Source organism: Macaca nemestrina, chromosome 4 (assembly GCF_043159975.1).
Source record: "Macaca nemestrina isolate mMacNem1 chromosome 4, mMacNem.hap1, whole genome shotgun sequence".
In the NCBI taxonomy this organism is placed as follows: domain Eukaryota; kingdom Metazoa; phylum Chordata; class Mammalia; order Primates; family Cercopithecidae; genus Macaca; species Macaca nemestrina.
The window spans coordinates 114,456,786-115,593,548 of NC_092128.1; the positions used below are offsets into that span (position 1 = coordinate 114,456,786).

General features: G+C 48.7%; 24 protein-coding genes, 8 long non-coding RNA genes, 5 other non-coding genes and 1 pseudogene across 130 annotated transcripts in view; 12 read left to right on the plus strand and 26 right to left on the minus strand.

The window, feature by feature from the left end:
- The first annotated feature begins 4,650 nt into the window (after window positions 1-4,650).
- On the plus strand, window positions 4,651-22,237 carry LOC105494205 (drebrin like). 6 transcript variants are annotated; one of them, XM_011762437.2, is made up of 13 exons: window positions 4,651-4,807; window positions 10,502-10,557; window positions 12,349-12,461; window positions 13,400-13,474; window positions 17,148-17,294; window positions 18,180-18,257; window positions 18,526-18,677; window positions 18,826-18,880; window positions 19,300-19,381; window positions 19,789-19,884; window positions 19,978-20,093; window positions 20,474-20,579; window positions 21,202-22,237. In XM_011762437.2, the coding sequence occupies exons 1-13, from the start codon at window positions 4,725-4,727 to the stop codon at window positions 21,339-21,341; spliced, it is 1,299 nt and encodes a 432-aa protein (XP_011760739.1). In that variant the 5' UTR covers window positions 4,651-4,724; the 3' UTR covers window positions 21,342-22,237. The 6 variants fall into 6 exon arrangements, with proteins under 6 accessions (XP_011760739.1, XP_024652445.1, XP_011760740.1 ...); XM_024796677.2 differs by having other exon boundaries at window positions 18,829-18,880; window positions 19,276-19,381; XM_011762438.2 differs by having other exon boundaries at window positions 18,829-18,880.
- Window positions 22,238-23,145: 908 nt separating this feature from the next.
- Window positions 23,146-26,047, minus strand: LOC105494206 (phosphoglycerate mutase 2). The gene is made up of 3 exons (XM_011762442.3): window positions 25,531-26,047; window positions 25,247-25,427; window positions 23,146-23,350 (listed from the first exon to the last, which is right to left on the minus strand). The coding sequence occupies exons 1-3, from the start codon at window positions 25,942-25,944 to the stop codon at window positions 23,184-23,186; spliced, it is 762 nt and encodes a 253-aa protein (XP_011760744.1). The 5' UTR covers window positions 25,945-26,047; the 3' UTR covers window positions 23,146-23,183.
- Window positions 26,048-31,665: 5,618 nt separating this feature from the next.
- Window positions 31,666-46,399, minus strand: LOC105494207 (DNA polymerase mu). 4 transcript variants are annotated; one of them, XM_011762443.3, is made up of 11 exons: window positions 45,648-46,395; window positions 44,416-44,599; window positions 43,535-43,633; window positions 43,245-43,415; window positions 42,434-42,505; window positions 40,199-40,319; window positions 38,052-38,184; window positions 37,781-37,883; window positions 37,435-37,677; window positions 37,277-37,360; window positions 31,666-37,028 (listed from the first exon to the last, which is right to left on the minus strand). In XM_011762443.3, the coding sequence occupies exons 1-11, from the start codon at window positions 45,833-45,835 to the stop codon at window positions 36,942-36,944; spliced, it is 1,485 nt and encodes a 494-aa protein (XP_011760745.2). In that variant the 5' UTR covers window positions 45,836-46,395; the 3' UTR covers window positions 31,666-36,941. The 4 variants fall into 4 exon arrangements, with proteins under 4 accessions (XP_011760745.2, XP_011760746.2, XP_011760747.2 ...); XM_011762444.3 differs by lacking the exon at window positions 45,648-46,395 and adding an exon at window positions 45,277-45,641; XM_011762445.3 differs by lacking the exon at window positions 37,781-37,883 and having other exon boundaries at window positions 38,052-38,176; window positions 45,648-46,399.
- A 22,331-nt stretch (window positions 46,400-68,730) lies between these two features.
- On the plus strand, window positions 68,731-79,059 carry LOC105494208 (AE binding protein 1). Of its 2 annotated transcripts, XM_011762446.2 has the most exons (22): window positions 68,731-69,305; window positions 69,678-69,734; window positions 71,030-71,371; window positions 71,920-71,991; window positions 72,110-72,181; window positions 72,290-72,418; window positions 72,495-72,572; window positions 73,381-73,458; window positions 73,589-73,666; window positions 73,770-73,823; window positions 74,485-74,594; window positions 74,677-74,816; window positions 75,197-75,281; window positions 75,385-75,529; window positions 75,626-75,711; window positions 75,977-76,100; window positions 76,324-76,520; window positions 76,611-76,790; window positions 77,027-77,378; window positions 77,460-77,599; window positions 77,721-77,820; window positions 78,061-79,059. In XM_011762446.2, exons 1-22 carry the CDS (start codon window positions 69,053-69,055, stop codon window positions 78,756-78,758), a joined length of 3,570 nt encoding a protein of 1,189 aa, XP_011760748.1. In that variant the 5' UTR covers window positions 68,731-69,052; the 3' UTR covers window positions 78,759-79,059. The 2 variants fall into 2 exon arrangements, with proteins under 2 accessions (XP_011760748.1, XP_011760749.1); XM_011762447.2 differs by lacking the exon at window positions 69,678-69,734 and having other exon boundaries at window positions 68,732-69,305.
- A 127-nt stretch (window positions 79,060-79,186) lies between these two features.
- Window positions 79,187-88,125, minus strand: LOC105494209 (DNA polymerase delta 2, accessory subunit). 5 transcript variants are annotated; one of them, XM_011762449.2, is made up of 11 exons: window positions 87,975-88,125; window positions 86,301-86,576; window positions 82,447-82,568; window positions 82,123-82,246; window positions 81,634-81,748; window positions 81,318-81,516; window positions 80,931-81,011; window positions 80,620-80,777; window positions 80,271-80,398; window positions 79,806-79,907; window positions 79,187-79,445 (listed from the first exon to the last, which is right to left on the minus strand). In XM_011762449.2, the coding sequence occupies exons 1-11, from the start codon at window positions 88,117-88,119 to the stop codon at window positions 79,285-79,287; spliced, it is 1,611 nt and encodes a 536-aa protein (XP_011760751.2). In that variant the 5' UTR covers window positions 88,120-88,125; the 3' UTR covers window positions 79,187-79,284. The 5 variants fall into 5 exon arrangements, with proteins under 5 accessions (XP_011760751.2, XP_070951216.1, XP_011760752.1 ...); XM_071095115.1 differs by lacking the exon at window positions 87,975-88,125 and adding an exon at window positions 87,762-87,943; XM_011762450.3 differs by lacking the exon at window positions 87,975-88,125 and adding an exon at window positions 87,642-87,750.
- Window positions 88,126-103,344: 15,219 nt separating this feature from the next.
- Window positions 103,345-105,841, minus strand: LOC105494212 (myosin light chain 7). Its single transcript, XM_011762461.3, has 7 exons — window positions 105,769-105,841; window positions 105,427-105,540; window positions 105,177-105,252; window positions 104,777-104,881; window positions 104,264-104,342; window positions 104,001-104,049; window positions 103,345-103,503 (listed from the first exon to the last, which is right to left on the minus strand). The coding sequence occupies exons 1-7, from the start codon at window positions 105,769-105,771 to the stop codon at window positions 103,402-103,404; spliced, it is 528 nt and encodes a 175-aa protein (XP_011760763.1). The 5' UTR covers window positions 105,772-105,841; the 3' UTR covers window positions 103,345-103,401.
- On the minus strand, window positions 105,768-165,233 carry LOC105494211 (glucokinase). Of its 9 annotated transcripts, XR_011622344.1 has the most exons (12): window positions 155,263-156,971; window positions 135,744-135,894; window positions 117,936-118,098; window positions 116,624-116,778; window positions 115,314-115,433; window positions 114,332-114,427; window positions 114,123-114,222; window positions 112,051-112,234; window positions 110,867-111,022; window positions 109,988-110,221; window positions 108,799-109,771; window positions 105,851-106,700 (listed from the first exon to the last, which is right to left on the minus strand). XR_011622344.1 is itself a non-coding variant. In XM_071095131.1 (11 exons), exons 2-11 carry the CDS (start codon window positions 135,810-135,812, stop codon window positions 105,838-105,840), a joined length of 1,281 nt encoding a protein of 426 aa, XP_070951232.1. In that variant the 5' UTR covers window positions 135,813-135,894; window positions 155,263-156,977; the 3' UTR covers window positions 105,768-105,837. The 9 variants fall into 9 exon arrangements, 8 of the variants coding, with proteins under 8 accessions (XP_070951232.1, XP_070951228.1, XP_070951231.1 ...); XM_071095131.1 differs by lacking the exons at window positions 105,851-106,700; window positions 108,799-109,771 and adding an exon at window positions 105,768-105,841 and having other exon boundaries at window positions 155,263-156,977; XM_071095127.1 differs by lacking the exons at window positions 105,851-106,700; window positions 155,263-156,971 and adding an exon at window positions 164,677-165,233 and having other exon boundaries at window positions 108,881-109,771.
- LOC139362859 (uncharacterized) lies at window positions 128,538-144,203 on the plus strand. Its single transcript, XR_011622347.1, has 3 exons — window positions 128,538-128,674; window positions 140,757-140,877; window positions 144,103-144,203. It is a non-coding gene; the product is annotated as an uncharacterized lncRNA (long non-coding RNA).
- A 133-nt stretch (window positions 165,234-165,366) lies between the features above and the next one.
- LOC105494210 (YKT6 v-SNARE homolog) lies at window positions 165,367-178,702 on the plus strand. The gene is made up of 7 exons (XM_011762453.2): window positions 165,367-165,629; window positions 168,898-168,980; window positions 170,705-170,805; window positions 171,703-171,807; window positions 172,535-172,600; window positions 175,436-175,537; window positions 176,658-178,702. Exons 1-7 carry the CDS (start codon window positions 165,526-165,528, stop codon window positions 176,691-176,693), a joined length of 597 nt encoding a protein of 198 aa, XP_011760755.1. The 5' UTR covers window positions 165,367-165,525; the 3' UTR covers window positions 176,694-178,702.
- Window positions 178,703-181,866: 3,164 nt separating this feature from the next.
- Window positions 181,867-291,249, minus strand: LOC105494213 (calcium/calmodulin dependent protein kinase II beta). 23 transcript variants are annotated; one of them, XM_011762462.3, is made up of 24 exons: window positions 291,011-291,249; window positions 249,848-249,942; window positions 228,594-228,653; window positions 224,513-224,567; window positions 219,537-219,602; window positions 211,855-211,927; window positions 208,131-208,233; window positions 207,957-208,040; window positions 207,272-207,366; window positions 206,930-207,052; window positions 206,409-206,492; window positions 205,437-205,479; window positions 204,297-204,371; window positions 199,347-199,384; window positions 199,097-199,168; window positions 197,538-197,582; window positions 195,733-195,781; window positions 194,127-194,240; window positions 193,534-193,662; window positions 191,255-191,383; window positions 185,538-185,613; window positions 185,327-185,421; window positions 184,777-185,011; window positions 181,867-184,229 (listed from the first exon to the last, which is right to left on the minus strand). In XM_011762462.3, the coding sequence occupies exons 1-23, from the start codon at window positions 291,073-291,075 to the stop codon at window positions 184,779-184,781; spliced, it is 2,001 nt and encodes a 666-aa protein (XP_011760764.1). In that variant the 5' UTR covers window positions 291,076-291,249; the 3' UTR covers window positions 181,867-184,229; window positions 184,777-184,778. The 23 variants fall into 23 exon arrangements, with proteins under 23 accessions (XP_011760764.1, XP_070951224.1, XP_011760765.1 ...); XM_071095123.1 differs by having other exon boundaries at window positions 181,867-184,309; window positions 291,011-291,168; XM_011762463.3 differs by lacking the exon at window positions 291,011-291,249 and adding an exon at window positions 255,883-256,028.
- On the plus strand, window positions 193,559-661,075 carry LOC105494244 (oxoglutarate dehydrogenase). 6 transcript variants are annotated; one of them, XM_071095119.1, is made up of 24 exons: window positions 193,559-193,570; window positions 580,961-581,209; window positions 602,350-602,541; window positions 604,710-604,812; window positions 613,400-613,444; window positions 624,349-624,464; window positions 631,032-631,186; window positions 631,640-631,786; window positions 632,397-632,487; window positions 633,495-633,674; window positions 639,404-639,532; window positions 646,134-646,313; window positions 646,731-646,883; window positions 648,369-648,471; window positions 648,772-648,900; window positions 649,237-649,387; window positions 649,682-649,809; window positions 649,916-650,094; window positions 650,509-650,580; window positions 652,748-652,876; window positions 654,160-654,232; window positions 659,218-659,381; window positions 659,575-659,729; window positions 659,871-661,075. In XM_071095119.1, exons 2-24 carry the CDS (start codon window positions 580,988-580,990, stop codon window positions 659,989-659,991), a joined length of 3,117 nt encoding a protein of 1,038 aa, XP_070951220.1. In that variant the 5' UTR covers window positions 193,559-193,570; window positions 580,961-580,987; the 3' UTR covers window positions 659,992-661,075. The 6 variants fall into 6 exon arrangements, with proteins under 6 accessions (XP_070951220.1, XP_070951221.1, XP_070951218.1 ...); XM_071095120.1 differs by lacking the exons at window positions 193,559-193,570; window positions 604,710-604,812 and adding exons at window positions 564,999-565,102; window positions 604,492-604,582; XM_071095117.1 differs by lacking the exon at window positions 193,559-193,570 and adding an exon at window positions 564,999-565,102.
- Window positions 350,534-457,084, minus strand: LOC105494215 (NudC domain containing 3). Of its 2 annotated transcripts, none has more exons than XM_011762488.3 (6): window positions 456,753-457,084; window positions 451,324-451,649; window positions 393,902-394,034; window positions 371,245-371,388; window positions 359,121-359,309; window positions 350,534-350,701 (listed from the first exon to the last, which is right to left on the minus strand). In XM_011762488.3, the coding sequence occupies exons 1-6, from the start codon at window positions 456,942-456,944 to the stop codon at window positions 350,657-350,659; spliced, it is 1,029 nt and encodes a 342-aa protein (XP_011760790.1). In that variant the 5' UTR covers window positions 456,945-457,084; the 3' UTR covers window positions 350,534-350,656. The 2 variants fall into 2 exon arrangements, with proteins under 2 accessions (XP_011760790.1, XP_011760789.1); XM_011762487.3 differs by having other exon boundaries at window positions 350,534-353,059.
- On the plus strand, window positions 457,251-481,551 carry LOC139362856 (uncharacterized). 2 transcript variants are annotated; one of them, XR_011622341.1, is made up of 3 exons: window positions 457,251-457,380; window positions 464,647-464,739; window positions 480,943-481,551. It is a non-coding gene; the product is annotated as an uncharacterized lncRNA (long non-coding RNA). The 2 variants fall into 2 exon arrangements; XR_011622342.1 differs by lacking the exons at window positions 457,251-457,380; window positions 464,647-464,739 and adding an exon at window positions 477,343-477,480.
- On the minus strand, window positions 467,091-467,197 carry LOC112425946 (U6 spliceosomal RNA). The gene has a single exon (XR_003021024.2). It is a non-coding gene; the product is annotated as a U6 spliceosomal RNA (small nuclear RNA).
- Window positions 474,854-475,188, minus strand: LOC112428947 (large ribosomal subunit protein eL42-like; annotated as a pseudogene).
- Window positions 476,714-504,444, minus strand: LOC105494216 (NPC1 like intracellular cholesterol transporter 1). 5 transcript variants are annotated; one of them, XM_071095116.1, is made up of 20 exons: window positions 504,321-504,385; window positions 501,928-503,453; window positions 499,993-500,093; window positions 499,408-499,580; window positions 499,022-499,150; window positions 497,621-497,803; window positions 496,917-497,031; window positions 496,607-496,734; window positions 495,243-495,380; window positions 494,932-495,021; window positions 485,316-485,506; window positions 484,984-485,108; window positions 484,266-484,392; window positions 484,042-484,097; window positions 482,226-482,300; window positions 481,399-481,549; window positions 480,895-481,126; window positions 480,244-480,357; window positions 479,983-480,145; window positions 476,714-477,810 (listed from the first exon to the last, which is right to left on the minus strand). In XM_071095116.1, the coding sequence occupies exons 1-20, from the start codon at window positions 504,372-504,374 to the stop codon at window positions 477,608-477,610; spliced, it is 4,074 nt and encodes a 1,357-aa protein (XP_070951217.1). In that variant the 5' UTR covers window positions 504,375-504,385; the 3' UTR covers window positions 476,714-477,607. The 5 variants fall into 5 exon arrangements, 4 of the variants coding, with proteins under 4 accessions (XP_070951217.1, XP_011760791.2, XP_011760793.1 ...); XM_011762489.3 differs by lacking the exon at window positions 482,226-482,300 and having other exon boundaries at window positions 504,321-504,444; XM_011762491.3 differs by lacking the exons at window positions 482,226-482,300; window positions 494,932-495,021; window positions 495,243-495,380; window positions 496,607-496,734; window positions 496,917-497,031.
- On the minus strand, window positions 505,580-517,622 carry LOC139362857 (uncharacterized). Its single transcript, XR_011622343.1, has 3 exons — window positions 517,309-517,622; window positions 517,081-517,212; window positions 505,580-507,394 (listed from the first exon to the last, which is right to left on the minus strand). It is a non-coding gene; the product is annotated as an uncharacterized lncRNA (long non-coding RNA).
- Window positions 523,108-532,048, minus strand: LOC105494217 (DEAD-box helicase 56). Of its 2 annotated transcripts, none has more exons than XM_071095126.1 (14): window positions 531,127-532,048; window positions 530,872-531,033; window positions 530,169-530,329; window positions 529,855-530,025; window positions 529,628-529,718; window positions 528,773-529,017; window positions 528,029-528,148; window positions 527,289-527,402; window positions 527,074-527,168; window positions 526,396-526,469; window positions 526,170-526,259; window positions 525,405-525,510; window positions 523,672-523,816; window positions 523,108-523,383 (listed from the first exon to the last, which is right to left on the minus strand). In XM_071095126.1, exons 1-14 carry the CDS (start codon window positions 531,184-531,186, stop codon window positions 523,377-523,379), a joined length of 1,641 nt encoding a protein of 546 aa, XP_070951227.1. In that variant the 5' UTR covers window positions 531,187-532,048; the 3' UTR covers window positions 523,108-523,376. The 2 variants fall into 2 exon arrangements, with proteins under 2 accessions (XP_070951227.1, XP_011760795.1); XM_011762493.2 differs by having other exon boundaries at window positions 523,743-523,816; window positions 531,127-532,024.
- On the minus strand, window positions 535,554-539,868 carry LOC105494218 (transmembrane p24 trafficking protein 4). 2 transcript variants are annotated; one of them, XM_011762496.3, is made up of 5 exons: window positions 539,637-539,868; window positions 538,918-539,018; window positions 538,644-538,769; window positions 538,288-538,434; window positions 535,554-536,851 (listed from the first exon to the last, which is right to left on the minus strand). In XM_011762496.3, the coding sequence occupies exons 2-5, from the start codon at window positions 538,999-539,001 to the stop codon at window positions 536,702-536,704; spliced, it is 507 nt and encodes a 168-aa protein (XP_011760798.1). In that variant the 5' UTR covers window positions 539,002-539,018; window positions 539,637-539,868; the 3' UTR covers window positions 535,554-536,701. The 2 variants fall into 2 exon arrangements, with proteins under 2 accessions (XP_011760798.1, XP_011760796.1); XM_011762494.2 differs by lacking the exon at window positions 539,637-539,868 and adding an exon at window positions 539,219-539,408.
- On the minus strand, window positions 540,117-564,985 carry LOC139362858 (uncharacterized). Of its 2 annotated transcripts, none has more exons than XR_011622345.1 (5): window positions 564,819-564,985; window positions 563,552-563,704; window positions 560,514-560,606; window positions 544,132-544,339; window positions 540,117-541,614 (listed from the first exon to the last, which is right to left on the minus strand). It is a non-coding gene; the product is annotated as an uncharacterized lncRNA (long non-coding RNA). The 2 variants fall into 2 exon arrangements; XR_011622346.1 differs by lacking the exon at window positions 540,117-541,614 and adding an exon at window positions 543,155-543,613.
- A 44,963-nt stretch (window positions 661,076-706,038) lies between the features above and the next one.
- Window positions 706,039-726,538, plus strand: LOC105494219 (zinc finger MIZ-type containing 2). 13 transcript variants are annotated; one of them, XM_011762498.3, is made up of 19 exons: window positions 706,039-706,123; window positions 714,073-714,184; window positions 714,260-714,389; window positions 714,795-714,997; window positions 715,235-715,418; window positions 715,704-715,964; window positions 716,852-717,031; window positions 717,715-717,792; window positions 717,989-718,157; window positions 719,020-719,164; window positions 719,266-719,476; window positions 720,404-720,509; window positions 720,783-720,940; window positions 722,315-722,382; window positions 722,837-722,905; window positions 723,233-723,477; window positions 724,064-724,233; window positions 724,321-724,563; window positions 725,385-726,538. In XM_011762498.3, exons 2-19 carry the CDS (start codon window positions 714,135-714,137, stop codon window positions 725,490-725,492), a joined length of 2,778 nt encoding a protein of 925 aa, XP_011760800.1. In that variant the 5' UTR covers window positions 706,039-706,123; window positions 714,073-714,134; the 3' UTR covers window positions 725,493-726,538. The 13 variants fall into 13 exon arrangements, 12 of the variants coding, with proteins under 12 accessions (XP_011760800.1, XP_070951234.1, XP_070951236.1 ...); XM_071095133.1 differs by having other exon boundaries at window positions 714,275-714,389; XM_011762500.3 differs by lacking the exon at window positions 706,039-706,123 and adding an exon at window positions 706,339-706,483 and having other exon boundaries at window positions 714,275-714,389.
- Window positions 726,539-750,068: 23,530 nt separating this feature from the next.
- LOC139362861 (uncharacterized) lies at window positions 750,069-753,334 on the minus strand. The gene is made up of 2 exons (XR_011622349.1): window positions 753,197-753,334; window positions 750,069-752,997 (listed from the first exon to the last, which is right to left on the minus strand). It is a non-coding gene; the product is annotated as an uncharacterized lncRNA (long non-coding RNA).
- LOC105494221 (peptidylprolyl isomerase A) lies at window positions 753,039-758,029 on the plus strand. 4 transcript variants are annotated; one of them, XM_071095139.1, is made up of 6 exons: window positions 753,358-753,495; window positions 755,444-755,510; window positions 755,940-755,970; window positions 756,103-756,191; window positions 756,403-756,575; window positions 757,670-758,029. In XM_071095139.1, the coding sequence occupies exons 4-6, from the start codon at window positions 756,183-756,185 to the stop codon at window positions 757,803-757,805; spliced, it is 318 nt and encodes a 105-aa protein (XP_070951240.1). In that variant the 5' UTR covers window positions 753,358-753,495; window positions 755,444-755,510; window positions 755,940-755,970; window positions 756,103-756,182; the 3' UTR covers window positions 757,806-758,029. The 4 variants fall into 4 exon arrangements, with proteins under 4 accessions (XP_070951241.1, XP_070951240.1, XP_070951239.1 ...); XM_071095138.1 differs by lacking the exon at window positions 753,358-753,495 and adding an exon at window positions 753,927-754,100; XM_071095140.1 differs by lacking the exon at window positions 755,444-755,510 and having other exon boundaries at window positions 753,039-753,495.
- Window positions 758,030-794,153: 36,124 nt separating this feature from the next.
- LOC105494223 (H2A.Z variant histone 2) lies at window positions 794,154-808,708 on the minus strand. 2 transcript variants are annotated; one of them, XM_011762512.3, is made up of 5 exons: window positions 808,563-808,701; window positions 804,054-804,131; window positions 801,666-801,779; window positions 795,440-795,569; window positions 794,154-794,488 (listed from the first exon to the last, which is right to left on the minus strand). In XM_011762512.3, the coding sequence occupies exons 1-5, from the start codon at window positions 808,563-808,565 to the stop codon at window positions 794,427-794,429; spliced, it is 387 nt and encodes a 128-aa protein (XP_011760814.1). In that variant the 5' UTR covers window positions 808,566-808,701; the 3' UTR covers window positions 794,154-794,426. The 2 variants fall into 2 exon arrangements, with proteins under 2 accessions (XP_011760814.1, XP_011760815.1); XM_011762513.3 differs by lacking the exon at window positions 801,666-801,779 and having other exon boundaries at window positions 808,563-808,708.
- Window positions 808,709-808,880: 172 nt separating this feature from the next.
- Window positions 808,881-813,512, plus strand: LOC105494222 (uncharacterized). 2 transcript variants are annotated; one of them, XR_011622350.1, is made up of 3 exons: window positions 808,881-809,187; window positions 809,443-809,484; window positions 810,041-813,512. It is a non-coding gene; the product is annotated as an uncharacterized lncRNA (long non-coding RNA). The 2 variants fall into 2 exon arrangements; XR_011622351.1 differs by lacking the exon at window positions 810,041-813,512 and adding an exon at window positions 809,587-810,034.
- Window positions 813,513-835,302: 21,790 nt separating this feature from the next.
- LOC105494224 (purine rich element binding protein B) lies at window positions 835,303-844,541 on the minus strand. The gene has a single exon (XM_011762514.3). The coding sequence runs from the start codon at window positions 844,350-844,352 to the stop codon at window positions 843,414-843,416; it is 939 nt and encodes a 312-aa protein (XP_011760816.1). The 5' UTR covers window positions 844,353-844,541; the 3' UTR covers window positions 835,303-843,413.
- A 66,699-nt stretch (window positions 844,542-911,240) lies between these two features.
- On the plus strand, window positions 911,241-914,059 carry LOC139362862 (uncharacterized). The gene is made up of 3 exons (XR_011622352.1): window positions 911,241-911,365; window positions 911,508-911,728; window positions 913,826-914,059. It is a non-coding gene; the product is annotated as an uncharacterized lncRNA (long non-coding RNA).
- LOC105494225 (myosin IG) lies at window positions 911,808-928,224 on the minus strand. Its single transcript, XM_011762515.3, has 22 exons — window positions 927,987-928,224; window positions 925,946-926,154; window positions 925,647-925,740; window positions 924,568-924,733; window positions 924,270-924,323; window positions 921,214-921,324; window positions 920,774-920,890; window positions 919,946-920,170; window positions 919,704-919,849; window positions 919,150-919,264; window positions 918,829-918,999; window positions 918,537-918,607; window positions 916,971-917,045; window positions 916,692-916,824; window positions 915,781-915,947; window positions 915,182-915,389; window positions 914,746-914,969; window positions 914,054-914,198; window positions 913,531-913,635; window positions 913,192-913,305; window positions 912,114-912,268; window positions 911,808-912,039 (listed from the first exon to the last, which is right to left on the minus strand). The coding sequence occupies exons 1-22, from the start codon at window positions 928,079-928,081 to the stop codon at window positions 911,883-911,885; spliced, it is 3,057 nt and encodes a 1,018-aa protein (XP_011760817.1). The 5' UTR covers window positions 928,082-928,224; the 3' UTR covers window positions 911,808-911,882.
- Window positions 928,225-932,365: 4,141 nt separating this feature from the next.
- On the minus strand, window positions 932,366-936,910 carry LOC105494226 (uncharacterized). Its single transcript, XR_011622353.1, has 5 exons — window positions 936,502-936,910; window positions 936,011-936,087; window positions 933,712-933,781; window positions 933,171-933,395; window positions 932,366-932,655 (listed from the first exon to the last, which is right to left on the minus strand). It is a non-coding gene; the product is annotated as an uncharacterized lncRNA (long non-coding RNA).
- Window positions 935,053-935,185, minus strand: LOC112428951 (small nucleolar RNA SNORA9). Its single transcript, XR_003021027.1, has one exon. It is a non-coding gene; the product is annotated as a small nucleolar RNA SNORA9 (small nucleolar RNA).
- Window positions 936,911-959,477: 22,567 nt separating the features above from the next.
- Window positions 959,478-1,035,192, plus strand: LOC105494229 (CCM2 scaffold protein). Of its 8 annotated transcripts, none has more exons than XM_071095148.1 (11): window positions 959,478-959,641; window positions 999,078-999,251; window positions 1,022,555-1,022,638; window positions 1,023,100-1,023,283; window positions 1,027,115-1,027,251; window positions 1,028,531-1,028,666; window positions 1,030,487-1,030,609; window positions 1,031,466-1,031,523; window positions 1,032,215-1,032,326; window positions 1,032,995-1,033,133; window positions 1,034,505-1,035,192. In XM_071095148.1, the coding sequence occupies exons 1-11, from the start codon at window positions 959,612-959,614 to the stop codon at window positions 1,034,783-1,034,785; spliced, it is 1,458 nt and encodes a 485-aa protein (XP_070951249.1). In that variant the 5' UTR covers window positions 959,478-959,611; the 3' UTR covers window positions 1,034,786-1,035,192. The 8 variants fall into 8 exon arrangements, with proteins under 8 accessions (XP_070951249.1, XP_070951250.1, XP_070951251.1 ...); XM_011762516.2 differs by lacking the exon at window positions 959,478-959,641 and adding an exon at window positions 988,040-988,182; XM_071095149.1 differs by lacking the exon at window positions 1,030,487-1,030,609.
- A 323-nt stretch (window positions 1,035,193-1,035,515) lies between these two features.
- LOC139362863 (DNA-directed RNA polymerase II subunit RPB1-like) lies at window positions 1,035,516-1,038,672 on the minus strand. Its single transcript, XM_071095147.1, has one exon. It carries the CDS (start codon window positions 1,038,420-1,038,422, stop codon window positions 1,036,854-1,036,856), a length of 1,569 nt encoding a protein of 522 aa, XP_070951248.1. The 5' UTR covers window positions 1,038,423-1,038,672; the 3' UTR covers window positions 1,035,516-1,036,853.
- Window positions 1,038,673-1,038,802: 130 nt separating this feature from the next.
- On the minus strand, window positions 1,038,803-1,047,899 carry LOC105494246 (NAC alpha domain containing). The gene is made up of 8 exons (XM_071095141.1): window positions 1,047,720-1,047,899; window positions 1,040,472-1,045,019; window positions 1,040,119-1,040,231; window positions 1,039,965-1,040,036; window positions 1,039,482-1,039,628; window positions 1,039,240-1,039,386; window positions 1,039,005-1,039,127; window positions 1,038,803-1,038,892 (listed from the first exon to the last, which is right to left on the minus strand). Exons 1-8 carry the CDS (start codon window positions 1,047,784-1,047,786, stop codon window positions 1,038,878-1,038,880), a joined length of 5,232 nt encoding a protein of 1,743 aa, XP_070951242.1. The 5' UTR covers window positions 1,047,787-1,047,899; the 3' UTR covers window positions 1,038,803-1,038,877.
- Window positions 1,047,900-1,061,096: 13,197 nt separating this feature from the next.
- On the minus strand, window positions 1,061,097-1,072,894 carry LOC105494230 (transforming growth factor beta regulator 4). 13 transcript variants are annotated; one of them, XM_071095144.1, is made up of 13 exons: window positions 1,072,783-1,072,810; window positions 1,072,495-1,072,573; window positions 1,069,679-1,070,139; window positions 1,066,462-1,066,785; window positions 1,066,133-1,066,180; window positions 1,065,566-1,065,737; window positions 1,065,129-1,065,286; window positions 1,064,344-1,064,454; window positions 1,063,360-1,063,504; window positions 1,062,838-1,063,083; window positions 1,062,519-1,062,630; window positions 1,062,256-1,062,370; window positions 1,061,097-1,061,424 (listed from the first exon to the last, which is right to left on the minus strand). In XM_071095144.1, the coding sequence occupies exons 3-13, from the start codon at window positions 1,070,087-1,070,089 to the stop codon at window positions 1,061,323-1,061,325; spliced, it is 1,944 nt and encodes a 647-aa protein (XP_070951245.1). In that variant the 5' UTR covers window positions 1,070,090-1,070,139; window positions 1,072,495-1,072,573; window positions 1,072,783-1,072,810; the 3' UTR covers window positions 1,061,097-1,061,322. The 13 variants fall into 13 exon arrangements, 12 of the variants coding, with proteins under 12 accessions (XP_070951245.1, XP_011760826.2, XP_070951246.1 ...); XM_011762524.2 differs by having other exon boundaries at window positions 1,072,499-1,072,573; window positions 1,072,783-1,072,801; XM_071095145.1 differs by lacking the exon at window positions 1,072,783-1,072,810 and adding an exon at window positions 1,072,762-1,072,782.
- Window positions 1,065,377-1,065,510, minus strand: LOC112428955 (small nucleolar RNA SNORA5). The gene has a single exon (XR_003021029.1). It is a non-coding gene; the product is annotated as a small nucleolar RNA SNORA5 (small nucleolar RNA).
- On the minus strand, window positions 1,065,928-1,066,063 carry LOC112428950 (small nucleolar RNA SNORA5). The gene has a single exon (XR_003021026.2). It is a non-coding gene; the product is annotated as a small nucleolar RNA SNORA5 (small nucleolar RNA).
- LOC112428949 (small nucleolar RNA SNORA5) lies at window positions 1,066,989-1,067,122 on the minus strand. The gene has a single exon (XR_003021025.1). It is a non-coding gene; the product is annotated as a small nucleolar RNA SNORA5 (small nucleolar RNA).
- Window positions 1,072,895-1,125,365: 52,471 nt separating the features above from the next.
- The window catches only part of LOC105494231 (receptor activity modifying protein 3), a 21,651-nt gene continuing 10,253 nt past the window's right edge, over window positions 1,125,366-1,136,763 (plus strand). The window contains 1 exon segment of the mRNA XM_011762533.2: window positions 1,125,366-1,125,481. Within this exon segment, the coding sequence (XP_011760835.2) occupies window positions 1,125,424-1,125,481 (58 nt within the window). The 5' untranslated portion in view covers window positions 1,125,366-1,125,423.

Consider the following 1,136,763-nt stretch of genomic DNA (forward strand, 5'->3'; position numbering starts at 1 on the left):
CTCCAAAAAAAAAAAAAGAAAAAGAAAAAGAAATTAGTGCCGGGCATGGTGGCTAATGCCTGTAATCCCAGCACTTTGGGAGGCCGAGCCTGGCAGATCACAAGTTCAGGAGTTCGAGACCAGCTGACCAACATGGAGAAACCCTGTCTCTACTAAAAATACAAAATTAGCCAGGTGTGGTGGCACATGCCTGTAATCCCAGCTACTCAGGAGGCTGAGGCAGGAGAATCACTTGAACCCAGAAGGCGGAGGTTGCAGTGAGCCAAGATTGTGCCATACACTCCAGCCTGGGCAACCAGAGCAAAACTCCATCTCAAATAAACAAAAAACACACAAACCTAAACTGCCTCTGTAACACTAATGAAAGGCTACCAGGTTAGAAGGATGAGAGGAGCCTGAATTTGTAGTTAAATGATTACTGCCATTATTCCAAAGGTCACAACATTTGCAACTTCCCCAATAACTCCTGTAAATAACATCACTATTGTGGAACCTAAGATTGGCCGTTTGAGATGTCTCTTCAGGTTTTTCCATCTCTGATAACTGGATGGCCCCAGTTAGACTCCTGTGGCCCCACCCAGAAGTAGACAGCACATGAAGACCATTTTCCACAGCCCTATGACTGCACCCCAAACCAATCAGCAGCACCCATTCCCTAGCCCCCTGCCTGCCAAACTATTCTTTAAAAATCTTAGCCTCCAAATTTTGGAGGAGGCTGATATGAGTAATAATAAAACTCCAGTCTTCCATTTCACTGGCTCTATGTGTATTATACTCTTTCTCTGATCTTGATAGATCAGCTATATCTGAGCAACAGGAAAGAAGAACCCATTGAGTGGTTACAGGACAGTGAACAGGAAACTTATACAAGAAAAATGGGAGCGTGAGAGAGGTGAGGTGGTCTACATATGGCAGGCCGCATCATCTCCTCTTTAAAACCCATCAGAGTTTCCATTACACGTAGAATAAAACCCTTGGCCTCTCCTTCTCCCTGTGTCCCATTTCTCAGACCAATTAGGCTGGCTCCTACCTCAGAACCCAGTCTCTGCTCCAGGGTTAGTTACCTCCTCTGAGGCTTTCCCTGGCCTATCAAGCTGAAACAGGTTTCTATACACTACAACAGGAAGCAGTATCATGCTCCCTCAAACTTCTCACCATCAGAGACTCTTCCTCAGTCTTCTCTACATGGAGCCTGGTCACCTCACTGAGCTGATCTAATTCTAGAACACAGAGACCTGCTTCTTTGGCCTGCACAACCTGGTTTCAGGTAAGGGTAGCTTCTCCTCAGGTAGACTAAAATTTGAAAAGTGCTCCCAGACCTCCTAGGGCTTCCGCCTGGGACTGGTGGCCAAGTGGGTGAAGGAAACTGACAACTGGAAGGTGATTAAATAGGAATATTCCCAGACAAAGAAGAGAAAAAAAAAGATATGTTCACCAAAGAGAAGGCGGTAGAAGTACCATAAGACCGATGGCCAAACTCCTCTAGAATATGGAGACTGGGGGCAGAGGGATGAGGGAGCAGAAAGTCACCTGAGGGTCTGGTCTGAAGGAAAAACAAGCAGAGATGTTACTGAAGTAAGAGGGGGGAAAGACTGAAAATTAGGAGACCTGGAGAGCGCCTATTGATGTAACTTCACTTTTTCTGACAATAGTGAAGTCAAAGTACAGAAGTAGGGAGACCTGCACTGTGGAAAAGAGAAAAGATCGAAAAGAAGATCTAGGATGAATTCAAAGGAGGGGTGAAGGCTGCAGACTGGACTGCTGAGGAGAAGGGATATTTTGCCAGAGCTTGAGACTTCTCCAGGTCAGGATGAAGTAACTGTTTTCCTCTCAGAAATGTCAGAGCTTCTGCCTGTAAGACAAGTGCTGTGGTTCGAATGTATCCAACAAAGTTCATGTCTTAGAGGCCTGATCTCCAATGTGATGGCGTTGAGTGGTGGGAGGTGGGAGGTGCTTAGGCCCTCATGAATGGATTAATGCCATTATCTTGGAAGTGGGTTTGTTACCTGTGGAGGGTGTCCAGGTTCTTGGTGTCGTGAACAAAGAATTGGACAAAATGCACAAACAAAGCAAGGAAAGAATGAAGCAACAAAAGCAGAGATTTATTGAAAATGAAGGTACACTCCACAGGGTGGGAGTGGCTTGAGCAAGTGGCTCAAGAGCCTGGTTACAGAATTTTCTAGGGGTTAAATATCCTCTAGAGGTTTCCCATTGGCTACTTGGTGTTCACCCTACATAAATGAATTAGTGGCCCGCAGTCAGTCTGATTGGTTGAGGAAGGGGACCTATCAGAAGCTTAAGCGAAGTTTCAAAGTTACACCCTATGCATACCTCTGATTGAAAGGGTGAAGTGAAGTTACAAAGTTATACTCCTATGCAAATGAAGACTTGGTCCATGAGCAGCCTGATTGGTTGTGGAAAGGGACCAATCAGAGGTACTTTCAATTTTTCATCTACCATGCAGAAAAAGGTGGGGGGCGGTTGCAAAGGGAGTAGCCTCTGGTCCTTTTGTTACTTGGTCATAAGTTAGGGTTTTCCTTTTGATTTGGTTCTAGGAGGTTAGTGTGAATTGGTGTTAGGTTCCTTGCTTCCAGCCCCTATTCTCCTGCCTCAGGTTCATTATAAAAGACTGAGTTTGGGGCCGGGTGCAGTGTCTCACACCTGTAGTCCCAGCACTTTGGGAGGCCAAGGTAGGCAGATCACAAGGTCAAGAGATCGAGACTATCCTGGCCAACATGGTGAAATCCCATCTCTATGAAAAATACAAAACTTAGCTGGGCATGGTGGCATGTGCCTGTAGTCCCAGCTACTCAGGAGGCTGAGGCAGGAGAATTGCTTGGACTTGGGAGGCGGAGGTTGCAGTGAGCCGAGTTTGTGGTCACTGCACTCCAGCCTGGCTACAAAGTGAGACTCCATCTCAAAAAAAAAAAAAAAAAAGAATGAGTTTGACCCCCTTTTGTCTGTCTCTCATCCTCTTTGCCCTTTCACCATGTTATGAGGCAGCAAGAAGCCCCTCACCAGATACTAGTGCCATGACATTGGACTTCGCAGCCTCCAGAACTGTGAGAAAATAAATTTCTGTTATATGTAAATTACATAGTCTGTGGTACTTTGTTATAGCAGCACAAAACAAACAAGACCACAAGCAACAATGATGTGAACAGAAAGAAAAATGGACATAACAAATGAACTGTGTTTTTTTCTAAATTAGGTCCACAAGCCCTTATCTGCACCATCCAGACCCAAACACCTTAAGATTTTGGTAGTTCATTTGGTAGCAAAAACTGACCTTAATGGCCATGAGGATATTTAGAGTCTTCTTATATTCCACTTAGCTGATTATTCACACACATCACAGCAAAAGTATGAACACGTCTGATTACCAGTTCCTCTCCAGATCCTGTGATAAGGGCTTACAGAGTATACAGGACATATATGGTATAACTTTTCTGAAATCTTAGATTGAATTCCAAAGCACATCTGGACTTAGGGGACTGTAGATTTATATATATATAATACATATATATTTTATACATATACATATATATATATACTTTTCCTTTTTTTGAGATGGAGTCTTTCTCTGTTGCCCAGGCTAGAGTGCAGTGGCGCTATCTGGGTTCATTGCAAGCTCCGCCTCCCGGGGTTCACGCCATTCTCAGCCTCCCGAGTTGCTGGGACTACAGGCGCACGCCGTCACACCCGGCTAATTTTTTGTATTTTTAGTAGAGACGGGGTTTCACCGTGTTAGCCAGGATGGTCTCGATCTCCTGACCTCGCGATCCGCCCACCTTGGCCTCCCAAAGTGCTGGGATTACAGGCGTGAGCCACTGCGCCCGGCCGGATTTATATTTTAAGGAGGAAGGGGAGTTATTCTCCATGGGAGGGAAAGAAGCTGTGAGCTGCCTTGGGCTTTGGCATGTTTCCCTATCATGCAGATAAGAAGCTAGTTCAGTCAGTGTAGGCAGATTTGTGGATGGAAAAACTGGTGTTCACTGGAGGAGGGGAGCAGATTGAGGAATTACTGACACCTTCTAGGGGCGACCATCCAGATGTGCAGGTGAAGCACAAGGCAGGTTCTCTTCACGCCTCCACTATCCTGGCCTCCACCAAATTGCAGAGTGAAAAACTCAGGTGAGAGTGAGAAAGCACAAAGGCACTTTCAGTTAGGTTTGTAGCGGTGTGATCGTCACTTAGCATTCATTTATCCGGGTATTCGTACATTTATGCATGTTTCATTCATAGATCAAACTGTTGAGGGTCCACAAACAGGCTGAAGACCTCGTCTGGAGGGAGACTGCAGTGAACCCAAGATCTCTCAAATAAGCGCATCGACATAACAAGATTTAGAAAAGAATGAGCACGGTGCTGTGAGAGCAGCTAGCGGGGGCTGGACTGGGTCCTCTCGGCCAGGCTTCCAAGTCAAGCTGCCGTTTGCGTGGGACCAGAAAACAGCTAGTCCGCGCCCCAGGATCCCTCCCTGAGGACAAACAGAAAGCCGAGTCCTCGCTTCTCCCGCTTGTCTTTCGGCGTTCGCGGGACCCGGATGCTAGACCAGGGGGCCTGACGACTCGCTAGGACCCGCGGGTGCAGCTGGCCCCTGCCATTTCCGCTTCCTGCCGTGGGGCGGGGTTTCCGGTTGTCGGAGGCTAGGCTTGTCGGCTGTCAAAGGGGCGGTCCGGCCCGGAAGCGGCAGCAGCGGCGCGGAGACTGCGGGGCGGGCCATGGCGGCGAACCTGAGCCGGAACGGGCCAGCGCTGCAGGAGGCCTACGTGCGGGTGGTCACCGAGAAGTCCCCGACCGACTGGTGGGCGGCGAGACGGGCCAGGGTCGGGCCAGGGGCTGCCTCAGGGGTGGGTCTGTCTGGGGCGAGCCGGGGACCCGGGAGGAGCGGGAGCGCGAGCAGGGAGCGGCACCCCGGCAGGTGGCCCGGGGCTTACCTGTCTGCCCCCTCCACACCGCAGCAGGAGTGCTGTCTCCCCCCGTGACCCCTTGCCCCGCCGATTGTGGAAAAGTTAAACCCGGCTTGCAGGGACCCAGTGAGTCCCCGCCCCTCCCCCTGCCGCTCGCCACCCACTATGGGCTCCGCGGGCTTCCATGTTGGATCCTCGGCCTGGTCGTGCTTGCTAGCTTCGCCAGGTTCTTCTTTCCAGCCCTGGGACTTCCCTGGAGAAGGGGGCCCTGCATAGCCCTCTCTGAGAAGGCGGAAGCCACGCCCTTTTTTTTGCAAACGCTGTGTTCAGAGATGGGCATTTGAGAACGGCCTGGCAGCCAGGCTGTGAATGTGAGCCCTGCCCTGGGGGTTTCAGACGAGGAGCTCGGGGATCTGGGTTCTTGGCTCTCTGTGAACATGGACTTCAGAACATTTCTTTCTCCAAAAAGTGTACTCTTTCCTGTGCCTGAGACATGAGAAGATGTACGAAAGTAGGATGCTTGCTATCTATTTGGGAAAAGGTCCCATTTTCCCTCCACCACCCAAGATATCCTCACTTTCCCATTTGCTTAAATTGTTTTCGCTGACCGATTTTGAGAAATTCCAATTCTGAGAAATATGCTGAGTATGGTGGGCTAAGGTGACCAACTTTGGGGAATAGAAACTGGGCCTTGGAGGCTGAGTCGTGGTGGGGCCACCCTGTGGTCAGCACTGAGGCCCTCCCGACTGTCTTCCCCTTGTATGGGGGCCATCTCCACTTGTACAAGTGCTTTCTCATCTCCTCCGCACTTCCTAGTGCCCAGCACAGAGCGGCTTTTATGCAGTGTACTGTTGTGACCCTGAGGATGTTATGGCTTTGCCTTTTCCTCCGCCCCGGGCCATTAGGGGAAGAGCTTTAGAATAGCAGTTGCTTAGGTCTGTGGGGTGTCTGTAGACTCTCCTGTCAGGTCTGGGTGCCCTGGATGGCACTTATGCCAAACAGCACATCTTCTGTTTGGGAGGCATCTAAAGAAGGATGTCTCGTCACTTCCTTGGTAGGGTTTTCTGCCTGCTTTATAATCCCTCAGATTTACCCACATGTCAGTCAGTGTTAGTTTTCTCAGGAGAGTTTCTAGATGTCAGCCCCCTGTTTTGCCTCTCTCCTATTCCTGTTCGTGTTTCTCTTAGGCCTCTCCTGTTACTTCAAACCCAGTCAAAAGCATCTCTGCAATGAGTGCCCCATTTTCATGTCCTCATGATACCACTTGGCTTTAGAACCCAGAAGAATCTTTGCCCCTCTCCAGCCCTGCCCAGTTAAAGATTTTGCTTCTTAACATGCTCTTGATCACTTTGTTTACCCTGGCAGACTTACCTAGGAGCTTCCTGGCACTCCTGATCTATCTCTCTTCCAGGTCTCTCTTCATCATCAGTCTTCTGAGGAACCATCACTGGTTTGGGATGATGCCTCCTAGCCCACCTGGCAGTTTGGGCTTCCCTCTTCAGACCTCCTATGTTCCTAGCCTTTCCTTGGGCTTCTTACCAGAGCTGTCTGCTACCACTCCTGGCCTGGTGCTTACCCACCCCATCTACTCTCTGTCCCTCATGAGGGTTGTGGAACCTCCTCTTTCCCTTCATGAAGTCAGAACCCACCTATCTCACTGGACTCATCTGCCCAGACAGCCATGCCATGCTCCCTCCCTACCTCCAGGCTCTTGTAGCACTACAGGTTGTGTTACTCAGCAGCATGACCCACTGGCCTCCACCCTCATAGTCACAACCATTAAGGTTACAGCAGATACTGTGTGGTAGATTCCTGCACACTGCGGAAAAATATCTGGACCATGTCACTTCCGTGTCTATAACTCTACAGTGGCTTCCTGTTGCATGTTGAATAAAGCCTAGACTCCTCGCTCTGCTGATGTCCTGCGTGACCCAGAACCTACCACCCCTTTCACTTACCACACTGTGGCCACACCTGTTTGTCACCACTCTGGCCGTCTTTCTCTTCCTCAGACTTACAAGTTGGTTCCTCTTCAGAGTCCTTGCTCTGCTGCTTCTGCGTGGAGCACACTTCTTCCACGTTGTCCCCAGCCTTCACTTCTTTGCCCCAAGGTTGCCTTCTCAGAGAGGCCTTCCTTGATTCCTAGCTCCCTGTCTGTAGGCACTTTTTCCCATCTTTCTGTTTGACTTCCTTCAGACACATGCCAGACACAACATGTGCTGAAAATCCTTATGGGTTTTCTTGTCACCTTTATCTCTTACTGGAAGGGGTGGGGTCTCTCTGTCCTTGGTGCCTGAGGCACAGTTGTTATGTGTAGCAGATGCTTGGATGAAGGATGGACAGAGATTCATACAGAAAAAGTGGTAGAGATATCAGAGGAAGAAGAGGTGGTCTCTAGTTTGGTGGGTCATAAGAGGTTTCACACACACAGTGCTGGCATTGGGGAAGGCAGGCAGAGTGGGGAGCAGCCATGACATCAGCTCTCTGTCTTGAATCTGTCTCCTGCCCCTGCTTACTCCATATCTTGGCATTGATCTTACCTGGTTCATGTGTCACCTCTAGCACCTGCTTCACTCGCTAATAGTACATTAGTGTTAGGTGTGTATTTTTTCTCCCATTAGAAAGTAAGTTCCATGGGTAGGACCTTTTAGGGATTGTTCATAGCTGCATTCCTGTAACTAGTAAGCAGTAGGCTCTCAGTACTAATTTTCAAAGGCATGATTGAATTATAAGATGCTTGACACTCCATATTTCTTGCTGTTCAGAGGCCAGTGCACCATGTTTTTTCATGTTGATTTGAAACTTCCTTCGCCCTTCTTTCCAAGGGCCTCTAAACTGGGAAGGTGCCTTTGCACTGGGAACATTCTTAAAGGTGGCCTGGGGTAGAGGGGGATCAAGTCAGAGAGATAGGTGGCAGGCATTGAGCTTGGCTCTTATTATATTAGCTGCTGAGTCCCTTTTTTTTTTTTTTTTTTGAGACAGAGTCTTGCTTTGTCACCCAGGCTGGAGTGAAGTGGCATGGAACCTCTGCCTCCCGGGTTCAAGTGATTTTCCTGCCTCAGAGTCCCAAGTAGCTGGGATTACAGGCATCCACCACCACACCTGGCTAATTTTGTATTTTTAGTAGAGGCAAGGTTTCCCATGTTGGCAAGGCTGGTCTCAAACTCCTGACCTCAGGTGATCCGCCTGCCTTGGCCTCCCAAAGTGCTGGGATTATAGGCGTGAGCCATTGTAGCTGGCTGAGTCCCTTCTTGCAAGAGCTGGGTTAAGCTGCCATCTTCCGTTCCCTGCTGCTTGTGCCAGCTTGCTATCTTCTGGCAGCCAGGGCTTTGTGGTCATCAAGAGGAATGGGCTTCTTTCCTCCAGGGCGTTCCCCCAGCTCACGCTGACAGTGTGCCACCTCCCAAATCTTTCTCGTTTCTCTGTGGTCTCTTCTCTAGTTCCTTTTCTCTGAGTGTTTCTCATTTGGTGTTTCTCTCCTTCTGTATTCTGTCTCCTCTCCTGGTAAGCAGTGCCTTTTCCTGGAGGCCTGTCTCCTCCCTACCAACCAGATCCCACTGGGCCTGGGTCTAATTTCTCCATCTTTCTCAGGCATAAGCATCTCTGTCCAGTGGCATTGGCAAAGCCCTGGGGAAGCCAAGTTGAAGCTGATTTGGTTCCTGTCCACCTGTTTATCCCTGGAGCTTCCGTCTGGCTGAGACTGGGGAGATGACACACACAGGACTGGGTTTTGCCTTTGACTTACAGTCCAATGGGTCAGTGCCCGCAACCCATGTCCAGCAGTCCTGCCGGGGGTGTTGAGTTGCTGCAAGGTTCATGCTAATAGCAAGTCAGAATGAATCTTTACCAGAGTTTTGTGTTTTTTTTTGTTTTTTTTTTTTTGTTGTTTTGTTTTGTTTTTTTTTTTTTTTGAGACGGAGTCTTGCTCTGCCGCCCAGGCTGGGGTGCAGTGGCCGGATCTCAGCTCACTGCAAGCTCCGCCTCCCAGGTTTACGCCATTCTCCTGCCTCAGCCTCCCGAGTAGCTGGGACTACAGGCGCCCGCCACCTCACCCGGCTAGTTTTTTGTATTTTTTAGTAGAGACGGGGTTTCACCGTGTTAGCCAGGATGGTCTCGATCTCCTGACCTCGTGATCCGCCCATCTCGGCCTCCCAAAGTGCTGGGATTACAGGCTTGAGCCACCGCGCCCGGCCGTTTTTTTTTTGTTTGTTTGTTTTTTAAGAGTTAGGGTTTCACTCTGTTGCCTGGGCTAGAGTACAATGGCATCATCATGGCTCACTGTAGCCTCAAGCTCCCGGGCTTAAGCAGTCCTCCCACCTCAGCCTCCCGAGTAGTTGGGACTGCAGGCATGTGCCACCACTCCTGGCTGATTTTTGTATTTTTGGTAGAGATAGGGTCCCACCATGTTGCCCAGGCTCGTCTCAAACTCCTGGACTCAAGCGACCCTCCTGCCTCAGCCTCCCAATGTACTGGGATTACAGGTATGAACCACCATGCCTGGCCCAGAGTTCTTTTTTTTTTTTTTTTTTTTTTTTTTTTGAGATGGAATCTTGCTGTGTTGCTCAGGCTGAAGTACAGTGGCATGATCTTGGCTCACTGCAAGCCCCACCTCCCGGGTTCACCCCATTCTCCTGCCTCAGCCTCCTGAATAGCTGGGACTACAGGTGCCTGCCACCACATCCAGCTAATTTTTTGTATTTTTAGTAGAGATTGGATTTTTCCATGTTAGCCAGAATAGTCTCGATCTCATGACCTCGTGATCCCCATCTGCCCGACTTGGCTTCCCAGAGTGCTGGGATTACAGGCATGAGCCAGCGCGCCTGGCCCAGAGTTCTTATGAATAATTAATCTTACAGGAAAAGAAAGCCATGGCCCCATGTCACCCATGGAGAGATAGGCTCTGCTAGATAGGAAACTTGCTCATGGGTACCTGTCCGTGAGGGGCTTGGCAGGTTCATGGTTTTAACTGTGTGATTTCATGTTGTGTCATTCCCTTGTGGTTTCTAATAAACACAACCTGTAGTTATCTGTGTTTACCAAAGAGTCTCAAGCCTAGAAGGACCTGCTGCCCTACCTGCCAGGCTTCACTGGAGCCAGGGCAGACATGCACAGGAGTGGTGGGCAGCCTTCCAAGGGGCCCAGCGTGTGTATTTCTCTGACTTGCTTCTCCTTTTGGGTCCTCTGGGTTCAGGAATATGTAGATATGTTTTGTCTCTTCAAATCCATATACCTGGTGTGGCCAGGTGAGTATTTGACACACGAATGTATAGCAGTCGTTGGAAACTCCACAGCTCATGTTTTCCTCATAGTAGATGTGTGCTCCCATCTCCGTGGCTTTGTCCCTCACAACCCCCACCCCATGGTAAGTCAGGCCAGTGTCCTCCCAGCTGCCGAGCTGAGAAGGCTGCACAGTTGCCTACTGAGAACCTGGTTAGCGGGCTAGAGCAAAGTGAGAAGGGGCCCGTGTCCACTCACAGTGTTACTGTCGGCCCAAGCTTTTTGGGGTGTAGTGGAAAGTCATGGTAGGTGTGGTGAGGAGAGATGTAACCAAGGTACTGGCTACAGAGCTCACTTGTGTTTCGTTTCAGGGCTCTCTTTACCTATGAAGGCAACAGCAACGACATCCGTGTGGCTGGCACAGGGGGTGAGTATGACTCCAAATGGACTCGGGGACACCAGGAGGTAGGAGGGTGATGTGTGCAAGGGAGAGAGGATTGTGACCATCAGCAGTCCATCTCAGCTGGCATTTCAGCTACTGCACAGGAAGAAGGGGACTCTGTCACACAGGTGGCCTCTGCCAGTGGCTCAACACCTTCCTCCACTGAGGGTGGAAAGTGGACTGGAGCCTGCCTTCTGCAGACCCACCCCACATTAACTCCATTGGGGGTTCCCTGGCCCCTTGATCATTACATGAGCCAACAACAGGCAGGACCGGAGGTCAGCGCACTCAGCCGTCTTGGTCCACTGAGCCACATGGGGCTTCCAGTGCTCACTGGCCACTTCTGGCAGGCCTTTGGTTTCAGATATGTGTAAGTGAAAACATTCCTTCTTGGCTCTCCTCCCCTCTGGGTGCAGGGGAGTGCTTTCTCTGTGTCTACTTGGGGAGAGTTGAGAGGGAAACAGGCCTCTCCAGCTTATGGGCAGCCTGCATCCAGGGAGCTGTGGTGGGAAGCTCACTAGTCCCAGAACTGGTGCTGGCGGAAAGAAGGTCCACAGACATGGCCTAGTCTCCCTTTGTCCTGCCCTGGTCTTGTGCCGAGTGCTTGCAGGGGCCCCATCCTCACTGGGAGAGGCAGTATCACTGCAGATAGTCACGGGGGAGGCTCTGGGGGTCTCTGCAGGAAGGACAGGCTCTTGGCCAGCACAGAGCAGAGATTGTCAGGGTAGGCTGGGTCAGAGTGTGACCTGTGGGCCCCCCAGCTGACACCCTTGACTACTCCTCCTCCAGAACTTCCCTGACCCCTCCCTCTGTCCTGAGCCGGACATGGCTTCATTGTTCAGTGAGCGCTCGGAGTGTGTTCTCCACGGTTTGGTGGCTGTTGTTGGTAGAAAGCCCCTTCCTTTCACAACCTTTTTGGGAGGTGTCCCCTTTCTAGAAGGATCACCATTGAACAGTAGACATGTGGTGTGGCAGGTGACTGGGAGTTGCAGGGATCAACAACTTGAGTTTCCTGTCATCATCCCCAGTGGCAAGGGACAGGGCTCTGCCACAAACGCAACAAGTTCCTGTCCCCAGAGTGGGGACTCATGACTGCCTCCACTTATATGGAGCCCTGTAGCTGAAATACCTGATCAGCTCTTCCTCCTTATAACCTGGAAAAGCTTGTGGGGGCTAAGCCTCAGTGTCAGGGGAGAATCGTTTAGAGCTGCCCACTCCTATGCTCCCCCTGCCCCCATCACCCTCTCTTCTGGAGTCTGTGAGGGCTGAGCCAGTTATGCTGCTGCAGGATGTTCAATCTGGTCTGGCCCCCTGGGCGGCCCTGGAGCTTGAGCAGACACAGGTGCAGGCAGTGGTGACTCTACAGGCCCTGCTATTCCGGGCCCCTTTGCAAGGTTGAGGCAACAATAAAATTTTGATGTAGACATCCTCCATTTGGAAGTCTGGTGGCTGGTTTGCCAGGGAAGTGACCCTGTTTTTATTTCCAGAATTACCTCTGGGTTTAGAGAAGTGGTTTTTAAACAAGTGTGGGTAAAAGAAATTACCTGAGGTACTTGTCAGAATCACAGACTCCTAGGTCCCACCCAGCTCTCATCAGTCAGTTTAGTGGGGCTGGTGCCCAGGACTCTGATTGTAAACATGCCCCTAGAAAGATTCTGATACAGGTAGATGTGAGAAGCCCTGGTTTAGAGGGAGCTTGGCTTCCCTTCCTGGTGGGACGAGGGCCAGCAGGGAATGTCAGGGCCACCCCTGACCTTCCTTGTGACTCTGCTGCAGAGGGTGGCCTGGAGGAGATGGTGGAGGAGCTCAACAGCGGGAAGGTGATGTATGCCTTCTGCAGAGTGAAGGACCCCAACTCCGGACTGCCCAAATTTGTCCTCATCAACTGGGTATGTGGAGCCCGTTTCATCTAGGTGTGACCCAGGAAACCCCATTGTCTTCTTTCCTGTTTTGGCTTGACTTCAGGAACAGAGTGTTTTACGGGCATGACTTAGTGGATCAATAGAACAGCTCTGAGCTCGTGAATGAGCAGACTAGTTGACAGATTCATTGTGTCCCAAAGAATAACTGTGACTTTGCTATGCAGAATTCACCCTCCAAGCCTAGAGTTCTTCCTGCAAAATGGAGTAAAAGCAGTCGCAGGGAGTCCTTGCTCCGTGCTCTTGAGGGTGGTTGTTCTGATGGAGTAGAGAGCCTGAGGGAGTGTTTAGGAGCCTGGCAGTGCAGGGACAGGACCTCCTTGATCCCTTGGTAGGGATCAAGAAAACTCTTGAAGGCCGGGTGCGGTGGCTCACGCCTGTCATCCTAGAACTTTGGGAGGCCGAGGTGGTTGGATTGCCTGAGCTCAGGAGTTTGAGACCAGCCTGGGCAACACGGTGAAACCCCGTCTCTACTAAAATACAAAAATTAGCTGGGCGTGGCAGCATGCACATGTAGTCCCAGCTACTCGGAAGGCTGAGGCAGGAGAATTGCTTGAACCTGGGAGGCAGAGGTTGCAGTGAGCTGAGATTGTGCCACTGTACTCCAGCCTGGGCGACTAAGCAAGACTCCATCTCCAAAAAAAAAAAAAAAAAAGAAAGAAAACTCATAAAAACTCATGAAATGCCCCCACAGGGAAAGCCAGTAACCATCCTGCCAAAGGAGCGACCATGAGCCCCTTGGAGGCATGGAAACTTACCTCACCAGTGTGATGCAGTCAGAAGAATTGGTTCTGCTTTGGGGGTTGCAGTTTTCTCTTTTCTGGGACACAGGGTAGATGTTGGGTCCCCAGGGGAGGGAAGTGGCTTTGGGGGAGGCCTGGGTCATTCTGGGCATACTTGTGTTACAGACAGGCGAGGGTGTGAACGATGTGCGGAAGGGAGCCTGCGCCAGCCACGTCAGCACCATGGCCAACTTCCTGAAGGTGAGGCCTGGCGAGGCCTGCTCCAGTGGGAACAGGCCTCACAGGCTTGAGGTGTCCCAGGTTCCTGGGTGCAAGCAAGTGGGAATCAGAACTGGATTCGGGAGTGTGCTCTTGGCTAATGCTCTCTGCCTGCCCTTCAGGGCATGACCAGAGGCTGCTTCACTCTTCATCAGCGAATGCATGGGAGGTCAGGATGTTGCCAGGGCCACCTACAGGCCGGCCTCAGTGGGGCAGAATAAAGGACCATGCTGGAACTGGTGCTGTGAGAAGGCTGGGCCCTGGTTCTGTTTTGTTTTATGATGCCTCTAAACAGCTTAGTAATACCGTCAGGATTTGGAGGAAGGGGAGAGTGCTCACCATCTTAGCACGCACATGCCCTTTTGATGCATTCCTTTCCAGCCCCCATTTCTACATGGATTTATGTCAGTCTTATAATAGAACCTTTTTAAATTTTAAAAACTATTTGTAACAAAAGCATTTGTTGGTCACTTGTCAGGTAACTTTTTGCATTTCGCTGGTTGCATTTCTCTGGCAAAGGAGACTCAGAATTTTGATTTCTGGTTCTGCCAACATTTCTTCAGCTATACCTCAGTTTCCATCTAGGAGCCGATAAGAGAATTCCCAGCTTATCAGGTATACAGGTTTGATTATCCTTTATCTGAGATGCTTAGGACCAGAAATGTTTTGGATTTTTTCGGATTTGAGAATATTTGCATTAAATACTTACCAGTTCAGCGTCCAAAATCCAAAATTCTCCAGAATCTGAATTTTTTTTTATTTTATTTTTTTTTGAGAGAATCTCACTCTGTCACCCAGGCTGGAGTGCAGTGGCGCGATCTCACCTCACTGCAAGCTCCGCCTCCCGGGTTCACGCCATCCTCCTGCCTCAGCCTCCCATTAGCTGGGGCTACAGGCACCTGCCACCACGCCCAGCTAATTTTTTGTATTTTTTTTAGTAGAGACGGGGTTTCACCGTGTTAGTCAGGATGGTGTCGATCTCATGACCTCGTGATCTGCCTGCCTCGGCCTCCCAAAGTGCTGGGATTACAGGTGTGAGCCACTGCGCCCAACCTAGAATCTGAAATTTTTTGAGTGCTGACATAATGCTTAAAGGAAATGTTGATTGGAGTAGTTCGGATTTCGGACTTTTAGGTTAGGGATGCTCAACCTGGATAGTAACAGTGAATGAGGTCATGGGTCTGGCTTCTCATGAAGATGTCAGTAGCTTACTTTTTGTAGAAAACGTGTATGGCATTCTTTTATCAGAGTTGTTTGTTTGTTTTGAGACGAGACTCATTCTGTCACCCAGACTGGAATGCAGTGGCATGATCTCGGCTCACTGCAGCCTCTACCTCCCAGGTTCAAGTGATTTTCCTTTCTCAGCCTCCTGAGTAGTTGATATTACAGGTGCCTGCCACCATGCCCAGCTAAGTTTTGGATTTTTAGTAGAGATGGCGTTTCCCCATGTTGGCCAGGCTGGTCTGGAATCCCTGACCTCAAGTGATCTGCCCTCCTCAGCTTCCCAAAGTGCTGGGATTATAGGCGAGAGCCACCGCGCCCGGCCCAGGGTTTTTATAAATTTATATGTAATAGTTGCACATATTTTTTGCATACATGTCATATTTTGATACCTGTATACAGTGTATACAATGAATCAGTGTAATTAGCATGTCCATCACCTCAAACATTTATCTTTTCTTTGTGTTGGGAACATTATAATTTTTCTCTTCTAGGTAATTTGAAATATACAAAATTATTGTTAACTACAATTTCCCTTCTGTACTACTGAATACTAGAATTTATTCCTTCTATTTAACTGTATTTTTGTACCTGTTAAGTAACGTCTCTTCATTTTCTCTCCCCCATGCCCTTCCCAGCCCCTGGTAACCACCATTGTACTTTCTCCCTCCATGATACCCACTTTTTTAGCTCCCACATATGAGTGAGAACATGCAATACTTGTCTTCTGTGCCTGGCTTATTTCCCTTGACATTATGACCTCCAGTTCCATCCATGTTGCTGCAAATGACAGGATGTTATTCTGTTTTATGGCTGAATAATATTCCCTCGTGTTTATATACTACATTTTCTTTACCCTTTCATCCATTGATGGATGTCTTGGTTGATTCCATGTCTTGGCTGTTGTTAATAGTGCTGAACATCAGAGTTGGATATATCCCCAGCAGTGGGATTGCTAGATCATAAGGTAGTTCTGTTTTTAGTAGGACTAAAATAGCCAGGTGTGGTGGTGGGCACCTGTAATCCCAGCTACTCAGGAGGCTGAGGCAGGAGAATCTCTTTAACCCGGGAGGTGGAGGTTGCAGTGAGCCGAGATTGTGCCACTTCTCTCCAGCCTGGGCGACAGAATAAGACTGTCTCAAAAAAGAAAACCAAAAAACCATACTATTTTTTATAATGGCTGTACTACTTTACATTCCTACCAACAGTGTGTAAGAGTTTCCCTTTCTCCACATCCTTGCTAGCATTTATTTTTTGAGTTTTTTATAATAGCCATTCTAACTGTGGTGAGATGATAGCTCATTATGGTTTTGGTTTGCATTTCCCTGATGATGGTTAGTGATGTTGAGCGTTTTTTCATATGTAGTTAACCATGTGTATATCATCTTTCGAGAAATATCTGTTAAGGTCTTTTGCCCATTTTAAAATCAGATTATTATTTTTTTGCTACTGAGTTGTTTGAGTTCCTTTTATATTCTGGTCGCTAATTCCTTGTCAGATGGATAGTTTGAAGATATTTTCTCCCATTCTGTAGGTTATCTGTTTACTTTGTTGATTGTTTCATATCCTGTGCAGAAGCCTTTTAGCTTGATGTAGTCGATTACTTTTGCTTTTGTTGCCTGGGCTTTTGAGGTCTTAACCCAAAAAAATCTTTGCCCAGACCAATGTCCAGGGGCGTCTTTCTAATGTTTTCTTTGAGTAGTTTCATAGTTTCAGGTCTTACATTTAAGTCTTTTTAATCCGTTTTGAGTTTATTTTTTTATATGGTGAAAGATGAAGATTTGATTTCATTCTTCTGCATATAAATATCCAATTTTCCTTGCCCTGTTTATTAAATAGACCGTCCTTTCCACAGTGTGTGTTCCTATCACCTTTGTTAAAAATGAGTTGGCTGTAAGTGTGTGGGGTGCTCTGTTAGTTTCCATTGTTCTGTATGTGTGTGTTTATGCCAGTACCATGCTGTTTTGATTACTATAGTTTTGTAGTTTAATTTGAAATCAGGTAGCACGAAGCCTCCAGCTTTGCTCTTTTTGCTTCGGATTGCTTTAGCTATTCAGGGTCTTTTGTGGTTTCCAGATGGCATTTAAAATTAATTTTCATTGATTGGAAGGAAGGCCTTTGATGCAAATCATGCCTGGGCTGTCTACTGATATGCAGCAGGGAACATCTACAGAAGGAACTACTGGATAACACAGTGGAGGGCAAGGGTTTCACGTGAACTGGGACAAGTATGAGGGGTTTGCTCCAAGTTGGTTTGTTTGAGCCCTTGAGGGGAACTCATGCCTCAGTTTTCAGCAGCGAGACAGGTGCCTTCTGGTTTCCTGATTCCAGTCTTGTGTGGTATAGTAGTGGCCTGTGCTGTGTGGACTGACAGGAGTTTGGCCCATAACCTGGGCTTGCAAAGCCTTTCTTTCAAGTGCTACTCCTGCTGCAGGGGGCCCACGTGACCATCAATGCACGGGCCGAGGAGGATGTGGAGCCTGAGTGCATCATGGAGAAGGTGGCCAAGGCTTCAGGTGCCAACTACAGCTTTCACAAGGAGAGTGGCCGCTTCCAGGACGCGGGGCCCCAGGCCCCAGTGGTGAGTGCTGCCTGCCCATCGCCAGTCCTTTTGTTGCTCAGGGCCTGAGGGCGGGGGGCCAGGAATGTGCACTTCCCAGCACCCAGGCTGGCTGGGCCCATGCCTGCCTAGTTTCTGCAGGTGGTAACCCCTGAGCTGTGGGGAGTGCCCACTGACCAGATGAGCAGGAGTAGCCCTCTGACTTTGCCTAGGGCTTGGACTAGCTGTTCTTTAGCCTTCATCTGGAGCCCAGCCTGTGTGATCAGAGTGGAGGCTCTGCAGGATGCATGGCTATGATAGTCTGGCTGCCCTCGAGGTCATGGCACTGGCACATCCTGGGCTGCCCCTGGAGGTAGCTGCTGTGGAGGAACTAAAGGGGACATCAAGGCAGAGCCTGAAACCAGAGCAGGCCCCTTGGAGTCACAGGAGATACCTGTGGGCCTGCGGCCCCAGTGCTGTGTGGAGCTGATGGCTGGGAGCTGCGTCCACAGATGTGCGGTTGGGCTCAGTGGTGGTTCCTTGGATGCTCTTGTGCTAGTCAGCTGTCTGAGTGCCCCTGGCCAGAGGCCTGCTTCAGAACTGCCCAATGTCTAGGAGTTTGCAGGTGGAGTATGGGGGCCTTTCTTGCCCTGGCCCCCATCTATGAGGGCCAAAGACCACCAGAGACCCCTCTAGTGTTGTCTGGGATTGAGCATCCCCCTTGGGGCAGTGTCCTGGGCTTCTTTCAGGTCATCTTGATATGTGTCTCCTTGAGGGTCACTGGGCAGTGCTCTGCCGCCTCTGCTGGCTCCAGTCCTAGCAGCACTCACCTGTGTTGTCACAAGTTTAGTGTATTCTCTCCTCTGGTGCCTGTGGGACTGGCCTTCCACCTGGGTCCAGGTCTCTAATGAGTGCTGTCCCCTACAGGGCTCTGTGTACCAGAAGACCAATGCTGTGTCTGAGATTAAAAGGGTTGGTAAAGACAGCTTCTGGGCCAAAGCAGAGGTGAGTGCTGCCCCGGGGCGTGCTGGGCACATGGGAGTGTTCTGCTTGCTGTGGCTCAGCTTTCTTCGCAGCGAGCTCGTGCAGCATCCACTCTCCTTGGTGCCCATTACAGATGGTCACACTGAGGCTCGGGTAGGTTAAGCCACAAGGCTAATGAGCAACTGGCTCTGGTGCCTGTCTTTGGCCATATGCCTAAAACCCAGTCCTGGGCAGGGGATTAGGCTGAAGTGTCAGCACAGGGCTGAGCGGGCAGCGGCTCTCCCTGCAGAAGGAGGAGGAGAACCGTCGGCTGGAGGAAAAGCGGCGGGCTGAGGAGGCGCAGCGGCAGCTGGAGCAGGAGCGCCGGGAGCGTGAGCTGCGTGAGGCTGCGCGCCGGGAGCAGCGCTATCAGGAGCAGCGTGGCGAGGCCAGCCCCCAGAGGTGAGCCAGAGGTGGAGGCTGGCCTGGGGGACCCACCCTGGGGCATTGCTGGGCACCCGCTCCATCCCACGGAGGCAAGGAGGACTGAGGGGTGCGGCGTGAGAAGCTGTGGCTGTGCCTCAGCTGTACCCCACCCGGCCCTTCCCAGCAGGACGTGGGAGGAGCAGCAGCAAGAAGTGGTTTCAAGGAACCGAGATGAGCAGGTAAGATGAGGGTGCTCTCCTTGTTTGGACCTGTACTGGCCACACACAGAAGTCCCTGATCGTGGATTGAGGGCCCAGCCCAGACCTGGGCAGAAGCTGCCCTGCAGTCAGCTGGGGCAGGTTGGAACCTGGGCACCTCAAGAGCTGACAGTAGAGGAAAGTCAAAGGCGGAAGCTTCGGGCTTGGACCACACCTGGTCCTGGGGGAGGCCCTGTGAGCCCCTTGGCTTCTGTGTTTTACTTCCCTTTTTAAAGGGACTTTTTATTTTTAAATGACTTCTCACCTGAGAACACGTTTTGCCTCCTGGCCCCATACTCACCTTTGAGGGGCTACCAGACTGACAGCTGGAGGGGCTGTGATCTGGGGAGAGGTGGTGAAAGTTTTGCCCACTGCAGGGGTCAACATGTGCTTCCCTCCAGGAGTCTGCCATGCACCCGAGGGAGATTTTCAAGCAGAAGGAGAGGGCCATGTCCACCACCTCCGTCTCCAGTCCTCAGCCGGGTGAGACCTCCCTCTGGGCCTGGCCACGAGACAGCAGCAGGGTGAGGGGGATCCTGGGGTCCTATGTGGACTCTCTGAGGCTAGTGACATGTATCGGTGACAGGGATGAGTGAGTGAGAAGGGACACCTGGGGCCCTTGACCTCATCAGTGACCACACTGGTCACCAGTTTGGCCTCCAAAAGATATTGGGCTGCACTGTCTACCAGGTCACCACATAGCACATGGCCCTGGGGTCTCTGTTCCTGCACTAGCCAGGGCAAGCCCCATGAGACTGCCTCGAGCACACCAGGGTGGAGGGTGCTGTGGCGGGGGGGGCGGGGGGTGTGTGTGTATGTGCGTGCGCATGCGCGTGTGCAACAGGTGGTGTTTCTGAAGTGATGATGTATTTATTTACCCGGATTTGCAGGCAAACTGAGGAGCCCCTTCCTGCAGAAGCAGCTCACCCAACCAGAGACCCACTTTGGCAGAGAGCCAGCTGCCACTGTCTCAAGGCCTAGGACAGGCAAGGCGCTTGTCATCCCATGGGGACCCTGGGGGACAGCAGTGGAGAAGGGGGATGTGTGGGAGTGAGAACCCGTTGTGTTCCCTGGTGCAGATCTCCCTGGTGAGGAGCCGGCGCCCAGCACTCCTCCATGTCTGCTGCAGGCAGAAGAGGAGGCTGTGTATGAGGGACCCCCGGAGCAGGAGACCTTCTACGAGGAGCCCCCACTGGTGGGTTCCTACAGTGGGGCTGGGGCCAGGAAGGGGCTGCATACTCAGGAACACTTATCACGGGCCAAGTTTTCTGGGGGCATGCAACAGGTTTTAAAGCACATGCATTTTTGGAGCAGCCCTGTGCTATAAATTGTCAGGGCAAGCACCACTCTGTAGGAGGTGCTGGGTGGGAAGGGGACCTTGCAGCCCATGGCTGAGGGATTTGCACACTGTCCTGTGGCTTCTGTGCTCTGGTAGGGCGGGGACAGCAGCAGCCCCCGAGCCTGTAGACTGCTTTCCCTCTGTGTACTCCCAGCTTGACCCGGGCCATGTGGTGCAGAGCAGCGACTGGGTGTAAGGGCTGAGTCTGGGGTAACACCTTTGTCATCCCTGGGCAGGTGCAGCAGCAAGGTGCCGGCTCTGAGCACATTGATCACCACATTCAGGGCCAGGGGCTCAGTGGGCAAGGGCTCTGTGCCCGTGCCCTGTACGACTACCAGGCAGGTAAGGTGCCCTGGCCTGGCTGGCACGGACCACAGGGTCCTGAGGTTAGGAGACAAGAGGGTCTGGGGTTTTATGGGAAGATGGCACCACGGGGTGTCAGGAAGAGAAGACAGGAGGGTGGGTGGTGCGTTTAGGGGCAGAAGCACCTCTGGAGTGGGGGCGACTGTGGCACTGGAGTGTCCTGCACAGCGCAGGCCTCCCCTTGTGTTCCTCATAGCTATTTGCTGGCTGCTGATGTAGAATCCCAGTTGCCATCCTTGTCACAAAACATGGGGTCTGAGCAGGGAGGTGGGCCAAGCCTGGATGCTGGTTCCCGAGGCGTCCCTGGTGGAGGCCTTGGAGAATGGGGTGGAGGCTCCCCATGGAGCAGACTGGTGTCTACACTAGCCTTTTTTGGGAATGCTCTGTAGGAGGGTGTGCCCTGAGGCTGTGGTCACCAGAGCAGCATTGGGACAGGGTGCAGTGTTGGCCAAGGCTTAGCAGTGTGGCAGGGATATTTCTGAGGAGGAACCAGAGCCACAGCGAGCTGTACTGCAGCAGGGTGGGGCTGCCGTGTGCTGCCCGAGCAGGTGGGATGTGGGAGGGAGCCCCTGATACACATCTGGGCTCATCCTCTTTGCAGCCGACGACACAGAGATCTCCTTTGACCCCGAGAACCTCATCACAGGCATCGAGGTGATCGACGAAGGCTGGTGGCGTGGCTATGGGCCGGATGGCCATTTTGGCATGTTCCCTGCCAACTACGTGGAGCTCATTGAGTGAGGCTGAGGGCACATCTTGCCCTTCCCTGCTCAGACGTGGCTTTCTTCTTGCTGGAAGAGGAGGCCTGGGAGTTGAACATTCGGCACTCTTCCAGGAATGGGACCCCCAGTGAGGATGAGGCCTTAGGGCTCCCTCTGACTTGGCAGACTCAGCCTGTCACCCCAAATGCAGCAATGGCCTGGTGATTCCCAAACATCCTTCCTGCATCCCCCTGACCCTCCCACACAGCTTGGCTCTTGCCCCTGACAGGATACTGAGCCAAGCCCTGCCTGTGGCCAAGCCCTGAGTGGCCACTGCCAAGCTGTGGGGAAGGGTCCTGAGCAGGGGCATCTGGGAGGCTCCGGCTGCCTTCTGCATTTATTTGCCTTGTTTCTTTTTCTCTTGCTTCTAAGGGGTGGTGGCCACCACTGTTTAGAATGACCCTTGGGAACAGTGAACGTAGAGAATTGTTTTTAGCGGAGTTTGTGACCAAAGTCAGAGTGGATCATGGTGGTTTGGCAGCAGGGAAGTTGTCTTGTCGGAGCCTGCTCTGTGCTCCCCACTCCATTTCTCTGTCCCTCTGCCTGGGCTATGGGAAGTGGGGATGCGGATGGTCAAGCTTCCACCCTGGGTATTCGAAAACAGCAGACACAACATGTTCCTCCACATGGCTCACTCAATGCCTGCCGGCCCCAGTGTGTGCCTCAACTGATTCTGACTTCAGGAAACGTAACACAGAGTGGCCTTGGCCTGTTGTCTTCCCCTATTTTCTGTCCCAGCTCATCCATGTCCCTGAAGAACAAATATGCTTTTGGACCACGAATTCCCAGTTTGGTCTACACAGGCTCGCAGCTCTGACCTGCCCTGCTATAGCCTGAATGCTCCCATGTGGGAATAGCACTCTGCCGCCTGCCCGGTATCTGCCTCTGCTGTGTGTCTGGTGTGAGCACCCTCACCCTGAGACTGCGGCTGATGATGATCAGCCACCAGGAAGAGGCTAAATGTTAAGATGAGACTGAAGTTGGAGCCTTCCTGTGTTCCAGTTCCTCTGGGAGAGGCCAAGGGCTGCCCTGCTCCCAGCTTCAGGGAGCCTCTGCCTACATGGGATGGCCCACTGTGTGGCGTGAGGTATCTGGCGCCCACCGAGCATCCAGGGAATTAGGTCCCTCCTGTGCCCCAGAGCTGCTAGGCAGATGTGCGTGACTCGAGGCGTCACCTGCTGGTGCCTGGGGTGCAGGCTGCATGGAATCCAACCCTGCTCCCGGCTTTCCTGTGCTCAGGCCTCTCCCCTTTTTGCCAGGGCTTTCTGGTGCCTCTCCCATGAAGAGGGAACTTCCCCTCCACTCCCATGGAAGACCCAAGTTTGGGCTGTTGCCAGCTTTGAGACCCCCTCTGGGCTTACCTGTCCCCACCCAAGAGTCAGGGCTCAAAGTGCCACCTGGGGGTTGCAAGGACAGCAGAGGACCACCTGCCCTCTGTAGGAAGCTGTCTGGGAAGCCATGTCCTGGCTGTGGTCCTTGCTCCCCATGGGAGAGCCGGGTCACTTGGCCTCTTCTAATTGGCCCCAAGCATGCCAATTCTAGAGCATGGTTACTAAGTGGCTCTGAAGCTTCAGGGTCACCACAGGCTTGTCCTGACTGCAAACTCATGGAGTGGTTGCAGCCCTGGCTCAGTGTCCTGATGACTAGGGGTGGGTACTAGGCTCCTGCCCCTGGTGACACAGGCATGGAGTGGGGGAAGGTACATGGCTGCACCCCTGGTTCTGGAGTCCCCATAGCTGATGGTGGGGTGAGCCTGGCATGCCCGGCTGCGCTGGAGTCCAGGCTGTGGGAGGAGGTGCCTTTATTGCCCAAGCCCAACCCCTCACTTGGCCTTGCCCTGGGCTGCCACAGCCTCCATGGCCTTCCGCACCGTTTCCTCATCACCCAGGAACTGCATAGGCTTGGTGGGCTTCAGCTCCTTGTTCAGCTCATACACAATGGGGATCCCCGTGGGCAGGTTCAGCTCCATGATTGCCTGGTCTGACATCCCTGTGCCGGAAGGAATAGGTGTCCTTAGCCCCTCTGTCCCCAGCCTATTCACACAGCAGACACTATATGACCTTTATTGGCCACAGAGCCAGTTCCCCTGGCACCAACCTTTCCAGCCCTGAGAGCGAGGCCACAGAAATGTTGCCGAAGGTCAAGGCGTAACTGAGTTAGACCAAGCAGCCTGCAGAAATAGCCCAGTGGTGAAACAAAAGGGGACTTCAACCCCACCCAAGTGGCTGTGACCTGTGGTGGTGCTGTCCATAGTCCCCTCAGCCCAGTGTGACTCCAGGCAGACTGAAGTTGAGGGTCAGGAAGGACACTAGCCCTTTGGTTTCTTTCTTTCTTTTTGAGATGGAGTTTTGCTCCTTTTGCCCAGGCTGGAGTGCAATGGCGCGATCTCGGCTCACTGCAACCTCCACCTCCTGGATTGAAGCAATTCTGCTTCAGCCTCCCAAGTAGCTGGGATTACAGGTGAGCGCCACCACACAGGGCTAATTTTGTATTTTTAGTAGAGACAGGTTTCACCATGTTGGTCAGGCTGGTTTCAAACTCCTGACCTCAGGTGATCCACCTGCCTCAGCCTCCCAAGGTGCTGGGATTACAGGAGTGAGCCACTGCGTACAGCGCCCTTTGGTTTCCAAAGTGCTCTAAATTCTAGACATCCTGAACAGGAGCAAGTGCGGAATGGAGCTGGAGGAGGGACAGGGAGGCCAAGCCTGGTTGAAACCTGACCCTGCCTGCCTCCTGCAGCCCCCGAGCTGGGAATAGCAGCTCGACCTTTGATATTCGCGCCACTCCACCCCCGCTCCGTGCAGAAAGGTTTAAGAGAATGTTCCCTGGGGATTCAGGGACTCCCACTGAAATCCCCTCATATTCACCACCAAAAGTGCATCCCCTTTCCCCAAACCAGGCTGTGGGAGGGTCATGGGGCTGGCATGAAGCCTCCAGAAGGGAGAGGAGGCAGGTGGTCCTTCCGTTTGCCTGGCCCTGGTGCCAGGTGCCAGGTATCCGTGTTTGGAGTTGGCAGGCTTGGGGCGGGCTGGGTCTCCGGGGCCTGCCAGTCTGGGTGCTCTGGCCAGCTGCCCATCGGCCCCAGGAGCAGAAGGTTTGGGGCACACCCTTCTAGCCTTTCCAGGACTCTACAAGCTTTAAGGTCATTCAGATGCTAATTTAGACTGCCCTGGTGTCAGAATATTAAGGTGGGAGGCGGAGTGGAGGTGCCAGTCACTCTGGGCGAGGCCTCACTGCACCCATGTATCTCGGGCCCGTTTGTCAGCCCTTGCTTTTCAGTGGGAGCCCCGCTACAAGCCCGGGGTCCGGCCACTCCATAGTCTTGCACCCCTCTTTTGATTGGTCTTTCCTTTGCCCAGAGAGGGGCTCCAGAGGGAGATAGGTGGTGGAGCTCATGCAGGAATCTGAGGACCTGATGGGGGAGGGTCCTGCGAGGGGTCCAAGCCTACACATCAAGAGGCAGTCAGTACCAGGGGAGCCCTGGGAGCTCCCCACCACCCCGGAAAAGGGAGAGGCCCAGAGATGGAGGTGGTTTGTCCAGGGCCCCTGGTAAGCCGGGATTTGGAGCTAGATGCTCTAAGCCCAGCCCCTCCGTTTCCTAGCTGGGTGTCCCTGGGCAGATGCCCCTTTGGAGCCTGCCCCGCCTCGGGACACAGCGAGCTTCAAGTGCGGTCAGCCCCTGTGGAGTGTGTCCTGGTTACACAGAAATGAGGGAAGTTTCACAAAACTAAAAAGTGGCTGCTCAGCCCTCCTTTTTCAGTGAACGATGTGGAGCCCCACGCCTAGAAAGCGGCCTGGTCCATGGGCTAGAGGCTTTGCTGAGATGAGAAGCCAGCTGGGGCTGCTGCCCACCCACCCTGCCCAGGCTTCTGAGGGCAGTCTCACCTTCCAGGTGCTTGACAATGCCCCGCAGGCTGTTCCCGTGAGCTGCAATGAGCACTCGCTTGCCGGCCTTGATCTGGGGAACAATCTCCTCGTTCCAGAAGGGCAGGGCCCGGGCAATGGTGTCCTTGAGACTCTCGCAGGTGGGCAGTTCCCCGGGCTTCAGGCCTGCGTACCGACGCTCCTGGGGGACACAGGCACGCTGCTTTCCCTCCCAAGCTAGCAGGCCCCCACCCGACTACCCACCCCGCAGCTTCCCAGAGGCCTTCCCAGTGGAGGCAGCCCACCTTGCTAATGGAGTTGTAGTAGGGGTGCTTCTCGTTCATGGGGGGCGGCGGGATGTCAAAGGAGCGCCTCCAGATCTTCACCTGCTCCTCCCCGTGCTTGGCGGCCGTTTCCGCCTTGTTGAGGCCTGTGAGGCCCCCGTAATGCCGCTCGTTGAGGCGCCAAGTGCGCACCACAGGCAGCCACATCTGGTCCGTGCCATCCAGGATGGCCCAGAGGGTGCGGATGGCCCGCTTCAGCACCGACGTGTAGCAGATGTCAAACTCCATCTTGGCGTCCTTGATGGCCTTGGCTCCCCGCCTGGCCTCCTCGGCCCCCTTTTCACTCAGCTCTGCATCGAACCAGCCACAGAAACGGTTCTCCTGGTTCCATGTGCTCTCGCCGTGCCGGACCATCACAAGGCGGTGGGTGGCCATGGTGGCAGCAGGGACCACAGAGGACTCTGGATGGGGACGGCTGCTTCCCTACACTCCCAGCTTTATAACAGTGTCTTCCCAGCCCCCACCCCAGCCAACTGCCAATCAGCATTCTAGGCGGTGGCAGGTGACCAGTAGCTGAGCTGCTGGGGGCTGGGGGCCAGGGGAGCAGGCCAAGAAGCTGTGCTTAAAATAGCCCTACGCATCCACCAGCTCCTGGCCTGGGCTGAGGTGGCATGTCCATAACCAGCTGGCACCCAGAGCCCAGGCTGAGTGGGGCTGCTGGTCAGGGATGGGCGTGAAGGGCAGAAGTCTGGGCTAGGGGAGACGGGGGCAGCAGGGATAGAGGGGCTCTCCAGGTCAAGGCTCGGTGGCCGCATCAGCCATTCTCTGCTCAGGGAGAGGGACAAACAAAATCCCAACCCCTTTCTCCTGTGATTGACAGCCGGGCTGGGAGGGGGCCCTCAGCAGGCAGAGAAGGAGAGACAGAGGAGCTGGTGCAGGCCACAGCTTTGCGGAGAGGAGTCTGGCCTTGTGGAAGGTACCAGGCAGCAACAGCAGCATGGGCAAGGGCTGGGGCTGAGCTGGGTTTCCAGGACAAAGGGAGAAAGGGTCCCTGTCTTTCGTCTGGGGTCACTTTGTTAAGGTCTCATCCATACCTGCCACATGCTCCCACCCTATCTGTTCTCACCCAAGCCACGCTTACCCTCCTAGCTGAAACCACCTTGAAAAAGAAATCCAAGGGGGTTTGGGGGTAGGACTGAGGACTGTCAGAAGTCTTGATTGTTAGGTAAATGCTCAGCTTAGGAACCCACAGCATAGGCTGAAGAGTGGCATGGATTTGAGTCCAGGACCAAGACTTCTGCATTCAGGTTTGGGGGATGAGGGCCACCAGGGCAGGGAAGAGACTATGAGTAATAAAGTCACAGTTGGGGCCCTAATGAAGGGGCCTTGGCTAGACCCTTGGGCATGGGCCCCATCCAGGGCCTCCCACATCCTCCCACCCCAGTGACCACACTGTCCCCTGCCACACTTCTGATAACAGGAGAGTGTGGGTGGGAGGCCAGCAGAGACCACCACTCTGAGACTTGGATCTGAGTGTGCAAGAAACCCTCGACAGACCTTCATCCATCCCTGCTGGCTCACCTGAGGAGGGGCTCCTGGCTTGGGGCCTGTGAGGCTAAGGCTCTGTACCCAAAGGTTGGCACACAAGTCCCAGTGGGCAGAGTCCTGTCGGCTGCCAGGAGCCCCAAGGCTGGCAGGTAGAACCTATCCCTCCTAGCAGTGCCATGCGCAGGTCTCACTGTTCCACACTGGTCCTGATTGAAGCCACATCTCCTCATCTTCTTTTGTCCCTTTGACCAAAAGAGTCGACTCACTAGCCCAACTAAACATGACTGAGGACCAGGCTCTGGCAGTCCCACAGGGGCCAGACATGAAGCCCATATTTCAGTGGAGGAGGGATCGTACCAGCAGCTAAACATGCCTACCATAGATACCACCAGACGCTAGGAAGGAAAGACCATAATGTACTGGGGGAGATGGGAAAGGAGAGGCCACGGACACCCCTGAGGTGACATGTGAGTGGAAGGAGCAGAGTGCAAAGGCCTCAGCTATGATGAGTCTTACAGGGAGAGCAATCCAGGTAGAGGGGTTGGCAAAGACCCAAGCCCTACAGAAAGCAAACAAGCTGGGGCAGCGACCATCAGGGGCACATGGCAGAGAGGTGAGCTTTGTGTCCCAACACAGTGGGAATCACTGGAGACGTTGAAGCATGGTCATATATTTTCAAGCCACTTGCAGCTGTGTAGGAGCAGGAGTAGAAGCTGAGCACTCTGCAGATCCCGACAGCTCTGATAGAACAAGGCCGCTTAGCCAGGGCTGGGTGCAGAAGCAGGGGCAAGGATCCCCCAGACGTGGGAGACCTCACTGCCAACCAAGCAGGAGGTGTCAAAAAGGAAAGGGGAGCCCAGAGAAGAGCTGGGCTCCGGGGAAGCAAGCCCCTGCTTCTGACCCTTGGCCCTGGCTTGACACTCCTTTGATTCATTCGACAAGTAGTTGCTGGCCTCTGCAGTGTGCCAGAGCTTTCTTGGAGGGGTACAGGGGTAGGAAAACCAAAAGCTGCCCTCAGGGCCTCCATCCAGGAAGGCATGGCATGCTGTGCGGCGAGGAAGGCTGCTGAGTCAACAAGGTGGTCCCAGGAAGGTGGAGGGAGCATTTTCCCATATCTCTCCCACTGACAGCCACCGATCCTGGACAGATGCAGGAGCAGCTCTGAGGGAGTAGTAGGCAGATGAGAAAAGGAGACCAAAGTTCCGCAGATAAGTGGTGAGGTAACCAGTATTGCCTAGCCTGGACACACAGGCGGCTTGAAACCTGAAGTGCACCAACAGAAAGAGCTCCAGGAAGCATCAGAGGAGTGGGATGTGAAGCCCCTCAAGGTCAGCGAGTTGGGGGAATCCCTCCAATTTTTCCTTTCTTCTCTACCCCAGCTCCTGGGCAGTAACATGGAGGTGGCAGTGGTGGCACAGTGACGGTAGTGTGAGCTGGGTAGGCACCTGAAACCTGAGAAGGTAATGCTACCCTCTGGCTAGAGGAGCCATGGCCCCAAGAGCATGGGGCAACCGCCTTCTGCGGCTCCTTTCTGTCCCCCTGCGCTGGGCCCTGGATGCAGTTTCAGGGAGTATGCAGAAGGGTAGGGAAAGAGCCCCAGATTTCTGGCTGGAGGTCTTGGAAGGGATGTCGCAGGGAGCTGTTGTGTTTCAGGGAGAGTACAGAGAAGGGAGAGATGAAGTGAGCGATCCAGTAAAGTGATACGTGAATTCATCGGCTTGCTGCCAGGCTGTGCACAGGGCTGACCCTAGATGCGCATCGCAGGTCCCAGACTGACAGGTGTAGACACAGGACTAATATGACTAGTAGTGCAAACACTTTAAACAATCAACATTCTGCTTAGGATTTAAACAAGGTCCAGAGTCTCAATATTAAAAATATCTAGGATATAACCCAAAATAACCCAGAGCATGAAAGCCAGGAAAATCTCAACATGGGAGAAAAGAAGACAATCAATACATGCCCATCCTGAGATGATTCAGCTATTGGAATGATCAGAAGCAGACTTTACAGCAGCTATTTATAACCAGCCTTCAGAAAGTATTGGTGAATATTCCTAAACAGAATGGAAATGACAAAGGATGGAGCCCATAAATTTGATGATAGTTTGGAAAAAGATATAAACTTACAAACCAAGAAGCTCAGTGAACCACACAACTGGATAAATTAACAACAAAAGTCCAAGCTTAGACACATAATAAAGAAGCTTCTGAAAACTAAAGACCAAGAAAAATAAGACCAGCCAGAGAAAAATGATACATTTCATACAGGTGAACAATTCTTTGAAAGACTATAGATCTTCACCAGAAACAATAGAGGCCAGAAAGAAGTGGAATATTTTTAGTTTTGAAATAACTGTCACCCAAGAATTCTATATCCAGTAAAAATACTATTTTACTGGAATAAAGAATGAAGTAAAATAAAGACATTCTCAAATGAAGGCAAGCTGAGGAAATTCATAACCAAAGAATCTGCTTTAAAAAAATGTTAAACGAAGTTCTTCAGACAGAAGAGAAACGATATTGGGGGAAATTCAAAACTTTGGGAATGCAAGAAGAACATCATAAATGGCAAAAATCCACATAAATATGAAACTATTCTTCACTTTTTTAAGAGTTATGTGATGGCTGAATTAAAAGTCACAACACTGTCTGGAGGCTTCAGTGTATATAGATGTAAGACAACTAAAACGTGACGGGAGAAGGGTGGAGGGACCTAGATGGTAGTAAGGTTTCTACATGCTACTTGAAATGGCAAAACATTAATTCTAAATTGACTGTAAAACTATGTATATTTGGCTGGGCAGGGTGGCTCACACCTGTAATCCCAGCACTTCAGGAGGCTAAGGTAGGTGGATCACCTGAAGTCAGGAGTTCGAGACCAGCCTGACCAACATGGCAAAACCCTGTCTCTATTCAAAATACAAAACTAGCCAGGTGTGGTGGTGCATACCTGTAATCCCAGCTACTCGGGAGGCTGAGGCAGGAGAATCGCTTGAAATGAGGAGGCAGAGGTTGCAGTGAGCCGAGATCGTGCCGTTGCACTCCAACCTGGGCAACAAGAGTGAAACTCCATCTCCAGAAAAAAAAAAAAAAGAACAAAAAGTATGTGTATTAAAACCCCTAGAACAACTACTGTGTGGGGTGTGTGTGTGTGTAGGGAGAAGGAGAGATAGGAGGGAAGGAAAAAAGGAAAGAAGAAACAGCAATGGAAAACAGGGAACAAACAGAAAACGACATAATGGTAGATCTAAAGTCAAACATTTCAATAGTTGCATTAAACATAAATGGCCTCATCACACCAATTAGACATATTATCAGTTTGGATTATAAAAACCTAATTATATGCTGTCTTTAAGTAATTAAGTAACTCACATTAAATTTAATAGGATACAAGTAGGTCAAAGGTAACAACTCATTCTGTGAGGGCAGTATTACCCTGATACCAAACCCAGACACACAACCTAAGAAAACTACAGACCAGCCTCTTATGAGTACATATGCAAAAACTGATAGTCCAGGAAAAAATCCTTCACACTATAGTTAACTGATTTTTGACAAAGGTGCCAAAATAATTCAATGAGTAAAGAATAGTATCTTTAACAAATGGTGCTTGGACAACTGGATTTCCACGTGCAAAACAATGAACCCCCACTTTACACTTATGTAAAAATTAACTCAAAATGATCAATAACCTAAACATAAGATAAAAAAACTATAAAACTCTTAGAAGAAAACTTAGGAGTAAGCCTTCATGATCATGGTAATGGTTTCTTAAATGACACCAAAAACAAAGCAACCAAAGGGGAAAAAACCTGGATTTCATCAAAATTTAAAAAAAAACTTTCAAGTTTAAAAATACACCATTAAGAAAGTAAAGAGACAAAACATAGAATAGGGAAAAAAATACCTGCAAAGCATTTATCTGGTAAAAGTCTAGTATGCAGAATGCATAAATAACTTTTATAACTCAACAATAAAAATACAAACCAATTGAAAAGTAGGCAAAGGATGTGAATAGACAATTCTCCTAAGAAGTTGGCCAATAAGCACATGAAAAGATGTTCAATATTACTACTAGTCAATAGGAAAATAAAAATCAAAACCATAATGATACACTACTTTACATCTACTAGGATGGCTATAATTAAAAAGACAGACAATAACAAGTATTGGTGAGGCCGAGAAATAGGAACCTTCACACACTGCTGGTGGGAAGTATAAAATGGTGAAGCTACTTTGCAAAAGTCTGGCAGTACCTCAAAAAGCTAAAACATAGAGTTACCATAAGACCTAACAATTCCGGCTGGGCGCGGTGGCTCAAGCCTGTAATCCCAGCACTTTGGGAGGCCGAGACGGGCGGATCACGAGGTCAGGAGATCGAGACCATCCTGGCGAACACGGTGAAACCCCGTCTCTACTAAAAAATACAAAAAACTAGCCAGGCGAGGTGGCGGGCGCCTGTAGTCCCAGCTACTCGGGAGGCTGAGGCAGGAGAATGGCGTAAACCCGGGAGGCGGAGCTTGCAGTGAGCTGAGATCCGGCCACTGCACTCCAGCCCGGGCTACAGAGCGAGACTCCGTCTCAAAAAAAAAAAAAAAAAAAAAAAAAAAAAAAAAAAAAAAAAAGAAAATGATCAGGAAAAAAGACATCATATAACAATGATACTAGGACACTGCAATCCTACAACAGAACTTCAAAATATATGCAGCGTAGCCTGATATAACAGAAAGGAGAGATGGTTAATCCCCAATTACAGTTTGAGACTTCAAGACTTCTCTCTAGTAACCAACAGAACAAGTAGACAGAAAATAAATAAGGATAAAGAAGAAATGAACAATGTCAACTAATTCACACTTACAACTCTCCACCCAACAACAGAATATCCAGTGTTCTCAAGGACACATTGAACATTCACCAAGACAGACACTACTGTGGATCTAAATCAGACCTTGAAAAATGTAAAAGAATTAAAATCATACAAAATGAACCCTGGAGGTGGAGCTTGCAGTGAGCTGAGATCTGGCCACTGCACTCTAGCCTGGGCTACAGAGCGAGACTCCGTCTCAAAAAAAAAAAAAAAAAAAAAAAATATGTTCTCTCACAGTAAGGAAATTAAACTAGAAATTAGTATGAGATGGGCCGGGCATGGTGGCTCCCGCCTGTAATCTCAACACTTTGGGAGGCTGAGGCTGGTGGATCACTTGAGGTCAGGAGTTTGAGACCAGCATGGCCAACATGGTGAAACCCTGTCTCTAGTAAAAATACAAAAATTAGCCAGGTGTGGTGATGTGTGCCTATAATCCCAGCTACCCAGGAGGCTGAGGTGGGAGGATTGCTTGAACCCAGGAGGCAGAGGTTGCAGTGAGCTGAGATCATGCCACTGCACTCCAGCCTGGGTGTCAGTGTGAGGCTCCCATTAAACAAACAAACAAACAAAAAAAGTGGTTCACTATTCCAAAACCAACCAATGTTAACAGGCTAAAGAAGAAAATTCACACAATCAGAAAAGCACCTAGCCAAATCCAACACCTATTTATTGTATTTATTTATTTACTGAGACAGGGTCTCGCTCTGTTGCCCAGATTGGAGTGCAGTGGTGCAATCACACAGCTCACTGTAGCCTCAACCTCCCGGGCTCAAGTGATCCTCCCACCTCATACCCCCAAGTAACAGGAACTACAGGCATTTGCCACCACCCCTGGCTAATTTTCTTATTTTTTATAGAGACAAGGTCTCACTATATCATCCAAGCTGGTCTCTAACTCCTGGGCTCAAGTAATCCACCTGCCTTGGCCTCCCAGAGCGCTGGTATCGGAGGTGTGAGCCACTGCACCATTCATTATAAAAACTTTCATAAAACTGGGAATAAAAGGGAACTTCTTTGACCTCATAAAGGGCATCTATACAAATCCTACATCTGCCAGGTGTGGTGGCTCACGCCTGTAATCCCAGCACTTTGGGAGCCCGAGGCGGGCGGATCACGAGGTCAAGAGATCAAGACCAGCCTGGCTAACACAGTTAAACCCCATCTCTACTGAAAATACAAAAAAATTAGCCGGGCTTGGTGGTGGGCACCTGTAGTCCCAGCTACCCGGGAGGCTGAGGCAGGAGAATGGCATGAACCTGGGAGGCAGAGCTTGCAGTGAGCTGAGATTGTGCTGCTGCACTCCAGCCTGGGCAACAAAGCAAGACTCTGTCTCAAAAAAAAAAAATCCTACATCGAACATAATCCTTAATAGTGAAACACTGAATCCTTTCTACCTAAGATCAGGAACAAAGCAAAGATGTCCACTCTCACTACTCCTTCCAGTGTTGTCCTGGAAGTCCTAGCCAGTGCAATAATGTAAGAAGAAGAAATAAAAGGCATTAAGTCTGGCAAAGAAGAAATAATATTGTCTGTAAACAATTCCACAGACTCCACCAAAAATCTCTTAAAAGTTAGCGTTGCAAAGTTTTGGGATACATGATCAACATATGAAAATGAATTATATTTCTATGTGCTAGCAATGAAAAATTGGAAATTGAAACATTTTATAATAACTCCAAGGAAATAAAATACTTAGGTATAAATCTAACAAAACATGTCCCAGGTATGTATGTTGAAAAATCGTAAAACACTGATGAAAGAAATAAAAGAAAACCAAAATAAATGGAGAGAGATACTGTGATACGAATTTAAAGATTCTATATAGTTAAGATGTTAGTTTCCCCAACCTATAAACTCAGTGCAATTCCAATCAAACGGCTAAAAGATTGTTTTGTGTCTACAGACAAGGTGATTCTAAAATTTATATAGAAAGTCAAAGGATTATATAGCCAAAATAATTTGGAAAAGAACAAAGCTGGAGGATTCATATTACCTGATATTAAGCATTAGTCTAAAATTCAAGTTAACTGAGTTAATATGGTATTTGTAAAGGGACAGATCCAAAAACAAATGGAACAGAGTCCACAAATAGAACCATATAAATATAGCCAATTGACTTTCACAAAAGTTCATAGGAAATTCAGTAAAGGAAGGACAGTATTTTCAAGAAATGGTACTAGAACAATTGGACCTCCATATACAAAAACCTAAGCCTCACACCCCTTAAACAAAAATTAACTAAAGATAAATCATGGATCTAAATGCAAACCAGGCGAGGTGTGGTGGCTTCCACCTGTAATACCAATACTTTGGGAGGCTGAGGCGGGAGCACTGCTTGAAGCCACGAGTTTGAGACCAGCCTGGGAAACAATGCGAGACCCTTGTCTCTACAGAAAATTTAAAAAGTTAGCTGGGCTTGGTGGCTTGTGCCTGTAGTCCTAGCTACTTGGGAGGCTGAGGCAGGAGGATTGCTTGAGCACAGGAATTTGAGACTGCAGTGAGCTATAATCATACTACTGCACTCCAGCCTCGGTGACAGAGCAAGACCCTGTTTCTGGGGAAAACAAACAAACTATAAAAGAAAGCAAAGAAAATCTTTGTGATTTTGGGTCAGAGATAGGACTCCAAAAACATAAGAAAAAAACTGGTAAACTGAATAAATTGATAAACTGGACTTCATAAAAATTAAATACATTTACTCTGAAAAACACAGTGCTAAAAGAAGGAAGATAGTCTTCACACTGGGAAAAAATATTTACCAATCACCAGAGTGGCACATAAAGAACTCTCAAGATTCAGCAGTAACAGAGGGGCATGGTGGGCAACTTTGGGTTTTGTCATGTTGGCCAGGCTGGTCTCGAACTCTTGACCTCAGGTGATCCACCCACCTTGGCCTCCCAAAGTGCTGGGATTACAGGTGTGAGCGACCGTGCCCAGCCAACAATTCTGTTTTTGAAAATGAGACTTGAACAGCCACTTCACCAGTGAGGACATAGAAGCCAGTGAACAGATGCTCAACATTATCAGGCATTAGGTAAATGCAAAATAAAACCACAGTGAGCTACTGATATATACCTACTACTAGAAAAGCTAAAGTTAACAAATACTGAAACTATCAAGTGCTGGCAGGGATACAGAGCAACTGCCTACTTGGTGTTTAACTTACAGGGGTGCTCACAATGCTGGTGGACTGCAAAATGACAGACACACTCAGGACAACTTTGCTGTTATGAAATAAACGTATACTTACCAAATGACACAATAATCCTATGCCTGTCTACTTACCCAAGAGAAATGAAGACCTCTGTGTTACACAAAAACTTGTAAATGCATGTCTGTAGCAGTACGATTCATTATCTCCAAACTCTGGAAACAACCCAGACGTTTTCTTCTTTTTAGGCAGAGTCTCGCTCTGTTGCCCAGGCTGGAGTGCAGTGGCACAATCTCAGCTCACTGCAACCTTGGCATCCCAGGTTCAAGCAATTCTTATGCCTCAGCCTCCCGAGTAGCTGGGAATACAGGTGTGAGCCAACATGCCCAGCAAACTTTTGTATATTTTGTAGAGATGGGGTTTCGCCATGGTGGCCAGGCTGGTCTCAAACTCCTGGCCTCAAGTGATCTACCCACCTCAGCCTCCCAAAGTGCTAGGACTACAGGCATAAGCCATGGCGTCTGGCCACAATCCAGACATTCAGCAGTTGAATGGATAAACCGTAGAACACCCACGGCACGGAATAAAGTACAAACTATCAACACACCCAGCAACCTGTAGGAACGTCAAAGGCATTAGGCTGCGGGGAGAGGCTAGTCCAAAGGTTAAATATAGTTTGGTTCCGTTTACATGACATTCTAGAGAAAGCAAAACTATAGGGATGGAGCACCGCTAAGTGGGTGGGGTGGAGAAGCACGTGACCACAATAGGACAGTGTGGGAAAGTGTTCTGGGGATGGACCTGGTGTGCCCCACATGTGCAAATGCTGCACCCCAAAAGCGTCTACTGCATGTTCATTTTCAAAATATTTTTTAATGATGAGTGGTCTGGGAAGTCCTCGCCTAACAAAATGACTTGATTCAAGGCCTGAAGGGGAGGGCACACTCCAGGTGGATCAAAGCCTGAGGCCAGAGTATGCCTGGATATGAGGGATGTGGAGGGCACCCGTGTCCAGCCCACTGCAGTGCTTCTGACTCAGTGAGAAGGGGAGGGAATTGGCCACAAGGGGGCCTGGGTGCATCAAATAGGAAGCCGGTGAGTCAAACAGCTTGGGGCCAGTGGGGCTGGAGAGATGCCAGAACCAGGGACCATGTGTGGACTTAGGGTTTGGAACCATTAAAGGGCTCTGCGACTGGAATGGCAGGATATGACCTATTTTTGAGACACTGTGCTGAGAACAGGCCTTAAAGGCAGAAGCACAGAGCCTGGCTGGGGGCGCTGCAGTACTGAAGCCCCATAGTTGAAAATTACCTTCCTCCTAACTCCTACCTAGGCCCTCTCCCTCTCCAGATGCCTACAGCACACCAGACAGTAGGCTCCTTGCTGGCAAGAACCACAGCCTCCAGCTCATGGCTCTCAAACGCAGCGCAGGTACGTGTGGTTCTCTTCTAGGCATTCTGGGCAGGCTCCCTGCAGGAGCCACAGTAACTGCAGTGCAACTGATGGGACACTGCACATCAGGGACCGCATGCCATTCATGACTGCAAGCCCCGCCACGGCTCCATGAAGTGCGCCCCGCTCACATCCCGTCCATGGCAGGAACGTGAGCCATGGCGAGGCTAAGAGCAGACCCAGGGTCACACAGTGATGAGGCTGGCACCGAAGGCTCCCACCTCACCACACCCCGCAGCACGCCAGCAGCAGCTCAACTGATCCTTCAGGCACAACTGACCTCCAGCAGAGTTAGGCCCTGGCGGGGAGGGGTGAAGGTGGGGGTTTGGGGGCAGCATATCTGCCTGGAGACATTCAGTGGCCAAGCTGGGGGCAACGGATTTCTGAGTGGATGTGGGGGCCACAGGCAGGCTCAGGCGTTTCTCTGCTCTGGAGGAAGGTACTCGAGGCCCAGGTGTCTGAAGATGTCTTCCTCTGAAGTCACATGGAAAAACGTCTTCTGCAACAGAAGCAGGACTTCCATGACCTAGGAGTCATGCCACTGCTGCTTCCCTGGAGGACGACTGAGGGTGGAGGCAGAGCCCAGCACCGACGTGGGGTGTGCTCTTGAGGGCCAGGAACTGGGTGTGGAGACCCAGATTAGGGTCCTATGGGTTTCAGGCTGGAGGGGTCCAGGGCCATTTCATATTGTGGGTCAGAGAGCGGACTATGGGTGCTGTTTGCTGTCCCTAGTCCCCAACAACGTACCTGCTCTGGGTCAAACAGCCCATGGCTGTTCAGCCACAGGCCCTTCTCCTTCCGGCTGAAGCGGCGCAGCTCCCGCTGGAAAAGCTTCGGGGAAGGGACTGTCCTTAGCAGGGCTGGCCCAGCCCCACCCCCAGGTGGCCCAGCGACACACTGCCTACCTTGGAGCCAGTCCAGCCGAGCAGGGCGAAAGGGAACTGGCTGATGGGTGCGACAACCAAGTCCACCCTCACAGCCTTCCAGGATGCGCAGGGCCTTGTGGATCCCCCCACAGCAGCCCCTGGAGGTTGTGGTAGGCGGAAAATGCAGAAACTCCTCTCAAAAGCGTCCATGTGGCTCTGCTGGGCCAGGCGGGTAGGGGACTCCCAGCGGCTGTGCTGGTGCTGGTGGTACAGGATGAGGCCCTGTGGGGAGAGGTGGGCGTGGCTGAGACCCCCGTGGTGCAGAGAGAGCAGGAGGCAGTGGCATCGGCCAGTGGTGGCTCCTGGGGAGCAGGGAGACCCTCACCTGGTCCTGCAGGTGGCGCATCACTCTGGGCAGCAGCCCCGCCTCCTGGCCCTCCTTGGGGTGGGTGATGAGGAAGTCCACGTCATGACCCTGCAACTTCCCCCTGAGGGGGCCAGTCTGACTCTGACTCAGGGACATGGCCTGCTCACTCCAGCCCCAGGCCACATCCCTTCCAATGAGTGGGAAGGCCTACTTCAGGGTCCCCGACTTGGGTCCCTTCACCAGGGAGGGGTCTGAAGCCAAGCCAGAGGGACATGTCGGGCCTCCTTACCTGCGGAAGCCGCCGGTCAGCGTGACGGTGGCCCCAGGCAGGGCCTGCCCCACAGCTTCCTCCACTGCCTGCTGCAGGGCATCTACATCGGACCGCAGGACTGGGGTGCTCAGATCCCGGTGGTGCTGGAGCCCTAGGGGCAGCACCGGCCCTCCTGACTCACCCAGCCTGCCCCCAGGCTGAGCCCCCATCCCTCACCAGCATGAGGTGGTCACCCTGGGGCCCCATCGTTGCAGGACCAGGAGAGGCCACCGAGGAAGGTGAAGCTAAGACAGGGAGCAGAATGAGATCCCAATCTAAGCATAACACATATGCTTAGATATGCTGGATATGCTTAGATCCCAATCTAAGCATATCCCTCCCTCTTTAAATATTAAACTTTGATTTGAGATAGTTGTAGATTCACTCACAGTTAAAAGAAATAGCACAGGGAGATCCCATGTGCCTTTTACCCAGCTCCCCCAAAAGGTTAACACCTTGCAAAACTATAATTTTGCAACCAAATATAAGGATACTGATGTTGATACAGTCATGCCACAGGCTATCTCTTTTGATGCCTATTTTTTCTTATGCATAAAGTGAGTCCAAGAGGTGGTAAAACAATGGACGATGGCTTTGCAACAACGAACACCTTACTCTGGCCTACTTCTGTTTCGTCACCTATCGACCTCCCACACGCAGTTAAGGAGAGGTTTATTTATTTGAGACGGAATCTTGCTCTTGTTGCCCAGGCTGGCGGGCAGCGGCACAATCACAGCTCACTGCAACCTCCATCTCCCAGGTTCAAGTGATTCTCCTGCCTCAGCCTACCGAGTAGCTGGGATTATGGGTGTCTGCCACCACACCCAGTTAATTTTTGTATTTTTAGTAGAGACAGGGTTTCGCCATGTTGGCCAGGCTGGTCTTGAACTCCTGACCTCAGGTGATCCACCCGCCTTGGCCTCCCAAAGTGCTGGGGTTACATAAAGATGGGAGGCATCACGCCCAGCCAAGGAGAGGTTTAAATGTGAGGAAGAGCAGCACCTGGCACAGTGAGCTCTCAGTAAATGCTGCTAGCCATTCCTGACTACTCTTGTCGTGGAGAGCGGCAATCAAGAGGAACCAGCCCTGTGGGTCTCACTTCCTGTCAGCTGAACTGGGCAGTGGTCCGGGAGAAGATGTGCAAAGAGGCAGTGGAGCTGGCAGTGCCCGCTGGGCTGTGGGGATTGCTTTGGCAGAGCCCTCAACCCAAGGGTGGTCCCAGATGGTGTGGCCAGAGTAGCCAGGCAGGCCATGCGGAGAGAATGGAGTATCTGCTCAACACCTGCCACTTGCTGGCTCTCAGAGGAGCTTATGAATTCATTCCTTCCCACTTTTTTATTCATTGTTACTATTTTTTTAGACAGGGTCTTGCTCTGTCACTCAGACTGGAGTGCAGTGGCTCAATCTCAGCTCTTTGCAACCTCCACCGTGGCCTCAAGGCTTGACCTCCCAGGCTCAAGTGATCCTTGAACCTCGGCCTCATGAGTAGCTGGTACTACAGGCATCCACCATCACGCCTGGCTAACTCTTGTATTTCTTGTAGAGACGGGGTTTCACCCTGTTGCCCAGACTGGTCTTGAACTCCTGAGCTCAAGCGATCTACCCACCTTGACTTCCCAAAGTGCTGGGATTACAGGTGTGAGTCACCATGCCCAGCCTTCCTTCTCCATTTCACAGAAAATTTAACAGAGAGGTTACGTCTTGGGCAATGGTCACCTACCTGGCAAATGGTAGATAGGACTCAAACCAGGGCCTAACAAACTCGAAAGCTGACGTTCTTTCCCTTCCCCTGCTCGGTGCCACCTCTGCAGGCCTCCGTGTACCAGGCACCACACTGGGCAGTATGCCCAAGGCCCAGGCTGTCCCCGGTCCCTGGTCAAAGTCTAACCAGTAGGCAGTGACACAAGCCCCTGGCATGTCACGGAAGTTGTGGTCAGCATCGTCCACTGAGAAAGGGCTGTGATAGATCCTGACTGCACTGGATGGAGACCCCAGGAAGCCCACCACACAAGGCTGCCGCCAAACCCTCTGCACCAGCCTGCTCCCTTCCCTCTAGGGAGTTGGTGCTGAGGGATCCAGGATACAGTTTTGGGAAGTCCAGGGCCCAGCCTCTCTGGAGGGCTCACCCGCTTTCTGCTGTTGGGTCAGTTTCTGGGGCTGCTCTTGGAGGTCATCCAAGGTTCGCAGTCCTTCCCGGTACCACCGGTCAGCAGTCCTCACACCGACCCCGAAGATCTGAGTGAAGAGCTGTGGGGAAGGAGCACAGCCCGGTTGGGCAGAGCTCTCATGGCTGGACTCAGATGATCACTGGCTCCGGGACGGTGTGGCCCGTGGAGCACCATGCACCAGGCAGGCGCCATCACCACTCGCAACCTGCCCTAGACCACAGGGCAAGGATTCAAACTTGGAGCCTGGCTACCCAGCCCGCCATCTTGGGGAGCAAACCCACGCACACCCCTCTCCTCTCCTCTATGAAAGGTCTCTCCCAGGACTTACACAGCTCCAGCCTGTGATTCCAACATAACTAAAACAGTCACCCTAACACATTAGCACGAGGGGCTCCTAAGTCACTGGAAAAACCATGCCTCTCCCACCTAACAGCAGGTGGAACGAATTCCTGTGGTTCTCCTCCTTAGCAAACAGCAAAAAACAATGAGGAGTTAACAATCAAAAGGGTGGATTTAGGAGCAGAGCTGGCAGGGCTGGCTGGGGCACTCACATATCTCCCCATACAGGGTGGGCCCCAGTCCAAGCATGTCACCTGCTTCAGGTCAGCCACTAGAGTCCCTCCCTAGGAATTCTGGATCTGAGATTGAGGGCAGACCCACGCAGTGGCAGAAGCTGTAGCCTGTGGGTGTGGAGCACCTTCTGTAGCCATATTTCCAACCAGAGGAGGAAGGTGGTGCGTGGCAAGAGAGGGTGAAGCAACCATGCAGAGAGGCAGAGGGGAGGAGGAGTGGCCTGGTGATACCCAGGTCACTGAGCCCAGTTCTCCTGCAGACCGGCCACAGCCCTCCCCATCCTGGGCTCTGCTGGCCCTCCTTTCCTTGATTTTGTGAACCAAGGGTGTGGGGTGGGTCACTGTCACTCGTAACCCAAAGTATCCTGACTAAAAATGATGAGATTAACCCAATTATATTAATAAACTTCTCATTACTAACATAATTTTCTGCCAGCCTAGGTGCCATCAGGGCTGGGGCTGAGTTAATGAGTGAAAGCACTTATTAACCTCCATCCACTTTAAGGGGATTTCATCATCTCCAGGCCCCTCACTCCCACACTCACCACAGTGGCCCCACTCATCTGGTCCCGTCCCTGCCAGTGCCCCTTGCCCCTTCCCCTGCATATTTGAGCCCATTTGTCCTGCACACATTGCTCAAGTCTCCCCTCTTCGAAGCCCTCCCTCCCCTCTTCGAAGCCCTCAATCCTGACAACATTCTGTGTGGCCTCCCAAGGTCCCATACTTCACTGACAAGTTATCCATGTGGCCACTGCTGTGACACCTCCAGCCACAAAGGTGGCAGAAAGGTGTTAAAGCAGGCACACCCGAGGCATCCAAAAGAGCTCAGATGGCATTTCCCTATCAGATCAGGAGTGAGCAGAAACAGAGGGAAGGTGGCCATGGAGACAGGCAGGCTGACCACACTGAGAAAATAACATATAAGGTCCTGCAGAGGGTGGGCAAGGGCAAGCCCAGCGCACTCAGTGGCAGCACCCAAGAAAAGGGTACATTTGGTTCAGTGTGTTCTGTTTAAAATGCCACAGCATGTAATCTACTTGAGAATATTCCATCAAAAATAATCAAGGCAGAGCGAAGTGGCTCACACTTGTAATCCCAGCACTTTGGGGGCCAATGCAGGAGAATCATTTGAGCATAGAGGTTTGAGACCAGCTTGGGCAACATTACCAAGACCCCATCTTTACGATAAATTTAAAAATTAGCCTGGTGTGGTGATGCATGCCTGTAGTCACAGCTACTCCAGAGACTGAGGTGGCAGGATGGTTTGAGCCCAGGAAGTCAAGGCTGCAGTGAGCTGTGATTGCACCACTGTACCCCAGCCTGGGCGACAGAGCGAGACCCTGTCTCAAAAACAAAATAAAACAAAAACCCCCAAAAGCCAGATGGTGTTGAGTGATCTGGAAAATTCTGTCCTCAAAACAAGCTTCTTCCTTGCCTGTCTCCACTTGGCTGCCTTGTGCATATCAGGTGTCAGCTTAGCTGCCACTTCCTCAGCGAGACCTTCTCTGACCCCTGGGCTGGGTCAGCTGCCTCTGCTCGCCTCCCCGTACATGGTGTGGACTGTGCTGTCATTCCCAGGGTAGGACATTCCTGGGGCAGGTCTGAACCCTGCCCTGCGCACCTTCATGGTCTGGTACCTCTCTGAGCACCGAACTCTCTCCACCTCCTTACACACTCCAAGCTCCAGCAGCTCCTGGAGGAGGGAACAAAGCAGAACTCTAAGCCTGAGGGTGTGGGGTGAAAAGAGAAGGGCAGGGAGTTAGGGTCAAGGCTGTGGGCCCAAGGACTGAGGCAGTCCCCTCCAACACCCTGCAGAGACAACTTTGTGGGGTCAGGGTCCAGTGGGACTTGGAAATGGAAACTGTGCCCAGGGAGGTGACCGAAGTTGCTGCCACACAGCTAGAAGGCCAGGGCTCCAGACTCAAAGATCCTTTGGGCTTGGAGTTACAACAGCTGAGATTCCAGGTAACGTGGATCATCTCTAAGTCAAATAAGTCCCAAGATACATAAACAATTGCTTTTCAGAACATGTGAACTCAATGCTACTTCATTTAAAAGCATCTTCTGTTACTGCGTATTCTCATGATGAAAGTGCACTAAAGGACAACTCAACACATTGGGGCACTGAAAAGAGATGCTCACACTCGGGGTGCTCTTTTCCATTCCACTGTGGAGGGCAGTTTGGGACTAATGACAATGACAACAGCGTCACCCCTAGCCCTGCCAGCCCCTTGCAGCACTATTCACTGGGTCCTCTAAGCCACCCAGGGGTAAATGGCTGGAGTGCACAGGAGGAATCTGAGCGCAGAGGGTGGCTTGTTGAGGCCTTGGAGCAGTGTCAGCACCCACGACTGTCTATCCCCACCTGCCCCCACAGCACCCTCTGCCTCCCCACCCACCCACTCGCCCTGCTCAGAATGGTAAGCACCTACCTGGACAACCCTAGAGGAGTGTTCTCCAAGGTGGGGCAGCCCCTGCAGCTGGCTCAGGGTTGTGACAGGGCTGGGAAGGGCCTTGAGCACCGAGGCTGCTCTGCAGAAGGTGAGGAGGCGGCCCTCACTGCCTTCAAAGCCTGCTGCCTCAGCCAGTGTCTCCAGAGCCTCCTGCAGGGAGGGGCCCTAGGTAAGGGGCAGGGTGGGCAGCTCCAACCCACCAGCTACCACCCATCTGTACCCTTGTCCCCAACCCCCAAGGCTGGCCAAGGCTCATGGAAGCGGCTTACCGAGAGGCTAGTGTTGTGGTGTGTGAGGGGCGTGGGGCGCTGGCAGGCATAGGTAGGCATCCATGCTGGGCTCAGAGGCCCCTTCCTGGGCCCAGTCACCTGGGGATGGGCAATGAACAGGTCACCGTGAGGTTGTAGGGCTGGCAAGAGAGCCAGGCCATACCCAGGCTTTGTTTCTCCTGGAGTGTCCAACTGAGGCCCTCTGGAGCTCATGGGACAGAGGTGAGCAACAAAACACCAGAGGCATGGGACTGAGGGAGACATCACCCTGCAGAACAGGCTGCAGACGGGGCTCCTCATGCCAGGGTAGCAGCAATCCCATCTGCCAGCCCTGTGGGCACTTCTGCTGCTGCTGCTGCTGCTGCACATGACGCATGTGCTCCATCACCCCAATCCTCACAACCAAGCGGGCTGGGGATGCTGAGGCCTCGGGGGCTAGGGGCTCGCCCCATGACCATGGCTCACAGGCTGGGCCAAGATTTGAATGCAGGCAACCTGGCCCCAAGCCTACACCTGTCAGAAGCCAGGAGCCTTATAGCATCCTGAGGACAGGCTCCTGCTGATCCATGGGTCATCCCGCTCGGAGTTGCTGTGTCATATACTTGGTGAGGAAGAAAGGCCTGAAGAAGGTAAAAATAAGCGGACCCCAGAATTTGCACCAGTGGTGAGAACAGAAGCTGAGATGGCCTGGCCCCCTCAGGCCCTGCTGTGGTTCCTCTACTGGCTTCTAGGGGGCCCCTGGTGATCTGGGTAGAGTCCTCACTGCCCACCTCCTCTGAAGGACATTGAGGCACTGCTGCCATGTCACCTCTCCCAGCTGAGCAATGGCCTACACTGGGGCTTTCACTGTAGCCCCAACTCTAGTTTTCCACCCAGCTCACCTCCAGGCGGTGCCGGCACTCCACAGGTACAGGCTGCCCAGCTGCCAGGCTCTCTGTTAACCAGCTTATGTCCAGCAGAGCTGGGGGGGTGCAACCCGGGGGAGCAGCTGTCATCCTGCGCTCCTGCCAGCTGACGGCCTCCTCTGCTGAGGTCTGTTCCATCACAACATGTGTCGCTTCAGAGCTGGCAGAGGGATTTGGGAGAGAAGGAGGAGGGTGAGGCCCAGAACCCTCCCTGGTTGGCTCCAAGCCTTCATTCTTGCCGTCTCTTCTGCATGGTGAGTGACCATTCATCCTGCAAACATCACCTCCTCCAGAAAGCCTTCCCAGCCCCTCCTCCTGGTAGATGAACACCACCACCACTCAGCCCTCAGAACTGCAGTTCTCTGCCCTGGCTATGTTCACAAGCACAGTCCAGTCTGGTGCTCTCTCCCTCCCTCTCCACCTCAGAGAAAGGAATTCCTTAGGGGTCAGGACAAGGTGGTCTTCATCTAAGAACAGGGGTTTTAGCTGAGATGCAGGAGCCTGTTTGGGTCTGAACCCCAGCTCTGCCTGCCACATACTTGTTTAGCTCTTGGGCAAGCCAAGTGTCTATACTTTGATTTCCTCTTCCCTAAAGCAAAGATAACATATCTACCCTGTGGGGTGGTTGTACAAAGATAGTGCCTGGTACACTCTAAGCTGCTATCATTATCCTCTCCTGAGTGGGTCTGGCACACTACTGATCCCTGATAATGTTAAAAACAAAACAAAACAAAACAAACAAACAAAACCACACACACACAACTGTAGGGGTATACTAGACCCAGGTTCGTTTGCTCTCTCAACCTCCAAACTAGGGGGCACCCCCAGCTCCCTTACTCTGGGTGTTGTCTCTGTAGCCGCCATTTTTCCTCCTCTTGGTTTCCTTCCTATAGGAGCGTCTCAGTCGTGTTATTTACTCAGATCTGAGGACAGAGGAGCATGCGGGCTCCGGGCCTCCTGAGCAGTCAGTCTCGCTCACAGGTGGGACACAGCCCAGGCGGAAGGGCTGTTAGCAAATACGACTGCCTATTAATTACCCCTGACCTCTGGTTTTGATTCTCGCAGTGATCCTTTAAAACACGCCTGGCCCTAATTAATAGCACCCTTTACAGAAGAGGAGATGGAGGCTCAGGGAAAGGTCACGAAGTGCCACAGCAAACTTAGAATCCAAAACTACAGGTGCCACGGAAGACCGCGCCGCCCCGCACCTGCAGGCGTCGAGGACACGGAAGCCTTTGGAGCGCGCCAGGCGTGTGAGGAAGGCCCGGCGGCTGCGACCCATGCGAGGCTCGACCAGGTAGATGGCGACGCCGGGGAAGCGCGTCGAGGGCGGCGTGGAGGAAGCTGCATTGCCGCTAGGGGACCTGACCCGCGCTCGCCGCCGTTTGGGGAGCATTGGGACCACAGCCTCCAGCAACGCGGAGCGAGACGGAAGGAAGCCGCAGTGAGGCTGACGGAAGCGGCGGGCGGGCAGCCGCCGGCTAGAAGAGGACGTGGCCCCGCCCTATCCAAATAAGGCCTCTCCGTGAGACTCGCGACCTGGGCCAGTCGGAGCGCTGGGGAAGGTCCGGGCTCCTACAGGACTGGGTGTCTCGGCCGCTCCGGAAGACCCGCCTCCATGCAAATAACAGCAGAGGACACGCCTTTTATTTAAATTAATGTCTCCGAAAGCGCAGTTTGGTCCCACTGGCCTCCTGGAGTAGAGGGTGGGCTGGAGCGGGCCGGGGAGGGTGTTGGAGGAGGTGGAGGAGGCGGGGTCAAAGGGGCGTCCTAGGCCCGTACGGGTGGACTGGGACCTAGGCCCGGGCGGAGCGGGGTGGGCTGCGTCCTCAACCGAGGGTTGAGCCGGCGGCTCCGGGTGGACGCGTGCGGGCCTTGCCCGATCCTTCTGCGCTCGGGACTGTCACACGGAAGCCGGCGGGCGCGGGACAGACAACGCGCGTTTCCAATGCGCTGGTGTGGCGGTCGCTTCAAACACGCGAGATTTTTCAGTCGAATGGCTTTAGGACAACTGGCGGGCCATTTGGAAAAATAGAAGTTGGTGCCCTTCCTCATTCCTTAACAACAAAATAAATTCCAGATGGGTCAAACATTTCCATCTAAAAAGGAAACCAAAAACATACCGGAAAAAAGTCGGTGAATGTTTTTATGATCTAAGTATCACAGTAAACTTTGGAAACATTAAAGGAAAAGAATGATAAATTGGACAACAGACAGATTTAAATCTGATCAAAAATTAAAGTCAAAAGATAAACTGGGATAAAATGTGAGATATTTTGGAATTAAGATTATCTCATCATAATAAACATTAAATTGTCCATAGATAAAAAGGCAGTAATTTAATAGAAAAATTAGCAAAGAAACTCACGTAGATGATTCTCAGAAGAAATCCTGGTCAATAAATTTATGACCTGAGTGCCCAACCTGTCCAGTTGTTACAGAATACCTAAATGAGAATATCTTCAGTTGTGGGTTTATCAAACATTCAAAAAAATTGACCACACATGTTGAAGGTGCAAGGGAATTGACAATCTGTAGGAGAGACTCTGGAAGCCAATGTGGCAACCATATCCAACAAAATGAAAACAAAATAATACACATTGATCCAGCAATTCCTTTCCCAAGATTGGGATTGCATTGAATCTATAGATCAAGCTGGGGAAAACTGATGTCTTGATAATATAAAGTCTTCTGTCTATATCATTTAGATATACTCGATTTGTAATCTCTGTTACAGTGGTGTGGCACTGCTCAACCTAACTGATGGGACACGCCAGATCGGATGCAACCCGCTTTCTCATGCCTCTCCTCATCACTACCCCATCGTCTTGTCTTGAGCCCCAGACTCCCTGAGCACCTATCCTTTTTCTCTGGCCCCTCTCTGACATCTTTAGTGGGCTGGCTCTTCCCCATCTCTGCACTCAGAGCACAGGGCTGAGGGCAGCGGGGGAGGTGGCTCAGCCCAGGCATCCTCTTGACCTCCTACACCAACTCCCAGCCTCCTAATTCATCTACCTCTTCAGGGCTGTAGAGCTTCCTGGGCCTCAGGACCCACACACAGAAGCCAGGCCTGCATGTGGTCCCTCTCTCCCCATCCTCCCCTTGTGCCAGCAGGGATGGGCAGGCTCTAAGGGTCTTCATCTGTGGATCTGGCTCCTGCCCTCCTCAAGGAAGAGGCTCTGCCCAAATGTCCCCTGAGCAGATCCCTCCAGCTGTCTAAAACCATTTCCATTCTTTTTAATGTCCTCTGTCTGGCCAGGGCACCTGGGCTCCCCTTGGGGCCCTTGTTCTCTCCTGAGAAGGCAGAGGCAGTTTTTAAGTCTGTCAGACCTGAGTACTTAAAACACTGCGCAACTGTGCAAAAATGTTTGTTCAAGGAATCTCATCCAACTGACAGTGTAAGAAACTGCCTAGCTTAGAAATCAGCCAGGCCCTCTGAGTGGTTGCTGCAGTGTCTGCTAGGACAACATGGGGCTGAAGGAGTCATGAACATTGGCCAGTGGGGGCAAGAGGGGGTGAGGAGGTGGGGAGAGAGAGGGACTTGCCTGCTCTGCAGGACGAAGATGTGCCCTATACCCAGGGAGAGGTGGCCTGCCGTGGAGGTGAAACCACCTTTGCAGAATTCTAAGTCATGAGAGAAATCTAACATGACTGACTCCCTCTTGCTTCTAACCTCACAGGCTAAATTGGTTTTCTTATTTCTTTTTTTTTTTTTCTCTTCTTCTTCTTCTTGTGCAGAGGCCAACATAACTATGAGAGGAATTTAGTTTATAGTTAAAGGCAAGAAAAGCTGACCCCCTTCTTGTTTGGAGATTGAAACCACTTTCATAAGACAAGGTTAGAATTGTGGTGGAGCCTGAACTTTGCTAAAGAATGGGCACAGGCCGGGCGCGGTGGCTCAAGCCTGTAATCCCAGCACTTTGGGAGACCGAGACGGACGGATCACGAGGTCAGGAGATCGAGACCATCCTGGCTAACACGGTGAAACCCCGTCTCTACTAAAAAATACAAAAAACTAGCCAGGCGAGGTGGAAGGCGCCTGTAGTCCCAGCTACTCGGGAGGCTGAGGCAGGAGAATGGCGTAAACCTGGGAGGCGGAGCTTGCAGTGAGCTGAGATCCGGCCACTGCACTTCACTCCAGCTTGGGCGACAGAGCGAGACTCCGTCTCAAAAAAAAAAAAAAAAAAAAAAAAAAAAAAAAGAATGGGCATAAACAGCGACCTGCCGTTGCTCACTTAGCTTGCTTTTCTATAATACTTACTGCCCTGGAGTCACATAGCCAGAAATCTCAAGATTTCTAACTTCTCCAACTGCTCATATACAGGCCGGGTACAGTGGCTCACACCTGTAATCCCAGCTCTTTGGGAGGCCAAGGTGGGTGGATCACTGGAGGTCAGGAGTTCAAGACCAGCCTGGCCAACATGGTGAAACTCTATCTCCCTAAAAGTACAAAAAAATTAGCCGGGAATGATGACACATGCCTGTAATCGTAGCTACTCAGGAGGCTGAGGCAGGAGAATCTGTTGAACCCGGGAGGTGGAGTTTGCAGTGAGCTGAGATCGCGCCGCAGCACTCTAGCCTGGGAAACAGAGCAAGACTCCATCTCAAAAAAAGAAAGAAAGAAAAAAAAAGTCACCATTATGAAACCTAAAGAACTTTGAGATATTTTCTAGATTTAGAATTTTAGCAGCCCAAGAGACCCCACCTGGACCTGTGACCCACACCAAGAAACTGACTCAGCTGCTTGAAGATAGTTTTGACACCTCTGTGATTTCATCCACTGCCAATCAATTGTCTCAGTTCCCTAGTCCCCTGCCTGCTGAAGCATCCTTAAAAACCCTAGCCTCTGAATTCTGGGGGAGGTGGTTTTGAGAATTATCTTTCATCCTCCTTGCTTAGTCTGGCCCTGCAATTATGAAACTTTCTCTACTGCAACAGTGTCCCCACTGGAGAACCTGGAGAGGGGGTGTCCCTGCTGGAAGATGGATGGGGAGGGGGTCCCTGCTTGAGGCTGTGGGAGGTATACCTGCTGGAGGAGGGGTGAGGGAGGGTGTCCCACTGGAAGATGGGGGTGGGGCACAGTGGGGAGCCATACTAAGGCCAAGAATATCCCCAAGACTGGAGGTAGCTTTTGCAGCTTAAGCAAGAGGCATGGTCGCTAGGGCAGGTTAGGACTTGGGTGTGTCCAAGAGGCACCTGGAAGGAGTTACCCTTCCCAGAGGGTGGCCCTTGAGCTATGGAAAAGATCCCACTGAAAGGAGATGGTTAGATTATCTCCTGCACACTGGTAATTGTCTTTGAGTTTCCATCTTCAGTGGGCCTGGTTTCCCTGTACTGGTCTGTGGTGGTCACTGTGGGAAGGCAGTGAGGAGTGGGACTAGGGAGGGAGAGGGACTGCCACAGGGGCAGCAGTGGCCACCCCCCACCAGGCCCAGACCATCCCCTTTCCAGAGTACAGTGGAGCAGGGTGCACCTAAAGAGCTCCAAATAATACTGATGCCCAGGCCCCTCCCCAAAACAATCCAGTTTAATTGGTCTGGATATGGCTTGGGCATTGGCATTTTATTTATTTATTTATTTATTTATTTTTATTTATTTATTTTTTTGAGACGGAGTCTTGCTCTGTCGCCGAGACTGGAGTGCAGTGGCCGGATCTCGGCTCACTGCAAGCTCCGCCTCCCGGGTTTACGCCATTCTCCTGCCTCAGCCTCCCGAGTAGCTGGGACTACAGGCACCCGCCACCTCGCCCGGCTATTTTTTTGTATTTTTTACTAGAGACGGGGTTTCACCGGGTTAGCCAGGATGGTGTCGATCTCCTGACCTCGTGATCCGCCCGTCTCGGCCTCCCAAAGTGCTGGGATTACAGGCTTGAGCCACCGCGCCCGGCCTATTTATTTATTATTATTAATTTTTTAGAGACAAGGTCTCACTCTGTCACCTAGGCTGGAGTGCAGTGGCACAATCACTCTTGGCTCTCGTGCTCAAGTGGTACTTCTACCTCAGATTCCTGAGTGGCTGGGACTACAGGCATGTGCCCCCAAACCTGGCTAATTTTTTTAAGTTATTTTTTGTAGAGATGGGGGTCTTACTGTGTCAAACTCGTGGTGTCAAACTCCTGGCCTCAAGCAGTCCTCCCACCTGAGTCTCTCAAAGCACTGGGATTACAGGCATGGGCCAGTAACCCGGCCGACACTAGCATTTTTAAAGCTCCCCAGTGACTGATGTGTGGCCAAGGTTGAGACTCACTGCTCTAGAGGGAGGGGACCCTTCAGGGAGATGGAGACCCTGACAAGGAGCTTATGTGTGTAAAAGTAAGAGCTGAGAACCACCTGAACATCCAGTGACCAAGAGCTGGTGGAATAAATGTTGCTGTGTTCATACTGTGGAATATAATGCAGCCATTAAAAATGATTCTGTGAGGTTTTACTCTTTATCACCCAAAACTGTAAACACTCCAGATGTTCTTGACCCAGGGAATGGCTTCACACACTGGTGTGTCCAGCCCGTGGAATGCTGAGGAACATTGAGATGAAGGGAACCAGTGATGCAGCTGCTTGGGTGAGTCTTCAGTGCCTCATGGTAAGTGGCAGGAGACACCTATGCTCTGATCCCATTTATAGGACAACTCGGAAAAGGCAAAACTATAGGATAGAAAACAGACCAGTGATGGGCAAGGCTGGGGGCAGGAGTTGACTACAAAGAGCTTTGAAGGCATTTGGGGGTGATGGAATGTCCTCTATCTTGACTGTGGTGGGAGTTACAGGTTACAAGACTGTTTGTCAAATTCATAGAATTATGAACTGAAAAGGGTGAACTTTACAATATGGCAACTATACCGCAATCAGCCTGACTTTTAAAAATTGGTGCTGGCCGGGCGCGATGGCTCACTCCTGTAATACCAGCACTTTGGGCGGCTGGGATGGCAGATCACCTGAGGTCAGGATTTCGAGACCAGCCTGGCCAACTTGGAGAAACCCCATCTCTACTAAAAATACAAAAATTAGCCAGTCATGGTGGTGGGTGCCTGTAATCCCAGCTACTCGAGAGGCTGAGGCGGGAGATTGCTTGAACCCGGGAGGCGGAGGTTGCAGTGAGCCGAGATCGCACCACTGCACTCCAAGCTGGGTTACAGAGCAAGACTCCATCTCAAAAAACAAACAAACAACAACAACAACAACAAAAACTGGTGCTGTATGGCACAAGAAGATGTGACATGGTTACCAGATGAAAGCAGACAGCTTTATGTACAATGTGAGGCTGTTTTTGTAAAAACACACATATATATGTCATACGTGGAAAATATAGGCGCAACAAAGCTAAGCAAATGTTTGCAGTGGTTAGTGGAATTGTGGGTGATCTGAACATTTTTCATTTTGTTTGTACTTTCTAAAATTTCTACAGAGGGCATGGATTGCTTGGAAGCAGGCAGGCAGGGAGGGAGGGAACATAAGTTTTCGTTCTCATTTTGTGGACGAGGAGCCTCTGTCTGAGCGGCAGAGCCAAGACACACACCCGGCCTCCCCTCCTGGCTCTGAGTCCAGAGTTCTCTCTGGAGATGTCCACAGTGCCTGCTCAGCCTGCTCTGTGGCCTCCCCTAGGAGCACAGGCCCAGGGAATGCTGTGAGAGAAGGGAGGGTGAAGGCAGGCCTGGGCAGCGGTGGGCAGGGCCCTGGCCTGGATGGGTGGGTGGGTACCACAGGCCACTATCAGGAAGTAGAGACCTCAGCCCTCTATTCTGGGTGAGCTGTTCCAATGAACTTGGCTTAGGGATTCCCAGAAGTCCAAGTCCCCAGCCTCCCGCTCCCTCCTCTGAGACTGCCTCCCAGAAAGTCAGGAGGCTGCGCAGCCACCCTCGTGGCGGGACACCTTCCGGCCAGGCTGGGCCCTTTCCGCTGCCCTGAGGCTGCAGCCTCCCTCCCTGCTCCTGCCGAGCCATGGCTATTCCTGCCCATCCCTTACTTATGTTTTCGATTATTTTTGCCCAGAGTTTGCATTTTTCCAAGATGAATCTCATCTAGCTGTTTCCTGTTCCCACTTTCAGCTCTAGAGGTCCTCGCGGAGATACCTCAGTGCCCAACCTTCACAGCCCCCTCCCTGCCTCACCCCCACTGTGGCGCACCTCTCTGCAAGCTCGCTTTGGTGCTGTTTCCAGCTTGTGCGGTCTGTCCAGAGGTCTGCGGGGGTCAGGATTCGGCCCTGCTTGGGGGCCTGCCCCTGCTGCCCTGGTTCCCTCCCTCCTGTGGCCTGCTTGCCAGCAGCATTTGGGAGAGTGTGTGGCCAAACTGCTGATGCTGCTGGCCCCGAGCTCCTGAGGGCTGTTGGCCCCAGCAGTGCTGGCCCTGGGCCTCCTCTGATCTATTCCTGCACATTGCTGTGGCTGAGAGTAACCTGGTGTATTCGTATCCCGTGACTGCTATAACAAATTATCACAAACTAGGTGGGTAAAAACAACAGAAATTTATTCTCTCCCAGTTCTGGAAGCTACAGTTAAAACTCCAGCTGTCAGCAGGGCCTCCCTCCCTTGAAGGCTCTAGTGGGGGGATCCCTCCTCACCTTTTCAAGCTGCTGGTGCTCTTGGTGCTCCTTGGCTTGTGGCAGCATCACTCCACCTTCTGCCCCTGCCTGCAATGGCCTCCTTCCCTCTGGGTCTGCTCTATGTCTATCTTCTCTTTCTCTCTCTCTCTCTTTTTTTTTTTTTTTTTGAGATGGAGTCTCACTCTGTCACCCAGGCTGGATTACAGTGGTGCCATCTCCGCTCACTGCAGCCTCTGCTTCCCAGGCTCAAGCGATTCTTCTGCCTCAGCCCCAACCAGTAGCCGGGATTACAGTTGCTTCTCACCATGCCTGGCTAATTTTTGTATTTTTAGTAGAGGGGTTTTCACCATGTTGGCCAGGCTGTTCTTGAACTGCTGGATTCAAGTGATCCACCAGCCTCGGCCTTCCAAAGTGCTGGGATTACAGACGTGAGTCACCATGCCCGGCTGTCTTCTCCTTTTCTTATACACTAAGACACTAGTCATAAGATGTAGGCTTTTTTTTTTTTTTTTTGCCATCCAGGCTGGAGTGCAGTGGCACAATCATAGCTCAATGCAACCTCATACTCCTGTGCTCAAGTGATCTCCAGCCTCAGCCTCCTGAGTAGCCAGGACTACAAGTGTGTGCCACCATGCCTGGCTAATTTTTGTATTTTTTGTGGAGGTGATGTCTCACTATGTTGCCCAGGCTGGTCTCAAACTCCTGGCTTCAAGTGATTCTCCCATTTTGGCCTCCCAAAGGGCTGGGATTATAGGCGTGAGACACCTGAAAGACCATCCCAACTCAGGATGATCTCATCTCAAGATTCTTATGTTTTTTGTTTTTTGAGATGGAGTCTCACTCTCACTCAGGCTGGAGTGCAGTGGCATGATCTTGGCTCACTGCAACCTCCACCTCCTGAGTTCAAGCAATTCTCCTGCCTCAGCCTTCTGAGTAGCTAGGACTACAGGCACGTGCCACCACGCCTGGCTAATTTTTGTATTTTTGATAGAGACAGGGTTTCATCCTATTGGTTAGGCTGGTCTTGGACTCCTGACCTCATGATCCACCCACCTCAGCCTCCCAAAATGCTGGGATTACAGGCGTGAGCCACCGTGCCTGGCCAATATTCTTATCTTAATTACACCTGCAAAGACCCTTACAGCAAATAAGGTCACATTCTGACATTCTGGGTGGACATGAATTTGGGGGGCCACCATTTAACCCACTGACCTGAGCCCCACTTTGCCAGGGATCAACTCTGGACTCTGTGACCTGGAACAAGTGGCCAGCCTTTCTTTATTTGTATAGACCCATCAGAGCTGTGGGATTCGTATTTTTGACAGTAGATGTGCTAGTGGCTTGCCTGGGACCTGGCTGGTTATATAACAAAAAGAGACGCTTTATTTTTGAGAAACCATTACTGCCTTTTAAGGAGTGTGTGCATTGCCACTTGCTGGATGGGTTCCATATAAGAACCAGTGGTGGCGGGGGTTGTGGGGGAGAGGGGAATTAGAAGCCTGGGACAGAACTCAGAGTGGGAAGACTGGGCCAGAGGTCCAGAGAAGAATTCCCAGCTCCCTGCCAGGGGATTTGGCCGCAGAATTCCCTATGGAGAAGTGAAGTGTCCTTAAAATGAAGGCTTTTTGGGCTCATCTATTTAACCAGCCTAGGCTCAACCAGCAGTTCAGGTGTGGCTGGCAATGGTGAAGGGTCTAGGGGGCTAAGAAGGCTAACAAGAAGAGGGATGTTTGCTGACCTCAACTCTACCACAAGGTGACAAAATTGTCCATATTGTCCACTGTTTCAATCATGAATTATTTCATTTATGTTAAGGGAAGACTATAATGTCATTACATTCCTGAATAAACAGACCCAATGTCATTTATTTAGTATTTTCCCATTTGCCACTGTCATCCTTGAAATAAAACAGATCCAAACACAGGGAGTTCCAGTTTATTAGCACCAAGGAGAAGCCCTGGGCTAGAAAGTTGCTGGAAGCACCAAGGCTGTCATGGATGCTGGTTCTTGGGATGGAGAGTCCTGAGAGGCTGGATGTCCTGCCCGGTACAAGGAGGAAGGAGGGGTGGAAGCCAGGAGTATGGCCATGGAAGGAGTCTTCAAAGTCCTAGTCAGGGGTGGAGCCCAGACCGGAAGTTGGGGTAGACAGACAGGGATGGGAAGTGACAGCTGCTAACATTTATGGAGGGCGAGAAATAGGCCAAGGATTGTGTTGATTATTTGTTATGCTGTATTTTTGTTCTTTTTCCAATTATATGGAATTGGCACTACTGTCATTTTTTTCCATCTTACAGATAGGGAAACTGAGGTTTTGAGCTAAAATAATGTTGCCAAAGTAGCAGAAATGTGATTTCAGCAGTGGATGTTTGACCACAGAGCCATCCTCCTCACCATTCACCCAACAAAAGTGTGTTGAGGTCAGGCACAGTGGCTCACCCCTGTAATCCCAGCACTTTGGGAGGTGGATGGGGGTTGATCACGTGAGGCCAGGAGTTTGAGACCAGGTTGGCCAACATGGCAAAACCCCATCTCTACTAAAAATACAAAAATTAGCCGGGTGTTGTGGTATATATCTGTAATCCCAGCTACTCGGGAGGCTGAGGCACAAGAATTGATTGAGCCCAGGAGTCAGAGGTTGCAGTGAGCCGAGTTCACGCCACTGCACTCCAGCCTGGGTGACAGAGTGGGACTTTGTCTCAAGAATAAACAAATAAACAAACAAACAAAAAGGTGTGTTGTGTGCCTGGCTTTCTTCTAAGTGCAGGAGGTGTAGCAGATGAGACATACAGAAACCCCTGCCTCATGACATTCCTGTGGGGCAGGACAGGCAACAATTCCCTAGGGAGGACATGGTCTATGCTGGGTGTGGTTGGTTATAGCAAACATGGCTGCTGGAATCCCTCCCATCTGCGGCCCTTCCGAAGAGTGACTTTGATGCTTCCCCCAGCAAGAGATGGGGTTAGGCCTTCCCTTGATTCTGGGCTGGCTCTGGGACTTGCTTTGACCAATAGAATAGAGCAGAAATGACATCTTGGCACTTGTGGGCTTAACCTTACAAGGGCTTGCAGCTTCCACTTCTGCCGCTTGGAAGCTGCTGCCATGTGAAAAAACTGGTCTGGTCTGTGGGTGCTGAGAGGCCACGTGGACAGAGGGCCGAGGTGTCCAGGTGACAGCCAGCACTGAGTCCAGCTCCCTGCTGACCATCATTGCATGGGAGACCCCAGCTGACACCGTGTGGAGCAGCCAATTCACAGAATCGTGAGGAATGCTCTCTCACTGCTGTTTGAAGCCATTCCGTTTTGGGGCGGTTTGTTACACAGCCAAGGATCACTGAAACAATGGTGAGAAGGGCCAAGTGCGTGGGTAGACCCAAAGTCAGGCAAGGGGAGGGAGTGCCCAGGACTCACCGAGAAGATGACATTTGAGCAGTTACCTCACAGAGGGAGGAAAGAATATCCTCAGTGACTGAGGCTGGGCCTGGCAGGTTTAAGGAAGAATAAGGAGCCTGAGCCGCTGAAAAGTGGGGCCAGATCTCGGGGTGCCCCACAAGCCACTGAAAGGACTGTGATGGGGAGGCTCTGACCAGAGGCAGGTGTTATTCTACTCAGTTTTTGTTTTTGTTTTTTGAGACAGGGTCTGGCTTTTTCACCCAGGTTGGAGTGCAGTGGTGCAATCTTGGCTAACTGCAGCCTTGAACTCCTGGGCTCAAGTGATCTTCCCACCCCAGCCTCCCATGTAGCTAGGACCACAGGCATGTGCCACCAGACCCAGCTAATTTTTGTATTTTTTGTAGAGACGGGGTTTCACCATGGTGCCCAGGCTCAAGCAATCTGCCTGTCTTGGCCTCCCAAAGTGCTGGGATTACAGGCATGAGCCACTTTGCCCAGCCCCCACTCAGCTTTAACACTAGGGTCCAGGGCCAGGGCAGGGAAGCCCCTCTAAGAGACTGTTGCACTGACTCAGGTGAGTGTGGACGATGATGAGACCAGGTAAGGAATGCTGGCTTCTGACTGTGAGGGAGAAAGAGGCGAGGATTGACTCTGGCAGGGGGAAGGCTGGCATTACCACATCCTGAGATGGGGCCACCTGTGTGGAGGCTTAGGAATGTGGCTCTAAACAGGTGACCCTGAGACCTCTCTAGAAATCAAGGGAAGATGTTGAGGATCTGACCTGGTTTGCATGTTTGTCCCCTCCAGGTCTCTTGTTGAAATGTGATCCCTACTGTTGGAAGTAGGGCCTGGTGAGAGGTATGTGGGTCATGGGGGTGGATCCTCATGAAGTGCCCTCCCCATCGGGGTAATGAGCTCTCACTCTAAACAGATCTGTTTGTTTAAGAGCCTGGAACTTCCTCCTCTCTCTCTTGCTTCCTGTCTAGCCAGATAATGTGCCTGCTCCCCCTTCGCCTTCTGCCATGAGTGGAAGCTTCCTGAAGCCTTGTCAGAAGCAGATACTGGCTCCTTGCTTCCTGTACAGCCTGTGGAACCATGAGTCAAATAAACCTCTTTTCTTTATAAATTACCCAGCCTCAGATATTCCCTTATTGGAATGCAAAACAGACTAACACAGGATCCAATTTGACAGAAGAGGCCAGCACCGCGGGAGTGGTGTGGACTGCAGCTATAAATAAGGAGACCGTCAGGGGCAAGGAGGTCACCAAAGGAGTGGGGCCCTGCAGAGGATGTGCAAGAACTGAGCCCAGAGCCTCCCAGAAATTTAGAGGATGGAGACTGAGAGGGGCGGGGGGAAACCTGGGTCAGGATGGTGTCTTAGAGACCAAGTGGAAAGGCTTCTAAAGAGGAAGGTGTAAGCAACTGTATCAGATGTTTGATGGGTCACCTAAGAGAAGGACTGAGAAGTGACTGGTCCCTGGAGGCTTGACCCGACAGTTCTGTTAGCTGGGGCTGGAAGGAGCCTCCTGCCCTCAAGGTGTCCTTAGGAGCATGGCACTCCTTCTAACCTCTTTTTTTTTTTCTTGAGATGGAGTTTCGCTCCTGTTGACCACCCAGGCTGGAGTGCAATGGCGTGATCTTGGCTCATTGCAGCCTCTGCCTCCTGGGTTCAAGCAATTCTCCTGCCTCAGCCTCCCAAGTAGCTGGGATGAAAGGCATGCGCTGCCATGCCCGGCTAATTTTATATTTTTAGTAGAGATGGGGTTTCTCCATGTTGGTCAGGCTGGTCTCGAACTCCTGACCTCAGGTGATCCACCCACCTTGGCCTCCCAAAGTGCTGGGATTACAGGCGTGAGCCACCATGCCCGACCAATCTTCTAGCTTCTTGAATGTGCTGCTTGGCTTCTGTCATCAGTTATTCAAGTCACCTTACCAACCCAAACCCCCATTTCCTTATTTGTAAAATAAAAATAATGAGGCTCCTGCAAAGAGTGGGTGTGCAAACTCCGAGTGAACTGACAGATGCCAAATTGGACCCTCTGTACTACCTGGGCGTCTTTTGGTTACTAATGGTGGCTCTGCAGTCAGATTTGGATGACTAGCCAGGTGCCTGAGTATGCAGGTGACCTCCAGGACCAGATGCTCCAGCCCCAACCCCAACCTCTCTTCCTGGTGCTCTGGAAGACCTGGGAAAAGAGAAGAAGGAACCCCACATGATTGCGTGGAACGGGGTGCTCAAAATGGAAATGAAACCACTCAAGGAAAAAGTAAGTTGCATTTCTGGCATTCTGAGTTTTTGGACTGAATTCACAGACACACACACACACACACACACAAATAATCATTTCATTTAAGTTTAAAATATTTAGCACAGAATGCTATCAGCAAAATCCAGACCACGGGAAACTCCAAAGGACAAATAGTCTAGTTTCAACAAATAAGTTGCCAGAACGAGAGAGAGAGAAAGATTGAGATTGAGACAGAGCCCGTGGGCTAAAACAGATTTAAGAGATGGATCAATCACAGCACACGGGCCTTTCTTGGATCGTAATTCAAATAAACAAACTATAAAAAATAAAATGTGTGAAGCAATAGAGGAAATGTGCACTCTGGATATTGGATATTAAGGAATTATGGTTGAGATTTGCACAAGTGATAGTAGGTTAAGAGAGAAGAGAGAGGGAGAGAGGGAGGGAGAGAGGGAAGGGGAGGCGGATGGGGAGAGAGTCCTCTTTTGAGAAATGCACAATAAAGTATTTCCTGGTAAAATCACATGATGTCTGGGATTTGCTTCAAACTTATCTTGGAGAGGAGCAAGGGTGGAACACAGATAATACAAGACAGTCTGAAAGTTGAACTGCAGGAGCGGGTGACAGGGCAGGCTGCTCAGGATGTCATCTTTCTGCTTTTGCATATTTGAAATTTTCCATAATAAAGTGTTTTTTAAGCAAATGCATGAGGCCAAGCCTTGCTCCATGCTCTCTGCCAGACTGTTCTAAGCACTTGACACATGTCACCTCTTTGATGCCCAGGACATCCCCTGATGTCAAGGGATGACACTCCTCCCCATCTTGCTGGGGAGGAGATAGGGGCACAGAAAGGGCAAGCAACTTGCCCAAGCTTGCACAGCTGGTGAACAGCATTGTTGGGTTGTGAACCCAGGCTGCTTCCATCAGGCTTCTCCAGGTCTATGTGCTTCCAAAAAAATGTCTGGAAGATTATGTAACAAACTGTGATTATTTTTTCTGGGAGGTGGGACAGTGGAGTTTAATGAAACTTATCATAATAGTTTTGTTATTTTGCCTATCTGTGTTTTCTTATTTTTCTACAAAGAATTTTTAAATAGGAAGAGGAGTCAACAGACCCACAGTCAGTGACCATGAGCAGCATGGCCGTGGAGGGGCTTCTGCTAGGTGGGAATTCTGAGCTCAAGGTCCCACCAGCTTGGAAGGGTGCAGTTGAGTGTGGCCATCAGTGGAGGCAGGCAGAAGTGAGGCTTGGATCCCACAGTGGGGAAAATGCTTTGCTCCTGGCAGAGCCTACTCTGGCGGGTCACAGCCAGAAGGATTCAGACCCTTCAGGGAAGTCAGCAGCATCGCCTGGCGTCCAGCCTAGTGCTGGGCACCCGGAGCCACTCAGGCATACAGGGTGTAAGTGCCTGTGACCCTGCAGGTCCCAATAACACAAACTCATTTGGGGATGGAGGTGATGAGGGTAGGGCACAGTGGCCCCTCAAGGGGTGGGGGTAGGGCAAAGTGGGGGGCACCGCCTCACCTCTGATTCTTCCATCAAACTTGGATGGGCTGGGGTCACAACCCCACCCCCATCAGAGTTTTGGGGAATGTGTGCCAAGTGTTGCAGGCAGGCCCCAAACAGGTCCACCTCGCCGCACTCCTGTGACTGCTCTTCTCTGGGCCTCTCTTGGATCCGCACCCACCCGTTCCCAACCGGACACCTCACTGGCTCCTTCCTCAGCTCCGGGGCCCAGGGCTTGTGGGCCCTGCCCCAGCATTGGCCCCAGTTGGTCCCACCCTCTTCTCAGCGCAGGCCACCCCACTCCTCCCTCTGCCCACAGGTTGGAACCCAAGCTCAAAGTGGCCTCTAAGGCCCTGCTCATCTTCTCAGGCCTCGCACGTGCCCAGCCCCAGCCGCCACAGTGTGCCCCCTCCTGGTGCAGTCTGTCCCTGCCCTCTGGGGATGCGCCTGCTTCATCCCACTTACCCTTCCCTCCAGGAGGTCTGTGCTGGGCCCCAAGCCTGGACTGGGCCCCTTGTGAGCCCCCAGACCACTGAGCTATAGCTGTCTCTTCTGCTGGAGAGAAGGCTCCCAGGGGCAAGGCCCTCTCTGTGTGGGCTGGGGTGGTCGCCCTGCACACATCTCTGAATGTTTGCCGCCTAAGCAAGTCATCCTCATGGTCAGTGCATGCACTGGATGCTTGCTGCCCTCAGGAAGGGCTTCCACCAGGAGATGGTCCTCTTCCCTGTCCCCAGGCCACAGCCATATCCTCCCAGGAGGGCTGAGGGTCTATCTTGGATGCACAGGGAATGGTGATCTCCCAGAATGTGAGTTCTTTTTAGGTCCTAGATAGTGAGCTCCAACTTTATGGACACAGTAACTGAGTCTGACTTCTTCACCCTTTGGGAAGGTGTTTTCCTGTAGGACTATGAGTGGGTGATTTTAAAGAGGGGGCAGGGGGGGCAGGCCTGCTGTGGGCGAGGGTCAGCCATGTTATGGAGTGAGAAGGAACTAGCATTGCTAAGGCCCAGAAGTGAGGTGCCAGACCCTTCGGGTTCCAGGCTCACCCCAGGGCTGGAGGGAGGAGGGGAAGGTGGAGAGAGTGCAGGGTCTTAGGGGCCATGCAGAGGGTGGGATTTTCTCCTTGAGGAACACAGGGAGCCCTCCAGGCCCTCAGGGGTGGCCTGTGGATGGTGGACTAGAGGTGTGAAGAGAAACGAAACCCTCAGGTGTGTAGAAGGCCAGCAGGCCCAGCCCCTGCGGATGCTCGTGGCGACAGGGCAGCTAGACACGGTCCAGGCTAGAGGCAGAGACGTCGGAATCATTGGCAGGTGGGGATCTCTGCAGCAGGGGTTCATCCAGCTACCAGGGAGAGGAGGCAGAGCGAGAAGAGAGAGGTGCCACCCCTGGGACCCCCACCAGGGAAGCGGGGGAGGAGGAAGAGAAGCCAACATGGAAGTGTGAGCAACCCTAACCCTAACCCTAACCCTAACCCTAACCCTAACCCTAACCTTGGCAAGGGGAGGTGGTCACAAAGGGAGCTGCGGTGGCTGGCAAGGCCCGTTGGTCTTGGGTGATCCCTGGGGCCCTAGTCAGAGTGCCATGTGCAGAAACAGCTGCCTAGGGCTGAGGAAGTGGAAACTTTGAATGTGAACAACTCCTTTGAGAAGCTTGGCAGTTAAAAATGAGGTCAGAGATAGACACTGGGCAGGTACACATTCTTTTAGCACAAAAACTCTGGGTTCACAGTGGCCTTGGGAGCATTCTGGCACTCCTCTGTAATGGCAGGAGCTGGGGCGCTGGAGGTGGGTGCCTGCCAGGACCCCCTTCCTCTCACGCAGCTGGCTGCCCTCCTCTCCTTTTCCTTGGCTGGGCTTCTGATGGGGCCCACAGACAAACATGCAATAACGTGAATACCTCACACAGAAACTGGCCACAAAACTGCTGATACCATGATCCATGATTGCTTACTTATTCTTGTATTTTCCTGCTTTCCAGCTTTTACATCTCTCTTTACCAGACACTGATTTTTTTTTTATACCTTCCTAATACTTTAGTACTATTACTAGACATAAAAGCAAGTGATTCTCCCACCTTACTCAGCCTCCCCAGTAGCTGGGATTATGGGCATCTGCCACCAGTCCTGGCTAATTTTTGTATTTTTAGTGGAGACAGGGTTTCACCATGTTGGCCAGGCTGATCTCAAAATCCTGACCTGAAGTGATCTGCCTGCCTTGGCCTCCCAAAGTGCTGGGATGACAGGCATGAGCAACCACGCCCAGCCCTACAAAGTGTTTTTAAAGGAATAAATTGTGTTCTACTATTCCCTTTCCTCCTTTCTGCTGGCTGGGATGATGCATTGATGGCTGGATCTCAAGCAGCTATTTTGTGCCACAAGATAGAAGCCATACATTGAGGCTAGGGGAGCAATAAAATGGAAAGCCAGATGCTTACCTTCGGATTTTGTTTATATGAGCAAGAAATACATTTCCTTTAAAAATATTATTATTTTTAGAGACAGGGTCTTGCTCTGTTGTCTACAATAGAGACAGGATCTTGCTCTGTTGTCTAGGATGGAGTGAAGTGTAGCAGTCATAGCTCACTGCAGCCTTCAACTCTTGGGATCAGGTGAGCCTCCTGCCTTCTGAGTAGCTAGGACTGAGTAGCTAGTGCCACCATGCCCAGCTAATTTTTAATTTTTTTGTAGCAACAGGGTCTCACTATGTTGCCCAGGCTGGTCTCAAACTCCTGGGCTCAAGCAATTTTCCCATCTTGGCCTTCCAAAGTGCTGGGATTGCAGGCATGAGCCACTACAGCTGGCAAGAAATAAATTTCTATCTTATTTTAGTCATTGTTCCATTGGTTTTTCTGTGAGTGCATGGCAGGATGCCTTATTGGGGCTCAGCTGCTTTGATGGGCTTCTCTTCTTTGCAGCCATGTGACCTTGAATGAGATGCCTGAATGGTGTGGAGCTCCTTGCCACTAGTTGCTTTCAGAGGGTGATCTCCCAGTAACACCTACACTGGAAGTTTTTTAATTTTTGAGAAATTGACATAGAAAAAGTTGTACTCAATATATTTTATTTACATTTCTATAACTTTTAATGAGGCCAGACATTTTTGTATCTATTGGCCACTTATGTATCTTCTTTTGTGAATTGCCTATTTATTTACTTAGTTCACTTTTAAAAGTGGAAACAAAGTTAAATTATTAATAATTTAATTAATTAATTAATTAATTAATTTTTGTGAGGCGGAGTCTTGCTCTGTCGCCCAGGCTGGAGTGCAATGGTGCAATCTCCGCTCACTACAACCTCTGCCTCCTAGGTTCCAGTGATTCTCCTGCCTCAGCCTCCGGAATAGCTGGGATTACAGGTACGTGCCACCACACCCGGCTAATTTGGGTATTTTTCATAGAGGCGGGGTTTCACCATGTTGGCCAGGCTGGTCTTGAACTCCTGACCCCAGGTGATCCACCCGCCTCAACCTCCCAAAGTGCTGGGATTAGGTGTGAGCCACCGTGGCTGGCCTATTAATAGCTTTTAAAATGTAAAAAACTAGCCAGGCATGGTGGCGCACACCTGTAGTCTCAGCTACTGAGGATGCTGAGGTAGGAGGATTGCTTGAACCCAGGAAGCAGAGGTTGCAGTGAGCCAAGACTGCATCACTGCACTCCAGCCTAGGCGCCAGAGTGAGACTCCATCTCAAAAAAAAAAAAAAAAAGGAAAAAGCTTAATTAATAGCAGCTTTCCTTTATCAAAGACTTACTATTTTTCAGGCATGACTCTCCAGATTTATCTTAGTGAACCCTTGTGGCATTTTTGCAAGGCACGGTAGTGTCATTATTATCCTATCGTTATAGAGGAGAGAAACTGAGGTTCACAGAGAGAAAGTACAGTGAGTATGGAGTGGAGGTTCACAGCAGCGAACTCTGCTGAACTCTGTGTGTCTGAGGCCACAGCTGCTTCCTAAAACTACAGGAGGCCAGGAATGTTCACTCTAAGCGCTGCATTCTTTCCCAGTATTTTGTTTGCTCTTTATTTTCATTTTCAGTGTATTTTGATGTACAGAAGGTAAAAACTTTTATGCAACCAAAGTTCTCTGTCTTTCCTTGAGAGACTTCCCCATCAAGAATGTAAATGCCACCACAGGCTGGGCGTGGTGGCTTCCGCCTGTAATCCCAGCACTTTGGGAAGCCGAGGCAGGTGGATCATGAGGTCAGGAGATCAAGACCATCCTGACTAACACGGTGAAACCCCGTCTCTACTAAAAATACAAAAACATTAGCTGGGCGTGGTGGCGGATGCCTGTAGCCCCAGCTTCTCCGGAGGCTGAGGCAGGAGAATGGCATGAACCCGGGAGGTGGAGCTTGCAGTGAGCCGAGATTGTGCCACTGCACTCCAGCCTGGGTGACAGAGCAAGACTCTGTCTCAAAAAAAAAAAAAAAAAAAAAGAATGTAAATACAGGCCAGGCACACAGGCCGGACCTGGTGGTGCATGCCTGTAACCCTAGCACTTTGGGAGGCCGAGGCGGGCAGATCACTTGAGGTCAGGAGTTTGAGATCAGCCTGGCCAACATGGTGAAACCCCATCTCTACTAAAAATACAACAACAACAACAAAAATAGCTGGGCATGGTGGCATGTGCCTGTAATCCCCGCTACTTGGGAGGCTGAGGCAGGAGAATCACTTGAACTTGGGAGGCAGAGGTTGCAGTGAGCTGGGATCACACCACTGCACTCCAGCCTGGGTGACAGAGTGAGACTCCATATCAAAAACAAAAAAATAAATAAAACCTAAAAGAAACCTCATGATGTAAATAAAGACTTGATATTTTCTTGCAGTCCTTCCTGGTTCCTCTTCTAACATCTACCTCATTAATCTGGAGTTAATTTTGAGGGAGGTATGAGGTGGGGCCAAACATTATTTTTGCCACCAGACTCCATTTTGAACGACCGCTCCTTCCTTCTGACCTAACACTGGGCGGATTGCTGCACCAAGTTGTCACATGCCCTCTTCCCAGATCTTCGGGCTGCAGAATTACTCATCAATGCTGGAAGCCTGCCCCTCCGCGCCTCGCTGTGGTGACCCCCACCCCAGCTGAGTCTCCCCACAGCTGGGCTTGCTGTCTGCCCTGTGGTGAGTGGAAGGAATTCGGCATGAACTCTGCTCACTCAGCAGCCAGGCCTGGGGAGCACCGGACTGTGGAAAATCACATATGTTTTTCAAGTTGTTGAAAACCAAGGAAATTGTTCTGCCAGTTGTGAAGGTGGCTAGACACTGTCTGGGAGGCCTCAGGTCCCATGGCTCTGGGAGCCATCCCATCTTGTGGGCCCAAACAAGCTAACCCCACTGGTAATATCCAGGCACTTGGGCAGCAGAGAAGGGGGAGTTTCTAGGAGCCTTCCCCAAGAGGGAAGAACAAAAAGGAAGGAGCCTAGCCTGGTCCTTTCTCCTTTGGTCCCTGGAGGCAGATCCAGGACTCCAGGGGAGACATGGAGGGGCTGGCACCTGTGATCCCAGTAGCCTGCTGGCCAGAGCCCAGGCCTCCCAGACCTTCTATTGAGCCCCCTGCCCCAGATACACATGCTGGTGCTGGACAGCTGGGCTGTGGCAGAAGTTTACACAGAAAGGATTTGCTGGGCCATCTCCGTACACGCAGCTTCACTTCTTTCTGAAGCCCAACCCATATCTGAGCTGCAGCCATGGGGGTTCTAGGAGCCATGGAGGCCATGGGGCAGGTTAGGAGGGTCTGCTCCCAGCCTCCCAGACCCTACCACTCCTGCCTGTCCCCAGGCCCTGCTGACCTCGCATCCTTCTGTGTCCTGCAGATCCCCGCAGTCAGAACTCAGGCGCACTGGGCCCTGCTGGCAGGTGAGTTTCCACCTCTGACCAGGCTGAGGCACCAGGCAGCTCTGGAGGGTCAGGAGCTACAGCTTAGGTCCCAGTGGGAGGAGGCTGGCCTGTCCCCCTCCTCAGCTGCACTACCAGGCCCCTGACCCAACCTCAACTTCTCTCTTGGGGTCTCAGCCTTCGTGGCAGGGTTGATGGCCTCAGAGCTACATAGGGCCTACCCACTGGGCCATGCTCCCTCTCTCCCTGTTCCCTGCAGGTCAGCTTCACCAGCTTCCACCCTCGGACAGTTCTGGCTCTCTCAACAACTCTCCTTCCCATTCCAGCAGCAGCAAGGGAGAGGAGACACCCTCCCCAGCGCAGGCCCCACCCTCCCCAGTCCAGTCCTGCTGCAGTGGCTGTCCCTTAGGGGAGGGAAATGCCAAAGCAGTCCCTGCAACATCCATGTGGGAAGCTGAAAGTGGATCACCAGAGTGTCTACCAGCCCCCCACTGTAGCCCAGGAGAACACTTGGATGCAGGTGCAGACCCTGCTGAGTGGCAGGGGTAAGGGACCCTGAAAGTCGCTAGGTGCTCTCAGCTACAAGCCTCCCATCCCCCTGACTGGCTTCACTCTGGCAGCAGAGGGAGAAGTCCTTTCACCAGCCCTGTAGCAGAGCCTGGGCACAGGACTAAAGCACTTCCTGGTACAGGTCTTCAAGTGGAGTGGGAGTCCCAGACCCACCACCCAAGGGGAGGCACATCAGCCTGGCATGGAGGGCAGCTGCCTCCCATCCACCTGCCCAGACCCTTGGTGGCAGAGGGCCCCCAACCTCATGGCCCTCCTTGCAGCCCAGCTCTCCATGAGGGCTTTTGCACATGTTTTTATTGGTGACTCACTGTGACTGAAGAAAAGCCTCCTTCTATTCCTTTTTTGTTTTCTTATGGCTTCTATTTTCCCTGGCAGAGGATGTTGGGCCCAAATCCAATCCATGTGTGAGTTGTTCCCAGGGAAGTGACGTGCCATGCCACTTCACCCAGCCTTGGGCCGCTGGGCTTGACATGCTCAACTGGGGGCAATGGAGCAAATTCCCAGAACAAGTTTTGAGAAAGATGATTCAGAGGTTTGCAGAGGATGAGGAAAGGTGAGAGCTTGCAGATCCTTGCTGCCACCAGGACTGGCCTGGGGGCACGTGGCAGGTAGAGGCTGGCTCAGGTACACAGGGAGGCCTGGGTGTTGGGGCTCAGGGGCTGCTCTGAGATCCCCAATGGGTAGAGATCAGGTTGATCTCTGAGGGCAAATGATGAGAGCTGAGAGGCAGCAGTGTGAGTGCTGAGAATGTGTGCTAGGCACAGCACATGCATGATCCTGTGTGAGCCACAAGGAGAACAGGGACACAGGTGGTTGGCGCTGAGGCTACCTGCCGAGATGTGACTGGGAGATAGAGCTGGAACCTGACACAGTCCCACTGCCTTTTCAAGGAGATGCAGTGAGAAAGCAAAGGCAGAATCTTGGCAGGACCAGGTGTGAGAGGAGGCTAGGCCTCCCTGTGGTCCTGCTCCCAGGGGGCAGCACCTATCCTGGGCCCAGCAGCCTCCACCGTGGCCTCCCTGGCTGCTGCCTGCTTCAACTCATGTGGGGCTGCTCTGGGGACCCAGGTGCTTCCTGACCTGCTTTTCCTCTTTCCTTTGGACCCCAGGTCCAAACTCTGCCCTGTCAATCATCCCAAGGGCTCCTAGGCTTCCCTACCTGACTACTTCACTGGGGCCAAATCCCCACAGACAACCGTGGCTTAGGGCTGTCTGCCTCTGCACTTGGCCCATGGGCTGCCTGTGAGTCTTCTCTTGCTTCCTCATTCCTTTGAGGGGGAATGTTCTCGGAGCTCTGTCCTTAGCTGTGATGACCACTGCGGGGCAGCCAACGTTTGCCCTGGAGAAGCCTTACAACAAACACCACGCACCAAGGTGCACATCCCTGATGGATCCTGGGATCGGCTGACGCTCAATCCACCTGCCCTCTGGGTCCTCTGGGTCCATGCGGCAGCTGGAGGTATTGTAGACACTTTTTAAAAAATGGGTTCTGGTAAGAAGAAGGTGAGAAATGGCTATTTGTCCACATTGGGACTCAAAGGGGTGGGATGGCATGCCCTTACATGGGACTTCTACCCCCAGCGGGGCAGCTGGCCACTCTGAGGGCAGTTTTGCACCTGCCTCCCGGCTGGAAAGTGAGTTCCCACTGTGCTGTCCTCCCCTGGGGCCCAGCACAGGGCCTGGCCCCACACAGACCTGAAGAGGTTGGTAGGATGACTGAATGAATTGACGCTGGGGTGCAGCAGGGCCCATGGGCAGAGGCTCCAGAGCCTGGGAAGGATGGGGTGGACTTTCTGTGGCCCTCCAAATTGAGAGAGGTCTCAGACGCCTGCCAGGTTTCCTAGTCACCCGCGGAGGGTTCAGCGCCCCGGTGGTCTTGGGGTCCCTCCTTAAGGGCGGTGCCTAGGGCAGAGGGAGGAGGGATGCCGGCCCCTTCACAACCGCACCCCAGGCCCTCCCCACCACCTTTCCTTCCTTCAGGCCCTCTGCCTTCCCAGTCGCCCCGCCCCCTGCCCCTATGTCCTAGGCGCAAGTCTCCGGGCCTGGGACGCTAGCCGCCAGCGCCCGCCCGCCTGCCCCGCCCCTCGCCCCCCGCCCCCCGCCCCCCCGCAGCCCCTCCGTCCACTCTCGGCTCCTCCTTCTCTTCCTCCTTCTCCTCCCCGGGGGTGGGGAGCCGGCTCCGGAAGCCCCGGCGCCCCCGCCCCGGCCCCCGCCAGCGCTTTGGAGACGGCTATTCGCGCGCCAGTGCGCCACGCGGGGCCGGAGCGCCTCTCGCCGCCAGGGCCTCGGAGCGCCTCCACCACCCCTGAGCCCCTCCGGCCTCAGAGCCCCCTAGCACCCCTCTTCCCGGGTCCCCTCGCCCACCCTAATCCACTCTCCCGCCCTTTCCCGGATTCCCTTGCTCACCCCATCGTCTCTCCCGCCCCTTCCTGGATTCCCTCACCAGTCTCGATCCCCTCTCCGCCCTTTCCCAGAGCCCCCAGAGCCCTTGACCCCCCGCGCCCTCCCCGGAGCCCCCCGCGCGTGCCGCGACCATGGCGGCCGTGCGCGGGGCGCCCCTGCTTGGCTGCCTCTTGGCGTTGCTGGCCCTGTGCCCCGGAGGGCGCCCGCAGACGGTGCTGACCGACGACGAGATCGAGGAGTTCCTCGAGGGCTTCCTGTCAGAGCTAGGACCTGAGCCCCGGGAGGACGACATGGAGGCCCCGCCGCCTCCCGAGCCCACCCCGCGGGTCCGAAAAGCCCAGGCGGGGGGCAAGCCCGGGGCGCGGCCGGGGGCGGCCGCAGAAGGTAAGAACCCGGGGCAGGGCGGGGGCGTGGGGGGTTGGCATCTCAGGTGGGAACCGGGGGATTCGGCAGGGTCTGGCCACTCCCCAGTCGGCCCGGGGAGGAATGGCTGTCTTACTAATGCGCACGCGAGCCCAGATGCCTGGAGGGACCCTGTGCCAGGCCAAGGTCAGCGCTGGCCTGTAGGCACATCCAGCACCCGGGCGGCAGAGCCACTTTTGGGGGCCGGTGGCTCTAGGGTTGGTGCTGTGGTTGAACAGGTCGCTCATCCCCATTCCTCCAGTATGCGACAGGGACTAGGCTTGAGCCACAGGGGACTGTGCTGTGTCACCCCCTGCCATACTAATGGATCCACTCTGCCTGTTGGTGGCACAGCTTCAGGTCATCCCTCCCTCCTGCCTTTGCCTTCCTACTCCAGGAGGACTCACGTAGGTGAGAAGGTTGTTGAAGACCCCTTTTCCCACAGGGCTTCAGGTGGCGGTGAGCAGTGGGTGGTCCTGCATTAGTACGGGAATTAGATGAGGTGATGCATCACTGAAGCATTTAACCCATGGCCTCTTGCATAATCGGTTGTCAGTAAATCTTAGCTGTTTTCATCGTGGCCCTCTGGAAGGTGGCAGAGGGTCTTGTGATCCTTCTCTCCCAGGAGATTCCAAGGCACCATCCAACATTCCTGATGTCAGCAGCCCCTCCTCTGCCACCCCAGCTCTAGATCTTTCCTGGCTGCTTCCCACACCCTGGGCTCCCTGTGCCCCTCCTGCCTCTGGTTCTCCTTCCAGGCTTGCTCTCCCGGCTCTGGGGAACCACTCTAGCAGCCCTGTGTCCCCTGGCTGTCTGCATTGGATAGCTTTCCTGTGTTTCTGCCAAACTTCCCTCATGCTCCCCACCTCTCATCAGGTTCTCAACAGCACTTGCAGCTCCTGCTTAGGGTCCTGATTCCCCATGGGAATCCTCACAACCAGTCCCGGCTCCCTCTCCCAGACTCTGAAATGAGTGAGCAGCCACAAGCTCCCTACCTGTCCTTTCTGTCCTGTGTGTGATCCCTGAACTGCCCAGGACTCCCTATCCTTCTAACCAATTCCAAATCCCTTACTTCTCGAAAGGGGACCACTTCCTCTTCTTTGGGCTTCAATACTCAGCCAAGTCCAGGTCCCTGCCCAGATGTCCCTGGGCTCTGAGCCCATGGAGTTCCCCCCTGCCTTCTCCTGCTGGGGGCAGCTTTGTGGTAGGGCCTCCAGCAGCACAGTAGGTGCTTTTCTCTGAAGCTTTTCTTGCCCTGTAGGAGACCCGGGGAAGGTCCTGGGTCCATGTCCCTTCCTTTGTATGGCAGTTGGCAGGGATGACCAGATGCTCCTCCAGGCCTGAATGGCTCAGTCACCTCTCTGCCCCTTCTGTGCCCAGCACAGAATAGTGGAGTGGATAGTAAGGAGCCCCTGTTGAGGTTTTGGCAGGTGGGGGGATGAGGGCCTCCCCCTGGGAACTGGGCACCCTATGCTCAGTCTTTAGAGAGATTGAGATTGGTGGTCACAGACCCAGACTTGCAGACAGAAAACCCGGGTCCGGATCCCAGTTTGCCACTTGGGCAAGTGACTTAACCTCTCAGTTTGTTGATCCGCACCGGGAACTGACAAGAGTCCCTGTGCCCAGGTTCTGGGCATCTAGAGAGGGGCCTCATGGGGGCACAGAGCTGGCTCTGTTCATTTGACACGAGTCTGCGTCTTGGACAGTGCCTCCGGAAAAGACCAAAGACAAAGGGAAGAAAGGCAAGAAAGACAAAGGCCCCAAGGTGCCCAAGGAGTCCCTGGAGGGGTCCCCCAAGCCGCCCAAGAAGGGGAAGGAGAAGCCACCCAAGGCCACCAAGAAGCCCAAGGAGAAGCCACCTAAGGCCACCAAGAAGCCCAAGGAGAAGCCACCCAAGGCCACCAAGAAGCCCAAGGAGAAGCCACCCAAGGCCACCAAGAAGCCCCCGTCAGGGAAGAGGCCCCCCACTCTGGCTCCCTCAGAAACCCTGGAGTGGCCACTGCCCCCACCCCCCAGCCCTGGCCCCGAGGAGCTACCCCAGGAGGGAGGTTTGTGCCCGGCTCCTCTGGGGTGATGGGACTCTGACTGCCTGCTCTGGTGGAGGCAGGGAGTGGGAGGCAGGTTTATGGAGCCCTGTTTCCTATAGACCTTCAGCTCCCCACTGATGGGACCTCACTTTTGCTGTAAATTTCACAATTTGATTGGTGGGCTCCCTCAGTGCTGTAGCCTCTTTTGGGTAGGGAGAGGGCTTGGCAGCCTTGTGGGTGGGACCTCTGTCCTCAGGTCCCTGCCCAGATGTCCTTGGGCTCTGAGCCCATGGAGTTCCCCCCTGCCTTCTCCTGCTGGGTGCGGCTTTGTGGTAGGGCCTCCAGCAGCACAGTAGGTTCCCCAAAAGGTGGGCCCAGCTTTCTGGCCCCATGAGATGCCAGCAGGATGCTGAAGGCCAGAGGACCTCAGTCCTCTTTGGAGTGAGCTCGGCCTCAGTAGGGTGTCCACAGGCTGTGTGTGGGCTCTGTGGGTGGCTGGTGGCCTGAGGCTCCCAAAGTGGTCAGAGCAGGCCTCCCGTCCACCTGCTTCTGGAACTCCTGTGTTGCAGGGGGGCCCCTCCCAAATAACTGGCAGAATCCAGGAGAGGAGACCCGTGTGGAGGCACGGGAGCACCAGCCTGGTGAGTGGCCGTTGTCTGCCTGGCCTCAGGGCCAGCTGCCCTGGCTGGTCGGACTGAGGGCTTCCCCAGAGTGGGCCTGGGTGGGGTTGTCAGGCAGCTACCAGCGCTTTCCCCTCAGAGCCGGAGGAGGAGACTGAGCTACCCACACTGGACTACAATGACCAGATCGAGAGGGAGGACTATGAGGACTGTGAGTAGGGCCCTGCCAGCCCCGCCTGGGTCGGACCCCTGGCCTGGGGGATGCGCGGATGGGCCCATCCCAGCCTTGGGCCCCACTCAGAGCCGGCCTCCCCCTCAGTTGAGTACATTCGGCGCCAGAAGCAGCCCAGGCCACCCCCAAGCAGAAGGAGGAGGCCCGAGCGGGTCTGGCCAGAGCCCCCTGAGGAGAAAGCCCCAGCCCCAGCGCCGGCCCCGGAGGAGAGGATTGGTAGGATGGGGGGCAGGAGAGGGGGTGCTCTGGCCACGGGTGCTCTGGCCCTCTCCTAACCTACCTGCCTCTCCAGAGCCGCCTGTGAAGCCTCTTCTGCCCCTGCTGCCCCCTGACTATGGTGATGGCTACGTGATCCCCAATTATGATGACAGTGAGTACCCAGCACCCCAGAGTCTGAGGGACATAGGCAGGTGGGGGTCGGGGGTGTGGTCAGGAGCCAGCTGGGGCGACTCACCCACCTTGCAACCCTACCTGTGCCTGTGGTTACCTCGCTGCCCCTGCTGTCCCTGGGTGCCCACCCCAGCCGCTGCCCAGTCTCCTCTGCCCTCAGGCTGGTCTTTCCTTGGCCACTTCCCTGGTTCCTGCTTGGCTGTGGCCCCCACTGGAGTGTCCCTAGGCACACACTCTGCCCTCTCACCCATGTGGGCTCCAGCCCTCCCAGTCCGGTGCTCTGGCTTCCTGCTGGCTCGTGGCCACCACCCCACTCTCTTCAGGGAGCTCAAGGGCTTTTACCTCCCCCTTGCTCATGCCCCTGCATCTCTGGAGCCCTCAGGTTCCCTTTTCTCCTGGGCGGCAGCCTGCGCATTGCCACTTCCCTGCCTCCAGTTCCCCATCAGTGCCTCCAATGTCCCCCCATCTCATCCCCCAGCCTGCAACCCCAGGCACAGGTGCCAGTTGTCCCTCCAGGCCTTTCCCATGCCCTGGGCCTCGAGTCCTTTCACCAGGCCAGATGCTCCTGGGAGACCTGGCTGGTGACTTCAGCAGGGTCTTGCTTAGCTGCCCCCTGAGCTCGGGCTGCTCCTGACTCCTGCAGGACCCTCTCTCCCCACTCAGCTGTCCCCCATCTCCCGTCTTCCTCCCCTCTGGCGTGGTCCTGCCCTGCTGAGCTCCTGTGGACCCAGGAGCTGCGGCCCCGCAGCAGGGTCAGGGCGGCCTCAGCTGGCTCTCCCTCCCCGCAGTGGACTATTACTTTGGGCCTCCTCCACCCCAGAAGCCCGATGCTGAGCGCCAGACGGACGAAGAGAAGGAGGAGCTGAGTGAGTGGGACCAAGCACTTCCTGCACCAGGCCTGCCCTGAAGGCCACCTGGGGCCTGCCTGACCCATCCCACGTGGCCCCCAAATTCCAGAGCCAGGCTGACTGGGCCCTCCTACCTTGTACCTTCCAGAGAAACCCAAAAAGGAGGATGGCAGGCCCAAGGAGGAGACCGACAAGTGGGCAGTGGAGAAGGGCAAGGACCATAAAGGTGTGTGACTGGGGCTCGGGGCCTGGGTCCCTGTGGGGCAACATCTGGACTCCTGATTGCCTCCCAGGCCTTCGGTGCCATGTCCTCCCTTCATTGTCCCTAGAGCCCCGAAAGGGCGAGGAGGTGGAGGAGGAGTGGACGCCTACAGAGAAAGTCAGTAAGTGGGGGGCCCAGGGGGGTAAGGGTGGGGGCCACAGGATGGGGGTGCTGGGACAAGTGACTGGCCCAAGGCCACAAACAGGACCCAGGCCCCTGAAACCCTTTCCTACTCTTAGATTCTTGGGACCCAGAACGGAGGGGCCCCGGGAGCCCAGGACAGCCTCACTTGGCTGCCCCAGCCCTGGACCCCAGGCTGGCCTACTTCAGGAGGGTGGCAGCTCCCCAGGGCCCCTAGCGGCTGGGCATGGTAGGGGGAGGACCTGAGGCCTTGGTGGGGAGTGAGGACCTCAGCTACCTTCACAGGTGTCCCTACAGGGCCATTGTGCAGACGGTCCCCATCTGTAGCTGCGCCCTGGGGGAGTTCTGTGATTTCACGTGTGTCCCCTGAGAGCTGGGCATGGTCAGCCCATTCTCCAGATGGGGCAGCTGAGGCCCAGGGAGGGGAAGCACAGGCTGGGATTGGAAGCAGCTCCTGGCCTAGCTTTGAGTCAATTCCAAGTGGGCTGGTGCAGGGCACCAGGGAGCCACCAGCCAACCAGAGCTGCCCTCTGACTGGTGTCCCCGATGTGCCGGGAGTGGGCTTTGGGCTCCTTGGTTCTGGGTTTGGTGGTGGGAAGGATGGAGCTAGTGAGCCACCAGTCTGGGGTACGCGTCCTCAGAGTGTCCCCCCATTGGGATGGAGTCACACCGTATCGAGGACAACCAGATCCGAGCCTCCTCCATGCTGCGCCACGGCCTGGGGGCACAGCGCGGCCGGCTCAACATGCAGGTGGGCATTGGGATGGGCCCATCTCCCAACTGGGATGATGGACTCCTCTGCCGATGCTCAGCCTCCCCTGCCCCCTGGACAGGCCGGTGCCACCGAGGACGACTACTATGATGGCGCATGGTGTGCCGAGGACGATGCCAGGACCCAGTGGATAGAGGTGGACACCAGGAGGACTACCCGGTTCACAGGCGTCATCACCCAGGGCCGAGACTCCAGCATCCAGTGCGTGGCCAGGCTCATGGGTAGTTGGCAGGGGGGAGTGGCTCCATAGGCATGGCTTTGTGTCCCATTAAGGAGATTCCAGTGGGCCCTTCTTTGGCCCAGCCAAAGAAGGCCAAAAAGATCAGTGAGGGGCTGACCCTGCCCATCCCCACTCCTCAGCCATGGTCAGTCAGCTCCTGTGTCCTGATGAGCACATGAGTTTAGGGACAGACCACCTGCCCATGGCTATGTGACAGGCACAGGACCCAGGCTCAACACCTGGGCTGTGCACCACCGCCCTGCTAGCTCTTCAATTCCTGGGACTCAGAAGAGGGAGGCTCAGGCCACCTGAGGGCCTGGGAAGGGGAAGATCCTTGCTGTGACCACTGTCCACTCCACAGTGACGATTTTGTGACCACCTTCTTCGTGGGCTTCAGCAACGACAGCCAGACGTGGGTGATGTACACCAACGGCTATGAGGAAATGGTGGGCACCATGCCCAGGCTCCTGGCTCTGCTCCCATTGTCTGGGCGGGGGGCGGGCTCTCAGAGGGGTTGGCAGTACTGCTCTGAGGCCTGCCTCTCCCCAGACCTTTCATGGGAACGTGGACAAGGACACACCCGTGCTGAGTGAGCTCCCAGAGCCGGTGGTGGCTCGTTTCATCCGCATCTACCCACTCACCTGGAATGGCAGCCTGTGCATGCGCCTGGAGGTGCTGGGGTGCCCTGTGGCCCGTGAGTGTGGAGGGCTGGCAGGGGCTCGGAGGGGAGGTGGGGTGCTAGGGTGGGCCACCCGGCACCCGGCTAAAGACAACCCCGCCTCCCTTGCAGCTGTCTACAGCTACTATGCACAGAACGAGGTGGTGGCCACCGATGACCTGGATTTCCGGCACCACAGCTACAAGGACATGCGCCAGGTTGGGAACATCTACCCTGGGGCTGGGGGTGGGACCTGTCTGTCTGACAGGGGAGTGTGTGCCTGGTGTCACAGGGCCCAGTCCCTACTGGTTCCAGGGACGCTGGCTGTCCCTCACCTTAGTAAGGAGGCCAGTACCTGGGGGCTGCCTGAAGGGGTCATGCCTGTCCCTTGCCATAGAGCAAGCCCTGGAAGTGGATGGAAGGGGCATGGTCAGCAGGGGGCGGATTGCGTGATTGATTCCATGTCCTCCCCCTCTGCCCCAGCTCATGAAGGTGGTGAATGAGGAGTGCCCCACCATCACCCGCACTTACAGCCTGGGCAAAAGCTCGCGAGGCCTCAAGATCTATGCCATGGAGATCTCAGACAACCCTGGGGAGCATGAACTGGGTGAGAGTCTGTGGGGGCCAGCAGCTGGCCTGCGCTGCTGGTGAGCAGAGTTCACCGCTTCCCGCCTGTTCTGGAGCCCCTCTGGGGATTCAGGCTTGTCTTACAGGGCCCTAGGAGCCCCAGCTGTCCCCCAGACCCTCAGGTGTGAGGTGGGTCTGGGTCCTTCCTCAGCTGCCCTGGGCCTTGGGAGACTGAGTGCTCACTGAGGCTCCTGCCCTTGCAGGGGAGCCCGAGTTCCGCTACACTGCTGGGATCCATGGCAACGAGGTGCTGGGCCGAGAGCTGCTGCTGCTGCTCATGCAGTACCTGTGCCGCGAGTACCGCGATGGGAACCCGCGTGTGCGCAGCCTGGTGCAGGACACACGCATCCACCTGGTGCCCTCACTGAACCCTGATGGCTACGAGGTGGCAGCGCAGATGGTGGGTTGAGGGGTGAGGCTGGCCGGAGCCAGGCAGCCAGGGCTTGCGGGGGTGTGGGTGGCCCATGCCTACCCTGCTGGCTCTCGACAGGGCTCAGAGTTTGGGAACTGGGCGCTGGGATTGTGGACCGAGGAGGGCTTTGACATCTTTGAAGATTTCCCGGATCTCAACTCTGTGCTCTGGGGAGCTGAGGAGAGGAAATGGGTCCCCTACCGGGTCCCCAACAACAATTTGCCCATCCCTGAACGCTACCTTTCGCCAGATGCCACGGTGAGGCTGCAGCCTGGCTGAGAGGGCAGGAGGGAGCAGCTGGACCCTGGGGTCCTGGTGTTCTGGGCTTGGGGGTGGGGCTGACGGTGCCTGAGCTCCAGACGCTGAGGCTCTGGGGGTTGGGGGACAGGGGAGTGTGCGAGCACTGGTGTGAAGCTTCATGGAGGGTGATGGACTAGGTTGGGGATGGTGGCTAGAGGCTGCAGCCCTGGCTTCACATGTGCTGGCCACTCCAGGTATCCACAGAGGTCCGGGCCATCATTGCCTGGATGGAAAAGAACCCCTTCGTGCTGGGAGCAAATCTGAACGGCGGTGAGCGGCTAGTATCCTACCCCTACGACATGACCCGCACGCCTACCCAGGAGCAGCTGCTGGCCGCAGCCATGGCAGCCGCCCGCGGAGAGGATGAGGATGAGGTCTCTGAGGCCCAGGAGACCCCAGACCACGCCATCTTCCGCTGGCTCGCCATCTCCTTCGCCTCCGCCCACCTCACCTTGACCGAGCCCTATCGCGGAGGCTGCCAAGCCCAGGACTACACCGGCGGCATGGGCATCGTCAACGGGGCCAAGTGGAACCCCCGGTCCGGGAGTGAGTCAGCCTGGAAGGGGCTGTGGGCGGGGCCTAATCCGGAGAGGGGCTGACTTTGGGTCTGTGTCTGTCCCCGGCCAGCTATCAATGACTTCAGTTATCTGCATACCAACTGCCTGGAGCTCTCCTTCTACCTGGGCTGTGACAAGTTCCCTCATGAGAGTGAGCTGCCCCGCGAGTGGGAGAACAACAAGGAGGCGCTGCTCACCTTCATGGAGCAGGTGGGGTGGCCAGGGCAATGCCTGGGGAGAGGAGGCTGCAGAGATTCCTGGACGGGCGGGAGGGAGCAGCGGACCACATTGGACCTTCCTCAGGACCGACAGCCCTCACCTGCTTCCCCAGGTGCACCGCGGCATTAAGGGGGTGGTGACGGACGAGCAAGGCATCCCCATTGCCAACGCCACCATCTCTGTGAGTGGCATTAATCACGGCGTGAAGACAGGTACCTAGTGTGCACCTCTTTACCCCACCTTCCTGAGGGAGGACCCTGCCAGAGAGGATGGGGGCTTGGGGAACTCAGCGAGCAGGCAGAGTCTGGGGAGCCTGGGGGCGGAACCAGGGAGGCGGAGCCTAGGGGCAGGACTGGGGAGGGCGGGGCCTAGGGGCAGGATTGAGTGGGAGGGTGGGGGCCTGGGAGGGGCGCTCTGGGGCAGCCGGATCGTCCTCCCTCCTCCCTCCGCAGCCAGTGGTGGTGATTACTGGCGAATCTTGAACCCGGGTGAGTACCGCGTGACAGCCCACGCGGAGGGCTACACCCCGAGTGCCAAGACCTGTAATGTTGACTATGACATCGGGGCCACTCAGTGCAACTTCATCCTGGCTCGCTCCAACTGGAAGCGCATCCGGGAGATCATGGCCATGAACGGGAATCGGCCTATCCCACACATAGACCCATCGCGCCCTATGACCCCCCAGCAGCGACGCCTGCAGCAGCGGCGCCTACAGCACCGTCTGCGGCTTCGGGCACAGATGCGGCTGCGGCGCCTCAACGCCACCACCACCCTAGGCCCCCACACTGTGCCTTCCACGCTGCCCCCTGCCCCTGCCACCACCCTGAGCACTACCATAGAGCCCTGGGGCCTTGTACCCCCAACCACCGCTGGCTGGGAGGAGTCGGAGACTGAGACCTACACAGAGGTGGTGACAGAGTTTGGGACCGAGGTGGAGCCCGAGTTTGGGACCAAGGTGGAGCCCGAGTTTGAGACCCAGTTGGAGACTGAGTTTGAGACCCAGCTGGAGCCTGAGTTTGAGACCCAGCTGGAGCCTGAGTTTGAGGAAGAGGAAGAGGAGGAGGAGGAGGAGGAAGAGGAGATAGCCACTGGCCAGGCATTCCCCTTCACAACAGTTGAGACCTACACAGTGAACTTTGGGGACTTCTGAGATCAGGGTCCTACCAAGGCCCCAGCCCAGCTCAAGCTACAGCAGTAGTACTTCCCAAGCCTGCTGACCACAGTCACATCACCCATCAGCACACGGAAGGCCCCTGGTGTGGACACTGAAAGGAAGGGCTGGTCCTGCCCCTTTGAGGGGGTGCAAACATGACCGGGACCTAAGAGCCAGAGGCTGTGTGGAGGCTCCTGCTCCACCTGCCAGTCTTGTAAGAGATGGGGTTGCTGCAGTGTTGTAGTAGTGGCAGAGGGAGGGAGCCGAGGTCACTCCAATAAAACAAGCTCATGGCACAGACTGCTCACATTCTGAGGGGTCAGGGATGGGGAGGAGGAGGGAGACCGGCTGGTGGGTGCAGGGGCTATGGTCACTGTGGGTACCCCTGCAGGAGTCCTGTACCCAGACTGCCCAGGGCTCAAGGCTCGCATCAGCAAGTGCTCAGGCTTTATTTACAATGCCAACACTGCAGGGAATGAACAGCCTCCATCTGGGCCTCTCTGGTCAAAACCACCTTTTTGAGTCAGGGGCCCAGCCCCAGGCCTCCCAGGTCATCGTCCTCTGCCCCGAAGCCCGAGAAGCTGATGGGCTGGCAGGCCAGGCTGCGCAGGTTCACAAGGCAGGCGGTCTGCGTGGCACTGAAGTCAGGGACAGTCACCAACAACACTGTCTGGTCCTCAGGACCTGCAAAGAAGTCACATAGGACTCACTGTAGGTTCCAAGTAAGTCCTGCCTCAAAGAGAAGCTGCCAGAAATAAACAGGAGTCCCCGTTGGCACACAGTGGGGCAGTGACAATAGGAGACCAGAGATTAGCCTTGAGAAGCACACAGGCTGGGAGCTGTTCTAGCCCCTGCCCAGCTGGCCAGGCAGCTTGGCTCCCACAGTGAAATAATGGCTGCACAGCAGACCTCAGCCGTCCATCCCACAAGAGCTGGGGGGACTCCACAATGCAGGTTTTCTTCTCTGTCCCCAGGTGAGAACCTTGTTCCCAGGTGAGAGTGAATTAGCAAATCAGGCCTGGGCCCCCAGAAGACAAAAATTACCTTGGATGATTTTGGAGCCAAAGCTGGGGGTGTTGCCACAAAAGTAGACATGCGGGCACTCTAGGAAGATGAATGGGTCGGTTTTGTAGAAGGGGTAACAACCTGGAGGAGAACAGGCAGCTCTGAGGAGGGTTCCAGCTTCAGCACTAGCACTCTGCACAGGAGGTGGGGCTGCAGCCCCTCCTCCCACTGCAGGCCAGTAGGACACCCCCAGTGTGACAACAGGAACACCTCCAGATACTGTCACAAGACCTTGGCCCTGCTGTTGCTGCGTGTCGGGGTGGGGAGCCATTGGCCTTAGAATTAAGATTCCAGAGTAGCTTCCAGAGCAGGTGCCAAGCCTCTGAACTCCTCAGCTCTCAGCAATGCTGGCAAGTGCAAACCCACAGGGGGACCCTGTGCACTTCAGGGTCCTGCCAGGCCTCCTGGCCCTCTGCTCCCACCCCGTATGGCTGAGCCTGTTACCTAGAGTGTCAGGTGCTGTGGGGCTGATGTGACGGACCCGCAGGGTCCACTCCAGAATCTCCAAGTGATCCTCCATGCTGCTGTATCGGAAAATGTCACTCACGTTCTGTCCTGATGTCCCCAAGAATCTGCAAGGCAAAGCTCAGCTGACCCTTGGCTACGGGTGCCACCCATAGTGGTCAGCCCAGAGCTCATCTGGCGCTCTTGTGGGGATGCCCCAGAGAGAAGGAACAGACACCAGGTGGGCCTCCGCAGCCCTGCCACCTTCCTGGACCCTCCCTCCCCTCCCCTCTTTGTGCCTCCTGAGGCAAAAGGCTGGGTCAGACTGAAGTGTGGCTGTGCCAGCTACCTGACTCCATCAATGGTGGCCTGGTAGGGGTTGGTGACCAGCTGGAGCGTGGAGTAGGCAGTGGCCAGCGGGAACATGCAGGGGTGGAGGGGCTGCTGGGGGAGCGTGTAGTTGGTGGGATCAAACTCGCCTGGCATCACATCCACGGGCACTGAGGCCTGGAAGGCACAGGGCAGGGAGAGCTCAACCCCAAAGGAGCCCCCTACCCCAACTCCAGCCACTCCCCCTGCCCTCCTGCCTGCCTTCTCTTGCCCAGTGGCAGCTTTGAAGATTGCAATCCTTATCACCCCTCCAGCGTCCAGCTCACTCACACTCAGCTGCAGGAGGATCTCATCCAGCATCTTCACAGCCTCCACGCTGGCTGCCTGGGTTTTCTTGGTGAGGTACTTGGCCTGGAATAGAAGCCCAGGAAGCCATCAGGCCCAGGCGAGTCCCAGGCTCAGAGGAGAGCAGAGCCCCGCCAGCTGGAAGATGCAGATGTTGTCCCATAGACCCTCACTCCCTTCTAGCCTCCCACCACCCTCAGCAAGGGCCTGGGCACAAGAAGCCCCAGTGCAGGAGGCCCCAGTGTCACTGCAGGGCGCTTCCCACCGACCTGCAAGACCCCACAGGGTACCCAACTTGCCATGGGGAAGGAGAGTCTTACAGGTTTGCAGCCTCCTGGGCTGGGGCTGAATGCAGCCAGGCGGGCTCCATACCTTATTGATAGAATCTCTGCTCTGGGTGCTGTGGCTGAGGAGGTTACCGGCGAGGATAACCCGGGAGACTTGAGCGGCACTGCACTGCTCCCCTTCGTCCCCAAGCTGCCCTGTCACCACATCCACCAGCAGCTGGGTGCCCAGCAGGCTCTCACCTCCACCTCCACCCAGGCCCAGGCCGGACACGAGCAGCACGAACCTATGGGAGAAAGTGGGGTCCTCCAGGGTGCCAAGAAGGGAGGCAGCCCCTCCTAGGTGCGACTCAAAGATTCCACTGACCATGAGCTGGTTCCGGCCCCCGAGAACTGCTGCTCACCTATCTGTGTCAAGTGGGGGTGCAGGCTTCTGGGGAGCAAGGTCAGCAAAGCAATGGTCCTCCACCAGAAACTTCCCATCGTCTCTCACGGAGCCAAACACAGCCAGGACAGTCCCTGGGGAGCAGCGGCATCGGGCCTGATCAGGGAGCCCCAGGTGCTACCACTCCTCCAGTCACCCCAACAGGCAAAACCAGCCAGTCCTCCACAACCACATTGGTAAATTCTCACCTAAGACTCCCGGAGGCATGCCTGCTTCCTGGGGTCACTGCCTTTGGATGGAGGTGGGGAGACCCATCTCCCAGCCAGGTCTCACCCAATCTGATGGCCTCTGACCACCTGCAGCCTCACCTACCTCCTCAAGAACACACGTGTGCCCAGGCCACACCCCCCTGCACATCCCCCCAGGCTCCCCACTCACACCCATCCCTAACACACCACTGCTGGGCTCTTCACCTGCATCACCCTCACCCCCTCATTGGGCTCCCTACCTGTAACCAGCTTTGACACATCAATGGTGCCTTTTAGTTTGATACGCTGCAGTTCATCTTCTAAGACCAGTTCATCATCTGGGTGTATGTATTTGCTCCGAGGAGGCTGGGGGAGCAGGTTGTGCTGGAATGCAGAGACAGGAGGTATAATCTTGAGGCCAGAGCCCATCAAGGCTCTAGTGTTAGTGAGCTGGCACCCCAGCCCCCACCCCTCTGGAGCCCATCATCTCTGAACCTGCTTCCCCACACCCCCGCCCCCAGGGAGGTGTTCTAGGGGGAGGCCAGGTCTGCTTGGCGGCCCCGCCGTGTAGTGCCCTGCCTCACCTCCTCGCTGATCTCTCGCAGGATGGAGGGCTGCAGCGGCATGGCCTTGAACAGAGTGCCCACCACACAGCACTTCTCCTCAGGCTGCAGCTCACACAGCTTCTTCACCCCCACTCCACTGCCTAGGACACGAGGGGTACAGACTCAGAGATGAAGTAGCCCCCACCCTGAGAGAGGCCATGGAGGCTCTGCCCAGCACTCCACGAGAGGCCAATCCCAGGGCCCTGGCCCTCGCCAGGAGAGAACATCGAGTGCAAGGACCCCTTGGACTTCAAGGTGACAGTAAAAGGTGAGTCAGCCACAGAAGACCAGGGACTCTGGGTGTGGTTGGGCCCTGGATGCCAAGTGTCCTCATGAGGAACAGAGAAACAGACACACAGACAAGAGGGAGTGTGAAGACGGGCAGAGTGGAGTGACGCGGCCACAAGCCCAGGAACGCCAGGGAAGAGGCCAGGAAGGACCCTCCCCTCGGCCTTCAGAAGGAGCCAATTCTGCTGACATCTGGATTTCAACTTCTGGCCTTCAGAACTACCAGAGAGTAAATGTCTGTGTTTTTTGTTTTGAGACAGAGTCTTGCTCTGTCACCCAGGCCGGAGTGCAGTGGCACAATCTCAGCTCACTGCAAGCTCTGCCTCCGGGGTGAATTCCATTCTCCTGCCTCAGCCTCCCGAGTAGCTGGGACTACAGGCGTGTGCCACCACACCTGGCTAATTTTTTTTTTTTTTTTGGTATTTTTAGTAGAGACAGGGTTTCACTGTGTTAGCCAGTATGGTCTCAATCTCCTAACCTTGTGATCCGCCCGCCTCAGCCTCCCAAAGTGCTGGGATTACAGTGGTGAGCCACCACGCCCCGCCATGTCTGTTGTTTTAAGTCAACCAGTTTGTGGTGCTTTGTTACAGTGCCTACAGGAAACTAATACAAAGTACTGCTTCACTTATACCTAAATTACAACACTGATTCTTAAAAAGAAGCATGCCAAGTCTCAACACAGCCCTGCCCTACAAATAACTGCCATTTTCTTCAAGACTTTAGATTCTTCCATCCCACTCTCCACCCCTACCATATGCTTCACCCTCTGAGAGAAGAGATACTCAAAATGCAGACCTCAGATCCCCTCCACCCATTCCATTCCCGTGGAGTCAGGTGGCCTTGTTTACCCAGGGCACCTGGGCACCGTCTTCCCCAGCCTCTTCTCAGGATCCTGAAGAGGCTGTGAACAAGAACACATGGGAGGGGCTCGGCACTCTCAAGAAGAAAGGTATGGAGAGTCAGTGTGGGCAGGAGGGAGGAATACAGGTCTCCACACAGCACAGATCCAGGCCTGAAGAAAACACTGAGGAGGTGATAGGGTAACGCAGATGCCAGACCAGCCCCTTAGCCTAGCTGACTCCAGCACAGCCCGAGCCCCTGCTGCCTGGGAAGAAACGGGAACATTCCTCAAATCTACACCTTAGTGAGCAGACAGAGGTGAGCAACTCAAAACAAGACAAGAAGGATGCCAGCTGCAGACAGCAACGCAACAGACTCCACATCCTCACCTATCCCACTCTTACTCTCTCCAGGTGGCCTAAGCACTGTACATGTAACTCAGCCAACCCTGAAAACATGCCAGGAGTAGATATCATCACCCTACTGAGGCACAGAGCAACGTGTCCAAGGGCACACAACTGGGATCCAAGTGTGTGCCCCTGAGCACTGGGCAGAATGTCATCCCTGTAACTGATAGCAGGATAGCAGGATACTCAGGCAATATGCTGGCACCAAGATCGAAACTGGACAGAAAGGCCAACACTTGCCCCCACTGAGCCCACTGGGTCTAGGCCGGAGAGCGACAACAGGCCATAAACAAGTAACTCGCCACAGTGACAAGTGCTGTGAACAAATGGTGAGCTGAGGTAGAAAACAGAGGCCCTCATTGGCCAAGGTGGCCCCTCAAAGAATATAATACTTCAGCTGACAGTGGGGCTTAGATGGGGTCATGGGAAGACGAGGGAAAGAGTGTGCCAAATGAAGGGAAAAGCCTACGGCAGGAAGGGCTGGGCAGGTTTGGGGAACAGGTGAGTGGAGAGACCAATTTGGAGAGACAGGCTGAGCTTCAGTGAGGACATGCAGAAGCCACATGTAGGTATTCAGGGTGAGGGCCAGCATCAACCACCAGGCCTGTGAGTGCGTGCTACTGCTGCCCCGCCGCTAGCAACACATTCATCGTGGCAGCTGTTTGGTTTCCTGACCAGTCTGTGGGCACAGTGAAATCGCTGTCGTCCATCACTGGGGAGCTTTTTTGGCAGCTCCAATAACTGGGAGAGAAATGTGCAACCAGAGGAGGTGCTGCCGGAAAGAATCTAGAAGGTGGCATTGACATTGGGCCCAAGTAGTAACTGAGCTCTAAAAAGAGCCAAGGAAGGTGTCCCGAGGGCTGAAAGGAAAGTGAGGAAAAGCTACCAGAAAGGAAAGTGAGGAAAAGCTACCAGAGCCGCAGGAGGGAGCCCCCGATTATGTGGGAGAGGAGAGGTGAACAGCACTTTTGTCTCAGGTAAACAAAACAGAAAACATCCTGATACGGTTTGGCTCTGTGTCCCCACCCACATCTTATCTGGAATTATAATCCACACGGTGTTGACGGAGGGACCTGGTGGGAGGTGACTGGATCGTGGGGGTTCATTTCCCCCATGCTGTTCTTGTGATGGTGAGTGAGATCAAACCATCATGTGATCTGATGGTTTAAAAAGGGTTGGCAGTTCCCCTCGCTCGCTCTCTCCTGCCATCATGTAAAGGTGCCTTGCTTTCCCTTCACCTTCTGCCATGATTGTTGAGTTTCCTGAGGCCTCCCCAGCCATGTGGAACTGTGAGTCAATTAAACCTCTTTTCTTTATAAATTACCCTATCTCAGGTAGTTCTTTATAGCAATGTGAAAACAGACTAATACATATCCCTAACGAATTTGATGTTCTAGCTAGATTTCTGGGCCCAGTGTTCTCCTGGCTGCCTATAATAAGAGTTGATTTTGGCTTGGTGTGGGATGAGATGGGCTTCTCAAAGCTCCTCAGGGGATTCCAATGTGCAACTAGGGCTAAGATCCATTTCACCTGGTGCCAAGGACAATAAAAACAAGTAAGACCTGGTCTCACCTACAAAATCCTCAGTTTAAAAAGATAATAGGAGATGGATTTGAAAACTACCTGGAAAGCCACTCTTATGTAAGTGGTAGGAATGGGGGAATGCGGCAGCACCCAAAACTCAAAGGGGAAGATGGGGGTCCCTACATCACCACCAAGAATAATCCAACTGCAGGAGAGATCACCGAGGAAGAAATGGGGGCAAAGAACAAGGGTTGTGTTGGCCAGGCCACTTTATTAGGAAAGACAGAGAGCCCAAGGGACAGGAAAATTCATGGCCAGCAAATATAGGGGCCAGGAGGAGAGGCAAACAGACATGAGTGAACAGATGGGGTCCCCTCGAGACCAGAGAGTGCATCCTCACCAGTCTTGGCTCCTCGTGCCTGGCGCCAGGCTTGCCACACTGAGGGGCTCTCTGGCTATAGCACAGGCAAATACTTGAGTAATCTGCACTGAAGATAGGAAAACCATTTTCCTCTGCCAGTGAAATAATCACCATCACCGCCAGAACTAAGTCCTTATCTCCAACCAGCCTCTGAACTAAAACTAACTTCAAACCCACAAATTACTTAATTTAATCCTTGTTACTATCTTAAGAAGAAACTGAGGGAAAAGGAGGTTAATTTTCCCAAGGTAACAGGAGGTGGGATCAATTAGAGAAATGTTCCCGTTCTCTTGCAGAACATTTCTAAGTTCTGGGCTGGTGTGGGGGAAGCACCTTCCCAAACTCCCACTTACCCCAGTGCTGCTGGGCCCGGTTCTCCAGGAAGGGTCTCATTTGGATGAGGCGGGTGGCATAAATGTGGGCATACTGCCGGCTAAAGCTGCGCTCTCCTAGCCGGAAGGGTTGCGAGGAGTTGGTGTAGGTCGCCACTGGCACCCGGGCAAAGGTGGCATTGTTGGCTGATGGTGGGGACAGCAGAGTGTGGGTCCTCTGGGCAGCCTGCTCAGAAAACATGGCCACACTCCTGGCTTGCTTGGTCCACACAGCTTCGCCCAGGCCAAGGAGGGTCACTGTGAAAACACAAAGGCATTCCTGCTGCCCCTGCCCATCCCCAAAGCAGCAGCTCTCCTGCAGTCTCACTGCACCCAAAGGATACTGGGAAAAGAAGGGAACAGCTGTAGTTGACACCAGACATTGTGTCCACTTGGAAATTTATCGTGTCTGGATACCGATGTCTCACCCTGTAGCAGTCATCCAAAAAGAGAAAAGGAAAGCTAGGAGTGTTTGTCTCATCTGGAGTTCTCCCCGAATCCCAGACTCAAGTGTCCTGTTCCATCTGGACAACTATCAGGGTCTCAATCAAGTTCAGCGTGCCCCAAATGGAATGCCTGATCTGCCTCCGTCCAGCTCTCCAGCACCTGCCTCATCTCCAGACATGAGGCCTGCCTTATTAAATAAGCCTCCTGTGAAATAATAAGTCTATTACTAAATAATTAAATGAACTAAACCAAAACCAGAACATAAATCAGTCACTGCTCTGCTCGAAACTCTCCAAAGTGTCCTCATTTCATTGAATAAGGCCCCAAGTCCTTACAACTGCCTATGAGATCTGCTCCACTGGTCCTCTCCCCTCCTGGTTCCCAATCCTCCACCTTGGGTCCCTCCCCAGAGCAGGAGGCCTCTGAACTCTTGCTTGCCCCTCTCCCATATACCTATAGGGCTCACTTGCCCATTTCCTTCAAGTTCTTACATCTTTACTCAAATGTTACCTTGTGCCCTGCCCATCTGATTTACAACTGCAACCCTTCCCAGTACTTCAATTGTTATTGTTGTTTACAGCACTTACCTTCTAACAAACTATATTTTAAACGTATTGTCTGCCTGCTGCAATTAAACCATAAGCTCCAGGAGGGCTGAGATTTTTGTGTCTTATGCCACTACCCACCTGGGGCTACGAAGTACAGATGTGGTGAGTCCTACTGTGATGTTTGGGTTGGACACACAACAGATTTCCAAGAATAGTACAAAGAATATCCCAATACTTTCTTCAAATACAACTGAAATAACAGTTTGGATATATTTATGGATTTATTCCAACTGATTTCTGTTTCGTTTTACTTTTTTCGTACACCTACTAGAAAGTTAAAAAATTCCGTAGCGGCTTGCAATCTGTCTCCACGGGACAGCACTGGCCTGGGACACAGGCTCCGCACACGTGTCTAACGAGTGACTAGTTAAGAGTTTTCGGCTGGAACCTGTTTGATGGCGGCAGCAGCCAGGCCGCGCTGCTAGGGATGGGGCCGAGGGCGCCCTGGGCGCTGCTCCAGTCACGGCGGGTGTCCCCGGCTCGGATCCACGCGGCAGCTGCGGAACGTCTGCCAAGACACTAGCCCACCGCCCCAGGAGCCCGGTCTCGCGGCCTGGAACCGCCACCCACAGCTGACCCCGTTTCCCTGGACCCTACTCACCGCGCGGCGCGCCGCATCCCGCCAATCTCCGCGCGCCTGCCCCGCCCATCGCCGCAACTCGCCAATCCCCGGGCGACTTCCCCGCCCATCGCCTCAAGTCACCAATCGCTGCCCTCCTCGCCCCGTCCGTCACCAGGCGCCGCATCCCGCCGACCACCTTTCACCCAGTCCCTGGACCTACAGAGAACTCGGAGCCCCACCCTCGGTTTCCTGGGCAACGCGGTGCTGGGGCTCGCGGGGGTGCGCCGCTGGTCTTGGGTTGGCGGCCGCGCGTGCAAGGGTTGGGCTGGCGGGAGGTGTAGTCCTCCAGTGGGCTGACCGCATCACCCCGCCAGGCCCTACCCAAACCTCTCAGTGGCCGTCACCCCGCCAGGCCTCCCTGTGGTCGCCCGCCGGTCTCCTTGGTGAAGCCCCCGGCGTCCCGGTTTTCCCCGCAGAGCTGCCCACTTGTAGCAATGGCGTCACGCGAGGAGGATCCCAACAGAAAGAAGGCCGAAGGCCCACAAACGGGGCCGGGGAGAAGTAACCCTTCCTGAAGGGATGGCGCGGGGTGTCGGGGTTCCTCCGGTCCTGCCAGCGTCTGCGCCCGGGAAGTGCATTGGCGGTTTCGGGGTCCTCCCCAGCCTGCCCACAGCTGCACACCAGCTTCCAGCCCAACACTCTCCAATCTCCAGTGTTCTCGTTGTCCCCGTTATTCGTACTCGTTTTTACCACCACATCTTTCTGAGTGCTGTCTGCCACTTTGGGAATACTTTTTTTTTTTTTTTCCATCTCCACTAATTTATAGAATTCCTCGCCCCATCAAGAGACGCTTCCCCACTAAGCTTCCCAGGCTCCCCTCGCCGCGCGCTGATTCTCCCAGGCGTCCTCTAGAGCTACTGTTCTGCTCCTTTCCTGGGCCTGTTATCCTAAGTCCAGGTCTTGTCTGCACAACAAGTGGATATTAACACTTGTTAATTATCACTTAATATTTTAATTTTTTGTTTTTGTTTGTTTGAGGCAGCGTCTTGCTCTGTGGCCCAGGCTGGAGTGCAGTGGTGTGATCTCGGCTCACTGCAGCCTCGAACTCGCAGGCTCCAGTGATTCTCCAGCCTCAGCCTCCGAGTAGCTGGGACCACAGGCGCGCACCACCACTCCTGGCTACTTTAAGTTTTTTTGTGTGTGTGCTTGTGTGTGTAGAGACAGGGTCTCTCAACGGTGCCCAGGCTAGTGTGGAACTCCTGGGCTCAAGTAATCCTCCCACCTCAGCCTCCCAAAGTGCTGGGATTACAGGCATGAGCCACCACGCCTGGCCTTATATTTTAATTTAAAATGTGATATTTTAATTATTAAAGTAATGACACATTAATTCACCTGCTCCTCAAATAATCCTTTGGGTCGGACACAGTGGCTCACGCCTGTGTCCCAGCACTTTGGGAGGCTGAGGTGGGAGGGTCGCTTAAGCCCAGGAAGTTGAGGTTGCAGTGACCTAAGATTGCACCACTGCACTCCAGCCTGAGCGACAGAGCCAGATGCTGTCTCAAAGCAAACAAGCAAACAAAAACCTTTGAAGCATGAACTATTATTTTTCTCCCACTTTACACTTGAAGAAATTGAGGCAGAGTGGGCAAGAGAGATCAGTAGCTAGTGAGTAATAGCTGGGATTCACACAAAGACAGCAGACTATTGCTGGTAAGGTTGGGCTGTTCTGACCCTTGACCTGAAACATTGTACATGTATTGGGCAAACAAATAATTTTACTTCTTCCTTTCCAATTCAGATGCTTTTTATTTCTTTTTCTTACCTGATTACTCTGGCTAGAACTTCCAATACTATGTTGAATAGAAGCGGTGAAAGTGGGCATTTTGTCTTATTCCTGGTCTTAAAGGAGAAGCTTTCAGGCTTTCAGCATTGAATATGTTGTTAGCTGTGAGTTTTGGGATTTGGCGTATGGATTTTATTATTGGAGGTAGTTTCCTTCTATTCTTAGTCTGTTGAGCTTTTTCTTCTTTAAAAAGAGTGTTGAATTTTGTCAAATACTTTTTTGACATCAATTGTGATGACCATGTGGGTTTTTTTTCTGTTAATGTGGTCTGTTACATTTATTGATTATTATGTTGAACCATTCTGGTATTTCAGGAACAAATTCCACTTGGTGGAATTACAAACCAAAGTTACAATAATACTAGCTTTTACTGTATTCTCTTTTATATAACTAATTTTATTTTAGTTGACCCTGAATTTTGCTTTACCATAGATCATTATTTCTCCCCTCCAAGTACTAACCAGGCCCAACTCTGCTTAGCTTCTGAGATTGGACACATTCAGGGTGGTATGGCCATAGATGAGATCTTTATTCCTTTATTCAGCTTTTTTTTTTTTTTTTTTTTTTTTTTTTTTTTGAGACAGGGTCTCAGTCTGTCATCCAGGCTGGAGTGCAGTGGCACAATCTCGGCTCACTGCAACCTCCGCCTCCTGGGTTCAAGTGATTCTCTTGCCTCAGCCTCCCAAGTAGCTGGGATTACAGGCATGTGCCACCACATCTGGCTAATTTTTGTATTTTTCGTAGAGACGGGGTGTCACCATGTCAGCCAGGCTGGTCTCCAACTCCTCAGGTGGTCCGCCCACCTCAGCCTCTCAAAGTGCTGAGATTACAGGTGTGAGCCACCACGCCTGGCCTCTTTATTCAGCTTTGAGTCACTGTCTAGTATCCTTTCATTTCATCCTGAAAGGCTTTCTTTGGCTTTCTTTGCAGGGCAGATCTAGTGATAATGAACTCCCTAAGCTTGTGTTTATCTGGGAATGTGTTCATTTTCCACTTTCTTTAAAAGAACAGTTACGTCAGATATAGGATTCTCAGCTGACAGATTTATTTTTTTCTTTTAGCACTTTGAATATATCAATCTACTGCCTTTTGGCCTCTGAGGTTTCTGATGAGATATCTGATGATCCTTTTCTTTTCTTTTCTTTTTTGAGACAAGGTCACACTGTGTCCCGACTGGAGTGCAGTAGTGGCACAATCTTGGCTCAGTGCAACCTCCACCTCTCAGGTTCAAGCAATTCTCTTGCTTCAGCCTCCTAAGTAGGTGGGATTATAGGCATGTACCACCATGCCTGGCTAATCTTTGTATTTTTAGTGGAGATGGGTTTTTGCCCTGTTGGCCAGGCTGGTCTCAAACTCCTGACCTCAAGTGATCCAACTGCCTCGACCTGCCAAAGTGCTAAGATTACAGGTGTGAGCCACCGTGCCCAGCCAAGATAACTGATACTCTTTTTGAAGATCCCTTGTATGTAATGAGTCACTTCTCTCTTGCAGCTTTCAATATTGTCTCCTTGTCTTTGGCTTTTAGCAGTTTGATTATAATGAATCTCAGTATGAGTATCTTTGAGTTTTTCCTACTTGGAGTTTGTCGAGCTTTTTGAATGTTCATATTCATGTCATTCATCAAATTTGAGAAGTTTTCAGCCATTATTTCTCCTAATAATCTCTCTGGTCCTTCACTCTCTTCTTTTTCTGGAATTTCCACAATTGGTATTAGTCTGCTTGATGGTGTCCCACAGGTCTCTTAGGCTCTGTTTATTTGTCTTCCATCTTTTTCCTTTCTTTTCTGTTCCTCAAATTTGATAATTTCAATGTCCAGTCTTCAAGTTTGCTGATTCTTTTTTTATAAATTTTATAATTTTTAAATTATGTATATATTTTTATATTTGAGATATAAATATAAATACATATTTGTATTTATGTATTTATATTTATATCTATATATTTATATATAATTATAAAATTATATATATATTTATAAATATGTATAAATATACATATTTATATTTGAGATGGAGTCTCGCTCTGTCATCCAGGCTGGAGTGCAGTGGCATGATCTCAGCTCGCTGCAACCTCCGCCTCTCAGGTTCAAGCAATTCTTCTGCCTCAGCCTCCTGAGTAACTGACACTACAGGCACGTGCCACCATACCTGGCTAATTTTTCGTATTTTTAGTAGAGATGGGGTTTCACTGTGTTAGCCAGGATGGTTTCAATCTCTTGACCCCATGATCTGCCTGCCTGGGACTCCCAAAGTGCTGGGATTACAGGCGTGAGCCACCGCGCCTGGCCAATTTTTTTAAAAGATAGGGTTTTTTATGTTGCCCAGGCTGGTTTCGAACTCCTGGGCTCAAGCAATCCTCCTGCCTCAGTCTTCCAAAGTGCTGGATTACAGGCATGAGCCACTGTGCCTGGCCAAGTTTGCTTACATCTGCCTTTGAAGCTGTCTAGGGAATTTATTGTATCCTTCAGCTTCATAATTTTTTGCTACCAAGAAAAAAAACCCCAGAAAGTTTTCTGTCACTTTATTGGAATTTACATTTGTTCATACATCATTTTCTTGACTTTGTTCACATCTTCCTTTAGCTCTTTAAGACAAGCATCTTTAAGACAGTTGTTTTAAAGTATTTGTCTAGTAAGTCAGCCATCTGGTTTTCCTCTGGTATGGCTTCTGCTTATTTATTCTTTTCCTTTGAGTGGGTCTTAGTCTCCTATTTCTTTGTATGCCTTGTGATTTTTTTGTTGTTGTTGAAAACCAGACATTTGCATCTCATGATGTGGAAACTCTGGAAATCAGGTGCTTTCTCTTTCCCCAACTTTACTGGGTTTTTCTTTCTTTCTTTTTTTTTTTTTTTTTTTTTTAGAGCTAGTGTCTTGCTCTGTTGCCCAGGCTGGAGTGATATGTTGAGTTTGTTTTTGATTATGAGAAACGTAGCTCAGGACACACGTGGGTATAAGACCAAGGTGGTGGCCATCCTCACATTGCAGGATGATGTACATTATTCAAGACAAGCTTGAAATGACACGTGGGCCCTGAAGTTGCGCTAACCCAGCTGCAGTTCAGTAGTGGCTGAAGGGCAGGTGTATCATTTGGTTGTGACAAATGTAAATGAAAGGCAGTTGATCTATTAGATATCGGGGATGCACAGAAATGGTGGGAGTTTGGAGGATCAGGTTGTGGGGCAGATGGGAAGTATGGTTTCTCTGGAGGGCCAAGAAGCTGGAAGCACAGCAGTCACCTCCTATCTGGGATTCTCTGCATACCAGTCCTGGGATGGACCATCCCCAGTGTTCCCACTGCTCTTGGATGATGCTCTCATGAAACAGAATCTGGGAGAGGTGGCCTAGCTGGCCAAACTTAGCTTGGGAGCCTGCTGCCTGTTGTGTTGCTGAGGGTCTGGGTTCCTACACCCTGTAGGGTTGATTACAGGAACTACCCTCCCACCAAACCCATACATAGTCTGAGAAAAGCAGTTCCCCATGGGAATCAGTGCTATTGGGAAGGGGACAGATACTGGGCTGGTAACTGATCCCTATTCACTTTCAGGCACCATCCACATAGGATGGAAGCAGACAGCTGCAGGTCCCAGAAGCCAGGCCAGGGCAGAAGCTAGAGTCTGCCTGGAGGTGGCACAGATGAGGGCAAGGTGGGCTGACTCAGAGGTTGGGACCCTGGCAGGTGCCAGGTGGACCCAGGCCAGGAAAAACAAGGGTCTACTCTCTAGAGCCTGGGTTGAGGTGGGTGTGGGTCTGGATTGCAAGCCACAGAAGCTAACTGGATCCAACTCAAGCGTAAAGTGGGTTTCATTACAAGGATACATCCCTGTGGGACCCAAGGACAGGAAGGTGGCCCCTTTCCTGTCTTTCCTTCAGCCTCAGGGAGGAAGCAGAGAGTTCAAGGGGGGTCCTGGGAGAAGAATGGTAGAGGTGTTGCTGACAGCAAAGGGAGCAGCAGGTTAGATAATATTCTATTTTGGAGCTCTGTGGCTCTTTGTGTCAGTGGCACATCCTGGGGGACATTCCACAGCTGGGAGGGGCAGGGCTGAAGTACCTTGGGAGATGGACGGTTAGAGGCTGCTCCAGACACCTGGGACAGTGGAGACAGATCAACGAGTCCCAAGGAAAAAGACAGTGAAGGGTGGACAGTGTGTTGGCAGCAGGAGGGAGGGGGGCAGATAGAGAGGCCAGAAAGAGGAGGTCTTCTCTTGCCATGCACACGTATACATATGCACATACACATACACACATGCATGCACACCCCCACCACATGCACACACACACACCCGCTACATACACACCCCAACTTCCCACCTGCCATACCACCCTGTACACCACACACTTGTGTCCATGTTCCCACAGGCATGGCAGCAGACAGCAGGCCAAGGACAGGCTCCTTCTCACTGCATCTGGCCTCTGCTGTGCACTGCCTCGGGTCAGCAGGACGGGCCCTGTGCTGATGGCCTTTGGTGGGAGACACACCTTGCTACCCAGAGATAAACCTCTGGGCATGACCTGCTGCAGTTGGCAAACTCCTCGGCCCTACAGCATCTATAAAGGCTCTCAGTGTTTAGCCTCTACAGGTCTGGAGGTTCGTCATGTGCCTTCACTCACTCATGAGACATTTCCAGAGCTTCTGCTCTGTGCCAGGGACAGAGGTTTTCCTATCTTTGTGTTTGCTCACAGAAAGCCATGGTGTGAGAGTGAGCAGGTGGGCCAGGCAAGGAAGATTGTCGCCCAGACTTGCACTGGGGGATGGCTTCCTGGAGGAGGTGACTCTGTACTGAGGCCTGAAGCCCATGGAGGTCAGGGAGGGGCTGGGGGCAAGGGGGCCAGAATGCTGGGACAGCAATTCCCCTCACACAGCCACAGCAGCAAAGCCTGGAGGGGCCAGAGTTACTCCAGGGTAGAAGGTTCTTGGGGAGGCCACAGCCCTGACATCCTGGCCAGAGCTGCACTCCTTTCAGCCTGGACTGAGCTCGACTTGACGTCAGTACCCAGCACCCTCCACTCAGAAGGGCTGGCCTCAAGGTAACTCCCACTGAGACTCACAGGCACTCAGGGACCAGTGAGCAGTGAGTCTGGTGGGGTGGGGTTGGCCTCTGTTTCTTGTAACGAAGGGTCAAAATGAAGAAAGGAACCCCAGTTTTTGGTTAACTTTTCTTAAAACTTTGTCAATGCTACTGTTTGTCTTCATCAGAACATGGGCTAAGATGAGGTACTACTCATCTATTGCTGCAGAACAAACCTGTCGAATCTTACCGCCTCAAAAAATGCAGCGGTTTCTTATTTCTCAGATGCTATGAGCTGAGCCGGTGGCTCTTTGTCCCTTCTTGCCTGAGCTTGGAAGTGGTCATTTGACTAGGTCTGAGGGTCCATCAGAGTCTCCTTCCCAGGGGTCCAGCCTCAGGCAGGGTGGCGGCAGGCCAAGCCTGTCTCTCCAAGTGATCTTTTATCCTGGGCTTTGTCTTATGGATGTCGCATGGTGGCATTCGGGTTCCAGGAAAGTGAGAACTACAAGGCTGAGGTCAACAAACCACAGGCCAGCCCAGATCTGGGCAGTAGAGAAACAGCCTCAGCCTTGTGATGGAAGCAGCTCCACATTAAATGATACACTGAACTCTTTTTTACTCTTTTTTTTTGAGACAGAGTCTTACTCTGTTCCCCAAGCTGGAGTGCAGTGTTGCAATCTCAGCTCACTGTAACCCCTGCCTCCCAGGCTCAAGCGATTTTCCAGTCTCAGCCTCCTGAGTAGCTGGGATTATAGGCACCCACCCCCACGCCCAGATAATTTTTGTATTTTTAGTAGTGATGGACTTTCCCCCTGTTGACCAGGGTGGTGTCTAACTCCTGACCTCAGGTGATCCGCCCGCTTCAGCCTCCCAAAGTGCTGGAATTACAGTTGTGAGTCACCCTGCCTTGAACTGAACTCTTGAAGTATCCTATGATGACTCCCCAGTGGTGTACACACAGGGCTGTGGCCTCCAGGGGCTCTGCCACCCTGGGAGAATGAGGCCATCTGTGGTACCAGCCCGCCCCCAAGTCCATCTGCACATCTAATTGAGGGCTGCGGGGTCACTGCCCTGTGGGTATGCCCAGTGGTTCTGAGTTAAATCAGCTTTGCAAGGGGCTTGCTCTGGGCTGACCTCAGATGAGGAGGCTGGGAGGGTTGGGTTGGTGCTATCAAAAAGTTGTGTAATTCAGACATCTTCATTTTAAGCTCCTGGATATGTGTGGGACACAGAAACTTCCAGGTGCAAGGACTCAGGTTGCCCCTGGGCTCTCCGGGCTGTGTGCAGCCAGTTGATTCTCCTGGAGAGGGAGCCCCAGACCTACAGCCTCGCTGCCTTGTGCTCTGCTCTGAGGTCTGTCTGCACAAAGGTCAATAACAGGCTCAAACCCAGCTTCACCGCCTCCCAGCTGTGTGTGACCTTGGACAGCTTGCTTAAGCACGTGGGGCCAATACACTGTATTGGTTGAGGTTAGGTTCTGTTGTGAGAATGAAAGACTTCAAACAACAGCAGCTTCCATCAGGTGGAGTTTGTTCTCTTCATGTAGCATCCGATGGGAGGTAGAGGTGGTGTGTGACACCCAATATGTCAGAGATGCAGCCAGACTTGGCTCACGGCTCCCCCATCCTGTGGCTGTGGCCCTCATCATCATAGCCCCAGGAGGCTGTGTGCCAGCTAGGTGCTAGCCAGCAGGTTGGAGGGAGGCACAAACATTTGTCTCTTAAGGAGAAAACTGCCACCACACATAGTCATACCTGCCAGTGAGGGAGGCTGAAAGTGCAGTCTTTATTCTGGGGTCAGGAGTATAACTACAAGCATAGTCACCATGGAGCGTGAGAGGGCACCGGACTGCCACGTGTGCACTGTGCCCAGCAGCTGAGTGCCTGGGACAGAGGAGCTCAATGACCGTCAGGTGCTGTCAATATCCAGCCCAGCCCTGCTTCCCAGACAGGAAACCGAGTCCCAGGAAGGCACACACAGAGGGAAACTGGGCCTACTCCTTGACTTTGCCCAAGGCCTCCCTGAGCTGTCCTATCCCTGCACCTCCACACCCCCAGCTTTTCCATCTAGAAGATTCAAGACAGTTCACTGCAAAGGAAGAGGTGAGTGTGTGCAGACCTACCTATTCCTGATGTTTCTCCAGCTTAACCAGGCCTCTGCAGTCTTGTGCAGGAAAATCAGAACATGGGGGAGTCCAGGTTCAGGCTGGGGCCTCTATCAGCCTGTTGGGGAGGGTCAGGACTGAAGTGGGCTGTGGGCCAGCTGGCACCCATCAGTCCCTGACAGTTACAGTGGACAGTTAAGCTGGAGAAGCATGTGGGTCACATATTTCTCATGCCAGGGCAGAAATTTAAGAGCCTGTCTTTAACCTTATCAGTGGTGTTAACTCAGCTAAAGAAAGAATGTGCAGAGAGAGAGGGCTGGCAGGCTGGGGCAGCGCAGGGACTGGGGCCCAGGTTGGGGGCTCAAGGGGTTGCAGGATAAGATCAGAAAATACAACACAAGGCTGGGCACAGTAATTCCAGCACTTTGGGAGGCTGAGATGAGAGGATCCCTTGAGGCCAGTTCAAGACCAGTCTGGACAACATAGCAGGACCCCCTTGAACTCTACAAAAAAGAGAGAAAACAACACAACAGGGGCCTTACCCATGCTGACCGGGAGGGAGTCTTTGGGGAGCAGCCCTTGCTGCGCACCTGGGTCAACTTGGCCAGCACTGTCCGTGGGAGAGGCCACTCACCCCCATGCCCTCCCTGGGCAAGGCTGAGGCTCTTGAGGGGTGGAACATCAGGCATCTTGGGGACATAATCAAAAACAAAAATCTCCTGCCAACACAGAAAACTTTTCCACAAAAGAAGAGAAAGAAAAGTTTAATTATTGAATAGACATTAAACAGATTGCGATGCTCATCACAGACAATCTGCTAAGAAATTGCAAAGGCAGAAAGAAGTCTCACGCTTGTATATAACCAGGTGCAACCCATCCCGTTCATGTTCTCAAGGGAAATGTCACGGGTTCTCAGGTAAGAGGGCTTGACAGCACCTGTGGTCACACACAGTTCTCTGTAAATCCCCAGGTAACCGGGGAGGCCACGTGGGTTTGCTAATTGCTTTTATCTAAAGGAAAAAAAAAATAAACTCATTCCTTTAAGACTGGAAGTGTGTTTGCAACTTGAGCCAGGCACCGGGCTAAAGTTAGGCTCCCCGTTGCCCACGGAAACTGGGAGATAAAGATGTATCTCCCTTGGTGATTACACTTCAAATGGTGCCTCCTAGGTCCTTAAGGAGACATTCCTGGGATGTGAAACTTGAAAAAGGCTTATTTAGCTTTTTAACAGATCTACATAAAAAAAGTCCAGGAAGGAACTTGCAATTATAGATTTTCTAGAGAAAAAGGAGATGGGAAAGTCTGGTTTTTTGTTTTTTTTTTTTTCCACCAAGGAGAATAAACTTATTCTCGTTTTAAATTTGCATTTGCCCTTCTGGTGCCTCAAAGCTGGGGTGAGGGCACTTGGGCAGCACAGCGGACCCCTGGCCTGACTAGAGGCTGTCCTAGGGAATAAAATGCAGATTCTGACTTGAGCCCCAGGTGAGGCCTGCACTGTAGGGAAGAGGCTCCCTCAGGCCTTTGTTTGCATCCAGGGTCTTCAAGGGTATTGGGGCAGGGATAGAGGAGGGGAAGTTCAGACTAATGGGATAATGCTTTTTTTGCCTTTTATTTTTATACTTTTTTTTAATGTTAAAAAGAAAAGCATAATTACCACAAATTGCAAAGGACTAAAGAAGTCTAGAATAATGAACGAATCACTTCAGCCTGGAAAGCAGATACTGTCAATCCTATTAATGTTATAATACAAGCACCTTCAAGTATTTTATATTTCTTTTTTTTTGTCCTTTTATTTTATTTTTTTGTTTGTTTGTTTTTTTTGTTTTGTTTTGAGACAGAGTCTCGCTTTGTGGCCCAGGCTGGTGTGCAGCGGCATGATCTCAGTTCACTGCATCCTCTGCCTCCTGGGTTCAAGCGATTCTCCTGCTTCAGCCTCCCAAGTAGCTGGGATTACAGGCACATGCCACAACACCCAGCTAATTTTTGTATTTTTAGTAGAGACGGGGTTTTGCCATGTTGGTCAGGCTGGTCTCGAACTCCTGGCCTCAGGTGATCCACCTGCCTTGGCCTCCCAAAGTGCTGGGAGTATAAGCATGAGCCACTGCCTGGCCTTTTTTGTCCTTTTAAATGTGATATCCTAGCACATAATAAAGATAATGTACTATGAGCATAAGGTAGAACCTTCTCTGCAGTGACAGATGACAAGTTTGCCTCTCCAGAGAAATGGGCTGGAAGTTCTTACCTTCTCTGCCATCAGCATGGCTGAAGGGAGAGAGAGTGGGGAAAATCCAGGTACCGGTCCACAAAGGAGGCACTCTGGGTTCCTTTCAGGAGGGTGCCAGATGATGCTTCTGCTATCAGACTTAACATGAGTTCTTAGCAGAAGAGGAGAAGGGGCAGAAACTGACGGAAGTCCCTCCAGAGAGATAGGAAGGCTCTGGACAGTCCCAGTGAGGGCAAGAGTCCTCCTCATGCACAGTTAGGGGACTTGAGCCAGAGTAGGGCTCCATGGGGAGACGTGGGGCAGGGACACCCAGGACCAGGAGCTCTGGGATACCTGGAGCGAGCGCCTTGGCTCAGATGGAGGTGTCCTTAAAGCGGCAAGGCTTCTGAGGCTTCTAAAAAGACAGGAAAGATGAGGGGTGGTGGGTTTATGAGCAGTCTTCTGGTAAGGCTCCCCTTGGGGGCCCCCAGGAACCAGTGGGGTGCAGGGTTGTAGTAGTGGGAGTGTAGAGGAGGCCGGTCCTGAGCCACACAGAATTCGGGCACAGTGGGGGCATTTAGGCCCTTTGGGTCCTGTATTCTTCCTCCCTCCCTCCCTCCCTCCCTCCCTCCCTCCTTCCTCCTCCCTCCCTCCCTCCCTCCCTCCCTCCCTCCCTTCCTTCCTTCCTTCTTTCCTTCCTTCCTTCCTTCCTTCCTTCCTTCCTTCCTTCCTTCCTTCCTTCCTTCCTTCCTTTCTTCCTTCCTTCCTTCCTTCCTTCCTTCCTTTCTTCCTTCCCTTCTTTCTTTTCTTTCTCACAAGGTCTCGCTCCGTCACCCATGCTGGAGTGCAGTGGCACGACCATGGCTCACTGCAGCCTGGATCTGGCTCAAGCTCCCTGAATATCTGGGGCTATAGGTGTGCACCACCACAACAGGCTAATTTTTATATTTTTTGAAGAGATGGGTTTTTGCCTGTTGCTCAGGCTGGTCTTGAACTCCTGGTCTTAAACAATCCTTTCTCCTCTGCCTCCCAAAGTGTTGGGATTACAGGTATGAACCACCACGCCTGGCCCTGTTGCATTTCTTTCTTTCTCTCTCTCTGTTTTTTTTTTTTTTGAAATAGGGTCTCGCTTTGTCACCCAGGCTGGAGTGCAATGGCGGAATCCTGGCTCACTGCTGCCTCAACCTCCCAGGCTCAAGCAATCTTCTGCCTTGGCCTCCCAAGTAGCTGAGATTTCAGGCGTGAGCCATCATGCTTGGTTACCTGTTGTATTTCTTTTCTTTTCCTTTCTTTTCTTTTCTTTTCTTTCCTTCTTTCCTTCTTTCCTTCTTTCCTTCTTTCCTTCCTTCCTTCCTTCCTTCCTCCTTCCTTCCTTCCTTCCTTCCTTCCTTCCTTCCTTCCTTCCTTCCTTCCTTCCTTCCTTCCTTCCTCTCTTTCTCTCTTTCTTTCTTTCTTTTTTTTTTTTTGAGAGGGAACCTTGCTCTGTTTTCCAACTGGGAGCTATTGCCTGGCAATGGCTGGTGGGACCCAGGCCAGGACCACACAGAGCTCATAGTGAGCAGGGCCCTGCAGGCCTGGCCAGGGGGCATCCACCTCCCCCAGAGGGAGCTTTCCTTTCAGTGGGTGGACAACATGGAGCTGGTCTTCCCCCTCCCGGAGCTCTCCCCAGCTATGCCCACCTCACACCACGTTCTGTTCAACATCCTCAGGTGTAGACTGTTAGACACTCCACTTACGGGATGCCTGAGATTCACCTGAGGAAAAAGTTTGATCTCACAAGTAATTCATATGATCTCTGCTTTCTGGAAACAGCCTTCTCTCCCTTCTGTCTGTACTGCTAGAATACTCAGAGGCAACCCCACCCAAATGAAATTGGCTCCTTTTGAGGACATCAAAACTGCTGCTCCCTGCTGCAAGTACTCTCTGCAGAGACGGCTAATGCCTGCCTCAGAGTCTCCCAGAAACTGTAGTCTTTATTTATTTATTTATTTTTATTCTACTTTTTTTTTTTTTTTTTTTTGGAGATGGAGTCTTGCTCTGTCGTCCAGGCTGGAGTGCAGTGGCTTGATCTCTGCTCACTGCAACCTCCCCTTCCAGGTTCAAGGATTCTCCTGCTTCAGCCTCCCTAATTGCTGGGACTACAGGCATGCCCTGCCACACCTGGCTAATTTCTGTATTTTTAGTAGAGACAGGGTTTCACCATATTAGCCGGGCTGATCTTGAACTCCTGACCTCAGGTAATCTGCCCGCCTCGGCCTCCCAAAGTGCTGGGATTATAGGCCCGAGCCACCATGTTCGTTTAACCGCAGTCTTAAATAGACATACTACACAGTCTAACTCAGTGCTTTCCAACAGGAGTGAAAGCCAGAAATGCAAGTCACTTATGAAATTCTAAATATTCTAGTAGCCACATTTAAAAAGTGAAAAGAAATGGGTGAAATTAATTTTAGTAATAATCCAATATCCAAAACATCATTTCAACATATGATATTATAATATTAATGATATTAATAACAAAATTTATTAATGAGATATTTGCATTCTTTTTTGTATGAAATCTTCAAAATATTGTGTGCAGTTTACACTTGTAGCATATCCCAACTCACACCACATTTCAAGTGGCCAGTGGCTATCATATTGGTCAGTGTAGGCTAAACTGATATCCTGGGTCTGTGCCCATCTGTTTCTCTCTATCCTTCTGTCTCTCTCTTTTGTCTCTCTCTCTCTCTATCTCACACACACACACACACACACACACACACACACGCACACACACACCACATACACATACCATATACATTCTACCCTCAGTTTATTCAAAACAACACTAATACAGGCAGTTTTGGTGTGGAAAGGACTAACCTTATCAGACAATTACACCAGCAGTGGGAAAGGATAATATTTTTAAAGCAAAATCTTGAATTGCATACTAAGTGAACAACTGCCAAATATTATTTACTTGTGAATTCACGTAGGAATCAATAAGATGTGACAGCCCAAGGAGCTGGGCAGTGCTCATCTTGTGGCTCATTCCTGGGCCTGGTTCAGAGAAGAATTCAAAGAGCCAGTGCATGTGTAGACTGTTAGGAATGCCCAGATGAATTTGCTTAATATAGGCAAAATTGGCTTCTTCCACAGAGAAGGGAAAAATCAATTGTGCTTCCACTGGACAACACTTACTTGCATGTTTATAGAGAAGAACCATTGCCTTGCTATTAGTTATAATTTACAGAGTTGTGGCAGGGTGCGGTGGCTCACGCCTGTAATCCCGGCACTTTGGGAGGCATAGGCGGGTGGATCAACAGAGGTCAGGAGTTCGAGACCAGCCTGGCTAACATGGTGAAACCGTGTCTCTATTAAAAATACAAAAATTAGCCTGGCATGGTGTGCACATCTGTAATACTAGCTACTCAGGAGGCTGAGGCATGAGAATCACTTGAACCTGGGAGGTGAAGTTTGCAGTGAGCTGAGATCATGCCACTGCAGCCTGGGTGACAGAGACAGACTCTATCCAAAAAAAGAAAAAAAAGAAATAATAATAATTTACAGAGTTTTGAAACAGCTCAAAGACAACGAAAGGTTCAGATACCCCATCAAATCAGATAACCAGACACCTATGATCTTTTTGGTTTGTTTCAGTCTTTCACAACTTACACCTGTAGAGCTTGGATTATAACATGATCCCTTACTTTATGAAATCAGCTTGTTGAACAAGCAAACTCATGTGGTAGAATCCTAATGGTACTTGATTTTGTTCACCCAGTGTCCCAGCATGCTCAGTGGAGTGGGCTGGTGGCCTGCTATTGGGGTGGAAACTCAGGCAGTTCGTGACTTTTGTAATCTCTCTAAGCAACAGAAAATACTGCCTACCTGCTGGGCTGTTGGGCAGAGTTTGCTGAGTGTCCAGCAAGCAGCCTCTTCTCTACATAGCCCCAAGTAGCTGGGCAGTGCCCACTTTGTGGCTCATTCCTGGGCTTGGTGGAGGTGGTGTAAATCCCACCCTCTCCTCTTCTAGATGGCTGGCCTTGGCGAGATGCTCACACTCTCTGGGCCTCAGTGTCCTCATCTGTGAACTAGGCATGATCATAGTTCACACTTCACTTGGCAGCATGGGAGTGAATCAAGGTGAGCTGGCAAGGGGCCAGCTCCCAGGAGGTAGATGGTGGCCATGATCATGGTGATGTGTGCACTGGGACCTTGGGATCCCCCTTGGCTGGTCCCCAGCCCATCTGTCACAGAAAAGACACCACAGCAATTCCAATTTGGCAACAGAGTTTATTGAGGTACCCTCTTGTGGGCCTGGCCCTGCCCCTCATTCCTCTTTCTCGTCTCCATGGGTGATGATGTAGCACAGTGACTTGTAGTCGATGTTCCCCGCCAGGTCCATGGGTGTCAGGGCGAACATCTGCTCCACCTGCAGGGGGCACTGGTGAGAGGTAGCCCTCTAGCTCCTGGCCCAGCTGGGCAGAGACCTCACCTGAGTCCTGTGGCCCTTCTGCCTGCCCCCTGCATCTGTGCTTTGTGCCTTAGCTTTTCAACCCTAGACCCCAGACTCTGGGTTAATGTTTTTCTGTTGGCTGACTCTGGGCAGAGTGAGGAGTCGGTGCAAATGGGGGCCAAGGGGCAAAGGGCGCCCCTCCAGCCACAGGCACAGGCCCACCCCAAGTATACGAAACCTCTCCCTATCTGCTTTTCCCCGGGTCTGTGTACAGTCTCCCTGCCTGGTGCAACATGCTGTCTTTTCTGACTCCACATCTTTACCCTCTAGGTCTCAAAAGAGATGGCACCTCCTCCAGAAAGGCCCCTGGCTCTCCCTTCCAGCAACTGCCTCACTGGTACTGGGCTCTGGGTCATGGGTGAGGCCCAGAGAAGGTGCTGGGGATGGGTATTGAAGGGGCTGGGCAGCCTCACCTCAGCTGGAGAGAACTTGTCTGCCTGGGTCAGGAGAAGCTGCTTAAACCTGCGGGGAGTGAGGAGGGTCTGAGCAGGAGACTGTGGGGGAGTGGCTGCGCAGGGAAGATGGGTACAGAGGCTCTCATGGCGTAGGGAAGGGTTGGCCGCACCCCAAAGAGTAGTATAAGGCCCCGAAGTACAGGCAGCCCCCCTCACAAGGGGCCTCACCCCCCTCTCTGCTTCCACCACTGTGCCCCTCATCTGGCTGGGCCCACACTTACTCTTCCTTGTTCACCACCCCTTTGCCACTGGGGTCAAACATGCGGAAGGCACTCAGGATGGCTTCCTCGGGGTCTGTCCCTGGGAGGCCAAGGCAGCCAGGTGAGCATCCATGTCTCCAGCATCCCAGGTCCCGCCTAGCAGGAACTGGGCTGCATGAGGAGCCCCCCGCATCCCAGAAGAGGTGGGGGTATTCCCTAATATAAAGTGTTTCTTGAGGATCAGTGGGGCTGGGAATGGTCATCCTCCTGAGGCGGGCAGCCTGGCTGGGAGATTGGAATTTGGGGTGGGGGCTGAAGGCACGTTTCCTGGCCCCAAGTCAGCACTGGGGTGACCAGTGCACATGGGATTCTGGGGCACAGGAGGTGCTTAGAATGGGCCATGGCTAGGAAGAGTCCAGGTGGGTCCAGATACAGTTAGGGTTCCGGTGGGGTTCAGGCAGGGTTCAGGTGGGGTTCAGGCAGGGTGCAGGCTCCCTGCCTGGCCAAGGGTGCCCAGCTCTGTCCCAGGCTCACCATTGAGCTTCTCCCCAAAGAGCGTGAGGAAGACGGTGAAGTTGATGGGACCCTTGCCCTCCTGCAGCATGGCGTCCAGCTCCTCCTCTGGGACACTCACCTTCCCTGGTGGGGGTGGGGCATGAGGTACACACCAGGACCCTGGGTGTCCCCCAGAAGGGCCTAGGCCACCCTCCCTCTATCCTGGCCGCAGGGGCTGGAGGGGCAGAGGCAGCTGTGGGTCGGGGAGGTGAAGTGGAAGGAAGGCGTGACAAGGGGGGAAGGGCAGTGTGAGGAGATGGGGAGAAGGGGAAGCAGGGGAGCGGGGTGCTGTCCCCCCAGCTACTCCCACCCACCCAGCAGCTCAGAGCAGGGGCCCCAGTCTGCAGGGTGGGGCTGGGTGGGAGGTGGGTGCACGCACCCAGCTGGGAGTAGGTCTCCCTCAGGTCTGCCTTGCAGATGATGCCATCACGATTCTGGTCGATACAGCTGAAGGCCTGTGGGATGGGGGCCTTCAGTTGGGAGCAGCTCCCAGCTCTAGGGAAGGCGGGAGGAAGGGGAGAGGCCTGGGTAGTGTAAGGGGCAAGGTCAGGATAGAAGGGGGGTGTGTATGTGGGGTGGGGTTGGGCAGGCCGGGATGGGGTCTGAGGCTGCTGGGAGTGGGCACTCACTTCCTTGAACTCCTGGATCTGGGCTTGTTCAAACATGGAAAAGACGTTGGAAGAACCACGTTGGGCCTGCTTGGTGGCCGCCACTTTGCCTCGGGTCCCCGCCTTCCTGCTGGCCTGCAATACCGTGAGTAGGGAGGGGTCCTCTCCCCACCTCCTCAAAGTCTCCCCATCCCACCCACCATGCACCGTCCCAGAGCATTCCCAGGAGAGCCAGGGCCAGGATCCTCTTCCTCTCCCTGGGGACCACCCTCGACCAAACACAAGCACAGAAAACTCTGCTCCCCCAGCCCAAAGGCCAGCACCAGGGAGACTGCTAGCCTTTCCTCCCCAGCAGGCACTCACCATTCTCTCTGCAGAGGTGTGGCTGCTGTCGTGGTGGCAGGGCCCAGCCTCCTTTATGTCTCAGGCTTATCACCTGAAGGTCCAAATAAGGAGAGGAACAGAGGACAGGACCAAACTTGGCAGCCCCCGCCTGGGCTGGGGGAGGATGAAGGCCCTAACAGATTCCAGCCACATTCCTGATGACCTTCATGTCCTCAACGTGTAACATCCTGCTGTCTATCCATCCTGGCAGGGCCAGGCACAATGTCTGCCCAGAGCACAGCAGGCTCAAAGCTCTCACCACCCTAGGTCCTGATGAAGGGATCCAGTTACTCCCATATCTGACTACCCCTCCTTGCCAGTCCAGCCAGAACCCTGAGCAGTGCAAGAGGACAGCTGGGGAGGGTCAGTCCAGGGACCCCCCCAGGCTTGGGAAGGCAGTGGGTAGTTCTGAGAATGGTCTGTGGCCTGAGACCCCCCTGGGCTGCCCAGAGGTTTTGGTGACCCTAGGCTCTGACCTTTTGCCCCTCTGACGAAGGGGCAGAAGGCATCCCCGAGCTAGCTGTGACCCCAGGCAGAACACTTTGCTTGGCTTTGGGGTAATTCTGGAGGGTGAGGGAGCTCCATCAGCTGCCCTCCCATGCAGTCTGCCTTGTCCCTAGTCTGCCCTGCTGTTTGGAACCTTGCCTTCCTCAAGCCCCATCTCAACCACACTACTTCAAAAAGCTCTCCCTAACATCCTCAGCGGGGAGCTTCTGGGGCACGTTTCCCATTTGCCTGGTGGCTGATGTGTTTGTATTCCTGGCTTCTGTGCCTCTCCTGAACACCCAGCCTGGTTGACATCTGGATTCCCTGAAGGCCTGGTGCACAGTGAGCCGATGGGCAGGCTTGCGTGATGCTGTTCCAGAGAAGCAGACTTGCCAGCTTCTGGGGCCGAGGGCACAGCAGAGGGGCTGGGGAAACAGGGGACATCCTGGAGACAGCAGGAGTGGGTCACCCCAGGCTGGGCTCACTGGCTGCTGCCCCTCCACTGGAGCCAGGCCCATGTCTGTCAGTAGCTGACTGGTAGAGTGCAGGAGCTCTCATGTGTCACACCCAATACTCTTTTTATATAACAAGAGTTTTCTTTTAAATTCCTTAAATTCCTTTTTTTTTTTGAGACGGAGTCTCACTCTCATACAGGCTGGAGTGCAGTGGCGCATTCTCAGCTCACTGCAACCTCCACCTCCCAGGTTCAAGCGATTCTCGTTCCTCAACCTCCCAAGCAGCTGGGATTACAGGCATGCACCACCACACCCAGCTAATTTATATATATATATATAAAAAATTATTTTTTTTAGTAGAGACAGGGTTTTATCATGTTGGCCAGGCCAGTCTCGAACTCCTGATCTTAGGCGATCTGCCTGCTTCAGCTTCCTAAAGTGCTGGGATTACAGGTGTGAGCCACTGAGCTCTGTCACCCAGGCTGAAGTGCAGAGGCATGAGTAGAGCTCACTTCAGACAACCCCTGGGCTCAAGTGCTTCTTCCTGCCTCAACCTCTGGAATAGTTGGGACTACAGGTGCACACCACCCTGCCCAGTGTTTTTTTTTTCTTTCTTTTTAAAATTCATCATTCATTCATTCATTTTTGAGACAGAGTCTTGTTCTGTTGCCCAGGCTGGAGTGCAGTGGTGCGATCTCTGCTCACTGCAACCTCCGCCTCCCAGGTTCAAGCAATTCTCTTGCCTCAGCCTCCCGAGTAGCTGGGATTACAGGCGCCTGCCATCATGCCCGGCTACTTTTTGTATTTTTAGTAGAGACGGGGTTTCACCATGTTGGCCAGGCTGATCTCAAACTCCTGAACTTGTGATCTACCTGCTTTGGCCTCCCAAAGTGCTGGGATTACAGGCGTGAGCCACCGTGCCCAGCAGCCCCCCACTTTTTTTTTAAGAGATGGGGTCTTGCTATGTTGCCCCAGGCTGGTCTCAAATTCCTGGCCTCAAGCAATCCTCCACCTCAGCCTCTCAAAGTACTGAGATTATAGGCGTGAGCCATCACACTGTCCCATAACAAGTGTTTTATGACACTCCCTTTGTTATCTAGAAAAGAAATTCATTTTATCTATTTCAATTCAGCCATTTCAATTCAGACATATAACCTACCTACATATAGAATTTTAAGAATTAATACAATGCCCTGAACTGTAATATAAAGGAGAAATAGGAAGCAATTGATATTAAAATGTTTTCCACTTTGTGAATGCTTGAACATAACAGTAATGATAACAAAGTAATCAGATGCTTGCACTAACTTATAAGGACTAATTTAGACTCAAGAGAACTAAGAAGATCCAAAGCAATTCCACATGAGAAGTAGCAGATAGCAAGAAATCTGAAGGGGGACATGACTTTTCAAAATCACAACTTTGGGTTAAGATCTGAAGGAAACAAAACAGTTGTTCCTGATTAGCTGGGTGGTGTCTCTCATCGAAAAATGAACATGCATGAAAATCGCACAAATATGTATTTATGTCACTGTGTTTATGCTACAGAAAGATGGCATTAGGCCTATGTTTGGCTAACTCTAAACAGGCATTCCACCAATAGGAGCATCTGGTGGGATCTTAGAAATCCAACGTGTATCTGGGCCTCCACTCACTGGCAAACCTAAGTGGCTCTGACTGGACAGGACGGTGCTGAGACTGACATGCAGCAGGACCAGCTTCATTCCCCCACTTCCCCAGAGCAGCACCTGGCCTGGCACTCTCTCTGCACACATTCCATGGGCAGGCAAGCAGGGGCACCGGCCAGGCAGTGTATTGTCCACTACTCTGCCATCCCCCATGATACCCCATTCCTGTTCCTACAGCCTGGCCTGTCACTCCTCACACTCCCCGGGGCACGGCTGGCTGGAAGGAGCTGTCTGGAGGGCATGGCCGAGATACTGAAGTATCTTCATGCATGTGACGCTGACTCTTTATAGATTGTCCCCACAGTCCTTATGCACAGAAGTCAAAGAACAGTGGACAGGCCATGTTTAAAACTTTTAACATTTTTAATTAAAAAACTCACACAGTCTCAGGTTGGGCATGGAGAGGGTGGCATGTCGTATGATGGGGTGGTCCCTTGGGGTGTGCTGAATGCTGCTTGGGGTTTCTTCCTGAGCCAGTGCTGTGGGAGTTGAAAATGCAGGGCTGGCCCTTCTCCCCTTTGTGGGCCCCTTGGGGCAGGGGCTTGGGGGCTCTGTCTCTTGCACCTGCTGTGAGGGTCCATCCCAGAATCACAAGTCACTCAGGGATGGGGGTACAGGAGAGAAAAGGTCTCTGGGGGTATTTGCAGCTTGGGACACCTCCTCCATGGAGCCCTCTCCCATTGCTCCCTGGGCCTCTTGAGCCTCAAGCAAGAAAATGGCCAGGACTGGGTGATGAGCAGGCCCTGGCTGCCCTTTTGGCCCAGGTGTAGGTCTGGTCAAGCTGTTGGAGCTGCCTCCCCACACAAGATGAGTTCCCAGGGAAGAGAGGCCACAGCAGGATCCAGAGGGCGCCCCCTTCCCAGAGCCTGGGCCCAGGCGAGGCCAACAGCTCTGACAGTGTGGAAATGCAACAAAGTCCTGAGTGAGCAACTCCCTTCTAGGAAGTTGATTCCAGTGAGAAAGGTGTGGGCTTCCAGAGTCTCTGTCCCTGCTCCTGCCGCACCCCAGTTAGGGCCCTAGGGCTGTCCCACCGAATGACTGAGGGAAGAGGCCCGCTGGGTTCCCCAGCGGGATGGCAGGCAGCCCAGGTCCTGACAAGGCCAGGTCTCCTGCCCCGCCAGGCTGCGAGCACGTGTGGGGAGCACTTCCCCGTGGAGCCTAGGTGCTGTGGGGCTGTGGCATCCTCCCTGTGCTGGCGGTCACTGCTCTCACTGGCCCAGCATGCAGGCCTTCTTACAGGCCACCGCCGAGACCAGGGCCGCGCCCCGGCCACTGCCCTCCTCCGACTCGATGAAGGTGATCTCGCAGCTGGGCGTCAGCCTGCGCACGCTAGCGTGGAACCGCTCCTTGAAGCTGGGCAGAAGAGAAGCAGGGCTGCCGTCCCTCCTCCCAGCCCATCCTCCACATTCATTACCGGGCATCCTGCACGAAGTCGACCCTTCCCCCAAATCTAGGCCAAGGGGGACGAGAAGAGGATTACAAAATCTTGGAGCTTGGGAGCCACAAGGAACCATGGAGCACTCGCTTTTTGGGCCCCACTTTACCAGGGAGAGGGCGCGGCGGGCTCACCTGGGGTGCAGCTTGTACACGGAGCCATCCACGCCCACAGTGATGCGCATTACGTCCTCGCTGCGGCTCTCGCGCATGCGGTTGATGACGCCCGCCAGCCCCGCCGAGCACATGTGTGCAGCGCGCGTAGATACGCTCTCGCAGGCGCGGCGCACGATGTCGCAGTCAGTGGCCGAGGGTCGTAGCCCCAGCGTGCTCAGGATGTTGTAGATCTGCTTGCGGTCGCCCGTGTCGCTGCGGGGCGGGAGGAGGTAGGGCGGTCGCTGAGGGTGGCTCCGACAATCCATCCCCCTCCAGCGGCGGCCTTTCCTTCTCCAGGGAGGGGCCCCTGCCAGCCGTCCACCCAGCGGCGGCCTCTTTCCTGGCTGAGCCGGGGCCCCTCTCTGGAGAAATGGGGCGATCCTGCTCACCTCAACCAGTCAAAGCGTTTCCGCTAGGGACCAGCAGTAACCTGGTTAGTACTGCTCCCTCTAACTAAGCCCAGGGTCTCCGCCAGGGAAGTGAGGCCACAGCAGGATCCAGAGAGCACCGCCACGGCGGGCAGGGAGCACCGAGGGGACTCACGGATGGCGACACTGCCCGGACGCGGGGTCGCCCCATCCCTGCTCCTGGCATCCCCGTCCGGACCCCACCTCCTACCCCGGACCCGTCCCTGTCCCGCCCTCGCCTCCAGCGCCCCGCCTCGGGCCCCGCCCACTCCCGCCCCGCCCCCTGTGCCCCGCCCCAGGCCCCGCCCACGCCCGGAATCCGGCCCCAGGCCCTAGTTTCCTGTCCCTGCGCCACGGGCCTGGGACTCAGTCTCTCCCTGAGACCAAGTCTGCAGTGCCCGGACTGGACGTCCCCAGCCCCTGCCCTTTGCACCTGCCCTTCTCCGCACACCTCTCCACCTGCGACACGAAGCGTGTCTCGAAGGCTCCGCGTGTGCGCAGCTGCTCGGAGGCCTCCCCGTGGAAGAGCAGGTTTTCGTCCACGAGCCTGAGCAGCACGAGCCGCACCAGCTCGCCCATGTACTTGCCACCTATGAGCTTCTCATACCTGGACACAGGGCAGCTCCATTACATCAGCAGGCACGAGGGAGGGCCCCTCGTGCAGGTGGAAGCCGGGAACCGGCGCCACTTTTCCCCATTGAGGTCACGAGGCGGCCACGTGGGGCACTGTGATCCCCACTCCCCCATCCGGTTCCCGTCTTTCCCTCGTTAATGAACCAGAGTTTAGAAACGTCAGGGATTAGGAACGTGCACATCCAACTCAATCACGGGAGCAAGTTTGGCCTGCCCCTGGGCCCACTTCAGTGAAGGGACAGACAGATAGTTCAAAGACCCCATCCAGTCCCTCCGAAACCTTCCTTGCAGGAGGCCCTGCGCCGAGCACGGGACCTAGAGCTTCAGTCCTTTAGCTGCATCCGGAGCTGCTGTTCATCGGCCATTTATGGTTGGGGAAACTAAGGTTTGGAGGGTTAGTGCCCAGTCGGAGGCACGCACCATGTTGCTGGCACTTTCTTGCTTAATCTATGACCTTCCGTATTTAATTTAAATAAATGGAATACTACTGACCTATAATAATAGAGGCCTGCGAGCGGCAGAGAGGACGCTAATAAAATAATTAGCATAGGCCTGGCGCAGTAGGTGGTTAACAAGTGATAGCCATGGTTAATGATGAACTCTCTCTGGGTTGGTTTCCAAGCTGTGACTGCCAACCCGCAGCATTCCACAAAAGACTAATATTCTTTCTGTGAATGTGGCCAAATACATACTTTGGGGAATGTTGGGTTAAACCCAGAAACCTTACTGGGGGTGTCTCAGAGCCTCCTCTACATGCACAATCACCTGTCAGAAGGAGAGAGGACTGGGCTTATCAAATCACAACTGGGACTAACCCTTCATCTCTCACAGGTGCAGGTCATGACTGAGCAGAAGGGATGGAGCTTACGAAAGGATTGTCAGTTTGCTTTTCCCCAGAGTTGTTTAAAAACAAGCCCATTATCGGCAGTGGCCCGGCTCCCATCTGCCGCTGCACCAGAGCGGCCCAGGGCCTGGGCTGTGGGGGAGGGGGAGCATCCTTACAGCTGCTGACCGGGGTTTGCAGAGCTCTCGTCCACCAGGCGGTCATACTCCAGCAGGAACTCGTCCAGCTCGCCCGAGTCCCCGAAGGCGCCCCATTCGGTGTTGACGCACATGCGGCCCTCGTCCCCCTCCACCAGCTCCACATTCTGCATCTCCTCCATGTAGCAGGCGTTGCAGCCCGTGCCTGGGGTGGAGGTCGGGGGGACTGTTAGCAAGAGCTGCACTGCCCTGGAGTATGGCCTGGTTCCTGCCCACAGGAGCCCCACCTCTCCCGCTCCCCCATGCCTGTCTCTGCTTTGCCTGGAAGAATGGAAAGGCGGGTCTCCCTGGGGCTGGAAGACCTGGGTTGCTTCAGTGGCTAGGGACAGCTTTCTGGACTGTCCTCTTTCCTAACAGGCAACAATAACACCTTCCCTGCCTGTTACCTAGGTGGTTGGGAGGATTGAGATTAACAGTGTGTATCAAAGAAATGGTTGTGGTACATTATCATTTTATTTTGTCTATGCACCACCCTTGTTTTCTGGCACTGCCCATGCACATGTTTGAGCTTCTCTGTCATGAGCCATGTTTGCATGGCAGCCCAAAGTAAGGCATGGTGTGGGCCCTTGGGAGCAGTTCAGAGGCTCCTGTAGACAAGACCGGATGTGGAATTTTGTAATTTGCTGGCTCCTGTGCAGAGTGACAACATGGAGTCTTTTGTTCACAAGTTATTAATAGTTTCACACTGGTGACAGCAGAGCCTCAAGCTAGCATGACTGTGGGCTGCACACCCCTAAAGCTGTCAGGGACAGCAACTCAAATGTTGGTCAGTCGAGCTGCCACATAGGAATCAGGGCTCATTGATGCCTAGCCTTCCAGTTTTTATTTATTTATTTATTTATTTATTTATTTATTTATTTATTTATTTGGAGCCGGAGTCTCACTCACTCCATCGCCCAGGCTGGAGTGCAGTGGCGTGATCTTGGCTCACTGCAACCTCTGCCTCCAGGGTTCAAGCAATTCTCCTGCCTCAGTCTCCTGAGTACCTGGGATCACAGGCATGTGCCATCACACCCAGCTAATTTTGGTCTTCAACTCCTGACCTCAAGTGACCCGCCTACTTCAGCCTCCCAAAGTGTTGGGATTACCGGCGTGAGCCACCTTGCCTGGCCGCCTTCTAGTTTTTTATGAACAAACAGAAATCCAGACTTTGATGTGAATTCTCCTAATTTTCAGATCTTGGTAATTGTTATAAGCATGTTTTTAAACACTGAGCAGAGTCAAGAGTGTACATGGGGCAGATGTGAGCCGTGGGTCACTCCTTGCCACCTCTGCCCCAGGAGGGGTTATGCCTGGGCCGAGTAGCTGCAGCTTGGCTTGGTGGGAATTCATATGGAAGTGTCTTGGGGAGCCCCAGGCAGCTCCGGAGCAGAGGGTGGAAAGGGCTAGGGGGATCACAGCAGGGATGGCTGGGGCTCACATTTAGATGCTGGATTTAAAGACAATGTTCCTTCTGAAAGGTGAGAATGGAAGAGAATTATAGAACCACACGCCCATGTGCACAGCAGATACCTGATCTGATTGGATTGCTCCTCAGTGAAAGCTCGTTATAATGACCTCTGGAACTTCTGAGAAAGGTCTGAGTTGGTGTGGAAGACCCCTCTGCTGGGAGGGGCCGGCTGCTGCTCCCTTTCCTGGTACCTGCCTTCACTTTGGGTGGGGGCAGGGGCAGGGGCAGGCCGGTGGAAAGACCATTCGGGTAGGAATGGCACCACTTTTGCTTATCCTCTTCCACTTGGACAAATCTGTCCAGTTGGTCAATTTACCAAATAAAGTGTTTTAATTATAATCCTGATGGGCGAGGTGGATGTGCAGCTGGCATACATGTGGCATCACGGCGTTGAAATGCTTCCTACTGTACACAGTGCTTCCATTTTGATACCCCAAGACCACCCAGGCTCCAGCGCCAGGCTCGGCTCTGACGTCACCGGTTGTTAAGTACTTTGGTCCTCACCCCACAGGGCCCTGTAAAGCCTGTTGTATCCAGGGCGACTCCGCAGTCTGGAAGGGGCAGGGGTGCAAGGAGTCCTTACCCACAATCATGCCGACCTCGCACTGATGGTCTTCGTAGTAGCAGGAGATCATCGTGGCCACCGTGTCATTCACCATTGCCACCACATCCATTTCGAAGTCCTGCCAAGAAGCACAGAGGCTGCAATGCTGGGAGCCAAGGAGAAAGGCAGGCAGTGCTGGGGTGGGTGGCCCAGGGCAGCCCCCCTGGCAGTCACAGGTGCCCCCTCACCCCTCTCCGTTTGATGGCATCTCGCAGAAGCCCCACGACATTGTTCCCTTCTGCTCCTGAGGCCTTGAAGCCCTTGGTCCAGTTGAGAAGGATGCCCTGTGGGGAGAGGGAGGCCTCATGGCTGCTTGACATATGTTAGAGGCAGGGTGCTAGGGCCTGTCACTACCTCCTGCCTAGGGCCACAAGCGTATGCACCCTACTTTACAGCTGAGGAAACAGGCTCAGAGCAGCCCCATAGCTTTGAGAGGTGTTGGGAATGATTCTCCTTGAATATCTCATATTTCTGAGTCCCAGCCAATTTAAGAATGTTGTACTGCACAGCTCTGAGACGTCATCCCAGAGTCAAGGCAGGGCCTGCAGGAAGCAGCTCGGTGTAAAATCAGGATTTCCTTCCTGCAAGGCACCCCACTGCATGCACAGGTGCCACCTGTCCCTCTCTGTGTCTCTGTAGGGACTGGGGCTTGGAAAACCACATGAGATGTTGCTCTGGCTGCTGCTTCTGCTGTGAGTGAGGAACTGGCTTTCTCCCTGACCCAAAGGTCTCATGTTTTATGTGCGTGCATAGATGACTCTGTGTGTGTGTGCATGCACAGATGTAACTGGCAGGCCACCTTGCTAGCTTGCAGGGAGGGTAGAATCTCAGTTCCTTCACATTTCTGACTCAGCTAGAGGCATTGTGACATGACCGTGGCCTGCAGGTGACCCGGAGCCTGGCTGCCTGAGTTGGAGCCCCACTCCACTACCAGCTGCTCTTTCCACTGTAGTGGGGTGATCACAGCTGGTGCCTCACAGGGTGCAGAGCCAGAATTAGCTAATGTGATGCTTCTTTTCCACAGCATTAGAGGTGGCAGGTGACATGGCCACAATTTCAATCCAGATCTCCCTTCTGAGCACAGGGTATGGGGGCTGCATTTGAAGGCAGAGTTCCTCTGGGGCGCCTATGCCTCCCCTCATCTGCCTTCTGTCCCTCCACCTGGCCCACCTTATCGATGTCTTCATGCCTCACAGGAAAGGAGAAGGTGAAGCCCAGGGGCAGCTTCTTGTGCTTCATCTGATGCTTGTCCAGGAAGTCGGAGATGCACTCGGAGATGTAGTCGAAGAGCTGGAAGATGCACGCCACGGTGACCATCTGGCATGGGGGGGTGCGCCGGCCTGCAGCCCTCCCCAGGGCCTCATGCCAAGCTATTCCTCAGGGAACACTGCACCTCCTGGCCACTGAATGCCAGGCCTGTCCGCAGTTTCCCTCTCCTCTTCCACTGCTGCTCGTTGGGCTCAGGCCCTAAGCCTCCCCCATGCCAAAGACCTGCTGACAGTGGCCCCTGGGACAGGGCAACACAGGGCAGGCTGGTCCCCAGCCCAGCTGTGCTCTGTCAGCCTAGCCCTCCCAGCTGAACCTTGTAAAGTCCAGTCTCAGGCCTGGCCGGCTGTTCCTGAGGCTCCAGATGGAGGCGCATCCTTGATTTCTGTCTGCAGCACCTGGAGTCTCCTTTCCTACTTCCAGGTGTCCTGACCACCCATCCTTGCTGAAGGCCAGCCCTGACTCCCCTCACACGGGCCTCTCCACGGAATTGGGTACTGCTGAATGCTCTGCTGACTGACCAGGCTCCTCACTGGCTGCTGGGGCCAGGGAAGTCCCCACATCATCCCCACTGCCTTGATTCACGCCCAGCCCATAGACAGGCTAGCAAGCCGCAGGGGTGTGAGGACGGGCAACCACGGGCAGCCTCCTGCCTCGGAGCCCTGCCTCTCCAGGAGCTGGCCTTGGCCACGTGCTTGGCTGCAGCTGGGGCTCTGGCCTTGCCCAGCTCCCCCTAGGCCTCATTCTGCTTCTGGGTCCCCTGCACCCCAGTCCTCCCCATGGTCAGGGGTCCTTGCTGCCTGGGTAGACATTGTGATTGCTGTCACCCCACTTTCTGTGCATGCTGGTGGAGGGCGAGGGGTGGCCCTTGGAGAGGTGGGGAGTGCACTGGCTGCCGGGTCACATTTCTGTTCTTACACATTGGCTTTTCCTCTGGTAAACTGGACAAAGTGTGACTGGCTGGGGCTCCTCTTGCCACTAACCCCTCCTCAGCCCGTTCCCCTCTCAATGCTGGTCAGATGGTGACTGTGGGACTTGGGGACATGTTGGCCAGTCCTGTTCACCCAGGCCTCCAGCTGCCTCTGAGGCTGGGTGGTCCTCCAGCCCCCGCTCTCCCCACCCCTGGTGGATGGGTGGGACCTCCTGTCAGGACTAGCTGGGCCCTGAGATCCTGCGTGGCCTTGGCCCCCTGCCCTGGCCCCTGTGCTGCTCACCATCTCAGCAGTGCCGGTCATGGCGTCCTCGGGGATGGAGTACATCTGGTGTTTGGTCTTCACGCTCCACTGCCCCTCCTCACCTTCTCCCACCTTCACCAGCATCACCCTGAAGTTGGTGCCACCCAGGTCCAGGGAGAGGAAGTCCCCGACTTCTACAGGCACAGAGAGAAGTATGTCAGCCTCAGGGGCACCCACGGGCTGGCCTTGGGCTGGGTGGGCCCCGGGTGACTAGCCCGGATATTACAGAGAGGAGGAGGGAAGGCACAAAGGGACCAAGGGAGCTGGACAAGGGGCCACCAGACACCTGGGGACACCAGCGTCAACTGTGGAGGGGTCAAAGGTCAGCTGGGGAAAAGTCAATGGGAGACTCCTGCCTTAGACAGAGTCACCAAGAGCCCAGGGACCAACTGAGGACCTAGTGCAATGGCCAGTGCAGAGCTGGGCTGGGCGTTCCCTAAGTGCCCATGGGGAGCAGTGAGGTTTTTTTTTTTTTTTTTGAGACGGAGTCTCGCTCTGTCGCCCAGGCTGGAGGGCAGTGGCGTGATCTTGGCTCACTGCAAGCTCCGCCTCCCAGGTTCACGTCATTCTCCTGCCTCAGCCTCCCGAGTAGCTGGGACTACAGGTGCCTGCCACCATACCTGGCTAATTTTTTTCCGTATTTTTAGTAGAGATGGGATTTCACCGTGTTAGCCAGGATGGTCTCGATCTCCTGACCTTGTGATCTGCCCCCCTCGGCCTCCCAAAGTGCTGGGATTACAGGCATGAGCCACTGTGCCCAGCTTTTTTTTTTTGAGATGGAGTCTCAGTCACCCAGGCTGGAGTGCAGTGGCATGATTTTGGCTCACTGCAACCTTGGCCTCCCGGGTTCAAGCAATTCTCATGCTTCAGCCTCCTGAGTAGCTGGGACTACAGGCATGCACCACCATGCCTGTATAATTTTTGTATGTTTAGTAGAGACAGGATTTCACCATGTTGGGCAGGCTGGTCTCAAACTCCTGACCTTGTGATCCGCCTGCCTCAGCCTCCAAAGTATTGAAATTACAGGGGTGAGCCACTGCACTTGGCCAGGAGTGAGATTTAAAAAGTCAGTTTTCCTGAGATTTGCCAGCTCCAGGGTGAGTCCGAGTGCCCCAGGGCCGGACCAGAGGAGCCAAGGGTGAGAACTGGCCTCACAATTTGGGGACTTCATTGCTCCCCAGGAGATTCTGTCTCGGACTGGCTGTGAGTCTGGGAGTGCCTGGGGTTCTTTTCCCAGCTAGTGCTGAGCCCACAGCTGCTTCTGGATGAGGAGCCGGTTCCCATGTGGTACCTGAGCCTTCTGGGGTGGAGCGCACGTAGGTGGGCAGCATCTTCACACTGGCCTCTTCATGGGTCTCCAACCTCAGGCCACGGTCCATCTCCTTCTGCATCCGTCTCATCACCTTCTTCAGGTCCTCCTCCTGCAGCTGGAACTCCGCCAGGATCTGCTCTACCTGCACAAGGAGGGGGATGGGAGCAGCAGGGCTGGGGACTCAGGGTGGGGCTGTCACCAGGCACCCACACGCCGAGGGCCTCACGGGCCATCTCCCCCACATGCTGCTGGCCTCCTTCTGTCCTCTGACCCCGGGTTCAGGATGACCCATCATCTCAAACTTTACTACAGGTAAAACCAGCTGGCAAGTCAGAAGAGCAGAGTCTGGGACCAGCCACTCAACAAATGCAGCCCGGGGCGTGTTGGAGGGGTGAGCAGCAGAGGGCAGAGTGGCTTCTGTCCATGACGATATCCCTGTGGCACAGCGTCCTGTAGCACCCTGCTTCGTCCCTCAGGTCAGAGCCAGGGAAAGGAGGGACTAACAGGGAGAGCTGGCGAGGTGGGGTTTGAGCCGCCTGTCTGGAGGGCGCCAGGCAGCTGGCATTGCTATCAGAGAGACCCAGTCCTCCTACTTCTGGGATTTACACCAGAAAATAAATGGGCCAGTCTGCACAGATGTGCTAAGGGCCAGCCAGGAGTGAGCGTGAGTGTCTAGAAGGAGGTGTCTGCTGACTGAAGCCATCTGTGGCATGGGCACACTGGGCCACAGAAGGAAGAGAGTCCCTATGCACTGACGTGAGAGACGCCTGGGCACACGAAGCTCAGATCCGATACTACCACTCCCGTGAGCATGGACGGCCCATGGTGTGGCTGCTCGCTCTCCACACGGCAGTGTGAGGACAGGCTCTGAATGCAGATGTGACTCTGCCTCTGCATACCCAGCAAGCTGGTGTGTGGACAGCTATGTGTCTGTCCCCTGGGCACCCTAGTGCTATTCATGGAGAAAAGGCCATGTTAATGTGCTGGTTATCTCTGGGCAGTGGTGAGAAAAATAATCATAAGGATATTTTCATCTTGAATCAAAAAGAAAAAGGAAGGATGCTCTGATAAAACTGTGGACCCATTCCACAAAAACTCACACACTTTTGCCCACAGTCTTACGCATAAGCTCAGGGGGTTGGAGATGATCTGAATCCCAGACAGGAGGCAACATGGCGATTTTCCTCTTCTTCCTCAGTTTTTAGAACTCAGATTTTGTTGGTGTGGGGAGCACATTGCGCCATGATTAGTCTAAGGTAGGCACAGCAATACTATACTCCTCTTACTGATGATTGGTCTAGAGTTGGGCATGTCACCCAGTTCTGGCCAATGACAAGTGAATAAAAGCCTGATTTTAGCAGGGGGAGGAGCTTCAGTGTCCCCCTAAATTTGTAGACACAGCTGTGTAAGGATGTGATAACCAGCGCTGTGATAGCTACCCTGCAACGATGAAGAAACAAGGCCAGAGGTTAAAGCTGTTAGCATACTGCGAACGTAGGGAGGAGAGAGTAATGCCAGATTCACCCTCCATGTGCGGCTTATGGGAGCAGACAGAAACCACCTATGCTACCGTGAGTCAGGTGTTTGGCTTCCTGCAGCCCAAAGCATTCCCAATAGATACAGATCTTTAGTTCAGAACCATGTCTCCTAATGAGACCCCACATGTGAATTTTAAACTCAGGCAAGGTCAGAAAGGGATGGGGCTGGTAAAGTCTGTGACAAAAGACACAGAATCAAACACCCATGTTGGCTGAGCAGGCACTGTTCCGAGGCTCTGAGCATGGGTGGGAGTGCACGCCCTCCCCGACCTCCAACCCTCCAATCCAACTGCCCCTGCGGAGCACACCCCTGGAGATGTCCTCAGGGCTCTGTGGAGCAATCCAGGCTGTCCTCAATGTCCCACAGCTACAACCTTTGCCTCCTCTGTCTTTCTTTCCTACACCCACCAATGTAGAGAATGCCAGGAACTAACTGTGAAGGCATCTGCCATTTGCTGAATTCCTCCATATGCCAGGCCTTGCATTAGGTGCCTCACATAGCAGCCTCACACACTATGCCGGGTCACCACAGCACTGGGGAGGAGGTGCCAGCAGCACCCATCTTGCAGATGAAGAAAGGCTTACAGAAGTCATTTATGCAGGAACAGACAGCCAGTACACTGTGGTGAGGCCAGCACCCAAATCCACGCACACAGTGGCTACTGGCAGGAAGTCCTGGGGAGCCTGCCTGGCATCTCCCGCCAGACAAGATTGGTCAGAGGGACCCAATTATAAGATACCTGCAGGCTCTCAACAAAAATGATGCTGCTCTTGCAAAGGTCCAGCCCTCACACCTGCCTGGTACCACCCTTGTGCCTCTCTCCAAGTGGCCCATCCTGGTGGCCACAGACCTGGACTCTGGTCCTTTGGCCCCAGGTTCTTCATGGGAGGAGCCAACATTTCAGTCTGAGGTCTTGGCAGAGGACAATGACATGGAGCCTGTGCCCAGGCGGCTGATCAGAGTGTGGCTGTATTGTCAGACAGTTAGGGCCCTTGAGTGATCCTCCCTTGCAGGGCTGTGGGGAGAACTGGCCCAGCCCTTGGAGAACTGGGAGAGCGAGGTACAAGGTGGCTGCTGTTTCTCTTATCACATGTTGGGAGGCTGGGCCCCGTAGGGTGTCGAGGAGGCCCAAGTCTTCCCCCTCTGTATCAAGGCCTGTGTGTGGCCCTGCCACTGACTGGGTGAAGTCCTGGCTCTACTGCCTTCTAGGCCAGAAAGTTCTCCCCCAGGAATCCCGGCATTGTGTGATGTCAAACTGATACCATCTGTTCAGAGGGCAATTTAGAGTTTCTCTAAGTTGAACTCTGATCTGACAGTTTCTCTCCTAAGAATCTGTTCTGCAGCAAAAGGGCTGCAGGCATTTCTAAGATACACAGGGGTGTGCCCCCTTGCGGCAACAGTGAGGACCCCCATATTCACCGTCAGGGACTTTAAATCAACTCCAGGATGCTTACTGCAGGGCCTCCTGTGGCCTTTCCCGTGAAGGAGACACATAGGCATAAGTGAAGACGTGAGATGGGACCTGAGGTAGGACCTGATTCCATTTCTGTAAATAAAGTGGCATCTGGCCTGCGAATCTGATTTGTCCTGTATAATATTCTCAAAAGCTTAAATTTGCTGCCACCACTTAAAATCTATTTAAAATAGAGACACTTTTACACAAAAATCTGGATTTCTGTAAAAGTAGGTCTGCATTCTCTGTGGGGCTGCAGGGAAGCGGGGGACATGTGGTGGGGGAGCTTGTCTCCCCACAGTGGCAGAACCGGCCAGGGTCTCCTGGCCCAGGGCTCTCATCTGGGCCCTGCCCTAGCCAGATGCTGCAGGGTCCCTGCATTGTCCACACCACAGGGCCTATAAGGACCCCTCACACACTTCCCAGTGGGCATGGGTTGGAGGATAGATGCTGTCAGGTTCTGAGGCTGTAGTCACCAGTAGACCTGGGGGTTCACCTCTTATGTGGGGAGCATCCTCCAAAGGTGAGCCTTGTTCTTGGTGGGAGCAAGCCCCTTCCTTAGGGTGCACCTGGGCCTGCAGAAGTCCCCCTCCTGGCACTTGGTAAGCATGCAATCCCAGAGGAGGAAGCCCTGACCCAGCTTGGTCTCACAAGCCTGGGGGTCACGTTGTAGGGCAGAGGTCTGCCTCACAGACACCCAGGACAAGCCCAGTGGCAGGGACTGAGGCTGATGCACACTTCCTGTGTGCCAGGCCTGCTCTGGGCACGCTTCCCTATTATTGGTACAGCCACTCTGGGACATGGGTACTTTTATTATCTCCATTTTTTATAAGTGAGGAAACTGGACACAGAGGTACAAACCCTTCCCCAGGCCCACAGAACCACGGGCCATGGAGGGGTTTGAACCCAGGCACTGGCTCCAAACTTTCCTCTCACCCAGCCAGGCTGCATCCTGCCTGACCTCAGGCCCAGCACCGAGCTGTTACTTGTGCCCAGACCCCAGCTACAAGTGTCTCTCTGGCTAGCCTCTTGCTGGGTGTCTATGCAAGCTTACAGGGCTTTCCCAAGCAGCCTAGGAAATGTGCTGATACCTGGGGAGCCCTGAGAAGCTGCTTGGCCCCCCAGGTGTAGCCTGGGGCACAGATAGAGCCTGTCTGTGAGGCCAGAAGAGCACAGACAGAGCCTGTCCTTCCCCCTGGCAGCCTCTGGGAGGTAGCCCCAGCCAGCTTGCAGAGGTTTCTCTTACTGACCTCACCCGAGACGTCACAGGACACATAATCGGGGCTCACAGTCAAAAGTACAACTTTTCTCGCCTGAGGACGCCCCACACTCCCTGCAGGGCATCTGACCCTCATCTCTTCAGCAAATGCCCACTGAATGCCAGGTGCGGCGCGGGGCACAGAAGCAGAGTTGACAGCAGGACCAACTCCTCTGAAGGGTGGGGATTTGCAGGAAAGAATCTCAGTCAAACTGGGGACAGGTTGGGGGGTGAAGGAATGGGGACAGATGAAGCAGGGACAGGTCAGGCAGCTCCTGTCAGAAGATGGGGGCAGGGGACCTGCACTGAGGCTGGAGCAGAGATGGGGAGGGAGGGAGTGAGGCTGAGCTGTGAGCAGCAGGAGGTGAGAAGCCTGGAGGCACCGGGCTGCAGAACGGGGGCATCTTGGAGCAGGGTGGAAGCAGGGCGTCGGGCTGTCCTAACAACCCCTGCGCAGGGATGGTGGGTGCAGGCTTAGTGAGAGGGGTAAAAGTCTAGACTTACTCTGAAGGGAGGTGGGAGGGGCTGAGGAGAGGAACAGAAGGGCCTGAGAAGAAGAGGTTCCACCTGACCTGGGAGTTGGGTTGTGGGATCAGGATCCTGGTCTGGGCATGTTAACACATCTGCCAGCCAAGGGGCAATTTGTTCCAAGTAGCAGTTGGCCATGTGAGGCCAGAGTTCAGAGGAGAGTCTGGCTGGAGAGGTAGATGTGGAGCCTGGACACGGTCACCAGGGTGTACAGGTTGGATAGCAGTGGGAGAGGCAGAGCTGGTCAGGCAGGGCTGCCAGGGGCAGGATGCTGTCCCTTTTATGCAGCGAGCAGTGCATTGTGGCCCCACATCCAGAACGCAGTACAAAAGGCAGGATGCCTTCTAGGGCCGCCTTTGGCAGATGTGGACTGAGGAACTGTCTATTCCAGCACTAGGAGGGGCCAACTGGAGGAGCTGTGTGTCCCTGAGGACATGGCCAAGGGCCAGGGAAGTCCCTGGGCAAGCGCTGCAGGCCTGGGGGCTCCAGAGCCCATCCCAGTGCCACATGCCCAGCTGTAGCCTGGTCCCCTCCATTCCCGGGCCCTCAGGTGGCTAAGTCCACAGAAGTGAGCGACCTCGGGCTGGTGTCCACATTCTCCTGAGGGACCGAATCCCTGATCCACCAACCCCTGGAAATGCCATGCAGAGCCCCCAGACAGCCAGACAGCCCTGGGCAGCCAGCCACCTCCCCCCATAAAAGCCTCAGGCCAAGCCCCAGACACCAGTGTCCTGGGTCACTGTTAGCTCCAGGAGCAAGTGCCCTAGAACCCTTCGAGAGGCTGGACAGTGGGCAGCCACAGTGAGGAGGGGTGGTGGGCGGGGGGCGGGGGGCAGTGGCGGGCACAGCTGCCTTAGCCAGGACCCCTGAGGCTCGTGTGCCTCCTTCCAAGGTGCCCAGAGCCTGCTTGCTTTCCCTGCCCCCAGCCTTGGTTTTGGTAATCTGCAAAACCAAGGGCCCTGCCCTGGGCGCTGTTCTCCCAATGCAAAGTCGCTAACTTTGGTGTGACCCTTACCAGAGTCAAGGCTGTCTGGGCCTGGCTCCTTGTGGCATCCATCGCCATCTCTCCGAGGGACTAAGAGGTAGATGCTTTGGGAAGCAGAGATGCTCCTGCCTGCCGAGGCCTAGCACATGCTGTAGCCTTGGAGCATAAGGCCCCCGCTGTGGCAGCAATGGCTGCCTGGATGGAGAGCTGCCTGAGGCTGGCAGCCCAGGGCTTCTGCACTGAAAGGGCTCAGCCCGGCAGCTGCTGAAATACTCTGCCCCCTGCCATGGGGTCAGAGGCAGGGCCAGAAAGGGAGGGGAGGCCCATGTGGGCTAAGAGTTGACAGGGCCATGGGGAGAGAGCCATGGGGCAGCTGGCCACACTCTGTGAACATGGGGTTGGGATTGCTGCCCAGCAGGAGGAGGTGTGCAGAGCCAGCCTACCCACCTGCTATTCCTCAGCCTTGTGCGGGCAGAAAGTCACCAGGCTGCCTTGGGGACAGAACACTTATTGAAATGCCCTCGGACAGGGAGGGGGTCCTAAGGGGGCCTGGCCCTCGCCGGTTCAGGTCTGGACTTGCTCTTGGAGGCAAGGGGATCCCCAGTGGATTTTCATCTGCAGAGAGGTTCGATGTGCATTTCATACAATCCAGGGGTCTGTATGGCACTTGGGGAAGGGGTGGTGGAGGAAGGCGGCCAATTGACCAAAAACAAACAAAAAACCGGGGCTATCATTCTTAATTTTGTGACTGCAAAGTCCAGGCCTCAGGCTTGCTTTGGGTGCCTCCGTGGGCATAGACCATGACTCCCGGGCTCTGGCCCAGACCCCTCCTTGGGCTCACCTGGGAGTGACATCCACATGCCATGTACTTGCTGGCACCTGCCAAAGCCTGCTAAAATTAGCTGGAGCTGGCAAGTGGGCCAGAGTGATCACTCCCAAGAAAGCCCTTGATACAATTGATCCCTTTCCCAAAATAGAGCAGAGGTGGCCTCATCAGACCTCATGTGACAGGCCACTGACCCCCACAGCCCCCAGCTCTGAGCTACTGTTTGCTCATGGGGGCAGGGCTCACATCCAGGTTTGGAGTGGCACTGGGGCCTTCTGGTTCAGCCAGGCCAAGAAGCAGCTACCCAGCGAGACTTGCCCTTCTCCTGGGCCAAGCACACAGCACAGGGGAGGAGAATCTAAATTCAGTTCTCAAGAAAGGCTGAGGATGTGTACAAAGGCTGAATCTGAGGCAAGGGGGCCCCCTTTCTGGGTTGGCTGAACTGCAAGTGCCGTCTCTAGCCTGTGTTTAGAGCCACAGGCATCACCTAGAGTTCCTTTCTGGGGGCCACCTGCTGATGATACTCATTGGCATCTGTGAGGCCAGAAAGGCACTCAACACCCCTACTTCCCCACACTGTCTAATTCTCCAGGACCAGATTCTCATGACTCATGCCAACCCTCCTGGGCACCCACCCTTGTCCTGTCTCAATGCCCCCTCTTCAGGATAAGGGGTGACACCAACAGATCTGCACTGCATTAAAGTTGAGGGTCAGTGTAGCAGGAACAGTACCTGCTGCTTTCCAGGAATTTTGGAAGGGCAAGCCTGTCCAGAACCTGTCCAGAGAAGAGGGGCCAAGAAGGGGAGGGCCTCAGAGATGATGATTCATGGAGGATGTCCAGAACGTGCTTAGAGTCTTCAGTAGCTCAAGGGCTATCCTAAGGAGGATGGATGAACATTGTTTCTGCTTAGAACTTTCTGAAAAGACAGAACTGTGCAGCTGTGCAGTAGATAGTGAACTCCCCATTTAATGGGGAGAGAAAGAGAAGAGCAGAGTCAGAAGGGACCCTGCTCTATGTCCCTGTGGTATCCCCATTTCTTAGTTGCTCAGGCTTCAGATTGACAGGCATGACTTGATTTTCTTTTTCATTCATCACAAGAAAATAATATGACAAGTTTGGTGATGGATATTCAAAATGATTAATTCTAGTATCAAAAAATGAGACACAACCCACATATCCAACTACAGAAGGTTGGTTAAATAAATTATGCTACACTTATATGTGGTCATTAAAAATGTTAAGATTCATCTGCTCCTATTGGCCTGGAAAGATGTTCATGACATACTGTTGAAAGGGAATGTGTAACCACCCTTGAAGCTGGCCTTCAATTAGCCCTGCTTCTGGTGTTCACCCCATGGTATAGTCCCTTCCCATGCAGAATAGGTCTAGCCTGCATTATATTAATATGATAACGCAGAAATGGTGGAGTATGACTTCAGAGCCTAAGCCAGAAAAGACACTGTGGCTTCGGCCTTGTCCTCTCCTGGACTGTTCCTTCTGGGGGAAGCCAACTGCTATGCTATGAGGATGCCTACAAGAACTCTGGGAAGATCCACTGAGAAGAAGTGGGGCCTCTTGCCAATAGGCAGCTCCAACTTGCCAGCCATGTGAGTGAACCACTTTGGAAGCAGCGCCTCCAGTCCCAGTCAAGCCTTCAGATGATGCAGCCCCAGCTAACACCTTGACTGCAGCCTCAGGAGAGACACCAAGCCAGACCACCCAGCTAGGCTGCTTCTGAATTCCTGACCTACAGAAACTGTGTGAGATAACAAAGGTTTGTTGTTTCAAGCTACTATGGTTTTTTTTTTTAAACATTTTATGAAATAAAATTTTGTTATTACAGGACAAATAAGTTTAGAAACCATTTTCTGTCTTTTAGCATATGGTCCAGATATAGGACAGTGTCATATCACATTCTTGTCATCATAATACATGGAAAGGTGAAGCCACTAAGTTTTGAGGCAGTTTGTTATACTGCAATAGATGACTAACACAGGGGAAACATAGGAAACATAGTATGATCCATTTTTGTCATAATATGATACAGATGATATATGTATTGGGAGGAAATATACCAAAATGGTAACAGTAATTATCTTGCTGATGGTGGTATGAGTGATTTTAATTTATTCTCCTTTTTGCTTATCTGTATTTCCTACATTTTCTGCAGTAAATATGTATTAATGGAGTAATATTTAACAATGAAGTTAAAAAAAGAAAGGTTGAGCCTTATCTGCCATTTTGCACAGAAGCAAGCCCGAAGACCCAGATTCTAAAGGATAGAGGTTCATAGTTAAATGAGCCAATTTAACTTGTTCTTAGTTAAAAGAGCTAACTTGGCTCACAGTTAGAGCCAAGGTCTGCTAGACCCCATATGCCATTGGGAAAGATATTGGGAGCCAGGAAGCCAGGGAACACAAAGTGTCCGCCCTTCCACCACTGGCCTGTTCCCTGATACCCTCAGTACCAGCTGGGAACCAAGTGTGGGCACACTGATGCAACAGGGCCTGGAGGTCAGCATGATGTTGCAAGTGTTTGCTTACAGCAGGGTAGACTTGAGACTGGCTGTGCTCTTGTGCTAAGGGGCAGGCTAAGGGCTTGGTGAGTGGGAGGGTGTTAGGCAGTGGGTGATGGCCAGGATGTCAGGGCAAGGGGAGAGGAGCCGAGAGACAGTAGAGCATGCCAGGATCAAATGACCACATGTGGGTTCCACATGCCAGGGGATGTGCTAGACCCTTTAGATGGATTGCAACTGGCCTGTGAGCTGAAGGCTGTCATTTTATATACAGGGAAACTGAAGCCCATGGGAGTTAAGGGACTTACTAGGATGCAACAGCTATGAGCAACCTGGGTAAGATTCACCCATGGGTCACTCTGATTCCGGGATTGTTAAAAGTTTGGTCTTCTCGACTAGATGGGGCGGGGGGGCTTCAGGGTCAAGCATATGCTGGGGGACAGGAAATGTCCTTTGGGGCTTCCTCCATGCTGGAGATGTTCAGAGGCTTCAGCTGAAGCTGGTGGAGGTGGACACAGTGGTAGCCACAGAGGTCGGTTTTGCCCCAGTGTTTGCCTCTGTCAACAGATGGAACGGAGCCTGGGCTGTGTGTCGGGGATAAAGCCTAAGGCTAGCACTGTTGGGGAAGAAGGGCAGAGCATGAGTAAGGGTGCAGGGAGTAGTCCTGTGCATTGCCTAGGGAGGGGGTAGGAGAATCATCCAAGACTCCGTGCTGAGAGGCAGGATAACACTGGGGTAACACAGAACTGTAGGATCTCCAGCCTGAGTCTGAAGACTGGCTTTGCCACTCACTAGCTCTAGGGCCTTGGGCAAATTCCTTAATGTTTCTAAGCCTCAGTAAGGGGCAGGCAACAATTCTACTACCTCAAAGGGCTGTTGAGAGGATTCAATGGGATAATGCAGATAAGGCTCTTGGCACATACAAGTTGTTCAATAGTTTGTAGCTGTTGTTGCTACCAAAGAATATTTTAGCCCTTGGGTCAGAGTTTAAGACATGGGCTGTCCCCCGCTCTTGATTGATGGCAGATCTAATGCCAAACTCCTACCCGAATGTGTACTGATTATTTCGGTGTTTTAAGGAGACAGACTAGGTGGCATAGTCTCTTTGATGCTAGTCCTACAGTAAGTCAATGAAACTTTTTGTCTGAAAAGAGAGTTACTAGGGAATGATGTCATGAAACTGGCAAAATAGGAAACTTCAGGAATTGGTTCCTCGATCTAGACAATCATTAAGTTAGGAGAGAAAAAAATCCCGTAAGAGTCAACTATTTCAGAATTCTGGAACCTGATTGGACACTTACAGCAACCATGGGAGTGCTTGATGAAGGGAGAGGCATGCTGATGGCTCATAAGTGAGTGGTGTGGCAAACCAGCTACCATCCTGCATTCTTCAACATTCCTGTAGCCATGGGGACAGTAATTGTGTTCCTAGAGCAGCTGGTTGGAGCCAGAGTGGGCAGAAAGGACCTTGTCTTCCAGAAATTTGGAGAATCAAATTTCTTTTGTTTATCTGGTGGTTCCTTGAGGGCTCAGAGTAGAGCTTGCCTTTGTTTCTGCCCCTTCAGGCAGCAGCAGCCTTCCAGGTGGCATCTATCAGAAGATTTTTAAAAAGGTACATGCTAGGTTTTTTGTTTCTTGGGTTTAAAAAAATCTAGGCATTTAAGGAATACTTCCAGGTCATAGGCTGACTGCAGAGACACCAGAACAGAAACATCAATGATCAGACACAACGGAGAATACATACTTTGCAAAAATAGTTTGGAAAAGTCACTCTACAAATGGACAACTGAAGCCCTCAACAAACGACAAAACCAATCTCAAAGGAGGGGGAGAATCTGGCTTCCAGAATTACCACATTATACTACTCAAAATGTTAAGTTTTCAACAAAGTATTACAAAGCAAATAAAGAGGAAGATATGGCTCTATAACAGGACAAAAATAATTTAAAAGAAGCTGTCCATAAGGAATTTTAGACATTGGAATTACTAGTCAAAGACATTAAGTCAACTGTCTTAAATATGCCTAATGAACTAAAGAAAACCATGGACTAAGAACTGCAGGAAATTGGGAGAGCAATGTATTAACAGATGGGGAATGACAATAAAGATAATTTATTAAAGAGGAATCAAATAGAAATGCTGGATCTGAAAAGTACAATACTGAAATGAAAAAGTCCCTGGAGGGGTTAAATGGCCAATTTGAGCAGGCAGAAGAAAGAATCAGTGAACTTGAAGAAAAGGCAATTGAAGTTATCCAGTCTGCATAGCAGAAAAAAAGAAAGAAGAAAAATGAACAGAACCCAAGAGACCAGTAGGATGCCATCAGACATACCAATGTAAGTATATGGGAGCTCCAGAAGAAGAGAGATGGAAAGAGGAAGAAAAATATATTTGAGAAAAGGTGAAATAATTTCCCAGATTTGTTGAAAGACAAACATACGGCCGGGCGCGGTGGCTCACGCCTGTAATCCCAGCACTTTGGGAGGCCGAGGCGGTTGGATCACAAGGTCAGGAGATCGAGACCATCCTGGCTAACACTGTGAAACCCCGTCTCTACTAAAAATGCAAAAAATTAGCCGGGCGAGGCGGCGGGCGCCTGTAGTCCCAGCTACTCGGGAGGCTGAGGCAGGAGAATGGCGTGAACCCGGGAGGCGGAGCTTGCAGTGAGCCGAGATCGTGCCACTGCACTCCAGCCTGGGCGACTAAGCGAGACTCTGTCTCAAAAAAAAAAAAAAAAAAAAAAAAAAAGAAAGACAAACATACACATCCAAGAAGCTCAATGAAATCCAAGTGGGATAAACTCTAAGAAATCCACAGTGAAACACATTATAGTCAAATTGTCAAAAGACAAAGACAGAGAGAGAATCTTGGAAGCAGCAAGAGAGAAATGACACATAGCATACATACCAAGGATTTGCAATAAGTTTAACAGATGATTTCTCATTAGAAACCAAGGAGGCCAAATGGCAGCTGTAATAATAATTACATTTTAGGCCAGGCACGCTAGCTCATGTCTGTAATCCCAGCACTTTGGGAGGCCAAGGTGGGTGTATCACTTGAGGTCAGGTTCGAGACCAGCCTGACCAACATGGTGAAACCCCATCTCTACTAAAAATACAAAAATTAGCCGGGCATGGTGGCGGGCACCTGTAATCCCAGCTAACTCGGGAGGCTGAGGCAGGAGAATTACTTGAACCTGGGAGGCGGAAGTTGCAGTGAGCAGAGATTGTGCCACTGCAATCCAGCCTGAGTGACAGAAGGAGACTCTGTCTCAAAATAATAATAATAATAACAACACTTTAATAATAATTGAAGTGCTGAAAGAAAAGAAAAACTATTAACTAAGAATCTTATAACCAGCAAAACTATTCTTCAAGAATAAAAAAGAAATTAGACATTTCAGATAAAGAAAACCAAAGGGATTTAATTACCTGCAGGCCTGCCCTGTAAGAAATGCTAAAGGAAAACATTGAGGCTAAAATGAAAAGACACTAAGTAGTAATTCAAAGACATCTGAAGACATAAAAGTACACTGTTAAATGTCACTATATAGGTAAATATAACAGTGAATATTAATGTAGTTTTTTTTTGGTGATTCTCGGTTTCCTATACGATTTAAAAGGCAAATGTGGAAAATAATTATAAGTTTATGTTAGTGAGGATATAATGTATAAAAACACAATTTGTGGGAATAACAATATAAAGGAAGTAGGATGGAGATGTATAGGAGTATAGTGTTCATATACTATTGGAACTATTATTCAAACTAGCTTCTTATAAATGTAAGTTGTTAATTACCATCCCCAAGGCAATCATTAGGAAAATAACTGAAAAATATAAGAAAAGGAAAGTGACACAGGACTTTTCCTTGGTCACTTTGCAAGCTGGGGACCTCGGTGATGCCCTGCCCAGGCCTCACTTGGCCATGCTACCTGCTGCAGGAGATTGTCCACCCACCCGTGCTGCCCAGACCAAGTCTGGTTTGTGCACTGATTCCCAAGTTCTTGTCCCACACCCAAGAAGAATGAGGATACGCTGACAATCAAAGAGACAGCAAGGTGAGAATTTCACTGAGTGTTGAAAACAGCTTTCAGCAGAGAGGGGATACAGAGGTGGTCCCCCTACCTGAAGTTGGCAAAGTGCCCCCAGTGTGGCTGATTCCAGGGTTTTTATGGGCTCAGAATGGGGGAGGGGCAGGCCATAGGTAGTATTAGAAAAGGCAACATTCGATTGGTTAAAAGGGATTATTCAGAGGGCAGGCAAAGAGGAATGGAAGTTCTCACTCTGGATTGTGGGTTTCATCTGGGACCAGCAGTCTGGTCTTTTAGCCTTCAGGCTATTTTTTGGCTTGAAGGTGGAGTTTCATGGGGGACAAGCTCCTATCTGCCAGGCATTTGGTTGCCTCCTGTCACTATCAAAAGGAGAAAATAATCAAAATGTAACAACACACACACAAAATCAAGAATTAAAAAAAGAATTCAGTAATGGAGGAATTGAGAAACTTAAAAATGTGTAAGACACACAGAAAAAAATAGCTCAGTGGTAGAAGTCCTTCCTAATCAGTAATTATTTTATATATAAATAGATTAAACTCCAATTAAAAGGCAGAGATTGGCAGAGTGAATAAAGAGAACATTATCCACCTGTATGCTATCTACAAGAGGCTCACTTTAGATATAAAGACAGAAGAATTTGAAAGTAGGATGGAAGAAGATATTCTGTGAAAATAACAACCAAAATGAGGGTTGTGGTGGCTGTATTATCAGCCCAAATAGATTTTAAGTAAAAAAAAAAAAAAAAAGTCTCAAGAGACAAAGAACATTATATGTTGATAAAAATTTTGATCTATTAAGAAGATATAAAAATTACAAACAACAGAACACCAAAATACATGAAACAAAATTTTGCAAAATTGAAGGGAGAAATAGAGAGTTCTACAATAGTAGTTGGAGACTTTAGTATACTACTTTGTTTTTTTTTTTTTTTATTTGTTTGTTTCTGTTTTTTCTCGAGACAGCATCTTGCTCTGTTGCCCAGGCTGGAGTGCAATGGTGTGATCTCAGCTCACTGCAACCTCTGCCTCCTGGGTTCAAGTGATTCTCCTGTCTCGACCTCCTGAGTAGCTGGGATTACAGGCATGCACCACCGTGTCTGGCTAATTTTTTTGTATTTTTGGTAGAGATGGAGTTTCACCATGTTAGCCAGGCTGGTCTTGAACTCCTGACATTGTGATCCACCCTCCTCGGCCTCCAAAAGTGCTGGGATTACAGGTGTGAGCCACCATGACTGGCCACTACTTTGAATAATGGATTAAACAACTAGACAGAAGATCAATAAGGAAAGAAAGAACTAGAACACTACTCTAAACCAATTAGACCTAACAGACATATACAGAACACTCTATCCAACAACAGCAGAATGTGCATTTTTCTCAAATGTGCATGGGAATTCTCAAGGATATTTTAGGGATAAAACAAGTCTTAGTAAATTTTAAAAATTTGAAATCATATAAAGTATCTTTTTGGATCACATGAAATAAAACTAGCAGTGAATAACAAAGGGAAAACTGGAAAACTCACAGATACATAAAATTTAAACAAGACACTTTTAAATGACTCTCAATTGCAGGGAGGGGGAGAGAGAGAACTCAGATTATTAAAATCAGGCATGAAAAAATGAAAGAGTGAATGTTATTACTGACTTTATAGAAAAAAAGGATTATGAGAGAATACTATGAACAATTTAGTATTGTTTGTTGACTTAGACAAGTTAGATAAAATGGAACTTTAACTTAGGTAAACTTGGATAACTTAGATGAAATGCAAAAATTCCGCACAGGAGCTACTACTACTAACTCAGGAAGAAACAGAAAATCTCATTAGACTACTAACAAGTAAGGAAATGGAATTAGTACTAAAAAACCCACCAACAAAGAAAATCCCAGGACCAGATGTCTACACTGGTAATTCTACCAACCATTTAAAGAAGAATTAACACCAATTCTCTCAAATGCTTTCAAAAAAAGAAAAGAGGAAGTAACACTTCCTGATTCATTTCATGAGGCCAGCATTGCCTTGATACTGAAGCCAGACAAAGATGCTACCTACAGGAAAAGAAACTACAGAGTAATATTTCTTGTGAATGTAGATGCAAAATCCTCAACAAAATACCAGCAAATAAAATTCTTCAGTATTAAAAAATTTGTTTTTAGGCCGGGCGTGATGGCTCACGCCTGTAATCCCAGCACTTTGGGAGGCCGAGGCGGGTGGATCACGAGGTCAGGAGATTGAGACCATCCTGGCTAACACGGTGAAACCCCGTCTCTACTAAAAATACAAAAAATTAGCCGGGCGTGATGGCGGGCGCCTGTAGTCCCAGCTACTCGGGAGGCTGAGGCAGGAGAATGGCGTGAACCCGGGAGGCGGAAGTTGCGGTGAGCAGAGATCGCGCCACTGCACTCCAGCCCGGGCAACAGAGCGAGATTCCATCTCAAAAAAAAAAAAAAAAGATTGTTTTTAGAGATGAGGTCTTACTCTGTTGCTCAGGCTGGAGTGCAGTGGTGCAATCATGGCTCACTGCAGCCTCAACCTTCTGGGCTCAAACAATCCTCCTGCCTCGGCCTCCTGAATAGCTAGGACTAAAGGTGCACGACCACCACATCGAGCTAACTTCCTTCATTCCTTCGTCCGTCTCTCCCTCCCTCCCTCCCTCCCTCCCTGCCTGCCTGCCTGCCTGCCTGCCTGCCTTCCTGCCTTCCTTCCTTCCTTCCTTCCTTCCTTCCTTCCTTCCTTCCTTCCTTCCTTCCTTCCTTTTTGACGGAGTCTCGCTCTGTCGCCCAGGCTGAAGTGCAGTGGCGCCATCTCCGCTCACTGCAAGCTCTGCCGCCTCCTGGGTTTACGCCATTCTCCTGCCTCAGCCTCCCGAGTAGCTGGGGACTACAGGCACCCACCACCACGCCTGGCTAATTTTTTTTTTGTATTTTTAGTAGAGACGGGGTTTCACCATGTTTGCCAGGATGGTCTCAATCTTCTGACCTCGTGATCCACTGGCCTCCGCCTCCCAAAGTGCTGGGATTACAGGCGTGAGCCACTGTGCCCGGCTGATTCTTTTCTTTCCTTTTCTCTTTTCTTTTCTTTTCTTTTCTTTTCTTTTCTTTTCTTTTCTTTTCTCTTCTCTTCTCTTCTCTTCTCTTCTCTTCTCTTCTCTTCTCTTCTCTTCTCTTCTCTTCTCCTTCCTTCCTTCCTTCCTTCCTTCCTTCCTTCCTTCCTTCCTTCCTTCCTTCCTTCCTTCCTCCCTCCCTCCCTTCCTTCCTCTCTCTCTCTCTCTCTCTCTCTTTCTTTCTTTCAGATGGAGCTTTGCTCTTGTTGCCCAGGCTGGAGTGCAATGGCATGGTCTTGGCTCACTGCAACCTCCATCTCCCAGGTTCAAGCGACTTTCCTGCCTCAGCCTCCTGAGTAGCTGGGATTACAGGCATGTACCACCACGCCTAGCTAATTTTGTATTTTCAGTAGAGGCAGGGGCTCTCTATGTTGGTCAGGCTGGTCTCGAACTCCTGACCTCAGGTGATCTGTTTGCCTCAGCCTCTCAAAGTGCTGGGATTACAGGTGTGAGCTACCACATCCAGCTCTAATTTTCAATTTTTTTGTAGGGGTGGGATCTTGCTTACTTGCCCAGGCTTTTCTCAAACTCCTGGTTTCAGGTGATCCTCCCACACCAGCCTCCCAAAGTGTTGGAATTACAGGCATGAGCCATTGTACCCGGCCTCTTCAGCATATCTTCAGGTTATGGTTATGGATTATATATAAAAGTGAAATTTATCCCAGGAATACAAGAATAGTTCAACATACAAAAATTAATGTAATATACTACAATAATGGAATAAAACAAAGAAACTACATGGTCATATTGATTGATGCAGAAAAAGCATCTGACAAAACTCAACGCCCTATCTTCATTGAAACAAGAAGAAAATTTCCTCAACATGATAAAAGTCATATATGAAAACCCCATAGCTAATGTCATATTCAATGGCAAAAGACTTAAACTTTCTTCCTAAGATAGAAACAAGACAAGAATACCCACTTTTGCCACTTCTTTCAACATAGTAGTGGAGCAGTTAGGGAAGAAATTTCTAACCAAAGCAATTAGAGAAGAAAAATAAATAAAAGGTATCCATATTGGAAAGTGCTATGGAAAATTCTTTGTGTCCCCCTCAAAATTCATATGTTAAATCTGCTGTGTGGTGATATTAAGAGGTGGGACCTTAGGAAGTGACTAGGTCATGAGGGTAGAGCCCACATGAAAAGAAAAAGAGTCCTTATAAAAAGAATCCCAGAGGCTGGGCATGGTGGCTCATGCCTGTAATCCCAGCACTTTGGGAGGACAAGGTGGGCAGATCACGAGGTCAGGAGATCGAGACCATCCTGGCCAACATGGTGAAACTCTGTCTCTACTAAAAATACAAAAATCAGCTGGGCGTGGTAACAGGTGCCTGTAATCCCAGCTACTCGAGAGGCTGAGGCAGAAGAATCGTTTGAACCAGGGAGTCGGAGGTTGCAATGAGCCGAGATTGTGCCACTGCACTCCAGCCTGGTGACAGAGTGAGACTCTGTCTCAAACAAACAAACAAACAAAAACCAAACCAAACAAACAAACAAAAAAACGGAATCCCAGAGAGCTACCTTGCCTTTTCCACCATGTGAGGACACAGCTAGAAGGTGCCATGTATGAACCAGAAAGCAGGCCTTCATCAGACAGTGAATTAGCTGGTGCCTTGATCTTGGACTTCTCAGCCTCCAATTTATGGCATTTTGTTACAGCAGCCCAAGTGGACTAAGACAGAAAGAAGGAAATAAAACTATCTTTATTTCAGATGACATGATCTTATGTAGATAACCATAAATAATCCACAAAAATATGTGAGCTAATATTTGAGATCAAATTGAGCTAATAAGCTAATTTGGCAAAGTTCCAGCACACAAATATCAACACACAAAAATCAGGATTTTTTTATACACTAGCAACAAATAACCCAAACAGGAAATTAAGAAACACTTAATTATGTGAAATTAGGGAACACTTCACACAGTCATTTAGGAATCCAGGGTTCTTCTACTTTATGGCTCCACCCACCCCCTAATGGTTAGCATCATTATCTGCAGCTAACCAACAGAAAGGTGAGAAAGATCATGAAGAAGCCGTCCTCTTCTTAGGAGCCTACACCTGGAAATGGAAATGGTATATGTTGCTCCACTGAAATTGCATGGAGACATCTCACTGCAAGGGAGGCTGAGAACTACAGAACAGCTGGCCAGCTGTTGCTAGCATTGTCATCACTGTGGAGAAAGAGGACATGGGTTTGGGTCTAGAACTAGGAAGCTCTGCCATGTTCACTGGATTCCTAAATGACTGTGTGGAGGAGAACCTCCCAGCTGATGAAGAACTGCATTTGACTATTATATGGGCAACAAATACAATTCTACTATGTAACTCTATTTCATGTTTTGCTGTATTGGTTACTGCAGTGAATTGTTCCCTAATAACTACTCAGAATGATGGTATCAATGACCAAAAATATGTTGGGAAGGGGATACTGGATCACTCATTACTCATTGTTTCTTGAGAACCTAATTTGTGCTTAGTCTGAAGTTAGAAAAGTGATTAGTTTTTAGTTTCCAAGGAGCTTACCATCTAGCAGAAGAGACAAATGAACAGCTTAATACAACCAGATACCAGCAAAGCTACAGCGTCTTTGGGAGCATAAAGAGACTGATAGGTTTCGTTTTGTTTTGTTTTCTGAAGGCAACAGGGCAGGATTTCTTTGATGCACTAGGGGGAACTGGCTAGGAAGGGAAGGACATTCCAGATAGAGAGACCAGCAGGACAGTGTCACGGGTGTTTGGAGAAACACAAATATTTGAGTGGTTCAGACTTAAGGCACCCCAAGGGAACACCTAGCAAATGAGGCTGAGGCAGATGAGAAACAAACAACAGAGTGGAAACCAAAATATTCTGTCTGCTCAGAAAGAGAAAAGTGCTGCTGTAAATAGCATTTGGGCCAAAGGGGAAATCTGCATTGCATTACAGACCATTTATAAATGAATAACCATGAATGTACAAAATATTAAAAGTATGGTTAATAGCCAAAGCTGTCTCAGAGGAACATTTACACCCATAAAGGCACTTACTATAAAGTAAATGGGGCTGGGCATGGTGGCTTACGCCTGTAATCCCAGTACTTTGGAAAGCTGAGGCGGGAGGATCACTTGAACCAAGGAGTTCGAAACCAGCCTGGGCAACAAAGTGAGACCCCATCTCTACAAAAAAAATAATAAATAAAATATTAGCCAGCTGTGGTGGTGTGTGCCTGAGGTCCCAGCTACTCAGGAGGCTGAGGTGGGAGAATTGCTTGAGCCCAGGAGGTCAAGGCTGCAGTGAGCCATGATTGCACCACTGCACTTCAGCCTGGGCTATCAAGCGAGACCCTCTCTCCAAAAAATAAATAAAATAAAATAAATGGGAAATCAGTGAGCAAAGCATTTCTCTCAAGATGCTCAAAACCTCAATACACAGATAAAGTAAACAAAAGGAAAATCAGATTAAAGGAATTGATAGGCCGGGCATGGTGGCTTACGCTTGTAATCCCAGCACTTTGGGAGGCCGAGGTGGGCGGATCACGAGGTCAGGAGATCGAGACCATCCTGGCTAACATGGTGAAACCCCGTCTCTACTAAAAATACAAAAAAAAAAAAAAAAAAATTAGCCGGGTGTGGTGGCGGGCGTCTGTAGTCCCAGTTACTCGGGAGGCTGAGGCAGGAGAATGGCATGAACCCGGGAGGCGGAGCTTGCAGTGAGCCGAGATTATGCCATTGCACTCCAGCCTGGGCAACAGAGCGAGACTTCATCTCAAAAAAAAAAAAAAAAGGAATTGATAGTGATAAAAGCAGAGACTAATTATACAGAAAGCAAACAAAAGCCACAGTAAACTCGATTAACAAATCCCAAACCCAGTTTTTTAAAAAGGCTAATAAAATAGATGAATTTTTTTTTTTTTTTTTTTTTTTTTTGAGACAGAGTCTCACTCTGTTGCCCAGGCTGGAGTGCAGTGGTGAGATCTTGGCTCACTGCAAACTCCACTTCCCGGGTTCACGCCATTCTCCTGCCTCAGCCTCCCAAGTAGCTGGGACTACAGGTGCCCGCCACTATGCCTGGCTAATTTTTTTGTATTTTTAGTAGAGATGGGATTTCACCGTGTTAGCCAGGATGGTCTCGATCTCCTGACCTCGTGATCCACCCACCTTGGCCTCCCAAAGTGCTGGGATTACAGGTGTGAGCCACCGCGCCTGGCCCTAGATGAACATTTTTGATTAGATTTGGTAATCTGATCAAATATAACAGAGAAGACACTAATAAACAACTAGAGGAAATGTCTGATTTTCAAAATATAATATATAAATTATCAAAATTGACTCAGGAGGACAGAAAAACCTGAACAGATGGATAACAATAGAAGAAAAGTTAACAGATATGGAAAACTATTTCTCTAACAAGAGTATCAAGTCCAGCTAGTTTTTTTTTGAGATGGAGTCTTGCTGTGTTGCCCAGGCTGGAGTGCGGTGGTGCTATATCAGCTCACTGCAACCTCTGACTCTCAGGATCCAGCAATTCTCCTGCTTCAGCCTCCCAAGTAGCTGGGATTACAAGTGCGTGCCACCACGCCCGGCTAATTTTTGTATTTTTAGTAGAGATGAGGTTTCACCATGTTGGTCAGGCTGGTCTTGAACTCCTGACGTCGTGATTCACCTGTCTCAGCCTCCTAAGTGCTGGGATTACAGATGTGAGCCACTGTGCCCGGCCAACAGCTAGTTTTTAAAAAACAAATATGGATACAGAAATGTTCAATGCAAGGCCCCAGCCAAGGACGAGGCAGAGTCCTGGCTTATTGAATGAGGTGGTGACAGACAAGACCTGTGGGCTGTCAGGGAATGTATGTGAGGGACACACAGCTAGGACACTGAGTCCTGCATTCATGTTTATGACAACATGGAAACGATGGGCTGGAAGAATAACATAATAGCTCATGTATACTTTGTGCCAGGTGCTGTCCTAAGCTCTTCTATGGATTAATTTATTGGATCCTCACAGCAGCGCTATGGAGAGATAAAGTAAATTTCCCTTGTGACCCTTGCTAATACAAGGTCCAAACCCTGGCACTCTGTCTTCAGGGCCCACCCTGCATCACTGAGCCATCCTGCCTCTGGCTAGCTGGAGGGAGGGACAGACAGGCTGAAATGTCATAGAAGGAGCTACGGTGATGGGTGAGGAGTACTGCTGGGTGGTAGGTAGTGGGAGGAAAGGGCTGCGGATCCAGCTCACAGACACAAACAGGGATGCAGGCCCAGGGTGCTTGTTAGGACCAGGGTAGAACCAGTCTCACCTCTTAGCAGACACATACCTGAATAAACATCCAGAATCTTCCAACTCAATAAGAAGGTAACAACAACCCAATTTTTAAAAACTCACAAAAAAATGCCCACTAGGCATACAGAAATATGTGCAATATTATTATTAGTCAGTTGTAGAAATGCAAATTACAACCCCACTAATATATCAGTACACAGTCACCAGAGTGGCTAATATTTACAAGATGGATGAAACCGAGTGCAGGGAGAAGGATGTGGAGCAACTGGAATCCTCAAACACTGCTGATGGAAATGCAACACGGTACAGGCCACATTGGAAAACAGTTTGGCAGGTTTTCTAAGTTTAAATGTACACTTAACCACACGATACCACTCCTAGGTATTTATCCCGCCAAATGAAAACTGTCTACACAAAGACTTGTACTTGAATGTTCACAGCGGCTTCAGTCATTATAGCCAAAGCCTGGAAACAATCCAACTGCCCATCAGCTGGTGAATGAATAAATGAATGAACACACTGTAGTACAGCCATACAGTGGAATACTCACTGCTCAGCAATGGCAAGGGAGGGAGGATTGACACACTGCTGAGCTAGGCATTACGTTAAGTGAAAGAAGCCAGACACAGAAGACTATATTCTCAGTGATCTCATGTATAGAACATTCTAGAAAAGGCAAAACCAAGGAAACAGAAAACAGATGAGTGATTTCCAGTGGCTAGGGTGGGAGAAGTGATTGACAACAAGGGGTGGGGCTGAGGGAATTATTTGAGTGATGGGAAGATTCTGCCTTAATGGTGATGGTGGTTATATAACCATATATATTTGATAAAACTCATCAAACTGTATGCTTAAAAAGTAAATGTTATTGTATGTATATTATATGTTATTATTTTTTTTTTTGATGGAATCTCGCTTTGTCATCCAGGCTGGTGTGATCTCGGCTCACTGCAACCTCTGCCTCCTGGGTTCAAGAGATTCTCATGCCTCAGCCTCCCAAGTAGCTGGGATTACAGGCACCTGCCACCACTCCCGGCAGGTGACAGTGAAGCCATTGTTCCAGCTCACTCAGTGGGACTTGGGGCAGGAAACAGGAGATCTGGGGAGCTGGTGGGACTCTTACTAGCTACCTGACCTTGGATGAGTGATTCATTCCTCCAGAGCTTCTGTTTCTTCATCTATGAAATGGGAGAAGATGCCACCTAATTCCAAGGAGCTGCATGGGGATTAAAGGAAAAATCTTGACACTCAAACCCAATTTTCTGTTGTTACAGGGCCAAGGAGCTCTGGGCCTGAGAGGGGAAGAGTCTGTCTTCAGGTCAGCATTGCCCAGTATTATAGCTGGATGTTTGTCCACACGAACCTCGTGTTGAAATTTGATCCTCAGTGTTGGAGGTGGGAGCCTAATGGGAGATGTTTGGGTCATGGGGGCAGATCCTTCATAAATAGATTAATGCCCTTCCTTAGGGGAAGGGGGTGAGTTATTTCTCACTCTATTAGTTCCCAAAACAGCTTACTATTAGGAAGAGCCTGGCACCTCCCTGCCCCCTCGTGCTTCCTCTCTCACTATGTGATATCTGCACATGCAGGCTCTGCTTCACCTTCCGCCATGAGTGGAAGCAGCCTGAGGTCCTCATCAGAAGCAGTTGTTGGTGCCATGCTTCTTGTACAGCCTGCAGAACTGTGAGCCAAATAAACCTCCTTTCTCTGTAAATTATCCAGCCTCAGGTATGCCTTTATAGCAGCATGAATGGACTAAGACATCAGGGCTCCCTGAAAATCAGCAAGGTCATTGGCAAAAGCAAAGCTATCCAGCACGAGCCTCTGCTTCTCCTTCTTCTTTCTTCTTCCTTCTTCTGTCTTCCTCTCCCTCTCCCTCTCCTTCCTTCCCTTCCCTCCCTCCCTCCCTCCCTCCCTCCCTCCCTTCTTTCTTTCTTTCTTTCTTTCTTTCTTTCTTTCTTTCTTTCTTTCTTTCTTTCTTTCTTTCTTTCTTTCTTTCTTTCTTTCTTTCTTTCTTTCTTTCTTTCTTTCTTTCTTTTCTTTCTTTCTTTCTTTTCCTCTTCCATCCTTCCTCTCTCTTTCTTTCTTTTTCTTGTGCTTCCTAATCCTCCTCTTCCTCCTCCTTCTTTTTCTCCTCCTCTTCCTCCTCTTCCTCTTTTTCTTCTTCCTCTCCTTCTCCTTCTTTTCTTCTTCTTCTTTCTTCTTTTTTGAGACAGGGTCTTGCTCTGTCACCCAAGCTGGAGTGTAGTGGTGTGAACATGACTCACTGCAGTCTCAACCTCCTGGGCTCAAGAGATGCTCCTGCCTCAGCCTTCCAAGTAGCTGGGACTACAGGTGTGCACCACCACACCTGGTCAATTAAAAAAATTTTTTTGTAGAGCCAGGGTCTTGCTACGTTTTCCAAGCTGGTCTTCAACTCCTGGGCTCAAGCAGTCCTCCCACTTCAGCCTCCCAAAGTGCTGGGATTACAGGCATGACTATCACACTTGGCTGCTTCCCCATCTTCTTCAGGTCTCAGCCCAAAGGTCACTTGGAGAGCATCACTGTATTAGGCTGTTCTTGTGCTGTTGTTAAGAAATACCCGAGGCTGGATAAATTATAAAAAAAAGAGGTTTAAATGACTTACAGTTTTGCAGACAGAACAAGAAGCATGGCATTGGCATTTGCTTCTCGTGAGGCCTCTGGAATCTTAAAATCATGGCAGGAGAAGGAGGAGCAGGTGTCTCAAGCAAGAGTGGGAGCAGGAGAATGAGAGGGGGTCTGACTCTTTCAAACAACCAGCTATCAAGTGAACTCACCCATCACCAAGGGGATGGCACTAAACCAAGGATCTGCCCCCATGACACAGACACCTCCTGCCAGGCCCCGCCTCCAACATAAGGGACTACATTTCAACATGCGATTTGGAGAGAACAAATATCCAAAGGATATCAGTCACTATTGGAAACCACCTCATGTTCTATTTGTTTACTGTTAATTGTCTTTGCCCTCTAAGAGGCAACGCCCAGGAGAGCAGGAGCCCAGTCTATCTCGTTCAGGTCTCCAAGACCCAGGGCCTGGTCCATCGTGGGCTCTCACTGCTCAGCAGCTGCTCTATGACCTGCAGGCCAGTGCAGCCTTGAACTGTTCCCTGAGTCCAGGCTCTGGTCTCACTTTCCCAGCGTCCTGTTACCCAGCACTGGCAGGTCTCTGGGCCAGCTCCTGGGCAGCAATGGGGGCAAAAATGGGGCAATTGTCCATGCGTGCTCCTAGGGGTGGGGTGGATACATTCTTGCCCTCCAACATCCAGTTCCCATTCCTTCTTGCTCATGGAGCCTCCGTTTTATTCAGGGGTCAAGTAGTAATGGACTCAGCACTGGGGGCTGAATGCCCCGGACAAATTCACCCTGCTCTCTTCTGCTAGAGCTGGCTTCAGGACAGTGAGATGTGAGAAGGGAGGCCTCTGGGGAGATATGGTGGGGGATCCCCTTCCCCTCTTGTTTCCAGAACATTGTTGGGTTTGTTTGTACCTCCTGTGCTTGTGGCGACATCTGGCAGATGTGGGGAAGGCTATGATAATCTGGAAAGCTGACCAGAGCCTGACACCAGGCTGAGAGCTGCCTGCCTCTAGGCTCTTTCTTATGTGCTTTGACAACGCCTCTTGGTGAATCCAGTTTAGAGTATCTGGTACAGCCTAGACAACCCTAACAGACACAGTGGGCTTAACAGTTCGTTCTGTTCAGCTCCGTGTGAGAGGTGCTCCAAAGAGATGGAAATGAGGCGTGGTAGGTACAAAACGTAGTTACTGTTTACAGGGTGGGGTTCGGAAAAGCAGGTGAGGCAGCAGCTGGGGAGGTGGAGCTCCCAGCCAGGTGACCAAAATCCAGTGCTGTGCTGGAGAAGGGTTAGCAACCGGCTGTCCAGGGAAGCAGACCTGACTGGCAGCGTTTGCTGCCTTCTGTGTTGTTGGCACTTCACCTGATGTCACTCTAGGGGGAGTGGAGCAGAGGCCGCACCAGTGCCCCTCCTGAACCGCAGCTTGGAGCCCTGGGTCTGTCATAGAATCACCCGATGCTTCCCTGCTCTGCCTGCCTCCAATCCAAAGATTTCCTCACATCTGATCCTCCTGACCTACCCAGGCCAACTTGCCACCTCTAAGAGGCTGCAGTTCTCATGGGGATTGGTTACAGATGCATCCACTGGCTTGACGTGGTGGGCTGGGCTGTGTCTGAAAGGACTGAGGGAAGCAAACCATTCCACCCATTGTCTTTGTCCAGCATTACCTGCCCAACCAGCCAAATTCAGGCCAATGCTGCCCTCCTGGATTTCCTGGGAGGGTGAACCACATGCATGTCCTTAGCAGCCACATTGAAAAGGTATTGGAGAGCTAATTTACTGATAGCAGGATCACTCTCTAGGATTACAATACTCTAGGGTTTTAAATGAAAAAAAGTATGATGCCCATCTGAAAACTCCATCTAGTCCCCCCAATATCACAAAACTCTCCAAATATAGCAATCCACAAAGGACTTTTGCATAATACAATGCATTTAAAATACCAACTACCTAATTATATAATCCCTGAAGAACTCAGCAGTGGATACATTTGTATGCAGTACATGATGACTCTGTTCATTTCAGATGCTGTAGGAGATGCTATGGGTGCCTGCTGGGCCCCTACGCCCACCCCCAGTTGCCCAGGGTTGAAGAGAAGAGCTGGACTTCTTTCCTGGGACTTACTCCTGATCTACAAAGTTACTTCACCTAGAAATAACTGGGAAGTTATGCCCTTCCTAGGGCTGGCAGAGAAAACACATTGTGTTATGCACAATTTGGGACATATACTAAAAATTGATTTGTTGTTTATCTGAAATTCAAATTTAACTGAGTGCCCTAATTGTTTATTTGCTAAAGGTGGCAGCCCGAGCCTTTCCCCAGGGGCCTCCAGCCAGTGACTGACTCATGTAGGAGCACAAAGGCTGGCCCCTGCCTCAGAGGGACAACCCTGTGATGTCATTCACATTTGAGAGCTCCCTGCTGGGTCAGACCAAGGCTCACCTGCTGCTGAATCTGTACCTTTGCCTATTTCTACCCCGTCTCATCCTGAGAGTACCCTCCCACTCAATCACAGGTGCCAGAATCCTTATCTCAGGCTCTGCTTCAAGAACCTAACACAGTCTACCGGGGTGGTCCTAGAAATCAGCCTATGAGGGCGGGGCTCTGGAGTTGGATCACTTCCAGCTGGATGCCACCTCACTGGTGGTAGGAGTACCGGCAGTCCCTGACACATTGCAGCAGTGGATCACCAAGGCCCTGCCCGTGGGGAGTGGGGATGGAGGTGGACAGGGAGGTGCTTGCTTACTCAGTGTCTCTGGCACCGAGGGTGTGGGGGAGATACTAACCCGAAGGACTATGCCACCGAGACCTGTTGATCAGTGGAGCGATGCATGGAAAAGAGAAAATGGCAGGCTCAGGTCTATCAATTTAAAGCCAAGTCTGAGAGCCAGACGGTCTTCTCAGCAGTGTTTAAAGAGACGCTTGTCTCCTATAGTGAGGCAGACAGAGCTGGAGACTAGGCACAGGACTCAATTGTAAAAGCAGCAGCAGAACTTCAGCAAGGTCTGAGTCCTCCAGCAAGGCAAGCCAGGGCCGTGATGGGAAGGAGTATACACTGTGGTATGCTGGGAAATGGCTAACAATCTGCTGTCTAGAGATGCAGGATGCCCTGGTTTGTAGCATTTTCTGATTTTCATGGTTTAAATACACCCATCATGGCCCATTTCCAGCTACCGACATGGTGTCACTGAATGAAGATTTGGAAAGAGATGTGCACAATTGATTTTCTAATGTGCTAGTGGGTGCGCTTGAGAATTTTGAATTCCCAGATTCCCACAAGCCACCTGCACCTACAGAAGTAGTCTTGCTGTGAGAAGGAGGCCTTTTCTCTCTTGAAAAGTATGTAGATGTCTGAAAGAGACAAGTGCCCCAGGAGACAATGCATGCCTTCCTCATGATTGGCCCCCACCTTCCCTCCTGGCCACAAAGAGGGTCAAATCTCAGCATGGCCCAACTTGGACCTGTCAAGGAAGAAAAAAAATTGTATGCCACAGGAACTTCAGTCTTTGGCTAACAAGTACTAGCAGGAAGTGGGAGACTAGATCCCAAAGGTGCTGGAGCTTATGCTTGAGATGGTCCCAAAGGTGCTGGATCCTGTGCTTGAGACCAGATCCTGAAGGTGCTGACTGAGGCAGGTGGGATATCAAGAGGATAAGGGGACTTTACTGATGTGGGGACATTCTCCTATGATGCAGGATTTAACACCCTGGCACGGGTCCCAAGAGAGGGCTCTGATACATTGCTGGGGTGGCTCTTGGTAGCTTAGAAAAAGCAACAACTCGATTAAATGAAGTAGAGATGCTTGAGTTTACGTGGTGGACCAACAGGAAGTGATCAAAAGGATAAAAGAAATGGGGCAAAATATAATTGACCTACTCTATAAGATCAAAAAGCCTGTAAGCTGGCTATGTTCCCTGGAAAGGCGTGGAAGACACTCTGCTTCCCAGGTTGTAAAGAATCTGCTGCTGTAGGGCACATGGCTGAGGCTCAGTAGGCCTGTCCTCTGTAGACCAGAATTGATGGGAGACATTTTGCAGAGCTTCTCCCCCTAATGGCAGTGGGGATGATAGACCGCTTAAGGGCAGAGACCAGGGGCAGCACTTAGAAGCACATCAGAAGCAAAGTGGGAATAATTATCATATTGGGCACCAAGGTCAGCCTAACAACCAGAAGGGATTAGCCTATAGGGGTCTAAGGAGAAGGCTAATAGAATGTTGGGTTCTTAGGGGCCAGAAAGGATGAACGAAGGCCAAGGTCAGTCACCCCAGTGGAAAGTTAGGATGGAAAGGCACAGTTTCTAAACCTCAGCCAGTTCTCAGAATCAGAACCCATTGATTGAAAGAGGGACTGGGTTCCCATGGGAAAGACTCTGTAGCACCACAGCAAGTGTGTGTAATAGGAACCTATGGTTATTTATATTTGACCATACTGAGTAAGGGTAATACTCAGATATTTTGATAGTGATTTCATAGCAATTCACACTTTTTTTTGAGATAGAGTCTCACTCTGTTACCCAGGCTGGAGTGCAGTGGTGTGATTTTGGCTCACTGCAACCTCTGCCTCCTGGGTTCAAGCAGTTCTTCCTGCCTTAGCCTCCTGAGTAGCTGGGATTACAGGCACCCACCACCACGCCCAGCTAATTTTTGTATTTTTTAGTAGAGATGGGGTTTTACCATGTTGGCCAAGCTGGTCTTGAACTCCTGACCTCAGGCAATCCGCCTGCTTCAGCCTCCCAAAGTGCTGGGATTACAGGTGTGAGACACTGCACCCAGCCAGCAATTCACACTTGTATCTAGCGTCCCAAGGTGCTATCATGGCTGTCCTAGTCAAGTGCAGGCTTATTGGGGTAAGACGACAAATATAGTTCTGGCCCAGGTATGTCTCATGCTGGATCCACTAGTTCTGTGTATTCACCCAGAAATAATTTCCTTAGATCCTGAATAAATCATTGGAATGAATATACTTAACCATCAGAAGAGTCCTTACAATGGTTCCTTGATTTATAGAATAAGCAACATTTGTAATAGCAAAAGCGAAGTGAAAATGCTGCACTCCCACCCAGCCAAAATAGAAAAACACAAATCTGGTGGGATGGCAGAAATTATTGCCATTCTCAAAGACTTAAAGGATGTATGTAGAGTGGTGGGTCACATCATATCAACCTTTCATTCTCCAGTCTGATCCCTGCAATAACTGGTTGGATCAGTCCTGACCCTTAGGCTATGTGATTGGCAAATCTAAGCATACTCTGCATGGAATGTGAGATTAAGCCCCAATAGGAGTCACTGTCCAAACCCCTAGGGCTCTGGACCAAGGTCACGCCATCAGCAGCAGAGAACCAAACACCACTTGTAAAGCATTTCCTGGCATGCCACCCAGCAGAGTATCTGACCATAGGACATTAAGTGACCATGTGGCCATAACTGCCCATTATGAGTTTGGTGCTGTCAGACCCACTAGGTCATAAGCCATCCAACATAAGATGGAACTGCCATAACTGGAATCAGGCTTGAGCAGGTCTAGATGACATAGATAAGCCGCAGGGACAGGTGGCCCAGACCCACCTGCCATCTACCACTGTTGCATGAATATTGGCCCCTGTGCCTCTCTTTCACTCGCATGCATACATGGCCTCCTGGTGGGGGGTGTCTTTTGTCTAGCTGCTGGAGGAGGGAAAAATCCACCTACGCATCGATCATGGATAGGTTAGTTTGGCATGTCGACGCAAGCTGGAAATGGACTTCTGCTGTAGTTCAGCCCCACTCAAGGTGGCCCTGAAAGACACTGGGGAGAAGAAATCCTCTTAACAGAGTTTTGGAGGGTGCACCTGCTTATTCACTTTGTGTGGAGAGAGATGTGGCCTAAGGTAAAGATAGACTCATGGACATTAGTGAATAGCTTAGCTCATTCTTCAGCAGCTTGGAAGGAGCAACATTAGAAGACTGGGGAAAAGCAGTGGCATGGGGGAAAGTTATAGAGATAAACCTGTGTGAGTGGGCACAGAGTATGAGACATTAATGACAGCCAGAAACCACTTCTTATGGAAGAGGCAATAATAACCAAGTGGATAGGATGGCCAGGCAGCTGAATGTTGGCCACCATGAACTCAGAAACAGATAATCATGGGGTCAGAGAAGGAAGCTATGCCTGTGCCCAGAAGCATACATTCCCTCTCATCAAGACTGACCTAGTTTTGCTGCTGTTGGATGTAGGAACTGCCAACAATAGCAACTGGTGCTGAATCCCTGGTATGACACTGCTCCTGGAGGAGACCAACCAGCCACTACTGGGTGACAAGTTGACTAAATCGGGGCCCTTCCAACCTGGAAATGGCAGCATTTTCTCTTGACTTGGATTGACATATATTCCAGCCAGCAATGAACTTGCCTTTCCTACCCTCCGTGCATCCTCTTGGAGGCACAGTGGAGCTGTCATCTTGAAGATGACACCCATGAGGAGGGCCCACTGTCCTCCAGAATGCAATAACACTCTAATGGCTATGGGATGAGGCCATGTTCCTGAAAGGTAAAATATGTGAATTTGGGAACCAAGAGCTCTTCATCACTCTCCATGATCCACTTGAGAAATCTGTGCTTCCACCATTCACAACTTTAGGTTTTGTGGGTCTAGAAGTCCTGGTTCTCAGAGGGGGTCCTTCCACCAGGTGATACATTAACACGTTCACTAAATGTACAGCTACAGTTGCCTCCTGGTCATGCTGTGCTCCTTGTGCCCGTAGCCAAGCAGGTAGAAAAAAGTATTACCATCCTGGCACAAGCAGTACAATGTGGCAATTTACCCTTGTCATTAGGAGGGAGGACTACAGCTACATAATGGAGCAGGAAGAATATGGCTTGCACTCAGGTGATTTGCCAGGGTGTTTCTTGGCAGTCTCATGCCCAGTTGCAATTGGGAATGGACAACTTACAACAATGATAGACTGATAAAGGAATCCAGGATTCAGATGCCTCAGGGATAAAGGTTTGGCTCCTGCTCTGGGTAAGCCACTTAGACTAGCAGTGTTAGCGAAAGGGAAGGGGACACTAGAATGGACGGTGGGGGTGGGGCATGATGGTGAGTATCAGTGACAGTCTTACAATCACCTGCAGAAGTGGGCATTGTAGTTCATCCCTCTGTTTTTCCAGTTGTAAGTTTTCCCAGAAGCTGTGCCTGGATGCAGAGAGCTTAAAGTGGAAAGCAGTAGGTCTGAGCAGTCAAGGGGTGGACTGTAGTACCTGCTATCAGCGCCTCACTGGCCAAGTGGCCTGCACACCCAGCCTCTAGCTGCAGTGAGCAGCAGCTGCAGACTGCTCACAGCTGTACCCTTCTCCTGAGAGTTTCCTGGAAATGCCTGGAAGATCTTCCCTCCCTGCTGGCCCTCAGCTGATGGTTTTGATACAGGTACAACAGGCAGGCCCTCTCCCAGGATGGACAACCGTGTGATATTCTTCATGCATCAGAGCCCAGGTGGAACCAGACTGAGGTGGACTTAAGCTGGACCTGCCTCTTTGACTGGCTTCTTACCTCTCATTTTCTGTCCCCCCAACTTCCTTACAGCTTCTGCTGATAGTGCTCCTGCAAACACCATTTTCCAAGAATTCCAATCTCAGGCTCTACTTCTTGGGAACCTGACCTAAAACAGATACAAATCATGTTTTCCCTTCCTACTGCGCAGGCTAGCAGCAGACAAACAATGCAGGCAGGCAGTGAGACTGAGATTGGGTCCTCCTGGCGGGACAGCTGGGATATGATGTCCATACCCTCTCCCAGGACCCAGGTGGAACTGGAATACTGATTCATGATACTCACTTTTCATTTGGAGAGTGAATTTTGGGTAAATGACTTTGCAATCCAAGAAAGTGAATACTGAGAACGTTTTCAGGTAGCAGAGGATCCCTGTACTTCCGAGACAGAGTGTTCCTTGAGATCAGCCTCACAGCCGTGCCCTCTGGGTCACAGTGCAGGAGCACAGAAAATCCCACTTCTTGGTCTCTCCAGCACTCCCCTCTCCTACTTGTTTATTGGCAGGGCTGATAGGTGCTGGTTGTCTACAACAAAGATCCCACTAGGAGGGGCTCATGCTCAGGTATTGCCAGGTAAGGAATGCTGTGAATATCACTCCAGGTCACAAGTGCATGTGTTAGGGGACTCCTGGGACTAAGAAGGGTTCGGTAAGAGTAATCTGTGTTGAATCTAGCCTCGTTTTCTTTTTCTTTCCTTTCTTTTATAGTGTTTAATTTTTTGGTAATAGAGAACTTCAAAGTCAGTAAATGGGACAGTATAATAAATCCTGATGTACTCACTGCCTGATATCAATAACTGCAACCTTAATTCATTCTAGCATATTTTTACAAGCGTTTCAGACTGAAATAAAGGGAGATTGTTCAGCCTCAGGTGTAGAAGCAGTGAGACCATTTCCCACCACGGAGGAGGATGAACAGCAGGAGAAGCTGGCAGCTCCCAGGAGCAGGTCCTCTGCCCCCACTGCAAGGCCCCTGTGTGTTCAATAAACTGACCCTTGTACAGAGACTAAGGCTCACTTATTGGAAACCATTACTGTTACAGTATCTAAGTAATTAACAAGTGATGCATAGGACTGGTCAGTTATGTGACTATACGTGCGCGTGTGTGCACGCACGAGTGCATGTTTGGGCCATTACAGAAACACCACCATTTCTTTGTAATCAGCTGAAATCACCACTCATTAGTGGGCCTCTCGTGGACTATAATTGATTTTACAGCCACCTGTCATTTCTTTTTTCTTTACAACTTTGTGCGTTTGTGTTTTTCATGGCATGCTCAGGGTACACTATGTTCTGCACGCAAGCAGGGGGCTGCACGGGCTCCATCTACCCCTCTCAGGCACGTCCCTCTTGATGTAATGTGTAGGATGGAACTTCTTCCCATGTACTCTGTGAAGGGGCCCCTTCACAGAGGGGGACAGCTGCTCTAGAGCCTTTGGCAGGGCTGGGCACCTGTGGAGCCTGAGGCCAGACCCAGGAAGCCACACTGTGGGAACCACAGGGCACCTGGAACATGGGTTTAATCTGAGCCTGTCTGTGGGTAATAGTGTCACAGTGGGAGGGCAGGAGTCAGGGTGAGTCAGTGACCCCTAAAAAGGGATCTGTTATGACTCACATGGCATTCCTTCTCTCATCCTTCTATCCTTCTACTTGCAGGACTTTCCTACAATTCTGTCTGTACTGGGGCATGGTTATGTAGCATAAGAATGGGGATCCTTCTTTGCTCAGACCAGCAAAAGAGAGAGAGAGAGAGAGAGAGAGAGAGAGAGAGAGAGACTGAGAGAGAAAAACAGGCACACAGAGAAAGAAACAGAGAAATACAGAAAGATAGACACACACACACACACAGAGACACACACACACACAGAGACAGAGACAGAGAGAGACAGAGACAGAATGACAGAGACAGAGACACAGAGAAGTTCACACAGCTGAGAGGGGGCTAAAGGAGGAAGTGTCCACTCCTGAGAAGGGAAGGGAAGAGAAAGGCAGAAGGAGAGGCCGGGCCAGGTGTCCCAACACAGGGAAAGGAGCACACAGGGGACATGCCTGGGCTGCCTCCAAAGGCCTGGCTCAGCTGAGGAATGACAGACCCCACAAGGGGCTTCCCACATCAGATGGGCCAGAATGTTCCCCTGGAGGTCACTAAACAGGAGCTCAAATCTCTCTTCCCTTCGGGTGGCTTCAAGACAGATGCCAAGGGCACTTTGTACCTCTCTCCATCTGTCCCCTCTCCTCCTGGGGGTCCTGCTGTGGGCAGGTACAGGCGTAGGCCTAGCGGCATCAGTCAGAGGGGCTCACGCTGGGGCTCCTGTGGCCCACTGATCCCCTGGATGTCACTAATGATGTCCCCCTTGGCTTGCTACTGCCCTGGGCTTCCCAGACATAGCTACTCCTTTTGAAGGGTCCTCATCCCCAGAGGCCTGGGCCACAGGCAGCAGAGGGCTTCTCCTGGGGACAACCCCCACTCTTGTCACCTCCCATCCTGGCCCGGCCTCCTGTCCTGGCTACAGCAGGGGCACTGGGGTTGTGACATGGCATCTGATGGATGACCCAGCCCTGGTCCCACAGATGCAGCCCCAGCCCTCACCCCCAAACCAGCGGCCTGCCCACAGCATGCCCATTCCCTGAAGTCAGGGACCTGTCACTGCTCCCCTAGGCCTTGGCACTGCCTGCTCCTCCCACACTGGCCCCTCCTCCCAGCACACCCGCTTGTGGGCCACCTGGAGCTTTGCACTCTGTACACCTGTCTCAGAGCAGGTGCCATGGCAGTATAGGGGCCATCTCTCCTACTGGGGCCCAGGACAATTCCTGTCAGGGATGTGGGTAAGCATGATGGAGTACACCTTATTCCAGCCTCATTCCACTTCTAAGCCTGCTCCTTCAATGGGGCAAAGGTGCCCAGGGCAGCTGGAGACCCCGGAGGGAAGAAGGTCAGTTCCTCCTGGCATGCCCTCCTGGTGTTATGGATTGAATTGTGTACCCCCAAATTCATATGTTAAAGCCCTAACTCCAGTGTGATGGTATTTGGAGATGGGAACTTTGGGAAATAATTAGATTTAGATGAGGTAAGGAGGGGGAGCCCCCATCATAGGATTAGCATTCTTATAAGAAGAGACACCAGAGAGCTTGTTTTCACTCTCTCTCCACCATGTGAGGGCACAGCAAGAAGTGGCTGTCTGCAAGTCAGGAAGAGAGCCCTCCCTGCAACCTGACCATGCTGGCACCTGATCTTGGACCTCCAGCCTCTAGAATAGTGAGAAATAAATTTCTGTTGTGTCTAAGCCATCAGTGGATGGTATTCTCTTATGGCAGCCTAAGCTGACCAATATACCTGAATCTCATCTTTCCAGGCCCCTTCCTGAAAAAGGGTCACCAAATCTATCAGGCAAAGTTAACCAGACTTACTCATCTGTCCATAGTGAGGTGAGAGTGAAAATATAGACCAAAAGGTCCCCAAGAGGGGTGCCCAGGGCCCAATTTCAGGCCACCCAGAAGTGGTGACCCAGTAAGGGATGGACCTTGATGCCAAAGGAATAAGTCAGCAATGGTGGGGTACCAGGCAACCACAGCTGGTGAGAAGGGGCTTATGAGGGGTGGGGGTGGTGCAATCGGGCTCACCCCTAAGGAGCTGACATCCACATGGAGAAGTCACTGGGCGTGGGACTGAGGCCACAGGCTCCTGCAGATTATAAAGGAATGACCACAGGTAAGATCTGGAAGGTTGGTACCAGCAAGATGGTTGCTCTCAATCAGAGAAGTAGTAAGAGGGAAACCAGCAACACTTTAGTTTCCTCCAAAGCAATCAAAAGGAGAAAGAAGACAGTTCCTCTTGGGAGTCTGCACAGAGACAACCACAGCTGACGTCCTGGGACAACTGAAAGTGCAAGGAGGGCACTGCTCATTGCTCTAAGGTCAAACACTGGCTTGGGGTAGGGGCAGTACTTCCCAGAGACACAGGACTGGACCTGGGTGGGCCTGGGAAGCCAGCCCACTTGGAAAACATCAGATCCTTAGGATGACCCTAAAACCAAGCTAGGTTCCCCCAAGACAAGGACCAAGTCTTCTGTGCAGCCAGAGCAAGCAGACAGGAGTGGCCATTGCAGCTCCACGCTTCCCTCATCTGGGCCTTGGCGCCCTGCGATCTGGGCACTAGAAGAGGGGTAGATGGGGTGGAGACAAGTGCAGAAATCAGTGATTCTCATCCTGTCTTTGTTCAGAATTTGGTATTTTGTCCAACATAATTTTTTTTGCATTCATTTTGATTATTTAAAATAGCATATATCTTGGTGATTGATGTTTCTGGTGACCCCTTAAAGGTTGTGCCCAAAGCATTGTCTTGTTCCACTCTTGGCCCTGACAAGAATGTCAGTGACCTCCCAGGATTCTGGGGTTCACAGCTGGCCCTGGTCAGGACCAGCACCCCCTCACACGTGGAGCAGTTACAGGATGGGGCATGGGCAGCTCCAGAGTCTGAGACTGGAGGCCCAGCCCAAGAAGGTGGTTCACTCACATGCCACTGTGAATGCAAGGGGCTCAGGGACAGCTCTGCTGTGGCCTTTATTAAAGTGATTCCCTGTGCACACATATGTGCACATGCATGTACACATGCAGGTATGCACAGGTGCAAACATGCACACATAGCACATTCACACACGTGCACGCACACACATGGGCAAACTATGCTTTCTCTCCCTGTTTGGGGAAAGTGCTGGATCTCCACAGCCCACATGTCCACCTCTCCCTAGCTCCGAGCCATCTTTCTGGTTGTGCCAAAGACAGCTGTTTCCTTCTCCCCGGGTGGCCTGAAGGGTTCCCTTTGGGCAGGATTTCTCATCCAAATTGCTGCCATAGCACCAGTGAGAGGCAGATCTGGGACTTGGTTGAGGCCTCGGCTGGTCCAGCTGTCTGGCTGCGCACCCTCTCACTTGGGTTGGTTGTTTTCCTTCTAACATCATTAGCTCTGCCAGAAGCAGAGCCAGCCCAAGGTTTATGCTGACTTGGTCATTTCACACAGAGGCGAGAGGGAAGCATGCCCAAAGTAACTGGCTCTGCTCACTTACCCCTTCTCCCCCACTCTGCCTGGGCCCCCAGCTGGGGTGATGCAGGCACGTTCCCCCCAGTGTTTCACAGCAAAGTCCCCTGTCTCCAGCTCTCTCCTTGCTCACTGCTGGGCTCAGGGCTGGCTCAGAGCATGCCTGGATTTCTCTTTGTTTTTGGAAAAAGTAACTGCCCTGCACTCCTCAGCAGGCCACAGCAGCCCTCAGGCTCCCTGCAAAGTGATTCCTGCGAGAAGGCAAGGCATCTTTGACTTGTCACCATGTCTAGTGAGTGTTGTCTTAAAATCAGGTAGTGGGCTTTGCCCACAAGACCTCACATCCCTAACCCCCGCATCTAGGGCTCTAAATTCTCCAGAGCCCCTCCCCAGTGGAGGCCACTGCCTGGACTTCTTGGCAGCCTGACTTCCAGGTCGCAGGGCCAGAGTCCAAAGCTGGACGGGTCTTCCAGGCAGTAGGGGCCTTCCTGCCCCAGAAGGCACCCCTGGCAAGACCCTTCTCAAAGAGCCTGTGCATAAAATCAGATTCTGAGGCTCAAACAAACCACGGAATGTTGGGGACAGGCAAGCAAACACTCCCAGAATGCCCAATGGAGGGCGAGCTACCTTCTCCTTCTTGGTGGCCTCCATCCTGGCTCTGTCATCCAGCATCTGCACAGCAGCCAGCGCAGGGAGCTGGGACCCCTCAGCCTTCCCCAACAGGCTTCTGAAGCAGAAATGTCCAAGGCTTCTCCCCTGCAGGGGTCACGGCCCGCCCTGGGTCCCCGGGAGAATGTGGTCCTCCTCAGGCTAGTTTGGGGTTTGAGGTTCAGTCACAGTTTCCTCCTTTTCATTGTTCTCCAGCGAGTCGGCAAGCATTCCCTTCTGGACCCTTCCTCACTGAGCCTGGATGTTCTCCAGGCAGGGCCATCGCTTGGCGCTCAGGTGGCGTCCTTAGCGCTTTCTCTCCAGGTTCTGTTGAGCTGTGGGACTTAGTGTCCTTCAGACAGACTCAGTAGGAAAGGTCCTCTCACTCCTGTGGCCTGGGGACAGCTTTTGAGTAATTAAGCTGCAGGTGACTGTGTCTCTCACGCCCTAGCCTGCTTCCCCGGGGCTCAGGCGCCGCTCGGCATTTCCTGCTCCAACCAGGTGTGGAGTGGGGGATTCTCCTGCCAGGGCTTACTGTGCTCCTGAGAGGGCCTGTGGTTGTCATGGTGACCAGAAGTGGACTCAGCAGGGCTGACCGTGCTGTCATTAGAGCTGCCATGCATAAAACTGGGACTGGTGGCAAAGAGCCTCCATCCCCATCACCATGGTGACCACTCAATCACCTTGTCACTGAAGTGACTGCTAGCCTGTTAAGCCTTTGCCACCTGTTCAGGTCCTGGGGCAGTGTCTCAGGGTCTCCCACACTCCTGTTCCGAGGAGCAGAGGACCCCGTGAGTCTGGAAGCAGAGGAAAGGGAGCAGGCAGCTCGGTGTGGCTCAGGCGCAGGCCCATGGGACCATCGGAGGGCTTTGGTGTGGCCTGTCCTGATTATTGTCTTGAAATCTGAACCAGAACAGTAAACCTGGCCCACACAAGCCTGGCTGAGTTTGAAACTGCCAGAACAGAGGCCCACAGGGACTGGCTCCTCCTCTGGACCTGCTCAAGAAGCTTCTGCCTGGGATGCCACCCACTCTCTCCCTTGCAGCCCAAGCGCCCCTAGAGAGGTTGCCCTGTGCAGTAGGGAGGCCCAGTGAGTGGATGGAGCAGGGGGCCAGGGTGCTGGAGCCAACTTAGCGGCAGGCTCAGACAATAGTCTGGAACAAAATGTACTTCTGCCTAAGATACGGAGGTCTGGTGTGTATTTCCCACTCACGGCCCTTTTCAGTTAGGATCGGCCACTTTTCAAGTGTTCACTGTGACTGGTGGCTACCATACTGGGTAGTGTTGGGATAGACCAAAGAGGGCTCAGGACCCAGCTCCAGGCCACCTATACTCAGAGATCCAGCAGAGGGGGTGAGGAGGAGTGGCCAGTGCGATCTCTCCAGACAGATGTGCTGTAACACTTTAAAATCAACTTCCAAGCCGGGCGCGGTGGCTCACGCCTGTAATCCCAGCACTTTGGGAGGCCGAGGCGGGCGGATCACAAGGTCAGGAGATCGAGACCACGGTGAAACCCCGTCTCTACTAAAAATACAAAAAATGAGCCGGGCGCAGTGGCGGGCGCCTGTAGTCCCAGCTACTCAGGAGGCTGGGGCAGGAGAATGGCGTGAACCCAGGAGGCGGAGCTTGCAGTGAGCCAGGATCGCGCCACTGCACTCCAGCTTGGGCGACAGAGCAAGACTCCGTCTCAAAAAAAAAAAAAAAAAAAAAAAAAAAAAAAAAAAAAAAAAAATCAACTTCCTATTGATGGTCATTGAGGCAGTTTCAGATTTTCACTATTACGAAGGAGGCTGTGGCAGAAGTCCTTGAATTTCACCAGAGTAAGTGTGTGTCAATGTTTCTTCTGGTTGGCTCCTGGAGGCTGAATGGCTAGTTCAAATGCTACACACATTTCACATCTTGGTAGGCAGGACCACGTGGCCTCCTCACATGGCTTCACCAGTTTCTTCCACCAACACGAGAAGTTTGGCTTTATCCTGGCCAGTCCTTCAGATGATAAATCTTTATGAGTTTTTTGCTGATCTGTCACCTCATTGTTTGAATTGCAAAATGCTAGACACCTTTTCATGTGTTTCTTGGTGATTGCATATCTTCTTCTAAGGATGATTTGTTTATATTATTTAACTATGTTGCTATTGGATTATCTTCCGCCTATGGATTTGGAGAAACCATTTTATATTTCATCTGTAATATCTATCAATCCTTTGTCTGTTAAATATGCTATGATATCTCCCCTAGTTTATTGCTAAACCTAACAACTTGATTAATCGTGTCTTTCATCATACAGAAGTATCCAGTTTTTATGAATTTCAATCTTTTTTTCTTGTTTTGGGGTTTTTATATCTTGTTAAGAAAACCATTTCCAATCCCCAAATTGTAAAAATGTTCTCCCACATTTCCTTCTAATATTTTTCCAAGTTTTCTATTTGTTCAGTACTTTAGTCTTTCTGCAATTGCTTGTGCTGTTGCGCCATCATTCTAAGGGCACATCTCACATCCTCGCCTTTCTTCTCATTCCTCCTTTCTGCTCTCCTGAGTCCTGGGAGATGGTGGTTTGGGTATGGTGCTAGGGAAGAGTCTAATATGGCTATTTGGTGGGGAAGCAATCCCTTCCCCACTGCTCTGGAATGTTGGCTGCACCCACAGTTTGTATTCCATTATTTCTCATTGTAAGGGAACAGCTCTGCTCTGGTCACCTTCCAGGTGTACCCAAAGGCCATACAGGCAAAGCTGGGAACCACAGAGAGCTGAGTCTTGTCAGAACACTGTGTGATCCTGCTGGAGGCCATATCTCACTGCCTTTCTCACCTCCCTGGGAGGGTCAGGAGAGTTCCTTATCGTCTCCAGGTTCTCGTGGGACAGATGTGAGGCTCGCAGCTGCAGTCTAGGGTTGGCTCCGCAGCAAGGAAAGACACCGCAAGCATCTTGCACCTTTGGCTTTAGTGTCACCCTTTTTAGAGCACAGGAGAACCCAGGGTCCTGCACCTTGGGTTACCCTTTCTTTTGCTGTCTGTGTTGGTAATAACTTATCTGAATATAGAAGTCACTCCTTATACTTCACCTGCCGAGTCAGGCAGGCCCTGGCCTTGGCCTTGGCTTTGCCTTGCACACTGCATATCTCATTCCTCTGCTGATACTACGCTCTTTTGGTTTGTATAATGTTAGTTTTTTAAAATATCTGATGGGGGCAGGAAATTGTTTTCTTAATAAGATTTTTTTTTCCACAAAATTTTCTTTGCCATGCGCCTTTTATCTTTCTTATAAATCTTAGCACTACTCATCCCACTTCAGAAAATGATGCTGTTGACAATTTCATTGGAAATGCATTGACTTTGTGGGTTTAGGGATTCATTTTAGAGAACTAACCTCTTGATAATATTGAGTTTTCTCATCTAGAAATACGTGTTGTTTCATTTATTTTGGTTTTATTTTATGTCCTTCAGGTGAATTTCATTATTTTTCTCATATAGAACTTACATATTTCTCGTTAGATTTATTCCTAAAGAAAGGCAATACATTTATTAGGAGAAGGAGCAATTGTCGTCATAACTAATATTGATGAAAATATTTATGATTCGCAAAGTACTTTTGCATTCATTCTGTCATTTAATCAGACAATCTCAGTGCAGCAGGCAGTGGTATTATTATTATTACTATTTTTATTTTATTTTATTTTATTTTATTTTTTTGAGACAGAGTCTTGCTCTGTCACCCAGACTGGAGTGCAGTGGCTCGATCTCCATTCAATGGAACCTCCACCTCCCAGGCTCAAGCAATTTTCAGGCCTCAGACCTGAGAGTAGCTGGGACCACACGCATGCGCCACTGCACCCGGCTAATTTTTTGTATTTTCTTTTTAGTAGAGATGGGGTTTCACCATGTTGGCCAGGCTGGTCTCAACTCCAGACCTCAGGTTCCGCCCACCTCTTCCTCCCAAAGTGCTGGGATTACAGCAGAGTGCGGAGAGAGCGGCTGAAGCAGAAGTGTGGAATGTTTGGCCACCACACCTTGCCAGTGGTAGTATCATTACCACCACTTTCCAACTAAGGTCACTGAGGCTGGGGAGGTTAAAGGGTTGGCAGGTATGGTCTCCCCACCTTAACGTCTCCCTAAAGGTTCCTTACTATAGCTTCCTGCTAAGGACAGGGGCCAAGACAGTCCCTCACACGGAGGTCCCAGGTTCTGCCACGTGGCCCTGCCCTCCCTGGCCACAGTTGATTGAAACGTCACCTGATCCAAGGGCAGCCACACCGCACACTGGCCAGAGCCTAGTGTAGCTGAGCATCTCAGCTTTAAAATGCATTTTAAGGCGTTTTTCTTTAGTCTTAAAATGTAGCCTTGAAATGTACTTTGAAACTCTGCTTCTCTCCCTTTCCCACTAGACACTCCTTTGCACCATGCCCACTTATCTAACTATATGCTTACTCGGGAATTCCAGGGGCTAATCTTAAAACAAAAACCAGACATGGAACCCCTACGGAATCCTCCAAGTTAGGGGGAGTTGGAACAATTTGTCCACCACCATCTGGCCGAAGTCAAGATAACACCAGCCAGACCTCAGGATAGGTGATTACTCAAGACAGCCATTGGATCAAGACACAGAGACCCTGTAGCCTGCACCGCTCCCATCTATCTCCCATACCAAGTTTTCCTTGAAGAATCCTATGATAAATTTTAAAATTTGAGATAATAGAATTCACCAAACTAAGAACAACAATTCACCATCTTCTTAGTTTGCTGGTTCTAGTTAAAACTACTTTTCCTCCCACCAAACCTCACCGCTTATATATGGCCTTCAAGCGGCGGAATCTGAGTCCAGTTACAATGGGGGATGTTTACCCAACAGGGACTACGTGAAACAATGAGTAGTTTAGTTGGGGACCGCAGAGTGGCAGAATCTCTGAACCATTCAATGCTCTCGAAGGAAAGTTCTCCATCCTCCTCCCTGGGGTGGGGTGGATGGTGCATTCCTGGCTGATGAATTGGGGAGCAGGTGGGGAGGGAGCTGCCTTCCCCAGGTATAGCTTCTTCAGGATGCCCCTTGCCTTTCTGGCCCCATCCCTCCAGACACTCGACACTTCTGCTTCAGCCCCTCCCTCCCCCTCTGCTGGTCCCTGCCCCTCAGCCGGTTGCCTCCTAACTTCACACCTGTCCCCCTCTTTCCCCCACCACCCTTGGTAGCATCTCTTATTTGCGCCACCTTCCAATTGTTCTCCCCCTGCCCTTTGTCTTGTGTCATTATAGTGGAGCATATTTGAGAGGGAGTTCACATAAACATATATATTTAATCATCCATGTTACCCGAAAGTTTGTATGTATCCTGCTTGGGGTTTCCTGACCCTCTCCAATCTGTGCCAGTTTCTTTGCTTCTCTCTTCTTAAGTGTCGAAGAAAGTCCTGGGCTTTACTGTGATTGGATGACCTACTGATGGCCAGTTGATTGGCCTGTTGATTGACTGAAGCTTGGATCAGGTGCCTATCCATAGACTAATCGCTGTGGCAATAAGGACCACTAGTTCATAGGCTGGGGCCTGGGCACCACGTGGCAGGATGCAGGATCAGCCTCTAGGTCATGATGTGGTTTCCTTGTGAGGACTTTCCCTGTGTGCTCACTACTGTTGTCTGTTAGGTTGTGTTTGGTGTGCCCAGCCTTCCCAAGGGCACACTTTGTGTTCTTGCCCTTCCTCTGCATCCTTCTTTCTGCTCTCACGTGGGGCCTACAGCCCCAAGGATGTGGGAGATGCACACCTGGTTGTGGAGCAGGGGACTGCCCTGCAGGCCTTCCCACCTGCCCCTCCCTGACAGCTCTGCAGAATTCCTCTCGCTTTTTCTATGGGGCAGCCCCACGACTATCAGGGTACCATCGATAGGATGAGCCGCTGGCCTAAAGGACCATTTGTCCTCATTCTAAGTTCCTGGCATTCATCCAGCATGGCTACTGATAACTGATATGGTTTGGATATATGTACTCACCAAATCTCATCTGAACTGCAATCCCCAATACTGGAGGTGGGGCCTGGTGGGAGGTGTTTGAATCATGGGGGCAGATCCCTCATGAATGGCTTGGGCCATCCGCTTGGTGATGAGTCAGCTCTTGCTCTGAGTTCACAAGAGATCTGGTTGTTTAAAAGTGTGGCACCTCCTAGTGCCTCTCTCTCTCTCTCTCTCTCTCACTCTTGCTTCCACTGTGTGATGTGCCTGCTTCCCCTTTGCCTTCTGCCATGACTGTAAGTTTCCTGAGGCCTCCTCAGAGTTTGAGCAGATGCCAGCACCATGCCTCCTGTAAAGCCAGCAGAACTGTGAGCCAATGAAACCTCTTTTCTTTATAAATTACCCAGTCTCCAGTATTTCTTTATACCAAGGCAAGAATGGCCTAACACAGATACATATCCATCTCTAGCCCCTCAGCTGCAGAGGGGTGTCTTAGGACAAATACAGCTTCTGGGAAGCCCCTGCTGGGGCACAGTCTCAAAATCAGGGCACCTGTTTCCTCTCTTCCTTGGCTGTAATCCTTTCCTGCCCACGTATACTCCTGTCCTGTCCCTCCCTTGCTCTGACATCACCTATTGCTTCATAGCCAGTGGCAGAGCTCAAACCTTTGATGGCAGACTATGTCTGTCTTCCCTGTGGCCTGGAGAACCCAGAGCGAGCCCAGGATGCCTTGGTGTGGGGTTGTAGTGAGGAGCAGTGTTCCTGGGGGCTGGGTCTGCTGACAGATCCTGATTGATGACATCAAGTCTGTGCATCTGACGCTTGGTGACCCACTCAGGCCATGGAGGCCTGACCACATTGGTGGCCCCTTTCCACACTCTTTTCCTGTAGGAACTATGGAGGCAGCTCAGCTGCCATGGCCTTGGCTGACTGAATGAGGTATGGTGGCAAGGGCCATTGTGTGACTGGGCTCCCCACCTGGACTGGGCTTCCTGGGGGTATGATCCTTGATAGGCTTTTGCCCAGCTCCCCAAAGGTTCTGTTGTACAGCAAGGGCTGGCACCTTATGTGAGCTGGGCAAGGCTGCAAAAGTGGGTGGGTACTTGTTTTGCTCAGTGGGGCAAACTTACAGGGCCTGGGCCATTTATCTTGGACAGTGTTAACTCCAACTCTGTCTGCAGAGAGGCTTTTCTTCTAGGTCCCAGCACCCAAGAGGGGAGCCTGGACTAGAGAACTCTGCTACCCACACTCCTATGCAGGCTTCATTCATAGCCTTAGTGCCCAGTCCCTGCATTTTCCATTCCCACAATGCTGTACTTGCAGAACAGTTGCAAGAACAATACAAGAAATTCCCAGATACCCTTCATCCTGATTCCTGTATTTGCTTTCTCTCTCTCTCTCTCTCTCTCTCTCTCTCTCTCTCTCTCTCTCTCACACACCCCCTGTAAGAGTAAGTTGCAGACACAATGTCCCTTTACTTCTAAATTCTTGTGTATATTTCCTATAAACAAAGACTTCTCTTATATAACCATGGCACAGTGATTGAAAGCAGGAAATTAAAATAGATACAATACTATTATCTAATCTAGAGGCCTTACTTGGGTTTTAGCCTATCTTCAAATCTCTACTTCCCATAGATGCCTTCAACCCACTATGATTAATAATTTATTTTTCATTAATGAGAAGACAAATAATTATCACTGTTACCTGTTAAACATCAGCAATGACTAGAACTTGTAACATAATGTTTTATTATTCTCAACAACATTCCTATGGAAAGTATATTTTTCTAGTTTTATAGATAAAAGGAGACTCAGGGAGGTAATGGTTTGCTCACTTTTGTGATTTTGTGATGTGTCAGTGCTGGGATTGAATCCAAGTTGGGTGACAGCCGGGGTGATGGAGCAGAAGGCAGGTCTTGCTTTTTGGTAACACAGTGAACTTGGGAAGTCTGCAAACACATGACTATGAATGAGACTTTCTGGAACAGTAGAGGCTGAGTGAGGTCAGAGAGGAGCAGGAAGAGTTGCTGGGAGTGGAGCCGGGCTGCATGACAGTTTGTTAAGCATTTCACTGTTGACATCTGAACCCCAACTTTGTCCCTTACTAACAATCTCCTTACACGGAATCTCAGTTTCTATGTCTGTAGGGAGGCAATAATATCTTCCCCTGGTTTTTGTGAGGATTAAATGATGTAGCACATGGAAAGTACTTGGTGCAATGTAAACTTCGGGACAGACACTATAATGTGTCAAGTGAATACACTGAAATTTATTCCATCCAAGCACTGTCTTCCTGATCTTTTTGCACAACTTTCAGTGGAAGGAAGAGAGTCTCCAGAGATTTTCCTCAGAAATGGCTCTCACCTGCCTCCTATAGGGAAATGGTGTCAGTGCAGGCAGATGAGCCTGGACTGATAACCCCCAGCAACCCAGCTTGTCAGACTACTGTGTCCATATCTGTGGGTGGCTGAGCCTAACCACCGCCAATGGCTGCTCCTAATGTTTACCACCAAAACAGGGGAAATGTGGAAAAGCCCTTTCCACCCTCTGTACTTGGAAATACCCAGGGAAGAGGGTTGGTGAGAGAGGTACTAAGTGAGTGGGCAGGTGGTGGGAACTTCCTTTCACCACAGATTATTTAAAGCAATGTTTCTCAGCTGGGCGCGGTGGCTCACGCTTGTAATCCCAGCACTTTGGGAGGCCGAGGTGGGTGGATCACATGAGGCCAGGAGTTCAAGACCAGCCTGGCCAACATAGTGAAATCCCATCTCTATTAAAAATACAAAAATTAGCCGAGTGTAGGGGTGCATTCCTGTAATCCCAGCTACTCAGGAGGCTGAGGCATGAGAATCGCTTGAACCTGGGAGGCAGAGGTTGCAGTGAGCGGGATCACACCATTGCACTTCTGCCTGGGCAACAGAGCAAGACTCTGTCTCAAAACAAAACAAACATATATATATATATATGCAAAGGAATGTTTCTCAAAACTACTGCTCCCAAGGGACATGTTGACATTTTTGATTGTGCAGTGGGGAGGGGGTAGGTTGGTACTGACATTTAGTGAGTACACAATGCACAAGGCAGTCTCCCAACAACAAAGAACTATCCAACCCAAAATGTCAATAGTGCCAAGGTTGAGAAACCTTGATTTAGAGTAATGTTTAAAGTGATGCTGTTGTTTTTCCAATACATCATCTCTTTCCTATAATCTCAGATGCGGCTGCTTCTAGCATCACAATTTTGTGACCTTACTGACAACTTCCAAAGACCAAGTTCCTTTCTGATTACATGTGAAACTGTGCCCAACAAGGTTAAAGAAACTAGTAACTAACAGAAATCTTGAGCTTGTCTAGAGGACAGCCGATAAGGAAACAGTTTGCTATAATCCCCTCTGCTTATACAACTTCCTGAAACAGGTTGGAACCAATATGGCTGACTGGAGCCTGTGCAAAATAGACTTACTAGCCCGAGGAGCGGCCCTTTGATGTCACAGCCCGGATTTCCAGAGCTTGTTTTAAACCAACTCCTGAATCTGCATGTGATCCTTGAAGCAGCATGAAGAAGCAACAGCTCATGGCCAAGAGATTTTCTAAACGTTTCTTCGTTTCAGCCAATCACTGTCCAGCCCAAAACTCCAATTCCAAAATCTCTCCCTTAAATCTACTGCTGTGAAGCAAGTATTGGGAGCCAGACTTCAGCCCATCTTCTGTCTCCTTGCAAGGCTGCTTGGCAATACATCTTTCTTGCTACAAAAATCCAGTGCTTGGGTGTTTGGTTTTACGTTGTGCGCAGGCAAATGCAGCCGGTTTAGTTTGGTAACACGTGATGTCACTTAATACACAAGAAACGGGTAAGTTATGGCATCCTCAGGGAACTGTGCCTCACTCATTCCTATCCGTAGACTTGCCTTCCTTCAACAACGCAAGCAAAAAGAAGGGTTCAGGCCGCTCTGGGAGGCCCAGCACCACCCAGCACAGGACAGTGCGGTGTCCCGCTGAGCGCCCGACTTTACCTGGCGAGCAGGGAGGGACCAGGCTCACGCGAGGCGTGGAGCCCCGCCCCTCGTGGCATTGAACTTCCGTCCGCACATTTCTGCATCCGGGGTATGAGAACCCATAACCCATACCCAACCAGGCTGACCGGATCCGGAAGTGGGTTGAGAGCCGGGAGGAGGAAGCCGGCGGTGGCCCCGTCAGCAGCGGGCTGCTGAGAGACCGGTAGGCGGCGGCGGTCTCGAGGGGCGGCGGCCGCGCTGCTCCCTGAGAGCGGGTCCCGCGGCTGGGCAGGCGGGCGGCCTGAGGGCGCGGAGCCATGAAACTGTACAGCCTCAGCGTCCTCTACAAAGGCGAGGCCAAGGTGGTGCTGCTCAAAGCCGCGTACGATGTGTCTTCCTTCAGCTTTTTCCAGAGATCCAGGTGAGCGGCACAGGCTGATCGGCCGTGGCGGTCGCGCGGAGAGGACTGGGTGGGGGTTCGAGTCGGAGTGGGCCTGGGGTCGGGGGAGGAATCAGGGGAGGGTCAAGGAGGCCGGAGGGTAGGGGCAGGGCAGGGCAGGGTGGCCGAGTGCCCGGGGTCTGAGAAGGCTGGGGTCAGGGGCGGGGCGGGGCGGGGCGGGGAGGGCCTGGGGTCTGCGGTCCGGGCTTGGTCTCCTATAGTGGAATCTGGCCGTGGACTGTGCCTTTGAGGAACCATCCAACATTCTCTTTTAAGGGGACTGTGAAATAGTGCAGGTTTCCAAGCTTCATACCAAGATGTTCTGAATTAGTAGACTGAGGCCTCGAAATTTATATTTTAGACCAACACCTCCCACCCAGTGATTCTGACTCTGGGAGCCTGGGTGCCGCATCTTGAGGGCCATATTTTGATTTTCTAGCGGGGCTTCCCAACAATTCAGTATGAGAGATACTGATATGCTTTTTGTTTGTTTGTTTTTAATGGGTGAAGTCACTGAGGTACCAAGAGGTTATATCACAACCAGCTAGAACTAAAAGCCAGGTTTAACACTTTTTAGTCGGACACTAGTGGTACAAAAGGATTCCACACTGAAGATTGAAAGGAAACATGGGATCTGTAGGGCTTACAGGTTTTTACTTGTTTCTGGGGGCGCTTTAATTGCTGGAACGTGTTAGAAGTAACACAGACATTTCCAGACCATTCGTGGGAGGGAGTGGGGTGACTCAGGCACGAAAGAAGAAGGACCCTATGTGATCGGTATCTATGGTCATCTTGTCTCAAAGTCTGATGGAATCTGCCGTTTGGATTCTGTTTTCCCTGCTTCAGTGCAGCTGGTTCTTGATGAGAGTTCTTTGTCAAGGACTTGCTGGATATAAAAAAAAAAAAATTTGTTATTTTGTTGAAACTTTCTGCTCCTTTGAGTTCTTTTTTAAAAAATTTTTAATTGTGGTAAAATGGCACACAAAATTTATCTTCACTGTCTTTAAGGGTGTGGTGAGTGCAGTGATACGAAATAGATGGATAGTGTTGTGCAGCCATCACTGTCACTCGTCTCCAGAACTCCTGTTTATCAAACTTTTATCAAACACCAACTCCCCATTCCCTTCTACCCCAGCACATGGCAACCACCATTCTAATTTGTCTCTGTGATTTTTACTTTTCTGGCGACCTTAGATAAATAGAATCCTATAGTTTTTGTGTGTCTGGCTTATTTCATGTAGTGTAATGTCCTCAAGGCTCATGCATCTTGTTGCATGTATCAGAATTTCTTCCCTTTCTAAGGCTGAATAATCCATTGTATGTATTTAGCACATTTTGCTTATCTGTTCATCTGTCAGTGGACACCTGGGTTGCTTCCACATTTCAGCCATTGTGAATGACACTGCTATGAACATGGATGTACAAATATCTCTTTAAGACCCTGCTTGTATTTTTTTGGTATTTACCCAGAAGCGGAATTGCTGCATCATCTTTTAGCTCCTTCTTGGAGTTCTTGGTCTTTGCAGTCTTTACCATGGCCTACATTCACTGCTCTGTGTTGTTGCTTTTCTCAGATGGAACTTTTGGTGCCAACTTGGCTCTGATTCTTTTTCCTTGTTCCTTCCCATTAGCACTTAAGATCCTCAGAGTTTTCACTTGTAGGACTTATACCTTACCTGCTTGGGACACACACACTGGTTTGCAATGACTAACAGCTACAGCACTAAAGGGACATCTCTACTAATATGTCTTAAAACAACACATGTTCCAGCTGATTTTTTTTTTTTTTTTTTTTTTGATGGAGTCTCGCTCTGTCACCCAGGCTGGAGTGCAGTGGCACAATCTCAGCTCACTGCAACCTCTGCCTCCTGGGTTCAAGCAATTCTCCTGCTTCAGCCTCCCAAGTAGCTGGGATTACAGGTGCGCAATACCACGCCCAGCTAATTTTTGTATTTTTAGTAGAGATGGGGTTTCAGCATGTTAGCCAGGCTGGTCTCGAACTCCTGACCTCCGTTGATCCACCTGCCTCTGCCTCCCAAAGTGCTGGGATTACAGGCTTGAGCCACCGCGTCCGGCCTGAGCTCATTTTCTTATAAGATCTCCTTACTTACATCCTTCGTGCCCCATAATTACCAGATCCCAAACTTGAAAAAGTAGTTTCCCAGCTTTTTTGGCCTTCGTATACATGCTGTCACAATGCAGTTCTTCCTTTGTCTCTTTATAGCCGTACCTCAAGTGCTATCTCTTTAGGTTTACTGCAAAGCCTTCCTTGTTTGAGGTCTTCTTTTCTGAGGGGTTATTTTGATCACTTCAGTCCTTCAAGATATTAACAGGTAATATACTATGTGTGCAGGCATTGTTGCAAGTGCTTTACACGTATTACCTCGTTTAACTGTTGCACAAATCTTGATTTTTTTATTGTGGAGGCGCAGCACACAGGCCCAGAGTCAGGCCTTCAGTTACCTATATGGCTCTGCTGGAGCCTGCTGCAGACTTGCATTTGAGCACCTTGCTCTGATGGCCCTGGCTGCCCTTTATATCACATCCCCAATTGGAGGCTCCTTGTCAGCACCTGTTCCTCTGGCTGTACCATCTCCTATGACTGTTCTGTTCTGGACAGATCTCTGTTAAGCCCATGATGGACCTTCTCCCTTTCACCCTTTGTCTGAGCCATTTCCCACTTTTTTGTCTTGGATAAGCAGTTTGCTTTTATTCCATCCAGAGTGCCTTGCGCTCGGTCTGTGGACGAGCCCCAGCAGACCTGAGCTAGCATTCACTATGGGCGTATGTGGCATTGCAAGGGTCTGTCATGTGGACACAGCCGTAAATGGTTGTGCATTTCTGCCTGACAGTTTTTGCACTACTATTTTTCTAGTGCAGTTCTTATTTGTCCTGCTTCTTGGAAGTTATTGGGACCTTGAGAGCAGGACCTACCTCTTGTTTTTCCATTGCATCTCCAATTATACTCTGATGAAAAGGTACAATTGACTGTATCCTGTGGAAAAACCCCCAGAAAATTCACCTGTTTTGGTGAGCTAGGTAGCAAACAGATGTAGCTTTCATGGTGATGATGATTCATAATTATCAGTAATTGTGCTCATTTATAGAGTGTTTGTTACTAAGGGTGGGAGGGAAAGGAATGAAACCAAGAAGCAATGTCTACTTAATGTGTAAGCCCAGAGGTCACTTTCCACTGTTTTGAGGACAAGGTGATAAGAAGTAGGCAATAAATACATTTTGTGTTTCTTAGCGTTCAGGAATTCATGACCTTCACGAGTCAACTGATTGTGGAGCGTTCATCGAAAGGCACTAGAGCTTCTGTCAAAGAACAAGGTAAGAATACCCTCCAACTTCTGTGCGTGTGCTGGCCTGGCTGCCATGCCTCACCTCACACAGCACCCAGCTCTCTCCTTTCTACTGGGACCCCCCACTCCTCCTCTAGCTTGTTCTCTCTTTTCCCCCTCTTCCTTTTCCTATTTATGCAGAATTCTGTGCCCACTGTTGAAGTTTGAGCTTCCCAGATAAAATTGCCCTTAGACTCATTTAAGATTAGGGTCTGACTCTTTTGGAGCAGTAAGCAGCCTTCACATCGTATTCTTCCCTATCCTCTCCAGAGTTGCAGACCCCTCAAAAAAGAATTTCCAGCTAGCACTGTTGAGGTACTATATGCATTCTGTGCATCATAGATTTTTTGACCAGGAATCTGAAAAAACTATTTTTTCTTTCTAATAATTCAGGTTTAGGCATTTATTTAGATGTGTATGTTATACGGACAGATCAGGAAAGAGTTACATGAGTTTCATTAGGTAGAGACAAAGATCATCTCACACATATGCTAACCTCAAGTCACGTGACATAGAGTTACTGAATTGATTATATAAATGTCAGTTATGATACAGGCAGGATTGAATATATACACTTTATGTGGGATCTCTGTGCTGTTAACATCACAGAAGTGAAATATTCAGTGTTCTTGCTCTGTTCTCCTTCAAACTGTGTCTGCCCTTCCCACATTTATTACTTAAAGACGATTCCCCCACTGACCAGGTTCTCAGTTTCTTTGGAGGGTATGCACTTTGACCCCATGTTTGAATCTTAATTGGGGATGGTATACAAAATCTGGAGAGCATTGGTGACAATCTCCTGTCCTCTTCCTCCTCCTCATTCTTGTTCTTATTTATCTCTGCTCTTTTCTGATTTCAGGGGCTCACTATCATTCCCTCCTCTTTTATTTGTTTTTCTGTTGTTTAGCATTGGAATCTTCTGGGTCAGATCTTTAAGGACAAGAAGGTTCTTATTCGTAAGCTGTAATCCTTACGTTTCTCTTTCCTTGGGGATATGGTTAGCTGTATCAACTCTGAATCCTTTCAAAGTGACGAAAATGAACAATCCTGTGGATTGTGAATATTTTGCAGAAGATCTATACAACTGTACCTTTCAATCATATAAGGATTTTAGCACAGTGCACTGGAGGCCTTAGCTGGCAGTGGCTAATCTTTTTCTAGACTAACCCCCTTACTCCCAGTCACCCAGCAGAGTGGAGCAAACCCAGCAGGCTGCTATAATATGGAAAACTGAGGCCCTGGGTGGTAATTTCCTGTCTTTCAGCTGCTCTGAAAGGATTTTTTTTAAGAAAGCAGAGGCCTCTTGGCTTGTCCAGGGTTCCCTAAGTTTGGGAGCAGCACAGAGCCCCAAGGGCTCCGAATCCCCGAGATATAGCTTGGCCTGACCTGAGCTCAAGGAAAACACTTGGAAATGCTCCTGGGGACATGTTGTCTAGGCTGTGTTTTCTGCAATGCTGGCTGTTCCTTTTAAGCCCTGGCTTTGCATACTGGGCCTCTGGGTATTTACTGGTCCTAAAGCAGGTGTTGGGCCAAGCTCCTCTGTGTGGCCCATTTGACTGTGCTGCTAAGCCTCTCCACAAGACTTGCCCAGAGCTATTGAGCTTCAGAGTGACTTCATTTGGCCTAACGTTGTGATGCTTTGATTTGGGGGGATTAAAAGAAGTCTGAAGCCCTCATGTCAGCATCCATGTGTCTGATCTCTTGTCTCCTTAGACTATCTGTGCCATGTCTATGTCCGGAATGATAGTCTTGCAGGTGTGGTCATTGCCGACAATGAATACCCATCCCGGGTGGCCTTTACCTTGCTGGAGAAGGTGAGTTTTTGATTTGCCTCTACTGGACTTGGATGATGAATGGCCATATTTATGGACTGGGACAGGGGGTGATGGCAGCGTCTGAGGCATAAGGGATGAAATGATGTGTCCAAAGTCAACACATTTTTCAGCCCCCTTTCCTGTGATCCAAGAGACAATTTGGCCTCCCTGCATGGGTTTCCTCCCCGGTGCTGTCCCTCATGTGACCGGGGTCTAGGCCACTGAGTCACAGCATCTCTGGGATGGGACCTTTGGAGACAGCTGTGCCTCGTGTTCTCGCCCCCTGTGCTTCTGCTCAAGGAGTCTCCCTCTTGAATGCCCTCACTCTCCACATTGCCTCCTGCAGTTGCTGCATCCCTCCACCTTGATGTCAGTCAGTTGTACCACAGAGCTTAGCATCTAAGCATTCTTTAATTTTTTGTGTGTACAGTGCTAATTACTAATATAAACTCTTTGAAGTCAGAGGCTTCATCCTATACCCCAGAGCACCAAAATACCTCCAAACACATGGAATCTGGTGGTTTCTTAAATCCAGGGGACCTAATTCTCTTTTAAAAAAAATTGCTTTGGAAAATTAGAGGGCCAGTGCCCTTTTTTTCTGGAAATCTGTGGTTTAAAATTCAAATACCTTTATTACTCCCCAGGTGAGGTTCATCTCAGGCTGGGCATACTTTTGATTCTCAGAATATTTAGGATACGTTTTAATGATAAAAATTTGGAAATAACTTTAGCCTACATTTTCTCTGTTGCCATTATATCTCCCCCTCATTCTTCCTTCCTGGGCTCTGGGGGCCAAGGAGCCTCATTCAGGGTGAGGTGCTCAGGGGTGAAGCCCTGTCGTTGAGACTACTGGTGAGTGCAAAGTGGGAGGCTTGTTGAGGCTCCTTTGTCTTGCAGGTACTAGATGAATTCTCCAAGCAAGTTGACAGGATAGACTGGCCAGTAGGATCCCCTGCTACAATCCATTACCCAGCCCTGGATGGTCACCTCAGTAGATACCAGGTAGGGTTAAAGGAAGCTTCATGCAGACACCATGTGGCCCAGAATCCATGTGAAACTGAAAAAGCCAACTGCCCTGATAGTTCTGGTCTGGTTGCTTCTGACAGCTTCTGATGCTGGTGGTCTCTCTCAAGCCTTCTGTTTGAAAAACAGAGAATCCACCTTCAGACCTGGGAACCCAAGCTGTAGGCAGGCTTTGGGTTTCTGTTACATGTTAGACAGGCTGTGGGTTTTTTTTTTTTTTTTTGAGATGGAATCTCGCTCTGTTTCCCAGGTTGGAGTGCAATGGCGCAATCTCGGCTCACTGCAACCTCCGCCTCCTAGGTTCAAACTATTCTCCTGCCTCACCCTCCCAAGTAGCTGGGATTACAGGCATGCGCCACCACGCCCGGCTAATTTTTGTATTTTTAGTAGAGACAGGGTTTCACCATGTTGGTCAGGCTGGTCTCGAACTCTTGACTTCAGGTGATCCACCTGCCTCGGCCTCCCAAAGTGCTAGGATTACAGGCGTGAGCCACTGTGCCCAGCCCAGGCTGTGGTTTTTGACCTGTGGAAGCTTGTCCAGCTTCCTCGGTTTTGGGCTTTGTTTCCAGGTAGCCACTTCAGTCCTGACTTTATTATTTTTCACTCTTTCCTAGAACCCACGAGAAGCTGATCCCATGACTAAAGTGCAGGCTGTTTCCAGGTAGCCACTTCAGTCCTGACTTTATTATTTTTCACTCTTTCCTAGAACCCACGAGAAGCTGATCCCATGACTAAAGTGCAGGCCGAACTAGATGAGACCAAAATCATTCTGGTAAGCAGGAAGATGGAGAGCAAGCCCAAGAACTGAGGTGGGGGTGCGATTTGCCACTGGCCAGGCATGCACAGATCCATCCTCATTTTAATAGAATAGTAACTACAGCACTCTCCAGGAAGTGGGATTGCCCACCCCCTCCCTCACCGCAGGCATCAGACTCTCTCCTATACCCTTGTCTTGGTTAATGGCACCCATTGTTTCTAGGGAACCAAGCTGGTAACCATTGGAACCCTCAAGTCTCCCTTCCCCGTGGCTACTGCCTGTCTGGGCATTTACTGGGTTCCTAGGGTTTGGCCTCTGAAGACCTGGATTCCCACCCTGGTGGCTTTGTTAGGGTGTCAGGTGCCTCCACACCCCACAGGTGCCTCCCCTTGCAGGGTTTGCATTGAAAGTGAACAGATTGAACCACAGTACACTGACCACAGGGCAGTTTCTGGAATACGGGCCCAGGGTTGTCACATAGGCCCATTTGAAAAGAGCCAGAACCCTGCATTTTGAGCTGAAATCTCCTGATTTGTAACTGCTGCCTCAACTCCCTTTTTTTTTTTTTTTTTTTTTTTAGTTTTTGCATACAAGTGGAATGTAAGCAGCCATCTGCTTTTCTCAGGTTTGGCTTTTACGGCCTTTGCCTGTAAGTGGTCCCCTTGCTTCCTGCTCACCTCCAGTCTGTCCACCAGACAGTAGTCATTGATCTGCACAACTTAGAACCCTTCAGCAGCTCTCAGATCCACCCCAGGATAAAGTGCAAACTCTCTAACTCACAGTCTCCTGACTGCACCCTGTTCTCTCTTATACCCTTTCTTGCCCAGCTCACACACAGACGACTGAAGGTTGGGCCTTTCTGATCAGATGTCAGTTTTGTTACTGCTTGTTTACATGTCTCCCTGACCTGCGTATAAGCACTGGGACATTTTTCCATCCTGCTCATGACACAGTGCCTAGTTTATACCGTGCTCAGCAGTTGATAGATACCTAGAGTAGATTGAAGCCCAAATACAAAGCTTTACCATTACACAGGCATGGCTTTAGTGTGTACATCAGCGTCTCCTGGGGTTGGGGTTGTTGGCCTGGGGTGGAGCCTGGGAATCTGCATTGTATAAAAAGCATCCCAGGGGCTTCAAACACATGTCTGCTGACCGCACTCCAAATAACGTGGCTTTGGAATGAATAATAGACGTGAAAGTCTCATGGTATCTGTATCTTTTGAAACCTTGTGAGCTTTTTTACCACCTGGGTGGCATTTCTCCGTTTTCTCCTCAAGCCGTCTCTTCTGTTGGTCGAGTCCTAGTCTGAGTACCATGACACCTGGGACACCCGCTGTTTCTCCTCTCCCCACGGTGGCGTGTGGATGAGTCCTATTCGCACAGCCTTATCTAGCTGCAGTTGTAAATCTAGGTGATTGGTGTGCATATCTGAATCAGTTAACTTTTTGTGTTAAAAATTTGAGTTGCTCAGCTGTGTGTAGGGATGAAGGACATTCTTGCTGGCTCCTCGTTCTGTGGCGCTTCATGTGTGCATCCAGCTGCTGCAGCAGTGGCCATCTGGGGAGAGAAGTGAGCTGCTGCTTCCTGAGGGCCCTGGTGGCAGAGCTGCTGGCTCTTGTGACGCCTCCATCTCTAGACCCCTTCCCATGGGGTCAGTGTTTTCATTTCCTAAGTCAGAGTTTGTAGTGATGACATTTAGGACATAGCCCGTTTAGAAGGCAGGACATGTTCTGTCATAATGTTGTCCGGTATATATTTGAGGCATGTATGTAACTTAGAATTTTCTAGGAGCCATATTTTGAAATGATAAAAGGAAAATAAGTAGAATTTAATTAAATTGCATATTTTACTTAACCCAGTATATCCAAATACAATTTTTCCAACATGTAATCAGTATAAAATTTACTATTTTTTTCAGTATAAAACTTATTAATGAGGCATGTGTGAGTTTGCATCTGAAGTCTGGTGTGTCTGCGCTCAGAGCGCTGCTCAGTTTGGACTCACCTCACATCAAGTGCTCAGTAGCCATTTCCCACCACCTTTGTTTCCTGTGGCTGCTGTCAACAGATACCCTCAGCTATTTGCTGTTAACAAGTAGCCCTGTGGGCCTGGCTGGTGTCTTTTGGGGCTCTGAGGGAGAGTCTGTCACAGGCCTCTCTCCAGCCTCTGTGGCTGCTGGCCGTCCTTGGCGTTCCTTGGATTAGAGGTGTATCACTCCAGACTCTGCCTCTGCCGTCACGTGACCTTCTCTGTGTGTGTTTCCGTTTCTTACCAGGACATCAGTCATGGAATTAGATGCAACCCTAATCCAGTATTACCTCTTCCTAACTAGTTACATCTGCCAAGACCCTATTTCTAAATAAGGTCACATTCAGAGATTCTGGGGATGTTAATTTCTGGGGCACAGTTGGGACGGGGAGGTGGTGCGGGTCACTCTCCAACCCAGTGCAATCATATAGTGCCAGCTACTCTTTTTCCAAAGCCCCATGCACACACACATGTGCGCGCGCACACACACACACAAATGTATATATAAATGTGTGTGTAGTTTTCCTGAGTGGGAGTTTTCCTGGAGTGCTGGTTATCTAAGCCTGTGCTGGGGACAGCTTTTTGGGAAGTCTCCTACATCCCAGTTAGATCTTCTAGATTTCACGGGAATGTCACCAGGTTCTGTTCCATCCACTTGGACAGTAACTATTCTTGGACCAAGTCTTGACACCTAGAGGTGAAGTTTGTGTGTGTTGAAGTGGAACCCAGATTAGGCGCTTTCCCCCATGACTGAAGTACGAGGGCCTCATGTTAGGGCATGTACTGAACAGAGCTGGGTTCTCTTCTCTCTTTTGTCCAGCACAACACCATGGAGTCTCTGTTAGAGCGAGGTGAGAAGCTAGATGACTTGGTGTCCAAATCCGAGGTGCTGGGAACGCAGTCTAAAGCCTTCTATAAAACTGTGAGTACCCAGCACCTGCTGCCTCCTGGGTGTTCTCTCCAGAGAGCAGTTGCAGCTTGCTGCTTCTGGCACTCTCCACTATAAACAGGTCTTTCTTAGACTATTGAATCATGGTGGATGGGGATTTCACTCCTTGTGCAACCAGAGCCTAAGGCGAGCGCCTCAGACCCAGGTGGTTGGAGGCAGTTCACTTGGGCACCAATGGAGTTAATGCAGGCCGAGGCCTTGTTCCAACCCTGCCTCTGATCTGCCCTCTGCTGCTCTGGCTTATTTCTGAACTCCTACCCCCGGTCCAGGAAGGCTGGTTCAAGTTCTGATCACCAGAGATTTACTATTGAATCTTACTCCTCTTTCTGCTGAGTAGTTAGACATAAGTCTTCAGGATTCAAGCAGTTCAGCCTTCCTGAAGAGGTTCTTAAGCTTTTAGTTAATTTCCCTTTGACAGAAATATTTCATTGACAAGTATGGGTGCTGGTGACTGCCGCTTTCTCTCAGGTCAGTGCTCATGTCTTCCTGTGTGGAGATGGCCCATGGTTGGACAGTCATAGGGACAAATATACTTGGTCTGTCCACACACATTTGTTTTCATGTGCACATTGGAGGGAGATGGCTAGGTGGGATTAGGAAGATAGTCTGTGACCAGAAAGCAAGAGAGAAGGTGGCAACAATGGTCCCCACAAACCACATCCCTAGTGGGAACCACATCTGTTGTTCTCAGGACCATCTTCTAGGAAGAAACACCACCGTGGTGGTCAGATAGCATTGTTTGAAGACAAGAGTAGGGCAAAATTAAGATATTCTGCCAATCCCATTTGTATTATTGGTCCTTTGCTTGCACCTGGCCTGTGGGAATTTTACTCACTTTTTGATAGCATTAATGGGGTGTGAGAAAAGAAGGGAAAAAAGGATCCCAGACTAGTTTTGGAAACTGGGGCCCGCCTAGTGCTTGGTGATGGGAATTGCTTGTGGACAGCTTCCCTCGAGGCCTCCCCCACCCCATTCCAGTGCTAGTTTATCTGGCTGGCTGTGTCCTGTGGAGCTCCCTCTACCACTGCCAGGACTGGGGCTTTCCTGACTTCCTCAGTACTCCTTCTCAGCTTCTCTTTGTTTTTTTTCCAAGGCCCGGAAACAAAACTCATGCTGTGCCATCATGTGATGCAGCCTGCCAGAGGCCCAGCGCTGGAATGGCACCATCATTCACATCAGAACTGCAGCCCCTGGAAAAGAAGAGACAGCCATAGACGAGGAGCCAGAGTGGCGGCAGACTGGCCATTTTTATTTTGAAGTTCCTGGGAGAAAAGGATGGTGGAAGGGTGGCGAATGTTCAAATTCATATGTGTGGTAGTGATTCTTGGAAAGAATTTGAGGTCCCCAAAGGTGTATTTTTGGGCAAATGAAACCATAAACTCCAACTGGCTTCTGTAGATGCCAAAGGGCTCTTTTTCAGCTAACCCTGGGAAGGCTCTGTGGGAGGGAGGTCAGAGCCAGCTGTTTCTCGATCTTTGGTATATCTTTGGATTTTATTTGTACATTAATGATATTAACACTCCAGTGGGGGGGTGGGGAGTCCCTGATGCTAGGGCTGGGGTGGGTGGCGTTTAAAGACTCTTGGGAAAGCCTCTCCTGGGGCCACTGTTGGGGGTGGGAGTGAACCCACCACAGTGGCCACAGGCAGGCCCCCACTTCAGGCCCAAGGCCTGGGGCTGGGGGAACAGTCACTGGGTCTCAGATTCTGAGACTGTTGTTTAGCTTACCTTTCTGCTAGGATTGGCTTCCCACAGAGGGCAGGGCCCATCCTAAGCAGCTTCCAAGTCCCACAAAGGTGGCTTGTGGGAGGGTTTAGAAGGAGCTGCATTGTGAGCAGGGAGTGTGTGGGTTGAGGTCGTACCAGCAAGTAGACTAGGAACTGAGCCCAGGAAAGGGGGATGTTCTCCTGGTGTTTGGATGGTCAGCTGGGAGTGTCCGTCATCAGGGGAAGATCAAACACAGGTGCACTCAGCTGCCCAGGGCCTCTGGGACACTTGCCTTGACTTGCAACTTGCCTTGAACATCACGATCAAAGCAGCAGGTGCTGTGGTCTCTCAAAACTGGTTTTTATTTGCCTCTCTGGCTGCAAGACTGCCTTGAACCGCCTGAGGCCTATGCATCTGAACAAGTGGGTCTCTCCCATGGGCACCAGGAGTGGGTGCCAGCCAACCTGAGGACTCCCAGCACCCCACCTGTGGTCTGGCCAGCATAGACTTGCTAGTTCCTTCTTGGTCAGAGGCAGCTGCATGGGGGATGGAGGCCAAGGGGTTGGTCTAAGCTGTGCCCTGCCACCTGGCAGGAGGCCCACTCACAGCCCAAGTTATGGAAACAGACTGGAGCAGCCCAGGAGATGGGCCCAAGATGTTCCAAATCCCTTGGGTCCTAGTGTTATGTTCCAGGCTGCCAACCTGTGCTCAGGATGCATCCCTGGGATCCAGCCCCCATGAAAGCTCCTGTTGGGATGGTGTCATCTACGTTTTGAACCAGTGTGGTATGGTCCTTGGGAGCCCTGCTCTGAGCTTGCCACACTGCTGAGAGCACCCACTGTCCTGACCAGAGTCTCAGTGGTCCTGACCCCCAGTGTGGGCAGGGGCTGGGCAGGAGGGTGGTGTCTGCCATGGGTTCAGAGGACCCCACCTCCTGGATGGTTTACCTGCTGCTGCCCATTTTCTCTGGGTACTGCTGGCCAGAAGACTTTGGCCTACTGCTGAAGAGCCTGTCCATGCCATTTTCCTACTGCCATAGACACCCTAAGCCGAGGGCCCCTTGAGGCCCAGACCCAGCCTGCCCACTGGTGCCAGAGACGGAGTGGAGTGGGCCTGGATCTGAGGGATGCTACCTCTCCCTCCCCACTTGAGGACCCTGGGGAGAGATGGGGGCGGGGAAAATGGAGGTGTGAATTTGGGGTAAGAGGAAGTGAGATCTCCGCTTGCAGGTCAGCCCCTGCCAAGCAGGGCGGGCTGGCTTGACTCAGGCCATGTGAGATAGAGGGCCCAGCCCGGCCCCGCCCACAGATCCCCTGCTCCTTTTGTGTTCTGTTGTAAATCACTTGGCAAGACTGTATTTTAGGAACTGCTGCCTAACTTCCCTGTGTTCTGTTTGAGAGGCGCCTGTCTGGATAAAGTTGTCTTGAAATTCCACAGTGGTCCTGTGCTTTCTTTGTGCTTCAGGGGAACCCTTCCCTCACCAAGCCCCGGGGAGAGAGCGGCCTCGTACTGTATGCCTGCATGCCTGCTGCACGCAAGGGTCCAAGTTATCCTGGCTGGCCCCTGTCCAGGAGTGATAGCTGCAGGCCTGACTCCACCTCCTTTCTCTAGACGTTGCTAGCAGGAACTGTATTTTCTGTTTTGCTGTTAACCAGGTGAGGGAGCCCTGGAGTAGAAGCAGCCCTGTCATTGCTGAATCCTGTTGCCTGGTCTTAGCTGCAACCAGGAGACCCGCCCTGGAAAAGCTGCCTCATGGCTGCAGAGCCATGGGACAGGAGGCCCCATCCTGATCCTGCTGTAGGCTTCCTGTCCCTCGCCGCTGAGCTGACCCCAGGGTCAGTCTGAGACCACCTGGCATCCCACCAAGCACAGGTGGCAACTTTTCAGGAGCAGAGGGGGCTCCACAGGGTGCCTGGAAGCTTCCTGCTTCCTAGAAGAGCCAAAGCTGACCCCTGCAGGTTGTTAGGTGAACCAGGGGTAAGTCAAATTCAAGTCTTGCATCAGGTTTTGAGTTCAGGGAGCCCTCTGAAGCCTCTGCAGCCTCCCAGGGAGATGGGCCCAAGGCTGCTTTCAGCCTGTACTTGTGAGCCTGGAGGCAGAGACCTCTGTCTGGCCCAGCAAGCAGCCTTTAGCAGTGCTCGGCTTTTCCTGTTCTGAGGACCTGCCAGACCTGGGTGGGCAGGCGTAAACCTTGGGGTCACATGGCCCAGGGAGCTTTGTTCAGAGGGTGCTATTTAAAAGTGATGAGGCCGGGCGCGGTGGCTCAAGCCTGTAATCCCAGCACTTTGGGAGGCCGAGACGGGCGGATCACTAGGTCAGGAGATCGAGACCATCCTGGCGAACACGGTGAAACCCCGTCTCTACTAAAAAATACAAAAAACTAGCCGGGCAAGGCGGCGGGCGCCTGTAGTCTCAGCTACTCGGGAGGCTGAGGCAGGAGAATGGCGTAAACCCGGGGGGCGGAGCTTGCAGTGAGCTGAGATCCGGCTACTGCACTCCAGCCCGGGCGACAGAGCCAGGCTCCGTCTCAAAAAAAAAAAAAAAAAAAAATGATGAATGGGCAGAGCACAGTGGCTCACGCCTGTAATCCCAGCACTTTGGGAGGTCGAGGTGGGCGGATCATTTGAAGTCAGGAGTTTGAGAACAGCCTGACCAACATGGTGAAACCCCATGTCTACTAAAATACAAAAATTAGCCAGGCATGGTGGCAGGCACCTGTAATCTCAGCTACTCAGGAGGCTGAGGCAGGAGAATCACTTGAACCCAGGAGGGAGAGGTTGCAGTGAGCCAAGATCGTACCATTGCATTCCAGCCTGGGTGACAGAGTGAGGCTCCCTCTCAAAAAAATGTAAAAATAAAAATGATGAATGAAATGCTCATCAGTGGTGTCCCTTTTGCCTGTAGCGCTTGGCCCAGTACAGGATGGCTTAGTCCTGTGTGCTGTGCCCTAAAACCTCATCAGAGTTGCTGCCCTGATGGCATCTGCAGAAGGGCCTCAGGAATAATGCATGTGAGGGTGCACGATCCGCAGTGCCTGCAGCCTTCCTGGGGGAGGCCTGGCCTGGAAATCCTCCTCCGATTACAGCTGATAGGTGAGTGGAGCCCTAGATACCATGTTAGGGACAGACACCGCAGCACTCATGGGCACTGGCCTAGATTCTTTGCAACTGGCTTTTGGGACCTGCCACCTGGCCACCCACACACCTGAGAGCACCTGTCCAGGTGCAGACCATGAGGAGCAAGAAGCTGACATCCAGGGCCGCTCTGCCACATGAAGGTGTTTAACCAGATGCTCAGGGTGGAGGAGGAGACTGAGGGCTTTAGCCAGTTCTGGGGGATCCTTCAGGCTCCCTGCCCATAGTGGACAGGACCGAGCGTGTGTAGGGGCACTCGTCTTGTCAGAAGTTACTTGGACCCAAAATGCAGGCGTGTTTAGTGTCTGGGACTGTTTTGAAGCCCATCCTTCTGTTTCAGGAAAGTACCATGGCACTGCCTGGGACACAGGTGTGGAGGGAAGCCAAGGGCAAGGCCACACTCTCAGCAGGTTGCCATGGAGATATGAGGGTGCATCAGGGGGCCCAGCGGGGGCCACGAGGGTGCATCGGGGAGGGAGGAGGGCATTGAGGCTGAGAAGGGCCAGCATAGCACAGGCAGTTGCAGTTGCTTTCCAGGGCTGGGCCTGAGCGTGTACCCTATGGGGCCAGGCAGCATGGGTGGTGGGTGGAGCCTGAGGACAGGAGAAACTTGGCAGGGGGTTACTCCTTACTCCAACCTAAGGGTTTGCTTTTAGCTTGGGCTGGAGATGCAGAGGGAAGGACTGAGGGGTGCCTATCTCCTTCACACCCAGGATGAAGTCCCCAAGCCTGGCCTGGCCCACAGGCCTATAGCACCTGGTCAATCTGGCCTGGCATCTGGCTTCCCTGTCTCCCTGTCTCCATTCCAGCTCTCTGTCCTGGATTCTGGGCTGGTTGTATGGCATCTGCTGGAGCCTCCCGGCCCCCATGATGGCTGTCTACTATATCACCTTGCGCCTTGCCTACGTCTGGTGTTGGAGGCTGATACCCACACAGGCCTGTGTGCCGTCTGTCTGCATAATCCACTGGGGTGGAGCCTGGCTTTGTGGTCACTGTGTCCCCTCAGCGTCCAGAACAGCCAATACATGTAGCAGGGGCGAAAGGAGACAGCAGCCAGCCAGAGGTCTTGGTCCTGGGGCTCCTTCCTGCCCAGAGGCTGCCCCTGGCCACATCTTTAGCAGCCACTGAGGGGGAATGGAGAGTTCAGGGGCGTTGGGGGCTGGGATCCAGTTTCAGTTCCAGCATCCAGGGTGGACAGCCCTGGGCCCAGAAGACTTGAGAGGACCAGAGGAAGAGGTGGGGACAGCTGGTGGAGCTACGATCTATGACTAGTGCCCTACCTGGGGTGAGCTGTTCACCCTGGAGAAGCTCAGGAATGTCAGGGCCAGCTCAGGGCTCCATAGCACTACCTTCTGTTGGAGGAGGGGCCCAAGTAGGGTCTTGGCCAGGGACCGGGCTTGAGTCTGTATTTTGGCGCAGGAGGTTGGCAGGATTCCAGCTAAAGCACCCAGCTGCACTTGAAGCAGTTTGTCCTGTTTTTCTTTTATTTGCAGTTTCCCGAGACAGAACAAAATAAGAATAATTTTTGTACACTTACAAGGCTCAGAAAGAAAAGACAATGAAACTCAGCAAAAAGAGAGAGGAGGGGAGGCCAGCCAGCACCGTGGGCAGCCGACCCCTTGCAGCGCTGGCCAGCGGCCGCCGCCACCACACCGTAGACACCTAGCTAGCAGAGCGGTGTGGCTTGCTCTTTAGGGGTCATGCAAAAGAATTATCCCCCAGAAAAAAAATCCCCAAATTATCCCAGACAGGCAGCTCCGTGGAGGTGACAAGGTGAGAGGGAGAGGAGGGAAGGAGGCCCCAGGACGCCAGGGTGGCCGGCCGCTGGGCCACGTGCTGTCCGTGGTGAGCCCTGCCGCTGTCCCATGGCCCAGGGAGCCACTGGTGCGGAGCCCGGCAGATGTTTACCCTGTGTTCATGGATGGGGACAGCTGTCCTGGGCACAGCGTGGACGGAAGATGGTGTCCACTCTGAGTGTTCATCGGTGGACAGTCCCCTTGGAGTTTAGGATCCTGTGTCCTGTTCCCCATTCTGTGCCCCTCCCTTGGCTTGATTTGTAGGGGAAGATAAAGAAAATCCTTGTTGAAAACGATGTGAATTGAAGGTGGGCAGGCACTGGGGCAGGAGCCCCCGACCCTCTGCAGTCAGGGCTTCTGACCACTCCCACCCAACCTGGCTTCTGACCCACCCTGCAGCCCCACCGTGCTTGGGCTTGCCCTGTCCCCGAGTTCCCCCATGGTACACACCATCACAAGGGGCTGGGGACCCACCGCCTCAAACCCAGGCAGCCGACACTCAGGAGCACAGGGCTGGACCCTGCCCTCCATCCGCTGGTGTCTTGGGCCCTATGCCCACCTGTTTGTGTCCCCAGCCCGCCTTATCTCCATAGCTGCATCCCTGGCCCACCTAGAAGGTGCCCTCACATGCACTGCAGCCCACCAAGGTGCTCTCACACCTGACACTGCACGGGCAGCACTGCCCTCACGCCTCCCACGTGCCCTAGGCTGGCTCCCACTGTAGCTTTTGCTCCCTTCTGCTCCCAGCCCAGATTCCAAAGGCACTCCCACTTCAGCAAACCGCTGCACAGACCCTCATCTCAGCCCAGAAGCTGGGCAGCCACCACCTCTGACCCCGCTCTGCCACTTGCTGTACCACCCGACCAAACCCCAAGCCCCAGGCTTTCCCAAACTCCATCAGCAGACAAATATGCCCAGACACAAAGCCTGGCCTCCCCTCCTAGCTTCAGTTGGGGGCTCAGGGACTTGAGTAAGGCCCGCAGTCCTTTGTCAAAAGTCTGTTCCCCATTTTGGGGCGCGGAGAAGCCGAACAGGCTGGGGGAGGGCCAAGGGGTGGAAACAGGGTCGGGAGCTGCCAGTGCATCTGCTGCTGGCTGGCAGAGAAGAGACAGACACCTCACACAGGAGGGAGGCCAGCCCAGGCAGAGTCCTCTTGTCACAGCTGGCTGTGTTGGAGCTGTAGCCAGCAGTGCTATCTCTTGCTCGGCGAGAGGCCCGAAGCTAAGCTGTGCCCCTCTTTGTACTTTATTCCCCTAGAAGGACCAGAGCTGGAGTCCTGGGTGTGTGGGGGCATCTCTGATGGCCTTGGGGACGGGACTCCGGTCTCAATACTCCAGGGGGTGAGGGGCCGGCCTGGGCTCTGCCGAAGGGTTGTCCGTGCTGGGTGTGTGGGGATACCGGGCACGGAAAACCCACACCTAGCCCTTCAGGGGATGAAAGGAAGGGAAGGGAAAGCAGGAACAACAGCAACTCTCAGGCACAACTAGCGGGAAAGGAGGCAGCCCAGCGGGCCCCACAGCCCCTCCCAAGAGACAGCTGACAGTCACGACAGCCAGCGAGCACACCATGTGGAGCCCATGCGTTGGCGGGAGGATGCAGACACCTTAGGTGTGGGGTGTGTGCGTTACCTACAAACTAACACCGTTCAGCACGCGACAGGGGCCTGGCAGACAAGTTCATGTCCCAGCTGGTCCCCCAGAGGCCAGGAGCACAGACGGACACACGTGGAGCTTGGGTGGGGAGCGGCCCCACGAATGCCAGTGATTTTTACAGCTTTTTCCTTCCTTTAGTTTTTTTTTTTTTTTTTTTTTCATTTCATCTGATGTCAATTTTTTTGTGGTTGTCGTCGTCATCTTGTTTTTTTGTTTTGTTTTGTTTTTAAACAAATCACATCTGGTCTTGTTTTTCTGCAGACACAGGCACCAGGGGAGGGAACGAGGCAGACACAAACATGCGACAGGCAGGCCGTGTGCCCGAGGGCAGTCGGGCTCCAAACACCAACTCTGTCCGGCGAAACCAGGGCGCAGCTCTGAAATGGGGCGGGTGGGTCAGCTCCTCAGCAGCCCCCTCTCCCGTCCACCCCCAGGCTCTGCTGTCTGCCACATGGCACTGCAGAGAGGGTTAAAGTCCGGAAAAGGGCCCACTCGGGAAAGGGGTTCAAGGTGCCCAACCCAATTACTAGTATCCCTGTAAAACTGGGCTCTGGGCTCTGGGCCCGCTGCACCCGCCACCTGGAGACCCCCCCATCTGGGGTTCTAACAGTCCTCACAAACAGGGCATGGTGCCCAGGATTGTGCTGCCTGGGGCCCATCCACCTGCAACCCACCCAGCTCTGGCCAGTGTGGACTGCTCAGGCCCTCATCAGCTCCCCAGTCGTCTGAGGAGGCCCGCCACACCCAGCCTGCTGTGATCCCTAATTCAACATCATTCCTGTGGCCTCACCAGGAAAGCTGATGGACTTCCCAGGCATGGGCTCTGCCACAGGCCCCACTGCTCCCTATTGCCTCCCTGGGCTGCAGCCACTCACACCACCGCCACCCCTCTGCCCCGGCTGTCACTTAGCACAGAGCACTCACCTTCACTGCAGCGGGGCCACAGGCGCGCCCGAGCAGTGGAAGTGCACGTTCTGCCACTTGCCGTCGCGGCGGTGCCACACACGGGTCTCCTCAGACTGGCTGGTGCGGGGCCGGCCCTGCCCGTCAATGTACTGCGTGAGCCGGATGTAAGCAATGCAGGCGGCGTCCTCTCCGATGACGTGCACGTGCGGGTTCAGGATGGTCGTGTGGATCGGCTTGCTGTTCTTGGCCAGCACTGTGGACAGCAGGTGGAGGGAGGTCTCGGGTTACTGTGGCTGCCCTGGTGCCCGCCTTCCACCCCACCACCCTAACCCTTTCCCTCTCTCAGCTCCCCTTACTGGGGAGGTTCGGCTCTCCTGGGAGCAGCATGGGCCCCTCCAAGAGTGGGATTCTGGGGGCTGGGTGTCTGGTGGGGGAGGGGTGGCTGGCCAACCCTGGGCAGAGAGGGGACAGGGCTTCCATAGGCAGCCACCATGCTGTCCCTGGGAGGGGCCGAGAGGCTCTCCTGGGGGCACTGCACCCTCATGCCCACCCGGGCTCCCTCACTCACGGTTCTCGAAGTAGAATCTGTGGAAGTCCATCCCTTCAACCAGGTTGCCCAGTGCTTCAGGCTCAAATGAGGTCAGCCCTGGGTCACAGATTTTCCTGGGGGCCAAATCCAAGTGAGGAGGGGCCCCATGGACCCCTGACTCTGAGCAGGGCCCCCCCAAGGGTCCCACATCCTTGTCCTGCACAGCCCCCCCCCAGCCCCGGGGACTCACGCGTAGGCCTCAAAGTCACCGTTGTTGACAGCCTCAATGAGCTGCTCCGTGGTCTTAATGATCTCCTGCTTCCGGGCTGTGGGGAGACACGGCCAGGTGACCACTGGGCGCTGGCCCATTCCCCCCAGACCCCTCCACACAGCCCAGGGGAGGGCCTGGGGGAGCACGAGCTGCATCCACACCGTGTTTCTGCCGCTATTCGCAGAAGCGATCCTCTCGCCCGCCCCCCTCTATCACCAGTGGCTTCCTCATTTCCAAGTGCAACAGCTTCCATCTTATTTTTCTTAACTAAAATATTTTTGAAGGACAGAAATATTCTATCCACATTACAAAATGTCTGGAAAATGCAGAAAGAGGAAAAAAAACCCCTCCTACAATCCACTTGGAGGTCACCTCCTGGCCCCACGAGCTGTCCGCCACAGTCTCCCTCCTGCCCTCCAGTGAGCCAGGCCTGGGGCCCACCAGGCCTGACCCTGCGCTTCCCTGCAGCTTCCCGGCCCCACCCTCCTCCTGAGCCTTGGGTTCTTAGTGCCTCCTTTACCCAGCAGCTCTGGTGAGGGGGCTACCGAGTGCAGGCACCAGGCGAGAAGGCAGAGACCTGCCTGGAAGAAGGAGCCGTCAGCAAGGCCACGTGGAGGCCGGGTAGGAGGAAGCAGCAGGGGGCGGCCAGGCGTGGCTACAGGGTTCCCCGGGGCGATGACCCGGGTTGTCCCAGCAGCAGGAAGAGCAGGCATGGTCTCTTGTTCCCCGCTTTTCTCATAGAAGCCGCATCCTGCTGGCTTCACCTGCTTGCAGTCCGAGGCCCACATGCTACCCCTGCAGACACCCCCGTTGCCCCACACCCCCATGCCCAGGCTTCTCTCTGGTGCCTGCCTGCGGTTCCTGCCCACTCCCCTTGGATTCCAACAGGCCCTCCAGCCATGCTGGTCCTTACTGGCCTCTGGGGCACTCACTGGCAGCCCGCGTTGCTGCTTTAACTACAGCTTATTTTCATTGTAAAAGATTTTAAACGTATGGAAGACGTGGAGAGAGTAATAGAACCCACACTCCACGGATTCACATCTTAACATTTTCCTATTTGCTTTAGACACATTTTAAAGAAATAAAGCACCGCGCATGTAGTTTGAAGATGCCTGTGTTCTCCTCAATCTTGTCTCACTCACTCTCCTCAGACAGAACTACTGTCCTCAGTGAGGTCCCTAGCCATATCTGCGAGGATATATACACAGGCACGCACATACATGCACACTCACACACAGAACACACATGCACACGCACGCTCACCTATACACACAAGTAACACTGGTTTCTCAAAGTAATTTGTCCATGGAAAACCTCAAACCCCCAGAAGTGCACCGGAAGCAGGTTCCTGGGAACTCTCCCTGTGGGGGAAGTCTCTGCACTCCCAGCACTGCGCTCTGTGACCCTCAGGCTGCTGCAAGCCATACCTGGGACACCTGCCCTCAAACTGCTGCCTGCCCTGCAGGACACCATTTTCACCAAGAAGGCAGGCCCTGTGGTGACGTTTCCACCCTTCAGCTGTGAGTGCTGCCTCCAACGGCCACATACATGCCACCTGTCTGTGGTCTAAACTCCCAGAGGGAATTCCTTTTTTTTTTTTTTTTTTTTTTTTTGAGATGGAGTTTCACTCTGTCACCCAGGCTGGAGTGCAGTGGTGTGATCTTGGCTCACTGCAGTCTCTGCCTCCCAGGTTCAAGCGATTCTCCTGCCTCAGCCTCCCGAGTAGCTGGGACTACAGGTGTACACCACCACGCCCAGCTAATTTTGTGTGTGTGTGTATTTTTAGCAGAGATGAGGTTTCGCCATGTTGGCCAGGCTGGTCTCAAACTCCTAACCTTAAGTGATCCACCCATCTCGGCCTCCCAAAGTGCTGGGATTGCAGGTATGAGCCACCGTGCCCAGCCAGAAGAGGCAATTCTAGGCATGCCCTGTGATGGGGTTGCCTTTATCTCTCCCACCAGGCCTCTGGGAGCTCGCCCCACCAGGGAGCCCACCTGGCAGGTGGACTGAGTCCACGAAGAAGGCGCGGCATGCCCAGGTGTGCTCACGCATGTGTGTGTGGCGCTGCCTGGGAACGCCTGTGCTGTACCTGTCTACTCTAGGGCCTCATGTCCCCGGCTGCACAGTGACAGCAGAAGGAGCCCGATGGCACCTGAGGAGTGGGGTGCACACATGTTCATGCATGTGATCACATGCATGTGTGTACACATGTGATTGTGCATTCATGTGCATGTATGGAAACATGCACACGAGCAGGACGGTGTGTGTGTGAATGTGTGTAGATGAAGCTCATACATATGCACGAGCACCTGTGTGTGCATGTGTGTACAGTGCCTGTGAGTGTGCACGTGTCATGTGTGCCTGTGTTGTGTGGCATGGGCACATGTGCACTCGTGGGTTGCCCCTATCTGGAAAGTCCCTTGCTCCTGACCCATCTGCACTTCTGCTGCCAGCCTGTCTCTCTTTCTTGCCTAACTTTCATCTACACCATGTCATGGATGGTCCTCAGGGCAGTCTTGCTATAGAAGCCTAGTTCCCACCCACTTGGCGGACCCTGGAAAGCTGGCCTCTAGGAAGGTGGGCTGCAGGATCCAGAAGCCCCTTCCCCTCCAGTTCCTGCTGCAGCCACCACGAGTCCCATTCCTGGCCCCATTCCACCTGCCCAACTCTAGGAGGGCACAGGGCTCTGTCCTAACACATGCTGTGGCTGTTCCTGTCCTTGCCCCTGGGCCCCAGGACAGTAGCATATGACACTTGAGGGCCCGTCCCCACCCCAGCTGCTATGTTCCTGCCTCCTCTCCACCCTCTACCTCGCACCTGCCTCTCCCCTGCCTCATGCCCCCACTTTCACCTGTCCTTTCCTGGAGGTGGCCCCAAGCTTCAGGTCTGACCTCTCTTCCACCTGTAGCCAGTCCTTCCAGCAGCCCCCAAGTCAGACCCCACTAGGGTGCCTGGCTCTGCCCTCCTTGCATCAAGAGAGAAATCTGGCGTCCACATGTCCCAAACACCTCCTGTCACTTAGTTAACCCCCCTTTCTAATGGACAGAGAGAGCTGCCCCTCCCACTCCACAGGGGTTCTCAGGGACAGCAGCACGCAGCTGGAATGGAGAAGAGAGTGACATTATCTCATTTGGTTTCCAGTCTGCTTTGGTTCTATAGTCACCTTACACTAGTGGTAAGTGAAACTAATCTTCCATTTAATGAAGTAATACGCAGTGCTTTTAAACAAACTGTAATTAAAGTGGGAGTTGGTGGGAAGAGAAAGCATAAAGTAAACAGAAGAGGACATGCATGGTCAGAGTTCCATTCAAGAGTGGTAACCATGCTGAAGTATGGGAAGCAGGTCTGTTGTGAGACCCACCCATCCATTCCACAGACGGGAAGAATAAGTTGACCCTGCCCTGCGGAACAGTGCTGCCCAGACCTCAGCTTGACCCAGCCCCCACTCCGCCTCCCCACAGAGCACATGGGTGCTTTTGTGTCCTTGATACCCGGGCCCCTGAAAAAGGGCATGATCCCTGATGGAGGGGAGGGAGGGGTGCCCAACATAAAGGGGTGCCTGGGTGGGGAAGCCTGCTGGCTGAGGACAATCTGCCCTGGCAGTTCCAGGGACAAAAGGGAGGCAGTGGGCAGGGTCTGGGCTTGGAGGGGTCTGCCTGAGCCAAGAGCCTCTGCAAGGCAGGCCTTCCAGGTGCCCTGACGCAAACACGAGCCTTGCATTGCCTGTGGCTCTCTTGGGGTGATGCGACAGGTCCAGGCAGGCCCAATGCATCCAGGTGGGGTCAGAGCAGGTTCTCATCCTGGCCTGGACTCCTGGGACCCCAGGCTGGCCCCAAGTCCCATCTCTCAGAGCCAGAGGTGGCTGCGGGAGGGAGGGCAGCTGCCCAGGGATCAGGCTGGATTGTGTATAATCCGCGATTAGAGAGCGTGGGTCGGGAGAAGACAGGGTCTGAGGCAGGCCGTGGGCAGCTGCCCTATTTACACAGCTGGTGGGTGCCTTCCGGAGAAGGGAGGGGGCTCACGATTGGCCTGTAGGATGGCCCAAAGCTGGCCACCTGCTGCCTGGGCCCAGGTGCCCTCAGGGTGGTACCCAGGCTCTTCCTCTCCCCGAGTTCCCGGAACGTCTCACCCACCCCTCTCCCAGCCCTGCCCAGCCCCTCCCAGGAGGGCCACACGAATCTCCATCCTACCCTGCTCACAACTCCTTCCTGCAGCCCCCACCTCCTCAGCCAAGCTCAGGGCAGACTCTGGACGGGGAGGTCTGTGCTGTGGCCTCTGAAGGTGAGCCTGGGCACCGAGCCCCGAGTTGGCCACTTCATACCCACCCTGGGCCCTGTCCTCAGAGGACTCACTCTGGCTACTGCACAGACCTTGAGGGCAGGCTGCAGCCCTGGGCTGGGGTCATGCTAACCTGATGGGGTGACCTTCCAGGCAGGCTCCTTTGGGCACACCCCTCCACTTCTGCAAGGGCAGCAAGCCCCTTAAATCAGATGAGCTGCTCTAGAAGTGGCGGGTGTGGGGGGTTCTGACCACCCCCAGAGGCTCTGCTGTGCACCCGCCCCAGCTGCATGGCGGCCCCTCCCCATGCCTCCCTCCTTGAGTTCGGTCGGTCGCCCAGGCACCCCGACCCTATCACCATCAAGAACCTGGTCTTTCCCCTCAGCTGCTCGCCTCTGATCCCCTCAGTCAACCCCCACTGGGAGTCCTCAGCTGACCACAGAACACTCAGGGGGTGAGTGCCCCTCCAGGGGCTGCCCCCTGCCCTCTCGGGCACCCAGGGTGGATCCAGTGTCCCTTTGAACCTGCAGGCTGCATCCCCCTCCTCGGGCCGCTGCTCTTGTAGGTTCACTCTCCCCACACCCCTCTCCCCTGGCCACCTGCAGCAGCCCCCACGCCTGGCCTGCAGAGGGGATGGGGGCACTCAGACCCCACCTGTCCCTCAAGTACTTACCTAGCCACTGCCCTGCCATGCCGAGCCCTTGGCCCAGCAGCCTCTTCTCTAAGAGCATCTCCACACCACCCCCAGCCTGGTGTCTCCCCACAGGTGGGGGTGGCGGCAGCCCTGGGATGTCATCCATCCCTGTAAGCGATACTGTGGGCAGTCGGCAGACAGACCGGGAGGTGGCCCAGCCTGGCTCCTCCCTGGCCGGAGAGGCTGCCCAGCCTGGGCTTCCCGTCCCGCCCGCTCTGTTTCAGCCTGGCCCCAGCTGCCCCCCAGATCCGCGCCTCCCGATCCCCACCTGCTCCCTGCTGTCTGGACTTGGACAGCTCTAATGCTAGAGCATCTCGGTGACACTTTTCTGTCCCTGCCCAGCAGGTCCACCTCGACCCAAGCCAGCGGCTCCTGGCGTGCCAGCCCTTGCCACACGCGCAGACCCTCTGCTGCCCATTCCCCTCCCATCAGGAGAAGGCTGTGGACCTCAGGGTCACAAGTTTTGGGGTCGGCGACAAACCTGCTCTTTCAGATGCTCTTCCTACACACTTGTGTCATACACACTTCATAACCATAACCTCCATTTTGTGAGACCCAACGGCACCTGCATGTGCTTCAAAGCAATTCCCTGGGGCCCAGCAGAGGGATCCTGTGCCCCCGCCCTCCCCCGCAAGCTGGCCCTTCCCAGAGCACCACTGCCAGGCTCGCACTCCCCGAGCCCCTCCGGGCAGCTGCTGCCAGGGCCACTCAAGGTGCTACTTACACGGGGTGGGCAGGGGGCCAGGGATAGTCGGAGATGGGCAGGGCAGGGGCCCCACTGGTGAGGGGCCCTCGGCTTCTGGGGTCCCTGAGCCCCTCCTCACAGAGTTCAGGATGTCAGAGATCCTCGGGGCTGGGGCGGAACAGACAAGACGTGAACACAAGGCAGGCACGGGGGGCACGCAGGAGAGAAACCACGGGCAATCAGCCAAGCCAGAGATTGAGGGGCACAGAGGGAGATGTAGGGGTGGGGCACGAGGGGAGAGAGGGAAGGGAGGGAGGATGGGGGGGTGTGGGGGGAAAAGGGTGGACCTGGGCCAACAGAGCGGATACAGGGGACAGAAGGGGATGTGGGGGACAGAGGGGAGCTTGGGGGACAGAGAGGGAAATGGAGGAGACTTGGGGGACAGAGCGGGGTGCTGGGGACGGGGGGGCATGAAGGGACCAAGGTGAGTGTGGGGGACAGAGGAAGGTGTGGGGGACAGAGGAGGGTGTGGGAGGGAGAGTGTGGAGGACAGAGGGGGATGTGGGGGACAGAGGAGGGTGCAGGGGACAGAGGAGAGTGTAGGGGACAGAGGGGGATGTGGAGGACAGAGGGGGTGTGGGGGACAGAGGAGGATGTGGGGGACAGAAGGGGATGTGGGGGACAGAGGAGTGTGGGGGACAGAGGGAGAGTGTGGAGGACAGAGGGGGATGTGGGGGACAGAGAGGGAGTGTGGAGGACAGAGGCAGATGTGGGGGACAGAGGGGGATGTGGGGGACAGAGGGGGAGTATGGGGGACAGAGGGGGATGTGGGGGACAGAGGGAGAGTGTGGGGGACAGAGGGGTATATGGGGGACAGAGGAGGGTATGGGGGACAGAGGGGATATGGGGGACAGAGGAGGGTGTGGGGGGCAGAGGGGGGCGTGGGGGACAGAGAGGATGTGGGGGACAGAGGGGGGTGTGGGGGACAGAGGGAGAGTGTGGGGGACAGAGGGGGATGTGGGGGACAGAGGGAGAGTGTGGGGGACAGAGGGAGATATGGGGGACAGAGGGGGATGTGGGGGACAGAGAGAGATGTGGGGGACAGAGGGGGATGTGGGGGACAGACGAAGGTGTGGGGGACAGAAGGGGTGGGGGGACAGAGGGGTATGTGGGGGACACAGAAGGGTATGGGGGACAGAAGGGGGTGTGGGGGACAGAGGGGTGTGTGGGTGACAGAGGAGGGTGTGTGGGGACAGTGGGGGATGTGGGCGACAGAGCGGGTGTGGGAGACAGAAAGGGGTGTGGGGGACAGAAGGGGGTGTGGGGGACAGAGAGAGAATGTGAGGGACAGAGCGGAATTTGGGGAGGAAAACAGAAACATGAGGGAAAGAGGGGAATTTGGGGGACAGAGGGGGATGCAGGGATAGAGGGTGAACTTAGGGGGACGGAAGTGGGTAGAGAGGTTGTAGGGTGACCAAGGGGGATATGGGGAGACAGAGGGAGACAGGAGGACAGAGGGTGCTGCTGGGGACAGCGTGGTGCGTGAAGAGGAGGCTGCAGGAGTGAAGGGTGGATGCTCTGGCTGTCGGGTGGCATGGGCTGAAGCTGCTGTGGGCAGAGGGCACACTCCAGGGAGAGGCTGCTGGCCAGCAAGAAGCTGTCAGGTAAGTGGCCCTTGAGGAACGCTGGACAGGGTTACAGGGAGAGGCGGGAGTCACGGGCGGTACAGAGGAGGCCTGGCCTGGCCTGGCCCCATGAGGACAGCCCAGGTCAGCGGAGCCCAGGCTTATGATTCTCCATACTATCCCCTTGTTCGTGAGCCCCAGGGACCCTGGCCGGGGTTTCAGTTCTGGCACCTTCCTCAGCCCCCTAGACTGAGGAAGGGCACTCAGGGGTTGGGGTCACATCAGGAACCAGGGTGGCCCTGAGTGCAGGCTCCTGGGCACCATGGGCAGGGCCCCTGGGTGGGTGTGAAGTCTGGGGCTGGGACAGTCATGAGCAGAGAGGGTCTAGGGACATGGGGGGCCTCAGAGGGGCCAGACAGACCCTTTTGGGAGGGGCCTGGGGCTGGACAGCGAGCGGAGAGTAGCAGCGGGAGCAGGAACTGTGTAAGGGGCTGGGCCCCTAAGGGAGAAGCCAGGAGCTGCTCTGCTGGTTAGGGTGAGAGCCCACAGGAAGCCCCACCAGGGCAGGACGCCAGGCTGCGGCGCCGGGGCAGGGTAGCTGGGCCGTGCACGCAGGTGGGAAGCTGCTGAGCGCCGGCCATTCGCAGGGAGCTGTCCGGCAGCAGAGGCGGCAGGCCTGGGGCCACTACTTACATGGGGAGGGTAGGGGGCCTAGGAGAGCCGGAGACAGGCAGGGCAGGGGCCCCGCTGAGAGGGGGCCCTCGGCTTCTGGGGTTCCTGAGCCCCTTCTCACAGAGTTCAGGATGTCAGAGATCCTGGGGGCTGGGGTGGAACAGATGAGACGTGAACATGAGGCAGACAGACATACGAGGAGGCAGCAAGGCGGAGGAGGTCAGTGGTAGGGGTCCCGTGTTCCAGACCCCTTGGGGCCTGGGGTCAGGCCCCGAATCAGAGCCTGCCTCAACAGCAAGGAGCTCCCCCCTCCCACAAGCTGAGGTGGAGTGAGGCCTGTGCCAACCCTGAAGACTGGAATTGAGGCCCGAGCCTCCAGGGCCTCCTATCCTGCCCAGTGGCTTTGAGCAGGAAAGTGGTCCAGGGCCTACCTCACAAAGAGGTGAGGCTCGATGGGCTGGGGCTGCCCTGGGAAGCCCCAGTGAGGGGTTGTGGGGTGATGAGGCTGGAGCCAGGGTCCATGCTCAGCCTGCCCTTGGCTCTGGAGCGGCCCCTCTAGGGGGTTAGCAGCCCTCCAATATGACCCCCACAGCAGCAGGGCCCAGGCTACTTACATGGGGCTGGCAGGGGGCTAAAGGGAGCTGGAGATGGGCAGGGCAGGGGCCCCTCGGCTTCTGGGGCTCCCGAGCCCCTCCTCACTGAGCTCAGGATGTCAGGGACCCTGGGGGCTGAGGCGGAACAGGTGAGGTAGGCAGGTGTGTGGGGCGCCCGCAGGAAAAGAATGCAACTGGAGAAGGACGGGGGAGGCCAGGAGGGAGGAAGGGGATGACAGCTGGATACCTGGGGCTCCTGGGGTGGAGGTGGGGTGGCCACCCTATGGGGGTCCTGGGCCTGTGGTGGCCGCAGCAGATACGTGAAGGCTGAAGGAGCCAACACGGGGCCAGTGCCAGAGCCAGCAGAGGCCAGGGCAGCACAGGCCAGTGCAGGCTGGCATGGAGTCAGAGGCCACCCTGCCACCCTAGTGCTGTGACCACTCCTGGCCAGAGCCAGCAAAGGCCAGGCCCACGGAGGAGGAGTGACAGTCATCGTAGGGGCATGATGGCCACTGGGCCTGCCTGGACTCCATACCAGCCTCAGGGCAGCCTGGCAAGGTTTCTTTCTGCACCTGGTGGGGTGGGGGTGTCTGCCTCCACCTCAAGAGGCTGCTCGGGCTCAAATCTGAGCCACAACTGCTGCTTCGGGGTGTCTTCTCTTCTCCCCTGCAGGATCCAGGCTGGGCCCCCCTCCCAGGTCCCCTCCCTCAGTGCTCAGCGCCCCACCGGGCTGAGGGTGATGGCAGAACCTCTGGACAGCCTCCATGCTGTCGCCTTTGGGGCCTGTTCCAGACTGCAGGGGAATCGCACACCCACTCTGTGGCATGCAGGGCCCGAGGTCCTGTGCTCATCTCTGCTCAGGGACAGTGTCATAGCTGGATAGCGTGGGCAGGAGCAAGGCTAAGCTTTGGACAGGTGAGAAGTTTTCTCCCCTAAACTGGCAGAGTGGCTGACCCTTGTCAGGCACCGGGGCAGCCCTGAGAACAGCGTAGGGCTTACTAGGTGACCGTGTGAGTGATGAGGGTCAGGAGGCCCCATGTGGGTGGTCTGGAGGCAGCGGACTCCATGGAACTTGCCCCAGTGCCGGGTGCCCTGGGGGCCTCTTGAGGAACACACAAGACATTGGCCTGGGTGAGCAAGGGAGGGGGCCCTGGAATCTGTGGTGCAGAAACCCACCGCAGGAGGCCACTCCTGGTTCAGCAAAGGTAAACACGGAAGCACCCACCCAGCTGCCCGGCCACTCGGCAAGTGCACGCTGGACAGAAATGCAAGCTTAAGGAGCTTTAAGACAAGGACAGCATCCGGAAAAAGTTCTACCCATGAACCTGTTTCCCCGTGAGGGTCCTGGTGTGGAGAACCTGCCTCTGCGCAAAGCCGTGGCTTCCTCACTTGGATGCGGTGACGGAGACTGCCCGGCTGCCAGTCATCTCTGCCACACTTCCCACTCTCTGGGCAGGCCTGACACCCAGGCTTGGGGTGGGATTGCAGCTACAGGGCCCCCGAGCCCCCCAACACATGCACACACCAGGCATCGCAGGAGAGCTGACCCTGCACAAGTCCCACCCGCCTCAAAGAGCAGCCCAGCAGTGCCAAGGCCGCTGCGGGACAAGGATGCAAGTGCAGGTACCTTTAGCGTCTTCATCCTCTATGGTGGTGTTGGCACTGTCAGAAGACTCCTGAGGAAACATGGGAGGCAGTGGGTCAGGATGCGGCCAAGCACAGGTGGGACGTGGCTGAGGGCAGGTGGACAGGGCTGGGCCTGCATCAGGACCAGCCCAGGCTCTGAGGCTGACCTCTGCCCCAGCTGCTTTGACCGGGCTTAAAGGCCAGGGGCTCAGGGGACATGCCCTCTGGTGGTTGCAGTGCCCCAGCTCTGTGGACCTAATGCGGCAGTGACTGGAGAAGACACCCAGTTCTGTGCTGGTCCCTGGGAGGGTGCCCCTCACCAGGGCGCATTCTCATGGCAGCCGGCACAGGCTGGCACAGAGTCCGAGGCTGGCCCTGCCACCCTAGTGCTGTGGCCACCCTGCATCCCCAACACATGAGGGCTCCAATTCTCCCAGCAAGATGAGCCTGGCACAGAGACTGGTATGCTCAGCTGACTCTTTAACAAGAGAGGAAAACGGGCTTTTTGAAATTCCAAGACGTAAAACACAATGGGACTGGCTGGTTCCGATGAAGCAGCAGCTGCTGTCATCCAAAATACAGGGTGAGGTGTTTCCAGTAGCTCTGCAGATCCGCACAGGGCTCCAGGAACCTTGGCCTGGCCCCAGGCAGAGCACTCCTGCCACCCACATTCCCTCAGGGCACCTGCCCCTCCGGGACTGGACGTCCAGCCAGGCCCCGGCCTCACCTCTCAGGTGGCCTTAGAGGGCAGAGGTGGCCCAGTCTCTCCCACCCTGCTCCAGGGATGCTGCCCTTCAAAAGACCATCCCCCAGCTCCCCAGGAGGCCTGCTCTGCTCCTCAGAGGAAACATCTCACGAGGTCCCTGGGGGACCGCCACCTGGTCTGGACACTGCCTGGACACTGCTCGGGGGCCCTAGACCAGAACTACAGGTCTTTAGGTGCAGGGTCAGAGTTCACCACAGCCCAGAAGGTTGTTTAGGAGTCTTGCAGAGAACATGACCCACCCCAGACACACATGGGTCCCAGGGGCACCCATCCCCAGCTGCCAGGTGGGGAGAACACCCAGGTCCTGGCCTAGCACCATGGGTGCCCCTTGGTCCCTGCCATGGAGAAAGATGTCTTCTGATGATGGGCTGGGTGGTGGCACTGGCCAGAAGGAAGTGGGGGTCCCCACAGAGGCACTCTGGGGGCTCTGTAAGGAGCCCAGGCCTAGGTGGGAGCTGGGCTGGAGGGCTGTGTTGGGTGTAGCGGCGCTGTTTTGGAAGTCCTGGAAATGGCTTGGCTGCTGGCCCCATCCCTCCCACCACCCCAGAGAGCCAGCCCCTTCCCTGGCCCCAGAGTGATGATGTCAATGTGATGGGAGCTGATGGCCAGAGCAGAGAGGGGAGCAGAGGAGGGAGGGTCTGCTCAGCAGGAAGCACTGGGGGCCGCGTGAGGGAGGTGGGGTGGAGGATAGCCAGGAGAGTCAAGGACACAGCTCCTGAGATGCAGGCCCCACTCCAGACCTCAGGAAGCCCTACCGCCTGCGGTAGGTGGGACACGCGGAGCCCTGGTCTGAGAGTGTTGGCTACATGGGGACTGGGCGCAACTGTGCCAAGCACCTCCAGGGGCACGCCTGGGGCCTGAACCAGTCTGTCGTGTTGTTGCCCACAAAGATGGACTGGGGCCCTGCTGTGCTGTGGGGAGGGGCGGCCAGGGCCATGGGACACCTGCCCTCCACTCTGGCACAAATGCTGCCCCAGACCTCTTTCCTGGCCTGGAGCCTCCTGCCTGGGGAAAGCGGGAGGAGGAAAGGGGGGCAGTACCTTAATCCCGTCCACTGGGTTATGGATGACGGTGGTTTGAGGCTCCTACAGAAGAAGGAAGACACAGAGGAAGGAAAGAGAGGGAAAGTGAGAAGAGGAGGAAGCAGAGACCACCAGGAGGGGAACAGGGAGACAGAGGAGGCGTGGGTGGCCAGAGCCTGCGAGAAAGAAGTGCAGAGCAGAGTGGGGGACAGGGATGGAGGCGGCGTGGAGCAGCTGCGGGAGGAGCCTGGGTCAGACGGCAGGGATGGAATGGACAGGAGCTCTGTCCAGGCTGGCGGAGGTGCTGCTGTCCAGGGCAGGAGATGGACTGCGTGGGGCCCCGACAAGCTGCACAATGTGTGTGGGAGCCAGAGAAGCCAGGCTCGGCCTTGGGGAGTTCTCCCCACCCTTTGCTGCTTGAACCTGTGCCCCAGCGTGGTAGGGGGCACAGGTCTGAAGATGTCATGGGGGTGGGGGTGGCACATGGGATGGACAGGGTCCGAGATGGGGCTGGCTGTGAGGCTGGCACGTGGGCCACCCTGGCCACTGGAAGGCCTTAGGTAGGCTGGCACCAGGCCACCCTCCAGCCATGGCCTGGCTGCTCTGAGCAGCTTGCCCCTCCCAGGACCGCTCTCCTCTCCTGGGTCTCAGGGTGGCCATTTGGCAAACCCGGTATTCCCGTGGGCGGTCTGGGGCTGGCTCCCGAAGCCTGGCCTGGGGTTCTCAGGGGACACCAAACCTGCTTCCAGCAAATGTGGGGACCTATGGGCCAGCAAGCCCCAAAGCTCTTAGGACAGCTGAGGGGACCCGGCACCCACCAGCCACAACTTTACATCCTTGGGAGTACTGCTGTAGGGTTCACCTGTAGGAGCCCCCAGGGCAAGGGGCACTGAGGAGCGCAGTCAGAGCGGAGCATGGTGGGGATCCCTCCCCTCCCCGGCAGGGAGCCCCTAAGTCCTGCCTCTCAGGCAGCCACAGAGCAGCACGGGTGTGCTAGCTCCTGAGGGAACACAGATGTGACGGCAAGCCCCCTCCTTGGATGGCCCTGACCTAGACACCTCTCTACTGCACCACTGTGGCCCCGTCTCCCCACGGGCCATGGAATGTGCCACTACGGGCTGTTCCCCCTGCAGAGCCTGGCCCAGCCCCACCAAGCCAGACCCTGGGAGTGGTCTGTGGGTCGGCCTGTTGAGGATGGTGGGGGAGCTAAGGGTGGGGTCCTGGCGGGGAGAGGGTGTCCTCTGCCTCACTGACTTCCTGAACACTCCTGGAGAGACATCCACAAGTCAACATGGGTAGGAGGCTGGGCCTCTCCCCAGTACCCCAACATCTGTGGGTCTCAGTCAGGGGTTCCCCAGAGCAGCCCTAAACCTGTCTGAAGTGGAGCCTCCTGCAACAGTGGCCTCTTCTCTCCACTTCACCACTGGTGAGGGATGAGGGGCGGGGGCCATGCGAGTGCTGTCAGACAGGCCAGGCGGGGCCGGACCCCACCTTCACCAGGCCCCCTCTGACCAGCAGCAATCACACAGCCAGGGGCGTAGGAGGGGCTGAGAGGCAGAGTTTGAGGAGCTCAGTACCAGGGCGGCAGGAGGAAGCGTCCCTTTGGGGCTGGTGGCGGCTGCACTGTTTTTGGTGCTATTCGTCTGGGGCTGTGGAGAGAGGGAAGAGGAACCCTTAGGCGGGAGAAGCCCCTCACTCGCCAATTCCCCATCCCATGTCTGCCAGGATATGGGGGGAGGGGGACTCCAGAGCAGGAGCCCCAGGGAGTGGGGGTGAAGCTGCAGGCTCTGGGCCCCCCGGCACCCCAGGGCCCGGCCGGAGCCTCACCTTGACTCCATCTGCTTTCTTGTTGAGTAAACTCTTGGCTGCTGCATGGGGAGGAAAAAGGCATGGTGAGTGCTGGGCCTGGGTCTCGCTGCAGCGCACCCCCACCTCTTTGCCTGACCCCACTCTTTCCCCAGGAGCAAGTCCAGGGTCCTGAGGCAAGTGTGGCTCCAGCACCCAAGCTGGCTCTGAGCAGGTGGGGGGCCGTCCCGTCACGCCAGGACAGCCCTGTCTCCAGCCTCCTCCGTGACCCTGGGGCTCCTATAGGCATCCGGATTTCTCCTCTGACCAGACCCAGAGATGCGCGTGGGTGCTGGGGAGTCCCATTGGCTTCTGGGCCACATGCAAGCTCTTCCTGGAGGAAGGCAGGATGCCGCCTCCTCCATGATGGGAACTCAGGACTAGCGGTGCCAGGTTGGGGTGGGGGCAGCTGAGCCAGCACCCCAGAGGTCATGCCCTCCCGGGCCACGCCATCCTGGGGTAGGGGTGGGTGGGCTGCAGCTGGCCGCCCACTCAGAGGGCCTTGTCCCAGCCCAGGCGCTCACCTTGCTCTCAGACCCCCGTACCTTGGCACCCAGGCCTCAGAGCTCTGCCCAGTGGGCCTCTCAGCTCAGGCACCGAGGGCAGCCCTGCTCACCCTCATTCCGAGCTGCCCGGCAGCCCTGGCTTTGCGGCCGCTTCTGTGCACTGACTGGGGTCAGCACAGGCCTTTCTGCCCACAAGCCCCTGAGGACACTTGGTCCCAGCAGCGGGGTCTCCGCCTCACCCAACACTCCCCCGCAGAGGTCAGGGGGGCCTGGCCCCAGCCCCTGGTGCCCACACTCTCCACGGCTGTTAGGATTTTAATTACAGAACTAATAAATAAAAAAATAAAAAATAAACCAAAAGAGGAAGTCAGCTTACCTTACAGAAAAGGAAAGGTGAGAAGGGGAGGGAGTGAGGAAGGAAGAGAGAGAGAGAGAAAACAAGATTTGTGTTGGTTCGGGAAGGGGCGCAAGCCTGCGGGCCCAGGACTCACAGGTGACCTGTCCTGGACCACGCTCACCAAAAAGAGCCGGGGCCATGCGGCCAGCCGGTGCAACAGGGTTAGAGAGGCAGCCAGGCTGGAGCCCAGGGGATGACGACGTGGGAAGTGTGGGGATGCTTGCCCCCGGGCCAAGCCAGGAAGGAAGGTGGCACAGCAACCCCCCCACCCCTCCCCCACCTCCTGGCTCCAGGACCCTGGCTGGCCAGGCCGTGAAATTGGGTTCTCCTGCCTGGGGACCCCGGGCTGCCCATACAGGCCTTGGTGGGGACAGACAGGCACCTTTCAACCTAGGACTGCAGCGCTTCTCAAATGGGATCCTTCCCCCACCCCAGCAGCAGCAGCAGCAGAATTGCCCTGTACAGTCAGAAATGCAAATTCCCAGGCCCACCCCACCCTCCTGAGCCAGAACCTCTCCAGGGTGGGACATCTGTTCCATAAGCCCTCCCGGTGGTTCTGACGCTGGGTGCTCCAGGTTGCCGTGGAGATCAGGAGGCTGCACCCCGCAGGACACAGACAGGCCTGGGCCTGCTGCCTGCTGACCACCCCCTCCCTGTCCACATGCCCAGTGCTCCTCCTCCATGGCCCTGGCCCCTCCTGGGCTCTGTAGGGACTGGGGTCGTGCCTGACCAGTGGCTGCACGTGGCCCCGGGGACCCCATGTGCAGTGGGCACAGTTCCTATTCCCAGCCTCCCTTTCTTCACAGATCTCTTAACGCTCAACAATTTTGTATCAAGCCCAGGAGTCCCTCCCAGGATCCATGGAGAAGTAGAGGGGCCTCAGGCATCACTCTCCCGTCCCCAGGCCTAAAGCCCCACCTGGTGAAGCTGCGCACAGGACCACCTCCCTGATGCCCCAAGGCAGCCCTGCCCAGTGAGTTCCCAGGACCAGAAATGCCGACTGCCCACTTCCTTACAGCGCAAACTGAAAACTCTCCCCTTCGCTGTGGCTCAAATCCGCTTCCCTGTGGCTCAAATCTGCTTCCCTGTAACTTGGCTGTGGAGGGAGAGTCTTGAAGACTCAGAACTCAGGGTTTCAAGGCCCCCATAGCCCCCTCACCTGTCTGTGTATCCCGCCCTCTCTGCTCCCCTCCCATCTCCAGCACACACGACTCATCTCAGAAACATCTGCCCAGCGCCAGCCAGCCAGAGGCTGCAGCTAGGGGATACTGTCCTTGCTGGTGACCAGCTGCCCGACACGGCTGGGGGACAGGCTCCTCTTAGGAGCCCGAGGAAGGAGGCATCCAGCCTCGCCTTGAGGACATTTGTCGTGGGGAGCTGAACAGGCAAGGAAGGGACCCAGTCCTTTCCAGAAACACACATTTTAAAAAGCTGTGGCCAACTGAAGCAGGCGGTATGCAGAAGGCAGGTTCTACCCACCCCCGAGGGGACAGCCAGGCACGCAGCCTCTGCCAACCCAGCGGCACGTCCAGCCAGGCTCTGCATTGGAACTGGGGCCAGCACGGCGCCCCAGTCAGCAGCGGAACTGAGCTCTTTCCCCGGGCATGTCCTCAGAAAATCCTCACAGGAAAGGAGGCAACACAGTTAGGCCCATCGGCGGGGTTGACAGAGACCCCGGACAGTCCTCGGTACTGAGGGTTCCATTTAGATCCTTGAGCTTATCAAAACCCGCATTTCCAAACTGTGCTGCTGGAGATGTACCACAGCAGCAGTGGGAAATAAAAAGACAGAAGTTCACAGTCCAGTGGGCGGCAAATGCCACGTACAAACCAGCCCTCATTGAAGGACTCAGGCCAACGCTGCCATCAGCGCTCTGGGAAGCCCTGCAGCAGACGCCCCTGTGGTCTCAGTCAGTTCCCAAACATCCTTCCTTGTGAGCCCGCTTTTACAACAATCGCTTGTGCACGCCTTGGGTGAGTGTGGGGTGCACAGGCCCGGCCCTCCCAAGCGCATGGCTCCTGGCCACCCATTTTTTGGGGGGCTGCTCATTTCATATCTCCGCCTGGAACTAACTACAGATTCACCGTGGCCAGAGTCCTGTTGACACCCATCTACACTAGCGTTCAAGGGCACGGGAACTGCCTTTCTGTGTCTCAAGTTCAAAGCATGTGTTAGGTGCCGCAGGAGCCTAGAGTAGGCGGAGCAGTCACAGGCATCCCAGATACCGGGGCTGGGGGTTCCGCAGGCCTCTGTGGGACAAGGAGAGACCCTCTGCCCTCCATCCTGGGAAGGCACTGCCCATTCCCAGGTCTCCAGGCCGGGGCAACTGCTGCCACCCTGCAGCTGGCCGGACACTGGGTATCCTATGCCGTTACACCCAATCAGTGCAGGAGAGACCACAGAGGCCAAACTGAAGCACACTTGACAGACGGGGTCTCTCTGAGGGTCGAGGGGGCTATGCCACATGGGCTGGTACCAGACTCTGACTGGATGGTACCAGACTCAGCTGCCATGGGCAGAGAACTGAGCTCCCTGCTCACTGCCGTGTGGTATGGCTGAGCTGGGCTGACCTAGCAGGATGGGCGGTCCCCTCAGCCCCGCCTCTGCCTTGTCCCCCTAGCTGGTCACCCAGGACAGCCATGCTGGGCTCTGTCCACATGCACTGACCACCCTCCAGGACAGAGCCGCTCTCGGCGCCCAGGGTGGAGCCACACATGCAGGGCCTCATGCACCGTCGCCCCACGTTCACTTGCAGGCAGGCGGGCATTGCAGCGGGAGCCCCGGGCACAGGGCAGCGTAGAGGCAGCTGTCTCTCAGCACTGTCACCTGGGCAGCAGCACCTCCCCAGAAGCCACTAGCCTCACCCTTTTCTAATCACAGCCCCCTTCCGCCTGTGCTCTGGAAAGGCCTGTCAAATGGAGCAGACGCAGGAGGGCCCTCCCGGGGTGCTGCCTGCTAGACACATCCACTGGGCTCATGGGAGGAGAACAGATTGCCCTCCCTGAGGACGGCCTGGGTCTCCCCAGGAGGAGGTCTCTGGCTGGGAAGGCCAGGCTGCTTACCCTGTGGGGTCATGAGGAGGCCTGGGGAAGGCAGTCCCCAGCACCCTAGAACCTCTGCTCGGTCCCCAGCCCATGTTGGAGGCACTGACAGGGAATTCGGTAGCTCAGCCCAGGGAGGACTTGGGGTTAGCCCTTTAGCCCTCTGTGTTCTGTGGCCAGGCGTTGCCAGCTTGGCCTAACCTAAGCTCTCACCAGCCCTCAGCTCAGGCTGGAGCTGCAAGGAGGTCTTGGGGTCACTTAGCCCTCATGGGGTCTGTCCATGGTCACAAGCCAGCAGGTGGGCAGAAGCCAACCTGGGCCTCTGGGCTCTGGCCCTGCACAGCCCAGAGGAGCAGGTGGGCAGTGCCGGCCTTCTTCCTCACAGGGTTTGGTGCCAGGGGAGGAGGACTTTGCAGAAACAACCCAAGAGGAAACCCTGAAAGTCTCCTCTGGGTGCCTAAAAGCCCCACCCCGCTCCAGAGCGGCCTGTCCTGGGGGGAGGCTCGGGGCAGACATGCACGTGTGGGACTCAGCAGCACAGACCACCGTCTCCGTGCAGCCCCCAAGGGGCAGGGTGAGGGTCTGCCCCAAGGGCCTCTGCCTCTCTGGCCCTGCTCCCCAAGGCTCTCCTTTCAGGACTCAGACCCCCCAGCAGCAGGCCCAGTGGCTCCCTGTGGGGCCCAGGCCATTCTTAATGGGGGTCTCCAGACCCCCAGACCTCAGGGGCCAGGACCAGAAGGGCTTGGTGTGGCCCATGGGTCACCTAGCCCAGCCCCTCCTCTTACAGGCGAGGAGCCTTGGGGGCTGCCTCCCTGCCCTTGCGGTGGGCTCTGCTGGGATGTGACCACACGGGAGCAGGGGCTCCCGGGGGCCTGGCGGCCTCTGGGGCGGCTCTGGAGCCCAGCCAGCGGCTGTGTGCAGCAGGGGGCTGCATGCTGGCAGGAGGGATGGGCGGGAGCGGGCGGGACGCTGGTCGAGACACATCTACCTTGTTCCACCAGCCCCATGGTGGTGCCGGAGGCCGCGGTGGACATTGTGGCCGGAGCGGTGGTCTGTCTGCCCACTGTTAGCACCGGGTTAGAGACGAGGGGAAGGGAGGGGTGGGCGGACACAGACGAGGGGTGGGCGAGGTAAGGGAAGAAAAGAGACAAAGGAAGCAGAAGAAGATTAGAGTTAAAGTTTAGGTGACAGATGGTTCCAGAATCCTTTGCTCAAGAGAGTGAAAACAAGATTGGACTGATTGACACGGAAAAGCATTTGCCTCCTTTCTCCTTAGGAAACCCCAGTGGGGGCTTCTCGTGCCCGAAGGGTGTGGTGAGCACACAGCAGACAGGACAGTCCTATTAGTGTTGGTGTGACCGTGTGCACGCGTTCCCGGCAGTACAGCATCACAGCAAAAGTAACAGGATGGCGGGTGGGGGGCGCCAGATGCAAACGGACAACGAGAGAGACGGATCACAGACGCTCGCACACGGAGTGTCGGACGACGGAGAAGCCACGGGCACAGCTTGTCCAGACCTGGGCTGCTGGCTCCACTCTGGGGCTAACGTCATGCCCCAGATGGGTCTGCCAGCGCCCTGGGCCTCAGGGGTCTATAACAGACCCCATCCCTCCACCACACCCCACACCCCACCAAGAGAACTTGCTTCCCAACCACCCACTCTGAGCGGCCGGGGCAGGAGGCTGCAGCTCATCCAGAACTCGGAAGGAGGCCCCTGAGCCTCCCGCATCACCCCGCATCCCTTCTGCCCTCCTCCCGCACAAAACACATTGCTCAGAGCACTCAAAATGACAAGGAGGCCACACAGATGCCCGACAAACGCCTGGACAGACACACACGATGCTGTGAGCCCCAGTGGGGCAGCACAGACGCTCGTGTTCACGGGGTGGAGGGACACAGACCCAGCACGAAGGTGATGGCCTCAGGGGGCTGGACCCTGTGGTATCACCCAAGGTGGGAGCCCAGAGGGGCCAGGTGGGCAGTGGGTCTCAGAGCTGAGTGAGGCAGACGCCGAGGGAGGGCCTGCCGCAGAGGAGGGGTGGAGAGGCTGGTGAGGAAGGAGGCGCTCTCCTGCATGGGCCAGCAGGGATGGGGCAGCCCCTGTCTCTCTGGAGAAGAAAGGCTCACCTGAGAAATTCCGTGTGGCCAGCATGGTGGTGAGGATGGCTCCCTGGGGAGAGACACAGATAAAACCAGGGCTGTCCCATCAGTGTTCCCTGCTGGCTTCTGGCCAGGGTAAGACCCCTGTCCTCCTGCCCAGATGCTCAGACTCATGGTCATGAGGCTGACATGACCTCAGCCTTCCAGAGAGGCAAGAGCTCCAGGAATCCAGCAGTCGCACTGAGGCAGATCACCTATTTCCAGAATTACACACACCCTGGGCCTAAACCTGTTGACCAACTACAGTTTCTAACTGCTTCAAGACCCCTCACGCCTCAGTGGTCACCAGAACAGCTGGTCACCTTGGCAGCTCCTCTGGGGTCCAGCTCCCTGACAGCCCCTTCCTTTCCTGACAGGCTCAGACAGGGCACCAGTCCTGGGGCTTCCGGGGAGAACCGCTCAGAGACCAGTAGAGGGCAGTCAGGCAACAAGTCCCCAGCCTGGAACTCACGAGTAGAGTGCGGTCACCGGAGCCAGCCCTGGCCAAAGCAGGCAGGTCGGATACCCTACTGGTGCCCACCTCCCTCCCCCGGCCCACCCAAGACCAGTGTGTGTGGCTCCGCTCTCCTTACCAAACCTGTCTGAGCCGGAAGCTTCAGACTTGCTTATACTAAAGAATGTGACTGCCAGATGGTGCGTACTGCCTGCAGAGCCCAGGTGAGGAGCCTGCAGCCAGCACTTCAGGACGGCCCCTCCAAGGGCTGCTCGGAGGTGGCACAGACAACTAGGAGGGGCCACACCTGGCCCACGGCCCCTCTGGACTCGTTCCCAAGCTGGCCTGAGTTCACCTGATGCATCCAGTCTGGGACTTGCTAACACTCAGTCCTGGGGGCAGCAGCAACCCCTAGGTCTGCCCAGACCCTCCAAGGCCCCTCTGCTCCAGCCCAGAGGGACGCAGGGAAGCATGGCCATGCCTGGGACTAGGGGCCAGGGCCTCACCTTGAGCTTTCTCCTGGCATTGAACTTTTTCAGACACTCCACAGTCTCCTGTCTGTGCATCATGGAGGCTACCGTGGAACGTTGCTGTGGGGAAAGGGGTGGTCATATGGCAGCCAGGAGCCCAAGGCACAGGGGAGAGGCCAGGGTGGCAAGACTTGCGGCACCCCGGGGTCCCCACATGCCAAGAGCCATCAGCCACCACTGCAGCAAGGGCCATCCGTCCCCCCAACCTGCCTGGGATTTAAGACTTGCCTTTCCCTTGCCTCACCACTCTGTCCCTCACAGACAGGACTGCAGTTGGGAGGAAGGGATTGCTTCTACCCTCCAATGCCCTCCAAGCCCCAGGCCTCACATACGTGCTGGTGTGTCCCAAGCCAGAGGCCACAAGGAGCACCCAGGGGACCCAGGGGAGCTCTTGGGTGTCAGGAACAGGACCCTCTTGGGGCCCTCGCCAGGGGAGTGGTCTGAGGCCACCTCCACCAGGAGCCCCCTCCCCGCCACGGGCACCGAGGGCGACTCACGCAGACCCACGGATGCTTCAGGGCCTCATGGGCTGTGATGCGCTTGGCAGGGTTGATGGTCAGCATCTGGTTGATTAGGTTTTTGGCTTCAGGAGTGACAGTGTCCCATTCGGGGGACGGGAACTGCAGAAGGAAATAGTGCCCCAGCCAGGCCTGAAGCCCCCTCTCGGGCAGGGGCCAGAATTCTCCAAGGGGCTTCATCTCTGGCCACCAATCTGGGACAGCACGACCCAGGACCTGGCCACAGGTGGCTTCACCCTACTCCTGGCCTCTTCCCATGCTGCCCTTACCCGGCCACACCTGGAGGAAGGGAGCACGTCAGAGCGGGGCCAGTGCACTCACGTCGTAGGCGCCGGCCTTGATCTGCTGGTACAGCTTGTGCTGGTCCTCGTCCCAGAAGGGTGGGTAGCCCACGAGCAGGATGTACAGGATCACCCCTGCGGATGGGGCCTGTGAGCACCACAGCCACTCGTAGGGTGCCACCATCCATGGAGCCCATGCCCTGCACCCTCACTGCCCAGCTCCTGTGGCCCTGGGAGGGCACTGGGGTCCCCAGCATTCCTTTGCCCCCACTTGTGCTGCAGACACTGGGGCAGAAGGGCACAGCCAACCCCTCCACACTCTGCCCCACACCCAAACTATCACGGGGATGCAGATGCGGGTGGCGCTAAGCCCCTCTGCTGCTACCCACCTCTGTGGGAGGATACCCCTACCCAAGAAGGGGCCCTGCCCATGGCCCAACAGTCTCTGACCTCTCCTCTCCACTCCCGTCCACCCACCACACCTCTGGACCAGACCTCTGCTGAGCGCAGGCAAGCACTGGGGTGCGCCAGGGTCATGTGAGTGATTCTAATCTGGGTGGAAAGGGAGCTCCTGGCTGCGTGGGAAGACCCCTGCCAGGGCAGCTCTGACACAGATAAATCCAGATGAGAGCAACACGTGCTGGTCACTGCACACTCCAGGATGTAGGTGGGAAGTCCTAAAACACCCGAGGCCCTGCCCTGCACCAACTCAGGCCAGGCCTCACCACATGCCCAGATGTCCACGGGCTTGCCATATGCCTCTTTGCGAAGGACCTCAGGGGACAGGTAGCCTGGTGTGCCAGCGAACCCTAGAGAGAGGGGAAGAGGCCACGAGGGGCTGTCACACCACCTTCTGCCCTGCTGACTGCCAGCCAACACACCCTGCCCCTGGCACTCACCAAACCACGCCTGCTGGTCCCCCTGCACCTCAATAGCCAGGCCGAAGTCTGCCAGCTTCACTGCAGCCCCTTTGCACTTGCTGGCCAGGAGCAGGTTCTCCGGCTGCAGGGAGGTGACCGGCACAAGGGTGCACGTTGTTTAAACCCAGAGGTGTTATGCAGGGAGGGGTGGGAGGTTACAAAACAAAGAAAACAGTGGTTTGCAAGAGACAGGTGCACAGGTCTGAGCCCTGCCCCATGGTGTCTGCAGGGCACAGCTGAGCCTTCACCCCAGAGTCCCAGATGCTGAGCCTGCAACCCCACAGCCCCTCTGCCCCTGGGGACAGAGACGCAGCAGCTCTGGCCTTTTAGAGGAAAGCTGGCTCTCAGCCTGAGCTTGGATCCCCATACCCTGAAAGGGCGACCTGGGGGCCAGTTGGACCAAAACCTCAAGCTCATCCTTACAAGCAAACTGAATGTTCCCCACAGCTCTGGGGCAGACCGTGCAGTGGCTGAGGGCTCCCGTGGCCCTCAGACTCCCACTGGCTGAGGGACTGCAATGGCCCTCCCTCTCCTCCCTGTTTCCCACTCCCCAGAGACATGTGGTGTCGGAGGCTCTTGAGGGGAGGTTCAGGTATTTCCTACTGAGATGGTGACCTCCCAAGGGCAAGGAGAAGCACATAGGGGCCTCAGCACTAGGGGCAGCCCAGGACATCCACCCACCAAGTGCCCCTGGCTCTGGTCATCTCCACTACATGGGGCAGGAAGGAGGCCCCTGCAATGAGCCCCTGCCCGCTGGGTATCCACAGGTCGGGGGTTACTCAGGCCCTGACACAGGGAGCAGTGCCCTTGCTCAAGCCAGAAGGACACCTGCTCCCTGTCCTGCAGCAGCGCCAAGGAGGCTGCTGTCCCCAGACTGGGGACACTTGGCACTGAGGGCCTGAGGGGGTCCCAGGGCCACTGCATCCCGTGGGTCCTTCCTGTCCCAGCTTTCAAACCCACCAGGCTCTGGTCTACCCATCAGCCTCACCACATCCCAGCGGTGGGGTCTCTCAGCTGCAGGCCTTCCTTGTCCGTGACCAGCAGGGGGCATCCCTGGAGCCCTCAGGTCCCCTTGGCCAGCCTCCCAAGCCACCCCTTCGCCCTGGTGAGTGCCCCGTTGTCCTGGCACAGCTTCCATCTGGCGCAGTACCCTCGGGATCACACTGCTGCTTGATGAGCCGCCAAAAAAGACAAAACAGAGCCACTCCACCCGCTTTTAACACTGGTTGTAAACCTCAGAGATCTTGAAATGTGAAAAAGTGGCCCCCAGAGTGAATGACATATGCTATCCCCATGTGGAAAGACTGCCATAGCCCCGAGCTGTGAGTGCCCCTCAGCAGAAACCCAGAGCTTCCTTGAAAGCTCCAGCCACGCTCTACTGAGCCGGCGGGATGAGGCCGTTTGCCCCCTTGACAGGGCAGCACTGGGGGCTTCTGTCCCCCACTTCCACCTCCTCGTCACCGTGGGGGTCCCAGTCTCCTGGGGCACATGCATCCCTGTCTACCGAGCACCAACCCACAGGCCTCTGGACACGGTGATTTTGCCAACATGAGTGGGTGGAGGCCCTAAGCTCCCTGTGCAGCCACATGGAGAAGTCGGACAGAGGGGGGGCAGGGGCTGCATTTCTCCATCCAGCCCAGAGCAGACTTGCCGCAGGTGCCCCTTTCCCGGAGGAAACAGACCAGCAGTTCTTCTGAAGAGAAGGAGCATTAAGTGAACATGGGCTGTGGGAAGCACTGGGCGAGAAGGCCTGGAGGCTCCAGGGTAGCTCTGAGGCTGTGCCCACCCCTGCTAGGCCACCTAGTGCTGCTCCCACCTACAGCTCCATCCTGGCTCTTTTGCAGCTCCCTGGGATGACATCAACTGCCCTCTGCTCTCCGCCACCCTCCCCCGTGGGGTAAGAGCAACCCCATCACTCTGCTGCTTCCTGGGCTGTCACGATCAAGATGGTGGATTTCTGTTCAGGAGAAAAGGACATCCTGTCCCCCTCAACAGGAGGTTGAGACACCAAGAATTCTGTTTGTCCCTCAGATTGGGGAGGAGGTACCATTGACCTCCACTTCTATGCCTTGGCCCCAAAGTTAACCAGATAAATCATGGGGTCTGGTAACAAAATGCCTGTGACCCCTCACAGGAGAACCACTGAATCCTAGCACCAACCCATGTGGCCCCAAGAGGAGCACCTGGGGGCCGTCTCCTCCCAGAGGCGCCTGAGTGAGGCTGACTCACGTGAGACACAGCAGGACATGCTTGGAATGCAGAGATGAGAGGGAGCAGGGGGCACAGTGGCGTGTAAAGGGCATAGGAGAGGGTCCCAGATCTGCTCTTGGTGTGGCGCTCTCCCCAGAGCAGTGCAAAGATCATCGATGGCCTAAGGAAGGGTGTGACCCCCATCCAGCATGAAAACCAGTGGGCAGGTTGGTCTTAAATGCCTTCAGGGTGATGGCCCCAGGGTCTGCACTGCTTGCCTGTCTACAGAGAAGCAGCAGGCTGAACCAAGCCTTGGGGAAGGTGGGGTTGAAGAAGGAGGAAAGGAGATTGGAAGGAAGGAAAGAGGGAGGAAGGGAGAGAGGGAGGAGCAGAGAGACAGCTAAGCTTCTGAGAGGCCACCCTGTGCCCTGGGGGGTGACCAACCTTCTTCCGAAGAGAGCCTAGAACTGTTTTGCCCAGACCTAAGCTGGGGGCAGCAGAGACTTGGAGAAAGGGCTGGGAGGACTTGGCAGACCCTGGCGAGTCCTGATGTCACCACCCTGCTCCCAACAGTGTCAGCCCTCTGTTACCTGTGTCCCACCTGCCAGAGTGGAGTCTTGGCAGGGGCTCACAGTGAGACCCTGAGTGGACATTTGTTACTAGCTTTCTCTATCGCCCAGGCTGGAGTGCAGTGCAACAGGCTGATTTCTGAAGACTAACCTCTCCCAGCCCTGAAGGTCCGGAGGGGAAGGGAGGGCCATGTGCAGACACCCCCCCAACACACAAGTGCACACACATGCACATGTACACACATGCCCACAAGACATGCACACACATGCATACACGCACACATGTACCCACATATCACATTCACATATGCATTCACACAAACATGCCCACACACGTTTGCACACACATACACACTTGTACACACATGCACACACATGCATGCATGCAGTCCCCACACACATGTGCATGCACAGATGCCATATGTATACACACATGCACACAGGCACACATACAGACATGCGACCACTCATGCAGACATACGCACTCACACCTCTATGTGTGCACATACATGCACATCCCCGCACAGGTGCAAGATGCACACACGAGCATGTATACACACGTGCATACACACACAATGCCTCCACCCAGGCATGCACATATGTATACACGAACCTCCATGTACACACATGTATGCACACGCACACACATACTTCTATGCGCATGACACATGCACACTTACATACAGGTGCACACACATAAGCATGCACACATGCCTCCACACATGCACACACATATGCACACCCTCCACACAGGAGGTGCACACACATACACATGCACATGCATGCACACACTCCATGCATGCACACAAGGACACACACACACATACACCTCTCTCCCTCCAAGCTCTACAGTGCCCCACACCGTCCAGCCCCTCACACTTCCTTGTACACAGCATGCAGGTACAGACAACAGACACCTGGCACAGAGTGGGGTGGGGACTCACCTTGAGGTCTCTGTGGACGACCCCCATTTGGTGACAATGGAGAACGGCCTCCAGGATCTGCTGGATGCAGTGACTGTGGCAAACAGCAGGTGGGTTAGTGTGAGTGGCCCCGGGGAGCAGCAAGAGGAGGCACTGGGGGCAGGGGCAATGGTGCTGTGTGGCCTGGGGTACCAGGGGGACAAAGCGAGTCAAGTGGGGAGGAGATGCTGGTCAGGAGGGGCCTCTGGAGCTCCTTCCTCACCTCCAAGGCCAGCAACCCTGGCCCTGGCCCTGCCTTCCCCTCTGGGTCCGTATCTGCTCAGAGGGCACAGCCAGGCACACAGAAGTGACTTTCAAAGGAAACACCCCTGTCCCCAGGCTCCTGCTGGCCAAGCCTGACCCTAAGCTGGGCACCCTCAGGAGGGAGGCCAGGCTGAGCCTGTACCCTGCAAGGCAGGCTGAGGTGAGTGGGCCGGGTGAGAGGGCTGGAAAACCAAGACAGGGAAGGGCCAAGGCGGCTGGGGGTGGGGGCAGACGGCTGCCTGGTGTGTGAGAAAGCCCCAAGCACCAGGACGCTGCTCTGTGCTGGAGCAGAAATAATGTGCTCAGGCACATGTTATTTCATTTTAATAAAAAGTGAAACCCGCCTAGGCGTGGTGGTTCACACCTGTAATCCCAGCACTTTGGGAGGCCGAGGTGGGCGGATCACCTGAGGTCAGGAGTTCAAGACCAGCCTGGCCAACATGGCGAAACCCCGTCTCTACTAAAAACATAAAAATTAGCTGGGTGTGGTGGCGCATGCCTGTAATCCCAGCTACTCGGGAGGCTGAGGCAGGGAGAATTGCTTGAACCCAGGAGGTGGAGGTTGCAGTGAGCCAAGATGGCTCCACTGCTCTCCAGCCTAGGCGACAGAGTGAGACTCCTTCTCAAAAAAAAAAAAAAAAAAAAAAAAAAGTGAAACCTAAGCTTCCACATTGGCTGGTGGCTACCGTGTTGGGCAGCTCAGTTCCAGCAGCACTAGGGGCATCTAACTCAGCTCCCAGGGATCTGAGGGGCTGGGCAGGGGGCTGTGTGTGCGCAGCACTGAGCACACAGAGCTTCCCCTTCAACCCTTCCTCTCATAGTCAGGGAGGGCTGTTGGCAGAAGTCCAGGGCTCTTCCAGGCCATGACTGGCTGGGAGGAGAGGTCCAAGCTGCTCTCAGGCCACCTCCCTGACACCTGTCCTAGAGCACATCAGACCCAGGGCCACGGAGCCCCTGCACACACCGAGAGCCTGTGGCTTGAATCTGCTTCTGCCCAGGTGCCCCTGGAGCCCAACACAAGCCCCTCCCTGGAGACAGCTCCACAATGCAGGGTGATAGCAGCCACCACCTCCGAGGCTGCCCTGCTGGGCCTGGAGGCATTTGCCACAGGCTGCCAATGCTCACCTGCCTGGGGTCTCAGTCACCGCCCCACTGGGCAGGGTCAAGGGAGGGATGGGAAGACCCCCTTCAAGACCCTTCTATCGCAGCCAGATCCTTGGGGACAGGAGGGTGACCAGGGTCAGCAAGATGAGTGGGCTTTGTTTTCCTAACAGCAAATTCAGAGAGGACACGGGAGGCCAGCCCTCTTCCTCAAATAGCTCCCACCCCTCCTGGTCCCATCTGCACAGCGTCAGCCATTACATTTAAAAGTGAATCTGAGTTTCCTTCTGAAGAAACCCAGCCCTCAGAGTCCTAACGGGTAAAGGACTCCTGAGGTGTGTGGGGTCAGGAGAAACCAGGCCCCAACTCATGGGAGACAGCCCCTTGGTGGTGTCACTTCAATGTCACCAGAGTGGGAGCCACAATCCTATCTCCATGCTCCATGTGCCCTGGGGTGTCCTGCCTTCCCTCCTCCCCATGTGCCCTGGGGTGTCCTGCCCCTTTGTTGAAACACCCTCCCTTCTCCCTGGCCTACACCTAGAGACTTCTTCCTGGCCTCTTCTGCTCCTGCAACTCCCGTAGGGGGCTGTGTCCCTGAAGTCAGCCCATGACAAGCCTCTATGAGGGCCATCTACTTCCCATGATGCTCTCATCTGCCTGGACCAGCCCCTCCTCCTTGTTCCTGAGGGGGCCTGGCATCTGTTCCTTTGAATGGCCAACTGTGTCCCGGCAAGGCCTGTGAGCCTAAGCATGGCGAGCTGGCTGCGGGGGCTTCCCTCTGGTGGGCAGACTCAGCCTCCCTATGGGACGGGAAGCCTGGGCAGCGGGGGGTGAGGCTATGGGGTCAGATATCCACAGCCATCCAGATGGGTCCAGATGCAAAGTGAGCTCAGTGTGGCCCTCCCAGGGGCCAGCCGGCCCCTTCATGCACTGCTGTGTGGTGTGGACGGTAGCAGCGCTGGCCAGATCCTGTGGTCAGTCTTGGCCCTGGTTTGTCCTGGGAAAAGCATAGATCTTGGGCTCCTCCTGTCCAACTGTGTGCACTTTTCCCCAGCCCATCCCCGTGGTCCATCACTTCCCTGAGGGCTGGACTTTCCTCTGCCCTTAGGCACTATCCTGGTGGAGTGATGTGTGCAGAGGTTGTGGTCACCAGGAAGTGCTACCTCCTTGGACACCAACATGCACCCCACAGACTACTGCTGAGGGCGAGAGTTGAACCTTCCTCGTCGACCTTCTTTCAGCCTCAGACTCACTAAGTCCTGGCCGCAGCTCTGGCCATGCCCTGTATCCTCCTTCCTCCCCAGATGTCATCGCCCCGTGACTCCACACTTGGCTCACCCAGTCCTCCTCGGCCTCCCCTGCTAGTGGTGCAGGGCCCCAAACCCATGCCAGAGACAGGGGGACTATGGGGCCAGCATTGGGTCTGCACCTCTCCATGGTGTCCTTGAGGGTATGATGGGGACTTGGCATGTGTTGCTGAGATCAAGTCCATCCCGTCCATTGTCACACAGGCTCCAGGCCCTGCAAACGCATGCTCAGGATCGAGTTGGCTGAGCAAGCCAGGGGTTCCCAAGACAAGGCTGCACCCAGCAGGGTAGGTGGGATGGGACAACCACCTGGCCTCGGACAGTTCATTCAGGGCGGTCCCCTGCACTTTAGGGACCTGTCCTTATATTGCCCTTATCCTGGTATAATCTGAGACTATGGCCCTTGGAGGATGTGAGACCTCATCGTCACGCCATCTATCTGCCCTCACCTTCTGTTAACATCGCTGTCTTCTCTAGGAAGGGCAGACCCCCGCTAGGTTTGTTTTTGTTTTTTTCATGTTTTGAACAGTTTATAAGATGTCACTCTTGTGATTAGAACTGTTCCCAAGCAGCATTTGGGACGTTATTCTCAGCCTGGGCTCTGATGTCCTCCCCCTCCGGGGACAGTCAGCATTGCACACAGTCCCTTCACTCATCTTTCAGAAGTAACATTGCTTTTTTTTTTTTTTTTTTGAGACGACGGAGTCTCTCTCTGTCACCCAGGCTGGAGCTCAGTAGCGCGATCTCGACTTACTGCAACCTCCACATCCTGGGTTCAAGCGATTCTCCTGCCTCAACTTCCAGAGTAGCTGGGATTACAGGCATGCGCCACCATGCCAGGCTAATTTTTGTATTTTTAATAGAGATGGGGTTTCACCATGTTGGCCAGGATGTCCTCGATCTCCTGACCTTGCGATCCACCCGCCTCGGCCTCCCAGAGTGCTGGGATTACAGGCGTGAGCCACCGTGCCTGACCGCCACTTTGCTTTTTATGGTTTTTTTAAAAAATGGGTTCTAAATGTTTTGAACTTTGCTTTCCCTGTTTGAAGAAGACATGGGCACCCTTTAGTTCCCCCATAAACTCCAAAGTAAGACCCTGCTTCCTCCTAAGATGAATTTCCAGCTTTGTTGGTTAGAAATGAGTTCAGAAAAGCAATGACTGTTCTGTTTCTTCTTGTTCCTTAGATGGGGCGCATCCAGAAATCTGTCAGCTGCTCCACGGCAGCAGCTCCTGGCCCTTGGCAGGTACCAGGCAGGGCATTAGTACACTTGCCCTGGCTGCGTCTGGGTGGTTCAGAAAGCACCTCCCTGCCCAGGTCTGGCCAGGAGGTCTCGGCCCATCCTGTCCCATGCCTGTCCTTCTTTTTTTTTTTTTTTTTTTTTTTTTGAGACGGAGTCTTGCTCTGTAGCCCGGGCTGGAGTGCAGTGGCCGGATCTCAGCTCACTGCAAGCTCCGCCTCCCGGGTTTACGCCATTCTCCTGCCTCAGCCTCCGGAGTAGCTGGGACTACAGGTGCCCGCCACCTCGCCCGGCTAGTTTTTTGTATTTTTAGTAGAGACGGGGTTTCACGGTGTTAGCCAGGATGGTCTCGATCTCCTGACCTCGTGATCCGCCCGTCTCGGCCTCCCAAAGTGCTGGGATTACAGGCTTGAGCCACCGCGCCCGGCCGCCTGTCCTTCTTTACCTCTGTCTCAGCACAACCCCGACTGTTCAGACGTGGGGCTCCGCCCGGGGATAAATTAAGCCCCCTCCTTTGCTCCAGTCCTGCCCCGAGTCTGTGGCGATGCCTGTGGAGTAGGGACCCATGAGAGCCTCTGTCAGACTCTCCACCAAGATCCACTGCTTGAAGGCTGAAGCTCATGCACAGAGAACAAAGCCGCTGCGGCCCCAGGCAGGGCACGAGGCTCACCCAGAAAGAAAGGAGCCCAAGGCTGCTGAAGCCTGAGGAGGGGCCCCGTGCTGAGGCTGTTGCACTAGCGGGGCCAACCCAGGAGGAGTTCTCCAGGAGGCTCCTTCCCTCTCCATGTCCCCTCTCCCGCTCAGCCTCCAAAATCACTGCCCAGATCCTGGCACCCTCTACAGGACGCAGGCCGTGCACCCCCTCGCTCCCCACAGTCTGGCTACGGAATGCCCTCCATTTGAGCTCCAAACCCTCAACGGAGGCAGTGGAGTTTCTAAGAGAACATCTCTTCTGGCTGGTTCCAAGGGACCCCATACACCAGGGGTGCCCTCTGCATCGGGAGTCCTGTGAGGGGAGGTGGGGAGACCCGGGTCAGAGCAGGGAACACTACAGTTTGCTCTGGCAAAGGTTCCTGGGACCTGAACAGCCCAAGCATTTCCTGAAAACCCTAGAAATCCCTTTCTTCTCCCTTCCCAAACCTACCCTGAGGCTGCTCCAGACCTCGCCAGGCCAGTTCTGCGGTCCCCCGGCCCACAGCAAAAAATCTGGGGTTCAAGCAGGTGGGACTCCTGCTGCCAGGCCAGGCACCCCAGGGCCCGCCATGGGGAGGGGCTGTGGGTGTGTGTGGGGGTGCTGTGTGGCCATCAGAGACTCAGACCGAGGAGGGAGATGCCGAGCAAGCCGGTGCCTGTGGATTGGGCAGAGGGGCTGGCGCTCCGGAGGGAACTGGCCTGGTGTGATGAGGAAGTCACAGGTGACCCCTTCGCCCCCATGGCTGGGGCTGCCCCATTCCAGCCTCCACCTGGGGCGGCAAGGGGTGCAGCATTCTGGGCAGCCTGACTCTCGAGCTGCCCCCAGAGCGGGAGACAACAGGCTGCGCTTCCTTCCCCAAACCTGATGAACACAATGACGCCTGAACCACACAGTGGGGCCAAAAGGGATCCATGGGAGCAGAGGGGCTCTGGGCGGTGCAGGACATCGCTAAGGAGGCAGAGGGAGCATAGGAGACAGTGGGGTGCAGGGGGGCAGGGGAGAGGGCTGGAGGTGGCAGGTGAGGAGGAGGGTGGGAGTGAGGGGCCTGTGATGGGGCATGGGCAGGGGGTGAGGGTGGGTGAGGGTGGGGCTGTGGTCTAAGGTACTCCTGAGCCCTAGCTGTGGGGTCTGATCTGCTGATGGGAGGCTCTAGGAGGCCACATGCCCCCACCCTTGCCCAGCATCTGCCCACCCCTCAGGGCACTCCACCCACCCTAGGATCCCACCTGCCCCGGCAGGTGTCTGGATGGGCCACCAGGGACCCTCGAGTCTACCTGGCCAGCAGGCAGGCAGCAGCACGCTCTGTGACATATCTCACCCCAGAAGCTCAGAGCAGGGGGACAGGGCTCCGTTCCACTTTCTACTTTTCTTCTAAGTAGAATATAAAGGAAAACCTCGTCTTCCTCCGCTCCAAGGGCACAGGCCTCTCCAGGCTGTTCTGCAAACTACAAAGTTCCTCCTCAAGGATCCTTAGAAAAGAAGCCAGTGCCCCGAACCCCACAGAAGTCTGGGGCCAAGAGACTCGCCAGTTCTGTCCCTCTCCCTGCCTGGCTCTAGGGGAGGCCCAGTGGCAGCAGAACTGCTCGCACTGCCCATCAGGGACGCGGGCCATGTCGCCAAGGGCAGTTTCCTATTGGTGCAGAGGCAAGTCACATCAAACTACTCCTGCTACTTTAAAAAAAATTCATTTTTCTGGATCAGAAAAGTAATACATACTCATTTTAAAAAGAGGTTTTTTTGAGACAGAGTTTTGCTCTCGTTGTCCACCCAGGCTGCAGTGCAATGGCGCAATCTCAGCTCACCACAAACTCCGTCTCCTGGGTTCAAGCGATTCTCCTGCCTCAGCCTCCCGAGTAGCTGGGATTACAGGCATGCGCCAGCATGCCCGGCTAATTTTGTATTTTTAAGGGTTTCTCCATGTTGGTCAGGTTGGTCTCGAACTCCCGACCTCAGGTGATCCACCCACCTTGGCCTCCCAAAGTGCTGGAATTACAGGCGTGAGCCACCGGCCTGGACTAAAAAGAGTTTTTAAATAGACAAAGAAGATACAAATTTAAAATCATCCACAATTTCACTACCTAGTGAGGTCCTCCGTTAGCCTTATTTACGTATTTATTTTTTGAAGACAGGGTCTTGCTCTGTCACCCAGGCTGGAATGCAGTGGCACGATCTCGGCTCACTGCAACTTTGAACTCCTGGGTTCAAACCATCCTCTTACCTCAGCTTCCCAAGTAGCTGATGTGCATGTGTGCCACCATGCCTGGCTAATTTTTTTAAGTTTTTGGTAGAGAGGGGGTCTCATTATACTGCCCAGGCTAGTCTCAAACTCCTGGTCTCCAGCAATCCTCCTGTCTTGGCCTCCCAAAATGTTAGGATTACAGGTGTGAGCTACCATGCCTGGTCTCAGGTTTTTTGTTCGTTCGTTTGTTTGTTTGTTTTTAATACACATCTCTGTGGCAGAGCAGGGTGGACAGAGCCCAGCGGGCAGGGAGTAATGCTGTCAGCTGTCCTTGAGGTGAGATGTACTATTACAAGAGACATCCTTGTCAGGTGTCAGGGTGGCATCTGGCCTGGGCCACAGCAGGCTACCAGTGGCCTATGCTTCCAGGGACTGGGCCCTGTCACCTCCCCAGCTGACATCTGCCATCCCTCAATCTGGTCTCCAGCAGCCAGGCCACCAACAGCCATCTCTGAGACCATCTGTCCCTCTTCATTCCCCCTGGGGAGGGCTGGCCTTGTGGGAAGGGCTGCCTGAGGGTCCACAGGAAGCCCCACCTGGATGGAGCCCAAGTTCCTCCATTCCATCCCCACACTGGGAGGCCCACAGACCCAGGGCCAAGCCCTCTGAACAGGGCCTTGGGCGTGGAGGGGAGGTGGCCTTTTGGCTCTGCACTGAGGTTACAAGTTTCCTTTGGCTTCATGCCCATTGCCCTGGGGTGTGGGTAAGCAAGGATGCTCAGGACCAGACGTGAGTCAGAAAGAGCAGCAGGAGTGGGTGAAGGAGGGGTGGTGAGGGTATAAGGGAAGAGGGACAGGCAGCGTGAGGGCTCTGCACCCACCTGGCATCAGCCTCGCTGTAGTATTCTCTCGCCACAATGTCTTCAAAGAGCTCCCCACCAGTGACCCTATGGGAGAAGCATGAAGGGGTCACAGATTCTGGAGACCCCTGTCACACTGTCACCTCCATTACTACCACCACCACCACCACTATCATCGCCATCACTCCCATCATCACTAATGTCACCATCACCAGCATCATCACAATCATCACCACCACCACCAACTACCATCATCACCAACCACCATCACCATCACTACCACCATCACCACCAACCATCACCATCACCACCAACCATCACCATCACCACCAACCAACATCACCACCAACCATCACCATCACCACCAACCAACATCACCATCACTACCACTATCACCAGCATCACCACCACCATCACCAACCACTATCACCACCACTATCACCACCATCACCACCACCATCACCATCACCACCACCACCATCACCATCACCACCACCACCATCACTACCATCACCATCACTACCACCACCCTTACCATCACCACCACCATCACCATCACCAACACCATCACCAACACCATCACCATCATCGCCATCACCATCACTACCACCACCCTTACCATCACCACCACTATCACCATCACCACCACCACATCACCATCACCACCATCACCACCACCATCACCACCACCATCAACACCATCACCACCATCACCACCATCACCACCACCATGACCACCATCACCATCACCAACACCACTATCACCATCACCAACACCAATACCATCACCACCATCACCATCATCACTACTATCACTACCATCATCACCATCACCTACACCACCACCACCACCATCATCACCATCACTACCACCACCACCATCATCACTATCACTATCACCACCATCACACCATTACCATTATCATCACCACCACCATCACCATCATCACTTGGGACTGACAGCTTACTAGTGCTTACTTATCTATAATGACATTTAACATTTCAGTCCTCACAACCGCTCTATGACTTTGGTCTATACTCCATTTTTATGGATGAGCAAACAAGTTTCAAAGATTTGGTGACTTGCAGAGTGGGCAGCACAGGAACTTTGTCTCGGGGTCTGCATTGTTACACCCAGGCCTTGTGACTCAAATTCCAAGTCTGAGAAGATCTGGTCTCCCCTCCTCAACACTCTCCCACCCCCACTTAGGGCCAGAGTGGTGGCCCTTGCACAGGATCAGAGGCCCAAAGACACGGTGCCTAAATCTGGCCTCTTTGGTGGCCCGGGGTCTTGAGGTGTTCAAGGTCCCATCTCTAGGAGGAGAACAGAGATGACAGGCAGAAGGGAGGTCTCTGCCCACTCTCCTGCCCTGTGTCTCCACCCAGTGAGTAGTCATTGGGCTCTACGGTCAGGATAGACCCTGTGAACAGAAGCCACAATCTGAAGGGCCTCTGGGAGCTGGGTAATGTGGGCATGGAACAAAAAGGTGGAGGGGCTGGACGCACGGCAGGGGAGTAGGACAGCCCTCCATAGGTCTGCCCAAGCCCCTCACACACTCAGCCTGCTTGAGTCGGCTGGAAGACTCCCCTAGAAGTTCCCACCCCTGAGAAGGTTAGGGTCTCTGCTCCCACACCACCTCCTGTGACCCTATGTGTGGGGCAGGCCTGTGGGGCCCGAACCCCTCCTCTGCCTCTGCACCCTCTTCCCCATCCCCCCACCTGCTCCACTGCACTGCCCAGGCGCTGTGGCTTCTCTATCTGCCTGGCAGTTTTCCCCATTGGTTCTGGAAAGTAGGGCTTAGGTCTTCCTCATTTTTGGGCCCAGCACTTGGGGCTGGGCTGGTCCACGGCAGGGAAGACCCAGGGAGTGGGTCTGTTTAACATGTGACCTTGGCACATGTGGATGCTCTCTCAGCACTAGAGAAAAAGAAAAGTGAGCATGTGTTGAATGTTGGCTCCCCCCTGCTCCAGCTAAACACATGCCCTGATGATCCCATTGAATCCCCTCAAAATCCTTCGAGCAATGTGAGGGTGAAATGCACTGGGAAGACACCCAAGTCCCTGGCACCTAGCAAGGCATTAAAAGACTGGGTGTTCCCTTTCCTTTCCCCGTTTTTCTGTCTGGGCTGGGGGCTGGGGGCTGGGGGCAGGGGCTCTGCCTCTGTTGCCTGACTGGCTCTGCTGTTCTGTGTCCCCAACCTGCACCTGACATAAGACCTGGAGCTCTGCTCACCCTTGCTCACTCCTCTGCGTGCCTCTCTCACTCCTCATGGGCCAGCACATTTATACAGCCAATCAACCACCAGATCAACCACAAGGAAACAAAACAGTGTTGACGGGGGCCCTTCCCAGGGTCATCTGGTCTGGCTCCTGAGCTTGGCCTGTCCGTGAGGGGGTGTGTGTGCATGTGTTCACATGTGTGGGTGCCTGTGTGTGCCCTTGTGTACATGTATACTGGCTTGTGCATGTGAGCACATGTGCATGTGTGTCTGCATGTCCGTCTGTACCTATGTGTGCCCATGCGTGCACTCATGTTCATGTATATTGTTTTGCATGTGTGCATGCGTGCCTGTGTGCATGTGTGTACAACTGTGTGCCTGTGTGTGCCCTTGTGTACTTGTAGAGCAGTTTGTGCATGTGCACACGTGTGCATGTGTGTCAGTGTGCATGTTTGTACATGTGTGTGCTTGTGTGTATACATGTGCATTGGGTAGGAAGATCAAATCCCACATCTAGCCCAGCAAGGGTCTGGCATGCCCCAGTGTTGTGCTATAACTGTCCAGGTCTTGGCACACATTAACACAGATTAGGCTCTGTAGATGCTGAGTCTAGGCACAGAACAGTGGCTAAAAGGCCTTAAGGTCTTGAGCCAGGGCTGCACCCCAGAGTCCCTCCAAGGGGTGCCTCACTAGGGCTGATGCCAGGCCCTCTGGGGTGCTCTGTGTGCTCAGGAAGCTGCACCTGAGACTCCCTGGCCAGGGCCATCTAGTGGTTCAGTTTCAGGGAAGGGAGTTTGCTTCTCCACCCACGTTGGTTGCTGTGGGGAGTTTGGGAGACTCAATACTGGCCCAGGAGGAACATAGTCTGGGAAGGCACACATATGGTTTCATGGTCCCCTTTCCTCAGGCTGTGGGGGACACATGGCTGATTCTAGGCTTCAGCCATGGCACCTATGGGAGCTTCTGTCCTCTGGGTGTGCAGGTGTGTGTGAGACCCTCTATTCCCAAGCCTGGTTCTCAAGCCCTGTGACATTCCCAAGCAAGGGGAGTGGGGATATCTGTCAATCCCCCAGAATCCACAGAGTCCCCAAACTACCGTGGGGCCTCAGGGCCTCCTGAGGGCGATGCCAGCCAACTCCAGAAACCACTGTCCCCGCCCTCTGCTGGCCTGAGGCTGGCTGAGGCACAGGGGCCATGGAGGTTTGTGGGGAAGACATGCAGGGTCCTTCCTGACTTGCCAGACAATGTCTTCTTCCCAGCCTGCCTCAGGGCCTCCACTGACACCTGCCTGGCATGTGCTTGGCAAGGCGGGAGACATGAGAGTCTCTCAAATGGGCACACACATGCACGAACACACCACCCTTTCTTCTCCTCAGCTCCTGTGACACATGCAGCCATCTGTTGACCACCAGGGCCCCTGGACAGGACCAATCCCACAGTCTCTCCATTTCCTGGGAAAAGAGGCTGATGGAGGTGTGGTGGGGCCCACAGGTGTGCAGCAAGCCTGCCAGCTCCCCAGGGCCACAGGACAGACGTTTCAGGACACAGCCTCAGCCAGGCCGTGGCGACTGTGTCCAGGTCAGCCCCAGTCACCTGGCTGGTGATTGCAGTTGGTGTCTTGTGGGACATGCAGGGGAACCTGAGAGGTGGCCAAGCCCCTGCAGGGACAGTCTCAGCTTCTCTAGGCCAGAGAACCTCATGTGGACAGAGGCCTCCTCAGGCCTACATGTGCCATGGCCTGTCGTCTGTCACTTGAGGAAGGAGGAGCTGAGAGGGCAGTCCCCATGCAGGCGCGTCCTATCTCTGCTTGGCCTGCACGCTCACAGCAGCCATGGGGAGGGCCTGGGGTAACCATGGCAATAGCACCAAGGTTGGGCTTCCCTGGCTGTGCGGCCGCCTGGGGGCCACAGGGCCAGGCTAAGGCCTATGGGCCCTTGCCCAGGTCAGGGTCCTGGAGCAGCACTGACTCACAGACAGCTAAATATAGCGCTGCTTAGCAGGAACTGTCAAAAGTGAGGGAGATGAGATCACTGCTTCTAAATCCGGCAGGAAGTGAGAGGCGGCAGCGGCCCCAGACACCTTCTCACTGAGCTACCGCACACACACTCATAAAACACTCACACATGCACATTCATGCACACACACACGCACACATGCATGCACACACATGCAAACACACATGCATACACTTGTGCCAGCGTACCCACATGCACATACCTCCACACGCTCACTCACACATTCACACAATACACATGCACATGTATGCACATCCCCACCCATATGTACCCTGATTTCATGTGCTCACACGCCCCCATGTGCAAACGCCCACACACACGCATACATGTGCACATGCTCACATCTCACAGCCACATTCATAAACACACACATGTGCGCTCACGCCAGCCAGCGGTGTCCCAGTCCTTCGGACGAGGGCTCCAAGGAAAGAAGGGTGAATGCAGCTTCTGACTGACTATTCCTCTGGGGTCCACCCACCCACTGCCTCCAGTGTACCCTGTTCTGTGTGGAAGAGAGGGGGAGCCCAGGATGTCAGCCCTGCCTCCGTGGGCCTCAGTAACCCTAGTGCAAAGCAAATGAGGAGAAGCGAGGGAGGCTGGGCCAGGCACAACTTGGAGCAAGGGGACCAGCAGCAGAAGCACACTCAAGGGAGTGGCCAGCCCACGGGTTGGGACTATTCCCTGGGGCTGGGGAGGGTGCAGATCCCACCCTGAGCCAAGGCTGGGAGTGAGTGTGGCGAGAGTCCCCAGCTCTGGAACTTACAGATCGAAGACCAGGTAGTGGAAGCCCTCCTCGGAGATGCTGTCGTGGAGACGCACTGTGGGGACAGAGAAGCCATGAGGGGCTGGCAGTAGCCCAGGACACACCCCCTGCCTGCCTCCATACCTGGCCAGGCACACCACGAGCTGTGTAAGCCCTAGGGCTGCCCACAGGATCGGGCTGGGTAGGGCCTAGGTGGGCAGGGCTGAGCAGAGTGCTTTGGGCCCTGTGGGCCAGCTGACCACCCAGCGAGCACCCACAGGGCCTCTGGGCCCCTGCCCTTTCCTTGCCCTCAGCTGCCAGTCTGGTCACCTGTCTTCTTCTGCCAGAGAGAGACCAGGCCCTTTTGGTCCCAGCCTGGGCCTCAGTTGCTCCCAAACACCATGGAGATGAGCAGGAGGAGCTCACACCGCCAAACCCCAGAAAGGAGCCGCCATGAAGCTCCACATGAGGAGAAGCTGGGACAAAAACCACTCGTTATTTGTCTTGGGTCTTCCCAGGGCTGCCCTCAGCCTTCAGGCTCTGTGTCTTTGCTGTGTGCTGCCGGCACAGGCTGGCGGGCAGGGTCCCCGCCCAATGCAACATCATCCAAAGGTTGGGCCCTGAGCTCCAATTCCAGAGCTGGTATGGTCAGCAGGATGGACCACCATCATTCCCTCCTTCCTCCCTGCACAGCTTCCCATGACAATCTATGTGCAGCGTGCCTGGCCCTGGAACTCTGCCTGGCGCAGGGCAGGAGCTGGTCAGGATGTGATGAATGAACGAGTGGATAGATGAAGAGGCGAGGGAACAGTGAGTGATTTCAGCACAAAGCAAGCAACCTCAAGGCCTGCTTTTCCTTGAGCTGGAGATGTGCCCTGTACTAAGCAGCAAATATTTTCTAGGAATGACTCATTTTGGACACTCTCCCACGTGCCGATTCTGATGATTGCTAGAACAACGAGGACGATGACAGCCAACACACTAGGGCTGTTCTAAGCACTCTGTGTGTGTTATTTCATTTAACCTTCCCGACCACCCTGAGAAGTTACAGATGAGGAAGCTGAAGCACAGAGAGCTTAGGTAAGCAGCTGACAGTCACACAGCTCACAAAGGCAGAATAGGGCTGTGGACTCAGGGGACAGTCTGCTTTGAGGGCCTGCACCAGCCTCATTCCCTCCAGTCTTCAAATCCTGGGAAGACGAACCCCTGAGGTGTGGCTCTCCTCCACCACTTGAGACTGGGCCACAGACACTGAACAGGTAAGGCGCAGCTGTCTTCTCCTAGGTTCGCAGGCCCCTGGGCCTCAGGCAGCCCCTTCCTCGGATGCTCCAGCGCTGTTCCAGTTTCTAACTGGCTGCCAGTGCCCTCCCTCCTCTGGCTCTGGTTCTCCCAGGGGCCTGGCCTGATAATGTCCTTACATCCGGGAACTCCATGTGGCCTCTGGGGCCTAGGACTCACCCTACAGATTCCTGGACTCCAGCAGCCCCACACCGATGGCCCTCCTTAGCCCCTAAACCTCAGACAAAATGCCCTCCACCAAGGGCAGGCCAGGCCCCAGAAGCCTCCACAGAGTCAGAAAATATAGGGCAAGCCCTGCCTTTGCCACTTGCTCTGGCTGTGTGACCTGGGGCAGGTTGCTCAGACCATCTAAGCCTCAATCTGCCCCTCTGTGAAATAGTATAAATAGCACCTCTTCACGGGGTGGCCATGAAGATCAATTATGTAACCTTTGTGGTGCTCTGAAACAGTGAGCACTAGGTGAGCCACAGCTCTGGGACCATCACTGTCACCATCATCACCTGAATGTGAAGAATCCCAGGTGACCAACGCTCCGCACCAGGGCCTGGGGCCCACTTAAGAGTCCTGGGGTTTTTGCAAGCCCAGTGCAAAAAGACCTGCTCCACTTCTCTGCCTCAGGCCAGTAGCCCAGCCTTCTCCTCTCTGCCCCCACCAAGCCCCATTCTCAAAGAGCAAGGTCTTCCCCAGACCATGTCCTGGGTCAGCTCCCTGGGCGGAGGGCAAATCTTGCCCACCAGGGCTGTCTGGGAGCTGATGCTGACCTCTGTCAAGCAGGGACTCCACCAGCTAAGGCACTTGTCTGAAACCAATGTCCCCTTTCCCTCTCACCCATCTCTGGCTGACTTCTGTCCCAAGAGCAAGGATGCCCTCTCACTAGGTCCCCTGGACCCTCTCTTCACCCCTACGCAGGCTGGCCTGTGTGTCCCTAAGACATGGCGGATCCTGGAGGCCCACCAACATCCCGCTTCTGGCACTTGCCTGTGAAACCTCTGGAGTTAAAAAACTCACCCCTCCCCACTCCTTTCTAGTGGGGGCTGCCCAATAAGCCCAGCTGGGGGCCCAGCAGGCTGGCCCCTCTGAACTGCCCCACCTGGGACATGCTTCATGAAAATCACACACTCAGAGCAGAGGTGATCCCAGGGGCCAGGGAGGGGATGCCCCCCACAGAACCCCACAGGCAGCTCCAAGGGAGGCCCTGTCATCCATGAAGGTACCTCACCGCTCCCTGGGGGTGCTGCAGGGCCATCCTCATGGTGGGGGCTGCCCCTGCCCTCAGGCACCCACCTCCCCATGCAGGCCTGGTGGGGTGGGGCAGAGGCAGATGGGCTCTGGGGTGGCAGTGGGAGGGGAGATCCCACCTCCTCAGCAGGAAGCAGGCTGCTTAGGCCAGATGGAGCACTGGGGGTCTGTGTGGGGAGTCTGGGCCATGCGCATGTGGACACTTTTTAAAAAAACATTTTTAACATTTTAAAAATAGTTATATACTTATTTTAGTGGTTTAAAAGAAAACGTAACTGGCACATCAGACGGCGAATTCACACACAGGGCTAAGTAAAAAAGTGAATTGTCAGAAAATCTATTTAAATAAAAACAGTAAGCAAATAACACTGTGGGCAGCATACAGAGGTGGTAAATAAATAAAGTCCTGGATTACTAAGAGGAACCAGGGTGAAGAGTCCAGTCTGGATGCAGTGGGACGGTGGGCAGCGGCGAATCTCTCCAGGGGCTAAGCTGCAGCAGTGGGACCCTGAGAGCCCACCGGGGGCTGCAGCCTGGCGCGCGCCCTGGAGTTGGGGCTGCCGCTTTCCATGCTGGGGTCCTGCTGGGTCCACTGGGGCACCTGCCCCTCTGCCCAGCTCATTGGTGAAGCATTGGATGAGGTAAGGTGGTTCCAGTCCCCTAAACCAGGCGATGAGGGTTCGGCGACCTTCGGAGCCAGGCCCAGGTGAGTGTGTGGATGCCCCAGGCTCCTAAACAGGCTCCCAGTCCCCAGCTGTTCCTTTGGAACAAGCACACCTGGGGTCCTCCTGGCATAAGTGAATCAGAGCTTTGGAGGAAAGGGCCCAAAATCCACCTGACAGCTCCCCGCGTGTGTCTGAGGCCAAGAGCGGCTGCCATCCCCAGGGCATTTCCTGGCTGCTCCCCAATATGGGCAAGGCCTGGGTTCCAGGCTCCAGATGCCCCCGTGGAGCAGCTGACTCTGGGCCAGGGTCACTTGACCTCAGACCGTAGTTCCAGAAGCCCTGGGCCAGCAAAAGAAAACAGTAGGGGCTCTCAGCCCGAGGACGGCATGCGCTGGGGTCTTTGGTCAGTCTTTGTTTTCCTTGTAATTGGGCCATCTTGTGGCTTTTTTGAGGCCACAGAATGTTGAGGCCCCTGTGTGTTCTCAGCAGAATGGTGGCTCAGTGTTATGGTGGCTCAGAGTTATGGGGGTTACGTGCTGGGCACTGGCTCAGCGGAAGGCTCTGTGAGGAATGTGTCCTTTACCTTCCTCTACAGCCACTGTCACCAATGCCACAGACAAGACCCAAAGGACAGAGTGGGGTGGGGAGGGGACCTGTCCAGTTGGGTGGAGCTGGGCACCCAGAGCCCCGCCTTGGGGCTGCCCTGGCTCTGAGCACTCCCTGGAATCATGTCACACAGGACAAAGTCCTCAAGGTCAGGGGAGGAAAGGGGGCGTCCTCAGCGGCTTCTGGTGGGATATTTCAACAGAGAAGAAAAGGAAGTCTTTCTGTATCTCTTTGAAAGTCTGATAGAGAAACCGGAACAGGATCCATCCCCCCGCCCACCCCGGGTCGCTCACCGATATTGGAATGCTTCAGAAGGCGGCAGATCCGAGCCTCTCTCTCCAACTTCTGGTGATCTGGGGGACAGAAAAGAACAAGGCGTCACCTCCTGCCCCAGCAACTGGTGGCCCACGGATTGTCCATGTCAGGAGAGGCCCACCAGGGTGTGCCAGGGCCTCTGATGAAGAGAGGAGTGGTTGTGACCCCACAGTGAGTAGTCGTGCCCCCGCCAAGGGAGCACCCTTTGTGGGCACCCCCTGGGCCACTGGTGGCAAGGCTGGGGCAGGGACCAGCTGGCTTGTGTTTGGGGTGGAGAGGCCCATTCAGGTGGTGAGTGCTACTAACTCGGGGCTAAAAGTTTCCCTGGATGATTCAAAGTCAGCAGTGCACTGATTTAATCCTCCACTTATTTGTCCTAATTCCATACTCTTTGGAGCTTTTGGCTGAAGCCAAATTTGTTCTTCCGAGGCAGGGGAGGGGCTGTCAGAATGGGGCCGGGAGGGGGTGAGGGTGTGCCCCGGAGCCGGCTGGCAGGAGGAGGAGGGGAAAGCCTCAGAGAGGCCTTGCTTGGGGTATAGAAGTAAACTGGTGGTGAAGCAGGAGGTGGCCCCTCCTTCCCTCACCACTCTCCTCCCACCCCACAAGGTGCAGGGCCCAGATCCCTGGACACTGGAGGTGTGGAGGTGACTGGTGCCCCTTGGGTGACCCCTCCACTGGCCCCCAAAGGATGGAGCAACTTATCTGCCAGAAATTTTACATTTCAATTACAGGCAGGAGGCTTTTTAAAACTGATGGAGATTGTAATAGCAAAACCCAAAACCCCACACTTCCCCTGACAGGACTCCATGCGCTGCAGTCCCACAGGGTCCCATACAGCAATGCAACAAAGTCCTCCACCAACCCCCACGTGCAGGTAGCACCCACATCCTAATAGTATGTAGGGAACGAGCAGCAAAGGAGGACTCACAGTGTGCTCTTATTTACACAAAGGTCGAAACTAGACAGTCGGTGGGCACAGCCGCGCATGGGGAGCTGCGAGGAAAGGACAGTGCATTTCAGAGTTCAGGACGTGACTGGGGAGGGCGCATCGGTGTCTGGAGCCCCCTCCACCTGCCCAGTGCTGAGTCCCACCACAGGAAAGGTGAGCAGGGCCGGGGGCACATAATTAATACACAAGATAAGACCTCGGGGATGCCTCCTTCGCCAGGAATGCCCAGTAGCGCCCAGGAGCAGGGAAAGAATGAGGCTGCAACTTCACAATCTTCCTCCGGAGGCACTGAAACCTCTGATCCCTGGGCTTGGCAGAAACTTGTCTGCCTGCAGGAAGGGAGGCCTGGCCGAGTCGTGTTTGGGGTCAGTTCCCCTGGAGCAGGTGTGGCGATGGTGGCCTGGGGTACAGGACATGCCTGCAAACACGTATAGGCCTTGAGTGAGAAAGCCACGCCTGCAGATGGGAAGGTCTCTGGGAGCGGCATCCCCCGACTTCCCCCTCCCAGGACAGGCATTCGTCTCCCTGCCCTGGCCACCTGGCTGCCATCTGCTTCAAGCCCAGCCGCCTGGCATCCCACGAGAGGGATTCAGAGGGATCTGACAGAGCCTCCAGGTGGCACAGAGGGAGTCAGACCCCACCCCGCTGTTTTGCTGGAAGCCCAGGGCATACCTGCTCCCTCCCCCACCTGCACACCCACCTCAGCAAGCACTGCACAGTCTTCTAGAATACCCCAGTCCCTGCTCCCTCTCCCTCTCCTCTCCCCTCCCACTGAAGTGGGAGCTGAGGTGCCAGGAGCCTCAGGGATTTGTGATGGCAGAACTGGAACCAGCCCAAGTGTCTGTCAGCATCGGAATGGAAAAATCAAACATAGTCCTAATAGAATACACACGGTGTGGGCTCCGTTTTCCTATCTGCATGGAGCTCAAAACCCAGCAACACTGGACACACCTGCGGAGAGGAGGGGTCCATGCACGAGGCCTGGCTCCAGTGGAAAGCAGGGGATGGATTCTTGTAACACCCCCAACCCCCATCCCTCTGGGGTGGGAGGAGGGAGGGCTCTCAGTGTGCAGGGCGGTGAGTTCATGGGGTTATTGTTTTATTTCCTAGTGTCTTTCTTACACTGATTCTGAACATTTTTCAGACATAGAGAAACACTGCAACAATAGTACAGAGCAATCGTGTACAGCACTTCTGTACAATCTCCCTGCCCCGCCCCGCTTCCATATGACACACTCGCTTTTTCTGACGCGTGTGTAACACCAGGCAGCACTCAGGTGTGTCTCATAAGGACAGGGTGTCCCTTCCATAATCTCAATGCAGGTCCCAGATTCAGTAAATTGAATGCAGATATGACACTCATGTCTCTAAGCTACAATCCACGTTCCACCTTTCCAACCTGTCCCAATAAAGTTGATGGCTAATCTTTCCCCAGGACAGGATCCAAGCCCGGGACCACACATCGCCACGGGACGTGTGGGCCAGCGCCAGGCTGAGGGAAAGGAGGACCTGGGAGAGAGGCGGTGGAACCATGGCACATAGTTTCCTTTTGAAAAATTGCCTGATTAGAGTTAAATCAATAAAATCATAAATCCAAATCAGGAGAAAGATGCAATTATGAACGCACTCTCCTGGGACACAGATAATTTACATGCCTGTGTTTTATTACTGAAACATCGCCAAGAGCTGAGCCCCAGCCCAAAGATGATACCTATTCCTGAGCACGTGTTTAGGGAGATAATTATTTGTGTGGGGCGAAGAAAGGGCACCTGGCTGCCCAGTCCTGGCACCAGGTGTCCACTCACGGTGGCCATACAGATTGCTGACTGGTCCTCTTTCTGTAACACCCACAACAGCACCTCGACCACCTCCTCCCAGCAGCTGCAGTAGGTTAGCGCTCAGAGAGCCGCTTGGAAACCATCAACCATGACACAAGATCTAAGCTGGTAACATCCAGACACACACGTCGTATAGCGTGCTTCACTCTCGGTGCCAGGTTTATGGCTAATGTTGTTTTATTTGTTAACTTCCCCTCCCCCAGTTTTGACAGTGATCATGTGTTACTTCCATAATTTAGCAAAGCATTGTTTTTAAAAAAGATTTTGATCCTGTCTCCAGTGAGCAAGCTACTGATTCAATATGACAAGGATGTTTCATAAAATCTGCTATGGTAACATTTGCCCTTAAATTTTAAAAAATCAGGCAAAAAATAAATCTAAGCGGATGTAAGGTGACTCTGGATGGGACTGAGAAGCCACAAGAAGGAGGGGGCAGGAGGAGGCGGCATTCTCTCTGGACCTGGCTCAGACAGCCCCATCTCAGGGCAGGCCAGAATCCAGCTTCCTAACTCTGTGCATATACTATGATTTCCTTTCTACAAAACCAGGGACATTATTCTCAGCTTCCACATTCACATCGTAAACCCCTTGTCATGAACAAGGTTAAGTAAGTTAAACTGAACCCAATCCAGTGCATAAGAAATGTGCCCTGGCCCTAAACAGTACAGCAGAACCTGGCCCTCGACAGTACAGAGGAATCTGGGGGAAGCCCCAGCTCAGTCCTGTTCCCTGCCCCAGACAGTGGAGCAACCACATCTTGCTCATCCCTGCCTGCCAGCCTCATTCTGGGGGGCTCTGGTCCCCAGGGAATCTGCTGGACTCAGGAGACCAGAGCAGTGGCCACTGAGCAGGTCCCGAGGCCAGCAGGCCTGTGGCGAGAACACAGCCAGAAGTCTGCCAGCAGCGGCTCCCTACCTGTCCAGGGCCCTGTCAGTGCCCCCGGGACCCCAGCAGGGCACCCCTTCCTGAAGGAGGTCCCAAGAGGCCTCCTGAGTGGCCAGCCCTGGCTATGCCCACTACAGTGACGTCCTGGTCAGGGCCAGGCAGTGGGTCACGTAGCTCATCCAGGTGACCCAGTAAGAGGGGCTCACCAGGTGTGGGGGCTGTGGGGGCTGAGTGGCCAGGCCTCAGGGCTGTGCTAGGTTCTCTGAGGGGCCTGGAGTTGGGACGCTCAGGATCACCCAAGACCCCTGATGCTCTTCATCCTCATTGCCACATCTCACAGCTGGGCAGGGATGTCCGTGTGGTTAACATTTTATTAGGTAGTATTGATGCAAGTCACAGAAGAGGTGCCACACCTCTGTAGGTTGTGAATCCAACGACAAGGAAACCCCAAGAGCCCACTCCACCCGACAGCTGGTGCCTGGTCAATTCCTCAGAAGGTGCTGGATCCCCTCTCCCCATCGGCCAATGTCAGGCTCAGGCTCATGGCACTTCTGCGCGCGCACTGGCTCCCAGAACTGCAGTTCCCTGTGATGCTGAGTTTTCCTAAAGGAGTCTAAGAACAGCCTCTGACACAGACCATGGGACAGAAAGCAGCGGCTGGGGAGTGAGGACACAGGCTGAGCCCCTCCCAACCTCCAGGGGACCTCACCCCATCAAGAGGAAACCCCTCTGCCCTCCTGCCCTCCCTCTTCTTCTCCCATCCCAAGACCCCTGGCCAAGGTCTTGGGGGTCCAGGGCAGACAGTCCCTGGGGCACAAAAAGCCAATGACAGCAGTGCCTGTGCCTCTTGTTATAGCAGAGTGATGAGCAGAGTGTTCTCAGACCCTGATTCTGCCTGTGGAGACTCAAGAGGTGATGCTTCAGTGGGGTTTTAGAGGATGAGTAGGAGTTTGCCTACTCATGCTGGAAAAAGACTTGGTTCTCACACCCCCTCTGATGTGAAGCTTGGAGAGGGAACTCGAGTTCAACCAGCTCCTAAACGCTTGGGCATCTTGCAAATCTGCACCCTAAACGGAGGCAAGGGCGTATGTGTGTGGGCCTGTATTTAAGCCAGAAGGTGACTGACCCATCAGTGCGGATGCAATTCTACACATGCGCACACGTGTGTACACATTTACACACCGGCTCCCCAAGGGGGTGGCTCAGAGAGACGCTGGCAAAAGCATTGCTATTTATTTCTCCTACCAGAGAAACATCCCACAGATCAAATACAGCATTCATTTATACCCCCATAAAAGCATTTATCAAAAAACCCCCCAAACAACAACAATAAACCCCATAAACAATTGTCCTCAAAAAGATCAGGCTAAACCAGAGCCTGTAATTATCCGCCTGCCTGCTTGAATTCTAATGATAGTGATAGTGCGACATCCTCCGATTCCAGCCCTCGGGGAATGCCGAGCGCCGGGAGCTTTTCTAGGTGATTTAGCTACAATCTCGGCAGAGAGCCCTGGCCTGCCGGCCACTCATCTCGCCAAACCTGCACCCTGGGTGTCCCCCGAGGTCTGCACGACAGGTGGGGCCAAGTGCTGGGGCACAGGCAGGCTGGGGCCACGGAAAGACAGGGAAGAGAAGCACCCCCAGCCGAGCCCTGTACAGCCTGCTGGGCTCATCTCACGGCAGGCTTCTCACCCGCTCCCGCACACATCCCAGGACGCCGAAGACACCCGGACCGCAAGGGGCAGGCTTCTGGGCTGGAACTCAAAGCCAAGGCTCTCGCTGAAGTGCAGGGGCTCTCTGTGATATGCCACTTGGTCCGCATTTCCTGCTGCTCTCTAGACTGGTGGGTGGTGCCTGCCTGGTGGCTGCAGTCTCTGCTCAATGCAGAATCTGATATTTACAGCCTGCAGATGCTGGCTGTGGGGGCAGCAAGGCCGACATCACAGAGGAAGGGGAGACAACCCCACACCGGCACCAGGAGGGCGCTCAAGGGCCCAGGAGACAAGGCTCCCCTCCTCCCTCACCCCACAGCCTTCTCCAAAACACTGAGAGCCCAGCCAATCTGGGTTACCTGCCTGCAGAGGCCTGACCAAAGCAAACCACTCATGCTGGTGGGGAAAGACAAGGTCGGGTTACACTTGCCTAGATGTCCAGCCTCTCAGGAGCAGGGACCATAGACCCTCCACCAGCAGCCATTCCCAGATCCACAGGACCCCCGAAGCCTCAGCGTGGAGCTCTGAGGGGCGGGGTAGGGGAGTGGGGGCTCCTCCAAGCTGTTACTACGCTGGCGGGTTGGCAGCTGGCACCCACCACCATGAAGGTGACAGGGGCAGGGGCCACCTCAAGGTGCCCACGGCCAAGTGCAGGAAGAGACAGGACCAGGACATGGGCACAGCCACGTGACCCATCCCGGAGCACCTGCCACATGCCAGGCACCGTCTGTTCTGTGCACATTACAGGCATTAACCTATTTCATTCCAAAAATGCCCTGAAAGACCAGGAGTGGCGGGGGAGAGACTGCAAACCTCTCATGGTGTGGCGGGAGCTCCTCCCCTCCTGCCACACCACCCTCATCAGTGCAGGAGTCGTAGGGTCCCCTGAGCTAAGAACAAAGAGAAGCCAGCTGAGGGCGATGGGAGAGGTGGAGATGACGGGGAAGGACATTCACACCAACCCTGCTGCATCTGCAGGGTGAGGCACAGGGCAAAGATGAGGAAACTGAGGCACAGAGAGGAGCTCAAAGTTGCCAGGGCTGAAAGGCCAAGGCTGGGTGACTGGTGGGGTGGGCAGCGTAGCCTTCAAAATCCCAAAGGCACACTTGTGCATGGCTCTGGGGACCCCTCGTGTCCCAAGTGGATGGCACCCAGAAGCCATGGTGTGACCAGTGCCCCCCAAGGGGGAGGGAGGGTCTTACAGGACAAGGTTACATGGTTTGGTAAATCATTTAATGTTTGTTCCCATAATTTCCTCTTTCTTTCTCCAGCGCCAAGAAGGGGTCCGGGATGGATCTGGCAGAGGCTTCCCTGCCCACCCAGTCCCCCTATGCCATCCTCCACCCTCCCCGCCCCTCCTCCTCCCCGGCAGTGGGTGAGTCACAGCAGGGGTGGGGGGTGGTGAGTGAGAGGAACCAGGGAGAAGGGGAACAGGAGGGCGTGGGTGGGCACCAGGCCCCCTGCCAGCCACCAGGAGAAATAGCAGAGCTGGCACCTCCAGGAGGACACCGCAGGGCACTGGGCGGGGGCGGCAGAGGGGCAGGAGGGGGAGGCACGAGGCCCACCTGTGTCAGGAATGGCTGCTTCCCTCTCACCCCAGAGCCTCTGGAGTTGTCAGGCCCAGAGACCTGGAGGAGGCCTGCCGGGTAAGCTCTGTGCTGGCTGGGGGATGCAGTTAGGGCCACCTGGGACCACTGCCACCAGGGTCTAAGGGCTGGGGGGTGGGGCTCCCTAGGTGCCATGAGTACTACCCACTGTGTGGCTTGGGACAAGAGATGGCACCTCCCTGGGCCTCATCTGGAAGATGGCTGTAATAATGGTATCTGGCCCCAGGACTGTGCTGGACTGAAAATGGAATCATGTGTGAAAATCCACATGGGCCTGGCACAGGGTGGGTGCTCAAGAACGTATCCCCCCATTCCGGGCAGCCTTGCCTCACCCCGAGGGAGGTTGCCAGACCCCACCATGGGTCCATCACTGGGCGCCCCCCAACAGCATCGGCGCTCTCCACTCATTTCCTCATGCCTGGGAGGAGATCCTCAAGGACAACCCCTTCTGCTTATCCGCCACACAGCCCTGCTGGGGCGGGCACGGGGATGGTGGGCATGGCAGAAGGGCTCTGCTCCAGCTGCCCTGTCCTGGAAGTAGTGGCTGGGGAGGGATGGGCCAGAAGCTGCATCCTGTGCCAGCTCCCACCGTCCCGCCAGCTTCTGGTTCCGCAGGGCTGGGGCTACCTGGGGCTCTGCTCCTCCACGCTAAACCAGCAGCTGCGAGCACAGACCAACGTCAAGACAGGTGGTCCACCTGTGTGCTGGACTAGGGTGGCAAGGACACCAGACTCAGGGCTCTGACCCAAGCCTGAGGCTGTCTGGCTAAAGGTACTGTGATGCCAGTGCCACGCTCCAGAACTCAGGCCCTGCACAGGGGCCTGCTGTGGGATGTGGTACGCCACCAAGGCCTGGGCCAGGAAACTGGCTGCATCCAAATCCCACTTGGCGGCCTCAGTTTCCTCCCACAAAATGGATTCAGGAGATGCCCTGTCAAGTAGTGCTGTTCCTGTCCAGAGGAGACTTCGAGGGCCACAGCAGAGAGGGGCCCCCAAATCCGCCCCCCATCCCCACGGAGCTGGGCACACATCTGTCCAATACTCCGGACCTTGCTGGGGCTCAGCAGCCCCTTCCTGCACTGTCAGCACGTTGGCAAGACCCATCGGCCTCAGGTGACCTGCACACCTGTCTCAACGACCTGCACCACCATAGCGTGAGACAGCTTTCTAGACATTTTTTCTTTTCCTTTTTTTTTTTTTTTTTTTTTTGATGGTGTGTTTCTCTGTCACCCAGGCTAGAGTGCAGTGGCGTGATCTTGGTTCATTGCAACCTCCGCCTCCTGGGTTCAAGTAATTCTCCCATGTCAGCCTCCCCAGTAGCTGGGATTACAGGTACGTGCCATCACACCTGGCTAATTTTTGTATTTTTAGTAGAGACAGGGTTTTGGCATGTTGGCCAGGCTGGTCTCGAACCCTTGACCTCAGTTGATCCACCCGCCTCAGCCTCCTAAAGTGCTGGGATTACAGGCAGGAGCCACCACGCCTGGCCCTCTAGACTCTTAAACGGCTTGCCAGCATCCACATCAAACACCAGCCAGGCATATTCTGCACCCTGCCTGGTACCAACACACTTAAGCGTCCCAATTCACTTCAAGGCTAAACTTGACTGTACTCACACACTAGTGACAGAGTGCTCAGGAGCCAAACGCAGCCCTGTGTGGTACTGAGTGGCTGGGTCAGCAAAACCTGATAGGATATCCTGGGCCTTGACTCTAGGCCAGTGGGGTCTGACCTTTAATTATGTTTGGCCATGTCCTGGCCGGCTCCTACAGACTCTGGTAACAGAAAAGCGGGGATTGGCTGTGGGGTGGGGCAGAAATGGAGCAGGCAGAGGCCAGCTCACATCTCGGGGCCAGCACTTGCCAACCTGGGCTGCCAGCACTTGCCAACCTTGGTAGCACTGACCTTGAATTTCTTTGAGAACAGAGAGGGTAGCTGGGTGGGGACGAGGGAGTGGCTTCCAGCAGCCCCTCTCCTCTGACTCTCCTCCCTGGCCAGTAAATGTGAAGTAAAACCAGTCCTGACCCGAGTCAGCTTGGACCATGCTGCAGGGACTGCCCATCCAGTCTCGGGGTGCAGGCTGGTTTAGGGGCTGAAAGGAGGCCATGGGCAGATCCTGGCCATTCCTCCTAAAAGGAAAACTGCTCCTTGAGAATGAGCAGAGGTCCATGTGAGTCCTTCAGGGGAGTGACTTTTGTGTGCTGAGGACTGGCTCTGGGCAGGTCTGTGAGCTGCTCATGGCACCCATGAAGCAGGGTTGTTGCTGCATCACCCCAGCTTTCAGATGGGGGCACGGGGGCAAGGAGACCAGGTAGAAGTGGAGCTGGACCCCATCACAGGAGGCCCCACTTGGGGCCTCGGAAGCAGCCCCCTCCTTATTTTCTTTCCGGTGGGACTTCTCAGAGCCCTTCAGATGGTGCCATAGTGGGCTGGACAAGCCTGGTCTCCCTCTGGAGATCTGGGGCGGGGGGTTGCGGGGGTCAGGCAGCGAGGACTTGGGGAGCTCAGTGGTAGGTCTGAGGCAAGAATAACCCCGGCTCAAGGTCTGGGTGCCGGGTCAGGATCCTCCGAGGGCAGCACAAGTCTACCAGAAAAGGTGAGGTGGTGTCGAAGGGGGTAGGCTGTGGAGGCAGACACCCCTCTCCTCCTGGGCACCCAGCACCTCTTGGGGTCCCAAGTCATCCAGTCAGGCCTGTGCAGCCCCAGGAGGCTGAGCCCTGTGATAAAGATGCAAGAGGGCAGCTCTCGCTGTGGCTTTCTGTGCATGTTTTGTTTTTAAAAGGCAACAGGACAACCGGCAATTAACCCGCCAGCAGCTCCACCATCCTCGATAAGCACCTGTGGGCCCGTCCTGCAGCTGCCTGCCGCCTCAAGGTCAGGGCTCCCAGGGACCCTGGCAACCACGTCAGCAGCACCCTGCCCCTCTGCATGAACGTGCATGACAGAGCTGGAGCCGAGGGCCTCGTAGCTATTTGCCAGCCATATGGGGATGAACGCAGCCATTCTGGGAGCCCAGGCCAGGCCAGTGGCTGCAGTAGGGCCACTCCCGGGCTACACACTGGGGGTCCACGGCATCTCCCCTCCATGGGGTCCACTTGGCCTTTCAGCTGGGGCCCCATTCCCAGGGCCCTCTTCAGGATCAGAACCGTCCTCGAGCTTGTGGGGTGCAGCTCAGCTTTGAAACAGAGGTGTGGCTTGGAATTCCTTCCCTGTCACTGCCAAGCTGTGGCATTTTGTGCAGGGCGATGGTGTAAGGTCTAAAGTTAAAGCCAACATTACGTGCTACCTTGACACCCAGTGAAACCAGGAAGGCCCTGAACGACCTAGCTTCATGTCCCCCTCCGGACTCTGCTTCTGTGGCTAAGTCCCCACCCAGGTAAGCCTCCTCCCCACAAGAACTGGGCACAGTTCCTGCTCATGCCTGAGTAGCAAGATGCAGCTCTCTGCCAACCCATGGAATTATTCAAACCAGCCGAGACTGCCTCTGGTGGGAACCAGGGGCCACCTCACCCCGTTGTTACTCCAAAGCCTGGCTCCCCAGCCCCTGCCTGTTCACTGTGTCCTGAGCGCAGTGTCCTCCTCTCTGGGCTCTGAGTATATGTGACAATAAAATGCCATCCACTCATCTATCCAGTGCTGGGTGTCATGTGTTCAGTCACCCCCGTAACCCCAGGACAGGACTCCCATGCTCACAAATGGAGTGAGTAGGAGGAGATTTAAACCAAGGTGCCTAGACTGTCCAGTCTAGGAAAGCAACGGTGGCCCCACTCAGGGCAGGCATGGTGACAGGAGGGGCTTGCTAGGCCACTCCTCCCAGCCCTGGTGTGATGGGTCCTCCACCTGGGGTCCCCCCGCCCCCAACACACACACCTCCCACCAAAGCCCATCTCTCCATAGACACCACCTTGGCTTCCTCCAGAGACAGCGGGGACACTGGCTCAGGCCAGCCCCTGGGGGTGCGGGGCCCACCCTGTCAGGGTCCTACTGTCAAAAATAAGGCCCAGACTCCAGAGCTGCAGTCTTGACCACTGTGGCCTTATGTCCAGCCTCATCCTCTGCCCCTAACTCTGTCCATGTCCCTCTTGTCCTTTTCAGAGAGCAGACAGCTGCCCAGAGGTTCCCACTCATGCCCGAGCAGATGCCTGGGGGCCCAACCCAGCCCAAGGCCCAAGGCCAGGGAGTACAGCCCGAGGCCAGGGAGCACAGCTCAGGGCAAGCACTGTCACATTTTTTAAGGGATTGAGGCAAAAGAACAACAGAGAAGACCATGCAACGGAAGTGAGTGGCCGGCAGCCCCTTGGTAGCGCCTTTCCAGAATGCCCCCCGCTGCCTCGGGATGAGAGCATCTGCACACATCCGCCCTCCCCAGCAGGGGAGGCTGAGGCCCTCACATTCACCCGCGGGGCTCTTCTAACCCCCACTAACCTCAATAAACCCTCCATGACCTTCTGTAGGCTAATCACTCCGCATCCAGCGGGAGTCGGGGCTCCCCCAGGTGACACGCAGACAATGGAAACATCATGACCTCAGAGCCTCTGCGCAGACCTGTCACAGGACTGCAGCTCCTGGCCCTGGGGACAGAGGACAGTGGCTGCCCACAGGGGAGACACACACCCAGGGCCCCCAGCACCTTCCAGGGCTCCCTGCAGCTGTTCTCCCTTGAGCTTTGCCCTGGATCCCCAGCTCTCCAGACTTTCCCATCAGCAGCCAGACCAGCACAACAGAGACCAAAGCTCTACCATTCCCAAGCTCTGTTCCCACCCAGGCCTCAAACCCACACCTTGCGGGCTTCCCCACTCCTGCCCAAGTGGTCCCGGGGACCTGGGCACTCCAAATCCCCCTCTCCTTCCATCAGCGGTCACTACCACTCCCCACCTAGCTCAGTCCTTAAGTGGAATCTTCAAAACACTCTTCTCCTCCCACCGGTTCAACTCTGTTTAGTAAGCAGGTACTATGTGCAAAGTAGGAGGCCTGCCCTTGCTGGGCCTACAGTCCACTGGCGGGTAGCCTGGAGGGAGCAAGGGGTGGTGAGCAGGAAGGACCGGGGGAGGGAGCTGTGCCCACACTGGCAGAAGCAGGTCTTCAAACCTTGGGCCCACAGGCTGTGGGTTCAGCCATCTCCCTGGTCCTCACTCACCTCCTGGAACCGGCAGGGCCTGGGAGTAAGGATCCCTCCAGATGTGGGAACCATCAGTTCTAGAAGAGCCAGGCGGCGTGGAGGCCAACCCTCCTCCCATTTTACAGAAAAGAGGAGTGAGGCAGGGAGGGAATGGTCATTAGGGCCCAGAACCCAGCTCCCAAATCTCCCCTCTGCCGGGAGCCTTTTCTGCCGCTGACAAGCCCCTGACTCTGCAAGATGAGTGGCTAGAAATGCGGAAGCACGCAGAGGGGTCCTCCATGTCAACTCCTCCCCTCCCCTCCCTCCCCTCCCTGACTCAGGGATTCCTCCTTCATCCCCTCCAAATGCCAACAGGGTGGGCCCTGCTCCCGCATCCAGTTCAGGATGCATTTGCCTGCCCCAGGGGTCATGGAGGCTCAGGAACCTGGCATTGGACCCTGACCAGCAGGTCTTGGGACTTGCTGTCTACACAGGGCCACACCAGAACCAGAGAGCAGGAGGCCATAATGCTGCCCATCCTCTCTCCACCTAACAGAGGGGGCCAGCAAGGGCCGGGACCCTCCGCACAGCCTGGCTCCCTGTTCTTCTCTTGGTTCTCTTCGGGGCCGCTTTCCAGAAGCCTTCGACTAAACCAATTCGGTTTCCAAACTAATGACAAAGTCCTGTCTCTCAACAGTCTAGCTTAGCATTGCCAGATAAAACACAGGGTGCCCCGTTAAATTTGAATTTCAGACAAAGGACAAAATTTGTTTTTGGTATAAGTCTGTCTCAATTTCAGATACGCAACAAATAATTTTTAGTTTAATTAAGTGTGTTCCACACAATTTGGGACACACAGTGCTTATTTTACATCTTATGATTGTAAATCGTACTTAATTGCTAAATCCAGCAGCCTAGCCTTGTTCCTTCATTGCTCCTAGGTGGCCCTCCCCCTGAGAGGGTCAGGCATGTGGTGCCCCCACCAAGCCCCCAGAAGGCCTGCCTCCCAGCTCCCCTAACTCCTCCTGCACCTGGATGCAGGGTCCCTTCCCCACAATCCCAGTTCAGGGACAATCCCCATCCTGTTGAAGGCTGACCCTGGGGCAGGGGAGGGGGCGTTTCCCAGGGATTCCCCCAACTCCTGGCCACCCTCCAAGTTCCTAGAGAGCAAACCTGAAGGCAGAGTGGGCCAAGAGTTGGGTGGGGATCCAAGCTCTAAAGTTGTTCCCTCAGCCACCCAGGGAGGGTGGGGTAGGGAAGCAGAGGAGGTCTCCCAGCAGGGAGGAGGTGGGAAGAGAAGCTGGAGGGGAAAGAGGGGGAGGGAGAGGGGAGAGGAGAAGAGAGAAGAGGAGAGGAGGAGAGAGGAGAGGAGGGGAGAGGAGAGGAGTGGAGGGCCGCTGAGCCGGGGAGGAGGGAAAGGGGCGGGTCCCCAGGCTGGGAGGGGAGGGTCCCTGGGCTGGGAGGGGTGCTGCTGCCACAGGCGCATGCTCAGCTGCTCAGCTGTCCCTGCAATGCGGCGCCTCGTCCTCTATTAACCCAGTTCCACGGATTCTGCCGACCAGGCACTCATTATCCCCCTGAGCAGGGGTCTTTTTCTGTCTGTGGATTGTGCGGGAGCCACAAGAAAGCTGCAGTACCGGCTGTAGCAGGAAAGCCCGGGAGGCAGCCCCCGACCCACTGCACAAAGGGGTCCCAGGCAGGCAGGGTTCGGCTGGGGAAGCGGGGGCGTGCAGGCTTCCCTGCGGTGCAGGCTCACCCCCAGCCCCAGTGACCACAGAGACCTCAAGATGGTCCCTGTCCATCACACCTTTGGGCAAGGAGTGTCCTCCCAAGACAGAAGGGTCCCTGGGGAGACCAGGTGCCCCAGAAAGGGAGCTGGGGTGAGCTGCACGGGCCTGCAGGCAGGAAGAGGACAGTGGTGACACTCATCTCCTCTCTGCGGGGTGAGCTTGGGGCCTGGGAGGTGAGCCCCACTTGTGAGGTCAGCCCCACCTGGGAGCCCCACGCTGGCCCAACCCTCGGTCTGCCCCAGCTGGGTGAAATCTAGAGTCCTCCACACCCAGGCTCTGCTAACCACCAGCCAGGGGACCCTGTCCACCTTTCAGCTTCTGTGGGACTCAGCTCTCCCCTCTGTGTGAGAGGGGAGCCCACGCTGAGCTCAGAGGGTAGGAGGACGCGAGATAACGTTGATGATGCCAGGCACGCAGGAGCTCCACCCTGAGCTGAAGGGCCATTCCAGGACAGGGACCCTGCACCAGGCTCTCTGCAGCATGGGCCACTAACGAGGGTCACCCCACTGCACTGCTTCCTGAGCGCGCTCCCCTCCACACAGGGCATCCAACAAGGCACAACAAAACTGCCCCCAGAAGAACAGCCGTTCAGTGTCGACAATGAGCAGCAGGGGCTGGGCAAGTGGGCAGGGGATGGGGGCACAGGGGGCAGATAACAAGAAGACATGTTTTAAGACTTGTGTGCCTGATGATCTCTTTACCCCCGGTCAATTAATTTTCCTCTAACGGCTTTTGTTAACAGTAGTTTAATAATCTCTCGTTATTCAGTACATTCACCAACTTTGAAAGTCTCACAATCCTCTATTTAATTAAGTATTAAATATTAAAACATCGAACTGTTACAGCTTTAGCACCAGCTGGTGCAGTTCTGCAGTGTCCGCGTGGCCAAGTATTTCGGTAACTGGGGGCCTGAGTGTTTCTGGAGTGGCGTCCTCCTTCCTGGAGCTGCGTGCTACCAGCCGCTTCTCATCACCAGGAGCCTTGAAGGACCAAGGCTGCTCCGCTCGGGCCTGGACATGAGCGGGTGTGGGGACACAGCCCTCCTAGTGACTCTCAAGGAGTGAGTGAGGCCCCTCCACTGGCGCTAGACCCAAATCAGGGGTAAAATGCAGCCAAGGAGGCTGTTGTAGCCTCCCCCACAAGGCCCAAGGGCCCAACATCCTTCTCCCCACCCAACCCTTACTCTCTGGGTCCCCTCTCCATCCCCCACCTCCCTGAATAGCAGTGGGGAAGGCCATTTCGGGGAAGCCCCTGCCCCACCTCGATGGGAAGGAGAAAGCCAGACACCCAGGCAGAGCCTGGGCCTAGTCCTGGGTGAGGAGGGGTGTTATGCTCTCCCATGTTTTCACAGGCTCTGGGCTGACAGCCAGGAGGCCATCAGATGAACCAGCTGCATCTGCCCTCAAGGAGCACGTGGTCAGTTGAGAACTAGCCAGGGGCGCCTGCCATGGGGCCTGGGGAGTTCCAGGCCGGCTGCCGGCGGGAGGATCCAGGACAGCTTCCTGGAGGAGGGGGCCCTGGGGCCTGCAGGTTGGGTGGGCCAGACGACACCAGAAAGCTACTGGGTATTCACGAGGGGTCCTCCGCAGCAGGACGCACAGGGTCTGGCCAGGAAGGGAGGCAGCAATGTGGAGAGGGATGGTCTCGGAGCCTTGCAACGTCCCTGTGAGGTAGACACTTTACAGCTGGGGAAACTGAGGTCTAGGATGACTGAGTAACCTGGCCACGGTCAGACAGCTGGGCAGTCAGGGTTGAAGAGGGGCATTCACCTGGAGGTGCGTGTCCCACAGTGAAGCTCTGGGGCTCCATCTAAGACCTCATCCCTCACCTCCCCGATTCCTCCTCAGCTAGGAAAGCCCAAAAGGCCTGGGAGGGTTGGGGAACCTCAGGTCCCTGCATGGGGAAGGCGGCCCAGGGCAGCAGAGGTCACAGGACAGAGTCCTCAGACTGAGGTGGGTGGTGAGCGCGGGATTCTGCCTGCGAAGGGGGCCAGAAGGAAGTGCCAAGTGTCCTTCCCCTACAGTCTCAGCAGACCATCCAGTGCCATCACCGCCCACCCCAAGAGGCAGCCTGGGGGCAGGAGAGGGGACACCAAGGCAACACCCACAGCATCTGGGCAAGGCCAGCTCTGTCTGGGTCATTTTCTGGAGCCCCAGATTTCAACTCCAAGGGGATGAGTTTCCCTCAAAGCTGGGGCGGTGGGGCCAACTCCCTTATCAAGAGTTCTGAGGCTCCGCGGTGATCTAGGCTATGTGGCTACAGCGGGGCCCCTGGGGTGTGACCTGCACACCTCAGGGATGCTACCCGGGAGCGGGACTCAAGCACCAAGGGCAGACAACCCAATTGTGCAGGGACTGTGTGACCCAAAGGTTCAATTCTGAGGCAACCTCTGAACCAGTAGAAACACAAACACAGGCTGCATGAGAGACAGTATCAAGGAATTACTGCCCGTTTTTCAGAATGATAAAGCTCCTGTGGCTGTTTTTGGAACCTTTTTTCTGCTAGGGATGCATACTGAGATATTTATGCACTGAATGGTAAACGTCCCAGGATCTAGGGCCCAGATGGAACAAGACTGGCTAAGAATTGATAACTGTTGAAGCTGGGTTCGTTCTATCATTTTCTCTGTGTTTGGGAATGTTTGAAATTTTCCACCATAAAAAGTTAAACAGGAAAAAAATGCCCAAGAATATGGCAGGGTGAGGCTGTGCAGTCCTGGGTGGAGCCTGCCCTCTGGAGCCGCACATGGCTGGGCATCCCTGCCCCTGCCCAGAGAGGCATCCTGCGGGAAGGTCACAGCAGGGAGCTGGCTGCTGAGAATGCCAGGCAGTCCCCCCGGCTGGCTACCCCTTCCTCCCACCACCCCACCCAGCTTGCATCGAATGAGGAAACAGGCCAGGCATGCAGCATGAGAGGCGCAAGCACCTGGGAGCGAGGCCTGTGATGAGGCGCAGGGCGTTCATGGCAACACAAAGCAGCTCAGCTCTGCGGTCTGTGTGGTCAGCAGGGTCTCCAGGGCGCAGCCATCCTCTCACTCAGATTCCTGCTACCCTAAATCCTTCTGACTCATAGAGCACTTTGAGAATATAAATAGGGGGTGTGAGGTTAATTAGAGGAGCTATGTAATTCCACAGAATCATACTCGGGTGGTTTTCTGCTTGACCCTAACAAACTCCTACTCATCCTTCAACGCCCACGCAACACAACTTTTGGAGTGACTTGCTCCGACCCCTCAGGACTGCCTCTCCAGGGCCCCACCCAGCACACAGTGTCGTCGCCGCTGGTTTCAGGCTGTATCTGCTCATCTTCGTGTCCTCAGTGTAAACCTGTTAGATGAGTGAGAGTCTACGCCTAGGGCGTGTCTAAAGGGGTTCCTCTCTCCTCCTAAGGTCTCACACAATTGAGGAATGAAGCAGAATGTGCAGAGTGGCCAGGAAGCCCTGGGTCTGACATGCCCCATGGTCCCTGGCCGAGGAGAAGCAGGCAGGGACAAAGTGATCCCAAAGGAGACGCTGGCAGCACAGTGCTGCCCTGCAAGGGCCCACGGGTGTGGGCCCGGCATCCAGGAGGGAGGGAAGGCCCCACGGGACTCAATCTGTGGAGAGAGGGCCCACACTGCACACATGTGTCACCAGGCCACAGGGCACGAGGTGGTGCTGCCTCACATGTATGGCCCTGGGAAGTGCATATCAGGGCTGCAGGTCTAGGTGGACAAGGCTTTGGAGGTCCCTGATAAGGAAGGGCCCAAGGTGGGCGGGGGTGGCTGCTGACCTTCAGGGACAGATGGAAAAGCAGGAGGGAGACAGCCAGCTATGGGTTCTGGTTTCCCAGGCTAATACATTTGCACAGGCTTTTAAAACACCAAGTTGACCGGCAAGCAACATTTTTGCCAAACTGAATTCACTGACACGTGTCATGGAGCTCCTCCCGAGTGTGGGGTCTCAGTGGGTCTGCCAGCGTCATCAGCAATTAACTAGAGCCAGAAAAGTAGCAGCCTTTGTTCAACAGAACATCGCACGGCAGTGGGAAGGGATCCATCCCACGGACACACCCCAGAACATCACCCGAGCACAAGGCAGGTCGCAGTGGCAGCACAACTCCACTTTCAGGCTCAGACACAAGCGGGTGAAACGCCCATGTGGCAAAACAACAGAGAAACGAGGCAGGGATGAGCATAAAATCAGGAGAGGGATGAGGGAGAGGGGGTGCCTGGGAGGCTCCAACATGAGGTGTTTGAGGTTCCTGCTCTTCCTGGCTTAGGGATCCACCTTTGTGCTGGGTGATACTCCCCCCACCCCTCCAGAACACTTCACACTAGTGCCTCCGCCAGTGCCAGCCACAGAACGTCAGGGAACACAGAAGCCTCCTGGGCTCCGTGCAGGGCACACAGCAAGCACGCGGGAGGCGCCGGCTTTAACATGATTGCTGTCATCGCAGGGTGGCCGTGGGACCTGTGCCATGCCTGGCATCTCAGTTTCAAGCCTGCTAGAGAAAGGCTGCACTGGGCAGTGCCAGGACTGAGGGTCCAGCGGGGCCACCAGACACGTGTGGGTCTTCATCCATGATGGGGCAGTCACACGACATATGAGCTGCTCCCTGAGGCCAGGAGAACAGCAGGTGGTGGCCCACACTCGATCATCCCCATGCCTGGGCTCAAGCCAGCAGCAGTCCCTGGGTGGTCATGGGGAAAATGTGGCCACCGCAGATGACCACACTGACCCACGACTCCCAGCAGCACAGGTTTGGAGGACAGCAGAGGCAGCTCAGATCCTGTGGTCGTGGTATGGCCGCCCATTCAGGGTCTGTGCACTCAGCAGACACCCCAGGACCCTGGCCAGGCCTCTCGGCATCAGCAGCTTCCTGCCCTCTGCTCCCGGCGACATCTGCCCCCCAGAACCCCAATCACCCTTGGTCTCACCCATAATGACACACTCAGGCTGGTGTCCCCTCTTGCCTCAACCACATGGCTCAGTACCTGGAGGCTTCCTGGACATTCCTCCTGAGTCTGGACTGAAATCCTGGCTACAGAGGTCACTCCCTCCTCCTCCCACCTGCTTGTCCAAACACCGCGGAGCCCATCGAAGCTGACTCTTGGAGCAAGTGGCCTTCACCTCCACCCACTGCTCTCCCAGCCAGGGGCCACTTCCAGGACCCCCACCTCCCTCACTCCAGGCCCCTGGGTTCCCTGACGCATCTTCCCAAGCAGGACCTGGGAGGACCTCTCATTCCCCCAGCTCAGCTTGGGCTGGTCCCAGCCTAACTGCCGGAGGGCCAGACAGTCCCATTCCAGAGGCTCCATCATGTTCCACACATGCACCTACACATGCATGTGTGCATAGACACATGTGTGAACATGCGTAGGTATGCTCACGCACACACAGACCTCCTCTCCGTGGCGCCCTGTGACAGGCAGGGAGTGTCCAGGCCTCAGGGATGTCTCTCAGAGACCCACAGGAACTGGCCACAGGCACAACTGAGCACCGCCCACTTACGACCAGTTCTGTGTCTTGATCAAGAAAAAACAAGCTGACTGCCCTAGGTCCTGGAACACAGCCTGGCCCACCCACCCCACCACAGGCTGGGCCCCAGGGGGCCAAGAGAGCTGACCAGCAGGTGGAGGCACAGGGCAGAAGGGAAACCCAGGCCCCCACAATGTGTGGGGAATGGTTGGGAGCGCATGCCTCTGGACCTGCCCCAGCCCACTCCTCAGTGTCCCTGCTGAACCTTCTGCAGTGTCACCCTCCCATGGCCCCTCGTGGGCTGGGACACCCACAGGGGGACTGACCCAGCCCTGGGCACCTCCAAGCCCCGGGCACCCCCAAGCCCCTTCATGGCTCAGTGACAAGGAGGCAGACAAGGGCTGGGACAGGAGCAGGTCCTACTGCAGCCTAAAGGACCTCCCCACAACCTGGTGTCAGAGAATGCTCCCAAGAAGGGGAAACACTGATGGCCTAGTACACAGCAGTCACTCAAACAACGCCGACACATCGCTCCACAAATCGCACATGCCCGCCCCCACAGGTGGCTGGATCACTGTAAACTGCAGGCCACAGACAGTAGGCAGCTCTCCCACCAACCCAGAGGAGGCCGGTCTCTGCCCACATTAGGCCCTCAGCATCTGGCAGCCTGGCCAGATGGGTCAGGGCCTCTCCAGCTCCCAATTAGCTCAGATTTGTGCCTGGATGCTAATCAAGGCTGCTGGCAGTGCCCTGGGAGGGGAGGGGCTGAGAGCAGCAGACAGGGGCTTCACTTGGCTCCCTCTACCAGGGCATCATCCGGCCAGTCCCTCCTCCATGGACCTGCACCATACAGGGCAGTGACATGGGGCTGCCACCTCAGTGAGGCAGCCCACCCACCCCGCACCCACCTCCACAGCCTCACCTGGCGCTCTGGCACACCCCACCTTGGGGCTCCAGCAGGACCCCTGAGCTAGTCCCTCCCCATCGCCTCCTCAGATCTGTGCTCCAACCACAACAGCTGCCCCAGGATGCCTCTGCCCATCACCATCAGATTTGCTGTGTGCTGACTTTGGGTGTTGTTTGTCCTTGACCTGCCCCACGGGACAAGGACAGCACAAGGGCAGGGAGACCCCGTGAGGGCAAGAGCCTGTCTGCTCCATCACCATCTGCAGCGCCCAGAGCTGACCATGGCCAGCAGGGCTCGGGAGGCACATCCACACGCCGAGGGCCACCTGGGGCCAGCACCACTCGAGGCCCTTCCTCGCACACACCCCGCGTGTCTGAGAAGCCCTCCCAGGGCAGGCGGGAGTGCCCTGCCACTGTGTATAAGACTTGGGCTCTGTTAGTTAAGAAACTGCCGGGTCACCTCCCAGTTGGCCATGACGCCAGGACTCTGCTGTCAGAAAGCAGATGGCCAACCGCAGCACTGCCTGGTCACCCGAAACTTTGTCACTGAGCTCTCATTCGGCCCACGGCTCTCAGGGCAGATGACATCACCCAACCACCATGGCAGCCTGGCCACCTTGAACCTCTCCCCCTCCAGCTCTGGGGACAGAGACCCCAATACACTTGGGAAGGGGAGGTGAAGGGGGGCCCTGAGAACACCCTAACCAGAGCACAAAGGTGAATCCAGGGGTCTGAGGGTCCCTCAGCACCCCCACCAGCCCAGGCCCCACCAGGCCAGAGGTGCCCTCAAGTCCCCAACACTCCTGTGCCTCCCTGTGCCACAGCCTCCACTCCAGGAACCCACCGCATCTGTGCGTGGAGTCACAGGCCAGGTGGGCCAAGTGCTGGCCAAGCCCGGGAGGGACCTGCTGCCCAGTCCACAGGGCATGGCCTCCAAAGCCCCTGCCCCAGCCTGACAGCAGCTGCGCAGGACACTCCCCATGCCCTACCTCTGGCTGACAGCTTCTTGGTGTTGATGATCTTGGCTGCATACTCATGGCCGGTGCAGAGCTTGACACAGCGTCGGACCACAGAGAAAGCCCCCCTGGGGAGGAAAATGGGGGAGCGAGAGACAGAGACAGAGACAGACAAGGAGAAAGAGAGAGAGTGGATTAATCTCCCCATAAACACTCCCCATTAAGCATTCAGCCATCAGCCCGGCCTCGGGTAGATGGCTGTGAGTCAGAAACTGTGAGGAAGTGGGTGCTCCTCACAAGCCACTCTCAGCTGGCCCCACTCAACACCAGCAGAACAGAGGCCAGCTTCCCGATGGCTGGCAGAGCCCTGGCAGATGGCACGCCCTGGGGGGCTGTGCAGAGAAGGAAGATCGGTCAGGCCCTTGGGAGGGCGGCAGATGGGCCCCGTTCAGCTTCTGTGTGACCCACAAGCCTGTATCCTTGTGGGTTGGCTGGACCAAGAGTCTACGTCCACAGGTCTCTCAGCAGGCATCCTCAGGGGCTCTGTACCACATCCATGAGGCCCTGCTGAGTCCTCCCTAGAGGGAAATGAAGCTGGCCTTGTCTGGAAGGCCCAGCTCCAGAGGGCAGTTATATTGGGATTTGGTGCAGTCGGACACGGAGACTCAAGGAAAGTTTTGTAGGGAGGGAGAAACATCACATCGTTAAACTGCAAAGCTGGAGGAGAGGGTCCTGAGATCCTCCACTGTCCAGGTGTCATCGCAGAGGCCATTGAGGCCCAGGGTAGGGGCAAAGGGATATTCACGAACTGGCAGCCTGGGGGTAGGGAGAGGGGAGGAGGGATGGGGCACAGAGGGAGCTGACCAGCACCAACCATGGTCCAGAGCCCAAGAGACACATGGAAGGAATGCGGTTAAGGCTGCTGAGGCCATCGAGAAGAGGCCCTGAACGTACCCCACAAAGCCTGGCCTGCGGAGGAGCTCCTGCCCCAGCTTCAGGGCACCCTGAGGGAGTCAGTGCCACCCAATGGGAGCCACAGAGCCTATGAGGCAGGAGGGGAGGGGGCCAGTGCCCACCAGGAGGCACCGAAGAATCTGACTAGTCACCACCGTTGATTTAATTTGATTTCAGATTATTTTCTAAGAACAGCACATGTAAGGCAAGGGTCCTGGACAAGAAATGTCACATGAAGGGTCTGAGTCCAGACAGAAGGGCCAGCGGATGCTTTCAGGCTGGCGCTGGGAGAAAGGGGGGCTTGGAGGAAGCCCACCACCAGGCAGGCACCCACCAGTGCAAACCTGAGCATGTACGGCCCTCCCGTGTCTGCGCCTGCAAAGTGCCCAGCCTCCCCTCCCAGACAGCTTCCTCGGCCTGGACAGCCTGATAAACCCACACGGGAGTGCAGGCCAAGGACTCTGCGTGGTGGAAGAGGAGCATCTTACATATGAACACTGTTTTATCTACAGTCCTTCGTGGAGATAAATCTTTGTAAAAGAGTACTGTTCAATTCCTCAGAAAGATAAATAATTACACTAAATCTAATTGAACATTTTCTTAATGACTCAGGTCTTATGAGCAGTGATTGTGCTTGGGCGGCCGCTGAGCTGCATCTTAGCTTTTTAAAGTCAACCCGTGAACAGGGACAGGGGCTGCCTCAGGAGATGTGGGGGGGAGACGCGGCAGGGGCAGGCGTGGCGGGGGGAGATGACGCAGCGGGGGGAGACTCCGCGGGGGCGCTCACTGTTCACTCCGCATTCTCTTGCTCTGCTTGATTTTTTCACCATGTGCATCAGTTATGTTCTCAAAATGTTTTTAAAGAAAAATATAAAGAAAGGATTATTGTTTTTAACATATAACATTAACTTGGGAGATTGAGGTGAGGGCAAAGACCATGGCTTTTTGCCTGGTCTGGCTTCAATCCCGGTTAGACAGGGTGACATAGCTCTCTGAGCCTCAGTTTCCCCATCCATATGACCAAGCAGAAGGGCTTTCTGGGGCCACTACTGTGTGGCTGTTTGCCAGACTTCTTGATCAGGAGAGGTGAGAGCTTCCAGAAACAAGTCCTTAGCTACCATCTGTCACGCTCTGACCCCTAGAAGGCTCAGTGGCCTCAGTGGCCACAGGGCTGACCTGGCAGGCCTCCACTGCGTGCTCTGGACCAGGCCCTGAAGGGAGCCGGGAGTCTGGGCCTCCCTGCACTGGGACCCGATCACACACTGCAGGGCTGACCCTCAGTGGGAAGTTCAACACACTGCACATCTATGCCAAGCTGATGATGCCCGTAAGGCACCGCTGTGGTGAGCCCATCCTGGGAGCCGGGAGGACACCCAAGTGCAGCTTCCCACCAGCACAGCAGCCTCCCAGCTGCTGGCCGGACTCAGGTACAGGAGCAAAGGGCAGCAAGCCACAGCTGTTCCCAGCACATGACATCCACGCACCATACCACCAAGAGTCTGGCAGCAGGTGGGTGGGTCTAGGGATTCCTCCAGTTGGTCCCTCTCCCCTCCCTGGGTCAGGCAGCCCCTTTCTCCTCTGCAGAAGGCTCCAGAGCCACCCCTGCACCATCGGCCTGGGTCAGAGCAGTCAGCAATCAGCGAAGGCGGGGCAGGGAACACAGGTAAGACTGCCAGAGCCAGGGGGCCAAGGCCAGGCAGCCCACAGAGGAAGGAGGAAGGCATGGCTGGGGGCCTTGGGATGAGTGTAGGATGGGAGCACCAGGCCGCACAGCTGCAGTGACATATGAGGTGGCAGGCACAGTGCCAGGCACCCGGCAGACACTCGCAGGAAGGGCCCGGGGTGCAGGGCCCGGGGGTGAGGAAGGCCCTGCTCTTGGACACAGGCCTGCAGGTGGGGTGGAGGGCACCCTCAAGAAGAGAGGACAGGGTCCCCTTTCCCAGGGACTCGGATGCCCCCAGAGGGAGAAGGTGGCCGGCTGGGGGAAGAGCAGGAGGGCCGGCTCCCAAAGACACCACTGCCCCCTCCGATCTGCTCCTGGGCTCTGCCTCTCCCATGCCTTCTGTCCCCCACCGCAGCCCCAGACCTTCTCTGAGCCCCAATGTCATCGCCGTACCCAATCTCTCCCTCTCCTCTCTCCTCTGGGGGACTTAAGGAATGCATGCTTAAGTCTCCCACCCCAGTCATTTGCCTGCTTCACCCACCACTTCCCCTAAAGAGCACCCTGAAAGGGGCTCCTCCCCATAATGGCTGTCCACCCGCACCCATCCTGCCATCTCCCCAGGGGACTTGGGCTGGCAGCTGCAGATCCACCTCTGCCTCCTCCCCTTCCTGGTGGTTCTGCCACTTGCCAGACAGCAATCTGTCACAGGAAGCCCCTTTGGAAGTGTCAGCCCTCTTGAGAAGCGGCCACAAACACATTTAGCATGAGCCATGCAGGCCACGGCTGGGGCCCCGTCTCTGGCTTCCCCCAGAGCAAAGAAGCCAGCACCATCAACATCCTCCCTTGCAACCCAGTGCTTGCCCACCAGAGTTTATAAACATTGAGAGACAACACTGACAAAGAGCCTAGATCTGCATCGTAAGCCTGTCCCTGCTGCCAAGGGCAAACTCCTATGTGTCCTTCAAGATCCAATGCAAACAGCTGCCCCCTTTCCCAGCTCTCACAGAAAGTCAGCTTGGTCTTTAGATATTGCACCTCTCATGTTCCTTAGGTTAGTTTACTTAATTATTTACCTGTTCACTTTTGCCACTCCCCCTTCCAGTGGCTCTCTATGGGCAGAGTGCCCTATACTCTGGACCTAGGTATCAGGCACAGTGCCTAGGCAGTGATATAGGAGCAAGAACTGACCTGCAAGCAATACAGTGGGCTGTGGAGCGTGGAGCTGCTGGGCCTCAGGGCTAGTCCAGCCCAGCAGTACAGGAAGAGCGGCCCCTAGAGTGTCCCAGCAGAAGGGGAGACCCACCAAGGTTTCCGGGAACTGTGGGTAGATGGGTCTGTGCTACAATGAGGCCATAAGGCTCTGGTCAGAGCCAGGGGGTACCCCAAGTAAATAAGGCCTGGAGCTTAGGCTCCCCACCTCCCCACCAGCGCACACACAGGCTCGAAACCCTTTCTTGTTTGGAAGCACGGGTGGGCCTAGCAGGTGGCAGCATGGTCCTCAGGCTCAGCAAAGAATGCCTTGGATGGCACTGCAGGTGCACAGACTGACCGCACGCCTGCCCCTGGGGTGTGGCCCGCCCCAGGCAGCTGCAAGGGCACAGTGGGTTGGGGCAAAGGCAGGAAGTAGCTGGAAGAGGTGCTCCTATGGGATCCCAGGTCGATGTTCCTGTGGGCTGCGAACTGCATCTGAACATCAAGGTTGCCTGCATGATGGCCTGCGTGGGACGAATGCTACTGAGCCAGGCTGAAAGCAATTTTGAATAACCTGTTCAGATCATGAGGCCCCCGGGCACCTAGCATATTACGGTGCTTTTAAAATCAAATAAAGCTAATCAAAACAAGAAAACACTCTTTGAGTCCTTGCTTTGTGGAAGGCTCTGAACGCTGTCTCATTTACAGTGGGATCAAGAGTACCAGGGTAACCTGTCCTGAAAGAGAAGGGGAAGAATGGTGAGAATGGAGCCCCAGAACTACGTGGCCTGTTTCTATGACTGCACCTGCTCGGGCACCTCCTTTATTGCAGGGGGCTCAGCCTCCTCGCGTGATAATGGGGTGAAGGCCACCTGCGAGGAGAGGTGCTGAGTGTAGCTGCCCTGACTGCAGCCACCCAGGGCAGTTGGTGTTTCACGGGCATCCTGTGGGCTCCCGGGGCTTCACGGGCAGAGGCGGCAGGAAGCGTCATTGTCTGCAGGATGCCCCATCCGCCTCTGTCTCCTCCTCACATCCAGTCTATGGCTTCTCTGGCTCCACAACAGACTGCTGGTCCAGGCCCTGGCTTTCCCAACTCTGAGCTGTCCCCCCACCCCCATGCCTGCCTCTTCCCTCCAGTCCCCACTTGAAACCAGCCACCTGTTGCTGACTATCCATGGCTCCCACCAACCCCCACGGAGCTCCCCACTGCAGGAGGCTCTGTGACCTGCCCTGCTTTCCACTAGGAGCTGGTTGCACTGCGGCCCTCCCCAGCTTCCCACACCTCTCCCCGGCGAGCTGGGAGGAGGTGTGTCCCTGAGCAGCATGGCTGGAGTTCATGTGAGGGCCCAGAGAGCAGGAATATGCTGGGTCTCACTCGCCTTGCCCCCAGCAGGACCACACAACAGCCCCTCTAGGGCCCTCTCATGCCTCACCTTCACTGGTGAAGAGTGGGGGTTACCATGATTACCGGCTCTTGGGGTGCCAGTTAAGACACTTGGTAATGACACCAGGGAGGGAAGGTTGGACCCTGGGTCCCCACCGCCCATCCCGTGTGGTCACGCAGACCTTGCTCAGGCGCCCTCCCCAGCCACCTCACAAGGGCTGGTGACTTCCATCAGTAATATAGCAGTGATTGTCCCCCTACACAGAATGAGGTGACACATGTACCAGCCACAACACAGTATCCGGCATCCAGAAAGAGCTGGCAGTGTGATTCTGCTGTCAGGATGGCATGGGCGGGGACCCGGGCTCTCGGGGCTGCCTCGTGCATGTGATCCCCACGACAGGCTGCTGAGCTCCTGCAGGGCAGCGCTGGGCCACACAGGATCAAAGCGGCCTCTGCATTAGCCCACTCAACACTTGGATTCTGTTCCCTTAGAGGAAATTTCGGAGGCAGTAGCTTCTCTCCCTGTTCCTCTCTCTGCCTCCCGCAGCCCATGTCCACAGCGTCCAGTTTCCTCCCCGAGCACTGGGGCCTGTGCCACCCGAGCCAGGGCTGCCTGCCTCAACCCTGAGCCTCGCAGGTTGGCTGCAGTTCACAGGCGTGTGCACACACACGCGTGCACTCTCCTCATTCAGACGTTGCAGAATGGGCTGGAAATGCCTCTCGGATTCCCAACAACAGTGACAGCCAAGGGCCATGGGACCCCTTTGATGTACAGCACGGCCACACGCAATCCCAGGAAGTTCTTAAATTTTAGAATTTTAGAAAGAAGCTACGGAGCCTTGAGTAAAAGCAAAAGATCCAAGTCTGGCTGACCTGTTTTGTAAATCGAAATTTCCCATCCAGGTTTTGCGTGTGATGCTCCCCACGCGGGCCAGGCACTGTCTCCGTAGTAACAAGCACAGCTCCCTCCCCCCGCAGGTCCTCCAGAGCAGGTCCTTCTGGAAGAGTCTGGGCCAGCCACAGAAGCACTCTCAGGCCGACAGCTTTATTTCCTGCTGTAAATTAATAAATGGTTGTTCTGAAACCAGCCTCAGGCCACCTATGTCCTTTCTTGCCTGGCTGGCCCCAGGTGGGCTCCACGAGGAGGCCTGGGCTAGGGGTAGGGGACATCCAGAAGGCACAAGTCCACTGACCTCATGCAGACCTTCGTGTTTTTCCTGTATGGGTGAAACTAAATCAAATTGGTATTTATTTGTGTGTTGGCTTAAAAACACAGTTCCTACCTTTGATTAAAATGAGCTCTTGGGAGTGCCAGAGGGGGAGGTCCTTTTATATGCTAATCTTGACCTAAGCAATTTGGTGGAAACAGTAACTTTTATATGGAACAGAGTGCTGAGGTTGTTGTGGGTTTTTTCTTTTGTGTATTTTTCTGCTTATGATAATGCAAAAACATAACTCACGTTCACAGTAGATGGAATGTATGTTTGTATTATTGTTACGTTTATGATGTTTGCTATGGAGTAAACAAGAGGGTCTACAGAAAGCGTTGACGTCGCCTCCATAACCCACAGCATGGTCAGTAGGGCCCCACCGATGTTTGTATGTGTGCAAGTGTGCAGCTCTGCACCATGGGGAGGTGTCTTCTTACACGATCAGGGGGCTCTTGCTGCCACTTTCCACTTTGTCCCCTCACTATGTCCCCCGCACTGTTAATGAAGCCTCAACAGCATGATCTGACAGCTGCATACTTCTTTGCACGGTATTTACCCATCCCCAGCCTCTCTGACCCTGGGGTTTGGGCAAGGGAGGACAGTATTTGGGCTTCTGAGGAGTTTTGGACAAGCATGTGCCCCGCCAGGCAGGAGCTGGAGTCCCCAGGCCCAGAGCAACATCCCACAGGGAGGCGGGTGGGCATTCCTCCCTGCAACTGGCAGGACGTTCCGCAGGCAGGTGCATTCCGAGCCCCCAGGGCTGTGTTGTCCACTCTGCTCAGGGCCCAGGCATCCTGGGTTCTAAAAAGTAGGTCTGAGGTGACCCTACTGGAGACAAGCAGCTGGACACACTCATTTCTGCTTGTGAGACCCAAACTCGCTGTGGCCTGGGCCGGCACCCAAGCACGTGCCTTATCAGCACGGGAGTTCCTATTTTGTATTTGACTTTTGTATTTAACATGACTTCACACACGAGTCCCACATTTTGACCGAGATCACATACTCACTTATAGGAAACAACATTCCCTCAAGTTGACACACCACTGATAGCTGGGTGCTTCCTCTATTAGCAAGCGTTTAGGAGGTCTCTAACTTCTCTTCTCAAAAATGGCCTGCCATGACTGTTTCAGTTATTTCAGTAGCGTTCACTTCCAAAAGCACAATTCACGTCAATTCTTCCAAACTTGGAATCTGGGTAGCTCATACAGCCCCAGAGAGAGTTCCCAAAGCTCTTTCCTGCTTTGGCCCAAGGGCTCCCCACCGCCAGCTTCGGAGCCCAATGAGAGCTAAAGTCCTAACTTATCCATGCTTTATGAGTCTGCTCGGGCTGCTGCAACAAAGTACCACCAACCAAGCAGTTTAAACAACAGATATATGTTTTCTTACAGTTCTGGTGGCCAGAAGGCAGAGATTAGGGCTGGTTCCTTCCTAGGGCTGGGGGGAGAATCTGTTCCTTACCTCTCTCCTTGGATTCCAGGGCTGCCTGCAATTCTTGGTGCTAGTTGGCTTCTAGATGCATCACCCCAATCTCTGCCTTCACAGTTACATGGTATTCTCTCTGCGTGTGTCTCTGTGTCCAAGAACACCCGTTTATAAGAACGCCAGTCACATCTCCAATATGACCTCATCCTAACTTGACTAATTACATCTGCTACTATCCTATTTCCAAATACAGTCACATTTTGAGGACTGGGCTTCCACATACATGAATTCTGGGGGATGCAGTTCAGCCCAGGATGCAAGCTGAGCCCAGGTCTGCCTTGTGGAATCTGCCACTGTGTGCAGCTACAGCAGGCAAATACTTCCCAAATCACACTCCTCAAACATAAGCTTCATAGGACATTAACAGATGCTAGGTGTAAAAGGGGTTCTGTGAGAAAAGGAGTTTGGGAACCAATAGGTTAGACAATGCTTCCTTCCTTCCTTTCTTTAACTGCAGGACTTCTCAGGGCCTTTAATGGGATCATCTGTACTGTGAATCTCCAAGAAGGGAGTATGAGGTTCATCCTTTTCTTAACCTATTTGACCACAGAAATCTTTATTCAAAAAGGCTCTGGAGGGCCAGGAGTGGAAGGAGAAGGAACTTCTATTCTTAGGACTCAACACTGGCCCCTTTCTGAAACCTGTGTGATCCACTGAAGCCACAACAGATACTTCTGATGAAATGAACACATTAACAAAGAAACACATGGCAAGAGCCGGGCAGAAACCTCTCCTGTCCATCAACCTGATGTCCACAGGCTCATCCAAGGAACACCCAAATTTGACGGCTCCACGCCACAGCAGCAGCCACTGCCCTGGGGTCTTTGTGGGTGCATCTCAGAACGAGAAAACCCCAGCAGAACACTTTCTGCTCTCTGCCCCTCTCAGCAGAGTGGTGTGGCTGCCCCTCTCGGCCTCCTGGGGACCAGGCGCCCCTCCCATCAGAGCCCCTCTCTCAGGGGCAGGGCCCTTCCCACCCACCTGTGCAGGAAGCCACTCGCTTCGGTGCTTCAAAGTCTCAAACCTGCCAGGTCCCTGGTCACTGTTCTGCTAAATTTCCTCCCAGATACTGAATGGCTCATCATCCGGTCAAGCCAGGAAAGTATATTCAGAAACACCATTTTCTTCACATTTTTGACAATGCTATGAGCAGAGCACAGGCCATTTCTTAACCAAATACGCTCATGACAAAATCCCCCATATGCCCTGGTGAGGTTCACAGGGGAATGGTGATGCACGGGAGCGCTTCCACATTTTCACATGGGTCAACGTGGTCGTGGTCACTTCCAGACAGCCAGATCGAGTCTGTACAGGTTTTCCTCCCATATGTTGACAATCCCGTATAGCAGTGGTCCCCAGCCTTTCTGGCACCAGGGACTGGTTTTATGGAAGGCAATTTTCCCACAGACTGGGGCGGGGGCTAGGGAAAAATAGTTTGAATAGAATGAAACCGTTCCACCTCACATCATCAGGCGTTAGTTAGATTCTTTTAAGGAGCGCGCTACCTAGATCCCTCGCTTGCGCAGTTCACAATAGGGTTCGTGCTCCTATGAGAATCTAACACCGCCGCCGATCTGACAGGAGGCAGAGCTCAGGCCGTGATGCTGGCTTGCCCACGGCACATCTCCTGCTGTGCAGCCCAGTTCCTGGTCCGTGTATGGTCCCAGTACTGGTCCGTGGCCTGACGGTACCCGGCTGTATAGGATAGCAGAACAGTGTGATTTTTGACTTGTTTCTGTAACACTGTCTTCAATTTCGGCCTCAGGGGCCTCAGGTTTCATACTGCCCAGACCCACTGCCAGGATCTGCTACAGCCAGGACCCTCTGGGTCATCCTGGAGAGCTCAAGGCAAGAAAGCCAATGACAGCAAGGCAGTGGGCAGCAATCTGCAGTCGGGTGAGGTCCGACTGGCTCTCAAGGCTCCACACATCCCCAGAAAGCTAATTCTCCCTCTTCCCACCCAGCATCCCACACACCTGGCTGACCCCTCTCCAAGGAAGGAAACCCCCAGTCTCTGCCTCTCTTCTCGGGTCCTCCTGCTCTCACCAAAGTCCCCAACCCCAAGGGACCACATCAGACGCCCCGTCTGTGTATCACAGGGCCGACGGAAGGGGTGCAACAAGAGGCAGGACAAGGGCACAAGCATCCTGGGATGCATGCTGCTGATGTGATGGGTGGCCTGATACGTGGCGCGCACAGGTAGCAAAAGGGCTATGGAACAGACAGTTGGTCCCCAGGCACTGATTGCTCCCTCTCTGTCCCGGCGACCAGCCCAGAACAGGCATGCAGAAGGCACTGGGCAGTGCTTGCCCAGGGATGGTGGGAACGCTGGGGCTTGGCTGCACGTGCCCTGGGATTGATTGGCAATGTCTGCACTGAGCACCAGAAGGGGACCACGGATGCACATCATGAGATCTCTATGTGTGATTTAGAAAGATCTATGAGTCAACAGGCTACCTCCTGGCCCTGGATCAGTCCCTCCTGATTTGTATAAGTGTCATCTCCTGGCCCTCTGCTCCTCATCTCCCCAAAGGGCACCCAGGCCAGCACCCTCACCACCTTGGTACCCTGCCCATAGCTTGGCCATATATAGGCTGGTGTATGTTTGTATGACAATTCTGTGGGGGTGCTGGCCTCTCTAAGACCAAACAGGACCCTCCCAGGACACTACGGCAGTGCACCCACCCCGCCCAACAAAAGGTCAGCTAGGTCCCAGGGAACAGCAGAGTCAGATACAGATGGAGATTGGCAGATGCTGATGGTGTATCCTTCCCAGCAGGCGCTGCACTTTCTGTCCCACCTGGGATGCGGAAAGTCAAGGGAAGACAATCAAGGCCCACAATTCTGGACTCAGAAAAGCCAAGGGGAGATTAGAAAGATGGGAGGTTTGAATCAGGAAGACCTGGGGTGAATTCTGGACTTATAACTTAGTGCTGGTCTGCAAAATGGGTTTGATGATACCTATTACACAGGTTTGATGTGTTAGAATAACAGGTGTCTACCTCAAATGACACTGAAAAATAACTTCTGGGTAGATTTTTAAAAAATACCTAAATGTAAACAAACAAACAAACAAACAAACCCTAAAAAATGTAAAAAGTAAAGCTTAAAACATTGGTCTAGCATGTGAGAAGCTTGGAAGTCGTCACTCCTGTTCTTACAGACAAAAAGCTAAACAAACTGAAAATCAACAACTCTTCTTAGATCCATCAGAGAACTGAGGTTGCAGGAAAACTGCTGCCTCCAAAATTGGCAGATAGAGAGAATTACAACTTACCATCACTTCTCAGCCTTTCTTTAAAATCAAGTGTGGAGAATCACAACTTACCAGGGCAGAAACCTCCATGGAACCAGTACTGGGGCAGGAAAACCTAAACTGTAATTGCCGAATTGCTAAATGCTCAGCGTGGACAAGTCTGAGAATTCCAGGGTGCACAGCCTTAGCAGGGCGCACCCACACTTTTGTAAGTTCTACCCCCAGGAGCCCTACCAGGTTCTCACAGCAAAGACTGCAGGAAAACTCCCCAGGGCTTCTAGCAGGGGGAGGAGAAAAGTATTCATTTTGAAATGTGCCAGAGCGTTCTGTTCTTCTTAACAAAGCCTGCCCTCAGGAGAAATTATCTTACTACAGCCCAACCTGCTGGGGCTTTATCAGAGCCAAACCTGCCTTGGGGAAGGGAAATACCCAACTCCAGCCCCCTCCAGCCACCCTGTAGTACATAAGCCAGTAGAAGGGAGAGACTGAGAAGCACTTGTGAAGGTCACAGCACAGGGGCAGGCACACGCTGACTAAAATACTGAGGCCTAATTATAGGAGTACAGAATGCTTCCTTTCCCCCAACATCCTGCTGTCACATTACTGAAGGCCTGTTCACCACATCCCTTTTACCCAGTACATCATGTCCAGCTTTCAATAAAAAACTACAAGGCTTATAAAAAGGCAGAAAAAATAGTCTGAAGATACAGAGCATGCACCAGAACCAAAGCTTTTGGGAACTATCAAACCGGAAACTTAAAACAACTGTAATTCCCATGCTAAAGGCTCTAATGGGAGAAGTGGACAACATACAAGAACAGGTGGGTGATATAAGTAAAGAGATGGAAGTTAAAATGCTAGAAATCAAAAATGCTGTAACAGAAATAAATAATTCTTTGATGCAGACTAGACACAGCTAAAGAACCAATCAGTGAGTTTGAAAACGTATCAATAGGAACTTCTAAAACTAAAATGCAAAGACAAAAACAGAATGAAAAAGACAAAACAAAATAATCCAAGAACTATGGAAAAATTACAAAAGATATAAACGCATACAATGGAAATATCAGAAGGAGAAGAAAGGGGAAAAGCAGAATAAATATTTGAAGTAATGTTGACTGAGGCTTTCCAAAATTGAAGCCAGGCACCAAACCACAAATCCGGGATGCTCAGAGAATTCCTAGCAGAAGAAATACCCCAAAGTGTACATCTGGTCATATCACATCAAACTGCAGAAAATCGAAGAGAAAATCTTGAAATAACCCAGAAGCAAAAAATGCCTTACCTTGTCAAGGGGCAAAGAAGCATTACATCAGACTTCTCAAGCTCATAAGAAGAGAGTGGAGTAAAATATCTAAAGTGTTGAAAGAAATGAACCACCAACCTAGAATTCTGTATCCAGAGAAATTATCCATCAAAAATAAAGGAGAAACAAAGATGTTCTCAAACAAAAATTGAGGCAATTGGTCACCAGTATACCTGCCTTGTAAGAAATGTTAAAAGAAATTATTCAGAAAGAAGGAAAATGACATAGCTCAGAAACTTGGATCTACATAAAGAAAGGAAGAGACTGAGAGAAGAAATAAGTGAAGGTAATATGAAATATTTTTTCTAATTATTCATTGATCTAATAGATAACAATTTGTTCAAAATAATGATACCAACAGTGTATTTGGTAATTATCATTTATGGATAAGTGAAAGAAAGCAACATTATCAGGGATAGGAGAGAGGAATTAGAAATACTCTGCTATAACCTATAAGGTATTTGCATTACTTCATTACCTGTGAAATGGTATAGTGTTATTTGAGAGTGGACTTGGGTTAGTTGTAGAGGTATATAGGTATATTGCAAACTCTAGGACAACCACAGAAGAGAAAGAGGAAGAGAGGGAAAAGAAGAAGAAGGAGAGTAGGAGGAGGAGGAGGAGAAGGAGAAGGAGGAAAAGAAGGAGAAGGAGGAGGAGGAGGAGCAGGAAGAGGAGGAAGAGGAGGAATGCTAAGAGAAGCAAGAGAGGAGAGAAAATGGAATCATACAAAATGCTCAATTAAACCACAGAAAGCAGAAAAAGAGTAGAAGACAAAAAAAGAAACAAAGAAAAGAAGGAAAAATAATAAACAGAAACAAATGTGGTAGCTATCAATCCAACTATATCAATAATCACTTTAAATGTCAATGGGTCTATATACGCAAATTAAAAGACAGAGATTGTCTTATTGGATCAAAAAACAAGACCAAACTATATGTCATCTACAAGAAACCTATTTAAATATGAAGACACAAATAAGTGAAGAGTAAAGGCATGGATACTACTCAAAGTTATATCTACAGATTCAAGTGAAATTCCTATCAAAATTCCTATGACTTTTTTGCAGGGGGAAAAAAAAAAATCTTAAAATTGATATGGAGTCTCCAGGGACAAAAAATGGTCAAAATAATCTTGAAAAAGAAAAACAAAGTTGGGGGACTCACATTTCCTGATTTCAAAACTTAATATAAAACTGGCCAGATGCAGTGCCTCATGCCTGTAATCCCAGCACTTTGGGAGGCCGAGGAGGGTGGGTCACTTGAGGTCAGGAGTTCAAGACCAGCCTGGCCAACATGGCCAAACCCTGTTCTCTAATAAAAATACAAAAATTAGCCGGGCATGGTGGTGCACACCTTTAATCCCAGCTACTCGGGAGGCTGAGGCAGGAGAATCACCTGAACCCGGAAGGTGGAGATTGAAGTGAGCTGAGATCATGCCACTGCACTCCAGCCTGGGTGACAGAGTAAGACTCCATCTCAAAAACAAAACAAAATGAAAAACCCAACCTGAATACAAAACTATAATAATCAAAATGGTCTGAAACTGGCATAAGGACAGACACAGAGACCAATGGAATAAAATAGAGTGCCCAGAAATAAATTCTCCAATATACTGATTTTCAACAAACCAATATATTGGTTATTCAATGGAGAAAGGACAGTCTTTTCAACAAGTGGTGATGAGGAAATTGGGATACTCACATGCAAAACAATGAAGTTGGATCCTTATCTTATACAATATACAAACAGTAACTGCAAATGAATCAAAGACCTAAATTTAAGGCTAAAATTATAAAACACTTAGAAGAAAACATAGGTGGAAATCTTCATAACATTGGATTTGGCAATGATTTCTCAGATATGACATCAGAAGTGCAGGCAACAAAAGAAAAATTAATTGGACTTCACCAAAATACAAAATTTTTGTGCATCAAAGGACACTATCAAGAGAGTGAAAAGACAACCCACAGAATTGGATAAAATATTTGCGACTCATCTATCTGATGTCGGATAAATATAGGAGAACTCCTAAACGTCAATAACAAAGAAACAAACAAGCCAATTCAAAAAATGAGCAAAGAACTTGAATAGACATTTCTCCAAAGTAGATATGCAAATGGCAAATAAGAGATGTTGAAAATATGTTCAACATCACTAGCCATGAGAGAAATCAAATCAAAACCGTAATGAGATACCACTTCACATCCATTAAGATGACTATTATAAATTTTTTTTTAATTAAAAAAAGCCTGAAAATAACAAGTGTTGGTGAGGGTGTAGAGGACTTGGAACCCTTGTGCATTGCTGGTGGGAATGTAAAATGTTGCAGCCACTGTGAAAAACAGTTTGGCAGCTCTTCAGAAAGTTAAACATAGAATTACCATATGATCCAGCAATTCCACTCCAAGGTGGATCCAAAAAAAATGTAAAGCAGGGACTCAAACAGATACTTGTATACAATATTCATAGCAGCATTATTCACAATAGTCAAAAGTAGAAGCAACTCAAATGTCCATTGACAGAAGAATGGATAAATAAAGTGTGGTCTATATATACAATGAATATTATTCAGCCTTGAAAAGGAAGGAAATCATGTCTACAACATAGACGTATCTTGAGGACATTACGCTAAGTGAAATAAACCAGTCACAAAAGACACAAATACCACATGATTCCCTTTATATGGGATACCTAGAATAGGCAAATTCATAGAGAGAAAGTAGAACAGTGGTTGCTGGAGTGAGGAGAGAAGGGGAAGTCAGTTTTTAGTGGGTACAGAATTTCAGTTGGGGAAGATGAAAAAATCCCGGACAATGATTGTGGTGATGGCAGCACAACAATGTGAATATACTTAATGTCACTGAATTGTATCCTTAGAAATGGTTAAGATAGTAAAATTTTTATGTATATATGACACAATTTAAAAATTAAAAACAAATAAAAAGAATAATTTTGATTAGCCAAATCAAAATACATATAACTGAACTGTCTACATGAATTAGAGAAAATAATCGTTTTAGGATCAATAATTTGCGATTGACCATTCTTTGTCCATTTCTGGACTCTACCATTTATTGTGTGATCCTGAGAAAACTCCTCATCTGTAAATGGAGATGATAATATTATCTCTTAGAGCTTTTGGAAAAGTCAAAAACAATGTATAGTCTGGTGCCTAGTAAAATGCTCAATAAATGTTAACCATGATTATTTCTTTCATGGATAAAGAATGGATTCTTTAATGGTAAATTATACATAATGTATAATTTTGTTTTACCATAATTTAAAAAAGCAAATGGATGGAGAAAGGTGTAGCATGCTAACAATAATTAAAATAAAGCTGGAGTAACTTTATGTATATGTGTGTGTGTGTGTGTGTATGTGTAGTTGTTCAGACAGGGTCTCACACCGTCACAATCATGGCTCACTGTAGCCTCTACCTTCCAGGCTCAAGAAATCCTCCTCCCTCAGTCTCCCAAGTTGATGGGACTACAGGCATGTGCCACCATGGCTGGCTAATTTTTTTTATTTTTTGTAGAGATGGGGTCTTGCTATGCTCCCTAGACTGGTCTCAAACTCCTAGATTCAAGCATTCCTCTCACTTAGGTGCTGGGATTACAGGTGTAAGCCACCACGCCCAGCTATATATAGTAGAGACAGGGTGTTGCTATGGTGCCCAAGCTGGTCTTGAACTCCTAGGCTCAAGTGATTCTCCCACCTGGACCTCCTAAAGTGCTGTGATTACACGTGGGAGCCACTGCACCCACCCAGGAGTAACTATATTGATATCAGAAAAAAAAAAAAAAAACAGATTTTACAACAAGGGAAATTATTGGGAATAAAGAAGAGCACTACATAATAATAAAGGGTTCAATTTTCTAAGATGATATGCAGTCCTAAACATGTGCGTACCTAACACAGAGCATCAAAATATGTGAGGCAAAAACTGATGGAACTGTAAGGATAAAAAGAGGATTCCACTATCATTGTTGGTGACTTCAACACAACTCTATCAGAAATGGACAGATCCAGCAGGCAAAAAATCAGTAAGGACATGATTGAACTCAACAGCTTCATCAATCAACTAGCTCTAATGGACATCTATAGACTACTTCATCCAACAACAGCAGAATACATTTTCTTCTCAAGCTCACATGGAACAGTCACCAAGATAGACCGCATTTGGGGCCATAAACACATCCTGATACATTTAAAATAATAGTAATCATACAAAGTATGCTCTCAGACTGCAATGGAATTACACTAGAAATCAGTAGCAGAAAGATAGCTGGAAAAGCCCAAAATACATGGAAACACCACACTTCTAAATGACACACAGACAAAAGAAAAAATGTCAAGGGAAATTTTAAAATATTTTGAACTAAATGAAAATACAACTTATCAAAATTTATAGAATGCAGCAAAGGTAGTCTTTATTATTTATTTATTTTTTAGGGACAAGGTCTCACTCTGTCATGTAGGCTGGAGTGCAGTGACACAATCATAGCCCACTGCAGTCTTGAACTCCTAGGCTCAAATAATCCTCCCGCCTCAGCCTCCTGAGTAGATAGGACTACAGGCACACACCACCATGCCCTGCGATTTGTTTGTTTGCTTGTTTGTTTGTTTGTTTAGAAACAGGATTTTGCAGGGCCGGGCGCGGTGGCTCAAGCCTGTAATCCCAGCACTTTGGGAGGCCGAGACGGGCGGATCACGAGGTCAGGAGTTCGAGACCATCCTGGCTAACACGGTGAAACCCCGTCTCTACTAAAAAATACAAAAAAAAAACTAGCCGGGCGAGGTGGCGGGCGCCTGTAGTCCCGGCTACTCGGGAGGCTGAGGCAGGAGAATGGCGTAAAAACCCGGGAGGCAGAGCTTGCAGTGAGCTGAGATCCGGCCACTGCACTCCAGCCTGGGCGACACAGCGAGACTCCGTCTCAAAAAAAAAAAAAAAAAAAGAAACAGGATTTTGCTATGTTTCCCAGGCCAGTCTTGAACCAGGTGATACTCCCACCTTGTCCTCCCAAAGTACTGGGATTACGGGTGTAAGCCATTGCACCTGGTCAAAAGTAATCTTTAGAGGAAAATTTATAGCATCAAGTGCATACATTTTGAAAAGAAGAGGCCAGGCACAGTGGCTCACGCCTGTAATCCCAGCACTTTGGGAGGCCGAGTTGGGTGGATCACCTGAGGTCAGGAGTTCGAGACCAGCCTGGCCAACATGGTGAAACCCTGTCTCTACTAAAAATACAAAATCTAGCTGGGCGTGGTGGCGCATGCCTGTAATCCCAGCTACTTAGGAGACTGAGGCACGAGAATCACTTGAACCAGGAAGTTGGAAGTTGCAATGAACCGAGATTGCGTCACTGCATTCCAGCCTGGTAACAGAGTGAGACTCGGTCTCAAAAAAAAAAAAAAAAAAAAGAAAAGAAGAAAAGAAAAATCTAAAATCAGTAATTTAAGCTTCCACCTTAAGAAACTAGAAAAAGAAAAGCAAATTAAATCCAAAGTAAGCAGAAAAAAAGAATAAAAACTAGAGCACAAATCAATGAATTGTGCAAACAAGAAATTGATACAGAAAATCAACAAAGTCAAAAGCTAGTTATTTGAGAAGATCAATAAAATTGGAAACCTGCTAATCAGGTTAACTAAGAAAAAAAGAGAAAAGAGGCATATTACTAATACCAGAAATAAAAGTGGGGCCACCACCACAGATCCCATGGATATTAAAAGACTAATAAAGAAATACTATGAAAAACTCTATGGCCATAAATTTGATAGCCTAGATAATATGAACCAACTCCTTGAAAGATACAATCCTCTAAAACTCACACAATGAGATATAGATAATATAATGTAAATAGAACTGAATCTCTAAAAGAAATTGAATGAGTGATTAATAATTTTCTAAAACAGAAAGCACCAGGCCCAGATTGGTTCATTGGTGAATTCTACCAAACATGTAAAGAAGAAATCATATCAATTTTCTAAAATCTCTTTTAGAAAATAGAAGCAGCAAGAATACTTGCTAATTCATTCCATGAGTATTAGCATTACCCTAATACTAAAACCAGACAAAGACATTATTTAAAGAAAAGAAATATACAGACCAAAATTTCACATGAACACAGATGCAAAAATTCTCAACAAAATATTACCAAATTGAGTCCAACAATGTATAAAAAGAATTATGTATCATGATCATGTGGGATTTATCCCAGGTATGCAAGTCTCGTTCAATATTCAAAAATTAATTACTATAATCCAATGCGTCAACAGGGTAAAGAGGAAAAATCACACGACTCTATCAATACATGCAAAAAAAGCATCTGACAAAAATCCAACACAGTTTCACGATTAAAAACTCTCAGCAAACTAGGAATACAGTGGAGCTTCCTAAACTTGATTTTTAAAAAATCTACAAAAGACCTACAGTTTACACCATACTTCATGGTGAGAAACTGGATACTTTCCACTAAGATTAGGAACAAACCAAGTATGTTCCCTTTCACCACTGCTATTCAACATCTTACTGGAAGTCCTAGCTAACATAATAAGGCAAGAAAGGGAAATAAAAGATACACTTATTGGAAAGGAAGAAATAAAACTGCCTTTGTTCATAAATGATATGTCTATACAGAAAACCCCAAAGAATCAACAAAAAATTCCTGAAACTAATAAATGATTATAGCAAGGTTGCAGGATGCCAGGTTAATATATAAAAGCCATCTGCTTTCTCATATATCAGCAATGAAAGATTGGAACTGGAATTTTAAAACACAATACCATTTACATTTCATCCTCCAAAGTGAAATACTTAGGTATAAATCTAACAAAATATGTACAAGATCTATATGAGGACATTTACAAAACTCTGATGAAAAGTATCAAAGAAGAACTAAATAAATGCAGAAACAGCCCATGTTCATCAATGGGAAGATGAAATATTGTCAAATGTCAGTTTTTTCCCAAATTAATTTACCCATTCAATGCACTCACAATCAAATACCAGCAAGTTATTTTGCATATGTCAACAAACTGATTCTAAAGTTTATATGGGGAGGCAAAAGATACATAATACAATAACCAACATGATATTGAAGGAGAAGAGCAAAGTCTGAGGTTTGTGAATACCAGATAGAGACAGGATAGCCTTACCAACAATGGTGCCAGAACAACTGGATATTCAGATGAAAAGAAATGAATCTAGACACAGATCTTACACCTTTCATAATAATTAACTTAAAATGGGTCATAGACCTAAATGTAAAATGCAAAACTTTAACACTTCTAAAAAATCACATAGAAAATCTGGATGACTTTGGGTTTGGTGATGATTTCTTAGACACAATGCCAAAAGCACAATTCATGAAAGAAAAAATGATAAATTTGACTTAAAAGTAAAAAGTTCTGTTCTGTGGAAGACACTTACGAGAATTAAAAGGGAAACAACCACAGACTTGGAGAAAATATCTACAAAACACCTATCTGATAAGACTGGTTTTCAAAATATACAAGGAACCCTTAAAATTCAACAATACAGAAACAACCAGTTTAAAAATGGGCAAAAGATCTGAACAGATACCTCACCAAAGAAGATATATAGATGGAAAACAAGCATATGAAAATATGCTCGATATTATAAGTCATTAGGGAATTGCAAATAAAACAACAAAGAGCTATCACTATACACCTATTAGAATGGCCAAAATCTAGAACTCTGACACCACCAGATGATGGTAAGAATGTGGAGCAACAGGAATTCTCATTCATTGTTGGTAGGAATGCAAAATGATACACCCACTTTGGAAGGGAGTTTGGTAGTTTCTTACAAAACTAAACATATTCTTTACCTTAGACTCCAGCAATCACAATTCTTCGTACTTATGTCCACACAAAAACCTGCAAACGGATGTTTATTGCATCTTTATTCATGATTGTGAAAACTTGGAAGGAACCAAGATGTCCTTCAGTAAGCAAAGGAACAAACTGTGGTACATCCAGACAATGGAATATTATTCAGCTAAAAAGAAATGAACTATCAAGCTACACAAAGACAGCTTCCTCCTCCCCCTTAAGGAGGAAACTTAAGTGGCCATTGCTGAATAAAAGCAGCCAGTCTGAGAAGGCGACATACTGTATGAGTCCAACTGTATGCCATGCTGGAAAAGGCAGAACAATGAAGACAGTCAAAAGACCAGTGGTTGGCAGGGGGTGGGTGGAGGGAGAGACAAATAGGTGGAGTACAGAGAAATTCTGGGGGCAGGTGAAACTACTCTGTGTGATACTGTAATGACAGATACATGTCATTCTACATTTGTTCAAGCCCATATAACGTACAATAGCAAGAGCAAACCCTAATGTAAGCTATGGGCTTTAGTTAATAATATATTAATATTGGTCCATCATTGTAATAAGTGTGCCAAACTAATGCCAGATGTTAACAACAGGGGTGGGGAATGGTGAAGGGGAACATGGGAACTCTATACTTTCAATCCAGTTTTTCCATACAGATAAAACTGCTCTAAAAATGAAGCCCATTAATTTCTTTTTCATTGTAAAGAGAAAAAAATATATCTTTAAAACACCAGGATAGAGAAGGACTTTTTTAAACCACAGGCAGAAAAGCATATATCACAAGGAAAATGCCTATATATTTGCCATAGAGTGAAATTTCAAAACTTCACTGTGACCAGAGACCCTGAACAACATTAGGAAAAGGTGTTTCAGGGACTCTAAAGTCTTCCCCTGGAGCTGTCACCACCCCGGGAGACATCCTGACTGTAACACCCACTTACGTATGGCCCTCTCAGTGTACAAGGGTTCCCTCCAGGGCTCTCAGGCCACAGTGAAAGACGGGGCTATGCTCCCCATGTCACAGGCAGGGACAGGCACCAAATGCTTTGCCGAGACCACGACAGCATGGATGTGGAGGTGGGATCAAACCAGACCCCTCTCCCCTAGCCAGGCACAGCGGCTCACGCCTATAATCCCAGCACTTTGGGAGGCCAAGGTGGGAGGATCGCTTGAGCCCAGGAGTTGAAGGTTACAGTGAGTTATGATGCATCCCTGCACTCCAGACTGGGTGGCAGAGCAAGATCCAGTCTCAAAAACAAAACAAAATGAAACAAAAAATCCCCAACCCCCTCACCAACCTCTTGCCACCCTGCACAGGTCCCCTGAGGTGCCCTGCACTGGCTCAAAAAGAGTCTCCTGGGCAGATGGACGGGGCACTCCTGTAAGGTGGAGGAGGTGGGAGCAAGAGGAGAATGAATCATGGGACTTGAGCCAAGCAGAGCCCTGGGAATGGGAAGAAGCGGGGCTGGGATTTGGCAGCAGGACCAAGACAGGGGCGAGAGGCCTTGGGTGCAGTGTTGGCTCACTCCATCACTCGGTCATGCTGGCTGCGCCAAGGCAGAGGCAGTGGGCGTCGGAGGCAGCTCTTCCAGCTGGAGAACAGACTTTCACATTTTCTGGATTCTTGCGAGCCAGCTGATGTCATGTTGTTAGCTTGACACTGGCCACGATGGGCATCTTCACACCACAGAAATGGGCAAACACCACCCACCAGGGACCCCACCCCCCGTTAAACATTGACCAGGGCACCACTTGAGAGGGGAGATGATGTGGCCGCCCTCTACATACCCCAAATACCCAGAGGGAGAGGGGCCGAGGGGCAGGGTGGGAGGAGAACCTGACAGGCCAGAGACCACCTAGGGGCTGAAATTATACGCTCTCCATGGGAGCGAGAGAGGAGAGGGGGTGAGCACCCTTCCCGAGGAGTGGGCCCACAAGGGAGCCAGTCTGACTGGGGGTTCTGAAAGCCACGGTGGGCTGGGCTGGGATCCCCGCAAATCCAGCCTGTCCTGTGTAGCCTCAGTGGGAAGTTCCCCCTTCCGGGGAGGGTCTGGGACTTCTGCTCATTCTGTATAAGCATCCATCTCTCTCTTTTGCTTCTCTGTTCTCTGAGGTGAACCATATTCTCCAGAAATCTTCAGCAACAGATGCCTTCCTTTAGCAACCCCACAGGAGCTGTGCCCCAGAGCAATGGCCAGGACCCCAGTGCGGGGGGGTCTTCATTAAGCAAAGAGCAAAATAAATACAGAGATGAAGACAGGAGGGTGGACCACCCAGGAACACCTGTAGCCCACTGTGCCCATGCTCTTCCAGCAGACTAGGGGAGGCCCGCAGGTCAGGCCTGGTCTCTAGGGTGGAGAGGTCCAGCCTGTCTCTTAGCCCTGGAGCTGGCCTTGAAGCATGTGGTGGATTCTGCAGATAACGCACAAGGGTTGCTGGAGAACTATCACTCAATCTGGCCATGCTGGGTCCAGTAAGCAGGAAGAGGGTGTGGGCAGGAGGAAGAGGTGTGAGCAGAGGGAGGAGGGTGCGGGCAGGAGGAGGAGGGTGTGAGCAGGGGGAGGAGGGTACGGGCAGGGGAGGAGGGCGTGAGTAGGGGGAGGAGGGTATGGATGGGGGAGGAGGGTATGGGCAGAAGGAGGAGAGTGTGAGGAGGAGGAGAGGGTGTGAGCAGGGGGAGGAGTGTGTGGGCAGCGGGAGGAGGGTGTGAGTAGGATGAGGAGGGTGTGAGTAGGGGAGGAAGGTGTGAGCAGGGGAGGAGGGTGTGAGCAGGGGGAGGAGGGTGTGAGTAGGAGGAGGGTTTGAGAATGGGGAGGAAGGTGTGAGGAGGGTCTGAGCAGGGAGAGGAGGGTGTGAGCAGGAGGAGGTGAGCAGGGGGAGGAGGGTGTGAGCAGAGAGAGGAGGGTGTGAACAGGAGGGTGTGAGCAAGGGGAGGAAGGTGTGAACAGGGGGATGAAGGTGCGAGAAGGAGGAGAAAGGTGTGAGTGGGGGAGGAGGGTGTGAGCAGAGAGAGGAGGGGGTGTGCAGGGGGAGGAGGTAGTGAGGAGGGGAGGAAGGTGCGAGCAGGGGGAGGAGGGTGTGAGCAGGGAGAGGAGAGGGTGAGCAGGGGGAGGAGGGTGTGAGCAGGAGGAGGAGGGTGTGAACAGGGGAGGGTGTGTGAAGAGGAGGGTTTGAGGAGGCTCAGCATGGGGCCTCCTGTGTCATCGGCACCATCTGGCCCCTGGCACTGGGAATGGTCTGCCTGGGCTCACTGCATCTTTGGAATTCCTCCTCCGCCCACATGGAGAGGCCATCATGCACATCAAGGGCCAACCCACTCCTTGGGATGAGGCCACAGTTCCTGTGTCCTAGGGCCTTGGTCCTGTCCTCATGAGAGGAGTGGAGCCACAGTCTGGAGGAGGTGGCCCATTAGCCTAGGGCCGCCTGGAAGGAGCCTGTGGGAACTTTAAGGGGAACTCTGAGAGCTGACCCTTGTTGAATTTGTTTTCCTGTTTTTACCCACTGAAGCTTTCATTTCTTTTTCTGTGAGCTGTTGATGCTTATATCTGTCATTCATACTTCAATTGGAGTTTTGGCCATTTTCTTTTTTAAAACTGGGGGGCCTCATTCTGTCACCCAGGCTGGAGTACAGTGGTGTGAATGCAGCTCACTGCAGCCTCAGTCTCCTAGCCTAAGTGATCCTCCCACCTGGGCCTCCCAAAGCACTGGGATTCCAGGCCTTATTGACCTATAGGAGCTCTTTCCATATCAGGAAAACCACCCATTCACCTCACGTAGCCCAAATGCTGGAAGGGCCTGCTGTGGCCTCACCCACACAGGATGTGCCCAGGAGGCATGGGGCAGGCATGTTCTTGTTCTGTCCCCTAACACGAACGTGAACACCTTAAGCACAGGGCATGTCTCTTCTCTTTGCCTCTAGAATCCAGATGTGCGGAGGGCTAATTGCCAGGGCTGCCATCCCAACTCTCACCTGAGAAATTCCAGGGACAAGCTGAGCTGCAGGATGAAAGAAGTGCCCACGGTAGGTGGAGCCAGGATGCCAGATAGGAAGGCCCAGGTGGCTGGGGGAGGAGAGACAAGGCCTGCCCCATGCCTGTGTGTGGTGGCGCCCAGCATAGTGCCCTGCTCCTGGGTCCCCAATCCCAGCCCCCAGCTCGCATCGCATGTCCCCCTCCTCTCCTCACAGCTTGCCTTCCCTGCTCAGGGGCTGCTGGCCCTCCTCCTGTGCATCCCCCCACTTCCTTGGACATCCCCTTCAGAACCACACTGCTTGCTGCCCTCTCTGAGCTGGATTCACAGGGACACCCAGAGGACTGGGCAAGGTTCCCCCAACGTGTCTACTTTGGGAGGATGAAGGCAGAAGTGACACTACAGAGAGGGGGAGGTGTGGGGCCTCCAGCTCCCACTCTGTCTGGAGGGCAAGGCCCCGTCCTGCTCAGGGAATGCAGGTGACCACTAGCCCCAAGAACAGCCATGAGGCACAGAGAAGGCGCTTTGCCCAGCAGCAGGTCTCACACATCAGGCGGTGTGTGAGCCCCTCGTCTCTCCTCATGAGACCAGAGGCTGAGCAGACCATCCCTCTCCGGGGCTTCTGTCCATGGCCAGCCTGCCCTTTACTGCCTGCCAGCCGGAAGGCCCAGAAGGGTCCAGCAAAGGCACTGAGGGAACAGAGTTGCGGTGACCAGCCTGGCTTGGCTTAGCCCTGTCTGGGGAGTTGTGTCCTCAGGTCTGGGTGGGTTGACACCTACCCCAGAGCCCTGCCCAGCACAGACCGCCTGGCCCAGTAGGCTCCCACCACCAACGCAGATTCCACAAACCACAGCAGCTGTGCTGTGCACTGTCCGGGAGGAATGGGTAGGCACCAGGTCACGCCCCAGAGAGGAGAGAGGGGTCTCACCACAGCCAGGCTGGTGCTCCTCCCTGCAGGCGGCTGGGACAAGGGGCAGTTCACAGCCGCCCAGCTGAAGCCGGGCTCTGGGGCCAGGGTCAGCCCACCCACCTGGGGTCCAGGCCATCTGCGCTCCTGGCCTGACGGGAGAAGGGACACAGACAGCCGCTTTAAGGCCATTGAGCTCTCAGGACTGCCCGAGCACCCGAGCTCCGAGCCAGCAGGAGGAGGGCTGGGCTGCGCCTCCAGCCCCTAGGCCCACCATTGCTGCGCCCCCATCTCCCTCCTGCACGTCCAGGGGCTGCCCTGGACCACATCGGGGTCTCCAGCTCCGTCGCGCCCCTAAGCACAGGGCATGGGGAGGGCCCTCGGGAAGGACGGGCAAAAGAGGTCCCCATCTGAGGAGTCCTCTGACCCCAGAGCGCGGGCGTGGGCTGGGGTGCGGTGGGGTCGGGACTCTGCGCCCGCGGTGTCCCAGCTATATAATGGACACAGCCACCTTGCCCAGGCAGGCGCGCCCGCGGGGGAGCAGTCAGTCCCTCACCCCAGTAGTGGGACCTGGGTGGATACAAAAGCCAGCGACACCAGCCCATTCGGAAGAAACTGGGGACGAGAGAGATTCCGACGCCAGCACCCTAGGGGCCTCACTCGGCGTCCGCGCAGCCTCTGACCCTTCAAAGGCGGCGCTTCAGAGCAGGTCACGCCCCTCCTGGAGCGGCGGCCCGCTGGAAGTCACCGCGCCAGAGCAAGAGTAGAAGCCCAGGCTCCGGAACGACTCCCGCCAGAGCCAGGCCGAGGCCGCGCGGCGCGCGAAGGACGCGCGGGAAGAGCCCTTCCGCCGGCTGAGCGGTGGGCGCCACTGTCAGGGACCCCGGGCTCGCCACGCCACGCACGGAACCGCACGGGGTCCACGCATGATAGCCGACACCGGACGGGGGCGGGGGCGCTTTGGGACTTACTATAGCCTTGTGTCCGCTTGCTTCTTTTTTCCTGCAAGCTGCGCATCAATTAAAGTACTCAGGGTTTTGTTTGGTTTCAGATCAATCAGATTTCATCCTTCGAAAGTTTTATTCTCAAGGAATGCAAGAGGATTTTGGAAGCTTAGAAATGTCCACGTAATCAGACTGTGCGGCACCTGCACATGGGAGAGGTGAGCTGTGGGGCAAGTCTCAGAAGAAAGAAATGGGGCTTTCACAGAACCAGTTTCTGGGGCCAGAAGGGACCCGAGAGAGTCAAATGACCCAACCCTTCTGGTTCATAAGTGGGGACGCTGAAACCCAGAGAGTTATATGGCAGCCCAAGGCCACACAACCCAGTGGCTATGTCATGTGCAGTGGGAGGGGGCCATGTATTATGTCCTTTAAAAATGTCCTTTGTACACCCGCATTCATAGCAGCATTATTTCACAACAGCCAAGAGGCAGGAGCAACCTGTGTCTGTCGACAGATGAGCAAAATGCACACAATGGAATATTATTCAGCCTTAAAAAGTAAGGAAATGCTGACACAGGCTACAACATGGGTAAAACTTGAGGACATTATGCTTATTGAAACAAGGACAAACACTGTCTGATTCCACTTATATGAGGTCCCTAAAGTTGTCAAATTCATAGAGGCAGACAGCAGAATGGTGGGTGCCAGGGTGAGGGAGGGGAATGGGGAGTCGGTGTTTAATGGGGACATTTTCACTTGGGGAAGAGGAAAACGTTCTGGAGATGGATGGTGGTAATAGTTGCACAACAATGTAAACACACTTACTGCCACTGAACTGTTCACTTAAAAATGGTGAAGACAGTAAATTTTTCTGTTATGTATATTTTACCTTAATAAAATAATGTCCTGGTATGGTATGTAGTCATTATCTCTGAGGAATCATTAAGAAATAATGACAGAAACTGGTACTTACAATGCTGTCTTTAAAATCTGGTTTTTATTTTTATTATTTTTTTACTTTTTTGAGACAGTCTCATTCTGTTGCCCAGGCTGGAGTGCAATGACGTGACCTCGGCTCACTGCAACCTCCACAACCCCCTGGTTCAAGCGATTTTCCTGCCTCAGCCTCCTGAGTAGCAGGGATTACAGGCACGTGCCACCACGCTCGGCTCATTTTTGTATTTTTAGTAGACATGGGGTTTCACCATGTTGGCCAGGCTAGTCTCGAACTCCTGACCTCAAATGATCTGCCCACCTCAGCCTCCTGAAGTGCTGGGATTATAGGAGTGAGACACCGCACTCAGCCAAAATCTGGTTTTAAGAAGAACTCCTTTATTACCATGTGGCAAATCAAACTCTTAACCTCTAGTAACAAAAAAGAAAAACTCAGAGAAAAGAATCCCTAAGAATTCCAGACAGTAAACCATAAACTAAAAGCAATGCGTGGCTGTGAGGGGTGGCAGGCAGGACTGTTGTGCCCCAGCATGTGCCCCTGAGGCTGGCCCCGGGCGCTTGCAACCCTCATTTATATCTCTCCCAGCCCCAGCCCCAGGTACCCAGAGGGGCTGTTCTGCCCCTACGAGCACCACACCCTGGCTCTGCAGTTCTGAGCTGTGTCATCCTTCACACAGGCCCCCCACCACCCCAGCTCCAGGCCTCAGGGACAACAGTGGGAAACCAGAGGCCTTCGGGCCTGTGTCTCTGCTCCCACCTGCAGATGGGACAAGGGGAAGGGGTGTGTGACTGGCTCTGCCCTACCCCTACTCTGGACAGGGAAGGGCAGCTGCATGGCTGGCTCCCTGCACCATGGACTGACCCTCACAACACTCCAAGAGGTGACCCTTCTCCTGCCCAGGGTCATACAATGAGGCCCAAATGAGGCACAGGCCCATCCTCACCAGGGAGTCACACCTGCTGGAGACTTTCCCTTGCCACATCACTGTCCCCATAGCCCAGAGGGGGAAACTGAGCCCCAGTGTATGCTTCCTGCTGGTGATGCCCCCATGGGTGACCAAGGCTGGGAAGAGCCCCACATTTACCCCAGGGCAGTGAGGCCACAGAAACAGCTCAGGAGTCACAGGGAGGCTGTGCTCTGGTCCATCCACACTTCAGAGCCTCCATCCTCGGTGCCAGAAAGTGGAGGTGAGTGGAATTTAAAATGACAACTCTATTCCAGCATCCTCAGCCCACGGTGTGGGAAATAGCTCAGCCAGGTGTCAGTGGTGGTGGGGGGAGGTGGTGGCAAAGACCCAGAAGCCCAGAAGTGCCTGTGACACTCTCAGGGGCTGCAGAGCCCCAGAACAGCCTTCAGAGCTAGGGACGAGCTACTGAGGACCTGGGAGGGCAGGAGAAGGAGGGCCCCCCAAAAGACAGGATCCTTTAAGTGAAAGAAAGGAGAGGGAGGAAGAGGGACAGAAGGAGGGGAGGATGATGAGGCTGGAGAAAGAAACAGCCCCAGGTCCTGCCCGGGAGGGGTGCCCCATAAAGTGAGGGGAGTGCCCAGTGACCATCGTCACCACACCAGGAAGAGCCTGGAAAAGACCAGGAAGCAAAAGAGGGAGGAAAAGCGGAAACATGAAGTGAGAAAAGAGGGAGAGAAACAGAGAGAAAGAAAGAGTAACACCTCCCGCAAGACAGGCCGTCCTGGGTTGGAGGTCATGTGGACAATTGGTCAAGATAAGAATTTGTGAATGTCAATCAGGGAATAAAAATGTAAGAATAAAATGAATCTGGCCTCAGGCATGCAGAGGAATTGTGAAAAGCACTAAAATCACAGCTTTTCTCAGGGTTTTTGACTGGGAGGGGTGTTCTCCGTCAGCCCCTGGGGCTGTTATGATGAAAGGATAGGGATGGGGTGGCGGCGGGCAGTGGGACCAGGACAGCTGGGTCCCCAACTCTGTTGAAGGAGGAGCACAGGCTCGGCCACATTAATTTCCAGGGAGACAGCAGGACCCTTGGGGCTGGTGCGCTTCCTCAGCAGCGGCCTTGTGACCACACATGGTGCCTCAGAAGTCCCACACTGCAATGGAAGTCATCCTGCTGCTATGAGTCCCCCACAAGGACTTGAGGGGCCTAGGCTTTCTCTGAGGAAGGAAAGAGGGCACAGGCGGAGGGGACCCCTGAGGCCCACCTCACACTGCAGTAATGGGAGCTACAGCCCCAGCCTTGCTACAAAGGCCTGGTCTGGAGTTTCTGATGGGACATTCCCAAAGGCCACTCAGGAAACAAGCAAAATAGAGTCCCAGAATGTGAGGTGAGGCCCAGATGTGGGGTGAGGCTGTGGGGGCAAAGTTCGGAAGCCAGGGCACCTACTGGGTTCCTAGTCGCAGTAGAACCCTCAGTCACACAGCCCTGAAAGTAAGGTGGTGCAGATGGCATCTTCCCCTGTGCTGGTCTCTGGAAAGGGTCACCCAATGTGTCATGTGTCTCTGAACTCCAGGTCAGAACCCGCCCCAGGCCGGGCTCATGTGAGGGCTCACAGGTTCCTGGATCTTCCCGGGCCAGCAGGAGCCTGGCCCTCCCCCAGTGCCTGTGGCCTGAGCTCACATCAGGCACAGGCCCAGAGGGCTGGCTAAGTTTAGAGATGCTGTCATCCAGCACCAGTCAGATGCCCGAGTGACAAGGCTTCTTCTCACTGTTTTTTGTTTGCGAAGACACTTCGCAGCAGAGGCTGGTTCAACAGAGGTGGCCTGGCCAAAGCCGCATTTCTGCTGGGGTCCTGAAATTTAGGGGAGGCCGCCAACCATGAGCTGGGCATTGGCAGTCACTTTAATTTCGAAGCTTACTTCTCAGCAATGTGAAAGCTGAGATCCAGATGTGACAGCTTTTATTTTCTAAGTAGGTTTTATCTCTTTGACATCTTTATTGAGATTTAATTCATATACCAAACAATTCACCAATTTAGAGTATATAATTCAGTGGTTTTAAATATATTGAGAGTTGCACATCCATTACCACAATCTAAGTTTACAACATTTTCATCACATCAGAACTAAACTTCTGTCCATTAGCAGTCACTGCCCATCCTCTTTCCATCCATCCTCCTTCCAGTTTCTGTCCTACAGGTTTGCCTTTTCTGGACATTTCATAAAAAGGGAATTAAACAACATGTGGCCTTTTGTGACTGGCTTCTTGCACTGAGCATGATGTTTTTAAGGTTCATCCACATTTTAGCATGTGTCAGTGCTTATTAGTATTTCACTGCTTTTTATGCCTGAATAATATTCCACTGTATGGATATAACACATTTTCCTCATCCATTCATTAGCTGGTGGACATCTGAGCTGTTTCTACTTTTTAGCTATTATGGACAATGCTGCTATGAACCAGTTTTTGTGTGGACATACGTTTTCGTATCTCTTGGGTATATACCTAGGAATAGAACATTTTGAGGACCCACAATTTCCCTAGTAGCTGTGCCATTTTACATCCTCACCAGCAATGAATGGGCATTCCAACTTCACGTCCTCACCAACACTTGCTATTATCTGTCTTTTTGATAATAGTCATCCTAGTAAGAGTGAAATGGCATCTCATGATGGTTTTGAATTGCATTTCCATAATGATGCCAAAATCTTTTCACGTGCTGTGGGCTATTTGTTACCTATTTTAGAGAAAGGTCTAAGTCCTTTGCCCATTTTTTAATTAGGTTGTTTCTTCTACTGTCAGGTAGTAAAAGTTCTTAAAGTATTCTGAATACAAATTCCTTACCAGACACACGATTTGCAAATATTTTCTCCCATTCTATGGGCTACTCTATTCCATTTTCTCAATGGTGTCCTTTGAATACAAAAGTTTTCACTGTTAATGAAGCCCAACAGTAAAACTATTTTTCTTTTGTGTTTATGCTTTTGGTGTCATATCTAAAAAACCATTGCCTAATACAAAGTTGCAAAGATTTGCTCTTATGTTTTCTTCTAAGAGTTTTATGATTTTAGTTCCTACATTTAGATCTATTATTTATTTTGAAATAATTTTTGTATATGGTGTCAAGTACAGCTCCAACTTTGTTCTTCTGCATGTGGATACTCAATTGTTCATTTGTTGAATGGACCATTATTCTTCTCCATTGGAATTGTCTTGGCACCCTTGTAAAACATCAACTGACCACAGATGTATGGATTTATTCTACACTCTCAATCCTATTTCACTAATCTATATATTTATCCTTATGCCAATACCACACTGTCTTGATTGCTGTAACTGTGTAGTTAGTTTTGAAATCAGAACCTGTGAGTCCCTCCAACTTTGTTTTTCTTTTTCAAGATTGTTTTACTTATTTTGGTTCTCTTATATTCCTACGTGAATTTTAGGGCCAGGTTGTCAATTTTTGCAAAAAACGCAGCTGCAATTTTCATAGCAAAAATGTAGGTCGATTTGGAGTATACTACTATTTAACAATATTAAATATTCCAATTCATGAACATGGGATGTCTTTCCATTAATTTAGGTCTTCTTTACTTTCTCTCAACAGTGGTTTGTGGTTTTCAATGTACAAGTCTTATACTTCTTTTATTAAATTTAGTATTATTTTATTTTTTAGATGCTATTGTAAATTGTTTTTCCTAATTTTATTTTGTTATTTTAAACTTCTAGTATAGTGAAATACAATGGATTTTTGTATATTGGTCTTATGTCTTGCAACTTTGCTAAATTCATTTTTTAGTTCTAATAGTTTTTAAAATGGATTTCTTAGGATTTTCTGTATACAAAAGCATGTAATCTGAAAAGAGAGGTAGCTACAACTATTTATTTCCAATCTGGAAGCTTTTATCTCTTTTTCTTGCCAAATTGCCCTGGCTAAAATCTCCTATACCATGTTACCTAGAAATGGAAAGAGCAGATACATTCAGTTTTCCAGTTTTCCACCATTAAATATGAGGTTAGCTGTGGATTTTTCATAAATGTCTTTTATCAAGTTAAGGAAGTTCCTTTCTACTTGTCGTTTGTTGAGTTTTTATCATGAAAGAGTATTGGTTTTTGTTAAATGCTTTTTCTGCATCTATTGAAATGGTTCATATAGTTTCTATGTTTGTTCTATCAACATGATGCATTATATAGATTGATTTTTGTATGCTGAATGAACCTTTCATTCTTGGGATACATCCTACTTGTTCCTAATGTATAAATAATCCTTTTTATATGTTGCTAGATTTATTTTGCTAGTGTTTTGTTGAGGATATTTCATCTGCATTCATAAGTGACAACAGTCTGTAGTTTTGTGATATCTTTGGTTTTGGTATTAGGGTATTGCCGGCTTCACATAATGAATTGGAAAGAATTTCCTCCTTTTCTACTTTTTGGAAGTGCTTGTAAAAGACTGGCATTAATTCTTCTTTAAATGTTTGGTAGGAGTTACTAGTGAAGTTATCTGAGCCTGAGCTTTCCTTTGTGGGAAAATTTTAAATTACTAAGTCAATCTCTACTTGTTATTGGTCTATTCAGATTTTCTATTTCTTCTTGAGTCAGTTTCAGTAGTTTGTGTCTTTCTTTGTCCATTTCATCCAGGTTATCTAACTGGAGGGCACATAATTATTCATAGTTATTTCCTCATAATTTTTTTCTGTAAGGTTGGCAGTAAGGTCCCCTATGTCATTCCTGATTTTAGCAATTGGAATCTTCTTTTTTCTTGGCTTTACCATCCTTTTTATAATGGTAACCTTCCTCCTAACTGGCACTCCTGAGTCTTCTTAATTATTCCCAGAGGTATTAATCACCTTCTGCCCTATCATATAATTTGTTTATATTGCCTGCCTCTATCCAGCAGTATATAAGTTCCCCAAGGGCAGGCATCCTTGACTTCTTTGTTCACTACTGTTTTCCAAGCACCTATGGCACATGGTAAGTACAGTCAACCAGACTTGCTGAATAAATGAATAAGTCTTCAGGACAGCAAAAGAAATCAGGAACAGACAAAGACAACTATGACTGTAACTATTATCCTTAAAAGAAACCAGGAAAAATGAAAAACAAGCAAACAAAAAACAGTGATTTTGAAGCTCTGGCCCTGTGTTGTCCAATATTGTGGTCACTGTCACCATGTAGACATAAGAACCTGGTCCAAACTGAGATGTGCCATAAGGGTAAAATACACACCAGGTTTCAAGACATAATACAAAAAGGAATGCAAAATAGCTTAATAATTTTTGTTTTGATTACATGTTGAAATAATTTTTTTTTTTTGTACAGATGGGGTTTTGCCATGTTGCCCATGGTCTCTAATTCCTGGGCTCAAGTGATCCACCCACCCTGGCCTCCCAAAGTGCTGGGATTACAGGTGCGAGCCACTGCACCAGGGCTCTGAAATGATATTTTGGATATAAGGTTAAATAAATATATTATTAAAGTTCCTTTCACCTGTTTCTTTTTTCTTTAAGTACTAGAAAGTTTTAAATCACACACATGGCTCACCTTTGTATCACATTTTATCTCTTCTACCCATGGTGCTCTCGACAACTTGGGTAGGGTGGGTGGTGGGGTAGTAATGTCATTGTGAATGTAGAAAAAATGAAGGTAAACTTCAAATCCGTGCTTAGGTGGGCTCTGAAAGAACCAAGGGTTGTACGAAGGAGTGTGGGCTTAGGCAAGTGTCTGGCCTCAGATGCAGACTCCTCTGCAGAGTCTAGGTATGTAATGCCCATTGGAACCACCTGGGAGTTTTAAAAAAATGCTGACACCCCATTTCCCTAGTGTCTGGTTAAACGCAATGGGGCCTGAACACTCCTCAGGGGCTTCCCATGTGTGGTCGGGGCCGAGAACCATCCCCTGGTCATCTTCTTCGGGAGGGCCTGCTCCTAACCAGACTCATACTCTTTGCCCAGAAAGCCCCTAATGAATGGCCTGGATCAAATCCACAGATGCTGAGAATCAGACAGCACCTCAACAAACAAGAAGTCATGTGAACAACTTCATTAAGAAATGAGCTAAAGGTTGCAAGCCTCTTGGAGTCAAGCTCATGGCAGACATATAAGTGCTGACAGCCCTGCTACTGCATTTCACCAGGTGACAAGACTGTCTACCCAGACTGGACATCAGAATACACCCCCAAGACCTACCTGCAGAGTCACCCAATACCTCTTGTAAGGCCCTCATCTTTGATAGGGTGGGTGCGCCACTGCTCTGGGAAGCAGTCCCAGGTGCAAGGCCTGAGTGACCCAGACCATTGCTGAGCCACTGTGGAGCACCTACTGTGTGCCAGGCACTGTTCTCAGCACTTGAATTCAGGGTGTGTTGGGTGACAGAAGCAGGGCTCCTCAGCTCCTTGCTGGAAACGGCACTTACTGGGATGTGCTTGACACCCAGAGGGCATTACAGCAAAAGGCATAACACCCACTGTACTTCATTGTCAGGGCGACAGCAGCTCCTGCCCTCCAGGCTTCTCTTGCTGCTCACAAAGTGGGGAAACAAGGACTGTGGGTCCCAAATTCCGCCCCTGTACAAGTGTGCCATTATGCTTCCTCCCATAAAATCTTCTTAAATCTTTGCCTGGTTGTTGCCAATCTGTTCTAGAAATTCAACAAAAGCTTCTATCTGGCTTAACAAAGAATCATAACTTTAGTTATTTTTGGATAATTATGTCAATACAAAAAGAACTATGTCCACCAGGAACTGAGCCCTCAACAAGTGACCCTCTAACCCAGGAGACAAAAGCCACCCAAAAGTTTGGCAGCTAGCAACACCACCTCTCTCTAACATAAAAGGATGTTTTCATTTTAAATAATTCAAATTTTTCTATGAATAAAATATACATTTCTATGTAATATGCCAATATGATAATTTTTTAAAAACCAAGTTGATACATAATGCATTTTTATGTTTCTACACTAGCAAAGTGACTTGCAGCTGTAAAAGATGCTTTAAAAATAATCAAATCAGATTCCATTTTTGTGGGGGAAGAGAGAATTAAATTTTTTGAAAATATATTTAAAATCTCCAGAAAGGCCACATCGCTTGCCTGGACCAGGGAGGTAGCACCCCAGAACACAGGCAAATGGGAGTGGTCTTCCCAGGGACAGACATTGCACACTTCTCTCTACCTGGTCTCTTCTAGTAAATTACTGTTAAATTCTAGGGTGGCTCCATATAGACTCTTTAAAGGCCAATGGAGCAAAAATGAGGGAAACATCCCTGTTAGAATTTTTAAGTAGAAGACACAAAACCTAAACATTGCATATCTCTCCCCTTTGCTCTTGGGGATTCCTAGAAAGGGGGCATAGAAAGATGGGAATAGGTCCTTCAGTTCTTTCAAGTGAGAACTGAGACATACTCAGTCCTGTGGCCTTTGACCTTGGCAGGGGTCCACTTGCACCCACCTCCACAGGCCCAGCCCCTGCAGCTGGTCATGCTGAGAACACAGCTTTCCTTCACAACAGTTGGACCCTCCTAACAACCTTTCAGGCCCTGAGTTCAAATATAGCATCCTATTATACCCCATCACACTTGCTAGAGGATGGGTCCCAATTTTTGGTTTAAAAAATGTGGCCAACGCGTATGCAGACATTTCTCTGCTAAGAATTGGAAGGCACTTAGCTTTAAGAAAAGACTTACTGACACAGGGGGTCGTCATGAAAGTGTTGGGCAAACAGATTGCAGAATCACATATATGGTGATTCCATCTGTGTTTTGAAATCATATGTATCTGCTATATATGTAGATGTGTATATATGTACACACACACACACATATCCTCATACTGACATTAAAATTAAGAGGTCAGGTACCTCTGGAGAGTGAGGGAACTTGAGTGTAAACAAGTCACATTTTACTGCACGTACTTCTGTATTACTTGGGGTGTGTGTGTGTGTGTGTGTGTGTGTGTGTTTTACAAGATCATATTGCCCTGGTAATTTAATTAATAAAATAAAAATTTCCAGTCTTGTTGGTGTCATATGGAGTCAGAGTATTGGTTGTCTTTGACGATGAAAGGAAATAACGTTTTCACAAAGGGGAACCTAGAGGTAGTGCCCTTGGTTTGGAAAAGCACAAATACATCATAGTGAGCAACTGGCCAAGGACAGGTACCCAAAAGCCTCAGGTCAGAGTAGACCACAAGCTGGCCATGAGTCAGCCAGTGGAGTTACAGCATTTTTGAAGCACAGAGTAGAGTAGGGTAATGAGCTTCCGAGAGGAGCAGAATGTGGATTCAAATCCTGACCCTGTGTGACCTTTTCTGAGGAATGGGGCTTCTCTGTGCCTCAGCTACCTCTCCTGTAAACTTGGGATGATTACAGTACCTACTTCACAGATCTAGCACGTTAATATAATAAGCACCATTTAAGCGCTAGCAACTGTTACCAGAAAAGAAAAGAGTCCTGGTAGCAAGCATGCAGATATATTCTTAGCTCTCAGCAAAGTAGGTTATGGTATAAAAATACCATTAAATAGTAACTAAACTAGCATCACCTTAATGCACATCTTGCCAGCAATCTCAGCATGTGCGACTTCTTTTTAAACTACCCTACATTAAGGAATCAAGACCAGGAGGACTCTTGCTGGCCTCCTGGGAGCCAGGCCGGAAGGCAGAGGCCCACCCAACTCACCCCTTCCCCTCCTCGGGCCAGGCACTGGGGACACAGCCATGGGCAGAGGACCGGACCTCCGCCTCTCTGTGGGTAAGCTGTCCAGCACATCAGATGGAGCAAAGTGCCAGGGAGAAGACAAGTTGGGGGGGAGGGGCAGGGAGGCGTGGGGAGGCAAAAGGGGAGGGATGGGGGGCGTCTGGGACAGGCTGCTGAGCAGCCCAAGGGAGTAAGCTATGAGGGGTCAGGGGAAGAGAGGCAGCCTGGCCAAGGCCCCTGAGGCAGGGAGTGCCTGGTGTGCTCTGGGGAGGGAGAAAGCAAATACAATGATCCCTCCTCCTCCATTCCTCTCTTCCCTGGCAACCGGCTCAGAGCTTGGAGACTCAAAAATTGATTTGCTCTGAATTTCCTAAGTTTATCTATTAACTACCTAGCAGGCCATTCGCTGGTTCACAGTGTGCCTCTCGGCAGAAGGCATCCGCCAGCTGACAGTGATGCCCCCGCCAGCAGTCAGGCCACACACGCCCCAGGATACAGCCTGCTCTCTGGCGACTGGGGTACCACTGGATGGAGTCAAGGACATATCAAGGTCAGTTTTGGGCCTATCTGAGGTTTAGTGGGAGAGATGGAAGGCGTAGGAGATGCCCTGGACTGGAGTTCAGGGGCCCTTCTCGCTTCCTGGGCTTGGGCAAGTTGCCAGCCTTTCCTGAACTTCAGTTCTTTGTCTGTAAAATGGGGCTGGGGAGAAGGGCCTTTCTGCACAATTCGAATCAAATAAAATCAAACATTTAAAGTAATGTACACATTAGGTGTTGTTACAACATGGCCCACAAGCCCTAGCTGCCATCTCCCCCAGAAAAGGAGGGGCCCATGAACCCCTGAAATGATATCCAAAACCTCGTGGGAAATGCTTTTTTCTAGGGAGATCTCCATGTTTGAAAAGAGACAACTCCCCAAAAATGGAAGATTCATGAGGATGAATGCAAAATGTGAGACCTCTTCCTACCCGACAAACGGTCGACACTGACAACCTGTCAACACTGACAACCTACCAACCCTACGAATGGCAGCATCCAGGGGAAGGGGCGGCCCCCACACTGCTGTGCGAGTGGACACAGCAGGGAGAGTGGCGGCACCTACAGAGAGACAGGCGGACCCTCCTCGGCAGCCCCACTGCCAGGGACACACCTTAAAGAAACTCTCACACCTGCACCCCAGACGCACTCAGGGCCCTGGCCGTGACGGTGCTGGCCACAGTGTGCTGGGTGACGATGGAACACAGGAGACAACCTAGATTTCCGTTGGGAGAGGGGCAGGCAGGACAGAGTTCACACTACAGGTCGCCATGCAGGAGCCCGCAATTAAACACATCAACAAGCACAGGTGTCAACAAGACTGCTGAGTGAAAAGTACAAGTTCCAGGTTTTTTACGTAAAGTTAAGAAAAACACCCACACAAAAGAATCCTCTATATTAGTTATGGATACTTACATCCATGTGTAAATGTACCCAAAAGAGCCTGGGAGGAAAAAGACGAAAGCAGTAGTTGGAAGAAAATGGGTTACTTAATATTTCTTTGGAATACTTCTTATAATTTTTTGTAAAAAAGGACTTAAAGCCAAAATGACAAAAGATTAACCATTTTCAATTCTGGGTAGAAGAGATACTATGTTCATTTTATTATTCCTGGGATTTTTCTGGATTTTTAAAGTTTATCGAATATAAAAAAATTAAAACTGCACTGTTGGCTGGGCCATGCCAGGCTGAGGGCTTCCCTGCCTTGCTCTGTAACTGCTCCCACATGGGCCACCAGGCTAGTGTCTGTGAGAAGTGTCAGGCTGAGCAGGGAAGGGCACACACTCCCTATAGAACTGGGCAGGGCAGGGCCCCAGAAAGCGGCTCCTCTTGGCTGGCTGACCCTGCTGCCCAGGCCTCCGGGGAAGATTCGGGAGCAGAGACAGCAGAAAAGGATGGGGCAAGGGAGGGGAAAGGCCAGTGGCCTCGTCACACATGAGCAGCTGTGGGCCTGAGGCCAAGTCCTTCCTTTGGGCAGGGAGCTCAGTGAGACCTGACTGGGTGCCAGTGGCTGCAGCTTTAAATAAACTTGGACATGTCCACCTGAGGCCAGGAAGCAACACCAACTGTGCCCCGGGCAGGCACTGTCAACAACCAGCCAACGTATCAACCAAGGGACCCCAGCGCTACAAAAGGGCTGAGTGCCCACAACTGAGCCCTGGCCTCAGACATCCCCCTTGGGTGCCCTGCTCTGCCCTCCCCGCTCCCTGACCCACCTCTATGGCACGGCTGCACCCCCTAGGAATCAGTCCCTTCCCTACCCCAGAGCCGCCACAGCATGGCAGTGGCAGGCCTTTGGCGTCCCCAGGGACCCGGCGCCTAGCAGGGCTCCAGAAAGGTGCACTGCGCTGAGCTGCCAGCTCCTGGCTTGGGCATCTCCTCTTGTCCCAGGTCACGGGGCTCCCCTCGATGCCAGGCTCCACTCCTCACCTCGCACTGCATGGCTCCCAGTGCTTTCGCTCAGGAGGCCACACTCCCTTCCAGCAGCGGCTCATTCTCCGGCTTCAGAGAGAAGCCCAGCAGTCTTAGCCCCACCTGGTCTCCACCTCTGGAGCCACCTCTCTCAACCTCCCCCAGGCAGCCCCAAAGACCTTCACTCCCCAGTGTGGGTGGCACTGGCCAGGACATCCAGCTGTGCTGGAACTGGAGGCTCAGTGGGGAGCTGGCCACCCTGACACTGCCACTGGATGCAGGGAGGCTCGCAGCAAAGGGGAGAAGGAACAGCCAGAGTGAGCTGCAGGCTGAGGACACTGGGGTACATGGGAACGTCTTGAAAGTGGCTTCTTTGGGGAAGACCAGGGACACCTGCTGTGAGGGCCTCTGTGCTTCTGGGCACAAGCAGAGAAGACGACAAGAAGGCCCCTGAGGAAAGACTGACTTCCCACTGCTGCTCTCTTCCTCTGAGAACCAGGCACATTAACTGCTACCCACCTGCCCTTCCAGCGGCCAGGACACCTCTGGAGGCCAAGAGGACAGGCAGGGGTAGATCTGTGCATCTGAGGGATGAAGACGGGGGAGCCAGCCACCCACTTAGGGATCCCCATGAAGGGGGCTGGGCCTGACCCCTCCCTCGAGGTCTCAGCTCTGGGGTGCTCTCCAGACCCATCCAAGGAAGGGTCCCCCAGCCGGCCTGGCCCCTCACCCCACCGATCCAGCATGGGCTTCTTGCACAGGGCTGAGCGCCACATCTCCACCCCCTACCCAAATCCTCTCCACACGTGCAGGGAGAAGTGGGGAATGAACACACCCCCACACTCCTCCAGCTCCGCACTCCACAATTATCAATGATCAGCGTCCCTCACCCACCACAAGGTTTCACCAGACACTTATTTAGTAAAGGAAAAAAAGGATCAGTGCTGGATGTGTAAGAGGAAATCTCGCCAGCACCGCCAGCGCCCCCACCGCCTGCACTGAAGGGACGGAGGAGGATGGGGGAGGACGGAGGAGGATGGGGCTCTGGCCCAGTCAGGCTGGAGATTCGGGAGTTCTGAAGCTAGCCCTGGGGATGCCAGGTGCAGCCACCTTGATTCTCAGACGGGAGACCCCAGGCCAGACAGGAGGCCCCTGAGGCGTTCCCCATCTCTGACCCCAGGGGCAAAGCCGGGTCTGGGGGACCCAAACCAGACCTTCGCCCCACACTGCTCATACTGCTGAGCAGAGAACGGGAGCCACAGCACCTGTTCCCCGTGAGGTCCCACTTCAAACAAACCTTCAAAGCCCCTTCCCCTTTAGAGTGCCCCCGCCAACGGTCCAAAATCCAGCCCCCACCCACCTCGATGACCCTGAAATTTGCAACCCAATCAGGATCTTAATCTCTCCCCCCATCCCCATGACCTGATCCAGGCTCCCTGACCTCGTCCTCCCCACACCTCCAAATTCCTGTTTCCAGAAGAATCTGGGGGAAAATCCTCCAGAACCCAGATTCCCCAGGAGACCTACAGCAGAGGCTCTCCCACGCCGGCACCCCCCGCGCGGATGGGGCCACGCGCAGGAGCAGGCGCAAGCAGGTCCCGCCACCCCCGCCGCCTGCCGCTCGGGTGGGGGTGGGGACAGCGTGCCCGCGTCGGGGGACGACCCTCTGGGGCCGCAGCCGACCCCTCCTGGCGCTCCAGGCCCGGCGGCCGCCCCCGCGCGCCCCTCCTCTCTGACCTCCCCGCCGCCAAATGCGTCACGTCTGCCGGGAGCTCCGGGGACACCTGCTGCCGCCCCCGCCGCGCCAAGTCGCGAGCCCAGAGCCCCGGCCCGGCAGCCGCGCTGGGCAGAGCTGGAGAGGGCCGCGCGCGCTGAGGTCCGGCGACCGGGCCCGGGGCCTGGGGCTCGGGGGTCGGGGCCGCGCGGGGCCGTGCGCTTGGGCCCGGAGCCCAGAGAAGCCGGCAGCGCGCGGGGCCGCAGTGCGCCCGGAGCCGGCGGCGCTGAGGGTCCCGGAGGTCCTGACCCTCTGGGGTCCCCGGCCCAGCCCGCGCGTGCCGCGGCTCTTACTTGCCAATATCCTCGTAGAGCTGGTACTCGTCGGTGAAGCGGGTGCAGGTCACCGTGGTGGCCATGGCGGCGGCGGACGGGCTCGGCGTGCGCTCGGCTGCGCTCGGGCGGCGGCGACTCCGGCTCCCGCTCGCGGGCACGGCGGCGACACGGGCGCGGGCGCGGGAGACACCTCGGCTCGCGGCGCCAGGCGGGGGCCGGGCTGGGCTGCGCCTGGCGGCGAGCGCACGCGAGATCTGCTCGCTCCGTCCTCGCCAGGAGCGCGCCGCACACCTACGCGCGGGGAGGCGCGGGCGCCGCTGTCACCGCCGCCGCCGCCGCGCCCGCCCCGCCCGCCCGCCGCCCCCTGCACGCGCCGTCCCCGCGCCCTGCACACGCTGCTCCTGCACCCGCACCCGCACGGAACCCGCGCCCTGCATCTGCACACGCGCCCTGCACACACACCCGTGGCCCGCACCCGCAACGCACCTGCACCTGCACCTGCACACACACGCGCGCCCGCCCCCGCACCCCGCACCCCGCACACACACCCGCGCCCTGTACTGACGCCTTCATTCTGTACCCGCACCACGCCCGCACCTCGCGCACGCAGGCCACTTGCTGCTGGCGACCCCTCGCTCTCACATAACACAGAAGAGTGCACATAATGAACGCAGCCTCCTCTCTCCCTCGAAGGCCCACCTAGCCTGACAGCAGGAGGGGACTGGGGCCCACATGGAGGCCGAGGGCTCATGTGCTGCCCTCCACAGGACTCATTCCTCACACCCTCAGGAAGAGATGCTGCCAGATCCCTCCTGCCCAGTCTCCATCAGCCACACATGTCACAAAGGCTGCCTGGCCAGGAGGAGCCGCCCAGAAGGCCGGACATACACACTGGGACACTAGCATGAAAAAGTGAAGGGGTGGGGCCTGCTCCCTCACCTTGGTCCCACCCCCTCCCTTCCCCCTCACTTCTCCAGAGAACGGTTGCTGGGGTGTCTGGAATGGAGGTCCCAGGAGGCGACATTCGGAGTCCAGGCCAAGGGACCCTGAGCCAGGGAAACAGGGGCTGCTCCATCAGCAATTTGGGGGGCCTGAGAGCTCATAACCACCCTGCTCAGGTAAGGGTACACATTCTCCCCTTTTCCAGCATGGTCCACCTGTCTGCCCCCTGCTTTTGCCTAGAGGAAGAGAGCCCACACACCCCAACCCCCTCTTGAAAGCCGTCCTGGAGGCCAAGGAGGAGGAGAGTGCAGGGAAACAGGCAGGAGGCAGGGCCGACCCGGTTTCCCACAAAACAGCCTTCCCTGAGGCCTGGCACCAGGGCTGCTGTCCAGAACCAGAACCAGGACTTTAGACCACTGGGCTTCAGCAACCCCACACTCTCCTCTGACAGGGTCTATCCTGGGCAGGCTCTGAGGAGGGGGTTTCCAGCAGCCAGCTCTGGATTTGGGTCACGCTGCTGCCCTGACATGACCTCCTTACTGCTCCCCAAGGACCAATTCTGGGCCTATCCTGCTTATCCCTCTCACCTCGTGGCCAGCCCAGAGCAAGCCCCAGAAGCCACAATAAATGTTGTGTGGATAAGGGAGGGGATAAAGGGATTCTGAGTGCCGGCAGCCAGGGCCCTTCTGGGCCAGGATGCATTTGGCATAGGACTGCTGGGCAATTAGTAGACCACACGGCAACAAGTCCCTGCCATCGACCCACCTGCACCCAGAAGACACTAGAGGACAAGAAACTCTCAGGCCAAAGGCAAATGCTGGGCCAGCTGGGGAAGTCCCCAGCTGAGGAGGCAGAGGGATCCTGACCTTGACTTCAGCAGGACCATAGCAGGAAGGGAGACCCCATCCATGTCAGACTTGGACTCAGAGAACCCTGGGCCATCCTAACAGACAGAGTGGCATGGACTCGAGAAAGGACTGGAGGCCAAGTCTGAGGTTTGTTCTTGGCGTTGTGTTTAACCCCACAGGAGTTTCTTCCAGCACCTGCTGGAAGCATCCGCACTTTCCCTTTCTGAGCTCTGGAAAGACGAGGTAGGGCCACACAATAGAATACAAATAACAAGCCAAGCACAGTGGCTTACGCCTGTAATCCCAGCACTTTGGGAGGCCAAGGTGGGTGGATCACCTGAGGTCAGGAGTTTGAGAGCAGCCTGGCCAACATGGTGAAACCCCGGCTCTACTAAAAATACAAAAATTAGCCGGGTGTGGTGGCCCATTGCCTATAATCCCAAATGAGAATCGTTTCTACCTGGGAGGTAGAGGTTGCAGTTAGCTGAGATCAAGCCACTGCACTCCAGCCTGGGTGACAGAGCAAGACCCTGTCTCAAGAAAAAGAATACAAATAACAAGACAAACAAAAGAAAATTGCACCCCTCTGTAAGTTGGACTCTTTGCAGGCTACTATGAAACCACACACACTCCTACCAGCATGTTCAGGAGATGATAAAGTGTGCTGGCATCCTAATGACAGCTGACACTGATTGTGCAGTTTACTTGTACTATCTCATTTAATTCTGAAACAATCCTATTAAGCATGTACTATTATTATCCCCATTTTACTTGATGGGATAATGGAGAGACAGAGAGGTACAGTAATTTACCCACAGTCACACAGCCATGGAATGACTATGACTCAAACCCCAGTGTCCCATAAAACCTCCTTTGCCTTCCACACACACACACACACACACACACACACACACACACAAACACACACATACCAACAAACACATCCATACAAACAGACCCACACTTACACGGCTTCCTGGAGCCCTGAGTGGTGGACATGGCAGCACACTCGGTAGTCTTTTATAAGGTCATCTTTCTTGGTTTTTGTTTTTTGTTTTGTTTTTTGACATGGAGTCTCACTCTGTTGCCCAGGCTGGAGTGCAGTGGCACAGTCTCAGCTCACTGCAACCTCCATCTCCTGGGCTCAAGCAATTCTCCTGCCTCGGCCTCCCGAGTAGCTGGGATTACAGGCACCCGCCACCCTAATTTTTGTATTTTTAGTAGAGATGGGGTTTTGCTATATGGGCCAGGCTGGTCTCAAACTCCTGACCTCAGGTGATCCACCCACCTCGGCCTCCCAAAGTCCTGGGGTTACAGGCATGAGCCACTGCACCCGGCTGAGGTCATCTTTCAAAAGTTGAGAAGCTGCCCAGGACCAGGGTTACACAAGAATGTGGGGTCACTAAGAGATGCAATTTTAGATTCATTGTATCCTGTACTTCTCCCCGTCTTTTGTACCTGTTAGCACCTGGGACCCCCAGGCAGTCCCTCCTCCGAGCTGAAGTATTAGAGGTATGAAGTGGAGCTACCCTGGCGAGCACAGGAAAGTTGGCATGATTGGGCACCAGACAGTGGGGAAGGACTGGGCTATCAGAGGCAGCCAGAATGTCCCTACCCAGACAGCCTGACCCCACACAGACACTCAAAAAACAACCCACTCCCCACCCTCAGACCCAGAGGGCTTCTCCCTAGCAGAGGGAAATGGCTAGAAGGGAGAAAGTCTTCCAGCCATGACCTCTGGTCCCAGATTCCAGAAGCCCTCTCATCTGGTTTTGGCTCTGGTCAGAGAGGCCCAGACTTCCCCCTCTTCTCACCCCTACCTTCAGGAAGGGCCCACTTTCACCCCCACCCCCGTGTCATCTCTGCCTCCCACCTTGTCCTTTCAAGCTTGCTTTCGTAAACGAGGAGGGCTCTCCCTCCCAGGTGGCAGCTGGGGAGGGTGTGGGGAATATCAGTTCTGGGAGGTTATTGTTAGGACAGTCACCATGGCAACAAGCATCACATCTGCAGAGCCAAAAGTGCTGCACATGGGGTTCATTATCCCAAAGAAAGCCACGCCTTCCCTGTCCCCCTCACCTCCAGGGACTGCTGTCATGTGGGAGGGTGTCACCACACTTCCTCTCTCAGGCCCAGCCATCCACCAGGGAGAGCAGTCTGTGGTTCCCAGAGCAGGAAGACCCTAGTCCATCCATCTCCCATCATTTGGCCCTTGACATGGCACTCCTTACAGGACACAGTGGCAAGCACATGGAGTGGCTATGGTGATGATGGTGATTATAATGATGGTAATGATGGTGATGGTGGTGGTAGTAGTGATGGTGGTGATGATGATAGTGATGGTGGTGGTGGTGGTGATTATGATGGTGGTGGTGTCAACGGTGGTTGTGGTGGTGATAGTGGTGATAATGATGGTGTTGGTGATGGTGTTGGTGATGGTGGTGGTGATGATGGTGGTGGTGATGGTAATGGTGGGGATGGCGATGGTGGTGGTGGTTATGATAATGATGGTAATGGTGCTGGTGGTGGTGGTTGGTAGTGATGGCGGTGGTGATAGTTGTGGTGTCAGTGGTGGTGGTGTCAATGGTGGTGGTGATGGTGGTGATGATAATGATAATGATGGTGCTGGTGACCATGATGGTGGTGATAATGGTGATGGTGATGATGGTGGTGGTGGGGATGGCGATGGTGGTGGTGGTTATGATAATGATGGTAATGGTGCTGCTGGTGGTGGTTGGTAGTGATGGCGGTGGTGATAGTTGTGTCAGTGGTGGTGGTGTCAATGGTGGTGGTGATGGTGGTGATGATAATGGTAATGATGGTGTTGGTGACCATGATGGTGGTGGTAATGGTGGTGGTGATGGTGATGGTTATGATGGTGGTGGTGGGGATGGCGATGGTGGTGGTGGTTTTGATAATGATGGTAATGGTGCTGCTGGTGGTGGTTGGTAGTGATGGCGGTGGTGATAGTTGTGTCAGTGGTGGTGGTGTCAATGGTGGTGGTGATGGTGGTGATGATAATGGTAATGATGGTGTTGGTGACCATGATGGTGGTGGTAATGGTGGTGGTGATGGTGATGGTTATGATGGTAATGGTGGTGGGGATGGCGATGGTGGTGGTGGTTATGATAATGATGGTAATGGTGCTGCTGGTGGTGGTTGGTAGTGATGGCGGTGGTGATAGTTGTGGTGTCAGTGGTGGTGGTGTCAATGGTGGTGGTGATGGTAATGATAATGAAGGTGTTGGTGATGATGGCGGTGGTAATGGTGGTGGTGATCATGGTGGTGATAATAATGATGGTGTTGGTGACGATGATGGTGGTGGTGGTGGTGATCGTGATGCTGCTGATGGTGGTGGTGGTGGGGATGGTGATGGTAGTGGTGATAATAATGATGGTATTGGTGACAATGATGATAGTGGTGATAGTGATGGTGATGATGAAGGCCATAGCTACAATTTACAATTCACTCACCACATGCCCAAAACCATTCTAAAAGTCCAACATCCACCATTTTGAATAAACTTCATAGCATTATCATTACCTCCCTTTTACAAATGAGGAAATCGAGACACAGACTCTAACTGGCCTCAGGTCAGACAGCTAGTTTAGTATTGGCATCTCGATCTGTCTGACTTTGTGGCTGGTTCCTTTAACCACTGTGTTCTGCTCAAGGGTGTCCACCAGCCTTCTTTGTGCGGTTACTGTGTGCCCGTCTCTGCCCAGGCACTCAGTCACATCAGGGAATGAGATGGACAAGGATTCTGCCTTTGCAGAGCTTGATAACAAGCAACAAGGATGCATCTAGTACCAATGTTGTATGTAGATTAAAACAAAGTGGTGTGCTGCAGAGTGATAGGGTGGCAACTTCAGAGTGGAAGTCCACGGAAGACCTTTCTGAGGAGGTGATGTCTAAGCTGAAGTCTGAATGACACAGAGAGGCTACCCTTGAGAGGAAAAGGGCAGGGTGTTGGCAGAAGAGGCTGCCATGCAAAGGCCCTGTGGCAGGCACTAGCTGGTGTGTTTAGGGAATGAAGAGGGTGGGAAAGAGGCTGGAGCAGTCAGACCCCGCAAGGGCATTTTGTCAGTGGCTTATTGGCAGATTCGCCTGAGTCCTCCAAGGGATTTGGAACCACCTTGATGACTAACAAGCAAAGTGATAAAGCCAACTAACCAGTGCGGCCCTGGCTGGAAGCAGTGTCCGCAGGCCTGGCTCAGAGGCACAGCCCGAGAACACAGGGTGAGAACCCCCTAGACTTCCTCCCTTTTCACCAGGCATCCAAGCATAAGGTGGACACCAGCACCTGTCCCAGAGATACTGTGCCCTTGGGCAAAGGGAGGGAAGCGAGAGCAACCCCTGCTAAGTCTGCTGCCAGGCTGAGGCTCTGGGCCACCCCCCTGCTGGCTGGGGTTCCCTGGAGCACCCCTGGCACTGTCTGGCTGCCAGGTGAGGTGAACCCTTCCTGACTGACCCCACCTTAGCTGTCCTCATTGGTGTCACCTCCATCCTCCTGGAGTTGCCTCAGGCCCTAGGCGCTAGAAGTCCAGGCACTGTCCCAGCCCAGCCAGGCCGCCAGGTATATCTAGCAGCCAGGAGTAGTTAGGCTGACAGAAGCAGGTCCCAGATGGCCTGTAAGTGGCTCCCAGATCCTCCTTCCCTGTAGTGGACACCAGGGATTTGTCGTCATGGAAATGGCCTCCTAGCATGTGTCAGAAGACTCTGCACTCATGCCCCTTCCATCCCACCCTGTGTAGCGTTCACCTGCAGGCACAAAGTCTGTGCTAAAGCGGGAAGCCTGGCTACCAGCCTGGAGTTCCCAGCATGGACACAGGCCTGTGTGCACCAGCCAGGGCTAATGCAAGGCAGCCTTTCCCCTAAGCATCAGGGGTGGCAGCTGGGGTGATCGCAAAGCCCTTAGGAACCAAGCTGCCTCCAGTTTTCTGCTCCTGCATCTCGCGTTGGCCCTCTTCCTGGAGCTCTGACATGGAGATTTAGCTGTCACATCCATGTTCCCAGCAGCAGGATAGAGAAAGGGAGGGGGAATGGTGCTCACTGGTCAACTTTCTGCTACATGACCCCACTGACAGCTGAATCACATGATTTCATTTAGCTGCAAGGGAGGCTGGGCTGTGGGGTGTCTATGACTGAAGAAGTGGAGAAGGACGCTGGGGAAAATGTGGTTTTTGCCGCCTCGTCCATGCAGTGCCTCACTCATTCTCTGGCCCTCGCTGCTAAGGAACCAAAGTCCAGGGAGCATAAGACAGCTGTTTCTGGGTTCTGCCTTGTGATAGGAGCTTAATATCTAACTGCTGTTAGGGTTACTATTGTTGACAGATGCAAAACACTATAAAAGAGAATGTGCATAAATACGGGACAGCCACTTTGGAGAACTGTTTGACAGTTTATTATAAAGCTAAACAAATACCTTCCCTATGACCCGGCAATTCCTCTTAGGCTTTTACCCCAAAAAAGTAAAAACATATATCAGGAAAAGAAAAAGAGGCCGGGTGCAGTGGCTCACGCCTGTAATCTCAACACTTTGGGAGGCTGAGGCAGGCGGATCGCCTGAGGTCAGGTGTTCAAGACCAACCTGGCCAACATGGTGAAACCCCATCTCTACTAAAAGTTTAAAAGTTAGCCTGGCGTGGTGGTACACACCTGTAATCTCAGCTACCCAGGACGCTGAGGCACAAGAATCGCTTGAACCTGGGAGGCAGAGGTTGCAGTGAACCAAGATTGCACCACTGCACCCCAGTCTGGGTGACAGAGCAAGACTCTATCTCAAAAAAAAAAAAAAAAAAGGAAAAGAAAAACAAAGAAAGAAACTTGTACAAGAGCATTTATAGTAGCTTTACTCACAGTAGGTGAAACTGGAAACAATGTATTAATGTCCATAAACAGGAATGCAGGTAAACAAATTGGCATATATAAATTAAAAAGAATAACTACTAGTACACTCAACAACATGGATAAATTGCTCAGACATGAGGTTGAACCAAAGAAGCCAGACACAAAGAATACACATTGCATAATTCCATTTCTACACATTCTAGAACTAATCTATGGTTCTAGAAATCAGAAAAGTGGCTGTCTCTGCAGAGGGTTGGGGTGGTGCCGGGATTGACTTGGAGGAGCCCAAGGGAATTTTCTGGGATGTTAAAATGTTCTGTATATTTTCTGTGGCTACACAAGGGTGTACATTTGTCAAAAACCTGGCAAACTGTACCCTTAAAATCAGTGTGTTTTATGTAAATGTAATTTACATGTAAGTTTCATGTAATTATGTATGTAAAGTATACCTCAACTTTAAAATGACATGAAATGTATGTTCATATGCCATATGGAGAATATACTTTTTTCAGTCATATGGAAGAGCCTTAGCAATAGACCAAGTACTAGGAGACAAAGGAAATTGGAAAAAAAAAAAAATTCTACAAAAGCAGGAATCACTGCAATAAAATTAAAAAGAAATAACTAAAGGAAAGCCAAATAAATCCGTTCAGCAGGAAATTTACATGACAGAACGTGGAGACTACAGAGATGAAACTTAGAAACAAACACGCCCAGGCTGGAATGCAGTGCCATGATCTCTGTGTTACAAGCCTGGCCAAAGCCACGCTCGGAGGAGATGTCACAGGCCATCGTGCCCTTATCACAAAGCAGACAAGACTGAAAATAAACTAAGGCTTACCACTCAAGAAGCTAGACATGAAGAGCAAAACAACCCCAAGAAAGGTGAAGGGATGAGTATGATAATGCCAAACAGAAATTAATGAAAGAAAAACAATCAGTGCCACAACTAATCAGTAATACAAACTGCTAGATCTTTAAAAAAAAAAAATTTTAGCCGGGCGCGGTGGCTCAAGCCTGTAATCCCAGCACTTTGGGAGGCCGAGACGGGCGGATCACGAGGTCAGGAGATCGAGACCATCCTGGCTGACACGGTGAAACCCCGTCTCTACTAAAAAATACAAAAAACTAGCCAGGCGAGGTGGCGGGCGCCTGTAGTCCCAGCTACTTGGGAGGCTGAGGCAGGAGAACGGCGTGAACCCGGGAGGCGGAGCTTGCAGTGAGCTGAGATCCGGCCACTGCACTCCAGCCTGGGTGGCAGAGCGAGACTCCGTCTCAAAAAAAAAAAAAAAAAAAAAAAATTTTAAAGAGTAAAATAGACAAACCTGACAAGTCTGGTCAGCAACAAAAAACAAGCCAAAAAATAGGTATAAAAGAGGCAACATAAAATAAAGAAATAAAGATTGGCTGGGCGCAGTGGTTCACGCCTATAATCCCAGCACTTTGGGAGGCCGAGGCGGGTAGGTCATCTGAGGCCAGGTGTTTGAGGCCAGCCTGGCCAACATGGCGAAACCCTGTCTCTACTAAAAATACAAAAGTTAGTCAGGCATGGTGGTGGGTGCCTGTAATCCCAGCTACTCGGGAGGCGGACGCAGGAGAATCGTTTGAATCCGGGAGATGGAGGTTGCGGTGAGCTGAGATGGTGCCACTCCACTCCAGCCTGGGCGACAGAATGAGACTCCATCTCAACAACAACAACGACAACAACAACAAAAAAGGCAGGGGGGAAACCCTGACAAGAAGATGAAGCTGGGCCTCTCCACCGCCAGGGCCCGCTCTGCAGCCACCCAGGGACCCAGCCTCTCTGGCCCCAGATACCAAGGAGAGCTTTTCACATTTAAAGGCACAGCAAGTTCAGAAACACTGGTAGGGTGTTTTTCTCTTTTGTTTTTTCTTAGTTTTGTCCCATGTCTGTGAACTTAGATGATGTCAAGCATCCGTGCAGGTTCAAGAAGGGCCAGTGCTGAGGCTGCCCTGCAGCTCTGACCAATGGAGAATGAGGGCCACTCAGATTTCTCCCCTCCCTGAGGCACATCTGCAGGACCCAATGCAATGCCGGTGGAGCAGGCCAGGAAGCGCCATGGGTTTTGTAAGACAGCCTGCGCTGGGTACTGGATGCCCTGTGGGCTCAGTTATTCAGGGTTTCAGAGGAAAGAAGGAATTTGTAATAAAGATATGCACAGCAGTGCTATTTATAACCGAGAAAACTGGAAACAACCCAAATCGTCCCCCGCAGGGGACTGGCCTGGCAGAAACAACGGAGCGAGTGGATGGAGATGTGGGGCCACGTGACAAGTGGGAAGGGAGAAAGCTCCGTGGATACAGAGCCTTCTGCGTGGGGGACGCCAAATATAATGCAGTTTGTACACAGCCACCGTAATTATGGAAAGCTACACGCATGGACATACTTACAGGTGTCAGGCAACAGCAAGCAGAAAATAGCCAGGGCGATTACAGTCAGAGCCAGCATTTCTTGAGTGCTTCCTGTATGCCAGACATGTTATTACCAGCAGCATTTTGCAAATGAGGACACTGGGGCCCTGAATGGTTAAGTAACTTGCCTGAAGACAAACAGCAGTAGGGAAGGAGGTAGGAGGCTGGCTGGCATCCAAGGCCTGCTATCACCAGCTCTATGCCAGCATGCCTCCCCCTACCCCTGGTCCTGGCCAGGCCTGGGGGCGGCAAGAAACCACCTGCAAATGCAACTCTGTTCTAATTGCACAGGGGTCAAGATGATGCAAACAGCGCTTGCAGCTCATGGGGCCTTCCTCCCAGAGAGGTGACTCCTACGCTCTGAGTTCCACTGCCTCCCCCACCAGAAATGCTGGTGTGGGTAGAATGGAGTGGGAGGCAGCACATCTTAAAGCTGCATTTTCTCCCCCTGGAGAGTGTCGTACGCACTCCCTCTGTCCTTCAGGGATTCCCCTCGGTTGACTCTGAAGCAGGCGCCGCCCTTGGGGCCCTTTCTCGGAGATGACCCCAGCTGCCTGGAGTGCAGGGTCTCCCACTCTGACACTCATCCCTTGGTTGCTAGATGCTCCCTTGGTCCTAGAGTCCTGGTAACCCTGGAAAGCCAGTGGATGGAGGAGGGGATGGTGGTAGAACCTGAGGCCCCTAGCGTGGAGTGGCCCCAGACTGGGGGCACGTTTGCCCTACTGGGCTCCTGCCTGCACTTGGCCCTCCTCTGTAGCCTCCACAGAAGCTTGGCGCAATGAACACAGCCCTCCTACCCCTTTTCCCAGTCCCTGCCCCCATGTCCCACCTCCACATCCCCAGCCTGGCAGGCTACTGAGACTTAGGGACTCTGATAAAGAATGGTCACAAGAGGGGACTCCCAGGGAGGCAAGGACAAATGGCCCATAAAGTGTATGGGCACATGGTGCCCTTCAGGTGAACACAGCCAGGTTGGGCTGTGGCCTTGGTCTTTTTTTCTGTGGCCCCTCTCTAAATGCCCCTCAGTCTCTGGCCTGGCCAGGACATCTGCCACATACCTGGAGGAAGGACTTTGGCTGTGGTCTCAGCAGGCTGGCCAGTGGGCCCAGACCCTCACAGGGACCAGCCGCAGGACAGCCAGCAGACTCAGGCAGAGCCTGAAGTAGCCCTGATTATGGGGTCAGCCTCCAGCCTGGGGTGCCCCTCATGCTACCACAGCCCCTAGAGCCTGGAGGGCAATGGACAGCTCCTGCCTCCCACCCAGTTAGGTTTCTACCCAGTGGCTCTCCGTCAGAGCCTCCTACCAGGACTGTAGGCCTCTGCAGGAATTGGGTAGGTGCTGGTCCCCCCCGACAAGCTCCAAGGGATCTTCTAAACCCTCCTCACCTTCCCCCACCCTAACACTTCCCCCAGACCCCAGAGAGAAATTGCTGGGAGTCCAGGCCTACCTACTGTTTTACCATACCCTGGAAACTCCATATGTAGCAACCTCACCTTTGTGGCCACTATCCATGCTAACAGGAGCTATCATGTATTAGCTGGGGGCTAGAGGGAATCTATTTGGAATAATATTTCAGAATCAGGACTTGGTGGCCCACTGCAAGTGAGAAGTGAGTGTGGAGGGGCTGGGGCTGCATGGGCCTCTCCTACTTTTCTAGCTTAGGTGGCAGGATAAAGGGAAAATGAAAAGGAGTAACAGGTATGGGGTAAAGATATTAAATTGCAATTAGGGAGTGTAATGTTTAAGGGCCTCCTAAATATCCACTACCTGCAGTATCAGTGAAAATATGGCCTAGAGGCCAGGATAAAGAGAAGAGCTGAAGGCACAGGCTGGAGAACGATCAGTAGAAGGAGGGATTGAATTGCAGCCTAGTGAGTGTCACAGGAGGAGAGAAAAGGGCTCATAAGGGGTCTCTGAGGGATGCAGCATCAAGGAGATGGTTTGAGGAAGGGTTGATTAAGGAGACAAAGAAAAAGCAAGTAAAGGGGCAGGGATAAATCCAGGAGAGAAGAGTGTCATGGAAGCTGGGTCGAGAAGTCTCCAGGCAGAGTAACGCCAGAGGCTGGGTTGGAGTAGGTCAAGGAGGGCATGGACAAATTGGATGTGGAAACAAGCATCACCTTCTCCAGCCAAAATCACTTGTGACTTCCACTTCTAGGCATTTTACCAGACTAGCCCTCCCACCAGAAATAACCATGAATCTGGACAAAGTACATGAGGCAACTGTTTTCAGGGAGCGCAAGACTCAGATCCCTGTGGGAAGGGATGTTTAGGAGGTGAGCCCCACAATTGCTCCGTGCTCCCCGACAGAGTTTTCTGACTGTGGCACACAGCACCGGACTCTGGGCAGGGCATGGAGGTCATGTGGAGCTGAAGAGGTGGAGATGATGGTGAGGAGCAGCGGGAGCAGTGGGCATGTGTGGAGCCAAGCGTCGGAGAAGAGGGAGCTGTGCACGCAGGGGTCCCAGAACCCCACACAGGAGCTCTGCAAGTCCTCGGCTGACAACTAAGCTGCACGTACATAGGGAAGAACTGAGTCATGCCAAATTAGAGAGGCTTAGGAAACATTTTGGATGTTCCGTGCATCTGCAGTAACAAAACATGAACCCCAAGTAAGGAAGTTCAAAGTCATCTGCCAATAATTAAATTGCCTACTAAAACAATAATCAACATTCTTCGGAGGAAGTTAACACAATTTTGAGTTTCCCAATATATTAGCCACAAAATCCAATATTCAACTTTTAAAAAAAATCACCAGGTATATAAGGAAATAGGAAAATGTGATGCCCAGGCAAGAATAAAGCAGACTATAGAACAGTAACTCAATCTAAAATGACCCAGATGTTGGGTTTAGCAGACTTTAATGTAGCTATTATAAATATGTCCAAATAATTAAAGTAAGAAATAGTCTTAATCAGTGAGTATCTAGGAAATCTCAGCCCCAAAATGGTATCCAGATGCAAATTTTAAAACTAAAAAGTATAATAATTGAAATGAAAAATTCACTGCAAGGTTTAATAGCAGATTGGAGGTAGTAGAAGAGTCGATAAACATGAAGACAGATCAATAAACATTATCTGAAGATCACAAGGAAAAAAGGCTGAAGGAAAGTGAGTAGAGCCTGAGAGCCTTGTGGAATAGTATCACATAATCTAACACATACATAATCGGAGTCTCAAATGAAAAGGTGTAAAATTGAGGCAGAACAAATATGTGAAGAAATAATGGCCAAAACATCCCAAATTTGCTGAAAAACATCAATTTACATATCCAGAAGTCTCAACTCAAATCATGATAAACAGAAAGAATAACAACATTCAGACATACAGTTCTGAAAACCTAAGAAAATTCTGAAAGCGGCCGGGTTTGCTGGGAGGTATAGCATTACTTACAGGGGAACAAGTATAAGAATCATTACCAACTTCTCACCAGGAACAATGGAGGCAGAAACAATTGAATGGCATCATCAAAGTGCTGAAAGCAAAAAAGCTTCAACCAAAAAGATACTTATCTAGCAAAAATATCCTTTTAAAACAAGGTTGAAATGAAGACAGTTAGACAAGACTGAGAGAATTCATTGACAGAAGACCTGTAATACAGTCAAAGCTATGGACATCCTCCAGGGCAAGGAAAATAATGCCAGATGGAAACTCAGATCTACAGGAAGGACTAAGGAGCGCTACATGGAGAGATCCAGCAGACACCATCTTAACCATGTGATACAAGAGTGGGACAAGTCAGCATTGTGAGCCCCCTGATACAAATGCTGTAGGAAGAACACAGCATTGCCTCTGCACAGTTGATGACATTATTAAAGCAGTAATGTCATAAGCAAACTTTGAATGGATCTGTGGATTCAATGGTAATATCAGATAAAGATCAATTTCCTGATTTTGACAGTTGTACTGTGTTCATATAGGAAAGGACCCTTGTTTTGCACAAGGGCATAAAAGGATGATGAAGAATCACATCTACAATTTTGTTATCAAATGATTCGGGAAAAAATACATTAGTATATATAGAGGGAAAGACTGATACATCAAATGTAGTAAAGTGTTAACAACTGGAGAATTTGGTTGAATAGTGTATAGGAGCTATTTTTAATATTTTGCAACTTTTCTGTAAATTTAAGATTACTTCAAAATAAAACAAACAAACAAAAAAGCAGCAGCTCTATAAGGGCACGAAGAAGGAAGAGGGCAACAGAATGGAGCAAGGGTACAGAAGGAAGATGACTTCCATAATGGTTTCTTAATGAGGTGGAATGTAAACAGAAAAGTACACAGGTTACAAGTAAACAGATTCGGTAAATTTCCACCTTCACTCAGCACTTCAATTAAGAAAAGGAACAATATCTGCATACCTTGTGTCCTCTCCCCTCCCACAGTGGTAGCTACTATCTTAACCTCTGCCGACACAGATTAGTATGCCCTGGTTTTGAGGTTTAAATACGTAGAATTATAAAGTAGTTCCTCTCTTGTGTCTAGGAAAACCCCCAAATGTTATGTTTGTGATATTCAAACATGTTTCTGCATGTAGCAATAGCAAGTTTTTTGTTGCTGTCTAGTCTCGATCGTGTGAATTTATTTACGCTTATTTATACATTTATTATCTATTATACTTTTATTATTTAAATCTCCGTTCTACTGATAATGAACACCAGGGTGGTTTTCAGTTCCGAGCTGTTATGAATAAAGCTATGACGAACATCTTTGTTCATGTCCTGGTGAACTTAATGCATCCATTTCTGTTCAGCAAATATCTAGGCATGGAATTTCTGGCTCACTGGGTATGTAGGTGCTTGCTTTAATGGACACTGCCACAGGATTTCAAAGTTTGTTGACTTACATTCCCACCAGCACAACACGAGAGTTCTGGTTGCTCCATAGGCTTGCAGACAACAACCGGTATTGTAAGATTTTTAGTCATTACAGTGAGTGTGGTGATGGGGGTGGGGGGAGTATTACATTGTGGTTTTTAATTTTCATTTCCCTGAAGACTCAGGAGGTGCTTTTAAGGGTGAGTGCCTTTTCACGGGTTTTTGGACCATCTGGATATCCCTTTTTGTACAATGTAGTTCATGTTTTTAACATATTTTTCTATTGGATTGTCTTTTCCTTATTGATTTGTAGAAGTTCTTATTTCTTTCTTTCTTTCTTTTTCTTGAGACAGGGTCGCATTCTGCCACTCAGGCTAGGGTGCAATGGTGCCATCACAGCTTACTACAACCTTGACCTCCTGGGCTCAAGCAATCCTCCCATCTCAGCCTCCCAAGTAGCTGGGACTACAGGTGTGCACCACCATTCTTTTGTTTTTTTGTTTTTTTGTAGAGACGAGGTCTTACCCTGTGGCCCAGGCTGGTCTCAAGCTCCTGGGTTCAAGCAATCCTCAGACCTCAGCCACCCAAAGTGCTAGGATTACAGGCATAAGCCACCACACCCAACCTGTGGGAGCTCTTTATATATTCTGGATAGGATTCCTTCATCAGATACATGCACTGCAAATATCTTTTCTCACTCTGGCTTGTCTTTTCACCGTTTCACGTTATTAATGGTGTCTTTTGACAAATATAAGTTCTTAATTTCAATTTGAGCAAATTTATCAATTTTTTTGCTCTATGGCATTTGTGCTTTTTATATCCCATTTAAGAAATTACTATCGGCCGGGCGCGGTGGCTCAAGCCTGTAATCCCAGCACTTTGGGAGGCCGAGGCGGGCGGATCACAAGGTCAGGAGATCGAGACCACAGTGAAACCCCGTCTCTACTAAAAATACAAAAAATTAGCCGGGCGCGGTGGCGGGCACCTGTAGTCCCAGCTACTCAGGAGGCTGAGGCAGGAGAATGGCGGGAACCCGGGAGGCGGAGCTTGCAGTGAGCCGAGATCGCGCCACTGCACTCCAGCCTGGGCAACAGCGTGAGACTCCGTTTCAAAAAAAAAAAAAAAAAGAAATTACTATCTACTTCCAAGGTCATAAAGATGATCACCTATGGTTTATTTTCCTACAGCTTTATTATCTGTTCCTTAGATTTAATTCTACAATCCTTATGAATTAAGTGGGGGTGTTTGTGTTGTAAAGTAGGCATCAAGATTTTCTTTCCATGTATATATATATATTCAATTCACCCAGGAACAATTTTATAAAAAATTATTTTCCCATTATATGATAAAGTGTTTATGCACTCTGATTCATTCCATTATTCTATTTGTCTATCCTTGACCAAGATCACACTGGATGATTCTTGTAGTTTTACAGTGAGTCTAGATGCATAGTAGTATAAGTCCTCCAGCTTTGATGTTGCTCCTCCTCCCCTTCTCATCCTTGTCCTCTTCCTCCTCCTCTACCTCCTCTTCCTTCTCCTTCTTCAAATTTATCTTACCTATTCTTGGTTCTTTGCAATTTGAAGTAGATTTTATAATCAGTATGTCATTTACACATACACACACATGCACACAAGCGCGTGCACACATACACCATCAAAACACTTCTAGGATTTGGGGGTGGGGTGTGTGTGCACTAAAACTGTAGCTCAGATTCCAGAGAATCAAAATTATTTAATATTGTGTCTTGCAATCCACAAATATGGGATATATCCTTCCACTTATTTAGATGTACTTATCTCAGTAAATAATTTCCTGTGTAAAGGTTTTGCATATCTTTTGTTAGATTTACTACTAGGTATTTGTTGGTTTTGATACTATAATGATTTTTTTTTTTTTTTTTTGAGACAGAGTCTCACTCTGTTGCCCAGACTGAAGTGCAGTGGTGCAATCTCAGCTCACTGCAACCTCTGCCTCCCAGGTTCAAGTGATTCTTGTGCCTCAGCCTCCCAAGTAGCTGGGATTACAGGTGCCCACCAGCATGCCTGGCTAATTTTTATATTTTTAGTAGAGATGGCGTTTCACCATGCTGGCCAGTCTGGTTTCAAACTCCTGACCTCAGGTGTTTCACCCACCTTGGCCTCCCAAAGTGCTGGGATTAAAGGCATGAGCCACCACAACTGGCTAATAAATGGTAATTTTTTATATCTTTTTTTTATTATTTGTTGCCGATACATATAAGCACAATTTTTAAAATATTGACAATTGTACTAGTCAGCTAGGGCTACCGTAACAAAATACCACAGAGTGGCTTAAACAGCAGAGATTAGTGTTCTCACAGTTCTGGAGGCTGGAAGCTCAGGTTCAGTGTGCCCACATGGTTGGGTTCTGGTGAGGCCCTCTTCCTGGCTTGCAGAGGGCTGTCATCTGGCTATGTCCGCCCATTGTCTATGTATGGGGAGACAGAGATCTTTCTTCCTCTTCTTAGAAGGCCACCAATCCTATCAGATTAGGATGCCACCCGTATGACCTCATTTAACCCCAATTACTTCCTAAAGGCCCCATCTTCAAACTGAATCACATTGGGGGTTAGGGCTTCAACACAGGAATTTTGGGAGGACACAATTCCATCCACAGCAACATTGTAGCCAAAAACTTTGCCAATTTCATGTATTAATCCTAAGAAGTTGCCTGAAATTCTTTTGGATATTTGATGCACACAATGATGTCATCTGTAAATAATGACTTTTCTGTCTTCTTTTCCTCCCTTTAGGTCTGCTCACCTTGCCTTTTGTGTTTGCTGGGCCCTCCAGGACAATGTCGAGTAGTATTGTGGGTATCCTCAGCTCATGCCAAATCTCAGGGGGAAGGTTTTAAATATTTCATCATTAAGAAGGTTTTTTATAGATACTTTTTAACAGAATAAGAAAGCTCCCTTCTATTCCTAGGACATGATCTGAATAATTCTAATCTTTTGAAAATGTGTTGAAACTTATGGCTCAACCATATGATCAATTCTTGTAATGTTCCATATGCATCAGAAAAGCGTGCGTGTGCTGTCATGATTGGGTATGGCATTCTACAGCTGTCAAATATGTCAAGTTTGTTCATCATGTTAGTCAGGTATTCTACTTGCTGAGTTTTTGTCTGCTTGCTCTCTTATTTATTATAGGAGGAGGGTTAAAGTCTTCCACTGAGATTGCCAATTTTTCCTTCTCCTTTTAGCATTGTCAGTTTTTACTTTATATAATACGAAGTTATGTGCAGTTCATACAGAATTTTACATTGTGTATTTTTGGTGAGTCCACCTTATCACTTTATGTCCCCCTTCCTCTACAGTTGTCCTATTTTCTTAATGTCTATTTCATTTAGTGATAGTACAGCTGCATTAACTTCTTTTTTGATTAGTGCTTGCATGGTGTGCAGAAAAAGGTTAACTTATCAGGCTTGATTGGTCCAAGCCCTGCACATGCCAAGAATGGACTTGCCCTTGGTAGGCTCCAGAGAGGCAACCCTTGGAATATCCTGCATGAAAGCTTCTTTTTGTTTGTCTGAGACCTTGGGCCATGCTGTATCCATTAAACCAGTGTTATGGACTGAATTTTGTTCCCCCAAAACTCATAGGTAATTAATCATGCCTGTAACCCCAGCACTTTGGGAGGCCAAGGTGGGTGGATCACCCTGAGATCAGGAGTTCCAGACAAGTCTGACCAACAGGTGAAACCCCATCTCTACTAAAAATACAAAAATTAGCTGGGCGTGGTGGTGGGTGCCTGTAATCCCAGGTACTCTGGAGGCTGAGGCAGGAGAATTGCTTGAACCTGAGAGGTGGAGGTTGCAGTGAGCCAAGATTCCACCATTGCACTCCAGCCTGGGAGACAGCAAGACTCCGTCTCAAAAAAAAAGAGGTAGTTAAGTTAAATGAGGCCCTAGGGTGAGCCTTAATCCAATCTGACAGATGTCCTTTCTAAGAAGAGGAGACTAGGACACACAGACACACAGAGCAAAGACCACGTGCAGACAAAGCAAGAAGATGGCCACCCGCAACCCAAGAGAGAGGCCTCAGGAGGAACCAACCCTGCTGGCACTTGATCTTGGACTTCCAGCCTCCAGAACTGTGAGAAAATAAATTCTTGTTGTTTAAGTCCCCCAGTCTTTGGCGTTTTGTTTTACTAGAAACCAGTAAAACCAGATAGCTTATGCTAACAATGTGACTTTTGTGATGTGTGTCTGAGGTCCTGGGCTATGCTGTACCACTTTGGCCTCTTAGGGGCTGAGAAGCTAAGGTTGGTAATGCAGACAATTCCTGCCTATGTGACTGACACTCCATAAAAACTCTGGACATCGAGGCTCAAATGAGCCGCCTTGATTGGCAGTACTTAATATGTGATTGCACATAGTTGCTGGGAGAATTAAGCATACTCCAGGCAGCTTCACTAGCAGGGGACATTTGGACACTTGTGCTCACTTTCCCCTGGACTTTGCTCATGTCCCTTTTCCATTAGGTGATTTTAATCTGTAACCTCCTGCTTTAAGAAACTGTGTGGGCCAGGTGCAGTGGTTCATGCCTGTAATCCCAGCACTTTGAGAGGCCCAGGTGGGCAGATCACAAAGTCGGGAGTTCGAGACCAGCCTGGCCAATATAGTGAAACCCTGTCTCTACTAAAAATACAAAAATTAGCCAAGCGTGGTGGCAGGCGCCTGTAGTCCTAGCTACTTGGGAGGCTCAGGCAGAAGAATTGCTTGAACCCGGGAGGTGGAGGTTGCAGTGATCCGAGATCACGCCATTGCACTCTGGCCCGGGCGACAGAGTGAGAATCTGCCTAAAAAAAAACCAAAAAACAAAACAAAACAAAACAAACAAACAAAAAAAAAAACAATTGTGTGATCATGAGTATAACAGCTCTTATGAGGCCAATGAGTCATCAAGCCCAAGAGTGGCCCCACCACATACACATGGTTACATTTCTTCATTCCTTTACCTTCAACTTTTCTGCATCCTTATACTTAAGATGTGTCTCTTGTAGCAACATATAATTTTTTTGTTTTACTTTGTTTTCATTCAGTCTATCTTAGTCTTTTACTTGGAGTATTTAGTTCATTTACATGTAAATGTATTTCCTGATATATTTTAGTTTATACCTACTATGTGAATTTTTTTTTGTCCCACCTGTCTTATATTCCTTTTCCTCTTCTTTTTTGCCTTTATTTGGATTAAACATTTTTTATTATTCCATTCTCCACACCTATCATTCTATTAGTTATATATTTATTTACTATTATGTTATTACTTACTATTGACATCATTTTATTATTTCAGTGGTTATCCTTCATGACAAGATTCCAGAAGAACTCCCTGTACACGTTAAAAATAATTTTCCCTAACAATATCTTCATTTTATCTTTATTTTTGAAGAATATTGTGGCTATAGAATTTTGTAGAATTCCAGGTTGGCAGTGATTTTTTTCCAGCAGTTTAACAATGTTATTTCTTTCCTTCTGACTCCAATAATTTGTGTTGAAAAATTCGTCATCTGTCTGATTGTTACTCCTATGGTTACTCTATTTTCCTCTGGCTTCTTTTAACATTTAAGATTGTCTTTGTATTTATCCTGGTTGGGGTTACTGAGAAGTCTCTTGAGTTTGTGGGTTGACGGCATTAATTTGTTTCTAAAATGATCATACTCTAATATTGCTTCTGCTCCATCACCTTTCTTTTCTCCTTCTGGGTCTTCAGTTGTACATATATTAGAACTTTTCAACATGTTCCACATATCTCTTATACTATTTTCTCTATTTTTCATCTTTAAAAAAATCTTTGTGTACCAGTCTTGTATTTTCTGCTGTCCTATCTTCTACTAATCCTCTTCTACCTCTACTAATCCTACCAGTCTACTTCCATTAGTCATCTCTCCTGTTGTATTCCATCCATTCTTATACCCATCTGTTGTATTCTAAATATCAGCTACTGTGTTTTCTACTCTGAGATTTATATATTTTTTTCTTTAGTGAAATTCTCTCTTATTATCTGTTTTCTCTAAAATATTAATTGCTATTTTAAAGTCTGTGTCTGATACCTCTAATATCTGTATCACCTGGGAATTTTGCCCATTTTTTTCTTGGTATGCTTATTGATTTTTAATTGAATGTTGGACATAGTGTGCAACAATTTATAGAGGCTCTGGATTCCATTAACTTCCTCCAGAGACCATTCACCTTATCCTTGGGGCAGCTAGAGTGTGAGCAGACTACCTTCATTCAAAGCAGCATGAGGCAGGATTGCAGTCCTTTTAAGTCTCCTTTTTTTTTTTTTTTTGAGACAGAGTCTCGCTCTGTTGCCCAGGCTGGAGTGCAGTGGTGCGATCTCGGCTCACTGCAGCTCCACCTCCCGGGTTCATGCCATTCTCCTGCCTCAGCCTCCCGAGTAGCTGGGACTACAGGCGCCCACCATGACGCCCAGCTAATTTTTTGTATTTTTAGTACAGACTGGGTTTCACCGTGTTAGCCAGGATGGTCTCAATCTCCTTACCTCGTGATCCGCCCGCCTAGGCCTCCCAAAGTCCTGGGATTACAGGCATGAGCCACCGTGCCCAGCCCTTTTATGTCTCATTCTATCTTTGATTCATGCCCCCCCGCCAGGGTGTTGCCCTCCTGAGACCCCAGCTAGGATCCTGAACTCCCATTTTTGTCTCTTCATAACCACAAGATCATTGAAAAACTTCATCTTTTCACTGGCTTTCTTATTAGTTCCTTAGCTTCTCACCATGTGTATTTAATGTATGAGCAAATGTTTCAAGGGAAACCTCTGAGTTTGGGGCTCCTAGCCTCTTGGGTCCTGGCTATTCTGTCAGCTCTGTAATTAATTTTTTATTCTCTTCTCCATGAAATTGCTGAAAGATCTGCTGGCTTCTCTGCCTCTTAGCAGTACTAGTCCTATGCTCAGATTCCTAGCCTCTCTAAGAATTGGTCATCACCTGGAGGGGTAAATGATGTGCAGAATATCAGTTCATCTCTCTCCAATTCTCTTCTATTTGGAAACTTGGTTCCTTAAGCCCTGGTTATCTGCAGCTATCCTGTGCTGCCCCAAGGATAAGGTGAATGGTCTCTGGAGGAAGTTAATGGAATCCAGAGCCTCTATAAATTGTTGCACACTTCAAACCAGTTTTTTCATCTGGATTTTCTAGTTGTTCTCAATGGAGTCAGTGATCTGCTCCAAACACTCCATTATAGCTGGAAATAGAAACTCAAGGAAGGGTAATTTTATAGATGGCACCAAATTGAATGTGTTTCTAGACAGAGTAAAGTGAACACATGAAAATAATTATGACAGCTCCCCCATATTGAGCTCTTACTATGTGCCAGACTTTGTGTTAAATGGTTACATGTATTATGTCATTTGATTTTTACAGCAAGCTGATAGGCTAGGTACTATATCTATTCCCATTTTACAGATGTGGAAACTGAGGCTTAAAGAGGTTAACTTGTCCAATCAATCTTTTTATCCCCTGGAGGCAAAATTCATAGAAAAAAATTTTGACTTAAAAAAAATTGTGTATACGTGTGTGTGTGTGTATATATATATACACAGAGAATTGTGTGTGTGTGTATATATATAAAAAACAAGATTTGTGATTTTAACAATTTTTAAGTGTACAATTCAATGGCATTAAGTACATTCACACAATGTTGTGCAACCATCACCACTATCTATTTCCAAAACTTATTCATTATCCCAGATATTCTATACCCATTAAGTAATAACTCCCCTTTCTTTCTGTTTCTATGAACTGGACTATTCTAGATATTTCAGATTAGTGGAATCAGACATTATTTGTCCTTTTGTGTCTGGCTTATTTCTCTTAGCATAATGTTTTCAAGGTTCATCCATATTGTAGCATGTTTCAGAACTTTAAGCCTTATTAAGGCTGAATGATATCCCATTGTCTGTGTAAATATCACATTTTGTTTATTCCTTAATCAGCTGGTGAACATTGGGGTTCTTTCCTACTTTTGGCTATTGCAAATAATGCTGCAGTAAACAATGGCACACGAGTATATGTTTGAATCCTGTTTTCAGTTCTTTGGGGGATATACCTAGGAGTGGTAATTCTATGTTTAAACTTTGAGGAACCACCAAACTGTTTTCCATAGCAGCCGCACCATTTTACATTCCCAGCAGTGACATATGAGGTCTCCAGTTTCTCCACGGCCTCCTCAATACTTACATTCTTTTCTTTCCCAAGTACAGCCATTCTACTATGCGAGGTGTATCTCATTGTGGTTTTTGCATTTCCTATTAACTCATGATACAAAGTATATTTTTATGTGCTTATTGGAAATTTGTATATCTACTTTAGATAAATGTCTATTCAAGCCCTTTGCCCATATTTTGATTGGATTGTTTGTCTTTTTGTTGTTTGAGTTGTAGGAGTCCTCCTTCTGTATTCTGGATAACCTTTATTAGATATATTATTTGCAAATATTTTCTTCTACTCTGTAGGTGGGTATTTTCACTTTCTTGATAATGTCTTTTGATGCACTGAAGTTTTTAACTTTAGTAAAGTTCATTTACTTTATTTTTTCTTTTGTTGTTTGTGCCTTGGTGTCATATCTAAGAAGCCATTGTCAAATCCAAAATCATGAAGATTTTACCCCTATGTTTTCCTCTAAGAGTTTTGTTATTCTAGCTCTTATGCCTAGGTTTTTAATCAATTTTTGAGTTAATTTTTGTATATGGTATGAGGTAGGAGTCCAACTTTGTTCCATGAAATAGGCAAACCTATAAAGACAGGAAGTATATTAGTGGTTGACTAGGCTTGGGGGTGTGTAGCAGGAACGAGGAGTGACTGCTAATGGGTATGAGGTTTCCTTTGGGGGTGATAAAAATGTCCTAAACTTAGAAAGAGTGATGTCTGCATAACTCTGTGAATATACTAAAACCGCTGAAATTGTACACTTTAAAAAGGTGAATTTTATGCTATGTGAATTATACCTCAATAAAGCTATTGAAACAAACAAAAAGAATAGCTGGAGGCTCTATGATGAGGGACAGGCCTTGCAGCCTCACTTCCTGCTTCTAGGAAAGGGACCCTCCCATGGCTGTGTGCCAGACCGCTGCACTGCCAGGGACATGTTCTAAATTAAACAAGTAGCCCAAGCTCAGGATTCCTTCTCCTCCCCAGTGCCAAGTTTTAGATAATAAAGGGTCTTCTTTCATGAACTTTTCCCTAATTTCAGCTCAGGTTCAGATGTTGCTGCTGGCTCTTCATCCTGGCAATCACAAGAGGGAAATAAGCCATAGACAGCAGCTCCCACACCCACTTCTCTTGAGAGCAGATGGGAGCCCTGATGAAAGGGCAGGAGCACTGGCAGCTCAACAAATCCTGGGTGAGAAACCAACATTTGGTCTGGGGTCTCCCTGGTGTCTCCTCCAGGGTGGGAGTGGTGGGACTCAGCTTGTCCCCTGGCACAGGAGGAGCTGCTGTCTTGAGGGGACTTGCTGTTCTGACCTCCCCTGTGGTTGGACCAGACTAGCGCTGGGCATGGGGCTCATTTGCTGATGGGTTCACCTTAAGTTTCTACTGGGATATGAACATTTGGACACATGGACAGCTCCTCAGGAGCCCAAATCTCATTAGCTGGTTGCAAGAGGCCTCTTCATGGACAGGGGTGGTGGGGGTATTAGAAGGGTGGAAGGATTAGAAGTTCTGTCTCTGTAGAGAACAGCATGGCTTTGGGATGTCAAAAACTGCAGGGAACCTACCATGTTTCTGCACTTGGAGGGTGGAAGAGCTTGGGGCAGGGGTGTCAGCATCCTCTGGCAGGCACTGTTAGGGGGCACTGGTGAGGGGACCTTGTTGGCCTTCCTGGGCAGGGGACATTGATAACAGGGTCCAGAAAAGAGGAGACAGCAGACCCTGGTGGAGATTGCAGCTGGCAGATCTGCATATGGGTCCCCAGGGGGCACCCTGACTCCTTGGTGTGTATGAGACCCTGGGTTAGAGCTGAAGGCTGGGGGAAGTCTGACGGGTGCTACTGTTGTGTGGACCTGGCATGGCTGCTGCTGGAAAGCTCAGGCCTCTCCCAAGGTCCCAAGGCCCTGAAACTTCTCTGACTTCGTACTTTCCCACCAGGGTGGGCCAAGGGAGCAAAGTGCAGGACTCCTGAGGTCTGCAAAATCACAAAGGAAAAGGATGATGACCCCCCAGGAGGTTGCTGAAGCACGTACAGCCCCTCCTAGCCCAAGCAAGCTCTGCATCCCCCCATCTCAGGCACTTGCAGCTCTTCGCCTGGATTTGGCAACCATCACTGGCTGCAGACCTGCTGCGGGGTTTTATTTACAGTCATTAAGATGCCCCTATCTGTGGCCATGTCAGCAGGGCCCCTAAGGACCTGACCCCAAGAATGATGCCTCCCTATCCCTTGGGTTCCTCTTTGACATCCTTGGGATATGCAGTCCCCAGGACATAAGGGTGTTCACCATGTCACCCTGCCCCAGCCCCCCTCAGCCAGTTCCTGGTCTCTCCCCAGAAGGAAGCTCCCAACCTCATTTGCTGTGTCGGCATCGAATCTCTGTGAAGTGTGGACCTCTGCCATGGCTTTCCCAGAGAGTCAAAGCAGCCTGGCCAGCCCGGAACACAGGCCTTCTCCATGGGGCCACACCTGGCCCTCTACAGTTCAGGCGGGACTTGTGCCTGTCTGTTTTTTATGGCTGGCTGGCTGAAGGGTGGGGTGGGGGTGGGGAATAATAACCAGGCTACCCCCACCTCACCCAATAAGGCAATGAGCAGAATGCCTGCCTCCCTGGGCTTCCTCCAGGGACCCAGAGCCTGCAGGCAGAGAGTCTTCGATTCCCAAGAAAAGCTGTTCAGCCAAACTTAGCACAAAATGGCAATTCAGGAGCTGAACTCTACCTAGCAACAAGATTAGCAGCTGATTTTGCAAGCTGGTATTTTTATCCCTGGGATGGGAACAGCTGAGAAGAGTGGCCGCCTCCTGCTACCGCAAGGAGCGCTACTCCCTCCTGTGCCACCTGGGGACCCTGCCCCCTCAGCTGCTCCTGGCCCCATGCCTGGTTCTGCCTTCCTTTCTTGCTTGCAGGGGTCTCGGATCCATGAGGGGAGGGTGTGGGGCCTGAGAGCTTCCAGAGGCGAACGTCAGCCCCCAGGTCCAATAGGAACCATGAGATTCTGGAGCTCAGAGGCCCGACTCAGCCTTTCCTCCTCTCCTTGCCGCATCCTATTTTCTTTTCCTCATCCCTCTGTCCCCAACACTTGAGAGCCTTCGTACTTTCCATGCTGTGCTGCAACAGCCCCTGGCACTTTGTGGCCCATCAGACAGAGGGATCTGTGGGGCCAGGGGTCCCTATTTCCCATAAGCTCACAGTGGGCTCTTGATAGCCATGTGGTCCTCTGGACCACTTCCTCACGTTATCTCGTTTTTCTTTCCACCTCCCAGCTCTTCTTTGCTTGCCTTCTCACCATCCCTCACAATGACCAGAACCTTCTGGTAGCCTAAAGCCCTGCTACCTTTTGTGTGGACTACCAATGAATAAAACTGCCATCTTAGGGGCCGTGATGTTGCCTGGTTTTATAGAAAAAAATATTAAGATGGTAAAATCTCCCAGAAGTGGACTTCCAGTTCCAGAACAAGATAGTATAGACTCACTTTTCCCACATCCTCCCTCTGGGGACATAATTCAACAGATACTACAAAGGGTCCCCAAAAGCTGGAAAGAAGGTGGCAGACTGGCTAGAAGCCTTGGGACTTGAAAACAACGTGGTGGTGAGGCTTTGGGATATCTTTTTATCTCCCATATTCCCCACAATGGGCACAGAGAGCCCTGCAGCCTGAACTTCCAAGAGGCATCGACAAAACAAATAAGCAGAGCTGTCCTCTCTGGCCAAAGGACTGGGGAATGGGAAAGGAGGCAGTGCTAGGGTTCTGTGCTCCACAAGCAGGACACTGAAGTGAGGGTCAATTCATCCACAGGGCAGTATCAGTGAAGCCTGTGTCTCCTGCCTTCCACCAAGTGCCAAAAGAAGCACCAGGCCCCAGTGGAAGCATCTTCCACCCTCACAGGCACAACCACCAGAATAGTATTGCAAGGGCTATGAAAATTAAACTGTCATTGGAACTACAACCCACAGAAGTAGGCCAGACCTAGATGCTAAACCTAAAAAGGGTGACTGCCTGCTAAAATAGAAGACCTAAATAGCGGTAAGAGTCTTCTAATATAACCAAAATGTCCAGGATATAATCTAAAATTACTCATCACACCAAGAACCAAGAAAACCGCAATTTGAATGAGAACAACAACCAACTGATGCCAATGCCAAGATGAATCAGATGTTGGAATTATCTGACAAGAATTTTAAAGCAGTCATCATAAAAATGTTTCAACAAGCAATTACAAATTCTCTTGAAACAAACGTAGAAATAGAAAATCTCAAAAAGGAAGTTTTACAAGTTCATTTTTAATAAACAAATGAGAATTATGGAACTCAAAATAAACTAACCAAATTCAAAAATTTGCTAAATGGATTCAATAGTAGAACGGAGATGACAGAGAATAGAATAGTAAACTTGAAGACAGATCAATAGAATTTATTCATTCTGAACAACAGAGAGAAAACATACTGGAAAAAAAATAAACATAATTGACCAGGCATGGTGGCTTACACCTGTAATCCCAACACTTTGGGAGGCCAAGGTAGGGTGGATCATTTGAGGTCAGGAGTTTGAGACCAGCCTGGTCAACATGGTGAAATCCCATCTCTACTAAAAACACAAAATTTAGCCAGGCATAGTGGCACATGCCTGTAATCCAAGCAACTCAGGTGGCTGAAGCAGGAGAATCACTTGAACCTGGGAGGCAGAGGTGGCAGTGGGCCAAGATCATGCCACTGCACCCCAGCCTGGATGACAGAGCAAGACTATGTTTCAAAAAAAAAAAAGTCTCAGGGATCTATGAGACAAAACAGAAGATCCAACATTCATGTCATCATAGTCCCAGAAGGAGGGAAGAAGAAATGTGGGGCTGAAAAAATAATCAAGGAAATAATGTCTGAAAACATCCCAATATTAACAAAAGATATAAATCTATAGATTTAAGAAGGTGAGAATATCCCAAATAGGAAAATTCCAAATGGATCTACACCAAGATACATAATGATTAAACTTCTGAAAACTAAAGACAAAGAAAAAAATCTTAAAAGCAGATAGAAAAATGACATATTACCAATAGAGAAACACTAAATCAAATGACAGTAGATTTCTCCCCTGAAACCTCGGCAGTCAGAAGCGAGTGGCACAATGTGCTGAAAGAAAAAACCTGTCAACTGCAAACTCCATATCCAGTGAAATTCTCCTGTAGGAATTCAGGGGAAATAAAGACATTCCCTGATGAAAAACTAAGAGAATTTGTTTCTAGCTGAACTATCCTTAAAGAATGGCTAAAGGGACCAGGTGGAGTGGCTCAAGCCTGTAATTCCAGCTGGGGCAGGCAGATCACTTGAGGTCAGGAGTTCAAGACCAGCCTGACCAACATGGCAAAACCCTGTCTCTACTAAAAAATACAAAAGTTAGCCAGTGCATGCCTGTACTCCCAGCTACTCAGAAGGATAAGGCAGGAGAATCGCTTGAACCTGAGAGGCAGAGGTTGCAGTGAGCCGAGATCACACCACTGCATGGTTGACAGATTGAGACTCTGTCTCCAAAAAAAAAGTTCTGCTCATTGTGAGTGGAGCTGAAAAAGCTAAAGGAAGCTCTCCAAACAGAAAGGAAAGTATAACAGAAGGTGGCTAGAATTTTCATCAAAGAAAGGTAAACAATGAAAAGAATAAAAATAAAGGTAAATATAATAGACTATTCTTTACTTTATCAATTTCTTTAATATTTTATGGCTAAAGCAAAAATTCTAGTATCATCTGATGTGGCTCCTCAATGTACGGAAAATACTTAAGATAATTATGTTTCAAATTTTGAGATGATAGGCCAGGTATAGTGGTTCCTGCCTGTAATCCTAGTGCCTTAGGAGGCTGAGGTAGGAGGATCACTTGAGGCCAGGAGTTCAAGACCAGCACGGACAATATAGTCAGATCTCCTCTCTACAAAAATAAAAATTAAGAAATTAGCTGGGTGTGGTTGCACACAACTGTAGTCCTAGTTACTCAGGTAGCTGAGGGAGGAGGATCACTTGAGCCCAGGAGTTTGAAGTTACAATGAGCTATGATTGACTCCAGCCAGGGCAACAGAGTGAGACTCTGTCTCTAAAACATAAAAAGTAAAAAATAAATGTGAAAAGATAAAGGAACCTTAATGAAAGTAAGGTTTCTGCACTCACTCAAAGTGAGAAAATGCTGACACCAGCAGACTGTGACAAGTTGTATATGTATACGATAATAATACCCAGAGCAACTGCTAAGAAAATATATACGAAGCAATATACCAAAAAATTATACAAAGCAATATACCAAAAATATACAAAGCAATATACCAAAAAATCACAAATAAATTTAAATTAAAATTTTTAAAAGATTAAAGAAATCTACAGAAAGGTGAGAAAAAAGAAACAGAGGAATGAGAAGCAAAGGGAATAAATAGAAAACAAATACTAAAATGACAGTATAAATGCCTAACATACCAGTAATTATTTTAAATGTATATTGTCAAATGCACTGATTAAAAGACAGAGGTTGGCAGAATGGATTTTTTAAAATGATCTAACTATATGTCATCTACCAAAAATTTACTTTAAAATAGATACACTGAAATTAATAAAAGAATGAAAAAAGGTATACTGAAAAAATATTAATCAAAAATAAAATTTAAAAATTTTATTAATATAGATGGAATAATTATATTAACATGAGAGAAAGTAGAAAGAAATTTCCTCATGGCAAATAAAATTACTAGGGATGAAGATGGATTTTTTTTTTTCACTTTTAGGTTGGGGGTACCTGTGAAGGTTTATTATATAGGTAAACTCAAGTCATGGGGGTTTGTTGTAGAGATTATTTCATCACCCAGGTACCCAATAGTTATTTTTTTATGCTCCTCTCCCTCCTCCCACCCTCCCTGGGGTCAAGTAGACCCCAGTGTCTGTTGTTCCCTTCTTTGTGTTCATGAGTTCTCATCATTCAGCTCCTACTTATAATTGAGAATATATAGTATTTGGTTTTCTGTTCCTGCATTAGTTTGCTAAGGATATAGCCTCCATTTCCAACCATGTTCCTACAAAGACACGAGCTCATTCTCTTTTATGGCTGCATAGTATTCCATGGCATATATGTACCACATTTATCCAATCTGTCATTGATGGGCATTTAGGTTGATTCCATGTCTTTGCTATTATGAATAGTGCTGCAGTGAACATTTGCATGCACGTATCTTTATGGTAGAATGATTCCTTTTCCTCTGGGCATATACTCAGTAATGGAATTGCTGGGTCAAATGGTAGTTCAGCTTTTATCTCTTTGAGGAATCACCACACTGCTTTCCACAATGGTTGAACTAATTTACACTCCCACTGACAGTGTTCAACTGTTCCCTTTTCTCCACAACCTCACCAGCATCTGTTTTGTTTTTTGTTTTTTAATGATAGCCATTCTGTCTGGTGTGAGATGATATCTCGTTGTGGTTTTGGTTTGCATTTTGCTAATCATCAGTGATATTGAGCTTTTTCCATATGATTATTGGCTGCATCTATTCCTTCTTTTGAAAAGTGTCTGTTTTGTCCTTTGCCCACTTTTTATGGGGTTGTTTTTCTCTTGTAAATTTGTTGATGTTCCTTACAGATGCTGGTTATTAGACCATTGTCAGATGCATAGTGTGCAAATATTTTCCCCCATTCTGTCTATTCTGTTGATAATTACCTTTGCTTTGCAGAAACTCTTAAATTTAATTAGATCCCATTTGTCAATTTTTGTTTTTGTTGCAATTGCTTTTGTTGTCTTTCTCATGAAAGCTTTTCCTGTTCTTATATCCAGGATGATATTGCCTAGGTTGTCTTCCAGGATTTTCATAGTTTTGAGTTTTACATTTATGTCTTTAACCCATCTTGAGTTGAATTTTGACTATGGTGTAAGGAAGGGGTCCAGCTTCAGTCTTCTGCATATGGCTAGCCAGTTATCCCAGCACCATTTATTGAATCAGGAGTTTTTTTCCCCATTGTTTTTGTCAGCTTTGTCGAAGATCAGATGGTCTTAGATATGCAGCCTTATTCCTGGGCTCTCTATTCTGTTCCATTGGTCTATGCATCTGTTTTTATACCAGTACCATGCTTTTTTGGTTACAGTAATCTGTAGTATAGTTTGAAGTTGGGTAAAGTGATGTCTCCAGCTTTTTTTTTTGCTTAAGATTGCCTTGGATATTCAGGCTCTTTTTGGGCTCCATATGAATTCTAAAATACTTTTTTCTAGTTCTGTGAGAATGTCATTGGTAGTTTGACAGAAATAGCATTGAGTCTGTAAATTGCTTTTGGCAGTATGGCCATTTTAATGATACCAATTCTTCCTATCCATGAGCATGGGATGTTTTTCCATTTGTGTATCTTCTCTGATTTCTTTGAGTAGTGTTTTGTAATTCTCATTGCAGAGATCTTTCACCTCCCCAATCAGCTGTATTCCTAGGTATTTTATTCTTTTTGTGGCAATTGTGAATGGGTTTGCCTTCCTGATTTGGCTCTTGTCTTGGCTGTTATTGCTGTATAGGAATGCTAGTGATTTTTGTATGTTGATTTTGTATCCTGAAACTTTGCTAAAGTTGTTTATCAGCTGAAGGAGCTTTAGGGCTGAGACTATGGGGTTTTCTAGATAAAGAAATACTTGCAAACCAAATCCAGCAGCACATTCTAGATACAGAATCATGTCATCTGCAATCATGAATAGTTTGACTTCCTCTCTTCCTATTTCGATGCCTTTCTTTCTCTTGCCTGATTACTGTGTCTAGGACTTTCAACACTATGTTGAATAGAAGTGGTGAGAGAGGGCATCCTCTTATGCCGGTTTTCAAGGGGAATGCTTCCAGCTTTTGCCCATTCAGTACGATGTTGGCTGTGGGTTTCTCACAGATGGTTCTTATTACTTTGAGGTATGTTTCTTCAATACCTAGTTTATTGAGAGTTTTTAACATGAATGGATATTGAATTTTATCAAAAGCCTTTTCTGCATCTATTGAGATAATCATGTGGTTTTTGTCTTTAGTGCTATTTATGTGATGAATGACACTTATTGATTTATGTATGTTGAATCAATCTTGCATCCTGGGAATGAAGCCTACTTGATTGTGGTGGATTAGCTTTTTGACATGTTGCTGCATTTTGTTTCCAAGTGTTTTTTTGTTTTGTTTTGTTTTTGAGGTGGCATCTTACTCTGTTGCCCAGGCTGGAGTCAGTGGTGCGATCTTGGCTCACTGCAACCTCTGCTTCCTGAATTCAAGTGATTCTCCTGCCTCAGCCTCCCGAGTAGCTGGGATTACAGGCACCCACCAGCACGCCCGGCTAATTTTTGTATTTTTAGTAGAGATGGGGTTTCGCCATGTTGGCCAGGCTGGTCTGAAACTCCTGACCTCAGGTGATCCGACCACCTTGGCCTTCCAAAGTGCTGGGATTACAGGCCTTCCAAAGTGCTGGGATTACACCACGCCTGGCTGGTTTCCAAGTGTTTTGTTGAAGATTTTTGCATCAATGTTCATCAAGGATATTGGCCTGAAGTTTTCTTTTTTTGTTGTGTCTCTACCAGGTTTTGGTATCTGGATGATGCTGGTCTTATAGAATGAGTTGAGGAGAAGTCCCTCCCTCTCAATTTTTTGGAATAGTATCAGTAGGAGTGGTACCAGCTCTTCTTTGTACATTGGGTAGAATTCAGCTGTGAATTCATCTGGTCCTGGGATTTTTTTAGTTAGTAGGCTATTTATTACTGATTCAATTTCAGAGTTTGTTATTGGTCTGTTCAGGGAATCAACTTCTTCCTGGTTCAGTCTTGGGAGGGTGTATGAGTCTAGGAATTTATTCATCTCTTCTAGATTTTCTGGTTTGTGTGCATAGAGGTGTTCCTAGTAGTTTCTGAAGGTTTTTATTTCTGTAGGGTCAGTGGTAACATCCCCTTCATCATTTCTAATTGTGTTTATTTGGATCTGCTCTCTTTTCTTTTCTTCTTTATTAGTCTAGCAGTGGCCTATCTTATTAATTTTTTGAAAAAAACAACTCCTGGATTCTTTGATTTTTTGAATGGCTTTCATATCCCAATTTTCTTCAGCTCAGCTCTGATTTTGGTTATTTCTTGTCTTCTGCTAGCTTTGGGGTTGATTTGTTTTTGCTTCTCTACTTCTTTCAGTTGTGATATTAGGTTGTTAATCTGTGATTTGAGATCTTTCTAACTTTTGGATGCGGGCATTTAGTGCTACAAATTTCCCTCTTAATACTGCCTTAGCTGTGTCCCAGAGATTCTGGTATGTTGTATCTTTGTTCTCATTAGTTTCAGGAGTCATTCAGGAGCATATTGTTTAATTTCCATGTAATCATGTAATTGCATGGTTTTGAGAGATTTTCTTAGTCTTGACTTCTATTTTTATTGTGCTGTAGTCTGAGGGTGTGTTTGGTATGATTTCAGTTATTTTGCATTTGCTGAGGATCATTTTATGTCCAATTATGTGGTTAATTTTAGAGTACGTGTCATGTAGAAATGAGAATGTCTATCCTGTTGTGTGTGTGCTTTGTTTTGTTTTTTGAGATGGAGTCTTGCTCTGTTGCCAGGCTGGAGTGCAGTGGTGTGATCTCGGCTCACTGCAACCTCCACCTCCCGGGTTCAAGCAATTCTCTGCCTCAGCCTCCCAAGTAGCTGAGATTACAGGCACCTGCCACCACGCCCGGCTAATTTTTGTATTTTTAGTAGAGACTGGGTCTCATCATCTCGGCCAGGCCAGTCTTGAACTCCTGACCTCGTGATCCACCCACCTTGGCCTCCCAAAGTGCTGGGATTACAGGCGTGAGCCACCACACTTGGCCCTGTTGTGGTGTGGTGTGGTGTGTGTGTGTGTGTGTAGAGTTCTGCAGAGGTCTATCAGATCCATTTGGTCCAATGTTAAGTTTACGTCCTGAATATCTTTGTTAATTTTCTGCTTCGATGATGTGTCTAATACTGTCAGTGGAGTGTTGAAGTCTCCCACTATTATTGTGTGGGAGTCTGTGTCTCTGGAGGTCTTAAGAAATTGCTTCATGAATCTATGTGCTCCTATGTTGGGTGCATATACATTTAGGATAGTTACGTCTTCTTAGTTAATTGAACCCTTTATCATTATGTAATGCCCTTCTTTGTCTTTTTTGATCTTTGTTGGTTTAGTCTGTTTTGTCTGAAATTAGGATTGCAATCCCTGCTTTTTTCTGTTTTCTATGTGCTTGGTAGAATTTACTCCATCCCTTTATTTTGAGCCTATGGGAGTCATTACATGTGGTATAGGCCTCTTGAAGACAGCATTCCATTGGGTCTTGCTTTTTTATCCAGCTTGCCACTCTGTGCCTTTTAAGAGAAGTGGGACATTTAGTCCATTTACATTTAAGGTTGGTATTGATATGTGTGGATTTGATCCTGTCATTGTGTTATTAGCTGGCTGTTATGCTGGCTTGTTTGTGTGGTTGCTTTATACTGTCACTGGTCTGTGTATTTAAGTGTGTTTTTGTATTGGCTGGTAGTGGTCTTTCCATTCTATATATGGTGCTCCTTTCAAGTTCTCTTATAAGGAAGGTCTGCTGGTAATTAATCCCTTCAACATTTGCTTATCTGAAAGAATCTTATTTCTCCTTTGCTTAGGAAGTTTAGTTTGGCTGGATATGAAATTCTTGGTTGAAGATGTTTTTCTTTAAGAATGTTGAATATAGGCCCCCAATCTTTTCTGGCTTGTAGGGATTCAGCTAAGAGGTCCACTGTTAGCCTGATGGGGTTCCCTTTGTGGGTGACCTGTCCCTTCTCTCTAGCTGCCCTCAGCATTCTTTCATTTTGACCTTGGAAAATCTGATGATTATGTGTCTTGGCATGATGTTCTTGTGTAGAATCTTGCAAGTTTCCTGTATTTCCTGAATTTGACTGTTGACATCTCAATCAAGGTTGGGGACATTGTCATGGGTGATATCTTGAAATATGTTTTCCAAGTTGTTTGCTTTCTCCTCCTCCCTTTCAGGGATGCCAATGATTCATAGATTTGGCCTCTTTACATAATCCCATGCTTTTTGGAGGTTTTGTTCATTCCTCTTCATTCCTGTTTATTTTTGTCTATCTTATTTCAGACAGCTATTCTTTGAGTTCTGAGATTCTTTCTTCAGTTTGGTCTATTCTGCTGTTAATACTTGTGGTTGCGTTGCGAAATTCTTGTGTTTTTTCAGCTCTGTCATGCGTTACATTCCTATCTATTTCATCCTTCAGCTCCTGTATCATTTTATTGTGATTCTTAGTTTCCTTGGATTGGGTTTTGCCGTTCTCTTGAATCTCAATGATCTTCATTCCTAGCCATATTCTGAACTATATTTCTGCCATTTCAGCCAGCTCAGCCTGGCTAAGAACTCATGTTGGAGACCTGGTGCAGTTGTTTGGAGGACATATGACACTCTGGCCATTTGAGTTGCCACAGTTCTTGCATTGGTTCTTTCTCATCTCTATGTGTGGGTGTTCTTTTAGCTGTAGTGTAGATTGAGTAGTCAATAGACTTCTTTTCTGGATGTTTTCACAGGGCCAAGGCTTTGCGCAGGGTCTTTATTTGAAGCTGACTTCTTGTTCTTGGTTTCACAGGAGGTATGTTAGTGAGGTATTTTGGTGTTGAAGCTTTGGTGTGATCCAGTAGATGGTGCTTAGGTGTACTGCTCAGTTGGTAGACACTTGCTGGGTTATGTGGCTCCCCTGTTTCCTCATAGTTTCAATGCTCTGAAAGCATGGGTTCCTTTCCCCTCTGAGTGCTGGATCATGGCTTGGCACTCCTGGGCTGCCTGCTGCAGCTCTGGGGCAATCTCAGCATTTATGTTCTTCCCCCTACTTGGAGGCAGCAGAGGAAGGGATCTTAGTAGTGGTTGTGGCCAAGGGTCTTTTGCTTGTTTCCTGGGGACTCCACCCCAGAGAGATGCAGGTCAGCAGTCACTCAGTGCAATCATCCCAGTATGGAGGGTCTGTGCTGTGGTCCCAAGTTGGGGGTTCCCTGTCTGGTGATGAGTGGAGGTGGGGAGGTGGAACCCATGGGAGACAGACTGGCCTCTTCTCCTTGGGTCAACTGTACCTTGTTAGAGGTGTGGATAAAGCACTTATGGTCTTTACTCTTTAGTTAGTTTGGGGGTGGCAAGGGCAGTTCCACTACAGAGGCAGTGGCAGAGAGGCTTTCAGTTGCCCCTGGGGCCTCTGTCTAGGAAATTGCAGAGCTTTCACTGATTTGATAGCCCCAGCAAGGGGTGGCTAGAGGCCCAGGCCTTGAGGACCTGCCCAGTGAGAAGCTGTGGGAACAAGCATCCACGTAACAGTCTGGCCACTTTTCCATAGGAAAAGCAATACACTGGAGGTCTGCTCCAGTCCCTAGGTACCTCAGATTTTCTAGTATCAACAGTGAAGGCTGTGAAACAGCAAAGATGGCAGCCTGCCCCTCCTTCTGGAAGCTCTGTTTCAGACAGGTATGGACTTGTCAGCCCAAACACACCTGTTGGAGGTGGCTGGAGACCCTGGTTGGGAAACCCACCCAGTGAGGAGGAATGGGATCAAAGACCAGCTTTAAAAAGCAGTCTGGCCATGTCTTCATAGAGCAGCTGTGCTGTGCTGGGAATCCACTTCAGCCCCCAGTCACCTTGCACTCTCCAAAGCCCAAAGGGCAGAATGGCTAAGTCACCCAAACAGTAAAGATGGAGGCCTGCCCCTCCCTCTGGGAGCTCCATCTCAGGGAGATTGGAAACCTCTGATAGCCAAGGGACACTGGTGAGGATAGCTGGAGACCCCAGTGAGGATGGGAGCTGGAGACTCCAGTGAGGATGGGATCAGGGATCTGTTTTAAAAAAGCAGTCTGGCATGTTTTCATAGAGCCACTGTGCTGTGCTGGGGATCTGCTTTAGCCCACAGTTGCCTTGGACCCTCCAAAGTCTGAAGGCTAGAATGGCTAAGTTGGCCAAACAGCAAAGATGGCGGCCTCCCCCTCCCCCTGGGAGCTCCATCTTAGGGAGGTGTAACACTGCTATAGGTGGCTGGCTGGAGTCCTAAGCCAGTGGGTCTTATCCTGTGAAGTGCCATGGAAATGGTGGAAATGGGGCCTGCAGACTGTCATTGCTCAGCTCCCTGGATTTAGACCCTTTCCTAGGGATATGTATGGGAGTCTAACCTCCCATTTTGCTGGAATTGTAGCTGCTTTTGCTGGGGAGCCCAGAAAATCCAGGTATCTAAGGTTCCCGGGGTCTCTGCATGTGCCTGAGTGGCTGCTCTGCTGAGATTCCATGTAGCTCTGTGTGTCAGACTGAAGGCCCTGGTGGAGTGAGTTCATGAGGGGATCTCCTGACTCCAGGGTTGGAAAGATCCATGGGAGAAGTGTGGGTTCCCAGGGTTGCATATTCACTAACTGCTTCCCTAGGTTGGGGAGGTTCCCCCAACTCCATGTCACTCCCCAGTGGGCCATTATCCTGCATTGCTTTTCTCCATTCTCCATTGGTTGAGTGGTTTCCTTGATTAGTCCCAATGCATGTACCTGGATGTTTCAGTTGAAGGTGTTGTATTTACTTGCCCCTTCCATTCCTCTCCATAAGAGCAACACACACTAGCTGCTTCTAGTCAGCCATCTTGGCCATCGGGTAAACAGATGTTATTTAATGATAACAAGATCAATCCACCAAGAAGGTATAGCAATACTAAATGTATATGCACCAAATAATAGAGCTTCAAAATACATAAATTGAAACTGGTATAGCTGAAAGGAGAAATAAGCAACTCCACAATTGTCTTAGTCCATTTGTGCTGGTATAATAAAAACTCATTCTGGGTAATTTATAAACAAAAGAAATTTATTTATTACAGTTCTAAAGGCTGGGAAGCCCAAGATCCAAGCACTGGCATCAGGTGTCTGGTGAGGGGTTTCTTTTTGCATTCTCACATGGCAGAAGGGGCAAATGCTGTGTTCTCACATGGCAAAGGGCAGTAGGACAAAAAGGGCCTATCTAGTTTCCTCTGGCCCTTTTATAAAGTTGCTAATTCCATTCATGAGGGATTTGCCCTCATGATGCAATCACCTCCCAAAGGCTCTTCTTCTTAATATTATCACATTGGGGTTTAAGCTCCAACATAAATTTTGGAGGGGACACAAACATGCAAACCATAACAACAATTATAGTTGGGGACTTCAAGAACCCCACTCTCAGCAGTTGATAAAACTAATAAATAAAGAACGAACAAGGATATAGAAGAACTAAACAACATCATTAACCAACAGGATCTAATTAATAGTTATAGAACACTTCCTCCACCTAACAAGAGACGAATACACATTCTTTTTAAGTGTCCCTTGACACTCACTAAGATAGACCATATCCTGGGTCATAAAACAAACCTTAAATTTAAAGAACTGAAATCACATAGAGTATGCACTCTGACAATAATAGAATTAAAATAGACATCAATAAGAGAAAACAACAGAAAAACCTCCAAACACTTGCTTGGAAATTAAAAATACACTTCTGATAATCAATCCATGGGTCAAAGAGATAATCCCAAAGAAAATTAAAAGATACTTAGTGATCAGTGGAAAAAATCAAAATTTGTTTTATGCAGTTAAAACAGTGTTGAGAGGGAAATTCATAGCACTGCACTTCATTAGAAAAGAAGAAATGTCTCAAATCAATAATCTCAGTTGCTGCCTCAAAAAACTAGAAAAAGAAGAACACAATAAACCCCAAGCAAACAGAAAGAAGGAACTACAAATAAGAAGAGCAGAAATCAATGAAATTGAAAACAGGACAACTATAAGGAAAATTAATAAAACAAAGAAAACCAAATTCTTCAAAAAATCAACAAAATTTATAAACCTAGAGCAAGACTGATAAAGATAAAAAGAGAGAAGACACAAATTACCAATATCAGGAGTGAAACAGGGGCTATTAGAACAGATGAGGCCAGGATTACCCTGATATCAAACCAAAAAAAAAAAAAAAAGATAGCATAGGCTGGGCATGGTAACTCATGCCTATAATCCCGGCACTTTGGAAGGTTGAGGCAGGCAGATTGTTTGAGACCAGGAGTTCAAGACCAGCTTGGGCAACATGGCGAAACCCTGTCTCTACAAAAAATACAAAAATTAGCTAGGTGTGGTGGTGTGTGCCTGTAGTCCCAGCTACTTGCGGGGGTGCTGAGGCAGGAGGATCACTTGAGCCCAGGAGGTCAAGGCTGCAGTGAGCCATGTTTGCACCACTGCACTCCAGTCTTGGTAACAAAGTGAGACCTCGTCTCAAAAGAAAAAAAAAAGAGCATAAAACAAGGAAATTACACAATCTCTCATGAACTTTGACACACAAAAAAACTTCAACAAAATACTAACACATTGAATACAACAATGTGTAGACTAAATGGGATTTCTTCTTGGTAAGCAAGGCTAGTTCACTATTTAAAAATAAATTGGGCCAGGCGTGGTGACTCACACCTGTAATCCTGGCACTTTGGGAGGCCACGGTGGTCGGATCACAAGGTCAGGAGATCTAAACCATCCTGGCTAACACAGTGAAACCCCATCTCTACTAAAAATACAAAAAATTAGTCAGGCGTGGCGGTGCACCTGTAGTCTCAGATACTCGGGAAGCTGAGGCAGGAGAATCGCTTGAACCTGGGAGGCAAAGGTTGCAGTCAGCCGAGATCACACCACTGCACCCCAGCCTGGGTGACACAGAGAGACTCCGTCTCAAAAAATAAATCCATCAGTCGTAATCCACCGTATCAACAGGCAAAAGAAAAAAATCATATGATCATATAAACTGATCCAGAACAAACAGTTGACAAAATTCAGCATCTATTTGTGATTAAAAAAAAAAAAACTCTTGGGCCTGGCACGGTGGCTCACACCTGTAATCCCAGCACTTTGGGAGGCTGAGGTGGGTGGATCATGAAGTCAAGAGATCGAGACCATCTCTACTAAAACTACAAAAATTAGCTGGGCGTGGTGGCACATGCTTGTAGTCCCAGCTACTTGGGAGGCTGAGGCAAGAGAATTGCTTGAACCCAGGAGGTGGAGGCTGCAGTGAGCCAAGATCGCACCGCTGTACTCTAGCCTGGCTACAGAACGAGACTCCGTCTCAAAACAAACAAAACAAAAAAAAAACAAAAAAAAAACAAAAAAACAACTCTCAGCACACTAGGAAGGGAGATAAATTTCCTCAGTGTCACAAAGAGCATCTATCAAAAACCTTCTGTAAGCATTGTACCTAATGGTGACAAACTGAGTGCTTTCCCTCTAAGTTCTGGAACAAGTGAAGGGAATCTGCTCTGACCACTCTTTTCCAACATAGTACTGGAAGTTCTAGCCCCTGCAATCAGAAAATAAAAATATATAAACGGTATCAAGAGTAGAAAGGAAAACATAAAACTGTTCTCTTTGCAGGTGACATGATTAATTACATAGAAAATAAAATCCCGAGGAAACTAAAAAAAAAAAATTACTAGAGCTAATGAGCTTAGTAAGGTCACAGGATACAAGATCAACACACAAGTCTATTTCACTTCTATAAACTGACAATGAACAAGAGGAAATATATATTAAAAATATATAAACATATACAATTGACCCAAAGAACATGAAATATTTAGCTATAAATCTAACAAAACCTGTACTGAATCTACATAATAAAATTATATTATAGAATGCTGATGAACAAAATAAAAAAAGATCTAATATACCATAGTTGTAGATTGGAAGACTCAATCTGGAAGACTCAATCTTCCAGATGAAAATTCTTCCTAGTTGATTTACAGGTTTAATGCAAATCTTTTTTTTTTTTTTCTTTTTTTGAGATAGGGTCTTGTTCTGTCACCCCCAGGCTGGAGTGCAGTGGCACAATCATGGCTCACTGTGACCTTGACCTTCTGGGGTCAAGTAATCCTCCCACCTCAGCCTCCTGAGTAGCTGGTACTACAGGCTCTTGCCATCATGCCCGCCTAATTTTTTGTATTTTTTGTAGAGACAAGGTTTCGCCATGTTGCCCAGGATGGTCTCACACTCCTGGTCAAGAATGATCCTCCTGCCTTGGCCTCCCAAAGTGCTGTGATTACAGGCATGAGCCACCATGCCTAGCTGGTTTAATGCATTTCTTACCCAAATCTCAGGAAGATTTTTTGTAGACATAGACAAGCTTATTCTAAAATTTATATGGAAAGGGAAAGACACTAGAATAGCCAAAACATGTATGAAAAAGAAGAAAATTCATGATGTCAAGGCTTACTATATAGCCACAGAAATGAAGACAGTGTGGTATTGGTAGAGGAGCAGACACATAGATTAATGAAATAGAACAGAGATCCCAGAAATAGACCCACACAAACATTTAATTAATAATTAAATAATAAAATAATTAATATTTGATGAAGGAGCAAAAGTGGTTTAGTGGAGAAAAGATAGCTTTTTCAACAAATGCTCCTGGAACAACTGGACATTCATAAGCCAAATAAATAAATAAATAAACCTCACACTTTATAAAAAAACTCAAAATGGATCATGGACTTAATGTAAAACATAAGCTATAAAACTTCTAGAAAAAATAGGAGGAAAACTGTGAGATCTAGGACTAATCAAAGATATTTTTAGACCTAACACCAAAGCTTTATGAATAAAAAGAAAATATGATATGCTGGACCTCACCAACATTAAAAACTATTGTTCTGAAAAAGACTACATTAAGAGGATGAAAAAACTAATTATAGACCGGGAGAAAATATTTGTAAATCACATATCCAACAAAGGACTTTTATCTAGAATACATAAAGAATGCTCAAAACTTGACATTTAATGGGCAAAAGACTTGACACAACATTTCACCAAGGAAAATATACATATGGCAAAAAGCACATGACAAGATGCTCAACATCATTAGCCACTGGAAAAATGCAAATTAAATCGCACAATAAGATATCACCACACACCTGTTAGAACAGTCAAAATAAAAAATACTGGCCGGGTGCGGTGGCTCATGCCTGTAATCCCAGCACTTTGGGAGGCTGAGGCGGGTGGATCACGAGGTCAGGAGATAGAGTCCATCCTGGCTAACACGGTGAAACCCTGTCTCTACTAAAAATATGAAAAATTAGCCGGCCATGGTGGCAGGCACCTGTGGTCCCAGCTACTCGGGAGGCTGCAGCAGGAGAATGGCGTGAATCTGGCAGGTGGAGCTTAAAGTGAGCCAAGATCGTGCCACTGCACTCCAGCCTGGGCAACAGAGTGAGATTCTATCTAAAAAAAAAAAAAAAAAAATACTGACAGTACCTATAATAGTTTCATACTGTTACTGTAATAAATCACTACAAATTTTGTGGCTTAAAACACCACAGATTTATTATCTTACAGTTCTGGAGGTCAGAAGTCCAAAATGAGTTTAACGAGGCTTGTGGCTATCATCCTTCAAAGCCAGCAGTAGCTGCTTGGTTGAGTCTTTTTCACTTCACATCACTCTTTTGCCTCCCTCTTCCACATTTAAAGGATTATTGTGATTATATTGGGTCCACCTAGATAATCCAGAATAATCTTTTCTTAAGGTCAACTAATTAGCACTCTTAATTCCATCTGCAACCAAAATTCTCCCTTGCATAACTTATTTCACAAGGTCTGGAGGATTAGGATGTGGACTTTTGTGGGAGCCATTTTTCTGCCTAACACAATACCAAATGTGAGCAAGGATGAAGAGAAACTGGAGCTCACATACTGCTAGCTGGACTGTAAAATGGCAGAGGCACTCAGAAAAATTTTGACAATTTTCTATAAAGTTAAACATATACTTAAACATATGACCCAGCAATTGCACTCCTATTTATCCTAAAAAAAAAGAAATTGTACGTTCAATTTAAAAACTCTATATATGGATATTCACAGCAGTTTTATTTGTAATAGACAAAAATTGGAAACTATTCAAATGTCCTTCAATGGGTGGGCCATTAAACAAATTGTGGTTCATCCATGTACTATGGCATATTATTCAACTATAAAAAGAAACTATGATACACACAGCCACTTGAATGGACCTCAAGGAAATTATGGTGAATGAAAAAGCCAATCTCAAAAAGATAAACACTGCATAATTCAATTTATATAACATTCATGAAACAATGTAATTATAGCCAAGGAGGTCAGATCAGTGGTTTCTAGGGGTTAGGGATGGGGGGCTGTGCCTATAAAGAGGCAGCACAAGGGAACCTTTTGGCTACCAAATAGTTCTACATCTTGATAGTGGTAGCAGTTTTATAAAATTACATGTGATGAAATTGCATACAGCTACAAGCACACATGCACACACACACGAATGTATGTAGAATTGGTGGAATCAGAATAAGCTCTGTAAATGGTACTGATGTCAATCTTCTGGCTTTGATGCTGTGCTGTGGCTTCACAAAATGTTTCCATTGGGGTAGTCTGGGTGAAGGGTGCATGAGATATTTCTTCACAACTTTCTGTGACTCTGTAATTGTTTCAAAATAAGTGGTGACAATTGCTTCTTGGCCTTTTGGCTAAGATCAAGTGCAAAATAAATGGTGACATCAGCAGGATGGCCAACTAGAAGTTCCTAGCACTTGTCCCCTTCACAAAGAAAGCCAGAGTAGCAACATTTTAATGAAACAACAAAAACAAACAAACAAAAAACAGAGAGAGCACTGGAGTGCATCAGAGAAGTAACAGAAACCCTGGTGAGCACAGAAACTTGGGATAGCCAAATAAAGAAAGGAAGAAATGCTGGACCTTACCCCATCCCCAAACCAGGATCATCTGGGAACCAGGAGGAACTTCTTCCTACAGCAAGAAGGTAAGCAAGAGGATCCCAGCAACCCCCACCAACACCTTGAACACACACAGACCTCATCAGTGGGATGCCCTGCAGTCTTTATAAGGACTCAGCCCAGCTGAGGGAGCTGCCTCCAGTCCACATACCTATGCTCCCTCCAAAGGAGGAGCTGACACTGTGCCCCACCCCCTGTGGCCCATGTAGCTACTGTGCTACACCATCTTGGAATTGCAACTACAGCTAGAGTGTCTTACTCAGGGGGTGAGTAGCCACAGCTCCCCTTCATCCCTGAAGCTAAGTCATCGCTGAACCACCCCAGCCTAGTAGCCCAACATCCACAAGCTGAGCTGCAAACAGCTGTTATACCCTTTCCCATGGGATCAAGCAGAGGGGGAGCTGCTCTACCTACCCCTCCCTACCCCAGGCCGGAGCTGAAGCACTACCCTCTCTCCTGGAAAAAGTGTCTTGGCCATTCAGAGCAATCACACCTTCCTCGTGCCTAAGTTGAAGCAGCATCCTGCCTCCCAGGAAATGGTGCCTGGGCCTCCCAGAATAGTCATATCCCCCAGGCCTGAGCTGAAGTGGCATATCATCCCCTGGGGAATCAGTGCCCTGGCTAAGCTGAGCCATTTTACATCCCAGGGCTGAGCTTATGTAGTACCCCGGGTCCCAGAGAAACAGAGCAGTGGCTGAACTGAGACACGTCCCCACTCCCCATCCCCAGGCCAAAAAACTCAAGTACTCCACTTCCCTGGAGCTGGACTAGCCCCCTAGAGTTTGAGCTGCTGAGACACCCCTCTCCCCGGGAGTGGAGTCATTGCTATTTTGTTTCCTGTCCCCCGCCACCCCAAGGCCCAAATGACAGCTGTGCTCTGGCATTCTGGGGTCACAGAGTCTAGGATACTACTAAGCCCCACCATCCCAGGGTCTAGAGTCACCACTACACGATGCCTCATCCTTTGGGACCTGAGTTGCCAATAAGCTCTATTGGCCCAGGTTCTTGAATTGCAGCCATATTCTGCTCCTCAGGCTCAAATTTGCAAAGCAGCCCTTCTTCCCAGGAGTCAGGCTAGTGCTATGCTTTGTCCCCAGGAGTAGAATCACAGCTATAACCCAGCCCCTGGGCCCAAGCAGCTAGGGGTTGCCACAGAGTCACAGATACTGGCTCTGTGGGCAACCTACACCAAACCCTGCCACATAGCACAAGGCACAGGTGCCATAGTAGGTTCACAGATGCCGAGATAAGACCCCAGCCCCATAGCCACTCTGAGTACTGCAGCTGGAATCAGTACCACTGCAGCTGCTTGTAGGCTGTGTGAGACCTGATAGCAAAGGAGAACCCCTCAGATAGGTACCCCCACTGTGGGAAAAAAAAATAAGAATAGGATCCCAAAAGCTCTTGACACTGAGGATATTAACATCCTACACTGCTGCCACAAACTTCTACAGCCTAGGCCACTGAGGTGTCTATAGTTACTGCTGGCATTGAATGAAGCTGAAGAAGACTTCATTCCACACAGAAAACGATATCACTGCATCTGTCTGGAAACAGAGTCACCACATCCTCTCCAGCCAGCCCACTAAAACCCAACTGCAAGTTGAAGTCTTTCTCTATGAGTCACTCTAGAAAGTTTGGAAGTGGCTATTGTCCTAATAGATGCACAAACATCAGTGCAGGAACACAAGAAACATGAAAAAGCAAGGAAATATGGCACTGCCAAAGGTACATAATAACTCTCTATAAACCCCAATAAAAAAATCAAATAATTGCCAAATTCAAAATAATGATCTTAAGGAAACTCAACAAAATACAAGAAAATATAGATAGACAATTCAACAAAATGAGGAAACCAATTTACAATATGAATGAGAAATTAAACAAAGACATATAAATTATAAAAAAAGAACCAAATGGAAACCCTACAACTAAAGAATGCAGTGAATGAAATAAAAAATACAGTAGAGAGCTTCAACAGCAGACTTGATCAAGCAGAAGAAAGAACCACTGAACTTGAAGACAAGTCATTTGAAAGTACCCAGTCAGAGGGGGACAACAGAGAAATAAGAATGAATAAAGCCTATGAGACTTATGGGGTACCATTAAGCAAACAAATATTTATATTATGGAAATTTCAGAAGGAGAAGAGAAGGGAAAAGGTATAGAAAACCTATTTAATGAAATAATAGTTGAGAAATTCTCAAGTCTGGGGGAGATATGAACATCCAGATCCAGGAAGCTCAAGTATTCCCAGATAGATTCAACCCAAAAAAGTACTTCTCAAGGGATATTATAGTCAAACTGTCAAGAGTCAAAGACAAAGAGAGAATTCTAAAAACAGTAAGAGAAGAGCACCAAGTCACTACAGAAAACCACCAAACCACAATGAAGCAGAGTTCAGAGAAAAATAAAGGAAATGCAAAATAACCACAAAACAGCTAACAAAATGATAGAAGTCCTCTCCTATCAATAATAAACCTTGAATGTAAACAATTAAATTTCCTACTTAAAAGATACAGACTGGCTGAATAGATTTTTTAAGTGATTCAATTATATGCTGCCAACAAGAAACTCAAACTCACTTTATCTGTAAAGACATAAATAGACTGAAAGTGAAGGGATGAAAGAAAAAAAACAAACATTCCACGCATATGGAAACCAAATGTGAGCAGAAATAGCTATACTTGTATCAGATTAAACAGACTTTAGTCAAAAACTGTAAAAAGTGACAAAGAAGGTCACTAAATAATGATTAAGGGATCAATTCAGCAAGAAGATAAAACAATTGTAAATATATATGCACCCAACACCAGAACACTCAGATATATAAAGCAAATATTAGCTCTAAAGGGAGAGATATATTCCAATATAATAATAGTTGGGGATTTCAACACCCTACTGTCAGCACTGGATAGATCATCTAGATGGAAAATCAACAAACACTGGATTTAAACTGCACTTTAGACCAAATGAACCTCACACTTACAGAACATTTATTCCAACTGTTGCAGAATACTCATTCTTTTCATCAGTACATGGAACATTCTTCATGACAGACTACATGTTAGGTCACAAAACAAGTCTCAACCATTTTAAAAGAATTGAAATTATATCAAGTATCTTTTCTGACCACAATAAAATAAAACTATAAATCAATAATAAGAGGAAGTTTCAAAATTGTACAAATACATGGAAATTAAACAACAGGTTCCTGAATGATCAATGGATCAAGGAAGAAATTAAGAATAAAACTAAAAATGTTCTTGAAACAAATGAAAATAGAAACACAACATACCGGCCGGGCGCGGTGGCTCAAGCCTGTAATCCCAGCACTTTGGGAGGCCGAGACGGGCGGATCACGAGGTCAGGAGATCGAGACCATCCTGGCTAACACGGTGAAACCCCGTCTCTACTAAAAAATACAAAAAACTAGCCGGGCGAGGTGGCGGGCGCCTGTAGTCCCAGCTACTCGGGAGGCTGAGGCAGGAGAATGGCGTAAACCCGGGAGGCGGAGCTTGCAGTGAGCTGAGATCCGGCCACTGCACTCCAGCCTGGGCGACAGAGCGAGACTCCGTCTCAAAAAAAAAAAAAAAAGAAAAAGAAACACAACATACCAAAACCTATGGGACATAGCAAAAGCAGTATTAGCAGGGAAACTTATACAATAAATGCCTACATCAAAAAAGTAGAAAGATTCCAGAAAACAACCTATTGATGCATCTCAAGGAACTAGAAAAGCAAGAACAAACCAAACCCAAATTAGTCCAAGAAAAGAAATGATAAATGTCATAGCAGAAATCATTGAAATTAAGACTAAAAAAAAAAAAAAAAAGATCAACAAAATAAAAATTTGTTTTTTGAAAAGATAAACAAAATTGACAAACCATTAGCTAGACAAAGAAAAAATAAAGGAAAGACCCAAATAAATAAAATTAGAAATAAAAAAGAGACATTGCAACTGACACCACAGAAATGCAAAGGATCATCAGAGGCTATTACAAACAGCTGTATGCCAACAAATTAGAAAACCTAGCAGAAATGGATAAATTCCTGGGCAGATACAACCTACCAATATTGACCCAATATGAAGGTAGAAAACCTGAATAAACAAATTATGAGCAGCGAGATGAATCTGTAATAAAAAGTCTCCCATCAAAGGGGGAAAAAAACCCTGCTGAAAATTTTATTGGGATTATATTGAATCTATATATCAGTTTGGGGAGGATTGACAGCTTAACAATATTAAGTCTTCCAATTCACAAATATGATATATCTCTCCATTTTTAAAAAGTCTTATTTAATTTCCTTAGGTAGGTATTTTTTGTGGTTTTTAGTATACAGGTCCTATACATGCTTGGTTAAATTAATTCCTAAGTATTTTTCACTTTTGATGCTATGGTAAATGGCATTTAAATTTTTATTTTCCACTTGTTTGTTGCTAGTATACAGAAATGCATTTGGTTTTGTACATTGATCTTGTATTCTTCAAACTTACTAAATTCACTTATTAATGTAGCAATAAAATTTTAATGAATATGGAGTTTCAGTTTGGGAAGATGAAAAAGTTCTGGAGCTGGACGGTGGTGGTGATGGTTATACAATCACGTGAACATATTTAATGCCACAGAGCTTCTAATGGTAAATTTTATGTTTTTATGTTATATATATATTATCACACTGTTTGGGTAGATTTGTTAGTATTTTCTAGGTACATTATTATTATGTTCTATGTGGATTTAAAAAGTTTAACTTCTGTATTCATAAAAGAAGGAGGAAGACAAAGAGGAGAAAAGAGAAGATAGAAATGAAGACAGCTGATAGCCACATTTAGCTTTCATTGAACACAGTTGAGGATTCAGAATTTTTCATTTGCTGCCTATATCAGCAAAGATTAGAAAATTTGCAGAGAATGACATTCACTATTATTAGGCAATTCAGAAGATGACACAGAAAGACAGCAGCACTCTCTAATGATAGTGATGAAAATGAAAGTATAAGGGAAATCTTAGAATGAGTCTTCAAATGATAACATCCCAGATAATTTTTCTTGAACTCAAGAATTAACGATGAACAATTTATTTCTAATTTCAAAAAGGAAATATGACATTCTCATTCAGTGAATCATTCAGCATGAAGGACTTCATCACACAATATTTCACAAGATGATCCTGGACCATCCCATTTTGCTAAAAGGACAGTATTGTGTGACAGTGTTCTTTCATCTTTTATGATGTTTGTACATCAAAATGTACTTTACATATTAAAATTTATTCTGAAAAATAAGAAGTTAAAAATTAATCCCAGAAATCCATCTAGGCTTATGTTTGTTCATGTGTGGAAGATAACCTGGGTGGCCTGTGAAGGCAGGCCTCAGACAGTGCCTTCGTCCTGGGCATCCCTTCAGCCTTTCTCGGTGGACAAGAGGGTTATGAGAGAAAGCAGCTAAAGGTGAGGAGCACCCAGGCCGCCCTCCCTACTAACGCATCTCCTGTCTCTGCCTCTGACTCCACCCCTTGCTCTGCCATGGTGCTAAATTCAAGACCCTGCCCTCCCCTGTGAGGGCTCTCCACATCTTCAACTGACCACAAATCTATCCACACCCCTTAGTTTGCCATTCAAGGCCCTATATCCTGGATCCTCACCCATGCACGTACCTGCTCGTGGATTCCACCTGGGCTGTTCCCTCTGCCAAGGCAGTCTGACTCCATTCTCCCTCTGGACCCTGGTAGCTTCCCTTGCTCGGTCTCCAGTTCCTCCCAGTGCAATGTTGCAGCCAGGCTGACCAGGCTGACAACCGATCTGCCAGGGGATGCTGCCTCTAGGGCAGTGGGTCCTCTCTGCCCTGAATGTCCCTATGTGGGGGAGCTGTGGTATGAAGTGGGGAGTGGTGAGGACTGTGGTGCTCAGCCCTGCCTACCTGCTACAGCTGAGGCTGTCCCTAGAAGGATCCCACCCAGCACTTCCTGGACTCTTCACTTTTTCAAAAGAGCTCAGAAACTGGGTCGTTATGTAAAATCTCTTGTTTTTTTCAATGCCAGCAACAACTCAAAATTTTAATGGCTGTGGAGTTTCAGTTTGGGAAGATGAAAAACTTCTGGAGCTGGAAGGTGGTGATAGTTGCACAACCATGTGAATGTACTTAATGCCACAGAGCTTGCCCACTTGAAATTGTTAAAATGATAAATTTTATGTTATGTGTATTTTATCACACTTAAAATAATTTAAAGTGTGTGTGGGTTTCCCAACACCCCTCCTCAGGTGAGGGCAGTGTAGTAAACAGTGACGATGGGTAGGGGAGGGAATCAGAAAGGGTAGGGGAAGAGAGGGGTTGGGTTAGGGGCCAGGCCAGGTCTTGTCCATGGGCAGCAGGGGTCCTGAAGGAGGGGCCATTGACGTGTGTCCAGGTCTGTGTGCTGCATTGGGTGGGGGAGAGTGTGATCATTCAGCAGAGGTGGGCAGTGGGCTCAGGGGGTGGTCAGAGGGGTGGGGGTTGAGGGCAGGTAATCCTGGGTTCAGTTGCTCACCCCTGGTCGGCAGGCCCTAGGTGGCAGGAGGCCATTCACTGGAGGCCAGAGACAGGTGGTACTCCCAAGAACGCTGATACCCTCATGGGGTGGGACCCCCAGGGAGCCTGCCAGTGCCTTTGGATGCTCAATGCTGGGGTTCTTCCCACTCAATGTTGGTCATTTTGCAGCTGAAGAAACTGAGGCACGGGGAGGCCAGGCCCCCTCCCTAACCTTCCTGTGGTAGCCTTGGCTCTGGGCAAGCAGTCAGGGAGAGCCCAGCTGTGCTCCACCTTGCTCAGTGTGGAAGTGACAGTGAGGGCTGGGCGAGGTGAGCAGGGGATGGCGAGGGTCACAACACACCCCTTTGAGAACAGGCCTTGAGGAAGTTCTTAGCTCCTGGGGTCACAGCCCCTTTATCTAGTGGCCAAGGGGTACTTTTGTGGGGCCTGCCACCCCATGTACACCTGCGCCCAGGCCTCCACCTTGCCTGTGGCACCTGCCTTCATGTGTCCTGGTGGAGCAGGAGATCCTGCCTGGGGATCCTTGGGGAATCACACGTGGTGAGCCAAGCCATGTGCCTATGAAAAGGAGAAAAGGAAGGAGATGGAAGAGGAGCAGGGGAGAAGGGGGTTAGGATCAGGGGAGGGGAGAGGTGGCCTGGGCCTGCACAGAGCTGCAGTGGTGGGACTGAGGGTGGCTCTGCTCTCAGCGGCCAAGTAGGGTTGTGGTGTCCCTATCTCCCAGTGCCCTTCCTTGGGGTCTGGCCCCTGCCCTGCTCCTCTCTTCTGCTTTCAGACATTTGGGATAAACTCCAAACAGCAGACCATGGCCTTTAAGATCTAGCCCCCAAGGTCCCCACTCTCCTTTCTCATCCGTGTCTCCAGGGCCCTCTCCCCTCTGAGGAGACCCTCCCAGGGACCCAACCTAAGCCCAGCCTGCTCCCTGGGCCCTGTGGAGTCCACCAGAGCCCAGTCCTCTGTGTCTCCCTCCCTCCCTGTCCCTCCTGTGTCCATCTCTAAGTCCCTCTCCCTCCTTGTCCCTTCTGTGTCCCAAAAATAAAGGATGGCAGGTTTTTTTTTTTTATCTTTTGTTTTAATCTTTTGTCACTACATGGGAAATGTGGGGTGTTGGTGGCCTGTGTTGCTCACAAAGATCCTGAACACAAGAGAGGCTGCCTATGGCAGGTGGATCCAGGCTGAAGCAGACCGTTTACTTTCTGCCCCAATGCCTTCTGGCCACCAGACACACTGTCTGCCTTCCGCTTAACAGGGGTTCAACACGGTGTCCATCACCACCTCTAAGTCCACAGGATCGTGTTTGGCCACAGCAGTGACCTGTTGACCAGGCCTGGGGTCTGGAGCCTGCACTACTGTGCCCACCGTTGGGTGGTGCCCTCTGGAGAGGCGTCCCTCCCAGGAAGCTGAACCCAGGCTCTGAGCCCGAAGGGAAGGTGTGGGCCTGGGAGGGCTTCGTGGCAGGTGAAGCAAGGTGGGATGGGGTGACATGAGGGGCCCCTCCCAACAAGACTAGGGCAGGGGGTCTCTGATCACACCCCCAGGGATCCCTGCATCCCACCTCTTGGCAGGAGGATGGATAGCTCCTTGAACTGAACCCCAATGGCTGGGGGTCCTTTTTCTCTTTTTCCTTCCTTACCCCAATCCTGGAACCCGCAGTCTCTAATGCTGAAATTCCCAGATCACAACAGCTTGTGCATCCGCAGGAAGGTCTTCTCGTCCTCCTGTTCTGAGGGAGCGAGGACTCTCCCATACCAGCCGCCCTGGTGTAGATCGCGTGGGCTCCACACTGTCCTGCCTCCCGGCTCAGCAGGGCTCTGTGTCCTGGGGTGAACCTATGGCCACGCCTTCCCGCAGAGTGGGTGGTGGTGCCTCCTCCTTCATGTGTGGGCCCGTCAGCCCACATTTCTTTAGGTGCCTAACCCATTGCTAACGAAAAGTCAGACATGGTGCTGCGGAGACGCACACCTTCAGATTCTGGCACCTTCCACCTGCCTTAGTTTTCTCAGCTGTCACGTGGGGGATAGGTAGGATGCACCTCAGGCATTGTTCAGGGCAGTCCTTCTCAAACAGGCCCCAAAAGCCTCCACCCCCAACTCTCCTCCCCTAGGGGTTCTGATCCTATTGGGGAGGGGAAGACGGGAAACTGCACCTCTTATCCACTCAGGTGTTGGCGGCTTCCACTGGAACCCCAAAATGAGACCACCTCTGAAGACTAAGCCCACTGCCACACGCTCCAAAAGCACCAGCAGCAGGTGACATTCCCAGGGAATCAGCAAAGCCCTGCAAAGCGGCCATGACGGCGACCTCAAGTTAGGGCTTTTTTCTCCAAGACACAAAAATGACTAACCTTTAGAAACAGGGATATTTGTCTTGAACACAGAAGGACCCTGAAACCCTGCAGGGCTGCCGTGAGCACCCAAATTACACTTCCTCCATGTCCTTCCCAAGTGCACCTCTGAGTCCCTCTCCCTCCCTGTCCCTCCGGTGTCCCTCTCTGAGTCCCCAAGTCCCTCTCCCTCCTTTTCCCCCATGTCCATCTCTGAGTGTCCCTCTCCCTACCTGACTCTCCCGTGTTCATCTTTGAGTGTCCCTCTCCCTCCCTGTCCCTCCCATGTCCCTCTCCTTCCCTGTCCTTCCTGTGTCCATCTCTGTATCTCCCTCCCTCCCTGTCCCTCCTGTGTCCATCTGTAAGTCCCTCTCCCTCCTTGTCCCTTCTGTGTCCCTGAGTGTTCCTCTCCCTCCTGGGTCCCTCTCTGAGCGTCTCTCTTTCTCCCTGTCTCTGATCTCTTTGGATCTCTACTGGCCTCTCACACTGCAGTCAGTGTCTCTGTTCTGTCCACTCTGTCCCCATCCTACTCCCTAGGTGCCCACTCAGCCCTGGCTGGCAGCTTTGGGTGCTGGTCTTACATCCCAAAATCAATGCTCTGCTTCCTTGGGGCAAAAGGCAGGGCAATCCCTGTGAGGGGGTCAGTTCTCGGAGAAGAGATGGGCCTAGCTGACCCCCAGCAGCTGTCTTCCTCACAGTTGAGTGTGTGCTTCTCAGGACTTCAGGAGAGGATTCCACTGAGCTGGATGAAAATGAGTTTCCCTCTATCCCCAGTTCATTCCCCTTTCCATGTTCCTTCCCATGGGGCTCCAGCAGCAGCCTCTGCTCCAGTGAGCTGTGGTTCTCAGTGTCCACCTGCCTGTCTCTCTGGTTTGGGGGCAGCATGTGCTGTATGACGGCAATTCTCTGATGGATCTGAGAAATGTGGATTCTCTGCTCCGCGGTTTTGTTGTTCAGATGGGAATCCCTTCCATGGTCCCCTGTCAGGGGCTAGTCCCAGACGTGGTGGAGGCTGGAGATCCCAGTGCTGGCTGGGGAAGTGGCCAGGGGCTCCCAGGCTCTGGACTTGGGTGACCCTGTCCTGAAGGTTCCTGGGAAGGGGGAGAAGGCAGGTGGGACGTGGAGGGCTGGGTCGCATCTCCACCTGGGTATTCTCCCAGTCAACAGCAGAGAGCTCCCCAGGTAGAGCGCCAGGTGGCCAGACCTCTGTGAGAGGTAGGCACCACCCAGGCTGAGAGCCAGGAGGGGCCAGAGGTGCTTTTAGTGGGATCAGTCCTTTCTGCTAGGCCCGTAGTGCCAGGGTTCTCTCCAAGAGCTGCAAGCCCCGTCTTGCTCATGGCACTCACTTTCTGTTCTCCACACGAGCTGGATGTGAGACAAGAAATTTAGACCATCTCAACTGCTTAGTGCTTTCTTCCCCCAAAGCCCTGTGATGAGGAAGTGGGCAGTAGGATAGACTACTCATCTGGTCGTCCAACAGGTCATGAACGGGCCCATCGACAACACAGATGGCTTGGGTGCTGCCACCAGCCACAGCCAGGAGAGCAGTTCTCTAAACCTGAGGGAACAGGCCTTGGGCACAGGCAGGCTTACTGGGGAATTTGGGCTCTATCCTGGGAGTAGAGGCAGCTTCTATCCCAAATGCATGCCCTACAGCCCTGCCCTGCCTCTGGGAAATGTGCCTGCCCTACAGTCCCATCCAGATGGGAAATGTGGGGGAAATGCAGCCTGTGTGTAGGAACTCATGGTGGCCTGAGCACAGAGTAAGGGGTGATCCTCAAGAACACCCCCCACCTTGGGGGACCAGGAGGGTGGAAAGGAAGTTTAAAGTGCAAAGACAGGCTCCAGGCTGGGAGGTCTGGAATAAATGATGAACAGCTTAGTAAAATGGTGAAAAATACAAACAAAATTCACAGAAGGAACCTGAATGCCTAATAAAAATATAAATGGGAGTTCAACCTCACCATGACAAGGGAAATGCATGGGCAATCCAACTTAACACTCAGCATGACTGCAAACATTAGAGTCCATTAAAATGGTGAGGAGCTGAGCAACAAGACCCAGTCACAGGAGGTGGGTTCATTCCCCTTTCCATGTTCCTTCCCATGGGAAGTTCCTTCCCGTCCCAGAGGATGCCCTGTGACCCCGCAACTCCACTCACAGGAAATGCCTAGGGAATCTCTCACACTTGAGAATGACTGCTGCATTGTTGTAATATTGAGAAATTGGGACCAACCTAAGCACTCACCAACAGGATGTTGTTAAATAAACTGTGATATTCACTTAATGGAATATCACACCCCAGCTGGGGGAGTGGAGGAGAGTGTGTATGGACACAGACAGCTCATGAAGGGAAAAGGGAGAAAGAAAAGCAAGTGACAAACATATTGATTTATACAGTTTACAAATACACATACAGTGAAAAATGACACCATCAAGCCAGGCACAGTGGTGCACACTTACAGTCCCAGCTACTTGGGAGGCTGAAGCAGGAGGATCACTTGAGCCCAGAGGTTTGGGTCCAGTCTGGGCAACACAGGGAAAACTCTGTCTCAAAAAAAAAAACTTTAAATGACCGTATCATGGAAAGTTCTGGAGAGCAGTTATCTTCGGACAGAGATGAAGCAGCTGGGGGTGGGGGGTGGGGGCGGTCACTGGGGTCCTAGCTGCTCTGAAGTTGTGAGTGGGGACAGAAGAGCCTGTTCAGAAGGCTGCTGACTGTCCAGGGCTTTGCAGAGTGCCTGGTTCTGCCAATGGAGGGTTACCAGCAGGAGAGCCTGGGGTGTCGAGTCAACAGGGCCCTGTGCTCAGTTAATGCTTTACTGTTGCTGTCTTGGTATCACTTGACTTTTGAGTGTGGCCGGTGTTGCTTTAAGTTTCTGGGGATAGCAAAAGTTTAAGAAGTGACTCTTGCCATCACATGGCTGATCTGGGAACACTGGAGAATAGTTTAGGGGTGACTGAGTTTCCCCCACTGCACAGAGACAGCCTGGTGCCAGGGAAGACAGGCTGGACCTGGTTGTGGCCCCCTGAATGGTGGTGGGGAGACGAGAGCACATCACAGGGCCCTGAGGGTGATGTGTATTTGAGGGGGTAGGGTTCTCCAGGAGCAGGTGTTGCACAGAAGGGAATGATGGGTACAGAGCTGGGTTAGTTTCAGCAGAGGTGTGAAGGTGATTCCTCTCTGAGCTGGAGGTGGGAGCAAACGAGAAAACGGTCTGGCATGAACAGACCAGCCCTGGGGAGGCAGACAGTGTCAACCACCACCAGGTCCATCTGCTTAAGGTATACCTTCCTACCAGGACATGAGAGCCCACAGTGGCTGGGGTCTTGTCATCAGGCACCCTGAATGCTTTCAAGTGGATGGTTTGGATCTCTCCTCACATGGCTGGTCAGGCCAGGGACGACAAGCTGTGGACCTAACAGGTGACCACTGTCCAGACAAGGCCTATTCTACCTCCTTGCCTGGCTGTCCCCTCCTCAGGCCTGTTGTCCCTTCTTCTCTAGACCCTCTGCCTGCAAGGTGTGTCAGCCTTTCTGCCTGAACAGCCTCACTGAGACAGACCTGGACTAACAGTCACCCATATTGAGCCCAAACCCACCCTGGATGATGCCAAGCTTAGAAATGTCACCCTGGAGTCACAAAATCCATTCTCTGCATTATCAAGAAAGAGGTGGTCACTCAGGGGTGCTGGAATCTTCCCCACCTTAAGGCTGAGCTCCAGTCTGCAGCCCATTCACTGCAGGTACCTGGGTCTCCCGGCCTCTGATGACCCCAAACCCTGTCTCTTCCCTAAGGGTCACTGCCCTGGGATTTGCCTGCAGGCTAGGCATACCTGGTAAATGAGGTCTCCACACACTGGGTCATTAGTGCCCACAATCAATCACTGGTGAGTTCCCGAACTCTCAGGCTGAAGCTCAGCAGTCCCACTAGGGACCATCACTGGGGTCACAAGATGGCCCTGATCCCCAGTTCTCTGGATCCCCAGTTCTCTGGACCAGAGCAGCTTCCTAAACTCCCTAGTCCAACAGAGGTAAGGGCTGCCTTTCCCTGCCAGAGGGGCCTCCTCCAAGCCCCACGGTGCCCCAACAACACTCCCTGTCCTCTGGTAGACCCGTACCTGCCTGTGTCTTGCACAAAGTGCACACTGGGAGGCAAGACCCTGTCTTTGCAGTAAGAGGGGCTTGGGGCAGTGCTCCGCTGGCAGGCAGACAGGCAGGGAGGCCCCAGCCCAATGCCTGAGTCAGCAGGCTCCTAACAGCCTGAGTGCCCTCCTCATGGCATGGGGTCAGTGCAGCGGCAATGTCTGGGTTGTTGAGGGTGTTGGTGGGTGATCAATGCTGGAGGATCCTCCCTCTGCCTTCCCCATCCAACACAGATCATCTTCAATGTGCCAGACCTGTGCTGGGCAACAAGGTTGGCTGAGGTAGTCTGAGACAGGGTCCCTTGATGAACAGTCCACTGGGAATGGGGTCTGCAGTGGCCCTGGATGATTTCAGTATCTGCCACTCACCTTGGTCATAGTGCCACAGAGAATGTGGCATGGCCAGGACTGTACCTGGGGCAGATGGTCTTGCTCTTTGGTTCTGGGGAGGAGGGCGAAGTGACCGGGCTCAGGTGAAGGAGCTGTTGGCTTAAGAGGAGGCTGCTCCAAGAAGCAAGTAGGAGACAAGGAACCACAGGCCTGCAAAAGGGGCAGGATCCTGGACCTGGGCCCCCCGAGTCACCAGCCACATGGCCTTGGGAGTGTCACTTACTCCTATGACTGTAGCACAATGAGGGGTTAGACTGCAAAGTCTCTGAGGCCCTAACCAGCTCTGGGGAAGAAGGCCTAGGACTGAGAGAGGCAGCAGGGAGGCTGGCCAGGGTCACCTTCCAGGTCCAGGCAGCTTTCTTGCAAGTGTTTCCTAAGCCGCCCTTCTCCAGGGAGAACAGCCTCGGCCCTGCCTAGCAGGAGGCAGCATACACCTGAGTGCCTGCCAGTGCCCTCATGAACCTGCCTGAGGTTCCCACACCCCATGTGTGCCTATCTCCATCAGCATTGAGAAGACAGCAAATGCCAGCATGCCAGGGGTTTACCCAGCAAGCCCAGCATACCCCCAGAGTGTTCTGGTAGACCTGTGCCAGCTGGGTTCAGTGACGGTTGGTCCTGCCATGGGCTCTGGTCTCCCCATCACCCTCTGAGGGGGAAGCAGGAAGTTGTGAGGGGTAGCCGGGCTCAACCTCTCTTCCCTGGCACGACGCTGTCTCCATGTGCAAAGTGGGGACTTCAGGCATTTGGTATGGAGGAATGGATGGTGGATCGAAAGCCCCTACCAGGCCCCTGTCACACCACGGAGCCCAGTGATAGGGGGTTTCTTCCCTCCCTCTGAGGTAAGACCAGTCTGTTAAACTTCCAGCACTAAAAAATAAAACCCAGTGGGAGGAGAGTGAGGACTGAAAAACTACATTATCAGGTATCATGCTGATTACCTGGGTGACAAAATTATCTGTACACCAAACCTCTATGATCCAATTTATCCATGTAACAAACCTTGAACCTAAAATAAAAGTTGGAAAGAAAAAAAAAGGTAAAATTAACAAATCCACATTAGTGTGAGCTGGGTGAGTAGTTTAGTCTGAAAAGACAGAATATTCATTTTTCTTCTCTCTGAGATAGTGATCACACTGTCCTCACCAGGACTGGCAGGGGAAGCCCCAGGGCTTTGTGACCCTGTCCCTATGGGGCACCCTGGCATCCAGTGAGCACTCCCCAGGGCAGCAGCCTGGTTTAAAAGCCTGTTCCCCAGACCCGGTAGTCAGATGGTGGAGGGACTCTCAGGGACATAGCCCAGTTCTTCAGGACCTTGAGACACATGGGCTGCTTGGCCTCTGACCACCGAGGAGAGAGTTTATCAAGGACTGGCCAGGTTCTGTGCTGACAACTTCGTGCTTTTCATTCACAAAGCGAGTCATACTGCCCGTTCCCCGGCTGAGCTGGCTGCCAACAGGCCCAGTGGGGAGCATATTTGAGGTGGGGGTGAGGTGTGTTCCCCAAGCGCAGTGTTCTGGGCAGTGAGTTCTCTGTGCAGCAGCTGATGCCTCTTGGACACATTTCTACACGAAACACTTCTCAACTGTTCTCCCTCCTGCACTCTTCAGGGGCAAATACGCCTCTCCTCTCTGGTGGGTTATTTCTGGCCCTGGGAGTATGCTAGGCAATTCTAAGGGTTGCCTTTGAAACAGTCTTCATTCAGCCAAGAAGTAATTCTCACACCCCTAGGTCCTGTCCCCAGGGGTGAGCAGGGTCGGAGGAGGCTGGAGATGGATACCCATGGAATGGGGTGGGGCACAGAGAAGGAGAGTCAAAGATCTGACTGAGGAAGAAGCAGGTGGCCAGCCACCTGGGAGACTTGTGTGTCAGACATGGGGTTATGTCCTGGAGGAAGCCCATTGTGAGGGCTCAGCAAAGGTAACAGCAGGTATGTACCTGGAGATCAAGGAGGGCCTTGGAGCCTGGTAGGCAAAGATGGCCCTCCAGTGGAATCATTCCCAACTCTGCACTTACCCTAAGCTTTTCGGTAACTACAGAATTCCAGAACCTGTTTGAAAGGATGTAAGATCTATAGCTACATTCCTTTTCTTCTCACTAATCAAAATCTTACAGGATTTCTAAAGCTGTGTTGAGATCTTGCCCAGTGCATTCAGACCAGATGGGAAACAACCCCTAAGAATTCCCCACGCTGGTGTTTGCTGTGTACATTGGCCTGGGACCCCGAGGCCAGAATATAACAATAATGACCATGCACAGACAGAACTGTCTCAGCAGCAAATGTCACACGCAGACCCAGAACTGCTTAAATACCGATTTATTGCAAACCAACACCGAGGAGCTGGAACAGCTTTGCAGGCTGGACACCTCACTCTCCTGGGGCCCTGGACAAGGGAAATGAGTCACCCCGCTTTCCTCGGACCTCAGCTGGTGGGACTTAGTGGCTGGCCAAACTGCGGCTGTTGTGTCTAAAAAGAGAAAACAGGCAGGGTGTGCCAGCTCTGGAGACTGGGCCAGTCCAGAGTGGTGGCTCAGGGCAGAGAATCACCCACCAAACAGCGTGGCTCAACGGGAGCAAGGCGTGCAGGGACAGGCTCCACAACCACACCAAGCACTGCAGTGTGGCACCGGGACCAGATGCAAGTGGCTGCTCCTGCCATGGGGCCAATACCCAATACTGCCCTTCAGTCATTCTTCCTAGACATTGGTTTGCCATTTATTAAAGCAGGGCAGGGAGTGGGGAGAAATGCAACACAGAATACAAAATCAGGCAAAACAAACACTGGTCACCATGGAAGTGATTCTTAAAGTCTCCCAAATAACAAGGTGTAGGGCATCTCACACCACTGCATCACTTCTGGAAGACTACCCACAGGGTGGGGCTGCAATGGGGGCCAACTCGAGAACTACAGAGATGAGAGGAGACACACACAAGACCTCCTTTCATTAGGCAGGAAAGCTCTTATGGGACAGTGGTGTGAAATCCTAGGACCTCGATGGGAAGAACTCCAGGAAAAAAATGAGTCTTTCTCAGAAGGACCCCTCATAGATGACAAGAGTTCTGCTCCCCAGGGTCGAGATCTCCTTAGAGGGGCTTCACCAGCTCAGTGGCAAGTATCAGACAACAAGGCTCTCACATTCCAAAGGGGGTATCTAGGGCCTTCTGCTCTCGTGTGATGATCGGAGCAACATGTTTGGACCCACAGAAGACTTCCCAGGAATGCTTTCTTACAAGGGGTGTCAGCCACCACTGTAAACCAGAAACCAACCACAAACTTACTCTCCAAGACAGCCCCCACAACCCAAGTATCCACAGAGAGTGTGCAGGGGTGGGGTCCTTCCCCTGACAATAGGCTCTCTTAGCATCTGCAGGCCTTGATTCTTGCTGGCTGTGCATGGTGCCAGGGTGCACTGCTCTGCTGTGCGGCTCATCCATGCTCTGAGCTTGAGAGACAGGCAAATGGACAGTGCCGGTGGTAGCTGAACCATACTCCCGGCGATGGGCACCCAGAGCCCCTGTGAATACTTGGAACACAGGCCTGAGGCCCTGTCCCATAATTTCATCTTTGCACCTTGGCTGGAGTCAATCAGCAGCCATGGCTCAGGGCATAGGCTTGGGGCTCCTGAGGCAGTGACCAGTCCCCAGAGAACAGGTAAGATCGGGCCATAAGCTCCAGGGAGCGCAGTCTGACACCTGGCACAGAGGATGGGAAGCGGGGAGTCTTCTCTCTCTTCTGGTTCAGTTGTGGTGGGACAGTGTGCCTTCACGCCCCATGTAGAAATTCCACTTCTCCTAGAAGCCCCTCAAGGTCAAAGCTTCTCAGGACTTGTGGCTGTTGTGCTCTGCTGATGAGCTGATGAACATGCTGTGGTCTCCTCCTGAGGGCACCAGCTCTCCACTCCTGCCTACGCTTTGACACCGTGCACCCAAAGAGGACGTCTTATGGGGAGCCAAGCACAGCATGCCATGCGTGGTGGCTGGGCTTGGTTCACTTCAACAAGAACCAAAGCAAGGTCGCCACAGTCAGAGAACAGAATCCCTGCTGCATCTGGACCTGAGCCCAGAACCCGGGCTTTCTCCCAACAACTAGAATGTGCAAACAGGGCTCCAGTTTCCACTGCTCTGACCATGAGGCTGAGGCAGGCAGAGCACATTTATAAAGGGATGAGCAAGAAGACCACGTGAATGCTCCCAAAAGAGGTCAAGGGGCAAAGAGTTTCCCAAAGCAGCCCCAGGCACAGCCATTCCTTGCTCGCCCTCATGCAAGCACAGAGCTTCACACACTTCAATGACTTCAGCTTCGCCTGAGAGCCCAGCAACAACTCCACATCCCAACCAGAAGACATGCAAGCAGAATAGCGTCAAAACAACAGCAAGCAGGGAGCAGGGGAGGAAAGACATGCTGCCTGCAGTGGCTGGTTGCTGTGGAGACAAAAGCATGTGATCCCAATTTGCTGGGATATCCTCTCCTGCATTTCAAACACCTTCACTCAGCGTCAGCCACAGCGGCCACCACACAGCAGCTGGCCCCGCACCTTCTCTGCAACAGTCTGGAGATGCAAGGTCAGGGTGGAAGGCCTGGTTCACCCTTGAAAGAAAGGATGGTTAGGGGTAAACAAGACGAGCAAGTCCCTGGAACGCAGGGAGCCGAGGAGGGCGGCCGAGGATAAGGCTCTGCCTCCCCACCGGCGAGGGTTTCCTTTCCTTCTGGTCATTAAAACTGCACAGCCCCCGGGGAGATGTTGAACATGGCGGGGTCGAATCGCTGGCCTCGGAAGGGAGAACCTTCAGCATCCCACCCCTTCTTCAGCATCTCATGGACTTTCTACAAACAGAAAATAGAGAGATTAAAGGGGATCAAAAGGCACTGTGTACTTTCTCCCAGAGCAGACTCTGACTGCAGGCAGAGAGCCTTCCTGCTTCCTCAGGGCTCAGGCACTTGCCTGGCAAGACCGGCTCCCAGAGAACCGTACTACCCTGGAGCAGCCTTCAACCAAGGGAGGTACTGGGTGCCTGCCAATTTCTCTGCAAGACTGTGCTCCACAGACTGAATTTCTAACCCTTCATCTTCTGTCCCCAGCAAAGCACTGGCTCCTCTTTATGGTTCATCTTGTCCCTTTTCCACCAGGATCTCTGTCCAAATTCCAAACAGCCTGCAACGTCTATGGTCCCACCAGGTACTGACTAAGGCACGAAGAGGGAGTGTCCCAGCCCACCGGGGTTGTAGAAAAGGTGCGTAGAAAAAGTGCTCAAGCCCCACCTGAGTCATAACTAAGGTGTGCAGAGGAGGTACCCTAGCACCCCAGGTATCAGCATCAAGAACTATATCATCAGACAATCCAGGGTTGACTCAGGTTGTGGCACGGAGGAAAAGACCTCAGAATGTCCAGTGGTAGACCCGCCAGTCAGGAATTCCCCACTGCATCCTTGCAGATGCAGTCAGAGCTGGTTGACTAAGCCCTGGCCAACATGTGGCCATTCTGGAACTATCTAGCCTCCAAGGATCAGAAGCAAGCCTGAGTGTGTGGCCATGGCAGGAGACATCAGGAAGACTGGACCCTGAGGGAAGCATCTGTACCTGAGTTGGCAGGCCCTCTCTCCTCATAGGGACTCCACATCTGCCCTCCTCACCTGGCCACCATGAGTACACTGAGGGCTGGGGATGATCTCTCCTTCCTTCTGACCTTCTGACCACAAGAGACAAAAGAGACCGTACAGGGCCAGTAGTTATTCTACCAATATGATCCACAGTCCCTGCTGCAGAAAACCCGGTAGCATAGGCCCAGAAAATGAGGCTGTGGGATTCTCAGCACCAGGGCTTCTCCTTAAATAAAACACAATCTTCCTAACAAGAGGGTTTTCTTTTTCCTGTTTTTATTTTTTAGAGATAGGGTCTCACTCTGCTTCCCAGGCTAGAGTGCAGTGTGTGGTCATGGCTCAGTGCAGCTTCAAACTCCTGGGCTCAAGAGATCCTCCCACCTCAGCCTCCTGAGTACTTAAAACTACGGGTGCAGTCCACCATACCCAGCTTCTTTTTCATTTTTTAAAACCTAAGTGATGCAACAACAAGCATATCAAAGACACATACTATATACTGGGGATGAATTGACATTACTATCAATTTCTTACAGGCAACTCACATTAGAGACTTTGGAAAGACCATTTTGAGAACAAGTGCTGCAGCTCACATGGAGTGGCTGTGGGTGCAGAGAAGACTACATGAAGACCCCTCTGCACAGCCCTGAAAGCATGGCCCACACCTCTGCCCACTGGAAGTGTGAGGCTGCATAGTCTCAACCAAACATAAGAATGGATGACTTCAGCAGGCGGCTGCACGAAGCCTCTGAACCTTTCAACAGAATCCCAGCCAGCTGTAGGGCAAATGACAGCTGCAGAGCCCTGCAGCCACCACACTCTCACCCTGGGAACCGGGTTGCTGGATGAGGGCCCGATGTAGGATTCCCAGAGTGCAAAGGGCAGATTAGTAGACTTGATCTTAAATAGAGGGAGCCTAGGATGCCAAGATCAGCATTCAGACCTTTCCTGAGGCAAAAGTGGAGAGCAGGCCTTCCTGTGTGTCACCAAATTCACTCTTATGACCAGAGACTATGCTAAAGCTATCTGCCTATGAGATGTCACAATTACTAACGTTAGGGTGAATCCTACCAGGCTGAAGAGATCCTAGACACAGACACATCTCAGCACAGACAGAGCAATGGCACCTGTACATTCCACATTCTCTTTCTAGATGGGAGAATCCTGCTCGAAAGAAATTAAATTAGGGAAAAGATGAAGGGTTTTAAATTTGATAACTGTGGAAAAAGGTTAGTGACACCAAAGAATTTAAAACAATAAAAGTATTATCATTTCAAAATAAAATTGCTTCAAAATACACAGCATCTGTGGCATTAGAAGCACAATTTGAAATCTTGGCAAATTTAGAAAACTCTGAGTTCACACCATAAATGGGCATCAATGCCAGAGCACGCTGGTAACTGTGACTATGCCGACGTGAACGGCAGATGGAGGCTGACAGGAGAACCTGGCCCTGTTTCCATTCTCTCTCCTTAGCGAAGCCTGGTGATCCCAGCGAAGCAACTCCGGCCCCCTAACTCTCACGATAGTCCCTCTGCCTGTAAGGTACCCCTCAGGACGCCTGAATAAAATGTGGCTAACCTGCTACATGAGGCCACACAAGGGCATGTACCTACCTTCTATGTCTCTTTCCTCATTTGATTTTTTAAAAAAAGGCTAGTCACTAAGGACATTTTACATGAAATCTCTGTGTGTTGCAAGCCTCCATATGCTGCAGACCCTGCCCCAGACACTGTCAAGCCCAGGAAGGAGTTGAGACTTTAGCATCAGCACCAGGCAGGTGCTTGGACACACACTCTGAACGACCATAGCCCTGAGAGGTCAGTTCATTACTGTCTACAGCTGTTGCCTGAGAGCTGGAGGCTCCCCGGCTGTTGAGGAGCAGATCAACCCCAGGGAGAGGGTCACTCTGGGACCTACCCCTGCACCACCAGCCCTGGGCTCCTGCATGTTGCTGAAGATCTCCCAGGGCACTTTACCCTGGGGAGGGACACACATCCTCTCAAGGGTCAGGATGGTGCCTCATGGCAAATCTACAGCAGAACAGATTTCGATTTAACACACAGAGCTCTTTCCACTGGACCACAGCATCTTCAAGGTTCTTTGAATCCTTCCTAACTGGGTCGCTGCCCAGTCTATGGGCTCCCCAATGCTAGGTCACAAGAAGCTGTTTGCGGGCATGGGGACTTTCTGTTCCACATCTGGGCTGTGCAGTGCCCTAGGGACCAGAAAAACAGCTTGCCAAGAGGACACCAACAGGATGACCCCACTGAATTGCCCTCAGAACAGGGCAGTAGGGCATGAAGGGGATGTCAGCTGCACCCTGCGATGCTGCATGTGTGTAATTATGTATGTGCATGGTGCTTACATACAATGTGTACTGCTGCCATCTTTCACCCCTTGAGGTTGGCCTTTCCCAGACTGACAGTGAGGATCTAGGTAGGGGTCTGAGGTCCAGAACTGCCTGGAAGTTGCCTCAGCTTACCTGGAATGAACAGACCTCCCCGTTCCTGGTCCTGGGCAGTGGGCTTGGCAACAAGCCATCAAAATGAGGAGGCCTTAGGCCTCCAGAAATGGAGAGACAAGAGCAGCTGCTTCCTGGGGAGGATTATCAATGAGACTGCAAAGCAGGACTGAAATACTCTTTGGAGAAGCTAAGATTAAAATGGCTGGAATCCTAGCACCACAAAGGCAGATCTGTGTCTGTCTTCCTCACCGACATGCCCCAATAGGGGGGTGAGACTATGCAATGTTACAAGGTTTTGGCACAGAACATAAAGGATGGGGGAAAGAGACTGAGACGAAGGTCAAGGAGAGGGAAGGATATAAGGGAAAGAAAAGGGAAACAGAAAGAAAGGAGGGAAGGGGAGGGGCAAGGATGTAGAGAAGAAGAAGAAAAGGCTGGTGGAGCCCCTGACACCTCTATGCATGTCCTTGGCACTACTGGCAACTCCAATGATGAGCAGGTATTACTGTTATTTTGTTTTTGAATGTAAGGTTCTGTAAGAGATACAATCATAGGAAACATAAGGGCTTAGAGAAAAAAACAGCCAGAGCATCCTAGCTTCTCTCATGCCTCAACAGCTAAAGTCTACATAAAAATGGCCGGGTGTGGTGGCTCACGCCTATAATACCAGCACTTCGGGAGGCTAAAGCAGGTGGATTACCTGAGGTCAGGCATTCGAGACCAGCCTGGCCAACATGGGGAAATCCTGTCTCTACTAAAAATACAAAAATTAGCCGGGCGTGGTGGTGTGCATCTGTAGTCCCAGCTACTCAGGAGGCTGAGGCAGGAGAATCACTTGAACCTGGGAGGTGGAGGTTTCAGTGAGCTGAGATCACGCCACTGCATTCCAGCCTGGGTGACAGAGCGAGGCTCTGTCTCAAAAAATAAATAAATAAATAAATAAGATGAAGTCTACAATAATTTCATCAAGGCTTTGACAAATGCACAAATACCATTTAAACTACAATAATTTTTATCATCTCTCTGTAACAAAGACTCAGTGTCAGCATCTGGGGAAGATGCGAGGAACCACCTGACCTTAGTCCTTCCATCTTGTGGCACAAAAAGACACTTCTAAGGGGCACGTGGTAAGACTGCACAAAGGGCATCTGGGTTCATGTTCTCCAGTCAAAACAGACTCTTTCTCCCAAAGGTCAACTCGTGAATACATCTCAGCCCTTCTGTGGACCCAATGCTGAATATGGGCACAGAGTGGGCAGACCCTCACATAACCCATCCCCAAACACTACCATGAGAAGCCCCACCCACAGGGCAAAGGTTCAAAGGCTGGCCTTTCATGTGGTGGCCACAGGCAAATGCAGCATAACTGGAATGAGCCATAACCAGGCAGGTCTGGCTGTCTAAGCACCTGAGCTGAGCTCAGCTGAGCATGTGCTGCAGTACTACCTGAGGCTTCAAACTCTGCACGGACATGGGCCAAGCAAAGATGTCCTTTAAGCTTGCCATGCCCCGGGTGGAAAAGGGGGCCAAACCCAGAGGAACATTCTCTTCCACAGAGACAAGGGCCAGGGTGGACAGGGCTGCAAGGACAGAAAGGTGTGAAATCAGATAAGAGGTCAAACCCCATCCCTGCTGCTTAAGCTACTGAGTCACAATCTCAGAAATTCAATCTCTCTATTGTGGGGGGGGGAAAAAAAACCCAAAAACAAACAAACTGTATTTTCAGGGATACTGTGCAGTCAGTCAATCCCACCTTAACTGTGTGTACTAAGTGCTCAGGACATGCCCCTGGTGTGGCAGGGCCAGGTAAGGAGAACATGCTGACACTCCTCTCCACAGGCTCCTTGACCTCATAAGAGCAGGATGCACTTGTCTGTGAAAACAGGCAAGAATGGACGACACACAGCAACAGGGCTTGCAGAACCACCTACGATGTATTAATACATGCTGTACTGGAAGGCAAGTCTAAGACAATCCAGATACACCACAAGGTAAGGTTCCTCCAAGAGACAAAATGAGACGAAAATATGAATCAGTGGTCTTCAGCGGGAGGAGGTGGTCCATGTTTACAGAAAGAAAATAAGGAGACTGTGCCCAGCAGCTGACCCCTCCCCACCGACTCAAGGCTGCACTGGGTTTGTGTGCCCTGCCGTACTGCGGCCCAAACCCACGTGCTGGGTATATGGGACACGGGAAGTTAAAAATAATCTGAGGAAAGCAACCCTTTTGTCCCTAAATAGTTACTCTTGGGATTATTAAAATAGGAAGAAAGAATGTATACATCTAATTCATCATTCTCTTTGGCCATGAGCAAACTCTACGTTGGGCACTACACTGGTCAGAGAGGAACCTTTCTCTTCCTCCTCCCTAACACATTGCTGACATCACAGAGTCTCCACATGCTGGCCTCCAGCATCCAGAAACTGGCTCTGCAGCCTGGCTGCCTCCCCTCCTCTACCAAAGGTCCCACCAAGCGACTCTTCATGGGAAGACATGTGCAGATGAGGCACAAACAAAAGCCATCAACACACTTGACGTTACCAGGCTCTGGTGCAGGCAAGGCATATCTCATGACACCCTTAGAGGTCCTGTTATCTGGGCTCTCAGCCCAGGTATGAGAATACAGCTGAAAGACCAGAGTGCACCTGTGAGGCAGTGATCAGGGACAAGAGCAGGTAAGACAGGTTCCTTGCTAGGGCACGGCAGGAAGCCAGTCCACACATCCTTCTTCCCCACCGTCATCACCAACCCCTCTGCCACTATCAGCTTTGTCACCAGCACAAGGGCCTAAAGGGTGGGCTCTCCAGGACTGCCGTGCTCGTACCAGCTCATGGCTCTGTGGCTTGCCCTGCAGCTTCTGGTGGTAGTCGAAGGTAAGCCTGTCCAGCACCGCCTGCTCCTCCTCATCCACGGTGGCCATGGAGCGCTCCTTGTTGATCTTGTCAATGTCGATGGGCTCTTCTCCCTCCAGGATGGCGTTCCACCAATACTCGCCCACCTTGCTCAGGTTCACCTGGGGACAAGCAGGACAGAGACCTGAGTCAGAGACCTGAGACAGGTGTCCAGGGTTGGGGATAGAGCAGAGCCCACTGAAGGATGGGTGTCCAGGATAAGCTCAGGACCAACTACACAAAGGGAGGTGACAGACAAGAGGGGGTGCCAGAACCCAAGGCAGGACACTCTGTGCCTGGGAATGCCTTTGCTGACTGTGCTAACATATCCCAGGGAAGAGCTAGGAGGGGCATACCTGAGGGGACTGACATTCTGGAAGATGCCTTTGTTCTTCTTCAGCAGGTCCTGTATACTCAGGACGGTGTCTGTTCCATGTGCTCACCTTGCCCACTGTCATCAAGAAAGGCTGTTTTCCAAGACCACTGACACCCCCCACACCAGGACCTGTCCTGGGCCATCCCAGCCTGCCCCCATGCATGCCATGGAAGGCTCCGCCTAGCTCTTATCAACCAGTTACCTCTCCAGTGATCTCTCTTGCTTCCAAGAGCAACACCCAGCATTCTGCTATCTTGGGGGTAAGCTGGGACCTGTGAGACTTAGGGCTCGGCCTAATGCATGACAGAATCTCCTGGGGAGTCCTCACCCCATGACAGGGCACCACGCCCTGTCCCTACTTCTTCCTCACTGGGGCCAAGCTTGCTGCATGAGGGGGTCCTCCAGCCCCACTCCTTAAAGTTCTTCCTTCTCGGGAAGGAGGAACAACCATCAAGAACCCCAAAAGTGGTCCCGGCCTCCTCGGGCACCTCTGTGGGGATGGCGCAGACACCCCTTGGTCAAAGGAAGCAGCAACCAGTACTCACGATCCAGCCCTCAGTGCTGGGGTCTGTGAGACTCATGTCATTACCACAAAAACTTAAAAGACAACTGGAACTGCGGTGTCAGAGCAAACGTGAGGGGTACGGTATGTACCTAGGTGACCCGTGCTGCTTGGCCTGTCCCAGGGACACAGAGGAGGGCCCTGGCCACACCATGCCCCCTTATCAATGGTCATGGGGACACAGAAAACAAGAAAACTGGCTGCATCTGCTGTGGTCAGTGGCTGGGCTCAAAATTCTTACCAGAGTGGCCAAGAAGCAACAGAGTGGGTTTGTCTACTTTGTCCTAGATGAGCACTGCACTTTTTCATCAGAAATACTTTATCTGTGTTTAGATTTCATAATATTTACAACTGTAAGAGTACATTCATATGTCCAAGTGTGATGGGACTCTGATGATATTAAACCACTAAGGTGCTCACAGAAAGGGAGAAAAGGTAGCAAAGGGCCCGCAAGTGAGAGCAGCTCTCATCCATGGAGGTGCAGCCACCAGGACACTTACAGACTGGGTGGGTAAAACCTACCAAGCCACACTCAGGGTAACTGTGACACCCTAGAGGCCACAGTGAGTCCACAGGACACCATGTCCCCCTAAGAGGGAGCACTGGAGACTCACCAGCATATACGGGCTTGAGAGAGCAGTGTCCTAACACTGGACCTTCCACCTTCCCACTTCCAAGCCCCTGCCGCCAAAACCTACCCACACCATAGAAGGTACTTAGCGCTAGACCCTGCAGAGCCCAGAGATCAAGTCGGAGAATGTGCTCTACTAACGAACACGGTGGACACTGATGAGGTGTGGAAGAGCACACAGTGGAGATTTTCCAGAACTGGGAAGAGCAAGACAAAAACCTGCAATCATGATCTGAAGCCAGCATCCCAGAAATCTTGTCTGACATTCCCAGTGCAGATAGGGGGAGTGGTGAACAGGGGGAGTGGGTGGTGGCTCCCCTACACGCCAACTCTACCCAGTAAATGACGCTGCTCTGCCAGTGCCAAATTTAAATTTGGGATGAATCTTCCATTTCCAAATACTCTGCTCAGCTGGTTTGTAGCTGACTTTACAGTTTGTATGACGGGGACCTGACTCACCCACAGAGACCCCAACACTAAGAACTCTACCTCGTCTTTACCAAGCTGATGCAATGAAAAACCTTCCAAGAGGGAACTATGTTGTTTTCTCTATTCCAGGGAAGACTTCAGAGGAACTTACAGAACTGTAAATCTCTGGAAAGAAGAGATCCTTTACGAATTTTTTATCTTCACCAGTAGTTATTACTGTGATCTATGTAACTTATTTTATTAGCGTTCACAAGTCCTATAAAATACATACCATTACCATTTACCACACATACCATTTTTTGTATTTAAAAATAAGGACAAACCCTTGGAAGTAAGGGCCTTTTCCAGATTGCCCAGCATGAAGAGGCAAAGCAGAGCTACACTGGGGCTGACAGCCCACTGCCAGCACCATGTGGGCAAGGGGTTGGCCTACACACCACCCAGGGGACGGTGCTGGTACTCCCAGGCCTTTCTGCACTCCACAGACCCCAACACATGGTTTCACCGGCCAGGTCCAAACACACACCCAGAGTGGAGGGCTCCTGGGCACAGTAGGAGATGGACCTGAAGACAATGAGCCACCTGCCCAACAGGAAGGAGGGGAACATCCCCGAATCTTCTGTGTCCACAAGTGTACTCTGGACACAGAAGTACACTTGAACCCAACAAAAATTAAGATGAGCACTGCACTTTTTCATCAGAAATACTTGATCTGTGTTTAGATTTCATAATATTTACATTGAAAGAGTACATTCACATACCCAAGTTGTTTCAAAAATATTCAAGGTTTTCCAAGAACTAAATCAAGTAGGTTTTAAATTTAAGTTAACTAAAATAAAATAATTCAGTTCTTCAGTCACGTGAGCCACCTGTCAAGTGTTTACTCAGCTGTCACATGTGGCAAGTGGCCACTGTGCTGGGCAGTGCAGCTCTCCAAGGGGGCCATCCTCACTCACAGACGTCATGCATGTGCATCAGTGAAGTATTTTAGAAGGAGATGTGAGCCGACTTTATATTGAACAATTTTTAATTAAGGCAAAATCCACTTAACACAAAACTTACCATTCAAAAGTGAACTCAACGGCATTTAGAATATCCACAATGGTGCACAACCATCACCTTTATCTAGTTTCAAAACATTTTTATTACCTCACAAAGAAGCCCTGTGCCAATTACCAGTCACTCCCCATTTGCTCTAATCTTTCCTCTAAATTGTTCCCTCAACCCCACCAAGCCCCTGGCAACTACTAATGATTCTGCCTCTATAGATTTGCCTGTTCTGGACATTTCACACAAATGGAATAATACAGTTATCTGTTTGTTTTTGTCTGGCTTATTTCACTTGGCATAATGTCCTCCTCAATGTTCATCTATGTTGTAGCATGAATCAGAACTGCATTCCTTTTTAAGGCTGAATAATATTCCACTGTATGGATAAACTACATTTTGTTTATCTATTCATCAACTGACAGACATTTCAGGTGCCCCCACTTTTTGGCTGTTGTGAATAATGCTGCTATGAACACTGATGTACAAACATCTGTTTGAGTCCCTGTTTTCAATTCTTCTGCATATTTACCCAGAAGTGCTGGGTCATATGGTAATTCTACAGTTAACTTTTTGAGGAACTACCATACTATTTTCCAAAGCAGCTGTACCACTTTACATTCCCACCAGCAGCATACAATGGTTCCAGTTTCTCCATACTCTCACCAACACTTGTTATTGTCTGCTTTTTTTTTTTTTTCCCAGTCATCCCCACAGGTGTGGCTAGCACCACTGGTCCTTTGTCCTGACCACAAACACACAGGCCTGCCTCCTCTGCCTTCCAGACCTGCTCCAGTCAAGTTTCCATCTGTCGTCACTGTAACCAAGTGGGCTGCCCTCCATACTGGGGCAGCAAACAGGACCTGAGGTGTTGTCTATAAAGGTTCATATAAAGGCTCTGGAAGACCAGGTCTCAGTTGCAAAATTTTAGTTAAGTATTTATTTAGTACCCTTAAAATATCTTCTGTTTTCTAAGGATGAGCATATTAGTAAAAACAATATGAACAATATTATTAACATGATAATTATCCTAAAAAAGCACATTCTAACATCGTTCTTGACTTGCCTAGAATTCCTCTCCACACTATTCCTTTACAGAATTCCATCTCTCACTCTGAGCTCATAACCCAACCCGCAGATCCCCATTCCTTTCTTTTTCCCAAACTCCAGACCTTTTTTTTTTTAATGGCCCATGTCTCTTAAGTCATTGAGCTGACAAGCTTCTTTATGCTCTGAACATTCTCATGTTCTATAAACTGGTTTAATTTGTAACTATTTCTGCCATCACTGTCCACATTTAACTACTTTCCTTAGAGTAACGCTTCTGGGACGCCTCAGATATGACTTCAGGTAGTTAACCTTCAAAACCACTGAATGGTACAGAGCATACAAGTCTTGCAGGGCTGTCTCCTGACACCCAGTGCAAGATGCAGTTCTAAGAGGACATGGGTACAATGTTCCTGGGATGGAGTTCAAAGGCTTCTACCTAAAAATAACACCTCTGAAAAAGTAGTCTGATAGTTTTGCACTTGTTTTTGTTTTTTTTTCTGTGAATATTTTATTTTTTTAAAGTCAGGTTTGTGGAGGTATAGTATGTACATAGTAAAATTCACTCTTTTGAGGTCACATCTCCATGAGCTGCTGCTATAGTCAACCCACATCCCAGAAGCCCCGTTCCCCTTCTCAGCAGTCCTCTCAGCCCAATGCTCATTTTGCCATCCAGCATGTCCGTGTCCAGAAATGTCACATGTGTGGAATCACAGTGTGCAGTCCTGTATGTCATGACTCCTCTGAGTGTGGGGACTCTGACGTTCAGCCACACTGTGCTTCATGGCAGGCGGACTACACACTTGTTTGTGGACACCTGGGCATTTCCAGTGTTTTGCAATCAGGTAAAGAGCTGCTGTAGAGATCTGCATGCTTTCATTTCTCCTTGGTAAGTAGCCAGGAATGCGTGTGTTGGGTCATATGGTGTCAGCTACTGTCCAGACTAGCCACTCCACTGCACCCCTACCAGTAGCACAGAAGAGCACCAGGTGCCCCGTCTCATCTAGCATTTGGTGCTGTCTACCTTCTTAGCAGCTCTTCTAAGAGGTGTCTAGGGGCATCTCATCATGGTTTTGCCTTGCATTCCCCTAATGACTTACGACTTTGAGCTTCTTATGTGCTTATTAGCCTATTAGCCTTCTCATTTTTTTTAACATTTGGAAAGAATTTTAAGCTTAAAGTTACCAGAATAAGACAAGTACGAAGACACCCATACAAGTGTTTAGCAGCTGTGCGTCTGCACACAGCTCTCTCACTCTATGTGTGCTGTATGTATAATATATAATAACATAATATTTTCTCTGAACCATTTAAGAATAGGTTGCATTCATCTTGGCCCTTTGTCCTGAGTTATTTCCTAAGGATAAGGAAGTTACTTTTTATGGAACAGGGTCCAGTTCAGAGTCCCTCCTGCATCTTGGGGGTCCTGTCCTCTTTAATCTGGGACATTTTCACAGCCTTTTTCCTTCCCTGACGTCTCCTGATTAACTCATGTGTGCACACCCAGCTGGACACACACATGTTCCACCTGCAGGCACACAACATCCACAGCCCTCAGTGGGTGGGGTGCTCACTCAGGTTACCTGGCCAAAGGGAGGTCTGACTCTTCTCCACTGTAGTTATTGACTTGCAAACTCTCCTCTCCAGAACTCCTGCACCCCTGCTCCACCCTGCCCTGCTTAGCATCTGCCTGGTCCCATCTCTCCCACAAAGACTGGGAAATGCTGACTTTCTTGCCCTAGTCCCTCCACATTGACTGGCGGTTTACATGTCTTATTGAAGCAAGCACCTTCTCTTCTGCAATGAAGTTATCTATCTATTGCTGTCAGTACTGACCCCTGGATACCTGGCCTCTCTGGTCTCTCAATGGCTTATAACTCATCACCATGCTTAATTATGTTGGTGTCAAATGATCTCAGACAAGGTTGGTGGAGGTTGCTTGACTTTGATGGTGCTCCATCATTTCCCTGGCACGTTATCATTTTCCAGCATGACGAAATGCTCCAGGTTCCTCTTTTATCTACCTGGTCCCAGACTTCTAATCAGTCCATTTCTCTGAGGGACCCCAGACTGCAGGCTGAACAGTGTTCCCAAAATGTCCTCACAGAAACTTCCACCTCAACATGAATAAACTTACCTCAGCATCCCCCAATCTGTGCTGATGACTCACCAGCATTTATATCCCTTTCCTTCCTTAGTAACGGAACCTCATTTCTATTCAGGGAAGCAATGTGCCCAGCGAGGACGACTTTACTCCTCACAGCTGCCCGCGTGATCGAGACTGGGCCAATGAGACTTATGGGAATGCTGTGGGACGTTCCTTCCGGGAAGGCACCTCGGAACGAGGGCAGATAATGGGGTGAGACGACAGCGTGGCGGAGGTCCAGGGCACCTGCTCAGCACCTGCTGCTGGGGGAATGTGGGCCACACTGGAGCAGATCCAGCTTCTCAGGACACGCCACAAGTCAGCACTGTTACGGGCAATCTCCTGATTTTCAATGCTGTCAACTATTTTTTTAAGCTTGAAAATTAGAAACAAAATTAAGACACTGTATAGGCCAGATAGGACCCAGCTGTGGTATGAGTATGGCTGGAAGGCCCACGTATTCCAGCGATGGGGCCGACAAAGCAATACAGAGTTGCGTTCCCTTCCTCTCCTCCAACCCCATGAAACGAGGGTGCCCAGCACCCCATCCATGGTGCCACCAAGAGGGCACCATTAGCCAGCTCTGCTCAGTATGTTCCTTCCACTCACATTGGAACAGGTTTCCTTGGGCTACTGCCCTCTGTTGAATCTGTAAGCTTCAGTTATTCCCTACTGGAGTTGATGAAGGATTCTGATTTCCCCTGAAAAACACTAAGGGCTCTCCCTAGAGACATCATTTGCACTAAAGGCTTAAGGGCTCACATTACATTCACATACTAATTTCCAGGCTCTGGGCTCTTGCCAAAATGCTAAGGTAATTTAATCTGTAGTTCCCACTCTGAATTTATGAAGAAGTATGTTAAGTAATCCATGGGATGGCCTCAGTGGGCCAGGAAAGGTTGTGGGGACTCAGGAAGGTGGCTCGCCAATGAGGACAAGTAGACAATAAACCGCCTATCTTCGTTTCATCCTCACAATTGTTCTAAGAAGTGACACTAGAAGTATCTGGGTAAACTAGCAAAGATAAGTGAAGATGAAAAGCCCACTGTTGGTGGGGATGTGGGGATACAGGGCTAATGTCATCGACAACACTCCAGAAACAACTCATCCACAAGGGAGAACCACGGCAACAGCTCAGAGGCTGCAATTACACTAGAATTCCACTTTTGAGAAATAATCTAAATTGGGGGGAGGAGGTGGATACAGCTTGCACAAAAACACTCACAGGGTTCAAAAATCATAAACAAATATATTACGATGAGTTTTAAAGCCTGAGCTTCAAGGTCTAATTCCTCAAAGAATACTCCAGAGCAATTTCACTGATTTTAAATGACTTGTGTGTGCACCATGTCAATATATGAAGAGGTATATGGAATGGCATTCACCTCACATACAGCTACAACGACCATCTCAAGCATAGCCATGTCCAAGAGCCCCCGCAGCAGAGCAGCCACCCACGGCAGCGTGGAGGACAGCCTGTCAGCTCCCCTGACTACAGGAAGAAAGGAGGACGGTGCGCATGCCAACTGCCTAGCTTTGGGGACTGAACGAGCTATCGGAAAAAAGAGCTGGTGCTGTTGCCACGGCTGATTTTACATCTTTGTAACCAAGAAAGGAGCTTGCCTGAGTCAAGAAGTCTCATTTAACATTCTGAAGTGTGGGAGGGAGGGAGGGAGGCAAGAACTGTCATACGGTTTTAGCAGCCACCCCTGCCTGCCCTGGCTGGCTAATGTGGGATCCACGGCACAGGGAGGAGCAGGTTATGTGGAAGGCAGCTGGAAAGTGAAGGCCATGTCTACACTGGCCTGCCCGGAGGTCAGAAGGTCAGAATCTCTAACCAAGGAGCTGGGGGCGGTGGCAGCAGTGCAGCTCCGGATGCCATCCCTTTGCATCCTTCTCATCTCATGCGGCCTCACAGTGCTGTGATGGGAGACCTGCACTGGTGTCTGGGGCTGCTGTAACAGGGAACAACAGACCAGGCAACTTAAGGCAATACAAATTTATTATCTCCCAGTCCCATTGGCCATAACTCTGAAATCAAGGTGTCAGTAGGGTCACGCTCCTGCAGAGACTCTAGGGGAGGATCTTTCCTGCCATTTCCAGCTTCTGGTGGCTCCAGGTGTTCCTGGGCTTAGTGGTTTTATCATTCGTGTCTGCCCCATCTTCACATGGCCTTCTCTGTGTCTATCTCTGTCTTCTCCTGTTTCTTATACAGACAGGTGTCACTGGATAATCCAGGATGATTCCATCTTGAGAGATCCTTAACTTAATCATATCTACAAAGACCCTTTTCCCAAATAAGCCCACATTCACAGGATATCTCCAAACCTTTAGAGCAAAGCCCTCAACTCTCTTTAGCCATCCCCAGTGCCTGAACAGGGTTGGGTACTTAATGATAAGAAACAAACAAACACTGGAGATCAATCAGACTACAGTGCTTAACTTTGTTGGAAGGGTGAGAAATGGAAGTCCAGCAAGGCTAAAGAGATGACCCAAAATCAGGCAGCTGCTTGACAGGGGGCTGCAACCCAAAGCCTGCCCCTCTGATTCATTTGCAGTCCCTCTGCATCCACACGCTCAAAGCAGTGTGCCAAGCTCCACACAGCAGACACGATGCAGCAAGCAGGAGGCAAACAGGATCTTTGTGAATCAAAGCAATCGGCTCATTAATTCACAATATTATCTCATATATGTAATCAGAGGAAACGATGTGGGCCTAAAAGGTCACACATAAATAAATAATTCAATAAAGAAGACAACAAACTGCTTAGCTCCTATAAACAGCAAAGTTTCTGTGATACACTCTGCATTTACCGCACTAGAGGCTACGTGGTCCAGAAAGAGGTGGAGGCAGGCAGAGCCCTGCATGGGAGCACTATGGGAAGAGTTTAAATGCTCTCCATAACTCCTCTTTATTCAGGTGCTTGATTTCTCACAGGTGAAGGCGCATTAGGAACGCAATGCCATCTACTGATAACAAAGGCACTTTAAGGAACTATGGGAAAGAACTCATACAGTGTTTCAATTGTAGAGGGATTTTCAGCAGAGAATATTTAGGAGCCGTGTTCACGGCAGTGACAGGTGCCCCTCAGTCTGCAATGGTTCTGCTGAATTTCTATAAACTCTTTGAGTAGCAGGTGTTTGACGAAAGCTAACTACAAAAACTAAAGGCAGCCAGGGCACAAATAAAGGCTGCACTCATGAAGAACACACAGGTGGAGACAGGCCTGCCAGGGTTGTGCTATGGCCCCAAGGGCCCTGGCATGAAAGTTGAACATCCAGCCATCCTCTTAAAGCACAGCTCCCCCAGTCTCCTGCCTGGTGGCTGCATCTCACACATTTACCTAACACAGGGAAGACTCTGAAACCCACACTGGGGACCTACACTCCCCTCCCTCCTCATGTTCTGCTCCACGGAGCCTTTTGGCTGAAAGGGAGCAATGCTTCCCAGCCCCGACAGGTCTGAGCCTTCTCCAGAGACTCCCGTTTCTCACAGCACTGGAAAAAGCCTTCTGGGACAAGGCAGGCATGGGTTTGAGGTCTAGCTCTACCCACTTTGCAAGCCACTTACCTTCTCATAGCCTCAGTGTCCCAATTTGTAAAATAAGTTTGCAGAGCATTAAACAGCATTGTAAGGCACCTCACAAAGAGCCTGGCCCAAAGACTGCGTTCATTGAATGGCAGCCATTATTAAAAGAAGTTAATGTTTTGGCCACTAGCCACATCCCTATTCCACTTGTACTATACATACAAGTGTACAAAACGCACACAAAAAAGAAACATGGCTTTGAAATATCCATGAAGAAGTTAGAGTCACTTCTGTCAACAAAACCCTTAAGAGTTGAGCTATGTATTAATAATCACATATTTATGCAAATAGTGTACAGTAAAACATTGGTACCCTGACTGTAATCCCAACAGATTCCAAATACGGTGGCTATGGGCTCAGAGACCAGTGACTAAGGCTTTGGGCTTCTGCATGAAGTATCTACAAAGTGCAACCGGACCACATGGGGAAGGCTCACAAGAGCTCCCCGCTCAGAGGGAACCAACATGAGAGCATCATGACCTGCTCCATGCTCTGCACTGAGTTCACCCAACAGAAGGCAGGAGAATCAAGTCAGTGTTTTAAGGCAGGGCTGTCATGACCTCTCAGTCCATGGAGAAGGCAACCCCACGATCATGGGCTCACTAGTGCAATCCAGGCAGCCAGGGCTGCACCTTCAGAGGTCTAGCTAGCCAGCCCCAGTACTGATAGTGCATCACTCATGCTCTCATACCTCCACAACCACGTGAAGCTCAAGTGAGGAAGAGGCCATAACGGCATCTGCAAAGTCAAATATGACATAAAGGAAAGGAACTGGTAGTAGTCACAGGAGCCCATAGCTTGGAAAAAGGCTCCAGGCTGTGTAATTAATGCATAGGTTTTATATGTCAGGGGTCAGGGGATGAGGAACTGAACTGCTGGGTGATGGGGTGATCATCACAGTATTTGTAGGCAGGAGAAGAACACTTCTCTGGTCTTTGACTACTGAACGCCACAGGCAGGGGAGCACACAGGGTGAGATTTAGAACAAGAACCACTGTCATCTGCCGCTGGCCATCAGCAGAGGTAGGCCCTGGGTGGCCAGGAGAGTCTGAACTGGGATGGGTCAGTCCTAGCCCCACTGCTGGAAACCCTATACACCACACATACGGCCTCGCGTAGGGCCTAAATAGGAGGCCCTGTTTAGGATGAAACGCTCACTAGGAGAGGGAGCAGTTGAGGCCACTGCAGCACCAAGGAGCATGCTGTTTGTGCCCAGGTTGGCCCCACCTTTGTGTAGCCAGAGTGAACTCCATCGTCCAGGCTTGATATCAAGACTGGAATTAAGGTTGGTTCAGGATCCTGCAGCACTGACAGAATACCCTCCTTTCAGTACCTGGCCCGCATGTCCCTCCGAGCATGAGGGCAGCCAGGACAGAGTCACTGTGGGCCCAAAAGATAGTTTGTCCCTGCCAGTCAGCACTGGCCAGGGAAGCCCAGGCAGAAGCCTGCCAAGCACGTCTTACAGCAACCAAAACAGATATCTTTATTGCATATTTTGCACATATGAAGAATATATCTGTATAAAATTCTAAAGACTTTTGTCCAGACTTAATATTTTTTTCACCTTTATCCCTTTTACCACGCCCTGTAAGCACCCCAGCAGGAGGAAAGAGGAAACAAGTTAATTCAGAACATGTTGTGCCTCAATGTATCTGTAGGTGACTGCCACTTGGGCACCAGCACAGAGCCACCACTGACAGGGTTCAAAGCTTTCACAGGGCAGAAGGAGGTGAGACACCAACAGATCTGGTTCAGGCATGCAGCCCAATTTGTGAGTGAGTCTGCTAACTGGTAACATGCGAGTTGTTCATTTGGATTCACACCTTAATCTTACTGTCCTGAACTCTTAGCTAATGCCTAACCAGCAGCTGGGTAAGGAGAGCCAGTTGGTCAATGAGCCTGATTCTCTGAATTTATTAACTCTGCACCCTCCAGAGTAGCATCTGTAAAAATTCAACCTACCTCTTCATTTTCAATTTACTTGTTTTTGCCTTAGATGTAATAACAGTGGAGCTCTTTGGAACGACCAAGACCTCAAAGGGCCAAAGCTCAAGTGCCCACAGAGGCAATCTCTGAGCAGTCTGGAAAATGCTCAGGAAAACCCATCTGCCCTAGCAGCTGAAATTAACAGCCTCACTGCTTAAGTGTAAACAGCTTTGTTGGTCAAAAGGGGCATCACTGCAGGTTTGACGTCTACCTGGGAGCCCTGCACACAAGTGCCCAAACTTACCAAAACACACTTCCCGGGCTCGAGACTCCAGAGAGAACTCTCAGTGTTGATCTTGTGAGTAAGCTTCCCTTCCATGAGGACACGCTCCCCATTTTCCTCCAGCATGGCCACACGAATGGAGCTGCTGCTAAGGGCCACTGAGACCTGAGGACATAGCAGAAGAAAATCATCTCTCCTATCAGGGTGACCACTGGTGTTCTGTATAGTGGGAGGGGTGACAGTTTCCAAGGTACCTGACTGCACACTACAGCGTTGTCATCAGGCTCACCAGGCATCTCAGTGAAGAAAACCGTATCAGCCTAATTTATACCTAGAGCAACCTGCAGATGTCAGCTCATGTAGGTAAATCCACCAAAAAATCTTTCTCAGCATAACTGGTAACATAAAGTGCTACAGTGGAAGCTGCTGTGACCCAATCTTCTTCTCCCTTCTCCAGTTAAGGGAGACCAATTGTCACCGCAAAAAAGTAAGCAGAGGAGACAAGCGGTGAGTATTTTTCCCTTGCCTCCCCTTGTGGCTACCTGGGAGATGCAGGAGCCCAGCCCTGGACCACAGCAACCAAGAGAGCTGACGGGGCTGCACATCCTGAATTGCTTACCCCAGGACTGTTGTACAAGAGACAAGCACCGCCTCTTCCTTCTGTGAGCTACTGCACTGCCTGGTGACTATAGCCTGGTCTTCATCCAAGAGTATGAGACCAATTCCTTTGATTTTGGAAGGCAGCTATGCTCACCATTACACCACCAACGTCCCCACATGGTTTTGCATTTTGTCTCGGTTCTTTACAAAACCAAGCCTCTAAAAGCCTCAGCTCACCTTCGTCCCTCTGAGCCTGTCCTAGGCAGACAATGGCCCCATGGCCCTCCCCACTGCCCTAGGAACACCTATCCCTACCCCACCACTTGTCTGTCTCCAGAACTGGACTGGCAGCTGCTGGGAGTAGGATTCCTTTTACTTCATATCATGTATTCCAGCCAGCAGTCTCCAAAGCAGGGTATGCGTACCCCAGGGGCTTCACAGGTCAGTAATTAGAAGAGGAAATAAAACAGAACTTCCATTTACATTTTGTATCTGTATAAGGCATGCATTAAGAAGACACTGGGATCAAGTACTTAAAACTTTTTTCTAATAGGTATGTGGAATAAAAACAATTTGGAAGCTACTCTCCATGTCATCTGGTAGGTGACTCATTAAATGCTTATAAAATGATTGGAAAAAAAGACAACCCAAACTGATAGGTTTTCCAAACTGGAGTTTAGTATTTGCCAATGAAATACAATACCATAACCTAACTGTATTTTAAATATTCATAAATAAAAAATGGAAATGGAAGAAATGATGTGCAGGAGTCACTGCTGTCAGACAGTTTTTCTTCTTTTTCTTTAAGAGACACGGCCTCACTGCATTGCCCAGGCTGGAGTGCAGTCGCGTGATCCCAGCTCACTGCTGCATCAAACTCCTGGGCTGAAGCAATCCCTCCACCTCAGCCTCCCAAGTAGCTGGGACTACAGGCAAGTGCCACTATGCCTGGCTAATTTTATTTTTATTTTTTGTAGAGACAGGGGTCTTGCTGTTGCCCAGGCTGGTTTCGAACTCCTGGCCCCAAGCGATCCTACTGCCTCAGCCTCCCAAAGTGCTGGGATGACACATATGAGCCACTACATCCAGCCCATCAGATAGTTTCTAAATGAAAGATAGTTCCTGAGCCATGCAGTGAGGGGAGAAGGTGGCAGAAGGCTGCCCACTGCAGGACACAGTGAAGATATTCTGTTAGGCATGGGCAGCTCTGCCAGGTTCACATGCAGACTCCAAGGAAACATCCTCTCATGAGACCGCAATTCCACTTGCATGACCTTTCATGGGGGAATTTACCATGGAAAAGGGTATTTACTTGGCTAGTCCTATTGAACAATAGGCAACTGAGCTTCATTCCTGACCTTCTAATACCATGAGGAACGTGAGCAAATGGAACAATAGATCCACTCACTCTTGAAATGAACCAGACACATGTTGGGCCAAATCATGTCTAACCATAAACTTGTGTGCAATGGAAACATGACACAGAGGGCCCAAGGCTCCTCGGTCCTGCCTTCACAAGAACAAGCTCACTTAACAAATATAATTCTCCCACCCAGCTCTATATAACATAATTTCCAAATTTGGGGAAGCTTCTCACACTGCCTACCCAGGGGAATGAACCAAATCATCAAGGTAGAAAACCAGACAAGAAATGCTTCCAGAGGTCCCAGGTGAAGATGTCACACTGGGAACAGACAGTCAACTTTCTGACCTCTTGTGACCTGCAGACATAAAAGGCATGAAGAGAAAAAACCCAGATAGTGAAAACGGGGGAAGAGGGAGGCCAGGAACAGATGAGATGTCAACAAATCTGTGGAAGACAAAAGGAGGAGGGACACAGGAGACAAATTCTATGGCGTAGGAGACATCCAGAAGCCACAGCAACATGGGCTCTAGCTGGGAGTCAGCAGGTATGCAGGGCAGGAGCAAGGCCAGGGGCACATGTGGGAACTGCTGTGGCCCCGGATGCCCCATTGAAAGGGACAGGAATCCCTCTGTTTGCTACAGAAGAATGGAGGACCTTGCTCCAAAGACACTGACCAGCAGTCTGAGGACCTAGTGTGGATGCCTGTGTGTCAAGTGAAGTCCTACTCACTCAAGCATTAGGATGGCCAAGACCCCATGTCCTGTAAAGCAAAGCTGACTGGTCAATCCACTCAGCTGTCAGTGGTGGTGGGAAGAGCAGACTTCAGACACACAGTAGACAAACCCATCAATACAGTCCCACACTCAAGAGAATGGGAGAAAAATATTTTTGTATTAAAAAAAAAAGGGCCAGGCATGGTGGCTCACACCTGTAATCCCAGCACTTTTGGAGGCCGAGGCAGGCAGATCACCTAAGGTTGGGAGTTTGAGACCAGCCTGGCCAAATTGGAGAAAAACACATCTCTACTAAAAACATCTCTACTAAAAAAAAATCTCTACTAAAAACACAAAATTAGCCAGGCACCAGTGGTGTTGCATGCCTGTAATTCCAGCTACTATGGAGACTGAGGCAGGAGAATAGCTTGAACCCAGGAGGCAGAGGTTGCAGTAAGCTGAGATCGCACCATTGCACTCCAGCCTGGGCAATAGGAGTGAAATTCTGTAAAAAAAAAAAAAAAAAAAAATTACTAGAGAACTGAGGACTGCATCTTATGAGAAAAAACAGCCAGATGAAAACAAGTAAAAAAAATAAATAAATAAATACAGAGCTAATTAGGAAAAAAGATATCCAAAAATTTTCTATTTTATGTCTTCACAGAGATCTGAGAAGATACTATATCCATATAACCAGAATAAAATATGAAAATAGAACAATTAGGCCAAAAAGAAAGAACACAAGAATTTAAAATATAGTAGCTAAAATTAAACTTCAATAAAGAGGCTGGAAGATAAAGTCAAAGAAATCAAGGTAGAAACAGAGATCAATTTAGGCAATCAATTTGGCATTCCAGAAACTATGACAGTAATAAGATAATTTTCCAGAGCCAAAGAAAAATATGCCTCCAGATTGAAAAGTCCCACCAAGAGCTAAGCAGAATGAATGAAAGACTCATGGAATTTTATGACACTGAGTGTTTTTAAAAAGGTCCTAAAAGTTCCAAGGAGGAGAAAAAGCTTACTCACAAAGAGATGGAATAGACTTCCAGAATCAGTAACACTGGGTATAAGAAGATAACCCTTTCAATCTTAATAAGGGGAAATTATTTTTCAGCTAGAATTCTACATACACCCAAATTGAGAAATAAGTGAAAAGTTAAAAATAAATGCATTTGAAGATATACAATTCTACATAAAATATCACTTTGAGAAAAACAAAATGAAGATGAAAACTGAAAAAGAGGAATATCCAACTCAAGTCCAAAACACAGTGTATTTAATCTAGATATGCAGGAAGAAAATACCAGGAGTGTAGCTATACAGCAGAACAGGAAATAACCAGTCTAGAGCGGAGTTCAGGAAGAAAGAGATTTCTAGACAATACACAGTATTAATGAATCTGGCTAATTCTGAGGTTACGATGAAAGTATACTATTTTTGATAACAAGATAAAAAAGAAGGGCAGCAAGAACCCCCAGGAAAACAAGAACGATTTAAGAGATTCCTGATCCAAAGGATGCCAGTGAAAATGGTGGTTACTACGGACCTCCAAAAAGCTCTCCTCCATAAAAGCAACCAAAAAGCTGGCAAAAATTGTCAGTATCTTCTTACGGATTTTGGAAATTAACCAAAGGTTTGTAGGAACCCAGGGAGCATTAATTCAAGGAAAACAACCACATCTCAGTAAGAACAGTGAGCTCTGTGATATTTTAACTTGGCCTAGACCCATCCCCACTCTCCAGGCTCTCAGCAGGCCGCATTCCTGGTACAGCGTAGCAGCCATCGCTGGAGAAAACAGTGCTCTCAGAGCTCTTTCAAAGCTTCATTCTCAAAGAACTGTCATTATTTGACCTGTCTGATGGTTCCCTGTCAGACCTCATTTGCAAGACTGACTGTTTCTGGCTAAACTCAGAAAAGCCTTCCACCCCATCCAGGAGTGTTTGTTGAAAATACAGGCAAGTGTTTTAACTTTGCAGCCCCCTGAGGTGGCAGATAACAACTGAGGTAAACCAAAGGCAAAGGTGGGAAATAAAATGTCCATGGGGACTTTGATAAGCTTTGACATTTTTTCCCAGGAATCTAGAAGGACACATGAATGTATAGAGCTTCAGTGCATGCTCAGGGAAAACCTAAGAAGGCCTTAAGCTCTCACCTCTGGCTGACTTTGACTCAACATTAGCAGGAAATAAAGGCTAAGGCAGTTTTTAACTGCTGGACCAAGCGATGAAGGTATGCTCCAATAGGCAGATGAAGTCCCTCGACAAAAACACGTGTTTACTGATCCCAGGGGTTTAAGGAAATCACCATCCAATAATTACTTGGCCACCAAGTTGACCAAGTAGAGATTTCACTAGTGAGACATAATAAAGAATACAAACTTTACAGAATTAGTTCAGAAAAGTCATTAAATAAGAACAACTATATCACATACCAATAGCAACCATGGGGAAGAAAGGAGCATCTGATTTCCTGAGTCACCCCATTGTGCTATTTAAAAATCCATTTTTCAATAACAGCAAAAAAAAAAAAAAAAAAATTATGAGACTTACAAAGAAACAACAAAGCATGGCCCATACACAGGAAAAAGAAAGCAAGCAATAAAATCTGTCCCTGAGGAAGCCTACACATGATCTTAGCAGAAAGCAGTCTCTAACTCAACTATTTTAAATATGCTCAAAGAGCTAAGAAAACTATGCAAAAATTACTAAAAGACAGTATGGGAATAAAGTCTCGTAAGTAGAGAATATCAATAAATATCAGTATCACTATTGATACTGATAGCGAGATAGAAATTATTATTACTATTTTTTAAAGAATCAAATACAAATTCTGGAGTTCAAAAGTAAAACAGGAAAAAGATAAGAGTTCATGAAAGGGGCTCAAAACTACTTTTTAGCATTTAGAAGAAAGAACAAGCAAACTTGAAGACAGGTCAATTGAGATTACCCAAACTGAGAAACAGGGAAAAAACCGTGAAGAAAAATAAACAGAGCCACAGAACCTGAGGGACACTATTAAACATACCAACATACAGAAGAGAAAAGAAGAAAGAATATTTGAAAGAATGATAGCTAAAAACTTTCCAAATTTGACATGAAAAAAAAATTACATCCAAGAAGTTCAATGAATTCCAAGTAAAATAAACTAAAAGGAAGCCAGCCTCACCTAGATGTCATAATCAAACTGTCAAAAAAAGCCAAGTCAATAATGAAGAAACAGAACAAAAACAAGGAATAAAATCTTCAGAACTTACTATAAAGCTACAGTAATCAAAACAGTGTGGTAGTGGCATAAGGACAGTCATCTACACAGATCAATGGAACAGAATTAAAAGTCTAGTAAACGGCCGGGCACAGTGGCTCATGCCTGTAATCCTAGCACTTTGGGAGGCCAAGTCGGGCGGATCACGAGGTCAGGAGATTGAGACCATCCTGGCTAACGTGGTGAAACCCTGTCTCTACTAAAAATACAAAAAAATTATCCACGTGTGGTGGCGGGCACCAGTAGTCCCAGCTACTCAGGAGGCTAAGGCAGGAGAATGGTGTGAACCTGGGAGGCGGAGCTTGCAGTGAGCAGAGATCACGCCACTGCACTCCAGCCTGGGTGACAGAGCAAGACTCTGTCTCAAAAAACAAAACAAAACAAAACAAAAAGTCCAGTAACACGTCAGGCGTGGTAGCTCACACCTGTAATCCCAGCACTCTGGGAGGCTGAGGCAGGCGGATCACGAGGTCAAGAGATCAATATCATCCTGGCCAACATGGGAAACCCTATTTCTACTAAAAATACAAAAGTTAGCTGGGCGTGGTGGTGCGTGCCTGTAGTCCCAGCTACTCGGGAGGGTGAGGCAGGAGAATCGCTGGAACCTGGGAGGCAGAGGTTGCAGTGAGCCAAGATCATGTCACTGCACTCCAGCCTGGCAACAGAGTAGAGTGAGACTCCATCTCAAAATAAAGTCTAGTAACAAACTCATACACTTATGATCAACTGATTTTAGACAAGAGTACCAAGAAAATTCAATGGAAAAAGAATAGTATTTTCAAGTAATTGTACCATGAGAACTGAGTATCCACATGCAAAAGAATGAAACTGTTTTACTAATTCAAAATGAAGTTGGACAACTATTTCATAGCATATAATAAATTTTTTAAACTCAAAATGGATCAAAAACCTAAATGCAAGAGCTAAAATTTGTGATCCTGGGTTAGACAATGGTGTTTTAGATATAACACCACAAGCAGCCAAAGCAAAAAAAAAAAAAGTGACTTCATCAAAATTTAAAACTTTTGTGCTTCAAAGAGTAGTATCAAGAAAGCAAAGACGACCCATAAAATGGGAGAAAATATCTGCAAATAATGTATCTGACAAGGATGTAGTATCTAGAATATGTAAAGAAGTCTTACAACTCAACAATAAAAAGACAAACACCCCAATTAAAACATGCATATGAACTTGAATAGGCATTTCTCCAAAGAAGATATACAAGTGGAAAATAAGGACGTAAAAAGATGCTCAATGTTATTAGTCATGAGGGAAATGCAAATCAAAACAACAAAATCCTACTTCACACCCAGTAGGATAGCTACAATTAAAAAACAAAACCGAAACAGACAATAACAAGGGTTGATGAGGATATGGAGAAATATGAACCCTCATACATTTCTGGTAGATCTGTAAAATATAAAATGGTGCAACTACTTTGGAAAACTGTTTGACGGTTCCTCAAAAAGTTAATTACAGAGGCACCACATGACCCAGCAATTCCACCCATAGGTATATACACTAGTGGTGAAGACAAAAAACGTATGTCCAGAGAACTGGAAGCATATGTCCATGTATGGGTGGTAAAGGGAAAGACTGGGGGTACAAGTAGATGCACAGTGGGGAAACACAGAGATGCCTCTTTCTCTCTAGCCTCATTCCACAGGACAAGTCCTCAGATGCCAGCAAAGGACAAGCAAGGTAGTCTGAAGGAAGAAAAGAGATTGAGACCACCTTAGAAACAATCTTGTGGCACACTCATGTTCAGGCAGATGCCATGTAACAGGCCAGAAGTCATCACCCTTAAGTTCTGATGAGAATCCTACCACTGAGGCCCCTCTAAGACTAGGAAGATATCCAGGAAGCTGAGCAATGTGTCCCTTACCAAACAATAAATAAGATGAAGATACACATGCAAGTGCACTGTGTGTAGATATACCCAAAAAACACATCCACGTGTACGGAGCATAATTAAAGTTATATTCGATGCAAAAACCAGTTTAAAACCCAGAGTACTCACAACCAACATGGCACAAAATCCTTACTCACATACAACTTGTAACAGATGGTGTATACAATCTAGATCATTTTATTACAATTTTTAAAAATCAAGTGTCCATTTTCAGCTTCAGTTGTATCTAATTTTGTTCAATTTCAAGTTCTATCTGTATGTTTTAAATATTTGCATTTTAGAATGCCTGTATCTAATCAAATACAATGGGAAGATCAACTGTAAGTGATAAAATTCATACTATGTTAGGCTGTTGGTTATGAATAAATGAGATGGGGCCCAAATTGCCACTTAGAAGTCTTCTATGAAGAAAACAAATCACTTCATTTCTACAACAATTAAATTAGAAACCATTGGCAGAATTTAGACAAAACGACTCTAATGGGGTAAAAAGATCAAAGTGGATTATAAGGCAGCTAAAGTTCAAATAACTGACCAAAGAAACTCTACCAAATGCAATCTACTCCTATCTAATCTTGATTCAAATTTCAGAAGCCATGAAAAAACAAAGAACCAATTAACTTGAATACACAAAAATTAGTAAGGTGAGGCAGGGCATGGTGGCTCATGCCTATAATTCCAGCACTTTGGGAGACTGAGGCAGGGGGATTACTTGAGCCTAGGAGTTTAAGACAAGCCTGAGCAACACAGGGAGACTTCATTTCTACAAAAAAAAAAAAAATTTAATTAATAGGATGTGGCAGTTCGTGCCTGTGGTCTCAGCTTCCTGGGAGGCTGAGACAGGAGGATCAATATAAATCAACTCAAAAGGTTAATAACAAAATGGGACAACAGATCGGCAATACATATCACATACAAAGGACTGATCTCTCTAATATATACAGAACTCCTAGAAATCAATAAGAAAATGTACAGCAACCTAATAGAAAATGGGCAAAAGATATAACTAGTTCAAAGGACAGTCACATGTAGAAAGATGCTCCACCTCACTCTAAGAGAAATACAAATTCATACTAGACACAGATACTATTTTTCATCTACTCAACTTACGAAACCCCAAAGTTTGATAACATACTATTGTCAGCAAATTTGTGAAAAACCGAGGGCTCTTATACATTGTTGATGGATACATAAGTTAGTATAACCCCATATGGAAGATAATTTAGCAACACTTATAGAAATTAGAAATATAGGCTGGGTGCAGTGGCTCAGGCCTGTAATCCCAGCACTCTGGGAGACCAAGGTAGATGGACTGCATGTGCCCAGGAGTTCAAGATCAGCTTGAGCAACGTGAGAAAACCCCATCTCTACAAAATACAAAAAATCATCTGGGCATGGTGGTGCATGCTTGTAGTTACAGCTGCTCAGGAGGCTGAGATGGGAAGATTGCTTAAGCCTAGGGAGGACAAGGCTGCAGCAGGCCATGATGGGTGACAGAACAAAACCCTGTCTCAAAAAAAAAGAAATTAGAAATACATATACCTTTCAATCTAGCAACTACACTTCATGGACTTTTTTCTATATAAAATGCATATATGCAAAATGAAGTTTATTAAAGGGCATTGTTTTATTGTTTACAACAGGAAAGACTGGAAACAACCTAAATGTCCATTAACAAGACATTGGTTTAATAATCAGCCTATAGTTTGAAGGGGGAAAAAGCAAAGAACAGGAGTCCCAGGTGTGAGGGATGGTGGGTTTGGGGCTTGAGCCAGATGACCAGGGAAAGCAAGGTCTATCTAGAATTTACTGGGCACCCCTCAGGCACTTGGGGACATGGAGGTAAAAAGAGATGGGAGTCTCCTTGGTGGGGCCAAAATGACACTGGGCAAGGGCATTAAGATCATCTTAAAAAGTGGAATGCACCATCTTTGCTAAAGGTGGGGACAGAGCAATACATGTTCATACTTGATTATATATACATAAAAACATCTGTTGAAATATCCCCAAAACCAGTTATGTGATGACTTAGGTTAGGGCTAGCTGGGGAGGGGTCAGGACAAGACAGAAAAGACACAGAGGCAGGACAGGGATTTTTGTTGTTGTTACACATGTTTGTGCTTTTGAACATATAAATGTGTTATGCACTCAAAAATTATGTAAATGCAAAAATAATGCAGTCTATTAGTCTTTTCTGCTATAGAAGTTTCCTATAATACAACATCTTCCTGCATTTTTTCCTAAGCAACTTCTAAGAACACGTTATGGAGCTTTTAACACAAATTCCAGCACTTACATCAAGCTCACAGGCAAGGCCTCACTACGAATCTAAGCCTCGGGATGAGTTAGAGCCATACATGACACGCCTAGTGGCTAAGGTGGTGTTCCAAAAGGTACCCAGGGTGAGGACAAAAATGGCAGGTCACGACAGTGATTACACCAGCCTGCAGGAACACTCACAATCTATGAGGAAGAAGACTCAAGGGAAACAGATTCACTTGTCACTCAATAACATCCAATCATGACTTCATTTGCAATAAGGCCATAAAACAGGGTGGGGGTGAGAGGACCTCGGTTCTGGTGTATGATCTACCATCATCCCACCATGAGAGTTTTCTCATCTGCAAAATGAGAGGTTAAACTAAAAATCTCTGGAATTTAATTTTCAAAAGCATTGCAATTCTGTGTGATTCAATGAAATGCCAGGTTTATAACCACTCAGGTCTGACATGAACAATCACAAAAACATCTGTCATTAAACTCAAAGTTCCTTGTCTCTATTCTATGGGTACACCAGCAAGAGAGAGAGAGGGAATCAGCTGCTTTTCCTAAACAGAGCAGAGTAGATTGAGCAAAGAACATGTGATGGAAAAGACCTAACCACATTTTACTAATGTATGAAATTAAAAGCTTCATTTTGAGAAGTTTTCATTCACTAGCAAGATGATTTTTTAAAATATTACAAGGTAAAATAGGAATACTCTATTTTTCTTCTAAAAAACATAAAGCATTATGCACACACTCTCATTTGTCTCCCACTACCCTTGAGAGGCAAGTGTGAACTCATCATATCCATTTCTACAGAAAAGGGATCAATGAGAAACTCCAGGAGAGGCAAAGCTCCGATAATGCCTGCATCAAGCTACAGCTGGAGAGTTGAGATCTGGCTCTCCTGTGAAGCTCTATCCACAGCTCTAACACAAACACTGGGCTGCCTGAGCAAAGCCCCTGAATCACCAACACAGAACAGATTTTGATTTTAACAGTTGAGTTGTTGTAGCCGGGGTTACCATCGTGACAATGTCCAATAGGTGCCACAGACAAAAACCAAAAATAAACACTGCTGACAGGCAACCGTGACAGGTACACTTAGGGAATAACCAGAGCCAGGCCAGAAAGAAAGTACAGCTCTGAAGAAAAACACTTAGACAAGCAAAATCCAAGAGATACAAAATAAACTTTTTCCAAAGTTTTAAGTGAGGCATGACTTTAAAAAAAAATCACTCAGCAATTAAGACACCAAGAATTTTTATTTTTACTTTATTTTTTATTTTTTTTGAGATAGGGTCTCACTCTGTTATCCAAGGTGGAGTGCAGTGGCACAATCACAGTTCGCAGAAGCCTTGACCTCCTGGGCTCAGGTAATCCTCCCACCTCTGCCTCCCAAGTAGCTAGGACTACAGCTGCATACCACCACACCCAGCTAAATTTTTTTTATATTGTTTTGTAGAGATGGGGTTTCACCATGATGCTCAGGCTGGTCTCAAATTCCTGGGCTCAAGCGATCTGCCCACCTCAGCCTCCCAAAGTGCTGGGATTACAGGCTTGAGCCACCATGCCCAGCCAAGAATTTTTAAAAGAGGTCTGCAGTGTTGTAAGAATGACATGGGGAAAAAAAAATTACTATTGAAGGAGAAAAAAAAGTTTTTCCAACCACACAGGAGATGAAGCATGCCACCAAGGCAGGTCACCAGTACAAATTAGGTCAGCAGGTGTCACAAAAGGCCAATGCTATTGTCACATAGATATACCGTGTTAACAAATAAATTAGGCAAGCCACTACTAAATAAACCACTGAAAAAAGAAGTCCCTTCCTTCCATCCTTCTATCCTGATATTTATAACCAAACTTCACCTTTGACCCTTCCCTGAGGTGAGAGAGAACACTAGCTCCAGAGCAAGCCTTGATTATTGCCTGGCTCTTTTTGGCTGAGACCATGCACACACAGTTCTCAGTATCCCTCATGGGTGCACAGTGACTGCCTGCATGATAGGAGGACTGGAGGGGACAACTCACTATTTCAAGACACAGAGAGGGAACCACACAAGTGCTGGTTAAATACACAAACCAACCAGTTTTAGGTTCTATACAGCACCTGCCTCCATCTTGCTCATTTATTTGCTGACTTTTACTGCTGCACCCCACTGGGATATAAGCTCCAAACCAGCAGTCTTGTCTGTCTTGGTGATTCCCACATGCCCAGTTCCTGGGATAAAGCACAGCCCACATGTTTAGAAAATGTCTAATGTAGAATGAGCCAAATCCAGGGCTATCCTTGGTGATAGTAGAGCCACATCATCTTAGAGGTCATAACAAGTGTATTTGAGAGAGGTATAAATCTGAACTTGAGACAAGACATAGGGCAGGACCTTCATAACACGGTGTCGACCATAGGGCAGAATCATGGCATCAACATCCCAGATAGTCAACAAGCACATCTGAGACACCATTTCCAGTGGGGAGTTGTCCCAGGTAGCTGTGCAAAGTATGGTGAAAGCTGTTAGCTAACCTGGGTCTCTTAAGTCAAAAAAAGAGAAAATAACCAGTTTCAGCTTGGGCCTAATACAAACCCTTTCAGAGAAAGCCCCAGAGGTTCACAGAGCAGTTCAGAAGACAGATAAAGAACCAGGAAACTGTAATTTTTTTAGCCAAGTGAATGAAGCATGGCAATCAATGCTTTTCATAATTTATTCAACTACATACATGGCAATACTAACAAAAAATGAAATAGAAATCAACACCTAACCCACCAAAATCCCAAAATTCTGGATAAACTACTTGGGAAGAGCTGTTAGTTCCTGCTCCTGGCCTATTAAAAACAGACAGGAAGTAGTCATTTGAAGCTAGAATTCCTTGTGGATGATCCCTAGTGATCTGGTCTGACTTTGATCTTAAAATTATACTGAAGTCTATGATTCTAGAGGTCACCAGTTGCTGGTAAGAGATATAACGGGGATGTGGGGTGGGAAGAAGGGAAAACTGAGCACACAGCTACTTCCTGCTGAAGCCAGGCCACCAGCAACTCACTGATCTGTGCCTGTGGTACCTTAAAGGCACAGGGCACTTGCAAAAGTCTCAGTCTTCTTAGGGATGCTATGGACCCCATCCAAACTCCTACACACAGGGCAGGTTTAGGACATGTCTGCCTATTTCAAGTGGCCCCTGGAGAATGAAGGAGAGACTGCAGAGGGAGTGGTCACAGAGTCAGAAGGCACAGGACAGGAGGGCCAGAGGGATTCAGCTCCAGGCCAGCCTGGACTTCACACCTACCCAGGCCAGGCAGGAATGGGACTAAGCCTAGTCACCTTACTGCACCATGTGGGATGCAGGGTGCAAGCCAAGTTGCCCCCACTATACAGAGAGGTTCATTTCCTATAAATGCACATGAGACGTGTTCCAGGACAGTGTCTCCTTCTAAGAAGCCAGCACCACTTGTTTGTATAGAGTAAGGAGGGTAGCCCAGAGGGAAAAGCATAAGGTTTAGAAGCAGACATACCTGACTCAAACCACAGCTTTGCTACTTCATTCATGCAGCTATTCATTCATTCAAAAACTTATCCAGAGTGCTCACTGTTCCAGGCATAACAACAAGGGAGATGACACTGTGGATTTTCCAAGTTAACTTGGATGATTCAGTAACTTCTCTCAGCTTCAATTTCTCATCTATAAAATAGAATGAATGATATGGGGGGATCTGGCAAGATAGTCGAATAGGAATAGCTCTGGTCTGCAGCTCCCAGTGAGACCAACGCAAAAGGTGGGTGATTTGTGCATTTCCAACTGAGGTACCCTGTTCATCTCACTGGGACTAGTTAGGCAGTGAGCACAGCCCACGGACAGTGAGCCGAAGTACGGTGGGACATCGCCTCACCTGGGAAGTGCAAGGAGCGGGGGGCCTCCCTTTCCCAGCCAAGGGAAGCCATGAAGGACTGTGCTATCCGGCCCAGATACCAAGCTTTTCCCAAGGTTTTTGCAGTCCACAGACCAGGAGATTCCCTCATGTGCCTAAACCACCAGGGCCCTGGGTTTCAAGCACAAAACTGGGAGGCTGTTTGAGCAGACACTGAGCTAGCTGCAGGAGTTTTTTGGTTTTTTGTTTTTTGCATACCCCAGTAGCACCTGGAACCCCAGCAAGACAGAACCGCTCACTCCCCTGGAAAGGAGGCTGACACCAGGGAGCCAAGGGACGATGGAGCTTGGTGTCTGCCATTACTGAGGCTTGGGTAGGTGGTTTTCCCTTAACAGTGCTAAAGAGGCCTGGAAGCTCAGACTGGGTGGAACTTAACTTAAAGAGGCAAAGTGGCTGTGGCCAGACTGCCTCTATAGATTCCTTCTCACTGGGCAGGGCATCTCTGAAAGAAAGGCAGCAGCTCCAGTCAGGGGCTTATAGATAAAACTCCCATCTCCCTGGGACAGAGCACCTGGGAGAAGGGATGGCTGAGAGTGCAGCTTCAGCAGACTTAAACGTTCCTGCCTGCCAGCTGTGAAGAGAGCAACGGATCCCAAAAAGGAGGATTCTCCCAGCACAGCGCTTGAGCTCTGCTAAGGGACAGACTGCCTCCTCAAGTGGGTCCCTGACTCCCATACTTCCTGATTAGGAGAGACCTCCCAACACAGGCTGAGAGACACCTCATACAGAAGAGCTCTAGCTGGCACTAGCCCGGTGCCCCTCTGGGATGAAGCTTCCAGAGGAAGGAGCAGGCTGCAATCTTTGCTGTTCTGCAGTCTCCACTGGTGATACCCAGGCAAATAGGGTCTGGAGTGTACCTCAGCCAACTGCAGCAGACCTGCAGAAGAGGGGCCTGTTAGAAGAAAAACTAACAAACAGCAACAACATCAACATCCAAAAAAAAAAGACCCCCACACAAAAAACCCATCCAAAGGTCATCAGCCTCAAAGATCAAAAGTAGATAAATCCATGAAGATGAGGAAAAAACCAGCACAAAAACGCTGAAAATTCCAAAAACCAGAATGCCTCTTCTCCAAATGATCGCAACTCCTCTCCAGCAAGGGCACAAAACTGGACGGAGAATGAGTCTGACAAACTGACAAAAGTAGGCTTCAGAAGGTGGACAATAACAAACTCTTCTGAGCTAAAGGACTACGTTCTAACCCAATGCAAAAAAGTGAAGAACCTTGACAAAAGGTTACAGGAACTGCTAACTAGAATAACCAGTTTAGAGAAGAACATAAATTACCTGATGGAGCTGAAAAACACAGGATGAGAACTTCGTGAAGCATACACAAGTATCAATAGCCAAATTGATCAAGCAGAAGAAAGAATATCAGAGACTAAAGATCAACTTACTGAAATAAGGCATGAAGACAAGATTAGGGAAAAAAGACTGAAAAGGAACAAACAAAGCCTCTAAGAAATATGGACTATGTGAAAAGACCAAACCTACGATTGACTGGGGATCCCTAAAAGTGACAGGGAGAATGAAAACAAGTTGGAAAACACACTTCATGATATTATCCAGGAGAACTTCCCCAACCTAGTAAGACAGGCCAACATTCAAATTCAGGAAATACAGAAAACACCACTAAGATACTGCTCGAGAAGAGCAACCCCAAGACACATAATCATCAGATTCTCCACGGTTTAACACAGGAAAAAATGTTAAGGGCAGCCAGAGAGAAAGGTCAGGTTATCTACAAAGGGAAGCCCATCAGACTAACAGCAGATCTCTCTGCAGAAACTCTACAAGCCAGAAGAGAATGGAGGCCAATATTTCATATTCTTAAAGAAAAGAATTTTAAACCCAGAATTTCATATCCAGCCAAACTAAGCTTCATAAGTGAAGGAGAAATAAAATCCTTAACAGACAAGCAAATGCTGAGGGATTTTGTCACCACCAGGCCTGCCTTACAAGAGCTCCTGAATGAAGCACTAAATATGGAAAGGAAAAACCGGTACCAGCCACTGCAAAAACATACCAAAATAAAAAGACCAACAACACTATGAAGAAACTGCATCAACTAATATGCAAAATAACCAGCTAGCATCATGACAACAGAATCAAATTCGCACATAACAATATTAACCTTAAATGTAAATGCGCTAAATGCCCCAATTAAAAGACACAGATGGGCCAAGTGCAGTAGCTCATGCCTGTAATCCCAGCACTTTGGGAGGCTAAGATGGGTGCATTACGAGGTCAGGAGTTTGAGACCAGTCTGGCCAATATGGTGAAACCCCGTCTCTACTAAAAATACAAAAATAAGCTGGGTATGGGGCCGTGCACCTGTAGTTCCAGCTACTTGGGAGGCTGAGGCAGGAGAATCACTTGAACCTGGGAGGCGGAGGTTGCAGTGAGCCAAGATCACGCCACTGACTCCAGCATGGGCAACAGAGCAAGACTCTGTCTCAAAAAAAATACCACACACAGACTGGTAAATTGCATAAAGAGTCAAAATCCATCGGTGTGCTGTATTCAGGAGACCCAGCTCATGTGCAAAGACACACATAGGCTCAAAATAAAGGGATAGAGGAATATTCACCAAGCAAATGGAAAGCAAAAAAAAGCAGGGGTTGCAATGCTAGTCTCTGATAAAACAGACTTTAAACCAACAAAGATCAAAAAAGACAAAGAAGGGCATTACATAATGGTAAAGGGATCAATGCAACTAGAAGAGCTGACTATCCTAAATATATATGCACCCAATACAGGAGCACCCAGATTCTTAAAATAAGTTCTTAGAGACCTACAAAGAGACTTAAGACTCCCAAACAATAATACTGGGAGACTTTAACACCCCACTGTCAATATTAGACAGATCAACAAGACAGAAAATTAACAAGGATATTCAGGACTTGAACTCAGCTGTGGACCAAGCTGACCTAATCAACAGAATATACATTCTTCTCAGCACCACATAGCACTTATTCTAAAATCAACCACATAATTGGAAGTAAAACACTCCTCAGCAAATGCAAAAGAACAGAAATCATAACAGTCTCTCAGACCACAGTGCAATCAAATTAGAACTCAGGATTAAGAAACTCACTCAAAACTGCACAACTACATGAAAACTGAACAATTTGCTCCTGAATGACTACTGGGTAAATAATGAAATTAAGACAGAAATAACGAGTTCTTTGAAACCAATGAGAACAAAGAGACAACATACCAGAGTCTCTGGGATACAGCTAAAATGGTGTTAACAGGGAAATTTATAGCACTAAATGCCCACATCAGAAAATGGGAAAGATCTAAAATTGACACCCTAACATCACAATTAAAAGCACTAGAGAAGCAAGAGCAAACAAATTCAAAAGCTAGCAGAAGATAAGAACTAACTGAGATCAGAGCAGAACTGACGGAGACAGAGACATGAAAAACCCTTAGAAAAAAATCAATGAATCCAGGAACTGGTTTTTTTAAAAGATTAACAAAATAGACCACTAACCAGAATAATAAAGAAGAAAGGAGAAAGGAATCAAACATACACAATAAAAAAAGATAAAGGAGATATCACCACTGATCCCACAGAAATACAAACTACCATCAGAGAATACTATGAACATCTCTATGCAAATAAACTAGAAAATCTAGAAGAAATGGATAAATTCCTGGACATATACAACCTCCCAAGACTAAACCAGGAAGAAGTCAAATCCCTGAAAAGACCAATAACAAGTTCTGAAATTGAGGCAGTAATTAACAGCCTACCAACCAAAAAAAGCCCAGGGCCAGACGGATTCACAGCCAAATTCTACCAGAGGTACAAAGAGGAGCTGGTACCATTCCTTCTGAAACTATTTCAAACAACAGAAAAAGAGAGATTCCTCCCTAACTCATTTTATGAAGCCAGCATCATGCTTATTCCAAAATCTGGCAGAGACACAACAAAAAAAGAAAATTTCAGGCCAATATCCCTGATGAACATCAATGCGAAAATCCTGAATAAAATACTGGCAAACTGAATCCAGAAGCACATCAAAAAGCTTATCCACCATGATCAAGTCGGTTTCATCCCTGGGATGAAGGCTGGTTCAACATATGAAAATCAATAAATGTAATCCATCACATAAACAGAACCAATGACAAAAACCACATGATTATCTCAATAGACGCAGAAAAGGCCTTCAATAAAATTCAACACCCCTTCATGCTAAAAACACTCAATAAACTAGGTACTAATGGAACATATCTCAAAATAATAAGAGCTATTTATGACAAACCCATAGCCAATATCATACTGAATGGGCAAAAGCTGGAAGCATCCCTTTGAAAATCAGCACAAGACAAGGATGCCCTCTCTCACCACTCCTATTCAACACAGTATTGGAAGTTCTGGCCAGGGCAATCAGGCAAGAGAAAGAAATAAAGGGTATTCAAATAGCAAGGGAGGAAGTCAAATTGTCTCTGTTTGCAAATGACATGATTGTCTATTTAGAAAACCCTATTGTCTCATCCCAAAAACTCCTTAAGCTGATAAGCGACTTCTGCAAAGTCTCAGGATACAAAATCAACGTGCAAAAATCACAAGCATTCCTATACACCAATAATAGACAAGCAGAGAGCCAAGTCATGAATGAACTCCCATTCACAATTGCTACAAAGAAAATAAAATACCTAGGAACGCAACTTACAAGGGACATGAAAGACCTCTTCAAGGAGAACTACAAACCACTGCTCAAGGAAATAAGAGAGGACACAAACAAATGGAAAAAAAATCCATGCTCATGGATAGAAGAATCTATATCATGAAAATGGCCATACTGCCCAAAGCAATTTATAGATGCTATGCTATTCCCATTAAGCTACCACTGACTTTCTTCACAGAACTAGAAAAAACTACTTTAACTCTCATATGGAACCAAAAAAGAGCCCACATAGCCAAGACAATCCTAAGCAAAAAGAACAAGGCTGAAGACATCGCACTACCTGACTTCAAACTATACTATAAAGCTACAATAACCAAAACGGCATAGTACTAGTACCAAAACAGATACATAGACCAATGGAACAGAACAGAGGCCTCAGAAATAACACCACACATCTACCACTATCTGATCTTCGACAAACCTAACAAAAACAAGCAATGGGGAAAGGATTCCCTATTTAATATACAGTGCTGGGAAAACTGGCTAGCCATGTGCAGAAACCAGAAACTAGGCCCCTTCCTTACACCTTATACAAAAATTAACTCAAGATGGATTAAAGACTTAAACATAAAACCTAAAACCATGAAAACCCTAGAAGAAAACCTAGACAACAGTATTCAGGATATAGGCATGGACAAAGACTTCATGACTAAAACACCAAAAGCAACTGCAACAAAAGCCAAAATTGACAAATGGGATCTAATTAAACAAAAGAGCTTCTGCTCAGCATAAGAAACTATCAGAGTGAACAGGCGACCTACAGAATAGGAGAAAATTTTTACAATCTATCCATCTGACAAAGGTCTAATATCCAGAATCTGCAAGAAATTTACAAGAAAAAAAACAACCCCATAAAAGGTGGGCAAAGGATATGAACAGACACTTCTCAAAAGAAGACATTTATGTGGCCAATAAACATGCAAAAAAAGCTCATCATCACTGGTCATTAGAGAAATGCAAATAAAAACCACAACGAGATACCATCTCATGCCAGTTAGAACCGCAATCATTAAAAAGTCAGGAAACAACAGATGCTGGAGAGGATGTAGAGAAATAGGAACACTTTTATACTGTTGGTGGAAGTGTAAATTAGTTCAACCATCGTGGAAGACAGTGTGGCGATTCCTCAAAGATCTAGAACCAGAAATACCATTTGACCCAGCAATCTCATTACCGGGTATCTATACACCCAAAGGATTATAAATCATTCTACTATAAAGACACAGGCACATGTATGTTTACTGCAGCACTATTTACAACAGCAAAGACTTGGAACCAACCCAAATGCCCATCAATGATAGGCTGGATAAAGAAAATGTAGCATATATACATCATGGAATACTATGCAACCATAAAAAAGAATAAGTTCATGTCCTTTGCAGGTACATGGATGAAGCTGGAAACCATCATCCTGAGCAAATTAACACAGGAACAGAAAACCAAACACCGCATGTTCTCACTCATAAGTGGGAGATAAACAATGAAAACACACAGACACAGGGAGGGGAACATCATACACTGGGGCCTGCCAAGGGGTCAGGGGAAAGGGGAGGGAGAGCATTAGGACAAATACCTAATGCATGTGGGGCTTAAAACCTAGATAACGGGTTGATAGGTGCAGCAAACCACCATGGCACATGTATACCTACGTAACAAACCTGCACGTTCAGCACATGTATCCCTTAAAGTAAAATAAAACTTAAAGTAAAATAAAAAATTTTTAAAATAAATTAAAAACAAAAAAGAAATTGCTTACTTCACAGGTTGCAGGTTCTCATGAAGAAGGAAATATGGATACAGTTTCTGGCATATATCAAATTTTTTTATATTATGGATTTAAATTATGTAATGTCCCATTTTGCACTGTTACTTGAGTTTTTTAATAAGCGGAAATTATCTATTTACAACAACCTATGATAATGTTATTCTTATCACAATTCCTTGAGTAGACATCTCTCTCCCACTAAAAGATTAAACTTCCAGTGGGAATGATGGCTCACACCTGCAATCCCAGCTACTCAGGAGACTGAAGTGGGAGGATCACTTGAGGCCAGGATTTCAAGACCAGCCTGGGAAACAGCAGGACTCCATCTCTACAAAAAAAATTTTAAAACTTAACCAGGCATGATAGCAAGCACCTGAAGTCCCAGTTACTCAGGAGGCTAAGGTGGGAGAATAGCTTGAACCCAGGAGTTCAAGGCTGCAGTGAGTCGTGATCATGCCATTGCACTCCAGCCTGAGTGACAGAATGAGGTCAACTCTATTTTAAAAAAAAAGATTAAACTTATACTCACTTAAACTCATTAGATGGAGGTTTCAGAAACTTTAGTTTTTGAAACTCAAGTTGTGAATGTTACAGGTACATCATGACATGGCTCCCTGTTCCATGGAAGAGCCTCACAGCACACAGGCCTGGCCATCCACTTCATCATTGTGACCTGGGTTCTTTGCTTTGCCTCTCAGGACTGGATGGGGCTTCAATGGGTCTCACCCATGACCTGATGTAGCCTAAAGGGGGGTGACGGGGTGTTTGTAGCTGAAGAAAAATAAGTTTTGTGTTTGTTGTTGAGGGGAGCAAAGGCCCACAGCCTGACACCTGTTCCCTGAGGAGGCATAAAATAAACCTGGGGAAAGCAGAATGGTTGGTATCAGTGCACAAACTACAGGCCTACCCATCACGCCACTAAGCAGTAACAGAGGCACAGGGAATGACACCAGGTGGCTGGCCCCAGCAGGGATGGCATGCCCTTTGAGGACTCCAAGTCAACCTTAAAAAAGAGGGTGTGGGGACCAGGAAGCTTATCCTCGGCACATGCATGCCACCTATGTGAATAGGAGGAAATAAAAAAAATAGCAAGGATAGCAAGTGGGGACGCTGGGATGGGGTGGGCCTGTCCCTCCATCCCTCCGTCCCTCCCTCCCTCCCTCCTGTGCAGCCATGTTGTTGCCCTGGGAGAACTGCAGAGTCTGAGAGTTCTGTTTCTCCTGTGATTAAAGGTTATGGAGAATTGGCCGGGCGCGGTGGCTCAAGCCCGTAATCCCAGCACTTTGGGAGGCTGAGACGGGCAGATCACGAGGTCAGGAGATCGAGACCATCCTGGCTAACCAGGTGAAACCCCGTCTCTACTAAAAAAATACAAAAAAACTAGCCGGGCGAGGTGGCGTGCGCCTGTAGTCCCAGCTACTGGGGAGGCTGAGGCAGGAGAATGGCGTAAACCCGGGAGGCGGAGCTTGCAATGAGCCAAGATCCGGCCACTGCATTCCAGCCTGGGTGACAGAGCGAGACTCCGTCTCAAAAAAAAAAAAAAAAAGGTTGTGGAGAATTAAATCGTAATCCTTTCATCTCTGTGATGCATGGTTCATCACCATACACGGGGAGGTGCTACCCACTGTGTCACTTTGTCTAATTTGAGTTTATTAGACCCTGGGCTGGCAAAGCCCAGGAAACTCACATGACAGATGCTATGTCAATGTATGTTAGCTATCACTGTGCATTTAGTTGACTGGACTTTTCTTAGGGAAACCGAAGGCAGATTTAATCTTTAGGAAAAAAGAGAATTCACCAAGATAATGTTTGAGGATTCCCTTGAAAACTGAGAGGCTGGCCATCTACAATAGGAACCCCGAGTGCCTGTGGCTTTGTTTATAAAATAGGTGAGGACATCAGATGCTTGGGTTTCTCTCTCAGGAAGTAGTGTGAACAGGGCTCACCATCCCCAGAGGGAGATTTCTGCAGAACAGCTGGGAGAACCTCACGAACAGAATAAGGGGAGCAAGGATGGTGTGCTCAGCTCATTCCTAGGGCAGGAGAAGGAACATGCCTCACATCCCAAAGGCGATCTCAACACTCCCTCAAGGATGCTGGGTCTTTCCTGCAACAGCTTTGACTGGCTTGGGTGAAGCCACCCACCACTACCCACCAAGGCCATTACCTGCTTTCCCTTCACCACGTGCTTGGGTACTGGCACTCTGACCTCCAGGTCAGTATAGTCCTGTGACCAGGTGTAGTTCTCTCGGACAGCACCATTGTAACTGTCGGGATTCTTCTGGAACTGCTCCTGAATCCTGAAAAAGAATAAAAAAGGTAAGATCCCAGCCAGCCATGCCTGAGCAGAGGACCCCATGGACAGCCCAGCCACATGCCACTCCTACATCCTGGAGACGTGACCAACTCAAGTTTCATCTCAAGCTTGCTTGCTCTGGCATCTGGAAACCCCTCCTCTTTTCAGGTGACTTCCTTTCTGACCCTCCTACATGGTACCCCTGGAAACCACATGACAAGGGAAAAGCTACAGAAAAGAAACCTCAGTGCAGCACCCTACGGTTTAGGAAAAGTATCTGGGACCACAGTCAAAGTACAGCTGGTGCTGCTGGCCTTCAGAGTACTGAGATCCAGGCCTGTTAATTAATCAGAGGGCCCTTATTAATAAAATTCTTAGGCTCATGAGTCCTTGGTTTCTTATAAACTGCTTGGCAGGGCGTATCTTTAAAAAAAAGGGAAAAAAAAAGAGGCCAGGTGTGGTGGCTCATGCCTGTAATCCCAGCACTTTGGGAGGCCAAGGGTGGGTGAATCACCTGAGGTCCGGAGTTCGAAACCAGCCTAGCCAACATGGCGAAACCCTGTCTCTACTAAAAATACAAAAATTAGCTGAGCATGGGAGCACATGCCTATAATCCCAGCTACTTGGAAGGCTTAGGGAGGAGAATTGCTTGAACCTGAGAGGCGGAGGTTGCAGGTTGCAGTGAGCCAAGATTGCACCATTGCACTCCAGCCTGGGCAACAAGAGCGAAACTCCATCTCAAAAAAAAAAAAAAGGCAAAACTATTTCATCCTACAGCTGCTAAACTTCAATCCTAATCCAACCCCTAGCCTCTATTTTCTCCTAGTAAATAAATCAAAGCTAAAAGGACTGCACTAAAATTGTATACATCATATGTAAGACATAAGTAAAACGTTTAATGAGACAGCCTAAAAAACTCAATCAAGCAGATCTTATTGTATAGGTCTGTTATAAACACAGCACAGATACAGATAAACCTACCAAGAAGCTGATGTTAAAAATAAAATATAGTATTTTCCATAAAATGTAACAATGCTAATAATATAAACACTATGTAAGTTTACACTCACAAGTCCATTATAGTGAACTGAAGATCTAAATTACAGACAAAAGCCTAGTCATGGAGGAGGCAGCAGCTATGAACACAGAACATTCCAACAGTAGGTGCAGCTCAGTCAACTTCTCCAGGGCCTGTTCAGAGACAAGCAGACAAAATCTGGCAGGGAGATGGCCACATGGGCTCATAAACAATGTGTGTACTATGATCCTGTTCATACAGGAAAACACAGAACTACACGTATCTACATCTATGTATCTTACACATGCAAGACAAGAGTTGGGAAGAGGTGGTCCAAGAGTGCAGGCTTTCTCTGGCCAGAGTTCTAAGACAAGAACATATTTACCTACCGTGGGTATGCTCTGCATACTGTCTAGGCATGAAGCTGGGCCTCCACCATAGCCTGAGTCCTCTGGGCTTGGCAACTGGTGGCTGTTAAGAACTGAATTGGGTCCCCTAAAATGCTATGTTGGAATCTTAATCCCCAGGACCTCAGAATGTGACCTTAATAAAAACAGGGTCTTTACACAGGTGACGCAGTTACAACAAGGTCATTAGGGTAGGCCCTAATCCACTATGACTGATGTCCTTAAAAGGGGGACTTTGGAGAGACGATGTGAAGGCCATGTGGAGACAATGGTGTGATGTGCCTATAGGCCAAGGAACGCCAAGGACCGCAGGACACCACCTAAAGCTTGAAGAGGAGAGGGAATATCTTCCCCTAAGGCCTTCAGAGGGAACATGGCCCTGCTGACACTTTGATCTCAGACTTCCCTTCTAAGAACTGTGAGAGAATCAACATTTGTTTAAGCCGCCCATTTTGTGGTACGTTATTGTGGTAGCATGAGCAAACACAGTAGCTAAGGAAACTAATTTCAATCAGAGGTGATATTCAAAATTCAGCACTGAATATTGGCAGGACTAGACACTAACCAATCAGAAGAGATGTCAGCCTTAAATTACTCACACATGAGGGCCACTGTGGGACAGAGAAATGACATATGGAAACCAGGAGTCACATAGGATTCCTGGCTGAACGACATGAGAAACAGGGTGCAGGGAAGGAAACTAAAGAACGTACAGTATGTTGAAAACGGGCAGCAAAAGAAAGATTTAGATGCAACCAATAAACACATTTTCAAAGACTATTTAGTGATACGGAGGAAGCTTTCAATATACCATAAAACTGAAAAGGGGGTATTGTTACTTTTAAGTATGGAATGACTTTAATTTCTAAGAAGAAACATAATACACACACACGTGTGTACACATATATGAAAAAGACTGAAAAGAAGCACATTAAATCTTTGTGGTTATCTCTGATAGTAGAGTAACAAGGAATCTGACTTTCTTCTTTGTACCTAGGTATTATCCAACCTCCCTAGAATATGTAGACATTTTTATAACCAAGAGAAAAATGGTTCTCTTTAAAAAATGCTAACAGGAGACAGTGATGCACCCTGCAGCCCCTGTATCCAGGTGCGGTCCCAGGACCACAGCAGCAGCACTACTAGCCTGACTCTTGGAGCAGAGTACAAAGGAGTCAGACACAGAGAGGGGGACTCACCCAGCCCCCAAGTTTCCACAGGATCCTTCTAGGTGAGCACTGACAGAAGCTTTAAGACTCACATCTGACATAAATATGCTTGAACATGCAGAGAATATTTCCAAAAGAACAATAGGATAGCAGCAGCTACTTTTATGGCTGGAAACTGTAGACTTCTTTTCATTGACACTTTTGTACATACATTACCATTTGAAAAAAGTCAAAATTATGAAACATACAAATTAAATACCCCACACACACACACAAAATAAAGACCAACATGGCCCCAGCACTTGGCAGAGATCAGGGAGTAAACATGAAGACTCCTCAAAAGTTGGGAAAAAGAAATGGCTCTCTCAAGAAAGGAGAATGAGTATAATGCTGGGGGATATCCTTGGGGATGCTGCCGCCAGCAACAGTGCAGTCACTCAGCTTATACCACCAGCGATGCCCACATGGGTTCTGCCTCCTCCAGGGCAAATGGCGGTCAGTCTCTGCCTTGGAGTGAGGGAGGACATCTGTCACCCTTGCCACTAAACGCTGCAGTAAAGCTGTATGCTTTTGGAGAGGGCTCTGGTCACACAGAACCTGCCTCACCCCATCCTCCTGCTGTGTCCTCAGCAGCCCTGGCCTGGCTCCTCTTGCATGGAACCTGCAGATTCCCTCCAAGGGAAGCAGGAGAATCACTCCTTAAACAGCCCTTGCAAGTTGTTGGGTGCTTTTTATAGTGCTCTGAATGCACATTCTATTTAAATAAGGTTGATTATTTCCAGCCAACAGTATGTTAAAATAAGCGTCCTGTCAAGTGCAGGTGTCTCTGGCCCCCACTGTGCCACTGTTGGTCACCCCTGCAGCTGCAGGCCTGGGCACACGGTAGGAGGCAGGGGAGGGAGCATCCACGCTTCAGCACCAAGGGTGGGAGTAGGAAAGTGAGTCAGCAGTCAGGTTGAAGATTATGGAGTAGGTCTCCCTGCAGCTCCCACTCCCGATGAGCTGGGATAACAAGGTTCTAAATGTGTTAAAGGAAAAACACAGAACAGGCTCTGTTGCCTGTTGGGTGCTGTGGGTAGCAGGGCCCTATGTCTCCTTGGGGATAGGCCAGACCCTTCCTGGCAGACTGCAGGCCTAGGTGCTGCTGAGTGTGGCAAGCCAGGCACCAGGGTCACCTGCACAGGGAGAGCTGGCGGCACTGTCACCAGGAGTCACTGTCATGCAGGCAAGCAGTTCTTGACTGAGTAGGTCAGGTTTCTGACCAGGTTTCTGAGACTCATCGTCAGGAACCCGACCTACCCAATCTGCCTGTTTGAGTGCTGCCACTAGAAACCAAAAGGTCCTCTCTTTTTTTTTTTTTTTTTTTTTTTGAGACGGAGTCTTGCTCTGTCACCCAGGCTGGAGTGCAGTGCCACAATCTCGGCTCACTGCAACCTTTGCCTCCCAGGTTCACGCAATTCTCCTGCCTCAGTCTCCAGAGTAGCTGGGATTATGGGTGGGCACCACCACTCCCAGCTAATTTTTGTATTTTAGTACAGATGGGGTTTTACCATGTTGGCCAGGCTGGTCTCGAAATCCTGACCTCAAGTGATCCGCCTGCCTCAGCCTCCCATAGTGCTGGGATTACAGGCGTGGGCCACCGTGCCCAGCCTCCTTCCATTTGTTTTTAAAAAACACAGGATTAGGCTAGGCTCACACTTGCAATTTCAGGGCTTTGGGAGGCCAAAACAGGAGGATTACTTGAGGCCAGGAGTCTGAGACCAGCCTGGGCAACATAAGAAGACGCAGCCTACAAAACATTTTAAAATTAGCCACACATATGGCGCACACCTGTAGTGTCAGCCACTTGAGGGGTTGAGGTGGGAGAATGGATTGAGCCCAGGAGTTCAAGGTTATAGTGAGCTATGATTGTGCCACTGCACTCCAGCCTGGATGACAGAATGAGACCTTGTCTATAAAACGAAACAAAAAACAAAACAGGATCAGACAATCCTGATTTTCCAAAAGCTAGTGGCAAATATGTAAAATGAAGAGTAAAAGGAGGTCAAAGACCTAACCTAAAGAGTTTTGTCTAGGAAGCTAAAGCCCCAAACCTGTAATAGATTTATAATTCAACCAGATAAGGGCTGACCTCAAGCTCTTCTCCAGAGAGAGAATGCCTACGATAGGCATTGACTGCCTGACTAAAGGCAAGGTTTGGCTCCCCAAGTCACAGCCAGTGATTCCAAAGCGGAGGTGTTTGCACAGAAATGTCAAGCTTGCTGCTCCCCACTTCCCGCCCCCTGGGGCTCAGTGATTGAGGCCCGGTTTGTCAACCCCCTCTCTGTCACCCCAAATACAGCTGTTCTTTCATATCTCTTGCAATCAATCCTGTCTACCCTTTAAATGTTCACACTCTTAACTACATTGCCCTTAACCAAATTGCACAAAAGCCACTACTCTGTGCAAAGATGACAACATCCCTGCCACCCTCATCTCCTTCCATTATCCCAGGTGAAAGAGTTGTCATCACACCTCACCACCTGCTGACCTCACTGTCCCCTCAGAAGAGGTCCCACAACATTTGGGTGCAATGTACACATATGTGTGCTACGGTCTGAAATGTTTGTGTTCCCCTAAAACGTGTATCTTGAAATCCTAACCCCGAAGGTGATGGCAGTAGGAGGTGAGGCCTTTAGGAGGTGATTAGGTCATGAGGGTAGAGCCTCTGAGTGGGATTAGTGCCCTTATATGGAAGTCTCAAAGAGCTTCCTCATCCCTTCCACCATGGGAGGACACCACATGAAAACAGAGATCCGTCAATCAGGAAGCAGGGCCTCCCCAGACACTGAATCTACTGGTGCCTTGATCTTGGACTTCTAGCCTCCAGAATTGTGAGACATAAATTTCTGTGGTCTACAAGCCACCCAGGCTATGGTATTTTGTTATAGTAGCCCAAATGGACTAAGCCAGCATGTGTGTATGTGTGCATAGTACATGTGTGTGGTATATGTGCAGTGCACTGTGTGATAAAGGTATGTGTGCACTATATGTGTGTGGGGGTATATGTGTGTGCATACAATGTGTTTGTGCCACATGCATGTGTTTGGTACATGTGTACCTGCGTGTGCATGTAGGCATGTGTAATGTGTGTGCAGTCTGTATGTGTGGTGCATGTGTGCGGTGCACATGTGCATGCAATGTGTGTGGTGTGTGTGTGGTGCTTGTGGGCATGCAATATGTGTCTGCTATGTGCATGTATATGGTATGCATGTATGCATGCAGTGTGCATATGTGTGCATAAGGTATAGTATGGGTGTGGTATGGGCATGCAGTATATATGTGTGTGATGTACGCACCATAGGTATGAGGCAACCAGCAGACATGGCTCACTCTCTCCCTTGAAATTCTCACCTGTCTCTTACCAATTTTCTTCTCATCTCACTGACCCGGCACATTCCACACCAGGATGGGAGCCATGGCTGCATCTCTTCTCAGTCTCTTCGCATGCCACTGTGACTACATTATTCTCAACAACCTCGTATGGCTCCCTATGGCCCAGGAGACAAGGCCAGGGCCTCAGCAAGGCACTCAAGGTCCCATGATTGAGTGTCATGATTCCTTCCTCCCTTTTTCCTCCTGCTCCCACAAATGAATACTCCTCCTCATCTGTCAACTCTTCCCTGCCTATGCTCAGTCTCAACTCAAGATTCCTTCCACCTGATGGAAATACGGTCAATTTTCTTCTGGGTTTCTTCATTTTCAAAGCTTTATAAAATAAGCATTATTATAAAAATGACCCATCCTTGAGGCCCACTGCCCTGCTTCTGAAGCCTAAAACTCATGGTCGGCCAGGCCCACTTCCTACTTCTCGGTTGTATCTTCCTAGGAGTGTTCACTCCCGAGAGCTTGTCCACTAATGCGGATTTCAGTGCTCAAAAATGACTCAATGCCTGGACCCCAGCTCTAGGCCTCCAGCTGCCAGGTCTGCCCCAACTCCAGCGACCCAGACGTAGACTGGGCCTTGGTCTTGACTTCTGCAGCCTTCAACCTTCTCACTTATGAAGGGACAGGCTGGAGCCAGTCACCACTCCCAGGCTTCTGCACAGACAAGCACCTCATATTAACCAGCCTTCCTGCAACTCTTGCCAGATTCATCTGTCTAGAGGGCGGTGCCTCCCTGCCTGCTGCCCAGCTCCCGCTGAGGCTCCCCTATCCACCAGGCTCCTTTCATTGCTGTGCATGCATTATTTCTAAGTTCATGCTTCTTTACTAGCAGGGACGTGACCCCCTCCCCACCCACATCAGGCCAACTGTGGATAACATGCCACCTCAGCCAGCCGCACAAAAGGCTCAGTGCCAAGGTAGCAGCCACCCCAGGCCGCAGGCTCTGGTCTCAAGTATGTCCTACAAATCAATGTCTCCAAGCCAGTCCCACAGCAGTCAAGCAGTTTCCATGCTGTGTGTGTCCGTGGTATCCAACCTGAGGTCAAGCCCAGCTTCCCTGCACACCAACCAGGGACTAGGTCACTCAGCCTCTCTGTGTGCCTTGGTCCCCTGACCTATAAAATGGGAAGACTAACAGCATCTCTCCCAAAAGGTGAGGAACAAACCATTTAAAATGACTAAAACAAGGTATCGTGACACTCAGTACTGCTTTCTTACTCAGTGCTTTCCCTTTAGAAAGTCTTTGGCTATGGAAAGACAGCTCACTGAGCAGCTTTTATGTCTATGGGATGATTCTTGAACCCTCTGAGACATCTGGAGAGAGAAGTTATGCCTTTTGCCTAATAATTCTACACTTTTTTATCTGTAAGTTGCTTTTTCTAAAAATCTAGTGTCAACAATTTTATCGATACCTGATTTATTACCTCTTTAGCATCTACCACACATTGGTCTTCCAATGACAGTAGCCGCCTACTTCAAAGACAATGCTAACTCACCAACAGGAGAGCCAGAGTTCCCAGAGATGTGGCTAGTCCCCAACCTGGGGCCAGAACACACAGGGTGAGCCTAGCTGTCTTCCTTACAGCAAGTGGGGAACTGTCAAAGACCAGGAGGATCATGCTGAAAGGACACATCAGCCAATTTCAGAAGGCTCCCTGCTGGCCAAAGATGGGACAATCATAAATAAATAAATGAAGTCCACAATGGACTGAAGCACATAGCATATTAAAAATCTATGAGTTCAGCCAGGTGCAGTGGCTTGCACCTGTAATCCCAGCACTCTGGGAGGCGGAGGTGGGCGGATCACGAGGTCAGGAGATCGAGACCATGTTGAAACCCCATCTCTACTAAAAATACAAAAAATTAGCTGGGCGTGGTGGCGTGTGCCTGTAGTTCCAGCTACCCGGGAGGCTGAGGCCAGGAGAATGGCGTGAACCCAGGAGGCGGAGCTTGCAGTGAGCTGAGATGGCGCCACTGCACTCCAGCCTGGGCAACAGAGTGAGACTCCATCTCAAAAAAAAAAAAAAAAAAAAAAAAAATTCCATGAGTTCATAAAACAAAATCTCCAGGGGTCACCTTTAGTGATCAGACCTGCTCAACCTGAAAAGTCATCAATAAAATGGTTCCATAGGAACTGTAATTTCTGAAAGGCCATGCCCCTAAATAAGAACTCCAGATAATAAGCAAAGAAGGTAAAACAGAATGAGAACATCACTATCTTGCACCATCTTCTGTAATGAAGGCAATGAGTCTGGCAACTTTCATTCATTCCTGGTGAGCACCAGGTGAAAAGCTGAGGAGGAATCTGTGACAGAAGGATCCAGAACACCCCAAATATCTGTGACACACATGCTATGTGCCCCCTGAAAGGGCCTGCCTATTGGGTACCACTGCCCCCAACACGGGATCTCGATTCCATTCCAACCTACAGGTCTGAATACAACTTCACAGTAAAGACGAGGGGCAGAGAAGCACGGCCATCAAAACCAGGAGCACACAGTCAGCCAGATCTAGAATCAGTGAAATTATACAAGGCTAAGTTCTAAGTTTTTTGGACAAATACATGGCATGGGACAAAAAATGAGAAGGGGAACTACTCTAAATTAAGAATCATAAGATCTATCAACCAAATTCAATGTTTGGACCTTTGCTGGGATGCTAATTTGAAGAAAAAAAAATTTTTGAGACAATCAGGAAAATCAGTAAATACTGATTGGGTATTAGATGATTTTAAGGAATTATAAATTTGTAAGATAAGATAATTCTGTTAAATTTAAGTCCTTATTTCTTATTGAAGTATTTACGGGTGAAATTACATGATGTCTGGGATTTGTTCTATCAAAAACAAAACCAAAAGTCTGAGGGTAGGGAGAAAGATGAAACAACAACCATGACGTGTTGCTAAGTGATGAAGCAGAGTGAAAGTTTCGTGGGCATTCATTATGCTATTCCCTCCTTTTTGTGTACTTCCGAAAATCTAAAGAGTCTGTCTTGGCTATACATCTAGGAGTAGAACTTCTAGGTCAAAGGATATATACATGTTCAACTTTAAGAGATAATGCCAAACTGTTTTCCAGAGGGATTGCCCCAATTTACTCTCACCAGCAAAGTGGGTCATGCTACAGAACTATAGGATCCATGCTTTGTACTGTCAGACTTTATAAAATCTTGCCAATTACATATACATAAAAATAGTTCTCAGTATAGTTTTAACTCACATTTCTCTGCTTATTAATGGGGCTGAACAGCTCTTCATATAGTTATTGGTCATATATGTCTCATCACCTGTGAAATTCCAGTTCATGTCTTTCACTACTTTTGTTTGTAATTTCTTTGATTTGTAGAAGTTCTTTATATATTTGGATAAGAATTATTTGTTGGTTTATAGTTTACAAATACTTTCTGGTTATAAGTTGTCTTCATACTTTAAAGATGTTTATCTAGTCAACACAAATTATTCATTTTAATATAGTCAAATGCACCAATCCTTTTTAACATTAACATTTTTATATACTCAGAACTCCTGCCTTCCTTAAAGTCTAAAAGAGAGTTACATCAATTTTCTACTCATATTTTTTTTATTCTCTACTTGTTATTACCCCCTTTTCTTTTTTTCTTTCTTTTTTTTTTTTTTTTTTTTTTGAGACAGAGACTTGCTCTGTCACCCAGGCTGGAATGCAGTGGCACGTTCTTGGCTCACTGCAACCTCCGCCTCCTGGGTTCAAGCAATTGTCCTGCCTCAGCCTCCCAAGTAGCTGGGATTACAGGTGTGTGCCACCATGCCCGGCTAAGTTTTCTATTTTTAGTAGAGACGGGATTTCACCATGTTGGTCAGGCTGGTCTCAAATGCTTGAACTCGTGATGCGCCCGCCTTGGCCTCCCAAAGTGCTGGGATTACAGGCGTGAGCCACCATGCTGCCAATACCATTCCATCTTTGCTTAAATTATCTTTTCTTCTCTTAATAAGTTGTACCAGAAGTTTGTCTGTGTTGACGTTTTTTTCTTTCAAAGAACCAATTTTTGCCTTTTGCTGATCTTCTCTATCTGCCATTTAAAGTCCAGCTGAGGAACACAGGAAGAGACCCCAGGGACCACCCTGTCACTGACCTGATTCTGGCCAGTGTGGGGGCCACAGGGGCTGGGGCAGCCCCATTGACACTGTTTGATTAGTCAGGAAGGCTCACTTTAATAAAAAATTCTTATAAGAAGTATATTTGAAAATGTGTTTTACATTTTAAAATTAACTTTGTGGCTACAGTTAAAAAGAACTAGATGATTCTATATTTATTGAAAAAAATAAGGCAAGATACTCGGAATCACTGATAATATGCCCACTAATACTCTGATAGGTTTAAATGCATATTTAGGGAATACTTTTGACAATCTGTGTCAGATGGTCAGCCAACATCAACAAAAATCAGTATATTTACTATAGAACTATTTTAACCTACTAAAAATGGAAGTTTGCACAGTGAGTTTTTTCTTAAATTGTGTTATTTTTATGTGGGAAAGAGGCTTCCTAATTTTTTAGCAGTATTTAAGTGTGAAATATATATTTTAAAACAAAATTAGATAATCTACTCCATAAATATGTAAATATACGAATTCTGAACTAAGCTGGGTGCAGAGGCTTGCACCTGCAACCCCAGCTACTTGGGAAGCTGAGGCAGGAGGACTGCTGGAGGGCAGGAGTTCGAGATCAGCCTAAGAAACATAGTGAGACACCCCCATCTCTTAAAAAAAAAAATTCAGAATTATATAAGTATCTTACTTTAGTCTTTACTCAATTTTATTTTCCTGTTCATTCAAAATCAGAAAAAATAAGACCAGCTTTACCATTTAAATTCTCAAAAGACTTCCCATGTGAGAAAAAATTAGGCCAAAGAAAACCCCTAACACTCAAACCTACAGTACCTATAGTATCAAAAAGGATGCATACCAATGACACAATTATTTCTCAGAAATGTCCTTCTCAGAAGTAGAGAAAACAGGCTCGGCGTGGTGGCTCACGCCTGTAATCCCAGCACCTTAGGAGGCCAAGGCAGGCGGATCACAAGGTCAGGAGATCAAGACCACCCTGGCGAACATGGTGAAACTCCATATCTATTAAAAATACACAAAAATTAGCCGGGCGTGGTGGCGGGCGCCTGTAGTCCCAGCTTCTCGAGAGGCGAGGCAGGAGAATGGCGTGAACGCGGGAGGCGACGGAGCTTGCAGTGAGCGGAGATCGCACCACTGCACTCCAGTCTGGGAGACAGAGCAAGACTCTGTCTCAAAAAAAAAAAAAAAAAAAAAAAAGTAGTAGAGAAAATATGGAAGCTTTCTAATTCATCCACAGCTTACACCCTAGATTCTGAATCCCTCTCCTCAAAATCATAGCCTTGTAGACACTGCACCAATCCTGCACTGTCCTCAACCAGTCCTAATTAAGACCCCCTACCCCACCCCACACCCAGTGCTAATACTGACCCCACCCTATACCGAGTGCTAATCCACACCCCACCCTCATATCAACACAGCGCTAAGAGAAAGGGACTGTAGACTTTTATACATAGCTGGAGGATTTATTCCCCAGAACAATATTTTTTCGAAGGGTAGGTATAAAATCTTCTTAGCAGAGCAGAACAGAAGAAAATAGAATGAAATACACAAGATATACTGCACTCAAAAAGAGCAAGCTCTGTTTTGTGAAACTGCCACTATGCAGGCACGTGCATACCTGGGAGCCTTGTTAACATGTATTTCTCAGTATAACTACAGGTTGTAGCCAAAGTTTAAAAGCCACTGGCCATGAAAACCTATCACATTCACAGAAAAGGAGATAAGAACGGAAGTTCTTGCTGCACTTCGGTGAAGAGGAGGCCAGTGAGGGAATGATCTAACAGAGGGGCCCACAACAGCAATTGCAAGCAGTGCATGAGGATGCCTAACTCAAAAATATAGAGATAGCAGGAGGAGGAGTAGCAAGTGAGCACTGAGCAGTGAGGGGGATGGCCTGGAGGAAAGAAGGACATATCCATCATCATTGGAAGAAGGTGAAAAACTGGCGGCTCATGACCACAGCAACCACAGAAGTGAGGACACAGGATCCTGATGGCCAACAATTTGTCAGGGACACATCTTCTCCATGACAAAGAACTCACCTATTAAAAGAGATTGCTAAATGCAGGTGACAGCTCATGTTTAGTTCCTATACACCCAGAGAGAGAGGTAAAAAATAAAGAGGCATGTGTCACAGTGGGGTAGTAAACACACATCCATGTCCTGGCTTGGTCTGCTGACCAGGCCTACAAGCAGGAGCCACATGCCCTCTGAGTGCCCAGATCTGGGTTTCTAAATATTATTCAATAAAGGGAATTGGGCTCCTTGGACAATTCCCTTGGACAATGGCTGATTCTAGGACTGAAACAGAGAAAATAAAAGATGAACCCAGAGAATCCTGTAGTGCCAGAAAGTAAGGAAGTACTAAAATAAATAAATAAATAAATAAATAAATAAATAATAAATAAAAAGTGGGGGGAGGGTGGGGGGATGCAAAGATGTCAAAGGACTCAGAAGTCACAATGGCCAGAGCTGGAACAGTATGGGGAGCAAAATAAATAATATAGTAGCAAAGAATAAAAGAATTACCTGTGAGTCCATATTGATATAAACAACTGAATAAATTATAATGAACGAATGAGGGAAGGGGACAAATCTTCCTAATGGAAGTCCAATTAAAAATGCAGAAGGAATGAGGGAAATAGGAAATTACCATTAAAACATGGTAACTGCCAAGAACCACGATGATGCTAACATCAGTAGGACCTTAAGGAAACAGAATATTTGCATAACCTCTAAGTCAGTATCTTCCCCCAAAATATTTATCTATTCCTTGTAGTGGTTTTAATATATGCTAAGAATTAAACAAATTCTTTGAAACTCCTCCATCCTCCTAGGAAGCGGGATTAATCCCCCACCCTTGAGTGGGGCTGGACTTAGTGGCTCTCATGAACAGAGTACAGAAAGGGGACAACCGTCACATGACAGTGGAGAAACCTGGCCGACCAGCCTCAGCCACATGATCCAAGCAAACATCACAGTAATAACTCATGTTAACATCATGTACCTCTGATGTGACATGAGAAGGACAAGACACCTCTGTGGTATTCCTCTCCAAATCCATAGCCCTGAGTCTAATTCTAAGGAAACACTACACAGACCCAAATTGGGAACATTCTACAACATACCTAGCCTCTTCAAAAGTGTGAAGGTCATGAAAATCAAAAAAAGATGGAAACTGCCACAGACCGAAGGTGATGAGAACATAACGTCTAAATGCAAGGTAACTCCTGGACCTAATTCTGGAACAGAAAAGGGACACTAACTAGTGAGAAAACCAGAAAAACTGGGAAAAAAAAAAAGAAAAGAAAAGAAAAAAAAAAAAAGCCTGTGGTCATTATTATTAACTTGACAGTCTTTTTTTTTTTTTCCAATTTTTCTGGTTTTAGTTAGTTTTCACAAATATACCATGTCAATTAACATTCAAAGAGAGGGAAAGGGGAGGAGGTTTAAGTCTGCAGTTGTGACAATTCAGACCTTGGGGTTCAAGTCAGCCCATAGTTTGAATCCTGGGCTTCAGCTCATACTAGCTGTGTTATCCGAGCAAATTCCTCAGTCTTATTAAAGCCTCAATTTCCTCATCTATAAAATGGGAACAATAATGATCCCAATTCTTAGGCTGTTGTGAGACTTAGAAGTTCTTACCCAGTCTTCATGCACGGGAGCTCTCTCTCCCTCACCAACATGAGACTATTAGTAATACCTGAGTTAACAGTTTCCTTCCCTTGATACTGAATGATAGTCCTAAGCAAAAACGTTTAGCATCATTTTCAACTCAAGATGATGGTATTTTTCTCTTTTTTTCCTCCCTTTCTTCCCATCTCCCATATTCCCCCAGTCCCACCAACTTTGAAAAGCAAATAAAAGCACTTTTCTCTGCATAATTTCCCTGCTGGCTGCCACTGTTCACAGCACTTGATATAGCAAATTCTGGCAATGCTTTCCCATTTGATTTATCTAGAAGGTTGTTATTTACTGCTCCTGCTGTTTTGGGGGCGAAAATGTTAGTGGTCTACCAAGCGGACTTTCCAAAAATAACAAGACGTGTTTTCACAACAGTCAGTATGTGGAGGGCACTGTCATGTTGGTTTCTTAGCTTTACTCATAGCATGGCAACACTGGATTTTTAGGGATTCTTAGACTAAACTACTCTGATATGACTAGTGAGGTTGTCTTTTGTTTTCTTGAAGATATTATATACTGGGAGGACTTTCAGCACCAAGAACCACCCAATCTTCTAGGGAAAAATGAATCCCACATTGTCCAATTTTGCTCCCGCCAACAGCACCAATTTACTCTGCCTGGAGTATGGAAGCATCAGAAACCCTACATACAGCCCAGCCAAGGACTTGCCATATCTACCTGCCCTGTCCAGCCTCTGTCCAGTCTCCGGCCTCTCTGTGCCACCCTCGCAGCTAGGACTACCCACACTTGGATCCCAGGCTTCAGGTCAGGGCTCCATAGCTAGCCCACACATCAGAGCCAGCCCCACCTGCCACTCAAAGAGTACTGGCCCAGGTACCCTTACTGTTGTAGGTCCCAGGGACACAGACGGGAACAACGTGGAACTTACAAACTTGGAGTACATCAAAAGTGATTAAGTGGCCCTCAGAGCCTCTGGTCAACAGAGAAGGCTCCTGGGAAGAACTGGACATTCATACAGAACTCTGATAAATGGCAAGACAGAGCCAGCTATGAAGACCACGGAGATGAGCAGCCTAGAGAGCTTCCCACACAAAGTCCTTGATCCACAGCCACAGCACTGGCTCAGGGCTCAGCTTTGCCTCCAATTCACTGTGCCCTTGGGCTCATATCTCCATTTTCACATTTATAAAATTTATAAAATGGGGGCACATGAGTACCTACCTCGAAGATGTTCCTGGGGTTAACGAGTGAATAGATACAATGCTCAGAACAGTGCATGGCTCAGAGTAAGTGTTAGCTGCAGTCATCACTGTCACCATCATTAATGTTTTTACTGATGTAGATTATTAATACAAATAATACTGTTATCATCAAAGAGGAGAAGCTATCTTAATAGCCAAGATCAGCACAGGGCTTTTTAAAACAGAGTTCAGAATTTAATTAAAAAGTGATTGCAACTCACTGCAAGGTTGGAACAGGGACCAATGCTATTTGGCTGTTTTAAAAGGTCAATGCACAGCTGCCACATGGAGAGTAGACTGCAGAATGCCAAAGGGAGTAGATCCAGAGGCTATTTGGGGGCACCAGCATGGAGAATGCAGGCAAGCCTGAGGGTGTAACCACATGCAGGAGAGTATGCACCTGGGAGACCCAGGGCAGGGCCAAGGACACTCAGGCTGAAGGTGGGCGGGGACAAGTGACAAGATGGAGGCTCACCTCGCCTCATTCATCTTCTGTCTCAGCTCACTCATTCAATCACTTTCCTCTTACCCTCAAAGTCTTTACCAAAATTGAACTTCCTCCCTAACAAGAGGGGCAAACTCTCCCCTTTTCTTTATAGCACCTTCATACTTAACACCATGACATCAAACGACAACGTATTCACACAGAAAGCAGGCATTTTCTTTACTGGTTTATTTTGTGCTTACTTACACAGCCAAGAGAGCCTATATGGCTGTCATGGGAGCCCTACCTTCTAGAAAGAGAACAACCACATCCAACATAGTTTCTAACACACTCTGCAAACAGGTGAGATGAGCTTTGAACACATTCAATATTAAAAAAAAAACAAAACAGAACAGATAACAGGTACAATAGCTTTCCTAGTACATTAGAGATTCAAGTAGCCAAAGTCTGAGTTTTGTTTTCAATTTTACAAGAATTCTTTGGTTTTTTTTCTTTTTCTTTTTCTTTTTTTTTTTTTTTTTTTTTTTTTTTTGAGATGGGGTCTCGCTCTGTCACCCAGGCTGGAGTGCAGTGGCGCGATCTTGGCTTACTGCAACCTGCACCTCCCGGGTTCAAGCAATTCTCCTGCCTCAGTCTCCTGAATAGCTGGGATTACAGGCATGCACCATCACACCCAGCTAATTTTTGTATTTTTAGTAGAGACGGGGTTTCGCCATGTTCGCCAAGCTGGTCTCAAACTCCTGGCCTCAAGTGATCTGCCTGCCGCAGCCTCCTTCTAAGTGCTGGGATTACAGGTGTGACCCACTGCGCCCAGCCTAATTTTACAAGACTTCTAAGAGCTGGATGCTGTTTAGGCCGAGGTCCTTGACTGTCTGGGTGAAGACTGGGGCCCGGCTGCTGCTCAGGATGGTGAAGAGGAGACCCCACCTCAGCTCAAGCCCCATCTTCAGTTCTCCTGAGAGGTGGTTTACTGTAAAGTCAGCCTTCTTTATGAGCATCAGTCTCCTCTCATTACACTCTGAAATGCCTGTGTGTGCAAGCAAAAATGTACAACTGGAATTCAAGAGTATAATCTATGAAATTCCCATAAAAGTGAGATTCCAGGTGTGTTCATCTAAGACTAATGCATTTGGATACCTCTCAGCTTCAAAAAAAGCTATCATGTGAAAAGGCTGGAGCTTTTTCTATGAGCAAAATCAGAAGGTTTGCTGTATTGAGAACAGAATTTCTAGAATGAGGAAGGCTCAGGCCGGCGCAAGGAGGGCTACAGATTCAGAGTCCCTGTCCATCACTTTTACCTTCTCATCTCACTGCCTCCTATCACCTACTCCTTGGTCTGTAAATCTAAAAAGAGAAATCCAGAAAAAGTAAAGCAGCCCCTCTGCCCTTCTTCTTTCTGAGAAAGCACCCAGATAAACACAAAGGTTTGCTCCCTCCAAGACTTGTCCACTCCACCCCAGGTGTCCCAGGCCTGGGGACAGGGGAAGGTGGATGTAAAGAACAGAAAGCTTTTCTGGCTGGGAGACAGGGCCCAATCCCTGAGGAGCCTCACACAAGTGCAGCATTTATACACATTTACAAAGAGAAAACCTCAACAAACTCGAGTTCGTTATTTAACAGAATCTTGCAGTAAGTCCTTTTGGTAAGCAAAGAATTACTTTGACAGAGCAAAACTCCTCTACTAATTGAACATTTACGTAACACCCCAACTTTGACATTAATTAGCACACACCCACTATCAATAATGCTGAGTCCTGTGGGCCTGGGAAAAGCTCCCACTCCCCACTGTGAGAACCTGTGCCATCAGTATCACTTGGTCTCTTGGATCCCCAAGCTCTTCTTACCCACTGATACCTTGCCTCATGCCTCACTCTTCCTTAAAATCATCAAACACAAGGACTCACAACTCTTCTTTCAACCAGCCTTCTGTTCAGGCTGCTGCCTTCTTCCTTTTATTCCCAGCGAAACATCTTGAGTCACTTTCTTCCCACCTTACCTTCCAATATGTCCCACTGTGAAATCTCTGCCAATCACAAGTGACTTCCAAGAATCATAACCAAACTTGCCTTTCTGAATTTCTGTCCATCTGATACCTCCACAACATCTGACATTAATGTCCCACCCTTGGACTACCCAGGCTCTCCCTCTCCTCCACCCCTCCACCCTCACCTGTTTTCCCTCTCCTCCATCCCACTTGTTTCCTTTGGCTGACCCTTCCTGCTGCCTGCCCCTTATACTCTAAAGAACACAGCACTTATCTTCCACACATACGCTCCTGAACTGCAACAGCTGCCTGGTATGTATCCTTTCTATATCCCCTACCTCGTCCACCCTGACTGCTGCCTGTTAACTTTCTGACAAATCTGAGCAAACACTCTTGAGTTAGGTAAGTTGCCCCAATTTCTAAAGATACGCCCCAATTCTTTAGCATGAATCAGGGTCTTGGCAGGACAGAGACATGCACAGTGTGGTCCCTGCCAGTCCCACCCCTGTTTACTCCCTTCCCCTAGGAACACAGGAATATCAGCATCCCTTTAATGGTATCATTTCTTTGCAAAGGTTATTCCCTCTGACCAGGTGCTTGCCCCTTCTCAACTGCTGACCTCCAATGTCATCTGCCTCATAAGGTCTCTGCAGGTTTCTCCACATCCACAATGACTGTTTCTGGTCTTTTTCCTGTTTGTTTTGTTTTTGGAGGGGAGGAGGGGTGGGTTGTGTGTGTGCACACAGGTGTGTACAGTGGAAGGTGTATCTAGACAGAAATGAACACAACACAGTCACACACACTACATGGAAATCCATTACAACAACTTTCAGCTAATGTAAAGTTCTATGAAGCAATGAGTTCTCTAATGAGAAAGTGAAAAACCAAGGCAAAGAGATTTTACGTGTCTGATTTGTTTAATGCAAGGTACATCTTTCAAGAATTCCAGATAAAGGAGAACTGAAACCAGTACTTAAGGACACAGACTCTGGAGTCAAAAATCCCTGCCCAGCCACCGGTTGGTAATAAAACCTTGGCTCTCCAAGCCTCCACTTTGCTCATCAGTAAAGTCAGGGAAACAACACTTTCATTGCAGAAGTACTGCAGAGCTCAGGTGAGACAACATATTAGCTGTATCTGACATTACTGCACACTTACCTATAGGTCTATGCTAGTCCAATCATTATCCCCAACTGACACATGAGGCTGGACTATTCAAGTCCTATAGACATCCTTAGCCAAGCCTGTGACCTCTGGGTGTCACAGCTCTCAGCGAGAGAACATGTGTGTGGTCATACTCTTATGAGGACAAAATGGGCTTTCCTTGTGACCATCTTGGGGTCCTGGTCAGAGTGTTGCTGTTTTCATTACCTGAGACCCAGCTCAACTTGGAAGGGAATGGCCACCCCAGGGAGCAGTAAGTACAACAATCAGTGACAAAGCATCATGGGAGCATTCAAGTCAGCTAGCTGAAATCTCTGCAAACAGTACTTTTCCGTTCTCATTAGTTACAAGCTGCCAGGAAATTTTAGCTGTGAACAGAATGAAGACAGGCTGGAGAAACAGTCCTACTATTTATAAAGCCTTGGTGTTAGCCAATTTGATCCTCTTCTGCATATAAATGGGCCAAGATCCTCCAGGCACGCCTGCTCTGAGGGTGGCTGGATGGCTGGCAGGGATGCCCCAAAGACCTAGGCCCCAGGCTGGCCAACCAGGTCCTTCCAATGCCCAGGGTGTGATCATGCTTTGTTAGTTTACATCTGACATTTGGGTAGGGGGCTGTCTGCGTATCTCACTTCAAACCATAATAGTCACTGTTTATTGCCTCCCTTAAAAAGTGTTTCAGAGGAGTATTTTTGACTAATGTGTAAATTAGCAATCCCCATACTATTACCCTTTTAACTGGCAGAACTAGATACTCCATCAAACATGATTATATGATTTGACTGAAAATCTAAAAAAAATAAGTAAATAAAACAATGCCTCAGAAATCCAGCCCAGTTTCTGGCAATGTTCATTACATTCATTTGAGAACTCTCTGTAGTGAATTACATAAAAGTCTTTTGATAAGTACAGCCACAGTGAAACAAATGTCAGAAAGTCATCTCTCACAGACAGCATTTACTTGGGCTGCCAAGGAAAAGCAATTAGTTCTTGCCTTAGAAGAGCCTTAACCAAGAGATGCTTCACCATGAGGCCATTTCATTCCCTAGGGACAGGCCTGGTAGGAGAAGACGACCTGATACCTATCTGTTAACGCACTTACTGAAGTCCCATCTCAACATGGGAAGGTCCGTGCAAGTTTGACAGCCACAACGTTCACCTGACAAAACCAATCTCTCCAGAGGAAGACATTAAAAAGACTTGTTTAAGTGATGAGCCTGAGTAGCCTGCCCCAGGACAACAAACACTGTAACGAGGGTCTTCTGTAGAAAGTTTCTGTATATTTGCCATCTACTATGGTTTGAATGTGTCTCCTCCAAAATTCAGGTGTGGAAACTTAATGGCCAATGTGATGGTATTAAGAAGTGATTAGGTTATAAGGGCTCCTCCCCTATGACTAGATTAAGGCGTTTATTAAAAAGGATTCATACAGCATCCATGAATTTCTTCCCCTTCTGTCCCTGTCACCATGTGAGGACACAGCATTCCACCCTCCAAAGGATACAGCACAGGCGCCATCTTAGAAGCAGAGAACAGCCTTCACCTGACAACTGAACCTGCCAGAGCCTTGATCTTGGATTTTCCAGCCTACAGAACTGTAGGAAAATAAAATTTTGTATAAACACCTGCTCTCAGGTATTCTGTTACAGCAGCCCAAATGAACTGAAACACCATCCTTGCATTAGCCATCCTCAAAGCCATGGATCTGAGGTGACATCAAGTTCACATGGAAAACAAGAGACATACGACATCAATTAGAGGGGAATAAGGAAAAGGGACAGGCCATCAGCAAGGGGCACCTCTGCCTGGCCACACAGGGTTGCACACAGAATTGACCACACCCTGGGAAATTGTCATCTCTGGGAAACGGAGGCTCCCAGCGGCTAAAGGAATGGTCCATAGTCACATACCCTAAGTGGCTGAGCCAAATTCCGGCCTCACCCCTGTTCTTTAGGCTGTAATGCACCTGTCATGCCCCTGCCTGCACCCACCACACTTGGTACCTGAACACAGGCTTCCCCACAGAGTATTCAGCTTCCTGATACTCACCGGCATGACTGTGGTCTACTCCCATGTGCCTTCAGCCTCCACTCTCCTTGGCCTTAATAGGTTTCTCTCATTTCCTTCGCTGCACGGCTGCCTGCCTGTCCCAATTTCAAGAGTCTAGCAGGCAGAAGGTGAAATTAATTCCTGGTCTGTGCAGCACACAGTGAACATGAACAGCAGCAAGTTCTCTAAGAGCCAGGGCAGCCTTTTCATCAGTCTGTCCACGGTCACTCCTGAGGATGAATGGCCCTAGTTGCCCCAAGAGGAGATGTGGAGAGTGACTACTGACCCAACCAGAGCTTTCCACAGAGCCCCCAGAACACCTGCCGAAGGCGCTGGAGAGATAGTAAGTGTGATATAATTCTATCTTACACTTAATTCACAAATGACGATGGTATACTTCTCAATGTTGCTGGCACTGAGAGAAGCTTCTTCAGCTTCCTTGATCACCACCCAGAGCCACAGTTAATGTTAGCATCAGGGTGAAATAAAACTCCACTTAGATGTGGGAACTGTCTCCACAGTATGATTTAGTCTAAGCTGGGTGACACCTTCCTGAGTCGTTGTTCTGCATCAGTAGCCACAAGAACCTACCTCCAGAACCCTGCTCCAGCTCAGGTAGGAAGTTGGACATGGACCACCTGCCACCTCCACTCTCCCACTCCCACTCCAAAAGAATACAGAAAGGAAAAAAAAACAAAACAAAACTACTTCATAGGTCTTGCTTCTTAAAGATGTGCTCATTTTGTTCAGAATATCAAGGGAAATCATAGTGATAGTGTGATTTAGTGCATATTGGACAAGCAAGGAAGGAAGAAGATGCCCTGAGCTTCGGCAATGAGAAGAATGATAGAACTCCTCCTAGAGAAAGCAGGTCAGGAAGCTGATGTGGTCCCCTGTAGATTTACAGAACATCAGGAAAACTAAACTCCAAATTAAACTAGGACCAAACACAGGGAGAGGCAGAGAGCATGGAACAGAGGTCAGAGTGAATCACAGATGTATGGCTTCAGGCTCTGGGAATGGATGAGCTCTCCAAGGGAGAAAACTGCAGAAAGAAGAAAAGGGCTGATTACAGATATAATCTTGACAACACCCACGTTTAAGGGGTGGAAACAAGACAAGCCTAAGAAAGAGGCTGAAAGACTAATTATTGGGGAGGAAGAGAATCAGGAAAGTACAGAAGCCAAACACATGCGTTTCAACGTAAAGGGACAGTTGATGGCATCAAATATCAGAGTAGATTAATAAAGGGAAACCTAAAGAGACCACTCACTCTAACCCCAAGGAAGCTGTCCATACCTTGTGAGAGAGTCACTGTATTCATAAAGGCAGAAATCAAACTGCTGGTGTCAGCACAAGAGTAGAAGACAAGGACTGGGTGGAATTAAGGACAAAAAAGGAAGGCACAGGGCAAAATGAAAGGGAATCATGTGCTTGACAGGTAACAAAGCAGGATAAGATTACTGGATACAGGAGGCTTACTCTGCAAAAAGGCAGAAGGAAAGGGGCAAAACCATATAAAAGTTTAGTGAAGAAAGTATAGTACTTTCAACAAATGATGCTGGTGTAACCAGACATCCACACACACAAAAAAGGAACTTCCAGCCATACCTTGCATCATATACTAAGAATAACTCAAAATGAATCATAGACCTAAATATAAAACCTAAAACTATAAAACTTTTTTTTTTTTTTTTTTTCCTTGAGACGGAGTCTCGCTCTGTCACCTGGCTGGAGTGCAGTGGCCGGATCTCAGCTCACTGCAAGCTCCGCCTCCCGGGTTTACGCCATTCTCCTGCCTCAGCCTCCTGTGTAGCAGGGACTACAGGCGCCCGCCACCTCGCCCGGCTAGTTTTTTGTATTTTTTAGTAGAGACGGGGTTTCACCGTGTTAGCCAGGATGGTCTCGATCTCCTGACCTCGTGATCCGCCCGTCTCGGCCTCCCAAAGTGCTGGGATTACAGGCTTGAGCCACCGCGCCCGGCCAACTATAAAACTTTTAATAGAAAACATAGGAGAAAATCTTTGTGACTTGAGTTAGGCCAAGATTTCCTAGATACGACATCAAAAACACGATCCATAAAAAAACAAACTGATACACTGGACTTCATCAAAATGAAGAACTTCTGCTACTCAAAAGGCATGTTAAGACAATGAAAAGACAATCCAAAGACTGGGAGAAAATATTTGCAAATTATATAACTGATAAATTACTCAGATCCAGAATATGCAGAGAGCTCTCAAAACTCAATAAGAAAACAACCCAATTTTTTAAAATGGATAAAATATTTCAACTGACACTTCATCAAATAAAATATAAAGGGCAACATTATTGCTTATTATGGAATTGCAAATTCAAACCATAGTGAAATATCACAATGAAACTATAAGAATGTCTAATTTTTTTTTAAATTTTTTATTTTATTTATTTTTTTGAGACGGAGTCTCACTCTGTTGCTCAGGCTGGAGTGCAGTGATGCGATCTCAGCTCACTGCAGCCTCTACCTCCTGGAGTCAAGAGATTCTCGTGGCTCAGCCGCCCCAGTAGCAGACTTATAGGCATATGCTACCACATCCAGCTAATTTTTGTGTGTTTAGTAGAGGTGGGGTTTCACCATGTTGGCAAGGCTGGTCTCGAACTCCTGACCTCACATGATCCACCTGACTCAGCCTCCCAAAGTGCTGGGATTACAAGTGTGAGCCACCGCGCCCGGCCAAGAATATCTAAATTTAAAACACCAAATGCTGGTCACGCAAACTGGCTCACACCTGTAATCCCAGCACTTTCGGAGGCTGAAGCAGGAGGATCACTTGAGCCCGGGAGTTTGAGACCAGCCTGGGGAAAATAGCAAGACCCAATCTTAAAAATTTTAATTAAAAAAATAAATAAAACACTAATGTTAGGATGAAGAGCAACTGGAACTGATACATGCTAGTGGGGATATAAAGTGTACAGTACTCTGGAAAACAATCTGGCACCTGACATATGGAATAGCTATTCTACTCCTAGGTTATTCACCCAGAGAAATGAAGTGTCCACTCACACAAAGACTTGTACACAAATGGCCACAGCACAAATGGTCATATTTGTTCACCATTTGTGTTCTATCAAAAGGCAGAAACAACCCAATAGTATTCAATAGATGAACAGACAAAAAATAAAAAAGAAATTAATTATTCATATACATAACATGGTTGAACCTAAAAATAATTATCCTGAAAGAAATCAGACCAAAAAGAGTATATACTCTGAATATTTGTACATTCATGTTCACAGTAGCACTGTTTACAATAGCTGAAAGGTGGAAGGAACTCAAATATCCATCAATGGATGAATGGATAAACAAAATGTAGTATATCCATACGATGGATTATTCAGACTTAAAAAAGAAGGACATTCTGACACATGTTACAATATGGATGAAACTTGAAGACATTATGCTAAGCGAAATAAGCCAGGCACACACACAAAAATTATTATATGATTACATTTACATGAGGTACCCAGAGAGTCGGATTCATAGAGACAGAAAGTAGAATGGTGGTTTCCAAAGACTGGGAGCACAGGGAAGGGGAGTCGCTGTTTCATGGATACAGAGTTTCAGTTTGCCAACAGACTTTTAAAAGTCCTGGATCTCGGCCCAGCACGGTGGCTCACACCTGTAATCCCAGTACTTTGGGAGGCCGAGGTGGGCGGATCACGAGGTCAGGAGATCGAGACCATCCTGGCTAACATGGTGAAACCCCATCTCTACTAAAAATGCAAAAATTAGCTGGGCACGGTGGCAGGCGCCTGTAGTCCCAGCCACTTGGAGGCTGAGGCAGGAGAATGGCATGAACCCAGGAGGCGGAGCTTGCAGTGAGCGGAGATTGCGCCACTGCACGCCAGCCTGGGCGACTGAGCGAGGCTGTCTGTCTCAAAAAAACAAAACAAAACAACAAAACAAAACAAAAAAGTCCTGGATCTCAATGGCGATGATGGTTGCATGACAATGTGAATGTACTTAATGTCACATAGCTGCAGCACGCTTGAAAATGGTTATGATGGTAACTTTTATGTGTATTTTACTGCAATTTTCAGAAACTAAATTTTTAAAGTACATACTATATGATTCCATTTATATAATTCTAGGAAATGTAATCTATCGTGACAAAAAACAGAGCCGTGGTTGCCTAAGGATGGGAATGGAGGTGGAAGGATGGGCAGCAGGAGGGGGTCCGAAGAAACTTCTGGGGGCAATGACTGTTCATTAGCTTGACTGTGGTGATGGTTTCATAGGGGTGTACATACATCAAAACTTATTAAACTGTGTACTTTAAATACATGCAGTTTAGTACACAGGAAAACAAAATGGACTAAGTTGAAAAGAAGGTGGGCAAAGAGGAAGGATAAAAAGAGGAAAGGAAACCAGAGTTAGTATTTGGTGGTTGACAGAGTCATCCTGAGAGAAAAAACAAAACAAAGTATTCAGTATGTTTGGAATGATCTCATGAATAAAACTGAAGGCATTTGTGGAGAAAAGTCATCTATAGAGAAGGAAAAGAAAGCACAGTCAAGAGAAAGTATCACTGATGAGGGCAAAAATGTCCTCCCTGTGCTATAAGAATGGTGGTCACCTTGATTCTAAACTAAATACAAACCAGAGTCAAGGGCAGCCCAGGAGGGAGACAGCCCATCTCAAGTCCCAGGGACAAGCAAACAGGAGTTAGAGTCCCAGGGATGGCCAGACACAGCGGCTCACACCTGTAATCTCAGCACTTTGGGAGGCCAAGGCAGGATGATCGCTTGAGCTCAGAAGTTCAAAACCAGCCTAGCCAACATGGTGAAAACCTATCTCTACAAAAATATAAAAGTTAGCGAGGCATGGGGGCGCACACCTGTGATCCCAGCCACTTGGGAGGCTAAGGTAAGAGGATTGCTTGAGGCCAGGAGGCTTTGGTGAGCTGAAATCATGCCATTGCACTCCAGTCTGGGCAACAGAGCCCAAGAGTCTCAGAGACAAAAGAGAAGGGACTCCTTTACTCAGTTAAGCAGGCAAGGCCAGGGTGTGGACACGCTGAAGACACAGGCACTCCACCAGGACTATCTCACAGGAGCTTCTTCCTGGGATGGGCATGAATCCCAGGTAGCCGACAAAGCACAGGAGCTGACTGCAGGCAGACAGGAGCTCGGGATTCTGACTCCATACCTCCTTCTAAATGTTTTTGGGAGAGGACAAAAATGGTCATAAGATCACTCACTTGTGATAAGTGGTTTGATTTAAAATATAATCAAGTCAGAAGCCAGGAAAGGCCATCAGAGGGAAGGGCTGGCCTGGCCAAATGACAAGAACCAGCCATGTGGCTGCTCTGTGACTCAATTAAGAGAGAACTCGCACACACAAAGGGCTGATGTCACTTGGGCCAGAAATGTAAATTCACTAAACTGTAGCTCCTTTGATGTTATGCTTTAAAAGTCCTTTGCACATTGACTTCCTCAATCTTTGCTGTTCTGTACAATTCTGAGGAAAAGTCAGCTGTTGGATTTCAGGGACATTCTGTTCCTAGCCCAAAAACCCAATTACTGTTATGGAGGCGCAGGATGGTTCCACATAACAGCTCAGACGGCTGGGAAGAAGTGACTTTAAAAATAAAAAATGTCGGGCGGGTATGGTGTCTCACGCCTGTAATCTCAGCACTTTGGAAGCCGAGGGGGGCGGATCACCTGAGGTCGGGGTTTGAGACCAGCCTGGCCAACATGGTGAAACCCCGTATCTACTGAAAATACAAAAATTAGCGGGGCATGGTGGCACGTGCCTGTAATCCCAGTTACTCAGGAGGCTGAGGTAGGAGAATCACTTGAACTCAGGAAGCAGAGGTTGCAGTGAGCCAAGATTGCGCCACTGCACTCCAGCCTAGGCGACAGAGTGAGACTTCATCTCAAACAATAATAATAATAATAATAACAATAAATAAACAATGTCCATAGAATCCCATAGTGGTTTCTTTGGAAGATAAGCTCACTGCTGCTAGAAACAGGATTCCAACCCAAAGGAGAAAGCACTAAATCATTTTTAATATTTTTTTTCTGGACTTTAATTTCCTGCTCCTATAACTCTGTACATCTAACCAAGATGAAGGTTAAAATGGTATTAAGACTTGGCAGACCTCCATGGCTTTGAATAGCAGCACATCTATTCAGCCATCACAGATCCAGGTAATATTTGACACAAACAACAGAATAAGCTGCAGGAAAGGTAAGCACGCAGGAAAAGTGAACGTCACAAGCCGACATGCTGGGATTTTAAAAGGTCTTTAAATGTAAATAATAAAAACTTGGCCAGGCATGGTGGCTCGCACCTGTAATCCCAGTACTACTCCCTTGGCCTCCCAAAGTACTGGTCTACCTTCCTACCAATCTCAAGTTTGGTCAAATTATTGTTAAATGACTGAATTAAACTCCTTTCATCTGCTCTTCTTTCATAGCATATAACCACTGAGGCCAACCTCGACCACCCCCGTGAGCTATGCCAGCTGACTCTGTGACCTGGCCCTTGGGCCATACCCAGTGTCAATCCTTTCAACTCTTTTTCAGCTCAGGTTAATGACTGAGTCCTTTTCAAAACTTTCTTTTAGGCTGGGCACAGTGGCTCATGCCTATAATCCCAGCATTTTGGGAGGCCAAGGCGGGAGGATCACTTGGTCCCAGGTATTCAAAACTAGCCTGGGCAACATAATGAGACCCTATCTCTACAAAAAAAAAAAAAAAGTTTTAATTAGCCAGGCACACTGGCATGCACCTGTGATCTCAACTACTCCAGAGGCTGAGGGTGGGAGGATTGCTTAAGCCCAGGAGGTTGAGGCTGCAGTGAGCCAAGATCATGCCATTGCACTCTAGCCTGGGTGACAGAACAGGACCCTGTCTCAAAACACATATACACACAACCTTTCTTTTAAATCTTTGATTTGGAATACTCAGACTTGCTTTTTTCTTTATCTTATCCTTCTTTACAAGCTCCTCTTCTTAACTGCCCCATAATTATGGACCTCTCCCATCTGAACACTGACTTCTATCCTTCTCCCTTCAGAAACAGCAACTACCACTTGTAAGATGCTGACTCCCAAATCAAGTTCCAACTTCTGCTTCTCTTCCCCAAACTTCAGACTCCATTTCCAACTGTCTGCTGGTCATTTCTACTTACAACTCAGTTATCTCCTAGCTGAAGTCATTCACGTGTTTCTTATGTGCATAAAGAGCAACAATACTTGGTGTGTGTATGGCACTGCACAGGATCCTTTCTCACCCACAGTTCACATGCTCATCTGTCACCACATCTTATTGGGGATCAGGCTTGTTTTCCTGCAAGGTCTGTAGTCCTTGCTTCTTCCTTCCCATCACTGCACATCTCCCAGCTCACACGTCCTCCCAGCCAGTCTGGCCCAGGACCGCTACCTCTTCAGCAAGCTCCTCACATCCAACCTTTCCCTCTTTCCCTCCATGCCCAATCCTTCCAGCACGTGTGTGAGAAATTGTGTGTGTACATATGTGTGACAGCTCATGTGAGTATGCACTGAGAGTGTGCATGAGAGCAGAAGTGTGTGTGTGAGTGCATATGAGTGTGCATTAGTGCAGGTAAATGTGAGTGTAAGAGCACATGAGAGCATGTGTTTGTCTGCTCAGAACAATGATACAACTTTGCATCCTTGAAACAAGTAAAGAATATTGCTTAAAGAACAACAATAACAATCACTTCCAGAAAACAAGAAAAGAGCTTTTAGAAACTAATAATCATAGCAAAGAAAAAACACCTCAACACCAGGATTAAGAGAACATAGTTGAGGAAGTCATGTGTGGGTTTTCCCCCAAAAAAGAACAAAAAGTCAGAGACACAGGATACAGAAAAAAAAATTTTTTTAAATGAAACTAGTGATCCAGTATCTGAATAACTGAAGAACTAGAGAACAAAGAAAACAAAGGAAAGCAGATAAACAGAAAGAATTTAAGGAAATTTCTTAAATTCTGATATGAAGGACATGAATCTTCAGCTTTAAAGGCCCAGCAAGTACCAAGTTAAACTCGAGCAAACTCCTTGTTCTACTCTTTCCCCACTTCTCACTATTGCACTTGACTTGTCATATCAAAAGCACAATCAAGGTCAGGCATGTTGGCCCACGCCTACAATCTGAACACTCTGAGAGGCCAAGATGGAAGACAGCTTGAACCCAGGAGTTCCAGACCAGCCTAGGCAACATATCAAGGCCTTATCTCTACAAAAAAAAAAAAAAAAAAAAATTTAATTAGCTAGGCCTAGTGGCACATGCCTATGGTCCCAGCTCCTCAGGGGACTGAGGTGAGAGGATTGCTTGAGCCCAGGAGGTCGAGGCTACAGTAAGCCATGATTGCACCACTGCAATATAGCCTGGGTGACAGAGCAAGACCAGTCTTAAAAAAAGAAAAGTATTACATCGACTTCCTAAGGGTCAAACTGTAAGCTAGAAGAAAATGGAGCAATGCAGGGAATATTTCCAACCTTAAGTTCTATAGATTCAAACTATCGATCAAGCATAAAGATAGAAAAAAAAAAAGCATTTTCAGGCACGTGGCAGGGTAACAAGCTCGTCCTGGTTTGCCCAGGATTTTCCTGGCTTCAGCACCATTAGTCCCACATCCTGGGAATTCCCTCAGTCCTAGGTAAACTATTAACCCAGATATAACCTGGGGGGAAAAAAAAAGAAAAACCTAAAATTCACATGTCCCAATAATTTCTCAATCCCAGGCAAATCAAGGAAGTTGGTGACCCTTGATGAGGTCTCAAAAACTTTGTGTCATGGTCACTTTCTAGCGAGGTTACTAGAGGATTCTGTCAACTAAATCATGAGATTTAACAAAAAGTAAGGACTGTAGCTCACATCATCCTCAATGAAACATTAGACATCTTCCCTGATGAATGGAATAAGATGAGGATGCCTACTCTTACTATTTCTATTCAACATTGTATTAGAAGTTTTAGCCAGGGGAGTTAGGCAAGAAAATAAATAAATAGTATCCAAATGAGAAGAAAAAAGTAAAATTATCTCTTTGCAGATGAAAAGATCTTGTATATAGAAAATTCTAAGGAATCCACTAAAAACTATGCATTAATAAACAAATTTAGCAAAGTTGCATGTTACAAGATCACTCTACAAAAATCACTTGTATTCCTATAAACTAGCAATGAACAATCTGAAAATGAAATTAAGAAAAATTCCATCTACAATAGAATCAAAAAAGAAAAAAATACTTAGGAATAAATGTTTTAAACTACAAAACTAATGGGAAAACATATTTGTAAATTATATATGTAATATGGGACTTGTATCTAGACTATATAAAGATGGATAAAGAGTTTGAATAGTTATTTCTCCAAAGATACACAAATAGCCAATAAGGCACATGAAAAAATATACATTTTTAGTTACTAGAAAATGCAAATGAAAACTACAATGAGATCCCACTTCATACCCACTAGAATAGTCATAATCAAAAAAAAAAAAAACAGATGATAACAAGTTTCGGCAAGGATGTGAAGGAATTGGAATCCCCATAGATTGCTAGTGTACAATGGTGGAACTGCTTTGGAAAACAGCCTGGCACTTCCTCAAAAGGTTAAACATACAGTTTAACAGGACCAAGTATTTATACTCCTAGGTCTATACCTAAGACAAATTAACATACATGTTCACGCAAAAGCTTGTATACAAATGTTCCTCATAACAGCAATCCAACTGTCCACCAACCAAATAAACAAAATGAAGTATGCCCATACAATAAAATATTATTCTGTCAATAAAAGGAATGAAGTACTGATACATGCTACAACATGGATGAATCCTGAAAACATTCCACTAAGTAAGAAAAGCCAGACACAAAGGCCACACAATGTATGATTCCATTTATATGAAATGTCAGAATTGACAAATCCACAAAGGCAAAGTAGACTGGCAACTGCCTAGGGCTGGGAGTTTTGAGAGAAAATGGGGAGTGAATACTAACACATACAAAGTTCTTTTTCAGGTAATAAAAATGTTCTGGGGTCAGGCGTGGTGGTTCACACCTGTAAGCTCAGCACTTTGGGAGGCTGAGGTGGGCAGATCACCTGAGGTCAGAAGTCTGTGACTAGCCTGACCAACATGGTGAAACCCCGTCTCTACTAAATACCAGGCATGGTGAGCATGCCTTCAATTCCAGCTACTTGGGAGGCTGAGGCAGGAGAATCACTTGAACCTGGGAGGCAGAGGTTGCAGTGAGCCGAGACTGTGAAATTGCACTCCAGCCTGCGCAACAAGAGCAAAACTCTGTCTCAAAAAGAAAAAACAGGTCTGGAATTAGATAATAGCGGTAGTTACACAACTTTGTAAATATATGAAAAACACTGAATTGTACATGTTAAAGTACAAATTTTAATGTATGTGAACTATATCTCAAGTTTTTAAATCCGTACATGTGTCTGGTATGGTGTGCCATGTGCACTTGGTATGATGTGTGGGCATGCATACAAGCATGTGTATGAGCCTGGAGAAAGGTGTGCAAGGACACGTCTTAGTATACTGACACTGGCTGCAGGATTAGAAAGGGGGAGTGCTGTGTGTGTGTATGTGTGTGTGTGTGTGTGTGTGGTGATGTGTGTGCATGCATACAAGCATGTGTATGAGCCTGGAGAAAGGTATGCAAGGACATCTCACAGTATATTGACACTGGCTGCAGGATTAGAAAGGAGAAATTCCTTTCAACAATGTTGTGTTGTTTTGGAAGTATTATTAGTTTTGGAGTTTTAAAAATTTATTCCTAAGTATTTTTTATATATATTCTATTGTAGATGGATTTTTCTTAATTTTCTTTTTTTTTTTTTTTTTTTTTTTGAGACAGGGCCTCACTTTGTTGCCCAGACTGAGTGTGGTGGCACGATCATGGCCCACTGTAGCCTCGACCTCCAGGGCTCAAGCAATTCTCCCACTTCAGCCTCCTGAATAGCTGGGACTACAGGCATGCACCACCATGCCTGGCTAATTTTTCAAGACAGGATCTCACTATGTTGCCCAGGCTGGTCTCAAACTCCTGGGCTCATGCAATCCTTTTGCCTTGGCCTCTCAAAGTGTTGGGATCACAGGAATAAGCCACCACGTCTAGCCCTGTGGCCATGTATTTTCTAATATTATAATTATCTAATAAAGAACTAGCAAATATAATTGTTTTAATCAGAAGAAAATTGAACAAGGTAATACTAGTGATAGAACTGGATAATCCTATTTCCAAATTTTCCAAATTATTTTTGTAATTAATTAAACAACTGCTTTCCTAACTGTCACGCAACTATAACACATGGTGGAGAAGATACCATTGCTAAAAGCAACACAAACATTAACTGCATGGCTATTAATGGAACTGAGGACACATGATATTTGTATATAATGCTTGAAGGCAACTTTCTGTAACTGAATTTAATGGGAGAAAAAAGGAAGTCACCAACAATAGAATGATATGCTTCCTTTTAACAGGAAAATTTAATGAGAACAAAACTGATCATATTCTTCAAGTTAATATGCAGTTTTAACATAATATCAATTAAAGTCCCCAAGGGGTATAATACAAAACTTGATCAAGTCACAGTGGAATTCATTTTAAAGAAATCAAACAATATTAAAGAACAGTCTTGAGCCCTTTAGTAGACAATGGAATGGTATATTTAGTCTACAACATTAAAGCAGAGAGAAATTTCTAAAATCTAACATAAAGAAAATCACTGAAGGCAGTATCGATGTGGTAAAATCCCCACACTAAATTCAGTGAATCAACTGATAGAAGAAAAGCAGTGAATAAGAAAATGTGAGGATTTGAGAAACTCTACAGAAGGATAATATCCAGACTCCCATCAATGAGTAAGTGGAGTTAATGAGTTAACAAAGTAGGAAGTACCAACAGTAAATCACTGTGTAGAAAATGTATTCTATAAATAAAGAAATGCAAAGTAAACTACAAGGTATCATCATAACTGTTTAACTAAAATTTTAAAACATATTTCTTACCTGGTATGACTAAGTACGGCCTGTCCTAGGAAGGAAAGTGTAGAAGGCCATTATGAACATGCTCTACTGCATTAGCAGAAGTGGGCAGCTACCACAAGCCTCCAAATAGTATGCCAGACTCTACCACGTGCCCTTTTTAAAAACCCACCAGCATGTATAATACTTACCAACACCAAAACTAGACTAACCAAGAAAAAAAAAATTTTTACCACTGACTACGCCTGGGGTTTTAAGCTACCTGAGGTTCTAAACCTATTTATGTCACTATTTCCCCTCAAAAAAAAAAAAAAAAAAAGCTATCTCAAAAACGTAATATGAAGATATGAATGAAATTAAGATGAAAAGGATAGAATGCTTTAATTTGGGGGAAAAGAAAGAGAAAACAAAAGTTTAAATCCTGGATCCAGGCCGGGCGCGGTGGCTCAAGCCTGTAATCCCAGCACTTTGGGAGGCCGAGACGGGCGGATCACGAGGTCAGGAGATCGAGACCATCCTGGCTAACACGGTGAAACCCCGTCTCTATTAAGAAATACAAAAAACTAGCCGGGCGAGGTGGCGGGCGCCTGTAGTCCCAGCTACTCGGGAGGCTGAGGCCGGAGAATGGCGTAAACCCGGGAGGCGGAGCTTGCAGTGAGCTGAGATCCGGCCACTGCACTCCAGCCTGGGTGACAGAGCGAGACTCCGTCTCAAAAAAAAAAAAAAAAAAAAAATCCTGGATCCAGTACTAACTCTAACCTATACTAAATTTCACAAATACTATAAAACATTACTTCAAATGAATTAACTCTACACTAGTCAACAGTTAGCAAAAAGGCTTTTTTGTAAAATCCGCATTAAAGGATGTTAGTTTTCCTTCATTGGAAAATCTTTCATTATTTTTAAAAACGTATTTGAACTGTGTGATAATTCTTTTCTCCTACCACATATCCTAGGTGGTCCTAGACAACAGGCCTAAAAACCCGACGGGCTCAACTCTGCTCATCTCAAAACGCTCCTTCAAGACTATATCCCTCCCAAAGGAATTCCCTGGACACAACTAAAATGCTTTCTTCTATCTCCTTGCCTTCCAGGAATCCCTTCCTCCCTTCTCCTGGCTTCTTTGGCCCTGAGCCCACGAAGGCCAGCACAAGCATTACCTTCTCCAGGAGGTATTTCTGACTTTCCAGAAAATGGGTCTGGCCCCTTCCTCTGCATTCATCACATGGGATTCCAACAGTTTGTTCAAGCTCCCCCTAAACTGTGAGTCCCTTGAGCATCTCCCACTCTATATGTCTGACTGCTAGAACAGGGCCTGAAACATCATAGAAGGTACTCAACATATACATGGGATGGGAGGATAGAAGGGCAAGCTGCATATGAAGAGAAGTCTTCTCTAAAAATCAGTGTGATCTGCAACAGGAAAAGGCTGTCTCCCTGTGGCAGGAGGCACACTCATAAAGACTAAATCATTTCCCGCCTGTTAGGGATGCTGTGGGAAGGACAGAAAAGCTCCCATGATTGAGTCAGATAGCCACAGACACATGGTACAATCTGACCTATACTACTGAGAATCAAGGAGCCTTTGAAGAAGCACCAAAGAGAGAGAGAAAGGGGTCTTTCACCAGCCATGTGACATGCAGTATGGCCACACCTCAGCCACAATGGTTGAAAGGGGGAGGAAACAAAGAAACAGAAAGTTTGGGATCCAGGCCCTAACCCGGACCATGTGAAAGTTCATTTTCTGGAAGGTCAGAAATGCTTCCTACAGAAGGTGATGCCTGTGCTGGCCTTCATGGGTGCAGGGCCCCAGAAGCCAAGGAGAAGGGAGGAAGGGGTCCTGGAAGGCAAGGAGGTGGACCATGTAAAAGCTGTCCACAGTTGGGATGGACACAGTTGGGACGTGACAGTGTTCAAGTGCCTGGCTCCATGGTAAACAAAATCAGGGCTCACATGATTCAGGTGCATAGGCAGATGGTGCGTGAATCCAGGTAATCTCCCCAAGAGATGTTCTGAGGCAGTTCACAAATACAGCACATGCAAAGCATATTATCAAACTCAGAGGCCTTCCACTGCTCTGAGGTAGGAATTATTAGGGACATGTGCACACACACTCTTTCTCTCATATATACACACATACAGAGAGAGAAAAAGGAATGTGCATTACCTCTCTACCTTTAAGGATATTTAAGGTAACTTAGTCAAGGAGCGGGGTACATTTTGCTTACAAACATTTCATGAATTGCTATGAAATTTTATACAAAAAGCCTAATTTCCAGGGCTCAAGTTACAGTTACTGAACAAATGTAACCATAATGTGTGCCACTAGCATCTCAACCATATAATTACCCAGAAAAAACTAACATACACACAACTTATACGCTAAAATCCCCTAACAACCACATCTTCAGAAAATGTTCCTATATGGGAAAACACTGACAAATATTATTAGCTTAACTTTTCAGGGAATAAAGAAATCATAAAGCAAATTATTCCAATTTTTCAAACATGAATGAAAACAGAAAACTCTACTTGATCAGTAGCTTTCAAAGGGAGGGTGGGCCCTGCCTCCTGGGAGTTTGGGAGTGTGTGGACAGCGTCAGTGGGCACTGTCCCCTACCCGTACTACCTTCACACATCCCATTAGACATCGAGGTAGGCAGAAGCTGTTGAACATTTATCTGAGCCTGTAACCTAACTCAATTTTAGATAAAAACTCGAATAATTTTTTGTATGTTTTTATTATACCGTGAATTTTCCAGGAATACAACTTGTCTGATTATGGCCTTTACTAAAATGTAATTGCCTTTTTGAAAAACTCATCACCAAAGCAACACTGCCTGTGTATTCTGGGTTACTAATCAAGACACACCCAGGCTGTGTGTATATATGCATGTGTATATATATAAAGATACAAGAGATTTATAGTATCTTTTGCATTGTATGAGTGCCCGTGGCCCTCAAGAGATAGCTGCTGGCACTGAATATAGACACTAGGCAAAGGCTACACGTGTAGCCTGGGTGTGTCTTGACCCCGATAGGGTCAGGAGGCAGAGATGCCCAGAAACCCTAGCCTGCTATAGTTTGTCTTTGTGAGTATCAAGGGACAATGTGGTTAGGGTATAACAATGGAACAACCTCCTGCCCCTCCCCCCAAACACACATGTAACTCCGCTCACTTGAACCCAAGTGGCATCAAACCCAGAGAGGAGAGTGGGACACTTGGTTTGCGAGAACAAGCGGGTGACACCCACAGAGGGCAGGGAGCCTGCCATCCCTGAGAATTAGCAGCTGGCATAGTCCATGACTAGCCAAGCCCCCAACAATGTCTAGAGACCAACTTTGGAAAACATGCAGCATCCAGACAGGCAACAGAAACCTCAAATTTAAAAGTTAATACACAGCTGAGTATCCCCAAACCCTGAGAAAAGGGCACCAAATTCTACACCTAAAGAAATGATGCTGCAGAACACAGAGTTAGTAAAGACACAGGACTTAAAAACAGGCACAATCAACGGCCTCCAAGTGGTCTAAGAGAATATTACACTCATAAGAATCAACCAGCGATCTTAAACATTAAAAACTGGAATCACTAAATTCAAATAAATAAAAACTCAAAAGGTGAGCACAAGAACAATGATAACTCTCTGGGAGAATATTGGGCTTGAGGGTTGATCAAAAGGGTCTTGAGTTTTATCTATTTACAAAAGGAATGTATTTTTACTAAATAAAAAAAACGGATATTTTCAAAGAAATATATTTTCTGGATGAAATGGGAATTTAGTATTTCTACAACTTTGCAGGCAGTATGAGGGACCAAAAGAATCATTTCCCAGCCGGGCGCAGTGGTTCACACCTATGATCCCAGCACTTTGGGAGGCCACGGCAGGTGGATCACCTGAGATTAGGAGTTCGAGACCAGCCTGACCAATATGGTGAAACCCCATCTCTACTAAAAATACAAAAATTAGCCAGGCATGGTGGCACGCGCCTGTAGTCCCAGCTACTCGGGAGGCTGAGACAGGAGAATTGCTTGAACCTGAGAGGTAGAGGCTGCAGTGAGCTGAGATCATGCCACTGCACTCCAGCCTGGGTAAAAGAACAAGACTCCATCTTAAAAAAAAAAAAGAAAAAAAAAAAGAAAAAGAAAACGAAGCAAGAATCATTTCCCAAATTAACCTCCTCTAAATAACTGTCCCTCAAAGTGACAGCAGGCCAACTAGAAAGAAAAAGAGCTGCATGGTCCCATTAATTTGAGTTAAATTACACGTTTTTTTCATTTCAAGGTCTCTGGGTCAGAACACAATATAGCCCGGACAAATCATACACCCATGTCTCAGAAAAACATCAGGCACAGAGAAATGTACCTTGACTAGATCAACAATTTGTATCTTGACTAGATCAACAATTTCGCTGTGTCACCCAGTGCAGTGGTACAATCTCGGTTCACTGCAACCTCCGCCTCTCAGACTCAAGCAATCCTCCCACCTCAGCCTCCCGAATAGCTGGGATTACAGGTATGTACCACCACACCCAGTTAGTTTTTGTATTTTTGGTAGAGACAGAGTTTCACCACGTTGGCCAGGCTGGTCTCGAGCTCTTGACCTCAAGTAATCTGCCCGCCTTGGCCTCCCAAAGGGCTGGGATTACAGGTGTGAGCCACCGTGCCCGGCCCACCAAATCTTTACATAAGCTTTAATTTGTTCTTCTTCTATGGACCAATACCCATTTAGAAGGAGCGTTATCCCCATTCCAGCTTTTAAATTAATACACCCAACAATGCTGGTATTTAGTACAGAATCTCAACCCTCTTTTCCTTATTCTAAATTCCCTCATCTTACAGTGCCAAAAACAATAACCCACATCCATCCTGGGGGATGAGCCCAGGGCAGGGCCCAGGGAAGTGGCAGGGGAGCAGAAGGGCCCAAATGAAGGTAGAAGCAGAAGCTGACACCTGTGCTCTGCTCCACCTCAGCAGCACCAGTTCAAACACAAACGCTTTGCTATCCGCCCTATGCTCTGGACCCCACACGAGCATGGGACATCCCCCAGGACATTTACAGAGAGCATTTTAAATTTCCTTAATCTTAATGTTTTTTACATATATTCTCTAATTTTCATCTATATTACTATAAAGAAATTTTTAGCGATTTTAAAAATGTCAGAGTCATCTCACACTATTCTCCTGTAATTCCACCAGAAATGAGGCTGAGAGAATACAGACAGCCAGAGCACAGTTCACACAGTAAAAATTATCAACACCTTAAGGCCTGTCCACATGAAGTGGGAAACTGCTAAACAGCCATTAGAGAACACAGCAGACACCCACTGAGGCTGACGCGGATGAACCGTGTATACAGCCACTATCATCTGTGGAAAGGTTAAAACTGAAAAAGTAGAGAATGTGGGACATTAATCATGGAGGCCATCGGTGTAGGGAGAACTCTCTGCACTTCCTGCTCAATTTTGCTGTGAACCTAAAGTCAATCTAAAAATAAACTGTATTAACCAAAAAAGAAAAAAGTAAGAAGACAGGCATAGGTAAGTATGCTTGTATTTTCAAAGAATATCTCCTGACCAGTATACCAGACACTAGTAACAGCAGCTACTTAGGGTAGAGTGGATAAATACAGTCACCTCTCTGTGTAGAGCAGAAGAGAGCCACAGACAGGGCCGTGAGTGAGAAGACCACCAAAGTCCCACTACACACCCTCCCATACTTCTCAAATTGCTTTTGATATATGCACACAGCATTTTTCAAAACACCAGTTGAAAAAAAAAAAGAAAAACTTTTAAGGAAAAATAGGAAGTTCAGGGTAAGAGGGGTACGAGAGCGGCAAATTTAAATAAAAGCTAGAGCAGCAAAATCACAGACGCTTGGCCCCAAAGATACAAAGCTGACCTCATGAGTGCATACTTTTGGGAAAGAAATGACCAGTGAACCCAGAACCATGGAAGCCTGGGTGGCATAGCCACTCCACATGAGACATCTCAGTGGCATAAACCAGATGCTTGTCAGGAGCCAGCACTGCACCAATGTAAAGCTCACAATGCCCCCTAGAAGCAGGGACAGCCACCCAGGGCCAACTTAAGGAAAAAAGCTATAAAACAAGGGAAAAGTTGAAGAACCCTCATCCCATCCCCTGAGCCATGCTAAATTGGAAAACACTCAGCAGACACAAAAAGCCCCTCAAGAGGGCACTGCCAACCCACTCGGGCAAGGGATCACACCCATATGCCCTGAACACCTCTGGGGCCACCATGCCTGGTTTCCTTTCTTATTCAGAGCTCTGGGAGGTATGTACATGGGGTTTATTGCTTGTTTTCCTTGGAGTGAAAAACAGTTTTCTGTTTTTCTTACTTAAGACCCAGTACAGTTAGCAGGTCCCCAAAGGCCTCAGGAAGGAGGCTGCTAGTTACCACACCAATCTGTGCAGTGCTCATCCTGCCAGCCACTCTGGTACCAGGCTCAGCCATGTGGTTCTGGGCTCAGCCATGCTGCCTTCAAAAATTAGGGGAAACAAAAAGTCTGTAAGTTTTTTCTCCTAGGAGAACTTGAGCATCCAAAGTGACATTTCTCCTGCTTTATTCAGCTTTTCACTAGGGACACTTGGATAATGCTAAGTGTTTTCTAGGTCACAGCTAGTCCTACCTACCCACTTATTGGGAAGCTCTAGCAGCAGCAGAACAGAATGCTCTGGGTGAGCCTGCAAAGCAGGAGGCATGCTAGTGGCAGGAGGGATAAAGTGTGCAAACACCCCTGCTTCCCATGAACCACCAGGTCACAAAGCCCCACCAGGTGAGGGAACGTGTGACTAGCTCAGACAGGTGTTTCAGACTCTGCCATGCGGGTCACGGGAAGACAGCACTGGCCCTCCTTGGGAGAAGATTCTGGTCCAAATCTATGGTGTGGCTCAGCTACCAGCAGTGAAGACTGAGGGGCACTGGCTGGTTTCTTTCCCCACATTCACCCTCACTGGCCCCCCGTGGTGAAGAAGGTTGGGTGTCACTTCCTCCAGCCTCTACAGGGCTGAGTGTGCTGCTATTACAGGGCCTGCTGAGCCAGCATCTCACCCCTACTGAAGAATGGGTCAATAAAGATAGAAAAGTTATGACAGAAAAGGGAGGGAAGGAGAGTCTCTTCCAATGGCCCTCACAATAATACCACCCACAGAGATCGGTGTGAAATTTTGCTTTCAGAAGCAGAATGTGCCCAGACAGAATCAGAACTGCTCATTTAACATGGGAACGGCGAAGCGCCCACTCCAAAACTTCTGCTAGTGGGTGGCCAGAAAGGAGCCATCCTCTCTCCCTTTCTGACTCAAATTGTACAACTGCTCAAGGGAAGAAAGAGAAGCCAGAGGTTCCTCTGCATCAGTCAGCGGCCAATCCCCTGATCCAGGCTGCCAAGTTAGAGCCCAAGCTCCCAGATCAAGGGACAAGTCAAAGGTGGAGCTCTTCGATCAAGGGGCAGGTTAGAGACCAAGGTCCCCAATGAGGCCCAGCAGGGACAGGGCAGAAGATTGGGGCAGGCTGGCAATCTTAAACACCATTTGCCCCAAGGCCCTGAAAAAAAAAAAAATTATTCCATATATACTTGCTGAAAACAAGAACCAAACCTAGTACTTAGCTTATACTGAAAGCTTTAATTATACTATCTCATTTAATCCTTACAACAGCCCTCTAATTGTTATCACCCTACTGTATATAAGAAAAAAAGAAAGAAAAAGAAAAGAAAACTAAGGCCCAGTGAGACAAAAGAATCTGCTCAATGCCAGACAGCTTATCAGTGTCAGAACTAGCAACTGAATGCATGGTTTCTAGACTCCAAGATTCACACTCTCATTCCATACCCTAACTTTTTTTAAAGGGGGGAAAAGACTAGAGTCAGGAAGTAAAAAGATAAATGTAACAGTTTCAGAGATCAAAGCAGCAAACCACAAGGTAGGAGACGGGTATCCTCCTTGCTCATCCACTGGGAGAGTCCAGAAGCCTGACACCACAGCACCAACTAACACAGCAGGCCCAGCTCTTGGCTTGTAATCCCAATCTCTTAGCAAAACCCAAGGACTTCTTGGAGAAGGGGTCCATTCCACAGCCAGGGCAGGAAAAGAACTCAAACCTGGAACTTCCTGTAGTGTTCAAGAAAGTAAAGAAGTGCTTGAAAACTGATGCAAACATGTTAACAGGAAAAGACAACTGGAAGAAGCCACTTGAGGAATTAAACAATAGTAATGGACCATAACCTATAAAATAACTGTCCATGAATACACCCTGACATACACCAACAACTAACAAACAAGTAGAGGAGAAAGAAAAGCTCTTCCTTACAGCATGTGAAACTTACAGTCCTTACAGTCCATTTGTTTTGGACTGAGCTCCTGCACAAGGCCCCAGCACACCAGACCAAACCAGAATGGAGATAATCAAAATGTACTTTAAAAAGGGCCAGTTTTCAAACAAACAAACCAACCAAACACAAACAAACAAACAAAAACAGGAGATTTCAGTCAACTTGAGTCAGCAGGTAAGGAAGACCTCTCTATTTCAACCCTATGAGGAAGTGACTTTGAAACGATCTGCTTTTTGTTCTCTCTGTCTGCTTTTCTCAGCCCTTTTCTGCCTATAAAACCTGACTCCTTTGGTCAGCTCATAGGAATACTCATTCTATTTTATAGAATAAAATGTTGCCCAATTCTAGAAACACAAAAGCCAACTAGATCTTTAAACTAAATTTGTTATAATATTGTCTTTTGACAAGTATAATTCTAAATAATAAAGGGAGAAAGAATGATAAAAATAGAAAATCATTTAGCAAACAGTACAGTAATAACTGTTTCAGGCAAGAATAATCAGTGGTTGCTAAGATTAGTGGTAAAAGTATCCTGAGAAACAAGATATTTATCTAGTCTCAAAGTATCTCCCCACAAGATACTTATTAATTACAAAAAGGAACATAATAACTCCACAGTGGAAGAAATGTGCAGTCATCCATTCAGCCAAATGATCACAGTTATGATCACAATTAACATCAGAAGGAAAGGGGCAAATCCTGGCATGACACACTAAGGGCCCACTGTGGTATTCTTCTGTGGTATCCTTGCCAAAAATATGTAACACAAATACAGTCATAAGGAAGCACTGGACAAAACTATAATGAGGGACATTCCACCCAAAAAGAAACAAAAAAGGCAATGAAGAAAAAAGAAAAAAAAAAAAAAAAAGACCAGTTCTCTTCAAAAGTGTCAAGGTCATGAAAAGACCAAGAAACTGTCACTGTCCCAGATAAAGGAGACTGAAAAGAGACACAACCACGAATATAATGACAATAACAAATTGAACCCTGAGCCAAGGATAAAGGACATCATTCAACAGGCGGAATTTAAACAAGGTCTACAGATGAGCTAATGGTAATCCCTTATTATAAGACTCTAACATTTGGTGAAGCTGGGTGAAGAGCATTATTTGAGAACTATTTGCATGACTTCTGCAATTTTTTGGTAGATGTGAATTATCTAAAATTCAAAGACTTTTTTAAAAGACCAAAAAATAAACAGACATTAACAGTTATATGAGAGAGAGAATATGCTAGTCTTTGGTTACTAAGAACAGACTGACTCCATACCACAGCAGCCAGCAGCCAGACCACAGATATGACCCTCACTCTTCAGAATCCCACAGCTGCTACTTTAAAGACCAGATAATATGCTCCAAATCTGATTTCTCAGCTCACAGAACTCAGAGCCAAGTCATTTGAGATGACTTATTCCAGAGGGTCTCAAAGCAAATTCTACAGGACAGAGCTGCCCACACGTTCAGGCTCAGTTTGAGGTCTCCCCAATGTCAGCCTGTCACTCAGATGCTGCTTCCACAGCAAATTCCTTGGCTTAATTAAAGAAGATATAAAAACTCAGGTTACTCCAATTCCCTCACAGCGTGGCTCAGAGAGCACGAGGCCTGCGTGGACCGGGCTCTGCATGGTCCTGGGCATCTGTAACTCAGGGGCTGCAACGGAAGCAGTCCACAAGGCAAGGGAAAGAAGGGCAAGAGCACAAACAACAAAACCAGAAGGGGCAGCTGACAGCCTGATGGCTCAGCATAATTGCTGGAAGACAAAAAAGTGGCCTCAGGACTCTACTAGCAAGTTTAACTTTTAACTATTTTTTATTTATCTTTACTTTGACCAAACCAAGAGTTCAAACTACTAGCAAGTTTAAAGCACAACTCTGAGTTGCCCTCATAAGACAGGGAACATACACAAATGTGAAAATATGAGAAAAACTAAATGTTACTGAAGAGTAGCATTAATGAGATATGTTAAAATTCAAAGGTTGATCATCTTCAATGTGACTTTTAACTTCAATCATTATTTGTTCAGCTGTTTACTGAGTGCCAACTATGTGCCAGGCAGTAGAATCCACAATGAACAAACTCCCTGCCTTGCATGGTAATGACAAATAATACCCAGCGAGTAGATATGCAGTTGTCCTTTGGTATTCACAGAGCGCTGGTTCCAAGAGCCCTGAGGATACCAAAATCTAAAGATGCTCAAGTCCCTGATATCCTGATATCAAATGATGTAGTATTTGCATATGCACGTCCTCATGTATACTTTAAATCATCTTTAGCTTCATAATAGTTAATACAATGTAAATGCTATGTAAATAGTTGTTAAATGTTTTATTTGCATTATTTTTATCGTTGTATTATTTTTTATGATTTTGAGCTTTTTTAGTATTTTCAATCCAAGGTTGGTTGGATCTGCAGATATGGAACCAAAGGATACAGAGGGTCAACTGCACATGGTAACGACCAGCTCAGGGCCAGGTGCTCTAGGTCAGTCCCACTCTCCTCCTCCTGACTTCTCTGCTGACAGAATGAGCAGGCAAGCATGAGTGGCCACATGAAAAGATACACAAAGGACAGTTTGCACAGGAAAAGCACATAAAGATTTTTTGTAAACACACAGGAGTATGTAAACACACAGAAGTGTTTATAGCCACCACTCATGGGACAGAGAATAGAGAATCACCTACCCAGGGACACACTGAAGCCACCCACTACAGAGTAGAGATGACACAGAGACTTTAGATATACCTCTTAGAAGCAAGGGGTAACAAAAGCTCACAAAAGTGACACAAGATTTTAGGTGCTCATCCAGACTCCATGAACAAACCAGAGATGAAGCAACAGGTCTAATGGAGGGGTTACTGCACCAGTCACAAGGGCTCCTGGAATGCTCTCAGGTTGGTCTCCTCTATCCACCCTCACTGCCTTGGTGATCTTACCCAGTCTATGGTTAAATGCATCTAAATGCTAATGCTTTCCAAATGCCCATCCCAGTTCCCACTCTTCTCAGAACTCCAGACTCGTGTGTCTACTGCCTACTCAGTAATGCCACCTCGACCACTGGCCAGCTTTTCAGATTGATGGCAGCCGTGACCAACCCCAGTCACCCCTGAGAAGCTTCCCCTCCAGTGCTTTAGTGGCTGCCAGCTCCATCCTTCCAGTTGCTCAGCAACAAATTTTGAGGGGGAGGAAAAAAATACAATTACATTTAGAATTCTAAATGTGACAAATACATATATGACTTATTACTAAATACAGTTGTTACTAAAATACTACAATAAATAAGAAATAGTCTGCACTCCTAGAAAATCCAAGAAAATCAACTGAGAAACTATTAGAAATCAGTAACAGAATATTGGTGTAGGCCGGGCGCGGTGGCTCAAGCCTGTAATCCCAGCACTTTGGGAGGCCGAGACGGGCGGATCACGAGGTCAGGAGATCGAGACCATCCTGGCTAACACGGTGAAACCCCGTCTCTACTAAAAAATACAAAAAACTAGCCGGGCGAGGTGGCGGGCGCCTGTAGTCCCAGCTACTCGGGAGGCTGAGGCAGGAGAATGGCGGGAACCCGGGAGGCGGAGCTTGCAGTGAGCTGAGATCCGGCCACTGCACTCCAGCCTGGGCGACAGAGCGAGACTGTCTCAAAAAAAAAAAAAGAATATTGGTGTATAGGACTTACTGAATAAAGATTAAAATTCTACAGACTTGAGTAAATAAGACATAACTTTTTCTTAGACCAAAAGACTTAACAATGTAAAGATGCAAAACATAAATTTAATGTATTCTCAATGAATATTTCAACAGAATTTTCATATGCAAAAATTAATTTACGGGAATATTTGAGAAAAATCTGGGGGTAAAAAGATTAAACACTAGTTCTACCAAGTGCTAAAATGTATTATAAAGCTATGATAAACAAAATAGTGTGGTACTAACAAACTGAACAAATGGTTTAGTATTTGTAAATACACAGAATGGAAAAAAATACAGAAACATATACAAAGTTAAATCCAAGATACTTCAAAAGTGAATGACATTTCAAAGAAAACCAAAGAAGAAAAGGTAACAGTAGCCCAGAAAGGATTTAGGGACTCCGGCTGACACCTAGGATGGGGTCGGGTACCCTCAGACAACCTAGCAGTGAGAGAACAAACTGACACAAACTCCCTGAGGCCAACTTAGCAACATCCATCAAAATTACAAACGCCATACCCTTTGACCCAGTAATTCCTGTTCTGGGAATTCATTTAGCTGATGTTCATACACATGTTCCAAGAGACACTTAAAACACATATTCATTGCAACATCATTTGTGATGCTGGCACACTGGAAACAAGTACACACTCCTTGGGGACTCATTAAATAATAAGATCTACATAGCAGAATACTATACGGCAGCTAATAAACATCTTGGCCACACATCAGAGTCACCTGGAAAGCTTCTGAAAATCCAGACATGACACAGAAGAGGCCACACTCAGACCAATTAAATCAGATCTCTAGAGCAACGGCCCAAGCATTTTATTTTATTTTATGTTTTATGGACCAAACAATATGAACATAAGGAATCAGCATTTTAAAATAGCGGAGAATCTCAGGGCAAACCACCCAAAGGCAAACTGGGTTCCACTGCTCAACAACATGAGCCTGGGTCAGTTTCCTAAACTACAAAATGGGAAGGCAACAGACTGGCCTCAAAGAGTTGTGAAGACAGTGAAAAACCTTTGTGAACACTAAGGAGAAGCTACCTGGCAATAGGAAGTATTCAGTCAGTGTCAGCTGCTTATCTAGTGCAAAGGTTCACAGCACATTCCAGTGATATGACAAAGGCAACACTCACAGATGTGCTTTTGTGTGTGCATGTGTACTACATATAATACGGAAAATATATACATACACATAAAATATAAAAATTTTGCAAAAGACGATATTGACAACAGTCACCTCTAGGAAGAACCTGCTTCTATTACATACTCTCATAACTTTCAAAAATGTTACCCTAAATCCAACTCCAACTTACAGGAAATAGGACAGAGGACATGCTAAACCACACGTGGGTAACAATCAGCAAAATCCAGCCAGTGGGAAATAGACACAAACAACCTGATTTACTCTACCAAATAAATTTTGAGGGAAAAAAAAAGAGAGAGAGAAAAATGGAAGGTCAACTATGAGGCATTGGTTGACTTATTAATAGCCTGATTCAAACAGAACTTTCTTTTAATTAAGACACTATAAGAAAACTGGAAGTTTAAACAGTGGCTGAAAATATTTACAGATGAAATGATACAAGGCAGAATCTGTTTCAAAATAACCCAGGAGGGAGAAAAGCAGGCTGCTGTTGGAACTGGGCAATGAGCACATGAGGAGTCATGTTCTTCTGTCTACTGTCTTTTGTATTTCAAATTCTACCTAATAAACATTTTGTGAAGTACGTACATTACCTTTCCAACATCAAAACAAACCAAGCTAGCGTAAAAAGTAGAACTATTATTATAGAAAAATATTCAAATAGAAGTTGGTTATTTTAAAAGAAATTGGCTAGTTTTTAAAAAGTACCTCTCAGATAGTATGGTAATTAGTCACTTTTTTCTAACACGGCAATGCAAATAAATCCTCAGTTAGTCCATGAGGTAGTTCTGCTTCAATCCCCAATAACTCTTTGGCCCTACCTTCTAAATGTATGATTTTAAGCAAAGCACTTGATCATTGTACATCTCAATTTCCTCATCTGTAAAAAGGAAGCAGATCATTGGTTCTCAATTTTTGGAAATATATATTTTTCCAGGGGAAAGACTTCATAGATGATTCTAACACTTCTCTTCCTCCTCCCTGACCACATGCTCCTCAAACCCATCCAACTCTGAAAAGTTAAGATACCAGGTTATTTTCTGATATAACTTCAATATCCAGCAAACTCAATACTGCTTTCTAAAAATGAAGCATATAACCTTCACTGCAAAATAAAAATTGCAAAATAAAAAATAAAAATGCAATGTTTCTTGTGATAATTTTTTTAAAGTCCTCCTAACAACTTAAATCAGGTTTTCCTGACTTGTGATTTAAGTCAAATCGCCTGGAGGCTTCTTATGCCTGAGCTTTCTTAAAGAAGGTGCAGTTTCAGGGTGAATCGCTGGAAAGGTGAAATAGCAGCTATGACACAAGATGAGACTGAGCCAGGTGGCCCAAGGCTCGATCCCCAGGTGGGGTCCACAGATAGTTGAATCTGAGACAGACATCCCTCAACCCCTGGCTTTCTATTCATTATTCTCTCTCAGTGCATAAGCTGAATCTGACGAGAAACAGACAGACATCCCTCAACCCCTGGCTTTCAATTCATTATTCTCTCTCAGTGCATACTATGTAGCATACGCCCTCATCCAAGGACAAGAGCCACTTCAGGCAGACAACACTCAACAGTGTATATCACGAATTCACTTATTTTATTTTATTTATTTATTTATTTATTTTATTCGAAGTCTCGCTCTGTCACCCCGGCTGGAGTGCAGTCGCGTCATCTCAGCTCACTGCAACCTCCGCCTCCTGGGTTCAAGCAACTCTTCTGCCTCAGCCTCCTACAGGTACGCACCACCACACCCAGCTCATTTTTGTATTTTTAGTAGAGACGGGCTGTCACCATACTGGCCAGGCTAGTCTACATCATGAATTCAAAATCAGCAAAAGGAATACCAGGAAATGCTCAGGATACTCTGTTTAGCATAAAAGAAGATAAAGTGTAATAAAGTTTTATAAATATACATACATGTATTTATGTATATGTTTACATTAAGAAAAAAACAGGCTGGGCACAGACACTCACGCCTGTAATTCCAGCACTTTGGGAGGCTCAGGCAGGAGCATAACTTAAGCCCAGGAGTTTGAGAGACCAGCGTGGGCAATACTAGGGAGTTTCGTCTCTACAAAAAATTTTTTAAAACTTAGCCAGGCATGGTGGTACACATCTGTGAACCAGCTACTCAGGAGGCTGAGGTAGGAAGGCAGCTTGAGCCCAGGAAGTCGAGGTTGCACTGAGTTACAATTGCACTGTGCTCCACTATCTTCCAGCCTGGGCAACAGAGTAAGACTCTGTCTCAAAAAAGAAAAAAGAAGAGGAAAAGGAAGAAGAAAGGAAAGAAAAGCCATAGAAAATATCCCAAAAAGTTAATAGGAAGTGAAGGAATGTTCTTTATATACTTACCTGTATTTTCCAAACATTGTACACTGAGTATAAATAATCAGAAAGAAAAATGAAAAGCTTTTTCAAGAGAAATAATAGTAACAATAATAGCTAGTTATCTACTTGAGTTCACACTCTGTCAGGAATCATGCTAAGCAGATCTCATTCAATCCTCACCAGAGCCTACGGAGTTGGGTATATGGAGAGAAGGGGATTCTGATTAAGCCCCCATGACTCTACAAAGGGGTCTCCTGCAATGGGCACCTGAAAAAGCCTTGAATAGTAAAGAAGAAGCTGTTTAAAGACAAAACAAGGAACCCAACTTTCTCAGGCAGTGTGCGCCTACACACAGAAAGAAGTCTCAGGCCCGGAGCACAGGCACCTTTCTATTCTCCTGACAGCCCACCCGAGGGACATCAAGAGCCACAGATGTCATGATAGGTGGGTGAATGCTATAGAAGGAATGTTTGTGTCCCTCCAAAATTCATGTTGAAGACCTAACCTCCAAAGTAATGTTATTTGGAGGTGGGGCCTTTGGGAGGCAAGTAGGTCATACGGGCAGAGCCGTAGTGAATGTGAGTCGTGGCCTTATAAAAGAGGCCTAAGGGAGTTCATTTGCCCTTTTCACCACGTGACAACTCAATGAGAAGACAGGTCTATGAATCAAGAAGTGGGCCCTCACCACTGAACCTGCTGGCACTTTGATTTTGGACTTCTAGCCTCCTTTAGAGGCTGTCAGAAATAAATGTCTGTTGTTTATAAGCCACCCAGGCTACAGTACTTTTGTTATAACAGACTGAGCAAAAACAGTAAGCAAAACCAAAAAAGAGGTAGTAAGAAATGGAATTCGGCATGCACTGGGGGTCACCTCATAAAGGGCCAGGAAGTGAGAAAGGCTGAGTAAGTCTCTGTCCTGTATCACTGAAAATGTGGGCACAGCCAGCCATAAAGGAATAACGTAAAACGAAGCACAAACTCCAAAGAGGCAGGGTTACCTGCTGGGGAAAGCAGAGGGATGAACTACTGGAAAGACTTTGCTGATGAGAGGAGTGAAGAGCGCCCATACCTACGGGGACCAGGTCAGGAGGGAGCAGTCTGATGATGATGAAGTATCTGCCAAGGACACTATTAGGAAACCTGAAACTTATTTTCCAAATGATGCCATTCCCCTCCCAAGAAGCACTGAGGTCCCTGTAACTGGGCACAAAGGCCACACTACCCAAAGCAAGAGAAAGTACTGAACAGTTTTCTCAGGTTTTATGTTCTAATGGGCTTGTCCTAGAAGGGGTTAATATGTCAAATTGTTCCATGACACCCTCTTGGTACACTGCCACTACTCTGCTTCTCTGTCCAGGGCAGGAGGAATGGCCTGGTTGGACCCAGGGCCCTGTCACTGCCCAGTGCACACCAACAGTGTTGGAGCACTCTGTTCCTCATCCAAAGGACAAAAAGACACCCAGTCCAAGCACACAGGACAAAGACAACAGTTTCTAGGCAGTAACTGACATTCTTAGTGCTACCATATTTTCCTTCTTCTTTGTTAAAGAATTCTGCTCGTGATTTTTAAAGAGAAAAGCCCAGAACTGACACAGCCTTTTGGAGATTTTTGTCAGCATCCCAGCACTAGCAAAGGCAAAGTTACCATCCCACTGCCTACAGCAACACCTGCAGGTCAAGAGTCTGAACTGCAGGTGCTATGAAAGTTGACACTGACAGCCCGTGCCCAGAAAACCAACACCAAACCCTATTATGATGTCATCCAAGAGGCAAACCCTAACAGGCAGCTCTTGATAAATGCCTGATTAGTGACTATGTCATAAGATGCTGCAGACTTTGCGCCCCTCTCTTCCACAGTCCTAATTATGTCTGCAGGCACTGGTCACTCAGTCTAGTATTACACAAACACTGAAGCTCAAATGGCACTTTTCACTTTTTACAAAGTCTTTACTGTGAACTTTTTTTTTTTTTTTTTTTTTTTTGAGATGTAGTCTTGCTCTGCTCTGTCACCAAGGCTGGAGTGCAGTGGCACAATCTCAAGTCACTGCAACCTCCACATCCCGAGTTCAAGCAATTCTGCTGCCTCAGCCTCCTGTGTAGCTGGGATTACAGGCACGCACCACATCTGGTTAATTTTTTGTATTTTTAGTAGAGATGGAGTTTCACCATGTTGATGAGGCTGGTCTCAAACTCCTAACTTCAAATGATCAGCCTGCCTCGGCCTCTAACAGTGCTGAGATTAGAGGCGTAAGCCACCACGCCCAGCCTGAACAATTACTACAACTGTAAAGTATCCTTACAGAATATAAGCACATTCTCTGATGCTATCTTGTACAAATAGGGTAATATCTGTGTGCTCAAATTCTCACTCTTCTCTGAGGAATAAGATGGGTTATTTACTTTGGGCCGGGCACGGTGGCTCACGCCTATAATTCCAGCACTTTGGGAGACTGAGGCGGGTGGATCATCCAAGGTCAGGAGTTCGAGACCAGTCTGGCCAACATGGTGAAACCCTGTCTCTACTAAAAAAATACAAAAATTAGCCAGGCATGGTGGCAGGCACCTGCACACCCAGCTACTTGGGAGGCTGAGGCAGGAGAATCGCTTGAACCTGGGAGGTGGAAGTTGCAGTAGGCCAAGATCACGCCATTGTACTCCAGCCTGGGCAACAAGAGCAAAACTCCGTCTCAAAAAAAAAAAAAAAAAGATAGGTTATTTTAAGCACTGGGATGGGAGTATTTCTGATCTTCATTTGACATGTCCTGGCAGCAACAGCAGGGCAGGAGCAAGAATGAAATTCAGACCAGTTGTAGGTTATTAGTCAGGGAGATGCTAAAATCAGAGTGATGGTAAAATTAGGTCAAAATAAAATTTCCCCCAAATCACCCTGAAAATACTGTAAATGAAACCTGTACATTATTATGTATAAATAACAATGTATGCTGCAACAGCTTTAAGGCAGAACACACGCACAAGGTTGCCAGGATCTGGGAGTCTGGCACCAATGGAAATGTCATTGTATTAGTCCATTCTAACACTGCTATAAGGACATACCCAAGACGGGGTAATTTATAAAGAAAAGAGCTTTAATTGACTCACAGTTCAGCATGGCTGGGGAGGCCTCAGGAAACTTTACAATCATGACAGAAGGGGAAGTAAACATATCCTTCTTCACACAGCAGCAGGAAGAAGTGCCAAGCAAAGGGGGAAAAGCCCCTTATAAAACCGTCTCAAGAGAACTCACTATCACGAGAACCACATGGATATAACCGCCCCCATGATTCATTGCCTCCCACCAGGTCCCTCCCATGACATGTGGGGATTATGGGAACTGCAATTCAAGATGAGATTTGGGTGGGGACACAGCTAAACCATACCGGTCATCTATCTTGACTGCAGTGGTTACAAGACTATATTTGTCCAAAGTCATAAACTGTATTCTACAAGGAATGAACTGTATTGTTACATAAATTATACTCTACTAAAACACAAAACAATTGTCTGTATACAGTAATGAACACCTTATAATAAAAATGCATATATAGAGGGAGGAGGATTACTTGAGCCCAGAAGTTTGAGTTCAGCCTGGACAACAGGCAAGACCCTGTCTCTAAAAAAATAAAACTCAAAATACATACATACAAAATATAAATACATTATTTTTAATAATTTTTTTTCCCAGAACTTACACTGAATTTATTTAAATTAAATAAGTATGTGATGTGACTTTACTGTAGCATACAAAAAGGGAGCTATTGCCTAATACTGGTTAGAACCAAAAAACGTGTCAAGCAGGAGTCAGCAGAAATCAGCAAACTAAGACTTAGATTCTAGGTAACTGATTTTAGACAGAGTGCCCACAAAAGGCAGTGCTTCTGTGTGATCTTCTAAAGAACAACTACCTTAACTTACTCAATTAAAAGAACTGTAGATCTACAGTTTATAGGATAAACCATCCTGAACACTGGTGGGAGGACTGGGGGTACTGCTAAAGGTAGAACAAGGAAAAGGATGGTCTTTCATGTTCTACTTTCAAATCTGCTAAAATACTACATTTCAGGTATAACCAGAGATCAGTGCCACAACTTCCTGTTTTGTTAGAGGAAAACAAGTAACTGAAGCTGAGAATGTTCCAGTCCTTGGAAATGTTTGATTAGGATTCTCGCAATACCAGTCTATTCTGAACAAAGAGCTACCAAGTAGAAAGGTTACCTTTCCGGAAACATATGCAAGTCTTCACTCTATACTTATTTTTAAGGTAGAACTCACAAAACTAACTCTAATTCTAACCCAGAACATAATTCATTGGTTCAAGAATTTTAAAATAGGGTCTCTATAAAACAACAAAGTAGCTATTCTAGTCTATTACTCAGAAATCAAAACCAATCCCCTCTTTTCATTTTTTAGAGATCATAAAAGGCACACAAAAAAATTAATGAAACAAAATAAATGGTCATTACAGAAAAATTAGAAAATATAGTAAGCGACAAAGATAAAAATGAAGAACACAATTCCACCACTCTGGGATTACTACTATTATTTTCTTCCAGCCTTTTTTTCTACATATATAATTTTTAAAGTTTTCAAATTTGATGTTAGACTATATAGTTTGAATTCTCCCCTTCTCACTTAACATTATCATGAAAATATCTGTATAAGTCAAGGTTCCACCAAAGAAACAGAAGCAGCAGATATAGTCAGTCCTCGCTATCCATGGGTTCCATATCCCAAATCAAAATATTCCCAAAAAATATTGCTCAAAATATTTGCTGCAGATCAAAAATACTCCCAAAAAAAGGCCAGGCATGGTGGCTCACACCTGTAATCCCAGCACTTTAGGAGGCTGAGGCAAGTGAATCACTTGAGTTCAGGAGTTCGACCCCAGCCTGGGCAACATAGTAAGACCCTATCTCTACAAAAAATACAAAAATCAGCTGGGCACGGTGGTGCACGCCTGTAGTCCCAGCTACTTGGGAGGCTGAGGTGGGAGGATCGCTTGAGCTCAGAAGGCAGAGGCTAGAGTGAAACAAGATCAAGTCACTGCAAACAGAGCAAGATGCAGTATCAAAAAATATAAAATAAAATTCAAAAAAAAAAAAAAAGGATTGTTTTGTCTGTGCTGAACATGTACAAACTTCTTGTCATTATTCCCTAAATAATACAGTGTAACAAGTATTTACATAGCATTTACATTGTATTATGGATTGTAAGTAATCTAGAGATGATTTAAAGTATACGGGAGAATGTGCATAGGTTATACACAAATATTATACTGTTTTATGTAAGAGACCTAACCATCCATGAATTTTGGTATCCACGAGGGACCTGGAACCAATCCCCTGCAGATACCAAGGGATAAATGTATTTATTAAGAGAGTTACTGCAAGAAATTGGCTTACATGATTGTGGGGGCTGGCTAGGCCAGTCTGAAATCCACATAGCAGGCCAATGTGGAACTCTCCAGAAACTGAGTGCAGCTGCTGTCCATCGGAGAAATTTCTTCTACGTCAGGGGAGCTCTGCTGTGTTCTTCAGGCTTTCAGCTGATAGATCAGGCCCACTCAGATCACCTAGGACAATCACCCTTACTTAAAGTCAACCAATTATTAACTTGCATCACAACCACAAAATACCGTGACAGCAATGCCAAGATGAGTGTTTGACTGAATAACCAGGACTGTAACTTAGCCAAACTGACAAATGAAACTGACCATCACAATAACCGTGTCAGTAATCTTTAAAAGCATTTTATAAATGTATTTATCCATTCCCTTACTATAGAAATTCAGCATTCTTCCAAAATTTTGCTAATATAAGTAATGTTGAAATAAATAGAACTGAAGTGAACAATGCTATAGACTGAATGTTTGTGTCCCAAAATTCCTATGCTAAATCTTAATCCCAAGATATTGGGATTAGTACTTCGCGAGGTGATTACGGCTCTGCCTTCATGACTGGAATTAGTGCCCTCATAAAAGACTTGAGAGCATTCTCTCACCTCTTCCAGCATTTGAGGACACAGTGAGGTAACTATGAATCAGAAAGTGGGCTCTCACCAGACATTGAATCGGCCAGTCTTGACCTTAGACTTCTAGTCTCTAGAACTGCGAGCAATAAATTTCTGTAGTCTATAAGCCACCTGGGCTATATTATTTTGTTATAGCAGCATAAGTGGACTATGACAAACAACTTTGTATATTCAATCTTCATTCTCACATCTGATTATTTTACAGAAAGACTACTAGTAAGGAGGGGCTACATATAGAACTCTAGAAAACCGCATAGGATCCCCTTGAGTCTTTGGCTGAATACAAAACTGCACACATGTAAAGTGCAACTCCATGAGACAAGTAGGGAACTGGGTAACTGATGGACAATCCCTGGAGCTGGGAGATGTTCAAGCCTCAACCAGCCAGAATGGAAAGACCTCACTAAACAGCTGGAGCACTCAGAAGCCCCAAAAAGGCATGTCTTAGAAGACTAAGCTAGCTTTAAAATAAAAGTACCCTAGACACAGCTTAACAAAACTGAAAAACAAGGCCAGACACATTGGTGCACACTTATAATCCCAGCACTTTGGTAAGCCAAGGTGGGAAGATCATTTGGGACCAGGAGTTCCAGATCAGCTTGGGTAACATTAAGACTCCATCTCTACAATCAATTGATCAATCAATACAAATAAAAACCAAGCTTCAAAAAGATCATTCTGATCAGCAAATAAATTCATTGCCTGCAAGAACAAAACTCAACACTCAACAGAAGAAACCAAAACCCAGAGACTCGACAGCATAACATTTGTTAATGTCTAGCATCCAATCAAAAATTATCAGACATTTGAAAGAAAAAGAAAATGTGACCCAAAATCAGGAGAAAACTCAATCCATAGAAATAAACCAAGAAATCACAGAGATAATGGAATTAGCAGATAAAGACTTTAAACTATTGTAAGTATACTGAAGGATTTAAAGGAAAACCAAGGTAGGAATCGAAGCCATAAAAAACAATCAAAGGGAACCAGCAGGGTTGAAAAATAAACTATCTGAAATTAAGAAGTTACTAGATGAGTTTAACTAAAGATTGGACACTATAAGGAGAAAAGACAGTAAAGTTGAAGGCAGGTCAACAGAAAATATTCCAAAGGAAGGACAAAGAGAAAACAGACCTCCTGAGAGAGAGAGAGAGAGAGAGAGAGAGAGAGAGTGTGTGTGTGTGTGTGTGTGTGTGTATGTGTTGGGCTTGAGGGGTGGGCACAAAAGTCCCCAAATAGTATAAACACAACGAAAATCATGCCTGAGTAAATCTTAAACTGCTCAAACTAATGATAATAACTTAAAAGCAGCTGATATAACAAAAGTATGGGGATATTTCACATACAGGGGAACAAAGAATGTCTACTCACTTCTCATCAGAAACAGTGCAAGCTAGAAGACAATGGAATTACAGTCTTTAAAATGTTTAAAGAAAAACAAAAACAAAAAAAAGTGTCAACTGCAATTCTATATCCAGCAAAAATATCCTCAGACATGCAAGATGAAATAAAGGCATTTTCAGACAAAAAAGCTGAAAGAATTCACTATCAGCAGATTTGTACTACAAAAAATATTTTTAAAAGATCTGCAAGGAAATATCAGATGTCTGCCTTCCACCCTATATTTCCCACTTCCAATCTCTAAATCTTTATTTCACCCCTTCTCATCCAGAGCTCCATATTCAAGAACTGCTCCCCTTCTCCATCAGTTTGGTTCCACCATCAAACAATTGTTTTCTCTGAGCTTCATTAGTTAGCCCGGCCTTTAAGACTCTGCAATCTTGCCCCTCCTGTCTTTACAAAACTTATTTTCTCTTACTCCATATTTTATAAGCCATTCCAAGTTGTTCACTTTGCTTCACTAACTAGAAAAAAAAAATTCAAAAACTCCCCCACAGCCTAGGCAATACAGCAAGAAAATCTTTTAAAAATTTAGCCAGGTATAATGGCAGACATCTCTACAAAAAATTATAAAATTAAACAGATGTGGTGGTGCATGCCTACGGTCCCAGCTACTCAGGAGGCTGAGGCGAGAGGACTGCTGGAGTCCAAGAGTTCAATTCATATATTGCGCTATGATCACACCACTGCACTCCAGCCTGGGCAACAGAGTAAGATCCGGTTTCTATTTAAAAATGTGCATGCACACACACAATCTCCCCCAAAACAGGTCAGAAAGAGAGCACAGGAGTAAGAAAAACAGAAGAGAACTCAAGGTGGCAGGGATTCGGGGGGACACAGGTGACCCATCCTATCAAAGAGGGAAGAGAGTGAATTTTCCAAAAAACAAAGCAGGCCAAGAGGCTCATGGCTGTCTTGCAGACACTGCTACAACTCCCACACAAGAAGGGATCAGCTCCTCTCACTCAGACTGCAAGGAAGGACTGTATAACTAAGTTTAGAGCACCCACGAAACATTAACTCCTAAAAAGTGAGTACAAGTACAGCATGAGGCTTGATTCAGGGAAACCTTATGTCACATTCAAGCTCTATTGCTCATTAGCTGCTTGACTATCGGCTCATTTAAAATTCACAACAGCTCTATAAGACAGGTACTATTATTATCACCGACATTTTACAGAGGAGAAAACTGAGACACAGAAAGATTATACTGCTTGCTCAAGGTAATACATTCAGGAAGCAGCATAGCCAGGATGTGAATCCAGTCACCTAAAACAGACTGCCATTTCAGGTGTCCATTATACCTCAGGCACTATGAGCACATCCTAGCAGTGCTCCTGCAGAGAGAAAAACACAAACAATAGAGCTGATGAGGCTAAGCCTCTAAACACAGATAAAGTTAGGTCTTTGTGAGAGGAGTCAAGTGCTCTAATTTTGGCTCTGTATCTCAAATGGTTGTATGACTACTGACCTTACCTAATGAGGGAATTGACCTTAAGCCAACTGACCTCCCATCCTACGTAACTGAAAGACTGTAATGCAGCAGTTTGCAAATATGAAGAGCTAAATAAATACTGACATCAAGAATTGATGTGTTACAAAGAATGAATTATGGACAAACACAAACACCAGCTGTCAAGCAAGAAAGAAGGAAGCTGCAAAGTAGAAATTCCCACCTGGGAAGAGCTGGTGGTTCCCTAGGGACTTCAGCAGCACCAGCAACTGCTCCTGGAGCTTCTGCCTCCTGTGAGCCATGGGCCATTTCCTTCACAGGGTCCTGTGGGCCTGGAGGCTGCACTTTCTCTAATTCCTGACGCCCACCCAATTCTGTGGTGGAGTCAATCTCTATTTCCTGGACTGGAACTGGGACTGGCTCCTTCTCAGCTGCAGCGGCTGACACAGTCTTGGCCTCTTCTTCTTCCTTTCTTCTGATTTTCTCTTCAAGTTCCTGCCTTCTCTTCTCATCATCCTGACGGGCCATGTGGTCAAAGGTTTTGAATACCTAAAATCAAACAGCAACCCAGCAATCAGTTCATCTGCCCAATACTGTACCACATATCTTGTAGAAATGTGGTAAAATCTGTTAAGGAGAGAACTAAAAGTCATAAACTGACAAGTTTTCCCACTTGAAAAATGGAAATGCACTGCCACTTCACCAAAAGCTGACAGGTAAACAGTGTTTAACAGGAGGATTCCAAAATCAACAAAATCAAAAACTTACAAACCAAGGCTAACAATATTTACAAACCTAAAATATGCACAGTTAGATGGTCTCTGTTGTCATTATTTTTACAGACCCCAGTTTTGTTCACAATGCAAAGAATACACGGTCCTGGTACAACTGTGGGTTATAAAGGATCCAAAATTCAGACTCACAAATGAAACATGAAAATATGGCTGAACTTCAATTCTCCAAATGCAACCAGGTTTACTGGACTGCTGCTATTTTTCACCACACTGCATGGACATTCAATTCAACAAACATCTACTATGTGCCTACAGTGTGCAAGAAACACACAAACAAAAAAAAAAAACATGAAAATGATTTCTGCTGCCTCCTAAGAACTCAAAATTCTGGTGTGTAAATAAGTTCTTAACATTTTCTGGGACACAGTCACACCCATGAAGGTGCTGGGACCTCTCTACCAAAAAAGTACAGTGAAGACATACCCACACATGAAAACTCTGATACAAGAGGGGGCGTGACAGAGCCCTTAATTCCCTGTCAGAGTATGGGTGGGAATGAGCATATCTGGCAAAAGAAATCTAGGGAGACTTCTTGGAACAAGGAGCATTCCAGTTAGACCTTGAATGAGAGGCACATCTTCCATAGGGAACCATTGGAGGAAACGCCATAGCTCCAAGAACAGGCTTGTCAAGGAATGGCAAAAACTCTTGCAACAACTGGAGGGAGGAAAGGCTGAGAGAGCAACCTGGGACATGGGTGGGAGTCAGATTCTAAAGGGCTAGAATGTGGACAGGTATTAAATAACAATGTTCTGTGCACTGCACAGGCAGTCAAAAGGGTGCTAACAGACTGTGTCAAATGATTCTACAAACATTCTCTCAAAACCCTCACAAAAATCCTGTGAAGAAGACAGCATCAACATTTCAAAAATGAGAAAAAATAGGGCTTGGAAAGGTTAAGTAACTTGCCCCAGCTCCTGCTGGCAAAAGTAAAAAATTACGCAGCACGCACCAAACAGTGCAAGGAGATGATGATGTACGCAGAGGGGAAAAAAAAAATCAATAAAATCCTAAAAGGTTAAAAACTGGAAACAACACCAGAACCACTTTTACTTCTGCAGATAACCTGAAGCCCTGACTACATTCTAACATTCATGTTTCTACCGCTTTGAGTCCATTGCTGTCAGAGTTGCTCATCCTCCTGATACTCCAGCTCATCTTAACTCCACAAAAGCAAAGCAACAAGAACTCTCTCTCCTAACACCTGAGACTTCTAACACAGAATCCCCAGACTTGATAGTCCTCACCATGCCACTGCCTCTGCTCACTCAGTACATCCAGCCTTCTCTGACCTACCCATTCACACCACAAGGAAGTGCTACCACTGCCAACCTCCCAACCATCACGTGTTCTCAGTATTCATTCTAGAGTCACAGAACATGGAGCTGGAAGAGAACTCCAATCTGTGACCTCCAATCAATCTTCTCAGCTGACAAGAGGTGAAGTGACTCTCCCAAGATTTCCCAACAATTTATGTGAGGAACAGGATGTAGCTAGCTTTCCTGATTCTAGTTTCAAGGACTTCTACAAAGGAGCACTTCTCAAAGTGGACTCCAAAAAAAAAAAAAAAAAAAACAGCATTATCGATTACAATGAATGGCTTGTCGGTCTAAACTATTTTTGTCTTAAAACATATTAATGTATTATAAAGTGGAATGCAATTTTCACATACATCATTCCTACTGAGGTTCTTCAAGCTGTGTATTCAGGCTATGCAAACTCTTAGGAGGAAACGTATGAGCTGCCTAACTCTACACCAACACTGCACTCCCCAAAATATTAAGGGAACACTTTGAAGTTCCACAGTGAGGTAGCCCAGCACTCCCATCCAAATTCTTCTCTGCCTATATTCAGCAGAGACACCAAGCATCCCACTTCTGGTCGGGGTAGAGGGGCAGACCACAGGAAGCAGTTTTATGCCATCAAGTTAGGGACAGAAAAAAAAAAAAAATCCTAAGAGGCAGATGAGTAGGAGTGGGGAGGTCAGGAGATCACCTACTACCACACAGAAATAATGTTATGCTGGTACCAAGTCACTCAGTCTCATTCAGTGTTGTCCTACCCCACAACAAAATCCTTGTCAATACTGAAATCACCTTTACAAGCCTCCTGCCAAATGAGGTTTTGTGGATAAAAGAACAGGTTCCGGCCGGGCACGGTGGCTCATATCTGTAATCCCAGCACTTTGGGAGGCCGAGGTGGGTGATCACCTGAGGTCAGGAGTTCAAGACCAGCTTGGCCAATGTAGGGAAATCCCATTTCTACTACCGAAAATACAAAAATTAGCCGGGCATAGTGGCGCATGCCTGTAATCCCAGCTACTCGGGAGGCTGAGGCAGGAGAATCACTTGAACCCGGGAGGTGGAGGTGCAGTGAGCCAAGATTGCGCCACAGCACTCCAGCCTGGGCAACAGAATAAGACTCCATCTCTCACACACACAAAAAAAAGAACAGGTTGCCAGGATTCACCCTGATCTACCCAACCAAAATATCCAGGAATATGTGTTTTTAAAAGTTCCTTGGCCAGGTGCAGCGGCTCACACCTGTAATCCCAGCACTTTGGGAGGCTGAGGCAGGCACATCACGAGGTCAGGAGTTTGAGACCAGCCTGGCCAACATGGTGAAACCACATCTCTACTAAAAATACAAAAATTAGCCGAGCGTGGTGGTGCATGCCTGCAATCCCAGCTACTCAAGAGGCTGAGGCAGGAGAATTGCTTGAACCCAGGAGGTGGAGGTTGCGGTGAGCCAAGATCATGCCACTGCACTCCAGCCTGGATGACAGTGAGACTCTGTCTCCGGGGGAAAAAAAAAAGTTCCTTAAGCGATGCTGATGGTTGAGAACCACTTCCAGAAAACATGACACCTTTCTTAACCATTTGCTGAAGACTGTCCTCTTGGGTTTCTGTGAAACTTACTGCTCTCCACCAAGATTATTCCCCAAGACCTGTTCTTCACCTTTGGCTCTTCTCTCTCCCTCGAACCACTCCAGTTGCTCTAGCTCCCAAAAGATCTAGTCCAGTAATTCCAATAGCCTATGGGCAGGGACTCCTACCAGGAACTTCAAGTTCAACCTGTCTAAAACTGAACTTTTTCCCCTAAACCCAGGTGACAGTTCAGTTAATGCATTATCACTATTCCAGTCACCCAAGTTTAAACCTTGGATCATCATTGACCCATCCCTCCCCTTCCTCCATCCCTGCTCCCCATGTCCACTACTTCATTAGACTGGTCACCAAACCCTAACCTATGGAAGTGTCTTATAAGAGGTGTTACCAGGTAAATGAGTTACCAGGTAAATGAGTGCACTACCTCTGTCAGTTCATCTGTGAAACAAAGATCAACCTCTCAGGTTATGTTAAGGGTTAAGTAAGACAACAACTCCAGAATATAAAACATCTGACACTATACGTATTAGTATATACTCCTTTCTCCTCCACACCTTTCTGCAAACTACAATCATCCTGGACAAAAGTGTTCTCATGCTACTATGGAATGGTTAAATAATAGAACAGGAAGATTTGGAATTCACAAAATGAAATTTTTAGTTCCAGCTCTACGGTGAATGGCTGTGTGTTCTCGGTCAAATCACTTAACCTTGCTGAATTGGTATGTAAACTTGAAACTTACCTATTTCACAGAGACACTGAAGATCAAATGGCAAGACTTCATTAACCTGCCGTAAGGTCCTGCTAAAGGCCACCTCCAACAACTCTCTGATCACTAAGATGGCACTTATGCCACTGACAAGGATGAGGAATAGCCTTAAGTTCTGAAATTGAACCCTAATGGAACCCCATTCTTCATTTGGCCCTATTACCCTGGTAGTTACCAAGACAGTCAAAGCTTTGGCTTCTACTGAGGAAAGTAACATCCGATCAACCTGCAGCATGCATTAAGATTTCAGGAGGAAACATCTGAAGCATTTTATAACTTGTAACATCTAGAGAACTGGGGGAGGTATCGTCAGCATTTCTGTCTTCTTGGGTTTCTACAAACAGGCTTAATGCTTGGCGGAATAGTTTCTTTCAATCTCATCAGAAGTCCCATCTCTCTTATAAAACCTTCTTCACTTCTCAACCATCATTTCTATCTCCTTTCTTTACAATGGGCTCCATCAAATAATTGCCCTTACAAAGTCTTCTATTACTTTCTGGGTTTTCCCTCTTTAACTGTAAGTGTCACAAACAGAAAGAAACCACTACTTAAACACCCCTATCACCCGTACGTAAGAGTGTAAACTACATTCAGCAAACGGTTGCTTAGTACATTCAAAAGTGCCCAGTCAACTTTACTGAATGAGTACTGACAGCGCTTCCAACATACAATAAACTTAACCTGGAAGGTACAGAATTAAGTTCAAATGAAATTTTAATAATCACTACAATGACAGTCTTTGACCTGGGAAATCACATTTCAAACAAGCGGCCACACCCATTGATTCACACAATGCCTCCGTCATCACCGCCAGCTCAAGTCTTTGGTAGTTCTGGGGCATGCACGTTTCTGTTGCTGTAAATGTCCTTCCTGCTGTCTGGCCTGCATGGATTTTACTCCCTGACTAGCAGCCCCCAGCACCGTGAGGGGTACGCGCTGCCGGGTGCTGAGGAGGGCTCTTAACAGTCGGCTTACTACTTCTGAAACCTCAGGACGTCCGGAGCGAACCCCGGCTGCTCCCTCAGAGGAATAAACTGACATCCAATCCGCGCTTCAAATTACTGAAGCCATTCTCGAAAGCTCAACCCCAGGACACCAGGAAAAGGAGGAAACAGGCTGGGAGAGCTTGGAGGAGCGGGCGCCAAGAGTCAAGGCAGGCCGGGGGCGGCGGCTCCCCAGACCGCAGGCCCGCCCGCCTCACCTGCAGCACCAGGGCCTGCGCGGCCCCGGGTGGGAAGCCCATGCGGTCCGACGGGTGGCGCAGCAAGCGATAGAAGTCTGTCTTGCGGTACAGGAAGCCAAAGAGAACGCGGAGGAAATCCTGGACGTTGCCCACGTGCTGCAGGATGCCCAGAAGGGCCTGGTCATACAGCTCGGCCGCCCCGGGCTCCATGTCGCCTCCCGCCCTAGGTACGCTTCACACACAGAGCGCCGCCTCAGACCTGCCCACTGGCCACTTCCGGCGTCCGCAGCCAACGGCTCCGCCGGACGGCGTGGCTGCAGAACTTCCGGTCCGTGCTTGTTCGGCCCCTGAGACCCCGGGCTGTTTTCCCCGGGCCCGGCTGCCCCACGGGCTTTGCCCTCAGGTGGTCTTTGACAAAAAAGCCCGATAAAGTCAGCATTGAGGTTCCTACGCGGAAGGATGCCCGTGGCTGCTGTTGCGCTGCGGTCGCTTGGCCGCCATGTTTGAAGAGGGCGAAAAAAATTATGGGGCGTGCAGTGTCACGTGACTGCTCGGATTTTTGTCACATTGTCTGTGGAGCCTTTCTTATTTCTGTGTTCAATTCCCGCCTGGGTATTCGGAACCTGTGGTTAAAGCTGGGGCTGCGGTAAGCTTTTTGTTAGTGAGCCAGATACGGGAAAATGCATATATGTGGGATCTATGGGTTTCTTATTAATAGAGCTGTGAGTTAAACTCAGGGCGTTGCATCAGAAGAAAGTCAAGACGACGAAGAAAAGAGTGAGTGCGTTCACGTATATCAAGTGGAAAGAGCTAGATTCAGAATAGGGAATCCGTATGCCATCGTTGTGAAATATGCACGTGTGTGTGTATAGTATGTATATGCATATATACGTCATGTATGTATATGTTGTTAGTGTCTGGCAAAGTGGTTCAAAAGCATTTTGAGGAAGTGGACTTTAAACATTTTGACAAAGCATTAGAGTAAGATTAGGTTGGATACAAAGCTGGCTGGTGTTGTACAAGATGATAAAACCATAGGTTATCATTTATAGTGGATATAAATGATTTGCACCTCTTCTAGAATAAAACATGCAGGTTAACACGTCTTCATAGTGTCTACGCTTTAATGAATTGTAAGTAAAATCAAACTCAGGTAAATTGCCCTAGAACAGTGATTCTGAAACTCTTGATTTAGGAACCATTGATGCTCTTAAAATTTGTTGAACACTCCAAAGAACATTTGTTGATATGGGTTATACTTATCAATATTTACCACATTCGAAATTAAAACTTAGAAAATGTTTAAATATCCATTTTTAAATGACGATAAAACACATTACATGTTAACATACTTTTATGCAAAAAATAATGTTCTTCAAAGCAATAAAAGCTCAGCGAGAGGAGTAACATAGTTTTACGTTTTTGCAAATCTCTTTAATGAGCTTACTATAAGACAGCAAGATTCCGCCGGCGAGGTAGCTCACGCTTGTAATCCCAGAACTTTGGGAGGCTGAGGCGGGAGAATCACGAGGTCAGGAGTTCGAGACCAGCCTGGACAACACAGTAAAACCCTGTCTCTACTAAAAATACAAAAATTAGCGGGGCATGGTGGCACGCATCTGTACTCCCAGCTACTCAGGAGACTGAGGCTGGAGAATCGCTTGAACCTGGGAGGTGGAGGTTGCAGTGAGCCTAGATCATGCCACTGCCATCCAGCCTGGGCAACAGAGTGAGACTGTCTCCAAAAAAAAAAAAGAAAAAAAGAAACTAAACTATGGTTTAATGAAACAAAATACCTCAGCTAAAAATAAGAATAAAGAATAAACAGAATAAAGGAGATCGAAGTTGGGGATGTCAAATATTGCCCTCTGTAAATCTAAAGGATTTCTGCATTTTATTAATAAATATTTTATAATTAAAATGTAATGTTTTAAGAAGATTCATTATACACTATAATAAAAAGATGTGGGGGAGCAGACACTTGTAGACACTGCTGGTGGAAGTGTAAGAATATACAGACATTTTTTAAGGCAGTTTGGCAAAATCTCGCTTTATCAGTCAGGATCTTGGTAGGAAACAGATGGCCCTCCCAAGCTGGGTAGTTTGAAGGGGGCTTTTAAAAGGGACTATTTACAAAGATAGGGGCAAGGTTTTTGAAACCTCACATGAGATAGAATGGGACCATGGGACTAGTAACGGCAGAGAGCTGTTCCCACCCCTGGGCCTGGAGGGCCTGGAGGGCCTGGAAGAAAGAGGCTTATAAAATCAAGATGAATAGTTGCTAGTGGAGAAGCCCACCTGACCTCTAACTCCTTGCCCTCTGACTTTCTGCTGGTAGTGACTAATGGTCACATCCATTTTGAAGCCAGAAGTTAAGATGAACAGGCTAACCCTCTTCATCTGGATCAGCCTTCCAGGGAAGAAAGTAGGTTGGAAGAAGGTGGAGAGCAGATCAGAAAAGGCAAGAAAAAGAAATCCAGTACACAATTGAAAATCAAAATGTACATAGATATTGGCCAAGCAATTTCACTACTAGAAATTTACCAGCTGGGCGCGGTGACTGACGCCTGTTATCCCACCACTTTTGGGAGGCCAAGGCGGGCAGATCACTTAAGGTTGGGAGTTCGAGACCAGCCTGACCAACATGGAGAAACCCCATCTCTACTAAAAATACAAAACTAGCCAGGCATGGTGGCACATGCCTGTAATCCCAGCTACTCAGGAGGCTGAGGCAGGAGAATCACTTGAACCCAGGAGGCAGAGGTTGCGGTGAGCCGAGATCATGCCATTGCACACCAGCCTGGGCAACAATAGCGAAACTCCATCTCAAAAAAAAAAAAAAGAAAGAGAAATTTACCTTATAACTATATTCAAGCGACTGTATGGATTTATTTATAGGAGGACATTCATTACAACATTATTTATAATTGTGAAAAGCTAGAGTTAAACGCCCAACCATAGGTGGCTGAATAAATAGTGATCCATAGTTTTTATTCACATACAACATGTATTTACTGAGAATCCGTGGGTATGAATTTATGAAGTGAATACAACACATTGCAGAATGGAATATATGGCAGCAACAGGCCCCAAGTAAGTCCAAAACCCAGCAGAGAAAAACCTGTATTTAGTCCTAAAGCTGGAGAATAATCTCCTTTGACTCCATGTTCTAAATCCTGGGCACACTGGTTTGGGGATTGGGCCCCCAAGGCCTCAGGCAGCCAGGTCCCCATGGCTTTCTCTTGGTTTGGAGTCTCATGACTGCAGCTCTCCCAGGCTGAGGTTACACAAGGGTAGCTCTAGAGTTTTGGGCTCTACTAGGTGCTGCCCTGGTGGGAACTCTCTGTAACAGCTCTGACCACACATTCCTGCTACGCATTGCCTTAGTAGGGACTCTCTGTGGTGGCTCTTCCCCTGCAATAAGTTTCTTCCTGGGCCTCAAGCTGTTTGATATATCTTTTGAAAACTAAGTGGAAGCTGCCATGACCCCACCACCCATGCACTCATCCCTGCAGAGTTAGCACCATGTAGACATTGCCAAGGCTTACTGCTTGTGCCCTCCAAAACAGCAATCCAAACCAACCTGGTCCCACATGAGCTGTGCCTGGGGCAGCTGAGGAATGCTGCACTGGAATGCAGGGAGCAGAGTTCCAAGGCAGCTCTGGGCAGTGAGCCTATGGACGTTACCCCAGGCCTGTCCTCCAGAATCATTCTGCCCTCCTAGAGCTCTGGACCTGTGATGGGAGGGGCAGCCTCGAAAATCTCTGAAATAGCTTTGAGGTCATTCTCCCATTGCCTTGGTGAATAGCATCTGGCTCCCTTCCATTCACGCTAATCTCTTCAGCAAGCAGTCTCTGGGCCACGCTCTGAGTTCAGTCTCCTAAATGTACCTTTTTATATTTTACATGGCTAGGCTATAAATTTTCCAAATCTTTCACTCTGCTTCTTTTTAAATTATAAATTCTGTCTTTAAGTCATTCCTTTGTTCTTGTATCTCACTATATGTGATTAAAAATGGCCATGTAGCAGCCTGAATGCTTAACTGCTTAGGTATCTCTTCCACCAGATATCCTAGTTTGTCATTCAAATTCCACTTTCCATAAAGCCGTCAGGCATGGACACAGTTCCACCATTACTACTTTATAACAAAGTTGCCCTTTATTCAAGTTTCCAATACCTTGTTTCTCATTTCTGTCTGAGACCTCATCAGAATGGCCTCTACCAATATTAAATATAATGTTGGTAGATATATTGCTAGTAAAGGCCATTTACTGTTAATGTTGGTAGAGATATAGACAGTAAAGGCCATTTACTGTTAATGTTGGTAGAGATGTAGACAGTAAAGGCCATTTACTGTCCACATCAGAGACTGTGTCCATATCTCTATCAACAATCGTGACCACTGAAGTAATCTTTAAGAAGATTCTGACTTTCCCTATATCTCTTCTCTTCTGAGACTTCACCCTTAATGCTCCATTTATGGCAATACAGGCTCTTTCTAGCATGCTCCTCAAAATTCTTCCAGTCTCTACCCATTATCCAGTTCCAAAGCTACTTTTATGTTTTCAGATATTTGTTATAGCAATAGACCCACTTCTCAGTGCCAATTTTCTATCTTAGTCCGTTTACTGTTGCCATAACAATACCACAGACCAGGTGATCTATAAATAACAGGCCTTTATTTAGCTCATGGTTCTGGAGGCTGGAAAGTTCAGGAACTTGATGCCAGCATCTGTTGAGGGCCTTCTTGTTTAGTCATCCCTTGGCAGAAAGCAAAAGGCAGAAGGGGCAAGTGAGTACACAAGATAGATGCACCAGGGGCCAGCGTCACTTTATAACAACCCACTTTTATGGTAACTAACTCACTGTAGTAATAACATTAATTCATTAATGAGGGCTCTACCCGTATGATCCAATCATCTTTTATTAGGCCCTACCTCCCAACATTGTTTCATTGGGGCTTACATTTCCAGCACATGAATTTGGGAGACACATTTCAACCATAGCAAGCATGTTAACTAAAGAAAAGACATTTAAAAAATGAAATCATTTAGTAGTGAAAATATGATGTATTCGATGAAAAATACACCAGATGAGATGTACCACAGATTAGAAATACAGCCAGGAGCAGTGGCCCACACCTGTAATCCAAGCACTTTGGGAGGCCAAGGCGGGAGGATCATTTGAGGTCAGGAGTTAAAGACCAGCATGACCAACATGGTGAAACCCTGTCTCTACTAAAAATACAAAAATTAGCCATGCATGGTGGCACACCCCTGTAGTACCAGCTACTTGGGAGGCCGAAGTAGGAGAGTCACTTGAACCTGGGAGGCAGAGGTTGCAGTGAGCTGAGATCATGCCATTGCACTCCAACCTCGGCAACAAGAGTGAAACTCCATCTCAAAAAAAATAAAAAGAAAAAAAAAAGACAAAAAGAAATAAATAGATAAAGTATTATTGAACTTGAAAAAATAGCAACAGAAACCACCTAAATTGAAAAAGAGATAAAAAGGACTCAAAAAAAAAAAAAAAAAAAAAGCGCATCAGTGAGTTGTGGGACAACTTCATCTTGTCTAATTTACATGTAGCTGAGTTCCTAAAGGCTGGGGTGGGGAACAGAAAAAATGTTTGAAGAATCAATGGCTGAACTTTTTCCAAATTAATTAAAATTAAAAACCCATGAGCCAAGATGCTCAGTGAACCCCCAATAATAAGAAACATAAATAAAACTACACCAAGGAATATAATAGTCAAATTGCTTAAAAGCACTGATAAAGATAAATCTTAAAAGTAGCCAGAGAAAAAAGATAAATTATGTACAAAGGATTATATAAGAATAACAGCAGACCTCTCAAACCAATGTGAGTCAAAAGATAATGTAGAAACATCTGTAAAATGTTTAAAGAAAATGTCAACCTAGAATTCTGCCCTGAGCAAAAATATATTACCAAAATGAATGAAAAATAGACTTTCTCAGACATACGAAAGTTGAAATAAGTCATCACTAGTAGACCTGAACTACAAAAAAAACAAGTTAAATGTCTTTCAGTGAGAAGGAAAATTACATTAGATGAAAATTCTGATCTACACAATGAAATACAGAGCACTGGAAAATTTTTTTAAGTGAGCAAATATGAAATACCATTTTTATTAATTTGAAAATCTCTTTAAAATATACTTGACTGCTTAAAGCAAAAGAATTAATAACATGACATCCTAAGGTTTATTTTTATTTTTATTTTTATTTTTATTTTTGAGACGGAGTCTCGCTCTGTCGCCAGGGCTGGAGCGCAGTGGCCGGATCTCAGCTCACTGCAAGCTCCGCCTCCCGGGTTCCCGCCATTCTCCTGCCTCAGCCTCCCGAGTAGCTGGGACTACAGGCGCCTGCCACCTCGCCCGGCTAGTTTTTTGTATTTTTTTAGTAGAGACGGGGTTTCACCGTGTTCGCCAGGATGGTCTCGATCTCCTGACCTCGTGATCCGCCCGTCTCGGCCTCCCAAAGTGCTGGGATTACAGGCTTGAGCCACCGCGCCCGGCCAACATCCTAAGGTTTATAATGTATGGAAGTAACACAAAGGCCAAGAGGGATTGAGTGAAAGGATACAGTTGTAAGATTCGTATACTGCATGTGAAGTTATATAATTTATTTGAAGGTAGACTGTGGTAAGTTAGAGATTATCTATAAACTGTAAAGAAAGCTCTAAAAATAAAAATTAAAAAAACAGAGTGGTCACATAAGGCAACAAAGGAGATAAAGTGGAATCATACAAACCACTCAATAAATTCAAAAGCAGGCAGAAAAAGCAGAACAATAACCCAATTACAGATTTAAAGCCATATTGATAATCACAGCCTACTCAGAAAAGCTCTTTTGGGGTCAAAAGGAAAAGGCACTCTCACCCTCCACATCAGAGACTGGACTGTGGAGATGGTGGCCCAGAAGACAAACAAGGGGCTGGAGCACCTTGTGAAAGCAAAGAAATACCTGAAAACGTTTTCTTTTTAATGGAAGCCAGACTATGACAGTGCTGCTTCTGAATATGGAAAATATATTTAAAATAACAATAACATTAAATGTAAATAAACCTTTCAATTAGAAGAGATTGATTGACTAAAAAAGCAAGACCCAACTGTATGCTGCTTAAATGAAACTCACTTTAAATGTAAAGTGAAATACATTAAAACTAGGTTGGGCACAGTGGTTCACACCTGTAATCCTAGCACTTTGGGAGGCCAAGGTGAGAGGATTATTCGAGGCCAGCAGTCCAAAACCAGTCTGTGCAAAATAGCAAGACCCTGTCTTCAAGAAAAAAAAAAAAAAAACCTAAGTGGCAAAAGGTATACTATGTTTAAACCAATAAAAATAAAATGTTAACTATAAGTGACAGAATGTATATTTTGAAAGGCTAATGGCTTGGCCGGGCGCGGTGGCTCACGCCTGTAATCCCAGCACTTTGGGAGGCCGAGACGGGCGGATCACGAGGTCAGGAGATCAAGACCATCCTGGCTAACACGGTGAAACCCCGTCTCTACTAAAAAATACAAAAAACTAGCCGGGCGAGGTGGCGGGCGCCTGTAGTCCCAGCTACTCGGGAGGCTGAGGCAGGAGAATGGCGTGAACCCGGGAGGCGGAGCTTGCAGTGAGCTGAGATCCGGCCACTGCACTCCAGCCTGGGTGACAGAGCCAGACTCCGTCTCAAAAAAAAAAAAAAAAAAAAAAAAAAAAAGAAAGGCTAAAAAGACTGTGTACATACACACACAGTGGTTATCTCTGGGTTACAGATATAAGTAATTTTTGTTTTTTGTTTTCTTAACTGTACTTTTCTTTGTCTTACAATTATTCTATCATAAGTTTATGGGGATTTGAGGAGTGTTTGTTTGTTTGTTTGTTTGTTTGTTTGTTTTTAAATAGAGATGATGTCTCACAATGTTGCCCAGGCTGATCTCGAACTCCTGGACTCAAGCAACCCTCTCACCTTGGCCTCCCAAAGTACCAGGATTACAGGTATGAGCCACTGTGCCCAGCCTGTTGTGTTTATTATCAGAAAAATAAATTTTTTTGAGATGGAGTCTCACTCTGTCGCCCAGGCTGGAGTGCAGTGGGGCAATCTCAGCTCACTGCAACCTCTACCTCCTGGGTTCATGCCATTCTCCTGCCTCAGCCTCCCAAGTAGCTGGGACTACAGGGTGCCCGCCACCATGTCTGGCTCATTTTTTTGTATTTTTAATAGAGACGGGGTTTCGCCATGTCAGCCAAGATGGTCTTGATCTCCTGACCTTGTGATCCACCTGCCTCAGCCTCCCAAAGTGCTAGGATTACAGGCGTAAGCCACCACACCTGGCCAGAGAAATAAATGGTTTTAAAACAAAAGAATATTTGCTGAGAATACACTAAGCTGTCACTGCTATGTAATCATTGCTCTTCAGAGTAATGAGAGCAAAAGAGCCCTCTGTTTATTTCAGTCATTTATTTAATGGATATTTATTATGTGCCTGTGTGCCAGGTGCTAGGTGCTGGAAACACAATGGTAAGCAAAAAGATAAAATCATTGCCTCCTATAGCTTACAGTTTAGAAGAGGAATCAGACATGGGGGAGCCGTGTAACCCCACCAGTGAATTGTCGTCTTCAAACTGTGATGGGGACTAGGAGGGAGTAGGATATGGTATAGTGGGAGCACATAACAGGGACCTGACCAAGATGGGTAACAGGGCAGTATCCCAGAAGTCACTTCTGATCTGAGATCCAAAGGAAGAGGGATGGGAGGGAGCAAACCAGGACCATCTAAATCCTTCTTGGAGATTTTTCTGGCTATAATTGAGAAAGAACTCTCTTCTCTGGGATGAGAGAATCCTTATCATCTGCTACATGGAGGAAGCCCATTTTTTACTTGAGAGAAGGAAACCAACCCATAAAGAGAAGCAAAAAACTACTGGGCTTTCTAAAAGACTTTTTTAGAGTAGTTACAGTTTCGCTGCAAAATTGAGAAGAAGGTACAGAGATATCCCATATACTCACTCCTGCCTCCGCACATGCATAGCCTCTCTCATTCTCAGCATTCCCCATCAGAATGAACAAAATGGTACATTTGTTACAACTAATGGTACATTTGCTACAATATCACCCAGAATCCTTAGTTTACATTAGGGCTTACTCTGGTGTTGTACATTCTATGGGTTTGGACAGATGTACAATGATATGCCTCCATGATTATAATATCATATAGAGTAGTTTCCCTGCCCTAAAAATCTTTTGTGCTCTGCTGATTGAACTCCCCTAATCCCAAACCATAGCGACTACTGATCATTTTATTGTCTTTATAGCTTTGTCTTTTACACAATGTCATATAGTTGGAATCAGACAGATGTAGACTTTTTAGATTAGCTTTTTTCACTTAGTAGTATATGTTTGAAGTTCCTCCGTGTCTTTTGTTTTTCTTTCTGTCTTTCTTTCTTTCTTTCCTTTTTTTTTTTTTTTTTTTTCCAAGATGGAGTTTCGCTCTTGTTGCCTAGGCTGGAGTGCGATAGCATGATCTTGGCTCACTACAACCTTTGCCTCCTGGGTTCAAGCAACTCTCCTGCCTCAGTCATCCAAGTAGCTGGGAATACAGGCACCTGCCACCACACCCAGTGAATTTTTGTATTTTTAGTAGAGACAGGATTTCACCATATTGGCCAGGCTGTTCTCAAACTCCTGACCTTGTGATCTGCCCACCTCGGCCTCCCAAAGTGCTAGGATTACTGATGTGAGCCACCGCGCCTAGCCCCCCATGTCTTTTCATAGCTTAATAGCTCATTTCTTTTTAATGCTGAATAATATTCCATTGTGTGGATTAACCCATTCACCTACTGAAGGACATCTTGGTTACTTCCAAGTTTTGACAATTATGAATAAAGCTGCCATAAACATCCATGTGTTGGTTTTTGTGTAGACATAAGTTTTCAACTCCATTGGGTACATACCAAGAAATGTGATTGCTGGATCATATGGTAAGATATATTTAGTTTTAGAAGAAACTGCAGAGCTGTCTTCCAAAATGGCTGTACCATTTTGCATTCCTATCAGGAATGAAGGAGAGTTGCTGCTTCTCCACATCCCTCCCAGCATTTGGTGTTGTCAGTGTTCCAGATTTTGGATGTTCTAATAGATGTGTAGTAATGTCTCTTTATTGTTTTAATTATCATTTCCCTGATGATATATGACATGTAGCATCTTTTCATATGCTTGTTTGCCATCTGTACATCTTCTTTGGCAAGGCTAAGTTTTTAACTGAGTTATTTGTTTTCTTATTTTTGTATTGGATAGTCCATTTAGATTTTAAATAAAAGTTCTTTATTGGATAGATCTTTTTCTTTTTTACAATCTGAAGCACTTCACAAATGTGCATGTCATCCTTGTGCACAGACCATGGTAATCTTCTCTGTACCATTGTAATTTTAGTATGTGTGCTGCTGAAGCCAGCACAGATGTGTCTTTCGCTAATATCTTCTCCCAAGAAGTGGCTTGTCTTCTCATCCTTTTAAAATCTTATTTATTTATATATTTTTTGAGACAGAGTCTCGCTCTGTCGCCCAAGCTGGAGTACAGTGGCGCAATTTCGGCTCACTGCAACCTCCACCTCCTGGTTTCAAATGATTCTTGTGCATCAGCCTCTCAAGTAGCTGGGATTACAGGTGTGCACCACTGCACCCAGCTAATTTTTCTATTTTCAGTAGAGACGGGTTTTCACCATGTTAACCAGGCTGGTCTCAAACTCCTGGCCTCAAGTGATCCACCCGCCTGTGCCTTCCAAAGTGCTAGGATTAAAGGCATGAGCCACCGCACCTGGCCATTGTCTTCTCCTTGTTGACATTGTCTTTTGCAGAGCAGAAGTTTTAAATTTCTTTTTTTTTTTTTTTTTTTTTTGAGACGGAGTCTCGCTCTGTCGCCCAGGCTGGAGTGCGGTGGCCGGATCTCAGCTCACTGCAAGCTCCGCCTCCCGGGTTCACGCCATTCTCCTGCCTCAGCCTCCCGAGTAGCTGGGACTACAGGCGCCCGCCACCTCGCCCGGCTAGTTTTTTGTATTTTTTAGTAGAGACGGGGTTTCACCGTGTTAGCCAGGATGGTCTCGATCTCCTGACCTCGTGATCCGCCCGTCTCGGCCTCCCAAAGTGCTGGGATTACAGGCGTGAGCCACCGCGCCCGGCCGAAGTTTTAAATTTCAATGAAATACACTCATCGTTCTATTACTGCTAAAAAAATTTGTTAATTATAGTTTATCAATTATTTCTTTCATGAATTATGCCTTTGGTGTTGTATCAAAAGGTCGCTACACCCAAGGTCATCTAGGTTTTACCCTGTGTTATCTTTTAGGAGTTTTATAGTTTTGAATTTTACATTGAAGTCTATGATCCATTTTCAGTTAATTTTGTGAAGGGTGCAAAGTCTGTGTCTAGATTTATGTTTTTGCACATGGATGTCCAGTTGTACCTGTATCATTTGTTGAAAAGACTACCTTTTGGCTAGGTGTGGTGGCTCACACCTGTAATCCCAGCACTTTGGGAAGCCAAGGCGGGCAGATCGCCTGAGGTCAGGAGTTTGAGACCAGCCTAGCCAACATGGTGAAACCCCATCTCTACTAAAAATACAAAAATTAGCCAGGCATATTTGCGGGCCTGTAGTCCCAGCTATGCTGAGGCATGAGAATCACTTGAACCCAGAAGGCAAAGGTTCCAGTGAACCAAGATCGTGCCACTGCACTCCAGCCTGGGTGAGAGAGCGAGACTCTGTCTCAAAAAAAGAAAAAAAAGTCTACCTTTGCTTCACTATATTTATTTGGGTCTATTTCTAGACTCTGTATTCTGTTACAGTGATCTATTTATCTGTTCTTTCACCAGTTCTTTCCCTGTCTTCATTACTATAGCTTTATAGTAAGTCTAGAAGTCAGATAGTGTTAGTCCTCTGACTTTATTTTCCTTCAATATTGTGTTGGGTATTCTGGGTCTTTTGACTCACCATTTAAGCTTAGTTGGCAATGAGATAACTACTCCAGATGCCTGAGACTCCAGGTCTCACTCTCAGCTGATGTCTCTGGTCTTAGGTACATTTAGTTACCCAGAATGATGACTGACTTCTTCCTTACTGCATAGGCAACCTTGGTTATCTGAGATGATGATTGTCTTCCTCAGGAGAGGGGTATGACCTATGAACCCCATTTATAACTCACTTAAAAAATGGTTATGGACAGCCTGGACAACATGGTGAAACCCCATCTCCACTAAAAATACAAAACAATCAGCTGGGTGTGGTGTCGTACGCCTGTAGTCCCACCAGCTACTCAGGAGGCTGAGGTGGGAGGATAGCTTAACCCTGGGAGGCAGAGGTTGCAGTGAGCCAATATTTCACCACTGCACTCCAGCCTAGGTGACAGAGAGACTCTGAAGAAAAAGAGAGGGAGGGAGGGAGGGAGGGAGGGAGGGAGGGAGGGAGGGAGGGAAAAGGGTAATAGGGTTTGGCTGTGTCCCTACCCAAATCTCATCTTGAATTTCAGTTCCCATAATCCCCATGTGTTGTGGGAGGGACCAGGTGGAGATCATTGAATCATGAGAGTGGTTTCTCCCATCATGTTCTCCTGATAATGATTTAGTTCTCAGGAGATCTGCTGGTTTTATAAGGGGCTTCCCCTTTCACTGGGCACTGATTCTTCTCTCCCCTGGTGCCATATGAAGTAGGGCATGTTTGCTTCCCCTTCTGCCATGATTGTAAGTTTCCTGAGGCCTCCCCAGCCTTGTTGAGCTATGAGTCAATTAAAACTCTTTCCTTTATAAATTACCCAGTCTTGGATATGTCTTTATTAGCAGCATGAAAACAGACTAATACAATGGGTATAGAGAGGTTTCAAAGAAGCAAAACGTTAGTAAGAATATTTGTGTGATGGGGGAAATTTTTGTATATTTCATGTTTTATATGCTTGTAACATTTAAAAGTATTTGGTCTATTAGTGTAAGAATTGTATAACTCCAATTTAAAATGGTATTTCATATAAGCTTAAGATTTTAAATTGAAATGTTGCTAAATGTATGTGCAGTGTTACAACATCTATAAGAACTTTATATTAATGATATTCCATAAATTTAATTTATTAGGTTTAAAAGAGTTAAGTATATGGGAAGATTTTTTTTCTTATGTATAGAGTATTTAGAAAGAAAATGGAGAATATTACCTTTATAAATGCAGTTAAAATATGTTCAATTAATTACATTTGTAAACAGGCTAAACATTTTCCAAAGGTTACCTTTAAAGTAGTGATTAAATAGAAAAACAGAGGCTTGTACTATTGACTGAAATTAAGGCTGTTGAGGCAGAACTAATTTGATCAAGGTTTATTTGAAGCCAAATGTGAGAATCCACTTAGGAAACACACTAACAATGTTAGGAATGTTCCAGTCTGTTACAAGGTAGAAGGCTTTTATAGGAAAGTTTAGGAGAAGGGAGGGGACGACTCATACAGGAGTTGTTTCCTCTTTCATTGGAGGGTAAAATACAGAGGTTACAATTATTGGATACCTATGCAACATACAGGCTAAAATGTCTACATGCAAGACAATCAGTAAAGCTTGATGATTCAGAAATAAATCAGCGTTCTTCCCAGTGTTAGAGGGTTACACGTTAATCAGTACATCAACAATTTGAGGAACTCATGGTAAGATTCTTACCTTAGGGACAAGATGTCACCATGGATCACAAGGCCTTTCCAAGGTAGATATATTAGTCCGTTTTCACACTGCTGATGAAGACATACCCTAGACTGGGCAATTTACAAGAGAAAGAGGTTTAATTGGAGTTACAGTTCCATGTGGCTGGGGAAGCCTCACAATCATGGTGGAAGGCAAGGAAGAGCAAGTCACATCCTACATGGATGGGAGCAGGCAAAGAGAGAGAGCTTGTGCAAGGGAACTCCTCTTTTTAAAACCATCAGATCTCGTGAGACTTATTCGATATCACGAGAACAGCACAGGAAGGACCTGCGCCCGTGATTCAATTACCTCCAACCGGGTCCATCCCACAACAGGTGGGAATTCAAGATGAGATCTGGGTGGGGACACAGCCAAACCATGTAAGCAGGTTAATTTGGAAGCCTGTTTATTTTTAAAGTAAACTGTGAAATGTGACCAATAGTTCATCAGTATACTGAACTTAAAACTGAAGGAAGAACAAGGCTTTAAAAAATTTCTGACTTTAGTACATCAGGTATCAGGATGGAGGGGGGTATTGTTATCCTTAAGGTACCTCTGGCTGCATCTCTTATCACAGTTAGGTATCTGGAAATCAAGAACTGAACTGAGTTTTAGGCAGAAGTGAAGTGGAAACACTTAGTAAGCATGTACTATGTCACAAGTACTAGATGCTTTCACATATAATATCTCATTTCATCCTTTAAAAAAATCTATGGGGAGTCAGGGAAAAATTTCCTAATTTTTTCTTTTTCTTTTTCTTTCTTTTTCTTTTTTTTTTTTTTTTTTTTTTTTTTTTTTTTTTTTTTTGAGACAGGGTCTCACTCTGTGACCCAGGCTGGAGTATAGTAGCACAATCACAGCTCACTGCAGTCTGCAGCCTCCACTTCCGGGATCAAGTGATCCTCCCACCTCACCCTCCCAAGCAGCTGGGACAACAGGTGAGTGCCACCATACCCAGCTAATTTTTTTTAATGCAGAGATTGTGGTCTCTCTGTGTTTCCCAGGCTGGTTTCAAACTCCTGGGCTCAAGCAGTCTTCCCACCTTAGCCTCCCAAAGTTCTGGGATTGCTGGAGTGAGCCACTGTGCTCAGCCACTAATTTTTTTTTTCTCAGATGGGGTCTTGCTATGTTGCCCAGACTGACCTGTGATTCTTAGGCTCAAGAGATCCTTCCATCTCAGCCTCTCGAGTAGCTGGGACTACAGCATCACTGTGCCCAGCTAAACTATCCCCGTTTTTACAGATAAAGAAACCAAACCCAGGCTGGGCATGGTGGCTCACACCTGTAATCCCAGCAATTTGGGAGGCTGAGGCAGGCGTATCACCTGAGGTCAGGAGTTCAAGACCAGCCTGGTCAACATGGCAAAACCCTGTCTCTCTTAAAAATACAAAAATTAGCCAGGCATGGTGGCAGGTGCCTGTAGTTGCAGCTACTCAAGAGGCTGAGGCAGGAGAATCACTCGAACCTGGAAGGCAGAGGTTGCAGTGAGCCAAGATCACACCAGTGCACTCCAGCCTGGGCAACAGAGTGAGACTCTGTCAAAAAAAAAAAAAAGAAACTAAAGCCAAGGTAAGTCAAATATATTACCCAAAGGGGCCCAACAGAGGAGTGACAAAACCAGCTTGGAAACTCTGCCTCACTGTGAGGAGTGAGATTATCTGCCCTCCCATTTCCTCTGAATTGCCATCTCTAAATGGCTCTGAACCTTTCCTCCACCCTCCATCTCCCACATTCAGCCCCTCTGCTCATGGAGAAAGGCACATCAGAGCTCAGTTCTGACATCTTAGCCCCATACTGGGCCTATGTAGCTCCTATTCTGTGTGGAATGCCCTCCTGTCCTCCCTCAGATCCAAAGTGGAATCCCTCCCCACACCACCTGGATTCTGACACCCCACATGTGCTGCCTGGCCCCACCTTACCCCATGGCCTGTAGGCCAAATTGTGAGGGAAGGGAAGAGGAAGAACTCCCACTGTGCTTTTACTCAGCCTTGTTCTGGTGACTAACAAAGTTGAGGAACTTGTATTGGCCATTTGCTTGTTTAAGTAGCCAGCCTAGCTTTTCTTTCAGTTGTCTGTCTTTTTCTTACTGAGTTGTAGGAGTTTGTTTATACATTCTAAACATAAGCCCTTTCTCAGATATGCGCGTATTTCAGATATGTGCAAATATATTTTCCTCTCTATGGTTTGAATTTTATCTCTCCTAAGGATGTGTTTTGTTGAACAGGTTTGTTTTTTTTTTAATTTCAATACAGTTCAATTTATCAATCTTTTTCTCTGTAAGTAAGGCTTTTGTTTCTTAAGAAAAGTTTCTCCTATTTCAGTCTTGGGGATACTCTCTTATGCTATCTTTTAGAATTCTATCATTTTATCTTTCACATTTAGATCAACAATCTATCAGAAACTGATTTTTGTGTATCTTGGGGAGGAGGATCATGATTCATTTCTTTCTGTATGGATACCCAACTAGGTCAGCATCATGCATTGAAAAACCTCCTTTACCCAATGCTGTGCATGCCTCCTCCATCATAAATCTTGTGTCCTTGTGGATATCATCTGTTTCTGGACCTTGTATTCTTTCCATTATTCTATTTGTCCTTCCTTGTGCCAAAATCTCACTATCTTTATTTCTGTATATTTATAATATCTTGAGTTCTGGTAGTGTAAGTTCTCTGACTTTGTTTTTCTTCAAGATTGCCTTGGTGAATTTTCATCTTTTGTGGTTCTATATGAATTTTTGAATCAGCTTATCAGTTTCCATAAAAATTTTCTGGGGTTATGATTGAAATTATGGTGAAACTAGTAATTAATTTGAAGAGAATTGACATCTCTGTAGTATAGAGCCCTCGGTTCATGGTATATTCCTCCATTTCTTTTGACAGTTAATTTCTCTGAATATTACACAAATTAAATTACAAATTGGTTATTTTTCATAGTTTTCTTGACCATCTTTTGTTAGAGTAATTCCAATAGTTTATATATAGATTCTTTTGGATCTTTTTAAAAAAAGTTTTTGTGGAGGTGGGGTCTTGCTATGTCTTGAACTCCTGGCCTCAAGTGATCCTCCTGCCTTGGCCTCAGAAATTGCTGGGATTACAGGCATGAGCCACTGCACCTAGCCTGAACCTTTTTTATACACATTTATGTATCTGTGAATGATGTCAATTTTACTTATTTCTAACCCTTATAACCTTTTTTTTTTTTTTTTTTTTTTTGAGACAGAGTCTCACTCTGTTGCCCAGGCTGGAGTCCAGTAGTGCAATCTCGGCTCACTGCAAGCTCCGCCTCCCGAGTTCACGCCATTCTCCTGCCTCAGCCTCCCGAGTAGCTGGGACTACAGGTGCCTGCCACCACGCCCAGCTAATTTTTTTGTATTTTTAGTAGAGATGGGGTTTCACCCTGTTAGCGAGGGTGGTCTCGATCTCCTGACCTCGTGATCCTCCCGCCTCGGCCTCTCAAAGTGCTGGGATTACAGGCATGAGCCACCGTGCCCAGCCTGTGACCTTAATTTATTTTTCTTGCCTTATTACAATGGCTAAGACCTCCAGTACAATGGTGGGTAAAGGTGGTCAACTTTGTCTCATTCCCAATCTCAGGGGAAAGGGTTTCAATGTTTGACTATTAAGTATAAAATTTGTTCAACTGATATACACACGCACATATAAAATAACGTTATACAGTTGAACAAATACTACAGATAGGACTGAGCATGGTGACTCATACCTGTAATTCCAGCTACTTGGGAGGCTGAGGTAGGAGGATACCTTGAGGCTAAGTGTTCAAGACCAGCCTGGGCAACATAGTGAGAGCCCCATCTGTTAAACAAACAGACAAAAATAAATACTAGAGATAAAGAGGGATTTTTTAGAGTCATTTCAAACTATAAAAATCTCAATTTATCAAGAAGGTTAAAACACTCTAAACTTGTATGCATCATACACACACACAGACACATACACAGGCACATACACACACACACACACGGCTAAGATTTATTTTAGCTAGAATTTCTGTTATTTCTAATGGGAGGGTTAGCCACATAACCCAGACCCCTCCCCACTCCTGCCTTTCTTTGTATATTCTTTTTTTTTTTTCTTTTTGAGACAGAAGCTCACTCTTTCACTCAGGCTGGAGTACAGTGGTGCCATTTTAACTGACCTCAGCCTCAAACTCTTGTGCTCAAGCAATCCTCCCACCTCAGCCTCCCAAGTAGCTAGCCTGGCTAACTTTTAAACTTTTTGTAGAGACAGTATCTCGCTATGTTGCCTAGGCTGGTCTTGAACTCCTGGCCTCAAGCAGTTATCCTGCCTCAGCCTCCCAAAGTGCTGAGATTACAGGCATGAGCCACCATACCTGGACTCTCTTTATGTATTTTTTTTTTTAACATAAACTCAAGATTTTATTGTCTTCATAATAAAACAAAAGATGACACTTGGAACTGGGTCGCTTGACCCTTTCTCTTCTTACCTCCTCCCAGTTCAAAATGCTTGTATCTCTTAATAGCCAGCATTCTCTTAGATCTGCAGTTGGGCTCCACGCACTCAAGCCTTCACACAATCTTCTTTGTAGTTTTAGCCTTTTTCTGGAAAATTGGCTGAGTCTCCCCACTGTAGCCCCTCTGCTTCCTGTCATAACATGGCTTTCCCTAGGCATACAGGGAAATGTATCCTGTGTCACTCTGTGGGGCTGGTGCTTCCCACACTTCTTACAGAAAGTCCAGTGAGTTTTAGGAATGTTCACCATGTTTGCAGGAGCGCTACTGGCACTCTGTGTTTTCTTGATTTTATTTGATGTTAAATACGTTGCAACTATTTTTCTGAGCTCATATGTGTCTTTCAACTTTCTTTTTTTTTTTTTTTTTTTTTTTTTTTTGAGACGGAGTCTTGCTCTGTCGCCCAGGCTGGAGTGCAGTGGCCGGATCTCAGCTCACTGCAAGCCCCGCCTCCCGGGTTCACGCCATTCTCCTGCCTCAGCCTCCCGAGTAGCTGGGACTACAGGCGCCCACCACCTCGCCCGGCTAGTTTTTTGTATTTTTTAGTAGAGACGGGGTTTCACCGTGTTAGCCAGGATGGTCTCGATCTTCTGACCTCGTGATCCACCCGTCTCGGTCTTCCAAAGTGCTGGGATTACAGGCTTGAGCCACCGCGCCCGGCCGTGTCTTTCAACTTTCTTTAATTTTTTTGTTTGTGTGTTTACAGATGTTTTCCATTATTATATGGTAATACCTTAGTGTTTACCTTTATGGCTTCTGGACTTTGTGTTTGGAAACTTTTCCCACCCCAAGATTATAACATACTCTTCTGTGTTTCCTTCTGATAGTTGTATAGTTTCATTTTTGTATTTAGTTATTTAATCTGTCTGTACTTTTATCTTGTGTATTGTGTGAGGTATCAATATAACTTTATTTTGATCCAAATAATTTGCTCACTACTCTCATGCCATTTACTGAAGGGTCTACCCTTTCCTCTGATTTGAAATGTCTGCTGTCAAAAGCTATTTTGTTCCTCAGATCTATCTGTTTATTCTGCACCTGTGGAGTTTTTAACAGGGTGACTTGTGCGATTTCTCCTCAGCCTCTATTCCCTGGTAGCTGTCCCTTCACCAGACCTCCTGTCCATCATGGCCAGCCAGCAACCCTCCCAAAGGTGGGCTATTGATGCTGGCACATGGGGCTCTTATGAGGACCCGAGAGTAGATAGTAGGCTCCAGAAACGCCAGTTCCTTTCCACCCCTTTTTGCTTGTCTTCCCTTTACATGCCAACAGTCCCTCTGAGCCTCAAAGCAACAGCAGCCCCTCAGCCAAAGAAGGCCTGGACCCAGCGGGGAGCAGAAAGACTCGAGGGGATCTGGAATATTCCTTGACATTTCTACCCACTGCCCTGGCCTGGGGCCCTCCTGGGAGCTGGTCATTTGGACAGTGGGTTTTTCCCTCCCTGAGTGCACCGTGGTTCTCCTCTAGCTCCTCCAGGTGTTGCCTACCTCACAGGCTGTTCCAGAAAGGGAGGGGCTGCACATCCTACTCCTGACTGACTCTCAGGCTCTGTGCCCTCCCAGTTTGAAGGGAAATTACTCCCACTCCTCAAAGGCCCTTGTAAAGCATGAGCACACAATGGCCTGACTACTTTCTTGAAAAGAGGGGGGAGAAATAGAACAAAACACACTAGTATCTCCACAAATCACTCTCCCACACATATATTATTTGTGTCATTCACAAAAATTATCTTAAGCCAAGAGGCAGCCAGGGTAGGACATGTGACATAAAACACCATTTCTGCCAACAAATGTTTATTAAACACCCATGTGCACAGTACCAAGCCAGGATCTTCATCTCAACTGCAGTTCATGCTTCTGGAGAGCTGTCCAAGAGCTCGGATTGGGCTGGTTTGAGGCCTGGGCTCCAGGCCTGAGGTGAAGGTGGGAGGACCAGCCCAGCCCCAAGAGCTCCCAGCCTTCAGAATCCTGGGTGGCCTTGACTGGCAGCAACAGCCTTAATAAGAGTCGGAGCTGGAGACCAAACCCAACACCGTTTTCCAGGAGGGGCTAATCCATGACCAAGGTGCTTATGGGAACATCCTTCCTGGGCCCTTCTCTTGCCAGAAAGGGCCGTAGATGGCAGACCTGCAGGTGCGCTCTGGAGGGAGTGGCTACTGACCGGCCTCCCACAGCGTTGACTCTTGGCCTGAGCCTTTGCCCCTCCCTGGCCTCCTGTGATATCACAACCCAGGGCAGTGGTCACTGTCTGTGTTCTCAGGGACACTAGTACGTGTTAAAGACTTACTGACACAGAATTAAGACTTTTGACAGAGAAACTGAGAAGGGAAAAGTTGGATGAGAAGTGGGCTCCTAGGAAAGTGAGTGAGTGTGGGACAAACATGGAGTGTGTCTGTTCCTGCCAACTTCCAGACCCAGGCCCAGAAGGAGGAGGCACTGCCCAAGGCCTAGGTGACTTGGAAACTGGGGACCCACTGTGGGAGCAGAGGAGCCATCAGTGGTGCTGCTTGGATGCCTCAAGAGCAGGCCATCCTCCAGTGACAGGTAGTCTCATGGGAACGGCCTCCCCTAGGATTTGAGAAGGGCATGTGTCAAGGGACAGTCACAGGGAAGACCCTCATAACCCTTTGGTTCAGGGCCATAGAGCCTAGACAGGGGGCCTCTGGCTGTATCAGAACTGCCGCCCATTGTTGGGCAAGAAGTTGCTGACGGCACCAGCACCTTTGATAGAACCTTCAAAGCTGTGGTTGACATAGATGTTGTCAGCTGTGGAGACTCGGGAGGGGTGATTTGGGTAGGAGGCCGCTATGGCTGCCGCTGCTGCCTCCTCAGCCAGCTTCTGCTCCAGTGCCAGAGCTGGGTTGATGTCAGGCCCTGCAGTGAGACAGAGAACCACAGTCAGAGAGGTGGGCAGGGGACACAGGTGAGAAGCTACTCCTGGTTCTGTACAACAAACCCAAGGCAGGAAGGGTCCCAGGGGGGCTCTGTGCCATGTGCCTTCTGGGGTCACTACATTTGCAGCCCAAGCTTCAGGGATGTCCTGGTTCCCCATCCCCCAAGCATGTTGGGAGCCTCCGAGGAACAGCCACCACCTGCAGCTCCAAGGCCCTGGATACCCCTCGTCCAAGCACACCCCACAACTGCTCCTCCTTGCCCCTCTCTTATGTCTCACCCACCACCCCTAGCACACACACTCTACTCCTTCCAGGAGGGTCAGGGAGTCCCCACAAGAGACATGTTTAGGAACCATGGAGCTGTGTGGGCTCCAACCCCTGCTACCTTTGACCAAGTCTGTAACCTGGGGCAGGTGTCTCAGTTCCCTCATCTGTAAAAAGGGAAGGATAATGATGCCTACCTCGGGTGGGTAGTTAAGAGAATTACAGACACATATGTTGATGCACAAACACACCCCTCTATAAATGTCCTCTAGTAATATTATTATTACCATCTGGTGGGGGGTAAAATTGAACTCCTCCCAGCTTGCCCACCCTGAGAGCCAGAAACACCTTCATCCTGGGAGGCTCAATTTGAGCCTCCATGCGCCTCAGCCTCCCAAAGTGCTAGGATTACAGGCATGAGCCACCACTCCTGGCCAGCATTTCAAAAAATTAATGAGACTGGGTGCGGTGGCCCACGCCTGTAATCCCCGCACTTTGGGAGGCCCGCACTTTGGGAGGCCAAGGCAGAGGGATCACCTGAGGTCAGGAGTTCGAGACCAGCCTGACCAACATGGTGAAACCCTGTCTCTAATAAAAATACAAAAATTGGCCAGGCATGGTGGTGTGCACTGATATCCTAGCTACTCAGGAGGCTAAGACAGGAGAATTGCTTGAACCCAGAAAGCAGAGGTTGCAGTGAACTGAGATCGCACCACCACACTCCAGCCTGGGCAACAGAGCGAAGCTCTTGTCTTAAAGAAAAAAAAAAAAAAAAAATTAATGATAGGGCTGGGGCACAGTGGCTCACGCCTGTAATCCCTGCACTTTGGGAGGCCTTGGCAGTCAAATCACCTGAGGTCAGGAGTTCGAGACCAGCCTGGCCAACATGGTGAAACCCCATCTCTACTAAAAATAAAAAATGAATTAAAAAAATTAGCCAGGCGTAGTGGTCCGTGCCTGTAATCCCAGCTGCTTGGGAGGCTAAAGCAGGAGAATGGCTTGAACTTGGTGAGGCAGGTGTTGCAAGAAGCTGAGATCACACCACTGCACTCCAGCTTGGGCGACAGAGTGAGACTCCATCTCAATCAATTAAAATAAAATAAATAATAAATTTAAATTAAAATAAAAGCCAAGCACAGTGGCTCACACCTGTAATCCTAATACTATGGAAGGCCAAGGTGGATCACGAGCTCAGGAGTTTGAGACCAGCCTGGGCAACACAGGGAGACCCCACCTCTACAAAAAAATTAAAAATTAGCTGGCATGGTGATGTGCACCTGGGGTCCCAGCTACTCGGGAGGCTGAGGTGGGAGGATCACTTGAGCCTGGGAAGTCAAGGCTGCAGTAAGCTGTGATCATGCTATTGCACTCCAGCCTGGGTGTCAGAGCAAGACCCTGTCTCCAAAAACAATAATAATAATAATAGAATGGAACCAGAAATATCAGAATGCTTCACATGTATAAGAGAAGTATTAATATTATTTAGTGAAGCATCTGTTTCAGGCAGCATGTCTGTGTGTGCTTGTGCGTGTCACCTCTGGGTATAAAACATATTTCTTGCTGAAGGGCATGCTTAAAAGTCCAACAGCAGTGCCGTGAAGATCCAGAGTGTACAGGGCCACAGAAACGTTGTTTGAGACATACATTGCTGACAAAAGAAATATGTTCACAGCACATTAAATGAACAACAGAAGCTTCAAAGACTAGAAGTGCCACATGGTCATGGTCCTGGCTTCTGACGTCTGCCCATGGCTTGTGTGCACTTCCTGAGCTTGACGTCTGCCCATGGCTTGTGTGCACTTCCTGAGCTTCCGTGGTAAGCATGCACTGTTACTGTTGTCGTCATGATAATCATGACAGCCTGGTAGGAACAGGCCGGGGCACTCACCCACATAGCTGAGGATGACAGGCAGGAAGACCAAGCCATGCAGCAGACCCAGCAGAGTAATCAGGAGGTTGAGGCGGAAGAAGAAGATCTGAATGAGCTGGGCCTTGGCAAGGCCCAGGACCAGGATGCCAGGGAGGTTGGTCATGGCCACACCTGCAAACACCTGGGGGGTCAGAACCAGGTGTCAGGCAGGGCACAGGGCATCAAGCAGGGCACAGGGTGTCGAGTGGGGCACAGGGTGGCCCACTCCTCCCCACTCACCGCACTTCCCATAGAGATGGTGGCCTCTTTGGCCCTCTCCAGCCGGGTGGGCTTGGTGCTGATGGCAAAGGAGCGGGTAATGTGGGACACGAACTCCACAGACATGCCCACCGCCTATGGGCAGAGAGGGGGCATAAGCCAAGAAAGGCAGAGGTAGGGAAGGAACTGGGGAGATGAGGCCTCCACCAGGACCAGCGCGGGGCAGGCATTAAATTCTAGACAGAGTATTTGGCCGGGTGCCAAGTGGCTCGTGCCTATAATCCCAATGAGCCATTATAGTGGCTCATGCCTATAATCCCAACACTGGGAGGCTCAGGTGAGAAGATCACTTGAGCCCAGGAGTTTGGGACCATTCTGGGCAACAAAGTGAGACCCTGTCTCTACAACAAAAATTAAAATATTAGCTGGACACAGTGGCACGTGCCTGTAGTCCCAGCTACTTGGGAGGCTGAGGTCAGAGGATCGCTTGAGCCCAAGAGTTCGAGGCTACAGTGAGCTGTGATCATGTCACTGCACAAGCCTGAGAAACAGAGCAAGACCCTGCCTCTAAAAAAGAAAGAAAGAAAAAAAAAAGGAACTGGGAGTATTCTATGAGGCTGGATCCCCAACCACCCCTCCAGGGCCCCCTGGTGCCTGTGTCTGCTGGGTTACCGAGACCAGGTTGATGAGGGACACAGCATTGTAACTGATGCCCCACAGGGCCATGAAGCCAACGGTGTCCACGAGGATCATGATGATGGACAGCAGGTTGAGGAGGCCGGAGCGCAGGTCCAGGCCCAGCAGGAGGCAGCAGACAGCGAAGGTGGGCACCAGGCAGAGGCTGAGCATGAAGAGCCCCTCAGGGAGAATGGTCAGGTACTGCTCATAAAACACATTGGTGACCCTGCCAGAGTACAGAGCATGGTCACAAGCTCATGCCTCTGGGGCCCTCAAGGTGGGTGGGACACCCCACTTCAGAAGGAGAATGCTGAGGGTCAGGCAGGCTTATATTGGGGTACAAACCAGCATAAGAAATAGACCCAAGTCTGCAGCCAGAGCCTCCTGACCTAAAACTGGTGCTCATCTCATGCAACTCCTTGCAAGCCCTCCACCCTAACCTCCAATCTCCAGCAACCATCCCCCACCTCCCTCTAGCTCAGCCACTCAGGTCCTCACGTGTAGGGGAAGACCTCAAAAGCTGGGTCTGTCCCAGGCACCTTCCGCAGGTCAGCAGTGATGTTGGCTGCCAGCTCCCGAGCTGCCCGCAGAGCTTCTGTGTAATCCTGTGAGTTTTTCAGGGGCTTGTGATAGGCCATGAACCTGGAGGCTGGACAGCCATGGCACACGGAAGATGGAAGGGCAAAGGTCAGAGCCCTTTCCAGGACACCTTCAGAACACCCCAGACACAGTGGCACAGGCATGTGATCAAGCTGGGTTCAGGGCTCTGCCGCCACCATTTGAAATTCTTGGTAAATTTTGTGCAAGAGGTCCATATTTTTGTTTTGCACCAGCCCTGCAAACTCCATAGCTGGCCCCACTGCTGTGGGAGACCCAGGCCTGACCTTTGATGAATGAAGCCTATAGAGATCTCTCTAGTGAACCCAGATTCTTCTCTATATGGTTTCAAGAAATGCATTGGATTTTTAAAATTAACTTAATTGGTTTTTAATTTGCATATTCCTATAGGAAAGGACTAGAAAGGAAGACAGAAAAATGAGAACAGTTGAATTATTAGAACTGTGGCTTACGGCTCCTGCCAGCTAAAGGTTATTTCTTAATGACGTTTTAAGAAATTAAGGTTATTGGCCAGGCGCGGTGGTTCATACCTGTAATCCCAGCACTTTGGGAGGCTAAGGCAGGCCAATCACCTGAGGTCAGGAGTTCGAGACCAGCCTGCCCAACATGGTGAAACCCTGTCTCTACTAAAAATGCAAGAATTAGCCGGACGTGGTGGCACACCCCTGTAATCCCAGCTACTTGGGGGGCTGAGGCGGGAGAATTGCTTGAACCCGGGAGGTAGAGGCTGCAGTGAGCCGAGATTGTGCTACTGCAGCCTGGGCAACAGAGCAAGACCTCATCTCAAAAAAAAAAAAGAAGGCTGGGCGCGGTGGCTCATGCCTGTAATCCCAGCACTTTGGGAGGCCGAGGCAGGCAGATCACGAGGTCAGGAGATCGAGACCATCCTGGCTAACACAGTGAAACCCCGTCTCTACTAAAAATACAAAAAAATGAGCCAGGCATGATGGCAGGCACCTGTAGTCCCAGCTACTCAGGAGGCTGAGGCAGGAGAATGGGCTGAACCTGGGAGGCGGAGCTTGCAGTGAGCCAAGATCGCGCCACCGCACTCCAGCCTGGGCGACAGAGCGAGACTCCGTCTCAAAAAAAAAAGAAGAAGAAGAAATTAAGGTTATTAAGACCCTTATACAATAAAGGGTTTTTTGTTCTTGTTTTTGTTTTTGTTTTCAAGACAGAGTCTCACTCTGTCACCGCAGCTGGAGTGCAGTGGCACGATCTCGGCTCACTGCAACTTCTACTTCCCACGTTCAAGTGATTGTCAAGTGAACTTCAGGCAGCTTTCAGCCAGCAGTTCAAACTACAAATTATTTCAGTACAAAGTGAGATCACCCTTCAAAAGCTCCCCCACCTGCCAACGACCCCCATGTCCATCTGCAGCACGAGCTCCCTTAGGCTCCCTACACCAAGCATGTCTGCACAGAGCTATAGCCAGCTCCTTTACACAGATGGCTGTCTCATTCTGCCATCTGCTGTATGAGCTGACAGCATGTTGTGGGTCCTTTTCCTGTCAGTCTAACTGTATCTCCCTTGTTACCTTTTTCTTTTTTTCTCTCTCTTTTTTTTTTTTTTTTTTTTTTTGAGAGAGGGTCTCACTTTGTTGCCCAGGCTGGAGTGCAGTGTTGCGATCACGGCTCACTGCAGCCTCAACCTCCCAGATTCAGACATTCCTCCCGCCCAGCCTCCTGAATAGCTGGAACTACAGGCACACGCCACCACACCCAGGCAGTTTTTTAAATTTTGTTTTGTACAGGAGGCCGGGCACAGTGGTTCATGCCTGTAATACCAGCATTTTGGGAGGCCGAGGCAGGCGTATCACCTGAGGCCAGGAGTTTGAGACCAGCCTGGCCAACATGGTGAAACTCCATCTCTGCTGAAAATACAAAAATTACCCAGGTGTGGTGGCATGCTCCTATAGTCCCAGCTACTCAGGAGGCTGAGGCAGGAGAATCGCTTGAACCTCGGAAGTGGAGGTTGCAGTGATCACACCACTGCACTCTGGCCTGGGCAACAGAGTGAGACTCTGTCTCAAAAAAAAAAAAAAAGGGGGCCTCCCTATGTTGCCTGGGCTGGTCTCAAACTCCTGGGTTCAAGAGATCCTCTCGCCTCGGCCTCCTGGAGTGCTAAGATTACAGGCATGAGCCACCGCACCCAGCCTCTTGTTACTTTTAATGACTGCTAGGATTGTGCTGTGCCAAGCATCCTAATTCATTTAGCCAGCTGCCCTTTGGGTGTAATTTGTGCTGGTAAGAAAGGTACTTAGCCAGGGTGTGGAGAACTCCCAAGTATGGTATCAACTGCTGAATGAATTCCACAAACAACGCTGACCATTGACTTGGGAGTGAGAGAAGGGGTGAAGTCTGAGGATGTGGAGTTGGGAAACAAGACCCCTGCTGACAGGGCCAGGGCAGTTAGAAGCTCCTGACACAGGAGGGAGACAACATGTGACAGGCTATTCCCTGGGGTTCTCAGGGGCCCTCCAGAGCAACTGATTATGTCCTCCCCTCCAGGCAAGGCCATGCTTACCTAAAACCTGGCCATCTGAAGTCAAGTTCACAGAGGTGCTGTATGCTCCCAGGCCGCTGTGAGGTCAGGGCAAAGGCTTAGCCAGGAACAAAGCTCCTTTCATCTGCCCAGCCCACAGCCACCCCAGAGAGGCCCCTGATAGCTTCCTCCTGCCTCTCTATATTCACCCCCATCCTAGGTCCCACATGTCTGTCCTCCCCAGCAGAAGGCCCTCCCAAGCTTACCCTTTGGGACATTTGATGTTGGGCCGGTCATTCAGGAACCAGGGAAGATACTTATAGAACTGCTCCACTGAGGGCCTCACAGAGCCCATCGTGATGCTCAGGCAGTTCTTTAGGCAGTTCAGGGAGTCTGCAGAGAAAGCAGGGGTCTGGGCAGTGACACCCCAGGGCCAGCAGCAACTGCTGTGTGCCCCTCCTTCCCCAACAATCCCATCAGAGGTCCCAGGCACTCCAGCCTCAACTAGTCACTTCTAGGGGGATTTGCTTTTGTTATTTGTGGGAGAAGTTCTCCTCTTGGCTATAGAAACTGTGGGCACCTACAGGCAGAAGGGGAAAGGAAATTTGGGGCAGAAAAACAGGCCCCACAAAGTCCTCTCCACCTACAAATGCCACTGCTTTGTGCGGCGGGGCCATGTGCCAACCTCAGCAGCTCTCCACTCCTGACTCCCCAGTGCCCTGCCACCCAGGAGTGCCACGTGCTCTGAAAGTGGGGCACGGTACACAGCAGCATACGTGTGTGATGCCCACGGGCCAGCACAGCCACCCACACAGATGCTCCTCACAGAGTGCCTGTCCCTCAGGCCACATCTGCATCCATGCCCCCAATGGACCCCACAAGACAGGTCAAGATGTTGAGGGAGCCTCTCCAGTCCTCTCCTTTCTGTTGCCTCAGTTTGCCTGAGCTATGGTAGGCAGTGAGCCCCTATGGCCCCAAACTCACTGACAGTCGAGGGGCAGAACTGGTCCTTATTGGGGCCAGATATATAAAGGCGGCAGCAGGAGGATGGGGTCAGCCAGTCAATGAAGTCATCCACCCAGGAGGAGGCAGGGATGGCAAGGTAAGACCTAAGGGGCAGGTGGGAGGAAGGGTGACAAGGCCAGCTGAGCAGGGTGGTGGATTCTTCTCATGGCCCAACCCCCACGCAGCCTTCCCCAGGCATACGACAGCAGGACAGCAGGACAGGGGTACAACAGGCAGGAAGAAAGGACTGGTGAGGACTTGGGGGACTCAAACAGGGAGTAGGCCGGGGTGTGGGGCGGCCAGGCACTCACTGCTCAGGGAACTCTGTGGCATACTGGATCTTCTGGGTGAAGGAGAAGTTGTTGCAGCCTGCACTGGAGCAGATGGCATTCATCCCAGCCTCACTGGAGAAGTTGTAGCCTGAGGTAGTAACAAAGTACACCGGGGCCCCCGTCTCGAAGTAGCGGTTCAGAAAGAGGAAATAGTCAAGCAGGTACGAGTCCTAGGAGTGGAGGAGGGTCAGTAAGCTTCAGTTTGCTATGCACACCCCTAAAGGGCTCACTCCAGCTCACACTCTCGAAGGTACACACAGAAGTACATGCTAAAAGGCACATGCTCAGAGGTCCACGATCAGAGGAACACACACAGAGATACACATGCAGTTACACACTCAAAGGGATGTGTCAGTGGGACACTCAGAGGTGTACACACAGATACATGCCTAGAGGTACACAGAGGTACATGTACACACGTACACAAAATATACACCGAGAGGTACATGCTCAGAGGTCACACACAAGGTACATATAGAGAAGGACATGCACAGACACACACACTCAGGGGTACCTTCAAGATGTATGTGCACTGTACAGTTACACCGGAACACGGTTTTAGGTGTACCCACAGATGAATATACTCCAAGGTTCACAGAATAGGTATAATCACAGGTGCAAACAGAAGTACACTTACAGGGGTGCAAGCACAGAGCAACTCATATCACCTCACATGAACACACACTGACACACACAAACATGCACATACACATAATTGTATCCCTTCCTGTCACCCCCAATTTGGCACAGCCACAGTCTAACAAGCTGGCCTGTGACAACGGCCCGTATTTGTGTGCACACATAAATGTCAGTGTATACACCCTCAAAGCCATGCACCAGGCATCCTCATGGTCTGCTCCCTTCTATAACATAAAGGCTCAGAGTGACATTAGGGAAAATGGCACAGTAGGAAGTGTCAGGAATCTCTCTCCCCGCCTAGAAAACAACTTGTCTGGTATAACTATTTTTTTTCTTTTTTTTGAGACAGAGTCTTCCCAAGCTGGAGTGCAGTGGTGTGATCTCTGCTCACTGCAACCTCCACCTCCTGGGTTCAAGCGATTCTTGTGCCTCAGCCTCCTGAGTAGCTGGGATTACAGGCACGTGCCACCACTCCCGGCTGATTTTTGTATTTTTAATAGAGATGGGGTTTTACCATGTTGGCCAGGCTGGTCTCAAACTCCTGACCTCAAGCGATCCACCCGCCTCAGCCTCCCAAACAGCTGGGATTACAGGTGTGAGCCACCACACCAGCCCTGGTGTAATTATTTTGGAACTCTGGAGTCTATTGAGGGCTGGAAGCTTCTAGGATAAGTCTTGGACAGTAAATTGTGGTTAATTTCAGGCAATCTCAGCTTTTAGTACAGTAGCAGCTACCCATTTGCCACTCCCAGCTTCAAGGCATGCAGCTGTGTATGCTTTCCAGAAGCAGCTTGTACACAGCTTGCAGGAGCCAGGGTAGGCAAGGACACCATCCACCAAATATCAGCTGGGCATGATGGCTTACACTTGTAATTTCAGAACTTTGGGAGGTCAAGCAGGAGGGTCACTTGAACCCATGAGTGGGAGACTGATCTGGACACACAGTGACACCCTGTCTCTACAAAAAAAATATACAAAAGTTAGCTGGGTGTGGTGGCACATGCCTGTAGTCCCAGCTACTCAGGAGGCTGAGGTAGGAGAATCATTTGAGCCTGGAAGTTTGATGCTGCACTGAGCTATGATTGCACCACTGCACTCCAGCCTGGGCAAGAGAGCCAGACCCTGTCTCTAATAAATAAATAAATAAATCCAAATATCAAGTTCTGATATCTGAGTTCCGATCATTGATCATTACTTCTGATATTGGTGGTACAGATACACAGGCAGGCAGCCACTATTGCAACGCCCACCACCATTGTTGCAACTGCCTCCACATCTTACTAAAGTGACTTCCAGGAGATTTAAAGAGTAAGCACCTATCCCCCACCCCTTCATTTTTCCCTCGTTTTCCTTTTGGGAACCATACATATAAGGACAAGGACATTCAAAAGCAACCATAAATATAGGGATATTTAGACAGTCACCACACTGCATAAATGCCCAGAGAAATATGCAGGCTCATAAAATACCTGAGAAGACATTAACTCTGTGCCTTTGGCTGATCCCCAGCACAGAAACACCAACAGCAATAAATAACATAAAGCAAGCCCTGGGAAAGAAGGAGAATCTGATCTCCAGAGCTACTACATTATAAGAATCAAATGTCCGTTTTTCAACCAAAAACACACCAAGAAAAAGAAAAACATGGCCCATTCAAAGGGAAAATATTAAGCAACGGAAACTGTCCCTGGGTAAGACCAGACAGCAGACTTACTAGACAAAGACTTCAAAACAATTGTCTCAGCTGGGTGCAGTGGCTCATGCCTGTAATCCCAGAACTTTAGAAGGCCAAGGCAGGCAGATCACATGAGGCCAGGAGTTCAAGACCAGCCTGGCCAATATGGTGAAACCCTGTCTCTACTAAAAATACAAAAATTAGCCAAGCATGGTGGCAGGCACCTGTAATCCCAGCTACTTGGGAGGCTGAGGCTTGACCCCAGGAGGCAGAGGTTGCAGTGGCCTGAGATCACACCACTGCACTCCAGCCTGGGTGACAGAGCAAGACTCTGTCTCAATAAATAAATAAATAAAACAATTGCCTTGAAGTTACTCAAAGAGCTAAAAGAAAACAAAGCCAAGGAAATAATTTATGAACAAAATGGAAATATCAATATGGAGAAAACATTAAAAGGAGCAAAAAACTCTGGAGCTAAAAAGTATAGGAACTTAAGTGAAAAATTCACTAGAGGGATTCAAAAGCAGTCAGAAGAAAGAATTAGCAAACTGAAGATAAGACCATTGAAATTACTGAGTTTGAAGAACAGAAAGAAAAAAAAATAACAAAAGTGAACAGAGCAGAGCCTAAGGGACTGTGAGACATCATCATCATCAAATAGACCAAAATATGCGTTGTAAGAATTCCAGAAGAAAAGAGAAAGGGGAAGTGAGATTATTTGAAAAACTTATGGCCAGAACTCCCCAAATTTGATGAAGGACATGAATATAAACATTTAAGAAACTCAATAAACTCCAGTAGGATAAACTAAAGAAACCCACACCAAAGGATATTAAATTTTTTTTTTTTTTTGAGATGGAGTCTCGCTATGTTGCCAGGCTGGCGTGCAGTGGCATAATCTCAGCTCACTGCAACCTCTGCCTCCTGGGTTCAAGTGATTCTCCTGCCTCAGCCTCCCAAGTATCTTGGACTACAAGTGCACACAACCACGCCCAGCTAATTTTTGTATTTTTAGTAGAGATGGGGTTTCACCACGTTGGCCAGGATGGTCTTGATCTCTTGACCTCGTGATCTGCCTGCCTTGGCCTCCCAAAGTGCTGGGATTACAGGCATGAGCTACTGCACCCGGTTGCATATTATAATTTAGCTGTCAAAAACCAAAGATAAGCCAGGCATGGTGGCATATACCTGTCGTCCCAGCTACTCAAGAGGCTGAGGTGGGAGGATTGCTTGAGCCCAGGATTTCAAGTCCATTCTAGGCAACATAGCAAGACCCTGTCTCTAAAAAATAAAATAAAATACAGTTTTTAAAAAAATAGAAAACATTGAAAAAAAGAAATGACTTGGCATATACAAAAGATTGTCAAAAAGATTATCAGCATATTTCTCATCAGAAACCTTAAAGCCCAGATGGCAGTGGGTTTGTATATTGAAGGTGCTAAAGAATGCTGGGCATGGTGGCTCATGCCTGGAATCCCAGCACTTCAGGAGGCTGAGGCAGGTGGATCACCTAAGGTCAGGAGTTTGAGACCAGCCTGGCCAACATGGCAAAACCCCATCTCTTCTGAAAATACAAAAATTAGCCAGGCATGGTGGCACACGCCTGTAATCCCAGCTACTCAGGAGGCTGAAGCAGGAGAATCACTTGAACCTGGGAAGCAGAGGTTGCAGTGAGCTAAGATTGTGCCACTGCACTCCAGCCTGGATGACAGAGTGAGACTCTGTCTCAAAAACAAACAAACAAAAAACAAGTGCTGAAGAAAAAACAATTGTCAATGAAAAATCCTAATTCCAGCAAAACTGTCACTTAAAAATGAGGGAGAAGGCCGGGCATGGTGGCTCATGCCTGTAATCCCAGCACTTTGGGAGGCCGAGGTAGACAGATCATTTGAGGCCAGGAGTTTGAGACCAGCTTGACTAACATGGTGAGACCCCATCTCTGCTAAAAATACAAAAATTAGCCAGGCATGGAGGCATGCACCTGTTAATTCCAGCTACTTTGGAGGCTGAGGTAGTAGAATCTCTTGAATCTCGGAGGTGGAGGTTGCAATGAGCCGAGATCACACCACTGCACTCCACTCTGGGCGACACAGTGAGACTCCATCTCAAAAAAATAAATAAAAATAAAAAGTAAAAATGAGGGAGAAGCCAGATGAGGTGATTCATCCTATAATCCGAATACTTTGGGAGGCTGAAACAGGAGGATTGCTTGAGCTCAAAAGTTCGAGACCAGTCTGAGTAACATAGTGAGACCCCCATCTCAAAAAAATTGTTTTAATTAAAAAGTAAAAATGGGCCGGGCATGGTGGCTCATGCCTGTAATCCCAGCACTTTGGGAGGCCAAGGCGGGTGGATCACCTGAGGTCAGGAGTTCACGACCAGCCTGGCCAACATGGTAAAACCCCGTCTCTATTAAAAATACAAAAATTAGCCTGGCATGGTGGTGTGCACCTGTAATCTCAGCTACTCAGGAGGCTGAGGCAGGAGAATTGCTTGAACTCAGGAGGCAGAGGTTGCAGTGAGCTGAGGTCACACCATTGTACTCCAGTCTGGGCGACAAGAGCGAAACTCCATCTCAAAATAAATAAAAAATTTAAAAAAAATTAAAATGAAGGTGAAATTAAGACATTCTCAGATAAACAAAAGCAGAAGGAATTTGTTATCACTAGTCCTTCACTGAAAGAAATGCTAAAAGGAATCCTGTAGGTTGAAATAAAAAGACGTTAGACAGGCCAGGCGTGGCGGCTCATGCCTGTAATCCCAGCACTTTGGGAGGCCAAGGCAGGCAGATCACCTGAGGTTGGGAGTTCGAGACCAGCCTGACCAACATGGAGAAACCTCATCTCTACTAAAAATACAAAATTAGCCCAATGTGGTGGCACATGCCTGTAATCCCAGTACTCAGGAGGCTGAGGCAGGAGAATCACTTGAACCCAGGAGGCGGAGGTTGCGGTGAGCTGAGATCACACGATTGCACTCCAGCCTGGGTGGGCAATAAGAGTGAAACAATGTCTCAAAAAAAAAAAAAAAAAAAAAAAAAGACATCAGACAGTAACTCAAAGATGTATGAAGAAATAAAAATCCCTTGGCTAGGCACGGTGGCTTACACCTGTAATCCCAGTACCTCAGCTGGCTGAGGTGGGAGGATCTTTTGAGGCCAGGAGTTTGAGGTTATAGTGAGCTATGATCACACCACTGCATTTCAGCCTGGGCAACAGAGCAAGACTCTGCCTAAATAAATAAATAAATAAATCCCGAGCAAGGTTAAATAAATGGGCAGTTATAAATGTTATGATTTTTAACTCCACCTTTTTGTACATGATTGAAGAGACTAATGCAAAAAAAAAAATCATTAGCCTATGATTTTGGATACATAATGCCTAAAAATACAAAAGTTTTTGAGACACAGTTTCACTCTATTGCCCAAGCTGGAGTACAGTGGCACAATCTCAGCTCACTGCAACCTCTACCTCCTAGATTCAAGCAATTCTCATGTCTCAGCCTCCTAAGTAGCTAGGTTTACAGTCATGTGCCACCATGCCTGGCTAATTTTTGTATTTTTAGTAGAGACGGAGTTTTGTCATGTTGGCTAGGCTGATCTCGAACTCCTGGCCTCAGGTGATCCAACCATCTCACAAAGTGCTGGGATTACAGCCGTGAGCCACTGCACCCAGCTGAAAAATATAATTTTTTGAGACAAGGTCTCTCTCTCTTGCTCAGGCTGGTGTGCAGTGGCATGATCATAACTGACTGCATCCTTGAATTCCTGGACTCAAGCAAGCCTCCCACATAGCTGGGACTACAGGCATGTGCTACCATGCCCAGCTAAATTTTAAATTTTTTCAAGAGATGGGATCTCACTGTGTTGGCCAGGCTGGTCTCAAATTGCTGGCCTCAAGCAATCCTTTTACCTCCACCTCCCAAAGCATTGGGATTACAGGCATGAGCCACCATGGCTAGCCCAAAATATAATTTGTGACATCAATAACTGAAAGGGGGATAAGATGGAGTTGTTATAGGAGCAGAGTTTTTGTATGCTATGGAAAGAAAGTTGGCATAAATTTAGAGTGTTATAACTTCAGCACATTTAATGTAATCCTCATGGTAATCACAAATAAAATTAGCTGTAGACTATGCACAAAAGGAAATGAAAGGAAAATGTAAAATTTCACTAGTAGCAACCAACTAAGCACAAAAGAAGTCAGTAATGCAGGAAATGAGAAACAAAAAAGCTACAAGGCATATAGAAAACAAATAGCAAAATGACAGAAGTAAAGCCCTCCTCATCAGTAATTACTCTAAATGTAAATGGATTAAACTCTTCAATCAAAAGAGAGTAGTAGGGTCAGTCATGGTGGCTCATGCCTGTAATCCCAGCACTTTGGGAGGCTGAGGTGGGTGGATTACTCAAAGACAGGAATTCAAGACCAGCCTGGTCAACATGGTGAAACCCCGTTTCTACAAAAAATATAAAACAAGTAGCCAGGCTTGGTGGTATGCACCTGTAATCCCAGCTACTCAGGAGGCTGAGGCAGGAGAATCGCTTGAATCTGGGAGATGTAAGTTGCAGTGAGCCAAGATCGCTCCACTGCACTCCAGCCTGGGCGAGAGACCGAGACTCCATCTCAAAAAAAAAAAAAAAAAAAAAGAGTGGTAGAATGGATTAAACACACGATCAAGATTGTGAGAGTTGGCATACTGTGCCCTAGGCAGCCCCCATCTGCTAAAAAACAACAAAACGTGATCTAACTATATGCTCTCTCCAAGAGACTCACCTTAGATCCAAAAACACAAATAGGTCAAAAGTGAAAGAACAGAAAAAAAGATATTCCATGTAAATAGGAACCAAAAGAGAATAGGGATAGCTATACTAATACCAGACAAAATAGACTTATTTTTATTTATTTATTTTTTTTGAGACGAATCCTTACTCCGTTTCCCAGGCTGGAGTGCAATGGCATGATCTCAGCTCACCGCAACATCCGCCTCCCAGGTTCAAGCGATTCTCCTGCCTCAGCCTCCCAAGTAGCTGGGATTACAGGCATGTGTCACCATGCCCAGTTAATTTTATATTTTTAGTAGAGACAGGGTTTCTCAATGCTGGTCAGGCTGGTCTCAAACTCCTAATCTCAGGCGATCCATCCACCTCAGCCTCCCAAAGTGCTGGGATTACAGGAGTGAGCCACCACTTCCAGCCAAAAAAATAAATATTGTTTGAGTTCACTTATACGAGGTGCCTAGAGTGGTCAAACTCATAGAACAGAAAGTAAATGGGCCAGACACAGTGGTTCATGCCTGTAATCCCAGCACTTCAGGAGACCAAGGTGGGCCGATCACAAGGTCAGGAGTTTGAGACCAGCCTGGCCAACATGGCAAAACCCTATCTCTACTAAAAATACAAAAATTAGCTGGGTATGATGGCACATGCCTGTAGTCCCAGCTACTCAGGAGGCTGAGGCAGGAGAATCGCTTGAACCTGGGAGGCAGAGGCTGCAGTAAGCCGAGTTCATACCGTTGCACTCCAGCCTGGGCGACAGAGCAAGACTCCATCTCAAAACAAAAAAGAAAAAGTAGAGGCCAGGTGCAGTGGCTCATACCTGTAATCCCAGCACTTTGGGAGGCCGAGGCAGGTGGATCACCTGAGGTCAGGAGTTCAAGACCAGCCAGGCCAACATGGTGAAACCTCGTCTCTACTAAAAATACAAAAATTAGCTGGGTGTGGTGGTGGCCGCCTGTAATCCCAGCTACTTGGGAGGCTGAGGCAGGAGAATCACCTGAACCCGGGAGGTGGAGATTGCGGTGAGCCGGGATTGTGCCATTGCACTCCAGCCTGGGCAACAAGCGCAAAACTCCATCTCAAAAAAAAAAGTAAATGGTGGTTGTGTCAGGAGCTGAGGGGAGGGGAGAATGGGGAGTCACTGTTTATTGGATAAAGTTTCAATTTTGCAAAAAGGAAAGAGTTTTGGAGATGGATGGTGGTGATAGTTGAATAGTATGAGTGTACTTAATATCACTGAACTGTACACTTAAAAAAGGTTACAATGGTAATTTTCTATTATGTGTATTTTACCACAATAAAAAACTGGGAAAAAAATGATAAAAATTTTAAAAGCAGTAAGAAACAAACATCCCCAACAGAAAAATAAACAAAAGACGTCAACATAAAACCTCAGCAAGGTCTAGTGGCCCATCACGTCCTTCCTTCTTGCTCTTGGGGCACTAAAGACCCTCTTCACCTCAGCCCCGTGACATAGCCCCCAGGGCTTCTGCAGGTGGCAGGTTCATTCTGGGACTCCCCACCTGCTCTCCCTCCATAGGGTCACCCAAAGTATAGTCCTGAGCTGTCTGCTCTTGTCACCTGGCTCCACCCACCTGCTCCTCCCTCACCTGGCTTCCAGGCCAGTACAGCCTAACACATCTACCCCAGCTGCACCCCACTCAGCCCTGCTGTGGGCTTGGGCCTCGCTGCTTCCACTGGGGCTCCTGCCAGTGCCCAGACTCTTGCCCAAATCTCCATCACAGTTCTCCAGATGGGTCCTAGACATCAAGTCCCCTTGATGCCCTCCCTCTCCGCAGAGCTTGCTCATGCAGTCTGACCATGTGTCTCAGACTTTGTTGTCTGTGGCTGCTTTCTCTTGGCCACCAGTCCATGGCCACCACTGGTGCACATCCAGATGAGCCGGGTCCCCAGCCTTGGCTGACACATTGTGCCTGTTGGCCCACACACTTACTGATCCAGGCTGGGCAATCAGCCTCTCCCCAACCATGCCCTTGGCCTCCAGCTCATCCCACCCCCACAGTCGCTGCCACACCCAGGAAACACACCTGGGCTCGCCCCAGCCCCCCCATTGGCCAGTCTGTCATCACTTTCCTCTGCAAATCCTATGCGAGCTTGGAGGCCCCTCCAACCATGGGGCTTTCCTTTCCCTGAACCCCTGCCCTCCCTGGGCTTCAGGCCCAGAGGATTCACAGGGCTGGACACTGGGCAGGCACTCAGCAAAGTGACAGTCATTCTTTGTGGCCTGCTGTCTCACATGGACAGCCCTCCAGTGCCTGGGCCATCTCTCTTACTGTGGCCTGGGGCTGGCACCTGGTTGTTGTGCTGTTCATACATGAATGTGGCTTCACTCCGCAGGACTGCTGGAGATGCCTCCAAAGCAGTGAGCAGCTCTGCACCTCTGGCCAAGCCCCTGGCTAGAGACCCCCAACCCATCCCTGCTGGTTGCTACTGCCCCTCCCCAAATCCCAAGGGCCTAAGGGTTGAGAAGAGCCTGAGCTCACCTTGGGCAGGGCCAGCTCCTGGTCCAGTCCAACACTGATGTGGCACATGTAGTAGAGGCTCACTCCAAACAGGGCGAGAAACAGCAGCAGCTGAGAAGGGACCTGCTGCATGAGACCACCCTGCCCAGTAGCCGCCCCCCAATCTCCCCGCAAATTTAAGTCAGTCAGGGTGTCATGGGCAACATTCTGAAGTTGAGCAGACTTGCATGCCAGCCCCAGGTATCAGCACCTCCCCACCTCCAACCCTGGTCTCCCTGAGGCGAGGTCCCCACCTAGTCCCCCTGCCCTCCTGTGCTTCCAGGCCCACTCACCACAACCCCTCGAGTGATCCAGTGCAGCAGGAAGGGGACATAGGCCTTTCGGAAGAGGCCAAGCAGGAACCCCTCTCCCTGGCCAGGCAGGGGCAGCTCCCGGGGCTTGACGCAGCAGCAGACGTCCAATCGGGAGGCCTGGAGCGGGAGGCAGCCCCTCGAGGTAGTCCCAGAGCAGACCAGATCCCAGGGACCACCTTCCTGCCCCCAGGGAGTGTCACCTTCTGTGGGTGGCCTGTGCCAGTGCCGCTCATGGAGACATACCAGTGTGCTGTTTTCTTTGCCTTTTTTTTTTTAAATCTTGATAAAGTATCTTTAAATTGTATGCCATCATTGAAACCAACAGATCAACTCCTGTCGATCTCTCATTTATACAGCTGACCCTTGAGCAACACGAGTTTGAACTGCCTAGGCTCACTTATCCCTAGATTTTCTTCCACCTCTGCTGCCCCCAAAACAGCAAGACCAAGCCCTCCTCTTCCTCCTCTTCCTCAGCCTACGCAACCTGAAGACAATGAGGATAAAGACCTTCATGATGATCCACTTTCACTTCGTGAATAGTAAATAGATTTTCTCTTCCTTATGACTTTCTTACTAACATTTTCTTTTTTCTAGCTTCCTTTATTGTAAGAATACAGTTTATAATACATATAACATTCAAAAGATGTGTTATCGACTACTTATATTATCATTAAGGCTTCCAGGTAATAGTAGGCTAGTAGGAATTAAGTTTGGAGGGGTCAAATGTTACCTGCAGACCAGGCGTGGTAGCTCACGCCTGTAATCCCAGCATTTGGGAGGCCAAGGTGGGTGGACCACTTGAGGTCAGGAGTTCGAGACCAGCCTGACCAACATGGTGAAACCCCATCTCTACTAAAAATACAAAAATTAGCCAGGAGAGCTGGTGGGGGCCTGTAATCTCAGTACTCGGGTGGCTGAGGCAGGAGAATCGCTTGAACCCAGGAGGCAGAGGTTGCAGTGAGCTGAGATCACGCCATTGCACTCTAGCCTAGGTGAAGAGTGAAACTCCATCTCAAAAAAAAAAAAAAAAAGTTACATGCAGATTTTCAACTTCTCAGACAGTCAGTCCCCTAATCTCCACATTGTTCAAGGGTCAACTGTATTTTATTTCTGAACCTCATGCACTTAAGGAGGTTCGATTATATTGCAAAATTTGTCAAAACAAATTTATTTTTCTATAGGAAATTGGAGAATACATGGCCTAAATATTACCTTCCCAGCACAATGCCCCTGTCCCCCACCCCATTCTCTGGGCCATCTCTGTGGTGGTAAAGCCACCCCATCTCCCTGCCATGGTGGGAACCCAGGGGCAGGTCCCTTGGTACTGGCCCGGCTGCCCCTACCTCCTGCCTCTTGCTGTCCAGGGAGAGCAGGGCCACAAAGGCAGACATCTGCAGGAGGAAGTCAAGGACCACTGCAAGGCCAGAGGTCAGGGCAAAGGTCCGCACAGCTGGCATGGGGGTCAGGGCCCCTGTGAGGGAGCAGAGGGCTGTCAGGGAACCCTGGCTTCAAGGGCAGAGTGGGAGCTGACATTGACAAGGTGCAGGGGGGAAGGGGGTCTGCACCATACCCACTGCCCTCTGGGAACTCCTAGGCCCCGGCACTAACCCAGCAGGCCTAATGCCAAGTGGGAAGGGTCTGCCCCAGGCTCACCTAGGAAGAAGCAGATGGCCTCAGAGAGGCTGCACAACAGCATGCTGGGGGCCACCCTGCCCAGGGCTCGGCCAATGTGAACCTCTCGCGGCTCCCCAGGCCTCCGGGGCAGCCTCTGGGTGGGAACAGCAGGGATAAGAGACAGGGACCTCCAAGGGCACCATCCCTCAAAGGCCAGCAGGGAGCTGGCAAGTGCCCAGAGCTGCAGCCAGGCCTGAGGAGCTGCTCTGACCTTCCTGAATCATCAAAGACCCTCACACTCTCCACGGCCAATGTTCTTCTTCCAGGGTCTGGCTGGGAGAAATGCTTGGTGCTTTCGAGATGTCTATAGCACCCCTGTTCCAAGCATTGTTGGAACCCTGTTCACCAACAGGGAGAGGTGAAATCGACTCTGATTTATCCTTACCGTGGAATGCTACGTAGCAGCATAAAGACAGGAGGAGGCTGTAATGTACTAACATGGAGAGGTTTTACTAGACATTGCAAGGAGTTAACAGAAAGCTAATTCCGGATGGTAGAGGCAGGATGAAGTCATTTATGTCAACACACTCTAGTTTCTACAGATATTGTAAACATGAGTGTCGATGAACAGAAAGAGTCTGCAGGGAGACCCAGCAAATTCATGCCAAAGTCCCATCTGGCCAGGCGGTGAGGTTGGCAGAAGAGTGGGCAGTTGGGGGTATGGAGAGCTCCTCCCTTCTTACCTGGTACTCGAGAACAAAGATGAAGATGTTATCAGCCCCCACAGACAGCACCAGGAAAGGCACCACTTGCAGGATGATCAGGGAGGAGCGGATACCCAGGTAGGAGAAGAAGCCCATGGCAGCCATGACTGCTCCCAGGACCACGGCCACCCCGCCAAGGCCCAGCGTGGCCTTGGAGTCCACCTGTAATGCAAACAGGCTCAGCCCCCTGGCCACCTAGCACCTACCCAGTATGCCCACCAGCCTCAGCTAGGTGAGACACCACAGCAGGCAGGCACCCTCCGTGCCTGCAGGTCCCCGATATGCCCCCGGTGGTGAGGAGCTCACATCTCACATTAAAGCCCCTCTGCAGAGCCATCCTCCCAAGGGCAGGTCCATGAAACCCCAAGGCATAGGTGAGCCTGCTCCATCTTCCTTGAGCACGCATTGCAAGAGATTGTAAGTATTAGCTTTGCATTTGGGCAAGTCAGGGTATGGCATGTAACAGAAAGAAAACTGCTCTTAGGTCAGGTGTGGTGGCTCACACCTGTAATCTCAACACTTTGGGAGGCTGACGAGGAAGAATTGCTTGAGCCCAGGAGTTTGAGACCAGCCTAGGCAACAAAGCGAGACTCCGTCTCTACAAAAAATTAAAAAAAAAAAAATGGCCGGGAGCAGTAGCTCATGCCTGTAATCCCAGCACTTTGGGTGGGCAGATCACCTGAGGCCAGGAGTTCGAGACCAGCCTGACCAACATGGAGAAACACTGTCTCTACTAAAAACACAAAATTAGTCAGGTGTGGTGGCACATGCCTGTAGTCCCAGCTACTCAGGAGGCTGAGGCAGGAGAATTGCTTGAACCTGGGAGGCAGAGGTTGCAGTGAGCCAAGATCGCGCCATTGCACTCCAGCCTGGGCAACAAGAGCAAAACTCTGTCTTAAAAAAAAAAAAAAAAAAAAAAGCTGGGCGCAATGGCATGTGCCTATAGTCCCAACTACTTGGGAGGCTGAAGCAGGAGGATCACTTGTGCCCAGGATTTTTGAGGTTGCAACAAGCTAAGATCATGCCGTTGCACTCCAGCCTGGGCAGCAGAGCAAGACCCTGTCTCAAAAGAAAGAAAGAGAAAAAAAGAGACAGAGAGAGAAAGAGAGAGAGAGAAAGAAAAGAAAGCGAAAGAGAGAGGAAAGGAGGGAAAAGAGAAAAGAAAAGAAAGAAAAGGAAAGAAAAAGAAAAGAAAACAGCTCTTGGCCTTTCACTTTCAGCACAGAACACCTTCGAGAGGTATTACCCTTTGGGGCAGCCACTTAGGTGTGTCCATTCTGCTGCTCTGAGATGCTCTGGTTAGGAAAGTTGTAGAAGGCCTGCTGAAGATGCCTGGGGTCCTGGGCTAGCCCACCTAGCTGTGTCCCTCCCGCTTCTCACCATCACTCGGCTCCAGCTGGAATAGCTGCCCAGGGCCAGGGAGATGTACAGGAAGATGACAATGTAGCTGGTGGCAAAGATGGGCAGGTCTTCGGCTGTGGTGCGATTGATCTCATCTTCCAGAGAGCGCTGTGGACACACACCCGACCAGCCCCCACTGACCGTGCCTGCTCCAGCCAGGCCAGCTCTCAATAGCTCAGTCACTGGGCACTGTGTGTTGTGTCACAGGGCCTGATGGCCCCCCGTCATCCCTGGTGAGGCTACAAGAACAGCCATCACAATCACCCTGTTCCGAGCAGGCAGCCACTGCCCAGCTTGGGGACACAGGAGCTGACCCAAGACCACCTGGGTTGCACCCCCAGAGCCAGGGACCCTGCAGCCCCTACCTCAGCCATGAACGTGACCTGGAACTTGCCAGCCGTCCGACGCTGGAAGGCTCGCATTTCCTCCAAGAAGGCCTCCTCCCACAGCTGGGCCTGGGCCAGCCGGGGGTCCCCGGCAGGGTAATTGTTGAGGGAGAACGTCATGATCAGGGCCTCCGCCTCAGAATAGTCCTTCCCTGGGATAAGAAATGCTCAGTCCCTTCCTGCTGCACCCGTGCCTCCCTCCCCCTCCAGCTGCACCCCTATATTCCCTCCCCCTATCTAGCTTCACCCTTGCCATCACCCCTTGCTCCTTCTCCCCCACTCCTTCTTCGTCTGATTCATGGCCTTACCTCCTACACCCCACTTCTCTCAGGCAAAGGTAAGACCTTTGGGCCCAGGCAAAAAACCAGAGTGCCTGAGTAACACTATGAGAAGATAAAGGAGATGGCAGAGAGAGGAGACAGGACAGGGTCGGCCTATAGCTTCCAGAAACCAGGTCACCCCCAGGCTGTGAGAACCCCCAGCACCACCCCCACCCTCCCGTCTATGGTTCCTGCCCCAATACTGCATCTTCCTTGGCCTCCTCTCAGGGCCCACTTAGCTTACCTTTGTACCCCCCAACGGCAAGGAAGGGGAAGACAGGGGCCCCATAGTCAGCCATGCAGCTCAGGGCCAGGGCTGTGCCATCCTTGAAGGTGAGCGGGGCACTGGAGGGAGATGACCACAAAGGGAAAGGGCCTTTCCTGGCCCTGCCCAGTCCCTATGGCCCCTCCCTTCCCCTCCCACCCCAGACCCACAGCACTACGGAGGGTGAGCTGGTGGGGTGGGGGACACTGGCTGCAGATAACTGCAGATAGCCCAGCCCAGTGGGTCCTAAATGGCTCCCATCCAGCAAGATCTCCTGCAGGCCCCCACCCACCGAGTGAGTTGGAGCTGCCGGGTGCCTCCTCTGTGCCAGGCAGGGGCTGCTCCGGGCCATGTCCCTCTGTACCTCTCACGTCTCCACACACTAGCCTGACCTTCCTGGCTCTGACAGTATCTGATTCTGGATTGAGCATCACATCTGAAGTCCTCAGGTGTGATGAGGGTGGAAGAGCTGGGATTTGAGCCGTGGGGTCTGGCATGGGCTGTCTCAAATGTTGCCCTCTCAGCCTCCTTCTCCTGCCTAGGGCCCCCCAAAACCCTCTAGGTACTGAGGTCAAATTTGGAATCCTGGAGCCCAGGAGCCAATGTTTTCAGAGTTTACTAGCCTGGTACCCTCAGGCAATTCTGTAGTTCCTTCAGCTTAGCCCTTTCTGCAAAGCCCATCATTGTGAAGACGCGGTGGGACACCAGAGCGAAGCTCTCTACGCCCCTCTCTCAGCTCTCAGCAAGCAAGTGCTGGTTGCTGTGTGACTTTGAGCAGCTTACCACACCCCTGCGAGCCTCAGTTTTCATGTCTGTAAAGTGGGGATAATTGGACCACCCAAGAGTTGTTGTGAGCACCAAAGTCAAAATAAAGATAATGCCCTATAATGGACTATAAAGCTAGCATCAGACACGAGTCGGAGGTCAGACCACGATGCCTCCCCAGAGCAAACAATAGCTCCTCTCATTCCCGCTGTTTCCAAGAGACAGCCCTTGGGTTCCTGGCACAGACACTCTGAGAAACAGCCCAAACTTGGGGCCCAGCCAAGGGATGCAGAGCCAGATAGCGGGGGACAGAAAGTGTCAGCACTCTCTTCCAATGCAGTGGTTCTCAAAGTGTGGCCTGGGGCCCTTCGGTGTCCTGGAGATCCTTTCAAGGGTCTGTAAGGTCAGAACTGTTTTCATAATAACACTAAGATGCTATTTGCCCCTTTTAACTCTCATTTGCTCTGGAGTATGGAGTACTAAACGTTCATTTTGAGGACCTCTGCTCTACTCCAACCTCAAGGAGCCTCCACTGCCACCGCCCCGCTGCTGCCCTTGGCTCTTGGGCGCCTTGGTCCAGCAGCCTTGTTGGCAGCACACCAGAGTGGACAGAACCAGGACTGAACCCCAATCAATAGAAGTGTATGTGGCTGTGGCCTGCCCCAGGACACCCGGCCCAGGTGCCTGAGACCAGCCATGACCCCTGGCCTGAGGGCACTTTTTCCAGTGCATACCATGGTACCTCACGGGCTACTGACGGCCCTATGGCACCTGGCACAGAAACAAGAAGCAAAACAAGGCAAATATAAACATGTGCTGTGCCAATCGGACTCCTCTGTCAGACTTAAACCAAGAATGTGGCAGGGAGCTCCACATGTCAGGAGCTCTGCAGAAAAGACAGAGTGGACCCGGGGTTGAAGGGCCAGTGATGGCCATGCACAAACCTGCAGCCATGAGCAGGAACTCTGGCCAAAGGAAATGGCAGCTGGACGAGGGGCAGAGATAAGCATCTGGGCAGCCCCAGGCCAGAGTCATAGGAATAGCTACCTCCGGTCCTTCAGGACCAGCTGTATGCCCGGCCAGGTTCCCGGGAGGCCATGGCAGCCCAGCCCCAGCCCGCTCCTCGCTTGGGCCCCACCACGGACTCACTTGGCACAGTACAGAAAATGGTCCCTCCAGTCGACTTGGGAGGTCTGCCCCATCAGTGTCTGGTTGGCCGTGAGCAACAGGAGCGTGCGGTTGTTCTGGAAATACTGCAGGAGGCTGTTGATGCAGCAATCGGAGAGACTGGTATTGTCCGGATTGAGGGGGGCGTAGCAGATGTGCTGCAGGGAGATGTTGCGCTGTGCTTCGGGCGACCACACCTGGAGGTGCCGCAGCCTCTCCTGCAACTCCAGCAGCTCCAGCAGCAAGTCCAGGTCCAGGATCCCGCTGAAGTTCTTGGGCCCCAGCAGCAGGGAGTCATACCTGTAGCTGGACCGGTTAGGAGCCGTCAGGATCACCTGGTTGGTTCGGAAGAAGGGGCCGAAATGCTGGTCATGAAAAGCCTTCTCACTCCGGGCTTGGCTGTTGGGGGCCGACCACAGCTCCACGGGGTCCGTAGTGAGTTCTGTAAAGACCAGGCCCGCTGCCAAGACCACCACCGGGATGACAGACAGCACCAGGATGGTCAGAGGCCACGAAGCCACCCAGGTGCCCCAGCCCTGGAAGAACTGGCCAAGGAGGGTGTGGGTGGAGAAGCTGAGCTTGTCAGAGAGGCTGGTGCCCTTCTTGGGGTCCACCGTCTTGCTTTTGTCCCTGGTGGGGGCCACACGGAGTCCCACGAGCAGGATGGCGACCACAGTGAAGACAGAACAGAGGATGATGATGAGGACCAGCCCACCCGGCATCCGGCCCAGGCGGAAGGTGGAGTCCAGGGCCTGGGGATGGGCGATGGCAGGACAGGATGCAGCACAGTCCTGGCAGGAGCAGGCCACTGCGTCGTCACCTTGGGACTCATTGCAACGTGCAACCCCCTCATTCAGAGGCTGAATCCCACTCCCCACAGCCTGGCCGGGCTCCAAGAGGTGGAAGGTGATGTCCAGTGGGGCCAGACCATTGCCTGTGTCTCCCTGGAAGTTGAGCCAGCGCTGGGCATTGCAAAGGGCAGAGCCATACACGCCACACATGCTGCCCACAGCCAGCGTGGCAGCCGCAGGGATGTGCACACGGCTGCAGGAGTCATAGCTCTGCTCGGCAAAGCTGTGCTGGTAGAAGGCCTCATAGGCCACCACAGCTGGGAGTTGTCCAGCCCCTAGCTGAGCCACGCGGGTCACATTGATGAAGAGGCTCTGGTTGGGGCTGCATGTGTTGTGGCAGTGCAGGCTCACGAAATTGTCAGAGCAGGCTGGGCAGCGGGTGAGGAGGGCCTTGGTGATCGACAGACTCGCTTCCAATGATACCAGCTGCTTGGCGGAGCAGCAGGCTTGGGTGTTGGGGCCGGTGTAGAGGCGGGGGCAGATCCTCTGTAATAGGATCAGGTGATCACCTGTGATGTTGCGGGCTGGCGTGTTGGACAGACAGGACACGTTGGAGAGTGTCATGAGGCCTCCAGACAGCTCTGGGTTCTTCCCACATTCGTCATAGAAGGCGCAGTAGCCAGGCTGGTGGATGGGTGTGTAAGGCTCGCTCTGGGCCTGCAGACACAGCAACATCACTCATGGGCCCTGACACAGCTGGGTGCCATCCAGGCAGCAGGCAGCCAGGGAGGGCGTGGGGGTAAGAAGGACATGGAGCAGGGGCAGGGAAGGGGGTAGTGTGGGGAGTGGGAAGCCTCCTGGAGGCATGTGCCAGCCAGCCAGCCAGTGTTGGAGTGACAAGTGGGCGGGGCAGCCAGGCCTTTCTTCCTAGGTGTGGCCTGATAGACCTGCAGTTTAGGAAGGTCCTGCTGGAGAGGCCAGGTATGGGTAAGGAGGCAAAGCTGACTCCAAGGTGCCGGGCCCTGCCCACATCAAAGTCAGCCTGAGTCCCCACACTGCACACCACATCCAGAGGCCAGGGTCTCTCATGGAGAGTCTGTGCAGGAGGCCCCCCGGCTCCCACCGCCACCACCACCACCACCTGCTTGAGGCCGAAAGCCATCACCCACCTCCCAGACACAAAGGGAGCGAGGAACTTAAGAGGCGCCAGTCCTGGATCTTCTCCCAGGACTCCCTAGGTGATGCTCACTAGGTAACCCCATCCCAGCGCCTCCTTGCCTCAGACCTCCCTCAACTGCAGGCCTGGACCCCACCCAGTAGGGCCAGTGACAGGAGGGACTTGGAACACCCCAGTCCAGCGACCTCTTTCACCCCTGTGTGCATTCAACTCTGTGACCTGGAAACCCTCCACCTGCACCTCTCCTCTGTGGGGCCTGGCATCCCTCATGTGTCCGGAGACTGGCCCAGCCTGCAGGCCCTGAGGCTCCCTTGCTGTTACCCAGTAACACTCGCCTGGTACACGGCTGGCCCCAGGGTCCCTAACTGGAGGCTGTAGGGGAGGTGGAGCCAAGCCCTGGGACTCACCAAGTGCAGGAGCAGGGCCCACAGCAGCCAGCCCCTCAGGCCGGCCTCCGCCATCCCGGGTCGAGAAGGGGTCAGCGGGTAGCTGCGCCAGGCCTCAGGGATAGCCAAGGGCTGAACACACATTAAGGCAGCCTCCTCCCCTTCGATGACAACCCTGGCCTGACTGGGTTAGGGACCAATGAGGCTGAGCCCTGCTAGTTAATGATCCACCACTCCCACTGTTTGGCCCCAGTCCACAGGCCCCCGCTTGAGATGAGCCTCATCATGCCGGTGCTAGGGTCTCCACTCACTTCCCAAAACGACCGAAGCCAGAGGGCTGAGCCAGTTAGGGGAGAGACCACGCTGTCAGCCCCTAACTCAGCTTCTGCTGGAGTTGGTGCCAGGGCCTGGAGGCACAGGTGAAACCAGGCACTGGCTGGGCTCTGGCCTCAGGAACTCAGCATGGCCGAGGAACCTCCGCACCCTCCCTGGCTCAGCCTTAGACCCCCGATCTGCCCTACCCCTTCTTGGGATCAGGGCCAGCTATGGGCTCAGAGGCACCCTCTGCACTGTCATCCCTAGCAACTGTTGTTAATTAATATTAACAGCCTGATAACAGAGGGGCAGTCAGGGTGGAGTGACGCAGTGACAAAAGTCCCCTCCTCCAGGAAGCAAAGGGAAAGAACAGCTCACTCCTGGGCCTGACAGTTACAGAGACCCCAGATATCGGAAGACTCTCCTTTGCTCATTTTGCTTTTCATCCCCACTTCCCCCTGACCTTCTCCCTCTTGTCCCTTGGCCAGGCCTGTCCCACCAGTCACCCCTAGCAAGGGACAGAGCATGGCCAGGAGCCTTGAGCAGCAGCCCTGCTCCACCTGGGCCCAGGGGTGTGGTACACACTTTCTGCTCCCTCCTGATAGGAATCTTCAAGGCCTACCTTGGGCTCTCACTATCACCAGGATGGGCCATGACCTTGGCCCCAATTACCAAAGCTGAGCTGCAGATAAGGGCAGCTTGTTGGGAACATCACCTGCGTGCCATCCACTGGAGACAGCTGCAGGGAGGGACCTGTCTCTAGTGTTTTGTGGACCCCTGCCTGATTCACAGGGGAGCCACCCAGCCTCATGCAGGGGAAGACAGAGGCTGAGAGGAAGGGGGCCAAGGCAGGGTCGGGCTGACCCCTAAGTCCTCAAGACAGCCATAGTGGAGAGGACAGACAGTCAGCAGCCAAGGGCCTGCCCCTGGGAGTGACAGCCCCATCCAGCACCCTCCCAGAACTGCTCCCAAGTCCCTGGCCGGCAGAGCCAGAGACCCCACCACCCATGAAGCTGCCTCTCTAGGTCCTCTGTTCCTGGTGTTGTCATCTAGTTCCTCCAGAAACAGATCCTGAAACAAGGATCCCAGTGCAAAAAGTTTATTGGGGAGGTGACCCCAGATGACAGCAGTTGTTGAGTGGGGAATGAGCCAGGGGATGGAAGGAAGCTGACCAGAGTGCATCCAAGAGCTTTCTCCTGCCCCCAGGGACCTCCAGGAGCTGGTGGGGACATGTCCAAGAGGGTCGCCTCCAAGGAATAAGGACACAGACACCTTTCCACCACGTTCTTCTGTCACTGGTAGAGGACACTCCTGGAAGCTTTAGCCCCAGCATGTAGCGGGCACACTCACTGTCAAAGGGCGTTAGGCAGGGCTGTGGGCACTTGCAGCAAGAAGTCACTGTTGGCATGCACAGGGCTGAGCGTCAGAACAAGCATATGAAAGGCCCACCCTGTCTTTCATATATTTGTTCCCATGGGGGCTACCTAGGCTAAGCCCCTGGAGCCCAGTTGTGCCCAGCCTAGCACCACAGATAGAGTCCAGCTATGTGATCTCCTGGGGTTGTCTGTGAAACACAAGCAGTGTAACAGCAGCACAATCCGGTTCGGAACGACAGTGAAAATTTCACACCTGATCTCCCAACCCAACTGCCAGTGCCTCTGGACACACATGCCGAGTTGTGACCATATGATATGTACACATGCATCCTGCTTTTTCTCTTGACTTTTCACAGAAATCCTCCCTGTTGCCTTCAATCTCTGATCAGCATGTCTGTGACTAGGTTATGGTCCACAGAACTCATGGATCTTCTCCTCTTCTGGTGCTGTCGGGCTGGTTCCCAATAGATCATTTTTGATAAATATGTTTCTGGTTGACTTCTTTGTGCCTAACAATGTTTCCTATTATTTTTTAAATTTATTTCCTTAAAACAAGTTCCCCTAGATGAGATTTGTGAGTCAGAGTACAATGTTTACCATTCTTTTTTTTTTTTTTGAGACAGAGTCTTGCTTTGTTGCCAGGCTGGAGTACAGTGGCACGATCTTGGCTCACTGCAACTTCTGCCTCCTGGGTTCAAACGATTCTCCTGCCTCAGCCTCCCAAGTAGCTGGGACTACAGGCACGTGCCATCATGCCCGGTTAATTTTTGTACTTTTAGTAGAGACAGGGTTTCATCATGTTGGCCAGGAGAGTCTTGATCTCTTGATCTTGTGATCCGCCCTCCTTGGACTCCCAAAGTGCTGGGATTATAGGCGTGAGCCAGCAGCCCCAGCCCAATGTTTATGACTCTTATGTGGACAGCTCATTTCTTTCCTCAGGCTAATCTAGGATTTATCGGGTAATTATCAGATCCTCAGTTATTGGAATTTGGTGAAGGGTTGATGCCAGTCTTGAGTAATGAAGACTCGGTGATTTCTCGAGGGCCGTGACTCTTACCGCTGACACGGGCAACTCGCAAAGGCACCATCTCCCCGCAGTCTCATCTTCATCGTGTATTATGTTTGTCATTAGACCTTACTAATTTAATGACTGCCAGATAATGCCTCATTTTCCACTTTTTCTTGGTATTAGTAAGATTGATATTATAAGCTTGATGTTAGAATCATAAGACACGCCTGAAATGTGGCTACTCTGAGCAGGTCCAGAGAGGGATGCAGAGCTGTGCCAGTTCACTGAGGGAGCAGCCGGGGGTGAGGCAGCCATCAGCAGAGCAGCCCTCTGTGGTTGGCTCTGGGGTGACACCTGGCAGGGGCTTCCCCTGGTGAGTCATGTGGAGACAAGCCCTGGAGACATGAGGATCACTCACTGAAATAAGCCAGGCACAGAAAGACAAACTTCACGTGTTTTCACTCATTTGTGGGAGCTAAAAATTAAACGCATGGCAATAGAAAGTAGGTACGATGGTTACCAGAGGCTGGGAAGAGTAGTGGGGAGGTAGGGAGAAGCGGAGATGGTTGACGGGTACAAAAATATAATTAGATAGAATAAATAAAAGCTGGTATTTGATAGCACAACAGGGTAATTACAATCAGCAGTACATTTACAAATAACTGAAAGGGTGTAATTAAACATGCTTTTACAGAGAGGTAACACAAAGAAGTGACAAATGCTTGAGGTGATGGTCACCCCATTTACAACCTGATGTGATTATGACACATCGTATATCTGTATCAAAATATCTCATGTACCCCATAAATATATAATCTACTGTGTACCCACAAAAATTAAATTATTTTTTTAAAAAAATCACTTGCTGACTTGCTGTTCTGCATCCCAACAGCATTCAAAGAGTTTGGGGATCTGGGTTGAGAGGAAGGTAGGTGACATTGCTAAGCCGGTCACCTGACCTGGGTCACAGGTACCTTGGCTGGATATGTGTACAACACTCTGACCGGTACAGATGTGAGTAATCACACCCCCTACTTCTGGCTCTTTGGGGTATCCAGCCTGCTGGTGGCCTCTTTGTCTTTCTTGTCATCAGAACCTGCACTCTGGTGAAGGACTGTGTCTACTGCTTAGGTGAGAGAGGCTCTCCCTGCTCTCCCAGGCCCCTTTGCAGCTAGCAGGGGCCCTGGGATCCCCATGGGAAGGCTTTTTCTTTCCTCGTGAAAGGAGAGGTAAGCAGCTGCCATGATATTCTAGCCTTCCCCGCTTTTCGCTGTGCCAGAAAGATGGAAGGTCTGTAGCTGTAGCAACCATCTTGTGGTCCTGAAGCACTGAACACGAGGAAAAAGTCGAGATGCAAAAAATGCCATTGGAAATGACATCTGCAAAATGGTGGCCTAGGAAGCTCCAAGCTCTCATTTCCAAACTGAAACACTGAATAAACAAGCCCAACTGTCAGAATCAACTTTGTTGGCACTCGAGAAAACAAAGGCCTATAGCAACCAGGCAAACATTCAATTTAAAAAAGGCCATCGTCAAAACAGTAGGAAAGTTTTGCGGTGTTTTCACTTAGTCTTGCCCCCGCTCCCCTTCCCCAGCATGGCAGCAGTCTTGGTCTTTTTTTTTGAGCGGTTTCATTCTGTAGCCCAGGCTGAAGTGTACTGGTACAATCATGGCTTACTGCAGCCTCAAACTCCTGGGCTCAAGCAATCCTCCAACCTCAGCCTGCTGAGAAGCTAGAATTACAGGTATGTGCCACCACACCCAGCTAGTGTTTTAAATTGTTTGTAGACATAGGGTCTCACTATGTTGTCTGGGCTGGTCTCAAACTCCTGGCCTCAAGTGATCTCCTGCCTTGGCCTCCCAAAATGTTGGGATTACAGGCATGAGCCACTGCACCCAGCCAACAGTTTTGGAATTGAGACAACAGTAGCACAGTTCTCAGTTCCCTCCCTCCAAAGAGAGCAGGCCTTATTTGCAATCTATTATGTGCATCTGTTCTTATCTGGTGGCTCCTGGAAGAACTGATGCAAGATGCTGTATCTTTTGCCTAAAATCAGGACATTGTTCAGAAAAGATGCCTGGGGCAAGAGGTTATAGGTAGAGACATGCCATATACCATTTTAAACCCAGAGGAGAAGCTTGGACCATTTGGATATTCAACAGCAATTTGTGGGTGCAGTGGCTTATGTCTGTAACCCCAACACTTTGGGATGCTGAGGCAGGCAGATTGCTTGAGCCCAGGAGTTTGAGACCAGTCTGGACAACACAGCAAGACCCTGTCTCTACAACAAATTTAAAAATTAGCTGGGAGTGGTGGCATGCACCTGTAGTACCAGTTACTTGGGAGGCTGAGGCAGGAGGATTGCTTGAGCCCAGAAGTTTGAGTTGTGAGCCATGATTGTGACACTGCACTCCAGCCGGTGCAGTAGAGCAAGTCCCTCTCTTAAAATATATATGTGTATATAAATTTTTAAAGCAGCTATGAGCCAAGCACAGTGGCTCATGCCTGTAATGCCAATGCTTTTGGAGGCCAAGGTGGGAGGATCACTTGAGGCCAGGAGTTTGAGACCAGCCTGGGCAATATAGCAAGACCCCATCTCTACAAAAAATAAAATTTAAAAAAAGTTAGCTGGCATGGTGGCATATACCTGTAGTCCCAGCTATCTGGGAGGCCGAGGTGGGAGGATCATCTGAGTTTAGGGGTTTAAGGCTGCAGTGCGCCATATTGCACCACTGCACTCCAGGCTGGACGTTGACTCAAAAAAAGAAGAAGAGGCCGACAGGTGCAGTGGCTCATGCCTGTAATCACAGCAGTTTGGAAGGCCAAGGCAAGAGGACTGCTTGAGGCCAGGAGTTTGAGACAAGCCTGGCCAATATAGTGAGAGCCTGTCTCTACAACAAAATAGAAAAGCAGGCTGGGCATGGTGGCTCACACCTGTAATCTTCAGCAATTTGGGAGGTTGAGATGGGAGGATCCTGCCCTGATCCCAAGAGTTTTAAACCAGCCTGGAGAACATGATGAGACCCTGTCTCTACAAAAAAATAAATAATTGGAAGGGGCCAAGATGGCCGAATAGGAACAGCTCCGGTCTGCAGCTCCCAGTGAGACCAGGGCAGAAGGTGGGTGATTTCTGCATTTCCAACTGAGGTACCCTGTTCATCTCATTGGGACTGGTTAGGCAGTGGGTCCAACCCACAGAGGACGAGCAGAAAAAAAATAAATAATTAGACGGGGGTTAGGCACCTGCTGTCCCAGCTACTTGGGAGGGACACAGGAAGATCACTTGAGCCCTCAGGGTTGAGGCTGCTGTGAGCTATGTTCACACAGGACAGGACAGGACAGGACGGGACGGGACGGGACGGGACGGGACGGGACGGGACGGGACGGGACGGGATGGGACAGGAGAGGAGAGGAGAGGAGAGGAGAGGGGAGGGGAGGGGATGGGAGGGAAGGGGAGGGGAAGTAAAGGAAGGGGAGGGGAAGGAAAGGGAGGAGAGGGGAAGGAGAGGGAGGGGAGGGGAAGGAAAGGAAGGGGAGGGGAAGGAAAGGGAGGGGAGGGGAAGGAAAGGGAGGGGAGGGGAAGGAAAGGGAAGGGAAAGGAAGGAAAGGGAGGGGAAGGAAGGAAAGGGAGGGGAAGGAAAGGAAGGGGAGGGGAAGGAAAGGGAGGGGAGGGGAAGGAAAGGGAAGGGAAAGGAAGGAAGAAGGAAAGAAAGGGAGGGAGGGGGAAGGGAAGGAGGGAGGGAGAGATGGAAAGAGAGGGAGAGAAAGAAGGAAGGAAGGAGAAAGAAAAAGAAGGAAAGAAAAGAAAAAAGCAAAAGAAAAAGAAGGAAGGAAGGAGAGAGAGAAAAAAGAAAAGAAAGAAAGAAAGAGAAAGAAAGAAAGAGAAAGAAAAGAAAGAAAGAAAGAAAGAAGGAAGAGAGAAAAGAAGGAGGAAGGGAAAGGAAGGGAGGGGAGAAAAGGGAAGGGAAGGGAAAGCTTAGCTGGGCATGGTGGTGCATTCCTGTAGTCCCAGCCACTTGGGAAACAGAAACAAGATCACCTGAGCCCAGGAGTGCGAGGCTGCAGTGAGCCATGATCATGTCACTGCACACCTGCCTAGATGACAGAGCGAGATCCAACTCAAACAAAAATAAAACAGCTATGTATACAGGAAATTGAGAATGCTACATGCATGTCCAGGGCAAAACACATATTCAGAAAAGCCCTGAAACTTTTGTCACAGGCTGATCCTAGGCTCAGAACAAGCCTAGATAAGTGTTAAAGAGTCCCAACCCAATTTGCAAAAGATGGGAGAGGTATGCTTGTGTGTGTGCGTGTGTGTGTGTGTGTGGTGGTGGTGGTGGTGGTGGTGGTGGTGGTGTAGTTTTTAGCTCCTGGCATTCAGGGAATTCTCTGTCAAAACACTGGCTAAACACAAGCTGAAGAAACAGACACTTTGGTGACCACAAAAAAACAATGAATGGTCTTTGCAAAAATAGCTTGGGAAAGTATAAAAACAAACATTACTACAGCCTTCAGCAATTAAAAAAATGCTGAGGAAGAGAGAGAATCTGATTTCCAGACTTATCACATTATAATAGTCAAAAGTCCAGTTTGCAACAGCAACAGCAAAATCACAAGGCAGATAAAGAAACGGGAAAAGATGGCCTATTCAAAGGAAAAAAACAACAAGTTGACAAAAACTGTGTCCAAGGCAGCCCAACATAAGACTTATTAGACAAAAACACTTTAAAATAGCTATCTTAAAGAGCTAAGAGCAAAAATAGATGAGGACTAAAGTAAATTAGGAAAGCCATGCATGAACAAAATGAGGTTATTAATAAAGAGAAATTATAAAAAAAAAGAACCACACAGAAATTCTGGACCTGAAAAGGATAATAACTGAAATAAAAAACTTCACTAGAGGGGCTCAAGAGCAGATTTGAGAAAGCAGAAGAAAGAATCTGTGAACTTGGAAGGTAGGGCAATTGAAATCATCAGGTCTGAGGAACAGATGTGAGAAAGAGTGAGGAAAAGTGAACAGAGACTAAGTTACTTATGGTACACCATGAAACAAAATAACATGGGTGTTATGGAAGTTCAATAAGAGAAGAGAGAATGAGACTGGTTATTTGAAGAAATAATGGCCTAAAACTGTCCAAATTTGATGAAAGACATGAATATTAAATATCTAAAAAGTCCAATAAACTCCAAGGAGTATAAATACAAAGAGACTTATATTGAAACTTAATATAATCAAACAGTTGAAAGGCAAATACTGAGAGAATATTGAAAACAAGAGAAAAGTGACTCATCACATACAAGGTGTCCTCAATAAGATTATCAGCTGATTACTCACAAGATATGCTGAAGGTCAAAAGGCAGTGAGCATGATATATTTACAGTGCTGAAACAAACAAAATTATCAACCAAAAATCCTTTTTCAGCAAAACGATCCTTCAAAAATAAGTGAGAAATTAAGACATTTTCAGATACATAATAGCTGAGAAAGTTCATTACCACTAGACCTGCCTTACAAGAAATGCTAAGGGGACTCTTTCAGTTGAAATTAAAGGATGCCAGAGAGTAACTCAAAGATGTTTGAAGAAATAAAAATCCCCAATAAAGGTATTTACATGGGTAAATACAAAAGCCAGAATTATTATAACTTTGGGTTTTTTGGGGGGGAGGTTGTTTTTTGTTTGTTTTGAGATAGACTGGAGTACATTAGTGCAATCACAGCTGTGTACCACCATGCTCAGCTAATTTTTTTATTTTTAGTAGAGACAGGGTTTTGCCATGTTGGACAGACCGGTCTTGAACTCCTCACCTCAAGTGATCTGCCCACCTTGGCTTCCCAAAGTGCTGGGATTACAGGCATGAGCCACTGCACCTGACCACAAAATAGAATTTAAATAAAGAATTGTTACAAGAGACAAATACGACATTATACATTACTAAAAGGGTCAATTCATCAAGAATATGTAATAATAATATATATGCACCAAACAATGTGACCTTAAAATATGTAAAGCAAACATTACATAATTGAAAGGAGAAGTAGGCAATGCAACAATAAGTAGTTGGAGACTTTAATACTCCATTTTCAATAATTGATGGAACAACTAGACAGAAGACCAATAAGGAAATAGAAGTCTTGAACATTTATAAAACACGTGGATACTTGTATATGTACAACATTCCACTCCACAACAGCAGGATACACATTTCTTTCAAGTGCACATGGAATATTCCTCAGGATAGACAGTATGTTAGGTGACAAAACAAGCCTTGTTATATTTTAAATAATTAAAATCATAGAAAGTATATTTTCCAGTCACAGTGGAATGAAACTAGAACTCAATAACAGAAGGGGCTGAGCATGGTGGCTCACATCTGTAATCACAGCACTTTGGGAGGACAAGTTGGGAGGATCTCCTGGGCCCAGGAGCTCAAGATCAGCCTGGGCAACATAGAGAAACTCCATCTCTAAAAATAAAAAGAAGCTGGGTGTGGTGGTTCACACCTGTAATCCCAATACTTTGGGAGGCTGAGGGAAACGAATTGCCTGAATCCAAGAGTTCAGAACTTCCTGGGCAACATGGTGAAATCCCATCCCTACTAAAAACACAAAAAATTAGCCAGTGTATTGGTGTGCACCTGTAGTCCCAGCTTCCCAGGAGGCTGAGGTGGGAGGATCACCTGAACCTAGGAGATCAAGGCTGCAGTGAGCCATGATCGCACCACTGCACTCCAACCTGGGCCACAGAGTGAGACCCTGTTTCAAAAAAAAGAAAAAAAATTAGCCAGGCATGGTGGCACACACCTGTGGTACCAGCTACTCAGAAGGCTGAGGTGAGATAACTGCTTGAACCCAGGAGATCAATGCTACAGTGAGCCGTGATCACACAACTGCACTCCATCCTGGCTCAAAAAAAAAAAAAGTAAATAAATTACAGGAAAAAATCCCTGAAAATTCATGATATTTGGAAATTAAACAACACATGCTTAACAACCAATGGACCAAAGCATAAATCACAAAGGAAATATAAACATACCTTGAGACAAATGAAAATGAAAACACAACATACCAAAACTTATGGGATGAAGCAAAGCTGTGCTAAGAGGAAAATTTTTAGCCATAAGCACAATTGAAAAAGAAGAAAGCACCCTGACACGGTGCCTGTAGTACCAGCACTTTGAGAGGTCAAGGGGGCAGGATTGAGGGAGACTAGCCTGGGCAACATGGCTAAACCCTGTCTCTATAAGAAAGATACAAAAAATTAGCGGGGCATGGTGGCACGTGCCTATAGTCCCAGTTACTCGGGAGGCTGAGGGATGAGAATCACTTGAGCCCAGGAGGTCAAGGCTACGGTGAGCTGAGATCACACCACTGCACTCCAGCTTGGGCAACAGAGCAAGACCTTGTCTCGAAAAATTTTTTAAATTTTTAATTTTTTTTTTTTTTTTTTAAAGAAAGGGCCAGGTGTGGTGGCTCATGCCTGTAATCTCAACACTTTGGGAGGCCATGGCAGGGGAATTATATTAGGCCAGGAGTTCAAGACCAACCTGGAAAACATAGCAAAACCCCATCTCTACAAAAAAGGAGAAAAGAGAAAGAGGAAGAGGAAGAGAAAGAAGAAAAGAAGAAGGAGGAGGAGGAGGAGGATGTTGGGAAAAAGTTGAGTGTTGGGAGGGAAACTGAGGCAGGGCTTGCATAATGTCCTCTGGAATGTGTCTAGACTTGCTGGTTCCTTGCTTCTAGCCCTGATAGGCTCCTATTTCCATTATCTCAAGTAGCAGAACATGTTACATATACATGCTAAACCATCACAGCTGTAGATCATGCACCTGCCCTTTTGATCCCCACATTCTCACCACCTGTTTCTTTGTTGGATTAGCAATAAATACCATGGGCTCCCAGCGCTCAGAGCCTTGGCAGCCTCCACGATTGATCATCCCACCTTTATCTCTCAAACTGTCTTTTTCTCAATCCTCTGACTCCACTCACTTTGTCACCCCCACGACCTGGTGTTGGGTATGATCACCCCAATAGGAGGAGGGGAAGGAGGAGGAAGGGGGAGGGGGAAGAAGGAGGAGGGGTAAAAGAAGAGAAGTAAGAAAGTTTTGAAATTTTCTAACTGCACACCTCAAGGAGCTAGAAAAAGAAAAAAGTAACTCAAAGCTAGAATTTTTAAAAATATAAAGACTAGAATTGAGATAAATGAAATAGGGAATAGAAAACTATAGAGAATAGCTATGAAACAAAAAGTTGATTGCTCCTTCAGAAGATTTTTTTCAAGAAATCTATAATACAAATAAAATAATACAGAAAACCAAATTTTAAAAGAAAAAATCAACAAAATTAACAAACATTTAGGTAAGGTGACTAAGAAAAAGAAGACTGATATTACCAAAATCACAAATGAAAGTGGGAGCTTTACAATTTTACAGAAATAAAAAATACAAGATAATATAAATGAACATATAATAAACTGGATAATCTAGAAGAAATGGACAAATTGCTAAACATTCAACTACCAAAACTAATTCATGAAGAAGCAGAAAATCTAAATAACTAAGGAAATTGAATCAGTAATTTTTAAACTCCCCCAAAAGAAAAGCCCAGGACCAGATGGCTTCACTGGCGAATTCTAGCAAACGTTTAAAGCAGAATTAATATCAGCTGGGCATGGCGGCTCACACCTGTAATCCCAGCACTTTAGGAGGCCGAGGCGGGCAGATCACCTGAGGTCGGAGTTCGAGTCCAGCCTGACCAACATGGAGAAACCCCATCTCTACTAAAAAATACAAAATTAGCTGGGTGTGGTGGCACATGCCTGTAATCCCGGCTACTCGGGAAGCTGGGGCAGGAGAATCGCTTGAACCCAGGAAGCAGAGGTTGTGGTGAGCCAAGATCATGCCATTGCACTCTAGCCTGGGCAACAACAGCAAAACTCCATCTCAGAAAAAAAACAAAACCCTAATTAATATCAATCCTTCTCAAACTCTTCCCTAAATTGAAGAGGAAAGAACACTTCCTAACTTACTCTATGAGGGCATGTTCATAGTATCCTGATCCTATGGTATACTGACACCAAAACCAAAGACACTACAAGAAAACTACAGACCTCATAAATATTGAATAAAATATTCAATATCCTTCATGAATACTGAGTAAAAATACTAGTGAACCAAGCTGAACGTCGTATTAAAAAGATTATACACATTGGCTGGGCACAGTGGCTCAAGCCTGTAATCCCCATACTTTGGGAGGTCGAGACAGGCAGATCACTTGAGGTTAGGAGTTCGAGACCAGCCTGGCCAACATGGTGAAACCCCTTCTCTACTAAAAATACAAAAGCTAGCCGGGTGGGGTGGTGCATGCCTATAGTCTCAGCTACTTAGGAGGCTGAGGCAGGAGAATCGCTTGGACCCAGGAGGCAGAGGTTGCAAGGAGCCGAGATCATGCCACTGCACTCCAGCCTGGGCCACACAGCGAGACTCCATCTCCCAAAAAAAAAAAAAAGAGTATACACCATGACCAGGTAGACTTTATTCCTGGAATATAAGGATGGTTCAACATATGGAAATCAATTAATGAACTAATGAACTATACCAGATTAATAGAATGAAGGGGAAAAAAATCACATGATTCTCTCAACTGATGCAGAAAAGATATCTGACAATATCCGACATTCTTTCATAATAAAACCACTCAGAAAACAAGGAATGCAGGTAACTTTCTCAACATGATAAAGGCCATACATGAAAAAAAAAGTCCAGGTGCGGTGGCTCACACCTGTAATCTCAGCACTTTGGGAGGCTGAGGAGGGTGGATCACTTGAGGTCAGGAGTTAGAAAACAGCCTGGCCAACATGGTTGATACTCCATCTCTACTAAAAATACAAAAAATTAGCTAGGTGTGGTTGCGCACGCCTGTAATCCCATCTACTTGGGAAGCTGAGACAGGAGAATCGCTTGAACCCAGGAGGCAGAGGTTACAGTCAGCCAAGATTGTGCCATTGCACTCCAGCCTGGGCGACAGAGTGAGATTTCATCTCAAAAACAAAAACAACAACAAAAAACCCCACAGCTTACATAATACTCAGTGACAAAAGGCTGGCCAGGCTCAATGATTCATGCTCATAATCCCACTGCTTTGGGAGGCCAACGTGGTAGAATCACTGGAGTCCAGGAGTTCAAGAGAAGACTGGGCAACATTGCAAAACCCTGTCAAAGCAAGGTCAAACCAAGGGTCAAAGCAGGTTCAAAGGAAGGTCAAAGCAAGACCCTACCAAAAAGAATTTTTGGTGCGGTGGCACATACCTTGAGTCTTAGACTCAGGAGGCTGAGATAGGAGGATCACTTAAGCCTAGGAGTTTGAGGCTGCTGTGAGCCACGATTGCATCACTGCACTCCAGCCTGGAAAACAAAGGAAGACTCTGTCTCGAAAAATATTTTTTTTTTTAATGATGAACTGAAAGTTTTTCCTCTAAAATCAGGAACAAGAGGGCCGGGGGTGGTGGCTCACGCCTATAATTGCAGCACTTTGGGAGGCCGAGGCAGGTGGATCACAAGGTCAGAAGTTCAAGACCAGCCTGACCAACATGGCAAAACCCCGTCTCTACTAAAAATGCAAAAATTAGCCGGGCGTGGACATTAGCCAGGCACCATGCCCAGCTAATTTTTGTATTTTTAGTAGAGACAGGGTTTTGCCATGTTGGCCAGGCTGGTCTTGAACTCCTGACCTCAGTTGATCTGCCCACTTCTGCCTCTCAAAGTGCTGGGATTACAGGCATGAGCCAGCCAACATGCCCAGCAGAGATACTTTCTTTTTTATATTTTGAAATAAGAAAAGCTTTATTTAAAGTCAACTGGCAAGGAAGGAGGGAATGCTCAATCTCTTTTCCTGAGCTAGGGGTTGGGTTGGGTTTTATAAGCAAAGGGTAATGAGGCATGATCTAATTGGATCTCACAATGAGGTGATGCTGGGAGGTAATATCTGACTAGATCCTGCCATGGGGTGATGCCAGAGCTTGATCTGATTGGATCCTGGATCCTGCCATGTGGTGTCTGATGTTGTTTTGTTTTGTTTTGTTTTGTTTTGTTTTGTTTTGTTTTTGAGACAGAGTCTCGCTCTGTCACCCAAGCGGGAATGCAGTGGAGCGATCTCAGCTCACTGCAACCTCCGCCTCCCAAGTTCAAGCAATTCTCCTGCCTCAGCCTCCCGAGTAGTTGGGATTACAGGCATGGGCCACCACACCTGGCTTTTTTTGTTGTTGTTGGTAAAGACAGGGTTTTACCATGTTGGGCAGGCTGGTCTCGAACTCCTGATCTCAAGTGATCTGCCCATCTCGGCCTCCCAAAGGGCTGGGATTACAGGCATGAGCCACCATGCCTGGCCTTGTTTTTAACTTTTATTTTATGTTAAGTGGTACATATGCAGGTTTGTTATATAGGTAAACTTGTGTCATGGGGGTTTGTTGCACAGATTATTTTGTCACCCAGGTACTAAGCCCAGTACCCAATAGTTATTTTTCCTGCTCCTCTCCCTCCTCCCATCTTCCACTGGGCTTCAGTATCTGTCGGTTTCCCTCTTAGTCCCCATGTGTTCTCATCATTTGGTGAGAGAATATAAGTAAGAATATGTGGTATTTGGTTTCCTGTTCCTGTGTTAGTTTGCTAAAGATAATGGCCTCCAGCTCCATCCTTGTTCCTGCAAAGGACATAGTCTCAAGTCTTTATGTCTGAATAGTATTCCATGGCATATATGTACCACATTTTCTTTATCCAATCTGTCATTGATGGGCATATAGGTTGATTCCATGTCTTTACTATTGTGAATAGTGCTGCAATGAACATACATGTGCATGTGTCTTTATGGCAGAATGACTTACATTTCTTTGGGTACATACCAAGTAATGGGATTGCTGGGTCGAATGGTAGTTCTGCTTTCAGGTCCTTGAGGAATTGCCACGCTGCTTTCCACAATGGTTTAACTAATTTACACTCCCACCAACACTGTACAAGTATTCCCTTTTCTCTGCAACTTTGCCAGCATGTTATTTTTTTCTTTTTTTAACTTTTTAATAATAGACATTCTGGCTGGTGTGAGATGGCATCTCATTGTGGTTTTGTGTTTCTTTAATGATCAGTGATATTGAGCTTTTTTTTCAAATGTTTGTTGGTTGCATGTATGTCTTCTTTTGAAAAGTGTCTAGGAATGAGACACTTTCACCACTTTCTCAAGGAAGCCAGCATTCTCTCCAACTGGGTGAGGGCGCCTTATAGCCCTCCAGTACCCTGAACTCCCAACATGACTATCGAGCAGTCTGCATTGGTTGACCATCTCTGCTCCTTGCCTCATAGACTGTGCCTTGTCCATCTGATTCCACACCCTAGCACAGTCCAGACACTCAGGCACCCATTCAGGTGTAGGTGTGGGCAAAACTGTGCCAGCCCAGAGTGGAGATGCCACTGCACTCTCCTGACCTTCCTGCTTGAGCCCAGGGCGTCACCAGTCTGAAAGCCATCCAAGCTTCTCTGCTGTTTAGTGAAGCCTTAGGCTTCCAGGCAGCACATGCCACACCCCCTTCTTCCCTTCCAGGCCCACACATCCTCTGCGCTGTCTGGCCCTGGACAGCCCTACGTTCATTTGCTCATAGCACACATACTCTCATCCAACGCCTGCCCCAGTTCTGATTTGCATGTTTGTGCAAAGGGCACAGGCTTTGGCCAGAGAGACTAACTCCAAGAGGCCAACCCTGAGTACCTGTTTGCTCACATGTAAATGGGCACATGGTAACTGCCTCCCAGGTGGGGTATTGAACGAGCCCTGGATACTTTCTCTCTGTAGTCTCAGGACATGAAGATGGACTTTCCTGTTCTTTCTTTATTCATTTTTTTTCACACGGAGTCTCGCTCTGTCTCCCAGGCTGGAGTGCAGTGGCACAATCTCAGCTCACTGCAAGCTCCGCCTCCCGGGTTCACGCTATTCTCCTGCCTCAGCCTCCTGAGTAGCTGGGACTACGGGTGCCCGCCGCCACGCCTGGCTAATTTTTTGTATTTTCAGTAGAGACGGGGTTTCACCGTGTTAGTGAGGATGGTCTCCATCTCCTGACCTCATGATCCGCCCACCTTGGCCTCCCAAAGTGCTGGGATTACAGATGTGAACCACCACACCCAGCCCGTCCTTTATTTTTTTAAAGACGGGTCTCACGGCCAGGCATGGTGGCTCACACCTATAATCCCAGCACTTTGAGAGGCCGAGGTGGATCACCTGAAGTCAGGAGTTCAAGACCAGCCTGACCAACACAGTGAAAGCCTGTCTCTACTAAAAATACAAAAAATAGCCAGGCATGGAGAGGCTGCGGCAGGGAGAACTGTCTAAACCCAGGAGGCAGAGGTTGCAGTGAGCTGAGATTACACCAACGCACTCTAGCCTGGTCAACAAAGCGAGACTCTGTCTCAAAACAAAAAACAAAAAAAAAAACAGAGTGTCTCAGTGTGTTGCCCAGGATGGAGGGCAGCTGCGTGATCATACAGCCTCGAACTTCTGGGCTCAAGCAATCCTCCCATTCTATCCAATGCCAGGGCCCCAGAGCACCCACATGGTGCCTAACCCCACAGCAAAAGGCCCCGTGGTACCAGCTATTCCACCAGGGTAGAACAGGCCAGAGTCCAAACCCTGCACAGAACCTCATACTCCAGGCAACTTCTGAGCCTCATCTTCCCCACCTAAAATGTAGAAATAGCTTCCCCCAGGGATGCCATTAGGAGGAAGGTAGGTACACTTTTTGGTTTCTGAGACGGAGTCTCGCTTTGTTGCCAAGGGTGGAGTGCAGTGGCGCAATCTCGGCTCACTGCAACCTCCGCCTCCCAGGTTCTAGCGATTCTCCTGCCTCAGCCTCCCGAGTAGCTAGGATTACAAGTGCTCACCACCCTGCCCAGCTAATTTTTGTATTTTTAGTAGAGATGGGGTTTCACCACATTGGTCAAGCTGGCCTCAATCTCCTGACCTCGTGATCCACCTGCCTCGGCCTCCCAAAGTGCTGGGATTACAGGTGTGAGCCACCGGGCCTGGCCCTGAATGTACACTTTTTTTTTTTTGAGACGGAGTCTCGCTCTGTCACCAGGCTGGAGTGCAGTGGTGCGATCTTGGCTCACCACAAACTCTGACTCCCAGGTTCAAGCGATTCTCCTGCCTCAGCCTCCCGGGTAACTGGGATTACAGGTACATGCCACCGCGCCCAGCTAATTTTTGTATTTTTAGTAGACAGGGTTTCACCATGTTGGCTGGGATGGCCTTGATCTCCTGACCTCGTGATCCACCTGCCTCAGCCTCCCAAAGTGCTGGGATTACAAGCGTGAGCCACCACGCCCGGCCTGAATGTACACTTTGAACAAACAGCCACCATACCTTTACCCAAGCTCCTCTGCTCCGGGCCCAGACCCTGCTGTCCCCATGCAGGAATACAGCAAAGGCTAGCTCCATGCTCCTCTACCCCATCCCCTCAAGAAGGAAATCACTGGGGAAACCAGTCTCCTCTCCATCCAGGGTGGCTCTGGGATACAAGCTCTCTCGGTAGGGTGTGACTGGTAGTGACAGGGTCAGAGAGATAAACACAGTGGAGACAGGCTGTGCATCACTTTAGAACACAGCCTGGTCGGCCGGGCGCGGTGGCTCAAGCCTGTATTCCCAGCACTTTGGGAGGCCGAGACGGGCGGATCACGAGGTCAGGAGATCGAGACCATCCTGGCTAACACGGTGAAACCCCGTCTCTACTAAAAAATACAAAAAACTAGCCGGGCGCGGAGGCGGGCGCCTGTAGTCCCAAGTCCCAACTACTCGGGAGGCTGAGGCAGGAGAATGGCGTGAACCCGGGAGGCGGAGCTTGCAGTGAGTTGAGATCCGGCCACTGCACTCCAGCCTGGGCGGCAGAGCGAGACTCCGTCTCAAAAAAAAAAAAAAAAAAAAAGAACACAGCCTGGTCACAACATCCAGGGCACTCACTGTCCTCAGGACCAGCCTCAGCACTCCATGAAGTCAGGTGGGAAGGCCAACCTAGGGCAAGGACCAGGCCTCAGCACTGCAGGCACTCTCTGCCCTGTCTCGTCCTCCAAGAGGTGGGAGTGATGCCCACTGATAGGGTCTGTGCAGTTGACAGGTGTCTCCCAGTAGATGCTCAAATGGTTGCTCTTTATCGCCAGTTCCATTAACTTTTTCCTTCTGAATACCCCTAACCACCAGACTGCAAGAATACTGTCTGCAGTTCCCTGGCAGCTCTAGTTCACGCCTGCCCAGAAAATACCACCTTCCTGCCCCCATCATACACGCTGGCTTCATGGAAATCCTTGGGCATTAACCGAAGAGGAGCAGGGATCATGGAGGCACCAAATCTCGGGTCCTGCTGGCTTCAATCCCACCGTGACCAAAGGCCCAACCTCACTCGTCTCTGTACAAGTTTTTGCCAAGAAAAAACTTGGTTCTTTCTAAAATATGCAGGCACTCCCCTAGTTTCTCCCCACTCTCCCGCTGCCCCAACCTCCTCATGCCCCCAGCCTGGCCTTGTGACGCCTAGTAAGCAGGCGACATGCAATCTAGGGCCTCAAGCCAGCAGAGAAGCCCAGCCTTCAGGCTGAGAAGGCAGCTGGAGAGCTGAAGCCAGGGCACAAGGAACAGTACATGTGTGTGCATGTTATACCACCGCTTACGCACATAACACACAGACACAGCTCACACATCAACAGTTGTTCAGAAAGGGACCAGCAGATTAACTGCCCTGACTCCTCTAAGAAAGAGCAGGCAGCTTCCCCCCGAATCTACATGTGCGTGTGCTGGGGGAGAGGAAGGCTGGCGGTCAGGAAGGCCCATCTCCCAGCCTGATCCCAGGCAGCAGGGCTGCAGCAGCTGCACAGGAAGGCTCTGGGCCGGCCATAGCCACCTGCCGGCAAGGGCAAGCTTCTCTTCTCATGGCTGGGGCAGCTCAGCACAGCTGACCTCTGCTGGCCAAGTGAAGCACTGCATGCAGCTGCAGAGCCAGGCGCTGCTGTCTTCCAGAAGTTTCCTGACTCCTGATGTTTTGGGGATTCGAACAGTCCTTTTCATATGCCGGAGGCACAAACTGGGGCAGCTAAAATTTTTATTCTGCTGTCAAGGGGCAAGATGCCAGCTTGGAAGTGCCAAGGAGCTAAAGGGCCCAGCACTGCCAGCCCCAGAATTGTCTGTTCAGGCTGTGCAGTAAGCACCAGAGCCTCGCCTGTCCATGAAGGGTGGAAGCCTGTGCTCCACAATGTGCTCAGCTCCAGAGAGGCCCAACAACCTCAGGAGGGCTTGGCTGTGGGTCTGAATTTCTTTCCTTTGTGCTTGAAGCTGCGCAGTGGGTTCTGGGACTTCACTCTCTAAGGAGGCAAAGTCACAGGTTAGTGGGGGGAATCAGGCTGACAAACTATCCACCCACCCACCCAACTGAGAAAGACACAAAGGGAGCCGTGCCGGCACCTGGCCAACACGACCAGAAGGTGCTGCAGACAAGGAAATGGGGAAAGGCAGCTGGGGAAAGAAAAGCAGGGCCTGCAGGCAGCTGCAAAAGTATCCCTATCCTACACCAGATTGTGTCCCAGCCACCAGATTTTGGGGGCCCGGTTCTAGGGTGCCCTCTCCCCCCCTCCCTAGGGCAAGGCGCCTACACATTCTGGTGATGACAAAGAGCAGGTGGGGAGGAGTCCTGCAGCTGTCCCCAAGTCCCCAGGAGCCATACCCTGGCCTTCCTACAAGAAGACAGCTTCTTCCGCTTCTTGTGAGGGTGCACCAGGCCACGAAGAGCAGGAGGAACTGCAAGAGATGCTTGCCTGAGCAGTGGGCTCACCACTACTGCTCCCATCCCTGCCCTCCCACTGATTCTGCAGCAAATTCTCCAATTCTGACCCAACTGGCAGCCTATGACATATACCTGTTCACTATCACACCTGCACAGGGCTAGGAGAATGTGAGCACCTTAGACTTCCACTATCTAAATCACTCTCCTGTATTGTTTAGATTTGTTCCAATAAACATGTAACAAGAAAGAAAAAGACACCCTTAAAGAAAGAAAATGTAGCTGAAATAAAAGTCAACAGGTAATTTCTTCACCTGTGGCCCATTACTACAGATACAGGGGGCCCACATCCCAGCTGCACCTGATCTTGGCTCTATCTTCAACTCGCCCACCCCACGGACTCCCCCAAGCCAACCACACGTGGGCCCTCCTCTTCAAGTGTCAAACATCCCACATCCTGACACCTTTCCACCTTCTCCCGGTCCTTCTAAACCTCCTGGCCACACCTTGGCAAGTGACTCCGCTATAGCAGCAGACTGGGTTCCTCAGGCCAAAGCTCTGGCCTTACCCTCTTCCTTCCAACCCACCCTCCCAACTCCCCTCCTCACATCTCAGGCCAGGACCTGGACTGGGGTCTCTTCCAGCTCACTATCCTGTGAGAACCTGGCCCCCACCACTCTCTCTGGCATTTTCATGTTCCCATCTCTTCTGGATCCTTCCTTTCCCAGTGTCCAGGTTTTTCCTGCCCTGGAACATTCCATCTCCACCCTTTGTCACCTCCAGAGCAGCAACACCACACCCGCTGGGTGGCTGCAGGTCCAGGCTGAGCAGAGCCTGTGGCACTGGGAAGGGTCCTGCACTTGCTGCCCACAGCCTCATCTCCACCACTCTTCTCCTTCAATCCATTTTAGGCATAAAAGTCACACATACTCATTACCAAAAACATCTCCTATGAGACACTGAAAGAAGTCATTACCCAGAGCCTGCCTAAGATGAAGAGAGGTCCCCAGCTTTAAAGGTCACATAAAGCTCTAGCCCGGGCTGCACCACAGAAACCAATCCCAGGGTCCTGACCCCATGCCTACACTACCCCCGCATTCCTCCCACCACCACTGGCTCTTCTTTTGCCACCTTTTCTGTTTAGGCCTTATAGTGTTTGTCTCCCTGCTGACTGTTCTTACCCAGAGACTCCACAGATGCCTCTTCAGTGGCTGCTAATCTTGAGTCTTTTGCAGCTCAGGTGGCTTTCTCTGCCTCCTGCCCGTGACTCTCTCCCAAACCTGTTCACTCCCTTTGACCCATGGATAGCAATTTGGCCCAGCTCTGGAGACCACCTGGCCTGAAATCCTGGGTCTGCCACCCACTCTGCACTACCTCAATTTTCTCATCTCTAAAATGGAGACAGTGACAGCTAACCTGTGGGACCAAGCAAACAAGTTTAGAAACACGGGGTGTGCCTGTTTACATGCCCGTGTGCTGCCAGCGTCTCCGGGTCCTATTCTGCCTGAGCATCCCCAGCACCAAGCACAGGGGCTGATCCAGCAGCGGAGAAATTAATGCCACTTCCCCAGCCTGCTACTTCCTGCCCCGTCAGGCCACACTCACCCAGGTAGTCAGGAACATGGCCCAGGTGGGGCTTCACCACTGCGGGGTGCAAAGGTAGGTCATGCCGCAGCAGCTGGAGGTCCCTGGGGTTGTCTTCAAAGTATGTCTGCCGGGGGAAGAGGGAGAGCCACAGCGTGAGCATCTTTCTTGTGTGACTTCACAGACTGAGCTTTCAAAGGATAACACAGTCATGTGTTTCAAAAGGCATGAGGCACCTGCTTCTGCACATTTCTCACACCTCCCGGGAGTGGACGTTTCTATTTTCCCTTCTCCACGACACACACGGCAGTATCCTGCACCACTTTTTGCTGGGCATCACCTTACAGACTGTTTCATATGGACACACAACCAACCTCGTTCCTTCCCATGTAACTTTCGGCTCTGGATGCACCTGAGCTTACCTAGCAAGCCCCCGATGGTGGCCCCGGGCTGTTTCCATCTTTTGGTTCCATGATAATGCCATGAGGAATGCAGACACATGCTTGACCGTGCACATTCACAAGTGTGACCAAGATTAAGTTCCAGAAGTGGAATTTTGGATGAAAGGACACATGAGCTTGTAATTCTGCTGGACAGTGTCCATCATAAGGTTGTGCCAATTTACCACCAAGCAGAACAGACTGGCTTCCTTCCATTTCCTCCCTTTCTGTGCCAAAGGCCAGAAAACGGCCCAGTTCTCTGCTTCTCACCACTCGGAGCTCAGCGAGTCTCCAAAAAAGGGCAGCCGTCTAAGATTTGTCCCCTCCTCACTTCCCATCCCCTCACCTTAAGCTTCTCAGAGTGCAGAAGCTCCTCCTTGATCTCCTTCAATCTCGCCTCCCGAATGGCCTGCTTAGTCACTGAGCGCATGGCATCCTGGGGGTGGACACTGAAGGTCAAGACAGTGAGGCTGCCCCAAATCCTCCCTCACGCCTGGATGCTCAGCAACAGGGTGCAATCCCTGGGCCACAGTCCCTCCCCTCTCATTCCCCTCCCCACCACAGCAGCTCACCCTGCAGCGATAGCGGAAGCCCTCGATCTCCTCCATCCGGAACTGGTAGGGGAGCAGAATGGGGCCCCTGTTCTCTGTGGAGAAGAAAGCAGTGAGGGTCCCACAGGCTGAGGCCTTAGGACAAGGTCTTCAATGAAGGTCTCCTGCGCCTCCTCCTTGGGGCAAAGCTGCAGGGGACCCACCGCCTTCCTGGGATGCCAAACATGTAGCTTAGCTGTACCTGGACCTCTTACAGTGATGAGCCATCTGTCCCTGTGTGTGGATGGGGGTGGCCTGTGTGGCCCCGAGCCCACGAACCCGTCACCCACTCTCTTCTCCTCTCCCAAGGAGTACCCCATAGTATTCCTTGGGAGTCAAGGTACCCCGTGACGATGGCCACAGAGAGCAGTCTAGGATCACCCAGCACCCTGGGGTCAGGTGGTGTCCTGAGCTGTCACAGCAGCATGTCAGGTCACTCAACGCTCATGAGGCAGACAGTAAACATGACTTTGGACAAATTACCTCAATTTGTTTATCTCTCAAGGGGAACAGTGCCTGCCACTCAGGGCAAAACAAGGATGGATGGTGGAAGTGGCGTGTCATACTATGTTGTGACCTCTGTCATCATCATCATGGAATTTTAAAGCATTGTGCGAGAAGCCTGACCCTGGCCCAGGCCCACAAGAGCCAGGCTCTTACCTCCACTGAGAAGCTCCTCAATCTTGCCTAAGTGGGACTGCTCCGTGGGCAGCACAAAGGTTAAGACTATGCCTGGGTTGTTAGCGCGTGCTGTCCTGCAAGGAGAGACAGTGCAGCTTGCATCTCCAACCCGCAGGCTCTGTACAGTACACCCCAAGTCCCTCAGCGTGCCCACCACACAGGTGCCTGGGCCATCACGCTCCTAGCCCTCCTACCTGCCGGCTCGATGGATGTAGGCCTCAGGGGTTGGGGGAAGATCAAAGTTGAGCACAGCAGACACATGGTGGAAGTCTATGCCCCGGGCCACACCTGCCTCCGGATCAGAGGCCCTGCAGAGATAACTCAATGTCAGTCGGACCCTTCCTCTCCTCTGGGCAGGTATTCACAAGCTGAATCAGCAAAACTTCCTCTAAACAATGCCTGTAGATCATAAGACCCTGACATACAGAGGACTCTTCAACAACGGAACCGTTCCAGGAGTCAGGGTTTCCTGGGGCAGCCTGGAGCTTTGACATGGAGCCAAATCCTGGCCTGACCTCCGTTCTCGGACAACAGCAGAACTCAATGCCCTACATGGTGATCTGAGAACCAACCCTGAGCTAGTCAAGCCTTCAGGTGGAGAGAGACTGGAGAGTTGGGGGGTTCCTTTTCCCTTCAGAAATATGCTCCCTGTAAGTCACAGCCACATGCAGGACAGGCCATCTCCCCTGCAGGGCTCTGCATGCCAACAACCCCACCAGTCTTGCCCTTCATGCTGCATATGCAGTGTGCACCATCCACTCCCTTCTTTATATCCAGGCAGCTGAGCAAGAACCTGCGGGGCTCTCTGGGCTACACTACCAGCTAGGCCTGGAAGGTTTGGCTCCCTGCTCTGTGCACTCCAGTTTTAGTCTTCCAAAAAGCTAAAAGAAACCAGTCTTTCTGGGGAGGGATGGAAAAAGAGGCATGGACTCACTTGTCCCCTTTGGGTCCTCGGCCCCGACGCTTGCCCTTGACCGGGGCCCCCAGGACTTCGGCATCAGTTGCTATGACACAGTCGTAAAAGCCTTGGTTGAACTGTGAGATGATGTGGCACCTGCAGCCAAGAGTGGACAGAGAATCAGCTCGGCAGAGCAAGCTTGAGGCCCCTCTGCCATCCCTACTATCATAGTAACCATCACCCTTTCCTACTTTTTCCTCTTCTTAATCTCTTTCCCTACTTAATCATTGTGCCTCAGTTTCCTCAGCTGGAAATAAAATAATGACAGGGTTTTGTTTTTTTTGAGACAGAGTTTCACTCTTGTTCACCAGGCTGGAGTGCAATGGCACGATCTCAGCTCACAGCAACCTCCACCTCCCGGGTTTAAGCAATTCTCCTGTTCCAGCTTCCCAAGTAGCTGGGATTACAGGCGCCTGCCACCACACCTGGCTAATTTTTGTATTTTTAGTAGAGACGGGGTTTCACCATGCTAGCCAGGCTGGTCTTGAACTCCCGAACTCAGGCAATTTGCCCACCTTGGCCTCCCAAAGTGCTGGGATTACAGGCATGAGCCACGGCGCCCCGCCATGATAGGGATTTTGGAGTTGGGAGAAGTCAGTCAGTATCAGTTACATCTCGAACCTGGCCCCTACTAAGTGCTTAAGAAACAGAACATTAACTGGGTCCCCTTTCCATCTCTATCTTCAACTTATCTCAACCAAGATGTTGGCTGTAGCAAACCTGGAGCGCAGTGGAAGTTCGCCATTGAGCACACAGGTGGGAATGCTGAACTGCTCCAGGAACAGGCGTAGCCGGTAACTCCGCTCTAGAGTGTTGACAAAGAGCAGAGACTTGCCCCGAATCAATGACAGCTTGAGCAGGGCATACAGCAGCAGGAATTTGTCTTCCTCAGTCTCACAGACCACCTGAAACTGCTGTAACTGGTCTGGCCCAGGCAGCTGGGACTCCTGTAACTTAAGGGTAACCTGGGGAGAAAACAGGCCTGTGGTCAGAAAGGAAAAGAACGCAGAGATGGTATGGCCACTTACTCACCAATCAAAGCATCAACATTTTAGTGCAGGGCAGAGATGCATTTAAGGATTCCTGGCACCCTAAGTCTCCTCCAGTTTTGTAACCTAAAACCCCAAAATGCCCTAATTGTTGTGGTATATAGAGTATACCACCAAAACCATATATAAAATACTTCCAAGCACAGAACAAAGAGAAACACATCAATAAAGGACTACATCGAGGAGGGAAGGCCTACAGCAACACGCCTTCTGAAAGGTAAAGTTTACTTAAGATGAGAACCTTGGCCTTAGAATTTTCGCTCTGCTGCTCAAAGCTGCCCCTGAGGAGAGGTCCTTGCTCAGGATTTTAGGCAAAGTATGGCCTGAAATGGGAGACATCCCCTGTGGACACTGGGAAATATACAGTGATTTTAGACCACTGACTTTTAGTGCCTCAGGACCAGGGACGAGACACTAAGTGACAACTGTCCCACCCAAAACACCAAAGGCTCCCCTAAGGAGGAGCATCAAGATCTTTGAGTGCCCCCATGCCTGCAGCTCCAGACACTTCCATGGTGCCTCTTACCGGGTTATGTAATACTAGCTCCTTGAGTGCTTGTACGTCCTCATTAAAAGTTGCCGACATGAGAAACGCCTGGTAAATCCGGGGCAAGTGACTGAAATGAAAGAGTCCAGTGAGATTCCAGCTCCAAGGGCCACTAATTGTAGTAACTGGCTTCCAGCCACCTGACTCTCGTCCCAATTCCTACTCACAGATGTTTCCACTAGGAATCACACCCACTTCTGCCTTACCAGAGGAGACTCTTGAGCTCTTCTTCAAAGCCAAAGGAAAAAAGAAGATCAGCTTCGTCCACCACCAAAAGCTCCAGGGAGTCACGAAGTTTCAGGCTGTCTTGCTGCAAGTGGCTTAATATGCGAGATGGGGTCCCCACTACCACATCTGGCTTCTCCATCAGCATAGCTCTGCAGGTGGGCAACACATCAATATCAGGGACAATGTAGCAGCTGGGATCTCACCCTGGACTTGCTCTTTTTTGCCACACACAAACCCAACCCCACAACTCTGTGTGGCTTCATTCAGGTACCGCTTTGCTGCTTTTACCCACCTCTGAGAGGCTGAGTCTTCGGCAGCTGAGACATTGGCCACTCGGACATCCCGAGCACAGTAGGTAGCCAGCTGCTGAATCATGGACTGTGCCTGCCGTGCCAGTTCCTTGGTAGGAACAAGAACAAGGCCTCTCACTGCCTGTTCTACCACCGGACCTGTCTGTAAGAATATGAATTAAAGACTTTAGCCAGCAGTGCACATCACTGTGTCCACCTGATGCTTTTCTCTACCCGTTCCAGCCTAACTGACCCATCGCTGCAACCCTACTCAGCAGTATTTTGATTATCTATCACTCTGCCAGCCTCAGAATGCAGAGTGGAGAGTTGTTTCCTCAGGCACTGACCCTCAAAAAGAATAACGTACTCTATGTTTATGAAGCTACTTTAAACGTACTAGTTATGAAGCTAAACTCTCACAATAATTCTATAAGTAGAAAAAAGAGATGTGCTCCCTTTTTATGTTAAGAAACAAAATAAAGTGCTTTGTTGAAGATTACGCAAAGGTTGGTGGTAGCAGGGCCTGGACAAGGATCCAGGTAACCTGAACTACTACAGCCCAGAGTGTCTGCCACAACAGCACCAGGTTCTCAGGCCGGCCTGCACGGGTACAGGACCAAGAGAAAACCTCCGACAAACGGGAACAGCCCTTCCCAGGCTTTTGGAGCTCGCCTCCTTCCTCCCCTCAGCTTTCTCGTTACCCACCGCCTTCCTGTGGAGCAACAGCTGTAGCATCGGAATAGCATAAGCTGCCGTCTTGCCGGAGCCCGTGCGGGCCCGAGCCAGGAGGTCCTTCCCTTCTAGGGCCAGTGGGATGGCCTTTTCCTGGATCAGCGTAGGTCGCGACCAGCCCATATCGGTGACAGCCTAGGAGAGACCAGGAGTGCGGCTCAAGCGGCGCGAAGAGTGATGGCGCGCCCCGCGGAGCCCATAAGCCGGCTCCCCAGCCCTCGCGTGTACCTGCAGGAGCCGGGGATCGAGGCCCATGTGTTCAAAGCCCAGTGCTTCTGAGTCCTCCATGGCGCTGCTCACTAGCGACAGCACGCACGCACTGCAGGAAAAAAGCCACGGACGCGGGGGGCAAAGCAACAACCAATCAGCTTCGGAGACACCGTCACTTCCCGGAAGTGCTGGCGCCTAGGCTTCCGGTGTTCGGGCGGAGCTCTGCGACTGCGCAGCGCCAGCGACTGGGTCTAGGAGGAGGCGGTGGAGCGGCCGTGCTGGGGTCGAAGGGGTCCTTATGACTGCAGAGCCGCCCCACAGACTCCTCCGGCGTTCCCGGACGCCGCTGACGCACCTGATTCTCGCGACCTGCAGGAGAAACCTCGGCCGGAGCCGAGGGCCGAGGTCGTGACGGGCACGACCGTCTTCCTGCTTGGTTAGGGTTAGGGTCCCGCCGGGCACACCACCCTATGATGGAGCCACTGAGATCGACTGGGCTGAAGGGAACCGGTTGGAATAATGAGCCATGGCAGCAACTTTGCCTGAGAGAGAGGAAGGGCGGGTTGCTGTAGGGCTCCCTAACCGGGCTGCCTATCAGACACCTACACAGCTTGGTTTCTACACCTACACAGCTTGGTTTCTATTCTTTGTGTCCCAAGTCTGACTCGGGTCGCCAGTTAAGACCCGTGTCAGACTTCTGACCTACAGACTTAAGTCGTTTTAAGCCACTAAATTTGTGATAATTTGTTACAGTAGCAATAGGAAACTAATACAGGTGAGGACCAAGAATCCTAATCACAAATCTTTTTTTTTTGAGACATGGTCTCACTGTTATCCAGGCTGGCGCGATCCTCCCACCTCAGCCTCCTGGAAAGCTAAGACTACAGGCACGCACCACCACGTCCAGTTAGTGTGTATGTATGTACGTACATATATGTGTGTGTATATATATGTATGTCCCCCTCCCCCCTCCCTTCTCTTTTCTTTCTAGATGGGGTTTCGCCATGTTGCCCAGGACGGTTTTGAACTCCTGGGGCCAAGTGATCTGCATTCCTCGGCCTACCAAAGTGCTGGGATTACAGGTGCGAGCCACCCCTCCTGGCCCACAAGTCTTTCAGTGTAGAAGAGGGAAGCAGAAGAGGTCAAAGTGGTGCCATGTGAAGGCTCAACCCACCCTTGCTGGAGGAAGGGAGCCAGAGCCAAGCTGGAAGAGGCAAGGAAACAGACCTTTGTGATTACATTAGGCCCATCCAGATGATCCAGGATAATCTATTTTACAGTCATCTGATTAGCAATTTAATTCTCTTTTGTCATGTTAGGTAACATATTCACGTGTTTCAGAGTGGTAGGCCATTATTCTGCCTACCATACCACCCAACACAAATCTACATTAAGACTGTATCTGAGTGTTGCACAGGAATCTATGTCAACAAGCTTCCAGGGTGATCCTGTGTATCCTATATGATGCAGCCCAGCATCTGAATACCAGAGACTAGCATCTGGCTGTTAGGTTAACAGATCAGCTCATGCACCAATGGGTAGTCATGCTGGGACCAAATGATGGAGATAGGTACAACTAGTCCCAGCGACAGCTGGGGAACTGGGCTGGGATATAGAGGATGTTAAGAATGGAGTGTCCTCCCAACCCCAGAACTTTTTTTTCTTTTTTTGTGGTAAGGAGGGAGAAGGCTGTTTGGCAAGGATGTTGTAAACTCTGAGAAAGCAGGAATTTCGAAATAGAGTCAAGGGTAGTATTCAGGGGAAAATCACCAAAATTTTTGTGTACCCTAACTGCTGTTTTTTTGTTTGTTTTTTAGACAGAGTCTCACTCTGTCGCCCAAGCTGGAGTGCAGTGGCACGATCTCAGCTCACTGCAAGCTCCGTCTCCCAGGTTCACGCCATTCTCCTGCCTCAGCCTCCTGAGTAGCTGGGACTACAGGCTCCTGCCACCACGCCCGGCTGATTTTTTGTATTTTTAGTAGAGACAGGGTTTCACCATGTTAGCTAGGATGTTCTCAATCTCCTGACCTTGTGATCCGCCTGCCTCGGCCTCCCAAAGTGCTGGGATTACAGGCATGAGCCACCGCGCCCGGCCCCAACTGCTGTTTTTTAAAAAACTTTTTAGGTCACAACCTATCTGCAAATATGACACACCAGTATGGAAATCCTCATTCTTCTCACAGCCACCAGCTATTGGCCCATCCACTGACTATCCCAATTCCACCTGTCTCATCAGTGGAAAGGTGAAATGTGTGCCCACTTTTTCCTCACACCATTCCCCTTTCTATCAAAAACTACCAAGAGAAACCCAGGACCTACCAGAATAGTTAAGATGTGCTCCATTGTGTCTACTGCCAGCCAAACCTGTTGAAGGCCGGCTCAACCTTAATCTGTGCCTTCCTGTCTTCTCACAAGCTTAGTCTGATTTGCCGACTAGATTTCTAATAACAGCCACAGAGCAGAAATGTGTCCCTCCCAGTATGTCACATAATCCCCAAAAGCTGCAGGCCAGAATTCCACAACATGTAACTAGTTCAAAGGACATGATTTTTCTCTGCATTAATTCCAACATGAGGAATACTGAAAACTCTTTAAAACATCTGAAGAATTTCAGCAATTCACAATTCACCTTACTGGACTGTAACACTGTTATCCAGATTTAGAAATATGAGGATATAAAAATATTAAATGGAAAAGCCTAGAGAACTAAAATTTTTTTTTTTTTTGAGACAGAGTCTCACTCTGCCCCCCAGGCTGCAGTGCAGTAGCTCGATTTCTGCTCACTGCAACCTCCTCCTGGGTTCAAGCGATTCTCCTGCCTCAGCCTCCTGAATAGCTGGGATTACAGGCACACACTACCAAGCCTGGCTAATTTTTATACTTTTAGTAGAGACAGGGTTTCACCATGTTGGCCAGCCTGGTCTCAAACTCCTGACCTCAGGTGATCCACCTGCCTTGGCCTCCCAAAGTGCTGGGATTATAGGTGTGAGCCACCCCACCTGGTCCTAAATTGCGTTTTTTTTTTTTTTTTTTTTTTTTTTTCAGATGGGATCACTCTGTTGCCCAGCCTGGAGTGCAGTGGCACGATCATGACTCACTGCAGCCTTGACCTCCTGGGCTCAAGTGATCTTTCCATCCCAGCCTCTCAAGTAGCTAGGACTATAGGCGTGTTCCGCCAGCTAAATTTTTTGTATTTTTTGCAGAGACAAGATTTCGCCATGTTGCCCAGGCTGGTCTCGAACTCCTGGGCTACAGGATCCACCCACCTTGGCTTCCCAAAGTGCTAGGATTACAGGCGTGAGCCACCGTGTCCAGACCACATGTATTTTTAAGAGTAAAAATAGCCAGGCACAGTGGGGTATACCTGTATTACCAGCTACTTTGGAGGGTAAGGTAGGAGGATCACTTGAACCTGGGAGCTCAAGGTTGCTTTGAGCTATGATGGCACCACTACACTCTAGCCTTGGGGACAGAGCAAGACCCCATCACCCATGCCCAGCCAGCTCACACCTGTAATCCCAGCACTTTGGGAGGCGAGGCGGGCAGATCACCTGAGGTCAGGAGTTCAAGACCAGCCTGGTCAACATGGCAAAACCCCATCTCTACTAAACAAAAATTAGCTGGGCATGGTGGCAGGTACCTGTAATCCCAGCTACTCAGCAGTCTGAGGCAGGAGAATCTCTTGAATTCAGGAGGTGGAGGTTGCAGCGAGCCAAGATTACACCACTGCACTCCAGCCTGGGTGACAGAGTGAGACTCCATCTCAAATAAATAAATAAAATAAAATAAAATAAAATAAAATAAAAATACAAAAGTAGCTGGGTGTGGTGGTAGGTGCCTGTAATCCCAGCTACTCAGGAGGCTGAGGCAGAATTGCTTGAACCTGGGAGGCAGAGGTTGCAGTGAGCCAAGATCATGCCACTGCACTCCAGTCTGGGTGACAGAGCAAGACTGTCTCAAATAAATGAACATAAAAATTTTATATATATATAGAGAGAGGTATATATATGGTACAGGACATAAATAACAAAAGAAGAATTTAGTTCTGTGGGTCAGGTAATTTAATAAATATTTCAAATAAATATATAATAACTGAAATAAAATGTCAAGAATGGGGAACTAATGGTATTAAGTTTTATACAGAAGGGCATGAGGGAAGTATATTTGTTCAAATTTATGATTCAGATGGCTAAGAAGGTACTTAATTTCCTCAGATGATATCTTGCAAATGTGTGTTCTATTTGGTTGACCTTTGCAAATGACTGAGCAACCACCCTGTGTATTCCCATGTCCCCTAGACTGCCTGTTCAAGCCAAGCTTTAGCACCACGAGTCCATAGTGAAGTCCACTCCAGGTCATCTGCATAGGCAGTCCAGGCACCTTTCCTCTTTTCCTTTAGGTGCCTCCCGTCTGCCCTCAACATCTTATTTCATCTCAAACGCAGCTATTACAACATGTTTTATTTCACTGGAAAATTCTGCAAAGAACCAAATCTGGTTCCCTCGAAGAAAACATTTAGCACAGCTTAAATAAAAGTTGAGAAGGAGGGTAAGAGTGCATTAACCCATGCTAGCTCTGTTGCTACCTTACCTCTGACTCTGAGGCCCTGTGGGATGAAAAGCAGGTATCCAAAAGAACTCTGCTTGGCCCTCTGATACAGCCTTGAGATCAGACCCAATGCCTGCTTTCTGGCCCACAGACCACTGAAATCCTAGGAGCTGCCATGGGAGTAACCAAAAATGTGTGAATAAACTGAATGCAGAGGCTGAGGCAGGTGGATCAACTGAGATCAGGAGTCCAAGACCAGCCTGGCCAACATGGTGAAGCCCCGTCTCTACTAAAACTACAAAAATTAGCTGGGCGTGGTGGCGGGCACCTGTAATCCCAGCTACTCAGGAGACTGAGCCAGGAGAATCATTTGAACCCGGGAGGCAGAGGTTGCCAGTGAGCTGAAATCATGCCATTGCACTCCAGCCTGGGCGACAAGAGCAAAACTCCAAAAAAATAAATTAAAAAAACCTAGAATGCAGAAACTGCATGGGTGTTTGGAGCTAGTCACAGGCAGTAACACTTCTACTAGGAAGGAAAATATATAATTTATCCAAAAATAGTTCTAAGATATAGAAAAACATTTCAATCCTCTAGGGCCAAGACCTGCCCCTTATTTACATTCACAAAGCCACTGAGTGAACCCAGAACTGACTAGCAGACAGTGAGGCAGGGCCTGCTCTGTGGCGCATGCCAGTCACCTACTGCGTAAGTGGACAAAGAGAGCAGAAGGTAATGGAGAGAGTTTTCATTTGCTTATTTAGTGAAAAACAGAGGAAAATCACTTGAGGCAAAAGAGGCAGGACTGAGTCCTGGGTTCTGATTCCTCATAAGCCCTAAGACAGATTTTGAAAGATTGGACTAATGTCCTGTGTCCTTAAGAACCAGGGTTGGCAAGTGGCTGATCTGAATGGTTTGTGGCCATGGAACCAATGTGACTTATTCTTTTTCATTTTTTTGCCCTAAAAATCCAGGTGGATAAAGGACTGTGTGGGGAAAGTACCAAATAAATGAGGTAAAAAGGAAGGGTCATACAAAGAGGGCACTACACCAGCTTCTTGGCCTCAAAGAAGCTCTTGAGGTGACGCATCTGCCAGATGCCAGTGAGGATGAGGATGACAGTCTGAGCAATGGACCACCATAGGACCCTCTGGTTGGTGCTCTCGCTTGTCAGTCGGAAGCGCTCTTCACGATACTGTGTGGGGCAACACAGGGTTAAATGAGCAGGAGAAACAGTCCCTGGCTGTTGTGAGGTCCCTCCCTGCATGTAACTACTCAACTCCAGGGCCAAACTCCTTTTGGAATACTACCTGTCACTCCATTAGGAGTGCTATCGTCTCCCTAATGAGGCTGCCCCAAGAAAGGGATGGGCTGTTCCTCCACAAGCATCTCTGTTGGGACTGAAATCATGATCCTATCATTTCCAACAAGATTGCAAGAGAAACAGGCAATGGCTATTGCTAGATTGTGAACTATTCTTTCTTCACTTTATTTTATAGAGCTTAAAAATGACTACTGAAAGCGAAATGTGGCACATGCATACAATGGAATATTAACCTTAAAATTCTATAACATGGATGAACTGTGAACATTATACTCAGTGAAATAAGCCAATCACAAAAGGAGAAATACTGAATGATTCTGCTTATATGAAGTAGCGTAGTTGGGATGATAGAGACAGAAAGTAGAATGGTGGGTATCAGAAGAAAAGGAAACCGGAAGTTATTGTTTATAATAAGTACAGATTTGCTGGGTGCAGTGGCTCAGGCCTGTAATCCCAACACTTTGGAAGGCTGAGGCAGTGGATCGCCTGAGGTCAGGAGTTCAAGACCAGCCTGGCCAACATGGTGAAACCCAGTCTCTACTAAAAACACAAAAATGAGCCAGGCATGGTGGCACTCGCCTGTAATCCCAGCTACTCGGGAGGCTGAGGCAGGGGAATCACTTGAACCTAGGAGGCGGAGGTTGCAGTGAGCCGAGATCACACCACTGCGCTCCAGCCTGGGCAACAAAGTGAGACTCCATCTCAAAAACAAGACAAAACAAGTACAGATTTTTAGTTTGAGAAGACGAAAAACTTCTGGAGCCGGATGATGGTGTTGGTATCTCAACATTATGAATGCACTTAATACCACTGAATTAAAATGGCACATTTGGTGTTATGTGTATTTTACCACAACAAAAAGTTCTGATAAAAAAGCAAAACAGGCAGGGCACGGTGGCTCACACCTGTAATCCCAGCACTTTGGGAGGCTGAGGCAGGCGGATCACCTGATGTCAGGAGTTTGAGACCAGCCTGACCAACATGGAGAAAGCCCGTCTCTACTAAAAGTACAAAATTAACCAGGCGTGGTGGCGCACGCCTGTAATCCCAGTTACTCAGGAGGCTGAGGCAGGAGAATCGCTTGAACCCGGGGAGAGGGAGGTTGCAGTGAGCCAAGATTGTGCCATTGCACTCCAGCCTGGGCAACAAGAGTGAAACTCCATCTCAAAAACAAACAAAAAATCTATATACACCAATACCTTTCATTCCATTCTCTGCAGAGCTGATCTCGCAAGCAGAAACTTGAGTAGGTATAGTGGGTATAAAGGTCAACTGACCTCTCCAATTACAAGGAGATATGCACTTACCCTTTGGTAATCCTGCTCCTTCTGAATCTGTTCCACTTGATCAAGCAACTGGCGGGCGCGGAGCTGTAACTCCGTCAGCTTATCTTTTGCAGCAATCTCAGGGTAGTTGTTGGCATGCTCCCCAACCTGGATGTCGAGATGCACACGCTACAAGGAAACATGGAATGTATGAGTGGTGGGGCCTCCAGTTGTCTGTTCAAGGGTATGGAACCCACTATTGTCCCTGGCTGTGGAGCAGAGGGCAACATCTGTCTCCCCGATTCTGACTGTGCTACAAAGTGTCAAAATGATGATAAATCAAAATTTGGAAACAAGTGAGAGATTCTAAGCTGAAGCCAAAGAGAGAATCCTCTTACCAGTTTGCCACCAGCGAAGAGAGCCATCCTGGTAGAGTTGGAGTGCAGACAGATTTGATGGTCACCGGGCGTGTGGGAGGTGAACGTGAAGCGGCCCTCCGAGCCGTACTGCCGGGACAGCACCACCTGCAACATGTGTGAGTGAAGGCCCCACCTTTATACCGCAGCCTGTCCAGGTTCAAGCTCCTGTCCCTTGAGGGCTCGACCAGACAGTGCTTTACACCCCACGGGAGCTCCACTGAAGAACGGCTGCGTGGACCAGCGCCAGCCTTACTTTGCCGTCGGGGTCCTTCACTTCCACATGCATGCCCAGGCCAGGGGTCGAGGGCAGGAAGACCTCCTTCTGCTTATCCCACATCTGGGTACGATAGTTGCCTGCGGGGCAGACACATAGTCACGGCCCGGCCCCCTCAGACGTGCGGTCCGGGGCTCTAGGCAGGGGGCCTTGCGTCCTCGGGGCACCCCTCAGGCTAGGTATGGGGCGGGGGCAGCGACCCGGCTGGGCTCGGGAGGAGAGAGAGCCGCCGAGGGCTGAGCGGGGTACCAAGGGCCTCCCCACCCTCAGCCCGCCTGACCGATGACCATGGTCTCGTCGGGGATTTCCTCGATGAAACAGCGCTTCTCGGTCTCGCCGATGTGGAAGTAGAGCCCCCGGGCGCCTGTGGCGCACAGCGCGAGAAGCAGCAGTACTTGCCGCCCCATCGCCCGCAGAAGCCCAGCCCGCACACCTGCCATCGCGCCTCACCCCCTACGCGCCTGCGCACATCTGCGCACCGCTCTGCGCCTGCGCGCCACCCTAGCGACCCTGAGAGTTAGGGGAAGAGGACGCCTGCGCAGTGATATCCAATCGCCGTCTCCTGCAACCCCTTCCGTACCGAACACTGCCGGGCTCCGCGCCACAGTCCGGGACCCACCCACCGCCGCAATGACGTCAGAGGGCGCATGCGCAATGACGTCCGCTCTCAATTTCTCACCCCCTACGCCACAGCTTACCTCCGGCATCTTGCTGGGTAGACGCGCCTGCGCAGTCACGCCCGCCCTCGGCCCCCAGTTAGCGATTTGGGTTTCAGAATCTGGCCAGGCTTGGTGGCTACGATGGCCTGAAGCGTGCCTTTTGGGTTCTCAGCGCGGGCTCTCGAGTGTTTTCTGTGCTAAAAACAATGAGGAAGCCCTGTGATGTTTTTCTTTGCGTGTTCACCTATCTGACTCGTAAGAACCAAGGCTGAATTCAGACCCACACCCTGTCACGTCGGGAGACCCTGCCGCGCCGAGCCTCTGCGAGCGGGCATTTCTTGGGTAGGGACTAAAAGCCCAGTGCTGCCATAGTTTCGGATCATTCTTTTAAGAAGCTGGGGCCGGGCTTCGTGGCTGACACCTGTAATCCCAGCACTCTGGGAGGCTGAGGCGGGCGGATCCCTTGAATCCACGAGTTCCGGACCAGCCTGGGCAACATGGTGAAACCCCCATTTCTACAAAAAAAAAAAAAAAAAAAAAAAATTAACCGGTATGGTAGTGTGCGCCTGCAGTCCCAGCTACTTAGGAGGCTGAGGCAGGAGGATCGCTTGAACCCAGGAGATCGAGTATGCATTAAGCAGTGATCGTGCTCCAGCCTGGGCGACCGAGCGTGATACCCTGTCTTAAAAAAAAAGGTGGAGGGTGAAACGAAAACTTAGGAATAAGTAGGGTCATGGAGCTTGTTTACATCCCCTAGTTACAGCACACCCTTTTGAAAGTGAAAAACAAACTAGAATGTTACTTAGTAGGCATGGAATCAGAGCAAAGGAAGATTAAAACTTTATTTTTATCAAGGCCGGGCGGGCGCGATGGCTTAAGCCTGTAATGCTAGCACTTTGGGCGGCCAAGGCTGGTGGATCACCTTAGGTTTAGGAGTTCGAGACCAGCTGGGCCAACAAGGTGAAACCCCCGTCTCTACTAAAAATATATTTTATCAACAGAATTTCCAAACATATAAAAGTAGAATAGTTACAATGAACTTTCATAAGAGACTTGGGCATACCTGGATTTTGGTATCCGTGGGGAGTCCAGGAATTATCCCCCTCGGATCATAAGGGAGGACTGTACTCATCATCCAACTTCAACAACAGTCAGTTTGCTGCCTTTCTCATTTCATCTATCCCTTTCTGCATTTTTTTTGAAGTGCTGTATATTAAAGCAAATCCTGTACATCGTGTCATTTCACCTGTAAATACGTCAATGTGTGTCTCTAACAGATAAGGACTTTATACTATTATCACACCCACCAAAATTTTAAAAATTATTTAACATCACTTAATACCTAGTATGTGTTTAATTTCCCCCATTGCCTTAAAAAAACTTTGTACATTAGATTAATTAGGGTCCAAACAAGGTTTACTTACTGCATTTCATAGAAATATGTCTTTTAATATATAACAATTCCAGCTGGGCACAGTGGCTCATGCCTGTAATCCCAGCACTTTGGGAGGCTGAGGGGGAAGGATCACTTGAGGTCAGGAGTTCAAGACCAGCCTGGCCAACATGGTGAAACCCTGTCTCTACTAAAAATACAAAAATTAGCCAGGTGTGGTGGTGCACATTTGTAATCCCAGCTACTTGGGAGGCTGAGGCAGGAGAATCGCTAGAATCAGGGAGGCAGAAGTTGCAGTGAGCTGAGATGGTGGTGCCACTATACTCCAGCCTGGGCAACAGAGTGAGATTCTATCTCAAAAACAAAAACAGGGCTGGGCGCAGTGGCTCACACCTGTAATCTCAGCACTTTGGCAGACCAAGTTGGGCAGATCACGAGGTCAGGAGTTCAAGACCAGCCTGGCCAATATGGTGAAACCCTGTGTCTACTAAAAATACAAAAATTAGCCGGGTGTGATGGTGCTCACCTGTAGTCCCAGCTACTTGGGAGGATGAGGCAGAAGAATCACTTGAACCCAGGAGGCGGAGGTTGCAGTGAGCCGAGATCGTGGAGTGGCACTCCAGCCTGGGTGAGAGCGAGACTCCGTGTCCAAAAATATATATATATTCATATATATATTTATATATATTCATATATATTCATACATATTTATATATATTCATATATATATATAAAAGTTTCTTATTGAAGAAACTGGATCATTTGACCAACAGAATTTTCCACTTTCTGGGTTTTGCTGATTGTATCTTCAGGTGTCATTTAATGTTTTTTGTCCCTGGTATGTCCTGTAATCATTTTTAATTCTAGAGTCAGGGGAGGTTTACAGTGAAACTAATGAAGCTTAATATTCAGGCTCTCCCTTGCATAGACCCCTGTACCTGATTTCACATAATTTTGTGTCTTTTTCTTAAAGAGGACTGTGAAATTTGTGTAGTGTAAGGCCCCAAAAAGCTTGGATTTACCCCTGGCTAGAGGCTTCGTTAGGTTTAGGTGTAATGTTGAGGTTTGGGTTTTTTTGGGTTTTTTGTTTGCAATAACACTTCATGGCTGGCACTGTGTACTTCTACTGAGGCACAAGGCGTGGTTTTCTCTTAGTAATATTGTAATTCATCTCTCAACTTGGGGGTTGTCATCCTGATTATCCATGAAGTTTACTATCAGCCTTTCTTCTAATAGTCTAGCAAACATTGATGATCATTAGACCACTGGTTCTCAACGAGGGTTAATTTTGCCCTGTCCTACTAAGGGAAAATTTGGCAATGTCTGGAGATATTTTGCATTGTTGCAACTGGGTTGCTAAACATTGTATAATTCAACAGAGCACACCTCCCCCACCCCATAGCAAAGAATTATCCAGCTCAAAATGTCCGTAGTACCCAGGTTGAGAAACTCTAGTGTAGATTTATGTTCCTTAGGGGTGCAAAGTGGTGATTTCAAATTCTCTCATTCCTCCTGCATTTATAAGATGAGATTCTTCTACAAAGGTGAGCATTCCCTCATCTCTCTGGTTACTTTGAAATACAATCCATTCAGGATAGCCAGGATGTATGCTTGATTCTTTCCGGGACGCAGTGTCTCTGCCTATAATCCCAGCACTTTGGGAGGCCAAGACAGGAGGACTGCTTGAGCCCAGGAAATGGCAAGATCCCCATCTTTACAAAATATTTAAAAATTAGACAGGCATGGTGGTGCATGCCTGTAATTCCAGCTACTTAGGAGGCTGAGGCAGGGAAATGGCTGGAGCCCAGGAAGTTGAGGATACAGTGAGCCGTGATGGGGCCACAGCACTCTAGCATGGGTGACCTTGCTCAAATAATAATAATGATGGATGGATGCCCCAGCAACCTCTAACTGGGACCAATTTAGGTTCTTTGGGGAGAAGGTGCAGTGCTATCATGAAATGATGGATGTTTAGATATTTGATGTGCATTAATCCATGACAGTCATTTTTAAATGTTCGGATTGTCTCATCAAATACTTAGTTGCTCCTGTGTCTTTATGGCACAATCCTAGTAGTCTACAATTCTAGTAGTCTTTACGTCAAGTTTGTCCAACCCGTGGCCCATGCAGCCCAAAACAGATTCATAAACTTTCTAAAACTTACGAGATTTTTTGTGTGTGACTTTTATTTTTATTTTTTATTTTTTTAGCTTATCGGCTATCATTAGTGTATTTTATGTGTGGCCCAAGACAATTCTTCCAGTGTGGCCCAGGAAAGCCAAAAGATTGGACACCCTAGACTTCCTTGCTTTCTGTTTTATACATTTACTGTCCTAGAAACAATATCAACTATTTTTCCAAGGAACTCTAATTCACATTAGTGAGAAATGGTATTTATATTGGCAAACTGATTTTTTTTTTTTTTTTAAGGAGATTGCTGAAATTTGTCTTAACTGAGAGATAATATTAAAGAGATTGTATTCTCCACTGTAGAAAATTTAACTTAGGCAGTCAGGCACAGTGGCTCATGCCAGTAATCCCAGCATTTGGGAGGCCGAGGCAAGAAGATCGCTTGAGTCCAGAAGTTCAAGATCAGTCTGGGCTACATGGTGACACACTGTCTCTACCAAAAAAAAAAAAAAAAATTAGCCGGGCGTGGTGGCATGGGTCTGTAGTCCCAACTACTCAGGAGGATGAGGTGGGAGGATTGCTTGACCCCCAGGAGGTTGAGGCTGCAGTGAGCTGTGATGGTGCTACCGCACTCCAGCCTGGGCAACAGAGTGAGACCCCATCTCCAAAAAAGAAAGAAAATTTAACTTAGGGAGTCTAATTCCCCAGATGAGAGATTTTTCTGCTCAGAAGCCATGAGGCAGTGTTTTGTCTAGACCAGCCACCCCTTCCTTCATTTGTTCAGCCAGTATGTGCTGTGCAACAATTTGTGCCAGCCACTGTTCTAATGGGAAAACATAGGTGACCAAAACAAAAATCCTTGTCTAGGCCAGGCTCGGTGGCTCATGCCTGTAATCCCAGCACTTTGGGTGGATCATGTGAACTCAGAAGTTTGAGACCAGCCTGGACAACATGGTGAAACCCCATCTCTACCAAAAATACAGAAAATTAGCCAGGTGTAGTGGCAATCACCTGTAGTTCCATCTTCTCTGGAGGCTGAGGTGGGAGGATCACTTGACTTCTCTGGAGGTTGAGGTGGGAGGATCACTTGAGCCTGGGAGGCAGTGGTTGCAGTGAACAAGATTGTGCCACTGCACTCTAGGCCTAGGTGACAGAGTGAGGCCCTGTCTCAAAACAACAACAAAAATCCTTGTCTTCATGGCTTTATCTTGATTGTCATCTGCCAAACAAGATAAATAAAGAAATATAGAGCATGTCAGATGGAGATAAGTATCAAGAAGAAAAATAAGGTAGGGAAGAAGAAAGTATAGTGGACTTAGGCCAGGCGTGGTGGCTCACACCTGTAATCCCAGCACTTTGGGAGGCCAAGGCAGGCGGATCACAAGGTCAGGAGATGGAGACCATCCTGGCTAACACTGTGAAACCCCGTCTCTACTAAAATAATACAAAAAAAATTAGCTGGGCATGGTGGCGGGTGCCTGTAGTCCCAGCTACTCGGGAGGCCGAGGCAGGAGAATGGTATGAACCTGGGAGGTGGAGCTTGCAGTAAGCCGAGATCGCGCCACTGTGCTTCAGCCTGGGCAACACAGCGAGACTCCATCACAAAAAAAAAAAAAAAGTATAGTGGACTTAATGGTGGACCAGAAGATATGTTCATGTTTGAATCACTGCAACCTGTGAATGTGACTTTACATGGAAAAAGAGTCTCTGCAGATGTAATTCAGGATTTTGAGACTTGATAATCCTGGATTAACCAGGTGGGCCCTAAATCCAATGACAGGTGTCCTTATAAGAGACACAGAAATACCTCACGTAATAATGGCTATTATTAGAACAACAAAAGCAGAAAATAAATTGTAAAAGAGTGTTAAATAATTAAAAGTAGAACAATCATATAATCCAGCAGTCCCACCTGTAAGTATTTATCTGAAGGAAGTAAAGTGAGGATCTGGAAAAGATACCTATACTCCCATTTCATAGCAGCATTATTCACAATAGCCAAGAGGTGGAAGCAATGTAAATATACCTTGTATCTACCACAAAATGTGGTATATACATACAATGGAGTATTATCAAGCCATAAAAAGGGATGAAATTCTGATCCATGTTACAACATGGATGAAACATAACATTATGCTAAGTAGTATAAGTCAATCACAGAAAGACAACTGCCATACGATTCCATTTAGATGAAGTGTCTAAGGTAGTAAAAATCATAGAAGCAAAAAGCAGAATGGTTACCTGCGGGGGGGAGCTATTGTCTAATGGGTACAGAGTTTCAGATTAGCAAAATGAAAAAGTTTTGGAGATGAATATATTTAACATACTGAACTGCACACCTAAAAATGGTTAACATGGCCAGGTGTGGTGGCTCACACCTATAATCCCAGCACTTTGGGAGGCCAAGGCAGGAGGATTGCTTGAGCTGAGGAGTTTGAGACCAGCCTAGGCAACATAGAGAAACCCTGTCTCTACAAAAAATTTAAAAATTAGCCAAGTGTGGTGGCACGTGCCAGTGGTCCCCAGTTACTTGGGAGACTGACATGGGAGGATGTCATGAGCCCAGGAGGTTGAGGCTGCAGTAAGCTGTGATCATAACACTGCACTCCAGCCTGGGCAACAGAATCTCAAAAAAAAGAAAAAAAAAAAAAAGGAAAAGAAAAAAAGAAAAGAAGGAGGCACTGTGATCACAGAAGCAGACACTGGAATAACAATGCTGCCATAAGCCAAGGCATGCCTGGAGCCACCAGAAACTGGAAGAGACAGGAAAAAAATCTCCCCCAGAGCCTAGGAAGTACAGCTCTGCCCACTCCTGACTTCAGACTTCTGCCCTCCGTGACTGAGAGAGAATACATGTGTGTTTTGTTTGTTTGTTTGTTTTTGAGATGGGAGTTTCACTCTTGTTGCCCAGGCTGGAGTACAATGGCACCATCTCGGCTCACTGTAACCTCCGCCTCCCAGGTTTAAATGGTTCTCCTGCCTCAGCCTCCCAAGTAGCTAGGATTACAGGCGCCTGCCACATCGCCCAGCTAATTTTTGTATTTTTAGTAGAGACAGCGTTTCACCGTATCAGCCAGGCTGGTCTCGAACTCCTAACCTCGTGATCTGCCCGTCTCAGCCTCCCAGAGTGCTGGGATTACAGGCGTGAGCCACCGCACCTGGCCTTGTTGTTTTAATCTATCATATTTCTGGAAATTTGCTATGGCAGTCACAGGAAACTAAAATGTAAGGAGTGTTTAGTTGGAGGTGGGGGTGGGTACAATTTTAGATGGAGTGGCAGTAAGGCTCCCCGAGAAGGTGCCAGATGAAAAGCCCCTCAGGAGGCGCAGTCGTGTGTATGCCTGGGGAGAGTGAAGTCTGGAGGCTAATGCATGTCTGGTGAGTCAGGAGGGCAAGGAAGCCAGCAGGGCAGGGGGACAGCATGGGAGAACGTCAGAGGAAAAGAGTCATAGATGGGCTGGCCTTTTAGAACATTTGAAGGACTTTGGCTTTTACCCTGAGCGAGAACTCTTTAGGGGGGTTTTGAGTGAAGAATGACAATCTGAAGTAGATTTCAGAATTATCCTGTCCAGGCAAGAGACGATCATCCTAATGTAAGGATCATAAGTGGGTACAGATAATTTTTGCAAATAGCATTTAATCTTTTTGTTTGGTTAGTTTTGTTTTGTTTTGTTTTTTGAGACAGAGTCTCCCTGTATTGCCCAGGCTGAAGTGCAGTGGCACGATCTCAGTTCACTGAAACCTCTGCCTCCAAGGTTCAAGCAATTCTCCTGCTTCAGCCTCCAGAATAGGCGTGCACCACCATGCCCCATTAAATTTTGTATTTTTAGTAGGGACAGTGTTTCAACATGTTGGCCAGGTTGGTCTCAAACTCCTGACCTCAAGTGATCTGTCTGCCTTGGCTTCCCAAACTGCAGGGATTATAGGCGTGAGCCACCGCACCGCCCGATTTGGGTTTTTTTTTTTTTTTTTTGAGGCGGAGTCTCACTCAGTTGCCCAGGCTGCAATGCAGTACTGTGATCTCCACTCATTGCAGACTCGGCCTCTCAAGCGATCCTCCCACCTTAGCCTCCAGAGCAGCTGGAGCTACAGGCGTGTGCCACCATGCCCAGCTAATTTTTGTATTTTTTTTGTAAAGATGTGATTTTGCTATGTTGCCCAGAGTGGTTTCAAACTCCTGGGCTCAAGTGATCCGCCCACCTTGGCCTCCCAAAATGCTGGGATTACAGGCGCGAGCACCTGTCCTTAATAGCATTTAACCTGATCTAAACAGGTCTTTTATCCCAATTTGCAGTTTATAGGAAATTTAGGAGACAGAGGGCAAAGTTAGAGGAAACAATAAAGCAAATCCAGAGTATGGGAAAATTTGCCTCAGCCCTTCAAAAACTAAAGTCAAGAAGAGAGAGAAGATAAAGAAAGTGGAGGAAATGTACTAGTTTAAGAGACCAAGGCTGGGCACAGTGGCTCACACCTATAATCCCAGCACTTTGGGAGGCCCAGGCGGGTGGATCGCTTGAGCCCAGAGGTACAAGACCAACCTGGGCAACATGGCTAAACCCCATGTCTACAAAAAATACAAAAGTTAAGCCAGGAGTGGTGTTGTGTGACTATAGTCCCAGCTACTCAAGAGGCTGAGGTGGGAGGACGCTTGAGTCCAAGAGGTAGAGGTTGCAGTAAGCCAAAATTGTGCCATTGCACCCAGCCAGGGTGAAAGAGTGAGACCCTATCTCAAAATAAATAAATAAATAAATAAATAAAAAGATGCATAATACCTAAAAAGATGTGAACCTTGATTGGGCTTCGGTGTGTCAGACTGTCTGCGAAGACCACTGCTGACAATTCCTCCAATCCCTATAAACACATACTGCTCCTCCCATTGAGGGGTGGAGTCTATTTTCCCTCAACTTGAATTCGGACTGGCCCTGTGGTTTGTTCCGACCAATTCAGTGCAGTGGAAGAGAAGCTATATGACTTCTGGGGCTTAGGCCACAAGAGACCTTGCAGCTTCCATTTTCATTCCCTTGGAACCCAGCTGACAGGAGGTCCAGCTCACCTAATTGGACCAATCATTGGAATGAAGCCATCTTGGATCCTGCAGTCCCAGTGGAGCTGCTCCAGCCAATACCAAATGGAACGCTGATGAGCTATCCCTACTGAAACCACACAATGCAGTTATGCAACTGGAAAAAGTCAGGAAGTTCTCTATGAACTGAAAAGCTTTATACGAATAGAAAGATTTCCAGGATATACTGTTCGATTTGTTTTTCTTTCTTTCTTTTTTTTTTTTTTTTTTTGAGACAGAGTCTTGTTCTGTAGCCCAGGCCCGAGTGCTGTGGTGCCATCTCGGCTCACTGCAACTTCTGCCTTCTGGGTTCAAGTGATTCTCATGCCTCAACCTCTCAAGTAGCTGGGATTACAGGTGTACACCACCACGCCTGGCTAATTTTTGTATTTTTAGTAGACAGGGGGTTTCACCATGTTGGCCAGGCTGGTCTTGAACTCCCAACCTCAGGTGATCCACCCACCTTGGCCTCCCAAAGTGCTGGGATTACAAGTGTGAGCCACTGTACCTGGCCATCAATTTGAAAAGCAGATGCGGAAGAGAATACATAGTAAACTCTCTTTGGTATTTGTACCTTCATGAGAAAACACTGGAAGAATATTTAAGAAACTAATATAAGTGGTTATAGGAAACCTAAGATTTAGCTCATATATACCAGTAGAGTTATACTGGTTAAAATATAGAAATATTCTTGTCCTGGTCAGTAAATGGCCACTACCAAACCCCTGAATTCCCTCCACCTCTGCTCTCACCCTGGGATAAATGATTGCCCCATAATCTAACAAGAGTTAACCCCAGCAGGGAAGGGGTCTGGCAAGCCAACAAAGAATGATATGGATGGTCATGGGGTAGGAGACTTTACAAACAAAACTTTTAAATACACTTTTTATTTCTGAGCCATATGAACATGTCACTTGGTAAAAAGGAATTTGAGGCGAGGTGTGGTGACCCATGCCTATAACCCTAGCACTTTGGGAGGCTGAGGCAGAAGGACTGCTTGAAGTCAGGAGTTTGAAGCTGTAATGAACTATGATTATGTCACTGCACTCCAACTTGGATGACAAAGTGAGACCCTGTCTCTAAAAAAATACAAATAATTTAGATAAAAAATTAAAAATCAAAGTCAAAATGAATTTGAGAGTAAAAAAGAGAAAATAATGTGTTGCTTATTTAATAAAATAAAAATCAAAAATTAAGTACTAGAGACCAGGCGCAGTGCCTCATGCCTGTAATCCCAGCACTTTGGGAGGCTGAGGTGGATCACCTGAGCTCAGAAGTTTAAGACCAGCCTGGGCAACATGGTGAAACCCTGTCTCTACCAAAAATACAAAACTTACCCGTGTATGGTAGCATATGCCTGTGGTCTCAGCTACTCGGGAGGCTGAAATGGGAGGGTGGTTTGAGCCTGGGAGGCAGAGGTTGCAGTTAGCCGAGATCACACCACTGTACTCCAGACTGGATGACAGAATGAGACCCTGTCTCAAAAAGAAAGAAAGGCTGGGCATGGTGTCTCACATCTGTAATCCCAGCACTTTGGGAGGCTGACGTGGGCAGATCACCTGAGGTCAGGAGTTCAAGACCAGCCTGCCCAACATGGCAAAACCTCGTCTCTACTAAAAATGCAAAAAATTAGCCAGGCGTGGTGGCAGGTGCCTGTAATCCCAGCAACTTGGGAGATTGAGGCAGAAGAATTGCTTGAACCCAGGAGATGGAGGTTGCAGTGAGCAGAGATCATGCCACTGCACTCCAGCCTGGGCAACAAGAGCAAAATGCAGTCAAAAAAAAAAAAAAAAAAAAAAAGAAAGAAAGAGAGAGAGAAGAAAGAGAGAAAGAAAGAAGGAAAGAAGTGCTATTGCCACTCTGAGTGAAACTTGGTCAAAAAACAAAAAAAAAGAAAGAAGAAAGAGACAGAGAAAAAGAGAGGAAGGAAGGAAGGAAGGAAGGAAGGAAGGAAGGAAGGAAGGAAGGAAGGAAGGAAGGAAGGAAGGAAGGAGGAAAGAAGTGCTATTGCCACTCTCTATCACTCTATCACAGTACAATTTTATTTATGGATTTCAAACCATCAATTACTACCTTGTTTGTACATCCTGAAAATGTCAGCTCCGTAATAACATAGATCCTGCCTGTCTGTTGTGTTCACCTCTGTATCCCTAGCACCTAGAACCAAACCAGTATAAATATTTGTTGAATGAGGCTGGGCGTGGTGGCTCATGCCTGTAATCCTAGCACTTTGGGAGGCTGAAGCTTCGAATTGCCTGAGCTCAGGAGTTTGAGACCAGCCTGGGCAACATGGCGAAACCCCATCTCTACTAAAAATACAAAAAATTAGCTGGGCATGGTGGCGGGCTCCTGTAATCCCAGCTACTTGGGAGGCTAAGGTGCAAGAATTGCTTGAACCTAGGAGGCAGAGGTTGCAGTGAGCCAAGATTGTGCCACTTCACTCCAGCCTGAGCAATGGAGTGAAACTCTGTCTCTAAAAGCAAATGAAAAAACAAACATTTGTTGAATGAATATGGAATGTATACTTTAATGAAAAATCATACTGAGCAAAAGTTATGGGATGTAGTAAAGGCAGTGTTCAAAAGGAATTTATAGTTGTAAATGTCTACATTTAAAGATCATGTGTAAAATTTGTGATAGTGGAAATGAAGAAAGATATCAAATCAATAACCTAAATTTATACCTTGAAGAACTTGAAAAAGAGCCAACTAAACCCCAAACTAGCAAAAGGAAGGACATAATAAAGATTAAAGTAGGGATAAATAAAAGAGGATAGAAAAACAATAGAGTCAATGAAAGCAAAAGTTGGTTCTTTGAAAAGATCAACAAAATGAACAAACCTTTCCCTACACTAACACAGAAAAAAGAAGACACAAATAACTAAAATCAGAAATGAAAGTGGAGGCATTATCAACCTTACAGAAATAAAAAAGATAAGAGAATATTATACAAAATTACATACCGGGGGGTGTGATGGCTCACACCTATAATCCCAGCACTTTGGGAGGCCAAGGCGGGCAGATCACCAGAGGTCAGGAGTTGGGAGACCAGCCTGGCCAATGTGGTGAAACCATGTCTCTACTAAAAATACAAAAACTAGCCAGGCGTGGTAGCAGGCGCCTGTAATCCCAGGTACTTGGGAGGCTGAGGCAAGAGAATCGCTTGAACCTGGGAGGCGGAGGTGGCAGTGAGACGAGATCGTGCCACTGTACTCCAGCCCGGGTGACAGAGCGAGACTCTGTCTCCAAAATAAAAATAAAAATACATAAATAAATAAAATACAAAAATCAGCTGAGTGTGGTGGCGCATACCTGTAATCCCAGCTACTCGGGAGGGTGAGGCAGGAAGATAGCTTGAACCCAGGAAGTAAAGGTTGCAGTGAGCCAAGATCACGCCATTGCACTCCAGCCTGGGCAGCAGAGTGAGACCCTGTCTCAAAATAAATAAATAAATAAAAATAAAAAAATTAGCTGGGTGTGGTGGCAGGCACCCGTAATCCCAGCTATTTGGGAGGCTGAGCCAGAAGAATCCCTTGAACCTGGGAGGCGGAGGTTGCAGTGAGCCAAGATTATGCCACTGCACTGCAGCCTGGGTAACAGAGAAAGACTCCATCTCAAAAAAAAAAAAAAATTACATACCAAGTTCGATTAATTTAGATGAACTGGACAAATTCCTAGAAACATACAAATTACCTAAAGTGACAAAGTCCAGGAATAGTTTCCCTAGTAAATTCTACCAAACATTTAAAGAATAATTAACACCAACCCTTCTTTTTTTTTTGAGACGGTGTCTTGCTCTGTCACCCAGGCTGGAGTACAGTGGCACGATCTCAGCTCACTGCAACCTCTGCCTCCTGGGTTCAAGCAATTCTCCTGTCTCGGTCTCCCAAGTAGCTGGGATTACAGATGCCTGCCACCACACCTGGCTATTTTTGTATTTTTAGTGGAGATGGGGTTTCACCATATTTTCAGGCTGGTCTCGAACTCCTGACCTCAGGTGATCCACCCTCCTCGGTCTCCCAAAGTGCTGGGATTACTGAACCACTTTGCCCGGCCAACACCAGTCCTTCTTAAACTCCTCCAACACACTGAGGAGCGGGAACATTTCCTAACTCATTCTATGAAGCCAGTATTAACCTAATACGAAAGTCATTTAAAGACATCACAAGAAAACAAACCAATATCTCTTATAATTCTAGACGTAAAAGTCCTTAACAAAATAGCAGCAAACCAAATCCAACAGCATAGTAAGAGGATTATATGTAGCTGGGGGCATGGTGGCTCATGCCTGCATTCCTAGAACTTTGGGATGCCAAAATAGGGAGATCACTTTGAGATCAGGAGTTCAAAACCGGCCTGGGCAACATGGCAAAACCGCATCTCTACAGAAAATACAAAAATGAGGCAGGCATGCTAGCTTGTGCCTGTGGTCTCAGCTACTTGGGAAGCTGAGACTGGAGGATCGCTTGAGCTGGGAAGCAGAGGTTGCAGTCAGCCAGGATTGTGCCACTGCACTCCAGCCTGGGTGACAGAGCAAGGCTCTGTCTCAAGGAAAAAAAAAAAAAAAAAACAAGAGGACTATACACCATGACCTAGTGGATTTTAGCCATGGATGCAAGATTGAACCCAGGAAGTAGAGGTTACAGTGAGCCAACCTCACAGTGAGCTCTGTGAAGCAGGTCCGCTGTGCACTGGTTACCACTTCAGCCTACTGCCTCTTGGGCTGCACTTTTACTACTTTCCTGAATCCAGTGAGGCAGAACACTCTGCCTCACATACACAATCAGTCACATGAAACAGGTTTACTATTTATAGATAGGCAGCAAGGGACAACGGCAGCCTAGGATTCAAGTTGAGCCAGTACCCCAAGGTTCAGGAAGGCTGCTTGAGGCAGTTAAGTCTCATCTGTACCTGCGCCACTTGCACCACAGTTGAGAGACCCCAGAAAGTAGTCGGCCAAGGGTTTTATATCCCAGGGACCACATGAAACACTGGGCTAAAGCACTAAAGGACATCCTGTTTCAAGGGGAAACTGGAATACAGCCCAGGCTGTTCCAGCCAATTCCCCCCATCTCAGGATGTTGCAGTACCAGCCCATTCTACAGTTACTCTTGAAAACTGTAAGTGAGAAAGTGGGGAGAACTGGATCAGTTCAAGCCCACCCAGAGACCTGTCCTGCAGGTTCAATGTAAGAAAATCAATTCATGGCCAAGCATGGTGGCTCATGCCTGTAACTGTAACTCTGGGAGGCCGAGGCGGGCAGATCACTTGAGCTCAAGAGTTTGAGACCAGCTTGGGCAACATGGTGAGACCCCATCTCTACAAAAAATATTTTAAAAATCAGCCGGATGTGGTGGGGTGTGCCTGTAGTCTCAGCTACTCAGGAGGCTGAGATGGGAGAATCACCTGAGCCTGGGAGGTGGAGGCTCCAGTGAGCCATGATCATGCCACTGCACTCCAGCCTGGAGGACACAGTGAGACCCTGTCCAAAAATAAAGAGAGAGAGAGAGAGGGGGAGGGAGGGAGGGAGGGAGGGAAAGAAGGGAGGGAGGGACGGAGGGAAGGGAGGGAGGGAGGGAGGGAGGTGAGAAAAAGACAAAGAGAAAGAAAAGAGGGGAGGGAGGGAAAGGGAGGGGAAGGGGTGAAGGGGAGTAGAGGGGAAGGGGAAAGGGAGGGGAGAGGAGGGGAGTGGGAAGGGAAGGGGAGAGGGGAGGGGGAGACAAAGGGGGGAGGGGGAAGAAAGGGGGGAGGGGGAGGCAGGTGAATCACCTGAAGTCAGGAGTTTGAGGCCAGCCTGACCAACATGGTGAACCCTGTCTCTAATAAAAATACAAAAATTAGCTGGGCGTGGTGGCATACGCCTGTAATCCCAGCTATGGAGTTTGAAGCAGAAGAAACGCTTGAACCCAGGAGGCAGAGGTTGCAGTGAGCCGACATCATGCCATTGCACTCCAGCCTGGGCAACAGAGCGAGACTCCGTCTCAGAAAGAAAAAAAAAAATCAATTCATGCTGGCCAGGTGTGGTGGTGCACACCAGTGATTCCAGCACTTTGGGAGACCAAGGCAGGGAGTGGGGGGATCACTTGAAGTCAGGAGTTCAAAACCAGCCTGGGCAATGTAGCAAGATACTGTGTCTACTTAAAAAAAAAAAAAAAAAAAAAAAGCCAGGCGCAGTGGCTCACGCCTGTAATCCCAGCACTTTGGGAGGCCGAGGCAGGAGGATTACCTGAGGTCAGGAGTTCAAGACCAGCCTGGACAAGACGGTAAAACCCTGTCTCTACTAAAAATACAAAAATCGGCCGGGCGTGGTGGTGGGTGCCTGTGATCCCAGCTACTCGGGAGGCTAAGGCAGAGAATTGCTTGAACCCAGGAGGCAGTGGTCACAGTGAGCCGAGATCACGCCACTGCACTCCAGCCTGGGCGACAGAGCTAGACTCCGTCTCAAAAAAAAAAAAAAAATTGAGACAGTGTCTCACTGTGTCACCCAGGATTGAGTGTAGTGGCATGATCAGGGCTCACTGCAGCCTCGACCCCCAGGCTCTGGTGATCCTCCCATTTCAGCATCCCAAACAGCCGATACTACAGGTATGTGCTACCAGGCCTGGCTAATTTTTGTAATTTTTTGTAAAGATGGGGTTTCACCATATTGCCTAAGCTGGTCTCAAACGCCTGAGCTCAAGAGATCCACTTACCTCAGTCTTCCAGAGTGTCAGAATTATAGGCATCCACCACTGTACCCAGCCTAAATTTTTTTTTTTTTTTTTAATTAAAAAAAAGAGGCCAGGCGCAGTGGCTCACGCCTGTAGTCTCAGCAGTTTGGGAGGCCGAGGCAGGTGGATCACCTGAGGTCAGGAGTCCAAGACCAGCCTGGCCAACATGGTGAAACCCCTCTACTAAAAATGCAAAAGTTAGCCAGGTGTGGTGGTGGGCGCCTGTAATCCCAGCAATTCAGGAGGCTGAGGCAGAAGAATCACTTGAACCCGGGAGGCGAAGGTTGCAGTGAGCCGAGACTGTGCCACTGCACTCTAGCCTAGGTGACAAGAACAAAATTCCATCTCAAAAAGAAAAAAAAATCCGAGAAGGGCACAGCATTAGGATAAACAGCTAATGCATGTGGGGCTTAATACCTAGGTGATAGGTTGATAGGTGCAGGAAACTACCATGGCACACGTCTACCTATGTAACAAACCTACATGTCCTGCACATGTATCCTGGAACTTAAATTAAGGCTGGGCACGGTGACTCACGCCTGTAATCTCAGCACTTTGGGAAGCCAAGACGGGTGGATCATCTGAGGTCAGGAGTTCCAGAACAGCCTGGCCAACATGGTGAAACCCCATCTCTACTAAGTAAAGTACAAAAAAAATTAACCAGACATGGTGGCAGGTGCTCACAATCCCAGCTACTCAGGAAGCTGAAGCAGGAGAATCACTTGAACCTGGGAAGTGAAGATTGCAGTGAGCTGAGATTGTGCCACTTCACTCTAGCCTGGGTGACAGAGCGAGACTACATCTCAAAAAAAGAAAAATAAAATGTTTAAAATTTTTTTTTAAAAAAAGAAAATCAATTAATGTGATATATCACAGGAATAGAAGGGAAAAAAAACACGATTATCTCAAGTAATGAAGAAAAAGCATTTGACAAAATTCAATGCCTTTCATGACAAAAAGAAAACATTCAGAAAACTAGGAATAGGAGGAAATTTCCTTAACATGTTAAAGGGCATCTATGAAAATCCCAGAGCAAACATCACACTCAACAGTGAAAGGCTGAAAGCTTTCCCCTGATTGTTCCACCAATTAGGAACAAGACAAGGACTCCCACTTTCACCACTGTTCTTCAAATTGTACTGGCTGCTCTGGCCAGGGCAATTAGATGAGAAACAGAAACCAAAGGCATCCTAACAGGAAAGGAGGAAGGAAAACTATTTCTATTGACAGATGACTAAATCCTACATACAGAAAATCTCAAAGAATCCACAAGAAGGCTACAAGAGCTAATTAACAATATCAGCAAAGTCACAGGACACAATATCAACACCCAAAAATCTATACGCCAGTAATGAACAACCAGAAAAGGAAATTAAGGCCAGGCACGGTGGCTCACACCTGTAATCCCAGCACTTTGGGAGGCCAAGGCAGATGGATTGGTTGAACCCAGAAGTTCAAGAATAGTCTGGGCAACACGGAGAAACCCCATCTCCACTAAAAATAGAAAATATAGCTGGCTGTAGTGGTATGCACCTATAGTCCCAGCTACTCAGGAGGTTGAGGTGAGAGGATCACCTGACCCTGGGATGCAGAGGCTGCAGTGAGCTGAGATTGCATCAGGCCACTGCACTCCAGCCTGGGCCACAGAACAAGACACTGTCTCAAAAAAAAAAACAAAAAAAGGAAAGAAAAAAGAAAAAAAAGAAAAGGAAATTAAGAGAACAATTCCACTTACATATGTATTGGAAAATATAAAGTATCTAGGAATACATTTAACCAAGGAGGTGAAAGACATATACATTGAAAACTATAAAACATTGCTGAAAGAAATTAAAGACAATCTAAATAAATGGAAAGACATCCTATATTCATGGACTGGAAGATTTAGTATTGTTAAGATGTCAGTACTACCCAGTGATCTAGAGATTCAATACAATCCCAACCTATCAAGGTCTCAATAGCTGGCCAGGCATGGCAGCTCATGCCTGTAATCCCATCACTAGAAGGCTGAAGCAACAGGATTGCTTAACAGGAGGTTGAAATCAGCCTAAGCAACATACTGAAACCTTGTCTCTACAGAAAATTTTAAAAGTACCTGGTGTGGTGGCACATACCTGTAGTCCCAGCTACTCAAGAGGCTGAGGCAAGAGAATCCCTTGAGCCCAGGAGTTCAAGGCTGCAATGAGCTATGATCCTATGATCATGCTACTGTACTCCAGCCTGGGTGACAGAGAGAAACCTGGTCTCTAAAAACAAACAAAAAACCCAACAGCCTTTTTTGCAGAAATGGAAAAGCAAATTCTTAAAATCATATGAAATTGTAAGGGGCCTTGAGTAGACAAAACGATCTTGGGAAAGAACAAAGCTGAAGAACTGACATTTCCTGATTCCAAAACTTACTACAAAGGTATAGTAATCAAAACAGTGTGGTACTTAGAATAAACAGATTTTCCTAAAAACAAACAGCGTGGTACTGGCATAAGGATAGACATACAGATCAATGGATGGAATCAAAGTGAGAGTTCAGAAACAAACCCAGGGCTTGCTTCAGCAGCACATATACTAAAAGTGGAACGATACAGAAATAAACCCAACATCTATGGTTAACTGATTTTCAAAAAGGGTGCCAAGTCCATTCAATGGAAAAAGAATAGTCTTTTAAACAAATGGTGCTGGAACAATTGGAGTCCTACGTGTAAAAGAATGAAGTTGGTCTGGGTGTGGTGGTTCACACCTGTAATCCCAGTGCTTTGGGAGGCTAAGGCAGAAGGACTGCTTGAACCCAGAAGTTTGAGACCAGACTGGGCAACATAATGAGACCCTTGTCTCAAATAAAATAAAATTAAAATAAAAAATAAAATATAGAATAAAATAAAATAGCCACATGTGGTGGCATGCATCTGTATTACTAGCTACTTAGGAGGCTGAGGTAGGAGGATCACCTGAGCCCAGTTCAAGGCTGTAGTGAGTTATGATCATGCCACTGCACTCCAGCCTGGATGACAGGGAGAGGCCCTGTCTCAGAAAAAAAACAAAACAAAACAAAACATGAAGTTGGATCCCTACTGCAGTCACATAGAAAAATTAACTCAAAATAGGTAAACAATCTAAATATGAGCTAAAACCATAACCTCATAGAATAAACATAAGGGTAAATCTTCACAACCTTAGATTTGGCAATGGATTCTTAGATATGACATAAGCAACATCAAAATTAAAAACTTTCAGCCAGGCGTGGTGGCTCATGCCTGTAATCCCAGCACTCTGAGAGGCCGAGGCGGGCGGATCATGAGGTCAGGACATCGAGACCATCCTGACTAACACGGTGAAACCCCGTCTCTGCTAAAAATACAAAAAATTAGCCGGGCGTGGTGGCGGGCGCCTGTAGTCCCAGCTACTCCGAAGGCTGAGGCAGGAGAATGGTGTGAACCCGGGAGGCAGAGCTTGCAGTGAGCCTAGATCATGCCACTGCACTCCAGCCTGGGCGACAGAGCCAGACTCTGTCTCAAAAAAAAAAAAAAAACTTTCAACCTTTTGTGAGTGGTGGCTAGCACTAAGAGAAGCCAAGAAGGCCTGGGGCAAATGTCAAGAACACAAGGTGGTGGGGTGCCTGACCACCCCCAAAAGCTGCACACCAATCCTCTACCCCATGCGAATCTTTGAGCCTCTGGCACTTTGTATCTTAGCTGAAGAAGTCTTGGTGGAAACTGTCTCCAGTGGGTAGGTGATGGAGAACCCTCCCTCTTCAGGTGAAGAGTCTGGGCATCTGGCTGCACTATCCTCCAAGTGGCATCCAAAACCTAAACTGGGAACGTGGGTCCTGACCTGGTGGACACCACCACCTGGTGACAGAGTACTGGGCGCATTCCATTCAGATGAGGAAGATGAAGGAGATTGCATCAGAAAGTGCCATCGGTCAGCGATCAATTCCACCACTTCACCCTCAAGTTCCTTCTGCCCCACTAGTTCTGCCATGCCAGCATGAACCACACTTTGCTAACAAGAGACCCAATACCTTCTCTAGGTGCAGAGTCCTCTCCACCCCCAAGACAGTCCAGATAAACTCCTTAGGAACAACAACAAAAAAAAATTAAAAACTTTTGTTCATCAAAGGACATCGTCAAGAGATAAAGAGAGGCCCGGCACATTTGAGAGGCTGACGTGGGAGGATCTCTTGAGGCCAGGAGTACAAGACCAGCCAGGGCAACAAAGCAAAACCCTGTCTCTACAAAAAATAACAATATCGGCCGGGTGCAGTGGCTCACGCCTATAATCCCAACACTTTGGGAGGCTGAGGCGGGTGGGAGGTCAAGAGATCAAGACCAACCTGGCCAACGTGGTGAAACACCGTCTCTACTGAAAACACAAAACGTAGCTGGGTGTGGTGGTGCATGCCTGCAGTCCCAGCTACTCAGGAGGCTGAGGCAGGAGAATCGCTTGAACCCAGGAGGCAGAGGTTGCAGTAAGCCAAGATCGCACCACTGCACTCCAGCCTGGTGACAGAACGAGACTCTGTCTCAAAATAAATAAATAAATAAAATAACAATATTAGCTGGGCGTGGTGGTGTGCACCTGTGGTATGGTCCCAGCTACTCAGGAGGCTGAGGCAAGAGGATCACTTGAGCCTAGGAGATCAAGACTGCAGTGAGCCATGATCACACACCACTGCACTCCAGCCTAGGTAACAGAGTAAGACCCCGTCTCAAAACAAGCAAGCAAACAAACAAAAAAGAAATGAAAACCTACAAAATGGGAGAAAATATCTGCAAATCATATATCTGATTAGATTTAATATCCAGAATATACAAAGTACTTCTATAACTCAATAATAAGAAAACCCAATTTAAAAATGGGCAAATGACTCAGATGGACAGCTCTCCAAAGAAAATATACAAATGGACAAGCAGCACATGAAAATACGCTCAACATCATTAGCCATTAGGGAAATGCAAATCAAAACCACAATGAGCCATGGATGGTGGCCCACACTTGCAGTCCTAGCCCAGGAGTTCAAGGCTGCAGTGACCTCTGATTGTGCTCATGCACTCCAGACTGGGTGGCAGAGTGGGACTCTACCTCTAAAAAATAATAATTTCTAAACCACAATGAGATACCAACTCATACCTATTTATTATAGTTGGCTGTAATAAATTTTTTTTTAGAGATGGGGTCTTGCTATGTTGCCCAGCTGATCTTAAACTCCTGGCCTCAAGCAATCCTCCTGACTTAGCCTCCCAAAGTAGTGGGATTACAGGCATGAGCCATTACACCTCACCAAATGTTTTCTTTGGGGAGTGGGGAAGTGGGAGAACAGGGTCTTACTTTGTGCCCAGGCTAGAGTTCTGTGGCATGATCATAGCTCACTGCAACCTCAAGCTCCTGGGCTCAAGCAATCCTACTGTCCTAGCATTCCAAATAGGCAGGACCACAGGCATGTGTCACCACTCCTGATTTTTTTTTTTTTTTTTTTTTCTGTAGAGACAAAGTCTCATTGTGTTGCTGAAGCTGATAATCCTCCTAATTTGGCCTCTTAAAGTGCTGGGATTACAGGAGTGAGGCACCATGACTGACCGATAATAATTTTTTAAAAAATAGAGACAGTAAAAAAAAATAGAGACACACCTGTAATCTCAACACTATGGGAGGCTGAGGCAGCAGGATCGCTCGAGGCCAGGACTTCGAGACCAGCTTGGGCAACACAGCAAGACCCTGTCTCTAAAAAAAATAGAAAAAATTAGCCTAGCATGGTGGTGCGTGCCGGTTGTCCCAGCTACTCAGGAGCGTGAGCTGAGAGGATTGCTTTAAGCCCCGGAGGTTGAGGCTGCAGTGAGCTGTGATTGCACCACTGCACTACAAACTGACACCTTGTCTCAAAAACAAACAAACAAACAAAAAAGGTGTGGTCACTGTGGGAATTTATCACTTCCTGAAAAAGCTAGACGGAATTCCCATATAACCCAGCAATTACACTCCCAGGTATACAGGCAAAAGAATTATAAACAGGTGTAACCACAGGACCAGTTCAATCTGGTTCAGCTTTTTTTTTTTTTTTTGAGATGGAGTTTTGTTCTTCTTCTTGCCCAGGTTGGAGTGCAAAGGCGGGGTTTTGGCTCACTGCAACCTCCGGCTCCTGAGTTCAAGCGATTTTCCTGCCTCAGTCTCCCAAGCTGGGATTACAGGCACCCACCCATGCGTGGCTAATTTTTTTGTGTTTTTAGTAGAGATGGGGTTTCACCCTGTTGGCCAGGCTCATCTTGAACTCCTGACCTCGGGTGATCCACCCACCTCAGTCTCCCCAAGTGCTGGGATTACAAGTGTGAGCCACCACGCCCAGCCTGGTTCAACTTTTATCAGTAACAAAATGATGAGTTGTTTTTCAGTTATAATAGATCCCCAGGCTGCAAGTCATGTAACCTGAGCATGCCCAGATGAACCAAGCGTGCCTGATAACTGACCCTGGTGTCGGTGGGAACACAAAAGTCAACCATAGGCATGACTTAAGCACTCAAATGGAGAAATGGACACCAAATTAGGAAGCATGGGGCGTCCTGTTTTGCTGCAATATGAACTCAAAGATCCAGCATTGCCTCTTTGCATGACCCAAACAGATCATGCCTTGTTGTATTTTCCCATCTCCCTCATAGTTGCTCTTTGCCTATAAAACCTGCCCCCAGATTCCATCTCGGGGAGACAAATTTGAGTGTTGCCTCTGGTTTCCCTGCTGGTCGACCTTACAATAAAGCTTTTTCTCAAAAGCTGATGACATAGTATTGGCTTCTATGTGTGTCTAGCAGTGAGCCCATTGCTTGGTAACACAATTGGCTCAAACATTTATAAGCCAATGTTCATTGCAACATTATTCAAAATAGCAACAAAGCAGAAATAACCCAAGTGTTCATAAACAGATGAATGAATAAACAAAATGTGGTATATACATACAATGGAATATTATTCAGCCATAAAAAGAAATGAAGTTCTGGCCAGGTGTGGTGGCTCACGCCTGTAATCCCAGCACTTTGGGAAGTCGAGGTGGGTGGATCACTTGAGGTCAGGAGTTCAAGACCAGCCTGGCCAACATAGTGAAACCCAATTGCTACTAAAAATACAAAAAATTAAGTGGGTGTGGTGGCAGGCGCCTATAATCCCAGTTACTTGGGAGACTGAGGCAGGGGAATTGCTTGAATCTAGGAGGCAGAGGTTGCAGTGAGCTGAGATGGCACACTGCACTCCAGCCTGGGCAACAAGAACAAAACACCATCCCTAAATAAATAAATAAATAAATAAATATAAAATAAAATAGCCAGGCATGGTGGAGCGTGCCTGTAGTCCCAGCTACTTGGGAGGCCGAGGCATCAGAATTACTTGAACCTGGGTGGCGCAGGCTGCAGTGAGCTGAGATGGTGCCACTGTCCTCCAGCCTGAAACTGAGGGAGATCGTGTCTCAAAAATAAAATAAAATAAAATAAAATAAAAAGAAATGAAGTTCTGGGTCAATGCTACAACATGGATAAACCTTGACAACCCCATGCTCAATGAAACAAGGTGGACACAAAAAGACATATAGGGTATGATTCCACTGACATAAGGTAATTGAGTAACCAAATGTATAGAGACCATATAATAGAGGTTACCAAAGGAGAGAAGGACAGGAGGAGAGGGGGACATAGGAAGTTATTGCTTAATGGTTACAGAGTTTCTGTTTCAGGTGATGAAAAAGTTTTGGAAATAGAGTGATGATGGTTGCACAATATTGTGAATGTAATTAATGCCACTGAATTATACACCTAAAAATGGTTAAAATGGCATTAAAAAAAAAAATACAGTATCTTGCTCTCTGGTCCAGGCTGGAGTGCAGTGGTACAATCATAGCTCACTGCAGCCTCAATCTCTCAGGCTGAAGAGATCCTCCTCCTGCCTCAGCCTCCTACAATTAGCTGAGACTACAGGTGAGTGCCACTACACCTGGCTAATTTTCTTGATTTTTAGTAGAAATGAGATCTTGCTGTGCTCTCCAGGCTGATCTGGAACTCCTGAGCTCAAGTGATCATCCCGCCTCCACCTCCCAAAGTGCTGGGATTACAAGTGTGAGCCATTGCACCCAGCTGCAAATTTTTAGTACATGCATTTTTACCGTATTACAAAAAAAAAAAAAGGAAAAAAGAATACTGAAGTTTATACCCTGGTCTCTTACCTTCTTCCAGTCTCTAGATCCTTGTCACATACATTAGCCTAAGTTTGCTCTATCATAAGCACTTATACGCCCCCTTTTTGGGTGTGTGTGTTTGTTTTTTGAGACGGAGTTTCTCGCTCTTGTTGCCCAGGTTGGAGTACAATGGCATGATCTCGGCTCACTGCAATCTCCACCTCCCGGGTTCTAGTGACTCTCCTGCCTCAGCCTCCTGAGTAGCTGGGATTACCAGCTACTGCGCCACCACGCCCAGCTAATTTTTGTATTTTTAGTAGAGATGGGGTTTCACCATGTTGGTCAGGCTGGTCTCGAACTCCCAACCTTAGGTGATCCGCCCGTCTCCACCTCCCAAAGTGCTGGGATTACAGGTATGAGCCACCACACCCGGCCTATACTCCCCATTTAAAACATAAAAAAACACCTCTTTGACTTTTCCCTTTTATAAGTCGCTTTAAGTCTATATCATACCCACCTGTGGGTGGCATAGCTTTGGTCTGAATACTGGCCCAATTGAGATATCTGTGTTCTCTATGGGACTATCGTGCTTGATGGATCGCTGTTCCTCGTCACCCCAATATCTGCTGCTGTGTGCCACATGACAAAATCCTTGTCTTTAAGTAGTTATCTACTTGGGAAAATATATTCAGGAGAACATTCAAGACAGTCTGCAACAGCGTTTCCCTAATGTCAGTTATTTGGATGCTGCCTTCCTATACTAGTATCTACAATGGTTAACATCTTCTTTAAATAGAACCATTTATTGGAAAAAATTTTTAATGTAAATAAGAAAACCAGTATTACCTGCCACAAATAACAAAGATAAACTGTCCAAAATCATGAATACAAAGCAGTTTAAGGTCTAGCTTTATATAATAATATTGCCCACTGAAAGCTTTGAGCCTAAAGTCTGATCTCTATCTAAAAGGGAAAGAAGAAAAAGTGAGGTTAAAGACATGAATATGAAATGAGGTTTTCTCCTGGCTGTAAGACTGAACAAGTGCAAGGGGCTTTCTCAATATGTGAGTGAATATAATTTGCGATATTATTTAATCAATTCTGAGATACTTTTCCCCCAATTTTATTACTTTTATTATTATTATTATTATTTTGAGACTGATTCTCACTCTGTCGCCCAGGCTGGAATGCAGTGACGCGATCTCGGCTCACTGTAACTTCTCCCTCCCAGGTTCAAGCTATTCTCCTGCCTCAGCCTCCCGAGTTGCTAGGATTACAGGCGCCCGCCACCACGCCCGGCCTTTTAAAATTTTTGGTAGAGACTGGGTTTTGCCCTGTTGGCCAGGCTGGTCTCGAACTCCTGACCTCAAGTGATCTACCCAAAGTGCTGGGATTACAGGCTTGAGCCACCGCGCCCGGCCTTTCCCCAAATTTTAATACTTTAAAATAGGGAACATTTTACAATCAACAGGTTGTGACAGGTTAATTAGCCGCGTTTTATCTTTGATAGGTAGCTCTAAAGTCAAGACAACTCGGGCAAGATCCCGGGCAAGATTCCAGCACTGCCTATTGTCATTTGTAGACCGGGGACAGGAATACCTATCTCACAGGCTGTTACACAATAGCGCCGGTGAAGCGCTTGTCACAAAGCCTGACCGAGGACAATCTCAAAAACGGAGATTCTGTTATTTAAATTGTTTATTTTTGTGCGCTAAGTTTCACATCAACCCAACTGTCTCTTGATAGGTTCCTACCAGGCACTAGAGATATGTTTTAGAAATTACTTATGATCGTAGAAGCCGCTGGAAGTCCATACACTCAATCTCATCGCTCTAGCGGAGCAAACAGCTGCGCTCCCGCCGGCCCAAGCTTCCGCAACTGCGTAGTCGGCGCTGTGACGTCCGGCGCGGCTCTGTGACGTCACGAATCGGTTCCCTGTAAGAGGGGAGGGCCTTCTTCTCCAGGGGAGGGCTACGTGTTGACGCCATACGCCAGGGCGGGGCCGAGAGTTTAGAGCCCCGGAGTGGGGTGTCGGCGCCTCATTCGGGTGGAGCTGAGCCGGAGACAGGTAACCTTGCGCTGTCGCTGCGCCCGTCTCAGTGCTGGGTAGCGCGGCGCTTGGCGGCCCGGGGTTGGAGATCGCGGTAAAGGGCGAGGCCGCCGCGCCCTTGGTGCTGCGGGTGCCGCGGTGACAGGGGAGTGGAGCTGGATGGAGTGGGGCTGACGGAGGGTGGTAGGAGGGACGGGACCTGATGGATGGCCGTGGTAGCCAATGGCGCCGCGGGGCCCGCCCGGCGGGCGGAGATTGGCGGGTACGAGCGCGCTCCGAGGTCGCGCGGGGCGCGGAGCGACGCGCCATTGGCGGTGGTAGAGCAAGGGGCGGGCGCGGCGGCGGATGTGAGGGAGAGGGCGGTGCGTCCGCAAGGGTGACCCCCAAGGTCGCCGCGGGCGTCACGTGGGCAGGCAGCTCTCCGGCGGCGTCCTTCCCGACCGGGACGCACTCTCCTTCCCGCCTGTGAGGACCGCGTCGCTTTGTCCGAAAGATAGTGTGGCCTGCTCGAGTCGCGTCGGAGCATCTAGCCTTGGGGTGGCCCTGGGTGGGACTGCCTGTTTAGATTACGGCGCAGACCTTGGCCCCGCCCCCACACCTGCTGCCCAAAGTTGGGACGAACAGATTGACTGAGATGAAGCTTGTTTTCCGTAGAAACATCTTTCAAGCACCTTTTTCCCTCGAAAATGTATCAGACCATGGATATGAGTTTTAACCTACTGAGATTTAATAGAAAACTTGCCGTGCCCTCGCCCTGACCCGAGTGCGTCCCACCTGCCATCCCCATCCCTTTGCCCAGAATATAGGACTTCGTGTTAGGGTTTCCTTGTGCCATGTCTTGCAGTCCGTACCCTGAGGCTGATTTCCAGGTACACTGCTCTGAACAGCTGGGTTTAGGATGGGTGGCATAGGATAAAGCCTTTTTGTATAAGGCAGCATTAGTTGCAACAAACTGTACTTTGCCGTGTAGACCTAGGATAGTATATACCACTATTGTAGTTTTGTAAATTAGCTGAGGACTGGATCTTGGAAAGTTGAATAAAGGTCACTGTATGCTCATTTTTTGTTGTTGTTGTCTTGTTTTGTTTGAGATGGAGTCTCACCCTGTCGCCCAGGCTGGAGTGCTGTGGCATGATCTCGGCTCACTGCAACCTCTGCCTTCCTGGATTCAAGTGATTCTCCTGCCTCAGCCTCCCGAGTAGCTGGTATTACAGGCACGCGCCTGGCTAATTTTTGTATTTTTAGTAGAGATGGGTTTTCACCACCTTGGCTAGGTTGTTCTCGAACTCCTGACCTCTGGTGAGCCACCCGCCTTGGCCTCCCAAGGTGCTGGGATTACAGGCGTGAGCCACTGCACCCGGCCCCTCATTATTTTTTTTTAAGCACACTTTTCACATTTCAGTTACTTTTTCTGTTTAAATAATATCTTTATTGGGATAAAATTCACATACCATGCAGTTCACCCATTTGACGTGCACAATTTCAGCCAGTCGTGGTGGGTCACGTTTGTAATCCCAGCACTTTGGGAGACTATGGAAGGAATATCGATTGAGCTCAAGAGTTCAAGGACACCACCCTTAGCAACCTAAGTGATACCCTGCATTTACCAAAAATAAAATTCTCAGGGTATGGTGGCATATACCGCATATACCTGTAGTCCCAGCTACTCAGGAGGCTGAGGTTGGAGGATGGCATGAGCCAGGGGAGGTCCAAGCTGCAGTGAGCCATTATTGCACCACTACACTCCAGCCTGGGTGACACAGTGAGATCCTGTCTCAACAAAAAAAACAAACCAGGTGCAGTGGCTCACACCTATAATCCTAGCACTTTGGGAGGCCAAGACAGGTGGATCCCCTGAGGTCAGGAGTTTGAGACAAGCCTGGCCAACGTGGTGAAACCCCGTTTCTACTAAAAATACAAAAGTTAGCAGGGCGTGGTGGCGTGGGCCGGTAGTCTCAGCGGGAGGCTGAGGCAGGAGAATCACTTGAACACAGGAGGCAGAGGTTGCAGTGAACCGAGATCACGCCACTGCACTACAGCCTGGGTGACAAAGGGAGACTCCAGGTCAAAAAAAAAAAAGGAAAGAGAAAACTACAGTATCATCTACTTTTTAGATTTTTAGGTAATTTTTATTTTGAGATCATTGTACAAATTATTGATAAATTTAAGAACAGTAAAATTTTAAGAAATTGTACATAAAAATTTATTCTATGCAGTCAAATAGTACAGAGAGATCCTGTGTTCCTTTCCCACTTCTCTAACATTGTGCAGAACTGTAGTAAATATCACAACCAGATGTTGACATTAGTAAAATTCAAGATACAGAATATTCCCATCATCACAAGGATCCCTTCCATTGCTTTTTTATAGCCACACCCACATCCCTCCCATTCCCAGTCTTTCAACTCCTGACAACCATTGATCTGTTCTCCATTTCCCTAATTTTGGCATATTAAGAATGCCAAATAAAGGGATTCATAGAGCCTTTTGGGATTGGTTTTTTCCACTCAGATTAATTCCCTGGAGAATCATCCAGGTTGTTGCGTGTACCAGTAGTTCATTCCTTGGCCAGGCACAGTGTCTCACGCCTGTAATCCCAGCAACTTTGGGAGGCTGAGGCAGGCAGATCGCTTGAGCCCAGAAGTTCAAGACCAGTCTGAGGAACATAGTGAGACCTCATCTCTACAAAAAAAAAAAAGAAAAAAGTAGCCAGATGCAGTGGTAAGTTCCTGTAATCCCAGCTACTCAGGAAGCTGAGGTGGGAGGATCGCTTGAGCCTGGGCTGTAGTGGCTGCAGTGAGCCAAGATCGCGTCACTGCACTCCAGCGTGAGTGACAGAGTGAGAACCTGTCTCAAAAAAAAAAAGAAAAAAAGAAAAGTACTTCATTCCTTTTTTTTTTTTTTGAGACGGAGTCTCGCTCTGTCGCCCAGGCTGGAGTGCAGTGGCGCGATCTCGGCTCACTGCAAGCTCCGCCTCCCGGGTTCACGCCATTCTCCTGCCTCAGCCTCCCGAGTAGCTGGGACTACAGGTGCCCACAACCGCGCCCGGCTAATTTTTTGTATTTTTAGTAGAGACGGGGTTTCACCGTGGTCTCGATCTCCTGAACTTGTGATCCACCCGCCTCGGCCTCCCAAAGCGCTGGGATTACAGGCGTGAGCCACTGCGCCCGGCCTACTTCATTCCTTTTTATTGAAGCTGGGCTATGGATGTACCACCGTTGGTTTATTTATCCATTAAAAGACATCTTTACTGTTTCCATTCTGTGGCTATTACAAATAAAGCTGCTACAAACCTTCATGTACAGGTTTTTATGTGAACATGAATTGACATTTCTCCAAGATAAATGCCCAGGAATACAATCACTAAGTCATAAGTCGTAGTGCATGTTTAGTTATTAACAAACAGCCAAACTGTTTTCCAGAGAGATTGTACTATTTTGCATTCACACTGGCACTGTATGATCTTGTTTCTCCACATACTTGCCAGCGTTTGGTGATGTTACTTTTTTTATTATAGCCATTCCATAGATGTGTAGTAATGTCTCTCTGTGGTTGTAATGGGCATTTTTCTGATGGCTAATGATGTTGAACATCTTTTCATGTGCTTATTTGACATCTGTCTATTCTCTCTTTTCTTGGAAAAGATAGGATCTTGCTATGTTGCCCAGGCTGGTCTTGAACTCCTGGGATAAACTGATCCTCCTGTCTTGGCCTCCCAAAGTGCTAGGATTTCAGGCATGAGCCACCATACCTGGCCCCTGTATACTCTTGGGTGAAATGTCTGTTCATATATTTTGTCCATTTTGTAATTAGATTGTTCAGTTTTTGTTAACTGTTGAGTTTTGAGAATTTCTAATGTATCCTAGATACCAGCGCTTTGTTGGATATGTAGTTTGCAGATATTTTCATCTTTGTTTGTTTGAGACGGAGTCTCGCTCTGTTGCCCAGGCTGGAGTGCAGTGGTGCGATCTTGGCTCACTGCAACCTCCGCCTCCTGGGTTCAAGCGATTCTTCTTTTTCAGCCTCCCAAGTAGCTGGGACTACAGCCACGTGCCACCACCCCCGGCTAATTTTTTTTGTATTTTTAGTAGAGACTGGCTTTTACTGTGTTAGCCAGGATGGTCTGGGTCTCCTGACCTCGTGATTGACACCCCCTCAGCCTCCCAAAGTGCTGGGATTACAGGCGTGAGCCACCACGCCCAGCCACCTTTCTTTATTATATTTATTTATTATTTTTGAGACAAGGTCTCACTCTGTCACCAGGCTAGAGTAGAGTGGCATAATCACAGCTCACTGCAGCTTCTACCTTCCAGGCTCAAGCAATCCTCCCATCTCAGCCTCCTGAGTAGCTGGGACTGCAGGCACGTGCCACCATGCCTGGCTGTTTTTTTTGTTTTGTTTTGTTTTTTTGAGATGGAGTCTCACTCTGTCGCCCAGGCTGGAGTGCAGTGGCGCGATCTCAGCTCACTGCAACCTCCGCCTCCCGGGTTCAAGTGATTCTCCTGCTTCAGCCTCCTGAGTAGCTGGGACTGTAGGTGCGTGCCACCACGCCCAGCTAATTTTTTTGTGTTTTTAGTAGAGACAGGGTTTCACCATGTTAGCCAGGATGGTCTCGATCTCCTGACCTTGTGATCCACTCACCTCGGCCTCCCAAAGTGCTGGGATTACAGGCGTGAGCCACTGCGCCTGGCTTGTTTTTGTTTTTGTTTTTTGAGACAGTCTCACTTTGTCGCCCAGGCTGGAATGCAGTGTTGTGATCTCAGCTCACTGCAACCTCCACCTCCCAGATTCATGTTATTCTTGCACCTCAGCCTCCTGAGTAACTGGGACTATAGGTGCCTGCCACCACACCTGGCGAATTTTTATTTTTTTAGTTGAGATGGGGTTTCACCATGTTAGCCAGGCTGGTCTCAAACTCCTGACTTCAAGTCATCTGCCCGCATCTGCCTCCCAAAATGCTGGGATAACAGGTGTGAGCCACCGGGCCCAGCCACCTGTCTTTTTTTTTTTTTTTTTTGGGACAGAGTCTCGCTTTGTTGCCCAGGCTGGAGTGCAGTGGTGCGATCTCGGCTCACTGCAAGCTCCGCCTCCCGGGTTCACGCCATTCTCCTGCCTCAGCCTCCTGAGTAGCTGGGACTACAGGCGCCTGCCACCGCGCCTGGCTAATTTTTTTGTATTTTTAGTAGAGACGGGGTTTCACCGTGGTCTCGATCTCCTGACCTTGTGATCCGCCCGCCTCAGCCTCCCAAAGTGCTGGGATTACAGGCGTGAGCCACCCCGCCCGGCCCTGTCTTTTTTTTTTTTTTTTTTTTTTTTTAGGGGGGATGGAGTTTTGCTGTTGTTGTGCAAGCTGGAGTGCCATGGCATGATCTGAGCTCACTGCAACCTCCACCTCCCGGGTTCAAGTGATTCTCCTGCCTCAGCCTCCCAAATAGCTGGGATTACAGGCATGCGCTGCCACGCCCGGCTAATTTTGTATTTTTAGTTGAGACAGGGTTTCTCCATGTTGGTCAGGCTGGTCTCAAACTCCCAACCTGGGGTGAACTGCCCGCCTCAGCCTCCCAAAGTGCTGGGATTACAGGCATTTTTTTTTTCTTTTCTTTTCTTGTATATAATGCACTATTTCTCTCTGGCTTCCTTCAAGGTTTTTTTTGTTGTTGTTGTTTTTTGGGGGGGGTTTGTATCGAGTTTTCTGAATTTGTTTATGATGTGTCTTGGTGTGCATTTATTTGGGTTTATTCTGCATGGGGTTCTTTATGCCTTTTTGCCAAATTTGGGAGATTTGTAGCCATTATTTCTTTGAATGTTTTTCCAGCCCCTTCTTATGCCTTCGTCTGGGACTCCGATGACATAAATATTAGATCTTTTGTTATTTTCCTGAGGCCTTGTTCTGTCTTCAAGTACAGTGATTTCCTCTGTCTTCTTTATTCTGCCATTTAACCCATGCTTAAGTTTTTTTTCTTTTGCTTAGTGCATTTTTCAGTTCTGAAATGTCTATTTTATTCTCTACATCTTCTCTTTGCTGAAACTTTTTCATTTGTTTCAAGCATGTTCATAGTTGCTCGTGGAAGCATTTTGAGGATGCCTCTTTTAGAATCTTTGTCAGATAATTCTAAGTCTGTGTCATCTTGGTATTGGTGTCTGTAGATTGTCTTTTTTTTTTTTTTTTTTTTTTTGAGACGAAGTTTCTCTCCGTCGCCCAGGCTGGAGGAGTGCAGTGGCGCAGTCTCGACTCACTGCAAACTCCTGGGTTCAAGAGATTCTCCTGCCTCAGCCTTCCAAGTAGCTGGGATTACAGGCGTGTGCCACCATGCCAGGCTAATTTTTGTGTTTTTGTAAAGATGGGGCTTCACCATGTTGGCCAGGCTGGTCTTGAATTCCTGACCTCAAGTAATAACACCCACCTCAGCCTCCTGAAGTGCTGGGATTACAGCTGTGAGCCACCACCCCCAGCCAAGATGATCCTGGCCCTTGATGTAAAGAGTGATCTTTGACTTACAACCTGGACATTCTGGGTGTTATGTTATGGACTCTTGATCTTGTTTAAATCTCTAAGTAATGCAGGCTTCCTCTGCTGGGGCAGGGAGGGGCTGCTTCCTCATTGTTGCTGGGTAGGGTGTCTGGGGGAAGGGATTCCTTGTTACTGCTGTATGGCTGTAAGAGTTCCCCATTAGGCCTTGGTGATATCACTCTGCCTGGGAAGGGAGGGGTGCTGCTTCATTACTGCTGGATGGGATTGAAATCCAGACTCCCTGCCTGGTCTCCACTGACTTATCAGGGAGTGAGTTGCGGAGGACTCATTACTCACCAGGTGGGGATGAAAGTCCCTGATCTCTATTCTGACATCAGCTGAGTGGAGTGAGGAAGTTTCCTGTGGAGTTTGGCTGCAGTAGAGCAATTGTTCTTTAAAACTTTAAAAGTGTTCCATCTTGCTGCTCTTTTCCTGGTCCTTTGGCTAGAGAGAACAGGTTTCTGTTTGTAGTTTTCTTTGTCTATACCTATTGGCATTTCTGGATTGTAGGCTTCTCCAGTACCTAGGTCTGAGACATATGAAGCAAAAAGAAAATCAAGGACTCAGTGCTCGGCCAGGTGTGGTGGCTCATACCTATAATCCTAGCATTTTGGGAGTCCAAGATGGGCAGATCACTTGAGGTCAGGAGTTCGAGGCCACCTTGGCCAACATGGGGAAACTGTCTCTATAAAAAATACAAAAATTAGCCACGCATGGTCATGTGTGCCTGTGGTAGTCTCGGCTACTTGGGGGACTGAGGTAGGAGAATTATTTGAGCCCGGGAGGTCCAGGCTGCAGTGAGCCGAGATCATGCCACTACACTCTAGCCTGGGCAACAGAGCAAGACCCTGATAAAAACAACAACAACAACAACAAAAAACTCAATCCTCTTTCCTTGGGTCCTCTGGTTCCTAGCCAGTCTGCTTCCTTCTCTCCACCCTTCAGAGTCTTGTTTTGTCTTAAATGTAGTACCTCGTGTTTTTAGCTATATTTAGCAGGAAACAGACCTTTTATATATGCTTTAATAAGATGTTGAAAAATTGTCCTGCTTTCCATAAAGATTTAATATCAATACCTTTTAAAAGTGCCTCTTTATGTACACCCTCCCCTGTCAACCTATTTATACCACTTCAGTCATGGGCATCTCTGATGCCATGGGACCACATCTCGGGGAAGGGGCAGAACAGTCTTCAGACCTATATACTGAAGCATACTCAGGGATCTGATCAGAGAGGTGTCAGTCACTACCAGTGGTGACGGCCCATGATTGGTGAGCTAAAAAAGCTTCTGTGCTAAATGATGGAGACAGCCTACTAATGTTTTGGAAGTTACCAGTTGACCACCACTCCAAATTAGCTAATGTTTAGGTTTAAATATCTTGGAAACTTGAACTTTTTTTTTTTTTTTTTTTTTTTTTTTGAGGCAGAGTCTTGGTCTGTCGCCCAGGCTGGAGTGCAGTGGCGTGATCTCAGCTCACTACAAGTTCCGCCTCCTGGGTTCATGCCATTCTCCTGCCTCAGCCTCCTGAGTAGCTGGGACTACAGGTGCCTGCCACCACACCCGGCTAATTTTTTGTATTTTTAGTAGAGATGGGGTTTCATCGTATTAGCCAGGATGGTCTCGATCTGCTGACCTCGTGATTCGCCCGTCTCGGCCTTCCAAAGTGCTGGGATTACAGGCGTGAGCCACCGTGCCCGGCCAGAAACTGGAACTTTTTATATCACTAGTTTGCCTTTTCTTTTCTGCACACACTATATATATATATAGAGAGAGAGAGAGAGTGTTTTTTTGAGACGGAGTCTCACTCTGTCGTCCAGGCTGGAGTGCAGTAGCGAGATCTCAGCTCACTGCAGCCTCCACCTCCCAGGTTAAAGCGATTCTCCTACCTCAGCTTCCCAGGTAGCTGGGACTACAGGCGCCCGCCACCATGCGACGCAACTCATTTTTCTGTAGTTTTAGTAGAGGCGGGGTTTCACCATGTTGGCCAGGCTGGTCTCAAACTCCTGATCTCAGGTGATCCACCCACCTTGACCTCCCAAAGTACTGGGATTACAGGCATGAGCTACTATACCCAACCATTTCTTTAGTCGTAGATATATCTTCAAGTTTTCAAAGTGCTTTCATATTTGTGTTACAGTTACAAAAAGACATTATGAGGAGGTTAGGAGTAATTACTGTCTCTACTTTATGGCCCAGGAAAGCTCACATGGTGACTTGGTGTCACGAGGCCTCTGTACTTGCAGGCTCAGTAATTGTTTCCACTAGCAACCGAAAAAAACTTTACAGTTTAAAAGTAATCCTCACTACTTCCCTGTCCCTCAGCTTTTGTGTAATGAGGTGTCACTAGTGAAAGATACTAAATTCTTTGAGATTCTCAGCCAATAAGGGAGAATTGATAGCTGTACTCTGTATATGAGTTCTTTGTATTACTACTAAAAAATAATTGCAGGCATGAGATAACAGCCATAGGTTTGTAGCGAATGTTGTGTTCATGATTCATCAGAAAGATTGAGTCCGAAACTGAAAAAAAGAAAGTGGATGAGTTGTCCTTTAAAATGGTTGCCAGCTAACACTCATAGGGTATAAGGATCATATAATGATGTGTCGTTTTTTTTCTCTCAAAGACTCATTTGCTGAGAAACAGCAGACTGTTTTTGCTCGGTCTTGCCTTTTTAATTACCCCTCTACCTAGCCAACGTCATATTGATAGGCGTCAGTAGTCGGTTTATTTCCCTCATTCTTTGTGCCCTGGGATAGGGTGCCTCCTGCCCAACTGGGGAAATTCAAGGCATAGACCTCAAAGGCTTCGTGTTTCAGACAGAACCCTATTTAAGTATATCATTTCCTAAGGGCAGGGCATTTAACACCTGAAAACTAATTTTCCTTCGGTTTTTACTTTTTTTCTTTTTACAACTTACTTTTCCCAAATGTATGTGTTTATTCTTGTATCTTGAAATTAATGAATTACAACTTGTATCATTTTCATGTGCAGTGATAAGTTCAGTTACATTTTTTCTTACACATTTAAAAAAATAACTTTATTGAGACGTAATTCACATACCATACAATTCACTCATTTAAATTGTAAGGCGAACGTTTTTCAGTATATTAGAGGATTGTGACACCATCAATACAATCTAGTTTTAGAGCATTTTCATCCTCTCCTCCCAAAAAGAAAGCCCTGTATCCACTGAGTCACTCATCCTCCTCTCATTCCTCTGCCCCAGCCCCGGGCAACCACTAATCTACTTTCTCTCTGTATAGATTTGCCTATTCTGGAATGTGATATTATTATAGGTATATAGGTTTTTGTCCATGATTCCTGGTTATAACTCCCATAGCTCTTGTTATTTCCTAAGTGACTAAAATAAGCTTGTATTTTGTTAAAGTATTTATCCTTGGTTCCTGAAGTAGCTTCCAAACAGCTTCAGAGTGATAAAGGTGAAAGACAGTCTTTCGTTATAATGTTGGGGTGCTTTAGGCCCCAGAAGCAGGCCTGTGGCACTCCTTTCACCTGCTGCTTTTTCTCCCCGAGGGAGGCCATAGAAACTAAAAATATACTCTAATATTCCCCCACTGTTCTGTCTTGGAGCCGGCCATAAAGAAATTCTCTGACCTACCTTGTCTGATTGTAGGTCACAAGACACCCACTTCAGGAGTCCTGCCTCACACGCACAGGAAGGAATCCTGCACAGAGAGACCAAGAAGAATCTGAACAAACAGGCCTGTCTGGGTTTCCCCACTCAGTCTGTTGGTATTAGATCATACCCTTTTTGTCTGATCACGTATCTACGTGGTTATCTATGCTTCAGTCATGTGTATCCAAAGAAGTCTCCATAAAAGGCCCAAGATAATGGGGTACAGAGAGCTTCTGGATAGCTGAACATGTGGAGACTCCTGGAGGGTGGGATGCCTGGGGAGGGTATGGAAACTCCGTATCCCATCCTACACCTTGACCTGTGCAACTCTTAATCCACATCCTATGTTATATTCTTTGAAAAAAACAGTAGATGTAAGTAAGTATTTCCCTGAGTTCTTAGAAATTTATTGAACCAAAGGAGGGGGTCATGAGATCTCCAGTTTCTAGCTGGTTGGCCAGAAGTACAAGTAAGACAACTGGGGGCTTGCTATTACATCGGAAATAGGGGGCAGCCTTGTGGGATTGAGCTCTTGACCTGTGGTATCTGATGCCATCTCCAGGTAGGTAGCAGCAGACTTGAATTGCTTATTGGTAGGGAGAATTCCTCATACATTTAGTCACAGAAATCTTCTGTGTTGATTGTTGTGCGAGAGCAGAGGAATAGACTCATAATGTCTTTTGCATCTGCTTCTTTTTACTGAGCATAATGTTTTCAGGGTTCCTCCAGGTGGAGCATGCGCCAGCACTTCTTAGTTTTCATTGCAGAATGCTATTATATTCTATAGATATAACATGTTTTGCTTATCCATTCATCAGTGATGGACATTTGAGTTGTTTCTACTATTTGACTTTTACCAATAATGCTGCTATGGGCATTTGTGTACAAGTTGTTTGTGGACGTACATTTTCATTTATCTTGATTATATATCTAGGAGTGGAATTGCTGAGTTATATGGTAACTTTATGTGTTTATTGGCTATTAGTATATCTTATTTGGAGAAATGTCTATTCAAATCCTTTGCCTACTTTTTGATGGAGTTGTTTTTTTTACTGTTGCATTGTAAGAGTTCTTTATATATTCTGTATGTAAGTTCCTTATCAGATAATTGCAAATATTTTCTCCCATCTATATCATTTCTTTCTTAATAAGTTATTTGAAGCACAAAAGTTTTTTTTTTTTTTTTTTTGCTTATTTTGAGACAGAGTCTCACTCTGTCAACCAGGCTGGAGTGTGGTGGTGTGATCTCAGCTCACTGCAACCTCTGCCTCTTGGGTTCAAGGAATTCTCCTGCCTCAGCCTCCCGAGCAGCTGGGACTACAGGCGTGTATGACCACGCCCAGCTAATTTTTGTATTTTTAGTAGAAATGGGGTTTTGCCATGTTGGCTAGGCTGGTCTCGAATTCCTGACCTCAAGTTATCCACCTGCCTCAGCCTCCTAAAATGCTGAGATTACAGGCGTGAGCTACCGCTCCTGGCCAAGTTTTTTATTTTGATGAAATCCAATTTGTGGGTTTTATTTTGTTGTTTATACTGGTGGTGTCATAACTAAGAATCCATTGCTTGAACCAAGGTCACAAAGATTTACTTCATGGAAGTTATAAAACTTCTAAGTATCTTATAGTTTTATCTCTTACACTCAAGACTTTGATCAATTTTGAATTTTGTATATGACTGTGTGACTTCATTCTTCTTTACACGTGGAGCTCTAGTTGTCCCAGCACCTTCATTTGAAAAGACTGTTCTTTTCCTCACCGAATGGAGTTGGCACCCATTTAAATAGAAATATTCTTTTAAACCAAGTTTGTCCAACCTCCAGCCCATGTGGCCCAGGACAGTTTTGAATGTGGCCCAACACAAGTTCGCAATCTTTGTTAAAACATTATGGATGTTTTTGCAATTTTTTTTTTGTAAGCTCATCAGTTGTCGTTAGTGTTAGTGTATTTTATGTGTGGCCCAAGACAATTCTTCCAGTGTTGCCCGGGGAAGCCAAAATATTGGACATTCCTGTTTTAAACCAAAATTCAAAACACTTAGATATTTTGGACAGCTCAGAGGCACTTTCAGAAAAAGCGTTTTAAACAATTGAATGTCTCTACCAAATAACATACTATTCTTAAAGTTGACTTAGTATCAGTTACAGAATTCTAAGTTGAATTTCAAGACCTAATGTTGACTGGCCTGCAGTTTTCCTTCTTCTTGTATTTAATATATTTTGTTTGTTTTTTATTTTTTTAGAGATAGGGTCTCGCTCTGTCACCCAGGCTGGAGTGGAGTGGCACGATCATAGCTCACTGAAGCCTGACCTCCTGGGCTCAGGCGATCCTTCCACCTCATCCTCCTGGGTAGCTGGGACTACAGACATGTGCCACCATACCCTGATAGCTTTTAAATTTTTTGTGGAGACGTGGTTTCACTACCAGGCTGGTCTCAAACTCCTGGCCTCAAACAGTCCTTAAGCCTTGGCATCCCAAAGTGCTAGGATTATAGGCATGAACCACTGTGCTTGGCTTTTAATATCTTCTTATGCCATTTTATGTAAGAGAGAAAGGTGAAGAATGGGTATTTACCAGAATTGGAAATTTGCGTTAGTGTTGGCTCTGTGGGTCTGTCAGAGTGTGGACAGCAAACAGCTGTCCTGGCTGTTCCTGGGTGGAGTTGGGGATGTTGAGCCATCTGCTGAAGGGCACCTCTTCCCATGAGTCATCTTAAAGAAAGTTTAAAAATCTCAGCTGGGCATGATGGCTCATGCCTATAATATCAGCACTTTGGGAGGCCGAGGCAGGCAGATCACAAGGTCAGGAGTTTGAGACCAGCCTGGCCAACATAGTGAAACCCTGTCTCTACTAAAAATACAAAAATTCGCCAGGTGTGGTAGCACGCACCTGTAGTCCTAGCTACTCGGGAGGCTGAGGCAGGGGAATTGCTTGAACCCGGGATGGAGAGGTTGCAGTGAGCCGAGATCACGCCACTGTACTCCAGCCTGGACTACAGAGCGAGACTCCATATCAAAAAAAAAAAAAATCTAGCTGTCCTGGCAGCTCTGCTGGGCAGCACTTAACTGTTTGTCAGATTCAGTGATTGTGGATAGCAAAATGTCATGATTTACTTAAACAGGATCATGTTGAAGGGGGCACTTTGGGAAGAACAGATGAAATGGGTGTTTTACAGTTGTCAGTTCGGTGCCTGTTAATTGGGCTGTTGCAGCAACTGAATACTGATAGTTAATGAGGTGATGCTATTGTTTTCTGGGAGAAACCCAACCCAGAGGCAATTGGGTGTTTAATGTTGCCTAGATAATGACATTAAAGGAAAAAAATGAGCATTTTCCTTTGAGCCTGAGAAATTAAAAAAAAAAAAAAAATAGCATAAAACGAAGCAACAGTAGTATTTTTGCTGTCAATGTTAGGGCTCCTTGTTTCCCTTAAATATATCAGTGGAAAAAGTTGGAGTGTAGTTGGAGGTAGGAAGAACTACTGAATTAACTTAAAGGCCGGGCGCGGTGGCTCAAGCCTGTAATCCCAGCACTTTGGGAGGCCGAGACGGGCGGATCACGAGGTCAGGAGATCGAGACCATCCTGGCTAACACGGTGAAACCCCGTCTCTACTAAAAAATACAAAAAACTAGCCGGGCGAAGTGGCGGGCGCCTGTAGTCCCAGCTACTTGGGAGGCTGAGGCAGGAGAATGGCGTGAACCCGGGAGGCGGAGCTTGCAGTGAGCTGAGATCCGGCCACTGCACTCCAGCCTGGGCGACAGAGCATGACTCCGTCTCAAAAAAAAAAAAAAAAAAAAAACTTTTGATTTTTAAAGTAAAAACCCAGGAGTAAAAATTGCATTCCCTAATTATATCCAGAATATATTGCTTGTTTACCTTTAATTTGTAAGGAGCAAGTTTTTGTTTGTGTTGTTTGTTTTTAAAGAATATGTTCTGCTGTTTCCTCTTGCTGACCTATCTCTTCTCAGTGGAACAGGCCAGAGATGAATGCAGGACACTCTGAGCCCTCTCTCGGTGTCCCTAATGTGTATCCTGAGCATATTTGGGCCAAGAGGAAGGTTCCAATAAATAATATAGAAGATATTTTATGTAACAATTCACACTATGTTTCAGAGCTTGGATTTCCTTCGGGTAGGTGTGGACACGGGGTATAGTTCCAACTTTACAACCCGGGCGCCTGCTTTGAGACAAATTCATGAGCAACCATGTAGGCCAGCAAGCACCTTTCTTCCCACAGGCAGCGTCCTTGTGAACTTTCCTCTTGGATCCTGACTCTGCTGCTAGTAGCCTGTGACCTTGGATGAAATGTAAGGGAATGGAAACTGAAGCTATCTGTAAAGTGAAAGAGCTGATGCCTGCCTTACAGGGAACCTCTGGGTTTATGCATGAGTCAGATGTGTGGAGTTACTCACCATGGAGGACCCAGGGCAGGCAGGCATTATTGAACTGCTCCATGTGCTCTTTTCAATCTTTGCAGGGCCCACCCACGTCTCCCTTGCTCAGACCTGGCTCCCCATGGCTTATGAAAGGGGGCTGAGTGCAGGAGGTGGTGGGTGGGACACTGGACATCCCTCTGTGGCTTTTCCTTACCCTTCCTAGTACCATGAGATTCTGGCTCTTCCCATCTCTGTTTCCGCCTGTGGGTCCTGCCACATGCAGTGCCGCCTCTTCCCTCCTTCCCATCCATGTCCTTTTACCCTGAGACGCACCCACCTGGAAGGAGCCCATCCTTTCACAGGTCTGCTGGATATTCTGCGCCTCTAAAGTACTCAGTGTTTCCTCTGCAATCTTTTCTCTGTTGTTTTCCCTCTGCTCAAGGGTGAATTGAGAGTAAGGAAAGTATTTTTCTAATTTCTTTGTATGTTCCGTAATATCGTAAGTACAGCAGGTACTCAGTAATTTCTGGACAGATTAGAAATGTTTTTCTTATTCTGCAATTAATCCTAATTCTAAATCCTTGTTGCCTTTTTTCTAATTGTTTTATATATATAATATGTAAATTTAAAGAACATGGTATATTTTATCATCTCAGCCCTTAAACTAGATTTTATTTTTTTTATTTATTTTTTTTTGAGACAGAGCCTCACTCTGTTGCCAGGCTGGAATACAGTGGTGCAATCTCAGTTCACTGCAGCCTCCGCCTACCGGGTTCAAGCAGTTTTCCTGCCTCAGCCTCCCAAGTAGCTGGGTCTACAGGCGTGCACCACCACACCCAACTAATTTTTGTATTTTTAGTAGAGATGTAGTTTCACCATGTTGGCCAGAATGGTCTCGATCTCCTGACCTCATGATCCACCCGCCTCGGCCTCCCAAAGTGCTGGGATTACAAGCGTGAGCCACTGAGTCTGGCCAAGATTTAAATTTTTAAGTGAAGATGGTAATATTTGCAACTGTACACTAACCTTCCTTGGGCTAGCACAGGCATCCTGTATTAGTCGGTGCAAGAGTGTGTGTGAGTTTCACACAGTCACGGCTCTGCTGTGCTCTCAGGCACATGAACTGGTGGCACTGAGCAGGTAGTATTCTTGTGAATGTATTTATAGGCCAGGGTCTTTCTCCTCAACAGTTAAGAGTTGAACAAGTTTTGTTTTTTTGTTTTTTGTTTTTTTCTAGTAGCTTTTTAAAAAAAATTATCCTTTCTCTAGAGCATCAGGATCTAGTAGCCTTGTCTTAAATGCTCATTTTTAAAATCTTTCTTTCTTTTCTTTTTTTTTTTTTTTTTTTTATACAGGCAGTTGTGAAAAACTTCAGGACAAAAATGTTTCATTTAAGGACTTGTGCTGCTAAGTTGAGGCCGTTGACGGCTTCCCAGACTGTTAAGACATTTTCACAAAACAGACCAGCAGCAGCTAGGACATTTCAACAGATTCGGTGCTATTCTGCACCTGTTGCTGCTGAGCCCTTTCTCAGTGGGACTAGTTCGAACTATGTGGAGGAGATGTACTGTGCTTGGCTGGAAAACCCCAAAAGTGTACATAAGGTAAGGCTCGCAGGGCCGTGGGTCTACCTCATGTTGGTGCGTTGGCCTGTTCCTGACTGGTCACCAGGTAAGTGTGTGCGTCCTGAGGAGTCAGCGGGCAGGCAGGCAACTGAAGCGCCGTACCAACCACCACATCTATATCGGACCCAGCATGGCCCCAGCAGAAGCCATGGTCCCTGGATTGGCGTCCAGCGGTAGACATTGCACTTAACTCTGCGAGGATGTGAAGAAGCATGTGTGTGACCCTCCAGAATCTCCGCAAGGGCTGCTTCAGGATGAAGCCTCTGAAGAAAGAAGAAAAAAAGAAAGAACGTGTGTGGAAAAGAGCAGGACCTTAGGAAGCTCCTCCATTCTGTCTGGAGAGGATACTTTCATATGTAACATGCCTTAGTCACCTCATGTAATTTCTGTATGAATGGCCTTTTAGATCATTATGTTCCTATTTTTTTCCTGTTTGTTTCTAACTTCTCTGTATTACATATAAGGGCATTTTCTAAACTTTTCACCACATGATTGCTGATGTAAGTCATGTCTTGTTTTTTTTGTTTGTTTTGTTTTTGTTTTTGTTTGTTTTGTTTTGTTTGAGACAGAGTCCCACTGTTGTCCAGGCTGGAGTGCAGTGGATCTCAGCTTGCTGCAACCTCCGCCTCCTGGGTTCAAGAGATTCTTGTGCCTCAGCCTCCCGAGTAGCTGGGACTACAGGCACACGTCACCGCGCCTGACTAGTTTTTGTATTTTTAGTAGAGATGGGATTTTACTCTCTTGGCCAGGCTGGTCTCGAACCCCTGGCCTTAAGTGGTCCACCCATCTTGGCCTCCCAAAGTACTGGGATTACAGGCATAATCCACCATGCCTGGCCAAGTCATGCCTTGTGACAGAATTCCTTTATTCTATTTTGAGCCAGTGAATATTTATAGGTTTTGCTAACCATTCCTTGATTTTCAGGGAAAGCAGCCAGCCTCCTGAAGGAATTGGGAAAGCAGCATAGTATAGTAATAAGAGGGTGGGTCCCAGCGTTTCTGAGCTCCTGTGCCTCATCTGTAAGAGGTTGGGAGAATGAAAGGAGGTAGCATGAGCAAGGCACTCAGCTTGGAGGCCGTGCCTAGCCAACATTGCTTATCTTCACTGTGAATTTGGCTTTTTTTCCTACTCTTGAATCTTGGGGGCTTATCGCCAAAAGGTAGTCTGCTTCCACTGGGCTCCTGTTAACAAGCTTTCCCTTTAAGTATTAGTGACACTTAGGAATTGTTTTTTTTAAATTTAGCTAGGTGTGATGGCACATGCCTGCAGTTCCAGCTACTCCACAGGCTGAGGCGGGAGGATCGCTGAAGCCCAGAAATTCGAGGTTACGGTGTGCTATGATGGTGCCACTGTACTCCATCCTGGGCAACAGAGGGAGAGCCTGTCTCTAAAATTTAAAAAAAAAAAAAAAAAAAAAAGGTGCAGGGGGGGCGTATATTCCTGTGACTGCTGGGCCACCAGGTCCCATTTTTTCAGGAATGCCGCTTTGTCTCAGCCTTATTGCCCAGCAGTGGTGGGACTCTAACCCAATCCTTCCCCGTTTCCATGGCAACCTAGGAGCAGCATTGCTTCCTGGGCAAGGTGAGACCTGGTTTTCTGTAAGAAATCTGTAGTTTATTTCCCTAGTCTGTAAACAAATTACCCAAAAGAAGTGCTGTGTGAAACTGGCCCCTGCTTTTAATGTCATGGATGTTACTGAAGACTGTGGTTGCAGATTGTGGCAGATTTCACACACACACACACACGACTACAGCTGTAGATTATATCTAGAATAAAACTGAGCCCTGAGGTTTCAGAATCAAGGACTGTTATGTGCACAGGCCTATTCTTTTACCTTCCTTTTCTCAAACATAACCTTTTCTTGGAACCAACCAAGTTGTTTTCAGTGATGTTAGGATTTGGAGTCAGTAGCTCCTAAATGACAGTGCCTAGTGTCTGAAAGGTGAAGAGCACCTGGCTGAGACTGCATGTCCTTGTGAAGGTTTGGTCCTCAATGATTCGTGGGTAAGAGGTGCACTCTGTGAGCGGTGTGGCCACAGTGCTGTGGACACTGGGCCTGCTGCCATCATAGCTGCTCCTGCTGGAAGCCTTTGAAGATGGTTTTTGTAGGGGCATGCTGGCTTTATGTCTTTATGCCTGTTTCTGTTGCCAGGAATCTCCAGGGGGCACCGTGTGGTACTCACATGCATGCTCTACTCCTCCCTGCTTGTAGAGGGGAGGGGACAGGATGGTTAAATCAGTGGGCGTGCCCTCCAGCAATCCCGGTTGTCATCTGGCAGGGACTTCACTCCTCTGCCATCCCAGACGACAAGGTGGGTCCTCTTTAAGTTGAATTAGGCCCAGTATGTGGTGTGTGCATGTTTTTCTTTCTTTTTCTTTTCCTTTTTTTTTTTTTTTTTGATACGGAGTCTCACTCTGTCACTCAGGCTGGAGGGCAGTGGTGCGATCTCGGCTCACTGCAACCTCTGCCTCCCAGGCTCAAGTGATTCTCCTGCCTTTAGCCTCCTGAGTAGCTGAGATTACAGGCCTGTGCCACCACGCCTGGCTAATTTTTGTATTTTTAATAGAGACGGGATTTCACCATGTTAGTCAGGCTGGTCTTGAACTGCTGACCTCATGATCCACCTGCCTTGGCCTCCCAAAGTGCAGGCGTGAACCACAGAGCCTGGCTGTGTGCATGTTTTTCAAGGGAGATAATCCATAACTTCTGTCCAATTTTCAAAGCATCTGTCACCCATGAAAGGTTAGGATCCATAGCCTTAGAGCTATTTTACTTTATTTGTGCTCTTATTTTAGAACACATAGATTAAATAGAGATAATAATGTTTAAATAGAGATAATACAATTAGAAGTGCTGTAGGATTTAGATAGATCATCTATCTCATCTTCTGCTTAAACATCAGAAATGTCCTGAGGTCAGATTCCGTACTTATTTTCGGAGAGCTTAACGGGGCCTGCAAGGACTAAACTCATATACAGCAAAAAAGGAACAAACTCAACATCTTCCCCTCCTGCCCTTTGGCACACTTTCCCATTGTTATTTTTATTTTTATTTATTTTATTTATTTATTTGTTTTTTTTGAGACGGAGTCTCACTCAGCCCAGCCTGCACTCACGCCCAGACTGGAGTACAGTGAGGTGATCTCTGCTCACTGCAACCTCCACCTCCTGTTTCAAGTGATTCTCGTGCCTCAGTCTCCCGAGTAGCCGAGATTACAGATACATGCCACCACACCGGGCTAATTTTTGTATTTTAGTAGAGACGGGGTTTCACCATGTTGGCCAGGCTGGTCTCAAACTCCTGACCTCAATCAGTCTGCCCACCTCCGCCTCCCAAAGTACTGGGATTATAGGTGCGAGCCACTGCACCCAGCCCCATTGTTACTTTTACATCTGTGTTACAGTGTTTCTAAGCATACATAGCAGTAGAGAGAAGAGTAGATGATAAACCTTGTGAGGAGACTGGTCACGCAGCTTCAACAGCTGTCCACCTTTTGCAGGTATTTTAAAAATCTGTTCCTTACCCCAGTGACTTTTTTATTTGTTGGTTTGTTTGGGGTTTGAGGAGTAGACACTGGAGTATTTTAAGGCAAATTCCAGACCTGTGTCATTTCTGGCATATATGCATCAGTGTAACTAACTGATAAGTAAATGTTTTCATAACCACGCCCAACAAACTTTAACAGGCTAATCCTCTAATATAATTTTTTCTCAGTCTATGTTTAAATATTTACTCTTCTCTTAAAGCTGTCCTTTTACATTTGTTTTGTTTTGTTTTTTAATTTTTATTTTACTTATTTTTTTACATTTGGTTTTATACTTTATAATTGGTTGTTGTAGTCCTTATTTTTAATTTAATTTATTTTTTAATTTAAAACTTTTTAACATAAGTAGGAGTCATGCCTGTAATCCTTACACTTTGGGAGGCTCCAGCCTGGGCAACATGGCGAGACCTTGTCTCTATTAAAAATAAAATAGAAAATGTTTTAAAAAATAAAAAAATGTAAATAGAGACGGAGTCTCTCTATGTTAACCAGACTGGTCTTGAACTCCTGGGCTCAAGCAATCCTCCCACCTTGGCCTCCCAAAGTTCTGGGATTACAGACGTGAGCCACCACACCCAGCCTCTTAAAAAAAACTTTTACTCTTAAAATGCTTAACTGTTATGAAAATTATATTTGTGGTAAAATATTTTGGCAAATCAGAGCTGCAAGTACCTTTTTTACCCTAAACCCACTCCCCAGAGCAGTATCTGGTTAACTAGCTGACCTGGGTCTGTCTCTGTGGTGGGACCATCTGCCATCTCCTTTTTGTTCCTACCTTTGGTTCTATCCTAGACTTTTGTCTCTGTTATAGTCTGGCATTTGTGTTCCTCACTGATCCCTCTTAAGAAGCTTCAGCAGTGGGCTGGGCTGTCAGCATATGAAGCCTTCCTCATTAGGGTCTCAGCACGTTTGAGGTCACATCAAATGGTGACATCTTACCTTTATTTGTGTCTTTAAGACACAGTCAGAGCTAAGTTATCCTTGTTAATAATGTTTAAGACAAACAGGTAATTAAGAACTGCTAAGCCCCCATGAGTCTGGGTGTTGGTCTCATTTTGTTTTGTAGGGACAGGTGCCCACTTATAGCTGTAGCATAATGTTAAGTTCCTTGTAATGCATCTGCCAGGTTCTGGCCCTGCTGAGGAAGAGCCAGGATTAGGTCCTGAGGGAGTGGAAGGAGCTGGGGCCTGTTCTTCTCCCAACAGTGCCTACAGCGGCTGCCTTGAGGGTGCCATCATTGGCCCTGCTTTTCTTCTAGGCCCTCTTAGCCATTTGGCTTTCCCACAGCTTGCTTTGTACCTCCGGGCTCTTCCTCTGCTCTATGCCTTCCTCTGCCCTGCCCATCTCCCTAAAGCCTGCCTCCCTGTTCTTGTTAACTGATGCCCATTTCTTTTTTCTTTTGTTTTTTTTTTTTTTTTTTTTGAGACGAGTCTCGCTCAGTCTGGAGTACAGTGGCGCAATCTCGGCTCACTGCAACCTCCGCTTCCTGGGTTCAAGCAATTCTGGTACCTCAGTCTCTCAGCTAGCTGGAATTACAGACGTGCGCCATCACGCCTGGCTAATTTTTGTGTTTTCAGTAAAGATGGGGTTTTACCATGTTGTCCAGGCTGGTCTTAAACTCCCGACCTCAGGTGATCCGCCCGCCTAGGCCTCCTGAGGTGCTGGGATTATGGGTGTGAGCCACCATGCCTGATGCCCATTTCTTGATGGTTTTTTCTTCTTGTACTTTTCACATGTCAGCTCCTAAAGTGTGTACATGTGGTCACTGCAGGAGGGAGGGGCTCTATGTGTTCAGATTACAGGTGCAGGCTGTTGGCCCGCTGCTAAGTCTGGCCTCGCTGCTCATCTGTCAACACCGTTCTGTTTCCTCCTTCCATGCTTATGAAACACAGTACTGGTATTTTCTATGAGTGAAACTAAGTGGAGGAAAAGCACAGATACACACGCTGTCCCATTATGGGGTGATATCGGCCTTTTCAACTCTGCAATGTTGAAACTGCCTTGGCCTCACTTTGAAAAATAGGACTGTGGTACCCACAGTTCTGTCCTGGCTTGGGGCTCCTCCCTTGGCAGGAGCCCTGCTCCAATTTACCCTCCTAGCTGCTGCATGTGCAGTGAAGGGGCTTCCCACAGTGGGTATGTGGAAGTATGACGTACTCATAAGGAGAGCTGATGTGTTCACGTGACAAGGAACAGCTGTGTTGAAAAATCTGCAGAACACTTTGGTGCCACTCAAGTTATTTATTTCTGGGAGTAATTCACAAGGCATTTTAGGCAATGCCAGTTGGGCGGTTGGAATACATTTTGAGTATTTTAATCTTTTATGTAATTGATTTATGAATGACTTATCAGAAATACATGTAGTCAAGGCCGGGCGCGGTGGCTCAAGCCTGTAATCCCAGCACTTTGGGAGGCCGAGACGGGCGGATCACGAGGTCAGGAGATCGAGACCATCCTGGCTAACGCGGTGAAACCCCGCCTCTACTAAAAAATACAAAAAACTAGCTGGGCGATGTGGCGGGCGCCTGTAGTCCCAGCTGTACGGGAGGCTGAGGCAGGAGAATGGCGAAAACCTGGGAGGCGGAGCTTGCAGTGAGCTGAGATCTGACCACTGCACTCCAGCCCGGGCGACAGAGCAAGACTCCGTCTCAAAAAAAAAAAAAGAAATACATGTAGTCATTCCTCGGTGTCTGTAGGGGATTGGTTCCAGGGCACACTGAGGATACCAAAATCCAAGGATGCTCATGTCCCTTCTATAAAATGAAATATAAACTATGCACGTTCTCCCGTATACTTTAAATCATCTCTAGATTACTTGTAATACCTAATACAAGGTAAATGCTATGCAAATAGTTGTTATACTTCATTGTTGTGGCAGCAGTCCCCAACTCTTGGCACTAGGGACCAGTTTCGTGGAAGGCAGTTTTTCCATGGACTGAGGGATCAGGGGAGGATGGCTTCACAGTGAAACTGTTCCACCTCACATCATCAGGCATTAGTTAGATTCTCGTAAGGAGTGAACCTAGATCCCTTGCATGCGCAGCTCACAATCCTGTTGGCTCTCCTGTGAGAATCTAATGCCCCCACTGATGTGACAGGAGGCGGAGCTCAGGTGGTAATGCTCCCTTGCCGCTCACTTCCTGCTGTGCAGCCCAGTTCCAAACAGGCCACTGACTAGTACTGGTCCATGGCCCGGGGGCTGGGGATCCGTGGTTTAGAGAATAATAACAGGAGAAAAAAAGTATACATGTTCAGTACAGACGGTTTTTTTCCAACTGTTTTCAATCCACGTTTGGTTGAATCCATGGATGCAGAACCCATAGATATGGAGGGCTGACTGTATACATAAACTGCATGGTCTACATAAATGGGGTTTCAGCGACAAGCTTTGAAGTTACCCCTTGATGATTTTTTGTTTTTGAAGATTCAGGAGGTACATGTGTAGGTTTGTAACATGGGTAGGTTAAGTAATGGTGGGAATTGGGCTTCTAGTATACCCGTCACCCAGATAATGAACGTTGTACCCAATAAGCAATTTTTCAACCCTCATTATTCTCCCACCCTCCCCCCGCCACTGGCTAATCTTTAACTTCACATGTTAAGAGCAATCTCAGCACTTGTGGCTTTTTATGTTAAATCAGCTAAACTGACTGCGCCTTCTCCAACTTTAGCACAGTATTTCACTCTTAAGCAGTTTGCATTTATGGTTTATTTAGGGTGATAAAATTATAACCTCTTTGAAACAACAGGAAGCATGAAGCAGCACACTCTCTTGTGTGGTAGTTTGCAGCTCATGACAGCTGTGTTCGAAGACTGTGCTGAGTGGCGGCTGCAAGAGGAAAAGCAGTCTTGCCCTGTCATCCTAGCAGGATGATTAAATAAGTTTGAACAACAGTTAAAATTCTACCTCTCTCTTCTCTCTCTGTCCCCCCCGCCACCCCCTTCTCTCTTTCCTTTGTCTCTCCTTTCTCACTCTCCCCGCCGGCCCTTAAAAATGAAAAAAACAAAAAACAGTTAAAATTCTAATAGAACCTACTGAGCTTCTGAAGGGAAGTACATTATGCTGTGCTGTGAAGGAGCCCAACAGGGGCTCACAGTCACTCAGCAGGGTGATGGACGCAGACTTCAGGGCCAGGAGCCAGATGCAGCAAGAAAAGAGCAAAAGTTTGGGTTATGAAGTAAATGGAGAGGTTCCAAGATCAAACCAAGAGGTGTTTGTTGATTTTGTTATGTGCTGTGGGAGCGTGGACCCCTCAGCAGGTAGAAGGAGAGCAAGTTTGAGGATGTGGTGCAGGAGGAGTTGGGATCCCCAAGAGCAGGAGGGACTGAGGCCAGGACAGCAGGCATACGAGGTCACTGAGGCTGGTGGGAGGAGAGAGACTACTCCACATGAGGATCACTGCATCTTTTGGAGCTTTTCTTTTTGAGATAGGGTCTCCTTTACCCATACTGGAGTGCAGTGGCACCATGATAGCAGCCTCAAACTTCTGGGCTCAAGTGATCCACTCCCCCACCACTCCTCCACGCCTCAGCTTCCTGAATAGCTGGGACTACAGGTGCACACCACCATGCCTGACTAATATTTTAACTTTTTTGTAGAGACAGGGTCTTGTTTTTTTGCCCAGGCTGATCTCAAACTCCTGGCTTCAAGCTGTCCTCCTGCCTCGGCCTCCCAAAGTGCTGGGATTAAAAGCGTGAGCCACTGTGCCTGGTGGATGTTTGTTTGTTTTTTTGAGAGAGACTCTCTCTGTTTCGCCCAGGCTAGAGTGCAATGGCATGATCTCGGCTCACTGCAACCTCCACCTCCCAGGTTCAAGTGATTATCCTGCCTCAGCCTCCCGAGTAGCTGGGACCACAGGAGTGTGCCACCACGCCCGGCTAATTTTTTGTATTTTTAGTAGAGATGGGGTTTTGCCATGTTAGCCAGGATGGTCTCAATCTCCTGACCTCATGATCTGCCTGGTGGATGTTTTTAATGATTATCCTTTTGTACTGTACTTAAAGCAAAAAAAAAATTTTTTTTTTTAATTTAATGTCAGAAATTAAAGGAAAAGGGAGAGAGATCAAAAATACCCTAATGGGGCCAGGCACAGTGGCTCACGCCTGTAATCCCAGCATTTTGGAAGCCCAAGGCAGGCAGATCACGAGGTCAGGAGATCGGGACCATCCTGGCTAAGATGGTGAAACCCCGTCTCTACTAAAAATACAAAAAATAGCCGGGCGTGGTGACGCATGCCTATAGTCCCAGCTACTTGGGAGGCTGAGGCAGGAGAATGGCGTGAACCCGGGAGGCATAGCTTGTAGTGAGCAAAGATTGAGCATTCCAGCCTGGGTGACAGAGCGAGACTCCGTGTCAAAAAAAAAAAAAAAACCTTAATGGGAAAGTAGACTCCAAGAGTGAAAAGGAGCAAATTGTTCCAGTGAGTTCCATTCTGTAGCACAGGTGTCCACAGGTGCTTGCCTTTGAGGAAATGAAAGAGCCATACTTTGTAAGTCAGAGGCAGCTCAGCTTCCCCGCACAGTCTGAAGCTGGGTGGCAGTGAGAAATTACTAAAAGGTTAGTGCCAGTTTTTCAGATGAAGTCATGTTATTAAAAAAAAATCTGTTTAGTCTCTGGGTTACTGTTCTCTGGCTCCCCTCCCCATCCAAGACTCCCTTGGAGGGAGGTTTGAGGGCTTTGGGATTCTCATATCGCTTCACGTCCATGAATGGATCGTGAGGTGAGGAGATAGCTTTTAGAACCCTCTCTTTGAGTGGTCACTCACGTGGTATTCGGTCTGAAACCCTGTAGCAGGTGCTTTGCATAGCTGAACGGGGGTTCCCCCAAATAGGGTTGCATAATTATTGAGGACAGATGAGGCAGGCCTCAACCAGATGACCACAGGTGACCCCAGACTGTGGGTCTTCCCCACCTCCCTTGAGAGTTGCAATTCTGAGAGTTGATAACATGTGCCGTTGTGTGCAGATCTGGGTAGTTTTAAGTGTTCCCATTTCCTGAGGGATGTCAGAAAGACTGTGAGAAAGTGATCACAGTATCTTGGATATCATCTTTTCATGCAGTGAAAAGTCTGGTTTCCATGAATGTTTGTATAACAAACCATCCCAAAACTTGGCACCAGTGTAGCATGTCTCATGACTTTGTGGGTTGGCTAGGTTTCCCCACTCCTCCCACTGCCAGCTCCCGTGGAGCTGAGGCTCACACCAGGCTAGAAGTTATGAAGGCCTCTGATGTGTCTGGCATTTTGTGCTGGCTGTTCACTGGGCCCTGCCATCCTCCAGTAGACCAGAACAATTCCTGCACAAAAAGTCCCAGAGTAGCTCCAGACAGGGAAAGGAAAGGCTGTGGGGCCTTTGAGGCCTAGGTCCAGACCATACACTGCTACTGCCCACCCCATTACCTTGGTTAGAGCAAGTCACAGACAGCCCTTAGGGACATCCGTCTGGGGAGAGGAGAAGGTGTGGCCACTGGACAGCCCTCCACAGCCCTTTTCATAATGACCCTGATAGAGCAGCCACCTTTAATCTAGTGCAGAGTCCCAGCAAATATCATTCTGATATCAGTAGATTCCATACGGCAGAGCTGTAGGAGCTGTTCTTTGCTAATCTTGGAAGTTTATTGATGTTTTATTTACATACCTGTACAGAGAGAAGATAAGAGAGATTGTTTAGAAATATTCTGTCACCTTTAATGACTAAGCATTGCTATAATGGAGCATGTGGTTTCCTTAATTGAAGAATACCTAAATAGAAGCCCATTCTTAACTGGCTTCAGTATCAACAGTCTGTAGTGGCAGGTCAGCAGGCCTGGATGGCAGTACCTTACCTTGTTTTTGCTTCATAGGCAGAATGGTGGTAGGTGGTACTCTGGCCTAGGCAAGGTCTGAGCAAGGCCTGCATTGATGGAAAGTGCAGAGTCCAGCTCTACCATCTGCACATTTTCTTTGGAGACTTGTGCTTAGCCCAACAGCAGAAATCATTTGCTGAGGGCTCGGAGGTGGGCATTCCATCCGCAGGTCTCCCCAATAGGGAGTACCCTGTTTGGACGTTCAGGGCAGTCACACATACGGGTTTTAAATCTTATTCAGGAAAGGCTCTGGCCCACACATTGAGGGCCATTTCCTGGGCAGCATTGGAAGGAGTGGCAGAGGTCATGCAGGCCTGCCCTGTCTTGTGTGCAGGAAAGGAATGAGTTGTTGGTCTATACACTGAGGCCGGGATGGGAGGCCTGCCCCTTACAGCAGTGCCAGGTGAACTCCAGGCAGGCTGGTCACATGGTGCCCAGCAGCTGACTTTTTATCAGTTTGGCTGGTTTAGAAATACGCCCGTGTTCCTTGGTTACGTGGTGCCCTGTAGTTCATATTTATAGCAATTAAAAAGCATAGTTAGTGTCAGAACTTAATAAGTGAGGTGGTGTGGATAGCGCTGGGCCTCATCAACTTATCAGCTAAGTGATGGCCTTTGAGCCTGAGTGTGGCTCCATGCAGCAAGGAGACCAGAGCCTGCCCCACCCGCGCCCCGCATTATTTAGACAAGGTGGCAGTAACGTGGTGACCAAGGTTAGCTGTGTGTGGGCAGGACTTGTTCTGTGGCTGAGGTGGAGTGTGGAGTAGGGAGGGCAGCTGTAGGAGTGGCATCTGTAGGGGCTATGGATAGATGACAGGAAGTGGTCTCATCAGTCCAGAGCCACCCATAGTCATAGAGCTTGGGCTAAGTTGTAACACTCTCCTCATGTTCCTCATCAGCTTCTCGAACAAATGCAAGTATATATGCAAGGACTTTATAAAATTTTTTTTTTTTTTTTTGAGACAGAGTCTCAGTGGAGTGCAGTGGCGCGATCTCAGCCCACTGCAACCTCCGACTCCCTGATTCAAGCTATTCTCCTGCCTCAGCCTCCCGAGTAACTGGGATTACAGGCACGCGCCACCACGTCCAGCTAATTTTTGTATTTCTAGTAGAGATGGGGTTTCACCATGTTGGCCAGGATGGTCTCAATCTCCTGACCTCGTGATCCTCCTGCCTCGGCCTCCCAGAGTGCTGGGATTACAGGCATGAGCCACCACACCCGGCCAGACTTTATAAATTTTAAAAAGCTGTGCAAATGCAGGGCCATCGTCTTAAATAGCCTGTGTTTGAGACTTATGGACAAGAAAACAGGCCAGAGAACTGAAGCAACTTCCCAAATCCTCATGCAGCCCATGGGAGGCAGACCTAGGGCCTGGGGACCCAGGAGGTGGCCACAGTCAGTCCTGCTGGTCTATGAGTGGGCACTGGGGCTGTAGAGCACTGTCCTGCATGACGATGGGTGTCAACTACTGCTGGGGGAAGGGATGTCAGATGGTATATTTGCCACCCTCAGAAGTAGGAAGCCCTACCTATTGGAAACCTCACAACCGAGGATTTGCCGGGAGCTTGGCCCTCGAGACTCCCAACTGCTGACTCAGGAAGGGCAGAGTCTGCTGCGTGTAGCTGCTGATGTGTGGGAACAGACAAGTGCTCCTTGGTTAGCAGAGTGGCACCTGCTGAGGTCAGCACCTCTGCGCAGTGAGGGGCACCCTTGGACGCAGACACTCCCAGGGTGGAACCTTGTACTTGTCAGGCTGTTCCCCCAGAAAGGAGGCTGAATACCATTGGAATTTAATTTGGTAAAGGTTGGGTGAGCAGCTGCCACATGCAGAGAGCATTGAGGTGTTTCCAGCCTTTCAAGAGCTTCCTTTGAAGAAAGAGCACTGGTCACTGTGAGGAAAGTACATTGTGGTTGAATAGAATTCTGAGTTTGTGGGAGCTTGGGTAGCGGTGACTTTTGACTTGGAAAACTGAGCTTCATTTATTACAGCTAAGTGCCTTTAGTTACCTAAAATTAAATAGGAGGTCTGGTTTCATTTCATCTAGAATGTAAAAATTATTTACTGCTGAAATCTATCATGTTTAAGTCATCTCAGCAACAAGTTGATGATCAAACCCGCTCATGGGAAGTTGGTGGTGGGTGGGGTCGGGGGGCACACAAGCTCCCTGCCTGCAAACCACCCCTCCCTCCAATGCCATTTGGTGGCAAAGGTCAGCCACTACGCTGGTCAGGTGCTTCCTCCTCTTGAGGGTGGTTAGTGGTTTTCTCCTTAATCTCTCGTGTTCTTTTTCACTCACCTGCAGCCTGGTTCCAGCTCACCTGCCCAGCCTGGTTTCTTTTTTTTTTTCTTTCTTTTTTTTTTTTTTTTTTTTTTTTTGAGACAGAGTCTCGCTGTGTCTCCCAGTCTGGAGTGCAGTGGCGCGATCTTGGCTCGCTGCAAGCTCCGCCTCCCGGGTTCACGCCATTCTCCTGCCTCAGCCTCCCGAGTAGCTGGGACTACAGGCGCCGCCACCACGCCTGTCTAATTTTTTGTATTTTTAGTAGAGACAGAGTTTCACCGTGTTAGCCAGCATGGTCTCGATCTCCTGACCTCGTGATCCGCCTGCCTCGGCCTCCCAAAGTGCTGGGATTACAGGCGTAAGCCACCACGCCCAGCCCAGCCTGGTTTCTTAACCATCTGTATACCCTGCATGTGGCAGTACCGTGAGTCTCAGCACGTGGTGGACAGGCACTGGCCAGGTGCTCCCGCTGTCTGTTCTCTTTGGCCAAATGTCTTCTCTCTCCTTCTCAGTCTCCTCAGGCCTTACCCTGCCTTTAGGGCTCAGACCATGGACCCCTCCTCAGAGCAGCCTTGCTTTCCTCTCCCACCCCGCTTGTCTTACTCTTCGTTTCTCAGCACTTGGATCCATTCTTTGAATTTACACATTTACTGGTTTTTCTTATTCTTGTTGAGAGTAAGAATCTCATTTTAGTCATCTTCCTGTTCACAAATCTTATAGTATGCCACATATAGTTAATAGATATTTGTTGAATTGAATGAGAATTATTGGATTTTTAGAAATAATGGCATTCATGGGGCCAGCATGGTGCCTCACGCCTGTATCCCAGCTACCGGGGAGGCTAAGGCAAGAGAATCACTTGAAACTGGAATGGGGGTTGGGGGGTGGTTGCAGTGAGGCGAGATCACACCACTGCACTCCAGCCTGGGCGATAGAGCCAGACTGTGTCTCAAAAAAAAAAAAAAAAAGGTATTCATTTTTTGACATGGTACATCCCCACACATCTGACACTCTTAGGAAAATGTTTATGTGTGGTAAGAACTTCATCAGAATCCCATAGCCCCTTGTAGGGCTCAGAAGTTGGCCTTCTGGAAGTGAGTACTTTCCTTCACCGTTCCCCTGGCCCAGGACCCTCACTCCTTCTGGCTCACCTTTTCTGGCAGCTTCCTGCCCCTTGAATGTCATTTACAGCCTTGCCCACTTACCTTAACATTTTAACATTTTTTCCCTTATCAGTGACATTGTCATTGAATGGCCAGAGAATTAACTGTCTGTGACTGTATATTTGAGGCAAGGCAAGAGGACAGATATTTTCCTTACGTTATTAGTTGTGCAACAGAAGCCAATTAAGAGATTGGAGAGGTGAATAACCCTAGTGATGGGTTGCAACTTGGGTGTGGAGCTGGGCACACCCGCGTACGTCACTGTGACTCAGAAGTCCATGTCACTGCCCTGAGCCAAGTACTAAAGTAAGACCCAAATACCACACTTACTTCATAAAGAAGCCAAAGTCTGACTGCCTCCATTTCTCATGAGTGAAAAACTATTTCTGTTATAGGAAACTTTTGTCTTCAGTGTTTTTGATGGTAGCAGGCTATTAGATTGTGTATTCTTAAGTCTGATTTTCCCCATTACTGTGCTTTCTCCTTTTCACTTCTGCTTTGTCACTTGGAATGTTTCTAGAAGTAGAAGTCACTGCCCCTGCCCACATCAGACTGCAGTTCCGGGACATCCAGGCAACAGCAAGGGATAATTAGGAATAAATTTGGCTGGAAGAAAGGGAGAATGCAGCTTAGGCAACTTAAACCAACAGGCTTATTTTTCTCACTTAGTTAAGAGAGCTGAGGTTGCCTGACTCAGCTCAGGTTCTCAGTGAGCCATCAGCCACCAGGTGCCACCTTCCAGTGAGTGGGCTTCTATCCCTTCCAGGTGTCTCTTCATGCTCCATGGGAATTAGATGGGACATGCTTTGGCTCTCACTTCCAGAAGCTTTCTCTTCGTTTCAAAGGGGCTTCCCTTTGCGCTGGCTGGTCAGTGACTCAGCCTAGTCTCGATTTATGCCCCAGGATGGGGACAGACAGCAGGGGAGAGATCTCAGGTTGAGATGAGTATACAGTAAGGGCTGGGAGTATCAGAAGGGGAAACCCTCTCCCAGATAGTGACAAAGCTAAGCGACCATGTGAAGGGAGAGGACAAACATCCCATGGAAAGAAGGGTAGCTGCCAGGCCTGGGGGAAGGAAGGAGCATGGTGCCGGGGCATGGGAGCAGGTGGACAGGGAGGGCTCTGCAGGTCCCCTGGAACCTAAAGCCAGGGGTCATGGAAGTCAGATCCAGATTCAGGTGTTCAGAGGATGAGGCAGGGGTGGGTGGTTTGCGCTGGAGAAGAGGTATCTCCTTGGGGAGTGGAAGATGTTGGAGAGATGCAGGGTTGCAGGACAACAGGGAGGTGGAAAGAGAGTGGGGGATGGACTGTGGCATCTGGCCCCCTGCCAGGAAGGAAGTGGCCCCACTGGTGACTCATACAGGGAGGGGTGGGGCCATTGGGTGGCTGGGAGCTCTGGTACTTGGGCAGGTCTGGCTTCCTGCTGCCACATCTGTTGGGAGGTGAAGCCCGTAGGCCAAAAAATGACCTTCATTTTCAAAGCCTTTTTGAATAAATAAACTTTTTTGAGGTTTAACTTACATTAAAATTCACTTGTTTTAAGTGTTTAGTGCAGTAGGTTTTGCCAAATGTATGCAATCACTACACTCGATACAAAACATTCTATCACTCAAATTCAAAAACCTTTCAGTATACCTCCAGGTCTTGGTGCAAAGAGGGCTTGCTGTTGTTGGGTGTGCAGGCTCACCCAGTCCTGGAGACAGAATGGGCTCTTTGTCTGAAGGTGGGGCAGGGTGCTCCCCCAGTGGTGTGGGAACTGAGCCGACCAGAGAGTGAATGGGATGCATGGTGTAAGATGAATAAGGGAAAGGCTGCAGAAGTTGCATTCCCAGCATTTTCCTTCCCGGGGATTCCCAGCAGCTCAGCAGTACCGGTATGAACCAGTTTTTTTCTGCCCGCCTCCAGCATGCGCTGAATTTCCGTCTGTGCAGTTGTCCTCAGCCAATTGAAAATCACCTGGAGTTTTATTCCAAGCACAAAAGAAGGTCAGAGAGAGGAGGCCCGATGATCATGATCGCCCTCTTTCCAGGGCCTAGGCTGGAAGGAGTCCTGCAGCCTTTGTGCTCTCAGGACCAGAGAGCTGACTTTGTGGAAATTCCTTTCATTTTATTGTTGAGCCCAGAAGCTCCCAGCTCTCTTTGACAAGGTTAAGCTAGGATAAGAGGCACTATTACTAGAGTGACCAGAGTTCTTTATATAAGTGTTGCTCTGCTATTGCTCAGTTAACCTTATTAATACCCTGCGTGGTGACTGCTGTGTATAAATTCTGCCAGTGGGAATATGATTGACATTCCAGTTGTTCCAAGTAAGTTAGAAAAGCCCACAGAGAGCCTCAGTAAAAGTTAGCTATACCTATCACTGCTGCTATTATTTTTTTTTAATTTTTTACTGTTTTAATTGTTATTCAAAGCTAATTTTATTGAAAAGAAGTAAACTTGTGATTTTGCTGTGACTTTTGGCTCTGGATTCAAAAGTGGATATTGTCCCCTAGGATAAAGGAGGCTGTTTATACAGCTGGAGAGACTCTTGATCCAAGGTCTTGCTCTTGGGTGACTTGGGTGACTTTGCCCTGTGTTTCTGGAAACTTAATGGGTTTTATGAAGTAGAAGAAAGACAGTATGTTTTAAGGGTTTAATAAAGTTTGGGTTGTGCTGCTCTCTTGTACTTACTGGGGTTGAGGATCATGCCCTATCTGTGAACCTTGTTGTGGCCCCAGGGAACTAAGTAAGTGTCCACAGCTAGACTTGGGGTGCGGGTCACATGGTGTGAGGATAGACATTCTAACACTGGAGCAAGTTTGGGTTAAAGAAAACTTTGGACTATGTTTTTTGTAGGGTTTTTTTTTTTTTGGATGGAGTCTCACTCTGTCACCAAGCTGGAGTGCAGTGGCGTGATCTCAGCTCATTGCAACATCCGACTCCCTGGTTCAAGTGATTGTCCTGCCTCAGCCTCCCGGGTAGGTGGGATTACAGGCACGCATCACCATGCCCAGCTAATTTTTGTATTTTTAGTAGAGACAGGGTTTCATCATTTTGGCCAGGATTGTCTCGATCTCCTAACCTCGTGATCCATCCGCCTCGGCCTCCCAAAGTGCTGGGATTACAAGCGTGAGCCACCCCACCTGGTCTTTTTCTCTTCTTTTTCTTTTTTCTTTTTTTTGGAAACAGGGTCTCGCACTGTTGCCCAGGCTGGAATACCATGGCGCAATCTCAGCTCACTGCAACCTCTGCCTCCCGGGTTCAAGTGATTCTCATGCCCCAGCCTCCCAAGTAGCTGGGACTGCTGGCCTGTGCCACCACACCCAGCTAATTTTTGTATTTTTAATAGAGACGGAGTTTCACCATGTTGGCCAGGCTGGTCTCAAACTCCTGACCTCAGGTGACCCGCCCACCTTGGCCTCCCAAAGTGCTGGAATTACAGGATTACCCTGCGCCCGGCCTGATTAGGTTTTACATGACAGTGGCAGCTTGCTGTTGGTTCTCGCTATGCAGGAGTGGGATACAGCCAGACTGAACTCCTGCCCAGTTACCTGCTGTATTCGAGGGGCTTCTCCTTTTAGGTCAGATCCTCAGTTATTGGAGGCCTGGGTAGAGGCCAAGAAGTGCAGTCATTGGTCATCCCTGTTTTCACAATGAGGATAGATGTCCAATGCGTGTGGTCCCCAGTCATCTCTGCTTCTAGAATGTAGGGAGCTGTCTGCCCTGCTGGAAAAGGTCCGTGAAGTCAGAAGTACCTGAGGGTGTCCAGTGTGTTTGTGCACAGCCACCTTTTAGATCCCTGTGTCCTTGACAGAACCAGTCATGGACTGAGTGGGAGGCAGCCTTTACTTTGCCTAGGGTGTTGATGCTGAGACATCCTCTGTTTTATGTCGTAAGAGTAAGTCAGTTTTTTTCTCTGGTGGAAATACTGCCTTTTCTCATGTTGGAGAACACTAAGTTTTTGTGAGAACCAATTTAATGGAGGAAGATTGAGAGAATCTCTTTGGAGATTCCAAACTCTGGGTTACTTTAGCAAACATTTTGATAGCATCTGTTGAAAAAGAAAGTTTAGGCCCAGCATGGTGGCTCATGCCTATAAACCTAGCACTTTGGGAGGCTAAGACGAGCAGATCACTTGAGCTCAGGAGTTCAAGAACAGCCTGGGCAACATGGTGAAACCTCATCTCCACAAAAAATATTTAATAAAAAAATTAACCGTGAGTGGTGGTGCATGCCCGTGGTCCCAGCTACTCAGGAGGCGAAGCAGGAGAATCACTTGAGTCCTGGAGGTGGGGGTTACAGTGAGCCGAGATCATGCCACTCCAGCCTGAGCAGCAGAGCCAGACCCTGTCTCAAAAAATAAAAAAGAAAGAAAAGGAAAGTTTGCAGCCTTTTTTCATGTTCCTGATTGTTGGGTTACATTTGTATAAGATGCTTCTATAATAGGTTTTGTGGGAGGTGCCAGAAGAGAACCCCACATCTCACTTCTACATCAGCCAATACAACAGAAATTCACCAGAAAGGTAAAAACAGTAAAACCTCAAATAGTTTGATTTGTAAAAACATTTTAAAGACTGGGTGCAGTGGCTCACGCATGTAATCCCAGCACTTTGGGAGGCCGAGGCGGGTGGATCACGAGGTCAGGAGTTCGAGACCAGCCTGGCCAACACAGTGAAACCCCGTCTCTACTAAAATACAAAAATTAGCTGGGCATAGTGGCGGACGCCTGTAATCCCAGCTACTCGGGAGGCTGAGGCAGAAGAATCGCTTGAACCTGGGAGGCAGAGGTTTCAGTGAGCTGAGATTATACCACTGCACTCCAGCCTGGGCAACAGAGCTGGACTCTGTCTCAAAAAAAAAAAAAAAAAAAAAAAAATTAAATGTAATTCACGTAACATAAATGTCATTATTTGGCCTGATCCTGGTGACTCACAACTGGATTCCCATCACTTTGAGAGACTGAATCAGGAGGATTACTTGAGGCTGGGAGTTTGAGACCAGCCTGGGCAACAGAGCAAGAACCTGTTTCTTTAAAAAAAAAAAAAAAAAAAAAAAAAAAGTCATTTTTACATGTACCATTCCGTGGAGTATTGTTTTGTTTTTAACAGATGGGATCTTGCTGTATTGACCAGGCCAGCCTTGAATTCCTAGGCTTAAGTGATCCTCCTGATTTTGCTTCCCAAGTGCCTGGGACTACAGGCGCATGCCACTGCACCCAGCTACAGTGGTTTTTAGTATATTCACAATACTGTGCAGTTACATCTCTGGTGGTGGTTTTCTTTAAATTATTTTTTCTGAATGCCAAAAAAAAATGCTTATTATAGAATGTTTTAAAGATTCTACAAGAAAGAAAAAGGAAAGGAAAAAAAAAAGTATTTCACAAAACTTCCTTCAAAAACATATTTCACTGAGAGACCAGACTCCCCTTCATGAGGCAGATGGTCCAGGCCTGCGCGTTATCATTGTGTGTTTTCTAGTTTGTGTCTAGCAGCAGTATATAGCAGTGCTCTTGGTATTAGGACCATCTGAGTGATGTACGTCTATGCCCTAGCCAGCATTATAAAAGAACCTGTCTGAAAAAACCAGAAGACCTTAAGGACCAGCATACTGGATTCTGTAGCCATCTCTACCTTCTTATCTCTAGACCCAGACAGACCCATTTGATATCCACCCATATCCCAGACAAGGAGCACATCTGGGTGGCATCTTGTTAGAAGGAGAATGCAAAGATCTCATAAAGTTTTGCCTTTGCCTCTCCAAGTTTTTCAAGACAGTCTTATCAGAGTTTATTGATGGAAGAATTTTAGAGGCTAGAAAATGTATTGCAGGAAAGAAAAACAATGTTTTTATTTTTTTAAAACTGGTGTTTTGCCAGGCGCGGTGGCTCACGCCTGTAATCCCAACACTTTGGGAGGCCAGGGCGAGTGGATCACTTGAGGTCGAGAGTTTGAGACCAGCCTGGTCAACAAAACCCCGTCTCTACTAAAAATACAAAAATTAGCCAAGCCTGGTGGCATGCACCTGTTATCCCAGCTACTCAGGAGGCTGAGGCAGGAGAATCACTTGAACCCGGGAGGTGGAGGTTGCAGTGAGCTGAGATCATGCCACCACACTCCAGCCTGGGCAACAGAGCGAGACTTCATCTCAAAAAAAAATTAAAATAAAATAAAATAAATAAGCTGGTGTTTAATCGTGCTTTTCTTTTCTTTTTGCAATGAACTTTTGTGAAGTCTTAGTATGTCTGATCTCTTAAATATTTTAAAAACTTGCATCTTTGTATGAGGTGAATAAACTATTACAGTTCACAGTATCTCTGCAGATTGTAAATCAAATAATTCAGACGTGAACTAGCCAAAAATAGTAGGAATATAAGTGAATTATAGTTTTTCTAAGGAAATTCAAACTGATACTAACACCTGACTTTTGTGAAGTACTTGTGAAGTATTAGACTGCATGCTAATGCCTTTAACTAGGGTAGTCTTTACAGCATACCTATGAAGAATGTATATCTTTCTCTCCTCATAGATGAGAAAACAACACAGAAAGGTAACTCACTAAGAGCTTACCTCTTGAATTTGAATTTTTGTCACCAACACAGAGATCAGATTTGAATTTCCATCTCTGACCCCACACCTTGAGCTCTGAGCTCCTGAGTGCCCCCTGAAGTAGCAATGAGATTATTTCTCTGTGCGGTCAATGCTGCCTCTTACAAAGGATCAGGTTCTGCTTTGTATCCAGGGAAGTGAAAGGACATGAGCAAGGTGACCCTGGGCTCTTCACAGGCTGTGCTGAGCCCCTAGGGTCTTGAGGGAGGCGCTTGATGGGGTGTGAGCATCTGGCACCCCACAGAAGAACCGGTAGGGTTTGCAAACCTATAGACAGAAGGTCAAGAGATCACCTCCCAAGGGCTGGGGCCTGGGGAGAAGGCTGAGACAGTAAGTGTCTCTGTTGACCTACTTCCTGAGTCTGTCCCCAGGCCCAGTGTATGGGAGCCGAGGAGAGCTGTCTGGCATTGGGCCTTTGGGGTATGTGTGTTAATGGAAGGCGGCCACAGGGCATCTGTGTTACAGCTATGGGGGTCAGAAAGTGCATCCCGAAGACCAAAGGAGTGGAAAGCAGGGGGCCTGAATGCTGAGAGAAACCCACCATTTGGGAACAGACAGAGACCCCACTGTCCAGAACAGGAGGAAGCGGGCTCAGCCAGCCTGTGGTAGACTTGCCTTGCCTGCAGAGAGCAGTTGTCTGTGGCCACAGATGCATCCTGGACTTAGGGGAGCAGTGAGGTAACCCTGTACCTTCTTTGTCTTTAGTCATGGGACATTTTTTTTCGCAACACGAATGCTGGAGCCCCACCGGGCACTGCCTACCAGAGTCCCCTTCCCCTGAGCCGAGGTTCCCTGGCTGCTGTGGCCCATGCACAGTCCCTGGTGGAAGCACAGCCCAACGTGGACAAGCTCGTGGAGGACCACCTGGCGGTGCAGTCGCTCATCAGGGCATATCAGGTAAGGTGGGCGCTGACTCTCCACACGGGAAAGGGTGCAGTGTTCCTTAGGTCATGCCTCATGGGCCCTATTGACCTTTCTGAGTGTATGTTGTCGTTTTACTTATACCTCCTCAAATACTAGGTGCTTTCTCCCTGCTTTGGGAGGCTAAAAAATAAATACACGAGAGAAAAGGAACCAGGCTAGCCCTATTTGAGCAAATCTTCTGGCACCACTAATGCCTGCCCCATAAAGGGCTCCTTATTTCTTTTCCTTACTTGGCAAGAAATATTTGTGGGCAGGGAAACCAAGTCAGTACCCGGGCATCAAGGAGAAGTGCTGCCCATCCACCCGTGAGCCGTGGCTGGGAGGGGTGATGCTGTTGGGTAGTTGATGCCCCCTTCCCAGTTGCTAACAACTGAATACTATAAGAGAAGAAAATCTATAGAGTTTGAGGATATGGAAGCAGGGAGAGGCAGTTGAGGGTACAGCTGAGCCTACAGAGAGTGATGAGGGGCAGGGGAACTCTCCAAAAGCATTGCAGTTAGTGGCGAGTCTCATTAGGCAAGTGTTGAGCAAGACAAGGCTTTTCCTCCCTGTCCTTTCCCAGAGCACAATGACAAAGTTTTTCTAGGATGTCCACCTGATACATGGGGAGAGCCCAGAGTTCAGATCTTAAGACTTCATCTGTGATAGTTCTAAGGAGGACAGGTGGAGACAAGTGAGCCTGGTGCTTCCCTTCTGGAAGCTCCCATGGGCGTCCAGGACCCTGCCACCTGTTCTTATGTAACTGCTTTGGTGGCAACAAGGGGACTCATGTGCCTGGGCTGTCTTTTCTCTCTCATGCTTTGGTTTCTGGTGGCGTGGGCCATTTCCTGTGCCAGCAGGGCAGCAGTGCAGGTGTTGTAATAGGGCAACATGGGGGAGGTCCTGGGTCTCTGGCCCTTCATGCCGTGGCCTGGCAAGTAAGGCTGTCTTCCCTGGGGCAAGTGTATTCTGCCTTAGAATGGAGATGCATGGAGTTTTGTAAATGCCATAATGCTTTAAAGTGCTGTCCACGTGGATATTTGCATAAGGAGGAGGCCCAGTGGTGTTTCTTTATCACTGCCTGCACACAGTTGGCCTCAGTAACAACTTCAGCCTGATCTTGCAGTGACTTACCAGCAGCTGTTCCCTTCTCAAATTGCTAGCAAGAAATAGTGAAAGAATCTTAAATTGGAAGGGATTTTCTTTCTCCTTTTGGTTTTTAAATAGTTCAAATCAGATGCTTTAAGTCTGTGGTGTAGCAGGGTTTTTTTGTTCTGACTACTATGTGCTGACCTACTCGGCAGCAGCCGGACCGGAACCCTCACTCCTCACGGGGATATATAGTAAAGGCAAACCTTCTCTTAGTAAGATGACCTCTTAACTGCACTCCTTCCCAATAAAGGCCAACACTTAAACCTTCATTTTCCTCCTTAGGAAAATTTTTCTTTAAATTTGATTTATTTATTTTAAATTGAGATAGGGTCTCACTGCATTGCCCAGGTTGGCCTCAAACTCCTAGGCTTAAGAGATCCTCCTACCTCAGCCTCCCAAGTAGCTGGAACTACAGGCATGTGCCACTGTACCCAGCACCTTAGGGAAATGTTTATATTCTGAGCTGAGGCAGGCTTCACATTGGAGTAAGAATTGTTCAGCACATCTCATTTCTGTTTATCCATGGAAACTGTATATGATCCCAAGAAAGGATTGTTTCAGACTCCTAAGTTTGTCATAACCTGAGTTTATCTCTTTTTTATAAGAGTACGTTTGTACACAGTAGTGCTTTTAAAATAAGTTATTCCAAGACTTTTAAAAACTAATTTTGTCGTATGGGTTTATTGGTGCCGTGTTCCTCTTTGCAAAAGGTTTGCATAATGTATGACTCTTTTAACCCTCCCCACAGCTTGCTGGATCTGCTTAATGACTTACTTGTGTTATTGCTTCCAGGTCAGGGGTCACCACATTGCAAAACTTGATCCTCTCGGAATTAGTTGTGTAAATTTTGATGATGCTCCAGTAACTGTTTCTTCAAACGTGGGTGAGAATTAAGCTGTAAATGCTAATTTTAATGTAATTTTACTTTTTTTTTTTTTTTACCCCTTCCCTCTTTTTTTTCTTCTGTCCTTTTGTGTGTGTCCTTCCCTCTCATCGTTGCCCACTCATAGATACGAGGGCACCATGTAGCACAGCTGGACCCCCTGGGGATTTTGGATGCTGATCTGGACTCCTCCGTGCCCGCTGACATTATCTCATCCACAGACAAACTTGGTGAGGGTCTGAGAGCAGTCAGCTGCGTTGCTTGAGCTCCTCTCGCTGTGCCACGACCTGTGGTAGCCAGGATGTCCAGGCAGGAGGGAAAGGCTCTTAAGTTTCCTTTCGTTCTGATCACTTAAAATTTATCAGTATTGCAGCCTTAGTGTGTTTTGGGCAAGTTATTTTTATCTTTTTCAGCCAGATTGTCTAAGTCTCAAAATTTGAAAATAAAATTTTGGACAGAAAGGTTTGTGGCACAGGGAAAAATCTTGTCCACCTGGGGCAGGTGGATCAGAAGCACTTCAGAGTATAGCTCTTTTGGCTTCAGGTTTTCAAATGTCAGTGCAGCACTGCCTTCAGTGAGGCATATCCATGAGTCCTTGCTCAGGAACTGCTGACACAGCCATCCTTTTCTGAAGCCCGGTGTGGCCTGCCCTTGACCAGAGGCTGTGTCCCTTAGGGGACGAATTCCAGAGCAACTTGTGCGGTTTGGGTCTCCTGATTTGTAATTGCCGGTGATCACACTGAGGAAACTTTGGAAGGCATTCCCACAGCGTCAGGAGGTCAGGGCCTTTGGGAGGTGCATGTATGGAGCACATTGGGGTTTTGTCACGGTTGCCAGAAGATAGTCCCACCTACATCCCCTCCTCCTCATGAAGTGAGGTGTTGTGGCTGGGCTCTCACCTGCAGTTGCTTTGCAGAGTTAGTCTGCTTTACGTCACTGTGCTGCTAACCTGTACTAAAGAAATTATGATGTGACTAATTTTTAAATGGCCAGGTTGTTCACAATAGACACTGTGCATGCTGATGAAATTGATGATCACTTACCTGCCTAATACTGCTCTTGGGATGGGTACGAAATTAGCCTCCTCACAGGCACTTTCGGGGAATAGTGCAGACAGTCTCTAAGGTTCTGCAGTGCCTGAATGTCTTTATAGGCATTACCAAGTTATGTCTAGGGGATGAAGCATTAGTCATGAAACATCATTGACTTTGGAATTGGCATTGATGGTTTGTAATTGTTTTTTTTTTTATACCAGCCCTTTAGCAGATTTAGGAAGGGAGTTTAGAGAAATCCTCTTGGATTTTATTAAGGTCAGTTCAGATTGTAGACTAGGCACGAGTTGAACCCTGTTTTTTCATTCCGTGGTGACAACTTTGTGCTCCCAAGAAGAGGGCCTCTCTTTGCAGTGTCCCAGGAGGTCTTGGAGCCTCTTCTCTACTGCTCACCCCTTAGTATAGAGATTCTCCCCGCTGGCACTCCCAGTCCCATCACATCCTGTCTGCCCTGAGCCTCTCCAGCCCCCTGTGTTCACTGCCCCCAGAGACTTCTAGACCTGTGGGGTCCCCTTCAGGTGCTCAGAGCAAGCCAAACTCCCCAGCTGGTAGACCTGCTGCTCCCTGATGAAGAGCACAGGCGCTTGCACCTGGAAGCCACCTCTTCAGAGGAAAACATCCCTCTGCATTTAGGCAGGGTAGGGGAGCTGTGGAACGCACGTTTTCTTTTTTCTTTTTCTTTTCTTTTCTTTTTTTTTTTTTTTTGAAACAGAGTCTTGCTCTGTCATCCAGGCTGGAGTACAGTGGAACAATCTCAGCTCACTGCAACCTCCGCCTCCCGGGTTCAAGCAATTCTCCTGCCTCAGCCTCCTGAGTAGCTGGGACTACAGGTGTGCACCACCAGGCCGAGCTGATTTTTGCATTTTTAGTAGAAATGGGGTTTCGCCATGTTGGCCAGGCTGGTCTTGAACTCCTAACCTCACGATCCGCCCACCTTGGCCTCCCAAAGTGCTGAGATTATAGGCGTGAGCCACCGCGCCCAGCTGGATTGCTCTTTTTTTTACAAGCAGCAAAACATTCGAACAGGAGAGGAGCAGATGAAGTGACCAACTCTCCCTCTCCTGCCAGAACCTGCATTGTCCCAGCTCCTGTCCCAACTCTGCCCGTTAGTATAACTAGGGGAGCTCTAAAGCTCTCCTCTCTCCCGCTTCAGACTAATATCAAGAGGGGCCACACCTAGGTGAGCCCAATCCAGCATAGTCTTTTAAGGGTGAGAAACCCTAAGCACTGTCAACATATGCACTAATTTCCCATCTCATTAGTGGCCAAGGCAGGGCCAGAATGTAAGAATCTCTTCCCAGGCCATCACAAGGTCTCACCATATATTTCACTCTGGAATAGTGTCCTCAGGTATTTCTGTGAGGTTTGTGGTTCCAGATTCAGCAACAACATCATGGTGAGGGTGAGAGAACAAGAGGACTTTATAAACCAAGAAACTAAAACATACAGAAGTGGCCCTAAAGCTTCCTGAAATCCTTTGAGGAAGGAAGACTTCTGACCTCTCTGGCCAGGAACCCTTTGGAGCCACTGAGAGAGAGAGTCAGGGAGTAGTTTCCACGTTTCAAGAGGAAGGTGCATTTTAATCCTGTGGATTTGAAATAGTGTGACCTAAAAATCGCAATAAAGTCTTCAGGTACAAAAAATGGAAACCGTGTAAACTTGTTAAAACATTTGGATCTGTAGAAAAATTGGTCTCGAACTCTCACCCTTGATGTATGCAGGTTTTCAAGAAAACAGCAGGTCAAATGTGACCGCTAGACAGTTTGTAGAACACTTCAAGACTCGTTAGACAGTTTGTAGAACACTTCAAGACTCGTCATCTCATTCGAACCTCAGGGAGCCTGGACTCTGGAACCACACTCCCTGGATTGGAATCCCAGCCCACTATTACTAGCTGTGTGACCTTGGGCTAATTGCTTAACCTCTCTGTGCCTCAGTCACCTCATCTGTAAGGCAGGGGTGATGGTATCAACCTCCTCAGGTGGTTTCAAAATTGAATAAACTCCTTAAAGTAGTGCCTGGACTTTACTATGCTCCAAGTGGGCTTACTAGCAATCTTTTGAGATGAGTAGCTGCCAAACTCTCTGGTAATAAGATAAATTCAGAAACTGAGAGGTCAAGCAGGAAGACCAGGAACACACAGGAGTTAGTGGTGAAGACTGCCCTGTAGCCAAATGATAAGGAAGCAGCGTAGCATCTAGTGCAGGAATTCGCAAACTAAGAAGTGAGGACTCTACATGGGGGATGTTTGGGACCCAGAAGAACTGTTTGCCAGCTTAGGAATGGGGCAGTAGAAGGGGATAGGCTGAGTGGCCACCTGGTGACCTGACCAGTGTGTAGACTGCGGGTCAGGGACCATTGTGCGGTAGTGTCCAGTGTCACATGACTATTTCCCCAGAGCTAGGATTCTTCCCATGTCTCCACTTAGCCGCCGTTCCCCCCTCCCTGTGGATGCAGGCACAGTTTCTGCCTCTCCTTGGGGAAACAGGCTCAGAGCAGTGATCATATCCATGTTTGAACATAGCCTTTGGTGCTTCCGTCAGAGCTTTTTCTGTCTTTTGTTGGAAAAGCTCCACGTAGGGGGCAGCGATGGAGGGCAGGAGCCGTTGGCAAAGCCATTCATTCTCAGAGGGCACTGATGATGCTGCCCTGAAAACACTCTGCCAACTGAGCACCTGGGTGGTTGGCCAATTTGGTCTGCAGTGCAAGCAGGGAATTCTGTCCACTCTGAGTTTTTTAATAAAGTGGAATATATGCTATAGTTTCCACTGAGTTGACCTTTTATGACCATTTTTGAAAAGTTTGGGAAATTCTGGCTTAGGGCACCTGTCTTCACTTCTCAGAAATTCTCCTGGTCCCTAAAGTGATAAGGAAAGATAATTAACAAGTAGACTCTTGCCAGTTAGGAGAGACTCTACAGACACAGAACTCCTCAATAGCGCCAGAGTGTCAGGATTTACCATCAGATGTTATGGACACACTCTTGCCCTCAGTTTTATCTTTCAAGTATAGCACGACAGAACTTGTTATGAATACAGTAAAAAATATTGTTGAGATGGTAGGGCTAGTGTTTTATTACTATTATTATTAATTTTATTTATTTAATTTTTTGAGATGGAATTTTGCTCTTTTGCCCAGGCTGGAGTGCAGTGGCGCCATCTCGGCTCACTGCAACCTCCGCCTCCCAGGTTCAAGTGATTCTTCTGCCTCAGCCTCCCGAGTAGCTGGGATTACAGGCACCCATCACCATGTCCAGCTAATTTTTGTATTTTTAATAGGGACCGTGTTTCACCGTGTTGGCCAGGGTGGTCTCAAACTCCTGACCTCAGGTGAGCCACCATGCCCAGCCTAATTAAATTTTTAAAATTTAAACAGAGACAGTTTCACCACATTTCCCAGGCTGTTCTCAAACTCCTCTGAGCTCAAGCAATCCCCCTGCCTCCACCTCCCAAAGTGCTGGGATTACAGGAGTGAGTCACCATGCCCAGCCTAGTGATTATTTTCATTAACAATTTTTAAAATTAATTTTAGAACAGTTTCTCAATGTGTGGATTATGTTCCATAATTGTGCAGGTGATGGCCTGAACGGAGGTAACTTTTTTTTTGAGACGGAATTTCGCTCTTGTTGCCCAGGCTGGAGTGTAATGGCATGACCTCAGTTCACTGCAACCTCCACCTCCTGGGTTCAGGTGATTCTCCTGCCTCAGCCTCCTGAGTAGCTAGGATTACAGGTGCCTGCCACCATGCCCAGCTAATTTTTTGTATTGTTAGTAGAGATGGGTTTCACCATATTGGCCAGGCTGGTCTCGAACTCCTAACCTAGGTGGTCCACCCGCCTTGGACTTCCAGAGTGCTGGAATTACAGGTGTGAGCCACCACGCCCGGCCAGAGATACCTTTTTAATGAAGTGTCAAAGTTAGGGGTCAGTTTCCAGGTAAATCCCCAGATGCCCATCTTAATTTGTGCCAGGCTCTACTATAGACCTCATTTCCCTTGGGAAAGAAGGTTGAGCGTTCCAACATGAGATGCTTTATTTTTTTATTTTATTTTATTTTAAAAATAGAGACAGGGTCTTATGTTGCCCAGGCTCATCTCGGACTCCTGGGCTCAAGCAACCCTCCTGCCTTGGGCTTTCAGAGTGCTAGAATTACAACAGTGAGCCTCCGCACCCAGTTGAGACGTACTGAATACACATTTCTCTTCACTCACATTCCATAGTGAGATTCCTTGACAGCAAATTTGCAGACCTGGAGAATGAGGCACCAATCTCATGTTATAATATCCCTGAATGAATCCAGTCAGGTCGGGAGGTAGTGGCAACCCAACATCTTGTGGTAGGAGGGCTCATAGGGAGGCTTTCTCCACTGGCTCTTGAAGAAGGGTCATCAGTTGAGGTGCCACGGTAGATATGGGGGTATATTGCAAAACACTAGAACCAGGGTATTATCAATGGAAAGGTCTAGACAGTGAGGCCCACTCATTTGCCTAATTAGAAACAGTTAGAGACTTGCTTAATTAGAAACTCTTGCCCTCAGTTTTTTCATGCTGTTGTTTGGTTTTTTTTATTATTATTTTTGTTTTTTGAGACAGAGTCTCACTCTGTCGCCCAGACTGGAGTGCAGTGGTGCAATCTCAGCTCACCGCAACCTCCACCTTCCACATTCAAGTGATTCTCGTGCCTCAGCCTCTATCAAGTAGCCAGGATTACAGATGTGCACCACCATGCCCGGCTAATTTTTGTATTTTTAGTAGAGAAAGGGTTTCACTGTGTTGGTCAGGCCGGCCTTGAACTCATTTTGAATTGCCTGCCTTGACCTCCCAAAGTGTTGGGATTATAGAGGCAAGCCACCGCGCCTGGCCCAATTTTACCTTTCAAGTGTAGCATTTGAATTAGTTTCCCACTTAAAAATGCCACTGTCTGTGGTTTCGATATAAATTCTATAGTATTACTTTTCACAGTGACAAAAATGATTGAGATGTACTTTACTGGGTTTTTTGTTGTTGTTGTTTCTTGAGATAAAGACTCGTTCTGTCGCCCAGGCTGGAATGCAGTGGCATGATCTTTACTCACCACAACCTCTCCTCCTGGATTCAACCAGTTCTCCTGCCTCAGCCTCCTGAGTAGCTGGGACTACAGGCGTGCGCCACCACACCAGGCTAATTTTTGTATTTTTAGTAGAGACAGGGTTTCACCATGTTGGCCAGGCTGGTCTCGAACTCCTGACCTCATGTAATCCACCTGCCTCGGCCTCACAAAGTGCTGGGATTATAGGCGTGAGCCACTGTGCCTGGCCTAAGTAATTTTTTTTTTTTTTTTTTTGAGACGGAGTCTCGCTTTGTTGCCCAGGCTGGAGTGCAGTGGCAGGATCTCAGCTCACTGCAACCTGTGCCTCCCAGGTTCAAGTGATCCTCCCACTTCAGCCTCCCACATAGCTGGGATTACAAGCATGTGCCACTATGCCCGGCTGTTTTTTGTATTTTTAGTAGAGACGGAGTTTCACCATGTTGTCCAGCCTGGTCTCAAACTCCTGAGCTCAAGTGATCCACCTGCCTTCGTCTCCCAAAGTGCTGGGATTATAGGCATGAGCCACTGCACTCAGTGAGATGTACTTTAATGTGAGATTTAAACATAATTAAAGGAGAATTAAAAACCAATTGTATAAATAAATGGAAAGAAAGTGTGAAACTTCTCTCCCATTTACCATTGATGTTTACAAATTGCTAATGCCATTTTAGGGAATGAACTTGAGTTAAATAGTTAAAAAGTCAATTTAAAAGTTCAAAAATGTGGCAGAATGTCAACCACTTAGCTCTTGCCTTTCCCTGACAACCTGCTGTCATTAACAGCACAGCGAGTGATGACAAAGTTTCCACACATCCTGCTGACCTTCCAGGGCTCTCCAGTTTGTTCCTTTGGTGGCTGAGAAAAATAAGCTAAAAATAGAGTTGATGTTTAATTAGCTTTTGTAAATTTCAGAGTGATACAGAGCAGTTCATTTAGTAAACATTGATTGCCATGTGCAGCGTGCTGTGCCACAGATAACTGAGGAGCTGGAGATGAGGTTTCCTAAGTGACTTGGGAGGGCGGGGCCAAGCTAAGAACATACCCAGGGTGGTTGAAGCCGTGGGCGATATGGTCACCCTCAAGGAGAATGAAGCGTGGCCAAGCAGACATCTGACATTTGAGAAGATTCTTTGACTGGAGATACCCAGAAACTGGTAAACCAAGTCCCCTAGGTCCTGGCGTCACATTCCTGCCTCTGTGCTTCACTTGGAAGTACTGTGGCCAACTCTCCATCCACTCCCTCTCCCCTCCCTCACACACCTGCACTCTTCAAGAAGTAATTTACAGTGCTTCAAAGCACTCAGGTGTTGGAAAATCTGTGTGCTTTCTGTAAATTGTGACAACCAGAATATCTTCTATTGTTCTCTTCACTCTCCTCTTCTTTGGTTTGTATCTTTTGTTTGCCTTTTATTTTAAAAATACAAAAAAGTACAGATAAAAGTAAGAGCATTCACATACTCAGTACTGAGAATTACCACATTACCTTTAGATTTTTAAAAATGGGAATGAGTATTTAAGGTTCCTTTTGAGGCCCTCCCCTGTGTGAATCCTTACCTGGAGTCTGCAGGGTGACTAACATACACCTCGGAGCTCCACAGGAGCACTCACGGCATCTTGACATGGTCTCATGTCTTGGTTTTGAAGATTGAAGGAAAAATTTAAGATTCTTCATCCTTGCCTTAAGCAAAATATCGACACTTAGCTATTCTGTTGTCTTAAGAGCCACTTGGCTCTGAGTTCTTCAGAGGTGGTTGTTCCTTAGGGGAAGGAGACAGTGTGGCTTGCCCAGGACTGGAGACCTGCAGCCCCTGCCACAGCCCTCGGAAGCAGGCCTGTTTCTTGGGGATCTGAGTCTGACTTCAAAGGAAGCGCTCGCTGGCCTTTCTCTGCAGTCCCAGCACGGAGAGCATCCCCAGTGACAACCCTCTGAGTCCTCAACCATCAGCCTCTCTGTGTGCCTGTGTTACTGCCTTCCTTCCTGACCCTGCCCCCAGGCCCACACGCCCAGACAGCAAGGGTCAGGAGCATGTTTTGTGTATCCAAATAAATGTCTTGATTTCACCAGTGGCTCAGAAGGCTGTTTATGTAGAGTAGAAATCTGATGAAAAGCGTACAGGTAGAAGGAAATGTACAGCTGTGCAGATGTGGCTGTTGCTCTTGGGTTGTTTTCAGCTCTTCTTTTCTAGTTGCCTTCTTGAGATGGGAGATCAAGGACTCCTTCCATTCTTGAGAATTCTTCAAAGTCTTACAGTTTAGAGTAGTCTGCCCCCTGATCTAGTGCTGAGAAATGGCTACTCTAAAAGTTAGGCTTTTTCATTTTCTTTTCCTTGATTTTCATCTCAAAGTAGTGACTTCCCAGGAAAGTGCTGTTATCCGCCACTTCTTGAAGCTAAGGAGATGAGGAGCTCTCAAACGACACTGCCTGATGGCTTTCCATGGTCAGGGTGCTAACCTCCCCTCCTTCTGATTCACCTTATTCCAGCTGTTCTATGAATCATTTCCATGTTTAACAAAATTGATCCCCTGATCATGTAACCCACCCATTTCTCCCTTGATGTGTGTGTGTCCCTGTGATGATGTCTGTGCTACCTGTTACTGCGGTAATGGTGTAGGGTTTTGGTGTTTGGGTCTTTTTAAAACTAACTCTCACCTGTCTTTTTCCTTCTGCGCTCACCCATGATACCCCACTCTGCCTCTCAGATCTTGCAGTTTTCAAGGAACGACTTCGAATGCTAACAGTAGGAGGTATGAAAATAATGAGCCTTTCACCTTTTCAGAGTTGAGGACTTCATTTGAATAGGATGTGCAACTTTTCCTAGCATGCAATATGGGGAAAGTTGACACAACTTCTGTCGCGTGTTTTTAAGTTTGCTAATTGTTCTGAAATATGTTTTTCCCTTCATTTGGTTATTAACCAATAAGTAGATTTACTTATATGGTATTGTTTTGTTTCTGTTCATTTTGTGTTTCGAAGAGCATTTTTCATCTTCATGTGTGCTTCATCGCTTCACTGTGAGCTTCCATCTTCAGCATCGTTCACCTTTAGCTGCTGCCGTAGCCAGCTGGGCATATGAAGCCATGTTCAGCTCTGCATGGTGGCTTGTCCTGTCCTCCACATTCTGTGCTGAGGCTTTGACTGGACTCTGGATTCTTCCAGATTCTGCTTCCTGGGCATTTTGGGCAAGATTTCCTAAATGTTTTATGTTTGAAGGCCAACTGAAGTATTAATAAAAACTTACCGAGAACTCTTAGTGACCCCCGGTTGGGCGAAACACATTTGAGGAATCCAGAGTTGAAATGCTGGGGGATCATCTGCCTGTTGTCATCCTCCCTGGTGATCAGTCTCTTCTTTGCCCTCTGGCTTCTCTAAGCAGTTGTATTTTTTCTCCTTCTAATATCTGTGAGACTCTACATTTTAATTACACTTTTTATTTTGAGATCATTGTAGAGTCATATGCACTTGTGAGAAATAACAGTTCTGTGCCCTTTGGCCAGCTTCCCCAATGGTAACATCTTGCAAAGCTATAGTACAACATCACACCACTACACTAAATTGATAAAGTAAGACTCTAGACATCCATCACCACAAGAATTCCTCCTGTTGCCCTTTTATCACCATATCTACTTCCCTCCCATCCCAGCCACTACTTGTATTCCCTGGCAACCACTATTGTGTTCTCCATTTCTATAATTTTGTCATTTCAGGAATGTTGTACATGTGGGATCACAGTATGTAACCTTTGGGGATTGGCATTTTTCAATCAGAATAATTTTTTTAGAGATTCACGCAGGTTGTTGGTGTAAATCAATAGTTTGTTCCTTTTCATTGCTGAGTAGTGTTCCATGGTGTGGATGATTGTTTTTAACCATTTACCTGTTGAAGGACCTCTTCATTGGAAGGGATTGTTCCCATTTTTTGGCTAATAGGATCTTTTGCAGAGCAGAAGTTTTTAATCTTTTTTCCCCCTCATTTCCCAGCTCAGCTTCTATGCCCAAAGTTTTTAGCTTGATGACATCCAGTTTGTTAATTTTTCTTTTATGGATTGTGCTTTTGGTATGAAGTCTAAGAACTTTTTCCTTAGCCCTCGATCCCCAAAATGTTCTCCTATGTATTTTCCTAAAGGTTTCATAGTTTTGTGTTTTACATTTAAATGATCCATTTTGAGTAAATTTCTGTATAAGGTATTTAGATCAAGATTATTTTATTGTTCATTTTATATTTTTGTGTGTAGATGTCCAGTTGTTCTGGCGCCATTAGCTGAAAACTATGTCCTTCCTTCATTGAATTGCTTTTGTACTTTTGCCAAAAATCAGTTGGACTTACTGGTGTGGGTCTATATCTGGATTTTCAGTTATTTTCCTTTGTGTGTCTGTTTTTCCTTCGATACCACAGTGTCTTGATTACTGTAGCTACTAAACTTTATTTTTCATTTACAAAATTATTTTGACTATTCAAGGACCTTTTCCTTCTCCATGTAAATTTGAGGATAAGCGTATCTATGTCTACATATACCTCGCTGCCATTTTGATAGGAATTGGCTTAAACGTATAGATCCATTTAGGGATAAATTACATTTTTACCATGTTGTCTTCCAATCCATGAACATAGTGTGTCCCCTCATTTATTTGGATCACTGATTTTTTTAATCAGCTTTTTGTAGTTTTCAGCATATACATTGTGTATACGTTTTGTTGTATTTACACTTAACTATTATTTTCTTTTTAACATTGATGTCCACATATTCATTGGTAGTATATAGAAATATAATTGATTTCAGTGTTTATGTTGCATTCTGAGATCTTGATGAACTATTCTAGGGCTTTTTTTTTTTTTTTTTTTTTGGTAGATTCCTTAGGATTTTCTATATGGACAGTCGTGTCATCTGAAAATAGGAAGTTATTTCATCCTTTCCAATCTGTGTGCCTTTTATTTTATTTTCTTGCCTCATTACAGTAGCTACAACTTTTAGCACTGTATTGAATAAGAGAGGTAAGAGTGGATAGCCTTATATGCCCTGTTCCTGATCTTAGGGTGAAAGCATTTAGCCTTTCATCATTAAGTATAATGTTAACTGTAGATTTTTTGTAAATGCTCTTTATCAAGCTGAGGAAGTTTCTCTGTTTTCATATTTTTTTCTGATAGTTTTAATTATGAATGTATATTGAATTTTGTCAGATGTTTTTCCTGCATTGATATGATCTTGTGATTTATTATTATAATTATTTTTTGAGACTGATTCTTGCTCTGTCGCCCAGTCTGGAGTGCAGTGGTGCGATCTCAGCTCACTGCAACCTCTGCCTTCCAGGTTCAAGCAACTCTCCCACCTCAGCCTCCCAAGTAGTGGGGGCTACCAGTGTGCACCACCACTCCTGGCTAATTTTTGTGCTTTTAGTAGAGGTGGGGTTTCACCATGTTGGCCAGGCTGGTCTAGAACTCCTGACCTCAAGTGATCTGCCCACCTCACCCTCCCAAAGTTCTAGGATTACAGGCATGAGCCACCACACCCGGCCAATTTTTATTCTTTAATGTAGACAATTTAATGCTAATGTAGTGGATTGTATTGATTGATTTTTGATTATTCAACCAGCCTTGGATTAGTGGAATAAACACCATTTGATCATGGTATATAATTTTTTTAATATGTCTTTGTCTCTTTATATATTTTGCATCCATATTGATGAGGGATATTGGTCATTTTCTTTTTTTGTACTCTCTTTGTTTTTGGTATCAGGGTAATTCTGGCTTCATAAAATGAATGGAGAAGTGTTTCTCCTATTTTCTGAAAGACATTGAATAGAGTTGGTGTTAACTCTTCTTCGTTTGGGCTTAGAGGTTAATTTTTCACAAGGTTTTTATTTATTAATTAGATTTCCTTATTAGCCATAGGGCTTTTCTAATTATCTGTTTCATACTGGGTGAGTAGTGGTAGTTTGTGTTCTAGAAGTGGTTTATTTCATCTAAGTTGTCAAATGTATGTAGTGTTATTTATAGTATTCCCTTATTATCTTTTTGATAGTCATTCTTTTTTTTTATTTCTTTTTCAACTAAAAGAAAAGGAACAGAATCTTCTTGATATTTGAAGGGTCTGTATTGATATCCCGTTTCATTCCTGATATTGGTAATTTGTGTCCTCTTTTTGTCAGTCTTATAAGAGATTTGTCAATGTTACTAATCTTTTCAAAGAACCAGTTGTTTGTTTCATTGGTTTTTCTCCGTTGTTTTGCTGTTTTCAATTTCATTGATTTCTGCTCTTTATTATTTCCTTACTTCTATTTATTGGCTTTTGGCTTGTTTGTTGTTTTTCCCTCTTTTCTAGGAATGGAAACTTAGATTATTGATTAGAGACTGTCCCTCTTTTCTGATGTATTTACTACTATAAATGTTTCTCTCAGTACTGGTTTAGCTGTCCTACAAAGTTTGATATGTTATATTTTTATTTTCTTTCAGTTGTTTTTGAGACAAGGTCTTGCGCTGTCATCCAGGCTATAGTGCAGTGGTATGATCACAGCTCACTGCAGCCTCTAATTCCTGGGCTTAAGTTATCCTCCCACCTCAGCCTCCCAAGTAGCCGAGACTACAGGTGTAGGCCACCATGGCTGGCTATTTTTAAAATTTTTTATAGAGATGGAATCTCACTGTATTGCCCAGGCTAGTTGTTATTGTATTCTTCGTATGCCCCTTGATATTTTATCTTTAGCTTTTGGATTATTTAGAAGGGTGTTGTTTAGTTTCCAAGTGTTTGGAGATTTTCTTGTTACTTTTCTTATTATTGCTTTCTAGTTTGACTTTATTGTGGTTGGAGAATGCACCCTATATGATTTCAATTGTGCTAAATTTGTTGAATTTTTAATAAATGGCCCACCATATTGTCTGTCTTGGCATATGTTTCACGGCTGCTTGAAAAGAATGCTACTGTTGAAATGCTATTGTTGGGTGGAGTATTCTCTAAATGTCTGCTAGAGCCAGGCATGGTGGTTCATGCCTATAAATCCAGGACTTTTGAGAGACTGAGATGGGAAGATCACTTGAAGGCCAGGAGTTTGTTGCCTGGCAACATAGCGAGACCCCTGTCTCCACCACCAACAACAACAAAATTAGCCAAGCATGATGCCACATGCCTGTAGTCCTAGCTACTCAGGAGGCTAAGGTGGTGGGATCATTTGAGCCCAGAAGTTTAAGCCTGCAGTGATCTATGATTTCACCACTGTACTCTGGCCTGGGTGACCCTATCTCTAAACTACACACACATGCATGTGCACACACACACGTCTGTTAGATCCTGTTAGTTAATGACTGTTGAGTTCTTCTATATTTTTGCTGAATTTCTGTCTAGTTTTTTAGTCAGTTATTGAGAGAGGAGTATTAAAGTCTTCAGCTATAAATGTGGGTTTGTCTCTTTCTCCTTTTAGTCCTATCAGATTTTGGGTCACATATTTTGCAGCTCTGTTCTTTGGTGTTTACACATTTCAGATTGCTGTATCTTCTCAGTAAATTGACCCTCTTACCATGATGGAATGTCCCTCTTTGTCTCCGGTAATTTTCTTTGCTGCGAAGTCATTTCATCTCATATTAATATAAGCCACTCGTACTTACATTTGATTAATGTTTACATGATACATTTTTTCCTCCTTTTACTTCAACCTGTCTGTATCACATATGAAGTGAATTTCTTGTGGATAAGCATATAGGTGGGTTTTGTTTTATATTTATCCACTCTTCATAATCTCTGTCTTCTATTTAATATATTTAGGTCATTTATGTTTTTTGTTTTTTGTTTTTTTTTTTGAGACGGAGTCTCACACTGTTGCCCAGGCTGGAGTGCAGTGGCGCGATCTCGGCTCACTGCAAGCTCCGCCTCCTGGGTTCACGCCATTCTCCTGCCTCAGCCTCCTGAGTAGCTAGGACTACAGGCGCCCGCCACCGCGCCCAGCTAATTTTTTGTATTTTTAGTAGAGACGGGGTTTCACTGTGGTCTCGATCTCCTGACCTTGTGATCCGCCCGCCTCGGCCTCCCAAAGTGCTGGGATTACAGGCTTGAGCCACCGCACCCGGCCAGGTCATTTATGTTTAATGTAATTATTGTATGTTAGGGCTCAAGTCTGCCATTTTATTATTTATTTTTTGTTCTGCTTTTCATTGCTTTGCTTTCATTTTCCTGTGCTGTGGAGTTTCAAACCCACATTTAAAAAATTTTTTTAATTATGTATAGTTTTTTTTTGTTGTGTGTTTGTTTGTTTGTTTGTTTGAGACAGAGTTTTGCTCTTTTACCCAGGCTGGAGTGCAGTGGCACGATCTCGGCTCACTGCAACCTCTGCCTTCCTGTTTCAAGCGATTCCCCTGCCTCAGCCTCCCGAGTAGCTGGGATTACAGGCACCCGCCACCACGCCCAGATAATTTTTTTGTATTTTTAGAAGAAGAGGGGTTTCACCATGTTGGCCAGGCTGGTCTCGAACTGACCTTGTAGTCTACCCACCTTGGCCTCCCAAAGTGCTGGGATTACAGGTGTGAGCCACTGCGCCCGGCATGTTTTTGAGTGTATCCTTTTATGTAGCATTTTTAGTAGTTATTTTAGGTATTACTACTTTATATAGACATAACTTATAGTCTACAGTGTCATAACTTTTCAGTACATATTAAGTGTGGAAACTTTACCTCCTTTTGTATCTCTTTACCGTCCTGCATTTATAATTATCTTAGATATTTTCTCTACATACATTTAGAACTTCATCAGACAGAGTTATAAGTTTGTTTCAACCATCAGATATAATTTAGAAGACCCAAGAGGAGGACAGTCTGATGTATTTACCCAGATTTTTGCTTTTTGTGTTCTTTCTTCCTTCTTGATGTTCCAAGATTCCTTCTTTATTTATTTTCTGTTTAAAATGCTTCCTCTGGCCAGTTTTTTAGAGCAGGTCTTCTGGTGACAAACTTAATTTTCCTTTACCTGGGAATCTCTATTTCTTTCCCCTTCATTCCTACAGGATATTTTTGGTGGATATAAGATTCTAGTTGGACATAATCCTTTTCTTTTAGCTCTTGAAAGGTGTTGTGCCCTTTCTTCCTTTCTCTCTTTCTCTCTCTCTCTTTCTCCCTTTATCTCTCTCTTTCTTATTTTTCTTTCTTTCTTTCTGACAGAGTCTCGCTCTGTCACCCAGGCTGGAGTGCAGTGGTGCGATCTCTGCTCACTGCAACCTCCGCCTCCTGGGTTCAAGTGATTCTCCTGCCTCAGCCTCCTGAGTAGCTGGGATTACAGGCGCGCACTACCACGCCTGGCTAATTTTTGTATTTTTAGTAGAGACAGGATTTCACCATGTTGGTCAGGCTAGGCTTGAATTCCTGACCTTGTGATCTGCCCCACCTCAGCCTCTCAAAGTGTTAGGATTACTGGCGTGATTCACTGTGCCCGGCCTGTGCCACTTCTTTCTAGCCTCCATGGTTTCTGATGAGAAATCCTGTCATTTGAATTGTTTTCCCTATAGGTAAAGTGTCACTTTACAACCATTGCTTTTAATTTTCTTTGATTTTGTTTTTCAGAAGTTTAATTATCATATGTTTTGGCATGGATTTCTTTGAGGATATCCTCTGGATTCACTCAGCTTCTTGAATTTTTGGGTTTGGTCTTTTACCATATTTGGGAAGTTTTTAGCTAAGTACTTTTTCAACTACCCTCTTTATTCTCTGCTTCTTTTATTTTATCCATTTATATGTTTGTGAAATCTTTGATTATACTGTCACATGTCCCCTGAGGCTCTGTTCATTTTTTATTTTCTTTCTGTTCTTCAGATTGGTTAATTTCTGTTGTTCTGTCTTCAAATATACTGATTCTCTGCCCCTCCATTCTGCCATTGAGCCTATCCATTGAACGTTTTTTGATTTTTTTAACAAATTTCTATTTGGTACTTGTTTACATCTTCAGTTTTTGGCTGAAACATTGTATTTTGTGACTCACTTTTAAAAATTTGTCTCTATCATGTTCTTAATTGCTCATTGAAATTGTTTGGGCCAGGTGCGGTGGCTTACGCCTGTAAGCACTTTGGGAGACCAAGGCAGGCAGATTGCTTGTACTCAGGAGTTCAAGACCAGCCCAGCCAACATGGCGAAACCCCATCTCTATTAAAAATACAAAAACTAGGCTGGGTGCTGTGGCTCACGCCTTTAATCCCAGCACTTTGGGAGGCTGAGGCGGGCACATCATTTGAGGTCAGGAGTTCTAGACCAGCTTGGCCAACATGGTGAAACCCCGTCGCTACTAAAAACACAAAAATTAGCCAGGTGTGGTGGCACACGCCTGCAGTCCTAGCTACTCTACTCAGGAGGCTGAGGCAGGAGAATTGCTTAAACCCAGGTGGTGGAGATTTCAGTGAACTGAGATCATGCCACTGCACTCCAGCCTGGGCAACAGAGCGAGAGGCTGTCTCAAAAAAGTTATAAAAACTAGCTGGGCGTGGTGGCGTGCGCCTGTAGTCCCAGCTACTCAGGAGGCTGAGATTGGAGGATCACCTGAGCCCTGGAGGTTAAGGCTGCAGTGAGCAGTGATCGAACCACTGCACTCCAGGCTATGCGACAGAGTGAGACCCTGTCTCAAAAAAAAAAAATGAAATTGTTTGATGATGACTCCGTTCACATCTTAGGTGATTCTAACATCTTGGTCATCATGGTATTGATGTCTGTCGATTGTCTTTTCTCATTCACTATGAGATATTTTTGGGTCTTGTTATGAATTATAGTTTATTGAAACCAGGACATTTTGGGTATCATGAGAGTCAGGATCTTATTTAAATCTTCTGTTATAGCAGACCTTTTGTAGACACTGTTCCCCACTGTGGTGGGGGAAGGGGAGGGCCCAACCTTGTTATTGCTGGCAGAGGTGGAATCCTTCTCCCACTCAAGTATCCACTGTTACTGGGGTTAGGGGAAGGGGCTGATGCATTACCTCCCAGAGAGGAGGACATTTTGGATTCCCTCTTGGGCCTTCCCTGAAACCTCTGGGATGGGGTTGGGTGCTAGGGCCCATTACAGCCTGGTGAGGGCGGGGTCACAGTGTTTTATCTGGTATTTGGCTGTAGTAGAGCAGTTTTTGTCTAAAAGTTTTTTGTCTTGATAGGCTACCTCTTTCCTGGTCTTTTGATAGAGAGCAGCTTTTGTCGGGCTTTTGTTATCAAATACACCTCTTAAAGTTTTGGGGTTGCTGGTTCTTCTGCTCCAAGTCTGCGGTATTTGAAGCAAAAAAGAAACTCCAGGGAACTCCTTGGTGTATTTTGCCTTGAGACGTCCCTAGCTGGTGTGCCTTATTCTCTCCACCTTTCGGAGTTGTCTTATGATCGTTTTGCATATAACGTCTAGGATTTTTAGTTGTACTTATTGGGGGAGTAGGGAAGAATATGTCTACTCCACTTTCACAAAGCACTCATCTATAGATTTAGTTTCTCAGATAGCTAAAGAACTAAAAGTGTACCAGCAGTTCTGAGGCTCTAGAACTATGAACTCAGGATGATAGAAGTGAAAAACCATCACATGGTGAGGTCGGGGGATATCTGTAGGCCCCTACTTCACAGGGTCTTCATGCTGAAAGATTGCAACCAATATACAGTCCTTATCTGGGGGCATACACTGGACTGATTAGTTTCACAATCAAAATATTTCCCAACAAAATGTGCATTGTTATTCTGGTCCCCAATCAGCTGCACCTGGCCTGAGTTTTTTAGTCAGGAAAAATTTCTCAAAGATGATTCTGTTTTTCCTCCATAAATACTATAGGGCAACTGCCTGAAAGCCAGGCCATAAATGGCAAGAGCCTTGTACTTCACCTAGGCCCAAGTGGTTGCTGTGCTTTCAGTGTTGACAGACTAACAGGAGGGAATGGGTAGGCAGGCTTAACTAAGCCACTACTACCATCACCACCCTCCAGGTTAAAAAAAAAAAAAAAAAAGCCAGATTTGCTTTGTTTTAATAAAACAAACAGGGCTTGGAAAATATAGAGTTTGCTTGTAAGACTTAAAAAACAAAACAAGGGCGGGCGCTGTGGTTCACGCCTGTAATCCCAGCGCTTTGGGAGGCCAAGGCAGGCGGATCACGAGGTCAGGAGATCGAGATCATCCTGGCTAACACAGTGAAACCCCGTCTCTACTAAAAATACAAAAAATTAGCCGGGCGTGGTGGTGGGTGCCTGTAGTCCCAGCTACTCGGGAGGCTGAGTCGGGAGAATGGCATGAACCTGAGAGGCAGAGCTTGCAGTGAGCCGAGATCGCACCACTGCACTCCAGCCTGGGCGACAGAGCAAGACTCCGGCTCAAAACAAAAAAAAAAAACCTCTCCTAAAACATTAGATAAATAAAGGCTGTAGTTCCCAAACCATGCTTGAATCAGAATCTCCTTGGGAGAATCGTGGACCCACCCTGAGACTCACTGAGTCGGTACCAGGGTTGGAGCCTCGAAACAAGCCTTTTTATATATCTCCAAGGAGATCAAAATACACAATTGTGTTTGCAAACTACCATCTTTAATCCTGTGCTGGACCCTTACGTCTCACGGTGGCTCCTTTTAGTCTTAATTTGGCCAGGAAACAATGAGAACATTTCATCAGGTCCAGTCAGATGTTGGAGACTTTGCAGAATACCGGTTCATTGTGCATTCCTGGAGCCTGAGAAAATGCTGATGTAAGGTATTCAAGTGCTAGTGACTCTTGAACTGTGCTTTTTGCTGTACTGTAGCTGATATATTATGTCAGGAGAGATGCCAAACTGGATAAAAGAATGTATGGTGTCATTTGATAGTCTTCCTCTTTGATACAACAAGATGAAACAAGCATATAATGCCAGGGAAAGAGCTCTTCCAGCATTATTCTTTCTCAAACTGAGATGCACTTTCAGGTGAGGTGGTGTCTTCCCCCACAGTGCTGCAGCGAATATTAGTGCTTACTTAGTTGGTTCCCACTGAATGATTGGAGTCGGGAGAAGGGAGGGTTACACCTGTGACTGCTGAGTATTGCCTGCAGAATGGGCTCAGAACGCACAGTTCAGGAATTTCAGAAGAGGACGTCCTTAATCCAAGGCCGGTGGCTGTTTGCACGCTGCTGTACTGCCCAGTGGTGCACCCCTGCCTGGAGCTCCAACAGACCACTTGACTTCTGGTGACGGTTTCTCCCTCACTTCTTAGTCCACCTCTCCCAGCTCTTTGACATTCACCACATACATATATTATTGTCATATGATCTGTTCTTCTATATCAGTTCTTCATTTTCTGCTTTAATTCCTCCTTAACTATTGTATTGATTTTTGATTGACTTACCCAGTGCCTTTTCATGGACCTCTCTTCCCACCCCCAAAATTGGTTATCTTTGGGACCTTGAAATAAATTTGTCTCTAAATTATGAATAATTGGTGTACGTAACTAACATATGCATAATATGAATTTTATTGTGACTTACCTGTCATACTCTAACATCCTCAGCTTCTATTTATTGCTAAAGTTTGTTTTTCTGGCTGTAAAATATTACTTATTTCACATATATCAGGGGCTTTTTATATGATTTTTTTCTTCTCTTTTTGCTCCCTTGGGGAGTTCCTTCCCCTTTCCATAAACTGTGGTCCCTGCGTGGCCCTGCCCCGTCCCTCCTCATCGGGCTTGTCCTGCCCACATCGCCCTGCAGGATTCTATGGCCTGGACGAGTCTGACCTCGACAAGGTTTTCCACTTGCCCACCACCACTTTCATCGGGGGACAGGAATCAGCACTTCCTCTGCGGGAGATCATCCGTCGGCTGGAGGTAAGAACAGTTTCTGGAAAAATCTAGTGGACTTTTTAAGAACTTGTATTAGCAGGATGACTTTGAGGCTAGTTTTATTTTTTTTCTTTGTCCTTTTTATTTTATTTTTTCTCTGAGACAGAGTTACTGTCACCCAGGCTAGAATGCAGTGACACAGTTGGGCTCAATGCAGCCTCAACCTCCCAGTCTCAAACCATCCTCCCACCCCAACCTCTCGTAGCTGGGACTGCTGGTACACACCACCATGCCCAGCTAATTTAGTTTTTCATTTTTTATTGTAGAGATGAGGTCTTACTGTGTTCCTCAGGCTGGTCTCAAATGCCTGGGCTCAAGTCATCCTCCTACCTCAGCCTCTCGAAGTGCTGGGATTACAGGCGTGAACCGGTCCTGTCTTTCTCAAAATTGTAAGGAAGGAGGACATTTGTTGTTGTTGTTGTTGTTGTTGTTGCCATTTTATAGATAGAAACCAATGGTTTTGCGATCAGCCAGATAGGGGAAGTAAACTCTGCTTTCAGATCCCACTAGGAGTTTATTACAGATGGTAGGAGAGTCACCTCAACCCTGAGGGACAGGCCTCAAGTCAAGGGTGGCTTCCTGCACAGCTCACTGCCAGGGCTGCTGAGTGGTGGCCACTCTTCTTCTTCCCTCTCTCCCTCTGTTCCTCTCATCCTTCTGTTTTGTTTCATTTTTTTCCTTCTCTGTGGACTCTGTTAGTACTAAGCCTGCCAGGGATTTCTTTCATGCACACACATTATAGACAGTGGCTAAGAGTTGTGGCTGTGCTGTTAGGCCACCTGTGTCTAGTTCTTCCATCCTGGGCAAATCATAGCCTCCCTCAGTATAAGGGTGGCTTCCATGCCCATTGCAGAGGGGAGAATGGATTTGATGAGAGGTCCATGCCAAGAGTTGGCTATTACTGTTACTTAATGCTGTTCCTGGTATTCAGAGCTAAAGGATCCAGGTTAAAATAAACTGAGAAAATACTCTGGAATGGAACCCTCAGAATTGAGCATATAAATCACCTGGGGTCCGCCTGTCATGCACAGTCTGAATCCTGACGTCCCTAACTAACCCAAGTTGAACCACACTGGCCATCAGGGCTCTCTGAGGCTGTTCCTCTCATGGCTGGACGCATTAGAACCACCTGGAGAGCTTACAGAACTGATACCCAGGCCACAGCCCAGGTCCCCTAAATCAGAATCCCCCTAGCACCCCAGGGATTAACCCTTGCTGCAGCAAGTGAATTTTAATTTAAAATTCTCTTGTCAGTGTTTCCACAATTGGCTGCACGTGGCTTAAAAAGATCTGAGTGTCCAGGCCAGGCACGGTGTCTCACACCTGTAGTCCCAGCACTTTGGGAGGCCAAGACAGGTGGATCACAAGGTTGGGAGTTCAAGACCAGCCTGGCCAAGATCATGAAATGCTGTCTTTATTAAAAATACAAAAGTTAGCCAGGTGTGATGGCGGGTTCCTATAATCCCAGCTATGTGGGAGGCTGAGGCAGAGAATTGCTAGAACCCGGGAGGGGGAGGTTGCAGTGAGCAAAGATCACACCACTGCACTCCAGCCTAAGCAACAGAGCAAGACTCCATCTCAAAAAAAAACCTGAGTGTCCAATGCTGGCACTTTCTGTAGTTTATGATGAGCATCCTGAAGTATTGTCAGCATCTCGGAGCTGCTTCACCGCCTGCCTTCCTCACGTTGGGGAGAAAGGGGTGGAAACTAGAACTATGTGCCAGCATCAGAAGCTTGTGGCTAATGGGATGTATTGGGCACCAGGAGGGAGTGATAAGGCTTAATCCAAGAAGAATGAACCTTTGGGTCCTTCCTGTCACCTTTATCTGCACCCGCATGACCACACTGACGATAGTTTCTAGTTCTGCCTACTAAGCCACGTTACTATTGAGCACTTGAAATGTACAGAATATTTGAATGACTTTTTTTTTTTTTTTTTTTTTTTTGAGATGGAGTCTCGCTCTGCCGCCCAGGCTGGAGTGCAGTGGCCGGATCTCAGCTCACTGCAAGCTCTGCCTCCCGGGTTTACGCCATTCTCCTGCCTCAGCCTCCCGAGTAGCTGGGACTACAGGCACCCGCCACCTCGCCCGGCTAGTTTTTTGTATTTTTTAGTAGAGACGGGGTTTCACCGTGTTAGCCAGGATGGTCTCGATCTCCTGACCTTGTGATCCGTCCGTCTCGGCCTCCCAAAGTGCTGGGATTACAGGCTTGAGCCACTGCCCCCGGCCTAATGACTTTTTAAGTGTTGAAAAGACAATGTTTGATATATTGGGTCAAATAAAATAGGAAAATTTCATGTGGGTCTACTAGAAAAATAAATTACATATGTGGCTCACGTAATGTTTCTATTGAATGTTGCTGATCTATAGAAGTTCTTGTGTTGCCTGGACCCCCACAAATGGCACCCCATATAGCTTCTCCAAGTGGCCCTACCCCCAAATTATTTCACTGCTCACGTGTTCCACCCAGTTCCCTCAGTGTATTTTCTGTTACAGCAGCCGTCTGGTGAGACCAGTCTGCACTGAGAGTAGACTCAGCACTAATACCTTTTACCTCAGAGGAGTCCCCTGTGGGGAGCCTGGCAGCTCATCTTTTTTTTCTTTTTTTTCTTTTTTTTTTTTTTTTTTTTGAAACAGGGTCTCACTCTGTCGCCCAGGCTGGAGGGCAGTGGCACAATCATGGCCCACTGCAGCCTCAGCCTCTGGGATTAAGCGATCCCCCTACCTCAGCTACCTCAGCCTCCCGAGTAGCTGGGACTATAGGAGAGCACTACCATGCCTGGCTAATTTTTTTATTTTTTATGGAGATGAGATCTCACCATGTTGCCCAGGCTGATCTTGAATTCCTGGACTCAAGTGATCCTCTTGCCTTGGTCTCTCAAAATGCTGGGATTACAGGCATGAGCCACTGCGCCTGGCCCCAGCAGCTCATCCTTAACATGCTCTCACATTGGAAAGCTCCCATAGAGTCACCATCTCCATAGCACATCACAGTGTCACCTCTCGGGGGCCTCTTCAGCACCTTCCTTCCCAGACAGCAAAATGAGGGGCAGAGGCATTGATGTCCCTATGGCTAACTTCCTCTCTGAATCTTGCATCCCAAGTAGTTCCAATTTCATCATACGAAGGGGGTGTAGGGAGCTGAAGCATGTTGAAGGGCTGCCTCCCTTTCAGTCCAGTTGATGCCAGAGCCCTGGAGTTGGCTCTTGTTGTCGGAGACAGTTGGACCTGTACCCAGGAGTCTAAGGCTGTACGCCCTCCTGGCCCCAGAGTGGCCTCAACTTAGAAGACTCCATTTTCACAACAGTTTACAGACATTTGCATAAACTTCTCAGCACCCTGCCTGATGGTGATGCTTTACTTACATTTAATGTATGTGTATGTTAGATTGGTGGTATAATCAGACAGATCTTAAGCTATTGATCGTGTGACGTGGTGGTCAATTTGTACCTTTTTCAAAAATTAGAGGGGATTGGCTGGGCGCAGTGGCTCATGCCTGTAATCCCAGCACTTTGGGAGGCCGAGGCGGGCGGATCACAAGGTCAGGAGATCGAGACCATCCTGGCTAACACGGTGAAACCCCGTCTCTACTAAAAATACAAAAAATTAGCCGGGCGTGGTGGCGGGCGCCTGTAGTCCCAGCTACTCAGGAGGCTGAGGCAGGAGAATGGCGTGAACCCGGGAGGCAGAGTTTGCAGTGAGCTGAGATCACACCACTGCACTCCAGCCGGGGGGACAGAGCAAGACTCAGTCTCCCAAAAAAAAAAGAAAGAAAATATGGTTTGGGGTTGTCTCAGTTCTTTTTGTATTGCTATAAAGGGATACCTGGGGTTGGATAATTTATAAAGAAAAAGGGTTTATTTGGCTCACAATCTAATTGGGCATCTATCTGCATTTGGTGAGGGCCTCAGGCTGCTTCCACTCGTGGCTGGAAGGCAGAGGGGAGCCTGCTTGTGCAGAGATCACATGGTGGGAGGGGAAGCAAGAGAGAGAGCGGAGAGGTGCCAGACTCTTTTTAGCAGCCAGCTCTCTCAGGAACTGATAGAGCAAGAACCCACTCACCTCTGAGTGAGGGCGTTAATCTACTCATGAGGGATCTGCCCTCACAACCAAAACATCTCCCATGTGGCCCCACTTCCAACATTGGGGATCAAATTTCAGCATGAAGTTTGTGGGGGAACAAACGGGTTAATGAAAATACCTTAAATAGCCAGGCACGGTGGCTCGCGCCTGTAATCCCGGCACTTTGGGAGGCCAAGGCGGGCAGATCACAAGGTCAGGAGATCGAGACCATCCTGGCTAACACGGTGAAACCTGTCTCTACTAAAAATACAAAAAGAAATTTGCCGGGCGTGGTGGCATGCGCCTGTATACCCAGCTGCTCAGGAGGCTGAGCAGGAGAATCGCTTGAACTCGAGAGGTGGAGGTTGCAGTGAGCCAGGATCGCACCACTGCACTCCAGTCTGGGCGACAGAGGGAGACTCCGTCTCAAAAAAAAAAAAAAAAAAAAAAAAAGCTGGCTGCAGTGGCTCATGCTTAATCCCAGCACTTTGGGAGGCCAAGGCGGGCAGATCACAAGGTCAGGAGATCGAGACCGTCCTGGCTAAGACGGGGAAACCCCATCTCTACTGAAAATACAAAAAATTAGCTGGGCGTGGTGGTGGGCGCTTGTAGTCCCAGCTACTCAGGAGGCTGAGGCAGGAGAATGGTGTGAACCTGGGAGGCAGAGCTTGCAGTGAGCCGAGATTGCGCCACTGCACTCCAGCCTGGGTGACAGAGCGAGACTCCGTCTCAAAAATTAATTAATTAATTAATTAATTAAAAAAAAAAAACTTAAATACTAGGGTCTTTCCCAGCAGGACTTTCTCTTTTAGTTTCTAGGCAAGATTTTGCTTCTTTTGACTTGGATAATAACTAGAGTATTGTGGTTGGCCATAATTTTGAGTTCAGGCAAAGTTTGCTTTGTTTCATGGTCATGAAGCATGTGTGCAGGGATAGCTCACCCTCCTCTGCAAAGAACAGGACTGGTCTCAGATTCAGCACATCCTTTAACTGCTCATGCCAGCTGGTCTCATTGTCTGTTGTGAAAACCAAGTGGGCTCATGGATGAGAGCTGCTGAGCAGGACCAAACACAAAGTACTCTGGCAGCAGTGGCTGCTGTAAAGGCAGTTAGAGGAGGCTTTGGGGGTCTGTAAAGTGTCTGTTGGCCCACATCAGGGCCTGTCTTCTTTTTATTCCATGCTGACTTGCAGTTTGCTCTCAGACTCTCATTCTAGTCCTCCAGGGCAGCTGTGCAGATCGAGCTTTGGGCCTCTGCAGGAGTACCAGGATGAGGGCAGCCCCAGAGGGATTTCTTTTTCTTTTTTTTTTTTGAGAGGGAATCTCACTCTGTCGCCCAGGCTGGAGTGCAGTGGCACAATCTCAGCTCACTGCAACCTCCGCCTCCCGGGTTCAAGCGATTCTCCTGCCTCAGCCTCCTGAGTAGCTGGGACTACAGGCACGCGCCACCACACCTGGCTGTATTTTTAGTACACCTAAATATTTTAGTATACTAAATATTTTAGTATTTTAGTACACCACACCTGTATTTTTAGTAGAGACGGGGTTTCACCATATTGGTCAGGCTGATCTCAAACTCCTCACCTCGTGATCCGCCTGCCTCAGCCCCCCAAAGTGCTGGGATTACAGCGTGAGCCACCGTGCCTAGCCCCGAGATGAATTTCTAAGAGCCTGGTGCCTCCTCTCGCTCCTGGCACCTCTCCTCTTCCTGACTTCCTCCCTGCTGAGCTCTGCAGATCTGGATGCTGCTTCCTCACCTAGCTGTGGGTGTGAATGTGGTGCAGGACGTCTTGACCTGCTCAGGATCCTGACTTTTGTCTTACGGGCAATCTTGCTCCTGAGGCAGAAGGATCATTTGAGCCCAGGAGTTTAAGACCAGCTTGGCAACATATTGAGACCTCATCTCTCCAAAAAATTCAAAACATGAGGCAGGAAGATCACATGAGCCCAAGAGGTTGAGGCTACAGTGGGCCCTGATAGCACTACTGCACTCCTGCCTCGATGACAGAGAGAGACCCTGCCTCAAAAAATAAATAAATAAAATTTTTTAAAAACCTGCAATTCTTAAACAGCCACTGAGCCTGTGACACCCTCTGGGTATTTCCTGTCATGGGTGCTGGTACAGGTCTGACCTTGATGATAGCCTGTCTTCCCTGGGGAAGGACCCAGTTCTACAACTGTTGCGGTCTGTGCTTCTTGCCACAAAGGTAACAGAGTAGAACTGGGGTTGTTCCTTGGCCTGGCCCTTGGAAGGCTAGGAGGTTCTCTGTGTACAAGTGACCCAGGTCCCCGAAGGAAGTACTTCATGACCCTATGAAGAGGGCTTCTGCCTGGCAGCCACTCCATGCCATCCTCAGTCACACTTGACTGAGGTACATTTTAGAACAAGCCTCCTGCTCATCCCCTCCTTCTGCCTGAATGGGCAGTCAGCACTCTTCATTCAGCCAGGCCTGGTTAGAAAACCCCTTGACTGTGTGTTTCTGTATGGAATAGATGGCCTACTGCCAGCATATTGGGGTGGAGTTCATGTTCATCAATGACCTGGAGCAGTGCCAGTGGATCCGGCAGAAGTTTGAGACCCCTGGAATCATGCAGTTCACAAATGAGGAGAAGCGGACCCTGCTGGCCAGGCTTGTACGGTCCACCAGGTATGGGTCTGGCCCTGGGCAATGGGGCAGACATTCCTAGGGAAGCAGCGACCCTCTGTTGTTCGGGCCTGTGTGCAGCCTGTTGGCCGAGGTGAGAGGGGGTTTGGGGTGGTGCAGGCAAAGCTCCAGCTGCAAATGTGTGAAGAGATACCAGGCAAGTAGAGTCAGTCTTCAGAGCAACCTCTGCCTCCTGAATTCAAGCGATTCTCTTGCCTCAGCCTCCTGAGTAGCAGGGATTACAGGCACATACCACCACAGCCGGCTAATTTTTACATTTTTAGTAGAGGTGAGGTTTCACCATGTTGGCCAGACTAGTCTCGAACTCCTGACCTCAGGTGATCCGCCCACCTCGGCCTCTCAAAGTGCTGGGATTACAAGCATGAGCCCAGAACCCCCTCTTTTTGGTCAGGAAGAGTGACATTGCCCTTCAAGGTGTCTTGGTTCCCTGTCCAGGTTTGAGGAGTTCCTACAGCGGAAGTGGTCCTCTGAGAAGCGCTTTGGTCTAGAAGGCTGTGAGGTACTGATCCCTGCCCTCAAGACCATCATCGACAAGTCGAGTGAGAACGGCGTGGACTACGTGATTATGGGCATGCCACACAGGTATGGCCAAGGGCGCGCCCCACCTGGTTTCTCACCATCCCTGTGGGCTGTGTAGGAGGCACCAGGTAAAGGCACTGAGAGAGCAGCTGTTTCCTCCTTGAGTGCCAGTTGTGAGTCTGGGCTCATCTGGTTCCTGAGGGTGTGTCGTTTTGCAGGCGATTCTCACATTCCCTGCCTCTGGAAGACTGCAAAGTCATGATCACAGCCAAAGCCACATGTAGTTTCAGACTGGCATTTGGCCTTACATTGCATTTTTATGAAAGTTAAACCCAGGTTCCCTGGTTGGGGTCTAACCTGGAGGGAAGGCTGCTTCCTGACATTGGAGGGGAGGCCAAGACTGTGAAAATAGGGAAGGTGTAGGGAGGGAGGAGGGTAAGGAAGCCTCAGGCCCATGGTGTTGCTGCACCTTCTGCCTTTCTGCTGCCTACCATGGCCTTGATTGCCCAGCAGGCTCGGTTCCCACATTAGCTCCAGTTCACAGCTATCCTTGGGCTGTAAACCGAGGAGGTGCTGTGCCCTAGGGGAGGGAGAGGGGATTGTAACACCCTCGTCTGCCATCTGGAAGCCGTGACCTCAGGCTCTGCTCACCCTACTCTCCGGTATGTTCCAGAGGGCGGCTGAACGTGCTTGCAAATGTCATCAGGAAGGAGCTGGAACAGATCTTCTGTCAATTCGATTCAAAGCTGGAGGCAGCTGATGAGGTGACGCACCTGCATAGAGACACATCCAGCGTAGCCCCAACTTACACAAGACCCCTGGCTCTACTTCTTTCTTAGAATGACTTATGGGGATTGGTTCTTCTGTACCATTTGTGATTTGCCTTCCTTGTTGGAAGAATTTTAGTGTTGGAACAAAGGTGGCCAGTGGCCCACCTCCTGGTCAGAGGTCCGGCAGCCCCACTCTGAGTGCAGGGGTGTGTCCCCTCTGGCTGAGGGACATTCTCCCTATGCCCTGGATGAGAATGATCCTGGGAAAAGGCCTCCATGTCCTTCTACGTTGGGTTCCTGGGAGTAGAAATCCCATATAAGGCTGGGTGTGGTGGCTCCTGCCCCGTAACCTCAACACTTTGGGAGGCTGAGGCAGGTGGATCGCAGGAGTTCAAGACCAGCCTGACCAACATGGAGTAACCCCATCTCTACTAAAAATATAAAATTAGCCAGGCATGGTGGCGCATGCCTGTAATCCCAGCTACTTGGGAGGCTGAGGCAGGAGAATCGCTTGAACCCAGAAAGTGGAGGTTGCAGCAAGCTGAGATCGCGCCGTTGCACTCCAGCCTGGGCAACAAGAGCAAAACTCCATCTCAAAAAAAAAAAAAAAAAAAAATTCCCGTTTAAAAGGGCTCTTTTAGGCCAGGCGCGGTGGCTCACGCCTGTAATCCCAGCACTTTGGGAGGCCAAGGCGGGCAGATCACGAGGTCAGAAGATGGAGACCATCCTGGCTAACACGGTGAAAACCCATCTCTACTAAAAAATACAAAAAATTAGCCGGGCACGATGGTGGGCGCCTGTAGTCCCAGCTGCTCGGGAGGCTGAGGCAGGAGAATGGCGTGAACCCGGGAGGCGGAGCTTGCAGTGAGCCAAGATCACGCCACTGCACTCCAGTCTGGGCCACAGAGCCAGGCTCCGTCTCAAAAAAAAAAAAAAAAGGGCTCTTTTGGAGACTGAGCATCTCCTTGGCCAGGGTGCAAATTCACTGTTTACCCCATCAGGGCTCTGGAGATGTGAAGTACCACCTGGGCATGTATCACCGCAGGATCAATCGTGTTACCGACAGGAACATTACCCTGTCCCTGGTGGCCAACCCTTCCCACCTTGAGGCTGCTGACCCCGTGGTGATGGGCAAGACCAAAGCTGAGCAGTTTTACTGTGGCGACACTGAAGGGAAAAAGGTAAGGCCCAGAGAGAGGTGTGCAAGGCAGATCGTCAAGGCCCCATGTTCCAGCATGGAATTCTGCTCACCAACATAACCCAGAGCCCTGGGTGAATATGGACTTTAAAAAAATATTTAAAGTCGGCCAGTCGCAGTGGCTCACGTCTGTAATCCCAGCACTTTGGGAGGCTGAGGCAGGCAGATCACCTGAGGTCAAGAGTTGGAGACCAGCCTGACCAACATGGAGAAACCCCATCTCTACTAAAAATACAAAATTAGGCCGGGCGCGGTGGCTCAAGCCTGTAATCCCAGCACTTTGGGAGGCCGAGGTGGGCGGATCACAAGGTCAGGAGATCGAGACCACAGTGAAACCCCGTCCCTACTAAAAATAAAAAAAATCAGCCGGGCGCGGTGGCAGGCGCCTGTAGTCCCAGCTACTCAGGAGGCTGAGGCAGGAGAATGGCGTGAACCCAGGAGGCGGAGCTTGCAGTGAGCCGAGATCACGCCACTGCACTCCAGCCTGGGCAACAGCGTGAGACTCCATCTCACAAAAAAAAAAAAAAATACAAAATTAGCCGGGCGTGGTGGTGCATGCCTGTAATTCCAGGTACTTAGGAGGCTGAGGCAGGAAAATAGCTTGAACCTGGGAGGCGGAGGTTGTGGTGAGCCGAGATCACGCCCTTGCACTCCAGCCTGGCAACAAGAGCGAAACTCTGTCTCAAAAAAAAAAAATATATATATATATACACACACACACACACACACACATATATATAAAATCAATATATATGTGTGTGTGTATATATATATAAAATCAACTTTTCAAGAATAGCAATAGTAAAACAGTCCTGCTTATAGTGTTCCTTCTCCTGAAGTTGTAATTGTCAGAACTATGTGGGAAGTTTGCTTTTGTCCTCACCAAATCTCTGAAGGAGCCAGGTTTGCAGTTATTCTAAATGGACAGAGATGTTTTCACTGAAAAGGAGGAGAGTCTGAGAGGCTCTGTAAGGAAAAAGTGTAGGTGAGCCTGAAGGAGAAATTGTAGAACTGAGACTTGTCAGGAGAGTAGTGCCTGCTGTGATCAGAGGTGGGAGCTCATGGGCTGGTTGAAGACCGAGGAGGGCTCAGGCTGCAGGCAGGTGGGGTCCTGCTTCACCATTTCTGGTCATGTGACTGAGTGTTGGGGGTTGGCTCGCCAGCCTGCTTTTGTAGAAATAGTCTTAACAGATTGTTAACAGTTTGCCCTTATTTAACTTTAAGATAGAATCTTGTCTGACAAATTTTATATTTCCTATTAATGATGACCTAAAAACCAAATAATCAGAAAAAAATCAAATATTTATAATGTTTTATGTGTGGGTTCTAGGAAACATACAAAGCAGGCATCACCACTTTTCTCTCCAGAGCCTCCTGTTCTTTTTAGAAAAAAGGTCGTGTGTAAAGAAGCAAATAGCACGCATACAGCGTGATAGGAAACTGTGGAGTTAGCTGCAAAGAGCTTTGGAAGAGGTGTGCGGGGGTGTGGGCTAGCGTTGGACCAAGGATAGAAGGGAGACCCCTTATCAGCAGAGCAGGTAGTTGTCATTTTATTCGAGAAGTGGCAGGATTTAGGGAGGTGGGAAGGGAAGAATGTTTTCTGGAGATGTAGGAGCAAATATGTAAGGTAAATTGGGGACACAGAGCAGGGATGGGCCAGCCTCCTAGTTGTGCCCTGGAAAGAGGTCAGGTCTATGTTAGAAGTGGAACCAATTGGCCCAGCACGGTGGCCCACACCTGTAATCCCAACACTTTGGGAGGCCTAGGTGGGTGGATCAGCTGAGGTCAGGAGTTCGAGACCATCCTGGCTAACACAGTGAAACCCCATCTCTACTAAAAATACAAACAAAATTAGCTGGGCGTGGTGGCACATGCCTGTAGTCTCAGCTACTCAGAAGGCTGAGGGGGGAGAATGTTTGAACCCAGGAGGCGGAGGTTGCAGTGAGCTGAGATCGCACCACTGCACTCTAACCTGGGTGACAGAGGGAGACTCCTTCTCAAAGAAAAAAGAAAAAAGAAGTAGAACCAATTATTAGTTTACCAGGTTCTGTAATTTTAAATACTGTAAATCTACTACTGTCATGCTCACAGGGTTAGAGGAAGGGAAACTGCCATCATAGGTAATGGAGCCTGGGCTGGAGAAGTGATTCTCGCATCTATCAATACTTGCTATGAAGAACAAGTATGACCCACAGGGACACAGAGGTCATTCCATGGCTTCAAGCTCATGGGCCAGGACAGTGTCACAGAAACTTCAACTAGATGCAAAGAGGCCTCAACTCTGTTTGGGGAAACTGCAGCCCCCGCAGGCAGTAACAACACTGGGTGTCTGGGATGGGCTGGTCTGAGGCGAGATCGGCATGGGGAGACCAGCATTGTGATGACTAGTGCCTCTGGTATTTCCACCCTCCTGGGCACTTGCCCAGGCATTTGGGCTGAGTAGTGGAATGAGATTACCGAAAACTTTGGGTAACTCCTACATTCATAGATTGTGGACAAAAATCCACTCTAGCAGTACTCCTCAGAATGTTGGAAATTTCCCAAAAAGGAATGAAATCATTGGAATAAAAGTGATAGAGTATATTTTAAACTGCTACAGATGGTCACACTGATTGGTCCCTTCATGAGACGCCAGGACAGGAGAGGCTGGTTAGTCCCTGATTTGCTCATAAGCCTGCATGTAGCTGAGTCCAAACTGTCAGTCCCTTTGTTTCCAGTCTGCACAGACCATGTTGTCACAAGTTTGCCCTTGCCCCAATATGGATAGCTGCCAAGCCCTCTTTCTGAGCCTTCTCGTCACCTTGCCTCAAGCCCTCCCATGTCCCCAGCAGGGTCAGTGTGGGGTCATTGCAGGCTCAGTCGTCTGCCTGTTCTTACTCCTCTTGACACCCATAGGATGTGATTTGATTTCTGTTAAATCCAGAACTCAGAGAGCTGAAGTGTGTGTTATGTAACTCTCAGCACTCGTGCAGAATTACATACTCTGTATAAGTGCAGCTGAGGTCATCCCATAATCTCATGCATGATTGTGAAACAGACCTGATTTGGCTCAGTGCTAATATGGCCTTTGGGATCTTTGTTCATGAAAGCATTTCCTCAGTGCAGCAATGCAACCTGCCACAAAGGGAGCACCCACTCCTGCCAGAGGTACGGCCCAGGCTGCCAGACACAAGGAGATTCCCCATGTGTCCTGGCTGTGATTTCAGCAGCCGGTTACCACAATGCAGTATGGCATGGCGGTCGCAGTACAACATCACCAAGATGATCAAGAACAAATACTATGACAAGAGGAAGACTGACTACAGGTGCCAGCAGAAGACAGACTGGACAGAAAAGTATCTGCAGGAAAAAACAACACACTATGGGGACCAGGAAAGCATGAAATGTCAGTGACTCAAAACCAGTGGCTTTTACACTCAGGGAGCCTGGGCATCGTGGCAAAGCTGCACACCTCCAAGGGGGCCTGTAAGCAAACCAGATCCTTACATCCACATGCTGCTATCCTAGTGAGCACCTGCCACATCCACCCAAAGGCAGGACAGCTGTAGTTCTATTTTTAAAAATTCTAGGTTTTGTCCCTGACACACAAATCATGGGTCTTACCGTCCTACCAAGGATGACGCAGCACAGTGTTGAGGACCAGGGTAGTCACAAGAACTCAGGGAGGTGCAGGTCAGTAGGCCCATAGGCTGAGGCCACAGCAGGAGAAGGTCTGTTACATAACACATTGGCTAGCCACAGCGTCTAGTTTTTTTGCTACACACCCATCTAGATGGCATTTTGTAAAGATAAGATTAACATTTAAACCAGTAGATTTTGAGTAAAGCAGATGACCTTGCACAACGTGAGTGGGCTTCATCCAGTCAATTCAAGGCCTTCGAGAAAAGACTTGAGGTTCCCAGAAAAGAAGGAATTCTGCCTCCAGACAGCCTTCACACTTGAGCTGCAACATCAGCTCTGCCGTGGGTCTCCAGCCTGCCAGCCCGCCCTGCAGACTTTGCACTTGCCAGCCTGATTCCTTAAAAATCTGTCTTTCTCGGCCAGGCACGATGACTCATGCCTGTCATCCCAGCACTTTGGGAGACTGAAGCAAGAAGATTGCTTGAACCCAGGAGTTCGAGACCAGCATGAGCAACATGGTGAAACCCCGTCCCTACAAAAAAATGCCAAAATTAGCCAGGCGTGGTGGCATGTACTTGTAATCCCTGCTACTTGGGGCACTAAGGTGGGAAAATCACTTGAGCTTAGGAGGCAGAGGTTGCAGTGAGCTGAGATGGTGCCACTGCATTCCAGCCTGGGTGAGAGTGAGACCCTGCCTCAAAAAAAAAAAAAAAAAGAAAAAAAAAAAATCATTCTCTCTCTCCCCCTCTTCCTCTTCCCCCTAACAGTTCTGTCTCTCTGGAGAGCCCTTCTAATACAAGGGTTTTGAAGAGGTATAGGCTATGTATCCAAGGAGTAGAGGTGGTGGGCTTACATGATTGTGGCATTGGGGACACTGAGTAAATCAGGAAACATATCTAAGGCAGTGGGGATGGAGTGTCTTGCAGTTGTAGGAGATATTTATAGGTATGGAAGGAGGTGGCCTGGAAAGTGTTGGATTAAAATTTGGAGGTACCAGTACAAACTCACAGTTTTATTACGTACATATACACAGAGAAATAGCTGTGTATATATGCGCATGCATATGCACACATATATTTTTTAGATCTATGCTGAATGGGCCTAGAAATGATGATATCCTGGCAGCGATGAGCATACAAATACTGGTCTTAAATCCTATCCTCTCCTGCAGGAAGCTGCCTTCTTAGAGAAACAGCTGATATTGTACAGGGCTGGACAGGGACAGTACAACATGAAGCTACAATGTTCTGTTGGTCAGGAAGCAAGGAAGTACTCATGAATGAAAGAGACCTGTCCCTGTTCACAGGAAAGGGAGGCAGCTGGAAGGAGCTGCTCTCCATATCAACCTGATATGGAGTCTGAGCATTAAAATAACTAACAATATTAATGCAACCTGTCGAATAAAATAGGAACCATGAGTACACATTAACACGAGTAAATAAACAAGGGAGAAGGGAAAGCTCTTCCTTGCAGAGAATGCCAACTAATAAATGTAGGAGTAACAGAAACTGGTGTTTGCCATCAACCCAAGGGGCTGGTTCAGACACAGTTGTCCATACTGCTGAGGCTGGGGTGGAGGTTTGAGGAGGAACAGGATATAAAGTTTCTTCTCACAGAATACTACCACTATACTCATTGCCAAGGAAAACAATGGTGAGTGAAGGGGAGGATAGCAGACAGCGGCCTCCCAGGTGAGCAGAGTTAACCTGATCTGATGCAGCGTGTCCTTCCCACGTGGGGACCCAAGATCTGTCAAGGGTGCAGAGACAGGAAGGATGAGGAGCTGCTCCAGGTTGGAGGAGCTGAAGAGACCTGGCAAGCGATGCTGCCCCCCCATGTGGGGTCTGGGGCGGATGGCTAAGCTAGTGCTGCCCTCCCAGATGATGGCAGGGTGTGTTGGTGTTGAACAGACATACCAAGGTGCTAGCATGTTGGGGACTTGGGGCCCTGTGGACTTCCCTGCTACTTTCTATGTTTGAAATTATCTCAAAACGTTATTTTTGGAAAAACAAATGATGCATTTCCTCTGTTTGCCTTGTGGACTTGGCAATCAGAACATTTTGGATTTGGGGTCTCCTTTGGTGTCTACAGGTCATGTCCATCCTGTTGCATGGGGACGCTGCATTTGCTGGCCAGGGCATTGTGTACGAGACCTTCCACCTCAGCGACCTGCCATCCTACACAACTCACGGCACCGTGCACGTGGTCGTCAACAACCAGGTACCTCACACCAGCCTGAGGCTTTGCTGCTCACATCAGTCTTACTTAGAATGACATCTCTGAGTTATTTAGGATGTTCGCTGTTTTCTGATTATAAAAATACATCTGTTATTAAAAACCAAGTAATCCTAGCATTTTGGGAAGCCAAGGCAGAAGGATTGCTTCAGCCCACGAGTCTGAGACCAGCCTGAGCAATATAGTGAGACCCCCTTTCTCTACAAAAAATTGAAAAATTAGCACTGGGTGACCAGGCGCGGTGGCTCAGGCCTGTAATCCCAGCACTTTGGGAGGCTGAGGCAGGTGGATCACCTGAGGTCAGGAGTTCGAGCCTGGCCAACATGGTGAAACCCCGTCTCTGCTGAAAGTACAAAATTAGCCGTGTGTGGTGGCACATGCCTGTGATCCCAGCTACTTGGGAGGCTGAGGCAGGAGAATTGCTTGGACCTGGGAGGTGGAGGTTGCAGTGAGCCAAGATTGTGCCATTGCATTCCAGCCTAGGTGACAAGACCAAAACTCCATCTCAAAAAAAAAAGAGTCTTACTCCATCTTGAACTCCTGACCCCAAGTTATCCACCGGCTTCAGCCTCCTAGAATGCTGGGATTACACGCATGAGCCACCACACTCCCAGCTAGGATTCCAGTTTTTTCATGTCCTCATCAACTCTTGTTATTGTCTGTTTTATTCTAGTCATCCTAGAAGGTGTGAAGTGATATCTCATTGTGGTTTTAATTTGCATTTCCCTAATGACTGGTGATGTGTGTTTCTTTTCATTTGCTTACTGGCTATTTGTATATCTTTGGGGAAATTTCTATTCAGATCCTTTGCCTATTTTTTGACTGGATTGTCTTTTTATTTTTGAGTTGTAAGAGTTCTTTATATATTCTGGATATGAGCCATGTATCTGATGATTTGCAAATATGGGACAATTTTGGTGTCCTTGGAAGCACAAAAGTTTTATTTTTTATCAAGCATAATTTATCTGTTTTTTCTTTTGTTTCTTGTGATTTTTGGTGCCATATCTTAAGAAGGCTTTGCCTAACCCAGGGTCACAAAGTTTTACCTCCTATGCTTTCTTCTGAGTCTTAGAGTTTTAACGCTTAAATCTATGATCTGTTTTGAGTTAATTTTTGTGCATGGTGCAAAGAAGGAGTCCCGCTTCATTCTTTTGCACTTGGATACTGTTTTCAAATATAAATGATTCTGTCGCAAAGCATCTAATGGACAGAGCTAGCTCCAGTGGGTGGCTCCAGTTACCAAGAAGCAGATTTTAGTTGAATGAAAAGAAGAACTCTCAACAGTGAGACCTGTTCCAACAGGGGAACTGGCTCCACCAGAAGTTTTGGATTCCTCCTCCTTGGAAGTATTGGCACAGCTAGTGAGCGAGTTGTCAGGGTTGAAGTAGATGGGAGGGGTGAGAAGGGCCAGGGGTGACAGGAGAAACCATTTGGCCCTAGAGTTCCTTTGGCTCCCAGACCAGCTTTGATGCTATGAACATGTATGTCCATATATCTCTTTAACACTCTGGGTTTTTTTTCCCCCTTTGAGACAGGGTCTTGCTCTGTCGCCCAGACTGAGGTGCAGTGGCATGATCATAGCTCACTGCAGCCTCCAACTCCTGGGCTCATGCGGTCCCTCCACCTCAGCCTCCCAAATAGCTGGAATTACAGGTGCGCACCACCATGCCCAGCTAATTTTTTCTTAAATTTTTCTTGTAGAGATAGGGTCTCTCTTTGTTGCCCAGGCTGCTCTTGAACTCCTGGGCTCAAGCAGTCCTCCCTCTTGGACCTCTCAAAGTGCTGGGATTATAGGCATGAGCCACTGTGCCTGACTGAAATCCTGCTTTCAGTTCTTTGGAGTATATATCCAGAAGTGGAGTAGAATTGCTACATCATATGATAGCTCTATTTTTAACTTTTTGAGTAACTGCTTATTAGTTCTAATTTTGTTTCTTTTTTTACATGTTCATAGCATCATAAATCAGCTTTTCCTCTTACCAAGATTTTCCTACTAACGCACTACCTCCCAAAAGTATACTAAGAGAGTGCATTGGTGGTATAGTGGTAAGTATAGCTGCCTCCAATAATATACTAGGAGGTATTATTAATACACCCATAATGGAAAAAAGTACAGAGTATATTTGGAGTATACCTCTGTCACATGTGTGTATGCACACCCACTAGTATAGATAACCCTGCCGGTAGATTGCACCTCCATTACACGTATGCACATCCACCCACGTAGATACTCCTGCTGGTAAAGTGCACCTCCATCATGTGTGCTCCCACCCAGATGTTCATGAAGGCACAGAAACTCGTAACAGTGGTGAACATTATGGAGAGGGCAGCTGAGACCTCAGCCTTGCAAAATGGGTTTCTTTCTGTGAAGTTCTAGCAGTAAGACATGTTATGATCACTGACTTCCTGCTGCAGGACCTTCTTTACATGCTGAAGCCCCAGATGGGCGATGCTGGCTTCAATACCAGCTGAGATTGTTCAGGGCTCTCTTTTGTGTCAGGCTCTAGTACATCTTTTTTTTTTTTTTTTTTTTTTTTTTTTTGAGACAGAGTCTTGCTCTCTCACCCAGGCTGGAGTGCAGTGGCGCGATCTCAGCTCACTGCAAGCTCCACCTCCTGGGTTCACACCATTCTCCTGCCTCAGCCTCCTGAGTAACTGGGACTACAGGCGCCCACCACCACGCCCAGCTAATTTTTTGTATTTTTGATAGAGACGGGGTTTCACCGTGTTAGCCAGGATGGTCTCAATCTCCTGACCTCGTGATCCACCCGCCTCGGCCTCCCAAAGTGCTGGGATTACAGGCGTGAGCCACCGCGCCCGGCCCATAATTTTTTTTTTAGTGTTCTTGTCAGTGTCTGACTATTTCTGATCATTTCTTTAGTCAGTGTGAGAAGGGAGATTATTTAAAAGCCATTAAACATAAATATAGAATTAGATTTTGCTAATATTTTCTTTATCTCCTTACTGCTTTGACTCATTGCTCATGAGGTAGTGTGGCGTCAGGAAGATCTGTAGAAGGAGAGGAAATAACTTCTTAGCTGAGTCTCTTATTTCTTTTAGAACATACTTAGAAATTCCCCTTCCAGAAATTTCACCTAAGGAAACCATCCAATGGTAAATATTTTTTCATAAGACTCTTTTCTGCCAGATGCAATGGCTCAAACCTGTTCCCAATACTTTGGGAGGCCAAGGCAAGAGGATTGCTTGAGCTCAGGAGTTCAAGACTAGCCTGGGCAACAAAGTGAGACCCTGTCTCTACACAAAACAAAACAAAAATTAGCCAGGCATGGTGGTACACATCCGTAGTCCTAGCTACTAAGGAGGCTGAGGCAGGAAGATTGCTTGAGCCCAGGAGGTCAAGGCTGCAGTGAGCCGTGATCACACCACTACATTCCAGCCTGGGCAACAGAGTGAGACCTTGTCTCAAAAAATATATATATTTTTTTGTCAAAACCATATTTGTGCTACCACAAAGTTAGGAAACAAGCTTATGTCCAGCAGCAAAAGCGTCTTTGCATAAAATTTGGCAAAGCCATAGGAAGGGATATTAAACAACCATTAAAAAGTTTAATATCCTGGGGAAATGGTTACAGTATGGTAAATGGAAATTGCAGGACATTAATATGCTGCTAGTAGGAGTGTAAGTAGAACAGCTACTCGGGAGAGCAGTCTGATAGCATTTAGAAAAATTTTAAATGCTCATGCTTATGGCTCAGTTTTCCCTTCCTAGGATTAGACTGCAAATAAACTCAGCATTTGCAGGAGAAAATTTGTATAAGCATGTGTACAGCAACATTGTGTTTACCACAAATTGGAAACAAACGAAATGTCCACCAACAGGAGGATGGATAAATACTCTGTGGGGTATACTGTGTCTAGTTAAGTTTCACTGGAAAGTAGAGACTAAAGGAAGTATAGTTACATGTTTCAACCTGGGTGTATCATAAAAGCAAATGTTAAAGGGCAAACTGCAAAGGAATTGTACAGTATTTAGAGTATGATGCCATATATAAGGTACATAGAGTGTATATCAGTATAGTTTGAAAACATGGAAATACTCTCAAAAATCTCAATGCCATGAGAAACCAAGGAAAGCCTTCCAGAATAGCAGGGACTAGAGACACATGACAAGTAAGTCCAGTGGGTGTCCTGGCCTGGATACTGGGCTAAGGAAAAAGAAGATTCTATAAACATTGTTAGGACAGCCGATGGAGTGAGTGTGGAGTGGATTATACAGTGCTGTTGTATGATATCTGTGGACTATGGATTAGACGAAGACATAGTGTAAATTGCGTGAGGCTGAGTACTGTACTTTGGCGAGGTAGGGGAATGTCTAGACTTTTCCCTCAGAAATAGGGATGGTCCACAACTGTCTGCTAAATGGTTCAGGGAAAAGGTGTATGTGTGTAATGGTAGGGCATGAATAATTAAAGCAGAGGGGGCAAAATGTGAACATTTGGTGACTTTAAGTAAAGACTGTATGGGAGTTCTTTGTAGTACTCTTTCAGCTTTCTCATGAATTTGAAATTACATCAAAGTTTACAAGTCAGCCAGGCACGGTGGCTCACGCTTGTAATCTCAACACTTTGGGAGGCCAAGGCAGTCAGACTTGAGGTCAGGAGTTCAACACCAGCCTGGTCAACATGGTGAAACCCCATCTCTACCAAAAATATTTTTTAACATTAGCAGGGCATGGTGGCACGTGCGTGTAATCCCAGCTACTTGGGAGGCTGAGGCAGGAGAATGGCTTAAACTGAGGCGGGAGGCAGAGACTGAGATCGCAGCACTGCACTCCAGCCTGGGTGACAAAGCGAGACTCCGTCTCAATAAATAAATAAATAAATAAAAGTTACCAACAAGCCTCAGAAGATAGATACTATATGCTGTTTACGGACATATGAAATACAAATAACTTGTGGCAGTGTTCTCCTCTGATTTAAGGTTAGAGAGGCCTGTGGGCTTGAGCCTCTGTGACAGAAACATTCTGGTCCACTAACAAATATGGCAAAACTGTTGAGATTTGTTCACGTTAGGTGATGGACTCACAGAGCAATGTAGTATTATCATACTTTATGTTTGAAATATATGATAAGAGGCCGGGCGCGGTGGCTCAAGCCTGTAATCCCAGCACTTTGGGAGGCCGAGACGGGCGGATCACGAGGTCGGGAGATCGAGACCATCCTGGCTAACATGGTGAAACCCCGTCTCTACTAAAAAATACAAAAAAACTAGCCGGGCGAGGTGGCGGGCGCCTGTAGTCCCAGCTACTGGGGAGGCTGAGGCAGGAGAATGGCGTAAACCCGGGAGGCGGAGCTTGCAGTGAGCTGAGATCCGGCCACTGCACTCCAGCCTGGGCGGCAGAGCGAGACTCCGTCTCCAAAAAAAAAAAAAAAAAAAAGAAATATATGATAAGATAAAAATTTAAATGCCGATCATAAAATTATGAATATATCATTAAATTTTGGTACATCTAACTGGTAGGGAATGTTACGAAGTCTTTAAATTTTCTTTTCTGGCTGGGTACTGTGGCTCACACCTGTAATCCCAGCATTTTAGGAGGCCAAGGCAGAAGGATCACTTGAGCCCCAAAGTTCAAGACCAGCCCAGGCAACATGGCAAGACCCCGTCTCTACAAAAAAATTTAAAAATTAGCTGAACGTGGTGGTACACACCTGTAACACCAGCTACACAGAAGGCTGGGATGAGAGGTGAGCCACGATCGCACCACTGCACTCCAGTCTGGGTGACAGAGCATGACTCTGTCTCTTTAAAAAAAAAAAAAAATTCTTGCTGGGCATGGTGGCTCACGCCTGTAATCCCAGCACTTTGGGAGGCTGAGGCAGGCGAATCACAAGGTCAGGAGTTCAAGACCAGCCTGGCCAACATAGTGAAACCCTGTCTCTACTGAAAATACAAAAATTAGCCAGGCATGATGGCACGTGCCTGTATTCCCAGCTACTCGGGAGGCTGAGGCAGGAGAATCACTTGAACCCGGGAGGTGGAAGTTGCAGTGAGCTGAGATCACGCCATTGCACTCCAGCTTGGGCGCAACAGAGTGAGACTTCGTCTCAAAAAAAAAAAAAAAGAAAAAGAAAATTTCTTAGGCTAGGCACAGTGGGTCACTCCTATAACAACACTTTGGGAAGCCGAGACAGGAGGATTACTTAGGCCCAGGAGTTTGAGGCCAGCCGGGGCAACATGGTGAGACCCTATCTCTACAAAAAATAAAAATAATTAATCAAAATAATAGAAATAATAAGATCCCAAATTTATTTATTTACATATATATGCATACAAAGAAAATAATCTGGAAAGGAAAACATCAGAATATTGACCCCGTAGCCTATGGAGTTATAGGAAGCTATTTAATTTTTTAAACTATGTCTTCTAAATTCTCTATGTTAAATATGTATGGATTTTGTTATCAGAATAAGAAAAAATAAAGGAAGTGTAAACAACCATTTTGGGGCACATACTCAGAGTAGCCAGGCGGCAAGTGCACGCCATGCCGGGCCTCGGCCCCACCTTCTGGTCCCTGTGCCGGCTGTGCCAGGTGCCCTCTTGCTAGGCTACATGTTCTTTGCAGATCGGCTTCACCACCGACCCTCGGATGGCCCGCTCCTCCCCCTACCCCACCGATGTGGCCCGAGTGGTGAATGCTCCCATTTTCCACGTGAACTCAGATGACCCCGAGGCTGTCATGTACGTGTGCAAAGTGGCGGCCGAGTGGAGGAGCACCTTCCACAAGGACGTGGTCGTCGATTTGGTGAGTGACTCCAGGGACAGCACGTCCTGGGCAGAGCATCTGACCCACCCCTGTTGCCCTCGGCACCCTTGTGTCCCAAGGAGAGGAGCTTGTTTAGATGAGTCACCTCAGGGCTCTCTACTGCCAGGCCTCATGCAGGTTCCTTTGAGCTCCAAATTGTTCAGGCCTGTGAGCACCAAGGAATGCTTCCCAGGCAGGAGCTGTGGTGGTGAGGAGGACCACTTCTCATTGATAGAGCAGCTGTACTGTGTAGGAGAGATACACAGAATCCTAATTCTAGAGAAGGTAAATTCCAGGGCAGGTGTGAGGCATGAAGAACATGACCATCACCTAGGAGAGATGGGGTAGGTTCCCCAACCGCACTTCTTCCCAAGGGGCCACCCCTTGTCTCTGACATCCTCTCACTGCTCTGAGCAGGTGTGTTACCGGCGCAACGGCCACAACGAGATGGATGAGCCCATGTTCACGCAGCCGCTCATGTACAAGCAGATCCGCAAGCAGAAGCCCGTGTTACAGAAGTACGCCGAGCTGCTGGTGTCGCAGGGTGTGGTCAACCAGCCCGAGTATGAGGTATGTCCCTGCGGCTCTGTCCCAGTGCACCTTTCCAGAGCCGGGGATGACTAGAAAAGGTGGGCCACAGGGCCAGTTCTCACTGTTGCAAGTTATGAGGATACACGTGAGAGGATGTGAAATATTTACAACTACAGCATTTCAATGCATAACTTTTTGGAGAATCTGGGCCACTGAGATGCTTTGTAAAGGAAGTGGGCCTTAAACAGTGTTTTGGGGAAGAGAAGGGGATGTTTTCAGGTTGAGGTAGTAGTGGCCCAGTAGGTTTTCTCAGATTTCACAGATCGTGCAGGGGTGGGAGGTAGGTGGTGGATCCAGCTTAGTAAGGGGCCTCTTGTAATCTGGATAGTAAGTGCCGGTTTGTTGTGAGTGGGAAGGCCAAGCAGCTGCCCTAGAGAGGGAGAGGATGGGTGTGAGAAGCTATGTCTGAGCATGGGAACAGGACAGATCCCAGGTCAGAACAACCTGATAACCTGTAGCCTATCCTGGAGACAGAGCTTTGTGGCCCAGACCTCCTTGGGACTGTGCTGGGAACCATGAGAGCTCAACCAGTTCTTTTTTTTTTTTTTTTTGAGACAGAGTCTAGCCTTGTCACCCATGCTGGAGTGCAGTGGTGTGATCTCAGCTCACTGCAACCTCCACCTCCTTGGTTCAAGCAATTTTCATGCCTCAGCATCCCAAGTAGCTGGGATTACAGGTGCAAACCACCTCACCCAGTTAGTTTGTGTATTTTTAGTAGAAACAGGGTTTCCCCATGTTGGCCAGGCTGGTCTCGAACTCCTGACCTCAAGTGATCCACCTGTCTTGGCCTCCCAAAGTGCTGGGATTATAGGTATGAGCCACTGCGCCTGACCTGGACCAGTTCTTAAGAAAAAATGTGGTGGGCTGGGCGTGGTGGCTCACGCCTGTAATTGCAGCACTTTGGGAGGCTGAGGCAGGTGGATCACGAGGTCAAGAGATCAAGACCATCCTGGCCAACATGGTGAAACCCCATCTTTACTAAAAATGCAAAAATGAGCTGGGCATGGTGGCATGCACTTGTAGTCCCAGCTACTTGGGAGGCTGAGGCAGGAGAATCGCTTGAACCCGGGAGGTGGAGGTTGCAGTGAAGCAAGATCGTGCCACTGCGCTCCAGCCTGGTGACAGAGCAAGACTCCGTCACCAAAAAAAAGACAAAAAAAATGTGAAGGGTTAGGGGTTCAAACTCTGAGCAGAATCTCTACCCAGCAAATGTGAGGAAGAAACTTCTGGGATGAAAAGAATAAAATCTTAGACAGGTGTTATGCCTATTGAGAAGGAGCAGGCCCAGAGGCTGAGATGTTTCGTACCCACGAAGTGTGGGGGTATGGGTGGGCATGCATGGGAGTTGTGCCAGGGTATGGTTGGGCTTGCATGGTGGCTGTCAGAAAGTGTGGGGGTACGGGTGGGCGTGTGCAGTAGTCATGCCCTGTGCCAGTCACTGCTGTGTTGTGTCCAACCCTGCAGGAGGAAATTTCCAAGTATGATAAGATCTGTGAGGAAGCTTTTGCCAGATCTAAAGATGAGAAGATCTTGCACATTAAGCACTGGCTGGACTCTCCTTGGCCTGGTGAGTGAAGAACCAGTGCCACAAATAAGCTCCTTTGAGGATCTGATGTAACGAGGCATCCTCCTCCCGGAAAACATTCATGCTTTCCACTTTGTACCCACAGTGCACAGTTGTGTGCACCATTTCAGCCAAACCCCTGCAGACCCTGGACCCAGACCCCTGCACTCATGTTTTCTGGGGAACACAGTGTGAGCTACATTGTCTCTCACCCTGCTTCTCCCCCACATCATGTGTCTGCCATGGTGTGGTCCCTGGAAAAGTAGAGCAGATGTCATGCCTCAGTTGTTCTTCCTCTCCTAGGCTTCTTCACCCTGGACGGGCAGCCCAGGAGCATGTCCTGCCCCTCCACGGGTCTGACGGAGGATATTCTGACACACATCGGGAACGTGGCTAGCTCTGTGCCTGTGGAAAACTTTACTATTCATGGAGGTAACAAGCTCTGTGCTGACCTGTGGAAATGTTGGGCCCAGACTGTCTAGTACTGTGACCTTGACCCCCATCATGTGTCCTACAGAGACTCCCTTCCTGCCCTGCTCCAAGCCTCTGGGGTGGTTGGATGGAGCCACCTCTCTCACTCCCTGCCCTTAGCACCATCCTACACTTCCTCAGTGGTAAAAGAGACTGAGGTCACAGCTTTTCCAGCATGTCAGGAACCCAGAAACTATGAGTGAAGAAGGCTCCACTCTTGCCGTGGGCACACTGAGAAGCAAGGCAGACGTGTGCAGGCAGGGCCTGCAGCAGCTGGTGAGAGCTGTCTCTCTGCAGGGCTGAGCCGGATCTTGAAGACTCGTGGGGAAATGGTGAAGAACCGGACTGTGGACTGGGCTCTGGCAGAGTACATGGCGTTTGGCTCGCTCCTGAAGGAGGGTATCCACATCCGACTGAGCGGCCAGGACGTGGAGCGGGGCACATTCAGGTAGCGTTCTGGGCAGTTTTGTTTGCCCTCCAAAGAGTAGGAAATGCAAAGGGAGGGGTTCTGGTGTTTCTTTTTCGGAAGACAGTTACTGAGTCCCATTGCTGTCAGGCTGAAAACCTCTCCCTCATTTGCTGTGGGCGCTTCTGTTAAGACCTGGGTGGGGCTGACTCTGCAGCTGCCTGGCTGGAAGTCCAGGTCACAGAGCGTGGCATCTGCTGGTGCTTCGTGTGGGTCCCAGCATATTTGCTTGTCAAGTCACAGCTCCTGATTATTACCTCTGTTGTCCTGTCTCAGCCACCGCCACCATGTGCTCCATGACCAGAACGTGGACAAGAGAACCTGCATCCCCATGAACCACCTCTGGCCCAATCAGGCCCCCTACACCGTGTGCAACAGCTCACTGTCTGAGTACGGCGTGCTGGGTGAGTGCCTGGAGCCACACCACCGGGGTCTCTCACCCACCCACCCCCTCTGGGCCTACTGGCTGGTGTCCTGGACATGGTTTTCTCCTTCCTGTGTCTCTTATAGGCTTTGAGCTGGGCTTCGCCATGGCCAGTCCTAATGCCCTGGTCCTCTGGGAAGCCCAGTTTGGTGACTTCCACAACACGGCCCAGTGCATCATCGACCAGTTCATCTGCCCGGGACAAGCCAAGTGGGTGCGGCAGAATGGCATCGTGTTGCTGCTGCCCCATGGCATGGAGGGCATGGTGAGCCTCTGGCCCTTCCCTGCCAGACCTAGGACTTGGGAAGGGCCTGTGTAGGACCCTGACCCCAAAGACTGGCACGAGAGCCAGCAGCTCACACCAGCCTCCTAAGGGCTCTGCTGGTGCTTCCCGTCCATCTCAGATGGGATGTCACTTCGGAAAGCCAGAGTAGCCCATCTGGATGTGGCTAGCATGCCCTGTCCCTGCTGGTGCAGACTCCCTAGATGTGCAGGCGTCCAAGTGTGGAAATGATGAGGAGCCAAGTGCTTTGCCGGTGGAAGGGGGAAGGAACTGAACCCTGCCATCAAGAAAAAGATAACCAGAAATGAGCTAGTTGGTTAAGGAGGAGGAACAGCAGATGCGGCAAATGTCAGTACGCAAGAGCTCCTAAACTGTAACTTGCATGTCTGGTTCCAGGGTCCAGAACATTCCTCCGCCCGCCCAGAGCGGTTCCTGCAGATGTGCAACGATGACCCAGACGTCCTGCCAGTGAGTAATACAGGCCCTGTCAGCCCCGCCATTCTCGGGGTGTCTGGTGGGAAACCTGGGGAGGAACATTCTACCTGGACATCCTGAAGTGGCAGACCGTGCCTCTGTTCCTTTCTCCATCCTGGGGAGCTCGCATGGGTGGACAGGTGTGGCCCCATGCCTCTGGGCGCTCTGGGATGAGAGACTGCTTGGAGGACAGAGGAAAGTGCAAGGACTGCCTCCATTGGCTTCCTGCTGTTGTTGCAAGCACAGAAATGCCGTGTGAGCCCCTCAGCATGGGCTCCTGCAGGATCCTCCCAGACCCTGATTCAGGTTCACACTTGAGAGAACTTTGGGGTGATTCCAGTGAAACTTTAAGAGCTCAAAAGAACCAGCCTGGGCAACATGATGAGACCCCATCTCTACAAAAAATGTAAACATTAGCTGGGCATGATGTTGCACGCCTGCAGTCCCAGCTACTTGGGAGTCTGAGATGGGAGGATTGCTTGAGCTTGGGAGGTCAAGGCTGCAATGAGCCAAGATCGTGCCACTGCACTCCAGCCTGGGTGACAAAACAATACCCTGTCTTAAAAAAAAAAAAGAATGGTGCCAGGCATGGTGGCTCACACCTGAAATCCCAGCACTTTGGGAGGCCGAGGCAGGGAGATCATGAGGTCAGGAGTTTGAGACCAGCCTGTCCAACATAGTGAAACCCCATCTTTACTAAAAATACAAAAATTAGCCGGGCATGGTGGCGCCCCCCTGTAATCCCAGCTACTCTGAGGCTGAGTCAGGAGAATCACTTGAACCCGGGAGGCGGAGGTTGAGGAGGTTGCAGTGAGCCAAGATCGTGCCACTGCACTCCAGCCTGAGTGACTCCGTCTCAGAAAAAAAAAAAAAGAACTGGCCAGGTGCGGTGGCTCACACCTGTAAGCCCAGCACTCTGGGAGGCCGAGGCAGATGGATCACGAGGCCAGGAGTTCGAGACCAGCCAGGCCAATATAGTGAAACCCCATCTCTACTAAAAAGACAAAAATTATTCAGGCATAGTGGCGGGCACCTGTAGTCCCAACTACTCAGGAGGCTGAGGCAGTCGCTTGAACCCGGGAGGCAGAGGTTGCAGTGAGCCAAGACTGTGCCATTGCACTCCAGCCTAGGCAACAGAGGAAGACTCCATCTCAAAAAAAAAGAACTCAGGCCGGGCGCGGTGGCTCACGCCTGTAATCCCAGCACTTTGGGAGGCCGAGGCGGGCGGATCACAAGGTCAGGAGATCGAGACCACGGTGAAACCCCGTCTCTACTAAAAATACAAAAAAAATTAGCCGGGCGCGGTTGTGGGCGCCTGTAGTCCCAGCTACTCGGGAGGCTGAGGCAGGAGAATGGCGTGAACCCGGGAGGCGGAGCTTGCAGTGAGCTGAGATCCGGCCACTGCACTCCAGCCTGGGCGACAGAGCGAGACTCCGTCTCAAAAAAAAAAAAAAAAAAAAAAACTCAAAGAAAATGATTAGGAGTCAGTGTCTAAGGAAAATTGGTTTTAGGTAGAACTTGTGTCTCTTAAAGTAGTATCTGTTTCATGCTGGGCAGTAGCTTTCAGAGAAATAGGATGGATTGAATGGGACTGAGGCTGTCCTCCAGGGTATGAGCCTGACCGAAGGAACTTCCTGGACTCACTTGTTAGTGCCGGCTTATGTCTCCTGGTGAGTCAGTGGGTTAGGCCGTTCTTGTGTTGCTATAAAGAAAAACCTGAGACTGGGTAATTTATAAAGAAAAAATGTTTAATTGGCTCACAGTTCCAAGTAGGCTGTACAGGAAGCATGATGCTGTCATCTGCTCAGCTTCTGGGGAGGCCTCAGGAAGCTTACAATCATGGCAGAAGATGAAGTCAGGGAGCAGGCATGTCACATGACCAGAGCAGGAGCAAGAGAGAGTCAGGGAGAGGTGCCACACACTTTCAACAACCAGATCTCATGTGAACTCAGAGTGAGAGCTCACTCATCACCAAGGGGATGGCCCAAGCTCTCATCCGAACACCTCCCACCAGGCCCCACCTCCAGCAGTGGGGGATTACAATTCAACATGAGATATGGGCAGGGACAAATATCCAAACTAGATCACCCAAGGGCCCCCAGATGCCCCAGAAAACTCAGTGCTGCGTCCTGGCCTCTGGCCATTTCCTTCCTTGCTGCAGGACCTTAAAGAAGCCAACTTTGACATCAATCAGCTGTATGACTGCAATTGGGTTGTTGTCAACTGCTCCACCCCTGGCAACTTCTTCCACGTGCTACGACGCCAGATCCTGCTGCCCTTCCGGAAGCCGGTCAGTGGCAGGGCCTCCCTTGCTCAAACGAGGCCTGGCCCTGCCCTGTTGGTGCAGGGAAGGGCTCCTCAGAGAGCCTCTTGCTTGGGGTTGGCTAGGTGGGCACCTGCATGGGTAGCGTCGACAGAACATGGCATCAGGACATAGCAGGGACAGCCTGGCCCCTCCTCACTGCTGTCATGAGGGAACTGCGTGTTCCGTGTGTCCTCTTCCCCGACTGGGCCCCTGGGTACTGCTGAGCACCACATGCAGACCAGCCACATAGGCTGCCAGCCCCAGCCCGGTGGGGAAGATGGATGTTTGAACAGGTGATCACAGAGGGTGTGCCGAGCTCTGAAAGAGAGGTGAGCCCTGGCAAAGGCCAAGGGAGTGCAGGGTTCCCGGGGAGTGGCTCCTGAGCTGGGTGTTGAAGAGTGAGTAGAAGTTGAGTGGAGGGATACATGGGAGAAGTGATTCATAAGAAGGAAGGAGGCCGGGCGTGGTGGCTCACGCCTGTAATCCCAGCACTTTGGGAGGCCGAGGCAGGCATATCACGAGGTCAGGAGATCGAAACCATCCTGGTTAACACGGCGAAAACCTGTCTCTACTAAAAAAATACAAAAAATTAGCTGGGCGTGACGGTGGGCGCCTTAGCCCCAGCTACTCAGGAGGCTGAGGCAGGAGAATGGCGTGAACCTGGAAGGCAGAGCTTGCAGTGAGCCGAGATCGCGCCACTGCACTCCAGCCTGGGCGACAGAGCGAGACTCTGTCTCAAAAAAAAAAAAAGAAGAAGGAATGTGGGACACAGCGAGAGAGAGTGCCCTGCTGCCCTGGGATACCTCAGGGGTGGAGGTATGGGGCAGAGGCTTGCAGCTTGGAGTGTCCCCAGCAGCCCAAGGGCCTACAGGGCAGGACAGCCCTGGTGCTTCTTGGTGCTGGGCCATGTCACAGCCTTACATGGGGTTTGGGTGCATTTGCTCTGCGACTGCCAAGGAGAGGGTCAGAGCTCTTTCCTAGGTACAGAGGAGCAAGGAGGGGAGTATTGGGAATCTGAGCAGGCTGGGATGGGCCCTGCCAGGAGTGGATACTCAGCTAGGGGAGGTGAACAGCAGGGAAATTGGTCATCTTTCCTTTTCCCTCCTTCTCTACCTCTTCTGACCTGAGGCTCCTGTTGAGTGGGAGGGCAGGTGTGTTTCATGGCCTGAAGGTCAAGGCTTGGGTAGCCTTGGGTAGCCTTGCTTTTGACCTTCCTTCTGGAATCTTCAGAATCTGATCCTTCACAAGCCTATTGTTCTGTATTTCAGTTAATTATCTTCACCCCCAAATCCCTGTTGCGCCACCCAGAGGCCAGATCCAGCTTTGATGAGATGCTTCCAGGTGGGTGTGAGGGAGACGGGCATTTCCTGGGGAAACTATGTTTGGGGCTTCTTTGCTGCTGCTCTTTTGCAGCTCCTGGGGCTGACGTTTGTGATTCTCACTGGCTCTTGCCAGCTTTTTGGTTTTAAAGACCCATGATACCTGGCTGGGCACAGTGGCTCACACCTGTAATCCCAGCACTTTGGGAGGCTGAGGCGGGCAGATCACCTGAGGTCGGGAGTTCGAGACCAGCCTGACCAACATGGAGAAACCCCATCTCTAACTAAAAATACAAAATTAGATGGGCGTGGTGCCACATGTCTATAATCCCAGCTACTCGGGAGGCTGAGGCAGGAGAATCGCTTGAACCCAGGAGATGGAGGTTGCGGTGAGCTGAGATCGTGCTGTTGCCCTCCAGCCTGGGCAATAAAAGCAAAACTCTGGCACATACATTCAAAAAAAGACCCGTGATACCAGATGAGGAAGGTCACAGCTTACATTCAAGTTGGTCAAATGACATGTCTTAACATGCAGCCCAGGAGCTGTTTCCTCTCACCTGCAAATGCCCCCAAGGACTCCACTAGAGGCAATTAAGTATGTCCAAGATTGAGGGTTAGTGCCGCTGCCTGCGGCCTCCTTCAGCGGGTGAGTGGCAGCTCACCTCTGGCTTGGACGGAGGCCCAGCCCCAAAGCAAGCCCTTCAGAACAGAGGAAAAAAACACTGGATGGCAGGGCCTGCCAAGTCACATGCCAGCTGCACTTGTGTGAAGGGAGACCCATAACACTGAGATTTCTGTAGGACAGTGCAGTGCAGGTGGCTGACACAGCCTTTACCACCCACCAGGGGTTACCAGGCCAGGAAGCCTGCATCCCACCAGTCACCAATCCCTCTTTAGTCTTCAATCAAGGCAAGCCCGTTCTTTTTGGAGGGGGAGGGGGGGTTCCCAGTCTTTTTTTATTTTTTATTTTTATCGATTTATTTATTTTTGAGATGGAGTCTCGCTGTGTCACTCAGGCTGGAGTGCGTTGGCTCGATCTTGACTCACTGCAAGCTCCGCCTCCTGGGTTCACGCCTTTCTCCTGCCTCAGCCTCCCGAGTAGCTGGGACTACAGGCGCCTGCCACCACACCCGGCTAATTTTGTTTTTGTATTTTTAGTAGAGATGGGGTTTCACCATATTAGCCAGGATGGTCTCAATCTCCTGACCTCGTGATCCACCCGTCCTGGCCTCCCAAAGTGTTGGGATTACAGGCGTGAGCCACCGCACCCAGTCCCCAATCTTTTTTTATTATGATAAAATACACAACATAAAATTTACCATTTTGACCATTTTTAAGTATCCAGTTCAGTGTGTTACTGCCTCTATACATTTGACTACTCTATGGAACTCATAAGTGAAATCATAGAGTCTTTGTCCCTTGTGACTGGCTTGTTTCATTTAGCATGTCTGCAAGGTCCATCCATGTTGTGTAGCATGTGTCAGAATTTCTTTTTTTTTTTTTAAGACTGAATAGCTAGGTGTGGTGGCTCGTGCCTATAATCCCAGCACTTTGGGAGGTGGAGGCAGGTGGATCACTTGAGATCACAAGTTTGAGACCAGCCTGGCCAACAGGGTGAAACCCCATCTCTATTAAAAATACAAAAATTAACAGGGTGTGGTGGTGCACGCCCAGCTACTCGGGAGGCTGAGGCAGGAGAATTGCTTGAACCCGGGAGGCGGAGGTTGCAGTGAGCCGAGATTGCACCACTGCACTCCAGCCTGGGCAACAGAGAAAGACTCCATCTCAAAACAAAACAAAACAGAAGACTGAATAGGCTGGGCCTAGTGGCTCACACCTGTAATCTCAGCACTCTGGGAGGTTGAGGCAGGTGGATCACTTGAGGTCAGGAGTTTGAGACCAGCCTGACCAATATGATGAAACCCTGTCTTTACTAAAATACAAAAATTAGCCGGGCATGGTGGCACATACCTGTAATCCCAGCTACTCAGGAGACTGAGACAGGAGAATTGCTTGAACCTGGGAGGCAGAGGTTGCAGTGAGACAAGATCGCACCACTGCATTCCAGCCTGGGCAACAGAGAGAGACTCCATCTTAAAAAAAAAAAAAAAAACTAGCTGGGAGTGGTGGTGCATGCCTGGAATCCCAGCTGCTTGGGAGGCTGAGGCAGGAGAATCACTTGAATATGGGAGGCAGAGGTTGTGGTGAGCCGAGATCGCGCCATTGCACTCCAGCCTGGGCAACAAGAACGAAACTCCATCTCAAAAAAAAAAAAAAAGACTGAAAATATTCCATTATCTGTGTATGCCACATTTCCACATTTCACTCATCCATTCATCTGTCGATGGATGCTTGGGTTGCTTCCATGTTTCAGATATTGTGATTAGAGGAGCTGCTATGAACATCAGTGTACAAATATTTCTTTGAGTCCCTGCTTTCAGTTATTTTGAATATGTACTCAAGTGGAATTGCTGGACCATATGGTAATTCTATTTTTAGTTTTTTGAGGAACTGCCAAACTTTCCACAGTGGCTGCATTTTACATCCCACCAACAGTATATGAGGATCCCACCATCTCTGCATCCTCATCAGCACCTACTACTTTCTGGTTTTTTTCATAGTAGCCATCTTAATGGGTGTGAGATGATATTTCATCATTGGGTTTTGATTTACATTTGTCTAATGATTAAGTGATGTTGAGCATCTTTTCATATGCGTATTGGCCATTTGTATGTCTTCCTTGGAGAACTGTCTATTAAAATCCTTTTTTTTTTTTTTTTAAGAGACAGGGTCTCACTGTGTTGCCCAAGCTAGTCTTGAACTCCTGGGCTCAAGGAATCCTACTTTGGCCTCAAAGTTTTCAGATTACAGGCATGAGCCACGGCACCCAGCCTATTCAAATCATTTGCCCATTTTTTAATCTGGTTGCTTGTTTTTGACTCTTAAGAGTTCTCTGTATATTCTAGATATTAATTCCTTATCAGAAATATAATTTGCAAATATTTTCTCCCATTCTATGGTTGCTCTTTTATTATGTTGTTAGTATCTTTGGGTTTGGGTTTGTTTTTTTTTTCATCGAGGTGGAGTCTTACTGTTACCCAGGCTGGAGTGCATTGGCGCAATCTCAGCTCACTGCAACCTCTGCCTCCTGGGTTCAAGTGATTCTCCTGCCTCAGCCTCATGAGTAGCTGGGATTACAGGCGCACACCAGCATGCCTAGCTAATTTTTGTATTTTTAGTATAGACAGGGTTCCACCATGTTGGCCAGGCTGGTCTTAAACTCCTGACCTCAGGTGATCTGCCCACCTCGGCCTCCCAAAGTGCTGGGATTACAGGCATGAGCCACCACACCTGGCCTGTTGTTAGTATCTTCTGATGTACAAAAGTTTTTAATTTTCATGGAGTCAGATTTGTCTATTTTTTCTTCAGGTGCCTGTGACTTTGGTGTCATATCTAAGAAATCATTACCAATTCAGTGTTGCGAAACTTTTGCCCTATGTTTTCTTCTGAGTTTTATAGTTTTTGCTCTTATGTTTAGATCTTTGACCCACTTTGAGCTATTTTTTTTGTTGTGATTTTTATTTTTTGTGTTTTTTTGAGACAGAGTCTCACTCTGTCACCCAGGCTGGAGTGCAGTGATGCATTCATAGCTCACTGCAGCCTCAATTCCTGGGCTCAAGTGATCCTCCTACTTCAGCCTCCCAGAGTACTGGGATTACCTGTTTGAGCCACTGTGCCCAGCCTTTGATTTTTTTGTATCATAAATGGAATTGTTGGCCTAATTTCCTTTTCTTATTGTTCATTGTTCGTGTATAGAAACACAACTGGTTTTGGTTACGTGTATACGATGTGCAGTGCTTAGGTCAGGGTATTAGGGTGTCCATCACTCCAGTACAATACATGTTTGTTAACCTTACTCCTTTATCAGACGTTGAATTTATTCCTTCTGTGTATTTGTACCATTCAACCCACTTTTTTTTTTTTTTTTTTTTTTTTTGAGATGGATTCTCACCCTGTCACCCAGGTTGGAGTGCAGAGGAGTGATCACGGATCACTGTAACCTCTGCCTCCCAGGCTAGAGTGATTCTCCCACCAAAGCCTCCCAAGTAGCTGGGAACACAAGGTGTGCACCACCGTGCCTGGCTAATTTTTGTACTTTTGTAGGGACAGAATATCACCATGTTGCCCAGGCTGGTCCCAAACTCCTGAGCTCAAGGGATCCTCCTGCCTCAGCCTCCCAAAGTGCTGTGGTGGCCTGAGCCACCACACCTGGCCAACACACTGTTCTCTATCTGAATATTTTCTCTGATTGTGTTGAAAGTTTTTTATATTTGTAAAATCCTGAGCAGCAGAAATGGAATAAACATGGGATTTTTTTTTTTCTTTTTTTTGGAGATGGAGTCTTGCTCTGTTGCCCAAGCTGTAGTGCATAATCTTGGCTCACTGCAACCTCTGCCTCCTGGACCCAACCGATTCTTCCACCTCAGCCTCCCCAGTAGCTGGGACCACAGGCACACGCCGCCACGCCAGGCTAATTTTTTGTATTTTTTTAGTAGAGGCGGGGTTTCACCATGTTGCCCAGGCTGGTCTCGAACTTCTAAACTCAGGCAATCTGCCAGCCTCAGCTTCCCAAAGTGTAGGATTGTAGACATGAGCCACTGCACCCAGCTGGGATGTTTTAATATACTGTTGTCCCTGAAGTCTGAGCGAAGCTGTTTTGAAGGCTAGCCTGGTGTTACTTGATAGCCAGAGCTGGCCATGTCTGCTGTGTATTTGTTACATATCATGTGCTTTTCAAAGTGCGCCTGGTCTGAGCAAATATAGGGCATCAGAGGCTGGTGAAGGGGAAGCATCTCTAACCCTTGAAAGCTGTGTGTCCTGGCAGCAGTCCATGGAGCCCTGGCTCCAGGAGCCCTCTGCTCACACAGCAGAAGTGAGATCAGGCCCAGGAGAGCTCTCAGCCACATCCCTGAGAGAACCAGCCCAGCCATGGGAACTCTCTTGTAGGAACCCACTTCCAGCGGGTGATCCCAGAAGATGGCCCTGCAGCTCAGAACCCAGAGAATGTCAAAAGGCTTCTTTTCTGCACCGGCAAAGTGTACTATGACCTCACCCGAGAGCGCAAAGCACGCGACGTGGTGGGGCAGGTGGCCATCACAAGGATCGAGCAGGTGAGGGCGGGTGGTGCCATCAGGGTGTCCCCCATGTAGGGGTCAGGGCTCTGGTGCCTTCACAGAACAGCCTTGCCTGGGGTGTGGCCCTCAGGTTCCTGACCTTCCCTGCTCGGAACACCAGTTTCCCTTTGCTGGATCATGCCTGCCCTCTGAGTTTCCCCTTTTTGATCTGACCCCTGCTGTCTCCTAGCTGTCACCATTCCCCTTTGACCTCCTGCTGAAGGAGGTGCAGAAGTACCCCAATGCTGAGCTGGCCTGGTGCCAGGAGGAGCACAAGAACCAAGGCTACTATGACTACGTGAAGCCAAGACTTCGGACCACCATCAGCCGCGCCAAGCCCGTCTGGTAAGGCTCAGTCCCCGCCAGGAAGGCTGTGGGACCCTCCTCTCAGGCCACTAGGCGGTTAGCCAGGCACATGCAGCAGAGGGATGGGCTGGGCCCACTCAGTGGCCGCTGCCCTCACTGCCCCATCCCTCCATCTCTCAGGTATGCCGGCCGGGACCCAGCAGCTGCTCCAGCCACTGGCAACAAGAAGACCCACCTGACGGAGCTGCAGCGCCTCCTGGACACGGCCTTCGACCTGGACGTCTTTAAGAACTTCTCATAGATGCTGCCTAGGGTTGCTTGGGCCACTGCCCTCTCCACACCCATGACTGCCCCTTGCTTCTCAACTAAAGAATAGTGCCTCAGCGCTGCCCACACCACCGCCTTCCTCGCTGTGCCGCCACCCCTCCCTCTGCTCTCATAGGAGTTAGGCTGTCGTCCCCCTCCAGTGCTTGGCTGCCCCACAGGCCACACACTGCCCAGGCTCTGCTGACTTCCAGGAGGCCAGGGGGAGCAGGAGGAGGAAAGGTAGCCCCCGAGGGATGTCCTTGGGGAGGGGTCAGCTCTGGCCACAACCCTCCCCACCAGTGTCACCTACTAGGGTAGGGACTGGGCCTTGTGTGGCTTCCTAGTGTGCTGGCAACCCCGTCACCCAGCAAGGCACAGGCTCCTGTATTTGAGACTAGGATAGCTTCATCTTGAGCCTGAGCCTTAGAATCTATAGAGGATCCTGGAGTCGGATCTAGCCATGGCTGGCAGAGGTTTCTAGGGTGGTCCCCAGCTGTGGCGTGAACTGAGGACGACCCGGGGCAGCTGGCAGGAGAGAGCCTTGGCCTGACCTGGCACAGAAAGGGCAGCTTCAGTCTCTGCAGTGTCCATTGTCTGCTGTTCCTTCGAGGGTTCCAGGCTGTGTGTGGGGCCCAAGCATGTCCCACCCACCCCGCCTGGGCCCAGGCAGCACCTGGAGCCCACAGAGTCTGTGCATAGCTAGGAAACCCGGCTCAGGTCGCCACCACCGGGGCACTGGCTGGTCTGTCTTGGTCCTGTTAACCCTCCACCTCCACCCACCTCCTCCCTTGGCCTCTTTCCCCACCCCAACCATTCTTTCTTTCTCCTTTAACCCAATGGAGACTTTCTGATGCATCATTTTCTTTGCTGTGCCAAAGCAGGTCAGAAGAGGGAGAGGAGGGGCTGGGGATGAGGGGCAGACCATGGCCAAGGGGCCAGCTGCCCCCTCATTCATCACTCTGACCTTCACAGGGACAGATCTGATTTATTTATTTTGGTTAAAAAAAAAAAAAAAAAGGAACAGAAACAACTTTGCATTGCATTGGCTTGACCCATAAACTAAGTTATATCCGTGGGCACGTCTGCTGTGTCTGTCTTGTCTGTTCTGCCTTCTCCCCTGAGGGGAAGGGGCTGGGCCAGGCCCCTCCTAACCCGCCTGGGAAGCAGCCCCCTCCTCGTCGGACAGGGGGAGCGATGACCACCACCTGCAGGCCCTCGCAGGCAAAGCCGTCATTGTGAACGCGGCAGAGGCGGCCCGGGCCGCCAGGCTGTTTGGGTGCAGTCCTGTTTCTGAGCTTTCCCTGGTCTGGGTCCTTCCCCCAGCTCCACCTTGAAAAAGTACTCTGCACTCTGTGCCTCTCCCTTTGAGCCAGGGTGCCTGCAGGCTCACCCTAACCACACGTTTGTTCATTAGTGCTCCCCAGCGCCCAAGCAACGCTTTCAACCTGGAGATGGGGCCTCTCACCAGCTCACACTTGGGTCCCCTCTGGCCGAGAGCTTCATCCCATAACAAGCCAGGTATTGGCTTCCTCAGCACTCAACCAATCTCATCCCTGAGGAAGAGCTTAAGTGGGGTCAAGCCTCTGATCCACCACCCTGTTCTCTAGGGAGCACCTGCCTGGGTCCCTTGATTTATCCTGTTGTCCCTTTGCAGCATGGCCCAAGGTTCTTCTAATGGAAGCATGACCACCAGCCAGTGCCAAGTGGAGTGGGTCTTGGGGTGGGCGTGAAGAGCTGCTGCCACCACCCCAGAGCTGTAGACAGGTGCTCCTACATGCGTCTGCTGGTGGCCAGTGCCACCTCCCTGTGCCTCGCCACTTACCCAAAATCCTGGCCGGGCTGGGTGGCTCACACCTGTAATCCCAGTACTATGGGAGGCCAAGGCAGGAGGATAGCTTCAGGCCAGGAGTTCAGGATCAGCCTGGGCAACATAGACCCTATCTCTACAAAAAAGTTTAAACATCAGCAGGGTGTGATGGCGTATACCTGTAGTCTCAGCCTCAGGAGGCTGAGGTGGGAGGATCACTCAAGCCTGGGAGGTCAGGGCTGCGGGGAGCTGTGGTTGCACTCCCAGCTAGGTGACAAAGCAAGACCCTGTCTCAACAACAACAACAAAAGATTTTGGATAAATGGCCTCGGTGTGCTGCAGCAGGGGAAGCCGAAACTCGTCTCTATGAGGGAAGCGGAACATCCGGATGAACAGAGCCCAGCGTGATTCTGCGGGTCTGGGAACACCTCCCAGAGAGTGGGGCTTGAGTTGGTTCCTGAAGCGGCTCAGCACAGTGACCCCTAGGTCATCCTGGCAGTAGTTCTGACCACGGGAACAGGCAAAGCCACTCTGGAAACTCGAAGTATGTGGCGGGTCTTCGTAAGTTCTCACTGCAGGTCCGTGGCCCTCAGCACCCTGCAAGGAGAACAGGGCTTTGTAAGGGCTCTGGAAAGATCAGGAACGGTCAGAACATGCTGGACCAGGTACTCACACATGACGTCTTGCAGATGGTTCCCTGGTTTTGTTCTGTTTCCGTTTTTTATCGTCCCATTTTCTAAAATTAGAAAAGAATTGTTAGAAGGAAGACGCTCCACGCAGTCAAGGCAGCATCTTGTGTGTTTAGATGAGACTTCGTGGGCCAGGACCAGGTGTGCGCGCGCGTGTGTGTGTGTGTGTGTGTGTGTGTGTGTGTGTACCAAACAGCAGAGTGACATCAGGTGACAGCCTTGGGTTAGCGTCACAGATGTAGCAGGCATGGTGTGGTGTGCGTGAGCTGAAGGGAAATGCAAACCGTTTTTAGGACAAAGAGGCCTTGTCCTGGTCACTGGTGAGCAGCCTGGCCCTGACTCACCCCTGAAGCTCCTGAATTGTCACCGGTAGGGCAGAGCAGGCAGGGACATAACCTACCCAACATCACTGTCAGCGTCCTTGTGCTTTTCTGGATATAAAAAAGGTACTTCTGCATCCGAAATACCTAAGCTAGATGTGAGAGTGTCAGCTTGCTCCACTGGGGAGGGAATTTCAGAGCCGGCCCCCCTCACCCAAGTGCCACTGCTGGTGATGGGTGGGGTGGGTGAGGGTGAAAGGGGATCACCAGCCCCATGAACTCAGTGTGGTCTGAGAGCTAGTGCTTTCTGGAGGGGGTGGGGGATGGGGGAATGATAGGCTGAGGCTTCACTCCATCACCATGTTTGTGCAAAGGTGTCCACACCTGAGAAGGGAGAAGAGGCTGCCGGCCCCACTGGAGTAAGTAGGAACGCTACACCCGGATTCCCTCCCTTTCCTCCAGGAGAAACAGAATTGGAATCAATGTCCGGTGATACTTCAGGCCTAACTTTGGTGGGGTAGTGAGCTCCCTGTCGGGATAGTATTCAATTGGGATTTCACTGTACAGAGATGGTAGAAATGTCCCTGTGTAGGGTTCCGGGATCTTATGACCAGCAGGTCTCTGCTAAGGGACCCCTGCTCTGCCCACTCCAGTGTATGCTAGCACACCTGGCTCTCTCAGTCCCCAAAATAGACCAAAGACTTCCCTGAATGACGGCCAGAGCAGCGGGTTTTCTCCAGGATACCCAAAGGGGCCACGTTACCCACTTCCTAAGGCCTCATTCCCCCACCCAGCCTCACCTATCTTCCCAGACCTCTACTCCCTAGGGCCTCACTGGCCCCCAACCTGGCTCATAGGCTCAGGGCCCCAGATTGCCATGGAAACTTCTGTTAACTCCCAAGTGCCCAAGTCCACCCAGGCCCCTGGCCAGAGGGTCTTGCCCCTCCAGCGTTCTATCCATTGGTGTGTCGGGTGTGGTTTGTCAGTCTTGAGACCTACCTGTCTCCAGCTCTCCCCAGCGCAGAACTGGGTTCTAGTCTGCCTCTGGAACTCTTGACCTGGGCACCCTGAATCCCTTCCCTGCCCAGACCTCTACCCTGTGTAAGGAAACGGCCCTAGTGGGAAAAGTCACTACTGAACAAGCCCCAAGGATAGGGGCTGTTCCCTTTGTGCCAGGTCTTCTCTCTCGTTTCCTCTGCTCACTCTGGTCCTTAAGGTCAGGCTTAACAGAGTTTAGCACCTAAGTTCAGTGAAGGGTCTGGGCTGTGGATCAAGGAACAGTTTTGCTTAGTTCTGGAGTTAGCAAAGCTGCATTGCCTCATTTGTCACAGCCAGAGACCAGGAAAGGAAGATAAAACAGATTGGTGACCAGGTTGGTATGTCCAGAGGCCCTAGTAGTCTGTGGGAGCAGATGTTACCTGCACTCAGAGGTGTCGGAGGGAAATGGGCGGAGCTTAGAGATCCAGGTGAGACAAAAACTTGGGCAGAAGGCAGACAGATGTCAGCAAGGCTTGCCTGGCCAACGGCAATGTAGAACTGGGAGAGAGTAGGTCAGAGGGGTGTGTGGGGGGTGGGGGAGGCCGAATTTGAAAGCTTCATGACCTCCAGATGGACATGTCAGGGAGGCCATTGGCTTTATGGATCAGAGCAGGGAGACACGCTGGGTCCTATTAGTCATCTGTGGGTGGGGGTCCTGGCCCCTGGGGCACTGGATAAGACAGTGGGAAGAAAGGCGGTGGGGGAGCAGGCCCCGACAGCTAACCATGTGCCTCTGCAGAGCAGAGGTTGAGTCTCGATGTCCAAGGGAAGTATTCTTTTTCTCCACTCAGCCCCAGATCTTGTCCCTCCCTAGGTTTTTTTAATCAGTCATGCCAATAACCTGGCAGTGCCACTGGGCATCCTGTACACCTATTCCCTCCCCCTGCTGGGGCTGTGCCAGGATCCACCTGCTCGTCTCTTCAGGGCTGTATGGACTGCCTTGTTACTGCAAAATGATTTTCAAACTCAGATTGGATCCTGTCTGTCCCCTGTAGGAAACCAATAGCTCACCTTCCCCAGCAGTCTGGTTGCTTAGGGGGCTGTCCTCCCTCCCCACCGGTGCTCCAGGCTGCCCAAAGAGGATCTGGAGATGAACTAGGTGCCCCCTTCTCCTCTCCTTGCTCCCTCTCCCTGGAATCCCTTTCCCTGCCTTGTCTGCAGAGCCCACCCCCTCCCAGCCCACCCCGTCACTCAGGAGCTGTGTGTGTGTCACCATCCTGACACTGCTATCCCCCATGTTGGCTGCAGTGCCTGGCGCATGGCAGGGATTCCTTTGGGCTTCCAGGATGAAGGGATGCTTGCTTGTCTATTACATTTTCTCTCCATTGGAGAGGTGGTAACTAAAGACTGCGCAGAAAGACTGGTAATAGGAAAATGGAACAGGACTTTGGCCATCACGTCAGGAAGCTATCATAGCTCTTTCCTTCCGAGACTCAATACCAGAGCCCCTTATACCACGGTGGGCCAGGTCCTGCCTAGATTTCCAAAGTTGGGATGGGACTCCCTCAACCCCCTCCCCACCCTTCATCCGGGGCTTATTTACTGAGTGGCCAGAACTTGCTCTTTGGGGTTCAAGGCACCACAAACGTGTGTTCATTCTATGTTGTAAGAACCTTCTAACTCCCGCCCAATGCTGGTCATTTCTACTTCCCCAAAGGGGCCTCCTGAAACTGTCATTGCAGAATTGTAACTGAGAGAGTGACAGAGGTCTGACCTGGCCAGCTCCATCCTGTTTCTGACCTCCAAGCTGTCTTTGTCCATTCCCGGGCATAGGCTGAACTAACTTTGGGAGGAACGTAGTTTATAGTTTATAGTTTGAGACAAATATAACAGCCTTTTCCCAAAACGAACCCCCTTCTTGCCTGGGATGAGACTGCCTTTATAGGACTAATAAATTAGTCAACAGGTTAGAAATTTTGGTTTAAGGAGTCATGTCCCTGGAGGCTACAAGATTCTGATGCTCCCCAAGTTGCTTCTGGCGATAACATCACTATTGTAAGACCTGAGATCAGACCCTGCACTGGATGGATCAGCTGGCACCACCCAGATGGATAAACTGGCTCATGTGATCTTGTGGCCCCCACCAGGGAACTGACCCAGCACGAGGATAGCTTCAGCTCCCTATGAGTTCACCTCCAACCCAACCAATCAGCACTCCTGACTCACTGGCTGCCTCCCCCCGCCCACCAAACTATCCTTAAAAACTCTGGTCCCCAAATGCTCGAATGCTCAGGGAGACTGACTTGAGTAATAACAAAACTTCAGGCCGGGAGCAGTGGCTCACGCCTGTTATCCCAGCACTTTGGGAGGCCAAGGTAGGTGGATCACCTGAGGTCAGGAATTCAGACCAGCCTAGCCAGGGTGGGCTGCAGCCCCTCGGAAGCTCACTGCAACCTCTGCCTCCTGGGTTCAAGGGATTCTCCTGCCTCAGCCTCCCTAGTAGCTGGGATTACAGGTGCCCACCACCACACCCGGCTAATTTTTGTATTTTTGGTAAAGATGGGGTTTCACCTTGTTGGTCAGGCTGTTCTCAAACTTCTGACCTCAGGTTATCCACCTGCCTCGGCCCCTCAAAGTGCTGAGATTATAGGAGTGAGCCACCATGCCGGGCAATTTTTTTCTTTTAAAATACATGGATTTTTGCCATGTTGCCCAGGTTGGTCTCAAACTCCTGGGTTCAAGCGATCCACCCTCAGTCTCCCAAAGTGCTGGGATTACAGGTGTGAGCCATCGCTCCAGGCCCAACTAATTTTTGTAATTTTTTTGTGGAGATGGGGTTTTGCCATGTTGCTCAGGCTGGTCTTGAACTCCTGGGCTCAAGCAACTCATCCTCCTCAGCCTCCCAAAGTGCCAGGATTACAGGCATGAACCACGTCACCCGACCCACTCAATTCTCACTCTGCACTGCTCGTTGCTTTGTCTGTAGATACCCTTAAGATTGCCAGCTAAGATTTAGAACTGAGATGTGCTTCCATTATGGAATGAGGCCGGGCACGGTGGCTTGCGCCTGTAATCCCAGCACTTTGGGAGGCCAAGGCGGGCGGATCACCTGAGGTCAAGTGTTCAACACCAGCCTGGCCAACATGGTGAAACCTTGTCTCTACTAACAATACAGAAATTAGCCAGGTGTGGTGGTACGTGCCTGTAATCCCAGCTACTCAGGAAGCTGAAGCAGGAGAATCATTTGAACCCAGGAGGTAGAGGTTGCGGTGAGCCAAGATCACGCCACTGCTCTCCAGCCTGGGAGATAGGGCAAAACTCTGTCACACACAAAAAAAGGAAAATATTATGGAATGAGCCTTAGTTTATTGACTTTCTGAGAGTGCTGGCAAATGTTAGGCAATGGGGGAATGGTACTATGTAAAGAGAAGGTAACATCCTTGCCTTTGGAAACATCACAGAGAGGCCAAACAAGGCCACACGTATACAACACACACACACACACGGTACACTGCAGATACACTGCACATGCTGGACTGGCATGGAGCGTGGTTCACCACTAAAGCCCGCATGGCTCCAGCACATTCAGGCCGGTTAGGAAAAGGAAGTGGTGAGTAGACCAGGCCAGGGCATCAGGGTAACCTGAGAAGATTCCCAGGGAGGAGAGTTTTCGGTCGATTTTTCCATGAGGCAGGTAAGTTTTGTTGTGGGTACTGCAGGCAGGAGGCCATGCCAGGGCTGTTAGCAGACTCTTGGCCCGCTGGGAGAGCACAAGCCGCACGTCACTAGACATGAAGGCAATTAGACAAAGGGGTGCAGGTTGAGAAAAGTCCTAGAACATGTGGGAAGGAGCTTGCATCTGAACAAGTAACCGTTGGCAGTGATTGTGCACAGCTAGGGAAACGGAGAAGAAAGAACAAGGTTTAGAGGCAGCCTGTGATGGGTCAGACTGAGAGGAAGGGCAGGAGGGGCAGCCAGGATGGCCTCCAGGGAACTTAGACTTGGAAGCAGTGGCTGGTGCTGCCTTGGGAGGAGTGAGGGCTCCACACTGGTCATAGCCGTGCCAGGCACTCTTCACTGGGTCAAGATGAATGGAGGCCCAGGGCTGCAGACCCCACTAGGCATTGCACAGGCCCTGCTGAAACCGGCTTGCATGGAGGAATGGAGTCACTTAATTGGCAGGCATTGAGGGGCAGAGAGTGGACCAACAGGGTCCGGGGGAGATGGGGAAGCTGATCCAAAGACCAAGGCCATCCTAGGCTGGACAGTAGCCCTGAAGACAGCCACGTGACCTATTTCGCTGCCCATCAACACACTTTTTTTGGGTGGCCAGAGCATTGCCACCAGCCTACACCTGTCCCCACAGCCCTTCAATATGGCAACAGTGAAGCAAAGATTCAGAGTAGGTCATTGTTCCCAAAGGGTGGGCTACAGCCCCTGGGAGGCCCCTGAGGCCCTGTCAGCGGTTGGTGAGATCAAAACTATTTTCAAAACAATTGGCCTTTTTGTCTATATGGACATTTGCCCTGATACTGAACAGACAACGGTGCCTGCCAAATCTGCTGGCACAGAGCACCAAACTGAAATAGCTGTCACCATACTCTTCCCTGTCCCCATGCTCTCACAGAAGCATTCTTTTTTTTTTTTTTTTTTTTTTTTTTTTTTTTTTTTTTTTGAGATAGAGTCTCACTCTATCACCAGGCTGGAGTGCAGTGGTGGCATCTCCACTCACTGCAACCTCCGCCTCCCAGGTTCAAGTGATTCTCCTGCCTCAGCCTCCCAAGTAGCTGGGACTACAGGCGCCTGACACCATGCCCGGCTAATCTTTGTGTTTTCAATAGAGATGGGGTTTCACCATGTTGGCTAGGCTGGTCTCAAACTCCTGACCTCAAGTGATCCACCCGCCTCGGCATCCCAAACTGCTGGGATTACAGGCGTGAGCCACCACACCTGGCCCACAGAGCATTCTTTACATCAGCAAACCAAATTCACCAACTGTTAATATTACATCAATTAACCACATCAAGGTTAGTGAAATCATGTGAATTTAAGAATGTCCTTGATGAAGCAATGCAATTATTAATTGTATTAAATCTCTACCCTTAAGTACATGTCCTTTTAATAGTCCATGTGACAAAAGGGGAAGAGGAAATGCCAGGTAGTGACACCTGAGTGTCACCTCCGGGAAAGCACTCTGGGCTCCTCTCTCCTCATGCCACACCACTTCTGCTTGAAACCAACATACATACTATGGCTATTCATTCACACCTGACATTTGGCCAACATTTAACCTAAAATAAAGGCGAGGCTGCCACTACAAGGAAAATAATCGACAGTATTTTTTTCTTTTTCTTTTTTTCTTTTTTGAGACAGAGTGTTGCTCTGTTGCCCAAGCTGGAGTGCAGTGAGTGGTGTGATCTCGGTTCACTGCAACCTGTGCCTCCAGGGTTCAAGGGATCCCCATGCCTCAGCCTGGGACTACAGGCACGTGCCACCATGTGTGGCTAATTTCTTTGTATTTTTAGTAGAGACGGCAGTTTCACCATGTTGGCCAGGCTGGTCTCAAACGCCTGACCTCAAGTGATCTGCCCGTCTCAGCCTCCCAAGTTCTGGGTTCACAGGCATGAGCCATCACACTCAGGAGTTTGAGAACAACCTGGCCAACATGGTGACCAAACTGCGTCTCTACTAAAAATACAAAAAAATTAGCTGGGTATGGTGATGCATAATACCTGTCACTAGTTGGGTATTATTTGTTTGGGTCTGTTTCTGGGTTTGCTACTCTCTGCATTGATATTTGTCTTTATTCTTCACCAATACCACACTGTCTTTTTTTTATGTATTTAGTTATGTGATCAATTTTTTTTTTTTTTTTTTTTTTTTTTTGAGACAGTCTCGCTCTGTCAACCAGGCTGGAATGCAATGGCGCAATCTTAGCTCACTGCAACCTCCACTTACTGGGTTCAAGTGATTTTCCTGCCTCAGCCTCCTGAGTAGCTGGGATTACAAGTGTGCACCACCATGCCTGGCTAATTTTTGTATTCTTGGTAGAGACAGGGTTTCACCATATTGGTCAGGCTGGTCTCAAACTCTTGACCTCAAGTGATCCACCTGCTTGGCTTCCCAAAGTGCTGGGATTGCAGCCATGAGCCACCACACCCAACCGTCTACATGTTTTTTTGTTTTTTTGTTTTTGTTTGGTTAGTTGGTTGGGTTTTTTTGTTGTTGTTTTTTGGTTTTTTTTTTTTTTGAGATGGAGTTTCACTCTTGTTACATAGGCTGGAGTGCAGTGTTGCGATAGCTCACTGCAACCTCTGCCTCCCAGGTTCAAGCAATTCTCCTGCCTCAGCCTCCCAAGTAGCTGGGATTACAGGCATGCACCACCAAGCCCAGCTAATTTTTATATTTTTAGTAGAGACGGGATTTCTCCATGTTGATCAGGTTGGTCTCGAACTCCCGACCTCAGGTGATCCACCGACCTCAGCCTCCCAACGTGCTGGGATTATAGGCGTAAGCCACAGTGCCCGGCCAGTTGGTTGTTTTTTAAGACAGTATCTGGCTCTATCGCCCAGGATGGAGTGCAGTGGTATGATCACGGCTCATTGCAGCCTTGACCTCCTAGGCCCAAGCAATCTTCCCACCTCAGTCTCCTGAGTAGCTGGGACTACAGGTACATGCCAACATGCCCGGCTACTTTTTGTATTTTCTGTAGAAATGCATTTTCACCCTGTTGCCCAGGCTACCTACATGTTGGGGTTTTTTAAAATTAATTTTGAAACAGGGTGTTACTGTCACCCAGGCTGGAGTGCAGTGATGCAGTCTCAGCTCACAGCACCCTTGACCTCTCGGGTTCAAGTGATTATCAGGTTTCAGCCCCCCCAAGTAGCTGGAACCACAGGCATGGGCCATCATTACTGGCTATATTTTTTGTTTGTTCTTTTGTAGAGATGGGGTCGTCTTTTATGTTATGCAGACTAGTCTTGAACTCCTAGCCTCAAGCGATCCTCCTGCCTCAGCCTCCCTAAGTGCTTGCCAGGCAAGGTATCAGAGACCAGCACCAGGAAGTTGCCGACTCACAGCTTAGTAGGAAGAATTTACTGACAACAGTGTAGGTTTGAAAAAGGAAAGTTTATTAGAAAGGAAGAACGCTTCCACCAGGCACAGTGGCTCATGCCTGTAATCCCAGTACTTTGGGAGGCCAGTGTGGGTGGATCACCAGGTCAGGAGTTCGAGACCAGCCTGGCCAACATGGTGAAAACCTGTCTCTACTAAAAACACAAAAAATAGCCAGTGTGGTGGCAGGCACCTGTAATCCCAGCTACTCGGGAGGCTAAGGCAGGAGAATTGCTTGAACCTGGTAGGCAAAGGTTGCAATGAGCCAAGATTGCGCCACTGCACTCCAGCCTGGGCAGCAGAATGAGACTCTGTCTCAAAAAAAAAAAAAAAAAAAAAAGTAAAGGAATAAAAGAATGGCTACTCTGTAGAAAGAGCAGCCGTGAGGGCTGCTGGTTGCCCATTTTTATGGTTATTTCTTGATTATATGCTAAACAAGGGGTAGATTATTCATGAGCCACCTTTTTAGACCATGTAGGGTAACTTCTTGACATTGCCTGGCATTTGTAAACTGTCATGGCACAGGTGGGAGTGTAGCAGTGAGGATGACCAGAGGTCACTCTCATCACTATTTTGGTTTGGGTGGGTTTTGGCCAGCTTCTTTACTGTTTTATCAGCAAGGTCTTTATGACCTGTATCTTGCACCAACTTCCTATCTCATCCTGTGACTTAGAATACCTAACTATCTGGGAATGCAGCCCAGTAGATCTCAATCTCATTTTACCCAGCCCCTATTCAAGATGCAGTTACTCCGGTTCAAATGCCTCTGACATTTCCCTCCCCCTCTTTTATAGGAGAACCTTAATCGTAAAGGTTGCAGAGGGATGAAGATCCATCTTCTGTAACTTCTTCAGCCAGAATAGGGGCAATGACATTCCTGCCTAACTACTGGGTCTCTTGCATTTAGGGTAGAGAGGAACCCAGTCAGAAAACGGTATGGTGAGGGCCATTCATAACTTTTGAGTTCCAACAAAAAGTGATTATCTGCGGCCAGGAACAGTGGCTCAGACCGGTAATCCCAGCACTTTGGGAGAGGGAGGCGGGCAGATCGCTTGAGGTCAGGAGTTCGAGACCAGCCTGGCCAACATGGTGAAACCCTGTCTCTACTAAAAATGCAAAAATTAGCCGGGAATGGTGGTGCACGCCTATAATCCCAGCTGTTCCGGAGGCTGAAGCAGGAGAATTGCTTGAACCTGGGAGACGGAGGTTGCAGTGAACTAAAATTACGCCACTGCTCTCCGGCATGGGTGACAAAATGAGACTCCATCTAAAAAAAAAATAATAATAATAAGTAAGCTTATCCTCGTTCCTATACAAAGAGTACAACAATAATATATTCCAAAACAATAAAGCAAAATAAGTGAAATTATCCCAAGTAATCTAAATAAGAAGGCTTTCAATGAACTGGGCTACTATCAGAACCAAGCTGATGTGAAGTTGCTAGCTGATTCCAATGCGTCCAGAATTAGAATACTGATCCAGATTTTTACATTACCCATCCCTTCTGTTTCTTTTGAGCTGCAGCGAGAGATTACTGGTTGGTTCACAGGAACAAGCAGTTAGTTTAAATTGCAGGGAAAAAAAACGTAGAAGCTACTGATGAGACTAGAATATAATAACAAGTGTACCATACATAGCTCTTGAAATTTAATTTTTCTCTCTCCAGTTTCCCCCATTTTCACGAAAGACAAATCATAGTAAGACTGATTTGCTTTATTATGCTTGGCCTGATTATTTGTATAAAGTCCAGCAAGAATAATTATTTGCCATATAGGCTTTTTAAATTAGCTTTGATGAGACTCTGTTCCATAAAAGGAATCTCATATAAAACATTTTTTAGGCCAGGCGTAGTGGCTCATGCCTGTAATCCCAGCACTTTGGGAGGCCAAGGTGGGTGGATCACCTGAGATCAGGGGTTCAAAACTAGCCTGGCCAATATGGCAAAACCCCATCTCTACTGAAAATACAAAAACTAGTTGGGCATGGTGATGCACGCCTGTACTCCCAGCTACTCAGGATGCTGAGGCAGGAGAATTGCTTGAACCCGGGAGGCAGAGGTTGCAATGATCTGAGATCGCAACACTGCACTGCAGCCTGGGTGACTCTGTCTCTGGCAAAAAAAAAAAAAAAAAAAGAAAAAAAAAAAAAGACTTTTTTTAAAGCCGAGCCAGCCATGGGTTTATACCATCAAATACCTATGAGTTGGGTAAATTCCTCTCCTCTTTATGTTCCAAGATAACTTGAGCCTCCTGGGATTGTCAGAAGTGGCATTCTGGCTGAGCGTGGTGGCTCATGCTTATAATCCAAGCTACTCAGGAGGCTGAGGTAGGAGAATCGCTTGAACCTGGGAGGCAGAGGTTGCAGTGAGCCGAGATTGCACTTGCACTATTGCACTCCAGCCTGGGCTACAAGAGTGAAACTCTGTCTCAAAAATAAATAAATAAAAATAAATAATAAATAATAAATAACCAATTCTTTTTTTTAGAGATGGAGTCTCGCTCTGTTGCTCAGGCTGGAGTGCAGTGGCGTGATCTGCAACCTCCACCTCCCAGGTTCAAGCAATTATCTGCCTCTGCTTCCTGAGTAGCTGGGATTACAGGCACCCACCACCATGCCCAGCTAATTTTTTTGTTTTTCGGTTTTTGGGTTTTTTTGTTTTGTTTTTTGTTTTTTTGAGATGGAGTCTCACTCTGTCACCCAGGATGGAGTGCAGTGGTGTGATTTTGGCTCACTGCAACCTCCATTTCCTGGGTTCAAGTGATTCTCCTGCCTCAGCCTCCTGAGTAGCTGGGATTATAGGTGTGTGCCACTGTGCTGGGCTAATTTTTGTATTTTTAGTAGAGATGGGGTTTCATCATGTTGTCCAGGTGGGTCTCGAACTCCTGACCTTGTGATCCACCCACCTTGGACTCCCAAAGTGCTGGGATTACAGGCGTAAGCCACCATGCCTGGCCATTTTTTTCTATTTTTAATAGAGATGGGGTTTCACCATCTTGGCCAGGCTGGTCTTGAACTCCTGACCTTGTGATCCATCCACCTCAGCCTCCCAAAGTGCTGGCATTACAGGTGTGAGCCACTGTGCCTGGCCTAAAATAACCAATTTCTCCAATTGTGTCCTATTGCAAAAACAAACAAATTCTTCTTCTTTTTGGGGGGGGAGGGGCAGGGACAGAGTTTTGCTCTTGTCGCCAGGGTGGAGTGCAATGGCGTGCTCTCAGCTTACTGCAACCTCTGCCTCCCAGGTTCAAGCAATTCTGCTGCCTCAGCCTCCTGAGTAGCTGGGACAACATACAGGTGCCAGGCACCATGCCTGACTAATTTTTGTATTTTTAGTAGAGACGAGGTTTCACCATGTTGGCCAGGGTGGTCTTGAACTCTTGACTCCAGGTGATCCACCCACCTCGGCTTCCCAAAGTGCCAGGATTACAGGTGTGAGGCACTGCACCTGGCTGAAAACAGATTCTTATTGCACTTATGCCAATAACTACATTGCCTTAAGTTAAGAACACTCGCAACTAGTTTCCAAATTCTGGAGAAATCAGGTAGAGAGAAACAAATATGCTCCAAATGTTGTTCACTTTACTCAATTATTAAAAGCTATAAACAGCTAAAAAGAAAATTTTTCTTAACTCTGAAAAACAAAGCAAAGCATTAGCAATATTTTAAGCAAATGTTAAAAAAGATTACTTCAGGCTTCTATTAGTTTAGTACATGCAGTTAACTCCTGTTCTGTTTGATATTCATGAACATTTCAGCTCTTCATGAGAGTCCTGAAAGTTTTTTCCTCTACTCTAATGTCACAATCTCAAAAGTTATCAGAAGGCTGCATTTAAGAACATCTGTTAGAGTTCTATAGTTGATTATGAACCACCTTCTAGGCCAGGCACGGTGGCTCAAGCCTGTAATCCCAGCACTTTGGGAGGCCAAGACGGGCGGATCATGAGGTCAGGAGATCGAGACCATCCTGGCTAACCTGGTGAAACCCCGTCTCTACTAAAAAATAAAAAAATAAAAAAACTAGCCAGGCGAGGTGGCAGGCGCCTGTAGTCCCAGCTACTCGGGAGGCTGAGGCAGGAGAATGGCGTAAACCCGGGAGGTGGAGCTTGCAGTGAGCTGAGATCCGGCCACTGTACTCCAGCCTGGGCAACAGAGCGAGACTCCCTCTCAAAAAAAAAAAAAAAAAAAAGAACCACCTTCTAAAGAGTACCAAAACAAGACAACAATTATTTATGAATAACAAAATGTCTTAGGACAGCCACAGTCAACAACACAATTGACAAAGAAATTTGGTTACCTCTGTGGCATACAATGACTTTATGTAACAATTATAATTATTAATAACATATACTAAGTTATATCAGAATTATGAGTTTCCCATTATTTTGGAACACATACCAAGAACATATTTATAAAAATACAGCCTCAAGAAAGCCAAATACCATTTCAATTTGACAATGCTTCCTGTATGATTTTTGTACCAAATAAGACAAACTTCACCTTCACATTAGTGTATTATTAATGTTAAACCCAATTCTCAATAAAACCTTATAGACATATCTACCCAATGTCAATGTTTAACCATAAGGTAAGATTCTCATAAACCTTTTATAACCCTTTACAAATTTTTCTTAAAGAGCATATTATAAGCAGGTTTTTGCTTTAAGAAAAACATATTTTGCTTTTATTCCAATGTTTAATTTACAGAAAACCTGAATAATATCCCCTTAACTTTAGCCAATATATTCACACAGAGAATTTTTTTTTTTTCAGACAGAGTCTCACTCTGTCATCCAGGCTGAAGTGTAGTAGCACAATCTCAGCTTACTGCAACCTCCACCTGCCAAGTTCAAGTGATTCTCATGTCTCAGCCCACTGAATAGCTGGAATTACACACTCATACCACCATGCCCAGCTAAATTTTTTTTTTTTAAGTAGAGACTGGGTTTTGCCATGTTGGCCAGGCTGGTCTTGAACCCCTGACCTCAAGTGATCTACCCAACTCAGCCTCCCAAAATGCTGGGATTACAGGCGTAAGCTGCCATGTCTGGCCCATACACTAAATTATTTTTACTATTTTTTTTTTCTGTTTTTATTTCTTTTTTTCTTTTCAAGATGGAGTCCCGCTCTGTTGCCCAGGCTGGAGTGCAGTGGCACAATCTTGGCTCACTGCAACCTCCACTTCCCAGGTTCAAGCAATTCTCCTGCCTCAGCCTCCTGTGTAGCTGGGACTACAGGCATGTGCCACCATGTCCAGCTAATTTTTTTTGTATTTTTAGTAGAGATGGGATTTCACCATGTTGTCCAGGCTGGTCTCGAATTCCCGACCTCAAGTGATCCACCTGCCTTTGCCTCCCAAAGTGGTGGGATTATGGGAGTGAACCACCACACCCAGTCTACAAGACTAATTTTTTACAAACCTTCCACAATTTGCTTGAACCTTCAGCTTTATTCCGTCTAACTTAATACAATCATTTAACCCATTAATCTAGTCAAAAAAATTTACATTCCCATGACTTCTCATCATCTTTTACCAAAAACACATTTCACTTTTCTTACACACTTTGCATATAAAACTGTTTCTTCAGTAGTCTCAATTACACGTTACAATGTTAACTCTTAGTGACTTTTACTGCCAACCTTGGTAACTTCAGGATTTTAATGATGTAGTAGGTGTGGAGCCTAGGACTCAGACAGAAGTGCAGATAAGGTCTGACTCTTTCCAGCATCTAACTCCATATGTCCCAGGCCTTACCTAGCTGTGAAGCAGGCAAGTTGTACAGTTAAGAGTCTTAGTGGCTTTTTATGAAGCATTTCAGAGGCTTAATCACTTTTTTTTTTCTTTTTGAGATGGAGTCTCACTCTGTTGCCAGTCTGGAGTGCAGTGACACAGTCTTGGCTCACTGCAACCTCTGCCTCCCAGGTTCAAGCAATTCTGCCTCAGCCTTCCGAGGATCTGGGACTACAGGTGCGTGTCACCACACTCAGCTAATTTTTGTATTTTTAGTAGAGAAGGAGTTTCACCATGTTGGCCAGGAGGGTCTCAATCTCTTGACCTCATGATCCACCCTCCATTGGCCTCACAAAGTGCTGGGATTACAGGCATGAGCCACCATGCCTGGCCATCACTTTTAAATTGTAAACATTTTGGACCAGGCACGGTGGCTCACATCTGTAATCCCAGCACTTTGGGAGTCCAAGGTGGGCAGATCACCTGAGGTCAGGAGTTCAAGACCAGCCTGGCCAAGGTGGTGAAACCTCATCTCTACAAAAATTAGCTGGGCATAATGGCAGATGCCTGTAACCTCAGCTATTCAGGAGGCTGAGGCATGAGAATCACTTGAACCCGGGAAGTGGAGGTTGCAGTGAGCTGAGGTTGCACCATTCCACTCCAGCTTGTGTGACAGAGCAAGACTCTGTCTCAAAAAAAAAAAAAAAAAGTAAACATTTCTTGCATAAATTTCCTTTCATAAATTCTGTCATGACTTACGCAGACCATCTATAACATCCTTAGCCTTTTTTTGACTTATCCTAGACACTCCTCTTTTTAAACAACCAGATATTTTAGTTTAGGACAATAATTTACCACACAATACAAGATGCTTTCTTATATAAAACCTCTTTTTTTTTTTTTTTGAGACTGAGTTTTGCTCTTGTTGCCCAGGCTGAAATGCAGTGACGCAATCTCAGCTCACTGCAACCTCTGCCTCCCAGGTTCAAGTGATTCTCCTGCCTCAGCCTCCCAAGTAGCTGAGATTACAGGCATACACCACCACACCGGGCTAATTTTGTATTTTTAGTAGAGATAGGGTTTCTCCACGTTGGTCAGGCTGGTTTCCAACTCCCAACCTCAGGTAATCCACCTGCCTCGACCTCCCAAAGGGCTGGGATTACAGGGGTGAGCCACCACACCCAGCCAAAATCTCTTTTCTTTATAAACTTCTTTGCATAGATAGTGGGCATGGCTAATCTCACATGTGCCCAGGCCTTATCTAGAATCTAAGTTCCCAGGCCTTATCAAGAATCTAATGGTCCAAAATAAATTGAACAATTTTTAGAAGTCAAAGAAGCAGTTTATAACCTTAAAACATTTTGCAAACCTAATATCTGACCTGTATAATTTGTCCAAATGTATACATTTTTGAAGATATTTTTATTTTACCAATAATCTTTAAAGTGGTTTTTATTTCCCAAAGATTACTAAAGTCATGTGAACTAAAAGGCATTACAATGTTATTTTTATTTTAAAATATTTGATTTAAGCTTATTATTTTTAAACCAATTAAAGTTCTTTCATATATAAATATTAAACACATAATACATATAAATACATAGACAGGCTGAAGATAGAGGACTTATTCCCTAAGCTAGGAATTGAACCCTGAACCCAGGCCACCATTGTAAAAAGAGAAAGCATAACCACATGGTTACAAAGTAAAGCTCCCAAGGACATACAAGAGAAGGGAGAACCTTCATCCAGTTTTTTTGTTTTTGTTTTTGTTTTTGTTTTTCAGGAACCTGCAGCAAAGTTTGTAAATAACTGACCAGTTTGCTGGGCCATCTTGAAAAGTGGGCTTACAGGTGTCCTAAGGCCTGCATCTTATCTTAAGATACTCCTCTCCATTACAGAACACAGAAAGATACACAAAGCACACCACATTCACTACAGCTTAAGACTAGCCTCACAAGTCCTTTTTTTTTTTTTTTTTTTTTTTGAGACGGAGTCTTGCTCTGTTGCCCAGGCTGGAGTGCAGTAGCGCGATCTTGGCTCACTGCAAGCTCCACCTCCCGGGTTCATACCATTCTCCTGCCTCAGCCTCCTGAGTAGCTGGGATTACAGGCATGTGCCACCATGCCCGGCTAATTTTTGTATTTTTTTTTTTTTTTTTGAGTAGAGACAGGGTTTCACCATGTTGGCCAGGCTGGTCTCGAGCTCCTGACCTCAGGTAATCCGCCTGCCTTGGCCTCCCAAAGTGCTAGGATTACAGGTGTGAGCCACCGCACCCGGCCACAAGTCCTTTTTAATGAAAACTTTACAGAGGAGATAAACAGGTGATCTTTGGCATTCATTCAACTGGTTTACACAGAGAGAGAAAGGAAAGGGAAGGGAGAAAAGTATTGCTTGCAGCAGTGTGGGGAAGGTTGAGGTGCTCCGGGAGGCCAGAGACAGACCTGCCCATTGCAGCCAACACTGAATCAAAAGTTCAGGCCACCACTTGTCAGTCAAGAAGGGACTTGACTGACAAGTCCAGAAGTCCCATCAGCTCTCAAGTTTCCCCTTTTGAGGAGGAAAAAGCTCTTCATGTCCCACGATCCTGTATATTCCTAATTCTATAACCCATAGCCATCAGCAAAGAGTGTAAGGCAGATTATTCCAAGAGAGTAGCAGTTAACATCCTATAGTGCCAAATGCATTCTTAGCTGAGAGGGACTTTGCTGAGAGGGGCCTCTAAGCCCCTAAACCATAGGAAAGACTCTAACCTTCCTAGATTGGGCCTTGAACCCAAGTTCAGTCAAATGCCTTGCCTTTTATTGAGAGGAGACTTTAACCCTCTCTGTCTTAGAAGAAACTGTAACTCCCCTAACTTGGGCCTCTAACCCAATCCTATTCTTTACCTGGGAATATGTACCCCACTTACCTGAAGTCTGCCAATCAGTGAAACATTATATTTCCTTTGGGTCAGGGGTCTCTTTAGTATCAACCCTTATGGGGTAGGGTTAACACCTTGCTGGCAAAGTTAGCCTTTGGGTCAGGGGTTTCCCTAGTATTGTCCTTTCCATGATAGCCAGAAAGATGTTACCCGAAAGGGGTCTGGATCTGTCAGAAGCATTTGAACCTGGCTGGGCGCGGTGGCTCACGCCTGTAATCCCAGCAATTTGGAAGGTGGGATTCCACTAGGGGTCTTCTAAAGACTCTGAAGAAACACTCCTCCCACTCTCTTATTCCCCTGGAGTTTCCCTGATCATTAGCTCCTGCTTTCACTCATTACCTACCTGAAGTTCTCTTCCCTCCTTTCAGCTCCTCCATTCCTGCATTCCCCACCACAGGAGACAGCTCAAGACCACCCACCCCCAACCACAGTTTTTCAACTCTCCTTTACTTTTAACAATATAGTAAACTTGCTTTCACTTTACGGAATCACTCTGAATTCTTTCTTGTGTGAGATCCAAGAACCCTCTCTTAGAGTCTGGATCTGTTACGAGAAAGGGGTCCCAATCCCAGGATCGGGAAAGTACTTCTCCATAGAGAGAGCAGCCCCGAAGGTTCCTGGTTGCTCATTTTTATGGTTATTTATTGATTATATGCTAAACAAGCGGTGGATAAGTCATGCCTCCCCTTTTTAGACCATATAGGGTAACATCCTGATGTTGCCCTGGCATTTGTAAACTGTCACGGCACTGGTGGGAACATAACAGTGAGGATGACCAGAGGTCACTCTCGTCACCATCTTGGTTTTGGTGGGTTTCAGCCGGTATCTTTACTGCAACCCATTTCATCAACAAGGTCGTTATGACCTGTATCTTGTGGCTGCCTCCTATCCCATTATGTGACCTAGAATGCCTAACTGTCTGGGAATGCAGCCCAGTAGGTCTCAGCCTCATTTGACCCAGCCCCTATTCAAGATGGAGTTGCTCTGGTTCAAACGCCTCTGACATGTCTCCCCTCCCTTTTATAAGATAACTCTTATTTATTTATTTATTTATTTATTTATTTATTTATTTATTTTTGAGACAGAGTCTTGCTGTCGCCCAGGCTGGAGTGCAGTGGTGCAATCTCAGCTCATTGTATGCTCCGCCTCCCGGGTTCACACCATTCTCCTGTATCACCCTCCCGAGTAGCTGGGACTACAGGCGCCCACCACCACGCCCGGCTAATTTTTTTTGTATTTTTTTAGTAGAGATGGGGTTTCACCATGTTAAGCCAGGATGGTCTTGATCTTCTGACCTCGTGATCCACCCACCTCAGCCTCCCAAAGTGCTGGGATTACAGGTGTGAGCCACCACGCCCAGTCGAGATAACTCTTTTTTAAATTTTTTAAATTTTTGTTAGACAGCATCTCACTCTTGTCACCCAGGCTGATGTGCAGTGGCACAATCTTGCCTCACTGCAACCTCCACCTCCCAGACTCAGGTAATTATCCTCCCTCAGCCTCCCGAGTAGCTGGGACTACAGATGCGTGCCACCACACCCGGTTAATTTTTGTATCTTTTGGTAGAGATGGGATTTCACTGTGTTGGCTAGGCTGGTCCTGAACTCCTGGCCTCAGGTAATCCACCCACCTCGGCTTCCCAAATTGCTGGGGTTACAGGCACGAGACACTGCACTCGCTCTATAAGAGAACCCTTAATCCTAAGGGTTGCAGACAGATGAAGATCCATCTTCTGTAACTTCTTCAGCCTGAATAGGGGCGATGACATTCCCTTCTAACTATTGGGTCTCTTGCATTTATGGTAGAGAGGCGCCCAGTCAGAAAGCGTTGTTATGGTAAGGGTCATTCATAACTCCAAGTTCCGACAAAAGGTGGTATCTGAAAGATTAATAAGTATTTAATTTATGAAAATGTTAAGTAAGCTTACTCTCAATCCTACACAAAAAGTACAACAACAATATATTTTACAGCAATAAAGCAAAATAAGTAAAATTATCCCAAGTAATCTAAATATGAAGGTTTTCCATGAACTGGGCAACTGTTGGAACCAAGCTGATATGGGGTTGCTAGCTGATTCCAGTGTGCCCAGAATTAGAATATTGATTCAGATTTTTACGTTACCCATCCCTCTTGTTTTTTCTGAGCAGCAGTCAGAGATCACTGGTTAGTTCACAGTGCTGATCTCCTATCTCATCCTGTGACCAAGAATGCCTTAAATGTCTGGGAATGCAGCCCAGTAGGTCTCAGCCTCATTTAACCAGCCCCCTATTCAAGATGGAGTTGCTCTGGTTCAAACGTCTCTGAGAATTGTGTTTGTAGACATTTTGGTGCCTCAGTGTCAGCATGGATTGCTCAACGAGTTTTGGCATGACGTTCCAGAGATGTATAGAAATTCTAATTACTGGCCAGGTGTGGTGGCTCAAGCCTTTTGGGAGGCCAAGGCAGGCGGATCACCTGAGGTCAGGAGACCAGCCTGGCCAACATGGTGAAATGCCATCTCTACTAAAAACTCAAAAAAATTAGCCAGGCATGTGACAGGCGCCTGTAGTCCCAGCTACTCTGGAGGCTGAGGCAGGAGAATCTCTTGAACCTGGGAGGTGGATGTTGCAGTGAGCAGAGACCCAGCGACTGCACTCCAACCTGGGCGACAGAGTGAGACTCCACCTCTAAAAAAAATTTAAAAAGGGAAGGCTAATTACTACTAATTTCCGCAGAGAAGGAGTTTTGCCTCTGGATGGCCTGTTAGATGGTCACCAGGTGGTCTTTGCTGTCCTCTAAGTTCCTTAGATAAGGAGATTTTGCCTCTGGGGCCTGTTCAATTGTCACCAGGTGATTTTGTTCTCCTCAGTGTGAGATTACAGGAATGAGCCACCCTGCCTGTCTCCCTCGAAAATTTTTGAGGCTGGGCACGGTGGCTCACACCTGTAATCCCAGCACTTTGGGAGGCCAAGGAGGGTGGATCACCAGAGGCCAGAAGTTCGAGACCAGCCTGGCCAACATGGTGAAACCCCATCTCTACTAAAAATACAAAAATTAGCTGGGCATGGTGGCACACGCCGGTAATCCCAGCTACTCCAGAGGCTGCGGCAGAAGAATCACTTGAACCTGGGAGACAGAGGTTGCAGTGAGCTGAGATCGTGACCCTGTCTGTATTCCAGCCTGGGCGACAGAGTGAGACAATGTTTCAAAAAAAAAAAAAAAAAATCATTTGAGAGTGCAAAGTTGTCCTGATACCAAAAAATATGAGAACCATTGGCCTATATGAAATAAGAAAATAAGTGTTCTAGCCAGGCGCAGTTTCTTCTGCCTGTAATCCCAGCACTTTGGGAGGCTGAAGGGGGTGGATCACTTGAGGTCCAGAATTCGAGACCAGCCTGGCCAACATGATGAAACCTTGTTTTTATAAAAAATACAAAAATTAGCCAGGTGTGGTGGTGCGTGCCTGTAACCCCAGTTACTTGGGAGGCTGAGGCAGAAGAATCACTTGAACCCGGGAGGCAAGGGTTGCAGTGAGCCAAGATTGCACCACTGCACTCCAGCCTGGGTGACAGAGCAAGACTGTCTCAAAAAAAAAAGAAGACGAAAAAGAAAGAAAGGAAGGAAGGAAGTTTTCTAATCTTGTTTTCTCAGATTGTGAATTTGTGTATTTGGCATCACAGGGCCAATTGTATTAACCATATTTTCTTTTTTTCCTTTTTTTGAGACAGGGTTTTGCTCTGTCACCCAGGATGAAGTGCAGTGGTGTGATCACCGCAACCTCCACCTCCCCTCCTGAGTAGCTGGAACTATAGTCACTTGCCACCACGTCTGGTTTTTCTTTTTTTTTTTTTTTTTTTTGGTAGAGACAGGGTTTTGCCCCCATGTTGCCCAGGCTGTTCTCAAACTCCTGGGTTCAGGCCCAAGCCCACCTGAGCCTCTGAAAGTGTGGGGATTACAGGCACAAGCCAGCCACCATGCCTAGCTTTATTTTCTGAATCTTTTTTTTTTTTTTTTTTTTTTGAGGTGGAGTCTTGCTCTGTTGCCCAGGCTGGAGTGCAGTGGTACAATCTCAGCTCGCTGCAGCCTCTGCCTCCCGGATTCAAGCTATTCTCCTGCCACAGTCTCCCGAATAGCTAGGATTACAGGTGCCTGCCACCACACTGGCTATTTTTTGTATTTTTAGTAGAGACAGGGTTTCACCATGTTGGGCAGGCTGGTCTCAAACTCCTGACCTGGTGATCTGCCCACCTCGGCCTCCCAACATGCTGGGATTACAGGTTATTTTCTGTATTCTTAATGCTCTAGCATTTGTGACTTTGCTGGCTGGAGAAAGATTACCCTTCCTAGGGCTAGTTAATTCTTATAAAAGTGCTCCCTGAGAATATACCCTTTATATGCAAACTAATCAGTCTAGAGTCTATACACCCAACCATCTCCTTTATCAAACACTTACATACCAAGTGAATATTTCCCCTACCCGAAATCAACACAGGGCCAAGTTCCAGACAACTTGGGACAGCCCCAGTATCCCAAAGCCCACCAAAATTATTCAAGTGAGCAAATCCTAAACTGTTCACCTTGCTCTGCCTTGCCTGTGTGAACCCAAAATATCTGAGATAGCTCTCAGTCAATTTAGAAAGTTTATTTTGCCATGGTTAAGGACGCACCCAAGATGCAGCCTCAGGAGGTCCTGAGGGCACGTGCCCAAGGTGATCGTGGTACAGCTTGCTTTTATACATTTCAGGGAGACATGAGACGTCAATCAATATGTGTCCATCTGTACATTGGTTGGATCCGGTAAGGCGGGACAACTGGAGGTGGGGGCTTCCAGGTCCTAAGTGGATAAGAAATAAAAGGTTGCATTCTTTTGAGTCCTTGATCAGCCTTCCACTGAATACATGATTTAGTCTGGCTCAGTGAATCTGCTTTTTTATATAAACAATAGGGCACAGGAAGCAATCAGATATGCATTTGTCTTCGGTGAGCCTCAGAGAGGTGACTTTGAGTTCTGTCTGGCCTTTGTCAGACCGAAATTTCCTTGTGGGCAAATTGTGAGCGAGGTATGTAGTTTCTTATTTTTGTAGCTGTCTTATCTAGGACTAAACTGGGAGGCAGGTTTGCCTGACATAGTTGCCAGCTTGACTTTTCCCTTGGCTTAATGATTTTGGGGTCCCAAGATTTATTTTTCTTTCACACCTGTCCCACAGAAACCCCAGTAAAGAATCTGAGGCCAGGCGTGGTGGCTCACACCTGTTAATCCCAGCACTTTGGGAGGCCGAGGTGGGTGGGTGGATCACCTGAGGTCAGAGACCAGCCTGACCAACATGGTGAAACCCCGTCTCTACTAAAAATACAAAATTAGCCAGGCATAGTGGCAAGTGCCTGTAATTCCAGCTACTCCAGAGGCTGAGGCAGGAGAATTGCTTGAACCTGGGAGCCGGAGGTTGCAGTGAGCTGAGATCGTGCCATTGCACTCCAGAATGGGTGACAGAACGAGACTCTGTCTACAAAAAAAAAAAAAGGAATCTGGCATAGGCTTTCCCCAGATCCTGTTTCTGCCTCCTGACCAAACTTGGTGCGTCTCCATGTGACATGGTATGGCATGCCTCTTGTTTCTAGAAAAACTGTGAGTTACATTAAACTTCCCTTTCAATGGCATTGGTCTCCTCACATTGTCACTTAGTCACCTCCGTAAAGTAAAATTACATGGGTACAAATGAGACAATGAGCCGTATGGAAGTCTGGCAAAGGAGCAGCACAGGAAAGGGTATAGGAAATGGAAAGATAAGGAACTTGGAGAAAGAAATCTGGGGGTCAGAAAGTCAGCCAGTGTGGCTGCAGCATAGTGAGCAAGGAGAGGAAGTAATAGGAGATGAAGGCAGGAAGACAGCTGGGCCAGAGTGTGTCAAACCTTAAAGGGACTGGGTCTTATTTGAGCATGAGTACAATGGGAAACCACCACAGGGTTCTGAGAGGAGTGTCATGTGCTGGCTTATGCTTTACAGGGCCCCCTTTGGCTGCTTTCTTTGAGGTAAGGGCAGAGGCAGGGAGACCAATCACTTTTCATCACTTCTGTTCAACATTGCATTGGAGATTCTACCCAAAGCAATTAGGCAAGAAAATGAAATACGGCCAAGCACAGTGGCTCATGCCTGTAATCTCAGCACTTTGGAAGGGTGCGGTGGGTGAGTCAGTTGAGCTCAGGAATTCGAGACCAGCCAGGAATTTGAGACCAGCCTGGAATTTGAGACCAGCCTGGGCAACATGGCAAAACCTCGTCTCTACAAAATATACAAAAATTAGCCAGGCACGGTGGTGTGCACCTGTAGTCCCAGCTCTCAGGAGGATTGCTTGAGCCCAGGAGGTTGAGGGTGCAGTAAGTCTTGATCTGGCCACTGCACTCCAGCCTATAGAGTGCAGTCTGTAGGACGACAGAGCAAGATCCTGTCTCAAAAAAAAAAACAACAACAAAACAAACAAACAGAAAAGAAAAAGAAGATGAAATAAAAGGCATTCAGATTGGAAAAGAAAAAGTGAAATTATCTCTACTTGCAGATTACTGCAAGATTACTTTACATTTTATATAGAGAATACTGGTTGGCCACAATGGCTCATGCCTGCAATCCCAGAACTTTGGGAAGCAGAGGCAAGTTGATCATCTGAGGTCAGGAGTTCAAGACCAGTCTGGTCAACATGGTGAAACCCCATCTCTACTAAAAATCCAAAAATTAGCCAGGTGTGGTGGTGGGCACCTGTAATCCCAGCTCCTCTGGAGACTGAGGCAGGAGAATCACTTGAACCCAGGAGGCGGAGGTTGCAGTGAGCCAAGATTGCGCCACTGTACTCCTGGGTGACAGAGCAAGACTCTGTCTCAAAAAAGAAAAATAAAAAAGAATACTAAATAACCTACTAAAAAAAACTATTAGAATTAGTAAATGAGATCAGCTAGATTGCAGGAAACAAAATAAATGTACAAAAATCATTTGTATTTCTACACAGTAGCAATGAAAAACTGAAAATGAAATTTTAAAAAGATTCCATTTGGGCTGGGCACAGTGGCTCATGCCTGTAATCCCAGCAGTTTAGGAGACCAAGGCAGGCAGATCACCTGAGGTTGGGAGTTCAAGATTAGCCTGGCTAACATGGTGAAACCCTGCCTTTACTAAATATACACAATTAGCTGGGTGTGGTGACACATGCCTGTAATCCCAGTTACTTGGGAGTCTGAGGCAGGAGAATCACTTGAACCCAGGAGGCAGAGGTTGCAGTGAGCCGACATCACGCCACTGCACTCCAGCCTGAGCCACAGGGTGAGACTCCATCTCAAAAAAAAAAAAAAAAAAGATTCCATTTTTGGCAGGGCATGGTGGCTCAAGCCTATAATCCCAACACTTTGGGAGGCTGAGGCTGGAGGATTACTTGGGCCCAGCAGTTTGACTCTAGCCTAGTTGACATAGTAAAACACCACTTCTACCCTAAAAAAAAATTATTTATTTATTTATTTTTTTGAGACAGAGTGTTGCTCTGTCACCCAGGCTGGAGTACAATGGCACGATCTCGGCTCACTGCAACCTCCGCCTCCCAGGTTCAAGCGATTCTCCTGCCTCAGCCTCCTGAGTAGCTGGGATTACAGGCACACACCAGCATGCCCAGCTAATTTTGTATTTTTAGTAGAGATGGGGTTCACCATGTTGGTCAGGCTGGTCTTGAACTCCTGACCTCAAGTGATCAGCCCGCCTCGGCCTCCCAAAGTGCTGGGATTACAGGCGTAAGCCACCACACCCAGATATAAAAAAAGTTTTTTAAAGAAAATATTTCATTTTGGCTGGGTGAGGTGGCACACACCTGTAATCCCAGTGATAGCAGCAGGAGGCAGACAAATCACTAGGCAGACAGGGTCAGGTCCCTGGTGAAACCTGACCTTAAAGCCAAAGGCAGTTTAAAGCCTGAATACCATGCTATGAGTCTTGGATAAATCCACAGACCAGATTGAGAACCTCTGTTTCCATTTGGTGCACTTTCCTGATTCATCCCCACCCTTCACCTATTTTACATATACCTACCCTTTCCTAATTTTTTTTTTTTTTTTTTTTTTTTTTTTTTTTTTTACAGTCATGACCATCTTTGAGTGGTGCCTTGTTTTTAGCCTTTTTTTGCATACTCACAAACCAATCAGCATGCAATCCCCCATTATGAGCCCATAAAAAATCCCCAGACTCAGCTGAGAGCTGTTTTATCGCTCAATAAAGCTCTTCTCTGCCCTTCTCACCCTCTGGTTTTTCCACGTAACCTCATTCTTCTTGGATGCAGGACAAGAACTCAGGACCTACTGAATGGCAGTTGCCAAAGGAGCTGCTCTAACACTATTGCCCTCTGCCCTCCACTGGCTCCAGGCAGATGCCTCACGTGACAGGAAGCCACAGTGAGGCCAGGCCAGCCCTGAAGCCACGGGCCAGAGTAGGGCAGCGGGACTCAATAAGCTGTAACACAAACTGGCTTAAACTCGCCCCCCAACCCCCTGTTCCAAATGCTATAAGCGAAGAAGAGAAGAGCTACAACCCTTCTGGGGGCCTAGACCTCGGGGCTCCCAGAGCCAAAGCTGTAGCACACTGTAACACCTCCTGTGGGAGACTTCGGGGTCACTGGCGTCTTGATTTTCTCAGGTGCCACTGCGTTCCCCTTGTCCAGGCACTGGTGCCCAAGGCAGAAGCAGGTCACGGCACCCCCGGCCCACCTGTGGGCTGAATGCAAGCCAAGGGCAGCCTCTGGGCCATGTGGGTGGGGTACCTACGGAGGCAGGCCTGGAGCCAAGCAAAGCCCTGTGAAGGGGATTGCCAGCCACAGAGGTCTCCGGCTGGTGAAACAGCACCAAAAAATCCTGCGTCACCAGCACTTTGAGAGACTGAGGTGGGTGGATCACCTGAGGTCAGGAGTTCAAAACCAGTCTGGGCAACATGATGAGACCCCCATCTCTACCAAAAATACAAAAAAAATGCCAGGTGTAGTGGTCCGTGCCTGTAGTCCCAGCTACTTGGGAGGCTGAGGTGGGAGGATCACTTGAATCTGGGAAGTCGAGGCTACAGGGGGCTGAGATCACACCACTGTACTCCACACTGGGTGACAAAGGGAGACACTGTCTCAAAAAAAAAAAAAGAATAAAAGAAAAAGAAATGAAAACATTCTATTTCTATTTTTATTTATTTATTTATTTATTTTTGAAACAGAGTCTCGCTCTGTCACCCAGGCTGGAGTGCAGTGGCACAATCTCAGTTCACTGCAATCTCCTCCTCCCGGGTTCAAGCAGTTCTCCTGCCTCAGCCTCCCGACTAGCTGGGACTACAGGCATGTGCCACCACACTCAGCTCATTTTTGTATTTTTAGTAGAGAGAGAGTTTTACCATGTTGGCCAGGATGGTCTCTATCTCTTGACCTTGTGATCTGCCCACCTCAGACTCCCAAAGTGCGAGGATTACAGGTGTAAGCCACCACACCCGGCTGACATTCCATTTTTAATAGCATCAAAATGAAAAAAAAATGCTTAGGAGTAAGTTTATCCAAAAAGTGCAAAACTTACTCTCTGAAAACTGTAAACTATTGTTGAAGAAATAAAAAAAAATCTAAATAAATGGCAAGATATCCCATGTCCATGGATTGGAAGACTTAATATAAATAAGATGACATTACTCCCCAAATTGATCTACAGAGTCAACACAATCCCTATCAAAATCTCAGATATTTATTTTTTGTGGAAATTGACCCTAAAATTCATATGAAAAGTCAAGGTTTTGGCCGAGCACAGTGGCTCACGCCTGTAATCCCAGCACTTTGGGAGGCTGAGGCAGGTGGATCACGAGGTCAGGAGTTTGAGACCAGCCTGGCCAATATGGTGAAACCCCGTCTCTACTAAAAATACAAAAATTAGCTGGGTGTGGTGGCGCATGCCTGTAGTCCCAGGTACTCAGGAGGCTGGGGCAGGAGAATTGCTTGAACCCAGGAGGTGGAGGTTGGAGATTGTGCCACTGCACTCCAGCCTGGGAAACAGAGCAAGACTCTAAAAACACAAGAAAGAAAGGAGAAAGAAAGAAGAAAGAAAAGAAAAGAAAGAATGAATTCAAAGTTTGACAAAACTCAACCTCCTTTTATGATAAAAACCCCCAACAAATTGGATATAGAGGTAATGTTCCTCAATACAATAAAGGCCGTATGTCACAAGCCCATAGCAGCTAAAATCATATTCAACAGTGAAAAGTTGAAAGCTTGTCCTCTAAGATCAGGAAAAAGACAAGGATACCTGCTCTCGCCACTTTTTTTTTTTTTCTGAGGTGGATTTTCCCTCTTGTTACACAGGCTGTAGTGCAATGGTGCGATCTCGGTCTCGGCTCCCCACAATGTCCACTTCCCAGGTTCAAGTGATTCTCCTGCCTCAGCCTCCCAAGTAGCTGAGATTACAGGCATACACCACAACACCCAGCTAATTTTATATTTTTAGTAGAGACTGGGTTTCTCCATGTTGGGCAGGCTGGTCTCCAACTCCCGACCTCAGGTGATCTGTCTGCCTCGGCCTCCCGAAGTGCTGGGATTACAAGTGTGAGCCGCCGCGCCCAGCCCACTCTCACCACTTCTATTCAATATAGTACTGCAAGTCCTTCCAGAGCAATTAGGTAAGAAAAAAGAAGTAAAAGCTATCAAAATAGGTAAGGAAGAAGTGAACGCGTCTTTATTTGCTGATAACATGAATACCCTAGCCTGTTAGAACTGCTCAACAAATTAGTAAAGTTTAAAGTCTGCAGGATACTGGCTGGGCACGGTGGTTCACACCTATAATCCCAGCACTTTGGGAGGCCGAGGCAAGTGGATCACTTAAGGTTAGGAGTTCAGGACCAGCCTGGCCAACATAGTGAAATCCTGTCTCTACTAAAAATACAAAAATTAGCCGGGCATGGTGGCACACTCCTGTAATCCCAGCTACTAGGGAGGCTGAGGCAGGAGAATCGCTTGAACCCAGGAGTTGGAGGTTGCAGTGAGTCGAGATTGTGCCACTGCACTCCAGACTGGGCAACAGAGTGAGACTCCATCTCAAAAAACAGAATTATAGAAGTAGAGAGTAGAATGGTGGTTACCAGATGCAGGAGGAGGCAGGAGGTGGTGGGTGGGGAAAGGGTTGGTCTAAGGGTACATGCAAAGTTTCAGTTAGGAGAAATAAGTTCCAGTGATCTACTGCACAGCATGGTGACTATAGTTAATAATGGATTGTATATTCCAAAATTGCTTAAAGAGTCCATTTTAGATGTTCTTTCCACAAAGAAATAAGTATATGAAGTGACAGATAGATAGATAACTTTTTTTTATTTTCTTTTTTTTTTTTTTTTTTTTTTTTTTTTGAGACAGAGACTAGCTCTGTCACCCAGGCTGGAGTTCAGGGGTACAATCATACAGAGCTCACTGTAGCCTCCACCTCCAAGTTTCAAGTGATTCTTATGTCTCAGCCACCTGAGTAGCTGGGATTAAGGCATGCACTACCACAGCTGAATAGTTTTTGTGGTTTTTTTTTGTTTTGTTTTGAGACAGTCTCGCTCTGTCACCCAGGCTGGAGTGCAGTGGCGCTATCTCATCTCACTGCAACCTCTGCCTCCCAGGTTCAAATGATTCTCCTGCCTCAACCTCCTGAGTAGCTAAGATTACAGCCATGTGCCACCATGCCCAGCTAATTTTTTTTTTTTTTTTTTTTTTTTGAGAAGGAATCTTGCCCTCTTGCCTAGGCTGGAGTGCAGTGGCACGATCTCAGCACGCTGCAACCTCCACCTCCCAGGTTCAAGCAATTCTCCTGTCTCAGTCTCCGGAGTAGTTGGGACTACCCACCACCATGGCGCCCACCACCATGCCCAGTTAATTTTTGCAGTTTTAGTAGAGACAAGGTTTCACCATATTGGTCAGGTTGGTCTTGAACTCCTGACCTCATGATCTGCCCGCCTCCGCCTCCCAAAGTGCTGGGATTACAGGTGTGAGCCATAGTGCCTGGCTAATTTTTGTATTTTTAGAAGTGACGGAGTTTTGCCACATTAGCCAGGCTGGTCTCAAACTCCTGGCCTCAAGTGATTCACCCGTTTTGGCCTCCCAAGGTTCTGGGATTACAGGCATGAGCCACTGCTCCTGGCCTAGTTAACTTGATTTAATCATTCCACAGTGTATACATATAACAATACCTTTTACCCCATAAAGATATACAATTATTTTTTGTCAATTAGACATAAAGTTATAAAAAAAATTCAGGCAACCCAGAATAGCCAAAACAACCTTGAAAAAAAGAGCAAAGTTGGAAAACTCACACTTCCCAATTCCCTTCCCTCCCCTCCCCTTCCTTCACCTCCCCGCCTCCTCTCTCCTCCCTTCCCCTCCCTTCCTCTCCCCTCCCTTCCCATCCTTTCCTCTCCCCTCCCTTCCCATCCTTTCCCTTCCTCCTTCCTCCTCCCCTCCCTTCCCCTCTTTCCTCTTCCCTCCCCTCCCCTTTCTTTTCCCCTTTCCTTTCTCCTTTTCTCTCTCCTTTCCTTTCTCCTTTCCTTGTTTGTTTTGTTTTTACAGACAGGATCTCTTTCCCAAGCTGGAGTGCAGTGGTGCAATTATAGCTCACTGCAACCTCGAACTCCTGAGCTAAAGCAATCCTCCCATCTCAGCCTCCTAAATAGCTAGGACTACAGGTGCATACCACCAAGCCCAGCTAATTAATAAAAAATATTTTATGGCTAGGTGTAGTGGCTCACACCTGTAATTCCAGCATTTTGGGAGGCCGAGGCAGGCAGATCACCTGAGTTCAGGAGTTCGAGGCCAGCCTGGCCAACATGGCAAAAGCGTGTCTCTACTAAAAATACAAAAATTAGCCAGGCATGGTGGCGGGAGCTTATAATTCCAGCTACTCAGGAGACTGAGGCAGGAGAATCACTTGAACCCAGGAGGCAATGGTTGCAGTGAGCCGAGATCGTGCCATTGCAATCCAGCCTAGGCAACAAGAGCAAAACTCAATCTCAAAAAAAAAAAAAGAAATTTTTTTTTTTATAGACAGGATCTAGATGAGTTGCCCAGGCTGGTCTTGAACTCTTGGCCTCAAGGGATCCTCAGTTCTCAGTCTCCTACATCATTGGGATTATATGTATGAGCCATGGAACCTGGGCCCCAATTTTAACTTACCACAAAGCTACAGTAATCAGATCAGTGAGGTACAAAATCAATGGAATAGAATTGAAAGTCCAGACATAGGCTGGGTGCAGTGGCTCATGCCTGTTAATCCTAGCACTTTGGGAGGCTGAGACGGGCAGATCACAAGGTCAGGAGTTCATGCCACTGCACTCCAGCCTGGGCGACAGAGCAAGACTCCATCTCAAAAAAAAAAAAAAAAAAAGAAGAAGAAGAAGAAAAAAAGAAGAAGAAGAAAAAAAGAAGAGAAAAGAAAAAGAAAGTGAAAGGACAATCCACAGAATAGGAGAAAATGTTTACAAATTATATATCTGATAAGGGACTTGTGTCTAGAATATACAAAGAATTCCAAGTTCGGAGCAGTGCCTCTAGTGCTAGCTACTCAGGAGGCTGAGGCAGGAGGATCACTTGAGCCCAAGTGTTAGACACCAGCCTGGGCAACATAAGGAGACCCTCATCTTCCTGAAAAGAAATCCAATTTAAAAATAGATAAAGGATCTGAATAGTCATTTCTCCAAGGAAGATAAACAAATGGCAGTAACTACGTGAAAAGATTCTCAACATCATGAATCATTAGGGAAATGCCAACAAAAACCACAATGAGATGCCACGTCACACCTACTAGAATGACTAATAAAAAAAACACAGGATGTAGAGAAGCTGGAACCCTCAAACACTGCTGGTGGGAATGTCAAGTAGTACAGCTGCTTTGGAGAACAGGAAGGTCATCTGGTAGTTTCTCCAAGTTTAAACATAGAGTTACTATTAAACCCATTAATTCCGCTTACAAGTATGTACCCAGAGAAGTGAAAGCATGTCCACACAGCGACTTGTACATGAATGTTCATAGCAGCATTATTCATAGTAGCCAAAAAGCTGAAATAACCAAAATGTCCACCAACTCATGAACAGATAAACAGAATGTGGTGTATCCGTATAATGGAATATTATTCAACAATGAAAAGGAATGAAGCACTGATACATGCTACAACATGAATAAACCAGGAAAGCATTATGCTCAGTGAAAGAAGCCAGATACAAAAGATCACATATTTTATGATTCCATATATATGAAATGTCCAGAATAGGCAAACCATAGGAACAAAAAATAGATTATTGGTTGCCAGGGGCTGGGGAAGAGGTAATGTGGAATGACTTCTCATGGATATAGGATCTCTTCTGATGGTGATAAAAATGCTCTAAAATTGATTATGTTCATATGCATAACACTGTTGAATTGTATACTTTATATAGGTGAATTTTTTTTTTTTTTTTTGAGATGGTGTCTTGTCCTGTCGCCCAGGCTGTAGGGCAGTGGTGCAATCTCCGCTCACTGCAAACTCCACCTCCAGGGTTCAAGCGATTCTCCTGCCTCAGCCTCCCAAGTAGCTGGGATTACAGGCGTGTACCACCACACCTGGCTAGTTTTTGTATTCTTAGTAGAGACGGGGTTTCACCATATTGGCCAGGCGGTCTTGAACTCTTGACCTCGTGATTTGCCCACCTCAGACTCCCAAAGTGCTGGAATTACAGGCGTGAGCCACTGAGCCCACCCCAGGTGAATTGTATAAATGTGAATTTACGGCTCGATTAGGCTGTTATTAAGAGCAAAAAGAGGCTGACGTTAGTGACTCACGCCTAAAATCCCAGCGCTCTGGGAGGCAGAGATGGGAGGATCACTTGAGCCCAGGAGTTTGAGACCAGCCTGGGCACATAGGGAGATCCTGTCTCCACAAAAAGTACAAAAATTAGCTGGGCATGGTGGCACGTATCTGTAGCCCCAGGTATTTCAGAGGCTGAGGTGGTAGGATCACTTCAGCCAGCGAGACTGAGGCTGCAGAGGGCTCTTTGTTCACGCCACTGCACTCCAACCTGGGTTACAAAGAGACCCTGTCTCAAAAACTTGCCCACCTGCAGCAACTTAGCCCATGAGAGCTGCTGGCCCCCAGGAAGGTCTGGGGTACAGACCGTGTCAGGTCTTGGGCACAGGAGCCCAGTGGCTAGAAGGGCCCAAAGGCAACTAGAAGAACGTGGGTTGAAATTCATCCCTCCTGTGACCAGCCAGCAGGGTGTGGGGCATAGCTGATTTTTGTCCTCACTTTGCAGATGTCAGCACCTTGCCTGACTTGGGGTTCAGAAACTCGGAAGTGTCCAGGCACGGTGGCTCACACCTGTAATCCCAGCACTTTGGGAGGCTGAGGCAGGTGGATCACGAGGTCAGGGATTTGAGACCAGCTGGCCAACATGGTGAAACCTCGTCTCTACTAAAAATACAAAAATTAGCCAGGTGTGGTGGCACACGCCTGTAGTCCCAGCTACTCGGGAGTCTGAGGCAGGAGAATCGCTTGAACCCAGGAGGCAGAGGTTGCAGTGAGCCTAGACTGTGCCATTGCACTCCAGCCTGGGTGACAGAGCAAGGCTCCATCTCAAAAAAAAAGAAACTTGGAAGTATCTGAATATGGCGCCCATGGCATGGACATGTCAGCTGGGGCCACACAGCCAGGGGCCTGCTGGTCATGGGCAACTGGGAGACAGAGGCAGAGAGAGAAGTGTGAAGGGTCCCTCACAAGACTGTGCCTGTCGGGCTGATGTAGCAGTCCTGCAAGCTCCCCAAGAACGCTGAGGAGCAAGGGGAAAGTGGCGTGGTGACCCTGCGTGGAGGGAGCATGGGTGATGGAGCTGACCCAGTTCCGTCTGTATAAACACATGCATGGGGGCCAGTGCTGCTGGAATATTGCATGTGGAATAGCAGAAGAACATCACTATGCTAAAAGTAGTAGTTTTTCTTTTTTGGGGGGGAGGCAGGATTACAGTAAATTTTATTTAATTATCTTTAGTTTTTTGTTTTGTTTTTAAGAGACAAAGTCTCACTCTGTTGCCCAGGCAGTGGTGCAATCACAGCTTATGGCAGACGACCTCCTGGGCTCAAGTAATCCTCCCACCTCAGCCTCCTGAGTAGCTGGAGCTACAGGCATGTGCCACCATGCCTGTGGTGGCTAATTTTTAACTTTTTTTTGTAGAAATGGGGTCTTACTATGTTGTCCAGGCTGGTCTCGAACTCCTGGGCTACCCATGTCAGTTTCCCAAAGTACTGAGATTACAGGCATGAGCCACAGCACCTGGCCTTACTTTTTTTTTTTTTTTTTTTTTTTTTTTGACACAGAGTTTCCCTCTTGTTGCCCAAGCTGTAGCTCAATGGCGCAATCTTGGCTCACTGCAACCTCCACCTCCTGGGTTCAAGCAATTCTCCTGCCTTAGCTTCCCGAGTAGCTGGGATTACAAGCGCGTGCCAGCATGCCTGGCTAATTTTTTGTATTTTTAGTAGAAATGGGGTTTTACCATCTTAGCCAGGCTGGTCTCAAACTCCTCACCTCAGGTGATCCACCTGCCTTGGCCTCACAAAGTGTTGGCATTACAGACATGAGCCACTGTGCCGAGCTGGTCTTACTTATTTTTATGTTTTACAATAAATAGGTATTGCTTTTGTGCCAAAGTCTGGGGCCAGGCTTGTGGTGGAGCCTGGGTGAAGGCTGGACAAGTCCTGGAGTGGGGCATGGGGGGGGGCCTGAGGTGGGGCTTGGATTGGAGCCTGTGTTAGAGCCTCGGTGAGGCCTGGGTAGGACCTAGCGTGTGGCCTGGGGCAGAGCTTCGGAGGAGCCTGGGGTCCTGGTGGACCCTGTGAGGCTATGACTGGCTCAGTGAGCCCTGGCCTCTGCTGTACTCTGAGTGAGGAGCGGCAGGGCAGCCAAGCTTTCGGCATCTGTGCTGGGAAGTGAAGGTGGACGGGAGAGGCAGCAAGAGATCAGCTGCAGCCACCACACTGGTCGTAGGCCTGGGTGACAGGACAGAGCTGTCTGGTGCCATCTTCACTTCACCCCTCCTGACCTCTAACCCTGCACTGTGGGCATGCACATTAACCCCTGCTCCCCATGTCCAGTGCCCGCTCTTTGACCCTCCCCTCTTCACTACTCTGTGTTGAGATCTCAACTCCCAGGGTGGCCTGGTTGAAACCAATGAGTTGACCAGCCACTGATTCTTCTAGAATTTTTTTTTTTTTTTGGAACAGAGTCTCGCTCTGCCTCCAGGCCAGAATGCAGTGGCGAGATCTTGGCTCACTGCAACCTCTGCCTCCCAGGTTCAAGCTATTCTCCTGCCTCAGCCTCCCAAGTAGCTGGGACTACAGGCCCGTGCTACCACGCCCAACTAATTTTTGTATTTTTAGTAGAGACGGGGTTTCACAATGTTACCCAGAATGGTCTCATCTCTTGACCTCGTGATCCACTCGCGTTGGCCTCCCAAAGTGCTGGGATTACAGGCATGAGCCACCGCACCCGGCAGATTCTCCTAAAACTTTAAGAAGTATGAAAAGGTTGAGCCAGTTAGTGGGAGAGCGAAGGTGAGAAAATTGGATAGGGGCATGAATTTGACCAGCGGCACCGGGTGGGCCACCTAGAGCCAAAGCTCCAGGACAGCACAAGCTCTCAGAAGGTGGAACTATCTGAGCAGATACGAAGAAGCAAAGAGAACATCTTTGCTCTGCGAAGATCTCCATGATCCTTGCAGCAAAGAAGACAAAACTATGGCAGGGGACCCTGGTGTGAAGTGACCATCCACTCCCACCCTGCTCTGCTGCCTGCTCCAGGGCAAGTCACCCTGCTGGGAAGACACCAGCATTGTCAGACTGTGTCCAGAATTTATTCCTTCTGGTGGATTCTTGGTCTCACTGACTTCAAGAATGAAGCTGCAGACCCTCACAGTGAGTGTTACAACTCTTAAAGATGATGTGTCCAGAGTTTGTTTCTTCAGATGTTCAGATGTGTCCAGAGTTTCTTCCTTCCGGTAGGTTCGTGGTCTCACTGACTTCAGGAATGAATCCGCAGATCTTCACAGTGAGTGTTACAGCTCTTAAAGGTGGCGCATACGGAGTTGTTTGTTCCTCCTGGTAGGTTCGTGGTCTTGCTGACTTCAGGAATGAAGCCGCAGACCCTCGTAGTGAGTGTTACAGCTCATAAAGATAGTGTGGACCCAAAGAGTGAGCAGCAACAAGATTTATTGTGAAGAGCAAAAGAATAAAGTTTCCACAGTGTGGAAGGGGACCAGAGCAGGTTGTTGCTGCTGGCTCCAGTGGCCAATTTTTATTCCCTTATTTGGCCCTGCCCACATTCTGCTGATTGGTCCATTTTACAGACTGCTGAGTAGTCCATTTTACAGAGTGCTGATTGGTGCATTTACAATCCTTTAGCTAGACACAGAGTGCTGATTGGTGCATTTACAATCCTCTAGCTAGACAGAAAAGTTCTCCAAGTCCCCACTCGACCCAGGAAGTCCAGCTGGCTTCACCTCTCAAGACCAGCCCCGCCCCTTTCTCTCCAGACCTCACCCATGGCCAAGTAGACTCTTGTGAAGAGAGCTGTTGGCGACTGTCCCACCCCCACCTCTGCTCAGTTGCCCAGTAAGATGGCAGGGAGAATAGCCGTAGCCACCTAGCCTGTTTCCAGCTCTCTCCCCCGCCACATCTGCTCAAGTCACCATCTCAACGATGTGATTTTAGACATCTGCAGCCTCTCTACCCACTGTTAAACAAATTTCAACACATTTAGTTTAGTTTAAAAATCAAATTAGGCCAGGCACACTGGCTCACACCTGTAATCCCAACACTTTGGGAGACAGAGGCGGGTGGATCACTTGAGGTCAGGAGTTCAGACCAGCCTGGCCAACATGGTGAAACCCTGTCTCTACTAAAAATACAAAATTAGCCGTGCATGGTGGCGAACGCCTGTAGTCTCAGCTACTTGGGAGGCTGAAGTAAGAGAATAGCTTGAACTTGGGAGGCAGAGGTTGCAGTGAGCTGAGATTGCGCCATTGCACTACAGCCTGGGCAACAAGAGTGAAACTCCATCTCAAAAATAAATAATAAATAAATAAATAAACAAATAAATATAAATTTAAAAGAATGTTTTATAGAGACAGAGTGTCGCTCTGTTGCCTAGGTTAGAGTGCAGTGGTGCAATTTGGTCTCACTACAACCTCTGCCTCCTGGGTTCAAGTGATTCTCCTGCCTCAGCCTCCCAAGGAGCTGGGATTACAGGCACGCACCACCATGCCCGGTTAATTTTTTTATTTTTAGTAGAGACGGGGTTTCACTATGTTGCCCAGGCTGGTCTCAAACTCCTGGCCTCAAGTGATCCGCCCACCTTGACCTCCCAAAGTGCTGGGGTTACAGGCATGAGCCACTGCGCCCAGCTAATTTTGTATTTTTAGTAAAGATGGGGTTTCACCATGTTGGTCAGGCTGGTCTCTGACCTCAGGTGATCCACCCACCCACCTCGGCCTCCCAAAGTGTTGGGATTACAGGCATGAGCCACTGTGCCATCCTCAAATTGGTTTTTATTAGTGGTTCATGAGTTGACCAGCATATCATCTAAGGATTTAGAAAAGGCACTCCAATGAGAGGAGCAGAGGAGGTTGGTTTTGTTGAAAAGGGCTGAAGAAAGAAAAACAGAACAAAAAGAGGGTAGGTCATTTTAAATTACTTTCCTTATAGAGTTAAAACAAAGGAGACTTTCTTGTCAAGCCGGCTCAGGAAAACAGGGACCCTTCTGATTGGTTGCTGTGAATGTCCTGTTTTTTGGAAAACTGGCCCGTTTCAAAGTTCAGTTGGGCGATGTGGTACCTAGCATGAGTGATTCCATTCTGGTTTGCTGTGGTCCACTGGGGCCTAGTGCAGGAGCTTACTCCAAAACAATGGTCTCTATACATTTCACTGAATTCCACCCCACTCAGCAGCCTGCTCGCTTTATGCCTCTAACAATAGCTCCTGTCTTTGGTCCCCCTCAGTCCAATGGGTCTCATACTTACCTCTAAGATTCATCTCCCTAAATTGTGATAAGGCTATTCCATCCTGCTTGATTTTCTTTCTTTTCTTTCTTTTTTTTTTTTTTTTTGGTTCCCTATTGCCTACAGTGTAAATCATGATACATCTATAAAACAGGGAGTCATGAAGACTATTTTAGGCTGGGCTTGGTGGCTCACACCTGTAATCCCAGAGCTTTGGGAGACCAAGGCTGGAGGATCGCTTGAGGCCAGGAGTTTGAGGCCAGCCTGGGCAACACAACAAAATCCTGTCTGTACTAAAAATAAAAATAGCCTAGCGCGGTGGCTCACACCTGTAACCCCAGCACTTTGGGAGGCTGAGGTGGGCGGATCATGAGGTCAGGAGTTTGAGACCAGCCTGACCAACATGGTGAAACCCCGTCTCTACTAAAAATACAAAAATTACCCAGGCATGGTGGCACGCGCCTGTAGTCCCAGCTACTCGGGAGGCTGAGGCAGGAGAATCACTTGAACCTGGAGGCAGAGGTTGCAGTGAACTGAAATCACACCACTGCACTCCAGCCTGGGCGACAAAGCAAGACTCCATCTCAAAAATAAATAAATAAATAAAAATAAAAATTAGCCAGATGTGGTGGTATGTGCCTATAGTCCCAGATGCTCAAGAGGCTGAGGTGGGACGATCCCTTGAGCGCAGGAGTTTGAGGTTGCAGCGAGCCATGATCATGCCACTGCATTGCAGCCTGGGTGACAGAGAAAAAAAAAAATTTAAGATTTTTAAACAGCTTTTTTTTTTTTCTGATTCTACAAATAATGTATTCTTGTTTTGTTTTGTTTTATTTGAGACTCTGTCACCCAGACTGGAGTGCAGTAGTGCAATCACAGCTCACTGCAGCCTTAACCTCTCAGACTCAGGTGATATTCCTGTCTCAGCCTCCCAAGTAGCTGGGACTACAGGTGCAAGCCACCATGCCTGGCTATTTTTGAAAAACTTTTTGTAGAGATGGAGTCTCACTATGTTTCCCAGGCTGGTCTTGAACTCCTAGGCTTGACTGATACTCCAGCCTCAGCCTCCCAAAGTGCTAGATTACAAGTGTAAGCCACGGTGCCAGTCCCTGATTCTACAAAGAATGCATTCTTATTCATGGATTGGCACATTTCCTTCCTGTCTTTTTTTTTTTTTTTTTTTTTTTTTTTTGAGACAGAATTTCACTCGGTAGCTCAAGCTGGAGTGCAATGGTGCAATCTCAGCTCACTGCAACCTCTGCCTCCTGGGCTCAAGTAAATCTTGTGCCTCAGCCTCCTGAGTAGCTGGGACTACAGGTGCATGCCACCACACCCGCCTAATTTTTTGTATTTTAGTAGAGACAGGGTTTCACCATGTTGCCTAGGATGGTCTTGAACTCCTGAGCTCAGGCGATCCGCCTACCTCAGACTCCCAAAGTGCTGGAATTACAGACATAAGCCACCGCACCTGGCCCCTTCCTTCTTTTTTTTTTTAATGGCTTTCTAAATACTTTTTAAGATTTTAGAGCCCCTACAAACACTGTGCCATGTTTCTTTATTTCTGTCTACACACACGGACACACACACACACACACACTTTGTTGTTTTGTTTTAACCTTGTGTGTGACACACACACACACACACACTTTGTTGTTTTGTTTTAACCTTGTGAGCCTTAATTGCTGACCCATGACTCTCAGTGGGCTATTTAACATTCATTCAATGCAATTTATTTATTTATTATTATTATTATTTTAGGACAGAATCTCACTCTGTCGCCCAGGCTGGAATGCAGTGGTACAATCTTGGCTCATTGCAACCTCCACCTCCTGGGTTCAAACGATTCTCCTGCCTCAGCCTCCTGAGTAGCTGGGATTACAGAACCCTGCCACCACGCCCAGCTAATTTTGTGATTTTAGTAGAGATGGGGTTTCACCATGTTGGCAGGCTGGTCTCGAACTCCTGACCTCAAGTGGTCTGCCTGCCTTGGCCTCCCAAAGTGCTGGGATTACAGGCCTGAGCCACCATGCCCAGCCCATTCAATGCAATTACTTACCCTCTAGGCTATAATCAAATTTCCCCGACTGTCCCAGTAGTGTCCCTGCTCCAGTCTAGTTAAGGAGCATGGCATTTTCTTCTCCTGTCTCTAGTCTCCCCTAATCCAGACCTGTGGAGGCTAAAGCAAGTCCATCTTTGATGCCAATCTGCCATGATGACCTCTGATTAACCCCTGTTCTGGGAAGGCCTCTAAGAGTTCCAGTTTATCTATTGGTGCCCTGTGTAAGAGGCTTTATTGTATTCCTGCCCTTAGGTCAAAATAGTCTTGATGTTTTCATACTTCAATTATCCTATATATCCCTTCAGGGCCACCCTTTCCCTATCACATGTAAGCCTTGGTATCGCTGACTCCTGATACACAGACATGGTTCAGCTCATGAGTTCCTATTAAATGTTTCTTTTGGAGAAACTGAATTTGTCAGCCTCTGTCTTTGACCTCTCAGCTTCCTCAGACTTTAGGGGCAGGCTTGCACAGATCTGCTTACCAAGAAACGAGACCATTTCCCCAGGCCTGATGTTCTCTGAGAGTCACAGCCAGTGCTGAAAACTGAGCCTGTGTGTAGATCTGTCTTATTTTTTCATGATCAGATTCAGGTTGAACATTTCTGGCAGGAAATTCTACTTGAAGAAGTCTGTATCTTTTCTCTGAGCATCACATCAGGTACCCAGGATGTCAAATGGTCCCACTGTTGGTGTGGTTGACCTTGGTCATTTTGCTAAGGTGGTGTCTGACTAACGTTATTATAAAGGTTCCTTTCTCCCCATGTAATGAATTAGAGGCCTGTGGGAAGACTGTGTGCTCCATAAAGGCTTTTCAAGAAATGAAAATGTTGGCATCGTGCAACTTCGTATGATGTTTTCAGTTAGCAAATTGTGACTGTCTTCTCATACCATTAAATATTCTTCAAAAACATGATTTCCAACCTGTGGGGGTGTTCTACTTAATTACTGCCTGCTAGGATGTAACTATTTGCTTGCTAACATAAACTCCACGACAGTGCAGATTTTCATCAGTTTTACTTTCTGCCATGTTTCCAGCACTGAGAGTGGTATCTGGCATACAGTAGAAGTTCAACAAAAATTTGTTGAATGAATGAATACAGTTTGTGTGTAATTTTTCAATATCCTAATGTCACAGCAAATGTCCTTGTAAATAAATCTTTGAAATATTTACTTTGTGAGAAACACAGATAATGCTTGTAAGGGAAATGTTTATGTTGATAATGTGAAAAAATAAGAATGCAAAATCATACATATGCCATATTCTCCACAACATCAAAATATGCAAGGAGAACCATCTGGGAAAAAACAGAGCAAACAATTGACAGGAATTATCTCTGAACAGTTTTAATGTGTTTTGAACATTTCTCTGTATTTTCCACAATGAGAATATATCGCTTGTATGCAAAGGAGAAGCAGCACCTTTTTCTTTTTAAAGTTAGTTTTGCAAGTCAAGAGTCATAGTTACTGGGGGTACCCAAACCGGTTAAAAACCAAATTCAGGTTTAGGCTACACCAACTGTAGGAGACTGTGGACTTGCAGGAGCCCCTGGATGCTGGGCTAGGCTGATTACATTTAGGATATCAGATTCCCTTTCTGGTGTCACATTTTAAAAGTGATATTGTCTAACTGGTGCCTGTCTAAAGGACAGTGGCCAGCTGGTACAGGATCTGAAAATTGTGTTACCGTTAACACTTACGAACTGGGAGCATTTTTCCTCCAAAAGAAAACTGGGGGATTGAAAAGTTTCTTTTAATATTTGAAGAACTGTCAAATAACGAAGTGATGATTCTTATTTTATGCACTTTTAGAGGAAAAGCTTCAAGAAGGCAGCATTTTTATTCTAGTAAATGAGGAAGACTTTTTTTTTTTTTTTTTTTTTTTTTTTTTTTTTTTTTTTTTGAGGCAGAGACTCACTTTGTTGTCCAGGCTGAAGTGTTTGTTGTCCAGGCTGAAGTGCAGTGGTACGATCTCGGCTCACTGCAACCTCCACTTCCTGGGTTCAAGCTATTCTCCTGCCTCAGCCTCCCGAGTAGCTGAGACTACAGGTACACACCACCACGCCCAGCTAATTTTTGTACTTTTAGTAGAGACAGGGGTTTCACCATATTGGTCAGGCTGGTCTCCAGCTCCTGACCTCAAATGATCCATCCGCCTTGGCCTCCCAAAGTGCTGGGATTACAGGCGTGAGCCACCGCGCCCAGCAACTTTTTTTTTTTTGGTCGGGGGGTGGGGACAGAGTCTCGCTCTGTCACCCAGGGTGGAGTGCAGTGGTGCGATCTCAGCTCACTGCAACCTCTGCCTCTCAGGTTCAAGCGATTCTCCTGCCTCAGCCTCCTGAATAGCTGGGAATACAAGTGCATGCCACCATGCCTGGCTAATTTTTGTATTTTTTAGTAGAGGTTTAGTAGAGGGATTTCACCATGTTGGCCAGGCTGGTCTTGAACTCCTGACCTCAGGTGATCCACCCATCTTGGCCTCCCAAAATGCTAGGATTACAGGCGTGAGCCACTGTGCCCGGCCTCAAAGAAGACTTTCTTAACAATTCATCATATAGTAGAAAATGAAAACATTCCCTAGAAATGAGCCTCTCCCAGGGGCGCAGGGCAGGAATTGTTGAAGCAGTTAGGAGGTAAGAGAGATGCCTGCCCTGGGGGCACCTGGGATGAGTGCTGTGGCCACTTCCAGCATCCTCCATGAACCTGTCTGCAACTCCCCCATACATGCAGCCTCTTCCAAGACAGAGGAATGGTCAGGGTCCCCTGGTGCCTGCCTCCCCCTTCATTCGGGTTTCTTCTTCAGGGCCAGCTCCCCAGAGAATCCATCCCTCATACCTCATCACTCCCTCCCCATTCTCTGGCCCTGCTTTAGTTTTCTTCCTAACACTGTTTTTGATGGACACATTGTTACCTGTTAACTCATTTCCTACTGTTTGTCCCCTCTAACATGCTTACTGTAAGGATGGAGGGGCCTTATTCTCCTGGTTCCTGGGGACAGACCAGTGTTCACAGACCCCAGACCAGGGACTGTTGGACAGCAGGCCTGCCACATTTGTTCAATGAAGGAATGATTCCCAAAAGAAATAGAGCACAGAGTTCAGAGGCAGGCTTCAGGGAAGAAATTTTAACAATGTCAAAAATTAATTGTGGAGTATCCATTGATGGATGAATGGATAACTTAAATGTGGACTATGCATACAATGGAATATTATTCAGCCACAAGAAAGAAGGGGCTGGGCGCAGTGGCTCACGCCTGTAATCCCAGCACTTTGGGAGGCCCAGGCGGGCGGATCACAAGGTCAGGAGATCGATTCCATCCTGGCCAACATGATGAAACCCTGTCTGTACTAAAATACAAAAAAAAAAAAAAAAATTAGCCAGGCGTGGTGGCGCGCCCCTGTAGTCCCAGCTACTCAGGAGGCTGAGGCAGGGGATAGCTTGAACCTGGGAGCTGGAGGTTGCAGTGAGCCAAGATTGCACCACTACACTCCAGACTGGCGACAGAGCGAGACTCCGTCTCAAAAAAAAAAAAAAAAAAAAGAAAGGAAATTCTGACACATGCCACAACATGGACGAAAGTGAGGACATTGTGCTAACTGAAGTAAGACAGTCACAAAAAGACATATAATATATGGTTCCACTTATACGCGGTCCTTATAGTAGTCTAATTTAGAGACAAAGTAGAATAGTGAATGCCAAAGGCTGGGAGGAGGAAAGAATGGGGAGCTAGTGTTTACTGGGTATTGAGTTTCCATTTGAGAAGATGAAAAAGTCCTGGAGACGGATGGTGGTTGCACAAGAATGTGAACGTACTTGGTGCCACAGAACTACACTTGGAAACAGTTAAGATGGTAAGTTTTACGTTATGTGTATTTTACCACAATTAAGAAAATTTAATTATGGGTAGTTGAGAGAATGTGGTCTTCCTCAACTTACGGTAGGAAAAGTCAAGAATAACTTAAAGGCTGATAATAGCATTTTAGAGGTCGAAACTGATCAGAGAGGCTATTCCATCAGGCTAGACTAGCTCAATAGTGACTTTTTCCAGGAGTAGAACCGCTGGGAAGAGAGAACTGGGCAGTGAGGAAAGCGAACTTGTTCAGTTAAGTTTGATTTTCTGCTTTAACGAGGGGCTTCCTGAGTCCCTTAATAAGATCCCCTCCCAAAAGAGGCACCCCGGGTCTCTGCGTCTCCCAGTCATGTCCCCGCCCGCCGGGCCAGAGCAATGGACTCCCAGGAGGCAGGGGAGGCGCGGGCGAGGCGGGTGGGGGAAGGGCAAGCACTCACTCTTCCTTTCCTCCTCCGCCGGGGCCCGCCCCGAACCCTGGCCCCGCCCCGGCTCCCTGGCTCCGCCTCCTCCTCCCGACCCCGCCCCGGCACCTTGGCCCCACCGCCCACTCGGCTCCGCCCCGGCGTCCTGGCCCCGCCTCCGCCGCCCGGCCCCGCCCCGCTCCTGGCGGACTGCGAGCAGGAAGCGCGCGGTGGCTCTGCCGACGCCGCGTTTGGAAAGGTGTGGAGGGGGCTGGGGGCGCAAGTCGCGATCAGGCTGCGTCTCCTGCCCGCCCAGCCACCTGCGGCCCTGGCCCCACCCCGCCGCTTTGGGCCGCTCAGGTTCGCGGCCGCCCCCGCCCCGAGCGCCGGCTCGGGGCTCCGCTGCTCTGGCCTGGGAGGCGGGGCCGGCTGCGCGGCGTCATGCATATGCATGAACGGCGCGGCGGCGGCTCCATTGTGCCCTCGGAGCGGGCGGCGGCGCGATGGCGCGGGTGGCGGCGGCCCCGGGGCGGCGGGCGGCGCGGAGGGCGGGCTGAGCGCATGGAGCGGCGCGGGCCGGGGGCCGCCACGGCGAGGGGCCGGGCCAGGCCGGGCGGAGGTGAGCGGGGCCCTGGGGGTGGCCCCTGGCAACGCCGCCCGCGGGCAGGTGCGGGCCGGCGGGGGCGGGCAGGTGCGGCAGGTGCGGGCCGGCAGGTGCGGGCCGGCAGGTGTAGCCAGTCGCCCGGGGCGCCCCAGTTCGGTTGCGGCGCCGCGGTAGGGTTCGCAGCCGGGCTGGGGCTGAAGGCTCTGCCGCCCACCTGCCGGCACCTGCCACGCGTGCGTCGTGGTCTTGGGCAGGCTCGGCCCTGTGGGCGTCAGGGTCGTCCAGCCCTCCCCTGAGTCTTTGTTGGAGGCTGGCCGAGGGGTGTAAGCGGCGCTCGGGGTTCTCCTGAGCGATGAAGGCTGGCCGGGCCTTCGCTCCAACCTGATCGTTCCTGGCTCTGGGGCCAGGCAGTCTCACCTACATGGTACGCCCCTCCGCTCCCACTTACGTGCCCACCAACAGGGCAATGTGGGGGCCCGCTGAGGCCGTCACCTGCTCGCCGAGGAGCTGTTCCGCTCCTGGGCTGAACGACGCTGAGCTGCCAGCCCCCAGCTGGCAGTTTTGATGAGGACACCCCTTTGCAAACTGGACATACTGAAGCTCAGGCGTGAGGATGCCCTGCTCCCCTGAGGTGCCTTGTCTTCCCTAGTGCCAGGTGTCCTTCACCGCGGCACCCCCACCCGGTGCCTTGTTTACCCCTCCACCTACCCTGTCTCTCCTCCCATTCCCTGGACCCTCTGCCCTGCAGTGTTCTGCCTCTCCTTCTCCCTGGGGTACCCTCTTTCCAGTATTACAGAACATCCATGGTGGTGTCTTTAATTTGTGTCATCGCAGATTTCACAGGGACACACATAGAACATGTGACTTGGTCTGAGACCGTGGTGATTATGGATAGGATGGACACAGACTCACCACCAAGTTCTGGCAAGCTAGAACCAGAGGGCATCCCTTGATGCTTAGTGAAACAGGAGAAGTGAAGGAATCTTAACTTTCAGGGGTACTGACCCTTGAATGGCCCTTGTCATGCCCAGGGGGTAGTTACAAGCTGGAAGTGTAAATGAGGAGAACAAGCAGATGACAGTTGCCGGTGTAGATTTCTGAAGGACAGGCCTAAGATGTTTGGGGAGCATCTTGATTATTGGGATTGAGCTCCCAAGGGCTGATGAGATGAAGGTGGTCATGTGTCCTCAGTCCTAGGATGCCACCAGATACCCATCTTAACACATTGTAAACTGATGCCAGGTTAAGGTTGTCCCTTCAGCTGTTCACTGAAACGTCTCATGCCTGGGCCATTGCTTATTCCTGGACTTTTTGATGAACCCCGCATCCTGCCTTAGCCCCACGCTTAGGCAGTTTAGTACTGTGGCCTTACAGGTAGAGGGGGCAGGACTTTCAGCTACCTGTACATGTGAGCACCCCACTTTTTGCAACTAGGGACCCCGCTCCTGCCCCATTCCAGAGCCATCATTTCTTCAAGACCCTTTGACTCCATTGTCACCCAGGTTGGATCCTGACCCTGCAGTCTTGGAGACAGTGAGACCTGATCTGTGACCTATTGAGAAGGGTTGCCTGCCACAGGGCCCACTTGCTGGTCCTGCTCCTAACTGACTAGGCAGGCAGAGAGGTGGCATGGAACAAGGCTCAGGAGGCCAACCAGGAGACTTGGGGGTGCAGCTACTCTGGGACACTTGGGTAAGAGAGGTCTGGGTAGTGAGTTGTGTAGCTCTGTCTAGAGGAAGATGTGATCTGACCCCCAGAAAGCCTTGTGGCCCTCTAGACTGACCTTGTCCATCTTTCAAGGGGTCCTAGCTTCCAGCTGGAGTTAGTTTACAAGGAAAGTGCCAGGCACTAAGACTCTTGGTGGGCATGGGCCTTGCCTGATCTGGAATCCAGATTCCAGGCTCCAGGCTGTTCCCAGCCCAGACTCAGAGCCAGGAGATGGGAGGAGGATCTGCACACACACAATGTAGAAACGCTTCCCTATGATCAGGGGCAGAGGGTCAAGGATACCAGACCTGGAGACTGGAAGTCTTTCTAAAGAGACTGTCCTCAGAGAGGAGACCAGAAGCATGAGTTCGGGTCGGCAGGAAATCCCCCTGTGCAGTGAAGAGTAAGCTCAGAGGGAACTGGAAATTGTGGTCTCTGTCCACAGCAGAGAAGCATCAGGGGTGGAATTCCCCAGGCCCATGTGACATAGGAGCCTGCTGTGGGCTCCTCCCCTCCCTGTACCTGCCCTGTGCCCCTTCTTCCCAGCTCACTCCATTTCCTAGATCTGAGGCTCTCAAACTATAGTTCCTGGACTAGCAGCAGTAGTAGCTGCAAACTTGTTAGAAATTACAGGCTTAGGCCCCAGCCCAGCCTACTGACTTCAGGTGGAGCTAGGCAGCCTGTCATCACCAGCTGCAAGCTGGTTTTGATGTGCTGTAGTTGAGGAGCTGCTGCGCTAGGTGACCTGAAATGAGGCAGTTCTGCACGGAGTGCTGCCTGCACTTTGAGGCCTTTGACCAGGGGTGGGGGGAGGAGGCACCTCTGCTTGCCTGCCAGATTCCCTCCCTGTGCTTCTTGGGACAGCAAAGTGGCCAGGCCAACCCAACCAGCTTTCCAGTAGGGAAGGATTGTCACAGCAGTTCTGCGGATACAGAAGGCTGGTGGTAGCAGTTGTATTGTAATTAAACTTCTTATTTTGAAATTATTGGCTGGACACAGTGGTGCACACCTCTCAATCTCAGCACTTTGGGAGGCAGAGGTGGGTGGATCACTTGAGGTCAAGAGTTCAAGACCAGCCTGGCCATCGTGGGGAACCCTCATCTCCACTAAAAATACAAAAATTAGCCAGGCATGGTGGTGCACACCTGTAGTCCAGTTACTTGGGAGGCTGAGGCAGGAGAATCACTTGAACCTGGGAGGCGGAGGTTGCAGTGAGCAGCCTGGGTGACTGAGCAAGATTCCATCTCATAAAAAAGAAATGAAAGATTCATGTGCATTATAAGAAATGACACAGAGAGATTCATTCTATCCTTTACCCAGTTTCCCCCAATGGTAACATCTTAGAAAACTTTAGTGCAACATTGCACCAGTACACTACATTTATACAGTAAAGAGGTTACACCTGTTGCCTTTTTTTTTTTTTTTTTTGAGACAGAGTTTCACCCTTGTTGCCCAGGCAACAATGGACCTGGCTCCATTGCCAGTGAACATGAACCCCATGAAACCTGCCCTGCCCCCTGCACCACACGGGTGAGTGTGGGCTCTGCCCACCCCTCAGGCCCTGGGGTTGGGGGTGTCATTTCTGGACCCAGGCCTCAGTGCAGTCGGCTCACTGTAGCCTCCACCTCCCGGGTCCAAGTGATCCTCCTGCTTCAGCCTCCTGAGTAGCTGGGATTGCAGGCACCTGCCACCACGCCCAGTTAGTTTTTGTATTTTTAGTAGAGACAGAGTTTCACCATGTTGGTCAGGCTGGTCTCAAACTCCTGACCTTAGGTGATCCACCTGCCTTGCCCTCCCAAAGTGCTGGAATTACAGGCGTGAGCTACCACACCCAGCCTTTTTTGTTTTGTTTTTTGAGCCAGAGTCTTGCTCTGTCACCCAGACTGGAGTGCAATGGCATGATCTCAGCTCACTACAACCTCTGCCTCCTGGCTTCGAACGATTCTCCTGCCTCAACGTCCCAGGTTGCTGGGATTACAGGCACCTGCCACCACACCCGGCTAATTCTTACATTTTTAGTAGAGATGGGGTTTCACCATGTTGGCCAGGCTGGTCTTGAACTCCTGACCTCAAATGATCCACCTGCCTCAGCCTCCCAAAGTGCTGGGATTACAGGTGTGAGCCACCACACCCAGCCTGTTGCCTTCTTATATTCACGCCCACCTTCCTCCTGCCAAAATTATAGAAATGGAGAAGATATTAGTACCTTTAGTACCTTTCTCCTTTACCCCCACATTTAATCCCTGGCAATCACCAACCTGTTCTCCATTTCCCTAATTTTGGTGTGTCAAGAATGCTAAATAAAGGAGTCATACACCACGTAGCCTCTTGGGATTGGCTTTTTCCACTCAGCATTAATTCTCTGGAGGTTCATCCAGGTTGTTGCATATATCAGTAGTTCATACCTTTATATTGCATCCCAGCTATGGATGTACCACCGTTGATTTAACTATTCATCCACTGAAGGACATCTGGGCTGTTTCCATTTTATGGCTATTACAAATAAAGCAGTTATAAACATTTGTGTACAGGTTTTTATGTGAACATAAGTTTTCATTTCTCTGAGATAAATGCATACAAGTGCAGTTGCTGGGTCATAGTAGGGTAGCTGCTTGCTTAGTTCCATATGATACGGCCAGACTGTTTTCCAGAGTGGCTGTACATTTTACATTCCCACTAGTAATGTGTGAGAGATCCAGTTTCTCCTTGCCAGCATTTAGTGATGTCACTATTTTTTATTTTAGCCATTCTGATGGATGTATAGTGATATCTCACTGTGGTTTTAATTTGCATTTCCCCACTGACTGGTGATGCTGAGCATCTTTTCATATGCTTATTTGCCATCTGTATATTCTCTGGCAAAGTGTCTTTTTATGTTTTTTGCTTATTTTCTAATTGGAGTTTTTTATTTTAATTTTTTTTTTTTAGTTTTGAGAATTCTTTTTTTTTTTCCAGTCATCGTTCACTCTGTCTTCCAGGCTGGAGTACAGTAGCATGATCATGTCTCACTCCAGCCTGCACCTTCTGGGGTCAAGTGGTCCCCCACTGTAGCCTCCTGAGAAGCTGGCACTACAGGTGCATGCCACCACGCCCAGCTGATTTTTAAATTTCTTGAGGAGACAGGGGTCTCACTATGTTGCCCAGGCTGGTCTTGAACTCCTGGGCTCAAGCAGTCCTCCTGCCTCAGCCTCCCAAAGTGCTGGGATTATAAAGAGTGAGCCACTGTGCCTGGCCAAGAATTCTTTATATGTTCTAGATACTCGTCCTTTGTTGGATATGCAGCTTGCAAATATTTATCCTGGCCTATATCTTACCTTTTCATCCTCTTAGCAGGGCCTTTCATGAAGGAAAAATTTTAATTTTGATGAAGTCCAGTTTATCGGTTTTTTTCTTTTATGGATCATGCCTTTGGTATCAGGTCTAAGAACTCTTTGGCCTAGATCGCAAAGATTTTCTCCTATGTATTTTCCTGAACATTTTATAGATTTATGTTTTACAGTTAAATCTAGAAACCATTTTGAGTTACTTTTTGTGTAAGGTGTGAAGTTGAGGTGTTTTGTTTGTTGTTTTGATGCCGGGTTGCTCCACTGTCCCAGCACCATTAGCTGGAAAGGCTGTCCTTCGTCCTTTGAATTCCTCTTGCACCTTTGTCAGACATCGTTTGGCCCTATTTGTGCAGATCAGTTTCAGACTCTCTGATCTCACCTATTAGCCCATAGTTCTGTTCCCCTGTTGGTACCACACAGTTTTGATTACCATATCTATATTCTAAGTCCTAAAGTCTGTGTATGGCTGCTCAAGGCCCCACCCAGCAGCTCTGGGGAGGAGTTTCTGGCTATTGGCAGGTTCCTCTGTCCCCCAACATCAGTATTCCTGAGTCACGCTGTGGGACTGGGATTGCCACCCCTACCTTGCCTGGCTGGGCCATCTCAGCTTCCAGGCCTGTTCTTGCCCAGAGTCCAGGTGCCTAGAGCCTTCTGGAGCCATCAGCCCCTGGTTTTCCTCACCCCTGCTTCCTGGGCAGGACTTGGACTGGGGGAGCAAGGGGAGGAGCATATGGGCTAGGAATCAAGTCTTGCCTGCCCTGAGGGTGTGAGGAAGTCCAGACCACCGCCCTCTCCCTCTTCCCTAATTGCTACCCCCTAGCTCGGTGGTGGGTGGTGGGAAGATCCAGTGAAAGGCCACATGCTTAGACTCCCCAGGCAGAGCTTAGCTCTACGTCTCACCTGCTCTGGGGCCCTGGGCACACAGCTTGCCCTCAGAATCTCCAGGTCTATATTTTGAGGGGTGAGGCTGTTCCTACCTCCACTGGTGAGGCCCTCGGTCAGCACAAGAAATGGCAGCCTAGATGAATGCGGGGCCACCCTCTCCTGGGGCACAGAGAGGTCATGTGAGTGCTGCGATGGCAGGATGGCACCAGTAGTCAGCACACCTCAGGTGGCATGTCTGTGTGTGTGGCAGCCTTGCAGGCCCTAAAAGGGAGTGATATCCAAGGCGAGCATGCCTGGGGACTCCTGAGGAACAGCTGAAACGGGTACTCACACACCCACTGCTTGGCCTGTGCTGCAGCCAGTGTTCCTCTGTGGATAGCCCAGGCAGGCAGAGGTGGATGTGGCAGGTGGTCCTGGGAGTGTCAGGACCCAGGGTAGTGCCAGTGAGGGCCCTTCAGGGACAGTCCAGGGGCAGGGCCCCAGGGGATGTCTGGGCCTGCTTTGGTAAGGGGCTTGCTTGTGGCAGTGTTGGAAGGCGTGGCACTCGGAAGCAGCCTGAAGGTGTGGTCACTTCCGTGGCTTGTTTACTAAATGGGAGAGCAAACTTAGCATGGCACGTAGAAGTCCCATGGTGCCAGCACTGTGGTCCTGCATGTGTCCTGCTGCATCTTCCCTGACACACCCCCTCTGCTGCCCTGTCCGAGGCACCAGGTCCCTGGTATCCACTCAGCCCCATCTTGCAGAGTCGCTTCAGTGTCCCCCCAGCCCCTTGCTTAGAAACACTGGCCAAGTCGCATTCCCTGCCAGGTCTGTGGGTACCCACCCTCCATCTATTGTGCTGTGTGTCCCTGCCCTCTCCTGGGGGTGTCATGGATGCGCCAGTGGGTCTGCGCGCCTGGCCCCTATGACCATATCAGCCTCAGGCAGCCCCCACTTGGTGGAATCTGGGTCAGTTCTGAGGTCCCCTGGCCTGGAGCCCTTCTGCTACCCTAAGGAGGGCCCTCTTGTTGGGAGGGGCTGCTAGCCAGGGCCCGGGTTACTGGTCCCATACCCCATTTCAGCAGGCATCCTGCATGTCCCTCCCCAAGGCCAGGATGGAGGGTTGTTGGTTGACCACTGCACTCCTGTGATCACCGCACCCCTGCACTCTCCTCCTTGGCTTTCTCAGCCCCTGGCCTCCAGAACCGCCTATGCCCCTACCTGGGCTACTCAGGGTAGGCAAGACCTTGAGCAGGACCTCGCGCTGACTGGCCCTCTGTCCTTCACCCCAGGGCCTTCTGAGGGTTCCTGGCTACCGGCTCCTCTCTAAACCCCAGTTTCTACGGGGTAGCTAGAATTGTCCCTGGCTTTATATGGATAGCCAGGCCTCGGTGTGGGCGGGAGAGTGGGGAAAGTATTTGGAATCAGGAAGTCCATCTCTAGGGTTGATCCAGGGACTCCGGGTGGCAGGGCCTGGGTCAGAAAGGGTTCATGCTGGCCTCCAGGCTGGGTTTGTGGGGGCAGAGCCTCACCAGAGTGGGTGGGGTGGGCCAGTATTAGGCTCCTCCACTGCCTTGCCTGCCATCAGAGCCCAGGGGTCCCTTATTGAGAAAGAGGCGGGGCCTGCTGGCACCGGGGTCCCTCCACCCTGCCGAAAGGGTCTCCTGGCTGCATCTCAGCTAATATCCCTTCCTTCCTGTCGGGCAGCCAGAGCAACTGAGTTCCAGATAAACACTGTCAGACCCGGCCTATAGGCTGCTCCATTGCCAATGAACTCCATGAACCCCATGAAACCTGCCCTGCCCCCTGCGCCACACGGGTGAGTGTGGGCTCCTCTGCCCACCCCTCAGGCCCTGGGATTGGGGGTGTCATTTCTGGACCCAGGCCTCAGCAGCCTCTCTCCCTGCAGTGATGGTTCATTCGCATATGAGTCTGTGCCTTGGCAACAAAGCGCCACTCAGCCGGCTGGATCGCTGTCCGTGGTCACTACTGTGTGGGGAGTTGGCAACGCGACACAGAGCCAGGTAAGCACCCACTGGGGCCCCATCCCCGAGCAGACAGAGCCTCCCAGCGCTTGGCAGTGCTTAGTGCCTCCTCAGAGCTCTGAGAGACGAAGAGGCTGAGAGGTGAGGACAGAGAGGCTGAGGCATGACATGAGAATGGGGCCTCCTGAGTCTCCTAAGTCTTTGGACACTGGTTCTCTTTCCACGCCTGGTGTGGGATTTTCTTCTCCTGTCTTCACCTAGCCTTCACAAAATGCCCCAACCTACCTGTGGACAGCTGCTTTCCCTGCTTCCCGTGCTATACCCCATCCCCTCCACCGCTCCCCCAATCCGCTTGCCAGGCCTCTTGGTTTCTAGCACTTTGGAACTGCTGCATGAAACACATTGTTTGGCTGGTTCCCTTTGGTGATTCCTGCTTCCTCATAGGTTTTGGGGAACCCTATGGGCCCTGCAGGGAGTCCCTCTGGCGGCTCCATGATGCCTGGTGTGGCAGGGGGCAGCTCCGCCTTGACCTCCCCACAGTGCCTGGGACAGCAGGCGTTTGCTGAAGGCAGCGCCAACAAGGGCTACGTGCAGCAAGGCGTGTACAGCCGCGGGGGCTACCCTGGGGCCCCCGGCTTCACCACTGGGTAAGCAGGTCCCCTCACCTGGCAGGTATGCTAGGAGCCATCAACTTGGCAGGCACCTCAGAACTGTGGCGCTGATCAGCTGGACGTTCCCTCTCTGCTTCCTGCCAGCTCCGACAGCTGTAGTGGAGGGTCTAGAAAGAATGGGCTCCCCCTGAGTGCTGCATGCCTCTGGGCTAAGCAAGGTCCTGGCCCTCATGAGCCCACACAGAGAGTGTGGCAATCCTGTGTCTCCTGCAGGTATGCAGGCGGCCCCGGGGGCCTGGGCCTCCCCTCACATGCTGCAAGACCCTCCACTGACTTCACACAAGCGGCAGCTGCTGCGGCTGTGGCTGCTGCAGCAGCCACTGCCACCGCCACAGCCACAGCCACCGTGGCTGCTCTCCAAGAGAAGCAGAGCCAGGAGCTGAGCCAGTATGGAGCGGTGAGTCCCCCTCGGCAGCTCCTCCCACGTGGCAGCCAGCCTGAGGGCCTGGGAGGAGGTACTCAGCCAGACAGTGGGCTCCAGGGACAAGCACGGAATATGCCAGGGCTCACGAGGCCAGTAAAAGAGAGATGTGAGGAAAGGAGTGAGGGTCTGAGGGGAGAGGTTTTTGGGGTGTCCTGTGAAAGGGTATGGTGCCCACATGGGTGGGTGGGTGGGTGGTATGCCTATCTTTTGGAACCCTTTGTGTGTGGGACCTGGACCATTCTTTTTTTCTCTTCCTAGATGGGGGCCGGACAGTCTTTTAACAGCCAGTTTCTGCAGCATGGAGGTCCCCGGGGGCCTGGTGTCCCCACTGGCATGAACCCTACTGGCATGGGAGGGGTGATGGGCCCCTCTGGCCTCTCCCCCATGGCTATGAACCCCACCCGGGCAGCAGGAATGACGCCCTTGTATGCAGGGCAGCGCCTGCCCCAACATGGGTATCCTGGGCCTCCCCAGGCCCAGCCACTGCCCCGACAGGGGGTCAAGAGAACCTACTCTGAGGTGAGTATCCAGGTCACCTAGTTTGGGACCTTGGGTACCAACTCCCTCACCCAGGCACTCTTTAGAGCTGTGGTAAAGAGCAGGCTTCTGGCTGGGCGTGGTGGCTCATGCCTATAGTCCCTGCACTTTGGGAGACCAAGGAGAGTGAATCCCTTGAGCTCAGGAGTTTGAGACCAGCCTGGGCAACATGGCGAAACCCTGCCTCTACAAAAATTAGCCTAGTGTGGTGGCATGTACCTGTAGTCACAGCTCCTTGGGAGGCAGAGGTGGGAGGATTGCCTGAACCCAGAAAGTTGAGGGTGCAGTGAGCTGTGATTGCTCCCCTGCACTTCAGGCTGGGCAACAGGAGTGAGACCTTGTTTAAAAATAAAAAATAAAAAAAAAAAAGAGCAAAAGCCAGGCCTTGTGGCTTACGCCTGTAATCCCAGCACTTTGGGAGGCTGAGGCAGGTGAATCACTTGAGGTCAGGAGTTCGAGACCAGCCTGGCCAGTGTGGTAAAACCCCCATCTCTACTAATAATACAAAAAATTAGCTGGGCATGATGGCATGCACCTGTAATCCCAGCTACTTGGGAGGCTGAGGCAGGAGAATTGCTCAAACCCGGGAGGTGGAGGCTGCAGTGAGCCAAGATTGCACCACTGCACTTCAGCCTGGGCGACAGAGTGAGACTGTCTCAAATTAAAAAAACAAAAACAAAAACAAAAAAAAAAAACAGACTTCTGCATGTGAGAACTGCCTGTGCCTGACAGTGTCACGGCAGGATCTTCAAGGGGACCAGGAAATCTCCATTCCCCCAACCCTGCCACACATGAGACTCTGCTTTCCTTCTGGAACCAGCTCCCCTGATGCCTCTTTTCTCCCCTCGGGCATTTTGCCTCTTGTTCAGGTGTATCCAGGGCAGCAGTATCTGCAAGGAGGCCAGTACGCACCCAGCACCGCCCAGTTTGCGCCCAGCCCTGGGCAGCCCCCTGCCCCCTCCCCTTCCTACCCTGGGCACAGGCTGCCCCTGCAGCAGGGCATGAGCCAGTCCCTGTCTGTGCCCGGCCCCACGGGACTGCACTACAAGGTAGGGCAGGCTCCTCTAGGCCCTGTGCCGGGCTCCATGCTGAGTGCTGTGGGACAGGGGACCTTGGAGCAGTCCTGTCCTCAAGAGTGACAGGGTGGCTAAAGGGGCCAGCAGGGTGTGTAGGTCCATGTGTGCTCATGGACCACAGCTCTACAGGAGATGGGAGATGGGGGGTGGGGGGGTCCTGACCAGTGTAGGAGCAGCTCCCGGGGTTTGGGATCCACTTCCGAAAGGACCCTTTACAATATTAATATATCTCAGGGGTATCCAATGCAGGGAGCAGCAGGCAGGCACCCAAGACATTTGAATGTCCTTTATGGAAAAGTGTCCTCATTCCTTCTGCTTGCTGCAGAGAAATCCAGTGAGAGGATGTGCCCTCGCTGCTGGCCACGCACCCTTTCTGGGTGCATGGGCAGAGTGCACCTCCCTGGGAGCCTGGGTGCGCCGGGTGGTGCAGCTGGGGGGAGGAGAGGAGGAGGGCTTAGTGTGCCTTTATCTTTTCAGCCCCTCCGACCTGTTTGATCATTTTCCTCTGTGGCTATGATTGCTTTAAGTAGTGTTACTTGTAGATTATTTGGAAAAATACAAGAGAGTGTAAAGAAGACCATGTGTGGTGGGCTTCTAGGGTCAGGTCCAGGGGCCCCAGCTAGAGCCCCAGGTGCATGCAGTTTTCTCTCCTGCAGCCCACAGAGCAGTTCAACGGGCAGGGCGCCAGCTTCAACGGGGGCAGCGTCAGCTACAGCCAGCCTGGCCTGAGTGGGGTAGGGGGCCTGGCTGGGCGGATGGGCCGGGAGGCTCACAGGGTGGGCATATGGAGAGAGGGCGACCAGGCAGGCACCCCTGGGGCTGCCTCCTGTCCACCTCTGTTACCATGGTTTCCAGTGGGTGCTCCATGAACAGACTCCACTCCCATCCACCCTGGCATTCTGCCTTGACTGTTTGTGCTCAACCCTACAGCCTACCCGTTCCATCCCGGGCTATCCCAGTTCCCCACTGCCAGGGAACCCCACGCCACCCATGACCCCAAGCAGCAGCGTCCCTTACATGTCACCAAGCCAAGAGGTCAAGTCTCCCTTCCTGCCTGATCTCAAGCCCAACCTCAACTCCTTGCACTCATCGCCCTCTGGTAAGTCTGTCCACTCTTGGGACAATGGGGTGACGAGGCCAGGGTGGGTATGGGGGAATCACAGGACTCCAGAGAGTCCTGTAGGATCTTGGGGGACAGGGGGTGGCTGCCATATCCCTAAGAAAAGGGCTGGGTGCGGTGGCTCACACTTGTAATCCCAGCACCTTGGGAGGCTGAGCACAAGAGTTCAGGGTTACAGTGAGTATGATCTTGCCACTGCACTTCAACCTGGGTGACAAAGCAAGACCCTGTCTTTAAAAAAAAAAAAAGCCAAGGATTCCATCTTCTTAAAGACAAGTCGCTTAGTGCCAAGCCTTCACCTTTTTGTTCTCTTTGTGGGTTTCTTTGCAAAGGAGGCTGTGGCTCTTCTCTCTAGAAAAATACCCCTGTGCACAAAATGTTGTATATAATTTCAGGGGATTTATGAACCCCCCGAAGCCCATTCCAGGGAGACCACAGCAGCAGAAGTTGGGGTCGTAGAACTCTAAACGGAGCTGTAGGGCAATTGCAGGTGGCCCTCACACACCTTGGCCTCCTAGTCTCTCTGAAAGCACTGGAAACAGCTTCTGTCTGGATTGGGGACATGTTCCCCTATTATGGTTTAGGGGACTTTGGGCTGGGCTGCCGAGGCAGGAGACAAAAGAGAACATCACGACCAAATGCCCAGGCCTCAGGAGAGATGCTGCCCATGGCCCCAGCCCCAGGGCACCACTCAGGCCTGCCAAGCAGTGCCTGACAGGAGGGGCTCCCTTCGCCAAGGTCCCCGTGGGGAAGGTGACTGGGAAGCCGCTGCCCTCCTTGAGTGGCACAAGATGCTCGGGCTGGGGCAGCCCAGCTCACAGCCAGTGGCCTCTGCTTCCAGGAAGTGGGCCTTGTGACGAGTTGCGGCTGACCTTCCCTGTGCGCGATGGGGTGGTCCTGGAGCCCTTCCGCCTGCAGCACAACCTGGCTGTGAGCAACCACGTCTTCCAGCTGCGAGACTCAGTCTACAAGACCCTGATGCTGAGGTGAGCTCCGCCTGGCCCCCACCTGACCCCCACGTGGCTCTGTTCCTCCTCCCACACTCTCAGGGCCCGTTTTCTGGGTGTCCACCCATCTTCCTAAGCAGGCCTGACCTGGAGTTGCAGTTCAAGTGCTACCACCACGAGGACCGGCAGATGAACACCAACTGGCCAGCCTCGGTGCAGGTCAGCGTCAATGCCACGCCGCTCACCATCGAGCGCGGCGACAACAAGACCTCACACAAGCCACTCTACCTGAAGCACGTGTGTCAGCCAGGCCGCAACACCATCCAGATCACCGTCACCGCCTGCTGCTGCGTGCGTGTCCTGCGGTGCCGTGGGGGCGGTGCCATGGGGTGGGGCGGGGTGTGGGCGGGGCCTGGCCCAGCGGCGCAGTGGGAGCAGAGCCAGGACCTGGGCGGGCCGCCGCCTCCTGCTGTTTTGCTGCCTGCTGCTTGCTGCCTGCTGTAGCATGTGTGCCCCCTTGGGGGATGGAGAGCAGGCCATGGGGGCTTTATTATTTCAGAAAAATGCGTTGCTTCTCCTTGTTACTGCCTTGTATTTCCATTTTAATCTGTCATCCTTGCCCTTTAGGAAAGCGATTCAGTAATACACCCTAGCTGTTTTCCAGTTAGAATAAATTGACTAGATTTGATGGTCACATTAATTATGTAAGAGAAACCAGGCTGTGCAGAAAGCTCATGGAGCTCGGAGTCCCCAGCTGATCAAGCATTACCAGTTCTAGCAAGCATCAGGGTCACCCTTGGGCTAGAGGAGAAAGGCACGGCTTATGAGTGCACTAGTCAGCCTGGGCATGAGGGCCTTGGGGACGGGGTGGCCACACACCGCAAATTTATGGGATGTGGCAGATGTCAACACAGACCCAGCATCTGTGACTGTGGATGTGCGAGCAGGGGGGACGTTCAAGGGGACTTGAGTTGATTCTCTTGATGGAGAGGTGGTGACTGGGTGATAATTAGACAGGCAGGATGCCCAGCACAGCTGCAGAGATGGGTACAAGTGGGCAGGGTGCTGAGGCCAGGAAAGGCAGCTGGATGGGGCCAAGCCACTGAGGAATGTTGCTGGCTGACCCTCCACCCCCAGCCCACCCTGCCCTCAGCCTTGTCCCTCCCCCACCTGGCAGCCCCTGACACACACTCCCCTGCACACCCTTTACCTGGCCAGGGTGGCCCCTGGCCCAATTCTCCCCAACGACACCAACAACATCCTCCCGTTGTTTTGCAGTCCCACCTCTTCGTGCTGCAGCTAGTGCACCGCCCGTCCGTCCGCTCAGTGCTGCAGGGCCTCCTCAAAAAGCGCCTCCTGCCTGCCGAGCACTGCATCACCAAGAGTGAGTGGCCCCTACCCCTCAGCTGCCAGGCAGCCATCCGCACTCTATGTGGTCCATGCCCAAGCCAAACAATCCTCCTTGCGGGCACCTCCTCATGCCACACCAGGTCATCTCCTTGGACAGGTGGCTCTGCAGTAGGGGCAGTGGGTAGCTCCAGGTGGCCCCTCAGTTGTCAGTGGGTCAGTGAGTGGGTCCCTGCCTAGTTGGTATCCCCATTCACACCTCCCCATCTTGAGGACCCTTTACTCAAGTCCATTACCTTGTTGATGTCAGTAAAGCGGAACTTCAGCAGTGGCACCATCCCTGGCACCCCTGGGCCCAACGGAGAGGACGGGGTGGAGCAGACAGCTATCAAGGTGTCCCTGAAGTGCCCCATCACCTTCCGCAGGATCCAGCTCCCCGCCCGAGGTCATGACTGTCGCCACATACAGGTAGGTGGTTACTGCAGAACCTTGGCGGAATTTGTTGCTGCTAAAATATCTTGAGTCAATACATCAGTGTCATTCTCTGGACAGACATGAACTCCTAGTGCCTTGGCTGTCAGGCTGACAGGACAGGCCTCCCCCGTCAAGGAGGCAGGTGGGCCTGGCTCCCCCAAGACTAGGCTATTTTTTCTTCCAAATATAATTATCATTTTACTAACTTTTTTACTGCCTGCTTCATTATGGGTTCAAGTTTTTTTATTTATTTATTTATTTTATTTATTTTTTTTTTTTGAGATGTACTCCCACTCTGTCGCCCAGGCTGGAGTGCGGTGGCGCGATCCCTGCTCACTGCAAGCTCCGCCTCCCAGGTCCACGCCATTCTCCTGCCTCAGCCTCCTGAGTAGCTGGGACTACAGGCACCTGCCACCACGCCTGGTTAATTTTTTGTATTTTTTTTTAGTAGAGACGGGGGCCACCACGCTCGGTTAATTTTTTATATTTTTTTTTAGTAGAGACGGGGTTTCACCATCTTAGCCAGGATGGTCTTGATCTCCTGACCTCATGATCCACCTGCCTCAGCCTCCCAAAGTGCTGGGATTACAGGCGGGAGCCACTGCATCCAGCCAAGAGTTCACGTTTTGAAAGGCATAAGGTTGCAGGGTCCAGTCTTCCTGCCCTACCCGCAAGGGTGACTATCGTTAGCGTGTCTGTCTTTGCAGAAATACTGTGGGTATGGACAAATAGACGCACAGCGCACTGTCTCTGTAGTTACGTAGTGGTCCCTATCGCACAAACTGCTCTGTGCTGTCATTTTTCTTCTTGTAATACCATGTTCTGAGGCCAGGTGCGGTGACTCATGCCTGTAATCCCAGCACTTTGGGAGGCCAAGGCGGGTGGATCACGAGGTAAGGAGTTCGAGACCAGCCTGGCCAGCATGGTGAAACCCTGTCTCTACTAAAAATGTAAAAATTAGCTGGGGCATGGTGGTGTGTGCCTGTAATCCCAGCTACTCAGGAGGGTGAGGTAGGAGAATCGCTTGAACCCGGGAGGCAGAGCACTCCAGCCTGGGCGACAGAGCGAGACTCTGTTTCAAAACAAAACAAAACAAACAAAAACACCATGTTCTGGAAGTGGGTCCTAGTCAGCACAGCTGCCCGATTCTTGCTTTGGCCACATGGCATTCCAGTCCCAGTGAGAGCTGTTTGGGCTGTTCCCAACCTTGATCCATTAGAATGATGGTGCAGGGAAAACCTGGTAAATGAAGTATCTCAGATATGCATGTAAATAAGTCACACATTCCTGAAAATGGATTGCAGAGTGACCAGGTCTTCCCTGTCCTGCCCACAATGAGAAACTGATTTTCTCCCCATCTCTCTCTAGTGCTTTGACCTGGAGTCGTACCTGCAGCTCAACTGTGAGCGGGGGACTTGGAGGTGTCCTGTGTGCAAGTGAGTCTCAGATGCAATGTGTGATGGGGGAGGGGCTGGTGCTTTTAGAGGCTTTCATGGGTGAAACCTCCAGTGGCATCATCAAAGACACAAGCCTGGTGGGAGAAGTCGCCGCATGGACTGGGATTGTGCAGCTCAGTGCAGAGAGCTCGTATAGGGTGGCCTTATGCAGGGTCATCTCATGCAGTCATCTTGTGCAGAGTCACTTCATACAGGGTCACCACACGCACAGGATCACCTCTTATTATCACCTCACACGAGGGTCAGTCATACAGGGTCACCTTGTACTGTCACCTCACACAGGGTCAGCTCACACAGAGTTACCTTGTTCAGTTGCCTCACATAGGATTGCCTCATCCTGGGTCACAGCTGACAGGGCTGAGAAATGACAGGGCCTGTGCCCAGGACAAGGTTGTGTAAGGTCTCTAAGCTGTGTCCCTTTTTTTCCCCACAGCAAGACAGCTTTGCTGGAGGGCCTGGAGGTGGACCAGTACATGCTGGGCATCCTGATTTACATTCAGAAGTAAGCATCCTTTTCCTGTGATCCCTGCATCTGTGGCCACTGGAGGGCAGCCCCAGGACGTGTAGGGGGATGTCCCTTGCCAAGTGCAGCCTTCCAGCCTCTTTCCAGCATGGAGCAGGCTGCATTCCAGGCCAGAGACAGCGTGTGTGTCCTACCTGAGTGTTGGTGCTGGTCCCAGCGTCCTGCTGGGCGTGGAAGGTGCTGGGTGGCAGCAAGCATTTGAGGCGGGGAAACTGCCTGAAAACTTAGCCCAGGGCTGGGAGGGGCAGTGGGTACCGGGTCAGCAGCAGGCCAGGAGGTAACCATTCCCCACATGTCCCTGCCCAGCTCTGACTATGAGGAGATCACCATCGACCCCACATGCAGCTGGAAGCCAGTGCCCGTGAAGCCTGACATGCACATCAAGGAGGAGCCGGACGGGCCGGCACTGAAGCGCTGCCGCACCGTGAGCCCCGCCCACGTGCTCATGCCCAGCGTGATGGAGATGATCGCCGCCCTGGGCCCCGGCGCTGCCCCCTTTGCCCCCCTGCAGCCCCCCTCAGTCCCTGCCCCCAGCGACTACCCTGGCCAGGGTAAGTACAGCAGGCCAGCCTTGAACCTCAGATGACCCTGGGCATATGGCCCCTCTCCCCAGATCAGTCTCCTCACCTGCAAGAATGTGGCTATGCAGGCTGCACACCTAGGTTATCAGTGTTTCCACACAAAACATGCCATGGGGCACCTCCCGCTCCTCCCATCTCAGGGACGTGGCGGTGAAGGCATAGTCTCGGCTATGGTCCTAGGAAACAGACAGTGGGGCTTCCACCCTTCCTTCCCCCTGTTTGGAGTAAGGGGCTCTTGGCTGGAACACCTCCACAGACTGGCCCCATCTGGGGCCCCACTCTGGGACCCACCTCACACGCGTGGTGCGTGCGTTTGTGGCTGCTCCCATTCCTATAACCTCCGAGACCTTCACTCCTAGGAATGTCCCAAGGCCAATTCCCTTGGCAGCAATGAGAAGAAATGCCCTTTTCCAAATAGCGACTTCTGCAAAACCCGCTGTTGTTTGTGGGTGAGCACTGCAAGTCCCACCCATGCCACAGCAAGCCTCCCTCCTGGCCCCTCTGCCAGCGGTAGCCTTCCCCAGCCCTCACCCAGGCCCCAACTCTCCTCTTGCAGGTTCCAGCTTCCTGGGGCCTGGAACTTTCCCTGAGTCCTTCCCGCCCACCACGCCCAGCACCCCAACCCTTGCTGAGTTCACCCCGGGGCCACCCCCCATCTCCTACCAGTCTGACATTCCCAGCAGCCTCCTGACTCCAGAGAAGTCTACCGCCTGCCTACCAGGCCAGGTCAGTGCCATGCCGAGAGGCCAAGGGGGCCTGTCTCCCCAGGGAAGCCCCTGAGCTGTTTTAACAAGTTCTTCTCTGTGTTTTCAGATGGCACCAGCAGGTCACCTGGACCCCACTCACAATCCTGGGACACCAGGACTACACACCTCCAACCTTGGGGCCCCTCCGGGTCCCCAGCTGCACCATTCAAACCCTCCCTCAGCGTCCCGGCAGTCCTTGGGCCAAGCGAGCTTAGGGCCCACGGGTGAACTGGCCTTCAGTCCTGCCACAGGCGTGATGGGGCCCCCCAGCATGTCTGGAGCTGGGGAGGCCCCGGAACCAGCTCTGGACGTGAGTACCAGGCCCCATGCCAGGGAGTGCGTGGGAGCCAGGGCTAGAGGTGGTGTGTCTGTTGTCCCTGGGTTCCGAGTGTGTTGTGGAAGGGAAGACAGTGACCCCTCAGAGAGCCGGTCAGATGAGATCAACTAAATGCAGCTTTTGTTCACGAGTCAGATACCTGGAGTAGCTGTGGGTGGGATGCGATGTACCACATTTGTGTTCATGAGGGGCCTGGATGCCATACGGGCGACGCAGAGTCCTCAGAGGAGACTGTGCTGGAAGCTGACAGCACGGTCCTTTGAGTCAGATTTCATCTGTCCATTTGCTCAGTAGCCCTGGGCCTTGACTCACAGGTAGAATGGGAGTGCACACTCAGTACATGGAAGACAGGACTGACTGTCCCTGGACCATAATAGAAACTCATTGAAGTTCAACATGAAAAAAGTTAGGAAGAACAGCTCCAAGCAGAAAATCCTAGGGGCATGGAATTCCACCACCAGCATTCACCTTGGGGAATCACGGTGGGGATCCCCACGCAGGCCGGTGCACAGATAATGTGTGGAGTGGCTGTGCTCCCTCACATCCCGTTTCCTGGTGGTATTGAACAGCATGTTGCGAGCTGTTCTGGCCTCAGCAGCCTTGCAGGGAGGTCCCGGGGGTGGCGTGTGCCTCCTTGAGCACATGCAGGCCTATAGTGGGGCCCCGCACCCAGCCTGTGTGTGGGGAGGGGCTGCTCAGCATCCCCACTGCACCTGGATGGGATGTGGTGACAGGATGGTCACTCAGGTGTGGCCAGTGACCAAAGCTGCTAACATAGTTCACTTTGTCCTCAGCTGCTCCCAGAACTGACCAGCCCTGATGAGCTACTGTCCTACTTGGGACCGCCCGACCTCCCCACAAACAACAATGACGACCTGCTCTCTCTGTTTGAGAACAACTGATCCTGTGTTTACCCCAGGCCCGGCGGGGACACGCTCACAGATGTCACCACAGCCCTGCCCTTCATGCCCAGCCCCCTGAGACACCCGGTGGTCTCTCCCAAACCTCCCCCAAAACACACCTGGAGCCAGAGCCTTCTGCCGCCAGCCCTGTGCTCGATTGGAGGGGCTCCCAGCCCGGCAGCCCTCGCCACCTCCCTCTACCAAGCCTGCTGCTGCAGAACGGTTTTTGCTGAGGTGCCCCTGCCCAGCCCTCTCCAGCCTTGTCCACGCACACCTCACACCCCTGGTCTCACAGCCTCACACCTTGTCCTTCCACCCCTGCCTGCCCCCGCCCAGCCTGCTTCTTGTCCAGCATTGATCCTTCTGTTTCAACAACTCCTCCACTGGGAAGAGCTGGGCATCTGGCGGGGCTGGCTCTGTCCCCTGCGCCTTTGGCTCCAGTGGTCCCTGTGCCTGGCAGTCCAGCTCTTGGAACCTCGCTGAATGGCAGCCTCTTGGGGGCCTGGAGCTCTGGCAGCCCAGCCGTGTGTCGTGTCGGGTTCCTCTCCCCACCCCAGCTTCAGGCAGAATCCTCGGGGTGGGGGAGCTACAAAGCACAACAATGTACATAGTGTAGAAACACTAACAGCTGGGAAAGGGGAGCCAGCTGTCCAGCCAGCATGTTCCTGTTGTACAGCCCGGTCTCCCTGTGCACTCTGCTCCTTCCCATGTGCAGACAGATCAGGGAGGAACCTCCAGTGGGTGGGGGACAATGAGCTTTGGCCCGGCCAAGGGGGGTGGGTGGGCTCTCAGATTCAGCTCTGTGTAAAGATTCTCTAGCGGGCTGCGCTCCCAAGTTCCCCGTTTCTGTGAAAGTGAAGAATTAGTACAGCTGTGTTTTTTAAAGCCACCTCTCCGTCTCCACCCCATGGTTCCACACCCAGGTGGGGAGGAGGAAGCCACTGCATCTGTTGGCTCAGGGCCCCAGCCTGTGCGAGCAGGGCGCCCGGGCTGTTGTGTCTCCTGTCTGTGCCGATCTCTTATTAAAGGACTCCCTCTTGGTGGGCCTGGCCGAGTCCCTCCTTCATGCTCCCAGGGACTATTTTCTCCCCTGTAAGCCAGCGACCTGCCTAAAGCTTGGGCCTCTGTGCCTGCAAAGCCTGTGCAGGCTCTGGGGGCTGGGTCGACCTTCTAGTGGCTTTTGGGACCCCAGGTTGAGCTCTGGATGTTCCAAGCTAAGGCTCAGCTATTCCCGCCCCATAGTAAATTTCCTTTTCCCTGGAATTTTCCAAGTTGGCTTCAGCTGAAGAGCTATTTTGTGAAGCGTTCCAGGCTTGCCCAGGAGAGACATTTGCCACTATGTCACCTTATCTGGGCTTGCCCTGGGGCACTGAGCCAGCTGTTTGGCAGTCCCAGCCCAGCCAGGGGCTCCTTCTCAGCTCTTGTCCCTGGGAGGCCTCTGCTTGTCACTTACCAGAGATTGCAGAGGTGTGTCCTGCCTACCATCTGCCTGTCCAGCTTGGTGGGGGTCTGGGTCACCCTTTCCTCCTGTCCTGGGCCCCATCCTTGAGGGCCTTCCCAGCCAGCCAGCAGGAGAGGCAAGAACTGGGGGAACATGGGAACCTAGGGGAGGAGGGGAGCTCTGGGCATCCTCAGGCTGGCAGCCAAGGCCTGCCCCTTGAGGCACTAGAGGAGGGCATCTGTCTGTGGGAGCCCAGAAGCTGCAGGGAGAAGGAGGGAGGTGTCTGGTGTGAGCATTGTTCCTGCAACATTTGGGACCACACAGGTGGGCTTCCTTGTTTCCTGACAAAGTCTCTGTTTCCAGCTCTTCTGCCCTCTCTGGACGAGGGAACAGAAGTGGAGGAAACAAAAGAAGCAGCAGTGCACACACTCCTGGTGCTGGGGGTGTGGAGACAGCCCAGTGCTGTCCCACTCAGCCATGGCCTGATCCAGGCCCCGGGCCCTGCTTTCTTGGGTGTCAAACAACTGTGTCCTGAACATCTGATGCACCACCTGCCCTGCCTGTTGCAAACGTGATGCTCCTGGATGGAGTGGAGAAACCGGAAGACTGGGACAAGCAAAAGACTGCAAACAACCCAGAAGCCCATCTTCAGAAGGCTGGAGAAATGATAGAGGAATGCATGGGCACCATGGCCCTGTGCTCCGTCACGAACACATCTCAGAAACAACGTGGGGTGAAAAAGCAAGACAGTTCATACAGTATGATGCCATTTTTATAAATCTCAAAACCAAATACGTATGGGATTCATACCCAGGTGCTAAAGTCACCAAGGAGGGCAGGGAGTTAGCACGACACAGTGCTCACCCATGGCGAGGGGACGGGGCCGCGCTCAGGGAAGAGCAGAGATGCTGGAGGTTCTGAACCTCAGGGTCAGTGGTGGCTTCGTGGGTTTCACTTTATTGTACTTTCTGTGTCACATATTTTCTTGTGTATGTGCCAAGTATTGCATAAAAACCAAAAGGCTGACCAGACCTAACAACGCTCCACCCAACAGCAGCAGAACACACGTTCCTAAGTGCACAGCGAATATCCTCCAGGACAGACCACGTGTTAGTGTACAAAGCAAGTCCCAGTAAATTAGAGAGTGGAATCCTGCAAACTACCTTCTCCAATCACGATAGAATAAAACCGGAAATCTATACCAGAAGGAAAATGAAAATTCACACATACATAGAAATTGAACACACTTTTTAACAACCAAAGAGTCAAAGGAGAAATCACTAGGAAAATTAGAAAATAGAGATGGATAAAAATACAACATACCAGAACTTAAGGAATGAGGCAAAAACTGCTCTGAGGGAAGTTTATAGCTGCAAATGCCAACATTTTAAAAGAAGCGACATCTTGGCTGGGTGTGGTGGCTCACACCTGTAATCCCAGCACTTTGGGAGGCTGTGTCAGGCAGATTACCTGAGGTCAGGAGTTTGAGACCAACCTGGCCAACATGGTGAAACCCTGTCTCTACTGAAAATACAAAAATTAGCCAGGCGTGGTGGCTCACACCTATAATCCCAGCTACTCATGAGGCTGAGGCAGGAAAATCACTTGAACCCAGGAGGCAGAAGTTGCAGTGAGCTGAGATCACGCCATTGCACTCCAGCCTGGGCAACAGAGTAAGACTCTGTCTCAAAAAAAAATATTCCTAGAAAGATACAAATGACCAAAACTGTCCCAGGAAAAACAGAAAATCTGAACAGGGCCAGGCGCAGTGGCTTATACCTGTGATCCCAGCACTTGGGGAGAACTAATGAGGTAGGAGGATGGCCTGAGGCCAGGAGTTCGAGACCAGCCTGGGCAACAGCGACCCTGCCTCTACAAAAACTTTTTTTTTTTTTTTTTTTTTTTTTTTTTTTTTTTTTTTTTTTTTTTGAGACGGAGTCTCGCTCTGTCGCCCAGGCTGGAGTGCAGTTAAATTGGGTGTGATGGCATGTGCCTGAAGCCCCAGCTACTTGGGAGGCTGAAGCAGGAGGATAGCTAGAGCCCAGGAGTTCAAAGCTGCAATGACCTATGATGACATCACTGCACTCCAGCCAGGATTGAGGCAGAGACAGAGACCTTACCTCAAAAAAAGAAGAAAAATGAAAATATCTGAACCAACCTAAAACACATAGGTAGAACCAGTCATCAAAAGCTTCCCAACAAAGAAAAGCCCAGGACCAGATGGTGAATTCTACCAAACACTAAAGAATGGACATAAATCCCCAAATTCTCCCAAACATTGCAGAGGAAAAAACACTTCCTAACTCTCCCAACTCATGTGAGGGGTCAGCTCCGCTCCCTCAGTCCCTCCCACTCTGCCCCAGCTCCCTCCAATGGCCCTCCCCAGCAGGCAGTGGCCCCCACCTCTGCCCTATGTAACTACCCACTGTGGGTCTCCTCCTTGCCACCCTTCCAACCTTCCAGGCTTTGGTAGCCATTGAGACAGCCCATCCTGCCTCCCCTGGATGGGAGGGCAAGACATGACTGGCTCTGGATGGCCTGTCACCCAAGTTGCTTCAAAGAGAAGCCAGGGACATCAGTGCAGTCGGATGCACAGTGCAGTAGGTTTTGGTAAGTGCACATGCTTGTGTACCTGCCCTTCGAAACCTGACAGGAGAGACCAGCCCACACCCCACCCCAGGTCATCACTGTTCTGGCCCCTGTCACCAGAAATTAATTTTGTCCTTTCTGAAACTTTATGTCAGTGAATATTAGAGTGTGCCCTACTGTTAACTGGTCCTTAAAGTTTCTATGTTTATTTTCGGTTTTTTAAGATGGAGTCTTGCTCTGTCACCCAGGCTGGAGTGCAGTGGCATGATCTCGGCTCACTGCAACCTCTGCCTCCCGGGTTCAAGCGATTCTCCTGCCTTAGCCTCCTGAGTGGCTGGGATTACAGCCTTGCGCCATTACACCTGGCTAATTGTAATTTTAGTAGAGATGGGGTTTCACCATGTTGGTCAGGCTGGTCTCGAACTCCTGACCTCATGATCCACCTGCCTCGGTCTCCCAAAGTGCTGGGATTACAGGCGTGAGCCATCATGCCTGGCCTTTTTATTTTCATTTAACTGTATATTGTTCTTGTTCATTCCCTCAGTTACCACCTAGAAGGGAGGATTAATGGGTACCCTTCCCCAACGTCCTATACCCCAGCTCTTCTCTGACCAAGTCTTGAACTCTTTCATGGTACATTAGCCAGGACTTGTTAGGTTGCAAGTGACGGTGACCAATTCAAACCATCTAAGAAAGGAAGGGGCTCAAAATAGCAGTCCTGAAAGGGCCTCAGAGGCAGCTGGACATGAATAGGCATCCTTTCAGGATGACCTCTTGGCCTCTGTGTGTGAGTTTCACCCTCAACCAGCTGCTTCTGTGAACTTGAGATCCAAGCTCCGGAGCCTCACTTCTCATTAATTCACCCCAGAAAAGAGGTGATGATCACTATCCTTCTGGTTCCAAGTTTAAAATCCCAGGGATGGGCTCTGGTTGACTCAACCAGGTAGGGACCCACCCACACAGAGTGGGGTTAGGAGCACTGCCCAAAAGAAGGGAAGTAGTTATCACAAGAGGGAGTACAGAAGGCTTCCCATTGCCTTGGGATGCAGCCCTTGCCTGCTCCCAGTAGTCTCCATATTACCCAGTTCCTGCCCATCTACCTTCTGGGTCAGGCTTTGGCTGAGATGTCATTCCCGGGGGAACCCTCTGCTTCCAGGACAAGTCAGGGCCTCCTCCTGAAGCCTCAGTTCACTTTGTGGACTGCCTTTCATGGTTCCCATCATAGCCGATCAGTTAAACAGTGCTGTGATTGTTCTCCCCACTTTTTATTTATTTATTTTTTAGAGATGGCGGGGGGTGTCACTCTGTCACCAGGTGGAGTGCAGTGGTACAATCACAGCTCACTGCAGGCTTGACCTCCTGGGCATAAGCACTCCTCTCATCTCAGCCTCCCGAGTAGCTAGGGCCACAGGCTTACACCACCACGCCCGGCTAATTTTTTTTTTTTTAAGCCCAGTCTCACTCTGTCGCCCAGGCTGGAGTGCAGTGACGCGATCTCGGCTCACTGTAACCTCCACCTCCTGGATTCAAGCGATTCTCCTGCCTCAGCCTCCCAAGTAGCCGGGATTACAGGCGTTTGCCACCAAGCCCAACTAATTTTTTGTATTTTTAGTAGAGATGGGGTTTCACCATGTTGGCCAGGCTGGTTATGAACTCCTGACCTCAAGTGATCCCCCCGCCTACGCCTCCCAAAGTGCTGGGATTACAGGAGTGAGCCACTGCGCCCGGCCCCGGCCCCACACTATTTATTTTAATAAAGTTAAAAAGTAATGCAATGGTAAGTGCAGTGGCTCACACCTGTGCAGTGGCTCACACCTGTAATCCCAGCACTTTGTGAAGTAAAGGCAGGAGGATCGCCTAAATCCAGAAGTTCAAGACCAGCTTGGACAACAAAGTGACACCCTGTCTCTACAAAAAAATTGTTTTAATTAGCCAGGTGTGGTGGAGCACACCTGTGTAGTCCCAGCTACTTGGGAGGCTGAGAAGGGATGATCACTTGAGCCCAGGAGTTTGAGGCTGCAGGGAGCTATCTTGGTGCCACTACACTCTAGCCTGGGTGACAGAGCAAGACTCAAAAAAACAACAAAAATAAAAATAAATTTAAAAGAATAGTGCAGTGAGCACCCACATAACCTTGAGATTCACCAATCTGTCTCTAGAAAACCAAAATAAAAATAAAATTAAAAGAATAGTGCGGTGAGCACCCACATAACCTTGAGATTCACCAATTGTTAACATCTTGCCACATTTGCTCACATGCTCTCTCTCTCTCTCTCCATATGTCTATTTTTATATGCACACACCTTTTTTTTGTTGTTGCCAACTTTGGAAAGTAAGTTGCAGACAAAATAAATACTTCATCTCTAAATACTTCTGTATGCATGTTGGAAAAAAATTTAACTTTTATTTTTCCTTTTTTTTTTTTTCTGAGACAAATTCTTGCTCTGTCACCCAGGCAGGGGTGCAGGGGTGCACTCACAGCTCACTGAAGCCCCCACTTCAATCCTCCTACCTCAGCCTACCAAGTAGCTGGGACTCCAGGCACATGCCCCCACACCTGGCTTGTGTGTGTGTGTGTGTGTGTGTGTGTGTGTGTGTGTGTGTGTGTAAAGACAGAGTTTCACGCTACTGCCCAGGATGGTCTCGAACTTCCGGGTTCAAGCAATCTGCTCACCTCAGCCTCCCAAAGTGCTGGGATCACAGACTTGAACCACCATATCCAGCCAGCACGTTTTCATATGTAACCACATTACCATTGTCACAGCTCAGAAAATTAACAATACTACCATCCCTTGGTATCCATGGGGGATTAGTTCCAGGACCTCCTGTGGATACCAAAATACACAAATGCTCAAGTCCTGTATATAAAGTGCCATAGAATTTCCATATCTTTCTCTATGCCTTATTTACATTTTTTCTTTTATTTTCTTAATTGATATAAACAACTACACATTTATAGGGTGCATAGTGATGTTTTGATACATGTAATGTATAGTGATGAGATCAGGGTATTTATCTGGAACATTTATCATTTATTTTTGTTGGGAACATTCAATATTCTCTTTCTAGCTATTTGAAATGATGAAACACAGTCATCCTAAAATGCTGTAGGCCACTAGAGCTTAGCCCACCTATCTAGCTGTAATTTTATATCCTTTAACAAATCTCTGTCTACCCACTTCCTCCTGCCCTTTCTACGCATGCTGTATGCTTTAAATCACCTCTAGGCCAGGTGCAGCAGCTCACACCTATAATCCCAGGACTTTGGGAGACCAAGGCAGGCAGATTGCTTGAGCTCAGGAGTTCAAGACCAGCCTGGGCAACATGGTGAAACCTCGTCTCTACAAAAAATACAAAACTTAGCCGGGTGTGGTAGTGTGTACCTGTAGTCCCAGCTACCCAGGAGGCTGAGGTAGGAGGATCACTTGAGCCCCAGAGGCGGAGTTGTAGCGAGCCGAGATTGCCCCGCTGCACACTCCAGCCTGGGTGACAGAGTGAGACCTTGTCTCAAAAAAAAGTAAAATTTTAAAAAACATTAAAATAATTTCTAGATTATTTATAATACCTAAGACAATGTAAATAGTTGTTATACTATATTGTTTTTATTTGTTTTATCTTTATGGTTGTATTATTTTTATTTTCCCCCAAAATATTTTTGATCTGAAGTTGGTTGAATCTGTGGATGCAGAATCGGTGGATACAGAGAGTAATTCCATAGCATCATTTATTATATTCGTATGCTCCAGTTATAACTTCTTTTTTCAACAGAATCCAATCAACACATTTTGTGCCAGTTGTTGTGTCTCTTTAGTCTCTTTTAATCTAAAACAGTCTTTTTTTTTTAATTACATTGATCTTTTCGCACAGTTCAGGAGAGTCGTCTTATAGAATGTCCCCTAAGCATTCCCTCCTGATATCATTTACTCTTTCCTTTATTATCGTATTTCCTGTCACTTGAAAGATAAGGCTGGAGTCTGATTAAACATTTTTGACCTGAGGAGACCCTCATTTTTCACCTGTTTTCCTGGCTAGACTGTAAGCTCCATGAGGGCAGTGTCATCCTGACATGCTCCATGCTAGCAATATTTGTCAAAGAAATTAACCCTGGAAAAAGGGAGCAAACACACCTCCTGCTTGTCTTGTCTGGGTGTTATCATGTCCACTCAGCCTGTGAATGTCCTGGCTAAGGAAGTGTACTCTGCAGGGTGAAGTGGGACATGGAGGTATCCAGTGAACATGTGCTGGTTTGGTTAAGGAAGTGCCTGCTAGTCTACTGTGATAGGATTGGTAATTGAGTGGGACTGATGGGTGGCCCAGGAGTCACAGCTCGGGGCCAGGGGTCTACTGTTAAAAGAACCCTCAATCACAGCATAGCAAGGAATGCCAGGCACCACCCAGACACCTGCCTGCTCCCTCTGACTTGGTGGCAGGAACCCTCATTTTTAGCTGGACACTCTGCTGACCAGGAGAACAGACTCCCTTTCCAGATGCTTCTGCAGCTCTGTGCGGCCACTGTCTGTGGCCAGGCAGTGGGATATCGAAGGATGTCTCCTTAGAGGGTGGGATGTGCCCCCTCTGCACTGTTTTTCCTTCCTGCTTCTGGGATCTGGATGTGCTGCTCAGCACTGACCTCCAAGTAGACACCAAATGCTGAGAGTGGTGGATGGAAAAGACAAAGGCCCTGGGTTCCAGTGCTTGTGTAGCCGTAACGCTGGCCTGGGCTGAGACTGGAGGAAGAGAAATAGGTGTCCGCGCTGTGTGAGCCCGTGTTGTTGGTGTTTTCTGTCTCAAAGTCAAACCCTATCCTGATGGAAGCCGCACAGGACCACAGAGCCTTGGAGGTGAAACAGAAGGATCCTTAGGGCTCCTGGCTCCTGGTCCCTAAGTCAACCTGCTCTTCCAGTTTCTCTTTGCAGAGAGATCTGGATCGCGGTCTGCTCTTTTGTGTTTTCTCTTGGCATTTTTCCCAACTGTCCCCACACGAGCCCAAAGTAAGAACAGAAAGACCACCCTCATCAGCAGTGGAGTTAGCCAGGATGCCCAGGCCATCGCCTCACAATGAAGTGTCACATTCAACCTTCAGTTACTTGCAACCTAGAGGGAAATGCTGCTTCTATATAGTAAATACACGCTCATGGTAAAAACAAACAAACAAAAAACCAAAAATTTAAAATAGGCAAGGTGGCTCATGCCTTTAATCCTGGCACTTAGGAGGCTGAGGCGGGAGGATTGCTTGAACCCAGGAAGTGACAACACAGTGAGATCTCATCTCCATAACAACAACAACAACAAAACAAATGGGCCGGGCATGGTGGCTCACACCTGTAATCCCAGCACTTTGGGAGGCCGAGGCAGGCAGATTACCTGAGGTCAGGAGTTTGAGACCAGCCTGGCCAACATAGTGAAATACCGTCTCTACTAAAAATACAAAAATTATCAGGGCTTGGTGGAACACGCCTGTAATCCCAGCTACTCAGGAGACTGAGGCAGGAGAATTGCTTGAGCTCAGGAGATGGAGATTGCTGTGAGCCAAGATTATGCCACTGCACTCTAGCCTGGCCAACAGAGCAAGACTCTGTCTCAAAAAAAAAAAAAAAATTAAATTAAATTAAAACTTAGCTAGCTGTGTGCAGTGGCTCACATCTGTAATCCAAGTACTTTGGGAGGCTGAGGCAGGCAGATCATGAGGTCAAGAGATCGAGACCATCCTGACCAACATGGTGAAACTCTGTCTCCACTAAAAATACAAAAATTAGCTGGGCATGGTGGCACACGCCTGTAGTCCCAGCTACTCGGGAGGCTGAGGCAGGAGAATCACTTGAATCCAGGAGGCAGAGGTTGCAGTGAGCCGAGACCATGCCACTGCACTCCAGCCTAGTAACAGAGAAAACTCCGTCTCAAAAAAAAATAGCCAGGCATGGTGGGCACATACCTGTAGTCCCAGCTCAGGAGGCTGAGGCAGAAGAATCCCTTGAGCCCAAGAGGTCGAGGCTGCAGTGAGCCGTGTTTGCACCACTACACTCTGGCCTAGGCAACAAAGCAAGACCCTGTCTCTCTTACACACAAAAATTAAATAAATAAATAAATAAATAAATAGATAAAACAGCAGAGCAACAGGAAATCATTGCTGGTGGGAACGCAAAATGGTACAGCCACTTTGGAAGACAGTTTGGCAGTTTTTTTTTCTTTTTCTTTTCTTTCTTTCTTTCTTTCTTTTTTTTTTTTTTTGAGAGCCTGGGCAACAGAGCAAAAACTCTTTTTGTTCTTGTTTTGTTCTTGTTGCCCAGGCTGGAGTGCGATGGTGCAATCTCGGCTCACTGCAACCTCTACCTCCCAGTTTCAAATGATTCTCCTGCCTCAGCCTCCTGAGTAGCTGGGATTATAGGCATGCATCACCATGCCTAGCTAATTTTGTATTTTTAGTAGCAACGGGGTTTCTCCATGTTGGTCAGACTGGTCTCAAACTCCTGACCTCAGGTGATCTGCCCACCTCGGCCTCCCAAAGTGCTGGGGTTACAGGAGTGAGCCACCGCGCCTGGCTGGCAGTTTCTTATAAAACTAAGCATAAAATCCAGCAATCACTCTCCTTATATTTACCCAAATGAGTTTAAAACTTATGTTCACACAAAAACCTGTATGCCACTGTTTATGGCAGATTTATTCATAATTGCCAAAACTTCGAACAACCAAGATGCCCTTCAGTAGTTGAATGGATAAATAAACTGTGGTACCTCCAGACGATGGAATATTATTCAGTGCCATAAAGAAATGAGCTACCACGCTGTGAAAAGACATGGAGGAGGAATGTTAAATGCATTTTACTAAGTGGAAGAAGCCTATCTGAACAGGCTACATACTGTGTGATTCCAACTCTATGCATACTGGAAAAGGCAAAACTTTGGAGACAGTAAAAAGATCAGCAGTTGCCAGGGGTTAGTGGGGAGGGAGGGAGGGATAGGTGGAGCACAGAGGATATTTAGGGCAGTGAAGCCACTCTGTATGATATTATAATGGTAAAATGATACATACAAGATTCAAAACTGCTCTAAAAAATAAAGACAGTTTTTAAAATTAGCATCTGTATTAGGGTTCTCTAGAGGGACAGAACTAATGGGATACATATCTATATGAAGGGCAGTTTATTAAGGAGTATTGACTCACATGATCACAAGGTGAAGTCCCACAATAGGCCGTCTGCAAGCTGAGGAACAAAGAAGACAGTCCGAGTCCCAAAACCTCAAAAGTATGTAACCTGACAATGCAGCCTTCAGTCTGTGGCCAAAGGCCTGAGAGCCCTTGACAAACCACTGGTGTAAGTCCAAGAGTCCAAAAGCCGAAGATGTTTGAGGGCAGGAAGCATCCAGCATGGGAGAAAGGTGAAGGAGACTCAGCAAGTCTGGTCTTCCCATCTTATTCTGCCTGCTTTATTCTAACCACACTGGCAGCTGATTAGATGGTACCCACCCAGATTGAGGATGGGTCTGCCTCTCCCAGTCCACTGACTCAAATATTAATCTCCTTTGGCAGCATCCTCACAGACACACCCAGGAATAATACTTTGCATCCTTCTATCCAATCAAGTTGGCACTCAACATTAACCATCACAGCATCTTACTTACTATTTGTAAATACCAAATGACATCCATAATTATTTTTATTGATTAAAAAAAAAAACAAGCCTGGGCATGGTGGCTCACACCTGTAATCCCAGTACTTTGGGAGGCCAAGGCGAGTGGATCACCTGAGGTCAGGAGTTTGAGACCAGCCTGGCCAACATGGAGAAACCCCATCTCTACTAAAAATACAAAAATTAGTCAGGTGTGGTCGCTCACACTGTAATCCCAGCTACTCAGGAGGCCGAGGCAGTAGAATTACTTGAACCTGGGAGGCAGAGTTTGCAGTGAGCCGAGATTGTGCCACTGCACTCCAACCTGAGTGACAGAACGAGACTCTCTCAAAAACAAACAGGCCAAGTGCGGTGGCTGACGCCTGTAATCTCAGCACTTTGGGAGGCCAAAGCGGGCAGATCATGAGGTCAGGAGATCGAGACCATCCTGGCTAACATGGTGAAACCCTGTCTCTACTAAAAAAAAAAAAAAAAAAAAAAAAAAAAAAAAAAAAAAAAAATTGCCAGGCATGGTGGCGGGCTCCTGTAGTCCCAGCTACCCAGGAGGCTGAGGCAGGAGAATGGCGTGAACCCAGGAGGCAGAGCTTGCAGTGAGCCGAGATTGTGCCACTGCACTCCAGCCTGGGCGACAGAGCAAGACTCTGTCTCAAACAAACAAACCAAAAAGCGCACATGTAAGTCTAGAAAGATATTTGCCATATGTAAGTCTTCTTCCGCCCGGACCCCTGTCCACATGGTCACCTCCAGTGTGAGAGGACTGGGGCTTGGCCTTCCCATGACAGCAGCTATGGCAGGCACGCAACCTGGGCTCATGTGTAGTGAGGTGGGGATGCTGCAGGTGCGGGCCAGTCGGGTGGTGAACGGGGCTGTAGAATGTCCGGAGCAGGGGACCTCTTCCATCCCTTGCTGATCACCAGGCTAATGCCACCAATTCCTTGTGTGTATGTTCCCTTATTTCCCGCCCATTTTCTAAGCCTGAGTCTCCTGGCTTCCCACTGTATTTGTGAGTTACGAAAGAGAGCCTTCCAACAAATTCCTTTTTGGTCTAATTTAGCTAGAGTTGATTTCTGTTGATCACAACCAAAATTTTTTACTGGTTCAGAACCCTACATTTTTTTTTTTGAGATGCAGTCTCACTCTATCACTCAGACTGAAGTGCAGTGGCACCATCTCGGCTCACTGCAACCTCTGCCTCCCAGGTTCAAGCCATTCTGCCTCAGCCTCCCGAGTAGCTGGGACTACAGGCATGTGCCACCACACCCAGCTAATTTTTGCATTTTTAGTCGAGACGGGGTTTCACTATGCTGGCTAGGCTGGTCTTGAACTCCTGATCTCAGATGATCTGCCCGTCTCGGCCTCCTAAAGTGCTGGGATTACAGGCATGAGCCACTGTGCCCAGCCCCTACATCTTTCAAAAGGATACATGGATTCCAATTCTGGTCATGACAGAGTGACTGATTGTAAACTTGCCCTCCTGTCAACACTGGGCTTTGGAAACAACAGCTTTCAGCCACTGGTCAGCCGGAGCTGTGGTCTCTGGGAGAGGCAAGAGCTTGGGGCAGGCCCCATATTCCCTCTGGCCTCAGCCAAGCACAGTGCTGAGAGGTGGAACCCAGACAGTGGGGACCTCATGGGGCCAAGGAAAGGCTGTGGCCAGGGCTCCCAGACAGTTAGGACTTGGGGGACAGGGTCCCAGAGACAAGAGGGCTGCAGAGAAGCACCACCAGCCCTGAGTAGTGGTTCCTCCTGGGTCTTCAGCTGTACCTCAGGTTGCACGTGTGTGGGACACAGGCCCAACTTCGGACAGGTGATTCTTGCAGTCACGTAGGACTCTTTCTCAGAAGGGCTGGGCTCAGGTTAAGCTCTGCCATTACTGTTGTGAAATTCTTCATAACACTTGAACAAGTGAGGTCTTGGGAGAGGTGCCACAGCCCTGGGGAGAAGTGCCATTGCACCAGGGTGAGGTGGCACAGCCCAAGAAGAGGTGGCACAGCCCCAGAGAGAGGTGGCACAGCACCAGGAGAGGTTGGCACACCAACCCAGCCAGGGAAAAGGCCTTCGAACACTTTGGAGTGAGGACCACATCCAGCAATCTCAGGAGAAATGGGGTCTCTTTCCCAATATTTTCAGCACAAGTCCTGAGAAGGTTCACCCTGTCAGGATTTGGGGTTTGTGCCCATCCTGAACTGAACACCAAAGTTTTTACAGGCCCAAGTCAAGTGACTGCTCAATTCTGGAGCTGGAAATGAGGTCAGCTCCACCCAGAGCACCTATACTGGGCAGGGGGTTCCCTAAAGGGAATTAAGGAATTAAGGTATTGTTAGCAAAAACAGAGAGCAGTGCTGCCGATCTGGCAGAAGGCATAGGCATCCCATCCACGTGATCACTGAGTCTTCATTGTGATTTCCTGTGTTTAGATGCCTTGTGTTTTGTTGTTGTTGTTGTTGTTGTTTTTTGAGACGAAGCCTCACTCTTGTCACCCAGCCTGGAGTACAGTGGTTCAATCTCGGCTCACTGCAACCTGGAGTGCAGTGGCGCGATCTCAGCTCACTGCAACCTCTGCCCCCCAGGTTCAAGTGATTCTCCTGCTTCAGCCTCCCGAGTAGCTGAGACTACAGGTGCATGCCACCACACTTGGCTAATTTTTTGTATTTTTTGGACAGGCAGGGTTTCGCTGTGTTAGCCAGGATGGTCTCGATCTCCTGACCTCGTGATCCGCCTGCCTTGGCCTCCCAAAGTGCTGGGAGGCGTGAGCCATCGCACTTGGCACCCTGTGTTTTTACACATCCCTACCCTGAGTCGCAGAGCAGGCTTGGCACTTAGGAGAAGGGCACCCCTCTCTCTCAGCCTGCCAGCACCGGGCTTTGGAGGAAGCAGGAAGGCGTACCCAGGCTCATACATATCCACTGAATGAACAGAGGCTTGGAAATGCGGAAACAAATTGTGCAGCAGGACACCCCTTCCCTCCCAGCCTGACCAGGCCACTCACACTGACTGTCTCGGAGGGATGCTTTCTGGTTAATTGGCTGGAGTGGGGTTATTTCCCCTAATCACTGTTCTGTTGTGGGATAGGGTTTAGGGGATTCATCTATGGCATCCCTGCTGTGAGTCTTCACTGGCAGTTGGATAGGACTAAGGAGGGAAGGGACCCATGGAGATTTCCACTGAAATCAGAAGAGAGACATTTTAGGGAACGGGGAACCTCAGGTTTCGCTTTACCCCAAGGCAGAGAAGAGTTACAATCAGCACCTCTGGGAGAGGTGTGAGCCATGGCCCAGTGTGTTCTCCCAGCCAAGAATCAATCATGATTCAGCTGAGGGCCTTGCTGGACAGGGCTGTGTGGTAGTTGGGAGGCCAACACAATGTGCCCAGACCAAGGTGAGGAAAGGAAAGGGAGACCTTTGTTGAGTTTGAGTTTTGTCTCAGGAACTTGTGTTAAGCTCCAGTGAAACAGCAGGTAACACAGAACTTCGCCTGTCAAACACCAATAAATTAATCAAATGAAGCAGTGAGGGCAGATGGTAGAGGGGTCCAAGCAGGGAGAGCAACTGCTACAGGCCAGGAGGCAACTGCTACCACTTTGCAGCCCCGGCCTTTTGGGAATGGCCAGGCCTGAAGGACACCCCTGAGAGCTAGGGTGCCTCTCTGGAATTCCAAGGAAGGCTTAGACAGGGTTCTTGGTTCTGAATGAGGTCTCACCAGATGATATGCTGGCCTAACTTGTCCCAACCACCCAGAAGCACACTCATTACCCATGGTGAACATTTGTGGCTCCAGGGGGATATCAGCTCTGCTTTGTTTTTTTCTTTCTTTTTTTTTTGAGACAGAGTCTCGCTCTGTCGCCCAGGCTGGAGCACAGTGGTGTGATCTCTTCTCACTGCAACCTCTGCCTCCCGGGTTCAAGCGATTCTCCTGCCTCAGCCTCCTGAGTAACTGGGACTACAGGTGCGTGCCACCATGCCCAGCTAATTTTTTTTTTTTTTTTAGTGGAGACAGGGTTTCACCATGTTAGCCAGGATGGTCTTGATCTCCTGACCTTGTGATCAAGTCACCTGACCTTGTGTCTCAGTTTCCCAAAGTGCTGTAATTACAGGTGTGAGCCACCGTGCCCAGCCATATCAGCTCTGCTTTTCTAAGGATCATTCCCATTGTAGATCAGTGAGTACCCTCATAGAGGCAGTGCCTTCTTACTGCATTCACACATGGCAAACAGGCAAATAGCCTCCCCTCTTTTCATGCATGTTGTACACTCTTTGCACTGCATCCTGTTAAACACTTCTCATGGCCAATGTCTCTCTATCTGAGAATGTAGACCATTTCTGGATCTGCTTCTATTGACTGTTGCCTCTCTGGATGATGGATCACATTATCTTGTTTTTTTGGGTGTCTGGATTAGGGTTTTCCAGAGAAAGAGAATATATAGGGATATACAGGGTGAGCTAGCAAGCTGGAGACCCAGGAGAGCAGAAGGCATGAGTTCCAGTCCAAAGGCCAGCAAGCTCAAGACATGGGGAGGACAAATGTTTCAGTTTCAATCTGAAGGCAGGAAAAAGTTGATGACCCAGTTTGAAGGCAGCCAGACTGGAGGAATTTGTCATTAAATGCTAGGCATTGTGTGTAAAAGAATATCAGAGGACAGGCGTAGTGGCTCACACCTGTAATCCCAGCACTTTGGGAGGCGGAGGCAGGCAGATCACGTAAGGTCAGGAGTGCGAGACCAGCCTGGCCAACATGGTGAAACCTTGTCTCTACTAAAAATACAAAAATTAGCCAGGTGTGGTAGCAAACACCTGTAGTTCCAGCTACTCGAGAGACTGAGGCAGAAGAATTGCTTGATCCTGGGAGGCCAAGGTTGCAGTGAGCCGAGATCACACCACTGCACTCTAGCTTGGGCAACACAGTGAGACTCCATCTCAAAAAAAAAAAAGAATAGCAGAGACTGAAGTAAATAGCAGTTCTGCTTGGAGAATTGCATACACCTTCCTCTGGCAGTCTGTTAGTGTTGGGGTCAAGCCCATCCAGTCTTCAGGGAGCTGGGTCTGGACTTTGCTGTGGAATTCAGTTCACCACAGGCTTCACATTATTTGAGGGCAGACACCTTCCTTTATTGGTTTGGCATCTCCATGTTTGCAAGATTTGTTGCAGTCACCCCTGTGCACCTACACCCTGGCAGGGTGGCCTATTGCTGCTCTCTCTTCCCTCTCCAGTGAGAGATAGCTGCTGCCTGGTACTCAGTGCAACCCCTGGGAACATGTGTGGTGTTTCTCACACTGCTCCTTGCTTGCAGAATGTACTCACCCTGAGAGGCCTCAGTTCTCTTGTCACAGCCCCCATGGTGGTCAGTGTAGGACATGTCCACCAAGTTCCCACCAGAACTTGTGCTCTGCCCCCAGGTCTCACTCATGCCCCTCCCCAGGGACACTCTCAGGCTCTCACTGCAAGGCCCCTTGTGTTAGGAGGGCTCCTCTCAGCACTCCTTCTCCACCTTCAGACTCCAGCATCTGTACCTCACGTAGGCTTCTTCGGTCTCTGGACTGGCCTCCACTCTCCCCCTTGAGCACTGGGCGATGGCTCTTGGGAAAGAGTGGGTAAGTAGGTACCAACTCTCTTGTATCTGGTAAACCTAGAGGTTGACTGCAGTGGCAGGGCCAACGTCCTGGGTGTGAGTGTGCAGTTGCACAGGCCCCATGCTCAGAAGGGCTTCGTGTTTGGTTTAATGCTTTGCTGTTATGGTCTTGAAATTCAATTCTTGATAATTTTTTAATGAGAAGCCCCACATTTCATTTTGCTCTGGGCCTGGGCAGAGGGTTCATCTTCAGTTGCCACCATTTTCCCTCCTGCTTCATCCTCACCTGCTGCAGTTCTGCCTTCGGCATCAGAGGCCAAGATGGTCACCTCAGGGACCAAAATCACCCCAGGAACCTGGAGAACTGGGCCTTGTGGGAAATGTTGACCTTACATTTGGTGGTAAGAACCAAACCCATACCAGAGCTAAATTTGAGTTATTATGCAGTTGACTATAAGATATGGCCAAATGAACACAAACTGTGCACTCAAAAAAAAAATCAGGACAGGCTGAGTGTGGTGGCTCATGCCTGTAATCCCAGCACTTTGGGAGGCTAAGGCAGGTGGATTACTTGACCCCAGGAGTTTGAGACAAGCCTGGGCAACATGGTGAAACCCTGTATCTACTAAAAGTACAAAAATTAGCTGGGCGTAGTGGCACAGTCCCAGCTACTTGGGAGGCTGAGGCGGGAGGATTGCTTGAGCCTGGGAGGTGGAGGCTGCAGTGAGCCGAGATTTCACCACTGCACTCCAACCTGGGCGATAGAGCAAGACTCTGTCTCAAAAAAAAAAAGAATAACAATAGTAAAAATAAATATTTAGGCTGGGCACGGTGGCTCACGCCTGTAATCCCAGCATTTTGGGAGGCCGAAGTGGGTGGATCACCTGAGGTCAGGAGTTCAAGACCAGCCTGGCCAATGGTTTGCAACATGGTAAAACCCCGTCTTTACTAAAAATACAAAAATTAGCTGGGTGTGGTGGCATGTGCCTGCAATCCCAGCTACTTGGGAGGCTGAGGCAGGAGAATCACTTAAACCCAGGAGGCGGAGGTTGCAGTGAGTCAAGAGCACACCACTGCACTCCAGACTGGGCAACAGAGTCAGACTGTCTCAAAAATAAATAAATAAATAAGGTTGGGTGCGGTGGCTCTCACCTGTAATCCCAGCACTTTGGGAGGCTGAGGCAGGCGGATCACCTGAAGTAGGCAGTTCGAGAACAGGCTGGCCAACGTGGAGAAACCCCGTCTCTACTAAAAATACAAAATTAGCTGGGCATAGCAGCGTATGCCCATAATCCCAGCTACTCAGGAAGCTGAGGAAGGAGAATCGCTCGAACCCAGGAAGCAGAGGTTGCACTGAGCCAAGATCGTGCCATTGCATTCCAGCCTGGACAACAAGAGTGAAACTCTGTCTCAAAAAATAAAAATAAATAAATATTCAAAGGACTGCTGTGCGAATTTAACAATGACCATAAGGGCCAGGCGCAGTGGCTCACACCTGTAATCCCAGCACTTTGGAAGGCTGAGGTGGGTGGATCACCTGAGGCCAGGAGTTTGAGACCAGCCTGGCAAACGTGGCAAAATCCTGTCTCTACTAGAAATACAAAAAATTAGCTGGGCATGGTGGCGGGCACGTGTAATTCCAGCTACTCGGAAGGCTGAGGCAGGAGAATCACTTGAACCTGGGAGGCAGAGGTTGCAGTGAGCAGAGATCGTGCCATTGCACTCCAGCCTGGGCATCAAGAGGGAGACGTCGTCTCAAAAAACAAAACTAAACAGAAAAACCCAATGACCATTAATAATGGCAACTAACACTTTCTAGGATTCTATGTTTACTAACTGAAGCCTTGTTTCCGGGTTTATTTTTTTGTTATTGTGCCCCTTCCTGTTAGGGAAATTCCCCACCTTCTGAGCTCAAGTGGGAGGCAAAGTCTGAAGACCTTAGATACTGAGGCCTGAAGGCACAGGCGGAGATTAAGGGCTCAACCCAGCAGGTGTATCCTCCCCACCCCCAACCTCAACTTTAGCATCAACCCAGAGGGGTGCTTCAGGGCTGGGTCCACTGGAGAGTTGGTAGGGTCCTCCCTAGGCCCATGCTGGGCTCTGTGCCAGCTTCCCATGTGCCCAAGGACTCTCCAGTCATTCCCTTCTCTCCCCAGTCAGGTCGTAGGTGCATCAGACATGCATCCATTGTCTACACAACAGGCTTCTCTCTTGCCTTCTTCCTTACTATCAGGACCTTGAGTGGTGTGGGCAGCCACAGGCCCAATCAAAATACAGTTGACCCTTAGCCAGGCATGGTGGCTGCACCTGTAGTCTCAGCTACTCAGGAGGCTGAGGCAGGAGGATTGCTTGAGCCCAGCAGTTCAAGGCTATAATGTACTATGATTGTGCCTGTGAATAGCCACTGTACTCCACCCTAGGCAACATAGCAAGACCCCATCTCTAAAAAGAAAAATACAGTTGACCTTTGAACAACATGGGGGTTAGGGATGCTGATACTCTTTTCAGTCAAAAATCCACATATAACCTTTGACTCCTCAAAAGGCCTATTTAGGCTGGGTGTGGTGGCTCACACCTGTAATCCCAACACTTTGGGAGGCTGAGGGTGTTTTTTATTTTATTTATTTATTTTTTTTGAGACGGAGTCTTGCTCTGTCACCCAGGCTGGAGTGCAGTGGCCGGATCTCAGCTCACTGCAAGCTCCGCCTCCCAGGTTTACGCCATTCTCCTGCCTCAGCCTCCCGAGTAGCTCGGACTACAGGCGCCCGCCACCTCGCCCGGCTATTTTTTTTGTATTTTTTAGTAGAGACGGGGTTTCACCGTGTTAGCCGGGATCGTCTCTCGATCTCCTGACCTCGTGATCCGCCCATCTCGGCCTCCCAAAGTGCTGGGATTACAGGCTTGAGCCACCGCGCCCGGCCAGGGAGGCTGAGGGTGGATTACCTGAGGTCAAGAGTTTGAGATCAGCCTGGCCAACATGGCGAAACACCACGTCGTTCAGGGTCAACTATAGTTATCTTCCTGGTTGCTTATAGCCAAGTGTGGAAGCTGCCGAGTGGGGTCCTGGAAAACTTTTGAAACAGGACAGATGGTGGTGGCTCCTCCCTCAACTTTTGCCCTTCTTCCTTCTCTCCTGGTTTTCCTGTCCAATCCTGGGGCACCTGTTGTGGCAGTTTTGTGCCATGTGGCTTTCCTATGTAGAAAGACTATTCAGGGGTTATTATATGTTAACAACTGATATTTAATTCATTAAAGCTACAATTTTAATTAAAGCAATTTTTTTGTAGCGATGGGAGGGGTCTCACTATGTTGCCCAGACTGGTCTCAAACTCCTGGGCTCAAGCAATCCTCCCACCTCGGCTTCCCAAAGTGCTGAGGTTATGGGTGTGAGCCACTGTGCCCAGCCTAAATTACAATTTTATTTTTTATTATTTTATTTTTAAAACATCAGGTTTGTAAAAAATAAACTACAATTTTAAAATCTACTTCTTTCCTGGGCTTCAAGTTTACCTTAGAAATAATATTAGTCTCTTTATAAGTATAGCAAATTTGAACTCTTTGAATATATTTGCAAACTTTTTTTTTTTTTTTGAGACGGAGTCTCTCTCTGTCTCCTCGCTCAGGCTGGAGTGCAGTGGCACAATCTTGGCTCACTCCAACCTCCATCTCCCAGGTTCAAACGATTCTCCTGCCACAGCCTCCTCAGTAGCTGGGATTACAGGCGCCCGTCACCACGGCTGGCTAATTTTTGTATTTTTAGTAGAGATGGCATTTCTCCATGTTGGCCAAGCGGGTCTTGAACTCCTGACCTCAGGTGATCCACCTTCCTTGGCCTCCCAAAGTGCTAGGATTACAGGCGTGAGCCACTGCACCCAGGCATGTTCTACATTTTAAACTACATTTGTCAATGTAATGAATTTGGTTTCCTATTAAAGTACTTAATTGTCCAAATTAACAAAGAAAACCTCCCTGAGTATTAAATAACTTTAATAAACTTTTAAATATGTTGAACTTAAAGTTATCTTAAATATTAAAATGCAAGCCAGGCACGGTGGCTCACACCTGTAATCCCAGCACCTTGGGAGGTTGAGGTGGGCAGATCACGTGAGGTTGGGAGTTTGAGACCAGCCTCACCAACATGGAAAAGCCCCATCTCTACTAAAAAATACAAAATTAGCCAGGCGTGGTGGTCCTGGATACTCAGGAGGCTGAGGTGGGAAGATCATTTGAACCTGGGCAGTGGAGGCTACAGTGAGCCCTGATTGAAAAACTGCACTCCAGCCTGGGCAACAGAGTAAGATCCTGTTTCAAAAAGAAAAAAAAAAAAAAAAAGATTAATGTCTCTGACCATTTCTGTGCTTGACAGGTATTTCAGAATCTTTCATATACTTCAGGGCCCACCCAACTCTTAGGGCTAATAAGGTGATACCTATTTGAATTTCTGTTATTCCACATTGCTTTTCTGACTTCTGATCACCACTTAGTAGGTTCATTCTACTAAGAGCACCTTTGAGTTGCTCTCTGCCTCTGGATTTTTTATTGTATGAGACAAATTAACTCCTGTCTAAGCCAGTATTGATGAAGTTTTCTACTGCTTGCTAGAAAACTTGTGTTTTTTTTGTTTGTTTTGAGACAGTTTCACCATGTTGCCCAGGTTGGAGTGCAGTGGCTTGATCTTGGCTCACTGCAACCTCAACCTTCCAGGTTTAAGATATTCTCGTGCCTCAACCTCCTGAGTAGCTGGGATTACAGGTGCACACCACCACACCCATCTAATTTTTGTATTCTTAGTAGAGATGGAGTTTCACCATGTTGGCCAGGCTGGTCTTGAACTCGTGACCTCAGGTGATCCGCCTGCCTCAGCCTCCCAAAGTGCTGGGATTACAGGTGTGAGCCACTGTGCCTGGCTGAGAACTTGGTTTAGAATCATCTGGGAATTTAAGCCATAGGAAAGGATGAGGTTGATCTTGGAGGCTGTGTGAGGAAACAAGATCAAATGCTTAACTCTGACAGAGCAGAAATTTATGAAAGAGTTAAAGCAGAAATGGTAAAGGAAACATGAAAGAAAAGTCAAAGTCATCAAGGAAAGGAAGCTTTCCAATCAAGGAGGTGATAAAACCTGCCTGATCCAGGCAGTGTCAGACCTGCCAAAAGCACCTGAGTTTGTGGGCTGAGAGGTCACTGGTGGTCTCAGCAGAAGCGGTTTCCATTCAGCCTAGAGAGCAGAGGCACTAAGCTAGGCCTTGGGCAAGAGGCACAGAGAAGACAAGTTACTACCCAAAGTCGTCTGTTTTCATAATTTTGAATACCCTAATTTTTTCTCTGGTTACCTTCTCTCCTGCTCAGGCATATTTTTGAGATAAGCATTTGTTTATAAGATGCCATATGATCAGGAGCTAGTTGATTTTCAGAGTTCTGCTTGCTGGCATAGAACACCTCCAGCTAGCCAGATCAGGGCACTGTTGAGTTCAGCTGGATTTGCTTTTGGTCTGATTCATCCAAATAAGGCATGGACAGCCCCACATTCCTGAGGTTCTGTGTCTGCTGATATTTTCCACAATTAGACAGTCCAGCTCAACAGATAATGTCAGAAAAAGAACCCCTACAGTATCAGCTCCCCACTTACAAACAAAGCATGAACATTTGTATTCTTGAGTGTATATACCCTATGCCTGTGTAGATGAAATGACAAGAACTAGGACTTCGCTGTGACAATGTTGATGGTGACAAAAAGGCAGGACTTCAAATAGTAGCAAGAGGGAGGACAAGTCACAAGGATGTATTCATTTATTTATTTTGAGACGAAGTCTCAGTCTGTCACCCAGGCTGGAGTGCAGTGGCGCAATTTTGGCTCACTACAATCGCCACTTCCCAGGTTCAAGCGATTCCCCTGCCTTAGCCTCCCGAGCAGCTGGGACTACAGGAGCCCACCATCACACTGGGCTAATATTTGTATTTTTAGTAGAGACGGGGTTTCGCCATGTTGGCCAGGCTGGTCTCGAACTTCTGACCTCAAGTGATCCACCCGCCTTGGCCTCCCAAAGTTCTGGGATTACAGGTATGAGCCACTGCACCCAGCCAGATGTACTTATTTTTGAGACAGGGTCTGGCTCTGCTACCTGGGCTGGAGTGTAGTGGCACCATCATGGCCCACTGCAGCCTCAACTTCCTGGGCTCAAGTGATCCTCCTGTCTCAGCCTCCTGAGTAGCTGGGACTACAGGTGTGCACCACCCCACTGCGCTTGGCTAATTTTTTTTTTTTTTTTTTGAGACGGAGTCTCGCTCTGTCGCCCAGGCTGGAGTGCAGTGGCGCGATCTCGGCTCACTGCAAGCTCCACCTCCCGGGTTCACGCCATTCTCCTGCCTCAGCCTCCCGAGTAGCTGGGACTACAGGAGCCCACAACCGCGCCCGGCTAATTTTTTGTATTTTTAGTAGAAACGGGGTTTCACCGTGGTCTCGATCTCCTGACCTTGTGATCCGCCCGCCTCGGCCTCCCAAAGTGCTGGGATTACAGGCGTGAGCCACCGCACCCGGCTAATTTTTATTTTTAAAAATGTTTTGACCAGGCACAGTGGCTCATGCCTGTAATCCCAGCACTTTGGGAGGCTGAGGCAGGCGGATCACCTGAGGTTGGGAGTTCAAGACCAGCCTGACCAAAATGATGAATCCCATCTCTACTAAAAACACAAAATAAGCTAGGCATGGTGGTGCATGCCTGTAATCCCAGCTACTTGGGAGGCTGAGGCAGGAGAATTGCTTTAACCCAGGAGGTAGAGGTTGCAGTGAGCCAAGATCGTGCCATTCATTGAACTCCAGCCTGGGCTACAAGAGTAAAACTCACTCTGTCTCAATAAATAAATAAATAAATAAATAAATAAATAAATAAATAAAAATAGGCCAGGCACGGTGGCTCACGCCTGTAATCCCCACCCTCTGGGAGGTCGAGGTGGGCAGATCACCTGAGGTTGGGAATTTGAGACCAGCCTGACCAACATGGAGAAACCCGTCTCTACTAAAAATACAAAATTAGCTGGGAGTGATGGCACATGCCTATAATCCCAGCTACTTGTGAGGCTGAGGCAGGAGAATTGCTTGAACCCAGCAGGCAGAGGTTGCGGTGAGCCGAGATCAAGCCATTGCACTCCAGCCTGGTTAACAAGAGCGAAACTCCGTCTCAAAAAATAAAAAATAAAAGAAGATATATATTTTTTTGTAGAAGCAGGGTTTCCCTCTGTTGCCCAGGCTGGTGTCAAACTCCTGGACTCAACCGATCCTCCTGCCTTGGCCTCCCAAAGCACTGGCATTACAGGCTGCACCCAGCCTATTTACTTTATTATTCATTCCTGCATTCATTTACTTTTTTTTTTTTTTTTTTTTTTTTGAGATGGACTCTCACCCCATCCCCCAGGCTGGAATGGCAGTGGTGCGATCTCGGCTTACTGCAACCTCCGCCTCCCAAGCTTAAGCGATTCTCCTTCCTCAGCCTCCCAAGTAGCTGGGATTACAGATGCACACCACCATGCCTGGCTAATTTTTGTATTTTTAGTAGAGACAGGGTTTCACCACGTGGGTCAGGCTGGTCTTGAACTCCTGACCTCGTGATCCGCCTACCTCAGTCTCCCAAAGTGCTGGGATTACAGGCGTGAGCCACTGTGCCCGGCCCCAATTTTTGTACTTTTTAGTAGAGATGGGTTTTCCCTGTGTTGGCCAGGCTAGTCTCGAACTCCTGGCCTCAAGTGACCCACTTACCTCAGCCTCCCAAAGTGCTGCAATTACAGCGTGAGCCACCATACCCAGCCCCGCCCAGCTAATTTTTGTATTTTTAGTAGAGATGGGGTTTCACTATGTTGTCCAAGCTGGTCTTGAACTCCTGACCTCAAATGACCCACCCGCCTCTGCCTCCCAAAGTGCTGGGATTACAGGCATGAGCCACCTCGCCCGGCCTCATTCATTTACTTCTTAGGAGGAGTTCCTAACTGCTCTAGGTTTTAGGATGGAGGAGAGAGAAATTGAAAGAATTTATGCCTGAAGGCCTTGGGCAATTTTTTTCAGTGTCAGATGAGGACAGGTGGCTTCCTTAAGATCACAAAGCATCAAATGATGTGGAGTTGGGGGGAAAAAAGCAGCTTCCAGTTTGGGTTTGCTAACACTCATAAGCAATTACTCTGAACAAGAAGCTAAAGCCTTACTTTACACATCTGTAAAATGGGGATAATGGGATGGTTGTGAGAACAAAACAACATACTCTAAATTTCTAACACAGGCTGGGCATGGCGGTTCACAGCTGTAATGCCGTAATTTTGGGAGGCCAAGGTGGGAGAATCCTTTAAGCCCTGGAGTTTGAGACCAGCCCTGACAACACAGCCAGAACCAGTTTCTGTAAAAAAGTTTAAATTAGCTGGCACAGTGGCTTGTGCCTTCAGTCCCAGACATTTGGGAGGCTGAGGAGGGAGAATTTCTTGAGTCCAAGGGTTCGAGGTTACAGTGAGCTAGGATTGCACCACTGCACTCCAGACTAACAACAGAGTGAGACCCTATCTCGAATAAATAGATTTCTAACACGTTGGCTCACGGTTATTAACAGTGGCAAGAGGCCAGAAACTGTACTTCATCTATCAGATGAATTCTCATTTTTGTCTCACCACAACCCTATCCTGGTTGTGCAGATGAAGAAACTGAGTTTTAGAAACATTAAATAACATCCAGGTGCAGCAGCTCACGCCTATAATCCCAGCACTTTGGGGAAGGTGAGGCAAGTGGATCGCTTGAGTCCAGGAGTTTGAGACCAGCCTGGGCAATGTGGCGAAACCCCATCTTTACAATACACACACAAACAAAATGAGCTGGGTGTGGGTACATGCCTGTAGTCCCAGCTACTCAGGAGGCTAAAGTGGGACACTCGCTTAAGCAAGGGAAGGGAGGTTGCAGTGAGCCAATAACACACCACTGCATTTCCAGCCTAGGTGAGAGTGAGACCTTGTCTCAAAAAAACAAAAAGAAACGTTAAATAATATCCTTAATAGTGCAACTTAAGTGAGAGCCCAGGATATATCAATTTCCTTGTAAGGTTTTCTGAACAAAACACCAGTCACATAAGTGCGTTTTATTTTATATTTTTGTTTATTTGAGACGGAGTCTCTGTCTCCCAGGCTGGAGTGCAGTGGCGCAATCTTTGCTCACTGCAACCTCCCTTCTCCTGGGTTCCAGCGATTCTCCTGCCTCAGCCTCCCGAGGGGGTAGCTGGGACTACAGGTGCGCGCCATCATGCCCGGCTAATTTTGTATTTTTAGTAGACATGGGGTTTCACCATGTTGTGCAGGCTGCTCTCGAACTCCTGACTTCGGGTGATCCTCCCACCTCGGCCTCCCAAAGTGCTGAGATTACAGGCGTGATCTACCACGCACGGCCTATTTTATTTTTTGAGACAGGGTCACACTCTGTCGTTCTGGCTGGAATGCAGTGATGCTATCACTGCCCACTACAGCCTCGACCTCCGGGCTCAAGCAATCCTCCCCGCCCAGCCTCCTGAGTAGCGAGCGCCACCACGCCCAGCTAATTTTTATTTTTTTATTTTTTGTAGAGACGGTGTCTAAGATGCCCAGGCTGGTGCTGATGTCAAACTCCTAAGCTGAAGCGATCCTCCCCGGCCTTGGCCTCCTTGCCTCCTAAAGCACCAGGCATGAGCCACCGCGCCTGGCCTACAAGTGTATTTTAATAAAAGTATTATTAATGTCTTTACCTGAAGAAATTCGCTTTTAAATTGTGGCTTATATTTCACCCAGAAATCAAAGCACAATTCAGTCCCGAGGCGGGGACGGTGGGAGCTGGGCGGGGCGAGGGCGGGGAAGGATCAGGAGCAGAGATTCGAAAAGAGTAAGAAAGAGGGCAAAACGTGCACAGTCCATCTTCACAGGTAAGATCCTTGCCAGGCTCCTGTTTTAATGGCTTCCTCCTGAAGAAGACTCAAACAGAGTGTAAGATATTTTAGGAAAGTAGGGCATTTTGAAGGTATTTCATAATCTCTCAAAACCGGAGACTGCTCCTGTCCCACCTCATTAGAGAAAACAGCGATGCTCAAAGGCAACCTCCTTCCTGACACTGCCTGGTCGGACGCGACGCGGTGGTCGCCCGCACGGAATGCGGACGCAAGGCTGCTCCTCGGTCTCGGGGACGCGTCATCCCCATTTCCGCTCGCGGAGGCGCAGGGTCCGGGCGCGGGACCCCAGTCGACCTTGACTGGCGGCGCGACCTTGAGGCCTGCGTTCGCCTCAGTTACTCCCTCTGTGCAATGGGGAGACGCGCCTCATCGCTTGACAACCGCCGAAGAGCTGCCGCGCTTCCGTCTCCCGCGTGCGCGCGCGCCAAGCTGCCCACCCCCGTTCCGCACTGACCCTCCCCCATGCCCCGCGCCCCGCACTGCTGCCCCGCCCCGAGTCCCATGCCGCAGCCACCGCGACGGAGCCCGCGGGCGGGAACCTGCCTCCGCGCGTTAGCGCGCACGCGCGCCTCCTGTGTCGTCCCCTCCAGCGCCGACTTCCGTCCATAGGCCAGCTGCACTGTCACTCTGGCAAAGTCGCAGATGCGATTGGCCAGGACGGAGGCGCGAGACCGGGCTGCGGGCGGGGCCGAACCTGGTATAAAAGGGGCGGGAGGCCAGGCTCGTGCCGCTTTGCAGACGCTGCCGCCGAGGAAAGTCCTGTACTACTAGCCATGGTCAACCCTACCGTGTTCTTCGACATTGCCGTCGACGGCGAGCCTTTGGGCCGCGTCTCCTTCGAGGTCGGGCGGGCGGTGGCGTGCGGGAATGGGGCCCAGAAAGCGGGCCGAGGTCGGGGTGGGTGGTGGCGCCCCGAAGGCCCGGGCGCGGGGCGACCCTTCTGGAGGGGCGAGCGCGGGCGGGCGGCGGCGCCATTTCCTGACTAGGGGCCATTTTGGGAGGTCCGCGAGGCGCGGGGAGGAGGCCGGGGCGGTGGCGGACAAAGGCAGGCGGGGCGGCTGCGCGGCTGTTGGGGGAGGGGGTCCGCCCGCCTGCCCCATGTGGCCGCGCCCTGTCCTGCCCGACGCACGTGCTTGGCGGCAGCGCTCAGGCCCGCGCCTTGAGAGCCGTTGGGCTCCGCCCTAGCTCGGCCTGGGCGTCGCAGACCGGAGCCAGAAGCGCGCTCACGACCGCTTTCCTGGGAAGCTGTTCCTCGGCAGGCACGGGTGCTTTACATCCTGAGCTGGGAAGCTGCTTGCTTGAGGGTTTTTCTCAAGGATCGAGGCGCGGTGTGAGCCGGTCCATGCTCAGTCCTTCTGTAGATCCCGGGAGGCCATGCTATTAAAGGAGATAATGCTGGGATGTGATGTGATGGATTGCCGCTTGAAGTATCTTCCATTTAGATAAAGTAGGAATATTTATACATGAGCCCCAACGTCCGCCCGTGTCCCCCACCCCCAAGCGGAAATGTGAAAATGGGCCTTGCCTTTGCTGGTGCCCAAGGACCGCCTTCCACTGCAGTGACGGCGTTGGCGGGGGAGGCGCTCTTGAGCCCCTCCCGATTGTCCCTTTGCCTACCAGGCGAGTAGCGACTGGCCACAAGGCAGGCCTCTTCCGACCAAGGTGGATTACCAGTGATTACCTAATTAGTTTTGAGAGCGTTAAATGAGTTCTTAAAGATCAGTTGTAATTACAGCATAATATCTAAACTTGGCGTATGTCTTAAAAGTTATTGAGTGCGATTCCATTCCAGTTAACATGGATAGACCTTAGGGAGTAGCGAAATAGGATATTAGTGATTTTATTACTTTAAACCACATCTCAAAAGGCTACCAGATCGATCCTCATGCAGTCTTCCTGAGGACAGGGCGGTTTCCTTGTTGCCTACCCTGTCCGTAGTGCCTGGCACTTAATAGGCACTGAAACACTGCGTGTTAATCCACACCCCACCCCACCTATGACTGTAGTCAAAGCTGGTAAGTGACAAGGGCTTTCGTGGAAACTTGGCCTGACCTAATACTGAGCATCAGGTTACCCAGAGAGCTTAAGGGAAGTGAGAAAGGACTTGCAGGTCTTGGTGAGAATAGAGGGGTAACTGCCAATAAGGGCTTTGGGTTTAGCGAAAGTCTGAAAGGGAAGCCATAGTAACTTAAATGTACCGACTACAAAGCTCTGAGAAAAGCTGATGTTTTAAAAAGACCATACGTTCTAGGTACAAATACCTAAAAACTAAAAAAATAAGTACGTTGGCCAGGCGCGGTGGCCCACACCTGTAATCCCAGCACTTTGGGAGTCCCAGGCGGGCGGATAACGAGGTCAGGAGATCGAGACCAACCCGGCCAACATGGTGAAACCCCACTTCTATTAAAAATACAAAAATTAGCTGGTCGTGGTGGCGCTTGCCTGTAATCCCAGCTACTCCGGAGGCTGAGGCAAGGAGAATCGCTTGAACCCGGGAGGCGGAGGTTGGAGTGAGCCACTGCACTCCAGCCTGGCGACAGAGCGAGACTGTCTCAAAAAAAAAAAAAAAAAAGTACATTGCTGTAAGAGAAATGTACACGGATACTGACAGTTAATTCAGTCACATCTTTGGAATAGCTTATAAAATGCTACTTTTAAACAAGCTGTTTTTATGAAAGGGCTTGTAAATGTTTGTGGTATTTAAGCTACCTCTCTAACCATAATGCATTCAAGAAAGGTTCAAAACCAGATATACTAGAAACCAATCTTTATTTTTTACCCCACTACTAGGTAAGGGGCCTGGAAACCAAGAAGTGACTGCTCATCTAATCCATAAAGCTATGTTAACAGATTGGAGGTAGTAGCATTTTCATTATGAGTGGCTAAAACAACAGCTATTTACCCCTGATCATGCAGCAGTGCTTGCTCTTCCTTAGAATTTTGCCTTTAGGTTCTAGCTCAAGTTGGGGGTGGTGATAGACATTTAAGAAGCCATATATCTTTTCAGAAGTAGGTGTGATGTACTAAAAGTTTGAGACACTTTCTAGAAGTCTCACTATTTAAGTCATGACTAGTTCTGGATTTTTGGCATGTCTTCGGGTTTCATGTTTCTTAACCCAACTGCCTGCAGGGCCTTATGGCTGTCAGGAGCAGTTCTCAGGATTAAAGTAACTACTGAAGAAGTATTGTAGTGAGAAAATGAATTTTTGACTCAGAAGCCCCTAAAGGCATGGGTACTAAGCAACAAAATAAGCAGATGTTAATTAACTGTAATTTTCTCTTACAGCTGTTTGCAGACAAGGTTCCAAAGACAGCAGGTTGGTCCATTTTCTAAGTTTAACAAAGATGTTCCAATTGTGACAATTTGTATATGTGAAAATATATATATATATATATATATATAAAATGTATGTGTGTGTATATATGTGTTTTAATTTTTTTTTAAACAGAAAATTTTCGTGCTCTGAGCACTGGAGAGAAAGGATTTGGTTATAAGGGTTCCTGCTTTCACAGAATTATTCCAGGGTTTATGTGTCAGGTACGAAATTTACTGAATTTTATTTTATTTGGGTTGCTCCCTTCATTTGGTATTGAGCCAGAATATTTCAGAATACACAATATCTGAGCTGTTACTCTTAACATTTTGGTTCTATTTAACCCTTCTATTCAGTCTGAACTTGGTTTTAAAGTTTGAGCCTTGCAGATTTGGCACACTTGATGGTTGTCACAGTTTTCCTATATGTTGACAGGGTGGTGACTTCACACGCCATAATGGCACTGGTGGCAAGTCCATCTATGGGGAGAAATTTGAAGATGAGAACTTCATCCTGAAGCATACAGGTCCTGGCATCTTGTCCATGGCAAATGCTGGACCCAACACAAATGGTTCCCAGTTTTTCATCTGCACTGCCAAGACTGAGTGGTAAGGGTACAACATGGCACACTAACCACCTGACTAAATGAAAATTTGCCCTGGGGGGAACAGAACAAACACTAGTTGTTTTCTTCAACTTTTCCTTCCATAGACTTTTTCATCCCTAAGATACTAGAAGAGCATACATAGCTACAAATATAGTCAATGTGATACAGAATGCCAGATACTATAATAGAAACTGAGCGCTTAGCTGGGCGGTTAAGTGTGACTTTTTTTTTTTTTTTTTTAAAGATGCAGTTTCGCTCTGTTGCCCATGTTGGAGTGCAGTGGCACAATCTGGGCTCACTCCAACCTCTGCCTCCTGGGTTCAAGCAATTTTCCCGCCTTGGTCTCCTGAGTAGCTGAGAATACAGATGTGCTGCGCCACCACACCTGGCTGATTTTTTTGTATTTTTGTAGAGATGGGTTTCACCATGTTGGCCAGGCTGGTGTTGAACCCCTGACAAGGTGATCCACCCGCCTTGGCCTCCCAAAGTGCTGGGAATTCAGGCATGAGCCACTGCACCCAGCTGATTAAGTGCTTTTTTTTTTTTTTTTTTTTTTTTTGAGACTGGATCTCGCTGTCTCCCAGGTTGGAGTGCAGTGGTGCCCTCTCAGCTCACTGCAACCTCCTCCCGGGTTCTCGCGATTCTTCTGCCTCAGCCTCCCAAGTAGCTGGGACTACAGGCATGCACCACCACTCCCAGCTAATTGTTGTATTATTAGTAAAGCGGGGGTTTACCATGTTGGCCAGGCTGGTCTCAAATTCCTGGCCTCAAGTGATCTGCCCGACTTGACCTCCCAAAGTGCTGGGATTACAGGCGTGAGCCACTGTGCCCGGCCAATTAAGTGCTACTTTTACGTTACTATTAATAACATGCGATTGATTGAGGTTTTTTTTGTTGTGTTTATTTTTTGTGGGGGGGGAGCAGTTCATTCTATATGTGTAACTCTTCAATGGTAATTGGAGAATTGTACATTTAATGACAGTACAAAAGGTTTTAGTAAAAAAAAAAAAAAACTACCTTTCTTGTCTTGGTTCATGACACATAATGGACATTGTTTGTAGTCACCAATCATAGTGATTGTTCTTCCCTTTCAAGGTTGGATGGCAAGCATGTGGTCTTTGGCAAAGTGAAAGAAGGCATGAATATTGTGGAGGCCATGGAGCGCTTTGGGTCCAGGAATGGCAAGACCAGCAAGAAGATCACCATTGCTGACTGTGGACAACTCGAATAAGTTTGACTTGTGTTTTATCTTAACCACCAGACCATTCCTTCTGTAGCTCAGGAGAGCACCCCTCCACCCCATTTGCTCGCAGTATCCTAGAATCTTTGTGCTCTCGCTGCAGTTCCCTTTGGGTTCCATGTTTTCCTTGTTCTCTCCCATGCCTAGCTGGATTGCAGAGTTAAGTTTATGATTATGAAATAAAAACTAAGTAACAATTGTCTGTCCTTGTTTGAGTTAGAGTGTTGGTGTAGGCTTTATTTTAAGCAGTAATGGGTTACTTCTGAAACATCACTTGTTTGCTTAAGTCTACATAATACTTAGATTTCTTTCTTTCCAGACCCAGGAAGTCTCAATGTTTGTTGAGTAGAATATTGAAAATGTAGGCAGCAGCTGGGCATGGTGGCCCACTGTTTGTAATGTATTACCTGAGGCAGAAGACCACCTTAGGGCAGGAGTCAAGATCAGCCTGGGCAACATAGCGAGATGCTGTCTGGTGCATGCCTAGTCCTAGCTGATCTGGAGGCTGACATGGGAGGATTGCTTGAGCCCTTGAGCTATGATCATACCACTGTACTCCAGCCTGGGTGTCACAGTGAGACCCTGTCTCTTAAAGGTACGCAAGAGGCAGGAGAAGCAAGGAGCCAGAAATAAGAGCTTGGACCAGTGTGCACTGAGTTCATGCATTTTTTTTTTTTCTCCCCTGGACTGCAGTGGTGCCATCTTACTGCAGCCTCTGCCTCCTGGGTTCAAGTGATTTTTGTGCCTCAGCTTCCTGAGTAGCTGGGATTACAGGCGTGCGCCACCATACCCAGCTAGTTTTTGTATTTTTACTACATACAGGGTTTCATCTTTTTTTTTTTTTTTTTTTTTTTTCTTTTTTTTTTTTTTTTGAGACGGAGTCTCACGCTGTTGCCCAGGCTGGAGTGCAGTGGCGCGATCTCGGCTCACTGCAAGCTCCGCCTCCCGGGTTCCCGCCATTCTCCTGCCTCAGCCTCCTGAGTAGCTGGGACTACAGGCGCCCGCCACCGCGCCCGGCTAATTTTTTGTATTTTTAGTAGAGACGGGGTTTCACTGTGGTCTCGATCTCCTGACCTTGTGATCCGCCCGCCTCGGCCTCCCAAAGTGCTGGGATTACAGGCTTGAGCCACCGCGCCCAGCCTTTTTTTTTTGTTTTTTTTTGAGACGGAGTCTCGCTCTGTCACCCAGGCTGGAGTGCTGTGGCCGGATCTCAGCTCACTGCAAGCTCCGCCTCCCGGGTTCCCGCCATTCTCCTGCCTCAGCCTCCCGAGTAGCCGGGACTACAGGCGCCCGCCACCTTGCCCGGCTAGTTTTTTTTTGGTATTTTTTAGTAGAGACGGGGTTTCACCATGTTAGCCAGGATGGTCTCGATCTCCTGACCTCGTGATCCGCCCGTCTCGGCCTCCCAAAGTGCTGGGATTACAGGCTTGAGCCACCGCGCCCGGCAGGGTTTCATCATTTTGACCAGGCTAGTCTCAAACTCTTGACCTCAGCTGATGCGCCCGCCTTGGCTTCCCAAACTGCCAAGATTACAGGTGTGAGCCACTGTACCCGACCTCATTTTCTTTTTTTTTTTTTTTTTTTTTTTGAGACGGAGTCTCGCTCTGTCGCCCAGGCTGGAGTGCAGTGGCGGGATCTCGGCTCACTGTAAGCTCCGCCTCCCGGGTTCACGCCATTCTCCTGCCTCAGCCTCCCGAGTAGCTGGGACTACAGGCGCCCACAACTGCGCCCGGCTAATTTTTTTGTATTTTTAGTAGAGACGGGGTTTCACCGTGGTCTCGATCTCCTGACCTTGTGATCCGCCCGTCTCGGCCTCCCAAAGTGCTGGGATTACAGGCGTGAGCCACCGCGCCCGGCCCCGACCTCATTTTCTGTAACAAAGCTAAGCTTGAACACTTGGTGTTCTTGAGGGAAGCATATTGGGCTTTAGTCTGTAGATCAAGTTTATACATCTTTAATTACGGTGGAGTTCCCATGTAGAGTTTGAAAAGCCAAGTACTTGCTACTGCAGTCAGTCTCCCTGCAGAGGGTTAAGGCCCAGACTAACTGCAGTGATGAGGTTCTGCTTTTAGCATATAGAGTCTCTCCCTAGCTTTGGTTATGGAGACTTTGAGGTTTTCCAAACCTGACCAATTTAAGCCATAAGATCTGGTCAAAGGGATACCCTTCCCATTAAGGACTTGGTTTCTCATGAAGTTATATGTACAGTGCTTGCTGGCAATTAGATATATAGGTCTAACAGTACATGTCAGAACAATCTAAGTTGAGAAAACCCCTTCACTGCCCACCTTAACTGACCTCTAGGGTTCTTAACCCAGCAATCAAGTTTGCCTATCCTAAAGGTGTCAGATTTGATCATTTGATGTGTTCTGCAATTTTTGTTTTACTGTCTGTTTCCTTCTGTGTGAATTACCACACCACCACCACTTGCACATCTCAGTCCTGTATGTTAGGTTACGTATTCCCTGGGTGATAGCATTCAATGTTTTAATGTACTTGTGGCTCAGGCCTGAGCACAAGGTGGAAATAAACATCAAACATCCTTTCATTATCCCTCCTACTTCCTTATTCCATTAGTTAACAAGATAGTTGTCTTACCACATCAAGTCATTAACTGCTTTTATTCATCCAAGTATTGAACTTTTTTCTTTGAGACAGAGTGGGTCTTGTTGCCCAGGCTGGAGTGCAATAGCACTGCCTCCGCTCACTGCATCCTCTGCCTTCTGAGTTCAAACAGTTCTCCTGTCTCAGCCTCCCGAGTAGCTGGGATTACAGGTGTGCGCCACCACACCCAGCTAATGTTTTGTGTTTTTAATGGAGTAGGGATTTGCCATGTTGGCCAGGCTGGTTTCAAACAGACCTCAGGCAATCCGCCCACCTCGGCATCCCAAAATGCTAGGATTTCAGGCGTGAGACACTACGCCCAGCTCCATCTCTTTAAAAAAAAAAAAAATTCCTCCGGTGCCCAGCATGGTTCCTGACATCTGGTATTAGAGTTCAGTACTTCGGTTGGGCCTCGCTAATCTCAGCACTTCGGGAGGCCAAGGCAGGCAGATTACCTGAGGCTAGTAGTTTGAGACCAGCCTGGCCAACGTAGAGAAACCCCGTCTGTACTAAAAATACAAAAATTATATGGTCATGGTGGCGCATTTCTGTAATCCCAGCTACTTGGGAGGCTGAGGCAGGAGAATTGCTTGAACCCAGGAAGCACAGTGAGCCGAGATTGTGCCACTGCACTCCAGCCTGGGAGACAGAATGAGAGACTGTCTCAAAAAAAAAAAATGGGTCCTGCTGTGGTGGCTCATACCTGTAATCCCAGCATTTTGGGAGGCCAAGGCCTAAGGAGTTTGAGACCAGCCTGGGCAATATGGGGGGGCCCTGACTCTACAAATAAAATAAGCTGGGACCCCAGGCGTGGTGGCTCACGCCTGTAATCCCAGCACTTTGGGAGGCTGAGGCAGGTGGATCACGAGGTCAGGAGATCGAGACCATCCTGGCTAACACAGTGAAACCCTGTCTCAACTAAAAATATAAAAAATTAGCCGGGCGTAGTTGTGGGCACCTGTAGTCCCAGCTACTCAGGAGGCTGAGACGGAAGAATGGTGTGAACCTGGGACGCAGAGCTTGCAGTGAGCCGAGATCACGCCACTGCACTCCAGCCTGGGCGACAGCGAGACTCTGTCTCAAAAAGAAAAAAACTGGCCTCAAGCAATCCTCCTGCCTCCATTTCCCAATGTGCTGGGGTTACAGGTGTGACCCACCATGCCCAACCGCTGGGAAGATAATTATGTGCCAAAGTAGACAATTTTCTCCCTCAACAGACCTTCTGAAAGGAAGACCAGGCCAAGCACCATGGCTCACGCCTGTAATCCCAGCACTTTGGGAGGCCAAGGCGGGTGGATCAGCTGAGGTCAACCAACATGGTGAAACTCCATCTCTACTAATAACACAAAAAATTAGCCTGTAATCCCAGCTACTCGGGAGGTGGACATTGCAGTGAGCCAAGATCACACCATTGCACTCCAGCCTGGGCAAAAGAGCAAAACTCCGTCTAAAAAAAAGGGAAGGTGAGTCAGATGCCAAGTTGGTAACCTGTCATCAGCATGTGTAGTAAGATTTGACCTGGTCAGAAGGTCTCAAATGGCTACCCTGAGAAAGAAGTGGTTCTTGGAATAAAAGTAACCAGGAAAACCCATCATTTTTCTGGTGGTTGGAGGCTCATGGAAACCCTTAGGAAACTTACAAGCTGAGAGGCGGGAGTTTGCCTAGACCACGCTGAGAACTGAATTTGCTGTATATGTCCATGCCTTACACAGTGAATAAGAAGATACTCGGGGCTGGGCACGGTGGCTTACACCTGTAATCCCAGCACTTTCGGAGGCCGAGGCAGGTGGATCACCTGAGTCCAGGAATTCAAGACCAGCCTAACCAACATGGTGAAACCTCATCTCTACTAACAATACAAAAATTAGCCAGGCATGGTGGCACACGCCTGTAATCCCAGCTACTTAGGAGGTTTGAGGCAGGAGAATCGCTTGAACCTGGGAGGCAGAAGTTGCAGTGAGTTAAAATTGGCCCCATTGCATTCCAGCCTGGGCAACAGAGTGAGACTTCGTCTCAAAAAAAAAAAAAAAAGATACTCAGCCCAGCGTGGTGGCTCACTCCTGTAATTCTAACACTTTGGAAAGCTGAGGCAGGTGGATCATCACCTGAGGTCAGGAGTTTGAGACAACCCTGAACAACATGGTGAAACCCCGTCTCTACTAAAAATACAAAAATTAGCTGGGCATAGTGGCATGCACCTATAATCCCAACTACTTGGAAGGCTGAGGCACAAGAATCACTTGAACTCGGGAGGCGGAGGTTGCAGTGAGCTGAGATTGTGCCACTGCACTCTAGACTGGGTGACAGAGCAAGACTCCAGCTCAGGCCGGGCGCGGTGGCTCAAGCCTGTAATCCCAGCACTTTGGGAGGCCGAGACGGGCGGATCACAAGGTCAGGAGATCGAGACCATCCTGGCTAACACGGTGAAACCCCGTCTCTACTAAAAAATACAAAAACTAGCCGGGCGAGGTGGCGGACGCCTGTAGTCCCAGCTACTCGGGAGGCTGAGGCAGGAGAATGGCGTGAACCCGGGAGGCGGAGCTTGCAGTGAGCTGAGATCCGGCCACTGCACTCCAGTCTGGGCGACAAAGCGAGACTCTGTCTCAACAAAAAAAAAAAAAAAAAAAAAAGACTCCAGCTCAAAAAAAAAGAAAAAAAAAAATATACTCTGCTTCACAGGGTTGTGGGGATTAAATATGAAGTACTTAGAAGAGTGGTTAGCACATGGTACATGTATGAACAGTTCTGTTAGTGTGTAAACACCCAGCAGGGATTTATCTAGCTTTTCACCAGTGTATCCCAGTATCTAGGCCAGAGCTTGGTTCAGAGAAGGCTCAGAAGAAATACCACAGTAACTGTGTGATAGATCCCCTTCTGAGCCCTTTAAAAATATTCTAGACTGGGCATAGTGGCTCACACCTCTAATCCCAACACCAGGGAGGCCAATGTAGGCAGATCACTTGAACCCAGGTGTTCAAGACCAGCCTGTGCAACATGGTGAAACTCTTGTCTATATTAAAAATAGAAAAATTACCCAGGCAGCTGGGCATGGTGGCTCACGCCTGTAATCCCAGCACTTTGGGAGCCCAAGGCGGGTGAATTACGAGGTCAGGAGTTCGAGACCAGCCTTGCCAACATGATGAAACCCCATTTTTGGGGGTGGGGATAAGGGACCATCTTTAAGAGTTGCCTACCGCAAGTCTATAAAATATGTACAATTTAAAGACCAGAAATAAAAAGGACTCCAGCATATCTACTGGTATCCCAGAAATGCCCTTTGTGAGTCCTCTTCAGTTGCATGCTCTCTCCTCTTCAGAGGGAACCATGATTCCAATATTTTTTTTTTTTTTTTTTTTTTGAGACAAAGTTTTGCTCTTGTTGCCCAGGCTGGAGTGCAATGATGCAATCTCAGCTTGACGCAATCCTCCGCTTCCTGGGTTCAAGTGATTCTCCTGCCTTAGCCTCCCAAGTAGCTGGGATTACAGGCATGTGCCACCACGTCCGGCTAATTTTGTATTTTTAGTAAAGACGAGGTTTCTCCATATTGGTCAGGCTGGAACTCCCTACCTCAGGTGATCCTCCTGCTTCGGCCTCCGAAAGTGCTGGGATTACAGGCGTGAGCCACTGCGCCCAGTCCATGATTTCAATTTTTGTGTTCATCAATCTCTAGCACCTGTCCCTAAAAACATATTGAGAAAAAAGTGAGAAGCAAGCACAAACCTAATTGTGCAAAGAAAGGTTGAAATTGCCACTATTATGAGGCAGGCCCCCAGGAGAAGGCAAGTTGAGCATCCTGGGTTAGAGTGTGGCCTCAGCATCTTTGAGAACGTAAGAACCATTTCTGGGAAAGTCAGCCAATGCCTTTCTCCATCTCAGAAAATCTGTAAAATCTGTAAAATCTATAATATCTGGTTCACATTCAGATGTCCTCCCTTGTGCTTATAATGTGTTTTTATGTTTATTGCTTTTTAAAATTCTTTTTCAGTCCAGGTACAGTGGCTCATGCCTGTAATCTCAGCACTTTGGGAGGCCAAGGCAGGCCGATCACTTGAGGTCAGGAGTTCGAGACCAGCCTGGCCAACATGGTGAAATTCCATCTCTACTGAAAATACAAAAATTAGCCAGGCATGGTAGTGCATGTCTATAATCCCAGCTACTCAGGAGGCTGAGGCAGGAGAATCGCTTGAACCTGGGAGGTGAAGGCTACAGCGAGCCAAGATTGTGCCATTGCACCCCAGCCTGGGTGAGAGAGCGAGACTCTGTCTCAAATAAATAAATAAATAAATAAATAAATAAATAAATAAAATTCTATTTCAAGGTCAATAGGTGCAGCAAACCACCATGGCACACATACACCTATGTAACAAACCTGCATGTTCTACACATGTATCCTGGTTTGTTTTTTTTTTTTTTTTTTTTTTTGAGATGGAGTTTCGCTCTTGTTACCCAGGCTGGAGTGCAATGGCACGATCTCAGTTCATTGCAACCTCTGTCTCCTAGGTTCAAGTGATTCTCCTGCCATGGCCTCCCAAGTAGCTGGGAGGCGCCACCATGCCCAGCTAATTTTTGTATTTTTAGTAGAGACAGGGTTTCACTCTGTTGGTCAGGCTGGTCTTGAACTCCTGACCTCAGGTGATCTGCCCACCTTGGCCTCCCAAAGTGCTGGGATTACAGGTGTGAACCACTGTGCCCGGCCTGTTTTTTTTTTTTTTTTTTTTTTTTTTGAGACGGAGTCTCGCTCTGTCGCCGGGGCTGGAGCGCAGTGGCCGGATCTCAGCTCACTGCAAGCTCCGCCTCCCGGGTTTACGCCATTCTCCTGCCTCAGCCTCCTGTGTAGCTGGGACTACAGGCGCCCGCCACCTCACCCGGCTAGTTTTTTGTATTTTTTTAGTAGAGACGGGGTTTCACCGTGTTCGCCAGGATGGTCTCGATCTCCTGACCTTGTGATCCGCCCGTCTCGGCCTCCCAAAGTGCTGGGATTACAGGCTTGAGCCACCAGGCCCGGCCTTTTTTTTTTTTTTTAAGAAATAAAGAAAAAAAATTGTATTTCAATCCTGCTCTCTCTGTAAGAATGTATTTTTAAAATCATCCTTATTAAGGTATAATTTACATACAATTAGAATGTCTTTTATAACTGTTCCTCCTCTTTCCACCACTCCCAGGATCTAATTTAGTTTTACACATTACATTTGACTGTTAGGTGTCTTTGTTTTTTTTACTCCAGAGCAGTCTTTCCACCTTAAAAAACAAACCAAAAACCTGTAATTTCTGCTTATTAGCTTTTAAAAATTTATTGAGATTATAATTCATATACCATAAAATTACCTTTTTTTTTTTTTTGTGAGACAGAGTCTGTCTTTGTCACTCAGGCTAGAGTGCAATGGCTGTGATCTTGGTTCACTGCAACCACCCCCTCCTGGATTCAAGTGATTCTACCACCTCAGCCTCCCGAATAGCTGGGATTACAGATGCCTGGCTAATTTTTGCATTTTTAGTAGAGGTGGGGTTTCACTATGTTGGTCAAGCTGGCCTCGAACTCAAATAACTCATGACCTCAGGTGATCCACCCATCTTGGCCTCCCAAAGTGCTGAGATTACAGGAGTGAGCCACTGTGCCTGGCCAAAATTACCCTTTTTAAGAGCACAATTCAATAATTTTCAGTTAGTTTTTAGAGCATTCCATCACCCCAGTACAAGGCCTTGTGCCCATATGTGGTCAATATTGCTTCAACTGCAGTCCCCTCACCACCTAGCAACTGCAAAAATGCCTTCTGTCTCTATAGATTTGTTGTTTCTGGACTTTTCTCTTTTTTTTTTTTTGAGACAGGGTCTTGTCTGTTACCCAGGTTAAAGTACAATGGCATGAACATCGCTCACTAACAGCTCGATCTCCTGGACTCAAGTGATCCTCCTGCCTCAGCCTCCCAAGTAGCTGGGACCACAGGTATGTGCCACCACGTCTGGGTAATTTTTAAGTTTTTTGTAAAGGAGAGGTCTCATCACGTTGCCCAGACCTGTCTTGATCCCTGGGCTCAAGCAGTCCTCTCACGTCTGCCTCTCAAAGTGCTGAGATTACAGGTGTGAGCCACTGGGCCTGGCTAGACTTTTACAGAGAATCATACACTATGTGGTCTTTGCGCCTTCCCACTTTTTTTTTGTTTGTTTAGAGATGGAGTCTTGCCCTGTCACTCAACCTGGAGTGCAGTGGTACAATCATAACTCACTGCAGCCTCAAACTCCTGGACTCAGTGCAGGACTGGACTCCTGGACTTTATTTTTTTTACTCTATGTTTTTCTTGTTTTATTTGAATCGGTGGTTCTGTATGAATGCAATTTTAGGAAATATAAATATTCATCTTTATATGGTGAGTAGGTTAAGTCTCAGCCTCTTGAGTAGGTGGGATTACAGGTGCACGGCAACATTGTTTTCCTTAAGTGATATTGACTTTTTTTTTTTTTTTTTTTGAGACGGAGCCTTACTCTGTCACCCAGGCCGGAGTGCGGTGGTGCAATCTCGGCTCACTTGCAAGCTAAGCCTCCCAGGTTCATGCCATTCTTCTGCCTCAGCTTCCGAAGTAGCTGGGACTACAGGTGCCTGCCACCACGCCCGGCTAATTATTTTGTATTTTTAGTAGAGACAGGGTTTCACTGTGTTAGCCAGGATGGTCTCGATCTCCTGACATTGTGATCAGCCTGCCTCGGCCTCTCAAAGTGCTGGGATTACAGGCGGTAGCCACTGCGCCCGGCTTTTTTTTTTTTTTTAGACGGAGTCTCGCTCTGTCACCCAGGCTGGAGTGCAGTGGCACCATCTCGGCTCACTGCAAGCTCTGCCTCCCAGGTTCACACCATTCTCCTGCCTCAGCCTCCCAAGTAGCTGGGACTACAGGTGCCCGCCACCATGCCCAGCTAATTTTTTTTGTATTTTTAGTAGAGGTGGGGTTTCACCGTGTTAGTCAGGATGGTCTCGATCTCCTGACCTTGTGATCTGCCCACCTCGGCCTCCCAAAGTGCTGGAATTATAGGTGTGAGCCACCGCGCCCGGCCCTTTTTTTTTTTTTTTAAGACAGAGTCTTACTCTTGTCACTCAAGCTGGAGTGCAATGGGTGATCTTCACTCACTGCAACCTTCGCCTCCCAGGTTCAAGTGATTCTCCTTCCACAGCCTCCCAAGTAGCTGGGATTAGAGGCTCGTGCTTTCGTGCCACCACGCCCAGCTAATTTTTGTATTTTTAGTAGAGAGGGGGTTTCACCATGTTGTCCAGGTTGGTCTCGAACTCTTGAGCTCAAGTGATCCTCCAAACTCGGCCTCCCAAAGTGCTGGGATTACAGGCATGAGCCACCGCGCCCAGCCGATATTGACTCTTTCAAAAGTTCAGGACAGCCGGGCGCGGTGGCTCAAGCCTGTAATCCCAGCACTTTGGGAGGCCGAGACGGGCGGATCACGAGGTCAGGAGATCGAGACCATCCTGGCTAATATGGTGAAACCCCGTCTCTACTAAAAATACAAAAACCTAGCCGGGCGAGGTGGTGGGCGCCTGTAGTCCCAGCTACTCGGGAGGCTGAGGCAGGAGAATGGCCTAAACCCGGGAGGCGGAGCTTGCAGTGAGCTGAGATCCGGCCACTGCACTCCAGTCTGGGCGACAAAGCGAGACTCCGTCTCAAAAAAAAAAAAAAAAAAAAAGTTCAGGACAGCCAGGCACGGTGGCTCGCGCCTGTAATCCCAGCACTTTGGGAGGCTGAGGCAGGCAGATCGCTTGAGCTCACGAGTTGGAGACCAGCCTGGGCAACATCGTGAAACCCCATCTTTACAAAAAATACAAAAATTAACCGGGTGTGAGCCTGCGGTCACACAGGATGTGAGCCTGTGGTCCCATCTACTCAGGAGGCTGAGGTGGGAGAATCCCTTGAACCTGAGAGGCGGAGTTTGCAGTGAGCTGTGATTGTGCCACTGCACTCCAGCCTGGGTGATAGAGCCAGACCTTGTCTCCAAAAGAAATAAAACAGCTGGGTGTGGTGGCTCACGCCTGTAATCCCAGCACTTTTGGAGGCCGAAGTGGGTGGATTACGTGAGGACCAGCCTGGCCAACATGGTGAAACCCCGTCTCTACTAAAAAATACAAAAATTAGCCGGGCGTGGTGGCGCATGCCTGTAATCCCAGCTACTTGGGAGGCTGAGACAGGAGAATTGCTTGAATTCGGGAGATGGAGGTTGCAGGGAGGCAGAGGTTGCAGTGAGCCGAGATCCTGCCATTGCACTCCAGCCTGGGCGACAAGAGCAAAACTCCATCTCAAAAAAAAAAAAAAAAGAAACAAATAAAGAGTTCAGGACATTGACTTTGTGGAATGTCTGTTATTCTGGAGCTGTTTCCTGTTTTTCTCTCTTAGCTCCTGTATTTTCTGTAAATTGGAAATTACACTAGGCCTAGAAGCTTAATTAGATTCAGATTCAACACATTTATCAGGAAGATTTCATAGGTCATGCTTTGTGTACTTAATCTTGCCTCACATCAGGTGGCACAAAGTCTCCGGCTGACTCATCAGTGAGGCTAAATTTGAAATTGCAGTTAAGGTAATGCCTGTCAGACTGCTCCACTGGAAAGGTATCTTTTCCCTTTTCTGAAAATTAGGTAATCTTGAGGGGTGATATTTTGCCTCTGCATAAAGACCCTCTTTCCAAGAAGAGAGCCTTTTCACCTGATTGTTGTGTTTTGGCATTAATTGCATTTGTCTGAATCAATTTTTCCCTTTTGCAGTTGTAAAGTACCCTTCTGATCCCTCCCTCCTCCTGTCACTATGGACTTACGTATTTTTATTCAATATGTTAAATAATTGTTTTCCCAGTTGTCTTCTTTGAATTTAGATCCAAATAGGATCCATATATCTATAGAAGTTTGAGCAGAGAAGTGACAGCATTTGCCTTACATTTTTTATTTTTTATTTTTTTTAGATAGGGTCTTGCTCTGTTGCCAAGGCTGGAATGAAGTGAACTGATCTGCAGCCTCGACCTCCTGGCCTCAGGCGATTCTCCTATCTCTGCCTCCTGGTAGCTGGAACTACAGGCATGTGCCACCCACCACACCTGGCTAATTTTTTTTTTTTTTTTTGGAGACGGAGTCTCGCTCTGCCGCCCAGGCTGGAGTGCAGTGGCCGGATCTCAGTTCACTGCAAGCTCCGCCTCCCGGGTTTACGCCATTCTCCTGCCTCAGCCTCCCCAGTAGCTGGGACTACAGGCGCCCGCCACCTCGCCCGGCTAGTTTTTTGTATTTTTTAGTAGAGACGGGGTTTCACCATGTTAGCCAGGATGGTCTCGATCTCCTGACCTCGTGATCCGCCCGTCTCGGCCTCCCAAAGTGCTGGGATTACAGGCTTGAGCCACCGCGCCCGGCCCACCTGGCTAATATTAAAAGAAATTTTTTTTTTTTGAGACGGAGTCTTTCTCGGTTGCCCAGGCTGGAGTGCACTGGTATTATCTCGGCTCACTGCAACCTCCGCTTCCCAGGTTCAAGCAATTGTTGTGGATCAGCCTCCTGAGTAGCTGTGACTACAGGAGTATGCCACCACGCCCGACTAGTTTTTGTATTTTTAATAGAGACAGGGTTTCACCACGTGGGCCAGGCTGGTCCTGACCGCAAGTGATCCACCTGCCTTGGCCTCCCAAAGTGCTGGGATTACAGGCATGAGCCACCACTCCCGGCCAAAAAATTCTTTTAAAAATTTTTTGTAGAGACAAGCTTTCACCATGTTGCCCAGGCTGGTCTCAGACTCCTGGGCTGAAGCAATCCGCCTGCCTTGGCCTACAGGCATGAACCACCATTCTTTTTTTTGTTTGTTTGTTTGAGACAGAGTCTTATTCTGTCACCCAGGCTAGAGTGTAGTGGTGCAATCTTGGCTCACTGCAGCCTCCACCTCCCCGGTTCAAGTGATTCTCCTACCTTAGCCCCCCGAGTAGCTGGGATTACAGGCAAGTGCCACCACACCCAGCTAATTTTTGTATATTTACTGGAGACAGGGTTTCGGCATGTTGTCCAAGCTGGTCTTGAACTCCTGACCTCAGGTGATTTGCCCGACTCGGCCTCCCAAAGTGCTGGAATTACAGGTATGAGCCACTATGCCCAACAGAGCCACTTTTTTTTTTTTTTTTTTTCCCCGAGACGGAGTCTTGCTGTGTCACCCATGCTGGAGTACAGTGGCGTGCTCTCAGCTCACTGCAACTTTCACCTCCCAGGTTCAAGCAATTCTCACTGCCTCAGTCTCCCAACTAGCTGGGATTACAGGCGCCCACCACCACCATGCCTGGCTAATTTTTTGTATTTTTTAGTAGAGATGGGGTTTCGCCATGTTGGCCAGGCTGGTCTTGAACTCCTGACCTCAGGTGATCTGCCCGCCTCAGCCTCCCAAAGTGCTGGGATTACAGGCATCAGCCACCGCGTCCGGCCTAAGCCACCATTCTTAAAAAGGTCACTTTGACTGAAGTCTGTTGAGGACAGACTATGTGGCAGAGTGAAATCTGGAGACTACTACATCATCCAGGAGTGAGGAAAGGGGCTTGGGCCAGGATAGTAATGCCAGTAGTGAAAAGTAAATTTGCTTTAATGACAAGACTACTTTAAGTGAAAGAGGAGGCTGGATATGATGGTCATGCCTGTAGTCCTAGCTACTCAAGAAGCTGAGGCGGGAGGATCGGCTGAGCCCAGGAGGTCATGACTGCAGTGAGCCATGACTGCACCACTGCACTCCAGCCTGGACAACAGAGCAAGACAGTCTCAAAAAAAATATTGCAGGGCGCGGTGGCTCACACCTGTAATCCCAGCATTTTGGGAGGCCGTGGCAGGCGGATCACCTGAGGTTGGGAGTTCAAGACCAGCCTGACCAACATGGAGAAACCCCATCTCTACTAAAAATACAAAATTAGCCGGACATGGTGGCACATGCCTGTAATCCCAGCTACTCAGGAGGCTGAGGCAGGAGAATCACTTGAACCCAGGAGGTGGAGGTTGTGGTGAGCCAAGATCACACCATTGCACTCCAGCCTAGGCAACAAGAGCGAAACTTCATCTAAAAAAAAACATATATAATATAAAATATATTAATATAAAATATAAATAAATGCAAGAGGAAATGAGATTGGTCATCTTTAGAACCTTGAACTCTGAAATACTATTTTTTCTACTTCATGTTTAAAATTTTCTTGCTTTGTTTGAATCAGTGGTTGTGTACGAATGTAATTTTAGGAAACAGTATAAATATTCATCATAGGGGACTGGCTAAACAAATTACAGTTCTCTATTAATTTATTATTTTATTTTATTTTATTTTATTTTTTGAGATGGAGTCTCACTCTGTCTCCCAGGCTGGAGTGCAGTGGTGTGATCTCAGCTTACTGCAACCTCTCCCTCCCTAGTTTAAGCAATTCTCCTACCTCAGCCTCCTGAGTAGCTGGGATTACGGATGCCCGCCACCATGCCCAGCTAATTTTTGTAATTTTAGTAGAGACGGGGTTTCACTATGTTGGCCAGTCTGGTCTCGAACCCGTGACCTCAGGTGATCTGCTCGCCTCAGCCTCCCACAGTGCTGGGATTACAGGCGTGAGCCACCGTGCCCGGCCTATTAATTTATAATAGCCTTACAGATCCAATTACTGCCCTGAACTCAAATTATGGGTGTGACTTTCTAACATCATTTTTAAAGATTAGTAATATCTAACTAGACAATAAAGGACAAAGGAAAGGGAAATCCCTGATGATGAAATAATATGTGTTTCACTCTGTAAATGCTTGGGTCTGTCTCTAAGATCACTGGAGAGGGTACAGTGAGAGGTCGAGTACATCCTGCTGTAACTGCTTGTAGCAAGGAGTGCAATTTAGATGTCTTTCAATATCTCAGGTGACACCAGCTGACTCTCAGAAATGAACAATTCAACAAAATTCCAAACAATGAAGTTCATGCTTTGGCCAGGCACAGTGGCTTATGCCTGTAATCCCACACTCTGGGAGGCCAAGATGGGAAGATCACTTGAGGCCAGGAGTTCAAGACCAGCCTGGTCAACATAGGGAGACCCCCCCCCCATCTCCAAATTAAAAAATTTATAAAAATAAACAAGTAAAATAAAGTTCATGCTTCTGTCTGATTACACTGCAGTTTGCAGGCCTGGAGAATGTTAGGGATGTTAAAACTTTTAACAAGCAAAACTACAACCAAACCCCTTTGTGTTTATATGCAAAACACAGTTCTAGATTTAGGCAATAATAAATGAGCTATTCATGTACATGAACATCTGGCTGGACATTTCAGTCATGTGGACAGTCCCATGCACGACAAGATGTGCAACATCTCCCCATCCACTGTCCGAGGCCCACAAATCTTCAAAGTGCCTCCTGGAGGCATTGCTGTCCAGCTGAAACCACCAACACGATGAGGTAGAAGTAATTGTTAAAACGCCGGTGTAGGCTGGGTGCTGTGGCTCATGCCTGTAATCTCAGCAGTTTGGGAGGTCAAGGTGGGAGGATCGCTTGAGCCTAGGAATTCGAGACCAGACTGGGAAACAAAGTGAGACCTTGTCTCTATTTTTTTTTTTTTTTTTTTTGAGAGGAAGTCTTGCTCTGTGGCCAGGCTAGAGTGCAGTGGTGCATTCTCAACTCACTGCAACCTCCGCCTTCCGGGTTCGAGCAATTCTCCTGCCTAAGCTTCCCGAGTAGCTGGGCCTACAGGGGCCTGCCACCACGCCGGCTAATGTTGTATTTTTAGTAGAGATGGGTTTCACCATGTTGGCTAGGATGGTCTCAATCTATTGACCTCATGATCTGCCCCCAAAGTTCTGGAATTACAGCATGGACCTTGTCTCTATTTTTTTTTTTTTTTTCCTTTTTGAGACGGAGTCTTGCTCTCTCGCCCAGGCTGGAGTGCAGTGGCCGGATCTCAGCTCACTGCAAGCTGCGCCTCCCGGATTTACGCCATTCTCCTGCCTCAGCTTCCTGAGTAGCTGGGGACTACAGGTGCCCGCCACCTCGCCCGCCTAGTGCTTTGTATTTTTTAGTAGAGACTAGGTTTCACCGGGTTAGCCAGGATGGTCTCCATCTCCTGACCTCGTGATCCACACGCCTCGGTCTCCCAAAGTCTCTATGTTTTAAAAAAGGGTCCGGGCACGGTGGCTCACGCCTGTAATCCCAGCACTTTGGGAGGCCGAGGTGGGCGGATCACAAGGTCAGGAGATCCAGACCATCCTGGCTAACACGGTGAAATCCAGTCTCTACTAAAAAATACAAAAAACTAGCCGGGCGTGGTGGCGGGCGCCTGTAGTCCCAGCTACTCAGGAGACTGAGGCAGGAGAATGGCGTAAACCCGGGAGGCGGAGCTTGCAGTGAGCCGAGATGGCGCCCCTGCACTCCAGCCTGGGCAACACGGCGAGACTCCGTCTCAAATAAATAAATAAATAAATAAAAATAAATAAAAAATTAAGTTAAATTAAATTAAACTTAAAAAAGACCAATGTGCCGGGCGTGGTGGCTCACACATGTAATTCCAGCACTTTGGGAGGCCAAGGCCGACAGAAACTTTTCATATGTAATGCAGGTAAAAATAAGCCCTCTCTGGTCACAGTCCTTGAGCCTCTACTTGGAGACACCCACAGTGAAACATTTCTTCGCTGTCCTCCCAAGGATATTATAGGCACATGTAAGCATCTCTACCAAAAATACAAAAATTAGCCGGGTATGGTGGTGGGCACCTGTAGTCCCAGCTACTGGGGAGGCTGGAGGCAGGAGAATCGCTCGAACCCAGGAGATGAAGGTTGCAGTGAGCCGAGATCGGGCCAACTGCACTCCAGCCCAGGCAACAGAGTGAGACCCCGTCTCAAAAAAAAAAAAAAAAAAAAAAGACAGATTAAAAAGGAAAGAAAGAAAGAAGATAAAGGCTAATGTAGTACATCCTCAAAATAGCCTCAGACAGACATAGATTTTGTAAAGTTAGATTTAAAACAACAAAGAACAGTAGAATGCAATATAACATATGCCACAGTTTTTGTAAAAAGTAAAATTAAATGTATCTTTTTGCTTGCATGTGCCTATAATATCCTTGGGAGGACAGGGAAGAAATGTTTCATAGTGGGTGTCTCCAAGTAGAGGCTCAAGGACTGTGGCCAGAGGACTTATTTTTACCTGCATTACATATGAAAAATTTCAAAAACATACATTTTAAAATAAATCAGTAGTATGTGGCTCACTCCAAGTACTTAAACAAAAATATTGTTCAAAAATTAGACTTTTTTTTTTTTTTTTCTGAGACGGAGTTTTGCTCTTGTCACACAGGCTGGAGTACAATGGCACTATCTCAGCTCACTACAACCTCTGCCTCCCGGGTTAAAGCAATTCTCCTGCTTCAGCCTCCCGAATAGCTGGGATTCCAGGTGCCCGCCACCACTCCCAGCTAATTTTTGTATTTTTAGTAGAGACGGCATTTCACCACGTTGGCCAAGCTACTCTCGAACTCCTGACCTCAGGTGATCTGCCCGCCTTGGCCTCCCAAAATGCTGAGATTACAGGCATGAGCCACTGCGCTCGGCCTTTATTGTTTTGTTTTTCTTTTTCTTTTTTTTTTATTTGAGACAGTCTCCCTCTGTCATCCAGGCTGGAGTGCAGTGGCGTAATCTTGGCTCACTGCAGCCTTTGCCTCCCAGGTTCAAGTGATTCTCCTGCCTCAGCCCCTTGACTAGCTGCGACTACAGGTGCGCATTACCACACCTGGCTAATTTTTGTATTTTTATTTATTTATTTTAATTTTTATTTTTATTTTTTTGAGATGGAGTTTCGCCCTGTCACCCAGGCTGGAGTGCAATGGTGCAATCTCGGCTTGCTGCAACCTTTGCCTCTTAGGTTCAAGCTATTATCCTGCCTCAGTCTCCTGAGTAGCTGGGATTACAGGCGTGAGCCACCTCACCCGGCTATTTATTTATTTTTGATACGGAGTCGTGCTCTATTGCTCAGACTGGAGTGCAATGGTGCAATCTTGGATCACTGCAATCTGCGCCTCCTGGGTTCAAGTGATTCTCCTGCCTCAGCCTCCTGAGTAACTGGGATGACAGGCACCCGCTACCACACCCAGCTAATTTGTTTTGTATTTTTAGCAAAGATGGGGTTTCACCACGTTGGCCCAGGCTGGTCTTAAACTCCTGACCTCAGGTGATCCACCTGCCTTGGCCTCCCAAAATGCTGGGATTACAGGCATAAGCCACCATGCCAGGCCATAATTTCTGTATTTTTAGTAGAGATGTGGGGTTTACTATGTTGGCCAGACTGGTCTTAAACTCCTGGCCTCAAGTGATCCTCCCACCTTCGCCTCCCAAAGTGCCAGGATTACAGGTGTGAGCCTCCACATCCAGCCCATTCATTGTTACTTTTATTACTTATTAAGCAATTTTCCAAAACAAAAGCTGGAAATCAGACCAGGCACAGTGGCTCATGCCTGTAACCCCAGTATTGAGTGAGGCCAAGGCAGGAGGATCACTTGAGGTCAGGAGTTGAAGAGCAGCCTGGCCAACATGATGAAACCCCATCTCCACTAAAAATACAAAATTAGCCGGGTGTAGTGGCGGGCACCTGTAATCCCAGCTACTCAGGAGGCTGAGGCAGGAGAATCACTTGAACCCGGGAGGCAGAGGTTGCAGTGAGCCGAGATCGCGCGATTGCGCTTCAGCTTGGGCGATAGAGTAAGACTCCATCTCAAAAAAAAAAAAAAAAAAAAAGGCCGGGCGTGGTGGCTCACGCCTATAATCCCAGCACTTTGGGAAGCTCAGGTGGGTGGATCACGAGGTCAGAGATCGAGACCATCCTGGCTAACACGGTGAAACCCTATCTCTACTAAAAAAAAAAATACAGGCCGGGCGCGGTGGCTCAAGCCTGTAATCCCAGCACTTTGGGAGGCCGAGACGGGCGGATCACGAGGTCGGGAGATCGAGACCATCCTGGCTAACACAGTGAAACCCCGTCTCTACTAAAAAAAATACAAAAAACTAGCCGGGCGAGGTGGCGGGCGCCTGTAGTCCCAGCTACCGGGAGGCTGAGGCAGGAGAATGGCGTGAACCCGGGAGGCGGAGCTTGCAGTGAGCTGAGATCCGGCCACTGCATTCCAGCCTGGGCGACAGAGCTAGACTCCGTCTCAAAAAAAAAATAAAAAATAAAAAATAAAATAAAATAAAATAAAATTAGCTGGGCGTGGTGGCGGGCACCTGTAGTCCCAGCTACTTGGGAGGCTGAGACAGGAGAATGGCCTGAAACCGGGAGGCGGAGCTTGCAGTGAGCCGAGATGGCGCCACTGCACTCCAGCCTGGGCGACAAGAGGTGTGGTGGCACATGCCTGTAGTCCCAGCTATTCAGCAGGCTGACCCAGGAGGTGGAGGTTGCAGTGAGCCAAGATTGTTCCACTGCCCTCCAACCTAGGCAACAGAGTGAGATTCTGTCAAAAAAAAAAAAAAAAAAAAAAAAGGCAATTTGTGTTAATCCACTCTTTTTAAATCTACTTTTTTTTTTTTTTTTTTTTTTTTTTTGTTGAGACGGAGTCTAGCTCTGTTGCCCAGGCTGGAGTGCAGTGGCCAGATCTCAGCTCACTGCAAGCTCCGCCTCCCGGGTTTACGCCATTCTCCTGGCTCAGCCTCCCGAGTAGCTGGGACTACAGGCGCCTGCCACCTTGCCCGGCTAGTTTTTTGTATTTTTTAGTAGAGACGGGGTTTCACCATGTTAACCAGGATGGTCTCGATCTCCTGACCTTGTGATCCGCCCGCCTCAGCCTCCCAGAGTGCTGGGATTACAGGCTTGAGCCACCGCGCCCGGCCTAAATCTACTTTTCATAGAAAAAACTTTTTTCATATTTATTTCATAATAGATTTACATAATTGCTAACTGAATTGCATATTTAAAATAGATATTTTTCACATATGCAGATCTGGGAAGAAATAGAATGGATTCCTTTTTTTTTTTTTTGAGACAGAGTCTCGCTCTGTCGCCCAAGCTGGAGTGCAGTGATGCAATCTCAGCTCACTGCAAGCTCTGCCTCCTGGGTTCACGCCATTCTCCTGCCTCAGCCTCCCCAGTAGCTGGGACTACAGGCACCCCCCACTATGCCCGGCTGATTTTTTGTATCTTTTTAGTAGAGACAGTGTTTCACTGTGTTAGCCAGGATGGTCTTGATCTTCTGACCTTGTAAGCTGCCCACCTCGGCCTCCCAAAGTGCTGGGATTACAGGCATGAGCCACTGTGCCCGGCCGTAGAATGGATTCTTGGTGAACACACAAGGGTGTGGAAGTAAGCACAAGTTTGTTTGTTCGTTCATTCGTTTGTTTTGAGATGGAGTCTCTGTCGCCCAGGCTGGAGTGCAGCGGTGTGATCTCAGCTCACTGCAACCTCCACCTCCCGTGTTCAAGCGATTCTCCTGCCTCAGCCTCTGGAGTACCTGGGATTACAGGTACTCCCGTAATCCTGGCCACCACGCCCAGCTTATTTTTGTATTTTAGTAGAGATTGGGTTTAACCATGTTGGCTAGGCTGGTCTCGAGCTCCTGACCTCTGGTGATCTGTCCGCCTCGACCTCCCGAAGTGCTGGGATTACAGACGTGAGCTGCTGGGCCTGTAATCCCGGGAGACAGAGATTGCAGTGAGCTGAGACCGCGCCATTGCATTCCAGCCTGGGCGACAAGAGCAAAACTCCGTCTTAAAAACAAACAAACAAACCCGCCCACCCTGCCTGAAAAAAAAAAAAAGACTTTTTCAGTCAAATGCTTAATTTCCTGAATTTCAGTATTTTGGGGGAATACTTTAGGCAAACAGTAACTAACATATATCCCTAAAAGTTGTGGACATTTAAGCTTTTTCAAAATTTCTGACCCTAACTACAAGTCAACCCCCAGCACTAGCTGAAGCTGCAGTGGGAGGAGGCATCCAGAGGTGGGAGATGGTGAGTACCTTGGGCCCAACTTGGGCTCCAAGGGCCTAGTTTTAGGTGCACAGTCAGTGGCCTCCCTGGAAATTTCGACACCGTCTGGGTTGTAGTGCTGCCTCCAGCCTGTTCTCCACTCTGAGATGAGCTCTGGTCAGACTGGCTTTGAGTTCACTTTTATAATTACCACCTGGGGAGCCTTGGGGCAGTGATTTATGCTAAGTCTGTTTCCTTATCTGTAAAAAGGGTATAATTACAGTACTTACTTCCTCTAGTAGTGCCTAATTTTGGTACAAATTGAGTATCCCTAATTAAAAATCCAAAATTCAAAATGCTCCAAAATCTAAAACTTTTAGAGTGCTGACAAGATGCCACAAGTGGAGAATTCCATACCTGACCTCATGTGATGGTTGTAGTCAATATGCAATCAAAATTTTGTTTCATGCACATTAAAAAAAAAATTGTATAAAATTATCCTCAGGATACATGTATTAGGTGTATATGAAACATAAATGAATTTTGTGTTTAGACTGGGGTCACATCCCCTAAGATAGCTCATAATGCATATGCAAATATTTCAAAATCTGAAAAAAATCACTAATTCAATAAGATGGTACCAAGAATTTCAGAGAAGGGGTACTCAACCTGTAATTTTTTTTCTTTTTTTTTTTTGAGATGGAGTCTTGCTCTGTTGCCTAGGTTGGAGTGCAGTGGTGCAATCTCGGCTCCCTGCAACTTCCACCTTCTGGGTTCAAGCGATTCTCCTGCCTCAGCCTCCCTAGTAGCTGGAACTACAGGCATGCACCACCACGCCTGGCTAATTTTTGTATTTTTAGGAGAGATGGGGTTTTGGTATGTGGGCCAGGCTGGTCTCAAACTCCTGACCTCAAGTGATCCTCCTGCTTCAGCCTTCCAAAGTGCTGGGATTACAGGCGTGAGTCACCTTGCCTGGCCTATATCTTTCATTTATGCAATTGCTAATTCTTTTTAAAATCCAGCTGCTCTTTTTTTTATTGGTGGTTTGCCTTCTTATATGGTTTTTGTTTTTTTTGTTTGTTTTGAGACAGGGTCTCATTCTTTTGCCCAGACTGGAGTGCAGTGGTGTGATCATGACTCACTGTGCCTTGACCTCCCTGGTTCAAGCAGTCTTTCCATCTCAGCCTCTTAAGTAGCTTGGCTAATTTTTTATTTTATTTTTTGTAGAGTCAGGGTCTCCCTGTGTTGCCCATGCTGTTGTTGAACTCCCGAGTTCAAGTGATCCTCCCACCTAGGCCTCTCAAAGTTTGTACCTTTTTTAAAAGGTGTTTTCCATTAAAGTCCCGTGTGTCCTGGGACACGTAACCTTTTTTTTTTTTTTTTTTTTTTTGAGACGGAGTCTCGCTCTGTCACCCAGGCTAGAGTGCAGTGGTGCAATCTCAGCTCACTGCAAGCTCTGCCTTCCGGGTTCACGCCATTCTCCTGCCTCAGCCTCCTGAGTAGCTGGGACTACAGGTGCCCGCCACCACGCTTGGCTAATTTTTTTGTATTTTTAGTAGAGATGGGGTTTCACCGTGTTAGCTGGGATGGTCTCGATATCCTGACCTCGTGATCCACCCGCCTCAGCCTCCTAAAGTGCTGGGATTACAGGCGTGAGCCACCGCGCCCAACCCCACATAAACATCTTTACAGCATGGTTCTGAGTCGGCCTAGTTCACTTCCTGCAGGACTGCTGCTTGCAGTCCAGTTTTCGTATTCACTGATCTGCGGGGCAGTGACATGGTTCTCAGAATGGGGGCTCTATTTTTGCACCTGTGATGCTGGGCCAATGGCAACTTCCTCAATTTCCTGTGAGAGTGTTTGTGTCATTTATCTAGGTCAATTTCAAGGACACAAAGTCTTTTATTTTTTTTTGAGACAGAGTCTCACTGTGTTGTCCAGGCTGGAGTGCAGTGGTACAATCACAGCTCACTCAAGCCTCGACTACCCAGACTGAAGTGAACCTCCCACCTCAGCCTCCTAAGTAGCTGGGACTACAGGCACATGCCACCACGCTTGACTAATATTTGATTTTTTGTAGAGACAGGGCCTCACTATGTTGCCTAGACTGGTCTTAAACTCCTGGACACAAGTGATCCTTCCACCTTGGCCTCCCGACGTGTTGGGATTACAAAGTCTTTTCTAGTCCCATAGTCAGGGAGTCGAGCCCAGCCAGCCGCCTTTCCTCAATGGGCCTTGAGTCCTTCTCAGTCCCACTGCACCCTCTGGCTGTGGTTCCTGAGTACCAGTCACCCCTGAAGCTTTTTCCTTTCTTACTCTGGCAATAATTTTGTGATCTTTTTTTCCAGTGTGTCTCTATGCATGCAGTAAGAAAGAAACCATCCTACAGTAGCACCAAATCCAGCATGGATGGGTAAGAAGACTGACCACCAGGTGTTCTGGAGTAGCCCAGCTGCAATGTAGAAAGGGTGGAACAATGACCTCATAATGATGCAGCAATGACCTGGTAGAAAAGTAGATAGGCTGGGGGCAGTGGCTCATGCTTATAATCCCAGCACTTTGGGAGGCCGAGGTGGATGGATCACTTGAGCCCAGGAGTTCGAGACCAGCCTGGCCAACGTGTGAAACCCCATCTCTACTAAAAATACACAAATTAGCCAGGCATGGTGCTTGTAGTCCCAGCTACTCGAGAGGCTGAGACATGAGAATCACTTGAACCTGGGAGGTGGAGGTTGCAGTGAGCCTAGATCACGCCACTGCACTCCAGCCTGGGCAGAAGAAGAGCTTGACTCTGTCTCAAAAAAAAAAAAAAAGAAAAGAAAAAGAAAAAAAAGGCCGGGTGTGGTGGCTCACGCCTGTAATCCCAGCACTTTGGGAGGCCGAGGTGGGTGGATCACGAGGTCAGGAGTTCGAGACCAGCCTGACCAATATGGTGAAACCCCATCTCTACTAAAAATACAAAAATGAGCCGGGCGTGGTGGCAGGTGCCTGTAATCCCAGCTACTCAGGAGGCTGAGGCAGGAGAATTGCTTGAACCTAAGTGGCAGAGATTGCAGTGAGCCGAGATTGCACCACTGCACTCCAGCCTGGGTGACAGAGTGAGACTCTGTCTCAAAAAAAAAAAAAAAAGTGTTGGCCGGGCGTGGTGGCTCAAGCCTGTAATCCCAGCACTTTGGGAGGCTGAGACGGGTAGATCACGAGGTCAGGAGATCGAGACCATCCTGGCTAACACAGTGAAACCCCGTCTCTACTAAAAAATACAAAAAACTAGCCGGACGAGGTGGCGGGTGCCTGTAGTCCCAGCTACTCGGGAGGCTGAGGCAGGAGAATGGCGTGAACCCGGGAGGCGGAGCTTGCAGTGAGCCGAGATCTGGCCATTGCACTCCAGCCTGGGTGACAGAGCAAGACTCCGTCTCAAAAAAAAAAAAAAAAAAAAAGTGGGTAAATGTGATTGGTCATCTCTGGACTGTACTGGAGAAACAGGAAGTTTTATTTTCTTTTCTTCCTGACCAAGGAAGGATGAAGGTATCAGCAGACAGGAACAAATTGGGATTTATCCCAAGAACAACTTACTTGTGAATTTTAAAGGGCTCCCATTCTCCTCTGGCAAGTGGCAATTTAGACTATATCATAATTCTGAGGACTTGCTCTTGGGCCAAGGCCTCAGGGCTCAGGGTCCTCTCAAAGCCTTGACCCACTCTGGGGTTGTAACTCTCCTTGGTGTGGAAAAATGGTTCGAATGCTGTTGCTTTCAAGAGGTTCTTTTTCTCTCTCCTCAGCTGTTGGTGCAGAACTGTCACATGTCTTTGGAGTAGAATAAGATATGCCAATCCAGACTCAACCCCATCTCATTAAGATCCAGTGATCTTCATTTTCCGATTGTCTACCCCAAGCTCTCTTCCTCCCCAAACTCATCCTCCACCCTGCTACTGGACTTGTCTTTGTACTCTCAAAGCAGTGTGAGATTCATCAACCAGTGGTGTGGACATGTGAACAGCGTGAGGCAGAGAGTAAGCATCACCCTACAAAACCTAACCCCTTATAGGGTGGCATTCCCTTTCAGTCAGTCTCTACTACCTACTGATCCCAGGAGGGAATTTGCCCCTCAGCAACTTGACATGCCACAGCTCTCATTCTCTTGTGGAATGCCTGCCTGTCTGTGCTGCCTCCCTCTCAATCTCTCCTTCCCTCCACTTCTTTTTTCTTCCCGTCTCCTCCTTCCCCTCCTCCTTCTTTCCGCCTTCTGTCCTCCCTCTCCCTCCCTTTTTCTCTCCTTCCCTCCCCTCCCTTAGCTTGGTATCCCCATCTCCAAGGCTCTCACTTTCACACTCCCAGGACACTCCTAGCCACTGAGTGGAAATCTCCGCCTTTGAACTCTGAGGTGTTTATATGTGGGTACTTTGGAACACTTAAAAACATTTTTTTTTCCCTTAGAACACCTTATAAAAGAACCTTAAAATTAAAATTCTTTTTGGTGGGGAGATGAGGGTCTCGCTATGCTGCCCAGGCTGGTGTTGATCTCCTGGGCTCAAGGATTCCTCCTGCTTTCAGCTTCCTAAGTAGCTGGGACTATAGGCAGGAGCCACTACATACAGCTTTAAAAAAAATCTTTTTTTTTTTTTTTTTTGAGACGGAGTCTCGCTCTGTCGCCCAGGCTGGAGTGCAGTGGCCGGATCTCGGCTCACTGCAAGCTCTGCCTCCTGGGTTCACGCCATTCTCCTGCCTGAGCCTCCCGAGCAGCTGGGACTACAGGCCCCCGCCACCTCGCCCAGCTAGTTTTTTTTTTTGTACTTTTTAGTAGAGATGGGGTTTCACCGGGTTAGCCAGGATGGTCTTGATCTCCTGACCTCGTGATCCGCCAGTCTCGGCCTCCCAAAGTGCTGGGATTACAGGCTTGAGCCAACGCACCCGGCCTAAAAAAAATCTTAGTTTTTACTTGAAAAAACAATCTGTGGCCAGGCACAGTGGCTCGTGCCTGTAATCTCAATACTTTGAGATGCCAAGACGGGCGGATCACCTGAGGTCAGGAGTATGAGACCAGCCTGGCCAACGTGGCAAAACTCCGTCTCTACTAAAAATACAAACAAAATTAGCTGTGTGTGGTGACACGTGCCTGTAATACCATCTGCTCAAGAGGCTGAGGCAGGAGAATCGCCCAAACCTGGGAAACGGAGGTTGCAGTGAGCTGGATTGTGCCACTGCTCTCCAGCTTGGGCAACAAGAGCAAAAACTCTGTCTCAAAAAAAAAAAAAAAAAAAAAAAAAATCTCTGGACAATGGGAAGGGGCCAGTACCGCACATCTGGCGCCCTGTCATACAATATGCAGCCTTGTGCCTGGAATCCGTCTATATGCCCATGTCTCCTTCCTTCACTTAGGTTTTAAGCTTCTTGAGGGTGGCAGCCGGACAGTAGCAGTTTGCGTGCAAAGTCCCTGCAGTGGCATATGGCAGACTTTAAATACATCAGGACCAGAGGATGAACTGGAAAGGAAATCACACCCACTGGTGGGAGAAAACCAAACTTGATGATAGAGGACCAGTAGAGGAAGCAGCTTGAGTATGTGTCCTCGGATGCAGACACAAGGCCTTGCCTTTCTGGATGAGACAGGCACTGACTAGAGCAGGGTTTGCCAAACTCAGAGGGCCACATTTTAGGGACAGTCTGAAATGTGGTATATGGACGGTCTGCCAGTGGTATGTAGAATGGGTTAAAACTGGAAAACTGGGCTGGGTATGGTGGTGCACACCTGTAATCCCAGTACTTTGGGAGGCTGAGGCAGGAGGATTGCTTGAGCCCATGAGTTCGAGACCAGCCTGGATAACACAATGAGACTTTGTCTCTAAAAAAACAAACAAAACTGGGTGATTAGGAGGTGACTACAAGAGCATAGGGAGTGGAAAATGACAGGATGTGTGTAAATCTGAAGAAACGGTCAGAACTGAAGATCAGAATGTGTGCTCTGCAATGTGTGAATACAGTACGAATGTGCTCCAGGAAGAATATCTGAAACAGATTCTCATGACAGTTTCCAGAAGTATGTGGCTGTTGGGGAAGAAGATAGCAGGAAGTGGGCAGAGGCAGTCAAAGTGGAACGGGGATTGAGGAATTGATGCCCCTGATGAGAAGTGAGAAAAAAAAAAGCAGCTTGTGTTGGGGCATGTGTGGGAGCAGGAGCAAGTTTTTGACAGGACAAGCTGTCACATAGGGTTTTGCTGCTGAACTCCACCAAGCAGTCTTGGAGCAGAGTTCCTCAGCTGCTGAGGTCCACACTCACACTCAGCTGTGGCAGGAGGCTATGGAGTCTACAGGCAATTCCCAGAGTGTTAGTTCCCCACGGGCATTCTGGGCATGTGAGGGGCTTGTAGGGCTGGACTGGAGACTAGATGAGCCTGCTTGTGTGCAGGAAGTGCTAAACTGAATACTGAGTGCCAGGCTTGCCTGGTTCCATACTAAATAGGGAGTCATGGCTTCTGTCCATCCAGGAAATACATGTACATCTCATAGATACCTATTCCACAAACTCTTTTTGAAAGCCCAGACGATAAACAGGCACAAAGCTACCTAAGCTCAAAAGGCCACCTGGCTCTACATGTGAGACATTAACGTGAGGGCTTTATAGATACTTTTCTACGTGTGGCCTCAAGCAAACCAGAAGAATGTAAGTGCCATCGCATGTCCACAGGTCAGTTGCAGACCCCCTTAAGCAGACTTGTGAGTGAGACTTTTTGCACTGACCTGGGTTCAGATTCCTGTGTCATCAACTGGAGCCATGTCCTGGGCTTGGGCTAACATGTTTTTTTTTTTTTTTTTTTGAGACAAAGTCTCACTCTGTCACCCAGGCTGGAGTGCAGCGGTACAATCTTGGCTTACCGCAACCTCCACCTCCCAGGTTTAAGCAATTCTCCCACCTCAGCCTCCCGAGCAGCTGAGACTACAGGTACGTGCCTCCACGCCTGGCTAATTTTTGTATTTTTGGGGTTTGTATTTTGACAGGGTTTCACCTTGTTGGCCAAGCTGGTCTCAAACTCCTGACCTCAAGTGATCCACTTGCCTCTGAAAGTGCTGGGATTACAGGTGTGAGCCACTGCGCCAGGCTCTATCTAACATCTCTGAAACTGAATTTCTTTGCTTGTAAAATGAGGCTGGTATTTATTTCCCAGATTAATTCAGGAGGTTAAATGAGATAAATCCACATAAGACAGGCTGGTAGGTTTTCAAAGAAATGTTTAGTGACTGTCCCCTTCCACAGGAAAAAACAAGTTTTGGAGCTAAACAGACCAGATTCTCAGCACTTTCCCACTTCAGATTATGTGACCCTGGGATGTTGAATCATCTTCCTCTGCCTGAATTTCCTCATCTGTAAAATGAAGTATTATTGACTTCTTGCTGTGGAAATGGAAAACTGAGAGGAGCCTGAGGCACTCCAGCAGAGTGTGGCCTGAGAGTGGCCAGGGCTGGTTACGTCCACCCTCTCCAACACCTTCAGAGAGGGGAGGACTCACTTTTTCAGTTTCTTCCTTTTTTTTTTTTTTAAAGGCAGGATTTCACTCTGTTGCTCAGGCTGGAGTGCAGTTGCATGGTCACAGCTCATTGCAGCCTCGACCTCCCAGGCTCAAACAATCCTACTCAGTCTCCCAAGTAGCTGGGACTACAGGTGTGCACCATCACACCCAGCCCTTTCTCAGTTTTTTTTTTTTTTTTTTTTTTTTTTTTTTTTTTTTTTTTTTGAGATAGAGTCTCACTCTGCCGCTCAGGCTGGAGTGCAGTGGCGCAATCTCGGCTCACCGCAAGCTCCGCCTCCCGGGTTCACACCATTCTCCTGCCTCAGCTTCCCGAGTAGCTGGGACTACAGACACCTGCCACCACGCCCGGCTAATTTTTTGTATTTTTAGTAGAGACAGGGTTTCACCGTGTTAGTCAGGATGGTCTTGATCTCCTGACTTTGTGATCCTCCCGCCTCAGCCTCCCAAAGTGCTGGGATTACAGGCGTGAGCCACCACACCAGGTCCTTTCTCAGAGTTTCTAAAGCTGAAAGTCATTGTCCAGAAATATTTAGTCCATACCTCTTTTTACACAGAATATATTTAATTCCATCATATAAGCTAGGAACGACGTTAACCAACAGAAAATGTGATCACGAGCTACATACAATAGAAGATCAAATGAAGCACACATATCCATGGAAAAATCATGCTAATTAAATATACTCTGCATTTCCATTAATAGCAGTATGCTACTCTTTGAATTTTTCGCTGATAAGCAGTCAAAACATTTAAACTCAAAATTGACAAATCAACTAGCTTGCTTTTTGTCATTTGGAAGACTACCATTATTCAAATTTATTATGTAATACACTCATCTAGGTAATGAAACATCTGTGAAAAAGTGTGGGAACCACCTCACCTGTGCATAAAATGGCTATTATACATGAATGCAGACATTTGAAGTTAGAAAGGAATATAACTCAAATAGCAAAACGTCCTAATTACAGAGTTTAAAAATAAGCAGTTTTATTTTCAAAAGTACATACTAAGTCCAGACTGGGCTATTGCCAAAGAACTAATCTTTAGAGTCTACTTTAACATGTTACATGGTATTCCTGACTCTACAGACTATCAATATCTGTAGAGGGTAGCTCCTAAAGGTCCCAAAGAACAGGAAACATGCAGAAATAAAGGACCTCTCATGAAGAGTAGGTGGGAATGAGTGGGCAGGCCTGTATCTTCTCAGCGAAGTAAGGATTGAGTATAGAGAGCTATTTGTCTTAACTGGGCTTCCCTGAAGAATCTGAGCCAAACTGGAATAAACCAGCCTCATTTCCAGTGTTGAAATGTTAGCTGTACAGTGGCTGTACAACTACAGTTTATTTATAGAATTAGAAAGAAATAATTTAAAAGAATTTTAAAAGCTTTTGTGTAATCATTAATCAGAGATGATATTCACAAATTCTGGAAAAAAAAATTTGACTCTCCAACCGTCACCACATCAACAGGAAACAGGGCCATGCCACCAGGGAGGGCTGTCTCAGCTGCCATTTAGGGAGCTGACCCCTTTGCTCTCCCGAGACCAGTTCCCGAAAGGAGGGCCTGTTTTGTACAGATGTGGCCACGGAGCTCATGGGGCCCTTGTATCACTTACAAAAATACGTATCTTTGGCAGGCGAAACATTCATTCCGATTTCACTAACTTTCATGTATCCATTTCAAAGGTCTATAACATACACAATAATTTAGTTTTCTAGGTGCATAATTTGAATCTAGGGTGCTTACAGCTAGGAGACAAGATGAACAGAGCTAATTCTCAGGCACTCCTATTTTAACATGGCTATTCTTTTCTGTTCACATATTACCAGCAATTAGTATATTTTTTGAAGCTTTCATGAAACTATGCCCTGTGATGCTCTTCCAACTTGGCGATACCGATATATATGGCTGTGTCTGATATATACATTTTTTTGAAATGTCACAGGTCTACTTCTCAACATTCTAATGGATTCACACATTACTTATTATTACTGATTCTTAATGACCTTGGTACTTCCTGCAGCAGTCTTCTAAGCGACTGGCCTGGGAGTCCCAGTTTTTATGTTCTCCATTTTGAGTTTACCCTGCCCATGTTCTCACTGAACCTCTGGTAATAACGGCTCTTAGAAATCTTGACTGAAAAACGGGGTCATGGTGCTTTCAGGTGTTGGAGGTCTTTGAGCACCAGGAACTGTGCTGTGTCTTACGTGTGTTCTCATTCAGAGATCAGAGTGAGGTAGGTACTATAATTTCTACTTTAAGGATGAAAACAGAGGCTTAAAGCAGTGAAGTCACACAGCCAGGGACTGACAAACAAAGATCTGAACCCAGGTGGATAGGACTCCAGAACTATAATCACCCTTGAAAGAATTACAAAGCCCAACTCTCCACTGCTCTCTACTTGTAACAAGTCATAAATCTCTACCCTCAGGGGCCTAAAGCCCACAAATCCTGTATGTATTCCTGTTTTCTACTGCTGCTTTAACAAATTACCACAAGCTTAGTGGCTTTAAACCAAGTTTCTGTAGGTGAGAAGTGTGGCACAGCACAACAAATTTATATGCTCTGGGTCTCACCAGGCTAAAATCAAGGCATCAGGTAAGGCCAAGATTCTCATCTGTGTCTCAAGGTGCTCTTCCAAGCTCACTGGCAGGATTCACTTCCTTCTCTCGATTTCCACATGGCCCCTCTATCTTCAAGTCAGCAATAGCACCTTGGGCCTTCCTTTGAATCTGACTCCTGCATCCTCTTCCATTTTTAGGGATTCGTGTAATTATACTGGGTTCCCCCAGCTAATCCAGGATAATATCTCTATTTTAGAAATTTTAGTTACATCTGCAAAGTCCCTTTTACCACATAATGTAACACATTCACAGACATAACACTGGGCATGGAAGGTGATGGGGACCAAAATTCTGCTTATCACCCCCTCCTGGAACCTCTCTTGTACATCTACAGCACTCAAAGCAAAATGCCCTCTCCCTTCAAAAGTTTTGCAGTACTCTGTCCTCTGCCAAGTGTCCAAGCAGTTATAGCAGCTGGACTGGGCCTCACTCAAAATATAAATTAACACCATGTATTTTCACCTTAAGAAATGCTAGTTGGCTGGGCCTGGTGGCTCACGCCAGTAATCCCAACACTTTGGAACGCTTAGACGGGCGAATCACCTGAGGTCAGGAGTTTGAGACTAGCCTGGCCAAAATGGTGAAACCCCGTCTCTACCAAAAATACAAAAATTAGCTGGGCATGGTGGCATGCGCCTGTAATCCCAGCTACTTGGGAGGCTGAGGCAGGAGAATCGCTGGAACACAGGAGGCTGAACTTGCAGTGAGCCAAGATCGCGCCATTGCACTCCAGTCTGGGTGACAAGAGTGAGCCTCTATTGAAGAGAAAAAAAAAGCTAAGTTAACTGGTAGAAGATTGTGGAAAAGCCTATTTTTACTGGGGATAGGAATGGGATGGTGTTCAACTGTTACACATTTCAGGTTACCCCACTCAGGACTCCCTGTGAAACAAAACCTGAAAAACGGACACTAACTATAACCCTTTCACTCCCAGGTTCTCACCCTTTCCAGTGCCTGGAGATCCCCAGACTTACTAAGTCTTCACTCAGGATGGTAGTGTGGACCAACACTGCAGCAACACAGTTTATCCGAAAGGTCAAACATAAACAGAACATTTTATACATTCAGAAAATTACTCATATGCAAGGAAAAGTGCTCTGAAATTACTTTAAATCAAAGCTGCTCTGAAGCAGATCAAGAGTCTTGCTTAAAATTGAATTCACGTATCTGAGAAGCAAATGTCCTTGTTCAGCACATTCGGGCGGTTCCTTGGTTCAGTTCAGCACACATCCCAGTAGAATCTTGTTTCACTAGATCACCAAAACCTTGCAGTCACCTAATACAATGACATCTTCTGATCTAAGAACACCTTCTCTTCTCTAATAAGAAATAACAGGACAAATAGAGAATAAAAACAGCAGGCAAATAAATAAGGGCCATTTCATAGATGAGCTGATAACTGGATAAAATACAAGTAAAATGTTAATTATAGATACAGGTGGTGAGTATAAAAATTCACTGGATAACTACTGTAACTTTTTTGCATGTTTGAAAATTTTCATAATAAAATGTCAGAAGCATCACAATAAATTCAACCATAGGCACCAAAGCAAGTCACATTTCTCATTAAATGTTTCATAAAGAGTCAGATACTCTCCAGGCCATTTGTTACAACTTCCCATATAAAAGCCATTCTTCATTCTCAAGACCTTATTTGTGTTGTTTCCCCACTGCACTCTTCCCAAATGCAAACCAGGCCCAGTTCAGGTTCTCACACCTTCTATTTAAAAAAAGAAAAAGAAGTCCTTCTCTCTGCTTGAAGTGCCATTGCACTTCACTGTGTTGTACTATCTAAAATACAGATCTGATGATTTCTTAGGTGTTACACTAGTTAGACCGGGTGTTTTTAATGATAAGAAATACTTTTTAGGCTGGGCACAGTGGCTCATGCCAGTAATCCCAGCACTTTGGGAGGCTGAGGCGGGTGGATCACTTGAGGTCAGGAGTTTGAGACCAGCCTGGCCAACATGGTGAAACCCCATCTCTACTAAACAAATGAACAAATAAAAAACACACAAAAGGCCGGGCGCGGTGGCTCAAGCCTGTAATCCCAGCACTTTGGGAGGCCGAGACGGGCGGATCATGAGGTCAGGAGATCGAGACCATCCTGGCTAACACGGTGAAACCCCGTCTCTACTAAAAAATACAAAAAACTAGCCGGGCGAAGTGGCGGGTGCCTGTAGTCCCAGCTACTCGGGAGGCTGAGGCAGGAGAATGGCGTAAACCCGGGAGGCGGAGCTTGTAGTGAGCTGAGATCCGGCCACTGCACTCCAGCCTGGGTGACAGAGCAAGACTCCGTCTCAAAAAAAAAAAAAAACAAAAAACAAACAAAAAAAACCACACAAAAATTAGCTGGGCATGGTGGCACATGTCTGTAGTCCCAGTTGCCTGGGAGGCTGAGGCAGGAGAGGCAGAGGTTGCAGTGAGCTGAGATTAGGCTATTGGACTGTCCAGCCTAGGCAACAGAGTGAGATCCTGTCTCAGAAGCAAAAACAAAAGAACAAACAAACATTAGCCAGGCATGGTGGCAGGTGCCTGTAATCCCAGCTACTCAGGAGGCTGAGGCAGAAGAATCACTTGAACCTGGGAGGTGGAGGTTGCAGTGAGCTGAGATCGTGCCACTGCAGGCCAGCCTGAGCAACAGAGCAAGATTCTGTCTGGAAAAAAAAAAAAAAAATTAAAAAAAATAAAAGCTATCTTTTAGATATGTATTAAGGTATTATACATGAAGTGATATGATATCTGGAACATGCTTTAAAATAACTCATGGGGTTGGGTACAAATGAAACAAGACTGATGATAACTGTGAGAGTTAGGCCCAGAGTACCTGGCCTAGTTGTTCTATTTCTGCGTTTTTTGTTAGAAAACAAGTACAACCCTGGGAAGAAATTATGTAGTCAAATAACTATCCAACCAAAATGAATTAGACATTTGAAGCAATTATCTATAAAACTGTAGTAAAAATTGCCCTGAATCAAGTGATTCAGCCAAAGGAAGGTCTGTTGATTATATTGCACCCCCCCCCTTTTTTTTTTAAACAATCAGCTTTCTATTGCTACTTTTACTGTAGGCCTGACTCTCAATACAGAAACTTCAAAATGGGTGCCTAGATAATCCAATCAGAATTTGAAATTTCTATTTTATCCTGCCTTGTGAATTAATGAGCAAAAGTTCTTTATAGGATTCCAGCTAATAGATGCAGAAGGAATGACAAGATATCACCAGTTGGCAACCTCTGATAGAATTCCAGATCTGGGCAAATAACATTAATGATGGCTAAATCCATCAGGGGAAAAGCTGATAAGAGAACTTTTATAATGAATGGAGTGGGCTGGCAGCATCCAAACCTACTATCAATCTTAATGTTACAAGATGAGAGCCATTATGTGCCGTGATGTGATACAACAGGGAGCATATATCACCTATGAATTGTTTTTGTGAAAAAGCAAAACAGAACAACAAAAGCCCTCTAGATCTGTCAGTTTATAGAACATATAGGGGACAGAAAAGATGTAAATGATCCCATTAGGATACATTCAGTAAAGTCCACTGAGGGACAATTCTATAGGATGAACTTAGTTTCTTCAAAAATTAAAAACAGGAAAGTTAAATCTATAGGTTAGATTAACAAAATGCAAGATCTAGATCTTGTCTGGATCTTGATTCAAACAAACCAACTGTTAAAAAAAAAAAAACTTATGAGACAATCAGGGAAGTTTGAATATTGACTGGTACTTGGCATCAAAAATGTTTTAGCAGTCTTACACAATGGTATTGTGGTTATGTTCTAAAAAGTACTCTATCTTTAGAGTTGTATTTGAATTATGTTTCTGATCACACAGACACGAAAATACTATGCCTGTAATGGGACTCAAACTGATCCCTGTGGGTTGGGGCAGGGGACAGGTGGGGATGCAGGTAAACAAGACTGACCACAGGACAGCTGTTGAAGTTGGAGGATGGGTACACGGGGCTTCATTCTGCTATTCTTTTTGTGTATTTGTGCAAATTTCCATAATAAAATGTTTAAAAAAATGAGTTTGGAGAGCATTATACTATAAAACATTAAAAAATTTCCTTCTTTAATGAAGACTTGCAAGCAGAAAAATATAATTTTCTAAGGGTCTACTAGTACATTAACTCAAGTTTAACAGTTATTTAGGGCAGGGCATGGTGGCTTATGCCTGTAATCCCAGTACAGGCCAAGGTGGGAGGATGGCTTGAGCCAGGAGTTCAATACCAACCTGGGCAACATAGGCAGACCTCTGTCTCTACATAAATAAAAAAATTAGCCAGGTATGGTGGCATGTCCCTACGGTCCCAGCTATTTGCAGGGCTGAGGTAAGAGTACTGCTTGGGCTTGAGAGGTGGAGGCTGCAGTGAGCCAGGATGACGCTACTATACTCCAACCTGGGCAATAGAGCAAGACCCTGTCTCAAAACAAAAAGTTTCTTGGAAACTGATAAATAAAAATAATTTTTAAAAGATTGTACAAATTACTGTTATTGCATCACTAAGAGACTACTAAAAGTTGGGATTTTATTATTTTTTTTGAGACAGAGTCTCACTCTGTCGCCCAGGCTAGAGTGCAGTGGTGTGATCTTGGCTCATTGCAACCTCTGCCTCCTGGGTTCAAGTGATTTTTGTGCCTCAGTGCCCTAAGTAGTTGGGACTACAGGCATGTACCACCATGCCTGGCTAATTTCTGTATTTTTAGTAGAGACTTTTTTTTTTGAGACCTAGTATCACTCAGTCACCAGGCTGGAGTGCAGTAGTGCCGTCTCGGGTTACTGCAAGCTCCACCTCCCCGGTTCACGTCATTCTCCTGCCTCAGCCTCCCGAGTAGCTGGGACTATAGGCACGTGCCACCACACCCAGCTAATTTTTCTTTTTTTAGTAGAGACGGGGTTTCACTGTGTTAGCCAGGATGGTCTTAATCTCCTGATTTTGTGATCCGCCCGCCTCGGCCTCCCAAAGCGCTGGGATTACAGGCATGAGCCGCTGTGCCTGGTCGAGATGGCGTTTTACCATGTTGGTCAGGCTGGTCTCGAACTCCTGACCTCAAGTGATCCACCAGCCTCAGCCTCCCGAAGTGCTGGGATTACAGGCGTGAGCCACCATGCCTGGCCAAAAATTGGGATTTTAAACCAAAAGGAAAAACCTTTGATAAACTGAACATCAGGGTCTGAAGTCAGCCAGATCTAGGTTTGAATCATAGCTCTGTCATTTTCTATCTACTAGTTGAATGTTTTTTGGCATAGCATACAATTTCTGTGACCCTTAGACTCCACATCTATAATGTGGGGGGAATAAAATTTCTTAGTCAGTAGAGCACTCAGCAAAGGGCCTGGCAAATGGTAAGTGCTCAGTATAGAATTCAAATAATTCCATTAGCATTTCAGTCATAAATGCACACTTTTCCATAATCTAACACCTCTCAAATTGGGATGTCTCATAATTGATGGTGTATCATGATTTAATTGGCAGGTTTTTTTCCTAGTGGTTTGTAAAAAATGGTGCTACAGATCAATAGCATGTAAGAGTCAATATACCATGGTATCAATCATTGTAAAGCTATATTCCCAATTTCTGTTCCAAGGTTACTCTGAATAACCAATCTGAGATTTAAAATACTTAAAAGTCTGAGTAAAATATTTCTAATACATCATGAACAGAACAGTTTTGAGACAAATTAATTTTGTAAAAAATGGTTTATCAATTCCATTTTTGTATAAAACACGCGGGAGAAACCTAGCCAATCAACACACAACTGTCACCACATGAAAAGGTACTTTTATCAAACTTCGAGTCTAAGAACGTACAAATGTTTCTTTTATCATGTCTACAGTAATTGTCTATGCTTTTCCATTTAACTGTTGTTAAAAATTCCACATATCCCCATTATTTCTTCTGTCCCAGTTACAGTACAACGACAGGGAGGAAGAGGGTTGGTTAAAGCATCCCTCTAAGCAGTTTTCTGCTGTCCCTTCTTTCCAATCAGAGATTTGTGGATGTGAGGGATCACACCTAGAATGAAATTAAAAAAAGTTATTAAAAACTTTTAAAGTTTTTGCCTCAAGTAAGAAGTTAATTATACAAAAAATGAAATTAAGTCCCTTTTCATATTCTGATACTGTTAAACTATCTAAACCAATGGCTACCCCCCACGGGTCTGTGAACCCTTTAAAACTGTATGTAAAATTGTGTGACTTTCTGTGCATTTTTCGAGAAGAGTAACCACAGTTTTTTTTTTTTTTTGAGATAGTCTCGCTTTGTCGCCAACGCTGGGGTGCAGTGATGTAATCTCAGCTCACTGCGACCTGGGTTCAAGTGATTCTTGTGCCTCCGCCTCCTGAGTAGCTGGGATTACAGGCATGCACCACCATGCCCAGCTAATTTTTGTATTTTTAGTAGAGACGGGGTTTCACCACATTGGCCGGGCTGGTCTTGAACTCCTGACCTCGGGTGATCCGCCTGCCTATCAGCCTCCCAAAGTGTTGAGATACAGGTGTGAGCCACCGCGCCCAGCTGTAACCATCGCTTTCATGATGTTCTCTGAGGGTTATCCAAATAAGATTAAGAACCACCAACTTACCTCTCACTTTCACTGATCCTGACCCACTTTTCAAGTGTATTTATTTCAACCCTTCCCAGTGTATGTTATGCGACTTCTCCAACTCATTTTTCAAACACAGTTAAAAAGGTATGGGAAATATGTTAAACATCAGGTTTTAAGTATCATATGAAATTTAGATAAAGAACTGGCTAAAATAAAAATAGCATTACATATGAGTATAAGGAGAAATATTTATTCAGATCATTATGAAAAGAAGCTTAGAATTGTAATAGATTTAATATTTATGAAATTAAAGTTTATTTGCTTTCTAGTTAACCAATCAAATATACTGTATCATTGATCTGAACGATATATTAGTCAGAAAGACCAGTAAGAATCAAGGCTTAAGTAGTAATACATACCACCCCCAGCTATGGTAGCCTTGATAAGAGAATCCAACTCTTCATCACCACGGATTGCAAGCTGCAAGTGACGCGGAGTGATACGCTTTACTTTGAGATCCTTAGAAGCATTACCTGCCAGCTCCAGCACCTACAAAGCATCCATGATTAGCATATCAAATGAAGGACATTGGATTCCAAATGAAGGATCACTTAGCATTTGTACATACAAAACGCACAAACATTACATAAACTGATAACACATTTTTCTTTTCTTTTTTTTGAGACATAATCTCACTCTGTTACCCAGGCTGGAGGGCCAGGGGTGCAATCTTGGCTCACTGCAAGCTCTGCCTCCCGGGTTCGCACCATTCTCCTGCCTCAGCCTCCTGAGTAGCTGGGACCACAGGTGTCCGCCACCACGCCTGGCTAATTTTTTGTATTTTTAGTAGAGGCGGGTTTCACCATGTTAGCCAGGATGGTCTTGATCTCCTGACCTCCTCGTGATCCACCCGCCTCAGCCTCCCAAAGTGCTGGGATTACAACTGTAAACTGCCACACCCAGCCAAAGTCACATATTTTAATATATACTTATAGTCCATTTTTGTACAACCCTTAATAGCTGAAATGCATTTCCTAATGCTTTTAGAAGTTTTCAAATGTATTTTTTAAATTTTTTAAAAATAAAAGAGATGGGACCTCACTATGTTGCCAGGGCCGGTGTCAAACCCTTGGCCTCAAGTGATCCTCCTACTTCAGCCTCTCAAAGTGCTGGGAATACAGGTGTGGGCCATCGCACTCAGCCTAAAATACAATTTAAAATAATTTCTTTTTTTTGAGATGAAGTCTTGCTGTGTTGCCCAGGCTGGAGTGCAATGGCGTGATCTCAGCTCACTGCAACCACTGCCTCCTGGGTTCAAATGATTCTCCTGCCCCAGCCTCCGAAGCAGCTGGGACTACAGGCGCATGCCACCATGCCCGGGTAATTGTATATTTTTAGTAGAGATGGGGTTTTGGCTGGGCTCAGTGGCTCACGCCTGTAATCTCAGCACTTTGGGAGGCTGAGATGGGCAGATCACAAGGTCAGGAGATCGAGACCATCCTGGCTAACACAGTGAAACCCCATCTCTACTAAAAATACAAAAAAAATTAGCCAGGCGTGGTGGCAGGTACCTGTAGTCCCAGCTATTCAGGAGGCTGAAGCAGGAGAATGGCGTGAACCCAGGAAGCAGAGCTTGCAGTGAGCCGAGATGGCGCCACTGCACTCCAGCCTGGACAACAGAGCAGACTCCTTCTCAAAAAAAAAAAAAAAAAAAAAAAACCAAAACACCAGACACAGGATTTCACCATGTTAGCTAGGCTGGTCTCAAACTCCTGACCTTGTGATCTGCCTGCCTCGGCCTCCCAAAGTGTTGGGATTACAGACCTGAGCCACTGTGCCACTGAGCCACAAAAATCAGCCGGGTGTGGTGGCACACGCCTGTAATCCCAGCTACTCGGGAGGCTGAGGCAGGAGAGTTGTTAAACCCGGGAGGTGGAGGTTGCAGGAGCTGAGATCGTGCCATTGAACTCCAGCCTGGGCGACAGAGCAAGAGTCCATTTAAAAAAAATAAATAAGGTTGACTGCACCCACACATTCATTGTCTAATCTTGACCTAAATTGTTTTTGTTTGTTTGTTTGTTTTGAGACGGAGTCTTGCTTTGTCACCCAGGCTGGAGTGCAGTGGCGCGATCTCAGCTCACTGCAAGCTCCGCCTCCTGGGTTCACGCCATTCTCCTGCCTCAGCCTCCCGAGAAGCTGGGATTACAGGCGCCCATCACCACTCCCGGCTAATTTTTTTGTATTTTTAGTAGAGACGGGGTTTCACCATGTTAGCCAGGATGGTCTCAATCTCCTGACCTCATGATCCGCCAGCCTCGGCCTCCCAAAGTGCTGGGATTACAGGTGTGAGCCACCGCGCCCGGCCTGTTTTTTTTTTTTAAGACACTGTCTCACTGTCATGCAGACTGGAGTGCAGTGGTGCAATACATGGCTCACTGCAGCCTCAACCTCCTGGGCTCAGGTAATCCTCCCACCTCAGCCTCTCCAGTAGCTGGGACTCCAGGTGCATACTATCACATCTGGTTAATTTTTTGTATTTTTTTTGTAGAGTCAGGGTTTTGCCATGTTGTCCAGGCTGGTCTGGAAGTCCTGGACTGAAATGATCTGCCTGCCTTGACCTCCCAAAGTGCTGAGATTATAGGCATGACTCACTGTGTTAACTTTAAACATTTTCACCAAAGTTCCCAAAGATTAAAAAAAAGGGGTGCTTACATGGGGCTTGAACCTTGTGAACCAGAATGCTGAATATAAGCCACCACACCCAGCCAAAGTCATATATTTTAATATATCCACGTGGTCTATTTCTGCACAACCCTTAATAGCTGAAATTTCGGCCGGGCGCGGTGGCTCACGCCTGTAATCCCAGCACTTTGGGAGGCCGAGGCGGGCGGATCACAAGGTCAGGAGATCGAGACCACGGTGAAACCCCATTTCTACTAAAAATACAAAAAATTAGCCGGGCGCGGTGGCGGGCGCCTGTAGTCCCAGCTACTCAGGAGGCTGAGGCAGGAGAATGGCGTGAACCCGGGAGGCGGAGCTTGCAGTGAGCCGAGATTGCGCCACTGCACTCCAGCCTGGGCGACAGAGCGAGACTCTGTCTCAAAAAAAAAAAAAAAAAAAAAAAGCTGAAATTTCTTTCTTTTTTATTTTTATTTTTTTTATTTTTTTATTTTTTTTGAGACGGAGTCTTACTCTGTCGCCCAGGCTGAAGTGCAGTGGCCAGATCTCAGCTCACTGCAAGCTCCGCCTCCCAGGTTTACACCATTCTCCTGCCTCAGCCTCCCGAGTAGCTGGGACTACAGGCGCCCACCACCTCGCCTGGCTAGTTTTTTGTATTTTTTAGTAGAGACGGGGTTTCACTGTGTTAGCCAGGATGGTCTCGATGTCCTGACCTCGTGATCTGCCCATCTCGGCCTCCCAAAGTGCTAGGATTACAGGCTTGAGCCACCGCGCCCGGCCTTTTATTTTTATTTTTTTTGAGATGCAGTCTCGCTCTGTTGCCAGGCTGGAGTGCAGTGGCGTGATCTCGGCTCACTGCAACCTCTGCCTTCTGGATTCAAGCGACTCTCCTGCCTCAGCCTCCTGAGTAGCTGGGATTATATATAGGTGCCCGCCACCATGCCCAGCTAATTTTTGTATTTTTAGTAGAGATGGGGTTTCACCATGTTGGCCAGAATGGTCTTGATCTCTTGACCTCATGATCCGCCCACCTCAGCCTCCCAAAGTGTTGGGATTACAGGCGTGGGCCACAGTGCCCAGCTATGAAATTTCTTAACGCTTTTAGAAAAGTTTAAAAATGTATTTTAATTAAAATTAAAATTGAAAAATTTAAAAAAATACAAGAGGCCAGGTGGCCTCTTTTTTTTTTTTTTTTTTTTTTTGAGACGGAGTCTCGCTGTGTCTCCCAGGCTGGAGTGCAGTGGCGTGATCTCGGCTCACTGCAAGCTCCGCCTCCCGGGTTCACGCCATTCTCCCGCCTCAGCCTCCCAAGTAGCTGAGACTACAGGCGCCCGCCACCACGCCCGGCTAGTTTTCTGTATTTTTAGTAGAGACGGGGTTTCACCATGTTAGCCAGGATAGTCTCGATCTCCTGACCTCGTGATCCACCCGCCTCGGCCTCCCAAAGTGCTGGGATTACAGGCTTGAGCCACCGCGCCCGGCCCAGGTGGCCTCTTTTAATAGAAGGTGGCTCATGTCTGTAATCCCAGCACTTTGGGAGGCTGAGGTGGGCAGATCCAGGAGTTTGAGATCAGCCTGGCTAACATGGCAAAACCTTGTCTCTACAAGAAAATAACAAAAATTAGCCAGGTGTGGTGATGTATACCACTAGCCCTAACTACTCCGGAGGCTGAGGTGGGAGAATTGCTGGAACCCAGAAGGCAGAGGTTGCAATGCGCAGAGATCATGCCACTGCATTCCAGCCTGGGAGACAGAGAGAGACCCTGTCTCAAAACAAACAAGAAAACCCCAAAAAACAAAACACCTCTTAATCATGACACAGCTAAGTTGAAACTATCCATAATATCCATAATTCAATGTTAAATTCCCAGTGGGACACAGATGACTTGGTGAGATTAATGAAAAAATAACAGCAATGATAACTGACATACAGATTAAAAGCTAAATTCCTCAGCCTAGCTCCCAATCACATCTTCCCCAAGTAAGACCCTTCTGTTTCTACCAGAATGTTACTCAAATTACTTCCCCAGCCTGGAATGTAGATGAAGTTTCACGACTTCCCAATGGATTTTTTTTTTAGGAGGAATACGGATGGGGAAAGTGGTGGTCTACGACCCAAGAATTAAGAACTCTTGCCCAATTAACTTGTCTTCCTGAAATTTCAAACTAAGTAAGATACAGCAATTTTGTATGTATAATCCTGCATAGAACCAGAAGAACAGATTGAGTCTTTTACTTCTAATATCATATTTGTGATTTTTATGTATCATCACACTGGCAAAACTTTACATCATCGCAAATCTTCATAAACTAAAACATTATGCTGTAACTTCACAAATACTTCTACTGATTATATACATACTTCAAAGTTCACTGGGGTATGGTGGCTTATGTCTGTAATCCCAGCACCTTGGGAGGACCACTTGAGGCTAGGAGTTGGAAACCAGTCTGGGCAACATAGGGAGCCCCCAACTCCACAAAAAATAAAAATAAAAAATTAGCGGCCGGGCGTGGTGGCTCAAGCCTGTAATCCCAGCACTCTGGGAGGCCGAGGCGGGCGGATCACGAGGTCAGGAGATCGAGACCATCCTGGCTAACACGGTGAAACCCCGTCTCTACTAAAAAAAAATACAAAAAACTAGCCGGGCGAGGTGGCGGGCACCTGTAGTCTCAGCTATTCGGGAGGCTGAGGCAGGAGAATGGCGTAAACCCGGGAGGCGGAGCTTGCAGTGAGCTGAGATCCGGCCACTGCACTCCAGCCCGGGCGACAGAGCGAGACTCCGTCTCAAAAAAAAAAAAAAAAAAATTAGCAACTGGCGTGGTGGCTCACACCTGTAATCTCAGCACTTTGAGAGGCTGAGGTGGGTGGATCACCTGAGGTCAGGAATTCAAGACTTACCTGGCCAACATGGTGAAACCCCGTCTCCACTAACAATACAAAGATTAGCCAGGTGTGGTGGCGGGTGCCTGTAATCCCAGTTACTGGTGAAGCTGAGGCAGGAGAATTGCTTGAAACCAAGAGGTGGAGGTTGCAGTGAGTCAAGATTGCGCCACTGCGCTCCACCTGGGATACAGAGCAAGACTCTATCTCAAAAAAAAAAAAAATTAGCCAGGTGTGGTGGCACAAACCTGAAGTCACAGTTACTAGGGAGGCTGAGGCAGGAGGATCCCTTGAACCCAGGAGGTTTGAGGTTGGAATGAGCTATGATCATGCCACCGTACTCCAGCCTAGGTGACAGAGTGAGACCCAGTCTCAATATAAATATATATTTATTTATATAAATGAAAATAAAAGAGATTGCTGGCCTTTGCTTAACTTTAAAAAATTTTTTTACTTTGAGATAGGGTCTTGCTCTGTCACACAGCCTAGTCTGGAACTCCAGGACTCAAGTGTACAATCTACCCACTTCAGCCTCCCAAAGTGCTGGCATTACAGGCGTGAATCACCGTGCCCAGTCCCTTGCTTAGCTTTAAAAACAAGTACACCAAGGTTCTTTCACATTAGTATTGGGTAATAGCTGACAAGATGCATCTCAAACTGCGCTGTTAAAGAAACCAATGAGGCCGGATGTGGTGGTTCAAGCCTGTAATTCCAGCACTTTGGGAGGCTGAGGCAGGTGGATCACCTGGTCAGGAGTTTGAGACCAGTGTGGCCAATATGGTGAAACCCTGTCTCAACTAAGAATACAAAAATTAGCTGGGCACGGTGGTGCACACCTGTAGTCCTAGCTACTTGGGAGGCTGAGGTGGGAGAATTGCTTAAATCCGGGAGGCAGAGGTTGCAGTAAGCGGAGACTGGCCATTGCACTCCAGCCTGGGAAACAAGAGTGAAACTCTATCTCCAAAAAAACAAAAAAGCCCCAATGAGCATAATATGTCTTTTTTCAAATATATTCCATGGGTTTATGTCACTTAGACTAGTGCACCTTCTGGACTGCCATATACAACAGACATTCCTGTACAAACCTCTGCAGTGAGGTACTCCAGAATCGCAGCACTGTACACGGCAGCAGTGGCACCCACCCTTCCATGGCTTGTGGTGCGAGTCTTCAAGTGTCTGTGGATGCGGCCCACAGGAAACTAAAAGAGAGATGTCTTAGTGGGAAGCACTGCAGAGTCTTAACATTGCACTGACTGTAATCAAAGGCTGAAAAAATGTGAGTAAGCATGAAATAATAAAAAACTTGATCACACATATCAGAAGTCAAATCTATTAGGCAATTAACAGTTCCCAGGGCCTGTGTCTATGTTCTGGTAATCAAAATCAAAATCTTTAACCTCTGCTTAATATGGAGAATATCACTCTAAAATGAAGAAAAACCATGCAGGGCTGTCATCAACTATACATTCAACATGACCCATGGATCAAATTCCTGTCTAGTTAATTTCTTCAGATAAAAGGCACATGCAACTTTGAACCTCCAATACCTTCCTCAGATCTTATTAAATGTTCTTTCTTCAGTTTCAAGAGGTGATCTGATAGTTAAGAAAAATCAGTACTATTATCTCATTGTGATTCTACTTTCCGAAAAAGAGGGTACTTTTCTCATTTCAGAGTATCCTAATCCCACTTGTCTGTGCCCTTTATTATTTTTTTTATTGAGACAGAGTCTCACTCTGTCGCTGAGGCTGGAGTGCAGTAGTGCCATCTTGGCTCACTGCAACCTCCGCCTCCCGGGTTTCAAGCGATTCTCCTGCCTCAGCCTCCTGAGTAGGTGGGATTATAGGCACGCCAGGACGCCTGGCTGTTTTGTATTTTTAGTAGAGACGGGGTTTTGCGTAATCTGCCCACCTTGGCCTCCCAAAGTGCTGGGATTACAGGCATGAGCCACTGCGCCCAGCCTGTCTGTGCCCTTTCTTACAGGCCTACCTCATGCCTTCACTGTTGCATTATTTCAACAGCTACAATTACTTCCTTTCCGCTGGTTTCTTTCCTTCTACAGACTTTACTGAAAACTTCACAATCTATGAAAACTGCTTCCAGTTACGGTCTAGAAAGTCTCTTTCCAAAGACTGAATTTAAAAAACAAATCCTGAAACCCTTACTTTCTTGTCACCCATTTTTTCCTAACCCTAACTTGGTTTCTGTTAAACAGTACTTTTGAAGGCCAGCAGCGACATTTTACTTCCTTAATAAACACAAGCAATCTTTTTTTTTTGCATTTATACTTCGTCTCTAAGTGACCAAAAGCTTCTTAAGAGCAAGATTTATGTCTTCTTTTCCTTTGTATCCTTAGTAACCAGTATGTTGTCTGGCATACAGTAGGCCCTCAAAAACATTTCTTCTTAGACTTCAGAATTCTCATACCAACCCTGACTACTCCTCAGCCTTTTCTTAAAGTTTTTGAGGGGTCCTCAAATATCCTTGTGCTCCTTTCTCATTCTCTTAGGTTAGGAAACTCATCCATAACATAAACTATCAATTTTACATAAATGATCTCAAATTCCTAATTCTATCACCTCTCTTAGAAAGCTGAACTCATGTTTCCAACTTCTGGACATTTTCACGTGGATGTTTTAGTGAACTTCAAAATGATCCCATTTAAATTTACTCATAACTTGACCCTATTACAAACTCCTCTGTTCCTTAGGTTCTAAGCGTTAGAGAAACTTCTGACTTCCTCTTAACCTTATACTGCTTCACCTATTTTCTGCACACACATGATTTCTACTGCTTCCCATTCAAGTATGTTACTTTATTCCTAAATCACTGCAATAATCTCCATTGGCCTTCCATTTTCTACTTCAAATTAAGTATGCCTTAAAATAAGTTCTAATTAGGAATATACATGGAAACCTAAAATACAGAATGTGCACATCAATATAAATTCCCATCCCCCTTCTTTCGGTATCATCTGGATCATGCTGTCCTCTTGCTTAAACTCTCAATGGCTTACCACTGCCAAGAGGATAACAGTTTACAGTTTGGCCTTCCAAGTTTCCTGATTAAAAGTATTTCTCGGCCAGGCACAGTGGCTCACGCCTGTAATCCCAGCACTCTGGGAGGCTGAGGCGGGCGGATCACGAGGTCAAGAGATTGAGACCATCCTGGCCAACATGGTGAAACCCCGTCTCTACTAAAAATACAAAAACTAGCTGGGCATGGTGGTGCGCACCTGTAGTCCCAGCCATGCAGGAGGCTGAGGCAGGAGAATTGCTTGAATCCAGGAGGCAGAGGTTGCAGTGAGCCGAGATCGCACCACTGCACTCCAACCTGGTGATAGAGCGAGACTCTGTCTCAAAAAAAAAAAAAAAAAAGTTTGTAGTAATACAAGTAGACTTCTGTAATCGATGAAACATAGGTCATAAATTACAACAGTAAATAGTAATGTAACGACAGCATGGATTCATTACCTGTAGCCCAGCTCTCTGTGAGCGAGATACTGCCTTAGCCTTGGCCTTCCCACTGTCCTTTCCAGCTTTGCCTCCAGCCTAAATGCAAAAAAAATTTTTTGAATGAAAAGAGTTGAAAACACTACTTCAAAAGTATTCTGGAAACAGAATTTCTTCTACTTTTACTTTAAGTAGTTAAAAATATGCAGGTGATCCTCTTCCTCATATACATGGGATTCTATCACCTTTTATAATTTCTATCAAAGAAGTCAAACCTTAAACGCTTATTGAAAATATGAGATTTTTCTTTTTTCTTTTTTTTTGAGATGGAGTCTAGCTCTGTTGCCCAGGTTGGAGTGCAGTGGGGCAATCTTGGCTCACTGCAAACTCCGCCTCCCAGGCTCAAGTGATTCTCCTGCCTCAGGCTCCTGAGTAGCTGAGATTACAGGTGTGCACCACCACACACAGCTAATTTTTGCATTTTTAGTACAAATGAGGTTTCACCATGTTGGCCAGGCTGGTCTTGAACTCCTGACCTCAAGTGATCCACCCGCTTTGGCCTCCCAAAGTGCTGGGATTACAGGCATGAGCCACAGTGCCAGGCTGAAAAATATGAGATTTCTAAAAGCTAACATATTTATCAATTTCCAGATTGAAGAATCTTGCAAGTCAATATAACTTTTATGCATACATGAAATATTTCACAATTTTTATCAATGTCAATGTAACATATATTACTTCCACAGAAATATTTAGAACTCTCAGAAAAATAAAGCATATTCCAAGGAAAAAAAACCCTCAAAAAATTAAACACAGAATTGTCATATAGTCTAACAATTCCACTTCTAGGTACACACCCAAAAATTGAAAGCAAGGATTCAAACAAATACTTGTACACCCATGTTCACAGAAGCTTTATTCAGAATAGCCAAAAGGTGGAAACAATCTTGAGTGTCCAATGATGGATGAACAAAATCATATATATATAATGGGATAGTATTCAGCTTTAAAAAGGAAATTCTGACACAAGCTACAACATAAATGGGCCTTGAGGACATTATGCTAAGGAAAATAAGACAGTTACAAAAAAGACAAATACCATATGATTCTACTTATGAGGTTCCTAAAATAGTAAAGTTCATAGTCAGCAGATTTGTGGTTGCCAGGGGTAGCCGCTTCCTGGGTTCAAGTGATTCTCCTGCCTCAGCCTCCTAAGTAGCTGGTAGTACAGGTGTGCACCACCACACCCTGCTAATTTTTGTATTTTTAGTACCAACAAGGCTTCTGTACGTTGGCCAGGCTGGTCTTGAACTCCTGACCTCAAGCGATCTGTCTGCCTTGCCCTTCCAAAGTACTAGGATTACAGGCGTAAGCCACTGCGCCTGGCCGAGTTACTGTTGAATGGGTAGAGTTTCTACTTGGGAAGATGAAAAAGTTTGAGACAGATGGCAGTGATGGTTGCACACTATAAATGTACTTAATGCCACTGAACTGTACGCTTAAAAAAAACCCTATTTCTTCATGAAAAAGGTAAAGTATGTGCAAATGTAATGAGCTATTGAGTAAATATGGGGTATTATAAAGTATGTGTGTACACACATATTTCTAGAAGGTGACACAATAAATTAGAAATGCTATTTGCCTCTAAGGAGGAAATACTAAGGGTCTGACTTAAGAAAACTAATTTTCTCTCATATATTTTGTTTTTACCATTTAAATAGATTATTTCTTTACTGTTAAATCAGTTTACAGGATTGGCTGTTTGAGGGGCTATACTTTCAAAACAGATAGTAAGCTTTGAAATGGCATATCCCCTTTGTAGCTAACCCTTTCCTTAAAGATTTTTTAAAGCTAAAAATTACCCCTGTATACTTCCTCTAATCACGTCTAAGTGAATTAAGCGCGTCACCCAAGATAATATGGAAGAAAAACAGTAAAACCTTGGCAGGTATTAGAAACAGGAAAAATAAAAATCTAAGAACTAATTCATACTCACTCTCTTACATTAGGTAATTCAGCAAGAGACTGATTTATCAGTAAGAACTGAGATGCTCTTGATTTCTACCAGAATGCCTCATATATTTCAATAATTTTGACTATGTTGTTATATAAGAAAAATATAATTTTTGGATTTTTGAGGTCGGCTCCCCTAACAAGACAGGTCTTACTTCTCAAATAAAAAACCCTTTTTATCTCTATTTGCCTAATATATAACACTTAAAAACCTCTCAATTGGCATCTAAAATTATAATCACTGTCTTCCTATGACTGGATTGGAAAAAATAAGAACTAGTCACTAATGAAAAGCCAACAACTACAAAACTCCCCAGGCTCCCCAGGTCATATAATAACTACTCTGCTTAAGCAATTTTATCCTCACTGTTTCAGATACGTCATATTTGCTGTTCTATTTGCTTTTTAAAGAAGTAGACATATAGTCAGATTTTAAAAGCCTCAATACATTAAATGACTAGTTCCAATATTTAGAGACTCTCGATACAATTCTCATACTTAACAAAAGAAAACTTTCATGGTATCAAACTTATCTGAATATAAAATTATATAATAAATGGATAATTACTTTCTTTCCGATATCCCCTCAAACTGTATATATAGCCTCCCTACTTTGAACATTCATTTTAATTGGTGCTTGAGAAACCAAATATAATTTTTTAATTCCAAGAATTGACTTCATATTAACCTGAGTTAAGGTTGCTGGTTTTTAAAAATTACACACACACACACACACACACACACACACACACACGAGGAAGAGGGAGTTCATTTCACTTGGATAAACTTGCAAACTGGATACTAAGACACTTTCATGTCAGTTTTAACAGACATCTGCTTACTTCCTTTCAGGTTTAAAATCTATCAAGAACGACAACTCAATGTCTCCTGCATTTTAGCTTATGTTAATACTTATGTATTTTTAGCTACTGGTAAGTGGATGTAAAACATATAGCGTATCACTAGAGACTGAAAAATATCTAAGAAACTAGAATCGGCCGGGCGCGGTGGTTCACACCTGTAATCCCAGCACTTTGTGAGGCCGAGGCAGGCGGATCACGAGGTCAAGAAATCGAGACCATCCTGGCCAACACGGTGAAACCCAATCTCTACTAAAAATACAAAAAATTAGCTGGGCGTGGTGGCGCACACCTGTAGTCCCAGCTACTCGGGAGGCTGAGGCAGGAGAATCGCTTGAACCCAGGAGATGGAGGTTGCAGTGAGCCAAGATCGCGCCATTGCACTCCAGCCTGGCGACAGACTGAGACTCCGTCTCAAAACAAACAAACAAACAAACAAAAAACTACAATCATGAAAATCATCTGTTTGAGCAAATCCGTTAACAGATTAGATGTAGGCTGTACCTCAGTTTGTTAAAGTATAGTACTTTACAATAACAATAAACTATACGTTAGACGTTGGAAGCAATTGTCCCTAAAGTCTATTCCAGCTATAAGATTTGGGTATTTTACAATAACCAAACATTTTGTCCTCTCGACTGGCCAATCTGTTTATAGTTAGGTGTTAAGTCTATTAAATACCGTATCTGACACATCAAGCACAAATCATCTAATATTATCTGCAGTATGAGAAATGACAGCCTGGTGTTAACTTTTAAGCAGGTAGCTCCCGTTGAAGTAACCTTTCAACAGAATGCTTAAAGCACGAATACCGGCAAAAATAAGATTCCATAATAACAGTCTTACTATTTTTACACAATCTTTGATGCAACTCAGAGCGTATCCTTTAGCACTTTCTCCTTTCCCTCAACTTTAAAATGGGGCTGAAGTTCTATTCACTTTCATTTTTTTAAAGCCACACTTTTCTAATCTAGATCTGAATTTCAGAATGAAAAGATGAATGCTTTAAGACTGAAAATTCATAGCAAGGGCAAAGGAAAGTACCGTTTTATAATGAAAACCGCAAACTGCATGGGGGTCAGAAGATAATGGGCGTTCATTTCAAACCTGTGCAATCACCTAGAACAAATCGTGTGGTTCTGGTCTATAAAACCATTCTTTGTAGCTCAAAAGACCACAAATACAAGCACCCTTTCGCAGAAACCCTCAAATTGACTGCCAGAGAGATTACGTAACCAAACATCGCCAAAGACTTATCTAACTTGTATAGCGGCAGCCGGTTTGACCTCATTCATACAGAGGAGCGATCACATTAAGATCCGGCACTTGTTTCTACCTTTCCAAGCCGGATTCTGGCGTCCTCCTCCTTCTAAGACGGGCGGTGCAGCGTCACCAGCGTCGGGACAGACCTGTCCGGATCGGAACAGACTTCGCGCTCTACCCGGCCAGGCCCAGCTCTCACCCGGGGACCCGTGTCGGGCTCCGCAGCCGGGATATGGCGCCCCCCGGCGGGTGGCGAAGGGCTCGGCCGGACGAAGCCCCGACACCCGCAAACTCCCGACTCCACAGGTAGCGGCGCCGACGCCGGGGCCTCCGCGCTCTGCTCCCCCGGCCCTGTCCTAGGCCCCGTGCCCCCGACCCACCCGGCCGCTCTTACCATGTTCTCGGCGCCGACTCTGCCTCCGCTCGGCCGCGCGCCCTCCCGCTGACGACCCGCGCCGCCGCCGCCGCTCTCGCAGCACCGACCGCCGCCGCCGGAGCCGGACAATACCCCGTGCCCGCCTCGCGCTGCTGCGGCCAATGCCCGCTTGTCTTACTGGTTCGAACCCCAGCGGCTGTTCAATCGCGCGCCTCCTTCTAGCCAGACCCCGCCCCCCCGGCCCCGCCTACCTAACGGCTGTTTGTTTTTGCACACGGCACGCGGAGGCGGGGCTTCCAGCCCAATAGTGACGCCCTCTCCGCCTTTCACCAGGCACCCAAACCTGACGAACAGAAAAGCAAACCAATGAGATTGGACGCCTAGCAGACGAAAGCCAATGAAAATATCGCCCGCGAGCAAGAGAGGCGGGCCACTGAGAAGGACAGCAAAATTAGCTAATAAGGTGAAGCGATTGCAGGCGCTGTGGCTTTCCCGCCCATTCGCGGCGTTGGTTTTCCCGCTTCTGAGACTTGTTTGGGGAGGTGAGGACTTTTGGACGTGCTTCTGCTGGTGGGTTTTCACAAAGACTGTGAGGATTTATTCGTCTTAGGACGTGTGGATCAGGAGGGCGCTGGATTTCAAGGTTAGGCAGCCCTCATGCTCAGCCGTTATTCTGGGGGACTGACTCCCCTGACGTCCTCTCAGCGCGGACCCTGGCAATCCGCGGCAGACTGAGGCGGGAGAATCGCTTGAACCCGGGAGGCGGAGGTTGCGGTGAGCCGAGATCGCGCCACTGCACTCCAGCTGGGCGACACATCGTCTCAAAAAAAAAAAAAAAAAAAGCTATCAATTGGCTACCTGTTGTTATTTGTATGATAAATTCTTTTTCCTTTTTTAGAGACGGAGTCCTGGGACTACAGGCGCGCGCCCCAATGCCCAGGTAATTTTCGTATGTTTAATAGAGACGGGGGTTTCCCTGTGTTGGTCAGGCTGGTCTCGAACTCCTGACCTCAGGTGATCTGCCCGCCTCTGCCTCCCAAAGTGCTGGCATTACAGGAGTGAGCCACCGCGTCCGGGGTCTATTACAAATTCTAAGAGTACGAAGATAATGGGGCCGGCTTGGTGGCGCGGACCTGTAGCCTCAGCTACTGTCAAGACTGAGACAGGAGGATCTCTTGAGCCCAGGAGGTCGAGGCTGCAGTGAGTCATGATCGCACCACTGCACTCCAGCTTGGGAGACAGAGTATACCCTGTCTTAAAAAAAAAAAAAAAAAAAAAAAGTAATGGATGAGGCCGATAGTCAGGAATGAAATGACTTTAGACAATTGGGTGTGCATAGGATTGTGTATGTGGGGGCAGGGGGTGGGCATAACCGAAGTCCCATACTGATGTCCCTCTAGGCCTTATACATTTTGCAGACCTCACAGAGCTCAGACTGTCGTGAGCCGTTTTTCTTCTCAGCCTCTTCAGTGTGCTTATTTTGCTTACATCATTAGGTTAAAATTTGGAGGGTAACTCCCAGCTAGAAAGGAAGAAAAACTCTAAAGTGGAATCGCCTTCCCCCGGAAGCTGTTGTAAAAATTAAAGGATGTATGTGAGTGCACAGGCTCTTCAGCGATCGTTTTTCTTCCGCGGTGTTTCCACTATTTATTTATGTATTTATTTACTTTTTGAGATGAAGTCTCGCTCTGTTGCTCAGGCTGGATGGAGTGCAGGGGTGTGATTTCAGCTCACTGCGACCTTCGCCTCCTGAGTTCAAGTGATTCTCCTGCCTCAGCCTCCTAAGTAGCTGAGACTACAGGCTCCCGCCACTATTCCCCGCTAATTTTTGTATTTTTAGTAGAAATGGGGTTTCACCATGTTGGCCAGGCTGGTCTTGAACTCCTGACTGCAAGTGATCCTCTCGCCTCAGCCTCCTAAAGTACTGGGATTACAGGCGTGAGCCTGTTTCCACAATTTATTTATTTATTTATTGAGACGGAGTCTCGCTCTGTCGCCCAGGCTGTAGTGCAGTGGCCGGATCTCAGCTCACTGCAAGCTCCGCCTCCCGGGTTTACGCCATTCTCCTGCCTCAGCCTCCCGAGTAGCTGGGACTACAGGCGCCCGCCACCTCGCCCGGCTAGTTTTTTGTATTTTTTAGTAGAGACGGGGTTTCACCGTGTTAGCCAGGATGGTCTGGATCTCCTGACCTCGTGATCCGCCCGACTCGGCCTCCCAAAGTGCTGGGATTACAGGCTTGAGCCTCCGCGCCCGGCCTGTTTCCACAATTTAAAAAGGCCCATCACCCTATCATCATCATCTCTATTACAGTCTGGGCAATATGAGCTTTCTGGGAGAACCAGCTTCATTTCTTAACTGAAGAAATGGAATTAGGTGAACTTAGTCATTTGCTTGAGACCGCATAGCCTGCAGATAACCAAGATACCAGCTCACATTTGTTCCAACTCATTCCAGCTTTAAATTCTTTAATTCTTTTCACAGTATGATGCATTGACTGTGCTAGAATGTGTTCTTGGTGTTGGTGAGTTAATAGTGAAACAAGTTTCTGCCTTAGTGGAGATTCTGTTCTCATAGGATTTTCCCAGGCTGGCACTTTAGAAATTTGTATCCAGGCCAGTGATAGCTGTTCCAAAGTTTGAATCAGGAGAAGCAACTTTGGGGAAGTGAGTCTTTAAAAAAAGGTAACTTAAATTCGAGAAGAAGAGGGTGAGCTTCTAAGTAAGAATTTGGAAAAATAAGGATAAAGGTGCAGACAACTGTGAGGAAGGGTGTCCAGTGAAATAGGAAGGAATGGAGCAATGTGCCCAGATTAATAGAAGCCTCAAAACTATGTAGAAGAGTGGAGTTACTTCAGTAGCAATAGCCATTGTTAATTCTTGTTCCTCTGTGTTTCTGGCCTCAGTGGATGGCATTACCAATCTACTAAGGCATAAGCCTGCAAATTATTCCTTTAACAGATCACTCAGTGCCTACTGTTTGCAGGCACTGTGCTAGGTACTGAAGATTTGGTGATTAGCAAAATAGACATTGTCCTTGCCCTTATGGTCCTCTGCAGTGGGAGTCAGATGTTAAAGAAATAAACAAATACCATATGTGAATTATAAGTTCAAGTGTGCTGAAGGAAAAGAACAGGGTGCTTTAAGAGAGAAACAGGGAATGTAGTTTAGTCGGCGTGGGTGGTGTTCCACAAAGAAAGAGCATGCAGGCTGGGCGCAGTGGCTCACGCCTGTAATCCCAGCAATTTGGGAGGCCAAGGTGGGTGGATCATCTGAGGTCAGGAATTCGAGACCAACCTGGCCAACGTGGCAAAACCCTGTCTCTACTAAAAATGCAAAAATTAGCCAGGCATGGTGGCGCATGCCTGTAATTTCCAGCTACTTGGGAGGCTGACCCAGGAAAATAACCTGAGCCCAGGAAGCGGAGGCTGCAGTGGGCTAAGATCACGCCATTGCGCTTCAGCCTGGGCAACAGAGCAAGACTCCATTCCATCTTAAAAAAAAAAAAACAAAAAAACTTGCCCTTGTGAAGGGATTGAAAGAAGTGTTCAATAATGTATAAGAAAGCACCTAGCACTGTACCTAGCACATAATAGCCAATAAATGTTAACTTCCTTTCCTAACAGGAAAATCATTTTCTCGCCACTCTCTACCCCTCAACCTTCATGTCATTGATTCAGATTTTTTTTTTTGAGATGGAGTCTCGCTGTTTCGCCCAGGCTGGAGTACAGTGGTGCGATCTCAGCTCACTGCAAGCTCTGCCTCCTGGGTTCACGCCATTCTCCTGCCTCAGCCTCCCGAGTAGCTGGGACTACAGGCGCCCACCACCACGCCCCGCTAATTTTTTTTTTTTTTTGTATTTTTAGTAGAGACGTGGTTTCACCGTGTTAGCCAGGATGGTCTCAATCTCCTGACCTCGTGATCTGCCCGCCTCGGCCTCCCAAAGTGCTGAGATTACAGGCATGAGCCACTGTGCCCAGCTGATTCAGATTTTGATGAAAGTGGAGTTAGGTTGAAAAAAACTGGTTCTCATTGTAGACAATAGTAATCCTTTTACTGATTTCTATATCATCACTGTAAATTATATGTCATCACTGTAAACACGGATGCCAGAAAAAAGTCTGCCTACTAACAGTTTTATAAACCAAGTGTGTTAGTAAAATCTAGTTTCTAGTGAACTAGGGTTACAAAAAAGGCAAAGATGAGTCAAAGAAGAACACCAGTCTAACCAGAAAATTTTATATAATAGCATCTATAAATGATAAACTACAAACATGGACAAATTATTCAACTTTGGGCTGGGAATGGTGGCTCATGCCTGTAATTCTAAAGCTTTGGGAGGCCAAGGCATGAGCCACCAGGGCAGGAGTTTGAGACCAGCCTGGGCAACATGACAAGACTCCACTTCTACAAAAATTAAAAGAAAAAATTAGCTGAGCCGGGCGCGATGGCTCACACCTGTAATCCCAGCACTTTGGGAGGCCAAGACGGGCGGATTACGAGGTCAGGAGATTGAGACCATCCTGGCTAACACAGTAAAACCCCATCTCTACTAAAAATACAAAAAATTTTTTTTTGCCACCACACTCCAGCCTGGGCAACTGAGCAAGACTCCGTCTCAAAAAAGAAAAAAGAAAAAAATTAGCTGAGTGTGTAGTACATACCTGTGATCTCAGCTACTTGAGAGGCTGAGGTGGGCAGAGAACTTGAGCCCACGAGTTCAAGGCTGCAGTGAGCTATGTATGATCCTGTCACTGCTCACCAGCCAGGCAACAGAACCAGACAGTATCTCTTAAAAAAAAAATTATTCGGCCGGGCGTGGTGGCTCAAGCCTGTAATCCCAGCACTTTGGGAGGCCGAGACGGGCGGATCACAAGGTCAGGAGATCGAGACCATCCTGGCTAACACGGTGAAACCCCGTCTCTACTAAAAAATACAAAAACGGCCGAGCGCGGTGGCTCAAGCCTGTAATCCCAGCACTTTGGGAGGCCAAGACAGGCGGATCACGAGGTCAGGAGATCGAGACCATCCTGGCTAACACGGTGAAACCCTGTCTCTACTAAAAAATACAAAAACCTAGCCGGGCGAGGTGGCGGGCGTCTGTAGTCGCAGCTACTCGGGAGGCTGAGGCAGGAGAATGGCGTGAACCCGGGAGGCGGAGCTTGCAGTGAGCTGAGATCTGGCCACTGCACTCCAGTCTGGGCGACAAAGCGAGACTGTCTCAACAACAACAACAACAACAACAACAAAAAATACAAAAACCTAGCCGGGCGAGGTGGCGGGCACCTGTGGTCCCAGCTACAGGAGAATGGCCTAAACCTGGAGGCGGAGCTTGCAGTGAGCCACTGCACTCTAGCCTGGGCAACAGAGCGAGACTCCGTCTCCAAAAAAAAAAAAAAATTATTCAATGTTGCTGGATTTAACCCAGTAATATATAGTATAATTGTTCTCAAAGTGTGATCCTTAGACCACCAGCATCAGCATCACTTGGAAATTGTTAGAAATGAATTCTTACCCCCACCCCAGACCTGCTGAATCTGATACTGAGGGTGGGACCTATAAGCACTCCAGGGCATTCTGGTGCATACTGAAATTTAAGAACCACTGGTATAGTATATGCTGCAGTACACAGTCCAGAGGCCACGTATTCCTTATAAAACTGAAGCACTTGGCCAGGTGCGGTAGCTCATCCCTGTAATCCCAGCACTTTGGGAGGCTGAGGTGGGCAGATCAGCTGAGGTCAGGAGTTCCAGACCAGCTTGGCCAACATGGTGAAACCCCATCTCTACTAAAACAAAAAGCTGGCTGTGGTGGCGCATGCTTGTAGTCCCAGCTACTCTGGGAGGCTGAAGCAAGAGAATCATTTGAACCTGGGAAGTGGAGATTGCAGTGAGCCAAGATGGTGCCACTGCACTCCAGCCTGGGCAACAGAGCAAGACTCTGTCTCAAAAAAAAAAAAAAAAACTGGAGCACTCATTTAGCCCCTGGATGTCTACCTAGCAATTGGACTTGGCCAAAGGAAGCTATATTGCCCAAGTTTACACTCCTTTTCAGGGGGCCTACCTCCAGTGACCAGTGGATGGAGGATATAGTGCCTAGCTCTTTTGCCTTATTTTGAGACAATTCTTTTTTTTTTTTTTGAGATGGAGTCTCGCTCTGTCGCCCAGTCTGGAGTGCAGTGGCCGGATCTCAGCTCACTGCAAGCTCCACCTCCCGGGTTTTACGCCATTCTCCTGCCTCAGCCTCCGGTGTAGCTGGGACTACAGGCGCCCGCCACCTCGCCCGGCTAGTTTTTTGTATTTTTTTAGTAGAGACGGGGTTTCACTGTGTTAGCCAGGATGGTCTCGATCTCCTGACCTCGTGATCCGCCCGCCTCGGCCTCCCAAAGTGCTGGGATTACAGGCTTGAGCCACCGCGCCCAGCCTAATTTGAGACAATTCTGAAGGGCCATTGCAGTTCCAGAGTTTCTTGTGTGATTAGTATTGACTTGATCTAACTGCATTGAAGTTCAACTTCTGCTTAATCCTGCTTTCTCCATTTTCTCATAGTTATGTCCCCAAGAGCATTCCATACTATTGCCTCTTGAAAGCAAATCCCATTCGTTTCCTGGGAAACCTGAACTAAGACAATGACTTTTCTCTGCAAAAATGTAGTCAATTTTTAAGTGGGCAAGATATTCACACGTACAAAATTCCAAAAGGTACAAAGGGTATACAGTGAAAAGGCTCCTCTGGGTGCAGTGACTCGTCCCTGTAATGTCAGCATTTTGGGAGGTTAAGGCAGGAAGATCGCTTAAGTCCAGGAGTTGAAGACCAGTGTGGGTGACATAGTGAGACCCACATCTCTATGAAAAATAAAAAAAAAAAAATAAGCCAGGCATGGTGGCGTGCACATGTAGTCCCAGCTACTCAGGAGGCTGAGGGAGAAGGATCACTTGAGCCCAGGAGTTTAAGGATGCAGTGAGCTGTGATTGTGCCACTGCATTCCAGCCTGAGTGAGAGCAAAACGCATACACACACACACACACACAAAAAAACTCCTCCCATCCTTGCCCTTAGCCATCAGTTTCACCTGTGTAGAGGTACCCAGTGTTGGTGATACAGTGAAGTGTGTTAGCATTTAGAGAATTCAGCCTTAAAGATTACTATGCTCGGCCGGGCGCGGTGGCTCAAGCCTGTAATCCCAGCTACTCAGGAGGCTGAGGCAGGAGAATGGCGTAAACCCGGGAGGCAGAGCTTGCAGTGAGCTGAGATCCGGCCACTGCACTCCAGCCTGGGTGACAGAGCGACACTCCGTCTCAAAAAAAAAAAAAAAAAAAAAAAAAAAAGATTACTATACATAGATTTGCAGGAGCTTTTATCCCTGTGTTCACTTTTAAATTCCATTTTAATGCTGCAGTGCTCTTCAAAATATAAAGACTGGGCCGGGCGCGGTGGCTCAAGCCTGTAATCCCAGCACTTTGGGAGGCCGAGACGGGCGGATCACGAGGTCAGGAGATCGAGACCATCCTGGCTAACACGGTGAAACCCCGTCTCTACTAAAAAATACAAAAAACTAGCCGGGCGAGGTGGCGGGCGCCTGTAGTCCCAGCTACTCGGGAGGCTGAGGCAAGAGAATGGCGTGAACCCGGGAGGCGGAGCTTGCAGTGAGCTGAGATCCGGCCACTGCACTCCAGCCTGGGCGACAGAGCGAGACTCCGTCTCAAAAAAAAAAAAAAAAAAAAAAAATATAAAGACTGTAAGAGACAGAAATTTTCTTTTGGCTACTCTTGTAAAGGATAGCCAAATTCTCCTTTTTAAAGTACAGTCATGCATTGCTTACTGATGGGGATGCGTCCTGAGAAATGTGTCATTAGGAAATTTCATCATCATGCTCACATTATAGAGTGTACTTACAAAAACCTAGATGGTATATATAGCCTACTAGACACCTAGCTATATGGCATAGCCTGTTGCTCCTAGGCTACAAATCTATACAGAATGTTACTAGTGCTGAATACTAGTGTAACATAATAGTATTTGTATACCTAAACATAGAAAAGGAACAGTAAAAATACAGTATATAAGATACAAGGCTGGGCGGGATGGCTCATGCTTGTAATCCCAACACTTTGGGAAGCTGAGGCAGGCGGGTCACTTGAGGTCAGGAGTTCGAGATTAGCCTGGCCAATATGGTGAAACCCCGTCTCTACTAAAAATACAAACAGGTGGGCGTGGTGGCACGTGCCTGTGATCCCAGCTACTGGGGAGGCTGAGGCAGCAGAATTGCTTGAAACCAGGAGGCAGAGGTTGCAGTGAGCCAAGATTGTGCCATTGCACTTCAGCCTGGGCAACAAGAGCGAAACTCTGTCTCAGAAAACAAACAGAAACCCCCAAAAAGATACAAAATTGTACACCTGTATAGGGCACTTACCATAAATGGAGCTTGCAGGACTGGAAGTTACTTTGAATGATTCAGTGAGTGGGTGGTGAATGAATGTGAAGGCCTAGGACTTTATACTGTATACTACTGGAGACTATGAACACTGTACATAGGCTCCACTAAATTTATAAAAATATTTTTTCTTCAATAATAAGTTAACCTTAGCTTACTGTAACTTTTTAACATTATAAACTTTACATTAAAAAAATTTTTTTTTGAGTTTTTGTAAAACACTTAGCTTAAAACAAATACCTTGTATGACTGCACAAAAATGTTTTATTTCTTCATATCCATATTCTGTAAGCTTTTTGCTATTTATTTTATTGAGAAGGGATTTTACTCTGCTACCCAGGCTTCTGTGCAATGGCGTGATCTCAGCTCACTGCAACCTTCGCCTCCTGAGCTCAAGTGATTCTCTCACCTCAACCTCCTGAGTAGCTGAGACTATGGGCACATATCACCAGGCCTGGCAAATTTTTGTATCTTTTGTAGAGATGGGGTTTCACCATGTTGCCCAGGCTGGTCTGCATCTCCTGGACTTAAGTGATCCTTCCCCCCTCGGACTCCTGGAGTGCTGGGATTACAGACCCATGAGCCATGGCACCTGGTCTATTTTTAATTTAAAAAAAAATTGTTTTTTCACTTTTAAAAACTTGTATGTTAAAAACGAAGAAACAAACACATATATTAGCCTTGGTCTATACAGGGTGAGGATCATCAATATCACTGTCTTCTACCTCCACATCTTGTCACACTGGAATGTCTTCAAGGGCATTAACACATATGGAGCTGTCATGTCCTGTGATAATGCCTTCTTGTGGATACCTCCTGAAGGACCTGCCTGATACTGTTTTACAGTTCTTTTTTTTTTTTTTTTTTTTTTTGAGACGGAGTCTCACTCTGTAGCCCAGGCTGGAGTGCAGTGGCCGGATCTCAGCTCACTGCAAGCTCCGCCTCCCGGGTTCACGCCATTCTCCGGCCTCAGCCTCCCAGGTAGCTGGGACTACAGGCGCCCGCCACCTCGCCCGTCTAGTTTTTTGTATTTCTTAGTAGAGACGGGGTTTCACCGTGTTAGCCAGGATGGTCTCGATCTCCTGACCTCGTGATCCGCCCGTCTCGGCCTCCCAAAGTGCTGGGATTACAGGCTTGAGCCACCGCGCCCGGCCTACAGTTCTTTTTTTATGAGTAGAAGGAGTACACTCTAAAATAATGATAAAGGGCCAGGCGCGGTGGCTCACGCCTGTAATCCCAGCATTTGGGAGGCCAAGGTGGTCGGATCACTCGAGGTCAGGAGCTTGAGACCAGCCTGGCCAACATGGTGAAACCCTGCCTCTACTAAAAATAAATTAGCCAGGCATCGTGGCAGATGCCTGTAGTCCCAGCTACTTGGGAGGCTGAGACAGGAGAATCGCTTGAACCTGGAGCGGAGGTTGCAGTGAGCCGAGTCGAGTCACTGCACTCCAGCCTGGGCGACAGAGTGAGACTCTGTTTAAAGAAATAAAAAATAAAAATAAATAAAATATTGATAAAAAGTACCAGTAACGGTTGGGCGCGGTGGCTTATGCCTGTCATCCCAGCACTTTGGGAGGCCGAGGCTGGCAGATCACCTGAGGCCAGGAGTTTGAGACCAGCAGGTCAACATGGTGAAACCCTGTCTCTACTAGAAATACAAAAATTAGCTGAGTGTGGTGGCACGCATCTGTAATCCCAGCTACTCAGGAGGCTGAGGCAGGAGAATCACTTGAACCTGGGAGGCTGAGGTTGCAGTGAGCCGAGAGCACACTACTGCACTCTATCCTGGGCCACAGAACAAGACTGTTTCAAAAAAAAAAAAGTACCAGTAACAGTTTTTTATTATCATTAGCAATTATATATTGTACATAATTGCAAATGCTATACTTTTATACAACTGGCAGCCAGTACATTTGTTTACACAAGCATCGCCAGAAATGTGGGTAATGCTTGTCACTAAGAAGTTACAATGGCTAGGATGGTTATGATGTCAATAGGCAATAGGAATTTTTCAATTTCATTGTAATCTTATGGGGCCACAAATAAATGCCCTATGTGGCATATCACTGTATTATTATTATTACTATTATTTTGTAAAAATACCTGGAAAGGTTTAGGGCAAATTGCAGTGGCAAGGCAGCTACTCACATGAGCCAGAACCTGCCCAGGTTTTTTTTTTTTTTTGAGATGGAGTCTCGTTCTGTCGCCTAGGCTGGAGTGCAGTGGCCCAATCTCGGCTCACTGCAAGCTCCGCCTCCCGTGTTCATGCCATTCTCCTGCCTCAGCCTCCGGAGAGGCTGAGTAGCTGGGACTACACAGGTGCCCACCACCACACCCGGCTAATTTTTTTTTTTTTGTATTTTTAGTAGAGATGGGGTTTCACCGTGTTAGCCAGGATGGTCTTGATCTCCTGACCTCGTGATCCGCCCACCTCAGCCTACCTAAGTGCTGGAATTACAGGTGTGAGCCACTGCGCCTGGCCCAAACCTGCCCAATTCTAAATGAAATCAATCAGGATGCACCCACCCTTCTATACTCAGCTGTGATGCCTGGGACTCTGCAAAACACACTTCTGCTTTGCCTTTGCTTCGCTGCTAGGCTTTGCCAATAGGGGGAAGTAGAGGGAAATGGCAAGATTGAAGGCGCCCTCCAGTCTGCTTTCTGTTTCTCTGAGCCTCACTTATTCAGGACTTCACTCTGGCAGGAGCAGTTCGTTAGGTAGCAGCAGCTGACTCAGTTTTTCCAACACTTAAAAAACCAGCCCAGTTGTCCCTAACCCCCTCACCAGCACCAGCCGGCTCCTTCCTCAGAGGTTTGAGTTGCAGCTCCAGAGGTCGCTTTCTCTAGGTTTGTAAGATTTTTCCTTTGATTTTTTTCAAGGTAGCTGCTAGTTGCTACCCCATGACACTTTAGAGTACTCTTTTTACCCTTTAGTAGTTAACTATATACATATATAGTTATATGTGTGTATATATGTGTGTGTGTGTATATACGTGTGTGTGTGTGTGTATATATATATATATATACACGGTTTTTTTTTTTTTTTTTTTTTGAGAGAGAGTCTCACCTTGTCGCCCAGGCTGGAGTGTAATGGCGAGATCTTGGCTCACTGCAACCTCTGCTTCCTGAGTTCAAATGATTCTCCTGCCTCGGCCTCCTGAGTGGCTGGGATTACAGGCACCCACCACCATGCCCAGCTAATTTTTGTGTTTGTGGTAGAGACGGGGTTTCACCATGTTGGCCAAGCTGGTTTCGAACTCCTGACCTCAAGTATCAAAACAAAAAAAAATTGTATTTTCTGGAACCTGAATGAACGTTGACTGATACAGCATATGATTTTGTTTTGTTTTGTTTTTAAACTTTCTCTTATCAAAAACTTTAAGCTCATGTGAAAGTAAAACAGTGTAATGAACCTGGCATCACTCAGCTACAATAATACTTCTGGCCGTTTTTACTTTATTTTATATTCTCATTCATTTTGCCCCACCTTCAACTGGGTATGTTGAAGTAAATTCAAAGTAAATTGGCAACAAATGTTTTTACAAGAAAATTGTTTCTTTAAGAAAACCTTGGGTCACTAGAATTTGTACAGTGTGCATGCTTATCCACTAGCAATGCACAAATGAAAAATGAAACTTTATTTTCTCTTGTAGAAATGTAACTTGTATATGTTTTTTTCCCTTTTTTTTTTTTCTTTTTTTGAGCCAAAGTCTCACTGTGTCGCCCAGGCTGTAGTGCAGTGGCAGGATCTTGGCTCACTGCAACCCCTGCCTCCCGCGTTCAAGTGATTCTCCTGCCTCAGCCTCCTGAGTAACGAACTACAGGCGCCTGCCACCATGCCCGGCTAATTTTTATGTATTTTTAGTAGAGATGGGGTTTTGCCATGTTGGCCAGGCTGGTCTCAAACTCCTGAGCTCAAGTGATCCACCCGCCTTGGCCTCCCAAAGTGCTGAGACTACAGGCGTGAGCCTGTTTCATCAACTTTATATGCTACACCAGCCTGTTTCATCAACTTTATATGCTACAAAATAGTAAGTCCTCTCAATTTCACTCCATTCCAGTACAGAATATAAATTTTTTTAAATTTTGTTTTGTTTTCTGTTTTTTTTTTTTTTTTTTGAGACGGAGTCTCGCTCTGTCGCCCAGGCTGGAGTGCAGTGGCCAGATCTCAGCTCACTGCAAGCTCCGCCTCCCGGGTTTACGCCATTCTCCTGCCTCAGCCTCCTGAGTAGCTGGGACTACAGGCGCCCGCCACCTCGCCCGGCTAGTTTTTTGTTTTTTTTTTTTTAGTAGAGACGGGGTTTCACCGTGTTAGCCAGGATGGTCTCGATCTTCTGACCTCGTGATCCGCCCGTCTCAGCCTCCCAAAGTGCTAGGATTACAGGCTTGAGCCACCATGCCCGGGCTGTTTTCTGTTTTTTATTTGAGTCAGAGTCTCACTCTGTCACCCAGGCTGGAGTGCAGTGGCTGCCATTTCAGCTTATTGCAACCTCTGCCTCTCAGGTTCAAGCAGTTCTCCTGCCTCAGGCTCTGGAGTAGCTGAGATTACAGGCATGCGCCACCACACCCAGCTAATTTTTGTACTTTTAGGAGAGACAGGGTTTCGCCATATTGGCCAGGCTGTCTCAAACTCCTGACCTCAGGTGATCTGCCAGCCTCGGCCTCCCAAAGTGCGGGTATTACAGGCGTGAGCCACCATGCCTGGCCAGAATATACATTTATCCAATTAAAAATGGAAGTTCATTGCTTTGGGAGGCTGAGGTGGGAGGATTGCTTGAACCCAGGAGTTCAAGACCAGTCTGGGCAACATAGCGAAACTCCATCTCTACAATAAATACAAAAAGTTAGCTGGGTGTGGTGGTGTCTGCCTATAGTCCCAGCTACCCTGGAGGCTGAGGTGGGAAAATCACCTGAGCCTAGGAGGTCGAGGCCGTAGTGAGCGGAAATCGTGCCACTGCACCCTGCCTGGTGACAGAGTGAGACCTGTCTCAAAAAAAAAAAAAAAAGTTGCTTTACAAGATTTTTTCTGTAAGCCAAGGTATTTCAGGGTGATTTGTCATTATTTTTTCCAACCTTTCCCTTGTAGGGATCAAGTCTGATGTCTTCCTGTTTGCAAGTATTGCTTTCAACACTTTGCAACTCAATAAGGGCTTCATAAACTGAATTTTTTTTTTTTTTTTTTTAGATGGAGTCTCACTCTGTCACCCAGGCTGGAGTGCAGTGGCATGGTACCGGCTCACTGCAACCTCCACCTTCCAGGTTGAAGCAATTCTCCTGCCTCAGCCTCCTGAGTAGCCGGGATTACAGGAGCCTGCCACCGTGCCTGGCTAATTTTTGTATTTTTAGGAGAGACTGGGTTTCACTATGTTGGCCAGGCTGGTCTTGAACTCCTGACCTCAAGTGATCCACCTGCCTTGGCCTCCTTAAGTGCTGGAATTACAAACCTGAGCCACTGCGCCCAGCCTGAAGTTTCTCTCTCTCTCTCTCTTTTTATTTTTTTTTTTTTTAGAGTCGGAGTCTCACTCTGTCACCCAGGCTGGAGTGCAATGGCGCAATCTCTGCTCACTCCAACCTCCACCTCCTGGGTTCAAGCAATTCTCCTGCCTCAGCCTCCCGAGTAGCTGGGATTACAGACACCCAACACCACGCCCAGCTAAGTTTTGTAGTTTTAGTAGAGACGAGGTTTCACCATATTGGCCAGGTTGGTCTCTTGGCCAGACTGGTCTCAAACTCCTGACCTCGTGATCCACCTGCCCTGGCCTCTCAGAGTGCTGGGATTACAGGCATGAACCACCACACCTGGCTGAAGTTTCTTATCATTCTGTTCATTAAATGGTCAGATGAAAGGTTCCCAATTGATTTTAAATAAAATACTATCAGCTGGGCGCAAGTGGATCATCTGAAGTCAGGAGTTTGAGACCAGCCTGGCCAACATGGTGAAACCTCATCTCTACTAAAAATACAAAAAATTAGCTGGGCGTTATGGTGGACGTCTGTAATCCCAGCTACTCGGGAGACTGAGGCAGGAGAATCGCTTGAACCCAGGAGGCGGAGGTTGCAGTGAGTTGAGATCACACCCTTGCACTCCAGCCTCGGCAACAAGAGTGAAACTCCTTCTCAATCAATCAATCAATAAAATACTACCAAAATTTAGAGGCTTCATTTATAAAAAAATTCAATATAGGATAGATTGATTTTTCAAAGGCTTAAACATTTCTAAAAAGGATGATGGGTGAAGCCTGCCATGCTGAAGTGCTTTTTGAAAATTTATTTATTGTTGTTGTTATTTTTTTTAGACAGGGGTCTCTCTCTGTTGCCCAGGCTGGAGTGCGGTGGTACAATCATAGCTCTCTGCTGCCTTGAAGTCCTGGGCTCACTTGATTCTCCTGCCTAAGCCTCCCAATTAGCTAGGACTACAGATGCCTGCCACCACGCTGGCTAATTAAACAAATTTTTCTTTTATGTAGATGAAGTCTTGCTATGTTGGCCAGGCTGGCCTCAAGCATTCCTCCCAGTTAAGCCTCCCAAAGTGCTGAGGTTGCAGGTGTGAGCTGAAGTGCTTTTTAGATTCAACATCTACTTTATCACAATAATTTTGTAGGTTAGTTACTCAAAACTTGTTAAAATTTGACAACTATACCTTCTATTTTAGTTGGTAGAATAAAACAGCTTCCTAGGACGTTATCATGAATTATATGTACACTACATCCAATTCCAAGTACATTTATCCTCCATTAATTTCCTAATTCATTAAATACATTTTTGTATTACAATGCTTTGCTCCACCCAACTTTGTATTATCACAAATACAATTTTAATTGTTGAACTTTAAAAAAAATTTTTTTTTAAGTTCCTGGGTACATCTGCAGGATGTGCAGGTTTGTTACATAGATAAACATGTGCCATGATGGTTTGCTGCACAAATCAACCCATTACCTAGGTATTAAGCCCAGCATACATTAGATCTTTTGCCTAACGCTTTCCATCCCTGCAATGCTTCCCCGACAAGTCCCAGAATTGTTGAACTTTTAAACTAATTTCATAGTAACATTAAAATATCAGATTGTTTTACTTCAACACTGATTAAAAGAATTGAAAATTTGAAACTTACCAGAATTAATGAAGTCAATTTTTCTATTTGAATCTGAAGATGTTACTAATAAAACTGGCATCACATAACTGGAAGTTCTGGGTAGTAACATATGTCTAGTCTAGTCTACATATTAATAGCCATGGCTTCACTTTTTGTATGGGCATAAGAAAACTCTGAATTAAAGATGAGAAGATGAGTGAAATTAATTAAAAACAGTCAATTTATTTAAGTAAAATGTCTTGCTTCACAGAGCGATTTGTAAGTGTACCTTCTGTATTAATTGTATTAATTAAATCATTGTCTCTGGGGTTTTGGTTTTTTTTTTTTTTTTTTTTGTGGGACAGAGTTTTGTTCTATCACCCAGGCTGGAGTGCAGTGGCACGATCTTGGCTCACTGCAAACTCTGCCTCCTGGGTTCAAGTGATTCTCCTGCCTCAGTCTCCCAAATAGCTGGGATTACAGGCACCCACCATCACGCCTGGGTAATTTTTGTGTTTTTAGTAGAGATGGGATTTCACCATGTTGGCCAGGCTACTCCTGACCTCAAGTGATCCACCCGCCTCAACCTCCCAAACTGCTGGGATTACAGGCGTGTATCACTGTGCCCAGCCTCTGGGTGATGTTTGTTTAAGATAATTGCTAAGTTTTGAAGTAGATGCAGATACTTCTACAGAAAATTTATGTCTACTGGTTTTCCTGTGGTTATTGATCTTTTTATTTTTTGCGACAGAACCTTGCCTTGTCGCCCATGCTGGCTTGCAGTGGTGTGATCTTGGCTCACTGCAACCTCTGCCTCCCGGGCTCAAGTGATTCTCCTGCCTCAGCCTCCTGAGCAGCTGGGATTACAGGTGTCTGCCACCACACCTGGCTAGTTTTTGTATTTTTAGTATAGATGGGGTTTCACCATGTTGGCTAAGCTGGTCTTGAACTCCTGACCTCAAGTGATCCACCAGCCTTGGCTTCCCAAAGTGCTGGGATTACAGGTGTAAGCCACCACGCCCAGCCTGGTTATCTTAATATGACACTGATAGTAAATGTCAACAAAAATTTTGTGTAGGTTATACACAGAAATGGAAATTCAGTATTCACTTAGGTTTTTTTTTTAGACACCTTTTAAGCTCATTATTGAAGAAAGGGCTTATTGCAAAATAAAAAAATTATCAAATAACAAATAGTTATAGATTTCTACCATACAATAAGTGGTAAAATAGTTGTAGCAAGAATGTTTACAGTTCTTTCTGTACATGGTTCATACATCACTAGCCTATCATTTATTACTGATCCCAGATAGCAGCCTGAAAGACTTCTCCAACCACCACAACTACAGAAGGAGTTAGCTCTTCCCAGTCACTCCAAGTGCACTTTTTTGTCAGCAAGTGCTGTCCACGCTGACTTGAGAGGAAAATGTTATACTGAGTTTGGGAGGGTCAAGCACAGGGATGTCATTGCTGGTCTTTTTTTCAAATTTAACCAGGTGTTCAAGCGAGAACTCTGTTCATTGAGCACAATATAGACCATAATGAGCTAGGAATACAAAGTAGAGGTCTAGTAAGCTAATCCTTGCTTATTCTAGTAAAAGTAAAAATCATATTACCGGCCGGGCGCGGTGGCTCAAGCCTGTAATCCCAGCACTTTGGGAGGCCGAGACGGGCGGATCACGAGGTCAGGAGATCGAGACCATCCTGGCTAACACGGTGAAACCCCGTCTCTACTAAAAAATACAAAAAACTAGCCGGGCGAGGTGGCGGGCGCCTGTAGTCCCAGCTACTCGGGAGGCTGAGGCAGGAGAATGGCGTAAACCCGGGAGGCGGAGCTTGCAGTGAGCCGAGATCGCGCCACTGCACTCCAGCCTGGGTGACAGAGCCAGACTCCGTCTCAAAAAAAAAAAAAAAAAAAAAAAATATTACCTTGTAAAGACTGAAAGATCTGGGACAAATGCTAAACTGATGGCATACTGAGACAACAGACAAAATGTGACTGTCCAAGGCGAATGCTTCTCATGGTAACAAAGAGGATGTATAGAGACAGAGTTAGGATCAAGATTTCTCAATCTTAATTTTATGTCATTTCAATTATTATTTATTTTTATTTTATTTAATTTTTTTGGAGACAGAGTCCCACTCTGTTGCCCAGGGTGGAGTGCAGTGTTGCGATCTCTGCTCACTGTAACCTCTGCCTTCTGAATTCCAGCAATTCTCCCACCTCAGCCCCCTGAGTAGCTGGGATTATAGGCACCCACCACCACACGCAGCTACTTTTTAAAAAATTTTTAGTAGAGATGGATTTTGCCATGTTGGCCATGGTGGTCTTGAACTCCTGACCTCAAGTGATCTACCTGCCTCGGTCTCCCAAAGTGCTTGGATTGCAGGCATGAGTCACTGTGCCTGGCCTGTTATTTCAATTTTGAACCATGCAAATGTATTTTCCATTTTAAAGTTAGACTAAAAAAAGAAAAAAAGGCGTAGAATAGTGTATAGAATGCCAGCATCTGTGGGCATCTCTTTTTTTTTTTTTTTTTTTTTTGAGACGGAGTCTCACGCTGTTGCCCAGGCTGGAGTGCAGTGGCGCGATCTCGGCTCACTGCAAGCTCTGCCTCCTGGGTTCACGCCATTCTCCTGCCTCAGCCTCCTGAGTAGCTAGGACTACAGGCGCCCGCCACCGCGCCCGGCTAATTTTTTGTATTTTTAGTAGAGACGGGGTTTCACTGTGGTCTCGATCTCCTGACCTTGTGATCCGCCCGTCTCGGCCTCCCAAAGTGCTGGGATTACAGGCTTGAGCCACCGCGCCCGGCCGGCATCTCTTTATTTAAAAAAAAAAAAAAAAACCTACTTACCTACAATTTATTTATTTATTTATTTTGAGATGGAGTCTTGCTCTGTCACCCAGTCTGGAGTGCAGTGGCGCAATCTCAGCTTACTGCAACCTCTGCCTCCTGGGTACAAGCCATCCCTCTGCTTCAGATTCCTGAGCAGCTAGGCCTACAGGCGTGCGCCACCATGCCTGGCTAAATTTTTTTTTTTTTTTTGTATTTTTTTTTTTTAGTAGAGACAGGGTTTCGCCATATTAGCCTGGTCTCGAACTCCTGAGCTCAGGTAATCCACCCACCTCAGCCTCCCAAAGTGCTGGGATTACAGGTATAATTTATTCTTTTTAAACCAGCAGTCTCCAATATTTATGGCACCAGGGACTGATTTCATGGAAGACAAATTTTCCATGTCCTAGGCAGGGGGATGGTTTGGGGATGATTCAAGCGCATTACATTTATTGTGCACTTTATTATTATTACATTGTGATATATAATGAAATAATTGTATAATTCATCATAATGTAGAGTCAGTGGGAGCCCTGAGCTTGTTTTCCTGCAATTAGACAGTCCCATCTTAGGGGGAATGGAAGACAGTGACAGATCATCAGGCATTAGATTCTCGTAAGGAGCACACAACCTAGATCCATTGAATGTGAAGTTCACAATAGGGTTTGTGCTCCTATGAGAATCTAATGCTGCTGTTGATCTGACAGGAGGTGGAACCAGTGGGAACTCAGGCTGTAATGTTCACTTGTTGGCCGATTACCTCCTGTTGTGTGGCCCGGTTCCTAACAGGCCGAGGACCTGGTACTGGTCTGTGGCCCAGGAATTGGGGAACCCTGCTTTTTGTTTTGTTTTGTTTTTTTGAGATGGAGTCTTGCTCTGTCACGCTGGAGTGCAGTGGCGTGATGTCAGCTCAACGCAACCTCTGCCTCCCGGGTTCAAGCGATTCTCCTGCCTCAGCCTCCCGAGTAGCTGGAACTACAGGCATATGCCACCATGCGCAGCTAATTTTTGTTTTTGTTTTTTTTTTTTTTTTTGAGACGGAGTCTCGCTCTGCCACCCAGGCTGGAGTGCAGTGGCCGGATCTCAGCTCACTGCAAGCTCCGCCTCCCGGGTTCACGCCATTCTCCTGCCTCAGCCTCCCGAGTAGCTGGGACTACAGGCGCCCGCCACCTCGCCCGGCTAGTTTTTTGTAGTTTTTAGTAGAGACAGGGTTTCACAGTGTCAGCCAGGATGGTCTCGATCTCCTGACCTCGTGATCCGCCCGTCTCGGCCTCCCAAAGTGCTGGGATTACAGGCTTGAGCCACCGCGCCTGGCCTAATTTTTGTATTTTTAGTAGAGACAGGGTTTCACCATGTTGACCAGGATGGTCTCGATCTTTTGACCTTGTGATCCACCCTCTTTGGCCTCCCAAAATGCTGGGATTACAGGCATGAGCCACTGTGCCCAGCCGGAGCCCTGTTTTAAACAATATTCTGAGGCTTTTCATATTGTACTTGTAGTTAGTGAAGAGAAGATCTAAAAATAAGGGAATGCCTTTGCCATTCCAAGTAAAAAATTTCTTAGCTTGCCATAAGTGAAGAGGCTTAGAATATAAGTCCTCACTGGCGGAGCTTGCAGTGAGCTGAGATCCGGCCACAGCACTCCAGCCTGGGCGACAGAGCGAGACTCCGTCTCAAAAAAAAAAAAAAAAAAAAAAAAAAGAATATAAGTCCTCACTTAATGTCATTGATAAGTTATGGAAACGGAACTTTAAGTTAAATTGGTTTTTAACAAAACCAATTTTACCATAGGCTTTTGAAAGTTAGAGATACCAGGAAGAAATCACTTTTCTCAGACCCAGGCAAAATAGGACCAGGAAGGTCTGAAGGAGAGGAGGCTCATGCTTGCAAATCTGAAATAAGAACTTTCCAAGGACTTTCTAAAAATCCTTTCATATCCTTCACAAATCTCCTGCTTTGATAAGGTTTACCACTAGACATTCTTTTGGACTTCAGTAATTCAGTTAAGATGTTCTTAAAAGAACACTTGCATCTCCACCAAGGAACTGACAACTCTGGCTTTGAACCTCTGGAAGTGATGAACTCTGTTTCCAAGCAGCTTATGTAAATCTCTTTTTGCTAATAAAAGCTCCCCTTACCCTTCCCTCACTAAATGCACTTGTACTTGCCATTTCATGCACTCCAGATTTCTTTTTTTTTTTTTTTTTTGAGACAGAGCCTCACTCTGTCGCCCAGGCTGGACTGCAGTGGCCCGATCTCAGCTCACTGCAATCTCTACCTCCCGGGTTCAAGCGATTCTCCTGCCTTAGCCTCCCAAGTAGCTGGGATTACAGGCACGTGCCACCATGCCTGGCTAATTTTTTTTGTATTTTTAGTGGAGACGATGTTTTGCCATGTTGGCCAGGCTGATCTCAAACTCCTGACCTCAGGTGATCTGCCCACCTCAGCCTTTCAAAGTGGTGGGATTATAGGCATGAGCCACTGCACCCGGCTGCACTCCAGATTATAATCCTTATTTCTATTCCAGAGTAAACCCAACACCCAACATATTTAGAGATGATTTTTTTCTAGTGTCTTTTTTTTTCAGATTGACAGGGTAATTGATATAAACAAGAGTTAAGTTCCTACAGCATATTTCTGGTCACAAAAACATCACCAAACTTCTAAATAAAGACTCAAAAGCTTCTAATATTAAACATTGAAATAAATTTGAGCTCTACGTACATTTAAGAAAGATTAATAAAAACAGGCTGGATACGGTGGCTCATGCCTGTAATCCTAGCACTTTGGGAGGCCAAGGTGGGCAGATCACCTGAGGTCAGGAATTTGAAACCAGCCCGGCCAACATGGTGAAACCCAGTCTCTACTAAACATACACAAAAAAAATCAGCTGGGCGTGGTGGTGCACGCCTGTAGTCCCAGCTATGCAGGAGGCTGAGGCAGGAAGAATTGCTTGAATCCGGGAGGCGGGGGTTGCAGTGAGCCGAGATTGTGCCACTGCACTCCAGCCTGGATGACAGAGTGAGACTCCATCTCAAAAAAAAAAAAAAAAAGATTAATAAAAACAAGTAGGATAATTATTTGCCTCATTTTTGGTGAATGAGTGATGACTGTCATAGTGGGGTGGGTTAAATTAAGGAATAAATGTTTATAAAGCAAAAATTGTAAGGAATGGCCTTTGCTACCACACAGTTCAAAACAATCACACATTTGCCAGACTCACTGAGCAATTTCATTCCTCATTGTTTATAGTCATGGCATTTGTATAATTATCACATTCTTTACCAATTTTTATTTTATAATAATTTGTATTCATTTATCCATTCACTGATTTTCTAACCCATTCCAGTTCAGGGTTGTGGGTGGCTGGAGCCTATCCTGGCAGTTGAGGGTGCAAGGTGGGAGCCAATCCTGGACTGAACACCATTCCACACAGGGCACACAAACTCAGACTGGGACACTTTAGACATGCCAACGAACCTAACCTGCACATCTCTGGGATGTGGGAGGAGACCGGAGTACCCAGAGAAAACCCACACAGACATGGGGAGAAGGTGCTGTAGAACACACCCTAGCAATGATGTCAGGCCTGGCCTCAGAGGGTGGATGGGAGCAGCTTGCAGGAAAATGAGAGAGCTGGCTCCCCTCCCGAGCCCCGCTTCTTTTGAGATAGTCTCATTCTGTTGACGAGGCTGGAGTGCAGCGGTATCATCATGGCTCACTGCAGTCTTGATCTCCCAGAGTTGGGTGATCCTCCCACCTCAGACTTCCAAGTAGCTGGGACTACAGGCATGTGGCACCATGCCTGGATAATTTTTTATATCTTTTAATAGAGGTGAGGTCTCACCATGTTGCCCAGGCTGGTCTTGAACTCTTGGACTCAAGCGATCCACCCACTTCAGTGTCCCAGAGTGCCGGGATCACGAGCCACCTGCCTGGCCCTGGTTCCCTTAGAATGTGACCTTTGAAGGCAAAATGGTAGGTACAATATAAAACACTGCAACAAACCCTGATAATTCCCACGCTTGTTTCTATTCTAAGTCTTGCCCACAAAAGAGAAAACCTGTAGCTGACAAAGGTTTGGGAGAGTTTAGCAGGTGTAATCAAAAGACAGTTTGCAGTCCCCACCAGAAAAGATGTGGTGTCAGATGAGGAGCATATAAATGAGAGCACTGCTCTGATGAGTCACTTGCCTGAGTGATGTCACCAGCTGGGTTTTTACTGCCAGAAAATCAGCAGCTGCTGGACTAGAACATTCCACATCGCTGACAACAGCTCTTCTTCCTTCAGAAGTTTGTTTTCTGCCATTCTGCCAGAACACCTAACATGCTTTCTCTTTTTATGTTATTTATACTAGAAGATGAGGAACCTGCCTTTATGTTCTGAACTATGCATGATAGAGGACCCAATGAGAAAACAAACAAACAAAAAACAACTGTTTCAGAATTCCAAGCCAAAGCTTCAAGGCCAGAAGCAGTTAGATGTAAATAAGGGCAGGGATTTTTTATGCAGAGAAACAACTCACTTAAAGTCATATAACAAACCAGTAAAGACAACACATTTTCTTATTCCTAAACTTAGCAATCATCTCATAAGGCCAATTGGATCCCAGTACTCCTTCACCCAGTGAATTATCAGCAGAGAATCACTTCATTTAGTGACTTGTTCATTTTATTTTTTTGAGACGGAGTCTCGCTCTGTCACCTCGCCCAGGCTGGAGTGCAGCGGTGCGAATCTCGGCTTACTGCGGCCTCCATCTCCCGAGTTCAAGCAATTCTTGCTTCAGCCTCCTGAGTAGCTGGGATTACAGGTGCATTCCACCACACCTGGCTAATTTTTGTATTTTTAGTACAGTTGGGGTTTCACCATGTTGGCCAGGCTGGTCTCAAACTTCTGACCTCAAATGATCCACCTGCCTCGGCCTCCCAAAATGTTGGGATTACAGTCATGAGCCACCATGCCTGACTGGCTTGTTCATTTTAAATGTAAGTTGTTTACCTCAAAGGGAAATATGCACCTATTTGTTTTTGTTTTTTTCAAGATGGAGTCTTGCTCTGTTGCTCAGGCTGGAATGCAGTGGCACCAATCTTGACTCACTGCAACCTCCGCCTCCCAGGTTCAAGTGATTCTTCTGCCTCAGCCTCCTGAGTAGCTGGGACTGCAGGCACGCGCCACCACGCCTGGCTAATTTTTCTTCTTTTTAATTGTTAGTAGAGATGGAGTTTCACCATATTGGCCAGGCTGATCTCGAACTCCTGACCTCATGATCCGCCCACCTTGGCCTCCCAAAGTGCTGGAATTATAGACGTGAGCCACATGCCTGGCCAAAGACCAAGAATTTTCATTTTACCGTTACATGAGATGTATTTATCTGAGTCTGACTGAATGGGGCCTAGAAGAAAGAATGAAATTACTTTTCAATTTATTTCTGCAAACGAAAAAAATCTCAGCACGGTATAGTGCAAAAAAAAAATTATTTCTGCCTAAGATTTTTGGGCCTTGTGCACAGCTCAATATAAGACATGTATGTTAGAAAATACCTCAGGAGGTTGGATGGGGTGGCTCACACCTGTAATCCCAAAACTTTCTGAGGCCGAGGCTGGCGGATCAAGAGGTCAGGAGTTGGAGACCAGCCTGGCCAACATAGTGAAACCCCATCTCTACTAAAGATACAAAACTTAGCCAGGCGTGATGGTGTGCACCTGTAGTCCCAGCTACTCGGGAGGCTGAGGCAGGAGAATCACTTGAACCCCAGAAGCAGAGGTTGCAGTGAGCCAAGATTTTGCCACGGCACTCCAGCCTAGGCTACAGAGCGAGACTCAGTCTCAAAAAAAAAAAAAAAGCCTTAGGAAAAAGCCATCAGTGTGCTCGACATAAATTCATTATCATTGTATTTACCGAGCTAATACAATTTTTTTTCAATATATATTAATACATACATAAATGTGATGGCCACTTAACACTGTTGAGATTTAAAAAATACTTCATTAAAAAATTACAAAAGGATGCATACTAAATTGTTTAACAGCAGTTATCTTTAAAGAGTAGGTTTGGGGGAAAGGAGGCACATTCATTTATTTCTTTACAGAGAATCTATACTGTTCATCTTTGTAAAATGAGTTGCATTAATTTTGTAATAAAAGAAAGTTTGGAGACTATAACTCCAAAAAAGAAAAGAAATGGCCACCAACTATAATGGGTACTGAGTAAATGAAGCAAAGGATACGATCATTTTGAGGGTATGAAGACAGTGTAGTGCTCCATGGGGGAATTTCTGGTACAGTCCTGCATGTGAGAAGATGGGGAAGTGTGCGTGAGGGTTGAGTCTAGGGCAATCTCTGTGTTACCCACAGGCTTGAGAGACTTAGTCCATTCTCTCCAACCTCTGTTCTACAAACTACCAGTGGATTTGTTGTGTCATCTCAGACACATAGCATAGGAGTAAGAAGTCTGTCCTTTCTAGGCCGGGCGCGGTGGCTCAAGCCTGTAATCCTACCACTTTGGGAGGCCAAGATGGGTGGATCACGAGGTCAGGAGATGGAGACCATCCTGACTAACACAGTGAAACCCCGTCTCTACTAAAAAATACAAAAAACTAGCCGGGCAAGGTGGCAGGCACCTGTAGTCCCAGCTACTCGGGAGGCTGAGGCAGGAGAATGGCGTAAACCCGGGAGGTGGAGCTTGCAGTGAGCTGAGATCCGGCCACTGCACCCCAGCCTGGGTGACAGAGCGAGACTCCGTCTCAAAAAAAAAAAAAAAAAAAAAAAAAAAAGTTTGTCCTTTTTGTAACAACATGGTGTCAGATAAGAGAGCTAATTTAGATATATGTTTGCTCTTGTCATTAACTAGTTTGAAGACCTTAATTAGGTCCACTGAGGGGTCTACACAAGGTACCATGGATGTCTAAGATAAGTTAAACATCTGTCTTGTGTAGGGAATAGTTCCTTTTCTTTTAAATTTCAATGGGGCTGCCTCTTGTAAACAGTAAATGTCTGGGCCGGGCGCGGTGGCTCAAGCCTGTAATCCCAGCACTTTGGGAGGCCGAGACGGGCGGATCACGAGGTCAGGAGATCGAGACCATCCTGGCTAACACGGTGAAACCCCGTCTCTACTAAAAATACAAAAAAATTAACTGGGTGTGGTGGCGGGCGCCTGTAGTCCCAGCTACTCGGGAGGCTGAGGCAGGAGAATGGCGTGAACCCAGGAGGTGGAGCTTGCAGTGGGCCGAGATGGTGCCACTGCACTCCAGCCTGGGGGACAGAGCAAGACTCCGTCTCAAAAAAAAAAAAAAAAAAAAAAAAGAGTAAATGTCTGGATCAGGAACGATGTTGCAAATCAAATTATCTATTGCTTGAATGGAGGCCTGGTTAGTAGCTAGGGAGACTAGTTCTTCCTAAAAGCTTTCTCTTCATTCTCCCGACCCACTAAACTGTAAGTCCCATATGAGCGACAACCATATCCTCTACTCTAGTACAATGCCTGGAATATAGCAGCTACCCAACATGGATTACTGAGTTTCTGATTTAGCAGTTCTAGAGGGAACTTAAATTGCATTTTTTTTTTTTCTTGAGACAGAGTTTCACTCTTGTTGCTCAGGCTGCAATGGCGCAATCTCGGATCACTGCAACCTCCACCTCCCAGGTTCAAGTGATTCTCATGAGGTCAAGAGATTAAGACCGTCTTGGCCAACATGGTAATACCCAGTCTCTACTGAAATACAAAAAATTAGCCGGGCGTGGTGGCACGTGCCTATAATCACAACTACTTGGGAGGCTGAGGCAGGGGGATCACTTGAACCCAGGAGGTGGAGGTTGCAGTGAGCTGAGATCGCACCACTGTACTCCAGCCTGGCAATAGAGCAAGACTCTATCTCAAAAAAAAAAAAAAAAAAGTTTCAGCTTCTAAAATGATATCTACGGATACAGCCTAGAAAGATAAAACCTCCTTGTGGGTATTCAGTAAATTTAAGTGTAAAGGGGTTCCTGAGACCAAAATGTTTGAGAATCTCTGGCCAGGATAAATGGACACAATTCAGATTTTTTCTTAAACATTAGGGCAAGAAAAGGTTGGCCTAATTTACCTCCTAAGTAATTACAATGTTGATAAACAATGAAGGAAGACTTAGCAGTTTATTTCAAGCCATTGTAAATGATGGAAGAAATTAAGGGAAGCAAGTGGCTGTCTAGGTTACCAACCAAAGCATAAAATTAATTTGCAGTTTTGATTTACTCCACAAATTGCCTACTAGAAAAGGGTTATGGCAACCCAGAAGTTCTAGAACAGGCTATATAGTTCAGATGAAATGTGCAATGACTTAAGTCATTTTAAGTGGGAACTCCTGATTCCATAACCATTTGTGAGCCCCAACAGATGGTATTTCCCTCCCCCATCACCACATAATTACTGAGAGACACAAGCACAAGATTGTCATTCACTTTTCTGCATACTTTATTTGTTACAAACATACAATTTTTTTTTAAATATAGACTGTAAAATTCCATTTGCAAAAGTCTATTGTAAGGAGTGCACACCAGCAGGAAGGATTCTTAAATTTTTTCTCTGTGAGTTTTTCTGTCAGTTTTGCTAGTTAGTGGTAAATACAGGACCCGCCATTTTTACAGACCAGTCTGAAGCTTCTGACTGTATTCACATTGCTCTTTTGAAGCAGCCCTGCTCCTCTCAAAATTGATCAGAATCTGAGCTTCAACCTACAGGCAGTGAGATCAACAGCCCGTCTGGACTCTGCTTTTGAACGGTTTTCAGGAAGTGTGATTTCTGAATGGGTACTGCACTTCACAGATTTGAATTGCCCATGCAGCTCTATGTTTGTTAAAGTGCATTCTTCTTTAAAAAATAAGAGGAATAATCTTTACTCTTTAACCAAGGTACTTAAAAAAATGAACTTTTTGGTCTCTCAGCAGATATTCCCAAATTGATCCTATCACTACAAATTTTAGTGTTTTATTTACAGACATTTATAGGGTTACAGGTGGAGGGGACCTTATAAAATTAAAGGTGCAGCTTCTCTTGAAGCAGAAATCAGTTCTACAAATTCATACATAGGAATACACACTTGGTTTACAATGCATAAGCATGTGGGTATTTACACAGAGATTTAAGACATCCCCAAAAAACACATTTTAAAGTAATTTCCAACCTAAACTCTAATTGTACATCTAGATCAGGAAGCTGTCTCCTGCTATCAAGATTTGGTTTTAATTTACTCAAATTATTTCTGTAGATTCTCTACTGGCAGGACATCAGTCCCAGCTTTGGAGTGAATAATCTAGTCTAAGGAAGCCACTGGTAGATATTATGATTGGCAGTGAAGATTCCTATAGAACGGAAAGTATGTTATCTGGAAATAGAAGACAAATTAATGTTTAAAAATGATCTTGGAAAAACATCTGGAGGCCCAAAATAATAAATCCCTACAATTGTTTTAGAACTTCAAAAAAAGTCCAAATACACTGACGATCTTAGTTACTATTCAAATATTGATAAGTCATTGAAAAATAACTCAGATTTACTTGTCTGCTACCGAAATGTGCAAAACCATGGACTCGTTGTAAGTTTGTCCCATACTGACTTAAAGCCAGTTTCTAGACTTTTTGCTCAACCTACTGACTTTTAGAAATTCAGAGAGTAGGCTGGGCATGATGGCTCATGCCTGTAATTCCAGCACTTTGGGAGACCAAGGCGGGCAGAACACTCGAGGTCAGGAGTTTGAGACCAGCCTGGCCAACATGGTGAAACCCCGTCTCTACTAAAAATACAAAAAATTAGCCGGGCGTGGTGGCGCATGCTTGTAATCCCAGCTATTTGAGAGGCTGAGGCAGGAGGATCACTTGAACCCGGGAGGCAAAGGTTGCGAGCTGAGATCACGCCATTACACTCACTCCAGCCTGGGCGATAAGAGTAAAACTCCGTCTCAAAAAAAAAAAAAAAAAAAAATTCCAGAGTGCTTTTGTACACAGCGGTGACATGTGGGCTAGAAGAAGGGTTTATGTCTAATATCTTATCAGTTCAAAATGAAACTCCCAAATTCCTACAACACAAATGTGTTTAACGACATAATCCAGCTCTTCAATTCTCTTGGGATTCTCCCTGCAGTTATGTCTCTGAAAAAGGAATTTAACAAGAGAATAAACAAACCACTCACCATCCTATTTCTAAATATAAAGATTCTTCCAACCAGCCTGATCTTGCAACTCAGGGTTAAGACTGGGGATGAAATATTTGGCTTTAAGAAATAAGAGATGGCCTAAATGGATATTTTGGAAAAAGTTAGCTATTGAAGTGTTACTTAAGGTAAAGCGGAAAAAAAGACAAACTCATGCCTTCTGCAGTATCCTAGTGGACACTGAATAGGGCTATTGCTTTCTTTCCAATACTGTGGGCCCACATTTCATCATACAAAAAAGACATAATTAGTTCTCTTATTCATGTCAATGGATATTAGATATAACACAAGGAAAATGAAATTTGCTTCTAGACTCAAAATCTGTTGACACTTAGAAAGTATAATTATACTTTTTAATTAAACTGTTAGAATCATCTATGGAGAAAAATGAGTTTTAGCTTCCAATAAAGCTCTGCTCTTATTAGAAATCATATTGGGCAGTAAAACTACCAATATGGCAGTTGCTATTCTATTGTTTTAACATGGCTCTACCTATCCCAATTGGAATGTCTAATTCAAGAGGCATGAGTTAGATTTTCAAATTAAATGATTGTGAATAGAGGTGATTACATTGATGGCATATTTCCTATTTCTTTAGGAAATATAAAATACATTCATGAAGGCCTTACTTGGATCAGGGGTACAGTTATCAATTGGGAATCTCTAAGGTAATAAGTTTTCATGATGCAATTTTATTATTTTTTCATTTTCCAAATCTAATTTTCAGTACTGATAATTGGACAATTGTTCAAGTAAGAGTCTGTTAAATCTGTCAGTAACAAAACTGAGTTTTAAGACTGAGGGCTGGGGAAGGTGACTTTAAATAGCAAAGTCAGACATATCAAAAGAACTCACTATTCAAGAGTCCAGCTATCTGCTGAAACTTCTAGGGGGCTAATACTTGAAAATTAATGACTTTGTTTTTTCTAAGTTAAAACAGGGAGAAATGAAGTTATAATTTGCCATTTCCACCTTACATTTGGAATTTATTTTTTTTTTTGAGACGGAGTCTCGTTCTGTCACCCAGGCTGGAGTGCAATGGCGCGATCTTGGCTCACTGCAACCTCCGCCTCCTGGGTTCAAGCCATTCTCCTGCCTCAGCCTCCCAAGTAGCTGGGACTACAGGCACACACCACTATGCCCGGCTAATTTTAGTATTTTTAGTAGAGACGGGGTTTCACCATGTTGTCCAGGCTGACCTGAACTGATCCGCCCGCCTTAGCCTCCCAGAGTGCTGGGATTACAGGCGTGAGCCACCGCGCCCGGCCACATTTGGAATTTCAAATGGGGCATATGACACATATTCTTTTTTGTCTATATTTTCTTAAGGTAAATGTGTTTTTTTTTTTTTCTTTTTTCTTTTCTACAAACTATCTCCCGCCCTCCCCAGCCCCACCCACACACCCATTATCCAGTATACTGAATGGGAGTTGTAACTCTTTAGGAAGACAGCTAATTGATTTACAGTACTCTAAAACCAACCCTGAAAACTGATAATCTCATTCACTTACTATAACTTCAGTGCTGTGGTTGACAGAAAAGAAAAAGTTACCTTAAGGCTCAAGGGAAAGTAACTTATTAAATTGTGAATGCAGCATTGTTTACTCTCCCATCCATTGGAAACTAGCAAAATGCATTCTGGATCAATAATACAAACCTTCTAACATTAGCAAAGATTTCTATTCTTCTTACACAGAGTTATAACAATATTCATAAGCAATTATCTAAGGGAGCCTGAGAAACTATGATCCACATCACACAAAGATTTCATGTATTTCATGATCAAAAAGTGCTTTATCTTTGAGAAACGTCAGGGTTAAAATGGAAATATACAATGTAAAGTCACTTGACATTTTTTCAAGTCAAGTATAAAGTAGAAAAGGAGCAAAAAGATGGAGGCTCTGCTCTCTGAACAGGCCTTATGCATGTGACTTTTAGGGTTTACGAAATTAAAATTGTTTTAAGAATTAAAAATAGTGGGACTTTACACCACTATATTCTAAAACCTGAGATTGGACATCAAAACAGTCAACTTTGTTATTCATCAGAGCAATTCTGATACTTCCTAAAAATAGAAGATAACTCAACTGAATTAACTCCAGGGTCAAAAACATTAATTTTCCCCAATCAAAAAGGAGACCGATCACTAACATTATACCAAGAGTGCTGCAGAAAGACTAACTCTCAGCAAATGAGTCATTTCTATATAAGCAAAAAAGTCACTTTTCTCCTTCCCTTTCTCACTGATCAAGGCCACACTATTTTCAAATGAATATCTACTGAGAGATCAGTTGTGCATTGGATAAAGTACCATAATTGGGTTAAAAATGAAAACAAAATTTACAGTGAAGAATACTTATGTGCATGGCTTACACACTCCAGCTTCTCAATTTCATCCACCTCAAGAGCAAGATAGATGCAAAGTCACCTTGTGTAGATTACATTCTACACCCCTGTAAAGCCAGTCAAGGTCACATTTAACAAAGCATCTTCAGCAACTACAGTGCCTGAAGTGTGCAGCCATTTACAGACCACTCAATATGAGGGCATTATTATAACCAGCCTCTTTTGCCCACAACCCTGCATTTTCAGATAAGACAGGATAATTGTTTTGTTTTGAGAAAACTGAAGCTTGAATCTCTTAAAAGACCTGCAATTTACTGCAAAGTAATCCAGAGGTAACAAAGGAAGCAGGAGGTTAATGGCTGCCTGCACCAAAAGCCTCTCAATCATTTTGCAGTAAATAATTATGGAAAGTGATGTGACAAGTAGCCATGTGTGTATCACAGCTACAGTCATTTATACCACCTACATGCCTCCGATAGTTACATAGGGTGTTTGGGTTTTTGGTTTGGTTTTCACTTTGATTTTTGGTGCCATACAGATTTATATTTTGTTCTGTGCAGCATATGCACTGAAAAACTTGCTGCTGTTCCACTTGCTGAAATGACAGGCAGGGACAATAGAAACCAAAACATAGTAGGAAGAGTAGTAGGATCTCTTCACAGATTTTTATTCTTTTGATTATGTTCCTAAAATTTGGCTTTTCTTCTTTGTAACTATGGTAGTTTGGGAAACAAACCTTCTAACGATTATCTGAAAAGTTTTAGTTTCCTACTTCTCAGGAATATGACTATTTTGATTAGCTGGGATGTTTGCCAAGCTTAAAAAAAAAAAGGCTTAAAATCATTCATAGCAAAAACTGAAAAAAAAATTGGTTGTTTCCCATGTCTGTACAATGTGACTGGAATTAACAAAGACCATTTCCCTTTAATAAACTATTAATAATATTTACGAATGAATCCCTGTGTTTTGCAGGTTTCTATTGTCCCTAGTGACTGGAATGAAGATCAGTGAAATGCTACAATTAATCCACAGCCTTCTGCAATCTTCCTGCAGTGGGAAGAGAGGCCATGAACCATCCCTTGCAGGAGAAACAAACCTTAGAGATTGGTTAAGACTTAAAAACCCACCACTATGACATTACCACTTAATCTTACATAGGCAGGTCAAAATTTTAATATAAATTACTTTTGCCAACACATAGCTTATGCATTCTTTGCTCCTTTTTTTGGAGGATTCTCAAATTGATATCTAAAGATTTACATATGATATATTACTGTTATATGGTCTAATGACTAAGAAAAATTTCTCTGGTAACCAAAGCTGATGCCATATATGGTAGTGTTCTTGGCATATACTCTATATGCCTCAGACCACTTCCACATTCTTTCTATTCAGCTAATTATAGCTTAGTAGCCACTGGTGAAGGATTGTGAAGACCCTGTCATTTCTACAGAATAGAAAGGCAAGGCTAGTTACTGCAATTCAGCCAAACAAAAAGAAAAATAAACCAACCCCTTGAAAAGGAGAGGTACTGCACCTTTGCAAAATTGAACTGGCTCACTGCAGCTAAGCAACAGAACCACCACTGAAGCAAGAAAATAAGTTGGTCTATACAGGAATTGTACATGGTTTGAAAATGAAAAAGTTACAGCAATCAACTAATAGCTGCAACCTTAATTTTCATTGCTGCCTCAGAGTTGAAACTTAAACAGTTTCTGCAAACCTAATGCTAGCTTCTCAGCTCCTTTACTAAAACTATTTAGGAATTTGTTCTCCGCAGCAAAGAAATAAACACTCAAAACACATAGGTAAATACAGCAGGACATTATTGAAAACAGCTGCCTTGTAGTACAAAATACAGTACAAGTATACGGATGTCATTAAAACATCAAAAATACTATTGCTCCCATACAATTTAGGAAACATTCTTTGCAACGGAGAAAAATTTAAAAGAAAGCTTTAAAAAAATCTGTTTAAAAATTCTACTGTGGATGATGAGAGTAGAGAAATAGTCTGAAAAGGGCACCAATGTTTGTGGCTCTTCCACTTTTTTTTTTTTTTTAATCTAAGATCAACAATATTCTGCATCATAATCTATTTTTTTTAAAAAAGCCTAATTTTATGTACACAATTATTTCCCGCCCTCTCAGCCACAAATACATGAAAACCTTTTTGTATATTACTCATTTCCCAATAAATACAAAAAGATTGTATAGATTGAATAATACCAAAATAAGATAATAAAAAGGATATGCAATAAATTAAAAAGGCAGCTCAAATAAGGGGCAGGCATGCAGTTAAAAAAAAAAAAATACTAAGATTGTGGAGGTGGGGTTACTTGCCTCCTGGTTGAGAAGGTGTCACACAAAGAATACCTGAAAACTTTGGAAAGAACGTTAGCTCCCATTCAATTCAAAGTTACCTAGGTCTATGACATTTCTAGGAATACCTTTTGATGGGGTGGGATTAACTTGATTAGTAAAAATCATTTCTACTGAAAATCCATTTAAAATATAGAAGAGGCGATCCTTGAAAACCCCAACTTTTATTCTTGAAAGACAGCTGGATTAACTGGCAAAAGCCAGTTTGTTGAAATTTCAAGATGGTATAAAAATGCTTCCAGGATATAGTCAGCATATTCACGTTAACTTCAGTTCCTTTCACAGATGGATTTCAGCTTCCACCGGGTGCACTGCTTGAATCACTCATCCATCATTTGCCAACTCTGATTGTGAGGTACTGATACAATGGATCAAGTTCTTAAAAATTTTAAAAGAATAAATGATGCTGGAATTCTGGACCTGAGGATCTTTAGTATTTGAACAAATCCACAGATTAAACTGAAGGTAAATTAAGACTTCAGTTTTGGTTATTTCCAACTTTTCCGTGAGGATGTATATTCCATTAAAGCTCAGGCTTATAGCCACACTGTTCCTTTTGTAGGTAATCTTCAAGTTTTATGGTTTAAAATCCAGCCAACCAGTGGCTGTAACAGCCGAATTAGCCATAATTCACTGGCTCACACAGTGGAGATCTGGCTCTCATTCATACCAAAGCCATTTCTTGGTAATGACCTCCATATTTAGAGATCAGGGGAAGAACTTTAGTGAGCAGCAACCAATCCACTCAAACAGTCTGCCTTGTGCTTTATGCCTGACTTTTTCTTGTGCCTACCTCAGCAACCCCCAATGTAAAACTGCTTTTATCTTCGAAAATTTTTTGTCAGCTTTGGAACTATTTTAGTAACGGATTCTACTCCAAGCATTGCTATCTGAATCCACTGGCATCCCGGAAAACAATTCTGCAAAGACAAGACATTTGCCTTGGTCCAGGTTCCATGCAAAACCATTTTTCAAAAAAAAATGGATCCAATTTGGTTCTGTATTCTTAGATGGCTTCTTGAAATCTTATCTTTAACCCATGATTATCCCAAGTTGCATTTCTTTTCATGAACCTGAACCCTCAGAACTGGATAATTGTAAAGGCCTCTCTTCTCAAGGATTCCATGAAGACCTAGATCCAAAATGCTGATTTCAATGGAGGTGAAGGGATAGACACTGCAAGAGTGAGGCGTAGAGAGACATCTTTTGTGCCAGATTACCCAGATGCAACCTGAATGCAACTGTTATCAATGGTCTGGGTAACCGGGACGTGTTTCTTGCCCCGGATGTGCAAGGATCTATTCCCTCCAGGGATTATCCTCATGGGTTTAGGAACCTCAGTTGAGAAACAACAGAAGCTGAGACAATTTTATGCAGGTGAGGAGATGCTGTTGTCCTCTTTGCAGATTGCTGTCAGTTCCTTGGAACTTGACTGCTTTTCTCAAGTTGTCCGTCACTGTTCTCTTACGATTATTTCTCTTAACTATATTATGTTTTGTTTTTTTCCCTCTGCGGCCTCCCTGGCTCCCTCTCCACTAGCTCACTGGGGATGAGCAGGAAGGGGAATTCTCTAGCCAACGGGATTGTGGTGGGGTGGAGGAGGCCTGTAGGGGAAGCTGCCTGTTTCAATCCTCATCCACCTCCTCACCCTCTGATTCTTCGCCGCCGCCGCTGCCCCCACCACGTCGCTCATAAAGCTTATCCCTCTGTCTTTCCTGGATTTCTTTCATCTCATCCGCATACCGGCAAAAGGCGCCTCCGAACTTGCCCCAGGCTTTGAAGGGCACGGTGATGGCATTGCGGTAGGACGGCTTCACCTCGCTCACTCGCAGAAACACCCCGTATTTGTTGCAGCCCACATCGAAGAAGAAGCGCTTGGAGTCCACGGTGATGGAGGTGCCCTCCGGGAGCTCTCCATACAGGCCGCCCCCTGGGCCGCCGGCGCCGCCTCCCGGGCCACCTGCCAGCTCGTCGTCCTCGCCTCCGTAGTCGTCGATGAGCTTGGCCAGCGCGTCGCGGAACTCGATGAGGCCCTGCGCAGGCAGCGCGATGGTCTGGCCGCTCTGCAAGCCGCCGGGCCCGGGGCCCGCGCCGAAGCCGCCACCGCCGCGGTTGACCGTTTGGCGGATGCGCAGGAAGCGGCCGCGCTGGTTCTCCTTGAGGTCCAGGTAGTACTTGCGGTTCTCACGCACCAGGAATTCGCTCTTGAGCGCGCGCCGCGGCCCGCCGCCCTCCTCGGCGCCCGCCGCCAGCTGCTCGGGGCTGCTAGGGCCCAGCTGCGCGTAGTGCTCTATGAAGTCGCCCAGTGAGTCGCGGAACTCGGCGGCCACCGCCATGGACAGCGTGAGGCGGCTCTTGGAACCGCCCGCGCCCACCTCGGCGATCTTGAGGAAGCGGCCTTTGGCGTTCTGCTTCACATCTAAGTAGAAGCGCTTGTTCTGGATGTCCAGCCGCTTCGAGGCCAGCTCCTGCGTCTCCTGCTCGCCGCCGCCGCGGGACGCGGGCTGGAACCCGCCCGGCCCACCGCCGCCGCCGCGCTCGCTGCCGCTGTCGCCGTCCGCCATCTTATCGGCCGCCGCCTCGCCGCCACCGCCCGCCGCGCTCGCGCCCCCGCCCTCCGCCCTGCGGCTCGCGCTCCGGGGCCCCCCAGCCTCGCCCGCCCGGCTCGCTCACGCGCTCCCGCCGCTCATCGCCGGCCGCCGCCGCCCCCCATCGCCTCCGCGCCCCGCCCCCGCCACTTCCGTGCAGCCCTAGGCACTTCCGGCGCGCGACTTCCCCTGAGGTCACTCCGTCCCGCCCGCCGCGGCCTCGCGGCCGGAAGCGCCGCGGCGGCGTGGCGCAGAGGGGTGACGTCAGGATCCGCGCTGGGCGGGCGGCAGGGTGGGAGTCGGTTAGTGCTACTGCTCGGTTTCTAGGCCTGGGGACTTGCCAGCGTTAGCGTGACTCAGGCTCCCACTGCGTCTGTCGACGCGCCTCTCCCCCATGACACTTCTACTTTAGACTCCAGTGTTGTTCACTTCCTTCCTCGTTTCAGGGGCGTTAGCTGAGCATGCTCAGGCCCCAGCCTGCCTGCCCTGGTTGTGTGCTGGGAACGGGGTTCTAGTCTACGCACTATGGCGACAGGGGTGAGGGAGATCCTTTGGAGTACTCGGCAGCGGGTTCTTACCGGCCTGTGGGGTTCCCCAGAGCAGGCATGAGCTCACTCTGAAGGGCAAGCTGCAGTTGGCTTGGCAACTCTGGAGAAGAGCCACCCAGCATAGGAGACGGCAGTGCAGAGGCACCCAGGGCGTGACACTGGGAGCTCAGAGCAGCTGGGGGTGTGTATGCCTGAAGAATGGTCGTAGATGACACGGTGGGGTGGAATAGATAAAGGAAAGCTATTTGTAGTGCGGGAGAGTTAGTGCCTACTCCAGAGTCTGGAGCCACCACATGTGATCAGATTCACATTTTGGAAAGATCACTGTGGGAACAACATAGAAGATGGTTTAGAATGAGGTGAGATTTGGGATCCAGAGATCAGTTAACTGTCCACACAGTTAGCCATATTAAAATGGTTAAGGGAATTGACTCTGCCAATCTTTAGTTTCTTTATCAATAAAACGAATAATTCCTATGAGGTCTTTTTGTTGTAAGCATTGAGGTGTAACAAGAGGCAGTATTGGAATAGTGTTAAAAAGTGTAGGCTCTGCATTGCACTGGGTTTGAAATTGACCTTGGCCAGTTACTTAGTATTTTCCCAAGCCAAAATGTCCTCATCTTTAAATTTTTTTTTTTTTTTTAATTTGAGTCTTGCTCTGTCGCCCAGGCTGGAGTGCAGTGACATGATTTCGGCTCACTACACCCTCCACCTCCCAGGTTCAAGCAATTCTCCTACCTCAGTTTCCTGAGTAGCTGGGATTACAGGCATCTGCCACCACACCCGGCTAATTTTTGTATTTTTAGTAGAGACAGGGTTCCACAATGTTGGCCAGGCTGGTCTTGAACTCCTAACCTCAAGTGTTCTGCCGGCCTTGGTCTCCCAAAGCGCTGGAATTACAGGCATGAGCCATCATGCTCATCAAGACTTTTGAGACAATCTTGCTCTGTTGCCCAGGTTGGAGTGCAGTGGCACGATCTTGGCTCACTGCAACCTCTGCCTCCTGGGTTCAAGCAGTTCTCCTGCTTCAGCCTCCTGAGTAGCTGGGACTATAGGCATGCGCCACCATGCCCAGCTAATTTCTCGTATTTTAGTGGAGACGGGGTTTCACCATGTTGCTCAGGCTGGTCTCAAACACCTGAGCTCAGGCAATCCACTGGCCTCGGCCTCCCAAAGTGCTAGGATTACAGGCATGACCCACCGTGGCCAGCCTTCACTTGTAGATATTTACCTGAGGGAAGTCAAAGTATGTTCACACAGTTTGTATGACCCCATTTATATAAAAGTATATGAAAGAGGAAGTGTGTGTGTCAGAGAGCAAATCCGTAGTTGCCTGGGCCTGAATATGGAGGGACAGATTGGAAAGGTTAATACAAGGAAACTTTTAAGGGTGATGTATTCTGTATCTTGTTTGTGATCGTGATTTCACAGATTTGCCAAAACTCGTTGAAATGTAGTTTATTATAGAGAAATTAGACCCCAATAAAGTAATTATTATTTTGAAAAGAGAGGAATCAAAGAGGATGTTGGGGATAACACTAAAAAAATACCTTGTAGGGTTTTGGGGCAATAATCCTTGAAACATGTTTTAGTGTAATGCCTAAATTACAGTAAGTGCTCAATAAATGTGAACTTTGGGGTGCATCCACATGGGTCAGTAGTAATTAGGTGTGGGAGCTGCCAGCAGGTAGGGTGGATTTGACGTCAGTTTCCTAGAAGAAGGAGAGTTCGGAGGAAGATACCAAATTTTGGGCCTTGAACAACTCAATCCTTGGAGAGGATTGAGACATTTAAAATCCCTAAGGAAGGAATGCAATTTCAGGCATCACTTGACCTTTGTGAAAGATGTTCACTCAACTCCTCTAGTTTCTTGCTAACCAACTTTCTGATTTCTCCTCTCTAATACAACTTACCTACATAGAAGCCCCCAACATTCAGTTCATGAAAAGGACTCTCTATCCCTCTGTTCATTTCTTTTTTTTTTTTTTGAGACAGAGTCTCACTCTGTCGCCAGGCTGGAGTGCAGTGGCGCGATCTCGGCTCACTGTAACCTCTGTCTCCCGGGTTCAGCTGATTCTCCTGCCTCAGCCTCCTGAGTAACTGGGATTACAGGCATACCACCACCATGCCCAGCTAATTTTTGTAGTTTTAGTAGAGATGGGGTTTCACCATGTTGGCCAGGATGGTCTTGATCTCTTGACCTCATGATCTGCCCACCTTGGCCTCCCAAAGTGCTGGGATTACAGGCATGTGCCACCGCGCCCAGCCCCCTCTGTTCATTTCTTTTCTTTCTTTTCTTTTTTTTTTTTTGAGATGGAGTCTCGCTGTGTTGCCCAGGCTGGAGTGCAGTGGTGTGATCTCGGCTCACTGCAAGCTCTGCCTCCTGGGTTCATGCCGTTCCCCTGCCTCAGCCTCCCAAGTAGCTGGGCCTACAGGCGCCTGCCACCATGCCCTGCTAGTTCTTTTGTATTTTTAGTAGAGATGGGGTTTCACTGTGTTAGCCAGGATGGTCAAGATCTCCTGACCTTGTGGTCCGCCCGCCTCGGCCTCCCAAAGTGCCGGGATTACAGGCATGAGCCACCGCGCCCGGCTCCCTCTATTCATTATCAGTTTGATTTTAACAAGTCAATTTCTATTTAATGAGTCAGATACATTGCTTATTTCTTTTGAAATTTCATTCTTTGCTTTAAGCTTAGATTCTTCTCCCCTTTCAGATAGATATTCAGTAGTCACATTTTTGAACACTTTTAGAAACTCTTTATAAAGTTTTGTTTTTTATATATGTGATTTTACTATATTTTTATATTTTACGTTTAACTATCTGGAATATATTTTGGTGTATAGTATGAGTGAAGAATTTAAAAAATTTCCTTCAAATGACTAACCAATTGTTCAGTACTATTTATTGAATAATCCTTTAGGGACAGATCTCAACAGGTGGAGACAGGGGTAGGATATTTTGGGCAGAGGGAACATATGTCCCGAGATGGTGAGAAGTTCAGTTTGGATAGAGCCCAGCATCTGTGAGGAGTGGGTGGTGAACAGTGGATCTGGAAGGCAGTTAGACTGGGTCCCACTGGGAGGCCTTTGACTTGTAGGCAGGGAGCTTGGGCCAAATTGAAGAGTCAAGGGGGAGCCACTTGACTGTGAGAAGTGTAACACCTCTGGCTCTGTGCTTCAAGGAAGTGACCCATAGTAGAGGATAGCATGGGTGGGTTAGGGTGGGACCTAGGATGGGCCCTCAGTTTGGAGGCAATGACTGTATTGCAGACAGGAGCCAGCAAGGATTGGGTGCAACTGGTGGCAGTGCTGGTGGGAGGGGAGGGAGCATGTGGGACCTTTGGCTCAGCATTTGAAAACTAAATGTGGGGCATGAGAGGAGAGGAGGAGGATTTTTTTTTTTTTGGAGACAAAGTCTTATTATGTTGTCCAGGCTTGTCTTGAACTTTTAGGCTCAAGTAATACTCCTACCTCAGCTTCCCAGGTAGCTGAGATTACAGGCACATAACACTGCACGCGGTTGGAGGATTATAATTATTATTATTTAGACAGAGTCTTGCTGTGTCGCCCAGGCTGGAGTGCAGTGGCATGATCTTGGCTCACTGCAGCCTCTGCCTCCTAGGTTCAAGTGATTCTCCTCCCTAAGCCTCACAAGTAGCTGGGACTACAGGCGCCAGCCACCATGCCCGGCTAATTTTTTTTTGTATTTTTAGTAGAGATGGGATTTCACTATGTTGGCCAGACTGGTCTTGGACTCCTGACCTCGTGCTCTGCCTGCCTTGGCCTCCTAAAGTGCTGGGATTACAGACATGAGCCACCGCATGCAGCCAGATTATTATTTTTTATTATTTATTTATTTATTTTTTATTTATCTTTTTGAAACGGAGTCTTGCTCTGTCGCCCAGGCTGGAGTGCAGTGGCGTGATCCCAGCTCACTGCAAGCTCTGCCTCCGGGGTTCATGCCATTCTCCTGCCTCAGCCTCCCGAGTAGCTGGGACTACAGGCGCCCGCCACCTCGCCCGGCTAGGTTTTTGTATTTTTTAGTAGAGACGGGGTTTCACCGTGTTAGCCAGGATGGTCTCGATCTTCTGACCTCGTGATCCGCCCGTCTCGGCCTCCCAAAGTGCTGGGATTACAGGCTTGAGCCACTGTGCCCGGCCTATTTATTTTTAAGACAGAGTCTTCTCTGTCACCCAGGCTAGAGTGCAGTGGCGTGATCTCGGCTCACTGCAACCTCCATCTCCCGGGTTCAAGCGATTCTCCTGCCTCAGCCTCCCAAGTAGCAAGTGCGCCCACCACCGCACCCGGCTAATTTTTGTATTTTTAGCAGAGACGGGGTTTTACTGTGTTGGCCAGGCTGGTCTTGAACTCCTGACCTTGTGATCCACCTGCCTTGGCCTCCCAAAGTGCTATGATTACAGGCGGGCGTGAGCCACCGCACCCGGCCTATTTTTTTATTTTTATTATTATTATTTTTTTAATTTTTTGAGGTGGGGTCTCGCTTTGTCGCCCAGCCTGGAGTGCAGTGGTGTGATCTTGGCTCACTGAACCTTGAATTCAAGCAATTCTCCTGCCTCAGCCTCCCGAGTAGCTGGCACCACAGGTGTGTGCCACCACACCTGGCTAATTTTTGTAATTTTAGTAGAGACAGGGTTTCACTGTTGGTCAGGCTGGTCTCGAACTCCTGACCTCGTGATCTGCCCACCTTGGCCTCCCAAAGTGCTGGTATCACAGGCGTGAGCCACTATGCCCGGCCGAGGATTATTTTGATGTAGGTGCTCAGATTATGAGGGACCAAGGCTAACCTTAGCAAAATGAGGCTGTTTAAGAGAATGGATTCTTTAGATGAAGATGATATCCAACACTGAATTGAGACTTTCAGAGTCCCCCTTGCTGCAGGTGTTAGATACTTCTCCCCTATGTAATTCACAATACATGGCACATAACAGGATGAGCTGCTTTGATGCATTTTTGGAGTATCAAATTCTTTCCCCAGAAGTTTCTTACTTCTTAGTGGCCTCAAGTCCCTGCTTTGACTGCTTTTTGGCAATTTGAGCATGATTCAGAACCGATCTCACTGTTGGCGTGTTAAATTTGAGGAGCTGGCTGAATGTCTGAGAGGATATCTCCAAGTGTCTATGGAATCCAGAGAATCAGAGTCCAGAAAAGAGGCAAGTAACAGATGCAGGTTTGGGAGCCACCAGCAGAAAGGTGGAGTGGACATCAGACTCAGAGAGGGTTGTGTGGGGAAATCAGGGACAGATGAAGAGTATGAGGAGAGAGAAAGGCCAAGCAGTCAGAAGACTGCGAGGTCACAGGTGAGATAGTTCATAGTGAGCTGTATATGAACTATGTACTTGGGCTTCCCACATGTTTTGGAAACACATCACAAATCACCCAGCTCTTAGGAGATGGAGCAGAGACTTGAACTCAAGTCTTCTGGTTCTCAATTCTGTGTCTTTGACACTGTGCCACTTTAGGGCCTCAGGGGATGGAAGCCAGATATCAGAATGCTCACAAGTAAATGAGCAGGGGCAGGAAGTGTGGATTGAGGAGGTATTTCATGTGGCAGAGGGTGACAAAGGATGGGTACTGGCAAAGGAAGGCAGGATGAAGGCTGTTTTACCTGAGAAACCTGAGCCAGCTCTGAGACTGAGGAGAGGAGAGGGGTGCTGAGGGGTCATGACAGAAGCCTCTCAGTGAGGCCTGGAGTAGGCACAGAAGTTGGGCACTCAGGAAAGGAACTGGGTCCTAGAATGTGAGAAGGCATCCTTTTTCTTCTGAGATCAAGGAGAGAAAAGGAGATACTGGAGCTTCCAGTGGAGAGGAGGGAAGTTGGAGCAGTTCTTGCTGAAAGGGCCTAAGAGTGAGGCTGCACTAAGGAGGAGGCTGCAAAGCCTGCAGAGCAGCCCCAGGACCTGACCAAGACTAGGGCAGAAGCAGGATGGGCTAGATCTGCCCCTTGGAGTAGCTGGGAGTCTGGGCTGGAGGCAGCAGATGGAAGTGGGCCTTGCCAGGACTGGGAGATAGTTGTGGAGGTGCCAGGTCTTCGGGACAGTAGCCTCAGATGGCCAGTCCTGGGCAGTTAAAGCTGGGCATTCAGGAGAACCAGGCCAAGAGAATGAGGAAGGGTTTGCACATTGCAGGGTGGGCATGCCTTTTTTCCCTCATTACTTTTCGTTGTAAATTTTTTACTTGTTTATTTATTTATGAGACACGGTCTCGCTTGGTTGTCTAGGCTGGAGTGCAATGGCATGATCTCTGCTCTCTGCAGCCTCTGCCTCCTGGACTCAAGCAATCCTCCCAACTCAGCTCCCAGAGTAGATGGGATTACAGGCATGTGCTACCACACCCAGTTAATTTTTGAAATTTTTTTTTGTAGAGATGGGGTTTTGCCATGTTGCCCAGGCTGGTCTCGAACTCCTGAGCTCAAGCAATCTACCTGCTTTGGCCTCCCGAAGTTGGGATTACAGGCATAAGCCCGGCCCTCCTTTTAAACTTAAAATGTAAACTTACAGAACAGCTGCAAGAATAGTATTCTTCACACAGATCCCCCAAAATGTTAACATCACAGTGTTTGTGTCATCATGCTTTTCATCTTTCTGTTTGTTCATCTCTGTCTCTGTCTCTACACACAGACACACACACACAGACACGCTATTTGACATTTTTCTTTCTCCTGAACCATTTGAGAATAAACTGAAATATGATGAACATTTATCTTTAAACACTTCAGTGTCTATTCAAGGTCATTCTCTCACCTATCTAGAGCACAACAATCAAAATCAAGAAACTAGCACAGATCTGACACTGTTATCTAATCTGCAGACTTTATTATTCAGATCTCGCCGAGTGTCTCGATTGCATGCTCTACAGCAAAGGAGACTTTTGTAGCATTACCTGCCACAGGCCCACCCCCAGCCACCACTTCTTTTTTAAGACAGAGTCTTGCTCTGTCACCCAGGCTGGAGTATAGTGGCGCTATCTTGGCTCACTGCAACCTCTACCTCCCAGGTTCAAGCGACCCTCCTGCATCAGCCTCCTGAGTAGCTGGGATTACAGGTGTGTGCCGCCATGCCTAGCTAAGTTTTGTAATTTTAGTAGAGATGGGGTTTCACCATGTTGGCCAGGCTGGTCTCAAACTCCTGACCTCAGGTGATCCACCCACCTTAGCCTCAAAAAGCGTTGGGATTACAGATGTGAGCCACCGCGCCCAGCTACCCCCCTCTCTTTAATCTGGAGCCATCCCTGGGTCTCTCTTTGCCTTTCACATGAGTGACATTTTGAAATATGAAGGCCGATTATTTTGTAGATTGTCCCCATTTGTGTTTGGGGGGAGTGCTTCTTGACCACAATCTGAAAACTCCTCATGTCCTGGCTGGCTCAACTCCCCATAGTGAGTGAGACGCTGCCTGTTGTGCCTGACCTGACCTGTGCCTGACGCCGAGAAGAGGACGAGGAGACGGTTGAAGGTCCCAAGGTCAGGGACAGGCTGGCAGGAGAGCTTGGGGATGGTCAAAAGGGGTTTGCAATGGATGGAAACTGCATATGTGCTTCCTGGGCCCTCCTGCTTTGAGCTGCTTAGAAGCTGCAGTCTTCCTTGCCTTTCCTGCCTGTCAGGCATGGAACTGGACTAGAGGGAACAAGGAAGATGACAGTTGAAACTGGTGTCCAGGATATGCCATCCTAGCGGGTGCTGACACTGAGATTCCCAGACCAGGCACCCTATGCTGCAAATGCATCGCAGCTTGACACTCTGGGTCAAGGATCCAGCTGGCTGGCTTTGAAGCCTCCAGTGATGTCTTTTTTGGATTCGTGTGGCTGAAAGCACGTCTGTGCTTCTTGCACAATCTAAAGAGATTGCCTAATTCTGGCTCTGGCCAGAAGGCCCACACCTGCCATTTATTCTGGGGATTTTTGTCTTCTGTAAGGTAGAAAATCAATTCCTTGCATTAGTATTGGGTTCCAGGAAGCACAGTTCTCAGCCTCAGGGCTTATCAGTCAAATCAGCTGCCCTCCATGATTTGTAGTTCCTCTCCTGGCACGCCCAGAGGTTGGGAAGCTGCATTAGGCACAGTTGCCTTGCCCTGTGGTGTCTGCGCTCACCCAGTGCTCCCTGGGGGCCTCATGAGCCCCTGGAAGATTGACATGTTAAAGGACTGGAGCCTTGAGGCCATGTGTGTGGCTCATGCCTGTAATCCCAGCACTTTGGGAGGCAGAGGCAGACGAATCGTTTGAGGTCAGGGGTTTGAAACCAACCTGGCCAACATGGTGAAACCCCATCTCTACTAAAAATACAAAAATTAGCTGGGCGTGGTGGTGGGCACCCATAATCCCAGCTACTTGGGAGGCTGAGGCAGGATAATTGCTTGAGCCCAGGAGGCGGAGGTTGCAGTGAGCAGAGATTGTGCCACTGCACTCCAGCCTGGGTGACAGAGTAAGACTTTGTTTCAAACAAACAACAATAACAACAACAAACTGGAGCCTTGAAACATTCCAAATCCTCACTGCCCAGCGTTCCTGGGACATGTTACTTCACTTCTGTGAGTCATGCCCTTCTTACACCTTACAGAGCTGCCTGAGCGGTAAGGAAGGTATTGTGTGCAGGCCACTTGTGGACATGTTTGGTACATCCATACTCAAATATGTTGCTGCTGTTATCGATGTTATTCATGAATGTGGTTGAGCTTCCTCTGTAAATCTGGCTGGCTCCATATTCTATAAGACTCTACTGGTTTCAACTAATGTTGGGTGGAGAGAACTTGCAAATAAAATACTGATGTACTTGGATGAGAGATGAAACCCCCAAATGCAATGATCTTCAAGGGAATGCGATGCCTAGGAACAGAGTGATTGGAAAACATATCAGCTGGTGATGAATAAGCAGGTCTGAGGTGGTCATGACCAGGGTCACTGGTGTTTGAACTCACTCATTTATATCCTGAAACAACAGGGGAAGGACGTACACATATGGCCTTCTGTGGGGTGGCTTCTGCCCTTCATGTGCTGTCTCTCACCCAACAGCTGAGTATGAGAAGCCTCGTCCCAGACTCCCGGCTGTCCCTGACCCCTGGCCAGAGCCAGCTGTTGTGCCAACAAAGCCTCCAGTCAGGGGCTCTGGTCCCAGCTGCTGTGGGGAACAGGTTTGACCTTTCCAAGAGCCCCATAGGTCACTTGTGGTCTTTCTGTGGAGACAGCCAACAGCCCATCTGTTCTTGCTTCTCATCTCACTCAGAAAATCCTAGCGCTCCCCCTGCTCCACTGGAGCCCCTCACTTCCTGGGGATTCTATTTCTGCCTCTCCTGAACCTTCCAGAAGGGCCGTCTGGCTCAGAACCAGACCCCTGCCTGGTTACTCCGTCTGCCCTTCTGCCTGATTAGAGCAAGGGTCTCGCACAGGCTGGACAATGCCCAAGCCTATGCCGAGCACAAAACAAGGCCATGTGATGGAGGGACAGGGTTTCTGGATGCTGTTATTAATGATAATGGCCTGAGCTATATCCACGACCTTTAAAAACATCTTTAACTGAAGGAAGTTACAAATACAGAAAGGGGGAAGATTAGGACAAACATTATGGTTGGATTACATTTAGAGATATTGGTAGGAGCTCATGATTTCATTACATGCACGCGCGCGCGCGCACACACACACACACACACACACACACACACACACACAGAAATTTGGCCGGGCGCGGTGACTCATGCTTGTAATCCCAGCACTTTGGGAGGCCGAGGTGGGCAGATGACTTGAAGTCAGGAGTTCGAGACAATGCTTAAGATGTGCAGGATGTGTTCCCTCTTTGGTGAAATGCCTCTTCATGTCTTTTGCCCATTTGAGAAAATAGGGCTAGGAATTCTGTACATGTTCTTTAAATATTTTTTTAATTAAAATTTTGTTTTGTTTTGTTTTGTTTGAGACAGAGTCTCCCTCTGTTGCCCAGGCTGGAGTGCAGTGGCGTGATCTTGGCTCACTGCAAGCTCCGCCTCCCGGGTTCACGCCATTCTCCTGCCTCAGCCTCCCAAGTAGCTGGGACTACTGATGCCCGCCACCAACCCCGGCTAATTTTTTTGTGTTTTTAGTGGAGATGGGGTTTCACCGTGGTCTCAATCTCCTGACCTCGTGATCCACCCGCCTTGGCCTCCCAAAGTGCTGGGATTACAGGAGTAATCCCACCTGTAATCCCTGGAGCCACCACTCCAGGACCGTTTTTTGTTTTTTGAGATGGAGTCTTGCTCTATTGCCCAGGCTGGAGTGCACTCGTGCGATCTCAGCTCACTGCAACCTCCACCTCCCAGGTTCAAGCGATTCTCCTGCCTCAGCCTCTGGAGTAGCTGGGATTATGGGTGGGTGCCACCACGCCCGGCTAATTTTTTTTGTATTTTTAGTAGAGACGGGGTTTCACTGTGTTAGCCAGGATGGTCTCAATCTCCTGACCTCGTGATCCGCCTGCCTTGGCCTCCCAAAGTGCTGGGATTACAGGCGTGAGCCACCGAACCCGGCGATTTTTGTATTTTTAATAGAGACAGTGTTCCACTGTGTTGACCGGGCTGGTCTCAAACTCTTGGCCTCAAGTGATCCACCTGCCTCTAATTTTTAATTTTTTAAGGACAGGGTTTTACTCTGTCACCCAGGCTGGAGTGCAGTGGTGTAATTACAGTACTGCAGCCTTGAATTCCTGGGCTCAAGTGATCTTCCTGCCTTAGCCTCCTGAGTAGTTGGGACTACATGTATGTGTCACCATGCCTGGCTAATTTTTATTTTTATTTTTAAATTAAATTAAATTAATTTTATTTTGAGACAGAGTCTTGCTCTGTCGCCCAGGTCAGAGTGCAATGGTGCGATCTCGGCTCACTGCAACCTCTGCCTCTGGGGTTCAAGCAATTCTCCTCCCTCAGCCTCTTGAGTAGTTGGGATTACAGGTGCCTGCCACCATGCCTGGCAAATTTTTATATTTTTAGTAGAGATGGAGTTTCACCATATTGGTCAGGCTGGACTGGAACTCCTGACCTCAGGTGTTCCACCCATTTTGGACTCCCAAAGTGCTGGGTTTACAGGTGTGAGCCACCATGCCCAGCCTAATTTTTATTTTTAAATTTTTTTGTAGAGACAAGATCTTGTTATGTTACCCAGGCTGGTCTTGAAGTCCTGGGCTGAGGTGATCCTCCTGCCTTGGCCTCCCAAAGTGTTAGGATTACAGGTGTGGGCCACCTCACCTGCCTGTACCTGTTACTAGTGCAATCGTTTGTTGATTATGTCTTCTCTTATTTGTAGCTTATCTTTTATTTCCTTTAGATTATTATTTAAAAACATTCTTTAAATATTTTTTAATTATAGTAAGAACACAACATATCTACCCTCTTAACAGATTTTTAAGTGCATAATACTGTATTGTTAACTGTAGGGAAAACGTACAGAAGATCTCTAAGGCTTTGTATGCATTGATTAGCAATTCCCCATTTTCCCCTGCTTCTAGCCCCTGGTAACCACCGTTGTAATGGCTTATCTCACTTAGCATAGTGTTCTCAAGGTTCATCCGTGTTGCTGCGTATTGTAGAATTTCCTTTCTTTTTAATATTTCATTGGATTTACATACCACATTTCCTTTGTCCTTTCATCCATCAGTGGACATTTAGGTTATTTCCACAGCTTAGCGATTGTGACTAGTATTGCTATGAACAGTGAGTGCAGACATCTCCTCAAGATCCTGATTTCAATTCTTTTGGATAAATACCCAGCAGTGGGATTGCCAGATCATATGGTAGTTCTGTTTTTAATTTTTTGAGGAGAGGTCAAAGCGGGTGTATCTCTTGAGCCTAGTAGTTCAAGACCAGCCTGGGCAACATGGCAAAACTCCGACTCTACAAAAAATACATGCCTGTAGTCTCAGCTACTTGGTGGGCTGGGTGGGAGGATCAGTTGAGGCCAGGAGTTTGAGACCAGCCTGGGCAACATGGTGAAACCCTGTCTCTACTAAAAATACAAAAATTAGTCTGGCCTGGTGACAGGCACCTATAATCCCAGCTACTGGGTGGCTGAGGTGGGAGGATCACTTGAGCCTGGGAGGCAGAGGTTGCAGTGAGCAGAGATCACGCCATTGCACTCTAGCTTGGTTGACAGAGCAAGACTTTGCTTCAAAAAACAAAAAAAAAAAGTTTTTTTCTTTTTTTTTTTTGAGGATCCAAACCTCCATACTGTTTCTATAGAAACTGCAGGAGGCTCTTCAGGATATTCTTAATGACAGCCTATTAATTTACCAGTGTATCACAAAGAATGTACAGTGTACCACCGAATTCCCGGTTCTCATCTCAGAGTCACCCAGTGAATCTGTCACATTCTGATTTAATTACCTGGGATAAGGCCGGGGCATTGCTGTGTTGCAGAAGCTCTCCAATTGAGTCTAATGTGCAGCTGGAGTGGAGAACCGTGAACCGCTTCTAGCTGTTGAGAGGCTCCTCAATTGGAGTAAGACATAAAGAAAACGTGTGCTTATTAAGACAGCACTGAGGCAGTTTCAGCAAAGTGGAGGGGGAGTGGAGCATGAGCATGGGAAACCTTCCAGCATCGAATCAACTGTGTAGAAGCAGAGAAGCGCTCACCTGCAGGTGGGAGCTGGGAGGTAGGCCCTGGGTCCCAGTGACTCTTTGGTGTAGTTTACAGCTGAACAGCTCCCGCCTGCTTCTCAGCAAAGGTCCCTTAAACATCTCTCACATGCTTCTCCCACGCATCCTGCAAGACTCTGAGGTGTGAATCCCATCTTTTCAGTTAAACGAATATATGGAGACTTTCTCATGGGAAAGAACCAAAGGAGCACGAGCATGTGGCGCACTCTGGACGTCAGTCCGTGGCTGGTCCTGGATGCCCACCTCACCCCACCACACTCCTGCACCTCCCAGGAGGCACCTTCTTGACAGTGTGGTCCTTCCTGGTTGACAACAGACCTGGGTTTTCGTCGCCTCAGTTCCTGGAAGAGCTGTTCCCGTGCCCCAGTGCCACTGTGTGCACCTGCTTTGATCACCTCCCACCACAGCTTCTGTCCTGCCACCCCTTGGGCTTCCTGATCTCCCCTTCATGCTTGCCCTTGAGCATCTGATGGCCTTTTTGAGCTTTCACTGCTTCTGCAATGGGGCCATTTCCATATTGACAGCTCTCGTGTTTCTGTCACTATTGGATTCTCCCACTTTCTTCGTGATGCATCATGGCTGTAGTCACACATCTTGCCTCTGTCTCAGACTCCATGTGTCTGTGACCAGCCCCCTGGACTCCCTCCAGCCGCTTATCCTGGCTGTCCCCACCATCGGGCCTGGCCACGCTGTCTGTTGCTGAGCTGCAGGACGTGGCTGATCAGAAATGGAGCACAATAGTCGGGGCAGAGCCCATTGACCAAAGCCTTGAATATACCGTGATTTCCGAGGTGTGTCTTGCTCTTCTGTCTTCAGAGTACAAAAGGGTAAACTCCTCTCAGGCAAGGATTCTACTTTCTCTCTTTTTGATAAATTAGCAGCATAGTATTTTCCTGCTTGCTAGGTTAGATAAGCACTGAGATCTGTCATCTCTTTGTCCTCCTCTGGTTGAATTGCTTCTTTGTTTAATCCAAGTTTTAATTTAGGAGGTAGAACCTTTTTTTTTTTTTTGAGACAGGGTCTCATTCTGTCATTCAGGCTGAAGGGCAGTGACACGACTACAGTTCACTGCAGCTTCTACCTCCCGGGCTCAAGTGATCCTCCCACCTCAGCCTTCTGAGTAGCTAGGACTACAGGTGCACACTACCATGCCTGGCTAACTTTTTTATTTTCTATTTTGTAGAGACGGGGTTGCCCAGGCTAGTTTCAAACTCCTGGACTCAAGCAATCCTCCCACCTTGGCCTCCCAAAGTGCTGGAATTACAGGGATGAGCCACTGAACTCGACCAAATATTTTTAAGGTATATTTTATTAAAACCTTACTAAAATATTACAGAAAATTTCTGGGTTTTTTTGTTTTTGTTTTTGTTTTTGAGATGGGGTTTTGCTCTTGTTGCCCAGGTTGGAGTGCAGTGGCTCACTCTCGGCTCACTGCAACCTCCACCTCCTGGGTTCAAGCAATTCTCCTGCCTCAGCCTCCCAAGTAGCTGGAAATACAGGCACCCACCGCCATACCCGGCTAATTTTTGTTTTTTTGTTTTTTTGTTTTTTTTTTGAGACGGAGTCTCGCTCTGTTGCCCAGGCTGGAGTGCAGTGGCGCAATCTCGGCTCACTGCAAGCTCCGCCTCCCGGGTTCACGCCATTCTCCGGCCTCAGCCTCCCGAGTAGCTGGGACTACAGGTGCCCGCCACTGCGCCTGGCTAATTTTTTCTATTTTTAGTAGAGACGGGGTTTCACCATGGTCTCGATCTGCTGACCTCGTGATCCGCCAGCCTCGGCCTTCCTAATTTTTGTATTTTTAGTAGAGATGGGGTTTCACCATGTTGGCCAGGCTGATCTCAAACTCGTGACCTCAAATGATCCACCCGCCTTGGCCTCCCAAAGTGCTGGGATTATAGGCATGAGCCACTGTGCCTGGCCAGAAAATTTTAAATGAGCAAAATTTCATACATAATCCCACCATCCTAGTGCACCTGTTGTCTTCATTTTTGTTTTTTCTGGTTTCCTTTTACTTTCTACTAATATGTACATCTGTTTTTACATTATAATTATAGTATGTAGCTGTCTATAGTATAATGAAACAAAATTGTTTTCTGTTTTTCCCCCTGCTTTACATTATTGAGAAAACATGGTGCCATGTTTAATGTTGTCTTAGTGATTATCAATTTAAATGAGCAGATATAATCTATTTGCATCCTCCATGGTTGGAGATTTAGGTTGTTTCCAGGTTTTTGTATTATAAGCAATACTCATACGGGCAGCTGTTTTCACTCAGTAAATCTGCAGGGCTGACCACCAGGTCAGAGGCGTTGGAAGTCGGCCTTTCCACAATGGCTTCGTCCACATCCTCTGGCGAACCTTGTTGATCTCTGAATCTGCTTTCCCACGACTGTGGATCCCCCTGGCCCCACAACTATAGTTTGATCACTTCCTTCCAAATACAGATTTTAAGAGATCAGCAACGAATAACTATATGGGAAAACTTGAGGAGAAACTAGAAACACATGCAGGAAGGAGAACCGGGAAACACATGTGGGAAGGAGAACCGGGAAACACGTGCGGGAAGGAGAACCGGGAAACACGTGCGGGAAGGAGAGCCGGGACTACAGGTTGAATATCCCTTATTTGAAATGCTTAGGACCAGCAGTGTTTTGGATTTCAGATTTTTGTGGATTTTGGAATATTTGCATATACATAATGAGATGTCTTGGGAATGAAACTCAGGTCTAAACATCAAATTCATTTTCTGTTTCATGTATACCTTATACACATAGCCTGAAGATAATTTTATATAGTATTTTTCACAATTTTGTGCCTGAAACAAAGTTTGTGTACATTGAACCATCATCTCAGCACCTATGTGTGATATCATGTCATTGCTCACAAAGCTTCAGATTTGGCCATGCGGGGTGGCTCACATCTGTAATCCTAGCCCTTTGGGAGGCTGAGGTGGGCGGATCACCTGAGGTCAGGAGTTTGAGACCAGCCTGGCCAACATGGTAAAACCCCGTCTCTACTAAAAATACAAAAATTAGCGGGGTGTGGTGGTGTGCACCTGTAATCCCAGCTACTTGGGAGGCTGGGCTGGAGAATCTCTTGAACCCAGGAGGTAGACGTTGCAATGAGCTGAGATCATGCCATTGCACTCCAGCCTGGGCAACAAGAGTGAAACTCTGTTTCAAAAACAAACAAAAAACCCCCAAAACTTCAGATTTGGGAGCATTTCCAATTTTGGATTTTGGGGTTAGGGATGCTCAACCCATATTGGCTCTCCCATGTCCTTGCACACGCTGTGCCATGGGGCATCCTTTCCTGCCTGCCTGGCTCCCTGTCTGACTTCTCTTATTCTCTCCAGATTGAGTTTGAATTGCCTGCTGTGTGACCTGGGCCCAGCATCCAGGCCACACGGTGGTGGTCCTGCCACAGGGTGCAGGCCTATCCACACTAAGTCCCGCTTAGCATCTCTAGTTAAGACTGGAATAAAACATGATTATAAAGTGTGCAAATCCACAAATTGAGTCAGCTCTTGTTTGTTCCCTGTCTGGTTCCTCCAACATCATATCTATGAAAAAAGTGTCTGAATTGCCCTGGCTGGAGGCTGGGCTCAACTGTATGAAAGCTTCCCAGGCAGCTGCAGTTTTAAAACAATTGTCTGCAGAATGCTCAATGTGACCCTCTGCTTCCTGGAGTTTCTTCAGGTACAAATGCCTCAGACCCCAGAAAGTGTGTTCCCAAACCACTTCTCATGAACCATTGAATATTCAAAAGAGAGCTAAATTTCAAGCCTGTACAAAAGCGTATCCTTGTAACACATGTGCCATAATACATGACTTCTACTTTTGTCAGTCCTTACCATCTACCTCTCTGAATTTTCATGAATTTCTATTTCACAAGGGTAATTGTTTTACATATACTGGCAGCAGCATACAATAAAATACTCAGTATATGTGCTGAATGCAGTGGCTTGTGCTTGTTTTTTTTTTGTTTTTTGTTTTTTTTTTCTTTTGAGACAGAATTTCCCTCTTGTCACCCAGTCTGGAATGCAATGGTGAGATATCTGCTCACTGCAACCTCTGCCTCCCAAGTTCAAGCGATTCTCCTGCCTCAGCCTCCCAACCAAGTAGCTGGGATTACAGGCATGTGCCACCATGCCTGGCTAATTTTTGTATTTTTAGTAGATACGGGATTTCGCCATGTTGGTCTGGCTGGTCTCAAACTCCTGACCTCAGGTGATCCACCTGCCTCGGCCTCCCAAAGTGCTGGGATTACAGGCATGAGCCACTGTACCCAGCCGGCTTGCACCTGTTATACAAACACTTTGAGAGGTCAATGCAGGAGGATTGCTTGAGGCTAGGAGTTCAAGATCAGCCTGGACAATATGGTGAGACCACATCTCTACAAAAAAAAACAAAAAATTATCCAGGAGTGGTGGTGTGCACCTATAGTCTCAGCTACTTGGGAGGCTGAAGCAGGAGGATCACTAGAGCCCAGGAGTTCATGTTACAGTAAGCAATGACTGCAACACTGCAACATTGCCACCTCAGCTTGGACAACAGAGTGAGACCCTGTCCCCATGAAAAAGAACCCCCAAAAACCTCAGCATAAAAATAAGTAAATAAATTGGCCGGGCACGGTGGCTCATGCCTGTAATCCCAGCACTTTGGGAGGCCGAGGCGGGTAGATCATGAGGTCAGGAGATTGAGACCAACCTGGCTAACACAGTGAAACCCCATCTCTACTAAAAATACAAAAAATTAGCTGGGTGTGGTGGCGGGCACCTGTAGCTACTCAGGAGGCTGAGGCAGGAGAATGGCCTGACTCCGGGAGGCAGAACTTGCAGTGAGCCAAGATCGCGTCACTGCACTCCAGCCTGGGCGACAGAGCGAGATGTCATCTCAAAAAAAAAAAAAAAAAAAAAAAAGTAAATAAATAAAATGTGCAGACAAACTAAAACCAGCCGGAATGGCTAATAAGAGAGAAAATGAATCAAGATTAAAAAAAAAAGAAACAAAAAAAAAACACAGGAGGCTGGGTAAGATGGCTCACACCTGTAATCCCAGCACTTTGGGAGGCTGAGGCAGAAAGATCGCTTGAGCTCAGGAGTTCAATATCAGCCTGGGCATGGTAGAGAGACTCTGATTCTACAAAAATTGAAGAAGAAGAAGAAGAAGAAGAAGAGGCTGAGCATGTGGTGCGTGCTTATGGTCTCAGCTACTCGAGAGGCTGAGTTGGGTAGATCACATGAGCCTAGAAATTCAAGGCTGCAGTGAGCTGTGATTGTGTTACTGCACTCCGGCCTGGGTGACAGAGTAAGACCTTGCCTTAAAAAACAAAACAAAACAGAACAAATCCACAAGAGACCCTGGCAAAGATCTTTGTGCAAGGCAGAGACCTTCAGTAGTTCAGCTGTACCTCCACAATGTTTATTAAAGTTCATCTATGAACACAGACAAAAATTAAAAGGCAGCACAGAAAATAATTTTGTTCGTAGGCGTGGCAGAATTGTGGGTGCCTTTTTCCTTTTACTTAAAATTCCTATGTTTCCCAATATAACTACTGGGCAAATACTACTAATAAAGAACTCCTCTATGAAAGACAAGATTGGAGAAGCCAGCTTGACAGCAGCCCAAGAGAAGGAGGCTCGGAAAGGCCTGGCCTCAGGCTTTGCCATTGTGGGTGGGGCCCGCAGAGCTGTTCAGGAGGATGAGTCCAGACTGGGCAACATGAGAAAAAACGAAGAACACAGAATGGGACAAAATAATTGCAAAGCATACATCTGATAAGGGATTAATATGCAGACTATCATATAAAGAATTAAAACTGAGACTGGGCATGGTGGCTTGTGCAACCATGGATCACTTGAGGCCAGGAGTTCAAGACCAGGCTGAGCAACATAGTGAAACCCTGTTTCTGCAAAAGATAAAAATAAAAATAAGGCCAGGCATAGTGGCTTCCACCTGTAATCTCAGGACTTCGGGAGGCCGAGGTGGGCAGATGAGTTTCAGACCAGCCTGGCCAACATGGGGAAACCTCGTCTCTACTAAAAATACAAACCTTAGCCAGGCATGGTGGCGCACACCTCTAGTCCCAGCTACTTGGGAGACTAGGCATGAGAATCACTTGAACCCAGGAGGTGGAGGTTGCAGTGAGCACTCCAGCCTGGGTGCTGCAGTGAGACTCTGTCTCAAAAATAAATAAATAAATAAAAATAAAAAGTAGAAATTAGGTGAGTGGGCGTGGTGGGTCATGCCTGTAATCCCAGCACTTTGGGAGGCCAAGGCAGGTAGATCACGAGGTCAGGCGTTCAAGACCAGCCTGGCCAACATAGTGAAACCCTATCTCTACTAAAAATACAAAAAATTAGCCAGGCGTGGTGGCGGGCACCTGTAATCCCAGCTACTTGGGAGGCTGAGGCAGGAGAATAGCTTGAACCCGGGAGGCAGAGGTTACAGTGAACTGAAATCGCACCATTGCACTCCAGCCTGGGCAACAAGAGTGAAACTCCGTCTCAAAAAAAAAAAAAAAAAAAAGAAATTAGCCAGGCATGGTGGCACACGCCTGTAGTCCTAGCTACTTGAGAGGCTGAGATGGGAGGATTGCTTGAACCCAGAAGTTGGAGGCTGCAGTGAGCTATAATTGCACCACTGCACTCCAGCCTAGGTGACAGAGCAAGATACTGTCACTAAAAAAAAAAAAAAATAGAAAACAAAAACTCAACGGTAAAAAACCCACATAACCCAATTCAAAAATGGCAAAGGACCTGACAAAGCGTTTCTCTAGAGAAGACATACAAATGGCCTACAGCATGTGAAAGGACAAACCTAGTGCTCACTTTGCATAAGTCACCAACTGAATACTTAGGATATTATCTGTTATACTTCAATTAAAAAGTTTAAAAATGTATTATGGGGGCCTTGGGGGTCATTTAGATGGTAATGATTTGGCTGACCAAATTTCTAGATCCTAGAAATCCATGCGGCTTGATTGCCAAACTTCAGGCCTGGCCTTGGAAGAAACACATTGGCAGGAACCCAAGGAGATTCAGGGGTCAGGGGTCAGCAATCAGAGTGGATGGGAATCCAGGCTGCAGCCCGTACAGCCAGGGCTAGTGCTGGGCTCAGTCCCAGCAGGAAGTCACAAGGCCAGGAGGCAGATGGCCTCTCCAGCAGGGCAGAGTGGGGCTGAGGCCCGGGCCCGTGTGGTGTCTCAGTCTGGGGTGACCGTTGAAGCTGCCTGTGTCCTGCCCTGATCTCTCATGGCTTCTGGCCGGTGGTCCTGGGCCTGCAGCCAGCAAGGCAAAATGAGGACAGTCAGGGACTGTGTCCCGGTGGGTTCTTGCCAAGAAGGGACCCAGTCCCCCACTGTGGCCCATGCCTTTCCATCTGTGACTTGTGACCCAATTCCACAGTCTTCCCACAGACCTGGGAAATTGCTTCATTCCCAATAATGGGAACTTTTTATGATGACTTGGCTGGTCTCAGAGGTACGCCAACTCAGCTCTCTGGAACTACAGGGAGAGACTGACACCCAGAGAGATGGTGTGACTTGTCCCAGGGGGCAGAGTGAGAGAGAAAAGCCAGGGTTTCTAACAGGCTCACTGCCCACCCCCGGGAGAGCAGTTTCAACTCTGCTCAGGACTGGTCAACACCTTGCCAAGTGCATTGTGGGCTGAGCCATATCTGAGAAACTGTTTAAAGGGAGGTACAGGAACATCAGTTCTTTTAATTAAAAAAAAAAAAACTCAATTGCAAAACAAAATTGAGGGCCAGGGGCTCATCACATCCTGCTGTTGATGAGGTACAGAACTATAAGGCGAGGTTCTGTGCTTCAGGTCAGCTTTCTCTACCGTCTTCCCAACCCTGGCATCTACTTTCTCAGCTCTAGACAGTGTGGGATACCAGGAAAGGGCTGACTCCCATCCCATTTCCAGAAGTGTCAGTCTCTGCTCCTCATCAGCTGTGTGTTCTTCCATGTGGCTTGGCCGGATTCAGCAAAGAGAGGCACCAGGAAGCACCAGGCACCCTGCTGCCCTCCCTTCAGCCTCAGGGGACATAGGCCCTGGCATGAGGAGGATCCATGTGGGCTTTCAGGAAGGAAAGCAGGAAACGGGCCCTGAGATAGGAATGTTTCTAAGGGCAGAATGGCCAGGCCTAGGCGAGGCAGATCCTGGATCTGCCCAGGCCTCTTTCCTACCTGCCCTCCCACCCCCAACCCCCAGGCCCAGCCCCTGCCTTCAGATCAGCTGTCCACCTGAAGCTCCTTTCCTCCTGGCTGGTCACTGACTTCTGGCCACCACCAAGCTCACCACGCGGCTCTCTTTACGCAACCTGCTTCACACGCAGCCTGCTTCACACACGCGGTCCATTGGAGAGCCTGCGCCTGCTGGCACACTTTGGGACACAGACGCAAGCCGTCATTTGTTCAGACAGTAAGGGGCGCTCGGATTTAGAACCACTCAAAAATCAGCCACAGTTATTGAGCACCTACTCTTTGCTGGATTCTGGGTCAGTAAAACCTGTACAGGATGGAGGTAGATGGGCTATGAGAGTGGGGTGGCTGATGGAATCCCATAGTCGCTGTGTCCAGCCATCTAACTGGGCTGTAGGTAGTATGGTAACTCAATTTGTATTCAAAATATTGCTTCTCTGGCCAAGTGCACTCCGAGTTCCAAACAGTGACTGTGTAGATGAGCTTTTCTTTTCTTTCTTTTCTTTTTTTAATTTTTTCTTTTGAGACGGAGTTTCACTCTTGTCGCACAGGCTGGAGTACAGTGGCACGATCTTGGCTCACTGCAACCTCTGCCTCCTGGGTTCAAGCGATTCTCCTGCCTCAGTCTCCCGAGTAGCTGGTATTACAGGGTGTGCCACTGTGCCCAGCTAATTTTTATTTTTATTTTTAGTAGAGATGGGGTTTCACCATGTTGGCCAGGTTGGTCTGGAACTCCTGACCTCAGGTGATCCATCCCTGCCCCCACTCGGCCTCCCAAAGTGCTGGGATTACAGGCGTGAGCCACTATGCCTGGCCTTTAGATGAGCATTTCAACTATCCCAGGCCCTCTGGCATGGCTCCCAAGCCCTGAGAGAGATGGTTCGGCCCCTTCTCCTGGCCCTCCAGCCTCCACACACTGCTGCCCTGGCTCTGCCTTCTCACCTGGAGTTGCCTCTTCCCACCCCCGGTTGTGCACCTACCCTGGGCCTTCACCTTGTGTGGTCTCCTCAAATCCTTGCCCTCCCTCCCTCTTTGGGTGCCTTCAGAGCCCAGCTTCCATGACACCTACTCCAGGACCCCTGATCTGCCTGAAAACTTAGTGGCTAAAAGCAACATCACATTGATTTTGCTCAAAAATCTGCACTTTGGCAGGGCTCAGAGGGGATGGCTCAAGGCTGGGGCTGGAGCCATCTGACATCTCGCTCACTTGCTGGCTGGCTTTCAATAGCCTGCTGCAAGGGCAGAGTCGCCTCCATCTCCACATATTCCTTAGCCACACACTAGGCTGGCCCAGACTGGAGGCCACGAAAGGGCCTCTTACTTTCCATGCTTTCGGTTTCTTCTAGTGAGCATGCATGACTTCTATACTTTAAAAGGACAGAAAATAAAACATAATTCTAATTTCCTTTTACTTTCATGTCAGATTTACATCTCTAATTGTAATATCTTCAAGCCATGGTATCTGAACATCCCATATTTTGCCCACTCATCTTCCCTGGTACCATTTCTAATTATTTGATACAAATAGTAGAATGGGCGGGGCATGGTGGCTCACAGCTGTAATCTTAGCACTTTGGGAGGCTGAGGTGGGTGGATCACCTGAGGTCAGGAGCTCGAGACCAGCCTGACCAATATGGTGAAACCCCGTCTCTACTAAAAATACAAAAACTAGCCGGGCATGGTGGCATGCGCCTGTAGTCCCACCTACTGGGGAGGCTGAGACAGGAGAATTGCTTGAACTCGGGAAGTGGAGGTTATAGTAAGCCAAGATTTTGCCACTGCACTCCAGCCTGGGTGACAGAGTGAGACTCTGTTTCAAAAATAAAATAAAATAAAATAATAAAATAATAAAATAAAATAGTAGAGTGAATTAATACTCCACATTTTGAAAGCTTATCAGTTTAAGGCTGAGTGAAAACATTTCTGCTTAGAAATGCTGTGGCTGGTGATCTCTGTGCTATTGAAGTGGGTTCCGGCCCACATTTCAGCCCAGACACGCGAGCGCCCATTTGGGGCTCTCCCAGGAAGTGTGCTGGTGTGTGTGCGTAAGCATGCATGTGTGCGGAGCTCATGTTGCCATAGTGATTTGGTTTGGGAGAAGTAACATAGAGCTCAGGCTTTTATGGACGGTTATGTAGTTTAGACAAGTAGTCTTTCTTTTTCCTGGAATCACAGAAAAGCAGCCTTGTGTGATGGTGAAGTCTGCACCTTCTCCATTCCCCCGATTCTGCCCCCACAGGCTCAGTGCTGCCTGTGACTGTCACAACCACGTACTGTTCCAAATGGGAATTTGTACTGGTAAATGGATTTGGGTAAATCTATAAGAGTGGTTTGACTTTTTAAATATCAAGCAATATAAGCACCTCAATTATTAATATAATAGATCTTTTGAAAAATTATAAAAATTATTTGCTAATTACCTATATTCATATTAGGAATTTTAGTGCTTCTTTTACTTTTGGCAATAGTTAATACACATAATCTTAAAGACTTCATTGGAAAAATGTAATTCACTCATGTAGAGTCTAAGCAATATCTAAATAAGAGCAGTCCCTCCTGATGGGAGATCTCAGGGGCCCCCAGGGTCTCAGGACCTAAGTGTGGGGCGGTACTAAATTGGACAAAAAGAACCAGAGCCCCAGCCCTACACATCTCTGAGCCTATGTTTCCTCAGTTGAGACATGAAGGTATGAACACCTACCTTGAAGGTTAGTTGTGATATGAAATGAAGGGTGTGTGTGAAAGTGCATTGTAAATGTCCGAAGTCATTTCTTTTTTTTTGAGACAGACTCTTGTTCTGTCGCCCAGGCTGGAGTACAGTGGCGTGATCTCGGCTCACTGCAAGTTCCGCCTCCCAGGTTCACACCATTCTCCTGCCTCAGCCTCCCGAGTAACTGGGACTACAGGAGCCTGCCACCATGCCTGGCTAATTTTTTGTATTTTTAGTTGAGACGGGGTTCCACCTTGTGAGCCAGGATGGTCTCGATCTCCTGACCTCGTGATCCGCCCGCCTCGACCTCCCAAAGTGCTGGGATTACAGGTGTGAGCCACCGTGTCTGGCCTGAAGTCATTTCTAAGTATGGTGTTGGGCAAGTTCTACCCTTAGGTTCAAATACTCAGACTGGGTCACATGCAGAAAGAGAGCAACATGAGAATTATTTATTTGGCCTCCCACTGTGTAAGGCATTCTGTTAGGTCATTAATATTTATAAGCCATCTGCCAAGTGTGGCATTCTGGAAGGGTAAATAGGCATTTAGTAGGGGATAAGAAACAAGTTTCCCTGCTACCTTTTTTTTTTTTTTTTTTTTTAGAGACAGGGTCTCACTGTGTTGCCTAGGCTGAAGTGCAGTGGTACCATCACAGCTCACTGCAGCCTCAAACTCCTAGACTCGAGAGATCCTCCCACCTCAGCCTCCCAAATAGCTGAGACTACAGGCATGTGCCACCACTCCTAGCTAATTTTAGTTATTCATTTATCATTATTATTATTATTATTTTTGAGATGGGCTCTTGCCCTGTCACCTAGGCTGGAGTGCAGCAGCATGATCATAGCTCACTGCAGCCTTGAACTCCTTGCCTCAAGCAATCCTCCTGCCTCAGCCTCCCAAGTAGCTGGAACTACAGGCACAGGCCACCATACCCAGCTAATTAAAAAAAAAAATTTTTTTTTTCTGTAGAAACAGGGTCTGGCTATCACTTGAGGCCAGGCCTATCTCTAACTCCTGGCCTCAAGTGATCCTCCTGCCTCAGCCTCCCCAGGTGCTGGGATTATAGGCACAAGCCACTGTGCCTGGCCAGAGACAAGTTCACAAACATCCTGAGGGTTCAGAGGGGCACGCCACTTCCAAATGTCTGGGTTTTTTGTTTTTTAAGTTGTGTAAAGTATTTTATTTTTAAACTATATTGATGTGTTTCAGAAGAAAAAAAATGACCATATTTAATTAGTCACTGATACATAATTGGTTGTCTTTCCTTGGGGACAACATAGAATATAGAATTTGTTTATTCCTTAGTGGCTTCATATTTACAAAATACCAGTAAAAATAGTAAGGAAAGGGTTCAATCCACACACACCATCACATATTGAATAACTAGCTGAATATTTATCTTCCAGAAACCTGGTAAGCACTGCTTTCTAAAAAACAGGATATGCCAAATTCTGGTTACTAGTGTCTTCATTCTTTATTGGATACATTTCTTTTGTTTAATTGATACATATTTGTACATATTTATGGGGTACATGTGATATTTTGTTACATGTATAGAATGGAATACTATTCAGCCATAAAAAAAGAATGAAATCCTGTTATTTTCAGCAACATGGATGGAAATGGAGATCATTGTGTTAAGTGAAATATGCTAGGCATGGAAAGACATCTATCACATGTCCTTTTTTTTATCCTCTCATTATTGAACATATCACACATTCTTACTCATATGTAGGAGTTAGAAAAGTTGATCTCAGGCCAAGCGCAGTGGCTCATGCCTGTAATCCCAGCACTTTGGGAGGCCAAGGTTGGCATATCAATTGAGGTCAGGAGTTCGAGACCAACCTGGCCAATATGGTGAAACCCTGTTTCTACTAAAAATATTAAAATTAGCTGGGCATGGTGGTGCGTTCCTGTAATCCCACCTACTCAGGAGGCTGAAGCAGAAGAATTGCTTGAACCTGGGAGGCAGAAGTTGTGGTGAACCGAGATCCTACCACTGCACTCCAGCCTGGGCGACAAGAGTAAAACTCCATCTCGAAAAAAAAAAGTTGATCCCATAGAAGTAGAGAGTAGAATGATAGATACTAGAGGCTAGGAAAGGGGTGTGGATGGGAGAGGGGAAGAACAGGTTGGTTAATGGGTACCAACATACAGTTAGAAGGAAAAAGATCTAGTCACAGTAGGGTGACTATAGTTAACAACAATGTTTTGTATATTTCAACATAGGTAGAAGAGAGAACTTGAAATGTTTCCAACACATAGAAATGATAAATGCTTAGGGCAATGGATATCCTAAATACTCTGACTTGATCATTACATGTTCTATGCAGATGTATGGGTTTTATTCTGATGGAGGTGCCACTGGAGGTATTTCAGGCATTTGCACAGAAGTATCCCCCCACCATACCCCCATTCAGAGCTGCACTTTAGAAAGATGGATCTAACAGGAATATGCAAAGTTAAGTAGAAAACAGAGAAACCAGAAGCAGTTAAGAAAGCATCCTAAGAATTCACAGAGTGGAAAACTACCTAGATATCTTTTATGGGAGGTGCATCCTGGGGAGCATCTGGAGAATCTAGGAGGAGCACCCTTGAGGAGCACTCAGGAAGCACTCAAGGGGAACATCTATAACTGGCTGGAAATCGCAGGGAACATCTTTTTGCAGACACGGTACGTGATTTGAGCAGGAGTGCTGAAGGAGAAATTGAAGGAGAAACCCCTCTAGTATCACATAGATAACACCTTTCCCCTGTGGAAGGAGCCAGTCTTCCAGAAGCCCCACTTGCACTATGGCAAAGCCAAAGCTCTCATGCAGGACATCTGGTATCATGAGGATCCCATTGAAGCAAATTTGTTTTTCTTTTTTTTTTTTTTAGATGAAGTTTTGCTCTTTTTCCCCAGGCTGGAGTGCCATGGCATGATCTCGGCTCACTGCAAAGTTCGCCTCTCAGGTTCAAGTGATTCTCCTGCCTTAGCCTCCCAAGTAGCTGGGATTACAGGCATGCACCACCACGCCCAGCTAATTTTTGTATTTTAAGTAGAAACAGGGTTTCATCATGTTGGCCAGGCTGGTCTTGAACTCCTGACCTCAGGTGATCCTCCTGCCTCGGCCTCCCAAACTGCTGGGATTACAGGTGTCGGTCATCACACCCAGCCCATTGGAGCAAAATTATATTCAGCCTACAAATCTGGTCAAAAGTTTTTGATCTGTTTAATCCAAGCTTCAAGTCTACCTGTCAATGCTTTGTGAAGTATACTGAGCTGCAGAAACTTAAAGAAACAGATGAAGAGAAGTTATTTGTAGAAATAGGGAAGGCTTTATTGGCAGAAAGTGTAATTTTAAGATGAGTCAGAGAAGCAAGGACTCAACAGGAAGGTAGTCACGTTTCCTGGACATCTGAACACATGATTTTCAGACCCCAAACTGCATTGAAAGAAAACCAGCCTCAGAAGGAAAGAAGTTCCATGATCAGCATTTGGAGGCACCTGAAGAACAGTCAAAAGGTCTTGCAGCTCCGTGAAGGGTTTGTATACTGTGGATACTGACATACACACTCTACTCACTAGCTGAATGTTGAGCTGTTTCTAACAGTTGAATTACATAAACCTCTGTTGATCTTGAAGGCATATTTGCCTTCTCTTAGTCCTTACTTCTGAGTTGTCATAAAGCTCGGAATCATGGTTTGACAGAAGCAGTTATGATCTAGAGGATTTATATAAAAGAATAATGAAAACTGAAAAAAAAAAAGAGTTATGTGAACTTTTATGTTAGGACATCATTAAATAAAGAACTCTGGCTGGGCGTGGTGGCTCATTCCTGTAATCCCAGCACTTTGTTTGGTTTTTTTTTTTTTTTTTTTGAGACGGAGTCTCGCTCTGCCGCCCAGGCTGGAGTGCAGTGGCCGGATCTCAGCTCACTGCAAGCTCCGCCTCCTGGATTTACGCCATTCTCCTGCCTCAGCCTCCCAAGTAGCTGGGACTATAGGCGCCCGCCACGTCGCCCGGCTATTTTTTTTTTTTTTTTTTTGTATTTTTAGTAGCGACGGGGTTTCACCGTGTTAGCCAGGATGGTCTCGATCTCCTGACCTCGTGATCCGCCCGTCTCGGCCTCCCAAAGTGCTGGAATTACAGGCTTGAGCCACCGCGCCCGGCCAATCCCAGCACTTTGGGAGGCTGAGGTGGGTGGATCATGAGGGCAGGAGTTTGAAACCAGCCTGGCCAACATGGTGAAACCCCTTCTCTACTAAAAATACCAAAAATTAACTTGGCGTAGTGGCAGGCGCCTGTAATCCCAGCTGCTCAGGAGGCTGAGACAGGAGAATCGCCTGAACCTGGGAGGCAGAGGTTGCAGTGAGCCAAGATCATGCCATTGCATTCCAGCCTGGGGCAACAAGAGTGAAACTCCATCTCAAAAAAAAAAAAAAAAAAAAAAAAACAAAACGAAAAACAAAACAAAACAAAAAAATTAACCAGACGTAGTGGCATGTGCCTGTAATCCCAGCTACTCTGGAGGCTGAGGCAGGAGAATCACTTGAACCTGGGAGGCAGAGGTTGCAGTGATCGGAGATCATGCCACTGCTTTCTAGCCTGGGCAGCAGAGCAAGACTCCATCTAAAAAAAAAGTAAATAAATAATAATTCCCTAGGTGCTTAAAAATAAAAAGAGGAAAAAAAAGAGGTGCGTCTAACATCTAGGAAGAGCACCTGGGGGAGCATCTAGTGGGAGTATCTGGAGGAGCAACTCAAGGGCTGCTTGCAAGAGCCTCCGGGAAGCACAGAAGGCATGTGTAGGGAGAGATTGGTGGGGGTTGGGTGTTCTTACCCACTGAGTGGGCGGGCTAGAAGATCAACAGGTGACAACCTGGAAGAGAAATGGGGCTAGAGACAGGCTGGCTGTGAGCCAGTGGTTGTCGAGGAGATAGCATCAGCCAGGGAGATGCCCCAGTGGGAGAGCCACCCTGAAAAGGGAGGAGGGTGTCTCTCCACTGTTGAGCCAGAGCCACAAAGAGGGTTAACTCTCTGCCATAGAGTGTCCTTTCTTCCCAGCTATTATGTCGGCTCTGCAGGGACCCTCAGACTTGGTGAGTCAAGGGGCTTGTGCCTTCCTGAGCAGCCAGAGGGATCCCTGTCTGAGATCCTCAGACCTGCTCCTTGCCTGGCCAGTGCCAGCCCTCTTCCCCCTCCTCACCAGGGGATGGCTGAAGCATGGAAAAGTGGCCCGCAGCAGATGGGGGGGAGGACATGGGGACTCAACGCCTTGGGGTTGCTGAGTCCTGTGAGACCTGTGGCCCCGAGACACCCCACCCCAGTCCTGAGCTCTCAGCAAGGATGCCGTGTGGAGCCCGTCAACTAGCACTCTGGCGCCCCCTGGTGGCCGTTCCTGTTGAGGCGGATATAGGACATCCAGTCAGAATTTGTGGCAATCCAGCAGTTCATGCCTACATTCATTCATTCATTCTTGAAATATTTGGGAAGTACCTGCAGGCCTCCGAGGCTCTAGAGCTATGCTGTCCATTCTGGCACCCACATGGGCTCTGAGCACTTGAAGTGCAGCGAGTCCACTGGAGAAGTATAGTAAGTGTAAAGCGTACACTGGCTGTCAAAGACATAGTGCACACAATGTAAAATGTAGTATCAATCATTTTCGTATTGATGATACATTGAAATTATAATGTTTTGGGTCTACCATTTTTAAAAATATATGATTACAATCAATTTCGCCTGTTTCTTTTTACTTTTATTATAATGTGGCTTCTAGAAAGTTTAAACTTCTTTATGTGGGTCGATTTCTATTTCTATTGGATAGTGCTATTCTAGACCATCAGTTCCCAGACTTTGGGATTTCAAGGACAAGTAAAAGTCCCCCATATTTTTACTACCAACTTTCTACTTTCTTAAATAATGGTGTCTATTTGTCTCTTTCTTTTCTTGTCTCTTGTTTTCTTTTTTTGAGATGGAGTTTTGCTCTTATTGTCCAGGCTGGAGTGCAGTGGAGCGATCTTGGCTCACCGCAACCTCCGCCTCCTGGATTCAAATGATTCTCCTGCCTCAGTCTCTTGAGTAGCTGGGATTGCAGGCATGTGCCACCACGCCAAGCTAATTTTAAAAATATTTTTAGTAGAGATAGAAACCCCATGTTGGCCAGGTTGGTTTTGAACTCTTGACCTCAGGTTATCCACCTGCTTTGGCCTCCCAAAGTGTTGGGATTACAGGCATGAGCCACCGTGCCCGGCCTATTTATTTCTTTACGTTTTTCCTACTGCCTGTATAATTGCAGAAAGTAATGATGTTTTAAAAAGTAACTCTCTTGGCCGGGCACAGTGGCTCAAGCCTGTAATCCCAGCACTTTGGGAGGCCGAGACGGGCAGATCACGAGGTCAGGAGATCAAGACCATCCTGGCTAACATGATGAAACCCCGTCTCTACTAAAAAATACAAAAAACTACACGGGCGAGGTGGCGGGCGTCTGTAGTCCCAGCTACTCGGGAGGCCGAGGCAGGAGAATGGCGTAAACCCGGGAGGGGGAGCTTGCAGTGAGCTGAGATCTGGCCACTGCACTCCAGCCTGGGCGGCAGAGGGAGACTCCCTCTCAAAAAAAAAAAAAAAAAAAAAAAAAAACACGTAACACTCTCATCACCAAAGGATGAAAGGGATGGTCATCTTAATACCAGAAATGCAGGAAGCCATGGTCGAGATGTAGAGTTAAACAAAAAAACTCACCTTTCGCCCTTTATTTTTCCACAAATCATTGAGTGTTTGAGGAGACCCAAGTTCGAGTTCTCTAAGGAGCCTCTTGGGAGTGCATCCACATCTGTGGCTTCTCCCTTCCTGCCCTGCGATCATCTACAGGATAGCCCAGTGTTGACACAGGCTGTGTGCTGCTGCCTGCCAGGTACCAAGCTGAGAACTGTGGACACGGGAAAGGTGAGGGGGTGAGAGATGCCATATTGTCTAGGACTGGAGCTGGCACCTTGCTGGTCCCTTTATATACTCGTTATCTTAATTTTCACACACAAATGTTGTTATTCATGTGGCCTGGTGGAGGGAGCTTAAGTGTATGGTCATATAAACTGTAAGAGGGGTGGGGCACTGTGGCTCATGCCTGTAGTCCCAGCACTTTGGGAGGCCAAGATGGGCGAATCACTTGAGATCAGCAATTTGAAACCAGCCTGGCCAACATGGTGAATCCCCGTCTCTACTAAAAATACAAAAAAATCAGCCGGGCAGGGTGGTGCATGCCTGTAATCCCACCTACATAGGAGGCTGAGGCAGGAGAATTGCTTGAACCTGGGAGGCGGAGGCTGCAGTGAGCCGAGATCATGCCATTGCATTCCAGCCTGGGCAACAAGAGCGAAACTCCATCTCAAAAAAACAAAACAAAACAAAACAAAAAAACTGTAAGAGGATACCCAGATGGCCAACATGCCTGAAAAGGTGCTCAACCTCATCAGCAATCAGGCAGAAGCAAATAAAAACACAAGGCTGGGTGCAGTGGCTCACACCTGTAATCCCAGCACTTTGGGAGGCTGAGGCAGGAAGATTGCTTGAGCCCAGGAGTTCAAGACCAGCCTGGACTAAATAGTGAGACCCCATCTCTAAAAAATATTTAAAAATTAGCTGGACATGGGGGCACACACCTGTAGTTCCCGATACTTGGGAGGCTATGGTGTGAGGATTGTTTGAGCCCAGAAGATGGAGGTTGCAGTGAGCCGTGATTGCACCACTTGCACTCCAGCCTGGGTGACAGAGTGAGACCCTGTTTCAAACACACACACACACACACGTGTGCGCACACACACCCCAAGATACCACTACAGACCCATAGACCCATCAGATGAAAAAGACTGACAATACCAGGAATAACATCCCCGCTGCTGATGGGAATGTAAATTGGTGCAGCCACTCTGCAAGTAGTTTGTTTGGCAGGATCTTTTTTTTTTGAAATGGAGTTTTGCTCTTGTTGCCCAGGCTGGAGTATAATGGTGCAATCTTGGCTCACTGCAGCCTCCGCCTCCCGACATCAAGCAATCCTCCTGCCTCAGCCTCCCGAGTAGCTGGGATTACAGGCACCCGCCACCATGCCTGGCTAATTTTTTATATTTTTAGTAGAGATGAGAGTTTCTCCATGTTGGTCAGGCTGGTCTTGAACTCCTGGCCTCAGGTCATCTGCCTGCCTCGGCCTCCCAAAGTGCTGAGATTACAGGTGTGAGCCACTGCACCGCCCAGCAGGATCTTTAGTAGGTAAATATCCACACGTGCTAGGACCTCACCACTCCACCCAACAGAAACATGTGCTCATGTGATGTGCAGTAGCATTTACCAGAGCCCTAGACTGGAAATAGCCAAAGGAGAAAAATGAAATAAAATAATGATGAAAACGAAAAATGAAAAAATAATCATGCAATGGAATACTATACTATGAAAATAGACCAACTACTGCTATCCATAACAGCTATGATGTTTGTACCTAAATGATGTGTTTTCCAAATTTTATCATTAATATCATGATAAATACCTTTATTTATTATTATTTTTTTTTGAGACGGAGTCTCGCTCTGTCGCCCAGGCTAGAGTGCAGTGGCGCAATCTCGGCTCACTGCAAGCTCCGCCTCCCGGGTTCACGCCATTCTCCTGCCTCAGCCTCCCGAGTAGCTGGGACTACAGGCGCCCGCCCCTGCGCCCGGCTAATTTTTTCTATTTTTAGTAGAGACGGGGTTTCACCATGGTCTCGATCTCCTGACCTTGTGATCCGCCCACCTCGGCCTCCCAAAGTGCTGGGATTACAGGCGTGAGCCACCACGCCCGGCCGATAAATACCTTTAAACATGTCTTTCTGGAATACTTTTAGAGAATGCCTACAAAGTAAATTGCTAAAGAGTAGCTGATGAATCAAGCTATGGGAATTCTTGATTTTTATAGATGTTGTTCGTTACCTTCAGAAAAAGACTAAATCAATTTATACTCACACTAGCCATGCCTCAGAGAGCCTGCTTTCCCAGACACCTGCCAATACAGAAAATATTTGTTTAAAATATACTTTGAAAACAAGTAATGTTCCTTCACAGTTTCACCTGGATCCTAATTTAATTGTGTTACCTGTTCTCAATCATCTTTAGTGTATTAGTTAGGAAAATGCCACCTGCTATGACTAATTGACTCTAGAAGGAATAATACCTCCTCAGAACAGGAGTCCTTTTTTGCTCATACAAATAAAAGGTAAGGTTTCTGATGATTAGCACTGGCAGGATTTGCTCCAAATGATCATTCAAGAACCTAGATGGAAATATATCACTGGTTTCTGTTTCTCCATCTATAAAATGAGAGTAAGGATACCATGCCCTACCTTGTAGGGCTACAGTGATTGTCAGCTAAGGTCACACATTTGAGTATCTTAGTAACAGAGTGCAGACTCACCCATTCCCAGCTTCCTAGGGTGGTAGGAAAGGGCCCATTCTTCATAAGCAGAAGATCTATTTCAGAGCATAAAGCGAGAAAGAAAAAGGTGCTGAAGCAGTGTCAGAGCACGGCAAACTATCCTTCCTCCTCTTGTTACCAAGCAGTCAATGGGCTTGCTGTCCTAGAGGCCAATATTGAGGCATTGGTTTTGAGAAAAGGAGTTGGAAGCTAGGTAGGGTTTTATTAGCATAAAGTGTGAAGTGTGATCTGACTGGATCTTGCAATGAGGTGATGCCAGAAGGCATGGTCTGACTGGATCCTGCCATGGAGTGATACCACAACTCCATCTGATTGGATCTTGAATCCTGCCATGTGGTGTCCACTCTTAATTCAGTCCCTACTCCTTGGTCTGAGAGTTTAGGTTCCCCCTGTTGTTGTACACTTGACTCATCTAGGTGTGCTCAGGTTATATGACCTTCAACCTGGGGGTCCATGGCAACTAAAAAACAGCTCACAACTTTGTTGCATACAAGTTGAACCAGATTGGCCTGATGCAGTTATATTCTCTCCATGGCAAGACAGCCCTTGCTAGACATAGAAATGTTAACCTTTTAATGACCAAAGGTAAAGATGGCTCTGTACTCTGGTTCACCACCGAAAGATGAGTATTTTATTTTATTTTGAGACGGAGTCTCGCTCTGTTGCCCAGGCTGGAGTGTGGTGGCATGATGTCGGCTCACTGCAACTTCCATCTCCCGGGTTCAAGCAATTCTGTCTCAGCCTCCCGAGTAGCTGGGACTACAGGTGCATGCCACCATGCCCAGCTGATATCTGTATTTTTGGTAGAGACAGGGTTTCACCATATTCATCAGGCTGGTCACAAATTCCTGATCTCAGGTGATCCACCTGCCTCAGCCTCCCCAAGTGCTGGGATTACAAGTGTGAGCCACTGTCCCTGGCCTGAAACGATGAATATTTTAGAAGAGCTTTCACTGGGTATTTTTGGAAGGATGAAGCTGTTTACAAAAATAAGAAAAAGAAAGAAGCAATGTAACAAAAAGGCAGTATATAAATAGCATGATCAGAAGACCTACAAAGCTGAAAAAGAATTCTATATTCTTTGTATTTGTTAAACCTAATATCAAAAAAGGAAAAGAAAAATGGGCTGGGAAGACTGAGACAGGCTGGACTGGTGTTTGGGCCATGGACTGGGAAAAGGCAGATCTTGAAAAACCAGCTTTCCCATGAAGGGCATCAAACCAGATAGACCACGGAGGGCCAAGTGCTCCTCCTTTCTCATAATATTTGAAGCTTCTCTACAGTGTAAGAGTTTCCCAGGGAGCAGAGAGAGGCTTGACACAGAGGGTAGCTATTTGAAGATACCATGAGGAAAAGACACTGAGAAACTAAAGGAACAATAATAATAGATCTATAGTCACTGTATGCATAATAGTAAAAGACACGTGGCTGATCCTTGTCAATGGATGTCACACCAACCTTAAAGTTGCCCCTAAGGGTAAGTGAGCAAGTGCCAGCCCCACTGTGCAAAAGTGAGCAGAGACTTGGACAGGGGCATCCCTAGCAGAAGGAGCAGACTCTGGCTGGGGCTGTGGAACCCCAATATTGCCCCTACTCTCTGCAGCACACAGTCTTCTCTCCTTAGACACAGAGACATGAGCTAGGGAAGACTGCTTTTCCACACAGAGACCCACGGGCTCAATCAGGTAGTTCTTAGCAAGGGTATCATATGAGCGCAAAATATTTTTTCGTCTTGCAACATACAATGTGTTCCAGAGTAGAAACTTCAGAAGATAGAGGTGAGGAAAAAGAAATAAACACAAATGACATCACCCAAAACGACAGCCACTATTCACAGTTGAAAGCATTTCTACCCTGTCCTTTCCCCTCTCATACACATATGTGCATTTACATTTCTAAAGACTGTTTTTCAGCTGTAATTTTAAAATAATCACTTATTTCATTTTGCTTGAGTGAACATATTTCTGTCATTAAATATTATTTCAACAATCTTAATGATAGCATATCTTCCTTTGTATGATCAACCATAATTTATTGAATTCATTTTTAAACATTTTGAAATTTTCCAAGATCTTAAATTTAAATACAGATGCTCTTCGACTTACAATGGGGGTTATATCCCAAGAAACCCATCCTAAATTGAAAATATCGTTAAATTGAAAATGCAGCCCAGCAGGGTGTGATGGTCTGCACCTGTAGTCCCAGCTACTCGGGAGGCTGACGGGGACGATCACTTGGGCCCAGGAGTTTGAGGCTGCAGTGAGCTATCATCACGCCACTGTATTCCAGCCTGGAATGATTCTGAGTGACAGAGTGAGACTCCCATCTCTTAAATTAAAAAAAAAAAAAAAAAAAAAAAAGAAGAAGAAGAAGAAAGAAAAGTAGCCCAGAGAGTCTTTGGTCAGATAATCACTAGTGCTTAAAATCTGAAACCTTGTAGTTGTACCATTGTAAAGTTGAAAAATCATTAAGTCAAACCATCAGAAGTCAGGGACCATCTGTACAATAGTGTCTTGATGTCTTGGTCTACTTGGTCTGCTATAACAAAAGACCATAAACTGGGTGGCATACAAACATTAGAAATTTATCTCTCACAGTTCTGGAGGCTGGAAGATCATAATCAAAGCACTGGCAGATTTGGTGTCTGGCAAGAGCTTGCTCTTTGCTCCATAGATGGCATTTCACTGTGTCCTCACATGGTGGAAGGGAAGAGGAGTCTCCCTGGGGTCTCTCATATAAGGGCACTAATCCAGTTCATGAAGGCTCCACCCTCATGACCTCCCAAAGGCCACATCTCCTAATACTATCACACTAGGGGCGAAGATTTCAATACATGAGTTTTAGGGGAACATGAATATTCAGACCACAGCACTTGATATTTCTGCTAGGTCAATATTGCTATACATTTGTTGATATTTTCTTTCTTTCTTTACTTATAATTTAATTTTTAAAATTATATTTTTGTAGAGATGGGGTCTTTTTATGTTTCTCTGGCTGGTCTTGAACTCCTGGCCTCAAGAGATCCAGTTACCTCGCCATCCCAAAGTGCTGGGATTACAGGCGTGAGTCACTGCACCTGACTGAAATGTGCTATGTTTTATTTTCCTAGGAACTGTCAGTGCTTACTACAAGTTATGTTAAAGTGGTGTTTCACATTTTCATGTCTTATTACATTCCATATTTACTATTTTTTCATGAATTTATTGACCATATTTCCTTTTTGCGAATGTACTATATGTGTTCTTTATTCAGTTTTCCAGAGGTCTGCCAATGATAATTATTTGTAAGAACACTATATATAAATATAAAAGACTTTATGTATATGTTACAATTTTTCATTTTGTCATTTGCTATATAATTTAACTTATGGTTTTTCTTTGGATGAGAGAATTTTACTTTTTTTTTTTTTTGAGATGGAGTCTCACTCTGTCACACAGGCTGGAGTAGAGTAGCATGATCCTGGCTCACTGCAACCTCCACCTTCTGGGTTCAAGTGATTCTCCTGCTTCAACCTCCCGAGTAGCTGGGATTACAGGCGTGTGCCACCACACCCAGCTAATTTTTGTATTTTTAGTAGAGATGGGGTTGCACCATGTTGGCCAGGCTGGTCTCGAACTCCTGACTTTAGGTGACCCACCTTGGCCTCCCAAAGTGCCGGGATTACAGGTGTGAGCCACCGGGGTCAGAGAGAATTTTACTTTTCATGTAGTTGTATGCATATATACATATACATATATATGTTTATGCATATACACACAATACACACATACACACACACATGCATTTTTCTATTTTTATGCCCCGCTCTTATGCTTTAAAAAACTTCCATTTATAAAAATGTTTTAGGTATTTACTATTTAACTGTTTTTTTGTTTTTTTGTTTTTTGAGGCGGAGTTTCGCTCTTGTCGCCCAGGCTGGAGTGCAATGACCCGATCTCGGCTCCCGGCAACCTCCTCCTCCTGGCTTCAACAGAATTTCCTGCCTCAGCCTCTTGAGTAGCTGGGATCACAGGCATGCGCCACCACGCCCGGCTAATTTTTGTATTTTTAGTAGAGACGGGCCACTGTGCCCTGCCAACGGTTTTCTTTTTTCTTTCGTTCCGTTTTTTTTTTTTTTTTTTTTTGAGGCGGAGTCTCGCTCTGTCGCCCAGGCTGGAGTGCGGTGGCGCGTTCTCGGCTCACTGCAAGCTCCGCCTCCCGGGTTCACGCCATTCTCTTGCCTCAGCCTCCCGAGTAGCTGGGACTACAGGAGCCCGCCACCTCGCCCGGCTAAATTTTGTATTTTTTAGTAGAAACAGGGTTTCACCGTGTTAACCAGGATGGTCTCGATCTCCTGACCTCGTGATCCACCCGCCTCAGCCTCCCAAAGTGCTGGAATTACAGGCGTGAGCCACTGCGCCCGGCCCTGTTTTCTTTTACGTTAAAAATTTTAATCAACCTAGGTTAATTTTGGTATGTGATGTGAGGTAGAAACATTTTCTCAGATGCCTAGCAATTTAGCTCAATAACATTTATTAGAAAGCAGAAATTGGCCGGGCGCGGTGGCTCAAGCCTGTAATCCCAGCACTTTGGGAGGCCGAGACGGGCGGATCACGAGGTCAGGAGATCGAGACCATCCTGGCTAACACGGTGAAACCCCGTCTCTACTAAAAAATACAAAAAAAAAAAAAAAAAAAAAACTAGCCGGGCGAGGTGGCGGGTGCCTGTAGTCCCAGCTACTCGGGAGGCTGAGGCAGGAGAATGGCGTGAACCCGGGAGGCGGAGCTTGCAGTGAGCCGAGATCTGGCCATTGTACTCCAGCCTGGGTGACACAGCAAGACTCCGTCTCAAAAAAAAAAAAAAAAAAAAAAAAAAAAAAAAGAAAGCAGAAATTATTTGTTGCCGTATTTATCATATGTCAGATGTTATAATGGAATTCTGTCTGTTGGCATCCTGATATGTTTCATTAATCTGCTCTTCATATTTGGATTTATTCTTCATGGTCAGTATCGATACCTCAAAATTACAGCAATGTGTTAACATCAATAGGGCATGTCCCTTAATTTATCTTTTGACTTTTAGTTCCCTGGCTATCACTATATGTTCATTTCTTCCTTACGATTTTAGAATACTATTATACGTTAATCCCCTTAAATTCAAGAAGGGGATAATGGTTCTCATTAGCCAGGTTATTACGCTTTTTCCTGCTGGAAGTATTCTAAAAGTCTTGAGAGTAAAAACACAGGAGAGAAATAAAAGAGAGGTATTAAAATCGTGAAGGAGAAGATAAATATAGTGCTATTTACATTAAATAAGGCTTTATACCAGAAAAACCTAAGAGAAATAGCCAAAAGTTCACTATTATCTTACTCAAAGTGTTGTAAAAAGTAAACGGTGGTAAGTTACATATGTTTATTATAATATACAGAGCAACCATGAAACATGTATCTGTAGATATACAGATACAGTTACATTTAAAACACAATAGATAAAATAAAAGAGGACAGGTGCAGTGGCTCAAGCCTGTAATCCCGGTACTTGGGGAGGCTGAGGTGGGCAGATCATGAGGTCAGAAGTTCGAGACCAGCTTGACCAACATGGTGAAACCCCGTCTCTACTAAAAATACAAAAATTAGCCGAACATGGTGTCACGCGCCTGTAATTCTAGCTACTCAGGAGGCTGAGGCAGGAGAATCACTTGAACCCAGGAGATGGAGGTTACAGTGAGCCAAGATTGCGTCACTGCACTCCAGCCTGGGAGACAGAGGGAGATGCCGCCTCAAAACAAAAAACAAAAAACAAAAAACAAATGGAATGCAATTTATAGAGGAAATAAGATATTTTAAACAAATCATGCTGAAATAATTAGAAGTCTACATGGGAAAAATTGAACATTTATACTCACCTCACACCATTTACAAAAACTAATTTGAGATGGATCATAGATCTAAATAAAAAATCTAAAACCATAATGCTTTTAGAAGATAACAGAGGTGAGTATTTTATGAGTTGAGGGTAGCAAAATTTTCCTAGTTAGGTCACAGGAAGCAATACCCATGAAAGAAAAAAAAAGTGATGAGTTAGGCCAGGCACGGTGACTCACACCTGTAATCCTAGCACTTTGGAAGATCAAGGTGGGTGGATCACCTGAGGTCAGGAGTGCAAGACCAACCTGGCCAACATGGTAAAACCCCGTCTTTACTAAAAATACAAAAATTAACTGGGTGCAATGGCACATGTCTGTAATCCCAGCTACTTGGGGGACTGAGGCGGGAGAATTGCTTGAACCCGGGAGGTAAAGGTTGCAGTAAGCTGAGATTGTGGCACTGCATTCCAGCCTGGCGACAGACCAAGACTCTGTCTCAAAAAAAAAAAAAAAAAAAAAAGTGATGAATCAGAACCCATTAAAAATTAAAAGCTCTTGGATGCCAAGAAGAAACCCTCTACTTCACGAGACTGACTCCAGCACTGACAAAATAATAATAAATTAAAACCTCTCCTCACTGAACCATAGCTTAAAGGAAAATATTTGCAGAAAATGTGTCTGACAAAGGACTGGTATCCGGGGTATATAAATAATCCCACATTTAAATAATAAAAAGCCAAGCAGACCAACTGAAAAATGAGCAAAAGATTTGATCAAGCCCATCAGAAAAATAACAATAAAAATCATGGATAACCAAGAGACCAAAGGTGGCAAGGGGGTGGGCCCACCGATTCTCCAGTTGTGGGACCAGTGGAGACCACTGTGGGAAGATGTCTGGCAGCTTCTTATCGAACAATATAGACTTAGCCCATGGGTCTGCAATTCCTTTCCCGAGAAAAACGAAAACTCATCTACACAAACTGATGTACTGAGAATGCATCACGGCTTTATTCACAGTAGCCAAAAACAGGTAACAACCCAAATAAATTTCCAACAGGTGAATTGTGATCCACCCATACAATGAACTAGTTTTGGACAATGAAAAGGAAGAAACGCTGATACAGAAAACATCTGTCACGGTGGCTTGAGTCTGTAATATCAGCACTTTGGGAGGCCGAGGCAGGTGGATCACCTGAGGTCAGGAGTTCGAGACCACAACATTGATGAATATGAAAAAATGGCAGCTGAGGGATACCTACTGGGTGAGCCTATTTGAATAATGCTCAAGGACAGGCCAAACTAATCTATGGTGGGAAAAAATCAGAACAGTGGGTGCCAGTGGCGTGGAGGGTATAAATGAGATGGAGCATGAGGAAGCCTTCCAGATCAATGGGGGACATGCTCATTAGATGCCCCTGAGTGGTACAGTTATGATTGGAGGATGTTGTTGGATGCAATTTTTATTTTATTTATCTATTATTTTATTTTATTTTTGAGACAGAGTTTCACTGTCGCTCAGGTTGGAGTGCAGTGGCATGATCTCAGCTCACTGCAACCTCTGTCTCCCGGGTTCAAGTGATTCTCCTATCTTAGCCTCCTGAGTAGCTGGGATTACAGGCATGTGCCACCACATCCAGCTAATTTTTGTATTTTTAGTAGAGACAGGGTTTCGCCATGTTGGCCAGGCTGGTCTCGAACTCCTGACCTCAGGTGATCTACCTGCCTCAACCTCACAGTGCTGGGATTACAGGTGTGAGCCACGCACCCGACCTGAACATTTTCATAATAAAATGCTGGAGGAAATCATCACCGAGGGAGATGTTTTTTGAGCTGCATGTCCCTGGGAGAGTGCCATGGGCACAGGGTCTGCTGGGGAAGGTCAGCACTCAGGGAGAAGGGGAGGAAAGAATGAGGAGGGGACAGAGGAGAGATAAGGGTGAGGGACACCCTGGGAGGTACTGGCTAAAGATAATGCTTTGAAGCTGCCCAGTGGATGCTCCCTTGTTCCCAATCAGAGCCCAAAGGTAAAAACACATTCCAAGTTTAAAACTACCCCTAGGATCAGCCACCCTCCTCCAGGACCTACTGGGAGCCACCATTGCAGCCAACCACAGCCAAGAAGGAGCCATCTTCCTCTCTGTAATGATAGGCAAGGGGCATGAGACAGGCTGACCATGGAAGAAGCCTAGTGGTTAGGAAATGGGCATTCCCTGAGGGCAAGGGAGCAGGGAGCCACCAGGAAAACCACTCCTAAAATTGGGTTACTTGTGAGGAGACAGACTGACATATCTTTCCCTGGGAGAGGGTCTTCACATGAGACTAAAGGGTCTGGGGCATGGAGGGGGCTGAGGAGAGTGGACAGGGATGTTGAGTGGCAGGGACACCCCCTGGAGACCCCTGTCTCCAAGGAGCTGGGAAGATGGACCCACCAGTGCTCACACACCCCGGGGTGGTGCTGAGGGTGGTTGGTGCTGGGGTCTGTGTGCCTTCATGGGAGATGCTCCAGTAATTGGGGATCCCACTGCTGCTGTGGGGGTATCCTTGGCACAGATCCCTTGGATGCAGCGACATTGCAGCTTCCACTGTCCCCTCTGAGTCTGCAGGTGGTGAGCTACACTGGGTGATGACAGTGGCCTGATTGAGCAAGAAACCCTGCCATCAACTCCCTAAGGGGCAGGGAAAGAAGGACCCAAAGAGGATACTGACCACAGACCCCTCCCACAGAGTTCTGGCAGGGCACAGAGAGAGGGAAACATAAGACCCACATTTGAACTCAGCCAATTCGCCAAGAAATTCCTGACACCAAGAAGCCTGCTGTCCATGACAGTGAACCGTCTCTGATGGAGGTGATCACAAGTATATGCAAATAGATATCTCTCTGTCTACACCTGCGCCTGGTGTCAAGCCGGTAACTGTTACCTGAAATAGTTGTTAACTGTGTTATGCTTTTATTGACAAGATGACAGTTATCAATGACTGTGATCTCAAACGTGATGTGTGTACAAACAAGGACATGAATTAAGGAATGGCGATAGCTGTTTTTACTCCCATGATATCATTCTCCCAAGGTGAATCTTTAGAAATGGATGCTTTTGTTGGATTGGCTTCTTCCCTGTTTATTTTGGGGGAGCCGTTTTAGAAAAGAGGTTATACTTTCTTGTAAGTCCTGGGGCTAGCATCTGTACTTTGTAGCCCTCTTTGCAGCTTTAGGAATTCTCAGGTTTGACACTGGCACAGCAGTCCTTGCAGAGAGACAGCCCGGGACCGTTTGTCCCCTGTCCTTGGGTCTGGCAGCCTGTGACTGGCCTGGTGTCCCCCATGCAACCTCACAGAACAGAGTCAGGGTCACAGCACTGTTGTGGCTGCACCATGTCCTGGCAGTCATTCTGAGAATTGTGGGTGACCCCAGGAACATGCAGCAGCCTTTTATTCAAATAAGCTCCAATAAGCTCATTGCTTGGAAAGAGTAGACTGTGGGGTCTGCAGCTTAAAGCAGACATTCTGGGCTTCTTCACTCACTGTCAGAGAGCAGGCTCTCTGGGAGCATTGAGTTTGATGGCTTTTTATAGTCTAATTTTTTTTTTTTTTTTTTTTTTTGAGATGAAGTCTCGCTCTTGTCCCCCAGGCTGGAGTGCAATGGTGCAATCTCAGCTCACTGCCTCCTGGGTTCAAGCGATTCTCCTGCCTCAGCCTCCTAAGTAGCTGGGATTACAGGCGCGCACCACCACACCCAGCTAATTTTTTTCTTTTTTTTTAAGTAGAGATAAGGTTTCACCATGTTGGTCAGGCTGGTCTCAAACTCCTGGCCTCATGATCCGCCCGCCTCAACCTCCCAAAGTGCTGGGATTACAGGCGTGAGCCACTGTGCCTGGCCCTAATGTTTTATTATATTTTCAGTATTCATTGATTTTACTGAAATCTATCATAGTTCAAAAGTTTTATGAGCATCATCTCTTAACAGACAACAGTCTTGCAAATAAAAAAATGTAAAAAACTTGATGGATTGATTCTTTGAATAGCCAAGGAAACTTTGTGGTTGTGTTATAAAATTACATGTGGCAAAATAAGTTGAAATTCTGAAGGCTGTTTTCTCTGGGCTGGTGCTTGGCAGCCTCCCCAGCACATTCATGAATGCCATGTCAATACTCCAGGCTCTCTCCATATTTTAGAAATTCCAAAATTGATTTGAGATTTGTAACTATATTCTATAAGAAGGCTCCTGCGAGAGTAGAGTCAAAGAAAAGTCTTTCTAGAAGTTTAAGAATAATGCCCTTCTCCCAGCCCTCCCCTGCACACCTGTCCCATGAAGTCAGGAGGGTGAGACTTACAGGCATTGATCATCTGGAGACTTCTGAAGGCAGGAGCAGGGTAAGAATCAAGGCAGAGTGCAAAGAGAATGGGAAGAACTCTTCCTTACAGACAAGGACTCACTTCAATTTGAGTCTTGCATTTCTCACTGGGCACAGAAGAGGCTCTGGTGCTCCTCTGGCCTAAAATGATGGAGCATAGGGTGTAGCCAGTGGGGCAGAGGACCTGCTGCCCCATGGAGGGCCTCCAGGCTGAGCAAAGGGCTCCCCAAACAGAAAACAGCAGGAGGCACACATGTCTCAAGGGGCCAATGGGCCATGGCTACTCCATTTTGGTGAAGGGGTCCTCCACATGAGAGATGTCAGCCCCCCAAATGAAACTACGCATGGTCACATAGCAAGCCCCCTGCCAGCTGAGACTGCTGCATCTCCCCCCCTCTAACAGCGTCAGTGACAGATGGGGCACAACCAGGCAGGAACCAGAATCATCCCCTCTTCAGCCACAACATTGCTGGGTCCCAGGTGGGTGAGAGACCCTGAGGGGATAAGACATTGGATAAAAGATAGAGGGGATGAGATGGCATGTCACCCCTCACAGACACATGCACGTTAACTCTTCTACAAGACACAAGTCTGAGCTGAACAGCAGTGGGAGCAGAAGTGGGGACCTCTGAATAAGTATAAAAATGGATTTTCTTGTTTGGATTAGTGAAAATGACCAAAAAGCAATGGCCATGACTTAGAGATATGTGTGTTCTCATTACCTAATGACACCATCTGCTGTAAATTTCTTAGCAGGTATTGGACCAATAAAAGCATTATTAGAAGCCATTAGAACAATGACTAAAATAATTATGGTATCAATCCTAGGACTGAGTGAGTTAGGCAGCGTACAAGGGTCTTATCTACACTGTAAAAACAAAACCTCTTACCCTGCTCTGAGTTACTAAAATGGAAATTGGAGACTTCTTTCTCCACTCCTGAATCTGAGCCATGTCACAAAGTGGGACCCCTTGAAGCAAGGTGACCCTGGGACATGTCCACAGGAATGAGCTGTGACTCTCTCTCCTAGGTGTTTCCAGAGGTACTTGCAAGATGGCTGTGCTCTGGGGAAAGGGGAATGAGCAAAGACCCAGAGAAACCTCCGTGGACCACAAATCAGAGAGGAGCAGGTGGAGGTTGAGGTAGGTGATGCTGTAGTGGGCCCAGTGTTCTGCAAACCCACCTTCGGTTATTTCCCAAATTCTTCATACATGTCTGGAATAGACATACTTGTTTACCTGCCAGAAACTGTGCATTAGGGGCCAGTGAGCTAGAGCTCTTCAGCTAAACTGGTTATACGTATGTAACATCTATATCTATGTCTATGTTGCTATATATGTCTATATGATCATATATACATATTGCATGTATATATTTGTGCATGTATATCCATGTGACAAAAGAAATAGATCAATATGACCTTTTGAAGACACAAAATTTAAAAATACAATGCATTTGTTTAACAGAATCTAGTATATAAGAAATGTGTAATGTTCAGGGAAATTAATCAACACAGGCTGTGGTTTGTGTCATGTTTTAAAGTTAATGATATATGTAGACCCAATAGATGGCAGAAATAGAAATGAATATTGTCCATATTTAATGATGAGGAACTTGAAGCTTTCCCATTAAGATCAGGAACAAAGCAAGGATGTTCCTTCTTACCACTCTTTTTCAACACTGTACTGGACAACCTGGCTAAGTATACAGGATGACTTTTTTTATTTTTTATTTTCTGAGACAGTCTTGCTGTGTCACCCAGGCTGGAGTGCAGTGGCGTGATCCTGGCTCACCACAACCTTCAGCTCACGGGTTCAAGCGATTCTCCTGCCTAAGTCTCCCAAGTAGTTAGGACCACAGGTGCCCACCACCACGCCCAGCTAAGTTTTTTTTGTATTTTTAGCAGAGATGGTGTTTCACTATGTTGGCCAGGCTGGTCTTGAACTCCTGATCTCGCGATCCATCCACCTCAGCCTCTCAAAGTCCTGGGAATTACAGGCATGAGCCACTGTGCTGGACCAGAATGATCTTTTAAAAAAGAAATAAGGCTGGGTGCAACGGCTCACGCCTGTAATCCCAGCAATTTGGGAGGCCAAGGTGAGTGGATCACCTGAGGTGAGGAGTTCGAGACCAGCCTGGCCAACATGGTGAAACCCTGTCTCTATTAAAAATACAAAAATGAGCCGGGCGTGGTGGTGGGCGCCTATAATCTCAGCTGCTCCGGAGGCTGAGGTGGGAGTATCGCTTAAACCTGGCAGGTGTTGGTCGGGCGTGGTGGCTCACGCCTGTAATCCCAGCACTTTTGGAGACCAAGGCGGGCGGATCACGAGGTCAGGAGATCGAGACCATCCTGGCTAACACGGTGAAACCCCGTCTCTACTAAAAATACAAAAAATAAGAGACTGGGCGCGGTGGCTTATGCCTGTAATCCCGGCACTTTGGGAGGCCAAGGTGGGCGGATCACGAGGTCAGAAGATCGAGACCATCCTGGCTAACATGGTGAAACCCTGTCTCTACTAAAAAATACAAAAAATTAGCTGGGCATGATGGTGAGCGCCTGTAGTCCCAGCTACTTGGGAGGCTGAGGTAGGGAGGTAGGAGAATGGCGTGAACCCTGGGAACCGGAGGTTGCAGTGAGCCAAGATCACACCACTGCACTCCAGCCTGGGCGACAGAGCAAGACTCCATCTCAAAAAAAAAAAAAAAAAAAAAAAGCCAGGCTTGGTGGTGGGCACCTGTAGTCCCAGCTACTCAGGAGGCTGAGGCGAGAGAATGGCATGAACCCAGGAGGCAGAGTTTGCAGTAAGCCAAGATTGCGCCACTGCACTCTAGCCTGAGTGACAGAGTGAGACTTTGTCTCAAAAAAAAAAAAAAAAAAAAGAAACCTGGCAACTTGGCAGGTGGAGGTTGCAGTGAGCTGAGATCGTGCCACTGCACTCCAGCCTGGGCAACAGAGCAAGACTCCATCTCAAAATAAATAAATAATAAAAACTAAAAAAGAAATAAAACTTTTTAAAGATGGCATGATTGTCTACGTAGTGAATAACAAAAACAAAACCACCTGAAGCTAACAAACAATTATAGCAAGGTTGCAGGATACCAGGTTAATGTATAAAAGTCAGTTGCTTTCTGATATACCAGTAATGAACAATTGAATTTTTTAAGAGATAGGGTCTTGCTTTGTTGTTGCCCAGGCTGGAATGCAACAACATTCCAGCCAGTGAGCTGGACTGATCATAGCTCACTGTAACCTCAAACTCCCTGGCTCAAGCAGTCCTCCTCTCAGTCTCCCAAGTAGCTAGGACTACAGGTGGATGCCACCACGCCCAGCTAAGTTTTAATTTTTTCTGTAGAGACAGGGTCTTGCTATTTGCCCAGGCTGATCTTGAACTCCTGGCCTCAAGCAAGCCTCCCAACTAGGCCTTCCAAAGCACTGAGATTACAGATGTGAGCCACTGCACTTGGCCTGAATTTTTAAAGAGACAGCATTCATATTAGCACAAAAAAAGGGAAAAGAGGAAATAGGTATAAATCTAAGAAATATGTACAAGTTCTATATGAGAAAAACCATATAACTCTGATGAAAGAAATAAACTAGATAAATGGAGAGACATCCCATGTTCATGGACAGAGTCACTATTGTCAGGATGTCAGTCCTTTCCAACTAGAGCTATACATTTAATGCAATCCAAATCAAAAGTTATTTTTTAGATATAAACAAACTAATTATAAAGTTTATACAGAAAGGCAAAAGACCCAGGATAGCCAACACAGTATTGAAAATGAAGAACACAGTCAGAAAACCGATACTACCTGACTTCAAGACTTACTATAAAGCTAGGTGGCTCATGCCTATAATCCTGTAATCCTGTGCTCATGCCTGTGAAGTGCGGTGGCACTTTGGGAGGCCAAGGCAGGTGGATCACCTGAGGTCAGGAGTTCGAGACCAGCCTGGCCAACATGGCGAAACTCTGTATCTACTAAAAATACAAAAAATTAACTGGGTGTGTGCCTGTAATCTCAGTTACTCTGGAGGCTGAGGCAGGAGAATCGCTTGAGCCTGGGAGGCAGAGGTTGCAGTGAGCCAGGATTGTGCCACCATACTCCAGCCTGGGTAACAAAGCAAGACTCTCTCAAAAAAAAAAAATAAATAAATAAAAAATAAAAAAGACTTACTAGAAAGCTACAGTATTGGTGAAAGAATAGACAATAGATCAGTGGAACACAATACAGAGCCCAGAAATAGATCCACACAAATACAGTCAACTGATCTTTGACACAGGAGCAAAGACAATATAATGGAGCAAAGAAATCTTTTAAATAATTGGTGTTGGGGCACGGTGGCTCACCCCTGTAATCCCAGCATTTCGGGAGGCCGAGGCAGGGGGATCACTTGAGGTCAGGAGTTTGAGACCAGACTGGCCAACATGACAGAACCCTGTCCCTACTAAAAATACAAAAATTAGTTGGGTGTGGTGGCGAGCGCTTGTAATCCCAGCAAGAGGCTGAGGTAGGAGAACCACTTGAACCTGGGAGGCAGAGGTTGCAGTGAGCTGAGATTGTGCCACTGCACTCCAGCATGGGCAACAGAGCGAGACTCTGTTTCAAAAAACAAACAAATAAACAAAAACAAATGGTGTTAGAACAATTGGACATCCATATTCCAAAAAGAAAAAAAAAAAAGAATCTAGACAGACAGATATCTTATGCCTTTCACAAAAATTAACTCAAAATGAATCATAGACCTAAATATAAAACACAAAACTATAAAACTCCTAGATGATAACATGGGAGAAAACCTATATGACTTTGGGTATGGTAATGATTCTTTAGATATAACACCAAAAGTATGAACCATGAAAGAAATAATTAATAACCTGGACTTCATTAAAACTAAAAATATTTGCTCTGTGAAAGCCATTATTAAGAGAATGAAAAGACAAGCTATACACTGGGAGAAAATATTTGCAAAACACATATATAATAGAGGGCTTGTATCCAAAATATAGAAAGAACTTCTATTGAAATAAAATATAATATAGGCTGGGAGTGGTGGCTCACGCCTGTAATCCCAGCACTTTGGGAGGCCGAGGTGGGTGGATCACGAGGTCAGGAGATGGAGACCATCCTGGCTAACACGGTGAAACCCTGTCTCTGCTAAAAAATACAAAAAATTAGCCGGGCGTGGTGGTGGGCGCCTGTAGTCCCAGCTACTCAGGAGGCTGAGGCAGGAGAATGGTGTGAACCTGGGAGGCGGAGCTTACAGTGAGCTGAGATCTCGCCACTGCACTCCAGCCTGGGGGACAAGAGCAAAACTCTGTCTCAAAAAAAAAGGAAAAAGATCTAGACACCTCACCAAGAAGATATACAGATGTCAAATAAGCATATGAAAAGATGCTTAACATCATATATCATTGGAGAGACGCAAATGGAAACAGCAATGACATACCACTACACCCCGGTTAAAATGGGCAAAATCCAAAACACTGACAATACCAAATGATGACGAGGATGTTGTAGCATCAAGAACTCTCATTCATTGCTAGTGGGAATGCGAAATGGGACAGCCACATGGAAGACAGTTTGGCAGTTTCTTTAAAATCTAAACATATTCTTACCATATGTTCCAGCAATTGCGTTCCTCGGTATTTACCCAAATGAATTGAAAACTAGGTCCAGACACAAAAAACCTGCACACAAATGTTTATGGCAGCTTTATTCATAGTTGCCAAAGCCTGCAAGTAACCAAGTTATTCTTCAGTAGGTGAATGAATAAACAAACTGCGATACATCCATAAAATGAAATATTATTCAACTATTAAAGAAAAAAAAAGAGCCACCAAGCCATGGCTCTTAATCAAGATCCATGATTAAGCTTTTGATCACCCAAGAACCTGGCTGATCATGCCACTACACTGCAGCCTGGGTGACAAAGCAAGACCCTGTCTCAAAAAATTTTTTTAAGTTTTTATTTTGAAATAATTGTAGATTAACACGTAATTATAAGAAATAACACAAAGCCGTGAAAAGACATGGAGGAAACTTAAATGCATTTTGGTAATTGAAAGAAACCAGTCTGAAAAGCCTACATACTGTATTATTCCAACAATATGACATTCTGGAAAAGGTAAAATTATGGACACTGTAAAAAGATCACTCGGTGGTTGCCAGGGGTTTAGAAAGAAGAGGGGAGGGATGAATAGGTGGAGTAAAAGGGATTTTTAGGGAAGTCAAGCTATTCTATAGAACACTGTAATGGTAGATACATGACATTATGTATTTGTTAAAACCCATAGAACCATACAACACAGAGTGAACCTTAATGTAAATTGTGAACTTTAGTCACTAATGTATCAATATTGATTTATCAGTTGTAACAAATGTAGCACACTAATGCAAGATGTTAACAAATAGGAAGCCATATGTGTAGTAGGGAGAGGGAATACATGGGAAATCTGTACTACCTGCTCAATTTTTCTATAAACCTAAAACGGAAAATCTATTAACAAAATATCAGCTTGCCACTGTAGCTCATTCCTGTAATCTCAGTACTTTCCAAGGCTGAGGCTTGAAGGTTGCTTCAGTCCAGGTGTTTGAGGCTGCCATGAGCTATGGTCCCACCACTGCATTCCAGCCTGGGTAACAGAGCAAGATCTTGCTCAAAAAAAAAAAAAAAAAAATTATATTCTCACCACCAACATATGAGAGTACTTCTTTCCCAAGAGCCTCACCGACAGAGTGCACTGTCATATTTTTACGATTTTTTTTCTTTTGAGACAGAGCCTCACTCTGTTGCCCAGGCTGGAGTGCAGTGGCACAATCTCGGCTCACTGCAAGCTCTGCCTCCCGGGTTCACGCCTTTCTCCTGCCTCAGCCTCTGGAGTAGCTGGGGCTACAGGCACCCGCCAGGACGCCTGGCTAATTTTTTTGTATTTTTCGTAGAGACGGGGTTTCACCATGTTAGCCAGGATGGTCTCGATCTCCCGACTTCGTGATCCGCCCACCTCGGCCTCCCAAAGTGCTGGGATTACAGGCATGAGCCACCGCACCAGGCCATTTTTACAATTTTTAATCTCATGTGTGAATGTAGTTTTCATTTGCAGTTATTTAATTTTGAATGACATCAAACATCTTTTCACATATTTATGGCTTTTTTTGTATGTGTGGATTGTCTGTTTATAGCTTTTGCCCATTTTTCTATCAGATTGTTGGTCTTATTTTCTCCTTTTTTTTTGAGACAGGGTCTCACTCTGTTGCCCAGGCTGCAGTGCAGTGGTGCAATCACAACTTATTGCAGCTTCAACCTCCTGGGCTCAAGCAATCCTCCCACTTCAGCCTCCTGAGTAGTAGGGACCACAGGCATGCACCACCACACTTGGCTAATTTTTAAATTTTTTGTAGAGGCAGGATCTCCCTATGTTGCCCAAACTGGTCTTGAACTCCAGGGCTCAAGTTATCCTCCCGCCTTGGCCTCCCAAAGTACTGGGATTACAGGCCTGAGCCACCATGCCCAGCCCTACTTTTAAATTTTTAAATTAAGGGCGGGAGACTGGGCACAGTGGCTCACACCTGTAATCCCAGCACTTTGGGAGGCCAAGGCGGGCGGATCACGAGGTCAGGAGATCAAGACCATCCTGGCTAACACGGTGAAACCCTGTCTCTACTAAAAATACAAAAAATTAGACGGGTGTGGTGGCAGGTGCCTGTAGTCCCAGCTACTGGGGAGGCTGAGGCAGGAGAATGGCGTGAACTCAGGAGGCGGAGCTTGCAGTGAGCTGAGATTGCACCACTGCACTCCAGCCTGGGCAACAGAGCTAGACTCCATCTCAAAAAAAAAAAAAAAAACAATAATAAATAATAAATAAATAAATAAAAATAAATTAAGGCGGGGGCGTAGTGGCTCATGTCTGTAGTCCCAGCAATTTGGGAGGCCAAGGTGGAAGAATTGTTTGACCCCAGAAGGTTGAGACCAGCCTGGGTAACACAGGGAGACCCCACCTCTACAAAGATATTTAAAAATTAGCCAGGCATGGTGACATGTACCTGTGGTCCCAGTCCCAGCTACTTGAGAGGCAGGGTGAAAGGATTGCTTGAGCCCATCATGCCACTGCACTCTAGCCTCGGTGACAGAGCGAGACCTGTCTCAAAAAGAATTTTTTAAATTAAACTTTTTATTTTGAAATAATTGTAGATTCACATGTAATTGTAAGAAATAACGAAGAGAGATCCTATTGTCTTCTTTACTCTATTTCTGGCAATGGTAACTTTTTTTTTTGAGGTGGAGTCTCACTCTGTCACCCAGGCTGGAGAGCAGTGGCATGATCTTGGCTCACTGCAACCTCCACCTCCTGGGTTCAAGTGACTCTCGTGCTTCAGCCTCCTGAGTCGCTGGGATTACAGGTGCATGTCAACATACCCAGCTAATTTTTGTATTTTTAGTAGAGATGAGGTTTCACTATGTTGGTCAGGCTGGTCTCGAATTCCTGACCTCTTGTAGCGTCTCTTTTTCACTGATTTCCTGGCTACTGTTTCCTTCTAATTTTTCTATATGAACTTTAGTATAACTTGTTTATATTCATAATTGGTGTTTTCACTGGAATTGTGTTAAATTTATAAATTTGCTTAGAGAAAATTGACATCATAATGACGTTGACTTGTCTGTCCGAGAACAAGGGACAAATATCTTCCATTTATTCACACCTAGCCTTGTATTTTACAGGCTGATATAAGTTTTGCACATTTTGTTTTATTGTATATTTATTTGTTTTTTGAGATGGAGTCTTGCTGTGTCACCCAGGCTGGAGTGCAGTGGTACAATCTTGGCTCATTGCAACCTCCGCCTCCCAGGTTCAAGTGATTCTCCTGCCTCAGCCTTCTGAGTAGCTGGGATTACAGGTGCCCGCTACCACACCAGGCCAATTTTTGTATTTTTAGTAGAGACGGGTTTTGCCATGTCGGCCAGGCTGATCTCAAACTCCTGACCTCAAGTGATCTGCTGGCCTCGGCCTCCCAAAGTGCTGGGATTACAGTTGTGAGCCACTGCACCCAGCCAGGTTTTGCACATTTTAGGTTTGACCTAAGTATTTGACCTTTTTTTGTGCTGTTACATATAGAATGTTTGCTACCACTGTATACTCTGACTGGTTGAGATTTGTGTATATGTAGGGCATTATTGATTCCTGTGTGTTAATTTTATTTATTTATTTTTAAAGTTTTCCACTCTGTTTTATGGTACTGAACTGTGTGTTAATTTTATATCCCAGTTATGTTAGTGAATTCTTTTGTCTCAGTAACTTTCTCATTGACTCTCCAAACACAATTTTAATCCTAAACCTAACTTTCACTGTAATTCTAGCCTAACAAGACCCTAACTGGCATCAACCCAAAAGCTAAGTCTGTCATTGATTTTAATCCTAACCCTATTTCTATCCCTAATCATAAATCTAACCATAACATTAAGCCTGACTCAAGTCTAATCTAACTTTTACCTTAAACCTAACCCTAGTCAAACACCAAAGTTAGCACCTATATTAAATAAAACATAACCTTACCAAAACAGAATACAAATCTTAATCCAAGAGCTCTCTCTAAACCTAACTTCGGACCCTAACAACAAACAGCTCTACTAACAAACTTTACCCTAATTCCAACAATGACCCACATCCTCACTCTAATCCTAATTCTGAATTTAACAAAATGTGTCACTAACAGTACTCTAACCACACCCAATCCCCAAATTAGCATTAATTCTAAACCATAACACTAAGCCTAACCCAAATGTAATTTAATCCTAACCTGAACTTCAAACCTAAAACTAACCCTAACCTTAAACTGAACCCTAAACTAACTGTAACCCTAACTCTAACTCCAGCTCTGATAATCAACTTTACCTCTACTCCACCCCATTAACCTAAACACTAACGATATCCTTAACTCCAACCCTAACTCTAAATGTAATCCTCACGCAAACCAAATACTAAGCCTAATCATAATCATAAATATAATCATATTGCCAAAACTAATTCAAATTTAACTCTAACACCAAATTTAGCCGTAACCGAATACTAATTCTAACTCTGATATTTGAACTAACCCCAAATATTAACCTTACCATAGTAATAAACTTCACCACATTGCCAACTCTAACCCTAACTCCAACACTATCGTTAACCTTCAATTTAACTGTTAATAATATCACTAAACCTCCGCACTAATCTTTACCCTCATATTAACTCTATCATTAAACAAACCCCGGATTAACAAAACTCCAATGTAAACCCTTACTCTCATTCTGATTCTAACCCCAATTCTACAACTAAAAACAACTCTAGTCCTAATGCTCATTTTAATAGCCCTAAGCCCAATGCCAACTTTAGCACTAAATTTATCCTGAAACCTAATACTAAACCCAACAAGAAACAGAACTCTAATTTAAATAAATAATCCAACTCGAAATCTGTCACTGTTTTTTTTCTTTTTTTGAGACAGAGTCTCGCCCTGTCACCCAGGGTGGAGTGCAATGGCTTGATCTCGGTTCACTGCAAGCTCCAACTCCCGGGTTCAAATGATTCTTCTGCCTCAGCCTCCCAAGTAGCTGGGATTACAGGTGCCTGGCACCACACCCAGCTATTTTTCATATTTTTAGTAGAGACAGGGTTTCACCATGTTGGCCAGGATGGTCTTGAACAGCCGACCTCGTGATCTGGCCTCCTTGGCCTCCCAAAGTGCTGGGATTACAGGCATGAGCCACCGCACCCGGACACTGTTTTTTATATTCTACTGTCTAATCAGATTCAAAGAACTGTGTCATCTGACAGGCGTATTTCCCCCTAATTTGCTATGAATGTTAAAATTCTAAAGAGAAATCACATGATGGTTTTCAGGGAGATTAATGTCTATTAATCTCTCTGAAAGCAGAGATTTTAGGCCCCTTCTCTGACACCTGGATCTCATTACCAGATCCTAGTCTGCTCCTTGTCATTTCTGGAACTTATCCTGAGTATTTGCAGAGTCGGTCAGACTTTGGGGCCGTAACTCATACTAACCCAAACCTATCAGACAAATGTATAATGCAAATCACCAATTTATTAATTTACTGGGTTACCTTTTGTAGAGTTGTATACAAAATAGACAACCAGCCCATTTGTACAACTAGAACTCTGAAGCACAACCTGCAGCCACCTACCCAGGAAAACAACCTAACAACCTTTTTTTTCTTGAGACAGAGTCTTACTCTGTTGTCCAGGCTGGAGTGCAGTGGCGCGATCTGGGCTCACTGCAACCTCCGCCTCCCGGGTTCAATTGATTTTCCTGCCTCAGGCTCCTGAGTAGCTGGGATTACAGGTGTCCACCACCATGCCCAGCTAATTTTTGAATTTTTAGTAGAGATGGGGTTTCACCATGTTGGCCAGACTGGTCTTGAACTACTGGGCTCAAGTGATCCACCTGCCTCGACCTCCCAAAGTGCTGGGATTGCAGGCGTGAGGCACTGTGCCCAGTCACAACCTCTTTTATCTATGGTAACCAGCCCGGGTGCCAGTCTGCTATAAGTCAAACTTGCAGGAAGCGAGGTGCTATCTCTAGTGACAATCCAGGAAGCTAGTAATTGGCACGGTGGCTCACACCTGTAATCCAAGCACTTTGGGAGGCCGAGGTGGAGGATCTCTTGAGACCAGGAGTTCAAGGCCAGCCTGGGCAACATAGCGAGACCCCATCTCCACAAAAAATTTAAAAATTAGCCAGGTGTGGTGATGCTCATCTCTACTCCCAGCTACTGAGAAAGCTGAGGCAGGAGGATCACATGAGCCCAGAAATTCAAGGTTACAGTAAGCTATGATTGTGTTACTGCACTCCAGCCTGGGCAACAGGACAAGCCCCTGTCTCAAAAAAAAATTAGCATCTTAACAATTTTCAAGTGCACAGTTCAGTGGTGTTAAGTACATTCACATTGGTGTGTAATCACTACATCCATCTCCAGAACTTTTTCATCTTCCCAAACTGAATCTCTGTCCCCATTAAACACTAACTCCCCTTTTCCCTTCCCCCAGCCCCTGGCAGCCACCATTCTACTTTCTGTCTGTATTAATTTTATGACTCTAGGTTCCTCATATAAGTAGAGTCAGACAGGATTTCTTTTTGTGACTGGCTTATATCACTTAGCATAATGTCCTCAGGGTTCATCCATATTGTAACATGTGTCAGAATTTCATCCTTTTTAAGGCTGAATAATGTTCCACTGCATGTATATACCACATTTTGTTGGTCCATTCATCCATCAATGGACACTGGGCTTGCTTCCACTTTTTAACTATTGTGAATAATGCTGCTATAAGTATGGATATACAAATGTCTCCTCAAGATCCCTTTCAATTCTTTTATACATATACCCAGAATTAGGATTGCTGGATCATATGATAATTTTTAAATGTTTTTTGAGGAACTGGCATACTGTATTCTATAGAGGCTACTGCCAAATTTTTATTTTTAACTCCTCTTTTTAAGATCTGTGAAGAGCTTCTGTCTTAGTCCATTTGTGCTGCTATAAAAGAATATCACAGACTTCCAAACACAAAGAAAAGATAAATGTTTGAGGTGAAGAATATCCCAATTACCCTGATTTGATGATTAATATTGTATACTTCGCTGGATGTGGTGGCTCACGCCTGTAATCCCAACACTTTGGGAGGCGGAGGCAGGTGGATCACTTGAGGTCAGGAGTTTGAGACTAGCCTGGCCAACATGGTGAAACCCCATCTCTACTGAAAATACAAAAATCAGCCAAGCGTGGTGGTGGGGGCCTGTAATCCCAGCTACTCAGGAAGCTGAGGCAGGAGAATCACCTGAGCCAGGGAGGTGGAAGCTGCAGTGAGCCAAGATAGTGCAATTGCATTCCAGCTTGGGTGACAGAGTGAGACTCCACCTCAAAAAAAAAAAAAAAAAAAAAAATTATACACATGTATCGAAATATCATACGTACCCTCCAAATATGTACAACTATGATATATCAATTTAAAAAAAGAATACCACAGACTAAATAATTTATAAAGAAAAGAAATTTATTTGTCACAGTTCTGAAGACTGGGAAGTCCAAGATCAAGTTGCCACCATCGGGTGAGGGCCCTCTGCTGTGTCATCTCATGGCAGAAGGCAGAAAGGCAAGCAAGCAAGCTAGCCGAGGGCTGCATGAAGCCTCTTTTATAAGAGACTTAATCCCATTCACTTATTTATCCCATTTGTGTCTTCATCCCTCATTAGGAAGGAGCCCTCATGGCATAATCATCTCTTAAATATTCCATCTCTTAACCTCAGCCCACTGGAAACGTCTGAATTTTGGAGAGGATACATCCAAACCATAGCATTCTGCTCCACATCCCCCCAAAAACTTATGTCCTTCTTACGTACAAAATGCATTAATTTCATTCCAGTAGCCCCTAAAGTTTTAACTTCTTCCAGAATCAACTCAAAACTCTAAAACCAAAAGTCTCATGTAAATCAAATATGAGTGAGACTCAAGGTGTGATTCTTCCGGAGGCAAATTGTGCTCCAGTTGTGAATCTGTGGAATCAAACAAGTACATGTTTCCAAAATACAATAGTGGAATAGGCATAGCATAAACATTCTCATTCCAAAAGGGTGCAATAGGAAAGAAGGAAGGAGTAACAGGTCCCAAGTAAGTCCAAAACCCAACAGAATAAATAACATTAAATCTTAAAACTCAAGAATAATATTTGGCTAGGTGTGACAGCTCACCCCTGTAATCCCAGCATTTTGGAGGCCAAGGTGGGAGGATTTCTTGAGTCCAGGAGTTCAAGACCAGCCTGGGCAGCATAGCGAGAACCCACCTCTACCTTAAAAATAAATGGGTTGGGTGCAGTGGCTCACACCTGTAATCCTAGCACTTTGGGAGGCCAAGGTGGGCAGATCACCTGAGGTTGGGAGTTTGAGCCCAGCCTCACCAACATGGAGAAACCCTGTCTCTACTAAAAATACAAAATTAGCAGGGCGTGGTGACGCATGCCTGTAATCTCAGCTACTCAGGAGACTGAGGCAGGAGAATCGCTTGAACCCAGGAGGCGGAGGTTGCAGTGAGCAGAGATCACACATTGCACCCCAGCCTGGGCAACAAGAGCAAAACTCTGTCACAAAACAAAACAAAATAAAACAAAACAAAACAGAACAAAATTAGCCAGCCATAGTGGCGGGCGCCTGCAATCTCAGCTACTTGGGAGGCTGAGGCAGGAGAATCGCTTGAGCCAGGGAGGTGGAGGTTGCAGTGAGCCGAGATGGTGCCATTGCACTCCAGCCTGGGCGACAGAGGGGAAACTCTGTTTCAAATACAATTTTAAAAAAATAAATACATAAATGTTAAGTAAAAGATAAATGTATAATTTAAAAATATTCTTTAAAAATTAAAAAAGAGGCCGGGCGCGGTGGCTCAAGCCTGTAATCCCAGCACTTTGGGAGGCCGAGACGGGCGGATCACGAGGTCAGGAGATCGAGACCATCCTGGCTAACACAATGAAACCCCGTCTCCACTAAAAATACAAAAAAATTAGCCAGGCGTGGTGGCGGCGCCTGTAGTCCCAGCTACTCGGGAGGCTGAGGCAGGAGAATGGCGGGAACCCGGGAGGCGGAGCTTGCAGTGAGCCGAGATCGCGCCACTGCACTCCAGCCTGGGCGACAGAGCGAGACTCCGCCTCAAAAAAAAAAAAAAAAAAATTAAAAAAGAATAATCATCTTCTTTGACTCCATGTCCTGCCATCTGAACACAGTGGGGCGGGGGTTGGGCTCCCAAGGCCTTGGGCAGCCCTGACTCCATGACTTTGCTGACACGTTCATGTTTCATGCATTGAATTTTCATGCCCTGCTGGTGACTTCACAGGTCTGAGATCTTGGGGGCAGCCCCACTCCTGTGTCTCCATTAAGCATTGCCCTAGTGGATGCTCTCATCTGTGGCTCTCCTCCTGCAGCAAGTCATTGCCTGGACCCTGAGGCTGTTTGAGGCATCTTTTGGAATGTGGGTGGAGGTAGCTATGCTTCTACAGCTTGTGCACTCTTTGCACCTGCAGAGTTAGCACTATGTTGATGCCACCAAGGCTCACTGCTTGTGTCCTCTTGAGTGGCAGCCCACTTGTGGTGTGGCAACTCAGCCACACCTGAGCCCACTTGAGCCACAGCTGGGGTGGCCAAGGACTGCTGTGTGAGATTGGGGAACAGAGACCTGAGGTGGCCCTGGACAGCAAGCCCCAAAGTCCCTTGGGCATCTTGGACCCCTCCCTTGAAACTGTTCTGCCCTCAAGGCCTTATCACTCTAAGCCTGTGACAGGTATGGCAGCCCTGAAGATATCTGGAATGCCTTCAAAGTTACTCTCCCATTGTCTGGATCAATAGCACCTGGCTTCCTTCTAGCCATACTAATCTCCTGATTAAATGGTTGCTTGGTCACACCCTTAGTTTTCTTTCTTAAACACACTTTTACCCTTAGTTTTCTTTCTTAAACACACTTTTTTATTCTTTCTATTCTGACCAGGCTGGGAATTTTCCAAATCTTTACATTCTACTTCTCTTTTAATTAAAAACAGTGTCTTTCGGCCGGGTGCGGTTACCCACGCCTGTAATCCCAGCACTTTAGGAGGCTGAGGCGGGCGGATCACGAGGTTAGGAGATCGAGACCATCCTGGTTAACATGGTGAAACCCCATCTCTACTACAAATACAAAACGTTAGCCGGGCGTGGTGGCGGGTACCTGTAGTCCCAGCTACTCAGGAGGCTGAGGCAGGAGAATGGCGTGGACCCGGGAGGCGGAGCTTGCAGTGAACTGAGATCGCACCACCGCACTCCAGCCTGGGCGACAGAGCGAGACTCTGTCTCAAAACAAACAAACAAACAAACAAAAAAACCAAACAAAAACACTGTTTTTCATGTTTCTCTGTCTTTCTCTTATCTCACAGTTTACCATAAGCAGGTAAGAGAAGCCATGCACCATCCTAAACATTTTGCTGCCTAGAGATTTCTTCTGCCAAATACCTTAGTTCATAGCTCTCAAGTTCTGCTTTCCACACATTAAGTCCTAGGACACAAACACAATTCTGCAAAGTTCTTAGCAATTGTATAACAAGGATGGCCTTTCCTCCAATTTTTAAACAAATTTTTTATTAAAAAAAAATTTTTTTTTTGAGATGGAGTCTTGCTCTGTTGCCCAGGCTGGGGTGCAGTGGCATACTCTCAGCTCACTGCAGCCTCTGCCTCCTTGGTTCAAGAGATCCTCCTGCCTCAGCCTCCTGAGTAGCTGGGACTACAGGTGCACGCCACCACGCCTGGCTAATTTTTGTATTTTTAGTAGAGACAGTGTTTCACCATGTTGGCCAGGCTTGTCTCGAACTCCTGACCTCAAGTGATCTGCCTGCCTCAGCCTCTTGCTCTTGGTACCACCCCACTCTTAGTACCAATTTCTGCCTTAGTCCATTTGTGTTGCTAAAACAGAATACCACAGGCTGGATAACTAACAAAGAAAAGAAATTTACTTCTAATAGTTCTGGAGGCTAAGAATTCCAAGATCAAGGTACCAGCATGTGGTAAGGGATTTCTTACCGTGTCATCTCATGGCAACAGATAGAAGGGCAAGAGAGCAAACCAGCCAAATGCTGCATGAAGCCTCTTTTGTAAGGGCCTTAATCCCATTAATACCGAAGAAGTCCTCATGGCATAATCACCTCTTTTTTTTTTTTTTTTGAGACAGAGTTTTGCTCTTGGTGCCCAGGCTGGAGTGCAATGGTGTGATCTTGGCTCACTGTAGCCTTCGCCTCCTGGGTTCAAGTGATTCTCCGGTCTCAGCCTCCTGAATAGCTGGGATTATAGGCACCCACCACCACACCCGGCTAATTTTTTGTAGTTTTAGTAGAGATGGGGTTTCACCGTGTTGGTCAGGCTGGTCTCGAACTCCTTGCCTCAAGTAATCCCCCTGCCTTGGCCTCCCAAAGTGCTGGGATTACGGGTATGAGCCACTGCACCCGGCCAACCTCTTAAAGGCCTCACCTCTTAACACCAGCACATTGGCAACACCTGACTTTCGGAGGGGACACAGTCAAACCATGGCACTATCACTTTCTTAAGAACGCGTATTTTCCAGACAAGCCCTGAACAGTTGAGTGGTCACAATCACCTAGACTGGCCTGGCCTTCCCAAGCCTCTGTGCCATTCTCTGGTGCTCAGCCTCTTACTCCACACTTGCTCCTGTCCCATCCATCCATGTGGCTTGTCACTAGCCTCATTCATGAGAGAAATGGGTTTTCACACCCAGAGGCTGCCTGCTGCCTCTGTGCTCTCACCTCCACACCCAGCCTGTCCTTGCAGCAGCTGTGGCCAATTCCTTTCTGCTCTGTCTCCCTCTGCTCAGGCTGGGGTCACAGCAGTGTGGTGGGGGCAGCCTTGTGTGGGGAGGAACACTCAGCATAGCTTATTGCTAAGGAAGAGCTGGGAGGTTTCTGTCCTGTTTTGTTCACTTGGAAAATGTATTGATTGCTTGGTGGCACATTTTTCTGGTAAACAGGGCATGGATGGTGTATGGGAACTGGACCTGGGGAAGCTAACCCCACACTGCTATGATATAGACCTTGTGATGTGCAGCATTTCTCCATCTGCAGGATTGTTCTTCTGTTTGCTCAGCTCAATGAAGATTTAAACTGAACAGATGGTCATGTTCCTTCAGATTTTCTTTCTAGAATATTCTGACCTTTTTTAGCCTGTAAGGATTTTTTTCTCCAAGCAAAAGTAAAAGCAAGAGTATATCTTGGTTGCATTGGGTGTTACAAAAGTGATCTCTGCAGGTCTCTGAGTCTTAGGACTTCTCCCAGCCGCTGCTCTGTGGGAGACAGTACCCTTGGACTTCTCTACTAGGTGTTGGAGGTGGAGGCCTCACATCACTGATGAGGCCTATTCCCACCCCATTATATGCATGTTGACCAAAGCTAGGTTGAATTTTCCAGGTCCAGCCTCAAAAAATACCATCTCCCAACTGACAGGGATGGAGGCAACTGTTTTGGTTAGCTTAAGGGGCAGGTAGGGGTCAACAGAAAGCTGTCTACCCCCACCCTGTGGCTTATTTTGGCCCTGAGTGGCCTTGGTCCAAGGCTGCTTATTTTAGTCCAATATGGAGCTGGCCTCACCCCCTGATGAAATATTGCCCTCCTGCTGAGAGCTCAGCACATGGGGGAACCATGGGAGCACAGACAGCCCCTGGCCTATAGCCACTCTGTGCCCTGCCACCGATAAACTGGCATGACTTGGCAGCATTCATTGTAGCCATTTGGGGGAAAATAGGAAAACACCTACAAAAACAGGGTAGAAACCCCCTGCAATACCACCAGCTGGACACAAAGCACTCTCAATGTTATATTTTTTTTCCTACCTACACAGAGAACGGATACTACGACAGTTTTGTTTCTGACTACCCTGGCCTGCAGCGCCTCTCTCCAGCCCCTCCCAGCATCTTCCCTAGATCCGTCTCACGCATCAAGGTGGGGTCTGGGCTCCTGGGAGGGACAGTGTGTCATAGTGCTCTCTGTGGCCTCCAGCTCAAGTATCTTGTGAGCCTGCAGCAGAGTAACAGCAAGCCAGGGGTTGCTGCTCCATCTGTTCTTCAGGAGCTCTGGGGGCTGAGCATCACTTTAGACCAGGACAGAGCTTCCAGAAGACACGGCTGCATTCTAGGGGAGGGGCTGGTGTGGGCAAAGCTCTGTCCCTTCTGGGTCTCAGGAGCAGTTTTTGGAGAGGATGAGTTCGTCAATGCCCACCTGTGGTACATATGCACCCACATGGCTGTAGGACGTGCTGTCTGCCCAGAGCGCTTGCCCCTCCTCTCCCACACTGCCAGGCAGGGAGAGGGTCACAACGGACAGAGGCCAAAGCCAGCTGTTCCCTGAATGGAAAAGGAGCACCCTGGTGACCACTGGAGAATGGCCTACAGCCCATGAATTAAAAAAAAAAAAGGGGGGGGTTGCTGGGGGGAGGCTGGGTGTGATGGCTCACGCCTGTAATCCCAGCATATTGGGAGGCCAAGGCAGGTGGATTGCTTGAGGCCAGGAGTTGAAGACCAGCCCAGTCAACATGGTGAAACCCCGTCTCTGCTAAAAAATGTAAAAATTAGCTGGATGTGGTGGCACATGCCAGTAGACTCAGCTGCTTGGGAGGCTGAGGCATGAGAATTGCTTGAACCTGGGAGGCAGAGGTTGCAGGAAGATACAGATTGCAGTGAGCCAAGATCGCACCACTGCATTCCAGCCTGGGCGACAGAGTAAGATTCTGTCCCAAAAAAAAAAAAGAAAAAGAAAAAGAAAAAAGAAAGAAAAGAAAAAGTGGGGCGGGGGCAAAGAATTTTGAATAAACATTCCTCCAAAGACGATATATGAATGGCCAATAAGCACATGAAAAATTGTCCAACATCATTCATTATTAGGGAAATGGACATCAAAACTGCAATTAGGTAAGACTTCACATCCTTTAGGATGGCTATTAAAAAACAAACAAACAAACAAACAAACAATAAAACCACTTTGGGAGGCCAAGGCGGGTAGATCACCTGACGTCAGGAGTTCAAGACCAGCCTGGCCAACATGGTGAAACCCTGTCTCTACTAAAAATACAAAAACTAGCCAGGCATGGTGGCGGGCACCTGTAATCCCAGCTACTTGGGAGGCTGAGGCAGGAGGATCCCTTGAACCCGGGAGGCAGAAGTTGCAGTGAGCCGAGATTGTGCCATTGCACTCCAGCCTGGGCAACAAAAGCAAAACTCTGTCTCAAAACAAAACAAAACAAAAAACAAACAAACAAACAAAAAAAGAATTATCATTTGACCCAGAGGTTCCACTCCTAGATACATACCAAGAGAATTGGAAACATGTGTCCACACAAAAACTTATGCACAAATGTTCCTAGCACCACTGTTCATAATAGCCAACCCAGATGTCTATCACCTGATGAATGGATAAACAAAATGTGGTGTCTCCACACAGTGCAATATTATTTGTACATAGAAGAATGAAGTACTGACAGATGCTACAATATGGTTGAGCCTTGAAGACATTATGCTCAGTGAAAGAAGCCAGACAGATGAGGCCATATATTGTATGATCTCATTTATATTAAATGTCCAAAATAGGCATAATCGAAGAAACAGAAAGTACATTAGTGGTTTCCAAGGGCTAAGGGTAGAGGTAGGTAATTACTACCAGGTAATGAAGAGTGACTGCTGGTGGGTATGGGTTTCATTTTGGGGTGATGAAAATGTTCTAAAATTAGACAATGGTGTTGGTTGGTTGCACAACCTTGTGAATATACTAAAGATTACTGAATTGCATGTTTTCAAATGGTAAGTTTCATGGTGTGTAAATTACACTTCAATAAAGAAGCAGGAGGAGTGTAAGTGAGGATAATTAAAACAATTACATCTAAGCATTTTTTGAGGGGACACCAATATAACTTCAAATGTAAAAAAACAAAAAGAGAAAAGGTCACCTTTATGGTTCTGTTTCTTCATCTGCAAAATGGAGACAGTCACTCCTGCTCCCAGAGCTGCTGGGGGACTGGACACTACAGTGAGGGAAGCCATCCCCCAAGCCCATGTGTAGGATCTCCTATTCCTGCATCCTGGAATAAGGATCTCCTCTGTGTGCATGTCATTGCATGCCATGTCATGTAGTCCTCGTACCAATTTGAGGGGAGGGTTCTAGTAAACTCGTTCTGTTGGTAGGAAATATGGATAGACTGGAACGAGTGGGTAGAAGGTGGACTCCAATATAGGCACTGTCCAACACAAGCCAGTGATGCCATCCCAGTGCTTAGGCATCACTCCCCATCTGCAAAGTGAGTGTGTTGGTGTGACATGGAGGGTGTGTGCCTGCATGCCGCGGTCACAAGTCCTGACCTCACCCTGCTCAGTGCCTCAGGCAAGTCATGGAACCTCTGCTTTCTTACCAGTAACTAGGCAATGATGGTAACTCTCACCTCAAAGGTATTGGGTGGGGGATTTTTGCAAAGTGCTAGAACTATGGTAATTTGTGAGTTTTTCTATTCACTATAGTGAATGCTATGTATGGGTTTGTCAAAGTGGTGTGTGATGCAGGTGAACCTTCTGTCACCTTCCCCTTCCTAGCATGTCATCCCATCTCTTGGGCTGGATCTCAGGACCCCAGGAACCACCTGTCAATTATGACCTTTTCCCCTCGAGGCTGTGGGCATGAGCAGGGAGTGCCCACCAGCAAGCTGGACCCCAAATGTGTCTCCCACTCTGGACTTCCCTGAAGTTTTCACTGGTCACTAAGGCCCTCCGCTCAGCCTGACAGTGGGGCTTCCTAAAGATCTGGGGGAGCTTTGGGCTTTCCTCTCACTTCCAGTGCACTAGGGAGGAGAATGTGGACAGGAAGTGGGCAGATACTGCTGGGCTCTCTGATGAGGTGACCTGCAGAGGGCAGAGGACCCACCTAATGTCTAGGACTGTGTAGGATTGTGTGGTTGAAAGGTACCCTTCATGTCTGATTGCTCTGTGAGGGAGGTGCCTGGCCCATCCTGAATTCACTTAAGCCAGGGACAGACTCCGGAGTTGGCTGCGTGGAGGTTTCTGGGGGCTTTTGGGTTGGGCTAGGAGTCAGCTGCCCTCCCCAGGGCAGGAGCAGCCAGACATTGACCTGTAGGCCGGAGGTGACCCTGAGCCCCCGCACCTGCAGGTGCCTGGCCATTCAACAGGAGAGGCCCCAGAAAGTACAGAGATTGGATGTCCCAAACTGTCATATGCCAAACTGTCATATGCCACACAAAGGCCCTGCTGGAAGACGTGAACCTGCCCACACAACAAAGTGGCAAGACGCGAACCTGCCCACACAACAAAGTGGCAAATCAAGCCAGGGTGCTCTCTGAATTTAGGTTGACACATACGAAGGAGGAGAGCACAGCTCTGGGGGCACAGAGAACACCAACTGATGGAAAAAAGGTAGGAGCTAAAGGGCTGAGGGCTGAGGGGATTGAGGGGGCTAAGGAGGCTGAGGGGCTGAGGGAGCTGAGGGGCTGAGGGGGCTGAGGGCTGAGGGGCTGAGGGGCTGAAAGGGCTGAGGGGTCTGAGGGGCTGAGGGGGCTGAAGGGCTGAGGTGGCTGAGGGGGCTGAGGGGCTGAAGGAGGCTGAGGGCTGAGGGCTGAGGAGCTGAGAGGGCTAAGGGCTAAGGGGCTGAGGGCCGAGGGACCTGAGGGCTGAGGGGCTGAAAGAGGCTGAGGGCTGAGAGGCTGAGGGGCTAAGGGGGTTGAGGGCTGAGGGGGGTGAGGGCAGAGGGGCTGAGGGGCTGGAGGCTATGGGGCTGAGGGGGCTGAGGGCTGAGGGAGACGAGGGCTAAGGGGCTGAGGGGCTGAGGGTTTGAGGAGACTGAGGGCTGAGGGGCTGAAGGGGCTAAAGGGACTGAGGGGCTGAAAGGGCTGAGGGGGGGTGAGGGGCTGAGGGGGCTGAGGGGCTGAGGGGATGGGGGGTTGAGGGGGCTGAGGGCTGAGGGGGGTAAGGGCTGAGGGCTGAGGGGCTGAGGGCTGAGGGGCTGAGGGGGCTGAGGGGGCTGAGGGGCTGAAGGAGGCTGTGGGCTGAGAAGCTGAGGGGCTGAGGGGGCTGAGGGCTGAGAGGGGTGAGGGCTGAGGGGCCTGGGGCTGAGGTGCTGAAAGGGCTGAGGGCTGAGGGAGATGAAGGCTAAGGGGCTGAGGGGCTGAGGGGGCTAAGGGCTGAGGGGTTGAGGGGGCTGAGGGCTGAGAGGCTGAGGGGTTGAGATAACTGAGGGCTGAGGGGCTGAGAGCTGAGCCGGCTCAGGGCTGAGGGGTTGAAGGGGCTGAGGGGCTGAGGAGCTGAAGGGGCTGAGGGGCTGAGGAGCTGAAGGGGCTGACGGGCTGAAGGAGGGTGAGAGCTGAGGGGCTGAAGGGGGTTGAGGGTGCTGAGGGGCTGAGGGGCTGAGAGAGCTGAGGGCTGAGGGGGCTGAGGGAGGCTGAGGGGCTGAGGAGCTGAGGGAGGCAGAGGGCTGAGGGTCTGAGGGCTGAGAGGCTGAAGGCCTGGTTCCATGAGGGCCCCTGAGGGGCTGGAGGAGCTGCTGAAGGCTGAGGCTGGGGATGGCCTGGAGAAGGGGTGGTCAGCCCGGGGGCTGCAGGTGTCTTCCGAGGCTTCCCTGTGGGTCTTTCCAAGAGCACAGGCCCTGCTCCCGGAGGCTGGGAGTTCTGGCTGCAGGACCTGTCCCACAGTTACCAGGCTCCAGAGGTCGGTCCCAGCGCCTCAGACATCCACTTCCAGCAGGGACAGGGACAGGGACAGCTCGAGGCTGGGATAGCGTCAGCCCTGGGCCACGGCGGCGGCTCAGCAGCACATCCCGTGACAGCTCTCGGGGCTGCTCTGTCTCCAGGCGTACTCCCCAGCCCTGCCTGAAGATGAACCCTAAGCCTTCCCCAGTGGCCGGGTAGGAACAAGGCCAGGAGCCCTGTGGAGAGGAACAGGGGACCACTGCGTGGACCGGGCAGGCTGGGGCACAAAGGCACTGCTTCCTCTGGAGAGAGCTTACTCCGAGAGCTCGGGCTTCTATCCCCCGTCGGCGCGCCGGGCATCCTGTAGTCGGGGCCCCAGCGGGTGAGTGGGGCGCGGGTGGACCTGACCGAGGAGGCGGCCGGAGACCCTGCGGGTGAGGCGGGAGCGGCGAGCAGGCGGGTTGATTCAGAGGGTTTATTTGCAGCGCGGGCGGGGCGCACAATCCGCGGCCTCGGGGCGCGGCGGGTGCGGGCGCTCAGCGGCTGGGCCAGAGTAGGGTGAAGGTGCCGCGGGCGCAGCGGAAATCGGGCTCTGGCTGCTCCGGCCTGGGCTCCACCGAGACGAGGCGCCGGGCCCCGCGCTGGCTCAGCGGGATGCAGTCGGAGACGCGAACCTCCAGGGCGCGGCCCTCCCTGCGGCAGGAGGAGAGGTCAGGGCGGCCGCGCGGTCGGGGCTTCGTGCCCGCCACCGCCCGGCCCGCACTCACCCCTGGCAGTGTGCGGCCAGCACACCCACCAGCTCCCCAATGCGGTTGTCCAGCGGCGGCCGGGAGCGGTGCAAGCACACCACGAGGTCGTCCTGGCCGCGGGCGTGCAGCACCACCAGCTGGTCTCCTCCGCTGGTCACGCTCAGCCCTGTCACCTGAGCGGAGCGCGGGGTTAGGGTGCAGCCGCCTCAACCCGCACCCCAGCCTAACCGGACTCACCCCCTCCCCAGGAAGCATCTCCCGAACCCCCAACCGCACCCGGGGAGAGCCGCCCTCGCCAGGGCCACCAGCCCCCCACCACCCTCTCCTCCCTCTCAGGACCCTGCTGACAGGGGGAAGGTTGGGCGGGACGCTGCACAATAGGATTTTCTCCAGGACCGATAGTTCTAGATCCTTGCTGTCCAACAGGGCCGCCGCTGCTCACCTGTGGATGCTGAGCCCCTGCATGTGCTACTGCCTGGAGGAGCTGTTTTTAGTTCCAGGTCACTTTCACTACATTTAAACAACCACTCCGGCTCTGGGCTGCGGCGTTAGACAGAGAGGCACTCACCGCCCTTTCTATTGGGACAGTCATGGGACCCCTGAAACTGTGGGAGACCCCGAGGTAGCCTGGCTTTGATCCCTGCCCCCGTCCTGTGGGAAAGAGAATTTATGGGAACAGCAACTGCTAATGAAGGGAGCAAGTAGGCCACAGAGCTCAGCAGAAGGTTCCAGAGTGGCCGGGACTGTATCCCACAGGAGGTCCTGACATTGTGGCGGGGACTCAGGTCCCGGAATGCCCAGGTGGGAGAACCCCTAGTTGGGCACAAGTTGGGAGAAGGGACCATTTGGCTTGGCTAGAGTGTGAGAGTGTGGCGGATGGTCGCTGGGCTGGTGGGGATCACAGGACGAGACCTTTCACTCTGTGGGCGTGGGAAGCCACTGCAGGGTTTTCGGCACGGGAGCTACCATCGCTGAGTTTTAGGATGGTCTGGGCCATCACAGGTAGACAGTGGGGAGAAGACTGACGCAGGACTCTGAGAAGCCCAGCAGTGCCCCTCACAGATGCTGCACACTACCCCCAGCCCACGATGCTCACCGCCTCAAGGGGCACAGCCCGCATCACCCGGTACTGCCGGTCAGGGTCCAGCTTGTAGAGGTGCCGGTCTGTGAGCAGGAGGGCCCGGTTCCGGATCTTGTAGAAGCGGTTCACCTGTGGGAGAGGTGGCTTGGCCCAGGCTGGTGCTGCCCCGGCAGTCCCTACTGCCTCCCCTCCCCGCTGTCCACAGTTTCGGGAGTGTCAGAGCAGCTGGGCCTGGGCTGGGATTGCCTCCATTTTCTCCCAAGTGCCCCCCCAGAACTCTGCACCAGCTTCTAACCTTGCAGAGGTGGCTAGAAAAGAGCACAGCCCTGAAGCCATCCTTGTCCCTTGTCTAACCTTACGGATGTGGCTTGAAAAGAGCACAGCCCTGAAGCCATCTTTGTCCCGAAGTGTCTTTAGTCGCTGAGCAAACAGGCTTGATGCTGTGGGATTGTCAGTGGCCTGAGGACAGATGGAGGGGAGGGGGCGCTGCTTGGGATTGAGTCATGCGACCAGACTCAATTGATGGCAGCTCTCTGTGAATCAGCATAGCTATCCTTCATCTCAGGAAACTGAGTCACACAGACATGTGCGTGAGCTGAGCAGCCCTGGATTTCCTGAGGGCACAGAGCCCTCTTGTGTTGACTTCTAGGCTGCATCTGAGCCCGGCCCTCCTGTCATCCACACCAACCCCGGAAGGCCACTGCTCCTGAAATCCGGGTTGATACCTTGCAGAGCTCTGGTAGGGGCTGAGGTGCAGGGCCTCAGACAACCCCAGGCCTGGGAGAGGACATCTGAGGGGACCTGGTCACAGCGTTAGCCAAGAGCCCTCTTTGGCAGCCCACCTCCCCCGGCAGCCCTGGACTCGCCTGGCACTTACAGAGGACAGGTAATCTCGGGCCCAGGCCCGCCGGCAGCCCCAGTCCTGACGAAGCCCTTGCAGGGCCCCCATGGCGGCCACCTTGGCCTTGATCTGAGCCATGTCTGAAGGGGGGATGTTCTTCACCAGCTGCCGGGCCCGCCACCTGGGAGAGGGCATGCAGTCAGACAGATGCTGGCCATGTGTTCATGTGCTCGCTGAGCCCCTTCTCCATGGAGGAAGCCAAGACCTCAGCCTGGCGCTGCCAGCTTTTTATGTCCCAGCCTCTGCCGGCTTCTCTGGTCTTGGACCCTTGTGCCTAACGCTTGTTCCTGGAAGGTGACCCAGAGACCAGCAGCCGCCCAGCGCCCTCCTGTTCTGAGCATGCTCTGTGCCCATCCTTCTGGAGAACTCCTGCTTGGCCTTCAAGACCCCGCTCAGATGCAGAATCCCCTTACTTCCCAGCCCTGACGGGCTCCCCCCTGCAGGCTGCAGCCCTGGACTTTGAATGCCCACCACAGTACCCAACATGGTCAGGACTCTGCACCAACTGGGGGACACGGGCAGTCAGCTAATGTGGCACAGCATCCACCTTCCCACCTATTAAGGGGGCTGGTATGTCTCCTGTCCAGGCACTGCAGGCCAGGGATAATGGGTCAAGGTGTTCAGTGGATGCTGGCTGAATGGAAAGTGTGATGGGCTGAGAGTAGTACCTGCAGAAGAGTGCTTGGCAGGTGTCCTGGAAGGGCTGCAACACAGCAGGGGGCAGCGGCCACACAAGGTCACGCCCGTAGAGCGGCGGCTGCCTTGCAGCCTGGAATCGCCGCTGCAGCTCAGCCAGGTGAGCCCGCACCTTGTGTCTCCGGAACCAGCGCATGATGGTGTAGATAGCCCTCAGCCTCCGGCAGCGCCACCTCGCCAAGGTGCCCCGCCATGCCTGGGTGGGCCAGGCGGGATGGGATACGCAGTCAAATTCAGCCAGGCCCTAACCCTTAGCCCCAAACCTGGCCCTAAGCATTTATTAAACACTCTCTGGCCTGTCTCCATCAAGCAGAGACGCCTGTGAAACTTACAAGTGTGTTTGTAGCCCCTGGGACACAAGCTTTCCCCACCCCCATAGTGGATGTCTGCCTGCCCTGCCCACCTCACCTTCTGCAATAGTAGCACAATGATGGGGATGAGGCGGGCTCGGCTCTGCTCCAGTGTGACCAGTGTCCGGGGTGAGCGGATGAACAGCTTGCTGTGGCCAAAGGCCACGTCCCCCTGCAGCCCGTGCTGCTCCAGGAGAGCGCTCACAGCTGCCTTGTCGGAGCCCAGCAGGTGGTTGGGCCATGTGTATTCACAGGTCATCTTGTACCTGTCACCACAGGACAGGACAGTGTGACCCAGGCCTCGGGGAGAGATCATGGAGCCCACCCTGCCCACCCCACACCTGGGGAGATGGCAGGGATACAGAGTGTGTTCCTGGAGCACTTATGACACCTGTGCACATGTGTCTTCCCATACACATGTCCTCACATACATGTCCTCACACAGCTCTCATACCCATGTTCCCACCTGTGTGTCCCCACATGCGTGTGCTCACACACATGTTCTCCCAGATATTTTGGTGTCTTGAGGCCAGCAGCGTGCTGGTTCCTGCTTGTATCGATGTTTGCGACATGCTGACTGGGGACCCTCTGCTCCTACCCCTTGGACTCCACACACGGACTACGGCCCATGGAGTGATGGGTGTCAGGTACCAGTACCTGAGCAGGAATCGAGAGTAGGGCTGGCGGGAAGCGAAGCCAGCCCTGCGGACCCTCACGTTCTCCAGCAGCCCCAGGTATGCGACCTGGTGGCGACAGTGGTTCTCATCCAGCTTCCCAGCCACCTTGTCCTCATTGGGCTTGATGCAGCGGACGTAGAAGGGCTCCTGCGGGGACAGAGGGGACTTGGAGAGGGTCTGCGCCAGCAGCACTGTGCACCCTGCCCCACATCAACCCCTCAAGGTCCCAGGCCAGGAGGAGAGTCAGGAACAAACAAGGGTAATCAGCAGAACAAGGGCCCTGGAAGTCCTAAGTGCTGGGCAGAGGCCAGCAAGGCCAGATTCAGAGCCAGGTTCCAGCCCCTGGTTGGGCAGGTGGGTGTGGCAGAGGCAGGAGCAGGCCACATCTGCCTTCCTTCTCTCCTTCCAAAAGGGGCTGACATCTCTGGATGTTCTGTTGTTAAGCTCACCTCACGCTAACATGTCCTCTCCCCGACCCTTCACCTGTTCCCCCTCTGACTTTGGACCCAAAGCTCCCCAAGAAAGCTTGTGTTTCCTGTCTCTCTGGCCCCACCTGCCAGAAGAATCCTGGGTTTTTGCCAAGAGCTGGGCTGGGTCAAGCCAGTCTCCCAACAGGGTCTCCTCAAACGCCTCCCTGCTCAAGAGACAATGGGGCAAGGAGAAGCCTGGGTTCCCCATGATTGATCAAGCCTCAGCCCAGCCCTTAAGGCCCCACATCTCACCTGTGCAGTAGGCGGGGTCCCCTGCTGGAGCAGATGTGGCTCATACAGACAGGACAAGAACCCTCCCCCCACCACTATGGTGTACAGAGGTGGTTGGGACCCTACTTGGCACTGAGGGCACAGAGAGAAGGATCCAGAACAGCCAGAGTGGGAGAGGGGTGGAACATACCTTGGAGGCAAGGTTCTCCACCAGGGCCACCATGGAGTTCTTGAAGAGTGTGCCGGCCGTCAGGGGGCGCTTGGTCACCTCTGTGATGTCCTGCTGCCCATCTGGCCACATGGCCCGTAGAGTGGGGTCCGTGCTGCAGACACAGGCCGAATTCCCAGCCATCCTCAGGGAGAGCAGCCCCGCCCACCCCTGTTCTGATGCTAGTCAATGCCTGACCCTACAGTGTCTGGGGCCCCAGGGCCCTGGCCCTCCCTATGGTGCCCAGCAAGCCGTGCTCACCTGTTGTACAGCAGCCGCTTGAAGTCCTGGAAGAGGAAATCTCTGTTCTTGTCGATGAAGCCTTCCACGGAGTACCTGCCAGAAGCCAGGGCTGGTGAGGGAGCAGGGGTGGGGGCTGCCAGGCCAAAGTGCTGATGACCCCAGCAGCCCCCAGGGCAGAGATGATTCTCTTCCCATCTGCCTTTGTTCCCATAGGTCAGTCTCTCTTCCTCCCTCTGCCTTGGCTCCTCTCCTTCCCCTTCACACCTGCTTTCTCTTTCATCACCTAAGACTCCCTCCTTCAGGAGACATTTCTCTCCTGGAAGATGAATCGAGTGGTTAAGCCCCCAACTCCGAAGTCAAATGTTCTAGCACTGAGTCCTGCATCTACCACATGCATGCTGTGTGACCTTGCCTAAGCCACTCAACCTCTCTGTGCCTCAGTGTACATCAATTGCTCAGAACAGTGCCTACCGAGTTTTGATAAACATCAGCGACTACAACTATGAACTAGGAACTCCTGAGTCCTGGGCCTATTTTGATCTGTGGGCACTGAGAGCCTCAGAATCACTGTCTAGTTCTTGGACTGCTAGAAATGTCAGTGCTAAATGTTGGCTCCAACTGCAGCACCTGTGAAGCCTCAGGGACTGGATTTTTATTATTTTTTATTTTATTTTATTTCTTTTTGAGAAATAGTCTCACTCTGTTGCCCAGGCTGGAGTGCAGTGGTGTGATCTCAGCTTACCACAACCTCCACCTCCCAGGTTCAAGCAATTCTCATGCCTCAGCCTCCCGAGCAACTGGGATTACAGGCATGTGCCACCATGCCCAGATAATTTTTATATTTTTAGTACAGATGAGGTTTCGCCATGTTGGGCAGGCTGGTCTCAAACTCCTGGCCTCAGGTGATCCACCCACCTCAGCCTCCCAAAGTGCTGGGGTTATAGGCATGAGCCACCTCATGCAGGCAGGGCGTAGATTTTGCAAACAGATACAGGTAGATGATATTGGGCTGCTTTGTCGTCATCATCTACTCTATTTCCTCTCCTTGAGAAGTTCTCATGAAACACTTGTACCTCGCTGTGAGTCACCTTAAATCGTTTTGGGATGCGGCAAGCAGCACATAAATTAATAGCCATCATGACAACCTCTGAAGGACACCTGGGCTTTGGCACTGGGAGCGTGGTCCAAGTATGGTAGAGAGGCCTCACCTGGGAGCTTGTTAGAAATGTAGAATCTTGGCCCACTCTGCACCTTCTGCTCCCTCCCCACTCCCACCTCATCAGCCTGCAGCTCCCCACCCCACAGATGCTGGCATAGGGTTGGGCCCAGACATGAGACGCGGGTATTTTTTAAAGGCTCCCAGAAGAATGCAGCCATGGTTAACGACTATCCTCAAACCCTGTTTCCGGTTCGTCACTTGTGAATCTGCTGTCTGGCATGCTTTCAGTGTCTTAAAGGGGTGGGGGTGGCAGAAGGGGCCATAACACCTGTCTCCCAACCACTCTCCTGAAGCATTCCTGCTCCATGACACATGCCATGGTGCCTGTGGGAAGGCCAGGGATATGGGGGGGAGAGGGCCCTTACGTGACATCCCCTGCATAATGCTTGATCCGGAAGTCTCGGCCAAACTCCATGGTCTTGTCTGTGGGGCAGAGCTATGGGGACAGGCTGAGGTCAAGGCACAAAAGGTGTGTGGGGGGTCTGTATGAGGGGATAGCCCTGCTTCCCCACCTCCAGGACAGAGAAGGTCGCCACAGTGACGACAATGGCACCAAAGCTGGGTCCCCACCCAGTCCCCACGAGGTATGGGCAGTGTGGTGCCTGTGGGGCAGGTCCCACCAGCCCACTGCGGTGGTGCTGGGACAGCCGGGGGCACCTGGCGGCTCGTGTAATGTAGGTGATGGCGGTGGTGCGTGTCCAGGGTCTGCAGGAAGATTCGGTCAGTGATGGTGCCGGCAGAGCTGCAGGCCTCGTCCAGCACGGCCAGGATGCCACGGTGGGGCCGCTCCACCAGATCCACAATGGTGGCGTTGTTGAAGTACTCAACCTGGGGCAAAGGCAGCCAGCAGGGAGGCTCCCAAAGCCTTTCAGGGCACCTCCCCTCCTCCGCCCCACACTCAGCCACCTGCCAGGCCAGCCCGGGCCCCTCCCCATGGGCACCCTGCCGCCTGCCCTCCCTCCAGGCCACAGTGCTCACGCTCTGCCAGGCGATGCCCTCGCGCTCGTACTCCTCCTGCTCCTGCTTCAGGATGAGCCGGATGAACAGCTGCTGCAGCTTCTCGTTGCAGTAGTTGATGCAGAACTGCTCAAAGCTGGGGGTGGGTGGGCCTTTCAGAGGGGAGGTCGCTGCTTGTGGTGTGCATGGTAATGGATGGCTACTCCCCCAAACATCTCTGCTAATGTTCATCAAGGGTTCTGGTGCCAGCACCCCATATGGCTTCCCTGTGGCTTATGCATCCCTGCGCTGGACTCCTCCTTTACCCTACCCACACCTCCTGCATGCGCATTCTGGAGTGGACTTAGGAGTCACAACCAGGAATTACTCATGCCCCGTAATTCTGCCTTCCATCAGGGCACCAATGGCCAGATGGTGCAGGTGAGGCAGGCCTGGGAGGCATGAGCCTTGGGCCCAGGGACTAGCTGGGAGAAACCCAGACATTCCTGCTGCCCAGCCCCAGCTGAGCTTTCCAGGACGAAGTGGGCAAAGCCACTGGGCATCAGAGGTGGAGATGTGGCTGGCTGGCCACCCACCTGTTGACGGGAAACACCTCAAAGCCATAGATGTCCAGCACACCAATGACTGTGTCCTTGCCATCACGCCGAGGGTCTCGGCCTCGGGGTTCCATGACACTGTTGATCCTGTTCACCACCCACTCAAACAGCCGCTGGTACACCGCCTAGGAGATAGGAACACCTTACTTCCTGCTGCCTCTGGCCTGGCCTCCCCCATGAAGGCCTCCTGGGCTTCCCTCCCTGTGCCTGCCCCAAAGTACCTTGGCACAGGCATCCCGGGCGTAGCTGGCCTCAGCCGCAGTGTGGCCCTTCTCTATGAGTTCCCTGCCTCCCGAGGCAACTGTACGAGCCAGCAGGGAGCGGAGCACGAGGTCCCGGGGTGTGGCCGTCAGCTCAGCCACATGGTCCACCAGTGTCTCCTCGGCCACTGCCAGGCCCTCCTTCTGCAGCCCACTCTCCTCCGTCTCCACAAATTCGATGTTTCCCTGGTGGTGGGAAAACCATGAACAGTCCAGGCTCCATGTCCCAAAGGAGCCTGGACAACTTTGGACAGAAAGGAGGAAGGAAAACAGGGGACATGGATGTGGTAGAGTATAGCTCCTTCTCAGACCAGCGTGGTCAGCTGCTCATCATGGGCACAGACACAGCCAGAGATTGGGGGAAGGGGGCACGGGCACACCAGAGTCTTTGCCAAGGTCTCGAGTCCAAATGGTATGTGACCGACCCCATTGCATCCTCCCAGCAGCTAGAGGAACCCTGCATAACTTACTCCTCATGCCCCTTAGAGAAAACTGAGGCCAAGAGGCACTGAGTAAATGCACCCAAAGCCACACAGCTCATGACTGCACTAAGAGGCAGTCTGCATGATGCTCAGCTTTTACTGTGCCTGGCTGCCCTGGCCCTAAGAGTGGGGTCTGGACCACGTACCAACTGAGCTCATCACTCAAGCAGCTCAGCTTCTGCAGGAGAGGCAGTCAGCCTAGCACATTGCTGGGGAATCTCCAGCCAGTCTCCTCCTCCCTGGGTGCCTCCCAACTGGGAAACCCCTGTGGGGAGGTAGCCCTCCCAGGCTTCTGAGCCAGGCTCACCAGGTGCAATATGGCAGCCAGGATGCGATGCACAGACTCCACCTCTTCAGGACTGAAGCCGATGACCCTCATGGCCTCGGTCACTGCCTGGTGGCTCTGCTCATCACTGTCCAAGGCCTAGGGTAGAAGGGATTCATCACTCCAAAACCACCCTGGGCCCAGGACACCTGTCCTCTAGGCTTGATTCCTCCATCCTAGGCACCTGCTCACCCTTTTCCCCTGTCCCCTTCCTGAACCCTGATTCCTCTGGCCTAGGCACCTGCTCACCCCTGCACTCTGTCCCCTCCATCAGCCATTTTTCCTCCACCCCGAGCACCCTCCCCACTCACCCAAGCAGTTCATTTTACCCTGGCCTGTGCTGAGTGCTGCCCATTCCCTGCCACCACACTTAGGCCCTGACACTGAGCCCAATTTGAGCCCTTGGTGCCCCTCACACTCACGCTGTGCACAATCATGTTGAGTCCTGCTCCCTGGCGCGTGAAATTGTATACAGCAGGGTTTCTCTCCAAGTGCAGTTTATGCAGCTGCTTGTCCTCACTGCCTCTCAGCAACTAGAGGACACAGACATCTTTAGACAAATAAGCTCCCAAGATGTCCCCCCGTACACACACAGGGGCAGGAGAACAAACAGACTTGTGCTTCCTTCCAGTGTTGAACCAACAAACAAGGGGGAAGGTCAGACAGTGTGAACACTTTCTGTGTGCCAGCGAGCTCCCCATTCAGCTGTTCAGTGGGTCAGGAAGCTCCACTTCAGTGGGAGCTATGACTCCACCATGAAGACACTATTCTTGTGCCAGACCTCATCTTGGTGGGTAGCTCAGATCCTGTGGAGACATTGCCCTAGACCCAGAGGGATCCCACCTCATTGGGGAGCTCAGAGTATGTGGAGACACACCCGAGTCCCAAAACCTCCCACTTGAGTGAGGAGGTAAGAATCTGTGGAGAAACTGCAGAATCCTAGGGAGCTCCACTTCAGTGGGAGCTCAGAGTTACTGGAGACTGCCCCTGTCCCAGGAAGCTCCCACCTCAGTAGGGAGCATGGGTTCTGTGGAGACATTGCTCTCCACCCAGGGAGAGCCCATGTCCTAGGGAGCTCAGCATCTGTGGAGATACGACCGGCGCTGCATGAACTCCCACCTCTGCAGGGAGCTCAGAGTTCATGGAGACACTGCCTATGTCCCCACTTCACTGGAGGCGGTAAGAGTCTGTGGAGATCCTGCTGTTATTCCAGAGAATCTGTGGAGATGCTGCCCTATGTCCCAAGGGGCTCCCACTAGTGGGAAGCTCAGATTCCACAAAGACAGTGGTCATGTCGCAGAGAGCTTCCACCTCAGAGGGGAGTGGAGAGTTCATGGAGACACCATCCATATCCCAGGGAGTTCCCAGCTCTGTGAGGAGCTCAGAGACCATAGAGACACTGCCAGTGTCCCAGACAGCCCCACTTCATGGAAGCTCAGTCTGTGTGGACACACCTTGTGTTCTAGAGGGCTCCTACTTCAGGGGAGCTCAGAGTTCTTGGACACTGCCTGATTCCCAGGGAGCTCCACTTCAGTGGGAGCTCAGAATCCGTGGAGTGACGCTGCCACTGTCCCAGTGAGCTTCACTTTGGTGGGAATTCAAAGTCCAAGGAGATATAGTCCCTGTCCCAGGGGGCTCTTACCTCAGAGCAGAGCCCAGAGTTGGTAGAGACACTGCCTGTGTCCAAGACACAGCCCACCTGAGTGGGCATTCCAGAGTCTGTGGAGACACTGCTTCATGTGTCTCACTGAGCTCCCACCTCAGTGGGTAGCTCAGAGTCCTTAAAGACACTGTCCATGCTCCAAAGAGCTCCATTTCATGGGAGTTCAGAGTCTGAAAAAACTCTCTGTGTCCCAGGGAGCTCCCACCTCAGTGATGACTTTATAGTTCATGGAGACCCTGCCCAAATCCCATGGAGCTCCCGTCTCATGGGGAGCTCAGAGTCTGTGGAGACCCTGGCAACGTCCCAGGGAGCAATCCCCTCAGCCGGGAGCTCAGAGTCATTAGAGACACTGCCCATGTTCCACCGAACCTCCCCTTCAATGGGGGAACTCTGGGTCCATGGAGACCCTGCCCATGTCCCAAAATCTCCCACTTCAGTGGGGAGGTAAGAGTCTGTGGAGATCCTGCCAGAGTCCCAGGGAGCTTCATTTCAGTGAGAGCTCAGAGTCTGTGGAGATGCCCTCTGTGTTCCCAGCGGCTCCCACCAGGGGGATGTTCAGAGTCTGTGGAGACACTGCCAGTGTCTCAGGGAGCTTTTACCTCAAGGAAAGCTCAGAGTCCACAGAGACACTGCTGGTTTCCCAGTGAGCTCCCACCTCAGCACAGACTCACTGGTAACACTGCAGTTTCCAGGGGCCTCCCACCTCAGTGGAGCTCAGAGTCCTTAGAGACACTGCCATGTCCCAGACAGTGTGACTTCAGTGGGAAGTCAGAGTCGTGGAGACACTGCTGTGTCCCAGGGAGCATCACGCCATGGAAGCTCAGAGTCCTTAAAGGCACTTTTTGCATCCCAGGAAGCTCCCACCTCAGCAGGCGGTTCACAGTCCCTGGAGACCCTGCCTGCCACTCAGGGAGTTCCTGTCTCACGGTGAGCACAGAGTCTATGAGATACTGTGCTTGTCTCAGGGAGCTCCCACCTCAGTAAGAAGCTCAGAATCCATGGAAACACTGCCTGTGTACCAGGGAGCTCGGGCCTCAGAAGGTAGCCCAGATTCTGTGGAGAAACTGCTGTGTTCCAGAGGGCTTCCACTGCACTGGGGAGCTGAGAGTTTGTGGGGACCATGTCTGTGCTGCAGGGAACTCCTAACTCAGTGGGGAGCTCCAAGTCCCTAGAGACACTGCCCCAGTCCCAGGGTGCTCCCAGTTCAGTGGGGGAGTTCGGAGTCTGTGGAAACACTGCCAGTGTCCCAGAGGACACAGTGGGCAGCCCACAGTTTGCGAACACACCACTGGTGTGCCAGGGAGCTCCACTTCAGTGTCAAGCTCTGAGACTGCAGAGACACTTTGTTTCCAGGGAGCTCCCACCTCAGTGGGATGTCAGAGTTTGTGGAGATAGTTCCTGGGAGCACTTATCTCAGAGAGGTGCTCAGAGTCAATACCCGTGTCCCCAGGAGCACCACTTCAGTGTTGAGCTCTGATACCACTAGAGACACTGCCTGTGGGGACGCCCACCTCAGTGGGGAGCTTATTGTGCACAGAGACACTTTATGGGCCCCAGAGAGCCCTCATCTGGAAGTGTTTCAGATAAAGGGGACATCCTGCTTTCGTTCCCCATAAGCTCACACCCTCTTGTTTGTGGGGTGTGGGGTACTAGTTGGGGTGAGTGTGGTGGGGAGTGAGGATGATGGGCTAGGTGGGGTTGAGTGGGCAGAGAGGGGGAATTGGGGTAGTGACAGACGGGTCACAAGCTGGCCCAACTTGCTGCCCTCCCTTTCCCCACCCCATTGTTCCTCCTCCCCGTACCCTCAGGGCTTACCTGGTAGAAGGCGTGGAAGTTTCTTTCACCCACGTGCTGCTTGAGGACCCGAGACTGAGGAGAGAGGGGCAGATGGACTCAGGCCTGGGGAGGAGTCTGACCCTGGGGACCCCATCTGAGCGTTCCCAGGTGGAGGTCAGAGAGTCCTGACTATGAGGACACTGAGGCCCAGAGAAGGGCCACAGGGAGAGAGAGCTCAGCCCTCCTAGGCTGCACTGTTGGGATGGGTACCTTCCCAGGCCTGGGATGGTTCTCAGCCAGGGCTCCCCATGGAGGTCTCCTCAGCCCACCTGCCCACCTTCTCCAGTAGATAGCTGTGGATGTGTCCTCCGATCGGGTCCCCCTTGAAGTCGAAGTTGATGTCCATGTACTTGCCAAAGCGGCTGGAGTTGTGATTGCGGTTGGTGCGGGCATTGCCGAAGGCCTCTAGCACACAAGTGGACTTGAGCAGCACGTCCTTGACCCTGTCGGGGCAGAGGGGCTGGGGCTCAAAGCAAAGACTTCCTATCTGGGGAAGGCTGTCCCTGCCCCCGAGTCTTCCCAACAGAAATCACAGCATCTCAGGATAGGTTCCTCTGAACTTGCTGAGAGGGAGCCAATGGCCTGGCCTCGCCCAGTGTTGCCTCTGAGGTTGTATGATGGTCACTTCACCTCTGAGAGGCTGGGAAATGCACTTGCCAGGCTGGCTGTGCTTGGCATGGTCTGTGTAGCACTGAGGTCCTTGTTTCTCACAGCCACCTCTTCCCCTCCCAGGCCTCAGCTGCAGCCTGGTGAGGAGGGGCCGTTCTGACCATTGGGCCTTAGACCTCCAGCTACAGGGGTGGGCAGTGATGCTGGCCATATGTGCTCAGGAACCGACATTGCTTGTCCCCCTGAATCCCATCTCACTGCCTCTTGACAGGAAGAGACAGGCGCTGACAGAGGAAGCTGCTTCCATAAGGAACAGGTTTACTGGTTTCAAGGCTCCTGGCCACCACCCACACAGCCACCTGGCATGCTTGGCCATCTTGGCCAGGGCCTGCCAGCTTCTCCAAGTTTCCATGGAATCCGCCTGCTGCCCTGTCCATGAGCCATTTCAAGCATCTCTGGGTTCTGCTGCACTTCTTCTTATCCTACCTGTGGCTGCTGCCTCCGCCCAGCTGGTAGCCTGGGTCCCTTGGCTGGGTCTCATCCACCCAAGGAGAGGTCCTTGGCATGGGTCACCCTGTCTTACCTCCAGGTGTGTTGGCGTTATCTGGAAACTTCCCAAATTCCCGCTGAACTTGACCTGAGCTAGACTCCAGTTGCCATCTCTCGCTCCCCAGAGTCAGTCCTTCCTGCCACACCAAGGTCCCTGGCCTGCCATGCTGAGGCCCAGGGCTGCCCGTTGCTGCTTACCTCTCCACCTCAGCCCTCTGGCTTGGGTTGGTGACGGCAGCAATGTACTGCATGATGTGCTTACTGGCTTCTGTCTTCCCTGCCCCACTCTCACCTGCCGGAAAGACCAGAGTTGACAGAATCAGCCAGGTTCGATCTCTTAGCCCAGCTCCCCATGCCCACTCACACCCCTAAGACTGGTGAGATGGGGTCCTAGGGCCCCCATCAGGACACAGGGCACAGGAGATGCTCTAATGGCCCTCCCAAATGTTCACAAATGAAGATGTCGAGGGTGGGAGCCTGGCTGCAGGGACAGGTACCTGAGATGACGATGCAGGTGTCCCTGGACCGGTGCTTCATCGCCTTGTAGGTGGCATTGGCCACAGCGTAGAGATGGGGTGGCCGCTCATAGAGCTCGCGGCCCTGGTACCTGGCAATGGCCTCAGGCCCATACAGGGGCAGCTCCTGGTAGGGGTTCACGGATACCAGCACCTCACCAATATAGGTGTAGATGCGGCCCTTCTCGAACCTGGACACAGCAGGGACAGACAGGCCTCAGCACTGACAGGCTTACAGGCACCCACAGGCCTCTCACCAGAGCCCATATCAGGGCCTGGCCCCAGTAGGCCAGCACTCCCACCCCAAGGGCCTGAGAGAGGAGAAGCAAGAATGGAGCAGGTGTTGACCTTGTGTCTCCCTGGTGCCGTCCTGGGTGAGCTGAGCCACTCAGAGCCTGTCCCCATTGCGGCATAGAGTTTAGAGTCCACAATGGTCTCCCCAGGGGTCCCAAGGTCACTGGAAACATGACCACCCATTTTGCAAAGGAAACAGACTTGCCCAAGACTGCACTGGGCGCTGTGAGTCAGAGCTGGCTCCTGGGGTGAACCCCACAGGGCAGATGGGGAGATGGGGTTGAGAAGGAGTGACTGGGCTGGGAGGGAAAGGAGGGGCCTCCTCGGCTGTTTCCTGCCTCAAGGCCTGGGCGGGAACCCAAAGACAAAAGGGGACCCCACCCAGCCCCACCCAGATGACAGGGAGGGGGTTGGGGCAACAGTGTCCAGCACCTGATGTCATTGTCTTTGCACCCCCTACCCCCAAGCCTGTGGCCAGTGGCTGCTGCCTCTCCCCTGGCACAGCCTCAGACTTCTTGACCCTTCCCTTCACAAAATTGATCACCAGTGTGGGTGGATGTCTGCCCTTCTCTCGACCTTTCTGCCCCTGGGAGGAGGACTGGCAGGCTTGCCCCTCAGACCCATCTCCCCTTCGTGTGTGGTACCCACCCTTCCCTGGATGGCCCTGTCTCCCAGCAGCCTGTCCTGGGTGGGCCTGTCCTGAGGTTCCTCTTTCTTCACCACCTCTGACATGGGTTTTCCTGGGCCCAGCTCCTGTCCTCCCACAAGCTGGGGATGAGGGCACCAGTCACCCACATCTCCAGGGCTCAGTGTTCTCATCACCAAAATGGAGAGGACAGTGTTTCATAAGCTCATTTTATAAGAATGAGGTAGAACAATGCACACAAAGGCTTAGCTCATTTCCTGGCTAGCCCTCCTCTCTTTGGGCCAGGCTCGTGGTCTCTTGACTTCTGTGCTTAGTGGGGCTCCTGGTCCCCAGGCTCTCCCCAGGGAGCTTCCTGAGCACACAGCAGGCAGCCTTCTGCCCCTCCATGAGAGTCCTGGCATGAGACCCAGCTGCCTGCATGGCCACCCTACTGTGCCATGCCCCCACCTCCCGGGCTTCTCCCTGCCCTCCACCTGCCCTCCTTGATGGTAAATTGAGCTCCGATACCGCTTCTACCAACTGTGTCCTGTGATACTCCTTGCACCCCAAAAGAATGTCACCTCAACCTGGTGGGAATGTTTGGACCCTAGGGTGGAGGCTGCCTGCTTCATCTCAGTGTCCTCAGGGCTCAGGCCAGGCCCCATGGCCTGGCCCCATGAGATGCATTGAGGGAGCATCAAAAACTGGCTGGGAAGTGGCTGGAAAGAGGTGCCCCTGGTCCCTGCTGGAAAGAGTGCCTGGTACCTATCTGTCCAAGAAGTGTCATGCCCTGGCCCCTTCGGGCAGGAAAGAAGGGGCAGAAGATACCTGGACTGTGTGGGAGGCAGGGGTGGGTTGGGGTGGTGGGCAGATCCAGTGCTGACTTGCCAGCCCTGACAGGGACAGTTGCTTCCTTGTCTGTTCCCGTCCCCTGGGGCTGTGCTTTGAGGCGCTCATTTCGGCCCCATCGGGTCTGGGTGGGTGTATGCCACTGCCCCCTCCCTTGGACAGCAGCATGCCTTCCTTTTTCCCTCAGGTCTCTGTGAGGATGCAAGGTGGGAGACCCTGGAGGAGGGGAGCCAGCGCCTCCTGCCCTGGGCCTACCTGAGCTGCAGGTTCCTCATGAAGTCCTCCATGGTCACTTGGTCCAAAAGCACGAAGTCAGGTTTGCCACACTCAGGGCCTTCCTCGTCCTCCATCCTGCCGGCTGGAAACACCTTGCCTCACCTTCCTGTGCCTGCCGGCAGGACAGTGACAGAGAGGGGAAGGGGAAGGGAAGGCTTGGGGAGGCCCCACCGCCCCCGCCCTGCCTCACCAGCCTCCTCCAGTGCTGGTGTAAAGTAGGAAGTGGGTTCTGGTCCTGGGAGGGGCTGCCCTCCCCACTTGCCACTCCTTCCCTTTCGAGGTGCTCTAAACCCTGCTTCCTGTCCCTGAGCCCCACAGGGAGGCTGTGCCTAACGGTCTGACCTGCTTGCACGCCAGGGCCGAGGGGCCGGATGCTGGGTCCTCCCTGCTCTGGAGGGTTCTTTGCTGGCCTCCTTTGGAAGCTCCCTTCCACCCACAAGCAGGAGACAAGACTCTGTGGGTTGGTTTCCAACCCTGGTAGCACGTTAGAGTCACTTGTGGGAGTTTAAAAGATTTTTTGACGTGATCTTGGTTACCCGGCTGTGCGTGTCTGTCAAGTCAGAACTGAACACTAGATGCAATTTACTGTATGTACATTGTACATTAATACAAAAATGAAAAAAGATCCTAATATCCAGGCCTTTGGGGTGGGGGCAACAGCCTTCTTTGAAGTGTGAAGGCCACACTGGGGTGTAGATGAGCAAAGCTTCTTGTGTAACCTGCCAAGGACCAGTGGTCCTAGCACTGCAGTTCCCCACCCCAACCACGGGGGAGGGACGGAGGACCCCAGAGCATCCTCTGCATAGGGCTGGCCTTCAGTGGGACCCCTAACTGTCCTCTGCCTTGTACTTGCATCCAGCTGATCCCCCATAAACCCAGTGAGGACCAGGCATGTGCCTGGAGCCCTGGGGACCTCATCTCAGAGCTGCTGTCCCTGCACTTTGAAGATGAGGCAGCGCATTTGGGGAGCGGCTGCATTTGGGGAGTGGCCAAAATCTCCAAACACTGCATTCCTGACACTGGGTGCCCGTCTCCTGAAAGAAGTGGGAGGGGTGCAGTTCTCTTAGCCTCTAGGCAGACTGGGGAAAGTTCTTTCTCATCCCAGGACAGACTGGGGCAGGTCACACCCATCCTCTAAGAACACTGGGGCAATTCTCTCATCAAAGGTCCTCTAAGAACACTGGGGCAATTCTCTCATCAAAGGTCAAATGGACACAGTTCTCGCTCATCCTACAAATAGACTGGGAACATTTCTCTTTCACCCCTGCCCTCATACAGGGAGGTCAGAGGGCGGACTCCAGAATTCCCAAACTTCAGTCATTCATGTGCTGCCTTTGAGATTTGTTGTACTCGTAAGCACTATTTTAACTATTGTCTTTCAGTCATCCCATTTTTCAAACTTCGAAGTAACGGATAGGCAAGTTAAGGTTATTTTTTTCTCTCAAATACCTTAAAGTGAAAGCATTCCTGATAAAACTGAAAGTATCCAAGTACCTAATAAAACTGAGTCATGCACCATCTGCGATAAGGGACCACTGGCCTGAAAAATCCCCAAATTTGTAAGTGGGCAGCCTCTGGCTCCACCCTGGGCCAGACCTGGGGCTCCTCTTAGGCAAATTCAAATTCAGTCCTTCCAAGCTCTGACAAGTGTGGTCTCCTCTCCACCCCCAGGCTCTTGGGCTGGTGCTTTTGAAGGGTTTCCCAAACCTACACTCAAGTCTGGGAATTCTCACCCAGACTCTTGCCAGCTCATCTCCCTTTTCAGTTTCACTTCCCCAACCCCCAGGGAGTCAAGCCAACCAATGGAACCAACATGGCTGTGTTCCAGGAAAACGTTAAGGACACCGAAATGTGAACTTTGCAAACTTTTCATCTGTCACGTAATCATACTATTTTGGGTTTCCCCCCTGCCACTAATGACTTAAAAATGTCAAGACCACTCTTAGCTCAGAGATTTGGCCAGCAGGAGGAGTTTGCCTGCCCTTGCTTTAGACGCTGCTGGTTGCTGGGACCCTGGTCCTTCCTTGGTAGTTTGCACAAATTTGCCATGCATTGCCTCATTTGATTCTCATGACCCATGTAGGAGTTACTGTTATTTTCGTTTTACATCTATTAAAACTGAGGCCAAGATGACATCACTGCAAAGGAAGTTCCCTCCTGGGTCAACAGACCTCTGGGCCCTTCTAGCACTGAATTCAGTGGGTCCTACTCAAACCCCAGGCAAAGCCAGTCAGTCAGAGTCACGGCCTGGTCCTCAGAAGGCAGGACAAGTGGTAGCTCTATCTGCTAGGGCATCCCCAGGGCATGCTCCTTACAGGGTCTGACTGGTAAAACAGGTAGATAAACAAAGGCAGAGGCTCCTAATGGAAGGACAGCAAGGAGGGGCCACCACCAACTCAAGCCTGGAGGGAGCTGAGGAAACCATCCTGGCCCTGGTGAGTTTCACTCTCATTATCTCATCCGGATCAGTTTCACGATACCTCCCAACACCAAGGCTCCTACTGCTGCATCTACAGTCCCCTTGCCCTCACCCTCCACGATGCAATCTTCAAATCCCAGGCGTGCTCTGTTGGTGCTGACCTTGCAGCAAATCCCCAGCCCCAGAAAAATGTCCCCTTTCAGGGGAGTTGCTTTTTCAGCTCTACACAATGTACCATAACTTAGTATTTGTATTTAAAATTTTTTTACCTCATCTGAGGTGCTACCATTGGGCTAGTTGTAGGGGAATGGCTCTACCAAGGCGCATACTCTCAGAGGCCATAGGCCACACAGCTCAACTGAGCCTGAAAAATCCCCAAATTTGTAAGTGGGCAGCCTCTGGCTCCACCCTGGGCCAGACCTGGGGCTCCTCTTAGGCAAATTCACATTCAGTCCTTCCAAGTTCTGACAAGTGTGGTCTCCTCTCCACCTCCAGGCTCTTGGGCTGGTGCTTTTGAAGGGTTTCCCAAAACCTTCTGGAACTGAGGGTGGAGGCCTGAGAGGCACTGCCATAAGGCCAGCTCCACTCCCTGTTCCATCCCTTTGGGAGGCTATCAGGAATTGCTGTCTCCTGGGATTTTTTTCTAAGCAGGGATGTGAGGCTTCCGGTTCATACCCCACTCCCCCCATGGTATAGCTGCAGACTAGACAATCTGCTCAGCTGCAGTCTAGAATTGGCTCCTCAACAAGGGTAGATGCTGTGCCTCCTGTTGCAGGCCCCTTTGGGTGCTTTTCCATTCACTGTCAGTAGTAAATTGAATGTAAGTCACTGGAGGCTGGGTGCGGTGGCTCACGCCTATAATCCCAGCACTTTGGGAGGCCAAGGCAGATGGATCACCTGAGGTCAGGAGTTTGAGACCAGCCTGACCAACATGGTAAAACCCCATTTCTACTAAAAATACAAAAATTAGCTAAGCGTGGTGGCATATGCCTGTAATCCCAGCTACTTGAGAGGTCGGGACAGGAGAATCGCTTGAACCCAGGAGGCGGAAGTTATAGTGAGCTAAGATTATGTTACTGCATTCTAGCCTGGATGACAGAGCAAGACTTCATCTCAAAAAAAAAAAAAAAAAAAAAAAAAAAAGGGCTGGGCGCGGTGGCTCACGCCTGTAATCCTAGCACTTTGGGAGGCCAAGGTGGGTGGAGCACGAGGTCAGGAGTTCCAAGACCAGCCTGGCCAAGATGGTGAAACCCTGTCTCTACTAAAAATACAAAACTAGCTGGGCATGGTGGTGGGCGCCTATAATCCTAGCTACTTGGGAGGCTGAGGCAGGAGAATCACTTGACCTGGGAGGCGAATGTTGCAATGAGCTGAGATCATGCCGCTGCACTCCAGCTTGGACAACAGACTCTGTCTCAGATTAAAAAAAAAAAAAAGTCACTGGTACTTTAATGGCTCTATTTGTCAGGCCTTGGCCTGCTGCAACATTCCTTGACAACATCACCAACACCAACCTGGGGCACATCACACATATTAAGGGTATTACTTCTGTAACTTGTTTGAATGCTTAGGTGAATACCTAAGACGATCTAAAGAGACAGAATGTCTTATCCAGCCAACCATCAGATGTTCCTGGAAACCACTCAGGATCTCAAGGTAAGGCTCCTGATGACAGTGCCTTTGTGCATCACCACCCTACTGCAGAATTCAGCCAGTTGGCCTTGGCTTGTGAACTCTCACCGCAGTTTGCCACTGTCAGTTGAAACTGGTGGCACATGCACATAAGGTGATCAGAGTTCCAAGTGGCTATCTACAAGCATGACCATTGAGAATGGTGAAGTATTTGGGGATCCCTTGGACTTAGCTGACAACTCCTTCAAGAAGACACAGGGTCTTCCTTATCTTTGCTTATGGAAAGAAGAGGCAGGACTAAATCACATATTTAAATCCATATTTATTAAATAGCCCTTGTTTTTCATTCAGGAGATACCAGAAGGGCCCAGGTCCTGGTGCACAGCAAAGCTTCTCATTCTGGAACAGAGAACCTGGCACCCAAACCTAGGGCCAGAGGTCTGTCAGACCCATAGGCCAGGCCCAGAATTGGAAATTCCTGACTCCTTCCAGAAGGGCAGCAAACAAGGTTTCAAACTTGCTCAATTAAGGTGCCAAGACTTGCATTCAAATTCAGCTCCACTCATCAGCAGATGTATTAACACAGGCAGGCCTCATCTGTAAAAATGAGATGAGAAACACTTCACAGACCTGTTGTGAAAATTAAGTGACATAATTGACACAACTAGGGATTATTACAAACCCCTATTGCCATCAGCGGCAACAAGAGAACTGAACCCTACTTACCAACTCCTGAACCCACTCCCACCATGAGCTGAGAGGCCTGTGACCAACCTCAGTGGCAGCCCATGCCCTTTCCAGGGACTGAAACACTGGCCACTGACCTAAGGTTACTCCAGAGAAAAGACTATGTATGTTGAAACCAAATCACAAAAGCAGTAAAATACCACCCCCAAGAATCAGGGTTCATGAGTCCAAACACTAGACAACTGTTTGTCCCAAAATAGTCTTGTGAGCTCAAAGACAATGAACTTTTCTGGGATTCAATCACCTGACTTACAATACGGGAAGATCAAAATAAGGCGATGGTTTTTGAACTTTTTCTAGCCAGGTGATTCTAAATAAAACAGGAGTGAAGTGACTTGCTAGGTGAGACCTTCCTGCACACTTACCCCTGCACAGGTTCCAAGGAACAGCCTAGCAGCCACTGAAGGTATCTTCTCTCAGGTCAGGTCCCCTCTAGCTCCGGCATCTCAGGATTGCTGCTGTAGAAACACTGAGGGATGGCAGGTACTCTTGTGCCATGTGCTGGGTCAGGGACACAGAGTGGAGCCACTGGTGAGAGGTGGCTGTCAGGAACTGGCAGCTAACAAGGTCGCCTCCCAGTTTCATGGACACTGGTAGAAAATACAAAATTCCTCGATTAGGGACAAGGGATCATTGATTATTCAAAGCAATAGCAATAGCCAGAGCATCAGCATTTTCTACCACCCTCCCAAGCCCCAGTTCCCATAGGGAAGTCAGAGGCACCTGCCTAGGCCATTGGACTACTACAGGAAAGGAGTGCAGGACTCTACCCTTTCATAACGCACAGCAAGAATGCCTGCTCTCTGCTCTGGAAGAAGGTACTACCTTGTATGTTCCAAGGCTGTCTGCTGCACAAACATCCTTGAAAAGATAATAAGGAAAAGGGGTAGCCAGTGCTTTACTCACAAGATTGCTTGAACACGAGACTCAAGGAGGGACCTCAGCAGGCCTGGGGTGTTCAGCAACTGTTCCTGGCCTGAAAAGACAGAATCAGCTGGAAGCCTCTACCTTTAAGAGAGGCGACCCCACCACCCAAAGGAACACAGGAGCTGTGCTGCTTGTGCTATGCCCAAGCCAGCAACACTCTTCCCATCCCAGTCAATCCTTTTTTTTTTTTTTTTTTTTTTTTTTTTTTTTTTTTTTTTTGAGACGGAGTCTCGCTCTGTCACCCAGGCTGGAGTGCAGTGGGCGGATCTCAGCTCACTGCAAGCCCCGCCTCCCGGGTCCACGCCATTCTCCTGCCTCAGCTTCTGGACTAGCTGGGACTACAGGCGCCCGCCACCTCGCCCAGCTAGTTTTTTTTTTTTTTTTTGTATTTTTAGTAGAGACGGAGTTTCACTGTGTTAGCCAGGATGGTCTCGATCTCCTGACCTTGTGATCCACCCGTCTCAGCCTCCCAAAGTGCTGGGATTACAGGCTTGAGCCACCGCGCCCGGCACCCCCAGTCAATTCTTTAACACACCTAACACCAAGACAAGAACTTGAAGGCATCCATCTCCTTCCCACCGGCTTCTATATTCCACTCAGGCTGCAGGATGAGAGAGGCCTGGCATCAAACCCTGATCTGCTGGTTTGTGGCTGGGCAACCCTGGACCTTGGGCCCCTCATGTGTACTGAATTTAAACACAACCTCATGGTGATACCTCAAATATTTAAAACAAGAATTAAGAGGTCTGGGCAAAATAGGTGTTCAACATTAGCACCTTCCTCTTCCATGAGTTTTTCCTTTAAGATGAGTACACATTGACCTCACCCTCCACTAGCTCCTGGGGCACTCAGCCCCTCTGCAGAACTGAGACTTTGGTTCTCTTTGCTTTGCCTTGTAAATATCCTGTTCATGAGTCTCTCAGGGCAGGACTCTTCCCTGTTATTCCTCTCCACTGTTTCAACTCCTACCCTTACCACCTCTCTTGGCTTCATTCTCAACTTTTAAAAGACTTTTGCTTTAAGTGTATAATAAAATAAAATTTGTACTGAGCCTGGAGCATAGCAAACACTCAGAATTCCCTTTACCTTTCACTCTAGCATCGTCCAAAACAACTTCCACAGCGACAGAAATGCCCTCTAATCAGTGCGGCCCAATATGGTAGCTACTGGCCACCTGTGGCTACTGACCGCCTGAAATGTGGTTAGTGTGAAAATTAAATTAAATTTAATCATGCATACCAAGTGGCTGCCACATTAGATGGGGCAGATCTATATAAGGCCCAGCTCTATACAAGACACCAGATCCAGGAGGGAGCCAGTCATTGTCTGAAATTTCTATAACCTTGCTCTGGATGGAGCAGAGCAAGGCCTCAAACCGTTTCAAAACTGTTCTAGCAAGCACTGAAGGAATGCATAGGGTCACCGCAGACCCAAGCACGCTGGAGGCTTGCTACCCTCATTCACCCAAATCCCCCACACTCAAGGAATCTGGCAGCCCACTCTCACTAAGCACCAGTCCCTGCTGGAGGCTGTGGGAAGAGAACAGAGTTCAATTAGGCACCTGAGCTTGGTTCCAGGAGCCCAGAGCTACTGATGACTCTCAGGGAAAGATCATTTCTGGCTAAGGAAGAAGGGAAGGTGTCTTGGAAGAGATAAACTTACTAAATTATTAAATAGATCAGACAACACGAACTAAACTTCCACATTATTCTATGACACTACAATTCTAGCATGGCTCTTCACTGTGACCAGAAACATCCTTATTTATCATCATGTAGTTAATATAAATGCAGCCTTTTCCCCTTTATTTTTCTGTCATGTATCTTTTTTTTTTTTTTTGACACAGTGTCTCGCTCTGTCGCCCAGGCTGGAGTGCAGTGGCCGGATCTCAGCTCACTGCAAGCTCCGCCTCCCGGGTTTACGCCATTCTCCTGCCTCAGCCTCCCGAGTAGCTGGGACTGCAGGGGCCCGCCACCTCGCCCGGCTAGTTTTTTGTATTTTTTAGTAGAGACGGGGTTTCACGGGGTTAGCCAGGATGGTCTCGATCTCCTGACCTCGTGATCCGCCCGTCTCGGCCTCCCAAAGTGCTGGGATTACAGGCTTGAGCCACCGCGCCCGGCCTCTGTCATGTATCTTACGGCTCAGAAATCACTTCTGAACGAGTAAGTAAGACAGGACACATGAAGTAGATTTCATTTTCCCCATGAAATAATGGTTCAGAGAAAACGCAGGCCTAGTTCCAGGAAGGCAGAGTTGGGGTCTTTGCAACGTGATTTACCGGGGCATCTTGCAAAACAGTTGCTGTGACAGTAAGCTCTTCCACTTTGAGACCATCACCTCAGCCAAGGCTCCCACCTAGAAGGGAACAAATGTAGTTAGCTCCAGCTTGTGCCTCTGAACCATTATTCAGCTCTAGCTCCATGCAACGCCTGGCCCACTCTACAGCCTCTCTTGAGGCAGGTCTACACACCACCCCATGCCTTCCGGTGAGGTCCCTCCAGACCACACGTCTCATACCGCCCACTGGGGTCCACCCACGTCATGCAGGAGAAGCCCCATTTCTCTGCTGAAAGAGAAGCACGAGGTTACTTATCACGTAACCCCCGAGTCTCCTCCGGGGAAAATGTTCCGAACGCGCTCAACCCCGTCTTGCGAGGAAGTAGCACGTGTAGTGAAGGCTTGGGCTCCAAGAACTACTGGTGCCCCCACTCACTGCGGCCCAGCCTCCCACGCCGCCCGCCACTCAACCCGATCCCCCACGACCCCTACCTGGGCTCAGGAATGGTCAGGCAACACGTGAGGCCCAGGATTGCGGTGGATGACTATGCTGCAGAAGACCAAGCCGCGGCGAGTACGGAGTATGGAGTACAGACGCCGCCAGCCAAGACTGACGCCGCGCGCTGCGCCGCGCACCTCGACGTCACCGCATAGTCCCGCCCCGAAGCCGTGCGCGGCCCGGGCCACAGCGTTTGGGGCAGATTACGTCACTCTGCCGCGGGCGGTCGCTTGGTGGGGTGCGGTGGGCCGTAGACTTTAGGGTCCTGGGGCTCGACCGCGCTATGTCCTGAGGCGTCAGCGGAGTCTTTCGACCGCCCTCTGTTATCCTCCTTTAGTGACCAGAAGACTGGAGTTACGTAATCTGCCCCTGCCGCTGAAAGGACGGAGGTCTGACTCTGTGGCCTGGAGGGGCGCGTTGAGCCCCTAATGGGTGGTGCCTTCCTGATGCGGCCGCACAGGAAGGGCTGGGCGGAATCCAAGCACGAAGTGGATGTGGAGCCTTGGGAATGAACAGGAGCCTGCCGGTGGGAAAGATGATGCAGGTGGAAGGGCATATACAAATTATACATAGGGTTTAATTTTCCCTGCGGAAAATAAGGGACGAGAAACCATCCCCCCTCCCTTTTTCTTTCAAAATTTCAGCATCTCTCCTTTCCAAATGTACTCAAGTCTTTTTCTTCTATGGCTAGGTTCAACTCAGGAGTGTTTCTTGGGAGCCATCTCCTTGAAGTGTAATTGTTGGCCGGGTGCGGTGACTCACGCCTGCAATCCCAACACTTTGGGAGGCCGAGGCGGGCGGATTACAAGGTCAAGAGATCGAGACCATCTTGGCCAACATGGTGAAACCCTGTCCCTACTAAAAGTACAAAAATTAGCTGGGCATGGTGAAGCGTGCCTGTAGTCCCAGCTACTCAGGAGGCTGAGGCAGGAGAATCGCTTGAACCCGGGAGACGGAGGTTGCAGTGAGCCGAGATCGCGCCACTGCACTCCAGCCGGGAGACAGAGCGAGACTCCGTTTCAAAAACAAACAAACAAAAAGAAAAGAAAAGGAAAGAAAGAAATGTAATTGTTAAGGTACGAAAGGGCCCAGAGTCCGGTTTCTTAGGAGGACAAAGCCTTAACTTGTCCCCTGACTCCAAATTGCAAAACCTACATAATGCGATGGGCTATCTCTACTTAGCTGTATACAAAAAGTGAGTTTCTGTCTTTGTGTTGCCTTTAGCAGGTTGCATGTGATGTACAGCATCACAATCTGGTTTAATACTTATTCAATAATGGTTTTCTGTCTCTTCTACGTTTGTGGAGAGGTTTCATGGGTTGGGAGGAAACTGCCGTCCATCCCCCACCCACCCCCAGGCAGAGGAAAGCACATTGAAAGGTCCTGAAATTGGGAAGGACATGGTTTGCTGGTGATACAGCTAAGTATTACAGTTTGTAGTGTTCTGGAAGGGTCTCAATGAGGAGCGGGAGATAAGGACTATGTGTTCAAGGGTCTTGAATGTTCAGGCTAGAAAAGTGAGAACGTGGTTCTGTAAGTAAAAGCAGAGTAGTGCTTGAAACTTGTATTTTACGTATAGCACCTACTAAATACATTCAATCACCTTACAGTATACAAATTCCATACTTCACTAAATGTCAAAACCCTAACGGACAGATAAGGCAGAACTATTACTTCCAGATTACTAACATGGAAACTAGGGCTCACCCAAACAAGTTAAGTGGTTTGTTCAAGACCTCCTACAACAGCCAGGGCCTGGTGCAGATTGTCCTAGTACAGGGTTTTCTGGGCTGTCCATTCTGCCACTCCGCTATGAGATTGTAATGGCCCAACAGGTTCACATTGCCTGCTGCCTAGGCTGAACCCATTTATCAAGACAGGGGAATTGCAATAGAGAAAGAATAATTCATGCAGAGCCAGCTGTGCGGGAAACTGGGACTTCTTACTCAAATCAGTCTCCCCAAGCATTTGGAGGTCACACTTTTTAAGGATAATTTGGAGGGTGGGCGGCAGCCAATGAGTCAGGAGTGCTGATTGATTGGGTCAGAGATGAAATCATAGGGAGTTGAAGCTGTCTTGTGCTTGACTCAGTTCCTGGGTAGGGGGCACAAGATCTGATGAGCCAGTTTATTGATCTGGGTGGTGCCAGCTGATCCATCCAGTGCAAGGTCTGCAAAATATCTCAAGCACTGATCTTAGACTTTAGTGATGTTATCCCCAGGAGCAATTTGGGGAGGGTCAGAATCTTGTAGCCTACAGCTGCATGATTCCTAAACCATAATTTCTAATCTTTTGGCTAATTTGTTACCCCTACAAAGGCAGTCTGGTCCCCAGGCAAGATTGGGGTTTGTTTTGGCAAAGGGCTATTATTGTATTTCTTTTAAACTATAAGTTTTTCCCAAAGTTAGTTCAGCCTACACTCAGGAATGAACAAGGACAGCTTGGAAGTTAGAAACAAGATGGAGTTGATTCGGTCAGATCCCTGTCACTGTTTCAGTTATAATTTTGCAATGGTGGTTTCAAGATGAAAGAGAACTGGGAAAGTAAATAGTTACGAAGGGCCAGAGAATGTGTGTTACTGAAGAAAGTGGGCTCACCTAAGGAACTGAAAGAGAAGTGCTTTTTAACAGAGTGATAACCCCAAAAAATTCACTAGAGAAGAGGGGATGCGGCTGGGCGCGGTGGCTCACGCCTGTAATCCCAGCACTTTGGGAGGCTGAGGTGGGAGGATCACTTGAGGTCAGGAGTTCAAGACCAACCTGGCCAACATGGTGAAACCCCTTCTCTACTAAAAATACAAAAAATAGCCGGGTGTGGTAGTGCATGCCTCTCAGGAGGCTGAGACAGGGGAATCGCTTGAACTCAGGAGGCGGAGGTGGCAGTGAGCCGAGATGGCACCACTGTATTCCAGCCTGGGTGACAGAGTGAGACTCCGGCTCAGAAACAACCAAAAAAGAGCCAGGCGTGGTGGCTCATGCCTGTAATCCCAACAGTTTGGGAGGCCAAGGCTGGTGGTTCACCTGAGGTCAGGAGTTCAAGAGCAGGGTGACCAACATGGTGAAACCCCATCTGTACTAAAAATACAAAAAATTAGCCGGGTGTGGTGGCACACACCTATGATCCCAGCTACTTGGGAGGCTGAGGCAGGTGAATTGCTTGAACCCGGGAGGCGGAGGTTGCAGTGAGCCGAGATTGTGCCATTGCACTCCAGCCTGGGCAACAGAGCGAGACTCTGTCTCAGAAAGAAAAGAGAAGGGGAGATGCTTACTTATTATCAAAGTAATTAGAGGCCAGACGTGGTGGCCTGTAATACCAGCGCTTCAAGAGGCCCAGAAAGGAGGATCGCTTTAGCCCAGGAGTTCAAGACCAGCTTGAGCAACATCACAAAACCCGTCTCTACAAAAAGCTTAAAAAATTAGCCAGTCATGGTGGTGTCCGCTGATAGTGCCAGCTGCTCAGGAGGCTGAGGTAGTGGGTAGATCACTTGAGCCCCAGAGGTTGAGGCCGCAATGAGCTGTGATCGTGGCAATGCATTCCAGCTTAGGTGACAGACCAAGATCCCGTCTCAAAAACAAAAACAAAAACAAAACAAAAAAACAAAAAAAACTAATTAGAAAGGATGCTAACACAAAAATCACATAATCAGTTTAATTGTGATTATGCTGGGAAACTACATGAGACTGGCACAAAGAGAGAAACATGACAGCAGTATGTTAACTGCTTATCAGAATACTAAAAATAACTTTCTTCAAACCCACATCTCAAATGAGTAATTCCATTGTTCTTCCAGGCCAAGTAGTGACGCAGGATATTTTTCTTTAGTTCAGCTAAAATCTGGGTTCTTGTTTCCCAATCAGGAAAAATTAGGCACATGGACACGTTGAAGGGTCAGAATTTATTAAGTGAAAAGAAAGCCCTTAGCAAAGAGGCAGTCCTGCCAACAGTCTCCCACTCCACAGATTGAATACCAGGCCACCACACCGGAGCTGAAGCGGTCCGGCTCCTCCCCTGCATAAAGCGTGAATACCTGGTGGCTCCACCCCATTCCCCCAGTGCACACGTGGGCCCCTAGTCTGAGCCACTCCACACTGATTTATTTCCCTTACTACACATATGTTAAGGGATGGAATTTTTCACCATAGGCATGTTTAGGCAAGCCCCCTGCACATAATGACCTGGATGGCATTTGGCTGTCTCCTTTCTCTATCAGTAGCATATTTAGGGGAGGAAAGATGAATTTTCTTGCTACTCTTCTAAATTCTCAGCTACAGCCCTTGTAACAAAAGATAGATTTTTTTTTTTTTTTTTTGAGACAGGATCTCACTGTGTCTCCCAGGCTAGAGCACAGTGGTGCTATCATGGCTCACTGCAACCTCCACACCCCCAGGATCAAGTGATCCTCCCACCTCAGCCTCCCAAATAGCTGGGACCACAGGAGCTTGCCACCACACCTGGCTATTTATTTATTTATTTGTTTATTTTTCTGAGACAGAGTCTTGCTCTGTCGCCCAGGCTGGAGTGCAGTGGCGTGATCTCGGCTCACTGCAACTTCTGCCTCCCAGGTTCATGCAATTCTCCTGCCTCAGCCACCTAAGTAGCTAGGATTACAGGCACCCATCACCATGCCTGGTTAATTTTTGTATTTTTAGTTGAGGCAGGGTTTCACCATCTTGGCCAGGCTGGTCTTGAACTCTTGACCTCGTGATCCACCTGCCTCAGCTTCCCAAAGTGCTGAGATTACAAGCGTGAGCCACTGCACCTCGCCCTAATTTTTTAATTTTTTATTTTGTAGAGACGGGGTCCTGTCCTGTTGCCCAGGCTGATCTCCAGCTCCTGGGTTCAAGCAATCCTCTTGCCTCGGCCTCCCACAATGTTGGGATTACAGGCGGGAGCCACCATGCCCAGCCCAAAAGATTAACGAGAGAAAAACAAATGGAGCTATATTAACATGTATAGTTTGCATATACCTGTGAGATGCCCAAGAAAATGAGTAATTCTCAAAGGAGTGGCTTAGAATTCAGGTTTAAGTACCATCTTCAGCTAAAAACAAGGGAGTGAGGAAGGCCAGTTTTGGGAAAAAGACCCGAAGAAGCACAGAAAACAAGTTGCTGCCTTCTCCATTGATAAGGGTCTCTGGTGATTTAGAGTCATCTTTCTCTTCCTGGTACAGAGAGGGAGACACCCTTATGAAGAGTGTAAGCGATTTCTTCTAAGACTAAATGTATCTTTCAAAGGGGTAGCTTATGCTGTTTTCATAGCTTCTGTTTCTCAAAATTATCAGCTCAAAATAATCCTCATGCCAACGAGGCATATTTTGGGGTGGCATATTCTGGTCTCCTACAGATGTATGCCTGAAAAGAAAATGAGCAATTTGGCTCTAGAAGAATAAACAGTGTTAGCTAATGAGATGTCAAAGTGGAACTTGCAAGGTTGCTTCCGTTGGGGGCCACACAGTGTGGCTGTATTTCTGAGGGGTCATTCTGATCCAGAGTTGATTTGGTCCTTCATGATTTATAGGCCTGGAAACTGGATATTAAAATTCACTGATAATTCACTCTAATCAACTCTAAAGTGTCTTTCCTTCACTAATGAAGTCTATATGGTTTTATCACATGCACAACAGTCGAAGTGTTGCATGTCATACGTCAAAGAATAACTCAAGAGAAGGCCAGGCATGGTGGTTCACACCTGTAATCCCAACACTTTGGGATGCCAAGGTGGGTGGATCACAAATGGGGTCAGGAGTTTGAGACCAGCCAGGCCAATATGGTGAAACCTGTCTCTACGAAAAACACAAAAATTAGCTGGGCGTGGTGGCACGTACCTGTAGTCCCAGCTACTTGGGAGGCTGAGGCAGAAGAATCGCTTGAACCCAGGAGGTGGAGGTTGCAGTGAGCCAAGATTGTGCTACTGCACTCCAGGCTGGGCCACAGAGCAAGACTATGTCTCAAAAAAAAAAAAAAAAAAAAAAAAAAAAGAATAACTCAGAGACATCTAGTTAGTTATTTGCAAGTCAGTTAGTTCTCATATGAGGGAGACAATTGATAGACTCAAGGACAGATGACTGAGAGGCACAATAAGAAAAAAACTGCAGTCAGCTTCAAGAACAGTGAAAAGATTCACTTAAAAAAAATTGGCTGGTTGGTTGGCCACAGTGGCTCACACCTGTGATCACGATACTCTAGGAGGCTGAGGCTGCTGGATCACCTGAGGTCAGGAGTTCGAGACCAACCTGGCCAACATGGTGAAACCCTGTCTCTACTAAAAATACAAAAATTGGCTGGGTGTGGTGGCACATGCCTGTAATCCCAGCTACTCGGGAAGCTGAGGCAGGAGTTGCTTGAACCCAGGAGGTGGAGGTTGCGGTGAGCTAAGATCACACCACTGCACTCCAGCCTAGGTGACAGAGCAAGACTCGTGTCTCAAAAAAAAAAAAAAAAAAAAAAAAAAAAGCTCATGCCTGTTTTAGCACTTTGGAAGGCCAAGACACATAGATTGCTTGAGTCTATGCATTCAAGACCAGCCTGGGCAACATGGCGAAACTCTGTCTCTACAAAATACAAAAATTAGCCAGTGTGGTGGCGTGCATCTGTAGTCCCAGCTACTTGGGAGGCTGAGGTGGGAGGATAGCTGGAGCCTGGGAGGTTGAGGGTGCAGTGAGTCGAGATGGTTCCACTACATTCTAGCCTGGGTGACAGAGTGAGACCCTTTCTCAAAAAAAAAAAAAAAAAAAAAAAAAAAAATTGGCCGAAATCTAGCAAAAATGCAAATCTGGGAACACTGTCTTTGAATAGGCCAATTAAGTGTAAATTTTCAGTGTTTAGGGGCTTTCTGAAAACTCAAGGGCCTAGCTAGGAAGCATCTATGCGAAGCTATGTTCAGGTAATGTTGCCAGTGCCTCTCCACCTCAGTCTGGCTCGGTGTACATAATTTCCCTTATTAGAGTTTCTCTCAGATACAAGGAGGAATCCCACACAGTCCGTACCTCCAAAGGAGCTTATTCTGGTAGAGGAAATGTCCTAAACATGGTTAACTCTAGCATCACAGACATACAGATAAGGTTACCTGGAAACTGGAGGAGGGAAAAATTGCATCCAGAAATGTAGTGAAAGATGTGATTATTGAGCTGGGTCACAAAGCTCAACAGCCAAATTCACCAGCAATCTAAAAGACTTGGGTTTAAGCCAGGTGTGGTGGCTCACACCTGTAATCCCAGCACTTTGGGAGGCTGAAGCAGGCAGATCACAAGGTCAAGAGATCGAGACCATCCTGGCCAATATGGTGAAACCCCATCTCTACTAAAATACAAAAATTAGCTGGGCAGAAAGATTTGGGTTTACTAACCTACCATGACCAGGGAGAGCACCCCAGAGGAAGAAGGGCTACTTCTCATTATGAGGGACTAGGAAGGGGATTTTGTAAGGTTTGGGCTGGCACTGAGTAATTCTGAAGAGGGGAGAAGGGGAAGCGAGTATCATGGTTATAAAGTTGCTTTCATGAAGTGTGGGCAGTTTAGTAATTGGGTACCTCAGTCGCTTTTGTTCAAGATGTAGGAGCTACAAAACAGCTGGGGAGGTTATTGATAAGCAAGCAGTAATCAGAAGTAGGTGGCTGTTAGGACATTTTACAGCCAAGGTGTGACCTGGAGAGAAAGAAAAGATTGTTTTACATTATAATGGTCTCATTGGTGTCAGTTATGAGAGACTGAATATACAAATAGACAATGGCTGGACCATTTGTACTACTAGAACTCTGACCTACAACCTGCAGCAACCTCCTCAGGAAACCAATTTGTTATCTGCAGCAACCAGCCCAGGAAACAAGCCTGCTATAAGTCATACTTCCAGGAAGCCAGGTGTTATCTCTAGTGACAATCCAGGAGTAACTTTTGTAACAGCCCCAAAAGGCCAGGACTTAATTAGTAACTGGCACCCTTTCTCTCACCAGGTACAAAAATCAACTCAAAATGGATTAAAGACTTAAACATAAAACCTGAAACTACAAAACTACTAGAAGAAAACATAGGGGAAATGCTTCAAGACATTGATCCAGGCAAATATTTTATGGCTAAAATTTCAAAAGCATAGGCAACAAAACCAAAAATAGACAAATGGGACTATATTAAGTGAAACTAAAAAACTTCTGCACAGCAATGGAAACAATCAACTGAGTGAAAAGACAACCTGTAGAATGGGAGAAAATGTTTGCAAGCTATTTATTTGGCAAGGGACTAATATCCAGAATATACAAGGAACTCAAACAACTTGACAGCAAAAAACCACAAATAATCCCATGAAAAAGTGGACGAAGAATCTGTATAGACATTTCTCAAAAGAAGATGTACAAATGACCAACAGGTATATATAAAAAAATACTCAATATCATAATCATCAGGGAAATGCAAATCAAAACCACAATGAGATACTATTTCACCGCATTTAGAATGGCTATTATCAAAAAGGCAAAAAATAAGAGTTGAGCATGGTGGCGCACCTGCAGTCCCAGCTACTTAGGAGGCTGAGGTGGGAGGATCCATTGAGCCCAGGAGTTCAAGGCTGCAGTGAGCTATGATCACACCACTGCACTCCAGCCTGGGTAACAGAGGGAAACCCTGTTTCTAAAAAAAAAATAATAAACAAAAGACAGAAAATAAGGCTGGGCATGGTGGCTCAAGCCTATAATCCCAGCACTTCGGGAGGCTGAGGCATGAGGATTGAGACCAGCCTGGGCAACATAGAGACCTCATCTCTACAAAAAGTAAAAAAAAATAGCCAGGTGTGATAGCAGGCACCTGTGGTTCCAGCTACTGGGGAGGCTGAGGTGGGAGGATCTCTTGAGTCTGTGAGATCAAGGCTGCAGTGAGCAGTTGGCATACCACTGCACTCCAGCCTGGGTGACAGAGTAAGACCCCATGTCAAAAAAAAAGTTAGTATATATACACAATTGAATACTATTTGGCCATAGGAAAAAAAATGAAAATGTCATTTGCAGCGACAAATAGAGCTAGAGGTCATTATGTAAGCCTGTAATCCCAATACTTGGGAGGCTGAGGTGGGAGGATGGCTTGAACTTAGGAGTTGGAGACCAGCCTGGGCAACATAGTGACCTCATCCCCATAAATTTTTTTTAAGACAAAAAAACAAAGACAAGTATTGCATTTACTCACTCATATGTGGGAACTAAACAACTGTTCATCTCACTGAGATGGAGACTGGGATGGTCGACACCAGAGGCTGGGAAGGGTGTGTGTTGGGGGAAAGTAGGGGGCTGAAGAGAGGTTGGTCAGTGTGCACAAACATACAGCTAAATAGAAGGAATAATTTCTAATGTGTGGTATGTGTGTGTGAGACAGATCTTGTTTGTTGCCCAGGCTGGAGTGCAGTGGTGCAATGACAGCTCACTGCAGCCTCGACCTCCTGGGCTCAAGGACCCTACTTCAGCCCCCTGAGTAGCTGGGACCACAGGTGCACACCACTATGCCCAGCTAATTGTTGTATTTTTTGTAGAAACAGGATCTCACTGTATTGCCCAGGCTGGTCTCCAACTCCTGGGTTCAAGTGATCTTCCCAGCTTAGCCTCTCCAAGTGCTAGGATTACAGGTTTGAGCCACTGCACCCAGCCTAAATTCTAATGTTCCATAGCAGAATAAGGTGACTATAGTTAACAACAATGTACGGTATATTTCAAAATAGCTGAGATTTGAAATGTCCCCAACACAAAGAAATAAGTGTTCAGGTGACGAATATCCTAAATACCCTGATTTTATTATTACACATCATATGCATGTAACAAAATATCACATGCATTTTGGCCAGGTGCAGTGGCTCATGCCTGTAATCCCAGCAGTTTGGGAGGCTGAGTTGGGCAGATCACATGAGGCCAGGAGTTCAAGACCAGCCTGGGCAACATGGTGAAACCCTGTCTCTACTAAAAAATACACAAATTAGCTGGGCGTGGTAGTGGGCGCCTGTAATTCCAGCTACTCCAGAGGCAGGAGAATCGCTTGAAACCGGGGGGTGGATGTTGCAGTGAGTTGAGACTGTGCCACTGCACTACAGCCTGGACAACAGAGTAAGACTCCATCTCAAAAAAACAAACAAAAAAATTTGCCTGGTGTGGTGGTGCATGCCTGTAATTCCAGCTACTTGGGAAGCTGAGGCAGGAGAATTGCTTGAACCTGGGAGGCAGAGGTTGCAGTGAGCTGAAATTGTGCCACTGCACTCCAGCCTGGGTGACAGTGAGAGTCCATCTCACACACACACAAAAATCACATGTACCTCATAAATATATACAATTATTATGTGTTAGCTGGGTGCAATGGCTCATGCTTATAATTCCAGCATGTTGGGAGGCCGAGGAGGGAGGATCGCTTGAGCCTAGGAGTTTGAGACCAGCCTGGGCAACATAGTGTGACCTTGTCTCAACAAAAATATACTAAAATTAGCTAGGCTTGGTGATGTGTGCTTGTAGTCCCAGCTACTTGGGAGGCTGAGGTGGGAGGATTGCTTGAGCCCAAGAGGTTGAGGCTTCAGTGAGCCATGACTGCATCACTGCACTCTAGCCTGAAGGACAGAGTGAGACCTTGTCTCTAAAAATACAAAAGAAACAAAAAATCATTTGTCAATAAAAAAAATAACTGGCAGCTTTCCTAGTTTTCGGCCCTGCTTCCAACTTAGGACCAACCAGAGAAAGACAAATATGTGCCCCTAACCAATCACTTGGGATGCCCTGCTTCTTGCTTCCCCAGGCCAACAGCCTCAAATGAGGACATCCCTGGAGGCTTCCCTTTTTTCACTATAAAGCTTACCCAGTCCTCTGCCTGACATTGAGTCTCATCCAAATACAAATGATGGTGACTGATTCCCTTGTTATAGCAAGCTCTGAATTAGCAGCATTTTTGCTTTTCTCATTTTATTGTCTTTATTCCCAGTTATCACCATCTGATCATTAGCTGGTAGATTTTTACTTGAAGCATGAACCCGTGTATGCAAAGACAGGGCAAAGGTATTCTGATGGATAAGAACAGCCTGAGGAAGTCAGCACATCCAGAGTTAGGCTAAGTGAAGTTTTAGTCGTGTTGTTTACTGTATTATGGAGTGGTAAATATGCATTTGTGGAAGACTGTGGAAGACTTTAAATATTAGGTCCTTGTTCTGTGAATGGTGGGAGAATAATGACAACCAGATGCACCACATCATTTTCGTGTGTAAATGTGGCAAGCTGGATTATTGCAGAAGGCAGATTGAAAGGGTGTTTCCACTATCTCTGCTTCATCTTGCAGAGAAAGGAATACTCATGCCTTTGGAGAAGTCTAGAGACCAAGTATTTCTTTTGTATCAGTATAAAATAGGCCCAGTCAGGAGACAGAAACACAGTAAAGAAAAGTTTAATATAAAGAATTATTAGGCCAGACGTGGTGGCTCACACCTGTAATACTAGCACTTGGGGAGGCTGAGGTGGGCAGATCATGAAATTGGGAGTTCGAGACCAGCCTGGCCAACGTGGTGAAACCCTGTCTCTACTAAAAACACAAAAATTGGCTGGGCGTGGTGGTGGGCAGCTGTAATCCCAACTACTCGGGAGGCTGAGGCAGGAGATTTGCTTGAACCCGGACCGGAGGTTGCAGTGAGCTGAGATCGCACCACTGCACTCCAGCCTGGGTGACAGAGCAAGACTCTGTCTTGGGGGGAAAAAAAAAGAATTATTAGGGGTTGGGCACGGTGGCTCACATGTGTAATCCCTGCACTTTGGGAGGCTGAGGCAGGCAGGTCACTTGAGGTCAGGAGTTGGAGACTGAAAGGACACAAAGATAGATGTGTACCCGCCCCCCACCCGCTACACCCTTGTTCTGCTCTCTAATCTTTGCACATACCAGAGATTTCGTAAGTTCTGTGAGTACCTGGTTTTCTGCACGTACCAGAGATTTTGTTTTGCACATACCAGAGATTTTGTAAGTTCTGAGGCAAGGTCACAAGACGTGTTTAAGTAAGATAAACTCTTGCTGCCATAAACCTGCTCTCCCGCCTCAAAGTTTGAACCAAAATATCAGAAATGGCAGGAACCAATCATAGTTAGCCAAATCGCCTTGTTCAAACACTAGCCAATCATATATCTGATTTGTATAATAACTCTATGCCCACTTTTCTTAGACTATATAACATTGTTCGGAGCTGAGTGGGGGAGCTCTCCTGCCCGTCTCGTTTCATGAGCAAGGGAGAGTTCCAGGTTCGAACCTGTAATAAAGATCCTTGCTGCTTAGCTTTGACTCTGGACTCTGGTGGTCTTCTTCGGGGAATAAACAGTCTGGGCATAACAAATGGGGGCTCGTCCGGGATTTCCCCCAAGCCCACCAGACCCCCAAGTCAACGGATCTTAATCTGTAGGTAAGCCGGCTTTGTCACTGTCTCTGTCTTTGTCTCTGTCTGTCTCCCTGAAATTTCGCGAAATCCGTAATCTGTAATCTGTATTGGTCTGTTCTGTAAGTGGCACGGTCTTGGCGGACGCGCTAGAAGACAGCCACTCGGGACTGGTGGGAGACGTTCCCCAGTGCCCATCTGGGGGCCTCCATCCTTGGTTGCCCCGTCTGACTCAGGTCGGAAGTCCGACACGCGCTCGCGAATGCTCATTGTTATTACTGTCTGTCCGTTATTGTTAAGTGTTAAGTGTAAGCCCAAAACGAAACATAAAACCTTTTCTTCCCCTTCCAGGACCGGACCTGTCGGATACTCCCCTCTGCTTCACACTCATTTTCGTCCCCCCTTCTCTTTGTAGGAGCAGTCCAAAGATGGGCAACAACCAGAGCACGCCGCTCTCACTCCTTGTTACCAATTTTAAGGATGTGAAGGCTCGGGGGCGTAACTTAAGCGTAGAACTAAAGAAGGGAAAGCTAGTTACTTTCTGCCGTTCGGAGTGGCCCTCTTTCGGCGTAGGGTGGCCCTCCGAAGGAACTTTCTGTCTCTCTATTATTACTAAGGTAAAAACTAAGATTTTCCTGCCAGGGCAGTCAGGACATCCTGATCAAATTCCTTATATTCTAGTGTGGCAGGATCTTGTGGAAAACCCACCACCCTGGATAACTCCATTCATCCCTGAGCCCTGCAAAGTCCTAGTAACGCGACCTACAAGACAAAAGACTCCCTCTGCTCCCTTGGCCCCTGTGCTGCCAGACAGCCAGGACCCCCTAACATTAGAACCCACATTTCCCCCACCATATCCGCACCTTATCCCGCAGGACCCAGTCCCCCAGGGTGGTGCTTCCGTAGAGGGAAACCGAGAAGCGGAAGCAGCCGAGAGCGAAAGTAACCTGGGGGGGCCGGCCGGCCGAACACGAGGCCGCGTACAGCGGGACCAAGCTTCCCGACTCCCTGACTCCACTGTAGCCCTGCCTCTCAGAGAAATAGGATTGTTCGATGATACCGGGCTCTCCCGTCTCATGTATTGGCCTTTTTCCACCAGTGATTTATACAATTGGAAGTCCCAAAATGCTCGGTTCTCAGATAATCCCAAAGATCTAACCTCGTTGTTAGACAGCGTCATGTTTACTCACCAGCCGACCTGGGATGACTGTCAACAGCTCCTCCGAATCCTGTTCACAACGGAGGAGCGGGAAAGAATCCAAGTTGAGGCCAGAAAACTGGTTCCAGGAGATGACGGCCAGCCAACTGCAAATCCTGACCTCATTAATGCGGCTTTCCCTTTGACCCGGCCCAGATGGGACTACAACACGGCAGAAGGTAGGGGACGACTGCTCATTTATCGCCAGACTCTAATGGCGGGTCTCCGGGCTGCAGCTCGCAAGCCCACCAATTTGGCTAAAGTATATTCTGTGTTACAAGGTAAGACAGAAAGCCCCGCTGCGTATTTAGAGAGATTAATGGAAGCCTTCAGACAGTTTACCCCTATGGACCTGGAAGCACCGGAAAATCAGGCAGCGGTAGTAATGTCCTTTGTAAACCAGGCAACACCAGATATTAAAAGAAAACTCCAGAAATTAGAAGGTTTAGAGGGAAAGCAGATTCAGGACCTCCTTCAGATGGCCCAGCGAGTTTATAATAATAGGGATACTCCAGAAGAAAAACAGTTCAAGGCAACCAAAGAAATGACCAAAGTCTTAGTAGCAGCTTTCCCCCAGGCAGGAAATGGCCAAAACAGAAAGCAGAAAAAGCAAGGCCCTAGGCAAGGATTAGAAAAAGATCAGTGTGCTTATTGCAAGGAACGTGGCCACTGGATTAAAGACTGCCCAAAGAAACGGAGACCAGCTAACCCTACCTCCGTACTCGTTACCCAGGACTCTGACTAGGGAGGACGGGGTTCGGACCCCCTCCCCGAACCCAGGGTAACTTTGCAAGTGGAGGGGTCCCCAGTTCGCTTCTTGGTCGATACTGGGGCGGAACGCTCAGTCCTAACCAAACCAATTGGAAAAATATCTAAGAAAACATCCTGGGTGCACGGGGCCACAGGCATCAAAAAATACCCCTGGACAACCCAGAGGACTGTAGACTTAGGAACGGGAAAAGTCTCCCATTCCTTCCTAGTCATCCCAGAGAGCCCCTGCCCTCTACTAGGGAGGGACTTGCTGACAAAGATGGGGGCCCAAATCCACTTTGAGCCAGAAGGGCCCAAGATAACTGATTCCCAAAACAGGCCAATATCTATCCTGACTGTCACCTTAGAAGATGAGTACCGACTCCATCAAGAGCAAAAGCCCCCCAATCAGGGAATTGACTCTTGGCTCCAGCGTTTCCCTGAAGCGTGGGCAGAAACTGGGGGCTTGGGGCTAGCTAAACATCGACCTGCCATATTTGTGGAAGTTAAGCCAGGGACGGACCTGGTTCGGGTTCGGCAATATCCTATGCCCCTGGAGGCAAGAGAAGGAATTACGCCCCATATCCGCCGACTCCTAGACCAGGGAGTCCTACGGGCTTGCCACTCATCCTGGAATACTCCACTGTTACCTGTTCGTAAACCCAACAGTGCGGACTACAGGCCAGTACAGGATTTAAGAGAAGTTAATAAAAGGGTCATGGACATACATCCCACTGTGCCCAATCCATACACCCTTCTGAGTGCCTTACATCCCAAAAAACAGTGGTATACCGTTCTTGATCTAAAAGACGCTTTCTTCAGCCTTCCTCTGGCTCCCAAAAGTCAAGCACTCTTTGCATTTCAATGGACGGATCCTGAGAGGGGCATCAACGGTCAGCTAACATGGACCAGACTGCCACAAGGGTTCAAGAACTCGCCAACCCTGTTCGATGAAGCCCTTCATGAAGATCTGGGTGAGTACCGGCGCAACACCCTGAAATAACTCTTTTGCAATATGTTGATGATCTCTTAATAGCGGCCAGGTCCCCGGAAACTTGTGTTCAAGGGACTGAGGACCTCCTGAAGACTCTGGGGGAGCTAGGCTACCGAGCCTCAGCAACAAAGGCTCAGATCTGCAAGTCGGAGGTAACTTATCTGGGGTACCTATTAAAAGGGGGGCAACGCTGGCTAACCAAAGCCCGAAAGGAAACAGTCCTACGCATCCCTAGACCCCAGTCAACACGGCAAGTGAGAGAATTCCTGGGGTTGGCAGGGTTCTGTAGGTTATGGATACCCGGATTTGCTGAGTTAGCCAAGCCCCTATACCAGGCAACAAAGGAACGGCAGCCCTTCAATTGGACGGAAGAGGCTGAGCTGGCCTTTCAGCAAATCAAAACTGCCTTGTTATCAGCCCCCGCGCTGGGGCTCCCTGATGTCTCCAAGCCCTTCCACTTATACGTGGATGAAAGTAAGGGTGTTGCAAAAGCCGTGTTAACACAGTACCTAGGCCCCTGGCAGAGGCCAGTTGCCTATTTGTCAAAAAAGTTAGATTCAGTGGCTGCTGGCTGGCCACCCTGCCTCCGGATAATCGCGGCGACCGCCCTAATGGTCCGAGACGCTGATAAACTTATCATGGGGCAAGAGTTGCGCGTTATAACCCCGCATGCCATTGAAGGCGTCCTCCGGCAGCCGCCGGACCGATGGATGAGTAACGCCCGGCTCACCCACTATCAAGGACTGCTGTTAAACCCCCTCAGAATAACTTTTCTGCCCCCAACCTCTTTAAACCCTGCTTCACTGCTGCCAAATCCAGACTTGGACGCCCCGTCCCATGAGTGCACTGAGATACTGGCTCAGGTGCATGGGGTGCGGGAGGACCTGCAAGATCGTCCGCTCCCCGACACAGAACTCACCTGGTTCACTGATGGCAGCAGCTACGTCCACCAAGGCCAGCGGTATGCAGGAGCGGCTGTAACGTCAGAGACTGAGATACTTTTTCAGGATGGACAGAAGCGTTCCCAACTAAGAGAGAAACTGCTCAGGTTGTAGCAAAGAAAATTTTGGAAGAAATCCTCCCCAGGTATGGCTTTCCCGTCCAAATAGGGTCAGACATGGACCAGCCTTCGTTGCTAAGGTAAGTCAGGATTTGGCTTCCATTCTGGGGGGCAAATTGGAAATTACATTGTGCTTATAGGCCCCAAAGCTCAGGACAGGTAGAAAGGATGAATCGGACTCTGAAGGAGACCTTAACTAAATTGACCATGGAGACTGGCACTAATTGGGTAGTACTTCTCCCCTACGCTCTGTTCCGGGCCCGAAATACCCCTTACAGACTAGGCCTCACACCATATGAAATCATGTATGGCAGACCCCCACCCCTGGTCCCCAGTCTAAAAGATGACTTACTCAAACCTGAAACTGAAAATGTCTCTGAGCTCCTGTTCTCCTTACAAGCCTTACAGAAAATTCACCAGGAAATTTGGCCCAGACTACGAGAACTGTACGAGGCAGGACCTCCGCCGATGCCTCATCCGTTCCAGCCGGGAGACTGGGTCCTAGTCAAGCGCCACCGGCAAGAAACTCTTCAACCCAGGTGGAAAGGACCACTGCAAGTACTCCTGACTACTCCCACCGCTCTCAAAGTAGAAGGCATCGCTTCGTGGATCCACTACACACACGTCAAACCAGTGGACCCAACATCCGACCTTCTCGAGCCGTCTGGAGCACCGGTTACATGGACTATAGACAAAGCTAAGAACAATCCCTTAAAGCTAACCCTGCGCCGTCATCCCCATAGCCGTAACCATGTCTAGCTTACCTATGCTTTTATGCCTTATGCATCTGACTCTCCTCACTGCTGCGCCGTCTAATCCCTATGTCTGGAGGTTCTGGCTCTATGAGAACAAAACTCACCCCGGGGAAACCCCCCAAGCGGGTAAACTGCTAGCTAGCGCAGACTGCCCCCCCTCAGGGTGTAATACTATAGTTTACCTCAATTTCACTAGGTTCCAGATTGCCCAACCAGCAATACCCATGATCTGTTTTGAATATGATCAAACTGAATATAATTGTAAAAATTATTGGTGGCACCAGAGTGCAGTTTGCCCATATAGCTACTGTAAGACCCACTCTGTCCGATACTGGAGAGAACGACAAGGGTGGTATTTTTACAAAACTGAGTCTCCCGTCACTTACACTTGGATAATTAGAGACCCATGGGACTCTCGGTGGACAACCCCACAACATGGGGGAGTATATTACTCATCAACTAGTACCTGGCCCAGTAGCCATTTATATCTGTGGAGAAGTCTAGTCCAGATTCAACCCTTAATCCACACACAAATCCACAGGCAAGAAACCAAGCTATCACAAGACTTGCAGCCCTTCTCCTGGCTAACTCTATTACGGGAAGGGCTAGCATTCGCCAACCTCACTGGTTTAGGCAACCTGTCCTCTTGCTTTATGTGTGCAACCCTAGGAAGACCACCATTAACGGCTGTTCCTCTATCCTCCCCTCCCACAAACTATACAGGTTTTAACTCATCGATAGTCACGATACCCGATGTGGCCCTGTACCGTGACCCATACCAAGAGAAATACCCCTATTGTTATTCGGCATTTAGCAACAGCCTCTGTAACCAATCGGCTACATACCCTAATAGTCCCATATATGCTCCCCCTGGTGTGTTCTTCTGGTGTAATATGACTCTGTTAAAAACTCTGTCCAAAAGCATCTCTGACGGACAGTTGTGTATCCCTGTTACCCTAGTTCCCCAACTGACACTGCTAACCCCGGCAGAGTTCATAGGCTGGGCAGGGACCGCCCCAACTAAAACTGCGCGACATAGACGAGCAGTTTTTCTACCACTAATTGCCGGAATATCCTTAACCACCTCTGTCATCGCAGCGGGGTTAGCAGGAGGGGCCCTACAACACTCCATGATAGAAAACGACAAGCTGTTACAACAATTCTCTGTTGCTATGGAAGACTCCGCCTATTCCCTAGCCTCCCTTCAGCGGCAGCTCACCTCCCTAGCACAGGTCACCCTTCAAAACCGCAGAGCCTTAGACTTACTCACGGCTGAGAAAGGAGGTACCTGTATGTTCCTCAAAGAAGAATGCTGTTTCTATATAAATGAGTCAGGGTTAGTTGAGGAAAGAGTCCAACGCCTACACGAACTAAGCTTAGAAATGAAAAAGCAACAATTCACTACAGTCGCTAACAATTGGTGGAGCTCTTCAATGTTTTCCCTTCTGGCACCCCTTTTAGGCCCCCTAATGTCTTTACTACTTCTATTCACTATAGGCCCCTGTGTGGTAAATAAAATTTTACAATTTGTCAGAGAAAGGTTTGATACCATCCAACTAATGGTCCTCCATAGCCATCACCAGCCTCTCCTGCACCCAGAAAGTGAGGCTATATTATAAGACTCTGGAAATCCAAGATTGGACATCCAGTTACTTATGAGAAGGGGGAAATGAAAGGACACAAAGATAGATGTGTACCCGCCCCCCACCCGCTACACCCTTGTTCTGCTCTCTAATCTTTGCACATACCAGAGATTTCGTAAGTTCTATGAGTACCTGGTTTTCTGCACGTACCAGAGATTTTGTTTTGCACATACCAGAGATTTTGTAAGTTCTGAGGCAAGGTCACAAGACGTGTTTAAGTAAGATAAACTCTTGTTGCCATAAACCTGCTCTCCCGCCTCAAAGTTTGAACCAAAATATCAGAAATGGCAGGAACCAATCATAGTTAGCCAAATCACCTTGTTCAAACACTAGCCAATCATATATCTGATTTGTATAATAACTCTATGCCCACTTTTCTTAGACTATATAACATTGTTCGGAGCTGAGTGGGGGAGCTCTCCTGCCCGTCTCGTTTCACGAGCGAGGGAGAGTTCCAGGTTCGAACCTGTGATAAAGATCCTTGCTGCTTAGCTTTGACTCTGGACTCTGGTGGTCTTCTTCAGGGAATAAACGGTCTGGGCATAACAAGACCAACCTGGGCAACATGGTGAAACCCCATCTCTACTAAAAATACAAAAATTAGCCAGGTGTGGTGGCACGTGCCTGTAATCCCATCTACTTGGGAGGCTGAGGCAGGAGAATCACTTGAACCTGTTGTTAGGCCTCTGAGCCCAAGCTAAGCCATCATATCCCCAGTGACCTGCACGTATATATCCAGATGGCCTGAAGCAACTGAAGATCCACAGAAGTGAAAATAGCTTAACTGATGACATTCCACCTTTGTGATTTGTTTCTGCCCCACCCTAACTGATCAATGTTCTTTATAATCTCCCCCACCCTTAAGAAGTTTCTTTGTAATTCTCCCCACCCTTGATAATGTACTTTGTAAGATCCACCCCCTGCCCCCAAAACATTGCTTCTAACTCCACCGCCTATCCCAAAACCTGTAAGAACTCATGGTAATCCCACCACCCTTGCTGACTCTCTTTTCGGACTCAGTCCACCTGCACCGAGGTGAAATAAACAGCCATGTTGCTCACACAAAGCCTGTTTGGTGGTCCCTTCACACGGACACGTGTAACACTTGGATGGCGGAGGTTGCAGTGAGCCAAGATGGCTCTACTGCACTCCAGCCTGAGCGACAGAGGGAGACTCCGTCTCAAAAAAAAAGAAAAAAAAAAAGGAATTATTAGGTATACAAGGGGATTGAAGTAACAAGGAATTAGAGGAGACAAGAATAGACCAGGCACGGTGGCCTGTAATCTGAGCACTTTGGGAGGCTGAGGTAAGGGGATTGCTTGAGCCTAGGAATTCGAGACCAGCCTTGGCAACATGGCAAGACCCAGTCTCTATCAAAAATACAAAAATTAGTCTCTATCAGAAACACAAAAAATGTGGTGGCACATATCTGTAGTCCTAGTTACTTGGGAGGTTGAGGTGGGAGGATCATCCAAGCCCGTAAGGTTGAGGCTGTAGTAAGCTGAGATCATACCACCACACTCCAGCCTGGGTGACAGAGCGAGACCCTGTCTTAACCCCCCCTCAAAAAAAAAACCCAAGAAGAATAGTAGAGATAAGGAGCAGCTACTATCTTGAGGGCTGAGATAAAGCTGAGATAAATAACACCACTCCCACACCCCCAGGGCTGGGACACAGACCTTAGAGCGCTGAAAATGATTAAATGATTCTCCAAAATATGGCACTTTGGCATGCTGAATGCCTTAAAAATGGAAGATCTCAGAAATAAGCCTCTCTGGAATTTCCTTATCTGACTAGGAAAGCTTCTTTCCAAAACAAATGCAATTGTCCCCACCCAGGCAACGTGCAACGTGGCAAAACCTTGTCTCTACAAAAAAATGCACTCCACCCAGGGCAACAGAGTGAGACCCTGTCTCAAAAAAAAAAAAAAAAAAAAAGAAAGAAAAAAAGAAATGCAATTGTCTTAAAAACCTCTCTCTAGGAATCTCATCGCATAACCAGGAAAGATCAACCAAGAGACTGGGAGTTGTCATTGACTATTGTCTATTCTGAGGACAGCTCCAAGAGATTACCTGACGGGGGACTTATCTGCATAGTAAAGCAATCTTTGTTCTTGTGCAGTTCTGTCCCTCAGCTTCCAGAGATGAGGGGCAGAACTCATCAAGTCCAAAGCTCATACAGTTTGCCACACAACAGCCAAAGACAAGAGAGAAGGAAAGCGATGTTTATTTTGGAGAGCCAGTGAACTGAGAACATGGGGGAGTAATGGCCTAAGAACCATTTTAAGTTAATATGAATTTCAGGCTCCTTTTGTGTTAGGGGGAGGGTGAAGAGGGAGCAGGTTGAAGTCATGAGTTGTCCAATGATTATGGACAACTGGGCAACAGTGAGGGCCCGAGGGGGGTTGTGAAACTTCTTTGTCCTTGATTGGGTCACAATGCTCCTACAAATCTTTCTTTCTTTGTTTTTGAGACAGAATATCACTCTGATGCCCAGGCTGGAGTGCAGTGGTGAGATCTCAGCTCACCGCAACCTCCGCTTCCTGGGCTCAAGCGATTCTCCTGCCTCAGACTCTGGAGTAGCTGGGATTACAGGCGCACACGACCACGCCCAGCTAATTTTTGTATTTTTAGTAGAGACGGTGTTTCACCATGTTGGCCAGGCTGGTCTCGAACTCCTCAAGTGATCCGCCTGCTTCAGCTTCCCAAAGTGCTGGAATTATAGGCGTGAGCCATCGCGCCTGGCCTACTGATGATCTTAAGATTTTGTCTTCGGCAAAGGAGGAATGCTTAAAGGGCGCAGCTCCATATTCTCAGAGCAGGATGGGAGAAGTGAATGTGGAGCTACGAGACAATACACTGACAAATGGTACAATATCCAATACTTAAAAAAAAATCAGTTGAGGCCGGGCGCGTGGCTCATGCCTGTAATCCCAGCACTCTGGGAGGCCGAGGTGGGCGGATCACGAGGTCAGGAGTTTGAGACCAGACTGGCCAACACAGAGAAACCCCGTCTGTACTAAAAATACAAAAAAAATTAGCCGGGCATTGTGGCGGGCACCTGTAATCCCAGCTACTCGGGAGGCTGAGGCAGGAGAATCGCTTGAACCCAGGAGGCAGAGGTTGCAGTGAGCCGAGATCTCACCACTGCACTCCAGCCTGGGCGACAGAGTGAAACTGTCTCAAAAAATTAGAAAAAAAATCAAAAGGAAACGAATCAAACGGAAAAAAAAAATCAAAGGGAACGAATACTGGTTCCTTTTGTTAACAGTTTACATTCTAGCTGTGCTACAAAGTTCTTACTGGCAGATGGGTTTAGTGGCAAAATAGCAGACCTGCTGGTGACTCCAATTTGCAGTGTGCTTTTGGGCGAATCACCTCATTCCCCGGACGTCATCTGGAAAATGTGGAAATTATACCAGATGACTGACAAGGTTCTACGATTTTATTCTGATAGGGTCTGCACATCCTTGTAGTTGCATTTTTATTTTCCAAATGTGTTTGTCTAAGGCAGGCAGACTTTAGAACAGAGAAGTATTAGAAAACGGATTCCCTGTGGCCCAGGGAATAAAGTGGGACACAAGAAAAAGGAAAACCGCACCGCACCCAGACTCTCGGCGGGACGCCCCGCCCCTTAAGAGGGGCCACCTCCTTGCGCCCCTCCTTCGCCATCTGCTGGCCGCGTCCCCTCCCGCCGGCCCCCGTCCCCTTTTCAGAGACCTAAGCTCCGCCTCCCTGGACGCGAGGGAGGTTGGGAAGTCGGCCGCCGTAAAGATGGCGGCAAATTGAAAAAGTTGGAGCTGCTCCCGCGCGCGCTCCCGCGCGCGCTGAGTGGGCGGGGCGAACTGGGGGCTGGACAGGTGCGTTCTCGCGACTGGGCAGAGGCGAGGTTGGGGTAGGAGCGTTTACAGCTGTCCTGAAGGACGCGGGGCAGGCTGGGGGTGGGGCAAGGCAGGCGCGTTCTCGGCCGTCCTGAAGGGGCAGGATCTTCAGCCTGTGGGCGGTGCTCTTGCCGTCAGCTGGGCCAACGGGCCCTGTTTTCCGTGAAGGGGCGGGGTCTGATCGCCGCGGGTCCCATTCCCTTGGGCCTGAAAGTGCCGATGAGCGACAACCGTGGGCGGGGCCTGCGCTGGGGAGGGTGGGGCCTGGGCGGGGCGGGGGGGGTGGGCCGGCTCTCTCGGGCCCGGAAGTGCGGGTGCGGGGCGCGGCCGGGGCGGAGACTTCGGGCCCGGCTGGCGGGCGGCGCCGGGAGCGCGGGGGCGGCGGGCCCGGGACGAGCATGTAGCGGCCGCTGGCGGCGGGGCTCCCGGGGCGGGCCGGGCGGGCCGCGGGAGCCGCACGCGGCGATATGGAAGAGGAGGGCAAGAAGGGCAAGAAGGTGAGCGTGCGCGGGGGCGTCCTGCTGCTGTGGTCGGCGGGCGGCTGGGTTGGGGGGCCAGGATGGGGTGGGCGGGTGTTCCTCGGGGCCCGGGCGGGGGTAGTGGGCCCGCTGGCGGGGCGGGGCAGGGCGAGACCCCGGACAATGGTCAGGTGGGCTTTCGCGGCCGGGCGGACAGGAAGCGCCGCGCCTTTCCTCCAGCCCGGGCAGCGGCTCGCCCCGACCTCGGCCCCAGACGGCCTTCCCTGCGTGTCGGGACCTGGGGCTGCAGAGGAAGTGGGCCCGGCGAGGGGCCAGAAAGCTGTCCAGGGCTGGAACTGGAGCCAGTGGGCTGTGTGGTTAACGTGGAGACGTTTGCTGCTCACTGGACTTCGTTTTTGGATATCCAGTAAAATCAAGGGTAGCCTTCACCTTATGGCCAGCTCACTTGTTCACTATCAGTCAGATTTAAAACCATTGATTGATTTTAGTGACGCTACGTTTGGCAGTGGGATTTAGGGCATAGTTCAATGTTTAGGACACAGTTTAGGACATAGTTGAGGACGTAGTTCATAGTCAAACCCCAGTTTATGTAGTTTTACAAAATGTGTCTTTAATTACAGTGAAGGGGTATATAGTCGATAAAGAAACATTTTAAGACTGGAAAAACGATGTGGATTGAGCTACCGTTAAAGTGGAAAATTGATTTTAATAAAATGTATCTTTTTCAAATAAATGCTTTATAATCTTCACGTCTTGGCTATCATTTTCTTTTTGATGTGTGTGTGCGCACTTTTATCCACAAGTTTAAAGCAGACCTCTATAAGTCCTGACTATGATTTTACTACCCTGTACTCTGCAGGACAGTGTCCTTTAATTGACAGCTGCTCACCGCCTTGTTTGACAGAGTGCCCCATTTAAAAGTCCTGTATGAAATAGAATGTAGCCAGGTGGCCTTCAGGGAGTCCTGTGGTGCTGGTTCTCTACTTTCTCAACTCATTGTTTCATGTTAGCACCATGCATGTCTAATTTAGGTGCAATATAATTTGCGGTTACCTACAAAGATGTTTTAAGGCTGGAAAATAGCTCAAGATAGTGATTCAGCCAGCGGGGTTAGACTAGAGATGGGTGCTGCGCACAGAAGAGGGAGGAGCCAAGCAGTGTAAAAGGAGTCAGCTGGAAAGGAGAGGTGTTAACCCGGTGACTGCTTAGCAGGGACCATCATGCCCGAGTGTGGATGATGGTGAGCTTTGTGGAAAGTAAGCCATCTTCTCTGTGGAATGCCGGGATCCAAGAGCGCGCTGAGGACTGATGACCTCATTGTGCAACACTTAAAGGAGTACCTGGCTCATCTACCTGTGTGTGATAGGCACGGATGGAATTGAGTGATTTTTTTTTTCTAGAGCTGCGTATCAGCTTTGGTAGAAACATGAAACATCCAGCAATAGGGAGAAAGAGAGAGAAGCAGTAAGACTGTTGAGTTTTTGGGATATAAGTGAAAAAACAGTAAAATTATTAAGAATTTTCCAGTTGGGTAATGAAAAAATTTAGGCATAAAGAAGGTTAATTTTTAATTTCATTGTCTCACTAGAGGAGATAATCAATTGTTATATAGTTGCTTAAGCCAAGGGTTTTGTGTTTTTTCTGTATTCTACCACTTGTCTTAGCTTGTTTCCTGTAGACAAGCCAGACAAGGAGCTTTGGGGCATGAATTCTTCTCCAGGTCGTGACTTAACACACTTTACCTCGTGTACTCTGCCAGTTGCAAGCTGGCAGAACCTTCCTGCTCAGCTCCCACATTCAATGTGAGATCACCTCCAGTTTAATAACTGGTAGTTAAATCATTCTCGTTAAGGTAAATTGCATTGCTCTAAACTTATACACAAATTCAGGCATAAGTAGCAGAAGTACTGACAATAGTTTTATGAAAGTACAGTTTGGACATTTAAGTTCTTCTAAGTTAGCTCCTTCAAAAAATGTAGAATTAGGCAGGATACAGTGGCTATGCCTGTAATCCAGCACTTTGGGAGGCCGAGGCAGGATCACTTTAGCTGAGGAGTTCAAGACCAGCCTGGGCAACATGGCAAAACCCCATCTATACAAAAAATACAGAAATTAGCCAGGTGCAGCAGTGCTCGCCTATAGTCTCAGCTACTTGGAAGGCTGAGGCAGGAGGATCACCTGAGCCCAGGTGGGCCTTTTTTTTTTTTTTTTTTTTCCTTTTTAGTCTCAGACACTTGTCTTGGTGTCTTGCCAAGCAGTGATTCAGGCTTGTTCTACCTCGGCCCATTTTCCTCAGGACACAGGAATCAGTGAGTTGGCAGAGAACCGATGGACTGAAGTGAGTCTCATGGGAACTTGGCCCCAGTGTGGCACTGCCCTTTCTCAAGCCACCTCAGCACATGTGGTTATGATGACTGTACACCTGGGTTTCCTCAAGTGGGCCATGGTTCATTTAACAAATGTCTGTTGAGCCCCTCTTGTGTCCCATGAAACTCAGTGGGTGATGGGGATGCAGAAGGAGCTTGTGGCCCTGAGGAGCTGATGGGGAGATAGATCACTCATGGGTCCATCTGAAGGAATGAGTGCATTGACAGAAAAGTGCTCTGGCCACTAAAGGTGTGGGGCCTGGGGAGTCGAAGTGACGACTTGGGGCTGCTCTTCTGTCTTGATGTCTACAGAGTAGTACTTTTTAGCCTACAAGTTCTGTTTTGGGGTTTGGAGAGTAAGGTTCCTACCTACAGTATGGACTCATGTTCTGTGCATTGTGGCGCTACTCTGTAATTCCTTTATTTTTTTTTTTTTGTGATGGAGTTTTGCCCTTGTCGCCCAGGCTGGAGTGCATTGGTGCCATCTCGGCTCACTGCAACCTCCGCCTCCCAGGTTCAAGTGATTCTCCTGCCTCAGCCTCCCGTGTAGCTGGGATTACAGGCAAGTGCCACCATGTCCAGCTAATTTTTGTAATTTTAGTAGAGACGGGGTTTCTCCATGTTGGTCAGGCTGGTCTCAAACTCCCGAACTCAGGTAATCCACCTCGGCCTCCCAAAGTGCTGGGTGGCATGAGCCACCGCACCCCACAGTAATTCCTTTTTATTAGAAACTTGAATACACTTAAGTTGGGTTGTGTGGATTTTTATACTCAGATCACAGCCCAAAAAAGCTGTCTTGTCAGGGCTGGGTGTAGGTAATCCTAACACTTTGGGAGGCCGAGGCAGGCGGATCACTTGACACTAGGAGTATGAGACCAGCCTGGCCAACATGGTGAAACCCTGTCTCTACTAAAAATACGAAAATTAGCTAGGCGTGGTGGCATGTGCCTATAATCCCAGCTACTCAGGAGGCTGAGGCAGGAGAGTCGCTTGAACCTGGGAGGCGGAGGTTGCAGTGAGCTGAGATCATGCCACTGCACTCCAGCCTGGGCAACAGAGTGAGACTCCGTCTCCAAAAACAAACAAACAAACAAACAAAAAACCATCTTGTGGCCTTAACCTTGTTGTGAATCTCAGCTTCTCTGCTGCCTCTGGTCTTTGCTTGCCCCACCAGGAGGTGGCTGTGATTTCAAACTGAACACAGTTAAATATTTTTACATTGATCTAATTTATTTGCATTGTTTAAGGTAGAAAAAGGTTATAGGCTGAGTGCAGTGGCTATGCCTGTAATCTCAGCACTTTGGGAGGCTGAGGTGGGAGGATTGCTTAAGCCCAGGAGTTTGAGATCAGTCTGGACTACTTAGTGAGACCCTATCTCTACAAAAAATAAGAAAACCAGCTGAGCATGGTGTTGCATGCCTGTAGTTCCAGCTACTTGAGATGCTGAGAAGGGAAGATTGCTTGAGCCATGGAGGTCGAGGCTGCAATGAGCTGTGATTGTGCCACTGCCTGAGTGACAGCAAGACCCTGTCTCAAGGAAAAAAAAAAGAAAAAATTATAAAGTTCCCTAGAAATGTAGGACTAGATATTAAATAATAAGGAATTATTAATTTTGTTTGGTGTGATAATTATATTAAGTTCTGATCTGATAGGCATGTATACTGAGATATTTGTGGGTGAAATAGTATGATTTCTGGGATTTGCTTCACTCAAAATAGAAGAAACAAAGAGGATAGCTGAATGCTTTGGTAGTGGTTATACATTGTTCTGTCTACTTTTATTTTTTTTTTGAGAATTTCCATAATAAAACGTGGAGAGGAAAAGATCCTCTAGGTTACAGGCCCTGAGCTATCAGCTGCTGTAGTCACTGCTGGACCAGTGTCTGTGAGGAACTGAAAGCTTGGATTGGACCAGTACCTTTTAAAATTTGGTCACTGTAGGCACTAGGAAGCCATACCTTCTCCATGCTGACCCGATGCAGACACAAATGTGTGTGTCTGTATAACTGAAGTGAAAGTTTAAAGGAACCACACTTAAATGCTCTGATTTTATAATTCTATTTTTTTTTCTTTCCATTAAAACTGGTGGTTGGCCAGGTGCAGTGGCTCATGCCAGAAATCCCAGCACTTTGGGAGGTTGAGGTGGGTGGATCACCTGAGGTCAGGAGTCTGAGACCAGCCATGGTGAAACCCCATCTCTACTAAAAATACAAAAATTAGCTGAGCATGGTGGCAGGACCTGTAATCCTAGTGAGGCTGAGGCAGGAGAATCGCTTGAACTTGGGAGGTGGAGGTTGCAGTGAGCTGAGATCGCGCCATTGCACTCCAGCCTGGGCTACAAGAGTAAGACTCTGTCTTTAAAAAAAAAAAAAGCTTTTGTGGTTGTGACCCACTAAACATATTCTATAACTGTCACAAGCCATACTTGGGTTCAGAAGATGAATTGGGGCTGCTATATTTTGTTTTATCTTTCCTTTTGGGTAGCTATCGCAGTAATTCTTGGATGGCAACTTGGTAGCTCAGGGTCGGGAGGCTGGAGAACCAGGCAGGAGGTGCTCAGCAGAGAACCTAAGGCAGCCAGTAGATGAGGCCACAATGATCGGCAACATGAGGCTGGTTACTCTTCTGTCTTGAAGAGTTACCATTTACATAGTATATATTTATTAATTTTTAACATACGGTCAGATTCTGTCATAGTTTAGATTCAGAAAGCACATCAGAACCTTCCAGGGCTGCTCTGAACATTCTTTCAGAGGAAGATAGTGTAAAGCAAAACATTCCTCTTAGCAATATTATTGCAGTGAAGGGCTTCCCTGCAGATGAGAAGGGCGTCTGCAGTCTGCCCCACTGGGACGCTTAGTCTTGATCTTCCAGTTTCTTCATTTGCGTCAGCAATGCCCACTCCTTGTTGTCAATTTGCAGTGTAAGTAAATGGTCATGATTAAGTCCTATAAATCTAATTATTGAACATTTATATCATCCTCTATTTACTTGTTGGTTTAAGTGGTGGCAATACAAGTTTTTAATGAGATAACTTGATCCTGCCTTGCCTATTATGTGCTTAATGCACTGAGAAGAGGTTAGGGACATTGCACTTTGGAAAGCAGGTCTCTTACACCTAAAATTAGAGTAAGGGCAGACCTAGGATGTCAGAAGAGACATGGGACAGGCAGCAGCCACTTCCAGACAGATTGGGACTGGCTCTGTGTCCTGCAGTTCAGAAGCAGAGATGAGGTGGAGAGGGTCCCCCAGTCCTGGGAGGTCCTTGGGCTGGGGAGTTGGGTGTTGGTTCTGTATGCACTTGAAGCCACTGGAGGTGTTCCACATCATGCATTCACTTGTCCATTAAACTACTGTTTATTAGCACCAACGGTGTCAGGCGTAGATGCTCGAGACTGAACTGTGTACGGTGAGCCTGTGGCCGCAGAGCGGGAAGTGGAGCCTGGGGATAGATGGTGGAAGCAGGCTTTGGTAAGAGTGATCAGGAAAACCTTTATGGAAACTTCAAAAGCAAATGTAAAGAAAAAAATCATGTAATAAAGTGCCCTGGGCCCATGTGTGGGCAGTCAGTTTCATGTGCACCTTCTCCTCATCCCTGCCTCCTTCCCGTGTGGGCTGAATAGTGTCCCCTCAGAGTCATGTGCTGAAGCCCCTACCTCCAGGACCTCAGGATGTGACTGTATTTGAAGATGGAGTCTACTTTTTTGAGACGGAGTCTTGCTCTGTCGCCCATGCTGGAGTGCAGTGTCGCGATCTCGGCTCACTGCAAGCTCCGCCTCCCAGGTTCACGCCATTCTCCTGCTTCAGCCTCCCAAGTAGCTGGGACTACAGGCTCCCGCCACCACACCCGGCTAATTTTTTTGTATTTTTAGTAGAGATGGGGTTTCACTGTATTAGCCAGGATGGTCTTGATCTCCTGACCTCTTGATCAGCCTGCCTTGGCCTCCCAAAGTGCTGGGATTACAGGCTTAAGCCACCATGCCCAGCCTGAAGATGGAGTCTTTAAGGAGGTGATTGAGATAAAATGAGGTAATTGGGCCCTAATCCAATCTGATGGATGTCCTTATAAGAAGATGTTAGGACACAGAGATAGAGGAATGGTCATTTGAGGACTCATGGAGAAGGCAGCCATCTGCAAGCCGAGGAGAGACCTCAGGAGAAACCACACTGCATTTACCTTGATCTTGGACTTTCAGCATCTAGACTCTAAGAGAGTAAGTTTCTATTATTGAAGCCACTCAAGTCTGTAATACTTAGTCCTGGCAGCCCAAGAAGGCTAATGCATCAGGTGATTTTGAAGCAAACCCTAGAGTTCAGTTTGTAGATAGAAGTGCAGTAGTAACTCATCAAGACAAAAGAGTAACAAGCCTTATGTTGCTGGTCATTCTGGCCTCACCTGCTGGCTGCCTTACAGTCTCGGGTGAGTTCTGAGGACCAAGTCTACGCTGTCAACGTGGCCACAGAAGAGCTGCTCAGAGTGACAGGACAACCCTTACCGTGCTGTATGTAAACCATAAATCACAGCACACTCTTTGTGGTTGGGAGAACATGTATGGTATTTTGGGAGCTGGCACAGTCAGGGATGTCATTCATTTCACCTGGGACAGGCTTTGTGCTCTGGGATCTGTGGCGGGAGCAGTGAGCCCAGCCATGTCCTCTGCATGCATCGCTGTGTCCTTGTGAACAGTGGATCTTTGTTAGCGCACTCTGCACTCCTTGGCTTTCTTATCTCTCAATCAAGAACAGCAACTGCTCTTCAAGTGATTCTACAGGTATGAGGGAGTTTACATTTGGATTTGTCAATGGAACCACTAGGGTTTTTTGTTTGTAGAAATAGGAAATTTTTTCCTTAGCCTTGTGTTGTGCCAAAAATGTGACTTTTTTTTCTCCCAAGTGTGCCCAAACAGTAACAATTTTTTGCTTGGACTATGTTAAGAATTAGGGCATTTGATTATAGGCATTAGATGTATGTATAATGAAAGTGATCCCCTTTAATAAGCATAATAGGGCCGGGCGCGGTGGCTCAAGCCTGTAATCCCAGCACTTTGGGAGGCCGAGACGGGCGGATCACGAGGTCAGGAGTTGGAGACCATCCTGGCTAACACAGTGAAACCCCGTCTCTACTAAAAAATACAAAAAACTAGCCGGGCGAGGTGGCAGGCGCCTGTAGTCCCGGCTACTCGGGAGGCTGAGGCAGGAGAATGGCGTAAAAACCCGGGAGGCAGAGCTTGCAGTGAGCTGAGATCCGGCCACTGCACTCCAGCCTGGGCGACACAGCGAGACTCCGTCTCAAAAAAAAAAAAAAAAAAAAAAAAAAAAAAAAAAAAAAAAGCATAATAGGAACATGGAATTTAGACTTTTGTTTGTAGCTTAGCGTGGTGTGTCTTGTAACCCAAGGAAGTTTTTCACTTTTCTGAAAGTGAGAAGACTAGTCAGCCTAAACCCATGGTGTTACCGTTACTCTTTTTTTTTTTTGAGATGGAGTCTCACTCTGTCGCCCAGGCTGGAGTGCAGTGGTGTGATCTCAGCTCACTGCAAGCTCCGCCTCCCGGGTCCATGCCATTCTCCCGCCTCAGCCTCCTGAGTAGCCGGGACTACAGGTGCCTGCCACCAGGCCCTGCTAATGTTTTGTATTTTTAGTAGAGACAGGGTTTCCCCGTGTCAGCCAGGATGGTCTCGATCTCCTGACCTTGTGATCTGCCCGCCTTGGCCTCCGAAATTGTTGGGATTACAGGTGTGAGCCACCGCGTCCAGCCCGTTGTGTTCCTGTTCTTAGTGAGGAGTGGGAGATACCATTTCACACATTGTTTTTGTACCTTGGAGAAAAAAAGAGAGAAGACTTTATTTAAATCTTTTTTTTTTTTTTTTTTTTTTGAGGCGGAGTCTCGCTCTGTCGCCCAGGCTGGAGTGCAGTGGCGCGATCTCGGCTCACTGCAAGCTCCGCCTCCCGGGTTCCCGCCATTCTCCTGCCTCAGCCTCCCGAGTAGCTGGGACTACAGGCGCCGCCACCACGCCTGGCTAATTTTTTTGTATTTTTTTAGTGGAGACGGGGTTTCATTGTGTTAGCCAGGATGGTCTCCATCTCCTGACCTCGTGATCCGCCCGCCTCGGCCTCCCAAAGTGCTGGGATTACAGGCTTGAGCCACCGCGCCCGACCTATTTAAATCTTTATGTCCATTCTGTAGGTTAAAATTCCATGCAGTTTTTTTTCAGAAAATCAAATTTGCTTCCTGTGTGTTGTCACCATGAGCTCTCTGGTCAGGTGTGGAAACTGAATGCTTCCCTTGTTGGTTTATGTGGTGGGGTACATGTTTTTTTTTTTTTTTTTTCCGAGACAGAGTCTTGCTCTGCCGCCCAGGCTGGAGTGCAGTGGCGCGATCTCGGCTCACTGCAGCCTCTGTCTCCCGGGTTCAAGCAATTCTCCTGCCTCAGCCTCCCGAGTAGCTGGGACTACAGGTGTGTGCTGTCACTCCCAGCTAATTTTTTTATTTTTGGTAGAGATGGAGTTTCACCATGTTATCAAGGATGGTCTTGATCTCTTGACCTCATGATCCACCTGCCTCACCCTCCCAAAGTCCTAGCCACTGTGTGCCACCGTGTGCCACTGTGCCTGGCCAAGGGTACATGTTCTTAATGAGATGCCTTGGTCAGGTCTAAGTGTCAGTTATGGTGCATGTTGATTTTCTGTCGGATGTCTGAAGATGCCCTAGGTGTGATTATGTCTAACCGATTTATTGCTGCCATTAGGTACATCACCTTCACATAGCTTTTACTTTTCATGTTCTTGGGTATAGACAATAACCATAGCCCACCTGCTTGTGCACTTCTAATGTCAGGTTGAGTTCAGGTTCTTTTCTAAGGCTCCTTCTCTCACCTAGTATTGTCCGTCTTCCTTGAAAGAGGAATGTGCAGCCTCCGTGTCTGCTTTTTCCAGCCCATTCTTCCACCCTCAGCATTTTATTATGAAAAGTTTTGGGCCGGGCGTGGTACTCATGCTTCTGATCCCAGCACTTTAGGAGGCCAAGGCGGGCGGATCACCTGAGGTCAGAAGTTTAAGACCAACTTGGCCAACATGGCGAAACCCCATTGCTACAAAAATACAAAACTTAGCAGAGCATGGTGGTGTGTGCCTGTAGTCCCGGCTACTCCAGAGGCTGAGGCGGGAGAATTGCTTGAACCTGGGAGGCGGAGGTTGCTGTGAGCTGAGATTGAGCCATTGCACTCCAGCCTGGGCAACAGAGGGAGCCTCTGTCTCAAAAAAAAAAAATAATTTTTTTTTGAGTACACCAAAGTTGAAAGAATTTTGCAGTGAATACTTTCACACCTGCCACCTAGATTCTGCCACTAACGTTGGCGATTCTTGTTTTTTGTTTTTTTTTTTTGAGACGGAGTCTCGCTCTTTCGCCTAGGCTGGAGTGCGATGGTGTGATCTTGGCTCACTGCAACCTCCGCCTCCTTTGTTCAAGCAATTCTCCTGCCTCAGCCTCCCCAGCGGCTGGGATTACAGGCATGTGCCACCACGCCTGGCTAATTTTTTGTATTTAGTAGAGACAGGGTTTCACCATGTTGGTGGAGCTGGTCTGGAACTCCTGACCTCAGATGATCCGCCCACCTCATCCTCCCAAAGTGCTGGGATTACACGCATGAGCCACCGCGCCCGGCCTGGCTATATTGCTTTATCCCATATCTAGCATCTGTTTATCACTGTACCTACCCATCAACTCATTTTATTTTTCTGATGCATTCCTCAATAAATTGCAGACATTGTTTCACTTTGATCTAAATACGTTAGCATGCATGTCATTAACTAGCGTTCAAGATTTGCTTACAGTTTTCTTTTGATGTAAAATTATGTAACAATGAAATACACAATTTTTTTTTTTTTTTTAAAACGGCCTGACAGGCTGGAGTGTGGTGGTGCAATCACGGCACACTGCAGCCTTGACTTCCCAGACTCAAGTGATCCTCCCGCCCCAGCCTCCTGTGTAGCTAGGACTAAATGGGTTTGTCACCATGCCCAGCTAATTTTTCTATTTTTTGTAGAGACGAGGTCTCACTGTGTTGCCCCGGCTGGTCTTGAATTCCTGGGCTTAAGCAATCCTTCTGTCTTGACCTGCTAAAGTGTTGGTATTACAGGCATGAGCCACCGCACCTGGCCAAATATATGCATCTCCAGTGAATATTAGCTAAATTTTGACAAATGCATACTCCTACATAACTGAAACCCCTACTAGGAAATAAAACATTACCTACCATCACTGAGAAAATTCCTTTATGCTCCTTAGAAAATCCTTACCACAAGGTACTACTGTTCTGATTTTTTTCCCACCATACGTTAGTTTCGTTCATTCTAAAACTTCATACAGATGGTTTCATACAGTATACATTCTGTTGTGCAAGGATCACTGTACTCAGCATAATGTTTTTGAGATTTATCCATATATTGATGCATGTTTCAGTTGCTGAGTAATATTTTGTTGTATGTTTATGCTGTGATTTGTTTATTCATTTGTTGGAGATTTAGTTTCTTTCTAGTTTGTGTTTGTGTGTGTGTATATATATATATATATATATAAAATTTTTTTTTTTTTTTTTGAGACGGAGTTTTGCTCTTGTCGCCCAGACTGGAATGCAATGGTGTGATCTTGGCTCACTGCAACCTCTGCTTCCTGGGTTCAAGCGATTCTTCTGCCTCAGCCTCCTGAGTAGGTGGGATTATAGGCACTCGCCATCATGCCTGGCTAATTTTTGTATTTTTAGTAGAGATGGGGTTTCACCATGTTGGCCAGGCTGGTCTCGAACCCCTGACCTCAGGTGATACACCTGCTGCGGCCTCCCAGTCTACTTTGTATTTTGAAAAAGCTGCTGTGAACATTTGTGAATGAGTCATTATTTGAACATGTTTTCATTTTTTTGGGGTAAATACCTAATAATGGAATTGCTGAATTTTATGGGAACTACATGTTTAACTTTATAAGACACTACCAAACTTTCTGCTAAATTTTTGTCTACTAATTCTTTGTTTTTTTGTCTTTCCAGAGACAGGGTCTCATTCTGTAACCCAGGCTGGAGTGTAGTGGTGCAATCAGAGCTCAGTATAACCTCAAACTCCTGGTTCAAGCAGTTCTCATGCCTCAGCCTCCCAAGTAGTTAGGACTATAGGTGTGTGCCACTATGCCCAGCTAAATTTTTTCTTTTTTTTGAGACGGAGTCTCACTCTTACTGCCCAGGTTGGAGTGCAATGGTGCAATCTCAGCTCACTACAACCTCTGCCTCCCAAGTTCTAGTGATTCTCATGCCTCAGCCTCCCCGATAGCTGGGATTACAGGCGCCCACCACCACACCTGGCTAATTTTTGTATTTTTAATAGAGACGGGGTTTCACCATGTTGGCCGGGCTGCTCTCGAACTCCTGACCTCAGGTGATCCAGCCGCCTTGGCCTCCCAAAGTGCTGGGATTATAAGCGTGATCTACTGCACCCAGCCCAGCTAATTTTAAAAAATTTTTATATTTTTTTAAATTTTATAATGGTTTATTTATTTACTGAGGTGGAATCTCACTCTGTTGCCCAGGCTGGGGTGCAGTGGCGTGATTTGGCTCACTGCAACCTCTGCCTCCTGGTTTCAATCAGTTCTCCTACCTCAGCCTCCCAAGTAGCTGAGATTACTGGTACCCACCACTATGCCTGGCTAATTTTTGTGTTTTTAGTAGAGATGAGGTTTCAACGTGTTGGCCGGGCTGATCTCTAAATTCTTGATCTCAAGTGATCTGCCTGCCTCGGCCTCTCAAAGTGCTGGGATTATAGGTGTGAGGCATCGCGCCCTGCCCTGGCTAACTTTTAAAAAAGTTTTTATAGAGTATCAGTATTTTAGTATGTTGTCCAGGGTGGTCTTGAACACCTGGCCTAAAGCCACCTTGGACTCCCAAAGTGCTGGGATTACAGGCATGATCCACTGTATCCAGCTAATTCTGTCAGTTATTGAGAGAGAGGGTGTTAAGTTCTCTAGTTATTATTTTGGATTTGTTTTTCCCTTTAGTTAGTTTTGGCTTCATGTATTTTGAAGCTCTGTTGTTAAATACCTACACAGTTAGGATCATAATGTGTTTTTTTTTTTTTTGAGACGAGGTCTCTGTCTTGCCCAGGCTGCAGTGTAGTGGTGTAATCTTGGCTCACTTTTACCTCCACCTCCTGGGTTCAAGCGATTTTCCTGTCTCAGCCTTCTGAGTACCTGGAATTACAGGCATGCGCCACCATACCCGGCTAATTTTTGTATTTTTAGTAGAGATGGGGTTTTGCCATGTTAGCCAAGGTTGAACTTCTGACCTCAGGTGATCCACCGCCTCGGCCTCCCAAAGTTCTGGGATTACAGGAGTGAGCCATCACTCCCAGCCCATAATGTCTTGTTGAAATAAATCTTTTTCATTATGAAATGACCATCTTTATTTCTAGTAAGACTTCTTGTCCCAATCTCTGGTCTGATGTTAATATAGCCACACTGTGTTCTTTTTTTGCTTTAGGGACTTTAGCAACTGCCAAAGAGTCTTGCTGTGTCACTGAGGCTGGAGAGCAGTAGTATGATCATAACTCACTGCAGCCTTGAACTCCTGGGCTCAAGTGATCTTCCGCCTCAGCCTCCCAGGTAGCTGGGAGTACGGGTGCGCGCCACCATGCCTGGCTAATTTTTTTTTTTTTTTCAGAGATAGTGTCTCACTATGTTGCCCAGGTGATCTCAAACTCCTGGCCTCAGTGATCCTCCTCAGCCTCCGGAGAAGCTGGGGTTACAGCCTTGAACCAGCCACGCCTGGCTACCCCACTTTCTTATGCCGCATGTTTGCATGGTGTGTCTTTCAACATGTCTGGAGTTTTAAACTGCATGCTTTATAAAGAGCATTTTGTTATAGCTTGCTTTTTTATCTAGTCTGATAGTTTCTGCCTTTTAATTTTGAAGTTTACATAATTGATGTCATTGTGTTTAAGTCTATCATTTTGCTATTTGTTTTCTCTTTCCCTTTGTGCTTGCTTCCTTTTTTTCTCCATTTTGATTATTTTTAACTCTATTGCTACTGGCTTTTTTGCTGTAACTCCTCTAGATACTGCTATATGTATCCATGTCTTGTCACAGATTACCATCCATTAATGTTACGTCATTTCTTTCTTGTACAGTGTAAGAACCTATCAGCAGTATCGTTCCATTTGTACTCCCTCCTGTTATTTGCCCTTTTTGGCATATATATTCCTTCTATCCATGTTATAAATCTTACATTAGATTGTTTTTTGCTTTAAACTATTGACTTTTCACCTTTTTATATTGAAATGATTTAAATATATATGTAGTAGATATAAAGCACACAGAGTGTATACAGAGTACACAGAGCATTCATATACTTTCCACCCAGATCCTTCAAGTGTTAACATTTCTGAACCATTAAGAATAAACTGTAGACATAATGCCCCATGACCCTTTAACACTTCAACTGTACCTTCCTTGGTGCAAGGACACTGTAACCACACTATTCTGACGTCATTAAAATCAGGAAATTGACATTCATTTGATTTTGCTAGGTAATTCATGACCCCATCCAGACTTGCTGATTGTTATGATACTTTCTTTTTTTTCTTTTTTTTTTTGAGACGGAGTCTCGCTCTGTCGCCCGGGCTGGAGTGCAGTGGCCAGATCTCAGCTCACTGCAAGCTCCGCCTCCTGGATTTACACCATTCTCCTGCCTCAGCCTCCCGAGTAGCTGGGACTACAGGCACTCGCCACCTCGCCCGGCTAGTTTTTTGTATTTTTTAGTAGAGACGGGGTTTCACCGGGTTAGCCAGGATGGTCTTGATGTCCTGACCTCGTGATCTGCCCGTCTCGGCCTCCCAAAGTGCTGGGATTACAGGCTTGAGCCACCACGCCCGGCTGATACTTTCTTTATATAGCTCTAGGATCCATAGATTTTATAGATTCAGGATCATGTGTTGCACTTGGCTTGCATGTCTCTTTAGGCTCTTTGAACTGAAATGGTTCCTAGTCTTTTCTTGTCTTTGATGATTGATTTTTTTTTTTTTTTTTTTTTTTTTTTTGAGGCAGAGTCTTCACTCTGTCGCCCAGGCTGGAGTGCAGTGGCACCATCTCGGCTCACTGCAAGCTCCGCCTCCCGGGTTCGCGCCATTCTCCTGCCTCAGCCTCCGGAGTAGCTGGGACTACAGGCGCCCGCCACTGCGCCCGGCTAATTTTTTGTATTTTAGTAGAGACGGGGTTTCACCGTGTTAGCCAGGATGGTCTCGATCTACTGACCTCGTGATCCGCCCGCCTCGGCCTCCCAAAGTGCAGGGATTACAGGCGTGAGCTACCGCGCCCGGCCGATGATTGATATTTTTGAAGATCACAGATCAGTTACTTTGTAGGATGTCTCTCAGTTGGGTCTGTTTTTTTCTCATGACGTTATGTGTTTTTGGTAGGACTACCACAGAGATGATGTATTCTTCTCGTTGCATTATAGCAGGGAAAATAATGTCAATTTGTCCCATGTTGGTGATGTTAACTGTGGTTACTTGGTTAAGATAGCGTTGCCAAGTTTCTTCATTTTAAAGTTCTTATTCTTATTTTACTTACAAGACTATAGTCCTCTAATATCCTTATTTATTTTGAAGCTCAAATTGTCCCAAACTCAGCCAGTGGGAAGCACTTTAAGCTGGCTCTGGTGTCTTTTATTTGTATTTTTATTATTGTTATTTTTCTTGAGATGGTGTCTTGCTCTGTTGCCCAGGCTGGAGTGCAGTGGTGCAATCTTGGCTCACTGCAACCTCTGCCTCCCAGGTTCAAGCGATTCTTCTGCCTCAGCCTCCCAAGCAGCTGGGATTACAGGCACCCACCACCATACACAGCTAATTTTTGTACTTTTAGTAGAGACGGGGTTTCACCATGTTGGCCAGGCTGGTCTCGAACTCCTGGCCTTGTGATCTGCCCTCAGCCTCCCAAAGTGCTGCGATTACAGGCATGAGCCTCCGCGCCCCGCCTATTTTAATTTTTAATTACAGTAAAAAAGCAAACACGTAATAAAATTTACTGTCTTAACCTTTTTATTTTGGCCATGTTACCCACACTAGTCTTGAACTCCTGGGCTCAAGCTGTCCTTTCACCTTGGCCTCCCAGAGTGCTGTAATTACAGGGCTGAGCTACAACTCCTGGCCAGTCTTAACCATTTTTTATTTTTTGAGATGGAGTCTTGCTCTGTCACCCAGGCTGGAGTACAATGGCGCCATCTTGGCTCACTGCAGCCTCCGCCTCCTGGGTTTAAGCCATTCTCCTGCCTCAGCCCCCCCAGTAGCTGGAATTACAGGCATGCGCCACCATGCCTGGCTAATTCTGAATTTTTGGTAGAGATGGGGTTTCGCCATGTTGACCAGGCTGGTCGTGAACTCCTGACCTCAGATGATCTGCTCATCTCAGCCTCCCAAAGTGCTGGAATTACAGGCGTGAGCCACTGTATCTGGAATAATTTACCTTTGGCCTTGTCAACTTAAAATTCAAGAGATGTACATATTTGGAAAGGATACTTTATTTCTTACAAAGAGTTACAACCTGTAGGCTGGCCATCTGACAGGCTGGGAAGCATAGCCTTTGGCAGAGCCTGAAAGGTAGGCACTTCAGAGGAGGAGGTTGAAACAGGAATTTGTGCTGAACGGTTTGACCAAGTATATATATTCAACAGGTTATAGGAGGAGTTATGAATATTCATGGAGGGGGTTCTGATGCATGTGTAGTGAACAGACATGCAATTTATTTTATTTTATTTTATTTGAGAAGGAGTTTCACTCTTGTCACACCAGGCTGGAGTGCAATGGCGCGATCTTGGCTCACTGCAACCTCCGCCTCCCAGGTTCAAGCAATTCTCCTATCTCAGCCTCCTGAGTAGCTGGGATTATTGGCGCATACCACCAGGTCTGGCTAATTTTTGTATTTTTAGTGGAGACGGGGTTTCATCATATTGGTCAGGCTGGTTTCGAACTCGACCTCAGGTCATCCACCCGCCTCAGCCTCCCAAAGTGCTGGGATTGCAGGCATGAGCCACTGTGCCTGGCCCAAACATGCATCTTTATTTTTTTTCTTTTTTTTTTTGAGATGGAGTCTTGCTCTGTCACCCAGGCTGGAGTGCAGTGGCGCGATCTTGACTCACTGCAACCTCTCCCTGCCAGGTCCAAGTGATTCTCCTGCCTCAACCTCCCGAGTAGCTGGGATTACAGGCGCCCACCACCACGCCTGGCTAATTTTTGTATTTTTGGTAGAGATGGAGTTTCACCATGTTGACCAGGCTGATCTCTAACTCCTGGCCTCAAGTGATCTGACTGCCTTGGCCTCCCAAAGCTAGAATTACAGGTGTGAGCCACCTTGCCTGGCTAATTATTTATTTATTTATTTATTTATTTATTTATTTATTTATTTATTGAGACAGAGTCTCGCTTTGTCTCCCAGACTGGAGTGCAGTGGCCGGATCTCAGCTCACTGCAAGCTCCGCCTCCCGGGTTCACGCCATTCTCCTGCCTCAGCCTCCCGAGTAGCTGGGACTACAGACGCCCGCCACCTCGCCCGGCTAGGTTTTTTTGTATTTTTTAGTAGAGACGGGGTTTCACCATGTTAGCCAGGATGGTCTCGATCTCCTGACCTCGTGATCCGCCCGTCTCGGCCTCCCAAAGTGCTGGGATTACAGGCTTGAGCCACCGCGCCCGGCCATGGCTAATTTTTTTTTTTTTTTTGAGACGGAGTCTCACTCTGTCGCCCGGGCTGGAGTACAGTGGCCGGATCTCAGCTCACTGCAAGCTCTGCCTCCCGGGTTTACGTCATTCTCCTGCCTCAGCCTCCCAAGTAGCTGGGACTACAGGCGCCCGCCACCTCGCCCGGCTAGTTTTTTGTATTTTTTTAGTAGAGACGGAGTTTCACTGTGTTAGCCAGGATGGTCTCGATCTCCTGGCCTCGTAATCCGCCCGTCTCGGCCTCCCAAAGTGCTGGGATTACAGGCTTGAGCCACCGCGCCCGGCCTGGCTGATTTTTTTGATATTTTTAGTAGAAACGGGGTTTCACCGTGTTAGCCAGGATGGTCTCGATCTCCTGACCTCATGATCCACCTGCCTCGGCCTCCCAAAGTGCTGGGATTACAGGCGTGAGCCACTGCATCTGGCCCAAACATACATTTTTCAACGAACTTTTAGGTTCAGGGGTACATGTGCGGGTTTGTTATATAGGTAAACTTTTGTCATGAGGATTTGGTGTATAGATTATTTCATCACCCAGGTACTAAGCATAGTATCTGACAGTTATTTTTCCAGACAGGCATGTTATTTGCATTCCATGTTCACTTTGAGGTGGAGACAGTATTATATTCAGGCACCATACCTCAAAAGGTGAAGCAAGGAGACAGGGCACTCAAGTGCACAGCCTCTGTAAACCAGTCTATGACTGGTGGTCTTCTTGTCAGGAGAGAGTTACTGAAATCAGTCTCTTTTTTTTTTTTTTTTTTTTTTTTTTTTTTTGAGACGGAGTCTCACTCTGTCACCCAAGCTGGAGTGCAGTGGCCAGATCTCAGCTCACTGCAAGCTCCACCTCCTGGGTTCACGCCATTCTCCTGCCTCAGCCTCCCGAGTAGCTGGGACTACAGGCGTCCACCACCTCGCCCGGCTAGTTTTTTGTATTTTTTTAGTAGAGACGGGGTTTCACCATGTTAGCCAGGATGGTCTCGATCTCCTGACCTTGTGATCCGCCCGTCTCGGCCTCCCAAAGTGCTGGGATTACAGGCTTGAGCCACCGCGCCCGGCCCTGAAGTCAGTCTCTTATCCAGTCACAGCTATAGTTTTGGCTTGTGGACCAGGAGGTCAGTCGGCATCTGGTGGTGAGCTGCAGTTGTTTTCCTATTGCTTATCCAGGACAGTGCTTGTTTGGCTGCTAGAGAAAAAGAAAAACCCTGTGGCAGTTGGAACAGAGTTGATCTTGAAGAGTAAGACTGTATGGCTGAATCCTTACCTGGTATGGTCGTAGGTCTTGTTTGTAATTTGGTATCTTTTTTCCCCCATGATCTTCATGAACACATATAATTTGGTATTTTATTGCCACAGAATCCATTCTGTCAGTTTTGTGGTCTCTATTTTAACATTAATGCTGGTCACTTGTGCCTGAACTACAACAGGGAGGGAATATAACGAGGTGTGTCCCAAGCTATCTTGTCATGGCTGGGACCAAAACAGGCTTTGTTCAGTCAGTTGGGATGCTTAGGATTTTACTTTTAGATCTTAGCCTGAAGACCTTGCTTAGAATTTTTCATGGTGTAGGTCTGACACATTGTTTCACCTTTTATTATCTGAAAATATCTTCATTTCGTCTTCATTTTTGAAGGATAGTTTTACATCAGCAGTCCCCAACCTTTTTGGCAGCAGGGACCGGTTTCGTGGAAGACAATTTTTCCATAGACTGAAGTGAGGAAAAGGTTTTGGGATGAAACAGTTCCATCTCGGATCATGGAGCGCATAACCTAGATCCCTCCAACACACAGTTCAGGGTTTGTGCTCCTATGAAAATCTAATGCAGCCTCTGATCTCACAGGAGGCGGGGCTCAGCTGGTAACGTTCGCTGGCCCTCCGCTCACCTCCTGCTGTGTGCGGCCTGGTTCCTAACAGGCCATGGACCTAGACCAGTCTGTGGCCTGGGGTTGGGGACCTCTGTTTTACAGGATATAGAATTCTAGGTTGACTGTTTTCTTTCAGCATTATTTATTTATTTATTTATTTATTTAAGACGCAGTCTTGCTCTGTGCCCCAGCTGGAGTGCAGTGGCACGATCTCAGCTCACTGCAACATCTGCCTCCTGGGTTCAAGCAATTCTCTGCCTCAGCCTCTGAGTAGCTGGGATTACAGGCACCTGCTGCCACGCCCAGCTATTTTTTTTGTATTTTTAGTAGAGACAGGGTTTCACCATCTTGGCCAGGCTGGTCTTGTACTCCTGACCTTGTGATCCACCTGCCTCGGCCTCCCAAAGTGCTGGGATTACAGGCGTGAGCCACTGCGCCCGACCTTATTTATTTATTTTTGAGACGGAATCTGGCTTTGTCACCCAGGCTGGAGTGTAGTGGCGCGATCTTGGCTCACTGCAACCTCCACCTCCTGGGTTCAAGTGATTCTTCTGCCTCAGCCTCCTGGGAGGCTGTCATTATAGGCACATACCACCACGCCAAGCTAATTTTTTTTTGTATTTTTAGCAGAGATGGGGTTTCACCATGTTGGTGGGGCTGGTCTTCAACTCCTGACCTCCAGTGATCCACCTGCCTGAGCCTCCTAAGGTGTGAGCCACCATTGCTAGCTTCTTTTAGCATTTTAGAGATGAAGACTCATTATCTTCTAGCATCCATTGTTTCTCTTAAGAAGTTACCTGTCATTTTTGTTGTATTGAATGTCTTTTATTTGACAGTCTTTTTTTTTTGAGACGGAGTCTCGCTCTATCGCCCAGGCTGGAGTGCAGTGGCTGGATCTCAGCTCACTGCAAGCTCCGCCTCCCGGGTTCACGCCATTCTCCTGCCTCAGCCTCCCGAGTAGCTGGGACTACAGGCACCCGCCACCTCGCCCGGCTAGTTTTTTATATTTTTTAGTAGAGACGGGGTTTCACCGCGTTAGCCAGGATGGTCTCGATCTCCTGACCTCGTGATCCGCCCGTCTCAGCCTCCCAAAGTGCTGGGAGTACAGGCGTGAGCCACCGCGCCCAGCCTTATTTGACAGTCTTAAGAATATCTTTTTTTTTTTTTTTTTTTTTTTTTGAGATGGAGTCTTGCTCTGTCGCCACGCTGGAGTGTAGTAACGCAATCTCGGCTCACTGCAACCTCTACCTCCCAGATTCAAGTGATTCTCCTGCATCAGCCTCCCAAGTAGCTGGGATTACAGGCATGCGCCACCATGCCAGGCCAATTTTTATATTTTTAATAGAAATGTGGTTTTGCCATGTTGACCGGGCTGGTCTCGAACTCCTGACCTCAGATGATCTGCCTGCCTCAGCCTCCCAAAGTGTTGGGATTACAGGCATGAGCCACTGCGCCTGGCCTTTTTTTTTTTTTTTTTTTTTTTTTGAGACGGTCTCACTCTGTCACCCAGGCTGGAGTGCTGTGGCGTGATCTTGGCTCAATGCAACCTTGCAACTTCTGCTTCCTGGGTTCAAGTGATTCTCCTGCCTCATCCTCCTGAGTAGCCAGGACTATAGGCATGCACCACTGTGTCCGGCTAATGAAAAAATTTTTTTAAATATAGATGGAGTCTCAGTATGTTGCCCAGGCTGGTCTTGAACTCCTGGCCTCAAGCCATCCTCCTGCCTCCGCCTCCGAAAGTGCTGGGATTACAGGAATGAGCCACCACACCTGACTGGGTGTTATACTTTGTTTTGGTAGATCAGTTTTTATCTTTGTCCTTACTCTTAGGGTAAATCTCTTAGTCCTAGAATGTACTTTTTACTCCTAAGATGTGGCCCTTGTGGGGTTTCAAATGGATAGCCTCAAGTGTTTAAGGTGCTTATTAAGCCCCTCTAACTTGGCAGGACTTGGATTCCAAACTCTTATCTACCATGCAGCTAGGGAGAGCTAAAATCTCAGCTTTTTTTTTTTGAGATGGATCTTGCTGTGTCACCCAGGTTGGAGTGCAGTGGTGTGATTGTAGTTTACTGTGACCTTAAACTTCTGGGCTCAAGCAATTCTCCCACCTTAGCCTTCTGAGTAGCTAGGACTACAGGCATGCACTATCTGGCTAATTTTTATTTTTGTAGAAATGGGGTCTCACTATGTTGCCCAGGCTGGTTTCAAACTCCTGACCTCAAGTGATCTTCCTGCTTTGGCCGCCCAAAGTGCTGGGATTACAGGCATGAGCCCCTGTGCCCAGCCATCAACTCAGCTCCTTCAACCTTCACGCTATTGTGTCCTTTCTGGGCTTGTGGGAGTCTCACCCCCACTTACACAGTTCAGGGTTCAGCCAAAGATTTGAAGGGACCTTATACTCAGACTTTGGATTCCTTTTTTAGTGGATTCCTCCTTTCCTATATTTCCTTCTCAATTTCCAGCTTCTTTAGCAGTCTTAAATCCTCCTTAACCTGTCAGGCCAATAAAATTGCAGCTTTTTTTCCTCTGCTCCACTCCTCTCAGACTGGGGCGCACTCTCAGGAGTAGAGCAATATAAAAGTGCATCTTGCCCAGTGATGTTCCCTTCTTTCAAGGGTCATATAAATTCCAAGCTTCTTTTTTATTTCTTGTTCGTCTCCAGTGTCTTTAGAAGATTGTTTTTCACATTTTATCTAGAGTTCGTAATCTCAGTCTGTGAGAGAATTATTTTGATACAGTCTACTTCTCTCTTAAGGGAATAAGAACTTCTTTGGGTTTATTTTTTCTTGACAGTGTGTTTTGGAGCTCTTTCATTATAGATATATAATTTCTTTATTATTCTTTAGGGTGGAATGGCATTTTTATCTGTAGGTTACTATATTTAAACAGTAGCCCTCCTATGGACTTTTAGGTTGTCATTTTGCTTAACAAATAATGAAACAATTAATCTAACCTGTCATGTATGTAATGCATCTGTAGGATTAATTCCCGAAAACGCAATTGCTGGGAAAGCATATATGCATTTGTAATTTTAGTAGATGTTAACAAATTGTTTTCTATAGTAGAACCAAGGTTATTCTTTTTTCCTTTACCCACCTCTCAAGAGAACAGTTTTTATTCAGTGAAAGTGGTATTTGCTAAAAATTTTGAATATTTTCCAAAATGAACTTGTTAGTTTTCTTACTAAAAAATACATTTATATCTCAGAAGAAAATAGCGAAATATATTATATGAAAAAAATCACACCCACTAGAAACAACTATTATTAGAGTCTTTCACGTTGCTTTCCTGTTTGTGTATGCTTTTCTGTGTTTGCAGTAATAATACAATCTTTTTTCTTTTTTTTGAGACGGAGTCTGTCTCTGTTGCCCAGGCTGGAGTGCAGTGGTGCAATCTCGGCTCACTGCAAGCTCTGCCTCCCAGGTTCTCGCCATTCTCCTGCCTCAGCCTCCCGAGTAGCTAGGACTACAGGCGCCTGCCACAATGCCCGGCTAATTTTTTTGTATTTTTAGTAGAGACAGGGTTTCACCGTGTTAGCCAGGATGGTCTCAATCTCCTGACCTCATGATCAGCCCACCTCGGCCTCCCAAAGTGCTGGGATTACAGATGTAAGCCACCGTGCCCGGCCTTTCTTTTCTTTTTTCTTTTTTTTTTGAGATGGAGTCTCACTCTGTCACCCAGGCTGAAGTGCAGTGGCATAATCTCGGCTCTCTGCAACTCTTGCCTCCCGGGTTCACACCATTCCCCTGCCTCAGCCTTACGAGTAGCTGGGACTACAGGTGCCCGCCACTGTGCCTGGCTAATTTTTTGTATTTTTAGTAGAGACGGGGTTTCACCGTGTTAGCCAGGATGGTCTCGATCTCCTGACCTCGTGATCTGCCCGCCTCACCCTCCCAAAGTGCTGGGATTACAGGCATGAGCCAGCGTGCCCGGCCTTTTCTTTAGAGTTTCCGGTAAATTGCTTTTCTTGTGCAGTGGCGCGATCTCAGCTCACTGCAACCTCTACCTCCTGGCCTCAAGTGATTCTCCTGCCTCAGCCTCTCAAGTAGCTGGGATTATAGGTGCCCACTACCACGCCTGGCTAATTTTTGTATTTTTAGTAGAAACGGGGTTTCACCATGTTGGCCAGGTTGGTCTCGAACTCTGGAGCTCAAGTAATCCACCCGCCTCGGCCTCCCACAGTGCTGGGATTACAGGCATGGGCCACCGTGCCCTGCAAGTCTGGGCTTTTAGTGTACCCATCACCCAAAGAGTGTACATTGTACCCAGTAGGTAATTTTTCATCCCTCACCTCCCTCCCACTTTCTCGCTTTCTAAGTCTCCAGTGTCCATTATATCACTCTGTATGCCTTTGTGTACCCATAGTTTAGCTCCCACTTATAGGTGAGAACCATGCCCTGCCCAAACTTCTTTTTTTAAATGTTCTAATAAAACTTTATTTACGGCTGAGCGAGGTGGCTCATGCCTGTAATCCCAGCACTTTGGGAGGCCGAGGTGGGTGGATCACCTGAGGTCAGGAGTTCGAGACCAGCCTGGCTAACATGGCGAAACCCCGTCTGTACTAAAAATACAAAAATTAGCCAGGTATGGTGGCGCGCATCTGTAATCCCGGTTACTTGGAAGCCTGAGGCAGGAGTATGGCTTAAACCTGGGAGGTGGAGGTTGCAGTGAGCCGAGATTGTGCCACTGCACTCCAGCCTGGGCGAGAGAGTGAGACTCCGTCTCAAAAGACAAAACTAACAACAACAAAAAAACACCAAAAAACCCCCCAATTTATTTACAAAAACGGGGCTTGCCTGTGTGGTAGAGTTTACTCAGCCTTTTTCTAGAGAATGCCTTGTTATTATGAATGAGGTTCAGTTTTATTATGGCAGGCAGTGAGATTACTGGGACATCTTTTTTTTTTTTTTTGTTCTGTGCATCTTTATTTAGTCATTATTTTGATAGCTGTATATCAGTTTTTTTTTTTTTTTTTTTTTTGAGATGGAGTTTCGCTCTTGTTGCCCAGGCCGGAGTGCAATGGCGCAATCTCGGCTCATCGCAACCTCCGCCTCCCAGGTTCAAGCAATTCTTCTGCCTTAGCCTCCCTAGTAGCTGGGATGACAGGCATATGCCACCATGCCTGGCTAATTTTGTATTTTTAGTAGAGTCGGGGTTTCTCCATGCTGGTCAGGCTGGTCTCGAACTCCCGATCTCAGGTGATCCTCCCACCTCGGCCTCCCAAAGTGCTGGGATTATAGGCATGAACCACCGCGCCCAGCCTCTGTATCAGTTTTGAATTTAGTTCTGGGTGTTTTCCTTACACCTAAAGTGTGGACTTTTTGGATTTCTACTGAGTAGCCAGTGCAGCAAAGTCTCTTCAGCTGATTATAATGTTCAGCAAAGCCTCTTCAGCTGATGATAACTTCTGGCATCACCATTCAGCAATCAGTCAAACATTAAATGATTACCTATAGGCTTTGTGGAGTTTCATCTCTGCATGTCGAGGCCAGCCCTTAGTCAAGGCCCAAGAAACATGTTTTTATCATCAAGAACTTCTAGGCTCTTGGTTTACATAATGGAATCTTCTAGATTTTCCTTTGTTTGCTTGCTGAACACTGTCATTGTCACCCTGGGATTTCTTTTCTTTTTTTTTTTTTTTTTTTTTTTTTTGAGACGGAGTCTCGCTCTGTCGCCCAGGCTGGAGTGCAGTGGCCGGATCTCAGCTCACTGCAAGCTCTGCCTCTCGGGTTCATGCCATTCTCCGGCCTCAGCCTCCCAAGTAGCTGGGACTACAGGCGCCCGCCACCTCGCCCGGCTAGTTTTTTGTATTTCTTAATAGAGACGGGGTTTCACCGTGTTAGCCAGATGGTCTCGATCTTCTGACCTCGTGATCCGCCCGTCTCGGCCTCCCAAAGTGCTGGGATTACAGGCTTGAGCCACCGCGCCCAGCCCCTGGGATTTCTTTTCTCTGCTTCCTGGGTTGGTTCCACCATTTCTTGGAGTCCACATCTTTTCCTCTCTTGGATCATCCTCCTTTTGCTGGGAGTATATCCTCTAGTATGTTTTTCAAAAGGGGGTTTTTAGGGTGTAAAGTTCCCAAGGCACTGCAGGTGTGAAACTAACAATTTTGCACCTTGACTGACAGTTTGGTTTTAAATTAACTTCCAGATTTAAATTAATTTCCCCACAGAATTTTAAAGGGATTACCATATTCCCATTTATCGTGATACATCTGATGCTGATCTGAGTCTTACTGCTTTTAAAGGTACTTTTTTTTTTTTTTTTTTTTTTTTTGCATTTTCTTATTGGAAACTTTTAAGATTCTCTTGAAATTCTGCAGTTTTATGAAGATGAGTCTAAGTGTTTAGGATTTGTCTCTTACATTCAGCCTCCTTGTTACTGTGCTTTTTCTGTCCATAAAATTGAGTTCATCATTGTTGTCTTCTGATATTTGTGTCCCTCTGATTCTGCCCGCTTTTATTCTCCTCTTAAGAAACTGTTAGACTTGGGCCGGGCGCGGTGGCTCAAGCCTGTAATCCCAGCACTTTGGGAGGCCGAGACGGGCGGATCACGAGGTCAGGAGATCGAGACCATCCTGGCTAACATGGTGAAACCTCGTCTCCACTAAAAAATACAAAAAAAAAAAAAAAAAAAAAAACAACTAGCCGGGCGAGGTGGCGGGCACCTGTAGTCCCAGCTACTCTGGAGGCTGAGGCAGGAGAATGGCATAAACCCGGGAGGCGGAGCTTGCAGTGAGCTAAGATCCCGCCACTGTACTCCAGCCTGGGCGACAGAGCGAGACTCCGTCTCAAAAAAAAAAAAAAAAAAAACTGTTAGACTTGATGGACCCAGCTTCTGTGGCCTTTAATTTTTCTCACATTAAACTTTTTGCCTTTTCGCTTTGTTCTAGGACAGGGTTGGCAAACTTCATGTAAAGGACCAGATAATAAATATTTTAGGCTGTGTGAGCCAAGGGGCAAAATTGAGGCCATTAAGTAGGTACTTATATAAGAGAGAAAGCACATTTTCATAAATTTTTTATTGATGAAATTTAAGGCATAATAATTGAGTACAATTTTTTGTAATGTGGTTCTACTACTGAGAATGGAATTCTTTTTGGGGGCTAACATTTTGCTTAATCAGGGTTCAAAGTTGGTGATTACCTTTATCGAATTGGTGGCAAATGTTCATCTGTAAAACATTTGCAGCTGTGGCCATCAGCAGCAGGCAGGCATTGGCCAACCCCACAGTTCTCCTTCGTGTAATTCTTTGGGCTCTCAGCTATGTCCTTGTTATTATTCTATGAATTTTTTATTTTGGCAGTCATATTTGTAATTTCTAAGATATCTTTCTTGTTCTCTGTTCTCTCTTTTTCTTTTTTTTTGAGACGGAGTTTCACTCTTGTTGCCCACGCTGGAGTGCAGTGGCACGATCTTGGCTCACCTCAGTCTCCACCTTCTGGGTTCAGGTGATTCTCATGCTTCAGCCTCCCGAATAGCTAGGATTACAGGCATGTGCCATCATGCCCGGCTAATTTTGTGTTTTTAGTAGAGACGGGATTTCTCCATGTTGGTCAGGCTGGTCTCGAACTCCCGACCTCAGGTGATCTGCCCACCTCAGCCTTCCAGAGTGCTGGGATTACAGGCGTGAACCACCACGCCCGGCCGTTTTTTCTTTTTCATGGCTGTCTAGTCTTATTTTATGAATGCAATTCTTCTCAAGTGTCTCTAAGTATACTAGCTAGAATGTAGGTTCCTGTGCCTGTCTCTTCCCCTTTGCTCTTTGGCTTTTCTCTATCATGCTGGCCGTGGGGATCACAGTGTGAGGGAAGGTTGGGGTTGACTAGTGTTCAGAGCATGTGGGTTTTCTTTTTAGTCATGTTTGTTTCCCTGTAACCCTTCCCCTTTGCAGTAGCCAAAATAGAGGTGAGGCTGCTGAGCTGAGTGGCACCTCTTTCTGTATCTCACTCCTGGTTTGCTTTTTCCCTTTGAGCCTGCCTGAAGGTCAGGGTCAGCTGGTTCTGCCCTGTATAGGCAACTTTTAGAAAGGAGCAGTCTGAAATTGTGACTCTACTCTGGTTTTTAAAGACAGGAAGTGACAGTCCAGTTAATACTGGATATTGATTCGAATCTGCTTTTCCAACTTTATGACAGTTTCTACATCTGTGGTATATGGAATAATAATTGAAGCACTAAATTATTATTCTGAAACAGTCTTTTCAGAATCAAGAAATATTAAACTTTATTTGTTACAGGTTAATGAAATAGAACCATACAAAAGTACCATTTTTATAGCTAGAACACTGTTGAAAATCAACACTTTGATTTGGTTCAACTTAATATTTAAAAAATTATAATTGTTATGTTTATTTATTGATCTGTGAATATAGTCACTCTAACCAGAATTTTTTTTTTTTTTTTTTTGAGATGGAGTCTCACTCTGTCACCCAGGCTGGAGTGCAATGGCTTGGCTCACTGCAACCTCTACCTCCCAGGTTCAAGTGATTCTCCTGCCTCAGCCTCCCAAGTAGCTGGGATAACAGGCGCCCACCACTACGCCCAGCTAGTTTTTCTATTTTTAGTGGAAACGGGGTTTCACCGTGTTGGCCAGACTGGTCTTGAACTTCTTACCTCAGGTGATTCACCTGCCTCGGCCTCCTAAAGTGCTGGGATTATAGCAGACATGAGCCACTGCACCCGGCCAACCAGAATATTTAATTAAGTAGCCTTCCCTACTGGCAAACCATTCTGGAATTTTCAGAGTTCTAAGAGCCTTCACCAGCAACAGATCCAACTTCTGCTTTTCTAGATTAGGAAATTTGCCTTAAAGAAGTGAGGTTGCCCAGAGGCGGGCGCCCTGTTTAGTTTCAAAGTGCTGCTGACTCAAACTCATGAGTCCTGGAGGCAGGTAGAGGCACTTGTAGGCTGAGGACCCATAGAGCCCAGTGTACCCTGCCCAAGCCCCATCTGGGAATGGAGTTATCTCTGTAAAGATCTTGCTGCCTTTGAGCAAGCACTGCAAACAGGGTGGCTGTTACAGCCTTGTCGCGTGTTTCCACCCTTCGTATGAGGCGGGTACCGTGGGTCTTCACCAGCAGCACAGCCTGTTGTCTCCAGGAAAGGGTAGCCCCTCACAGTGCTTTCTGTCTGCTTGTTTAGCTTTGGCATTCGAATGTGCAGAATGGTGGACTTTCAAATTAATGTCCTTCCGTTGACTGCAGAGTTTCTGCTGGAAATGCAGGGAGGCTGCCTGTGGGGTTCGCGTGCTGTGGGGAGTAGGGAAAATGAGCTGATTTACTTTGTGTCTTTTTGTACATGCAGACTGTTTGGATTTTGCCAACAGTTTCTGGGTGCTGCCTGCTTTTTGAACTTTTAAAACATTGTAAACAGCTTCAGTGGCTTTGCAGAAGGAAGCTGTGGTTTCTGGTCTTCCTGTTCAGTCATGTTTTTTTCAGAGGGAGGGCTAACATCTGGCCATATTTTTCAACAAATTCAGAAGTGAATAGAGAATGCATAGTAGCTGTCGGCAGAGGAGGAGGAACCAGAATCTCTCCAAAGAAATTCCTCAAACAGAATTTCACACGGGGTATTCCATGGAGAATGAGGTAGGTGCAAGTCCAGTGTGGAAAGCGCCGTTTAGAATGATGGTGTGAGTCCCTTGTGGGTGGCTTTCATGGCTGCTTCCCAGGGCTTGCCCATTGTGAGCTAGGGTGGCCCGGTCTCCATGACCCCTGCTTTGGGAGGATGGGGTGGAGGGTTCATTTGTTGGCTTCCTGATCTGAGACCCTGTGGCAAGGGGCGTGTATGGAGGAGAAGCGCCGTCTCTTCCAGGTGGGGTGTATAGGTTGTTGCATTCATCCATCTTGACTCAAGGAAGAAGCCACAGGTTTTACATCTTCCAGGAAGAAGTAATTTTCCTATGGATTTGTGGTCAGTTGGGACCCAAGAGCTTGCTTGAAAAATTATATAGGGAGATGGTCAAGCAAGAGAGCACCCAAAACTGGAATTCCATCCACGAAACCTGCAACATGAGTGGGGTGCTGCTTAAGACCCCACCAGCATGGATCCTGGCCACCCCCAGTGTGGCCTCCTATGGGCACTAAGGTGCCTGTGTTTTTCTCACTGAAGCAAACAGGCAGTAGTGGGCAGAGCTATGGTTCCCCTTGAAATTCGCTCTGTCGGCTGGATGCAGTGGCTTACGCCTGTAATCCCAGCACTTTGGGAGGTTGAGGTGGGCGGATCAGGAGGTCAGGGGATCAAGACCATCTGGCTAACACGGTGAAACCCTGTCTCTACTAAAAATTCAAAAAATTTGGCCAGGCACGGTGGCTCAAACCTGTAATCCCAGCACTGGGAGGCCGAGATGGGCGGATCACGAGGTCAGGAGATCGAGACCATCCTGGCTAACACGGTGAAACCCCGTCTCTACTAAAAAATACAAAAAACTAGCCGGGCAAGGTGGCGGGCGCCTGTAGTCCCAGCTACTCGGGAGGCTGAGGCAGGAGAATGGCGTAAACGCGGGAGGTGGAGCTTGCAGTGAGCTAAGATCTGGCCACTGCACCCCAGCCTGGGCGACAGAGCAAGACTCCGTCTCAAAAAAAAAAAAAAAAAAAAATTGCCAAGTGTGGTGGCACACGCCTGTAATCCCAGCTACTCAGGAGGCTGAGGCAGGAGAATCACTTGAACCCGGGAGGTGGAGGTTGCAGTCAGCCGAGATTGCACACTGCACTCCAGCCTGGGCAACAGAGTGAAACTGCATCTCAAAAAAAAAAAAAAAAAAGAAATTAGCTGTGTCCTGAGATGCGGGTGCACACCGACTGTGTCATACTCATCATTTAGGCCTCTCTAGCACTGAGGAAAGGTCCTTTTTCCATTGGTAAGCACCAAAGCACTAAAAAAAAAAAAAAAAAAAAAAAATGCTAATGACAGATTGCATTGCTAATGACTGCAGGGAGTGCTGGAAGTTTGTTGAAATTCAGATAGGCAGGGCTGCAATGTGAGTGTCCACAGAGGAGTTCTTTGTCATGGAGCTTGTAGGAGGGGATTTGTTGTAGTGCCTCTGATGTGCACCTTAGGCAGTGTGATTTCTGAGGGATGGCAGATGTCACTCTGGGACTATAGCCTCTCACTGTCCAGCTGGACAGAATCATCGCTCCAGGTTCCACTGTCTTCTCAGACCCGGGCACTGAGTTTGGTGCCTCTTCCAGTCATTTTCCCTCATTCCTGCTGGGCTCTCATGTGGCTGTGCAGTTGCAGTTTGTCTGTCTCCCTCTTTAGACTAGGGGTTCCCTGGGGGCAGGGACGGTGGCTCCTACAGCTCCAGTGTCTGGTGCATGTGAATACTCATGAGATGTGCTGAATGTTAGCCTTAAGGATACCTAGGCCTTTTTATAATATTTTAAACATCTTTGTTCAGAGGGAGTTTTGTTTTATTAGATAAAACCCACCTTGTGGTTTAGTCATAAGGATTAAATAATTTGCATAAATGAAAATGCCTGAACCCTGTAGCAGAGACATGCTGGGTACTGCTCAGTGTGACTAAGTGTTCTTCCCTTTCTTCCTTCATAGACTTCTTAGCACTTTCTCCAGAGTAATACTGAGCTCAGTGTTTTGCATGGAGAACACAGCTAGAAGGTATAGTCATAAAATTTACTTTGGTCCCCAAGTAGAGGCCACTGTTTCATGAGTCTGTGTTTGCTGGTTCTTTTAGTGGATTCATTTCTCCTTGTAAATTAATAAACAGGTGCCCTGACTTATAAGTTAGTTTCTGAGAATTTATTGGGTAGACCCAGTTACTCCAGATCCTGTTCACCCAAGTGAGCTGATAATGTTGAGCCTCAGATCTAACAAAACTCAAGACCCGCCATTGGCACCTGAGGGCCAGCCTTGCCCAGAGCCTGAGCCTTGGCTTTGTGTGAGGAGGGCATTCTGACAAGCTAAGCCCTAGTAGGCCAGATTTAGTTTTAGTTTTTTAACTTAGAAGTACATTTTAGGTTTCCAACTTTAAGAGTTGTTTTAAGCTTAAGACATAAACTTTGCAAGAATTTGTAAGGATCTAGGGATCTTCCAGAGTGAGTTTAGAAAGTTCTGTACAGTTATCTGAGGTGGCATATATTCCGTATCGATGTCTTTGCACAGCGCTGCATGGTGACTCAGAGCCCTGTGTTCCCTCCTCCTGGCTCCGTGCTGTGGATTCTGGCAGGTCCCTTCAACCCTCACAGCCTCAGTTTCTTCAGGAGAGACTTAGGCTGGGATAGACCCCACACCTCACCTTGGTGCTGGGACTCCACTCATGGAAGAGAAATAGCACTTAGCCTGGTTTCCTTCTGGGGACTGAACTGGTCCTTTGGTCTCTGAGGTTCAAAGGTGATGAGATCATTTGGTGGTGATGAACAGGCGTACTCAATAAAATACATGTTGAATGGAAGAATGGTTGCCTGGGCTAATCCCACCTTTTAAATTCTATAGTACATCTATAGTACATTCTAGTGAGTTAAAGAACCCATGATGATTTACTGGAATCCTGATTCTGTACATTAAAAATATTCTAAACCATTTAATTATTTCCCTCCTTCTTTCCAGACAGGATCTCACTCTGTTGCCTAGGCTGAGTGCAGTAGTGTGGTCACAACTCACTGCAGCCTGAACCTCCCAAACTCAAGTGATCCTCCCATCTCAGCCTCCTGCGTACCTGGAACTACAGGCTAATTTTTAATATTTTTTAGAGACAGTTCTTGCTATGTTGTCCAGGCTGGTCTTGAACTCCTGGCCTCAAGTGATCCTCTTGCCTTGGCCTCCCAAAGTGTTGGAATTACAGGTGTGAGCCACTGTGCCTGCCCTCAATTTATTTTATTTTGCTTTTTGTTGAGACGGAGTCTTGCTCTGTCACCCAGGCTGGAGTGCAGTGGCGTGATCATGGCTTACTGCAACTGCCACCTCCCAGGTTCAAGCAATTCTCCTGCCTCAGCCTCCCGAGTAGCTGGGACTACAGGTGTGCGCCACCATGCCCAGCTAATTTTTGTATTTTTAGTGGAGACAGAGTTTCACCATGTTGACCAGGGTGGTCTCAAACTTCTGACCTCAGGTGACCCACCCGCCTCAGCCTCCCAAAGTGCTGTGATTACAGGCGTGAGTCACTGCGCCTGGCCTCAATTATTTTTTAACTAGAACTTTCCTTTATATTTATTTTCCTTCTTTTTTTAGTTTTAAAAGAGACAGGGCCTTGCCGAGGTATAGTGACTTACACCTGTAATCCCAGCACTTTGGAAGGCCGAGATGGGTAGATCACTTGAGGTCAGGAGTTTGAGACCAGCCTGGCCAACATGGTGAAACCCTATCTCTATAAAAATACAAAAATTAGCCAGGTGTGGTGGTGTGCACCTGTAATCCCAGATACTCGGGAGACTGAGGCGGGAGAATCGCTTGAGCCTGGGAGGTGGAGGTTGCACTGAGCCAAGATCACGCGCCACTATACTCCAGCCTGGGCTGTATAGTGAGACTCCATGTCAAAAAAAAAAAAAAAAAAAGAAAAAAAAGAGGGCCTTGCTCAGTCACTTAGGCTGGAGTGCAGTGGGCAGTCATAGCCCACTGCAGCCTTGAGCTCCTGGGTTCAAGCGATTCTCTCACGCCAGTCTTTCAGGTAGCTAGGACTACAGACATATGCCACCATGCTCAGCTTTTTTCTTTTTAATTAATAATTATTATTTGTTTTGAGATGGTCTGGCTCTGTCACCCAGGCTAGAGTGCAGTGGTGCGATCACAACTCCAGTGATCTTCCAGGCTCAAGTGATCCTCCTACTTTAGCCTCCTGAGTAACTGTGACTACAGGTGTGTGCCACCACGTCCTGCTAATTTTTGTATTCTAATTTTTGTATTTTTTTTTTAAAGATGAAGTCTCACCCTGTTGCCCAGGCTGGTCTCAAACTCCTGACTCTAGTGATCCTCCCGTCTTGGCCTCCCAAAGTGTTGGGATTACAGGCATGAACCACTGCGCCCAGCCATCAGCTTAAATTTTGTATTCAAAAGCAACTTCTTTTCCAAAAATCTAAGGTGGCTTCTTGTTCGGAGAGCTCTCCCCCAGCACCGACTGTCCCTCCTACCACCCCCTGCAGCTGAGAGCTGAGCAAACACTACCTCTGAAAAGCCCCATCATCCTCAGTGGGAACAGCACCTACCCTGCATTCTGTGCTGAATGGGTAGGAGTGGCAGAGGGAGGCTGCAGCAGATGTGCAAGGATGCATTTCTTTACTTAATAGTGTTAATATCCCGCTTTCTAGGAAGGCTTACCCATCAATTAAAATTATTTGAGACATTAAAAAAAGAAACTTGTGGTAGCTGCTGTTGAAGACTAAGGACTAGGGCCAGAGAGATGCCTGCCTCCAAGTAGTTCTCAGAATCTGCTTGTTAAACTGTTCGTGATTTGGAGGCCCAGGTAGAAGGGCCAGGTTCCTCTGAAGCACCTTGGCCTGCCCTATCTTTGGTGTTCCGGGGTCACCCTCCTCTGCTAGCCTGTGAGCAGTCAGATGGCTGTATCTCCTGCTCATTACCTCTCCTTGTCTCTGCTGCTCAGAACAGCAGCTTTAAGAACAGAGTGGCTGAGCCCTAAGTGTACCTTTGGAGCATCCTATGTGTCTTCAGCATTGATTGGCTGTTTTTACTGTGGATTTAATTTCAGTTACTTTACTCTGGTCTTACTACTTCTGCTTGACTGTGACATCGTTGAGGGCAGGGGCTGTGTCACCTCTAACCAAAGGGCCTCCCTGGATGCCTAGCCTGGTCCAAGTGTTCCATCAAGAGTCATTACCAGCATTTATTGCTGTCCAGTCTGTGCAAGCTCCATGCTGGCTGCTGGGTAAGAGCCAAGGGCAGCCAGGCACAATGGCTCATGCCTGTAATCCCAGCACTTTGGGAGGCTGAGGCGGGTGGATCACCTGAGGTCGGGAATTTGAGACCGGCCTGGCCAACATGGTGAAACCCCGTCTCTACTAAAAATACAAAAATTAGCCAGACATGAAAATTAGCCAGGCATGGTGGCAGGTGCCTGTAATCCCAGCTACTCCGGAGGCTGAGGCAGGAGAATTGCTTGAACCAGGGAGGCGGAAGTTGCAGTGAGCCAAGATCATGCCACTGCACTCCATCCAGCCTGGGTGACAAGAGCAAAACTCTGTCTCAAAAAAAAAAAAAAAAAAAAAAAAAAAAAAAAAAAAGAGCAAATGCCAGAGGAGGACAGAGCTGGGCTCAATCTAGGGAAGAACTGATGCTTGGGCAATAAGAGGCATCTACAGAGGGCCGTCCTGGTTTCTTGCCCTGCAAGAGTTCCTACTGTTTCTCACTGCCTAATTGTAGAGGATCTCTTTTTAGGGGTGGGATTGTGGGACGGGGGGGCCCCAGGGTCCTTCCCAGTGCAGACTATAATTCTGTGTGGAGACTATAATTTTATGACCTGTACATCAACATTAAAATAACAGTGTAGGTTGCATGAGGTTTGTGGGACCTGTTGATTTGGTGTGGGCTTCTTGGTTAGAGGTTGATCTTGGCAAATCTCCTGTCTCAGAGTTGGTTTCCTGTTGCTCCCGTAGGTAGGTTAGTAACTAGTTTGGCTAACAGACAGCTTTGAGAAGAGCCAACAAATGGAGCCAGACTGCTTGCCCACACTGTCAGATTCAGAGCTCAGTCACTGTCCGATTCAGAGCTCAGTCACTGTCCATGACACAGCTAGTTATCATTTAGGAATGAGCTTTGGGGGCTAGCAGGCAGAAATGGTTTAGGGACAGCCATTTTCCTGTGGCTGATGTGAGATTATCCATGTCTGTGGAGATGCAAGCTTCTGAAAAGCTGGGCTCATGGGCCACATGCCTCTGTATTTCCATAACCTCCAGGCCAGGGTCTTGCACATCATAGGGCCTGGGAGAATAAGTGAGTGGTCAAGCATACACATTTGAAAAATAATTCATGTGCCATCTGGTCACCTGGGGATGCCAGCAGAGAGGAAATCACAGGCAAGCAAAGCCTGGTGTGCTTTTAGTGAGGCTAGAGAAACATGATTTTTTGCATGGCTAAAATTGCACCACTAAATTTTAAGGGCCATTTTTAACTTACAGTTTACCATGATTTCTTGGCTGACAAATCATAGGTGACCATTTCCCACCATTCTCCCATGAGAACCCCACACTGCAAACTACCTGTCATACCCAAACTTGTCCTGGGGCTCAAAGCTTGTCAGGGATTAAGGAGAATGAAGCCTGAAAGTGCCTCAGGGACATCCTGTCTTCACTGCTGTCATAGAGCCAGGGCCTGGGCAGCACAAGGCCATATGCTTTCTGAGCCCAGGCCAGTCCCAGCAAGCTCTCCTGGAAACACTTTTTCTTTTTTCTTTTCTTTTCTTTTCTTTTCTTTTCTTTTCTTTTCTTTTCTTTTCTTTTTTTTTTTTTTTTTGGAAACGGAGTTTGGCTCTTGTTGCCCAGGCTGGAGTACAATGGTGCAATCTCAGCTCACTGCAACCTCTGCCTCCCGGATTCAAGGGATTCTTCTGTCTTAGCCTCTTGAGTAGCTGGGATTACAGTTACCTGCCACTACGCCCAGCTAATTTTTGGTATTTTAAGTAGAGATGGCGTTTCACCATCTTGGCCAGGCTGGTCTCAAACTCCTGACCTCAAGTGATCTGCCAGCCTTGGCCTCCCAAAGTGCTGGGATTGTAGGCCTGAGCCACCATGCTTGGCCTTTTTCTTTTATTTTTGAGATGGAGTTTCACTCTCATTGCCCAGGCTGGAGTGCAGTGGCACAATCTCAGCTCACTGCAACCTCCGCTTCTCTGGTTCAAATGATTCTCCTGTCTCAGCCTCCGGAGTAGCTGGGATTACAGGCGCCTGCCACCACAACTAATTTTTGGTATTTTTAGTAGAAATGGAGTTTCACCATCTTGGCCAGGCTGGTCTCGAACTCCTGACCTCAAGTGATCTGCCTCCTCACCCTCCCAAAGTCCTGGGATTACAGGTGTGAGCCACAGCACCCAGCTTCTGGAAGCACTTTTTAAAAAGTTTTTATTTTTCTTGAGACAAGGTCTCACTCTGTTGCCCAGGCTGGAGTGCAGTGGCATGATCACAACTCACTGCAGCCTTGACCTACTGGGCTCAAGCAACCTCCTGCCTCAGCCTCCCAAGTAGCTGGTACTACATGCATGAACCACCATAGCTGGCTAATTTTTGTAGTTTTTATAGAGATGGGGTCCCACCAGGTTGCCCGGGCTGGTCTCGAACCCCTAAGCTCAGCAGTCCACCCACCTTGGCCTCCCAAAAGTGCTGGGATTATAGGCGTGAGCCACTGCACCCAGCCTGGGAGCACTTTCTGTCGCCTCTGTGGTTCATCTTAGAGAGGATCATCTTGTAAGGATATTGGCGATCTTAATTTTTTATGCTTTTGTATTTTGCCTCAGTTTAAGTGTAATCAGCAGGAAGCAGAAAATATTCATCCTTTTCAAAAAATATTTAAAAATTCAAATATTAAAAATATATACAAAGAAAAGTAAACAAAGCTACTGTATATATCATCTGGCTCCAGCTGTTACCAACTCTGAGGATCTTTAGTCATCCTTACTCCATACTCTTCCCCCACCACAGGTTGTGCTGAACAGCAGAGCATGGGACCTGGGAGGGGGCCTATTCCAGGTCAAAGGGGAGACTTCTCCTGATCAACGGGGGACTACTCTGGGTCTATGAGAGGACTAGTTCAGGTAGATGGGGGACTATTCCGGGTCAATGGGGAACCACTCTGGGTCAAGGGAAGACTATTCCAGGTCAGGCGAGGGGAGCTATTCCAGGTGAAGAAGGCAGATGCAGGGCTGGGTCCAGTCAGCCCAAGTGAGGGAGGAAGCATTTTAGCAGATTATAGGGCTTTAAGCCTGGGTCACAGATGTGTCCCCTGGTGGGGGCATGAATATAGAGCTTAGGCTGGGATACTGCTCCAACTTTATTATCTAGTCTGTGGTCATGATGTGTAGGAGACAGTCTGATTTTATATATATATATATATATATATATATAGACAGCAATGGAAGAAGAGATGAATTTTAACTTATTGTCAAGGTAAATACAGTCATAAAATTAACTGCTTTATATTTTGTTTGTTCACAACATATCAGACATGTGCTCAGAGCTTTATGTAGATTACTGTATTGATTGCCTGTGGCACTTCTCTAAGGATTGTTAGCCTGTTGTGCAGATGGTGAGAGTTTGCTTAGTAAGTGGTGCAGCCCAACGCATGCCGGAGCAGAGGTCATGCCTAAGACCTGAAGAATATCTGTATTTACTAGCAGAAGAAAGAGAGCTGGCAAAGGGTACATGAGATGCAGGAAACACAGGGGACAGAGTGACAGAGGTGTGGTGGCAGCATTAGTGCACTTCTCTGGAAGCAAGACTTTGTTGTGTTTTTTGTTTTTGTTTTTGTTGAAAGAGCCTCCTGATTCCATATCTGTTTTAGTGGGTGAATGCAATAAAAACCTAGCTCTGAAAGGGTGAAATAAAGAAGGGTAAGGAGGAAGCTGAGGAACAGAAAGCTCGCCTTGGCTGTCAGGAGGCAGCAGGGTCAGGAAAAATGTTGGGTTTTGCTTTTTGAGGATTTGTTTTCTTTGGGGTGGCCTTTGCTTGTTTATTTTTTCCCCCTAATTCTGGAGAGCTGAGTGTGATGGTGGTGGGGAGGGGCTCATACAGGGCAGGGTCCAACCCCAACCTCGTTAGGGAAGCAGCTGCAGGGCCTGCTGGGAGCCACTGGTTGACTGATTTCTGCCTTTGTCAGGAGTGGTTACTGAACAGTGTAGTCCTTGGCTGTGATTGTCCATCTGTGAAACTGGTTTTGAGGAGGTGTCCTTATAGGACCACAGGTTCTGCTATACTATTTTATATTGGATTTGGTATATGGGTGAATTTCCCATATGCTGGAGAGAGACAGAAATGAGAACTTTTAATGAAAGGTTGGTGATTTATTGTATATATGTTTTGTTTGTTTCTGTGTTTGGTGATAAGGGGGGTCTGAGCTGGGACTACTGTGGGGGTTTTGGCTGCCATCTGTGCATTGGGTCACCACATCCTGGCAGGCACCTGCAGAAGGAGTGTTGTCATCTCTTCCTGCATTTCCTCTGTTGAGAGTTATGGAGAAGACAGTGGGGAATAAGTTCTCACTCTTAGTCACGGCTCTGGTTTTTGCAGGCCTGTGTGATGTTTCCTTGCTGCGGCTGCACATCAGTGTCTCGTTTTCTCAGGTTTATGTTCCTTTGGGTGACTGTAGATGGGGATTGTAGCATGATCTCTCAGCACGATTTGGGTTTGCTTCGCCCCCCAGCCCCCCAACCCGGCACCATTGTCAAAGGTGGTGATGAAAAGCTTTCTTATGGAGTTACTGTGAAGGAAGTGTCAGGTCTTTTCCTGGGTTGTGCAGGTGAGGCTTGCTGTAATCCTCTCTTGCTCTCACTCATTCTCATGCTTTAAGGTGACTTTGATTGCAGGATTAGCCTTCAAAACCCTCATGAGATGCTGGATAGGGTGTGAGGTCATCAAAGTTAGGGGCTGGCCAGCTGCTGATCAGAGCTTCTCCCTCGCAACTTTTTTTTTTTTTTTTTTTTTGAGACACTATCTTGCTCTGTTGCCCAGGCTGGAGTGCAGTGGCATCTCGGCTCACTGCAACCTTTGCCTCCCGGGTTCAAGCAATTCTTCTGTCTCAGCCACCCGAGAAGCTGGGATTACAGACATGTGCCACCACACCTGGCTAATTTTTGTATTTTTAGTAGAGACAGGGTTTCATCATGTTGGCCAGGCTGGTCTCGAACTCCTGACCTTAAGTGATGTGCCTCCCTCAGCCTCCCAAAGTGCTGGGATTACAGGCATGAGCCACCGTGCCCGGCCTGGTTTCTCCCTTGTTGATCTGCATTGGAGCTCATCATGCTCAGTGTCCCCACTTGGAGTCATGAGGTCCCCATTGGGGCAGGAATTGCATTAAAAACATGTGCCCCATTAAGCCATTAAGAAATGTGCTTCTGTAGAATGTGCTCAGCCTTGGCTGTTGAGATGCTTAACTTGTTGATGCCAGCACTGACCACACCTTCCATCTGCCTTCCCAGAGTTCTCAGAGATGAAGGGTCCAGCTGAACCGGAAAGAGTTGGAATGATGTTATGTTTTATCTTCTGTGGGGAATCTCCCCCTTCTGTCATTGTCTTGCCAGATAAGGTTACCTGCCTTCTATGTGTTGTACGAACAGGTGAAGAACAGGGCCCCTCCACGCCAGAGGCTGCATGGCAGCCCAGCCGCACCCTGCCGGCCTGCGTGTTGGCTGGGGTTCCTCAGGCTTGTGTGCTGTTGGTACCTTTCTCACCAGTCTGGCAGTCAGTGATCCCTGATCCCTGTTGCATGGGGACCATGGTAGTAGTTTTGGCTACTTCTGTTTGTTAACCATAGGTACAACACAAAGCATTTGTAAATAATGAACTCCAATCATTGCCATTTCTGCCTGCAGCCTGGAATTGTCTCGCCATTTAAACGAGTATTCCTAAAAGGTGAAAAGAGTAGAGATAAGAAAGCCCATGAGAAGGTGACAGAGAGGCGCCCTCTGCACACTGTGGTGTTGTCATTGCCTGAGCGCATCGAGCCAGACAGACTGCTGAGCGACTATATTGAGAAGGAGGTAAAGGTAAGTCGTCATGGGCCACAGGATATGCCTGCCAAACGACAGTGACGGTCATGCTTGTATCCACCAGACACTCTTGAGTTTATAAGACACAGCCACACAAACACCTTAGTAGTTGATTATCCTACCCATTGTCTTGTCCTTGGTGATAAATTTAATAATTGGATAACTGAAAACCCAGATTCTATCTGCTGACCCCAGTTTGTTTTTTTCTGTAGTAGCAATGCCACCTTCTTTCTCTTGAAGGCTTGGCTGTGTGGGTAGTATGTGCTGCTCCACCATAAAGAGGGTTCAAGAGCTGGGAGAAAACTCACATCTCCTGTAGTTTGCAGTTGAAAAGAGTTACCTGGTCAAGGCCATGACCTTGCAGGTCTAACAGTCACTGCCTAGAATTCAGAGCATGTGTTTGAGACTCATCATTGGGTCTCATTTGGCCTGAGGCCAAAATACTGTGCATAAACCATGTGATGTGCATAAGTTGATTTTTAATCCCTCCCCTAAAATGAAAGTAAATGAATAAAAAGGTATAAAGCCATGAGGTCAGAGGGAATAGGAAAGGAGACAACAGTGGATGAGGTGGTCCATAAACATGGAAGAAGAAAACTGCTGAGGGTGAGATAACTGAGTTAGAGCTAACGCAGCCAGACCCGAGTTCCTGCAGAGGATACGGAGTCCAGGGGGCTCAGGAGGGGCTTGGGGCAGTGCAGACGTCCATGGGAGGGATTTCCACTCTCACCTGGCCCAGCCAGACGATTAACTCACCCCCACCCACTGGAAGATGGGGCTTTGGACATACAGAAACCTGATACAGGGGCAGGTGGGGAGAGACCAACACAGAAGATAAGGAGTCAAGTCAAAGCCTGTATGTGGAATGGAGAGAATTCCCAACTCCTTTTTCTTTCAAGCTTCTAGAATGCCTTCAACCCAGGCCTTTCCAACAAAGGAATTCTTGGAAGGGTGCTCACTGGAGAAGTTGAGCAGCCCATACTGGCCCTTGGGGTTACCCACCCAACCAGCCTGAATAAACTCCAACAGTCAGGACTCCCGCCAGGCATCCGGCGTCTGTCAGCTTTTTGGAGCCTCATTTCAAACATAGGCAGCTGAGTATAAGTACACATTTGAGGACAACTTTCAACCTCAAGGCAGAACTCAAGACAAATACACAAAATAAACATGAATAAACAGCAACAATGCAGAAAATAGGGGAAGAAATTTAAAAGTATATAATATTTTCAGATAAGAGGAAATATTGTTGACAGTGACAACAGGATTCTACTTTTAAATAAATAAAAGGTGAGAGGAAGAGCTTCTGGAATTAAAACTGTGTTAATTAGGTCGGGTGCGGTGGCTCACGCCTGTAATCCCAGCACTTTAGGAGGCCGAGGTGTGCGGATCACTTGAGGTCAGGAGTTCGAGACCAGTCTGGCCAACATGGAGAAATCCCATGTCTACTAAAAATACAAAAATTAGTTGGGTGTGGTGGCAGGCACCTGTAATACCAGGTACTTGGGAGGCTGAGGCAGGAGAATCACTTGCACCTGGGAGGCGGAGGTTGCAGTGAGCCAAGATCATACCACTGCATTCCAGCTTGGGTGAAAGAGTAAGACTCTGTGTCAAAAAAAAAAAAAAAAAAGCAAAACAACTATGTTATTTATGTATCTTTAAAAAATTCAGGTAGAGGTGTTGAAAGATAAAAGTAAAAAAAAGTCCCAGAAAGAATATTCAAAAGACAAAGAAGGTTAATAAACAAAAGATGAGACAGAGAAATGAAATTAGATGATCAATTCAGGAAGTCCAACATCTGACTTCCAGGAATAAAGAATGAAGGGAAGAGTGAGAAGAAGTTATTAAGACAGTAAAGGAAGAATATTTTGAAGAATTGACTGATGGACATGACTCCCCCCATTGAAAGGATCCTGTCATGATGACTAGACAGGTCTGTAAAACCTCAACTCACAGAAGCTGATTCTTAGAAGTTACCAGAGGATGTGCTGCATCAAAATATAAGGGGAGGCTGGGTGAGGTGGCTCACGCTTGTAATCCCAGCACTTTGGGAGGCCAAGGGTGGGGCAGATCAGATGAGGCCAGGAGTTTGAGACCAGCCTGGCCAACATGGCGAAACCCTGTCTCTATTTAAAATGCCAGAAAAATTAGCCGGGTGTGGTGGCACATGCCTGTAATTTCAGCTACTTGGGAGGCTGAGGTACGAGAATCACTTGAACCCGGGAGGCGGAGGTTGCAGTGAGCCAAGATGGCGCCACTGTACTCCAGCCTGGGCAACAGCATGAGACACAGTCTTCAGAAACAAAATCAAACAAAACACAAGGGCAAACCAAGAAGAGGAAAACATGGATTCATAGCCCAAGGGGTCTGCCAGGGAAAGGAACAAAGATAATTCCCAGGATAACAGGAAAGCAAAGTCCTAGGAAAATAAGAAACAGGCCACAGAAGCTCTGGGATAAGTAAGTATAGACTATATGTTTGGGTAGAATAACGTATTGAGAAGTTGTTGAAGAAATAGAATAGTACATAGAAAACGAAGCAAATGGAGGTGTGGAGGAATTGATAATAAATCATTAAAAATGAAAACTTAAAGGTTGGAGACACCTGTTTCTGGGAAGATGAAGTAGACATTCTTTTCCCTATTCTTCTAGTTAAGTGCACCTAAAATCTAAAATTCTTGGACACTAGATGCAGTAACATAAGAACACTCTGAAAGGTAGAGAGAAGGCAGACCACCCAGGACCCAGAAAACGACCCAGTAGTGATTTCTTCAGGTTGTCTTTTTGCCTCATGTAGCCCAGACTATGAGCTGAAGAAGCTGGCAACCCGGAAACACCAACAGGTACAGACAGAACCCCCTGCAAAAGTCAGCTCCTTCTGACCAAAGGACCAGGAAAGGGGCAGCCTAGCACAAGACAGAAAATATTTAGACAACTGCTCAGTGCCAACCAAACATGACAGAAAGAACTGTGGTCCTACCTCTGTGCCTGCTAGCAAAGGCTAAGTGAGAGCCACTTATTCCTCCACAGAATGTTGAATAGGGAGGGACCATGGACTTTTATCCCTGTTGGGCAGTAACAAACCCCTAAGGAACCTTGTGTGGTTCTGGAGTGTTAGTGGAGACCACATTGGGTGGGGCAGTAATGAGGCCCTCCTTTTCCTCCCAACCAGTGGGAAGAATCAGTGGAAGCCACATGGGGAACCAGAACTCTTATCATACCCAGCAGTAACGAGGAAGGAGCCCTCCACGCAGGATGGCAAGTAGGGAATCCGACCTTTGACCCCTACTTGGTGGTAAAAAGGTGGTGTTGCCGAGAGCCGTGGCCCATGCCTGTAATCCCAGCACTTTGGGAGGCCGAAGCGGATGGATCACGAGGTCAGGAGTTCAAGACCAGCCTGACCAACGTGGTGAAACCCCATCTCTCCTAAAAATACAAAAATTAGCTGGTTGTGGTGGCACATGCCTATAATCTCAGGAGGCTGAGACAGGACTATTGCTTGACTCCGGAAGGTGGAGGTTGCAGTGAGCCGAGATCTCACCACTGCAGTCCAGCCTGGGTAACAGAACGAGACTCTATCTCAAAAAAAAAAAAAAAAAAAAGGGTGCCATTCCCTTCCCTTCTGAGGGTCTAGGTTAAATTTTCTAACATTTGTATTGTTGAAGTCCTGAAAAGAGAGGAGAAAGAGGGAAGGGCTGAAAAGCTTTTCAAAGATCTTACAGGTTGAAACGTTTGGCAAAGGACAAACTTAAAAGATTCAGAAAGCTGAGCAAATGCCAAACAAGATGAAGAAATCCACTACTGAAGTCCATCATAGTAGAATTTCTGAAAAGTAAAGACAACAACAAAAAATCTTGAAAGTGGCAAGAAAGAAACACTTTACTCATAGGGGAAAATGGAAAGACAGCAGATTTCTTGTTACGCATAGTGAGGACCAGTGGCACAACATTCTTCAAGTTCTGAGAGACCCTGAGAATCAAAAGGATAACGAGAGAACACAAGCAACTCCACACACAAACAGTGGGCCAAAAAATAGACCAATTCCTTGAAAAGCACAAACTCCTCCCACAGGCATCCAATATGAAATAGATCATTTGAATACCCCTATAATTATTAAAGAAATTCAGTATCTAATTTGAAAACTCCCATTTAAAAAAATCTTCAGACCCAAATGGTTTCACTGGAGAATTCTATCAAACATTTTAAAGAATTAACGTCAATTCTACATACTTTATCTTCCAGAAAAACAGAAAGGGAGGGAACTCTTCTCTTCTCCCCTCTCCCCCTCCCCTCTTCTCTTTTCTCTTCTTCTTCTTCTTTTTTTTTTTCTTGGGATAGGGTCTCTCTCTGTTGCCCAGGTTAGAGTGCAGTGGCATCGTCTTGGCTCACTGCAGCCTCGACCTTCCAAGCTCAAGCAGCCCTTCCAATTTGTAGAGATGAAGTCTCACTGTGTTGACCAGGCTGTCTTGAACTCCTAGACTCAAGCAGTCCTCCCACCTCAGCCTCCCAAAGTCCTGGGAATATAGGCCTGAACCACTGCACTTGGCTGGGAATATTTTCTGATTCGTTTTGTAAGGGCAGTATTGCCCTGATATCAAAACCAAACAAAAAACAGTGCAAAATTAAAAGAAATAACAGACACCAATACAAACATAAAATTCCTTAGGAGAATATTAGGTAACATATTCAGCAATATAGAAAAATAATTATACCTACTGTGGCTGTGAGAGTAAACAACAAAAAGGAATTATACACCATGAACAAGTGGAGTTTATTCTAAGGATGCAAGGCTGGTTTGATACTTGAAAATGTAATCCATCGGCAGGAGAATCACTTGAACCCAAGGAGGCAGAGGTTGCAGTGAGCTGGGATTGCACCAGTGCACTCTAGCCTGGGTGATGGGGCAAGACTCCATCCCCCCCCAAAAAAAATTGTGGAGAAATTTTAATTAACAGTTCTTCAAATATTTAACTTTATTTTTTTCTTTCCTTCTAGGGCTCCCATTAATCACATGTTGATATTTTATTTATTTTATTTTTCATGCCCTTCTCTCATTTTTACTGTTCTTTACTCTTCCTGATGCCTTCTGGGAATGTTTCAAACCACTCTCCATCTTATGAATTCATTCATCAACTGTATTCATTCAACCCTGAATTAAATTGTTTGTTTCTACTATATCTGATTCGTCCTTTTTTATAACTCCTGGTCCCTATTTGTTTCCAGTGCCCTCCTACATGCCCTTGAGAATATTTATTAGGATTATTGTAAATTCTTGTTTAATTAGTTGTTTAGTTTGTGATATGCGTTTCCAGTGCTTAGGTCTGTATTCCACAGATCTCTCTTTATTTTTTCCATTCCCTCCAGAGTATCAGCTATAGTTTTTTGTTTTGTTTTGTTTTGTTTTGGGACGGAGTCTCGCTCTGTCTCCCAGGCTGGAGTGCAGTGGCGCAGGCCCCACTGACTGCAAGCTCCACCTCCCGTGTTCATGCCATTCTCCTGCTTCAGCCTCCTGACTGGCTGGGACTGCAGAGGCCCACCACACCCAGCTAATTTTTTTATATTTTTAGTAGAGATGGGGTTTCACCATGTTGGTCAGGGTGGTCTTAATCTCTTGACCTTGTGATCCTCCCGCCTCAGCTTCCCAAGGTGCTGGGATTACAGGCATAAGCTACCATGCCCGGCCCAGCTATAGTTTTTATATTACATTCTGAGTTCCATCGATAGCCCACTTGCTTTTGAGGCATCTCCAGGATGAGATTCAAAGGAGGGAAAACCCAATTGTGTAAGTTCCCCATCTTGACTTTTGACTTCCTACAGCATAAACTATACTTACGGTCCTCAAGATTTAGCCCAATTTGACTGGGCTGTCTTTTTATGTTCAGTAGAATTAGACTACATCACAGAACCTCCAAACATTTTCTACTAGTTTATGGAGAGAATTATCATTTTCTAGAGGGTAGGGAAGAGACATTAGTGGCCTCATATGGCAAATTACTATGGAAAATGTAATTATTTCCAAATTTTCTTAGAACCATAATACTTTGTGATTGTTATAGTGATTCTTATTTTCCTTCCTTCCTTCCTTCCTTCCTTCCTTCCTTCCTTAGATCTCTTAAGTATACCCTATATAATTTGATTTTTAATTCAAAAGTTATTAAAATTTTGAAGATTTCATAACTAAACTCTGACCGATCCCTAAGATAACTAGAAAAACCTCTTGGTTTTACAAAACTAGTTTGGATAGTGCTGTTCTGAAAGTATAATTTGAAATTGGTGAAATTATCTGTGGCCTGTCTTTATGTTCTTGCTGTATCAATATTTGTATCTTATCAGATACCTTTATATATGTCTAGTCTTTTCTTTCTATCTGACATTAACTTATTCAACAAATGTTTGTTGAACACTTGCTGTACTATTGTTCTAGCTGCTAGGTGCAACTAGAAGTGATAGCTGATAGAGCAATTTCTTTAGAGTAGTTTGTGCAGGTTCAGTTGAAAAATCAGTACCTGGTTTCCATTCAGGCCCTCCTAATGTGCATGGGAACTTGAATCACCTTGAAACTTTTGTATTGATTTCCATAAATGAGAAGTTAGATGAATTGCTTAATAATACCATATATTTGCAGAAACAAAAGAAAAATCACAGCTTAAAAAAAAAAAGAAAATGTAATCCATCATATTAACAAGCTAAAGAAGAAAAATCACGTGATTATATCAATCAATGGCAGAAAGTTTATTTGACAAAATTCAGCACCCATTCTTGATTAAAAACTCAGACAAACGGGGCCGGGCACAGTGGCTCACGCCTGTAATCCCAGCACTTTGGCAGGCTGAGGCGGGTGGATCACAAGGTCAGGAGGTCGAGACCATCCTGGCTAACACAGTGAAACCTCGTCTCTACTAAAAATGCAAAAAATTAGCCAGGCTTGGTGGTGGGCGCCTATAGTCCCAGCTACTTGGGAAGCTGAGGCAGGAGAATGGTGTGAACCCAGGAGGCGGAGCTTGCAGTGAGCCGAGATCGTGCCACTGCACTCCAGCCTAGGCGACAGAGTGAGACTCCACTCAAAACAAACAAACAAACAAAAAAAAAACTCAGACAAACAAGATACGTGTACGAACAATAAATATGTGGATATCAAAATTAAATCAATACCATTTACAATCACTTAAAAAATGAAACGGATATAAATCTTACAAAACATGAATAAGATTTGTATGCTGAAAACTATACAACACTGATTAAAGAAATCAAAGGTCTGAATAAATGGAGAGACATACTGTATTCATGGATTGAAGTTTCAACCTAGTTAGTATGTTAGTTATCACTAAGTTGATATAAATGGATCAACTCCTTGAAAAGCACAAACTACTACTACAAGCCATCCAATGTGAAATAATTTGAATAGCTTGTAACTATTAAAAGTGAATTTTACAGTTCCTACCAAAATTTCAGCAAGAACTTTTTGTAGATATAAACAAGACTATTCTTAAAGTGCAGTGGCACGATCTTAAATTTCAAGCTATTCTTTAAATGGAGAGGCAAAATAAGTAGAATAGCTAAAAGTAATTTTGAAAAAGAAGAAAATGAGAGGAGTCAGCCTGCCTGATTTCAAGGTAGATCATACTGCTATCACAATCAAGACAGTGTGGTACCTGCAGAGGGACTGACACAGCGATCAGGGGAGCAAAGTCATGAAAAACAGATCCACACATATATGCCCAGCTGATTCTTGACAGAGGTTCACAAGCAATTCAGTGGAGAAAGGATAGGATAGCCTTTTAACAAATGGTGCTGGAGCAGTTGGACATTTGTAGGCAAAAACTGAATCTTGCCCTAAATTTCACAACTTAAACACAAAAATTAACTCAAAATGGATCATAGGCTTAAATATAAAATACAACTTCTAGTAAAAAGCATAGAAAATCTTCAGGATGCAGGGCTACACAAAGAGTTCTGAGACTTGATACCTAAAGCATAATTCATAAAAGAAAAAACATAAACTGGACTTCATCAAAATTTAAAACTTTTGCTCTATGAAAGACAAAAGATACGCTACAGACTGATGTGCTGAGAGGACATATTTTTAAACCACATATCTGACAAAGGGTTGGTATCTACAGTATATAAAGAACTCTCAAAACTTCAACATTAAAACAAAGAATCCAATTAAGACATAAGCAAAAGACAGGAGGAGATACTTCACTGAAGAGGATATACAGATGGCAGTAAGCATATGAAAATATGCTGAAATCATTAGCCATCAGGAAAATGCACATTAAAACCATAATGAGCAGCCAATACACACCTAACAGAATGTCTTAAATTTAAAGTAGAAAACAAGATGCTGGAGAAGATGTGGAGGAACTGGACCCCTCATTGATTGCTGGTAGGGATGTAAAATGGTACCCCCACTCTAGAAAGCAGTCTGGCAGTTTCTTTAAATCTCCACATGCAACTACCAATAACTTGACAATTGCACTCCTAGGCATTTATCCCAGGGAAATGAAAATTTATGTTCACATGAAAACCTGCATATTAATATTCAAAACAGTTGTATTCATAGTAGCCCAAAACTAGAAACAACTCTATGTCCTTTGGGGGATAAATGGTTAAACAAAGTGAGGTCCATCCATGCCCTGAAAGACTATTCAGTAATACGAAGTGCTGGGCATGGTGGCATCTGCCTGTAGTCCCACCTACTGGGGAGACTGAGGCTGGAGGATTGCTTGAGCCCAGGAAGTGGAGGCTGCAGTGAGCCGCGATCACGCCACTGTGCTCCAGTCTGGATGACAGTGAGACCCTGTCTTAAAGCAACCACAAAGGAACAAACTACACAGCAACCTGGATGGGCCTCCAGAGAATTATGCTAAGTGAAAAAAGCCATTCTGAAAGGTTTCACACCGTATGTTCCTTTCTGTAACATCCTTGAAATGACACAGTTGCTGAGGTGGAGAACAGATTAGGGTTTGCTAGGGTTGGAGAGAAGTAGGTGAGCCTATAAAGGGCAACAGGAGGGGTCCTCACAGTGATGGGTGCTCTGGCTGTGTTTACGTCAGTGTCCTGGTGTGATGTGCTATATAGTTCTGCAAGATGTCACTGCTGGGGGCAGTAGGGTAAAGGGAGCGATGGATCTCCCTGTATCATTTCTTATAATAAGAGGTGAATTTACAGTTACCTTAAAATAAAAGTTTAATTATAAAGAAATTGTAATTTGACTACTACTTGGCATGTCAGTGAGAGAATGTGGATAATAAAATGATGTAAGAACTAAGTATTGATTAAGAAAAATTATCTAAGTTGTAAGAAAAGAGAGGGAAAGTGGGAATGGTGATATAATTGGAAGTCAATAAATAATGTCTTAAATTGATAAGCAATCGCAACATAAGCCCATTATTTAGAAAAATGGCTCTAGATGCTAGAAGAATCAGAAGACTCCTGTGTGGCCGCCTCTTGGAAGTGGTTTGTGGATGGGGTTGTCCCTGTTAGTAAAGGAGATTGTTGTTTTTTTGTTTTACAATTTTTTTGAACTTTATTTGCCTTTTTATACTGTATACATTTCATAAAATAAAAACAATGACAACAATAAAATCCACCAGCGATAGGAGACATTTAATCCCACATACTCCAGTGTAGTGTTTATGGGAAGTATTTTGTATTTAGAATGAACATTAATGAACAAGTTGAAAGGAATTTAATAGTAGCTTCTGTTTTGGAATGCTTACTGTGTGCAGCAGTACTGTTTAACATTTTAAATACATTTTTCTCATTTAATCTTCACAAAACCTTCATAAAGTAGGAACATTACTTTGGGAGGCCGAGGCGGGCAGATCACCAGGTCAAGAGATCAAGACCATCCTGGCCAACATGGTGAAACCCCGTCTCTACTAAAAATACAAAGATTAGCTGGATGTGGTGGTGTGCACCTGTAGTCCCAGGTACTCAGGAGGCTGAGGCAGGAGAATCGCTTGAACCCAGGAGGCGAAGGTTGCAGTGAGCTGAGATTGTGCCACTGTACTCTAGCCTGGTGACAGAGCAAGACTCTGTCTTAAAAAAAAAAAAAGGCCGGGCGCGGTGGCTCACGCCTGTAATCCCAGCACTTTGGGAGGCTGAGAGGGGTGGATCACGAGGTCAGGAGATCGAGACCATCCTGGCTAACACTGCGAAAACCCGTCTCTACTAAAAAAAATGCAAAAAATTAGCCGGGCGTGGTGGTGGGCACCTGTAGTCCCAGCTACTCGGGAGGCTGAGGCAGGAGAATGGCATGAACCCGGGAGGCAGAGCTTGCAGTGAGCCGATATCGTGTCACCGCACTCCAGCCTGGGCAACTGAGCAAGACTCTGTCTCAAAAAAAAAAAAAAAAAAAAAAGCATTCTTTCTGTAGTTTCTATCACAAGCTGACATTTGCCCCAGTAAGGTTTCGTGCAGTGCAAGGCTCATGTGGGTTCACCTAGTGACTATGAATGGACTCATAGCAGGCTTGCTGTATGGTTTTAATAATGGGACAGGGTAATTAATCACATTTGTGATACCAAACCCAAGAAGCTCTTATCAGATTTGTTGTTGTTATTATTTTTTGAGACAGGGTCTCACTCTGTCACCCAGGCTGGAATGCAGTGGCACAGTCATGACTCACTGCAGCCTCAACTTCTCTAGGCTCAGGTGATCCTCTCACCTCAGCTTCCTGAGTAGCTGGGACCACATGTTGTTCCATCACAGCTGGCTAATTTTTGTATTTTTTTTTGTAGTGATAGGGTCTTGCCATGTTGCCCAGGCTGGTCTTGAACTCCTGTGCTCAAGCGATCCTCCTGCCTTGGTTTCTCAAAGTAATAGATTACAAGTGTGAGCCACCATGCCCAGTGTATTATTTATTTTTATCTAATTGAATATGTAATTTATGTACATGGTTCAAAATTCAAATGATAACAAAGAGATTCTTGGTGCAAAGAAGTCCTGTGCGTCCTCCATGGGAGGAACTGCTGAACCGGATTCTCGTGTCTTTACAGTCTCTCCATATATGAGCATACACATGCATTTGTTTCCCAAATGATTACATGGTGTACACTGTTTGCACCTTGCTTTTTACACTGAACAGTATATCTTGATTTATCACAGAGTGTTCACATTAGCACACATAAAACTGCCTTGTCCATTTTAATAGTTGCATGATATTCCCTTAGATAGCTGTGTCATATTCTATTTAACCAGTGATTTATTAATACATATTTATTTTCAACTGTTATACATGTTTTACTCTACCTTTAGGATAAATTACAAAAGTAGAGTTTCTAGATCTAAGGCTAGGTTACTTTTTAATTTCACAGACATTTCCAAATTGTTCTTCATAAAGGATTGAAGTCAGTGCATACGTGAGGACTCTGTGAGTGTGCAGGCGGCCCCCTACCTCTGCAGGTTCTTCACCCGAGGAGTCAAGCAACTGTGGGTTGAAAATATTCAAAAAAACAATAAAAAAAACCACTACAACAATTAAAAAAATACAAATTTTAAAAATACAATGTAGCAACTATTTACATAACATTTACATTGTATTAGGTGTAAGTAATCTAGAGATAATTTGAAGTAGTCTTGGCCGTATAACAACATATTGGTTAACGACAGACCACATGTATGGCAATGGTCCCATGAGATTATAAGGGAGCTAAAAAAATTTCCGTTGCCTAGTGACATAGCTGTCTTAACATTGTAGCACAACGCATTACCTTTTCTGTGTTTGAATGTATTTAGAGTCACAAATACTCACCATTGTGTTACAGTTACCTGCAGTATTCATACAGTAACATGCTGTAGAGGTTGTAGCCTGGGAACAATAGGAGCAATACCTTATAGCCTAGGTGTGTAGGAGGCTATATGTACCATCTGGGTTTGTGTAATTACACTCTGTGATGTTCACTCAATGATGAAATTGCCGAATGACGGATTTCTCGGAATGTATCCCTGTTGTCGAGTGATGCATGACTGTTATACAGGAGGAGTGTAGGTTATGTGCGAATAATACTGCCATATTGCTTGAGGAACTTGAACATCTGCAGATTTTGGTATCCCAAGAGGCTCCTGGAACCAATCCCCAGCAGATACTGAGGAACAACTGTACCTGTTTCTCCACCCTCTGAGGAACACAGTGTTTATTCAAACTTTTTGATCTTTGCCAGTCTGATATTCTTAAAATGTTTTCTTATTATAGTTTGTACTTACAAGTGAGGTTGAGTGTCTTTCAAATGGTCAAAAGTCAGGTCTCTTTCAGACTACATTTCTAGATCCATTACCCATTTTTTCTAGTGGGTTGTTGCTTCTTTTCTTATATCTTTGCAGTAGCTCTCAGTATGTCAGGTAAGTTAGTCCTCTGCTGTAAAGTTAGTTTTAAATGTTTTCCCCTAGTTTGTCATTTGTCTTTGTTCATCATTGTCTTCAATTGCTTCTCGTGCAGCAGAGCCTGAAACTGGGGATCATGTTCCACTGATCTGTTAAGGGCATGCTCAAGAGAAAGAGTGAAGGGGATAGGGTAGGGCAGAGGGGAAAGATGCCTGAAAATCATAGACTCGGGTTGATTTCAACCTGATTCATGCTCTAAAGCCTAGAATGCCACAGCTTGGTGAAGACAGAAGTAGCTCAGGGTGTTACCCATCCACACTCAGAGCAGTGGGGGGTCCTGGGTGGGACACCACTGCCTGTACTACACTCCACCCCGCACTCCCTCATCCATGTATTTCTCAAGTTAAGTTCACTCCATCCAGACTCAGCTTCTCCAGAGGCATTTGGTCATAATTTCTGGAAACTTCTCCAGATGAACTACAGCCCTGACTACTTCAGTGGGACCCAAGGCCTCATTCAACCCACTGGGGACATGACACCATGTAGCAACTATTGGTTTAGATGTAACTGCATCCTAAAGGAGAGGGGGCATCCTTTCAGGGTGTCATCTCCCAATCTCCCAGCTGGCCACAGCAGCTTTATCAGGATGACAGCTCCAGGTGCTTACGGTTTTTTTTTTTTTTTTTTTGAGATGGAGTCTTGCTCTGTCTCCCAGGGCACGATCTCAACTCACTGCAAGCTCCGCCTCTCGGGTTCACACCATTCTCCTGCCTCAGCCTCCTGAGTAGCTGGGACCACAGGCGTATGCCACCATGCCTGGCGAATTTTTTGTATTTTAAGTAGAGATGGGGTTTCACTGTGTTAGCCAGGATGGTCTTGTCTCCTGACCTCGTGATCCGCCCATCTCGGCCCCCCAAAGTGCTGGGATTACAGGCGTGAGCTACTGCGCCCAGCCACGCCTGGCTAATTTTTTGTATTTTTAGTAGAGACGGGGTTTCACTGTGTTAGCCAGGATGGTCTCGATCTCCTGACCTCATGATCCACCCGCCTTGGCCTCCGAAAGTGCTGGGATTACAGGTGTGAGCCACTGTGCCCGGCCACGCCTGGCTAATTTTTTGTATTTTTAGTAGAGACGGAGTTTCACTGTGTTAGCCAGGATGGTCTCGATCTCCTGACCTCATGATCCACCCGCCTTGGCCTCCGAAAGTGCTGGGATTACAGGCGTGAGCCACCACGTCTGGCCACACACGGCTAATTTTTTGTATTTTTAGTAGAGACAGGGTTTCACCTTGTTAGCCAGGATGGTCTCGATCTCCTGACCTCATGATCCACACGCCTTGGCCTCCCACAGTGCTGGGATTACATGTGTGAGGGTGTTTTATGGGACATTGAATTCCATGGTCATGTGCCTGCTGCTGTACCTCCTTTAGCACTAAGTGAGTCCCTTGATCCAAGGTGATGGTACATGCTGTCCCACATCGGCAACCACACGCCCCACAAGCCCTTGGAGAGTAGTTTGGCAGCTGCTGCAGGCAGGAGAGGCAAACCCTTATGTGGAGCATGTGCTAATTTTTGCCAGAACAATTGTTTCTTATTGCAGGGTCAAAGGAGTTCTGAAGTATTCAGCTGGCCGGCAGACAGGACAACTGGTTGGTCTCTTTGAGGGGATGATGCCTTATCAGGGCTGCAGAATTGGTATCCTGCCGGCAGGTCTGCCACAGTGAAGGGTTGTAGTGTATTTGCTTGTACCTAAGTATGTGAACCATGCTTGGGATTTTCTTTCTGTCAGCTGTGTATTGGGAACCCTTTCTGAGGCTGTGGGTGCAATTTACGGGAGAGGCTTCAGAACAGCTCCGCTAGGCAGTGTTTGGGTTTGGGCCACCTGTTCCTGCAGCTGGCACTCTTAGCACAGTCTTGTAGTAAGAACGTGAATGTGTACTGTTGTCCATCCTACATGAACATCAGCAGTTCCTGATAGTTTTGAGGAGGAAGTGTTTACCGCATCAATAGCTACAAACCATGTACCCAAGATTATTTATTCACTTGAGTAAAGATTCCATTTAGCTCAGTTTGTGGCAGTCTACTGTCATCTACCACAGTTTACCCACCATAATTTCTATAGGAGCCAGACTGGGCATGAGATGGGGACCCCTACCCTGCATCATTTACGTTTTCAAGAGCAGCATTAATTTGCTTTTCCCACTGGGAAATGATACTGTTTTTGATTTACTATGGCCAGGGGTCAGGGGTCAGGACAAATTTCAGGGGCTTCCAAATGGCCTTTTCTACTTCAATAGCGCTTATTCTTTAGATCAGAGGACCAATAGGAGGATTCTACAAAGTGCTAAGTATGTCCGTTTCTCTTGTATTACGTCTCTTATATTCAGGGAAGTGGGCAGATGGCCACCAGTTGAGTCTTTATCCAGTGGATGCACTTTGAGGTGTACCTGGCTGGGCTTCATGTATTATCTGACTCCCATGTGTTCCTACTCTGTGGAGGACCTTGTTGACAGTTTGGGTCCCTAAGTATCAGCATCGTCTCAGACCCTCTATTTCAAAAACCTCTGAAGACTTTCAGTTCCCATGGTACTTTTACGCAGGTGAATGAAGTCCCTTTGGGGAGAGCTGGGGAAATCACTGGGGCATGTACTTGCCTTGGTGTTGCAGATTGACTCCCACGCAGGCTTGGTCTTTCCTTCAGTCAGTGTGTCTGAGTTTGAGAGCTGCTCCAGATCTAGAAACGGAGTCAGGGATTGATACTTTGCATTGCAGAAGCTCACCTTAGCCTTCTGCTTATTCCGTTTTGATTTTTCTTGTGTATATATATTAAGCAGCACCCTTGTTGGCTTCGTATCTGTCCTGCCCATGGAAACTCCAGCATTCTGTGAGCTGTCTCCATAGATCCCTGCATGGAGCCCAGGCTCCCCTGGCTGCTATTTTGACCTTGCTGCCTGTTACTGGCTGACACCTACACCTGCTCTATGCGAGTCAGTGCTGTTCCGTGGCTTCTGCTAGGGGGGGTCTTGTTATCCCCTTGCTCCTGGGGAGCCCAGTTCTGTACAAGCACACCTGATGGTTAGCTTCCCCTTCAGAGGCTGGCCAGCACAGAGCTTCTCAGTGATGCCCGTGGTCCTTCTGCACACTCATTAGTGCCATGGTTGATGGAATGCCATCATGTTCTCCTGAGGGACGTGGGCCGCTGGTGGGCTTTCCTGTCATTTTGTAGGTCAATTGTAGTATGTCCACTTCCCCGAGCCTTTCGATACCTGGATCCACTTTGCCGCAGCAGTCCCACGATCTCTGCTTTAATATGAGCCATCACTTATGCTGAACTTGAAGAGCCTGCCAGCAGTATCTGAGAACGGCCTCTGGACGCCCCCCTCAGGATGTTAAATGCTATGTTATAGTATGTGCCCTAGTAGAGAAGATCTCCCATTCAGCTTAATATTCTGTCCCCCTGGATCCAATACCTTGAGGTCCTCTCCCAGGTGCATTCCCCAGCTCTGTCAGAACTCGTTAGGCACATCCTGTAGCGAGTCCTAGCCATGAAAAGTGGACAGGGCAGATTCTGGGGAGAGCAAGCATTATCTCATGAGATTCCCATTTCATTTGAGGCCTATGTGTTATATGCAAGCAAGGAGTGTGTCGGGGGCTTCTGTCGTACAACAAAAGGGGATAGGTCACTTCTGTAGGCATAGTTTTTAGAAGAATTTGAGGACTAAGTTTCTCAAAGGCATTTACCCAGCTATCCCCATCCCAAATCTCAGAATCCTGTTCCTTCCCTGTCAGGGCCCAGACCCTGCCATGGGAACCTTATCAATCAAGGCCAATAAAGAGAAGTTATTGGGAGACTGATTTGGTATCAATATTAAAAACAAAAACAAACAAACAAAACACTTCCATTGTATCTTGTCAGAAGTTATTTTTAGAAGAACTTTCTGTTTAGAGCCAATTCCCCTACCCCAACCTCTAGACAAGGTGCTTGAGGAGGGGGTGAGCCTGCCAGCATGGAGCTGTGTGGTTGGCAGTCAGGCAAGGGTGTGTGAGAGGCTGCCTGGCCATACCGTCTTCTTTCACTAATCTCAGAACTAATGAACTAATGGAGCTGATGGCTGGCTGGTCAGATGTCCCCTTGCTCTCTCACTGCTTCACCATGGTCCTCTCTCTCGTAGCTGTGCTCTTGGCTTGCTGGGACAGTGGGTGTAGGCTGCGCATGGCATTACCATAGGGGCACTGGGTGTTGGCCAGGGGACACCCAGGAGACAGGGTTTCCCATGGCAGATGGGGAGCCCATTGTGAGAACTGTCCAGGAGGCATACATACTGTGTCCTATTCAGATATTAGAACAAGGATTAGAGCTGTACTTTTTCTTTACTGATAAAAGTTGTTTTACTAATATAAATATTTCACAGTGAAAGAAATCTCAAATGAGTAAAGGTTTATCCCTATAGGAAAAAAGTAGAATCATGAATCCTCTTTAGAGATCTGTGAGCCTGAGTTTTTGAAGCATCATGGCCAGATTTTGGATAACACCAAAGAAAAGCAAGATAGTGATGGTGATGTCGTGTCACCCCAGCCACAGGGAGGCCAGGGAGAATTCCTGTACAATTCTGTAAACTTAATTCCGGGTACTTTTGTTTCAGCAAAGCACTTGACATATGACCCCATCGTAGTCAATATTTTTTATTACCCTTTTGAGAACAGAGAATAATATTTGTGGATGATGCAAAACTAGGAGGGATAGCAAATGAAATTATTGAATAAAACTAATAACATGAAATTTTTATTGTGGTAAAATATACATAAGATTTATTATCAGCCAGGCCGGGTGGCTCACGCCTATAATCCCAGCACTTTGGGCGGCTAAGGCGGGTGGATCACGAGGTCAGGAGTTCAAGACCAGCCTGGCCAAGATGGTGAAACCCCGTCTCTACTAAAAATACAAAAAAATTAGCCGGGTGTGGTGACGGGTGCCTGTAATCCCAGCTATTTGGGAGGCTGAGGCAGATAACTGCTTGAACCCGGGAGGCGGAGGTTGCATTGAACTGAGATCGCACCACTGTACTCCAGCTTGGGTGACAAAGTGAGACTCCATCTCAAAAAAAAAAAAAAAAGATATACTGTCTTAATCATTTTCAAGTGTAGAGTTCAATGGCATAAAATCAATTCACACTGTTGTGCAACCATCAGCACTATCCATCTCCAGAGCTTCCCATCAGCTCTTACTGAAACCATGTTCCCATTAGACAATGCCTCTCCATCCCCCTCCCACAGCTCCTGGCAACCACTGCTTTACTTTTTGTCTCTATGATTTGACTACTCTAGGTATCTTATGTGAGTGGAATCATACAATATTTGTCCCTTTGTGACTGGCTTATTTCACTTAGCACAGTGTCCTTTTGTGACTGGCTTATTTCACTTACCACATGTTGTAGCATGTGTCAGCATTTCCGTTGCTTTTAAGGCTGAACAATATTTCGTTGTATGTATAGACCACATTCTATTTATTCACTTATCTGTCAATGAACATTTGAGTTGTTTCTTGCTTTAGTTGATTGTGAATCATGCTGCTGCTATGAACATGGGTGTACAAATGTCTTTTCAAGCCACTGCTTTTATTTTGTGTATATACCCAGAAGTGGAATTACTGAATCATATGCTTATTCCATGTTTAATTTTTTTGAGGAACCACCATATTGCTTTTCACAGGAGTATCATTTTACATTCCCACCAGTAATGCACAGGGTTTCAATATCTCCATATCTTTGCCAACAATATCTCCATATCTTTTTTAAATAGCTGTCTAGGCCCGGTGTGGTGGCTCATGCCTGTAATCCTAGCACTTTGGGAGGCCGAGGCAGGAGGATCAGTTGAGCTCAGGAGTTCAAGACCAGCCTAGGCAACATAGTGAGACCGCACCCCTGTCACTATTAAAAAAAAAGTAGCCATCCTAGTGGGTGTGAAGTGGTATTTCATTATGGTTTTGATTTGCATTTCCCTAATAACTGTTGATGTTGAAAATCTTTTCTTAGGCTTGGCTTATTGGCCATCTGTGTATCTTTAGAGAAATGTCAAGTCATTTGCCCAGTTTTTAATAGTGTGAGCTACCATGACCAGCCTAATTTTCTTATTTTTAGTAGAGACTGGGTTTCACCATGTTGGTCACACTAGTCTTGAACTCCTGACCTCAGGTGATCCTCCTGTCTTGGCCTCCCAAAATCCTGGGATTATAGGCATGAGCACCGCCTCTGCCACAATGATTGATATTTGAACAATGAATCAGCCTTGCACACCTGGGATAAATCCCGCTTGATCGTGGTATATAATTATTAATACATTATTGGATTCAGTTTGCTAATATTTTATTTAAAACTTTTCGCCAGGCATGGTGGCTCATGCCTGTAATCCCAGCACTTCGGGAGGCCAAGGCAGGAGGATCACGTGCGCCTAGGAGTTTGAGACTAGCCTAGGCAATGTGGTGAAACCCTGTCTCTTAAAAAAAAAAGAAGAAAAAAGAAAAAACAAAAAATACAGGCTAGGTGCGGTGGCTCATGCCTGTATTCCCAGCACTTTTGAAGGCCGAGGTGGGCGGATCAGTTGAGCTCAGGAGTTCGAGACCAGACTGGGCAACATGGCAAAACCCTGTCTGCCTCTACAAAAAATACAAAAATTAGCTGGGCCTGGTGGCATGTGCCTGTAGTCTCACCTACTGGTGGGAGGATCGCTTCAGCCTGGGAGGTTGAGGCTGCAGTGAGCTGTGATCGTGCCACTGCACTCCAGCCTGGGTGACAGAGCAAGACCCTGTCTCAAAAATGTATGTGTGTGTATATGTATTTATTTTAATGGTTACCTTAGGGTTTACAATATACATTCACAACTAATCAAAATCCACTTTCAAATAATGCTGTGCTGCTTCACAGGTAGTACAAATACCTTGTAACCAAGTATTCCCAATTCACTCGTCCCACTGCTTATAACATTGCTGTCTTTTATTTCATTTATCTTTAGGCTACAGTCACCCAATACACAAATTTTATTTTGAACAAACTGTTAATGTGTTAGAGCAATTAAAATTTTAAAAAATACTAATTTTACCTACCTTTATTTCTTCTCTGATGCTTTTCCCCTTTACATAGATCAGAGTTTCTGACTATATCATTTTCATTCTCTCTGAAGAAGTTCTTTTAACTTTTCTTGAAATGTTAAATCCCTGAGTTATTGTTTTTCTGAGAAAAATCATTTATCTTTCACTTCTGAAGGGTAATTTCACTGGATACAGAATCAAATAGTTCCCTCTCTCTTCTTGCTTGAATGGTTCCTGAAGAGAAGTCCAGTGTGATTCTTTTTCTTGCCATTTTATAGGTAGGGTGTTTTTTTCCTGTGGAAAAAATCCCCAGATTTCTGCAGAAGAGATAGTCTTCCTTTCTGATTTTCTTTTTGTCTTTCATTTCTGCAATTTGATGTGATTTGCCTCAGTGTAGATTCCCTGCTTTTTACCGTTTCATGTTCTCTGACCTCATTGGATCTGTGGGTGGGTGTCTGACATTAGTTGGGGAACTTCTCAGCTCTCATTACTCCAAATAGTTATTGTGTTCTTTTCTTTCTCTTGATATCCTCATTGCACATATGTTACACCTTTTGTAACTGTCCCACAGTTCTTGCATATTCTGTTTTCTTTCTTTCATTCTTTTTTCCCTTTGATTTTCACGTTTGGAGGTTTCTGTTGACGTATTCTTAAGCTCAGAGACTCTCTCCTTGGCTGTGTCCAGCCTCTTGAGCTTGTCGAAGGCAGTCCCCATTGCTGTTACAGGACTTTGCTTTCTGGCATTTCCTACTGATATTTGCTTAGCGTTTCCAGCTCTGCTTATGCTGCCTGTCTGTCCTTACATGATGTCTACTTTTTCCATTAGAGCCATTACCATATTAATCGTAGTTGTTTTAAATTCCCAATCTGGTAGTTCCCAATTCTCCACCATGTCTGAGTCTGTTTCTGATATGAGGAACTTAGGCATCAGGTTAATAGGCCTTAGTGTGAGGTATGTTTGTCTGGCTGGGAGTTGGGCTGTGTTTACTGTTTGCTGCCCTTGTAGATGCTGGGGGATAAAATCTCTTGTGTGTCCTTGTTTTTGTGTTCCATTGTTTTTGGGTTTTCTTCAAGGTTCCTTCTTAAATAGAGTCTGAGGCTTGCAGTTCTTATAGGTGTGCATCCCTGTTATTACACAGGGGTCCTGTTGATGTGGCTTTCAGGGGAGAGAAAGTGTTCTGTAGTCCTGGAATTAGGTCTCAGTGTTTTAGTGAGCCTATGTCCCTGGGCCGTGGCCTTCACATGTGCTTCTTAGTTTTGTTTTTTTCCTCCCCGTTAGGAGAGACATAAACGATAGAGGAGGCAGGAATTGGGTGTTTCCTTACCCCTAGGTGGTTAGGCTCTGGTAAAATAGTTTTCCTTGAGGAAGGGCCTTTGTTAAGGATAACAGAATGCTCTGGTCATTCCTTTTTCTTTTCTTTTTTTCTTTCTTCTTTTTTTTTTTTTTGAGATGACCTCTGAGCCCTTTATATGTTGGTTGGAAAACTGGAGTGCTGTGGCACCATCATGACTCACTGCAGCTTCTACCTCCTGGGCTCAAATGATCCTCCCACCTCAGCCTCCTGAGTAGCTGGCACCACAGGCACGCCGCCATGCCCAACTATTTTGTTGTTGTTGTAGAGATAGGGTCTCACCATGTTTCCCAGGCTGGTCTCAAACTCCTGACCTCAAGCAAACCTCCCGCCTTGGCCATCCAAAGTCCTGGGATTATGGGCATGAGCCACCACACCTGGCCTGGTTATACTTTTAAATGATGTATTTTCCCTCCTTCTGCCAGAGTATGAGGAGATGTTTCTCCAGTCACCCTGACAGCCTGGTGGGACTCCTAGTGGTAAAACTCAGACTGGTATGGGGACCTCCCCAGTGACTGTTCCCCTGGAGTTTTTGTCTCATACTGGTCCATGCGCGGTCTCTGCCATTTATCAGTTCCCCTTTCCTCTCCGCTGGTGCTGGCTCTAAGGTTTCTGCTGCGTAATGAGCTGTGATTCTTAGCATTGCATATCTGTCTCTCCATCTTTGGGGTTATTGTTTTTTCATGTGACCTCAATTATCTGATGGATCTAAGAACAGTCATTGATTGTAAGTTTGCCAGCTTTCTTGTTGTGAGGATGGGAGTGATGACTTCTGAGCCCTTTACAAGCTGGACAAGAAATTGGAAAGTCCCATTTCATTCTTTTTTAATAGAGAACTTAACTGTGTGAAGTAATGAGCAACTGAAAAATGTTGAGTGCAAGAAGCCTGTTCTTGGGAAGAATTGGCAACCCATTTTAAAAAACAGAAACATTAAAAATGTTATGGTGGTTGGTAAGATGCAGGCAGGAGCACAGCAGGTACAGTGCTGCTGCCCACCGCCTTCTGCACCTGAGGCCCTGTGTCATGGAGGTTTGCTAAGCTAAGTGCCTCACAGCCATGTGTGACCAAAAAAACCTGTTTACTAAATGTTTTAGTCTGTTTTGTGCTGCTATAACAAATACCACAGACTGGGAAATTTATAATGAATAGAAATTTCTAGGCTGGGCATGGTGCCTCACACCTGTAATCCCAGCACTTTGGGAGGCTGCGGTGAGCAGATTGCTTAAGTCTAAGAGTTCAAGACCAGCCTGGGCTACATGGCAAAACCCTATCTCTACAAAAATTAGCCAGGTGTGGCGGCACACCCCTGTAGTCCCAGCTACTCAGGAGGCTAAGGTGGGACAATTGCTTTGAGCCTGGGAGGCAGAGGTTGCAGTGAGCCAAGATCACGCCTCTTGACCCCAGCCTGTGTTACAGAGTGAGACCCTGTCTCAAAAAAAAAAAAAGAAAAAAAAATCGTTTAGTTCTGGGGGCTAGGAGGTTTAACGTTGAAGGGCACAGCTGGTGAGGGGCTGCATCTGCATCTTATGTTATCCCAGGGCGAAAGGTGGAAGGGCAGGAGAGGGAAGGGGGTCAAATTCATCCTTTTATCAGGAACCTGCTCCTGAGATAACAAACCCCCTCCCAGGATAACAGCATTAATCTGCTCACAAGGGCAGAGCTCTTGTTGCCTAATCAGCTCTTTTTTTTTTTTTTTTTTTTTTTTTTTTTTGAGACGGAGTTTTGCTCTTGTTGCCCAGGCTGGAGTGTAATGGTGCAGTGTCGGCTCACTGCAACCTTCGCCTCCCGGGTTCAAACAATTCTCCTGCCTCAGCCTCCCGAGTAGCTAGGATCATAGGCATGATCCACCACGTCCAGCTAATTTTGTATTTTTAGTAGAGACAGGGTCTCCCCATGTTGGTCAGGCTGGTCTCGAACTCCCGACCTCAGGTGATCCACCCGCCTTGGCCTCCCAAAGTGCTGGGATTACAGGCCTAAGCCACCGCACCCAGCCTAATCACCTCTTAAAGGCCCCACCCTTAACACTGTTGCATTTGGGGACTAAGTTTCCAGCACATGCTTTTTGGGGGACACTTTGAAACCATAGCACTTCATTTTTCTATTTATGCTCATTTCTCAGCTGCGTTGACCTTTGCAATTGAGTAAGTTTATTTTTTAGTGAAGTTGTGCATGGTGCCATTGTTTTCAATTTCCCCAGCAGTGACTAGAAAACACTGGCCATCCCTGTTTTAGAATACGGATTCTACCAAAACTAGTAGTTTTGGTACTAGTAGTTTGGGATGTCCATTGCAGGACTTTTGATGATGACCTTCACTGTAGAATAGTAGGAGATGGGGCAGCACTGTCCTCAGCCAGTAGAGATTTCTGTAAGAACCCAGGACTCTCTTCCTAGAGTTGGCCCTCCACGCGAGCCAGATTGGAGACCCATGGGCCTGGTGGCTTGAGTATGAAGCACTTGGTTTGTGCTCTCGGCGGTAGTGATGGTGGTGTTGGCTCAGCTCCCATTTCTCATGGCATTTTTTTTCTTCACTTTCTTTCAGTATTTAGGTCAGTTAACGTCCATACCAGGATACCTGAATCCCTCCAGTAGGACTGAAATCCTGCATTTCATAGACAATGCAAAGGTAACCCTATCCTCTTAACCCTGTGCACTAGCCCTCAGCCCCCACCAGCCCTTGGTCCCTGTACACTTGGCCTCGTGGCTGTGAGGAATGAGCCAGTCTCATCACATTATGGGTACACTTGGCTCTTGGCCATAAAGACTATTCCTTAGTATGGACATTAACTTGATTCTCGAGACTTGCTCCATGTGATTTTGGGCTGTTTCCAGAATTTACATTTTCAAGATATTTCAAACCACGTGCCGTAAGTCCGAATCTGAAGGCAGTTCCAGAAGAGTCTCCCAAATGGTTTGAACACATTGGTGTCCCTGGAATAAGCACTGTTCTGAGGGGAATAACACTGACCTTATTCACTCAGCATTTGTCACATGTATGACATCGGCCAGCACAATATTCTCAGGAGAAGAGCCCCATGCCGGTTGACAGCTGAGTCTGCATTTCTGACGCCCTGTGGTTCTTTCCAGAGAGCCCACCAGCTTCCGGGACACTTGACTCAGGAGCACGATGCTGTGCTCAGCCTGTCTGCATACAACGTCAAGCTGGCCTGGAGGGACGGGGAGGATATCATCCTCAGGGTGCCCATCCATGACATCGCCGCCGTCTCCTATGTTCGGGATGACGCCGCGCACCTGGTGGTCCTGAAGACAGGTACAGGAGGTCAGGGGTCAGGAGGGTCCTTGTCCTAAGGAGTGCATGTGTGAATTTTATGAACTTCTGGAGACAGTTTTTGCAGCTTTGTGTTGGGTGCTGCTGTTTGTCATGACCAATAGTTGGCTTTCCTGTCTCTGAGATCAGCCAGAAGAGGGCTTGAGATCAGTTACCAGACACTGGGAGTCACTGGCACACTAAGAGCCTTTGGGGACTCAACAATACTGGGATACAATATTTAGGACTGGTATCCTGTTCCTCTGCCCGGCGGGGCTCCTATTGACTCCCACTGGGTACACTGGAGTTGCCTCTCTGCCTAGGTGTGGTGGATCCTAGAGAGAACGCAGTGGGTAGGGACCTCACCTCAGCTTGACTGACATTTTGAGCTCTGCACAGTGTCCTTAAAGCAGGGACAGCAAAGATGAGACCCAGACCTCGCAGGAGTTCTTGGTCGTAGAGGTTACTCTTTGTGTGTCCTTGCTGCCTGCTGCTTTCACAATGGGATAGAATTGGGCAGAATGTTATTTTTGGCTGTGGTGAGTACAGTGATGCCTCACTGGACCCTATCCCAAGCTGCCTATTAATTTCCAGTGGCTTCCAGCCCAGGCATTCATGCCACTGAGGATGAGGGGAGAGACCATGGTTCACCCTCCCTGTATTTTGCCCCTCCCAGTCCTGAGTTTTAAAGCTGGCGTTGCCGTAGGGACAGTATCCTGGGTTCCTTGGATCTCTGCTGGTGACTGGGTTGATCCCAAAGCCTTTCATTTCCCAAGGTCCAGTGGCAGGGTGTGAAGAGGTCACAGTGGGTCTGCTTAGACCACACACTGTGTTTGAGGTAGCAGAGAGGGGAAGTTGTTGTTCCGTTTAAGGTCAGTAGTTCATTGAGAATCTGGCGAGTGTGTTCATTATTGACCCCTTGAGCCATGAAGCTGCCAGCTTGAGTGCGCTCTTGAGATCCGTCCACAGAAAGCCTGTGAGTCTAGATGCTTGGAGTTGCTGTGGTCACAGACTACACAGGGAACACTGGCGGGGTTTATGAAGATGACTGTTGCTCTGCTTTGTTCTCTGTGTAGCAGTAGCTTAGACTTGCGTACATCCTCCCCAACACAGGCACACACCACACCTATACACATGTACGTTACTCACCCTGTCTGGCTGAGAAGGCTGGCTTGGTGGCTACTTCTAGCCATACTGTCCAACACCATGGTGACCCTCCTGTTTTTCTACCTTTGGACCCTGCAGGAGGCCTTAGGCCTGGGCCATCCTTAGGGACAAAGAGTGAGGAGACTGGTTTCTGACTGGCTTCCTGCAGGTATTTCAAGCTGGTAGGGAGGGGAGATAGGCCCCCCCTTTAATTCTTCTGCTGCATGACAGTTTCTCAGCTTAATTATTAGAACACATTGCTAAAGGAAATGGATAACAGATTTTTTTAAATGGAGAGAGAATGAGCGCCATAGTGAGAAACTTTCCAAAAAATAGATGAAAAACAGGACCTCTGGTCTTTGAGAGAACTTTTGGTTTAAAGGAAGAGAGTGAATCCCTGGGTCCTGGGGGCCATCTTTTTTGTTTTTGCAGATGCACTGGAGCAGTTTTGTGTCTCCTGTGTTACATGAGGCATGCTGTGTTTATTTTGTAATTTTTAAAATATTTTAACTTTTTTTGTTAAGGATGAGGTCTCTCACTGTTGCCCAGGCTGGTCTTGAACTCCTGGCCTCAAGTAATCCTCCCGTCTTAGCCTCCCAAAGTGTTGGGACTACGGGCATGAGCCACTGCACTGAGCCGCCATGCTGTGTTTAGGATTAGGAATCCAGAGTTCTCAACATAAGAGACCAGCAGGTGAATAGCTAACGTTTACTTAGTGCTTGCTATGTGCAAGCAAGTCTCTGTGTCTCTTTGGACCAAAAGTACCCTGGTATTTGGGATAGCACAGGAACGGGGAAGTTAGGGGCCAGGTTAGCTGCAATAGGGTCCATGTGGCAGGAACTGCTTGGAGGGCGGTGACTTGAGTTGGTGCCAGATGAGGTAGGGTCACCCGTGCACCCACGGTAGCACTTCCTGGATGATACAGGAGAGGCATACAACTTGCTGCCTGCATCCTTAGGCTGCCCACCCTGCTGCTTTGAGAACTGCCACAGGTACACACCAGGGAGCCAACATTTAAAAAATGTTTAAAAGGTAGAGATTTCTTACCAAACTCATACCAAAAAAAGAAAAAAAGTAAAAGGAAACAAGTGAATTTTTTTTTTTTTTGAGACGGAGTTTTGCTCTGTCACCCAGGCTGGAGTGCAGTGGTGCGGTCTCGGCTCACTGCAAGCTCCACCTCCCGGGTTCACGCCATTCTCCTGCCTCAGCCTCCCGAGTAACTGGGACTACAGGCTCCCGCCACCACGTCCAGCTAATTTTTTGTATTTTTAGTAGAGATGGGGTTTCACCATGTTGGCCAGGCTGGTCTTGAACTTCTGACCTCAGGCGATCCACCCGCGTCGGCCTCCCAAAGTGCTGGGATTACAGCCATGAGCCATCGCGCCTGGCCAATTATTTTCAGTAATATATTTTATTTAGCCCTCTGTACCCAAAACATTATCACATCAGTATATAATCAATATAAAAATTGTTGAGCTACATAGCATTCTTTCTTTGTCTACCTCTGAAACCCTGTGTATAGTTTGCACTCACACGTTTCAATGTGGACTCATCACATTTTGCATACTCAGTAGTCCTGTGGCCAGTGGCTACCACAGGGACAGAGCAGCCCCAGGAGTCTCACTGTGGGGTTTGAGGTACAGTCCCTTATGGAGTCCGTGTCTCTGTGCATGCGCCTACCTTGTACCTGGCCTGGGACAGCCTTCCTCTCCCTCTTGAGGCTGGCCTGCCCTCTGACACCCTGGCACTAATGGCACTTCTAGGTTTTGTTTTCAGTCCTGAAGTCCTCCCAGGGTGGTCCGAACTGATGGTAAGAGCCCTGCTTCCTGGGGATGGGCCTCCCTCCTGCTATCAGGAAAACCACTGAGTTACTCCATGTATTTCAAGAGATCCTCATTTGTCTAGGGAGGCGATGGGTAGGATGTTAGAAACAAGGGCACTGGGCCGGGCGCGGTGGCTCAAGCCTGTAATCCCAGCACTTTGGGAGGCCGAGATGGGCGGATCACGAGGTCAGGAGATCGAGACCATCCTGGCTAACACGGTGAAACCCCGTCTCTACTAAGAAATACAAAAAATAGCCGGGCGAGGTGGCAGCGCCTGTAGTCCCAGCTACTCGGGAGGCTGAGGCCAGAGAATGGCGTGAACCCGGGAGGCGGAGCTTGCAGTGAGCTGAGATCCGGCCACTGCACTCCAGCCTGGGCTACAGAGCGAGACTCCGTCTCAAAAAAAAAAAAAAAAAAAAAAAAGAAACAAGGGCACTGGCGTCTGACCATCTAGATTGCCACGTGGACAGTGCAGCTCACACACCCTCAGGCCTGGCCTTTCACTTACCCCGCCTCCGTTTACCCATCTGTAAGAAGGGAACTCCCTCAGAACACATGGAAACCTCCTGGAGGTGACTGTTCTCAGAGTTGTGTATGTGGTCTGCTGTATATGAACTTGAAGCATGTGAAACTACAGGATGACGTGCAGCTCTGGTGCCCTGGTGCTCAGGGGTCGTGTGTTCCCACCCTTCTTTAGAGAAGCAAGGTGCGTCTGGTGCAGGCCCTTCACCCGGGTCGTTCTGTGGGTGCCTGAGCCAGGTAAAGGTCCTCTCAGCCTGTTTCCATAGTGGCCTCAGCTGTTGCCTCCAGTGCCCCCATGCCTGCCCTTTCACTGCACTAACCTGAGATGGTATTGACTTCTTAGCCCAGGACCCAGGGATCTCCCCCAGCCAGAGTCTGTGTGCGGAAAGTTCCAGAGGTCTCAGTGCAGGCTCCCTGTCGGAGAGTGCAGTTGGGCCCGTGGAGGCATGCTGCCTGGTCATCCTGGCTGCAGAGAGCAAGGTGAGACTTTCTCGCCCCACTCACTCAGAACCGAGTCCTGTTCCTGGCTCCTCCCAAACCCTGCTCATGGCCAGCTCCGCCTGTGGCCCCACCCTGGCCATACCCAGCACAGTGCTGGGTACTGCCCTGGACCCAGCTACTTCCTCTGCCATTGCCTGTCCCCGCCTCACCCTAGTCTCCGCCCAGCCCCACCTCTCTGCTCACCCCTGCCCCAGGCATTGCCCCCATCCTGGCCCTGCCCACAGCTCCTCTACCCATGGCTGCATCCCAGGTCCTGCCCCAGGCCCAGGCTCCCTAACGGTTCCCACCCCTGTGCCTTCCGACCCTTCTATCTCCAAGCCCCAGCACCTTCTCTGAGACCACCTGGCTACTGAGCTTTTTGCTTATCATTCTTCAAGGTGCCCCCACGCTGATGGGCGGGCAGCGGCAGTCACCTGCCTGGGAGCTGCATCCTAGACCTGCCTGGTGTTCAGGACTGTGCTTATAGATTACTCACCACCTGGAAGAGCCAAGGGCCGGGCCCTTGTAGGCTAGGGTTTGGGGCCCCCTCAGCCACCCAATAGCTGTGGGGCCTTGGCAGTCACTTAACACCTTTCTGTTTAATTTCCATATCTGTAAAATGGATACTAGTGACCACCCACCTTAAATATCCTGTAATGAGCATTTCTCAGTGTTGATGCTACTGTCATTTTTAGCCCAATAATTTTCCACTGTGGGAGGCTGCCCTGTGCATTGTGGGGTGTTGAGCAGCATCCCAGCTTCTCCCCTTGTGACAGCTGAAAGTATCTCCAGATATTGCTACATGTCCCCTGGGAGGGGTACAAAAATTGCCCCAGTTGAGAGCCTCTGCTTTAGACAGCACACTGTCATAAAACTGTTTTATAGCTGTTAGAAACGCCTCCAGGTGGGCTGTGATACTGATGGTATCTCCTCTCACCTGTTTCCTGGGCTGGGATAGGGTTGTGAGGGTGTTGACAGGTCAGGTTAATGGCAAGAGGACGTAGGGCTGGCAGCTAACACTTGTGCCCTGCACAGTCCTCTCACACTTGCAAAACCACCCCTGGGCCATGTGGCAGTCCTAGATGGAGTCCTGGGGCAGTTGTCTAGGTCTCCCTTTTGACACCCCTTTGGGTCAGTGAAAGGTAGAGGGACACATTCTGGCATCCGCTCTTCATTCATGTTGATTGAGCATCTGGGCTGCCCCAGGTATCCTGGAAGCTGCTTGGGAAGGCACAGTCTCCAGCCAGACTGACTGAGCAGCTGCTGTCCCCTACTGCAGGTTGCTGCCGAGGAGCTTTGCTGTCTGCTAGGCCAGGTCTTCCAGGTTGTTTACACGGAGTCCACCATCGACTTTCTGGACAGAGCGATATTTGATGGGGCCTCCACCCCCACCCACCACCTGTCCCTGCACAGCGGTATGTTGAGTGAGAGTGGGCAGCGGGTGGGAGCAGGGACAGGAGGGGCTACTGCAGTGGCCCCCAGCTCTCCATGAGTTACCCCTGGAATAGCGCAGTTACTGCCGTGACATGGTGGCCTTTTGTTCCCAGACTTTGCTGTTCACATTAGCCCATAGGGTTTCATCAAGGCAGAAATGTCACCTGTCCTTGAGCGAGTTGCACCAGGTCAGCACGATGGCTTCCTGGAATACATTTGGGGTCTTCGAACACTTTTTTGGAACCACTTGTGGCTAAAGTCACTTAATTTAAGTCAGAACAAAGAGCCTGGAGAAGGCTGCTAGCATTAGGGCCTGTGATGGAACTGGGGAGGCTGAGAGTGGATCTGGGGAGCCTCCTTTTCGGTATGCCCAGACCATGGCTGCTCTTAATGTGAAACTCCTTCCAGGACCATGGCCAGACCCATGGGAAGCTGCTCAGGCTGCCCTGGGAGGTCAGCTGGTAGTGGTGGAGCAGTGGCAGATGGGGAAGAATCGAACGCACCCCGGAGCTGCCTCCTCCTGCATGACCCACACAGCATTTTCAGGAGTCTGTTAGTCCATTGAAAACACTTCATCAGCAAGCTCACTTGAGTTAAATCTTTAAAAACATCATCTGTTTTTCAGATGTATTACTTATTGAGGATTAATGGTTTACATAAATCAGGTGCATAAAAAGCTGTTGGAGGCCGGGTGTGGTGGCTCACGCCTGTAATCCCAGCACTTTGGGAGGCTGAGGCGGGCGGATCACCTGAGGTTGGGAGTTCGAGACCAGCCTGACCAACATGGAGAAACCCTGTCTCTACTAAAAATACCAAAAAAAAAAAAAAGAAAAAAAAAAAAAAAACAAAAGCTGTTGGAAACAGTGTGGCTTGTTGAGTGCAATTTCTTCTTTTTATGGAGATAAGTACCAGCCCTCTACCCTTTCCCCAGTAACACACATCTCAGTGAAGAGAGTAAATGGTGGAGAACCCTGGGGAAGCCTGTGCCGGTGTGAGGGCTGCTCCTCAGTGCCTCCTCCCTCCCTTTCTTGCTGCTGGTGCCAGAGCCCTTTGGGGCACGTTACGCCCTGTGTTGGCCCAGCAGCTGCAGAGAGGACAGCTGCTGAGCTCTCAGGCATGCTCTCCATCTCATTTAGTCCTCAGTGACCTAGTGAGTTAGGTGCAGTCTTCATGCCCATTTTAGAGATGGGGAAGTAGAGGCTTAGAAGTCAACAGTATATCCAGAGGAATGTACCATATGAGTAGCAGACGATTTATCAAACTGCCATTCAGTTTCAGTGTGATTGGTTTGGCCCTTGTACTTTAAAATTCCCAAAGGGCCTTTTTTTTTCTTTAATAATTTTTTTTACTGAGAAGTACACAAGTCATACATGTACAGTTGAATGAATTTTCACAAAATAAACACATCATGTAACACCACTACTGAGGGCTGCCGAAGTGGGCTTCTTCCCCTGCCAGCCTTTCCCAAGACCTCCCCCTGGGATCCACACACAGATGTGCACACATTATGCACACCCATACGCACATGCATGCATTCTCTGCTTATTTCTGCCTTGGAGTTTTGCTTGCTGTGTTCTCTCTACTCCAGCTATGCCAAAACATAGCAGCATAAACAGCAGAAATATATTCTCTTATAATTCTATACATTAAGAGTCCAATGTGGGTCCCACTGGGCTAAAGTTGAGGTGTCCACAGGGCTGGTTCCTTCTGGAGGCTCCAGAGAAGAAGCCATTTCCTTGTCTTTCCAGCTCCTAGAGGCGGCTGCATGCTTTGGCTCATGGCCCTTCCTCTGTCTTCACAGCCAGCCACGTGACATCTTCCACAGTCACATCTTCCTTTGACTCTCAGCTTCCTCTGCATTTCAGGACTCTTGCAATCACATTGAGCCCACCCAAATTCTCCAGGGTCATCTCCCTATTTCAAGGTCAGCTGATTAGCATCCTTTACTCCCCTTTGAAATTGGTAACATATTCACCAATTCCAGGGATTAGGATGTGGACATCTTTGGGGGGTCATTATTCTGCTCTCCATACTTACCTTGTTCCTAGTGCCAGAAATGTCCCTTTTATCTCCCAGTCTCTCCCTCTGCTCCCATTTAAAATCTTACCCTCTCCGCAACACTCACCTGCCTCACTCACAAAGCTTTCACTCACTGCCTGCGCTGGTGTGGAAATGTGCCTTCCTCAGGTTTAGAATAGCAAATTACAGTCTGTGTCACGCAGACCTAATGTCATTTGTTGAATGTAGCTGCTCAGTGTTAGACCCTTTGCTGGTCTGAGGGTCTCAGGAATCCTGTGGCTTCGCTGGGTTCAGGTGGGGAGTCAGACTGCCCGGCTCTGACTGTGGTTGCTGCTGCATGACCTGGGGCAAGTTGTGTAATCTCTTTGACTTACTTCCTCGTCTGCAAGTGAAGATAGGGGTGATATGTGCCTGGGTTAAAGGAGACAAAGCCCCAGTAACCCTGCGTGGCACATGAGTGATACCTCAAAAACAGCTTTTGTTGACTCTGGCCATGGGTGAATGTGAACTTCAGCCCAGCCTGCAGCAGGATTTGCATTTGCCAGGATCCCCAGGAGGGGTGTATGTGGGCTTAAGTCTGGGGAGCCCTGCCCTGAGGCACACAGCACATTCCAGAGTGTGGGCAGCTTGCTGAAGGACAGCAGGGTCCCTGAAGGCCAGGGCTGCCGCTGTCTCCTGTAAATACAGCAGTGGGCTGGACTCAAAATGCCTCCCCACCATGTCCCCGAAAGTCATCTTAGTTTTCTGCGTCTTCCTTACAGATGACTCTTCTACAAAAGTGGACATTAAGGAGACCTACGAGGTGGAAGCCAGCACTTTGTGAGTGCACATGCCACCAAGCCGTGCGGTGGGACACGCACCAAGTGCATTGCCCAGTGTTGTCCAGGCTGCAGCCAGTCGGTGCCCCCATCTCAGCCCCACCTCGCTAAGCCATCCCCAGACCCACTGTCCCCAGCTTAGTGAATGGTTGAGGCCTGACTCGCCGCCCTCTCCTCGTAGACTTCTAGAGCCCTTGCTGTCCCTCTGGTCTCTCCCTGCCCACCTTCCCATGGCTTCCCAAGAGTGAGCTTGTAATAGGCATGTTGGATGGAGCTGTTCCCCTACCCAAGTCTGCCGAGGCGCTGGCCTTCCAGCCCATATCTGCCACTGCCTGGGCCTCTGTAGTACTTCAGCCCACTGGTGCTCTCCATTCCTGCCACCCCACAACCCCGGCTCCTCCCTCTGAGCCTTTCGCTTCCCCCTCCCAACAATGCTGCCCACCACCTTGACCTATGTACTCCCTCCCTTCACTCAGAGCCCACCTCAGAGCCACACCCCCGGGGAGCCCCAGGACCAGGCCAAGCTGACCACCTTGCACGCTCGGCCAGCTCTCCTGTTATCATCATCATCACTTACATTCCTCTGTTCAGGGACAGTGACCCACACACACAGCATGGACTAAGTTTCCTGAAACGTGTGTGGGATGGAGGGTCAGGGAAGCCACCCACTCACATACCACATTCTTCCGCAGCTGCTTCCCTGAGTCCGTGGATGTGGGTGGTGCGTCACCCCACGGCAAGACCATCAGTGAGAGTGAGCTGAGCGCCAGCGCCACTGAGCTGCTGCAGGACTACATGCTGACGGTAGGCCTCTGCCACAGGGGCGCTGGGTTGCTCGAGGGAGGGGGTGCCCTAGGGAGGATGCGGGGAAGGGGAGGAGGAGGAGGAGGAGGAGCAGTGCCTAGCACTGTTGGTCAATTTTGCTGACATCACTGCCTTTTCCCGGGGATAGTCTAGGAGAGCATGAGTCAGTAGGGCTGAGTTGGGGGTGCTGTGGCCATCAGGACTAGACTTCGGGCCTATGCTTGGGTCCTGGGGGAGGGGAGGGAACAGTGGCCTCTGCAAGGCTACATGGCCAGACACTTTTATCCTTCCCATCTTATATAGTTCTGTCATAGAAAACTCAAGTCTTCCTAATCTGCCTGTGTGTAGCCTGAGGGCACAGGCATTGGCCTGGTACCAGGTTGCTAACTTCCACCCTGCCCTGCTGGCTCCTGTCCCTCCCATGCACTCTGTGTTCCAGCTCAGGAGAGTGGAGCTGCCCGGGTGCCTTGGTCTCTTCTGGGTGGGCCCCGTGCCAAGCCTGATAGTATGCGGACACATTGTGGGCATTCTGATGCCCCAGCCTGTGCAGAGGTGAAGCCAGAGACAGCTGGTGCTCTGGCTGGGGTTAGTGGCTGTCGCAGGGTGGGCCCGACTGCCGACTCTTGCCCACTGTGCCCAGCCCTGCACCTGGCTCTGCTCTCTTGCAGCTGCGCACCAAGCTGTCGTCGCAGGAGATCCAGCAATTTGCAGCGCTGCTACACGAGTACCGCAATGGGGCCTCTATCCACGAGTTCTGCATCAACCTGCGGCAGCTCTACGGGGACAGCCGCAAGTTCCTGCTGCTTGGTGAGTGGGCCCCGGAAAGAGAGTGGCTTGTCCAGACCTGGCTTGGGGAGGCTGATCCCTCCTGGGAATGTGCACACGGACCCCTCAGTGGGTACAGCAGGGGCTTCATCAGGGATGGGAGATTTGAACCAGAGATGGTCATGAGAGCACAGTCCAGAGATCGGGGAATCTGCTGTGATTAATCAGAAGGGCTTTTCCCAGGGACTGTTGGGGGCCCACCGACAGGCCTTCATTCTCCTGGGAACTCAGGCTGAGCTGGGTGGGTCCTGCCAGGAAGCAGCAGAGATCTCCCAGGAGCAGGGCTGGGAGTGAACACAACCCTGAGATTTAGGAGAAGAGTGCAGGAGGAGCCAGGGAGGCATGGGTTTTGGTGAATGTGTGGGACTTCAAGGCGGAAGGACCAGCGTTTGCCAAGACCCCCCAAAAAGCTCAGCACATTAGGTCAGTGCAGCTAGAGGGCTGTGTGGTCTGAGCAGCAGAGTTGGATGTTGGCCCCACACCTCTCAGGGACGGTGACTTAGCTGTGGGTTCCCTCTGCCGACAATTAGAACACAGCAAGTTGGCAGTAGTTTGTTGCTGGTAGCCATTTGAAGGCTTCTGGGTCCTGGGCCTGTTCTTCCCGCAAACCAAGGAAGGTGGGTTTGTTACCATTGTACCAATCTGGCAGTGGCAAGCATGGACTGCCTACCCAGGGCTCCCTGCTCTTAGAAGCGTGAAGGGCTGGAGGCTGGGGCAGCCTGTCTGTACAACAGGTTCTGTCTAAGCAGTGCCCACCCCTTCTGTGCTGCGTCCTGTGTTGCCTCCTGGCGTGGGACTCTGTCTGTCCCTCCACAGCAGGGAGTGGAGATTCTGAGAGACACACTAGGCTTCCCGCATAAGAGGGCAGCCCTCTGAGTTGGGGCAGCCACCCAGGCCATGGCAGGGAGACAGTGGACTTTGGCATGAGGCCTGCCTCCGAGAACCGCACCCTTGTTGCTGGGTGCCAGCAGGCGGCTTTGAGGACTGCTCTGGGCCTCAGCTTTCCCCACTGTAAAATGAGGACTTTGTGAGGACTGTTAGAGAATGAGAGGAGACCACAGGTTCTTGGCCTGTGCTGGTGCCTGTAGGCCATGGAGTGTGCCTGTGGCAGAGGCAGTAAGCTGTCAGGGCCAGCAGCAGTGCCTGTCAGAGTTGAGGTTTTAGCCAAACTGTCTGGCCCCAGGAAGCATGATTTCAACCAGGATGCTAGATGCAGTGAGCATGGCATCAGGGTCCCCAAGGCCATGCACCAGGGGCAGCTGTGGCCCTGTCAGGGGGCTTTGAGCCCTGAGAGAAGAGCTGAGTGGGTTGAGCCGAACTGGAGGTGCCATGCTGGGTGTTGTGTGTCTGCAGGTCTGAGGCCCTTCATCCCTGAGAAGGACAGTCAGCACTTCGAGAACTTCCTGGAGACCATTGGCGTGAAGGATGGCCGCGGCATCATCACCGACAGCTTTGGCAGGCACCGGCGGGCCCTGAGCACCACATCCAGTTCCACCACCAACGGGAACAGGGCCACGGGCAGCTCTGATGACCGGTCAGCGCCCTCAGAGGGGGATGAGTGGGACCGCATGATCTCAGACATCAGCAGCGACATTGAGGCGCTGGGCTGCAGCATGGACCAGGACTCAGCATGATGGGCAGTGGATCGGGGGGCACCCACACCTTCTGCACAGTCATCGTAGGCCTTCCCAGAAGGAGCTGCCCAGACCTGCGTGTCAGCCCTTGGTTGGGGCCAGGGAGAGGCTCCAGGCGCAGGTGGCCCTGGGTGGCCCAGGTCCTCTACTGTGAAGGAGCAGGGAGCTGCCGAGGGACACGAGCCCCAGTGCGGGGTGGAAGGCTCTTTGCCTTGTCCACCAGGGCTCAGCCAAGCCCTGCAGCGTGTCCCCGCTCGGGGAGGGCCTGGTCGAGCTGGCAGGGAGAGCCAGTCCTGTCGGCTGGGCCCTTGGACAGCTGTCAGTTTTGCACATGATGTTCCTATTGTAACTCTCAGAGACCTTAAAAAGTTTACTGCAATGTGAATAATTTAATCTCTGGTTGCCAAGCATGTTTCTGATCCAGTTGGGTGAAAGCCATCGGTGCCAGGAGGGGTGTCTGCTCTGGTCTCTGTCCCTGGGTCCCGTCTGCCCTGCGGCACCTGGGACTCAGGTGGAGGTGGAGGAGGCAGCAGGCTCCTGTGCCACAGGAAGGACTTGATTGCAGCGTGGATGTGGGGCAGGAGCGAGCGTTCTGAGGCCTTTCGTGGGCAGCAGGCGTGTGTTTGGGAGCACCTTGGTCTTGACACCCTGTGCACTGAATCCTTCAAGGTCACTGGCTGTGCCCCGCACTGCCCCCGCTCCCGTCCCCCTCCCCTCCTTCTCCTCCCCAGCTGTGCTGCAGGTGTTTTCCTCAAGCAGCCTGCACTACACCATGGAACAGAAATGCTATCTGAGATCTGGTCACCTTGGAGCCCGGGGGCTGGGTCTTCAGAGGCCAGTGTGCAACTCTGCCGACTCTCCCTGTGCCCTCATTGTGGTCCTGTCTCCATCCCTGTCCCATGAGCTCTGTTGGCCTTGGTCTTGCCTATACCCTTTGGGCCCTTGCACACCTTCCTTGGATATGGGAAGGGGAGGAGAGGTGACCTGGGTCAGGTTGTCCTGGGCCTCTCCCTCCACTGGAGAGCAGCCACACCCCTGCTTAGACCCCCAAGGGGATAGACATCTGGGAAGGAGATTGGCTGTCATATCTCCCTCCTGCCCAGGTGGGGAGCCTGGCCTTGCTGGCTAGAGGGGCTGCATGTCGGGCCCCAGGGCTTCTCTGGCCCAGGCTCGGGGGAGCAGGGAGAGCCTCTGGGGCTCCATGGATGCCCTGATTGTGTCCAGGCCAAGCTAGAGGATCCGGAGTATCTCAGGGACCTTCCTGAAAAAGGTGGATGGGTTTTTGCGGTATCACAGCTTCTGGACAGGAAAGGGTGTGGTCAGTGTTTTTGTTTCTTTTGTTTTTCTCAAGACGGAGTCTCACTCTGTTGCCCAGGCTGGAGTGCAGTGGCATGGTTTTGGCTCACTGCAACCTCCACCTCCTGGGTTCAAGAGATTCTCCTGCCTCAGCCTCCTGAGTAACTGGGACTACAGGTGCCTGCCACCACGCCTGGCTAATTTTTATATTTTTAGTAGAGACAGGGTTTCACCATATTGGCCAGGCTGGTCTCGAACTCCTGACTTTGTGATCTACCTGCCTCCCAAAGTGTTGGGATTACAGGCATAAGCCACCGCGGCTAGCCCTGGTCAGCGTTTTATGGGTGAGTTTTCCCACTGTACTGTGCTGTTGTAGAGCTGCTTACTCATGGGACCCCAGGCCAGGGCAGGTGGCGGGCTCTTTACTGTTGACACTGTCTCTAAGTTTCTATGAAAATGGACATTCTCTGGAAGCATCAGGAGAGGCTGAGGATGAACCACACAGTCTCCTGGGCTCTTGCCCCCTACCAGAGCCCACCCTGTGCCAAAAGGGTCATGTCCCCCGTCCACCCCACTGGTTGAACATGGCCTTGCGTGAGCCTTCTGTGTGGAGTGTCAAAGGAACCACATGCCTGCCCCTCCAAGGTCCATCCCAGATGTGACCCCCATGCTGCAGTCACTGGTCTTTGCTAGTAGAAAGAGTAGAGGACATGGAGCAGATGAAGGAACACCAGAGGGTAATGAGGGGACACCAGAGAGTAATGAAGGGACATCAGAGGGCAGTGAGGGGAAACCAGGGAGTAATGGACATCATGGAGTGATGAAGGGACACCAGAGGGTGATGAGGGGACACCAGAGAGTGATGAGGGAACACCAGAGGGCTGTGACGGGACACCAGAAGGTGATAAGGGGATATCAGAGTAATGAGGGGCACCAGAGGGCAGTGAGGGGGCATCAGAGGGTGATGAGGGGACACCAGAGAGTATTGAGGGGACATCAAAGGGTGGTGAAGGGACACCAGAGAGTATGCAGGGGACACCAGAGGGCGATGAGGGGACATCAGAGGGCAGTGAGGGGACACCACAGAGTAATGGGACACCTGAGGGCAGTGAGGTGACACCAGAGAGTGATGAGGGGACACCAGAGAGTAATGGGACATCAGAGGGCAGTGAGGGGGCACCACAGAGTAATGAGGGGACACCAGAGAGGGGACATCAGAGGGCGGTGAGGGGACACCAGAGGGCAGTGAGGGGACACCAGAGGACGATGAGGGGACACCAGAGAGTATTGAGGGGACACCAGAGAGTATTGAGGGGACACCAGAGGGCGATGAGGGGACACCAGGGAGTAATGGGACATCAGAGGGCAGTGAGGGGACACCAGAGAGTAATGAGGGGACATCAGAGGGCAGTGAGGGGACACCAGAGAGTAATGAGGGGACATCAGAGGGCAGTGAGGGGACACCAGAAGGCGGTGAGGAGACACCAGAGGGTAATGAGGGGACACCAGGGAGTGATGAGGGGACACCAGGGAGTGATGAGGGGACACCAGAGGGTGATGAGGGGACATCAGAGGGCAGTGAGGGGACACCAGGGAGTAATGAGGGGATACCAGGGAGTGATGAGGGGACACCACAGAGTAATGAGGGGACACCAGAAGGTGATGAGGGGACATCAGAGGGCGGTGAATGGACACCAGAGAGTAATGAGGGGACACCAGAGGGCAAGGAAGGGACACCAGAGAGTATTGAGGGGACACCAGAGAGTATTGAGGGGACACCAGAGGGTGATGAGGTGACACCAGAGAGTGATGAGGGGACACCAGAGGGCAGTGAGGGGACACCAGAGAGTAATGAAGGGACATCAGAGGGCAGTGGGGACACCAGAGGGTGATGAGGGGACATCAGAGAGTGATGAGGGGACACCAGGGAGTGATGAGGGGACACCAGGGAATAATGAGGGGACACCAGAGGGTGATGAGGGGACATCAGAGAGTGATGAGGGGACACCAGGGAGTAATGAGGGGACATCAGAGGGCAGTGAGGGGACACCAGGGAGTAATGAGGGGATACCAGGGAGTGATGAGGGGATACCAGGGAGTGATGAGGGGACACCACAGAGTAATGAGGGGACACCAGAAGGTGATGAGGGGACACCAGAGGGCGGTGAATGGACACCAGAGAGTAATGAGGGGACACCAGAGGGCAAGGAAGGGACACCACAGAGTATTGAGGGGACACCAGAGAGTATTGAGGGGACACCAGAGGGTGATGAGGTGACACCAGAGAGTGATGAGGGGACACCAGAGGGCGATGAGGGGACACCAGAGAGTAACGGGACATCAGAGGGCAGTGAGGGGACACCAGAGAGTATTAAGGGGACACCAGAGGGTGATGAGGGGACACCAAGAGTAATGAGGGGACACCAGAGGGCGGTGAGTGGACACCAGAGAGGAATGAGGGGACACCAGAGGGCAGTGAAGGGACATCAGAGGGTGGTGAGTGGACACCAGAGAGTAGTGAAGGGACACCAGAAGGTGGTGAGGAGACACTAGAAGGAAGTGGGGGACACCAGAGAGTGATGAGGGGACATCAGAGGGTGATGAGGGGGCACCAGAGGGCAGTGAGGGGACATCAGAGGGTGGTGAAGGGACACCAGAGGGAAGTGAAGGGATGCCAGATGGTGATGATGGGACTCCAGAGGGCGAGGAGACACCAGAGGGCAATGGAGGGACACCAATTTATTGAGTAGCAGAGCTGAGGGAAGGCGTAGGATGGCTCCAGCTTCCGGTCAGTGGCTACATGGTCAGTTCCTGCAGAAAGAGACAGTCATGTTGGGGGAAGTGTCCCCCAATAGAGCCAACATCAGGACCCCTCGAGGCCCTTGGGGACAGCTCGGGGGCAGGGAAAGGGGCCAGTGCTCACCATGATGGCGTTGACAATGTCACTGTGGTTGTCTCTCAGAGCCCGCACGGCCTTGGCCCTGGACACATTGGCCTGCGCCATCACCAGCTCAATGTCACGCAGTTCCAGCCCCGCCTCGTCCACCTAGAGTTGGGAGAGCAGGGAAGTGGCTGGAGCTGCTTGAGGTCCCTGGGGCAGAGCCCCTGTGTAGTGCCTCCCACAACCCCCAAGAGGTCCTGGAGCCTCTGCACCTCACCTCTTCCTCCTCCTCCTCTTCCTCTTCCTTGCACTCCAGCCTCACCCGGGGCCTGGGTGCTGACTCAGGGACCAAGGCCGAGGGCTCTGAGGGCACCTTAAACTTCTCAGCTGCAGCTTTGTGCACTTGCTGGGACAGGTCCTCAATCTGCAACACAGAAGACGGCTGGGTCAGTAGAGCCTGTGACCCCCCTTGTCCCCCGTCCCTCGGACCCCCCAGTCCACCACAGCCTCCACCCAGACCTTGGCCTCGCCAAAGACCACATAAGTGTCTGAGGCTGGGCTCTTGAAGACATCAGGCTTGGCGATGACAAAGAGGATGTTCTTGGACTTCTGGATGGTGATCCTGGTGACTCCCTGAATCTGCCGCAAGCCCAGCTTTGACATTGCCTGGGAGTAGAGGGCAGAGGGGGGCTCAGACCTGGTGTTGACCCACGTCGGGGGAGGAGAGCAGCACAGTGCCCAGGAAGGCAAAGTGTCCACCGCCAACTTCCCCAAGACCTTGGGCTGGTGGTTGGTCCCTCCCCATGAGCCTCAGTCTACAAGGGCCCTCTCATGACATTCCAGCCTCAGCTGTTTAGGGGAAGGTGTGTGGGTTACTGGCATGGATCCAAAGGCCCCCGATGGATGGGATTTCATTAGCCATGGAGTGTGAGGGTCTTGGTAAGGATGTTCCCCACAGAGATGGTCCCAGGCCTGAGGTCCCAGGGGAAACCACCAGCCCACCTTTCGGGCCTTCTTCTCACTGCGACTCTGCTTGGCTTTGGCGATGGTCTCCTCACTGCTGCCTGCTGGGGCCTGGGAAAAGGTGAGGGCTGAGCATCCGTGGGTGGGATGTGGGGCCCTCCCAGAGGCCCACCCTCTTCCCTGGACTGGGCACCTGGGCTGGACACTGCGCGGTCTGAGGAGCCAAGATGTCCTGCTCGTCCAGCTCGGCTGACGACTCCCCGTGGCTATCCGAATGCTGACCCGAGCCCAGGGCCCGAGGCGAGTCTGGGGAAGGGGAGAGGTGTGAGGATGGCCTTTTGCTTCTAGGTGGTGGGGAAGGGGATTCAGGACCCTGGCCCTGCTGCCACATCAGGGCCAGAGGAAGCAGTGCCAGCTCCCCATGGTGACTGTGGGGTCTGGGCCCCCCACCCCACCACCTCAGGGGCCCTCCAGCCCAGGACAGCTCTAAGGAAGAGTCCAGTTGACCCAAGCCCCAGGGCACTTCAATCCTACCCTCCCCCTTACCTTCCTCCAGGCTGTCCTCGTCCTCTTGCTGCTCGGGGGCCGAGAGCCCTTGAGGGCCAGCTGGGCTCTGGGGCCCAGAGGGAGGAGGCACTTGGCAAGGCGGCGAGATCTGCAAGGCCAGGTCTTTGGCATCCATGGAGGCCACCTTGGGGCTGAGGAGCGGGGAGTGAGGCAAGAGGCTGACTCGCGGCCCAGTCCCCAGAGGCTGTGTGGTTCCTGAGACAGCAGCAGCGGCAGGCTGGGCTCCTGCCTGGGGCGTTGGGAGGCCCAGAGAGCCTGGGGGCTCCTCTTCTTCCACGGAGTCTTTCTGGAGGTCCTGGCACAGACAGGGGGCTGGGGGCTCCAGTGGGGGTAGGGCTGCCCCAGCAAGGGTACCAGGAGCAGAAAGATCAGGGCCCAGGGGCCTGTCCGGGGATGCGCTGGGCAGACCCTTGCCAAGGTTTTCTGGGGGCTGCAGCAAGAGGGGGCCAAGGACACTGGGTGCTTTGTGGGGTCGCTCAACACTGCCCAGACCCAGCACAGGCTCCAGCTGCTGGGAGGTTGGTGTAGACATTGGGGCAGGTGCATCAGGGCAGCCTCCCAGCACAGGCTCCGGCTGCTGGGAGGTTGGTGCAGATGTGGGGGCAGGTGCGTCAGGGCAGCCTCTGTCCAGCCTGGACACAGCCCCTACTGAAGATTCTGGGCAGGAGTCCAGACTGGCCTCTGTGGCCACAGCTGAGGGAAGCGTGGGCTCCAGTGTGGACTTGCCACTCAGGCCTCTTCCTTCCCTGGCTGGGCTCAGGAGCCAGGCCTGGCTGACCTCAGGGCAGGCAGCAGGAGGTGCCTCGGGGACCTCCCCTGCACCTCCAAGTGTTGACCCGGGTCCATGTTCCTGTGCCGGTGGCTTGAGGCCTCCTCCCTGCTGGTTCTCAACCTCCAGGGTCTCCTTTTGGGGTGAGTCAGGCTTAGCCCCATCACTTGTGTGCACTAGGGCTTCCAGACATGCTTCCCATCCAGGCCTAGAAAGGGCTTCTGCTACTTCCTTCCCAGCACCAGAGGCAGGCTCAGGGAGACAGAGGGCCTCCATGCCCAAAGTCGAATCCGCATCTTCCTGTGCGGCCCAAGGTGTCCCAGCTTCTGCAGCTGGCTGTGGGTCATCCTGTTGGACCTGGTCCAAGGCTGCAGGCTCCGGTACTCTAGAGAGGGCTGCATTCTTCTCCTCAGGTGCTGGCCTGGGGCCTAAGGCCGCACCTACTTCCTGCTGAGCCATGGTGGCCACAGGCTCTGTCCCTGGGGTGCAGCCTGCTTCTGCCTGCAAGGTCTGAGGGGTGGCCACAGCCAGAGGCTCTAGACCTGAGGTGGGGCCTGTGTCTTGCAGAGGCAGAGGTGGTGTCATAGCAGAGTCCTGGGGTAAGGTGAGGTCCTCTTCAGCCTGCTGGGGCACAAGCGAGGCTGCACCTACAGGCTTCGGGGCTGACGAGAGATCTGTGTCTTGTAGGGGCAGAGGTGGTGTCACAGCGGGGCTCTGGGGTAAGGTGGGGTCCTCTTCAGCCTGCCTGGGCACAAGCGAGGCTGCACCTACAGGCTTCGGGGCTGACGAAAGATCTGTGTCTTGTAGGGGCAGAGGTGGTATAATAGTGGGGTCCTGGGGTAAGGTGAGGTCCTCTTCAGCCTGCCTGGGGACAGTCGTGGCTGCAGCCACAGGCTTCGGGGCTGACGAGACATCTGTGTCTTGTAGGGGCGGAGGTGGTGTCACAGCAGGGCCCTGGGGTAAGGTGAGGCCTTCTTCAGCCTGCCTGGGGACAATCGTGGCTGCAGCCACAGGCTTCGGGGCTGACGAGAGATCTGTGTCTTGTAGGGGCAGAGGTGGTATAATAGTGGGGTCCTGGGGTAAGGTGAGGTCCTCTTCAGCCTGCCTGGGGACAATCGTGGCTGCAGCCACAGGCTTCGGGGCTGACGAGAGATCTGTGTCTTGTAGGGGCAGAGGTGGTGTCACAGCGGGGCCCTGGGGTAAGGTGGGGTCCTCTTCAGCCTGCCTGGGCACAAGCGAGGCTGCATCTACAGGCTTCGGGGCTGACGAAAGATCTGTGTCTTGTAGGGGCAGAGGTGGTATAATAGTGGGGTCCTGGGGTAAGGTGAGGTCCTCTTCAGCCTGCCTGGGGACAGTCGTGGCTGCAGCCACAGGCTTCGGGGCTGACGAGACATCTGTGTCTTGTAGGGGCGGAGGTGGTGTCACAGCAGGGCCCTGGGGTAAGGTGAGGCCTTCTTCAGCCTGCCTGGGGACAATCGTGGCTGCAGCCACAGGCTTCGGGGCTGACGAGAGATCTGTGTCTTGTAGGGGCAGAGGTGGTATAATAGTGGGGTCCTGGGGTAAGGTGAGGTCCTCTTCAGCCTGCCTGGGGACAGTCGTGGCTGCAGCCACAGGCTTCGGGGCTGACGAGACATCTGTGTCTTGTAGGGGCAGAGGTGGTGTCACAGCAGGGCCCTGGGGTAAGGTGAGGCCTTCTTCAGCCTGCCTGGGGACAATCGTGGCTGCAGCCACAGGCTTCGGGGCTGACGAGAGATCTGTGTCTTGTAGGGGCAGAGGTGGTGTCACAGCGGGGTCCTGGGGTAAGGTGGGGTCCTCTTCAGCCTGCTGGGGCACAAGCGAGGCTGCACCTACAGGCTTCGGGGCTGACGAGAGATCTGTATCTTGTAGGGGCAGAGGTGGTGTCACAGCGGGGCTCTGGGGTAAGGTGAGGTCCTCTTCAGCCTTCCTGGGGACAGTCGTGGCTGCAGCCACAGGCTTCGGGGCTGACGAGAGATCCATGTCTTGCAGAGGCAGAGGTGGTGTCACAGCGGGGTCCTGGGGTAAGGTGAGGTCCTCTTCAGCCTGCTGGGGCATAAGTGAGGCTGCAGCTATAGGCTTTGGGCCAGAGGGGAGGTCCAGCCCTCCTTCTTCCTTCAAGTTCTGAGGAGAGTCTGGACACAATGTGAGGCTTGTTTCTTCCTGTGGAGTTGGAAGTTTTTCTGCAGTGACAGACTCTTGGCCTAAGATCTCACTGATGCCCTCCTGGGAGGGCTGAGGCATTGCCATGGCAGCAGATGCTTGTCCAGTGGTGGAGTCTGCTTTTTCCTCCCCAGCCTGAGGGGTCACCCTGGTAGCCGCCTCCACCTGGAGGCCTGGGGCTACCTGCAGAGTGTGAGGGGTCACAGTGGCAGTGGACTCCTGGCCTAAAGCAAGGCCCTCTTCTGTTACTTCTGAGATGGATTCCTGTCTCTGGGAGAGATGGGCCCCTCTGTCTGGGGTCTGAGGTGCAGCCTCCAGGGCCCAGCACATAGTCCCTTCCTGAACCTGCAGCCCCTTGGCCCCACCTCCGCTCTCCTCCTCTGTCTTCTGGACACTGTCCTGGAGGAGGGTGGCCTGGGCATGGAGCTCCCCGCTGTACAGCCTCTCGTCATCTGCCTCTGCGTAGGAGGCTGAGTCTGAATCAGAGGAGGCTGCAGAGGTGTCGTCTCGGAAGGCAAAGGCCTCATCCATGCCCTCCGTGATGGACAGGTCAGACAGCGACTGCAGGAAGGAGGCGGACGTGCTGTCCTCCTCACCCTCCCCAGCCAGGTCCCCACCTGGGTCGGGATCCGCCACAGCCTCCTCTTCTTCCTCTGGGGATAGCGGTGTCACCTCCACTGCCTCCACCTGGAAGATGAGGCTGCCCTGGAAGGGTAGGAGGGCTGCAGGGATCATCGGGTCATTGGCCAGGAAGTCCAGGTCAAAGAAGTGGCTCTCCTGGCCCCAGGAGGAGCTGCTGTCTGCAGAGAGGCTGGACTCAGAGGAGGGGGGCTCTGGGGTTCCGGCAGGGTGCAGCTCTCGTTCATCCGCCATGGACCCCTGGGGGGACAGGCCCCAGCCTGAGGGGAAGTCCAGCCCTTCAGCTGGAGCCAGCAGGCTGAGGGAACAGGAGGGTGAAGAGGCCCAGCTGTCCCCATCGGCCGTAATGTAGGAGCCCGAGGGTGAGGGCGGGGGCGAGTCCAGCAGCTCATCCCACAGCTCAGCCTCTGAGTCCCCCGCATCTCCAAGGGGCCCACAGCCGGGAAGCAGGGCATAGGTGGTCTTGGTGGGGGTGGAGGGAGGTGTAAAGAAGGAATCAGGGTCTGGGGGAGGGGAAGGCACAGAAAGATCACCCTGAGAACACAACTCGGGGGGTGGGTCTGGGCTTGCATGCCCACCCTCCCGGTCCCTGAGCGCTGTCCGGGCAGCCCTGGGTGACAGGAGGGCTTGGCACGTCTCCTCTCCCATCACAATCCGGGGCTCCAGGGTGGCCGGGAGAGGAGCCTCGGTGGACAGAGCCTGGGAAGACAGGCCCTCAGGAAGGAGCATGGGGCTCGGGCCGCCCTCCCCTGGATTTGCCCAGGCTGAGGGTGCCCCACCAGGCCCTGCATCCCAGCTGGCTCCCTCAGGCTGGGGCCGGGCGCCCGGCTTGCTGGGCAGGAACGTGAGGGCCAGGTGGCTGGGCCCTGGGGTCAGAGCACAGGGCTCCCGCCGGTCCCCTCCCAGGATGGTGGTGGCAGCAGCTGCATCGCAGGACAGATCTGTGGAGATAGAGAAGATTGTGAGGTGCCCCTGGATGCATCTCCCAGGCAAGGGCCAGGCCTGGGGAGATGAATTTCCGCTGCATAGGGCCCAGAGGAAGGCAGACCCAGGAAGGCAGGAGAGAAAAGAGAAGATGCTGTGCGCGCTGCGTTTGAGGGAGAACTTCCAAGAGTTTTGACAGCAGAGAGCAGCTACTAGCAGTTTCCTAGAGAGGGGTTTTGAGGGAAGTGCTGCTGGGAGTCATGAACAGACCTGCTCAGCGGATTTCCTCAAGGACAGCTCAGCAAAGAACTAGCATTTCAGCCTCTCTGAGGAGACTGGATTGCAGTTTTCATTCCACAGAATCAGTGTGGTTCAGCTGGGCTCAGCAGGAGGGGCTGGCAGTGGGAATCTGCCAGGCAGCGCCAGCCCCATCCCATGACCTCCCAATAGATGCGCCACATGAGGCAGGGGGCACCAGCACGACGTGCGCAGCTCGAACGTTCCAGGCTTCATGCCTCGCTGTGCCTCCTCTCTCTGCTGTCCTTGCTACCTACACTTCAGGCCAACATATCAGGGTTTCACCAGACCCCTCTGACCCTGCTCCCCTCCTGCGGCCAGGGAGATGGGGAATCCAGGGGCCACCACACGCAGCCAAGTTTCTGGAGAACAGAGATGAAGTGTCCCTCGGAGGCTTTGTTGGAGCATCTGGCTACAAGGGCAGTGGTGGGCAGGAACGGGGGACTGTGGAGCCCAGCAAGAGCACGGGACAGCTTCAGAGGGCCAACAGCAGCCTCTGGCCAAGTCCTCTCCTTGGTGGCAGCCACCCCATGGGTGACCACCAGTTCCTTCCCGGGTGCTGGGAGTTCCCACCCTGCCCTGTGGGCCTTCTCTGGGTCCCATGGTGCACTCCGCCAACCCCCTGGACAGGCTTCAGTATGAGGAGGCCGTGGTACTCAGTAAACGTCTGTGCGCTAACACACCTCCAGCTGAGAAAGGAGTCCATGCACATAGGAAGTAGCAGCCATGGGTCGGAAAGGGGACTCAGGAAGATGGAATAAAACCCCTCCGAGGTTGCGGCACACCACACCGCTATGGTTTTCTGCCTCCTGGACTTTTACTGGCCTGTATTTTATCACAGGCGAGATCACATTGCACATTCAGTTTTGAGTCTAGCTGTTTTCACCCAACCTAATCTCATAAGCATTTTTCTGTGTGCTCTAAATGCTCATAAGCCTCATTTTAAATGTCTCCATTATGTCCACTCCCTCACTTGGACCTAGGCCAAAGGCACCTCCGTTTGAAGCATCCAATGAAGGCCCTTCAGAGTCCAGGCCAGGTCTTGCCCAGGGTGGGGGAGGGGCGGCACACAGGGACCAGCTCTCCAGGCTGCAGATGCCTGCCCAGTGGCTCCTGCTCTACTGAACTCACTAGTGACCAGGACATCTCCTGCACCTCAGTTTTCTCATCTGCAAAGCAGAGCCAGGATTAGAGGTGAAGCTTAAAGAAGGGGGGCCCTCTTGCCAGGCTGCTCCAGCTCCCCTCAGCAGCATCAGAGCCCTGAACCCCGAGCCACCAGCCAAAACTCGTCCCCCGAGGGCTTTGCTGCTGGGGTAATGGGACAGCCAGGGCGTCCTGAGACAAGGGGTCCTTTGGGTTTCTGCATGCCTGACACTCAACACCAGGAGTGGGCGTGGCTGGTGGGGCATCACTGGGTGCCCTGAAGCTAGGCTCTTGGTTCTGGTCCCTGGTGTGGCCCCCAGGGCAGGGGAACGGCTGAACTGTTGGGATGGAACAGAAATCAAAGGCCAAAGGTTTTTATATCTCATTCAAGGTCACCAAGCAAGCCAGAAGAGAGCCAGCACAAGACCCTGGGGCTGGGAAGTCCGGGCCTGCACTCCCTGCCTCCCACCTAGAGCAGAGGCAGCAGCCTATGTCACCCCAAACCAGGCCCCAGGCCCCAGCACTGGTCCCATCTCTGGGTGACTTCTTGCCCACAGCAAGGTGCCCTTGGCCCTACCCACACATGGCTGACCTCCACGCCAGGACTGTGCAGGCTGGGCTCTTTCTAGGCCCTGGTAGACCCCATCAGCCTCCACCAGCATTTGTTGACCCAGCCTAAGGACAGGTGGTCTGCACACCGGGGCCATTGCTAATCAGGCCACCTCCCCCAAGGCCTTTCACTTTCCAGACCCAACTTAGCCTTTCTTCCACAACCTGGCCCTCCATCCAGGCTTCCCAGGCTCCAGCCAGTCCTGCTCCTCCCTCCAGAGCCATGACCAGTCGCCAGCCCAGGACAGGCCTGGTGCAGCTGAGGACCCTCCCGGTGGTCACCTGATCGTATTGGGGGTATCGGCCGGACACCCCGCCTCCAGAACCCACTGCCTCTGTCCAGAGTGGCCCAGCCCCGGCAGGCTGGCAGCTCGGTGCGGACAACGGGATGCAGCGGGCGGGATGCGAGCCCCACGATCCCTGGGTCAGAGGCCAAGGGCTTAAGCCCCCATGTCCTTTCTGGCTCGCGGAGGGCACGTCGTGCGCCCCACCTTCCCCGCAGTTCTGGGAGAGGCGGGGGCAGGGTTCAGATGGAGGGAAGGACAGGGCGCGGAAAGGGGAGGGGACTCGAGGAGATGGGGGAGGGGGTGAAAGGTGAGCGATGGAAAGAGAACCCGGGCTGGAGAGGGGAGACGCTGGAGGCAGGGACGGAGTGGCCACGGCCTCACCTGTGCGGGGCCCGGGTCCGTCCGCCTCGGGCAGCAGCAGCTCGGCGCGGGCAGCCTCCCCAGGCATGGCCTGGCCGTGCGCCCGCCCGTCCCTCAGTCCTTCCGACCCTCTGTCAGTCGGTGCCGCCGCCCCGCCGAGCCTGCGCGGCCACCGCCCCTCGGCCAGGCGGTGGAGGCAGTGGGTGACGTCAGGCCGCCCCGCCCGCCTGTCCCCGCGAGTGAGCGTGCGCGGGCTCGCCCGGCACTGCGGAGGGCGTGCGGGGGGTGAGAGGGCTCCCTCCCCGCCCCCGCCCCCGCCCCCGCCCCACCCGGCTGTGGCCTCCCTCTAGCTGTGCGCGGTTTCGAGGGGGAGCGGGGGTGGGCGCCTGCGCCCGGTCCCGCCCTTTCCACAGCATTAACGAGGGAGGGTTTCAGGGCCAATTGGAAGCTGGCTTGCCTCAGGGTGGCATTAGCCCGTGGCCGGGAAGAGGCGGGGACGCCCCCAGAACCCTGGTTGTGGGAGACTGGGGAGGTGGTTGGGATCCTGGAATGCTCGGAGCGCTTTGGGCGTCGGTGGCTGCGCTGACCAAGCAGAAGGTGCAGGGCCTGGGGAGGAAGGGGGCCCCGCCCAGGCCGATGCCTCCATCCAAAAGGTGAGCCCTGGAGCTGCAGCTCCGGAGTGATTGGCTGGTCCTGGCAGTCGTCGGTCTCCGTGGCAACCGCCTCCTGTCTCCATGGCAACCAGGGATGGAGCCGGCGAGAGCGCACCAGGGAAGGCAGCCCGGATGGGTCGGTCTCCAGGTCTCTTGGCAACTCGTTGATCTGTCCCTTCACCTCCCCTCCACCCCCACACTTCCCTAGGCAGTAGAAGGAAAAGGGAAGAAAGTGTTTCCCTCTATTCCTGGCAGCACCCTCTGCCACACCTCCCAGGAAGAAGCCCGCCTCATGAATTTCCTGAAATGCCTCTTGCTTTCACACAGGCTACTGCGCCACCCAGATTCACTGAGCACCCCCCGCCCCCCGTGCCAGGCACCAGGGAGACAGATGAATGAGACATTGTCATCACCCCTGATTGGGGTGGGGGGAATCAGAGTAGCCATTGTCACAGACAGGGAGGGAGGTTTCAAAATCCTCAGTCTTCTGTGGGTTCTAACTTTGAGCTAATTAAGCCAGGGGCTGCCCTCTGACTCCCCCAGACCTGCCTCAAGGCTCAGTGCTACATACCTGGCTGCCTGCTGGGCATCTCTCCCTGCTGTACCCCAGGAACCAGACACACCACACCATTAGAATTAACATCAACTTTAAACAATCTCTTTCAGAAAACAAAAGAGAAGGGGACACTTCCTAACTCATTTTATAAGGCAAGAAATATCCTGATGTCAAAACTAACAAAGTGTCAATACCCCCCAAGACCTCCAAAACAAAAACTGCAGACCAGTATCTCTCATGAATTCAGGCACAAAAATTCTCAATATTGGCAAATCAAATATAACGATGTATAAAAAAATATACACCATGACCAAGTGGAATTTATTCCAGGTATGCAAGGCTGGTTTGACAGTTGAAAATCAATCAACAATAATCCACAACACCAACAGGCTAAAGAAGAAAAATTATGGTATCAGTTGACACAGAAAATGTGTTTGACACAACAACCATCCTTCATGATTTAAAAAAACACACACACTTTCAGCAAGTTAAAAATAAACTTGATAAAGATCTTATACAAAAAACTTATATAGCTAACATCATACTTAATGGTGAAAGATTGAATGCTTTTTAAGATTGGGAACAAGGCAAGGGTGTCTGTACTCACCACTCATTTCAATATATTATTGGAATTTCTAACCCTTGCAATTAAGCAAGAAGAAATAAAAGGCAGATTCACTTCCAGAATGAAAGCATGGGGAGTTCTGCTGAGCAGCTCCCCAGTGAAACTGGTAAAAATTATTGTTATTAATTTTAATTTTTATTTTTTTGAGATAGAGTCTTGCTTTTTCACCCAGTCTGTAGTATAGTGGCACGATCTCGGCTCACTGCAACCTCCATCTTCCAGGTTCAAGCAATCCTACTGCCTCAGCCTCCCGAGTAGCTGCGACTACAGGTCCCACCACACCCAGCTAATTTTTGTGTTTTAAGTAGAGACGGGGTTTCACCATGTTGGCCAGGCTGGTCTTGAATTCCTGACCTCGTGATCCACCCACCTTGGCCTCCCAAAGTGTTGGGATTACAGGTGTGAGCCACCACGCTCAGCCTGGTAAAAATTATTTAAAAAAAATAAAGCTGGCCGGGCGCGGTGGCTCAAGCCTGTAATCCCAGCACTTTGGGAGGCCGAGACGGGCAGATCACGAGGTCAGGAGATCGAGACCATCCTGGCTAACACAGTGAAACCCCGTCTCTACTAAATAAAAAAAAAATGCAAAAACCTAGCCGGGCGAGGTGATGGGCGCCTGCAGTCCCAGCTACTCGGGAGGCTGAGGCCGGAGAATGGCGTGAACCCGGGAGGCGGGGCTTGCAGTGAGCTGAGATCCGGCCACTGCACTCCAGCCTGGGCGACAGAGCGAGACTCCATCTCAAAAAAATAAATAAATAAAGCTGAGTTGAAAGGTCAACAAGCCGGGCGGGGTGACTCACGCCCGTAATCCCAGCACTTTGGGAGGCCGAGGGGGGCGGATCATGAGATCAAGAAATCAAGACCATCCTGGCCAACATGGTGAAACCGTTTCTACTGAAAATACAAAAATTAGGTGGGCATGGTGGCACATGCCTATAGTCCTAGCTACTCAGGAGGCTGAGGCAGGAGAATCACTTGAACCTGGGAGGTGGTGGTTGCAGTGAGCCGAGATTGCGCCACTGAACTCCAGCCTGGTGACAGAGTGAGACTCTGTCTCAGAAAAAAAAAAAAAAAAAGAAAAAAGAAAAAGAAAGCGCCCAATAAAATAAAAATGAAAGAGAGAACAAATTAAAGCTTCTGGAAATGGTCTGAAGGGCAAACAGCAAATGAAGAAACATCTATTCAAGGCCGGGTGTGGTGGCTAATGCCTGTAATCCCAGCATTTTGGGAGACCAAGGTGGATGGATCACTTGAGATCAGGAGTTCAAGACCAGCCTGGCCAACATGGTGAAACCCCATCTCTACTAAAAAAAAAAAAAAAAAAATAGAAAAATTAGTTGGGTATGATGGTGCATGCCTGTAATCCTACCTACTAGGGAGGCTGAGGCAGGAGAATTGCTTGAACCCCGGAGGCGGAGGTTGGGTGCAGTGAGCCGAGATCCTGCCACTGCACTCCAGCCTGGGTGATGGAGTGAGACTCCGTTAAAAAAAAAAAAAAAAAAAAAGAAACATCTATTCAAGAAAATCTATGAGAATTTAGTAAGAAAGGCAAGTCTGTGGTATTGAATCAAGACAACTCAGTCCAGCAAAGGGAGGTGGACTCCACACCAGATTGGTGTTGCCAAGAACACAGGATTCTCTTCTTCCATCTCCCAGCCAGAGGGCTTTTTTCCTGGGAAGAGGGAATACTTCAGTGTTATATCTAAATACATCCCTCTCCCAGCTGCCTGTTGTGGAAGTAAGTCCTGAGTGAGTCTGGTCGAGGTGGGGCTCCCTTCTTCCACTTAGCCCCTACTTGTGGAAAGTGGACTATACTTTGGGTGTGACATGCTGAGAATACCAGGGTCCTGATAGCCCTTCTCACGGCTTATGAGGTGACAGTTCCATGCCAGGAGTGGCTGCTGCCTCCCTTCCACTGACTGCTCAGCTCCTAGAGTGGGAGTGTGACTCAGAAGTTTGCCACTGATTTAAGAGATTTTGCCTGGAGGGGAAAGGCAGGTTGTAAAACAGCCCATGATCGCTTCCCATAGGAACTGACCTTACTTGCAAGGGAATACAAGGAAGTTTAAACCCAAGGGTATTCTCAACAGCAGTAGACATTATGGTGAAAAGCAACTGGAAGGAGATTCATGGATCTAATGAAGATACAGCCTAGGTTGGAGGTTGGCTAGTTTGCAGGAGAAAATGGGGTAATAAGACAGCTGGGTGGAGCCCTACTGGGATTAAAGAATATATAAAACACTGGCCTCTGAAACTGTTCTATCTAAGAGGCCACAATTTGGATTAGTTTGCAGAGGAATTTGTGCCCAGAGTATTATCGAAAACAATAGAGCAAACAGTGAAGTTTAGGAGTGGCAATTAGTGGAGTTTAACAGCTGGGCATGATTAGGAAAAGAGAGTAGGAGAGCCTTACCAGAACCACTGTCATTCCAGGGTGACTGTGGGCATACACATAGCTGCACCTCCCTGAAGAGGACCATCAGAGGCAGAACATTGTAGGGGAGAGGTAAAGGCTTCACCAAAATAATCCAGCTAGTCACTAAGCAAATAAACAAGCAAACAGCAATACAAGCTCCAGAAGGGAGGGGGTTTGGACCTGTACCCAGAGTTGCTATTGGGTGCTGTTCAATTATTTAATGTTATTAAAATGTCCACTTTCCAACAAAAAATTAGCAAAGAAATGAAAGTATGACTAGTATACCAGAAAAAAAAAAAAAATGCAGGAACAGAACCTGCCTGTGTAAGCAACAGATTTTAACAGAAAAATATTTCAGGATAACCACTACAAATATGTTCATAGAATAAGGGAAAGCATGATTAAAGAAGTAATGGAAGATATATGATGATATTCCATCAAATAGAGAATATTAGCAAAGAGATATAAATTATTTTTTTAATTAAAAAAAATTTTTTTGAGACAGGCTCTCACTCTGTTGCCCAGGAGTGCGGTGGCGTGATCATGGCTCATTGCAGCCTCCACCTCTGGGGCTCAGGTGATCTTCCCACTTCAGCCTCCTGAGTAGTTGAGGTATGGGCCACCACACCCAGCTAATTTTTAAATTTTTTTTTGTAGAGACGAGGTCTCACCATGTTGCCCAGGCTGGATATAAATTTTTTAAAAATGCAAATTATGGAGTTGAAAAGTAAAATATCTGAAAGAAAAAATTCACAAGAGGGATGAACAGTAGATTTCAGTGGGCGAAGAAAGAATTAGTGAACTTGATAGAGATTAGAGATAGAGATTATACAAACTGAATAACAGAAAAAAAGGAAAAATGAACAGAAACTCCAGAGAATGTGAACACTGTTAAGCACACCCACATACACATAATGGGAAAACCAAAAGGAGAGAAAAGAAAAAGGAGAAAGAAAAATATATGAAATAGTAATGACTGAAAACTTCTCAAATTTACTGAAGAACAATAATCTACACATCCAGAAAGTTCAATGAACTAAAAAAGAATACATGAAAATAGACCCACATGCCTGTAATCCCAGCATTTTGGGAAGCCGAGGTGGATGGATCACCTGAGGTCAGGAGTTCAAGACCAGCCTGGCCAACATGGTGAAACCCTGTCTCTACTGAAAAATACAAAAACTAGCCAAGCGTGGTGGCAGGTGCCTGTAATCCCATCCACTCAGGAGGCTGAGGTAGGGAGAACTGCTTGAACCCAGGAGGTGGAGGTTGCAGTGAGCCGACATCATGCTACTGCACTCCAGCCTGGGCAACAGAGCAAGACTCCATCTCAAAAAAAGAAAAAGAAAATAGACCCACAGACACATTATAATAGTTCAGCAAGGTTGCAGGATGCAAAATCCATATATAAAAATCAATTGTTTTTCTGTAAACTTGCAATGAAAATCCAACACTGAGATTATGAAAATTCCAGGAGCCAGGCATGATGGTGCACACCCATAGTCCCAGCTACTTGGGTGGCTGAGGCAGAAAGATTGCCTGAGCCCAGGGGTTTGAGGCCACCCTGGCCAACACAGCAAGGCCGTTTCTAAAACTAAAAAAATAAACAATTTGATTCAAACTGGCATTAAAAAGAATAACATACTCAGGAATAAATTTAACAAAAGTAGTTCAAAACTAATACTCTGGAAACTCCAAAACAACGTTGAAAGAATTAAGGAATATCTAAATAAATATGAAAGTATCCCATGTTCATGGGTCAGAAGACTTAACATTAACATGGTAACAATCCCCAAGATCTAAAGATCCAACCCAATCCCTATCAGACTCCCAACTTCATTGTGGAAATGGATGAGTTAATTCTAAAAATCACATAGAATTGCAAGGGACCTAGAGCAGCCAAACAATCTTGAAAACAAAAACCACCTCCCAATTTCAGTACTTACTACAAAGCAACAACAATCAAGAGATAGTGTGCTACTTGCAGAAGGATAGATAGAAACATAAATGGAATAGAACTGAGAGCCCAGAAGCAGACCCACACATCTATGGTCAACTTATTTTTGACAAGGGTGTCAAGACCATTCAAAGGGATACGGGGAAAGAACAGTCTTTTCAACAAATGGTGCTGGGACAAATGGATAGCCACATGCAAAACAAAGTTGACACTTCACACCATGCTATGGTTTGAATATGCCCTCTTAAACTCATGTTGAAATTTAACTGCACTGCAACAATATTAAGAGGTAGGACACCTTCAAGAGGCATTTAGACCATGAGTTTTTGGCTATCATTAATGCTGTTAACATGGGATGGTTTAGATTCTGAAGGGTGAGCCCCTGATAAAAGAATGTTTGGCCTCATTTTCTCTCTCTTGTGCATGCTATCTCACTGTGTGATGCCTTCTGCTATAGGATGACCCTCACCAGATGCTGGTGCCATGCTCTTGGACTTCCCAGCCTCCAGAACCATGAACTACGTAAAGTTCTTTTCTTGTATTTCCTTTTCTTTTTCTTTTTTTTTGAGACGAGAGTCTCACTCTGTTGCCCAGGCTGGAGTGCAGTGGCATGATCTTGGCTCACTGCAACCTCCACCTCCTGGGTTCAAGCGATTCTCCTGCCTCATCCTCCCGAGTAGCTGGAATTACAGGCACACACGACGCCTGGCTAATTTTTTGTACTTTTAGTAGAGATGGTGTTTCACCATGTTGGTCAGGCTGGTGTCGAACTCCTGATCTCATGATCTGCCTGCCTTGGTCTCCAAAGTGCTGGGATTACAGACATGAGCCACCCTGCCTGGCCAAGTTCTGTTCTTTATAAATTACTCAGCAGTTTGCAGTATTCTGTTATGGCAGCATAATAGTCTGGTATGTGTCTCCACCCAAATCTCATGTTGAATTGTAATCCCCAATGCTGGAGGTGGGGCCTGGTGGCAGGTGTTTGGATCATGGGGACGGACCCCTCATGGTTTGGTGCTGTCTTTGAGACAGTTTTCTCTTGAGATTTGGTCTTTTTTGGGACTGAGTCTTGCTCTGTTGCCAGGCTGGAGTGCAGTGGTGTGACCTCGGCTCACTGCAACCTCTGCCTCCCAGATTCAAGCAATTCCCATGCCTCAGGCTCCTGAGTGGCTGAGACTACAGGCATGTGCCACTACGCCCAGCTAATTATTATTATTATCATTATTTGTATTTTAGTAGAGATGGGGTTTCACCATGTTGGCCAGGATGGCCTTGATCTCCTGATCTCATGATCCGCCCACTTCAGCCTCCCAAAATGCTGGGATTACAGGTATGAGCCACCGTGCCCGGCCAAGATTTGGTGATTTAAAAGTGTGTGGCATCTCCTCACTCCACACACTCTCTTTCTTGCTCCTGTTTCACCATGTGACATGCCTGTTCCCCCTTTGCCTTCTACCACGACTGGGAGCCTCCCCAGAAACACATGTCACTATGCTTCATGTACAGCTTGCAGAACCACATGCCAATTAAACCTCTTTTCTAATAAATTACCCAGTGCACACACATACACACACCTTTGCAGCAAGATGGAGCTGGAGGCCATTATCCTAAGTGAAGTAACTCAGAAACTGAAAATCAAATACTGCATGTTCTCACTTATAAATGAGAGCTAAACAATGGATGGGTATACATGGACATAAAGATGGAAATAATAGACACTGGAGAATCCAAATGTGGGGAGGGTGGAAGACAAGGGTTGAAAAACTACCACTGGGTACTATGTTCACTACGTGCGTAATAGGTTCATTAGAAGCCCAAACCTCAGCATTATAGAGTATACCCATGTAACAAACCTGCACCTAATGTACTCCCTAAATCTTTTTTTTTTTTTTGAGACAGCGTCTCACTTTGTCACCCAGGCTGGAGTGCAGTGGCACTATCTCAGCTCACTGCAAGCTCCACCTCCCAGGTTCATGCCATTCTCCTGCCTCAGCCTCCTGAGTAGTGGGGACTACAGCACCCACCACCACGCCTGGCTAATTTTTTTGTATTTTTAGTAGAGATGGTGTTTCACTGTGTTGGCCAGGATGGTCTCAATCTCCTGACCTCATGACCCGCCCACCTCGGCCTCCCAAAGTGCTGGGATTACAGGCGTGAGCCACCCCACCTGGCCACTCCCTGAATCTTAAAAAAGACATTCTTCCAAAAGACCTGCAAATGGCCAAATAAGTAAATGAAAAAATGCTGAAAACCATTAGTTATTAGGGAAATAACAAAAACCACAATGAGAAATCACTTTATACCCACTAACATGGCTAAAATAAAACTCAAATTACAAGTGCCATTGAGGATGTAGAGAGATCTGAAACCTTCCACACTGCTGGTGGGAATGTAAAACAGTCTAGCAGTTCCTTAAATGACTACACAGTTACCACAGACCTAGCAATTCCACTCCTAGGTAGTGGAGAAAAATGAGAACATACATTTATACTCGAACTTGTACAGGAATATTTATAGCAGCATTATTCATGTATTAGTCCATTTTGCATTGCTATAGAAGAATATCTGAGATGATAATTTATAAAGAAGTTTATTTGTCTCACAGTTCTGCAGGCTGTACAAGCATGGTACCAACATCTGCTTGGCTCCTGGGAAGGCCTCAGGAAGCTTTTACTCATGACAGAAGGTGAACAGGGAGCAGGCATGTCACATGATGAGAGAGGGCAGAAGAGAGAGGGCAGCAGCTCCCAGTCTCTTTTAAACAAGCAGCTTTCAAGTGAACTAATATAGAGCAAGAACTCACTCATTACAAGGATGGCACCAAGCCATTTATGACAGATCTGTTCCCATGATCCAAACACTTCCTAACAGGCCCCATTTGCCAACACTGGTGATCCTATTTCATGAGATTTGGAGGGGACAAAATATCCAAACTGTATCAGTTCATATTAGCCAGAAGGTGGAAACAATCCATATGTCCACCAATGGACGAATGGATAAACAAAATGTGGCACAAACATATAATGGAATATTATTCAGCCAAAGAAGGGAATGAATACTGATACATGTGACATGAAACATGAAAATATGCTAAGTAAATGAAGCCAGTCACAAAATACCAAAATACCACATCTTGTATGATCTAACTCATAAGAAAGTTCAGAAGAGGAAACTCTATCTATAGAGAAATGGCTGCATGCATATGATGGGGATTGGGGGGAGATAGGCAGGTAATAACTATAAGGTACAGCATATGAGGTTTAGAAAATGTTAAAATTGTGGTGATGGTTGCATATATCTGCAAAGAGACAAAATCACTGACTCATACATTTTTGTGAGATGGGGTCTCACTCTGTTGCCCAGGCTGGAATGCAGTGGTGCTATCATGGTTCACTGCAGGCTTGACTTCCCAGGCTTAGGTGATCCTCCCACCTCAGCCTCCTGGGTTGCTGGGATGACAGGTGCATGCCACCGAGGCTAATTTTTGTATTTAAAAAAATAGAGACAGGGTTTTGCCTGTTGCCCAGGGTGGTCTTGAACTCCTGGGCTCAAGATCTGGGGGCCTTGGCCTCCCAAAGTGCTGGGATTACAGGCATGAGCCACCACACCCAGCCGAATCATACATTTTAAATGGGTGAAGCGTATGGCATGTGAATTATGTTTTAATAAAGTGGTTTGTAAATAACAAAATAAAAAGCATATTGATTTGAAAGGATGAGATAAAAATATTCCTGTTTTCAGGACATAAATATCTACATAGGAAATCCAAAGGAATTTAAAAAATGCATAAAGTTTAGCAAGATCACACAAAATCAATCCCATTTCTATATGCTAACAATCAACGTGTGAATGCCAAAATTAAGCACACTATACCACTTATAATTGCTCCAAAATCATGACTTAGGGGTATGTGTGTGTGTATACATATATATACACACACATATATACACATACATACATACATATATACACACACACACACACATATTTATTTATTTTCTGAGATAGAGTCTTGCTCTGTCACCCAGGCTGGAGTGCAGTGGTGCAATCTTGGCTCACTGCAACCTTCACCTCCCTGGGTTCAAGTGATTCTCCTGCCTCAGCCTCCTGAGTAGCTGAGATTACAGGTGCCCGCCATCACGCCTGGCTAATTTTTATATTTTTAGTAGAGATGGGGTTTCACAATGTTGGCCACGTTGGTCTTGAACTCCTGGCCTCAGCTGATTCGCCCACCTTTAGGCTTCCCTAAGTGCCGGGATTACAGGCGTGATCCCACCACACATGGCCGACTTATGTAATACAAAACAAAAACTACAGGCTGGGTGTGGTGGCTCACGCCTGTAATCCCAGCACTTGGGGAGGCTGAGGCGAGCAGATCACCTGAGGGCAGGAGTTTGAGACCAGCCTGGCCAATATGGTGAAACCCCATCTCTACTAAAAACACAAAAATTAGCCAGGCATGGTGGCAGGTGCCTGTAATCCCAGCTACTCAGGAGGCTGTGGCATGACAATCACTTGAACCCAGGAGGTGGAGGTTGCAGTGATCCGAGACCGCGCCATTGCACTCCAGCCTGGGCAACAGGAACAAACTCTGTCACAAAACAAAACAAACAAACAAAAACCCCAAACTACAAAACATTGATAAAAGCAAAGGCCTAAATAAATATCTAGTCATCCCTTGGTATCCATCCACTCATGCTCCAGTTCCTAATAGAAAACAGCAGGGCATGTCCATATAATCTGCACATCCTCCTGTGAACTTCAAACCATCTCTGGGCTACTGAAAATACCTAACATGGTATAAAAGCTATGCTGTTATTTAAATTTGCATTCTTGTATTATTTTTTGCTTTTGCACTCTGGGGTTGGTTGAACCCTTGGATAGAGATGGCTATTGTTTCAACTGGAAGATTCCACACAGTAAAGATGTCATGTCTCCCCAAACTGATCTACAGGTTTAATGTAATTCCTATCAAACCCTCAATAAGACTTTCGTGTTTTGTTTTTACATAGACGAGCTTTTTCAAAAATTTACATGGATTGGCAAAGGAACTAGAATAGCTAAAACAATTCTTAAAAATAAAGTAGGAGAACCCATCACGCCACCTAATAAGCCTGCTTTACAGCTACGGTAATCAAGAATGCGATATTGGCAGACAGATAACATAGATTAACAGTACAGAACCGAAAATGCAGAAACAGACCCACACAAATATGCCCAACTGACTTTACAAAAATGCGACAGTCAACAGGAGAGGATAGCCTTTCAACAAATGGTTCCGGAGAAACTGACATCTAGAGGCAAAAACAAACAAAAATATCTCAATGTAAGTCTTACAAAGTCCTCTCAAGACTGATAAAAAAGCAAATGCAAGTACAACACAGGCAAAAGACACGAGAAGACATTTCACCAGAGATGGGAAATAAATGTGTACTTATCAACAACTTATCAGAAAGAGATGAAAAGATGGTAGTTTTTTAGAGAAACACACACATTCCATCTGACCTGGCAGTTACACTCCTGGGAATCTTTATCCCAGAGAAATGAAAACTTACAGAAAAACCTAGACATAGATTTTCTGGTTACTTTATCAGTAATATCCCAAACCCGGAAACAACCAGGATGTCTCCCCAGGGTTAAGGCAGCAAATGGTTGTTACAGCCACATCACGGAAAAAAGCACAAAACAGATGCAACACCAAGAAAAAGACATAAACTACTGATACATGCAATTTAAGACTTCAAATTTTCAGAGAATTGTGCCAAGTCAAGAAATACAATTCCAGAAGTCACATCCTGTGATTCCTTGACACTCTTAGAATGACCAAAGACTTGTGGTTGCTGGTGGTGAAGGACGAGGAGGTGGTGAGTATAAAGCGCAATGTGAGGGCCCTTAGGAGATGCTCTCTGCTTGACCTGTGCTCATGTCAGTATTGGGGTGTGACCTTGCATCCTACTCTGCCATTGAGCAAATCACAGATTCTTACAACTGCACAGGAACCTGTGATTATCTCAAAATGAAAGTCAGGGGCTCCAAGGATGAGCTTTTATTTCCTTGGTTAGATGCACACCAGGCCCTCCTGAACTGGCTCCTTCAGCTCCTTGGTCTCAGCCCTGCAGACTCTGTGCATCCCACTCTAAGAACTAAGTTGATGCCACACCCTGGGCATTTGTCCTGGCTGTCTCCACTTTGAGATGCTCTTCCTTGCTTCAGAAATCATCTCTGGCAGCTCTTTCCCCTCCCACTGTGTGAGGGACCACTCCCGTGGTAAACCTAAAACTCGTGCAAACAAGGACCGTGGTCACCTGTGCCTGATGGTGCCCAGTAAAGCCAGCAGAAACTACCCCAATGCTTGGGTGAGTGGCCAACCATCAGAGCAGTGACTTGTTCTTTTTGGGGAAACAGCTTAGGGTGGGGAGCCTGGAGTGCTGGGGGCGGTGGGCCTCTCCACTCTCAGCTCCACCCCACTGTCCCGCTCTCCATTCTGTATGGCTGGAGGCAACCCAGTTCCCTGACTGCTATTTAGTTAGGTTCTGCCAATGGGTGTCTCTGAAGAGAGGCTGGAAGGTAGAAAGCTTGTTGCCTCCCAGCATCTGGTAACCCCCGCAGCAGCAGGGAGGCCACCAAGACCCTGTTTGGGCAGCCAGTTCCTAGATGACAGCACAGGGCTCTGGTCAGGGTGGTGAAGACAACGATGGAATCTGGCTCTTGGTCCCACGGTGTCAGCCAAGTGGGATCTTCTCCTCTCCCAGAGCCAGCACCTTCCAAGTGCTCACCCAACCCTCACATCGCGCCTGTCACCACATGCTGTCAGGGTGCCTTTCACTCAGCTAAGTGTGAGACAACTGATGTGAGAAAGCCTCGCAGGATGGCTGTGGTTCAGTAGCCACAGCTCCATCAGAACCCCCAGCCATGCACTGAACCTCCAATCAGCTTCCCTGGGAAGCTCCTCTGCCCTGGAGGTTCAGAATTCTAGGCCTCCACCTGTCTTCTGGGGCTGAGAGAGACCCCTACGCAAGAGGCCGGCACATGTGAATATGCAAACATGAAAGGAAGAAGCTGAGAGAAACAGGCAGGTGACAACCCAGGTCTGTCCCGAAAGCAGCCCTCTTGGGCTGGGCATGGCAGGGGAGTGCACAGGGCAGATTCTGGAGAACCATGCCCTGCTCCCCAAAGCAGACAGACAAGTGCTGAGAGTGCAGAGGGTGACAAGGCCTGGGAAGGCCCCAGGGGTCTAACACCAAAATTAAAAGATTTATTACACACAAGAGGATGCTCTGTCCCTCAGAGCAGCTGGCCACCCTCCCCACTCTGGCCAAGGTCCTGCACGGAGGTTTGTCCTCAAGGGTGACCCTTCTTGCCCACCCACGGCTAGACTTCCAGCAGAGAGGCATGCGGCCCATGCTGCTGGCACAAGTCACTTGGCCAGCTCCTCAGCCACTGCTTTGCGCATCTTGTCCTTGAGGTAGGCGCCTTTTTGCCATTCAGACTTGAGTTCCAGCCACTCATAGAATGGGACCTAGAAGGAGGCAGGGGAGACAGGTCACATGGGCAAGGAGATCCCTTCCAGCCAGTGGCTCTGCCTGCTTGCCTGTTGTCCTCACACTGACCCCTCACCCAACACCTCTGGTGACCAACAGCTCTGCACACCTGCCCCTTGGCCTCCAAGTCTTCAAGGCAGAGCCCATGAACTGCAGGTGGTGCGGGCGGGCAGAGGCGCTAGCACTGTCAGTGCTGGAGAGGTCTGCACACTACTCGGAGGCCCAAGAAGGGCTTCTACATTTTAAACAGTTAAAAATCTTGCAACAACCCAAAGAAGAAAACAGAATGCTTGTGTGGCTCATGAAGCCACATATTCATTCACTGGCGCTTTCCAGGGAAGGTGGCCCCCTTTGATCTTAGCTAAGGTCTCCCAGGCGTGAACCCAGAGTCAGGCCCAGGACCTGCATCTTTCTGCTCCTGCCAGTCCCACTGGTCCTACTTTTCCTGACAACAGGCTCTGACCAAGGGGGCAGAGCCGCTGCACTCAGAGCCCCAACAGCTGTGCAGCCTCCTGGGCTTCGAGCTGCTCATCTGTGAATGGGCCCTACCCTGCCCATCTCTTAAGCTGAATGAGCAGGCTTGGTTGCCTTTTTGGGTTCACCCATGGGGTGAGATGCTAGGAAGGTTAGAGGGGAGGCTGGAGCACCTAGGATCCACAGTAAACTCCTTCCCTGAGCTCCTGGGAGAGGCCTGGGGCCACAGGCAGGGCATGTGTCTATACCTGCTGGCTCAGTTCCACCTGATCCCCTCTCTAGTGGGGGTTGGGGATTCTCCCTGTGTAGTGACCACCTGCCCAAGAGGTACTCACATCCACTATCAGGAAGCCTGCAGCCAGTATGTGTCGCCGGGCCAGAACAAAGCGACCCAACAAGTCCTTACTTCGGGTGCTGAAGTTGGGGAACTCCCACCGCAGGAAAGCTAGCCTGGAAGGAAGAAGGGGTAGCTGGCATGCTTCCAGTCTCCCAGCCCCTCAGAGGGCAAAGAGGGAAAGCAAAGAATATGCAGTCCAACATCCATGGTGCCCCCATGGCCTCTACTGGGGCCATGGCCAACAGGTCCCTGGCCACCTACCTCTTAGCCCCTGCAGGTGGTGGCTGGCTCCCAGTTGGCTGGGCAAGATGAGGTGCCACAAAGTCCCTTACGGGCAGAAACTGGCCGTCACTGTCCAGCAGCACCTCAGCATCTGGGGCAGAAGTGTGGGATGAGAACATGTTGGGGGACATCCCTCAGAAACCCCCCCACAAGGATGAACAAAGATGGGATTGTGGGGAGCCCAGGTTGACACCCTACAGCTCCCTAGGTCAGTTCTTACTGCAGAGGGGGTGGGTTAGAAGAGTCCTGTTAGACTCGGGCAGTGCCAGGCCCTGTGCCAACCAGGGGGAGCCCTCACCCAGCACCCAGCCATACTGCGTGGCCACCTCGAGGCTGCCCCTGTCGGCGCTCCCCAGCAGCCCCTTCAGTGTCTCCTGCAGCTCCTTTTGCAGGGGGGTCACCTTCCTGTCAAGGGCTGAGGGCCTAGGGGCCACAGCCGAGGCTGGCAGAAGGGGACCTGAGTACTCGGGGTGCTCTAGCATGGCAGTGGCGTTGATGTGGAGCAGCTTCTGGAAGGTGTTCTGATCCTTCTGAGACTTGCCCCCTAGGGAACAAGCAGAAAAAGGGAGGTGGGTCTAGGGGCCAGAGATGGGGAGACCCTGGATGAGAGGGCAGTAGCACCCCTACACCCAGTCCCAGCCCAGTTCTCTGGGTCAGGAGGCAGCAGAGTTACAGTCTGCTGGCCACCCACAGGGAGGGGATGGAGAGCAACGGGGAGTGACAGCCCTGGCCTCCATCTGCCCCAAATCCTCACATGGCACTAGGCAGACAAGACCAGGCAGTTCCCCAGTTCCAATAGTACTAGGGGCAAGGGGCTCACCTAGAAATTGGATGTGAAATTCAGGGTGGAGGACGGCTTGCAGCTCCGCTTCCCGTGCCTGCTGCAGCACACACAAGGCCCACACCAGGTCTACCTGCAGGGCTGGCTCCAGGCTTGGCAGCTCTGACCCCAGCTTCTCATGTACCTGGTTAAGGATAGGGTGTGGTGGGGAAAGCAGGCTCTCCTAAGGGGCTGCAAATAGCCATGGGTGAGTCACAGTCCAAGATGTGGTCTTGGCCCGGTTGGGATGAGGCCAGAGGAGGCTACTGGGGAACAAGAGGTAGAACCCTGGCCCTTGGTGAGGTCTGGAGCAATCCTGGGCTTGAAGGTACGAGGAATCTTCCTCATGCCCCAAGATCACTCTGGACAGCAGGAAGAGTGCTGCTGAATGCTGGCATTTGATTAGGTTTACTACAACCAACCTACCGGCAGGGAACAAAATCCCTTCTCCCATAATGTCTCCAAGTGAGTACCTGGGAAAAGGGAGGAGGAATCTCTGCTCCTCTGAGAGACGAGAACATCCAAGAGGTGAAGCGCTCCCAGCCCCTGGCTGGTTGTTCTCAGGACTGTACCAGGCAAACCCCTGATGGAATCCTAGGGAGCCTGGGGTCACATGTGGCCTGCTGGCCTCTGTGGCTGTCCTGAAGTCTTCATAAACAAGGCTCCCCCTCCTACCCTGAGCTGGGGCACATAGCATGAAGGCCCACTGGAGCTTCTGAGCATCAACAGGGCATTAAAAGGAGCACCAGAGGCAGGACCCCCCAGCGCTGCCTGGCAGGGCAGTCAGCGAGACAGCAGGATTTCATGTTTGTTCTCAGTGATCCCTAGGATGCCTGGCTCCAGCCAGCTCCCCCTGCCCCCTCATGCCACACATAGCGGCCCCTCCCCCTCCGCCCAGCCCAAGCTGATCTTGGGAGGACAGTTCATAAACAATTAGCTGCAGGGGAGGGTAAACGTCAAGCAGTGGGAGCCCAGAGGCCGTACCAGGCTGAAAAACTCATCCTCTTGGTCTGGATGGAAGTTCAGACGCGCAAAAGCCAGAAGTATGCTGCATAGGTGAGGCACGGTGATGTCCTGCGCTCTGTTCAGGACGTGCTGGATAGGTCAGAAATAGCAGATGGACAGAATAAGCTCTCTGCCCAGCACGCTGTCCTCCTGCCCAGCTCTGAGTCTGAGGGGAGCCTGCATGGCCAGCAGCAACGGAAGGACCCTCCATCTGGGGCCCATGAGCTCTGCTGGGCACAGAGAAGGACTTCCACAGGCCCAGATCCTCCTTCGCCTGGCAGCAACTACCCACAGAGGCTTGGGACACTTAGAAACTGCTTCTTTTCAGTAAGGGCTTTAGAAATATTCTCCAACCAGTAAACTTAGTTTAGACTGGTCACACATAAACGAAAATGCAGGTGTCATCTTTCTGTACAGTTCCACTTTGGCGGGGGGGGGGGGGGGGGGGGGTGGAGATCAGTGATCAGGAGACAGTTCTGAGTGGATTCTCAGCCTCACCAGCCATGCTGCTACCTGCTACAGCTACCCCAAAACGGATGGAAGCACTTATGATGGTCAGTGAAAGAACAGAGGAAACAGTTCTCAAACACTTTTTTGAGAACTGAATAGCAGCCCTTTCAATATAAGCCAAAATGCAAGAAGTATGTATTTGCCCCCACAAGTGGGCATTTTCAGACTGGCTTTGCTTTCCCGACTAAGGCAATGGTTCCCAGCAGATGGCCAGGAAGCCAGCTTCTCTGAGTTGGGGCCAGGCCCTGGCTCACCTGGGCAAAGGCCTCATACAGTGGCAGGTTGAGCCACTTGAGTAAGGCGAAGGACTTGGCACAGCGGGCCACCTCACCAGAAGTCAGGCTGGGCATGAGGGACAGCAGGTCGGCAGCCAGGCGCTGGGACACCTGGGTCTGGTGAAAGCCAAGTTTGCCTTCGGGACAGAGCAGATCACAGGGTTTAGCTGCGGAGGGTCAGCAATCCCACCAGCCTCACCCCACCTCAGCCTCGAGGTCTCGCTGCTTGATGTCTGTAACCAAATTTATCCCTGAGCCTGGGACCCAGGAACAGGGCCCATGAGTCACAGTGTTTCTGTGGCAGCCTTCTGGGCCAGTGCCTACCATGCATAGGACAGGCACTGAATTTGACATGGCTGCAGGTATCTGCAGGGCCAGAGCTCCCCTCTCTCCACTGTTCTGTCCAAAGGGCTCACCATAGGCGTAGGCCAGGTCCAAGAGCACACTTTTCGTCAGAGAGAACGGCTTCTGCACCAGGTGGTAGGAGATGGCCCGCAGCAAGGGCACGGACCGCCGGCTCTGAGCTGCCAGTGTCACCAGCACCTTCCGCAGCTCATCGGGGCCAAACTGCTCCACCAACTCCAGGCACTGTCAACCACAGCCGCGCAGAGGTCAGCTCAATGGCCTGGGGTGGCAGGGACGAGCTGGGGGCAGGGGTCCCATGGTCCCATCCAGTGCAGCCCCTGTGAGACAGCAACTGGGCCTGAGCTGACTAAACAAAGGACCACTGTGCAGGGCCTGCCTCCTCATCCACCCCAGGGAACCCCTGGACCTGGAGTAGTGTCCACAGCCAAACTATCCCCAGGTCCCAGGATAGGCGACCCAGGGCCCATGAGCTGTGGAGCTTGCTGTGGCAGCCATCTGGGCCAGCCCCCGCTATGACAGGAACGGGCACTGAATTTGACTTGACTGCAGGGCTACAGCTGATAGGGGTTACCACATCTCCAGGAGAATTCTAGCCAGAAGCCAGGCCTGGGCAGTACCTGTGTTACTTTAGGAGCTGCCTGCCATGCCCTCTTCTCAAGACTGTGCTGTGACGGGGTTTGGGGGAAAGATAAAGGTGCAATCAGGGAAGTGCCTGTGTTGGGAGGAGCAAGTGGTGCTTGATGAATGCAGCCACAGGGCAATCACCTGTTGCAGCTCCGAGCCCTCCGGTCCTACCCCATGTGATGCCTGAGGCTCCAGACAGAAGCTCCCGGGGCTCTGATCCCAGTGCACACAATGCACCCCTCTGCAGACAACTGTCACCCAAAGAACAAGTCCAAAGCCGAGGGGAGGCAGGCTGGGTGCCACCTGCTTTCAGGCCCAGTACCTTGTCTTCCAGGCGGTTCATCAGTGGCTCTGAGAGGTGTCCCACTTTCATCATGATGGTCACTAATGTGCGGCCATCTTCAATTTCTGTCCAGCGCCTTTCCAGGTGCATGAGAAGCTCAGTCAGCAGCTCCTGGGAGTGCTGTTCCTGTGAGAGGGTGGCACAGGAGTCTGCCAGGAAGGCCAGGTGCTTGTACTTGAGCTTCCGCATGCGCCAGCGGACCTCCTGCTCCACTGACTGCAGCTCCTTGGAGGTCCTGGGGAGGCCCAGAGCATAGAGGCTCCGCAGCAACCTCGAGAGGGTACCATGCCAGACCAAGTTTATCTAGGCAGAGAAAGGACACAGGAGAAGTAATGTGGCACTGTCAGTCCTGTGTGTGAGCTGGAGGCCCCCTCTCTGAACCTTGTTTCACGTGCATTTACTACAACTCTTCAGAGAAGACAGTATCAGTTCCCTACTCTGTTGTAACAGGGCCAGGGTGCCTTGCTGCTCCTCGCAGCCTTGCTCAGCCTCGAGGCCTAGACGCCTGGTGTCTGTAACCAAATTTATCCCTGAGCCTGGGACACAGGAACAGGGCCCATGAGTCACAGTGTTTCTGTGGCAGCCTTCTGGGCCAGTGGCTACCATGGGCAGGGCAGGCACTGAATTTGACATGGCTGCCAAGTACCAGCAGAGCAGGAGCTCCCCTCAGGCACCAGCCAGATCCAAGGGTACACCTCTGAGCCTGATCCTCTAGGTTACAATAAATAGCACATTTCTGCTCAAGGTGGCTGAGGTCATTTGCAATTGCTTGCAAGCAAGAACTATGAGTGGCAAGGGAAATTCTCCAAGTTTCCCCAATGAAGCTTTGACATAATGTAGTTGATTAAAGAGAGACCACACTCTTTTACATGGTCCTGGCTACAGCTCTGGGTGGTGGGCACACAGACTTGAGCTGCAAGTAAAGCTGTCAAGTCAATACAAGAGGTCAGAGAAAAAGTTGAGCCTGATGGATGTGACCTGATGGTAGAGAAGGTGGCACTTAGGCTTGCTAAGATCAGTTTTGTTATCATTCATGACTTTTACTTGCAATGACATGAAAAGTTTTAGGTATTAAAAACTTGGGCCAGGCAGATCATCTGAGGTCAGGAATTTGAGATCAGCCTAGTCAACATGGTGAAACCCTGTGCCTACTAAAAATACAAAAATTAACCAAGTGTGGTGGCACACGCCTGTAGTCCCAGCTACTCAGGAGGCTGAGGTGGGAAGATCACTTGAACCTGGAAGATGGAGGCTGTAGTGAGCTGAGACTGTGCCACTGCACTCCAGCCTGGGTGACAGAGTGAGACTCCGTCTCAAACAAAACAAAACAAAAATAAAGAAAACAAAAAACACTGGTTTTTCTCCAGTAAAATAATTTGTTTTTGAGTCAGAGAAGCTCCAATCCCTAAACTGTTCTCTAACAAACTAACCTCACAGTTTCTGGCAATGTGAAGTTTCTTAGGAATGCAACTGCTGCAATAGGCAGGAATCCCTGCAGAGCATTAGGCAGTGAACCACCATCTTTATCCTCCAGGGATGTGGCACCCAAGCACACCAGACTCTCAACTGCCTGCAAAAGGAGGAGCACCCTGGGCACAAAGGTTTGCAGGAGAGCCTTTGACATATGGGTAAAAAGACCCCTGGTATCACTAATCACCCAAATGCAGAGGCCTCCTGGGGATGACCAAGCTGCTGCTGCTATCAGCAGCACCTCTGAACAGGTTCTTACTAAATGCCGGGCATCATTCTCTTTGTGTACCCCTATGAGACACCAACATCCCATGAGAACCATCAGCCCCGCTGCACAGGTAAACAAAGGTGAACTTATTTCTATATAGTTCTGGATCCGAACCTGCACCATGGCCCACCCTCTCTGCTAGAGCCTGCTTTGTTTCTGAAGAGGGTGACTGCTATTCAGGTACTGTTTCCACAGGGCCCAGACTGTCAACATGGGTGGCTCTAGAGCCCTTTGGCCCTGACTCCATCCTCGCAGAAGAGAGCAGATGGTAAAACAAGTGTGGCTCCGTCCTTTCCTGGGCCAAGTCTCTCAACACTGAACCCTCAGGTTCAGTCTCTTCACTTATGAATGCAAGCAGAAACCACACTTTCAAGGAGGTGACCTGGGAACAAAGAAGCCGCTGTCTGAAGGGCTGGGGAGGAGGGAGAAAGTACTGGAGTAAATTCTAATCTTACAGAAGATCTGGGTGTCTACCTTCTGGTTTCATGGACAGCAGGAAAATCTTTGAAAAGAAAGCTGTTATTACATTACAGATACTTGCCTTATAATTTTGTTACAATGTTCAGTCTTGCATCATAAGACTTAAATCACATGTGAGTAAAGAGTCAATAAACAGCAATTAGAATTATAGCCAAATAACAACGGGACCTAACTAAGTTCATTTTATGAATTATATCCCCAGCAAGAAATAAGTATGTACTGTAACCCCAGTCCACACGACACATGCAAATATATACATACTTAACTCCTTCCTTGGATAGTGCCTTTCTCTTCATTACACCTGACAACCGGAAACATGGTTTCAGTGCCCCAGCACCTCCCTTGCAAAGCAGACCAGGGAGTTAGGGCCAGCTTAGCCACAGCAGGAGTCTGTACTCCTGTTTTTGTACATGGAGCCCCGGGGAAGACTCTCTAAGAAGGGAGTCCCTCACAGTGAGCAGACTGAAATCTGCCCTGCTCAGTGCCACACAAATGGGTCTTGTTGCCTCTCTCCATGGTCATCCTCGGAGGGAGGGTCTGAACATGGCTAGATCATGCCCACGTCTGTCTCAAGTTTCAAGGACCTTCCATCGGTTATGCTGCATCTCCTTTGGCTTCAAGAACAGTGCCTTGCCATCAGTCAGACACTGGCAGAGAGCAATACAAGTCCAGACTATACGGTGAGGGGGAAAGCACCCAAAGAACTGAGAACCAGGCTCACTTCCCATGCTTCTATTACTAAGCATCTCAGCTGTCTGTCTGTAAGACAAGCATAGCAATATTTACCTAACAGGGCTCTCGTAAGGATAAACAAAGAGAAAGCACAATAAAACACTTTGAAATTTATAAAAAAACGAAAAATACCACAAGACACGCAGGGCCCCTGTCTATGTTTGGTAAGCACTGGCTGCTGTGGACCCCAGCATTTCTGGCTGTTTTTCTCTTGTCCATGCTCTCAGACAACACTCCGGCACCCACCTGACTGTTGAGCAGACAGAGAAGTTGCTGAAAGCGGGCATCCTGTATAAGCAAGGCTTTGTCTTCTGGCTTCTCAGACAGCAAGTGAGAGAGCCGGATAAGTACTAGGGCCGCATGATTGTTGTCCAAGTGGTGACTGCCATCAAGGAGCTCCAGGAGCTCCTCTGGCCTTGCGGCCTTCTTGATGAGATGGTCCACCTGGTTCTCTATGTAGGGAGTAAACACTTGTTCCTTCTCCACCAGCTCCACCAATGAACCTGGGAAGTGGGAAATGGGTGAGGTGGCTGAGGAAGTCAGAGTCTTATGGGCTACCCTGGCAAGTCTCAGTCGGCCAACTGGAGCCATGGCAGGGGCCTGACGAGCAGCTTCTCTCAGGAGGCACGTGCATCGCTTTACCAGGTGAGCTGCCATAACGTCCTGGGTGGCAGAGAGACAAGACTCCTAGCAACTGATTCCAAACCCTGAAGAGAAAAAGGAGAGAGAAGGGGCTACTACAGGGGCAGTTCCTGACTTACAAATTTGACAAATGAAATAGAGTCAAAGCCACCCTATCTGTAAAATCAGACTGTCTTTCTTGACAATCCATAGGCATGTAATAGTATTTCTGAAGCAAAAATCTCACAGGATTTTTGTTTCAGTACAGAATGCCATCAAATATCAAAACTCAGGAGCATTACAGCCTGGGTGGGAAGGTTTTCATCCTGCTTGTAATTTGAAATCACCTAGGATGTGGTTCAACAATTCAGATTCCCAGGTCCTGCCCAAGGTCTCCTAAATGATGGCATCTCTGCAGACAGGACCCAGACAGCATTTTTTTTTTTTTTTTTTTAATTTCAAGGGTAACTAGGATTAAGAATTACGGACTTGGGCCGGGCGCGGTGGCTCAAGCCTGTAATCCCAGCACTTTGGGAGATCGAGACCATCCTGGTGAACACGGTGAAACCGTGTCTCTACTAAAAAATACAAAAAACTAGCCGGGCGAGGTGGCGGGCGCCTGTAGTCCCAGCTACTTGGGAGGCTGAGGCAGGAGAATGGCTTAAACCCGGGAGGCGGAGCTTGTAGTGAGCTGAGGTCTGGCCACTGCACTCCAGCCTGGGCGACAGAGCAAGACTCCGTCTCAAAAAATAATTACGGACTTGGCCAGGCATGGTGGCTCACGCCTGTAATCCCAGCACTTTGGGAGGCCTAGGCGGGTGGATCACTTGAGGTCAGGAGTTTGAGACCAGCCTGGCCAACATGGTGAAACTCCACCTCTACTAAAAATACAAAAATTAGCTGGGCATCATGGTGCATGCCTGTAATCCCAGCTACCTGGGAGGCTAAGGCACAAGAATTGCTTGAACCTCAGAGATGGAGGTTGCAGTGAGCCGAAATCACACCACTGCACTACAGCCTGGGTGACAAGAGTGAGACTCCATCTCAAAAAAAAAAAAAAAAAAAAAAGGAAGAATTCACATTCCCAAAGCCTCTGTGGATATATTTTAACACTGCAGACATAGGTGTGAGCCTCTCGAAACCAAGGTAGATTACATCACTAGCCTACTAAACTCCCCCCTACCAAATTTCTAACAGCAAAAACTCTGAACCAATAAGAAGAAGCACTTCATAACATGGCCCAGAATGATTTTTTCAGTCTTAGCCCTTTTTCTGCCTCCCAACAAGGCCCCATTTTAAACAGGCCTTGCACTTCCACCCCACCTTACAGGACTTGTTACCCGGGTCTCCTCCTCCCCCGATCAGGCCCTTTAAAACACATCTCATCCTTCCAAGGCCAAACTCAATGTTGCCATCTCCAGCAATGTGCTTTTAACAATTCTATCGGCCGGGGGCGGTGGCTCACGCCTGTTATCACTAATCACAGCACTTTGGGAGGCCGAGGCGGGCAGATCATGAGGTCAGGAGATCGAGGCCATCCTGGCTAACACCGTGAAACCCCGTCTCTACTACAAATGCAAAAAAATTAGCCGGGCATGCTGGCGGGCACCTGTACTCCCAGCTACTCGAGAGGCTGAGGCAGGAGAATGGCGTGAACCCAGAAAGCAGAGCTTACAGTAAGCCCAGATCGCGCCACTGCACTGCAGACTGGGCGACAGAGCGAGACTCAGTCTCAAAAAAAAAAAAAAAAAAAAAAAAAAAAAAAAAATCTATTAGCTATTCTAGCTCCCTACAGCGATTAAATGACCCAGGGAACACACATGACAACGGCAAGCTAAAACGTTCACCCGGGCCTCATTTCTGCCAAAGCAGAATGTACGTTTGAACTTTCTCCACTTCCTGGAACTTGGTATATGGCCAGCACATTTATTTTTACATGAGGGGATTACTGCAGCTGTAAAAAGCTTAGTCTAACTCCACTTAAAAAAAAAAAAAAAAAGAGAGAGAGCGATCTCAGTCGGAGTATTTGCCCAAACGCAACATCTACCACTTTCTGAGCCTAAGTACAGTGGAGAAATCTTTCCGACTTATTTTATTTTTTTCGAGACGCAGTCTCGCTCTGTCGCCCAGGCTGGAGTGCAATGGCGAGATCTCGGCTCACTACAACCTCCCCCTCCCGGATTCAAGCGATTCTCCTGCCTCAGCCTCCCAAGTAGCTGGGATTACAGGCCTGCGCCACCACACCTGGCTAATTTTTGTATTTTCAGTAGAGACGGGGTTTCACCATGACCTCAAGTGATCCACCGCGCCCAGCCTCCTTCCCGATTTTTTAAGAACCCTAAGAGCAGTTTAGCGGAGTAAACGGAAGCCCAGGAACCGGACTTGGGTTTAGGCAAACAAAAATCCAAAACTTTAGTTCTAAAATGCAGAGAGAAAACAACTTGCACTGTCACGAAAACTGGCTCGCTGGGGTCATGGACGGTCAACAGGGGCGGCGTCTTCCAGGCCCGGCCGCGCGAGCTAGATGAGAGAGGAAGCGTGCGCACTGGCAAGCCAGCACGGAAGGAGCGGACGGCCAGGCACACCGCATCCCACCGCGTCCCAACCTGCTCCCCAGTTTCACCGCATCCCAGGACCCCTGACACCTTCCCAGCCACGCCTCGAAACCCACGCTCAGCCGCCCCTTCTCCCCGTGCCACAAGACCTACGACGTCAGAACCACCGCTGACCTCCATCCGCCGCCCTAACTGTCCCCGGAACCATGAGGTGCGCGGCGCGCTTCCTACGTCACTCGGAGCGCCGGCGGAAACGAGGCGAGCCTCGCGCCGCCCGTCCGGAAGCCACGTCTCCAGCTTCCGGCCACACCTTTTCGGCGGGTACCGTCTTTGCTGAGGGCTGAAGTGGAGCGTTAGGTGATAGGAAGAAAGGCTTCGGTTGCCCCGCGACCAGTACCTAATCCTCATACGGAGTGCGGGAGACGACCCTTTGTTGTCCATGCTGTCCCGCGATCCTTCCCAGCTTGCGTAGGCGTAGGAGAGCTCCTAGGGCGGTGAAAGACTGGGCTGGTGGAGTGGGATAGGCAATGCTGAGGCATGTGGGGTGTGGGAGGGCGAGTGAGTGGAGACTGGGGAACTCCAGAGCGCCCACTTGCAGCTGCACTTGAAGCTGTTCTTGAGTAAATGCAGGCAGTTTATCTAGACCTAGCAATTTTTTTTTTACGTCTAAAATTCTGGATTTTTATGTGCAATTTTCCTGATTTTTAAATAGTGGTGTTTAATTACAAAATAAAGTGCGGGATAGCCCAAACAAAATGTATCCGAGGTCTGTATATGGACTTGATTAATTTTACTTCCTGCACAGCCTTTTATTTTCTGTGGAGTTAATAATTACTTTGGCTGGGCACGGTGGCTCACGCCTGTAATCCCAGGCCTCCATGGGTGGATCACTTGAGGTCAGGAGACCAGCCTGGCCAGCATGGCGAAACCCTGTCTCTACTAAAAATAAAAAAAAATTAGCCGGGAGTGGTGGCGCGCGCCTGTAGTCCCAGCTACTAGGGAGGCTGAGGCATGAGAATCGCTTGAATCCAGGAGGTGGAGGTTGCAGTGAGCAGAGATCTTGCCATTGCCCTCCGGCCTGGTTGACAGAGCAAGACCCTGTCTCCAAAAACAAAACAAAAAATATAAAATAAAAATAAATAATTACTTTGGTTTGTGTTCATAAACTAAAAATAAAATTGTAAGCCCCCCAGCCACTGAACGGACCTCCTCTTGGCCAAGGAGACCCCAGAGAAACCTTAAAAACTGAGTTCCCAGCCATTCTGGAAAGGGAGGTTGAACACCCCTTGTTATAGCCCCTTTTGGCATTTAGACAACTGACCAACATTAATGTTAAAGTAGAGATCATAAGACTAACAGACTGTGGTAGTAAGATACCAAATTATAAATAAGACCTATGGCCATGCAAGGCAAGGGTTAAGTCAAGTTTGCAGACCATCAATCTTGCTGAAGAGGTCTTTTTTGACCCAGTAGATTGTGGCTGATTCTGGCATCCTATCTTAAACATTCTTTTCTGCTGACTCCAAGTTTTACACAGAGCCTCACTCTTTTAACCAATTGCAAATTAAAGAATCTCTTAGTCAAGCTGGCTGAGGTGGGAGGATCACTTGAGGCCACGAGTTAAAGACTAGCCTGGGCAACATAGGGAGACCCTATCTATCCCTACTAAAGGATCTATCTATCTTATCTGTCATATATCGTGTATATATCTATGTATTTGAGTCCACCTATAACTTGTCTATCTTATCTATCATCTAACGTGTATATATCTATGTATTTGAGTCCACCTATAACTTGTAAACCCCCCACACCAAGACATCTTGCCTTTTGGAGCCAAACCAGTGTATACCTTCCACACATTGATTTATGTCTTTGCCTGTAACCCCTGGCTCGCTGAAATGTATAAAACCAAACTATAATCTGACTGCCTTGGGACCACTTAAGGCTTTTTGGGTTTGTATTTTCCTGGGGCTGTGGTCACTCATTGGCTCTGAATAAACCTCTTTAAGAAATTTACCGAGTTTGATTTTTCTGTTAACAGTTAATTAAGATTCCATGTATTTATCACAAATTCTACTCCAAATCCTTCACAAGTTTTCTGTCAAAAGACAATATTACAACAGATTTATAGATCTGTTAAAAGCTTTAGACAAATTAGTGGAGTTTTGTTGAGGAAGGAACCTTGAAAACATGCTAAGGGAAAGACGCTAGACACATGAGGCCACATATTGTATAGTTCCATTTATATTTGAAATATCCAGAATAGGTGAATTGATAAGAGTCACCTATGTGATCTTGAGATGGGGAGAATAGGGAGTGAGGTTTGAGGTTTCTTCTTGGGATGGTAAAAGTGTCCTGGAATTAGATAATAAGGATGGTTGCACAACGCTGAATACACTAAAAGCCACCTGTGACATAAGAAATATATATGTGGTCTCTGCATAGAGCTTCTAAAACCCTTGTAACTTTTTTTTTTTAGGTTTTCATTAAGGCATGTTATAAAGACGACGTCATTTGTTTTCATAAAATGCTACATATACATTATATATAGTGTATATATAAATTTATATATGCTAAAGTTACAAAGCAGAATTATAAAAAGAAACCCGTGAACCCATTACTCCACTTAAGAAATAGAATATTACCAATATTGTTGCAATTTTCTGAGAGTTTCCTCTTCTTTCTTATCCCTCCACCCCAGCGAATTGCTATCCTGATGTTTTTCATTTGTTTTTTAATTTAATGTAAAGTTCCAGGATACATGTGCAGGGCGTGCAGGTTTGTTACATAGGTAAACGTGTGCCGTGGTGGTTTGCTGCACCTATCAACTCATCACCTAGGTATTAAGACCTGCATGCATTGATTATTTATCCTGATGCTCTCCCTTCTCCCCGCCCCATGGACAGGACCCAGTGTGTGTTGTACCCCTCCCTGTGTCCATGTGTTCTCATTGTTCAGCTCCCACTTATAAGTGAGAACATGCAGTGTTTGGTTTTCTGTTCTTGTGTCAGTTTGCTGAGGATAATGGCTTCCAGCTCCATCCGTGTTCCTGCAAAGGACATGATCTCGTTCCTTTTTATGGCTGCATAGTAGTCCATGGTGTATATGTACCACATTTTCTTTATCCAGGCTATCATTAATGGGCATTTGTAAAACCCTTGTAACTTCTTGAGTGATAGTGACATCTTTTGTTATTCATCATGAGCCCCTTTTAACCATACCTGAGTTTATGCCACTAATGAAGTGGCCTTTGGAAGATGGGAGCTGGTTGTCAGAGAAACCAACCATGTGATTAGAGGGCTGAAACTTTTAGACCCACCTCTCAACCTCTAGAGAGAGGAGAGAGGCTGGAGATTGATTTGATTACAGTTGATCTAAAAGAAGAAACTGAGGCAAAATTAATAAAGGTGGAGAGTTTACATTTGAACCAAAATGAAGACAGCTGCCCAGAAGACTCACACACAAGTAACCGTGGATATGAGCTTCATTCAGCCTTTGTTACAAGCAGGTTTTTAAAGGCAAAAAAGGGGACTAGGCATGGGGCCAATAAAAAGTTGTTTGTCAGGAATCCTCATTGGTTTACAGAAATAACATTGATTAGTGATGGCTATACATTGTTGAATGATAGGGTATGAGTTATGTTGTGCAGCATGCAGTATTGTTAGGTTAATTTATAGCTACTTGGGGGTCAGTCAGTCTAGAGTCCACATAGTAAGCAGCTTCAAGATGATTATTTAGCAAGAGGGAGGAAGTGGGATGTGACTGCTGTCTCTTTCTCATGCCTTTTTTGGGCCCGATAATTTAGATGAAGCTCGTATTCCTCATATAAAAACACCTCTTTTGATTGTCATTACTAATAGCCAATGATTTTATAAATTATACCTAGGTAATTAAACTTCATAAAAACTTAAACAGTGGGGTTCAGAGAGCTTCCAAGTTGGTGAATGCATCCACATGCTGGGAAGGTGTCACCTCCCAAACTCCATGGGAACAGAAACTCTGAGGCTTGAGATTCTTCCAGAAGTGTTGTGATTAGAGGAACAGTTTCCTTTGGGACCTGGCCCTAAGATTCTATTTATTTATTTATTTATTATTTTTATTTTTATTTTGAGATGGAGTCTGGCTCTGTCGCCCAGGCTGGAGTGCAGTGGTGCGATCTCAGCTCACTGCAAGCTCTGCCTCCTGGGTTCACGTCATTCTCTTGCCTCAGCCTCCCAAGTAACTGGCACTACAGGTGCATGCTGCCATGCCCGGCTAATTTTTTGTATTTTTAGGAGAGATGGGGTTTCACTGTGTTTGCCAGGATGGTCTGTATCTCCTGACCTCGTGATCCGCCTCCCTTGGCCTCCCAAAGTGCTGGGATTACAGGCGTGAGCCACTGTGCCGGGCCCCTAAGACCCTTTTAATCTAGATGTTCATCTAAATCCTTTAAAATATACTTTGTAATAAACTGGTAAACCTAGATGCTATGATCTGATTTTGTCCCTCCAAAATTTGCATGTTCAAATCTAATCCCCAAAGTGTTGATATTAAGAGGTGTGGCCTTTGGGAGGTAATTAGGTCATGAGGATGGAGCCCTGGTGAATGGAATTAGTGCCCTTATAGAAGAGGCCTGAGGAAGCATGGTTGTCCCTTCCTCCTTCTGCCATGTGAGGATACAGTAAGAAGTTACCTTCTATGAAGGAGAGAGCCCTTACGAGAGACTGAAGCTGCTGGTGTTTTGATCTTGGACTTCCCAATCTCCAGAACTGTGAACAATATATTTCTGTGGTTTATAAATTACTCAGTCTATGGTATTTTGTTCCAGCAGCCCAGATGGAATAAGGCCATAAAGTGTTTCTCTGACTTCTGTGAGCTGTTATAGCAAATTACTAAACCTGAAGAGGAGGTCATGGGAACCCTTGCTTTGCAGCCAAGTCAAACAGAAGTGTGGATAGTGTGGGACCCACTACTTGTGACTGGTACCTGAAGTGCGGGTAGTCTTGTGGGACTGAGCCCTTAATCTGTGAGGTCTATGCTAACTCTAAGTAGTTAGTGTCTGTTGTGGTTTGAGTACTTGACCCCTCCAAAACACATGTTGAAACTTATCCACTTGCCATCCTGGTTTTAGCATAGAAAGTCTCATGTCCTGGGAAGCTCCCTGACCCTTCCCCGACCCAAGTCCCAGGCAAATTGGAATGCTTGACCACCCTGTTTCTGTCCTGTCCTGGCTATTCACCTTCCCTCCAGTTGGAATCAAACCACAGTTGCTGTGAGCTCTGCAGTGCAGAAGCTGATACAGCACCTGAGGCTGGCTTCTGACTGGCATCTGGGAACTTGACTGACAAACAGTTTCTTATACAGATAATAACTTAATATAAAAGGTAGGCATCCTCCCTGCACTTAAACTGTTTGTACAACAACATGGCTCATGCTAAGCACCTGCCTTTCTTCTGGGAGTTTGGAATTTTGGTGTGTGCCAGGCAGAGACCAGCCCCTGATAAGAACCCTGGGCACCAAGTCTCTATGATCTTCCCTGGTAGATAGCATTCTACACGTGTCATCACAACTCATTGTTGAGGGAATCCAGTGACTTCTGCTTGTCTCTGTTGGGAGAGGACTCTTGGAAGCTCATGCCTGGTTTCTTCCAACTTCATCTTGTGTGCCTTTTCCCTTTGCAGATTTTGCTCTGTATCCTTTTCTTATAATAAGTCTCAGCCATGGGTATGACTATGTACTGAGTCCTGTGAGTTCCTCTAGAGAGTCACAGAAACTTGGAGTGGTCTTGGGGACCTGTGACAAACCTGTTGAGGGACTTTCTCAGAGAAGGGCCCTTCTTCAGGGCCTGACAGAATTGATGTCTCTCTTCCTGAATAAGAGGAGGAATCAGACCCAAAGGCTAGTCTAAAGTCAGCTTGGCTCCCTGCTCTGGCAGTACATAACCTGTCCTACCCTGCTATCTATGTGGCAAACTGAGGCCCAGGGAGGGCAAGACATGCCCAAGGACACATGGAGTGAGTGTCCAGGTCTTCTGCAACCAGCCCCAGGCCTCCCCCTGCTTCTATGCCTGCCAGGGGCTCTGTCCCAGCTAGACTCAGAGTGGTGGGTCTTTTGCATCCCCAGCAGGAAACCCTCAGCAGGGCCAACAGTCCTGACCTCTGCCAGCCCTTCCAGCAATCCACAGAACATCTCATCCATCCTTCCTTCTCATCCACCAAGAAGGCCACAGCACCCTCCTCATGCAGTGTGGTGAGAGGTGTGGTACAGTGTACAGAGTGAATCATGACAGCCACAGCCCAGTGGACCCAGCCCTGTCCTACACCAGTGGGGCCCAGCTCATAGCCATTCCTGGCTTTCAGTCAACCTGGGCTCCTGCTTTGGACATTGACATTGAGTACCTGTGCTAACAAATGTGCAGGTGAGAAGGCCTCTGGGGGTCAGGGTGATGGAGCTGGGAAGGGGCCAAGGTGGTCCCCCTTATCAGGATCCTGGAAGTTCTGGTGGCAGCTGCCATGAGAATGCAGTGGGAGATGGAGGAGTGGCCCCATGGATCTCTCTGGCATGGATGCTCAGCCTCTAAAGGGGGCTGTTTTACTAGCTTGTAAAATCTGCCCAAGTAGGGTACAGACTGGGCTGTCTTGGGGTAAAAAAACATTAAAACTTAAAGCAGTGTTTTATATGGAAAAATATGAAAGGGAATTTTTTTTTTTTTTTTTTTTTTTTTTTTTTTTTTTTTTTTGTGAGAGTCTCACTCTGTCGCCCAGGCTGGAATGCAGTGGTGCAATCTCAGCTCACTGCAACTTCCGCCTCCCAGCTTCAAGCGATTCTCCTGCCTCAGCCTCCCAAGTAGCTGGTATTACAGGTGCATGCCACCATGCCTGGCTAATTTTTTGTAGTTTTAGTAGAGACAGGGTTTCGCCATGTTGGCCAGGCTGGTCTCAAACTCCTGACCTCAGGTGATCCACCTGCCTCAGCTGCCCAATTTGTTGGGATTACAGGCGTGAGCCACCATGCCTGGCCGGGACTATTTTAAAATATCATGTGTTAATAGCAAATTTGAGGTTCATGAAGGCCGATAGATCAGGAGATGATTGCCATCGAGAAGCTAATTTATTATTCTCAGTTCTGGAGAGAAGTGCACATGCCACACCACAGGGGCCACACAGAAAAACACTGGGGTTGGCCCTGAGGCAGAAGAATGGGGCAGGGAGTGGTGGGCAAAAGTTTTTACTGGGGTTTCTGTGGGAAAGGACAGGTAAGGCAGGTCGAGCAGGTTTAGGATTGGGTGGTTTGAATAATTTCAGAGCCTGGGGCAGGGGGGCTGTCCCTCATTGTCTGATGCCTGGCCGTGGAGTGATTAGGACAAGTCCATAGTGGCCAGAGTGTGAGAGCCCCATAGAGGAGGTGGTTGAGGGTGTGAGCATTGGATTGGTTGGTTTGTATTTGAAAAGTGTCCCCTGCCCAGGAAGAGGACTCTTCCTGAGGGGTGAGGGGCTGATGAGGGAGGCAGAAGGCCAAGGCAAGGTGACTCAGGCCCATCATCAGGGTGCAGAACCAAGTATGTCCAGCATATACATAAGAGGCAAGTGTTAAAGCATTGTTTGCAGAAGCTGGAAACATAGTCAATACAGGGAACAGGGCAGGGTGGGACTTCTCTGTAGGGGAGGAGCCCCCAGCATCAGGAGATGGATGTGTCTCCTGCAGCCTCACTCTGAGCTGCAGGCTAGACAAGGCTGGGTGGTTCCAGCTGCCCAGGCTGGCCTTAGAGCCCCAGCATGAGCAGCAGTGCATGGAGGTGGTGCAGTTCCATTTCAGCCCTGCCTCTCCCCAACACCTGATCAGCATGGGAGGCTGAGGGCTGGGCCTTGGTGGGCAGGGAAAGACAGGTGGATGGGGAAAGGGTATGCCCGCTGCCTGTAGGACCTTCTGGTAGTTCCTCCTTGAGATGGGGAGGGGCAGGCCTGGTGCAGCAGCATGCAGGGGCCCTGGCCTGGGAGAGCAGGCTGCTGGCTTCCTGCCAACACAGTGCATTGTTGACAGGGCCTCCACGGGACCTGTTGACCCACTTTTCCCACACCTGTGTCTCAGGCTGCCGGGCCAGGTGCCACAAGGTGACCATGTTACCTGCTGGTCCTCCGTCCACATAGACCTGGCCTCCTTGTGGGGCCCCCTCAGCCCACCTGAGCCCTTCCTCTGATGAGAATGTCCCTTCTGTACTACATTCTCACCTTGTGCTTTACCAAATCCAGGGCCTGCCCGTCTTCCACCAATCCTGGACCCCAAACACTCTCTGGCCTGGAGGGCCAGCCCACAGGCCCTTTCTGTTTCCTCTCTTTTTTTTTAGAGAATTTGATATTTTTTTTTAAAAACTAAGAGCATAGGCCAGGCGCGGTGGCTCAAGCCTGTAATCCCAGCACTTTGGGAGGCCGAGACGGGCGGATCACGAGGCCAGGAGATCGAGAGACGATCCCGGCTAACATGGTGAAACTCCGTCTCTACTAAAAAATACAAAAAAAAAAACTAGCTGGGGGAGGTGGCGGGCGCCTGTAGTCCCAGCTACTCGGGAGGCTGAGGCAGGAGAACAGCGTAAACCCGGGAGGCGGAGCTTGCAGTGAGCTGAGATCCGGCCACTGCACTCCAGCCTGGGTGACAGAGCAAGACTCCGTCTCAAAAAAAAAAAAAAAAAAAAAAAAAAAAAAAACTAAGAGCATAGTACAGTGACTATCCATAAACCCATTACCTAGATTCAGCAAGAATTTGGCCACTCTTCTGTCTTCTTTTTTATCCCCTCCCCTGCCTTACCCCTGCTTGTTCTCACTGTACATATGTTAAGGGAGGAGACCACCCCTCATATTGTCTTATGCCCAATTTCTGCCTCCAAAGAAAGAAGAAGTAAAAACTAAAAGGCAGAAATGAAATCCACAGGCCGACAGCCTGGCACTGCACCCTGGGCCTGGTTGAAGATCGACCCCTGACCTAACCGGTTATGTTATCTATAGATTCCAGAGATTGCATGGAAAAGCATTGTAAAAATCCCTGTCCTATTCTGTTCCATTCTGATTGCTGGTACATGGAGCCCCCAGTCATGTACCCTCTACTTGCTCAATCTATCATGACCCTCTAACGCGACCCCCCTGAGAATTGTGAGCACTTAAAAGGGACAAGAATTGCTCACTCAAAGAGCTTGGTTATTGGAGACGTGAATCTTACCGAAGCTTCTGGCCGAAAAAAGCCCTTACTTCCTTAACTCGGTGTCTGAGGGGTTTTATCTGTGGCTTGTCCTGCTACATTTCTTGGTTCCCTGACCAGGAATTGAGGTGATTAATGGACAGATGGTCAAGGCAGCCCCTTAGGCGGCTTAGGCCTGCCCTGTGGAGCATCCCTGTGGGGGACTGCAGCCAGCTTGTGCGACGCGGATCCTGAGAGCGCTCCCAGCTAGGCAGTTGCTTCGATGGAACACACCTTGCCAGAGCAGCATGTGGCAGGCCCCCATGGAGGATCAACACAGTGGCTGAACACTGGGAAGGAACTGGTACTTGGAGTCCGGACATTTGAAACTGGTAAGACTAGTCTTTGGAACTTGCCCTCTCCGTTTGAGTGGAAGCGTGGCCTGACCACCCATGGCGTGCCTGTACCAGCACTTTCATTTTTGTTTTTGACTTGACTTGGATTGCTTGATACTTTGGTTTTGGTTTTGACCTGGCTTGGATTTCTGGATACTCTGATTTTGGTTTTGATTCTGGTTTGGTGTAAACTGTAAAAGTGTGTGTGTGCCCTTTTTACCCGTTGTTTGTTTTGTGGTGTGCATGTGGTGTGAGCATGGTGTTTTGTCTCGAAGTAGCATGGGTCAGGCACGAAGTAAGCCCACCCCACTAGGTACTATGTTGAAAAATTTCAAGAAAGGATTTAAGGGAGATTACAGTGTTACTATGACACCATGACAACTTAGAACTTCATGTGAAATAGACTGGCCAACATTAGAGGTGGGTTGGCCACCAGAAGGAAGCCTGGACAGGTCGCTTGTTTCAAAGGTATGGCACAAGGTAACCTGTAAGCCAGGGCACCCAGACCAGTTCCCATACATAGACACTTGGTTACAGCTGGTATAGGCACCCCCACAGTGGTTGAGAGAACAGCAGCATAAGTGGCTGGCAGAGGCAAGGAAAGACCAGCAGAGAGAGAAAGAGGAAGAGACAGAGAGATAAAGAGGGAGTCAAGGAAAGAGAGAGAGAAAGAGAGAGAAAGAGAGAGAAAGAGAGAGAAAGAGAGAGGCAGAGAGAGACAAAGACACAGAGGCAAAAGGAAAGTCAAGGAGAAAAAGAGAAAATCAAAGAGAAAAAGGAAGAAAAAAGAAAGAAAAAAAGAAAGGGAGAGATATATAAGTAGTTAAGAAGAAAAAAAACAAAAACAAAAAAACAGTGTACCCTATTCCTTTAAAAGCCAGGGTAAATTTAAAACGTATAATTGATAGGCCGGGCACGGTGGCTCACACCTGTAATCCCAGAACTTTGGGAGGCTGAGGCAGGTGGATCACAAGGTTAGGAGGTCGAGACCATCCTGGCTAACACAGTGAAACCCCATCTCTACTAAAAATACAAAAAATTAGCTGGGCATGGTGGCGGACGCCTGTAGTCTCAGCTACTCAGGAGGCTGAGCAGGAGAATGGCGTGAACCTAGGAAGCGGAGCTTGCAGTGAGCCGAGATCCTGCCACTGCACTCCAGCCTGGGGACAGAGCAAAACTCTGTCTCAATAAAAATACAAAACAAAACAAAAAACCTATAATTGATAATTGAAGATATTAACACTCCAATACCACTTCGTTGTCAGTGTAAACAAGGGCGTATCCTGGAAGCACTGAGGCCACTGATAACCCGTAATCTTCCTATCAAAAATCCTTAACCCAGTAACCTGCGGATGGCCCAGATACATTCCATCTGTAGTGGCAACTGCTTTGATAAGAGAAGAAAGTAAAAAATAACTTTCAGAAGAAACTTCATTGTAAGCACACCTCACCAGTTCAGAAGTATCCTAAGGAAAAAAATATATATGATTTAACATTAACCCCTGAAAATTCCCTTAACCCAGCAGGTTTCCTAACAGGGGATGTAATTCTTAATTACCATGCAAAGGTCTGACCAGACCTAGGAGGAACTTCCTTCAGTACAGGACGGTAGATTGTTCTTCCCGGGTAATTGAAGGTGGGGAAAAAGCCATCTAGACCAATTCTAAGTTAATTTGGACTAAACAAGGTCTTATGAATAGCAAAGGATAATTGAAATCCCAAACTTACAAGGTGTTTAACAAAAGTAAAGTTTGCTAAAAGTTAACAGTGTAACATGTATTATAGTAACTGTCAGGCCTCTGAGCCCAAGCCACGCCATCGCATCCTCTGTGACTTGCACGTATACGCCCAGATGACTTGAAGTAACTGAAGAATCACAAAAGAAGTGAAAAGGCCCTGCCCCGCCTTAACTGATGGCATTCCATTGTTTGGTGGTCTCTCCACACGGACGGACGTGCATGACAGTAACTTCTAATCTTGAGGCCTTAGACAGTCTAGTCCACAGACAAGTTTGGAAAAGAATGGTTATCTTGGCCGGGCGCGGTGGCTCAAGCCTGTAATCCCAGCACTTTGGGAGGCCGAGATGGGCAGATCACGAGGTCAGGAGATCGAGAGACGATCCCGGCTAACACGGTGAAACCCCGTCTCTACTAAAAAATACAAAACAATAGCCGGGCGAGGTGGCGGGCGCCTGTAGTCCCAGCTACTCGGGAGGCTGAGGCAGGAGAATGGCGTAAACCCGGGAGGCGGAGCTTGCAGTGAGCTGAGATCCGGCCACTGCACTCCAGCCTGGGTGACAGAGCAAGACTCCGTCTCAAAAAAAAAAAAAAAAAAAAAAAAAAAAAAGAATGGTTATCTTAAAAAAAAAAAAAAAAAAAAGGGAAAAAAGGGGGGGGGGGCAGAATTTATGTAAAAACAGTGTTATATGGTAAATTCTTGTCCTGAAATAAATTAACTGGTTGTTTAAAGAAAGAAATGTTCGTAATAAGTCAGAAAGTTGAGGCATGTTGAAAAATTGTCTGCAAAAGTCTTGAAAGAGAAAAATGTTATAAAAAAAGAATTTATGCAAGATATGTTGTATAATTTAAAAGTAACTAGGCCTCTTGAATGTAAAACTATTGGAAAAAAAAACAGTTTATGTGCAAGGTGTACAAGGAAAGTAAAATATACCTTTGGTAAAAGGATTATAAGGAGGCATAAGAATGTAAAACGTATTAGCTAAAGTTAAAGAGGTATCATTTAGTTTTTCTGTGAACTGGACATTACAGTAAAAACACAGAGGGTTTTTCTTAAAGCACTAACCTGCTCTTTCACAAAGATTATAAAAGGTTAAAAAGAGTCTATAAAAATCTTACCTTATGGTCTGACATTAAAAATTAAATAAATATGTATACAAAGTTTTATTAAAAGTAAGTTAACATTAATAGCACACTAATATAAAGGTGAAATTTAGCTTATCTGGTATAAAAATCATACAGGAAGCATTGTCAAATATAAAATGGTGTTTGGTTTCTTTGGTCCAAAAGCTTATAAAAATAGGTACTAAAGGAAATTTCTCAGTAGAAAGGCACCAAGGGCTATAAAGTCCACTGCTGATGTCCCCACGTTTAAAACAAAAGTTCAATTTCTTAGAAATTATATACTTAGTTTATCTTCCACTTTCCTTTCCCTCAAAACTGAAAGTCTTTTAGCACAGGTACCACCCCTAGAATTTCCAGTAAACCAGCACCAGCCTGAAGATCATGGTCTCACCAAAGGGTGAAAAGAAAGGAGACTTCAGCCAGCCGAGGAAGGACCCTACCTTGTTGCTGCTAACCACCGAGACTGCTGTTTGTATAGCGAAAGAAAGGAGTCAAGAAAGTGCCACCCCCTCCAGAGTCGTGGGCCATAGTCCCAGGGGAAAATCCTACCAAACTAAAGCTAAGAAAAATTTAACTCTTTCATCTATTCTATTACTCTTTCTTCTTTCCTGCTCTATTGCTGACCATCTAGTTATTAACATAACCAAGTCAATTTTACCTCAAACTGTTGCATTTAATGCTTGTTTTGTTACACCTTGTGGGGACTTGCCAAATCAAAGACAGCTCTCTACTTCAGAAAAGTACCTCTGTCCCTCCTGACTCTCTTCAGACTCGGCGTTAGTAAATTAGGACCATTTAATCCAGGGAAATTTCAATAAAGACTCCAATGTCAACCAGGAATGTTGCTCCCCAATGTAAACCTTTTATGCCGTAAATGGTCCAACATTCTGTGGACCACTAAAGAGCAAGGATGGACTGCCCCAACCGGTTTTTGTAATTTCCTAAAATCATACATTCATTTTACTAGAGGATCATAGAAGTTGAAGACTTAAAACAAACTTTTGCAATTAAGACAGGATACCAAGATGCAAATGCCTGGTTGGAATGGATCAAATATTCCTTCCACACGTTAAACAAAAGCAATTGTTATGCTTGTGCACATGGCAGGCCAGAGGCCCAGATTTTCCCCTTTCCACTAAGGTGGTCCTCCAGTTGACCAGGTGTGGGCTGCATGGTAGCTCTTTTCCAGGATTCTACAGCCTGGAGTAATAAGTCATGCCAAACTCTGTCTGTTATATCCCAAAGTCCGGCACCCTGCAGGTCAGCCACCGAGGGCCATCCAACCTCCATCTCCCAACACTAAGTTTACTTCGTGTCTTTCATGGCAGGGAGGAGGCTTAGCATTCCTTGGAGACCTGAAGGGATGCAGTGAGCTTAAGAATTTTCAAGAGCTTGTCAATCAGTCAGCCCTTGTTCATCTCTGAGTGGATGTGTGGTGGTATTGTGGTGGACCTTTACTGGGCACTCTGCTGAATAACTGGAGTGGCACTTGTGCTTTAGTCCAATTGGCTATCCCTTTCACCCTGGCATTTCATCAACTGGAGGGAGGAAAAATAAGACATCTTAAAGCGAGAAGCCCTTTATGGGTCTTTCGACTCTCATGTCTATTTAGACACAATTAGAGTCCCACAGGGAATACCAGATCAATTTAAAGCTTGACATCAAATAGCTTCAGGATTTGAGAATAGTTGCAGGATTTGAGTCAATATTTTAGTGGGTGATAGTTAATAAAAATATAAATTGGATAAACTACATCTATTATAGCCAACAACAACGAACTTTTCATGACTTAAAAGAAAAACTCATGTCGGCCCCAACCCTGGGGCTACCTGACCTGACAAAACCCTTCACACTCTATGTGTCAAGAAGAAAAAAAATGACAGTTGGAGTTTTAACCCAGACTGTGGGGCCTTGGCCAAGGCCAGTAGCCTATCTCTCAAAACAACTAGACGGGATTTCCAAAGGCTGGCCCCCATGTCTAAGGGCCATGGCAGTAACGGCCCTGTTAGCACAAGAAGCAGATAAACTAACCCTTGGGAAAAACCTGAATATAAAGGCCCCCCACACTGTGGTAACTTTGATGAATACCAAAAGACATCATTGGCTAACAAATGCTAGATTAACCAAGTACCAACGCTTGCTATGTGAAAAATCCCTGCATAACCATTGAAGTTTGCAACACCCTAAACCCTGCCACCTTACTCCTGGTATCAGAGAGCCCAGTTGAACGTAACTGTGTAAAGGTATTGGACTCAGTTTATTCTAGCGGACCCAACCTCTGAGACCATCCTTAAACATCAGTAGACTGTGAGCTGTATGTGGGCGGGAGCAGCTTCGCCAACGCCTGCAAAGTGACTCTGAGGAAGACGACAAGCCCTGCTCCAGTCACACCCAGAAACTGACTGGTCCACACACAGCTGAAGCATGAGAAAACTCATCGCGGGACTCATTTTCCTTAAATTTGGACTTGTACAGTAAAGATTTCAACTGATCTTCCTCAGACTGAGGACTGTTCCTAGTGTATACATCAAGTCACTCAGGTAGGACAAAAAGTTGCTACAGTCTTATTATTTTATGATGATTATAAGTGCACCGGGACTCTAAAAAGAACTTGTTTGTATAATGCTATTCTATGCAAGGTATGTAGCCCAGGAAATGACCAACCTGATGTGTGTTATGACCCATCTGAGCCTCCCATGTCCACAGTTTTTAAAATGAAATTAAGGAGTGAGGACTGGTGGGGGCTCATAAATGATACAAGTAGTGTTAGCCAAAACAAAAGAAAAAGTGGTGCCGAAACAAGTCACCTTGAAGTCTGATGCCTGTGCTGTCCTTAATCGTAATAAGTTCAAAATAAAATGTGGTTCTCTTAATTAGGAAAAAGGCTATATGGCAAAAAAATAAGTACATTTGTCATACATTAAGACTGTGTGGAAATAAATGTGGATACTGGTCTTGCGTCATTTAGGCTACTTGGATAAAAAATAAAAAGGATCCTGTCCACCTTCAGAAAGGGAAAAGTGGCCCTTCCTGTACCAGTGGTCAGTGTAACCCCTTAGAACTAATGATAACCAACCCCTTTGATCCTCGCTGGAAAAAAGGGGAGTGTGTAACCCTAGGAATCGATGGGGCTGGACTGGATCCTTGAGTAAATATCGTGGTTTGAGAAGTTTATAAATGCTCTCCTGAGCTAGTATTTCAAAACTTCTATGATAAACTGAATGTGCCAGTACCAGCAATGTGCCAAATTCCAGGAAAAACAAATTTGTTTTTGCAATTAGCCGAGCATGTAGCCCAGTCTCTCAATGTCACTTCATGTTATGTATGTAGAGGAACTGTAATGGGAGACAAATGGCCATGGGAAGCCCGAGACTTAGTACAGACCCAGTTCCTGATGAATTCCCAGCTCAAAAGAATCACCCTGATAACTTCTGGGTCCTAAAACCTCAATCATTAGACAATACTGTGTAGCAAGAGTGGGGAAGGACTTCACCCTTCCTGTGGGAAGACTCAGCTGCCTTGGGCAAAAACTGTATAATAGTACTACAAAAAGAGCCACCTAGTGCAGTTCAAACCACACTAAGAAAAATCCATTTAGTAAATTCTCAAAGTTGCAAACCGTGTGGACCCACCCGGAGTCCCACCGGGACTGGACAGCTCCCACGGGATTATACTGTATTTGTGGGCATAGAGTTTACACCAAATTATGCAACCAGTGGGCAGGTAGTTGTGTTATTGGCACTATTAAACCATCTTTCTTCCTACTGCCCATAAAGACAGGCAAACTCCTGGGCTTCCCTGTCTATGCTTCCCACAAAAAGAAAAGCATAGCTATAAAAAAATTTAAAAAATAATAACTGGCTCCCTGAGAGAATCATACAATATTATGGGCCTGGTACTTGGGCATAAGATGGCTCGTGGGGATACCAGACCCCCATTTACATGCTCAACTGAATCATACGGTTACAAGCTGTCTTAAAAATAATCACTAATAAGATGGGCAGAGCCTTGACCATTCTGGCCCGGCAAGAAACTCAGATGAAAAATACTGTCTGTCAAAATAGATTGGCTTTCAACTACTTGCTAGCAGCTGAAAGAGGGGTCTGTAGAAAATTTAACCTTACTAATTGCTGTCTATGTATAGATGATCAAGGGCAAATAGTTAAAGACATAGTTAAAAATGTGACAAAACTGGTACATGTGCCTGTGCAAGTGTGGCATGAATTTGATCATGAGGCCATGTTTGAAAAATGGTTCCCAGCACTAAAAAAATGTAAAACTCTTATAATAAAAGTTATAATAGTAATAGAAACCTGCTTACTGCTCTCTTGTTTGCTACTTGTACCTCCTCAAATGATAAAAAGCTTCATTGCTACCTTAGTTCACCAAAATGCTTCAGCACAAGTATACTATATGAATCACTATCGATCTGTCTTCAAGAAGACATGGGTAGTAAAAATAAAAGTGAGAACTCCCACTAATGAGTGAAGTTCTCAAAGTGGGGGAATAAGGGAGGAGACCACCCCTCATATTGTCTTATGCCCAATTTCTGCCTCCAAAGAAAGAAGAAGTGAAAACTAAAAGGCAGAAATGAAATCCACAGGCAGACAGCCTGGTGCCGCACCCTTGGCCTGGTTAAAGATCGATCCCTGACCTAACCAGTTATGTTATCTATAGATTCCAGACATTGTATGGAAAAGCATTGTAAAAATCCCTGTCCTGTTCTGTTCTGTTCTGATTGCTGGTGCATGCAGCCCCCAGTCATGTACCCCCTGCTTGCTCAATCGATCATGACCCTCTCATGTAGATCCCCTTAGAGTTGTGAGCCCTTAAAAGGGACAGGAATTGCTCACTTGGAAAGATCGGTTATTGGAGACGTGAGTCTTGCCAAAGCTCCTGGCCGAATAAAGCCCTTTAACTAGGTGTCTGAAGGGTTTTATCTGCAACTTGTCCTGCTACAATGTGTGTATGTATTTGTGTGTATGTGTGCATGCATGTATATATGTGTGTTGTGCATACATGTGTATGTACTAGACATGTGTGTACATGTGTGGGTATATGTGTGTATGTGTATATATGTGCATGTATGTGTGTGTGTATGTATATCACAGTCTGCTCAGGCTGCTATGACAGAATATTATAGACTGCATGGCTTAAATGATAGAAATTTATTTCTTACATTCCTAGAGGCTGGAAATCCAAGATCAAGATGGCAGTAGATATGGTGTCTGGTAGGAGCTGTCTGGGTTGTCTTCCTGGTGTGCATTGGCCATCTTCTTATTGTATTCTCGCCAAGAGCAGAGAGAGCACTCTCTGCGGTCCCTTTCCACTTGTGAGGGCTCCACTCTCATGATCTAATGATCCCCCAAAGGCTCCACCTCTGAATGTTATACCTTCACCTCAGGGGTGAAATCTGCAGCTAAGTGGTGAAGATTTCAACATGAATTTTGGAAGAGGAAGGATGAACATTCAGACCATGCAATGTAAGTGTTTATATTTGTGTATAAACATATGAATATAGGCATGCATACATGTGTGTGTGTATGTACTGTATATATACAATTGAAAAATTTTCTTGCTTTGTTTGCTTGCTGAATCCTTTGAAAGTGAGCTGTAGGCTGGCTGGGCACAGTGGCTCATGCCTGTAATCCCAGCACTTTGGGAGGCTAAGGCAGGCGGATCATGTAGTCAGAAGATTGAGACCATCCTGGCTAACATGGTGAAACCTCATCTCTACTAAAATTACACACACACACACACAATTAGCTGGGCATGGTGGTGCATGCCTGTAGTCCCAGTTACTCAGGAGGCTGAGGCAGGAGAATCGCTTGAACCCTAGAGGCGGAGGTTGCAGTGAGCTGAGATCGTGCCACTGTGCTGCAGCCTGGGCGACCGAGGGAGAAAAAAAAAAAAAGAAAAAAAAAAGAAAGTGAACTGTAGGCATCACAAACTTCTCCCTTAAGCACTTTAGCAGCAAACATTGTCCATGTGACTCTGATATAATTATCCTACTAAGGAGGTTAACACTGATCCAATAAGGCCATCTAATTCAGGTCTATATTCGAATGTCCCCAGTTGACCTTTGTCTCCTTAATCTCTGTGACTCTTCCTTCTTTTTGTCTAACATTACTTTTTTTTTTTTTTTTGTTGTTGTTGTTGAGACAGAGTCTCGCTTTGTCGCCCAGACTGGAGTGCAGTGGCCGGATCTCAGCTCACTGCAAGCTCCGCCTCCCGGGTTCACGCCATTCTCCTGCCTCAGCCTCCCGAGTAGCTGGGACTACAGACGCCCGCCACCTCGCCCGGCTAGGTTTTTGTATTTTTTTTTTAGTAGAGACGGGGTTTCACCGTGTTAGCCAGGATGGTCTCGATCTCCTGACCTTGTGATCCGCTCATCTCGGCCTCCCAAAGTGCTGGGATTACAGGCTTGAGCCACCGCGCCCGGCCCTTTTTTTTTTTTTTTGGTTGTTGTTATTTGTTTCTGAGACAGGGTCTCGCTTGGTAGCCCAGGCTGAGTGCAGTGGTGCAAACACAGTTCACTGCAGCCTTAACCTCCTGGGCTCAAGTTATCCTCCCACTTCAGCCCCCTCAGGTAGCTGGGTCCACAGGCATGCACCACCACACGTGGCTAATTTTAATATTTTTGATAGAGATGGGTTTTGCCATGTTGCCAAGACTGGTCTCAAACTCCTGAGCTCAAGCCCTGCCTCAGCCTCCCCAAGTGCTAGGATTGCAGGTGTGAGCCAGCATGTCTGGCCTATTTTTAATTTTTTTCACATGTAAGCCTTCCTGCACTACCTTTCTTCCATGTCTCAATATCACTCTCAACTCCAGGGTTTTTAGAAATTCAGCATGCTGTACTCTGTCCTCGTCATACCCTCATGGCGCTCATGTGTGGCAGGCTCCCGTGTCCCTCCAGCAGATTATCATTGGTCAGGCGGATGCCAGCACTCCCCTTGTTCCTTCTTTGCCCATCTATTTCTCCAAGGAATCCTGCTGCCTTTCAGTGGAGGATTGTTCACGAACAAAATCCAGGCACTAGTTGAACCCCTTTATGTGTGGGATGGTTCATCCCATCTCCCAAGCCCCTGACACGTCATGTGAACTCAAAGATGTAATGCGTTATTGAGTGAACACAGAGAGAAAATGATGGAGACAGCAAAGTTGAAGATGATGCAGAGGCCTAGCATCTCAAACAGTCCTTGCACTCCTGGTCCCTGGTCCCTGAGATAGCCCCTTGTGCCCCAGACTCCCCACTTCACTGGTTGGGCCCTGCCTTCACGGCAGCTCTGGGGGCTCTGTTTTAGGGGGGCCCTTCTTGTCCTTCTGCACATGGCTCTGGGGGACTCTTTTTGGGGGCCCTTCTTCTCCTCCTGCACACACCAGCAGTGAGCAGGCTCTTTCTTCTGGGAGGCCCCCGTGCACCCCAAGGGCAGCAGCTTAGTCAGGACAGCCTGGCCCCTCCGCGTGCAACACCCAGGAAGGCCTGGCACTTATGGATTAAAAGCCAGTACTGCCTTCCTCTTCCATTCATTGACAGAGCATGATGATGGAGAGGTCTCTGTGGGCACTGAAGCCGTAGGGAAGTGACCTTACCGGGTCACATAACCAGTAAGTGTGGCTCTTGTGGATGTGGGCTCCTCATGAGTGTGGGCTCTCAGAGAATCGAGGCTCACTGTGAGTGTGGCTTGCTTGGGCTGGCCCTGTTGTTCACCCTTGCAAGCTCTGAGGAGGCAGGGATGGAGGGAGCTAAGCAATATCTCTAGGACCCACCTTCATCTCAACCAGCCTGATGGCATGGGTTGCCTCCTTGATCTTATGTGCTGGGTCAGTGAGCCAAATGGGGCTGACCTCAGGTCAGGCCTGGGCATGGGGCCCCTGGGCTCCTGCAGAAAGCCAGGCAGGTGAGGTAGTGGACCCCGCCCTCTGGCTTGACCAGGGCCCAGCCTGCCTCCTATGTCCTGCCAGAGCACACACAGAGAGGACCCCCATTCAAAATGTCTCTGCTTTATCATGGACTCTCCCAAGGCTGTGGCCTCGTATTTTCGAGGCTCTCATCTGGACTTGATCCAATTCGAGCCACTTCTCAAATGCAGCCACAGAACACTGGGAGGCTGGTGTTTTTTTTTGAGTACAGCTCCTTTCTTCTTGCTGCTTAAGCTCAATCATTTGATTTTCTTCTTTCTGCTGAGACCCTTGGCCCCTGGTGGGCTAACTGGATTCCTCTCAACTCCCAAGCCAGGAACACAGCCAGGGTGTAGAAAATGTTTGGAGAAAGAAAATCCCACTAGAGGCGTTTTAGACAAACGTTCTTGAACATGTGAAAAAGCATCCTAGAGTCGAGGTGAATAAAAACCCCTTTCAAGTTGCCTTGTGTATCACGTTCAGCTTTTTTGTTGCTAAAAGATAATTTTCAAAAAGGGAAAAATCATGACTCTTCTATACCACAGATACAAAGTGAACAAGGGACAAGAGATTTAACTTAACTCGAGAGGGATCAGGCTCAAACCAAAAAGCAGACACAGGTACAGGTTAGGACGATGAAACCGCTATATGAATGGAGACAGAACTGTTTCCTCTGTGTGAGAGAAAGGGTGCATCCTGTGTGCGACAGAGGGGCAGGAGCTGGGTGCCAACCGGCACTGGCCATTGGCTCTCCTCCCAGCCGCTCAACAGGCCTGTGTCACTGCACAAGCCAAGTGCAGTTCCCTGGGGCTGCAGGGACTTGGCCAGGTATGTGAGTTCCCACACAGCCATCTTCTTGGGTGCCTGATGGCCAACATTGTGGACGCTGAAATGACCAGCAGAGCTGCATGTGCTGTTGTGTGTGGCAGCTGTGTGTGAACGCAGAGCTCAGTGCCCCTGTGGGGTGGTGACTGTCTTCCAGGGACATAATATTCTAAACACCCCTGACCTAGAGCAGCATCCACACTCGCCCCACCTCTTCCTCTCACTACCTTTGCACTTCCTGTAACCACACTTTTGCCCTTGCCATGCCACCGAAACTGGCCCAGGCCTAGGCAACCTCTGAACTACCAGATCCCCATAGGCTCAGTTCCTGATCTTGTCCCCATGAGCAGGGCTAGCACCACCTGTGAAGCACCAGGAGATCTGGCCAGTGTCCCCAGAACCTAGTGGAGAGGCCTTTCCTGGCCCAGAGATGCCACCTGGCTGTGTATTCTCACCAGAGGTCAGCCCCCTGTTGAGTGCACCTGGCTGGACTTCCCCACCCACCTGGGCATGCTTATCGCCACAGGGGGTTCCCTGTTCCCGGGCAGCTGCCCTGTCTGCCTGGAGCACCCAGGGATGAGGCCTGCATTTGCTTCGTTCCTCCTGCAGGAGCCCAGGACAGATACGCAGAAAGACAGACACATGAAGCTGAGCGGATTTTTAAATTAGCAGCCATAGAAGGCATCATGCACTGTCTGGATCCAAGAGAGGTGGTTTCTGCCAAGCAGACTTGGGTCGGTCACTCCTGGCAGCAGGGGCTCCCACGGGAAGGTCTCTCGCTGAGGGGTGTTCTCTGCAGGGGGGCACGGGCAACTCAGATGCAGTACAGAGCCCGGCCGGGGGGTGGTGGGGAGGAGAGAGGTCACCCACTGTCCGTTGTTCATGTGCTAACGTGTTCACAGGCCCAGGGACCTGAGCTGCTGGCCCCTTTCCTGTTGTGCAGGGGAGCAAGTAGAACCCTGCACCCCACTGGCTTTCCTCCAGCCCTCACCTCGCCTGCAGACAGGTGGGTGAGACCACCCTCATCTGCCAGAAGGGGAGTCCAGGTCATAGGTGGGCTTGGATGGTTAGCCCAGAACCCATGTTCGGGATGCCTGACCTAGAGCTCTCCTAATATTTGGGAGGCAAGCTGCTCTCTGCAGTGAAGTGGGAGAGGCACAGGCTTTGCACACAGGTCGAGCAGCACCGGGCCTGCCAGTCATTTGTCTTTCTGGGCCACTTTCACTCACTGACACTCACTCCCAGCCTGAGTGGCTTCCTTGAGTGCCCGGGGGCCTGCAGCTGGCATAGTCTGGGTTGGTGTGCAGAGCCCCATCTGCCCCCAGGGCTTGCTCATGGACGGTCCCACCTTCAAGGCCCCACTGAAGGCCCAAGCTAGCCAGGGGAAGCTCAGGGAGAAAGGGAACACATACCTAGGACAGGGGCCAGACGCTTCATGGAGCAGCGGCTGAAGCAGCACTTCTTATCTCCCCAGCACTTGCCTTCCATGGAGCACTCATTCTGCTCCTCGCAGAGCTCTGGGCTCATTGCGGGCTGCACCCAGGGGCAGCTGCCAATCTTTGGGGCTGATACTAGGGGAGAGATGGGCCAGCCCTTCATCACCCAAAGCCCTTTTATGCTTCCTAGCCTTGCTGGGCCCACCTCCCTGAGCCCCGATGCCAAAAATACCCATTTTATAAGTGAGGAAGTTGGGCTGGGTGCCGTGGCTCACGCTTGTAATCCCAGCACTTTGGGAAGCCAAAGTGGGCAGATCACGAGGTCAGGAGTTTGAGACCAGCCTGGCTAACATGGTGAAACCCCGTCTCTACTTAAAAAAAAAAAACAGGCTGGGCGCGGTGGCTCAAGCCTGTAATCCCAGCACTTTGGGAGGCCGAGACGGGCGGATCACGAGGTCAGGAGATCGAGACCATCCTGGCTAACACAGTGAAACCCCGTCTCTACTAAAAATACAAAAACTTAGCCGGGCGAGGTGGCAGGCGCCTGTAGTCCCAGCTACTCGGGAGGCTGAGGCAGGAGAATGGCATGAACCCGGGAGGCGGAGCTTGCAGTGAGCTGAGATCCGGCCACTGCACTCCAGCCTGGGTGACAGAGCGAGACTCCGTCTCAAAAAAAAAAAACCACCAAAAATTAGCCAGGTGTGGCAGCCTGAGCCTGTAGTCCCAGCTACTCAGGAGGCTGAGGCACAAGCATCACTTGAACCCGGATGGCGGAGGTTGCAGTGAGCCGAGATTGCTCCGCTGCACTCCAGCCTAGGCGGCACAGCAAGACTTGGTCTCAAAAAAAATAAATAAAAATAATATATAAAAAAATGCGGAAGTTGAGCCTCTGTTCTGCTCTGGGGTCAGATGTGTCCCTGGGGCCTCCTTTCTGCTGTTCTCACGGCAGGAACCTCCACACCGTCCTTGGAGGCCTGGACCACAGGACAGAGGTGGGTGAGCGTGGGCCAGCCTTAGGCAGGTTCTGGCAAATGAAGGGGGCTCACATGTAGGGCTGAGTGTGTGGGGCAGTTGCGTGGGAACTAAGAGGGTGGTCCCAAGTGTCCAGCTCAGGAAGATCCTTGAGAAAGCTGGTTCCTCCCTCCCCCGACAGATGGGAGCCAGGCTGTCACCATGGGGCACAGGGCCAGGTGGAGTGCCACCAATGGTAGGGGTTTTGCAGGAGCGGCTGCAGGCGCTGGGGCAGCACTTGCTGTTGCCAAGACAGTCGTTGTCGGTGGGGCAGGTTTTGATGCAGGGCACCTCCTCGGAGGAGCTGGCCTCGGGGCACACGGCCTGCTCTGCACACAGGGTGGGGCAGGTGGGTGGGGGTCCAGGCCCATTCCCCAGACTCCTCAAGGGAAAGCAAGGTAGGGGCAACGAGGAACACAGCCCTCAACAGCTCAACACGCTGTTTCTTAGAAGGCCAAACAAATCTACAGAAATGTGACAGGCCTGACGAAAGCATGGGAAGTCAGCTCAGAAAATTAGGAAGCAAGGCCACAGGCCCACTGCAGGTGGCGGGACGTTAAGACCCTGACCAGACATGGCTAGGACCTGAGGACAGCCCCCATCCTCCACTGCCGCTTCCCCATCTCCTGGCCGCACTGCTCACTCTCAGGCCCAGGCGCTTCTCATCTGGGGACAGCTGCCTCCGTGTGGATATACAGCCCTGCTTTTCTGCCATCCCTGGACTTCCCACCACCCACCCCCAGGAGTGAGTCTCCTCCATTTCTCCCTTCCCCATTCCTGTCACCAAACCACCAGGACCTGCGGTGCCTTGGGTCCCACCGGAAGCAGAGATCAGGCAGGAGGACCCTCCTGGGAGTGTCCCCTAGAGAGGTTACCCAGCAAGATGAAGGCTGGGGCTACAGTGAGGGTCACTTCCGGGGCAAGCAGGGCCAGCACCAGGTTGAAGAGACAGTGCATGGTGGCGGGTGGCAGGCAGGTGGCAGATGGTGGCCTGAGGACATGGGGTACATTTAAAGGACCGGGCTGGGAAGAGGTCCTCGGGCAGGGGGCAGGGGGCAGGTTGGCATGACCGCAAGTGGACTGAGGCACGTCCTCCTTGGATGCCTGGAGAGGCCAGGCCCAGTCCTGGGGAAATGGCTGAGAGGCCTGGGGCCACTGCTATAATCAGGGTTATGTTTCAAAAAAAAAAAAAAAAAAAAAAGCCCCTAGGTTGACCAGTTTTTACCCATTTTGAAAGTAATGTGTGTTTATTATGAGAACTGACAAAATTAAAGACAGGGGAAGGAAGAAATAGGACCTATCCCAAACACGTGCTATGGCAGCTATTTTAAAATGGTTGCATAGGGGCCCCTCAGGGACAAAAGAAATGCTGTGTCCCAAAGTTGTACATCACCTAGGAAACAAAGCAGGAGGGAAATAGCAGGCGCAGGGGCTCTCTCAGAGGGTGTTTTGCTTTTTTTTTTTTTTTTTTGTAGTTTTCTGGGCTTTCGACAAGAAGGAGCTGCCTTCTGCTTATGCTTATGAGCTGCAAGCTCCCTGTGGAGAATGTCAAACGCTGGATGAGGGACGAGCTGGGCTCTATGTTAGGGGCTGCCTGTGCGGGGCAAATACCAGGAAGGCGTCTTGCCAGAAGGAACCCTCTTGTGCCAAGTGAGTGGGTGCCATGGAGCAGGGGCGGGTGCTGCCAGCGACTGTGCCCCCTCTGCTCTGGGGCATTTCCTTGATCCTCTTGCCTTGAGGGCTTGGACAAGGAAGGGGCCCTGGGGACTGTGGAACCTGGACATCTGCCTTGAAGACTCTGGGGTGACTGTGTGCTGATTGACAGCTGGTGCTTAGTCCCAGGTCCAGGCTGCACTCCTGTCCAGCTGGGGACCCTCATTGCAGGCCTGTGGCCTCTAGACTTTGGACACAGAGTCCCTTAAAGCTTCCTCTGGGACCCTCTGCTACTGAACATTGGGATGTTCCAGCCCAGAATGTCCTGCTACTTCAACGGAGCTGTGATGTGTCTCCTCTGTGTGCCCATGGCGTAACATGGCTCCATCATGGCCCTTACAGCCCCTCTGCAGAGCAATGGGCCTCAACCCAGGCCCCTCCTAGGGTGGCCAGTGTGGACACACCAGCCATGGTGACTCGCCACCTCTTGTGCCTCTCCATAGCTCGAAGTTTACCCAATGCTTCACGTAGGCTGTTCCACCTTCCTGGGAAGGGAGCTATGCACAGACCAGAGACCTAGTGGAGACCAGGGCTTGGGGAAGTAAAGGTGGCAAGGCCACCACCGCTCAGTGGCAGGCTCTGGTGGCCCTTTACTCTGTCTCTGTCCCTCCCTACCTACATCATGAGTGGATTTGGCTAGAAGATCTGAGTCCTTCTCTTGCCGATGCTGGGTCTGAGGTGAGAGCTGACGTGTCCATCCCAAGAACTCAGATCCCTGGCCACAGACTCACACTGGGAGCACCCTCTCCACCCGCCGGCCCAGTGAATCCCGTCTTCCTTGACAGCACAGAGGGGCACTTCCTTCACCGCATCTCCCATCCCCAAAGGATGCCCCCAGAGCTAGCTATGCCGTTTTCAGGGCACCTTGCTCAACAAATGGGAAAAAAGTACTGGTAAAGGTACTAAAATAAAAAAGTATTTTCTATTCTACAGTCTCTCTGTACTTGTCATGATGCTTTTCACAATGTGTTAATTTAAGTAAATAAAAATAAAAATTTCTTATTATGAACATGAGTATCACCAGTCATTTTTATGTTGTGCAATGCCAATTCAAAGGCAAACACAAGAGCATTGAGCTCTGAGGCAGAATCACCCAGTCGCACAATTCTTACCTTGTAGCTCACATGGGCACACGTATACAACAGTGCAAATGCTGCACAAGGCTAACTCAACTGGTTTTGTTCCACTTATTTTTTTCTCTTATTTCTTTTTATTTAATATTTTTGGATCCATTTCTTGCTGAGGAAGCAGCTTCCTCTTAAGCAGTTTTACTCTTCTGACACAAGGAACTGGTGGACTGAATGTGTCACATTAAACTTTCCCTATATTACATCAAAACTGCTGTAACCCCTGTTGTGGCCAGACACCCTTAGCACCCCAGGTCTGCTTTGCTTCTTATGGCCATTCATATTTATATGAACTTGTATATTAATGAGGATAAAAAGTTGCATTCTTTATTTTTACCTTATTTTAATTTTATTTAATTTAATTTTTTTTTTTGAGACAGTCTCGCTCTGTCACCCAGGCTGGAGTGCAGTGGCATGATCTCAGCTCACTGCAACCTCGGCCTCCTGGGTTCAAGCGATTTTAATGCTTCAGCCTCCTGAGTAGCTGGGACTACAGGTGCTCGCCACCAAGCCCAGCTGATTTTTTTTTGTATTTGTAGTAGAGATGGGGTTTCACCATGTTGGCCAGGCTGGTCTCGAACTCCTGACCTCAAGTGATCCGCCCACCTCGGCCTCCCAAAGTGCTGGGATTACAGGCATGAGCCACCACACCCAGCCTTATTTTAATTTTTTATTGAGATGTAATTCACATGCCATAAGATTCACCCCCAATTGTAAAGTGTACAACTGAGTGTTTTTTAGTACATCCAAAAGTTCATACAACCTCCACCTCTAATTCCAGAACATTCCATCACCCTAAAAAGAAACCTACCCACTAGCAGTTACTTTCTATTTCCCTCCATCCCCAGCCTCTGGCAACCACCAATCAACTTTCTGTCTCTGTGGATTTGCCTATTCTGGACATTTCATGGAGACGAAATCATAGAATGTGTGGCCTGCTGTGCCTGACTTCTCTCACGGAGCATGGCTGCTGAGGTTCATCATGTTGTAGCACGTGTCGGTGTTTCACCCTGTTTATGTACCATAATATTCCTTGGTGTGCATGCACACACTCTGTTGGTCCAGTCATCTATTGATGGACATTGGGCTGTCTCCAGCTTTTGGCCCCCATGAGGAGTACCACTGTGAGCACCGGTGATTTCACCTGTTGACATGCATACGCCCTGCCAAGGCTCTCCTTCTCTGGCTACTGGATAAGCAAGGAAGGCACTTGGCTGCCGTCTTCCCCTTTCCTGCTGTGCTGTCCTTTTCAGGGTCACTGGCTGGCTCCTACAGGGAATAAGGCGGGCAGGAAAGGGTCGACAGGGCTCCTGTGCGGCTAGTGTTTCTCAGAGGCCCGTCACATCCTTCTGTGGCTCCAGCCTGTTGGGAAGCCAGGACCCCACTTGGTCTGTGCCTTGCTGGGACCTGTGTACATGGGATGGCCAGGCCTGCTGCACATGCGTGTCACGTGTGTGTTTGTTCCATTGTCCCACCAGACTTCACTTACTAGCACATGTTCAAAGGTGAAATTAAGGATTTCAAGGGCCGGGCGCGGTGGCTTAAGCGGCCGAGATGGGTGGATCACGAGGTCAGGAGATCGAGACCATCCTGGATAACATGGTGAAACCCCGTCTCTACTAAGAAATACAAAAAACTAGCCGGGCGAGGTGGCGGGCGCCTGTAGTCCCAGCTACTCGGGAGGCTGAGGCAGGAGAATGGCGTGAACCCGGGAGGCGGAGCTTGCAGTGAGCTGAGATCCGGCCACTGCACTCCAGCCTGGGCTACAGAGCGAGACTCCGTCTCAAAAAAAAAAAAAAAAAGGATTTCAAGGCGTAAGAGCAGAATGTTGAACCAAGCTTAGGGACACATGGTTGTGTGGGCTGCTGGCATGAAGTGGCACACACCTGGAGCCCCTGGTTTTCCCGCTCTCTTGGCTGCTCCCAGGGACCCCAGAGCCCCTCTGTCCCTGGCCCCTCCTCCCCAGCTCTGCTCTAACTCTGATGTCTCCAGTCCCACAGAGGCTACGCCCTGCCACAGCCTGACCCCCTCCCAGCGGGCTCGGCCCTTCCTGATTCACACCTCTGCCCTCACACCTCTTGGCGTTCCAGGGTCCTGCCCTCCCCTTTTCTCCCCAGCCACCCCCTGCCTGGCCAGTGGCTGCCTTCTGATGAGTTCACTCTGTGGAGCCCCCAGGTGGTTGTGTTCAGAGTCTGCCTGGGCCCCGGGGCACGACTCCCATCACACACCCACCAACACCTCCCCGATTTCCCCGGGGGCCCTTCCAAGACCTTTGTCTGCTCTCAGGGCCCTGGAGTCCCCACCTCCCACTCCCAGCAGCAAATGGCCTGCTTCAACTTCAGAGAGGAGGGCGAGGCCGTCAACAAGGCTGTGCCCACTCTCTGGCATCAGAAGACTTGGGGTTCCTCAGCCCTCTGGGTTCAGGGGATGACCTTTCTCCTGCCTGGGCCGGGTGGCCAGTTCGAGGCTGCTTCCAACACCACCAGCAACCCCAGTCACGCCAGGCCCAGCTCCATCCCCCTTTCTGCGCTCCTTTATTCTCTTCATTACTATTATTTCTGGAAGAAAGGCCACAGGCATGCAAGGATGACAACACACACAGTGCAGGGCAGGGGGCAGTGGCGTTCCCGCTCTGCCCTGATCTCCGTTCTCATTTCTGGAGGTTGATTTCCTGCTTTCTTCAGAGATGATCAAGCCTGTTCAAGTGTGGATGTGCAGGTCCGTTCTCCTTAGAAATGCGACTTATGTGCACACTGTCTCCCCCCTCCTTTTTTTTTTTTTTTTTTTTTTTCCCATTTCCATTTAGCTCAGCCAAACTGAGCTAGTTCCGTGAGCTGAGTTTGGCTGGGTTTTAATGACACACGTCTTCTGAATGGCGGCTGAGTCCCCTCGGTTTGGATGTGTCCACATATTTGCTAGTCTCCTACTGATGGACATTTAGGTTGTTTCTGATTCTTTGCTACCACAGAAGACCCTGGCTTTGGGCATGTGGGCAGGGAGCTCTGCAGGGTACCAGTGTAGAGGCGGGGATGCTGGGCCAAAGGGTCCATGTTTCACTCACAAGGGAGGCCCCGCCCAAGTGTCCTCCAAGCATCTGGCCCGATTCCCAGTCCCTGCTGACACACCTGGGTATGCGGGGGTGGCCCCCGACACCTCATGAGAAGACATCCTCATCCTGCCCACTGGGTAGATAGGTCGATGGCTAATGGTGGAGGCTTTCATTTTTACTTTTTATTATGATAATTTTAAACATATAGCAAAGTAAAAAGAATAGTTCAGTAAGTACTTGCAGACCAATGGTCTAGATAAACCTTGTCAACATTTGTCAGACTCGTGTTACTATTGTTTGTGTTGTTGTTGGAGTTTAAATCTGAAACATCATGTAGTTTCAACCCCCACTACTTTCTTTTTTTTGGGACAGAGTCTCACTGTTACCCAGTTTGGAGTACAGTGGTGCAATCTCAGATCATTGCAACCTCTGCCTCCTGGGTTCAAGCAATTCTCCCTGCCTCAGACTCCCGAGTAGCTGGGATTACAGGCTCCTGCCACCACACCCAGCTAATTTTTGTATTTTTTAGTACAGATGGGGTTTCGCCACGTTGGCCAGGCTGGTCTTGAACTCCTGACCTCAGGTGATCCACTCGCCTTCGCCTCCCAAAGTGCTGGGATTACAGGCGTGAGCCACCACACCCGGCCAATGCCCTACTACTTTCACATGAAGTTGGAAATCCCAGGGCTGTTTTCCTACAGATAAAATTATTCCACATGTAAAGTAACTGCTAGTTCCGTGAGCTCAGGTTGGCTGGGTCTTTCCTTCTCAGTGGCGTCCGGCCTCTGCAGTCCTCCTTCAAACTGCTCCTGCATCCCAGCTCCCCCAGCCTCCCTCTATAGTCCTCACTCCTCAGGGAATGTCTATGGCACTGCCACTGTCCCCTTTCTCTGCTCTCCCCACCCCTCTTCCTGTGGGAAGCATCCACCCACATCCCCTGAACCCGCTGCCATGGCCCCCACCCCTGCACCCCCAGCAGCAGCTCCCAGGCACACCCAGGGCCCGGCCTGGTCCCGCGCACGCCCATTTGTTCAGCCTTCAGAGGCCTTGGACCCACATCTGCCCACTGTTGCCAATGCAGAGCTTGGCATCCTCCCAAATCTCCTTTCCCTGGGAATGGTCCTCCACAAGCCAGAGACCTGGACAGCCTCCCTTTTGTGCCTCACCATCCAATCAGTCACCAAGAGGTTGGGCCATTGGTGGATTCCCCCCCAAAACCCTCTTGAGTTTGTTCCTGTTGGTTCTTCTGGGCTGCTGCCCCAGGATGGGCTGTCGTGACGCCGGCCACTGCAACAACCGCCTTAACACACTTGTCTGCCTACAGACGATCTAGTTTGTTCATGAGATGTCCTGTTTACTGTCCTCCAGAGCACAGGACCCCTCTCATCTTCTTGCTGAGCAGCACATTCCCAGCATCTGGGGCATTAGCCTTTAATGGGAAGGAAGGGAGGGAAGAAAGGAGGAAGGGAGGGAGGAAGAGGGAGAGGGAGGGAGGGAGGAAAGCAGAGAAGGGAGGAGGGAGGGAGGAAGCGGGAGAGGGAGGGAAGGAAGGAGGGAAGGAGGCAGGGATGGAGGGAGGGAAGACTATATCAGGCCTCCCCACTTTCCAGTTAGTTGTCATGCTCTGTCCCAGCATGGCCTTTCTGCCTGGGAGTGATCCAATCACAACCCCATCTGAAACTCTTTGGTGGTTTCCCATTACCTGGGGGGTGAAGTCCAACTGCAGGGTGTGGCATTCATGCCATTCATGACCTTGAATGAAGTGGCCTAGAGGAAGCGTTTGAGTGCATGCCTGTGTGAGTCTAATCTTGGCTGGGTGAGTCTAATCTAATGCATGACCTTGAGCAGCTTACTCCTTCCTTATCTGTAAAAGGGGTAATAATGAGACCTATTTCAACTACCAGAGGGAGCTGGGGCCCAGGGGCCCAGGAAGGAACACATGTTCTGTGTGGCTGGTGGGGGGGCAGTGGGGAGGAGTGAGAGGTGTTGGCTGGACAAGGAGTTCGGGGTAGGTGCACAGCTGCCCTTAGAGCCCTGAGGGCCAAATGGAGAAGCCGGAGGGTTCCAGGAATGCTTTTCCTCCAGGCTCACCACATGTAGGGTTGTTCTTGCGCCCAGGGGAAGGTTGTTGGCCCCTGGCTTACCTGGCTCCAGCCCATTGTCTTCCAAGATGCACAGGTTCTTTCACTCCCCAGCAGCTCCTGTGTGCCCAGGCTGGATGGGGAACTGAGGCCCCGGGTTGTGGTCATCTGGAGCACACTGTCCCCACTCCTGGTCCTATGGGGCCAGCTGGGTCAGGGTTTTCTCCAAAACTCTGAGTAGAGACAGGGATGGAGGAGGCCATGCTATTCCACAGGTGTGTCCCGGTCTTGTGGTGACTGCCACAGGCCCTGGGTACATGACCTGCCTTCAGCCCTTGCAATCAGGGTCACGGCCTCTGGGTGAACGTCTCACGCTTGTCATCAGGATCACAACCCTGGTGCAGGTCCTCGGCCCTTGTCATCAGAGTCAGGACTCCTGGATGAATGTCCTGTCCTTGTCACTGGGGTCATGACCCCTCGGTGAAGGTCTCACTCTTATCATAGGGGTCATGACCCTGGGTGTGGGTCAGCCCTTGTCATTGGGGTTACGACCCTGGGTACAGGTCCTGCCCTCAGCCCTCTGCCCTCATCCCTCATCATGGTCTGTCTGCTCTGACACCCTTCCCACATCTCCTGTCTCACCAAGTCGTGTCTCTGCATACAGTGGCTGCACCTCCTGCCTCTAGCTCCTACCTAGAAAGTTCTCTCTTCCCATCTTTCAAAGCTCTACTGCCACCTCCTACTCCAGGGCTGCAAGGCTGTGAGGCTGCCGTGGGCCCTCTGCCCCTTTTCCTGTACCCAGCAGAACCGTGGGCCTCATGGGCCGGCGGTCATTGGCAGGTGGGTTGGATGTCCCGCAGGCTTTGCTTCTGCCCTGGGCCACAGCAGGTAGAGCAGGGCTGCAGAGGCTGCTGGGCGCAGCCCTGGTGGCTAAGGCCTCATGGTGTCATCTCTGTCCAGCTTGTTCACTTGTGGTCCATTTGCTAATGCTTGTGTGTGGCCAGGGTCACAGGTGCATGAAATGCAGACCCCAGGTGTGCACCCACAGAGGCTCCTCCTCAGCTGCGAGGCTTCTGACAGCGAGTCGCCCCCGAGCTTTCAGAGTCCAGCGCTGCACAAGGACACAAGGAGCATGGATGGTCCTAGGCCGAGATATGCAGCCTGGCAGGTGCAGAGAAACAGGGTCTTTAGGGGGAGTCAATTTCCCCGACACTGAGGTGGGAGAGGGCTACGGACGCTGGCAGGGCTGGACAGTGGAGAGCCATGGGGGCCAGGCCAGGGGTCAGGGTGGCAAGGCAGGATCAGATGCGTTTTAGAAAGGTCCTCTGCCAGCTGACAGGGAGGTGGGAGGAGAGGAGAGGGAGGGCCTGGACAATGGTAGGCACTGGGCCTTCGAGGAAGGTATGTGGGACTGGGGCCTGGGTCTTCTGGGCTGAGAAGGGAAAGTCCAGTAGGGACGGGGTTGTAGAAGGGAGGGCAGCAGGCCTGGCCTCTACATCTCCATAAACTCTTGATTCTCCATAAACTGATGCCCCTACTCTGCCCAAACATTGCCCCCTGGGGGGATTCTGAGGCTCAGGTCAATGCCTTGGGTAGAGAATGAGGAGGTAATGAGCTCCGAATGGAATGGCTTTTCACCGTTCCAGCCGAGGGGCCCCTTCCTTTATAGCTGGGGACCTTGAAGCCCAGGTTGGTCAGGGACTTGCCAGTATCACACTGGGGTTGAGGACTGGCCCTAGGACTACCCTCAGCCTTTGGAGCCCCAGGGCCAGGCTGGGGGGCCAGTATCACACTGGGATTGAGGACTGGCCCTAGGACTACCCTCAGCCTTTGGAGCCCCAGGGCCAGGCTGGGGGTCAGAGCACCACCCTACTCCGTCTTCTTAGAAAAGTGGCCCAGACTGCTGTACCACACTACTAATGTCGTACAGGGTCAGAGACCCACAGCCGTCTGAGGCCCTACGGAGGCCTGGTTCTGAGATGAGGTGTCTGGGAGAAGCCCCCTTGGACGTCCTTTCTCTAGCGGAGGAAGAGCTGGGGTGCTTTGACTTACTAGAAAGATTTCAATGGCTCCCACTATACTCAGCAGACATGGCGGTCCTTCAGCCTACTTACCCCCCTGACATTTTACAATTTTATTTTCTTTGCTAACATTAGAGGACTTTCTATTAAAAGCTAGCTTTCTGATGTGGAAATACAGAAAGACCACCCACATGAGAACAGGCAGAACCTTTTTATCTAGAGCTGCTCTAGCAAGGGGGCTGGACGCCATCACTGCATTTGGCCAAGACTCGCAGGCAGGCAGAGGGAAAGGGAGGGAAAGCTTCACAGTGGAAAAGGGAGGCTCAGGGGAGCCCTGATGGAGGCAGCCGGCCTGGGGAAGCAGGGGCAGCTCACTAGAAAGGGGGCTGCCTATGTGTTTGGTTAGGAGAGCATATATATATATTTTTTTCTGGCAGGTCCTAAGTTGGAAGCAGGGACAAAAATTAGGGAAGCTGCCAGTTATTAATCAAGTCCTGGCCATTTGGGGCCAATTGTTAGAAGGGTTATTGTTTGGCCTCCCAGGATCGTTGCTAGAGAGTGGTCTGACTTCCTATGCATTTGGCTGCACAGGAATAGCAGGCTGGCATCCCGACTGGTTGCTGCAGACTATGTTCTACTCGTATGTATGCCCTGGCCATTGTCCCATTTGATATTTAGTCTCTCCCTGGCTTCTCCTGAGGAATCAGAAGAAAGACCTTTGGCAGCTAGGCAATCCAGATCAACCTTCCCTAGGAGGATGACTCAAGAAGCTGAACAATAATAGCCCCCAAAAGTCTTACTGAAAGCATCACTAAGCGAGCAAGATCCGGAAGAAGACAAGAACCCAGCGGGTGAGCCTAGACGTTCCAAGCTGCTTTTGCTCTGGAGGCATTTCCAGTTCCAGGGAATTAGCCTGAAGATAAGCTTCATTTCTGGTTAGAGGGCTAGATGCCAAACCCAGTAAGATGTAAGAGGAAATTTCACCCGATTTTTAATGCAGCTCTGCCAGTTTTCTTTTGGCAATATGTCTTCTTATTGGTGATATTAATCTTGATCAATTTTTGGCAAGTGTCTCCACTGCTCAGAAAGAGACAAGCAGCCCTGAAATCCAGGGACTATGCCTTAGGGTGCTCCTGCTGAACATGAACAATTACCGAAAACATCGACCTCAGAGAAGCCAATTCCATAATCTAGTGTGACTCAGAACATCAACTAACCACAAAATGGCCCAACAGCGCCCTCTCCTGGGTTATGTGAGCAATTGCTGCTTCTTTACCAACCATAGCTTTAGCTGAAGATATTTCATCACAGAATTACTCCTGCTGCCTGATAGCCTCCCACCCAGAAAAAACCCCTGTTTTCTTAAACCCTCCCTCAGAATCAAGGCCCAATCTCATGAGGCCTTTATAAGACCCGCTCCCTGAGTCGCCTTATTGTTCTCCAAAGCCTGTGTTCTCCCTTGTTACTGCAGCAAGAGATAAACCCAACTTGTTCAACCTGGTGTCCTTCGCCTGGAGGTCTTAACACTGAAAAGTGACTCTGCGTATCTCTCTCTTTGTAGTTAATACATATCCTGTGGGGTGAATTTGAGATTATACTAATAACTTGTTCTTTTCAAACTCGTTCCCCCCCAATTTTAACATTTGTTGGTGGATCTTGTCTGTACCACTTATTACTGTAGTGTTTGCCTGATGGTAGTTTTCTTTGTCCTCGTTCTTCTACATGTATTAACTGGAATTATTCTGCACTCCAGCCTGGGCAACAGAGAGAGACTATGTCTCAAAAAAAAGGGCTGCCCTTTGCCCCATCGTTTATTAGAAGGGCTGCCCTTTGCCCCATCGTTTATTAGATTATTTAGCAATTTGTTCCAGCTTTGGCCATTGCGAGCGCCTTGAGATTGGCTCCCATGTTCTTTTGACAATTGCTGTTGGTTTTTTTTTTTTTTTTTTTTTTTTTTGAGGCGGAGTCTCGCTCTGTCGCCCAGGCTGGAGTGCAGTGGCGCGATCTCGGCTCACTGCAAGCTCCGCCTCCTGGGTTCACGCCATTCTCCTGCCTCAGCCTCCCGAGTAGCTGGGACTACAGGCACCGCCACCACGCCCGGCTAATTTTTTTGTATTTTTAGTGGAGATGGGGTTTCATTGTGTTAGCCAGGATGGTCTCGATCTCCTGACCTCGTGATCCGCCCGTCTCGGCCTCCCAAAGTGCTGGGATTACAGGCTTGAGCCACCGCGCCCGGCCTACAATTGCTGTTTTTTTGAGCACTTTCTCACTTTCTGGCATGAGAAGATGCTCCAAACTCGTCTTGTAGCCTCCCTGCCTCAACCCGGGAATGAGACATTTTTCCAATGATCCTGGTGCCTTTTTACTGGAGAATGGCGCTTAGAAGCCAAGATCCGAGCAGAGCTGTCCGTGCTCCTGGGGTGTCCCTTGTCGAGGCTGTCTCCTCAGCAGACAGGCTAGGAAATACACGCATGTCTGCTGACCCATGTGTGGACATGCATGTGTATTTCTGTGTCTATCTGTTTGTATGCATATTAAAGTCCTGAGTTTATATTGATACCTTTGATTCCAAACCAACACAATGGGACTCATTTTAGCCTTTCCTCACTTGTACTTCTTTTTCCAACAGTGAGAAACCCAGCTGTCATTATTATGATATTCTTACTAATTTTTTCAGTTCTAGTCCAAGCCTAAAGTAGTTTCAGAATTGCTTGCCACGGCCTTGGAGGAAACACATTTACTGACTACGTTACAGCATTTCCTTTTTTTTTTTCTTTTCTTTTCTTTTCTTTTCTTTTTTTTTTTTTTTTTGAGACATAGTCTCTCTCTGTTGCCCAGGCTGGAGTGCAGTGGCACGATCTCGGCTCACTACAACCTCCCCCTCCCTGGTTCAAGTGATTCTCCTGCCTCCACCTTCTGAATAGCTGGGATTACAGACCCATGCTAACATGCCCAGCTAATTTTTGATTTTTAGTAGAGACAGGGTTTCACCATGTTGGTCAGGCTTGTCTCGAACTCCTGGCCTCAGGCGATCCATCCGTGTTGGCCTTCCGAAGTGCTGGGATTACAGGCGTGAGACACTGCACCTGGCCCATCGCAGCATTTCTGTGCGATTCTTTTGTTTTCACAATGACTTAGGTGAGCTCTTTTCCTCCCTGCTCCCTTCAATGCAGCTGTGCTCTTCATTTGCAGTGCTGTTAAACTCAGGTGCTACTGTCTGCATTCCATTTTGGGTTTTGCTTGTTTTTTGAGTGTGTGAACTCTAATTCTAAGAGTCACACAAAAGGCTAGAGATGCAGAGTGTACCCCTCCCCATCCAATCACTTTGTTCTCATCCCCCTGGGTACCCCTTTTCCACCATTCTCTTAGGTGACCAATTTCTTTAGCTCCTCATTTATCCTTTTCTATTTTTCACTGGCACAAACGAGCACATACATGTCTATTTTCTTATCTCTTTTTGAGACATTTTTGCTCTTGTCACTCAGACTGGAGTGCAATGGCACCATCTCGGCTCACTGCAACCTCCACTTCCTGGGTTCAAGTGATTCTCCTGCCTCAGCCTCTCGAGTAGCTGGGACTATAGGCATGTGCCACCATGCCCGGCTAATTTTTGTATCTTTTGTAGATACGGGGTTTTACCATGTTGGCCAAGCTGGTTTGGAACTCCTGACCTCAGGTGATCTGCCCGCCTCGGCCTCCCAAAGTGCTGGGATTATAGGCATGAGCCACTGCGCTGGCCCATACTCTACACGTTTAATATGTAGTAGTTTCATTATTGTTCAGTTCAAATATTTTATCATTCCCATTTTTATTTCTTCTTTTGTTCATGGTTTATTAGAAGCATATTTCTTTAGGTGTTAAAAAGGAGGAAGAGCTCCACAACTGAGGTAAGGGTATTTCTAAGACATACTTTAAGTGAAAAAGGCAAAACACAAACAAGTATCCATAAAATGTTATCCTTCAGGTAGGAAAGAAGGGGATGTAAGAAAATAGACATGTAGGCCGGGCGTGGAGGAGGAGCATTTCTTCATTTGCTCTTTTTAGCAGCCCTATGAGCAGGGTCATCTACGTTCTGCAGATGAGGAAATGGACTGAGAACTTTAGACAGGGAGTGTGTCTTCTTTCTCTCTGCACCCCGATGTCTGAGAATGTCAACTGGAAAACACCTAGGGCTGCAAGGCTGTGAGGGAAGTCAGGAGGTCCCAAGGGCTGCCTGTGGCCACCCTAACTTGGATCTGGAACACCTGTTCCTCCTCACTCATTGCTGCCTGGCGTGGCTCCACACGTACCCACTCCTCCAAAAAATGGCTCTGGCTAGGTTGGGTTTACTGTGGATTATTAATGCTTTGATAACTCTGCCTGCCCCCTCCCTCTGCCCTCTCTCTGTCCCCCTAGCCTCCTGCTCCTCCTCTGGTCTCCCTGTCCAGTCATGCTGCCACTGTCTTGCCTTTATTCTGTAGGCTGAAACATTCCTGCCTCCTGCTTCTAGTCTTCAAGTAAACTTTCAAGTAGCGTATGTTCCTCAAACATGGCTCTCAGTGGGCACATCTTACCAGGAGTGGAAAAGGCTCCCCACTGCCTGTCATGTGGTACATACACTTCTAGAAAGCCCTCCATAAATCCATTTCAGTAGAAGGGACATTTATCACTGCTAAGAAGGGATGGCTGAGCACACTAGTTCTTCACTTAACAATCAGAGTTATTTGCAGAATCTCCTTCCTACACATGCTTTTGGGATTTCAAGTTTGAATTATGACTTGAGTCTTACTCTGTCACCCAGGCTGGAGTACAGCAGCCCAATCATGGTGCACTGCAGCCTCAACCACCTGGGCTCAATCAATCCCCTTAGATCAGCCTCCCAAATAGCTGGGACTACAGGTGCACATGACCATGCCCATGTGATTCGCGGCCTCCCAAATGAACTCTGACAATTTTTTATTTTTATTTTTTGTTTTATTATTTTGTTTTATAGAGACAGGGTCTCACTATGTTGCCCAGGCTGGGCAACTCCTGGCCTCAAGTGATCTTCCTGCTTTGGCCTCTCAAAGTGTTGGGATTACAGGTGTGAGTCACCGTGCCTGGTCTGACTTAATTTTTAATGAAATGTGTGTTTCAGTAGGGTTTCCTCTGTCCTGCATGGCTGATTATTGTACTGAGCCATGTCACCCGTGCCCAGGGGACATCTGTGTTCCAATCAATGGACCCCATTGCTCCCTGTCCTTGCTCACAGGTGCTCAGGTTGCTCCTCTCCTCAAGCTCTTAGACTCATGCATCAAAACGTCCAAACAAGGTCCCTCTGTCTTCCAGACATCCATCTCTTCTCCTACAGTGTCTCTTCCTGCCTGAGTCCACCCGGGTTCACTCTGTCCTCTGCTTGCCCGTGTGTATAAACCATACTCCTCAGAAGCATGCAAAACTGCAGGCTGAGACCTTATTAGGCTGGGCCAACATGGAGCGCACTGGGACTGCCCTCCAGTAGCAGGAGTCATGGGGCGGCCACTGCTCCTGCCAGTTCAGGAGTGGAGGAGGAACATTTCTTCATTTGCTCTTTCCAGCAGCCCTATGAGTAGGGTCATCTATGTTCTGCAGATAAGGAAACGGACTGAGAACCCCAGATACCTTCTTTGGAGTGGAGGGAGGATGAAGACAAGGTGTGTAAAGATGAAGCAGGGGAGCAGAGAGCGCATCAACCTTTACCCAGTACAGGAGGCAACGGGACCATCCATAGAAAGTGATAGGGACAGGAATGCAGCTGATGCCCTGGGGCACTGGAAGGTCTCTGTGAATAGCAGGCAGCTGTCCTTCGTGGGACTTTGGGCTGAGCTTTGTGGTCAGGGCCTTAGACCTCATCATTATCTTAGTTATCTCCACAAAACCCTTCCAGACCAGACATTACCCTCATTTTACAGACCAGGAAACTGGGGCTTAGAAAGGCTAAGTAATTTCTCCATGTGACATAGTTGGGAGGTGATGTGAAGCCATGACCTGAACATTTAACCCCATACCCAGGAGGCGATCAGCTGTGGGGAGATGCTGAGCCCTCCGACGAGGCTGCCCACACAGCAGGACCGCTGGGCTGCTGCAGGGGTGGGGAGACGCCATTTTTATAATGAAATGGAGAGACCCATAAGGCAGGCATAAGTATTGCTGAGACTTTTATTTTTGATTCTAGAGAGTCCAGAGTACATGATTTGATGCAAGGAGGGCTGCCTTATCTTGGAGAATCAGATCAGGAATGTTCTGGGCCCCCGAGTTCTACCGGGTAAGGGCAGCACAGGCCCCATGGGTAGGCGGGGCTCATCAAACACATTCTCAAGACAACCTTTTCCAATCTGGGCAACATAGGGAGACCCCAGCTTTAGAAAAAATAAACAAATTAGGTGGGCATAGTGGTATGTGCTCTTAGTCCCAGCTATTCAGGAGGCTGAGGCAAGAGGATGGGTTGAGCCTGGGAGGTTGAGGCTGCAGTGAGCAATGATGGTGCCACTGCACTGCAGCCTGGGTGACAGAATGAGACCCTGTGTCAAAACAAACAAACAAACAAAAAAACCAAAAAAAAACCCAACTCTGTGCTCCAAGGTAATGGGAGCTACTTTGGCATCTGTGGCCACCCACTGAAAACCAGAGCACGGGAAAAGCTTGCCAGGGAATGCTGATGGGGGCCACCATCTCTGGGACAGTGGGAGAGGCTGCTGTGCTGGGGATTGCTCCAGCTTCTGGTCTGGGGCTTGGGGCTCTCCAGCTGTGCCTCTGCACACAGGGCCCTTGGATTTGGTCTCCTCCTCCATGGCTATAGGGACCCTACAGAAGTGTCCTCTCAGCCTCCGTTCTTCTGGAAGGCTTGGGACAGCCTGATGCAGACCTGGGGACTATGGCTAGTGAGACTGGGAGTCCCAGACAGAAAGCCAAATGGGAGGGGTGGGAGGTGCAGAGGCTCTAGGCTGGGCCCGTGTGGTTGGAGAGGAAGGTTTAAAATACAGTCAGGGAGGCTCTGAGGGCTGCCCAGACACAGTCTCTGAGGGGCCCTTTTGAACAGCATTAGGCTGGGGCTAGCCTAGGAACCTCTAGGAAAGGAGCCAGGCTCACCCAGGGCTAGAACTTGTAGTTGAGGTGTCCTCTTCAGCGTTGTCTGTCTCCTAAGCATAAGGCTGGAGGGCTGGTGGACATCAGGCAGTGTACCCAACATGGGGCAAAGGGGCTTTTACAGACAGTGGAGCCAGGTGCTGTGAGCAGTATGAATGAAGGCAGGCCGGGAGCAGGGCCATGGGCCTGGGCTCGGGAGGAAACCGCAGAGCAAAGTGGGCTGTATCCCTAAGTGAGGAGTCCCGGCAGGGGGTGGATAGGAGTTGACTGGCTCAGCTTGAGCCCCACTGGGCTACACTGAGTGTCTCAGGCCTCTCCATCTCAGGCCACGATTGGTCCTGGGGCCAGCTGTGGTGGAGGTTGCAGCAAGGTCAAAGGGCAAGAGAAGTAGATAAGGCTAGAAGCACTAAATGCTCTGGGAACCCCAAGTGTGACTCAGTGATGACTGTGGAAGGGAGGGCAAGGCGGGTCACCTACTGAGCAAGAGGCCAGGGGGCAGCAGTCACACAGTCACTGGCTTCTGAGACCAGACAGGAGCAAGAGTTGGGCCTTAGGCACGGAATAGCATGCCCTGTTGCTGCCCTTGAATACCCCCTAGGCTGTCCTAAAGTAGACTTTGCCTAAAGCCCAACAAGAAATGGTGCATGCCTCGGATGAGGCCTGGCCCTGCAGCTGGATCTGAAGAAGGACTGGAGCATGGGAGTACATGGGCACTGGAGTTCTCTCTGCCTCTCCTCTCTGGCTGCATCTCTCAGCAGTGCCAGGGTTCTCTACTCCTGAGTTTCGGGAAACTGTCCCAGGCTGAACTGAAGTCTCAGTCCAATTTCAGATTCCCAGCAAGGAGACTTTGAGCAGGAACTTGGGTGTTATGTCCATCTGACCATGCAAAAGGAGGGGGGGGGCACCATGTGATTAGCTTATACTCACCTGGGAGGTTGGAGATGCAGGTTGGAGGTGATTGGTTTGCACACTGGCCAGTGGTCCCAGGAAGCTCCTAGGCACATGGGGAATGTCACGTGTCCAGAAGATGCATGTGCAGATATGTACATACATGTATGCCCTACATGCGTGTGTGGGGATGCTGTGAAAACTTCAAAAATTATGTAATAAAAATAAATTTTGTAATAGAAATATTGTTAAAAGTTCAGAAAAGACACAAAAGAAACTTAACTGATTATCTCTGGACAAGTGGGACTGAGGCGTTAACATTTAGCACTTTTGTAACTAAAAACATTATTTTGTAATAAAACGTTTCATAATAAAATAATTTTAAATAAAAATATTTATCATAAAGATGCTGAAATTGAAAATAAAATATATATTAAATATTTGTATAATAAATATGTAAAAAAATAAAGTGACAAACACTTCACAGTATATCAATGTTTAAAACAAGAAAATGAAGACATACATAAGTATAAAAAATGCAAAGCTACGAAAAGGTACAGAGTGTTTGGGTGAGGGTAAGTTCATTTAGTTCTGTTCCAGGCATTTGATGGTGAAACCCAGTTCCCGAGCTGGGGACTGGGGGTGAGCACAGGAGGGCACCCAGCCCAGAGACCAGATGTGAGAAAAGGGTCAAGGAAGGCTCCTCGGAGGAGGTGACCCCGCAGCTCCATCTTGGCAGGTGAAGTTGAACCAGGAGGAGACTGAGCTGGGGGAGCTGACCTGGAGGAGTAGGGTCTCAGAGCGAAATGAGGAGCCGGTTAATTCCAGCAGAAGGCAGAAGTGAGCCGTTGAAAGCTCAGAGAGGGTACACGCGGCTCACCTCCTCTAGGCTCTGAGCTGTGCAGAGAAGCGGGCCAGGCTCAGCCCGTCCTCGGCTCCTCGGCGGCAACCGCACGCACGCATGAGAAGAACAGCGTTCCTGTAGGTCAGACACCGCCGAGTGGCAGCCACAGACATCGCCCCTTAGCCTGACTGGCTTCTCTTCCTGTCCTGGCCTTTCAACGTCGAGCCTGCCGAGCCCCGTGCTTTTGCAGGGTTTCTGCCCAGGTCCAGTCGGCAACCCGCCTCTCTCTGAGCTCAGGCCAGCCTCATAGCACTGACCGCCAGGCCTGGCTCCTTCCCTCCACTACTGCTTGCTCCTTGCCACCATCCAGTGCCTAGGCAGACAAGCTGAGCCTTAGCCCTGGAGCTGCTATTCTCTAAACTCACCGGCTCACCATCTCCCCATCTCTTTCCCTGCGGAGGCGTGTGTCCTTGCGCTTCGGGTAGGTCCTCCGCACTACTTCTCAAAGTGCCATGTGATGTCACACTCCTGATGCACGGGCGCAACCTGCAGAGGGCATTTGTTCGTTTGCTCATTACACAAGTATACATCAGGCACACACGTTGTACTCAGCATTGTTCTGGGCGCTGCGTTACATTCATAAACAAGACAGATGTGGACCCTGCCCCCGGGGAGCATGCATTCCACAGAAAGGCATACAATAAACTTGAACATCATTCATTCCCCTCAGCCAACCCCGCGAAGGGGAAACGGGGTGCGATATGAAGTCAGCACTGGAGTGCAAGAGGGGCTCCCCAACTACTACCTGAGGGACTTCAAGTAAAGCAAATCAGGTAATTAACCAGAAAATTACATTTAAAAAAATTTATTTATTTAGACAGGGTATCACTGTGTCACCCAGGCTGGAGTGCAGTGGCACGGTATCAGCTCGACACAGCTTTGACCTCCTAGGCTCAAGTGATTCTTCCACCCCAGACTCCTAAGTAGCTAGACTACAGGCGCGTACCACCATGCCTGGCTAATTTTTTTTTTTTTTTTTTTTTTTTTTGTAGAGATGGAGTTTTGCCATGTGGCCCAGGCTGTTCTCTAACTTATTTATTTATTTTTGAAACAGGGTCTCACTCTTTCACCCAGGCTGGAGCTCAGTTGTGCGAACACAGCTCACTGCAGCCTTCGTCTCCTGAGTAGCTGGGACCACAAGCGCATGCCACCACGCCTGGCTGAGTTTAAAATTTTTTTTTTTTTTTTGTAGAGACAGGGTCTTGCTTTATTGCCCAGGCTGGTCTTGAACTCCTGCGCTCAAGTGATCCTTCCAACTCAGCCTCCCAAAGTACTGGGATTACAGGTGTGAGCCACTGCACCCAGCTCTGACATTACTTTTTATTGAAGGATCAGGTCTGTTGTCACAAACGTGGAGTTCAGATGGCAGGTCAGTCAGCGTGCTAGCTGGAGATGGGACATACTCTCCAAAGAGCAGAGTGAAGCAGGGAATGTTTGTGTACTGTGGTGTCCAGGGAGCCAGTGCTGTATAGGGAAGCACACCTGACATCTGCCAACCAGAAAGGGAGCCATCCAGCTGCAGCCCCAGGCCTGAGGGAGCATGGGAAAGGGGCTGGGTCTAGAAGCCACTGGCAGGGCTGCATCGAACCCTCTCATCCGCCACTGGTGCTTCCTATTGGCCAGAAAAGCAAAGGTTGAGGATCTGTGATGTGTCTGAAGTTTAGCGTGGGTGGAAGATCACGTGCAGCACCGATCCAGGGGGCAGATGTGAGTGCCCAGCGTGGACAGAAACTTTCTCTCCATCCTTCTTGCCAGCTAACAGAGAGGACCTCACCTCGTCCTCCTCTGTAACAGTGGGGTGTGGAGAAGGACACTGATAAGTGGAGAGTGGTAGCAGGAGAAGTCACTGGCAGTAGTTTTAGCCTGACAGAATCTCTTTGAGTAGAATTACTCAAAAAGGAAAAAGGGGTTTCCACCTAGAAAAAGGTGACTTGGGGTTTTTGTTGTGTGACTCCTTCGCAACCAGAGGGATTCTCTTCTCTCTTTGCTTTGAAGGTTTTTCACCTTAAGTCTGGGCTCCATAGACCTTTTGAAATTTGAAAATCACAGAGCCTGATCATCGGCTGACCCCGGCCAGCACCACTGTTGCACTGCCTTCCCGTCCCCTGTGGTTTCCGTGTGGCTTTGTGGGAACCAAGCTGTTTGTGGAGAAAGCATGCAGTGGAGTGTTTTTTTTTTTTTTTTTTTTTGAGACGGAGTCTCGCTCTGTCGCCCAGGCTGGAGTGCAGTGGCCGGATCTCAGCTCACTGCAAGCTCCGCCTCCCAGGTTCCCGCCATTCTCCTGCCTCAGCCTCCCGAGTAGCTGGGACTACAGGCGCCCGCCACCTCGCCCGGCTAGTTTTTTTTTTTGTATTTTTTTTTTTAGTAGAGATGGGGTTTCACCGTGTTAGCCAGGATAGTCTCGATCTCCTGACCTTGTGATCCACCCGTCTCGGCCTCCCAAAGTGCTGGGATTACAGGCTTGAGCCACCGCGCCCGGCCGCAATGGAGTGTTCTTGGGGGAGGGACCTAGGGGGTGGGTGATTGTCCTCCAGGACCCAGGCATGAACAAAGGGTGACCAATGAGAATAAATAATAGCGCACATGAGGGGAGGATGGACTTGAGGACTGTCCAGCTGGGTTCCCTGGGGCAAAGTCTTCTCTCTGAGGCTCCATTTCCTTGGTATTACACACTAAAGTCCTGAGTTCTGGCGATGGGTTTTGAGGTTTGGAATTCAACCTGAAGTGACCCAGGCAATAATTTAAACTCTTTTTCCATTACTGAGTATCCATCTCCTCTTTTAAGATACATTCTAATCTGATCTGTCATTGGCTAGATGATGTCATTATCATCTCACTTTAATCAGGTTTGAGGCTGGATGGTAAACTGAGTATCTGAAGTAGTTACACATTGAGATCAGTGAGGCCTAACTTCAAGGATGCAATGCAGCACAACAAGAGGGGTTTCCAACTGTTCTAAGGGAGTTGATGGTTTCAGAATGCATCCTTTGTAATGGGCCGCGCAGGACCTAGGGAGAGGATTCTATTGGCCTCTTCCCTGGGGAAGCTCAGAAGAGGAAGATTGTGAGGTCATCTACAGCTCCCGCCACTGCTCACATACAGTTGCCCTCTACTCTCCCTCCTGGGTTCCCCTGACTCTTGGCTAGCATGTTGGACAGTGTCTTTCTGGTCTCACCAGCCTCTCCCAGGTCGTAGCTGCAGCACTTGCACATTTACTGTCAAAGCGCAGCCTGGAAGGACCCAGAGGCCCCTAAGCGGACTGACTGCCTGGGTTTCCTATTTTCCTTCCTGGTCCCGGTATAAAGTCACAGCCCTTCCTTCCCCAGTGATCAGGGTCAGCTCCTCCCATCAAAGTGGTCACTACTGTTCTCCCCCTGGTGGGATCAGGATGTCCAACCTGCAGAGCCAGAGTTATGGGCACAGGCAACACGACTTCCCCACGTGGGCCACTGGAGTGATGGCGAGGGACCTCCTGCTTCTTCTTTGATATCCAGCCTTGTGGAGTCTGCACAGTAACATGGCACATGTACACTGCATTCTGGAGGATGGGACCTCACTCTCACAGGGCATCACCTCCAAGCTGGCTTTTCAACAGGGTGACCCCTTGCTCCAGCAGGAGGGCGGCTTCCGGGGGGAGCCGTGTGTGATGCAAGCAGGGCTGCTGGGGCTGGGTGTACCTCCCACTCTGCGAGATTTGCCTGTGTGCGTTTTCCACCTCCATTCCTGGTGTCTGGGGTTACTCTGGAGGAGCCCCAACTAAGACATGAGGCGATTTAGTTGTATGAGTTTTAGGTTATATTAGGTGGTACAGTTTTCTAGGGCTGCCATAACATTTTATCACAAACTTGGCAGCTTAAGCTACACGAATGTGTTATCCTACAGTTCTGACGTGGGTCTCCTGGGCTAAAGTCAAGGTTTTGGCAGGCTGTGTTCCTTCCTAGGGGCTCCAGGGCAGAGTCTGTGTTCTTGCTCTTTCAGGCAGTTGGCAGAGAGCAATTCTCTGTGGCTATAGGCCCTGGGCCCCTGCTTCCTTGCTGGTTGTCGGTGGGGGCTGTTCCCAGCTCTAGAGGCCACCCCGTTTCTTGACTGATGACTCCTTCCTCCATCTTCAAAACCAGCCACGGCAGGTCTTTGAAGAGCTGTGATATCTCACCTCTCTTCCCCGGTCTCATCTCTCTGATCCAGCCAGGAAAGGTTCTCTGATTTGAAGGCTCATGTGATTAAATTGGCCTCCCCGCTGTCCCCAGATAATCCAGGATCATCTCTTCACCTCAAAGTCTGTGCCCTTCATCACCTCTGTGTTCATATCAGTCAGGGTTCTCTAAAACAGAGCCAACAGGATGTGTGGATATACAGAAAGATATTTATTTTAAGGAACTGGCTCATGGGGTTATGGAGACTGGCAAGTCCAAAATCTGCAGGGCTGGCTGGCAGGCTGGGGACACAGGGGAGAGCCCAGGCTGCAGTTCAAGTCCAGTGCCCATCCGTAGGGGGGACTCCTTTCTTGGAGGAGGTCAGTCTTTTCATTACCTTCAGGTCTTTACCTGACTGCATGAGGCCCACCCACATTAAAGAGGGCAATCTGCTTTGCTCAGAGGCCATCGATTTAAATGTTAATTTCATCCAAAATACCCTCACAGCACACCCAACATAGTGTCTGAGCACGTATGTGGGCACCGTGGCCCAACCAAATTGACACATGAAATTAACTAATCCATCCACAAAGACCCTTTGGCCATGTAAGGTGACAAAGTTTCCGGAGATCAGGTGCGCACATCGTTGGGGGCCGTTATTCTGTGAACCATACTGATCTTTCCCTTTCTCTCTTCTATTAAAATCCAGAGCTTCGTCTTTTCCTCAGGGATTCATGACACACAACCAAACCAATGGAGTGCGTGGCCCTGAGCTTTCCAAACCAACAGGGAGCACGTGGTACTGAGCTCTCTGGGGTAAGTGCTTCCTTAGGCCTCACCCTGAGACAGTGGTCCTGGGCACAGAGCTGGCACCCTGGGGCCTCGTGGTTTCTTGCTCCACCATGTCATGTAGGAAGGGGCTTCCTGCCTGCCTCCCTCTGTCACTATGTTGTACTCCCTTAGAGGAGACAGCAAACATGTTCTGTAGAGGATGACCCTTATCATGTACTGTGCTCTCCAGTCTCCAAAGTACTTTTCCTTCTTAGCAGCCCAGGAAACCCCCTCCTAAATGACATTGTTTTTATTGTCACGTGCAGGCAATAAAACTCATAACTCACACCCCAAATAATCATCATAGGTGTTTTTAATTGTTGCAGTTAACTTCAAGCTCACCAAGGTTCAAAGAAGCCAAGAGGTATTCAGGGCCCCAAACTTGCCCTAGGCACCAGCTCTGAGTCTTTCCTCATGTCACCTGGTGGGAGCAGGGCAGAGGGGGATGGGGTCAGCACGCTTGGGGTCAGGTGATGCGGTAGGAGAGGGGAGGTTGCGCTCCAGGAGATGACTGTGCTTATTTTGTCCAGCAGGGGCCAACAATGTTCTGCCTGAACACACTCACACATTCTTCACATGCGCACACACTTATGCCCCACACCACAGTCACAATCATGAGACACACGTCACACAGATTCTTATATGCTCCACACACAACACACATGAACACCCACTCATTCACACACCCATACACCACACACACACACACACATATCACCTCACAGCATGTACACACCCATCCCATACACACATGCCACATTCGTGAACTGCACATAACACACCCACACAGGTACACATACTCCTCAGTGCACACACATAAACTCTCACAGCACACAGGTTATATAAAACCCACCACTTGCCACAAACAGCAGTGTAGCAAAATGAGAAAGCAGAGACAAGCAGAAAATAATGTAAATTAAACACCACTTCAGATCTTTCCAGAGCCAGAAATGACCACAGATAACATTTTAATGTATTTTCCTCAAGACATTTTCTGATAGGTTTTTCAAAAATAAAATTTTCCTTAAAAAAGGAAATGAATGGCAGATGAATGGATAAATGAAATGTGGTTTATCCATACAACAGAATATTATTCAGCCTTAAGAAGGAAGGATGCCCGGCGCGGTGGCTCACACCTGTATTCCCAGCACTTTGGGAGGCCGAGGTGGGCGCATTACCTGAGGTCAGGAGTTCAAGACCAGCCTGGCCAAACATGCTGAAATCCCATGTCTACTAAAAATACAAAAATTAGCTGGGCGTGGTGGTGGGGCCTGTAATCCCAGCTATTTGTGAGGCTGAGGCAGGAGAATCGCTTGAATCCAGGAGGTGGAGGTTGCAGTGAGCCGAGGTGGCACCATTGCACTCCTGCCTGGGTGACGAGAGCAAAACTATGCCTCAAAAAAAAAAAAAAAAAAAAAAAAAAAAGGAAATTCTGACCCATGCTACAACATGAATGGATCTTGGAGACATTATCAGCGAAATCAGCCAGATGCAAAAGGACAAATCCTGAGTGATTCCACTTAAATGAGGTCCCCAGAGTACTCAAATTCATGGAGACAGAAAGTGGAAAGGTAGGGGAAGGGAGAGGGAGACATACAAAGAAGAGAACGAAAGAGGGACAAAAAGAAAATGGTGGCTGCCAGGGGTTTCGGGGAGGGAGAATGGATGGGGATTGAGTGTTTGGAGAATGGATGGGGAGTGAGTGTTTAATGGGGACAGAGTTTCAGTGTGGAAAGATGAAGAAGTCCTGGAGCTGGGTGGTTCAGGACTTGCCACTGAACTATGCACTTGAAAGTGGTTAAAATGCTATTTTTTTCCTTTTTTTTAGATAGAGTCTCACTCTGTCACCCAGACTGGAGTGCAGTGGTGTCATCATGGCTCATTGCAGCCTGGACCTCCTGGACTCGAGCCGTCCTCCAGTCTCAGCCTCCACAGTATCTGGGACTACAGGCATGTGTCACCTCACATGGCTAATTTTTGTACTTTTTTTTGTAGAGGCAGGGTTTTACCATGTTGCCCAGGCTGGTCTAGAATCCTAAGCTCAAACAGTTAGCCCACCTCGGCCTCTCAAAGTGCTGGGATTACAGGCATAAGTCAACACACCCATCCTAAAATGCTTGATTTGATGTGTCTTTTATTGCAATTAAACAAATGAGCAAACAAACGCAACAGAAGATGGAAGGCTGTGTCTCGATCCGTGGGAAGGTGGAAAACAGCTGATGGTCAGAGACACTCCTTCCTGGAATCACCTTCATCTCCCCTTCTTTGAAGATAGGTCCTCTGTGTCCCTGGAGAGGGGTCACCGAGGCATTTCTGCTGCGTCGGAGACAGAGGCGCCTCATCGACGATGATACCGTTATTTCAGTGTCTGTCCAGCAGGGGGAGCAAGGTGTCCGGGAATGGCTCCCCTTGGCGCCTTCTCAAGCTCGACCCTCCGGAGGTCTAGCCCCAGGACAAGCAGAGCCAAATCCCAAACCTCACCTGGTTCTGCGCTCAGGCCCTCGCCTGGACACGTGGACACTGGGCAGAAGCATTAATTCCAGGGACAGTGAAGGCCGAGCGGCCATGTGTTCCTCTGATCTGGTAGAAGCACCAGGATGTTGTTTCTTCCTCTTAGAAGAGGCCACTTGAGTGTCAAGAAAATGTTCTCTTACAACTATTTAAGAGTAAAAGGAATCACAGAGTAAATATCAGGATAATGGTGAATCAGGACTTGATCAGGAGAGAGACTACACTGCAATCTGAATGGGTAAATTTGGTATAAAGAATTATGAACCGGCCGGGCACGGTGGCTCACACCTGTAATCCCAGCACTGTGGGAGGCCAAGGCAGGAGGATCACCTGAGGTTGGGAGTTCATGACTAGCCTGATCAACATGGAGAAACCCCGTCTCTACTAAAAATTCAAAAATTAGCTGGTGTGGTGGCACAAGCCTGTAATCCCAGCTATTCAGGGGGCTGAGGCAAGAGAATTTCTTGAGCCCCGGAGGCGGAGGTTGCGGTGAGCCAAGATCATGCCATTGCACTCCAGCCTGGGCAATAAGAACGAATCTCCTTCTCAAAAATAAATAAATAAATAAATAAATAAATAATACAAAATTAAAAAAATAAAGAATTATGAACCATAAGAGGCGATTCCTGAGAGGACCCCAGTGCTCACAGGATCACAGACATAGAGAATGGTGCCAGGGCCAGCACCCACCGAGGGACAAGCAGGGAGACAGGTGTTGTCCAGGGTACACCTCATGGTCAGTCTCATTTATGGTGGCAGCCCTTCCACTCGCAGGGTCGGGGGGATGCACTGTGGAAGGGGTAGGTCCCCCTCTCCCAATGCTCAGCTCCTCACAGCCTGTGTTAAACCCACCTGCCCTGCAGAGGCCATGGGCAGCACTGGGCAGAAAGGAGAAGTGAGGGCCCTGTCTTTGAGGGACATAGAGGACAGTAGACACAACTCCCTGGGAGTTTGTCAGGGCATGGTTGGTTCCTTGGAGAAGAGGTGTTGGAACCAACTCTGCAGGATGGCCAGGGCTTCCCCACTGCAGAGTCAGAGTGGGGAGTCCAGGAAAGGGAGCATTGTTCCCTGGTGCAGGCTTGGGGGAACTGGCTGCCCCCGCTCCCACCTGACAACCCCATCCTCCTGTTCCAGCCTGTAAGCTGTGTGCAACTGCCTTTGGGGCTGTGGGACTGAGTGGGGACTAAGACTCTCCTGGAGAGAGCTATAAGGCCGAGTCTGTGTGGGATGTGGGTGGACACCCGGGCCTGGACCGTCCTCTTGGTTTGTCGTGGCTGGTGTAGGGTATGTGTGTGTGTGAGCCAGACCCCTGCTGCCCTGGTTGGCTTGTTTTGTGGCCCCAGCCTGTGGGCACCAGCAGTCTCACTGGAGGCTCTGTGGCCACCCCTGCACCTGCTGCCCACCCCTCAGGCAGAAGGCAGGACAAATGATCAATTTTAATTAGTTTTGACTCCTTTGAATTAATTCTGGCTGCAATCAGAATTTCTTCAGTAAAAAAGCACAGAAAGTTCTGCTCCCAAATAAGGGTCTTGTTAAATAAAGTGGGTCTTTCTAAGCCAGGCGAAGGTCAGCTCAACTCCTGGGAAGGTAGCAGTACCTACGGCTCAGAGCAGTGGAGGGCCCATCCGTGTGGGAGCCTGGGCCTGTGCTCCAACCTCAGACCAGCATGCGCCCCCAGGGGTGGTGGGTGGGCCCTGGAGGGCAGAGAGGGGCCTCTAGCTGGCTCTCGGAAGTCCTGGCCAGTGACAATTCTGCAGACACCATCAAGTGTCCACTGGAGCCAGGGCCTGTGCTAGGGGCTGAGGATGACAGAGGCGACCCATCTGGCTAAGTGACCTGTGGCTGGAGAAACTGAGGCCTTCCTTCCCCTCAGGAACCCTGACACTCTCCGAGGCCAGGTCTTTGGGGGCGCCAGATACTCTTGTCCCTCGGTTTGCTTGTGGCTTGGTCCTTGATGTGTGATATATCTCTGTGTGTAGCTGCCACATCCTCCAGTCTCTCTCATACACACTGTTTCCCAAGCACACACTCACAAACACACCTTGTCTCAGACTCAGACTCACACATGCCACACACACACCATACATCACACACTCCATGCACACACATGCATCTACACATACTCCACATGCACATCACACACATATTCCATGAACACCACACACACACACACACACACACACACACACACACACACACACCCCCCAACCTCCTTCATGCACTTTCCTGACCCTTGGAGACCTGGCTCCTAGATGTGTCTCTGCTCAAAGGTCCCCTCCCTGCCTGGGGGCAGTTCTGGACTCTGGTCTACTTTCGGCCAGGGCACACCTAGCCCACCCCCAGGTCCACCTTCCTCCAGTCTACCCGCAGCCTCCTCTAGGCCATCATCAGTCCGCGCTTCATCCACACCTCAGCTCCCTCCCCGGTCTACCCCCACACTCTGCCCCCAGCCTGGACGGAAGTTCCCCAAGTCCTTCCAGCCTGCAGCCCAGCCTACCATCAGCCGGCCCCCACTCTCACTCCAGCTCACCTCCCAGCCTGCCCCTGCAGTCTGCTCCCAAAACGCTCCTTTGCAGCTCAGCACCCCAGTCCCGCCCTCAGAGCCGGCACCCCAGCTTACCTCAGCTAGTCCCCAGCTCGAAACCCAGCCCTCACCCCACTCTCACCCCCGCTGAGATTCCAGCCCAGACTCCAGCCGCCCCCTGTCCCTCCCACCCGGCGCGCCTGCAAGGCCTGCACCCCACATCTGGAGGTAACGGGCACGGCTGGAGGCGTGGTCTGGGGGGTGCGGCCTGGGGGCGGACTCCCTGAGGCCCCGCCCCACCCCAACCCCATCCGGGCGTCCCCGGTTGCACCCCCAGCCGGACCAAGCGTGACCCAGCCGCGGCCGGCCAGCCATGGAGACTGGAGCGCGGCGGCGCCCGCAACTTCTCCCGCTGCTGCTGCTGCTCTGCGGTAAGGGGGCGTCGGCCCGCACCGGAGGCGCCCCCACTTCCCGGAGTTCATCGGACCCGCGTGGACCCGCGCCTTCCTGCACCTGCGCCGCAGTCCTTCCTTTCCCCCTGAGCTCGGGAGGGGCGCACAGCGACCCTGGCGGGCTCCCCAGGCTCTGCGGGAGGGTTCACCCGGGAGAAGCTGAAGGCAAAGAACTCTGGCGGGCAAGGGAGGCACAGGGTCCCCTCCGGGCTCTTCTGCCGGCGGGGTCCGGCAGTCCCCGCTCCTCCTAGTTGTGATGTCCCCCCACGCCCCAGTTCTGGGGTCGCCTCAGGGTGGGTGAGAGAGGAGGCGGACCAGGTCTGGCTCCTTCCCCCTTCCCCCTAGGATGGGTTGTCGGTGAGGTAGTGAGCTCCCTGTCCTGGCATTGAGTGCCTGCCCACCACTCACAGGGGCGTGGGCGGGTGGACTCCGGACTGCGTAGCTGGTCCTCCCAGGGCCCTTCAGTGTGTGGACGCTTGTGTGTGTCTTGGAACTGGCTGACAGGGGAAGCGGGGCGACTCTCTGAGCCATCCTCTCCTAATGTCTTCTTCCGCAATAAATCAGGACTCTGGGGAGAACCGTTGCTCACAAAATGGAAACAGATTAAACTAAAAGCTTATTTTGAACTACCTTACTAAAGAAATTATCCAAGAGAAAGTGAGGGGGGGGAGGGAGAAAGAGAGAGAGAGAGAGAATGTGTGTAAGGGCTGTTGGGGAAGAGTGCTTGCTGAGGGCTGGAGTCCACTAAGTGGCGACTGAGCCTGGCCAGTTCTGGGGGGACACTGGTGAGGGAGGGCCCTGGTCTGGTGGTCCCCAGTTTCCCTGACTGTAAGATGCAGCGTTGGGCCTGTTTTGATGATTTGGGATTTGGTAAGGGAGGTGGGAAAACGGTGGACCAAACTCAATGTTCATTTTCCTTCCATTGAAGAGGTCTTGGTGTGCAGAACATGTGTGGCTTCATTTGGTGTTCCAGGGCTGGAGCCTAGGACGTGGTTCATTTTGTGTTGAAGTGCAAAGGTGCGTGGCAGCTTCTGAAATCAGGAGCATGCTGATTTGGGATTTCAGCAAACTTCCAGTGAGCTCCCCTCAGGTGGAGATCTTGGTCACTATAATGGAAGGAAGGTCCTCTGAATTCATTCTGGGAGAAGCTGAGGCTTTCCTGACCATCTCCAGTATGGAATTGAGAAGGACCACAGGCTTCCGCCTGCACAGAATCCCTCCTCTTAATAATCCTGTCTCTCGTGGACCCAGTTCCTGAGGGTCACTTCTTTGTCTTGTTGTGTTGGTCCTGACTGTCCCCCTCCAATGGGACATGGGTTCATGCTCCCTGGCCAGAATGGGGACCAGGCCCAGCTTCTCAGCAGACCCTCCCAGTGTTTGCCTGGCCAGAGTGAGATTCAGAGAGAGGTAAAACTTGCTCATGGTCCCAGGCTGATGTGTCAGAGGTGGGACTGGAGCCCACATCTGCCCTGGATGCTGCTGTATCTGGAAGGAAGGAGCTGGGTGGGTTCCTCTTGAGTGAGGACTGGCTCAGGGGGACCAGCAGGGAGGGTGCTGACCTCTGGGGCTTCTTTGAGAATTCCAAACCTTTTTCCAGAAAGCATTTGATGCTGTGCAGGGCTGTGGGGATGCAAAGTCCAGCAGTTGTCTACTCAGCAGGATGCTTTGCTGTTTTCTATTTTGATTCAGTTCCTGCGACTTTTACTAATGCAGCCAGTAGTCCAGCCCTTGACTGGACTCTTTTAGTCTGGGTGAAAATCCCGATCATGATCCCAAGATTACAAAGCACTCACTGGCCTCAGTTTCCCAGCTGCAATGTAGATGTAATAGTAGCAACCTGCAAAGGGCTGCTGAGACCGTCAGTTTGATTCCATTCAGTTTAGTCTTTATCATCTTGTGTTGGGCATGGGATTGTGGGGTGGAAGGATTCATGCTTAAACAAGGGGAGGTGTAGGAAGGCACCCACCAGTGACTGCACTGGGCCTCATGAGGCTCACTCACAGCACCCAAAGATGGAGCACCATAGTGTGTGTGCCTGTGTGTGCAAGCATGTGAACATGGTACCACCATTTTTATCACTAAATGATGTCCTGCTACCATGTTACCTGTGGTCACATTGATTCTGCTGAATCAAGTGGGCCCAAGGGCCGTGGTTGGATAGCAGTAACTCTGGTGAATTAAAGACTTGGAGGTGGCAGGCCGGGGGCAGTGGCTCACGCCTGTAATCTCAGCACTTTGGGAGGCCGAGCAGATCACGAGGTCAGGAGTTTGAGACCATCCTGGCCAACATGGTGAAACCCCATCTCTACTAAAAATACAAAAAATTAGCTGGGTGTGGTGGTGCATGCCTGTAGTCTCAGCTACTCGGGAGGCTGAGAAGGGGAATCACTTGAACCTGGGAGGCGGAGATTGCAGTGAGCCGAGATTGTGCCATTGCAGTCCAGCCTGGTGACAAAGCGAGATTCTGTCAAAAAAAAAAAAAAAAAAAAAAAAAAGAAGACTTGATGGTGGTGATTGGCCAAGAAGAGGCCCATAGATTTTTGGCACTGGAGGTTCCTTGGAGGTTATCTGACCTCCATGCTCTTACCTACTCTTCATAAGGAAACAGAAGTCTGGAGGGTTGAGAGGAAGTTGCCCAACCACAGAGAACAGGGGCAGAACCACCCAGAATCCACAGCCTCCCAAGGTCGACTGACCATGGCCCATGGCAGCCACTTGCCAGTCTGATCGATGCTCTTTCTGTTAAGGATGGGGAGAGCGCCTGCGTTTCATTTCCAAATGACTAGCCACAAAAGCCCTTTCTCGCGGAAGTGCATCTGTTTGGCTGTTTATCATCTCTCGGCGTCTGGAAGTCCCTGAGACAAAAGAAACACAGGCCGGCATGTTCTTTGTCTCCCAATGAAACCAACCAAAATGGATTTCTATTTTGATTCAGTTCCTGCGACCTTTACTAATGCAGCCAGTAGCTTGATTGGCAATGACCCTCTTTTGTGGTGTTGCCAGGAATCTGTCTTTACACCATTGTTCTAACATTGGGTGGGTTGTCAGGTTTTGCTGGGAGCCCCTCAAGCCTCATGTGCACTAGAAATGAGCTTCCTGGGAGGACACTTGGTCTCTCAGGGTGCCTGCCTTGTGCAGGCCCAGGGCTGGCGCTGTCACAGGCATCCTCATAGCACCTCCATGGGCAGAGAAGTTATCTCAGAACACCTGCCTGAGGATGGCCTGTGGTCCTCAAAGGCACATTTACAATCTGCCCAGGCCAGGTCCTTGCCATGGGGCATGTGGAGGTTCTGGGGTATGCAGAGATTTGGGGCATGCAGAGATTCAGGGAGGGGCATGTTGTCAGGGACCCCTCCTTCTCTTTAGATAGCTATGCCACCTGGGTGGGTGTTTGTAGAGTCCTGGGGGAGGGGCTGGGCAATGCCCTGGCACTGGGGGTGGTGTGGAATTGATGCTATCTTTGCCTGGCTCAGCGGGGGAGATCAGGGGCTCAGGGAGAATAATAGTTGCCAGAGGGTAATGGATACTTACCAGGACCTTGTCCCAGAGCTGTGTTTCAGAGCATCATGGTTAATGTGAAAATGTGGCAGATGCAGGCCCTGTATAGGGAGGTGGGCTGTAGGAACAGCCACAACTTGGGCTGGCTGCGGCAAATACCTGCTAGGAATGGGCTTGGGGGGAGAAGGCAGTGGTTCAGATTCGTTCTAACTTCCAGGATGAGGAGGAAGGAAGGAGGGGAGAGGAAACGGGATGGAGAGGAGGGTAAAGAGGACGGGGGAAGGAGGAAGAAAGAAAGAAGGGGAAGGAGAGGGAGGCGGAGGAGGAAGAAGAACTGGGCTGGGTCTTGGTCTGATAGGTGACAGTCAGAGCACGCTGAGGGGGCACCAGGCCAAGGGGTCCAGATCTAGGGGTTCAGATTCAGACCTAGGGGTCCAGGTGGACCAGGCTGCAGGTGTGGGCGCTGGCCAGGAGGGACAGGGTGGGGCTAGCCTGGCTCGTGCCCACTGGGATGGTGGGCCGAGCTCAGGAGACCCACCCAAGGGTTCTGAGATAATCTGTTAGGGAATGACGCCAGGCCCAGGGATGAGGACAGTAGCTGGATGTGGAGAGCAGCTAGGTGAACCTTCAGAGTCCAAGGCAGGGGCAGCTTTAGGGTGGAGGTGCACAGGCCTTAGTTCTCATCTGGCTCCACGTGGTCCCTGGGGCTTGCATCCCTTGGTCACTTATGCCAGGGCTGTCTTTTTTTTTGTTTTTTTTTTTGAGACAGAGTCTCACGCTGTTGCCCAGGCTGGAGTGCAGTGGCGCTATCTCGGCTTACTGCAAGCTCCACCTCCCGGGTTCCCGCCATTCTCCTGCCTCAGCCTCCTGAGTAGCTGGGACTACAGGCGCCCGCCACCGCGCCCGGCTAATTTTTTGTATTTTTAGTAGAGACGGGGTTTCACTGTGGTCTCGATCTCCTGACCTTGTGATCCGCCCGCCTCGGCCTCCCAAAGTGCTGGGATTACAGGCTTGAGCCACCGCGCCTGGCCCTAGGACTGTCTTTTCACCTGCAGGCAGGTGCCGCTGAGCAGGGTGGCAGAAGGAGGCCTTGGGAAAGTTGCTTTCTTTTGGGCCTCCATCGCCCCATCTCTAAACCGAGGGAGGTGATGAAGAGGGCATGATGTTTTTCAGGCCCTTCCCAGAATCGATGCTGACCTGTACTCCAGAATCTGATGCAGAGCCCAGGCTTGGCATGGGGCTTGGAAATGCCCACTGGGAGAGAAGGAAAGGAAGGTGGGGGTTGGGAGCCAGGGCTAAGTGTGGCCACTCTAGCCAGGAGCCCTCAGGGCAAGGAGGTGAGCCTTGGATGAAGCCCTGCTTGGCAGACCAAGGGTGGGAATTGGAGTGAGGGCGTCAGTCTGAGGCAATGGTGACGTGCCACCTGGAGACAGCTCTGTGGGCAGATGCCCCGGCTTTGAACCTTGACTCCCCTGCCGTGTCTCATTGAGCAGGCAGCTGACCCACCCTGCCACAGAGTTTCAGTCTTGAAGTACCTGCCCTGTCTGGCTGTTGTAGGGCTTGGTGGGTTGGGCCACACTTAGAACAGGGCATTCAGGGAGCACTGGTCAATACTGAGGGAGATGGAGAGCCAGGCTGAAGGGAAAGAGAAATGTGGCAAGGGTCTACCAGGTAGGTGCCACTGGTTCCATTTCTGAATGGGTACACTGAGGCTCAGGGGGGCAAGTGAGTGAGTGTCAGGGTCAGGGGCAGAGCCAAGGTGAGCACCTAGAGCCTCCTGGCTCCTGCTTGCTGCTCTTCCATCCCCCATGCCCTTACTCCTTGGAGTGTGGTCCTCGGACCTGCAGAATGGGCTTGCAGAGAGGAGTGCTTTGGCCTCCAAGCCTGCTGGACTGGAATCTACGTTGTTTGAGGTCTTCAGGTGATGGTCTGCACATCTGAGTGGAGACACATTGCTTTCCATCTCTCAATCCCGGACTTGACCCTACGTCAGAATCACTTGGGGGTTTTAACAAACATGAATTCTCGGTTTCACACTCCGGAGGCTCCCATGCAATAGGCCTGGGCTGTGGCCTGGGTGAGCCTATTGTACAGTTGACTCTGCTGGGTCTGTCCTATCTCTGGTGGCTGTCCTGAAAGATGACAGTGCTCAGAGGAACTAGGGATAGAGCCCTCAAGCCTCAGGGCTTTCTGGGTGGGTTCATGAATGGTGGTCCCCACCAGCCTCATAGAAGAATGGTTTCACTTTTGAGTCTCTTATTACTCATTGGTTCCTTCAAAGCACTTCAGAGTCTAGAGCTGTGCTACAAGAGAACCTGGGGTCAACAGCTTGGGACCCACAGAAGTGAGAGCTGCTGGTGTCCAGGAAGGAGGCTGTGGTGATGGGGGACAGTCTGATTGTGGAGGAGGAGGGGCAGGTGCTGCCAGCAGCCAGAGGGTCCTGGAGCAGCAGCTCATGGCTGGGACAAGCTGGAGGCTGGGGTCAGCAGTGGTGGGAATAGGAAGTTGGGGCCCGATGGAGACTAACCTTGACAGAGATTTTGTAGGTGCACAATTATTAACCAATGAAAACACACAGAATCAGAATCACTCTTTTTTACAAATGGGGAGACAAAGGTCCAGAAAGGTGAAGGGCCCGGTTTGGAGTTACACAGCAAATCAGAAACTAAATGGGATGAGGTCTCCGCCTTCTGGCAGATGTACCTGTGGGGCATCTGGAGGGTGGCATGGTCAAGCTTCAGAAGGACATAGGCCTCCCTTCCTGCAGAGATGGTACAGGCTTCTCTTGAAGGGACACCGGCTTCACTCCTGGCTGGTGCTTGCCCAGGATTCCATGATGTGAAGCCTGAGGGCCTGTTTGGGTTAAGTGGGAGAGTACTGTGACTGAAAACCCACTTCTGCCTTTCTATTAGACTTTAAATAAACTCTGAAGACCTGTACATCCTGCTCCAACCTCGCTCTAGGTCTACCTTTCCAAAGTCACTTCTTTCCTTTACACCCACAAAGGTGTGTACCCCACCCCTCCACACACAGTATACCCAGCTCCACTGTGCTCCTGCCTGTGCCCTGGACACCTCTGTTCCTCTGCTGTTCATGTTTTCTAATAGCTTCCTGATTTTTATCTACTTGTTCTGTAAATTATTGAGAGAGGAGTATTCTCCAACTATCTCCTGGGTGCGGTGGCTCATGCCTGTAATTCCAGCACTTTGGGAGGCCAAGGCAAGGGACCGCTGGAGCCTAGCCTGGGTGATATGAGATCTTGTCTGTACAAATAACAACAACAAAAAAATTAGCTGAGTGTGGTGGCACATGCCTGTGGTCCCAGCTACTCAGGAGGCGGTGACAGAGTGAGACCTTGTCTCAAAAGAAAAAAAAAGAATTCTCCAATTGTAATTGTGAAATTGTGGATTTGTCATTTTCTTCTTGTAGTTCTGTTTTTGCCTTGTGTGTTTTGATGCTGTTATTAGGTGCATAAATGTTTAGGATTGCTATGTCATCTTGATGAATCGAACCCTTTATTGTATTGAAAAGACCCTCTTTAGTGATATTTTTTGCTTCCAAACATACTTTGTCTGATATTAATATAGCCACTCCATCTTTCTTTTGATTAGTGGTAGCAAGATGTATCTTTTCCCACTCTTTTATTTTGAACATATTTGAGTCTTTTCATTTAAAGTTGGATTCTTGTTGGCAGCCTACCGTTGGGCCTTACTGTTTGTTCTTATTTGACAATCTTTGCTTCTTAGTTGAAGTGCTTAGACCATTTACTTTCAGTCTGATTATTGATATGGTTAGATTTAAATTTACCATTATACCATCAATTCTTTTCCTTCCTTTTCTCCTTTTCTGCCTTCTTTTGGACTTAGTGTTTATTATTATTACTCCATTTCTTCTTCCTCTTGCCCTTCTCCTCCTCCTCCATCCTTGCTAATTGGATGTAATTTTTTGTTGTTGTTGTTACTCCAGTGGTTGGTTCAGGGTTTATGGTATACATCTTTAACTTATCAGTCTATCTTCAGGTGACATTACACTGATAGCCTAAGAACCTGCCATTTCTCCCCGCCTGAACTTTGTGCCATTGCTGTCATAAGTTTTACTTAAACCAAAGTTATAAATCTCACAATACATGATTATTATCTTTTACAGAATTTAAACATTGAGAAAAATTCTATATATTTACTTACATAGTGAAAATTTCTGATGTCCTCCATTCCTTTGCATAGGTCCATATTGGCTTCCGATAGGCTTCCCTTGTCCCTGAATGACATCCTAAACATTACTTGTAGTTTGGGTGTGTGGGTGATATTTCCTTTCACCTTTTGTATGTTTGAAAAAGTTTTTATTATGCCTTAAAAAGCCAGCATTATTGAGATATAATTCACATGCCCCACAATTCACCCATTTAAAGTATACATCAATATTTTTTAGTACACTCCTAGAATTTTGCAACTATCACTATAATCAATTATAGAACATTGTTGTCACCACAGAAATAAACCCCCTACCCATTACCAGTCACTCCCTATTTCCTCCAACCCCCTTAGCCTTAAGGAATCACTAATATGTTTTCTGTCTCTAGATTTGCTTATTCTGCACATTTAGTGTAAATGGCATCATATAATATGTGAGATTTTGTGACTGGCTTCTCTCACAGCAGAATGTTTTTAAGGTTCATTCATATTGTAGTATGTATTAGCACTTCACTCTTATGTACAAATAATATTGTATCCCATGGATATGGCACATTCTAGCCATTCATCAGCTGATGGACATTGTTTCATCTTTTGGCTATTATGAATGATGCCGTTATGAACCTTCATGTAAAAATTTTTGTGCGAACATGTGCGGTATAAATTTAGGAGTGGAACTGTGTAGTCATATGGTAACTCTATGTTTAACATTTTGAGAAACTGCTAGACTAGTTTCCAACGTGACTGCTTCATTTCACATTCCAATCAGCAGTAGTATATAAGGGTTCCAATTTCTGCATGTCCTCACTGACACTTTTTTTTTTTTTTTTTTTTGATACAGGGTCTCATTCTGTTGCCCAGTCTGGAGTGCAGTGGTGCAATCATAGCTCATTGCAACCCCAGACTCCTCAAGCCATCCTCCCACTTCAACCTCCCAAGTGGCTGGGGTTACAAGTGTGTGCTATCACGTCTGACTGCCTTTTTGATGATGGCCGTTCTGGTGGGTGTGAGTGGTATCTGACTGTGGTTTGATTTGCATTTCCCTGATGGTTAATGATGTTGATTGTCTTTTCATGTGCTTATTGATCATTTGTATATATTTTTGTAGAAATGACTATTCATATCCTTTGCCCATTTTAAATTGGTTTATTTTTCCCTTTATTATGGAGTTGTAAGAATTCTTTATGCAACCTGGATACAAGTCTTTTGTCAGATATACAACTTGCGTATATTTTCTTTCATTCTGTGTGTTGTCTTTTCACTCTCTTGATGCTATCCTTTGAAGTACAGAAGTTTTAAAATTTGATATGTCTAATTTATCTATTTTTCTTTTGTTTCTTGGGCTTTTGGTGTTATGTATAAGAAGACTTTTTCTCACACAAGGGCACAAAGATTTTCTCCTGTGTTTTTCTAAAAGTTTTATTTATTCATTTATATTTTTATTTATTTATTTTTTGAGACAGAGGCTTGCTTTGTTGCCCAGACTGGAGTGCAGTGGCACAATCTCAGCTCGCTGCAACCTCCGCCTCCCAGGTTCAAGTGATTCTTGTGCCTCAGCCTCCCGAATAGCTGGGTGGTCTAAGAGTTTTATAATTTAGCTCTACATGTAGGTCTGTGATCCATTTTGAGTTAATTTTCGTGTATGAGGTGAGAAGGGTCCGACTTTATTCTTTTGCAAGTGTATATCCAGTTGTCCCAGTACAATTTGTTGAAAAGAGTATTCTTTCCCTGGTGAATTGTTTTAGTACCTTTGTAGAAAATCAATGTATCATAAGTGTGAGGGTGTATTCCTGGATTCTGAATTCTATTCCATTGGTCTATTTATCTAACCTTATGCCAGTACCATGCTATCTTGATTACTGTTGCCATGTTGTAAGTTGTAAGATTGGTATAGAAAGACATCCTATGTTAACACATTGGAACACTTAATTGTTAAGATGTCAGTACTACCTAAAGTGATATACAAACTCAATGCAATCCCTATCAAAATCGCAGCTGGCCCATTGCAGTAATTGATGAGCTGATCCTAAAGTTTCTATGGAAAAGCAAGGGACACAAAATAGCCAAAACAATCATGAAAAAGAACAAAGTTGGCCAGGCGCGGTGGCTCAAACCTGTAATCCTAGCACTTTGGGAGGCTGAGGTGGGTGGATCACCTGAGGTCAGGAGTTCGAGACCAGCCTGACCAACTTGGAGAAACCCCGTCTCTACTGAAAATACAAAATTAGCCGGGCGTGGTGGCGCATGCCTGTAATCCCAGCTACTTGGGAGGCTGAGACAGGAGAATTGCTTGAACCCGGGAGGTGGAAGTTGCAGCGAGCTGAGATCACACCATTGCACTCCAGCCTGGGCAACAAAAGTGAACTCCGTCTCAAAAAAAAAACAAAGAACAAAGTTGTACAACTTACAACTTACAACAAGTTAATGATGGCAGTTTTCTGAGGGCTGCAATGATGGTGCCCCCCTCTAGAGAGGGTTTGGGCTTATTTGCTTCTGCGGGGGCCTGTCCATGGTGATCAGTTTAAACTTGGGGTTTCCCTGGGTCCATCCGGGTCATGTGAATTTGGGCTATGAATCCACAAGAAGGTCAGCCTGTGCTTATGACCTCTCAGAGAGGGGTCCCTCTCCCTGCTCAGTGCCAGGTCCCATTCCTCCTAGTTGGCCGAGGGTGAAGAGTTATTTCTGGTTCACCTGCCTCTGAATGTCAGTTTATGGGGCCTTTCATTGGACTTCTCATCTTGGCCTTTATCCACCCCCAGTTTTCCAGGCTGGGAAGATGCCTCCAGGGCAACAAATCCATGGCCCCCTGGGTTCTGCTCCATCTCGTCTTTAGCTTGATAATTTCTTGCCATCTTGTCAGCTCCTTGATGATTTTATGAATGTATTGTTTATACTTTATCCAGGCTTTCAGTTGTTTTCAGTAGAAAGTTTGTCCAGACATCTGCCATATGACTGGACATGGACGTGTGTCTGCTTATCTTCTCTACAAGGATATAGTGAGGCTTGTATAAGGCTTTTACAAAAACCACCGCAAGTGGTGTCCATCAGAAGCTGTGGGTGGTGCCCGGGTGTCAGGACCCTGGGCTATTGTCCAGGCTGTCGCTAACAAACTGTGGGATTTTGGGTGAAGGTGTGGCCTCTCTAACATCGCTTTTATGGAAGGAAGGACACATGCCCTGAGGTGGCTGGGGGCCAAGTGGGCTTGTCCCTGTGAGGTCCCAGCTGTGTCTGTGGATGGCTGAGCAGGAGGTGGTGGGCAGTGGTTTTTACCCCCAAGTTTCCTAGTGCCCAGTGAGCCCTCATGGGCTTTGGGAAGCGGAGGAAACCCCAGCATGGAGCTGACTGCCCACTGTGGGAAAGCTAGCCTCTGTAGGCTTCTGCCACTTATGATAGTGTGGGGAGGACTGCAAGGAGCGGGGTTGATTGTCCAGGGCACCTGCTTTCCCTTGGGGACTGTCAGCTTCTTTGCCCACAGCTCACACTGCTTCAACGGCTACCATCCTGGGGTCCTCGCATTCATGGCACAAATGCTGCTGTGGACCTCCTGACACCAGGCCTGAGCTGGGAGGAGGG

What these genes read in the sequence shown, in the direction of transcription:
- LOC105494205 (XM_011762436.2), top strand. Translation starts at nt 4,725, where the DNA reads ATGGCGGCGAACCTGAGCCGGAACGGGCCAGCGCTGCAGGAGGCCTAC. An exon ending in CCGTGTGGCTGGCACAGGGG is followed by an intron (nt 10,558 to 12,348) that starts GTGAGTATGACT and finishes ACTCTGCTGCAG; the next exon opens with AGGGTGGCCTGGAGGAGATG. An exon ending in CCATGGCCAACTTCCTGAAG is followed by an intron (nt 13,475 to 17,147) that starts GTGAGGCCTGGC and finishes CTCCTGCTGCAG; the next exon opens with GGGGCCCACGTGACCATCAA.
- LOC105494206 (XM_011762442.3), bottom strand. Translation starts at nt 25,944, where the DNA reads ATGGCCACCCACCGCCTTGTGATGGTCCGGCACGGCGAGAGCACATGG. An exon ending in ACTACAACTCCATTAGCAAG is followed by an intron (nt 25,428 to 25,530) that starts GTGGGCTGCCTC and finishes TGTGTCCCCCAG; the next exon opens with GAGCGTCGGTACGCAGGCCT. An exon ending in CATTGTCAAGCACCTGGAAG is followed by an intron (nt 23,351 to 25,246) that starts GTGAGACTGCCC and finishes CTTCCGGCACAG; the next exon opens with GGATGTCAGACCAGGCAATC.
- LOC105494207 (XM_011762443.3), bottom strand. Translation starts at nt 45,835, where the DNA reads ATGCTCCCCAAACGGCGGCGAGCGCGGGTCAGGTCCCCTAGCGGCAAT. An exon ending in ACCACAACACTAGCCTCTCG is followed by an intron (nt 43,416 to 43,534) that starts GTAAGCCGCTTC and finishes CCCTCCCTGCAG; the next exon opens with GAGGCTCTGGAGACACTGGC. An exon ending in TCGGCTGGACTGGCTCCAAG is followed by an intron (nt 37,361 to 37,434) that starts GTAGGCAGTGTG and finishes CCTTCCCCGAAG; the next exon opens with CTTTTCCAGCGGGAGCTGCG.
- LOC105494208 (XM_011762446.2), top strand. Translation starts at nt 69,053, where the DNA reads ATGGCGGCCGTGCGCGGGGCGCCCCTGCTTGGCTGCCTCTTGGCGTTG. An exon ending in GGCACGGGAGCACCAGCCTG is followed by an intron (nt 71,992 to 72,109) that starts GTGAGTGGCCGT and finishes CTTTCCCCTCAG; the next exon opens with AGCCGGAGGAGGAGACTGAG. An exon ending in TAATCACGGCGTGAAGACAG is followed by an intron (nt 77,821 to 78,060) that starts GTACCTAGTGTG and finishes CTCCCTCCGCAG; the next exon opens with CCAGTGGTGGTGATTACTGG.
- LOC105494209 (XM_011762449.2), bottom strand. Translation starts at nt 88,119, where the DNA reads ATGCGGCGCCTGGTGACGGACGGGGCGAGGAGGGCAGCGATTGGTGAC. An exon ending in AGATCCTCCTGCAGCTGAGT is followed by an intron (nt 80,778 to 80,930) that starts GTGAGTGAGCTG and finishes TGTGCCTTCCAG; the next exon opens with GCCTCAGTGCCCGTGGATGT. An exon ending in TGGCTCCAAAATCATCCAAG is followed by an intron (nt 79,446 to 79,805) that starts GTAATTTTTGTC and finishes ACTTCTTTGCAG; the next exon opens with GTCCTGAGGACCAGACAGTG.
- LOC105494212 (XM_011762461.3), bottom strand. An exon ending in GGAGACCTACTCCCAGCTGG is followed by an intron (nt 104,882 to 105,176) that starts GTGCGTGCACCC and finishes CACCCCCACCAG; the next exon opens with GGAAGGTGAGTGTCCCAGAG. An exon ending in GGGGTGGTGAACAAGGAAGA is followed by an intron (nt 104,050 to 104,263) that starts GTAAGTGTGGGC and finishes CACTCCCCGCAG; the next exon opens with GTTTAAGCAGCTTCTCCTGA.
- LOC105494211 (XM_071095127.1), bottom strand. Translation starts at nt 135,812, where the DNA reads ATGAAGGCCTGCTTTCTGGTTCATACATGGCACCTTCTAGCTGTGTCC. An exon ending in CTCCACCCCAGAAGGCTCAG is followed by an intron (nt 116,779 to 117,935) that starts GTACCACATGGG and finishes CTGTGCCTGTAG; the next exon opens with AAGTCGGGGACTTCCTCTCC. An exon ending in TTCGTGTCGCAGGTGGAGAG is followed by an intron (nt 110,222 to 110,866) that starts GTGTGCGGAGAA and finishes CCCGCCCCGCAG; the next exon opens with CGACACGGGCGACCGCAAGC.
- LOC105494210 (XM_011762453.2), top strand. Translation starts at nt 165,526, where the DNA reads ATGAAACTGTACAGCCTCAGCGTCCTCTACAAAGGCGAGGCCAAGGTG. An exon ending in GTCACCTCAGTAGATACCAG is followed by an intron (nt 171,808 to 172,534) that starts GTAGGGTTAAAG and finishes ACTCTTTCCTAG; the next exon opens with AACCCACGAGAAGCTGATCC. An exon ending in CTAAAGCCTTCTATAAAACT is followed by an intron (nt 175,538 to 176,657) that starts GTGAGTACCCAG and finishes TTTTTTTCCAAG; the next exon opens with GCCCGGAAACAAAACTCATG.
- LOC105494213 (XM_011762462.3), bottom strand. Translation starts at nt 291,075, where the DNA reads ATGGCCACCACGGTGACCTGCACCCGCTTCACCGACGAGTACCAGCTC. An exon ending in CAAGAAGCTGTCAGCCAGAG is followed by an intron (nt 228,654 to 249,847) that starts GTAGGGCATGGG and finishes TCTGTCCCCCAG; the next exon opens with ATCACCAGAAGTTGGAGAGA. An exon ending in TCAAGGCCGGCGCCTACGAC is followed by an intron (nt 207,053 to 207,271) that starts GTGAGTGCACTG and finishes TTCCTTCTGCAG; the next exon opens with TTCCCGTCCCCCGAATGGGA.
- LOC105494215 (XM_011762487.3), bottom strand. Translation starts at nt 456,944, where the DNA reads ATGGAGCCCGGGGCGGCCGAGCTGTATGACCAGGCCCTTCTGGGCATC. An exon ending in ACGTGGTGAAGGGAAAGCAG is followed by an intron (nt 371,389 to 393,901) that starts GTAATGGCCTTG and finishes CTATGTCCTCAG; the next exon opens with GTCTCAGTGGCCCTTAGCAG. An exon ending in AGCCACAGAGCCATGAGCTG is followed by an intron (nt 353,060 to 359,120) that starts GTACGAGCACGG and finishes TTCTGTTTGTAG; the next exon opens with AAAGTCCATGAGATGCTGAA.
- LOC105494216 (XM_071095116.1), bottom strand. Translation starts at nt 504,374, where the DNA reads ATGGCGGAGGCCGGCCTGAGGGGCTGGCTGCTGTGGGCCCTGCTCCTG. An exon ending in GGGCCCTGCTCCTGCACTTG is followed by an intron (nt 503,454 to 504,320) that starts GTGAGTCCCAGG and finishes CTGTGTCTGCAG; the next exon opens with GCCCAGAGCGAGCCTTACAC. An exon ending in TGTCATCCTCAGCTATGTGG is followed by an intron (nt 477,811 to 479,982) that starts GTGAGTGCCCCG and finishes GTCTCACTGCAG; the next exon opens with GGCCTGACATCAACCCAGCT.
- LOC105494217 (XM_071095126.1), bottom strand. Translation starts at nt 531,186, where the DNA reads ATGGAGGACTCAGAAGCACTGGGCTTTGAACACATGGGCCTCGATCCC. An exon ending in TCGATCCCCGGCTCCTGCAG is followed by an intron (nt 531,034 to 531,126) that starts GTACACGCGAGG and finishes GGTCTCTCCTAG; the next exon opens with GCTGTCACCGATATGGGCTG. An exon ending in GAAGACTCAGCCTCTCAGAG is followed by an intron (nt 530,026 to 530,168) that starts GTGGGTAAAAGC and finishes GCCCACCTGCAG; the next exon opens with AGCTATGCTGATGGAGAAGC.
- LOC105494218 (XM_011762494.2), bottom strand. Translation starts at nt 539,378, where the DNA reads ATGGCAGGTGTGCGGGCTGGGCTTCTGCGGGCGATGGGGCGGCAAGTA. An exon ending in TGAAGGACCCCGACGGCAAA is followed by an intron (nt 538,770 to 538,917) that starts GTAAGGCTGGCG and finishes CACATGTTGCAG; the next exon opens with GTGGTGCTGTCCCGGCAGTA. An exon ending in TCTTCGCTGGTGGCAAACTG is followed by an intron (nt 538,435 to 538,643) that starts GTAAGAGGATTC and finishes GTTTCCTTGTAG; the next exon opens with CGTGTGCATCTCGACATCCA.
- LOC105494244 (XM_071095119.1), top strand. Translation starts at nt 580,988, where the DNA reads ATGTTTCATTTAAGGACTTGTGCTGCTAAGTTGAGGCCGTTGACGGCT. An exon ending in TCGAATGCTAACAGTAGGAG is followed by an intron (nt 613,445 to 624,348) that starts GTATGAAAATAA and finishes ATCGCCCTGCAG; the next exon opens with GATTCTATGGCCTGGACGAG. An exon ending in TGCTGCCCTTCCGGAAGCCG is followed by an intron (nt 652,877 to 654,159) that starts GTCAGTGGCAGG and finishes TCTGTATTTCAG; the next exon opens with TTAATTATCTTCACCCCCAA.
- LOC105494219 (XM_011762498.3), top strand. Translation starts at nt 714,135, where the DNA reads ATGAACTCCATGAACCCCATGAAACCTGCCCTGCCCCCTGCGCCACAC. An exon ending in CCGTCACCGCCTGCTGCTGC is followed by an intron (nt 719,477 to 720,403) that starts GTGCGTGTCCTG and finishes GTTGTTTTGCAG; the next exon opens with TCCCACCTCTTCGTGCTGCA. An exon ending in CCGCCTGCCTACCAGGCCAG is followed by an intron (nt 724,234 to 724,320) that starts GTCAGTGCCATG and finishes CTGTGTTTTCAG; the next exon opens with ATGGCACCAGCAGGTCACCT.
- LOC105494221 (XM_071095140.1), top strand. Translation starts at nt 753,427, where the DNA reads ATGGTCAACCCTACCGTGTTCTTCGACATTGCCGTCGACGGCGAGCCT. An exon ending in CAAGGTTCCAAAGACAGCAG is followed by an intron (nt 755,971 to 756,102) that starts GTTGGTCCATTT and finishes TTTTTTAAACAG; the next exon opens with AAAATTTTCGTGCTCTGAGC. An exon ending in TGCACTGCCAAGACTGAGTG is followed by an intron (nt 756,576 to 757,669) that starts GTAAGGGTACAA and finishes TTCCCTTTCAAG; the next exon opens with GTTGGATGGCAAGCATGTGG.
- LOC105494223 (XM_011762512.3), bottom strand. An exon ending in TGGAGTACCTCACTGCAGAG is followed by an intron (nt 795,570 to 801,665) that starts GTTTGTACAGGA and finishes GATGCTTTGTAG; the next exon opens with GTGCTGGAGCTGGCAGGTAA. An exon ending in GGCTACCATAGCTGGGGGTG is followed by an intron (nt 794,489 to 795,439) that starts GTATGTATTACT and finishes ATTTCATTCTAG; the next exon opens with GTGTGATCCCTCACATCCAC.
- LOC105494224 (XM_011762514.3), bottom strand. Translation starts at nt 844,352, where the DNA reads ATGGCGGACGGCGACAGCGGCAGCGAGCGCGGCGGCGGCGGTGGGCCG.
- LOC105494225 (XM_011762515.3), bottom strand. Translation starts at nt 928,081, where the DNA reads ATGGAGGACGAGGAAGGCCCTGAGTGTGGCAAACCTGACTTCGTGCTT. An exon ending in ACTTCCACGCCTTCTACCAG is followed by an intron (nt 921,325 to 924,269) that starts GTAAGCCCTGAG and finishes TGTGTCCTCTAG; the next exon opens with TTGCTGAGAGGCAGTGAGGA. An exon ending in AAGCGGCTGCTGTACAACAG is followed by an intron (nt 916,825 to 916,970) that starts GTGAGCACGGCT and finishes CTGTGTCTGCAG; the next exon opens with CACGGACCCCACTCTACGGG.
- LOC105494229 (XM_011762516.2), top strand. Translation starts at nt 988,087, where the DNA reads ATGCATAGTAGCTGTCGGCAGAGGAGGAGGAACCAGAATCTCTCCAAA. An exon ending in ATTTCATAGACAATGCAAAG is followed by an intron (nt 1,022,639 to 1,023,099) that starts GTAACCCTATCC and finishes GGTTCTTTCCAG; the next exon opens with AGAGCCCACCAGCTTCCGGG. An exon ending in TCCTGGCTGCAGAGAGCAAG is followed by an intron (nt 1,027,252 to 1,028,530) that starts GTGAGACTTTCT and finishes CCCCTACTGCAG; the next exon opens with GTTGCTGCCGAGGAGCTTTG.
- LOC139362863 (XM_071095147.1), bottom strand. Translation starts at nt 1,038,422, where the DNA reads ATGTCCCGTTACTCTCTGGTGTCCCCTCATCGCCCTCTGGTGTCCCCT.
- LOC105494246 (XM_071095141.1), bottom strand. Translation starts at nt 1,047,786, where the DNA reads ATGCCTGGGGAGGCTGCCCGCGCCGAGCTGCTGCTGCCCGAGGCGGAC. An exon ending in CCGCGCAGTGTCCAGCCCAG is followed by an intron (nt 1,040,037 to 1,040,118) that starts GTGCCCAGTCCA and finishes ACCTTTTCCCAG; the next exon opens with GCCCCAGCAGGCAGCAGTGA. An exon ending in AAGAGGAGGAGGAGGAAGAG is followed by an intron (nt 1,039,128 to 1,039,239) that starts GTGAGGTGCAGA and finishes TCCCAACTCTAG; the next exon opens with GTGGACGAGGCGGGGCTGGA.
- LOC105494230 (XM_011762526.3), bottom strand. Translation starts at nt 1,070,089, where the DNA reads ATGGCAGCTCACCTGGTAAAGCGATGCACGTGCCTCCTGAGAGAAGCT. An exon ending in TCTGTCTGCTCAACAGTCAG is followed by an intron (nt 1,066,786 to 1,069,678) that starts GTGGGTGCCGGA and finishes TTCTCTGCCTAG; the next exon opens with ATAAACTTGGTCTGGCATGG. An exon ending in TGTATGAGGCCTTTGCCCAG is followed by an intron (nt 1,064,455 to 1,065,128) that starts GTGAGCCAGGGC and finishes TGACCTATCCAG; the next exon opens with CACGTCCTGAACAGAGCGCA.